We start from the raw sequence: 1,153,433 nt of genomic DNA on the forward strand, positions 1-1,153,433 counted from the left end.
AGAAAGAGCACTCACCTGGGAGTCAGGAAACCACGGCTCTAATCCTGCCTTTGCCCCTCCCCTTACAGCTCTGTGACATTGGCCTCTCTGGGCCTCGGTTTACTCATCCGTAAGATGAGGGAATTTGGTTTGAAGAGGTCTGTGGTCACCTCCAGCTTAGAATCATGATGATTCTCCATTATCTAGACCAGGGGTTGGTAAACTATGGCTCACAGGCCACATCTGCTTCACTACCAGTTTCCGTAAATACAATTTTACTAGAACACAGTCATGCTCATTCATTTACCTGTTGCCAGTGGCTGTCTTCAGTTGAGTCATTGCAAGAGAGATTCTTTGGCCTGCAAATTCTAAAATATTTACTACTTGACCATTTACAGAAAAAGTTTGCCAACCCCTAGGCAAATCTTTGGTCACGCGCCATTCTAACTAGTAGGAGGAGAAAGAATGAGGGCCATGAAGACGTGCTGTTGCAATAATCTGGGCAAATAGGGTTGTCTGTCAAGGAATTGCTATTCCCTGAGTATTCTGTAGGCAATTGAGAGAAAGAGGAGGGTTGAAAGAGATTAGGTGAGAAGCATTCTGAATGTGCTGTGCACCAAGGAAGTGTCTGCAAGGATTCCTGACTAAGCAATGTGCTGGGAGCTTAAGGGAGAGCTCATTTGCCAAAATATCCACCCCTGCACTGCCTGCATCAGCTCTTCATTACCCACATGGTAGGATGTTTAGCAGGGAGGATAAACACAGGTTTTTGTTTTACAATCAAGGTCATTTGTCCAGCATCTGGAATGAGTAAGGGAAATTTTGGAAGAAATGAGAGAAGAATTTCTCTCTGCTGGTGAAATGTCAGGATCATCAAGCTGTCACATCTTCAGGGAAAATAGCTCTGCTGTAAGAGACCACAGAAGTAGGAGGGATCCTGACAATATTACTATCATGAGCTGTACTTTACATTCTTAAGAAACACAGCTTCTATTGCTTAACGTCTCTTTATATCATTTTGTTTTCATCTCATTGTCAAAACACTCCCATGGGTGATATCAAGTGTTATAAGCCTCACCAGCCAATATTTCACAGTTGTTCCTATTTCCACAGGAACAACTTCAGGATGGTGGTGCCTGATGTTCTATAATGCCTGTAACATTTATTGTTGGTCCCAGCCATTTGCCTGTTAACGTTTGGTCCCTTTGATAGCTCTTTATCTTTGTTAGTGTAAGTGTTACCTTTGCAAGTAAAGTCTGTAACCCTGGAGGTCCAGGGATATGTCTTATACCAGATCATAGAATGTTTGAAATGAAAGAAGGCCCTTAGTCTAGTGAAACACTTAGATATACAGTGAGGAAACTGAGGCCCAGAGAGGTGACTGGAGGGCCATGCAGCTGGTGATGTTAGAAATAGAATGATAATTGTGGTCCCCTAACCTGAAGGCTGGTGCTTTTTCCATAGATCCTCATTATACCTCTTTGTAGTCCCCGTACCAGGGTACATCTCCTCAGTACTACTTCTGCTGATTATCTAGATAGATATCCTGCCTTCCCCAATTGATTGCCAGCCCTTTACAGGTTAAGGACCACAGCTACTATTTACATTACCTTTGACTTTAATTCCTACCTATTGAACATCTAAAATATATGGTTTACCTTAAGAAACTTGAAAATTTGATCGAATTAAACCTAAAGCTAGCAGAAGAGAGAAAATAATAAAGGCTGAAGTGGAAATAAATGAAATAAACAATAGAGAACATCAATGTGACCACAAATTGTTTCTTTGAAAAGATTTTAAAAATTGATCAATATTTAGCTATACTGACCAAGAAAATAAGAAAGAAGACTCAAATTAAGAAATCAGGAACGAAAGGGGAGACATTGCTACCACCTTTTAAGAAATTAAAAGGATTATAAGGGCCAAAAAATTAGATAATTTAGATGAAAGAACAAATTTCTGGAAAGATGCAAATTACTGAAACTGACTCAAGAAGAAAAAAGTCTGAACAGGCCTGTAACAAATAGGTCAAATTAGTAATTTTAAAAGTTCCAACAAAGAAAAGACCAGGCCCAGATTGTTTCACTGGTGAATTCCACTAAACATTCAAAGAGGAATTAATATCAGTTTCACAAACTCTTCCAAAAAATAGAATATGATAGAACATTTCTCAACTCATTCTGTGAGGCTGTTCTTTGATACTAAAACCAAAGACATCACAAGAAAAACTAAAAACAACAAACTATGGACCAATATTCATTGTAGATATATACGCAAAAATCATCAAAAAAATACTAGTAAAGTAAACACAGCAATAGAAAAAGAATTATAAGGATTATATAGAAAGACCAAATAAGATTTATCAGAAGAATGTGAGGATAGTTTTACATCAGAAAATAAATTAATGTGATACACCATGTTCATAGACTAAAGGACAAAAACTATATGACCATCTCAATAGATGCAGAAAAGCATTTGACAAAATCCAACACCATTTCTTGATAAAAACATTCAACAAACTAGGAATACAAAGGAACTTCCTAAACCTGACAAAGAACCTCTGTGAAAATACGTACAGCAGCAATACCCATAACACTCATTTTGTCTGTCCATTCGTCTGTTGTTGTAGAAACAGCCCAAGTGTCCATCAACAGATGAATGGATAAACAAATAGTGATATATACATACAATGGAATATTATTCATCCATAAAAAGGAGGTCCTGACACAGGCTACAATGTGGGTGAACTTGAAAACATGATGCTCAGTGAAATAAGCCAGACACAAAAGGACACATATTGTATGATCCCACTTACATGCGATATCTGGAACAGTAAAACTCACAAACACAGAAGCCTATTAGACATCACCAGGGGGTTGGGGAGGGGAGAATGGTGAGTTATTGTTTAATGGTTACAGAGTTTCCGTTTGGAGTGATGAAAAAGTTTTGGAGATAGACACATCATGAATGTACTAATGCCATTGAATTGTACCCTTAAAAATGGATTAAGTTCAAAAAAAGATGAACAGGACATAATCTCTGTGGTCAAGGAGTTACTAACTAGTTGAAAAAGGTAGGGGAGTGGAGAGGGAGTGAAGAGTATTGGGAAACAAAACCTGGCGAGGAGCACCTTGGCTGACACCCAGAGCAGTGGTCGCCATGGAGTGGGTATTCCCTCTAGGACGATTAAACATGGGCGGCCAGCATCTAGGACTGGTGTCAGGTTCCAGGTGCGTAGGCTATCAATTGTGTGAAATGAACATCTCAAAACTCTTTCCTCGTTGAAAAATGAACCTACTTCCTAGGAACCTTCCATGAGAGCAGGTAAGAAGCTTAGCCCAGGGCCTGGCACTTATTCACCAAAAAATGTTTAGCCGTTATTGTTGTTGATGCTGCTGTTCATGATGATTTGGAATGTATTTGTATAGAAATGACACTTCAAAAAGGCCGTAGAAATACGAGTCACACCCCTGGGACAGGAGGGTGGAGGAACCCAGGATGGAAAGGTGGGGGGGACAGTTGACACATGGGACCAAGGAAAGGTCAGAACAGAGGGAGCCGACCATGATGGTGAACAGATTGGAGTAGAACGTGAAGGGGATGGGCCCCAGGCTGAGGGACACAGGAGAGGAGAGCGGAGTTGGTTTTCGAGAAAACTCATCATGAACCACCAAGTCCTGACATCTGCCTGCAGGTACGTTTTCCTAGAGCAGAAGGTCCTCTTGCTCCAGTGAAGCACGATGGGGAGGGAAAAGGGAGCAAATGCTCAAATCGTCCATGTAACACTTCCTGTCACCGCTTTCTTTTCCGAACATCTGGCCCTCTGTTTTGATGCTGACCTATGGTGAGCTGTGAGCGCAGTGCCCTCCTCTGCTCAGGCAGCGTGATTGGTCACTCCCTGTATTTTAATGGGGTTGTAGTTCCTCCTAAGGAGCCGATAGCCCAGGCAGGGAGTGGGTGGAAGAGGCAGGACGTGGCAGGACTTAGCTGCTGACTGATCCCCTGCTGCCCTCTGGCTGGAGTCACAGCCAGGGAAGACCCGCTGGGTCCCAACCACACAGCATGCACTGCAGGACTTTTCTCAGAGGTGCACAGAGCCAAGTATCTTCAGAACTTCCCACAGGCAGGATAGAGTGGTCAGAGTTTTCTCTAAAATCTACCCCCTGCCGTGCACACATCCACCTTTAAAAATCACCATAGGTATAACCTCTGTTTGATGACTGGCTGGTGGACATTCTTCAGTCTTAGAAACCCTGAAAGGAGGAGAGTGCTGTCTAAACAATGCTTCTTGTCAGGATTCACTGTTCTTAAAAAGAGCTGGAGGTGAAGCAAAGGTGAGGATCAATCAAAGGTAGTCAGAAAGGGACAGACTCAGTAGAGAGGCTGGGTCGCCAGCCTGTGGCTCAGAGAGCCCTGCGAGAGGTGACAGTATAGAGTTCCCGATCTGTGACGCCATCAGTGCCCCTGACATTGTGTGGGCATCTCACATGTACATGCTGTTTCCAAGTGCATGAAAATGCTGTTGAAATTAACAAAGAGAAAATTAATTGTAAAAAAATCAACATAGGGATTGAGGATTCATTGATTTTTTAAAAACATCTAAGACAGCAGAGCTCTGGAATCAGAGCTTCACGTGTGTGCAACGACTGTAGGGCCCCAGGCTCAGGAGTGGGGCCTGCACTTAGGGTTTACTGAAATTCCTAATAATTTTAATTTTGAATTTGTATTTTATAAATGAAGTCTGATGGGACAGTGGAATACATAGCAGGGCCTTGGAGCCTTGCTCAGGAGCTGACTCCCTGGAGAGAGTCCTCCGACAAGCACCTACTCCCTGATACTACCCTCCCCTCCCCCCTCCCCCCACTGCTGCCCTCTACTCCCTGGGCAGGGGTTGGCTAGGCATGACTTCTGGAAGGATGGGATCAGGGAGGCCCCTGGGTCCTTGTGAGGGTCTCCACTCCTTGAGAGCGTCTAGCCCAGTTCCCTAGGGAAGATGATATGAAGTAAATATCCTGTAAGAAACACCATGGCAGGTTCCAAGATAGATGCAGAAAAAGAAACCAGCTTTTCTCTTGCTTTTTGAACAACGGACCCTGCATTGTCATTTAGCACTGGATCCCACGGATTACTAGCTAGCCTGTCACATTTGCTACTCAAAATGTGGTCCCAGGTCCAGCAGCACTGGTATCACCTGGGAGCATTTAGAAATTCAGAATCCCAGGCCTGACCCACACCTACTAAGTCAGAATCTGCATTTTAACAGAATCCCTAGCTGATTCATAACACATTTTAGCAGGATCTCTAGCAGTGGCCTAGAATGTACTCTGGGACTCAGTGACCTCCTATTAGATGAAGCCTGTGACTTCATCTTTATTGTGGTTGCTGAATGTGTTGTCCTTTTCTTTGACAATAAAGCAAGTGCTATTCATGTTGTAAGGTGGGATAGAAGGAGAAAGGCTGGTCAGTAAGAAACACTGAAAGAGGAATTGCTCTGAGCACCAAGCTTCGCCAGCCCTGTTGCTTGAAATTCTCTTTGCCCCATCCTCTACCCTTGCTTGGGCTCAAGGCTCAGCATCTTTCCCCATGATGCTGAGAGCCTTACTGAGGGGAAGAGTAGCCAGATTAAAATAAACTGCAGCTCCGGGGAAATTGCTCTGACCTTTATTTGCATAAGCCCTAAGGATTGCCAGCTCTCTCTGGGAGAGATGGGGAAACATCACCTTCCTTTCCTTCTTGGCAGAACTGATTTTTGAGCTTGCATGTTATTTGGCATGGTATGCTTGTTGTTTTAGTAACTTTTCAGGTTCTAGGAAAGATGGTTATAAAAAGCAACCAACATGAATATGAAATGAACCTCTCTGCCTCCCAGTCACCCCCCTCACAAGACCCTTCCCTGGAGAAAAGCAACCATCGGGCCAGAGCTGTTGGAAGAGGACGCTGCCATGGAGCCATCTCTGGTGACAGAGGCTGAGGCAGGTTTCTCTCAGAGTCAGGGGCGGGGGCGGGGGGGGGTGGTCTCCCGATTGAGAGCAAGGGGAGCTGTCAGGCGCCAGGACCTACCTGTGATATACCAGGAAGGACGTGTTGTTTACTTAGCTAATTGTAACGTGCCCTTTACAAAATTCACACCAGTGATTCTGCATCTAGAGATGGAGCCTGAGGAAAGACCAGAGATTCTGACGAAGTGAAGCAAGACAGTATTCATCTTGAGGGCATCTGTAAGAACAGGAAGTTCAAAGTGGGGTGCATGCCCCCAAGGGGGTGTACAAAGAAGGGCAGTGTAAGAAATAATAGAATTTGCATTTAATCTTTTTAATTTACAAATATAGGGAAAAGGCTTTATTAATAAACAAAATGCGAGTTGGCCCTCACTTCCTCATTTGGTCCCCAAAGCAGACAGTCACATGTTATATGAGGGAAAAGCTGGAGTTTCACAGCATGGGTTCCTTCTCTGACAAAGCAACTATGTGGATATACAGTAGTTTATAAATGAATCTTAGGGCTCAAAGTTTTCTCCTGATGGGATGAGGCACCTTGTGGGAGGTCTAAGGGATGGAGACACAGGACTCTGCCCCCCTCCCTCAGCCCACATGAAGATCCAGCTCTGATGATCCAGCCCCTCACTTGGGGGCAGCCTTAGCTTCTTAGTGGGAAAGGAATGCTGTTTCAGTTGGTGGAGTATTTATTTCCCATCAGTTCCAACATGTTCTGTAAGAGCTTCCAGGGTATCTTGGTAAAAATTGTGGCTCTCTCAGCAGATTTCCTAACTCTGCAGCTTTCATTAACAACTCTACTTTCTGAACTCAGCTTTAGCCTTCTGCTCCATTCTGCTGAAGTTCAAGGCTGCAGATGACCCCCTGGTCAGCATCTTGCCTTCCACTGCAAAAAAGCTAGTGCTCAGCTGTGAGGTTAAGATAAAGGGAAAACTAAGCTTATCAGAAAAAATTCATCAGTCATCAGAACAAACCTGCTGAAAGATACTGGCCAAGGGGTCCCCAAGGATGTTTTCTTTTTTATAGATGCATATTCCCCTGCGTATAAAAAGCCCATCTTTTAAAGAATGGTGTTTGTTTAAATAATACTTTTTGAGAGAGGCTTTGTCCTGGAATTCCTTGTACATATTAAAACTGTAAATCATCTTGTCATTAGGAATAAATCTCTTTATTATGCATGTCATAATTGAATTTATCTCTAATTAATGTGGCATTACCTTGTGGCCAAGGTGGATTAGCTTCTGTCTTTTATTTTTTTCAAACGTCTTTATTGGAGTATAATTGCTTTACAATGGTGTGTTAGTTTCTGCTTCATAACAAAGTGAATCCGTTATACATATACATATGTGCCCATATCTCTTCCCTCTTGCATCTCCCTCCCTCCCACCCTCCCTATCCCACCCCTCTAGGTGGTCACAAACCACCTAGCTGATCTCCCTGTGCTATGGGGCTGCTTCCCACTAGCTATCTATTTTATGTTTGGTAGTGTATATATGTCCATGACACTCTCTCACTTTGTCCCAGCTTACCCTTCCCCTCCCCGTATCCTCAAGTCCATTCTCCAATAGGTCTGTGTCTTTATTCCGATCTTGCCTCTAGGTTCTTCATGACCCTTTTCTTTCTTTTTCTTTTTTTTTTAGATTCCATATATATGTGTTAGCATACAGTATTTGTTTTTCTCTTTCTGACTTACTTCACTCTGTATGACAGACTCTAGGTCCATCCACCTCACTACAAAAAATTCAATTTCGTTTCTTTTTATGGCTGAGTAATAGTCCATTGTATATATGTGCTACATCTTTTTTATCCATTCATCTGTTGATGGACACTTAGGTTGCTTCCATGTCCTGGCTATTGTAAATAGAGCTGCAATGAACATTGTGGTGCATGACTCTTTTTGAATTATGGTTTTCTCAGGGTATATGCCCAGTAGTGGGATTGCTGGGTCGTATGGTAGTTCTATTTTTAGTTTTTTAAAGAACCTCCATACTGTTCTCCATAATGGCTGTATCAATTTACATTCCACCAACAGGGCAAGAGGGTTCCCTTTTCTCTACACCCTCTCCAGCATTTACTGTTTGTAGATTTTTGGATGTTGGCCATTCTGACTGGTGTGACATGATACTCATTGTAGCTTTGATTTGCATTTTTCTAATGATTAATGACGTTGAGCATTCTTCTCTCTGTTTGTTGGCAATCTGTATATCTTCTTTGGAGAAATGTCTATTTAGGTCTTCTGCGCATTTTAGGATTGGGTTGTTTGTTTTCTTTGATATTGAGCTGCATGAGCTGCATGTAAATTTTGGAGATTAATCCTTTGTCAGTTGCTTCATTTGCAAATATTTTCTCCCATTCTGAGGGTTATCTTTGAGTCTTGTTTATGGTTTCTTTTACTGTGCAAAAGCTTTTAAGTTTCATTAGGTCCCATTTGTTTATTTTTGTTTTTATTTCCATTACTCTAGGAGGTGGGTCAAAAAGGATCTTGCTGTGATTTATGTCATAGAGTGTTCTGCCTACGTTATACTCTAAGAGTTTGATAGTGTCTGGCCTTACATTTAGGTCTTTAATCCATTTTGAGCTTATTTTTGTGTATGGTGTTAGGGAGTGTTCTAATCTCATACTTTTACATGTAGCTGTCCTGTTTTCCCAGCACCACTTATTGAAGAGGCTGTCCTTTCTCCACTGTACATGCCTGCCTCCTTTATCAAAGATAAGGTGACCATATGTGTGTGGGTTTATCTCTGGGCTTTCTATCCTGTTCCATTGATCTATCTTCTCTTTTTCTGCCAGTACCATACTGTCTTGATTACTGTAGCTTTGTAGTATAGTCTGAAGTCAGGGAGCCTGATTCCTCCAGCTCCATTTTTCATTCTCAAAATTGCTTTGGCTATTCGGGGTCTTTTGTGTTTCCATACAAATTGTGAAATTTTTTGTTCTAGTTCTGTGAAAAATGCCAGTGATAGTTTGATTGGGATTGCATTGAATCTGTAGATTGCTTTGGGTAGTAGAGTCATTTTCACAGTGTTGATTCTTCCAATCCAAGAACATGGTATATCTCTCCATCTATTTGTATCATCTTTAATTTCTTTCATCAGTGTCTTATAGTTATCTGTGTACAGGTCTTTTGTCTCCTTAGGTAGGTTTATTCCTAGATATTTTATTCTTTTTGTTGCAATGATAAGTGGGAGTGTTTTCTTAATTTCACTTTCTGATTTTTCATCATTAGTGTATAAGAATGCCAGAGATTTCTGTGCATTAATTTTGTATCCTGCTACTTTACCAAATTCATTGATTAGCTCTAGTAGTTTTCTGGTGGCATCTTTAGGATTCTCTATGTATAGTAGCATGTCATCTGCAAACCGTGACAGCTTTACTTCTTTTCCGATTTGGATTCCTTTCATTTCTTTTTCTTCTCTGATTGCTATAGCTAAAACTTCCAAAACTATGTTGAATAATAGTGGTGAGAGTGGGTAGCCTTGTCTTGTTCCTGATCTTAGTGGAAATGGTGTCAGTTTTTCACCATTGAGGACGATGTTGGCTGTAGATTTGTCATACATGGCCTTTATTATGTTGAGGTAAGTTCACTCTATGCCTACTTTCTGGAGGGTTTTTATCATAAATCGTAGTTGAATTTTGTCAAAAGCTTTCTCTGCATCTATTGAGATGATCATATGGTTTTTCTCCTTCAATTTGTTAATATGGTGTGTCACATTGATTGGTTTGTGTATATTGAAGAATCCTTGCATTCCTGGGATAAACCCCACTTGTTAATGGTGTATGATCCTGTTAATGTGCTGTTGGATTCTGTTTGCTAGTATTTTGCTGAGGATTTTTGCATCTATGTTCATCAGTGATATTGGCCTGTAGTTTTCTTTCTTTGTGACGTCTTTGTCTGGTTTTGGTATCAGGGTGATGGTGGCCTTGTAGAATGAGTTTGGGAGTGCTCCTCCCTCTGCTATATTTTGGAAAAGTTTGAGAAGGATAGGTGTTAGCTCATCTATAGGTGTTTGATAGAATTCGCCTGTGATAGCTTCTGTCTTCTGATTGCCCTTGACTGTTGCCTTGAAGTTGCTGAAGTGCTGATGAAGTCAGTAAGTGCTGTGCATTGATTTTCAGGCACAAGGAGTGTCACCAGCTCAGCTCCAGACACACTAGCAGGACCACCAGTTTTCAACAATTCAGCAGCCAGGGCCAAGGTGAAATGCATGTGGGAGTAAGTAGCCTGTGGCCTAATCCCTTGGAGAGTGCAGTGGTAGAAAGCATGGACCGAATGTGGTCAGTCATGTGGTGCCATTCTGTTTGTTCACCACAAAAATCACAGCTTTGCTTTTCTAGAAACAGCAGTGAATGGGATGTGCACAGCTCAGTTGAAGAGGTCTGAATCTACATGCAAGGTGCTGGCTGTGGTCTAAACGTTTTACCCCCAAACTCACATGTTGAAATCCTAACCCCCAAAGAAGATGGTATTAGTAGGTGGGGCCTTTGGGAGATACTTAAATCATGAGGGTGGGGCTCTCAGGAGTGGGATTAGTGCCTTATAAAAGAGGCTTCAGATTGATCCCCGCCCCTTCTGCCATATGACAAGGCCTTAGCCATTACCCAGGAAGAGGGCCTCACTGGAAGGTGGCCATGCTGGTGCCTTGACATAGGACTTCCCAGACTCCAGAACTGTGAGCAAAAAAATGTCTGTTGTTTATAAGCCACCCAGCCTGTGCTGCTTTGCTGTAGCAGCCCAAACAGACTGTTATAAATTTCTTGGCAGGGAAGAGACCCCAACCTCCTAGGCTAACTTCTCCATGTCTCCAGATCAGGGGTGGGAAACTCTCTCTGTGAAGAGCTAGATGGTGAATATTTTAGGTTCCATGGGCCATATGATTTCTGTTACCATTACAACTCTGCTCCTATAACACAGAAGCAGCCATGGACAATGTGAATTAATGAGTATAGCTGTGATTTAGTAAAACATAATTTTCAAACTGCAAATGAATTTCATATAATTTTCAGGTGGCACAAAATATTATTCTTTCTTTGATTTTTTTCAATCATTTAAAAATTTCAAGCAATTCTTAATTCACAAGATGTATAGAAACAAATAGCAGGTCAGATTTGGCCTGTGGGCTATATGGTTTGTGGACCTCTCCTGTAGATGTTCCAACTCAGAAGCTTCTCTCTAAAATCTACTTCCTCTGTTGGTGCTGGTTGAATAGTTAGGAAGTTTGGCAAAAAATATTTTTCAGTCGATGTGCATTTATATTGTTCTTGCAATGCAACACATCATCATATAGGCTGATATTTGGAAACAAAGGAGGAAAAAAGTGCTGAAAATTATTTCCAAACCTCAAGCTGATAATGTGTTTAGATGCCAATTGTTTTCAAGTCTTGCCTGTACCTGAGTGGTAACCTAGTAACACAGTTACCATGGCAACAAGAGATTCCCAGGATCTGGAAGTGAGGGAGTTTGAACTAAACTTTCCCACCCCTTCCTCATTCCACTCGTCCTTGATGGGAGGAGATTATGGAGAAGGTTTTTACTAAGCTCCCAGTCGATAATTTTCAAAGACAAGAAAAGCAAGTCACTTATTTCGCCCTTAAAATTTAATTATGTGGTGTTGTCAGATTTTTGATCTAAGACTTCATTACTTTTGCAAAGTATACAACATCTCACTTCCTAGCACATTACAAAATGCTTTAAATAATTAAAATGAAAGCAGTTTTGCCAAAATAAGTGACCAAGATGCATTCCAGTGAATTTATTGCCCTTTTGCTGTTTTCTTCCTTACTGCTTGACTGAATTTGACGAAATGTTTTCTGGCTCACGGATACAGTTTGGGCTACTCCCCCATGGATGGTACTGCTCCTCTGGCAGAATAACGTGCCATCCCTCCTTATATTCCATGTCATGAAGCCCCGCACCATTCCAGAAAAGGCGAAGAGGAAGCTGAGGTTGCAGGGCTGAGGATCTTCTGAGAATGTTGTGTTTCTTCAGGTTCTAAGACTTAGAGGACAGCCAGAAGAGGTGGAATCTTGCGTTCTTTCCTGACATGGTAATGTACTGACCACAGCCTCAGCATGTGGACAGCAACTGTTGAGATGCAAAGAACAATAAATGACATTTGTCCCCAAGGAGATTATAATGCAGGGCAAGCACCAAACTTCAAACTGAAAAACTAAATAACAACACAGTGGTTATGTAATCTGAGGTGATGGTTAAAAAACGTACCCAAGTGGGACCGTAGCCATGTGCCAAACAGAGCAGATGGTGAGAGCGTCAAGGTGAGAAAAGGAAGTCGAGGATGCCTCTGGGGGAAGAGGGAACTTGGCCTCGGCCTTAACAGAGATGTAGGATTTGAAGGGTAAAGAGAAGGGGGGAACTGGAGGCCAGCACATTGGGAGTCCGAGACTTATTTTCACCAGTAGATGGCTTTCTGAGCTTAGGCAAGTGGTTTTTTCTGAGGTTCAGTTTTCTCATCGGCAAAATGGTCATCATATTATTGCCACAGCTGAGTACCTGGGAAGTGGACTTGGGGTTGGGGATTTCTGTGCAGGAGGTCTGTGAGAGGGTGTCCTTGAGGCCAACATCTGCAGAAAGGAGGGCAAAGTATGCAGACTGGGCACAGGGACACGCCAAGCTGTGATGTGGTCTCAGTGGAGGCCTCTGCTGATTCTGCAGAGAGCTGTAAAGCTGGACCAGCCCTGCAGGGCTCCCCTGAGTTGGGGGTGAGAGGGCCAGGCCTATATGATCCCAGGTCAACCAAGCACTGGATGTGGGCTATCCCAGAAAGGGACGGTGACAAGGAATTACTCAGCCAGGTCAATCCCCACAGGGGCTGACGGTGGAGGGCCGACCCCCAGGGGCACCCCCCCAGCAGCTGGGGAGTATGTGCAGGGCCTGTTGAGATGAGTCAGTGACTTAATGCATGTAAAACTGATATATAAGAGAGGCATTCTTAAAGAAGAATCAAATATTTGGTATCCATCTCTAAAGAGTAAAGAAGATAGCTTTTTATTCAAAAGGCTGTAAGGAAGGGAACACAAGGGATGTATTATAGGGATACTAATTGCATCAGGTAAATCAAATTAATTTTTTTTTGAAAAATGTCAAGTCTAAGAAAAGTTGTAAGAATAGCACAATGAACACCTATGTCTGCTTCATCTAGATTCACCGATTATTATTTTGCCACATTTGCATAATCTCTCTATATCTATCTATATAATATATAAAAATTATTGTAATTATTTTTATAGTGTAATTTGAGAATAAATTTCATTCACCATGATTCTTTACTTCTAAATATTTAAATGTGCAGTTCCTAAGAACAAAGAGATTCATTTATATAATCATAGTAAATGATTAAATTTAAGAAATTTCACATTGATATACTATTTGATATACCAATCCATATCCAAATTTTACCAATTGCCCCAATAATGGCCTTTATAGCAATTGTTTTTTCTGATCCAGGATACAAACCAGGATCACACACTTCGTTTCACTGTTACACCTCTTTGGTGTGGTTTATTCTGGAACAGATCTTCAGTTACTTGCCATCTTTCATGATACTGACATTTTTGAAGAGTACAGGCCAGTTGTGTAGAATGTCCCTCAATTTGGATTTGTCTGGTATTTCCTCATGATCAGATCCAAGTTATACATTTTTTATGGTATCCTGTATGTGATGCTGTGTCCTTCTGAATTTTTAAAAACTTCATTTTTGGGGCTTCCCTGGTGGCGCAGTGGTTGAGAATCTGCCTGCCAGTGCGGGCGACACGGGTTCGAGCCCCGGTCTGGGAAGATCCCATATGCCACGGAGCAACTGGGCCCATGACCCACAACTACTGAGCCTGCGCGTCTGGAGCCTGTGCTCCGCAACAGGAGAGGCTGCGATAGTGAGAGGCCCGCGCACCGCGATGAAGAGTGGCCCCTGCTTGCTGTAACTGGAGAAAGCCCTCGCACAGAAACGCAGACCCCACACAGCCAAAAATAAATAAATAAATTAATTAAAAAAAAAAAAAAACAAAAAAAAAACTTCATTTTTGGAAGTTGCAGACATATACAGGAGTAGTCAGAGTAGTATAATCAATCCCAACGGACTCATCAGCCTGTTCAACAATCAACTCATGGCAAACCTTGTTTTGTCTCCACTCCTATCTATTCTCCCATGTTGCTTTTAAGAACGTACCATCCATCACAACTTTTTTTTTTTAACATCTTTATTGGAGTATAATTGCTTTACAATGGTGTGTTAGTTTCTGCTTTATAACAAAGTGAATCAGTTATACATATTCATATGTCCCCATATCTCTTCCCTCTTGCATCTCCCTCCCTCCCATCTTCCCTATCGCACCCCTCTAGTTGGTCACAGAGCACCGAGCTGACCTCCCTGTGCTATGCAGCTGCTTCCCACTAGCTATCTATTTTATGTTTGGTAGTATATATATGTCCATGCCATTCTCTCACTTTGTCCCAGCTTACCCTTCCCCCTCCCCGTATCCTCAAGTCCATTCTCTAGTAGGTCTGCATCTTTATTTCCATCTTGCCCCTAGGATCTTCATGACCATTTTTTTTTTTTTAGATTCCATATATATGTGTTAGCATACAGTATTTGTTTTTCTCTTTCTGACTTACTTCACTCTGTATGACAGCACATCTTTTCATCCATTATTCTTTCAGTAATATGTGAATTTTAACCTGCTCTTACTTCCCGTGGATGTTAATGAAGCATTTCGAACTCAGGATGTTCAAAACTGAACTCCTGTTTTCCTGAACCAAGTTTACTTCCTCTACAGCTTTCCCCATCTTTACATAAGAAAGGTAGGACCTAGCTAAGAACAAACCTTCCAGTGTGTGTGGCTTCAGGGTACCAGGCAAATGGCTTCATCCTCCCTTGTGTGAGAGTGAGGCTCTGTAAGGAAGTGGGGAGGAACAGGTGATGATTGTATTGCAGTGTTCCTTCATGATTCCTCAGCTGGGAGCCCTGGGGCTTAGTGAGCATAAATACATGCAGTGTCAGGCAAAGGGTGACCCTAGCAGAGCGATCAGGAGGGAAGGCCAGGGCAGGGGACAGTAGCTGCTGGGATTTATGTCCCTGTTTCTCATTACTAGTTTGTGTCCTTAGACAAGGTACACAACCTCCTCGTGCCTGAGAATTCTCATCTATAAAATGTGTTGGCTCCTACCTCGTGAGGTTGTTCTGAGCGTTAGTTGGGATTATGAATGTATGAAATGCACTTAGGATACTTCACGGCACATAGTAAGTACTCAATAAATGTTAACGACTTAAAATAGACTCTGGATATACATGTGGTTGCTTCCTTTTGAAAAGCCTTAAGCAAATATCTGAAGGTGTTGTAATGTGTTAGCCTGCTAAGTGATGTTTCATACCTTTCATACTCATACAGATGAGCGCATCTGTAGGCAAAGAAGCTGTCTGTGAAGCCATTTATAGAGCATTATTTTTAGCATGCAAAAAGAAGTGCCAATTTGCTGGGAAAATGTCATGAAGTTGTTGAATATAAAAGCCAGCCATTTACCATCCTCCAACACTTGGCTTCCTGTCAGGGCCACTTCTTACTCCTGCTGAGAGACTGTCCACAAATGGAACGCCCCTGCTGGGGCCCAGGCAGCACTCACTTTGAGCAGTTGTTAGGTGGGGGGCCAATCAAAGTCATTCGAATATCTGCAGAATTGCAAGAAATAAGTATGGACTTCCTTTCTGGCTGAGTAATTTCCATGGACGTTTGAAGAGATGTTGCTATTCATATGTAGATGGATGGATGGATGGATGGATGGGTGGCTGGAAGGATGGGTGGCTGGCTGGCTGAGCCTCTGTACTACAATCTGGGTCTCCCCTTCATGGACCTCCTGAAGCCTCTACCTTCAGGGCAGGAGTTTCTGGATTTCTCTTAAGAAGAGCTTTCTTCACCACTGTCAACTGCATTCAGTTCCAGGCCTGGCCCCAGGCTTCCACTGGAGGCTAAAGAGGAGGACCTATGGAATGACAACAAGTCAGCTTTCAGCAGTGAGTGTGTAAGTGACACACTGTTGTCGAGGGACCAATCCTGTAACTCACACAGGCCAAGGCAGTGAGTCACGCATAAAGGGCTTGTTCAATCTGAGTGAATGATTCTCTTGGCCTTTATATATCAGGTGATCTCACTGGTGTCCTCAGCCTTGCTACTTAAAGTGTGGCCCACAGACCAGCAGCATTGACATCACTGGGAAGCTTGTGAGAAATGCAGAATCAGAATCTGTGTTTTAATAAACTCTCTGGAGATTCATGTACATGTTAAAGTTTGAGAAGCACTGATTCAAGAGGATTTCACCCTGGGAGAGTTTATTACCAGAATATGAGTTGGGCTCAATCTTAACGAAAGCCAAGTATTATATAAAAATATATTTATATATGTATGTTTTTAAGGTCTCAATTTTTTAGACTTTTTTGTTTACTTGTTTTCCATTTATTTTATTAAGGAAGAGATCATTTATATCTAGTAAAACTCACCCTTTTTAGAGTATGGTTCTATGAGGTTTGACAAATTCATCACTCTTTTATTTGCATACAATAAAATTCACTTTTTAAATTATACAGTTCTATCAATTTTGATAAGTATCTATAGTTATATAACCATCAGCACCGTCGAGACTGAAAGATGGTTTTCTCACTGCCAAAACTTCCCTTGTGCTCCCCCTTTGCAGTCCATGTCTCCTGTCATCCCTGCCCCTGGCAACCATGTATCTGTTTTCTGTCCTTATAGTGTTGCCTGTTGCAGAAAATCACATAAGTGGACTCATCACTTACATCATAGGCCTCAAATGTAACTGATAGTAGTTGTGGACATGGATGCAGATCTATGAATAGTCATGTGTTAGACCCTTGTAGTTCTGAATCCCTTTATTCTCCACAGAATTGTCACAAAGAGAGCCAGGTTTGGGGTTAAGTCTCAGGCCCCTCAGAGCAGTTATCCCTAAGGTTTCTGGACCCAAGAAGCCAAATGTCAGAGACTCACTACCCAGGAAATTCTGAGGCTGAACTTTGCTGTGAGGGGCCTCTCAGGCTCTTGCCTTAGTGCCTGGGGACAATGGGGGTAGGAGTGACCTCCACCATCTTACTCAGTGGGACCAAGTTCTAGGGCTAGGACTCACTTCACTAAGACCAGCCTGAGAAGGAAAAACCATGGAGAAGGCCTGAATGTCTCGGGGGGGCTTCTGAGCCCATTTCTCCTGTTGGATGCTGATGCCCTGAAAAATATCTGGGCCCTGGAGAGGTAGGATCCTTTTGCGGGGACCACAACACTGAATCACCTCTACATTGCAAGTTCATGCAGAGAGCACAAGAAAAACAAACTATTGTCTGCATGCATTGTGTGTCCCCAATCTGGGAACTACAATGACACAGATATCAGGCTTCTTGACATTGTCCCACAGCTCACTGATGCTCTGGTCTTTTTTTTTAGGCTTTTTCCCCCAACTGTTTCATTTTGCACCGTTTCTATTGCTATGTATTCAATTTAATGTTTTCTTCTGCAATGTCTAAACTGCTATTAATCCCATCCAGTGTATTTTTTTCTCAGACATTGTAGTTTTCATCTCAGGAAGTTCGATTTGGGTCTTTTTGAAAAATATGTTCCATGTCTCTGATTAACATGTTTAATATTTCCTCTATTTGAACAAGTAGAATACAGTTATAATAATTATTTTATGTCCTTGTCTGCTAATTTTAACATTGGTGTCCTATCTGGGTTGGTTTTGATTAGTTTATTTCTCTCCTTATTATAGATCATATTTTTCTACTTCTCAGTATGCCTGGTAATTTTTATTGAATGTCAGGCATTGTGAATTTTTCCTTGTTGGGTCCTGGATATTTTTGTATTCCAGTAAACAGTCTTGACCTTTGTTTTAGGTTTCAGTTAAGTGACTTAGAAAACAGTTTGATTCAGCTCGGTTATGTGGGACCAGAGCAGCAATTAAACTATCCCTGATTATTGCCCATGACTGAGGAAAGACCCTTCTGTGTATTCCACCCAGTGGCCAGTGAATTATCAGGTTGGCTTGGTGGGTATGAAGACACACTGGCCTGGCTCTGTGTGAGCTCCGAACACTATTCTCTCTAACTCACACTGTTATTTCCTTCCCCTCAGTGATTCCCTCACGCACATGTACTGATCTCTACTGAGCCGAATCATTAGTTTCTGTATGGGTATACAGAGGCTTATTTGTTTTAAAGTTTTAGAAACTGCTTTTATTTTATTACTTTTGTTTCTTGATTATGTAAAGTGTTTCCATGAGTCCAAAGTCAAATTCATAAAATGGCCTATTTAATGAAGACTAGTCTCTGTCCTTACCCTAATGGCTCCCTTTCCCAAAAAGGTATAATTAAAAAAAACTTTTATGGCTCATTCTTTCATTTTTAAAATATATTCAAATATTTTTATTCTGAAGAAATTGGTAGCACACTTTTGTCGGCTTCCCTTAGGAGTGTATCCTGGAGATTACTTCGTAGTAGTATATAGAAGTATACTTCATTCCTTTTCATAGCTTTCAACGTTTCCTTTGTGCAGATGGACTGCTGTCTATTCACCCTGTCCCCTAGATGGACATATGGGTTTCCCAGTCCTTCGCTGTTACAAATGGTTCTATAGTGAATAATCTTGTGCATTGAGCTTTTTTGTTTTGTTGCCAGTTTCTCTTTGAGAGAGATTTCTGTAAGTGGGATTGCTTGGTCAAAAGAAAAATGCTTAGTATTATTTTGGTAAACATTTCCAAATGTCATTTTGCATTCCTACCAGTAATGTATGAGAATGTCTTCTCTTCAGTTTCCCCACAGAGTACATCAAACTTTTGTATTTTATATTTTATATTATCTTTTGATGTCTGTCTGTCTATCTTTTTTGTAAATGTAGTCTTTCACTGTGGGGTCTATTTTACTTGCTTTTGGTATATTTTTTGGAATTTAGGAAGCTCTACAGTAAGCCCCCTACATACGAACGAGTTCCCTTCTGAGACGTGTTCGTAAGTCCAATTTGTTCCTAAGTCCAACAATGTTAACCTAGGTACCCAACTAACACAATCGGCCATATAGTACTGTACTGTAATAGGCTTATAATACTTTTCACACAAATAATACATAAAAAGCCAACAAACACAAAAAGTAAAGAAAACATTTTTAATCTTACAGTACAGTACCTTGAAAAGTACAGTAGTACAGTACTGGCATACAGGGGCTGGCACCGAGTGAACAGGCAAGAAGAGTTACTGGCTGGAGGAGGGAGAGGAGGTGGGAGATGATAGAGCTGAAGGAATGGTGGGTGTTTGTATTTTGACAGCATCTTATTTCCTGAGCTCAGGCTTCTTGTCAAATAAATGTAGGTATTTAACACAAAGAACTTACTATTTGAGGCTTTCCAAGTGCTTTATGAATAAAGCTCATTCTGTCTGACTGATTGAAATAATCCTTCAGTAGAGAAATAGATGAAGCAATGGTTCTTTTCTCCTCCACTTTTCAAATCTCATTGAAGAGGTGTTAGTTATGCCTCCAACATTCCATTTCTTTAATAAAAGGTCGGTGTCAGGCAGCACTTCTGAAGGAACTGCTGACTGAAACCAACATTTCAATTTCAAAACAACAAACAAAAGCTTGTGTGTAAGGAAGGCTTGATGACTGGCAAACAAGGGCTCCTTCCTCAAAGAGCAGCCTTTCCAAATATATATGTAAGGTATAAGAGATCCTGTAAAAAGCCAGCCAAGCTTCCTCCTACTCAGTTGTCCCAAGGTCTGCAATCGATTAATTGTGCTTTTCTTGAGAGTCTGTGAGATGGAACGTTCTAAGTGTCGTGAGGTACATAAGGGGGAAACCTTACACCCTGCCTAGGGAGATTGGACACCCTGAGTGTGATGCACAAGACTAGGGTGAATGCCAAGTGCTGCTCAAGTGGAGCCAACACCCAGGAAGTTCAGAGTAGGGGTCCATCTCCTCCAAAGGGATGGACAGGCCCTCTCACTGCCCAGCTGATGTCTTCTCCCTCAAGTGGACCTGTTGTGCCTGTTGCCTGCCCTAGGAATGACTTTCCCCTTTCTATGAAGGCAAGGTTCAGCCCCATAGTTGTAACCCAGGTGTCAGCCGGCTTGTCTTGCCCATCCAGGGCCTGGGCAGCTTAGGCTCAAGTCCTAAGTCTGTGTCTTGTGGTAGTTCACAGCCCTTCCCGAGACATCTGCAAGTCCTTGGATATCATGAGTATCTTCTCTCTGTTGCCTCCATTCTGTGCCATACTGGCTTAGACTGAAAATCTAGCCTCTTTATTCATTTTCCTTAACATCCTTACTCACCCAAGTCATCCACGAAGGCACTGAACATTTTTTGATGATTTGGAAGCTAGTGGTAAAGGCTTCATGTCACAAGGACTTAAGCAACTTCAAATAATCATTAGGCATCCCTGTTCTTAAGAATGTTCTTTCGCCTCATGTTACAGGTAGACTCACTGGAAAGCAAGCTCTGAGATGATTCTCCTGCAGAAAGTTTTCCTAGGGGGGCCGGCTCCCTGCATCCACACGTGACGGGGAGGGGAGGAAGCAGGACTGGACAGAGGTATAAGCTGAGTTGGGGTCAGCAAGGCCTTGTCCGTTGTATGGGGTGCACTGAAGCTGGGATGGCCCTGCCTGCAAAGTTGTCCCACATTGGCTTGAGGGGACTCAGCTCAAGAGCCCTGTACACACCAGTCACTGGCTGCAGGAACACAGGGAGGGTGTGAACCCTGACGAGGCAGCTCTTGAGCTCAGCTGAGGGCAATTCCCCAAGAGGGCTGACTGCCGGGGTGCTCCCGGCTACTGGGGAACCAGACTTTCCTCCTGATGAGGGATCTTGAGGTACAGACCAGCGTCCACTGTACCCCCCAGGGGTCTCCAATCCCCATTTTTCTGGCATCTATTGCTTTCCTCCCTTTCTTGGGAGCAAAATGAAATGTTCTCAGGCTAGCACCTTAGCCTTTCCTTCTGCTTTTGGGCTTTTGCTCATTTCTGTGTCCTCAGGATCTCATCTTCCCCAAAAAAGTCTTCTGTACCTGTTTTTTCTAGACACGTGTGTGTGTGTGTGTGTGTGTGTGTGTGTGTGTGTGTGTACCAGTTGAAGTTTAACACACTTGTACCCTAATTCCATCTGTCCTATTTCAGTAACAGGGGGAGTTATCAGAGGTTGCCTCCAAGCCCCAGTTTCTTCACCTGTGAAATGGAAGCATCATTAGCATGGGTATCAAATAGTGCTCTACTGAGTACTCAGTGGACACCCTGCCTCCCTGCTCAAACCTCTTTCCTGACCTTCCAGTTGCCACTCTACAGCCCCGAGTTATGAGCTGGTGTTTGACTTGTGAAAGTGCTTGTTCTGTTAGATTTTTTCACAAATTTTTTTTCACGCATTTGAAATCCTGCTTCCAAGCAAACAATCCTAAAGAGGCCCTGTAGCTGTTGGCAACCTCAGAACAGATATCCAGCATTGGGGGGCGGGGGGGCACAAGTTGAAGGACTTCTGAGGCCATGTTGGTGTTCATGGACCAAGGCTTCTTCAGTCTTCCCGGTGTCTCCTGGTTACCCTCCCTTGTTCAAGTTTTCTTCTTCTTAGGTCCATAAATCAAATATGTTCCATGTCTTTGATTCCCATTAAGACCATGCCTGAATTATAGTTAACTTGTACTTCTCCTAGCTGGAGGCAATAGGCATTATTTTGAAACAACTAAGCATGTTTGTGATAAAATTAGAATGAATTAACACAGCCGTTTCTATATTATTTTGAAATATCTACAGCCTGTTCAGTGCTGAAAACCCTAAACACCACCAGGAACCACAGGTTAAGGAGAAAGTCTCATGTTTATTGCTGTATTTGTTGAGTTTTGACTCTCATCATTTTTTTTTTCATTCAAAAGACCCAGTTTATTTCAGTTGGCTAGATATCAATTTAAAAAATTTGAGTAGACACTGTATTACTAGTTACACTCTTGAGTACCTTCAAAACACTGCACATTTATATAATCAAATTCTTTTAAAAATTGTTTTTCTTCCAGTTTTATTGAGCTATAATTGACATACAGCACTGTATAAGTTTAAGGTGTATAGCATAACAATTTGAATTACATACAATTTGACCACAATGTTTAGTGAACATCCATCACCTCTTACAGATACAAAATAAAAGAAAAAGAAAATTTTTGACTCCTGTGATAACTCTTAACAACTTTCATATACAACATACAGTAGTATTAATCACATTCATCATGTTCTACATTACATCCCAGTACTTATTTATCTTATAACTGAAAGTTTGTACCTTTTGACTGCCTTCATCCAGTTCCCCCTCCCCCCACCTCGGATAATCACAAATCTGAACTCTTTTTCTAGGAGTTTGTTGAAGTATAAATGACCCACAACACTCTGTTAGTTCCAGGTGCACAACATAGTGATTCGATATTTCTCTATGTTACAGAATAATCACCATGATAAGTCTAGTTACCATTTGTAGCCATACAAAGATATTACAGAGTTATTGACTACATTCCCAGTGCTGTACATTTCATCCCTGTGACTCGTCTATTTTGTAACTGGAAGTTCATACCTCTTAATCTCCCTCACCTATTTCACTCATCCCTCCCACCCCTTCCAATCTGGCAACCATTTGCTTGTGCTCTGTATCTATGAGTCTGTTTCTATTTTGTTTCATTTGTTTTGTTTTTTAGATTCCACATATAAGTAAAATCACATGGTATTTGTCTTTCTTCATCTGATTTATTTCACGTAGCATGACATCCTCAAGGAAGGTCCATCCATGTTTTCGCAAATGGCAAGATTTCATTCTTTTCTATGGCTGAGTAATATTCCATTGTATATGTGTATAAAATGTATATATACAGTGTATATATATAATATTTATATATATATAGTGTGTATATATATATGTGTGTGTGTATATATATATGCATGTGTGTATATATATATGTGTGTGTATATATATATATATATATATATATATAAACATCTTCTTTATCCATTCATCTATCAATGGACACTTAGGTTGCTTCCATATCTTGGCTGTTGTAAACAATGCTGCAGTAAACATAGGTGCATATATCTATTCAAATTAGTGTTTTGTTTTCTTCAGGTAAATACCCAGTAGTGAAAGTGCTGGATCATATGGTAGTTCTATTTTCAATTTTTTGAGGAACCTTCATACTGTTATCCATAGTGGCTACACCAATTTACATTCCCACCAACAGTGTACGAGGGGTCCCTTTTCTCCACATCCTCACCAACACTTGTTATTTCTTGTCTTTTTTTTAACAACTTTATTGAATATAATTGCTTTACAATGGTGTGTTAGTTTCTGCTTTATAACAAAGTGAATCAGCAATACATATACATATATCCCCATATCTCTTCCCTCTTGTGTCTCCCTCCCACCCTCCATATCCCACCCCTCTAGGTGGTCACAAAGCACCGAGCTGATCTCCCTGTACTATGCAGCTGTTTCCCACTACCTATTTATTTTATTTTTGGTAGTGTATATATGTCCATGCCACTCTCTCACTTCGTCTCAACTTACCCTTCCCTCTCCCCGTGTCCTAAAGTCCATTCTCTAGTAGGTCTGCATCTTTATTCCCATATTGCCCCTAGGTTCTTCATGACCTTTTTTTTTTTTTTAGATTCCATATATATATGTGTTAGCATATGGTATTTGTTTTTCTCTTTCTGACTTACTTCACTCTGTATGACAGACTCTAGGTCCATCCACCTCACTACAAAAAACTCAGTTTCGTTTCTTTTTATGGGTGAGTAATGTTCCATTGTATATATGGGCCACATCTTCTTTATCCATTCATTTACCGATGGACACTTAGGTTGCTTCCATGTCCTGGCTATTGTAAATAGAGCTGCAAGGAACATTGTGATACATGACTCTTCTTGAATTATGGATTTCTAAGGGTATATGCCCAGTAGTGGTACTGCTAGGTCATATGGTAGTTCTATTTTTAGCTTTTTAAGGAACCTCCATACTGTTCTCCATAGTAGCAGTATCAATTTACTTTCCTACCAACAGTGCAAGAGAGTTCCCTTTTCTACACACCCTCTACAGCATTTATTGTTTCTAGATTTTTTAATGATGTCTATTCTGACTGGTGTGAGTTGATACCTCATTGTAGTTTTGATTTGCATTTCTCTAATGATTAGTGATGTTGAGCATCCTTTCATGTGTTTGTTGGCAATCTGTATATCTTCTTTGGACAAATGTCTGTTTAGGTCTTGTGCCCATTTTTGGACTGGGTGGTCTGTTTATTTGATATTGAGCTGCATGAGCTGCATGTAAATTTTGGAGTTTAATCCTTTGTCAGTTGCTTCATTTGCAAATATTTTCTCCCATTCTGAGGGTTGTCTTTTCATCTTGTTTATGGTTTCCTTTGCTGTGCAAAAGTTTTGAAGTTTCAATAGGTCCCATTTGTTTATTTTTGTTTTTATTTCAGTTTCTCTAGGTCAAAAAGGATCTTGCTGTGATTTATGTCATAGAGTGTTCTGCCTATTTATCCTCTAAGAGTTTGATAGTGTCTAGCCTTACATTTGGGTCTTTAATCCATTTTGAGTTTATTTTTGTGTATGCTGTTAGGGAGTGTTCTAATTTCATTCTTTTACATGTACCTGTCCAGTTTTCCCAGCACCATTTATTGAAGAGGCTGTCTTTTCTCCACTGTACATTCTTGCCTCCTTTATCAAAGATAAGGTGACCATATGTGTGTGGGTTTATCTCTGGGCTTTCTATCGTGTTCCCTTGATTTATATTTCTGTTTTTGTGCCATACCATACTGTCTTGATTACTGTAGCTTTGTAGAATAGTCTGAAGTCAGGGAGCCTGATTCCTCCAGCTCCATTTTTCCTTCTCACTATTGCTTTGGCTTCGGGGTCTTTTGTGTTTCCATACAAATTGTGAAATTTTTTGTTCTAGCTCTGTGGGAAATGTCATTGGTAGTTTGATAGAGAGTGCATTGAATCCGTGGATTGCTTTGGGTAGTATAGTCATTTTCACAATGTTGATTCTTCCAATCCAAGAACATGGTATATCTCTCCATCTATTTGTATCATCTTTAATTTTTTTCATCAGTGTTTTATAATTTTCTGCATACAGGTCTTTTGTCTCCTTAGGTAGGTTTATTCCTAGGTATTTTATTCTTTTTGTTGTAGTGGTAAATGGGAGTGTTTCCTTAATTTCACTTTCAGATTTTTCATCATTAGTGTATAGAAATGCAAGAGATTTCTGTGCATTAGTTTTGTGTCCTGCAAATTTACCAAATTCATTGATTAGCTTTAGTAGTTTTCTGGTAACATCTTTAGGATTCTCTATGTGTAGTATCATGTCAACTGCAAACAGTGACAGCTTTACTTCTTCTTTTCTGATTTGGATTCCTTTCATTTCTTTTTCTTCTCTGATTGCTGTAACTAAAACTTCCAAAACTATGTTGAATAATAGAGGTGACAGTGGGCAATCTTGTCTTGTTCCTGATCTTAGTGGAAATGCTTTCACTTTTTCACCATTGAGAACGTTGTTAGCTGTGGGTTTGTCATATATGGCCTTTATTATGTCGAGGTAAGTTTGACTATGCCCACTTTCTGGAGGGTTCTTATCATAAATGGGTGTTAAATTTTGTCTAAAGCTTTCTCTGCATCTATTGAGATGATCATATGGTTTTTCTCCTTCAATTTGTTAATAAGGTGTATCACATTGATTTGCCTATATTGAAGAATCCTTGCATTCCTGGAATAAACCCAACTTGATCATGGTGTATGATCCTTTTAATGCGCTGTTGGATTCTGTTTGCTAGTATTTTGTTGAGGAGTTTTGCATCTATGTTCATCAATGATATTAGTCTGTAGTGTTCTTTGTGACATCTTTGTCTGGTTTTGGTATCAGGGTGATGGTGGTCTCGTAGAATGAGTTTTGTTCCTCCCTCTGCTATATTTTGGAATAGTTTGAGAAGGAAAGGTTGTAGCTCTTCTCTAAATATTTGATAGAATTCTTCTGTGAAGCCATCTGGTCCTGGGTTTTTTTGTCGGAAGATTTCTAACCACAGTTTCAATTTCAGTGCTTGTGATTGGCCTGTTCATATTTTCTATTTCTTCCTGGTTCAATCTCGGAACGTTGTGCATTTCTAAGAATTTGTCCATTTCTTCCATGTTGTCTATTTTATTGGCATATAGTTGCTTGTAGTATTCTCTCATGATCCTTTGTATTTCTGCAATGTCAGTTGGTACTTCTTCTTTTTCGTTTCTAATTCTATTTATTTGAGTCTTCTCCCTCTTTTTCTTGTTGAGTCTGGCTAATGGTTTGTCAATTTTGTTTATCTTCTCAAAGAACCAGCTTTTAGTTTTATTGATCTTTGCTATCATTTCCTTCATTTCTTTTTCATTTATTTCTGATCTGATATTTATGATTTCTTCTGCTAACTTCAGGATTTTTTTGTTCTCCTTTCTCTAATTGCTTTAGGTCTAAGGTTAGGTTGTTTATTTGAGATGTTTCTTTTTTCTTAAGGTAGCATTGTGTTGCTATAAACTTCCCTCTTAAAACTGCTTTTGCTGCATCCCATAGGTTTTGCATCATCGTGTTTTCATTGTCATTTGTTTCTAGATATTTTTTGATTTCCTCTTTGATATCTTCAGTGATCTCTTGGTTATTAAGTAGAGTATTGTTTAGCCTCCATGAGTTTGTATCTTTTACAGATCTTTTCCTGTATTGATATCTACTCTCATAGCATTGTGGTCAGAAAAGATACTTGATATGATTTCAATTTTCCTAAATTTACCAAGGCTAGATTTGTGACCCAAGATATGATCTATCTTAGTGAATGTTCCATGAGTACTTGAGCAAAATGTGTATTCTGTTGTTTTGGATGGAATGTCCTATAAATATCAATTAAGTCCATCTTGTTTAATGTATCATTTAAGGCTTGTGTTTCCTTATTTATTTTCATTTTGGATGATCTGTCCATTGTTGAAAGTGGAGTGTTAAAGTCCCCTACTATGATTGTGTTACTGTTGCTTTCTCCTTTTATGGCTGTTAGTATTTGCCTAATGTATTGAAGTGCTCCTATGTTGGGTGCATAAATATTTACAATTATTATATCTTCTTCTTGGATTGATCCCTTGATCATTATGTAATGTCCTTCTTTGTCTCTTTTAACAGTCTTTGTTTGTTTGTTTGTTTTTTTGCATTATGCAGGCCTCTTACTCTGTGGCCTCTCCCGTTGCAGAGCACAGGCTCTGGACACACAGGCTCAGCGGCCATGGCCCACAGGCCTAGCCGCTCTGCGGCACGTGGGATCTTCTTGGACCAGGGCATGAACCCATGTCCCCTGAATCAGCAGGCGGACCCTCATCCACTGCACCACCAGGGAAGCCCTAGTCTTTGTTTTAAAGTCCCTTTTGGCTGATATGACAATTGCTACTCCAGCTTTCTTTTGATTTCCATTTGCATGGAATACTTTTTCCATCTCCTCATTTCCAGTCTTTATGGGTCCCTAGGTCCGAAGTGGGTCTCTTGTAGACAGCATATATATGGGTCTTGTTTTTGTATCCTTTCAGCCAGTCTATGTCTTTTGGTTGGAACATTTCATCCATTTACATTTAAGGTAATTATCGATATGTATGTTCCTATTACCATTTTCTTAATTGTTTTGGGTTTGTTATTGTAGGTATTTCCTTCTCTTGTGTTCCCTGCCTAGAGAAGTTCCTTTAGCATTTGTTGTAAAGCTGGTTTGGTGGTACTGAATTCTCTTAGCTTTGCTTGTCTTTAAGGTTTTAATTTCTCCATCTAATCTGAATGAGATCCTTGCTGGGTACAGTAATCTTGGTTGTAGCTTTTTCCCTTTCATCACTTTAAATATGTCCTGCCACTCCCTTCTGGCTTGCAGAGTTGCTGCTGAAACATCAGCTCTTAACCTTATGGGGATTACCTTATATGTTATTTGTTGTTTTTCCCTTGCTGTTTTTAATATTTTTTCTTTGTATTTAATTTTTGATAGTTTGATTAATATGTGTCTTGGCATATTTCTCCTTGGATTTATCCTGTATGGGACTCTCTGTGCTTCCTGGACTTGATTAACTATTTCCTTTCCCATATTAGGGAAGTTTTCAACTATAATGTCTTCAAATATTTCCTCAGTCCCTTTCTTTTTCTGTTCTTCTTCTGGGACTCTTATAATTCGAATGTTGGTGTGTTTAATGTTGTCCCAGTGATCTCTGAGACTGTTCTCAATTCTTTTCATTTTTTTTTTCCTTATTGTGCTCTGCAGTAGTTATTTCCACTATTTTATCTTCCAGGTCACTTATCTGTTCTTCTGCCTCCATTATTCTGCTACTGATTCCTTCTAGAGAATTTTTAATTTCATTTATTGTGTTGTTCATAATTGTTTGTTTGCTCTTTAGTTCTTCTACATCCTTGTTAAACGTTTCTTGTATTTTCTCCATTCTATTTCCAAGATTTTGGATCATGTTTACCATCATTATTCTGAATTCTTTTTCAGGTAGACTGCCTATTTCCTCTTCATTTGTTAGGTCTGGTGGGTTTTTACCTTGGTCCTTCATCTGCTGTGTGTTTCTCTGTTTTCTCATTTTGTTTATCTTACTGTGTTTGGAGTCTCCTTTTTGCAGGCTGCAGGTTCATAGTTCCTGTTGTTTTTGGTGTCTGCCCCCAGTGGCTAAGGTTGATTCAGTGGGCTGTGTAGGCTTCCTGTTGTAGGGCACTAGTGCCTGTGTTCTGGTGGATGAGGCTGGATCTTGTCTTTCTGTTGGGCAGGTCCATGTCTGGTGGTGTGTTTTGGGGTGTCTGTGACATTTTTATGATTTTAGGCAACCTCTCTGCTAATCGGTGGGGTTGTATTCCTGTCTTGCTAGTTGTTTGTCATAGGGTGTCTAGCACTATAGCTTGCTGGTTGTTGAGTGGAGCTGGGCCTTGGTGTTGAGTTGGAGATCTCTGGGAGATTTTCACCATTTGATATTATGTGGAGCTGGGAGGTCTCTGATGGACCAATGGCCTGAACTTGGCTCTCCCACCTCAGAGGCACAGCCCTAATACCTGGGCAGAGCACTAAGAGCCTGTCATCCACATGGCTCAGAATAAAAGGGAGAGTAAAAGAAAGAAAAAAGGAAAAGATAAAATAAAATAAAATAATTATTAAAAAAAATTTTAAGTAATTAAAAATAAAGAAAGGAAGAAAGAAGAGAGCAACCACCCCAAAAAACAAATCCCCCAATGATAATGAGTGCTAAAAACTCTCCAAAAAAAAGAAAACAAACAAACAAAATGGGCAGACAGAACCCTAGGACAAATGGTGAAAGCAAAGCTATACAAAAAAAAATCAGACACAGCAGCATACACATACACACTGAGAAAAAAAAGAAATAGGGAAAATATATATATTTTGTTGCTCTCAAAGTCCACCGCCTCGATTTGGGATGATTCGTTGTCTATTCAGGTATTCCACAGATGCAGGATACATCAAGTTGATTGTGGAGATTTAATCCACTGCTGCTGTGGCTGCTGGGGGAGATTTCCCTTTCTCTTCTTTGTTCGCACAGCTCCTGGGGTTCAGCTTCGGATTTGGCCATGCTGCTGCGTGTAGGTTGCCTGAGGGCGTCTCTTTTTCTCTCAGACAGGACGGGGTTAAAGGAGCACCTGATTTGGGGGCTCTGGCTCACTCAGGCTGGGGAGAAGGAGGGGTACGGAATGCGGGGCCAGCCTGCGGTGGCAGAGGTCAATGTGGCTTTGCAACAGCCTAAGGCATGCCGTGTGTTCTCCCGGGGAAGTTGTCCCTGGATCACGGGACCCTGACAGTGGCGGGCTGCACAGGGTTCCAGGAGAGGAGGTATGGATAGTGACCTGTGCTTGCACACAGGCTTTTTGGTGGCTGCAGCAGCAGCAGCCTTAGTATCTCATGCCCGTCTCTTGGGTCCGTGCTGATAGCCGCAGCTCACGCCCGTCTCTGAAGCTCCTTTAAGTGGTGTACTTAATCCCCTCTCCTCGTGCTCCTCGAAACAAAGAGGCAAGAAAAAAGTCTCTTGCCTCTTCAGCAGCTCCAGAAATTTTTCCAGACTCCCTCCCGGTTAGCTGTGGCGCAGTAGCCACCGCAGGCTGTGTTTACACAGCCAACCCCAGTCCTCTCCCTGGGATCTGACCTCCGAAGCCCGAGCTCAACTCCCAGCCCCCACCAGTCCTGGAGGGTGAGCAGACAAGCCCCTCGGGCTGGTGAGTGCGGGTCAGCACCCATCCTCTGTGTGGGAATCTCTCTGCTTTTCCCTCCACACCCCGGTTGCTGTGCTCTCCCCCATGGCTCCAAAGCTTCCCCCCTCCACCACCCACAGTCTCTGCCCACAAAGGGGCTTCCTAGTGTGTGGAAACGTTTTCTCCTTCACAGCTCCCTCCCACTGGTGCAGGTCCCGTCCCTATTCTTTTGTCTCTGTTTTTTCTGTTTTCTTTTGCCCTAACCAGGTACATGGAGAGTTTCTTGCCTTTTGGGAGGTCTGAGGTCTTCTGTCAGCATTCAGTAGGTGTTCTGTAGGGGTTGATCCACATGTAGATGTATTTCTAATGTATTTGTGGGGAGGAAGGTGATCTCCACGTCTTACTCTTCTGCCATCTTGAAGCTCCTTTCTTCTTTTCTTTTTGATAATAGCCATTCTGACAGATGTGAGGTGATATCTCATTGTGGTTTGGAATTGCACTTCCCTGATGATTAGTGATGTTGAGCATCTTTTCATGTGTCTGTTGGCCATCTGTATGTCTTTTTTAGAAAAAATGTCTATTCAGGTTCTCTGCCTATTTCTTAATTAGGTTATTTGCTTTTTGATATTGAGGTGTATGAATTCTTTGTCTATTTTGGGTATTAACCTCTTACTGGATATGTGATTTATACATATCTTCTCCCATTCAGTAGATGGTCTTTTGGTTTTGTCGATGGTTTCCTTCCTTCACTGTGCATTTTAGTTTGATGTAATCCCATTTGTCTATTTGTGCTTTTGCTTCCCTTGCCTGAGAGAAGATCTAAATATATATATATATATTGCTAAGATCAATGTCAAAGAAAATCTGCCTATGTTTCTTCCAGAAGTTTTATGGTTTCAGGTCTCATGTTTAAGTCTTTAATCCATTTTGAGCTTATTTTTGTATATAGTATGAGAAAGCAGTCCAATTTGACTCTTTTGCATGTAGATGTTCAGTTTTCCCAGAATCATCAACTGAAGATGATGTCTTTTCTCCATTGTGTATTCTTGCCTCTGTTGTAGATTAGTTGACCACATAAGTGTAGGTTCATTTCTAAGCTCTCCGTTCTATTTCATTGATCAATGTGTCTGTTTTCATGCCAGTACCATACTGTTTTGATTATTGCAGCTTTGTGGTATAGTTTGAAATCACAGAGCATGATGCCTCCAGCTTTGTTCTTTTTTCTCAAGATTGTTTTGGCTATTTGGGATCTTTTGTGTTTCTATACAAGTTTTTAAATTATTTGCTCTAGTTCTTTGAAAAATGCTGTTGGTATTATAATAGGGATTGCATTGAATCTGTAAATTGCCTTGGGTAGTGTGATTATTTTAACAATAGTAATTAATCCATGGGTACAGTTATCTTTTCAACTCATCAACCAGGTCTCTCCACAGACTAATCATGCTAGACACAGGAATAGATTTTCTCAAGCATGTCAGAGGTGTCTCAGCCTCTCTGTTTTGCAGTGCTGATTATGCCATGGCTTTGGAGTCCTGCTCTAGTGCTCGGTTACAGAACCAGCCTGGACAGCAACATGGGCAGGAAGCTGAGCTCATGTGGTCCTGTCTTACTCTTGTCAAACTGCACAGCTTCATCAATGTCAGGGCAGAAATGAGACTGACAAAAGGAATTTCAGACAAGGCAGGGCACCTCCGCCTTTGCATTATCTCACAAGAGGAAAGAAGAAAGGATTATTTTCTAGTGTATTTTTTCAATAGCAGTGTTCCAATCCCAGAAAATTATGATGTACATCATGGAGAAAAGCAGAGAACTGGCTGAGATTTGAGGGGAGCAGGGCAGGTGAGAGAATGCAGCTTACAGAGGTGTAGGCTGCTGCTCAGGCACAGGGCTCTGTCTCTCTTGTCTCTTGCTCTAGTCATTGGTCCTGGACGATTTTCCATTAGAGTTCTGGGCCCAGGGTTGTCCCCTGCTGCTGCAATGCTGCCAAACTCTCTGGAACTCCACCAGGCCCTTGATGCAGAAGCCTCAGGACAGCTTGTAATCATGCACCCAGATTTCCACAAGTTTGCCCAACTCTATGAGATCAGAGGACTCCTCAGAAGGGAAATTAAAATCTTCTCCACTTATCTTCTAATCCTACACCTCCTATTTTGGAATCAAGTTCCAGTCCCAGTCCACATAAAATTCCAAGAAGTATGGACTCAACCCTCAATAAGCAATGTTAGTCCTTACTGCCTTCAGTAGCATTTACTGAGCCCCTGCTCTTTGCAGAGAATGATGGAGTGAAGAGAGAAATAGGAGACACATGCTTTGCTGCTGAGAGACTGAAATGTTACTTAAAACTTTATTTATTCTCTAACTCTTTGTCAAAAGGATCTGAAAATCGAGTTACCAGTTGATACATGTGAATAGCATGTTTTGCTGATCAGAGCTTACCTCTTACACCCGAGAGAAGTTTATTTAATTCATTATTACATCAAATGAAATATACAATAAGCCTCTAATAAAATAATATGTATAGAAAATGAAGATCAGAGAGAAGTGAGGGGTAGTCAATGTATGACCATAGTTGCTGTGGCTGAGTGTACGGTATGGCTCTGAGCTTCCGGGAAGCCAAGTGAAAACAGAGAAAGATGATAGAGTTATTAGTTCTCATTATCAAGAATGTGACTGTTACTGGTTCCTCAGGGAAGACAGAGCTTTTGTCTCCATATAGAGCATACTGAGTGAAGACACATCCTCAACAATCCTGCAGGATTATGAAGTTCATAAATGTGGCTTCTTTGGTGATAAAAAGCTGTCCTATGATGAACTAGACCACATAGTCTTCCAGGGGGTCTAATTGTATTAAAAAGTAAGACTAGGAGTACCTAGAGAATTTACAATCTGTCGATTTTAATTAGAATTAAATGTTTCCTTCTTACTTTTTTTATTAAAAATATGTGACCCTTGAAGAACGGTTAAGAGCAAAACTGAAGGCAGATTTTGATTTGAAGTCTCTGAGGAATAAATGACAGGGATGCCCTTGGCTGATTTGATGGGTATGTTTCCCTACTGCCATGCATTAATTAACTAACTGTGTTTTGACTTTCTATTTTTATGATCAATTCCTAATCAAGGAGTGCTAAAGTACAATCACTATTATAGATGTTCTAAGATAAGCAGGACACAGAATAACATCCATAAGTAACTCAATGTGGAGCCTCATCAGTCTTCAGGAAGGGGTTCTGCTGTGTTGGTTTGCCAATGTTCAGGCCTTATCCACGTAAGACTTAACATACATATACATATACACGTATACATATGTGTATACATATACATACATATAGGTACATATACATATACACGTATATATATATACGTGTATATGTATGTGTATATACATACATATATATATATATATTACCCATAATAGCCAAGAAAGTCTTGATATATTAAAGCATGGAGGGGTTTCTTAACTCAGAACTGTCTAAAGACATCTCACGTATTTGCGGAACGTGATCAACTTTACCTTTACCTTTGGCATGTGAACAATTTATGAATGCAGAAATCTGATGGCTAAATGAAAGGGTGCAGAGGACAAGATGGAGTGAGCACAGTAATTTCCACCTCCTTCCCTAGGACTTGGCGATTACCCTTTTACAGCATTACTTGTCCAGTCTGGTCTAGATTTTTCTCCTCCTTGTATGGTACATGTTTTGCTGGTGGTCTTCTGCATGTCCCACTCTATTCTGGACTGAGATGATCTATTCTTTGTATTAGGGCCCTTTTGTAATTTGTAAAAGTTTATATTTTCACCTAAGGATTGGTAAGATTCCATTTAAGTGCAGCCACTATTGGCTAGTTTTTGTAACTCTGCCCTCTCTAATGTACTCTGTAAAATGCTAGGTGCTACTTAATTCCTCCAGAATGCTTTCTGCTATTTGCTTGACCTGTATCTCTCCAGAATATCAGGACTCTTGGTCTCTGTGTGAATATTTTGCCTGCCATGGTACTGGGAAAAACATATGAAAATTCACTGGTATACATTCTTTCCCAATTGAGTCTTTGGGAAAACCAAAGCAACACAAAGTTGGTCTCTGAAGCTGTTACTTGGATTACTTTAAAAAGTCATAAATGAGTTATTTCCTAGTTGAGATGCAGGCTAACATTGATCTCCCACAATCATGGACACCATGATGCTGGCTGTGAGATCCCATTAAACAAGGGAGGAAGACCAGGAAAGTGTTCTCATTAAACACACCTCCCAGACAATGAGGTTTCATTACCCCCCCCCCCAAATCATACTAAGATTCTTTTAGACTAGGTTATTTGGGTACAAGACAAGTGCTGTGTAATTTGTGTGTGTGTGTGTGTGTGTGTGTGTGTGTGTGTGTGAGACACAATTATCTGCCTAAGTGGAAGGATAGGTGGTGAGTAAATTAACTTAGGAAGTGAGTCTTTTGCCAGACAGCCTAAAGAGCATTATAAAGAAAACTCCCCTCATGTTCAGAAATGTGAGGGTGAAACAGTATATTTTGAAAGGCAGATATGATTATATGACTTCCTTATTGCATTTTGTCCATGGAAAAAAGATACAGAGATGATTTAGACAGGATTCTTTGGTTCTTCGGCACAAAGATTAGGTATTCGATAAGTAACTAAAGGATGAGTGGATGAATGAATGAAATAAGGAGGCATCAAACAAATGGGTTTCTTCCTTATGGCATCCCCAAGTCTCCAAAAGATTGCTCACTCATCTCTAATAATCCCCTAGATGGACTGTGATTACATGTAAGGAAAATGGGCTTTAAGGGCAGTTTTCAGACAACCAGAGGTTTGTTTTCTCTGGATAATACTTAGGGCTGCAGTAAGGAGCAGGGCTTTCATGTGAGGCTTGATGGGGGGTGTTCACAGGAGAGAGTGGGGCCTCAAAGATGAATTCTCAGGACTAGATGGGGAGAGATTTCATAGACGAATTCACTGATGAACAATTTAGCTATTACTTTCTAAAGATTGTATTGTCTTTATTCTCTTCCATCTCAGTGTTTTTTTTTTTTTTTAATTTTTAACTTTTACTTTGTACATGACAACTACCTTTTCAAACTTAAGAGTGAAAAGCAATGTCAGAGGCTCTGGCATTTGCACGTTTTGAGTGTCAGCTGCAGAGGGATGTTTCTTGGCTGCTTCTGAACATCAGTAGAAGGAAGTACAGTCTGTATCTGTGCAGAAAAAATTGACAAATACAGAAAATACAGGAGTTGTGTAACAACATAATGGGGCCTCTCAAGCAGTTTATATCTTCCAAACTGTCAGAGAAACCAGAAGTGGATTCACCAGCTGCTGGCGGGGAGCGGCGTCAGCCTGCCATTCACAGGGATGGGAGGTAAGTTCTCCCACTCACCTGTCTCCCTCTGGCACCCCCTGCAGGCGGAGCCTAGTAGGGAGCAGCTGGCAAAGCGAAAATATGGTCAGCAGAGTCGGGCTTAGCATCCTAATGCAGAGTAGGGAGGAGTGGGTTTGGAGCTGAGGCAGTAGCTTTGTAACTGCACAGCTTGCCAGCCCACCACGTCAGAGGCGTCCTTGGAGCAGACCTGGGTTATGTGCTTCTTGGTGCTCCATGAAACCTGAGCAGTTCCTTCAGCATCCTTGGTGGAAAAGAGCCTTGACATTCAGTGGTCCTGGGACAGGCGTTTCTCTAAGCTCCCCCTTCATATTTCTTTTAAGTCATCCATATAAATGTGTAAAGACCTATATGGTTTTCTATGTGTGTATATGTAAAGATAACTCTCAAAAAGCTGTTTGTTTTTCACACTGAGGTAAGAGGTTGCCAGTTTCTCTGGTATTGCTCATGTTCCTTATAGAAATATTTTGCAATAATAATGGTAAAACTTTTTATTTTTTTGGTCAAGAAATGACTAATATGTGTGTACACATGTATATATTTATCACCATTTCTTTCATTTTTTTCTTATTATATTTAGGGTAGAAAAGGATGTTAAGCACTATAAAAACCTCATTAAGAAAATCATAGTAGGGACTTCTCTGGTGGTCCAGTGGTTAAGACTTCGCCTTCCAATGCAGGGGGTGCTGGTGCAGGGGATCCCTGGTTGGGGAGCTAAGATCCCACATGCCTCATGGCCAAAAAACCAAAACATAAGACAGAAGCAATATTGCAACAAATTCAATAAAGACTTAAAAGTAAAGTGGTCCACATTAAAAAAAAAAACAAGAAAATCATAGATCATAGTAAATGTTGAACACATATCAACATTTTAAATGTTGTATTCGGTGTCATGAAATGATAGAAAAATAAGAGTTTCAATTATCTGTAAAATGCGCCTATATTGATATATTTATTTGCATCTGGGTTTTGGCAACATCAGATATGCTACTTCTCTCAGAAGTCTGGAAAATTTACCTTTGGGAATTTGAAACGATAACAGGAATTTAGAGAGAGATTTTCTTATAAATGCTATCTCCCGTGGACTAATACTGTTGATACTGTGATCTGCTCTGTGAGTGAGGAGCTAAATTAAACTAATGAAATCCTAAGTGTCACACACACACACACACACACACACACACACACACACAAGCTGTTTGTTTTCTTTCTTACACCAGGTAGACAATCGTTTTGTGGTTATTATAACCATAGAATTCAAACATCCTAATTTCTTGAAAAAGGAAGAAACATTATGCCTCTCTGATTTTCTACTCAAATAGAACTTTTTAATGCAAATGAAAGCATGAATCAAGCATAAAACAACCTAACTGCTAACCATCATATATTTTAATGATCCCTAATTAGAGCAAAATTTAAAGTGAATACAAACACATTAGAAATTTTTCTCATGGATCCTTAATTTGTATCTATCACTCAAAAACCTGGCTCTGCATATCCCCAGGGCTTTAGAGGAATACAACACTCACTCACATCAAACCTATTTCTTAAATGCAAACACCTTTCTAGGTATAAACACAGAGGATACATTGAAGAGCTTTATCAGGTGACAGAATTCTTAAGACCTGTGCTTGTCTGAGTCTTGTCATCTTGATTATGTTTTGAAAAGGAGAACAAGCATCAACTAGTTTTCCTAAGGCTTCATTCCGGAGCTCTTGTTTGTATAGTGATTGTGTGTGTGTGTGTGTGTGTGTGTGTGTGTGTTTGAGTGTGTGTGTGTGTGTGTGTGTGTGTGTGTGTATTCTTGGGTATCATCTGGGCTCCCTATCCTTGGGCAGGAGCTGAGAGAGGGAACATCTAGCCTGCCAGCATCATGCACTTGTCTGGCTTGGATCAGAGAGGTGAAAAATGTTCCTGTCAACTGCAGCTTGTGAATTTTTGTAGCGTTTAAACTTCTCTTGATTTGCAAGGACTGATGGTAGAGAAATGATCACACAGGAAGAATTAAATGTAAAAGCATCCTGGTTCCTAAACATACATTAACAACCTTAGCTTTGCCGGATGTAACGCTTCAGAAAATATCTCGGTGGAAGAGGGGGAGGTTGTAGAGGAGCTTTCAAGTGGTTTAATCCCAAGGGAAGTTGCAGTGCTGTAAAGCCCAACTGAAATTACACACGTTAATGCTGGGCCTTCTGACAGTAGCTCAATTTTGTTCTTCTCATCCGATAAAGAAAGTAATGGGCGGGCCCTCTATAACTCCAGCTGCAGGCTATGGGCACCCTGGACTGAACCAAAGGCAGGTAATTGTCACTTAAACCTGGGACAGTGTCAGCGATACCAGGTGTTACATGAATCAAGGAAATATTGAAGGACTCTGTGTGACAGAAGTTATTATTGACTTTTGGAGACGAAGCAAATAAAATATGATCTGATTTAAAAGTAAGGGTTCCTGTAAGAGTGGGGAAAGTAAGCATAGGTTTAATGCAACATTGTTTGGTCCTTGTGCTGCTGTGGGCCAGGCTGGATCTGGTGGATGGAGCAAGCAGTGACAGGCTGAGCCAGCTTGTTATTTTTTCACCTTGTAACATTTGCAGGGGGCGCTCCTGGCTCTAAACAGTAATGCTCACCTGCTCCCCACTGATTGCTGAGGCTTCTGCTTGTTGTTTCTGGCAGGGAGCTTTGTCAACTAAGTCCTGTTCCTCAAAGTGTAGGCCCAGACCAGTAGCATCAGTGTCATCTGGAAGCCCATTAGAAATGCAGAATCTCAGGCCCCACTCTAGTACTACGGAATCAGAATCTGCATCTTAAACAAGGATCCTCCACAAATCCTTTCTATGCCCATGAAAATTAGAGACACATCCAAATTGTCCTCACCCATGTCCGACTTGCCCACACTGCATATTTCTGTGCACTGTATTCCCCCCAACAGTCTGCTTCCGACTTTTGCTCCTGCTTTCTCAAGATATATTTGACATGTAACGTTGTGTAAGGTTAAGGTGTACACTAAGAGAATTAAACTAATAGGTCATTAGTCTGTGGTGGCTCTGATGCTGATGCAGCCAACATCAGCAAACCAAAATCTAATCCTATAAATGCCTAGAGGTTACGGAATTGAAACCTAGGGACAACCGAGCACAAACTGCCAAGCAGGCTTGAAGCTGCAGCCAGTCAATGATTTCCTCACTGTGCTTCCACCTTTTCTCTGTAAAGGATCTCCCTGAGCTCCTGTCAGTGGAGGCTCCTCACCACGTCTGATTTAACGCCACTCCATTCAAATCTATTTTTGCTCAATAAACTCTTAAATTGTTCAATATGCCTTAGCTTATCTTTTACCATGTACAAGGTGATGATTTGATACATGTACATCATGATTTGATACACTTACCACAATAAGGTTAGTGAGCGCACGCTCACCTCACAGTTACCGTAAAATATGGAACACGTCACAGAATGGCACATCATCCTTAGGCAGGGGCCATGCTGCCCTCCTCTGTGTGGGTCCAGTTTCAGCCTATGTCCTCCCAGAGGGAGCACCCTACCTCCAGCTAAGCCCATTTCCTGTTCTCTTCTAATTCTCTAACTGCCACACGAATTCTTCACTGGCCTTCACTCTAATGTTCCCCCGTCTCTCCTCCCATTAGATCAAATAACAAGGTGGGAAGGAAGAAAGGAAGGGAGGGAGGGAAGGAGGGAGGGAGGGAAGGGAGGAACGTGGAGGGAAGGAAGGGAAGGAGAAGGAAGGATGGAAGAAAAGAAAAAAGGCAGGAAAGAGGGAAGGAAGACAGAGTGAGAAGCGCTTAGGGAAGGAGGGAGGGAGACCCAGTTTTCATGGCTCCATGTGTTGCAGGAGCTCATGAGCTCTGTTTCACATACACCCATGCAAATATATCCCATCCCCTATTTCCATTTTAAAATGAAGCAGTGCCTTCATACAGTGTTCATTGGGGCAACAATTTGGAGGACACTTTGCCAAAGTTTATTCAAGTTCTTAAAGTGAACATTCTCTTTGATCCAGCAATTTCAGAATTTATCCCACAAATGTACTTGCATAGATGCACAGAAATGTTTGTCTAAAGTATCTATCACAGGATTGTTTAATAGAAAAAAGCTATAAATAGCTGAAAGTATCAATACAAGTTGTTTTGAAAAATCAATGCATGTCTCTGCAATGGAATAGTATCCCAGCACGAAAATGAACTGAGGAAGGTTTGTGTGTGCTTCTGTGGTGAGCTGTCTAGATTACGTTGTTACCTGAGAAAAAGAAGGTGCCAGACAATATGCATATTACCCCATGCATGTTATTTTTAGTGTGTGTACATGTGTATGTTTATAAAACATAGTTACTAACTTACTGTATTTGTATCCAATAGAATTCTACAGCCATTACAAACACTACTTTGGCAGAATTTTGAATACTTGGGACATCTTTGTGATGTGATGCTAAGTTAAAAAAAAAAAAGCAGGACATTAGTGTCATGTTTTTTCTCCCCCTCCTTACTTGAGCATTTTCCAATGTTATTAAATATTCCCCAAAATATCATTTATTTATCCATAATATTATATCCTACTCTTGGGTTTTTAAGTTGTTTTCAGTTTTTCCAACTCATATATAATGTTGACAAACATTTTTTTTTACCTAATGTTGTTTTTGAATTTCAGACTCTCTCCTAAGATAAATGTCTTGTAATTACTGGTTCATAGGGTATGTGATTTTATTATAATTATTTGTTCATAGGATGTGACCCTTGATATTTAATGCCAACTTGGTTTCTGTAATCCACAAAGATTTTTAATGTAATATTTTCAATTTTTGTTAATGTGATTAGCTATTAAAAGTCATCATTTGTTCCACAAATTTTAAAATTTGGCATAAAACAGTTATTGATGCCTACTGTGTGCCAAGCTGCCTTGAAGCCACTGGGCACATCATCACGAATAAGACATGGTCTCCACCTTCAACTCAAAGTGTGATCCCAGGACAGCACACATAATTAGAATGTGATGCAATTTGGCCGATCATAGAATTATGCCCAGCGTGCCATGGAACACAGCAGGCCTATAGTGTAACTGTGACAGTTAACCCAGAAAGGGATGAGATTCTTGCACTTCACTTTGATGCTTCTTCTCTCACGTTCCAGCTAAAGACTGATGCTAACGTAGAGAGGCGGGAGTTTTCTTTTCATACTCCTTTCAGAGTTCAAGTATTAACTACACCTGACATAAAAAGGAAGTAGAAAATAAACTTACCTTAGTTTGTGTGTCAACTATCTATATTTCTGTGTCATCATTTATATATTTCACAGATGCAGAAGATTATAAGCCTCCTTCTAGGACACATACATTCATCCTGAATCTATAACCAAACTTGACCTTCCCACAGCCCACGTCTCCCTGCCTGCCTAGAATAGAAAGATGGTTGTCTAGTGTTCAAAGCATTTGCCCCAACTTCCAAAAAGTATCTCCAAATAAAAGAGACAACCCAGCCTCCACAAATAGCACTGTCAACCCTCTTAATATTTCTTAGGTCAAGAAATTCTTAACTGAAACATTCTAACTAGGTTGACTAAATGAAATTGCCAATATTTGACTTTTTTAACTTGTAAAAGTAGCAATTTCATGTAGTTCAACTAAAACCTGCAATTTAATTCTTCCTGTTTCTTCCCAAGACTACCCATATATTAGAACTAATTGAAACTTCATTTCACACCAAATGATTTCTGCAGTATCTGCCCCAGATACAAAGAAAAGGTGGGAAAATTATTAACACAGGTTTATGCTTGTTTTTCACTCCTTAGTCAGATGATCAGTAAGATAAAATTAGAATACAGTATTTCCTAAATTGAAGGGAAAGAGGTTTCCTGCTTATTTAAGCAGAGAGACTTCTAGCTGATGCAGAATTAGGAGTCAGGGGCAAACATGGGCAAGCAAACCCAGCAAACTGCCAAACAAACTATAATTCATAATCTCCAACCCAAACAAGGCTGGCGTCCTCCTCTTAAGACAAACACAATGCTGAGAGTGTGCTATGAATCCAAGATTATTACTAATGTGAAGCTGTGCATCAGAGATTTAGGGAGAAGGAAAGAGAAGAGAGAGTGAGAGAGAGAGAGAGAGAGAGAGCACACGCTTCAGCCCAAAATTCATGAAGGCCCCTTTTCTATTGCTCTTATCAGATTTAAATTCATATTGTAAAAATTTAAGTTTAATAATTCTGTAGAGGGTGCTGGTATGGGAAGTGATGCCTTGGAGCTTGGAAAGCTGGCCTGATCCCATAAAAGCATCAGCATTTTCTTCAAAAGCTATTTCATAGCTTGAAATGCTTTTTGGAGTCCTGCTATTCAAAGTGTAATCCACAGCTCCAGCCAGTGTTTCTCAGACTCTAAAGTGCATACGAATCACTTGGAGTCTTGTTAAACGGAGATTCTGATCCAGCGGGTCTGGGTGGGGCCTGAGAGCCTGCATTTCCAACCAGTTCCTGTGAGGGGTGATGCTGTGGGCAGGATCGTACTTTGAGTAGCACGGGTAAAACACCCTTCTGACGGCCTTTGTTCCTCTTTCTAAACTGGCGATCTTGTCCTGCAGGTCACATACTGAACACTGAAGTCAAGTGACCTTGCTCTCTCCCCACTTAAATCTTCCTGCCTGTAAAATGGGGCGAACAAACCTAGCGGAGGGGAGAATCTTAGACTTTCCTGGTAGGAGGAAATTTGGAGATTACCCTAATCCAACCCTTTCCCCTCCATCCCCCAGCCCATCTGTACCCTAAAGCCAGAGCCTGAGATCTTGCCTACAGGGTTTGCAGCTCTCAGCCCATCCCATCAGACGTGGGAGAGCTCTGCGGGATAAGGGTCTCTTGCAGATATTTTCAAATAAGTGGAAGTAACTAAAAAAAAACATTGCTCAAAATTTCTCACAAACCTCACCTTAATGAAGGGTCTCCTCCTTTGGTGTTAGGAAAGAAGACAAGAAACGCAGCGTTTCCATGTGGGCGGTGGTAGGGGATTCCTTCCTGCCTGGCCCTCTTTCCACAGCAGTAAAAGCACAGCTCAATCTTGATCTGCTCCCACCTGTCAAGAGCAGGTGTCAGCTTCAGTTATTGTTTTGCAAATTCATTTCAGTCCTTTAATGATACTCAGTGGAGAATGAGGTAGTGCTTCCCTTAACTCCACTGTTTTTCCTAAGGCCTGTGCCTCATGGGCTTTCCCAGGCTCTATCTCCTCCCTCCCACCCTCTTACTCTGGAATGCATGTCTCGTAAACTGTACTGTGATAAACCCATCTGCAGTCATCAAGGGAGAGGTATAATAAAGGCAATGGGTGAACATGTTCGAAATACGAAGTGAGGAAAATCATTTTTTATTTATGGAGAAACATTTTAATTTGGGACATAAAATCAAATGTAACTATGCCTAGGGAGTCAGGACTAAAGGAATGTCCTCATTTAAAGAGTCGGCTCTCTTGTGTCCTTTGTAGTTGCTGTAACACCGTTTTTAAGTCCAACAGGTTCTCTTGTCATTAAGGTCCTCAGTGACAGTTTAGCCAGTAAATTTCACATCACATGTGGGTGGCCATAAAATTTATTGTCTAAACCAGGACCCTTTTGACAATGGAACGGGCACCATTGGTGATAGTGCTTCTGTGTCAGGCAGGCACTGAGACCATCTCAGGTTAACCAAGAGGTTCTGGAGGTTGAATTAATCACCAGTGCCTAGGGATTTAATCAACCATGCTGTGTAGTGAAGCCACCATTAAAATCCAAAGGGAGGGGTTTCAGAGAACTTCCAGGTTGGTGAAGCAGAATGCCTCCATGTGCCACCGTGCTGGGCTCCAAACTCCAAGAGGACTGAAGTTTCTTTGTTCTCGATCTCACCCTATGAATCTCTTCATCTGGCTGTTGGTTCCTGTGTTTTAATATCCTTGGTAATGAACCACTCATCTGCCGTGTGGCTGACAGGGTCTTGGTGCTCTGGCCGGGTGTCAGGCCTGAGCCTCTGAGGTGGGAGAGCCGAGTTCAGGACATTCATCCACCAGAGACCTCCTGGCCCCACGTAATGTCAATTGGTGAGAGCTCTCCCAGAGATCTCCGTCTCAACACTAACACCGAGCTCCACTCAACAACCAGTAATCTACAGTGCTGGACACCCTATGCCAAACAACTAGCAAGACAGGAACACAACCCCACACATTAGCAGAGAGGCTGCCTAAAATCATACTAAGTTCACAGACACCCCAAAACACACCACTGGACGCAGCCCTGCCCACCAGAAAGACAAGATCATGCCCCACCCACCAGAACACAGGCACCAGTCCCTTCCACCAGGAAGCCTACACAAGCCACTGAACCAACCTTATCCACTGGGGGCAGACACCAAAAACAACGGGAACTACAAACCTGCAGCCTGCAAGAAGGAGACCCCAAACACAGTAAAGTAAGCAAAATGAGAAGACAGAGAAATATACAGCAGATGAAGGAGAAAGGTAAAAACCCACCAGACCAAACAATTGAAGAGGAAATAGGCAGTCTACTTGAAAAAGAATTCAGAGTAATGATAGTAAAGATGATCCAAAATCTTGGAAACAGAATGGAGAAAAGACAAGAAACGTTTAACAAGGACCTAGAAGAACTAAAGAGCAAACAAACAATGATGAACAGCACAATACATGAAATTAAAAATTCTCTAGAAGGGATCAACAGCAGAATAGCTGAGGCAGAAGAATGGATAAGTGACCTGGAAGATAAAATAGTGGAAATAACTACTGCAGAACAGAATAAAGAAAAAAGAATGAAAACAATCGAGGACGGTCTCGGAGACCGCTGGGACAACATTAAACACACCAACATTCAAATTATAGGGGTCCCAGAAGAAGAAGAGAAAAAGAAAGGGTCAGAGAAAATGTTTGAAGAGATTATAGTTGAAAACTTCCCTAACATGGGAAAGGAAATAGTTAATCAAGTCCAGGAAGCACAGAGAGTCCCATACAGGATAAATCCAAGGAGCAACATGCCAAGACACATATTAATCAAACTATCAAAAATTAAATACAAAGAAAAAGTATTAAAAGCAGCAAGGGAAAGCAACAAATAACATACAAGGCAATCCCCATAAGGTTAAGAGCTGATGTTTCAGCAGCAACTCTGCAAGCCAGAAGGGAGTGGCAGGACATATTTAAAGTGATGAAAGGGAAAAAGCTACAACGAAGATTACTGTACCCAGCAAGGATCTCATTCAGATTTGACAGAGAAATTAAAATCTTTTCAGGTTAACCAAGACACGGTCCTCCTAATCATGGGCAGTTTGTATTCTGGGACCCAGTGACATTCTGGCATTTAGACATGAATCTGTCCAAGAAAAATTGCAGCAGACAGAAATCAAGCAGGGAAGGAAGAGTTTACTCAAGACTACTGCAATAGGGGAGAGAGATTGACCTCCACGCTGAATACAACAGGGTCAGCTGGGGATGTGTAGCCAGTGGGCAGGGAGGGGTCAGTGGATGGAAGATTACTAAGGGGAATTGGTTAGGTATGAAGGGCATGGGAATACTTGCTGAGCTGGGCCCAGTGGGACAGAGACTGCAACCAAGGATGAGGCCTGTTGAGGAGAGGATGGACTCAGAGGAGCCTGACTAAAGTTTAGTCAAAGAGGGAATTCTTACGGAATCTCATCAAATGACAGGCAGCTTTTAAAATTCATTCTTCTCCAAGGAAACCCATAGTTTCCCAAATGTAATAACTCACTCTTGTTCTGAGAAATTCTTCCAAACATATTTATGTTCTAATTTCTTTTCCTTTATGATTTTATTTCCCTTTGCAAATCCAATTATTCTTGTGTTTCATTAGAAAATCTATTTTATCTTCTGATGTTTGCTTTGACTCCAGCAAAGCTAGGGTGGAATTGACTTTTGAAAAATTAAGAATGTGGTTTGAATTGACCAAGGGAAGCACAGTCATAATTCAGCAAGTAAGGACTTATGAGTGGTCCACGTCTCATGGTGCATTGTTTAGTGGGTCTTAGTGAACAGAAGAAAAAGCAAAGGATTTATTTATATTATATTTATTTCATACATATGTCCATCATGGTGGAGACCAGTATAGGATTCACTCTGAAGCCCAGTGCTCACCACTGGGGAGGTCCCTTCCCCATCCTGGAATCACTTTCCTCGTCTATAAAATGAAGGTGTTCGATTAGATGACTCCTTGGTACTTTGCAGGGCTTTTCAAAAGTTCCATAATTCTGATTTTTAAATCATTCTATCCCTCTGTGGATTGCATCTTTTTATAAAATATCCACCTTGGAGCCATTATAAAGGATCAAATATGAGTGATGGTAAATCACTCTGAAAATAATGACTTTATGTAGGAACAGTGTCTGAAAGGCTTAGTTTTCCATGCATGTGTATATTTTGTAGTTATATAATGGTATAATGAATCCAAGGAGGGTATGCAAGAATGTTCCCAGCAAATGTAAAATAGATAGCTAGTGGGAAGCAGCTGCACAGCACAGAGATCACTTCGGTGCTTTGTGACCACCTAGAGGGGTGGGATAGGGAAGGTGGGTGGGAGATACAAGAGGGAGGAGATATGGGGATATATGTATATGTATAGTTGATTCGCTTTTTGTAAAGCAGAAACTAACACACCATTGTAAAGCAATTATACTCCAATAAAGATGTTAAAAAAAAAAAAAAAGAATGTTCCCAGCAGCTTTGTTAGTAAAAATGATAGTGAGGTGGGGGAGGGGTAGAAACAACGTGAAAGGTACTTCATCAGGAGAACAAATGCAGAATAGTGATGGAATGGGACACAGATAATCAGTGAGCTCCAGCATCAAAGGGGATAAATATCAACAACTTTGAGCAAAAAAGGCAAGAATAAAAACAAGTATTATACCACTTGAAGTGTAAAAACACACTGAAGAGTGCTACTTGTTTTGAGGGTTACATATTTACATATATAATAAAAGTATTTTTTAAATGCTTGGTGATGATAAAACACCAGATTCAGAATAGTGGGGATTGGGAAGGGGTTATAATTAGGGAGAGAATTCAGAGCTTCAGCTGCATTTGCTAATGCTTGAATCCTTAAACTGGGAGATAGATATGTGACTGTTCATTGTATTATACTTTACACTTTTTTTTATATCTTAAAATATTTTATGACATCCTTGTAATAAATTTGGGAGAGTTATGAAAAGCCATGGCATTCATTTGTTTGTAAAGATTAGAAACTGAGTCTCAACAAGTCGTTATAATTTTTTAGTAGCAAAGGGTAATGTGCATTTAAAAGCTCCATGCTACCTGTCCCTCAATTACAATATACCAAACAATCAAAACAAAACAAACAAACAACTTCCAGTGTACACACTGTCAAAAGAACTACTGGTCAGGTATCAGTGTTCTGAGTTGCAACTTCTTATGTTTCTTTTTTAACATCTTTATTGGAGTATAATTGCTTTACAATGGTGTGTTAGTTTCTGCTTTATAACAAACTGAATCAGTTATACATACACATATGTTCCCATATCTCTTCCTTCTTGTGTCTCCCTCCCACCCACCCTCCCTCTCCCACCACTCTAGGTGGTCATAAACCACCTAGCTGATCTCCCTGTGCTATGGGGCTGCTTCCCACTAGCTATCTAATTTATGTTTGGTAGTGTATATATGTCCATGCCACTCTCTCACTTTGTCACAGCTTACCCTTGCCCTCCCCATAACCTCAAGTCCATTCTCTAGTAGGTCTGTGTCTTTATTCTCGTCTTACACCTAGGTGTTTCATGGCCCTTTTTTTTTTCTTATATTCCATATATATGTGTTAGCATACGGTAATTATTTTTCTCTTTCTGGCTTACTTCACTCTGTATGACAGACTCTAGGTCCATCCACCTCACTACAAATAACTCAATTTTGTTTCATTTGATGGCTGAGTAATATTCCATTGTATATATGTGCCACATTTTCTTTATCCATTCATCTGTTGATGGACACTTAGGTTGCTTCCATGTCCTGGTTATTGTAAATAGAGCTGCAATGAACATTTTGGTACATGACTCTTTTTAAATTATGGTTTTCTCAGGGTATATGCCAACTAGTGGGATTGCTGTGTCCTATGGTAGTTCTAATTTTAGTTTTTTAAGGAACCTCCATACTGTTCTCCATAGTGGCTGTATCAATTTACATTCCCACCAACAGTGCAAGAGGGTTCACTTTTCTCCACACCCTCTCCAGCATTTATTGTTTCTAGATTGTTTGATGATGGCCATTCTGACTGGTGTGAGATGATATCTCACTGTAGTTTTAATTTGCATTTCTCTAGTGATTAATGATGTTGAGCATTCTTTCAACCTGTACATCTTCTTTGGAGAAATGTCTATTTAGGTCTTCTGCCCATTTTTGGATTGGGTTGTTTGTTTTCTGTTATTCAGCTGCATGAGCTGCTTGTAAATTTTGGAGATTAATCCTTTGTCAGTTGCTTCATTTGCAAATATTTTCTCCCATTCTGAGGGTTGTCTTTTCGTCTTGTTTATGGTTTCCTTTGCTGTGCAAAAGCTTTGAAGTTTCATAGGTCCCATTTGCTTATTTTTGTTTTTATTTCCATTTCTTTAGGAGGTGGGTCAAAAAGGATCTTGCTGTGATTTATGTCATAGAGTGTTCTGCCTATGTTTTCCTCTAAGAGTTTGATAGTGACTGGCCTTACATTAGGTCTTTAATCAATTTTTAGTTTATTTTTGTGTATGGTGTTAGGGAGTGTTCTAATTTCATACTCTTACATGTACCTGTCCAGTTTTTCCAGCACCATTTATTGAAGAGGCTGTCTTTTCTCCACTGAATATTCTTGCCTCCTTTATTAAAGATAAGGTGACTATATGTGCATGGGTTTATCTCTGGGCTTTCTATCCTGTTCCATTGATCTCTCTTTCTGTTTTTGTGCCAGTACCATACTGTCTAAATTACTGTAGCTTTGTAGTATAGTCTGAATTCAGGGAGACTGATTCCTCCAGCTCCATTTTTCATTCTCAAGATTGCTTTGGCTATTCGGGGTCTTTTGTGTTTCCTTACAAATTGTGAAATTTTTTGTTCTAATTCTGTGAAAAATGCCAGTGGTAGCTTGATAGGGATTGCATTGACTCTGTAGATTGGTTTGTGTAGTAGAGTCATTTTCACAATGTTGATTCTTCCAATCCAAGGACATGGTGTATCTCTCCATCTATTTGTATCAACTTTAATTTCTTTCATCAGTGTCTTATAATTTTCTGCATACAGGTGTTTTGTCTCCTTGGGTAGGTTTATTCCTAGATATTTTGTTGCAATGGTAAATGGGAGTGTTTTCTTAATTTCACTTTCAGATTTTTCATCATAAGTGTATAAAAATGCTAGAGATTTCTGTGCATTAATTTTGTATCCTGCTACTTTATCAAATTCATTGATTAGCTCTAGTAGTTTTCTGGTAGCATCTTTAGGATGCTCTATGTATAGTATCATGTCATCTGCAAACAGTGACAGCTTTACTTCTTCTTTTCCGACTTGGATTCCTTTTATTTCCTTTTCTTCTCTGATTGCTGTGGCTAAAATTTCCAAAACTATGTTGAATAAGAGTGGTGAGAGTGGGCAACCTTGTCTTGTTCCTGATCTTAGTGGAAATGGTTTCAGTTTTTCACCATCGAGGATGATGTTGGCTGTGGGTTTGTCATATATGGCCTTTATTATGTTGAGGAAAGTTCCGTCTATGCCTACTTTCTGGAGGGTTTTTATCATAAATGGGTGTTGAATTTTGTCAAAAGCTTTCTCTGAATCTATTGGGATGATCATATGGCTTTTCTCCTTCAATTTGTTAGTATGGTGTATCACATTGATTGATTTGCGTATATTGCAGAATCCTTGCATTCCTGGAATAATCCCCACTTGATCATGTTGTATGATCCTTTTAATGTGCTGTTGGATTCTGTTTGCTAGTATTTTGTTGAGGATTTTTGCATCTATGTTCATCAGTGATATTGGCGTTTAGTTTTCTTTCTTTGTGACATCTTTGTCTGGTTTTGGTGTCAGGGTGATGGTGGCCTCATAGAATGAGTTTGGGAGTGTTCCTCCCTCTGCTATATTTTGGAAGAGTTTGAGAAGGATAGGTGTTAGCTCTTCTCTAAATGTTTGATAGAATTCGCCTGTGAAGCCATCTGGTCCTGGGCTTTTGTTTGTTGGAAGATTTTTAACCACAGTGTCAATTTCAGTGCTTGTGATTGGTCTCTTCATATTTTCTATTTCTTCCTGATTCAGTCTTGGCAGGTTGTGCATTTCTAAGAATTTGTCCATTTCTTCCAGGTTGTCCATTTTATTGGCATAGAGCTGCTTGTAGTAATCTCTCATGATGTTTTCTATTTCTGCAGTGTCAGTTGGTCTCCTTTTTCTTTTCTAATTCTATTGATTTGAGTCTTCTCCCTTTTTTTCTTGATGCGTCTGGCTAATGGTTTATCAATTTTGTTTACCTTCTCAAAGAACCAGCTTTTAGTTTTATTGATCTTTGCTATTGTTTCCTTCATTTCTTCTTCATTTATTTCTGATCTGATCTTTATGATTTCTTTCCTTCTGCTAACTTTGGGGTGTTTTTTTTTTGTTCTTCTTTCTCTAATTGCTTTAGGTGCAAGGTTAGGTTGTTTATAAGTGATGTTTCCTGTTTCTTAAGGTAGGATTGTACTGCTATAAACTTCTCTCTTAGAACTGCTTTTGCTGCATCCCATAGATTTGGGTCGTTGTGTCTCCATTTTCATTTGTTTCTAGGTATTTTTTGATTTCCTCTTTGATTTCTTCAGTGATCACTTTGTTGTTAAGTAGTGTATTGTTTAGCCTCCATGTGTTTGTATCTTTTACAAAACTTTTCCTGTAATTGATATCTAGTCTCATAGCGTTGTGGTCGGAAAAGATACTTGATACGATTTCAATTTTCCTAAATTTACCAAGGCTAGATTTGTAACCCAAGATATGATCTATCCTGGAGAATGTTCCATGAGCACTTGAGAAAAATGTGTATTCTGTTTTTTCGGATGGAATGTCCTATAAATATCAATTAAGTCCATCTTGTTTAATGTATCATTTAAAGCTTGTGTTTCCTTATTTATTTTCATTTTGGATGATCTGTCCATTGGTGAAAGTGGGGTGTTAAAGTCCCCTACTATGAATGTGTTACTGTTGATTTCCCTTTTTATGGCTGTTAGTATTTGCCTTATGTATTGAGGTGCTCCTATGTTGGGTGCATAAATATTTACAATTGTTATATCTTCTTCTTGGATTGATCCCTTGATCATTATGTAGTGTCCTTTTTTTTGTCTTGTAATAGTCTTTATTTTAAAGTCTGTTTTGTCTGATATGAGAATTGCTACTCCAGCTTTCTTCTGATTTCCATTTCCCTGGAATATCTTTTTCCATCCCCTCACTTTCAATCTGTATGTGTCCCTGTTTCTGAAGTGGGTCTCTTGTAGACAGCATGTATACGGGTCTTATTTTTGTATCCATTCAGCCAGTCTTTGTCTTTTAATGGGAGCATTTAATCCATTTACATTTAAGGTAATTATCGATATGTATGTTCCTCTTACCATTATCGTAATTGTTTTGGGTTTTTTATTGTAGGTCTTTTCCTTCTCTTGTGTTTCCTGCCTATAGAAGTTCTTTTAGCATTTGTTGTAAAGGTGGTTTGGTGGTGATAAACTCTCTCAGCTTTTGCTTGTCTGTAAAGGTTTTAATTTCTCCATCAAATCTGAATGAGATCCTTGCTGGGTACAGTAATCTTGGTTGTAGGTTTTTCTCCTTCATCACTTTAAATATGTCCTGCCACTCCCTTCTGGCTTGCAGAGTTGCTGCTGAAACATCAGCTCTTAACCTTATGGGGATTCGCTTGTGTGTTATTTGTTGTTTTTCCCTTGCTGCTTTTAATATGTTTTCTTTGTATTTAATTTTTGATAGTTTGATTAGCATGTGTCCAAGCATGTTTCTCATTAGATTTATCCTGTATGGGACTCTCTGTGCTTCCTGGACTTGGTTAACTATTTCCTTTCCCATATTAGAGAAGTTTTCAACTATAATCTTTTCAAATATTTTCTCAGTCCCTTTCTTTTTCTCTTCTTCTTCTGGGACCCCTATAATTCGAATGTTGGTGTGTTTAATGTTGTCCCAGAGGTCTCTGAGACTGTCCTCAGTTCTTTTCATTCTTTTTTCTTTATTCTGTTCTGCAGTAGTTATTTCCACTATTTTATCTTCCAGGTCACTTATCCGTTCTTCTGCCTCAGTTATTCTTCTATTGATCCCTTCTAGAGTATTTTTAATTTCATTTATTGTGTTTTTCATCATTGCTTATTTCCTCTTTAGTTCCTCTAGGTCCTTGTTAAATGGTTCTTGCATTTTCTCTATTCTATTTCCAAGATTTTGGATCACCTTTACTATCATTATTCTGAATTCTTTTTTAGGTAGACTGCCTATTTCCCCCTCATTTGTTAGGTGGTGGGTTTTTGCCTTGCTCCTTCATCTGCTGTGTGTTTCTCTGTCTTCTCATTTTGCTTAACTTACTGTGTTTGAGATCTCCCTTTTGTAGGCTGCAGGTTTGTAATTTCTGTTGTTTTTCGTGTCTGTCCCCAGTGGCTAAGGTTGGATCAGTGGGTTGTGTAATCTTCCTGTTGGAGGGGACTAGTGCCTGTGTTCTGGTGGATGAGGCTGGATCTTGTCTTTCTGGTGGGCAGGTCCAGGTCTGGTCGTGTGTTTTGGGGTGTCTGTGGCCTTATTATAATTTTAGGCAGCCTCTCTGCTAATGGATAGGGCTGTGTTCCTGTCTTGCTAGTTGTTTGGCATAGGGTGTCCTGCACTGTAGCTTGCTGGTCGTTGAGTGAAGCTGGGTGTTGGTGTTGAGATGGAGATCTCTGGGAGATTTTCACCATTTGATATTACGTGGAGCTGGGAGGTCTCTTTTGGACCAGTGTCCTGAAGTTGGCTCTCCCACCTCAGAGGCACAGCACTGACTCCTGGCTGGAGCACCAAGAGCCTATCCTCCACATGGCTCAGAATAAAAGGGAGAAAAAACAGAAAGAAAGAATGAAAGAGGATAAAATAAAATAAGGTAAGATAAAATAAAATAAGGTTATTAAAATAAAAAATAATTATTATGAAAAAAAGTTTTTTAAAGTAAAAAAGAAAAAGAAAAAAAAAAAAAACAGACAGACAGGGCTTCTTTGTGGAGCAGTGGTTGAGAGTCCACCCACCGATGTAGGGGACACTAGTTCGTGCCCGGTTCGGGAAGTTCCCACATGCTGCAGAGCGGTTACGCCCATGAGCCATGGCCGCTGAGCCTGCGCGTCCGGAGCCTGTGCTCCGCAACGGGAGAAGCCACAACAGTGAGAGGCCTGCGTACTGGAAAAAGAAAAAAACACTGACGGACAGAACTGTAGGACAAATGGTGAAAGCAAAGCTATACAGACAAAATCTCCCACAGAAGCATACACATACACACTCACAAAAAGAGGAAAAGGGGAAAAAATACTATATCTTGCTCCCAAAGTCCACCTCCTCAATTTGGGATGATTCGTTGTCTATTCATGTATTCCACAGATGCAGGGTACATCAAGTTGATTGTGGAGCTTTAATCCGCTGCTTCTGAGGCTGATGGGAGAAATTTCCCTTTCTCTTCTTTGTTCGCCCAGCTCCCGGGGTTCAGCTTTGCATTTGGTCCTGCCTCTTCGTGTAGGTTGCCTGAGGGCGTGCGTTCTTTGCTCAGACAGGACGGAGTTAAAGGAGCAGCTGATTTGGGGGCTCTGGCTCACTCAGACCGGGGGCAGGGAGGGGTCCAGATGCGAGACGAGCCTGCGGCTGCAGAGGCCGGTGTGACGTTGCACCAGCCTGAGGCGCTCCGTGCGTTCTCCCGGGGAAGTTGTCCCTGGATCACGGGACCCTGGCAGTGGCGGGCTGCACAGGCTCCGGGAGGGGAGATGTGGAGAGTGACCTGTGCTCGCACACAGGCTTCTTGGTTGCAGCGGCAGCAGCAGCCTTAGCGTCTCAGGCCCGTCTCTGGGGTCCGCGCTGATAGCCGCGGCTCGCGGCTGTCTCTGGAGCTCCTTTAAGCGACGCTCTTAATCCCCTCTCCTCGCGCACCAGGAAACAAAGAGGGAAGAAAAAGTCCCTTGCCTCTTCGGCAGCTCTAGACTTTTTCCCGGACACCCTCCCGGCTAGCCGTGGCGCACTAACCGCCTCAGGCTGTGTTTATGCAGCCAACCCCAGTCCTCTCCCTGGGACCCAACCGAAGCCGAGCCTCAGCTGCCAGCCCCCGCCTGGCAGGTGAGAAGACAAGCCCCTCGGGCTGGTGAGTGCGGGTCGGCACCGATCCTCTGTGCGGGAATTTCTCCACTTTGCCCCCCGCACCCCTGTTGCTGTGCTCTCCTCCGCTGCTCCAAAACTTTCCCCTCCGCCACTCGCAGTCTCTGCCCGCGAAGGGGCTTCTAGTGTGTGGAAACCTTTCCTCCTTCACGGCTCCCTCCCACTCGTGCAGGTCCCGTACCTACTCTTTGTCTCTGTTTTTTCTTTTTTCTTTTGCCCTACCCAGGTACCTGGGGAGTTCCTTGCCTTTTGGGAGGTCTGAGGTCTTCTGCCAGCGTTCAGTAGGTGTTCTCTAGGAGTTGTTCCACGTGTAGATGTATTTCTGACGTATCTGTGTGAAGGAAGGTGATCTCCGCGTCTTACTCTTCCGCCATCTTCTCAAATCTCCCTATGTTTCTAACTACTATTTTTTTTTACTTATAATTTTTGCTGTTCTGAGAAAAGTTTGTGTAAACATGTATACGGGTAGGAGATATAAAATTGAGACTGGATGCCAGATTGATAAATGAACAGTTTACCCTGCAAATAAGCACCAACTCAGCTCTGAGCTTGCAGGCAGCCTAGACAAGAAGAGAAACCCTCTGAGTCAACAGCAGCCAGCTTAGTAGGAGAGTTTTCTTGGTTCGAAAATTTGGGGAAGAATTAATCACAAGGATCCTTACATCAAAGGCACTGAAGCATTTTGCGTGGTGCTCAAATCTGTTGATTTGCCCTTGACAGTGGCTCCTTGTGATTTCATCCACTTCACGCAGCACCAGAGTGATCTGGTTATAACAGGGCTCAGATTGTGTCAGCTCTTCAGAAGCTCCCGTGCACCCAGGTCAAGGCAGGACTCCTTACCTCAGCCTCCAAGGTCGTTGCCCCTGCCTGATCATCTGCCCTCATCTCCTGTCACTCTTCTCTCCTGAGTTAGGCTTCAGCGACCCCAGTCTTCTTCTGTACAGAGCTTCACCTGCCTGGCCACTTCTTTTTCCCTCAGTTGGGAATGCCCTGCTCCCAGATACTGGCCTGGATGACTCATCCTACCTTTCAAGTCTCCATTCAAATGTCGTTCCTACGCCTTCCCCCCAGAGAGGCCTTCCTTAATTACATTGGCAAAGGTAACCTCCCTCCTAGTACCATCCCTAGGCCCTGGGCCTGGCTGTCGAGGGTGCCGCTGTGGTCATCCTCCAACCTCATCCCTCCCCATGGAGCAAGGAGCCCATGGGGCCAAGGAGACCTGCATACTCAGGGCCTGTGTCTCCTCTTCTAGACCATGCCCTGGTCACCTGGAACCCTGCAATTCTCTTAGACCAAAATGACCTAAGCTCATTTCCAGAATCCACTAGCCTCTGCCACAGGGCCCTCCTCCCGGGGTGGTCTGTGCTGCCGGTTTGCACACCCCGACGTCTGAGGTGGCTGGCTATCTGCAGAAGACATCAATGGCTCTTGGATGTAGGGGCTGAGGTGTCATATGTGTGTACAGAGACCCCTCACAGTGGGAGATGGAGCCAGGCTGGGGAGAGATGGGGGCAGGGTCAGGATGTACATCTAGGGATGAGGGTCGGGGGGCTGGCACACCTAGCTCTGTCATATTTCATTGCAGAATTTGGAGGAGTCTGAGAATACTGAAGCTGGCCTTCCAGGTCTCTATGAAGTTAATTTGTCAGGGTAAGAAGGTAGGTCATATTTTATTTAACAGTTTGTTATCTTGGTTCATAACTTGTAAATATTTAGACGTGGGGGCCTCCACTGGTCCTCTTGCTGTATCCCCACAAATGTTCGCAGCGGGCCTTGCCTCCTCTGCATGAGGGTCAGTCAAGAAGATGGGGGAGCTGGTTCAAAATGACAGGGCCTGGCGGTTACCAAGCGGCCTGTACCAGGCCCCCTAGAAGCACCTTTTCTGCCGCCACCTTGCTGGGGGGCTCAAACCCTATTCTAGGCAGCCCTGCTCTCACTCTTCCATTTCCCTGCTTTATTTCCTTTGCAGCAATGACAAAAATCTGAAATTACCTTATTTGTTTGTTTAATATCTGTCATCTTCCCACTAAAATATGAGTTATGTGAGGTCACAGGCTTATGGCTGCTTCTTAGAACTTGGCATGCGCTAGGCACTCATTAAAAATCTGCTGAATGAATAAATAACGTAGGGACAGGTTTGTGCCAGGACCATGCTGGGTACAAGGATGACTAAGAAAGGCCTTCTGTCCCCAGGGGGCCCCAAGCCCAGTGGGGGAGCAGACCAGAAAACAGACAAAAGTACTTTGCTTTCAGTTTTACACTCCTCAAGTGGTTAATTAATCTGGAAACAAAAATGTAAATGTAGCCATTATTGGGAAACTTCTACTGGGCAGAGGAAAGGTTTGCAAAGCAAATAAACCCCAAGGTAAGAGAGAGACTTTCCTGTTAGTCCTTACTAAGGGACAGGGCTAAGGGAGCTTTGATGTTGCTGCGGAACGGGTGGAAACTCATTCCTTCTCCCTGAACAGAAACTGCTTGTGATTTTTCTAGGAGGGGGTATGGTGTCAAACATTTTCTGCTGCAAAGCTAAAATGTCGTTTAGAACAGGAGGCTACAACGCCCTCGGCTGCTGCTCTCTGCCATATTTTTTTTTTTTAACATCTTTATTGGGGCATAATTGCTTTACAATGGTGTGTTAGTCTCTGCTCCATAACAAAGCGAATCAGTCACACATAAACATATGTTCCCATATGTCTTCCCTCTTGCGTCTCCCTCCCTCCCACCCTCCCTATCCCACCCCTCCAGGCTGTCACAAAGCACCGAGCCAATCTCCCTGTGCCATGCGGCTGCTTCCCACTAGCTATCTACCTTACTATGTTTGTTAGTGTGTATATTTAACTCTCACCGCAGAGGGTGACGGCTGTAGAAGGGCATCGCCTCGGCTGCTCACTCCCTCCATCCTTCTCCAAGGCCTCATACGTGTGGCAGGGCAGCCAGCTAAGCAGCTCTCCAGATGCCCCGGTGTGCAAGTGTGAAAGAGGACGGCAGGGACACAGCCCTTCCACACAGAATTATTTTAAGAAAACAATGGATAGTTTCTGGCCTTACATTTAGGTCTTTAATCCATTTTGAGCTTATTTTTGTGTATGGTGTTAGGGAGTGATCTAATCTCATACTTTTACATGTACCTGTCCAGTTTTCCCAGCACCACTTATTGAAGAGGCTGTCCTTTCTCCACTGTACATTCCTGCCTCCTTTATCAAAGATAAGGTGACCATAAGTGCGTGGGTTTATTTCTGGGCTTTCTATCCTGTTCCATTGATCTATTTTTCTGTTTTTGTGCCAATACCACACTATCTTGATTACTGTAGCTTTGTAGTATAGTCTGAAGTCAGGGAGCCTGATTCCTCCAGCTCCATTTTTCCTTCTCACTATTGCTTTGGCTTCGGGGTCTTTTGTGTTTCCATACAAATTGTGAAATTTTTTGCTCTAGTTCTGTGAAAAATGCCAGTGGTAGTTTGATAGGGATTGCATTGAATCTGTAGATTGCTTTGGGTAGTAGAGTCATTTTCACAATGTTAATTCTTCCAATCCAAGAACATAGTATATTTCTCCATCTATTTGTATCATTTTTAATTTCTTTCATCAGTGTCTTATAATTTTTTGCATACAGGTCTTTTGTCTCCTTAGGTAGGTTTATTCCTAGATATTTTATTCTTTTTGTTCCAATGGTAAATGGGAGGGTTTTCTTGATTTCACTTTCAGATTTTTCATCAGAAACTATCAAAATCTTAGAGGAAAACATAGGCAGGACACTCTATGACATAAATCACAGCAAGATCCTTTCTGACCCACCTCCTAGAGAAACGGAAATAAAAACAAAAATAAACAAATGGGACCTAATGAAACTTCAAAGCTTTTGCACAGCAAAGGAAACCATAAACAAGACCAAAAGACAACCCTCAGAATGGGAGAAAATATTTGCAAATGAAGCAACTGACAAAGGATTAATCTCCAAAATTTATAAGCAGCTCATGCAGCTCAATAACAAAAAGCCAAACAACCCAATCCAAAAATGGGCAGAAGATCTAAATAGACATTTCTCCAAAGAAGATATACAGACTGCCAACAAACACATGAAAGAATGCTCAACGTCATTAATCATTAGAAAAATTCAAATCGAAACTACAATGAGATATCATCTCACACCAGTCAGAATGCCATCATCAAAAAATATAGAAACAATAAATGCTGGAGAGGGTGTGGAGAAAAGGGAACACTTCTTGCACTGCTGGTGGGAATGTGAATTGGTACAGCCACTATGGAGAACAGTATGGAGGTTCCTTAAAAATCTACAAATAGATCTACCATATGACCCAGCAATCCCACTACTGGGCATATACCCTGAGAAAGCCATAATTCAGAAAGAGTCATGTATCAAAATGTTCATTGCAGCTCTATTTACAATAGCCAGGAGATGGAAGCAACCTAAGTGTCCATCGACAGATGAATGGATAAAGAAGATGTGGCACATATATACAATGGAATATTACTCAGTCATAAAAAGAAATGAAATTGAGCTATTTGTAGTGAGGTGGATAGACCTAGAGTCTGTCATACAGAGTGAAGTAAGTCAGAAAGAGAAAGACAAATACTGTATGCTAACACATATATATGGAATTTAGGGGAAAAAAATGTCATGAAGAACCTAGGGGTAAGACAGGAATAAAGACACAGTCCTACTAGAGAATGGACTTGAGGATATGGGGAGGGGGAAGGGTAAGCTGTGACAAAGTGAGAGAGAGGCATGGACATATATACACTACCAAACGTAAGGTAGATAGCTAGTGGGAAGTAGCCGCATAGCACAGGGAGATCAGCTTTGTGCTTTGTGACCGCCTGGATGGGTGGGATAGGGAGGGTAGAAGGGAGACGCAAGAGGGAAGAGATATGGGAAGATATGTATATGTATAACTGATTCACTTTGTTATAAAGCAGAAACTAACACACCATTGTAAAGCTATTATACTCCAATAAAGATGTAAAAAAAAAAAGAAAGAAAACAATGGACATATATACACTACCAAATGTAAAATAGAAAGCTAGTGGGAAGCAGCCGCATAGCACAGGGTGATCAGCTCTGTACTGTGTGACCACCTAGAGGAGTGGGATAGGGAGGGAGGGAGGGGGACGCAAGAGGGAGGGGATATGAGGATATATGTATACATATAGCTGATTCACTTTATTATAAAGCAGAAACTAACACAACATTGTAAAGCAATTATACTCCAATAAAGATGTTAAAAATAAATTAATTAATTCAAAAAATAAATTAAAAAACAAAGCTTGTTCCTTTCCACTCAGGGAAATATGAGGTCATTTTTATCCACAGATGATTGCACAGGTCTCATAAAGCCAATCCACTTGAAATACGATGAAAGTAACATAAGAAATAGTGAAAACTACACTTGATCAGAGTTTTATCTTAAAAAACAATTTGGAAAACAAGTAAAAATCACAGAAGTGATATTACACTTGACAAAATTAGGTTGTAATTTCACTATGTGTTAATTCTTAGAGCAAATACTAGGGATGCATATATTTTTATTTTTATCTTTTATTTTAATGTAGTTGATGTACAATATTATGTTAGTCTCAAGTATAAAACTTAGTGATTCGCCATTTAAATACACTGCAAAATGTTGGCGCCAATAAGTCTAGTAAACATCTGTCCCCCAACAAAGCTATTAGAGCACCATTGATGATATTCACTGTGCTGTACAACACCTCCCTGAGACTTTTTAATTTTATAACTGGAAGTTTGTACCTCTTAATTCCCCTCACCTATTTCACCCCACCCCACCTCTCTGGGAACCACGTGTTTGTTCTCTGTATCTATGAGTCTGTTTTCTTTTTGTTTGTTCATTTGTTTTGTTTTTAGATTCCACACGTAAGTGAAATCATATGGTATTTGTCTTTCTCTGTCTGACTTGTTTCACGTAGCATAATACCCTCTAGATTTATCCAAGTTATCAAAAATGGCAAGATTTCATTCTTTTCAGTGGCTATTCCATCGTGTGTGTATATGTGTGTGTGTATATATATATAAATGGCACATATTCTTCTGTCTCCTCATTTCCCCTACTTCTCTGTGTTTATTTCTACATATCAGGCAGGTCCATTATGTCTTCTGATCTTGGAAAAGTGGAGACGTCCTTACAGGAGACGTCCTGTGAGGCCCAGCAGCACACCCCCCTCGGACCTATGTGCTCTAGGGGTGCTCCTTGCGTCAGCCGCATGTGCACTTCTGATGTGGTGGGACCGACCACTGTGGTCATGCTCATAAGCAGGCTGACCCCCTGCTGTCTGTGCAGCTCAGTGGCTTGTGGCTGCCAGTGGGTCACCGACCAGGGGATATGGCTGGACCCGTTTTTGCCTCTCTTAACCAGCTCATTGTGGTTCCTTCTTTACGTCTTTAATTGTGGGAAATTTTTCCTGCTAATCTTCAGGTTGTTCTCAGTGGTAGTTGCTCTGTGAGTAGCTGTAACTTTGGTGTGTCCACGCGAGGAGGGGAGCTCAGAGTCTTCCTACTTCACCACCTTGACCCCCACCTCAGATGCAAATATTTTAAAATAAAATTGTATAACATCACCTTATTCCTTCCTTACTTGGCTTTCAAGGTATATATTCATTCATCGGACAAGTATTTATTGTGTACTTGTTCTGTGCCAGGCACTATTCCAAGCAGTGGGATCAGTGAACAAAAAAGGTGAAAATAATCCCTGCCCTATGGACCTTATTTTCAAATGGGGTGATTGACAAATCATAAAGGGAAAGCAGAGTACAGTAGAAAGTAACAATGTTAAGAAGAACATACAAAGCAGAGAGGGTGGACTGGCAGTGCAGAATGGGGGTAAAGTTTACAGTTTTAAAGAAGGTGGTCAGGGTAGGTCTCTGAAAAGATGACACCAGGGCAAAGACTTGAAGAGGATGAAGAAAAGAGATATGAATATCTGGAGAAAGAGCATTCTGGTCAGAGGGACCAGCAAGTGCAAAGACCCTGGCATGGGATGTGTCCAGTGTGTTCAGGGAAGGTCAAGGGGGTCAGTGTAGCTGGAAGGGAGTGAGTGAGGGGAGGGAGGGAGGAGATGTGTTTGCAGAGGTATGGCGGGAAGATCGTTCAGGATATTCTAGACCACCAGAAGGACCTTGACTTTACTCTGGGTGAGATGTGGAGCCCAAAAGAGGGTTTTGAGCAGAGGAGGAAGGCATCAGGGTCACTCTGGCTGCTGAGTTGACAACAGACTATAGGGGAGTGAGGGTAGAATCAGGAGACCAATTGAGAAACTATTGAAGCAGTCAGGTGAGAGAGCATGGCAGCTTGGACCAGGGTGGTAGTGATGGAAATGGTGAGAGCCAATAGGATTTAACTGGTCTGATTATGAGAGACAGTGGACCATTGGAGTGTGACAGAAAGAGACAAATCAAGGGTGACCTAAAAGTTTGTGGCCTGAGAAATTGGAAGGCAGGAACTGACATGAACAGACATGGGGAAGGCTGCAGCACTAGGATGATATGGAGGGAAGATCAGCAATTCAACTGGGCGTGATAACTGTAAGATGCCTACCAGACATTCAAGTGGAGATATCAAGTGGGTAGAATGTTCAGGGCATTCTTTCCTGAATGTCTGGAAACTTACTTCACAAGCTGCTCCCTTTCCCTTAGGAGATCCCTTATTTCTTACAGGACACTGGGAACAAAGCTGTAGGGAAGAATCATGAACTAGGCACCAAGATACTATTACCACCAGGGCATTTTTTGGACTCTAGAGAAGAGAGAACTTTCTTGAAGGGGTGCAGGTGGAGCTCTCAAAGAATGCCCTGAAGTAATAGAGGGCTCTACTCCTGTCTTTCAGGCCAATATGTAAAAGGAGGGATAGCTAGACTTGATAAGTCCCATGGGCAAGGACAACGCGAATTGACGGACAGTCTACAAAACAACTTGCTTCAAACCTTTGAAAGTGTCAAGGTCATTAAAGGAGATTTAAGAGACTTGACAAATAAATGCAACATAATTATTTTGACCCAGATCCTTTTATTATAAGGGGCATTACTGGACAACTGGGGAAACCTGAATGGATTAGAGAATTAGATGACAGTAATATATCAGTGGTAATTTCGTGATTTTGATGGCTGGTCTGTGATTATGTAAGAGAGTATCTTTATTTGTAAAGAATACACACAAAGTATGGGAGAAAGGGGCATCAGTTCAGCAACCTATTCTCAAAAGGCTTAAGTCAAAAAAGTGTTCCTTGGGGCTTCCCTGGTGGCGCAGTCATTGAGAGTCCGCCTGCCGAGACAGGGGACACGGGTTCGTGCCCCGGTCCAGGAAGATCCCACATGCCGCGGAGCGGCTGGGACCGTGAGCCATGGCCGCTGAGCCTGCGCGTCTGGAGCCTGTGCTCCGCAACGGGAGAGGCCACAACAGTGAGAGGCCCGCGAACCGCAAAAAAAAAAAAAGTGTTCTTTGAACTATACCTGTAACTCTTCTGTAAGTGTGAGATGGCTTCCAAACTAAAATAATATTTAAAATGTGAGGACATTTTTGTTTGCCGTCCTTATAGAACCATACAGACACAGACCTCTTCTTTAGAGCCCCTGAGAGATAGAGGGCACACAGAGCAATCAATAGCTGATGGGAGAATAAATAGATATGATAAATATATTGCTTACAAAGAACAAGTAAACATGAGAAGAGGTCAGTAAAGGAGTTTGGAGGATGAGAGATTGAGTTTGGAGGAGCTAGGCAGAGGAGGGCGGAAGTGCTCCCCTGCAGTTTAATGGAGTTTTTCAGCTGGAGAATCAGCCAAATATATATACTGGGGGTTTCTCCAGGCAGCTGGAACTTCTTTAGAACCGTGGGAGGCTTCCTTCAGCTCCCCTGTGTCTGCCACTGGCCTGGGCAGGGTGGTGATCCAGCCCAAAGAGCACCAGCCTGTAAATGAACCATCTGGACTAAGATGATATTTAGGATCTCTTAAACACTTAAAATACTTTGAACAAGAGGATAAAATTGATCAAGGATATGAAGCATAGGACAAAATAGGTGAAAAAGGATTTAAATATACTTTTTTTCATTTGAAAATGTAAGTTATTTTTATTTGAGATATCCACCTAACTAAAGAGTTGGTTCCTGTCCCCCTCCCTTTGAAAAAACAAACCTAGAACCCCCTTTTTCCCCTTAAACAGCACAGGGAACACTCCCCTCTCTTTCCAAATCTTAGATAACAGCAAGAGAGTCCCCTTAAATAGAATTCTCTATTTTATGATTCCTAAAATACTGGAACACATCATTGCAGAAATATTACAGCCTATTTTCCAAGTGTCAAAGTAAATTTACGCTGCAATCTTACAATGCTAGCACACCTGTCACTTTTCTTTTGGCTTAAAATAAGTTTGTTTAATGGCATGCCTAATTTCTTGATTGACCCACAACTTATTTAGAATAAATAAATTTACAAACACAGAACTGTTTACTCCATATTTTTGTTATAGGTTTCTAACAATTGTATTGTGGTCAGATAACTAGATCTTGTATAAAATCAATTATTTGAAATGTGTGGAGACTTGAATTGTTGTCTAGTATATGGTCAGTTTTTGTAAATGTTACATAAGAGTCTGGGAAGAGTGTAGGTTCTCTAATCATCAGGAGGGAGAGGGTCCTATATATATCTATTAAATTTAGCTTATTAAGTATATCCAGATATTCTATTACTAATTTTTCAAATGCTTTCCATCAATAACTGAGCAAGGTATATTGAAATCCTACATTATGAGGATGTAACTGACAGTTTCTCCCTGTAGTGCTTGATGTGTTTTGATTCTACTTTATTAGATGCATGTGAGTTTAGAATTTTTATTTCTTCCTGGTGAGTTGAATGGTTTTCATTTCTAGTGTCATTCTTTATTCTAATAATGCTTTTTTTCCCTTAAAATCTATTTTGTCTCATATTAATATAGCTACCCCAGATTTCTTTTGGTTATTATTTGCCTGGCATGTCCTTTTTTTTAGATTTGTTTACTCTCAACCTTTCAATGCCCTATATATTACGTGTGTCTCATAAATTATACCTAGATGGATTTTGCTTTTTAGACAGTTTATTCATCCACATTTACTAGCAGATGTTTAGATCACAAATAAAATAACCCTTCCAGGAATGATTAGCTATAGCAGGGTACCCAACAAACAAGAATCTGTGCCCAGGGCACAGAACAGAAGGCAACACCATTTTCACAAAGGGCCTGAAAGTCACACCTCCCATCTGGGGGTGCCACATGTCACCCAAGCATGGAAAATGCAGTCGTCTGTCTCTGTGCAGAGATCTGTCCTGTCTCTGCCCACCAGATTCAGAGACAGCCATTTGAAATACTAGACATGGAGAGAAGGGGTACAAAATCCATCTTTCAAAAAGTTTCCTGGTACTTGTTAGCACCAGTGATCATTAAGATAGAGGTGTTAAAGGGAAAGCTCATGGCGCCATTCTATTCCTGCAGTACCTCATACATATGTGATGTGCAGGAATTTTTTATATTCTGTAAAACCATTTTCAAGTTTCCTTAAACTGTGTCTGAAGAATAATCTGTGTTTCTTAATGCTTTCTGCTAAACTCGGTTTTCATGATTACTTCTACAAAATTACTTCTTTTTTAAACTCCCACTGTGCCACCAGACTTTTTATGTCATTTTTTTTCAAATTCAGTTAGAAAAGATAAAAAATATTTAAGATAGTATCTTTTTTTGTTTTAATTTAGTTCGTTGCGCCAGGTCTTGGTTGCAGTAGACGGGCTCCTTAGTTGTGGCAGGTGGGATCCTTAGTTGTGGCACGTAGGCTCCTTAGTTGTGGCATGCATGTGGGATCTAGTTCCCTGACCAGGGGTCAAACTCCCACCCCATGCATTGGGAGTGTGGAGCCTTAACCACTGTGCCACCAGGGAAGTTCCCTAAAATAGTGTCTTAACTGGCAGTAGAATTACAAAATTACTTGAAGCTTCCAGTTAAACTGAAATAGGATTACCGTGCAATTCACCATTGGGAAAGCAACAGTAATGTACATGATAGTAAAAACAATGGCTATCAGGTTCCTGGTAGGTGACAGGTACTCTGCTAAAATGTGTGTGTGTTTGTGTGTGTCTGTGTGTGTGTGTGTGTCTGTAACCTCCACTTAAATAAGAAAAACCCAAGGCTCAGAGAGGTCAAGTAACTGGCCCAAGATCACACAGCCAGTGAAAGGGAGAGCCAGGATCCAACTGTGTTCTCTCTGAATCCAAAGTCCATAACATAGTGATGAAAAGAATGAGTTCTGGAGTGAAAATACTAGGACTCACATTCCAGCTCCACCACTTCAAAGCTAGGTGGCAGTGGGCAAGTTATTTAATACCCTCCTCTATCCCATCTGTAAAATGGGAATAATGATAATGTCTATCCGTACTGTTGTTATGAGGATTTAAAAGGATGATCTGAGACAATGCTCAGAATGGAACCTGGCACACAGAGAAAACTCAAGAACTGTTAGTTATTTTTTATGTTTTCAGGGAACATTTTGGGGCTTCTTTATCATCAATGGTTAATATTAATAATTACATTCTAAGGTTCTTTAATGTTGTGTTCATGTGGTTCTCACCCTCTTCTTCGCGCACCTTCCGTACCTGCCAGGCCGCCTCACTGGTCTCCCGCTGCTCCCACGGTTGGCTCCCACCCACAGTCCTCCAGTTGTTACAGTGCCCCTTTCTCCTCCACTAGGTGTTCCCTGATTTTCCCAACAGTAAACTTTCATGAGACACTATTTGATGATAATTATTGGCTGTCTGGGTTGTTCCTTCATTCCCCAAGTATTTCCTGAACACCTACTGCATGCCTGGTCCTGTTCTAGGTACTGAGTCCCTCCTTTATGGAATCTGTATGCTAATTAGGGGAGTAGGGTAATTAGGGGAGTAACAGTAAACAAATATACGCAAAAAGATAGAAGAAAAATACCAGAGAGTGATAAGTGCTGTGCAAATGGTTCAGGTAATGTGATCCTGTGGAATAACTGGATGGATCCATTAGACTCAGTGGTCAAGGATGGTTTCTCCAAGAAGGAGATATGTAAGCTGAGATCTGAATGGCAGTTATATGAAGATCAAAGGGAAAGGCATTTCAGGGAAGAGGGTACAGCTAGTGCAAAGGTCTGGAGGTGGGAATAAGACTTGGGTTGTATTTAAGGAACAGAAAGGAGGTAGGTGTGATTGGAGCCTAGTGGCTAAGACAGACAGTGGACAAGACAGAGCAGGTTGGTGGAAGAAAGCAGGAGACAGATTATACACGACTTGATAAATGAGAGTAGAGAAGAGATCAGACCCTAATGTTATATGAGTCTGTGAGGCAGGGAAGTGGTAGGATCTGACCATGATTTGGTACATGTCAGCAAGGAAAGCTTGGATTTCTGCAAGTGGCTGAGACTAGGGATGTGAGGCATCCTGGGATTGGTTCTGATAATCTCTTGGCAGAGTTAGAAACCTACACAAGCTGGAGGATGTGGGGCCCTAGGGCTGCTTATCTCTCCAGCACTTGTAGTTCCAAGACCTGTGTTTGAGTTCAAGTTCCATCAACCTAGTGGTTGTGTTAGTTTGTGAAAGTCAGCCTACTTATTCTCATCTGTAAAACGGAGATAAATGTTCAATGTATTGTCTAGTTCACAAAGGTCATTTGTGATAATAAATGTAAAGGCATTTTGCAAGTTCTGAAGTACTATAACAATGATAGTTAAGGGCTTCCCTGGTGGCGCAGTAGTTGAGAGTCCGCCTGCTGATGCAGGGGACACGGGTTCGTGCCCCGGTCTGGGAAGATCCCACATGCCATGGAGTGGCTGGGCCTGTGACCCATGGCCGCTGAGCGTGTGCGTCCGGAGCCTGTGCTCCGCAATGGGAGAGGCCACAACAGTGAGAGGCCCGTGTACCGAAAAAAAAAAATGTTAGTTAAAATTTAAGATGCATATATCTTGCATTATAATTACAAACCTCTAAACTAGAGCAGGATCAATTACTTCTTCTTTTTATCTGCCACAATACCTAACCCAGATCCTTGTGTTCTAGGGATTACAAGGTTGAATATTACTGTACAACAAAAGCATAAAAAATGAATGAAACCGTCTGTGATTAATGCCTTCAATGTTATTGTCAACATTACCATCATTACTGTCTAGCAGTAATGCTTTAAAAATTTTGGAAAACAAAAAACAACCTGATTTTTCTTTTCACCAAATCCATTGAAATGAAGAATAAAGAAACATTTATTCACAGTTAAAGTTATAAAAATATTTATACTTGGTCCTTAGTATGCATGGGTTCTGCAACCGTGACTTCAACTGGGGATCAAAAATATTTGAAAAAAAAATTCCAGAAAGTTCCAAAAAGCAAAACTTGAATTTGCTGCAAACCAGCAACAATTTACATAGCATTTACATTGTATTTACATCTATTTACATAGCATTTACATTGTATTAGGTATTGTAACTAATCTAGAGATGATGTGTGGGTAGGTTATATGCAAATACTATGCCATTTTATATAAGGGGCTTGAGCATCCATGGGTTTTGTTATCTGCAGGGAGTCCTGGAACCAATCCCCTGCCAATACTGAGGGATGACTGCATACACATCAACCTAATCTGTTCTCACAAAATATTTTATTTTTTAATCAAACTCAATACATATACAGAAAAAGGCATGAATCATAATTGTATATATGAGTTTTCACAGGGTGGACACACTTATGTAATTAGCTCCACTTCTAGAAGTTTGATGCCAGAAAAGATTCCCCTAAATGAAAAAGCTATGCTCCTAAGGGTGTCCATACGGTGTTATTGTGAAAAGAAACTAAATGAATGGTGGAGGAGTGATTAGGAAAGTGTCGGCACACAGATTCGGTGGAGCAGTATGGAGCCATTAACAATTGTGAACTGTAAAACAAAATTCTCGACACTCGAGTGCCCTTGAGTCAGGCAGGTGGATGCAGCCTAGGATAAAATGGTCAGGAGTGAGGGAGGTGAGTGAAGAAGAGGCAGAAAATAGAGAGTGTGGAGGGCAGGCCCAGCCTGAAGATTTTCACATTCAAGTGTAAAAAATACGAATAAAACAGGAGAAAATAGAACATGGTGCTGATGGAAAAAAACATGTCCCATGCCAAGCTTAGCCCATAAGCCTTTAGTTTGCAACCCTGGCTAGAGATGAGGGGAAACAGAGGCAAAATAAACATTCCAGGTGTGGCAATATGATTATAACACAGATTGTGGCTCCACATGGACCAGGACTGGGGCAAGTATGGAAGTGAGCACTGGTCACCGCCATGGGAACTTGGCCAAATTACCTTTAAGCCTTTAAGCCTCAGTCTCTTCATCTGTAAAATAGGGATTTTTAAAAATGCCTCCCTTACAGAGCTGTGGTAAAGGGTAAGTGAGTAGAAAAGTGCCTAGCGGGTGGGTAATAGGACTATTCTTCTCCCCTCCTCTGCCTCTCTCTTCTCATTATCATTTGATTGTTCTCATTATCATTATTTCTGATTTCCTATCTCAACCATCCTCTTCCCTTTGTTTGCTTGACTCTGGACACACTCGCCTTCTGGGTATTTCTCCTGCAAGTTTTAGCCTCAAGGTCCCCTCACCTCTTCTCCCCAATACTAGCTCACTTCCTGTGGGTCTCTCTCAACAACCCCTCCTCAGAGGGGACTGCCCTGTCCACCCACCTTCTCCATCTCTCACACTGCTTTCTTCTTCATTGCACTTAGCACCACCTATTTTATTATGTATGCATCTTATTAGTTACCTGTTTATTCTTTACCCTAGAACAGGGGTCCCCAACCCCTGGGCTGCAGCCTGTTAGGAACCGGGCCGCACAGCAGGAGGTGAGCGGCGGGCAGGCGAGCAAGCGAAGCTTCATCTGCCGCTCCCCATCGCTCGCATTACTGCCTGGACCATCCCCACCCACCCCCGTCCGTGGAAAAATTGTCTTCCAAGAAACCGGTGCCTGGTGCCAAAAAGGTTGGGGGCCACTGCCCTAGAAGGTAAGCTCCATGAAGGCCGGAATTTGCCTCACTTGTTGAATGCTGTATTCATAGTTCTTAGAAGGGTAATTGTCATGTAATAAACATTCAAGAAGTATTTGTTGAATATCGTTGAATGTTCAAGGTCTTGTTTTTCTCTAAATCCCAGGGTTACCATGTTATTTGTGTATTAAATGCTTTTAAAATGCAGTTGTTCCTCGGTATCCACAGAGGATTGGTTTCAGGAAACTCTCCTCACCCCCGCCCTCACAGATAACAAAATCCACGGATGCTCAATTCCCTCGTATAAAATGGCAGCGCAGTCGGCCGTCAGTGTCCTCGGGTTCCGCACCCCCAGATTCAACCATCCGCGACATGGAAGGCTGACAATACATTTTCTCTAAAGTGATCTCAATATGTAACACTTCTTACTCTTTCCTAACTTGCTTGGCAGATCAGCTGTGCAGAAGCTGGGGGCAGAGGTGTTTGAGGAGGTCTACAGTTACCTCAAGAGAGCAAGGCAGCAGAGAGCCAGCAAGGCAGAGGTCTGGGCAGCTCTGGAAACAGTCGTGCCTCGAGCCAGTGACTGTTCTGAGGTTGAACAGCGGCTCTACTTTGAGGAGCAGTTTGCTGATCACAAGCGGAGAAGGGGCCACTCTTCTCCAGAACCATCGCAAAGCAAATGTCAGAAACAAGCAACTTCAAGTGGACAAATGCCTGTGAGCATCCGTCAGCACGTATGCTGGAATCTGTTCTGGGAACTGGGTACAGAGCTGGAGCTATTGTCTCTACTCTCAATCCCTTGTCAAATGGAATGACTCCTTTAGGGAGTAGTAAACCTGGGCTAATTAGTGTTGTTGGGTCTATACTGTGAGATGGGTCAAGTTTGGCTTCCTGAAAAGCATTCCCACTTGTGTGCCCTTGAGGTTTCCAGGGGTTGGACCACCCTGACCTTGGCCTGGGAGAAGCATCTGCTCTTCACTGTTTCCACTTGGAGGACAGGCTCAGCGCCCGACTGCTCTTGGTCTCCACGGTCTGTGGGCACCTGCCCCTGAAGGGTGTTGGATCCCAGCCTCGGCCATGCTGGGCTGCTGCCCATGGGTCAGATGTACCTGTCTCAGGTGACCTGCTTTTGACCCACTTTTGCCCTTGAATGCTTAAAAAGCAAGAAGGGCATATGTGTAAGGATAAAGTGATTCCTTTCTGTGAATTATTCCCCAGACTCATCCATGGAGTATTGAAGACTTTTATTCATAATAAATATACTTTCCGTGGTTACAAAACAAATCACCTATTTTACCCTGTCCTTATCCAGAAGTATCCTATCGAATGTAGCACATCCATCTAAGGATAATTATTACTTAAAGCAGCTAAGACTTGGTTTGTTTGTTGCCTATTATGGACCAGTGCTGTGCTTACTACTGTAAGGACCTTACTTCATTTGATCTTTTCACCAGAGAGAGAGAAAGGGAGAGAGAAATTGCCCACTCTGCAGCTGACGATGCTCAGGTTAGGTAACCAGTCAGGTCATGCAGTCCCAAGAAGCTGAGCTTAGGTTTCACCCAGGTCTGTCTGACTCCAGTGCCCATGCTTGTAACCACAGTGCATGTGGGTTTCTGACCAGGGAGCTATATCAGACCTGCTTGAGCAGCTTCTTACACATGCACACGTTTAAGAAAATGTGTTAGAGGAAAAGTTACTCTGACACTAGTTACACCCATAGGGAAGACATTATTCAGGACCAGGTGCCAAGACTATTGCAGTAGGGAGACAGGTGAGACTCACTTCCTCATGCGGCAAAGACAGCAGGGCATTTACAGCCAAGGAGGGGTGGGGGCACTGGTGGGGATCCAGGGTAGAAGGTTACTAAGAGAAGACATCCAAGGCAGGGGGGATTGTTGCTAAACTGACCTAACAGGGTTCCTGCTGGAGGCAGACCAGGTAATCAGACATCAGGGATGGGGGGTTCTCCCTAAACTGACTTACCAGGCTGAAGACAGGGCCCAAGGTTGAGAAGTAGTCAAAAGAGGGCTCCTAGGGACCTCCCTGGTGGCACACGGGGTAAGACTCTGCGCTCCCAATTCAGGGGGCCTGGGTTCGATCTCTGGTCAGGGAACTAGATCCCACATGCATGCCGCAACTAAGAGTTCGCATGCCACAACTAAGGAGCCCGCCTGCTGCAACCACGTGTTGCAACTAAGGAGCCTACATGCCACAGCTAAGACCCAGCACAACCAAATAAATAAATATTTAAAAAAAAAGAAGAGGGCTTCCAGGATTGGTCAAGGAGAGAATCTTTATCAATACCCAGTCCCAATCTCCTCCCTTTCTCTGGGGAGATAAGGGACCAAAGCCTGTCTTTTGTTACCAAGCTGCCTGGGTGAATCTGGTGCAAGGAAGCACTGAGATTCACTATTCTGCTCCTGCCTCAGATTGAGGACACTGAGACAGAAGGGCTGGTTGCCTTATTGGCCCATTACGGATGGGGCTGTGCCCACAGTTCAATGCACGGTCTTTTAGGCAAGTGTTTCTCAAATCTGAGCATCAGAATCACCTGGAAGGCTTATTAAAAAAGATTACCAGCCCATCCCCAGCAATTCTGATTCAAAAGATCTGGTCAAAGCCCAAGAATTTGCGATTCTAACAAGTGCCTGGTGATGTTGACGCTGCCTGCGTGAGGACCACAATCAGAACCATTGTTCCAGACCCTTCCTTCTGTTGCCCTCTTCCCCACCTCCCTTCACTGGAGCAGTAACTTTGTCTCCTCTTAGTTGGGGCATAATTCATCTGCTTACATCTCTGAAGGTGGTTTGAGGATTGGGAGGAAGAACCCAAAGACTCCAGATGTCTCACTGTGAATACTCTCAAAATGTACTGATCGAGAGGAAAAAGGTGAGTGTGACTAACTTGAGGGAACTTGGTGGGGTCAGTTTAAGGACAAGGGTGCTTAGTGGCTGTGCTCTGAGCCTCATTCCCACCTCTGCCCAGCAACCCAAGGAATCACGGACACCCAAGTGAGCCATGACTTCAATGATCAAGGGCTTGTGAACATCACCGTTCTGTGTTCCCTCCAACTCCAGTGCCCTATGAAGAGGTGTTGGGGCTGAAACCGAGTAGAACCCTGTGGGGCTCCTGGGCATGAAAGCCTTTCTGTGTCCTCGTTTCTTGATTACAGGAAATAGGCTTCATTCAGCCTCCCTGGCCTTCCCTGGGTTCCAAAGGGCAGGTTCAAACAGTTGCTAATCAGGGAAGGGAGGGGGTACAGAGACAAGGGAGGGGCAGCCAAGAAACAACAGTGCCACCTTGGGGCAGGGTCCTGGTTCTCCCTCAAGAGATACAAGTAACAATATCTTTGAGCTGTTTTGCAGACACTGAAGCCCCCACCATGTAGGAGAAGTTAACTGTATGCTGCCCATAAGCACACAGACCCCAGACTGGTTGGAACCAGAAGGCTGATGATGCTGACTCCCACTTACCTCCCCACCAACCAATCAGAAAAATGTCCATGAGATGATCACGCCCTCTTTGAACCATTACTGTAAAACTCTTCACTACCCCCTCCAGGTCAGGACACAGAATTTTGAGGGCATTAGCCTGCTGTGGCCCCCTTTGCCTGGCAAAGCAATAAAGCTATTTTTTTCTATTCCACCCAAAACTCCATCTCTGAGATTCAGCCTCTGTACCCCAGGACAAGGGCCACCATAGATCTTCATGCTGTCTCTTCCCAAAGCCAAAGATGCCCGTTCTGCCCTCTTTCCCTGCAGGTGGGATCTGAGACTTAGCAGAATTCTGAACTTGAGCACATTGCTCACCTCAAAATCCAGAAACTGTGGCTGTTGCCAGGGGGGAACACTGAAAGCCAGGTCTGCCCTGGGAAGCCCAGGCTGGATGGAGCACGTGACCACTCTGCTGAGGGGAACAGATGTGGACATGCCCCTTGTGCGAACAAGGAAGAGCCCTCACCACCAGGAGGAGCTCCCTGTAGCTCCCATGCCCTTTTATGATCAAACAGATTCAACTACATCTGGAAGAGGGGTAGCACCCAAGGTAATAAAAGTTTCTGAATCTCCTTGCCGATGGTTTTCATGTTAGAACAGAATATTTGTGTCGGGGCTCAGGGTGGGCAGCCCCAAATTATGCCACCACGACAGATTGATGAATTTGAATTAAGGTTGCTTGAGAAGCAGCTGATGCAAGAAGGAAACTGACCCTCCTGCGTCTCCCTGAAAAGCAGGAAATAAATCTCATATGAAAGGTTCCCTCCCTGCATCTGGAAGAAGGACACCTTTATCACCAGAGGTAGGGAACATGGTAGAGAAGCCTGTATAAACAAACCTTACCACTTCTTTTAGTTTACTACACAAGCCCAAGCTCTGTTTAGATTCTTCACTAATTGGGCACCCAAAACGAAGTTTCTTTGTCCTGTCAGTTCCTCACAAATGTATTGTTTCTTTGTCTAAAAAGTATAAAAGCTGCCCCACTCCTTAAGTCCCATTTCTATGGGACCTTCAGGCACATGAATTAAAATGTGTTTCTTTTTCTCCTGTTAATCTGTCTGGTGTTAATTTTATTACTAGTCTAGCCACGAAAACTCAAGAGGGTGGAGGGGAAATTTCTTCCTCCCTGACACTTGGGTGAGTTTCTGGGTCAAAAGAGGAAATAGCTAGATTCTCAAATATTTCACAAACAAATAAACATGTCCAGGGAACAACACCCTTGGTTTAAGAACATGTTGGAGGGAAGAAAAGACTTCCTCTACCCTCTTAGGTGCTGTAGCTGGGGCCTACAAAATAAACTGACGACAGCAGGAGAAAAAGGATACACGTTTTATTTGATCTTAATGTTTTTACATGGCATGTGACAGGGTTGGGGAGGTGAGGGGGATGCTTTCTAGAAAGAAGTGAAAACACCAGAGAAACAAGCCAGACAGCTTATGTACTGTTTTGATGAAAGAGCAGTAATCAATTTGTGGAGATGTGACAAAACAAAGGAAAAGAGATTTGAGCTCTGAGGAGGGGTAAATTGTGGGGCAGTGACTAGGAGACACACAGGGAAGCTAATGGAAGATAAGGGTTGAGTTAGTAGGTCTGTTTGTACAGATTCATCTCAGCATTGGTGCCCCATCTCCAGCGATCAAAACGTTCTCCTCTCCCTGGTCTAGGGAGAGCGCTTTCCTCATGGGAAATGTATGATTTAGGCAGAATGTGGGAAGGCAGAGGGCTCTTCCTGCAACTACTGTTTAACTACTTTCAGCTCAAAATAATCCTCATGCCAAAGTGGCATATTTGGAGGTGGCCTATTCTGGTCCCCTACAATGGCTAGGACGACAGGTGCAGAAGGAAAACACCTTATCCTCCAGGATTTGTGCTGTGCACTGTATCAGGCATCAAAGAAAGGAAAGCTAGGAAGAAACACCATCTTGGATCAGAGCTCCATGTCTTATAAAAGAAACTCACTGTGTTTACCTTCTAGTTGGTTAATGGGAGCGGCAGAACAGGATTTAAGATAACTAGAAAATTCCTTTTTGATTTTACCATTGGGAAAATGCTTTATCCCACAGCCATACTCAGTGTGGGTATTAATCACTGACCAAATTTCTAGATGGTGAGTGGAAACTGGCTGAGGAATTGGAGAGCTAGGAAGTTGCTTGTTATGAATCCGGCACAGGAATGAGGGAATAAAGAAGCACTGCTAGCTTTCGGCTTTGTAAAAAATATACATATATTTCACAAATGGCAACTGACCTTTCTGCTTTCTATTTATGCAGAGGAAATGCCACGAGCTATTTTGGGTGATGCAGAGATAAGGCACACAAAGGACAGTGATGGAGTTAATTATTTAATGTATTTGGGGCTGAGGCCAGAGTGAAAGCTCTAGGTCCCTTATATGGGATCGGGATAAAGAAGGCAGACAAATCAGACAGTAACTCAAGGGGAGGGGGGTGGAAATACCCCGCTCCTCTTTCAAGATGATGGGTAACTCATGTGTGAGTAACTACTGTGTCAGAAGGGAAGGGGGCCAGGCCACCAAGATGATAAAGGAGAAACAATGAAAAATGAGGAAGAGAAGGAAAAGGGGTGAGACAGAGACAGAGAGAGGGGACCGGGAGAGGGGCAGGGGTGGACACACAGCAAAGAGTGTTTTAAAATGACCTTCCATAGGACATTCCATCCAAAAACAACAGAATACGTATTTTTCTCAAGTGTTCATGGAACATTCTCCAGGATAGATCATATCTTGGGTCACAAATCAAGCCTTGGTAAATTTAAAAAAATTGAAATTGTATCAAGTATCTTTTCCGACCACAATGCCATGAAACTAGATATCAATTACAGGAAAAGATTTGTAAAAAATACAAACACATGGAGGCTAAACAATACACTACTTAATAACGAAGTGATCACTGAAGAAATCAAAGAGGAAATTTAAAAATACCTGGAAACAAATGACAATGGAGACATGACAACCCAAAACCTATGGGATGCAGTAAAAGCAGTTCTAAGAGGGAAGTTTATAGCAATACAATCCTACCTTAAGAATCAGGAAACATCACGAAGAAACAACCTAACCTTGCACCTAAAGCAATTAGAGAAGGAAGAACAAAAAAAACCCAAAGTTAGCAGAAGGAAAGAAATCATAAAAATCAGATCAGAAATAAATGAAAAAGAAATAAAGGAAACAATAGCAAAGATCAATAAAAATAAACAGTGATTCTTTGAGAAGATAAACAAAATTGATAAACCATTAGCCAGACTCATCAAGAAAAAAGGGAGAAGACTCAAATCAATAGAATTAGAAAAGAAAAAGGAGAGTACCAACTGACACTGCAGAAATACAAAGGATCATGAGAGATTACTACAAGCAACTCTATGCCAATAAAATGGACAACCTGGAAGAAATGAACAATTCTTAGAAATGCACAACCTGCCAAGACTAAATCAGGAAGAAATAGAAAATATGAAGAGACCAATCACAAGCACTGAAATTGAAACTGTGATTAAAAATCTTCCAACAAACAAAAGCCAAGGACCAGATGGCTTCACAGATGAATTCTATCAAACATTTAGAGAAGAGCTACCACCTTTCCTTCTCAAACTATCCCAAAATATAGCAGAGGGAGGAACAAAACTCATTCTACGAGGCTACCATCACCCTGATACCAAAACCAGACAAAGATGTCACAAAGAACACTACAGGCTAATATCACTGATGAATATAGATGCAAAAATCCTCAACAAAATACTAGCAAACAGAATCCAACAGCACATTAAAAGGATCATACACCATGATCAAGTGGGGTTTATTCCAGGAATGCAAAGATTCTTCAATATATACAAATCAATCAACGTGATACACCATATCAACAAACTGAAGGAGAAAAACCATATGCTCATCTCAATAGATGCAGAGAAAGCTTTCAACAAAATTCAATACCCATTTATGATAAAAACCCTCCAGAAAGTAGGCATAGAGGGAATTTTCCTCAACATAATAAAGGCCATTTATGACAAACCCACAGCCAACATCGTCCTCAATGGTGAAAATCTGAAAGCATTTCCACTAAGATGAGGAACAAGACAAGGTTGCCCACTCTCACCACTCTTATTCAACATAGTTTTGGAAGTTTTAGCCACAGCAATCAGAAAAGAAAAGGAAATAAAAGGAATCCAAATTGGAAAAGAAGAAGTAAAGCTGTCACTGTTTGCAGAGGACATGATACTATACACAGAGAATCCTAAAGATGCTACCAGAAAACTACTAGAGCTAATCAATGAATTTGGTAAAGTAGCAGGATACAGAATTAATGCACAGAAATCTCTGGCATTCCTATACACTAATGATGAAAAATCTGAAAGTGAAATCAAGAAAACACTCCCATTTACCATTGCAACAAAAAGAATAAAATATCCAGGAATAAACCTACCTAAGGAGACAAAAGACTTGTATGCAGAAAATTATAAGACATGGATGAAAGAAATTAAAGATGATACAAATAGATGGAGAGATATACCATGTTCTTGGATTGGAAGAATCAACATTGTGAAAATGACTCTACAACCCAAAGCAATCTACAGATTCAATGCAATCCCTATCAAACTACCACTGGCATTTTTCACAGAACTAGAACAAAAAATTTCACAATTTGTATGGAAACACAAAAGACCCTGAATGGCCAAAGCAATCTTGAGAATGAAAAATGGAGCTGGAGGAATCAGGCTCCCTGACTTCAGACTATACTACAAAGCTACAGTAATCAAGACAGTATGGTACTGGCACAAAAACAGATAGATCAATGGAACAGGATAGAAAGCCCAGAGATAAACCCATGCACATATGGTCACCTTATTTTTGATAAAGGAGGCAGGAATGTACAGTGGAGAAAGGACAGCCTCTTCAATAAGTGGTGCTGGGAAAACTGGACAGGTACATATAAAATTATGAGATTAGATCACTCCCTAACACCCTACACAAAAATAAGCTCAAAATGGATTAAAGACCTAAATGTAAGACCAGAAACTATCAAACTCTTAGAGGAAAACATAGGCAGAACACTCTATGACATAAATCACAGCAAGATCCTTTCTGACCCACCTCCTAGAGAAACGGAAATAAAAACAAAAATAAACAAATGGGACCTAATGAAACTTCAAAGCTTTTGCACAGCAAAGTAAACCATAAACAAGACCAAAAGACAACCCTCAGAATGGGAGAAAATATTTGCAAATGAAGCAGCTGACAAAGGATTAATCTCCAAAATTTATAAGCAGCTCATGCAGCTCAATAACAAAAAAAACAAACAACCCAATCCAAAAATGGGCAGAAGACCTAAATAGACATTTCTCCAAAGAAGATATACAGACTGCTAACAAACACATGAAAGAATGCTCAACATCGTTAATAATTAGAGAAATGCAAATCAAAACTACAATGAGATATCATCTCACACCAGTCAGAATGGCCATCATCAAAAAATCTAGAAACAATAAATACTGGAGAGGGTATGGAGAATAGGGAACACTCTTGCACTGCTGGTGGGAATGTGAATTGGTACAGCCACTATGGAGAACAGTATGGAGGTTCCTTAAAAAACTACAAATAGAACTACCATATGACCCAGCAATCCCACTACTGGGCATATACCCTGAGAAAACCATAATTCAAAAAGAGTCATGTACCAAAATGTTCATTGCAGCTCTATTTACAATAGCCCAGAGATGGAAACACCCTAAGTGTCCATCATCGGATGAATGGATAAAGAAGATGTAGCACATATATACAATGGAATATTACTCAGCTATAAAAAGAAATGAAATTGAGCTATTTGTAATGAGGTGGATAGACCTAGAGTCTGTCCTAGAGAGTGAAGTAAGTCACAAAAAGAAAGACAAATCCCGTATGCTAACACATATATATGGAATTTAAGAAAAAAAAATGTCATGAAGAATCTAGGGGTAAGACAGGAATAAAGACACACTCCTACTAGAGAATGGACTTGAGGATATGGGGAGGGGGAAGGGCAAGCTGTGACAAAGCGAGAGAGAGAGTCATGGACATATATACACTACCAAACGTAAGGTAGATAGCTAGTGGGAAGCAGCTGCATAGTACAGGGAGATCAGCTCGGTGCTTTGTGGCCGCCTGGAGGGGTGGGATAGGGAGGGTGGGAGGGAGGGAGACGCAAGAGGGAAGAGATATGGGAACATGTGTATATGTATAACTGATTCACTTTGTTATAAAGCAGAAACTAAGACATCATTGTAAAGCAATTATACTCCAATAAAGATGTAAAAATAAATAAATAAATAAATAAAATATTAATCATATTACAATTATGAAGGAGATTGTTCAAAAATAAATAAATAAAATGATCTTCCTTCGTGTAAGGAAAACAAACTGAACTTGCTCCCAGATGACTTGGATTCTGGCCCCACTGTTGCCATTTACTGTGTGATCTAGGGCAAGTCATTTCCTCTGAGTCTCAGTTACCTGCCTTTGTCTGAAGATAGCCATAAAAAATAAGCAAATTATCTCATATGTTGAATCTCAGGAAATTGCTCATGGGTTCGGCGTAATGTGTGGGTATGCTTTAAACGCTGTTAAGATGCTCTCAATTTTGGAGGAGGAATTATTTATTGTCAGGCTGCCTGATCTCCCATCATTGGAGATTCATCCCTGAAGACTTCCTTAGGCGGCTAAGATTCTAGTAGTAACATGCAAACACACCCCAAAAGTAAACATTTTTAGCCATTTTCAGCCAGCATCTGATTAAAAATTTGCTCACAGTCGGCTGAGAGGCCATGAAGAAAGCAGCGCTGAAAAGGCAACCGAGCTGTGCTGAGGACCAGCTGCGTCCCCCAACCAGGCCTCAACCCACTTCACATTCATGAACACACCTGTGTGATCCCGGAGTAAGCAGCATCCCCAGTGCCCTCAGGACGCTCAGTTCTCCCCTAACTCCAGAAGGAAATTCAGTCCAACAAATATACATTATGAAATACTATATTCATAAATACTCATTAGGAGTACCAGAATTGTTAACATTTATGCAGAACCGAGAGCTTGACTCCTACAGAGTATTTGCAAAGTAGATTTGTAAGTTTAGTTGGGAGACAAACTTTCAACAGCTAGAACACTTTTTTCCAAAATATTATGCTTTTTCCTTCTCTGAAAGATTGAATTTTTGGTTCCAATTCACCCCTCCCTGGACACTGACTGCTCCCTTTTAACTTCGTAGCTCTTCCCAATATCATGGGAAGAGAGTATTTCCTTACCCTCAGACTCTGAGTTTGGCCATTGAACTTGTTCTGGCTGAGTGATCACTCAGGAGCAGGAAACTTACAGGGACAGTTGGTTAAAGGGTACAGTGCTTCAGTTATATGGAATGAATAAGTTCTGGAGATTTTATGTACATAGTGACTATAGTTAATAATACTGTATTATTGTATACTTGAAATTTACTAAGAAAGTAAAGCTTAAGTGTTCTCACCACACACATAAAATGTGTGGTGATAGATATGTTAATTAGCTTGATTGTGGTAATTTCACAATGTATATGTATATCAATTAAATATATACAGTTTTTATTTGTCAATTATACCTCAATAATGCTGGGGAAAATATTTCAGGCAAGAAAGAAGGAGACAAAGATCTTACAGACATGAAGAACGCAAAGCCTTGTGGGTTCCAGGAATGTGCCATCTTTTTGTGCTGGTGGTTCAAGTGTAAGGGTGACCACGGCAGGTTTGAGAGGAAGGTGTGTGGCCGGCTTCTGAGATGGCCCCAGTGGTCCTCACCTCTGGTAGGTATCCTGCTCTGTGCAACTCCCTCTCACGTGGCATCAGGGGTGGCCTTATGGCCAGGAGAATCCTGTAGCAGTCATGTATGACTTTTGAAAACTAGGTCATAAAAGACATGGATCCCATCTTGCTTTCCCTTGGGCCCCTCACTCTGAAAGAAGCCGGCCACTGTGTCATGAGGACACTCAAGCAACCCCATGGAGAGATCTATATGGCATGAAACTGAGGCTTCTGCCACCAGCACTAACTTCCTGTCATGACAGTGAGCCACCTGGGAAGCAAATTCTCCAGCCCTAGTCAGGCCTTCATTTGACTGCAGCCCTTGCTGATCCCTGTCCCTGACCCTCAGCCACTGTGAGATATGAAGTGTTTATTAAGTCACTACATTTTACAGTATGTTTCAGCAACAGATCACTAATACAGAAGGTGAAGTTCACATGTGAGCTGTTGAGTTTGCTCTGCAAGAATCCCTTAGAAATGCAAAGTACCTGAAGAGGGCGTGACTTTAAGCTGTAACTTGAGACCTTGTGAAGGGCAGGTTTGAAAAGGGTGAGACAGGCAGGACAGCAAGGCAGTTAGGAGGTTAGTCCAGGTGAGCAAAGATGAAGCCTGACCTTCATCTGATGAGTCAGGGCATGGAGCGTGGAGACGATGAGAGGGAACTGAGGGGCGAGGGCTGCCTGGGGTGGGTAAAGGAGGAGGGTGTTGGTGAGGCTCCTAGGTTTCCAGCCAGGGGCCGCTGGGCAGGCGGTGGGCATACAGAGGTGGGGTTACAGTAGACGCAGGTGGGGGAGAAATACTGAGCTCATTCCTGGGTGTGCTGGACTTGAGGCATTTGTGGGGTATTCAGGGGGAGAGGTCCAGGTATGGACTGGAGGTGTCTGAAAAGTTCTGTCTTCCTAGTGAAATGGATCCACCTGATGAGCTCCAGACAACACAGCCATGGATATTTTTGATGCTGCACCTGCAAATAACCAAGAAGAGGGCTGACTTCTGTAGAATGCCACCTCCTTGAAGGCTGCTGGATGTGATTGCACGTATGCGAACGCCTGAAAAATAATAGTAACAGCAGCATCTAACACTTTCAGTAGGTCCTTTTGGATAAACACCAACAGGCTCTAGCTGGCAGCTCTCTGAGGGTAGCACCTCCTCTCCCTCCCTCCCTCCCCCATTTCTATACTCTTCAAAATCAGTGGTTCTTAATCTTGGCTCTGCATTTGAAACACCTGGGAAATTTTATGAGCATTAAGTGGGATGATGTAAAATTTCCTGACAGATGGAAGATGCTGGTTGCAGTCCTCTTTTGCCTAAAAAGTGAGACCAGACCTTCACCTCTCTCTCCCTCTCCTGGACCAAAACGGATCCTATCTATGAAAGGGTTTTGTGAAATGCAAAGCTTTATTCAACTGTAAATTATAACCTTTACCTTTAACTTCATGAGAAGTCAAAGTGCTTTTTATTTTTAACGTTTTACTATGAAAAACATCAAATTATATTAAAGAGAATAATATAATAAACCCTTGTTAGGGAACTGTCACTCAGCTTCAGAAATGATCAGTTCGTAGCCAATTTTATTTATAGTATCACCCATTACCCCCTCACTGGCTAATTTTTTATCATTCATAAATATTTCAGCATGTATCTATAAAACATAAAGACTCTTTTTTGTAAAAAGCCACAATACTACTATCACATTTTAAGCATGATCAATAATTCCTATATATCAAATATCCGCTCAGTATTCACATCTCCCCCACTTTCTTTGTTTCTTCAGATTAGGATACAAGTAATCCCTTCACTAGATGTCTCCTCAATCTCTTTTAATGTATAGATTCTACCCCCATCTCCTTTCCCCATGTAATTCATTTATTGAAGAAACCAGTTCATTTCTTTCATAAAGTTTCCTTCAGTCTAGACAGCATCGTCCTGATTTTTTTAAAAATAAACTTTATTTTTTAGAAGTATTAGATTTACAGAAAAATTGTGAAGACAGTACAGAGACCCCAGACAGTTCACACAGTCACCCCTATAATTACCATCATAGCACGAGTGCATACCACCCACAGGACTTACCACTGTTGATGCTGCCCTGGATCACCTGGCAGAGGCCCCACCCCTACCCCCTTCCACTATGCCCCCTTTGGAAAGAAGTGGCTGTTCCCAGCAGCCCACGCTGAAGGAGTCGACAGTTACACTTCACCATCTGCAGGGGACAGCTCTCCTATATCAATTATTTCAACTACTTCCGCATGGGAGATCTTCTTTTCCCCCATTTATGTACTTATTCATGATTTAGATCAGTATAGACCCATAGAGATTTATTTCATCCTTTAGGTTATAATCTAATACTGCTTTATTTTCTTGCCCAGACTGTTTCAGTTTTAGCTGTAGGGAGCTCTTTAGCTCTTGAGTTGGTTCCTGTGTCCTTATCCCTTTGACAAACTCTCATCGATATGGGTGGTTTTTTTTCATTATTGATTTTTGGATTTTCGGTGCACTTCCTTATTTTCTGGCATCACAAGATGCTCCAGGCTCATCATGTACCCACTGTGTATATTTCCTGCCCCAGTGCCTGAATCAGCACTTCTCCAAGGAGTCTTGGTTCCTTTTATTGGGAAATGGTAACAGAAACCAAGATCTGGGCACTGGGTGTGCTTGTTGCTCCTGGGGAATCGCTGCTTCTAGGCCCTCCCAGATGACAGAGCAATGAAATTTATATGTGTACGAAATAACCCTTGAATATACACTTATCCAAAAATGTTTCTGTTTGTAACCATCTGTATCTAAACTAAAATTCTTACTGATGTCTCCAACTCTAATCCACTACCACCTGGAACATTCTAGCTTCTTCCTGCTATTTGAAAAAGATGTTCTTTTGTATTTCTTATAATATGGTGGTTAGATTCAAATTCAATTTTTTGGCAAGAATATTTCATAGGTGGTGCATTCTTCCATCATTTTAGTGATGTTAGCAGCCATTGATGATCATTTCCTAGGATCTCTTAATTCTTTAAAGTTTTTTAAAAAAGCAAAGTTTTGATTGGCTCCATCTTTCTTCTCTGAATAACTGGAATTCTCTGTAGAAAGAAAAACCTCCCCTCATCAACTATTTGGTTACCCTGAAGTAGAGCCCATATAAAAAGGATAAATGCTTAAATCCTTGCCTCATTAGCTTATAAATAATATGTTCCCTAGCAACCTCTGAGGCTGAACACTGAGCTATTTTTGGTTTTGAACTTGCAGCATCTCTGGAGGCACATGGCTCAGCTCTCTACCTTCAGCCCCGACTGCTAGGCAGTCTGTCTCAGGAGGTGGAATAGCAGAGGGTAAGAGGCTGGGCTCCCCCGGCAGAGGCAGAGAGCAGTTTGGAAGGGGAGGCAAGATTGGAGGGTCTTGAGGGCTTCCATATTCATTCATCCTGAAAAAGCTCCGGTCTCCAGTCATTTTCTTGTAGAGCTGTTGCCTTGCTTTCATAGTTTTTCACATTGCCTTAGCTGAATCCATCTTTAAAAGTCTCCTCAAGCAACCATAAAAGAAAAATACAACAGCCAGAAGCTCTGGAAAGTGCATGTTTGACTCTAAATCCTTCAAGGAAACCCTTCTAGGAGAGAAACCAAGAAACCCTTTGGAGTGTTAGGGGTAAGGGTTAGGGCACTGTTCTCAGCCCTGGTTCCTTATTAGAGTCACCTGAAACACATATAAAAACCACTTACAGTTAAGCACCACTGCCAGAGATTCTGATTCGATTGGTCTGGGGTGGAACCCTGGAAGTGGCAGGTCTTTTTTCTTTTATTATTTTTTTATTGAGGTATAGTTGATATATAATATTATATAAATTACAGGTGTACAATGTAGTGATTCATAATTTTTAAAGGTTGTACTCCATTTATAGTTATTATAAAATATTTGCTATATCCCCCGTGTTGTTCAATGTTATCCTTGTAGGTATTTTGTACCTAATATTTTGTACCTCTTAATCCCCTGCCCCTATACTGCCCCTCCCCCATTCCCTCTCTCCACTGGTAACCACAAGTTTGTTCTCTATACCTGCTTCTTTTTTGTTATATTCACTAGTTTTTGTATCTTTTAGATTCCACATGTAAGTGATATCATACAGTATTTGTCTTTTGCTGTCTGACTTATTTCACTTAACACAGTATCCTCGAAGTCCATCCAGGTTGCTGCAAATGGCTAAATTTCATTCTTTTTTATGGCTGAATAGTATCGCATTGTATACCACACCCATTTGTCAATGGACATTCAGGTTGCTTCCATGTCTTGGCAATTGTAATGCTGCCACAAACATTAGGGTGCATGTACCTTTTTGAATTAGTGTTTCTGTTTTTTGTTGTTTTATTTTTTGTTTGTTTTTCGGATATATACCCAGGAGTGGAATTGCTGGGTCATATGGCAGCTCTATTTTTAGTTCTTTGAGAAACCTCCATACTGTTTTCCACAGTGGCTGCACCAATTTACATTCTGGAATTGGCAGTTTTTATGAGCTTTTTGCAAGGTTTAATCGTTTAACCAGGGCCATTTCGAGGCCTCCTAGAACTCTAAAAGGGGAATGAGTGTGTCGCACCTACAGGCTCATCACCTCGATCCAGTTGCCTGATGTCAGTAGATACCATCTCTGCCACGTTACTCAGAAGACTAAGCTAGGAAAGATGATGCCAGGAACGTCTCACTCCACCCACCTCCCCTCCCTGCCCCATTCTGAGGCCTGGTGAGTGTGGCTCAGTTCCAGCCAGGGGGCCTTTAACATAAGACTCTACCCCACCCTTGGCTCCACAGATAGCTACATTTGCTGTGCCTGGCACTGTTCTAAGTGCTTTAAATCTCTAACATCCTTAATAGGTTGGAATACTCTGCACTTAACAGATGAGAGACTGGGATCTGAGAGAACTGACTGCCTTGCTAAGGTCGCCAGCCTGTGTCTGGGTGGGTACTTGGGCTCTTTCGCATCACGTGCTGTTACTAACAGGCTGTGACTCCAAGCCCAGCCCCTCTCGAGAAGCTGCCTCCTCCCTTCTTCTGTGTAATAAATACTGACTCTTGAGGAGAGATGCCCTGCACAGAGTGCAGGGCCTGAGAAAAGGTGGGGAGGCCTGGGGCGAGGGATTCTGAACCCCTGTTCCTCATTCAGCATCAGGTCCTGAGGAGCCCCCTGCCCTGGGGGTGCGCGGTTCCCCACCTTCCTTCACAGCTCAGTGGTCTGAGCGTATGTGAGAGTAAAGTCTAGAAAGCCTTGGGCACTTCTTCTACCTCTGACCCTTGCTCTCCTTCCTGTGCCTACAGGGTTTCACCCACAGCCCTTTCCTCCCTTACTCTTTCCTGGAAAATCTCGTGGGTCTGTCCATCCTATCCACCACCTATTGCCACCCCCAATTTCAGAACTACACTATTGTTGCTCACCCCCCTCCTATAATCCCCATCCCAGAAAGTGACAGCGCCATCCACCCTGATGTCATCCTGGCAAAGTCCCCCCGACACTCAATCAGCTACTGAGTCCCCGCAGTGTCACCCTCAGGATGGCTCTAACACCCATCGCTCCTCTGTCCCCACCACCCAGGGAAGGCTGCGGCTCGAAAGCCAACTCTGCTAACCCTTACCCCACCCCAGGCCCCGGGCTTTGTGTACCATCCAGACCAACTAGGTGTGGCTCCCAGGATGCGTCCCTAATTAGATGATTAAACTCTACTCAGCCTGCAAACCTCTTCGCACGACCCAGCTCTCCCAACCGGCTGGGGAAGTCCCCTGGAGCTAGACTGTGACGTCAGCACTATTAACGGTCTCCCGCCGCGTCCAGGACCTGGCCACGCCTGCAGCCTTGCCCGTGCCAAGGCCCACTTCCCCCGAGTCCCATTTGGCCCTAGGCTTCCCGGGGCCGATTACCCGCCACCGCGCCCCGCTGATTGGCTGCCGCCCGGGACCACGGCCGCGCCCCGCCCCAAGCCCTGCAGGGATTGGTCCTGGCCGCCGGGCCCTGCAGGGATTGGTCCTGGCCGTCCCGCCCGCTACCCACGTCGGCCCCCTGGACAGCCGAGCGGGGAGGTCCGGTCATGGCCGGGATGCGCAGGCTGGAGCTGGCGGAGGCCTTGCAGCTGGGGCCGGGCTGGCGGCACGCGTGCCACGCGCTGCTCTACGCGCCGGACCCGGGGTTGCTCTTCGGCCGCATCCCGCTGCGCTACGCAGTGCTGGTGAGGAAGGGGCGCGCCCGGCCACCGCCCGCCCCCGCCCCGCGGCCACGCCGCCTTGGGCGCCCCCGGCCATCACCGCTTCCCTCTCCCGCAGATGCAGATGCGCTTTGATGGGCGCCTGGGCTTCCCCGGCGGCTTCGTGGACTTGCTGGACTGCAGCCTGGAGGACGGGCTGAACCGCGAGCTAGGCGAGGAACTGGGCGAGGCCGCGGCCGCCTTCCGCGTGGAGCGTGCCGATTACCGCAGCTCGCACGCCGGGTCCCGGCCGCGCGTCGTGGCGCACTTCTACGCCAAGTGCCTGACCCTGGAGCAGCTGACTGCGGTGGAGATGGGCGCGCCGCGCGCCCGGGACCACGGGCTGGAGGTGGGGCCAGCCCAGGTCCCCAACCCGCGTCCTCCAGCTCCCGAAGGCCTGTCCCAGAGTTTCCTCGTGTAGTTGGGGTCTGGGTGACTAGTTGCAGCCAACCTGGTCTCCTTGCAAAGATCGAACCCCCTCCCCACTTCACAAGCCTCTACAGTTGTCTTTGTAGAACACACCCATCCAAGTCACTCTTCTAGTCCCCCTTGATAGTGGCAGGCGTTGCACCTTAGGCCCCTGTTTTTCTTGCGTAGAAGTGGCCTGATGTTTTGAGGGAAAACCCTGGCACTTAGGCGAGGGTAGAGGGGGACATTGTGTATGGCGATGGTTCTCAAATTTTGGCGGGTATAGGAATCATCTGGGAGGCTTATTAAAACTGATTACTGGCCCCACTCCCAGAATTGCCGGCTCAGTGGGGGAGGGGTAGAAGGACCTGAGAATTGCGTGTTTCAAAAGTTCCTAAATGGTGCTGATGCGGCATTTTGAGGACTACTGCCGTAGGGCCCAGGGTGCATCCCGGAGGCAGGAGCCACTTCTGTGATGTGGGAAGGATTAGCTTTTGCGGAGCTGGAGAGCATGACCTGGGTCATTTGTCTGCAAAGACCTGGGCCCTCTAGGGCCACAGAGGTGTGCGTCCTCAGGCCTGGTCCTGCTGGACTGATAAAGGGGTGAGACCTCTGATCTAGAAAGATCTGGCTGGGACGAGCTCCCTGCGTTCCCAGAGTCTCATGTCTCCTTCCTTTCCCAGGTTCTGGGCCTGGTACGGGTGCCCCTGTACACCCTGCGGGATGGTGTGGGAGGCCTGCCTGCCTTCCTGGAGAATACGTTTATTGGAAATGCACGGGAACAGCTGCTGGAAGCCCTCCAGAACCTCGGACTGCTGGAACCTGGCTCTTTCGCACGCTTAAAGTTCTCAGCTCGTCCCTAGAGGCTGTCCTCCACAAACCCATGGAACCTGCCTGAGATCAGGGCCTTTGTCCTGGGGAGGGAGGGAGGAAAAAGGGAATGTTTTCTCTTCTGGGCCTGGGCCTGATAGATGATAACAGATTAAAAGGAAAAGGTGTGTAGTGTGTTCTGAGCAGAGGGCCACGTGGCGACTCATGGCGTCAGTGGCAAAAGTCCGCAGCTCATCCTGGGCGCCCTGGCAGATTCACAGAGCCTGCATCTTCCCTGTACATGTGCGCACATACAGCCTAGTGGCCCCCAGACACGCACTCACACACAAGCTGATGCCTCCCCCATCCCTTGCCGTGTCCATTTTAAGCAGGAAGTGGCACGTGTGGGGCATAGCTTGTCGCCATACCCATCTCCTTGCTGGGGAGGAGCTTCTGAACCAGAGAGGCTTTCTCCCCACACTCCTACATGGCTGTTCCCAGGGTCTAGCCCAGCCCATGCTTGTTGGGGAGGACAGAGAAGCAGAGGACCCGTTTTCCCCCTGAAAGTAGTTGCATCCTTGCCTGGGGGTTGGCCAGAGCAGTATCCCCCCGAAAGGGTGGTAGAGGGCCCTAACCTACCCCCTGCCCTCTTCTGAAACTGAGCAGAAGGGGTGAGGAAAAGGTTTGGCCTCCTTGGACTGACCTTGGACTCGAGACCCCTGGGTTCTGGTGCATTTCCTCCAGGGCTTTCACTTGGGATCCCTTAGACTCTGGAGACAGTGAAGGGAGCTGGCCCAGCCCTGATCTAGACCTGCCCCAATAAAAAAGAGCCTCCCAGTAAAGAAGGGCTTATAGCCGGGCCTCAAAGCCCTTCAGTTCCTTCAACAAATTAGCTGTATGAGGTATTGGTGATCTAGGGATGAGAGAGCCATAGACCGCTCTCCGTGCAGCCAGGAAACTTCTTAAAGGGCCAAATGGTAAATATTTTAGGCTTGGTGGGGCACATGGTGTTTATAGCGATTGCATAACTCTGCCAAGTCAGAAGTAGTAGTGGACAATACATAAATCAGGGGGTGTGGCTGTGTTCCAATAAAACCATTTAAAAAGGGATGTGGCCAGCCTGTGGGCCACAGTTTGCCAACCACTGCTCTAGAAATGAAGATAAGATTAATTAAATTATGATGCTTATTTACTTCTTTTATTTATGTCTGTGTTAAGAAGAAAATAAAGGATTGCTACGGGTCCCACCTTGGTATCTTTCACTTTAGTTGAGGTGGTCCAGAAGGGCCTCTGTGAAGAGCATTTAGGCTGAAGGATGGAAAGGACAGAGCCAGGGAGGAGTGTGGGGAGAGGATTCTGGGTGTTCCAGGGAGGAGCACGTGTTAAGGCTCTGGGAACGAATCTTGGCAAATTATCCCAGAACAAAGGTAGGGAGTGAGACTCCATTTCTCAGTTGGGGGTGGCAGCCGGGGGGGGGGGTGGTGTTAGGGGAAAGCAGAGAATTTGCAGCAAAAGGCCAGTGTAATTAGACTAAAGTAAGCAAGGGGAGGTGAAGCAGGAACCAGATGGTACAGAGCCTTACAGGCCATGGTCGGGGCAAGCTGTGTGGAGCATGGACTGGAAGCGGGTAGGAGGGGAAGTGGAAGGTGGTGCTGATCTGGACCTGGATGGCAGAGGAGGTGGAGAGAAGTGGGGGCTCTTGAGAGATGGTTGTGGCAGCACTGACAGGCCCTCTCATGGGCTGGCTAGAGGGTGGGGTGAGGAGAGAGAAGACTCAAGGGTGACTTTTCAGCTGGTGCCTTAAGGTGTTCAACTTATGGATGAAGGGAAAGCCTGGCGAAGCTGGAAGGGGACCACACAGGTTTTGGAGGGGATGGAATCAAGGTCATTTTGGATGTGTTGCGACCTAAATTTGTGAGTCATCCACATAAAAATGGTGTGGCAATACTTCAGACTGGATGGGGTCATCCAAGGAGAGAAAAAAGAGAAGAAGACTCAGGACGGGGCCCTAAGGGAACCGAGCCTGAAAGTCTGCGGGGAGAAGCAGGACATGTTCAGGAGGACAAGGAATTGAGAGGAAGCTGCTTGAAGAGGGTGGACATGCCAGGCTCTCGGGAGCGTTTTGGTGAAAGGAGGGCAGAACTGTCTCTTGGGTGTCTTAGCGTGGAGTCGTGGATGACCTGGAGGGGAGCCGTTTCAGGAAGGGATGGGAGTTGGTTGAGTGAGTAGGTGGTGGTGGGGTGGACAGTGAGAAGCAGGTCCGGAGGGTGTGAGAAATGGGGTGAGAACTGGAGAGGGCTGTCAGGTCAGGGAGGGTTTGCAGTGGGAGAGCCTGGGTGTCGATGGGAACAGTCAAGGTGGAGAGTGGAGAGAGGGTTCCTGAAGGGGCACAGTCCGTGCAGAAGGAGGCGGGCTGAGCCCTCTGAGAGGAGGACAGCCAGTCCTGCAACACAATGGGCTCAAGAAGAGGAGGGGAAAGTATAGAGGAGGAGGGGCTCAATTAATGGTGGGCTGAAGGAGCTGTAATCTCTTCCTGGTGAAATGAAGTGAGACCATCAGCTGGACGTGGGTGGAGGATGTTCTCAGAAGGCGTGAGGCAGTCCTTCATCTGCACCTGGGAAAGCAAGTCGATTACAGAAACGCAGAAGGGCAGGCGGGGCTGAGCTATGAGACGAGGATCTAGGCGCTTAGATGTACCACATCTGGGGAGGTGGGTGTACACACACGCATGTCTTTCCCCCACAGCTGTGTTCAGGTGGGACAAGGTCACTGAGGCAGAGCTGGGCCTTTCCCAGAGGAGCACAGGGGAGGAGGGGCAAGGCGGCTGAGATTACAGGAGACGTAATGCTGGACTGTGGGGTGTAAGGTTTAATCTGAATAAGACGGGAATTGAAGGCAGGAGGTGACCCCGGCGGGGTTAGTGAACTGGAGGTCTTGATGAGGTAGGACTCCAGCATGGGCTGTGGTGGGTGGGGAGGGGTACTTGAGCCAGAGAGGGTGTTTCTGAAGCTGAGGTGGAGCCATCATAGGAAAGTCAAGGTCCATGTGATGAAGCCAGAAACTGATGGCTGCTGGAGAAGGTAGTGTGAGCTACTAGCCAAGTCCTCCGCGAGGCTCCAGGAGAGGAAGGAGGGCATTGACAGGGCAGGAGCCCTGGGCGAGAGGGCTGTGAAGAAGGGGTGGGTGGGGACGGGTGGCAGCTCTTGGCCTTTGAAGGGGTGGGGGGTGGGAGCAGCTGCAGAGATCAGGTAGGTGCCTGGAGAGGTGGACGACTCTGTCCTTTGTCTCCTAACCTGGACCTGACCGCCGCCGTCAGCTCCCCAGGTAGGCAGGCTGGGGGAAGGGATGCCTCAGAGCCTCCCAGGGCACAGCCTGCACCCGCTCCATCTGTGCTGTGTGTCCGCAGCCCTCGCTCATCCCTGTGTGGAGGCAAGGTCCCTGCGGCCGAGCGGGTTCGGAGTGCTGGCATCGCTTACCTTGCCTGGAGCTGGGCCTGCGCAGACCTGGCCCGGGGCCCAGCCACACACACTGCTTCACAGCCCTTACAGACTGCATCTTAATGCTGGGCTGTCCCGGCACGTCAGAGCCTCCTGGCAGTGCAGTCGTCAGCTTGCTTTTTTGTTTATACTAAATCTTTTTATTTTTTGGCTCTGGGGATTGTTGAGGGGGACAGCCCGTGGCTTCCCTGTATCATCCCCACACGCACTCTCCCAGTGAGAGGGTGCTGTCTCAGCCAGCCCCCCTAGAGTGTTCGTCTTTCTATGGCTTGAGTTCGTTTCGCCTGCCTCATCTTCCCGTCTGCAGGCAGGCAGGGAGGTGATGGCACACCCACCTCTGGTCTCTCCCCTCTTATCCAGTACCTTCCTGCTGCAGTATGAAGAAACCCCCTGGCCTGGAGAAACCAGTCATCAAGGGGAGAGAGAAGTCAGGCAGCTCCGTGGAATCCTTGACCCCATCAACTGCGGTGGTGACTCAGCCAGCACCTGACCTCTTCCTCATCTGAGCCACTGGGTTTGTGGTTCCTGTGGGGAGGGTAAAGCAGGCAGACCGTGCTGGGTCTCCACCTCATGCTGGCCCCTCTCGCATTTTGTTTCATGGGAGGTGAGTGGCCCTGGCTGCATCCCCCGCAAACACATATTTCTGCCTTTCTCAGCAGAGCCAGCAAGATGCTCGCGCTTCTCATTTCTCTGCTTTTTCCTTGCGGCTGCAGCGGCTGGTGCTGAATTCACACTTTTGGGCCCCGTGCTGTCCGGAGCCAGAGTCTCCTTGGTTATCGAATTTCTGGCAAAGCTGCTGCTTTGAGCAGAAACATTTGAGGAGAGTGGCTGCCACCTTCACAGTTACTCAGGCCAAAGGCTGCTGAGTAAACCAGACCAGGGCAGACGTGCAGATGAGGGAAGGCGAGGGTCCTATGACTTTTGTTTATTGCACAGAAAACTTTTTTCCTCCAAACCCTCCCCTCCACACAGACAAATGAACATGAGAAAAAAAAAACAGAGAAATTTTATCTGATGAAATTAGTGAATGGCGACAGAATCTGAGCCTAGCTAACAAACGCTGTACCTTGGCCCTCCTCAGGGACAGGCAGTGAGCAGGAGGTGGGGGGCTATATTTAAAACAGGGTCACTTCTGAGGAGGAAGGACAGGGCATGGGCAGGGCAGAGGAAAGAGAAACACCCACCATGGACTTAAGGCCACAGAAAACTCCCAGGAAAAGAAACCACATGGCCTCGCCCCCTAACTCCGCAAGAGGCAGGAACGTGGAAGTTCATGTTCCCTCCAGGTAAAGGCAGCCTAGTAGAGGCCAGAGGCAGAGAGATGAAGCTGCCTTCCGGGGCCTCCTCCCCCATCCCCGCCCCACCCCTGCCAAGCGCTCTGCTCGCATATGAGCGCAGCCCTCTCCTACCCCCCTGGTGCCTGTTACCCTCCACAGGCATTCCCAGGGGATGCAGTTGGCAAGGACCTCTCTCCTTCCACTCAGATGACCCTGGTGGGGTTTTCAGTAATCATGACCAGCCCTTGGAAAAGCCCCGGGAGGGCGGCTGTTACCCACAGCCCCGGCCCCCCAGCCTCTCCTGGCCGCTGAAGAACAGACTGATCCATTCCCACCTTCCTGCGGTCCAGGACTGGTTCCAGGTGGGGATGTAGGCAGAGGCCAGGTAACAGGGAGGGGCAAGCAGGTGAGTGAGCCATGTGCTTGTTGAGGGCAAAGGAGTGGAAGGATTGCCTCCAATTCACTGAAGTAAACAGGAAATAACAACATGGGGTCTGTTCATGAAAGGGACGTGAACGCTGGCTGTAAATGATAAAGAGCATTCTCTAGAAGAGTGATTCCCCAACAGAAGCAGGCTTTGCTCAGGGAATTTAAGGAATACATGGACTGGGGAATAAGAGGAAAGATGGAATAAGACACAAACAGCTGGCAGCCCCGAGGAAAGGGTTTAAGGGGCTAGATCTCTATTAGCTTTCTTTAATTGATCAAGAGTTTATCCACAATGACTGCATGAATTTCAGATTATATACAGGATATCTATGGAAAATGCAAGGAGAAGTCAACACAACAGTATTGGGAGACCACAAACTCAGTCCTTGGCAGATAAAATGTCAACATTTAAGTACAGAATCTAGGATATATAATAATGATGATGATGGCAACAAATATTCTGGCAGTGCTTACTGTGCTGTGGGCACTATTCTAAGTAAGCTCTTCTCATGTGTTAACATATGTAACAACCCAGCTATATCAGACAGAGATACTATTATATTATCTCCAGACTCCAAACAAAAAACTTAGGCACAAACGCCAGCAAAATAAAAGATAAATCCTGAACTATGTTGATTGAAGCAGAGAATCTACCTTTAAGGACCCAGGAAACATCTACCAAATTACTCATCTGTTGGGCCTTAGAAAACCTCAGTAAATCCTCTCCAGTCTTGTACCACCTCTGAAATGACAGAGTACACATCACACTCTCTGAGCATAACGTGATAAAACTGGAAATAAATGACAGGGAGAGACACTCATAAACTTTCTTCTTTATGCTCTTTCATATTGCCTGAACCTTCTACAACGTGTACGTATTTTGTTTTTAAAATGACCAGTTAAAACAATAAAAAGGAAATTGCTTTTTTCTTGTGAATTTACAGAAACCCAACCCAAATGAATCTAAAGAAACAAGGAAAGGATTCAGGGTGGACATGCGACCCGTCCCAGGAAGAATGTTGGGTAGTTTGTTGAGTTGAAGGAGGACTGAAGTTCTTCAGCCCCAAATGAGAAAGTCACGGTGGAGCTTGAGTGGCCAGGTGTGGTCATGTGCTCACCTGGGCCCTCCCTGCCGACACTAGGACTATGCAGTTGACTGACCAGGCCAGGCTCCTCCGCCCTCGTAGTGGCTGGGGGAGCAGAGAGGAGATCTGGGGATGTAGCAGACCCCCGAGGGAGGGGGCAGGAATGCTTGTAGCACAAACAACCCATGCCTACCACAGGTGGAAAAAAAGGCTAGAGACTCAAACTTCCTCTTTGCTCCAATAGGGATCCTGTTCATGAGATTCCATAATTCTTCACGTGGCTGTACTTCACAAAGTGTAGAAACTCATGCCTGCAATTTGCAGCCAAAGTGTTGCTCCATGCTGCTACATAGCCCCCCACAGGATCCCTTTTAATGGCTGCATAATGTTCCACGCAGGCATTTCCCCTGCATTTTGATCACCTCCCCTTTAGTTTCTCACCCTCTGACCCACCAGAGCTGAGGAAGCCACTTTGACCTCAGGCTCATTGCAGGGCAAACCTCATCCCCTTCCCCAGGCCACTGACCCTCGACCCCCACCCCAGCTTCCCCTCCCACATGCACCTTTTGCCTTACTAACTCCCATTCTTTCTTATTTTTAATGTCACTTCCTAAGGGAAGCAGTCTCTGGTCCTGACCTTCCGGAGTAGGTTAATCTACCTCATACTATATAGAAAATGATAGTGTAAAATGGAATAAAAGAGTATGCAACCCCCCAAAGTAGGAAAGAATACCATAAAATCATGTCAGGTAATTAACTCATCATAATTTTATGGGTTTTTTCCCCCTAGATTTTGTCATGTTTGTGGTATTTTTCAGCTTTTGAAAGTTGTAATTGGTTGTGCTTTTACATCCTATATCGATATTCCCTTTGGTTTCCTTTTTCTAAATTTGGTTTCTTTCTTTCCTAAAGAACATTCTCCAAGTTATATGAGACTCATGTCTCACGAAGACTAGTCCGGCTGCATGTGGAGGCCTGGACGCCCTTGCTATCGGTGTGGAGCAAGGCAGGCAAGGCCTGTCACCATCTCACACCCCCTGAAGCCCCCGATGCCACGATGGAGCCCCAAAGCCAAGGCCAGAGTGTAACTAAATAGGGAATTATCTGTCATCCCTTTGACCTTTTTTCCAGCTTCTAGAGCTAGCTCAAGTTGTTCCTTGTTTATGTGATAGATGGTAAGTTATCTAAATTTTCCATCCTAAGACTTCAGGGTGATGAAGAGCAGAAGAGGGCATGGAGAAGGTAATTGAAGCTCTGTGAGCAGGAAGTGGCCAAAACAGTGGTCTCGGAGCTCCAAGCCTTTCCCTGGCGACGCTGTTCTTGGTGGTCATGTGGAGGATTTAATGACTCTAGGCCGGTCATTCCCCATGGGAATGACACCCCATCCACAAAGGGTGGGTTCCATCTGCTATGGTCATGTAACAAATCATCCCCAAATGTAGTGGCTTAGAGTAACAGCAGTTCCTTTATCCTTCATGGCTGGGGTCAGATCCAGGCTGGACTTGAGCGGCTGCAGGCTGGCCAGGCCTGTCTCCTGCCACGCAGTCTCAGGCTTTTTCATGGTGACTGGCTTGGGCGCCTCAGAGTGGTCACCTCAGGGTGTTCAGACTGCTTACCTGGCTGTCAGGGCTCCAGAAAGCAAGATGGAAGTTGCACAGCCTTGTCTGAATCAGCCTCAGAAGTCAACTTCATTTCTGCCATGTTCCATTGGTCACAAACAACAAAACTCACATAGATTTGAGGGGTGGGGAAGCTGGGCTCCATCTCTGGTTAAAGGAGTGACCAAGTTCTAGAAGATCAGGTGGGACAGATATCTTTGCAGCCATCTTTGGTGTCTAGAAGTATTGATTATAAAAGAGGGTATTGGGTGTGAGAACCCTCCTTGCAGGCCTACGCTACCTCAGCACACCACTCCAGGAACTCTTCAGAGGGATCCAGGCATGAATTTGACAGGTTTGAATTCAGAGTCCTTGAACGCAGGTCCTGCTGTGGTGCCGGCTTTGAAGCTCATCCTTCTCCCGCTGGGGTGGGGCTGCCAGGAACGATGCTGCCAGGAACGAAGCCACCAGGAAGAGCCAGTCACAGCTTAGACATCTCTGGATATGCACACAGGGTGGTGCCGTGTCAAAAGGCTGAGGTAGACAAGTTCAGGTCCTGGGCTTTTCCCTGGCGAGTTTTGCAGCGGTGGTTGTGTGTGGGGAACAGCAGGTCTGACGTCCCCTTGTTTCCATTATTCTAAGACAGACATTAAACTCTCTGAAGTCAGGATAGGTCTTACAACTCATGCCAGGTGGTGGTCCTGACATGGTCATCACCTGCTGCACATGGCCTGAAAACCTGTGGGATGAATGTCAGCAGCTTGGGAGGAAATCCCAGAGACTCAGGTGGAGAACTCTTAAGAAATGTTGCTCTTGATGGCACAGAGGTCGATGTTTTGTAGAAAAACACGAACACCTAATGCCTCAGGTTGAAAAATGATTCAAAAGAGTTGAACACTCTGCAGAAGTTTTAGGAATATTTAAATCACTTTACTTAGGGTATATTTCCTGTGTATACACAAGAGTGATCTATGATAAAAACCATGTCTAATGAAGTAAAAAAACTTCAATATATAGAAACTTTTAGAAAATGAAGTGATAAGAAAACATCGTATTATGGCTTAATGGAAGAATTTTTCTTTCTTAGAAGTACATAAAATAATAATGCATGTAGCAGTCAATGATGTCTTACAGTGGGTGAAATGCAGGAGGGGAGAAGCTCATTTCTCAACCTGGAGGCATCTGGAGTCCTAAGTGACTTCTAAGAAATAGGGCACAGAATGCAGTGGGGGCTGAGAGACAGGGGTCAGAAAGGCCAATGACTGGCTGGTCTGGCTCATCCGCCACTGCCCAAAGCACCAGGCAGAGACCAGGACGGGCAGCGCTGAGCGTGGAAGCAAGAGGTGAGGTGCTGGAGACCAGACAATGTGGTCGGAAGTGGCGCGGGGGCGGGTGGGGCAGGATGCTGGTGGAGGCCTCCCCAGCGTGGAACAGAATGGAAGTTCAGCGTGCAAGGCTTGGGAGGGTGAGTGCCTATGCCTGTCGGTGCCATCAATGACCAAGTCTCCTGTGAAAGAGAGGGCCCAGCCAAGCAGGGAGGAGATCGCAGTGGACACGAAACTGTCTCCAGAGACAAGGGCTAACGGTGTAGGACAGGTAGCCTGGAGGAGGCGGGCACAAGGGGAAGCAAGGCCTTTATGGATCTGGTGTTAAGGAAGGAGTTAAAACTGCTGGGTCTATAATTGGGACAAATGTTTCAGGCAGAATAACTCAGCCACTGGAACCATTCATAGTGACTCCAGCACCATGTACTTTAAGATCTGTTCAAATATTGGCTTCAATATCCCATTTCTCAAACTAGAATATGATTGGTTGAAATGGCTCCAACTTTGGGGGACAAAATTGTTGACTGTTTAAACTGAACACGTGGTCCGCATAGGTATCAGGCACCTTCCCTCAGGCACTGCTGAGAAAATGTCAGTCCTCGCTGTAGTAACATTTTAATTACATCACATGGAGTCCATTCCTGGAAAGGCCTGCTTGCCCCAAGACTTCTTAATGCCTACTTGTCCTTCAAAGCTCATCACTCCTTTAGGGCAGCTTTCATTCCCCTCATTTGGGCTGCCATGGCAACTTGAGCATGCCTCCACAAGAGAACCATCCCACTGGCCAGAATTCTTCCTTAAAATTTCTTTTGGCCCTACTAGAACATGACTGTGTTTCCCCAGCATCTGGCATGTTACAGTAGAGTAGGCCCAGTAAGCACTCAGTAAAATACTTATTGAATGCATGCTTCTTGAAAAGCCTTTTCTCTTATGAAAGATGAGCAAGCCAATAGAAGCTCATTTTGAATATTAATTCATATTAATTTTTGTCCAAGTTTTTTCTTTTTGTTTTGATACAAAAAAATTTAATTTATTTATTTGGCTGTGTCAGGTCTTAGCTGCAGCACACAGGAACTTCATTGCAGCATGCGGGCTCTTCATTGCAGCACCTGACCTCTCTAGTTGTGGTGTGCAGGCTTAGTAGTTGTGGCACATGGGCTTAGTTGCCCTGTGGCATGTGAGATCTTGGTTCCCTGATCAGGGATTGAACCTGCGTCCCCTACCTTGGAAGACAGATTCTTAACCACTGGACCACCAGGGAAGTCCCTCCAACAAGTTTCTTCTCGTTGTGGCAAATATCACTGGACTGGGATTCAAGACTCTTGTACAAGTCCAGGGGCCTTGTGTCCATTAGGCAACTTCCTAATCTCTCTGGGTCTTGGTCTCCACATCTCCTGTGCACATCTCAAGGGTGCCCTGTGTCTTCCATTATTTATTCCACTGCCTGGCACATAGTATGTGCTCAATAAATATTTGGATAAATTAATCTGTGAAATGAACAAAAGGTTAGGATAAATTATCTCAAAGGTCCCTATTTGGCTTCCTAAATAATGCAAAGAAACACTTCTCGTCATTCTATCCAATCAAAACACATATTAGTGCTTAATCCTGTGATATCGTTTAACAAAGTCAGCTTACACTGGCTGCTTGGAGGTATCCTAGCAACTTATTACCATGGCAACATCGCACTTCCTAGTCTTCAAATATGGGTACAGTCGAAATGAGCTGACCTAGTATTTACATTGAGGTTTGGAACTCAAGACCAGCCCGGCTGATTGTTATGTAATAAGGTTTTTGTGGTTCCTATGGAACAGACACTCCTCAAATTCTCTTCCACCTATTGGCTGATAACTGAAATACTATGGTTCATCTCCTTAGTGTGAAGGGCTTTATGTCCTTCAAAAAACATAGAACATCCACTTTTTTTAAACAGTGTCCAGTATCAGAACAAATATCTTTGTGTATTGGCTGCATGGAAATTTTAAAGATAACACTGGTGAGTTGAGAGGTCATGTTGCTTCAGTTTCATGATATTATTTTAAGGGAATTAAACTCACAAATCATTGTTTCGGGTCTGCTAGCATGACAGCTGGTGGCAGTTTATCAGACCGCAAGATAGGCCTCCAAGTGCATTCATTATAGCTAATTGTAATTACGCTAAGATATAAGTTATTTATAGCAAGTGTTATTTTCATACATTTTAACAGATAACCCAAGTCCATTGGATGAATAATAGATTTTTCTGATATGAAGGAAAATCATTCTGCGTATGTAAGACTGTCCACCTTGATTATGCATGCCACTGCAAGGAATTTGGGTCTGGGATGAAATGCAGGAAGTCAAATATAATTTTGGAAATTTCATTTTCTGATGGGCATATATTATTTATGAAGGTTTGGGTTGTAAGTAACAGAAGATCCAATTTAAACCTTTTTAGCTCATATACCTGGAAATCTGAGAAGCATGTAGATTTCAGGAATAGTTGACCCAAAGGCTCAATGACTTAGTTTTATTCTCTCTCTACACTATACTACTAAATTTTATTCTCTCTCTACACTGTACTACTATAGTGAGGGCTCCATCTCAAGGCTGGTTCCCCTTATTTGTATCCAAAGCAAGAGTCCTTAGCTTTGCTAAGATTGACCAGCCCTGACCAACTCCTATGGTCAAAGGGCAGCTGTGAAGTTTGGCCTGGGAGGCCTAAAGCAGCGACTGTGCCCAAGGGAACAGGATTAAGTGAGGGTCGGTTCTATTCAGATCTCATGGCTGCTATTCTATGAGGGAGGAAAGAAAACCACAATGTCCAAACCACCCCTAATTGTACCATGGAAGACAGAACATTACCTCTGAATAAGTACATAATTACTTTTGTCAATCAAAGTGTAAAGGGAGCACAAAGGAAACTTGTATTGTTCTGCCTGTATTGTATGTATTGTCCCCCTATAGTTGAAGAATTTATGTGAAACCATTGGCTCTCCTTGGCAGCTTTCCCAGTTCCATCCCACATTCAATTAGAGACTGGAGTCAGAAATGGATTTTGTAGCTTATACACCATGGTAACGGGAGGCCATAGCTAATCTTGTGTCCTAGCTTTTGTTGTTTAGAATGTGTGGGCAGAAAGAGTCAAATGGCCTCTCCTCTGTCTGGCACAAGCGTTCTGCTCTAAATCAAAGTGAAATAGGCCTCAGCGGCATTATCTCAAATGGCCGATTTAAAAAAATTACTCACAAATTAGGCTGTTCTCCAAAGTGTGTTTTGAAACATTGATTTGCTTAAGTGACTATAAAATCAGTAATATGGTTAAGACTCAAATTAATGGGCTGGTATAGCCTTTCAGGTTTATTTCACAGGCTCTACTTGGCCAGAACATTTTGCATTGATTCTTGTCATCCTTAAAGCAGACAAGGCACCACACTCCTTCCTCTGGAGAATCCAGAAGTAAAACACTGTCACCCCTCAAGTCCCTGGAGGTTGTGTGAGTGTGTATTTGTGTGTGTACATGTGTACCAAATGTGCTCACTTATGAACAGAGAACTGTGTGTCTACTCTGTACAAGCACTTAATCTAAATCATTTTATTTAATCTTCAGAGTCATCATATTAAATACGAGTCCAATTTCACAGATAAGGAAACAGGTTTGCAGAGGCTAATGATTTGCCAGCTGTCCTAGAGCTGTAAGTTGCAAAGCCTGACTTGAACTCAGGTCTGCCTGCGGTCACAACTCAGGATCTGACCCACCAAGCTTCACCGCCTCACTCTTTGTCTGGGAGTTGCATTAAAGTTTTCATTTTGCTGTTAGCTTTGCCCGCTTCCCTGCCCTGTCAAACTCTATATTCATTGACTTGCTACTGATTGAGCACCTGCCATATGCCAGATGCTGTTTCAGGAGACACAGCAGAGAACAAAGCAGACAGAAATCTCTCCCTTCAGGAGCTTACATTTTATCAAGAATAAGCTCAGTTGTCTGTGTCCTGCTCTCCCAGATTTTCCCCCTAAATATCCTTTTCCTTCTAGTCCTTCAATAAACTCAGAGCCTCTTTCCCAAAGGCTCCTTGCCCTGAAATATGATTCAATATTTCAGATTCCTAAGGGCAATGGGAATTTGCTTTTATTCTTCTGATCCAAGATACTCAGCTGCCCCATTGTTTTGGCTTCAGGGGAGGCATCGGAGCCCTAAATTGACTGCTTGCCCAGTGGTGCATGGGCATATGTGCACGGGGGTGACCAGTGCGTCGAGGGATGGGTGTTTGGACTTAGTGTCGCAGGCCCAGTTTCCAGCGGAGCAGGTCCTGAGATAGAGATTTTCAGGCAAGAAGTTTGTTGGGACGGGCTCTCAGGCACAAACTGATCAGAGGGAAATGAACTGCTGTGCAGCTACTTGACCTTAAACTGGCTTCCTCAGTTTGGTAATACCAGGAACATGTATTTGACTGGCTTCTATTATTATTTAGTTCCTTTTTCTCTTAAGGACTATGATATTATTTTCTTTAGTTATAGTTACATTTGGACCTCAATTTATACAGATTATCTCCTTTAATGCTCAAAACACCCCAATGAAATAGATATCACCATCCCATTTAACAGAGGAGGAGACTGAGGCACAGAGAGGTTTGGGAACATCCATGTGGTTACACTACTACGTGGCAGAGCTGATATCTGAACCCAAGACTACCTAACACTGGGGCCCGATCTCTTACCACTGCGCTACACTGACTCTCCCCCTTTCTCAAGGTTGGCCTCAGTCTCCTCTAAGTTTAGTAGTTAAGATATACTCTTGGACTGTCTATGACCTATTGAAATCATTTATCAAATCATTCAACAAGCATACCATACTCTGGACAGTGTTCAGGGCACCAGAGCTATGATTTATAAGACAGACCCTCAGAAGATCTCACAGGATGGTGAGGGGCTTCAGAGAAGTAAAAAGGCACTTAGGAGACAGAGTAATACGTGCTAAGCTGTGGAAAGCCTTGTGTACAATGGAGTACATAGGAAGGCTCTTAACAGTCATGGGGGTAGGGAGATGCTCCGTGAAAGTGTCAAGGAGGGGACGTATGAGCAGGAGCCTAAAGCAAGTATCCAGGTAAACGTGTGTGTGCGCGCGCAGGAGTGGGCATGGGGAGATGTTCTAAGAAGCAGAAGGTTGCACATGCTTGGAGTGGACCCAGAAATTGGGAGAAATCCAGGATGTCCGGAGCCCCACTTGAGAGGTTGGACATGGTAAGAGCTGCGACCGGGCAGGGGCAGATCAGGAAAGCCTTCCAAACCCCGTTACAGACTGGGTTTTGCCCTGAGAGAATTGGGAAACCACTGCAGTGTGTTAAATAGGGCGACATTATCCAATTTGCTTTTTGTTTTGCCAGTATGTTTTTATTCTGTTTTCTTTTTTAAAGCTTTATTGCGATATAATTGCCATACAATAAACTACACGTATTTAAAGTATACATTTGGTATATGTATAACTGATTCACTTTGTTATAAAGCAGAAACTAACACACCATTGTAAAGCAATTATACTCCAATAAAGATGTATATATATACTTTGAGACAAGAAGAACCTAATACAAAAAAAAAGTATACGTTTGGGTGAGTTTCCACACACATATATCCTGCTGAAACCATAAACACCATCAGGAGAGTGAACATGTCCATCACCCCAAGCATTTTCTCCTGCCCTTTTTTAAATCCTCCCTCCCTGCCTCACTCCTAGCCCCAGACGAATGCTGATCTGTGTTCTGTCAGTAGAGATTAGTTTTTATTTTCCAGAGCTTTGTATAGATGGAATCAAAATTTATATGTATTCTAAAGAGTACACATTTTTGTATTATTTCAGCAAGATTATGGGGACTGCCAAGTCAAGAATGGATAAGAAGACTAGGGGCTTTAGCCAGTGAATTATTAGCTAAAGTAACTAACACCTTCGGAAAGGGGCTCTTTCTGAAGTCACTCTGTTCACTGCATCACAAAGTGGCAAAGCTACCCCCTCTCCTGTCTCCTCTTAGGTCCTTGTTTCCGGGAGACAGAAACCTAATCCAAGCTGTCTGGAGTGTGTGCGCACGCACACGTACACAGGATTTTATTGGCTCTGCCGTGGAAAAGCCCAGCAGTGGTTGCCTTTAGGCATTTCTGCTCAAACGACTTGATAGGACTTGGTTTTTCTTGATCACTTAGTTCTCACCTCTTTCACCTCCTGTAACCACCGTTTCTGTTGCTGTTGTTGTGAGGACATTAAGATCTCAGAGCAACTTTCATTGTATACAACCCCCAGTGTTGTTAACTATAGTCACTGGGCTGCACACTAGCTCCCTGGAACTTATTCATCTTGTAATTGGAAGTTCGTGCCCTTTGGCCACCATCTGGCCTCTTCCCCACCCTCCAGCCCTTTAGAGAATATTTATTGTGTTTATTTAAGCTCTTGCCTGGTGAGTTCCAATCAACCTCTGCTGTTCTGTTTGTCGTCTTTAGGTGCAAGGTCATTTCACCCTGGCAACTCATGTTCCTGTTTGAAGCGATCCTCTCTGGTTTTCAGGAAGAGCCAGATCCCTCCACGGGAGTTTAAGGAGAAGGGAAGGGACGAGCCCCTGGGCAGACCACTTTGGACCCCACAGAACCCCAAAGACTACAACTTTTGGTACCGCGCTGCCAGGCACCTCCTGTGAGCAGGGGTTTCCTAGGTTAGAATCCGTCATCCTGGGGAGCTTGAGCGGGGAGAGGTGAGTGAGCGGATGCTAAGTATCAGCTGCTGGTCCTGTTTTCATCAGCTCCTCACACCAGCAGGGCTTCTGTGGTACTTTTACGTACCCTGACAGCACTGGCCGCCTGCACTGATACTGGAGGTTTCTGTGGCCAAGAGGCTGCTCTGATCCATCCAAGGCCAGGCCATGGAGAGGGAAGAGAATTTAGAGTTCTTTCTCTGCCCATACCCTCCGTCTGCTCTGCCCTCCTGCTGTCTCCCCCATCACACCTGCCTAGACAGGCTGCCTTCTCCCCAGGGGCATCTCACACTTTGGAGGTGTTGTTGATAGTTTTTCAGATGCACGACTGCACCTGCTTCTACAGCTTTTCTAGGGAGGCTCTGGGTGGAGGGAGTTGGCAAGGTGGTCAGTACGCTACTTTGTCAGAGTTAGGAAAAGGCCTGCGCACACATCTCATTTTACAGAGCAGTCAGTGTGCCTGTGAGTACCACTCCTCTCCTAGAAGGAGTGATGGGGAGGGCAGGACCAGGAAACAGGGTCAAGGACCAGTACTTTTTAAGGCAAAAGAAAAATGTCAAATTTGAACCCCCTATTTTCTCTTCAAATTAAACCCAAGTTAGATATTCTTTTAGGCAATGACTCAGAAACTCTGAAAAGGGTTTAATAATAGCTCTTGATGATTCATATGAATATTTTACTCTGAAGTTGCTTGTCTTTGAGGAATGTTGGTGTGAAACTTTTGCTCCCAGGAAGTATGGGTGAAGATCTAAGTACTCACTGCTTTGTGAAGTGGTTATGATAGTAGTAATTAATAATTATATTTCTCTATGCTCTGCCAAAGCAGTTGGGCATTGCAGAAACACTTTATTATAAAGCTATAAATAGATAAGTAGCTAAAAACTTTAATTAAATTGCTTAATTAAATTAAGTGGTAATTAAATTACCATTTCATTCTTTTTTTTAAAGTGTCTACAAACTTTAAAAAATAATGTTTGAACTAATTGCTTCAGGAGATACCAAAGATTACCATTTGCAGAAATACATTATTAGAACTAAAAGTCCAAGATTCTAAAATGCATTCGATAGCAATGCTTCGATTTGAGGCAAAAACCTTTCCTAATGATGGAACCAAGAGGGTTCTCAGCCTGATAGTTTTAGGCCTCACCTGTCACTAGCTAGCTGTGTGACCCAGGGCAAGTCTCTTACTCACTGGGCCTCAGTTTCCTCATCTGTTAAATGAGGTCACTGGAATAAATCTCTTACATGAAAGGGCTATGGGACCTTTATGCATGAGATGAGGGAGAGGGTCCCAGTGCCTGGGAAATAGACATACCACCAGTTTCTACTACTTCTGCAACCCAAGGATAAGGAAGAAAGGAAGCAGCCCAGAGCAAATTCCAACCTCAACTCCAAGAACCAGGAAAGATTTTCAGCCACCTCACAAATTATTTAAAACATAATTCAGGAGAGACCGGCCAAGATGGCGGAGTGGAAACAACTTGAGCTCACCTCCTCTCATGGGCACACCAAAATCACAATTATCTGCAGAACAACCATGAAACGATGAAAACAACCAGAACTTACCAGAAAAGATCTTCTACAGCAAAACACAAGGAAGGAACCACAAGGACGTGGGTAGGAGGCACAGACTCACAGTACAGTCAAGTCCGGTACCCCCAGGCACCAAATTAGCACCAGCACCTGGCCCCGCCCAGCAGCCTGTGGGCACAGGTGCTGGGACCCCTCAGGCTGAGCAACCCCCAGTCACCAGCAGACAGCCTGCCTACAGACTTCCTGAGCCTACAGCCACCTCTAAGCACGGCGCTGCCCACCCTGGGAAATCTTCAAGTACACTTGGATTTGGACTCATGAGCTCAAAGTAGCTCTGCAGTTTTCAGAGGCAACTGTAGCTCTCTGGACCCTGGTTTTCACATCTGTGAAATAAAAGTGTTGGATGAGGTGATCTGTCTGGACATCGGCAGCTGTGAAATGCCACGTTCCCTGATGATCTCTGTGACCAGTATGCTCTGACAGCAAAGGACATCAAGAAGATCCCATTATTATGCTGAAAAAAAAAGATTATTTTGTCTGAAGTTGTCTCTAAATTCTGTTTTGGAAATAGGGCAGGGTGTGCATTTTTATAGGAATTTGTATAAAAAGCACTTGCCAAAGTCACACTCTTGATTATTGGAAGAATTGAGGGGAGGCCCTCAGTCTCCAGACCCCAAAGCCGGAATGCGGGTCTTTTCTACAAGGACGGAAAGAGGTGAAAGGGCAGGCTCTGCTTCTGTAAAAGTCCTTTGGAGCTTGCTGACTGTTTCAGTTTCAGCCACACTCAGAGGTGCGCTCTTGCTGCTGCTCCCATTTTCCGCATGAAAGTTGCTAGGGCTCTTTCAGACTTTCCTTCTGAATTACTACAACACGGTTTTAGGATTATTCCTATTTCACCTGGAGGCTTTCCTTTGAATGTACAGTGTGTGTGCACACATCTGTTTACAGTTTGCTGAAATCTCAAGTGTGATTCCATAACATCTCAGTTACTTTTTCCATGGGGGATGGATGTCTCCCTCATTTTAAGCCTAAGTCAGGGCTGCCCAAGGCTTTTCGCATCAGGGCACTCATAAAAATGGTATTTGCACAGTGGATGGGGCTACTTCAGATCCTGAGGTGCCTGTCTGGAGACTCCAGCCTTTACGTACCCCGTCCCAGCCCAGCATCCCTGAGGACTGAGGGCATGACAAGGCCACCATCGTGTCCCATGCATGGCTCACCAGTGTGCAAGCTGCTCCTGGAGAAACTAAACCCCAGCCCAAGCCAGTGGGCAAACTGGGCTTGATATACCAGAGCACTCTTGTCAGACAGTCTTCCAGGAATGGATGTGCTGGAGCATGAAATGTATCAGAGAGGTAGATATCATGAGAGAGAATGGAAAAGTGGAGCAGCCCAGGGTCCATCAACAGAGGAACAGTTAAACAAACAATGGTGCATTTATGCAGTGCGGTTTACTTGTTAGTAAAAGGGGATTACAGATTCCATGCAACCACATGTATGAATGTCAAAAACACACTGAGTGAAAGCTGGGCTGAGAGAGAACATATTGTATTGTTCCATTTACATGAAGCTCTAGAATATCCAAAACTGACCTGTAGGGGTGAGGTGGGGTGGTGGGCATGGGGATGGACTGGAAAGTGCAGTAGGGAAATTCCTGGGTGATGCAATGCTTTTTATCTTGATAGAGGTTTGGGTTACACGAGTGTATGGGTTTGCCACTTAAGATTAGTGCATTTCATCACAGACACAGAAAACAAATTTATGGTTACCCAGGGGAAAATGGGGACCAGGGGGAAGGATAAATTAGAAGTTTGGGGTTTGCATATACACACTACTATATATAAAATAGATAAACAACAAGGACCTACTACATAGCACAGGGAATATACTCAATATCTTGTAATAATGGAAAAGAATCTGAAAAAGAATATGTATACACACATATATGTATAACTGAATCTCTTTTCTGTATACCTGAAACTAACACAACATTGTAAATTAAGTATAGTTCAATTTTTAAAAAATGGTTAAAAAAATGATTAGTGCATCTCACAGTACATAAGCTTCATCTTAAAAAAATAAATATTGAAGCTCTAGTTACTAGTACTATGTGTGCTGAAAAGTTTAGTGTGAAGGATGCTGGCATCTGCAACTTACATTGCATTACATCACAAAATATGATGGCTGGATAAAGCGTGGATAGATGAATACAAATGTAATAGGGCAAGTAAAGTAAAATCTTAGTGGTAGAATTTAGGTGGTGGGTACATGGGTATCCTCTATATAATTCTCTTAACTTTTATTTATGTCTGAAACTTTTTATAACAAAATGTTAGACAAAACATGTGGACCTTGTCATGCCCTCAGTCCTCAGGGATGCTGGGCTGGGACGGGGTACGTAAAGGCTGGAGTCTCCAGACAGGCACCTCAGGATCTGAAGTAGCCCCATCCACTGTGCAAATACCATTTTTATGAGTGCCCTGATGCGAAAAGCCTTGGGCAGCCCTGACTTAGGCTTAAAATGAGGGAGACATCCATCCCCCATGGAAAAAGTAACTGAGATGTTATGGAATCACACTTGAGATTTCAGCAAACTGTAAACAGATGTGTGCACACACACTGTACATTCAAAGGAAAGCCTCCAGGTGAAATAGGAATAATCCTAAAACCGTGTTGTAGTAATTCAGAAGGAAAGTCTGAAAGAGCCCTAGCAACTTTCATGCGGAAAATGGGAGCAGCAGCAAGAGCGCACCTCTGAGTGTGGCTGAAACTGAAACAGTCAGCAAGCTCCAAAGGACTTTTACAGAAGCAGAGCCTGCCCTTTCACCTCTTTCCGTCGTTGTAGAAAAGACCCGCATTCTGGCTTTGGGGTCTGGAGACTGAGGGCCTCCCCTCAATTCTTCCAATAATCAAGAGTGTGACTTTGGCAAGTGCTTTTTATACAAATTCCTATAAAAATGCACACCCTGCCCTATTTCCAAAACAGAATTTAGAGACAACTTCAGACAAAATAATCTTTTTTTTTCAGCATAATAATGGGATCTTCTTGATGTCCTTTGCTGTCAGAGCATACTGGTCACAGAGATCATCAGGGAACGTGGCATTTCACAGCTGCCGATGTCCAGACAGATCACCTCATCCAACACTTTTATTTCACAGATGTGAAAACCAGGGTCCAGAGAGCTACAGTTGCCTCTGAAAACTGCAGAGCTACTTTGAGCTCATGAGTCCAAATCCAAGCGTACTTGAAGATTTCCCAGGGTGGGCAGCGCCGTGCTTAGAGGTGGCTGTAGGCTCAGGAAGTCTGTAGGCAGGCTGTCTGCTGGTGACTGGGGGTTGCTCAGCCTGAGGGGTCCCAGCACCTGTGCCCACAGGCTGCTGGGCGGGGCCAGGTGCTGGTGCTAATTTGGTGCCTGGGGGTACCGGACTTGACTGTACTGTGAGTCTGTGCCTCCTACCCACGTCCTTGTGGTTCCTTCCTTGTGTTTTGCTGTAGAAGATCTTTTCTGGTAAGTTCTGGTTGTTTTCATCGTTTCATGGTTGTTCTGCAGATAATTGTGATTTTGGTGTGCCCATGAGAGGAGGTGAGCTCAAGTTGTTTCCACTCCGCCATCTTGGCCGGTCTCTCCTGAATTATGTTTTAAATAATTTGTGAGGTGGCTGAAAATCTTTCCTGGTTCTTGGAGTTGAGGTTGGAATTTGCTCTGGGCTGCTTCCTTTCTTCCTTATCCTTGGGTTGCAGAAGTAGTAGAAACTGTTGGTATGTCTATTTCCCAGGCACTGGGACCCTCTCCCTCATCTCATGCATAAAGTTCCCATAGCCCTTTTGCCTTCAAATTTTCTTCAGTGCCTGGAAAGGTGTTTGGAACCATGGTGAAGGAAAGGGTCAGGTAGGGCATTAGCCTCTTCCTCCCATCCCCACGTGACAGTGAGGCTCTGTAAGCTGCTGCCAATGCCTGTGGCAACAAGACCCTGACTGTGGGGTGGTGGGGGGGGAGAAACAGCATTTGCACCTAGTGAATGAATGGTATGGGAGTTGGGGCAGGTGACGCGGCACTGCTCCCAGGGAGGAAGTAATCTCTAACATCTCCAGCTGGATGGTGGCTCCTTTTGGAGAAGGCAAGGAAGGAGGACCAGAGCTGAACTTCACTGGGGAAAGGGTTGAGTGCCCTCCAGCGCTCTGCTCCATCAGCCAGCCTCAGGCACCTGCTGCTGCCTTTTGGGGAGCCAGCTCTGTCTCCCAGCTATGATGTGCCATCAGCCCCACCCAGGAGGAGCTTAAAATGCCTGCAGGGTAGGTTTCATCACCCCCATTTTAGAGGTGAAGTAACAGATACCCAAATGATGAAGATAGTGGCACAAGTTGCACCGCTGGTAGTAAGTGGAAGAGCTAAGGCTCCAATCAGGCTTTTGGCCCCAACTCCAGTGCTCTCAGGTCTGTAACTCAGCATAGTCGTTTGGAAAGTTCTTCCACTTTAGTATTTGTAGGGCCTTGGACAAGACGCTTGAGGTTCTAGTAGAGATGATGTGAAGTCATATATGTGGAAGTGTTTACCACAGTGCTAGCAATAACAGGAGCTCAATAAATGGGCTAGGCATGGCAGGGTGGGAGTCAGGGAGGTAAAAACAAGAATAACACTGGGTCTTGGCCCTGAGGAAGTTCATTGTTATGAGCAGTTAGGCTCATGACCTGGTTTTGAACCATGGCTCACTGTAAAGCTGTGTCACTTTGGGAAAGTTTCTTATTCTCTCCATGCCTTGGTTTTCTCATGTGTAAAATGGGTATAATTGCAGTAAATACTTCCAAAGGTTATTGTGGAGATTAAATGAATGAATGCATGTGAATGCTTTGGCCATGCCTGATCACAGAAGGCTTGTGATACACTATTATATAAATATGTAAAAATGTAAATAAAAGATTTAGGGAACAGACAACAAAAACAATGGAAGGAATGACACAAGAGAAAAATGGGAACTTTTCAAGTATGTTCTAAGGAAAAAATTCGCTGCTATGTTTGGAAACACCTGCAAGGTACAACTCATGACCAGATGGCAAATGATCTCGTTCTTAGTTGATCATGAAACAGAGTCCAGAGGATGATGCCAAATCTTTCTTTAAAAAAAAGTGCTGTCTACTTATGCTATGGTTCATTCTAGGCATCTTCTGCAAGGTCAAGTCCTCTAAACTTTCCATGTTCCACCTGGAGAAAGTCTTTGGTATAGAGCATTGTGTTCTTTTCCTTTTGCTACTGTAGCAAATTAGTGCAAAGTTAGTGGCTTTAAGCAAAACAAAATTACTATTTTTAGTTCTAGAAATCAGAAGTCTAAAATCAAGGCTGCATTTCTTCTGGAGGCTTCAGAGGAGAATCTGTTTCCTTGCATTTAACAGCTTCTAAAGCCTGCCTCCATTCTTTGACTCATGGTCCCTCCCTTCATCTTCAAAGCCAGCCATATGTAGCATCTTTCCTCTCTGACCTCCCACCGGCCTCTTATAAAGATCCTGGTGATTATACAGGGCCCACCAGGATAATCCAGGATAATCTCCATATCTCAATGTCCTTAACTTAATCACACCTGCCATACAAGGTAACATATTCACAGTTCTGGGAATTAATGTGTAGACATCTTTTGGATGCCATTATTCAGGCCTATCACAAGCATCTCCAAGCCAAACACACCTTTCCTTTGCTAAAATGGGCAACCTTGTTTAGAATAACTTGCAGGATCTATTATGCAAATTCTTCACCCTACCATGTATAAGGAGAGGAAAAAATGCCAATGGTGAGGAGAAGTAAGAACCCTGTCCTACTACTCATCCATATAATAATTGCTGTGGGAATTCTGGTGAGATCCGTAAGGGCAGTCTTTTTTTTTTTTAATTATAAGAATGAATTTTACTATTCACCTTTATCTTGCACATCAAAATTCATTGGACATTGCAATCGCTGCACACACATGGGAGAAGCAGTGAATGCCAGACATTTCCTTTGTTCATGTGCCAAGCTCATCGGACATCAATCACAAGACCCAAATTCAAAGATGGGAGTTTCAGGACTTCCCTGGTGGTCCAGTGGTTAAGATTCCACTGGCAGCTTCCACTGCCGTGTGGCATGGCCGAAAAAACAAAACAACAAAATGATTGAAGTTTCAAGGATGCAAAGGTAGACCTTTCTGGTAGGGGTTACCAGAATTGCTCCTCCTCATGGATGCTGACTAAAACACTTAACCTGCTGAAACCCGGGATTGAACCAGGGACCTTTAGATCTTCAGTCTAATGCTCTCCCAACTGAGCTATTTCAGCACCTTAGGGGTGAGCTGCCCTGACACTCATTTTTCAAAACTGAGATTGTTTTCAATCCATTTTTAGAACATTTCAGACTTCGAAAGTGTTGCTCTCTCATTGTCCAATATACTTATCCACCCAAAAAGTTAGGAATGTCTTCCATGTATGGTGCTTGCATCCAATTCCTGGTGGTGTGGGATGGTAGGAGGAGAGAGACAGAAGAGAAATGATGGGGATTCATTGGAAAGTCTCTCTGCTCCTCTGACACAGCTCAGAAAATGACAGAAAATTTTTTTTTTAATTTCTTAGAGTCCCTTATTTTTTCTCTTCTTTTCATTCGTTCTTGAATAATATTCAAAGATTCTGAGAAATGGATTAATTTTTGTTAATGTGGAATCAGTTTTCTGTTTCCTGGTGATAATTTCAAGTGAGCTGGTTTCTTTGTTTTGTACGCTTCCATCTACTCTGTCATAGTCTTTTGGTCCAGGTGAGAAGGTCTTGGAGAGGACTGACCTGGCTGAGAAGAAACTAAGAGCAGGAATGGTAACAATTTGGGTTTAGAATTTACTATTCTTGAGCATAGCCATCCACCAAAAATAGTCTAATTTAAAAATTGTAGAAATAATGGAGTTAACAGAATAAATTTTCTGACAAAAGGAAGTAGCTTTGCCAAAGAATACAGAAAATAGGTATATTTCCTAACATACCGAAAAAAGAGGCAACTGTCACTTGGGGGTGTAGCTCAGTGGTAGAGCCCATGCTTTGCATGTATGAGGCCCCGGGTTCGATCCCCGGCACCTCCATGAGGATTTTATCTTTTTTCTCATCTCCAAGGTATTTTATACCCATACCTTCCTTCAGTCCTGTGGAATATGCTCTCCTACTTTTCCACTTTTCACTACTTTTTTTTCCTTTGCTTACATGGAAAGCAAACATGATTGGTGCAACTGCAGAAGGAATAAACAAGAGAAGAAGAAGGAAAAAAAAAAAGGCTTATTCCACATCCACTAATGTCACCAATTTAACCAGCTTTTTCACCTAGACTACCATTTTATGATACTACTTAAGAGAAGGAAGATCCAAAGTAAGACAGGGAAAAAAATAAAAAGAAAGAAACCTGTGTGCACTTTCTTTAGCCAGAATAACTAATCCTAAAGATACTAGCCATGGGAAAAATTAGGGTGCTGTGAGCAGGATTCCAAGCACCTCTGGAAAAACACTTTGGGATGCAAACCGAATGCCTTAGACACATTCATGAACCTTTATTACATACGTGGAATAGAACACATGAATTTGAACAAGGGCTTCTCTTTCTCTGGTAAGAGCCTGGAAAAAGACAAAATAAGGAAAGCTCCACCACCGACCTACTTTAATTTTGGAGACAAAGTGTTGTTCATCCCCTGCCATAGAGAACACTTGGCTTTCAGATAAATTCAAGTAATGGAGAGGTCTTGGCTCCTAAATAGTCAACCATCTCTTTGTTTTCTTCCCATCCCTTCCACTGAATTCTCAAAAAGTTGAGAAGCAGATGCTCAGCAGCAAGTGGTGCCGTGGAGGCAGGAGACGTTCCCTTTCAATAAACCAGACCCCGTGGGCAGTATTTCTGCTCAAAGGTTGTTCTTTGGGGACTGGTGGAATTGACGCTGTTTCCTTTTACAGATGGCTTAAGGGATCTGCAGTTTCTGAAGAGATAAACACTTTATCTGGAAGCTGATGGCAGAAAATGAGACTTTTATTGGTCTTCTTCTAAGGAAATTTTAGGATCATAACAATAACAAGTATAAATCAAAAAAGAATGAGATCAGCCTAGGAGCAATCTCATTTCTTTGTTTTTTCACAAATACTAATAATAAACTCCTTATCTACTAGTCTTTTTTTTTTTGGCTGTGCCACATGGCATCTTAGTTCCCTGGCCAGGGATCTAAGCCATGCCCCCTGCAGTGGAAGCACAGAGTCTTAACCAGTGGACCACCAGGGAAGTCCCAGTATCTACACATCTTAATGCATAACAGCTCTCACTCTATCTATTCTTCAGAGGCCTTCTACTTCTAGTTGCATAAATGTCCAAACTTGAGATTCAGAGATATCAACAGAATTCCAGATTCAGTTTACAATGTATGTAGGCAGACATCCTCAAGAGGCTATCTTGTAGGCATTTAAAATATGTCATATCCAAATCCAAACTCAACATTTCCCCTTTATTGAAGGTCAGTCTTTTTTATTGGAACTAAAAATTTTTAAATATCTTGAAAGAGGAGTAGGTCCAAAATAAATTTTATTTACCCACCAAAACACTTTTATAGCACGTGATATATGCCAGGCACTGCTCTAAGCACTTCATACATAGTCATGCAATCTGCTAACAACCTCATGAAGTACATTCTATTATCATGGCCCTCATTCTATAGACCAGGAAACTAAGACAGGACCAAGGTGAAGGGATGAGCCCAAAGGTCACACAGCTAGAAGTGTTGGCTCCTAGTGAAGTGGTATCAGATGATCGTGGACAGCAGAACCCCTGGTTCCAGTGACCTTGGGCACTCACCACCCAGGGCTTTATGTATCCTCAAACCCACAATTCTCAGAATGTCCCATCAGGGTGGCTTTTTGTATAGATGGTACAGCACAAACATGGGGAGAAGTAGTTTTCACCTACTGGAATATCTTTGTCTCACCTCTGAAAAGAATAAGGGCCCCAGGAGAGAAAGGAGGAGGTACTTTTAGAATCCAAGAGCTGGGACAGATCTTAATGATTAACCTGATTATCAAGGTTACCCAAATTTCTAACCCTGGGGCAAAGCAAAGTAGCTGAGCTAGCCTGGGGGTCCAAGTGTTTTGCTTGGATCTTCTGCCTCAAGCAAGAAAACATCTTTCAAGACTCAAATTCTATGCCAGGGGATAGGGGTGGTGGTGGTGGCATGAACTGGGAGATTGGGCTTGACATGTATACACTAATATGTATAAAATAGATAACTAATAAGAACCTGCTGTATAAAAAATAAATAAAATAAAATTCAAAAAAAACGAAAAGAGAAAAAAAGACTCAAATTCTAGCTTAAAAATTCATGAAATCTTTTTTTTAATTTTCCTATCCTTTTTTTAAAATTGAAGTATAGTTGATTTACAGTGTTGTGTTAGTTTCAGGTGTACAGCAAAGTGATTCAGTTATATATATATTCAGTTTTTTATATATATATATATATATATATATATATATATATATATATGCTTTTTCAGATTCTTTTCCCTTATAGGTTATTACAAAATATTGAGTACTGTTCCCTGTGCTATACAGTAGGTCCTTGTTGGTTATCTATTTTATATATTGTGGTGTGTATATGTTAATCCCAAACTCCTAATTTATTCCTCCCCCATTCTAAACCTTCAATGTTTCTCTATTAATGAACTGTTTTTCTAAAAATAATTCTTTGAATAAAACTAACAGAACATTGAGGAAAAAACTTTTTTTCTTTCGTTTCCCCCTCTCCCCAGCCTTTCCCTAACTAAAATAACATTTGTAGTATTTTTTTATCTTTATTTTGGTCTTCCCAGCACAGGAAGTGTTTTGAATCTGAGGGGAGCCCTCCCATCGTGGAGCCTCCCCCTCCCCCGACAGAGGCTGAGTTAGCAGGTAGAGTACTCGCCTGCCCAGACTCCCTCCAGCCAGGGCTTCAGCCTGAACTGGTGATCTAAGCTGTGCCAACCTGATACACTTGACAGGACTTGCACTCGGGAATCGAAGGGAAGCAGTGGCCCCTGACAACATATGTTGGCATTGGAACAGCAGTGAGGCATCACTTGGGGGTCTGCCCTCTGGGCTTGAAACCTGGTCCTCCAGACATCTCAACATTTCTGGGAGCCCACAGGTATCCAATGAGTAAATTCTTTAGCCAGAGTCTCCTATCACTTGCAACTAAACCCTTGGTAATATTTGTATTTGCAAATACTCATCAAACACCACGTGCCACGAACTGGTCTAAGAGTTTCTCATGTATAGACTCACTTCATTCTCACAGTAACCCCATGACACGGATACTATGATTATGCCCCTTTTACTGGTGAGGAGACTGAAGCATAGTAAAGAAAGCAATTTGAGGCTAAGTAATTTTTCCCAAATTATTATTTTTTAAAATATTTATGTATATATGTATGTATGTATTTATTTGGCTGCACCAGGTCTTAGTTGGGACATGCGGGATCTTTGTTGCAGCATGTGGGATCTAGTTCCCCAACCAGGGATCAAAGCCAGACCCCCCCCGCACCTGCATTGGGAGCATGGAGTCTTAACCACTGGACCACCACGGAAGTCCCTTTAAAAAAAAAAATTATTTATTTGGCATTTGCTCCAAATTATAAGCAATGAAGTAACAAGGCTATGATTTGAACCAGGCTCTCTGGATCTAAATCTGAGCTCTTAATCACCACACATACTGCTTCTCTACATGTTTTAAATTTTATTTATTTATTTATTTTACTGATTACATAATAACTGCTCATCATAGAACCATTCAAACACTATAAAGAGTAGAAAAAAGAAAATAAAGCAACAGTACTGCTTATAGTAAACCATTGTCTATAGCTGTACTAGCTACTTAAGTTTAATTAAAATTAAATAAATTAAAGATTTGGTTCCTCGGTCACAATAACCACATTTCACGCGCTCAGTAGCCACATGCGTCTCTTGGCTACTGGTTTGGATAGCACAGCATGAATAGAACACGTTTCCAACATCATAGAAAGTTCTGACCGGCAGCCCTGAGTAATTTGGCCTTTTTTTCATAGTTCTCTGGGACAGTGAACAAATACATGTAATTTTATATAACTGGAGTATTTTGCATGCTGTTTTTACTGTGGGACTCTTTAGTTATTTTCTCTTATCTACGGCTTATTTTTTCTTGCTTTGACCCCTCCCCTCTCTTGTCGGGATAAGCCAGGTGGGTAGGAGACCTTCCGGGCCTTCCCCTGGGCTCTTACCCTCATGGAAAATTTCATATCACACGTAGAAGGACTTGTAGTTGGTAAACATTTGCTTTTTTCCATTAATAAAACATCGTGGAAATACTTCTGAGTCAGCCAATCCAGTTCTTACTTATTCTTGTTAGTGGCCTTGTGGAATTCCACGGTTCAGATATAACAATATTTTGAGGTACCTTCAGCCTCTTTCCCAGGAGTAGGATGATTAGATTGAAAGGCATGTTTATGTTTAATTTTCATAGATATTACCAGCTTCTAGCCCAAAGGTGAGACTGATCCCCATTTTCTCCTGCAATGAGTGAGTATATTCTGCCTTCTCCCTTCCCCTTCTAACTCACTGCCCCCAGACACTCCACATCTTGGTCCAGCATTAGGTGCTGTCACACGTCTAGATTTTTCCAGAATTATGATTGAAAAGTGGTGTCTCTCTACAGTGGCAAACCGACCCTGGTGAGAGCAGGTGCCCAAGGTAAAAGCAATAAAAGATTGCAAACAATGTCAGTTTGCTTTTATCCATCACCACATGTAGGCCATTCTAACAATGTCAGTGATAACGTACTCCACCCCTCAAAAATCTTTTGTTGCTGTTTGTGGGAATGTAAATTGATACAGTCACTATGGAGAACAGTATGGAGGTTCCTCAAAAAAACTAAAAGTAGAGTTGCCATATGATCCAGCAATCCCACTCCTGGGCATATATCTGGAGAAAACTCTAATTCGAAAATATACATGCAACCCTATGTTCATAGCAGCACTATTTACAATAGCCAACACTTGGAAGCAACCTGAATGTCTATTGACAGATGAATGGATAAAGATGTGGTACATATATACAATGGAATACTACTCAGCCATAAAAAAGAATGAAATAATGCCATTTGCAGCAACATGAATGGAACTAGAGATTATCATACTAAGTGAAGTAAGTCAGAAGGAGAAAGACAAATACCATATGATATCACTTATTTGTGGAATGTAAAGTATGACACAAATGACCATATCTATGAAACAGAAACAGAAACAGACTCACAGACATAGAGAACAGACTTGTGGTTGCCAAAGGGGAGGGGGTGAGGGAGGGTGGATTGGGAGCTTGGGATTAGCAGATGCAAACTATTATATATGGAATGGATAACTAACAAGGTCCTACTGTATAGTACAGGAAACTATATTCAATATCCTGTGATAAACCATAATGGAAAAGAATATGAAAAAGAATATATATATGTATAACTGAGTCACTTTGCTGTACAACAGAAATTAACACAACATTGTAAATCAACTATACTTCAGTAAAATAAATTTTTTAAAAATCTTTTTTTGGCCTACATTCTAAGCTATTGCTGTGGGTACTGTTGAGTTTTAATAATATGTGTAAGCTTCGAGTCCCAGCTATACAACTGGCCTCCAATGCACACAAACTCAGCCACACATATTTGTTTAAAAGTGAATTATAATGTTTTTCAATAATTCTAGCTCACTTCAGGTGTGGCTTGTGTCTCCAGTCCCTATGGTACCACACACTCGTGTTTACACTGGAGATTCATAATAAACCAGGAGAGTTGGATGTAATTTTTCTGTTTGGAGATTAAAGTACACAACAACTTTTTCAAATAGAATCAGGCTTGAATCACGTATTGTGAAGCGCCAAGCTTTATCATTGTTCCTTGAAGGTCAGTGCACAGAAACTGTGGAGAAAGCCAGGAATAATACAACAACTGCAAAAAAGTAAGGAAATAGGCAATTCCGTGGAAAACAGAGTCAAATTTTGAAGAAGAACTCCAGGAAACATGACAAAAGGTGCTGGTCTTCTATTGCCAGAAGAAATCAAAAGGACAGTCTTTGAACACCTGGATAGTTTTCACCAGGAAGAAGACACTCATTCTAAAGCAATGGATCAAATAATTTCAGTGTTCACTATTTAGTCATTTTCTCTAAATTCAGTGTAAGAGGAAAATCTTCAAGGATTTTACTAAATGTAATAGAAATTTATGATGAATCTTCTGGTGAAAACATTTCAGTGGAAATGTTTGAGCTACAGAGACATATGAAGACTGCTGAGAACAATCCTGAAGAAACAAAGATGTGGAAAATGATGCATTTCTGACATTCATTATAAATTGAGGTTTTTATGAATCGGTTAAATTTATCTTTATGTTTAAGACTTTTTTTTTTGAGAACTAGGTGCCTCTCTTTTTATTTATTTACTTATTTGGTTGCGCTGGGTCTCTTAGTTGCGGCAGGCAGGCTCCTTAGGTGCTGGAGGTGGGCTCCTTAGTTGTGGCATACAAACTCTTAGTTGCGGCTTGCATGTGGGATCTACTTCTGTGAGCCGGGATCGAACCCGGGCCCCCTGCATTGGGAGCGCAGAGTCTTACCCACTGTGCAACCAGGGAAGTGGGTAAAAGTCCGTTTAAGACTTTTCTTAATGATTTGAATAACTTACTTCGAGTGAAAGAAAACTTTCAGAATTAAAATTAATAAAAACTGTCTTCGGGCTTCCCTGGTGGCGCAGTGGTTGAGAATCTGCTTGCTAATGCAGGGGACACGGGTTCGAGCCCTGGTGTGGGAGGATCCCACATGCCGCGGAGCAACTAGTCCCGTGAGCCACAACTACTGAGGCTGCGCATCTGGAGCCTGTGCTCCGCAACAAGAGGCCGCGATAGTGAGAGGCCCGCGCACCGCGATGAATAGCAGCCCCTGCATGCCACAACTAGAGAAAGCTCTAGCACAGAAACGAAGACCCAACACAGCAAAAATAAATAAATTAAGTAATAAACTCCTACCCCCAACATATTCTTAAAAAAAAAACAACAAACAACAAAAAAAACCTGTCTTCCATGAACTGTTAGTGAAGAGATAGGTAGGCAAATCTGGCTATTCTATTTAACATGAATATGCAAATTTGGACCAAATCATTGACATTTGCAAAAGTTAAGGCTCAAACACAAGAACTATAATGTTATTTCATCACTGAGATGGCATAGGTAAGTTTTTCTTTTTCAAAAATTGCATTTATATAATTTTAAAATGTGAATCATCTTTTATCCGTTGTAATGTAATACTTATTTAAAAATTTATTTACTGACATAATTATGCACATGCAATTCAATAATAGAAAAATTTACTGTCTTCATTTCCCTTCTGATCATTGTTATCATCAGTTTCATTTTGTAGTTATTACTGAAAATTCTTTTGCAGTAGAGAGGAGGGTAGGATGTTATAAAATGATTCAAAAGATACAAAATATTTTCAAACAGCCAGAATTGGCCTTGAATAATATCCTGATACACTGAGCTTTATAGTTGTTCCTTGAAGGTTGGTGCACAGAAATTGTGAAGCCATTGGGCACTTGGCATGATTAGCGCAAGAATGACCACAGACATCAAGCAGGACAGGCACGACCACAAAAGGAGCCATAACTGATTGAATGAGCCATTTGCAGCTTCACGGCACCACCTTGGGTCCTTGGATCCTCACGGCTTATCTTTGAAATAAGCCCCTTTCTTTCACATGCATTTCCCTGACTGCAGAGAAGCTGAGCAGTTTTTCATGTTTATTGGACAACTGACAGGCTTCTTCTATAAATTCCTCATCTGTATCCTCTCTGGGATGGTGATACTCAAGCTGTTTGCGTCTGGGACCCCTTTGAGAATATGATGAAGCTTATTATGCAGCCTTTTCTGAGAAAAATACACACGTGTTAACTTGTGCAGACCTCCGCACCCAACTTCAGGGCGCTCAGAAACCTCCTCTTCCTCATTTTACAGATATAGAAATTCAGGCCCAAGACCTCAGACTAATTTGCAGCAAGTTCCATGCCCTGTGAGGCTCGGTTTTCTCATCTGCAGAATGGGAACACTCCCACTTAACCTCACAGGATTAATGTAAGAATCGAACGAGTTAACGTCTAAACATACTAGTCTAGAAATTCCAAAATTACTGCAAGGGTTGACCTTATTTTCCTTTTTTCCCCCTCAGAGCCCCCCCCCCCTCCCCAGTATAAATTAGTTCCAATGTTTAAAAATTGAGCATTCTCCCACTTTAATAACCTGCAGTCCATGCTCCATCTCAGAAAACTGGAAGCTCCAGCAATACTGTCCCGTGCTAGGGAGGGGCTGGACTGGAGAAGCAGCATGCCTTGGTTAACAAGGCAACAGCAGGGGCTGCAGGTTATCCTCTGAAAGCGGGGCGGCCTCACTCACTCACTTTACCTGCCAGGCCAGGTGGGCCCTTGGGCTGGGGAGTCCTGCCCTGGGCATTTGCTATTCCTCTGCACATGCCTCCGGTCAGGTCTCAGTCAAATTAGTCACATAAAGGTGATAAGGTTTGATACTGATTGAGGTAATGCTATCTTTGTTTGGGAGATTTGCATTCTAATGGGATTTAAGGGAAAGACTGTCCTAATCCTATCACTCCCTGACCACGAAAAATTCCAGTAATTATGTGAGAACTTTTTTGCACTCTTGGCCAGGGACTAATGGTAGAATTGTGTTGCTTTTGCCTCCAAACTATTTCGTATTCAGTCTGTTTCTATCCATCACCACTTTTGAGATGGTCAAGGTTGGATCAAGAGTTCAGTTTTGGAGATACTTATTGGAGTTGAAGGTATAAATTTGAGAGTCATTAGCTAGTAGATGGGGCTCAAAATCATGAGATTAGATGAGACCACACTAGGGAAAGGATGGTTTAGAGCCACATAGAACTGAGCTTGAATCTTTCACCACTTAGGTACTTGGGCCAATTATGTAGCCAGTTCATGCCTCAGTGTCCTCATCTGTAAAATGGGGTAATAATAATACCCATTGCATAGAGTTCTCAGGAAGAATTAATGTGATAAAGGATGTGGACTATAAATAATAAAATGCAGTCACTTATGTCAAAGGGATCTACCCTGGAGCCAGGAAGGCAGTAGGGACAGGGAACTTAACATACCTCCACCCAGATATAATATAAACTTTTGACCCAGGCATCCACAGGCCACCTAGAACTCATTTTCTTTACTCCCTAGAAACTGCAGCTCAGCAAGCAATCTGCTGCCAAGTTAAGTATCTGAATGTCTGCTGGCACGCGTTGTAGTTCTGTAAAACAACCTATGTAACTTCTCTGAATGTCTCAGTCTGTTGTCTTTACAAACACCTGCTATTCTCTATTTGTAAGGCCAACTGGCCCGAGGCAGGGGAACGCAATCAAACTCACAGGTTGCATCAGACCGAAACTTTCCGAAGCACCCAGTTCCAGAAACTGACCTGGAGACTTTCCGGAGCACCCAATTCCAGGAACTGACCTGGGGACTTTCCACCCCGCCCAGCCTTCCCGCCTTTCGAGGGGCGGGACTAACGGTCCCAAGACTGATGCGACCGGCACCAGATATTGCCACGATACCCGAAAAGACCACCAAATAAGGAATACCCTGCGCCTTCCCGGATTCGCCACACCCCTTTCCCTTCTTCCCCTATAAATTCTGCCCAAACCCTCGCCCAGGCGCGACTTCTTTGGCCCCTTTCTCTCGGACCAGGGATCCTCTCCCGGGAGCGTTCCCAAATAAAGTTTGTTTAAGCTCTCCTCCGTTTCTTGGTGCCGTTCGTTCCTTACACCATTTCCCTTGGAGCACATTTGAGTTGCTATTGGAATTGGTACACCTCCCAAATTGCAATTCTTTTTTTTTAAATTTTATTTATTTGTTTGTTTATTTTTGGCTGCGTTGGGTCTTCGTTGCTGCACGCGGGCTTTCTATAGTTGCAGCGAACGGGGGCTACTCTTCATTGCGGTGCGTGGGCTTCTCGTTGCGGTGGCTTCTCTTGTTGCGGATCATGGGCTCTAGGCACGCAGGCTTCAGTAGTTGTGGCATTCGGGCTCAGTAGCTGTGGCTCGCGGGCTCTAGAGTGCAGGATCAGTAGTTGTGGCACTCAGGCTTAGTTGGTCCATGGCATGTGGGATCTTCCCATACCAGGGCTCGAACCCGTGTCCCCTGCATTGGCAGGCAGATTCTTAACCACTGTGCCACCAGGGAGGCCCCCAAACTGCAATTCTTACAACCCTAAAAAAACTCTTGTTTGCAGCCTTCTGTGGGTTCTTTTTTGGTCGACAAGGACTAGCATAGCACCTGGCCCATAGTCCAGCTCTCAGTAAACACAGGCTGTGTTATCACTACAGATGAGGACACTAATTCAGAGAAATCGGTGGCTTATTCTAAGTCATCCAGTGAATAGATGGGAAATCCTCGGCTCAGAGGATGGGCTTACCCCTTCTCACAGCAGCCCTGTCCCTGTGGATCCCAGCTCAATGTCTGTAGCTCAGTTTGGGCACTGGGATTCCAGGACCTGTCCCCAAGTCCTTGTCAAAGCAGCTTCAGGGGACTTGCTGGTGGGCTCTCTGTCTGTGCTGTGGTGCTGGATTAAAGAGCTCTAGTCCCCACCTTTAGGGGCAAGAATCCACTGGTAGCTGTTGATTTTCATACAAAAAAAAAAAAAAGCCAAAAGATGCTGATTTTCATACCAAATGCCAAAATTGGGAGGTAGGGCTCTAGTTCTCACAGGTGCTACTTTCTTTGGATTGTGGGCCAAAGGCTGTCCTTGAAGTCACCAAACGCTGAGGGAACCAGAGTGAAACTTGCATTCAGCCAGGAGACGGACGACCCAAATTCCATTACATTTAGCAGATTCCTATGTTCATGGGATCTTTCCTCTTTTCCCATCTGTAGAACAGTCATATTCACACTGAGTAGATACTTGGCCTTTTAGGAGTGAAAGCTTTAATGAAAAGATTGCATATGGGGTTTTAGGAACAATCCACAAACTTTGTGGAGAAGCAAGAATGTAGATGATTGTGGGTGGGATCATTGTTGAGGACTTTCTGATGTAAATCCTAAAATTCAGAAGCCCAAAAATGGGATGATCTGCTTGTTTCAACATAGAGCTGATCTGGGAGGTATTTGTGGGCCTTTTGAAGGATGTGATGATTTCAATCATTCTGTAAAGACTGGGTAGACTTCTGGGGCTGAAGACCCATGTCCAATTACCTACTATTTCTAGAGCAGTGGTTTTCAAAGTATGGCCTTTGGACCAGCAATATCAGCATCACCTGGGAACTTCCTGAGAGGCAAATTTACCCCAGAACTATTGAATCAGCAACTCTGGAGTTCAGACCCAGCAATCTGCGTTTTAACAAAACTTCCAGGTGATTTTGATGCAGCTCAATTTGAGAACTACTGTTCTTGAGTATAACTAACTGCAAATCTGAATAAGCCTCTAAGAACACTGGAACCCAGGGCGGTAAGGAGTGTGCTGGAAACGGGGTGAGAGGCAGAGGGAAGAGGTGAAGGACTGGCAGCTTGGTGTGTAAATCTGTAAGTAGGTACTGTAGGGGGTCCCCGGGAAAGGAGAACCAGGCATGACTTTCTTGACATAAGAGAAGCCATTTTGGGATCTAAGCCTGGCCACAGTGCTTGCCCTTGAACAGGTCTCAATAATTAATGATCTTAAGGGAACAAAAGAACAAAGAAACGAAGGACTGTTATCAGGCAAGAGAGTAACAATAGCAAAGATAACGAATCATGTAAAAAGGCTCCCAGTTCTACTTCAATGGTAAAGATTAGTCTGAAGCTCAACCACCAGATCTACTGGAACCTAAGGGATGATGACGCTGACATTTTCTGACTTCAATCAGCTAAAGCTTAGACTTTGTTGACCTTTGCACCAATTCTATGCTGAATTCTCCTCTGCTCAAGCCCTTCATGGATATGCAAACACCACCCAAGCCCCTCATGAATATGCCTGTACCCTTACCTTAAAACTTCCCCAAGTTTACTGTTTGGGGGAGAAACTGCTTTGGGAAAGACCCAGGTGTTCTCCTTATTTGCTGCAGGTAATAAATCCTTCCTTCTCCTGATCTTTGGCCTGGTTGTGTCTTTTGGCTCAACACCCACCAAGAGACAAACCCAGTTTTTGGGTAAGAAATCCACAGATTATAGCATTTCTTCAAGTATAATTATGCAGTCTGAACTGGGAGTCAGCCTGTTACCAAATACAAGTCCATGTGCCCAATGCACAGTGAGGCCAAACAAACCAAAACATCAGAGTTTGGAGCAGAAGAAGGTTTATTGCAGGGCCATGCGAAGAGAATGTGTGGCTCATGCCCCCCAAAACCCTGAACTCCCCGAAGCGTTTCAGCAAAGCATTTTGAGGGCCAGGTGACGGAGGGGGGATCATAGGGTGTGTGATCAACTCCTGCATAATTCTCTGATTGGCTGATTTTGAGGTAACAGGGCAGTGTCACAGGGGTTAACATTATCAATCCTTAGGTGCCAGTAGGTCGGGGGGCTCTGTGCTCATGATCATCAAGCAGTTCATTTCTTCCTCTTGGTGGTGGTTTTTAGGATCTGAAAAACTCAGGAAATATAGCAAATACTATTATCTGGGTACTTCAGAGAAGAGCTACAACAGAGGATATGTGGGGAGGGGTCTGTCCAAGGAAAGCCCCCCAGTGTCCTGCTTGGTTACAAGCCTTGTTCCACCTGTACTGGAGCAGGTTTATGGTTAAATTTTATCACAATTTGAAATTTCTCATGACTCAGTTGGTTCCCAAAGCTACCCACATTCCATCTGGCCCTCCTCCTTTCCAGAGGTGAACAGATAGCTGTCTGTGATTGGTTTTCAAGAACTTCCTGCAGAGAGATATGAGCCTCCCCTTTTTCCTTCCTCATGTGCATGCAGATTGTCTTTTAACAAGGATGATTCAGATTCCCAGCATTTGGCCTCCTCCCCTCACCTCTGCTTCCCCACACTGTAACCTGCATGCTAAACAGAGCCCAAAGGGAGCACATTAAAAGTATGGAAAAGAGATGCCATAAAGGCAAGCAGGAGTCCCAAACAATCTCATCTTGCGTGTAATTGACACATTATACAATCTTAATAAAAAAATTGCAGACATCTAATTGCCTTTATGGCCAAACACGATGAGTCCAGACCCCTGAGACCCTTCAATATATTCCAAAGCCATAATGCCTAAATCTAGGACTGTAATATAACTCAGTAGTGGTAGAATATAATCAGAAAAAAATTCAGCTTCTGACATAGAGAGTTGTTAGGAGAGAGGAGCCTGTCTTAATCTGTAGGAAACAAGTTGAATTACTTGGCTGGGAATCTCTGCAGGATTGCATCCTGGGCTGTTGGTGCTCTGAAGGCTGCTTACTGGGAAGAAATTTGACTCTCCCTGAGCATTTCTGTCTGGAGGAGGGAGCCAGCTTGGCCCGTGTGCAGAGCAGCTGCAAGTGTCAGGAGACAATGTCCCCAGAAGTAACACTCAACCAATGACAGATGGGGAATCAGTAGATAAATACACACTGTCCTCACTGCTTGGTTGGGACAGCTCTGAGGAGGGTCCTGCTCTACCCCCCAGGACACCTCAGTAGAAGCGAGCTCCATTTGTTATGGAATCGGGTCCCACTGCTTGCCCCTTACAAAATCAATACTCACAGATGATGATAGAGAGGAAAGTTGCCTTTAATCAGAAAGCCAGTAATCTGGGGAGATGGTGGACACAGGGTCCCCCAAAACCACCTCTGAAGATTCTGCTCAGCCATGAAAGCTTCTAAAGGTAAACAGGGATGTAATCTCAGTTACTCATTGAGATAGAGGGTCAGAGTCATCACTAACCCCCACTGTGTGCAGGCTTGTGGTCTTTCTTTAGATACTATCTTCTTCACACAGTTTGTTCATGAGTTTACTGAAGGGGAAGCTGGGGAAGAGATCAGGTCATCTGTTAGTTACTTATTCTTCATTTCGACTTCTTTGTTCTACAGAAAGAACCAACACGTTAGGCAAAGTACTGTGTGGTCAAAAGATTTGAAAGGTGTGCTTCAGCCAGAGATGAGTAGATCATGGGGGTGCCTGGCTTAAGGTTAGTGTCAAGAGAAAAGGGGCCTCCTGCAGAGAACTCTTTCCTGCAAAGTGGTCTTTCCTGCCAAAAGCTGCTTACAAATCCCCACTTCTCAGAACATCATTTCATTTCTATGGGATCATGGGTTAATGTCCATCTTCTGTAACTTCTTCATGATGACACAAGGTACCATGTTCTTAGAGTGGAAGATGTTGACATGGGTCTGTAGCATCTCTTTGCTGACAGTTGTAGTTGCCCATTTTCATACATGGGCAGAACAAACTACAATTAGTTGGATGCCCACAAAGATATAGATTATGATGAGCAATAGTGTTAATCCCACTCTCCTAAGGCCAGTTCTTAGAATTGTGCTAGCCATACATTCAGTACTGCTCAAGATGGAGAAGCTTATGTCATGGCTGCAGTCTGTTCATCATGCAGTTAGCTTTTTCCCTCTGGTGGCAGTTACAGTATCTGTAAGACAACTCAGGAATATTCATCAGTCACTGAGTCTGTGACTCCATTGTCCTAATCATTAGCTGCTTTAGCCTGCTCTTTGTGACTCAGAGTGGTCTGGGAGACTTCAGCTCTTCTATAAACATGGAGGGGCCTTTTCACTTGTGAGTGTGGGCACGGGTTCTGCTCTGTTTCACAGTCACATACCATGGGAGCTGGCTTCATCACACACCCTCTGTCACATTGTTCTCTTCCCAGGCCACCTTTTTTACATATTTGCTGGAGTTTTCTCAAATCAGCTCTCAAGCTACTGATCCTTAAAACCTTGTCTTGGCCTCTGCTCCTGGGGGAAGCCAGATGAAAAATACTTTAGGTGGGACGCCCAATAAGGGAAAGGGACAGCTTTCATTCTTAACAGCAGAAAGCAAGTCATTACGTTCAGGTAAATGGTATTAATGAGTTCAGTCATCCATTTGTTACCACACATTAATTAGGTACCTACTGTCTACCTGAAGCCAAGGGTAGATCTAGAGAGGTTGGGGCATGATTGTAAGAGGCCTGGGATACCAACCTAATGTATTTGAACCTTCTTGTATCAAGAGGAGGGAGCTATTGAAGAGTTTTGAACAAGAGGGTGATAGAGTCAGAGCTGGACAATGGGAAGCTTAATCTGGCTCCATAGTGTGAACTGGAGCTTAAGACTGGGCTAAGGAGGCATATTATAACTGCTGGAATATTTTTAGCGCATGTTTGATGAGGAAACCCGGCGTCTATGCACCAGCACTGAACTGAATCTCGGAGACAGAGTTCTGGGTGAGGCAGAAAAGAATAGCTTTATTGCTTTGATAGGCAAAGGGGGCCACAGCAGGCTAATGCCCTCAAAACTGTGTGTCTCAACCTGGGGTGGGGGTGGGGGGTTGTGAGGAGTCTTATAGTCAATGGGCAGAGTTGCTGATAGGGATCAGGGTGCGTGCAGGGTCTGCATTCCTTCAATCTAGAGATCATCTGGCATCAGGTGGTCTCATGATGGGCTTCTGTGGTTGTCAAGGCTATTGAACTGTGACCTTCTCTCTGGAATAAAGAGTGCTCCATTGAGTACTTATCATCTTCCATTTGTTGGGGGTTTTAGTTCTGCTCAAAGATAGTGTGATGTGTATCCCTTGAGGAGGAACCAGGACCCTGCCACAACATTGAACTATTGTTTCTTGACTGCTCCTCCCTTGTCTCTGCATCCCCTCCCTTCCCTAATTAGCAACTGTTTGAATCTATCCTCTGGAACTCAGAGAAGGTCAAGGAAGCTGAATGTAGCCTATTTCCTACAAATAAGAAACAGGGGACATGGAAAAACTTTTGTGCCCAGGAGCCCCACAGGATCCTGCTTGGTTTCATGTGCTGAAAAATACTTCTCAAAAAGTTGCATACATGACTTCATAAAAATATAAAATGAACATTTCAAAGATTTTATTCCACTCATTAGGGAACCAGTAAAATGTTAAAACTAATTCAAATGAGAATTTGAAGAACAGAGTTTTACAAGAGTCAGACCAAAGAAAATGTTGAAATGAGTTTGTTCAGAGATGCAGAATTGGTTAATATCCTACAGACAATAAAGAGTAACTTTGAAGGTTATCATTTTTACAGATGGAAATCAATTGTCTTACTACCAGACAAAATCAGCATTTGTCAGGCAGCCACTGTATTGCTTTCGGGCAAAAATTATTTGCACTGCCGTCAATTTTCTGTAAGTTTGCCTCTACCCCTACAGAGCTATAAAATAACCTGGTCCATAGAAAGCCAGTCAGAGGAACACTCCCAACATTACTCTGAAAGAATGCCCAATAATCTTGGCCTATTTTCAAGTTTAGGATAATTTTTCTTGACAGTCTCCTCTACTGGGATCATAAGTAATCTGCAAAGTTTAAGAGGTGCAGGGAGAGCGTTAAGTAACCCTAAAGGCTTCCTCAAGTTTGCTTTTCAAATCTAGAGCCATATAGTATTGGGCAACTATATGGATTAGGAATCTCAAATTGGACTTTATAAAGTCTCTATTATTTTCTTTCCTAGGCTTGAGGAACAAAACCCAAGACACTATGTCCACCAGATTTAACATAGAGAACCTATCAATTTGGTAAATTCCTCTCTTCTTGAGGTCCTCTCAATTTTCAACTTTCTCAGCTTCGTGGCCTTCCAGGAAGTGACCTTCCTTTCTGTCTGTGAGGCTGGGGCCAGGCAGCAGGCCAGTTTTCCTAGGAGAGCTTTGTGGGCCTTGGCTCACATACAAAGTCAAACCCTTAATAGAATGTTCATTGTATGTGACTGGGTCTAGGAATGGCTTTTAGTATACTGATGTGATAATTCTTTAATATTGCTCAGTGCACAGGAAAACCTGACATGCCTTGAAATCTTCCAGTTTCTACATCTGTGAAAGAAACTGGATAATTTTCTATTTTGACAATAGTTCTAAAAATTTACATAACTTTATTAACAATGAGCAGTAAAGATAAAAGAAAATTTAAAAACTATTAATAACAATGATAATAATAATACATTTCAATCAACCATGATAAAGAAGAGAATAAACTAATGGTGGGGTCAGGACACACTACTGCAAAATACGTCACCTTGGCACATTGTATATTGTTGTCGAACCCAAGCTCAGTTTGTGTGCCTGACGCACAGTGAGGCCAAACCAACTGAAACGCTGGAGTTTGGAGCAGAGAAAGGTTTATTTCAGGGCCAAGCAAGGACAGTGGGCAGCTAGTCCTCAAAAAGCCCCAAACTCCTTGATGGTTTGTGGGGGAAGAGTTTTTAAAGGGCAATATTTGGCATGAGGACTATAGGGTGTGTGACTTCCTTCTGATTGGTTGGTGGTGAGGTAACAGGGTGGTGCTCCAGGAATCTTGTGCTCAGCCTGGTGTTACCATCCTCCACCTGGGTGGGGGCTTTAGTTCTTGTAGCAGAACTCAAACACATTGTTATGTATATCCCTTGAGGAGGAACAAGGACCCTGCTTTACTCTGCACTGTTTTTTGTTTTGTTTAGTTGTTTGTTTTGACTGCTCCTCCTTTGCTTCTGCATCCCCTCCCTTCCCTGTCTGGAACTCAGGGAAGGTCAAGGAGGCTGAATGAAACCTGTTTCCTATGAACAAGAAGTGGGGGACATGGAAAGGATTTGTACCTGGGAGAACCCCACAGGGTCCTGCTTCGTTTCAACATGAGCTACTCTGCTCATTCTAATTATTTAAATAGCCCTATTCTACCTGCCTTTGACTGTGAGTAGATGCATTTATATAAAAATTAAATCATAATATAAATCATATTTTGAGTAGAGAGGAAAGCGCTTCCATGTAGACCTGTGCAGCAGCACCAGCCCCTGCACGTGTGGGACCTTCCACATCTTTGCTACTCACACAGACTAGGGAAACAGCAAGAACCCCAGCAAGTTTTGGAACCGGTCCCACACACTGCATATGCTTCCAGGTGGGAACATAAATAGCAGTGACCAGGGAGTGTTGAAAGGAGAGATCTGGGAACTTGTCATTTGAAGAGACAGAACAAAGGTCCTCAGCCATTTTCTAGCAATTTCACAACCTCTACGGAAGGAAGTCAGCATAATATTTTCAGCCTGGCCTGTGCTCAGGAAAAAGAAGTGACTAACATACCATCAAGAGAATTGTGGTTTGAATTCTCCCTGAACGTACATTTATTTCTTTTATCCCAGCTACATCTGTATGCACCTTGCTGTGAAACAGTGTAATTAACCACTGGGTTTCAGAGAGAGGTGATAATTTTCAGCTTATTCTCAGCTCAATTTCAGTCCAAATTTTAACTTGAAAATGTTTTTTCTTCTCCCTTTGGCAGCAGCTCTCAGAAGTGGATTTTGCTGGAAGGCTTCTATTTTCATCATTCTGATTGCTTTATTTATGTTGCAAATCACTGATTTGGTGTTTGGAAATTGCCATGTTTGGGGCAGCAAAGTTTTTAGTTAATGGATTGATGAGTTTTAAACTTGCTTATAAAATTTTTTTTTTTAAATAAAGACTTAAAGTTCCAACTCATCATGCCTTATGTTCAGGATAGCAATAAACAGTGACGTCTTGCCAGTTACCTCAACCCTTTCTTGTATGAAAAAGAGTGGGGCACGAGAGGATTGTCATGTCATTCTCAGGTGAATCCTTGGGACAGCCGCCAAGTGTGGGTTCTTGGCTTCATGCAGGAAAGAATTCAAGAGCGAGCCAAAGTAAAGCGAAAGAAGATTTATTCAGGGAGATACACACTCCATAGACAGGGTGTGGGTCATTTCAGAAGGTGAGAGAGAACCCAGGGTACGGGGTTGTCAATTTTTATAGGGGTGGGTAATTTCATAGGCTAATGAGTGGGAGGAGTATTCCAGCTATTTTGGGGAAGTGGTGGGGATTTCCAGGAATTGGACCACCACCCACTTTTTGACGTTTTATGGTTGACCTTTGAACTGTCATGGCACCTGTGGGTGTGTCAGTTAGCGTGCTGATGTGTTACAATGAGGGTATACTGAGGCTCAAGGTCTAGTGGAAGTTGACTCATCCGCCATCTTGGACCTAGTTGGTTCTAACCAGTTTATGTCATGTCCTTGGGCCATATCATTCTTTAAAATGTTGTTCCCTGACCCCTTCCTGTCTCACCTTGTTATCAGATTAAACCTGAAGGCCAGGCATCTAAGCTTCCCTCAAGAACATCTTGGTAATTGCCTTAACAACCAGGTTGGATAAACCAGTCTTTTCTCTAAACCAAGTTCTGAATACCTTGTTCTCTCAATATCTGATCTTGTTGAATGCTATGGAATGAAGTAGCCATCAAAGTTGTGTGCTGGTTTGGTTTTGCCTTGACTCAGTTATGTCACCATATCTTTATCTTCCTTGGCTCTATTTCTAATTAATGAATTAAGAAGGTTGGATTACATGGATACTAAAGTTTTTTGTTTGCTGTTGTTTTCTTTTACACAACAGAATTCTTCAAATGAAATTTTACTTGTTATTCTGATGTATAAAATCGTGTATTGGTTTCCTATTACTGTTAAACAAATCTCCCCAAAACTTAGTGGCTTAAACAAGTAATAATTTATTATGTCTCACAGTGTTACCTAACACAGGTTCATGTGCCTGATACACTGTGAGGCCAAACAAACTGAAACATCAGAATTTGGAGCAGTGTAAGTTTTATTACAGGGCCATGGGGATGGGTGGCTTGTGCTCAAAAACCCTGAACTCCCTGATGGTTTTTTGGGAAAAAATATTATAGGCAAAATTTGGGGTGAGGGCCACAGGGTGTGTGACTTTCCTCTGATTGGTCAGTGGTGAGGTAACAGGATGGTGCTCCAGAAATCTTGTGCTCAGCCTGAAGTTAACATCCTCCACCTGGGTGGAGGTTTTAGTTCCTGCAGAAGAACTCAAAGGTATCCTTATGTATATTACTTGAGGAGGAACCAGGACCTGCCCCAAGTCTGTACTATTGTTTCTTGACTGCTTCTCCCTTGTCTCTGCATTCCCTCCCTTCCCTGATTAACAACTGTTTAAATCTGTCCTTTGGAAGTCAGGGAAGGTCAAGGAGGCTAAATGAAGCCTATTTCCTGCACATGAGAAATGGGGCACACAGAAAGGAATTGCAGGGTCCTGCTTGGCTTCAACAGTTTGTGTGTGTGAAGAATTTGGGAGCAAATTGGCTGAATGGTTCTAACTTGGTGTTTATAATGAGGTTGAAGTCAGTTGTCAGCTGAAGACTTGACTGGGGCGGCACTTCTAAGGTGGATTACTCATGCATCTGGAAAGGTGATTCTGGTTCTTGGGACAGGGAGGGGGTGGGGGGGAGGGAGGTGGAGAGGGCTCAGTTATTCTTCATGGGAGCCTCTCCACAGGGCTGCTTGAGTGTTTTCACAGTACAGCAGCTCCCTTCCCACAAGACAGGTTTCTGCCCTAAGCTGGGGTAGAGTTTTTCTTCCATCCTTCCTCCAGGTACATGAGTCTTTGTGCCCTGGAGACAGCAAGCTTTACTGCCTTCTGCAGCTGTGTAAGGCTTTTGTTTTGTAGGAGACTCTGGTTCAAGGAAGAGAGAAGGGCCTTGTGCCTGCCCCCACTCCCAGTTATTGTAGACAGTTGTAGAAGGGAAGAACAGGATCTGACTCCATGTTAGATCTGTTTCTTTTACTTTATCTTTGCTTTTTGTTGCTTTTGTTACTATAATCACTAAAAGGATGCTCTCTATAGCTGTAAGCATACATAATGGCCTGCCCCGGGGAATCCTGCCCCTCTGCTTGCATGTTAAACTAAAGTGCCTTTGTTCAGCTCACAGGGAAACACCTTGACCCTGCCCACCTGTGAATGGCTGCAGAAAAGAAGAAATTAACACATCCCCTCCCTCAGGCTGGCCAAGCCAGGAGACACTTTGGAAGACTTATGGCCTTTTTATTTTACTTCCTCACCCACCCTCCCCCTGACCCCGTTTTATGAAAGAAACTGGCATCCAGACCCCAATAAGATGAGACTCTAGGACATTAGTCTGCCATATTCTCAGATGCCCAGCTTTCTGAATAAAGTTGCTATTCTCTGCCACAACACCTTGTCTCTGATTTATTGGCCTGTCGTGTGGCAAGCAGAGTGAGCTTGGACTCAGTAACACAATAAGACCAGCTCACAGAGGTTTGCACCCCATTCCATTCTCTCCCAATTTCCCTCCAGGCTCATCAGAGCCAGAAGGCAACAGCGGTGGGGGGGTGGGGGCGGCGGGCATGGAGATGGGCTCTGTTCCAGGCTCCATACACCACCCTGATCAAACCCTTTGTCATTTTCAGCTCTTTACTCTGAGAAAATCAGGGGCCACAGGTTGGGGTTGGGAGGATGGGCTCCTTGGTCTCATCCCCACACATCTGTTTTGTTTTAAGAAGGCCCACAGCCTGTGCCTGATTGACGGCAGATGCTTGCAGATACTGACCTTCCTTCAGGTCACATGATGAGCCCCCTGCTGCTTTTTCAAGTTGACTTGGGGGAAAGAGTAAATGGTGGGGAGGACTTTGGGTTTTCCAGAGTAAAAGTAAACTGCCATCTGCTGAGCACTAGCTCTGCTCCAAGTGTGTTGTGTTTGCAATCTCCTTCTTAGAGCCCTGCTGTGAGCACAAGACTGAGTGGGGAGGAAAACTTCCCTTCTTTTTTTCTAGATTCTTTGACTGGTCTACCAGTTAAATTGACATGAAACAGATTAAGAGGGGAAAAACAAATTTAATTTCCTATGTACAGAAGCCCTATAAAAATATGAGACTCAAAGAAGTAACGAAAGCAAGAAGCTTTTGTACATTTTAGACAAAGAAATAATACATTTGTGAAGAATTGACAAGAAAAGGGGTTTGGGCTTGGGGTAGTGAACTGGTGAAGGAGTAACAGGTTTGTTTATACAGGCTTCTGGGCCATGAATTCCCTATTTCTGGTGATGAGGGTGCCTTCTACCCTCCTAGCACTGGGGGGGGGGGTACTTTTCACATGGAAGATTCACCTCCTGCTTTCAGAAGATTCAGAGTGTCTTGTACTGGCTGCTTCTCAAGTACCTTTAATTCAAAATAATCAATATGCCCAAATGGCATGTTTTGGGGTGACATATTCTGAATCCCCACAACTACTATCCCAATTCTACTGGCAAGGAAACAGGCATCAAGAGGTTGCTACTTTTGCAAGGACTCTCATCTTGTAGGTGCTGGGGGTAAGTTTGAACCCCAGGTTGCCTAGTCTTCCCGCTCCAGGCTGCTGCCTTCTACTCCAGGGAAGACAGCATTCCAGGGTGGGATGAGCTTCCTGTTTGCTGTGAGAAGTGGAAAGGGCCCCGTTACAGCTGCTTTTCCTCCCTGCCTGCTCCCTGTTATGGTGGGTGGGAAAGAGGCAGGTGAGGAAGGGGTGTCTGTTTTGATGGGGGCGTGGCCAAGAGGGTCAGGCCTCTGTCCCCTTGCCCGCCTACCTCCTGCCACCCAGAAGAACGAAACAGGCTCTCTTCCAGGTGGGTGTGAGGGCTGCCGGTAAGGCCCTTAGGGGAAATGGTCTCGCGGGTGGACAGCTGATAAGTCTCCGTGCTTTTCTCCCCACAGGTGGGCTCCTCTGCGGACAGGTAAGACCTAGTCCTGTAATTCAGGAGCATTTATGTGTACTGTGGTTGGAAGAGGGAAAAAGTTAGGTCCCGGAAGGACCCATTCATAGGCATGATTCCCTTCAGCCCTCAGCAGTCCTCTCTCTGCGTTCCCCTCCTCAGCTCTCAAAGGCTGAGCCCAAGGGGAGGGGAAGGCAGGGGAAGGCAGCTCCAGGTCCAAAGAATGCTCCATGCCCCTACACACACACGTGCACACATGTATATACACACATGCACTCTCTTTCCCAGGTGACTTGCGGTGGGGTAGTGTCTCTCTATCTGATTAGCATTCTTTAAGGGACCTGGTCAGAGGACATCCAGGCTCGGCCATTGCAGAAGCAGTGGACACCGAGGTGGAGGTACCTGGCCATTTTCCAATCAATCTGACCCAGCACCACCTGGATGTGTCAAGTCCTCCAAAATCCTGGCCTCCTTAGTATTTGGGGAGACTCTTGAAGGCACATGTTTCTCCCAGTTATCGTCGCTCTGATTTCCTGTTTCTGCTGATTTCTGTATTCCATTCTGTCTCTTGTGGCCATTCCCTTCTTTTTGATGTGAACCATCCCCCCTGCAAACACCAGCCCCTGCCTCCTTTCCCTGCTGCCCCCAAGCCACTCACACTCCTGTGAAGTCTCCGCTACCGATGATTTGCAGATCACTGTGGGGTTGGGGTATCTGGGCTAGTCCGGCTGGTCTGTAAACACCAGACATCAGGGATCCCTGTTCTTAGAAGTCCCCCAGCCACAGCTGCCGCCTGTGCTTTGCCCCTCACTGTCCTACTGTCCAGCTTGACCTCCACTTGTCTCCTCCTCCCACTTCTCCATGGTTCCAGCCCCTTCACTCCCTCCCTCTGGAGCTCCCAGAGGAGCTTTACATGTACAGCATTGCATTCTTCAGTTGTGCCCTAGTTTGATCCAGGGAGTGTATGGAGGATTATCTTTCCCTAAAATCAACAAACATAAATGTATAGAACCAAATACTGATCTGTGTCTGTATTCTCCCTGAGGCTCCCCCTGCCTAATATTGAACTAGCAATCATCTCTTCAGCCTCTGCTAATTTGGGAAGGGCTGCATGGTGGGGACAGAGCCACGGGCATCATGGCTGTGCAGCAAAGCGCTCAGCCTCTGTGTCTCACTCAGGACGGCACATGCCTGTGTCTCCTGTTACTCCTCACACAGAGCACTTTGCTCTGACGCTTCTGGTCCCCAAATGTCTGGGCATTTCCCTTCACCAAGAGATTCTCTGTGACCAGCTGGGTATCCCACAATTCAGTTCAAGTCTGACTTGGAGTTAGCACAGACCCCGCAGGTTAGGGGCTCAGTTCCACAAGACTGTCCCCTGAATATTAGATGCCGATCACAAGCAGTAGGTTCCCAGGTGACCCAACTTCTGTCCAAACTGCCTACAAATCAGAGGTTCCCACAACCCCTTCCCTGTATTCCATCATTTGCTAGAACAGCTCACAGAACTCAGGGAAAATGCTCATGTTTACTAGTTTCTTATATAATGAAGGATATGATAAAGGATGCAGAGGAATGGCCAGGTGGAGAGATACATAAGACAAGGTCTGGAAGAGCCCCAGGTGCAGGAAATTCAGTCCCCGTGGAGCTGAGGTGTGTTGGGGCCCAAATATGTCTCAATAATGTATTGATTGTTTTGAATTAAAGTTATTTAAGAAACAGCTGATATGAGAGCGACTTTTACCCTCCTCTCTGTCTGCTGAGAGCAGGAAACAAATCTCCCACATGAAAGGCATCCTCCCCATTCCAGGAGGTAGAGAGACATCCAGAGGCAGGGAACCCAGGGCCGAGAAGCTCACATAAACAAACCTTGTTACTTCTTTACTAATTAAGCACCCAAACCTAAGTTTCTTTGTCCTTTCAAATTTACTGTTTCTTTGTCTAAAAAGTATAAAAGCTGCCTGCTTTGGCCACTTCATAGGTGCCATTTCTATGTGACCTCTGTGCTCACTATTTAAACTGTTTCTTTTCTGCCTTTTAATCTGTCTTGTGTTAATTTCATTATTAGTCCAGCCACAAGAACCCACGAGAGGTAGAGAGAAAATTACCCCCTCCACCACAGGTGTGCCAACCCCTGGTACCTGGATGTGTTTGCTAACCTAGAAATCCCCTATTGGGATTTTTATGGAACCTTGTCACATAGCCATGATCGATTAGGAACTCTGTTTCCAGCCCCCTCCCCTCTTTGTAGAATGAGGGGAGGGGCTGAAAGTTCCAAGCTTCTAATCATGGCTTGGTCTTTCCTGTGACCAGCCTTCATCAAAGAGCACACCGAGTCATCTCATTTGAACAGAAGATGTTCTTGTCCCCCAGGAAATTCCAAGGGATTTAGGAACCAGTATTAGGAACCAGGATCAAAGACAATATTAGAACTAAAGGTTCTCCCAGCATCCCTTTTTACAAGGATTTTAGGAGCTCTGTGTTAGAATCTTGGGGCAGAGACCAATACATGTATTTCTTATTATCTCACACTCTGGACACAGAGAGACCCAGATTTGAATCTTAGCTCCACGACTTACTGGTTTTGTGACCTTGGGCAAGTTATTCAATCTCTCTGAACCTCAACTTTCTCATCTGTAAAATGGAGATGTTAATGACAACCACTTTGTAGGGTTCCCAGGAAGATTAAATGGGAAAATACATATAAATCTTAGTGTTTGCTGCTTCACGCACCCTCATTAGGGAATTTTTTTATGTGAATCACTGTGTGAAGTTGAATGGACAAGGAGGTTCTTGCCAAAGGGAGAATTATAATAATGTTATTAGCATATGCCATTCCCTCTGCCAGGCCCTCTACATGCATTGGCTCAATTAATCCACACAATAACTGTCTAAGTGCTACCAAACAAAAGTTCGTGTGCACACTAACACACAGTGAGGCCAAACAATACTGAAATGTCAGCGTTTGGAACAGAGAAAGTTTATTACAGGGCCATGCAAGGAGATGGGTGGCTCATGCCCCCCAAACCCTGAACTCCCTGAAGGGTTTCAACAAACATTTTTAAAGGCAAGGAAAGGGAGAAACATGGTTGGTTGTTACAAACTTCTTGGTGTTGGAATCCTTCGTTCTTGCACCGCATAGGTCAGGTCATAAGGTTCCTGTAAACCTCCAACAGGACAAATGTTATTCTCTGTTCTGCAACTTTTTACCTCTATATGAACGGACTCTTAAATGTCAGAGCCTTGAGAATGTGCTATCCTATATATTTCAGGCAATATTCTTTTACAAAAGGTAAGGAGCCAGCATGATTAAGCACAGGCAACAGAGCACAAAGTTTAAAGTAAAAGGAACAGATCTAAATCCCACTCCTGGGCATATACCCAGAGAAAACTATAATTCAAAAAGATACATGCACCTCTATGTTCTTAGCGACACTATTCACAATAGCCAAGACATGAAAACAACCTAAATGTCCATCAACAAGTGAACGGATAAAGAAGATGTGGTATAGATATACACAGTGGAATACTACTCAGCCATAAAAAAGAATGAAATAATGTCATTTGCAGCAACATGGATGAAGCTAGAGATGATCATGCTAAGTGAAGTAGGTCAGAAAGAGAAAGACAAATACCATATGATATCACTTATATGTGAAATCTAAAATATGACACAAATGAACGTATCTATGAAACAAAAAACAGTCACAAATATAGAGAACAGACCTGTGGTTGCCAAGGGGGAGGGGTGGTGGGGGAGGGATGGACTGGGAGTTTGGGGTTAGTAGATGCATACTAGCATATATAGGATGGGTAAACAACAAGGTCCTACTGTACAGCACAGGGAACTATATTCAATATCCTGTGATAAACCATAATGGAAAAGAATACAAAAAAGAATATATTCAGTTATATATTGATATAACTGAAGTACTTTGCTGTATAGCAGAAATTAAACAACATTGTAAATCAACTGTATTTCAATAAAATTAAAGAAAAAAATGAACAGATCTAATATGGAGTCAGGTTTGTTCTTCCCTATTACACAAAGGAGAAACTGTTGTCTGTCTTTCATAGATGTGAAAATTTAAGTCCTTTCCTGAAGGCCACATAGCTGGGAAGCATGAAGATTCAAACAGGGTTGACTCTGAAGCCCATGCCCTTACTCTGCTGTATTTTCTCCACTGGTCTTTCCACATAGATGCTTAGAGCCAGAAGGACTTTGAGAGACTGTGGAGTGTATTGCAGATTGGGTTCTCCAGAAGCAGAGACTGAGATGCAGTTTGGGGCACAGGATGTTTACTACAGATCAACACCCGTAGAAGGTGGGGGAGGAGGCAGATGAGTTGGGGTGCATGTCTGACAGAGTCATGGCCAGCCTGGCCCCTGTAACCCCTGGGGCATTCTGACATCAGAACATCAGAGTGTTTCTTTTGTGTGTGTGTGTTTCCATTCACTTTATTGAATTAAAACCAACTCATCCTCTAGGAAGTAAAAAGTATGAGTTCACTGGCCAAAAGTTGCATGAAAAATTTGGCATTTCATTTTTTTTTTAATTTAATTTATTTTTTTATACAGCAGGTTCTTAATAGCTATCTATTTTATACATATTAGTGTATACATGTCAATCAAAATCTCCCAATTCGTCCCACCACCACCACCAACCCCTGCCACTTTCCCCCCTTGGTGTCTATATGTTTGTTCTCTACATGTGTCTCTATTTCTGCCCTGCAAACTGGTTCATCTGTACCATTTTTCTAGGTTCCACATATATGTGTTAATATACGATATTTGTTTTTCTCTTTCTGATTTCACTCTGTATGACAGTCTCTAGATCCATCCACATCTCTACAAATGACCCAATTTCGTTCCTTTTTATGGCTGAGTAATATTCCATTATATATATGTACCACATCTTCTTTATCCATCGGTCTGTTGATGGGCATTTAGGTTGCTTCCATGACCTGGCTATTGTAAATAGTGCTGCAATGAACATTGGGGTGCATGTGTCTTTCTGAATTATGTTTTTCTCTGGGTATATACCCAGTAGTGGGATTGCTGGGTCACATGGTAAATCTATTTTTAGTTTTTTAAGGAACCTCCATACTGTTCTCCATAGTGGCTGTACCAATTTACATTCCCACCAAAAGTGCAAGAGGGTTCCCTTTTCTCCACACCCCCTCCAGCATTTGTTGTTTGTAGATATTCTGATGATGCCCATTCTAACTGGTGTGAGGTGATACCTCGTTGTAGTTTTGATTTGCATTTCTCTAATAATTAATGATGTTGAGCAGCTTTTCATGTGCTTCTTGGCCATCTGTATGTCTTCTTTGGAGAAATGTCTATTTAGGTCTTCTGCCCATTTTTGGATTGGGTTTGTTTGTTTTTTTAATATTGAGCTGCATGAGCTGTTTATATATCTTGGAGATTAATCCTTCATCCATTAATTCGTTTGCAAATATTTTCTCCCATTCTGAGGGTTGTCTTCTCGTCTTGTTTGTAGTTTTCTTTGCTTTGCAAAAGCTTTTAAGTTTCATTAGGTTCCATTTGTTTACTTTGGTTTTTATTTCCATCACTTTAGGAGGTGGATCAAAAAAAAATCTTGCTGTAATTTATGTCAAAGAGTGTTCATCCTATGTTTTCCTCTAAGAATTTTATAGTGTCTGGTCTTACATTTAGGTCTTTAATCCATTTTGAGTTTATTTTTTGTATGGTGTTAGGGAGTGTTCTAATTTCATTCTTGTACATGTAGCTGTCCAGTTTTCCCAGCACCACTTATTGAAGAGACTGTCTTTTCTCCATTGTATAGCCTTGCCTCCTTTGTCATAGATTAGTTGACCATAGGTGTGTTGGTTTACCTCTGGCTTTCTATCCTGTTCTGTTTTTGTGCCAGTACCATATTGTTTTGATTACTGTAGTTTTGTAGTATAGTCTGAAGTCTGGGAGTCTGATTCCTTCTGCTCCGTTTTTTTCCCTCAAGACTGCTTTGGCTATTCAGGGTCTTTTTTGTCTCCATACAAATTTTAAGATTTCTTGTTCTAGTTCTGTAAAACATGCCACTGATAATTTGATAGGGATTGCATTGAATCTGTAGATTGCTTTGGGTAGTATAGTCATTTTTACAATATTGATTCTTCCAATCTAAGAACATGGTATATCTCTCTATCTGTTTGTGTCATCTTTGATTTCTTTCATCAGTGTCTTATAGTTTTCTGAGTACAGGTCTTTTACCTCCTTAGGTAGGTTTATTCCTAGCAGAATTATTTCTGATCCAACCAATGTTGCCCCAGGATGGAGGTCAGTACTAAGGGGGATGTGTCAGTTAGGGCCTGTATTTGCTAAGTATCAGAGACCACTCTGACCCCACAAGACAAATGAGGGACTGGATTTTTCTCTCACAGGAAGGAAACCTGGCCATCTCCATCTCTCTACTACACTTCATGATATGATCAGGGAGACTTTCATCTTTTTTAGTGCCCCATCTTCAAAGTGCCCTCAAGTTCTAAGATGGTTGCTGAAGTTCCAGCTATTACATCCACATTCAGAGAGGAAGTAACGGAACCAGGGAGGGGTAAAAAACTGTGTGTCCCCCACTGAAACCTCCCCCCACCCAACCCAAATTCATATGTAGAACCTAATGCCCAACCTAATAGTATTAGAAGGTTGGGACTTTGGGAGGTGTTTAGTGCCCTTATAAAAGAGACCCCAGAGAGCTAGAGTGCTCCTTTCCCACCACGTGAGGGCACAGCACAGAGACACTGTCTATGAACCAGAAAGAGGGTCCTCACCAGACGCAATCTGCTCTGCCTGGGTCTTGGACTTCCCAGCCTCCAGAATTGTGAGAAACAAATTTTGGTTTATAAGCCCCATGGTTTATGGTATTTTGTTATAGCCACCCGAATGGACTAAGACAAAGTAAGGTGGAATACTGTTCAGCTTTAAAGGAATGGAATTCTGATACATGCTACAACGTAGATAAAACTTGAAAACATGCTCAGTAAAATAAGCCAGACACAAAAGGACAAATACTATGTAATTCCAGTTATATGAGGTCCCTAGAGTCATCAAATTCAGAGAGTAGGTTGATGGTGGCCTGTGTCTGTGGAGAGAGGGGACCAGGAGTGACTGCTTAATGGGGTCTTATTTGAAAGGGATGCACAGGTTTTGGAACTAGATCGAGGTGGTTGTTGCACAGTATCATCAATGTACTTAATGCCATTGATGTGTTCACTTTAAAATGTTTAATTTTGTCATGTGAATTTCACCGTATTAAGAAAAGATTTTTGAGACAAATAAAAAAACTCACAATGATATACCACTACGCACTTATTAGAATGGTTCAACATAGAAAGACTGGCCACACCAAGTACTGGTGAGGGCATGGAGGAACTTGAACCTCAGACTAGCTGGTGGGAATACACAAACGCTTTGGAAATCAAGTTGGCAGTTTCTTAAAAAGTTAGACATACATTTACCACATGACTGGTATGTCATATGGTATGACTGGAATGATATGTCATATGGTATGACAGGTATGTCACATGACTGGAGACAGAGAGTAGAATAGTGGTTACCAGGGGGCAGGGGAGGGTGGGGAAGGTGTCTAATGAGGACAGAGTTTCAGTTTGAGATGATGAAAAAGTTCTGGGATGAATAGTGGTGATGGTAACACTACAATATGAATATACTTAATGCCACTGAATTGTACACTTAAAATGGCGAAAATGGTAACTTTTATGTTCATGTATCCTTTATTGCAATTTAAAAAAGCACCTCACCATCAATGACTGCTGCTTACACTCTTGTGATCACTGTCAGTTGCAAGTGAAGCTGGGAAATGTAGACTTTTGGATTGTATGTTTTTGTACCCCAAATAAAGTTAGGGTGCTGTGAGAAAAAAGGGGTGTTGAGGAGGATTCCAGTGGTCTCTGACATGTAGAACAAAAGTTAGAAGCACCTTTGCTGTCCTCACTGACTTGTACACAGATGTGCCCATGAACTTGGTCCATCTGTTTTCATTATACACACGTCAAAATCCTCTAAAGGTATAATTTTTAAAAAAATTTATTTTATTGCGTATTGTTGATTTACAATACTTTGTTAGTTTCTGGTGTACAGCAAAGTGACTCAGTTATACATATACATACATTCTTCTTCATATTTCTTCCATTATGGTTTATCACAGGGTATTGAATATAGTTCCCTGTGCTGTACAGTAGGACCTTGCTATTTATCCATCGTATGTATAGCAGGTTGCATCTACTAACCCCAGACTCCCAATTCTTCCTTCCCCCACCCTCTGGTCAACCACACGTCTGTTCTCTATGTCTGTGATTCTGTTTCTCTTTCACAGATAAGTTCATTTGTGTCATATTTTAGATTCCACATATAAGCGATATCATGGTATTTGTCTTGGTCTGACCTACTTCACTTAGTATGATAATCATCTCTAGGTCCATCCATGTTGCTGCAAATGGCATTATTTCATTCTTTTTTTATGACTGAGTAGTATATCATTGTATATATGTACCATATCTTCTTTATCCATTCATCTGTCGATGGACATTTAGGTTTTTTCCATGTTTTGGCTATTGTAAATAGTGATGCAATGAACATTGTGGTGCATGTATCTTTTCAAATTAGAGTTTTCTCTGGATATATGCCCAGGAGTGGGCTTGCAGGATCATACGGTAACTCTATTTTAAGTTTTTTAAGGAAAATATTTTTTTAAATGTGTCTAATCGAATCTTGTTATTTGCAGTCATGATATTCTATAAAGCTGCCATGGACACTAGATTTGTGAACATGGAACCACTGCTCCCAGGGGAAATACAGTGTTAGGGTCCTGGTCTTCTGGTCATGGTGTTTTTGTCAACCGTTGGATACATACCTTGTTTAATGTGTGTTTCTGTTTAAAGACACCTTTTAATATATTTGGTTGATTCATTGATATTGAATTCATGGCCAATAGCACTAGAACTTACGCCTGAATGAAGCTTATTTAACACGTGTATTTTCTCCGTAAGACTCATCACAGCCTTCTGCACTTAGGACCCTAGACAGCACTTCTGTACTAGGCTCGGAAAAGAGCAAAATCACCAACACAAAGCGGAAAAATGTATAAACATAGCACTAAATAAAACTCAGAAGGGACCGTTGTTTACAGGAAGAGCTGAAGCAAGGAGGCTTCAGCCTCCCAGACCTCGGCTTGGAACATGGTGGCAGGATTTCTCCTCCTCTGTGTCTGCAGATGACCCCAGGCCCACAAGTTATTGATTTTCCATTTACAGAGGAAGTTTAGTACGTAGGTGAATTCATAAATCCATGAATAATGAGAATCAACTGTATAAAGTCAGAGTTTTCACTTTTGCCACTTGGATTTAACATCACCAATGAACACTATTTACCCAAATGAGCTTAATTTTGCTTCGGTGGTTGCTACCAATTTTCATTCCCCTCCTCCTCATCCCTTTTCCCTACAATGTCTGGGCCTTGACTGCAGGTGAGTATTGCAGATGATGAGGGTTATGAGGAACATAAAAACAGGGAGAGGTGATTGGTAACCTTCTCAAAGTGGGTGGTCAGGTGCAAGCTCTCAGAACTTAAGAATCTAGTCCTCTGATTGTAGTTTTCTAAAACCAAAGAAAAACAATGTGGAAGAAGGAAATACTCTGAAATCCCAACAGTGGGTGGGTGCATTTAGAGAGATAGGTGGATGATTTTTTTCCCCTTCTATTCTGTTTTACAAATTTTCTGTAAAATGCTTATATATTTTAATTATGAAAAGTAAATATTATGAGAAAGAAGTATTTGTTTAAGAGATCCCAGACTCCCCTTGGGCACAGCATAACTCACACTCACCAAAAGGGATTTGTTTTTTTTGCCATTCACACTAGTCTGGGGAAGGGGTAGGTCTGAGAGGCTAGAAACATTTTTATTCATTGAACGTTTTGGTTCTTCAGCCCCTGTTGGACAACACTGGGGTTAGGTGAACTCAGGAAAGGAAGGGGCTTTCTGCAAATGGTTTCAGCCCCTGGTGCTTCCAGCCCCTTCTAAACCAACAGCCTTCAGTAGCATCAGCTTACCCTGGGCCTTCCTCTCCTGCCAGCCCCAGGCTCCTCTGTTTGCCAAACTGAACACTGGAAGTTTGCACAGGCCATGACATTTCAAGAAAGGTCACCTCCCTGAAGGCTTCCCCTGTAAATTTTTCTATTCCAAAAATGGTTTCCCCCCCGCCCCCAAGAAATGCTGGTTTGTAGCTGAGGGCTTCAGGGTTCATCTGAAGTCATGAACTTTCTGCCTCTTTTTGGGTAGTGACCCTCATTGCCCAAGTGGACAGCTCAAGAGCAGAAACACGGGCAGACAACTTGACTGGAATCCCCTTGCTGCTCCACACATATTTCTTTGTCTTTCTGAGTCTGGTGCCCACTCTGTGCTCCCGGCAGGCTGCTCACCAGCTCGCTGGCAGGAGAGGGAGGTGGGACCTCCTTATACTAGTTTCCTGGGGAGGCTGTGACAAACTATCACAATCTCAATGGCTTAGAGATAAATGTAGTCCTCCAGTTCTCGGGGGTGGGGGCGGGCAGAGGTCTGAATCAAGGTGCTGGCAGGTTGGGCTTCCTCTGGAGGCTCCAGGAGAGAATCCATTCCTGGTCTCTTCCAAGCTCCTGTGGCTGTCGGTGTTCTGGCCATGTGGCTGCATCCTCCGTCGTCACTCTGCTTCTCCTCTTTGCCTGTCTTCTCTTTGCCTCCCTCCAGGGAGGATGCATGAGCTTGCATTTAGGGTTCACTCCCATAATCCAGGACAATCTTCCCATCTCAAAATCCTGAACTTCATCACTTCTGCAGAGTTCTGTTTTGCCACATAAGGTAACTTTCACAGGTTCCAGGGATTAGAACATGTGTATCTTTTGGGGGGCCGTTTTCAGTCTACCACACTCCCCAAGAAAGAATGCTTTCTTACTGCCATGTGGGGGCATTGACACTAGATGCTCTGAGACTGTGGCTTGAGCAGAAATGTTTCCTTTATTAATACTGGAGATGTGTTTTGGGAAAGAGGCAGGAGGTTGCGGAGCTCGAAAGGAGAAGAATGGCCCAAAATAAGAGAAGAGCTGTTCCACATCACAGGAGAGCTGGGAGTAGGGGCGGAAAGCCGGACGAGGCAGAGGGCTTGTGCGTCAGGAGGTGGGGCGAGTTCACACCCGTCTAGCGTTGTGGGCGTGACAACAACTGGGGGATATCCAGAGACCCGACCGCTACGGGGTTCTCTGCCCTGCATGCAACAGCAGCACTAGGCTACTTGGTAGTGCTTTTCAATTAAATGAATCTCTTTCTAAAATATTGTAAAAGGGCTTATGAATGCGATGGTCCAGAACTTGGGGGATGAGGAGTAAGAGGTCATGCTCCCAAAAGGAATTTGTTTCTTTCTACCCCAGAGACGTGAAATGCCACTTTCTTCCACTGGAAGCCAGTGCTTCTGAAGATGACCCCTCACTTCTGATCCCCTTTCCTCCATGTTTTCTCCCCCAGGACATCTCAGTTCTGTCTCAAACTCCTCTTCCCTTCCCTATATGTTGCCTGGCTCAAATCGCCCCCGGGGGAATCACCTGCCCTGTCTGTCCCGCAGCCTGAGAGCATGTGTGAGCATCTGCAGTGGCCCTGCTCCTGAGCCTAACATGAGGCAGCTCAGCTGATGCTGTGAGTCTCTTCGGCCTCGTCCAGTGGCTGAGGCCAGGCCTGGGGGAGGTGAAAAGCTTGGCTTTGCATCCGTGAGATCCATGCATCTGAGGTAAGGCTTGTGAGCTAGAAGAATAGGAAATGGTGGTCCGAGAAGAGGGTGTACGGAATCAGAAATTATGAGATCCATTTCACAATTATATCTGGAGTGGCCACTGTGTGCCAGGAGAATTCTGTGATTACCCAAGTAATTACCCTAGTAATCTCACCTAGAAGGAGGAAGGAATAGACCAAGGCTGGTGCTGGGAAAGCAGCAGCGGTCACTCAGCCAAGATAGGGGACTTGGTCACTTTGTGGCTTGGACGATGATCACAATTTGTCTGTGTTCATACGTGATTGTAGGGTGGTCTTTTTTGGTCTCCATCCATTAGCATCACAGAATGGCTACCTCTGATGCTGATGGTCTGTGCAAGTGTTATATTCCACAAGAGGACCACAGCCCAGCAGAGAGCACCAAGCCAGCTCCCAGGTGTCAAGGACAGCTTTTCTTTTTTTCACCCTACACAACTGACCAGGCATGAAGAGCAAGAAAACTCCAGCTTTCAGTAAATTGGCCATGTAGGTATAACATCCAGGAGAAACAAAAAAGGCAGGGTTACCAAATTCCCCATCTCCCAGCAGCAGACATACAATGTCTTTTGAAGACTAATTAAAATTTCATGTCAAAACCATTTAAATGCAAGAGCAATGAAAACATTTGAGCTTCAGTTAGGTACAGTCTAAAGACACATAGTCCCAGAATCTGACCTACTTTAAGCATGAGATCATCTTTGGGGGGGATTCTTTCGTGGATGCTAAATAATTTACTATGAAATTCCATTACATTTGCTGTGATTTTTAAAAAATGACAACACAGTTTCTATTTTCATGACCTTGAATATACTGTGTTTTCTCTTCCCCATGTTATAGTTGTTTTAGTAGACAAATGTCTCTGGAATAAATGTATGGGTCCCAAATTCATACTATTCAGGAGAAAATCAAATAATAAAATGTTGATGCTGGAAGGAAGCTACCAGGGTCCCAACCAACACAAGGGCCCCAGCTAGAGGGGAAGCATGATCGCTGACCCTGGGTCAACCGGACAATGAGACAATTCCCCCTCAGTCCTGAGAAAGTCAGCTCTGGGTGGTCAGAGACATTTTCTATCTGGTTTTCTGCTGGATTCCCCAGGGTCCAGCATGGTGCTTAATGAATCGTAGGTGCTCAATAAATGAATAAGTTACTTTTTTGGATAAATAGAGACATAAAACACATTTCTGGAAAGTCAGTGCTATGGAGGTGTAGGAGACACCAGATTCTGTTATTCAAAATATGGTCTGTGGACCAGCAGTGTCAGTGTCACCTGGGATTTTGTTAGAAGTACAGAATCTCAGGCTCCACCCAGACCCACTGAATCAGAATCTGCATTTTTAACAAGATCCCTGGATGACTGACAGGCATGTTGAAGTTTGAGATGTGCCGCCCTAGACATCACCCGGCCAGCGTTTCTCAACCTCAGCTGGCTGGCTACTGCTGGGGGGAGCTCTTAATACATATGGATATTTCGGTCCCATTTCCAGAGAATCTGATGTGTGGTCAAGGTTGAAGATCACTGATGGTAGCCCAGTATCCTGTGTGACCTCAAGTCAGTTACTTAGCTTTTCCAGGCCCAATTTTCTTATCTGGTAAATGTCAACGCCCTCCAGCCAAAGACCATCAGGAGTACATTGTAGTTGAAAGTGGATTTAATGACCTACGGCAATGCTGGAAATAGCCATCCAATGGAGCCTTGAGGCTTTTCAGAAAGGGGCGGTTAGGAGGGGGCTGTTGCAGGATTTGAACTTGTGTTAGGTGATTTGGGAGAGAATTCAAAGGCAGGTGGTTTTGCTCTGACTGGGTGCTGTGAGCAGGAACAATTCTGCTAAACCTTAATAATTTTTATCCCTCAGAGGTGAGAGAAACAAAACAGAATAAAAGCTGTAATTGGTGAAGAAGTCACTTGTATTAGATGGGAGTTGGGGCGTTTGGTCATTTTTATGGTCTGGACTGTGTTCTTGCTCTGTTTGTGCTCAGACACAATTTCAGTGATCATGTTTTTGTCCTGCACCATCACAGAGTAGATTTGTTGGCTGTTGGCATGTATGAGATTGTCTGTGTCCAACATGTAATAGATATAAAAATTATTTATTTATTTAAAAATTTTTGGCTGTGTTGGGTCTTCATTGCTGTGCACGGCTTTCTCTAGCTGTGGTGAACGGGGTGCGTGGGCTTCTCATTGTCATGGCTTCTCTTGTTGTGGACCACGACCTTTAGGCGCGCAGGCTTCAGTAGTTCTGGCACATGGGCTCACTAGTTGTGGCTTGTGGGCTCTAGAGCTCAGGCTCAGTAGTTGTGGTGCGTGGGCTTAGTTGCTCTGCGGCATGTGAGATCTTCCCAGGGTGCGAACACAGGGTGCGAACCTGTGGCAGGCAGATTCTTAGCCACTGGGCCACCAGGGAAGCCCCTATAAAAATTATTAATGAAATGTGTTATTCTTTTTTTTTGGTACTGTGTCTTAAAATTCTAGTGTGTGTTTTATGTTTACATTATATCTCAATTTAGACACATTTCAAGTTTTCAAGAGTCACATGTAGCCAGTACTTTGGAAAGTACAACCTTAGAGAACTGTTTTTAAGATTAAATTAGGTAACTGAGTAATTAGCCCTAGGCCTGGCTCAATAAATCTCAGCAATTATTGTCATCACTGATGCAATAATGGCAGAAATGATAGGCACCTTATCTAGGATAAGGCTGGAATGAATCTTCCAGAAACAGCAAAGTATTAATTAATGCCTAGAAGAGTCTGGAGAGACCTTTGTGCTACCAGGGTGTAATGGTTCCATAAATACCCATTAGATTAAACTTGTTAATTGTGTTGCTCAAATCTTCTATGTCCTTGTTGATTTTGGTCTGCTTCTTTTATCAGTTTATTTTAACATACCCGATAAAGATATGTTAACATTTTCTACTCTAATCATTGATTTGTGATTTTTTCCCTTGAAATTTTATTTTTATATGCTTTATATATTTTGAAGTTAAATTGTTAGGAGCATACCATTTCATGATATAGCAATCCATTCTTATTTCCTTTTGGCCTGTTTTTATTTTGTCATTTCCTACCATGTTGAATAAAATTTATAATTTTAGTCATCTCTTTGAGCATCCTAAAGACATTAATTTTAAGATCTTTGTTGAACTGTTTATAACTTTCAAGTGGAGAGAATTCATTCTGATTGTTGGTTGTTTTGGCTCTTTCTTAGCGTTTGATTTCTTTTTATGGTAAAAACAACATTTTGAAAAAGAATTTTGTTTCTGAATGGGAGATATTTTGTTTATTTACCCATAAAAATGTATTTTCTTTTTCTCTTTTTGCCTCATTGCTCATCTATCTTCATCTGACGGTTTTTTAGTTGCTTCTACCTGGCTCCTGGACCCTTAGTCCAGAAGGATTTCAAAAGATCCTGATCTCTGGTAATAACGAAGACTTTGCAAATCCAGTTACTGAGCCAGCAGGAACTTGGTTTATCTCTGGGTAATAACATTTATTAATTGATTGATTGGCTCAGTTTGGATTTTAATCTAAAAACAACAGAAATCATTGCAGGGTTATAAACAGGAAGGGCAATATATATATATATATATATATATTTTAAATAGAAATATAGTTGATATATAATGTCATAATAATTTCAGGTGTATAGCCTAGTGTTTCAGTATTTTTACAGATTATAATCCATTAAACGTTATTATAAGATAATGGCTATATCTATTTATATATTAAAAATAAATAAAATAGCTTATCTATTTTATACCTAGTAGTTTTTATCTCTTAATCCCATACCCCTAAATTGCCCCTCCACACTACCCTCTCCCCTCTGGTAACCACTAGTTTGTTTTCTATAACTGTAAGTCTGTTTCTGTTTTGCATATACATTCATTTGTATTATTTTTTAGATTCGACCATATAAATATCATACAGTATTTGTCTTTCTCTGACTTATTTCACTAAGCATAATATTTTCTATGTCCAACCACATTGCTGAAAATATAATTTTTTATGGCTGAGTAATATTCCATTGTGTGTGTGTGTGTGTGTGTGTGTGTGTGTGTGTGTGTGTGTGCGCTTAGGCCAGTAAGTGACACAGACAAAAGGTTTTTTTTTTCCCCTTGTCTTCATTTGGTGAGGATATTGGGATGGTGTAGCTCTTCCTCTGGCTTTGGTCTCCCCTCCTTAATCAAGCATTTTGGCCCCTTTAACTCCACTGCCACAATTTTTTTTCTCATCCATGTCTTAAGAGGCTTGTGCTTCAGTTTGTTCTCTGCTTTACATAGTTTTCCTTTTCTGGTTTACTTGTTGTGGAGCCTGGCTATGTCTATTTACATATCTTGTCCATCACTGTTAGGTTTTGGAGCAGAGGGGGTGCAAAAAATTGTGATCTCATTTTACTTTGCGGACGAGAGGTCCCAACTTGCCATTTTTATGACTCTTTGTTATGTATTCCTATGAGTGTGTAAGCTCTTTGGGGCTTTGAGGGACACATCTTGGTCTCCCAAGAATAACATTTTTGTCCAGGACATGGGAGAGGCTCCTCTATAAATGTGGGTTTAAGTAAGTATGTAGACTTGCTAAGTGCCAACCTTCTCTTGCAGCCCCATGTCTCGAGAATCTATCATCATAGTTTTATTTTTTAATACTTCTCCTCAGAGAGATAATATATGCTCGTTTATTTCTTATCTTACAGATATGACTTTCTTCAGTTCTATACTTGTGCATTAAAAAAAAAGACCAAGCCAGTCTCAAATGAAAGCCTCACCAACCTAAAAGCTTACATAAATGGTTGAAGAAGGGAAATTAGTAAGTAAGCTGTGTAATCCTCTTCCTCTCCAACTCCTATATTTCCTTTCAAGCCTCACCTCAAGTTTCCTGGAGATCTTTCCTAATCAACCTCTCTGCCAATCCTTCTCCGACTTAGCATTTCTTGCACAGCGACTGTATCATTCTGTTGTGTGTAGTCCTATGGTGATTTAGAATAGCTTGTTTCATTTGTGAAAGTTCTGAGGCCAATTTTGAAGTAGTTTTTCTTGGTCCCATTTTATTACAAATGCAATTTCATTGCATTCCTCATTTTCTATTCCTACACTTTCATACATGACTTTCTCTCAACCACAATTAATAAAAAAATTTTTTAATTCAATTTATAATTGAGGCATAGTATGTATATGTACACAAATTTTAAGCAAACAACTCAATAAATGTTTACATATAAACATACAGTCACGTAGCCATTACTGAGATCCAGGTATAAAAATGTCTCCAATACCACACCTGACTCCTGTGAGCCCCACCCACTCAGTACCTCTATGGTAGTTTTGTCTACCTTTTTTATTTTATTTTATTTTCTTAATTATTTATTTGGCTGTGTCAGGTCTTGGTTGTGGCACGCAGGATCTTTGTTGCGGCATGAGGGATCTTTCGTTCCATGCCAAAGTGCACAGGCTCAGTAGTTGCAGCGCATGGGCTCTCTAGTTGTGGCACGCAGGCTCTAGAGCTTGCAGGCTCAGTAGTTGCGGCACGCAGGCTTAGTTGCCCCGCAGAATGTGGGATCTTAATTCCCCGACCAAGGATCAAACCCACATCCCCTGCATTGGAAGGCAGATTCTTAACCACTGGACCACCAGAGAAGTCCCAGTTTTGCCTATTCTTGAACTTTATATAAATGGGACCATAACTGTGTATATTCGTTTTTCTTTTCTTTTAGTATTTTTAAATTGTGGACATATATATTTTTTTTATAAATTTATTTTATTTTATTTTTATTTTTGGCTGCATTGGGTCTTCGTTGCTTCACATGGGCTTTCTCTAGTTGCACTGAGTGGGGGCTACTCTTCATTGCAGTGCACAGGCTTCTCACTGAGGTGGCTTCTCTTGTTGTGAAGCATGGGCTCTAGGCACATGGGCTTCAGTAGTGTGGCGTGCAGGCTCAGTAGCTGTGGCTCGTGGGCTCTAGAGCACAGGCTCAGCAGTTGTGGCGCACAGGCTTAGTTGCTCTGTGGCATGTGGGATCTTCCTCGACCAGGGATCGAAACCATGTCCCCTGCATTGGCAGGCAGATTCTTAACCACTGTGCCACCAGGGAAGTCCCAACTGTGTGTATTCTTAAAACAAAAACAAAAACAACAAAAAACCACTTTTTATTTGGAAATAATTTCAAAGTTACAGAGAAGTTGCAATAATAGTTCAAAGAACATCCATGTACCTTTTACCTAGATTCACCTATTGCTAACATTTTGCACCCATTTGCTTTATTATCTATCTACCTATTTTATATAAATATTTTCTCCTGAGTCTTTTCCTGAACTTTTGAGAGTAAGTTGCACTCCCTGTGACTCTTTTCCTCTGGATACTTCAGTGTGCATGTTCTAGAAATAAGAATTTCTCTTACATAACCACAGTAGGGTTGTCAATTTAAGTAAATTTAACATTGATACAATAATTTAATCTAAAGTTCATGTCCCAGGGGAGGGATAAATTAGGAGTTGGGGATTAACATATACATACTACTGTATATAAAATAGACAACCAACAAGGACCTACTGTATAGCATAGGGAACTATACTCAATATTTTGTAATAACCTATGGGGAGAAGAATCTGGAAAAGAATATACATATATATAGATATATAGATATGTATAATTGAATCACTTTGCTGTACACCTGAAACTAACAACATTGTAAATCAACAATACTTCAATAAAAAAATATATAAAGTCCATGTTCCAATTTTAGCAATAATGTACTTCCTAGCATCCCTCCCCACCTCCAATACAGGATCTAGTTTAGGATCAGGTATTACATTTGGTTGTCATGTCTCTTTAATCTCTTTTAATCTGGTATCTATACCCAGTCTTTTTTTTTGTATGCATTTGACATTTTTTGAAAGCGTTCATTCCCTTTTTCTTTGGGCGGAATTGCCTGACATTCCTTAATGACTAAATTCAGATTATACATTCCAGTTGGGATATGATAGAAGTGATATTTTGTCTCAAAGTATTATATCTGGTTTCATGATATTCATCTGTCCCATATTGGTGCTATTAATTTTGATCACCTGGTAATTACTGTATAGTTAGTGTTTTCCCCTTTTAACTAGTAAGAAATCCATGGGAACACACTTTATTTTTTTTTCCATTATGATTTGTCACAGGATATGGAATACAGTTCCTGTGCTATACAGTAGGACCTTGTTGTTATCCATTCTATATATAATAGTTTGCATCTGCTAACCCCTAACTCCCAATTCGTCTCCCTGCCCTCCCAGCAACCAAAAGTCTGTTCTCTATGTCTATGAGTCTGTTTCTGTTTCATAGGTAAGTTCATTTGGGTCATACTTTAGATTCCACATATAAGTGATATGATGTTTGTCTTTCTCTGTCTGACTCACTTCGCTTAGTATGATAATCTCCAGGTCCATTCCATGTTGCTGCAAATGGCATTATTTCATTCTTTATATGGCAATATTCCAGTGTGTGTGTGTGTGTGTGTGTGTGTGTGATGTGTGTGTGTGTGTGTATATATATATATATATACCACATCTTTATCCATTCATCTGTTGATGGACATTTAGGTTGCTTCCATGTGTGGGGAGATACTTTAATACCATGCAAATATCCTGCTTACCATCAAAATCTGTCCCTCCCTCCCCCTTGATTTAGTATCCACTGATGATTCTTGTCTGTACCATGATGGCTGCAGAACAATGATTTTCCAACTCTAGCACCCCTTCCACATTTGTCAGCTGGGCAGCCAACATTCCATTGAAAGCCATTGTCCTCCCTTCTCTCCCACTTATTTATATGTATTATTGTATGGAGTTATGGATTCCTGTGTTTCAAATATCTTGAAATTTAAAAACTGACTACTTGTAAAAGCATCTTTCTGTACTTGTTCTATTGTTTTTTTAGATCTACTTATTCGTGTGCCAGTACCACATGGGCTTTGTTCATTCTTTAAGCAGTGTTTATGGTTTAGAGTTTGGAAAGATAAATCTTTCCCCATTTACTTATTATCTTTAGAATTTCTTTTGAGATTTCCTCTATCTTATTATTCTGGATGAATTTGAGAACCATTTTTACAGAATTATACCCTCATGCGTATTTTCTGTTCACTGCCTTCCCTCAACTCTGGAGGGAGTATGATGGAACGGCCCTGGACTTTTAGGTACAATTTAGAAATAACAGGCAATTTTATGAAATGTAGTCTTTTCACCAGGAACAAGTCTGCCCTCCATTTATTCAAGTTTTAATCTGACCATTAACATCTAGAAGCATAGGGTACATAAATGTGTGATTTGCCCTGTGGGCCTCTCAAATGGTTTCAGACCTTTACAAGAATGTCACTATGGTACTTGGAGTCAACCAAGAGAAAGGCAAATAGAATAACCAAGGAAATTGAAAGACAGAAAAAAAAAAAAAGAAGATGCTCCAGTATGTTCATTTCATTCACTTACCAAATAAGCCTTCTGGAGGTTCTGCCTGTCACCTGCGGAGCACTATGCTGGTCAGCAGGACGCAGAGGGGAAGCCAGACCAGAGGAAAGAATAAGGTCAAATGAATAGAAGGAAAACCAAAATCATCAATATGCTCATTCCATTCTCTTCTCATGTGTGCCTCTTGGAGGCCTTCCCATGCCACCTGTGAAACCTGCCCCTGGGAGTTCACAGAAGACTAAAGCTGATGTCTAATGAAGTAAGCAAGGAATGATCGAGAATCTTCCCATCAAATTTCAAAACTTTTGACCACCATGCAGCCTCTTAGAGCTTGAAGAAAGGGGTTTTTAGGATAGCTAATAGGAAGTCCTGCTTAACACAGCAGGTAATAAAGTGCTGGCTGGACAATTACTAGTAGTTTGATAATGAGTTTTGATTAAATGTAATATGATTAATTCATCATGTGTTAACTTACAGCCTAGGGGACTGCACACGCATGGGGCAGAAAGAAGAAAGGAGAGTTTATATGTATATTGGACCTTTGCTTTTTTACATTTTATTGAGAAAAATATAACTTAAAATCTGGAAACTTTTCCTGAGAGCTTCACTCTTTACCTCCTGCACCAGGGGACAGAGCTGCCTAGTGCAGACACTTCCAGTGGTGTCACTTGGCAGCATTTAGATCCCAGTTTTCTGGGCTCCACAATTAAGATCATGGGCTCCACTGTCAATGACAGTGAATGGGTCTAAGAAGTGCTCATCAAGTCTCTTTAGCTTTTATCAGCTTCTCAGCACCGTTTAGGAGACTGTCAGCTCCTGGGACGTGGCCCAAATCACTTGCCATGCTGTCAGGCCACGCCTGAGCCCCCAGAGCAAGCATCGTGCCCCTGCTGGGAGAGCAGCCACTGTCACCACCCTGCAGTGATTCCAGGCCTGGGCCCTCCCTGCGGTTTAGGAGATGCTTTCAGGCCATAGCTCATTTCTCCCTCCTCTTCTCCCTTCGTCCTTCCTTCCATCCCTTCCCTCCATCCCCTCCACAGGTATCTGGGAAACACTTCTTCAAGTGTTCTCCTAACTCCTGAATTTAAGTCTTTAGTAAACAAGAATTTAACAATTATTTATTATGTCCCTCTTGTTCTGGATAAATGGAAGGGAATAAATTCCTTTCCGTATTTAAGTAAATTAAAGTGGAACTCAAGACTCACAGTTAAGTTTCAAATCTGCCACTCAGAAAATCCTCCAGGGGACCTCCTTCCCTTCCTACCTCCCCGCTTTCCTTCCTTCCCTGTGAGAGGTGGTGTGACTTATTATAAAAGCACATACACTGTAGGACCATATACACCTGGAAATACAGACCTAAATATTCTTTGCAGGCAACACAGATAGGAAAGATGGAGTGAGGAGAGATGATTACACCAGAAATGAGATTAAGAATAGTTGGTTCACTTTTACTTTGCTTTCAAGGAGGCAGGTAGGATTAAATACCTTTCTTTATCTGAGTCAATGAATCATACTCTTTTTCAGAGGAAAGACAGCTCTTCCTGACATTACTCCCTGAGAGGATTGAGTTGTGCAGCCCCTGGTATAAGGAACATGGACAGTGTCCTCAGCAGTAAGGGCTGTGACAACACCAGCCCTCTCTTGCCCTCACAGAAATGGTTTACTGGAGACAGACACAGCTATGGTGTCAATGTTAATACCATTCCCCTCCTGCCAGCCGAATCACCACCTCCTACCAGGCAGGCCATGTGGAGTCAGCCTCCTTCCTCCCTTGCCATGTTACAGCTCACTCTTCCCAGGGCTGTGGACTGGTCCTGATGAAGATACTTGAACCCATCCAATACCCACAAGCTAGAGTCATATGTGCTTTTGCATTCCTTCCTGCTTTCCACATAATGGCCTAATAATTTTACCCAGGGCATTAGCTCTTCTCTGAGATCCTGGGAATTCCAAGATGGTATTAAGGGTCCTTGCTTGGCTCACTGGGGTGACAAATCCAGTCCTAGGAGTGGAGACAGAAAAGGGAAATAAGGGAAGGGTGAGCATTGACCCCTCAGGAACTTGTTAAAGGAAAGAAAAACAGCGATATCCTCAGTTGGAAGCAGGGGAGGAATTACTGGTAAGTGGAGGAGGAAGCCTGTGCACACCTCTCAGGGAGAGCCCAGCTACTCTTGTCTTAAATAGAGGAGATTTTGAAAACATGTAACTTGGTACAGTCTTTCTGAGGGGCAATTAGGTATTCCATATCCTTTGATCCAGTCATTTCCTTTTCAGTAATTTACTTAAGAATAATTAATGATGTCCACAAAGGTTTAGCTATAAAGATGCCCATCATAGCCTGTTTCCAACTGAAAAACCAACCCCCCTAAACTTTAAGACACTGAAGGATATATTACCAACGGAAAAAGACTATGAAACAGCATGTACAGTATAATCCTATAGAAACATACACATGCATAGGCACAGAAGTTCTAGAAGATGTTAACAGTCTTAGTAACTCTACAAGGTGGGATCATGAAGTGTTTTTCTTTTTTTTCTAAACTTATATAATAAACAAATATTACTTTTATAATAAATTTTATTTTTAAGTTTTAAAAATCAGTTATTCCTTTTCTTTCATGTTCTCTTAAAATCCAACTGGATGATTGACCCATAATGATTTTTCCCTAATTTTTATTTATTCAGTCAGTAGGTTCTCTGAATGTCTCTCTAATTTCAGTGAGACTAGGAAACATCCCTGGCTCAATGTAGAATCAACAAACAAACAGTTCAGGAGGTAAAAAAGAGGAATCACGCCCCCTCACTGTGGCCAGACCAATAATTAAACACAGAGATGAGCAAATAAGAAATGGTGGGATCTCCATGCCTGGGAGCACCAAGGTCCTAAAAAGCTCAGGCACTTTTCTGACTGATGGTGAAATAGAAGGGTCACTAGACAATGTCTCAAAGTTGGCATGATCGTTGACCTTCTGTGTTTGATAATTAGGTCAGCCTAACTTACCACATAAATAGAAGAAATGACTAATCCACAGACATTCTTTATAGGCCTCCCATCCATGAAGAGGCACAGAGTCCAAGAGTGACTACCTGTCTTGTCCAATGCTCCTTCCCACCTCATTAGATGGAGAGAAAATTGAGACAACGTCCTTAAAAAGATGCAAGAGTTCACTATTCTATTACACTTTGAATCAATGCTTATTTTTAAAGAAGTTGGTTCAGCAGTTTTAGCTGGTATGACTTCTTTGATATTCTGGAAACTGAGGATTTTTTTAAGTCTCCTACTGTTTTACTGCCTAAATCTATTTGCAAGTCTAATCAATATCTACTAGTCATGCTTAAGACCCTTGCTCAGGTTAAAACAATAACTATGGAGTTGTCCAACAGGGTAATATAACTATTTAGACTTGTAACGTGGAGTGAAGGGCAGATGTTTTCATCCTTACTTTCTATTCACCACTATTAGCACCTGACCCCTCAAATACATACTTGGTCCTCTTGCTCTGGATGGGAAGCTGAGTTAGCCCTGCCAATAGAGCAGTTTCACTTGGTTGTAAATACAAGTGACATCAACCAGAGTTCCCCAGTCTGGTGGTAGGTGATCCCACACCCAAGGCCAGCCCTTCCTCTCACACTCACTCCCATCCAGTTCTCATCAGGCCTGGCTCTGGCAAACCAGTCTTCTTTCCACTCCCTTCCCATCTCAGGAGATGGGAGAAGAGGTGAGAAGTGGTGAATTTAAGGGACATGACACCCACCTTTTCTTCTGCAGACTTGGGAGAAACTGCCTCCCAGAAAATTGTCTAAACCACATCTACAGATGTGCCCTGGGGAAGGGGGCTCCTGTTTCCCCACAGCTGAAGAGAGGGCTCTCTACCAGAACAGTTAGGAAGCTGGGGCCCTGCCCAGAATGTGTGACCAGGAGTCTAGAGGGGCACGACCTTCAGTTCTCACCCAGCTTGGCCATTCACTGGATATTTGACTTGGAGATGTCACATAATCTCTGAGTTGCAATTTCCTCATCTGTAGAGATGATAACCAACTGACTCACAGGGTGGTTGAGGATTAAATGAGAGACTGTGGGTAAAACATCTGACAGTTGGGGGGGTTTCAATAACTGTCATGCGGTTATTACCTTTAAGTCCTGAGGGAGAGGGGCCCTGATGAGGCCTGAGAGGGAGACTCAATGATCAGTAAGTCAGCTTCACCCCCACTAGAGACCCTACAGCTCCACAGCAGCTTCTCTAGGTTCTTCTAAAGCATTCAGCCAGGAGAAGAACAGTCTTCATCTATCCCAATTTGCATCCAAAGAAACTAAGTTAATAGATAAAGTTTTCTCCACTTTCCATTTTTCCTCTCAGTAGTTTCCCCTAAACCTCTGATACTTGCTGCACGTGCAGGACAAGTGAAAAAAAATACAATTGCAAATATTACAACAACAATAACAAACTTTGAAAACTTCAGAGGAGCTAAAATTGAGTTTGTTTCACTTGTGATCTTATCATGGAGATACTAAAGCAACATATTTCTAAGGCAACTTAGAGCAATTTTTAATACATGTTTGTACATGAGGCTAAATCACAGTTCATAATAGAGGAAACCAAATATATCAATCTTTTAGGGAGATCTTCAAAGATAATTCTGACTCCCAAGTTGTTGTAGAGAGGACACAGGAAAGTCAGGGACCCAATTTTGGTAAAAGGTCTGCCAGCCACTTGTTTGGTGAGAACTGACCGAGTCCCAGGCCTCTTATTCTGCCCATTTCCTCAGTGATCACACAGGCTGATTACTTCTTCCTTTTTTTTTTTTTTTTTGACCATGCGGCATGAGGGATCTTAATTCCCCAATCAGGGATCAAACCCTTGCCCCCTGCAGTGGAATCACAGAGCCTTACGCACTGGACTGCCAGGGAAGTCCCAGGCTGATTACATCTAACATTTGTGTAGTTTTACAAGATGTGAAGCATTTTCCCAGGGGGCACTCTCACAAGGACATAAAAACACTTTATAATATAAAGTAGTACTATGCACATATACACATTATTATTACAATTTAATAAAATTTTCTCCCATGTGAATTGCTCTAGGGAGGTTCCCAAATAACTGACCCAGGTGCCCTACATGACTTGCCCATCTGTACACCATGCTGTTTCAGGCCAGTGGTTCTGAACCTTCACTGAGCTTTAAGAAACACTGACATCTGGGAACCAGCTCCAGAGATTCTGAGGATACTGGACTTAGGTTTTAAAAGCAACCTGCATGGTTCTAAGTTGCAGCCAAGGTTAACAAGCACTGTGTCAGGTGAGGGTAAAACTTGCCTTTGTAAACCACGGTGAGAATTTCCTGTGTTTGACGTAGTTTGGATGGACCTCCTCATAAATGCACATCTCAATGGCTCCTGGGCCACAGAACCTTGAGCCTCTCTCTTTATGGGAAATGGTATTTAACAAAGGGCTTTGGGTCATTAAATCACAATATTCTTCCCATGGCAAAGGCATCCTCGTGGTTACTGACTAGAGAAAGGAACCATGTAAGCAAGGTGATGTAAGCAAGAGATGCTGCCGGTTCTAATTTTCCAGGTTGAAAAAAGTCTAGAGTTTTTATAGAATAGATCTTTTCCTTATTTACTTTCTTTTCGTCAGTTCTTTTTTCTTTGCCTACTTCCTCTGCTTTGACTCATGTTTTCCTAATTATCCATGTCCTCTGTGGATACTGTAACCTCAATTGTGTCCCTTACGGTGACATTTTAGCAGCAGGCTGGCTGTTATTGGCAGCTGGTAAAACTCTCTGTTGGAGGAGGGAAGGGGCCCCCTCCTTACAATCACCAGTACTCCTTTGTGAGGTAAAGCATCACGTTCATTGTTTCTACAGTTAGCAGAAAAAAAAGGACAGTCAGCCAACAGTTCTTTTGTCATCTTTGCTTCATCATCTCAACATACCATTTTAGATAAGGACATTTATGTTGGATGCCCAACGAATATTATTATTCATTCTGACAGAGTCCCATTAATATCTTTGTTAGGACTTTTGTGATGCAGTTACTTCCTTCTCAAATAAAGCAAATTCAATGCAGTGCCGAACTTGATGGATATCTTATCCTTTCTCTTTAAAAACAACAACAAATTTTTTAAATGCCCTGACACATACTCGATGCTCATAAAAAGTCTGCTTTAAGAGAATCAAGATCACAACTGTCACTTTCACTCTTCCTGTCAAATGTCAGGAAGGAAAAATTAGGTGTCTCCATGCCAAAAAGATTCTTTGGCAAGCAGAGTTAAAGTCACTTATTTGCTTTTATGGTGTTATGGGTTGCATTCATTGAGATTAATTTGGCTCATCTAACTTGAGCAGGTCACCTCATTAATCTAAAAAGAATGAAAAACAATGCATGGCAGGGACTGCTGTAAGTTCTTTGGAAACAACATTTAAAAGCAGAAAAGCAAATAATGGGATGGAGGCTGGCAACCATGCACACGCAGGACTCTGGCTGTTTTCCGGAGGGGACGATGACACTTCAATTGGGTCCTCTCACTTCAGGGAATCCTGGGCAGTCGCTAGAGGCAGGATGTTGATGGCAGCTGTCTTGTACTGCATGCTTTGTTGTTTCTGGGGCTCAGTTCCCACTAGTCCTCAGGAATTACGACTGGAAGCTGGCAGATGTGACTTTATAGCAGATACAGCAATAACACTGGAAACTGAAGGACAAATGTCTCTGGTTACAATGAAGTCAACTTGATAGAAAATTTCTGAAAGCAGGGGAAACTTCTTCCATCATTAGTCAAGTAACTCTTCTGTGAAGAACCAGTTCCTGTACAGAAGACAGGTAGCCACCAAGTGACATGTGACAAGGAAGCTCCTAAAGACGTTTGCCCAAGGGGGCCTCATAGCACGAGACCTACTTCTGTCTGTCCGTGTTTACATGCTCTGGGGACAACATTTCAGTAACACTGGTATCAGCAATGTGCCCCACATCATCACAAGAACACTCCATTATGAAACAATTTATAGAAGCAAGATAAGCACCACCAGCCCATTCTCCTGCCATACTTCCTGCAAGAGTAGGGGGAACTTCCAAAGCAGTGACCTTCAGCCAATGTGGGCACTAATGGGCATTTTTTTTTAAAGTGTATTTTATTGTATAGTTGATTTACAATGTTGTGTTAATTTCTGCTGTACAAAAACATGATTCAGATATATATATATATATATATATACTCTTTTCCATTATGGTTTATCACAGGGTAATGAATGTAGTTCCTTGTGCTATACTGTAGGACCTTGTTGTTTAACCATTCTGTATATACTAGTTTGCATCTGCTAATCCCAAACTCCCAATCCAGCCCTCCCATGCAGCTCCTCTCCCTTGGCAACCACAGTCTGTTCTCTATGTCTGTGAGTCTGTTTCTGTTTCGTAGATAAGTTCGTTTGTGTTACATTTTAGATTCCACATATAAGTGATATCATGTGATATTTGTTTTTCTGCCTGACTTACTTCACTTAGTATGATAATCTCTAGGTCCATCCATGTTGCTGCAAATGGCATTATTTCATTCTTTTTTATGGCTGAGTAATATTCCATTGTGTGTGTGTGTGTGTGTGTGTAAAACATATTCTTTATCCATTCATCTGTTGATGGATATTTAGGTTGTTTCCATATCTTGGCTATTGTGAATAGTGCTAAAGCAGGTATGTCTTGACCAGTTGGCCTTACTGAGGCCTACAGAATTTATATGAGGCCCAATATTTACCTATTTTATAACTAATAGCTAATACCAACTAAGACTGGAAGAAATGTCTAAACTGAATGAAGGTTGTTTACAAAAATTTCCTCATTTCAAGACAAAATCTAAAACAGTGGATCAAGTTCAAGCCCATTTGAACTCCATGCCTTTCCATCTGCCAACACAGCTCAGGAGTCAGCCACTAGTATTGCATGGGCTCCAAACAGAAAGGTGAGTGACCCATGTCCAGACCATGTACTGCTTATCCATTGTAGACAGAGTTCCATTTTCCTCGAGTTAAATATTTGATGACAAGAGCTGGAGCCAGAAAGTGACCTAAGATTCTTAGCAAATCACAGGTGTTTTGCTTAGTGCCTGTTGGACCAGGCAGACTTTGGCTTTTGTACCCTGTAAGCATAGAGAAGGCATCCTCCTTTCCCACCTGGCTCAGTAGAAGTCAGGTCACTTCTTCTGGGCCACTGAAAAAGTTTGCGGGAACGGGGTCCTGATCCTCTTCAAAAATAGGGAGCTGTACAAGGTGCTGGTGGTGGGGAGCGGGGGTGAAGTGGATTGTCTGCTCCCTGTCTGGCTCTAAGTGACAGGGCTCACACTTGTGATCCTAAAAGGTGATCAGAAAATTTCTCCTTCAAACTCAAATGCAGACACACAGTCCATCTGCAGATGTAATGGGAAAGAACCTTTGTATTGTATTGTAAGTTAATCACTAAAGGGATGTTGCCTATAAGCTTAAATTATACATAATGGCCCATCTTTGGGAACCCTGCCTCCCAGGTAATGAGCATTAAGCTAAAATACCTTTGCTTAGGGTACCCTGTTGGAGAGAGGAAAGACTTGTTGGACTTTTACTCAATTTGTGAACTGGTTTGTTTGCTTCTTTGGATGCTAGCATTTATATATGCCATTTGTGTTTTGTCTTGAATTTCTGTCTTTAAAAATGGGGAATGTTTTAAATATCCCTTAAAGAAAGTCCTCTGAGGTAGGGTGTGGATAAGTGATCTGATTACAGCCATGAACGCACAAGTGAGAAGAAGATAATATTTTACTGTAAAAATGTGTGGCCACTGTACCTGTCCGGATCTCCACAGGGGGTTTAGTCAGGGTTATCTTGGGACCCTGTGCACCGTGCACTGCTACCCTTGCTGTGTTAATTACATCACTTATGGTCTCCTGTGTCATTGTATATGTAAAATTCCAAGACCAAACTTGAGGGTTTATTTAGGATTTACTCTTTGTCCTCTGAGTTTTTCACTTCATTTTGTTTGGTATTGTTTCTTCATTTACAGTCAAATTTTGTGATATTTAAAACTTTTACTGATGTCAAATGGAGAAAAGGAATGGGGTGGGGAATGGCATGTCTGTGGGACATTCCTAGGGAGAAGAGAAAAAGATTCCACTTGGTTCCTAAAATCGCCAAAACCCTCAGCCCAGAATTCTCCCTGTTTGGTTGATGTCAAGGCAAAAAGTCATCCTTTAAAGGTTAGAGATGATCAATTACTATTTATGGCTATTCTGTGAAGAAGCAGGGAAGAATGATGAAATCCTTTATGAGCAAGCATTTGCGCTATTATATCAAGGAAAATAAGAAAAGGAAGAGAATGAGAGTGAGAATATGTTGCTTCAAATCTTAACTCCTCCATTCTTTTTTAATGGCTGAGTAATATTCTACTGTGTGTGTGTTTATATATATATATATATATATATATATATATATATATATATATAAAACACATCTTTATCCATTCACCTGTCAATGGACGCTTAGGTTGCTTCCATGTCTTGGCTATTGTAAATAGTGCTGCAGTGAACATTGGGGTGCATGTATCTTTTCGAATTAGAGTTTTGTCCAGATATATGCCAAGGAGTGGGATTGCAGCACCATTTGCAGCACCATGGATGGACCTAGAGATTATCATACTAAGTGAAGTAAGTCAGGGAAAGACAAATATCATATGATATCACTTATATGTGGAATCCAAGAAGAAATGATACAAATGAACTTATATTCAAAACAGAAATAGACCCAAAGACATAGAAAACAAACTTATGGTCACCAAAAGGGAAAGGAGGGGGAGGGATAAATTAGGAGTTTGGGATTAACATATACACACTACTATATACAAAATAGATAAACAACAAGGTTCTACTGTATAGCACAGGGAAGTATACTCAATATTTTCTGATAACCTATAAGAGAAAAGAATCTGAAAAAGAATATATATATATATATGTATATACAGTATAACTGAATCACTTTGCTATACACCTGAAAGTAACAAAACACTGTAAATCAACTATATTTCAGACTTCCCTGGTGGTGCAGTGGTTAAGAATTCACCTGCCAATGCAGGGAACATGGGTTCAAGCCCTGGTCTGGGAAGATCCCACATGCCACGGAGCAACTAAGCCTGTGCGCCACAACTACTGAGCCTGCACTCTAGAGCCCGCGAGCCACAACTACTGAGCCCGTGTGCCACAACTACTGAAGCCTGTGCGACTAGACCCTGTGCTCTGCAACAAGAGAAGCCACTGCAATGAGAAGCCCACACACCACCATGAAGAGTTGCCCCTGCTCTCCGCAACTAGAGAAAAGCCTGTGTGCAGCAATGAAGACCCAAAGCGGCCAAATAAATAAATATACAATTTAAAAAAATCTATTATACTTCAATTTAAAAGTCTAATTCTGGGGGGAAGATAAAAAACCTTAACTCCTCCAGCTGTTATGCCAATATATCCACCCCTTCCACTACTTTCCCTTCCTATCCAACCCCAATTCCTGACACTGGGGCTCAGAACTGCCCCTCCTTATAGGGATCAATTAGAAAATCCTGTGTTAGTTCCTGGGGCACAGGGATTTGGTCTAGTACCGCCATCTAAGACCTGACAGGGCACCCAGTTTGGGCCCCTCCCAGGGCAGGGCAATTTCCCTTACACCTTTATCTCATGTGGGGACTAAATGCAAATGATCAGTCAGCTGTGTTTCTCAGACTTCTTTAACTGGAAAGATTGCAACCCTCCTTCATAAGGAGGGTCCTCTATAACTGAAGCCCACTTGGTATCACCCACAGCTGAACTAAAATGGGACCCCGATGAGGGAGGAATGCCCTTATTTATAATACTACTTATTAGTGCATCTGGGCAGGGCTTTGAAAAGGGGAACCAAAGCAAAATAGTTCAAACCAAATTCAAGAAATTCAGCAAAAAAACAAATCCCTCTGAATTTTTGGAAAAGATGTATCAAGCCTACAGACATTATACTAATGTAGATCCTGAGACCCCTGAAAATATTAGAAGGATAAATTTGATCTATTTTGGGCAAAGTGTCTCAGATATTGGGAGGAAGTTGTGAAGATTAGATGGTGCATTTGGAATGAATCCTTCTCAATGGGTAGATGTTGTTTTTAAAGTGTTCAACAGGGAACAGCAACAGAAGAATGAAGATGTAAAACAAAATGCCACTTTTTTGGCACTGGATTCCTGAAAGGGGAGTAAATGGAAGAGAGGTAAGCCCCTACTGGGGGAGAAACAATGAGCTTTCACCCTTAAGTTTTTCTTCAGAACAGCTTGACATCAGAGTTCCACGAGAACATCTTTAACCCTACAGATGGTGCTCATGAAAACCCCAGGAGACAGAGCTCTCTTCCCCTGCCCTCCATCCCAGGTCTATGAAAAGGTAAGACCAGAGTGTGTGCTAACAGCACCCCAGGGAAGGCCAAAAACACATGGCCAATAGACATCCCCTTAAAAAGGGACGCTGGGACACGTAACCTAAAGCAATATCCTCTGAGGTAAGAGGATCACTTCTCCCACAGACTGACTTGTCAAAATACCATCCAGTATATTCAGAAAAGGACAAAGAGAGGGTCGAGGAGTAGGGTTTCACTTGGATCGCACCTTGCCTGGCTGGAAATGTAGTGCACAATTGTTTTAATTCCTAAGGTGAGCTTGGACCCTGTGCTGCAGCACATTCATATTAGTACCCATTACAGGAGAGATGCCACCTTACAATGGATTCAAATATATATAATGGGGCATAACCTATAGAAGACCATACAGTGAGTCACTCAGAATTGCATGATTCATGCTAAAAACAACCCAAAGACTGCTGTTGGACCTTCCCAGATTGGGGCCCAACACAAAGGAATCTGTGCCACCAATGACTGGACACAAATGCCTTGAGCTACAGGAAATTTCAGATACCTGCTAGTGTTTGTGGACACTTTTTTTCAGGATGGGTGGAAGCAATCCCACCTGGACAGAAAAAGTCTCTGAAGAGGATTGCCTGGGTCTTGGACAAACTGAAAGCTGAATATGAGTGTGGTACCACCATCGATATCTCCCTGTGGGAATCTGAGACCATAAGTACTACATGACTATTACTGATGCCTCAGGACACAGAGACTTTATCAAAAACATGCTTCCAGGTACATCCCTGTCTGACCGTGATGTCCTCATTGTTGCTGCTGATGCTGGTGGATTTGAAGCAGGTATCTCCAAGAATGGGCAGACCCATGAGCATGCCCTTTTGGCTTACACTCTTGGTGTGAAACAACTAAGTGTTGCTATTAAATTGATTCCACTGAGCCACCCTACAGCCAGAAGAGGTATGAGTAAATTGTTAAGGAAGTCAGCACTTACATTAAGAAAATTGGCTACAACCCCAACACAGGAGCATTGGTGCCAATTTCTGGCTGGAATGGTGACAACATGCTGGAGCCAAGTGCTAACATGCCTTGGTTCAAGGGATGGAAATTCACCCAAAAGATGGCAATGCCAGTGGAACCATGCTGCTCTGGATTGCATCCTGCCACCAACTCATCCAACTGACTAGTCTTTGAGTCTGCCCCTCCAGGACATCTATAATATTGGTGGTATTGGTACTGTCCCTGTGGGTTGAGTGGAGACTGTTTTCAAACCTATCGTGGTGGTCACCTTTGCTCCAGTCAATGTTACAACTGAAGTAAAGTCTGTTGAAATGTACCATGAAGCTTTTGTGAAGGCCTTTCTGGGGACAGTGTGGGCTTCAATGTCAAGAACATGTCTGTCAAAGATGTTCGTTGTGGCCATGTGGCTGGTGACAGAAAAATTGACCCACCGATGGAAGCAGCTGGCTTCATACCTCAAGTGATTATCTTGAACCATCCAGGCCAAATCAGTGCTAGATATGAACCTGTCCTGGACTGTCACACAGCTCACATTGCTTGCAAGTTTGCTGAGCTGAAGACTGATCATTATTCTGGGAAAAAGCTGGAAGATGGGCCCAAGTTCGTTTTTATTTTATATTTGTTATTTTTTAAATTTTTGGCTGCACTGGGGCTTCGTTGCTGCGTGCAGGCTTTCTCTAGTTGCAGCGAGTGGGGGCTACTCTTCACTGCAGTGCACAGGCTTCTCATTGGGGTGGCTCCTCTTGTTGCAGAGCACGGGCTCTAGGTGTGCAGGCTTCAGTAGTTGCAGTGTATGGGCTCAAGTTGTGGCGTACAGGCTTAGTTGCTCTGTGGCATGTGGGATCTTCCCAGACCAGGGATTGAACCCATGACCCCTGCACTGGCAGGTGGATTCTTAACCACTGTGCCACCAGGGAAGTCCTGGCACCAAATTTTTGATCTGGTGATGCTGCTATTGTTGATACGGTTCCTAGCAAGCCCTCATGTGTTGAGAGTTTCTCTATCCTCCTCTGGGTTGTTTTACTGTTCATGGCATGAGACAGACAGTTGCTGTGTCATTAAAGTGGTGGAAAAGAAGGCAGCTGGAGCTGGCAAGGTCACCAAGTCTGTCCAGAAAACTCAGAGGCTAAATGAATATTATCTCCAATACCTGCCACTCCAGTCTTAATCAGTGGTGGAATAATGGTCTCAGAACTCTTCGTAAAAAGACTGATTAATGATAACAATGAATTGTATAAACTTCAGAAGGAAAGGAGACTGTTTTGTCCACCACTGGTTTTGTGTGTGGCAGTTTAAAATTACTGGTTTTTAAAATCAGTACTTTAAAAATTATTTTATTTTGTATTGGAGTATAGTTGATTTACAATGTTGTGTTAGTTTCAGGTGTACAGCAAAGTGATTCAGTTACATATATTCTTTTTCAGATTCTTTTCCCATATAGGTTATTATAGAATACTGAGTTCCCTGTGCTATACAGTAGGTCCTTGTTGATTATCTATTTTATATATACTAGTGTGTATATGATAATCCCAAACTCCTAATTATCCCTCCCCCCCCAACCTTTCCCCTTTGGTTTTTTAAGTCTGTGTTTCTGTTTTGTAAATGAGTTCATTAAAATCAGTACTTTTTAATCAGTTAAAGCCCTCAAGGAAATTATCCCCTGATTTGGTTTAAGGCATTGGAACTACATTAATCCCGGAGACCACAATCAACAGGAAAAACTGAGAAAATGAATACTAACTTAACTTGGGATAAGGCTTTGTCAGTTGCCCTGCTATGGATTAGTGGCTCCCAGAAGCAGGCTTAAATTAAGCCCCTTTGAAATACTGTATTGTAGTTCATCCTAGGTGTCTGCCCAGGCAGGAGAATCTATAAATGCTCTGAAAGACCTAGCAGTTGCCAGTTATGCTAAAACTTTGGGCATTATACTAAACCCTGTTCTTGAGTTTGACTCCAACAGGTCTGCCTATTGAACTTAAGTAAATGGTAATTTCATTATGGCCGGAGACGGGTCAACCTATTTAATTTTTTCCAAATAAACAGCACAGGAACTTAGTATATGTATTGGGAACTGGAACTGAACCCCAACCCCAAGTTCAATTACAAATTAGACAACAAAGTGCTAAGGAGTTTCATCATAGTAAACATTTTCATTCCATACAATGAAGAGAAACCCAGGAGCTATTAACATTTTGAGTAATAAGTGATTAATAAGTTTGTTGAGGGACTTCCCTGGTGGCACAGTGGTTAAGAATCTGCCTGCCAAGCAAAGGAAACCATAAACAAGACCAAAAGACAACCCTCAGAATGGGAGAAAATATTTGCAAATGAAGCAACTGACAAAGGATTAATCTCCAAAATTTATAAGCAGCTCATGCAGCTCAATAATAAAAAAACAAACAACCCAATCCAAAAATGGGCAGAAGACCTAAATAGACATTTCTCCAAAGAAGATATACAGACTGCCAACAAACACATGAAAGAATGCTCAACATCACTAATCATTAGAGAAATGCAAATCAAAAGTACAATGAGATATCATCTCACACCAGTCAGAATGGCCATCATCAAAAAATCTAGAAACAATAAATGCTGCAGAGGGTGTGGAGAAAAGGGAACACTCTTGCACTGCTGGTGGGAATGTAAATTGATACAGCCACTGTGGAGAACAGTATGGAGGTTCCTTAAAAAACTACAAATAGAACTACCATATGACCCAGGAACCCCACTACTGGGCATATACCCTGAGAAAACCATAATTCAAAAAGAGTCATGCACCACAATGTTCATTGAAGCTCTATTTACAATAGCCCCAAGATGGAAACAACCTAAGTGTCCATCGACAGATGAATGGATAAAGAAGATGTGGCACATATATACAATGGAATATTACTCAGCCATAAAAAGAAACGAAATTGAGCTATTTGTAATGAGGTGGATAGACCTAGAGTCCGTCATACAGAGTGAAGTTAAGTCAGAAAGAGAGAGACAAATACTGCATGCTAACACATATATATGGAATTTAAGAAAAAAAAATGTCATGAAGAACCTAGGGGTAAAACAGGAATAAAGACACAGACCTACTAGAGAATGGACTTGAGGATATGGGGAGGGGGAAGGGTAAGCTGTGACAAAGTGAGAGAGAGGCATGGACATATATACACTACCAAACGTAAGGTAGATAGCTAGTGGGAAGCAGCCCCATAGTACAGGGAGATCAGCTCGGTGCTTTGTGACCGCCTGGAGGGGTGGGACAGGGAGGGTGGGAGGGAGGGAGACGCAAGAGGGAAGAGATATGGGAACATATGTATATATATATATAACTGATTCATTTTGTTGTAAAGCAGAAACTAACACACCATTGTAAAGCAATTATACTCCAATAAAGATGTTAAAAAAAAAAAAAAAAGAATCTGCCGGCCAATGCGGGAGACACGGGTTCAAGCCCTGGTCTGGGAAGATCCCACATGCCGCAGAGCAACTAAGCCCGTGTACCGCAATTACTGAGCCTGCACTCTAGAGCCCGCATGCCAAACTACTGAAGCCTGCGCGCCTAGAGCCCATTCTCCGCAACAAGAGAAGCCACAGCAATGAGAAGCCTGCTCACCACAACAAAGAGTAGCCCCCGCTTGCTGCAACCAGAGAAAGCCCGTGTGCCACAATGGAGACTCAACTCAGACAAAAAAAAAAAAAAAAAAAAAAAAAAGTTTGTTGAATGTACACCCAGGCCATTTCAAATCCCTTTTGGAAGGCATCAAGGAAAAATAATTACAGGACTTCCCCAGCGCTCCAGTGGTTAAGACTCTGAGCTTCCACTGCACGGGGCAGACTGGATCCCTGGTCAGGGAACTAAGATCCCGCATGCTGCAGGGCATGGCTGAAAAAAAAGGAAAAATAATTACACCTGTCTTATAGTTGAGTGATCTAACTAAAAAATAACTATACCTCCCAACAGAAGTGTAAATAAGACCCATAATTTATGATCTTATTGTGTCAGGCCTTTAACTATGACATAAACATTTCTATAATCTAGATAAAAATCTCAATTTCTTTTTCTTTTTAGGACTCAGGAAATAGTTTCTTTTACCTAAATAGGTAACACCATAGTCCCCATATGATTTGACACTGTTCCACAACCACCCTTTCACAAAGACAGACAAGTCTTTAGTACAAGAAGCTAAATTTATAAACATTTAAGATAACTTGAGAAATACATAGTAAAAAAAGGACAAAGCCCACAAATTACAAAGATTTTACTAATATGCAAACTGCCGGTCCATCTAAATTTGGCATATTCAATCTACTTAACGGGTTTGCTTAATGTGGTGATTTTTTAAATGAAATTCAGTTGGAGGATGAATGATAAATTTATGCCCTTGACAAAGATAACCAGTGTGGTATGTTGTTACTAAGAAAAGAAAACATAATTCCTGGTTATATTATTGTTCTGGCTCATCAGAATTCACAGGACATGTGGGAGTCTGTCACGTCCAGGTCAGGCAAACGTAATAGAAGGTGCCCCAGGATGACACAAGTCTTCATCAAACAAATCTTCTGGTAGCTCCTCTTCATCTCCATCAGGGAAGTATGTTGGGAATGGTAGATTTTTACAGAAATCCTTATATGCAGGCAATTTAGAATCTTTGATCTGGGGGGAGGAAGCAAAGGTCTTATTAATAAGTGATACCAATTAAGTTATTTAAAGATATTCTGGTTTACTTATTCATAATCAAAGAACAGCTCTTCCTTTTTCTTTGTTTTTTGTTCTTTAATTTTCTAATGTGAATAAAACAGCTGTTATACACTGAGTTCCTTTTACTTTATATATGTATTTTTATTCCAATAAACTAATTCAATGACAGAAATATAACCTTCCTCAAGTTAATCAGCTATCTCATGAGATTAAAATTACTCTGGTTATATTTTATCCATAAACAGAACTGCCCAACAGAATAAATTATATTCTACAATTACTACATAAATATCAATTATACCCAAATTGATTTTTCAAATATAAATAACTGATATAAACTATATACCTAAAAGGTATTACTATCTACATCTCAATTATTAATTTTATTATCTACTTACATTTTTATTATTCTATATTCTACCATAAATTTTTGAGCTTGGGTTAAAAAATATAAAATTTACCTAGTACTTTTGTTAGCCTTAATTCTAAGAGCACATAACCCAAAATATCAAGTTTTGTTAAGGAAATTAGCTTGTATTTAACAAGTAGTGTTCTCTTTGAGAAGCTAAGGACAGAATAGTATTTAACAGAAACAATAATAAACCCAGAAGTCTTGAAAACAGCTGTATTAGCTCTTTATATTCTAAAAATATTCTAATTACATTTGTAAATTCATTAACTGAGGAATAGTACAGATATTGATATGATCTAAAATGTTGGGTTATATTTTTGGAAAACACTGGGTTCTTTAAAGCTTCTGACTCACTCTACAGCCTTCATTCAGAGAGAAGTAAAAAAACAATTACACGTAATTACACAAACAGATTAAGATAAGGCACACTCATTTTGGCAATAAGAAATGAATAATATGGTTGAAGTAAGTACACAGCTGCTAGGAATAGCTAAGTACAGAAAAACACTTATATTAATTTTTCTCATTAAAATTGTTCCAAGAAATTATCAGTAAGTTGCCCAGAAGAAAATATACTTGTTTAACCTTTTTTTCCAATCCACTAATCTTGAGGTGAACTTTAACTTGGGGGAAAAAAGTCAAATTCTTACCAATTCAATTGTCTCAGAATTTGTAACTGAAAATAAAACCCAAGCAGATAAACAACAAAACGAACAACAAAACTTTCTGTGCAAATTTGATAACTGTGAAAATTTAGTTATAAATTGCCTAAATGGTGAATTCTCAGGTACTTTCAAATTTTTATAGATCTATTATACCCAAGAAACAGCAAGGTGATTCAGTTATACATATATACATATTCTTTTACATATTCTTTCCCATTATAGGTTATCAGAAGATATTGAGTATAGTTCCCTTTGCTATACAGTAGGTCTTTGTTGGTTATCTGTTTTATATATAGTACTTTGTATCTGCTAGTCCCAAACTCCTAATTTATCCCTCCGTCACCCCTTTCCCCTTTGGTAACCATAAGTTTGTTTTCTATGTTTGTGAGTCTATTTCTGTTTTGTAAATAAGTTCATTTGTATCATTTTTTAGATTCCACATATAAGCGATATCGTATAATATCTTTTATCTGGCTTTCTTCACTTAATATGATAATCTCTAGTCCATCCATGTTGCTGCAAATGGCATTATTTCCTTTTTTATGGCTGAGTAGTATTTCATTGTATAAATGTACCATGGCTTCTTTATCCATTCCTCTGTTGATGGACATTTAGGTTGTTTCCATCTCTTGGCTACTGTAAATAGTGCTGCGATGAACATTGGGGTGCATGTATCTTTTTAAATTATCGTTTCCTCTAGATATATACCCAGGAGTGGGATCGCTGGACCATATGGTAACTCTGCTTTTAGTTTTAAAAAGTCTCCATACTGTTTTCCATAGTAGCTGCACCAATTCACATTCCCACCAACAGTGTAGGAGGGTTCCCTTTTCTCCACACCTACTCCAGCACTTAGTATTGGTAGACATTTTGATGATGGCCATTCTGACTGGTGTGAGGTGATGCCTCATTATAGTTTTTTCTGATTTGCATTTCCCTACTAATTAGCGACGTTGGGCATTATTTTTCATATGCCTTTTGGCCACATGTATGTCTTCTTCCGAGAAATGTCTACTTAGACATTAAATGTCTTTTGCCCGTTTTTTGATTTGGTTGTTTGGTTTTTTTTGATATTGAGCTGTATGAGCTGTTTGTACATTTGGAAATTAATCTCTTGTTGGTAGCATCGTTTTGCAAATATTTTCTCCCATCCTGCAGGTTGTCTTTCCATTTTATGGTTTCCTTTTCTGTGCAAACGCATTTAAGTTTAATTAGATCCCATTTGTTTATTTTTGTTTTTATTTCCATTACTCTAGGAGATGGATCAAAAAAGATATTGCTGCAATTTATGTCAAAGAGTGTTCTGCCTGTTTATTCCTCTAGGAGTTTTATAGTATCTGGTCTTATATTTAGGTCTTTAATCCAGTTTGAATTTATTTTTGTATTTGGTGCTAGAGAATGTTTTAATCTTGTACACAGAGCTGTCCAGTTTTACCAGCATTACATATTGAAAAGACTGCCTTTTCTCTATTGTATATTCTTGACTCCTTTGATGTAGACTGACCATATGTGTGCACAGCTTTGTTTTTGGGATTTCTATCTAGTTCCATTGATCTACATGTCTGTTTTTGTGCCAGTACCATACTGTTTTGCTTACTGTAGCTCTGTAGTCAGGGAGCCTGATTCCTCTAGCTCCATTCTTCCTTCTTACGATTGCTTTGGCTGTTTGGGGTCCTTTGTGTTTCCATACAAATTTTAAAATTTCTTGTTCTACTTCTGTGAAAAATGCCATTGGAAATTTGATAGGAAATGCATTGAATCTATAGATTGCCTTGGATAGTATGGTCATTTTAACAATATAGATTCTTCCAATCCAAGAACATCATATATCTTTCCATCTGTTTGTGTCTTCTTTAATTTCCTTCATCAGCGTCTCATAATGTTCAGAGTACAGGTTTTTTTGCCTCCTTAGGTAGGTTTGTTCCTAAGTATTTTATTGTTTTTGATGTGATTGTAAATGGGATTGTTTCCTTTACTTTCTGATTTTTGTTGTTAGTGTATAGAAGTGCAACAGACTTCTATGTATTAATTTGTACCCTGCAACTTTACAGAATTCATTGATGAGCTCTAGTAGTTTTCTGATAGCATCTTCATGATTTTCTATGTATAGTATCACGTCATCTACAAAAGTGACAATTTAATTACTTCTTTTCCAATCTGGATTCCTTTTATTTCTTTTTCTTCTCTGATTGCTGTGGCTAGGAATTACAAAACTATGTTGAATAAAAGTGGCAAAAGTGGGCAACTGTCTTGTGCCTGATCTTAGAGGAAATGCTTTCAACTTTTTGCTGCTGATTATGATGTTAGCTGTGGGCTCATCACATATGGCCTTTATTATACTGAGGTAGGTTGCCTCTATGCCCACTTTCTGGAGTTTTTTTAATCATAAATGGATGTTGAATTTTATCAAAAGCTTTTTCTGCATCTATTGAGATGACCATATAATTTTATTCTTCAACTTGTTAATGTGGTGTATCACACAAATTGATTTGCAGATACTGAAAATTCATTATACCCCTGTGATAAATCCCACTTGATCATGGTGTATGATCCTTTTAATGTATTGTTGGATTCGGTTGGCTAGATTTTCTTTTTTATTTGGTTTGATTTTGTTGAGGATTTTTGCATCTATGATCATCAGTGATATTGGCCTGTACTTTTCTTTTTTTGTGATATCTTTGGTTTTGGTATCAAGGTGATGGTGGTCTCATAGAATGAGTTCAGAAGTGTTCCTTCCTCTGCAATTTTTTGAAATCATTTCAGAAGGACAGGTGTTAACTCTTCTCTAAATGTTTGGTAGAATTTGCCTGAAGCCATCTGGTCGTGGACTTTTGTTTGTTGGGAGTTTTAAAATTACTGATTCAATTCCAGTACTGGTAACTCGTCTGTTCATATTTTCTATTTCTTCCTGGTTCAGTCTTGAGAGATCGCACGTTTTTAAGAATTTGTCCATTTCTTCAGGGTTGTCCATTTTATGGCTATATAGTTGCTCATAGCAGCCTCTTATGATCCTTTGTACTTCTGTGGTATTGGCTGTAACTTCTGCTTTTTCGTTTCTGATTTTACTGATTTGGGCCCTCCTTTTTTTTCATAATGAGCCTGGCTAAAGGTTTACCAATTTTATCTTTTCAAAGAATCAGCTTTTATTTCATTGATCTTTTCTATTGATTTTTTTAAAGTGTCTATTTCATTTATTTCTGCTCTGATCTTCATTTCTTTCTTTCTTTCTGCTAACTTTAGGTTTCAACTGTTCTTTCTCTAGCTGCTTTAGGTGTAAGGTTATGTTGTTTATTTGATGTTTTTCTTGTTTCCTGAGGTAAGATTGTACTGCTATAGACTTCCCTCTTAGAACTGCTTTTGCTGTGTCCAATAGGTTTTGGATCATTGTGTTTTCGTTTTCATGATTTTCTAAGTATTTTTTGATTTACTCTTTGATTTTTTCAGTGATCCATTGGTTGTTTAGTGGCATACTGTTTAACTTCCACGTGTTTGTGTTTTTTGCAGTTTTTTTTCTTGTGGCTGTTTTCTTTTCTTTCTTTCTTTTTCTTGGGCTGCATCGGGTGGCTTGTGGGATATTAGTTCCCTGACAAGGGATTAAACATGCACCCTTGGCAGTGAAAGCACGGAGTCCTAACTACTGGACCACCAGGGAATTCCCTGGTTGTCTTCTAAACTCACAGAGTTGTGGTCTGAAAAGATGCTTGATTCAATTTCAATTTTCTTAAATTTACTACAGCTTGCTTTGTGGCCCAACATATGATCAATCCTGGAGAATGTTCCATGTGCACTTGAAATGTGTATTCTGCTTTCAGATGGAAGGTTCTATACATATCAATTGAGCCCATCTGGTCTAATGTGTCATTTAAGGCTTGTGTTTCCCTTAGTGATTTTCTGTCTGGACGATCTGTCCATTGATTTAAGTGGGGCGTTAAAGTCCCCCATTATTATTACTGTCAATTTCTACTTTTATGTCTATTAACATCTGCCTTATATGTTGAGGTATTCCTATGTTGGGTGCATATATATTTACAATTGTTATATCTCTTCTTGGATTGATCCCTTGATCATTATGTGGTGTCCTTCTCTCTTGTAACCGTCTTTATTTTAAAGTCTATTTTGTCTGATATGAGTATTCCTACTCCAGCTTTCTTTTGATTTGCATTTGCAATGGAATATCTTTTTCCATCCCTACTTTGTGTGTCTCTAGATCTGAAGTGGGTCTCTTGTAGACAGCACGTATATGGGTCTAGTTTTTGTATCTATTTAGCCAGTCTATGCCTTCTGATTGGAGTATTTGATCCACTTACATTTAAGGTAATTATCAATATACATGTTCTTATTGCCATTTTGTTATTGGATTTCTGTAGGTCTTTTGTCCCTTTCTTCTTAGTTCTCTGCTCTTGTGATTTGATGTCTATCTGTGTTACGTTTGGATTCCTTTTTCTTTATTGTGTGTATATGTATTATAGATTTTTGGTTTGTGGTTACTATGTTTTAGTATAGCAGTGTGTGTGTTTATATATATAAATATATATGATTGTTTTAAGTTGCTGATCTCATTTCAACTGCATTTTAAATACCCCACATTTGTATTCTCCTCCCTTCACGTTTACTGTTTTTGATCTATTTCTTTTTTTCCTTTAATTAATTAATTATTTTGGGGGGCTGCGTTGGGTCTTTGTTGCTGTGCACAGCCTTTCTCCAGTTGCAGCGAGTAAGGGCTACTCTTGGTTGCAGTGCATGGGCTTCTCATTGTGGTGGCTTCTCTTGTTGTGGAGCACGGGTTCTAGGCACATGGGCTCTAGAGCGCAGGCTCAGTAGTTGTGGTGCACGGACTTAGTTGCTCCACGGCATGTGGGATCTTCCCGGACCAGGGCTTGAACCCGTGTCGCTTGTACTGACAGGCAGATTCTTAACCACTGTACCACCAGGGAGGTCCCTGATATCATATTTCACATCTAATTGTTTTATGTATCCCTTAACTGTGTATTGTGGATACAGATGATTTTACTACTTTTGTCTTTTAACCTCCCTACTAGTTTGTGTGTGGACAATTTACCTTTATCATGTTTGCCTTTACCAGTGAGCTTTTCCATTTCATAATTTTCTTGTTTCTAGTTGCGGCCTTTTCTTTTCCCCTTAGAAAAGTTCCTTTAGCATTTGTTGTAAAACTGGTTTGGTGGTGAATTCTTTTATCTTTTGCTTGTCTGTAAAGTTTTTGATTTCTCCATCAAATCTGAATGAGGACCTTGCTGGGTATTCATGGCTGTAGATTTTTTCATCACTTTAAATACATCATGCCATTCCCTTCTGGCCTACAGAGTTTCTGCTCAAAAATCAGCTGACCATCTTATGGGAGTTCCCTTGTACATTATTTATACCTTTTCCCTTGCTGCTTTTCATATTTTCTCTATCTTTAAGTACTGTCAATTTGATTACTCTGTGTCTTGGTGTGTTTCTCTTTGGGTTAATCCTCTATGGGACTCTGCGCTTCCTGGACTTGGGTGATTGTTTCCTTCCCCAGGTTAGGGAAGTTTTCAGTTATTATCTCTTCAAGCATTTTCTCAGGCCCTTTCTCTCTCCTTTTTCTAGAATCCCTACAATGGGAATGTTAGTGTGCCTGATGTCCCAAAGTTCTCTTAAACTGTCCTAATTTCTTCTCATTCTTTTTTATTCTGTTACACGGCAGTGATTTCTACTACTATGCCTTCCAGTTCACTGCTCTATTCTTCTGCCTCATTTATTCTGCTACTGGTTCTTTCTAGTGTATTTTTCATTTCAGTTATTATATTCATCTCTGTTTGGTTGCTCTTTATATTTTCTGACTTTGTTAAAAACTTCTAATTTCTTGCTCTGTGCATCCATTCTTTTCCCAAATTCCTGGATCATCTTTCCAATCATTACTCTGAACTCCTCGAGTACACTGCTTACCTCCACTTCACTTCACTGTTCTTCAGGGATTTTATCTTGTTCCTTCATCTGAAACATATTCCTCTGCCGCCTCAGTCTGTCTAAATTTCTACTTGTATTTTTATGTGTGTGGTAGGTTAATTACATTTCTCAACCTTGGAGAAGTGGGATGTTCTGTATGTCCCAGCAGTACACTTCCCTCTCATCCCTGAAGGATCAGGGACCAGTCTGTTTGCAGACCCAGTTCCACAGGCTGTGTGATCGTAGTTTTCTTGCTTCTGGTGTCTGCCCCTGGCTGGATGGGGCTGCTCTAGAGGCTTGTGCAGGCTTCCTGACAGGAGGGGCTGGTGCCAGCCCACTGGTTGGTGGAGCTGATTCCTCACCCTCTGGTGGGCAGGGCCGTGTCAAAGGGTGTGTCCAAAGACAGCTGTGGGCTCAGGAAGTCTTTAGGCAGCCTGTCTGCTGACAGATGCAGCTGTGTTCCTGCCCACTTGGTTGTTTGCTTGAGGTGTCCCAGCACTGGAGCCTACAGGCTGTTGGGTGGGGCCAGGTTTTGGTGCTAATGACTCAAGCAAGATGTCAGCCGCCAGCAAGAGTTCATGAAGATGAATACTCCCTAATACATCTGCCACTGGTTTTTATGTCCTAAGGGTGAGCCACAGCTGCCCCCTACCTTCTCAGGAGACCCTCCAAGACCAGCAGGTAGGTCTGGCACAGGCTCCTATGAAATTACTGCTTTTGCCCGGGTTCCAGGTGCATGAGATTCTGCATGTGCCCTTTATGAGTGAGGTCTCTGCTTCCCCCAGTCCTGTGGAGCTCCTGCTATCAAGTCCCACTGGCCTTCAAAGCCAAATGCTCTGGGAGCTCCTCTTCCTGATGCCAGGCCGCCAGCTGGGGAGGCTGACGTCAGGCTCAGAACTCTCACTCCTGTGGGAGAAGTTCTGTGATATAATCATTCTCCAGTTTTTGTGTCGCCAGGTAGTAAAGGATTTGATTACATCACAAGTGCACCCCTCCTATAATCTCATTGTGGTTTCTTTTTTATATCATGTAGAATATCTTTTTTGGTAGGTTCCAGCTTTTTCTTTAATTGATGATTGTTCAGCAGTTAGTTGTGATTTTGGTGTGCTCATAAGAGAAGGTGGGCTCAAGGTCCCTCTTCTCCACCATCTTGTCCCGAATTTGCTGGTACATGTTTTTGTGCACTGAATCTTATCCCTGGCTTTATTATTTCCCTGCCTTCAGGACTCCCTCTCATTCTTTTTATATTTATGTATATCGGCAAACCAGTTCAAACACTTTTTAAGGAAGCTGGAGGTAGGACACACACACACACAAAAAACAGGCAAATCTGAAAATAAACTTAAATTATAAATTAGGATATAGGGACAAGCACACACAAATATTACAGTACACTATGCTGTAAATAACAGTTCTTTAGGCTCTCTTAGTACATTAGTGAATCCAAAGAACAAAAAGCTTACATTAATTAAACAGGTTGGTTATCCCTAAGACTATCTTACTAACTTTAGAATGAATGACAGGCAGCCCTGTACTCTGTACTCTGATGGAATCAAAAGCTCCTGTGCAGTGAGTGGGTGCCAGTAAGGCTGCCTGTCCAGCAGGACGAGCCTCAACCTCCAATGGCAAGGGGCTTATTCACCTGCTATGGGATCACTGGGAAGAATGGACAAAGTGGGGTGACTGTTTTCAGAAGATTTACCAAACTTTTGGCATTTAAAACATAAGCCCACAAAAAACTCCCCCAAACCCACACCTTAATGTTTGGGACAGACATTTAAGGTTATAAAAGACCGTTAAAAGGCACTATATTTCAAAGATTTTTTTTTCAAGATGAGTTCTTTTATCAAAATCTGTTTGTTGGAAATATATTCACCTAGTGTGTTAACAGTTCAAAGTGTCTAGACATTTCTCTGATGGTATAGTTTCTCAAAATGTATTTGGACTCCTCTTTTGGAATTGCCTTCAGTGTACCTTCTGAATATCTTCAGTGATAGCAAGCCACCATCCATTAAATGGATTGAGTTTCTGGAGGCAATCTTTATTGAAGTGCGTGGAAAAATCTGAGTAATAAGTGTTGTTGATTATAAACTATTTATAACAGCCAGATCAGAACCCTGCACATATGGTTTTTCAAGGCAGTTCACCTGTTCATCCCTGCTGGAGTCAAGGAAGATGCTGAGGTGAACCTGAGGAGTCACAGCAACAGTGAGGCTCAGCTGGAAGCCAGCCTAGAACTGTATACAGCAAATGGGGAGAAAAGGAGGATTTGACAATGTTTAAAACTTCATCTGCTATCCAGTATAATTTATTATGAAAAATGATCATTTTCCTTTTTTCTTTTTTATTAGGTTGTTATATTTATAACAATGTAATAAATCTGGAGGTAGGAATACACTGAATTATGAGGCCAAAATGTTAGGAAAAGCACAATGACAATGTGCTGGCTTCAAGTACCTGTTACTATGTACATGACTTGGGTCACCAGGGGCCTGAAAACTTACTTAAACCTAAAAAACTGCAAACTTAAAAAAAAAAAAAAAAACCAAAAAATCCTGCAAGAATTAATCAAATGCATTTTTTCTTTAAAAAAAAAAATGAGAATACTCTAGTCAAAAAAGTGAGGAGTTCCAGAAAGGGAATTTTAATTACTGTAAGACTGAAACAAATATTGTACCTTATGCTAGTAACGGAACCTACTTTAAGAGATGAAAAGAAGGGGCTTCCCTGGTGGCGCAATGGTTGAGAGTCCGCCTGCCAATGCAGGGGACACAGGTTCGTGCCCCGGTCCGGGAGGATCCCATATGCCGTGGGGTGGCTGGGCCCGTGGGCCATGGCTGCTGAGCCTGCGCGTCCAGAGCCTGTGCTCCGCAGTGGGAGAGGCCACAGCAGTGAGAAGCCCGCGTACCACAAAAAAAAAAAAAAAAAAAAAAAAAGAATACATAGAAAAAGACAGGTTTTTTGAAAAATCTGAGGGTTAAGTTTCAGCCTAATTTTGTTGTTATTGTTGGAAGAGTAATGAAGAATCTATTTTGGGGAACTGCTGGTATCACTTCAACTACAAATTTATTTTCAGAATGGAAAATTCAAAAGTGATGTCTCATTTTGTATTATGTTGACTTAAATCCCACGTCGAATATTTATTTTGTATTTTATTTGATGGAAATAAATCTCTGAGAGCTTAAGAATGTTTTTTCAAGTCTATCTTGTATAACATGTTTTCTTCTCTTCATGTTTTGAACATAAAAATGTATTTTTAAGGAAAACAGAGCAATGCTAGTAATAATAATAATAATAAATCTTTCCTTAAAATGTCCACCTCAAACCACCTTTCTTGTTGATTCTCATTTCTCATTTTATTTCCACCACATATACTTCTGGTTCCCATGTCAAAGTACTCTTAAAAAATGAAAAAGTTATTTTTTGGAAGGATAGAGATATATTGATATTTTTGCAAGTAGTTTTGCTAATATCCTTTTGTATTTCTAAAGAACTTCTTACTGGACCTACCCTTTGTGCAGGTTTATGGTTTTAGAGACATAGGCTATAGGTTATTTTGTGCAATTTTCTCACTCAGGTGCTACTAAAAAGCAGAAAAAATAGCAAAGAACATGTCGAGAAACAGCTACTTATTTTCAAGACACATTTATGGATGAGAGGAGAACTTATGGCACACATCCACATCTCTGAACAAGGGAAAATAAAGAGAGTTATACATACCTTTACTAAGCAATTTTTGTGTCCAGGTACAGAGCCATTTACATAGATTATATTGTGCTTTGTGTTTATTCTCCACACCTGAAGTGGAAATAAAATCAAACCTTAAGAGTTAAAAATATTAGAATATACTTATATCAATACAAACAAAAGCTGAGGCTATAAGTAGCCTGTAAAGAAATAATCATGTTAGCACCTCAAAATATTGAATGAGAATAAAAATTTCAAATCCTATGGATGACTTGTACTGTAATACTACAACAGATATGTCTCATGTAAGTGGTAGAAAACTCTCATTTTAAGTATAAATGTGACTGAACGATCAAGACTACTTCGATATTTCAATATTGTCCTGGCACCATTAAGAATAACACATGAAAATTCAATTTTATTTTATTCTTAGTTAACATGAGCTTGCTGCAACTAGAAACTGGGAAGCCGCAACCTCTCTGGGTCTAATTTTTTTAAAAAGTGTGCTGAGCAGATGGCCTTCAAACAGATCTTCATGTGGGAAAAACATTTACACAAATGAGAGAACAGTCAAGAAATGGTATTGAAAAAGTATTTGGGGGTAAAATCAAGTTTGACCCATAGCTCACGGCTAAACGTTAAATACTAGGGCAACTGAAATCTCTCTCCTGTCACACATATGCATACATGAAAAGAAAATGCACAAAGACAGATACAAATGGTTGTCTATGGCAAGTATAAATGTAACAGAAGAGGGGAAAAAAAACCCTTAGATTTAATTATATAAAATTTTAAAAACTTCTGCTGGTTAAAATTTATAAATAAAATACATCTAGAATACAGAATGAAAGAATATGTACCAAAATGTTACCAGTGGTTGTCTTTGGGGGTTGTTCTTTTGAATGACCTATTTTCTTTTTTGTACTTTCTATACTTTTCACACATATAGACAGATTAGTTGTTTTAATAAAAATATAATTACATGGCACCTATTATGTACAACTCATTTTCACTTAGATATTACATATGTTCCTCAAGTTAGCAGTGAATTTAACTCCCCGCCCCTTTTAAATATATAATTATTTTACAAAAATGGATATATACCACATGCTTTTTTAGTACTCTATTTTCCTATTTTGATTGTCTCCTATTTTGTCTTCCTCTCTCCTATTCCTCACCCACATCCACCCACACATTTGACATTTAATCGAAAGCAATATGATATATAACCATCTACTCTTCTCTGTGCTTACATGGCATGGTGACATATACATGTAGGGAGTTTCTGTTTACTCTTTTATAAGAGTATTATACGTAATGCTCTGAATCTCTATTTTTTCATGCAACAACACTGTGGAAATCTTCCAGGTCAAATAGTAGACAATTAACTTTTTCTTTTTAATGAGTGCATTTTTCATGGCTTGCATGTTAAATGAACATATATGACAACTCCAACACACACACACACACACACACACACACACACACACACAGAGTACACGTTTCCCCCACCCCTCAATAATTGTAAAACCTATTAGAACCACCATATGCAGACACACGTTAAATATGTATGCTGGTGCGTTTGCCTTTAGGCACTAATTTAACCACTCCTATAAAAAGCCACTCCAGAAACTTACTTTCAGTCCAAATGCTGTCCTATCTATGTTCCCCAATTGCCCAGGCATTTTGGTTCCAGGCCAGACTCTGGCAACATCCTAAAGGAGAGAAACAAAAGTAGCACTTTTAAGCAGTATTCTCAATTTCGAACAGTACCAATCAAACCAAAATGCAAATAAGATATGTCATTAAAATGTTTTATTTTTTCCTCCATTTTGCTAGCCCCCAGTAAAGAACTAAACATGGATTTAGTCACATTTACCCCTAGAGAATTCCCTTTCTAAATTAGATTAGAACAAAAAAATATAGACTAAGAACATATTTAGGAGAAAAATTCAGTAACAAGAGAGCAGCAACTGAGCCAATAATGGCTGAGAAGGACATAAAAACATGTCACACCACCATTCAAAGAAAAAATGGACTGCCTGGCCTGTTTTCACAAATCTTCTGTATTAACTGACTTGGACTCCATCCAGTCCACAGCTGCTGGAATGGTCCTACTCTCCCACCCTGGCTTTTGATGTTACTTCCTTCTGCAAAGTGACTAAAGGAGAGAGTTAGTTACCACCAATAGTGAGAAACTTAGCTTCCATTATCAATATATTCACTTATCTGGTCAATCCTATAATTCACAGAAAATTATCTCAGAATGGCTAACTAACACTCAACACATGCACATAGTACATTTTAAATTTAGACTCTGGGTATACAGCCAACAACTATGTGTTCACAAGTTACTTGAGTTATTAGTCCACTCTAGTCCTCCACTTCAGTGAGGTTCTGTTACTCATTTGAAATAGTTATGTTCATTTTCTAATTATATTCCATTATGGATTCCCCCCCATTTTTATTTTACTTTGAATTTGTAAAACATTAACATGGTTCCAAAGTAAAAAGTATTAACAAAAAAGTATATCTAGTTAAGTGCCACTCCTGAGCCCTTCCATACTCTTCCCACCCAAGAGTAAGAATCCCCCAGGCTCTTTATGATACACCTCTGGGAGACATATTCAGTAGGACTAAATTAGCAGTACAAATCTCCTTCTCTCCTTCCTATGCTCTTATTGTCTATTTCTCCATTTTTTCTCTATTACTTTCCCCTTCATCATTATATTGTCCTTGACAACTTTTCCCAATGGTCTCTTCTAAGGCAAAAACAAATCTGTGAAGGAAGCAGTGTGGGAAGATGGCAGGGCATTCTGATCCCTGATCACTTACAGCTGACTTCAGAGTGTAGGATGGGAGACAGAGATGGGAAAGAAAGTAGGCAGACAAGTACTGAGAACACTGGCTGTAAGTACGTAGGATATAACCAAATGATTCAAGTCTGGCTCTGGAAAGTAAGGCCAGGACCCATAAATGTGTGACTTTTATTAGGACCCACCTGGAGTAAGATTCAAATAATGTGACTTGATCCCAAGGACAGACTAAAGCACCATATACACAAAAGCTGAATCTTTAGTACTAAAAAGAGGATCACTAAGTTATACTTACACCAGTTGAAATAGCTCCAGGCCTTCTGTGGGTTTTTGTTTGACCGTGAGTAGCTGGCTGGCCTTTAAATCCCCATCTTTTCATGACACCTTGGAAACCTTTACCAATACTGAACAAGATAAACATTAGAATTTACATAATGAACAGAGGATAAAATACCCCCAACTGTATACTTTGATAGTACCTTAGAGTTTTTAGCTAAGTTCCTTATCCAAATAACTAGAAAAGGCCATACAAGCAAAACTACAAATGAACATGCCTTTATCTCTGTCCTGGTTTGCACCCCTTCCTGGAGTCTCATTCTACATAAAATGATTAGTTCAAGATTGTGAGACAACAGCAAGCTAAGCAGTTCTATCATCCTAATCCTATGACACAACACAGTAAAAGTGGGACATTTTATAAGCTCAAAGTACTTGTAAGCAATGCAGCAGGCCACCATTAAGACCCCCACCTTCTGTAAAGCAACTATACTCCAATAAAAATTAAAAACAAAAAAAACCCCTGAAAAAACCCACCTCCTGGTACACATGCCCCCGTGTGATCAATCACCTCCCCTTGAGTCTGTGTGGACCTAGCAACTCACCTCTTAAGGAATAAACTATGGCAGAAGAGATGAGATGTCACCTCTGACTCTTGGTTACAAAGACACTGGCTTCCATCTCTGCACTCTCGGTTCTGAAGGAAGCCAGCTGCTATCCTATGGAGAGTTATGCAGCAAAGACCTCTCTAGCCAGCAACTGTGGACCTGACGCTCACCAGTGGCCATGTTAATGAGTTTGTAGGCACTTCTTCCCAAGTTGAACCCTGAGATGACCACGGCCTTGACTGTTGCCTCGGCTGCAGCTTCGTGAGAGACCCTGAGCCAGAGGCACCCAGCTAAGCTGTACTGGGAGTTACGACCACAGAAACTGTGAGGTAATAAATGTTTGTTGTTTTAGGCTGTTGTATTTTAGGGTAATGTGCTAGGCAGCAATATACAATACAACACAAAATAAAACAGTAATAATGCTCTAAATGCTGAACAAGTATAGAAGATGGATCTTGGTTTCAAGGTTTGAATCAGAAGCCAATGGAGAAATAAAACCAGAGAAAAAATCTAATATTTCAATTTTTAAACAAAACCATTCTATTTTCAAATTCTGCTAACTAGAGAAACATTATGCAGTGTAGGTAGAAACAACACTAAGGTTCAAGCAGCATTAGAGTTTATCTCTGTCAAATATATCAGGACAAATGATACAAGGAAAGGGCGAGAATGAATTGTAAGACTCTACCAGCCTTAGTTTTATAGACTCTTAAGATGAACATTTTTCCACCTTTCATTAGATAATATGTCAACATATTTTTCATGCTGTGTTCCCTTAATTTAATAAAGCTAGCTATTATTAAATAAATAGAGCCCAGTTCAGGACATTTACAAAAAGGACCAATAACAAAAGATTTTGAAAACTATGTAATTTCCACAAGGACTTTGCTATGCATTTAACAAAGAATTATCAGAGAGTAATGGATTGAAGTAAGCCCACATGACTAAGATGGTTTGTTTTAGATAACTCAAGAAACCAGCATAAAAATAATACGAATATGTATAGAATATAAGTCGAATAATATCATATCACATGTCAAAAGTTATTTGTATATGAATAATTTAAATGTAGCTTTTTTCACATTAATCAACTGAACACATCACATGGAGTACACTGACCAGCACACCTTGTTTTATTATGCTCCGCAGATACAGTGGTTTTTACAGTTTGAAACGTTTGTGGTAACCTTGTGTGATCAGATAATGATTAGCACTTTTTGGCCATGAAGTTGTTTTTTTTTTAAAATTTTTATTGGAGTATAGTTGCTTTACAATGTTGTGTTAGTTTCTGCTGTACAGCAAAGTAAATCAGATATACATATACATATATCCACTCTTTAAAATTTCCTTCCCATTTAGGTCACCACCTACTCAAGAGCATTGAGTAGAGTTCCCTGTGCTATACAGTAGGTTCTTATTAGTTACCTATTATATATATAGTAGTGCATATATGTCAGTCCTAAACTCCCAATTCATCCCACCCTACCCTTCCCCCCTTGGTAACCGCAAGTTTGTTTTCTACATCTGTGACTCTATTTCTGCTTTGCAAACAAGTTCATCTGTACCATTTTTCTAGATTCCACATATAAGTGATATTATACGATATATGTCTTTCTCTTTCTGACTTACTTCACTCTGTATGACAATCTCTAGGTCCATCCATGTCGCTGAAAATGGCATTATATTTCGTTCATTTTTAAGCCATGAAGTATTTTTAAATTAAGGCACATACATTGTTTTTTTAGATATAATGCTATTGTACAGGCTACAGTACAGTGTTAAACATAACTTCTATATGCACTAGGAAACCAAAAGCTTGACTCGCTTTACTGCCGTTGTCTGGAACCAAACTGCAGTATCTCCGAGGCGTGCCTGTACATAATTGATTTTTTGCCTCCAAAATTCAAAATAATGCTTATGCTTGATCAAAGAGCTAAAACAGAAATTTAACATATATTCATTGAAAAGTCACTATAAACTTTGCAAGGTTAACATCTAAGAAGGCCAACTATGATAATCAAATATTTTACTGAAATTTTGCTTCAGAAACTTAACAAATATTTCTACTTAACGCTAAATTTTAGAATATATTGATATTTGAAAAATAAATGCTTTGCAATTTAAAAATAAAAAAGAAGTACCTAAAGAGTCATTTGAACTTATGATATTGTTTGGCAAATAACATTTTAAAAAATGTTTTATAAATTTATTTCATTTATTTTATTTTTGGCTGCACTGGGTCTTCGTTGCTGCACGTGGGCTTTCTCCAGTTGTGGCGAGTGGGGGCTACTCTTCGTAGTGGTGCATAGGCTTCTCATTGTGGTGGCTTCTCTTGTTGCAGAGCAGGGTCTCTAGGTGCGCGGGCTTCAGTTGTTTTACAGCGCAGGCTCAACAGTTGTGGTGCATGGGCTTAGTTGCTCCACAGCATGTGGGATCTTCCCAGATCAGGGCTCGAACCCATGCCCCCTTCATTGGCAGGTGGATTCTTACCCAATGCACCACCAGGGAAGCCCTGGCAAATAACACTTTAAAGCAAACAAGGGAACGGACTGGCAATGCCAAATCTAAAATGAGCATGTTTTCAAAATATGGCATTCTAACACTGGTCATTCTTGGTAGAAAGTTTGTTGGTAACTTGAGTTCTCAAACTGATTCATCTCCTGCTTAAAGAGAGAGCATGCATGTATGCACCAGTAAAAAACACTCCAGGTAAATTACAGGAAGATAATTCAGCTCATTTTACCAGCAAACGATTACAAAATCAAAGTGGTATCCTGAAACTGCTAATTACTGTCAGCCAATTACAGACTGTTTTTCAATCTAGTTCTAGAACACATCATGTTGTTATACTGTGTACTACAGGAGCCTCTTCAATAAATAACATTTAAACAAAAGGGTAAGACACACATGATGTGACAAATCACTGGCTGAATTGAGACTACGGAGAACAGAGGGCACCTGTTGCTCCACGGAGGGGGCACAGGTGTCTATTCTGTTGTTTCTCTCAGTTGTCGCCCAACTGGAGAACAAAAACAAAACAAAAAGCAAGATATGAATGAATCTACACTTAGCAAACCCACGCAGAGTTCAAACATAAGGTTTTCACAAGTCACATAAAATAATACCTTCACTTTACTAAATAGGATATAAAACACATAACGTACTTCATCTCTCCCACCCCTTTTCTGCTGCAGTTTTTAATGACAGCAGAAAAAAAACAAATAAAGGAAAATTCATATCAGCTAAGAACACAATGTTAGAAGTTCCAAATTTAGTGAAACATATCTGAAAATTAGGAAAACATAAAAAATTTATTTTATTTAGAGCATTCATACTTGCTAAAACTAAAACTTCCTCAAAAAATCTCAGAGATGCGATTTAAATTTAGGCTTTATTGCCCTTGTTTCTGGGTATATTTCCTCACTATACTTTAAGTTCATGACGTGCAGGGATTGTGCAGCATCTAACCCTAGTGCCCTACCTAGAGAACTCAGACTAATTTTGTTACTGGCTATAACTGTGTCTTAGGAAGAGAGATGATTATTTCCTTTATTTTGTCCTGTAGTTTCCAAATGCTGTATAATGGGCTTGTTTTTTATAAAAGTTTATGAAGATTATATTAAGAAAAGGCAAGGAGGGGCTTAAAGGTTTGACTGTAAGAATCTTGCAGAATAGAATGCATAATTTAGTGTTTCCAACTGCATTCTATAAATCTCTAGAGAATACTATGAATTTCATTTCCCTGTCACATTGACAAATGCCTAAATGTCTACCAGCAGACACAAAGGTTTTAATACAAACCCATCATGTATTTCCCCACTTTGTGGGAAACTGCCTTTGACTGTATGGTTCTGGATACACTTTTATATGCAGATAAAACAAAATGTCCATGAGGTGAGGAGTGCTCTCGAGTCCATCCATTCTAAGTCCTCAAGGAAATTCCTTCAAAATTCTCATCACTGAGTTTTGCCCTTGCCACTGAAGATCCCTGTAAATGCTGGGAGTCAATTTCTACTCAACTCAGTGTTGTTGTCTAAACCTATTCCATCAGTGATATAAAACAGCTCCTGAGCACACAGGTAAGTCATGGTGGAATCTTCCAGTTGCTTTGTGTCCCCTCACATACAGTTAAAAGCTGGCATGGAAGATCTGTATGGCTGTTACTCTCCAGGATGAATTTGTGACAGCATGACCTGAACTGCAGGTATTCTGTTTATGTCTAAAAACTATAAAGCTCCCATCAATATCTGGGAACATTTTTACCAACAACTGACTGCTAAGAGTGGACCGCTCACAGCTTTCTGACATCAAATCTAGCTCATTCAATAGTACGAAGAGCCAAATGTGCAGTGATTTCTTTGAGTCCTCTTACAGAGGGAGCATTTTCCAGCTGTTCTAAGTAAACCCAGAACACCACGTTTGCTGTCCTGAGTTCAGTCTGCTCTTCTCAAAGAAGAAAACTCAAAAACTCAAATAATTCTGCAATATCATGGAAAGACACAACAGTTTTATGAGTACTACTTCTTCATTAATATAGAAAACAGTGAGTTATGCCACTTGGAAAACTGAGGGATTATTTTTTGGAAATAGATTTTTAGAATTGAAAGGAAACTTAGAATATGTGGAATCTAAAAAAGAAATGATACAAGTGAACATTTACAAAACAGAAACAGACTCACAGACCTAGAACACAAATTTATGGTTACCAGAGAGGAAAAGGGTGGGGAGGGATAAATTAGCCGTTTGGGATTAGCAGATACAAACTACAAAATATAAAATAAATAACCAACAAGGACCTACTGTATAGCTCAGGGAACTATATTCAATATCCTGTAATAAACCATAATGGAAAAGAACATGATAAAGGATATGTAATGTATAACTCAATCACTTTGCTGTACACCTGAAACTAACACGATATTGTAAATCAACTATACTTAAGAAAACAAAAACCTACATTAAAAAAAAAAAAAAGGAACCTTAGAAACCATTTACTCCCAAACCCTTATGTTAAAGATAATGAAATCCACATCCAGAGAGGTTAAGCCACTTGCCCAAGGTCAAATGCCTGGTAAATGAAAGTATCTGGTCATGCTTTTAACCCAGGTCATACTGCCTCTTGAGAAATAGAGTAAAGCAAAAATAAAGTAGCATATCAGAGACGCATGGAGTTATTTCAAGGGCATCCTCATTACACTGTAAATTGCTGATGTAGCAGGTATTATGTATTCTTAAAATTACCTAGAGTGTTTTTTTTTGTTTTTTTTTGTTTTTTTTTTTGGTACGCGGGCCTCTCTCTCACTGTTGTGGCCTCTCCCGTTGGGGAGCACAGGCTCCAGACGTGCAGGCTCAGCGGCTATGGCTCACAGGCCCAGCTGCTCCGTGGCACGTGGGATCTTCCTAGACCGGGGCACGAACCCGTGTCCCCTGCACCGGCAGGCGGACTCTCAACCACTGCGCCACCAGGGAAGCCCACCTAGAGTGTTTTGTAAAGCTACTACTTTGCTATACAAAACAGTCTAAAGTAAGAGGCAACAATTTGATGTATTAGAAAATACCACAATCTAATTCCTAATGACTTAATGTTGTTAATTCATTTAAAAAGATATTTCCTATTGAGGAATACAGATTTTTCCTTTAAAATTTTGAAACAAATGAAAAAACAGTAATATCACCGATAGCAATAGCAGCCAATAGTCCTGAGCATTCACTACGTCCCAGATCTTGAGCTAAGAGCCTTCTGTGCATTATCTCATTCAGTCTTTAAAACATGGCTATGAGGTAGGTGCTGTAATTAGTCTTGTGTTAAACATGAGGCGACTGAGAGGTTAAGAAAGCTGTTTAGGTCACAGAGCTGCTGAGAAGTAGATCCATGCTTTCCCTAGACCACCGCTGATGAGACACTCATTTTGACTTGACTGAAGAGGGATTATTTTTTAGAGACTACTTCCCTCTACAGTTTACTCATTTTGAAAACTGTATGCTTAAAAATTTACTGCTTTGAATAGTAAATAAAGTAACTTATTAAAAATGAATAAAATTGCAAATGTGCAGGGCTGGAGAGCAATTGTTCCCTGAAGGCAGCATCCACCTTCTTTCCCTCCGAGTTCCCAGCAAACACCCACCAGTCAGAATAACAAGCTAGTGGGGAAGGCTTCCGACCATGTGCAGGCAACCTTCTCTGAACAGTGTGCAGGACTGCTCACACAGCCCAGAGTCTTTGCTTTGTTAAGAACCTACCTGGCTTTTTAATCACCTTAAGGCTCTGATGGACAATATTTCTGTACACATTTTGATATTTTAATGAAAGAACCCAAATTAACTCTCCCCAACTCCTTTCAGTTTTACTACCATGGATAACATTATCAAAGTAAGCACCTATTTTTCTATTTTGAGGCCAAAGGGTAATGAGGATTTAAAGCACACTGTTAACTTCAAAAAAAGTAAGATTACGCCAGAAATTGCTATTAAAGTAATATGATTGTGCCTGAAAATATACGGGTTGTTTTCATTAGCCCAGACTCATAGAGTTTTAGATTATCTTTCACTCAGAAAGAAGTAGCTGAATGAGCTGTTTTCTGATTTCAATCTGGGATTCAAGAAATTACTTTAGGCTTGCCACTGTCATGAATTCAAAGTTCAGTAAGACACCTGGCAGGAAAGTGCCCCCATGCCCACCGTTATGGATGCATCACCACCTGTGTCCTTCAAGTCCTTTGAGACAGGGACCTAACATTTTCTCCTAAACACTGCAGAATGCATTTTTACAGTTTTATTTTTATCTTACTTTAATTTTTTTCTGATTTCGTTCCCTAAAAAAGGAAAAATTCTACAAGTTAAAATAAGCACTGCTAGGATTCAACAGAAAACAATGGACTAAACATCCTATGTTGAGGGTAGAATCAACAGTCATACTTTATCTCACCCACTCTTTATATATTATCTAGAGAGGTTTCCTCCTCAAAACTGAGAAAGAAAGGGAAAATGTTAGGCCCCCAAACCCATCATCTATTAGAAGTTATGGTGGAATATAATTACAGAATAAGAATATAATCTTTAAAAGGGTCCTAGTATAGGAAGTGGGTAGTGGTGGTGGTGTGGGGAACGTATCAATATATGTGCTACACTTTAAATTTTATTTAGAATAAATTACATAAAACTGACATATTTCAAAGATTGAGCCTTATTACCTATTTATAGCATAATGAAAACTGTGAAAAATTATTCTGCTAGAATGGTTTTATATATTAGATGTAAAGATCTTTCCCATATAATCTAAATTTGTATACTCAGACCTTTTAGATAAAAAACTATTTCTGGTTTAAAAGTAAAAATTAAAAAGAACTCTAGTAAATATATATTCACCTCACACTCTAATGCAACAATGGTAAATTTACTTATTTATATAGAAAATTATATCCAAATTCAGCACAGGTAAATACAATGTATCTTTCAGTGTAAGCAGATTTCCCAATGCAATCATTGAAAGAGGAACATTTTAAAAATTTAAGGAAGCCTTCAAGAGGGTGCTACTGTTGGTTACTGGTCACTAAAAAGAAAATGTCTGCAGACAATTTCATTCTTGAAGTAGAAAGATTCTATTAACATTGTATTTTCTTAAATTAGTACTTTTCCATTTTAATTTTTCTTATTTAGTTATTTCTAAAGTATATTTAATCCAGCAATTAAAATTGAAGGTATAAGGTAAAAAACTTGAAATATAAGTATAGATTTAACCATTAAATATCACTATTACAACATGAGAAAAATGAACAATTTCAATTAAGAAAAATGTCTCAAACAAATTCATCTCTAATGGAAAGGAGATGATGAAGCCAGTTACTAAGGAGACCAGTTTTCAGTTTCATGCTAACTAAAATGTGGGTAATACAAAGGCCTGCTTTTACTGGCAATGTTATTTGAAACTGGATTAATTAGACTTGCCTGCTTTAAAACAGATGTTCATGTTATAATTTGAGTAGAGTTGAGAAAAGGCAGGCACTGGGACTCTGTGCTGGGTAAAGGAGCAGCAGGAAAAGAAGGTCCACTGGTGAGTTCCTGACTATTCTCCAGTCCAGTGATTCTCAGAGTGTGGTCCCTGGACTAGCAACATCCACACAACCTGGGAACTTGTTAGAAATGCAAATTCTCAGGTACTACCCCAGATCTAATGAATCTGAAGATTGGTGGGGGAGTGGAGGTAGGGGAGATTGTGAAGCCCACTGAAGTGTGGGAAATGATGCTCCAGGCTGTGAACCCATGTCCCTCATCTGACCTAACCATGTCACTGCACCATTTTTTCTCTAGTGTTTGCACCTGTAACAGGATTAATAATAAAGATAATGGAGCCCAGAAGTTTCAAAATTTTAAAACAGGGGCTGAAAATGGAGGACAAGGTAGAAAATCTCTGGCTGTAAGTGAGCCATACCAAGAGACTGCAAGAACTCAGAGCCTATGTCCAAAAGATAATGGTTCCATTTACAGTTAACAAGGAAAAAAAAAATTCTCATTGGCTGTGAGGGCTAAAACACCAAGCCGGGGGAACTGTCCAAAAAATGAGAAGCATCAGGGAAAGGATGTAAAAGAATTTAAAAAGGAAAAAGAAAAGCAAGCAAATTCATGTGTGCGTGCACGTACACATGCACAGGAAAGTCAACAGCAAAGAGACAGCTTCCACCAGGACTGGGTGTAGCTGAGACCTAATAAGCCTGCACCCAGGAGGAATCCAAAACATCTCCACATGAGGACAGAGCTCTGTAAATTCGGAAGCACTTACGAGCATCCTGAGGCCGTAATAACATGCCAGCTCCAAGAGCTGCAGCCATTGGCAACATTTAGTGAAAGGTCAAAGTCTGTTCCATTTTGATCTCAAGTAATACCCCGAAAAGGTACGCACACCAGAGTACAGTGCACATGCTACACAAAGTCAAACAGAAAACGGTACTGCAACCCACACAACAATGAGGGTTTTCTCAAATGCAGGCGCCCCTTTTCCAGAGTTGAGTGTCAACTACTCTAAATCCCAGGGTTAGTGACTCTCCCAGCTCTCATCAGCCATCTAGTCCTGAGGCTGGCACATGGCTGTACACACTCTTGTTTTCTAGGTACACGATCTTAAAACACAAAACAAAACCAACACACTCTCCTTCCACTTTACACTCACAAGGAGAAGCCTGAAGTTTTAAAAATAGCTTTTAGGAAGCCAAGGAAACCCAACAGTAGCATATGAAATGAAAGCATCTAGTGAACACAGGCACTGAAAGGGTTAGGCTCCAACCCAAGCTAGTCACAAACACTGCCACAGAGCATCTGCTAACAAAGGAATCCGACTTTGCAGGGCTTCCTGAATATCTCATTTACCCTGTAAAATATGTAACGGAATGCACACCTTATTAACTGTGTGTAAATTAACAAATTACCGTGAGGCATTTTATCATACGTAATAATTCAGGCATTTAAAAAGTAAAACCATCTGATTCACAACACACACGTCTCCCCACTTACTCAAACCAAAGCTTTACAGCTCCAATATTTTGACTTCTTCACAAGGGTAGGCAGGACAAACGTTTCCAAAAGACCAATAATTTCAGACGCCCCAGCAAGTAGGAATGAGTTCGCAACAATCAGGAAGCAGGGAGAAAAAGAGGAAGGTTCACAGTCTCTTTAAAGAGGCCCCACTTTCCTCTACTCCACCGCCAACCTAGCCCACTCCACTTCGAAAGAGCTAATCAAAAGTTAAGGCCCCTGGGCTTCCCTGGTGGCGCAGTGGTTGAGAATCTGCCTGCCAATGCAGGGGACATGGGTTCAAGCCCTGGTCTGGGAAGATCCCACATGCCGTGGAGCAACTAGGCCTGTGAGCCACAACTACTGAGCCTGCGCCCCTGGAGCCTGTGCTCCACAACAAGAGAGGCCGCGATAGTGAGAGGCCCGCACACGGCGATGAAGAGTGGCCCCCGCTTGCCGCAACTAGAGAAAGCCCTCGCACAGAAACGAAGACCCAACACAGCCAAGAATAAATAAATATTAAAAAGTTAAGGTCCCTAGGACCTGTGTGCAATGGCCCGTATTTAAAAGTAGGCAGTAATAATGTGGAAGTGAAGAAATATCTGACCGCATTTAAGAAACCGATGCTGGATTTATCTGGTTTCCTTGGATATAAGAAGCTGCTCTGTCTCAGTCACTGTGACTCTAAGGTTAACCCAGAGCACCAGTGGGCCACTGTTCAGTTTCAAAGAGTTCTCAGTCAGAATATTCCAAAAACAAAACAGACACATAAATCAGTGAAACTACCATCTATGCTGATAGAACACGAAACAAGAATGGACAAGAGCTGGGAAACTGCCTGGTGGTCCAGTGGTTAGGAATGGGCACTTTCACTGCCGTGGGCCGGGGTTTGATCTCTGGTTGGGGAACTAAGATCCTGCCAGCCACATAGACAAGAGCTGATATCTGGAGTTAAGCTTAGCTTAGATCATGTGGATTCTAACAACTGATACTGAACAATTTATTTCTATTTTTTTTAATTTTAATTTTTTTATTTTTGGCTGAGTTGGGTCTTCATTGCTGCGTGCCAGCTTTCTCTAGTTGCAGCTAGTGGGGGCTACTCTTCATCGCGGTGCGTGGGCTTCTCATTGCAGTGCCTTCTCTTGTGGCAGAGCATGGGCTCTAGGTACGCGGGCTTCAGTAGTTGTGGCACACAGGCTTAGTAGTTGTGGCTCACGGGCTCTAAAGCACAGGCTCCGTAGTTGCGGTGCACGGGCTTAGTTGCTCCACAGCATGTAGGATCTTCCTAGACCAGGGCTCGAACCCGTATCCCCTGAATTGGCAGGCGGATTCTTAACCATTGAGCCACGAGGGAAGTCCCTGAACAATTTCTTCTTCTTTTTTTTTTTAACTTCTTTATTAGAGTATAATTGCTTTACAATGGCGTGTTAGTTTCTGCTTTATAACAAAGTGAATCAGTTATACATATACATATGTTCCCATATCTCTTCCCTCTTGTGTCTCCCTCCCTATCCCACCCCTCCAGGTGGTCACAAAGCACCGAGCTGATCTCCCTGTGCTATACGGCTGCTTCCCACTAGCTATCTACCTTACATTTGGTAGTGTATATATGTCCATGCCTCTCTCTCGCTTTGCCACAGCTTACCCTTCCCCCTCCCCATATCCTCAAGTCCTTTCTCTAGTAGGTCTGTGTCTTTATTCCTATCTTACCCCTAGGTTCTTCATGACATTTTTTTTCCTTAAACTCCATATATATGTGTTAGCATACAGTATTTGCCTTTCTCTTTCTGACTTACTTCACTCTGTATGACAGACTCCAGGTCTATCCACCTCATTACAAATAGCTCAATTTCGTTTCTTTTTATGGCTGAGTAATATTCCACTGTATATATGTGCCACATCTTCTTTATCCATTCATCCGATGATGGACACTTAGGTTGTTTCCATCTCTGGGCTATTGTAAATAGAGCTGCAATGAACATTTTGGTACATGACTCTTTTTGAATTATGGTTTTCTCAGGGTATATGCCCAGTAGTGGGGTTCCTGGGTCATATGGTAGTTCTATTTGTAGTTTTTTAAGGAACCTCCATACTGTTCTCCACAGTGGCTGTATCAATTTACATTCCCACCAACAGTGCAAGAGGGTTCCCTTTTCTCCACACCCTCTCCAGCATTTATTGTTTCTAGATTTTTTGATGATGGCCATTCTGACTGGTGTGAGATGATATCTCATTGTACTTTTGATTTGCATTTCTCTAATGATTAGTGATGTTGAGCATTCTTTCATGTGTTTGTTGGCAGTCTGTGTATCTTCTTTGGAGAAATGTCTATTTAGGTCTTCTGCCCATTTTTGGATTGGGTTGTTTTTTTTTTGTTATTGAGCTGCATGAGTTGCTTATAAATTTTGGAGATTAATCCTTTGTCAGTTGCTTCATTTGCAAATATTTTCTCCCATTCTGAGGGTTGTCTTTTGGTCTTGTTTATGGTTTCCTTTGCTGTGCAGAAGCTTTGAAGTTTCATTAGGTCCCATTTGTTTATTTTTGTTTTTATTTCCATTTCTCTAGGAGGTGGGTCAAAAAGGATCTTGCTGTGATTTATGTCATAGAGTGTTCTGCCTATGTTTTCCTCTAAGAGTTTGATAGTTTCTGGCCTTACATTTAGGTCTTTAATCCATTTTGAGCTTATTTTTGTGTATGGTGTTAGGGAGTGATCTAATCTCATACTTTTACATGTACCTGTCCAGTTTTCCCAGCACCACTTATTGAAGAGGCTGTCCTTTCTCCACTGTACATTCCTGCCTCCTTTTATCAAAGATAAGGTGACCATATGTGCATGGCCTGAACAATTTCTATATAAACACATTTAAAGGCTTGGTGACTTCATTCCATAGTGAGATAACCTCAACTGATTTTTGAAAAAATACTTCTGTAAGATTTAAAGTTTCCTGGAGATTATCTAGCCAGTACTGGGCTTATCTTAACAGATGGTAAGATATTAAAAAAAAACTACAGTACCCCAAATACCACCACCCAACATAAGTATGATTCAAAGTCAGCATTTCTGTTAGAGTGAAAATTAAGTGTTAATTTCTACCAAATTTGAACCCTTGTTTACACATGACAAAATATTTTGCTTTTATGGAAGAGGTCTCTTCTAGTGCTAAGAGATGATGCCATGCTGTTGAAGACGCCTAAGGTGTAATCCTATTTCTTCTTTCAGCTCATGATAGGATTTTAACACAGTTCCACAAACGCTTTATACAGTTAGTTACCTTAGGGGAACCTTAAGCACAACTATCGCAAATAGTGCAAGATGTTTGTAATTTAACTGCTTCCCTTATCTTTCACCAACAAACCAAATGCCGCCTTTGGTCTTCAAACAGATGTGGGCGCAGCTCACAAGGAACATGAGTTCCTTGTGGGAACTCAGTAATGGACCTTTCTCTTAATCCCATCTCAAGAAGCACACATCTCAGTTTAAAAGATGTAACCCAAAGTGAACTCTTCACATACAGCTAATTCGGTGCAATTTAAAAACCAGTACCATCAGTAACATTAAGGATTAGAGTTATGAATGAGAATAATGGTTACTTATCCTTTATTCACTGACTTTGAAAGGCTGCACTTCTTTCACTCACTCTGCTGTGTTTTAATATACAAAGAAAACAAAAGGAAAAAACCTGTTACGTGGACCTACGTTTTGGCCGTGACATCCACATACTGTCCTGGGCGAAAGTGAGCAGCATAAAGAGGAGTGCCTTTATGAAAAGAAAACAAAAAATCAGTATGAAATCAGCCCAAAAACAACTTCATTAAACATAAACTACATACAGGAAGCCTTCTAGCTATCAGATTTCAAAATGTCAGGAGAGTCTCTTCTGCAATTTTAATTATTAGAAATGTCAACAATAAAATAATAAAACTGCTCAACAAATGTATTTTAATGGACTGTATGTAGGCTGAAGTATGGGGCACATGGTGCTGGAGTGGCCAACAGCCCACGGCCACTGGTGCGCTTGTGCCTTCACAGAGGCCAACGTGATACTGGCTGAAACAGGCAACTCCTGTGACAACACTGTTCCTGCTGGTAAATACATGAGATTCTTGGTTGTTTCTGTGAATAACAATATGTTAAGATGTATTTCCTATTTCAAATAAGGAAAATAAAAATAAGAGAATGACTCAAAAAACACTGGGGCTGGATCAAGTCTTTTTTTTTTTTTCCTATTGGAGACAAGTTATCCAAAAATAGGAATCAACATTAACATCATCCAGTAAAAGACTTTTTTTTTAAAGCTGGAACCAATGTAGTAGAGAATGTAATCAAAAGCTATTTTTGTTTGTTTAAAACAGGGAGTAAAGTGCTGTAGGTTTAGTGTCCTTAAGGTAGGACCCAACGTGGATTTATATGGGCAGAGAAAAACCTTCATTTAAGAAAAAATAGGGGAGATTAAAAAGTGACGAATTTCTACAAGGTTGAATGACCTGAACTGCTGATATCTGACCATTTTTCACCCCCCCACACAAAAAATATCATATGGTTTGTGCTACAGCAAAAGTTAATGTGGACTTAATTTTTATACTTGTTAGTTTAATTCCATGTACTTTACCTCAAAGATGAAAAACTTGCACTTCAAAAAATACCTTCAATTCTAAGTTATATCAAGGCTGACTCTACTGCCCCTATTAAACAGGCCTATTGCAATTGTATTCTACTTCAAGAAATTCAGTTCAGGTATTAAAATATCAAATCTTAAAACATCCTTCTACAGTCTACTTGTTAGAGAACTCAAGTTCAAGAGATAGGGAGCTTTTCTGAAGTTCAAAGACATCAAAATGCCATTAACTATATGAACCAATATAATCATAGTGCCAAATCTTACTTTTTCAAGGTGCTATGGTCAGTCACTTTCCTGTTTCAGGCTACATTTTCTCAAATTATCCTATCTCAGTGAGGGTCTATTCTTCACTTAATAAAATGCCAGCCTACAAACAGTGAACTTCACATTTTAAAAGTTCGTTTATTTATTTGGAGTGGCTTTTCCAAATGTGAAACTCTCTGTACATTAAAAACAAAAGTGTTCCTCCCTCTTTCATGGAAAACAAAGAATTCTCTACAGTTCTTTCCACTTAAAAAAGAAAAAGACTTGTTTGTCCCTAGTGATTAAATCAGTTACAGTTCTATATTTAAAAATAAATGTTTGGGACTTTGTACTGTGAATTCAGCTTTATTGAAAGGGCTTACATTAAACAAATCACATATTTGGGTATTTTTACCTCCCTCTTCTCCCCGACCTCAGATTACCTGGTTTAATTACAGCATTATCTGTTACATTAAAGATTTTAACTTTCTCTTTTGGTGGCAATCCAAGTTCTCGGTAAAATTCCAATATAGATGTAGATTTCTAGAGGAAAAGCAGCACATATAAGTAACACATTAATTACAAAAAGTGGAATTTAATGCCTAGAGATCTAAACTAAGTTACTAACACTCCAGGAAAACAAATTAAAGAGCACTCTGCTTCCCCAATGAACAAAAGAGTACTCTATAGCCCTTAATTAAGGGAGGTGAGATTTTTATCCATCACACTCAGAATTGGCATAGCGTAGCTCATATAAAGAACTGGCATAGTGTAGCTCAAAGTATACGGGGAAAGACTTTTGTTCCACAGGAAAAGAAATACAGTCATGCTCATATTTAGATTTTTTTTTTTCTTTTGCGGTACGCGGGCCTCTCACTGCCGTGGCCTCTCCTGCTGCGAAGCACAGGCTCCGGACACGCAGGCTCCGGACGCGCAGGCTCAGCAGCCATGGCCCACGGGCCCAGCTGCTCCGCGGTATGTGGGATCTTCCCGGACCGGGGCACGAACCCGTGTCCATTGCATCGGCAGGTGGGCTCCCAACCACTGCGCCACCAGGGAAGCCCTCATATTTGGATTTTGACTGGAGACCGTCTGTATCAAGAACCCCAATCTTGGGAAATTTGACTCTAATTTCCCTGCTGTGTCCAAGCAGTTGGGAGGAAACATGACAAGTCACATTCAAATGTACAATCAGACTTCACAGTGAGTGCCAGTGTGGCCTGGCCAACCCACATTCCCCTGTTAAATCCCTCTCACACCCACATTCACCTGTTAAATCCCTCTCACTCCCCAAGGCAGCTCCGCCACAACCTCTTAAAACCTCCAGCATTCTCCCCTCCTTCTCCCTGCTTTGAGCTGATAATGTTGCTTCTTATTGCACTGAAAAACATAGAAGAATCGAGAGCTCTTCCCCAAGGTTTTACCACCAAATCAATCATCACCCTCCCACCCCACTCCAGGTGCACAAGAGGCACATGGGAAGCTTTCAGAGAACACCAAGGCCAAGGCCTCAGCTTGGAGGCTGTAACTTCACCAGTCTAAGGGGGCATCCAGGTGTCAGCATATTTTCAGCACTCCATATGGTTCTGATGTGAATCTGGGGCTGGGAACCACAATAACAGATGAACTGTCCATGTTCTTATTAAAGCCAAATCCTTCACTGTGTGCTGACTCCTACCTCCTCTCACCTACTCAATGGCTTTACTCCTGAAACTGTCCCCACCATCTTCTTAATCAACAATTTCCCCCTTTCCACTCGAACTTTCCTAGCAGCATAAAAGAATCACAATAACTCACATTAAAACACAAACCTTTCCTTGGCCACATTATCTCCTCCAGCTAATCTTTCTGTGCCTGCCCACGACAAGGCTTTCATCAGGGGCTTCCAGCCCCTCGTACTCAATGGGACGTGCTGGTCAAAATCACCAAATGCCCTGGTCACCATGAGCACTGCTTGGCACAGGCAGCTGCTCTCTCCTTGGAAGGCCTCCACTCCACTTCCAGCTACTACTCCCTGGTTCTTTCACAGGCTAATGACCCACTTTTCTAACATCCACCCCAAATTCTACTCTGAACTACAAATTTTTCTGCCCAATTGCCAAGTCAACATTTCACTTTGATGTCACACAACAACTCAAGTTTAACACGTCTAAACTTGAACTCAACACGCTCCTGCCCCGCCAGGCCTGCTCTCCTCGTCTTCCCAATCTCAATAAACAGCAGCTCCATACTTCTGTTTAGACCAAAAATTCTATGGTCACCTACAACTCTTCTCTTTCTCACATCCCATGTCCATCCATCAGCCATTCCTGTAGCCTCTATTTAAACATATAGCCCACATCAGCCACTTCTCACTCCGACCCCAGCCAGCCGTATATCGTCTGGATTATTTCAGTAGCCTCCTATCACGTCTCCAACTTCTATACTCCTGACCCCCTGGTATGTTCTCCATTCACAGGCTGGCATGATCCTTCTAAACTCAAGTTACATTAGTCTCCACAATGGCCTGCATCTTGTGCAGAAGAATCGAGTCCTAAGTCCTCACCATGGTTTCCAAGGTTCTACACCACCTACTCTCCTCCCAGCTTGCCCTGCCTCAGGGACAATGTGCTCCTTACCAGTCTAAGAACTCACTAAACAACAGCCTCAGGTCCTTTGCACATACTGGTCCCCCTGCCTGGAATGCCATTCTGCCAGATTTTTTTCCCTTTACCTTTTCCTCTCCATAGTCTTAAACTGCCTATGCTATTTACAACTGCAGAAAATGTCTGCCTCACTATTATAGGTACACAGAATAATGACCTGACTTACACACATCATGGAAAGATCATCACAATAAGTTTAGTGAGCATCCATCATCTCATATAGATAAAAAATTAAAGGAAACGAAAACAAATTTTTTCTTTGTGATGAAAACTCTTAGGATTTACTCTTAACTTTCACATATAATGTACAGTGTACAGTGTTAATTATATTTATCATGTTGTACATATATCCCTAGTATTTATTTACCTTATAACTGGAAGTTTGTACCTTTTGACTGCCTTCATCCAATTCCCCCTCCTCCATCACCTGCCTCTGGTAACCACAAAACTGAAATCTTTTTCTATGAATTTGTTTGTTGAAGTATAATTGACCTATAACACTGTGAGCTCCTGGTGCAAAACAAAGTGATGCAATATTTCTATTACACAATGATCACTATTGTAAGTCTAGTCACCACCTGTCACATACAAAGATATTACGTAGTTACTGACTATATTCCCCACACTGTATATTTCATACCCATGACTCATTTATTTTGCAACTGGAAGTCTGTACCTCTTAACCTCCCTCACTTATGTCTCTCCTCACGCCTCTGCCAGATTTCTGTATAATATGCTCTCTCACTTCATTCAGGTCTTCACCCAAATATCAACTTACCTTTCCTGATTTTCTACCTAAAATAGCACCACTTTCTGTCTCTTGCAATGCCCTTAGCACACTTTATTAATCTTCAAAGCACTTCCCTCCATCTGTCACAATACACATTTTTTAATTGTTTATCTTCTGTGCAATAGCTTCCCTGTCTCACCCCCAAGCCCACCAAAATGTAAGCTTCTAGAGAGCAGAGACTGTAGTGGCTGCTCCATCCCCAGCTCCTCGCAGGTCCTACTGTCTGCTCTTCCCTCCACCCCTGCTTTTTCGTTCTGCTATTGTAAATATCCTTGAATAGAAAATATCCTTGAATAGAAAACTTTATGGACAACTTATTTCCTTACCATAATGTCCTGTTGTCTTTTTTTTCTGTTTTAATTCTTAACTCTTGATATAGATACTGTAAGACTTACCAAAAAAGCTGTACCACTTCCTGATGTGAAGAGCCTCTTTCATGAGAATATAAGCAATAATATTTATCTTCCTGCTGTTCCCTCTCCCTCTGCTTCCCCTCTGCTCCTAAACGAAGCACCTGCAGGACCCCAATGAGCCACAGTACTCTACATATGCTTACCTGTGCCTGCCCATGCCAGTCTGTTGGCCTATAATCTCCCCCTGCTATGTACTTCCAAAGCTCACTGAAAGTCTGTTAAATACATGTCTAGTCCCAGGTCCAGTGATAAGCCACACTTATCTGAAGAACATGTATTTGAATATGCAGCAAACTTCAGGTACTTGCTAATTTCAGTTTGAAATAAGAACTGTGCCCCTTTATAACTTACTGAGTAGGCTGTCCTCAGCTGACATGAGGGTGGCATTGGCCTATAAGCAGAGAACTTTAGTTTCTGGATCAGTCCGCAGCCCCCCAAGAATCTCCCTGGAGCCCCCCAGTGGGACTGTGCAACAAATACTGAACAGCTCTGCTCCGGATGTCCGCAGAAGATTGTTCTCTACCTCACAGAGTCCCCTCGGGAAGCTATCCTTTCTTCCAACAGTGATAACATACATTCACTCCAGTCATTCTTTATGGTTTCACTTCCCATATGCTGAAATCTAAGACTGATATTCAACATCGCTTTTACCAAGGCCCCTGCTTTTCATCCTCAGTCATACTCACTTCTTCCACAAAAGCAAACACAAAAGTTCATTTAAAAATGTGGCTCGGGCTTCCCTGGTGGCGCAGTGGTTGAGAGTCCGCCTGCCGATGCAGGGGACGAGGGTTCGTGCCCTGGTCCGGGAGGATCCCACATGCTGCGGAGAGGCTGGGCCCGTGAGCCATGGCCGCTGGGCCTGCACGTCCGGAGCCTGTGCTCCACAACGGGAGAGGCCACAGCAGTGAGAGGCCCGCGTACCGCAAAAAAATAAAAAATAAAAAAAAAATAAATAAATAAAAATGTGGCTCCTTGAAAAAGAAATAAAAAGAAATCCAGACTGAAAGGGAAGAAATAAAACTATCACTGTTTGCAGATGACATGATACTATATATGGAAAATCTTAAAAAGATGCCATCAAAATAACTATTAGAATAAATGAATTCAGTAAAGAGCCAGGATACAAAATTAATATATAGAAACCTGTTGTTTTTCTATGCACTAACAATGAACTATCAGAAAGAGAAATTCAGAAAACAATCCCACTTGCAATCGCAAATTATCAAAAAAATAAAATACCTAGGAATAAATCTAACCAAGGAGGTAAAAGACACTTGGACAACTAAAAGACACTGATGAAAGAAAGTGAAGATGACACAGAGAAATGGAAAGATATACCATGCTAATGGACTGGAAGAATTAATACTGTTAAAATAGTCATACTACTCAAGGCAATGTAAAGATTCAATGCAATCCCTATCAAAATACCAATGACATTGCTCACAGAACCAAAACAAAAAATCCTAAAATTTGTATGGAAACACAAAAGACCCAGAATAGACAAAACAATTTTGAGAAAGAAGAACAAAGCTGGAGGTATCATGCTCCCTGATTTCAAACTATACCACAATGCTACAGTAATCAAAGCAGTATGGTACTGGCACAAAAAGAGACACACAGATCAATAGAACAGAAGAGAGAGCCCAGAAATAAACCCACACTTAAATGGTCAACTAATCTATGACAAAAGAGGCAAGAAAATACAATGGGGAAAAGACAGCCTCTTCAATAAATGTTGTTGGGAAAACTGGAAAGCTACATGCAGAAGAATCAAACTGGACCACTTTCTCATATCATATACAAAAATAAACTCAAAATGGATTAGACTTAAATGTAAGACCTGAAACCATAAAACTCCTAGAAGAAAACATAGGTAGTACAATCTTTGACCTAGATCTTGGCAAAATTTTTTTGGATCTGTCTCCTCATGCAAGGGAAACAAAAGCAAAAATAAATAAATGAAATTACATCAAACTAAAAAGTGAAGGAAACTATTAAGACAAAAAGACCACCTACTGAATGGAAGAAGATATCCACAAAAGATATATCTGATAAGGGGTCAAAATCCAAAATATACAAGGAATTCATACAATTTGACAGCAAAAGAAACCCAACAACCCAATTAACAAGTAAGCAGAAGACAAGAATAGACATTTTTCCAAAGACATACAAATGACCAAGACACTTGAAAAAACATGCTCAACATCACTAATCATCAGGGAAATGCAAATAAAACCACAATGAGATATTGCCTCCCACCTGTCAGAATGGCTATTATCAAAAAGACAAGAAACAACAAGTTTTGGAGAGGATGCGGAGAAAAGGGAACCCTTGCACACGGTTGTTAGATATGTAAATTGGTGCAGCCACTACGGAAAACAGTATGGAGGTTGCTCAAAAATTAAAAATAGAAATACCATATAATTTAGTTACTCTATTTCTGGGTATTCTTCCAAAGAAAACAAAAACACTAATACGAAAACATATATGCACATCTATGTTCATCACAGTGTTATTTACAATAGCTAAGATATGAAAGTGACCTAAGTATCCAATGCTAGATGAATGGATAAAGATGTGTATATACGTGTACACACACACACACACACACACACACACACACACACACACACACACACACAAAATGGAATATTACTCAGCCATGAAAAATAGAAATCTTGCCTGCAACAACATGGATGGGTCTAGAGGATATTATGCAAAGTGAAATAAGTCAGATGGAGAAAGACAAACACCATGTGATTTCACTTATATGTGGAATCTAAAAAACAAATGAACAAAGGTAACAAAACAGAAACAGACTCATAGATACAGCGAACAAACAGGTGGTTGTCAGAGGAGGATGGGGTGGATGGGATGAGTGAAATAAGTGAGGGAGGGTAAGAGGTAAACTTCCAGTTACAAAATAAATGAGTCAGGAGGATGAAATGTACAGCATGGGGAATATAGTCAATAATATTGTAATAACTTTGTATGGTGACAGAAGGTAACTGTGAGGATCATTTTGTAACGTACAGAAATACTGAATCACTATGTTGTGTATCTGGAACTAACAGTGTTTTAGGTCAATTAAACTTCAATAAAAATTTTAAAAATGTGGATCCTTAAAATTATTTTCCTGATGTACTGGATTCAGATTTATTAAATTTTAGAACAGACTTCAATTTTATTTTTGACCTTCACATATTCCACCTGGTAACTTAAAAACATTATTTTATTAATATTGGTTTTTAAGTATTCCAGGAGGCTTATGAGAAAAATCCTGTACTTTTTTTAGTAATACAAAATGGACAAGATAAACATCTTGACTAAGTAACTATAGACTGAGACATAAAAAGGACAAAGGTAATACATACTTCCTGATTATCTTCCAATTTCACTAGAAGTGAATAATTTTTTTCTTTTAAAATCAAAATATCATAAAACTAATTGGGTATCTGCCCTGAGAAAAACCAGATGTTCAAGATGAGTTGAGTCAACAGCAGTGTAACAAAGGGCTTTTTTTCCTCTAACTTCCAAATAAATGATTTCAAAAGGCAATTTAAAAGACTGACAGCAGAGTCACACTTGGATAATCCTATCTATGAGGTTGCATTTTTTTCCTCCTTCTTCAGAGTTCTCTGCAATTATCCTCCTCACAATCAAAATGCTTCTCTGCTCCTAAGATGAATTGATTTAACCAACTTTAAGGCCACTTAGCTTCCTTATTCAAAAACACTATGTACCACATCAGTTTTTATTTATTATAAGGTACACAAATAGCAAAAGCAAAGCAGTCTAGTTTCTTGGAGGCATAAATTCTTTACAGATTAAAAAAAATAACATTCTAGCCCTATTAAAAATAAAACTGATTCAATCAACTCATTTTAGAATGCTTAACTATTTAATATTACCTATTCATAGGTGTCTCTTCTCTCTCTCAAACCCTCTATAATCAATCTACCTGCAGTTTCCCTGAGGGTTACAATGTGCAAGAGAAAGTTTGTATACTTTTAATTTCAAAAATCTTTTTCCTTTCTGAACCAAAATGCTTTACTTTTAAAGAATTCTAGAACTTCATTTTCACATCCTATTCTGATGAAAAGTCATTCAAAGACAAAACTTTTTTCTTAATATTATAATACATGACCTCTGGTCCTAGAAAAATAGTATCTTGAAGAATAAAAGGGCCTCTGTAGCACTTCTATACCAGAGTAGTGAACAGTCTTAAAAGTTTATGTCAGATAAGTGGTTAAAATTCACCACAGTATAAGAATACAGCATCCAAATCACCCTGCTGTGCTATTTATTCATTGGTGAGATAAAGCTTAAGGTATGAAAACCAGAGTCTCAAATATCAAAGTAGAAATAAAAGTACTATCGTTTCTGTAATAGTTTAGTTATTATGTTATTTATTTATTTTTTTGCGGTACGTGGGCCTCTCATTGTTGTGGCCTCTCCCATTGCGGAACACAGGCTCCAGACGTGCAGGCTCAGCGGCCATGGGTCACGGGCCCAGCCACTCCGCGGCATGTGGGATCTTCCCGGACCGGGGCACGAACCCGTATCCCCTGCATCGGCAGGTGGACTCTCAACCACTGCGCCGCAAGGGAAGCCCTAGTTATTATGTTAATAAGACTTCATCAATAAGATTATCTTTATCACTAAGTAAAATAGAATAAATTGAGCTGACAAGTTCATTTTTGGAGGGGAACTTTTGTTTTTTCTTAAAAACTAAAATATTTGAGAACCAATGTGAGACTTAGAACTGGGAGAGAATTCACAGACCATCAAGTCCAATTCCTTGTCTTCATGGGTAAGAAAATGGCTGTTCAAAAAGGTGGAGTGAAGGAGCTACTGGCAGCCATGGAAGAACTCAGCTCTTTTGACCCCAGGTCCACTCATTTCCCACTATCGCACAGTCCCAAGAAAGTAATGTTCACAAATCCGCTGGAGCAGAATGGATTATCCCAATAGGACACCTGACTTACAAATACCAAGGCTGTAGAGTCATAAATTTACAAAATTGGTAATGAAATAAAGATGACAGTCCTAACAAAACACAGAAATACAATCAATTAGAAAACAGAGGTGTCTATCAAACTGAAGAACTGTTCACATGATTCACAGGAAGTTGGGCAGATATTTACACACTTAAAAATTTAAACATTTGGCATTTTTAAAAAATGTTTCCCAAAATATCACATTGTGCTTTTAATTACTGTAGTATTATCTGAACCCTGTAGGCAATACTCTGTCAGGAATAGCAGATATTACTATGAAGGCTTAATGAAAAATAAACTAACTATACTACCATAATATGCAAAAATAGCTAAGTCCTCTAATACTTACGAGATAGGCCTATTAAACCATAGGACTCCAATCAGCGCCAATTTGCTGATCAGTATATACTTATAGGACAATTCCACCTGGATTTTCTAAAACACTTTAAACACGTCTTTCCTCCAAAGCAACCCTTTCCTTGTCCCTGTCCCAAGTCATGGCATGAGCACTGACCTGCTGGGTTCTCTTCCCACACGCCCACACTCACCTGGTCTTTTATAATCCCTGCCTCTTCCAAGCCCAATGCAACTGCTCTGGGGCAAAAGACTTTTATCAACTCTCCCTGAGGGCTTAAAACAACCTCCTAAATGTCCTCCCTGCACCTGGCATCTTCTAATTTAGTTAACCATGATAACAATTTGACCACTGCCCTGGTTAAAGAATTCAGAAAGTTCCTCAAAGTTTACAAGATGAGGTCTAAACTTGTTAGCCCTCCATCCTGACAACCCCGCCTGTCACACCTTTATCACATTCTCCCCGACTGCACACTAAGATCCAGACATACGGCCCTTCTCTTACCAAGCACCAATGCTCTTCCATGCATCTGCTTCTGCAGAGCCCACTCTGCCTGGCATGCCTTTAGCACCCACCCTCCTTTCTGGTCTTCTCCCTGTGAAACCTCCTAGAATTCCCACAAGCAGAATTCGCTAATGTGCTTGTTGCATTTATAGTACTGTGTTGAGATAGTCAATTTATTAGTCCACCTTCCCTATGTATTCCCAAAGGGTGCATGTCAAGACACAATTAACAAAGTAAGGCTTTCAGAGTCTAACTGTCACTCTACCTCTTATTGGTGGGTGTCCCTGAGGGAGTTACTTAACTTCGTTATCTTTAGAGTCTGAAAAAGTAAGTTAATAAACGTAAAAGACTTAATGCCTACATACCCAGCATGTAATAAGTGCTCAAAAGTTAACTATGACAAGGAATAGGAGGCAATCGATAAACACTTGTTAGTTTTGACAGCTGCACAGAACAGGTTGTCTCCTAACTTTCATTCATATTCATTTCATAAATAATTTATAATGGAAAAATGTTAATCTAGAGACAAGCAACATTTTAGTAAACCTAAAGATGTTTTAGCAGCCATTAGTGAAAACCATCACCATTTCTAGAAAGGCATTCTCTGCTTTTAGTCATCCCCAAACCCCCCAAAATACTAATTGTGCAGATTTTTTTCACATTTAAACTACAAACTCAGCATTCTATTAGTATTCTACTTGGGAAATACACTTTATTCAGAAAAATCTGATGTGACTTCATACACAGCTTTCTTCCCAATACTGAAAACTTCTAATATACGAAAAATTAATCCTCACATGCTGTTGGAGTCAAGAGTTGAGACAATTTAGAAAAAAAATGAAAATAAACATAAAACAACCACAAAATAATCAAATAGCTACCATCTTTTGAGTGTCTGTTACATGCCAGGCACATGTGAAAACTCTCACGTAATCCTGGTACCAAACCTCATATTAGGTAAGTAGTATTTTTATCCACAGTTTACATCTGGGCAAATACTGAAGCTTAGAAGGTGTAGTTACTTGTTCCAGACAGTGAAGGGAGGTACTGGAGCAAACGCAAAGTCTCCCAGACTCCTGGGGTCAGTAGCTCTATCAGACTGCCTCCCCCCAAATCCACAGTTCACCTCCTGGACAAGTCTGTGGCTATGGGATATCCTCAAAACTTAAAAGAATTCAGAATCTCAAAGAATTCAGGTCTAAAACTAATGAAAGGCACTATTCTAGGAATGAAAGTGCATCCTTACATGGAAACGTGATACAGTTTTTCCTCCTACAGTCAGGGCTGCCATTTTTCCATTATGATTTTCCTTTGGAGTATATTTTAGGACGTGACAGTCTCGCACCTAAAAAAACAAACATAAAAAAACTAAGTATGTGCCAGGACACATGCTAACATTACATACCAGCCACACTGAGGCCCATCCAATCCATCTTATCTCACCATACCAACCACACTCTTAAAAAAACACTGTCAAATACTGAATATAAGGCAAACAGAAAAGTGCATAAAACATAAATATACAACAAAATGAGTATTTATAAAGAAAATATGCATGTAACCACTACGCATGTCAAAAATCCCCCAAACCTCTGTGTCTCTTCCCAATTCCCCCCTCATACCCATTCCTCCTCCCCACCCTTTTTACCCCTAGAGCAGTGGCTCTCGAAGTGTGGTCCCCAGGCAAGCAGCATCAGTCACCTGGGAACTCTGTGAAAATGCAGGTTCTCAGGCCTCAGCCAAGACCTACTAAATCAGAACCTGTGTTTTATAAGCCCTCCAGGTGATTCTGAGGTAAAGTCTGAGAAGAGCTGTCCTAGAAATAACCACCTCTCTTGACATTTATGGTAATCATTTAACTTTTCATTATAATTACTACCTTTGAAAGTATTGTTTAATCCTATAGTTCAGTGCTGCCTGTTGAACCTTTATGTAAATGGAGTCAGACCACAAATACTCCTCCATATTTTCCTGCTTTCACTCAAGATTCTATAGGTAAGGTTCTCCCATACTGTTGTGTGCGGCTCTGTTCTGTCCATTTTCACTGTCACCCAGCACTCCATCATGTAAATACACCATGATTTATTTACCCATTCTACCATGATGGACATGGGAGTTATTTCTACTTTTGGAGTATTAAGAGTAATGCTGCTATAAATCATCTGTTCACATTTTCTAGTAACACTCAGGAGTGGAACTGGGAGACCACTAGTTCACGTACCTCAACTTTTCCATAATGCTAAACTATTTCCTGAAGCAGCTGTACCAATTTACAATCCCACCCATCATCCCTAAAAGCTCCCAAAGTTCTGTAGAGTTCCAGAAACTATAATCCTTTCCTTGATCATTCAGAGTCAGTAAAAACTTACTAAGGGCTTACAGGCCACCTGTGTCTGTCAGCACTGGAAGCACTTACATGCATGAGGTCTCATTTTACTCCCCATCTCCTCCCTAAACGCTTGTCTAAGGCCTGACTCCAATATGAACTGAGCTGTTCAAAGTGATCTGGGCAATGAAGGTCTCAACTTTATCAGTGATCTTTTTATAATAATGATAAAGACAATAACAGTTAACATTTATTGGACATTTAATATTGTTTTAAATTTTAAGTGCTTGACATTTAGAATCTTGTGCAAGTCTCACAATAACCCTTTGAGGGAGATCATAGTGATTTCTTCTACAGAATAAAATTATTCTTTTACAGATAAGACACAATGCTCCAAGGAACACAGCTAGAAAATGGCAGAACCAACATCTGAGGTATTCTGGTTCCAGGGCCTATATTCTTAAGCATTAGAGCTTAACCTTATCTCAGAGAACAAAATGTTACTTCCCCAGACAAAAGTGTTACATTCTGAGTTAGTAAAGAGATCAAAATTACAATTTTGAATTGAAAGAACTCCATAAATGAAAATAAGAAGGGACTGAGATTTTTTCTGATTATGAATTAAACTAGTAGATCTGTAAGAAGCTAGGTTACAATTTTTTTTTAATTAATTGCCCCAGTTATCCCAATGCCAGTATAAAGAAAGCCACCACTCAGGCATGAGTGAGAACATTCACTGACACCATCAGAAGTAAAGCTCTTTTACAGTATCTATGCTCGACTTTACCTCTTCTTCACCACACAGTCAAATGTTTCAGGATACAAATATTGGCCATTTAGGTTTGCACAAATAGATCTCAGCACACACATAGATTTGTTACATCTTCTGTTTCTTACCTGAAGTAATGTGACCACATGCTTCTGACCATCTTTGGTCCACAAGGGCATCATGCCTAACTTCATTGCAATAAGGCCTACTCTAGAGGAACCTGGCAATTAAAAACAAATCAATACTCACACAGACTTTTCAACATTTGTCAACACGATACAATGGTATTTCCTAAATTTTGCTTTCATATAAGGAGCAAGCAGATAAGAAACATGCTGATATATTCATACAGTAAAATACAACTGTTCCTTACACATATAAATGCCTTCAGCCATACCTGACATAATATACTGGTACTCAATAAATCTCTGTAAAATAAAAAATATAAGAAAACCGTACAAAATAAAGAAAATAGTTAAACTGATATATTCTGGTATTTAAAACAGTGGTATTAATAGAGGGCATGATAAATCCATCATTATGCTTTGCTTTCCTAATATCAATTCATATCCAACCTCATTAATTAGGGAACATCTACTTCTCAAATTCTAAGAAGTTAGCTGGAGTTACTGAGATGACACAAGTGGTCATGTTGCTAAAATATGTCAGCATCCACCATGACACTTAGATTTGTTGCATAAATTGATAAAGTTGCTCCACTAAGAATTCTAGCCATTAAACAATTCAACAGCCACAATAACCCCCAACCAACGACAACTCCATGAACAGGAAAGGCCTTATGCTTTTTGGTCTGGCCACACATGGATTTAGCACTCTACCAGGCACACAGAGCTGATTCTGGGGTTATGCTTGGCAGGCGTGGAGTGGCAGAATACCCCAGCTACAAACGTCTGTGTGATACCTTACAGTTTAGATCACACTCTTCCAGCTTTTCTTCCCTGATTTATTTTATATTATTTTTCATCTGAAGAAAACAAGAAAACGTTTGCAGAACAATTCTCTTTTCACCTACAAAGCAGTTTCTTGAGGAAGTCTTGATGATCATCAGACAGTCACTAACAGTAGACTAGGATGCTGGAAATATACTTGCAAAGCAAACCATAATGAAATAGACACACTTAAGACATGAAAAATAAATTAAAGAGATGATAAATTGATTCAGAAGTCACTACGATTTTAAACGTGCCAGTCAGACAGTAATTAGGCGATGAGAACACAACATATACAAAATAACCACCTGGTTCCCAAGGATGTATAGGCCACGGCTCATCTTTCAGAGGACAGAGTTTACTTGCTAATTGGGCTTTATTTTCATCAGAGACCAACTGCTTAACAAAGGGAATATTTTCTTCAGAAAGATGCTCATCCCACCAAGTACCACTCTTGCCATGGAGACTTCTAACCAAAAGCCAGATGTCTGTTCTGTAAAAATAAAAATTAGAAAACAAAGCACAATTCAAAAGGTTCCCCACTTAATGTACAGAAGGGAGGTCACATGAGTTGGAAAGTGTAGTCAGGGCCTTTGGAAAGGGTTTGGATTCTGTTCTAGTTTTTTCCCTGACATTCCTCATGATAATAATGGGGCTCATATTTCAACTGTTAATAGTTACCCTGGAGGAAAAGTTCTTCCTCTTCTCCTCTGGGATAAACAGATTTCTAACAGAGTAGTCCTATGTAGACAAGAGAAGCCACAGGTCCACTAGAACATGTACGTTAACAGTTTACATCCAGTAGAGGTGACAAAATGTGGGGTTACTGATCCTTCTCTGATAAACCCTTGTAATGACATGGCCTTGGCTCAGAGTGGTGAAGAAATTGGGTGTGCAAATTCTAAAATCCATAAAAGACATGACCTGTGACCAGCTGAACACACCAAGAGAGACCTTACGGGACGGAGGTCAGGAAAGAGATGTGTAATTCTTGCCAGGAGGGTCGGAAAAGAAGTAAATCTTCCTGCGATCTATCTCTTTTGTAGGCATGTAGATACATCCAGGCTAGAGTCCCAATTTTTCACTTATTAGTTAAGTGACCTTGGGCAAATCACTTTTCTCTAAGCTTCCTTTTTACGTGCAAAGCGGAATAATGATAGGACAGGAAAATGATGGTATCTGTAAAACGGACGATAGCAGCTCTAAGGTGAGGCTACATGACGTAAGGAGCCTAATGTTCCTAAAAGAACATTTATTACACAGTAAACGCTCACTAATTGGCAGATAATATTATTGCTGTTGGTAATGCTTGTTTTAATGCTCATCAGCATTAAAAAGCAAAAAACCCCACACCTCCAATCCTTCAAAGGGCACGTCCTTAGAGCAATGATTCTTACTCTCCAGGCCTGGACGGAACCCCCTCCTACCCCACGCCGGGCCAGGCCACAGCCCGAGGCCACAGGTGCAGGCACCACGCCGCACCCTCGTCTGTCCTCCGCATCTACCTGTTCTCCGAGCCCCGGGCAGCGCCCAGGCCGCCCGCGCCGCGGTCCAGCACCCGGGCGCCGGTCCGAGCCAGCAGACTCCAACCGGGCATGACTAGGCTGGAAGGGCGCAACCCCTTCACCTCCGGGCGCCCCGCCGCTCCGCTTTCAGGGCGTCCCAGCGCCGGCGACCCAGTCCGCAGAGCCCTCCCGAACCGTCCAAGCGGCCGCCCCCCCACTGCCCTTTCGGACGAAGAGCTGGAGGAGCCACTTCCGGTCCGTTCGCAAAGCGCGCCGGGGCCGAGGTGAGCCCCGGGAACTAGAGTTCCGCCTCCTGAATAGTGCTACGTCGGGATCGAGTCGGCTGGGGAGGGTGGGGTCTAACTGCCTCGGCTCTCCAGGGGTGGAAAAAAAAGGATGCTCGGAGTTTAAACTTTAGGAGAATGAGGCGAACTAGGGACAGGCTTCCTAAGGAAACGAAATCACTTCTAAGTAATGTCTGTTGTGGGGCAGCTCATTGTACTAAGCAGCGCTTGATAATCTTACATTGGCTTACGTTCAAAACAGCCCCGAAGGGAGGCACACAGACTTAGAGTTTTGGTGCTGGTCCAAAATAGCACATCCAGCAGATGGGCAGAGTCAGCACTGAAACAGTGTTGGAATGTACTAGTAGAATATGGCCAAGTTGATGATGTGTGACTTCCAGGGGTGAATCATAAAAGGTATTGCTACTGTGTCTTGGGCTCTTGGACGGCTCCCTATGGGGAAAGCCAGAGGTCATGTTCTGCAGACACTCAAACAGCCCTGTGGAGAGGCCCATGTGAAGAGGAACCAATTTTCCAGCTAGGAGTGAACCACCTAGGAAGGGGATCCTCCAGTCCCAGGCAACCTTTCAGATGATTGCAATTCATGAAAAACTTTGAGCCTGAACCACCCAGCCAAGGAACTCATGGGCTCCTGACCAGAAGAAACTGCCACAGAGAATAAATGATTACTCTCATTTTGAGTCACTAAATAGATACCTAATACACCTTAAGTGCAAATAAACCTAATCACCATGGATGTATCTTGGGCATTCATTCTATTACTCCAAAAGTTTGTTTCCTTCTTGGTCAAATCTGTGTTTTTAGAAATTCAGAAATAAAAACTTAAAAGTTTAGCTATTTCAAGACCCTCTTTTATTCAAGATCTGGCTACCCTAGCTTAAAAAGTCCAGGCAATGGTCAATTCCTGGTAACTACTTGGACTGTTCTCTAAAAATAAAAATTAGAAAACAAAGCACAGTCTCTAAATGTTTGCTTTGTTTTCTCATCTTAGCCTGGCTTCCCAGTTATTTGAGAATAGCCCTTTACTGAACAAGCATGTCTTGAGGTGTGCTGTATGCAAGAAGCTGGAAATAAAAAGACTTGCCTATTACTGCCAGTGGCTAGCATTTCTTGTGCATATAGTATGCTATTATATGTGCTGAGTATTGTGGAAGCCCATTCGTCAGAGACCACCAGGGGCACGCCCAAACTCAAACAAGGTTAAGTTTAATTAGCTTGCTGCAGCAAGAGAGAGCATACACCTGAGGATGTCTCTATACAAACGAGTTATAAGATTTAGACTTATGCTGGGTGGCATCAGGAAAACAGGGACTTATTTTGGAATGGATGCTATCAAGGACAATTCAGCATTTGGGTGTCTCAATACTTTTGTTCTGGAGGAATGAAGGAAAAAGTGAGACTGGGGATGATGATGGTGAGGGAGCAGAAATCACTCAGATGAAGGAACTGTTAGTCATTTTGTAGCTGAGGTGTGACCTTGGTTGTGTTCTGTTAGAAGTGTTGTGTTGACATTCCATTATAAATTAAACACCGCAGTCTGATTCCTAACAGGATTCATGTTGACTTTTTCAGTGTATTTCCTCACTTGATCTTTATGATAACCCCATGTGATAATACTATAATTATCTCCATTTTACAATTGAGAAAATAAACACAGAGAGATTACACAAGTTCACTCAACTAGTAAGGGCCAAGATTTAAATCTCAGCAGTGTGCCCACAGAGCCTGTGCTCTCAACCATTCTGTTTCTTTGATTCTGTAAGACAAATGTGTTATTACTCTTCTGTTGGAATTCCTGTCACTAAGAGGAAAATTGGTAAGTGATCCTATCACACACTGTGGTCTGTGAGGCCTGAGGACTCAGCCATTCAGTCTAACTTTTCCCCTAGTGCCAAAACTCTCCTGGTCCATAATGGCAACCTTGAGTCAATGAAATCCTTAGCAGATGCTACTGCTGAACCGAATCAAAGCAAAACATACTTTGTCTGCTGTCACACAGCACACATCTCCTGATTGCCAGCTGGGTCTGGGAGGTATCATCTTACTTGATTTAGTCACTATGGAGTGCTGCTAATTCACAAGGACCAGTCCAGTTCTCAAGCGACTCAACCAGGTCTCCTTTAGGGAGCTGAGCTCAAGCTTCCCAGCATTTCTAATGTCATCCTTCAGAGACCTCCCTGGACCCTGGGACACTGATATCAGCCTCTCTGGGACTTCCGTTTCTCACTGGAACAAAGATAGCCCCCATTATCTCCCTTTAGTGCTACCATTCTATAATCCTTGTTCCTCTAATTCAGACCAAAGCTGTTGTAATAAATGTTCACTTCTGAATTTCCAATGCCATGGCCAACAAAAGAGAACCATCTTAGAAGGAGTAAGTTTCAAACCAAGGATTTATTGGAAAGTATATTTTTCATGTGTTCCCGCCTTTAGGCCCTTCAATTAGTTCTTACACTGTTTGTGATATGTCCTGTTTGGTTGGCTGCTTGCAGAATGATACATTTTTCATTGCTGATTAGTTTATATTTTACATTCCTTTATGCTATCTCTTAGCTCATAACATGCCTTATATTTGAAATTAAAAATTGATTTAAGTTTAGACTTCTAATTAAATTACCCTTGGCTTTCTTCCATTTTTCTAAAGTTGTGAGAATTTAGCATATTTTAAAATTGGTAGAGACTTTATGAAAGTTTGTTGAGCATTAGATGGGGAATAGATAAAATGAACTTTAGGAAATTTTGAACTTTGAGATCCCATTGCTAATTAGAATAGAAAACTTAAATGGCCATATTGCAGAATCAGTAAGAAGACGAATTCTGCCTCAATGTTCTCCAGTAAGACTAAATTACAATGTTCAATTTCAGTATAAAGTTTTTAAAAACATAGTTTTTTATTTATAAATCCTAATTCTCCCACAGATTTTAGGGTTCCAAGAGCTGACCAGCATGAAAGCACATTTGTCTTGAAGCCTAAAAAGGAAGAAGAAAAAGAGGAGGAGGAGGAGGGGGAAGAAGCAGCAGCAGCAGCAGCATGACCATGTGACCATGTGGTGATGTGGGTTACAGTTTCCCAGCAGTCCGTCCTTATACTCAGAATGGTTCTGAAACTTAATGTAATTAAACCCATATACATTTCTTTACAGTTCTCTGATGGCTGAACAAAAATGTTGGCAGCAGACAGTGGAGCATCACACACCCAAGAACAAGATGCTTTCAGTCAAGGGCAGCTCCTTCCCCCTGGTCTTCTCCAGGTGCTGTGTAGTTTTGATGGCTGAAGTGTAGCTCTAGACCAGAGAATACTCTTGTTATCTGGAGCCATGGTCATGGTCCTGTCTGAGCCCAGAATATACAGAGTCTTGAGAAATTCTAGAGAATGAGTTCATTTGGGATTTTGATTATAGTTGGAAAGGGTCCCAGAAGGATGAGACATAACCAACACTTAAATTGTGCTAAGTGGCAAGCACTGTTCTAAGTGCTTTCCAACTCACTCCTCACCTATGAAGTATGTACTATTATTCTCATCCTCATTTACAGATATGGAAATTGAGGCACAGGGAAGATAAGCAGCTCATCCAAGGTCACAAACCATAAGTTTATCAAGTAAGCCATGGAGCCAGGAGTTGAACCCAGGCAGGCTGACTCCAGAGTCCAGTGCTTTACTGCTCTGTTGCACTGCCTCTCACCCAAGAGAAGAAAAATGTGCATCTGAAGGGTAACAGTTGAATTATTCCTTGAGGGGAGAGTAAGAGTCCCCAGGAGCAGAATAGAGAGAGGACAGCCTAGGAAGAAAATGTAGTTCCAGTTACTATTGCTGGGTAATAAATCACTGCAAACTTTTTGGCATAGAACAACCACTATTTAATTTTTTGTATGCCTCCTGTTGGTTGAGAATTCAGAAAGGGCACTGTGGGGACAGCTTGTTTCTGCTTCATGTTCCACTGAGATGACTCAAAGACCAGGGGTGATGTCAGCTGTGGGGCTGAAATCATTTGAAGGCGCCTTCACTTCATGTCTGGTGTTCGATGCTGCCTGTCAGTCAGGACTTCAACTAGGCTGTTCTCTGGAACACCTATGTGGTCCCTCCATGTGGCTGCTTGGGGTTCCTCACAACATGAGGGTTGGATCCCAAGAGCAAGCATCCCAAGAGAACCAGATATAAGCTGTGTTACCTTTTATGACCTAACCTCATAAATCACATGTCATTACTTCGCTTCAGACACAGCCAGCCCAGGTTCAAGGAATAGAGACCCATGCCTCAATGTGAGCACTGAGTCACATTGTCACATGGGATGGGAGACAGGGTTACCACCATCTTTAGAAAGTATAGTCTGCCACAAACACCATGAGTGTGTCCATGTGAAAGGATAGAATTGCATCTATGCAGTTGCAGGGATTGATCAATTGCTGATTGACCAATACTGTGACAGGTCTCCCTTGTGAAAATGTTTCAGATTATGTCTGGCTGGAAAGAAAATAAGATTTATTCCAGATTTTATTCTGCTTCCTAGTGCAACTTTTTGGTAAATATCTAGTATTTCCTCCATTTGGAGAGACAAAGGCCAGGCTTGAAGGACTGTGGGTGTCCAGGAAGACTTGAATATGACCCAGCATGAACAGCACATTCTGGGACAGAAGAGGAGATTGACCATCAAACAGACTGAGCCACTGACCCTAAATGCCCTTCAATTGGTGCCTGTGCCCCTTAGTTGCAAGGACTGGGTAGCTGAGGTGGGTCCAGGAGGCGTGGCCGGCTGCAGGGGCAGGGAGGGCACTGCCAAGCTGCTCAGGGGTCAGGTAGTGACAGCGGTTCCTCCCTCTGTGGTATTTAGACTCCAACCAGGCCTAGCAGGATTGTCATGGCAACTCGCCTGTCTGCACCGCTGAGCTGAGACAGGATTCCCTTAGTAACTGAGGAGCCCAGAAGATGATGCTTAAAATAATCTTTTATGCCCAGGCAGAAATGCCTTTGCAGTTTTAACCATGAAACATCATGGGGCATGACTTTCACTTCCACTTTATTTCAAAATGGAACAAAATGGCTTTTAAAAGCAGGAATTTCCACCATGGGCCAAACGCTGTCTTTGCTCCACAAAGTATGCATCCCACTGAAACCAATGAGCATCACACCCAAGTTACTGAGAGGAAACACTGGTCACTATTATATAAATTACCTTCAAAGAGGGCAGGCCATCTCTGGCTGAAATCACTGGGCTTCATCTAATCTCTTTTGTATTTCCTATTGAAGACCCAGCAAGTCTCTCAGTAGGGCAAATAGTTATGCTTGGCAAGAGTTTAACACTTGGGCCGTTTAGCCTGACAGTTTCTTGCGTCTGATGCCCTCCCCACTCACACCACCTCTCCAATTTTTCCTCATCTCCAAGGCCTACCTCCCCACTGAGGACTCCCTCATCATCACTAGACCTGCCTGTTAATTCCTCTCTCTTAGCACTTACTGCATATATTACATTCTTGTACGGTATTATTCTCTTTTATTATAAGTAGTGAGGAGGCTTAAGTTTATGAGCCATGCGTTCTTGACAAGATTGCAAACTCTTTCAAGGCAGGGTAATATTAATGTATTTCCTCAGTTCTCCCAGAAATCCTACATTTATGATAAGAGCTCCAGGGGAATTCCCTGGTGGTCCAGTGGTTAGAACTCCACATTTTCACTGCCAAGGGCGTGGGTTCAATCCTTGGTCAGGGAACTAAGGATCCTGCAAGCCATGTGTTACCCACCCCCACGAAAAAGAAATATTATATATATATGTATAATATATATGTTATATATATATATATACATAATAAGAGCTCCAGAAACACTTGAAAATTTTTTGTTTGTTTGTTTTTGTTTTTTGCGGTACACGGGCCTCTCACGCCGCGGAGCACAGGCTCCGGACGCGCAGGCCCAGCGGCCATGGCTCACGGGCCGAGCCGCTCCACAGCACGCGGTATCCTCCCGGACCAGGGCACAAACCTGTGTCCCCTGCATCGGCAGGCGGACTCTCAACAACTGCGCCATCAGGGAAGCCCTGGAAACACTTGAAAATTTTAGTGGTGATGGTGGCACAACTTTGTGAATATACTAAAAACCACTGAGATGTACACTTTGAAAGGGAGAATTTGAGGTATGTGAATTATACGTCAGTAAAAAATATATGAATCTGATGTGAAATATCAAGAGTAGTCAGAATTATCTCACCGACAGAAGTCGAGGCAAACCCAGAACCATAGCTTGGGTGAAAGGGCCTGAACTTGGGTTACCAAATGACTAACAAGAGCAAAAGACTCTGTTTTGCTCACCAACATGCTCCTTTTGCCTCATCCACCAACATCAGGAGCAAAGGACTTGATAGCCTCATATAATAGCTAGGAGCAGACTTTTTTTAGAAGTGGGAAAGTCGGGGTTCAGATCCTGTGTCTGCTACTATTTCCATGCACCTGGGGGGAATCACTTAGTTTCTCTGAGCGTCCTCATCTATAAAAAAAAAAAAACCCTCTTAAGAAAACAGTACGGAGGAAATGAAATGATGCATGCAAAGTGCTTAACACAGTAGTTGGCACATAGTAAGAACTAAAAAAAGTGTCGACTACTATCACTACTAATAATATTTACATTCACTTTCTGTTAGATATTGTAATAATTGTGAAAAATCTTGACTTATCCTTTCCTAACTTTCTCATTGGTATTTTGTACATGAACAAGTTCATCTTGATGCAGTCATGCAAGTTTCCTAACAGGTGTTAGGACATCTCTTTGTCATTGTTTTGCCTCTAGTGTCCTTTATCTCCATGTTTTCTGATCTCCTTCCAATACCACAGAAATATAGCATATGAAAGAATAGTGTTTTCATTGTTTAAAAACATCACCATTATCACCACCATCATCATCATTGTCACCATCATTTTATCATCACCAGCACCACCACCATCAGCAGCAGCTTTATCACCATCACCACCACCTTCTTCATCAGCTTTATCATCACCATCACCATCATCATCTTTATCATCCTCATCATCACACTACCATCAAGGAGACTGGGCTCCTTTCTGGACAAGGTATAATATGCTAAGCCTACTCTTCTCTCTTCCTTCTGTTTCTTTCTTTACCCTTGGAATCCACACTCTTCAGTCAAGGAGCAGTGCAGAGAATGCCAGGTGTGGGTAGGCAAACTTTGCCTTAAAGTTTCCTTCAAGTGAATAGTCATTATGGGAACAGTAATTTGTCTGAGAGAATATGAGTTTTCTGGAAAAAGAACCACTGCTATATCACACCAGTAGTAATGATAGTAATGAAAAGACTCATAATAATTTTTTGAGCCACTTATATAGTGTTGGGTGTAATGGTAAATGTTTTGCAAATATTATTATTTAATCCCCACAACAGTTTATTAGGAAAGTATTGTGGCTGGAGAGGTTAGATAAGTTTTGCAAGATGGATACTTAGTAAACATCCATAGGAAAGGCATGTACCTAGTCCAGCCTGCTTTAGAACCCAGGTCTCCTAATTCCCATTCTATTTTTCCACTTTAGATGATGCTGAGCCCTTGGGTTTGCTGTTTTGGGTGACTGAAAGCAGAAGTTATTTATAAAACATCTCCTTGCTTAAGTTATGACCAGTAGAAAAGGGGGGAAATGATCTTTAAAGTGAAATATCAGCTAGATTGGAACTGTCTAAATGTAAAATGTCATTCTGAGGCAAGGCCTTCTGCGAAAGGGAGTTTGGGACTTGGTCAGACAACAAAATAAAATATATCAGAAATTGATTCTTGGGGAAATTGACTTTGCCACTGAAATCTGGCTCTTCCTCCCATGAGCACAGGGAAGCATCCCAGGACTGGAAATTGGAGGTCTCAGGCAGCAGAAAGATGCTGGTCCTGATGGATGCTTTCTTGGACTCTAAAGCAGAGTGACTTTTCTTCAGGAGGAAAAAGACACTAGCCCATGGACAAGGAGCCATTCTCCCTGAAACTTTCTCAGTTTTTCCCCTTAAACTTCTAGCAAGTTTAGAGAACACCTTAATTAGAATGTCCTTCCTGCTTCCAAGAATGTGAGAAAGATTTGATTTTAATCTCTCCTTTGTTTCTGAATTATTCCAAATCCTGAAATGAAAAATGTAATGGGTCATCATATGGGAAATAATAAGAAGTGGTAGATATAGAATTTTAAGAAGGAACAGGGTGGGTTTCCCTCAGGCAGAAGAGAGGAGGACTTTCCTTTTGCCCTTTACCTGCAATGGCAACTCAGATGATTTGATCCATTCCAGAAACAAATTGCCTGTATCTCCTCTGTCTCTTTTCCATCTCACACAAGGAAAAATTGGTGAATGGACAACATGTTTGTTTCATTCAATGAATATGCAAGGACTTTCTACGTTCCAAATCCCACCTGCTATCTCTACCCTAAATCCTACTGGGAAATCAAAGATGAGCTTGTTCTCCAAAGTCCTAAGGTGGAAGACTTACAACCAAATATTAGTAGATGAGTAATTTGTATTAATTTAGATAGTTCACAGCCCCACAAGGGTTCAGTGACCAGAAAGAAGTGAGGGGAACGGGTTCCCTTCATAGCTGGTGAGAGAAGGAACAGCCATGCAGCACCACCTCTCTCCATCCCTGCCCTGCCATGTTTCCTCTCTGCCCAAGGTCAAGCTACATTAGTCAAAAATCTCTGGCTGTGAGCAACAGAAGTCCAGCTTCAACTAGATTAAGCAAAAGGATAACTACAGGCTTTGGTGGTGGTGAATTCCAGGGGCGAGGCTGGATCCAGAGCCTGGCTAAGGTTATCAGGATGCTGCCTTCCCTTTTCCCTTTTTACCTCTTCATTCTGCACTGGCCTCATTCCCATGAGGCACCAGCGAAGTCTTCCCCCACCTGCAGGTTCATGTCCTCACAGGGCAGCAACGTCAGGGCACAGTTACTCTCTCCTGGGAGCTCCAGCAAAAGTCCTGAGTTTGGATTTTCTGGCCTGGCTGAGGTCACATGTTTATCCGTGATCTAGCCTCTGTGACAATGGTCATCAAATGCTACAGTTTTGTGCATTTTTCATCGTACTTATTATTTTTTTAGCCATCTTTTTGTCTTCCAGGCTATACACCTTGCCCATTATGCTACAAATAATGACTTAGAGACTGCTTATTATATGCCACACAATTGAGCTCAACATTTTAAAGATATTATCTCCTGAAGTCCTCACAAGGACCCCAAGAGGCAGATAGTATCATTTCCATTTTGCAGATGAGAAATCTGAGGGTCAGAGAAGGTAACTAAATTTATGTTCTCTAGGAAACATATTTGTGCCTGACACCAAAACTCTTGCTCATAACCATGTTGAGTCAGCCTTCTCCAAGAGCGTAGGACCAGCTTGTTAACTACTCTTGCTAGAATGGATAAATGCACATTCTAGAATGAACTGAGACCTGCAGGATGGCAGCTCAGCTAAGTTCATTCTGATCCTGAGGCTATTAAATAAAGAGACGTAAACAGAACGTGATGGTAATTTCTTGACTGTGGCTATATTTAATGATATTTTTAATCACTTTCAATTCATTTGATTCATATTTAACTCTAAATGAATTTGATTATGAAATTATTTTCTTAGCCTAATCCAGTCCCTGTGGGTGTACATATTTTTCATATCCCACACTCCAGTCCACCTGGGTTTGACATTTGGTGCTCTGATTGCTTTCCATAATGCAGGGATTGTGGTCCCAGTGGATCCCAGCTGGTTGCCAACGATTTACCTGTGGATTGTTAATGAATGCAGGAGGTACTCCTTAGCATTTTATGTCATTTAGAAAAATCATTCAATATGCAAGAGGGAAGAAAAGATCTTTCTTTTGAAATACACCATGCCTTTTAATCACCTGTGAAAGAAATTCCTTTCTTAGAAATCTCACCTGGCCATCAGGATGGGGCAATAATGAGGGAAATCCTGTCTGTTCACCTTAGAGGGAACCCTGCCAACCTTCAGCTCTGTTTTCAATTTTACAAAGTGAAAGCTAATGAATATATGTGCATATATGTACATAGATGTATAAAAGAACAGGGCACTCCATACTATAAGAAACCAATGTATGTTTGAATCTATTTTATTTTTCTTTCAGAAGTTTCTGGGCAAGACTAGAGAAATGATTCATAATGCCTGAACTTGAAGCTGTGTTTACGTTCTGGAGAAAAGTATTCTTTGTTCCATTAGCAAGGCTGCAGTTTTAGGGCCCTTTTATGTTCTCAGGAGCCACAGAAACAGGCAGGAATGGAATGGCTGACTGGTGTTCCTTTGTGAATCCACAATGGGCTTTTAAAATTAGAAACCACTGTAAGTTTCATCAAATTGGAAACACATACAAAACCTCAGTGTTCTTGGGTAAACGTCAGAATTATATTATCTGCCCTAAAAATCCCAAAAGGTCAAGGTCCCAAGCAGTTACAAATCCCAACATTTATTTGTGATGCTCTGCTTATGTGTAAATGGTAGAAACACATTTAAAGTCACAACATGAAGAAGGCTTAGATGCATTTTGACTCTAAAGAAGAAAGAAGAATGGGATTTGGGGGATAAATGTGTGCTGTATTGGCAAATGTGAAATTCTTGTAAATATTTTATGGTGTTTTTTTTTCTCTTAGGAGTTATGAGATGAATGGCGCATCTTATAATCCACAAGTTCTTAGAGCAAATACGGCATCCCCTTTTAAATGCATCTCCATCACATTAAAAATGTTCTTTGTTCAGTTCAAACATTCAGGAAAGCTTTGTTGAGCGCTACTGTGTGTTCTTGGCTGTACTTTGGGGAATTAAGCATGGGGACTGTGTCCATGGTGGTGGTGGTGATGGGTGGGGGGAGGTGGGGTGGAGTATGATTGAGAGAAGATGCAGCAGCCCAGAAATGTGCTAATGTGGAAGGAGGGTGATTAGCAGAAGAACCTGGAGCCACATCCAAGGTGAGAAGTGAGGGTGGGTCCAGGAGGAAACCTGGTGAATGACTGGACTGTCTGCTCATCAAATAAGCTGGGGTATGTATTGGTTTTTTTTTTTTTTCTAAAATTGAGGTGAAATTCATGTAAGATAACATACATAAGATAAAATTAGTCATTTTGAAGTAAGCAATTCAATGACAGTTCATACATTAACAGTGTTGTGAACATCTATTTCTAGTTCCCAAACATTTTCATCCCTCTATTCTGTTGGTGTTTTTAATGAAAGGCAGGAGAAGTTTTGGAAACATCTGGATTATGTAATTGTATCACATCAACCTTAAGATACTGGTCACATTCTCTTATAAGTTTGTTGTACTTCATCCTGTTGGTCTGGGAATCTTTGTGTTAAACAGTGACTTGTGGTGGAATGGAAGTTAATGCACCAGAATCTGATTTGTGTGTGGCAGCTGCATTTCTCAGAAGACTGTGGGGAGGTCTGTCATTGACCAGAAGGGCACCTCCTCTTACTGGTTTAACCCTGCATGCTCTGATATTGTATCTGTACAATAAGACCGAAGGACTCAGCTTTCTGGGAGAAACTCAGGTCCTAGTTGGAGGGACTTCTGACATAAGTATGCACAGATGAAAAGGGAAATGATAAGAGGAATACCAATACTTGGCCACGTCTTGGTTTGGGGGGGGTGCTTCTGAGAGCAGTTGTCGCCTGAGCTGAGACCTCAAAGATAAGCAGAAACCAACAGAGTGAAGAGGTGGGTTGGGGGAAGCTTCAACAAATGCAGTGTGAAGAGGTTGTCAAATAGCAGCGGCGTGGCCAAGGGGGGCGGTGAAAGTGGGCAAGAATCAGATGGGAAAGTCAGGTATATGTTATGTTCAAGGTCACTTTAAAGTGACCTTTTTTTATTCTGAAGTTTGTGGGGAGCCACTGGTGGATTTTAGGCAGGGCAGTGAGAGGCTTAGATTATAACCATCACTCTGGCAATGGTATGGAGAACAGATCTGAGGAAGACAATGTAGATTAGGAAAACCAGTTAGGAGGCTCTTTCATATCCCAGACAAGAGATGATGAAGACTTAAACTAAGCCAGGGCAGTGGCTATAAAAAGAAGGATAAAAATGATGCTGACAATTATAATACAATGTGTACTTACAATGTGTTAAGTACTTGTCATATGCCAGGTGTCATGGCTGTTGTGCTGTGAAACCCAGATCTCCCCTTCAGGACTGAAGGACTTATTCATTCCAAACCACCCCTCTTCTTTTTTTTTTTTTTTAACATCTTCATTGGAGTATAATTGCTTTACAATGGTGCGTTAAGTTTCTGCTTTATAACAAAGTGAATCAGTTATACATATACATATGTTCCCAAATCTCTTTCCTCTTGCGTCTCCCTCCCTCCCACCCTCCCTATCCCACCCCTCTAGGTGGTCACGAAGCACCAAGCTGATCTCCCTGTGCTATGCAGCTGCTTCCCACTAGCTATTTTGCATTTGGTAGTGTATATATGTCCATGCCACTCTCTCACTTTGTCACAGCTTACCCTTCCCCCTCCCCATATCCTCAAGTCCATTCTCTAGTAGGTCTGTGTCTTTATTCCCATCTTACCCCTAGGTTATTCATGACCTTTTATTTTTTTCTTAGATTCCATCTATATGTGTTAGCATACAGTATTTATTTTTCTCTTTCTGACTTACTTCACTCTGTATGACAGACTCTAGGTCCATCCACCTCACTACAAATAACTCAATTTCATTTCTTTTTATAGCTGAGTAATATTCCATTGTACATGTGTGCCACATCTTCTTTATCCATTCATCCGATGATGGACACTTAGGTTGCTTCCATCTCCTGGCTATTGTAAATAGAGCTGCAATGAACATTTTGGTACATGACTCTTTTTGAATTATGGTTTTCTCAGGGTATATGCCCAGTAGTCACCCCTCTTCTTGAGGCAGCTTACATCACTGGCTGGTCTATGAGGGGGTATAAAGGCGTGGCCACCTTGTCCCAACTCGGGGTAACTTGGAAGGACTATGTTGCAATCCAACATCTCCTCTGCCCAGTAATACCTCCCTGCCCAGTAATACCTCCTTCCCTCTCTTTCCACAGCTCATAATCCCAAGAATATTCCCTTAATAATGTTCTCTTAATAATCTACCTGCACAATAATCTCAGTCTTAGAGTTTGCTTCTTGGGAAACCCAACCTGCAACCCTAGACAGGGTTACACACATTATCTCACATCCTCAAGGAAACCTGTCAAAGTAGAAATTATTCTCCCCATTCCACAGATGGGAAAGTTGAGGATCAGGGATATCATACAACTCTGAAGTAGCAAAGATTGGATTTGTATCCAGGTTGTTCTGGCTGGAAAATACTAGGTATTTCCACTGAACTGTGCTCAGTAGGAGGGCAGAGTGTCTAGATGTATTGAGAAAGTAGAATTTTTTCTGGACTGATTTGAAGGTCAGTCTCATGTAGGGGGCAGGGAGGAGGAGGAGGATGAGAATAGTTGGCAGGCTTGCTGTTTCTTCTCACGTGTCCCCACCTCTTTCCCTGCACCACTCTTCTTTCAATATTTAAGAGCATCTTCATGAGAAAGTCCTTAAATCTTGTGTGTCTTAATGTTAAGGCATGCACGGTATGTCTAACAGGATTCCAAAGTCCTAGAATCAGAGAGCAGCTCTGGGCTGGGAGCTCCTCTGGACGCAGAGACCATGTATCCTCTGCTTCCTTCACTCCTAACTCCCCCCTACATCCTCATCCCCACCCCCAAGCTTAGTGCAGGTTGGTATTTAGCAAGTTCTGGAAAGACTGAAGAAACAAGGTATTCAAACAGATTTAGAGGATACTCTCCTGGGCAGCGATTTGGAATCAGCAGGTATTTTTACCGTCACTCCTTGGCCTTGTCTGTATTCTCCTTCTGTCTCCGTGGGCAACCTTTGTGTGTATATATATATATATATATATATATATATATATATATTTTTTTTTTTTTTTTTGTGGTACATGGGCCTCTCATTGTTGTGGTCTCTCCCGTTGCAGAGCACAGGCTCCGGACGCACAGCCTCAGCGGCCATGGCTCACGGGCCCAGCCGCTCCGCGGCACGTGGGATCCTCCCGGACTGGGGCATGAACCCATGTTCCCTGCATCGGCAGGCGGACTCTCAACCACTGCGCCACCAGGGAAGCCCTTTTTACATTTCTTGAACACTCCACGTTTCCTTTTAGAATCATCTGGCAATATCCTGCATTCCCTCTGGGTAGGCAGAATGGCCACTCAAACATGTCCAAGCCCTAATCCCTGGAAGATATAAACATGTTATATTCCATGATATTAGGGATGTTGCAGATGTCATTAAGGTTACAGATCTTTGGATAGTCCTGGATTACCTGGGTGGTTCAATGTGATCACATGAACCTTGAAGGCAGAGAACTTTCTCTTGCTAGAGTCAGAGAGATGCTGCAGAAGAAGTAAGGGAGAGTCAATGTCTGAGAGGTGCTTGACCCATCAGTGCTGGAGGGGCCGTATGGAAAGCCATATGGAGGCCTCTAGGAGTAAAGACCACTCCCACCCAACCTCCCAGCTGACAGCCAATGAGGAAACAGGAACTCAGCCTGAGGGAGCTGGGAAGCAGATTCTTTCCCAGGGCATTCCGCAAGGAATGCAGTCCCGATGACATCTTGATTTCAGCCTTATGAGGCTGAGAGGACCCAGCTGAGTCTCCCTAGACTTCTGACTTCAGGGAACTTGATTTCAGCCTTATGAGGCTGAGAGGACCCAGCTGAGTCTCCCTAGACTTCTGACTTAATGTGTTCAGTAATAAATGTGTGCTGTTTTAAGCCACGGAGCCTGTGGTAATTTATTACGGAGAAATAGCGAAACAAACAATAGACCTCTTGTCAGGAGGTCTAGAGCAAGCAGTTCTCAAAGTGTGGTTCCCGAAGGTCCCTGAGATCCTTTCAGGAAGCCTGTGAGGTGAAAACATTTTTTTACAATAACACTAAGATGTTATTTGCCTTTTTCACGTTGTCGACATTTGCACCAATAGTGCAAAAGCATCAGTGGGGAAAACTGCTCGTGTCTTGGCTCACATCAAGGTGGCATCACTTTACCAGTGGTCATTCTATTTTCACCAGCACAACCTTGCAGGAAAGAACATGCAGTTTCTCTTAAGGATGGTCTTAAGAAGCAGAAAAATTATTAGTTTTATTAAATCTCGACCCTTGAGCCCATGTCTTTTTCATATGCTGGGTGATCAAATCAAAGCACCAGAAAGCCCCTCTACCTCGAAGAAAAGCACATGTGCCCTTTCCCCACATGGAACACCATTTTTACTCAACAAAAGGCTGATACAGAAATTGGAGTTATTCACACATGGGTATTCGGGAGATATTTTCTCGAAAATGAATGAAGTGAGCCTGCCACTTCAAGAAAAACAACTGACAGTACATGTTTCCAATGATAGCATTTGAGCTTTCTAGCAAAGAATAGAATTTTGGAAAACCTGAGTCTGCCACTGGAATTTGACAGATTCTCAATACTTAGACTGTCTGATGAGATCAGCTGTGATATTATACAGCAGAAGAATGTGATTTTATTTATACTGTAAACTGTGGAAGTATTTGGCACATGTGAATAACTGAGTGGGTCATCATTTTCTGAATGACCAATGCATGATGTTGCAGAATCATGCATGGGTAAAGGAACTATGGAAAATGCCAGGAAGCATTTACTGATATGCTTCCATATTCCAAATTGCAACTAACCTTCAAGAAACTACCATTGGTTGAATTTTGTCATGGTAAAAAGAATTAGCACAATTATCTTAAAAATATTCCTCCCCTTACCAACTACATAACCACGTAAGACTAGATTTTCTTCACTGTACTTCAACCAAGACATCATTTCACAACAGGTTGAATGCAGAAGCAGATATAAGAATTCAGCTGGCTTTTGTTAAGCAAGGCACAATGCAGCTTGTCTCACTGACTTTTTTTTGGTTTTGAAAATATAGATTTTTTCTAAAAATATTCTTATGTTAATATATAATTTGACATAAATGAATTAATAAATATATTATAGTTTCAGTTTCAATTTAAAATACAGCAAATATCAATAGATGTAAACCACAGAAATAAAATCTCTTTGGGGTCCTCAGGAATTATCTACTGAGGCCTGTTGGAGGGTAGGCCACACATGCATATAACTCAGTGGTTCCGAATTTGCACTCCAGCGCCAATGGGAACCCAGAGGTATTTTTCATTTGATGCAGACACTTTAGCCCTTTTAGTGTTTAAAATGATTGTTGAATCGTTTTGAATGAGTTTTTTCTATTTACAAATTGGCAGGTTTTATGTGAAATATCACATTTTTCAATGGTCTTGAAAAACTGAACGGTCTGGCTGCACTGGGGCCATGGTCCTGCCTGGCCCCTGGAGCTGGGTGGAACAGTCCTCCTTTGCACACTTGCCTTCCAGTTCTCCTCCATCCTCACCACACCCCTTTCTTTATATCTCTCCCTTTAAACCTGTTCCTCCTCAGTTGTTCATATGGTGTCTCGGCTCCTGGAAGCATCTGTGTTTGAAATGTCTCATCTACGTGGTCTCCTTGGTAGCAAGAAGCTGGGAAGACCTAGGTGTATCTCGAGACTCTTCCACTGCTCCCAGCGGGATGTTAAACATCACAAGATGCCAAAAGCCCATGAAAAGAAGATGAGATCACCAGATGAAACAGAGATTTCTGAAATGGAGGCAAAGGCCATATTTTAAGGCTCATTCCCTCAAATATCTTAATAATCTGCTGCTGAATATGGCAAGTAGATGGGTAAGGTGCCAGGAGGGTAGCTGAAATGGGAATTATAAAATGAGTTTGTGCTCAAGAGCTAGAGTACCTGGTTCAAATCCTGGCTATGTCTTTTGATAGCTGTATGACCTTGGGTTAGTCACCCAAACTCTGTGTGTTTAAGTTCCTTATCTGCAAAATGAGACATAATACTGTCTACTTTCTGGGGCTGTTGGGAGAATTAAATGAGGTAACCTGTGACAAGCACTTAGAACAGTGGCTGGTACAGTGACTGTTAGTTATTATTTTTATTAGTCTTTTGAGCTGGGCTTGAGTCTGGCCATGAAAATGGAAGTCGGCTGCCTTAAGGTTCTGACAGAAAACCTGGACTCTGTCCTTAGCACCCTATCTCCCAGACCCCAGGCATCCTGGCATGGATGTAGTGGATCCCAACAGATATTTGAGAATGACATGGTATCTCATTTTGATTGGCAGCCACAGCCACTCAATCCACACCTGTTAAATCTACAGTGGATTTGGCAGGAGACCTAAATAGACATTTCTCCAAGGAAGACATGAAGATCGCCAACAGGCACATGAAAAAATGCACAACATCACTAATCATTAGAGAAATGCAAATCAAAACTACAATGAGGTATCACCTCATTCTGGTCAGAATGGCCATCATCAAAAAGGCTACAAACAATATAAGCTGGAGAGGATGTGGAGAAAAGATGAACCCCCCTACACTGTTGGTGGGAATGGAAATTGGTGCAGCCACTATGGAGAACAGTGTGGAGGTTCCTCAATAAACTACAAATAGAATTACCATATGATCCAACAATCCCACTCCTGGGCATATATCCAGAGAAAACCATTAAAACCGTTAAAAGATACATACACACCAATTTCATTGCAGCACTATTTACGATAGCCAAATCATGGAAGCAACCTAAGTGTCCATCAACAGACGAATGGATAAAGAAGATGTGGTACATATATACACAATGGAATATTACTCAGCCATAGAAAGGAATGAAATAATGCCATTTTCAGCAACACGGATGGACCTAGAGATTATCATACTAAGTAAAGTAAGCCAGACAAAGAGAAATATCATATGATATCGCTTATATGTGGAATCTAAAATATGATACAAATGAACTTATTTACAAAATGCAAACAGACTCACAGACATAGAAAACAAACTTCTGGTCACCAAAGGGGAAAGGGGGGCATGGAGGGATAAATTAGGAGGTTGGGATTAACAGATACACAGTATTATATGTAAAATAACCATGTTCTTGGATTGGAAGAATCAACATTGTGAAAATGACTCTACTACCCAAAGCAATCTACAGATTCAATGCAATCCCTATCAAACTACCAATGGCATTTTTCACAGAACTAGAACAAAAAAATTCACAATTTGTATGGAAACACAAAATACCCCGAATAGCCAAAGCAATCTTGAGAACAAAAAATGGAGCTGGAGGAATCAGGCTCCCTGACTTCAGACTATACTACAAAGCTACAGTAATCAAGACAGTATGGTACTGGCACAAAAACAAAAATATAGATAAATGGAATAAGATAGAAAACCAAGAGATAAACCCATGCACATATGGTCACCTTATCTTTGATAAAGGAGGCAGGAATATACAGTGGAGAAAGGACAGCCTCTTCAATAAGTGGTGCTGGGAAAACTGGACAGGTACATGTAAAAGTATGAGATTAGAACACTCCCTAATACCATACACAAAAATAAGCTCAAAATGGATTAAAGACCCAAATGTAAGGCCAGAAACTATCAAACTCTTAGAGGAAAACATAGGCAGAACACTCTACGACATAAATCACAGCAATATCCTTTTCAACCCACCTCCTAGAGAAATGGAAATAAAAACAAAAATAAACAAATGGGACCTAATGAAACTTAACAGCTTTTGCACAGCAAAGGAAATCATAAACAAGACCAAAAGACAACCCTCAGAATGGGAGAAAATATTTGCAAATGAAGCAACTGACAAAGGATTAATCTCCAAAATCTACAAGCAGTTCATGGAGCTCAATAACAAAAAAACAAACAACCCAATCCAAAAATGGGCAGAACACCTAAATAGACATTTCTCCGAAGACGATAAACAGATTGCCAACAAACACATGAAAGAATGCTCAACATCATTAATCATTAGAGAAATGCAAATCAAAACTACAATGATATGTCATCTCACACTGGTCAGAATGGCCATCATCAAAAAATCTAGAAACAATAAATGCTGGAGAGGGGGTGCAGAAAATGGAACACTCTTGCATTGCTGGTGGGAATGTGAATTGGTACAGCCACTGTGCAGAACAATACGGAGGTTCCTTAAAAAACTACAAATAGAACTACCATATGACCCAGCAATCCCACTACTGGGCATATACCCTGAGAAAACCATAATTCAAAAAGAGTCATGTACCAAAATGTTCATTGCAGCTCTATTTACAATAGCCAGGACATGGAAGCAACCTAAGTGTCCATCATCGGATGAATGGATAAAGAAGATGTGGCACATATATACAATGGAATATTACTCAGCCATAAAAAGAAACGAAATTGAGTAATTTGTAGTGAGGTGGATGGACCTAGAGTCTGTCATACAGAGTGAAGTAAGTCAGAAAGAGAAAGACAAATACCGTATACTAACACATATATATGGAATCTAAGGGAAAAAAAATGTCATGAAGAACCTATGGGTAAGACGGGAATAAAGACACAGACCTACTAGAGAATGCACTTGAGGATATGGGGAGAGGGAAGGGTAAGCTGTGACAAAGTGAGAGAGAGGCATGGACATATATACACTACCAAACGTAAAATAGATAGCTAGTGGGAAGCAGCCGCATAGCACAGGGATATCAGCTCAGTGCTTTGTGACCACCTAGAGGGGTGGGATAGGGAGGGTGGGAGGGAGGGAGACACAAGAGGGAAGAGATATGGGAACATATGTATATGTATAACTGATTCACTTTGTTATAAAGCAGATACTAACACACCATTGTAAAGCAATTATACTCCAATAAATATGTAAAAAAATAAAATATAATAAAATAGATAACCAACAAGTACCTACTATACAGCACAGGGGACTATATTCAATTTCCTGTAATAAACCATAATGGAAAAGAATATGAAAAAGGATATGTGTGTATATATATATATATATATATATATATATATATATATATATATATATATATGTAAAACTCAAACACTTTGCTGTACACCTAAAACTACCACAACATTATAAATCAACTATACTTCAATAAAAATGTTAAAAAAATTTTAAAAATCTACAGTGGATTTGATGTTGATCATGAAGCACATTAACAAGTCTATTCATTCGTTCTTTCACGCATTCACTTATTTGAGCAGTATTCCATTTATTCATTAAGCATCTATCTATTGAATAGTTATCTATTCATTACACATATTGCTTACTATGTTCCTGGCACATAGACATTGAAGCTCATGTCCTTGTTTTGGGTTAGAAACAACCACCAGCTATTTCTGGTGAACAGGGTCTAAGTATTTTAATTCCTTGTCTGTTAAAAACCATGATCCACATGTTTCTATGGGACTGTGAAAGAGCTATTCCTAACCTGAGGCCAAGTCACTTACATGAACACTGTTCAGAAATTGCCTTGAAAAGAGAAACAAGACTATAAGCCTTAGAAAAAATTCCGTTAAGTACCAAATTTATTCATAAAATACATGGCTATTTGCTGTTGACAAGTTTCCACTGTCATGGGTCTATTGAAGACACTTTGAGGTCATTCCTAGGGAGTGACATAAACATGGGGCCTGAACTGGCATCATCTGGGACTCAGAGCTCTAGGATCTTGGGCCCATGCACACCTATTGCATCACGGTCAAAATTTAAACAAGATTCTCTGGTGATTTGTATACACAGGGAAGTCTGAGAGGTGCTGGATTGGGTGCCCCAGACCCACTTCAAGAAGACCACCTCTAGGTGGATAAGCCCCTTTTTCAGTGGAGGGACCATTCTCAGCAGGGAAGAATTATGGCCGACAACTGCAAAAACAGCATGGTTTTTTTTTTTTTTATTTTAAACATGCAAAATACAGTCCATGCATCTGCCATTTTAAAAAGTCTCTCATCCTGTAGCAGATAAAACCAAATATGTTTTGGCTATCAACGTTCAAGAAATGTTTCAAAATGCTTTACAGTGTAAAGATAATAAGAAATTTAGCAAAATTTCAACAAACCTGTATAAAAAACAGATACAGATAACATTTTATATCAAGGCGACATGCTGTAATGTAAAGAGTAAGTTATAATTATCTGTGTTTCTTTGTAAAAAGTCTTTAACAATACAAGGGCTTAGCAGATCCAGGCCTCAGGGCTACACATGCAAAAAAAATTGTTAGTTAGTTAAAAATCACCAAAACGTGCTATTTTTAAATGTGTACCTTTGTGTCTTTTTAAGTACAGGATAATAGAAGTATTAAGTATCAGCAGGAATAGTATTCAAGGACTCTGTAAAAGTGTGTAGACTTCATGGAGCCAGTGTCCGGGAAGAGTCATACATTTCTGATGAACATTTTGGCTTAATCCCTTTGCCATTGTAATAGTCCACGACTTGGTTTGGGACTTCAGCCAACACGCTCTTTGCCAGGGCAGCTGGAGATGCCTGCAGGGAAGAAGAAATCACAGTGACTTTGGCGCCTGGCCAAGGGAATCTGACCCAAATCAGCCTAAAAGACTTGAGTCCTGCTCTAAGCAGCTGGTCCCATTCATTCATTCATTCATTCATCATTCATTCTGTACTTGTCAGTGTCTACTCCAAGCAAGAGTTGTCAGATTGTTGGAAAATGAACCTTTAATTTCATAATTACATTTTTTCATGTCTGTTTCAAAATATAAAACTATTCATATCTGAGGATGGGTGAACACTGGATGGCAGAAAGAATTGCCTTGCAGTTTTGTGTCTGATTTACATTCAAATCCATACACCTATTTATGTTCCAGGCACTATGCGAGCGTTTATAGGGTCTATGATTCTTGCCATTAGGAAGTTACAGTCATGTGAGGGGAGCGTGGTGGGGCCGAAATTAACCCTCCTATGAGGCAGAACATGATACATCCCACAGACCAGCAGATCACATCAATGGGAGCTTGTTAGAAATGTAAAATCTTAGACCCATCCCAGAACTAATGAATCAGAATCTGCATTTTAACTTGATGCCTAGGTGATTCCTGTGCATATTGAAATTTGAGAAGCACTGCTCTAGGGAGTCACAGACACTGTGTGACCAGAGCACAAAAAACTAAGACTAAGGCATCTTGGAGGAAATCACAGAAGGCTTCCAAGAAGAGATGGCATTTACATTGGGTATATTTTGAAACAGGGAGAAGGAAAGGATTGGCATTTGATCATTCTAGGGACTGTGAGTCATCTGATGGGGCTCTAAAGGAAGTGCATGAGTGTGTGTGTGTGTGTGTGTGTGTGTGTGTGTGTGTGTGTATGTGTGTGTGTGTTGGGGATGCAGGATTGGTGGGGCATTCAGTTGGAAAATGAGCTTGTGGCCAGGTGATGGAGAGTCTTGAATACTGTGCTAATTTATGTAGCCTTTCTTATATCAGCATTATGGACTCACTGCAGGCCTTGGGGCAGAGAAAGGTAGAGGTTGATATTCTGCATGGACTCTGGACTCATGCAGAGCTGGGCCTGACCTCTGACCCTGGCACTCACTACTAACTCCCCAGCCACTGGGCAAATAAGATTGCCTGAACCTCATTGTTAGCAATTACTGAAGAGGTTGGAAATTTGAAGCAGAGAGAAATGTTTGAGGTCCCTCTGGAAAAGTCCTGAAGGAAAGGGGGCTGGACTAAATGCCAGATGACGAGGTTTCTAGCTCTTTCCTTCCTATGTGGCTTGTCACTCAGCCATTCAACTTTGCTAAGCCCCGATATTCTGAGACAAGAAAGGAAAGAACAGGAATTCATTCTATCTCAGAGTGTTTTTTTTTTTTAATTTTTATTTATTTATTTATTTTTGACTGTGTTGGGTCCTCGTTTCTGTGCGTGGGCTTTCTCTAGTTGTGGCGAGTGGGGGGGCCACTCTTCATCGCAGTGCGCAGGCCTCTCACTGTCACGGCCTCTCTTGTTGCGGAGTGCAAGCTCCAGACGCGCAGGCTCAGTAGTCCTGGCTCACGGGCCTAGTTGCTCCACGGCATGTGCGATCTTCTCAGACCTGGGCTTGAACCCGTGTCCCCTGCATTGGCAGGTAGATTCTCAACCACTGCACCACCAGGGAAGCCCCTATCTCAGAGTTTTTAGGAGGCTCAAAATGTAAGAGACACGTACCTTAAAAACAATCTGAAAACACAGTGAGGAGTGTTTCTAAAGCGACTGCTCACATTTTGAAGGTGCCATAGTATGTTGGACATTGGTATCCATGAATGCTCTTTTATTTTATAAATAACTGCTCAGGGTCATGTGTTAGATCATGGCCCACTTTTACACTGGGGAAGACACAATAGTCATTTCCTCCCTTTTCTCTCTGGTCATTGCTCACACAAAGTTTAGAAAGATAAAGACTTGACTTCCCAGTCTCCCTGGCATCTAGGGATGGCCATGTGATCCAATTTCATTGTTTGAGACCCAAGTGGGAGTTTCCTGGGGGGTGTTTCTTGGAGCTCTTTAACAGACATCACTGGCTCTGTTTCTCTTTCTTCTTTCTTTTTTCCTTGAACTAGAATATGATTTCTAGAGCTATGGCAACCATTTTATCATTGTGAGGGAATAACAAAAAGAATCTCTTAAGTGCTGGTCCTGACACTATTGAATCATTGAAAAAAACTAATGTCAGCAGCCACCAGCCCCTAACATCTAGCTACACGAGAAAAGTATATCTGTACTTATATAATCCAGGGTTTCTCAATTTTGGCACTATTGCAATTTTGATATATTGGATATATTTGATAATTCTTTGTGTGGGGACTGCCCTCTGCATCATAGGATGCTTACTAGCATCCCTGGCCTTTACCCACTGGATGCAAGTAGCCATCAAAAATGTCTCCAGACATTGCCAAATGTCCCCTGGGGAGAAAAATCATCCTTGGTTAAGAACCACTCATGTAATCCACTGTGAGATGGATTTGCTGTTATTTGAAGACAAAAATATTCCTGAACAGTACGTCAAGCAGAACTTGCTCAGATGATAAAAGTATCCTGTAGTTACACTGCCCAATGTGGTAGTCACCAGACACGTGCTGTCACTGAGTCCTTGCAATGTAGTTAGTGTGACTAAAAACTGATTTTTAAATTTAATTTTAATGAATTTAAATTTAAATAACAACATGTGGCTCTTTGCTACTGTGTTGGACAGCACAGTTCCCAATGATACTCCCGCCCTTTGCATATCTGTGCTGGTGGTTCTGGGGAGCAGAGAGGGCCTGGAGGTCCATTAACTTGGGATAAGGCAGAAAAAATATGAAAGTAGCTGGCAAGAACAGTAATAAAAGTCACATTTATTAACTACCTACAGGCACCAGGCGCTGTGCTGAGCGTTATATAAGCCCCACCTCTAATTTTCCAATGTGTGTGTTATTTGCCCCATTTTACAGATGAAAGTCTGTGACACAGAGAGGTTAAGTAACTTGCCCCAAGCCACACAGCTCAGAGCCTCTGCCCTGTCCGAAGCTCTGAGTTATCATGCAGAGCGGAAAAAGGCGATTCATGGGTTCCTGGCTATATGAAATGATATCAGTGCCTCACCTTGAGTTTTATTTATGGTTTATTGAATTCAGAATAGATTAGTTTGGATAATGAAATGGTTCTCAGAATCTAATTTGAAATTCAGGAAGCTAAGGCGGGTGTTAAACTCCTGGTACTCTGCTCTAGTGGACCACAGGGAGCTGGGAGCCTGGAGCAGCGGGGCAGTGAGTGAGCCCCCTTCCTCGCCCTAATCAGGCACTTCCTTGTTACGGGTGCCCCTCACCTCCCTGCCCACTCTACAAGGTCTGTCCTCCTTATGTCCCAGCTCCAGCCGCTTCTCCGAAGTTTTGTAGCCACAGGGTGGCCCACCTCAATCGCCCACAGATCGCTTGGTGTGAGTTTTCTGTGGATACCTGTGTCCCAACCGGGCAGTTCTCCAGTAAATTCCTGGAGGCTGGGCCCCATGGCTCCTCCTCTCACTGTGGTGCCAGTGCTAGTACACAGCAGGCACTCTGCAGGTGTGTGAGGGAGAGCAGGGGCGGGGTGGAGGCTGCAACAGTGCATGGCCCCGTGGCATGTGTGTGTGTGTGTGTGTCTGTAGGGGGCGGGGAGAGGGTGGTTTGGAGAAGCTCTTGGAGCCCTCTTCACTCAGGCAACGCTGTAGGTGGTGGTCAGTCCTGTGGTACTTCTGTCAAGCTGACAAGACGGGGTGGGACATCACAGTCTGGAAGAACACCCTCCCCCCATCTTGGGCACCATGTGAGCAAGTGGTTTCAATGATGAACACAACTGTGGGCGATTCAGCTCCAGCACACCCCAACTTGAAGAGGATGCCCCACCTTGCTGTCCTGTGCAGACAACTTGGGGGCTTGGAAACCTCCCCTTGGGTAAGTTGAAGATGGGCTACGGTAGCAGAGTTGCCCTCTGTGAGTCACCCAGGCTCACTGCCCACACACTTGTGGGAGCTTTCACTGGGGCATGGAACAAAAGAACACAGGGGGCTGCCTGTGACACAGTGGGGGAGGCTCTGCAGGGCTCTTCAGGGCCACGGCCATCCCAGAGGGAAACTGTATGAATCAGAAAACTTTTTTTTTTTAACCCTGTGGGTCATGAACCAGTTTTGATTCTGCCTTAGCAAACTTATTCCAGCATTTTCCCCTATTGACCACAAACAACTGTTTAATATCATCCTTTAAACTAACTTTATTATCTTGCTGTTTCCCTCATTAATGAATTGAATAAATCTTTGATGCTGCTTACTGTACGTTTATACAGGATTTATGTTTCTATCATTTTGAAAATATACTTTGCCAAGGCAAACACAGACCTCTGCCAGGGCACATGGCTTGACAAGGAGAACCAAGGCCGAATTTCAGCTCTTTGCTACTTCAGCCAGGCAACCTTGAGCAGGGAACAACCTGCCCAACTGTACATGGCAGTCCTGGGTACACTGGAGACCCTAAATTCTGTGGATGAGGCCAAGCTCCAATGAAATGTTGGCCACATAGTTAGCATGACTGACTCAGGTTATACTTCTTTCTCCAGCAACCCAAGCTCTACATGTCCTGGGTGGGAATCGGCCTGGCCCAGGCAGGGACAGCTGGCATTGCTTCACTACGAACACTGGTGGAAAAATGGGGGGGGGGCTTCTGCTCTCCCAGGGGAAGCCCCTGAGATATACGTACGTGTTTGAAGTTCCTGAAGGGCACGAACTGGACGATGTCGCGAAGGACGGGCTCTCCCTTAGGCGACCTCAGAATCCCGTCGTCACCGTCCAGCATCTGCATGTCACTGAAGTCTGCGTTGCCCACTCCCACGATGATGACCGACATGGGGAGGTGGGAGGCATGGACGATGGCCTCCCTCGTGTCGGCCATGTCTGTGATGACCCCGTCAGTCAGGATCAGCAGGATGAAGTATTGCTGCCATCGGTGGGACACCAGGAGACGATGGGGATGGAGAGGAGGGAGAGACAAGGACAAAGCCAGTTACACACTCCGGCGGCTCCGGTGCATACTGACCACAGCAAATGACAACTGACTTTTCCTGAGTGCCCGTGTTGACAACCCTAAACACTGAAGACTTAGGATGAATGGAGCTTAAAGGCAGGCACAGTAATTGCAGGTTAATTCTAATAATCACCTTAGTGATGGTTACAAAGCACAGGGTGTAGACAGAGCAGCAGAAGAGTCAGGGGGGCTGGCTTCAAAGCCTCTTGCTCTGAGATGCTGGGAATTTTCCCTTAACTCCTCTGGGTCTCAGCCTCTTCATCTCTCAAATGAGGGGTGGGGCTAGATCATTCATACGGTCCTCTTCAGCTTGGAGATTTGCAAGAGTCTAAAGCCGAGCTGCCTAATATTTACAGTAGCCACCAGCTCCATGTAACTATGGTGCCCTTGCAATGTGGTGAAAGCAATGGAGAAACAGAAATTTTCATTTTATTTCATTTGAATGAATTTAAATTTAACTTTAAAAAGTGGATACCCGATTGAGTTATTGGAAATCTTTTAAGTACGTTTGTAACAACTATAAATAAGTGAATCCACTTTCTCAATTATCAACTTATAAAATCTATATAAGGATCAAGTATTTTCCATGGTAATTTAGCATCCAAATTGAGATGACGTGAGTATAAAATACACACTGGAGTTTGAAGACTTAGTACAAAAAAAAAAGAATGTATAATATTTTATTAATAATTTTTATATGGAATACCTCTTAAGATGATAATGTTTTAGTTATACTGGGTTAAATAAAATATATTATTAAAATTAATTTCCCTGCTTCTATTCACTTTTTAAAATGTGGCTACTGGAGAATTTAAAATCTCTGCATGCCTCTCACTGTATTTCTAGTGGATGGCGCTGTGCTAAAGCCCTGCTAGAAAAGGCAAGGGTCACAGTCTCTCCCTCTGAAGGCTGTGTGCCCTGGGCTAATGAGTGGCCTGCAGGTGGCTGCCCTTCTCCAAGGATGTGGGCAGAAGACTCTTCCTGCTCTAAGTCCTGGTTGGACAGGCTGGTGGGTGACTCATCTGAGATGGAGATTGGAGAGAAGGCTCCATGCTCATCAGCACAGGAAGGGCTTGGGAAGGGTTACGGGGTCTGGAGAGGGAAGGTCCAGTGGAGGACGTCACTGTCCTTAGTCGTTAGAGGCATCATGACAGCCTCTCAGGTGAGAGGGGAGGGAAGGAGGTCACTGAGATGCTGCTCATGCCAAACCCAAAAGAATTTCTAATGTAATCTTTGCAATATGTTCTACATCTACAGGGAATAAATGTGGGATGATGAAACCATTCCAAGTTGCCACATTTCAAAGGTGAAAGGCTAGGTAGAATAGTCACATGTTGAAAACATCTGTTTTTGAGATTCACACTTAGAAAGCTGCATATAGGCTGGCAGTGCTAAAGAGTTCCCATTTTTCTCTGTGAGTCTGAAAAAAATGTTTTTAAACAAAACAACTCAGTCAAAAATGCAATTAGAGAGAAGAGAAATTCACACTATGATGAAGACAATCACATGTCCTGAATGCTTTCCATACAGTTTAATATAAAGACTAATTCTGGGGCTTCCCTGGTGGCGCAGTGGTTAAGAATTTGCCTGCCATTGCAGGGGACACAGATTCGAGCCCTGGCCTGGGAAGATCCCACATGCTGCAGAGCAACTAAGCCCGTGCACCACAACTACTGAGCCTGAGCTCTAGAGCCTGCAAGCCACAACTACTGAGCCCACATGCCACAACTACTGAAGCCTAGATCCTGTGCTCTGCAACGAGAAGCCATGACAATGAGAAGCCTGAGCACCTCAACGAAGAGTAGCCCCCGCTCACCGCAACTAGAGAAAGCCCGTGCACAGCAATGAAGACCCAATGCAGACAAAAAAAACAAACAAACAAACAAACAAATATATATATATATATATGACTAATTCTGTTCCATGTCCACTAACTACCCACCCCTAGTTCTAGTTGATCAATTCTCAAATTCATTCGAATTGTCAATTTTCATCCATACCTATGCTTTTTAAGTCTTATACATTCACAGAGAAGGTGGCCTGGGAATTTGGAGGAAGATTTCAGTTGGGTGAAGTGATTGAGGAGCTAGGGAGTTGCAAGGAGAAGGCACAGAAGGAGGCAGCTTGGTGGCCTGGGGCTGGAGGGAAGCAGTGTAGGAAACCAGAAATGACTCTTCCCAGGGTGTGCCTTAGAGGCCATGGCAGGTGCCACACCTGGATGGAGACTCATCCTGATTCCTGATCAGGTGGGCTTGTGAGTGAATCACACTTCTGTGCCCTCATCGTCCACTCCCCACCCTCCCCTAACTCCTGTCTGATTCGACCTTCATGGTCCAGGGCACGGATCTCCTCTACCTGCCCCCTACAATACCCACAGGAGCAAACAACCTGACAGTCACACGACCACATCAAGAAAGTTTAGAGTTGTTGTGGTCTAGAGCGGACGTTGGCAAAATATTTTCTGTAAAGGGGTTATAATAAATACTTTAGGCTCTGCAGGCCATAATGATGTCTGTGGCAATGACATAACTGCCTGTTAGAATGAAAACAGCCATAGACAGTGCTTGATAGGAATGTTCATGGCTGTGTTCCGTTAAAACTTTACTGATGGACACAAGTTTGAATGTCATATAACTTTTGTGTGCCATGAAATATTATTCTCCTTTTGATTTTTTTCAACCATTTAAAAATGTAAAAGCCATTCTTACCTAGCAAGCCATTGAAAAACAGGTTGCAGAATGTGGCTGGCTTTTCATTTAGAGCAGGGGCTCTTAACCTAGACTTGCGGACTGTTGAGTTGAAAGAATTCAGGCAGTCTGTTCAGCTGGGGTAAATTAAAGTTTTATTTTCACTAACCTCTAACTAAAACTTATCATTTTTTTCAATTCTAAATATAATTAACAAATAAAATTAGTTTTAACTGTACTTGTGACTGAGTCACTAATAGAAATCACAGAATACGTTCCTGTTATCTTACAGTGTTTGCAAATATCTCAACGTGTCATTTACATTCAACACTACTTAGAAATTACAGAATTATTAGGCCAGCCACAAATTCTCATAATTTAATTTTATTACTATATTTATGATGCTTCTATGTAACATTTAAAGATATTTTGCTAACTGCATTTCAATATACTTGGTTTATTTTATAACATATGTTTTATTTTGTGCATTTAAAGGCCCTTCTGAGGAGGGGTCCATGGGCTTCACCAGCTGCTAATGGTGTCCATGGAACAAAAACGGTTAAGAAGCTCTGGTCTGAAGAGACTGTCAAGATTCTAGAACCTGATCCTTCCAGGTTTAATCTAGCTAAAGGTAATAGGCTGAAGACTGTTGGATCAAAACCCTGATGGAAATTTCCAATAAAGGTCGCAGTAACATTTGCTTCCAAAGTCAGGCTAGGAAAGTGCTCATGGGTGAAATATTATAGTCTTTGAATGTACTTGAGGTCCTGCTTACATAAGGAGAGGACACTTTTTTCTTTCTAGAAGAGTTCCACAAAACTGAGGAGAAAATCCTACAGCCACAGACTTCCTGGCACCACTTGCCTACAAGGTTCAAGGTTAGGACCCTTAGCAATCAGTGATAACAAGGGGCCCTAGACCACACACTGTTCGAAAGATAATGGAAACCTCTGGGGGAAAGCATCAGTGTTCCTGGCCTATAGGAGTGAGTTATTTGGGGATATGTGGATTAGACGCTTCCAGTACTGTTTCCTGACCTGTCCTTTCAGAGCAGACACATCTGTCCCTGGAGGAGTGAGTAATAGCCAAAACCTCATGCTGGTTTGTATTAGTCCAGAACTCAGACCTATGTCAGATTCTCTTTACTCCTGTGAGTCCTGGTACCCCAGGGAGGCTGAGATGGTTCAAATTGGGCTCCGGGGAGCCCTAGGGATGCCTTGGATGCTCTTGGGTATAAAGGGAGTCAAGGAGAATAGACAAGTTTGGACCCCATCCTTCAGCCCATATTTAGAAAAAATAGTCTGTTTTCTTAAAATCTATTTTATGTATTTGGTTTCTGAGCAAGGTATTATTTGAAGTATTTGAATTTGAAGTCCTGGTGATTTAAAAAAAGGTTAAAAATAAAATTAAATACTGATCCTGTCCAACCTTATGCCTAAATCTTGCATCTGAGAGGATTCAGATTTGCTTCAAGGCCTCTGTGGGTTTGGCAAGATGGAGATGCTATTGACTTTGACAAACATGGTCTTCACAGGGGTGTTGGGGAGCAAAGTTTGGGTGGTACAGGTGGAAGGGTCAATGGGAGGAGAGATGGAGGCAGTGAATATGGGCAGTTCTTTCAATGAATTTTGCTGTAAAAGAGAGTAAAATGAGGGACAGTACCTAAAGGGTAAAATGTTGAGAGAGAGTTTTGAACCGAAACAAGAGATATTGTAACATGCTTTATTTGCTAATAGGAATGAGTCTTCAGTAGAAAGGGAAAAATAGGTGATGAGGTGAGAAAGGGAATATAAGTATGAGGTCAGTGTCCCTAATAGTTGGGAGGTGTGTGCTGCAGTGCATAGAGCAGAGGTCGCCATGAGACGGGAGTGTGGTCCAGCCCATCCTAACAAAAGAGAAGCTGAGAACACAGGCACAGGGCAAGGGGGTCAGATGAGCTCACACAAGAAGGTAAGGGAGCAGCATATCATATTCTTCATGCAAATTCAGTGTCTTGGAACCCAGGATAAAATCACAGAGAAAATTTCAGACATTGGCAATATTCTGCTAAATCTGAGAAAATGCCATACAGCTAAAAAAGGACATAGGACATAATGACGGTATTGAAAAATGATGCATAGAAAAGCTATTACAGCAATATATTTAAGGCTAATATATTAGGGGAAAAAAACAAACTCTATTTGGCCTTGTAACCTTGGTTTGCATTTTTCTTAAGAAAACCACTAATAGGACCTGAAATAAACCTTCACTGTGATGTTGTGTGTTACTTCACTTGACTACCAGGTGGAAGAATAACCCATTGTTTTACTTCACTTCCATCTGTAGTCTGGGTACACTGGAAAGCATGCTTAGTTTTGGACAGTTTTTTTCCTTCCTAGGAACTGAAGGTGAGTATGAGTTTTATGAGGATGACCTACACTCCAGTGAATATAGTGGCTTTCCCTGTTGAAGGCCTTCTGTGTTCAGGTAACATTGCAGACATTTGAGTTATGTCATCTCTAAGCCTCATGTTAATCCAGCAGAGATAGGCATGATTATCCCTATTTTTCAGGTGAGGAGACTGAGGACAGGGGGAAGGTTAAGTCACTTCTTCAAACTCACACAGGTAGAAATGCAAATTTATTGTCAGATTGGGATGGGTGCTATGGCCAGTATCCAGGTGAGGATGGGTAAATGCCCATTAGCAGGTAGACCACCTCTCTCCTTACCGATGCCTCCTTAGTGTTGGTCTCCTCTGATGCTGACTTGGCAACCTTCTGGATGATGGGAGCGATGTTGGTGGGGCCATAGAGCTGGAGTTTGGGAAGGCAGCTCTGGTAGGCTTCCACAACTCCTTGAATCCCTGAGGTGGAATTCGCAAAGATCAATAGCTAAATAGTCCCCCTAAATATATTTATAATCAAACACACACACACACACACACAAATGAAGCATTAACTTCCCCCAAATAGTCCTTATCAATAGCACATCTATGTTCTTAAGATAAAAAAGAAAATACCACATCTGGGCTGGTATCTCTGCCTCCACTCCCACTAAAATAATTTTCTTTATTCATTTTACTTATTTTTTTTTTGAAATTGACTTGGGAAGAATTTATTAATGAATGATTGTGTTTGCTACAGAATACAAACAAGCTTTTTATGACAAAGAGAATATTCTAGACCCATTAAAAATGTCAGTTACAAACCTATGTATTCCCAAATCTTTTTCTATACTTTCAAAAATAAGGGATTCATATTGGGAATATTTTGCAACCCTACAACTTAAAATTCAGAGAGAAATCATTTTGGTCTGAAATCATTCTCTTTAAAGGTTCAAGTCAAGAGCGATCATTTCCACCAATGTCTCCCTTATGTCTCACCTTACACAATAGATTTCATTAGATCCTCCTATTGTAATGAAGCCAACATTGTACCTATTTTACAGGTAAGAAACTGAGGCTCAGAGAGGTTTGCTGCAGACTCAGGATTCACACCCAGTTGTGTCTGGCTCTAAGGGCCATGCTCACAGCTTTAACATCCCTCTCATTTTCACACCATCCTGTTGACTCTAGCATAACCACCCCGGGCCACCTATGTGAGGATGTGTACCCACAACCATCTCTCCAAATGTTAAAGTCCTTGTGGGTAGGAATTGTGACTTTCTTTCTCATGAGCTCGAGGCAGGTCGGGCACATGGCAGCTGCTCCCCAAATGTGTGATGAATGAGCAAGATGACGGTCACAGTCATCTGCTGGGCACTGTAGTACAGGTGAGTGACGTCCATCACCATGGGCACCCCTCATTTAAGGGGGGCTTCCATCCAAGAGGTCATGATGGGTGGGCTCTGCTGGAAGAGGCAGCCCTGCTAGTGTAGCTCCTCCCAGCGTAAGTCTTGGCTGCACACTGAATGTTCTAACTGCGATCCCACAGAGACAGTCCCATTATCTATGATTTTTGTTCAAATGGTCCTCTCTGTGTCTGTGCCTGTGTTACCTCTCTCTTCCCCTGTTTCATATCATCCTCCTGCACCCCTTTCTACCCTGAAACAGCACACTGGTCCTGTTTTAAGCCAGAGAGACCCACAAAGCCCCTCCTGTGATTTTTTTCCCTCCACATCCTGCCAACCAGATTTTGGGCATCTTGGATGAGCAAGTTGTGCTCTGTTCTGCCTTTATACACATGCATGTAACAAAATGTGTATGAAAATGACTGAAAATGCTTCATTCTCTTTGTCCTGCCCCAAAGTCTGCCATTCTAAAGACAGGTGCCAAATCATTACATAGCCTGGTTTTGAAGTTAAGTGATGCTGAACAGAAGCTCTTTATCTGTTTTGGTTTTTGAGGTTTTGCCTAAGATAAGCAAGTCTGAGTTCTCTTCCAAAAATACCAGGCAGGTGAATTCTAAGATGTGAAATGGGTTAACACTGGATATGTCCTTCATTCTGCTTTGATGGAAAACCATTCTTACAGTTGAAGAGAGGGAATGGTTTGAGATGAGGGAAGCCTAAACTGTAATAAACTTGGCGTGAGGGATGATGAGAGGGAATAAGGGCAGAATGGAGATCTGGTCTCATAGGTTGTTGCGTGCAGACCCGGGGATATTGATATCATGTTCTTGGACAGTTAGTGCCAAATATGTGAAAGAAACTGCGGGATGTTCTACACTCCCACAGGATCTGAATTAATCCTGTTCAGCCCCTTCCTCCTCTATAGGAAGGAGGAGAGACACAGACATTTCCACCAGCCCACTGCAAAAATGTCTTACCATTTTCATAGCAACAGGTGTACTTGGCTCTATTTATTATTTAGAAATCAGGAAAAATGATTCTAGGATACAATTTATCATCATAGTCATCATCATTATTTTGTGGAATGTCTTGGGAAATTTCTAGCTGGAAATAACATAATACAGACCAAAACCTTTGAGAAGGCTCTTTCTGGCACAAAACCATGAAGTGACTTGTTTGAAGTTGCTGAGGGCATATCCTTTGCCAACATGAAAGTGTCACATGATCTCCACGCTTCCCCCTTTCCTTATTACTTCACAGAGAGGAAGTTGTGCAAAATAAATACTTGATGACAGCTTGGAAAGCAGAAGGAGGGGTACCTCATCACTGCCCATCACGTGACCCTTCCCTCAATTTTTTTTGTTTTTTGGGTGTTTTTGGCCAGAAGAATCCAGAATTGGAATCAATATTCTTGCTCTAAGCTCAAGACCTCTTCTGCATTCTGTCTTTTCCAGCTCTTACGTCTCTGCTCTGTTATGGCCTTCAGAGTAGCGTGTTTATTTGGGTCCAGGGAGCCTACTTCTCCTCTGTGGACAATCATCACTGACATACTGCATCAGGAGAGAGAAACTAAAATGGGAAAAGTACGAAGGGAAGGGCTGTGAAACACTGACTTCCTTTCACGTTGTGATTTACCTGCACATTCTGGGTTGTCTTCATTAAAGTTGATTGCGAAGTCGTGAGATACCTGGACACCAATTAAAATTTACAAAAGGAAGAAAGGAGAATGACAACATTAATCCAGTAAGGAGGCACTGGGGCTTAGAGTTTGCCAACAGATGCTCATTACATTCATTATGTGTCAAGCAGCGGGAACCATTTTAAGCCTTTACACAATCACTCTGAGATGGAGGGTGGATTCTAAGCTCCCTGTGGAGTTGAGGTGACAGGGAGATTTTCTAGAATCAGATAAATGCTGGCAGGAGGGGGAGAATAAGGCATACGAAAAAAAAAATCCAAGAAAATATTTCATAAAAATGTAACTCCAAATAGCTTCTGGATAGAAGTGTCCACAGACCAGAGGCTTAGATTTGGTTGAGTTCTATTTGGAGCCAGTGATTAAAAAATGATAACTCAATAACCTAAGCTGTCTGCTTGACATGGCCATGGTTACAAAGGCTCCAGCAAAGCTGTTGACATTTAAGACTCATTCTAACATAATATACAGAGCTGCCAGGCAGGAGGATTTTCACATACATACAGGTAAAAATAGACTCTTGCTTTTGGAAAAGTAATAAAGAAATAATTCCAACACAAATTCCTCTACCTGGCAGGACATATGTACGAGGTCAAATAATATGTGGTTTACTTTTTTCTTTCTAAAACCTGATAAAATAAGAGGGGTGTCCTGGCATCTATACATTTTTATTGGGTCACTTGGAATTTTACTGAGACTTCTATTTCAAAGGCTATTTCCCACAGGACTGACTCTCTGGGGCCTAGAAAATAGGTCATTGTGTTAAAAGACCCCTCTTTTCTCAGCGGGGGTCAGAGCTGATGCTGTTGGTGCCTCGCTCACACTCCCTTGCCCTTGACTTTTCCAGGCAACTCAGCCGACTGCCAATCATCCCGCCTGCTTTATTTACCTTAAGTTTTTCTTGGGCTTCCAGAGCCTGCTTTGCCTGCCCAAGTGACAGGCTAAAAATGGTGGGGAATTAATGTCCCCTGGGAGTAATGTCCCCAGGGAGTAGCTCTTCATCATGGTCTGATGGGAGGTGGTGTGTCAATATCCCAGGTCTCTTACCCCTTGGGGTCTGTGTGCGCTCTGCATTGTCTCCCGGGATTCAGCTCTGGCTGTCCATGCTGGTAATGGCTTGTTAGTAAACCCTATGTTGATTTCTCTCCATTTCCCCACTCTCTACTGAGGTTTCCTCCACCTCTCAAATAAACTACTTGCCTCCAAATCCCTGTCGCAAGGTCCCAGTAGAGCACAAACTAAGGCGGAGGTACTTGTGGCTCAGTTTCAATGCAAACTGAGATTTTATCCTCAAGAAGTAAGTCATGGTAATTTTGTAAACACTCTGGGGGGCACCTGAGTTGCTGAGACCATCAGGGCCTGTCTGGGGCAGAGGGGAGATGAGGCATGGAAAAGGGTATCTGAATGGCTTTGGGGAAGCAGAGTGAGAATACGTAAGGGGTGCCTGTTAGGGCAGCAGGAATAAGTTAGCTGCCAGTCAGAGTGGAGCCAGGGGATCAGGACTTTAGCAAACAGCACGAAGAAGAAGTTGCTTCAGGAGGGCGACCAGGCAGATGTCAGGGATGAGGACAGAAAGGCCTGGAGCCAGGTATGCTGCACACCTTTGTCCTCAGCCCCGCTGGGTCAAGCTGAGACCGGAAGGCTGTCTGGGGTGATGTGAGGAGGACACTCAAGCATCTCAGGGCAGCTGGACTGGTGGTTGTCCAGGTGCATTCCAGGCTCGAGGCTCAGCACCTCTGTGAGGAAGGTGGGCACCCACCTGCCCACATTCAGGAACTGATACCCCGTCTGAAGGGGACTGCATCTCCTGAGCTCTGGCTAATACTTTTATGTGTAATCTTTGAATTTTAGTGTTATCAGGCCTTTCAGTTTTTCCAGAGAAGCCAGAAATCTGACATTTTATATGAAATTGTCTAATTCTTAAAAAAAACTGTGTGTCAAATAGAATATGGCCTAATGTCTACAGGCCACCAGTCAACAACTCTTGTTCTATATTCTTCCCCCACCATGTACTGATTTCCGACAAATGCTTCTAGAATTCTGTAGCATGGTCAGCAGGAAGGCCAGTGTGGGCTACAAAGCAAACAAGGAGGAGGACAGGTCAGGGAGACAGGCTACTCCGTCATCTCTCACTCCAGCAGGAAAAGGGAGGTGAACTCCCTCTTTCACTGAAGGCCCTTGGTCTGATGGCTCTGGGGTGGAAGCAAAAGTTGGCATCTGCCTCCTGCTGTTCAGCTCAGACAAGGTCAGTAAAAGAGAAATTGATGACTGGGCGGTATTGCTTGCACTTAGCTGGGACCTCAGAGGCTTCCTGAGGCTGCAGTAGGAGCCTTGTTCCTCTCCAAGGTTCTCCCACCTGGGAGGCTGAGTCCCCTGTGGAGAGTATCCCACAGGGCCATCTGGTATACCATAGGAGAATGCCTCAGTTCCACTGCAGCACAAATCTCTCCACGTACAGTCTCTGCCTTCTTTGTGAGAAATTGGCATCGAGACCAAATAGGATTCCAGTGTCTTTACATGAGCCTTTCAACTCCAGAGTCTCTGAGCCCGAGCAGCGCTTTCTTCAGGATTTTTCTGTGTCTCCCACAAAAGACTGGTGCTTAGGGACTTGGGATGAGGGAGTCTGTAGACCTCACTGTCATGGACTTTCACAGTCAACATGGTCAATAGGGTCTTTCTCCAGGGGAGATCTGAATACATGGGTTCTGAGCCACTGGAGATCAACTTCCGAGTGTTTTCACAGTCTCTGACTATGTCTGTAAGAAGCTAAACAATGGAACACTTCATTTGGAAATGACTCTGAGAAGGCCAATCCAGAATACCAGGAGATTGGCTGTCATCAAAACAGAGGCTCTGAGGAGCTAATCTCACTGGTTCTGAAGACCACTTCTGCCTCTTTGGGCCCTTACATAATTATATCAAAGGTCGAAAGAGTGAGACTCCTGTGAGGGAAACCCAACTCATCCTTTGTTTATAGCAAAACACTCACTCACCGTGTACTCTGGGGGTATCCTGGCACCGAACCCAAAGGCTGGGAACATTTTGTCACTGAAATTAAAAAAAAGAAGTTGCTACATTTGTCCATTTAATGAGGAAGAAAAACACGAACTTGCATTACTTTGCGAGAATAGGTCACTATGCCAAATACTGACTACCCATGCTTCTTGATTACCTGTGGTAACAGGGGATAGCAATAGTGTGAGCAACTAAAATCAAGAAATAATCCCCAAAGTTCATCACTTTACTGCTTTCCTTTACTATAGGTGAGACGATGGGCAGGAGAAGAATAAACATTGATTGGCACTACAATATGCCAGATATGATGCTAGGCCATGTACATAGATAGTTAATTTTCACACAGTGTTTGAAGGTCCACCTACTTATTATTCTTGTTTTACTGATGAATAAACTGAGTCTCAGAAAGGCTAAGAAAATGACCTAAGGTGTTTACCAGTGAGCACTGTGTGATTCCAAAGCCCATGTCTTTTCTATTATACCATCATGACTTACTGATTATGTACAGCATTAAATGCGATTTCCTCTTGCACTTCCCATAACTGGGCCTCCTGACCAGATCACAAATAAGACTCTTCTTAAGCAAAATTTGTGCTGTCAAGGGATTGTTGCAGTGGGGCTCTGGAGTATTGCTCTTGGAAGAAGGCATGCCCCCCTCAGGCTATCTACCTTTTACTTTCTCTCCCATTAAAAACACAACTGAGATTTGTTCTTGGAACAGTTCCTCCATTTCGCAGTTCTTGCAGAGCCAGCCAAGGAGAAAAGGAAATTCAGATAAGGGCTCACTGTCCCAGAATGCCTCTGGATGCAAAAGGGGAGTCCCAAGCTGAGAAGTCAAAGGATCAAAGCCAGACCGTCACCCATCACTATCTAACTGATTTAGAGGTCATCAGTAGCCAATGATGGCTTTGATAGAACTTCACCAAAATATAGCCCATTTGACCAAATTTGGGGCAGGGGTTGGGAGATACAGGGAAACCAGAATTCTCTGAAATCAACCCCTAAATTTGCCAGAAAATCACCAGTTCCTTCTTTCCCTTTCTATTGTGTAGATATGGGCTTCGTGGGGCATTGCACCTATCAGGTATTAGAAAAGGTATTAATGATGATAAATAGAAAATCATAAAATCTTATAAAGGATTAACCACAGCTCTGAGAAAAAAATACTTCTGGTCCTTGGAAATACTGAAATACTTTGTCTCAGAAATTCCTTCTTAGCCAAGACAAGGGTGAGAAGATGTGGGGAGGAATCAGCAAGGGAGATTTTAGAGGTACTTTCTAGTTAAGTCTGGAAGAAAACTGTTCTGGGTGGAGGATGGTCCTGCTTCTTCCAACTCGGATGGCTCAGAAGTCAAAACAGAGAAACCTAGAAGGCTCCACATTTTTTAATTTCTTTGATAAGTTTAGGAGGGGTGAGATTTAATATTCCACCCATTTCTAATCACAAAACCAGTGTTCCAGATGTAATGATATTCCTTTTAACCCTTCAAGCCACCCTTGTGGATTTAAGCTTGCTGAGCATGATGCACTGTTATATAACCGAGTTTCAAGAGTATGGAGGTAGGGAAAATGCCTCACCTACAAGGGGAATAATTAATGAATCAGGATGGTCTCAGTTATCTGAAGTCACAAAGACTCTAATAAACATACTAAAGAAAAAAATTCAAGCCTAAGCACAATAGATTTAAGCATTCATTTTCCCTGATTAGACATAGAACTAGGAAGAGAGGAGTCTTATTATGCAAGAGGCAAGGGAAGGCAAGCTGAGCACACAAGCAAGCATCAGCATGCCAACACATCAGGGAACTTAAGATAGGATTCAGCAGCACTGAGTAAAGGGGTCATTTAGCAATTATTGAGGACTTGATTGGTAGAAACTTCCAACCTGGAAAATTCAGGGCAAATCACCACATTGCTGAAGGCAGTATTTCTTACTATTGGAATAAAATAGTATAAAATACTATCTAAGAGCCCAGGGTCTTCAGTCGCAGTGAGCTTGACGTCTTGAACTTCTTAGGGAAAGAACTTGATCAGATGACCTGCAGATGGAAGATGCATTTTTACCCTCCCTGGTAAGGAAAAGTGGGCTAAAGCAAGAGATTAATAAAAGAAAAGACAAATGACTGTGTCCATAAGGAAATGGAGATGAACTCAGAGCAAAATAGCATTTCAGAACAACTAGACATTTAATGAAGGCTGTTCTCTAAAGCAGTGGTCTTAAAGCTAGGGTACATGGACATGCAAAGCCCTTCGAGGGATATGAGAGCATGGCTTCTTTGTTTTTAAGGGAAGTCAGTATTCAGTTCCTCTACCTCCCCATGTATTCTTTACTGAAATTCATCTTCTGGGAACATCTCTGATGGAAATACCTGCTCCTGATTCACACCTCCCCTCTCCCAATTAACCTCTGCTCACCCACTAGGAATCTCAGCCACCATGGTGAGTTGCTCCCCAGTGTAAAAGCTCCACAGCAGAAAATAAAGAGACACTTCCTGATGTGAACGACTCACTAGTAAACAAATCCTTTTGTAAGTCAGATAGTTTTGCTCATTTTTGCTTTAAAAAAATTGTAGGAAGTGCTGATGTCAGGTGGTAGATCATTAAAAATACCTTTTGATGATAGATATGTAATTTTTTGATATAAAATTTAGAATTGAAAGAATTACATAATACTCGTAGGCAAACTCTTTCCATTACCACGGACTTATAAAAACAAGCTTTCTTAGTATTTACATTGATAAAAACAAAAAATTGGATTAGTATTGATGCTAGATTTTCCCATTCTGGTCATAGGTAGCAGTCATCCACAGATATGTAAGCTAATTGGGAAAATAACCTACTATCTGTTTCACTAAGATTTTTTATTTCTATTTTTTATAGGCAATAATCAGGTGTTGAACTTTCACAAATATTTATGATCAATTACACACTAATAAGGATTATAATAAGAACTAAACCAGAAGATATTTTTAAATACTTTGAATCTTTTCATTACAGTAAATTTTAGAGATTGGAAACTTAAAATTTTATATTCATATTTTAGTTAAAGACATGTGATACAGTGATCAATAAAGGAATTTCAAACCAAATTTTTAAAGATACATTGGAATGAAGTTCTATGGGGGAAGGGAATGTAAATATGAGCTCATGAAAAAGAAGAAACAAAATTCTCAGCTCAAACTGATGAAATTGTTCGCGCATTTTTTAAATGGACGATGGTAGGTATCAAATAGCTATGGCATTTAGATTCTGCTGGATGCATTTGCAAGAGTTAGGTAAGAGTTTTATTTTTAAATGTCCATATTTACATTACACTAGAATTTTCATTCTTTGTCACTATTTAAACTCTTGATGGAAAATGTTAGATTTCAATGCAAAAGTGTGTGAGGGCTATATGTTTTAACACTCTTTTTACAAGTATGTGAGCCAAAAAATTTTAAAGGTCATTAGCCCAAAATGACTTTTAAGTCTGACACTATAGTCCTTTTCCCTTTTGTGTAAGAGTATTAAAGAAAATAGCCTCTATCAAGTATGTACAAAAGGCAAAACTTTTGTATCTAATCCTTACAACCACTCTGCAGGGGAAGTTAGATAAATCTTTCATTTGCAGTCAAGGAAACAAGGCCCAGTATAACATCAGGAGAATAAAGAGAGCCGAGCTGGGATCTGAACCCAGGCCCCCCTGTCACCAGGACCCTGTTGACTCTGCCCTTCATAGGAGGTTGGTCTGGTCTAATGATTCAGAATAATGTGCTAATATCAACAAATAACAGAATTAGCAGAACTCACCACCCCCAGGAGGCCCTCCTTGACTGTCAATCTCTCTTCTCACAAAGGATAGAGTTAATCCTTCCTTCCTCATGCGTCCCCATCCTTACATAGGCCATGTAGGGCTGTGATTCATTTATGTGCCTTTCTCTCCCATGAGACTGTGACCGACGTGAGGGGAAACCATGCTTATTAATCTCTCTGTGTCTTTACAGCACTGCGTGAGGGGCCTGGCACCCAGTACGTCCTCAGCTGCTCCATCTCACCTATCTCTCCCAATTTAACTCTGGGTCTCAATCCTGGATGCCCATTGGAATTAAAAATCCTGATCCTCAGGATGTGCACCAGACTAATTAAATCAGGGTGTCTGGGGGTAGGGCCCAGGTACCAGCTTGTTTTAAGGCTTCCTGAGTGGTTCCAATGTGGAGCCAAGGTTGAGAACAATGGATTAGTGTTGGCAGAGTGGAAAAGGTAGCGCTGTAATGTGACCCTGCCTTCCGACTTCTAACCCAACCTTCTGCACTCAAACATGCCTGTGTCAGTTCTAACCTTGCCTCTGCACAGCTCTGAGCACACCTCAGAGGAGACGCCTGCCTCAGTGGTTTCCAGTACCCCTGCCTTATTCTGGGGTGGCCAAGTCTATTAAACGTCAGTCTGTATTTGCGAGCAACGTACCGTATTTATACTCTCTTGGTAGCAGCTAGACCAGCCTTTCTATGAGGGACATGGCACGTGGTCAGAGACTCACATCTCTGCTGAGCCCAAGGAGTGGATACCATCTTGGACTTGAGCAGCCTAAAGAGACCAGGTTGTTCGTAGGAGCTGGGGAAGGGCTACAACCAACCGGGAACAGATGAGTTCGTTTGTGAGCACACGCTCTTGGGGAGCTGGAGGGGAGAGAGGGCAGGGGTCTCTCTCTCAGAGGTGCATAGAAAATGGGCTGGCAGGGCTGCCTTCCAGGCTCAGGACCTGAGTCTGGTCTCCCCTCAAGGCCACCCTGAGAACTCTGAGCTTCACGCGTCTCTCAAGCTGTTCAGCTTCACGGATCAGCTCATCATGACCCGTGAACAGTGACTGTACAAGGCAGGAAGAAAACCCTTGGCTGTCAGAGGCTGGGAGGAATTTCCAAGCCTCTTGGGGATTAAAAACCTCCGCGTCGCTGCAGGAGGGGGAACGGCGCCTTCTGTCAGTTTTTATTGAAGTGTTTCTTTTTGAGCAACAACCTCACTGACTTTGATGCAAGAATAAATTAATTCCAAAACCCCAACTTGAAACGTCCTGACTTCCTGTCTATTGTCTTCCCACCCACACAGAGGAGAAGCGGTGGAAACGTGTCAGTTTTCAAGAAGCCATTAGTGTGCCCATTTCAATGCTGAGGTGCCTTTTTTATATGAAAAATATAAAAGCTCCACTGAGCTGAAGAAACCTGTTTTTCTTGGCCAGTTGGGGCTGACAACTTTGGTATTTTATTTTTAAATTTTTAAAAGAATCATTTGCGATGATTCTTCATGTAACCCCAAAAGTGTCATCTCTTACTTTTAGAATGAATCTGTATTTTTGAGGGAATACAAAATCCTCCCCAGGCTTTGTCTGGCTCACGTTATAAAGGGATAACAGCTCTAAAAGATGTGCAGGTCCCTCTGACTGTTGTATCTGCATCTTTCATGCAAGGTAATCAGGAAACAGAAGTTCTGCAGCTTGTCCAGTAAATCTGCTGCAGAACCGCAGCAAGGGCTCTGGGTGTCAGCATCTTAATTTCTGGCCAGCTCACCAAATCTCCTCTTTGGAATTCATTATTACACTGCCTTGTGCCTTGCAGAGTCAACTTTATTACTAAGCAGCTATTGTGTTGTATTAAGTGCTTTTACCTACTTTACCTCTTTTATGAGAATTTCAACATTTAAAAGTTATTAAGAATCCAGAAGATGTTCCCTCTCTTCCTTCTTCTCTCATATGGACACACTTGTGTGTGTATGTGTGTGTGTGTGTGTGTGAGTGTATGTGAGAGTGAGAGAGAGAGAAAGGAGAGAATTACTGTTTTGTTGTTTTGGGGATGCAATATGTCCATCTTTTCCCTCCTTGGTAGAAGTCTCCATATGACACGAGCCTTTCTAAGAACCTCCCTGAATTGGGGCCTAAAGAAATCAGAGCTGAGATTGAAGTTGTCTTCACAGACAATATTTCAAGGTTAAGTACAAGTATCATTTCAACAAGGTAATTAAAAATGTTATTATTGCCCTCTGTTCCAAATGTGGAAAAGAGGAAGTGTTAGCAGAGGCCTTGTGTTTAGAGCTGTCTGATTTGACTGTACTGTTCATTCATCCCCAACTGGCCACACACCCATCTGAGTTATTGGTGATGAACAGTATGAATCCAGAGACTCGCCAGTGGGAAGTCCACTGCTGGAAGCTTTCCTATTACCTGTCCTTTTGGTTTCTCTGCACTTTCTGGTCACTAGGTTGTGTCACTCCCTGTGGTGCCTGGGTATCAGGTTATCATGGTTTATAACCAATTATGAGACTAGAAAGAACAGAAATCAGGCTGTTCCATGAAATCTCCCTGAAACCGGAGGACAGAGTCACTTTCTTTATTTTTCTGGTTTAATAGGTCAATTAGTTGCTGCTCATTACTAACTAGCCCTATATTACAATCATACCAGGCTGTCAACTGAGATTTACCAATATTTATATTTACACTGGTTCTACTTCAAAGAGCCTTCTTGATCAAACATGTGAACAACTTCACCTCAATCTGGAAATACTGGAAAGGCAGAATAAATTCAGTTCAATGTAATTTATGTAAATCACTTCTTACAGGGAATTCTCTTGGTGGGCAAGGTCAATATTCATTATCAAGTAAAAATAAATGTAATACTGATCTGATCTCAAAATCGTGTTTTCTATACAGACTTACAAACACATACACACACTGTCGTGGGCACACACACACCTTCTGTTAAAGTTACCAACAGCTTTTGAGGTCCATGAAACCCCACTATTACGAGCTTACACTGTGGAATGAGCTGGATCTGGGTTTAAATCCTGCCCCTGGGTGTGGATCAGAGCACAGACCACTTCACCTCCCTGCACAGTTTTCCTTTTCTGTTAAACAACACCCATGACAGAATGTTTAATGTGAGGATCAGATAGAATAGTGTCTAATAAACCAGCGCTTCTCAAACTCCAAAGTGCACATGAATCATCTGGGAATCTTGTCACAATGCAGATGCTGATTCAAATTCTCAAGTGGGACTTGATGAAGTTCCTAGGTGACGTTATGCTGCTGGTCCATGCACCAAACTTTGAGTAGCAAGGCACATACTGAAACTACAAAAGGGAAACCAAAATTGCTATCCAGTGGTCCTGCCAGCCAAGTAAGAGAAGAAAGCTAAGAAAGTATTGTTTTGGTGGTCAGTGTAGGCTTGGCATGAACTCAGTTTCTCTAGGTGTGGAGAGGATAACACATTTGGGACAAAGCTTTATTCTGTCCTCTCATGAGCCTCAGCATAACTTCATTTCCATTCTTTGGCCCAGGGTCAGGCAAGGGCCACAGGAACCCACAGAGATGGGGAGTCTCATACCTGTCATAGTCTTGGCAAATCTCCCCCACAGCTACCAAGGCCTTCAGGTACTCATTGGGCTGGTAGGGGTGGATGTAGTGCAGGGAACAGCTGTTCCTGGGGTCCCCATTCGAAGCCGTGAAATCTATAGCTACCTGGAAGAGAAGATAGGCAAATGGGTGGATTTGATTTAAAATGAACATATTTCATAGGAATTGTGATTAGCCCTGAGAGAGACACAGCTGGTGTGTGTGTGTGGGGGGAAGCAGTATGTTACACACCTGCCAATAAGCAGAGTTAGAGAAGAAATTCATCAGCTTTAAAAACTAGTTATTCAAATAATGGAGAGGATGTGGAGAAAAGGGAACCCTCCTGCACTGTTGGTGGGAATGTAAATTGGTGCAGCCAGTATGGAAAACAGTATGGAGGTTCCTCAAAAAACTCAAAATTGAATTACCATATGACCTAGCAGTCCCACTCCTGGACATATATCCAGACAAACTCTATTCTAAAAAGATACATGCACCCCTATGTTCATAGCAGCACTATTCACCATAGCCAAGATGTGGAAACAACCTGAATGTCCATCCGCAGATGAATGGATAAAGAAGATGTGGTACATATATACAATGGAATACTATTCAGCCATAAAAACAAATGAAATAATGCCATTTGCAGCAACATGGATGCAACTAGAGATGATCATACTAAGTGAAGTAAGTCAGAAAGAGAAAAACAAATACCATAGGATATCACTTACATGTGGAATCTAAAATATGACACAAATGAACTTATCTATGAAACAGACTCACAGACATAGAGAACAGACCTGTGGTTGCCAAGGGTGAAGGGGTGTCGGGGAGGGATGGAGTGGGAGTTTGGGTTTAGCAGATGTAAACTATTATATATAGGATAGATCAACAACAAGGTCCTACTGTATAGCACAGGGAACTATATTCAATATCTTGTGATAAATCATAATGGAAAAGAATATATAAAAATAATGTATATATATATATGTATAACTGAGTCACTTTGCTGTACAGCAGAAATTACACAACATTGTGAATCAACTATACTTCAGCAAAAAAAACTAGTTATTAATTTGGTTGAGGCCATTTCTATAGTCTTCAATCTCCCTCTCCCCTATGCCCTCTTTTCTCCTTGTCCAAAACAGAACTTGAGATTGACGTCCAGGTTAGAAAACCCAGCATCTGATCCACGACGTCACCAGGCAGCAAGGGTAAGGGTGGAATATTGTAATTCACTAAGAAGAGTCCTTAGTGCTCTCCGGGGAGGACGATTCCATCTCTGAGACCTAGCTAAACTCCCTCAAAACTGAATTCTGTGTTAAAGATGTGGTCTGTATAACAAAGCCACTATTTTCGTGAGTGACCAGTTGCAGAGAGAGATGCTGAAGTGGTTATAATAAAATTTCTGCCAGAAGCAGCTCTGTGTAAGGCTCATTCATGTAAAAACCCACCCACAACAGAGAAGACACCTGAAGTCTACAGCATTGTCAGTGGCAAGTAGAGAAAAGAAACCTCTGTCTGGCCACCTAGTGGGCATTATCTTTGAACTTAAGTTTTTTCTGACCCCCTACATCATCATCATCTAAATAAAAGTTGACTCACAGGACAATTTTTTTTTTTAAATTTTGGCTGTGTTGGGTCTTCGTTGCAGTGCGCAGGCTTCTCTCTAGTTGTGGCGTGTGGGCTCCAGAGCGCATGAGCTAGTAGTTGTGGTGTGCAGGCTTGGTTGCCCCGAGGCATGTGGGATCTTATTTCCCCATCAGGGATGGAACCTGTATCCCCTGCACTGGAAGGTGGATTCTTAACCACTGGACAACCAGGGAAGTCCCACACAGGACACTTCTTAACAACAACAACAACAACAACAAAATTCTTTAACCTGGGGGTGGTGCTAAAACGGGAAGGTGTATTTCTTCTGATTTCTAATATCATCACCAATTAAATGAAAGTTAACCTAGCAAACACCTCTCCAAAGAAATGCTTAATCTTGGAGGTGGAGAGTGGGGAGAGAGGGATTAAAATGAAAGGAGCTGTAGGGAAAGAAAGGAATGTTCATGGTGCACCCAGCTCAACAGAATCCATTCACTGGCTGACTGATGATAGAAAGGCTCTATTTTCTCTTATGATCTTGTGAATGACAAATGCTATTTGCATAACATTTGACAAAATTCCATTATAACAAACCACTGGAATATCTCATTGGATTTAAGGTGGGATGCTAGTTCTGGAAGGACAGAGGAAAGGGGCTATGTGCTCTGTGTCTGCTTCTGAAAGACCAGACTCAGTAACATTGATGGAAAAAAATGTCACCTCATCTTATATTGTAAGCCTGCAATCAAATCAAAGTAACTGGAAGAGAAAAAGCATTGACTAACAGTAATTCACTAACAACCTCTCTTTTGTTCCTTTGCAAAGTTATTCTTTCATCACTGAATTTTCCCCTTTTCTTCCTCACCCCTCCACAGGACTATGTTGAAAATAAATTTAAGCAGGATTCAAATTCTATTTTCAGAACCTCCAGATGTTTTCAATAAGGGAGTACAAACTGATAAAACGCTAATATAATACTAAGTGTTTCAAAAAAGGTCATATGAGTATTCCCCCAATGCTTAGATACCCTTACTTTGGACAAAAAAGGGAAGAAGGGAGGGGTAACCTCTGTTGAAACCCTACTATGTGTCAGACACCTGCACTGGCAGCTTTACAGGCATTGTGTTATTTCATTCTCATAAAAACTCTGGGAGGTAGAGATTATTATTCCTTTTTATTGATGAATCTGATGCTCAAAGGTGATGAAGGTCACAAAGTCATAGGGGATGGAGCTGGGTTTAAACCCAAGTCTATATGGTTCCAAAGACTCTGCTCCTTCATCATATCATTATACACCCAAGAGAATGAGTAAGTCTGTGACTGGGATGTCCAGACATCTCGTGGGCATGTTTTATTCTTATGAAGGATGAGGAGATTTGGCCTGGAGGTAGGGATATTAACCAGGAGGCAACTACAGTAATTTAGGAGAGAAGAAATACCTTGAATGAACAACACTTTATGACCAAAGCAACTGCAAAAGGTAGGAAAACAGCAACTAAAGTGTGTGTATATGTGTGTGTGTGTGCGCGTGTGTGTGTATGAAGAACAGTGGGAGTTAATTTCTTCTGTACAGCAAAGTGACTCAGTTATACATATAAATATTTTTTCATATATTTTCTATTATGGTTTGTCACAGGATATTGAAAATATAGTTCTCTGTGTTATACAGTAGGACCTTGTTATTTATCCATTCTATATATAATAATAGTTTGCCTCTGCTAATCCCAGATTCCCATTCCTCCCCTCCCTTACCCCCCCACCTATGTCTGTGAGTGTTTTTGTTTTGCAGATATGTTGATTTGTATTGTATTTTAGATTCCACATATAAGTGATATCATACAGTATAATCAAGTATACTTCAATAAAATAAAAAAAACAGAATGGATAAACAACAAAGTCCTACTGTAGAGCACAGGGAACTATATTCAATATCCTATGATAAACCATAATGGAAAAAAATGTGAAAAAGAAAGTATGTATATGTATAACTGAATCACTTTGTTATGCAGCAAAAATTAATACAACATTGCAAATCAACTACACTTCACTAAAAACATTAAAAGAAAAAAAAACATTTAAAAAGAAAAAAAACCTGAAACAGTGGGAGAATGGGTTACTGAGGACGACTGGGGGTGACCTAAAAGGACCAGTGAAATCCAGTATCTTCTGAGATAGATTTCATCCTGAAGGTGAAAGCCAAGCCACTGAAGAAAAGAGAGGAAGACAACATGAACTGTGGTGAAAAGCTAGTTAAGGCGGCAGGAGTGGTGTTGGGGAGCCTACGTGCATTTTGTGAACGAGAAGGAGGTGTAAAGCATTCCAGGTCTCACCCATGGGGCCCCAACCAGACAGAGGTCCAGATACATGCAGAGAATCCCTGGAAAACTTCTCCAAGGAGGACACTCGAGAGGTACCTGAGAGACAGTGTTTGGAGAAATCAAACATCTCAGGGACTCTTGGATGTACTAAGCTCCAACACACACCCACCATTCTCTGCCTTTTTGTTCTGATGAGACACACTTAAGAGATCATGGCACCTCACATGTGTACATAGTGTTTAGAAGGTAAAAATAGTGCTGGGAAGGCTAGAAGTAAAGCCACCTCTTTCTCTTCCACTGAGGAAAGCACTTTAGAGCTGTAGAAAATTCTAGAGGATGCAAGGATGTTATTATGGAGACAACCTTGCTTCTGCTCTGATTTATTAATATCATTGCAAGTATTGCAAATCACTGGCAGGTTTAATATTTTATTATTAATAATGAGTACCTGTGGCTCCCCTCACTTGTGTTTATGATTCCCCTCTTCATGGAGCATCCCAATCTACCAGTGTTTCTTAACACTGCAACTGGCAACCTGTACCATGTGTTGATTACCTGATTGTCAAGGGTATCCTGTGATGACAAAAAATATGCTGGTGTCTTGATGTAAAACCAGAGAATGAAATCAGATAATATAAAGAACAGAGGGAAAAACCTCCATAAAGAAAAATGGCAACTCAAGCAACATAATTGAACATCTTATCTTCCCAGGCATAGGCAAGATACTCCAAGCATGCAGGCACCAAGTGGCAGCATCTGAGCCCAGGTGTATCACCTGGATGAGTACCTGTGGTATGGGGAGAAGTGGATGTAACATCTGGATGAGCTTAACAGATTTTGGCAACAATCTATACTAAAATTTTAAAAAAATCATAGGGCTGGGATTAGGGTAAAGTAAGAGAGGTGACTAGGGCGTAAGCTCAGGAAGGCACTCATCTGAGCTGACCCTACACTTGCCTGATCTGAGAGTGATGCCTCCTTAAATTTTGCATCCTAGGTGCCTCTCTTTCTTCACTCTGGTCCCAGTGCTGGTATATCTTTTCATTTCTATCAACTCTTCATCCTCAGGCTTGGAATAATTCCCTTACGCTTAACAAACTAGGGTGGGGCAGAGATGGTGGTGAGAAGAAGATTGTGATTGAAGATATTAAGCATAGAAAACAAATAGGATTCGGTGACTGATTGTGAAGTTGGATGCCAGGTAGGGAAAGGGAGCAGCCAGATCTCCTTGGGGACGGAGGAGATTATGTAGTGGGACAACCTGAAGTTCAAGGTTAGAAGGCGGTATTGTGCTGCCTGTTCCTGGTGGTCCTGCAGGGACATACAAACATGCCCAATGGAAACTGCTTTTTTTCTGCAGGCAGGCCTCTAGGGTTTCCACTCTTCCCATGGGGATGGCCCCCATGTTTGTGACAACCCCAGAGGCTATTCCAGCTCAGAAGATGCTGATGTAACTTTGGGGAAGGGTGTGAACTTAAAAATTACCTGATGAAAAAGGAAATAAACCAATGACCTTTATCACCTACTACTTTCTGTAATTCCCACTGCTCATAAAAATATTTTATCATTTGACTAGACAGTAAATGGACAGTCTCAGGTACAAGGCAGCTAAAAGATTTTTTTTCTTTCCTGGCAACTGATGGTTTCTGGTCTCCTTGATGAGGCTGGAGATAAAATCTCTGTCTTCAGGAGGTGGCTTTCTACCAAGAATTCTCTGCGCTCTTTAAGTTAGCATGAGTGCAAAGAGAACAGAGAGAAAGGTTAGGTTTATTTTAAAAAGCAACAGGGAGGCTGTGAAAGATGGGATTAAGTTGAGAAATAAAAGCAAGAAAATGACCGAAAAATGCCAGTTTGCGGAGGAGGCTCCCAGCTCCTGGCTTCCTTAATGTGGCGGGCTTGCAGAGCTGCCGTTTTCATCTTCTGCTATGAAGCATTCAGGAAAGCCTGCAGTTCTGATGTGCGCTCCCATCTTCCCAGCGGGCAGCCCAGGAACAGGCCTCCTTTGTTTCCCCTTCTGCCCAGGAGGTCTCGCTCTTCATTAAGCAGAGCCATGAGCAGTTTTGCAAAACTTTGTAAAGTAAGAAAGCAAAATGCTTGCTTCCTCCATGCTGCCAAGTCCCTAGTGTGGGGAACTGCTTCCAGAAAAGGCTGGATGCTAAAGATGAGTATCCTTCCTTGGACATTTTTAGCTTCTTACCTGAAACGAGCCCAGGCCTCATATCCCTTCCCTGCCGGTGAAAAAATGCGCCCTTTGAGAACCTCCCAGATGTTTTCTGGGGAAAGCTGCTGTGAGCCCATCTCTGGTTAGCTGCCCAATCTCTCTGCAACCTTTGTGATATCACCTGCTATAGGGCAGCTTTTTTTGTTTGTTTTTTAGATTTGTATACAATTTGGACCTATAAAACAAGACTTATAGGTGGAGATACTCTTTAGTCTGGACTATTTCTTAAATAATAGGTTTAATTATTGTGCTTTTCTGTTTCCTCAAAACCCTATAGCAGGTAAAGAAATAAGAACCTAGGCCAGATGGGAAAAACCCCAGAGGTCGCTTTGTTCATTTCCTGGAAAGTGCAAAGCACTCTCCTCTTCATCCCAGGACTCATCCTCATTTCTCAGGGTTCTACACCAGAATCCGTCAGTGTTTAGTCTGGGATATAAAATCAGGATTTAAAACTTAAACTGAGACACAGCTTGGGCATAGGATGTCTCAAGTGTGTTAGGGTCAGAAAAGATGACATGAGAGGACCTTTAAGAGGTGCTCTTTTCTTAGGCTTCAAGGTTAATCTGGGAGAAGCCACATTCAGCTTATTATATTATATCATATTATTTTATTAAAATGTAGACTATACAATCAGAGATAAAGGAAAGCAATACCCTCTTTAATTTTTTTTAAGTTATTTATTTATTTTTGGCTGTGTTTAGTCTTTGTTGCTGCACGTGGGCTTTCTCTAGTTGCCGCGAGCAGGGGCTACTCTTCCTTGTGGTGCGCGGGCTTCTCATTGCGGTGGCCTCTCTTGCTGCAGAGCACGGGCTCCAGGCACGCAGGCTTCAGCAGTTGTGGCACCCAGGCTCAGCAGCTGTGACTTGCGGGCTCTAGAGTGTAGACTCAGTAGTTGTGGCGCACGGGCCCAGTTGCTCCGCGGCATGTGGGATTTTCCCAGACCAGGGCTCGAACCCGTGTCCCCTGCATTGGCAGGCAGATTCCCAACCACTGCGCCATCAGGGAAGCCCAATACCCTCTTTAATTTTAAAAAAATTACAAATAATAAAAAGGGCCAACTGAATATAATAAGAAAAAAATGACCACTCAGGATTCTACTAGTCTGGTAAGTCATATTTTTTCTTTTTAGTTATATACAATATATATATCCAAAATATTTTTAAAATTTATATATAAAACATACAATATAATTATATATAAACATTTAACATAGTTGTAATCATAGGGTAGCTTTGCTTTATGTTTTTTTCTTCACTTAATACTATGACATAAACATATTCTCATGTTATTACCAATCATTATAATTACCACTTAAAATGGCTTTATCATAGTCCACCTAAATGAGAAACTGCGATTTATATAGCTATTAACTTATTGTTGGACATTTGTGTTGCTTACAACCTGTTTCTGTGAAAATTCATTTTACAATGAACATTTTTTTGCATCTGGAAAGGCAATAACTTTCAAAAGAAACATTGAATTCTTCTATCATTTTCTCTTCAAATATCTTATGGAGTCGGCCTCATCTATGTTGTCTGTAGTTGTGTATTTTGTATATGAAATTCTGGTATCTGGTTTTCCTTTTAGCTGCCATGTGCCAAACACATAGAACCCAATCTCTCTCCCTCGAGTCTCTGCTTCACCTCTGCTCAGGTCCTCCAAGACCACAACACGACTGTTGCTCCGGAGTCCTTACGACTCAAAGATTCACACAAGGAACAAAGGTTGTCCTCGGGGGTGCCCTTGACATCCTGAAATGGTGTGCAGAATTGGGTGTGTGCACTTTCCAGTGAGAGGATATAGATCTTGTATCAGATTTCAAATGGTCCATGTGACAAAAAAAGAGGAAGAATCATCGACTGGGGATTTTTTTTAGCATCCTTTATGTCCTTCCCTCCCTGGGGCCTTCTCTGCTTATTTCATAGCCTAAAACTCCCCTCTTCTCATCCTCAGGTTGCCACTCTCCTTTCCACCTCTTGCCTTCCCTTCACTGTCGGCCTTCTTGAATGAGTAGTCACACCCACTGTGTTCACCTCCTCATCGTATGTTACACCCCACCTCCTGGGTCTCCTGTCTCATTCTGCCGAAGTTGCTCTTCTGAAGATGATTTGTGCCTACTCATCACATGGCCCAGTCACCATTTTTCATTCTTCACCTTCTATCTTCTCTTTAGCATATGAGATTATTGCCCCTGATCCTGTAACACTTCCTCCTGATCATCTGAGTAACTGCCTCCTCTGGGACCTCCCCCTCTGGCATCTCTTTACTGTTTGCCCCTCTCTCCCCTGCTGACAAATGCAGATCTTCCACAATATTCTGTCACCAGGCCCCCAGTCTTTCTGTATTTTTCTCTTTAGCCATCTCCTCCAGACGCATGTATGTGCAGTTTCCACCTCTCTCCTGAAACTGAGGTCCATACTTATAAATGCTATCTCCACTGGGATACATGAAAGTACTTCCACCGCATCCATGAGGAAGTTCATCTTGTTGTCTGGCAGCTCCTCTTGATTTCCATATTTCTGTGAATGGAACTGCCATGCTTTGTCTTCAGGCACAAAAGATTTGAGTCATCCTGGACTCATCATTCTCCTGTGCCTTTTGTCTCCTCCTGTATCATAAGTCAAGGCTAGTAGACTCTCTTTCCACAGTGCCCCTTCCTACTGCTGCCCCTCTAGTTACCTCTTACTACCCATCACCAGGATGGCTACAGTGGGTTTTAATGTCTTCTTTCAGAGTCCCTTTCATGAAGACCTCCCAGATTTACTTCCCTAAAGCATGTGCCTGATTGCTCCTGAGTCCTGCCCAAGAGTCTTCTGAACATTCCCACATCCACCTAATTACCTCAAAATTCAAGGCCCTTCAAATTCTCAATCTAAACCATTTCCCCAACAATCCCTAAATATATCCTGCATATTCACATTAACCCAAGTAAGGTTTCAGTATTTATCATTAGAATATATGGATGCATAAATATTTAAGTTCACAGGGGTGCTTTTTAAAGCAAAAACATAGTATCACATTTATTTATCCAATTTCTTCTTTTCCCTAAACCTTATCTCTTCTTGAAGATTTAGGCTTTGATCCACCACCATTCAACAGAAGTATTCTGAGCAACTTATATCAGCCTACTACCTGAAGGGAAAGGTGCTCTGCTCTTGATATTCTTAAGGTGGAACCAGGAGCTCCAGACATCAGTGGAAGGTGCAAAGGTTTCTTCTCACCACTGTTTGTAGTGTGTATTGGGCTGAGTCTTGACAGGAAGCAAATGGTCCACTCAAAAGGGATGATTGAGAAGAATTTAATAAAAGGACAATTCTAAAATGTTAAGGGAGGCTGAGTAGAAAGGGTCAAGAGGGGCAGTTAGTAGAACCGAGTAAGAGTAGTGTTTGCAGGGCAGGACACCTGAAGGGAAATGTGTCCTTCTGTAGAGGAATGTGGTCACTGCCAAACAGCAACCTGGGGGGTAGAGAGTGGGGAAGAAGTGCCCCAACTTCATTCTCCTCCTATTGTTTGACCTCTGGCTGCTGCCTACCATTGGTCAAATCCAACCAAAATCCATGAGCAGGAGAGCCCGGCTGATGCACCCGAAGAGGAAGGCCTCCTGGGCACAGGGGCAGGGCCGAGAAGCGTGAGGAGGGGAGGAAACATGCAGAACTGTATTCCACTGTTGGCTCCTGAAGGTCTGTCTCCAGGGAGATGGAGGCTCATCCTGGCTGAAGCTCCGGGGCCTGCTTAGGAATCTCGGGCCATCCTCTGCGCCAGTGGGAGATTTCAACTCTGGAGAGCTCAGGGGTGGGGTGACTGCAACAGAACCTCGTTCCTCCCTCCCTCTGCTCTGTCTGTCTCTACGCCAGGAAGCCCTCTTCTCATTTCTCATCCCTCTGCCACATTCCCTTCATTTTTCTAGATGGCCTCAATAAAATGATTGGGTATATAATAAATATCAAATTTATTAAGACATGTTATTTGTTATTAATAGTTTGTATTACAGCTTGCCATTTACATTAGATTGCACTGCTTGAATAATAAATTAATAATGGGAAAGCTGACTTAATTTTAGAGGAAAATGACAATGAGGTGGCTGCTATGTTTTCTTTAATAGAAAGCTCAAAATAGAACACCTAGCAACCTTCTCCTGTGTCCTCGGCCTGGAGCCCTCCAGGAGGAAGGGCTTTGTTGCAGGCACTGCTGATGGTCTGGTCTCCTCGGCATTTATCTGCACATGCTCCCCCTGTTCACATGCCTTGCTCCAGACTCACTCCAGATCTCCCGCAGGTCGATCCGTGGACCCTGGATGGCTGAGAAGCCGGGGCTGGGAAGGTGGTAGTGAGAACCACTGAGGTGGTCCCTTCCGGCTGGGAGCATCAGCAAAAGTGAGAAGGAGGGGAAAACAAAGCCAGGAGAGCAATCTTCCTGTCAGGTGGGCCACACGATCTCCCCTCCCCTCCCCTTCATGAGTCAGGATGTAGAGCTGGAAACATTCTGGGGTCAAACTTCAGTTTTCCCTGGGGCCAATTCTTTGTAGCCCAACTCCAAGGGCAAAGCAACCCCCTGAAGGTTGAATAAAGAGCTGTTCCAAAGCATGGGATCTATAGAATCTAAAACAGACCCAAATTGATAGAGCTTTCCCTTGAAGAATCTATAAATAGTTTTCTGCATCATTCCTTTGCCTAAGATCATGGGACACTATCTCCTCTGTGACACTGCTGACTCCTCCACCTCCATTTGCCCAGGACAGCTGGAGGCAGGGGTGTGTGCCCACAATGCACATATTTGCTACCTTCTAAACATGCCAGTGTGTATATGGCGGGGGGGGGGGGGGGAAGGGGGGAAGGGGTGGGTGCTGTGTGGGTGTGTCTTTAGAGAAACTTAGACTTCAAAGAAATGACCAAAATCTATAATTAACTCCTGTAAGCATTCAGGGGCAAATGAACAATGGCCTGAGCTTAGGCAGGACATAGGTAGACCCCTCTGAGGTTATAGCAGAGGACAAGCTTCTATCTAGGGAGATGCCTTATTTCAACCCCTCGGGGAACCCCCTTCTAGTCCTTTGGGCACCACTATCCCTAGTCTCAGGAATACATTGCTCCGGTCTACTTTCTTGGGCTCAAACCAATTTCCTTGCCTTCCTCACATGACTGAGCCTGTCTAGGGAGCTCAACAGGGCTGAGTTTCAAGAGTACACTTTTGTAAGATGAGGAACAAATGCTGCACAAATTGGATTCCTCTTGTTTACATCCACGTTGATTTCCCATAGGTTTTAGCAGATCTATTCCTTGTCATCTGGGTATTCTCTTTCTGCAGGTCATGTCTGCCTAAACTTAGTAGGATTTTGAATATGAAGCCACTGAAAGCAAATTGTTCCAGGGCAGATGGACTCACAATCTTGGCCCACCCAGGCACTTAAAAAAGACCCAGTCCACCCCGACCCTCCAATCTGTATTAGGAGTGTGCAAATCCCATGGGCTCACATATTCCATGTAGGAGGTGATCCTCAATCCACTCACTCATTCTATTTTTCAACCTTGCGAGACTGGTTCCCCAATCTTCTGGAATTCTCTTTCTCATTGACTGATGAACCATTTGGATGGCTTACTCTTGGCACCGACCATTGGACATGACATGGATGCTCGTGGTCTGGCCACACGAACACAACCAAGACGTCTGCAGTTGTCCAGTGGGATGCGCAAGCGCGGCTCACTTCCTTCCCACCCTTTTCACGCAGTGATGGGACCTGGCAACCCACCCACTGCCTCTTGCATGGAAAGAACGGAAAGCATTAGGCTGGTTGCCCGAACCACTTGAGGTTGAATGGCAGGAATTTCCTGACATGATGCTGAAAACCATACTCACTGAGGAAAACAGAATTATGACCTCCTTGTAAAAACATGTTACTGTATGATATTTCAGCGGTGAGACGTGAGCAAAGCTGACCCAGGGTCTTAACAGACTTTTGTCTCCTCGTGCCCCACACCCAGCACCACTCCCCAACCTTACTCCTGAATAAGGACAAATATGGAAACAACTCACTGTAAACTGGATTTGGCAGCCACCCATGATGTAGTCCAAGAAAGAATGCATCTTGTGGATCTGCACAGGAGGAGGAGAGGAAACTGTATTAGGAACAGTATGATCTGTATACCTATAGATTAGAGGCCTACACTTCGGGGTTATGCTGACGTAGAGGAAAAAGCAGAGAAAGATCTGTGGGAAAAAGATGGGTCAGCTGATTTTGTTCCATGAAAGGAAAGAAAGAAAGCAATGCTGAATTTAGATGGGCCTGTGAGGGCTGCAGCCATCCATCCCCTGCTACCCTCTCTTTTGGTTTACACATGATTTTAATCAGCCTCTCCCTCTGGGGTGAGACTAATACTGTGTTTTCAAGGGTCACCACTGGTTTGAAATGAATGAAGTCTCACACTTGGCTTCAGTCTCGCTGCCCGTGTCTAAGTCCCAGTTCTGGTAACATTCCTAACACCACAGTAATCAAGATGGGCAGCTTCAAGATCACAATTACCTGAGAAGGTCTTTACTGCCAGCTGCCAGCTAGTGAGATTCCTCCCATGCCATGAGCAACAAGTATTAACATTTATTGAGAACTTACTGTACGCCAAGCACTTGACATACATTACCTCATTTAATTCTTAGAACAAGCCTGTGAAGGTGATGCTATTGTTATTATTGTGCCCATTTTATAGAAGAGGAAACTGAGGCTAAGATGATGGAGGTGGAACTCAAATGATGGCGGTCTTGACAGCACAGTTCATCCCTTCAACCTCTAAGCTGGAAGTCAGCAGGGTCCCTGCTTTTTTCCCAACCCCTGGCATCTGTGTTCTCACACACCTTACTGATTTCTAGTCTTAATTTCTGCTTCATTATGATTCTGATGCTTGAGTCTTGGTGACATTCATCTATTTATTTATTTAACAAGGATTTATTAAGCCCCCACCATGCACTGGATGCTAGGGATACAGGGATGTGAGAAACAGGCATGGTACCTGCAGCCACTGAGCTCACAATCTGGATCCTTTTACCAGGACAACTACTAGCTGATTTTTGACCCTCACTTCTCAGACTCCATCTGACGCTCAGGGCAGCTTCTCAGAGACTGACCCATAAAACCCCATGGTAGTGTTTCCAGGCACCACCTCCAGGTGGCACACATCTATTGGCAGACTTGTCTCAGGGCTGATATTTACTGGGCTCCCTGAATAGTGCCTGCTCCTGGCTTCCTTATGGCGATGCTTTGCTTGATAGTTGGGATACCCTACTACTGTCTGTACACCAAAAAAATGAGTTCGATCACCATGGCCTTTGAGTGCCGAACTCTTAGATCAAAACAGATATGTGCACAATCACCTTACAGAGATGGATAGTTGAACTGGCTCATCTGGATCTTCTTTTCTCCTGCTGCTATGAGCACAGGGATGGTCACAGGTCTATTCTGAATGTACCAGGATTTGGTCTGTACAGGTAGGTAAGATGACCAGAGACAACTGCCTTTGAAAGAAGAGTTTATTACTCACAGCTCCCCAAGGGACAGGAGGACTGTCCTGCCACACAAGGGGGCCACACGGGGAAGCACTAGGGTCAGTCAGGAGGCAAGAGGAATGAGGGGAAAGCACAGGCAAAAATCTTTATCATGGTTTTTGTGGGAAGGAATGCATGAAGCAAGGTAAGAAGTTAAGCAGGTTTAGGATTCAATAGTTTGAGTAACTTACGAGGCTCTGGGTGATAGGGATGGTCTCTAATTATCTGAAACCTGGCTCTGGGGTGATACAGGGCAGGCGGAATATTGTCTTGGTGTGTGAGAGTTCAGGAAAGGGGGTGGCTGGGGGTATAGGCTCTGGATGGATTGGTCTGCATGTCAAAGACAGGCTCACAGGCAAGTTGATTGCTACCTTTAGGAATTAGGTAACTCTGGGAGGGGCAGTTCCTCCTCAGTATGCAAGGCCCCAAGATGTCAAAGCATCATAAAATACAGAAAAAAAGCCATTATTAAAACAGTGACCCCCAGATGACCAATCACAAGCATTATCTCCTAGTTCCAGTGATTGGTTCAAGGGGTGGGCATGTGACCTAAGCCAGACCCATCGGTCTTTTCCTTTACTCTCTTGTTATGTAAGGATGAGTTCCTGCAGCTCCTGGCAGCCAGGAAAGGCCAACTCTGAGTGAAGGAACCTGATATATATAGAGAGAAACTGGATGGCACGTAAGTCTTATGTCATGGAGTCAGACAGACGGAGACTAAAATCTCAGCTCTTAAACTTACCATGTGTGTGACAAACTGGTTACACAATCTCATTTGAAAGTAGAAATCTCAGGGTTGTGATAAGAGTAAACAGAACGTATTATAGTTATTTTCACATAGTAAGTACTCAACCAGTAGCAAAATTATTCCCAGATGGGATTTTCTGCTAAGTTAGAGCCCTTCTGGGAGGAATTTTTACGCCCTTTAATCTTCCCCCACTGTCTTATTTTCATGGTACCTCCTCGGCATGGCGGAGGCGTCACATATAAAGCAACGAACGCTGGGATAGGCACAGAATAGGTGCTTTAGAAATGTTGGTGACCCCCTCTGGGGACCTCCCTCTGGTGCTGTCCTGGGAAGACCAGGACTCTCCTATCTTTGGGGGCAGGACTGTCCTTGTGGAGGGTACGGTGGCATTGGCCTACCACAGCTCCAAGACCATCCATGCTTACAATGTATGTCCATTAATACCTTGACTTTCTGATTTTTGTTTAAAAAAGATCGTATCTCTTTGACACTCTCTCCTTCTGTCCACACAACCTTCCTCCCAGACAGCCCTAGCTTCATACCCCTGGAAGACAGGGGCTATGTATATACCTTGCACTGATTCAAAATCACAATGCCCGAGTTCTTATAATTCTTCTTCTTGGCTTTGTACTTGGGATTGATGCACTCCCACTGCACCTGAAACAAGAAAGGTTATAGCATGATTGCCAGCTCAGGAAGAAGTGGAGTCATTCATGACGAGGCCCCTGGGCACAGTTGCAGATGGACCTGAGGGCTGACCCATGGTCTCTAGCTGATCCCTTCACATCTGGAGGGGCAGTAAGGAGGAGTGGTGCAGAGGGAGACTCCGACACTACTCTGCCTAGTTTGAATCCCAGCTCCTCCATTTTCCAGCTGTGTGATCTTTGGCCAATTACTTGATTCCTCTATGTCTTGCATGTCTCCTCTGTAAAATGGAGCTTGTAATTGTAGGTATCTCATAGGGTTACTGTGAGGATTGAATGATTAACCCTTGTAATACATTTAGAACAGTGCCTGACACTTATAAATGCTTGCTATTAATGGGACCAAATTAAGCAGCAGAGGGAAGGAGAGATCTGGGGACACACAGCTGAGTAACCCAAATGCTAAGTCTTAGTGTCTGGGAATTGACTTAAGAGGTAGGAAAACTGAGGGACATTGAATACTGGCTACAGGAAGCTGGTGGGGATGATGATAAGTTTGCTTAACTTCACAGAGGACTAAAATAATGGATTGACACAGTCACAACGGTGGTGCATTAGATTGCCAGAGAGGCTTCTGTGAGAGGTAGAATCAGAACTGAGGAGGTAGCTGGGAGCTAAAGGGTGAACAGATCTCAACCCTTTCAGCCTACAGAAGGCTTCAGGGGACAAAGCCAACTGCACCTTGACTACTGACAAAGTCAAACATCCAAGAGTCATGGAATGCTCCTGCCTACTATCCTATGGGAGTAGATCCTTGGATTTCTACTCAGAAGACAAATTTTCACACTCTGACAGTTGGAAGTATCTGAAAATGAAGCAATTTCTGAGGCAGATGTGAGTGGGTAGATTGATACAGCATTGGCGCCAATGACCCATTCCTCCCAGTGCACAATGACTCTGAGCTTAGTCAGGTGACTTGTTTTGACCGATGGGACGTTAGCAAGTGATATGAGCAGAGGCTTGACAAGCCCCTGTGCACTGGGGCTTGCCCTCCTCTTGCTGCTGGGACATTTTCACCATGTATTAGCTTAAGCTGGTGTCCTGGAGGATGAAAGAGCACGTGGAGAAACATTTCAGCTACCTCAGATGTGTAGGCACAAGTGCAAGAGTGAGTCCCATTTGGAACAGAGAGAAGTTTCCCAGGGGAACTCAGCCCAGATTGCCGACCTCCTGTCCTGCCTATGGTAGTAGCCTCCTAACAGATCTCCCTGTCTCACTCTCTTGTCTCTCTCTGTAACTGATTATCTACACAGTAGCCAGAGTAATCTTTAAAAAAATTAATCTAATTCTCCAGTCTAGACCCCTTTGCAGCACTGCCCAATAGAACTTTCTACAATGATGGGAATATTCCATGTCTGCACCGATCAATGTGGAAGACACTAGCCACACGAGCACTTGGAGTGTGTGTGTGTGTGTGTGTGTGTGTGTGTGTGTGTGTGTGTGTGTGTGTGTGTGAGAGAGAGAGAGAGAGAGAGAGAGAGAGAGAGAGAAAGATGGAGGAATTGAAATTTTAACTTAATTTAACTTAAACTTACTAAAATTGAAATTGAAATAGGTGTATGTAGCCAGTAGCTATTAAATTGGAGACTGTGGCTTCAGTGTGCTCTCAATACATTTATAGGAAAATTGAAACTCTTTTCTCTGAGCTATCAGAATCTGCTTTTCCTGGCCTTGGCCTCTGTTCTTGACCACATCGCATGCATGGCTCCCTCACCTTCTCTGATCCAGATACACTGGTCTCTTTCCAGATCCTTAATCACACCGAGCTCTTTCCTGACTCAGTACTTTGCAATGTTGTTCCCTCGGCCTGAAATACTGTTCCCTTGCTTGTTACATGGTTGGCTTCACTTCATCTTTAAGGGCCTTCAAGTTAAATGTCACCTTTTCAGTTGATCTCTTCTATGTTATACCTTTATAACTAAACTGGCTCAGTTTTTTATAGCATTTGGCACAATGTATAATTACATATTTTGTTTACTTGATTCATATTTATATTTTACTATGATGCACACTCATGTCACACCTAGAGCCTGACACTTAGCAGGTGCTCCTCAGTAAATATTAGTGGGGTCAATAAATAATAGAACAGTTCCCTGGGTGCAGACATGTCAGAATAGGGACTGAGTGGTTGCACCAAAACCTTTCTGGTGTCTCAGTGATACAGAAAAGTACAGTAGCATATCATCCATTTCCTCAGAGAGACTTCAAGATTCACTTCTGTTTGTTTGAAAGCATCAGACTTCAGCGTGCTTCAATTGTGATGTATGCTATAATATCCTCCTAGGATTCTAAAGATGAAGTGTTTCCCATGTTTATTGGTTTGGCTATTTCTATTTGTAAAGCAGAACAAGGCAAAACTTCGTAAAACTCTTTAGAACTCTAGCGGGTGGTATTGATAACTGTCATTGATTTATTAGCACAACAGAGCCTGGTCTTGTACATTCAAAGAAGCAACAACGTCTCTGGATAAATTCCTAGTTATTTGGGTAGTGACTTAATTTATAGTTTAGTGTTGGTTTTCACTGTACCCCTGAAACTGCAAGCCTGCTCGTGGGTGAAGGTCTCTGTGTGTCTGACAAGTTTCCTGCAATGCTGGGTATGTAACAGCGTGTTTAGCAGGTTGTGGGAGCTATGCAGAAAGCTGCCCTTGACTTTTCAGGCCAAAGGGAGGTATTCAACAAATGGTCTGATTCAGATTAAGCCTCTGATTCTAAAGAATGTTAGTTTATTTCCATCCAGTCTGGTTACATCTTGACTTACATCTGAAAGGAGAAACTTGAACAGTGAGTTGGGACAATCTTCCCCAAGCAGCACTTCTGAGCAGGCCAGGCACAGGGTCTTTAGGGGAAAAAGTCTTTCTCTGCTGTCACTCCTTTTTGTTCTATGGGGACAGTATCTCCCAGAGTAAGGATGGCAGGTAGCTTGGTTTGACTTCCTCCAGAAGCTAACGCCGAGGCAAGTATTTAAGTACAAGTAATTCATCTGGGAGGTAATACCAGGAAGGAACAATAAAAGAGTGGGGAATTGAAATAGGGAAGCAGCCAAAAAGGGGTACGTGATCCATTCAGGTAACCCTATGGGCAACCAGGGCTGCTTCCTGCTGGGGAACTCTGGGCAACTTCACAGAGCATGCCTCAGAGTTTTGCTGCCTGAAGGGCAAGAGAGCTGGGGTATTTATATTCCATCTCCCACTAGCAATTTGTTGAGGGCTGCTCCCTGAAATGTGTACAACTCCCCCAACATGTCCAGCCTGCAGTAGGCATGGGCAGAGCAGGCTCCAGCAGCCACAGAAAGCCCTCAGGCAAAGAGATTCAGGTTCTGCAGCTGACACTGGGCAGGTGAATCCTGAACAGATCAGAGAAGAAGTTACATGGTCAGGGTCCAGACGACAGCAACTGACCAACAGATGTATGTATGTATCCATCAGAGTACGGGTGTCTGAGAGATACAAAGAGGAGGTGTAGGCTTCTGTGTGATGCAATGAAATCCCTATGTGCCCCTGTGGTATGTGGTAGTGTTTGGGTTTATGTCTTGGTATCAAGAGTGTAAGAGTGAAATGGTGAGACTAAATGAAAATCTGGTGCCCAAAATAAAAATTTGGAGTAATCAAATAATTTGCCCAAAGCATTAAATGTGTAATTAATGCCACCAGGTCATGGAAATGTAGATCTAGAAAGAATACTGCAACATGATAATAACACCAGCACATATTTTGGAAGTTCCAGACACCCTGCCAAATGCGTATGATGATTTATCTCATTTAATCTTCACTGAATGCTACCGGGTAAGTACCATTATCACCTTCATTTATTTTAGGTGAGAAAGCTGAGGCGCACAGAGATTAAGTCACTTGTCCAAGGCTACACAGCCAAAGGAAATTAGAAACTTTCTCATCTGACTTCTCCATTTTGCCAGTGGAGAAACCGTACCACCTTGGAGCAGGGTCCTGTCCAAGGTCACAACCAATTGCTATGAGCTGGGTTGGCACTAGAACCCAGATTTCAGTTCCCACCATGCTCCCTCCTGGCCATGTTTAATCATGTATTAATGTCTCACCTCTAGCTGCTCGGTGTATAGCTGGGTGCTAAGGAGGCATTGCAAGAGGCGAGTCTGGGGGAAATGCCATGAGGGGCTTACCACGTACCTGTTTTCCTTCCATTACTCCTCTCATCTCCTTGAATGTTGAGGTGAATTCTCCAATGAAGTCATGTTTGCCATTGGAGTCCCAGTCCCATACTATGCACTGCAAGAGAAAATAAGTATTTTTTTTAACTTAAGAATTCATCCACAGCAGCTAAAGGCAATGCAAACTTTATGAGGAAGACCTGATGAAGGACAGTTGGTCTGGATCAAAAGTCTAGGATGACAGCATGTGGGAAGAGGTATCCCTTTGGTTTCCATTCGTTTTACTTAGCCTTTTGTCATGACTTTCAAGCAGCCCTGTGATGCAGCAGTGACTAATAATTTGCCGATTTTTCAGGTAAGGCCAGTAAGACCAAAAGGAGATAAGTCACTTGCCAAAGGGACTATCCAGTGAATGAGAAACCTGGGATTTGAAGGCAGGTATCCTGACTCTAATTCCAGTGTTGTTTTTCCCACAGAAGAGAGCCTCTGTGGTTTATAGCTGGAATCAGGTGCCTGAGTCCATGCCTGTAGCTTCCACAGTGGCAGCTTATGTTTAATGATTTGATCATATGAATCACATTTTATTATTTTTTTTCTGAAGGCAAAAGAGCGATGCTAAGAAAAACAAGTCAGAGGGCAAAAAGTGAGAGCTTTAATTGTACCCACATGAAAAATAGGTGAAAAACAGTGAGAGGTGAGTTACACTGGTAAAAAGCAGGCGTCCATCACACCTAAGATGCAACCTTCCAACAAGAGGGCTCCATCTAACACCACTAAGGCTAACTTCTGGGCTTGCAAGTAACACTTTGCAGTGTGATGCAGATTAAATCAGTAGCCATCCCTCTGCTTGGTCACACATCTTTAGATGAAGAGGGAGTCCCCATTTTTTCTGGGGTGGAGGTTGGATTAGGGTTTCAAGCACTTCAGATATCGCTTCTACATCTTAAACCAGGGATCTGCAGCCAGGAACCCCAGAAGTCAGATAAGATCGAGGCAGCAAGGAGACATTTACTCAGAGGTTTTCCCTGGAATATTGGTGTTCAAGGGGCAGCCTAGTTCTTTCTTGGGATGAAGACCTCAGTGGCCAGTCCTGCCTGGAAAACCTGGTTTGTAAATCTATTTTCTGACCTGTGGGATACCACACAGACCTAAAATGAAATATGCCCCGAATGAAACATAATCCCCCCCAAACTTATTCCTACTCATTTATTTTTTGTCACAGTGGATTGTATCAACATCCACCCAGTGGGAAACATCACTCAGGATGTGCACTGTGAACATCACACTGTCAAAGACTTGTCTACTGATCTCAGTTACTCACAACAGGGTTTTTTCTCTCTATTTGCCAGCCCCTCCTTACTGACCCTGACACTCACACAGTCATTACCTGGAGCCAGAAGCAAAAGAAAGCTTGACTGGCCTGGGCACAGAAAGAGAAGGAAGTGTGTTTCTGGAACCTTGCCTCTCAGGCTCCTAACTGTGCGCAGTAGTGAACACAGCCCTGGGACATCTGAGTCTGACACTTACTCAGTCTTCTATCTTGGGGGGAAGCAGATAAAAAGGCAAAGGGGCCAAAAGAGTCTTTTCAACACTCCCTTGTGTTTTACTGTGTTTCTTTTAATCTCTCCGTTAGAATATAGGAAAAGCAAGAGGGAATGTACGTAGTACTTTGGTTTGTCACCAGATCTCAAGCAAAACCACCTATCTGCCTTCTCTTAGCTTTCCCGTCATGCTTTGGTTAGTTACTGCCCTCCTTCCACCTGCCACCATAACACTCAGGACGTTTGCTCTCTCTGGGGCAGAATTCCCCTGGGCTGGATGATGAGTCAGGCCCAACAGGGTTCCAGGCCTGGCCTCCTGGGGGGCAGGCACCGCTGTTTACATGGACCCTGCTTCTTCAATTGGTGGCATTCCTCATCATGCCAGTTGCAGAATCCTGTTTCGACCTTTCTCAGAAAGGTCCCAGAGGAAAGAAGACACAGTGAGGCAGAAAAATAAAACCACGGTCTTTCTCTCCCTGCCATGAAGCTGGCTTATGACAGCTCTGATACAGTTGACAGAGGAACATGTCATGGTGAAAAGTAAACAGATCAACTGCCCTGCAGAAAAGCTGAGACAGAGGCAGGTTCTTGGTGTGAATTAATAAGGAAACTTTGACTGATTGGTGACAGAGTGGCAGCTCAAAACTGTCTACAAGTCAGGAGGCCTTCCACATTCCCACAGCTCACAGTATAGTTTAGGTATATCATCTTAAAATGTCTGAGCTCGACAGATGGTCTTGTCAACTCCCTCATTTTACAGAGAAGGAAATTAATGAAAGAGAAAGGAAGCGACTCCTGCAAGTTCACCCAGTGCAGACGAAAGTCCAGGTTTCCTGCCTACCTAATTCCCCCCGCCAACCACAAAACAGCAAATTATAATAATTACAACATATATAGTGCTTACTATGTACCAGAAACTGTTCTGAACACTTTACATGTGTAAATTCACTTAATACCCAGAATAATTTTTCATTATGCTCATTTTACAGATGAGGAAACTGAGACACAGAGAGGTGAAGTAAGTTTTCCAACACCACACAGTTAACAATAGGTAATCTTTGAACTAAAAGAAGTTAAACTTTGGAGCTTTTCCTAAATGATCATCTCTTATGAACCCAGGCTATTTGTGTTTATGGTCTCTAATCCTGTATGACAACCCTGAAATGACAATATTATTATTGCCATTCACAGGTATCAGTCACAGGCTTAGAGAGGTCAAGTGACTTGACTAGACATCTAGAAAGTGACAAAAATGGATTTTATTTCTTTTTCTTGTCTAATTGCTCTGACTAGGACTTTCAGCACTATGTTGAAAAGAAGTGGCAAGAGACGGCATTCTTTTCTTATTCCTAATCTTAGAGAAAAAGCTTTAACATTTTCACCATTGAGTAATATATTAGCTGTGGACTTGTCATGTATGGCCTTTATTATGTTGAGGTAATTCCTAGTTTGTTGAGCATTTTTATCATGAAAAAGTGTTGAATTTTGTCAACACAGAATTGCTAAAGAAATCTTGAGAAAAAGAACAAAGCTGAAGACATCACTTCAAAATATATTACAAAGCCACAGGAATTAAAACATCATGGTACTCCCATAAAGACAGATCTATAGGCCAATGGAACAGAATACATAGCCCAGAAATAACCATACATATATGGTCAATTGATATTTGACAAGGGTGCCAAGAATATACAATGGGGAAAAGGGAGTCTCTTCAACAAATGATGTTGGGAAAACTGAATATCCACACGCAAAAAAATGAAATTGGATCCCTACCTTACACCATACACAAAAATCAACTCAAAATGAATAGAAGACTTAAACATAAGACTTGAAACTGTAAAACAGTTAGAAAAAAAACACAGGGGAAAATATTCTTGACATTCATCTTGGCAATGATTTCTTGGATATGATACTAAAAGCACAAGCAACAAAAGCAAAAATAGACATGTGGGACTATATCAAACTCCTACAGGAGCTATAAAAATATGCTGCACAGCAGAGGAAACCATCAATAAAATGAAAAGGCATCCTACAGAATGGGAGAAAATATTTGCAAACTGTATATCTGATAAGGGATTAATTTCCAAAATGTATAAGGAACTCTTACAACTCAATAGCAAAAAAACCCCCAATAACCTGATTAAAAAATGGTCAAAGGACTTGAACAGATGTTTCTCCAAAAAAGATATACAAATGGCTAACAGGTATATGAAAAGATGCTCAACATCATTAATTATCAGGAAATGAAAAATCAAAATGACAATGAGATATCACCTCATATCTATTAGGATGACAATTATTAAAAAAACACAAAAGATAACAATTGTTGGCAAAGATATGGAGAAATTGGAGCCCTTGTAACCGTTGGTGGGAATATAAAACAGTGCAGCAGCTATGGAAAACAGTATAGTGGTTTCTCAAAAAATTAAAAATAGAACTACTATATGATCCAGCAATCTCATTTTTGGGTATACATCCAAAGAACTGAAGTCAGGATATCGAAGAGATATCTTCATTCCCATGTTAACTTCAGCAGCATTATTCACAATAGCCAAGATATGAAAATAACCCAAGTGTATGACTAAAGAAAATGTGGTATATACATACAATAGAATATTATTCAGCCTTAAAGAAGAAAATCTTGCCATTTGTGACTTGGATGGACATTATGCTAACTGAAATAAGCCAGTCACTGATGGACAACTAGTGCCTGATTCCACTTTTATGAGGCATCTATAACAGTCAAACTCATAGAGGCAGAGAATACAATAGAGGTTGCTGAGGGGTGGAGGCATTGGGGTCTTGTTGTTCAATGAGTGTAAGGTTTCAGTCACGCAAGATGAGTAAGTTCTAGAGACCTGCTGTACAACATTGTGCCTATAGTTTGTAATATGGTGTTGTGCACTTCAAAACCTGTTAATAGTGTAGATCTCATGTTATGTGTTTTTATCGCAAAACAAGTCAAAAGGACATAAGGAAATGTTGGAACGTGTGGGATCTGTTACCTTGATTCTGGTGATGGTTTCACAGGTTCAAACTCATATGCATATGAGTTTGCATATGTTTGCATATGTCCAAACTCATCAAATTATATGCATTAGATATGTACAGTTCTTTACGTATCAATTAAATAAAGCTGTTAAGAAATCTAAAAGTAAAGGAGATTTCCTTAATAATCTGGGTAGGTCTGACACAATCCATTGAAAGCCTTAAGAGCAGAATGAGGCTTCCCTGAAGAAGGAGAAATTTTGCCTTTGGGCCATAACTTAACTTCAGTTAGCCTGAGAGTTCCAGCCTGCCTTTCCTGAGGGTATGCTCTAGGGATTTCAGACTTGTCCAGCCAGCCCGCAAAACAGCATAAGCTAATTCCTTGCAATAAATCTCTTAATGTCTATCTTCCACTGGTTCTGTTTCTCCGGTTAACCCTGGCTGACGCACCTTCCCTAATTTTCTCCCTTGGCATTCATACCTTCATATTAAGAAGTGAGTTTTCAGTGACCATCGGTCTTCTCATACTGATATGCCAAAGTTTATTGAGCACTTACTTTGTCCCGGGCATTGTTCTAAGCCCTTGACATGCTCTGATAGTTAATCTTCACAGCGACCCCATCAGTGGGACACTATTATTGTTATCTCCACGTTACAGATGAGGAAACTGAGACACAGAGAGGTGAATGATCTCCTGCTATTATGGAATATTTTGGGTTTTAAAGTACAATTGGCTTTAACATCAGAGTTCTCGGGATCTGAATGTGATCCAGGTCCTGGAAGGCCAGGGTGAGCTACCCAAACTGTGGTTATAAAATTACATAACTGCGGCTCATCACTGCAGAATTCTCATGTTTAAAGGAAATCTATTCTTCCCTTGCCTTTTAAATTTTTATATATGTTTTAACACTGTAACCTGTCATTTGTCCATGTGAAGTAGGGTTCACTGTCCATTTTCTCTTGGCTCCTTGGTTACACCACCCCCAAAGCTTCCATTGCAATCTGTTTACATCTGCTTTAACGTGTCTCCAGCTATGTGGTCACCACTGGTCTCTATCCAATACTTGAAGGAAACTTGAGTACTCAGCTTTCTATCAGGGTTGAGCACAGTTCTTGGGCACAAGTAAGAACTCAGATAAATCTGTGATGAGTTCATGAAAAAGGTCTTTCTTCTTAAGTTGAGTGGATGGCAGTCCTCAGATTGGCCCTGTTTCCACACTGCAAAGGGAGGGTACTGCAATCAACTGGTTAATTTTTATTAAAGGAGATGATCAAACTCGGTAATATGTTTTGTTGGTGGTAGATATAGGCACAGGCAAAGGATTGTCTGCATGGGATTATGGACACGGTTTAATTGTTGTAGACACAGGGGCCAGGGCCTGGGAAGCAGCAGGCCGAGTTCTGTCCTTGCTCTGCAGATAGCACTGTGAGACCTTAGGGTGTCTTCTCAGTATCTCTGTGCTTCAGTTTCCTTCTCTATGAAATGGGTGTCTGGGGAATGGGAGCTGGAGTGAGTGCTCTCTGAGGTCCTTTCAGATCCAGAATTCCCTAGTTACATGGCATTGCATCTTTATTCCTTTTTCAACTTTATGTTCCAAAGTCTGAGATAATTATATTAAAGTCATAAAATTCTTAATTATTTATCAATACCTGATAATGTAACACTACTCCCTTTCTTTTCTTTTTTTTAAATTAATTTTTATTGGAGCATAGTTGCTTTACAATGTGTTAGTTTCTACTGTACAGCAAAGTGAATCAGCTATACATATACATGTATCTCCTCTTTTTTTGGATTTCCTTCCCATTTAGGTCATCACAGAGCATTGAGTAGAGTTCCCTAAGTATACATAGGCTCTAATTAGTTATTTATTTTATACATAGTATCAATAATGTATATATGTCAATCCTAATATCCCAATTCATCCCATCCACCCCTCCCTCCTTGGTGTCCATACACTATGTCTGTGTCTCTATTTCTGCTTTGCCAATAAGATCACCTATACCATTTTTCTAGATTCCACATATATGTGTTAATATATGATATTTGTTTTTCTCTTTCTGACTTATTTCATCCTGTATGACAGTCTCTATGTCTATCCATGTCTCTACAAATGACCCAATTTCATTCCTTTTTACAGCTGAGTAATATTCCATTGTGTATATGTACCATATCCTCTTTATCCATTCCTCTGTTGATGGACATTTAGGTTGCTTCTATGTCCTGGCTATTGTAAATAGTGCTGCAATGAACATTGGGATGCCTGTGTCTTTTTGAATTATGGTTCTCTCTGGGTATATGCCCAGTAGTGCAATTGTTGGGTCATATGGTAGTTGTATTTTTAGTTTTTTAAGTAACCTCCATACTGTTCTCCATAGTGGCTGTATCAATTTACATTCCCACCAACAGTGCAAGAGGGTTCCCTTTTCTCTACACCCTCTCCAGCGTTTATTGTTTGTAGATTTTTGAACGATGGCCATTTTGACTGGTGTGAGGTGATACCTCATTGTAGTTTTGATTTGCATTTCTCTAATAATTAATGATGTTGCATTTCTATTCACTACTCTCCCTGTTAAAGGAGATAATAATAGTGATTGGCATTTCTCTAACAATTAGTGATGTTGTTGAATCTTTTCATGTGTTTGTTGGCCATCTGTATGTCTTCTTTGGAGAAATGTCTATTTAGGCCTTCTACCCATTTTTTGATTGGGTTTTTTTTTTTTTGATATGGAGCTGCATGAGCTGTTTGTATATTTTGGAGATTAATCCTTTGTCAGTTGCTTCATTTGCAAATATTTTCTCCCATTCTGAGCGTTGTCTTTTCTATGGTCACCTAATCTATGACAAAGGAGGCAAGACTATACAATGAAGAAAAGAGCCTCTTAAATAAGTGGTGCTGGGAAACCTGTTCAGCTACATGTAAAAGAATGAAATTAGAACACTCCCTAACACTATACACAAAAAATAAACTCAAAATGGATTAAAGACCTGAATGTCAGGCCAGACACTATAAAACTCTTAGAAGAAATATAGGCAGAACACTCTTTGACATAAAACGTGAGATCTTTTTTGACCCACCTCCTAGAGTAACAAAAATAAAAGCAAAAATAAACAAATGGGACATAATTAAGCTTAAAGGCTTTTTGCACAGCAAAGGAAACCATAAACAAGACAAAAAGACAATTTTTTCTTTCACTAGGTATATTTATATCCCTTGGACAACTGAAAGTCAGTTGTTCATCTTCTCATGGTGATTCTCACAAGAGCACCATGAGATGGCAGGTCCATTTTCACAGATGGTGATCCTAAAATTCAATAGAGCAACTGAAGGTGGCTTATTCCCAAGCACAGAGCTAGCAAGAGTTGAATTAGGCTGTGGACCTGGATTTATTTCTCTATACTCAGGACCCTTTTCATTATACCACATAGCTTCATAACATACTCATGCCATGTGCCTTTTCAATGGCAGGCCATTTTTCTTTTTCTTTTTTTTTAACTAACCAACTAAATCATGGATATCTGACTTCTCCCAGGGAAGAATATACTTATATACATCTTTAACGTTCTTTTTGATAATAAGCACTCTAAGATTATCCAGAATGATTAATCTAGGTGGGGCCTTACTGAGCTCATTTAAAGGTAGAATTTTAAATTGAAACCATCAAAATTAAATGCTAACAGAATAAGTAACATAGGAACCAAACTGTGTTCTAACATCACTTAGTCTAGACCAGTCTCCTAACTACAGCTTTTGGGAAATCAGGCAATCTGATTTCTATCATTTTAAGGAGTTTTAGGCAAATACATAAAATTATATTTCAGGATAGCTATGATTAGGGATTTGGGACAATTTCATTCATAATTTAGTACTCGGAATGGCTTCTTTTTTGTTAAAATTTAATGACAACCCTTAACACAAAATTGGTTTAATGGTTTACACAGGACTGTAAACATCTAAAAAAGAGTATTAAATGTATATTTGCTTATCTGGTGGTTGTGACTTGAGCACAGGCAGACCTTGGTAGAGTGTGTCCATGGGAAGAGGGTCCACGCCCCTTTGATTATTTTCTCATCACTTGATTGCTTTTACTCACTGCAGGCTTGGCAATAACCTTCAGACATCACCGCAGCTAGTTGGATGGGAATTAAAAGTAGCTCCCCCATTTGTAACATGAACACTCTGATTTGGACCTCTGAGATTTGGCAGAGCAGGATGCCACAGGGAGTGAAGACAGAAATCTTCACAGTAGAGCAGGGATGAAGCTGGACCCTGAGAGAGGGGCATATGCAGCATCCAGATGGAGGGGAGAGTTTCTCAAATAAACAAAATGTAAGTACAGCTCCAGAAATGGTGGGCAGGGCTGGGGCCTCAGCCATGTGCATCTCTGGCAGTCATCTTTGCTGTGCTGGTGGGCAGGACTAGCAGACATCTGTCTGTATGAGAGCCTGAGTATCTTCTGGGGACTCAACCTAAGGTGAGGAGAGAGTGGGGCAACAAGATGGGCCCAAGAACAAAGAACCACATCTTAGAGGAGTGGGGCAAGGCTGAGTAGAGTCTGGTGACAAATGCTCAGAATTTTCCACAGGTCTAACCCCTATGGATTCATGTCTGAGTTCTGGGGAGGGAGCTGTAAGTAGAAGAGTAGCTTGAAAGAAAAGTTTTCACAAAATAGCAGGGTCTTATGTAGGTCAGGAGAACAGAGGGGTTAGATGCACTAAGAGGCCCAGATTTAAGCATCCTGAGGGCTCAGTGTTTCTCCATGCAGGGGAGGTGTTGCTCGGGGCTGAGGGCAGAAGGGGTGGGTGCTCTGTGCTCATCCTGGGGGTGCACCAGCTTCATCATCAGTGCCCTATGTCCAGACTGATAGGGCTCCTTCTAATCCTGAAACTCAGACCAGGTGCTCAGTGGGAGAAGCATCTCAAAGCACGAGTTCCCCTTGCAGACTTGGGTCAGCGCCATTTACCTCACTCTGCTCCTTACATCTTTTTTTTTTCTAAATGATGAGGACTTTTTATTGTAAAAGGCAAACTGAAGTTTATTGAACGTTTGTTCCTATATGCCTAACAATATGTTTTTTTTTCATTTAATCACCTTTGTTGAAGTATAAATCATATACACAATAAAATTTCATGATATTACCCACAAGCTTCTGGCTTGGGTGATGCAGTGTACCATTCACCTCGGTAGGAATCACAGGAAGAATAGGCTTGAGGCCCAAGGGATAGTTTAGTATTTGGTCATGTCAAATGTTGAATCCCACATTCTTGACCTCTAATAAACACCGTGAATCTCCCGACTCATGACAGGTAATCATTGTTTCTTCTAGAAAAATTCCTGTGTCTTTATTCCTAAATGAGCCATGCTGCTCGTGGTTTATTGATTGCTGTAATTTGATGCCTGGAGGCAAACTCCATTGGTCCCTGAGGAGGAAAAGGTGCTTGAAGACCGGAAAAGAACAGATGACTCGATTCGTATGGCTTAATCAGTCTGAAAACCACAAAATGGCAACGTGGGTCTCGCAGCAGCCAGGAGGGAGCCCCGGTGCAGCCAGGCAGCTTGATTACAGTGTGTTTCCGACATAAGCTCATTTACTTGCTTCTCTTGTTTAATTATTGCCCATGGAACCATCATAGGTGTTCAAGACTTGGAGGTTTTAAAACAAGGGAACAAAACAGATCCTAAAAGCATAGAGAAATGAGCCATTCCTAACCAATCGCATGAAATAATTTATGGAAAACAGATTTGTTGCTGCCACGCCCAAGCCAATTCTGGGAGTTTAAACTGGACTAATCCTCTATCCACAGACAGTATAAAATAACTGAGGCATTCCAGTCAGAGTCACAAACATTGTTCTGGATCCTCCTGCCTCATCACCACCACTGACTGGTCCCTGCTCCGTTCCCGTGTCTACAATGTTTCTTTGGCTTGCTGGGGCATCCAGGTTATCCTTTGGGCACCAGGGGACCTTGCATGCTCATGCTCTTCAGGGCCTGGCTACCCTCTCACTCATGCCTCTTGTGGGCAGACATCACTTCTGACCCTGGTCTGGATCCTGAGTCTTCATCCAGGAACTGGCTTCTGACTGAAGTCTTGTGTAGATTTACCCCAGCCACCCTTGAAACCAAGCTTCCGGTAGTCCAATACTTTTTATTAATTTCATTTAGTTCCTTGTGATGGGGTCCCTCTGTCACTCAGCCTTTCTACATACAACCAGCCCTTCCTGGTCAATCTATACCTCCCTGAGCTATGCTGCCTACTTAGCGAGTGTGAGGAAGAGTCTACAGTTCCTACATGAAACAAGAAAACCAAACAACTGTACTAAGTTGTTAGCCTAAAATTGCTACTGGTGAAACTCTCCTTGTCAGAGAGAATAATTTCTCCTCTTCTAAACAATAATTATTATAGACAGACTTTTGAGTCGAACACTTTCCTGCGAAATAGGAGGGCTTGGTTCTGAGTCATCCAGGAAGATACCCTATTCTTTTCATCTGGATGGAGTCAGACACACATTTTCAAGATGGACAAGCAGAGAGCTGAGATTTTGACAGTATAAAGCAGGGGCACTGACCTAGCTTATCAGACTTATTACCCAAGTAATTGAACCTTTCTTTTCATTCCATTTCTATCACTGTACAGAGCAATAGCTTTATTTGTCTCTGGGGAGATGACACAGACCTTCTTTACCCATGGATGGGTGTAAACCCATCCATTCACTGATAGGAAGGCCCTCCTAGTAACAGGCTCATCAATAACTATTTTAAAAGGCAGCAAAAGTAGCGGAAAATAATTATAATTTTTTTCTGGCTTTCATAATAGTCAATGTATTTTCAATGGTTGTTTATGATAAATGGACCCAAGTTTCCATCTAAATTGCATTCTCCACATCAAGGTTATCATTTTAAAGGGCAGAAATCAAAATCAATATGGTAGCAAAGCATTTTAAAAGTTAATTTCATAGAGCACCAGGTTTATGGGAGGTTAATAGGGTATTAATAAAAAATAAAAACGGGCTGAATTCTCAAATAAGCTTGGGTTACCCTGAGATAATAGAAGTTAAACAGTTTTCTCTATTGCAGACTTTGAAATGCCAACGTGAGGCCAACCAGCCATCAAGGGCACAAAATTTAATGAGGCATTTGTTCTTAGGGCACCACAAGCACAGGGTTGCCACTTGTGTAAAGCTGAGAGTGACAGCTTCCTTAAATTTTGTGCCAATACTCCTTTTGCCTTCCCCTACTCCAGGTCCTGCTAATGTGTATTGTGAATAATTTCCAAGATTAGGGCATAATACACAGTATATAATACACAGCTTACTTGGTCAAGGAACTTGCCTGTGTATTTGTAGAGTGAGTAGAAAAGAAGGATGCCCTAGGCAGGTGGACAGTACATTCTGGAGAAGTTGTGCTTGGATGCAAATTCTTTCTCCTGAATCCATCTTATTTTTCTGTTTTGGCAAGTTTTATGGTGAGCTCACATTTTCCTTAAGCTCTGTGTCAGCGATACAAAAATCCCTGTTTCCTTATGATCAGCATTTATCAGGGGATTTTTAAAAAAACTACAAAACAAAATATGTTTTTTCCTCCTTTATTGATGGATTCATTGCCTGTATCAGTATGAATGATGCCTTGGCAAAAATGGGAGCAGAATAGCCCATTATGCTAAGGGATATAAATTATCTTTGATGGAGAAGATCCCTGTTCATCAATACTGATGTAGCTGTGTCATCAATTTAATAGCTGAACACTCAGGACCATTAAACTTAGCACTGTTTGCCATACTATTATTTATAATAGTGCCCAAGAGTAACATGTAATTAACTACATGACTGACTGACAAAGCAAACTGCAGGGTGATCAATCATATTGTATAAACACTTGTCACCAGGCTACATGCGGGATGAGAAGGTTGACTTGTGATGTTTCAGTGCTACGCTGTCTAGACTGTTGCTCTGGGCTGGTGTGAGGCCCACCACTGATGGGGACTTTATTCTCAGATCCAGATTTAAAGTTGGTGGCTGTACCTTGATATTCAGTCTCATCTTGCCATCTAGCTTGATCTTTGGGAGGGTGACCAATATGAAGAATCTGTCAGTTCCTCTTTATCTAGAATGGTTTCCTCTTTTTAGGTCCCCCCAGACTCATGATTTTTTCCTTTGCCTAGTCCCTACTTTCACTAAGTTTTCCTACTGCCACTTGCCTTTAAAGCAATCAATTTCCCCTCTTCTTCAGGTTTCCCCTCACTACAGCTATTTTGTAACTTGTCCTCCTCTTTGAGCTGATCAGGAATGACTTCACCACAAGCAAGGGGAGATGAGGCATGGTCAGATTTTCCCTCTCATGCAGGGACTGTTTTGTAAAGTTTACTGTCAGCCCACAGGGTTAGCCTTCTACCTGTGACAGCTACTTGTAACTTCAGAAACTCCAGGTCCCATGTGGCCAAGAGGAAGACTGAGACTGTTATGGAGATTCATTCCAGAGAGAAAAATTGCTGATAGAAAGATATGCCTCCCCCATCAGCATGAGTTTCTTCTGTGTGAATACTGAGGCTAATATGCAAGAGTCTAACACAGCTGCCTGTAGAAATTGGACCCTGTTCTTAGGTGGGGTCTTCCCTGAAATGGGGAGGCATTATTTCAAGTATCAACACAGAGGAAAAGTAAGGTCCTTAGGGTGGAGAAAGAGAGAATTCTGTACCTCTGTCTTGGTATCTCTTTCTTAGGTCTAGACCAGGATGCCAGATACCTGGCACAGGCATAGTCATTCCCCCACTACTTCCTGTCCATCCTTTTATCTTTGCCCATTGCAGACATCACCAGTCAATCATACTTTCATCACTTAGACTCCTCCTCAATCCAACATCCCAGGCAGTCATTATTTATTGTTCAGAGATGGAATATAAGATTCAAACCTGTTTCCTACTGTCAGTCTCAAGTCTGATGAGTCAGGATGCATGTTTGTAGGGTGAGTGCTAGGAGGAAAAGAACTACGTGAATGTCACTGCCTTACCCATTGGGGCAGGGAAGGGATATAAGCCCTGAAGAGTGAGCATTATCTTATAAACCACATCATTTTCACTTAAGAGTACTCCCTGGGTTTACTTTCTATGTGTTCTTACCTGTCTGTTAGCAACATTTGGTTTGAGTAATTTGGCTTTGTCATAGCTAGACCTCACAGCGCTCAGAGGAGAACCATATGTCCATGGTTGGGTCAGAGTTAAGTGGGAAGCAGGTTACCTTGAGACTGCTAATTAATAAACACTCCTAGGAAGCCTAGGTCCCATAGTTCAGCTGCTTTTTCTTACTCTGAGATTCTTCCTCCTACTGACAACTTTAGTGATCCTGAGTGCTCTATTTTATTTTAAAAGGTAGCTTTCATTTTTGCCACCTTGCCAAGACTGTCAAGAATCATAATGAGCCAGCAAAAAATTATTTCATTCACAGAAATTACCATCCCATCCATTTTCTTCCCACCTCTCCTAGTCACAAAGTCATGTGTTTTCCATGACGAGTCCTTCTAATTTTATGTCACTAAAGCCACATATTCAGGTAGGAAATCTCAAAGTTTCCTGATGACTCAAGCCCCAACATCCCATGGATATAATATTGATGATGATGATTTCCCTGGTATGAGTTTCTAAGAGAGCCACAGGAAACTTGTCTTCTTATCCTTCTGTTCTTACTTAGAAGCTTAAATTTTTTTAACATCTTTATTGGAGTATAATTGCTTTACAATGTTGTGTTAGTTTCTGCTGTATAACAAAGTGGATCAGCTATACATATACATATATATCCCCATATCCCCTCCCTCTTGTGTCTCACTTCCACCCTCCCTATCCCACCCCTCTAGGTGGCCACAAAGCACCTAGCTGATCTCTCTGTGCTATGCAGCTGAGAAGCTTAACCTTTAAGATGCTCTCTGGAGCTTTGATCTATGAAGAGCTGAACAAATTGGCAAACATGGAGTTTGTAATATCTTATTTTTCATAATTCCAACAGTTACCTTGGCAAGCAGGTATGTGCTCTATAAACCTAAGTACTGACTTGACATACGGATCAAAAGAGAGTTTGTTAGCAACCTGCAGGCAGCTGCTCTTGGAGGATTCAGCTTGGCATGTAATCTAATTCAGCTGAAAGACGTGGACATATAATAACTACAACACAGACCATCATTCTCCTCTGTGTCTCTCTGGTCATATACAAATCATTCATTTGGCAGGTTCTTTGTAATTCCACTAATTAAGGGAAAACTATTGGTCTTTTTGGCCCTAAGTCAGGATTCTACAAAATTTTTCTTCAAAACGCAAACATCATCCCAACCAAAAGCAGGGGGTAGAATTAAGGTAGAGATTTAATATTTATTTTTAAACTTTTAATTGGCATTTGACCTGGTGGCTGGCCTGGCATTTGTTGGGATTCACCTCAGCCCAGCATGGAGAAACATGAATCCACTTTTGTTCAAGCAAGTTGTCTTTGGGATTTTATTGGTTTCATAACCCAGGTAAGTGGGTAAGAGTAACTCAAAGGGCAGAGGAAGAAAAGACAGAGAGGCTTACCGTGAAGGTACTGAATCCATTCTGTGCACATCTATACTACTTTTTCAACCATTACCTCATTCATTCAACCCAACAACATTCTCCCAACACATTCTCTGCAGGCTGCCAGGAAACACGCAATATACAAAATGAGTTTAAAAATGTGGTCACTGCCCTCAAGGAGCTTGCCATCTAGTAGGGAAGATAAACATATATTGGAAGTAACCTAAAACCAGAGCAAAGTTGTCTGGCAATTTATTAGGAACTGTAGAGAAAGGTTTGAGTGAAAGCAAAAAAGGAGCATCATCTGTTGTGTGTCCTCATTGCACGGGAGAACAGGGACAGAGTCTTATTTGTCTTTGTAATTTGTGCCAGGGAAAAAGTAGGTGTTCAATAAATGCTGATGAATGCAGCTGAGAGAAAACATGGAAAATTCTTAGAAGAAGTCCTTTTTGAAGCAGAACTGGAAGGAAACATGGAGTTTAGGTTAACAAAGAGGAAGGAGGAGGAAATACTATGTAGGAAACTGAAGGAGCTTAGACATGGTGAGGGGCAGCCTGCTGGAGCAGAAGGGAAGGACAGAGAATAGAGAAAGAGAACAAACGTACATTGATGACATTCATCCTTAGTCTGGGCTTCCTCCCAGATCTGACCCCAGTCAGAAGTACTTAGAGAAATAATACACGCTCTTGTTCCTAACCAAGTGATGGGGATACTGCATTATTCTTATGGAAATAGAGTCTTCCTGGGGTCTTCTGAAGCTCACAAAAGTCTTAGTTCAGCCTTCTTAAACTTTAGTATACACAAGAATCTTTTGGAAGGCTTGTTAAAATACAGATTTCTGGGCCCCATCAGCAAACTTTCTGATTCAGGAGATTTGGGGTAAGGCGTGAGGATTTGTACTTCTAACAAGTCCTCTGGTGATGCTAGTTCTGTGACCACAGTTTGAGAACCACTGTCTTAGATAAATATACAGTTACCTTCCCTCATATTTACACCATTTCCCAAGACATGGAGAGAATCAAATGCCATAAGATGGCTGTGATGATCAGAGATTTTAAAAATGTCTGCTGAAGGTGGCTGTTTCAAAGATGCTTGGTTTCAGGTGATATAAGATTTCTGCATTAATTTCCAATTTATAAATGACTATAACTCTGGAAGTTCTTACTGTTAACTGGATGTTGAGAACTCAGAACAACAAAGTTGTAAATAGTGTTTAGGTCTCCAGCTCACCACAAAAGCCCAGGTCACCTTAAATATATCTAATGCACTCAGTTGTGCAATAGATAATCACAGAAAATAACACCACGGCCATACCACTAGTTAAATCAAACACAACCTTGAACATGTGTGCTTCACTCTGTCCAACAGATGATACTTAGAAGTTATATGGCAACTATATTTTGATAAGTTTATTTTAGTACATTAGGAACTTCACTAATTGGATGATCTTTAACCAAAGAGGAGCATGGAATAAAAATAATGAAATGGTGCATAAAGGAGTTCTTAAAACCTTTGTGCTTTTTAAGTTGGATTTTCTTTTAATATATCACAGTTACTTGTAGGAAAGAAGATTTGGTTCAGATAGGCATCTCAGCCCATTACAGCACTGACTTTGAATGTGTTACTGGAGGCTGGGCTTCAGAACATCTGCTCCTCGCACATCCCTCTTCTGAGGGTTTCTGTCCACACAAGCTGCCACAATGGTGACTCTTGCCTGTGCTCCCCTAAAGTGGGCACTTTGTCTAAGGACAGCCCACCTGTAGGTTGGCCAGGAGTCTATGAGATGACCTGGTGTGGAAGTTTTGTTCATCATGGACAACGGGAACTAATTAGACCAATCAGAACTTGAGACAGAGAGAAAGAATGAAGCAGCTGGTTTTGGGAATAGTAGCTGAAGGACACAGGGAGACTAGTCAAGTTGCCACAATGGTAGAGCATGAGAATAGATATTTGTGAACTCCTGTTGCTTAGGAGGTTGACCAAATGACCCAGTCACTTGTGCTGCTCTGAATTCTGAATGATTTATTGAGTCGAACTACTTAGTAAGCTCTGTGAGACCTGGTGGTTTAGCAGTTCCCAGAATCCTGAGGCCGTAGCAAAACCCCCATATCTTCTTCCTTTTTTTCAGGTGAGTTCTTATATAACTCACCCAAACTAAAGGCCATCAAAATTCCTTTTAACAAAAATAGCCTAACCAACATAAACTCCTATGGAAATCCCCTAGTGACAGATTAGCTGAAGAATTGGGATAGTATTTCTCTCCTTTCCCTCCTGATCACTCCCAACTGATGGATTAGGAAGTTAAAATCCTCATACCTTTGAATTCATCAGAACTGAAGGCACATCAAAATGCAAGGAATTAAGGAACAGACAGTACATAAAAGAGAAAGGAAGAATGGGAGTCAGCAGATCAGCCCTTCATTTGTGTTGACAAACGAAGGTTCAAAGTCTCTGATGAGCTGCATCTATAAATAATTAGCTCTTCCAGTCTCCATGAGGCTTTGGCCAATTGGTACAGGCCCACTAGGGCTAATAAGGGCTAGAAATGCTGCCAACAAGCTCAGCTATAACACGAGCCAGAGGACAATGTGCTTCAGATACTCACGCTGCACTCATGTGATGTAGATTTATAGGGTCTAAGCACTGTTCTGAGGAGTGTTGGTATTCTTAGATTCATTAAATGGGAACTTATTCACCATGCCTTGTCTCAAGCATGTCACTAACATCTTAGTATCTTAGTTCAATAGTAATTTGGGGATCATTTCAGTAGGACTCTCTAATTTTAAGGATAAGAAAACTGAGGGTGAACTTCACAAAATTTATTCATGATATTATTGATTTTAAAGTCTTGCTCTTAGCTCAGAGGCAGTAAAAACTTCATCTTACTGACCTATTCAGTCACTTATTTTGTGGAGCCATTTATAATAGCTCCCCAGACTCACTTTCCCACACCAGCAGCTATGCCTGTAAGTTTTAAAATAGCCATCACATATCTTGTCTCATTTGATCCTCTCAACAGCTCTTTGAGATGGGCATATATGTATCATTTCCATTTTACAGGTGAAGAGGCTAAAGCTCAGAAAGGCTAGGCCACTTTTTGGAAATCCAGATTCTCTGATGTCTAATCCAGATGTCTTTCCAATGAATAACATGTTTGAAAACAATTTGTAAACTAAAATTTGAAATAGAAGCACTAGTCTTCATCATAACCCTCACCTTAATTTCCATGCCATATTCCCTGGAATATAGCAAAGGTCCATCCTTAAGGACAGTGTCTTATTCATACCTTTGGTTCTCTGAACACTTTGCAATTACAACGATTTTCCACAAATTAACTCAGAATCTCCACTGGATTATAAACAGAATCCTTTAGAATGCTGGTAACTTTAAAAAATTCCCACCCCCAAAACATTCTGACCATTTTCTTCAGAGGCTTCTGTTTGACACCAACATTAACCTACCACCACCCAAACCATTAATTCATTCATTCACCATTTCTTGGGCAACTACTATGTGTAAGACATTGTGTTAAAGGCTAAAGATATACAGATGAAAAGGTGGGTACCTGTTTTCCCATGAGCATATAATTTAGTGTGTGTAGGGAGGTGAGGTACTAGGCAGAGAAGGGGGAAATAGGAAAGACAGGCAAACACACCAACAAATGACATATCTTTACTATATTAGAGATGAGGACAGGATATTGTAAAACCACAGAAGAAGGTTCTAAGTCAGAAGGAGGGGTCAAGGAAGGCATTTTGGAGGAGATGATATGCATCTCAGGAACTTTCCTTCTGTAATGACCACCTGCCCTTCTGAATCTACAGGAGAGCTCTTGGTGCCAGTCAAAATGGCTACAGATGGAGATTGGTTCAAGATGGTAGAGTGGAAGGACGTGATCTCACTTCCTCTTGCAAGAACACCAGAATCACAACTAACTGCTGAACAATATTGGCAGGAAGACACTGGAATTCACCAAAAAAGATACCCCACATCCAAAGACAAAGGAGAAGCCACAATGAGACGGTAGGAGGGGTGTCATCACAATAAAATCAAATCGTATAACTGCTGGGTGGGTGACTCACAAACTGGAGAACACTTATACCACAGAAGTCCACCCACTGGAGTGAAGGTTCTGAGCCCAACATCAGGCTTCCCAATATGCGGACCCGGCAATGGGAGGAAGAATTCCTAGAGAATCAGACTTTGAAGGCTAGCGAGATTTGATTGCAGGACTTCAACACGACTGGGGGAAACAGAGATTCCACTCTTGGAGGGCACACACAAAGTAGTGTGTGCATTGGGATCCACGGGAAGGAGAAGTGACCCCATAGGAGACTGAAGCAGACGTACCTGCTAGTGTTGGAGGGTCTCCTGCAGAGACAGGAGGTGGCTGTGTCTCACCGTGAGGACAGAAAAACTGGCAGCAGAAGTTCTGAGAAGTACTCCTTGGTGTGAGGCCTCCCAGAGTCCACCATTAGCCCCAACAAAGAGCCAGGTAGGCTCCAGTGCTGGGTCGCCTCAGGCCAAACAAACAACAAGGAGGGAATCCAACTCCACCCATCAGCAGTCAAGCAGATTAAAGTTTCACTGAGCTCTGCCCACCAGAGCAACAGTCAGCTCTACACACCACCAGTCCCTCCCATCAGGAAACTTGCACAAGTCTCTTAGATAGCCTCATCCACCAGAGGACAGAAAAGAGAAGCAAGAAGAACTACAGTCCTGCAGCCTGTGGAACAAAAACCACATTCACAGAAAGTAAGACAAAATGAAAAGGCAGAGGGCTAAGTACCAGATGAAAGAACAAGATAAAACCCCAGAAAAACAACTAAATGAAGTGTAGATAGGCAACCTTCCAGAAAAAGAATTCAGAATAATGATAGTGAAGATGATCAAGGACCTCAGAAAAAGAATGAAGGCAAAAATGGAGAAGATGTAAGAAATGTTTAACAAAGACCTAGAAGAATTAAAGAAAAAATACCTAAAAGTATTAAAAAACAAACAAACAGAGATGAACAATACAATAACTGAAATGAAAAAGACACTAGAAGGAATCAATAGCAAAATATGGATAACTGTATTCTGAGGCAGAAGAATGGATAACTGACCTGAAAGACAGAATGGTGGAATTCACTGCCATGGAACAAATAAAGAGAAAAGAATGAAAAGAAATGAAGACAGCCTAAGAGACTTCTGGGACAACATTAAATGCAACAACATTTGCATTATAGGGGTCCCCAAAGGAGAAGAGAGAGAGAAAAGACCCAAAACTATTTGAAGAGATTATAGTCAAAAACTTCCCTAACATGGGAACGGAAATAGCCACCCAAGTCCAGGAAGCGCAGAGAGTCCCAGGCAGGATAAACCCAAGGAGAAACACGCCAAGACACATAGTAATCAAATTGATAAAAATGAAAGACAAAGAAAAATTATTGAAAGCAACAAGGGAAAAATGACAAATAACATAAAAGGGAACTCCCATAAGGTTAACAGCTGATTTCTCAGTGGAAATTCTACAAGCCAGAAGGGAGTGGCATGATATATTTAAAGTGATAAAAGAGAAGAACCTACAACCAAGATTACTCTACCAAACAAGGATCTCTTTCAGATTCAATGGAGAAATCAAAAGCTTAACAGACAAGCAAAAGCTAAGAGAATTCAGCACCACCAAACCAGTTCTACAACAAATGCTAAAGGAACTTCCCTAAGTGGGAAACACAAGAGAAGAAAAAGACCTACAAAACAAACCCAAAACAATTAAGAAAATGGTAATAGGAACATTCATATTGATAATTACCTTAAATGTGAATGGATTAAATGCTCTAACCAAAAGACACAGGCTTGCTGAATGGATACAAAAACAAAACACATATATATGCTTTCTACAAGAGACCCACTTCAGACCTAGGGACACATACAGACTGGAAGTGAGGGGATGGAAAAAGATATTCCATGCAAATGGAAATCAAAAGAAAGCTGGAGTAGCAATACTCATAACAGATAAAATAGACGTTAAAATAAAGAATGTTACAAGAGACAAGGAAGGAAACTAAATAATGATGAAGGGATCAATCCAAGAAGAAGATTTAACAATTATAAATATATATGTACCTAACATAGGAACACCTCAATACATAAGGCAACTGCTAACAGCTATAAAACAGGAAATAGACAATAACACAATAATAGTGGGGGAATTTAACACTTCACTTACAACAATGGACTGATCACTGAAACAGAAACTTAATAAGGAAACAGAAGCTTTAAACGACACAATAGACCAGATAGATTTAATTGATATTTATAGGACGTTCCATCCAAAAACAGCAGATTATACTTCTCAAGTGTGCATGGAACATTCTCCAGGATAGATCACATTTTGGGTCACAAAACAAGCCTCGGGAAATTTAAGAAAATTGAAATCATATCAAGCATGTTTTCTGAAGACAACACTATAAGATTAGAAATCAATTACAGGGGAAAACAAAACGTAAAAAACACAAACACATGAAAGCTAAACAATACATTACTAAATAACCAAGTGATCACTTAAGAAATCAAAGACAAAATAAAAAAATACCTAGGGCTTCCCAGGTGGCGCAGTGGTTGAGAGTCTGCCTGCCGATGCAGGGGACACGGGTTCATGCCCCAGTCCGGGAAGATCCCACATGCCACGGAGTGGCTAGGCCCGTGAGCCATGGCCACTGAGCCTGTGCATCTGGAGCCTGTGCTCTGCAACGGGAGAGGCCACAACAGTGAGAGGCCCGTGTAACCGCAAAAAACAAACAAACAAACAAAAAACCTAGAGACAAATGACAATGAAAACACCATGACACAAAAGCTATGGCATGCATCAAAAGCAGTTCTAAGAGGGAAGTTTATCGCAACAAGCCTACCTCAAGAAACAAGAAAAATCTCAAATAAACAATCTAACCTTACACCTAAAGGAACTAGAGACAGAAGGACAAACAAAACCCAAAGTTGGTAGAAGGAAAGAAATCATAAAGATCGGAGCAGAAATAAATGAAATACAAACAAAGAAAACAATAGCAAAAATCAATAAAATTAAAAGCTGGTTCTTTGAGAAGACAAACGAAATTGATAAACAATTAGCCAGCCTCATCAAGAAAAAGGAGGAGAGGACTCAAATCAATAAAATTAGAAATGAAAAAGGAGAAGTTACAAAGGATACCTCAGAAATACAAAGCATCCTAAGAGACTACTATAAGCAACTGTACACCAAAAAAATGGTCAAACTGGAAGAAATGGACAAATTCTTAGAAAGGTATAACCTTCCAAGACTGAACCAGGAAGAAATAGAAAATATGAACAGACCAATCACAGGTAATGAATTTGAAACTGTGATTAAAAATCTTCCAACAGACAAAATCCCAGGACCAGATGGTTTCCAGGTGAATTCTATCAAACTTTTAGAGAAGAGCTAACACCCATCCTTCTGAAATTCTTCCAAAAACTTGCAGAAGAAGGAACACTCCCAAACACATTCTATGAGGCCACCATCACCCTGATGCTAAAACCAGACAAAGATACTACAAAAAAAGAAAATTACAGACAAATATCACTGATGAACACAGATGCATAAATCCTCAACAAAATACTAGCAAACGGAATCCAACAACAAATTAAAAGGATCATACACCATGATCAAGTGGGATTTATCCCAGGGATGCAATGATTCTTCAATATATGCAAATCAATCAATGTGATACACCATATTCACAAATTGAAGAATAAAAACCATATGATCATCTCAATAGATGCAGAAAAAGCCTTTGACAAAATTCAACACCCATTTATGATAAAAACTCTCCAGAAAGTGGGCATAGAGGGAACCTACCTGAACATAATAAAGGCCATATATGCCAAACCCACAGCAAACATCATTCTCGATGGTGAAAAACTGAAAGCATTTCCTCTAAGATCAGGAACAAGACAAGGATATCCACCCTCGGCACTATTTTTCTATGTAGTTTTGGAAGTCCTAGCCATGGCAATCAGAGAAGAGAAAGAAATAAAAGGAATACAAATCGGAAAAGAAGAAGTAAAACTGTCACTGTTTGCAGATGACATGATACTCTACATAGAGAATCCTGAAGATGCTGCCAGAAAACTACTAGAGCTAATCAATGAATTTGGTAAAGTTGCAGGATACAAAATTAATGCACAGAAGTCTCTTGCATTCCTATACACTAATCATGAAAAATCTGAAAGAGAAATTAAGGAAACACTCCCATTTACCACTGCAACAAAAAGAATAAAATACCTAGGAATAAACCTACCTAGGGAGACAAAAGACATGTATGCAAAAAACTATAAGACACTGATGAAAAGAATTAAATATGATACCAACAGATGGAGAGATGTACCATGTTCTTGGACTGGAAGAAACAATATTGTGAAAATGACTATACTGCCCAAAGCAATCTACAGATTCAATGCAATCCCTAACAAATTACTAATGGCATTTTTTATGGAACTAGAACAAAAAATCTTAAAATTTGTATGGAGACACTAAAGACCCTGAATAGCCAATGCAGACTTGAGGGAAAAAAACGGAGATGGAGGAATCAGGCTCCCTGACTTCAGACTATACTACAAAGCTACAGTAATTAAGACAGTATGATAGTGGCACAAAAGCAGATATATACATCAATGGATCAGGATAGAAAGCCCAGAGATAAAGCCAGGCACCTGGGTCAACTAATCTATGACAAAGGAGGCAAGGATATACAATGGAGAAAAGACAGTCTCTTCAATAAGTGGTGCTGGGAAAACTGGATAGCTACATGTAAAAGAATGAAATTAGAACACTCCCTTACACCATACACAAAAATAAACTCAAAATGGATTAAAGACCTAAATGTAAGACCAGGCAATATAAAACTCTTAGAGGAAAACATAGGAAGAAAACTCTTTGACATAAATCACAGCATGATTTTTACTGATCCACCTCCTAGAGAAATGGAAATGAAAACAAAAATAAACAAATAAGACATAATGAAACTTAAAAGCTTTTGCGAAGCAAAGAAAACTACACACAAGATGAGAAGACCACCCTCAGAATGGGAGAAAATATTTGCAAATGAATCAATGGACAAAGGATTAAACTCCAAAATATATAAACAGCTCAATATTAAAAAAAAAACAACCCAATCCAAAAATGGGCAGAAGACCTAAATAGACATTTCTCCAAAGAAGACATAGAGATGGCTAAGACATGAAAAGCTGCTCAACGTCACTAATTATTAGAGAAATGCAAATCAAAACTACAATGAGGTATCACCTCACACCAGTGAGAATGGGCATCATCAGAAAATCTACAAACAACAAATGCTGGAGGGGGTGTGGAGAAAAGGGAACCCTCTTGCACTTTTGGTGGGAATGTAAATTGATACGGCCACTATGGAGAACAGTACGAAGGTTCCTTAAAAAACTAAAAATAGAATTACCAGATCACCTAGCAATCCCACTACTAGGCATATACCCAGAGAAAACCATAATTCAAAAAGACACATGCAGGGAGGAGCTTCAAGATGTCGGAGGAGTAAGATGTGGAGATCACCTTCTTCCCCACAAATACCTCAGAAATACATCTACATGTGGAATAACCCCTACAGAACACCTACTGAACACTGGCAGAAGACCTCAGACCTCTCAAAAGGCAAGAAACACCCCACGTACCTGGGTAGGGCAAAAGAAAAAACAGAGAAGAATAGGGACGGGACCTGCACCAGTGGGAGGGAGTTTTGAAGGAGGAAAGGTTTCCACACACTAGGAAGGCCCTTCATGAGTGGAGACTGTGGGTGGCGGAGGGGGGAAGCTTCAGAGCCATGGAGGAGAGCGCAGCAACAGGGGTACGGAGGGCAAAGTGGAGAGATTCCCGCAAAGAGGATTGGTGCCTACCATCACTCACCAACCCGAGAGGCTTCTCTGCTCACCCGCCGTGACGGGTGGGGGCTGGGAGTGAGGCCCGGGCTTCGGTCGGATTCCAGGGAGAGGACTGTGGTTGGTTGCGTGAACGCAGCCTGAAGGGAATAGTGCGCTACAGCTAGCCGGGACGGAGTCCGGGAAAGTCTGGAGCTGCCGAAGAGGCAAGAGATGTTTTCTTCCCTCTTTGTTTCCTGGTGCGCGAGGAGAGGTGATTAAGAGCGCCACTTAAAGGAGCTCCAGAGATGGGTGCGAGCCGGGGCTATCAGCGTGGACCCCAGAGACGGGCATGAGATGCTAAGGCTGCTGCTGCAGCCACCAAGTAGCCTGTGTGCAAGCACAGGTGACTATCCACACCACCCCTCCTGGGAGCCTGTGCAGCCCACTACCGCCAGGGTCCGGTTTCCAGGGACAACTTCCCCGAGAGAACGCACGGCGTGCCTCAGGCTGGTGCAACGTCATGCCAGCCTCTGCGGCCGCAGGTTCGACCCGCATCAGTATCCCTTCCTTCCCCCGGCCTGAAAGAGCCAGAGCACCTGAATCAGTTGCTCCTTTAACACTATCTTGTCTGAGCGAAGAACAGACACCCTCAGGCGACCTACACGCAGAGGTGGGTCCAAATCCAAAGCTGAACCCCGGGAGCTGTGCAAACAAAGAAAGGAAAAGGAAATTTCTCCAAGCAGCCTCAGGGGCAGCGGATTAAATCTCCACAATCAACTTGATGTACCCTGCATCTGTGGAATACCTGAATAGACCGCCAATCATCGCAAACTGAGGAGGTAGATTTTGGTAGCAACAATATATATATATTTTTTCCACTTTTTCTTTTTTTGTGAGTGTATGTGTATGCCTCTGTGTGTGATTTTGTCTGTATAACTTTGCTTTTACCATTTGTCCTAGGGTTCTGTCTGTCCGTTGTTGTTGTTTTCTTTTTTTACTTAAAAATTTTTTTCCTTCATAATTATTTTTTATTTTTTGTTTTTATAACTTTATTTTATATTATTTTATTTTACTTTATTATATTTTATTTTATCTTCTATCATTCTTTCTTTTTTTTCCTCCCTTTTTTCTGAGCCATGTGGTGGACAGGCTCTTGGTGCTCCAGCGAGGCATCAGGGCTCTGCCACTGAGGTGGGAGAGCCAAGTTTAGGACACTTGTCCACAAGAGACCTCCCAACTCCATGTAATATCAAATGGCGAAAATCTCCCAGAGATCTGCATCTCAATGCCAAAACTCAGCTCCACTCAATGACCTGCAAGCTACAGTGCAGGACACCCTATGCCAAACAACTAGCAGACAGGGACAAAACCCCATCCATTAGCACAGAGACTGCCTAAAACCATAATAAGGCCACAGACACCTCAAAACACACCACCAGACGTGGACCTTCCCAACAGAAAGACAAGATCCAGCCTCATCCACCAGGCACTAGTCCCCTCCACCAGGAAGCCTGCACAACCCACTGAACAAACCTTAGCCACTGGGGACAGACACCAAAAACAATGGAAACTATGAACCTGCAGCCTGCAAAAATGAGACCCCAAACACAGTAAGTTAAGCAAAATGAGAAGACAGAGAAACACACAGCAGATGAAGGAGAAAAATAAAAACTCACCAGACCTAAAAAATGAGGAGGAAATAGGCAGTCTACCAGAAAAAGAATTCAGAATAATGATAGTAAAGATGATTCAAAAACTTGGAAATAGAATGGAAAAAATAAAAAAATGTTTAACAAGGACCTAGAAGATCTAAAGAGCAAACAAACTATGATGAACAACACAATAAATGAAATTAAAAATTCTCTAGAAGGGATCAATAGCAAAATAACTGAGGCAGAAGAACAGATAAGTGACCTGGAAGATAAAATAGTGGAATAATTACTGCAGAGCAGAATAAAAAAAAAGAATGAAAAGAATTGAGGACAGTCTCAGAGACCTCTGGGACAACATTAAACAAACCAACATTCGAAATATAGGGGTCCCAGAAGAAGAGAAAAATAAAAGGACTGAGAAAATATTTGAAGAGATTATAATAGAAAGTTTCCTTAATATGGGAAAGGAAATAGTTAATCAAGTCCAGGAAGCACAGAGAGTCCCATACAGGATAAATCCAAGGAGAAACATGCCAAGACATATTAATCAAACTATCAAAAATTAAATACAAAGAACAAATATTAAAAGCAGCAAGGGAAAAACAACAAATAATACATAAGCAAATACCCATAAGGTTAACAGCTGATGTCTCAGCAGCAACTCTGCAAGCCAGAAGGGAGTGGCAGGACATATTTAAAGTGATGAAGGAGAAAAACCTACAGCCGAGATTACTCTACCCAGCAAGGATTTCATTCAGATTTGATGGAGAAATTAAAAGCTTTAGAGACAAGCAAAAGCTAACAGAATTCAGCACCAGCAAACCAGCTTTACAACAAATGCTAAAGGAACTTCTATAGGCAGGAAACACAAGAGAAAGAAAAGACCTACAATAATAAACCCAAAACAATTAAGAAAATGGGAATAGGAGCATACATATCTATAATTACCTTAAACGTGAATGGATTAAATGCTCCAACCAAGAGACATAGACTGACTGAATATATACAAAAACAAGACCAGTATATAGGCTGTCTACAGGAGACCCACTTCAGACCTAGGGACACATACAGACTGAAAGTGAGGGGATAGAAAAAGATATTCCATGCAAATGGAAATCAAAAGAAAGCTGGAGTAGCAATTCTCATATCAGACAAAACAGACTTTAAAACAAAGACTATTACAAGAGACAAAGAAGGACACTACATAATGATCAATGGATCAATCCAAGAAGAAGATATAATAATTGTAAATATTTATGCACCCAACATAGGAGCACCTCAATACATAAGGCAAATACTAACAGCCATAAAAGGGGAAATCGACAGTAACACAGTCATAGTAGGTGACTAAACACCCCACTTTTACCAATGGACAGATCATCCAAAATGAAAATAAATAAGGAAACACAAGCTTTAAATGATACATTAAACAAGATGGACTTAATTGCTATGTATAGGACATTCCATCTGAAAACAACAGAATACACATTCTCCTCAAGTGCTCATGGAACAGTCTCCAGGATAGATCATATCTTGGGTCACAAATCAAGCCTTGGTAAATTTAAGAAAATTGAAATCATATCAAGTATCTTTTCCGACCACAACGTTATGAGACTAGATATCAATTACAGGAAAAAATCTGTAGGAAATACAAACACATGGAGGCTAAACAACACAGTACTTAATAACAAGGAGACCACTGAAGGAATCAAAGAGGAAATCAAAAAATACCTAGAAACAAATGACAATGAAAACACGACGCAAAACCTATGGGATTCAGGAAAAGCAGTTCTAAAAGGGAAGTTTATAGCTATACAAGCCTACCTTAAGAAACAAGAAACATCTCAAATAAACCACCTACCTTACACCAAAAGCAAGTAGAGAAAGAAGAACAAAAAAAAAAAAAAAAAAAAACAACCTAAAATTAGCAGAAGGAAAGAAATCATAAAGATCAGATCCAAAAGAAATGAAAAAGAAATGAAGGCAACGATAGCCAAGACCAATAAAACAAAAAGCTGGTTCTTTGAGAAGATAAACAAAACTGATAAACCATTAGCCAGACTTATCAAGAAAAAAAGGAAGAAGACTCAAATCAATAGAATTAGAAATGAAAAACGAGAAGTAACAACGGACACTGCAGAAATACAAAGGATCATGAGAGATTACTACAAGCAACTGTATGGCAATAAAATGGACAACCTGGAAGAAATGGACAAATTCTTAGAATGCACAACTTTCTGAAACTGAACCAGGAAGAAATAGAATATATGAACAGACCAATCACAAGCCCTGAAATTGAAAGTGTGATTTAAAATCTTCCAACAAACAAAAGCACAGGACCAGATGGCTTCACAGGAGAATTCTATCAAACATTTAGAGAAGAGCTAACACCTATCCTTCTCAAACTCTTCCAAAATATAGCAGAGGGAGGAACACTCCCAAACTCATTCTACAAGGCCACCATCACTCTGACACCAAAACCAGACAAAGATGTCACAAAGAAAGAAAACTACAGGCCAATATCACTGACAAACATAGATGGAAAAATCCTCAACAAAATACTAGCAAACAGAATCCAACAACACATTAAAAGGTTCATACACTATGATCAAGTGGGGTTTATCCAGGAATGCAAGGATTCTTCAATATATGCAAAACAATCAATGTGATACACCATATTAACAAACTGAAGGAGAAAAACCATATGATCATTTCAATAGATGCAGAGAAAGCTTTTGACAAAATTCAGCACTCATTTACGATAAAAATACTCCAGAAAGTAGGCATAGAGGGAACTTTCCTCCACATAATAAAGGCTATATATGACAAACCCACAGCCAACATTGTCCTCAATGGTGAAAAACTGAAAATATTTCCACTAAGATCAGGAACAAGACAAGGTTGCCCACTCTCACCACTATTATTCAACATAGTTTTGGAAGTTTTAGCCATAGCAATCAGAGAAGAAAAATAAATAAAAGGAATCCAAATTGGAAAAAAAGAAGTAAAGCTGTCACTGTTTGCAGATGACATGATACTATACATAGAGAATCCTAAAGATGCTACCAGAAAACTACTAGAGCTAATCAATAATTTAGTAAAGTTGCAGGATACAAAATTAATGCACAGAAATCTCTTGTGTTCCTATACACTAATGATGATAAATCTGAAAGTGAAATTAAGAAAACACTCCCATTTACCATTGCAACAAAAAGAATGAAATATCTAGGAATAAACCTACCTAAGGAGACAAAAGACCTGTATGCAGAAAATTATAAGACACTGATGAAAGAAATTAAAGATGATACACATAGATGGAGAGATAGACCATGTTCTTAGATTGGAAGTATCAACATTGTGAAAATGTCTCTATTACCCAAAGCAATCTACAGATTCAATGCAATCTCTATCAAACTATCACTGGCATTTTCCACAGAACTAGAACAAAAAATTTCACAATTTGTATGGAAACACAAAAGATCCCAAATAGCCAAAGCAATCTTGAGAAAGACAAACGGAGCTGGAGGAATCAGGCTCCCTGACTTCAGACTATACTACAAAGCTACAGTAATCAAGACAGTATGGTACTGGCACAAAAACAGAAATATTGATCAATGGAACAGGATAGAAAGCCCAGAGGTAAACCCACGCATATACGATCAGCTTATCTTTGAAAAAGGATAAAGGATAAAGAATATACAGTGGAGAAAAGACAGCCTCTTTAATACATGGTGCTGGGAAAACTTGACAGCTACATGTAAAAGAATGAAATTAGAACACTCCCTAACACCATACACAAAAATAAACTCAAAACGAATTAAAGACCTAAATGTAAGGCCAGACACCATCAAACTCTTAGAGTAAAACATAGGCCGAACACTGTATGACATATATCACACCAAGATCCTTTTTGACCCACCTCCTAGAGAAATGGACATAAAAACAAAAATAAACAAATGGGACTTAATGAAACTTAAAAGCTTTTGCACAGCAAAGGAAACCATAAACAAGACAAAAAGACAACCCTCAGAATGGGAGAAAATATTTGCAAATGAAGCAACTGACAAAGGATTAATCTCCAAACCATACAAGGAACTCATGCCAATCAATATCCAAAAGGCAACAACCCAATCCAAAAATGGGCAGAAGACCTAAATAGACAGTTCTCCAAATAAGATATACCGATTGCCAACAAACACATGAAATAATGCCCAACATCATTAATCATTAGAGAAATGCAAATCAAAACTACAATGAGATATCATCTAACACCGGTCAGAATGCCCATCATCAAAAAGTCTACAAACATTAAATGCTGGAGAAGGTGTGGAGAAAAGGGAACCCTGTTGCACTGTTTGCGGGAATGTAAATTGATACAGCCACTATGGAGAATAGTATGGAGTTTCCTTAAAAAAACTAAAAATATAACTACCATACGACCCAGCAATCCCACTACTTGGCATATACCCTGAGAAAACCATAATTCAAAAAGAGTTATGTACCAAAATGTTCATTGCATTTCTATTTTCAATAGCCAGAACATGGAAGCAACCTAAGTGTCCATCAACAGATGAATGGCTTAAGAAGATGTGGCACGTATATACAATGGAATATTATTGAGTCAGAAAAAGGAACGAAACTGAGTTATTTGTAGTAAGGTGGATGGACCTAGAGACTGTCATATAGAGTGAAGTAAGTCAGAAAGAGAAAAACAAATACCGTATGCTAACACATATATATGGAATCTAAAAACAGAAAAAAAAAGGTCAGAGGAACCTGGGGCAAGACGGGAATAAAGATTGAGACCTTCTAGAGATTGGACTTGAGGATACAGGGAGGGGGAAGGGTAAGCTGCGACAAAGTGAGAGAGTGGCATGGACATATATGCAGTACCAAATGTAAAATAGATAGCTAGTTGGAATCAGCTGCATAGCACAGGGAGATTAGCTTGGTGCTTTGTGACCACCCAGAGGGGTGGATAGGGAGGGTGGGAGGGAGGGAGATGCAAGAGGGAAGAGATATGGGGACATATGTATATGTATAACTGATTCACTTTTTTATAAAGCAGAAACTAACACACCATTGTAAAGCATTATACTCTAATAAATATGTTAAAAAAAATAAGACACATGCCCCCCAATGTTCATTGCAGCACTATTTACAATAGCCAGGTCATGCAAGCAACTTAAATGCCCATCGACATACCAATGGATAAAGAAGGTGTGGTACATATATATAATGGAATATTACTCAGCCATAAAAAGGAATGAAATTGGGTTATTTGTAGAAACGTGGATGGATCTAGAGACTGTCATACAGAGTGAAGTAAGTCAGAAAGAGGAAAACAAATATCGTATATTAACACATATATGTGAAACCTAGAGAAATAGTACAGATGAACTGGTTTGCAGGGCAGAATTAGACACAGATGTAGAGAACAAATGTATGGACACCAAGGGGGGAAAGTGGCATGGTGGTGGTGGTGGTGTGATGAACGGGGAGGTTGGGATTGACATATATACACTAACGTATAAAATGGATAACTAATAAGAACCTGCAGTATAAAAAATAAATAAAATAAAATTCCAAAATTCAAAAAAAAAAAAAAAAAACAGATGGCTACAGATTGCAGAGAATGCTTCTTTCTTTTTCTATATTCTGCTATCCCAAATCAGTGGAACTTCTATGGCAAAATGGAAATATCAAGAAGGAATAATGAAACCTTGCTGACATCTAAGCCTCAAGTTATATTAAGCTAGGGCACAGACTTTCTAAAAAGTGTCTTATCCAAGGATCCACTTTACAAATAAGCAGAGACTCAGTGAAATTAAGTGAGTATTCCAAAGACAGGCAGTCATTGCTTGGGATAACTGAAACTCAAGTCTCCTGAGCACAGCTGCCCCCTCCCTCAATATGTTTCCCTTTAAATTAGAAATAGGCTCTTTTGTCTTTGTTTTCTGTGTGCACTGAGAGGCCAAAAGGAATAAGGCTGGGCTTCGTACAGTCGTGAGCGGTTTAGTTTCACAGTAATTTGAGAGGATAAGGATATTTATTGTCTTACATAAATATAGAGAAGGCCTGTCTAATAGGATTTGAAGGAGCATGCCCCAAAGATCCCTCTGCCCCTAAAATATTTATCTCTCAGGGGCCAGAGTGTCCATCATAAGTGGGGCAAAGCTGGATGTCAGAGACTTCTGGGAAGAAAGCACAGTCTATCACTGCAACCTTAGAGTTCATTACTTTATCAACTATGAGCAGCTTTGTCACCACCAAAACTGTAAGGGAACTGAGACATCACTTTGGAGTTGGGTATCGTCCCAAGTCCCCGCAATGGCATACAGGACCCTACACAACGTGTCCCAACATCAATTCCTTAGTTAAATCTCCCAGCACCTTCCCCCTTGCTCATTCTGCCCCATATATGGTGTCCTCCTATCCCTCCTCAAATTTGTCTGGAATGTGCTAGTCTCATGGACTTAGTGCTCATGTTTGCTCGCCCTAACACACATGTCTCACAGATTGTGACATGGTGTGCTCCCTTCCCTCCTGGTTTGTGCTAACCTGTCACCTCTTTTGAGGCCTTCTCTGACCATCCTAATGACAACTGTTTTCTTCTCTGCTACTCATATTTCTCTTGCCTATTTAATTTTTCTCCATAAGACTTATCACCATCTGACCTGCCATATATTCTGCCATATATTATTTGTTTTCTGTCTATCTTCCTTACTAGAATTCAAAGACCATGAGGGCAGGATTTTTTGGGTCTGTTAACTGCTGTATCCTCAGAGCTTATAAAAATGCCTGGATTTAGTATGTGCCCAACAAAAATATGTTGATGGAAGGAAGCAAGAAGGAGAGAAAGAAGGAAAGAAAAGGAAGAAAGGCATGTTCACTTTCATGTGGTAAGTTTGATGAGGGAGACCTGCAGCACATTTTATGGAGCAATTGGTTTCCACCTGCCCTCTCTCCAAGACTCCTCAGTAAAAAGGAGCTCAGTTTGTTGATTTTTCCCCAATCTCCCATTTCCTTTACTCATTTGTGGTAGTCATGTTAATGATGAGCAGAAAGTCTACAAGGGTGATGGAGAGCCAAGAGAAGGAGAAATGTAGAAAAGGAGGGAGAGCAAAGGGAAAGAACATGAGTCTTGTGAGAAGAGTAGTGAATATAATTCATGGTTTCAAGAGGCATCTCCACCACTCACTAGCTGTGTGACTTTACACAAGTCATTTCCTTTCCCCAGGCCTCATGGTAAAACTTGTGCAGGGCACTTTGCTGCTACTTTCCATTTCAGCGCCTGTCAGCTTTTACTCATTGAACTTGAACATGACCTCAGAATACCACTCAACATGACAGTCCAGTTCTCACAACCGAAATAACACCACTACCACATTTGGCTTAGACTATCTCTCAGGTGATTTCCAGTTTAGCTTATTATGCTTTAAATTTTGGAAAGGGGGGTGTGGAGAATGAGATAGTGGCTCCATGTTCATGGAGTGGGGTAAGAAAATCTGAGGGAAAAAAGAATTAAAATGAGGTCAGTTGGGATGGTGGGGAGGATTCCTAAGCATTCTATGGACAGCTTGGTGGTATTCCAAGCTAATAACAATTAAATGTATTGTGAGTGTACTTTCAGGAGATGGCTGATAGACAGGAAGTTGCTACAGCGCGATGAACCTCAAAATAGAGTACATCTGAATCACCTAAGGCTTTTAAAGCACAGATCTCTGGACCTCATTCTCAGAATTTCTCACTCAGCAGATCTGGGGTGGAGCCCAAGAATTTCCATTTCTTACAAGTGCTCAGGTGATGCTGCTGGTCTAGAGGCCACACTTTGACACTTTGCTATAGTGTCAGGAGTGGGAAGTATAGAGAGAAAGAGATGTAAATGGTTTGGGCAAAAATTCCTCAAAAAACTAAAAACAGAACTACCATATGACCCAGCGATTCCACTCGTGGGTATATATTGAGAAAAAACAAAAACACTAATTCAAAAACATACATGCACCTCAATGTACAATAGCCAAGGTACGGAAGCAACCTAAGTGTCCATCAATGGATGAATGGATAAAGAAGATATGGTATATATATATATATATATACAATGGAATCCTACTCAACCATAAAAAAGAATTAAATTTTGCCATTTGCAACAACATGGATGGACTTGGAGTGTATTATGTTAAATGAAATAAGTCAGACAGAGAAAGACAAATACTGTATGATATCACTTATATGTGGAATGTAAAAAATACAACAAACTAGTGAATATAACAAAAAAGAAGCAGACTCACAATTATGGAGAACAAACTGGTGGTTACCAGTGGGGAGAATGGAGGGGCAACATAGGGGTAGGGGATTAATAGGTATAAACTACTATAAGAGCATGATCATCACTCTGCACCCACTGCCATCACCTTAAGAAGAAAAAGAGGATTGAGACTTGAGAAAAGTGGTAAAGAGAGAGAATAAAATAGGGTATCAGTCATAATATACTCCCAAGATTCTTTGGAAGACTAAAATATCAAGCCTAAAATTGCCAAAAATAAAATGGGGATGGTAATTAAAATCGAGCTGATTCCACAGCACGTGCTAAACGTGTATATCACAATAGCATGTAGCCTGTGGCATGTGACACATATTCCTGCTGCAGGGAGACATGAGACTTTGAGACTGGTGAAGAAACTCTCTAGCCAGCAGGGGCCCCTGTCTAGGGTAGTAAAACTGTCATGATTCTTTCTCTTCTATAATAAAAGTCAAGCACTTCCTGGAGGCACTTCCTAGAACTGTGAAGTTGGTTGACACAGCTGTGGGGGAAGATTAGCTTTCTTTGGGTGCTGTGAAGAAAGGAGGACCTTTGTGGACATTTCCTTGTGGACGAGAGGAAGCTGTGTGGCAGGGAGGCCTCTGAAAGCCCATGTAATTAAACAATAAAGTTGATGAGTGCGTAGGTAGGGAAGGTCCTGGCAGAAAGATTAACCAAGTGTTGCTGGTTGTCATTTTATGGCATGTGCAGTCAGTCAACACCCACCAGGTATGAAAACCACAATATGGCAGGTACTATGGGGAGAGGCATGAAGGGCAGGGAGAGAAGATAATTCACAATCTGTGTACAGTGAAAAGTGCAGACAATCCTATTAAATTCTCCAAACAACCTATAAACTCTTCATTGTGCAGGTTCTGGGAATCTAAGTAACTTGTCCAAGTTCACCAGCTTGAAAAATATTAAAGAAGTGTGAAAAAGTGTGCATGATTTCTCGGCCCGGCTTAGAAATGTGTCTTGCCCATCCTTGCCAGATAATAGAATTGCTTGGCCTCTTCGAATTCCAAGGCCCCTGCAAGACTTAGAATCAGAATTTCTAAGTGGGGTGCCTGGGATGTTTTATACACATCCTAGGCGGTTCGTAGGATCAGGTCATTTTGGGGAATCTTGCAATGTAAATATCACACTGTCTTGACGAGTAGCATGAGATTGGAGAGGAAGGGGGTGGCGTAGAGAGAGATTAAGGAGATAGAATTAAGTCACTTGACAGTGACTACAGGAAACTAAAGTCTCCAGTCCCTGATCAGCACTTTCTGTCCAGAGTTCTGTGGGCTTTAAACCCCTGCCTCACAATCACATCCTCCTCTAACCACGACAAAAGCAGCAATTGGCCCTGCGGCCACATTCCCTTGGGTGTGAGCCCCCAAAGAGAGCTTCAGCCAGAGCATATCAGCATATCTACTCATCTGGAGATGATTTTCATAATACTCATATGTGGAAAGAAATGTAAAAGCGTTTCTGGGAGAGCAGCCAACTATCATGTCTCTGTTTTCAGAACACAAATATTACTGTAATTGGTTGATTTAAAAAATAATGATGATGATGTATTGTAATGAGATGACTTAAAGAGAGAGTTTCTTGGAGCAAGAAATTATGTTAGCTTTAAAAGGTTTTTAAATTGACCAAATTGTACCAGGATAAATCCTTTTCCTTTTAGCACAGCAGGCCATTTTCCCTGAGCCCTTGGGTCCAGAGTTACCGGCTACCTGAAGGTCAGATTAACATTTGCTAATTTTCTGGCCTTCAGTGAAGATACCACCTATGATAGGCAAAATAAAGGTTCTTCAAAGATGTCCACATCCTAATCTCTAGAACCTGTGAATATGTTACTTTATAAGGCAATAGGGACTTTGTAGATGTGATTAAATTAAGAATCTTGAGATAGGAAGATCACCCTGGATTATCAAGGTGGGACCAATGTAACCTAAAGGGTCCTTATAAAAGGAAGGCAAGAAGGTCAGAACCAAAGAAGAAGTGGTGATAGAAGCAGAGGTCAGAGTGATTGATTGCTGGAAAGAGGTCATGAGCCAAGGAATGCAGGCAGCCTCCAGAAGCTTGAAAATGCAAGGAAGTTGCTTCTCCCCTTGAGCATTCGTAAGGAATGCAGCTCTCCTGACACTTATTTTAGCCTATAGAGAGACTCATTTTGGATTTCAGATCCCCAGAACTGTAAGATAATAAATTTGTGTTGTGTTAAGCCACCAAGTTTGTAGTAATTTGTTACAGAAGAAATAGGAAATTAATACACCATCACTGAGTGACTTTTGTCTGTTATTTCCATGTTGACTAGGAAGGCTCTTGAAGCCAAGAGGGACCCTTAGGAAAAGCCAGCATAGGGGTCAAATTAAGACCTAAGTTCAAAGTCTATGGTGTTGACTCTGACTTGGAACCACCATTGGGCAAAAAGCCCTAATTTCCTCCCTTGACTACAAGATCCATGGAGTATTTATTCATTATGAATACTAGTAACAGTGCCCCATCTCAATGTTTTTCCTATGGCCATCTGCTCTTACTTCTCCTGATGCTGCCACTTCAGGTGTCCCCTAGGCCATTATCCCTTAGAATTGTAGTGCTCATGGCCAGCTTCAGAGAATCTTCCCCTTTGACCATTTCAGCCTGCAAATCTCATTCTGAGGAAATTAAAATAAATGTTTGCTAGAAACGAGGCCATTTGTGTCTGGGTATCTCATTCCAATGTGTCCTTTCCTAATTATAATCAACTGGCTCCCTTGGCTGAGACCTATGTTTCATGACCCTGTAACTCAGAGAAAGTTTCTTATCTGTAGTCATCAGCCCTGATTTTGGTTTTTGTCTTCAGCCTGGTTTCACCCCTCTCAGGAACCTTCTTTAACTTCACTTCCTTACTACAATTTTGGTCTTAGGTGTGCAGTTAATCCCCTACTGCAAAGGGGATGTCACATGCTATACTATACTAGGAAGAGTGGCAGCTTGATTTTGTTCAGTTTGTCAATAACTTAGAATATCTGAGCACCCCACACATGACCTTAAGATTGTTGTGCTATGACATGTATCATTAATTCTTGTCATAAAGTGTGCCTCATGTAAAAGTTTTGAAGATCACCTCCTACTCCAATGTGCATGAGGAGATGTCATCTGACAGCCCATAGCTGAGAGAGACACACCAAAGCAGAGTAGAAAATCAGTATGAAACAGTCTAGGAGCTAACAATGCATCCTGGAGAACTTGTTTGATATATGGGTGCCTAGTTCCAGTAATTAAAATGGCAAAGCCTGCCCATGGGAAAAGGAGTATGTCATCCTGTATGCATAAGCACAGCATGAAACAGTCCTGTAATATAAAGGATGGGGGCATAATTGGCAGGAAAGGTGGGCACTTGATAGGGCACATCACAAATGACTGTCCTCTGCACAGTGGTGAGAGGGCGGGAGATGCCCTGCAAGGCTCATACTGAAACCAGAGTTGTGTGTCCACAGGGATTTACCTCTGTCTCCAGTGCTGAAGGTGCTGATCTCAGAACACAATGTCATTACAGTAAAGGTGGAGTTGATTCTGCACCACTGCTTGGGACTGTTGCTTGGTAGCCATATCTAGGGTCATCTATAAGAGATGAAGGTATTTTCCAAGTTCTCTTTAAACCTGGACCACATGCTATAGTTCATAGAGGACAACAGGTACAAGGTAAAGGAGGGGTCAGTTAATGGGAGACTACAAAGGGTTCATGTGATAATTCTCTGTCTGCAATGTCTACAGTTTCCTATTTCTACCCTTCTGTGACACACAATTCTATTTTTATATCAGCTTTCTATGTCACTAAGCTCCATTGTAGTGATATACTCAAACTAAAAAAATAAACCTAAAGTTTTATTTTTATTCAATAAGATAGATGGGGCATGCTGAAAGGAAGTCCATCATTGGATGAGTTTTGTTCAGGTTATGAAAAATTGTAATGGCTCCGGTGGATAAACCATTTTACAAATGTTGCTCTCCCCCAGTTCTGCATGTATAATTCTGGGCCACTGTGGTCTCCTCTTTCTGGGCACAGGGCTGTTGGCAGCCACTGTCCCAGGAAAGTTCCCCAAATCATTCTTCTCAAGAACTGTCATTCTTGCCCAAGCTTGACTTCCTTACTCCTGGAAGATACTTTCCTTATTTCCACTCACAGTCCTTCTTCTTGTAATAGATTTCTGCCTTAACAAAAAGCTAATACAAGATGCTGAGTTGAGTCAAGGCCCTTATTACTCAAATTATGGGGTGAATCAGTGTATCTGTGGTAGTCACAGGCAAATTAGAAATGCATACTCTCAGGTCCCATCCCAGACCTACAGAACTAAAACCTGCATTTAAAAAAGATTCACGAGTGATTTGTATGCACATTAAAGTTTGAGAAGCACTGGTTTAGGGTATCAGTTGGCTGAATTAGAAGAGTCAGTTTTCAATATCCTAAATCTGTTTGCTGGGTTTATGTATTCATTCAATAGTTACTCTATATTAGGCATGTCCCTAGGTTCTGTGGATAAAAGGTAAAGAGGATACAGTTCCTTTTCTTTCTATTTGTCATGGCATTTGTTCACCACGTTGCCATGTCATTTAGCTCTGACAGGTCTTCCCCTTTCTCACCACTCTTCTTAATTTTGAATGCCTGACTTGGCTCTATTCTCTGTTACATGTGTTTTTCTAAACTTTTCCTGATAATTTGGCTGTTTTCTTTTGTGCTGCCATGAATCCATCCGGATTTTCTGATTATAATTTGAGACATCTTTCTGACCATCAATTTCTGGCTTATTTACCAAGTTTCCTGAGACTCTTTTCCCTGTGGCCATGTCCCCTTGTTACATATGCCTTTGGAACATAGCTTTCTCATTTTAACTATGGAATGCATATTACCCTAGCTGCTGCTGAGATCTGTGTACAGGTTCTAGGAATTTTGGCTGTCCCTAGAGACTTCCAGCAACATACCATAGGGAGAAGTAACCTGCCCTTGACAGGAAAACAAAAGGCCTTATTTTCCAACTACACAAGGTAGATCCTTCCTCTAGAAGCTTCTTTTTGTCCCTTCCCCAATTTAAGTGTTTCTTTTCAATATCAGAGTAATGAGCCACAGTTGGAATAGCAAATGGGTCTAGTTTTTAGACAGCCTGTTAACTTTCCGTATTCTTTTCATTCCCTATTATTGCTGACAGAACTTACTATACATTCAATTCAACCCCAAATACAAGTAGATTCAATTAAGTTGAGAGAGCTGGACTGGTACCTACAGATCTTAATTTGGAGTAATTGTTTTAGGTGAGCATCATTTGTGCTTTTTACGCTCTTCAACGGAATGACATTTCACTGTAGATTGGCCCTACTTAAACATGCTCTTTCCCCCTACGTTCATATAGCACTTTACTGGGTTTCTATTATCTCATTTGATGATACAAAAACCCTGTGCGGTCTCATGGGGGTGTATCGTATCCTATTTTCAGATAAGGACCTCATAGTTAGCAGGTTAAGTGAATTCACTGTACCTTTGGCAGAACTGACTCAAACACAAGTCGACCCAAGGCTGGTGCTCTCTGTCTACAGTGCCTGGTGCTCCCCTAGTGGGGACAGAGGATGGCTATTTTGATGCCCAACAACCCAGAGGCCAAAAGTGGACTCTGCACAAATCCCAGCCTTATGTCTTGGGCCCAATAGGCTTACGACCTTCCAGAAATCCTCAAACGGGTTTCCCAGTTTTTGCATCTTCTGGATAAAATCTGAATGGATCAGACAGAAAGGAATATAAAAAATATTTCCTCTGCAATTTCAGTTTCAGCCTCAGGAATAACTAACTACACTTCGTCCTTTATTTTTCTTCTTCTCTCATGATCTCACTATCCCAATTCTCACCCTGTCCTCAACTGAAGTAAGGTCCCAGAAATGTTATTAATTAAAATCTTTCTAGCAATGAGCCACACGTGTTCAAGCAGAAATGATGGTCATTTGCAGAGTTTCATAGTCACCCTCTTACCCCAAGTATCTTAAGCAATCTCCAGTTAAACCCAGAAACCAACCTGTCTAGCTGCATCCCCATGGGGCATGGTCATGTTTCTTCTTTTCCTGCTCAGTCTCTTCCTTAGCCTCTTAAGGTTGCTTTATGACTGCAGCTGCCATTGGCATCCAGAATGATGCCTCCATCAAGGAAAGTGGCCCTCAAAGTTCTCAAAGCTCCAAGATGTGGGAGGCCCAGCACCCAGAGGGCTGGGTTTTACAGAAGTGAAGAGAGAGACCCTCTGCTTGCACCCTGCATCATTACCTGGACCCTAAACCTGCACTTCTTGTACACGGAAGCTCATAAAGATGCTCATGAAACAGTGTCTTTAGCTTTCAGTCTCCCCCTGTGCAAACAGGGCTACATCCTAGCCATAAAAAGAAATGAAATTGAGTTATTTGTAGTGAAGTGGATGGACCTAGAGTCTGTCATACAGAGTGAAGTAAGTCAGAAAGAGAAAAGCAAATACCATATGCTAACACATATATATGGAATCTAAAAAAAAAAAAAAAGGTTCTGAAGAACCTAGGGGCAAGACAGGAATAAAGACACAGACGTAGAGAATGGACTTGAGGACACAGGGAGGGGGAAGGGTAAGCTGTGACAAAGTGAGAGAGTGGCATGGCCTTATATATACTACCAAATGTAAAATAGATAGCTAGTGGGAAGCAGCCACATAGCATAGGGAGATCAGCAAGAGGGAGGAAATATGGGGATATATGTATATGTATATCTGATTCACTTTGTTATAAAGCAGAAACTAACACACCATTGTAAAGCAATTATACTCCAATAAAGATGTTAAAAAAAAAAAAAAAAAAAGAAGAAGCCAGACCAGGGTGATGCTGTCCCATCCATCTTAGTTTTTACTGGTTGAAGGAAGCATCATTATTTTTGGTTTCAATATGGAACTAAAAAACATCCACGAAGAGGAGTTTAATAGGAAATTATTTCTGCATGTTGGAACTCAAGGGTCACCCTCTGAGAGTAAGAGCAGGTGAGGAAAAAAAAAAGTCTACCCTGCAGGAAGAGATGGTAGGAAAATTTACATATCTCAATATTGACACTGGTTAAAAGGAGGAAAAGAAAAATCTCTTCTGAGAATTTGAGCCAAAGCTGGCATTCATTCAGGGCCATGATCTGAAATCACACTACCGGAGCAGTGCAAAAAAGTCTCAAACAGAGAATTTAATTTAAAGGAGCCTCAAGTTGATCATTCCTCAAATGTGTGGAAGGAACAAATGAAAATACTTTCTAAAAGAATTCAACTGGTACTTGTGTTGTCCAATATGGTGGTCACTAGTCACATGTGGCTATTTAAATTTAAAACAATGAAAATTAGATAAAATTAAAAATTCAGTTATTCTATTGCATGAGCTGCATTTCAAGTGTTCAAAAGCCATAGTTGGCTAGTGGAGACCATATTGGACAAAACAGACCAACAGCATTTCAACATTTCCAACATAATAAAGTGTTCTTTTGAACGGCACTGACCAACAGAAACAGTAACAAGCCATTGATTGTATGATGTGGTCTGATTCCTGAGACAAGAATTTGAGAAAAATGTGTGTCTTAAGACTCAGTGAAATACAGTAGATGCAGAAGTAGAGAGATGAATGAAAGCTTTGCTTTGAGGAATTGGCAGATGTGAAAATCAGGTTGCCTCAGAATCACTTGGAACTGAGTCATGACATGAAGTTCCAAATCATGGAGAATTCCTCTTCAGCCTTCTGAGTTTCTAGAGCAGTCAGGAGCCGCTTGGGCTGAGAGCTCATAGTGTGTGACTGATGGGAATTAGCACAAAATCTCATTACTTGGATGACCTTCCAGGGCCCTTAGTTCTGTGAAAATTAGAATTGAATGCCAAATGACATATTTTCAGGTAGCTTTTCTCCCACAATATAGCTACCTTTGACCTTTTGAAACTCAATTAATTTTATAAAGTTACTGTGCAATCATTATAGTAATATAATCATTTTATGAGTCCCAAGAGAAGACATCAGTGGGAGACTCCAGAGTAAAAGGTTTTAAGGAGTGAATGTCCACCTCTCTAGATTTTTCCCAATCTCCATCCTTTGACATCTCTTTGAGGATTTTTGATTTTGATTGAGAGGTTGAAATAGAGGAGTTTTATGTGAAGAAAATATGTGGAGCTACAGTAGATCTAGTACCTGGGACCACTGTTTCAGGCTTGCACAATTCCAAAACTGTAGAAAGACTTCATACATAATGCAGCTTAACAAGAGAATACTTAAATTAATGAGAAATTTCTTTGTGATTCTGTATATTTTTAAATTGCTACCTGGTTCTCTCCCAGTACACTTTATCACCTCACACAGAAAAACTCAAGTTATTAACACATTTCTTTTTCTTCAGTTCATAATAAGGGATAATTGAAATATGGTTCCCATCTTAAAGTGTGTTTAAATGAAAGAACTGCCTCATCTGATACTAAATAGTACCTGGAGTGTGATAAGGCACTGAAGCAGCAGGTTTGTATGTGAGTGTAGGGTGTGCAGGAGGAGAGAAGTTCGAAATGATGGAATAGTTGTGGAAGGAGATCTTACATTTATTGAGTGCCTACTACGTGCCAGTTCTGAGCTGGTGCTCTACATACCTTGTTTACATCATCTCATGCAACTCTGTGATATAGGTTATTATCTTCATCTTATGAGTGAGGAAACTAAAACCCAGAGAGGCTAAATAGCTTGCTCAAGGTCACTCAATGACCTTTTGCCAACACCACTCTGCTAAAACTGCTCTTGTCAAAGTGGGGGTCTTTTCAATGACCCCACGATGAAAAATCCAATGGTCAATTTTCAGTCCTCACCTTTCTTGACCTATCATCAGTATTTGACATAGCTGATCACTTCTGCTCCTTAATAGACTTTCTAGACATGGCTTCTAGTGTATGATACTCTCTTGGTTTCCTTCCAGTGTCACTGGACATACACCCTCCAATTCCTTTGATTGTTTATTATCTCCTTGAACTCCTAGGAAGGAGTGCCCAGAGCTGAGTCTCTCAGTAGCTTCTCTTCTCCAGCTACTCTTACGCCCTCATGTCCCAGGGTCAGGTTTTATCAACCTTGGCACTGTTGACATCTGGGCTAGATAATTCCTTGTTATGATGGGACAATCCTCTGCATTACGGGATGTTTAGCAGCATCCCTGACCTCTAATAATTACATGCCAGTAGCAACCACCCCAGTCACTCCCAGTTGAGAACCATTACCCTAGGTATTCTCATCTACTTTTATGGTTTTAAAAACCACCAGCAAGCCAAAAATACCCAAGTTTATATCCCAAGTTTGTATCTTCAGTTCAGACTTTTCCTCTGCCTCCTTGACCTCTCCATTTGGGTGTCTAACACAAACTCTCCATTTGAGTCTTTGCCTCCAAGTCTGCTCCACCTATAGTCCCACCCATCTCAGCTGCTTAGGCAAGACTTCTCTCTCTCCTACATTCAATCCTTTAGGAAATCCTGTTGGTTTTACTTTGAAAATACATCCATGATCCAATTGTATCTCATCACTTTCACTAATACCTTCCTGATCCCAGGCATCATCTCTTGCCTAAATGGTCACAATAGCTTCCAAATTGGTCGTTTGCTCCCACACTTCCCCTTTCTAATTCCATTCACCTCCCCACCCTCATTCCCACCATGCCATAGGAGTCCCTTCCATGTAGAGGAAACATACTCTTCTCAAGCATACATGAAATCTTTATGAAATTGACCTCTGGCTCAAAAAAGTCAAAGAATCAGTATAAGACAGACCATGTTCTGTGATTACTACTAAGTTAAAAATCGATTTTAAAACACAACTATGTCTCCATATATCTAATTTAAAAAAAAAAACACAATGGAATATTACTCAGCCATAAAAGGGGTGAAATTGGGTCATTTGTAGAGACATGGAGGGAACTAGAGACTGTCAAAAAGAGTGAAGTAAGTCAGAAAGAGAAAAACAAATATTGTATATTAACGTATATATGTGGAATCTGAAAAAATTGGTATAGACGATCTCATTTACAAAGCAGAAACAGAGACACAGACGTAGAGAACAAATGTATGGATACTAAGGGAGAAAGGGGTGGGTGGGATGAATTGGGAGATTGGGATTGACATATATACACTATTGATACTATGTATAAAATAGATAACTAACGAGAACCCACTGTATAGCACAGGGAACTCTACTCAGTGCTCTGTGGTGCCCTAAATGAGAAGGAAATCAAAAAAGGAGGGGATATATGTATATGTATAGCTGATTCACTTTGCTGTACAGTATAAACAAACACAATATTGTAAAGCAGCTATACTCCAATAAAAAAATAATGCATGAAAAAAGAAATAATAATGGAAACTGAAAATAACTTGAAACTAGATAACAGTGAAGATACTAAATATCAGGATTTGTATAATGTGCTTAAAGTGAACCTTCAATTAAAATTTAAAGCCTTATATATTTATATTAGTGATGAAGAAAGGTTAAATATTGATAAGACAAATGTTCAACTTAAATAAATTTTAAAAATAACAGAATAAACCAAAAGAAAGTAGAAAGGACAAAAATTTGCAGATGATTTTAGCTCAAACTCTACCCCACCACATGTCATATTTCTTTGGTAACATTATTTTTAAAAGATGCAGAAAATTCTGTTATGCAGATTGTTCTATTGTAAATATTACCTTTCATCTTATGATGAGCATTTCATTTTAAAATATAAAACCCATAATGATTTCCATAGAATAGTCTTTTAAAAATAGAACTGTGAGGTTAAAAAATGTGTACATGCTTAACATCTTAGATATATTTGGAGATTGTTATGGTTAGCCATATTCATCTCAATTAATGTTGGAGATTATACCACAATCTTGGTACATTGAATAACAACCTACTTCCCCTGTTATTAATCTTGCACATTGTGTGATGTAACAATGCATCCCCAGAGGGCAGACAGCAGAAGCAAGAAGGACTACAATCTTGCAGCCTGTGGAACAAAAACCACATTCATAGAAAGATAGACAAGATGAAAAGGCAGATGGCTATGACCAAATGAAGGAACAAGATAAAACCCCAGAAAAACAACTAAATGAAGTGGAGATAGGCAACCTTCAGGAAAAAGAATTCAGAATAATGGTAGTGAAGACGATCCAAGACCTTGGATAAAGAATGGAGGCAGGGCTTCCCTGGTGGCACAGTGGTTGAGAGTCCGCCTGCCGATGGGGGGGACATGGGTTCGTGTCCCAGTCCGGGAAGATCCCACATGCCACGGAGTGCCTGGGCCCATGAGCCATGGCTGCTGAGCCTGCTCATCTGGAGCCTGTGCTCTGCAACAGGAGAGGCCACAAGAGTGAGAGGCCCGTGTACCGCAAAAAAAAAAAAAAAAAAAAAAGAAAGAAAAAGGATGGAGGCAAAGATCAGGAAGATGCAAGAAATGTTTAACAAAGATTTAGAAGAATTAAAGAACAAACAAACAGAGATGAACAATAAAATAACTGAAATGAAAAGTACACTAGAAGGAATCAATAGCAGAATAACTGAGGCAGAAAAATGGATAAGTGACCTGGAAGACAGAATGGTGGGATTCACTGCTGTAGAACAGAATAAAGAGAAAAGAATGAAAAGAAATCAAGACAGCCTAAGAGACCTCTGGGACAATATTAAAGGCAACAACATTTGCATTATATGGGTCCCAGAAGGAGTAGAGAGAGAGAAAGGACTCAAGAAAATATTTGAAGAGATTATAGTTGAAAACATCCCTAACATGGGAAAGGAAATAGCCAACCAAGTATAGGAAGTGCAAAGAGTCCCATACAGGATAAACCCAAGGAGAAACATGCTGAGACACACAGTAATCAAATGGGCAAAAATTGAAGACAAAGAAAAATTATTGAAAGCAGCAAGGGAAAAACAACAAATAAATACAAGGGAACTCCAATAAGGTTAACTGCTGATTTCTTAGCAGAAACTCTACAAGCCAGAAGGGAGTGGCATGATATACTTAAAGTGATGAAAGGGAAGAGCCAAGATTACTCTACTTGGCAAGGATCTCATTCAGATTCGATGGGGAAATCAAAAGCTTTACAGACAAGCAAAAGCTAAGAGAATTCAGCACCATCAAACCAGCTCTACAACAAACGCTAAAGGAACGTCCCTAAGTGGGAAACACAAGAGAAGAAAAGGACCTACAAAACAAACCCAAAACACTTAAGAAAATGGTAATAGGAACATTCTTATCGATAATTACCTTAAATGTGAATGGATTAAATGCTCTAACCAAAAGACACAGGCTTGCTGAATGGATACAAAAACAAGACCCATATATACTCTCCCTACAAGAGACCCACGTCAGACGTAGGGACACATACAGACTGAAAGTGAGGGGATGGAAAAAGATATTCCATGCAAATGGAAATCAAAAGAAAGCTGGAGTAGCAATACTGATATCAGATAAAATGGACGTTAAAATAAAGAATGTTACAAGAGACAAGGAAGGACACTACATAATGATCAAGGGATCAATCCAAGAAGAAGATTTAACAATTATAAATATATATGCACCCAACATAGGAGCACCTCAATAGATAAGGCAACTGCTAACAGCTATAAAAGGGGAAATTGACAACACCACAATAATAGTGGGGGACATTAACACCTCACTTACGCCAATGGACAGATCATTGAAACAGACACTTAATAAGGAAACACAAGCTTCAAATGACACAATAGACCAGATAGATTTAATTGATATTTATAGGACATTCCATCCAAAAATAGCAGATTACATTTTCTTCTCAAGGGCGCACAGAACATTCTCCAGGATACATCACATCTTGGTTAACAAATCAAGCCTCAGGAAATTTAAGAAAATTGAAATCATATCAAGCATCTTTTATGACCACAACACTATGAGATTAGAAATGAATTACAGGGGAAAAAAAGTAAAAAAAAAAAAACACATGGAGGTTAAACAATACGTTACTAACTAAGCAAGAGATCACTGAAGAAATCAAAGAAGAAATTAAAAACTACCTAGAGACAAATGACAATGAAAACACGATGATCCAAAACCTATGGGATGCAGCAAAAGGAGTTCTAAGAGGGAAGTTTATAGCTATACAAGCCTACGTCAAGAAACAAGAAAAATCTCAAATAAACAATTTAACCTTATACATAATGGAACTAGAGAAAGAAGAACAAACAAAACCCAAAGTTAGCAGAAGGAAATCAATCATAAAGATCAGAGCAGAAATAAATGAAATAGAAACAAAGAAAACAATAGCAAAGGTCAATAAAACTAAAAGCTGGTTCTTTGAGAAGATAAACAAAATTGATAAACCATCAGGCAGACTCATCAACAAAAAGAGGGAGAGGACTCAAATCAATAAAATTAGAAATGAAAAAGGAGAAGTTACAAAGGACACCTCAGAAATACAAAGCATCCTAAGAGACTACTACAAGCAATTGTATGCCAAAAAAATGGTCAAACTGGAAGAAATGGACAAATTCTTAGAAAGGTATAACCTTCCAAGACTGAACCAGGAAGAAATAGAAAATATGAACAGACTAATCACAAGTAATGAAATTGAAACTGTGATTAAATATCTTCCAACAAACAAAAGTCCAGGACCAGATGGCTTCACAGGTGAATTCTATCAAACATTTAGAGAAGAACTAACACCCATCCTTCTCAAAATCTTCCAGAAAACTGCAGAGGAAGGAATACTCCCAAACTCATTCTATGAGGTTACCATCACCCTGATGCCAAAACCAGACAAAGATACTACAAAAAAAGAAAATTACAAACCAATATCACTGATGAATATAGATGCAAAAATCCTCAACAAAATACTAGCAAACAGAATCCAACAACAAATTAAAAGGATCATACACCATGATCAAGTGGGATTTATCCTTGGGATGCAAGAATTCTTCAATATATGCAAATCAATCAATGTGATACACCATTTTAACAAACTGAAGAATAAAAACCATATGATTATCTCAATAGATGCAGAAAAAGCTTTTCACAAAATTCAACAGCATTTATGATAAAAGCTCTCCAGAAAGTGGGCCTAGAGGGAAACTACCTCAGCACAATAAAGGTCATATATGACAAAACCACAGCAAACGTCATTCTCGATGGTGAAAAACTGAAAGCATTTCCCCTAAGATCAGAAACAAGACAAGGATATCCACTCTCACCACTATTATTCAATGTAGTTTTGGAAATCCTAGCCATGGCAATCAGAGAAGAAAAAGAAATAAAAGGAATACAAATTGGAAAAGAAGTAAAACTGTCACTGTTTGCAGATGACATGATACTCTACACAAAGAATCCTGAAGATGCTGTCAGAAAACTACTAGAGCTAATCAATGAATTTGGTAAAGTTGCAGGATACTAAATTAATGCACAGAAATCTCTTGCATTCCTATACACTAATCATGAAAAATCTGAAAGAGAAATTAAGGAAATACTCCCATTTATGACTGCAACAAAAAGAATAAAATACCTAGGAATAAACTTACCTAAGGAGACAAAAGACCTGTATGCAGAAAACTATAATAAGACACTGATGAAAGAAATTAAAGATGATACCAACAGATGAAGAGATATACCATGTTCTTGGATTGGAAGAATCAATATTGTGAAAATGACTGTACTACCCAAAGCAATCTACAGATTCAATACAATCCCTATCAAATTACCAACGGCATTTTTTACGGAACTAGAACAAAAAATATTAAAATTTGTATAGAAACACAAAACACACCGAATAGCCAAAGCTGTCTTGAGGGAAAAAAGCAGAGTTGGAGAAATCAGACTCCCTGATTTCAGACTATACTACAAAGCCACAGTAATCAAGACAATACAGTACTGGAACAAAAACAGAAATATAGATCAATGGAGCAAGATAGAAAGCCCAGAGATAAACCCATGCACCTATAATCAACTAATCTATGACAAAGGAGGCAAGGATATTCAATGGAGAAAAGACAGTCTCTTCAACAAGAAGTGCTGGGAAGACTGGACAGCTACATGTAAAAGAATGAAATTAGAACACTCCCTAACACCATACACAAAAATAAACTCAAAATGGAATAAAGACCGAAATATAAGACCAGACACTATAAAGCTCTTAGAGGAAAACATAGGAAGAACACACTTTGACATAAATTACAGCAACATCTTTTTTGATCCACCTCCTAGAGTAATGGAAATAAAAATAAACAAATGGCACCTAATGAAACTTAAAAGCTTTTGCACAGCAAAGGAAACCATAAACAAGAGGAAAAGACAACCTTCAAAATGGGAGAAAATATTTGCAAACAAATCAACGGACAAAGGATTAAACTCCAAAATATATAAACAGCTCATGCAACTCAATATTAAAAGAACAAACAACCCAATCCAAAAATGGGAAGAAGAACTAAATAGACATTTCTCCAAAGAAGACATACAGATGTCCATGAAACACATGAAAAGCTGCTCAACATCACTAATTATTAGAGAAATTCAAATCAAAACTACAATGAGGTATCACCTCACACCAGTTAGAATTGGCATCATCAAAATCTACAAACAACAAGTGCTGGAGGGGGTGTGGAGAAAAGGGAATCCTCTTGCACTTTTGGTGGGAATGTAAATTGATACAGCCCCTATGGAGAACAGTATGGAGGTTCCTTCAAAAACTAAAAATAGAATTACCATATGACCCAGCAGTCCCACTACTGGACATATACCCAGAGAAAACCATAATTCAAAAAGACACATGCACCCCAATGTTCATTGCAGCACTATTTACAATAGCCAGGTCATGGAAACAACCTAAATGCTTATCGACAGATGATTGGATAAAGAAGTTGTGTTACATATATACAATGGAATATTACTCAGCCATAAAAAGGAACGAGGGGCTTCCCTGGTGGCGCAGTGGTTGAGAGTCCGCCTGCCGATGTGGGGGACATGGGTTCGTGCCCCGGTCCAGGAAGATCCCGCATGCCGCGGATTGGCTGGGCCCGTGAGCCATGGCCGCTGAGCCTGCGCGTCCAGAGCCTGTGCTCCACAACGGGAGAGGCCACAACAGTGAAGAGGCCCGCGTACCACAAAAAAAAAAAAAAAAGAACGAAATTGGGTCATTTGTAGAGACGTGGATGGCTCTAGAGACTGTCATACAGAGTGAAGTAAGTCAGAAAGAGAAAAAGAAATATCGTATATTAATGCATAAATGTGGAACCTAGAAAAATGGTACAGATGAATCTGTTTGCAGGGCAGAAATTGAGACACAGATGTAGAGAACAAACGTATGGAAACCAAGGGGGGAAAGTGGCGGGGGTTGGGAGTGGTAACAAAAAAGGAAAAAAACAACAAAAAAACAACAATGCATCCTCCCTACCAACAGGTATGTTTATCCCTCAGATACTGGAAACACATCCAATAGTCTCCTGATCTTTCCATACTCCGAACATCCACTAACTCAATAAGTTTAGAAGACACGAATGCCAAGGTTAGCAAATGTTTTGCCAAAGCCTTATCCATAGGAAATGTAGATTAGAAAGAGTGATTCACTTTGGATAATTTCCCCAGGTAGAGCTGTCAGAATCAATGAAGAAAGTAAATAATCAAACTCACCTATTATCACAATCCAATTTGTCTGAACTTCAGCCAGCAAAGCAATTCTAGGGACAATTAAACCTGGGTCTCCAATGAAGGGGCCAGGTCAATAATTATAGTCAATTATTTCACAGTCAGTCTTTTCCTGCTCATCTCCATTCTTGAGGTGAATGTTTCAGATTGGGTAAATATGATTACTTCTACCTGAAACCTACTCTGACCTCCAGGATTGTTGTTCTTGAGCCTGACAATATCTTGTAACTGGAAGGGAGATGAGAGGATAGGAAGATTATGTGGATGCAACGTCCTTTCTGAACAGATGTGAGAAACTTAAGTTTAAAGAATCTCTAGCTATGTTTTAAGAGAGACTATTCCTTGTTTTTTTAATCATTATTTTGTAAACTGAAATCGTCCTAAGTGTAAAATGAAGGGAGCGGGCATTGTTCCTCTTGGCCAAGAAAATTACTGGACACTTAAAAACATCTGGCACCATCAACTTGACAATACATCAAATATTACTCAGATTCAGTCACATATGAACTTCTAAACTTCAAATTCTTTTATTGAGAGTTTATTCTTTTGCAAAACCTGATAATCACAACTTTTTAATGGGTGACATCACTCAGGATCAAAAGTGAATTCAAATTTTTGGAACAATTTTTGTATGGTTTCTGTTGAAGAACCTTTATTGCACATTCTATGATTTCTTTCAAAGTTGGATCCAGCAATCTTTTGCCATTTAAAATAGACATCAAAGAAGTGAAGTTATAAAAAGTCTCAGAAACCCATTGGTCCTAGAATTATTCAACCCCATCATGAATGGAAGGCTCCTAACTTTGTCTAACTATATTAATAAACGATTAGACATAATCACTTTTGGATTGACCCTAAAAGCTGTCCACTTACTTAAGAAAAGACTGTCTTAGATTATCAATTTGTCAATTTTCTAAATAATCTAGTTATACATGTCTACTCACTACCCTACTGGACAACACTGACACTGAACACAGAATAGAACAGCCCAGAAAGTCCTACTGGACAGTGCTAGCTGAGACACACTTATCTGATATCCTGCATAAAGAGTAAATAGGAAAACCATAATTCGAAAAGATACATGTATTCCAATGTTCATTGCAGCACTATTTACAACAGCCAAGACATGGAAGCAACCTAAATGTCCATTGACAGATGAATGGATAAAGAAGATATAATATAATGGAATATTACTCAGCCATAAAAAGAATGAAACAATGCCATTTGCAGCAACATGGATGGACCTAGAGATTATCATAATAAGTGAAGTAAGCCAGACAGAGAAAGATAAATATCACATGATATTGCTTATATGTGGAATCTAAAAAAAATGATACAATGAACTTATTTCCAAAACAGAAAAAGATGCACAGACATGAAAACAAACTTATCAGTTACCAAGGGGAAAAGGGGGTGGTGGGAGGGAAAAATTAGGAGATTGGAATTAACATATACACACTACTATATATAAAATAGACAACCAACAAGGACCTACAGTGTAGCACAGGGAACTATACTCGATATTTTGTAATAACCTATAAGGGAAAGGAATCTGAAGAATATATACATGTGTGTATGTAAAACTGAATCGCTGTGTTGTACATCTGAAACTAACAAGATATTTTAAATCAACTATACTTCAATTTTTTAAAAAAAGAGTAAATAGCACTTAGGCTGAGTAGTAAACTCAAATGTCTTCAGAGACCAGGAAGGTAAAATAGGTGGGTAGAGCAACACAGTGTAACACTAGAGAGCGATTTAATATCTCTGTTGAATTGGACAGTGCAGAGGACATGTTCTATTCAGAGAAATAACTGCTTGCATCTAGCAGTGTCTACCCTGGATCCTGATTTTTTTCAGCCATGTTTGTGATCCCACAGGGCCCTGAAAACACTTCCGCTAATTTCAGTAAAACTTTGGACCTTGAAATGTATTAGTTTATCTTGTCTTTCAGGTAAAATAACAGACTTGAAATTCAAACATACCTCTGAAATCCAAACACAATTTCATGCATCAGTGGCTATTTAATGGCCTTATGTGATCAAAGTATACGATTTTAACACAGCCTGTACCATAGGTTCTCAAACTTTAGCATGCATCAGAATCACCTGCAGGGCCTGAATTTCTGCTTCTGTAGGTCTTGGGTGGAGCCTGGGATTCTGAATTTCTAACAAGTTCCCCCAGTGATGCTGGTGCTACTGGTTAGAGGATCACACTTTGAGAAATACTAGTTTAAGTATTTGCTAATCATTCTTTTCAGCTTAGGCCATTTTCCACATCCAGTTTGTAGCTCTGAGTCACATTTATGTTTATGGGAGAAGAGCTCATCCATATAGAAAGTAAAACGATTCTAGAATGAAGAGTTAGGAGACTTTGCTTCTTGTCTCAGCCTGTGGATTGAATCTGCAACTTCAAGCAAGTCATACAACCCTCTGGGCCTTAGGAGAATGGGAAAGGTCTAAGGATGATATGGACTCCAGATAAAATTAGCAGGAATATAAGAGGGGCATAATCAAGGAAAGTCAAGAAAAGTTGGGCACAATTTAAAGTTTAAATGGCTTTCTAGTAGTGGACAGAAGCAAAAAAACAGCAAACAATTTATTCTAGCTTTAGATAATCCAACAGCAGCTCAATAAAAAAACAGGTTTCAGATAAGGAGGGAAGAGATGGAAAGTGATATTGCACTAACAATTCGCCTCTGATGAACCAGGCCTGGGAATCTATTGCCAAGAGAGATGCTCGAGATACCAAACCATAATCACTGCCCGGAAGAGGAAACAGGTAAAAGCTGGAAGGCTGAAATCACCTTGGGGAAAAGTTCTCCAAACCGAAAGGACACAGATGTCTTAAATCACACTGCTGTGTTGCTATCCATCCACTGTCCATCTGTGATGTCCAAACTAATACTGCACATACCTTGAGATGAAACGAGGCCTTCACCACTAAGAGCTGGAGTTATCTATGCAGACACCCTCTTGGTTACCAATTACAGATAGTATCTCCACATCTTTCCGGTTTAGCCATTTTTTCCTGGAAATCCTGACACTGTATATCGTGATGGCTGGTGCCTCAGGGAACACATGTACATTTGATTTCATTTGGTCCCTGGCCAATAAAACATCTTAATGAATGATCTATTATAACCTCTAATACAGGTAACATAGCCCATGATTTCTGAGCACTTATTATATGCTGAACGAGTTGTTTGCACTTCTTTCTTTAATCCTGACAACAGCTCTATAAAGTAAGTACTATTTATGCCCATGATGGAGGTCGAGCGAAGTATCTCACTTAATCATAAATTAAAACAAGTCCAAAGTTTCAAGTATAGAGTCTGGATAAAGTGAACTATGAGCTGGGTTTTCATTCTTTGAAGTCTCAGCATTCAAAGCCTTTGTGGCATCTGTCTGGCTACTCTGCTAAGAAGGCATTTCTAAAATAACAGGTCCTGTAGAGCAATCCAAGTGCTTTTCAGACATTCTCATTGACTCAAAAAATGTCACTGGGAAGTGGGTGGGGGCAGACATTACCATCTTTATTTTGTAGGTGATGCAATTTAAGAACAAGAAGGTTATTTATCTGAAGTCAGTAAGGAGAGTTTCAGAATCATGAGTGGAACTCAGACCTTGACCTTGGAGAGGACTCAGGAAGCTGAAGAACCAGCCCATAAAAGACCTCTCTTTTCAACAGCTGCAGAATATCCAATTTCTAACGTAGGAGGTTACTTTGTGCAGAAAGCAATCAGAATCTCACTCTTTGTGATTGCTTAAGAACACAAACTCTGCTGCAAAAAGGTGACAAAGTATACACAGATAGAAGGAAAATAACAGAAAATCGTTCATTGTATATCAGGCTAAGATACTGAAGAGTTCAGGTTATATTTCTCTTAAAACATACGATGCCCCAAGAATTGAGTCAGGTCAAAGTGTTTTTCCGCCATCCACAGCAACATATTTCTTATTATAAAATGGAATGAAATTATCTAAATGCTTTAGATAATTTTATTGATAACTTTCACTGAAACCACCTATTCTGTGAAACAAGGAAAATTCTTCCCCTACATATTATGATAGCAGAACTCACAAGGCAGAATTCTGTGTTCAGGAAATCTCATAAAACCTCTCCCAGGTCTCCAAGGCCCAACAAATGTCACAGGGTAAATTCGGAGAGTGAGTCCTGCTGAGGACAGCTACAGTGTGTAGTATTAGGAAACCATCTCAACTCTGGGCTATTAGCATTCTTTGACATTTTCTTTGGCAATCTGGAGCAGCAGTAAATAGTCAAGTTGAAGAAGAAGAGAAATGCAAGCACGTCAGGATGAGGAAAAGGGCTGGGCAGCCAGTGATGACAGTTATCATCTCTGGGCTCCGCTGCTGCTAGGTAACATCTTTGCTACCTTGGAGATCATTGATGATACAGAACTTTGGTCCACAGATGGCACCATTCTGTCATCGGAACCCCTAACCTTCAGTCTTTGGGAGCAGAGCCTCAAGGAAAAGATGGGGGAAGAGGGGCTTTCTACTCTACCCCCAGCTGTCTTAAGACTGCTGTGCAGATCCAGAGGAAACTCTGAATGGCAAAATAGCTCCCACCTACTGTCAAGATACTGCTTTGGCCAGAAAGAAAGTTCTGCCTTGCAAATGACAGCTGGAGTGAGGATGCAGCCTGAGAATGCTGGTAAGCAAACAGCAAATTAGAGTTTCCTGATTCTCATCTCTTAAACGATTCTCTTTGGAGCACATTAGATATGTCCCCAAACCTGGAGATGCTGTGAGAAATCCCAGCAAATCTGACTGCCAGGAGCCACAGCAGAGACTGCCTGTGCTAATTCCTATAGAGAGGACCAGGTTATGAGGAGGGCCCTGAGCCCCTAGAACCATGCACCTGCTGGTAGAGAAGAGAGGTGGGGAAGGGATGCAGATGATGGAAGAGAGAGAAGACTAGTTAGCAGACTCACCCTTTTCCTGCCCTCCATCATCTCCAATCCTGCCGTACCTTTTCTTTTCCCTTGTCCCATGTAATGGTCCAGGAAGCAGATTTTTGAATCTAAGAAGAGGGGTTTAGGACTTTCTGGTGGCACAGTGGTTAAGAATCCGCCTGCCAATGCAGGGGACACGGGTTCAATCCCTGGTCCACAAAGATCACACATGTTACGGAGCAACTAAGTCCCTGCACCACAACTACTGAGCCTGCACTCTACAGGCCATGTGCCACAACTACTGAGCCCGTGTGCCACAACCAGTGAAGCCCGTGTTCCCTAGAGCCCGTGCACCACAACTACTAAGCCCATGGGCCACAACTATTGAAGCCTGCGTGGTCTAGGTCCCGTGTTATGTAACTACTGAGCCCGCAGGCTGCAACTACTGAAGCCCGTGCACCTAGAGCCCATGCTCTGCAACAAGAGAAGCCACCACAGTGAGAAGCCCGTGCACTGCAACGAAGAGTAGCCCCCGCTCACGGCAACTAGAGAAAGCCCGCGTGCAGCAACAAAGACCTAATGCAGCCAAGAAGAAAAAAAAGAAAAAAAAAGAAGAGGGATCCATAGAAAGACTAATATGAAGATCCTGGAGGGGGCTGGGTTTGTAGTAGAAAAGCATGGGCTTCGGAATCAGGCTGTGGGTGTGAATCTTGGCCTTGACCTTACTAGCTACTTAATCTTGAGGCTCTGAGTAAAATGTCAATAATAATACCTACCCTGCAGGGCTGACTAGGGGAATTAAGATTACTTAAGTGAGAAATTGGAGAGGAATATTAATCCCCCGTTCCTTTCTCCTCTTCTCCACCTGATATCTAGGCCATCACTATTTCCTGTAAAATGTACTGCCTAAATAGCCTCCAAACGACTCCTTTGCTCTCTTACACTCAACGTCCCTGCACTTCAGGACGTCATTATCTCTTGTCTGGACCACAGAAGCACCTTAACTGCCTTTTTTCTTGTTCAAGTTCAGGGAGTCAGATTAACTATCAGAAATGCAAGTCTGACCATAGCTTTCATGTCACATAGCCCAGGATGGGTGTCCTATAGATTTTTCTTTCCCTGGTATTCCTGCACTTTAAAAAATATCTGTCTGCTTATACATTGAGATCAGGTTTCCTCATCACACTTTGAATGTCCTGATGGTGGAGACATTCATCTCTGTACCTCCAGAAACTAGCATGGTGCTTCACAGAGAGTAGGCCTTGTTTTTTTAATTGAAGTATAATTAATTTGCAATGTTGTGTTAGTTTCAGGTTTACAGCAAAGTGATTCAGTTATAGTACATATATATATTCTTTTTCAGATTATTTTCCTTTATAGGTTATTACAAAATATTGAGTATATTTCCCTGTGCTATACAGTTAGTCCTTTTTGGTTATCTATTTTATATATAGTAGCGTGTATATGTTAATCCCAAACCCCTAATTTATCCCTCCCTCCACCCTTTCCCTTTGGTAACCATAAGTTTGTTTTCTGTGTCTCTGGGTCTATTTCTGTTTTGTATATAAGTTCATTTGTATCATTTTTTTAAAGATTCCACATATGAGTAATATCACATGATATTTGTCTTTATTTGGTTTATTTCACTTATGATAATCTCTAGGTCCATCCATGTTGCTGAAAATGGCAATATTTCACTCTTTTTATGGCTGAGTAATATTCCAGTGTGTGTGTGTGTGTGTGTGTGTGTGTGTGTGTGTGTGTGTGTGTGGTGTATATATACACCACATCTTCTTTATAGGTCTTGAATGGAGATTTATATATAATTGAGTGAACGATTACATATTTAATGTAATAAGGAAGCTGGCACTTAAAAGATATTCAGCAAATGATTATCAGTTTCAAGGAATAAATGGTTTAAATATTTGAAATTGAGACGGTTCTGAAAATTCTGGTTTTGCTCCTTGATGACATTTCTTGGTGTGGATTGTTAAGGCTGTCTTGGTATATAGTAGGTGATCCAAGATTTGTTGACCAAACGAATGAATGGATGAATGAATGACTCCTATAGAATAAGGGCAGGTACTATTATCTCCATTTGACTAAGGAAGAAAATAAGGCTTAGAGAAGTTGCTACTAAGCTCTGGGACATGCCAAAGGAGGTCAATCACCTGGAAGTAGGTGGCAGGGCCAGAAGTAAGTGCTGGTGGTTTGCCTGCCATATCAGTTCTGCAAAAGTCCTTCCTCACCAGAACACAATGCAACCAGCTGGGAAACCAAGTGTGGAAACCAAGAATTTTTCCTACTTTGCTCTATTTTCTTAGGGTTGGTTAATGATGGATTTGCAAGGCCGGGAACATGGAAATGCAGGAAGAGCAGCTGCTGAAATAGCTGTTGCCAGGTGAAAAACTGATTTGCAAAAAGCAGCAGTTGGGGGCACATTGTTCTACTTTATTAGCACATCACAGTAGAATGAAAGGGAGGTCATATCAAATCGCTTCCAACAGCTCCAAGCTCCACTGATACCGAATCATTCAACAGTTTGAACTGTCCAGCCTAATACACAATATATTTTTTGGCCCTGATAGATGGTTCTCACATAGACTACTTCTCATGTATAACTACAGAACCCACTGTTGTCACTTAAGAGATATAGGCCATAAGATGCATCATCGCTAAAGTAAATGCATTCAGGACAGTGTGAATAGCGTAAATGGAAACCCAGTAGAAAGGCTAGTTAAGGGCTGACTTCCTTCCTATTATAGGAAGCACCAGCAGGAGAGGGGAGCATCAGGTTATCTACCTCTGCTCCCTCCCTGCCATGCTGAGGTTCTGGCAGTACCTGTGTTCCTTTGTCAACACAGCTCCTGGGGGAAAGAGATGGGTTCTACAGCTTTACTCTCTGGTAACATAATTCCTTGTCTTTTCCCTTTTGACCTGGGTGGTAAAAGCTTCCTGCTATTGTTATTCCTGGGCACTTAACCATTTCTCATTTTACATCTGTAAAACAGTCCTTCATTAAATGCCCTGTCAGGATCCTGATTGGTATAGAGGAGAAAATAATTTCTCAACTTTCTCCTTAAGACAGCAGGTTGTTAGCTGTCCTAGAAAAATGTGGGAAGAAAACACACTGCCAGAGACTTAGTATTAAAACATAGTGTGGACTAGATTCCCTTAAGTAGAGGATATTTGTTGTCATTCTCTTAGCCAAATTGTTTGCAAGAGTAGGGCATCCTGATATGTGTTACTTTTTAAGACTTATCAGAGTACCTTGTACACAGTCAGTAAGCATTTCACGAGTAGAAAAAGGCATGGGGAATGTTTCCTGTTGTCTTCTGTAAGGTCATCTGGATCCAGCAGAGGAAGTGAAGAGAGTAACTGGCTTTATTCTCAGCTCCAAGCTGAGGGTCAAGACCCTTGCCTTTCATTTCTGACTGTGGGGCCTGTAGAAAGTTGCTTAATCTTGATGATCTCAGTTTTATTACCTCCAAATAGGTAGAAAAATACCAACACCATAAGGTAGGGATGACTAAATGACATCTTACAGGTAAAGTGCTGAGCAGAGTGCCTAGTGCTTGGTGCTCAGATTTTTGACTAGAAAATAAGGTCTGCAAAACCAAAGGGGTGCAGAGACCACCCTCTGGTGTATTCATTTTATTTTATTTATTTATAAATTTATTTATTTATTTTTGGCTGCATTGGGTCTTCTTTGCTGCATGAGGGTTTTCTCTAGTTGTGGTGAGTGGGGGCTACTCTTCATTGTGGTGTACAGGCTTACTGTGATGGCTTCTCTTGTTGCAGAGCATGGGTTCTAGGCATGCAGGCTTCAATAGTTGTGGCACGTGGGCTCAGTAGTTGTGGCTCGTGAGCTCTAGAGCACAGGCTCAGTAGTTGTGGTGCACGGGCTTAGTTGCTCCACAGCCTGTGGGATCTTCCAGGACCAGGGTTTAAACCCATGTCCCCTGCATTTGGCAGGTGGGTTCTTAACCACTGTGCCACCAGGGAAATCCCTGCTATATTCATTTTATGTTGTTGTGTAACAAGTTACTACAACACAGTGGCTTAGAAGAACACACACTTGTTATCTCACGATTTCCATGGGTCAGGAATCCATACACACCTTACCTGCATCCTTGCTCAGGCTCTCACAGGCTGAGATCTAAGTGTGGGCTGGGCTGCATTATCATCTGGACGCTGGATTAAGGAAGGATCTGCTTCCAACCTCCCTCAGGTCATTGGCAGAATTTGTGGCTGTAGAATTCATGGCAGCTTTTTCTTGAAAGCCAGAAACAGAGAGACAGGGTCTCTGCTCCTTGAAGTCTCTGACTTCAGGGAAGGCATAGGTACTCTCTTAAAGGGCCTATAGTTAGGTCAGGTCCACCAGGATAATCTCCCTTTGAGCAATTAAATGTCAACTGATTAGGGCTCTTAATGACATCTTCACCTTTGCCATATAATGTAACATAACCACAAGAATATGTGCCACCACGTTTCATGTATCTACTGGTTAAAAGGTCACAGGTCCTGCCCACACTAAAGGGGAGGAAAATACACAAAGACATGGATACTAGGGGGTGGGAATCACCACACCATGGGTGCGTGAACAACTGGAGTGAAAGGGGAATATTAGCACTTGCATTTATATTCATTTTTATCACAGCCCTTACAATTTTATTGTTGTATAAAATTTAAAATATACATACTGTATTAGTACAAGATTAAAGGTGTATAATTAATAAAATATGTATATGTTGAAAGTGCTTTTATTGATAGAAATGCATCATAAAAAACTGTGATTTCAAGCAACAGCTCTTTCCCCTACTTTCTCTTCTCACTTTTGCTAATTATCTGTGATATCCTGTGCAAATGATTTATTCTATGACTCAGCTTTTTTATCTGCAAAAATGGGAATAATAATTCCTGCCCTGTCTACCTCCTAGATGAGGTTCTAAAGAGAAAATGTTGGGAAGCATTTGGAAATAGACACAATACATACAAAGTAGGCAGAAAATCAAAGGAGAGTTTATCATCTCTGATTTTACACTAAGAAAAGTGAGAAAGAATTGTTCAAGATGCCATCTCCTTTCTGCCTATACTTGGTTTCTCCAACATATATGCAAGATCCTCCCAAGAGATTTAAAATACTATAGGGCTCTCTGGGATTTTACAAGCTTACAATAACCCTTGAGGTTCTTGTTTCCTGGCTGTTCACTGCAAGGGCACTTCACCTGAAATGTGATGGGTGATATTAAGTTTCAGGAAAGTCCTTGGTATTTCTCCTCTTCCCTCATCCTTAAATCATTGACAATGATGGATAAACAAACCTGCTATTTTGTTTTTTCCTCCTACCTTGGAGACAGCAATTGAACCCATTTTCTCATTTCCCCCAGGCAACAGAATTCGAGACATAGAGAAGGGTCTCCAGAAACCTTCAGGAGGTATCAATGGACTTTGGAGTCAACCAGACCTGGGCTCAGGTTCTGTCCTTAAGAGATCTTGAAATTTTAGGGGATTATTCAATTCTCTAAGCTTCAGTTTCCTTCTTTGTTAGCCCTGCAATTTTGTTGCGTGGATTAGAGGGGACAGAAGGTGGGAAAGTACCTGGCATACAGTAGGTGAACAGTAGGGGCTTAATGCTTTTTTCCCTTCTGTAAGTCCAGGTTCAAGTCATGATTTGGTTTCTAATGAGCCACGTGGTCCAGGTCCATGAGTCCTTTCTCCTCTCTGGGCCTCTATTCCACGATTCTAAGGACCCCTAGGTTCAAACCCCAGCACTGCTGCACAAGATCCCATGGGACCTGGGACAAGTCACAGAAGTGTCCTCCATGTTGTACTCCTCATTCCAGTGTCATCATTCTCAGTCCATTGATTTTAAAGAACAGTTGATTATTTCTGTGCTCACACGTTTTGTAAAGAAGTTAGATGCTGCAGCTACAGTCTCAAATAATACACTCAGCTCTGTGTATAATAGGTTGTGATAAAGAATGAACAATGCATCTACAAGAGACCCATTTCAGACCTAGAGACACATACAGACTGAAAGTAAGGGGACGGAGAAAGATATTCCATGCAAATGGAAATCAAAAGAAAGCTGGAGTAGCAATTCTCATATCAGACAAAATGGACTTTAAAATAAAGACTATTAGAAGAGACAAAGAAGGACACTACATAATGATCAAGGGATCGAACCAAGAAGAAGATATAACAATTGTAAATATTTATGCACCCAATATAGGAGCACCTCAGTACATAAGGCAAATACTAACAGCCATAAAAGGGGAAATCAACAGTAACAGAATTATAGTAGGGGACTTTAACACCCCACTTTCACCAATGGACAGATCATCCAAAATGAAAATAAATAAGGAAACACAAGCTTTAAATGATACATTAAACAAGATGGACTTAATTGATATTTATAGGACACTCCATCCAAAAACAACAGAATACACATTTTTCTCAAGTGCTCATGGAACATTCTCCAGGATAGATTATATCTTGGGTCACAAATCAAGCTTTGGTAAATTTAAGAAAATTGAAATTGTATCAAGTATCTTTTCCGACCCAATGCCATGAAACTAGATATCAATTACAGGAAAAGATCTGTAAAAAATACAAACACAAGGAGGCTAAACAATACACTACTTAATAACGAAGTGATCACTGAAGAAATCAAACAGGAAATAAAAAAATACTTAGAAACAAATCACAATGGAGACACGACGACCCAAAACCTATGGGATGCAGGAAAACAAGTTCTAACAGGGAAGTTTATAGCAATACAAGCCCACCTTAAGAAACAGGAAACATCTCGAGAAAACAACCTAACCTTGCACCTAAAGCAATTAGAGAAAGAAGAACAAAAAAACCCCAAAGTTAGCAGAAGGAAAGTAATCATAAAGATCAGACAAGAAATAAATGAAAAAGAAATGAAGGAAACAATAGCAAAGATCAATAAAACTAAAAGCTGGTTCTTTGAGAAGATAAACAAAACTGATAAACCATTAGCCAGACTCCTCAAGAAAAAAAGGGAGAAGACTCAAATCAATAGAATTAGAAATGAAAAAGGAGAAGTAACAACAGACACTGCAGAAATACAAAAGATCATGAGAGATTACTACAAGCTACTCTATGCCAATAAAATGGACAACCTGGAAGAAATGGACAAATTCTTAGAAATGCACAACTTGCCAAGACTGAATCAGGAAGAAATAGAAAATATGAAGAGACCAATCACAAGCACTGAAATTGAAACTGTGATTTAAAATCTTCCAACAAACAAAAGCCCAGGACCAGATGGCTTCACAGGCGAATTCTATCAAATATTTAGAGAAGAGCTATCACCTATCCTTCTCAAACTCTACCAAAATATAGCAGAGGGAGGAACACTCCCAAATTCCTTCTACGAGGCCACCATCACCTTGATGCCAAAACCAGACAAGGATGTCACATAGAAAGAAAACTACAGGCCAATATCACTGATGAACATAGATGTAAAATTCCTCAACAAAATACTAGCAAACAGAATCCAACAGCACATTAAAAGGTTCATACACCATGATCAAGTGGGGATTATTCCAGAAATGCAAGGATTCTGCAATATACACAAATTTATCAGTGTGATAAACCATATTAACAAATTGAAGGAGAAAAACCATATGATCATTTCAATAGATGCAGAGAAAGCTTTTGACAAAATTCAACACCCATTTATGATAAAAACCCTGCAGAAAGTAGGCATAGAGGGAACTTTCCTCAACATAATGAAGGCCATAAATGACAAACCCACAGCCAACATCATCCTCAATGGTGAAAAACTGAAAGCATTTCCACTAAGATCAGGAACAAGACAAGGTTGCCCACTCTCACCACTCTTATTCAATACAGTTTTGGAAGTTTTAGCCACAGCAATCAGAGAAAAAAAGGAAATAAAAGAATCCAAATTGGAAAAGAAGAAGTAAAGCTGTCACTATTTGCAGAGGACATGATACTATACATAAAGAATCCTAAAGATGCTACCAGAAAACTATTAGAGCTAAGCAATGAATTTGGTAAAGTTGCAGGATACAAAATTAATCCACAGAAATCTCTTGCATTCCTATACACTAATGATGAAAAATCTGAAAGTGAAATCAAGATAACACTCCCATTTACCATTGGAACAAAAAGAACAAAATATCTAGGAATAAACCTACCTAAGGAGACAAAAGACCTGTATGCAGAAAATTATAAGACACTGATGAAAGAAATTAAAGATGATACAAACAGATGGAGAGATAGACCATGTTCTTGGATTGGAAGAATCAACATTGTGAAAATGACTCTACTACCCAGAGCAATCTACAGATTCAATGCAATCCCTATGAAACTACCACTGGCATTTTTCACAGAATTAGAACAAAAAGCTTCATAATTTGTATGGAAACACAAAAGACCCCGAATATTCAAAGCAATCTTGAGAGCGAGAAACGGAGCTGGAGGAATCAGGCTCCCTGACTTCAGACTATAATACAAAGCTACAGTAATCAATAGGGGTGGTACTGGCACAAAAACAGAAAGATGGATCAATGGAACAGGGTAGAAAGCCCAGAGATAAACCCACGCATGTATGGTCACCTTATCTTTGATAAAAGGAGGCAGGAATGTACAGTGGAGAAAGGACAGCCTCTTCAATAAGTGGTGCTGGGAAAACTGGACAGATACATGTAAAAGTATGAGATTAGATCACTCCCTGACACCATACACAAAAATAAGCTCAAAATGGATTAAAGACCTAAATGTAAGGCCAGAAACTATCAAACTCCTAGAGGAAAACATAGGCAGAACACTCTATGACATAAATCACAGCAAGATCCTTTCTGACCCACCTCCTAGAGAAATGGAAATAAAAACAAAAATAAACAAATGGGACTTACTGAAACTTCAAAGCTTTTGCACAGCAAAGGAAACCATAAACAAGACCAAAAGACAACCCTCAGAATGGGAGAAAATATTTGCAAATGAAGCAACTGACAAAGGATTAATTTCCAAAATTTACAAGCATCTCATGCAGCTCAATAACAACAACAAAAAAAAAAACAACCCAATCCATAAATGGGCAGATGACCTAAATAAACATTTCTCAAAAGAAGATATACAGACTGCCAACAAACACATGAAAGAATGCTCAACATCATTAATCATTAGGGAAATGCAAATCAAAACTACAACGAGATATCATCTCACACCAGTCAGAATGGCCATCATCAAAAAATCTAGAAACAATAAATGCTGGAGAGGATGTGGAGAAAAGGGAACACTCTTGCACTGCTGGTGGGAATGTGAATTGGTACAGCCACTATGGAGAACAGTATGGAGGTTCCTTAAAAAACTACAAATAGAACTACCATATGACCCAGCAATCCCACTACTGGGCATATACCCTGAGAAAACCAAAATTCAAAAAGAGTCATGTACCAAAATGTCCATTGCAGCTCTATTTACAATAGCCCAGAAATGGAAACAACATAAGCGCCCATCATTGGATGAATGGATAAAGATGTGGCACATATATACAATGGAATATTACTCAGCCATAAAAATAAATGAAATTGAGCTATTTGTAATGAGGTGGATAGACCTAGAGTCTGTCATACAGAGTGAAGTAAGTCAGAAAGAGAAAGAAAAATACCGTATGCTAACACATATATATGGAATTTAAGAAAAAAAATGTCATGAAGAACCTAGGGGTAAGACAGGAATAAAGACACAGACCTACTGGAGAACGGACTTGAGGATGTGGGGAGGGGGAAGGGGGAGCTGTGATGGAGCGGGGTAGAGGCATGGACATGTATACACTACCAAGCGTGAGGTGGATAGCTGGTGGGAAGCAGCCGCATAGCACAGGGATATCAGCTAGGTGCTTTGTGACCGCCTGGAGGGGTGTAATGGGGAGGGTGGGAGGGAGAGAGACGCAAGAGGGAGGAGATGTGGCAACATGTGTATATGTATGGCTGATTCACGTTGTTGTAAAGCAGAAACTAACACACCATTGTAAAGCAATTATACCCCAATAAAGATGTTAAAAAAAATAAATAAGAAAAAAAAAAAGAACGAACAATGCAGAAATGGGGTAAAAGACAAACCCATTTCAGAAAACTAACACAAGTATAGAAGGACAGTATTTCTACTTGTGTAAGTTTGTTATCACCAATCACTCTATTGCCAGGTTACTTTAAGCCTAAAATTACTTTAAGCCTTTAAGACACTGGAATTTAAGAGGAGGTAAGCCAAATTGATCTATAGTCTATTTCCTAATTTTGTATAAGGTATTCCAAATTTTACCAAAATAAGGTATGTATCCAAAAATAATTTCTGTATACAAAACATTTTTTGGATACAAAAATAAGGTATGTTTGCCTATCACCAGGAAAACACAGAGGGACTTTTAAAAATAATTACTTCAATTTTTACTTTTTCAATAGGAACTAAAAAGGACTAAGCAAATAGAGAATGTTGGCATGGATACTAAAAATTGTATGTGTATTTTAAACTGGTCTTTTCTTTTTCCTTGTTGCAAAAGTAACACATTCTTAAGGTAGAAATTTTTTTTAATTCTTTAAAAATAGTTTTATTGCTTAGCCACTGAGAAATGTGTACTGTTAACATCATTTTGGTGTGTTTTCTTCTAATCTCATGCACATATGCACTTGCACACATGTTCAAACACACACACACACACATGCCATCTATTCATTGACAACACTTACATTCATGCTCCAGCAAAGCTCTCTCTTCTGAGGGTCAGACTATTGTCCTGGTTTGCCCAAGACTGATGGTTTCCTGGGATGCAGGACATTCTGTGCTAAAACTGAGACAACCCTGGGCCAACTGCCACTGGATGACCCATACACCTTCAACTTAGCAGGTAAACAACTGAACTCATCATTCTCGCCCCAAAACTCCTGCCCCTTTGATGGTCTGGTCTTAAGGAATGGTACCATTTTCCACCCATGGGACCAAGTCAGGAGTTAGGGACTGATGCTTGAGGCATTCCTCTTCCTGTCTCTCCATCCAACAGCCAATCTGGTAACAAGTCTCATCATCCCTGTTTGGTAAGTAACCCTTACCTGGATGACTGCCCTGACTTCTAATCAGATCTCCCACTTCAAGCCTTGCTCTCCTTCAATCCAACTTCCACAAAGAGGCAGAGTATTGATCCCAAGAATTCAAGTATGACCATGTCACTCTCCTGCATAGAAACTCCAGTGCCTCCCATTGTTCTCAGGATAAAAATCCAAATTTCTTAAAGTGGCCCACAGGGTTCTGTTTACCCACCTCTAATCCACCCCTGGGGCCTCTTCCCCAACACATTAAAAGCCTGCAGCACTGGGCCTATTAATCATGAACTTCTGGGTCTTTTTACATATCTCCAAGGTCCTGACTTAGATGCTCTATTTTCACAGGAAGCCTGCTCTGAAGGCTGTAAATATTTTATGTTCTTTATAATAAATTTAAGTTACATGTCAGCATAATTTTGAAGACTAGTTGACTGAAAAAGACTTACAAAACTTCCTGAGAGATCTTGTGTCAGAATGTTGTCTCCTCAGTACCCTTAAGAAATATCCAACCAGTGACTATTTCCTTTGACTATTTGGTTAAAGTAGAGGTTCTCCACCTTGGGTGCACATTAGAAACACTTCGGCAACTTTTCAAAATTTCTGATGTTTTGGGCTCATACCCAGAAATTATTTAATTGGTCTGAAGTGGAATCAATACTTTTTAAAGGTCTCCAGGTGATTCCAGTATGTATCCAAGGTTGAGAACCACTGCCTTAGTCATGCCACTGCAGTGTCCCCTGGTGTTGCTACACAATTATTTTCTGCTCATCCTGAGTTTAACTATGGGCTTCCTTGCCTATTGTTACTTACAAACCTCTCTAGCAGGAGTCAGTTTTAGCAGCAATGAAGTGATATTTTGATCTCCATGCTTCTGAAATCTGTCCTGATTTCTCACTTGGAACAAACTCAGGAAGGGATGCAATGCATTTTCACCCTTAAACCCCAACAGTGAGGAAGATAGTAAAGATACAATTGACTAGAGGAGTGGTTCTCAACCGGGATAATTTTGTCCCGCAGGGTACATTTGGCAATGTTTGGAGATGGTTTTGGTTGTCACAATGGGGAGTATATTACTGGCATCTAGTTGATACAGGCTAGGGATGCTGCTAAATATACAATGCACAGGTCAGCCCCCTACAGTGAAGATTTATTTGGCTCCAAATGTCAGTAGTGTTAAAGTTGAGAATCCCTGATTGATAGATGAGATGACTCCGAAGCTTCTTTCTAGCTTTCAAATACTTGTATCAAATTGGTGAAGCCACTATATAAAACCATATGCAGGTCCCTCAAAAAACTGAAAATAGAGTTTCCATATGATCCAGTAATCTCATTACTGGGCATATATCTAGACAAAATTATAATTCAAAAAGATCAGCTCTGTGCTTTGTGACAACATAGAGGAGTGGGATGGGGAGGGTGGAAGGGAGACACAAGAGGGAGGAGATATGGGGATTTATGTATATGTACAGCTGAATCACTTTCTTATAAAGCAGAAACTAACACACCATTGTAAAGCAATTATACTCCAATAAAGATGTTAAAAAAATACATGCATCCCTATGTTCATAGCAGAACTATTTAATATAGCCAAGACATGGAATCAACCTAAATGTCCATCAACAGATGAATGGATGAAAAAGATGTTATATATATATATATATATATATATATATATATTAGAATATTACTCAGCCATAAAAAAGAATGAAATAATGCCATTTGCAGCAACATGAATGGACCTAGAGATTATCATACTAAGTGAAGTCAGAGAAAGACCATATGATATCACTTATATGTGAATCTAAAATATGATACAAATAGACTGATCTATGAAACAGAAACAGACTCACAGACATAGAGAACAGACTTGTGGTTGCCAAGGGGAGGGGGGTGGCAGAGGGGTGGATTGGGAGCTTGGGGTTAGCATATGCAAACTACTGTATATAGAATGGATAAACAACAAGGTCCTACTGTAGATCACAGGGAATTATATTCAATATCCTGTGATAAACCATAATGGAAAAGAATATGAAAAAGAATGTATATATTTGTATAACTGAATCACTTCGCTGTACAGCAGAAATTAACAGAACATTGTAAATCAACTGTACTTCAATAAAATAAATTTAAAAAGTATTTGCGGAGGAGCTTCAAGTTGGTGGGAAACTGAGAAGTGGAGATCACCTTCCTCCCCACAAATACATCAGAAATACATCTACATGTGGAACAACCCCTACAGAACACCTACTGAAGGCTGGCAGAAGATGTCAGACCTCCCAAAAGGCAAGAAACTCCCCACCTACATGGATGCCTTCAGGAGACCTACACTCAGAGGTGGGGCCAAATCCAAAGCTGAATGCTGGGAGCTGTGCAAACAAAGTAGAGAAAGAGAAATCTCTCCCAGCAGCCTCAGGGACAGCAGACTAAATCTCCACAATCAACTTGATGTATCCTGCATCTGTGGAATACCTGAATAGACAATGAATCATCCCAAATTGAGGCAGTGGACTTTGGGATCAACAATACACATATATTTTTCCCTTTTTATCTTTTTGTGAGTGTGTATGTGCAAGATTCAGTGTGTGATTTTGTCTGTATAGCTTTGCTTTTACCATTTGTTCTAGGGTTCTGTCTGTCCGTATTTTTTTTTTTTAGGATAGTGTTTAGTGGTTGTTATAATTGGTGGATTTGTTTTTTGGTTTGGTTGCTCTCTTCTTTCTTTCTTTCCTTCTTTCTTTTTTTATTACTTTTTAAATGTTTTATTTTACTTTTAATAATTATTTTTTATTTTAATAAGTTTATTATGTTTTATTTATTGTCTTTCTTTCTTTCTTTTTATCTCCCTTTTATTCTGAGCTGTGCAGATGACAGGGTCTTGGTGCTCCAGCTGGGCATCAGGGCTGTGCTGCTGATGTGGGAGAGCCAAGTTCAGGATATTGGTCCACTGGAGACCTCCCAGTTCCATGTAATATCAAGTGGCAAAAATCTCCCAGATATCTCCATGTCAATGCCAAGACCCAGCTCCACTCAACGATGAGCAAGGTACAGTGCTGGACACCCTATGCCAAAGAAATAGAAAGACAGGAACACAACCCCATCCATTACCAGAGAGGCTGCCTCAAATCATAATAAGGTCACAGAAATCCCAAAACACAACACCAGATGTAGATCTGCCCACCAGAAAGACTAGATCCAGCCTCATCCACCAGAACACAAGCACTACTCCCCTCCACCAGGAAGCCTACACAACCCACTGAACCAACCTTAGTCACTGGGGGCAGACACCAAAAACAACAGGAACTATGAACATGCAGCCTATGAAAAGGAGACCCCAAACACAGTAAGTTAAGCAAAATGAGAAGACAGAGAAACATTCAACAGATGAAGGAGGAAGGTAAAAACCCACCAGACCTAACTAATGAAGAGGAAATAGGCAGTCTACCTAAAAAGAATTCACGATAATGATAGTAAAGATGATCCAAAATCTTGGAACTAGAATAGAGAATATACAAGAAACGTTTAACAAAGACCTAGAAGAACTAAAGAGGAAACAAACAGTGATGGAAAACACAATAAATGAAATTAAAAATTCTCTAGAAGGAATCAATAGCAGAATAACTGAGGCAGAAGAACGGATAAGTGACCTGGAAGACACAACAGTGGAAATAACTACTGCAGAGCAGAATAAAGAAACAAGAATAAAAACAAATGAGGACAGTCTCAGAGATCTCTGGGAGAACATTAAACACACCAACATTCAAATTATTGGGGTCCCAGAAGAAGAAGAGAAAAAGAAAGGGACTGAGAAAATATGTGCAGAGATTATAGTTGAAAACTTCCCTAAGTAGTTAATCAAGTCCAGGAAGTGCAGACAGTTCCATACAGGATAAATCCAAGAAGAAATATGCCAAGCCACATATTAATCAAACTGTCAAAAATTAAATACAAAGAAAAAATGTAAAAAGCAGCAAGGGAAAAAAAAACATACAGGAAAATCCCCATAGGGTTAAGACCTGATTTTTCAGAAGAAACACTGCAAACCAGAAGGGTGTGGCAGGACATATCTAAAGTGATGAAAGGAAAAAAACCTACAACCAAGATTACTCTACCCAGCAAAGAACTCGTTCAGATTTCATGGAGAAATTAAAACCTTTACAGACAAGCAAAAGCTAAAAGAATTCAGCACCACCGAACCAGCTTTACAGCAAAACCTAAAGGAACTTCTCTGGCAGGAAATACAAGAGAAGGAAAAGACCTACAATAACAAACCCAAAACAATTAAGAAAATGGTAATAGGAACATACATATCGATAATTATGTTAAATGTAAATGGATTAAATGCTCCCACCAAAAGACACAGACTGGCTGGATGGATACAAAAATAAGACCCGTATATATGCTGGCTACAAGAGACCCACTTCAGACTTAGGGACACATACAGACTGAAAGCGAGGGGATGGAAAAAGATATTCCATGCAAATGGAAATCAAAAGAAAGCTGAAGTAGCAATTCTCATATCACACAAAATAGACTGTAAAACAAAGACTATTACAAGAGACAAAGAAGGACACTACATAATGATTAAGGTATCAGTCCAAGAAGAAGATATAACAATTGTAAATATTTATGCACCCAACATGGGAGCATCTCAATACATAAGGCAAATACTAACAGCCATAAAAGGGGAAGTTGACAGTAACACAACCATAGTAGGGGACTTTAATACCCCATATACACCAATGGACAGATGATCCAAACTAAAAATAAATAAGAAAACACGAGCTTTAAATGATACATTAAACAAGATAGACTTAATTGATATTTATAGGACATTCCATCCAAAAATAACAGAATACAATTTCTTCTCAAGTGCTCATGGAACATTCTCCTGGATAGATCATATCTTGGGTCACATATCAAGCCTTGGTAAATTTAAGAAAATTGAAATCATATCAAGTATCTTTTCCGACCACAACGTTATGAGACTAGATATCAATTACAGGAAAAAATCTGCAATAAATACAAACACATGGAGGCTAAACAATACACTACTTAATAACCAAGAGATAACTGAGGAAATCAAATAGGAGATCAAAAAATACCTAGAAACAAATGACAATGAAAAGAAGATGACCCGAAACCTATGGGATGCAGCAAAAGCAGTTCTAAGAGGGAACTTTATAGCAATACAATCCTACCTTAAGAAACAAGAAACATCTCAAATAAACAGCCTAACCTTACACCTAAAGCAATTAGAGAAAGAAAAACAAAAAACCCCTCAAATTTAGCAGACAGAAAGAAATCATAAAGATCATAAAAGAAACAAATGAAAAAGAAATGAAGGAAGCAAGAGCAAAGATCAATAAAACTAAAAGCTGATTCTTTGAGAAGATAAACAAAATTGATAAACCATTAGGCAGACTTACCATGAAAAAAAGGGAGAAGACTCAAATCAATAAAATTAGAAATGAAAAAGGGGAAGTAACAACTGACACTGCAGAAATACAAGGATCATGAAAGATTACTACATGTAACTATATGCCAATAAGATGGACAACCTGGAAGAAATCAACACATTCTTAGAAAAGTGCAACCTTCTGGGACTGAACCAGGAAGAAATAGAAAATATAAACAGATGAATCATAAGTACTGAAATTGAAACTGTGATTAAAAATCTTCCAACAAACAAAAGCTCAGGACCAGATATCTTCATAGGCGAATTATATCAAACATTTAGAGAAGAGCTAACACCTATCCTTCTCAAACTATTCCAAAATATAGCAGAGGGAGGAAAATCCCAAACTCATTCTACGAGGTCACCATCACCCTGATACCAAAATCAGACAAAGATGTCTCAAAGAAAGAAAACTACAGGTCAATATCACTGATGAACATAGATGCAAAAATCCTCAACAAAATATTAGTAAACAGAATCCAACAACACATTGAAAGGATCATACATTATGATCAAGTGGCATTTATCCCAGGAATGCAAGGATTCTTCAATATACACAAATCAATCAGTGTGATACACCATACTAGCAAATTGAAGAATAAAAACCATATGATCATTTCAATAGATGCAAAAAAGCTTTCGAGAAAATTCAACAGCTATTTATGACAAAAACCCTCCAGAAACTAGGTATAGAGGGAACTTACCTCAGCATAATAAAGGCCATATACGACAAACCCACAGCCAACATTGTCCTCAATGATGAAAAACTGAAACCATTTCCACTAAGATCAGGAAGAAGACAAGGTAGCCCACTCTCACCACTATTATTCAACATTGTCTTGGAAGTTTTAGCCACAGCAATCAGAGAAGAAAAGGAAACGAAAGGAATACAAATCAGAAAAAAAGAAGTAAAGCTGTCACTGTTTGCAGATGACATGATATTATACATAGAGAATCCTAAAGATGCTACCAGAATACTACTAGAGCTATTCAATGCATTTGGTAAAGTAGCGGGATACAAAATTAATGCACAGAAATCTCTTGCATTCCTATACACTCATGTAAAAAAATCTGAAAGTGAAATTAAAGAAACACTCCTATTTACCATTGCAACAAAAAGAATAAAATACCTAGGAACAAAGCTACCTAAGGAGACAAAAGACTTGTATGCAGAAAACTATAAGACACTGATGAAAGACACTGATGAAAGAAATTAAAGATGATACAAATAGATGGAGAGATATACCATGTTTTTGGATTGGAAGAATCAACATTGTGAAAATGACTCTACTACCCAAAGCCATCTACAGATTCAATGCAATCCCTATCAAATTACCAGTGGCATTTTTCACAGAACTAGAATAAAATATTTCACAATTTGTTAGAAACACAAAAGACCCCAAATAGCCAAATCAATCTTTTTTATTTTTTTGCTGTACGCGGGCCTCTCACTGTTGTGGCCTCTCCCATTGCAGAGCACAGGCTCCGGATGTGCAGGCTTAGCGGCCATAGCTCATGGGCCCAGCCGCTCTGCGGCATGTGGGATCTTCCCGGACCGGGGCACAAACCCGTGTCCCCTGCATCAGCAGGCGGACTCTCAACCACTGTGCCACCAGGGAAGCCCCAAAGCAATCTTGAGAAAGAAAAATGGAGCTGGATGAATCAGGCTCCCTGACTTCAGATTATACTACAAAGCTACAGTAATCTAGACAGTATGGCACTGTTACAAACACAGAAATATAGATCAATGGAACAGGATGGAAAGCTCAGAGATAAACCCACGCACATATGGTCACCTTATATTTGATAAAGGAGACATGAATATACAATGGAGAAAAGCAGCCTCTTCAATAAGTGGTGCTGGGAAAACTGGACAGCTACCTGTAAAAGAATGAAATTAGAACACTCCCTCACATCCTACACATAAATAAACTCAAAATGGATTTAAGACCTAAATGTAAGGCCAGACAATATAAAACTCTTAGAGGAAAACATAGGCAGAACACTCTATGACATAAATCACAGCAAGGTCTTTTTTGATCCACCTCCTAGAGTAACGTAAATAAAAACAAAAATAAAAAAATGTGACCTAATGAAACTTCAAAGCTTTTGCACTGCAAAGGAAACCATAAACAAGACGAAAAGATTACCCTAAGAATGGGAGAAATTATTTGCAAATGAAGCAACTGACAAAGGATTAATCACCAAAACATAAAAGCAACTAATGCAGCTCAATATCAAAAAAATAAGGAACCCAATCTAAAAATGGGAAGAAACCCTAAACAGACATTTCTCCAAGAAGATATACAGATTGCCAACAAAGACATGAAAGAATGCTCAACATCACTAATCATTAGAGAAATGCAAATCAAAACTACAATGAGATATCATCTCACACCAGTCAGAATGGCCGTCATTAAAAAAATCTACAAACAATAAATGCTGGAGAGGGTGTGGAGAAAAGGGAACTCTCTTGCACTGTTGGTGGGAATATAAATTGATACAGCCACTATGGAGAACAGTATGGACGATCCTTAAAAAACTAAAAATAGAACTACCATACCACCCAGCAATCCCACCACTGGGCATATACCCTGAGAAAACCATAATTCAAAAAGAATCATGTACCACAATGTTCAGTGCAGCTCTATTTTCAATAGCCAGGACGTGGAAGCAACCTAAGTGTCCATTGACAGATGAATGGAGGAAGAAGATGTGGCACATATATACAATGGAATATTACTTAGCCATAAAAAATGAAATTGAGTTATTTTTATTGAGGTGGATGGACCTAGAGTCTGTCATACAGAGTGATGTAAGTCAGAAAGAGAAAAACAAATACTGTATGCTAACACATATGTGGAATCTAAAAAAAAAAAATGGTCATGAAGAACCTATGAGCAAGATGGAAATAAAGACACAGACCTGCCATAGAATCGACTTGAGGACACAGGAAGGGAGAAGGGTAAGCTGGGACGAAGTGAGAGAGTGGCATGGACATATATACACTACCAAACGTAAAATAGCTAGTGAGAAGCAGCCGCATAGCATAGAGAGATCAGCTCGGTGCTTTGTGACCAACTAGAGGGGTGGGATAGGGAGGGTGGGAGGGAGGGAGACACAGGAGGGAAGAGATATGGGGATATATGTATATGTATAGCTGATTCACTTTGTTATAAAGCAGAAACTAACACACAATTGTAAAGCAATTATACTCCAATAAAGATGTTAAAAAAAAAAGTAATTGTGTCAGTGACTAGCCACGGAAGAGTCTGAGTATTATGAGGAACTGGAGTGAATGAATAAATAACTTAGTTTTGGCAAGAGGGAAACAATAGATGCAGATACTGAGAAATTTTAAGGTGGAGATGGGTGAATTGAAGGAAAGATGTTGTTGAGGTTGTCTCTTGGCTGCTTCTTCAGTATCAGTGATTCTCTGCATGTGAACTCTGGACCAGCAGCATCAGCATCCCATGGGAACTGTGAGAAATGGAAATTCTCCAGCTCTACCCTGTATTGACTGAATCAGAAACTCTGGGGTTAGAGCGCATATTTGTGTGTTTTAACAAGCCCTCCAGGAGATTCTGATGCATGCTCAAGTTTGACAACATTGTTCTAGATATGTTGACCTGTGAAAAGGTCTGTTGAGGTTTGGTACGTTGTACACCTCCAAGAGTTGGTTTCATTATTGGGAGCAGCAGGGATGAGTGAATTTTAAGAGAGTGTATGAAGAGGGCCAGCTGGTTTCCAGGGGAGATGAGCTGGAGGTAACACTTCCTGGCAAGTCCATTTAGTGATTTTACTCTTCCGTGAGATAGCTGTCATAACATATTTTAAATGAGAGTGCAACCAGCCATGCTGGATGGTCAACAACAATAAAATTTGGGTAGATGTTTAATTGCCAAGGGAAAGACAAGAACAAAAAGACAAGGAAATTATAGAAAACGTTCTGAGGATCAGAATATAGAAGACAGTCCTTCCTTTTTTCACCCACTCTGGGACTTAATTGAATCCTGCTTGTCTTACTCACCCTACCTCCGTCTCCTGATTTTTTCCATTGAAAATCTCACAGCTTACAGATGAGCTAGAATTTATCATTCTTAGTCCTAGACTTGGTTCTAGCTATTTCAGAGATTCTCTAAAGGAGGTAAATACCTGAGCAGGAAATATGCTGTGAAATGAGATCCTTGACATTTGGAAAATCCTTAAGGCTGCTTTCCTTCCCTTTCCTTTTCTGAGAGGAATTTAGGTCCCTTTGGCCTCCAAAAGGTATGCTGTGAGATCCAGGTGAGGCCAAGATCTTGTTTATCATCTTTGTGGCTTTCATTCCAGGCCCTCATTCTGAAGAAGTGTCTTTCCCTATTGGTTTCTCCCTCATCCAGACTCCTCCCTTCCTTTCTTTCCTTCTTGCAACCCTACAGGGCTGGTGCAAGGAAAGATGTGCTTTAATTTGAGGGAGAAAACTATTAGGAGAGAGTATGATTGTAAATGGGCTGTAGTGGGGTGTTCTCCAAGACACTGATAATGAGGAAGGGACATTTCTATAATGCATTTACCTTTGCCTTAAATAAAGGTGGTACCCTAGGTCAAAAGTGATGAGGTGGCAATAATAAGTTAATCAGCAGTGTCAATATATGTGAGGGTAAGAATAAGTAGATGAGAGGAGTGTTTTTCTTGGAGGCTTTAAAAGGGCAGACCAAATAGCAAAAACTTGGCAGGAAGTCTTCCAAAAGATGTCGCTAATGTAACTAGGCATGCATACACACCATCCATCCATGCATCCATGCATGCATTCATCCATGCATGCATGCATGCATGCATCCATCCATGTACCCATGCATGCATGCATCCATCCATCCATTAGGCATTCACTATATGCCCAGTTTTAGAAGCTGAGGATATAGAGGTGAATTAGATAGGCCAATTCCTTTCCCTTGGACTTTGGTACTTGCATTTCAGTAGAGCAGACAGACAATAAACATGTAAAGAAATAAACATGATGATGACAGATGATGGTAAGTGCCATCAGAGAGATTAATGGGGTGATGAGACGGAGAGTACTTGGAGGAAGGTATGTATGAACCATGAGCTCTGGGAAGACATCTCTGAGCAGTTGGGTTCTGAGCTGACATCTGAAATTTAACAAGGTGCCAGCCATTCAGAGATGGAGAGGGAGCAAAGGAGGACAGACAGGAATTTCAGGCATGTATCACTTTCTAGAAATATGAACTAGGGGGCCAATGAGTTTAAGAAAAATTATCCATAACCTGGAAACAAGTCAAGCGTGTGACTGCAAGTCCTTTCAATGGCATACTGAAGCTTTGCTTAACAGGCCCAAGGATGATTGATTTTCCTACAAGAATGTACCATTGCATGACTTTGCTCTTTATTATTTATTAATTAAGAGCTCAGACTCTGTGAAGTTATATATGTTAAACTTACATATGATGCAATGATTTTTATCTAGTAGCAAAGATAACCCTGAAGTTTATGATTTATTGCTGTGAAGGACACTGATCAATTTTGTGTTTAGAAATCTTAGTCATGCTTAAAGAAAAAGACTGTGTAAAACCTATCCGTCTTGGAAAATAGCTTATCATCGTATTGGTTTCCTCATTCATGAATGAGTTGATTAAAATCTTTGACACATGATCATTGATAGTTGGATGGGTTATGCTTTAACTTTTTGGAAATTATATTTTGACAAGACTCACCATGGCTGATCCCAGGGCTCTGGAGTCCAGAGATCAGCCTTAATGAGTTCATGTATTCTGCCTTTTAAAAGGCAAATATCCTATCAACTTAATCAAACTCTCCAAAGGGTCTTTGTGTCCAACTGCTGACCACAGTACAATCTCTGAAGACTCCTCATATGCCCTGGCCTTGATTTTTCCATGCTCACCAAGCAATGTTCTGATGGCTAACTCTGCTTCACAAAAGTTTAGACATCAGGGAAGGAGTATGGTGGAGCATGCTTATAGTTTTTATTAAATAAATAATAAATTATATTAAAATTTTTATAAATTCATATATTGGCCTCCTGATGTATACATCTGACTCTTACATGAGTCACTTTTTCCAGGACCCATCAAGTGTGAGTGGCTGTCTAATCAAAGAAGCTAGAGACCACAGCTGGTGGACAGGACCTGGGCTGGAGCTGTCTAGCTGAGTGGCCACGCTAGGTAACACAAGGAGGCATCTCACTTGTTTCTAACTCATTGGGTAGAGACCAGGGTAATGATCATTCTAGCTTTCTTCTCCTTATTGGGATGGCTCAAAGGCATCTGCATCCTCTGTCGTGAGTTTAAGGTCACAGGAAGGAAGGTCCTCACATGCTCCCAGGGGACAAATACTTTATTTCTTATAATGTCAGTCAGTCTGTTCTCCCCTGACAGTGGTTTCATGTGGTCCCCAGAGACAAAATCTTGGCCTTTCCGAACACTTTTTGGAAGTCTGAGCACCTTATAGCAGCTGGGGTTTCATGAGCACCGTGGTCATGAAAATATGCTGACACCTCCCCCAGCTCCTGAGGAGGAGGGCCTGTGGGACTGTTCTGCCCAGCACCTAAGAAAGGGTCATTTCTCTTGGCCTCAAGAACTCTATAAAAGCTGTCCTTCTTCCTAAGAGAGAGCTCTCTTAATGTTTTATTTGAAAATTCTATTGAAAAGACTTTCCACAAGAAATGTCCGGGATGGCTGCAGATTGCAATACTTTTTCCAAAAAACCTACATTCCTCTTTAATGTTTAAAATGTGGGAGAGTAGCTGAATTCCCTACAGAAACGGACTCAGTACAACGGCCTCTCGGGATGTCAACCCAATTTGTGAAAACCTTCCTATTGACAAGGCTACATTTCAAAACATTTCCAAAAGTGCAAAAATGAAAATTGAGATCTTGAGGCAACATTTTCAGCTTCAACGTTAACAAAGTGGTGCAATGAACAATGAAAAGTGGCCTAAATAAACCCAAACACACAAGCAAATAAGAGCAACCGGCATAAGAGAATGTCCATGTTGCCCACACACAGCATTATTCAGATGGGACAGGGAGCCCCATCGGGTTGAATTATGCCTCAATGATGCACAGAGCATCCTCATACTTTCCTTAGAACATTCCCTCCCCATCACCATTCAGCAACTTGGTCCAGCTGCCTAGTTCTCCCCAAGCATCTTCCCAGGAGCTGGTTAGCTATCTTAATTTTCAGTGCAGATGCAGGCATAGAAGGGTTAAATAATGTGAGGAAATTGCTTCTCCTCACAACAATAAATCACGATTTATTGGAATAGATGTTCTCTCTAGCAGGAAAATGTCCACCTTGGAAGACAACACGGCTCCCTCTTCACTTTACACGAGAGATCTCACCAGGGCACTGATTAGTGTTTATTTGGTTCTCTTAGTTCAGAATTTCAAAGTATTTTCCAAAGGTAATTTCCTCAAAAATCTTTTTTGAGTTAATCAGACAGAGCTTGACCAGACAGAGATTGACCATTTTCCCCAAAAAACAGTTGTACCAGATCATGCCAACTCTTCTATGCTTTTCACTCATAACAGTGCAATGAAGGACCTCCCCTGTACCCCACAAGGGTTTCTGAGAGGGAACGGGAGGAGTCTGGGCATCTGCAGAGCTGCCACACCCTCATCCCAGGGTGCAGTGAGAGCAAGAGCCATCCTAGGTGAGGTTTGCCAGGTATGGGCAGCACTCAAACGCTCGTTAGTACAGTAACGCCAAGCAGGTGTTCCACGAGGGGCAAGTTCAAAGTCACATCAAACAGGAAGGAGATTCGTTTTTCACACACTTTTTTTTTTTTGTGGAAAAAGATACATAACATAAAGTCTACTTTTAACCATTTTAAGTGCACAGCTCTGTGGTATTAAGTACATTCACATTGCTGTGCACCCATCACCACCATCCACATCTGGAACTTTCCCATCTTCCCCACTGAAAATGTATACCCATCAAGCACTAACTTGCAAAGTTCTTTTTTTATGTAAGACCAGATTATATAGTTTCCTGGGGAGAAAAAACATAGCACTTGCTTTGACAAGGTGTTCTCTCTTCTTAGATATTGAGGAAATTAGACTTGATTCTCACTGATGAAAAGATTATCTCTGCATGGCAGTACCTACTTTTGACCTCATTTTCAGGACACCCATTCCTCCCCCTTTGGAACTTGGCAGAGGAGGACTCCCATGAGCAGTGGAGGCTTGACACATGAAGGGGTGAAATTTTCTCCTGGGATGGTGTTTATTGGAGAAGAAGGAATGTGTTCCCAGCATGGGATGAATGAAAATAGGAAGGCTTCCTGAAGAGAAAGAGAGGAGAGTATGGGCAAGGATGACTTTGGCCACATATGGGCAGTGGGTTACTCTCTTGAACATCACAGGTACAGAATATTCCACCATCACAGAGAGTTTTACTGGATAGAGTCAGACAGACATGACTCTGGTTATGTCACTTGCAAGTTCCATGGATTTAGTCAAGTGATTTCAGTTTTCTCAACTGCAAAATGGAATATTAACAGTGTCTCCCCATGGAAGAGCCAGCTCGATAGTCACCAAAAACGACCTAAAATCCAACTAGACCACATTTCTCAGCCGCTCTTGCAATTCAGTGTGGCTGTATGACTGAGTTCTAGTCATTGAAATATAGGGAGCAATGTCAAGTGCTGTTTTCAGCTGAAACTTCTAGAGAGAACATTCTTCACATTTTTTTTTTTTTTTTTTTTTGCGGTAGGTGGGCCTCTCACTCTTGTGACCTCTCCTGCTGCGGAGCACAGGCTCTGGATGCACAGGCTCACTGGCCATGGCTCATGGGCCTAGCCGCCTCACGGCATGTGGGATCCTCCAGGACCAGGGCACAAACCCGCGTCTCCTGCATCGGCAGGCGGACTCTCAACCACTGCGCCACCAGGGAAGCTCTCTTCACATTTTTTTAACGTCTTTATTGGAGTATAATTATTTTACATTGTTGTGTTACTTGCCGTTGTATAACAAAGTGAATCAGCTATTCGTATACATATATCCCCATATCCCCTCCCTCTTGTGTCTCCCTCCCACTCTCCCTATCTCATTCCTCTCGGTGGTCACAAAGCACCGAGCTGACCTACATGTGCTATGCAGCTGCTTCCCACTAGCTATCTATTTTATATTTGGTAGTGTATATAGGTCAATGCCACTCTCTCACTTCGTCTCAGCTTACTCTTTCCCCTCACTGTGTCCTCAAGTCTATTCTCTACATCTGTGTCTTTATTCTTCCCCTGCCCCAAGATTCTTCAGAACCATTTTCTTTTAGATCACATATACATGTGTTAGCATATGGTATTTGTTTTTCTCTTTCTGACTTACTTCACTCTGTATGACAGACTCTAAGTCCATCCACCTCACTACAAAAACCTCAATTTTGTTTCCTTTTATGGCTGAGTAATAATCCATCGTATATATGTGCCACATCTCCTTTATCCATTCATCTGTTGATGGACACTTAGGTTGTTCCATGTTCTAGCTATTGTAAATAGTGCTTCAAAGAACATTGTGGTACATGACTCTTTTTGAATTATGGTTTTCTCAGTGTATATGCCCAGTAGTGGGATTACTGGGTTGTATAGTAGTTCTATTTTTAGTTTTTTAGGAACGTCCATACTACTCTCCATAGTGGCTGTATCAATTTATAATCCCAACAACAGTGCAAGAAGGTTCCCTTTTCTCCACACCTTCTCCAGCATTTATTGTTTGTAGATTTTTGGATGATGGACATTCTGACCAGTGTGAGGTGATACCAAATTGTAGTTTTGATTTGCATTTCTCTAATGATTAATGATGTTGAGCATCCTTTGTGTTTGTTGGCAATCTGTATATCTTCTTTGGAGAAATGTCTATTTAGATCTTCTGCCCATTTTTGGATTGGGTTGTTTGTTTTTTTGATATGGAGATGCTTGAGCTCCTTGTATATTTTGGAGATTAATCCTTCATCTGTTGATTCATTTGCAAATATTTTATCCCATTCTGAGGGTTGTCTTTTCGTCTTGTTTATGGTTTCCTTTGCTGTGCAAAAGCTTTTAAGTTTCATTAGGTCCCAGTTGTTTATTTTTGTTTTTATTTCCATTTCTCTAGGAGGTGGGTCAAAAAGGATCTTGCTCTGATTTATGTCATAGAGTGTGTTCTGCCTATGTTTTCCTCTAAGAGTTTTATAGTGTCTGACCTTACATTTAAGTCTTTAATGCATTTTGAGTTTATTTTTGTGTATGGTGTTAGGGAGTGTTCTAATTTCATTCTTTTACAGGTAGCTGTCCAGTTTTCCCAGCACCACTTATTGAAGAGGCTGTCTTTTCTCCATTGTATATTCATGCCTCCTTTATCAAAGATAAGCTGACCATATGTGTGTGGGTTTATCTCTGGGCTTTCTATCCTGCTCCATTGATCAATATTTGTGTTTTTGTGCCAGTACCATACTGTCTTGATTACTGTAGCTTTGTAGTATAGTCTGAAGTCCAGGAACCTGATTCCTCCAGCTCCGTTTTTCTTTGTCAAGATTGTTTTGGCTATTCAGAGTCTTTGGTGTTTCCATACAAATTGTGAAATTTTTTGTTCTAGTTCTGTGAAAAATGCCATTGGTATTTTGATAGGGATTGCATTGAATCTGTAGATTGCTTTGGGTAGTATAGTCATTTTCACAATATTGATTCTTCCAGTCCAAGAACATGGTACATCTCTCCATCTGTTGGTATCATCTTTAATTTCTTTCATTAATGTCTTATAGTTTTCTGCATAGAAGTATTTTGTCTCCCTAGGTAGGTTTATTCCTAGGTATTTTATTCTTTTTGTTGCAATGGTAAATGGGAGTGTTTCCATAATTTCTCTTTCAGATTTTTCATCATTAGTGTATAGGAATGCAAGAGATTTCTGTGCATTAATTTTGTATCCTCCAACTTTACCAGATTCATTGATTAGCTCTCATAGTTGTCTGGTGGCATTTTTAGGATCTCTATGTATAGTATCATGTCATCTGCAAACAGTGACAGTTTTACTGCTTCTTTTCCAAATTCTATTCCTTTTATTTCTTTTTCTTCTCTGACTGCTGTGGCTATGACTTCCAAAACTATGTTGAATAATAGTAAGAGTGGACATCCTTGTCTCATTTCTGATCTTAGAGGAAATGCTTTCAGTTTTTCACCTTTGAGAATGATGTTTGCTGTGTCTTTGTCTTATATGGCCTTATTATGTTGAGGTAGGTTCCCTCTATGCCCACTTTCTGGAGTGTTTTTATCATAAATGGGTGTTGAATTTTGTCAAAAGCTTTTTTCTGCATCTATTGATATGATCATACTGTTTTATTCTTCAATTTGTTAATATAGTGTATCACATTGATTGATTTGTGTATATTGAAGAATCCTTGCATCTCTGGGAAAATTCCCACTTGATCGTGGTGTATGATCCTTTTAATGTGTTGTTGGATTCTGTTTGCTAGTATTTTGTTAAGGATTTTTGCACCCATATTCATCAGTGATATTGGTTTGTAATTTTCTATTTTTGTTGTATCGTTGTCTGGTTTTGGATCAGGGAGATTGTGGCCTCATAGAATGAGTTTGGGAGTGTTCCTTCCTCTGCAATTTTTGGTAGAGTTTGAGTACGATGGGGGTTAGCTCTTCTCTAAATGTTTGATAGAATTCACCTGTGAAACCATCTGGTCCTGGACTTTCGTTTGTTGGAAGATTTTAAATCACAGTTTCAATTTCATTACTTGTGATTGGTCTATTCATATTTTCTGTTTCTTCTTGGTTCAGTCTTGCAAGGTTATACCTTTCTAAGAATTTGTCCATTTCTTCCATGTTGTCCATTTTATTGGCCTAGAGTTGCTTGTAGTAGCCTCTTAGGATGCTTTGTATTTCTGCGGTGTCTGTTGTAACTTCTCCTTTTTCATTTCTAATTTTATTGATTTGAGTCCTCTCCCTCTTTTTCTAGATGAGTCTGGCTAATGGTTTATCAATTTTGTTTATCTTCTCAAAGAACCAGCTTTTAGTTTTATTGATCTTTGCTATTGTTTTCTTTGTTTCTATTTCATTTATTTCTGCTCTGATCTTTATGATTTCTTTCCTTCTGCTAACTTTGGGTTTTGTTTGTTCTTCTTTCTCTAGTTCCTTTAGGTGTAAGGTTAGATTGTTTATTTGAGATTTTTCTTGTTTCTTGAGGTAGGCTTGTATAGCTATAAATTTCCCTCTTAGAACTGCTTTTGCCATATCCCATAGTTTTTGGATCGCCGTGTTTTCATTGTCATTTGTCTCTAGGTGTTTTTTGATTTCCACTTTGATTTCTTCAGTGATCTCTTTCTTATTTAGTAACGTATTGTTTAGCTTCCATATGTCTGTGTTTTTTACATTTTTTTCCCTGTAATTCATTTCTAATCTCATAGTGGTGTGGTCAGAGAAGATGCTTGATATGATTTCAATTTTCTTAAATTTACTGAGGCTTGATTTGTGACCCAAGATGTGATCTATTATGGAGAATGTTCCATGTGCACTTAAGAAGAAAGTGTAATCTGCTGTTTTTGGATGGAATGTCCTATAAATATCAATTAAATCTATCTGGTCTATTGTGTCATTTAAAGCTTCTGTTTCCTTCTTTATTTTCATTTTGGATGATCTGTCCATTGGTGTAAGTGAGTTGTTAAAATCCCCCACTATTATTGTGTTACTGTCGATTTCCTCTTTTATAGCTGTTAGCACTTGCCTTATGTATTGAGGTGCTCCTATTTTGGGTGCATATATACTTATAATTGTTATATCTTCTTCTTGGATTGATCCCTTGGTCATCATGTAATTTACTTCCTTGTCTCTTGTAATATTCTTTACTTTAAAGTCTATTTTATCTGATATGAGTATAGCTACTCCAGCTTTCTTTTGATTTCTATTTGCATGGAATATCTTTTTCCATCTCCTCACTTTCAGTCTGTACGTGTCCCTACGTCTGAAGTGGGTCTCTTGTAGACAGCATATACATGGGTCTTGTTTTTGTATCCATTCAGCAACCCTGTGTCTTTTAGTTGGAGCATTTAATCCATTCACGTTTAATGTAATTATCGATATGTATGTTCCTATGACCATTTTCTTAATTGTTTTGCGTTTGTTTTTGTAGGTTCTTTTCTTTCTCTAAGTGTTTCCTACTTAGAGAAGTTCCTTTAGCATTGTAGAGCTGGTTGGTGGTGCTGAATTCTCTTAGCTTTTGCTTGTCTGTAAAGCTTTTGAGTTTTCCATCGAATCTGAATGAGATCCTTGCTGGGTAGAGTAATCTTCATTGTAGGTTGTTCCCTTTCATCACTTTAAGTATATCATGCCACTCCCTTCTGGCCTGTAGAGTTTCTGCTGAGAAATCGGCTGTTAACCTTATGGGAGTTCCCTTGTATGTGGTCTGTCATTTTTCCCTTCCTGCTTTCAATAATTTTTCTTTGTCTTTAATTTTTGCCAATTTGATTACTATGTGTCTCGGTGTGTTTCTCCTTGGGTTTATCCTATATGAGACTCGCTGCGTTTCCTGGACTTGGGTGGCTATTTCCTTTCCCACGTTAGGGAAGTTTTCGACTATAATCTCTTCAAATATTTTCTATGGTCCTTTCTCTCTCTGTACTCCTTCTGGGACCCCTATAATGCGAATGTTGTTGCATTTAATGTTGTCCCGTAGGTCTGTTTGGCTGTCTTCATTTCTTTTCATTCTTTTTTCTTTAGTCTGTTCCACAGCAGTGAATTCCACCATTCTGTTTTCCAGGTCACTTATCCATTCTTCTGCCTCAGTTATTCTGCTATTAATTCCTTCTAGTGTAGTTTTCATTTCAGTTATTGTATTGTTCACCTCTTTTCATTTGTTCTTTAATTCTTCTAGGTCTTTGTTAAACATTTCTTGCATCTTCTCAATCTTTGCCTCCATTCTTTTTCCGAGGTCCTGGATCATCTTCACTATCATTATTCTGAATTCTTTTTCTGGGAGGTTGCCTATCTCCACTTCATTTAGTTGTTTTTCTGGGGTTTTATCTTATTCCTTCATCTGGTATATAGCCCTCTGCCTTTTCATCTTGTCTATCTTTCTGTGAATATGGTTTTTGTTCCACAGGATGCAGGATTGTAGCTCTTCTTGCTTCTGCTGTCTGCCCTCTGGTGGATGAGGGTATCTCTGTATTTAATTTTTGATAGTTTGACTAATATGTGTTTTGGCATGTTTCTCCTTGGATTTATCCTGTATGAGACTCTCTGCACTTCTTGGAGTTGATCGACTATTTCCTTTCCCATATTAGGGATGTTTTCAACTATAATCTCTTCAAATATTTTCTCAGTCCCTTTGTTTTTCTCTTCTTCTTCTGGGACCCCTATAATTCAAATGTTGGTGAGTTTAATGTTGTCCCAGACGTCTCTGAGACTGTTCTCACTTATTTTCATTATTTTTTCTTTATTCTGCTCTGTGGTAGTTATTTTCAGTGTTTTATCTTCCAGGTCTCTTATCCTTTCTTCTATCTCAGATATTCTGCTACTGATTCCTTCTAGAGAATTTTTAATTTCATTTATTTTTTTTTCATCTTTTTTTTTGCTCTTTAGTTCTTCTAGGTCCTTGCTAAACTTTTCTTGTATTTTTTCCATTCTATTTTCAAGATTTTTGATCATCTTTACTATCATTACTCTGAATTATTTTCCAGGTAGACTGCCTATTTCCTCTTCATTTGTTTGGTCTGGTGGGTTTTTACTGTGCTCCTTCATCTGCTGCATATTTCTGTCTTCTCATTTTGCTTAACTTACTGTGTTTGATGTCTCCTTTTTGCAGGCTGCAGGTTCATAGTTCCCATTGTTTTTGTGTCTACCCCCAGTGGGTAAGGTTAGTTTAGTGGGTTGTGTAGGCTTCCTGGTGGAGGGGACTGGTGCCTGTGTTCTGGTGGCTGAGGCTGGATCTTGTCTTTGTGGGGGGCAGGACCACATCTGGTGGTGTGTTTTGGGGTGTCTGTGAATTTAGTATGATTTTAGGCAGCCTCTCTGCTAATGGATGGGGTTGTTTTCCTGTCTTGCTAGTTATTTGGCATGGGGTTTCTAGCACTGGAGCTTCCTGGTCGTTGAGTGGAGCTGGGTCTTAGTGTTGAGATGGAGATATCTGGGAAAGCTCTCGCCAACTGATACCATGTGGGGACAGGAGGTCTCTGGTGATCCAATGTCCCGAGCTCGGCTCTCCCACCTTAGAGACTCAGGTCTGACACCCGGCTGGAGCAGTAAGACCCTGTTAGCCATATGGCTGCTAGTGTTGGAGGGTCTCCTGCAAAAGTGGGGGGTGGCTGTGACTCACTGCAGGGATAAGGACACTGGCAGTGGAAGTCTGGGAAGTACTCCTTGGCATGAGCCTTCCCAGAGTCTGCCATTAGCCTCACTCAAACTTCTATGTAATATTGGATGTCAGACAACATTGAAGAAAAGTCTACTGTTAAATCCATTGCCTTTTACCTGTAGAGCCTTCAGTAGATTTTCTTTGATTATACAGGGCTTCAGCAAATACACCTCCTATGTACCCTAGGTCGAGGCATCAAACGAGCCTTCTTAGGGAGGTAAGAACCAGGTGGAGTCTTGAAGGACAAGCCGTGATTGGCCAGGGTGCAGCAAGCCAGAACCTGCGATGCCAAAGTTTGCATCAGAGAAAGGCTTTATTCATAAGGCAGCCAAGTGAGGAGATGGGTGAACAAATCTCAAATCCCTGTTGGCAAAGTTGACAAGCTCGAGATGTTTTTGGGATAAAGCTTGGTTGTGGGGAAAGTGGGGAAAAGTGATTGGAGATAAGAAAAAGCTGAGGCACTCCTAGTTCTATACAGGCACAACTAAGCTACCAGCTTCTTCATGGGCCGCGCATCCCTCTCCACATTTTTTACCCTTTTACCTGTGGATACAAATAACAGTGAGGCTCTAAGGTATGGAGGAGCCACAAGATAGAAGCAACTTGGGTTCTGAATCACTGCACACAGGAGAGGCAGACACTGATTAGAAATCTTTAGTTCTGATTGTTATGTGAGTGAGAAACTAATATTTAATGGGGCACTTTGTTACCACAGTATTGTATAACCTAGGATAATTATAGGGTTAAATGAAGTCACTTAAGCAGTGTCCAGCGAAGCAACTGGGAGCTGGTGGGTGAATGCTCGGTGAATGTTAACTGTCCTTCAATAGTTAAGGACAAGAACGATGGAGCATGAGAGAGCTGGGTTTAAACTAAGCCTGCACTACTTCACTGTGTAATCTTCAACAATTTCCTTAAACAAAGAGTTTTGAATTCCTCATCTGTAAAAAGGGGGATAATATTAATGAAAAGGAAAAATATTATTAAACTTAAGAGAATATGTAGTTTTTCTCTCATTCAGAAGTTTCTCTATTCCTGCACGATTTAACAGTATTTAAGCTGGCTGTTGCTCTTCCTTGCTGCAGTACTGTATAGATTACAGATCTCAGTAGAGGCAGGCTGCTGGGCTCAGGTGCCATTTACTTAAGTGGCATTGAGAATTCCTGTGTCAGAGCTGATCCAACACAGAGACACCTTGGTGAGTTTGCAGTCCTCTGGTAATTGCAGGGCATCTAGGCTGAGTGGGATATCGAGAGTCATAAAACCAGCAACCCTCGAGTCCAGAGGACATCAAGAAAGCACTTACATTTTAACAAATCTCAACAAAGCTTCATAGGACCATGAGCCACACCCAAATTTTTCCCTTTCCATTATAAGGTAGAAGGAAGTAAACTTGCTTCCACCCACCTGGGAATGTCAGATTCTTTACTACAGGTGTTTCCAGCCACACTGAACATAGCAATGAACCCCTAAATTCCAAATTTCCATGTTTTGTAGCAAGAATCAGGAAATGCTGGTGTAAGCCGTGGGCTCTCTAATGATTGAAGCCCTTTCCATGAATTTGGGGGAACTATGGGGCTGAACTGAGGCCACTGTCAAGGATTGAGATCTGGGGGTTGGAACTGGGGTGGGGTTTCTTCCTTTCTAAGCAGTAAGAGCCAGAGGTTTGTTAGAGAAAATCAGGATGAAACAAGTATGGAACTAAGTCCAAAGGATCTGAGGCCAAATAAGAGGTACTTAGGGGTCCAGGATTTAGGAGTCATATGGGGTTGGGAATAAAGGGGGAATGTCCAGGGCAAACTCCAAGAACACACTCCAGGAGTCCAATCTGTTTGGCAGTTGTGAGCCAGTCTGGCTCAGAGAGTAAGCAAAGACAGTGAATTTGTGGAGAAGATGGCTTGGTCACACCTGAGAAGGGAGGATGGGAATAGCTGGATAGAAACCAAGGATGAATGAATGTTAGGATTTCATACAGGAGGAAGAGCAAATATATACACACATTAGCTTTGCAGTGAGGTGGCAGGAAAAACACTGAGCTACCTAAGAGAGGTGCCAAGAAGTCAGCTAGGTTTGCATAATCAGTGGGAAGACACTGTTTCTCCATGTGCTCTTGGCAAGTGGCCTGCACAAGAATTGTTTAGGAAAACCATTAAACTGAAGATTCCGGGACCACTGGGATTCTTATTCAACAGAGCACTTTTCTGACCTGCCGGGAATCCAACTTTGGGGTGTCAGGAGGGAGCTTGTGAACATGCTGTTTTAAATCACCCAGGAAGCACTACAGAAGAAGGGAGGGCATGAAGAATGAGCAAGATATTAGGTGGGTAAAAATGCCATTTATGGTTGCTTTAGACTTGTGTCCGGGCCTCCTCTCAATCCTCATGGCCTCCTGAGTTTCATCACCTCTGCTTTGATTTTGGGGACTTGCTTCTCCTTCTTTTCTGCTATTTTCTTCTCCTGGTTCTGTCTTGCTTGTGTCCACCCCACTAAGACCTCAGCTAATAACCTGGGCCTCTCTCCAGAATAAGGCCTGGGGGCAAGTTGATACAGAAGCAACTGGTCCTCCTCACCCTAGATCCCTCTTCAAGGCAAGTGGCTTCTATCAATTATCCTCAGAGGATGTCCGATAAACTCTAGGGGAAAGTCTCCAAGTTACCTGTGCAGTTTGAGCACCAGAGAAAGGGACAGGAAATGACCTCAAGGTGCTTACATGGTATTTGTCTTGATTGTTCTGGCATGACCTTTCCCCCAGTACTAGGCACAATTAGGGTGTTAATAATACTTGCTGGTGGTCCCTTCTCCTCTTTCTTTCTAAGATCCCCATCTGGAAGAATCTATTCTGAATACCAGCACTGTCTCCTAACAAATATGTACTGGGTATTAATAATGTGTTGATAAAAATCAAAGGAAATTATTAATACCATATTTCATAGAATCAAAGACGCACATATTTATTTTCTTAACAACCACAAATTGATAGAAAACACTGTGTTATAATTTCATTGAGAGTGTTTTTTCCCCTTTAGTGGTATGGTGAATAGTTGATAGTTTCTCAGACTTTATGAAATATGTTACATAGAGACAAGTCTTCTTTCTGTTAAATGTTTGAATGATGATAAGCATTTTGGTTGAGTGAGAGTAATGGGATAAATCATCCTTTATCAGTATGATTTATTTTCTAAGAATACAACAAAATAGAGGCAGTACGATTCAACAAAAAGCATGAAATTTGACATTTGACTGCATGGGGTTTTGAGCCTCAGTTTCTTCATCTGTAAAATGAACACAATGGAATCTACCTCACAGTATGGTTAGAAGTAAATGAAGTTGTGATTTTGATAAGGACTCTAATATGCCATAGAAATCATGGATAATTTCATTCAATAGCTAAATATTAAATACATTTCATTAAGTAGCTACTATTAAATATTAAATATATATTTCATTAAATAGCTAACATTAAATATTAAATATATGTCATTAAACAGCTAGTATTAAATATTAAATATTAAATACATATATTTCTTTAAATAGTTAATATTAAATGTAACCCTAAATCTACTTAGGAAGTAATGCAATGTCTTTTACATAGTTCAGAAGACATTTCAGCTTGTTGCAGGGTTGTCTCTTGAGTTACCGAGAAAGAATCCTCTCTGAATCCTACCATAGGTACTTAAGGCTCAGTAGATGTGGCTGACAAAACTCTAAGCCTCTGACACCTTCACAATTACTTTAAAAAATTAACCTCTGTCAGAATTAATGGAGAAACACCAGAGCATTTTCCATCATACTGGTGAATAAGACCAGAGGATGCCCTCCATCTCTACTACTATTTAACATTGTGTTGGGAGAACTGGTACACACAAATAAAGAAAAGAAATAAGGAGAATGACTAGTTAAGTAAGTAGGGGCAAAACTATCTCTATTTCCATATGATCTATATTTTAAAAACTCCAAAAAATTAACAGAAAATTAGTATAAACAACAATAAAATTTAATCAAATAGTTATTTAAGAAAACAATTCAATAGCTTTTATGTATACAAACAATAGTTGTTAGAAGGTGTAATGGAAGAGAAAGAAAGAAACAAACAAACTAGGCATAAACTTAAAAACAAACATTCCAAACCTCTAAGAGGAACAGTAAGTGCTCCTGCAAACACAAAAGGAGACTTGAATGAACTGAAAGACGAGCCATGTTCTGGGCTGGAAAGACAATATTAGAAGAGATTTCTACAAGAGGGAAGAGATATAGGAACATATGTATATGTATAACTGATTCACTTTGTTATAAAGCAGAAACTAACACACCATTGTAAAGCAATTATACTCCAATAAAGATGTAAAAAATAAAAAAGAAGAGATTTCCTTTGCAATCTCAATAAAAATATTATCAGTTTTTTTTTTTTATTCTGGTACTAGTTGCTTATAAAGCTTAATGGAAAGAACAACAAGCAAAATATCCAAGCAGACCTGAAGACCCTTAAAAATACAAAGAATACAGAAGTGAGAGAGGCTGGTTCTATCAGGTATTAAAATGTGCTACAAAATGATTACCTGTAAGGGAAGAGAGTAAAAACTAGAGAAACAGGAATGGGAGCTAAACTTTTCTGAATATACTTTGTTTTGTAGTTTTGACTTTAGAATCATGTAAACATTTTATATAATTATAAGACAAAATTAAACTTGAAAAAATAAATTCTAAATGCTGAAAGCAAAATGAAACAAAGGAACCCAACTGTTCTATGGGTTAGAGCTTCAACTATAGAGAGGAATTGTCTCTAGACTTTAAAGTATGAGTTAGCATCTATAGAGAGATACATATCTTACAGAAAAAAAGAATTTCAAAATTTCAGAATTCATGAATTAAAAAAATTCATACCAGAAAGCAAAGAAACTATTAAGAACTCAAGAGCCAACTTGAAGTGGTTTTAACTGGTTAAACAAGGGACGATACAAGATTTCAAAGGAATAATTATAACTGAAATAGATTGAAACACTGGGATATATTAAAAAATCCATGAATTCTTAATAATAGTGAGGGACTCCATTAGTCACCTATGAAGGATGCTAGAGAAGTAACTTGTTATTCTGAAAATTGTTTGAAAAAAAGAAAGAATAAAGCATTTTCCAGCCTTTCTTGTACAAATCACACCTCAGGGAACCAAACAGCTGTTAAAGGGAGCTCCTCTTTATAGAAGAACTCTAAATAACAGATAAAGAAGGAATAATAGAATTAGAAAATTACCATTTTGGAAATTCTAATGAAATAATGAATCTAGGCAATGCTCCTCAATAACTTTTAAGACCATAAAAGAGCACCATCCCTTGTAAAACGTTCTTGCTACAAAACAGCCACTGAATCTGATCAAGTCCCAACTAGCTGTTTACAGGGAACACAGAGTGGGGGAAATGTGACAGAACAAACCAGCCTGATTTCTTCAAGTAAAAGAAGTTTCTTCAAGTTTCTTTAATTAAATTGCAAGGAAAAAGAAAAAAAAAAGAGGGAGAGAGAACTAACAGATTGAAAGAGACTTCAGAGACATTTCAGTCAAATGCAATGCTTGGACCTTGTTTAGATTCCAATTTGAAAAAAAAAACTATTAAGTAAATTAGATGGTCACATATGAATAGTGGCAGAACATTTGCTAGCATTAAGGAAGCTTAGATAATATTCTAGGTATAGAAATAGGTTTGTGGTTATGTTTATAGAAAGATTCCTTGTCCTTTAGAGATACATATTGCAGTATTTTCAGATGAAATGGTATGGTGTTTGGGAGAGGACCCCATAGTGACTTACATTGGCCCCAGGCCCTTTTGCCTTCATGGACCCCCTCTCACCATAATAGATTTTGGGTATCCTAAAAATGTTATTGTTTTCTGATGTGAGAAAAAAATGGAAACATTTTATTCAACCTTACAATTTCATTTTTCCTTCTGACTTTAAAAGAAATTAAAACGTTCTTGTAGGTTCTTAAAAGTATCATGTGTTCTGGCACTACGCTTGCTTTACCTAATGAATGAGTGAGCCCTGGTCTGAGATTGGCTTCAAAACGATCTAGTGGTAGTTGGGGGGGGCGGGGTGACAGAAAATGGGTATTGGGAGTACAGATGAAATAAAATTGGCCACAAGTTAATAATGGTTGAGGCTGTGTGATGGGTGTGGGGAGGGGGGTGGGTTATCATAACCCACTACTTTTATGGATGTTTAAAATTTTTCATAATAAATAAATTAAAGCATCAATTTCTGAAAAGTACTTATTTGAATGCTTTTAAAAAATTTTTCCCATAAAGGAGGAAAAAAATAAATAAAACCAAAAGAAGAACCTGGTTTTATTTAAACTTGGTGCTAGTGTGGACCCTTGAATAAAAGAGATTTAAAGATATCAAGTCTCGGGGCTTCCCTGGTGGCGCAGTGGTTGAGACTCTGCCTGCTAATGCAGGGGACACGGGTTCGAGCCCTGGTCTGGGAGGATCCCACATGCTGCGGAGTAACTAGGCCCGTGAGCCACAACTACTGAGCCTGCACGTCTGGAGCCTGTGCTCCGCAACAATAGAGGCCGCGACAGTGAGAGGCCTGCACACCGCGATGAAGAGTGGCCCCTGCTTGCCACAACTAGAGATAGCCCTCGCACAGAAACGAAGACCCAACACACAGCAAAAATGAATTAATTAATTAATGAACTCCTACCCTCAACATCTTCTTAAAAAAAATATATATATATATATCAAGTCTCATTTGGGACAAAGACGTCATTATTAGAGTTTTGCCAAGACTGAGAATCTAAATGGACAGAGGGTTTTAAAATGTTTTCTTTTCTGGTCTTTTTTTTTTTTTGATGTGGACCATTTTTAAAGTCTTTACTGAATTTGTTACAATATTGTTTTTGTTTTATGTTTTGTTTTTTTGGCCGTGAGCCATGTGGGATCTTAGCTCCCTGACCAGGGATAAAACCCACACCCCCTGCATTGGAAGGCAGATCCTTAACCACTGGACCACCTGGGAAGTCCCCAAATTTTTTAATTTAAAAGTTCACTTTCTGGGTTTTTTTGGTGGTGAGGAGTTGCTGCCTGCCAATATTGTACCATTTTATTTCAAAGAAAGCTGAATGGGAACAACATTATGAGCATTTCTCAGTGGCCTTTGTGATGAAATAATCAATACAAATAAAGGGCAATACAGGAAGTCTCTCCAGCTTTTCAGAAAAGCTGCTTTTGGTGATTGTGAGCAGGTGAGTGATGATATTGGGTTTGTCACCTAGTGAGCTCAGCACACCTGTGTGGGGGGATTCCCCCTTCCCCCCCACTGCACCCACCAGTGACGCGCTGCTGACCTCTTAGCACCTCCCTGCTCCTCTGTCCATTCACTCCAGAAACAGTTACTGAGTATCTGCTCTGTGCCGAGTGCTGGGCTGGATGCCTGGATACACAGGGGAAAAAACATGGTTCTCACCCTGAAGGGGCAAACTGGGAAGAAAGAGTCACCTGCTGGGGAAAGAGATGGAAACGGAAATGTTCCAAACAAGTGAAGTATCTCTATGAGGTGGGTACAGAGGGCTAGAGGGCACCCATAGAAGCTAAAGAGATCAGGGAAGGTTTCTGGAAGTGGAGGGATATTGGAGAGACCTGAAGGAAAGTAGCAGATGATGATAATCCAAGAAAAGCAGAAGAATGAAGAAGGCATCAGGCAGAGAGAGGCATGTGCCAAGCCCTGAAGGCTTGGAGAGGGCAGGGTGGGTATGAGTGCTGGGCAGAGAAAAGGTGGTGGAGGGGAGGCTGGGTGGTGGAAAGTGGTGGGGGGCACTGAGCCGCGGAAGGACTGCAATGAAGGAGCAAATATCTGTACCAGGAGTTCTCAGTGTGGACTGGGACCAGCAGCATTAGCGTCACTCAGGAATTGTAGAATGCAAATTCTCAGGCTCACTCCAGACCCACCTAATCAGAAACCCTGGGGATAACACCTAACAATCTGCGTTTTAACAAGCCTTCTAGGTGATTCTGTTGCATTGGTCTAAATGATTTTACCCTCCAGGGGACATTTCATAATGTCTGAATACACTTTTGGCTGTAAGACTGATGGGGGTGAAGTATTACTACAAGTGTTTAGTAGCCTGGGATGCTGCTAAACATCCTACAATGCACAGGACAGGTCCCCACAACAAAGTCCAAATGTCAATGGTACAGCTGTTGAGAAATCCTGATCCTCCCTTTCTCTGTCTCTCTCTCCTTCCTTCCTTCATTCCTTTCCTTTTCCTTCCTCCCTCTCTCCCTCTCTCTCTTACTCTCTCTCTCCTTTATTCCCACTTGTCCTCTACAGACAGCAGAGCACTCAAAAGGCCACAAAATGCTCCTTTTCTGCATTTTAATTTATTCAGTTACAGATAACCCTCCCCTTTTATCTGATAACTCACCATGACTAAGTTGACCTATGGCTAATGTAGGCATTATCTTATTTCTGCCCGAAAGGGCCCATTTATCTCCCTGGGACTGGGATGGGGTGGCTCAGAGTATAGGTGACAATCCCCAACCCAGGCCTGAAGCCGTAGGTCTTGGCAACTGTGAATATGAGCTTATACACGAGGCCCAAACAGCCAGGAGTCCTGATTTTGGCATGAAAGACAATTCCAGTGGGAGTGGAGGCTCCCACAGGAGATATTAGGGACAACTCTGAGCAGCTCCTCCAGACCACAGAAGTAAGCATGTCCACAGATAGTACAAAGTCCAAACAAAATGGTTTTAAACAAAGATGTAAAGTCACATTAAGAGTTTGGGACTAACCAATGGATAGGACTCTAAACTGATGGATGACATTGACAAATGCAAATAATTATATCCATTAGAAGAAGGTTTACAGGGCAAAAAGAGTGAGGAAAGTGTAAAGTTACAAAGACAAACATTGGCAGTGCCCATCTAACACTTTCCAGGGGAGTCGGTGCCCCCAACATGAATGTTTAGTCTGCCTAACAGACATATAATCCCATTGGGGTGGTAGGTGTCCCAGGCTTTTAAGGTCTCAAGCCATTAACCACCTCCATTATCCAGATTCCCTGGCTCTGCTTTTAGGCTGTCACACAACCTTCTGAAAACTGTCTTCCCCATGGTTTGCCCACATGGAGAAAATGCTCTGGTAAAGCTGATATGAATGTTGAGTCTGCTTGAGGGTCATGTTTCTCACTGAACATGAACCTGTTGCCCTTTTGATTTATAGCTCTGGCCTCTATTGAATTTACTCAGTCGTCCTGAGTTGGTAGAGTCACCTCTGTGACACTGACAACATGGAGCTTCTGGACTTCCAAGGTAGAGAGAGGGCCAGACAAGGGACCATAAGGAATGACTCTGGGAGTCTGCTTCAGGCACTTAGCCTATTGTCCTCCTTTGATCGTCCTGACTTTTATAATGAGTCTTTTCTTCCAACTTCTACATTCCCATGATACTCAAAAAGCCTGTGTGGTAGACTGAAAAAAGTGGCCACCATACTCTGCAGCTCCTCCCGCCAAGAGGTAGAGTCCATGTTCTATTTCCTCATCCCTGAATCTGGGATGGCTGTGTGACTGGCCAATAGAACGCAGAGGAAGTGACCTCATGTGAGTCTGAGACTGGGCCTCGAGACGTGCATGTTTTGTCCTGGCTCTTTTGGACCCTAAGGTTGCTGAGTGTGTAAGTCAAGCTAGTCTGCTGATCGATGAGAGACAAATGGCTCCGCCACCCTGATCATTCCAGATGACAGCCAGACAAACTCCAGAAGCAGAGGTGTCCTGCTCAGGTACAGCTGACTGCAAATACATGAGGAAGTCCATGCAAGACCAAGAAAAGAGCCTCCTAGATGAACTCAACTTGACAATGTACAGAATCATAAGCTAAATAAATGGCTATTGTTTTAAGCATTAAATTTTGGAGTAGTCTGTCATGCAGCGGTAGATAACTGATAACAACAGTATTTGTGTTTTTAATAACTCCCAAATATACCCTGAACTTATTGCCACAGTTTCTCTCCTAGAGGCCATGGGATTTGCCACTTAATGTAACATGATTGAGATTTATCTCATGTTATCTCAGGAGCTTCGATGGCTCCAGCAGAAAGGAGAGCCCTTGTTTCTTCCATCAAGATGCTAAGAGATTTGGGTAAATGATACAGAAGATTTTGGGTTTGTCAACATTCACTTGAAGAGAAAGAGGAGGGGTAAATATGTAAAATTACATTTCTCAGACAGACAGATTTCTGACCTTCAGCCGGCGGTCGGGATCTCCACTGCATAGAGAATTTACTGATACTTTGAATGATTTCCAGGCTGGGCTTAAGTTATTCATCACAACCTGAGGAAAAAAAGAGAGGAGTGGTGGGTGGGAGAGTAAGTGCTTGACATTTTCACATTTCAACATAAAAACTGCTTGAGAAACACTGTGGTGCTTATGATAAGGACAATTGTCTGGAAAAGGTGCCTGAATGAAAACTTGGAGTAGTAAACCTTTCAAGGGTGCCCACTAGGTGGATCATTATGGGCAGAACTCTTGCGGTCACTGGCCTGGCTGTTATTTCATGAATAATGACAATAATATTGTCCAGTATGTGGATGCTGGAGATGACCCCTTCTATATCAAAAGGGGTTGGGATTAAGGAGATGGGCTGCCTCTGCCTCTGATAAAGTATCGCCAGTTCTGTAGGACTGTCAGTCCTATGGCATAAATTCTCTTCTAATGAGGTCAGCATACGTAAAGCCTATTGGTGTGTGTGTGGGGTGTGTGGCAGGACAATTCTGCTGCTGAAGAACTGAGCAGTCTTTGGTGACCTGTGACCTTGGTTAGATCAGATTGCAAGTCAGAAGAAAAGTTTCTAGAAGAAAAATCCCAGGAATACATTTATACTAGGTATGCTCGGAAGGCATAACAGGACAGATCTTCAGGATCACAAACTAAGACTGCAACATCGTGAAACCCTTTTAAAAGCAGCTTACTAATCATGAACTTGGCTAAATCCTGCCTGAGAGTCTATTCGAGTCAAGTCTTATTCTGCCATCAGATGATTCAGTAATTCAATTTGGTTTAGCGTATGAGTATTTGCTCTGTGCCTAAGATTGTACTGTGTACTCTAGGGCAGGGGCTACCAAAGTGTGGTTCCTGGACCAGCAGGAACTTGTTAAAAATGCAAATGTCTAGATTCCACCGAGACCTACTGACAGAAACTCTCGAGGTGGGCCGTTAGGTGATTCTGATGCATGATATTTGAGAACCACTGCTCTAGGGGACATACAAACGAAGTTAAATGGAGTTCTGTCATATTGACTTTTCTTCCTATGAAGTTTTGAGTTAGCAGAGCCTTAGAATTGTAAAAAAATTAATTCTCTATCTACATAACATAATTATTTTATAAGTGATTCCCTCTTCTCCTGAATTCCTTAATATAATGATGAATTATTGCTTATACTGTAGGCTCATTATTACATTTCCTTTAATGCATTAAAAAGTAGAAAAATAATGTTCCTATGTGACTGCTTTTTGCTCTCATTCGCTGAATGAGCAAAGTGATAGTGAGAAGAAAAGTTAGATAAAATTGTTTTGGTTAATTTAAATTTCTCACCCTTGTATAGAAATACTAAAAAGTGAAGATGTTTCATTACAACAGTTTCATAAAACTCAATAGCAGATCAAAATTTCAACTAGAAATTTCTGCTGAAATTAAAATCTCTGTGTGTGTGTGTATGCACACACACACATGTGCTTACCCAGAAAGAAAGGTATTGCCTGGTATTTTTTTTGTATCTATTGAGTAAGAAAGAGGAAAAATCAATGTTATGTTGATTGACTCATTGGAAAACTTCACAATCACAATTCTTATGAGATTCCAGGAGCCCCTCACAATGGGGTATGGGGAAGAGTTAGAGGGGAACAGGGGAATTTACCTCTTCTTGGAGGGATGCCGTCAGGAGTGAAGAAGAAGTCTAACAATATGCCACCCCTCTTCTTTCTCCCTGCACATTCAAGTCCCCGTGCACTGGCTCGAGAAAAGTCATGAATGGGTACGACTTCTGATTCTCCCCAACATTTAGTTACTTCTCCTGAGAGAACTTTGTCCCACCAAAGGAATCTTTATGTGGGAAAAAGTTCTATTTGGTGATGGTGATGGGGTGCCACTCAGGGAAACCATCCCAGTTGCATTTGAAACTATTCCCCAGGGAATAGTTTGTGACTGTCCAAAGAATCACATTATACTATCACAGGGAGTGGACATAACTATCAATATTCAACTCCATTCATGTATTCATTCTTTAGTAGACACACTTTATTAAATGCTAACCATGTACCAGATGACATCCACAGAACTAGCCCGTCCAAGACTATTTGATTCTTGTTTACCTTAAATATGACATGAAAAGTTCCCCTAATGCTACCTGCAACTCTGCTACTTCAGGAAAAAGGAAATGGATTTCCAGTGTAGGGTATGGGAACACAGCACCCCACTATCATCCTGAGAGAGTCATAAGAGTTCCTTCTTCCTTTACCCCACACTGGAAGCACATTTTTCTCTCAGCTCCAAGCCATTCCTCCTTATCAATGCACTTCTCACCCCCCCACAGTCTCTCTTGAACTGGCTTGTATATAAAATAAAATAAAAAGTGGAGACTAGGGTTGGTTGTTAAGTGGGTGTGTGGTGGTGGGTAGTGGGGGTGGGATAGTGAAGGATAAGATTCAGAGTCACGTGGAGAGAATGTAGGAGGGTGAGAGGGAGATGCAGCCAGACCAAATGCCTGCTGATACAGGACAGCCATTCGTACGACAGATCTGACATCAGTCCCGTGTATGGACTTTCCCTGGGGAGGCACATTGGCTTCTCAAATTGCAGCAAAGCTCAGGGTCAAACTCAATTCAAACCTCAGCTCTACCCCTTGCTCACTGGGAAGGTGACTTGACCTCCTCAAAGTTCAGTTTCTTCAACTGTAAAATGGGGTAATAATAATCATGTCAATGCATAGTTGTGAGAAGTAAATAAAATGATGCATATGAGATCAGTCAGTCAAATGCTTGGTACCTAGTCATGTTTATTAAATATTAGCTAGTATTCATCTTTTTATTATTAGTAAGTTGCTGGCTTTCTGCATTAAAGGTCAATAATGGAAAATCTGGGTGAGAAAGGGTCTCCTCTTATAACACCCACATTGAGAATAAAGAGCCCTCTTAAGGACTGGGAAGACTTCAGGTCTTGAGGTTTAACTACAGACATTAAGAAAGGGAAGGGGTTTCTCAAAACAGGTCAGTGTTTCATCTTAAAGAGACGAGATGGCACAGCTGAAGACGGCTCTTCTCACCTCAGTTCGGTGCACAAGCTGCTGAGTTGCATCATCATTCATTCGAAAAATTTCCAGAAATGGGTCAGACTTACTGAAGAAATCCTACAATAAATAAGCAGAAATGAGTTGCTTCCCTACCCCCTGCACAAACACATTTGATCCAGCCCTGGATAAAATACCCCTGAATTTGACCCTTCCTTGCTTTATTCTTCCTCCCTGAGACCCACCTTTGGCTAGAATGAGCTGTATCTTAACGCCGAGTCCTTTGAGAAGTAAGGATTGGTTGACTGAAATCCCAGGTAGTCTTCAAAGATCCACCCAAATGCTGGTTCTCTAAGAAGCAGTGTATCTGCTGTCTTAAACTTGTTAATTCTAGTTATTGTAAAGTCTATGTCTGATGACTACAGTATCTGGATCACTGTGGGTCTGTTTTTTTTTTTTTTAAATGTATCAAATTTATTTCAATATCTAGTTTCATTTTTAAGTTAAAGCTTTTAGACAATTTTTTTGTAATTTAAGATTCATTATCGGGGTGAGGAAAACATTAATAAGCTATTAATTACTGACAACAAAATTATTAACCATGCATTTATAAAAGCCACGTTAAAGAGTAAAAAGTTCCAGTTATACTACTTAACTGAAGGAAATATCCTTCAGCCCTTTATTTCTAACTATAACACATTCTAATTTTGACATGATTTACACCTTTTTCACCCAACTAATACTATGCTAAACAAACTTTTTCCAACTGTTAAGCCTTTCTTTACCATTTATGAAATATGACTTAACTGTTACTCTTTAAAAGTTCCTTAAAAGAGATTTGAATTTTAATTTTCACCATGAACCTGTTTGATCAAAAAAGTAAAGGACATCACTACCACATGAATTAAAAGAATGGAATGAAAAACAAAAGTGGTATTATATAATCAGCAAATTATTTGATAAGACATTTTAACTACTTCACATTTCTACTTATAGCACAAGTGAGAATTAACTGGTTCCAAGGTACTACAAGGTTTGGCATTTTTACTCCAAGCTTTAAATCATAGTGTTGATCTACTCAAGTCATCTCTAAGAAAATGGCAGTGTTCATAAGTACAAAAATTGTTATATCCAGTAAGTGGTATTCTACATGGTCAAGAGAATAAGAGAATTCTTTATAAAATTAGATTTTTAAAAATGCAGAATGTCTGGTAATTACCAGTATCTCAAAAGCTAAAATGAGAAAAATACAGAAAATAGAAGTACTCGTTGAATAATACTTTGCTTTGAGGAAGCCAGAAATGATTCTATTTCAAGAAATAAGTAATAATGATAAAAGATGTGATTAACACACTGTATCTCTTTTAAGCCAAAGCATGCTTTTCACCTCAGGACAATTCTGATCTTTACATTCTTAATCTCCTTTGTCCAGAACAGGACCCCATTTTAAGCCATTATTTGAATAGAGTCCATAATCTAAAGCCATTTTTCTCCACAGGATGTTTTCACTTTAGTACATATGCTGCAAAAAGGCAAATGACTAAGTCAGTTATAAAGAATCTGTAGCATAATAAATGCCAATTTACAGTAACTGTCAACAGACTTCTACACCGAAGCCTAAAAGTTGCTATAATACAGGTGAGAACTAACATGATTCTTTCACGTGCTCAGACTTCGTTTACTAAATCATACTGTCACAAGATCTGAAAAGAAACCTTAATGGGTCCTTCCAAAGCTGCATAATTTTCCAGATGATTTTCCTCTGGTTGCAGAGCCTGTTCATTCCTTCAATCCTTTTTTAGTCGTTTAGCTTTTGCAATATTTTCTTGACGTTTTTGTTTCTTCTTTTGCTCCTTTTCCCTGGCCTCGATCATCTTGGCCAATTTCCAAGACAGTACAGCACTTGCTAGAAACAATGGAGTTAGGGCCAGAATAACTGTTGTAAGGAAGCCATATGGGTCCTTTGCAGTCCATTCCACAACATACTCAGCCCAAGCCTTTATATCAAACATCTTTGTAGAGGCCTTATGCTTTGAGTAGTGATCTCTAACTCTGTCCTGAGATTATTAGCCAATCACAATTTCAGATGACCCTTGGTTGGCTGTCTTCTTTAGCTCTACCATACACTTCTGAGAGAATGCTTAAATTCTATATACTCCAGGCCGGAAGCAGGAAGGCGGAAAGTGTGGGTCTGTTTTTATTATGTTTCTCCATTCTGCCTCTTGTTATGCTTGTTAATTGTTGATTAAATACTAGACACTGTGTAAAAAAATTATAAAGGCTATAGATGAGTCTTCAGCTTCTGGCAAGCAATTAGAATGGGGGCAGTCACCTGAATCCAATTAGGATTGAGTGCTTTAGAGCCTGGTTTCTTCAAAAGTCTTTAAAGGCCCGACCTATTTCTGATTCCCTTATTCCTTGGGTATAATCCTTAAATGGCTCTCACTCAAAAACTCACTGTTCATGAGGGCTGTTTCTTCTTGACAAGCCCTCAAGGCTCATTTCTGTTTGTGAGACTCTGAAAGACTCTGTTTACTTCCACAATCTCTTGGTTCTATAGTTATTGGTTCAGTTTCTGTCTATGCTGCTATTTGCTAATTAGTGAATGCCTTGAGGGGATAAGTCACTCCAAGGGTTGGGCTGCTTCCCTTCTCTACAACTAACCCAAGCTCTCCCTGAAGTCCTGAACTCCAGTTTTACTTCCCCAACTCTATGATACTAATAAAAGCACTGCTCAGTTTCTCTGTTTCTTAGTAGCTATTTTCTGCTAGGCTTCCCAGCTTCTCTATCCCTGGGTTTTATGAATCAGCCTTATGGAATTGCCTTAAGTGGAAAAATCTGCATAGAATGTCTGACTCACCTCAATGGATTTCTCTTCTCTCCAACTTCTCTGACCCTGAATCTTGACTGCCTTAAGACCCTCAAACAGATGTCTCTTGTATCTTGTCCAGTGTTTATAGTTGTTTTCAGTGGTAGAGTAATGTAAAACAAACAGGCACTTTAATACTGGAAGCAGACCTGTCCATATCCTTCTTTTAAACTTGGTTTTTTACACTGATAGATTATAAACTCTCAGACAGGAGTAATTATATCTTATTTTCCTTTATATTTCTACCATAGCACATCTTCCACAGCATCTAGCTTTTAGTGGCACACAGTGTTTACTGAATGTATGAATAAACACATAAATGGATGAGCGAATGACAAGAAAACCAGGTACAGAATAGGAGGCTATCTCAGCAACAGCTTTGGTCATCACACTCTTACTATGTATTTCACTAGGTAATTCCCTGCCCCAGAAATCTAGACAGCAGCAAAGCAGAATAAAGTCTATAGCCATCCTAGTCTTTAGCTCGACAAAATACTCTCAGGGGATATGCTGATCATGGAGCCCTTATGCTTGATATTAAGATACAAGGAAGGATAAAACCTTTTCTCATCCCTCCAAAGGGCCATAAACATAACAAAGGGTTAAGTATTAATGAATGAATGAATGAATGAATAACAGAGAAGAGAGAAATCAATGGATTTTGACTGCATAATATGGTTGTGAGGAGGATGTTTCTAGGGAGGGAATGGAGTGAGTGAAGGTGTAAAAGAGTAAACATGGAAAGGACACACCAAGTAGCTGAATTACCCTGCAGCCTCAGGATGTGTAGGGGAGGAATCTGAGGCAGTACTGGTGGAGGTGGCTCCATGAGGTGAAGGGCCTTAAATGCACATCTGGTGTTTGCACTTACCTGAGAGGCAGTGGGGAGCCACTGAAGGATTTTGACCAGGAAAAAATAACATGGTTGGCTCTGTAGTGAAAACTTTGTAGAATACCTTAGAAGGAGGAGGGAGATGGGGATATCTGTCTTCCCTTTGGCTGTCCTCCCTACCCAACCAGGATCAAACACCCAGAGTCTGAAAAATACCCCTCTGCCCTATTTCTGAAGGTGCCTGATTGACAACACAGAGTTTGTCAGTAAGTCTGCCCTGCAAAACTTGTCTCTCCACAAAAATGGCCCCTGCTTTCCTCCCAGACACACTTCTATCTGATTGTTACTACTATGTGTAACTGAGCGGAACTTTATGGGGCCTCCCCAGGACAGGCACTTCACCCATATCCTCTGCTTTAGCTTCTCTCTGAAGTACCCAGATAGCAGTATTTGAGGCACATTTCCTGAGTTGTTTTACAGATGTGAAAACCTCCCACTAAATGGAAGATGTTAACTACTTGATGACCTGGAGCCTCCTGGAGCCTAAGGACTCATAATGTTAACCCCTGTGACACCACCCTGTTACCTCTCCATCAGCCAGTCAGAGAATTGTGCATGAGCTGATTACATACCCTGCAACCCCTTCCCTCCCCGGGCATTTAAAAAATGCTTTGTGGAGGGAATTCCCTGGCGTTGCAGTGGTTAGGGTTCTGAACTTTCACCACCTTTCACTGGAGAGGGTGCGGGTTCAATCCCTGGTCAGGAAACTAAGATCCTGAAAGTCAAGTGGTGTGGCCAAAAAAAAAAGCTTTGCTGAATCTTAGAGCATAAGCCACCCGTCTCCTTGCATGACGCTGCAATAAATCTTTCTCTGCTCCAAACTCCGATGTTTCAGTTTGTTTGGACTCACTGTTCATCGGGCACACGTACTTGCACTAACGTACGTATCTGCTCAAGACATTTGCCCCTCGAACCTATTTCTGTTTCAATACTCATGTTAGAGAACCAGAGCCTCCCTCCCCAATTCCTAGTGTGGGCACTTTAGCTTGTTCTGTGTGCCCTTGGGGCCCTTCTCCAGGATCCGCAGGCTTTGACCCCTGAGATAGATTGTTGGTCCCTCAGGAACTGTATATATCAATTGTACTTAAGAATTGCTCAACACACTGGAGGAATGCTATCAGTTATTTTTCTTCTTCCTTTTATTGATAATTTTAAATGTTTGCTATCGTTTTTTCAAAAAATAGAAAATATAGAAAGAAGAAAAATGTAGCCCATAATCCCACCCATAATACCACAACTATCAATAACATTTTGATAAATTTTTTTCTAGAATCTAGACATAATTTTCTTTCTTTCTTTTAAAAAATATTTGTGGGTCTTCCCTGGTGGCTCAGTGGTTGAGAGTCTGCCTGCCGATGCAGGGGACACAGGTTCGTGCCCCGGTCCAGGAAGATCCCACATGCCATGGAGCAGCTAGGCCCGTGAGCCATGGTCACTGAGCCTGCGCATCCAGAGCCTGTGCTCTGCAACGGGAGAGGCCACAACAGTGAGAGGCCCGTGTACCGCAAAAAAAAAAAAATAAAAAAATAAATTAAAAAAATAAAAAATATTTGTAATCGTACACTATATACACTTTGGTACCCTATTTTTTCCTCTTGGAAGTATATTGCAATGTTTTTTCTGCTTTATTTCACATGATTTTTAGGATTGGCATGGAGTTGTCAGGAGGATGTACTGTAACAGGGAAGAGCAAAATCTGACTCCATGTTGGATCTGTTTCTTTGACTTTAACCTTTGCTTTTCATTGCTTTTGTTACTATAATCATACATAATGGTCTGCCTCAGGGAACCCTGCCCCTCTGCCTGAATGTTAAAATAATGGGCCTTTGTTCAGCTCACAGGGAGACAATCTGACCCTGCCCACCTATGAATGGCTGTAGAAAGGAAGAAATTCTCACATACCCTCCCCAATGCTGGCCAAGCCAGGCAAAACTAATGGCCCTTTTACTTTACTTCCTCACCTCCTCCCCATCTCTGTTCTATAAAAGAAGCTGGCATCCAGAGCCCGGTAAGATGGTTTGGGGGACACTAGTCTGCCATCTTCTTGGTCTTCCAGCTTTCCGAATAAAGTCGCTATTCCTTGCCTCAACATCTCATCTCCCGATTTATTGGTCTGTTGTGTGGCGAGCAGAGTGAGCTTGGACTTGGTAACAGTACTATAAATCAAGAAAAGAAAGATCAGGATATAATCTTTGTCTTCAAGTAAATAAAAAATCTAACATGTAGCACACTGGCTTTCAAATCCTGATTCCACCATGTACAGTCTGGGTGAGCTGGGACAGGATGTTTAATTTTTCCACGTCTCAGTTTCTTTATCCATAAATGGAGAGGGTATCACCTTTTCCTCATAGCAATGCAGAAGGATTATAGTTGCTGATACACCTAAGTGTTGAGTCCAGTGCCTGGCACATGGTCAGCACTCAGAAAGCACTACTGCTATTAATTATTACCAATAAAAGAGAGAATGCTTGAGGACACTTAGTAAAGCACTATACAAATATCAGGGATGATTACTATTTTTTTAAAATGTTAGTAAGAGCTCTTTTTTTAATATAAATTTATTTATTTTTGGCTGCATTGCGTCTTCGTTGCTGCACATGGGCTTTCTCTGGGGCTACTCAGAGAAAGCAGGGGCTACTCTTCGTTGTGGTGCACAGGCTTTTCATTGCGGTGGCTTCTCTTGTTGTGGAGCACAGGCTCTAGGCACGTGGGTTTCAGTAGTTGTGGCATGCTGGCTCAGTAGTTATGGCTCATGGGCTCTAGAGCACAAGCTCAGGAGTTGTTGTACACAGGCTTATTTGGTCCACGGCATGTGGGATCCTCCTGGACCAGGGCTTGAACCTGTGTCCCCTGCATTGGCAAGTGGATTCTTAACCCCTGTGCCACCAGGGAAGCCCCAGGGATGATTAATATTAAGAAGGCATCTGATTTCTGAAAATAAAACAACTCATAAGCAGCTCAAATACATCTAAAATGTACACTCAGAGATTCATAGTTAAAAACAACAAATCTGTGTCTAATTGTTTGGTTACTTGACCACAATCTGGAATTCTCAGCTTCCTTTGCTTGATCATCAGCATTAAGATGGCCCTTGGGACAGTTCAGTACAATGAAAATTAATGATATAGGCATTTTACTGAAGTTTTGCTATGGTAAAATGTTTTAATAACTTGGAGGCTATGTCCCTGCTCTTTTAGTCCAATATGAAATAAGTTTAGTCAGGTGAGAGGTCAGTAAGCAATCAGCAGAGGTTTGAAAGAGAAAAGGAAGCAATGCATAGCCATGACAGTGATCATGAAAACAGAATATTGGAACTAGAAAAGATTGTTTGAATGATATGGGGTCATATCCAGATTCTATAGCTTCCTCGCCTTGCGACTTTGGGCAAATTCTTTGACCTCACTATGCATCATCTGTAGACTGGAAATAATAAGACCCATTTTTAAGAATATGGTGAGTTTGGGAGGTAATGTAGTTAGACACCTGACACCTGGTACATTGTAGATGCTCATGAATGATAATTTGCTTTCATTAATGCAGGCTGTTTTAGTTTTAAGGCAGGCATACCTGAACATAGTAAAATCACAGCACAGCACGAGAGAGTTAATGTTGCTATAGAACAGGGGTCAGCAAAGTATGGTAGGTGGCCCAAATTCAGCCCACTGCCTGTTCGTTTGGGGTTTTTTTTAGTTTTTTAAAAATTTATTTATTTACTTTTTGGCTGTGTTGAGTCTTTGTTGCTGCATGTGGGCTTTCTCTAGTTGCAGGGAGTGGGGGTTACTCTTTATTGCAGTGCATGGACTTCTCATTGTGGTGGCTTCTCTTGTTGCAAATCATGGGCCCTAGAGCACACAGAGTTCAGTAGTTGTGGTGTGTGGGCTCAGTAGTTGTGGCTTGCAGGCTCTAGAGCACAGACTTGGTAGTTGTAGTGCACGGGCTTAGTTGCTCTGTGGCATGTGGGATCTTCCTGGACAAAGACTTGAACCCGTGTCCCCTGCATTAGCAGGCAGATTCTTAACCACTGCGCCAGCAGGGAAGTCCCATACTGCCTGTTTTTGTGAATAAAGTTTTATTAGAACATTGCCATGCTCATTCATTTATGTATTGTCTATGGCTGTTTTCATGCTGCAAAGGCAAAGATGCACATAGTTGGGACAGAGACCATACAACCTGCAAGTCTAAACTATTCACCATCTGACCTTTATAGGAAATGTTTCCCAACCTCTCCTTCAGAGACAGATTCAACTGCTTATACAGCACCCCATCGAACTAACATCATGGCAATATTAAAAAATACAGCTTATAATGATCATGATTACATATATGAAGAGTACCAAGTGAGAATCAGTTCCAACACGCTGTCGTGAATACTTTCTTAGGAAAGGGAGGAGAAAGAACACTTTGTCAGCTTGAATGTTCCCAAGGGATTACATTCATATCTCTACTTGTTAGATTAATCACCAACTAGCTGCTAATGTAATAAATGTGATTTAGGAGTTAAAAAGCCTATCTCTCCACAAAGTGAATTGCATTAACAGTAGACAAATAAGTTATTTCTTGCAAGCCTCGTCTATTTTATATGTGGCTCTCATGAAGCCTACTTCTCAGATTTCAAGGACTCTGGGTTTCCGTCCTGAATAGATAGCTGCTGGTTTCCTGGACAGCATTGGAAAGAGGAGTTTAAAATGACAGAAAATGACAAAAAAGGGACATTATCTGTCATTGTGGTTTGCAAAAGTACTATTATACTCCACAATAGCAGTTCTCAAACTTTTTGGTCTCAGGACCCTTTTACACTTAAAAAATACTGAGGACACCAAGGAGCTTTTGTTTATGTGGATTATATCTGTCAATATTTTACCATATTATAAATTAAAACTGAGAAGTTTAAAAAATATTCATTTGTTATATCATTTTAAAAGTAGTAAAGATAAACCTATGACATCATAATAAAAAATAACATTTTAATGGAAAATAATTATATTTTCAAAATGTATAAAACTGTCAGGAGAATGATATCATTTTACATCTTTGTAAATCAATTTAATGACTGAATCAATAGAAAGCAGCCGGATTCTCATATCTGTTGTTGCATTCAATCTGTTGTGATACTAGGCATCATGTAGCTTCTGGAAAACCACTGTACACATGTGACAGAATGAGAGTGAAGAAAGAAAATAATGTCCTAGTATTACTATGAAAATGGTTTTGACCTCATGCATTCTTCTGAAAGGGTCTTGGGACCTGGGACCACACCTTGAGGACTGCTGCCTTGTAGTATATGTACCCTCACCTTCCTCTTCTCTGGCTCCCCACTTCCCCAAAATACACGGGAACATAACCAAGTTCTCCACAGCCCAAGACCACTCCAACTTGTATTCATTAACCCTCTTCCCTGAAGAAGATTTAGATTGTAGTTAGGCAACCTGATTGAGTCCCTCTCTGTTACTGATTATCTGTGAGTGTGTGTGTGTGTGGCCTTTGGTAAGTCATTTCACATCTCTGAACCTCGATGTTCTCATACGTAAAAGAGAGCAATTGTATTAGGCAGAGCTTTCTACCAGAGGTATGTGGATACCTGGAGGTTACCAGAGTTACTGCAAGGGGAGTGGGGTTCCAGATCTCCATAACTATTGTCTGAATTGGATATAGTGTATTTTTCCCACATATTCATACTGCAATTTTTCAAATGTATATAGAAATTAGTTGCTCTCATGATACTAATTGGAAAATGTTTTAAATTAAGAGATTTGTTTATTTCAGTGGCTTTTAGTCATGGTCTATTTTCTCAATTAATATAAGATTAACTGTTAACATGCAGGTAGCTACACCCTCATTTAGTGCTAAAGGCTAGAAGGAGGTCCTCCTTGGGAACCTCTGGGAACGTTTTTACCAGCTGTGACATGAAATAATTGAAAGCAGCCGGATTCTCATATCTGTTGTATTCTCATATCTCATATCTTTGTATTCTCATCTCTCTCATATCTATTCTGATTCTATCACAAAAATACTGTGGCAGGTTGATTTTCTACTACAACGTCCACTGTCCACACGCTTTTCTACATTATGACTCCCCCATCAAGGCATGGAGTCGCTCTCCTCCCCTCGACTCTGGGCTGCCTTATGACTCACTTGCATGACTTTGAAGCCTAGGTCAGAAAAGGCCACACAGCTTTTCCTTGCTTCTCTTGGGATGTTCTCTTTGGGAAAAGCCAGCCACAATGTAGAAAGTGTGACAAACCTAAGACCACCGTGAAGACAGTCTAGCTGACCGAGCTGGTGGAGTCAAGCCTTCCAGCCATCCCATGTGCCAGGCATGTGAGTAAAGCTCCTCCACCAGCTGAGTATAACTGAAGAATTGCCCAGTTGAAACCTGCCTGAATTTCTAACCTCAAAATTATGACATATAATAAAGTAGTTGTTAGTATAATTTGCCCGGTTTTGAGGTGGTTTGTGATGCAGCAATACATAACCAGGCAGCAGTGTCTTTGTGTAAGTAATCCGGCCTTGCTGAGCCTCTGTTTCCTGAAGAGGTTGTGTGAGATGATCTTCATGGTACCATCTTGCTCCTCAACTCTACAACTTTGCCCTCTCTCCACTTGAGACCATTCACCCCCCAGTCCACTGGAGCAGTGGCCTCTGTTTTGGTCTGAACAGGGTCCGCTCCCCTCTGGGTGACTGAGTCTGGGAAAGATACCACCATATTATGGAAGACCTGGGGTCTCCAGCTCCATGATATTGGGGTCTCAGCAATGAGCAATTGAGGGCCCTGGACAATCAGCACAGCTGAGGGTGGGAACGGCCATCGAGAACCACGGTAAGTGCTGCATGGGGCTCTTTCAGTTCTGTGAGCAAGCAAGCACTCATTTGAATGAAGGGAAACTGCTCAAACACCTTAGAGCCAATGTATCCACTAACAAACCCCCATAGCCCCTTGCATTATAACATAAGTCAGCTAGAGGACATGACTAAGTGGAAAGAAGCCATTATAAGCCATTAAGTGAGTAGCTTAAAACGGCAACACACTGACCCAATGGCTTATAATTGTCACCAGGAAAGATGCTACAAAGCAGTCTGGTGAGTTATTCTGAAACTTGAAGATGACGGGAGAGAAAGAGCACGGTGATCACAGGAAGTGAGGGATAAGAGCTTACACCCCACAGACATCAACGCACTCTACAGTTCCCAGCACCTCGCTCAACTAATGTCAAAAGGTAGCAGTTTGTGAAAGTGTCACACAATCCCATCAGGACAAAAAAAATCCAAATATAATTCTTTCTTAAGAACAAAGTCTTTCTTAATGTCCCCAGGCAGAATGGATTAACCTTTTCAGGATTCTCTGATTGTGTATCATCCTCTTATGGCTCTAGTATCATTATATCACTTGTTGTTTAAATTGATGTGTCACTTAGATGGTGAATTCCAGGTTGTGCGTGTAAGAGTAGTTCAAAGTGTGCCCTTTTCCTGCCAACTGATGCATAACAAGCATACAACAAAGGTTTGGTAAATGAATGATGAACGAGTGGATAAATGAACAAATAAGAGAGTGAATTAATGAATGCATAAATGGACTGAGTACTTTTTGTAGGTGAAAATGAACTATGCCAGGATATAAACTGCTGCTTAAGGCTATGGGGAATTGCTTGAGTGCTTTACCTTTTTTCAGCCTAATGCCTGTAAGCAATTGTTTGAAAAAGCAGTCCCACATCCCCCTATCGCCTCTTCCTTAGTTGTATGCTTGGAAAATGGAGTCCTTTGTGAATACATTTATGGATATGATGTGCTTTTTGACTCAAGGATATGGTTGGAGGGAAATAATAAATATATGGTGAGGTTGGAGAGGAAACTTTTTTTTAAAGGGGTGGAGACTGTAGAACTTTTTCTGTATATACAAGATTAATACGGCCTGTGATAGGGTGGAAGTTGTGAGATACAACAGAAAGAGTACAGATGGGAGTCAGACTGACATGGGACTCAGTCCTCAGTTTTATCACCAACTAGCAGGGTATGGTGGCCATGAGCACGTGCTTTGCAGACCTCCTACTCCAGGGAGTGTAACCTACCATGGACCCCAGCTGCTGTGCTCCGAAATCCAGCCCTGCCCTCAGTCCGAGGCCAGGCTGCCTGTGGGCTGTCCCAGCCAGTGCTGTGTGTGTAGGGGATATAAAGGCACTCATGGGAGACAAAAGACTCTCTTGCTGGCTAATTTTTGCTCTAGGACTCCTTGATGGCCTTGTGGAACCTTCCTTAGACTACATGGCATTGCAGGAGCTGCCACTTCTCTCCTGCTCTCCTTTACTTATATTCAGACTTACATTGTGGTCTGTCAGCTCTCCCAGATTTCCTCCCAATGTTCCCTACACACGCATTTCTTCTAATAAAATCCTTGCATTGTTAACCCTGTCTTGTTTTCTCTTTCTTGGACTATCTGGATAACACATGGTGTGACCTTAGACAATTACTTCATCTTTGAATCTGTTTCTTCATTAATGTCTAAACAGGGTTAATAATACCTGTTACATGGGTGTTATAAGAATGACTAACTGTGATCATACTTGAAAGGCTCTTAACCAGGTACCTGGCAAATATAGATGCTTAATAAATGTCACTTTTCTTCCCTTTCACATCTCCTCTTTTCCTTTGAAAAGTTCCTGGCACTGGGGTTAAATTGCATTTACTTATGCACATATGACCTGTGGCATTTGGAAAGAAATGAAGTCTTAGTGTAATAAAGTGGTCCTGTTTTAATTATAGTCCTTCCCACTTCTCATTAACTGCTTCTCAATTTGGGGGAAGCTTAACTTTGCAGACCTCTCTGAAATGTTTGATGTGTTTAATAATGGGAGTTGAAAGGGAAAAAATAGCTGTGAGGGAGAACCTTATTAACTTTGTGTGCTAGTTTTATTACTACCTTCGATAAAGCTGATGCCAAACACTTTACCTTGTCATCCAGTTTCCGTGCGTTGAAGGCAAGTTCAACGTAGTCATCATTGCCAGATAATTCCTCAGCAATCACCTAAAGGAAAAAGGACACATCAGGTGCAGTGGCAGTTGGACAACTAAGCCCAGGAATTCATGAACAATTTAGCTCATGTTTGATCCAAAAATCAACAAAGACTGACATTTGGCATGGAGTTTCCCACAACACAGTAAAGATGGTACAGCATCAACAGGTGTACAGGGAACTCCCTAGAACAGACCACAGAAGATAACTAGATCTCATCTGTGCTGAGCATGAGAACATGAGATATGGGGTATAAGCTAAGGGAAGAGGTTTTGGAGGAGCAATTAGGAAGAGCTTCTTCCTTCAAAGGTCACACAGCACTGAATGGCATGTCCATATAATTATATACATTTTCTTCTTTGGGAAGTGACAAAAAAGGAGGAGCAGGCAGCAATATTTCTTCACTGTTTTGAATCACACCAACAAGGGATGGGGAATAAACTGGTCTCTACATCCTTTCCAGACCAACGATCATAAGGTCACCAAAGAAATATTCTAATTCCACTGTTTCAAAAAGACTGTCCTTGGGCTTTGAGTGAGAGAGAGAGAGAGAGGGAGAGAGAGAGAGAATAAGGAACTATACCCTTAACTCTCAAGAACAGAGAATTTCTGACAAAGACTTTGACATAAGTGAAGAGATAATAACCTATCATCTTTTTTCATAAAATATCACTTCCCAATATTGAATAGTGACTCTCAAAACCTTGGAACAGAAACTGGTGGAAAAGAAGTGAGGAGACAGGCCTGAGGAGCAGGGGCGGGAGGTTCGAGACTAAGGTGGTGTGAGAGCCATGTGGAGGACAGGATCTTGGGGCTCTAGCCAGGTGTCAGGGCTATGCCAATGAGGTGGAAGAGCCAAGTTCAGGACACTGGCCCACAAGAGACCTATCAGCTCCACGTAATATCAAATGGCAAAAATCTCCCAGAGATCTCCATCTCAATGCCAAGACCCAGCTCCACTCAATGAACAGTAAGCTGCAGTGCAGGACACCCTATGCCAAACAACTAGCAAGACAGGAACACAACCCCATCCATTAGCACAGAGGCTGCTTAAAATCATAATAAGGCCACAGATACCCCAAAACACACTACCACACGTGGACTTGACCACCAGAAAGACAAGAACCAGCCTCATCCACCAGAACATAGACACTAGTCCCCTCCACCAGGAAGCCTACACAACCCAATGAACCAACCTTAGCCACTGGGGACAGACACCAAAAACAATGGAAACTACGAACCTGCAGCCTGCGAAAAGGAGATCCAAAAAACAGAAGGTTAAGCAAAATGAGAAGACAGAGAAACACACAGCAGATGAAGAAGCAAGGCAAAAACCCACCAGACTTAACAAATGAAGAGGAAATAGGCAGTCTACCTGAAAAAGAATTCAGAATAATGATAGCAAAGATGATCCAAAATCTTGGAAATAGAATAGAGAATATACAAGAAACCTTTAACAAGGACCTAGAAGAACTAAAGAGTAAACAAACAGTGATGAACAACACAATAAATGAAATTTAAAATTCTCTCGAAGGGATCAATAGCAGAATAACTGAGGCAGAAGAACAGAAAAGTGACCTGGAAGATAGAATAGTGGAAATAATTACTGCAGAACAGAATAAAGAAAAAAGAATGAAAGGAATTAAGGACAGCCTCAGAGACCACTAGGACAACATTAAACAAACCAACATTTGAATTATAGGGGTCCCAGAAGAAGAAGAGAAAAACAAAGGGACTGAGAAAATATTTGAAAAGATTATAGTTGAAAACTTCCCTAATATGGGAAAGGAAATAGTTAATCAAGTCCAGGAAGCACAAAAAGTCCCATACAGGATAAATCCAAGGAGAAACACACCAAGACACATATTAATCAAACTATCAAAAATTAAATACAAAGAACAAATATTAAAAGCAGCAAGGAAAAAACAACAAGTAACACATAAGGGAATCCCCATAAGGTTAACAGCTGATATTTCAGCAGAAACTCTGCAATCCAGAAGGGACTGGCAGGACATATTTAAAGTGATGAAGGAGAAAAACCTACAACCAAGATTATTCTACCCAGCAAGGATCTCATTCAGATTTGATGGAGAAACTAAAACATTTACAGACAAGCAAAAGCTAAGAGAACTCAGCACCACCAAACCAGCTTTACAAGAAATGCTAAAGGAACTTCTATAGGCAGGAAACACAAGAGAAGGAAAAGACCTACAATAATAAACCCAAAACAGTTAAGAAAACGGTAATAGGAACATACATATCGATAATTACCTTAAATGTAAATGGATTAAATACTCCAACAAAAAGACACAGACTGGCTGAATGAATACAAAAACAAGACCCATATATATGCTGTCTACATGAGACCTAGGGACACATACAGACTGCAAGTGAGGGGATGGAAAAAGATATTCCATGCAAATCGAAATCAAAAGAAAGCTGGAGTAGCAATTCTCATATCAGACAAAATAGACTGTAAAACAAAGACTAGTACAAGAGACAAAGAAGGACACTACATAATGATCAAGGGATCAATCCAAGAAGATATAGCAAATGTAAATATTTATGCACCCAACATAGGAGCACCTCAATATATAAGGCAAATACTAACAGCCATAAAAGGGGAAATCGACAGTAACACACTCATTGTAGGGGACATTAACACCCCACTTTCACCAAGGGACAGATGATCCAAAATGAAAATAAATAAGAAAACACAAGCTTTAAATGATACGTTAAACAAGATGGACTTAATTGATATTTGTAGGGCACTGATCCTAAAACAAAAGAATACACATTCTTCACAAGTGCCCATGGAACATTCTCCAGGATAGATCATATCTTGGGTAAAAAATCAAACCTTGGTAAATTTAAGAAAACTGAAATCATATCAAGTATCTTTTATGACCGCAATGTGATGAGACTAGATATCAATTATAGGAAAAAATCTGTCAAAAATTCAAAAACATGGAGGCTAAACAATATGCTTAAATAACCAAGTGATAACTGAAGAAATCAAAAAGGAAATCAAAAAATACCTAGAAACAAATGACAATGAAAACACGATGACCCAAAATCTATGGGATGCAGCAAAAGCAGTTCTAACAGGGAAGTTTAGAGCAATACAATCCTACCTTAAGAAACAAGAAACAATTGAAATAAACAACCTAACTTTATACCTAAAGCCATTAGAGAAAGAAGAACAAAAATACTCCAAAGTTAGCAGAAGAAAAGAAATCATATAGATCAGATCAGAAGTAAATGAAAAGCAAATGATGGAAATGATAGCAAAGATCAATAAAACGAAAAGCTGGTTCTTTAAGAAGATAAACAAAATTGATAAACCATTAGCCAGACTTATCAAGAAAAAAAGGAAGAAGACTCAAATCAATAGAATTAGAAATGAAAAAGGAGAAGTAACAACTGACACTGCAGAAATACAAAGGATCATGAGAGATTACTACAAGCAACTCTAGGCCAATAAAATGGACAACCTGGAAGAAATGGACAAATTCTTAGAAATGCACAACCTTCTGAGACGGAACCAGGGAGAAATAGAAAATATAAACAGACCAAACACAAGCAGTGAAATTGAAACTGTGATTTAAAATCTTCCAACAAACAAAAGCCCAGGACCAGATGGCTTCACAGGCGAATTCTATCAAACATTTAGAGAAGAGCTAACACCTATCTTTTCTCAAACTCTTCCAAAATAGAGCAGAGAGAGGGACATTCCCAAACTCATTCTACGAGGCCACCATCACTCTGATACCAATACCAGACAAAGATATCACAAAGAAAGAAAACTACAGGCTAATGTCACTCATGAACTTAGATGCAAAAATCCTCAACAAAATAGTAGCAAACAGAATCCAACAGCACATTAAAAGGATCATACACTATGATCAAGTGGGGTTTATCCTAGGAATGCAAGCATTCTTCAATATACGCAAATCAATCAACGTGATACACCATATTAACAAATTGAAGGAGAAAAACCATATGATCATCTCAATAGATGCAGAGAAAGCTTTTGACAAAATTCAACTCCCACTTATGATAAAAACCCTCCAGAAAATAGGCATAGAGGAAACTTTCCTCAACATAATAAAGGCCATATATGACAAACCCACAGCCAACATTGTCCTCAATGGTGAAAAACCGAAATTATTTCCACTAAGATCAGGAACAAGACAAGGTAGCCCACTCTCACCACTATTATTCAACATTGTTTTGGAAGTTTTAGCCACAGCAATCAGAGAAGAAAAAGAAAGAAAAGGAATCCAAATTGGAAAAGAAGAAGTAAAGCTGTCATGGTTTGCAGATGACATGATACTATACATAGAGAATCCTCAAGATGCTACCAGAAAACTACTAGAGCTAATCAATGAACTTGGTAAAGTAGCAGGATACAAAATTAATGCACAGAAGTCTGTTGCATTCATATACACTAATGATGAAAAATCTGAAATTGAAATTAGGAAAACACTCCCATTTACCATTGCAACAAAAAGAATAAAATATCTAGGAATAAACCTACCTAAGAAGACAAAAGACCTGTATGCAGAAAATTATAAGACACTGATGAAAGAAATTAAAGATGATACAAAGAGATGGAGAGATAGACCATGTTCTTGGATTGGAAGAATCAGCCTTGTGAAATGACTCTATTACCCAAAGCAATCTACAGATTCAATTCAATCCCTATCAAACTACCACTGGCATTTTTCACAGAACTAGAACCAAAAATTTCACAATTTGTATGGAAACACAAAAGACCCCGAATAGCCAAAGCAATCCTGAGAAAGAAAAACAGGGCTGGAGGAATCAATCTCCCTGACTTCAGATTATACTACAAAGCCACAGTAATCAAGACAGTATGATACTGGCACAAAAACAGAAACATAGATCAATGGAACAGGATAGAAAGCCCACAGATAAACCCATGCACATATGGTCAACTTATCTTTGATAAAGGAGGAAGGAATATACAGTGGAGAAAAGACAGTCTCTTCAATAAGTGGTGCTGGGAAAACTGGACAGCTACATGTAAAAGAATGAAATTAGAACACTCCCTAACACCATACACAAATATAAACTCAAAATGGATTAAAAACCTAAATGTAAGGACAGACACTATCAAACTCATAGAGGAAAATATAGGCAGAACACTCTATGACATAAATCACAGCAAGACCCTTTTTGACCCACCTCCTAGAGAAATGGAAATAAAAACAAAAATAAACAAATGGGACCTAATGAAACTTAAAAGCTTTTGCACAGCAAAGGAAACCATAAACAAGACCAAAAGACAACCCTCAGAATGGGAGAAAATATTTGCAAATGAAGCAACTGACAAAGGATTAATCACCAAAACATACAAGCAACCCATGCAGCTCAATATCAAAAAAACAAACAACCCAATCCAAAAATGGGCAGAACACCTAAATAGACATTTCTCCAAAGAAGGTATACAGATTGCCCACAAACACATGAAAGAATGCTAAACATCATTAATCATTAGAGAAATGCAAATCAAAACTACAATGAGATATCATCTCACACCAGTCAGAATGGCCATCTTCAAAAACTCTACAAAATAAATGCTGGAGTGGGTGTGGAGAAAAGGCAACCCTCTTGTACTGTTGGTGGGAAAGAAAATTGATACAGCCACTATGGAGAACAGTATGGATATTCCTTAAAAAACTAAAAATAGAACTACCATATGACCCAGCAATCCCACTACTGGGCATATACCCTGAGAAAACTATAATTCAAAAAGATTCATGTACGAAAATGTTCACTGCAGCTCTATTTACAATAGCCAGGACACGGAAGCTACCTAAGTGTCCATCAACAGATGAATGGATAAAGAAGATGTGGCACATATATACAATGGAGTATTACTCATCCTTAAAATGGAACAAAACTGAGTTATTTGTAGTGAGGTGGATGGACCTGGAGACTGTCATACAGAGTGAAGTAAGTCAGAAAGAGAAAAGCAAATACCGTATGCTAACACATATATATGGAATCTAAAAAGAAAATGAAGAAAAACGGTCAGAAGAACCTAGGGGCCAGACGGGAATAAAGATGCAGACCTACTAGAGGATGGACTTGAGGATATGGGGAGGGGGAGGGGGAAGTTGGGAAGGAGTGGGAGAGTGGCATGGACATATGTGCATTACCAAGCGAAGATCGATGGCTGGTGGGAGGCAGCCGCATAGCACAGGGAGATCAGCTCGGTGCTTTGTGACCACCTAGAGGGGTAGGATAGGGAGGGTGGGAGGAGAGATATGCAAGGGGGAGTATATATGGGGACGTATGTGTATGTATAGCTGATTCACTTTGTTATAGAGCAGAAACTGGCACACCATTGTAAAGCAATTATACTCCAATAAAGATGTTAAAAAAAAAGAAGTCAGTAGAAAAACAACAACAACAACAAAAATATAAGGCCCAATGTAGCTGCATATAGGTTAAACCACTGCTAAATCATGTTACGACTTCACCATGCATTCGGAGGCCGTAATGTGTGGACACCCTTATCAAATTTGTTATGTGGAGACACTGAGCTTTAATTCAATTTTATCTCCATTCTATCTGAGATCAACTTTTCCATTATGAGTTGGGTTCATCTGTTCTGAGTACACATTGGTAGGCTCTGGAAATTTTTATTTTATGCATAATATTAAAGCTAAAAGAGTTGTCTAAAGAGGGAAGGATCCTTCCAAACGTGTGAGCACCTGAAGAGTAGGGAACATGGGTCCAAATACATAGTGAAAACTGAAGAACTACTTGATAAACCAGAAATCATCATATTTACATTTTTCATTCAATTCTCTTTTGTCCCATATCATCTTAATGCCTCTTACACTCCACTTGAGCTGAGGTCTTTAACTATTTTGTGGTTACAGACACCTTTGGAAAGATGATGAAAGTTATGACCTCCATTTGCAAAGCCTAGAAAATTTTGCACATACTTTTAAGTGTTTTCCAGAAGTTATGGAAGCCATTGTTCTGATCCAAGGACACAGGATACAGAGGAGTATTTAAATATTTAAAATTAGGAAGGAGATTAAGTTTTTCTGGGCTTTGTAGAGAAAGGAAATTCCCAAGAAGTCTTAGAGAAAAGTGACAAAATGAGCTTTTGTTCACCTGCGAAAGAACCGTGGCAGATCTCACACCTGGGTTCACCATCCCAAGTCTTATCTAGGATTGTGGGCTTTGGTAGTGAGCCCGTGGGTCCATGGATTTTTAGAGCACCAATGGCATCTTTAAAGACCGTTTGAACCATTTGTTCATGATTGAACATGGCAGTCAAGAATAAGCTCTGACATGACTGTGTCATTTTAAAATTTAATATTCAAGCCAACAAACTCAGCTAAGTGCTTGTGAGAATGGTCCTAAACTTTCACCAGTGGAAATAAAATATTTTTGAATTTTTCCTTTAAAAAATGGCTTAAATTTTTAAAAAATGAATCAGTCACTTTCTAGTTAAAAAGGAATGTTCAGAGGAACTTAGGAGGTTTTCCTCCCGAGACAATCTGCCTTGCAATCAATTCAGATTCTCCTGGTACTTTTTTCTACCTATTACTATTATTTTTTGTCCACACAGCTAAATGGTTAGACTATCTTTCTTAAGGGAGCTAATACAAGATGCCAAAGTTTCAAATACTGGAGTTCTACTTGAACATTTAATATTTTATGTATAAATACTTCCAGTATTACCTTATAGAACATTCTGCAATGACAGAAATGTTCTGTAATCTGCACTGTTCAATATAGCAGTGGCCAGCCACATGGAACTACTGAGCACTTGATACATGGATAGTGGAAGGAATGACTATTTGCTTTTATTTAATTTTAAGTTCAAATAATCACATTGCTACCAAATAGAACAGTGCAGTTCCAAACTATTATATTAGAGAGGAGAGTTAAATGCTGGGCTCTCTCATCCTTAGGCAACAGACCAAACCTTGGACTAAATGATATTAGAGCATTTTTTTTTCTCAAGAAACTGAGAAACAGGGACAGGTAGCTTTTTTTTGGCAGGGGGCTGGGGGGGATAGGTAGCTCTGATGATTTGAAAACTCCAGGCAATTCTGTATTCTTACTGTGCTCAATAACTCCATCTTTGTCCCTTGCTAAAACCTACATTTAATTACAGAAGTGCTTAGTTGAAGTGAATGGCCTCACTTTCAAATCTTTTTTCGTACAATGGAAAGGTCAAAATTGTATTGTCAGGAAGGAGAAAGATGGAAAAAAGAAAGGGCAACTGGGACAGTTGAGCAGTTGTGGGTTCAACTCCCAACATCCAGAGGGTCAGCTTCCCACGTGGCTGGGTCGGACCAGCCAGTTCCATTTTGGGCGCCTGGGCAGGTGGCTGCTTAGGGAGGGCTCACCGTGATGGAGGATTTCCCTGCCGTGTTCCCGTGCTTCAACAAGGATTTGGACAGCTTTCTCTGGGAAACAATCTGTACAAAAGGAAACACAAGGTGGAGATACTAGTCATATACTTGCAGGTATACTCTTTAGTATTTCCCTTACAAAATTTTGCACTTACAGCTCTCCTTGAAATTATGACATCAATGTTCATTTATTTTCCAAGGTTCTTTGACAAACCTCTCCTAAATACAGGTCATTCCCTTCTTTCCTCTTATGGCTTGTGCTGTAAGTGTGAGTGTGTAAGGGATTACAGATAATTCAGTACTAATGGAGGTGGCTTAATCATTGCTGAGACATTTATATTAAAATTAGACAAAACATATTGGATATGTACATTAACATAAAGGAGATGAAGTTTCAGAATGATCTCAAATTAGCACTAAAACCTCTGCACTAAAATGTGCAGAGTGGAGGATGGAGTGAAGGGAGGAAGGAAACTCAAGGTCTAAATATACACTTCCTGTATCGATAACGTCTAGAGTTCTATTTTTACTATATTCAGTAGGAAGCAATAAAGTAAGTCATGAGGAGACTGATGCTCAGACAAGCCAAAAGGAGTAACTGGGGTCCTCTCCACTGGGAGCTATTCTCAGCAGAACCTGCCCCATCCCCTCTTGTTTTCTTTTCTGAGAGGGAAAGGTGGCAAGGCAATGAGGCTCTGATGGGCCTGCACCCCATGATTCCCCATGATTCCCAAAGGAGACAAGGCTTAAAAGACTAAAGTGAAAGCCGTGCTCTGCTCTCAGCAGAGGGAGAGCATAGTCCTCTGCTGTGGGTGGCAGCTTCTATCTGGATGGCCCCAGTGATCCCCACTTCCTGGTGTTCTTGCCATTGTGTAATTCCCTCCCCTTGAGTGTTGGGTGGATCCAGTGATTTGCTTTCAATGAACAAAATACTACAAAAGTGATGGGATATCACTTCAGGGATTAGGTTCCAAAATCACTGACTTCCTTCTTGCTCATCATCTCTCATTCTCTCTCTTAGAGCCTTTGCTCTGGGGGAAGCAGGCTGCTAGGTTGTGAACAGCCCTGTAGGAGCAGCCCACATGGCCAGGAATTGATGTCGCCACTCAACAGCCAGTGAGAACCAGAGGCTAGCCAGCAGCCGCACAACAGCCTGGAGCAGGTTCTCCCACAAGGTGAGTCTTGAGATAACTGCACCTCGACAGCAGCCTTGTGAGAGACCCTGGTCCAGAGGACCCAGCCACGCTGCCCCAACCCCTGACACACAGAAGTTGTGAGATAATAAGTGTTTGTTTTTAAGCTTTCAACTTTTGCAGTAATTTTTAATGCAGCAATCGGTAAAAGTACACATAAGAAAGGGAAGGAGATCACTGTGAAGAGTGGGGACATAAACCCATTCTCTGAAATCCTTATATATTTTGTCTCTGTGTTAGAGCAATAAAAATATTAGGAGTGTGCTAATATCAAATGCAAAAAGTTCAGAGACCTTCCCTAGGCCAAGCAGATTAAAGATCCTAATGTTCAGTCGGCTGTCATCTGAAGAAGGAGTGCTTCTATAAAGAATCACCAGGTGATGATGATGATGTTGATGACGTCAATGAGAGCAATGGGAACTCCCATGTAAGTATACAGATCATGTGGGAGATGCCTTATTCATTCCAAAAATAATTATCTAGTCCCCAAAATATAACAAACTTGGTGCTAGGCACTAAGAATAGAGTGGTAAGCATAGTCAGATGCAATAGCTGACCTCATGGAGCTTACATTTTAGTGGGGGAGATAGTAATAAACCAAATGGTCAAACAAATATAACTTGTCACAAAGGAGACATGCACTGGCCATGGTGGGGACGATGAATGGGGTGACTGAGAGTGGACCACTTATGAATCTCTGGCAGCAGTACAGGTGAGAGGTAATAGTGGCTATGGAGATGGAGAGAAAAGACTGGATTTATGAGATAGTTAGGTGTAAAATAGTCAGAATTTGGAAATGGATTGAATACAGAGAGAGTGGGAGGCATCCTAAAGTATCACTGGACCAGAGAGTTATGCCCTTCAGTGAGTTAAGAGTCACAAGAAGGGGACATTAAATTGGAAGGCAAAGAACAAAGTTTGGGGCAGAAAACAGACTGGAGTAGGTTGAAGAGGAGAGAAAGAGGAAGAAAATGGACAAGAAGAAAATTCTTTCAATGAGTTTGGCTATATAGTGGGGGAGAGAGAATAGACCCTGAGGGGAAGGAGAAATTCAGTAAGTTTTTTGTCTTAGTGGTTATTTTGTTGCTAACTTTACAGCCCCACAAATTTGGTATTATTAATTTCCTTTTATAGAGAAGCAAAGTTAGACACAGGGAGTTTAAGTAACATTCCTAAGGCCATAGAGCTAGGAGGGAGTGTGCCTGGGATTTGAACATAGGTCTGACTCCAGAAACTGATCTCCAGTTACATTATGACTGGTAAGCGAACTCCTAAAACAGGTTCAGAAAATGTGCACAGCTGGATTTGTACTACATGTGTTTGCTTTTAAGACCTAGATCTCATGTTAGTGCTTAAGCCTCAATGTGTAATCATGGAGAAGATGGTAAAGAAATAATCAAGTTAAAGCTTAAGAATGAACTAATCTGGAGACACTGGCTTTGATTAAGTGCAGTGTAGCATAATGATTAAGAACATAGGTTTTTTATTTATAGTTGACTATCAATAAAATGACATGAAAAAATTCAGATGATAAAGGAATTGGCTTTCCTTTCCATAGTTAATTCTGAATTCTGAACTCACCTTTCCCACCCTACTCATTAAGAATGTTCCAGTGCTTTTAGTCCTATTGGCAAAATCATTATCCCACCCCCCCAATTCTCAGATTGTCACTTGTTCTAGAAAAGCTACCATTTCCTAGAATAATGTAGACATTATTTTTTAACTTGAGATAAACCAAAACACAGGAAACACAGAAGACAAACAGCAAAAGGACATTAGAAGACTTTGTGGTTTCTCTCCAGGGGTTTTTCAGTGGGGAGTGGAAGGGAAGACACATGAATAGATGACAAAACAAGGGTCACTGATAAGCAGTAGCCAGGTCAATATCTCTCTAAAGAAAGGTAACAGATTTATTTGGGAACATTATACCCTGTTCCCAAATAAATCTGGTCTCAGAAATACTTTGGTCCACTGTTGCTGCGTTTCATCCACATTGGTTACCTACCCCAATAACTCCAACTGACCCCAACAACCTTGTCAGCCCTGAGATGATCCATGCATTGGGTTACCAGGTATTGGTAGACTGTCATTACAGACTGTGTCTTCCAAGATCCACATTCTCTTTCTTCAAGGAAGACCAAGGATGGTACCAGGTCTTTCTCACTCTTTTTTAGAAATGCCAACGTTTCCATTTGTAGGGTCTGAAGAGAATGCTACCACGTACCACCTCCTGCCTTTTACAAATGCTAGGAAGACAAGCAATTTCCCAGGAAATATTCCTTCTTAAGAAATGGTCATATGGGTAAATAAGTGGCTAATCAAGCAGGCATTCAAACAAACATTCTACAGCCCCAGGCCTCCAACTCAGCTCCAAAGAATGAGTAATAATCAAGGTTTCAAACCTTTCATTGTAATAATGATTGATAATGAGTTGCCATTGGCATTGCCATTCTTAGGACTTCGAGCAAAAATAGTAGGATGCCCAGCTGAAGCAGCGATCTATAGAGAAAAGTCTATTTGTTGCCAATTCCCTTCTCACACAGGCTTTGTTGCACCTGAAGCAACTGCATCATACTCAAAAACAGCCTTAGGTCATGTCAGAGGATGAGGGGTTTAGAGTGACAAGAACTTACACTTGTCCCAGCTGATACTGAGGCCAACAAATAGGCAGCATTTAACACTGGGCTAAAGGGGATGCACTTGTCAGAAGTCCTCTAATTTGATTCTTCTCACCCTATAGTGGGGTCACAGTTGCAACCCTTAGACTTCAACGGAAGGATGAAATATAGGGGGAGGAAACACTCTTATTAGCAAAGTCCAATCAGAGGGACATTAGCACCATCAAGTCCCTGATCTGCATTCACACATGGATCTGGGGAGGAAGTGCTTCTCTCCCTGTGAAGTGGGCGGTATTCTAACAGTAGGGATCCTCATTTTCAGGGAAGTCCACTGTTTCATTTAGATAAATGGGAACAAAACCAGGAGAATAAAAAACATTTTGGTCAATATTTCAACAAGTGTTTGTTCATCTGGACTTGCTTACAAAGACTTTCAAAACAGTCATTTTGGGAACTAGACATTCGTCCTTCATGAGATCTCTTTTACTGAAAATATCTTCAGATTATTTCTGGAAATTGCTTTAAGACTCTATTGCAAAAACAAACATTTATTGAACATCTTTTCTGTGCCAGGCACTGTTCTGAGATAACAGTGGTGGACAGGTGAAAACATAATTACAATACTTGACATTCATACCTCTGTTAGCCAGAATTGATAATGCCCAAAGCATGTGTCAGAGAACTTTCGTTTATTAAAAGGTAAGTAAATATTGTATGAAAAAGTCTTTGTGTAGATAAGTCTGGAAATCACACGATTAGAAAAAGTTTGACATCTTTAACTGCAGGATATTAACAGAGCTTTAGTTGTGAATCACCCTGAGCACAGCCATGGAAGGAGCATTCTTTATACTTTTTTGACCCCAGAACCTTTTGTCAAGGAGAATCCCTGGTGTTCTGAAAACTAGCAATTACTACTCCCATCACTACAGGGTACAACCAAGGGCTCCTGATGACTCCTGTAGCAACAGAGGGGGACAGGTCCAGGTCCTCTCAGGCCTGACTCTTGTGGGCTCCCAACAGCCAGCATTGGCATCTCTTTGCCTACAGGTTCTTCTGGAGTTTGTGCCCACTGTCCACAGGAACAGTAAGCTGAAAGTGGGGGGGATTAACACCCTTGGGAGTGGAGTCAACCAACCGATGGGCTTTGGCACAGAAATCTCCCAGCTCCTTTAGCCCAGGGTTGGGGGTAACTCTGCGGTGTTTGTTCTGCACAGAAGCTGAGTTTTCCCAGTGGATGGAGCTCCAGTTACTCCCAGTGGTGAATCCTTAGACATCAGAGCCTTTGTTTTATTGGCCACTCCCCCTTTCCTGCCACTTCTCCACTCCCTTTCTAGTGTTTCCTTCACTTTCCAAATAATCTACTTTCCAATCCTTGTCTGCTTCTGGGCGACACTACCAAAATTCAACTCTGTGTCAGATAATGTATTGAGCATTTCACATATATTATCTCATTTACTGTCATTTAATGAGCAAAACTCTCTCTTGCCCCAAGCAACTGGGATGAGGGAAGCAAGGCTTTGAGAAATTGAGTTTATCTAAGGTCACATAGCATTATGGACTGAATTGTGAACCTTCCCATCCCTCCTCCCCTTCATATCTTGAAGCTCTGACCCACAATGTGACTGTATTTGGAGACAGGGTCTATAATGGAGATAACTGAGGTTAAATGAAGTCATAAGGGTGGGACCTTAATCCAACAGGACTAGTATTCTTATAAAAAAAGGAAGATCCATCAGAAGTCTCTCTCTCTCTCTCTCTCTGCAATATGTACACCAAGGAAAGGGTATGTGAGGACACCATGAGAAGGTAGCTGTCTACAAGCCAGCAGGAGAGGTCTCACCACAAACTAACCCTGCTGTCACCTTGATCTTGGAATTCCAGCTTCCAGAACTATGATAAAATTGCCATTGTTTAAGACACTAGTGTGTGATATTTTGCTATGGCAGCCCTAACAGGTTAATGCACATAGCTTATAAGAGTTGAAGCCAGGATTCATTCCTTCACTGAGTATCATATTTATTGAGCATCTATTATGTGCTGGGTATTGAGAATAAAATGATGGCACAAAGACAGGCACAAAATTGCCCTTCCAGATGTAGTCACACAAAACCCATGTCAAATTCCAACTCTGCAAGGAGAAGTAATGTCATGCCGTGAGAGGGGGGCTCACCAGATCCAGGAGGTCAGGTAAGGCATTTCTGAAGAAACTGCCCCTGACCTGAAGGCTCATGGATGATAACTGAGTAGTCAAAGAGGAGAAGGAATAGTAGGTACAAGGGTATATATGAGTATGAGGAGCAGGCTGAATATGAGGGACAGAAAAGAAGACTTTTAATTTATCCTCGGAGACCAGGTTCTTGGCCATGTTGTCCTCTGATTCACACTAGGTACTTTAGCAACGTTGGCTATGGTAGGTAAAAAATGACTCCCTAAATATATCCATACCCTAAATCGCTGAAATCTGTGTGTATTACCTTATATGGTGAAAAAAAACAGTCTTCACAGTATAATTAAGTTAAGGATCTTAAAATAGGTAATTTATCCTGGATTATTTGGGTAGACCCTAAATGTAATCTCAAGTGTCCTTATAAGAGGGAATCAGAGGGAGATATAATTTATGACATACACTCAGAAAGGATGAAAATATGAAGACAGAGCAGAGAAATACTTGAAGATATTTGACATGACAAGGAATGGATTCTCCCCTAGAGCCTCCAGAGGGAGCACGGCCCTGCTGACACCTTGATTTCAGACTTCTGCCCCCAGAACTATGAGAGAATAAATCTGTGTTGTTTCAAGCCACCAAGTTTGTGATAATTTGTAACAGTAAACACAGGAAACTAATAGACTGACTTAGCCCAGGTTCAAAGTTCCAGGAAAAGATGTCATGATGGCTTCAGTGATGACTGATTTTAGGGAAATCCCTACCTTCCCATTTCCCTCCCAAGACTGCTGGGCAATATTACTTCACCTGATAGAAGTCAGACCCTCTCAAGATAAATATACCTGAAGACCCTGGCCTTGACACTCTTCCTCTTTCTCCTGGTCATATCTTGCTTCCACCACTGACCGAAAGGAGCCACAATCCTATCTGAGCACAGGATAACCGCTGAGAACCTCGGCATCTTGTGTGCACTACCAATAAAGGGAAGCCTTAAAATGGTTTTAAACATCATTAAAAAATAGCCTTTAAGAGCTATGCTTTTTCTTATGCTGTTCCCTTTGCCTAGGATGACTCATACCTTCTCCCCTCAATTGGCAAATTTATTCATTTTTAAGATCTTCATTAGAAGTTTGGAATGGTTGCTATGGTAGGAGGGATGTGAAGTCACCTGTGGGATGGAGAACTATTCCTTCTGCCCTCACGCGTGTCCTCCCCTCCTCATCCTAGCTGGTTCCCTGCAGCAGCAGCAGCAGCAGCAGCAGCATGGCCTGGGTTGCTAGAAATGCAGGCTTTCAGGGCCCACCGCAGACCTGCTGAATCAGAATCTGCATTTTGATGAGGTTCCCAGGTGACCTGCATGTACATTAAAAGTGAGAAGCACTGAGCTAAAAAGTAAGAATTGCACTTTGACAATTTCAGTACAGTATGATCAGATTTAAAGGATTTCTAGAAAAGGGCTTTAAGATGAATCTGTTCTGCTAATTTAGACTTTCATTAAAGGTAAAGCTGTAGGAGCTAAGAAGCTTTTTCAGCCATTCGGGGGAGAGAATGGTGACACACGTGTGTACGTATGTTTTATGTAAACCCAGTCTGGTCCTCAGCTTCCCAGTGGAGACCTACAGAAGGACCAGCCTAGAGAGAATGATTCCAAGTGACAGGAGTGATGGGTAATCTGCTTCCTTGGGCTTCCTGTCTTGAGATTTCTATTAAGCAGGGTTCTAATTACTTCAAGTGTAATTACAGACTTTTACCCTTTCTCTGACTTCATTAGTAAGGGACGGAAAGAGTTTCGGAGAGAGATTTACGGACTGCCTGTGTATTAATTATGCACCTTTGCCTCCTCATCACAAATGACCTGGTCCAGAGGCCACCTCCCCACACTCAGTTAAGCTGTACCACATGGCGATCAGGAGAAAGAGAAAGAGCTGCGTCTCCAAGCAGCTGCTGCCTAGGGTAGGGCACTGTGTCAGGTCAAGGGCACAAGGCAGCTTTTCAACCATTGCCTTGGCAGGCTGTGACTCGTCTTCAGTGAGGCTGGCAACCAAACACTAATAGTCCACAGGATAGAGGAGGATGGGAGAAAGCCCCTGACTATTTTTAAGCGAAGTATGCAAATTCCAGCTTTCAGGTTGTTAGATTAGGTTAACTAGGTTGTTAACAGGTGAAGAGACCAGAAGCTCAAAGACAACTAAGGTAATAAAGCTACTGAAGAGTCATGATACTACTGCAGGAAGAGCACTTACTGTGTGCCAGCTACTGCTCTGAAGTGCCTTGTGTGTACTAATTAATTTAATTCTCATGACAGCCCTATGGAGTAAGTATTATGCCCATTTACAGATAAGAAAATGAAGTATAGAGAGTGTATTGGTTTGCTAGGGCTGCCATAACAAATTACCACAAATTTACATAAAACAACAGAACCATATTCTTTCACGGCTGCAGAGGGCAGAGTTTGAAATCAAGGCATCTGTGGGGGTCGTGCTCCCTCTGGAGGCTCTAAGGGTGATTTCCATATCTAGTCTCTTCAGTGTCTGGTGCCTGCCACTGTCCCCTGGCCTGTGGCCGCATCACTCCACCTCCTTCACGAGACCCTCTCCTGTCTGCGTCCCTCCTCTGTGGTTCCTTTATAAGGACAGTTGTCGCTGGATTTACCCCACCTGGATAATCCAGGATGAGCTCTTCATCTTGAGATCCTTAATTAGATCTGCAGAGACTTTTTGTCCAAATAAGGTCACATTCACAGATTGTGGGGCTGAGGATGTAGACATATTTTGGGGGGCCACCATTAGGTCCACTACAGAGAAGCTAGGTGACTTTCTCAAGGTTCTACAGCCAGGAAGTAGCAGAGTTGAGATTTGAACCCAGTCAGTCCAGCCCAGAATCCATCCCCTCTCTGCTGCCTCCCATAAATGACAGAGGCTGGACTTGATCCTGTGCTAAACTCTGCCAGATGTATGCAGTGATTCACACTCACTCCTCGCCCTGGGGGAGCTGACCTCAGAGGGTCATTCCCTCTCCCTCAGACCACTGCAGGGGCCACTTAACTCGTCCCCTAGATTCACTCTTGCTACATAATGTAAAGTAAGAGCCACACATGATGATAAAGAAGATGTGGTGTGTGTGTGTGTGTGTGTGTGTGTGTGTATAATGGAATATCACTCAGTCATGAAAAAAAATGAAATAATGTAATTTGCAGCAACATGGAGGGACCTAGAGATTATCATATTAACTGAAGCAAGTCAGACAGAGAAAAACAAATACCATATGACATCACTTATATGTGGAATCTAAAAAACTGATACAAATGAACTTATTTACAAAACAGAAATAGACTTACAGACATAAAAAACAAACTTATGGGAGACTTCCCTGGTGGTCCAGTGGTTAAGAATCTGCCTTCCAATGTAGGGGATGCAGATTTGACCCCTGGTTTGGGAACTAAGATCCCATGTGCCACGGGGCAACTAAGCCCATGTGCTCTGGAACCTGCATGCCACAACTAGAGAGAAGCCCACACACTGCAACGAAGAGCCCGCTCGCCTCAATGAAAGATCCCACATGCCGCAATGAAGATCCTGTGTGCCACAACTAAGACCTGACACAGCCAAATAAATTTTTTTAAAAACTTATGGTTACCGAAGGGGAAAGGGAGGGGAGGGATAAATTAGGAGTTTGAGATTAACATATACACACTACTATATATAAAATAGATAACCAACAAAGTCCTACTGTATAGCACAGGGAACTATATTCAATATCTTGCAATAATCTATAAGGGAAAAGAATCTGAAAAAGAATAGATACATAATGAATCACTTTGCTGTATAACTGAAGCTAATACAACAGTCTTAATCAACTATGTTTCAATTAAAAAATTAAAATAAATAAATTAATAAAAAGAAAAAGGTCACACATGAGGGTCCAAATGCTGAGCATGGTGTAGGACCAGGCAGGGTAACCTCTCCAAGCCTCAGTTTTGTCTTCTCTGAAATGGTGATGATACTATCCACCCCACTGGTTTATCATGTGCATAATGAGTAGCAACAAAATCCCAGCATCAGGCCCACAGAGATGCTTATGAAATGCTCCTTCCTCTTCTCTTCTCTCCTATCTAATCAATTCCCACAAAGAGATGATTATAGTCATTGATTGGCTTGGACTGGGGTTCTGGCAGTGGAGGGGAAAGAGAGGTAGAGAGTAAAGATATTTAAGACACTGAGTTGATGGGGCTTTGGGAAAGGCTGATGGGTGGGCTGTGGAGCAGAGGGAGTGAGTGAGTGGTGCACGGGAAGGCTCCTCGGTTTTGGGTCTCTGCATCTGGGAGGACAGAGCTGTCATTCCCTGAATGGGGCAGATGGAGGCTGTGGGCAGGGAGAGCAAGAAGACATGGTGAGTTTGATGTGGGGTTGTTGAGTCTGAGGTGCCTGTGGTCATCCGAGTGGAGTCAGTATCTAGATACTGTTGGATACATGAATCTGGGGCATGGAAGAGAGGCCTGAGCTGGGAGTTTCCAACATGTGGATGATAAATGGAAGGGCAGGAGCTGAGGAGGAAATATATGAAGGAAAGAAAGGAGTGGTCTGAGAGTGAGGCAACCTTCCCCGGCTGAGAACCACAGCAATGTCTTCTCACTACCTGCAGCCTCTGAACACACCCTGTGGGGACCCAGCCTCCTCCATCCCATGGGTGAGGGCCTGAGGGATCACAGGCTGTGTCCTCCATGCTCAGCCTGGGGCTATGCTCTGTGGGGGACAGCCAATTCAGGGCAGGGGCTGTCTTCTTTTCTGTGTGCTGATGGAGGCATCAAAAGGAAGAATATTAAAAGTACAAGGCATACACTAACAATGAAATATCAGAAAGAGAAATTAAGGAAACAATCCCATTTACCATTGCATAAAAAGAAGAAAATATTTAGGAATAAACTTATCTAAGGGGGCAAAAGACCTGTACTCTGGAAATTATAAGACACTGATGAAAGAAATTGAACATGACACAGTTGGAAAGATATACCATGTTCTTGGATTGGAAGAATCAATATTGTTAAAATGACTATACTACCCAAGGTAATCTACATTCAATGCATTTCCTATCAAATTACCAATCACATTTTTTCCCAGAACTGGAAAAAAATTTAAATATTTATGGAAACACAAAATACACTGAATAGCCAAAACAATCTTGAGAAAAAAGAATGGAGCTTGAGAAATCACTCTCCTTGACTTCAGACTATACTACAAAGTTACAGTAATCAAAACACTATGGTACTGGCATGGAAACAGACACATAGATCAATAGAACAGGATAGAAAGCCCAGAGGTAAACCCATGCACTTATGGTCAATTAATCTACAATAAGGGAGGTGAAAATATACAGTGGAGAAAAGATAGTTTCTTCAATAAGTGGTGCTGGGAAAACTGGACAGCTTCATGTAAAAGAATGAAATTAGAACATTCTTTAACACCATATACAAAAATAAGCTCAAAGTGGACTAAAGATCTAAATGTAAGACAGGATACAACACAACTCCTAGAGGAAAACATAGGCAGGACACTTGTTGACATAACTTGCAGCAATACTTTTTGAATCCATCTCCCAGAGTAATGGAAACAAAAGTAAAAATAAACAAATGGGACCTAATTAAACTTAAAAACTTTTGCACAGCAAAATAAACCATAAACAAGTGAAGTAAGTCAGAAAAAGAAATACTGTATGCTAACACATATATATGGAATCTTAAAAAAAGAAAAAAAAGGTTCTGAAGAACCTAGGGGCAGGACAGGAATAAAGACACAGACGTAGAGAATGGACTTGAGGACACGGGGAGGGGAAAGGGTAAGCTGGGATGAAGTGAGAGAGTGACATGGACATATATACACTACCAAATGTAAAATAGATAGCTGGTGGGAAGCAGCTGCATAGCACAGGGAGATCAGCTTGGTGCTTTGTGACCACCTAGAGGGGTGGGATAGGTAGGATGGGAGGGAGATGCAAGAGGGAGGGGATATGGGGATATATGTATACGTATAGCTGATTCACCTTGTTATAAAGCAGAAACTAACACACCATTGTAAAGCAATTATGCTCCAATATAAAGAAGTTTAAAAATAAAAAGAAACCATAAATAAAACAAAAAGACAACCTATGGAATGGAAGAGAATATTTACAAATGATGCAAGCAACAAGGGATTAATTTCCAAAATATACAAACAGCTCATACTGCTCAATATCAAAAAACAAAACAAAACTCTAAACAACCCAATAGAATAAATGGGCAGAAGACCTAAACAAATAGATATTTCTCCAAAGAAGACATATAGATGGCTAACAGGTACATGAAAAGATGCTCAACATCGCTAATTACTAGAGAAATGCAAATCAAAACTACAATGAGGTATCACTCACAGCAGTCAGAATGGCAATCATTAAAAAGTCTACAAATACACGTTGGAGAGGGTTGCATTAACATGGGAAGATATATTTTTTATGTGAAAAAAGCAAGTTACAAAAAGCATGTATAAGTCACCAGATGGTTGTTTTTTAAAAAAGAACTGGATGTATATGCATACATAAAAAAAAATCTAGAATAACATGCACCAGAATATTTAAAAGCTATCTGTCAATGTTGGGATGTGGGCCTCATGGTCCTCCAGCAGAGCAGAGGGAGGGTCTGGGGGTCAAAGACCTCCAGCAGTTGTCAGAGCCCAATATCCGCTGAGTGGTCCCATTTCCACTGGGGCTGTTGTCTTGTTCTGCACCTGTACTGTCTTAGAACCCACTCACCTGACTGTGGTGTGCTCCTTCCTATCCCACTTACTCCAGGCCTGGGCCCAGATCAAGGATCCCTGCTTGCCTGTGGCTTGATTAGTGAACTCTGGGACACAGAGATTTAAACTTCCCATCCTCATGGGCCCATGAGGGTTCTTAACTTATTGATTATTAGCACTCCAAGCCCTCCCAGGTCTCTTCTGTAATCAAAAATAATATTACAAAATGTCAGAACCACATGCAGAATAGGATGGGTGAGGCAGGCTTTATAGAGGTCATTTCCTAGTTGTCCTCTAAATCTTGTGTTGAAAGTGCTGGTGCTTGTTACCCACAGGCCAAGGCAAAGAAGTGTCCAGGAGCTGCAGTGGGGACATCATCTGGGAGTCGGGAGGCCTGGGTTTAACTCCCCGACTTGAAAATGGCTTGCACTTAAGCAAGTCACTTCAAGGTTCAGGTGCTTAGCAGGAAATGTGGAAATATGGTACTTTCCCCTCAGGGGTTCTGTGAGAATGAAATGAGATGTTTGGTGCAGTTTTCAGCATAAGGTCTGGCAGTATATAAGAGCAGTCACTCTGCCCTCTGCCTAGACTGCTTTCCTGGATTTCTCTGCATGGCTCATGCCCACACTTTTTTCTGGTCTCTGCTCATAAAGGGCCTCCCAGACACTCCTATCTAAATGAGCACCTACCCCCTTCCCATCACTCTCTATCCCTTACCCCATTGGGATTTTCCTTCACAGGACTATCACTGTCATTATTTTATGTAGGAACAGGTAAGTTCCATGATAACAGGGCTTTGTCCCCTTTTTTCACAGCTGACGCCCCAGGGTCTAGAAGAGTGTCTGGCTTACAGTAAGTGCTCAATAAATGAATGAGTACATACATATTTATTTGAATGAGTGAATAAATGTATATTAGCTTTTTATTATCATTGTTGGCATTGATGTGTTTATTCACTGAATGAATGAATAAATGAATGAGTACATGTCAGTTATTTTTATCTGATTGTTATCCTTAACTGGTACATAATGTGCCCATGGAAGGGTGAGGCCTGAATACTGTAAGCTGTTCAGACTCTGTGGTCCAGGAGTATTGCAGATAAACACTCACAAATGAGGTGTCTATTTGCAGATGGCTGTCACAGGTCTTCCTGAGCTGGGAGAAAGATACAGGAGTCAATTTATCAACGTGTGGAAAAGGTCACTTCCTTCTTGACCTCATTGAGCAGTTTACAGTGATAGCACTTAGGGAGAATTACTCTCCAATTTTTCCAATCTGCAAAGGGTTGTAGAAGTGGGGGTGATACTGGCCTCAGGTAACTCAGTACCTGGGATACAACAAGGTCCCCAGATATCAGTCTCCTCCCTTCAACTGAGCACTTATAAGAAAGTCAGTAGGGGGACATTTGTAAAGGGATATGGATCTTTTTCTTATTAGGTATATGAAACAGAATCCCAGAGATAGTGCAGCCTGGGGGTGAGGGAGGAAGAGCTTAGTGCTCTGACTCTGAATCCAAATGCCTGTTGTTGCATCTTGGCTCTGCCACTTAGGAGGTGTGGATCTTGGTCTGGTGTTGATGATGATGATAATTGTGATGATGATATTGATAGCATCAAGCTCACAAATGTCTGGCATATGATCAGCACTTGGTAAATGTCAGCTATGAAAATGATTTATTATCATGAAGGGACTGTAAAAAATATTGTCCTAATTGGGACACTTGAAAATGAAAGGGAACAGTGTTAATAATTAAACCATGACAACACGTGTGAACTGGGGCAAATGGAGTCTAGGTTACGGTATCTTTATGGGGGTACCTCACATGCAAAGATGAATTCTCCCTCCTTGGAAGTATTTAAGCAGAGGTTGAGAGCTGACTCCTGCACTGTGCTGGCTGAACTCAGCTGGACTTTTGTCTTTTCATATTCCACTGGAACCCTGTCTGCAAGTTCACTGTAATATTAGTTTTCCTGGTTCGAGTCTCATTGTGGGGAGAGAGGTCTGGAGGATTTCCATTCCTTTGTTGCTGATAACTGCATTGGGAGTGTGTGCTGACCTCAGCCCCCTGGTGGGCAGACACCAGGGAAGAGTGGGTGAGCACTATAATCAGCTCACTCTGGGCCTTGCCCGACCTGCCCAGGTGGACAGAGGAGCCTCAAAGGCTCACCTTCCATCCAAAACAAAGTTAATGAATTCACACTCGTCCTCATTTTGCCCTTGAATCTGAAACCAAGACTCTTGGGAATGATTTTGTAACCCAAGTAGTTATTGTTTTTTCTCCTTTTAAACTTCATTAGTTTAATTCAAAATAAAAATATTCTCTTTCTCAAATTAGGCTTGAACTGGAGATTCTGGACTTTGGGGGAATGTCAGAACCTCTTTGCAGTTCCAGTGAAGTTTCCTTAACTTATTCGTTATTAGTGCTCCAAGCTCTCCGGGGTATCTTCTGTAATCAAAACAGTATAACAAAGGATCAGAATCGGATTACCCAAGGAAAACTTCCTCCCTGTGGGCAGTGAGGTGGGAATCAAGGCTTTACCTGCAGCATCTGCAAAGTTCTTTCTCAAAAACCTAACAGAAAGCACAGCCTCATCATCAAAAAGTTCACAAATAATAAATGCTGGAGAGGGTGTGGAGAAAAAGGAACCCTCTTACACTGTTGGTGGGAATATAAATTGGTGCAGTCACTATGGAGAACTGTATGGAGGTCCCCTAAAAATAGAATTACCATATGATCCTGCAATCACACTCCTGGGTATATATCTGGAGAAAACTCTAATTTGAAAAGATACATGCACCTAAATGTTCATAGCAGCACTATTTACAATAGCCAACATGGAAGCAACCTAAATGTCCATTGAGAGATGGATGGATAAAGAAGATGTGGTACATATATACAAATGGAATACTACTCAGTTGTAAGAAAGAATGAAATAATGCCATTTGCAGCAACATGGATGGACCTAAAGATTATCATACTAAGTGAAGTAAACCAGAGAAAGACAAATATCATATGATATTGCTTATATGTGGAATCTAAATAAAAAAAGGTACAAATGAACTTATTTGCAAAACAGAAATAGAGGGCTTCCCTGGTGGCACAGTGGTTAAGAATCCACCTGCCAATGCAGGGGACACAGGTTCGAGCCCTGGTCTGGGAAGATCTCACATGCCGTGAAGCAACTAAGCTCGTGTGCCACAACCATTGAGCCTGCGCTCTAGAGTCCGCGAGCCACAACTAGTGAAGCCCGCGCACCTAGAGCCTGTGCTCCACAAGAAGAGAAGCCACCACGATGAGAAGCCCATGCACCACAACAAAGAGTAGCTCCCGCTCACTGTAACTAGAGAAAGCCCGCGGGCAGCAGTGAAGACCCAACACAGCCAAAAATAAAAATAAACAAAATAAATAAATTTATATATATATATATATATATATATATATATATATATATAAAACAGAAATAGACCCTCAGACATAGAAAACAAACGTATGGTTACCAAAGGGGAAAGGGGTGAGGGAAGGATAAATTAGGAGATTGGGATTAACATATACACACTACTATATATAAAATAGATAACCAACAAGGACCTATGCATAGCACAGGGCACTATACTCAATATTTTATAATAACTTATAAGGGAAAAGAATCTGAAAAAGATTATATATATGTGTGTGTGTGTGTGTGTGTGTGTGTGTATATACACTGAATCGTGCTATATACCTGAAGTTAACACAACATTGTAAACCAACTATACTTCAATAAAAAATATATTATCTGTATATATCTATATATAGATATATATATAAAGAAAGCACAGCCACAGCAGATACCTCACTCAAAATCATTTCTCACTAATTCCCCAAATTAGACATCTTTACATGTTTTAAAGTTCTTCAAAAGTTTAAGATCTGTACAATACTAGGTATCATATTCTTCTATGTGAATATGAGTTCTTCTAAGTCAGGATACAGGCCTGATTTTTTTTAAAAATTATGATGTTTTTACTAACATTCATAGTAACTTTTTCCTGATTATAGAGGTGATATATATTCCTTTTAGAAAATATAGAAAAACATGGAGGCGACACGAAAAATCACCCATAACCCCACACTCTACATGTCTTCATTCTTGTCATTTAAAAATATTTCCTCCTAGTCCTTTGGTCTACTAAGAAATGAGTACTTGAAGCGCTAGTAATATTTTTTCCCCACCTTTGGGAGAGAAGACCAAGAAGAGGTTAGTTTCTGATGGCTACATGTGATGTTCAGAAAATTGTATGGTAATTGGTAACTAAATTTCATAAGTTGCCAAGCTAAAAAAATGCAGTAATCTTCTCAGGTTTTAAAATAATGGCAGTAAAACATAAATATGTTTAAAAAAATATTTTTGGTAAATAAAAATATTTGGTAGAGAATTAATTTGGGGCTACTATATTATTTGGTGAATTGACTTTCTGATCATTTGACTTCAGCAAATTGGTCATTTGACATATTGAGGATTTGGTTCACAGTGTTGTAGTGTCTCATGCTTAAGGGCTGAGACAAGCCTAGGACATTTTTGTTTAAGGCACTCAGAATGCTGATAATTGAGAAGGTATAACCAGATGAGGCTGGGAATAGGCCAGGACCAGATGGTGGAGAGAGCCTGTGTTAACCCCAAGAAGACAGGATTAGGGTGGGTTTTTACAGCCAGTAGTTCTTTGCTGGGTGGAAGAGTGATTGGAATGAAGGCTGGCTGACAACAAGCAAAAGTGGTAGATCTGGTAGAGGTACCAGTAGCTGCCTTCAAACCCAGCTGGCACATGTGTCTCTCCACATGGGTAGACAGGTCCAGGGTGCCCTGGCCAGGCAGGCTGAAGGCTGAGTGCCTGCACCAGCCTGCCTTAAAGAGTTGATCAGGTCAAACACCTAGAGCTGCTTTTCAGTAGTAACATGTCAGTCCTTGCAAATTCTCACCCAGTTTCAGGTCACTTGCCCTCCTCCCTTGTACACATATGGAGCTAGGAGAGGTACCATATTCCTGTGAATGTATGTGGAACAGGGCCTGTAAACACAGGCCCATTTTAATTGCCACTAAATAGATCTTTTGAAAACTATCTTTGAAATTAAGTAGACACGAGGAGCTGCTTTCCCAGGGGGCACCTCAGTCGGGAGGTACAATCTGTGGCTGAATGACATCTATGACTGGCAGGCTCAGTCCTGGATGAGAAGAGAAGGGGTGGGGTGGGGGAGTTGAGGGGAGGTGGGCAGAGAACATCCTGCAAAGGGATGAGGATGCAGGGAGGGATGCTTTACTTTCAGAGACAAGGGGAAGGAAAGAGATGAGTGAGAATCATTAACAATTAGAATTGGAAGGAACTTGGAGGTTAATCAATACATAAACCTTCCCTCTACAGATGAGGTCACTACATCACCAAGATCCCACAGGGACTTGGTGGCAGATCCAGGCCCCAGGGCTCTTGATGCCAGTCTAGGACACCATAGAGGAGATTTAAAGGTACAAAAGGAGACTCTAGAGGAAGTAGAGGGGTTTCCCTAGTACCCAAATGCAAGAAGATTATTTGCTGGACAAAGATAGCAAAGAAAAAGGCAATAACTAATTTTCTTCTCCTTGGAGAGTTGAGGTGTGCTCACCCACAATTGCCCTGTGTGAATCCCACCTGCCTATGAGCAGAACAGTCAACATGGAAACAGCACTGCCTCCCAGGATTTCTCAGCCTGTCCATGGCAGCTGAGATGATGACATTTATTGATGACATCATTCATTACTCATGTGGTTTCTGCCTGCAGTAATTCTGCAAAGTTAGGGAAAGCTTTTCATGTGAGCAGCAGAAGGAAAATGAGTTGCCTGCTGTAATGTGTAAATTTGACTCCCCTGGGCCATCAATTTTATGCCATGAGGATACTGATGTTATGCAACAAAAAACCAACCTTGGGAATCTCACTGTGGGCTTTATATTGAGTTTGGATAGCACCCTTTGCACCATCAAAGCCCCAGTCCCCACTGATTGGGTCCATCCCAGCCTGAGACCAAATGCACGTAGGTCACTGAAAGCTTGTGGTCAGCCATCATTTCAGGGGTCACTGTGGCTTATCTAATGCTAACATTCACCTGTGTCAGGAGAAGAACCAACAGTCTAGGTAATAGGTCCATTCAACTATATTGAGTGGATAGGAGAAACAAACTTTGGAAGTCAAGATGCTTACCAAGAATATAAACTCAAAGCCATGTGCATGGTCCTTTGTGGGACTGTAAACTTTATGAAGCAATTTTTTTTTCCTGCTCTCCAGATGTTTTTGTTGTCCTCCTTAGTTTCTCTAGATAATTACCCCAAACATTTGTTCTTTTGTTATTAAAACTAGTGATACACTGTCCAAGATTCATTGGCATTCCTCCCCCAAGACTCTGTGACAGTGGTCTGACAGTGGTTCTCAAAGTGTGGCCAGCAGCATCTCCATCACCTGGGAACTCAGAGAGGCAAATTATCTGTGTTCTCACTAAATCTTCTGAATCAGAAACTCTGGGGGTGGGGTCTGTACTACATGTTTTAATAAGCCTCCACCTGGCTTTGTTAAGTTCAAGTTTGAGAACCTCTGCTCTGTGGGAAGATGGCACATGATTCTTCTCTCATGAATGAGAGTCAGAGCCCCCCAGAGAGCCTTGAAATCCTTTGAGGTGTTAAAGGTTTCCCTGATCACTTATGATAACAGGAAGCAGGAGTTCTTGGTTATAACAGGTATCTTCTGACCTTTGGGGGAAGAAATACACTGAAGAGCAGCCACATGACAGAGAGGAGAGGACTTCACACAGTGTAACAGTCCTCCAAGCCACGGAGGAGAGAAAATGCCTGCAAGAAAAGCAATGATGAAACCCAGGGCAACCATGAATTTGGATAATGGGTTTATGCAGCATGGTTTAGGGTGAAAAGACCAGGAGGGAACACCTTCTGGATGGTGAATTTGTAAGGTTCTTGTTTTGGGAGGTTAACACACTATTTAAGAAGCTGTGTTATATTTAAAGTGAATTCAGTGTGCAAACCTTGAGGAGAGATAACCAAAGCTATTTTTTTCCCCAAGAGAATTCCTATGTTGCCTCTATCAGCTTTGTACAAGACAAACTTAAAAAAACACAAACTAGCAAGGTAAACTCCAACCCAGATTTGCATTAATAGCTGCTACATCATAATTTACACTAGTTAGTGATAAACTATTAGAGCAAAAGGAAAAGAGCATGAGAGGCTTAGGAGCCAAAGAGCTCTGTACTCAAGATCCAGCTCAACCCCTCACCAGCTATGTGACCTTGAGGAAGCTACCTACCTGAGCCTTATTCAGTCTCAGTATTCTCAAAAGGAAGTAGAGATAATGGTAGTGCTTAGCCTCCAGGGATGCTGTGCTGATTAAATGAGTTGAGGTCTAGTGAGTGCCCAGCCCAGTGGCTGGTAAATAAAAGTGCCTAGAGAAAAGTAGCTGCTATATTTATTATTTTTATTATTTCAGACCCACTGTCCACTGGATTGGTGCATGATGGAGTAGAAAAATATGGGGATGAATGAATGAGTTAATAAGCAGTGACAGAAAATGAAGGCATCACATTAAAGAAGGTCTGCTTGCTGTTCGAGATAGTAAGGGGTCGCATTTCTCCCTGGCATGCCCTCTGTTGGGTGCAGCAGGAACGGGGTTTAGTTCCTAGCCTTCTTTCAGCCAACAGAAACCCAAGGATGGTCTCCACAGTCACCGAAAAGGCTTACACAGCTTTCCGAGCACACTGCATCTCTGTGATTTGCCCCCCTCATCCATCTGCTGAGAACACACAGTTTTGCCTTGAGTGCTCTTGGAGGATGTGAACCTTCATCTGGCATCACCGCTCAGTGGTAAGTCACATGCTGTGCTGGTACCCAACGTAATGGGCAATGCCAGTTTCTAGCATGCTGAGGGCTGCTATTTTCCCTTCCAAAAGGCCATGAGTCCTGCTGGTTCACATGGCAGAATGAGAATGTGACAAACTCAGACAGGTAGAGCAAGTACCTGTAGACAGCCTTGAGGAGAGAGGCTCTGAATGTGTGACTTTCTGGATGGGTTTTGGGAAGTCATTTTATACTTCCCTTTGGGCTTCAGTTGTGGAAGATAAGAATCGGAACATCTGTCCCAAATTATTTCAGAGATCTTACTTGAAACTATTTTTACTAAAAATTGCCCCATAAGAGTAAATATTATACACAAACTGAATCTTTGTATAAAGCATGCAACAAACCTAAGGCAAAATTATAAGTTCAGTTATACTAATTGCCCGGGACATGGGTTCTATCATAAGGTTTTCACCCATTTTCCTTCCACATTCACTTCTGAAACAATGTTGGTCCCTACAGGTGTCTGTAGTGGTATCTCCTTAATAACAGGTTCTAGATCCTGAGTGCTCTTTCTGTGCCAGGGACCTGCTAAGCACCTTGTAAGTATTTTCTCACTTGATCGTCACACTATTTCTTTCTTTTTTTTTTTTAACAAACATCTTTATTGGAGTATAATTGCTTTACAATGGTGTGTTAGTTTCTGCTTTATGACAAAGTGAATCAGTTATACACATGTCCTCATATCTCTTACCTCTTGCGTCTCCCTCTCTCCCACCGTCCCTATTCTACCCCTCTAGTTGGCCAAAAAGCACCGAGCTAATCTCCCTGTGCTATGCGGCTGCTTCCCACTAGCTTTCTATTTTACGTTTAGTAGTGAATATATGTCCATGCCACTCTCTCACTTTGTCACAGCTTACCCTTCCCCCTCCCAGTATCCTCAAGCCCATTCCCTAGTAGGCCGGCATCTTTATTCCCGTCTTGCCCCTGGGTTCTTCTGACCAATTTTTTTTCTTTTTCTTTTTTTTTAGATTCCATATATTTGCGTTAGCATACGGTATTTGATTTTCACTTTCTGACTTACTTCACTCTGTATGACAGTCTCCAGGTCCATTCACCTCGCTACAAATAACTCAATTTTGTTCCTTTTTATGGCTAATATTCCACTGAATATATGTGCCACATCTTCTTTATCTATTCATCTGTTGATGGACACTTAGGTTGCTTCCATGTCCTGGCTATGGTAAATAGAGCTGCAGTGAACATTTTGGTACATGAATCTTTTTGAATTATGGTTTTCTCAGGGTATATGCCAAATAGTGGGATTGCTGGATCATATGGTAGTTCTATTTTTAGTTTTTTAAGGAACATCCATACTGTTCTCCATAGTGGCTGTATCAACTTACATTCCCACCAATAGTGCAAGAGGGTTGCCTTTTCTCCACACCCACTCCAGCATTTATTGTTTGTAGATTTTTTGATGAGGGCCATTCTGACCAGTGTGAGATGATATCTCATTGTAGTTTTGATTTGCATTTCTCTAATGATTAATGATGTTGAGCATTCTTTCATGTGTTTGTTGGCAATCTGTATACCTTCTTTGGAGGAATGTCTATTTAGTTGTTCTGCCCATTTTTGGATTGGGTTGTTTGTTTTTATGATATTGAGCTGCATGTGTGGCTTGTATGATTTGGAGATGAATCCTTTGTCAGTTGCTTCATTTGCAAATATTTTCTCCCATTCTGAGGGTTGTCTTTTTGTCTTATTTATGGTTTCCTTTGCTGTGCAAAAGCTTCGAAGTTTCATTAGGTCCCATTTGTTTATTTTTGTTTTTATTTCAGTTTCTCTAGGAGGTGGGTCAGAAAGGATCTTGCTGTGATTTATGTCATAGAGTGCTCTGCCTATGTTTTCCTCTAAAAGTTTGATGGTGTCTGGCCTTACATTTAGGTCGTTAATCCATTTTGAGCTTACTTTCATGTATGGTGTTAGGGAGTGACCTAAATTCATTCTTCTACATGTAGCTTTCCAGTTTTCTCAGCACCACTTATTGAGGAGGCTGTCTTTTCTCCATTGTATATTCTTGCCTCCTTTATCAAAGATAAGGTTACCATATGTGCATGGGTTTATCTCTGGGCTTTCTATCCTGTTCCATTGATCTATATTTCTGTGTTTGTGCTAGTACCACACTGTCTTGATTACTGTAGCTTTGTAGTATTATCTGAAGTCAGAGAGCCTGATTCCTCCAGCTCCGTTTTTCGTCCTCAAGATTGCTTTGGCTATTCGGGATCTTTTGTGTTTCCATACAAATTGTGAAATTTTTTTTCTAGTTCTGTGAAAACTGCCAGTGGTAGTTTGATAGGGATTGCATTGATTCTGTAGATTCCTTTGGGTAGTAGAGTCATTTTCACAATGTTGATTCTTCCAATCCAAGAACATGGTATATCTCTCCATCTATTTGTATCATCTTTAATTTCTTTCATCAGTGTCTTATAATTTTCTGCATACAGGTCCTTTGTCTCCTTAGGTAGCTTTATTCCTAGGTATTTTATTCTTTTAGTTGCAATGGTAAATGGGAGTGTTTTCTTACTTTCACTTTCAGATTTTACATCATTAGTGTATAGCAGTGCAAGAGATTTCTGTGCATTAATTTTCTATCCTGGTACTATATCAAATTCATTGATTAGCTCTAGTAGTTTTCTGGTAGCATCTTCAGGATTCTCTATGTATAGTATCATGTCATCTGCCAACAGTGACAGCTTTACTTCTTCTTTTCCAATTTGGATTCCTTTTCTTTTTCTTCTCTGATTGCTGTGGCTAAAACTTGCAAAACTATGTTGAACAATAGTGGTTAGAATGTGCAATCTTGTATTGTTCCTGATCTTAGTGAAAATGCTTTCAGTGTTACACCACTGAGGATGATGTTGGCTGTGGGTTTGTCATATATGGCCTTTATTATGTTGAGGAAAGTTCCACCTATGCCTACGTTCTGGAGGGTTTTTATCATAAGCAGGAGTTGAATTTTGTCAAACGCTTTCTCTGCATCTACTGAGATGATCATATGGTTTTTCTCCTTCAATTTGTTAATATGGTGTATCACGTTGATTGATTTGCATATGCTGAAGAATCCTTGCATTCCTGGGATAAACCCCACTTGATCATAGTGTATGATCCTTTTAATGTGCTGTTGGATTCTGTTTGCTACTGTTTTGTTGAGGATTTTTGCACCTATGTTCATGAGTGATATTGGCCTGTAGTTTTCTTTCTTTGTGACATCTTTGTCTGAGTGATGGTTGCCTTGTAGAATGAGTTAGGGAGTGTTCCTCCCTCTGCTCTGTTTTGGAAGAGTTTGAGAAAGATAGGTGTTAGCTCTTCTCTAAATGTTTGATAGAATTCGCCTGTGAAGCCCTCTGATCCTGGGCTTTTGTTTGTTGGAAGATTTTTAATCACAGTTCCAATTTCAGTGCTTGTGATTGGTCTGTTTACTTTTTCTGTTTCTTCCTAGATCTGTCTCGGAAGGTTGTGCATTTCTAAGGTTTTGTCCATTCCTTCCAGGTTGTCCATTTTATTGGCATAGAATTGCTTGTAGTAATCTCTCATGATCCTTTGTATATCTGCAGTATCACTTGTTACTTTTCCTTTTTCATTTCTAATTCTATTTATTTGAGTCTTCTACTTTTATTTCTTGATAAGTCTGGCTAATGGTTTATCAATTTTGTTTATCTTCTCAAGAACCAGCTTTAAGTTTTATTGATCTTTGCTATTGTTTCCTTCATTTCTTTCATTTATTTCTGATCTGATCTTTATGATTTCTTTCCTTCTGCTAACTTTGCGTTTTTCTTTGTTCTTCTTTCTCTAGTTGCTCTAGGTGTAAGATTAGGTTGTTTATTTGAGATCTTTCTTGCTTCTTTTTTTTTTTTTTAATAAATTTATTTTTGGCTGTGTTGGGTCTTTGATTCTGTGTGAGGGCTTTCTCCAGTTGTGCGAATGGGGGTCCAGTCTTCATTGCAGTGCACGGGCCTCTCACTATCACAGCCTCTCCCGTTGTGGATAACAGGCTCTAGATGTGCAGGCTCAGTAGTTGTGGCTCATGGGCCTAGCCACTCCGCGGCATGTGGGATCTTCCTGGACCAGGGCCAGAACCGGGTCCCTTGCATTGGCAGGCAGATTCTAAACCACTGCACTACCAGGGAAGCCCCTCTTGTTTCTTGAGGTAGGATTGTACTGCTATAAATTTTCCTCTTAGAACTGCTTTTGCTGCATCCCATAGGTTTTGGGTCATTGTGTTTTCATTGTCATTTGTTTCTAGGTATTTTTTGACTTCCTCTTTGATTTCTTCAGTCATCTCTTGGTTATTAAGTACTGTGTTGTTTAGCCTCACTGTGTTTGTATTTCCTACAGATTTTTTCCTGTAATTGATATGTAGTCTCATAGAGTTGTGGTCAGAAAAGATACTTGATACAATTTCAATTTTCTTAAATTTACCAAGGCTTGATTTGTGACCCGAGATATGATCTATCCTGGAGAATGTTCCATGAGCACTTGAGAAGAATGTGTATTCTGTTGTTTTCAGATGGAATGTCCTAAACATAGCAATTAAGTCCATCTTGTTTAATGTATCATTTAAAGCTTGTGTTTCCTTATTTATTTTCATTTTGGATGATCTGTCCATTGTTGAAAGTGGGGTGTTTAGTCACCTACTGTGATTGTGTTACTGTCGATTTCCCCTTTTATGGCTGTTAGTATTTGCCTTATGTATTGAGGTGCTCCGCTGTTGGGTGCATAAATATTTACAATTGTTATATCTTCTTCTTGGATTGATCCCTTGATCATTATGTAGTGTCCTTCTTTGTCTCTTGTAATAGTCTTTGTTCTAATGTCTATTTTGTCTGATATGAGAATTGCTACTCCAGTTTTCTTTTGATTTCCATTTGCATGGAATATCTTTTTCTATCCCCTCACTTTCAGGCTGTATGTGTTGCTAGGTCTGAAGTGGGTCTCTTGTAGACAGCATATATATGGGTCTTGTTTTTGTATCCATTCAGCCAGTCTATGTCTTTTGGTTGGAGCATTTAATCCATTTACATTTAAGGTAACTATTGATATGTATGTTCCTATTACCATTTTCTTAATTGTTTGGGGTTTATTATTGTAGGTCTTTTCCTTCTCTTGTGTTTCCTGCCTATAGAAGTTCCTTTAGCATTTGTTGCAAAGCTGGTTTGATGGTGCTGAATTCTCTTAGCTTTTGCTTGCCTCTAAAGCTTTTAATTTCTCTGTGAAATCCGAATGAGATCCTTGCTGGGTAGAGTAATCTTGGTTGTAGGTTTTTCTCCTTCATCACTTTAAATATGTCCTGCCACTCCCTTCTGCTTGCAGAGTTTCTGCTGAAACATCAGCTATTAACCTTATGGGGATTCCCTTATGTGTTACTTGTTGTTTTTGCCTTGCTGCTTTTAATATTTGTTCTTTGTATTTAACTTTTTATAGGTTGATTAATATGTGTCTCTGTGTGTTTCTACTTGGATTTATCCTGTATGGGACTCTCTATGCTTCCTGGACTTGATTTACCATTTCCTTTCCCATATTAGGGAAGTTTTCAACTATAATCTTTTCAAATATTCTCAGTCCCTTTGTTTTTCTCTTCTGCTTCTGGGACCCCTATAATTCGAATGTTGGTATGTTTAATGTTGTCCCAGGGGTCTCTGAGACTGTCCTCAATTCTTTACATTCTTTTTTCTTTATTCTGCTCTGCAGTAGTTATTTCCACTATTGTATCTTCCAGGTTACTTTCCGTTCTTCTGCTTCAGTTATTCTGCTATTGATCCCTTCGAGAGAATTTTAAATTTCATTTATTGTATTGTTCATCACTGTTTGTTTCCTCTTTAGTTCTTCTAGGTCCTTGTTAAACATTTCTTATATTTTCTCCATTCTATTTCCAAGTTTTTGGATCATCTTTACTATCATTATTCTGAATTCTTTTTCTAGTAGACTGCCTATTTCCTCCTCATTTTTTAGGTCTGGTGAGGTTTTATCTTGCTCCTTCATCTGCTGTGTGTTTCTCTGTCTTCTCATTTTGCTTAACTTACTGTTAAGCGTCTCCTGTTTTGGGTCTCCTTTCCGCAGGCTGCAGCTTCATAGTTTCCATTGTTTTTGGTGTCTGTTCCGAATGCCTAAGCTTGATTCAGTGGGTTGTGTAGGCTTCCTGGTGGAGGGGACTAGTCTCAGTGTTCTGGTGGATGAGGCTGGATCTTGTCTTTCTGGTGGGCAGGTCCACGTCTGCTGGTGTGTTTTGAGGTGTCTGTGGCCTTATTATGATTTTAGGCAGCCTCTGTGCTAATGGATGGGGTTGTGTTCCTGTCTTGCTAGTTGTTTGGCATAAGGTGTCCTACACTGTAGCTACCTGGTCATTTAGTGGAGCTGGGTCTTGGCGTTGAGATGGAGATCTCTGGGAGATTTTCTCTGTTTGATATTATGTGGAGCTGGGAGGTCTCTTGTGGACCAGTGTCCTGAACTTGGCTCTCCCACCTTAGTGGCACCATCCTGACACCTGGCTGGAGCACCAAGAGCCTGTCCTCCACATGGCTCACAATAAAAGGGAGAAAATAAAGAAAGAAAGAGAGAAGATAAAATAAAATAAAGTAAAATAAAATAAAGTTATTAAAATAAAAGATAATTATTAAGAAAAAATATTTTTTAAGTAATAAAAAAAATGGAGAGGCAGAACCCTAGGACAAATGGTAAAAGCAAAGCTATACAGACAAAATCACACACAGAAGCATATGCATACACACTCACAAAAAGAGAAAAAGGGGAAAAAATCATAAATGTTGCTCTCAAAGTCCACCTCCTCAATTTGGGATGATTCGTTGTCTATTCATGTATTCCACAGATGCAGGGTACATCAAGTTGATTGTGGAGATTTAATCTGCTGCTCTGGAGGCTGCTGGGAGAAATTTCCCTTTCTCTTTTTTCTTCGTACAGCTCCCAGGGTTCAGCTTTGGATTTGGACTCACTCTGCGTATAGGTCGCCGGAGGGCGTCTGTTCTTCGCTCAGACAGGACGGGGTTAAAGGAGCAGCTGATTCGGTGGCTCTGGCTCACTCAGGCTGGGGCGGAGGGAGGGTTACGGATGCGGGGCGAGCCTGTGGTGGCAGAGGCCGGCATGACCTTGCACCAGCCTGAGGCATGCCGTTCATTCTCCTGGGGAAGTTGTCCCTGGATCTTGGGACCCTGGCAGTGGTGGGCTGCACAGGCTCCCAAGAGAGGAGGTGTGAACAGTGACCTGTGCTTGCTCACAGGCTTCTTGGTGGCGGCAGCAGCAGCCTTAGCTTCTCATGCCCATCTCTGGGGTCCACACTGATCGCCGCGGCTCGCGCCCATCTCTGGAGCTCCTTTAAGTGGCGCTCTTAATCCCCTCTCCTCGCGCACCAGGAAACAAAGAGGCAAGAAAAAGTCTCTTGTCTCTTCGGCAGCTCCAGACATTTTCCTGGACTCCCTCCCGGCTAGCTGTGGTGCACTAACCCCTTCAGGCTATGTTCACGCCGCCAACACCAGTCCTCTCCCTGCGATCCGACCAAAGCCGGAGCCTCAGCTCCCAGCCCCGCCCGCCCTGGCGGGTGAGCAGACCAGCCTGTCGAGCTGGTGAGTGCCGGTCGGCACCGATCCTCTGTGTGGGAATCTCTTCGCTTTGTCCTCCGCACCCCTGTTGGTTTGCTCTCCTCCGTGGCTCCGGAGCTCCCCGCCTCCGCCACCCGCAGTCTCTGCCCGCGAAAGCCCTTCCTAGTGTGTGGAAAGCTTTCCTTCACAGCTCCCTCCCACTGGTGCAGGTCCCGTCCCTATCCTTTTGTCTCTGTTTATTCTTTTTTCATTTGCCCTACCCAGGTATGTGGGGAGTTTCTTGCCTTTTAGGAGGTCTGAGGTCTTCTGTCAGTGTTCAGTAGGTGTTCTGTAGGAGTTGTTCCAGGTGTAGATGTATTTCTGATGTATTTGTGGGGAAGAAGGTGATCTCCGCGTCTTACTCTTCCGCCATCTTGAAGCTCCTCCCCTGTCACACTATTTCTTGAGGGCAGCATTATTATATCCATTTTTCAAATGAAGAGACTGAGGTTTAAGTAGCTGCAGGAATTTGCCTCCGGACATACACCTGAGCACAGCTGAGCTGGGATATGACCCTAGTCCACCCAGCTTCATGGTGTAACATCATGAAACAGCACCTCGGACCCGATCATGCCATTCCTACAGCTCCCACGTCCACCATCCCCTGCGCAACTGAACAGTGCAAGGAAAAGGAATCTTCTTTCATTTCTGAAGTTAGAAAATGCTGAAGAAGAAAAATGATTTTTTTTTTTGCTTGATCATAGTAGAGAGATAAATTTGAAAAAAACAAGAAAAACTTCCATCATCGCCAAAGGGTCACAACTTGTCAAACTATGGAGTGAAGAAGTCTGCTCCCCTTCACAGAGCTCTCATGACAACTGCATTTGTCTGTGTGTTACTCTACACATAGTAAAGGATTTTGATTTCAATACATCAAGTTCACACTTTCACCTAAGAAAATGAAATGTTTTTACATACTCAACGATTTTTAAAAAAACCCTTTATGAGTTGTTCATACGTGGTGTGTTCAATGAATTTTCTTCCAAAAGTAAAAATAAAACAGCCTCTTTGAAAGATCTAATCACTTTCCTGCTACCAACTACCATCTATAGGGAGTCAGCTCCCGAATCTGTGTCATCTTCAGATCCACGTGGTCAAGCCACCAAGTGGCAATCTCCTCTGGGCTCTTCCCAGACATCCTGAGCTTAAGGCATCAGCATTACATCCTACTCTCCATCCCACACCTCAGTCCAATTACCCTCAAGACAGCCAAGTCACTCCTCCAGTAACCTAAGCCAGATGCCAGTGGACCTCTCATCCCACACCCAGTCTCTAAGACTTGCTGGTTGTGCTCTTGAACAAACTCCCCTCTGCATCTCCTCTTCTCAACTTTCATCACCACTGCCCTCCTCAGCTGTTTTCTATTATTTTAACAGCCTCCTAACTGGTTTCCCTGCCTCCACATCCGTCCTCACCCATCCACCATTTACAGGAATGCCCAAGTGATCTTTCTAATACACACATCCAGTCTTGGCCCTGCCTTTGTTAAAGCCCCTCAGGGCCTTCAGTGCATCAAGTCCAAGCTCTCCAAACTTTAGTGAAAGGCTCATAAAAGCACATGGTCAGCTCCCCCTCTCCTGCCTAGTCTCTTTTATCCCTTTCCCAACTCACTTGCCCATCCCTCCATGCTGGGTTACTTAGAGTTCTCTAACGTTCTCATGCTGCTGTGCCTTGGTGTGTACCAGTCATTTTGCTTGGAGAGTCATTTCTTTTCTCAGCTTGTGAATCCCTACCCACTCTTTGAGATTCAGGTCCAGAGTGAGACACTTTTCTTATGAGACCTCCTCAATGCTTAACTTTAGGCAGAGGCAAGTCTTTCCACCGTAGCCCTTGGAACACAACTCATTATAGCACTTAGTAATATGCATTTTGATGATTTATTTACTGGTCTGTGTCTCTCAGCTAATTATAAGCTCTTCTGGTGCAAGGCCCCTTTCTTTTTCATCTTTGTGCCTCTAGCACCTAGCACAGTATTTGGTGTACCCGGGGCACTCGCTAAATGCTTGTTGAAAAAACGAATAAATGAAAGAATGAAACTTATCATGTCAAAATAAAAGTTCATACTGATCTGAAATTTTCAAAACTAACTAATCAATAAATTTGAGTTGAGCACATGTGATATATAAAGCATGACGTTGCCTTAGACACAAAGAAGTGCTGAATGTGGCCTCTGGTTTCAGAAACTTGTAATCTGGGAACCAGATAAATATAAAAATAGGTGCTAATTATAGAGAGAATTTATTTTAATGAACTGATAAAAAGGAACTTCTCAAGGCAATGTAGAATAAGCTGCATGAATGAAATGGAGATGGGTTACAGGAGCTTGGAATTTAAAGAAGTCTCTATGGTCTGGGAAAGGGGTTCTATGGAGTATGATTCAATCAGTTAGACTTCACGTTACAAGTACCAAAAAGAATTAGCCTAGGGCTTCCCTGGTGGCGCAGTGGTTGAGAGTCCGCCTGCCGATGCAGGGGACACGGGTTTGTGCCCCGGTCTGGGAAGATCCCACATGCCGCGGAGTGGCTGGTCCCGTAAGCCATGGCCACTGAGCCTGGGCGTCCGGAGCCTGTGCTCCACAACGGGAGAGGCCACAGCAGTGAGAGGCCCACGTAACGCAAAAAAAAAAAAAAAAAAAAAAAAAAAAAAAAAAAAAAAGAATTAGCCTATAGCGGTTTAAACAGCAAAGGGAAGCTATTTTTTAAAATTAATTAATTAATTAATTTTTGGCTGTGTCATGTCTTAGTTGCGGCATGCAGGCTCAGTAGTTGCGGCACACAGGCTTAGTTGCCCCAAGGCATGTGGGATCTTAGTTCCCTGACCAGGGATCAAACTGGCATCCCCTGTATTGCAAGACAGATTCTTAACCACTGGACCACCAGGGAAGTCCAAAGAGAAGCTATTGGCTGAAATTCCCAGGACAGGCTGGCTTCAGACAAGACTCTATCTAGAGTGTAAAGAACATCACTCAATTTCTCTCTTTTTCCCCAGTAGCTCCACATTCTTCTCTTGCAGGATCCGTTTCCACCTCACAACCCTACCCTTTCTTTCCCAGAAGGCTCCAGCAAATATATATTTACATCTCATTATACCCAATTAGTTACATACCTTCCTTGAATCAATCACTGTTGCCACAAAATTAAGACATCCTGATTGATTTAAGCCAATGAGTGGCTCTCCAAAGTGTGGGAAAGGTCAACGGCACCAGTCACATGGCCTATACTATGAGAGGGTGGTTGTCTAAGTATACGCAGGATACCCAGTAAGGCCAGCAAGTCACCTGGGAGTGAAGTAGTGTGGCTCAGGAAGCATTGCTGACTTGCTTCTCATGTCTTTTTCCCTCCCTAAGCCACAATGTCAAAAAAATTTCTCACAACAGGGGGCCTCCCCACATTATCTTTTCCTAAATAATGGCAGAAGAAAGAGCTCTGAATTAAAGATCAAGAACTCTTGACTTCTGTCTTGGCTCTGTCAAGGCACTGAATCTTTCTGGTTCTCAGTTTTTTTACTATGAAATGTGGATAATGACACCTGTCCTCCCAGTGTCATCAGGAAAGTCAAGTGAAATGGGAGTTTGAAATTAACAGATGCAAACTAGCATATGTGAGATGGATAAACAACAAGGTCCTACTGTATATCACAGGGAACTATATTCAATATCCTGTGATAAACTATAATGGAAAAGAATATGAAAAAAATGTATATATGTATAACTGAGTCACTTTGCTGTACAGCAGAAATTAACACAACATTATAAATCAACTATACTTCAAAAAAATAAATTAAAAAAAAAGCCAGGTGAAATGATCAGTTTGAAAGTCCTTTCAAAAGCATCAAAATATACTAAGGAGGACTATTGGTAATTCACCCTCAGTGCTCACGTCTACATATTCCTCATCTTGAGAGATTAAGACGATTATGCCAATGCACCCCTCAGTTTCTCTGTTCCCTCCACTCCAGGCCATCTGGCCATCTCTCAGTTCCTCATTACTCCATATCAACCCTGATGCTTTATACTTGAGTAATGGGAAACCTCACCCCAAAGGGCTTTGACGGCAGGACACCTTACTCCCTCCTAATGAGGAGTCCACAGGTAGGTGGGCTCCAGGTACGGGGTATCAGGACTGTCCTGCCATATCTCTTGGCTCTGAACTCCCCAAGGGCTGCTCTCATCCACAGTCTCCTGCAAGACAACTGCAGTGGTTCCAGGAATCTTCATGTGTGTCTCTTTTTCTAAGGCTAGGAAACCTTTCCAAGAAAATTTCTTATGTCTTATTGGTTAGAACTGATCACAAGCCCACCCCTAAACCAATGTCTGGCAGAGGGGGATGGGATTCATATGACTGGTGGAGATTCCTCAGGATTCACTTTTTGAGCTAAGGATAGAGCTATTTTCTACATGGCCGAATGGTGGAAAATGGTCTGAAAATGATCAGGGTCTGACAGCTGAAAGAATGAGGAGAGGGAGGAGATTGGCTACTGGGTGGGAGACAACCAGAGTCTATATAGCAGATGCTCTCAGTGACCTGCTTTTATCCCCAGGCCCTATGACCTGAGTGCACAGCACTGACTTCTGACTACTAGCACTTGTGTTTCTTTGCTTGAAAACTTCTTCTGGTCTTTCCCACCCATGCAATAAGCCAAAAATACTAGGGGATTACTATTTCCATGCTGGGAACAGCCCTCAATGACTGTTGAGGGTATATACACTCCCACATGTATAAAAGCTCCAGTTCCCTCATCCCGAGGGTGGGATCACTCTGTGGTGTTTGCTTTGCACTGGTCTCCAGAATGTCGTAGCCCAGTTACATTCCAGCTACCCATGTCCAGTAGCTGGCTGGACAACACACCCTCTCAGGCTGCCCTCCTCTTCCTGCCTCACCTCTCCACTCCACCGTGGTGCTTCCTACACCTTCTTTGACTTCCTATCTCAGAGTTGGCTTCTTGGGAAGTCCAAATGAAGATACCATATGCCAAATTCCTTCCTGAATTCAGAGACTCTGTACACAGCGTTCCCATCTGCTCAGAATGTGTTTCCTCTCCCTGCTCATGCTCACGCTCCCTTCCAGTTACAGTGGAAATATCACTTCCCTCTGGAAGCCTTGTTTGAGCCCTTGTCCACCTGAGGCCATCCTCTCATTGTTTGCTCTCCTCTTCTGTATTTCTCCTTAAGAATGGTTGTGATTTAATTAGTTGTTTGTTTAATTATTTTTTTTTACATCTTTATCCCCAACTAGATTGTGAGCTGCTTGAGGGCAAAGACAATGCTTCTGGCCTCCCACTCTATCGTTGGCTCCTGGCACACTGCCTGGCACAAAGTAGAGGGTCAAGGACTGGCTGGATATGGGAAGATGAACCTTATGAAAGATGTAAGTTTGAGAGTCATTCACAGAGAAAAAATTATGAAAGCTTTAGATAAAAGATATTTTATTTACATGACTCTTAATGGATCTACATTTATTTCTTGGGACAGAATATAACTTTTATACATAGAAGGGATGCCCATTGTCTAAGGGAGAATCTTAGAATGGTTCCTTTATATCTATAAAACTGCCATTTTAGTCACCTTTTAATTTTATTTATACATTGCTGAATTCCATCTCAAATCCACTATTCTTTCGTTCATTCATTCATTCAATGCCTACTTATAGGACACTGTACCTGGCAAGACTCTAGAACTATCTGCTCTCGACTCTTTCCAAAAGCCATGAGAGAGACATACAATAACCATCATATAATATGTGAGGAAGAACATCCCAGGTTTTCTGTCTGCCCCCCCCTCAGCTCTACTTCCGCAGTAGGCTTTTGGCTTTTACTGAAGGAGCAAGAAACAATCTTATGAAATCAATCACTATATTTGCTGGAAAAGGGTACCTGAGGGCTTGTCTATTTTGTCAGTGCTCACATGGGAGGAATTTCCTTTAGTGAGAAGTGGCATGAGGCAGGGTGAAAATAGCAAACAAACATGCATGCTTGCCATCTCTCTGCCAGGCAGACTCTTTCTTACTAATCCCTAAACAAGACCCTTACCTCTGCATGGGATTAATTCAGGTTTTGTGAGGTTTATATAATTTGGAATCCTTCTTCGTGAAAAAAGTACAAAACTACAAATAAAAACGTGACACAGAGCTTTGGAAGGGTCCAGACAAGTGAGGGGCTCTGAATTTTAAGCTGCACTGGTTTCCTAGTAAATCAGCATCTGACCATGATTAAGACTGGCTGGTCCTCCCGCCCCTTAGCCCTGCATGGTTACTCTGACCTCTATGCTTTTTGTTGTTTTTTTGCCTGAAAGACTTCCCTCCTCCTTCTCCTTCAATCCCCGGACCATATTTTTTCAAAGTTTGGCCCCACAATGCTTTCTCTGATTCTCCCCAGCAGAAAGCTCTCCCTTCTCTGCAGGCCCACAACCCTATGTACAGAGCCCAGGATATGCTGTCTCATGGTGGCTTAGAGGGCATCATGAATGGCTCTATCTGAGGGGCATATACTGTGCCTTCTCCAATTAGTCTTGGGCACAGGGACTATTTCTTCATTTAGATTTCTCCTCAGCACCTACTCAAGTTCTGGGTACAGCAGTAAGGGAAGGGAAAAAGGAAAGGTGTAATAAAGGCAAGATGATGGGGTGTGGAGTGAGGCTCACCTGGTTGTAACTCTGCCCTCATTAGTGCAGGACCTCAGGCAAGTCGCTTACCTCTCTAAGTCTTCATTTCTCACTGACAAATGGATATAATAATGATGTTTATTTCCCATGATTGTTGTGAGGATTAAGTAAAGCATTTATTCATTCACCAAATACCTATTTAGCCCTCTCTTGGGCTATTTTTGGCACCAGAGGCTTGGAATACACATGACTCAGGGATACTCCCTGTGTGGCTGTTCCCATAGTTGAGTTGGGAGATGGAAGGTTATGATGTATCAGGATAAGGCTATAGCAGACACTCAACCGGAGCGAAGCAGGTGTTCCATAAATAGTTGTTAAATAAATGACTGACAGAATGAATGAATTCAGAAAGCAAAAATGATTAACTTTGCAAGATAAGTAACACAATATATTTGCAGCATCATCCAGATGTAAGTATAATGTTGAATATAATGGACATGGCAGTGCATGGAACATCACGAAATGCTGCATGTTTAAAGAAAATAAAATCAACAGCAGAAAGAAAGAAAGCAAGGGTTGAATGAGAGGAGAGAGGACAAAAGGAGGGAGAAAGGCCCTCGGAAGGCAAAAAGGGAGGAAGGACACCATGGACTCACCTGGCCAAGTGTGCACTCCATGCCACCCAAGAAGTCAGCCTCCTTCAGCTCATCGTGGTTGCTGCTGATGTCGTGGACCTCAAACCGCAGGCGCTGCACCTCCTCAAAATAAAAGTCCACGGTAAACAGTTTTGAATACACTGGGTTGATGCAGGTGCGAATCACCTCTGTTCTGTCAACCTGCAGAAGACAGAAAGAGAAAACCCATCAGGGATCAGGGCTTCGTATCATTATCCTTCATGAGGATTCATCTTACGGTGCTCTGTCTCCTTCCAAACTGTCAATGCCCTCCACCAAGTCAACAGGGTGAGCAGTTTGGATGTCTTCGAGGATGCATCTTCAGAGGATAAGCCACGTTTCAAGGAGGCAAATCATAGAATAATCTGAGCTTTGTATTTAAGGGTTTAGAGCACCTTGTATTGTTAAGTAACAGGGCAACAAGATGGATTGATTATTAGGGGCTGCCTGGAGCCTCAGGATAAGAAAGAGTCTGAGGGCACATTTGGGTTCAGGAGAAAAGAAATCTGTATTCAATTCCTGAAGTCTGAGGGGCACAGTCAGGGCAAATGACCATGTAGAAGCCCCATTTTAGCCAACACTACTCTAGTATGAGTGTCATAGTTCATGAATCCCAGCATATTGAAGGGGAAAGGCATGAGAAGGGATATGAAGATAACTGCCTGTGGTCTCAAGTGTGCCTTTTGTTGGGTTTACACATGTTGACTCAGTCATTTCAGTCCCCCGGGCCTCAGTTTCCTCATCAACCAGTGAGGGTTAGAGGATGAAAAGTCCCTTTGTGCTCTAATGTTCCAGGAGCGAAGATTTCCCAGGCCTTCTGTGGTAGTAACTCTCCATTTCTCTCTCACTTTCTGCCACACTCTGTGCCCCTGGAGGCTGACTTTTATGGACTGACTTTCCTGGGCTCCCTTGACCTCTGGGCTCTGGGTGGAGGCAGCCAGAGGGGAGACTTGGCAGGAGATCAGAAGGACATGGGCAGTGTCTCCGCCCCTCTACACACACAAGTCTGCTAGGGACTCCCATCCAAGAGGGAGCTGCCGCCAGGATGTGGTGACACAGTCCTGACCCTCAGACAGAGGGGTGGTAATGGCTTTCTGCTGCTGCCTCGCCATCCTTTGTCAGCTCCCTTACGCCTGCCCAGGCACATGCAAAGAGTCCTTGTGTGAAGAGTTTAGCTCTTTGAGTGAAACTCTGGGTATGCCATCTGCTTTCTGCTCGTACTCCCATCACTAAAGTTCTTCTCTTCCACGTCTGTCCCAAGTAAGAATACTCAACACCATTTATATTCTGTGAAGCCTTAGAGGACCAAGTTACAGATAACCCAAGATCCTACAGTATCTCTCAATGGGAGATATCCATCACTCATTATTTTATAGGTCAATTGGAGCCTACATGAACTGTCAGCTTTCAAATAGATACATCATTTTGTGAATGAAAAATATTGCCTGCCGTATCAGTAAACAAAGGATGCTGCAGCCACCAAGCCATCACATTATAGTCACCCTGATGGTGAGCTCTGAGGGAACTCAGGATGGAGACAAATGGGCTGCCGGCTGTCAAACCCTCAGCCACTGCAGCCACCCCGATGGGGCACCCTGAGGGGACTCAGAATGGAGAGAAGCAGGATACTGGCCCCAGGTAGCTGAGGTGCATATCAAAGGAATGATTTCAGTGAGCCCAGACTCTTGCATCTTCCCATACATAGAAAAGCACTAAATTTCATTAACTTGAGATATATGGTTTTCTTTAATTAAGAATAATCTTTTGATGTTCCACTACCTGGTCTTTGTTGCAAAAACTCCTATATATCCTGGCTCCCCACCTTGCTTCTTGGGAGCAGTCTCTCAGGGTTATTTGAGATGCTGTCTCCCAGGCTTGAAGTGCTCAGAATGTCCTCTGAATAAAACATAATTCTCAACTTTTAGGCTGTGCAATTTTTTTCAGTCGACAGTTTATTGGATACTTACCAAGAGTCATTCATTAGCACAAACTGTGAAAAACATCTCCCCACTTTCATTAGAGTACAAGGAAAATTTCTCAGTAAAATGAGGGAAACCATTTTTGACCATATCATGTGTGTACATGTTATCCAGCAAAGAAAATTGGATACACTCTTGAGTTCAGGGCTTGGTCCATGTCCCTGTCCCTTCCTAAGCAGGGCCCTGTGTGAGAGAGGGTTACCCTGTAAGGAACACCATCTGCTATTCCTGGCGGGATGAATGATCCAGGTTGTGAGGAGGAGAATATGGTCCTTTTATGTCCCTGTGCAAGAGACAGAAAAACCAAACCCCAACCCACTGCTGATTAGCAGTTGACAACAAGCTACTGTACAGACCAATGGTTATTTGACTGTTCAAGTGAAGACTCAGCTTCTATTTGAGCTGAGTTTTATATCCTTTAAAATGTTCATTCTGGTGGGGAAGGATTGCATATGTTATTGGTTAACTGTGTGGGTACAAGAATTTACTGTATTGGCATAGTTTTTTTTCAGTTTATTAAGAGATTATGCTTTTGAGTAATAGTAAAAATCAGAGGTCACAAACTGGTGGTTTGCAGTTCATACTGACCTAGAGGTGTTTTATTCATCCTACTTAAATGTAGTTTTCTCTTAATTTGCCAACAGAAAAGAGATGCTATTTCTATTGCCCTCCCTTTGGAAAAAAATCAGATTATCTGGCAACCTGGGGCTACATTCATACATGGCAACCATTGGGGGCTGCCCCATTCAGATGGGCATTCATTCTCCATTCTCCAAGCTCTTCACCCTCAATGAATTCCCCCGCCTGACTTCTAGAGGCATTTTTGCAACACTTGGTCCAAATTCATAGCATCATGAGCCATATGATAAGAGATTTAATTATATACATGTGGTGCCTTTTGGTAGAAGATTTTGAAATAATCCCCAAGAAGTAACTTATAGGTGGATTCTCAAGAAACAGAAAAGGTTCTTTCCTCAGGTCTAGAAGAACAGAGTCCTAGCCAGGTTTAGATGATAAGAGACAGAAGATGGAAACTCTAGTCTTTGTTTCTCTGCTTTAACCACCCCAAAGGGCGCAAATGGCTGATGTGCATCAATCCTGCTGACTTTCTTCTCACTTCTTGATTTTCAAATGCTCATCCCACATAGACATCACACCACAACTCAGGTGGACCATCCAAGGCAACACTGAATGACTTTGTTTTGTGAGGGAGAGGATTGGCTTGGAAAGAAGTTAAGTAACAAATATTTGCATTACCAAGATAGATAATTCCAAGGATAATCTCAGGGCCATTGAGACCCTTGAGTATGGATGCTCAGGACTAGGAGGAGAATGGTGATGGGGAAATGCTCGTAACACTCGCAGATGTTTCAAAACGTTCTGCATTCCCAGTCAGTATGGGAGATGCCTTCTTTTCTGGAGACTGAAGACAGGTTTAACCTGAGCAATAGTGCCTAGGACGGCTGGTGTTTCTCACTGAAAGGTGTCAAGGTCAAGGCAGTTGTTTCCAAAGAACCAGCCATTGACTGGTGCTGCTGGTTGCATCAGAATCATGGGGCAACAGTAATATTCCACTGTATATATGTACCACATCTTCTTTATCCATTCATCTGTTGATGGACATTTAGGTTGCTTCCATGACTTGGCTACTGTAAATAGTGCTGCTATGAAGATTGGGGTGCATGTGTTTTTTAAATTATGGTTTTCTCTGGGTATATGTCCAGTAGTGGGATTGCTGGCTCACAGCCATAAAAAGGAATGAAATTGGGTCATTTGTAGAGACGTGGATGGACCTAGAGAGTGTCATACAGAGTGAAGTAAGTCAGAAAGAGAAAAGCAAATATCGTATAATAACGCATATATGTGGAATCTAGAAAATGGTATAGGTGATCTTATTTGCAAAGCAGAAATAGAGACACAGATGTAGACAGCAAATGTATGGATACCAAGGCGGAAAGGGGTGGGGTGTGAAGAACTGGGAGACTAGGATTGACACATGTACATTATTTCTTTCTTTCTTTATTTGTGTAGCCATTTAAATTTTTTTTTCTTTTGCATTTTTTAAAAACATGTTTATTGGAGTATAATTGCTTTACAATGGTGTGTTAGTTGCTGCTTTATAGCAAAGTGAATCAGTTATACATATACATATGTTCCCATATCTCTTCCCTCTTGCATGTCCCTCCCTCCCACCCTCCCTATTCCATCCCTCTAGGTGGTCACAAAGCACCAAGCTGATCTCCCTGTGCTATGCGGCTGCTTCTCACTAGCTATCTATTTTACATTTGGTTGTGTATATAAGTCCATGCCACTCTCTCACTTCGTCCCAGCTTACCCTCCCCTCTCCCCATGTCCTCAAGCCCATTCTCTATGTCTGCGTCTTTATTCCTGTCCTGCCCCTAGGTTCTTCAGAACCTTTTTTTTGAAAATTCTCTCTCTATATATATATGTGTTAGCATACGGTATTTGTTTTTCTCTTTCTGACTGACTTCACTCTGTATGACAGACTGTAGGTCCATCCACCTCACTACAAATAACTCAATTTCATTTCTTTTTATGGCTCAGTAATATTCCATTGACACATATACATTATTGATACTATGTATAAAATAGACAACTGATGGGAACATACTGCATAGCACAGGGAACTCTATTTAATGCACTGTGGTAACCTAAATGGGAGGGAAGTCTAAAAGGGAGGGGATTATCTGTATGTGTATGGCTGATTCATTTTGTTGTGCAGTGGAGGCTAACACAACATTGTAAAGCAACCATACTCCAATAAAAATTAATAATAATAAAAAAGAATCAACGGGGCAGCTTTCCTTAACACTGAGATTCCTGATCCCTATACTCCAGGTTCTGATTCAATAGGAGTAAGGGAATCCCCAAAATCTGTATTTTTAAAGGTGTTCTAGGCAATTCGAATATGGAAATATCAGAGTAAAGGAACTGAAGAGATGGAGGGTCTAGCTCTTGCTCTTGTGTGAGGTTTTTTTTTGTTAAGGTTTTAAAAAATCTTGCTTTCTTTCTGTTACCCAGTCTGCAAAACTGTCAACACTTCTCTCCTCTGCAGTTGTAATGATTGATACGCCAGTGTTGCTTATGGTTTGCAGAACATACTCACACACATTTTTTTATTTGGTTCTTATAGCAATCATGTGATGCAGCTTTATACTATTTTATATATGAGTAAAATCAAGGTCAGATGTCAGTACAAAGTACTGGATGACAGAGTGGGCAGTGAGCTCAGGCTTTTTGACCTCAAAGTCTGGACTATTTTTCTTTCTTTTTTTTTTTACATTCCCAGGAACACATTTTTATTTATTTATTTTAACATCTTTATTGGGGTATAATTGCTTTACAATGGTGTGTTAGTTTCTGCTTTATAACAAAGTGAATCAGTTATACATATACATATGTTCCCATATCTCTTCCCTCTTGCATCTCCCTGCCTCCCACCCTCCCTATCCCACCCCTCCAGGCGGTCACAAAGCACCGAGCCGATATCCCTGTGCCATGCGGCTGCTTCCCACTAGCTATCTACCTTACGTTTGTTAGTGTATATATGTCCATGACTCTCTCTCACCCTGTCACAGCTCACCCTTCCCCCTCCCCATATCCTCATGGACTATTTTTCTTAATTCACGTTTCTTCATGAGCATCCCTAGACAGAAAGAAAAAAATTTAGCTGGGTTATGATATGATGATAGAATCAATCATTGAATATTGCTTTGGATGAGATGCTCTTTTAAAGAATTTCATCTAAAACATTTTTCAGTAGAACAGTAAAGTTTATAATAGTTAATGCTTATGGAAGGCCTGGTGTGTCACAGGCACTCACTTTTAAAAATGCATTATTGAAGTATAATTTACATAAAATAAACCACATCTATTTAAAGTGCACCATTCAGTAAGTTTTGGTATGTGTATAGACTTGTGAAACCATCCCCACAATCAAGTAAAGGCACCCATTACCCCCTACGGTTTCTTTATGCCCCCTTGTAATTCTTCCTCTCACCCCTTCCTGCCCTTGTTCCCAAGCAACTACCAGCCTGTTCTCTGTCACCGTAATCAGTTTGTATCCTCTATAATGACATATAATTAATTGTACACACTATGTAGTCTTTCTGTCTTTATTCTTTCATTCAGTGTAATTATTTTGAGATTTATTCATTGTTTGTGCATTAACAGTTCATCTTTTTTATTTCTGAGTAATATTTCATTGATGGACTGTTTCCAGTTTGGCTGTTACACATAAAGCTTCCATGAATATTCATGTACAAGCAATTGTATGGACATATATTTCTTCTCTCCAGGAGTGAAATAGGTATATGTTTAACTTTTAAAATTCTAATAGGTGTGTAGTGGTATCTCATTGTGGTTTTAATTTGTGTTTTCCTAATAACTAATGATGTGGAGCATCTTTTCACGTGCTTATTTGCCATCTCTCTTCTTTGGTGAAGTGTATGGTCAAATCTTCTGACAGGCACTCTCTTTTCATCCTTATGACAACACTGTGAGGTAGGTACTATTATTACTCCCTTTACTGGGAGGTAGAGAGACCCTATAACTTTCCCAATATCATACAGCTTGCAAGAGGCAGGATTTTTCATCTTTATGCTATATAGTCATGCAAATTTGAAGCTTTTTCACCTAAATCCTCTTGCTCAAAGTAATGCACAAACAAGACAACAGGCATAAGATATGGAACTGTTGGGGAAAGTCAGTGAATGAGGCTGTAGTTGTGTCTCTGGAGATCTGGTTTGTCCACTGGGCATACTGGAGATACAATGGGGGCCTTGAACACTGCCCATGGAGATTGAACTGTGTAGGGGACAAGGTCACTGTGTCATCAAAAAGAGTTCAAGACTATGCACAGAATGGCCATCTGTGCCATTCTGGGACTGACATAGGCAAAGGAGGTGAGGTGATTGGGAGGTGAGTGTTAAACAATGTGATGGAGAAGTGGGGAGAAGGTAAAGTCAGGAGCCAAAACTGATGTCAGTCACTGAATGGTCTAAGGTTTCCTAGAGAAGTACAGGCCCCATCCCGAGGATAACAGGGCTGGAGAAGAGTGACATCATGTGTCAGAGAGAGATGTGAAGGCCCCCAGGGCAGGCGTATAATTAGATATTATTTCAAACTGATATTCTTTAAATATTTGCTCAATATTTATTTAGTGAGGGTGAGGAGAAACTAATTTTCTCTGAATAAATAATGGATAACGTTATGATAAAAAATAAAGGATTGATTAAAGACAATTTTTCAAACCATGTAACTTCCAAAGGGACATATTAAACCACATAAAATTTACATAATAAGTCACTGAGTCACCAGAATTAGCATTATTCAATTTCAGCTGCTTGTGGCTGCTGATTTCAAGTGCCTGGCTATGGGGTTGGCAGGATTGCCCTACAGCTGCAACAAACAAGTCACTGGCCTTAAAATCACTCAACAGGGGGAGAGAGGTTGGTGCTAGTGAAATATGGCTTTTATTTTCATTGTAAGTGGATTCTCTACTTGAATAGGACTAACACTGTAACATTTTGCTGGTTATGTAAAAAGAAGTCACCTGTGGGAACCTGAGATTCCTGATGCCATTTTTGTGCTATGTCTTCATGCTTGCATCATTTCTGGCTGCCTGACTGGTGTGCCTCACAGTCGATTCCTGCTCACCAGGTCCTAAGAGTGAAACTATGCCTGAGTATTCAGCAAGCTTTGCTTCTCCTTCTCTTATTATAACATCCTGGGCTGAAGCTGATCTCTCACCTGGACACATGTGATCCTCAATGGGGGCAATACTCACTTTCCCAGGGGACATGTGGAAATGTGTAGGGGCGTCTGGGTTGTCACAACGATGGGGTGACATCCCTTGATGCTAAATACCCTACAATGTGGAGGTTAGTCCTAATCAACACAGAACTGAACACTCTTCAAAGCTAGTGGTGTCTCCTATTTGTCTAATCCACATTCAATCCCAGCTAAACAAATAGAGAAACTTCTCCAAGGGTCTTTGGGTCTTAGACCATGCTAGTGGACTTACTAGCCAAGATATGAATAAAGAGTGGGATCCTTAAGAGAGAAGCTCCAGAAGACATCCCTACTTGAAGCAATCATAATAGTTGTATTATGAATAACACACTTCACAGAAGTCACCTCCTTAGGAATTTTTACCCTTGCCTAGTAAATTATTTAAATTTCTCCTGGAAAGGGGTGAGAGGAAAAATGATGTACCTTTATCATTCACCTTCTTACATTCCTGTAGAAGGTATTTTACATGTTATTTTCAGTCCTTATCTTCATTAACTTTAAAACAAACTTTCTTTCACAATGTAACATTTTAAAAATTGGGATGCATGTTATAATCAATGACATGCCATTGTTTAACTGAAAGTATATTTTTGTTAACTGGTGATACATAAAATAGTACTTCAGTTTACCAATGACTTATCATTTTACCAATAAGTCTATTAAATATATCATCCTTATTTTGTAAATGATAAAATAAAACTGCATCAGAAAAGCAGTGGCAAAAGAAAGGATCAAACTCAGTCTCTCCAATTTCAAAATATATGCTCTTTCTACTTTATGATTTATTATGGGTTGAATTATGTCCCTCAAAGTTCATATGTTGAGTATATAAGAATGTGATATTATTTGGAGATACAGCTGTTACAGAAGTTAGAAGTAAGGATGAAGTCATACTAGAGTGAGGTGGATCCCTGATCTGATATGACCAGTGTCCTATGAATAGGGGATATTGGACACAGACATGCACACAGGGAGTTGCCATTTGACATGAAGGAAGAGATTGGAGTGATGCACTTACAACCCATGAGACACCAAAGATGACCAGAAAACCAACAGAAGCCAGAAGAAAGGTGTGGAACAGATTCTCCCTAGTGCCCTCAGAAGGAGCAAAACCTGGCAACACCTTGATCTTGGACTTCTAGCCTCCAGAACTGTGAGACAATAAATTTCTGTCATCTAAGCCACCAGTCTGTGGTAGTTTCTTACGGCAGTCCTAGTAAACCACACATCATTCTACCTCTCTCAAGAAGCATCCAGTTTCACCTCTGAAAAGGCACTCCTCACCCACCCCATGGCAAAATCTTCAAATGCTCTATAGATTAAATTGAACGAGTGATCCAGGGTTACAAAAGTCAATCCATTGACCACCCCCAAACACCCCTGCCTTATCTTTCTGCTATGCACTTCACTTGGCTGTCAAGGAACAGGGCCTCTTGTGCGAGCTGGGCTCTGTTTACGGAGCCCTGGGGATTAACCTACTGGAGGACCTGGAGTGAGACAGTCCTTTAACCACTGGACTCAGCCCTGGCTTGTGCTGTTCAGAGTAAACAGCAGAGCCACATCACCTCGCCCAAGAGTGGGGCTCAGAAGCGAATGAAATGAGCATCACCTAGAGGTACCTTCAGAGTTCTCAAGGGCCACAGGGATGGGTCCTGGGTCTTCTTCTTCCTTTGTTGCCCTCCTCAGCCCCTGTTGGCAGGGGTCTCAAGTATGAACCTCTGCATCCTCCTTAGGTGTTCCTCTTCCCCAACATGAGTGTCTATGTGTGGCTTAATTCCCATGGTCCAAAATTCCTATGCTGAAACCTAAGCCCCAGTGTGATGGTATTAGGAGGTGGGGCTTTGGGAAGGTGATTAAGTCATGAGGGTGGAGTGCTTACGAATGGGATTAGTGCCCTTATAAAAGAGACCCCAGAGAGCCCTCTTGCCCCTTCTGCCATGTGAGGACACAGCAAGAAGACGGCTAAGTGTTTATTAACCAGAAAGCAGGCTCTCACCAGACACTGAATCTGCCAATGCCTTGATCTTGGACTTCCAGCCTCTGGAACTGTGAGGAATACATTTCTTCTGTTTGTAAACAACCCAGTCTATAGTATTTTGTTATAGCAGCCTTAACAGACTAAGATTTTTAAACTACGTGGTTTAGAAATCTTAACGAATGCACAGTTCAGTTTGAGGACCAGTAATATTATATTACCAGCTGCTATGACTCAGCCCCAAGGTGCATGGCGACCAGAAGGACCATGTGATCTACTCTGAGCACCCCCACCTCTTGGTCAGACTGTGTGTTGGAAAGTTTCTTCTTCCTTGGGAGCTGCCATTTTGACTGCTGCTCATCTTGTTACAGGATAGGAAGACTAAAGGAAATAACGAAGTTGTGAGCTGATTTACTAGATGGATTATCCAACTGAGCACTCCATTAACTGCCACATTCTCAAAATGTGAAATGAGAGTTAGTGAACGTGGTGATTAGTCTACTTTGCATCTGCAGATCTTTCTGTTCTGCTCTGTTCCCCAGGAGACTGGTTGCATGAATTGCTTTATTAGGGTTTCTTTGCCAACTTGCCTCTTCAGCCAATAGGAGGCATCAGTAGGAGATCAGAAAGTGGGAAGAAAGAGAGCTCAGTGTGTTTTGCTTGCCCCCTTCCTGCCCCATGCTGCAGTTTTAGGCAGTGACTATGTCCCCTCACCCCCACAGTCCTCTCCTAGTAACCCTTCCTGCAAGCCTCCAGCTCTCACTGGATTCCAGTAACACTGCCATTTCCACCTGCCCATCAAGTCCAGTGGTACCTTCCCACTGTTGCTACTCCCAGAGCATCTCATCATCCCTTGCTGATCCCTTGAATTTTGCCCACACAACTCTACCTGTGTCATTAACATTTCTTCTGGAAGAGACTTCAGAATCCCAAGGGCAGGCAAAATTGTGTCCAGTCTGGTGGCTCATGATGAATGAATTATATGGTCTTTTAAGAGTCTGAAAACTGGTTACCATATTCATGTGGTAACTTCCTCTTAGCCTCAACATCTATTCATCAACTGTGTTCAGTAATAGATCATAAGGAACATTTACTGAACACTTAAAATGCCCCAGGCATTATTCTAACCACTTCACATGTACTGTGCCACTCAATCATCCCAGTAAACCATCCCATTATCCCTATTTTATACATGAGAAAACATAGGGTCAAAGGGGTTAATGTGCCCAAGGTCACTCAGCTGTAGTGATGGGGCCACTTGGGATTCCCATTAAAGCTCTTGCCTGAGACATGACCATCTCTCTTGAAGAGGACACATCTCTTCAGGTACCTTCTGCATATAATGGTTTCAAGCAGAGCCCTTCTCAACACTCAAGACTCCAAATGTTCTTTGACAGGAAAACAATCTTTAATGTCTTCAGCTGGGTGACACACCCTGAAAAGGCTTTTTGATGTGACTGTGAGGGTTCAGCATGCCTCTTTCTGTCTTCACACCTTCTTTCCCCCCTTCTTTATATTTTTGTCTTCAAGTTTCTTCCAGTTAGCTCGTTCCCTTTTGGGATAGATCAGGAGAAATATGGATGCTCTAAGCAGAGAGGACATAAGAAGAGTCTAAAACATAAATGGTGTTTTCAATCCTAAATCGATTTCCTTCTACCAGACTCCAGCTGTAACCTGGCACATGAACATCAAATGATCAGAAACTGCCTGAAAAAACTCATGCCTATCTGCTGAAGGAAGTCAGAGCCTGCCAACGTGGGGGTGGGAAGGGACTGCATGACAGGTCACTCTGAGTTATAGCTCCTGTCAGATCCTCCTCATGAGGGAGCTTGGAGGCTAATCCCACACAACTGTAAAGCAGTTTGCACTTCACTCAGATGCTGGTTATTAACAGGATGGTCCCACCACCTCCTCTCTCTGTCACAGCTGTAGAGTGCTCGGGAAAGGTCGTCCAAGACTTGAGAGCCTTGACAATTTCACTCCCTCTCGTGAGAGCACTGGAATCACAACTAACTGCTGAATAATCATCGACAGGAAGACACTGGAACTCACCAAAAAAGACACCACACATTCAAAGACAAAGGAGAAGCTGCAATGAGACAGTAGGATGGGCACAAACACAATAAAATCAAATCCCATAAAGCCTGGGTGAGTGACTCACAAACTGGAGAACACTTATACCACAGAAGACCACCCACTGGAGTGAAGGTTCTGAGCCCCACGTCAGTCTTCCCAACCAGGGGGTCTGGCAACAGGAGGGCGAATTCCTAAAGAATCAGATTTTGCAGGCTATCAGGATTTGATTGCAGGAATTTGACAGGACTGGGGGAAACAGAGACTCCACTCTTGGAGGGCACACACAAAGCAGTGTGTGCATAGGACTCAGGGGGAAGGAGCAGTAACCCCATAGGAGACTGAACCAGACCTACCAGCTAGTGTTGGAGGGTGTCCCACAAAGGCAAGGGTGGCCGTGGCTCATGGCAGGGGCAAGGACACTGGCAGCAGAAGTTCTGGGAAGTACTCTGGCATGAGCCCTCCGGAAGTCCACCATTAGCCCCACCAAAGAGCCTGTAACCTCCAGTGTTGTGTTGCCTCAGGCCAAACAACCAACAGGGAGGGAACACAGCCCCACCCATCAGCAGACAAGCAGATTAAAGTTTAATTGGGCTCTGCCCACCAGAGGAACACCACGCTCTACCCACCACCAGTCCCTCCCATCAGGAAGCTTGCACAAGCCTCTTAGATAGCCTCATCCACCAGAGGACAGAAAACAGAAGCAAGAAGAACTCCAATCCTGCAGCCTGTGGAACAAAAACCACATTCACAGAAAGATAGACAAAATGAAAAGGCAGAGGATTATGTACCAGATGAAGGAACAGGATAAAACCCCAGAAAAACAATTAAATGAAGTGGAGATAGGCAATCATTCAGAAAAATAATTTGGAATAATGATAGTGAAGATGATCCAGAACCATGGAAAAAGAATGGAGGCAAAGATCAAGAAGATGCAATAAATGTTTAACAAAGACATAGAAGAATTAAAGAACAAACACCTAGACGAATTAAAGAACAAACAAACAGAGATGAATACAATAATGGAAATGAAAAATACACTAGAAGGAATCAATACCAGAAAACTGAGGCAGAAGAATGGATAAGTGACCTGGAAGACAGAATGGTGGAATTCACTGCTGCAGAACAGAATAAAGAGAAAAGAATGAAAAGAAATGAAGACAGCCTAAGAGACCTCTGGGACAACATTAAACACACCACATTCGCATTATAGGGCTTCCAGAGGAGAAGAGAGAGAGAAAGGACCCCAGAAAATATTTGAAGAGATTATAGTTGGAAACTTCCTTAATATGGGAAAGGAAATAGCCACCCAAGTCTAGGAAGCACAGAGAGTTCCAGGCAGGATAAACCCACGGAGAAACATGCCAAGACATGGAATAATCAAATTGAAAAAAATTAAAGACAAAGAAAATTTATTAAAAGCAACAAGGGTATAATGACAAATAACATACAAGAGAATTCCCATAAGGTTAACAGCTGATTTCTTAGCAGAAACTCTACAAGCCAGAAGGGAGTGGCACAATATATCTAAAGTGATGAAAGGGAAGAACCTACAACCAAGATTACTCTACCCAGCAAGGATCTCATTCAGACTCAACTGAGAAGTCAAAAGCTTTACAGACAAGCAAAAGCTAAGAGAATTCAGCACCATCAAAGCAGCTCTACAACAAATGCTAAAGGCACTTCACTAAGTGGGAAATACAAGATGACCTATAAAAACAAACCCAAAACAATTAAGAAAATGGTAGGGCTTCCCTGGTGGTGCAGTGGTTGAGAGTCTGCCTGCCAATGCAGGGGACACGGGTTCGTGCCCCGGTCCAGGAAGATCCCACATGCCATGGAGCAGCTGGGCCCATGAGCCATGGCCACTGAGCCTGCGCATCTGGAGCCTGTGCTCCGCAACGGGAGAGGCTACAACAGTGAGAGGCCCGTGTACCGCAAAAAACAAAAAAAAAAGAAAGAAGATAGTAATAGGAACATACATATCAATAATTACCTTAAACGTGAATGGATTAAATGCTCCAACCAAAAGACACAGGCTCGCTGAATGGATACAGAAACAAGAACAATATACATGCTGTCTACAAGAGACCCACTTCAGACCTACGGACACATACAGACTGAGAGTGCTGGGATGGAAAAAGATATTTCATGCAAATGGAAATCAAAGCTGGAGCAGCAATACACATATAAGATAAAATAGACTTTAAAATAAAGAATGTTACAAGAGAAAAGACACTACATAATGATCAAGGGATCAATCCAAGAAGAAGATATAACAATTATAAATATATATGCACCCAACATAGGAGCACCTCAATACATAAGGCAAATGCTAACAGCTATAAAAGAGGAAGATGACAGTAACACAGTAATAGTGGGGGACTTTAACACCTAACTTATACCAATGGACAGATCATCCAGACAGAAAATTAATAAGGAAACACAAGCTTTAAATGACACAATAGACCAGATATATTTAATTGATATTTATATTCCATCCAAAAACAGCAGATTATACTTTCTTCTAAGTGTACATGGAACATTCTTCAGGGTAGATCACATCTTGGGTCACAAATCAAGCCACGGTAAATTTAAGAAAATTGAAATCGTATCAAGCATCTTATCTGACCACAATGCTATGAGATTAGAAATCAATTACAGGGGAAGAAATGTAAAAAACACAAACACATGGAGGCTAAACAATACATTACTAAATAACCAAGAGATCACTGAAGAAACCAAAGAGGAAATCAAAAAATACATGGAGAAAATTGACAACAAAAACACCACAATCCAAAAGCTATGGGATTCAGCAAAAGCAGTTCTAAGAGGAAAGTTTATAGCAATACAATCGTACCTCAAGAAACAAGAAAAATCTCAATCTCAAATAAACAATTTAACCTTACATCTAAAAGAAATAGAGAAAGAAGAACAAACAAAACCCAAAGTTAGTAGAATGGAAGACATCATAAAGATCAGAGCAGAAATAAATGAAATAGAAACAAAGAAAATAATAGCAGAGATCAATAAAACTAAAAGCTGTTTCTTTGAGAAGATAAACAAAATTGATAAACCGATAGCCAGACTCACCAAGAAAAAGAGGGAGAGGACTGAAATCAATAAAATTAGAAGTGAAAAAGGAGAAGTTACAACGGACACCACAGAAATATAAAGAGACGACTACAAGGAACTCTATGCCAGTAAAATGGACAACGTGGAAGAAATGGACAAATTCTTAGAAAGGTATAAACTTCCAAGACTAAACTAGGAAGAAATAGAAATTATGGACAGACCAATCACAAGTAATGAAATTGAAACTGTGATAAAAATCTTCCAACAAATAAAAGTCCAGGATCAGATGGCTTCACAGGTGAATTCTATCAAATATTTAGAGAAGAGCTGACACTCATCCTTCTCAAACTCTTCCAAAAATTTTCAGAGGAAGGAACACTCCCAAAGTAATTCTACGAGGCCACCATCACCCTGATACCAAAACCAGACAAAGATACTACAAAAAAAGAAAATTACAGACCAATATCACTGATGAATATAGATGCAAAAATCCACAACAAAATATTAGCAATCCGAATCCAACAATACATTAAAAGGATCATGCACCATGATCAAGTGGGATTTATTCCAGGGATGCAAGGATTCTTCAATATACACAAATCAATCAATGTGATACACCCTATTAACAAATTGAAGAATAAAAAACATGATCAACTCAATAGATGCAGAAAAAGCTTTTGACAAAATTCAACACTCATTGATGATAAAAACTCTCCAGAAACTGGGCATAGAGGGAATCTACTTCAACATAATAAAGGCCATATCAGACAAACCCACAGCAAATATCATTCTCAATAGTGAAAAACTGAAAACATTTCCTCTAAGATCAGGAACAAGACAAGGTTGCCCACTCTCACCACTATTATTCAACATAGTTTTGGAAGTCCTAGCCACGGCAATCAGAGAAGAAAAAGAAATAAAAGGAATCCAAATTGGAAAAGAAGAAGTAAAACTGTTACTGTTTGCAGATGACATAGATAATGCTAAAGATGCCACCAGAAAACTACTAGAGCTAATTAATGAATTTGGTAAAGTTGCAGGATACAAAATTAATGCACAGAAATTTCTGGCATCCCCATACACTAACAACAAAAGATCAGAAAGAGAAATTAAGGAAACAATCTCATTCACCATTGAAACAAAAAGAATGAAACACTTAGGAATAAACCTACCTAAGGACGTAAAAGACCTGTACTCAGAAAACTATGACAATGATGAAAGAAATCAAAGATGACACAAACAGATGGAGAGATATAGCATGTTCTTGGATTGGAAGAATCAATATTGTAAAATGACTATTCTACCCAAAGCAATCTACAGATTCAATGTAATCCCTATCAAATTACCAATGGCATTTTTTACAGTACTAGAACAAAAAATTTCACAATTTGTATGGAAGCACAATAGACCCCAAACAGCAAAAGCAATCTTGAGGGGAAAAAAATGGAGATAGAGACTGACTTCAGACTATACTACAAAGCTACAGTAATCAAGACAATATGGTACTGGTACAAAAACAGAAATATAGATCAATGGAGCAGGATAGAAAGCCCAGAGGTAAACCCAAGCACCTATTGTCAACTAATTTATGACAAAGGAGGCAAGGATATACAATGGAGAAAAGCCAGTCTCTTCAATAAGTGGTGCTGGGAAAACTGGACAGCTCCATGTAAAAGAATGAAATTAGAACACTCCCTAGCACTATACACAAAAATAAACTCAAAATGGATTAAAGACCTAAATGTAAGACCAGAGAGTATAAAAGTATTAGAGGAAAGCATAGGAAGAAAACTCTTTGACATAAATCACAGCAAGACCTTCTTTGACCCACCTCCTAGAGTAATGGGTATAAAAACAAAAATGAACAAACGGGACCTAATGAAACTTAAAAGCTTTTACACAACAAAGGAAACTATAAAGACGAAAAGAGAACCCTCAGAATGGGAGAAAATATTTGCAAATGAATCAATGGACAAAGGATTAATCTCCACAATACATAAACAGCTCATGCAGCTCAATATTAAAAAAAAAATCAAAAAATAGGCAGAAGATCTAAATAGACATTCTCCAAAGAAGACATACAGGTGGCCATCAGGCACATGAAAAGCTGCTCAACATCACTAATAATTAGAGAAATGCAAATCAAAACTACAATGAGGTATCACCTCACACTGGTTAGAATGAGCATCATCAGAAAATCTACAAACATAAATGCTGGAGAGGGTGTGGAGAAAAGGGAACTCTCTTGCACTGTTGGTGGGAATGTAAATTGATACAGCTACTATGGAGAACAGTATGGATATTACTTAGAAGACTAAAAATACAACTACCATATGACCCAGCAATCCCACTACTGGGCATAGAGAGAAAAACATAATTCAAAAAGACACATGTACCCCAATATCCATTGCAACACTATTTACAATAGCTATGTCATGGAAGCAACTTAAATGCCCATCGACAGACGAATGGATAAAGATGTGGTACATATATACAATGGAATATTACTCAGCGATAAAAAGGAACGAAATTGGGTCATTTGTAGAGATGTGGATGGACCCAGAGACTGTCATACAGAATGAAGTAAGCCAGAAAGAGAAAAACAAATATTTTACATTAATGCATATATGTGGAATCTAGAAAAATGGTACAGACGAACTGGTTTGCAAGGCAGAAATAGAGACACAGATGTAGAGAACAAAAGTATGGACACCAAGGGGGGAAAGTGGTGGTTGGGGGGTGGTGGGATGAATTCAGAGATTGGGATTGACATATATATATTAATATGTGTAAAAGAGATAACTAATAAGAACCTGCTGTATAGAAAAAAATAAGTAAAATAAAATTTTTAAAAAAAGACTGGAAAATCTTAGTTTTCTTATTAGTTGACGTTTGAAATAGTGAAAAGAAACTCATCTGCAGGATGCTCCATACACATCCCAAGTCCAACCCAGCACACCAGCCGGCTGAGTGTGAAGGTGGGCTCGTGAGGCTGCCTCACCCTCCTCACAACAGGTGCCCACGTGCATGGATGAAGCCATGGGGATGGTCCTGTAGCTTGGGGTCAACCTCCCAGCTTCCAGTTCCCCTTCCCCTGACTCCTTTAGAATAACCAACATCCAGTCTGCTTATAAGTCAATTCACAACTGCCCAGATTGTGAATTAGTCACATGATCCAAGTGGATCTTCTCCAAATGTCATTGGACAGAGAGGAGCACAGCAGCCTATGCCTGCGGCTCTTCCCCACAATGCTCCCTCATTCAGTGGGGGTGCTCACCTCTCCTTGACACTTGGCTTTTCCCAGAAAGTAGATGTTGTTTGTGGTGATAAGCTCAGATCTTAGCGTTCATCCAGTCTGGGAATGGCGGCAGCCTCCATGCTGCCTCTCGGTTAAGAGTGGTTGGTGGGAACAGGTGCCTGACGCCACCTCTGTATTTATGGGGAAAATGATCACTTAGCAATGTCTGCCCCGGGTGTAGGAGGGGCAGTATTGGCTCAGATGTCACTTGTGTGTCTTTCTTCTTCTACTCTGGTGATTCAACTTGTAACAGAGGAAACTGAGACCCACAGGTATTAAGATAACATTCTCGAACTCCTGAAGCTATAGACTGACAGTAGAGATGTGGATAAGCTAGGTTCTCTGCCTTCTGGCTTAGTGCACGGACTCCCCACACCAAACTGCTTATTCCACAATCGCCTACACAGCTACACAGGTGCTTACAGGACCCAGGGCCCAGCGTTTCAGCTTCAAAGTTCAAATCAAGCATCCACATATTCAGCCTTTTTTTTTGTGGTTTTGTTAATGAGAGCTAATCCCCCACAACACTGGAAACGAAATTCTAAAAACAAAGTTCCCTAAAGGGGGCAATACTATGGAATCAGGCCATGCCAGGAAATGGGATCTTAGGAAATGGGCTAGCCCATGTGCCTCCCAACACAAGCATCAGTCAGAGGGGACCTCACAGCCAGGCAGATCAGGATGCTCGGCTAACAGAGCAGTGCACAGTCAGACATCCTGCCTGTCCCCCGAAAGGGATGATTAGTACTTTACAGCAGCATCCCTGAAGCATGCTCTGCAACATTCTAGCTCAACAAGCAGCTCCTGGAAATAAAGCATATGCAGTCAAAGGAGTTTTGGAAGCCCTGCCCACTGTACCCTTTTCTTAGAAAGCTGTCCTGCATAGTATAGTACATTACAGACCCCTGAGGGGTTCTGCAGCAATAAGTGTGTTAGCTTGTCTAAAATTTTCCAAATGTATTTAAGTCTCCTTTTCCCCCCTCACAAAATACATATATTAATATCCATCAAAACACACTTGAAGGAGTTTGCACTAAAGTGTTAAGAAAATAGATATCTTTTATTTTCTCTAAGAGCAAAGAAGTTAAAACACAAGTGGGATGTGTTGATTTACGTACTCCACACCTGGCACAGTGCCAAACACAAACTGCTCGTTCAGTGTTTATTTACTAAATTAATGACACATGATAAGCCTCTGAGTGTGTTCAATGTTTTGCACAATTTCCATGGGCCCTCCCTCTCATCTTCCCTGACTTTTCTCTTGACCATCTTTTCTCCCTGATCTCCTCATTAAAATGTTGAGCTTCTACCTGAAGCCAAACCCAAGTTAACATAAATTCTTATCACCATGAAACTCTAGCTCAGAAGCTAGAAGACAGTGGGAGAGAGATAGAGAGAGCTGAGTTTCTTCTCAGCCTGGGGTGGATCCAGACATGTGCCACAGGACCCCTGCTTTCTTGCCATAGTCAATTTAGACCAAACAGCTTTGTTTAGCCACAGACCACAGTCCTCGCCTGGTGACAAGTCTGGGGAATGCCCATCTGTCAGTCCAGCCACACACCTGGGTTCTCCTTCCACTGGGGGCCAACAACCAGCACCCCTTACTTTTGCCTCATGTCCACATATTTCACTTTTCATTTTACCACTCCCTGAAAGACTTCCTTTAGAAACCAAGGAATTGAAAACTTTTCACTATATTTTCTAATTAAAAAGTTGAAGCTGCTTACACAGGGCTGAGAAAGAACACGGTAGATGGACACTCCGAGTGTAGGAGGCCCATTCTCCTCACCGGGCCCTGATTGTCTGGGCCCAAGTCTAGCAGGCTGGGGTGGCAGGCTGAGCTCTGGAATGTTCTAGGCTACTGTAGATGATGGCAACTCTGGCATCACCCCGAAAGTTTCCAGTTACTCCACATACCAAAAAGCTCTCCAAATGTATATATATTTTTCCTCCTATTCCTCTTTATTTTCTTGTGAGAAGGACTGGTAATCAAAAAAGTAATCTCAACGGATTTTTCAATTTACTTCCAACCACTTGGGAAGACGGATTCTTTATGGCAATTACCCGAAGACTGTCACAAGATAACGTTTTTATTAGAAGAGGTAAAAATCCTTCTCTGTCTTTCTTTTTATCTTTCCCGTTCTCAAACTTCTACTTCCTCTGTCTTTTAAATTTTTTTTAATAGGGATTTTTTTTACATCTTTATTGGAGTATAATTGCTTTACAATGGTGTGTTAGTTTCTGCTTTATAACACAGTGAATCAGCTATACATATACATATGTCCCCATATCTCTTCCCTCTTGCATCTCCCTCACTCCCACCCTCCCTATCCCACCCCTCTAGGTGGTCACAAAGCACCAAGGTGATCTCCCTGTGTTATGCAGCTGCTTCCCACTAGCTATCTATTTTACATTTGGTAGTGTATATATGTCCATGCCACTCTCTCCCTTTGTCCCAGCTTACCCTTCCCCCTCCCCGTATCCTCACTTCCTCTGTCTTTAAATAAGCATGTACATACAGCACACAAGGCTTCTTTACGAAGTATATGTCTCTTTTAGAGGCATCTCCCACTGATGCTGTGACGCTCCTCTTACTCATTTGTCAGTAATTCTGTTGACACTGAAGAGCTTACATTGCTGGGTCCTTCATTAGGTACAAGCATTATTAGGACTGGGGCCATATTTCTAAGTGGTGAAATTTCCCATCACACTCTCATCATCATCAGCATCATTCAAATGATCATCAGTGATTACAATTTGAAGGCCTACTTATAAGCATAGGGTTAGATACTCTCATGATTAGAGTTGGCCCTTGAACAACACAGGTTTGAACTGAATGGGTCCACTTATATGTGGATTTTTTCAACAAATATATTGGAAAATGTCTTGGAGATCTGTGACAATTTGAAAAACTTGCAAACTGTATAGCCTAGAAATATTGACAAATATAAGTAAAAGTTAGGTATGTCATTAATGCATAAAATATATGTAGATTCTAGTCTATTTTATCATTTATCACCATAAAACATACACAAATCTAGTCTAAAAAGTTAAAATTTATCAAAACAAGCACACAAACACTTACAGACCATACATGGTGCCATTTGCAGTTGAGAGAAATGTAAATAACTGTAAAGATGCAGTATTAAATCACACCTGCAGAAAATTAACTGTAGTACATACTGTGCTACTGTAATAATTTGTAGTCGTCTCCTGTTGCTATTGTGATGAGCTCAAGTGTTGTGAGTATCCACTTAAGATGCCATGTTATGCTAACCATCTCTAAGTGAGCAGTTTGTTTCAAGTAAATAGGATATGGCAGTAAAAAGTGATCTCTTGCAGTTCTTGAGTATTTTTCATCATGTTTAAGTTTAATGCCATAAACCTTGGCACCTATGGGACCCACATGAAGTGCTACTGGTGATGCTTGCAGTGCTCCCAAGAAGCAGAGAAAGTCATGACATTACAAGAAAAAGTTGAGATGCTTGATATGTACCCTAGATTGAGGTCTGCAGCTGTGGTTACCACCACTTCAAGGTGAAAGAATCCAGCGTAAGGACCATTGTAAAAAAAGAAAAGGAAATTTGTGAAGCCATCGCTTCAGCTATACCAGCAGCTGCAAAAACCTTGCACTTTTTGTGAAATGCCTTTTATTTTGACTTGGAAAAGCAGCTTTTGTGTTGGTGCAGGACTGCTTTAAGAAAGGCATATCTATACACTCTAATATGATTCGAGATAAAGCAAAATCATTATATGACAACTTAAAGCAAAAGGAAGGTGAAGGATCTACAGCTGGAGAATTTAAAGCCAGCAAACGATGGTTTGATAATTTTAGAAAGAGCCTTGGCTTAAAACATGTCAACATGACAGGAGGAGATTCTGCCGACCAAGAAGCAGCAGATAAGTTCCCAGACACCATTAAGAAAATCACTGAGGAGAAAGATATCTGAAGATGTCATCATTGTTATTAAAAAGCCATCAGGCCCAAAACAGTAAATTCCTTCTGGAGAAAACCGTGTCCAGATGTTGTGCATGACTTCAAAAGATTTATGACAGAGCCAATCAAAGGAAATCATGAAAGAGAATGTGGATATGGCAAAAAAAGAGGGGGGGGTGAAGGGTTTCAAGTTACAGATCTTCAAGGGCTGATGGACACCACACCAGAGGGATCAACAGAAGACAACTTGTTGGAGATGAGTGCTTCCAAGCCAGGGCCAGAGGATGAGGAAGACATAGAAGAAACAGTGCCAGGAAACAAGCTGACATCAGACTATCCAGCAGAAGGGTTCCAATCATTCAAGACTGCTTTTGATTACTTTTACAACATGGATCCTTCTATAATATGGGTGCTGAAACTAAAGCAAATGATGGAAGTATTATGGTATACAAACATTTTCAGAGAAATGAAAAAGTAGAAAAGTCAGAAACTATGATGTATTTCCATAAGTTTACACTCAGTGTGACTGCTTCTCCTGCCTCCCCTCCACCTCCTCCATCTCTGCCACCCAAGACAGAAAGACCAATCCTCCTCCTCTTCCTCAGTTCACTCAGTGTGGAGACATGAGTTGAAGAGCTTTATGATGATTCACTTCCACTTAATGAATACTAAATAATCATCATGCCATACGGTTAATAAACTTATCTTCTGGGACTATGTATGTGTCTTCGTGTGAAAATCTAATAACTGTACAGCAAGAACTGTGTAAACATTTTTGTATCATCATCATTTCCTAAGTGTTTACTGTGTAGAACATTGTGTGCAAGACTTGTATTGAAGTGGATAGCCTATCCTTACGTAGGCATAAGGTGAGTAATATGGAATATAAAGTTAATAATGTATTAGTTTTCTTACTGTTTTATAACTTTGCTTTCAAAGAATTACATTACTGTGCAGTATGCCTGTCCCTCTCTCTCTTCCTCTCTCATAGTTGGAGAAACTGCATATCAGCCTATCAACACAGGTAGGCAATTTTTTAAAAAAGCAATAATGTTTCCAGTACTGTATTATGAATATGACTGCAATACTTTATGCCACAGACATTTTACAACAATTCATTCCTTAGTGTATAGGCTAGGTTACCATGAAGCAATCATACTGCTGCTTCTCTGTTATCAATGAATGATTTGTTATACCTGTAAAAAAATATGAATTTCTTTTTCACATTATCTTTTCATTTTTGATGTCTAGTGTTAGTAATACATACAACAGCTACAGTCTTTTATATTGTATAAGACTATATAGATATAAGTACTGACAGATGATTCGTCTTGTAAACAGATGACATAAGCTTACAGTATTGATAAATACAGTACTTTAAATGTATTTTCTCTTCTTTATAATTTTCTTAATAACATTTTCTTTTCTCTAGCTTGCTTTATTATAACAATACAGTATATAATACAATATAAACAGTGTTAATTGACTGTTTATGTTATTGGTAAGGCTTTTGGTCAACAGTAGGCTATTAGCAGTTAAGTTTTGGTCAAAAGTTATATGTGAATTTTTGACTGCATGAGGGGGTCGGCACACCTAACCCCCAAGTTGTTCAAGGGTCAACTATATAAAGAAGCAGCAAATCAACAATAGCTGGAGTGCTTTGACTGCTCATCATGGGTTCTGTGCTAAGTTCCTAATGCTCATTCTCTCTTTAAACCTACACAACACCCTTCTATGTCGGCCCCTTGCTCAACAGGTGAGAAAACCTAATTCAGAATATATTGCTTTCTTGTAACAGCATCAGTGATTTCAGTGCCTAACTTTGGTTCCTGGAGGACTGCTTTTTTCTTCTACTAGCAACCCAAACCTTCTTTTCTTGTGTCTTACTTATTTGCAGACCCTTCCAATTAGCACTTTGTATTCATTTCCATGCATCCTCTCATTCACTCAGTGAAGATTTAATGAGTGCCTGTGATTTTTTCAGCACGGAGCTAGGCCCTAGGGATTCAGCATTAAACGAGTTACATACCATACCTCCCAAAGTCAAGACTTCAATTTATAATACAGATGTCCTACTCATAGCCCCATCCATTCTGTGGAAAGGACATTTTGTGTGGCAGTGGCTATTGGCAACACTCTGGGGTGCCCAGAAGTGGAGGCTTTCCTAACCCAGCTCAGAGAAAGAGACAGAAAACAAATTCTCATAAGTGACATCTTTAAATGTGCAATAGGTGTGACAAATACAAATGTCTCTTTGTCAGCTCTGTAGGCCCATTTTACATAGTTTATCTGATCTGGCAGTTATTCTGGGAGCTTGGCTGAGTGTTTTTTGTATTTGTACATTAAGACAGCAGGCTTTCAGGAATTAACAGACCAAGGACAAAATGAAGCAGATCTTGGCTCCATAAAGAGAGGACCTTTACTTACAATCAGAAAAACCTGAAGGAGGAGTAAGACGCCACCTTAGCAGGAATAAGGAAGAGATTTAAGCAACAGATGTGAGGGGTTGCGGGGGGAGGAATAGACTAATTCTGAAGGTTTCTTCCAGCTCTGGAATCCTTTTTTTTTTTTTAAATAAATTTATTTATTTATGGCTGCATTGGGACTTTGTCGCTGTGCATGGGCTTTCTCTACTTGTGGTGAGCGGGGGCTACTCTTCGTTGCAGTGCGTGGGCTACTCATTGCTGTGGTTTCTCTTGTTGCAGAGCACGGGCTCTAGGTGTGTGGGCTTCCGTATTTGTGGCACGCAGGCTCAGTAATTGTGGCTCGTGGGCTCTGGAGCGCAGGCTCAGTAGCTGTGGCGCATGGGCTTAGTTGCTCCACGGCACGTGGGATCTTCCCGGACCAGGGCTTGAACCTGTGTCCTCTGCCTTGGCAGATGGATTCTCAACTACTGTGCCACCATGGAAGCCCCCAGTTCTGGAATTCTAAGTCTATCTCTGAATCCAAATATGGATTTTTTAAAAACTGGCTTTGATAGCCAGAGAATGGATAGTTTTAATTACCTAGTGGATAATTTAGTGGTTATGGGTTCTCTATGGCTCATTTCCAGCTCCCTGATTTTGCTTGATCCAATGTGAGCCCTCTTTTTCTTGGTCTAGCAAATATGCACAAACATAAAACAGAATGTGTGTATTAATCATGACATTTTGTTTTCTATATATTTTATGCTTTGACATCTTGGTCCTTGCTGACCCTGGAGGGACCATCCTTGTCAGGGCTGGTCAATTCTGAGAGAGTAAGAAATCTGGAGGGCGCCCTTTCATATGCAAACCAACCAAGCCAGAGCCTAACCCCTACCCCCATCACCTCCTTTATCCAGCTCTTTCACTCTCTACCATGACTCTCCTGCCCTGATCATCCCAGAGCCAGGTATCAGGCAACTAGGGACATCCCTTACGCTGGAGCTCACTGAAATTATTCAAACCAGCCAATCCTAAACCTGCTTACCCTGCCTAGCCCATTATTTCCCATGAAAACCACAATAAAGGCTGCTGCCTGTGTTTCCTTTGCTCCCTCTGCCTCCTGACTGACCCCTATGCTGCCCCGTGTGCCCTGTGTGTCACAAGGTATCTCCCATTTCTAGAAAAATGTGAGTACAGACTCTCTCCTTTATAGCAATCATTTTGTATCTGCATGTCTTACCATGCATGATTGAAATAATTCTTAAAGTATCCTTCAGGTACCCTTAAAACAACATAGCTATAGGAAGGTAGACAGTTTGATAAAGAAGGAACAACTAAAATGGAAATTTAGAGATGACTTCATGGATTTAAGTAGCTTTGCTCTAGCCTCTGTGGTCAATAAAGGAAACAAGCTGACATTTATTGAGCACCTACTGCATGTTACTGTACTTACATTATATGACTTAGGTCTATCTGTAGAGCCAGTTGGATTCTTGAGACAACAACATATGCTAGACTTGGTGGATGGAAAATCATGTTTATAACCAAGTGATATGGGTACAGGATGAGACATACAAGGTATGAAACTCAGTCTGTCCCCTGTGGCTTGAGATGGAGCTGGCCTGTGACTGATGGACCAAGTGTTTCCGGGCCCTGGTCTCAGGCAGAAACTCCTCATCTATTCATAGCTAAATGCCTTAGCTCAGCCCTACAAGTGGCTTAAGTCTTTGATTGCTTTTATTTTCCCTCTACATAGGTCTCTAGATCATCTAATCTAACCTCATCGTTTTAAATAAAATTGGTAAACTGATGACTCCCAAATTGGTATCTCAAGCCTAGATGTCCTTCTTCCCTGACCATCACACATCGAATTGCGTTGTCCCCAGTCCGCCTCAGCACAGTGGCACAGAGGTTCTGCCCAAGTGAGGAGGCAAGCCTTAAGGAAGAGAGCTCCGCCTGAGGGGGCTGACTTTACTGGAAACAAAGCCTGGAGAAGTTCTGTCTAAATGCCTTGATGTCAAAAACCATGGAGATCTTGGTAGAGAGCAATTACGAGAGGGCTAGCAGTCACAATAGTAGCAACAAGCTACCTGGCAGAACAGCCATAAATTTAACAGCGAGAACCAGGGAAAAGGACAGACAAGAAAAATCCTTCTGGGGGTCAGGAAGGCTATGGGCATTCCCTAGGTTGCACCTACTCAGGAACAGTCAGAGCAGAACACGGGGCAAACTCTAAAGCATCTTCCCAGCCACACCTAATCCATCAGCAAAACACAGGGGCCTTAGTAGCTCCAGGGGATTAAGCACAAATTTAGACAAAGCTAGCTGAATGTTAAGCTCCTCTGACCCAGGATGACTCTGAGGAAGCCAGGCTTTCAAAATAAAATCACATTTACCCCTGATGGTCTGAGAAACTGTGCATACCCAAGGCTGAGCACTCTCAAGACACACTGGAGAGATGGCCTCAGAGCAACTGCCCTGTGGTTGAATAGGAGGCAAAACTGAAGCTTCTTGAACTCTATAGACAGTCTCTAAGCCCCACTTAACATTTTGCAGGCTTCTCAAACTTTGCGTGTCAAAACTGAGTTCCTGATAACTACTCCTGATTTTTCTAAGAAAAATAAGAAAACAATTTTACCAAATTGATGAGGGGAAAAGAATGGCAACCTTATCATAAAATGTGAGCAAAAATAAGGAACGTGAACAAAAGGAAATAAAAATGTAAAACAAATAATAAACAAAATAAGATGGAAGAAACAAAATACAGCACAATAGTCAATGAATAAATGTAAATAGACTGATTTCTCCCATTAAAATACAAAGACCATCTTACTGGCTTAAAAAGAAACCCAGTTTACAAGAAGCACAGCTAGAGAAAATAATAAAGATTAAACACAAGGAATGAATTCAGTAAAATAAAAATCTAAAGAAAGCAGGATTGGTGCTATTAATAGCAAATAAGATGGACAGGGTAAACAGGTGCCGTGTAATTATAAGTTGCACAATTTGTGAAAAATGTATGTGTCATAAACCTGAATGCACACACACACATAAAGATCATCTATGTATGAAACAAAACCTATGCAAGAGAATGCTGCAGAAATGCAATTACCATTGGACATTTCAATATACATATCTCAGAAAGGACTGACTTATTAGATAAACAATAAAAAAGGCCATAGAAGTATTGGCTGGTACAAAAAACCAGACACTTGGTACTCATCTTAAGAAACTAGAAGAACAATAAAATAAATCAGAAGAAACTAGGAGAAGGAATTAATAAAGATAGGAGCTTATAACAACAAAATAAAAGATAAGGAAATACAGATATTAGAAAGGATAAACAAATTTGGGAGGTGCTTCTTTGAAAAATAATGTAAAATAAAACAGACCAACACCTAGCAGTCTGATTATAGATAAAAAAGAAAGAACAATCACAGATTCAAGAAGGACTAAAAGAATATTTAATATTAAATATTTCCAAGGGGAAATTATTTTACAGCAAAATATAAATTACCCAAACCTATCCAAGAAGATATGGAAAACTTGAATAGACCAACAACTGTAGACAAGCTCATGAGGGTGATTAGAGATCTGACATTGAAAAGGGCGCTAGGACCAGATGGGTTCACAGCTGAGATTTAGCTAATTTTACAAAATAATTACGATGTTACTTCAATTTTTCCAGGCCATAGAAAAAGCTAGACAGCTCCCCAATTAATTTCGTGGAACAAGCATAAATTTCATACCAAAACCTGGTAAGGAATAGTAGGAAAATGGAAAAGTATATACCAACCTCATTTGGAATTTGGATATGAAAATTCTAAATAAAACATTGGCAAAAGAATCCAGCAGTGTATACAAAAATACATTATGACCATATAGTTTATTCCTGTGATGCAAATGAAGTATCGAGAATTTTATCAATATAATTAATTATATCAATACATCAAAGGGGGAAACCATGTTATCAGATCTATAGACGCTGAAAACAATGCTACTAAGTGAAACAGGAATGGCTGGAAACTACTTAAAAAACCAGAAGCAAATCAAATCTAGATAGAATAAATAAATAATAAAAGCTATTTAGCAACATCTATTTAAAAAAATTAATTTGAATATGCCCTTCAGCACAGCAATTCTATACCTGAGAATGTAACCCTTAGAAATAAAACCACTGGGTATGTGAGAAAATATGAACAAAATTGTGGATTGTAGAGCTGTTTTGGGGCCGGATAAACTGGAAACATGATGAATGCCCATTAACAAGAGCATGGGTGGATAAACTGTGGTTCATCCACACCATGGGATATCATGCAGTCATTTGAAAGAATGAATTGTCAACTGACTTGGTACTTTTTATTTAAAAATGCAAGACACAAGAAACAATATATAATGTGTCTCCATCATGTAAATCGATGACTAGTATCCATATCAGTGTGTTTATCAATATGGCGTTTAAGATTACATGAACAAAGAGAAAAATCTAAAAGGTTATATTCTAAGTTGTTTATATTAGCGTGAGAATATACATTGAAAGACTGAGGAAGATGATGGTGAAATCAAGCAAAAAAGTACAAGAAAAAGAGAGACTGCTCTTAAAAGGTGAAGATAGGCTCATGTATTTATATAAAATTATATATACATTTTTGTGTATGAGTATTCTGTATTTGAAAAAAGTTTATAAATTTTAAAAATACCTAAATCACCTGCAAAATACAGATGTAATATCTTTCAGTATGTCCAAAACAATTAACTTTTCTGCCTATGTTGGAATAGATTCTGATTCTTTGTATGAGGGTAAGTCGTATTAGTTGACTTACATTTGCAGGCCATGTTGCGTTAAAAATATGGAACTTTGGGACTTCCCTGGTGGTGCACTGGTTGGGACTCCGTGCTCCCAGTGCAGGGGGCCTGGGTTCAATCCCTGGTCAGGGTACTGGATCCCGCATGCATGCCGCAACTGAGAATTTGCATGCCACAACTAAGGAGCTGGCGAGATGCAACTGAGGAGACTGCCGGCCACATCTAAGACCCGGCACAACCAAATAAATAATAAAATAAATAAAATTTTTAAAATATGGAACTTTGAACACAAGAATAGCTTTTAGCAGCAAAAGACTGTACAGTAGTCCCCTCTTACATGTGGCTTTGCTTTCCACAATTTCAGTTACCCACTGTCAACTGTGGTCCAAAAATATTAAATGGAAAATTCCAGAAATAAACAATTCATCAGTTTTAAGTTGCATGCTTTATGCCATTCTGAGCAGGGTGATGAAATCTCATGCCATCCTGCTCCATCCCACTTGGGATCCCCAAACATTGACATCATCTGCTCCTGACATTCAGCCATCAACTCATGGCTCCATAATGTAGGATCACCCTAAGCTTGTGATCCTCTTTGTGACATACTGGCAGAATTTCAGTAGTAGTCTAAAGCTATGTCACAATGCCTATGCCATTCACCTTACTTCAGCTCATGAAGTAGGCATTTTATCATCGCACATCATCACAAGAGGAGGGGTGAGTACAGTACAGTAAGATATTTTGAAAAAGAGAAAGACCACATTCACATAACTGATTATACTATATTGTTATAACTTCTATTTTATTATCAGTTACTGTTGTTAATCTTTTAAATCTCTATAAACCTCTAATTTATAAGTTAAACTTTATCATAGGTATGTATGTATAGGAAAAAACATAGTATGTATTGGGTTCAGTACTATCTGTAGTTTCAGGCATCCACTGGGGGTCCTGGAACATAGGCCCCACGGATAAGAGGGGGCTACTATAGTTGAATTTGTATAAGCTAGGCACTCCTGTGACATGAAGCTATGAGCTCTGGCTATAAACTGTGTACACCATGTCACCCAGGGCATGACAGTGAGCTCATGGGCAACACTGGATATTTTCAAGAGAAGGACAGGGATATTTGATATCTTGCACACCTGAAGTAGTTTACATTTTCAACATTAGATCGTGATGTCCTTGTGAAACCAGGTTTTTGGCAGTTGCCAAAATGTGGAAGAGGAAATGAGAGTGGCGTGGTCCAATAGCATTTCAAGTTCTGAAAATATGTGCAGTGCGCAACAGGCACACATATTCCGTTATCGAGTAACTATGATTACTAAAGGGTACAATTTTGAATATTTTTTCTTTCGATTCATGTGTATTATTTTTTCAAATGCCTTGTTCTGTTGTTTGGACCTAACTACTTAATAAATGGAACTGGTAAGTATTTCTTTCAGCCTAGATACTCTGTAAGAAAATTACTGAGCCACTAAAAGAGCTGTTGAGAGCATCACCTGCTACAGGATGATACAGATGAAGCTACGGCAACTCAAACCTCTACAGGGAGGGGATAATGGTTGCAACTACTACGGAAATCACTCTATGGGCCTGGGATGGATGACCATTACATGAATGCAATAAAGCCTTTCCTCCTTTTGTAAGTTTGCAAAAAAAATTTTTTAATGCTAAATGTGCTGCCATTGACTTTACTCATATTTACCCCAAAGAGTTAATTGCTATTCCATCCACTGCCTCCATTACAACCTGCAGGGAGGAAAGAATACAAAACAATTACAAATTGATTACTGTTACATTGGGTTTTCACAGCCATAAATCTGAGCACTGCCTTTCCAGGAGACACAGTAAGTTTGACAAGTTTCTTAATATTCAGAAACCAGATGTCAGATCTCTTCTGAGTTTGCACATTCTAGTGTTTGATTACTTCCTTTGTGTGTTTTGTAATGGGATTTGTTAAATACAAAGGCTGCATGTCTACCTTATTATATATCATTATTAAATAAATCATATTGGGATCATCTGTCCCCTTACATTAGGCATTCTTATTCTGGAGATTGTCAGCTTGTTAGTATTGTGAAGCGTTTTCTGGGAGACTCCACAAACCAATTTTGAAAAGCAAAACTTCCCTGGTACGGCCCAAAGGAATCTTGACAGTGTGCTTCCATAAATTCTCTATTCCCTCCTGAGAGAAGGTGAGTAAACTCATCTAAGTCCTCCTGATCCAATAATCATCCTACCACCAAGAACACATCCAAGGACCAAGTATGTGCCAAGTGTCATGCTAGGGTTTTCTGTCATGATAAGGCTTTCTCTCTTTATAGGGACAGGGGGCAAAAAATTCCAAAAAGCTTTGGTGTCCGAAACATTTTGATATCTCTTTGGCCAAACACAAGAAGTGTTGACACATATTGGTAATTAGACCCGCAAATATTCATTAGTGCTAAAGTAAAAATGACCTCATAAAATTAACAGCTGTATATTTCCCCTGCTCAGTCTTCCCTTATCAGATGCTGACAAAAAGCTAGGTTTTTCTCAAGGGTATTTCTTCTTAGCTAAGTCTTCAATTTTCACCTCATAAATTCTAAAACTTCATGTCCACCAGACCCACACAGGAACCCAGGAGGAAGATTTCACTATCCAGAGCCAAACACTGGGAGTACCATTATAGGGTAGAGCTTATGCTACTGTGCTGCTACCCTGTTATCCCAAAGGGCCTTCACATAGAAGGTTAAATTCCATTATCATCCATCCATGCTGTGCCTTGGGGTGGAAATGATGAGTGGAGGATGACAGCTGGCCGGCTCACCTTTGACCAGGAGATGGCAGGAGTGGGTCATCTTAGGGAAAAGGCAGATCCTTAAGGGACCCCTTGTGGGACTGGGCCATCAGTTACAGTTCTTTGGGATTTAGCAAAGGGCTTAAGTAGGAGACCCAGAATTGAGGGCTGAAGTGTGTCTAACTCAGAGAGAGAACCAAGCAGGTTGGGACACCAGTGGGATTGTAGTCAGATGACAGGAACAGCAGAAGGTGGACGGAGCCAAACAAGAAGGAAGCAACAAGTCAGGAAACAGAGTCAGCGCAGGTCACTGGGCGGTAAGCAACAGCTCAGATGGATGCTAAAAACCGCTGAGCTTGGCAGGGCATGGAGCAACAAGTTGGCTTTGGAGCCACAGGCTGGGGCTCCCATTTCTAGATCAGGGAAGGTGTGACATCCCATGTTCCTCTGTCAGGGTGGGCTGTCACCAGAATCCTCACTAGAAAGACAGCTGACTTAAGGGAGCTAGTCACCAAAAGCCAAGAGATCTGAGTTCTTGAAAACTTCTTCCATTATCTTATTTACTGTGGCCAAGCCAAGGTTTACCAATTCCTTCTCTGTCCCCAAAGCTCAACCTCTAATTTATAAAGTGAGGGTCCTAATATTTATCTAATGGTAGCACCAACCTGCCATTCAAACTAGTGATTGGACAGAGGGCTACTGGCCCAAGCGAGAAAGAAACTGGATTCGAATGCGAAGAAGTCATCTTACAAGAAAAAAATAAGAGAGGTGGGGGAGAAAAATACAGAGCTACGATCCGGTACTGACAAGCTATGTTAGCTGCTTCATCATTGCTAAAATAATGGATAGAAGATTGCATAAGGGCTTAAGGAATGTTTATAGGTTTCTAAAGACATCTGCAGGCTTTTCTTTAAGGAATGATTAGCATTAATGAGAAAACTTCAGCACCATCCCTCCTACAAATGGGAATAAATCTATAAGGCACCTTGCTAGGTATTCTGAAGGCTGCACTCTAATGTACCTTAGGTGCTGTGGCTTGCAGATAGTTGTCAATATTATGGCTTTGTCAGGTGTCCATTTTACAGGAACGACCTCAAGCAGCTTTGCCACTTCTGAAATAGTACTTCCTTCATTACAAAGAACACGCCCTGGTCACTGTGACCTGCTACAATACCCATGAATGAAATGTATGACAATGAAGCCCATCTAAGTTATGACTATAGGATTTTGTCTGACTTAAGGGAGGAAATTATGAGCCTGACGTTTTTTCAGACCTTTTTGTGTGTTTATAGAACTTAATCCTCATAACTTCCCTGTAAAGTGGGAATCCTCTCCATTATTGTACAGATGAGGGAAAAGAGGCTCAGAGAGGGTTTATAACTGGCTCAAGGATGCCTAGCTGTTAAGTTGCAGATTTGAATCTAACCCTTTTCTTAAAGTGAATTGTTTGTTAACAAACACAAAGAAAAACCAAAAAACTGTTGTCTGTTCGTTTTCACTAATCAAACCCAGGTTCCCATGTGATATGTGTCTAAATTTCACTTCAGGTGGCCTAAATCTCGCCCCAAATGTAGCAGAAAGCCCGCACTTTTCCCCATTTCCATCCCCCAAATCACTGAGTCACCCTCGAGGTGCAGGGTGCATGTCCATTTGCATATTTCATGGGATGGGACAAATCCTTTTACCCTTGAGGATGATTTACCAACCAAAGCTTTGGAAGCTCACATTTATATTCCATGAGATACTTCATTCCCAGGGAACTTTAACTCTGTGAGAATTTTTATTTTAAAAAGGACAATTTGGAAACGTGGTTAACAGTAGCCCTTCTTCATCAAATGAGGCTACCAGTCCTATCCATTCTCATGTTTTTGGGTGGTGACTGGGCCAAAGGGACAGCAAATCATATGGGGGTACAAGCTTGGTCAAAGCAAAAGAAGGAGTTTCAGGGTGACTACTTCATTTTCTTGGAAGTTAGCCAAGACTCCCTGTGGGAAGAGACACACTTTCCTTGTTGAGTAGATGCCCAGGTAAGTCCATTTTGGGGTAGAATCTGAGCCTTCAGGACCAGAATGAGGATAAAACTGTTTAGCCTGAGACTTGGGGTAGGATTTGCTTTTTCCTCCAAAGAGGGAGGAGCCAGTAAAGGAGAGGGAGACAGGGAAAAGGGTGTAGGGCCAAGAAAACGAGGCAAGGGCTCATTTTCCACATTTCCCAGCCTCATTTCTAATCAGGTTACCAAAGTCACAAAACACTTGAAAAAAGGAACAAAAAATCATGAAATGCCCGGGCATATTGTCTCTAGTGACAGATTGGTGCTACAGGAAAAACCTGGTGGTCATGGAGGCAGAGTCCACAAAGAAGTAGGGTTCTGAGAGGATTATCTACTGGTGGGGTCAGCAGGTGGCTTCCACAGGCCATGAAAATCTCAGGTCAAGTTCAACCAGATGCCCAAGGCAGCTAACAGGTGCATTAGCACCTGTACAACTCTGTGTTCTTGCTTTCTCATTCCATTTGCCTCTCTGAGGACCCTGGGACTCTCACCACCCCACAATGATGTCTTGAGTTAAATTTCATCACTCTGAAGAAGAGGAAGCAAAAAGAGATGTAGAAATGGAAGCAGGTAGGATGTCTGGACATTTCTCAAAAAACAAAACAAAGCAAAAAAAAAAAAAAAACAAACGAAAAAAACAAAGCCCACCAAACCATGATTCTCCAGCTGAGAGGAGATGAAACTCTGCATTAGCATTGCTTTAATGCTCAAATGAACAAATTAGGAGACCTTTTTTGAGTGGAAATAAATGACTGAATTACTATTTATAGACAATCAATTAGGGAGAAAATGATAGCACTCAAATGAGGTTTCTCTCCTCAGTGAAATATACATAGTGACCCATACTGATGCCAATTTTGTTAAGGGTCTTTCTAGCAACTTTGATGTTCGCTTCAAAAGGAACCCCATTTAAAAAATAAATGACTCCTGTCCCTTCCATTAAATCCTCACTTTCCCTCTGTGGTTAAGCTCAATTATCAGAGCGAAGCTTTTAGTTGGCTTGAAGTTGCCTGTTTCTTCCATATGTCAGAAGATTAAGTGGTGCCCAAGAAGACAGTGTCTAAATCTATTTTATGGTCTTTCTGAAATCCATTTAAGTGTACCCAGTGGTCACTCAGATTAATATCTACTAATTATTCACCAGGCTCTCTACTAAATACTTTATATACCTGAACTCATTTAATCCTTAAAAGAACTCCAGAATGAAGGTAGTGTTATTCCCATTTTGTAGATGAGGAAACTTAGGATCACAGTAGTTAACCTACCTCAGGTTTATCCCCTTCCCTTCCCCCACCTCTTTCCTTCTTCCTTCCCTCATTCCTTTCTTCCTTCCTTCCTTCCTCCTTCCCTCCCTCCCTCCCTTCCTTCCTTTCTACAACTATTTATAGAGTCCCTACTATATGTCACACACTATTCTAGTTGATGAAGATACAACAGGAAGCACAACAGAAAAAGTCCTTGGACACTGGAATTTATACCCAAGTGAGGGTTACAGACAACAAGCTAAATACATAAGATATAAAATATATTAAGTGATTATGCTGTCATAGAGAAAAATAAGGCAAGAATGGGTGTAGAAAGCATTGGGGGATTGCAGTTTTAAATAAGATAGACTGAGAAGAACTTACTGAGATGTGGTGGTTAAAGAGGGTATGGATTCTTTGCTGCTCCTCTTATTAAAAGAAGGAAGCTATGCTATTTACAACCTTTCTCTAGAATCTGGGCTGTTCAGTGTCTACTTTAACAGCATTTGGTAGAAGTTATGCTGTGCCTAGTTGCTGGATCAGCTTCCAGAGGACTGGCAGCCTCCACTTTGGTCCCTTTTTTGCTCTGAGCTGCTATGCAAGATCTGCTACTACTTTAAGGGTGCCATGCTGTGAGGAAGCCCAAGCTATGCACAGCAAGCAACATGTCGTGGGAGAGAGACAGTGAGAGAGAGGGAGAGCCAACCATCCCCAAGCTGTTCCTATCTTCTCCTGTACAAATCATCCCACCTGAGGCCTCAGACTCTGGGGTTCAGAAACAAGTTTCCTCTCTGTGTTCTGTCTTGTTTCCTGACCCACAGAATCGTAATATGTAACAGTAATTAATCATTGTTATTTAAACCACTAATTTGGGGGGCTGTTTCTTACATAGTAATTGATAACCAGAACAAAGGTGACTTTTGGGTAATGACACAAAGAGGGTTAGGGAGCAAGCTCTTTTAGAAAGAGTATTCTAGGCAGAGGGAACAGACTTTCAAAGGACCTGAATGGACCTGGAGGGCTCAACAAATGGCAAGGAGGCCACTGTGGCTGCAGCAGACTGAGTGAAGGGGAGAGTAAAATTACATCAAGTTAGAGAGATGTATGACTCTGCAGGCCAGTCACTGTAAACACTTTGACTCTGAGTGAGATGGGCAGAGACATTGGAGTGCTGGAATGGGGGAAAGATATATATATATATATATATATATATATATATATATATATATATATATATATATATATATATATATATATGCTTAATTATTATTCCTTAATAGTTTGTAAGCCAAAAGTGGGTATACACTATTGAGCAAAACCAACATAGACACTGCCCTCGTTGACTTAAAAATCCCAGCAGTCAAGTGACAGAGCCAGATATGATCAGGGCTGCACGTCTCAACCAAAGGCTGTGTCTTTCATCACTGCACCATGTCTGGTCAAATCAAAGACTGATAAGCTTCTCCACCACATTTCATTCTCAGCTAAGGTTCAGTACCTTAAGATTTTTTTGCTTAGGACAAACAAGGAATGACTTACTTTTGTTACTCAAGTTGAGAATTAATACTGAATAATATTAATATGTAGGAAAAAAAGAAACCAGAGGAGAAACTATTTATCAGCTAGAGTTCAACCAGTTTTTACCACCATGTGAGGCATCATTGTTAAAGCTACGACTGCTCAAGGTTAAGATTTGTAATGGCTGGATCTGAGTGCCAATTCTACCTCAAAATCTCTGTGTGAGCTTGAGAGAGTTGCTTAGCTACTCTGGGTCTCTCATATCTCACCAGTACAATGAGGAGTATTTTCCAAATGTGCTTTATGAAACATTAGCTGAAAAGATATTTTTTAAAAGAAATTATTCTGTTTGTGTGTTATCTGTGTGTATGTGTGTGTGGGTGGGAGGGCGTGCCAAGTCAGCTGGAAAATTCTGTATATTATATCCCCTTCTTGAAGATCCATAATACTAACCAGCAAATTGAAGACCCTAATAAGGTCTACAGTATAGCTGGGGACTGACTGCAATTAACTAAATCACCTGTGGCCTTTATGGACCTGGATGATGCATTTCACATCTGCCAGGCTAGGATATGTACCTACCTTATCTCACTGCTGTGGGCTGAGGTTAAATCATTTGTCATGAATTAGCATGTCTAGTCTGTAATTGACGTTCGATGTATGTCAGTTACAGTCTTGTCTCATCCCTTCTCTTTCTGATCTTATTTAAAACACACAATTTTCTAGGTCTTTGCTTCTTGAATAACAAACAAGAGTGAATAATGTACGCTCTGAACATTGTAAATGACAGGCACTCATTAACAGTCACTCTATCTGTGTGGTGTGTCAGGTATGGAGATTAGTCAATCACCTCATATGCCCAAGAGCTTCAACCCCCCTCTTCAAACTTCTTTCCAGAGCAACTTAAGAAGGACAGTATGATGACATGCATGTTCTAACTTTTTATCCCATGGATTAAGTTAATAGTCAGGCATGTGACCTGAAATGGGTAAGCAGAAATGAAGAGAGCTGACATCCAAACAATCTTAAACAAGAACTAGGTAACCACTCCTTGGAATACAAAATGTGATAAACATAGTTTAATTCCTTTTGGTGGGAAAACTCAGGTAATAACAAAAAAAATATCAACTGTTTTCCCCCTATTTTAGGTATACATTATTATTTTCCTTGATCAAGTTACAGTGGGAAAAAGCTTATGGTCTTTTTGATATTACAATTCAACTTGTACATGTCAAGGCAGGAAAAAAAGTCACACACAGAAGTGACTGAACAAGTCTCATTGAAATTCCAATGGAGAAGGAGGTAAGGCAGGAAAGAATGAATATACCACAAAATGTTTTTTTTCTTTTCAGAAAATAAAACTACCTTTTCTACCCAGGACATGAGCATCTAGAATCTCCTTAAATTCAATAATGTATGTTCCCTAAAGAAATTCTCAGTTGTGCATGTGTCCTTAATTATGATAAAGCAGCCAGTGTTTGATTCTCTTGCACAATGAGTTTTTCCTCTTTAATCTGGACAAGTAATAAAGTATCATGGTAAACTTGATTTAACAACTGACTTAATACCCGAGATAACACAAACCACAGCTATCACATCAAGCAGGCTTTGTCAGACTCGGCTGATCTGAAGCCCACCCTCTGAAGTCCCCATTGTGATAAGCCTCCCCAGTGCTCACTGTGGGCATACGAAGATGTAATAAATTGGGTTGTTATTCCTCCAATTCTTCCACTTATTTCTGGAGCTGTCTCTTTGTAATTTAGCTCAAGTTAATGATAACCCTAAATGTAATATTACCAGTTATAATTTCTCACTTTAAAATAGCACGTAAATGGTGAATGTTCTCTGCTTTAGATAAGAGTCCTAGGCCAGCTAATGAGGAGATTATGATGAGAAGAACAGAGAGGCCACAGGAGACTGTGCCCCTGGCTCTCTGGTCAGTTCATGTTTACCTTCCAGATTTCACCTGTCTCAGGCAGGCAAAGAATCTAAAGGACATTTGTTGCTAGCATCAGGGAAGAAATCACACTCTCCTATACTGCTCATGGGATATACTTTTTGGAGGAAAAGTTAGCAATACATAACAAAAGCCTTAACTAGGTATGTGTTCTTCGATCAAGCAATGTAATATTCAGGAGTTTATCTTAAGAAATGTTCATCACAGCGTTTTCTGTATCAGAAGAAAAAAGAAAACAACTGAAATGTCCAATGATATAGTTTGGTGAATTAATTATGGCACACCCAACATTGTTTCCAGCAAACAAACACATAGTGTGCCAGGCTCTTTAAGTATTACAAGTTTTAATTTATTTAATTTCTAAAACAACCCTATAAGGCAGTAGTATTATGATCTCTTTTTCACAAGTGAGTAAACGGACTCACAAGGATGTAAATAACCTACTCAAGGTTACATGGATCCTAAGTGGCTAACCTGGCACTTGAACCCAGCATTTGGGCACCATGGTCTACATACTTAATCTCCATTTACACTGCCTCACAACAATAAGATAATATTCCATCATCACAACTGGTGTTAGGGAGACGTTATTTCATGGAAAAGTGTTAGAATATGTGAGTGAGTGAAAAAAAAAAAAAACAGGTTACAAAATATGTTGAACAGTGTGACCCAGTTTTCACAGAAAAAAAAGAAGAGTATATTTATAGAAAGAAAGAAACCTAAAGGTCTTTTATTGACAGTGGTTACTTTGGGGTAGCATCTTTATATGCTTCTGAAATTTTCTTTTTGCCTATCTCTTAGTTCTAATCATTGTTACACAGACCATGTATTTAAATGTTAAGCCTCCTTAGAAATTGAAATTTAAGTACAAGAAATAATAGTATAATTAAGTTATAGTATATAAATTTTGAATCATAAAACAATGTTAGCCATATTGTGGTGAAAACAGTACAGTCATATTGCTGCTCGCAATATAAATCGTTACAACCCTCTATAGAAAGTAAGCTGGCAATGAAAATCAAGAGCATGAAAATGTTCATTTCCTGTTAACCCTGTGGTCCCACTTGTGGAAATTATCTTATGATCACAATTCAGAAGAAGAAAACTGCCATATGCACATAGTAAGAAATACAAAACTGAAATATTTGATTTATAAGTCCACTGATAGAACCCTGCGAGGCTGGCAGGCTACCAGGGTTCCTATTTGCACATCTTCCCAGTGGGCTTATGAGGGAGGACATTGACCAGACATATTGAAGGGCTCTATGTGGTTGAACAAAATCTCCTGTCAAAAAGTCCCGGTGGGGGGGCTTCCCTGGTGGCGCAGTGGTTGAGAATCTGCCTGCCAATGCAGGGAACACGGGTTCGAGCCCTGGTCTGGGAGGATCCCACATGCCGCGGAGCAACTGGGCCCATGAGCCACAACTACTGAGCCTGCACATCTGGAGCCTGTGCTCCACAACAGGAGAGGCTGCGACAGTGAGAGGCCCGCACACCCTGATGAAGAGTGGTCCCTGGTCGCCGCAACCAGAGAAAGCCCTCGCACAGAAACGAAGACCCAACGCAGCCAAATAAATAAATAAAATGAATTTATTAAAAAAAAAAAAAAGTCCTGGTGGGGCTTCCCTGGTGGCGCAGTGGTTGAGAGTCCGCCTGCCGATGCAGGGGACACGGGTTCGTGCCCCGGTAAGGGAGGATCCCACGTGCCGCGGAGCGGCTGGGCCCATGAGCCATGGCCGCTGAGCCTGCGCGTCCGGAGCCTGTGCTCTGCAACGGGAGAGGCCCCAACAGTGAGAGGCCTGCGTACAGCCAAAAAAAAAAAAAAAAAAAATTCCTGGTGTCACTAAAGCCAGGAAACCCACCTGGAAAAAGCACAGACTAGACTTAAATCCAGGAATGCCACTGGGTTGTGGGAGAGATGGCCTTTGGAGTATGGTGCCCTGTGCTATCACCAGTCTGGATTTCAGGGACATGGTCAGGCTTCTGCCAGGAGGGCCCATTTGGGATCCCAAAAGCACTGATGCATAAAGGGCCTCTTCTGCTTGAGAACTAAGATATCACACTTTTCTCTGTCTGATAAATAATACTGGGAGCAAGTGTTTTTCCTTTTTCTGTGCTAAACACAGTACTGGGAACCCACACAAGTGACTTGATTAATTGCTCTGGGAAGTACTTGCATTGGGAAGATGACAACATGAACAATACGAGAGCTTGTTGATGAAGATTAGCAGCTGGCTTATTCGGAGTTGTTTTAGGTGATCCCCTGACTGTGCCCACCAACCAGACGCCCATAAAGTCTCTCCAACCATGACCAGTTCCCTGTCTTTCAGGACCTGCCTTGAATCAGGGAGCTGAGACCCTAAAACCTTTTAAACATCCTCCCCTCCCCTCCCCCCACCTAAGAAACTCCTAAGACTATCCAGGTGGCCTTGTCCTTCACTGCAGGAAGTCTAACAAACTCCGCTTTCCTGACCAGCAGGTTTTCAGGGTCTTTTGCAGACTCCTCTCAGGTCCACTCAGGTCAAGGAACAGGAGGAGAAACTGGAAGCAAGAGGGATGTATGAGATGGGGGCAAACCCTGGAGCCCTGAGAAGGATGAACTACAGCACCAGGAAGGCAGAAAAAGAAGAGGAACTACAAGGAAAAGCATTGAAGACCCTAGGATGGAGAGACTGCATCAACTCACAGACTGCTGGAACCAAGTGATGCAAGGAAGAGAGAAGAGAATGGAGCAGACCCAGCACCAGTAGCTTCGGGGCAGCCACAGACAGTGTGAACCCTTGTGTGGGCTTGTGACACAAGGGGAGGGAGGGACCTGGCAGGCTTGGGCTTCAGAGTTGGTTTGTTGGGGATCAGAATTAGACTCCCAGGAATGCTACTGATCTCACTGTGGTTTGGGGGTGACCTCTGGCTCCAGACTGCCTGCATCCGGACCCTGGCCCTGCCACTTGCTAGTTGTGTGATGTTGGGTTAGTTGCTTGATGTCATCCAATTGTTCTAAGCCTCAATCTTCTCATCTGTAAAGTGAAATGACAAATAATACCTAACTTGATGGGGTTGCTTTGAGGATAAGTAAGGGGGTTGGCACAGTATCTTATTTGGTAAGCACTGGAGAAGTGTTAGCATTTACTTATTAGTACTTCATTATCATTATCCCCTTAGTGGAATTCTTCCAAATTCGGAATAAGAAAAAATTGGGACACTTAGTGAATCGTTAAGGTATTATATATAATAGGAACAATTTTCGAAATAAGTAGTGGGGTGCTTGTAAATTGGCCATATATGCCAATTTTCATGGTGTTAAGATTCCCACCATGGCCAATTCCAAGCCACCAATTTGAAGTCTCTGAACCCAGGGTAGAGATGAGATATGCAGGATGGGCCCCCAAGGGCTGGCTCAAGCACACCTCACCACTGGAGAGAGGCTTAAATATCTGCCAAAGAAAAATGGTCAGAAGGATGTCCCTTGATAACATAATATAATGCTGTAAAAATTAGAATTATGATGCCTAGATACAGCCCTACAAAATGCTTATTATAATAAAAAGTCTAGATTCAAAATCATATCCATAATGAAATGGTACCTCACAGGCTTCCTTGATTCTAAGATGCACAGTTTTCAAAGCTTTGCTGATTTTCTGTACTCATGACACAGCTTACAATCCCCATTTAATGTTGTTTCATTTATTTGGTGTTGTTCTGAAATGTAGTTAATACATCAATGATGCACTTCATAAGCTATGTTGCTCTAGAATCAACAGTAAATGGCAGATAAATTGATGCCAACATTGGGATGGGGACAGGAAAAGAGTAAAGCAAAGTGAACACGGTTTGATTTGTTGTTGAAGCAATGCTGTAAGGGAATTTTTCCTTTCATTTGGATGAGTGTTAATATTGTATACATAATAAATCATAACAAAATTTTAAAATAGAGTCTGAACCTGGGCATAAACACATGTGTGCAAGAAAGGGGAAAAGCCCATCCTCCCTCCCTCCCTCCCTCCCTCCCTCCCTCCCTCCCTTCCTTCCTTCCTTCCTTCCTTCCTTCCTTCCATCTTTGGTCTGTAGCTTATCTAAGACATCTGATTATGGGATAATAAAGGCACAAAGTGTGGAAAGTGCTAGGGGTGTGTGTGTGTGTGTGTGTGTGTGTGTGTGTGTGTGGTGTGCATGTGTATTGTATTTAGATATTTATTAAAAAACCTCCATCACTTCTCAGCATGGTTTACCCTCTACCCAGGAGTGATAAACCACATTGAGACATATATTTAGAGCTGGCTCTTTAAAGAAAGTTGAAGAAAACCGGTTCAGATTGCTCAAAAAAAAAAAAGGACTCAGTAATGAAGGGCTGGACCCATCTGAGTCCAGTGAGTGGCATTTTTTTTTTTTACAAAGAGCCCAGTTGGCTCTCTTCAGCTTGGCTGGGGCTCTAATGGGGGCTGGGGAGTAGTCGTGACCCCTTTCTCCTTTAGGCAAGAAGAGACTACTGTTCATACTCTGCCGGACTTGAGAGGAAAAAAAAATCACAGCTACAATTTTTCCCTCTGCTACTTCAGTGAATATTTCTTCAGAACAAGAGCTTCAGATCCAATCTGCCTATCAAAAGGATAACTTTGAGCTAGAAGGATTTTTTTTCAATTCCCCAAATCCCCTCTCCCAAACACCCACACTCAGATTTCACAGGTTTTAGGAGAAACATGTTTTGAGTGTTTGTATCCAGAAAGTCATGTACCCTTATCAAACCGAGCCTACACCTTATTATTTTATTTGGAAACCAAGTCTCCAGTTTGTGGATGTTTTGGGTCTTAGGCTTTTCTGTTCTCTTGCTTTATTTGTCCTACCAGGTCTGGTTAAGGGAAAGACAGGGAAAGAAAGGTAGTTCACTGCAGCTATTGGCCAGGATATCTGGAATTCCAAAGCTCGGTGGAAGAGGAGACTATGACTTGTGATTGTCATCAAGCTTAAGCCAGTTTGCATGTATTGGAAATTTCAGTGTTTCTGTAGAAAATCAAAGGCTGGCTTTGAGGATGTTTGTACCCACTTATTCTAGAACCCAATCCTGACTTCTGGTGGCTTGTACAGGTCACTAAGGATGCCCAGAAAGAGAGATTCCGTAAGAACCCAGGAGTTTCAATTCCTAGTTTTGCAAGGAGAGATGGAAATGAAAACAGACCACTAGATAGGCTAAAATGGATTCAGGAGAGACTTGAAAAAAAAATACTACCACAAATGTAATATCCTGAGCCCAGAATGAGTCCATCCATCGGGATAGAAATTAAATCTTCCTTTGTGTAAATGCCCTTCGTGGTGATCTGTACTTTCCACTCAGTGCTGTGGAATCTCTCAATAGAATCTCTCAATTTTAAGAAATTGAAGCACTTTTAGGACCTTGAACTGGCTGAGACTCAGCTAACATTATGTGCAAAACCCACTTTAATCAGAAGGGTCCAGAGGGAAGTTAGCTGAACAACTTCGTCTTATGCAGAGTGGGGAATAGCTCTCTCTGATCAGCTGTTGAAAGGCCTGGGAAAAACAGAATTGCTTTCCTTCTGCTGTCGAGGATGATTTTGCCTTGCTTTTTATTCTCTGCATCATGAATTCAATGTCACACTTCCCTGTAGTGTAGCCATATTGGACATGAATACTGAATGAATCTCCTGGAAAGAAACTAGAGCCCCAAACTAGACCAGTAAGGAAAAAAGGCTACCTGTACCCATCTCAAAGCAATTTGCTTATTCGAGGGAAATTCTAAGTTCCCTATAGCTTGAATATGCTACCAAAAGATATTCTGAATATTTCATAGTCCAGAGGACTGGCACAGCAAATCGTTATTATATTTAGGTATATGCTGGTGTGAGTGTGTGGATTTTCATCAAATACCAACAAATCTTGACCTCACCCAATCTGTGTTCACCCATTGGTGTTGGTAGAGATTCCCACATTCTGTTGCCCATGGAATTTTCCAGTGCCCATGGAATCCCTAGAGTTAGATGAGGTGAAGTTTGGCTTAGTGACCCTCTTCTGGAAGGTGGCAAACTGAGGGATAGGTTTCGGGGTGCTCTACAATCAATTTGCTACACAGTGAAAACAGAGAAACAGGACTGGTGGGTGTCTCCCTCAGGGTTGTGGGAAGATGTGAAGAAAACTCAAGCGCCAGGTTCTCTTTGTCTGACAAACCACAAGACGTGGGTGTCTGTAAATGAGGATGCACACTTGTATGAAGAATATATACATATTAAATCTAACATTTACTTTTGTAGATGATATAGCTGACAGTTGATTGGTCTGTGCTGAAAAAGAAACATTCAAGTTTTTCTTACAATAAATTAGTAAGAAGCTTAGATGTGAATTATGTCCAGAAAGGAATGGTTACCTGAGACACCCTCCCCCCTCTCCAAGCCACAATGATGATGACACCTGTTTGGGAGTGGGGGATAGTAGCCTGCTGTCAACAAGTGGTTATGAGACAGCTGTCAGGAAACACAGGGCAGACAAGTCTGTTTAAGAAGCCTGTTTCTTCATTCTTATCTGCTCCCTTCCTCCTGCTGTTCCTTCCTGAATGACCAGTTTGGCTGGTCTAGGATTTAGAGTCAGCAGGGGCCATCGATTGGCCACAAATAATGGGAGGAAGGGAGTTCTCCCCCTTCTCTAGTAATTGAACTACGAATAATGATTTTTGTTCCTTATCTTTTAAACAGAACTCTGTAAACGATGAATAATTAAAACTGAATTATGATGTGAGCTTTGCTTATTTCCCCTTATCCACATTTTCTTTTCCAAATAGGGCCAAAGATAACCTTCAATTTATTCTCAGAGGTTAATTATTCTTGGTCTGGGCCCCAAAACAATCAGTTTGCATAGTTCATGATGCATTTACTCTTAACAACAAAGCATGAACCTCAAGCCTTTGAATGATTTCAAGATACTCATTTCTAAAGATGTTTAAAAAAAAAAAGATACTCCGTTTCTAAATGTATGTGGGTTTTTTTGTTTATTTATTTTCATAGCATAAAACATGTTCTGAGCACTGATCTAGGTACCATGTGGATTCACAAGCTGTTGTTGGGTTTTAGGTTTGTGTTAGTGTATTACACATGTGAAGGGATTTTAAATGGGGCTTCTCCTGTTACCCTGGAATTACTTCCATCTAAGGACACAAATGTCAAATACCTCATATTTTAAAGTGAGGAATAAATTGAAAGCCAAACACCCCTCTGAGATGACCAAACCTATAACCATCAGTGCCTCCAATCGAAGCTTATGATTAGAGAGGAAGGGAGGGAGAGCCAAGAAGGGCTGGATTTGTTCTGATTGGCTGATGGTGTGTGTGATGACTGCCCTCTTCCCCCTCAAGAGGAGGTAAAGCTTCATTCTGCAAATTCAGGGGAGTCCTTGCAGGAGAACTCTCCTCAGAGACTGGTAGGGCTGGCAAGAAGGGGATCCTTGGTTGGGCACCTGCTTACGCAGTGGGCTTGCTAATATTTCCTTGGTGTCTACCTGAGCAGTAAAAGAAGAGAGTTGGCGAGGAAGGCAAGAGCATTAATGAATCTACCACTTGGTGTGGCAAAGATGGGTGATCTTTCTGTTGGTCAAGTGACCGTCCTGGAAGGCAGGCTGCATTGAGCTGTCTTGCATGTATCCCACTCTTGAGGGCCAACACTTGGAGGAGGCTCCAGGAGTCCCAGGAAACTATGGGATAACACTCTAGATACAAGAGTGAAGAGAGATGGGGTCCTCTGCCCAGTGCTGTGATCACCTGCTGGTATTTAAACCCAGAAGAGCAATTTATGAAGCTGATATCCTGAGATTTCTGCCACCTTGGAACCAGCTTAGGCTGTGTCCCTTTTACCAAAGTTCTCACTTTGGAAAACCTCCCTGACCTACTTATCTGAGTTATATGTCATGATTGGACCCCTGAATCTAAACTGCTGAAGACTTCACAACACTCACAAGCCATTTACTGGAGTTGTATGCCCGCAAAATATGGAGAAATCACATATTTTTTCAGAAATTGGATATTTCATTTTATTCACCAAATCGGAACACATGAAAATCTATTTATGAAGGTAATGGCTAACCCACACACCTATGGTCAATTAATCTTCAACAAAAGAGGAAAGAATGGGAAAAAGACAGTCTCTTCAGCAAGTGCTGCTGGGAAAGTTGGACAGCTTCGTGTAAATCACTGAAGTTAGAACACACCCTCACACCATGCACAAAAATAAACTCAAAATGGCTTAAAGACTTAAACATCAGACATGACACCGTGAAACTCCTAGAAGATAGCATAGGCAAAACATTCTCTGACATAAATCGTACCAATGTTTTCTTAGGTAAGTCTCCTAAGGCAATAGAAATAAAAACAAAAATAAACAAATGGGACCTAATCAAACTTACAAGCTTTTGCACAGCAAAGGAAACCATAAAAAAAATGAAAAAACCTACGGAATGGGAGAAAATATTTGCAAATGATGTGACAGACAAAGGCTTAATCTCTGAAATATACAAACAGCTCATTCAACTCAACAACAAAAAAAACAAACAACCCAATCAAATAAATGGACAGAAGACCTTAATAGACATTTCTCCAAAGAAGACATACAGATGGCCAGTAGGCACATGAAAAGATGTTCAACATCACTAATTATTAGAGAAATGCAAATCAAAACTAAAATGAGGTATCACCTCATACTGGTCAGAATGTCCATCATTAAAAAGTCTACAAATAAAAATCCTGGAGAGGGTGTGGAGAAAAGGGAGCCCTCCTACACTGTTGGTAGGAATGTAAGTTAGTAGAGCCACTGTGAAAAACAGTATGCAGGTTCCTCAGAAAACTAAAAATAGAATTACCATATGATCCAGCAATCCCATTCCTGAGCATATACGCAGACAAAATTATAATTCAAAAAGATATATGCACCCCTATGTTCAGAGCAGCAGTGTTCAAAATAGCCAAAACTTGGAAACAACTGAAATGTCCAATGATAGATGAATGGATAAAGGAGATATAGTATATATATACAATGGAATACTCCTCAGCCATAATAAAGAATGAAATGATGCTATTTGCAGCAACATGGATGCAACTAGAGATTATCATACTAAGTGAAGTAAGTTCGAAAGAGAAAGACAAATACCATATGATATCACTTACACGTGGAATCTAAAATATGACACAAATGAACTATCTACAAAATAGAAATAGACATAGAGAACAGACTTGTGGTCATCACAGGAGAGGGATGGACTGGGAGTTTGGTGTTGGTAGATGCAAACTATTACATTTAAAATGGATAAACAACAAGGTCCTAATGTAGAGCGCAGGGAACTATACTCAATATCCTGTGATAAACCATAACAGAAAAGAATATAAAAAAGAATGTCTGTCTGTGTATAACTGAGTCACTTTGCTATACAGCAGGGTTTGGCACAACATTGTAAATCAATTCAAAAAAAAAAAAAAAGGTGAAAATAATGCCTAAATGTAATGTCTGGTGACCATCATAGTCTTCATCTTGACTACAATTCCTTATTTCTATATGTTTATTTGTTAAAGTTTTGCCCCTACCAAGTTGTAAGCCTCATGAAAACAAGAAGTATTTCTGATCCTTTAATGCTACGTCCTCAGTGTCTAGTGCAGAATCTGCCACATAATAGATGTTCAATAAATATTTGTTGAAGAAACAATAGACTTTTAAAATGTCACAAATGAACATATCCAAGTTATAAGGCATTTATTTATTTATTTATACCATAAAGACATCTGGGTTTGGAATTCATACTGATTTTTCAAAATTCCCATTCTGAAGAGCTTGATGCTATCTGAAGATGGTTTCATGTGCTCCTGAATCCATCTCAGATGACTGCTGCACAGTTCGGGGTTAGCGTCAGGTTTAACTTTCTTTCCAGCTCACACATTTCCAGATACAATCATTCCTGCCCCTGAGTCTACATTTAGTTCAACTAGTTTTGTTGCTGTTGTTGTTGTTTGTCGTATGCGGGCCTCTCACCGATGTGGCCTCTCCCGCCGCGGAGCACTCCAGATGCACGGGCTTAGCAGCCATGGCTCACGGGCCCAGCCGCTCCGCGGCACGTGGGATCCTCCCGGACAGGGGCACAAACCCGCGTCCCCTGCATCGGCAGGCAGACTCTCAACCACTGCGCCACCAGGGAAGCCCTAGTTCAACTAGTTTTAAGAGTGTTATGATCCTTTCCTGAACTGTCACCAGCATCCTTCACAATCAATAAGCAAATGACCAAAAATCAGATGGAGCGAGACCACAGGGAAGCTCCTGAAAGGAGGAGTCCCAGGAGTTTAGCACATTTCTTGTCCCAGAGCAGGCTCCTCATTCTACCACAGGAGTTGGGCCACGAGGGGTGGCAACATTACAGGACTGGTGAAACCATCTTCACTGTAATGCAGAGGAAGGGATTGATGGAGCAAACAAGGCTGAGTGGCCCGTACCTACATCACACTAAGAACAGTGCCCGGTGCAGAGCAGGTCCCCAACAAAGGTATGTTACATGAACAGATGGGATAAGTGCTAATTGGCATTTACAAGGAACTACAGAATGAGACCTCAAGAGTTTTGCCACACTCCCACTGCTAGGTATATATCCTGACAAAACTCTACATGCACCCCTATGTTCATAGAAGCACTATTCACAATAGCCAAGACATGGAAGCAACCTAAATGTCCATTGATAGATGCATGGATAAAGAAGATGTGGCACATATATACAATGGAATACTACTCAGCCATAAAAAGATTGGCATAATGCCATTTGCAGCAACATGGATGGACCTAGAGATGATCATACTAAGTGGAGTAAGTCAGAAAGAGAAAGACAAGTATCATATGATATCACTTATATGTAGAATCTAAAATATGACACAAATGAACTTATTTACAAAACAGAAACAGATTCACAGACATAGAAAACAGACTTATGGTTACCAATGGGGAAAGGGGAGGAGGAATAAATTAGGAGTTTGGGATTAGCAGATATAAACTATTATATATAGAATGGATAAACAACAAAGTCCTATTGTATAGCACAGAGAACTATATTCAACATCTTGTAGTAATGGAAAAGAATCTGAAAAATAATATATATATATGTATAACTGAATCACTTTGCTGTACAGCAGAAACTAACTTGCAGAAACTAACTAACTTAACATTGTAAATCAACTATACTTCAATTAAAACAAAATTTCTTTAAAAAAAAAAGAGTCTTGCCACTAAGTGTGGTTACAGAAGCTCTGTTGGGGAGTGTCCATGGGGTGTGTGAGCTATGAGGTGGCATCACCATGCTAGTCACGTGCAAGGGAATTCCCTGACAGCATCAGAATCACTACATGCATCTCCTCCCCTAGCAGGCTTATCAGACAGTCGCAGATGCAAGAAGCCATAAGTTTTCCCTTGAAACAAATTATTGATGTGAAGTCACCTAGTCTTTCTATTCAGATTTGTGAAACAGATGGCTTGGTAACGCCCTGTCCGTGGAAAGGAATGAGCTCAGTGGGAAGGGATGCTGAACAACCCTAGACCTTACTACGTGTGATTCAATATCAGCATAGTTCTTCCACTGTATTCCTGTGGAATTTTGTTCCTTTTGAGAACATGTGATTTGTAGGCTCATTGTGAATATATTTGGGGGCACCAGTGAGCTCTGTCTACTGAAGGCCGGCCGCCCCTCGCCTGTGCTATCTTATACGCCACTAACAGACACACCTGGGAGACAGAAGGCCACCCTGAGGTGGAACATAATTGGTCAAAACCCCAAATGGTAACTTCATTTTCTTTGATCAGTGATTAATCTAGAGGTGAGTCTCTATCTAGTTTCAGCCAAAAATACAGCAAGAGAAGTCTGCTGAGTAGCCTCTGCTCTATGCTTTTACCCTTAAAAAAAGAGAAAGAAGCAGAGACAAAGAACCTCTTTTCTTCTTGTGGACACAGAAGAGTGAGGGCATAATGTCTGAGCTATGGCCACCATCTTACCATCATGCAGAACCAGCCTGAATGTGAAGCCAACATGTTCTGCATGGAGCAGAAAAAGAAGGAAAGATCCTGGGTTTGTAGGACATTAATTATTAATAATAATTAATAAATAGCTGAGTATTCTGTTGTAGTCAAAGAGTATTCTAGCTGGAAGAGTGACAGAGATGAGATTTTAACTCAGGCCGGACTGAGCACAAAGCTCAAAATCACTGAAGAGTGGGATCTGGAGGCCCCTGGGAAGGCTTCTCCTTGTGCCTCAGGGGCTACTGGCAAGAACGAGGGGGGCTACACTAGAGAGACCCCCCACTGCCCCTCCTTCCACCTCACCCTTTAACACCTATAGGTTCAGAGTTAGACATTGTTCTTAGAAGTTTCCCCTGATTAAAAATAATGGAAAACCATGGCACCACCCTATGCTGCCTCTTTGAAGATGGATTTTTTCTTCAAGCCAACTCTAAACTGGTGGTTTTCTTTTGCTTAAGAGGACTACTCTTAAAATCACAGTCTAAAGTTTGCTTCAGTGATTTTGGCTGAGAAGGGATGGGGCAGAAAGGAAGGAAAGATGAAATCCAAAGGCAATTCAGAAATCATCCCTTAACTGAATTGGTCTAACTTCTTCTTTCTTATCTAGATCTCTCTTCCGCTGGGCTATTTAATAGCTAAAGTTAGCTTGTTTTCTATTCTAGCTGTCCCCCCTTTTTCTTTTCCCATTTTTATTTTTCACCTGTTAGGGAATGCCCTGATGAGGAGTGAAAAGGCCATGGGTCCTACAGGAGAGAGAAGAGAGAGGGGAAGATACTCAGGGTCGTGAGGCAGTAAATTTTCTGTACTGTGGAAACAGCTCAGAACACAAGTTCTTTAAAACCTCTGATTGCTCCTGAGACAGATTTTAGTGATCATTTTCTTTTGTTCCGAAGGTTAACCATCTTTAGTGGGGGAGAATTTTAGTTCATACACAATAAATATCTAAAGAATGCTAGAGAAAGAGATGGGTGGGGGGGAGGGGCAAAGTAAGGCAGTGTTCCAATCACCTCTTCCATCAGTTTAAATGCCACTGGATACACACCTTTGGAAGGCTCGAACCTGAATTCTCTAGGTTCGGGCCTAGATGCAGGTATAAGTGAGAGATGGGCATGATGTCTAAAGCCCTGACTCTCCAGGTTCTGTTTTCTCTGGATCAGGGCTCCTGATGGCAACTTGCACAGGGCCAGAGAGCAATTTGGAAAAATATCTAAAAATGTTCGAGGTGGAAAACAATGAAAGTTCAGGGCTCTCCATTTTCTTTTTCTTCTTTATTTGTCTCAATCCATAATCTCAGATTTCAGAACTATAATGTAAGGGAAACAGTGCAAATGTTATGGCTTCACTGTGCTTGGGAGAAGGTCAGACTGTGCTGATGAGGGGTCTTTGTGGGCAACCTGCATCATGAAAGTAAGTGTGTAATAAATGCAGCAGCCTGGACCGGCTGCGGGGCTCCCTCGGCCTCCACGCACAACGTGACCCAGGAGTAGATAACTGTGAGGCAGCAGACAAATGCTGGCCACACTTCTCGGCTCTGGTCCCAGCAGCCTCCTACAGGGTGGAGTATCCTTCTTCCTGCTTGACTTTTCTCTCCTCCTTAGCTTACTCCGGAGCATCTTTCTGACCTGGTCACTGCCTCAGTCCCAACCCAACTTCTCACTAGCTTTGCAATAAGCTTCCCAAACCAACCAAGCATCTTAGGTGATCAGATGTCAGCCTCTTCATGTATTTGTCATGGCCTGATACCAATATAGGTGATTCCACCTCCTCCAATAAAACTGTTTCCCTTCTCATAAGTCAGGAACGCAAGGCTCAGAGATTTTAAGACATTTTCCTATTTTCACTTATAGCAAGTGGCAGGCCAGTATTCCAACTGGGGGACTCAATTCTTTTCACTGCCTCAGGACCTTCCAAAGCCCTGGTCAGAGGATTCCAGAAAGCAGAGCCTGCAAAAGGAGAGGGAGGAGGCTGATAGCTCATGGCCGAACATTTTTCAACTTAGCATCCTGCTGCCTCCCACCAGAGATGAGGAGAGAATGTAATGCTGGGAACTTTCAGACAAAACCATTCCAGTCAGCTTCAAATTGAGGCACTGAAGCCAAGCAAGGGAGATAGCCCCAGAGATAAAGCAGATGCCAATTTAGGGAAAGCGCTGCACAAAAGCACTCAGACTGGAAGCAATCAGCATCTCCAAAAGCCAACTCAGTTTACACAAAACACTGAAAATGGGGCCACCTCGCCTAACACACTGCTTTATGGCATCTTGCCAGACAATGGCCTTTCATTTATCAGGAGCTGACAGCTGATTAAAGGACTATCTTTAGGGAGAAAGGAACTTCTCTCCTCATCCTCCACCTGCTACACACAGATTTAAGGAGAAGTACATTGTACTTAATAAATAGAAGTACATTGAAGTAAGTGCATAGATTGAATTAAAGAGTGATAGGGTAATTCTTTGAGTTTTATATCAGTTACTTATACACCTGGCATGTTGGTCAGAGGCTGCTGAGTTTTTATACTTTCTAGCTGGAAAGGTCATGTTCCCCCATCCTCAGAGCACAGCCATTGGACCACACCTTGCCAGCAGACTTGCCTCGTCCAACATGCGTTCTAAAATATATACATTAATCTTCCTGAAAGAGGGACTCATCTTACAATAAACGTGTCTCTTTAATGAGGAAGTGCTTCTTTTTATTCCCTGGGAGGTTGTGTGGTTAGGTGCTTTCCCTTGCAAGAACTTGAGCCTGACCTCTCTCAGTACTCACAAAGCAGGAGGAGCTTTCAGCATACCCTGCTCTAGGGGAACACCCAGAACTGTAGAAACGAAGACAGAAAAAAATATGAGGTGTGTTTACCTTTGAGTTTTTAACCACAGTTTCGACCAGAGATGACAGCACTTCAAGATTTTTTTTGTTTTTAGTTTCAAGAGCCCAATAATTTCAAATAACAAAAGCAAATCTCATTATAAATAGTAGAATTGGAAGAAACAGCTGAAGAGCAGGAAGACCTCCTTAGAGGGTAGATGAGGACTATTTCATGGGAGGATGGATCACACTGGAGACAGAGGTCGAGAGGGACGCAGGAGCAGACTACTGGGCTCACTGCTCATCAGAAGGCACGGGGACTGCCCTACCTGGCTGTCTTATTGATAGCAGCCATCGAGACTCAATATGCACCCCAGGACTTTATGCAATCCCATTGGTCCCACCCTTTATGGGCAATACTCTTCCACATTCCGAGAGAATCTTAAGCTCCCCCAAGACCAAGAGTGGTGGATGGGCATGTAGAGAGGAGGTGAGGGTATAGAATGGAAAGCATCTGGCATCCATCCTTGGGCAAGATTGAAGGAACCATGCAGAGACCTTATCCTGAGCAGGCCTGGAGGCAAAATGCACCCCTTTATTAAGGCTGCTATGTAATGAGGATGTGTTGGGGGAATTTCATGGCTCTGCCTTCAGGAAGGGGACTCACACTGGTTCTGTATGACTCTGGCCCAGTGTCAAAATCAAGTCTCCCAGCAGGACTGGGTTTTGCTCTCCAGTGACTGCGTTCCTTCATGCACAGGGTCCTGCCTTGCCCTCCGGATTAGAGTGTGGCTGACCTCCAACATCAGGCTTATCCTGGGGACCAAAGACAGAACTCACAAGGCTCCCTCTACTCCTACATCCTTCCTTTAGGGAATATTCACTGCTTTGTGCTAGAGCTCCCTGGGGACAGCGGCTTGCCTGATGCACTGCCTGAACACCCACTGCCCCACTCCCCAACATACCCCTCCCAGATGTGTATGTCTAGTTCAGATCTTGTGAGATGCAGCCTGTTCTATACAGAGTGTGGGTTTGGAGTAAGGCTCAGATCCTGTCACTTACAACAATGTGATATTGGGCAAGTCATATAACCTCCTTGAAACTCAGTTTCCTTACCTGGAAAGTGGGGATTATAATCACTGCCACCAGGAAGTACATGTAAAGTGCAGTTTGCGGGCGTAATAGAGAATACAGAATAGAGGATACATAAATGGCAGATATACCTTCTCCCTCCACAGTCAGCCTCCCTGTTCCAATTCCAAGTGTGGTGGATCAGAAGGCACCTGTGACACAGCATGCTGGGAAAATCCTCAGCATGGCCAGACCCTATGGATAGCAACTACAGATAGTTTCCCTAGCTGTCTTACCTCCCCTCTTGGGAGTTGGGGAGGATGGGCTGGCAGCTTATTGACCTGGAGGGGCATACAAAACCAGGGCCCAGGGATGAGCACCAAGGAGAGAAGATAAGCCTGCCATCAGGTCCAAGGGCGTGTGTGTGAACCAGGATTGAGAGGCACAACCTGAGGTCAAACAGATGAACGGAAGCTGGGAGAGCGGGAGAGGAGAGGCCATGGCTTTTGCCATGGTGAGAACCAGTTTGCTCAGGGACCCCCTAACAGTTGCATGAGTGAGACCAACTGAATGTTTCTCTGAGGTAGGGGACAGGAGGGAACAAATTTCCCTCTGAATCAATCTGTCCCTGCCTGTCGGTAAACTCAGGGATAAAATGAAATTGGGTCTAACTTTGGCCCCACTCCTACCAAGAAGTCAAACAAAGTTCCTGAGTAAGCAGCAAAGACAAGGAACATTTCCCCCAGTTGTTACATCAATTGCCTGGATAAAGCTGGAAGCAGACAATTTTCAGGAACAAATAGGCTAAAAGAGCAGAAAACCTGTTGGAAGAGACATTTCTGTCCTACCTTCCATAAAGATGAGGACATCATAAATCTGGACCCCATCTTTTGTTTATTGGAGTTAAAGCTTCCAGCTATATCCTAGTCATTTGAATATCTAAAATGAAGAAAGCAATGCATAATAAATATGCAGGGGCCATTCAGAATCTTAATGGCAGAGCAAAGTACAGTGTCCTTCTAAATAAAAGACTGAAAAATTAAATTTAAAATGTATATAGCTAAGATATGCAGAGGAGTCTAAAGTCAAGTTGAAGTCAAAGAAGAACACTTCCTGAAGTGAGGATACACAAGTAGAAATTCATGCACGTTCTCTTCTAATATTTCCCTACTGGGTCACAACTGGCTCAAAAATCAACTTTCTATGTCTATATGCCAAATGAAACTGTTAGTAAATGCACCATCTTAAAAAAATGTCCAGGCTTCCTACTTAAGCCAGGAGACCTGGTTAAAAATTTAGCCCTTTCAAACATTAACAACCTGTTCCATTGGGTAAAGGCTTCATCTTTTTAATCTCATTCCCTCATCACACAGAAGGACCTGACCATGCATGCCAGAACACAGTTCCCAGAGTTTTGTGAAGCAGAGATAGGTTTTTCTTTTTTTTTTAAATTAATTTTTATTGGAGTATAGTTGCTTTACAACGTTGTGTTAGTTTCTACTGTACAGCAAAATGAATCAGCTATACATATATTCCAACATTTTTGTATTTCCTTCCCATTTAGGTTACCACAGAGCATTGAGTAGAGTTCCCTGTGCTATACAGTATGTTCTAATTTGTTTTCTATTTTATACATAGTGTCAATAGTGTATGTGTCAATCCCAATATCCCAATTCCCCCCTCCCCCAGCTTAGTATCCATATGTTTGTTCTCTACATCTGTGTCTCTATTTCTGCTTTGCAAAGAAGATCATCTATACCATTTTCTAGATTCCACATATATGCGTTAATATACGATATTTGTTTTTCTCTTTCTGACTTACTTAATTCTGTATGACAAACTCTAGGTTCATCCACCTCACTAAAAATAACTCAATTTCGTTTCTTTCTATGGCTGAGTAATATTCCATTGTATATATGTGCCACATCTTCTTTATCCATTCATCTGTCAATGGACATTTAGGTTGCTTCCATGACCTGGCTATTGTAAATAGTGCTGCAATGAACATTGGGGAACATGTGTCCTTTGGAATTATGGTTTTCTCAGGGTATATGCCCAGTAGTGGAATTGCAGGGTCATAGGGTTGTTCTATTTTTTAATTTTTAAGGACCCTCCATACTGTTCTCCGTAGTGGCTGTATCAATTTACATTCCCACCAACAGTGCAGGAGGGTTCCTTTCTCACCACACCCTCTCCAGCATTTATTGTTTCTAGATTTTTTGACAATGGCCATTCTGACCAGTGTGAGGTAATACCTCATCGTATTTTTTTTTTTGGCTCTTAACTATGTTTATTTTAAGCCAAGTAACAACAACAGCAGCATGAATAAAAACAGCTAAAGCTTACTAAGTGCCAGGCCATTTAATTAATTTATTTTATTTATTTTATTTTTGGCTGCATTGGGTTTTCATTGCTGAGTGCGGCCTTTCTCTAGTTGCAGCAAGCAGGGGCTACTCTTCGTTGTGGTGCGTGGGCTTCTCACTGCGGTGGCTTCTCTTATTGCAGAGCATGGGATCTAGGTGCGTGGGCTTCAGTAGTTGTGGCACGTGGGCTCAGTAGTTATGGCTTGTGAGCTCTACTCATCGTACTTTTGATTTGCAGTTCTCTAATAATTAGTGATGTTGAGTATCTGTTCATGTGCCTGTTGGCCATATATATGTCTTCTTTGGAGAAATGTCTATTTAGGTCTTCCGTCCATTTTTTGATTGGTTTCTCTTTTGATATTGAGCTGCATGAGCTGCTTGTATATTTTGGAGATTGATTCTTTGTCAGTTGCTTCATTTGCAAATATTTTCTCCCATTCTGAGGGTTGTCTTTTTGTCTTCTTTATGGTTTCCTTGGCTGTGAAAAAGCTTTTAAGTCCCATTTGTTTATTTTTGTTTTTATTTTGATTAGGAGGTGTGTCAAAGAAGGTCTTGCTGCAATTTATGTCAAAGAGTGTTCTGCCTATGTTTTCCTCTAAGAGTGTTATAGTGTCTGGCCTGACATTCAGGTCTTTAATCCATTTTCACTTTATTTTTGTGTGTGGTTCTAGGGAGTGTTCTTAGTTTCATTCTTTTACAGGTAGCTGTCCAGTTTTCCCAACACCACTTATTGAAGAGACTGTTTTTCCTCCATTGTATTGATATATTCTTGCCTCCTTTGTCAAAGATTAGGTGACCATAGGCATATGGGTTTATCTCTGGGCTTTCCATCCTATTCCATTGATCTATATTTGTATTTTTGAGCCAGGGCCATACTGTCAATTACTGTAGCTTTGTAGTATAGTGTGAAGTCAGGGAGTCTGATTCCTCCAGCTCCATTTTTCTTTCTCAAGATTGCTTTGGCTATTCAGGGTCTTTTGTATTTCCATACAAATTGTAAATTTTTTTGTTCTAATTCTGTGAAAAAATGCCATTGGTAATTTGATAGGGATTGCACTGTATCTGTAGATTGCTTTGGGTAGTATAGTCATTTTCACAATGTTGATTCTTCCAATCCAAGAACATGGTACATCTTTCCATCTGTTTGTATTATCTTTGATGTCTTTCATCAGTATCTTATATGTTTCTGCATACAGGTCTTTTGCCTCCTTAGGCAGGTTTATTCCTAGGCATTTTATGTTTTCTCTTGCAATGATAAATAGGATTGTATCCTTAATTTCTCTTTCTGAACTTTAGTTGTTAGCATATAGGAATGTAAGAGATTTCTGTGTATTAATTTTGTATCCTGCAACTATACTAAATTCATTGATTCACTCTAGTAGTTTTCTGGTAGCATCGTTAGGGCTTTCTATGTATAGTATCATGTCATCTGCAAACAGTGACAGTTTTACTTCTTCTTTTCCGATTTGGATTCCTTTTATTTCTTTTTCTTCTCTGACTGCCGTGGCTAGGACTCCAAAACTATGTTTAATAGTAGTGGTGAGAGTGGGCAACCTTGTCTTACTCCTGATCTTAGAGGAAATGCTTTCAGTTTTTCACCATTGAGAATAATGTTTGCTGTGGATTTGTCATATATGGTCTTTATTATGTTGAAGTAGGTTCTCTCTATGCCCACTTTCTGAAGAGTGTTGAATAAATGGGTGTTGAATTTTGTTGAAAGCTTTTTCTGCATCTATTTTGTCGAAAGCTTTTTCTGCACCTATTGAGATGATTGTATGATTTTTATTCTTCAATTTTTTAATATGGTATATCATATTGATTTGTGGATATTGAAGAATCCTTGCATCCCTGGGATAAATCCCACTTAATCATGGTGTATGATCCTTTTAATGTGTTGTTGGATTCGGTTTGTTAGTATTTTGTTGAGAATTTTTGCATCTATGTTCATCAGTGATATTGGCCTGTAATTTTCTTTTTTGTGATGTCTTTGTCTGGTTTTGGTGTCAGGATGATGGTGGCCTCATAGAATGAGTTTGGAAGTGTTCCATCCTCTGCAATATTTTGGAAGAGTTTGAGAAGGATAGGTGTTAGTGCTTCTCTAAATGTTTGATAGAATTAGCCTGTGAAGCCATCTGGTCCTGGACTTTTGCTGGTTGTAAGATATTTAATCACAGTTTCAATTTCATTATTTGTGATTGGCCTGTTCATATTTTCCATTTCTTCCTGGTTCAGTCTTGGAAAGTTGTACTTTTCTAAGATATTGTCCGTTTTTTCGTGGTTGTCCATTTTATTGGCATACAGTTGCTTGTAGTCTCCTATGATCCTTTGTATTTCTGTGGTGTCAGTTTTAACTTCTCCTCTTTCATTTCTAATTTTATTGAGTCCTCTTCCTTTTTTTTCTTGATGAGTCTGGCTAAAGGTTTATCAATTTTATTTACCTTCTCAGAGAACCAGATTTTAGTTTCATTGATCTTTGCTATTGTTCTCTTCATTTCTATTTCATTTATTCCTGCTCTGATCTTTATGATTTCTTTCCTTCTACTAAATTTGAGTTTTGTTTATTCTTCTTTCTCTAGTTACTTTAGGTATTAGGTTAGGTTGTTTATTTGAGATTTTTCTTGTTTCTTGAGGTAGGATTGTATTGCTGTAAAACTCCCTCTTAGAACTGCTTTTGCTGAATCCTAAAGATTTGTGTCATCGTATTTTTGTTGTCATTTGTTTCTATGTATTTTTTGATTTCCTCTTTAATTTCTTCAGTGATCTCATGGCTATTTAGTAGCATATTGTTTAGCCTTCATGTGTTTGTATTTTTTACAGTTTTTTTCCTGTAATTGATTTCTAATCTCATAGTGTTGTGGTTGGAAAAAATGCTTGATACGATTTTAATTTTCTTAAATTTACCCAGGCTTGATTTGTGATACAAGATGTGATCCTTCCTGGAGAATGTTCTGTGAGCACTGGAGAAAAAAATGTATTCTGCCACTTTTGGGTGGAATGTCCTATAAATATCAAATAAGTCTATTTGGTCTATGGTGTCATTTTAAGCTTGTGTTTCCTTATTTATTTTCTGTCTGGATGATCTGTTCATTGGTGAAAGTGGGTTGTTAAAAGTCCCCCACTATTCAGCAACAAGAGAGGCCATGATAGTGAGAGGCCCCTGCACCATGATGAAGAGTGGCCCCCACTTGCCACAACTAGAGAAAGCCCACACACAGAAACGAAGACCCAACACAGCAAAAATAAATTAATTAATTAATAAACTCCTACCACCAACATCTTCTTAAAAAAAAAAGTCCCCCACTATTATAATTTTACTGTCGATTTCCCCTTTTATGGCTGTTAGCATTTGCCTTATGTATTGAGGTGCTCCTATGTTGGGTGCATAAATATTTATAATTGTTATATCTTCTTCTTGGATTGATCCCTTGATCATTATGTAGTGTCCTTCCTTTCTCTTGTAATAGTCTTTATTTTAAAGTCTATCTTGTCTGATATGAGTATTGCTACTCCAGCTTTCTTTTGATTTCCATTTGCATGGAATATCTTTTTCCATCCTCTCAATTTCAGTCTGTATATGTCCCTAGGTCTGAAGTGGGTCTCTTGTAGACAGCATATATATGGGTCTTCTTTTTGTATCCATTCAGCTAGTCTGTGTCTTTTGATTGGAGCATTTAATCCATTTATATTTAAGGTAATTATCAATATGTATGTTCCTATTCCCATTTTCTTAATTGTTTTGGGTTTGTTCTTGTAGGTCTTTTCCTCCTCTTGTGTTTCCTGCATAGAGAAGTAGCTTTATTTGTTGTAAAGCTGTTTTGGTGGTGCTGAATTCTCTTAGCTTTTGCTTGTCTGTAAAGCTTTCAATTTCTCCATTGATTCTGAATGAGATCCTTGCTGGGTACCGTAATCTTGGTTGTACGGTTTTCCCTTTCATCACTTCAAATATGTCCTGCCACTCCCTTCTGGCCTCAGAGTTTCTGCTGAAGAATCAGCTGACAACCTTATGAGAGTTCCCTTGTACGTTATTTGTTGCTTTTCCCTTGTTGCTTTTAATATTTTTTCTATGTGTTTACTTTTTGTTAGTTTGATTAATATGTGTCTTGGTGTGTTTCTCCTGGGGTTTATCCTGTATGGGACTCTCTGTTCTTCCTGGACTTGATTGATTGACTATTTCCTTTCCCATGTTAGGGAAGCTTTCAACTATAATCTATTCAAATATTTTCTCAGGCACTTTCCCTTTCTCTTCTTCTTCTGGGACCCCTATAATTTGAAAGTTGGTGCATTTAATGTTGTCCCAGAGGTCTCTGAGACTGTCCTCATTTCTTTTCATTCTTTTTTCCTTATGTCCAACAGTCTATCTTCCAGGTCACTTATCCATTCTTCTGCCTCAGTTTTTCTGCTATTGATTCCTTCTAGTGTATTTTTCATTTTGGTTATTGTGTTGATTATTTGTTCTTTCGTTCTTCTAGGTCTTTGTTAAATATTTCTTGTATCTTCTCAATCCCTGCCTCCATTCTATTTCTGAGATCTTGGATCATCTTTATTATCATTATTCTGAATTCTTTGTGAGGTAGCTTGTTTATTTCCTCTTCATGTATTTGGTCTTGTGGCATTTTACTTTTTTCTGCAACATATTTCTCTGTTGTCTCATTTTGTCTATTCTACTGTGTTTATGGTCTCCTTTCCACAGGCTGCAGGGTCGTAGTTCCTCTTGCTTCCATTGTCTGCCCCCTGGTGAATGAGGTTGGTCCAGGGGCTTGTGCAGGCTTCCTAGTGGGAGGGACTGGTGCCTGCACTCTGGTGGGTGAAGTTGAGTCTTTTCCCTCTGAAGGGCAGGGCCACGTCAGGTGGTGTGTTTTGGGGTCTCTTTGAACTTAGTATGACTCTAGGCAGCCTGTCTGCTGATGGGTGGGGCTGTGTTCCTGTCTTGCTGCTAGTTTGCCATGAGGTGTCCAGCACCGGGGCCTGCAGGCAGTTGTGTGGGGCCTGGTCTTGGTGATATGGATACTTCCGGGAACATGCATGCCAATTAATATTCCCTGGGCCAGGGAATTCTCTGGTGGTCCAGCATCCTGGACTTGGCACACCCACCCCAGAGGCCCAGGCCTGACCCCTGGCCAGGGAATCAAGTGCCCGCAAGACACACAGTGTACCAGAGAATAAAGAAAAGAAACAGACAAACAAAACCCAAGACAAATAGTAAAAGCCATAACAAATAAACAGCAGCAACAACAACACAACACACACACACACACAAAGAAAAAAAAATAAAACAAGAGAACAAATAAATAAAATAATTTAAAAAATAAGAACAGTCAATAAGGACTAAACTAACAGAAACAAAAATATGAAAAATAAAACAAAAACAGAAAACAAACAACAAAAATGCAAAGAAAACATAAAATATACACAAAAACAGTCACAAAAAAGAAAATAAAGAACAAAAACAAGAAAAAAACCACAACAAAAACATAAAGTAAAAAGATTAAAATATATATTTAAAAAATTAAAATTAAAAATAAAAGATAAAAAAATAAAAGCAACAACACCAACAATTGAACAAAATGAAACAAAGAAAGAACAACAGTAATAAGAATATTTTCCTGTGGTCTCCTCTGTCACAGTTTCCTTGCCCCCACAGTGAGCCAGAGCCAATCCCTGACTCCCCAGGAAGCCCTCCAATACCTCTAGTTAGGCCTCTGGACCTGCTGTGGGCACTGTGGGAGAAGCTCAGACTCTGACCTGGCCCAACTCCTGTACACTCTTGCCCCCAAAATCCACTGCTGCAAAGTCTAGACTGGTCTCAATTGTGGGAACATTTATTACCTATTTAGGTATTCCACAGATGCAGGGTTTACCAGGCTGATCTTGGGGATTTAATCCACAGCTTATGCAGCTGCAAGGAAAGATTTCCATTCCCCTTCCATAGTCGCACTGTCCCTGGGGCTCAGCTTTGGTTTCGACCCCATCTGTGTGTGTGCATCGCCCTCAGGCGTCTGTTCCTTGCCCAGGCAAGAGGGAGTGAAAGCAGCAGCTGCTTGGGGCACACTTACTCATACAGGCTGGGGGGTGGTAGGGCGGCCACAACTGGGGTGTGTGCAAGTTGCCTGTGGTGGCGGGACCAGCGGGTAGTTGGAATGGACTGTGATGCGCTTGCTCTGGAGGGCATCCCTCCAAGTGCCCACAGAGGCAGGAGCTGGCATGTGGGGGCAGTGGCGGCCCCACCCCCTGTGTGCCTCTCAACAATGGTGCCTCGCTTTCTAGGCAGACCACAATTCCTCTAGGGGCATTCCCGGCCATGCATCCCCTCCCTCCCATCCCCTCTGCTGTATCCGCACAGCCAACAGTCCTTGTCTCCCCTGATCTGTTCTCCGAACGCCACGTTTTAGCCTCAGACCCTGCCAGCATTGGTGAGCTCTTGTCCCAGTCAGGGGCACCCAGGGGTGATTCTCAAGGAGGCTTTGGGATGGGCGGTGCCCTGGAGCCCATGTGGGCAGAGGAGACCCCAGCCCAAGGGGCGGGTGGGCCCACTTAGATGGGAGCCCCTCCCAGTGCCTGCAGAAGCTGAAGAAGCTGGAGGTTGGGGAAAGGGGTTCTAATGGCAGCTCCACCCCTTGCACACCATTCAACGACACTTTGCTTCTTATGGTGTCCTGGGCTTTTTCTGTAGACCTTCCTGGTTGTGGAGCTCCTTACTCCTGTCCCTTCAGGTTGTCTTTTCACAGCCAACAGTTGTCCCTTCCCTGGGTCCGTGTTCCAAACCCCACTTTCCAGCACCCAAACCCCCTTTGCAACAGGCGACTCACAACTCAGGCTGGAATGCACAGGGCTGTGATGTAGACCATGCAAACAGTTCTTACATTGTCTTGCCTTCCACAGACCACATGCTGCATTCTCCTTTGATTCTCCAAAGGTCCTTTTCTGTCCCAGTCAATTTCCCCCTTGCGAGGGAGTTTTTCTGTGTGCAGGGACCTCCCCTCACCTTCAGCTTCCTGCCAGCTTTGCTGGTCTCTTTTTTGACTCCTCTTTTCTTTTTTTCTCCTTTCTTTTGTCCTACCCGGTTGTGAGGGGATTTTTCTTGTCCTTTTAGGTGTCCGAAGTCTTCTGCTAATGTTCAGCAGGTGCTCTAGGAGAACTATTCCATTTGTAGATGTATTCTTGATGTACTTGTGAGGAGTGACGAATTCTGTGTCCTCCTATTCCGCCATCTTGACTCCTCCCACAAGCAATTTCAGAGAAGGTTTTTCGAATCTTTACCTCCAAGTGCCTGCCACTGATCCTGGCACAGAGAGGGTGTCAGTAGTTACTGTCTGTTAAATGACTGAGTAAATGAATAAATGAGGATATGAGATAATTGATATGGAAATACTTCGAAATAGTTAAATGACTTAAAAATACCCTGTTTCTCTCCAGGATAGGGACAGTGGGAGGGAGATGCAAGAGGGAGGGGATATGAGGATATAAGTATGCATATAGCTGATTCACTTTGTTATACAGCAGAAACTAACACACCATTTTAAAGCAATTATACTCCAATAAAGATGTTTTAAAAAAGACACTGTTTCTGCAGTTCTTCATTTCTCCCCTTCAGTAATCAGGCCTCCTCTGATTACTCTATTTATTATTCTCTTAAGCATCTTCAAAATTGTTAATAGATGAGTACATCAAACCAAGGAGATCAAACTTTGTAGTACGTAAAGGGAAGTATCAATTTGGCCAATTCTGAAGATAACAGTTTCTAAAATTCATAATAAATATATAATATCTTAGTGAAAAGAGACATCCAACACAAAAGAGTTTCATACACTATTACTGTCTCCTCTCTTTTCAAACAGATTTAATGTTCCCTAACATGTCATATCTTGCAAATACTTTATAATTATATTGAAATATTTAATAATTTAGTCTACACCCTCCCGATATTTGATGCACTTTGAACACATCTGAATAATTTCAGTTTCATTTATCTCATTTAGTTAAAATACACACATATATGCACACACATAGTTCATGGTTCCTAGTTATTTTGAAAAGATTAATTTTATTCCAAAAAGGCCCTACATGGTTTTTGAAATTAGGCAATTAGATTGTGAAAGAGCTGGCAGCTGGGGAACCAGAGATTCTAGGTCTCCTTGGTAGGGAATGATGAGTAGAAATGTAGATCTCTTAGTATTTCATGCACTGCTGACATTTTCTCTAGAAAGAAAGAGTATAGCCTCTAGAATTTATCTGAAGCCGTGTGGGCCCACCTGAAGGAAGTCTGGAGATGTGGTGAGTTATCACTCACCAGGGTGGCCTTAACCAGCCTCCCACCCTTTGGAGGGACAATTCTGAGATGCATGCTACACAATTCCTCATAAAATCCTTAGTATGAGTGGGCCCCAGCTGCCCATCCTAGAAGCACCTTTATTGTCTTTTCTTTCTTCCCTGTCTCCTTCTCCCCATTCCTTCATGCCTGCTTCCTGGCATCTCTTTCCAAATAAAATACCTATGTTCGAATCTCTGTCTTAGGCTTTATTTTGTGGGGGAACCCAAACTAAGACGGAATTAATTACTGATGTATCTGGTCCAGGGTAATAAAAACATGAAACTTAGTTACTAATCACCTACTCTATACCCATCAGTGCATTTGGCCATTCCACATGAAGATTACGTAAAGAGCTTGGGCTTTGGAGACAAAATGACCTGTGTGTAAATCCTGGTTGTATCTCTCACATCTTTGTGCTTTCTTGCAGTCTTAGTGCTTGCATGTGTAAAATGGAGATAATAAGAGGCTTCTTTGAGGATTAAATAGCGGATATAAAGGATCTAAAGTGGCCTTGTTCCATAAACCCGGCTCCTTTGCTTAAGTTATTTAAACTTTCTAACTCTGGGAAGTAGATATTCCTCATTTTACAGTAGAGTAAACTGAGGCTCAGGTAGATTAACTAACTTAACTCTCCCCCTCAGACACTCCCTTCCAGGTCTACCCACCTCTTTGCTGGCCTTAGACATACCAGCTGCAGTTCTGTCTCCAAGGCTTTCTTTGTTCTCACAACCTAGAACTTCTTCTCTCTGATACTGCTTGGCTAACTCCCTCACCTCCTTCATGTCTCTGATTACTTTTCACCATCCCCATCCCCAGGTCTCCCTAGTTACTCTATTTATCACAGTCCTCCTGCCCATAGCTCCTTCAGTCTCCAGGGCTTTTGTTTCCACTCTTATTTTTGCCTTATTGCTTCTCCCTTTTAGCTCCCTGCATATTTTAAAACTACTTTTAAAGTTTATTTCAGACTGCGCTATCATCTCCAGTTCTTTGAGTACAGAATTGACAGTTTGTTACATCTGCCAACTCTCTCTCATGGTGGTTTATTTCCTTGCACGTGATTTGTAATTTTTATTGTGAGCTCATCTTCCCAGGAGTTGTGTTCCTTGAGAGTCTGGGTTCTCTGTGCTTAGAGTTGTCCTTAAGGGTTGGATTTTATGCTTGCATCTGCCAAGACCCTAAGAGAGCCACAAGGTATAGACTCCTTGTGCACTGATGGAATTTTACATATTCAGAACTGTGGTAATACTCCCAGGTGATTCTATTTCTATCTGTGACTTAAGGTAAAAGACCATCTTTCTTGATGCTTCTCCAGGTTTCTTTTGTCCATTCTCCAATCTGAGTAATTCCCATGTCTATACAGGGGCTTAGGTGCAAGGCCCCAGGACACATATGGGAGATTAAACACCAGCTCTCCAGGACTTAGGGCTGATGGTCAGGTCTTACAGCTTTATGAGCAGGTCATCAGCAATTGTGCCAAATGCTCTGGTTTTGTTCCCTTTCCTTTCTGCCACCTGGGATTGCCTTGTCTTACTTCCAAGCTTAGATGTGTTTATTTTAAACTTCTGTAATTTCACCTAGTATTTCTTTGTGTTTCTATGTCAGGTCAGTTTGCCAGGGTGACCAGAAGTCTTCCCATATGTAGTCCCTTATCAAAAATAAAACATCCTTCAGACAATGTGGAAATTCATGTCAGAAACCTAGAAGATAACAACACTGATAGTAACAACTGACATGTGTAAAGTTTTTACTTTGTGACATACAATGCCTGGGACTTTATAGTGCATTACCTCATTGAGTCATCCAAACAACTCTATGAGATAAACACCATTATGCCCATTTTAGGGAAGGAGAAACTGAGGTTAGAGTAACTTTCCAAGAATATCACACAGCTCATTAGTGGCTGACATGCCTGCAACAAAGTAGTGCTTAGGCTGCTCAGGTTCCTGCACTGAGTCCACCGCTTAAAATGTGCATGACTTTGGGCAGGTACTTACACTTTCTAAGGAAAATGAGGGTGATAATAATGTTTGATGTGAAGATTAAGTGAGGCTATCCTTAGAAATTGCCTATTGCACTGCCTGGCACATGGGATACTCTGTAAATGTTAGTGCTATCACACAGTGCCCATTTAGAAATCATATTTGTTTTGTGCAGGGAAAGTGAATATCCTCTCTGTGGACATGAGGTGATGATGCTATGCTTCTTTCATCAGATCCTAAGAAGTTAGCACCAGCACACGCTTCTGATTGCCAGGTGGTTCCCTGTACACCTTCTGTGAACACATCAGTTATTACCAGCTCGAACTTCTACCTGTCTCTTTGTATCTTCACACATTTTAAATTTATATTACTTGCTAACTGATGCACTCATTTCCTGGCACACTGAATTCATTTGTACGGTTTCTCCTGCATCTCCAGAACTAAGTTTCTGTGGGTGCCTTGGAAGGTTTGATTAGCCCCCCTTGGTCCAGGACAATACTCGAGGGAAGGAGGGGGCATCTCAGGTTAGGTTCTCCAGAAGCAGATGTTGAAGTGGATTTGGGGGTACAAGAGGTTTATTAGGGATTAATACCTGTGAGAGGAAAGGGAGAAAGCAGGATTTGGCAGAGGGAGAAGATGAATGGCAATGCAGGGCTGATAAAGTCTTGACCAACTCGTGGGGAGCCTTGGAGCAAATACTCCTTGTCAGCATCTCCCTGCATTAGGCCCACATGGTGAGGCATTTACACCCGGCCTGACTTAGGCACCAGATGCCTTGGAAAGGGCATGTCCTTGGATGAGGTGTTCTTCTGCACCCAGGCGACCCTGAAGGCTTTGACAGTTGGAGGTTCTCTGATGACCAACCGTCCCCAGCACTGGGCATGAATCTTCCTTGAAGGGGGTGTGGGTGGTGAATCTCTGCATCTTCCACAGGGGATATTGAAACTAGACCTAAGATTTCACCAATATCCTAAAGAAAACCTTGAAGCCTTGACCAAAATGGTCACCCATATTCTTCCTTCTGTCTTGTGCAGGAGTTAATTCAACAGCTTGAACTTCCCCACTTAGTTACAAGTTCCTGGAGAGCAGAAGCTGGGAATTATGCATTTGAAGACCCCACAGCACATAGCCTCCCCCTTTTATATAATGAGGGGGGAGCAGATGTTCTTAAATAAAAAACTAGGGGAGGATTGTACCAAGGACCACCAGAAAGAAAAGGACTGCTCAGTAGATCACTTTTGAACAATTGTTTAATTGAGAAAAAGAAAAGATTAATTAACACCTACATCATACCATGTACCCAAATTAATGGCAAATGTATTAAAGTTTTAACTATAAAAACTGAAACCATAAGTGTAAGAAAACATAGGTAAATATGATTCTGATTTTGAGGTATTCAAATTTTAGAACCAAAGAAACCACAAAGTAAATTCAGAGTTTGCTTATATAATTTTAAACTTCCATATGTAAAAAGAAGAAAAACATTTTAAAGACAAATTAACAGGGCTTCCCTGGTGGTGCAGTGGTTAAGAATCCATCTGCCAATGCAGGGGACACGGGTTCGAGCACTGGTCCGGGAAGATCCCACATGCCACAGAGCAACTAAGCCCGTGTGCCACAACTACTGAAGCCCGCACGCCTAGAGCCTGTGCTTGGTAACAAGAGAAGCCACCGCAATGAGAAGCCCGCACACCACAACGAAGAGTAACCCCTGCTCTCTGCAACTAGAGAAAGCCTGCACACAGCAACGAAGACCCAACACAGCCAAAAATTAATTAATTAATTAAAAAACCCACAAGTTAACAATTTGGAAAATATCTGTAACAGATTAAGTCTTCTTTTTAATAAGTAAATAGTTCAGACAAGTTGATTAGAATATTAAATATATCCTAATGGAAAAAGCAAATGATATGAAAGTACTTTTCCAAAAAGAAGAAAAACAAATGACGAAGAAATATATAGAAAACATCTAGCCACTTTAACAATCAAACGATTGCAATTTTAAAACTGAAGGGAAAGTTTCTCATCTATCCAACTGACAAATTTTGAAAAGATAATACTGTAGACAAAGATTGGGGAGATGAGATTTACATATAGATTTGGGGGAAGAATAAATTTATACCACCTTTGTTGAGGACATTTTCTCCATGTGCATAAAAATCTGTGATCCAACCATTCTATTTTTAAGAATTTTCTGTAAAATTATCTAAGATGTAAACACTGATAAATATCCAACAATAGAGGAATCAGGATTAAATAAATTATGGTTTATCCACTTACTGTGAAATTATTAAAAAGCACATAATTGAATAATATTTAATGAAATCAGAAAGTGCTTAATGTTAAGCTGAAAAAAGTCACAGACAACAATGTGAGTCTAAATTCACTTATAAATATATTTATTTATACACATACACATACATACTAGATGCACAGAAATTAGCACTGATTATGTCAGGAAGGCAGAATGATGATGATTTCTTATTCATTTATTCCTGTTTTCAAATTTTTTACACTGCATATTTCAAAGAACTCAACCAAATGCACACACGCACACACATATACTTTTAAATAAGAAGCTAATAACAGAGGAAGTTCGGTCTGCTTCTGCCCTTTCACCAGCCACCCATCTTCAGCTACTCACCCTACATTCTTAAAGAAATGATACCTTAATTCTCTCAGCATCCTCAATCAAAACACTTGAGATGATTGTCCAGTTCTGAGAGTGTGCAAATTGCTGTGGAGTGTAATAGACATGAGCTTTGGAGTTGCACATGTTTGAATCTGAATCTCAGACCAGCCAATTACCAGCTGTGTGTCTTGGGCAACTCCCTTATACTCTCTGAGACTTACTTACCTTCTTTGCAAAACTGGGTTACATGGTTATAAATATCCACCCAATATTAATGTGGCAAGAACAGGATGGGAATAATGGTTCAAAGTGCAAACTCAGGAGTCAGACTGCCTTGCTTCAAATCCCAGCTCTGTTACCTGCTAGCTGTGGGACCAGGCCAAGTTATTTAACCTTTATGACATGTGGTGGCTGCCTATTTAATGGGAGATAATGAGTGTCCACTTTACAGGGTTTTAGGAGAAGAATATGGGTTAGCGCCTTCCTGGTACACGGCACATACTAAGCCAGTGCTTTCCACAATTATTCAATGAGGCATCGAACATAAAACGCCATTAAAGAGATGCAATTCACTTAATTCAGAAACTGAGTATCTACTATGTGCCAAGTCCTTCTAAGGAATCTATGATATCAGAATATATAACCTTTGCTTTTGGGAAAATCATGATTTTGAGAAGGAGGCATGTACAGAAAGAAAAAAAAAATCCCCAATAGAATAAAGTAAATTGGTCTGTCATACAGAGTGAAGTTAAGTCAGAAAGAGAAAAATAAATACTGTATATTAACACATATATATGGAATCTAGAAAAATGGTACTGATGAACCTAGTGGCAGGGCAGGAATAGAGACGCAGATGTAGAGAATGGACTTGTGGACATGGGGAGAAGGGGAGGCTGGGATAAACTGAGGGAGTAGCACTGACATATATACACTACCATGTGTACAATAGATAGCTAGTGGGAAGCTGCTGTATAGCACAGGGAGAACAGCTCGGTGCTTTGTGATGACCTGGGCTGGGGAGGGTGGGAGGGACGTTCAAGAGGGAGGGGATATGGGGATATATGTATACATATAGCTGATTCACTTTGTTGTACAGCATAAACTAACACATTGTAAAACAATTATAATCCAACAAAAATGTAAAAAAAAAACAAAGTAAATCAGGTTGGAGCTCTGAATAGGGCACCCTAGGAGCACAAAAAGAGGTCTTTCATCTCTCTAGTCCAGGAGTTCAGAGAAGGAGGTGATACTGAGCTGAAGCTTGATGCACACAGTAGACATCCAACCCATGTCCATTTCTTCCTCTATTCCATTCTCCTTCTAATCACCTCCCCTTGTCAAATCCTTAAGGGGAGACTGGGTGACAAGAAACAGGAGAGGGGATAAGGGAGGGCCATGCTTACTTTTCTTCCAGCTTAGTTTCCTATGCCCACGCCCACTGCAGGCAGCCAGCAGTACACTATGAACTTGCACTCATGTCTGACATGCTTTTGCCATTTCCAGGTCCTTTCTCCTACTCTTACCAGATGTGGGAGTTCTGTATTTCCCCTCCACGGGTTGGTTTGACCTTCAATGAAAGGCTATGCTAACCCCTCTGCTCACAAAACAGTAAATACCCATGTCTTACTGTCACAGAGTTTTAAGAACACAGGACATCTGAAAATTAACTAAGCCCCTTAGCCAACACCCAGCCTCCCCAGGGGTACTTCTTTGTTCTGCAGGCCAAATGGTACCTGTCTGGATACCCCCTACCCCAACACAGCCGATTTTGTTTGCCAGTCACTCCATGATTTCTTCTAATTGGCACCTTCCTTAGGAATCTAATTTAGAAGTTCAAATCTCTCCAATGCAGGTCAAGAATGGGCCATGTCTGGGGAGAGCTAGTTGGAAAGACCAGCTGCTATATCTGGCTAGAAATTCTGTCGTTCTTCTCTCCACCTTGCTGATTCCTGCTTGTCTTTTGGGGCTCAGCTATGGCATCACCCCTTCTGAACCCTACTCTCTGACTCTGCTTCCTGGCTCAGTTAGGTGCCGTCAGCAACAGCACCAACCCCACTGGTAATATTTAGAATAATTCTCTTTCCCACTTTAAACCATGTATTGTTCTGAGGGTGGTTACTATACATTTTACCTATAGCCCAGTGCCAGCATGGTGGTGACTGGCATTTAATAGGTGTCCAATCAATGTTTGATGAGTGAATAATGAATGAGTGAATGAAAAAATGAACTTCCCAGACAAATCAGGTATATAACTTAATGTAAAGATAATAGAGCAAATCCTGGGCAGAAATACATCCTTTCAGACCCCCTCTTGGACTGTGTCTCCCAGGGCTTCACAGAGGACCACCTTAGTCATGTAGACCTGAGCATACAGCTCACTGTCCTCAGTAAAAGACCTCCAAACTCTCTTCTTGTTTCATATTTCTACCACATAAGGAATACATAATTGTCACAGGTTTTTAAATGCAGATAAATAAAGAGCCCAGCCACTGACAATATTTTTAAAATGAAATTCTTTCCAAGACCAGAATGCTAGGAGGTATTTCTCGTGGGACTTATATGGCAGCACAGAGGAAATAAAATTCTCAATCAGAATTATACAGAAAATAAGGTACAATGGTTCACATGCCTAGTTCTCTCTCAGCAAACACCAATAAAATACAACTCACTGATGGTAAATATTTGAGGTGCTAGAGGTTTTTTAAAATATATATTTTCATGGTAGTGATGGACACACAAGTGTGAATGTACTTAATGTCACAGAATCGTACACTTGAAGACAGTTGAAATGGTAAATTTTATGTTATGTACATCTATCTATCTAATCTAGCTATCTATCATCTATCTATCTATCTATCTATCTATCTATCTATCTATCTATCTATCTACCTACCTACCTATCTATCTATATCCTCTCAATGGTCACTTTGAAATTATCCTGAGCTAAGACTGCAACACCAGGGCTCAATGGCCAGAGAGTGGCCATTTAGAATGAGGATTTGTGTCCTTGGCCTAAGAGGAACCTAAACAGCCCATAAGAAGATCCATCACACGCTCTAAAAGTCATCTTCTAGCTTTGTGCTTAGATGCTCCCTGAAAGAATTTTGAAAAGCTGTGAATCCATTTAAACACTTCTAAGCTGGCATCTGAAATATTTCATTCCTGGCTTTAATAGCATATAACATTCAGCATATTTTAATTCTGCCATCTTAAAACTGCTTGAACTCTAAAGAGCGGAAATTTGATGCCATAGTGATTTAATGCTATTATCTATCGAAAAAATACTTAGACAAACTCTTCATTAATAAATTTTATAAACTTCCTTTTCTCCCTTCAAACTGCATTTCCATTTTATTTTCCTCACAGAATTTTATCCCAAAGAAATATAATTTTATACTTTAAAATGTTTTATTCATTGGTCTCTCATACCTCTTTGTGACAAAAATATGTCTATAAATGTAAATCTTTTTAAAAAGTTTTCTGTAATGCTGTTAAAGATTTTAATTTGGATTGAGTTATCATTACAGTTATGAGTATAGGATTGATCAAAACAATGAAATATTCTCTAAATTTTGATAATTATTAGAGTTAAAATTATAATTCAAAATGCATCTCTAATGAGATGAATGGCTATTTCTCCTATAATTACTTCATGTATTAATGAATTAATATAACCAATCTCTAGAATAAATCAGATTCATCTTCCATTGCATTCCTATTTTTCATTTTTATAAATGCTTAGAACTGAGAGACTTTTTCTTGTAAATAAATGGACATGAATGGAAGTTTTGTAATAGAGGTGCCATTCAATTTTTGTACCCCTTCCAAGTTGTATGTCAAAATCGTAGTGATTTATCATCAAAGTTATTTTTAATTATCTAGCAACTGACATGTCAATTAGTCCACCTTCAATTTTGTAGAAAGCAAAGAATCGGAAAAGCTGACTTGCAGAAAGACTTGTTGATTACCCAGTCAGGACGGTCATCCGTTTTCTCAATACCTACACTAATATTCAAATGACCCCTTGTTTAGAACTTAGGAGGCTTTTGTAAACCACAGGGCAATGTACCATAGAAAGAGCCCAGCAGCAAGTTTCTTTATTTGATAGAGTAGGAGAAGGGTGAGTTCCTAGGCAGTTCAATTCTTAAGAAACAGTACAGATGGAACTGGAAGATCTGTAATTAAGCCCTTATACTCTTTGGAAAATCTTCATGTTTACCTAAGGGGGTGTGCCTCTCCAGGTATGAAGAATGCTGCTCTAAGTCAACCAATCAACAGACCATACAAGATCGGGAAAGGAGGCGAGTTACTGATGTGCTTGTGGAATGGAGAAATTCATCAAGAGTGTCTGGGAAGGTACCATGCCCCATCCCCCATGGCCACTGGGTGCTCTGGAACCATGATGGAGGCAGGTTTCACCCCTCCAGAGCTGCCTGCCATCACCAAGCCAAGTTTCTCCAGTGATTTCGTTGTTTTCTCTAACAAAAGGACTGATTGTCACCATTAAGTGAACAACTTCACTGGTGTTAAAGTTGTCAGAAGGCATCATTAAGATATTGCACTATAGTCACAAAACTGGCAGCTTTCTCCTTGAATCAGAATTAAAGGGAACTAGGAACTGAAAGTATCCCCCTCTCTCTTGGCAGGAGAACCAGCCTGGAATGAGGGGCAGGATAGGAACAGGACACAGTGATTCATCTTCAGAGTTGCCTCTGGACCAAGGTTGTCATCACTGAAAAGTTTATTCCTGCCCACACCCACATACCATCTCATATGAGATGGGAAACACCATTGATATACCATACAAACTCATAATTTTCTATGCATAGTCTGTATCTCACCCCTAAATTCCTGTTGTGAATAAACGGCTGCTAACCAGACATCTACATTTGGAAATCAACATGTAGCCTCAACACAACTCGCCAGGATGGAAGTTTTCATTCCATTCCCTCACCCTCAAAAAAAAAAAAAAAAAAAAGCTTCTCCTCAGGGTGCCCTATTTCTATAAATGACACCACAATACACTGAATTCCTCAAATAAAGAATCTGTCGGTCATTCACCTTTTCCCATACCCCCAAATCCAATCCATCAGAAAATAAATACTTTAGGAAATGTGAAGGGCTACAGCTCCATGCTTCCCCTCTCCGTCCACTTTTCCCTCCAGTAGACCAAGGCTCCACGGATATTGGCCATGGACTTCCAAGAGTTTCCCTCATACTTATCCCTTTTAATTCATTCTCTACACAGGAGCAAGAATGACATTTAAACATGGAAATCATATCCTGTCATTTCCCTGCTTAAAATCCTTTGTGGTTTTTTACTGTTCTTAAAATAAAATCCAAATTTCTAGAAGACCCTATAAGGCTCCACAGTAGAGACTTTTCACCTCTGACTGGAACCACCCGGAGACCTAAAATAACCACAGGAGCAGCAACAGCCACAACAACGACAACAAAAATCAAATGCCAATGCCCCACCCTAGACTAACTGAATACGAATTGCTGCAGGTAGAGCGCCTGCATTTTTGATATGTGGTGGGAGTTGACAACAATTGCCCAACATGATATGACTTCTGTCTACTGCTCTGACCATTTCTTCCATTGTGATCTCCCTCACTCACAAAAATCCGAACATACTGATCTAGCTCTCTTTTTGAACACACCAAATTTGTGCCTGCCCCAGGATCTTTGCACTTGCTGTTTCCTCTCTCTGGAAGGCTTTACTCCAAGATTTTCACATTGGCTGGCTCCCTCTCACCATTCAGAAATCTGCTCAAATATCACCTCTTCAAAAGGAGAGAGTCACAGAGAACTGGGCAACAGATTGTAAACCTCCGTGTCTGTGTACCTGAGATCAAAGTCTTCATATCAGGAGTTACCACCGTGCATTCCTCCATCACTCCCATACTGTGTGCCCTGTTTCTATGAGCTCATTGCCACTGGCTGCCCTCCTGTTTCCTTGCCTGTGGTGCACAGCCACCCTGAGATGGCTGTCAACATGCCAAGGATTATCAGGCTCTCAACATGCCAAGCAAGCAGGGGCCACCTCTGATTGCCTCTGAGGAATGACACTTCTCACTGGGGATGTATCCTGACACACAGACACTTACAATCATCCTTTAGTGACCTTTCCCAAGAAAATACTTATGGAAAACCCAGTTCAATTTCGGAAACTACTTTTTCAGAGATGCAGCTGACTTGGGTGTAAAACTCTCAGGAGTAGAATGAGTTTCAACTTAGATGCCCAAGCACAATTTGGCCATAAAGGGATCTCCCTGTAGTCCACCAATTTCAGTATCTTCATAGGACTTACACTGACAAAGAGCACGACATCTTTCAAAGAACTTGTACAGATGTTCTTCCTTATGGTATCACAAAAACCTGAGAGTAAGTCTGGTACCAGAGTTCCTGCATCCAAATGTGTAGTCTGCACTCTGCTAAGGTGTGCCTGGTCAAGGGGGTGAATAGGGAATGAAATCCAGCCCCTCTCCAAGCCCATCCTGGAAAGTCAGTGCAGGGGAAAGGGTGTTTTTCTCAAATTCAACCACCGGGGGCAGGGGGCATCTTTCTCATATCTGCAAAGGTACCATATGTGGCAGAAGTAGACCTGGCAGTGCTATTATTTTTGCTTGCTGCTTATTGTTTTATTTTGCATATGGCAACTCTATTATTCAGCGGTGAAGTACCCTGTCCCAGCGGAAATTCAGTGAATCAAAAATCTGCTAGTGAGTTGCCAAAAAGTCTAGAGCTCTTTCCAGGATCACTTGGAAATATGTTTACTATTACTTTGGGATGGTCCCTGGTTTGTAGCCAATGCCTAAAGGGAAGCAGCATGTTCCAAGATTCCAGAGTGAGAGGCATAATCATCAAAGCTCAGAGCAGTACACTGATGATAGCCTCCAATTCCACGGGAATCATTTAAATTCTCAGGGCTCCTCCTCCTCCCTAGGAGATTGAGGGGGTGAACTCAGTACCAAATTAAGTTCCTTTGGGCTCTCACAACTTTGGCTTGAGGAAGCAGCAGAGCTTTTTCTATCTAGAGAACTTTCTTTATTCTTGCACCACAGCTGTCCAAGCTTACTTGAATCAAAGCTATTTTGTGAGAAAATTTCTGCCACATTAAGCCATTTTGGAATCATCTTCAGCCTCATTAACTATTTAAGGGGGTTAGTTTGGTCACCACCAATCTCCCTGTTTATCAAACTTGTTTAATTGAATCCCTAACTCGGATGAAGTCAGGTGTCCCATCCCTGACTATTCAGACACATTCATCTATTCTGGATCTGCTCCCTCAGGTCAAGAGCACAAACCACCCTATAGCTTTCTGCTGAGACACATGTTTCCCAAGCTTCGTCCCTGCAGTCTTTGAAGGAAGGATGCAAAATACATTTTCTCTAAGTCAGTTCAAACTAGAGTAACTCATTGCCACACATCTATCCACCTCTTCCTCCCCCGCTCCCCCACCCTTCTCTCCAGACACTCCATCAGTACATGGATTTAACCTCATTTGCTGCTCTTTAGGGAGAATGCATTCACCCACAAGCTTCTCAAGGTGCTTCCTGGCACAAAAAGCTGAAAATGTCATCGCATTTGCAAATGAACAGAAACCTCCCACTCAAAGAGCATCAGTGCCACTGCAGTTCACAGAAGCAGACCACAGGAGCCTTCCTCTCCATGCCACTGCTTTGTTGTTAGAATAATACACATATATTCTTTTCCTCTAATGGTGTTGGGCAAGTTTTACTTTCTTTGTGAACGTAACAGCTCTGTTCTTCCAACCAGAAGCCTGACCAGTCTTTCTTTGGAACGGGGCCGAATGGTTCCTATTCACTCCAGATGGCACTGGTCAGCTCTAGCCTCTGACAGGTATTTACTTAAGCTTCATTCACTCCACACTGTATGACTACACTCTGCAGGTCACAGTGGCTCTGGTTTTCTTAAGCTACAGAAATCTGAATTCTGGATTGAAACGCTGGCCACATCAACGCCATCTTCTCGTCATTCTCATTTGTCAAGGAGAGTTGGGCTGAAAGTAGGATACTTTGTAGCCCTTATGTGCAATGACCTGTTTTCTTGGATTTAGTATTTCCTGAGCAAGTATCCCCAAACTGGCAAGGGGAGGGTTCTGAGGAAGACAGCGCAGAACACATCCAACTCACTGGGGATCTATCTGCCCATGATTTCGCGAGCATGAATGAATCATGATGTGGCTGGCTTCATGCCTGTGGCTAATCAAGACTACTGGTTTATTCCGTCACAGAGATTCCTCCCAAAGTGCAGCCAAAGGTTAGACTGTATTACAAACTTGGCAAACGATCACCCTAGAAGGGTCCAACTCTCAGGACAACTATTATATGTTTTTGTTCTATTCTGTAGGAACCAGGAACATGGAAATGAGTGGGATCTATTACAAACCTTATTAATACCTCAGAGTCAATGGCTATAGAAAGTGGGGTAAGTATTTTACTTGCATTAGGAATGGCAATATTTGTGTCAGTGATGTTCTGAGATAGATTGACTGCCCTGTTCAGATACAGCACATCAGTGCCTCTTACATCAAAACTCCCTGAATGAGCCATGTCAAGGCTTACCCAGAAGTGCACTGGTTGAGCAAAACTGTCCAGTGAATGGACATGAGACCTCAGATATTCTGCCATTGAACCAATGACATAATTATGAGAAGAACGCTCCTCAAAGGCCTCAGTCACAGGCTTCTGACAACTAAGATGGATCTATGGACATGTACACAATAATTCACTGAATCACCACCAAAGACCTACTCTGTTTCATGAATTGTGTAATATAATGGAACGATAACTAGGGTACAGTTTCCACCCTCAGGAACATCACAATGTAAGGGAGTTAGACACATAAACAGATACTTAATAAATACAGTAAACAAATACAGATTAAATAGTCTAAGTATGAAGTTAAGGATATCCACAGAGTGATATAAAAATTCACACCTAATAGCATCATCTAACCTGACTCATGAAGGGTGGTAGGAAGATCCCTCCTAGAAGAGATGACCCTTGAGCTGAGTGTGAGGTGGGAGTTTTGTGAGGTAGTTGGGAGTCCAAGGAAGAAGTTTTTCAACCTTCCAATTTTCTTTCAACTAGGCAAGAGTTTAGAAGAAAGAAAGCAGTTACCTCTAACTCTCTTCTCAGCCTGATCAAATAATTAGCTGAATTGGGACATTTATTTACTTTTTATTTTTTTAAAGATTTATTTATTTATGCATGCTGTGCTGGGTCTTAGTTGTGGCATGTGGGATCTTCGTTGCAGCTTGCAGGATCTTTTAGTTGTGGCCTGTGGACTTCTTAGTTGTTGCATGCAGGCTTCCTGGTTGTGGCATGCAAACTCATAGTTGCAGTGTGCATGTGGGATCTAGTTCCCTGAGCAGAGATCAAACCTGGGTCCCCTGCATTGGGAGCACGTAGTCCTACCCACTGGACCACCAGGGAAGTCCCAGAATTGGGACATGTAAATATGCATTAGATGGTAGAAAATTGGTAATACTTTGTTAATATGGCATTAATACTACTGACATCATAGCTTGACTTTCACAAAAGAAAAGTGATTGCTTGGAAGTTTTTATTTCTTCTTCTTCTTTTTTAACCAAAAACCCAGAAGAAAATCAATAAGATAAAATTTTGCAAAGTTTAACTCCGTCACACTTTGGAATTTATTTATATTTATTTTTATAAACTTATTAATTAATTAATTAATTAATTTATTTATTTATGGCTGTGTTGGGTCTTCATTGCTGCGTGTGGGCTTTCTCTAGTTGTGGCGAGCAGAGGCTACTCTTCGTTGAGGCGCACAGGCTCCTAATTGCAGTGGCTTCTCTTGTTGTGGAGCACGGCCTCTAGGCATGATGGCTTCAGTAGTTGTGGCACACAGGCTCAGTATTTGTGGCTCACGGGTTCTAGAGTGCAGGCTCAGTAGTTGTGGCACACGGACTTAGTTTCTCCACAGCATGTGGGATCTTCCCAGACCAGGGTTCAAACCCATGTCCCCTGCATTGGCAGGCAGATTCTTAACCATTGCGCCACCAGGGAAGCCCACACTTTGGAATTTAAATTGAACTTGTATGCCCCATAGTCAGTTAAAAACACTTTTCTCCAAACTCTCCTGACAAGACATTTCCAAAGAGCTTAAGATGTATTTATTCACTTTGTGGAGTTTTGAAAACTGGCTCTGAAAGAGAAAAAATATTATGAACGCTACTGTGGATATGTTTCTAACTTTTAGAGCTATCCTATGAGAGATAGAGACTGGGCATAACTGAGTTAGAAAAGACACAGACAGCTGGGCCAGGACTTGCTCCTGAGGTAAACATAAACTCATTAAAGGTTAAACTCTGTGCAGTGTGTTTAAGACCAAGGCATGAAGCGGAGCTGCAATACCGAATGGGACCATCATAATAATCTCATCTGAGGTGCAGAGCTGGGCTCAGAACTCTCCCACAAGAGCCTTCAGGGGTATATTCAGAACCCCCATCTCACTGAATCCACTCTACAGGCAAGAGTGAGTCACAGAATTGTTATGTATCCTGAAAATAGATCATTATTTTCTACCTGATCTAGGGTTTTGTTTTGGTTTTGTCTTTATTTTCTGATATTTTGCTGTGACTCCTCAGTCTCCAAATTGAGTTATGAAAAAAATACTGGAATAATCTTCTTCCACGATCCCCTCCCTTTTCCCCATCTCTCAGCTCCCACGAATGATGCTCCAGCACTGACACAAGGGCCACATAAAATCACCATTTTCAGTGGCAGCCTAAACCCCCTTTCCCTAATGTTACCACTGGTGAAACACACCAGAATAATAATTCAGTGGCCTGCAGATCATCCTAGGGTCAGTGAAAAAGTGGTCAGTGCTAGCACCTGGGGTTACTGCCTTCTCTCTATTCTTGAAGAACAAATGTAAAGTCTAGGAATGGAGCAGGCTTTGATCTCCAGGAGCCTTAGACATCAGGTCTCAGTCTTCATATGGATTGTTCATTTTGTGTGTGTGTGTCTGTGTGTGTGTGTGTATTTCAAACATCTCCTTCCAGAAGCCTTTCCTAACCTTCCCAGGAATTTGTGCTCCCTCTGTAATCATTAGGAGTGCTTTTGCAGCTCTCATAACACCTAATAATACAGCTCTGCTTATAGGTCTCTACCACTATTACATGGCAAACTGCTTGAAGACAGGGTCCATTTATCTTAAAAATTTATATATTCTCTTGGGCTTCCCTGGTGGTGCAGTGGTTGAGAGTCTGCCTGCCGTTGCAGGGGACACGGGTTCGTGCCCCATTCCAGGAAGATCCCACATGCCGCAGAGCGGCTAGGCCCATGAGCCATGGCCACCGAGCCTGAGCATCCGGAGCCTGTGCTCCGCAATGGGAGAGGCCACAACAGTGAGAGGCCCGCGTACCACACACACAAAAAAAATACAATTTATATATTCTCATCTCCTGGCAAGTGCCAAGCACCTAGTGGTTACTATATGGGTAGATAAATGGTAGAATGGCTTTGGGGTTGTAGGCTCATGATAAAAATGACAGAAGAAATGGTTTTGCACAAATCTTGCTAGTTTTGTCACATTCCATCAATCCATTACTGGCAAAAAAGGAAAAAATATTTAGGATTTTGATCCTAAACGTACCAATATTTTAATTTTATGGACACTTAAAATGTCAGGGTTAGAATGGATGAGACGTTATTTGCTGAAATATTTGATGGGTAAGAAAAGGAGGGCTTCTTTCAATTCTGTTGAGGCCCTCCCACCATATACCTCTCACTAGTGTGGCCCATGTGTGAGTTGGGAAGGCCTGGGTGAAGATAATCCAAAAAAGAAATACTGGCGTTACAGTTGGTGAGACTTTGGATGTTAGCCTAAGGGCGTGGCCCTAATTTCATGATAATTAAGAAGAGAAGAAATGAGAGGCATGATTGGATGTATGTTTGGAATAAGTGACACAATTCATATATATTAGGGAAACCACTCTGGCAACAGGAGAAGGCCAAGCACAACGATTGACATACCTAACAGGCAGCTAGTCCATCTTCTATGAGAGAAGTGAGGAAGGCCTCCGTGAGGGTGGAAGAAAAGGAGTGTGGGATTGAGAGCTACTTTAGGGGTGAACTCACAATATCACTACAGAAAGGGATCATCTAGAAAGATTTCCAAGGGGCTCACACTGATTATAAAGAAGGAAGTAGAGATAAGAAAAAGGACAGAGAGGCTTATATATCAAGTGGAGTCAGTATCTAAACATCACAGTGTGGTGCATGGACATGTGTTTCCCCAGTGGCACCTGCAGGCAGCCTCCATCATTTGTCCTGGGGGCCTGAGAAGAGTGACCTGCTTCTATCAGCAATGCCCACAGCAGGCCAGTCAGTATGCAGGTGGTGCCTGGAGTTTTCTAAAGAGCTCATGCTGCTTTCCTGATTGAAATGGGGTCAGGTTTATTTTTGTACTTTACTGAATTTCACAATAACTTCCTGTCCAATCACTCCAAACCATGTATACCACTGCAAAAGAGATAAATCTATACAATTCAGGCAAAAAAAGTTGCCTTGTGACCCTAAACAGAGACAGAAGTGGAATAAAACCCAGATGCTCCATCTGCTCAGGTGCCTGCCAAAGTTATATGTCAACAGAGGACAAACGAGGGAGACTGGGCTATTACTTCCTACCAAAGACAGGACTCAACCATGGGCTCTGTCTTCAAATAGAGGGCATCACTGCACAAAAAAATTCTGGGATATAAAACGTAGTATACTTCATGAGTGTTTTCTCAGGCTTGGGAGGGCTGATAGGTGCTTAGTAAATGTTCAGTGTCAGGACCTAGTCTGGGTACATTGACTAGTGGCCCCAAGCTCAAGCCATGCTAGGATTTAAAAGAAACCAAGCCAAAAGCCAACAGGACTGCAGAGAAAGTGAAAGAGCCCCATTGCTAGGATCCCCAGATGAGACAGCAATAGTCAGATGGGCCTACCCGCCAGGTCAAGGAATAGGAAGGGGAAGTTCCAGGAAAACATAGAAGTAGGATCACTTTCATGCCAAATCAGACTATGCATCCAAACTGAGAAAGGAAAAGAGTAATATAGAAAATGTCCCAGAAGGACTTGGGTGAGAATCAGATTCCACCCACCCAGTCTAAGTAGAGTGCAAGTCTTCCTTTCCAACAGGTAACGGAGACTCAGGGCCATGGAAACATCAAGTCCCAGGGAAGAGAACAACCAAGAATATTAAGTAATATTATTCAAGTGCCTCAGACCTCTAGTCTCAGATGTAGAACAGGAGACTATTACAAACTCTTCTGGTGTGCACAGCAAAAAATCTTGACAAATTGCCCAGCTGCTCCTTCTGGGTTCCAGAATTGAAGTCGGGTGAGGCAGTGAGTAGATGCACTGAATGTAGCTGGGATGTGTCCAGGACAGTGCTGGCAGCACTAGTAAACAGAGACACCTAAGTCACACTGCACTGATCTCACAGCAAGCCTGCAAATGATGTCAAAGGATAGACATTTCAGCAGAGCCTCATAGCAGGGTCTCCAAAGATCAGTGTTCACAGAGGGAAACCCTGGAATCTCCCCCAAACCTGCTAACGTATCTGAAATGTCAGAACTAAACCAACAGTCAAGAGAGAATATTCGGCTTTATAGACACTGCAAAAGATGTTCCTGCTTTGCCCCTGATGATCTGCAAAGAGACCAGGTTATGATAACACAGACCCACAGCAGAACAGGTCAGCAGACCACAGAGAAAACCATCCCTGAAAGAGTACTTCAAGCCTTGAGTCTTAGCATCCTGGCCTCAGCCTGAAAACTTCAATGAACACAAGACTGGAATTAGAAGTTTCCGAGATTGACTTGGAGTATTTTCTACCTTATATATCAAACTTGGTTTCCAGAGGGGTAGTGAAAGGTAAAATTTGACAGTACTTTTAAGTCAGACAAATTTGAATTCAAATCCTGGTTCTGCTGTTAGCCAACTGGGTGGCCTTGGAATTTGGCAAGTTGCATAATCTCCTAGAGGTTTGGATACGGGTATGACTTTACCCATGTCTTGGGTGTCGTGAAGATAACATGAGATGATGCAGCACCATGCTTAGCACAGTGCCTGGCATGTGGCAGGTGACAGGAAACATAAATTCTCTCCCCCTGTCTCTGTCCACTCAGCCCCACTCAAATTTAGCCCCCTTTTTCCAGAAAACAAAAGTACAAGGAGGTTTGGCTGATAATTGCTTCTATAAAGATTTTCAGCAAAAGAAAAACTGTGCATGTGATTTGTTCTCCTTAAAGGAAATATTTGGATAAGAACACTTTGAAAGCACAGGCATCTGATAATCTTTCCCAAATAAAGAATTCAAAATGTGAGGAAAGATATTTTAAAAATATATTGTTAGGTACCTACTTTGTGCCAGGCACTGTTCTAGCCACTGGAGATACAAAGATGAACACCTCTCAGCCCTCCTGACACATACACAAGTTGGGGAGAACATACTCTGCTCAGAAATGTTTATTGCAGCACTATTTGTAATGATAAGAAACTAGACGGAATATAAATGTTTAACAACAGGGAAATGGCTAAGTAAATTATGTACTTCTAATTGCTGGAGCATTATGCAGTGATTAAATGATAGTTGTGAAAAGAATGGACAACTATGAATAAGAACCAGCTTCTTACTGAATAAGAAATTCAGGTTCTTCAAACGTATGGACACCAAGGGGGGAAAGTGGCGGCAGGGGTGGTGATGGGATGAACTGGGATATTGGGATTGACATGTATACACTAATAGGTATAAAACGGATAACTAATAAGAACCTGCTGTATAAAAAAATAAATTAATTAAAATTCAAAAAATCAAAAAAAATCAAAAAAAAGAAATTCAGGTTCTGATTAAGGTTGGACTCCATCTCTGAGCATCTGAGTTTGTAAGATAGACTTCCTGACACAATACACCTTAGTTCTTTTTTCTTACCTTGTTTTATCTTTTGCAGTACCTAGAGTCAATGTCTATCTTTGTCTCTCTGTCTGTCTCTCTGTCTCTCTGTCTCTCTCTCTCTCACACACACACACACCATTATTAATTAATCTACCCAAACAGGGTTGAAGAGGTTGGTTGAAATTTCCTCCTAGCTCTGACGGTTTGAGACTCTTGTGATTCAACCATTGGGTAGAAATTCTGAGAGTTGTTATTACTTCTGCTTTCCCTATCCATTCACATTTTACATCATCAGTATTTACACCTCTGTAGAACCCAGTTGTTAGCCGTAAGAAGAATCCACATGATTTAGCCAAATGCAATCAAGCAAATGTTAATGTCAGGGAGTGGGCAAGTATTACCAAAACACAAATTGTAAATATCTGTTGAATATGTGATTTGAAAACTCCTTTCAAACAGGGAGGTATATCTTTCCTGAGTATGACTGCAGCCTTGGAAATAAGTGGCTAGCAACTGGCCCTTTTTAATCTTTAGACTTCCCTCCATACCCTGATCCATAGAACTAGCACAAAGGTTTGTACTACTGGTCAACCAAGGCCAGGACTAGGTGATCGTGAAATGGATTTTTTTTTACTCCTCCCTGTGTCCCACATCCTTTACAATGTGACTTTTCAACTCATCTCTCAAAATATACAGTGTATTTCCCCACCTGCTGCATCTGGCCTGGCCTTGTGACTTGCACTTGCTTTAGAAATGTGGCAGAAGTGGCTGTGTGCCAATTCTAAGCCAAGACTATAAGAAGCTTTCATGCTTCTGCTCTTTCTCTTGGGGCTATACCACTGCCATGTGACTGATCCCAGGCTATGCTGCAGAAGAACAAGAGAACAAGTGGCCCAACCACCCCCATTACCCTTGCCATTAGCCAGATCTTACTGCGGTTGAAGACAGACATATGAGAAAGTTCATCTGAGACCAGAAGAATGCTCAGCTAAGCACAGCACAAACTGCTGCCCACAAACTGAGTTAAATAAATGGTGGTTGTTTTAAACCACTATATTTTGGATGGTTTATTACTTAAGGAAAGTAGAAGCAAACTAGATTCCAAAATGAGCAGAATTCTGAGCACTTCCCATATTCATGTGCCTTGAGTCCAGCCAGAATTCTAGTTGCCCATTTGTGGGCAACTCTCTCCTCGTTCCCATCTCATCAGCCCATGAATGAATCACACAGTACCTGCTGCAAAACTGAGAGATATGCATTCTCTTACTATCCTTGTGCCTTGGGGAGATACATTATTCTGGATACATGACCTGAAGAATAATTTTTCAGAGATGTATATGACAGGGCACGCTCATGCTTTCCAAGTATTTATGGTAAGATAAAGAGCTGAACGGAAAATTAGCATCTAGAACTACAGTGAAACCACAAGCAGGTGATTCCAGCAACTTCGACACCTTTCATTCAGGCTGTCTTTGTCCCTGGGCCAGTGTGCTGTTCTAGTTCCCTGTGACTATCTGGAAAAAAAAACCAACCTAAATTTAATAGTATAGGGGAAAAAATCTCATGTATTATTGTTATCTCTCACAGTTCTGGGTTCAACTATGTGATTCTAACTCAGGATCTCTCATGAAGCTGCAGCCCAATTATGAGTGGAGATGAAGTCACCTTGAAGATTCTTTATTCACCTGGCTGGTGGTTGGTGCCAGCTGTCAGCTGGACCACTTACAACTGTTCTCTTTACATGGCTTGAAATTCTTCACAGCAGGATGACTGGGTACCAAGAACAAGTGTCCTGAAAGAGAGTTAGGCAGGAGTTGCAGCTCCTTTAATGCCTAAGGAGTCACAGAGAGTCACTTCCACTGTAAAATTGACTCTATGATCTGTTCCACTGTACTCAGTCAAAAAGTGTGTGCTGGAGGAGACCTTCAAGCTGGCGGAGGAGTAAGAAGTGGAGATCACCTTCCTCTTTACAAATATATCAGAAATACATCTACATGTGGAACAACTCCTACAGAACACCTACTGAACGCTGGCAGAAGACCTCAGACTTCCTTCCCAAAAGGCAAGAAACTCCCCACGTACCTGGGTAGGGCAACAGAAAACAGAAAAAAACAGAGACAAAAGAACAAGGATGGGACCTGCTCCTTGGGGAGGGAGCGTGACAGAGGAAAAGTTTCAAAACAGTACAAAGCCCCTTCACTGGTGGAGATGGAGGGTGGGTCGGGGGGAAGATTCAGAGCCATGGAGGAGAGCACAGCAACAGGGGTGCAGAGGGCAAAGTGGAGAGATTCCCACACAGAGGATCGGTGCTGACCAGCACTCACCAGCCAGAGAGGCTTGTCTGCTCACCTGCTGGGGTAGGTGGGCACTGGGAGCTGAGGCTTGGGCTTTGGAGGTCAGATCCCAGGGAGAGGATGGGGGTTGTCTGCATGAACACAGCCTGAAGGGGGCTAGTGTACCACAACTAGCCAGGAGGGAGTCCAGGAAATAGTCTGGACATGCCTAAGAGTCAAGAGACCATTGTTTCACGTGCACGAGGACAGGGGCTTCAGAGCACCACCTAAATGAGTTCCAGAGACGGACGTGAGCCGCGGCCATCAGGGCAGACCCCAGAGACGGACATGAAACTTTAAGGCTGCTGCTGCAGCCACCAAGAAGCCTGTGTGAAAGCACAGGTCACTATCCACACCTCCCCTCCCGGGAGGCTGTGCAGCCCTCCACTGCCAGGGTCCCGTGATCCAGGGACAACTTCCCCGGAAGAACACACAGTGCGCCTCAGGCTGGTGCAACATCACGCTGGTCTCTGCCGCTGCAGGTTTACCCCACATTCCGTACCCCTCCCTCCCCCTAGTCTGATTGAGCCAGAGACCCCTAATAAGATGCTACTTTAACCCCGCCCTGTCTGAGCAAAGAACAGACACCCACAGGAGACCTACACACAAAGGCGAGGCCAAATCCAAAGCTGAGCCCCTGGGAGCTGTGAGAACAAAGAAGAGAAAGGGAAATCTCTCCCACCAGCCTCAGGAGCGGCGGATTAAATCTCCACAATCAACTTGATGTACCCTGAATCTGTGGAAAACCTGAAGAGACAACGAATCATCCCACACTGAGGCAGTGGATTTTGGGAGCAATGATATATATATATTTTTCCCTTTCTTCTCTTTTTGTGAGTGTGTATGTGTATGCTTCTCTGTGTGATTTTTGTCTGTATAGCTTTGCTTTTAACATTTGTCCTAGGGTTCTGTCTGTCCTTTCTTTTTTTTTAAGTATAGTTTTTAGCACTTGTTATCATTGGTAGATTTGTTTTTTGGTTTGGTTGCTCTCTTCTTTGTTTATTACTTTTTAATTTTATTAAATTAATTATTTTTTATTTTAATAACTTTATTTTATTTATTTATTTCTCTTTTTCTCCATTTTTTTCTGAGCTGTGTGGCTAACAGGGTCTTGGCACTCTGACCAGGTGTCAGGCCTGTGCCTCTGAGGTGGGAGAGCTGAGTGCAGGACATTGGTCCACCAGAGACCTCCCAGCTCCATGTAATATCAAACAGCGAAAGCTCTGTCAGAGATCTCCATCTCAATGCTAATTCTCAGCTCCACTCAACGACCAGCAAGCTACAGTGCTGGACACCCTATGTAAAACAACTAGCAAGACAGGAACACAACCACACCTATTAGCAGAGAGGCTACCTAAAATCATACTAAGTTCGCAGACACACCAAAACACACCACCATACGTGGTCCTGCCCACCAGAAAGACCAGATCCAGTCTCATCCACCAGAACACAGGCACGAGTCTCCTCCACCAGGAAGCCTACACAACCTACTGAACCAACCTTAGCCACTGGGGACAGACACCAAAAACAATGGGAACTACGAACCTGCAGCCTGCAAAAAGGAGACATCAGACACAGTAAGTCAAGCAAAATGAGAAGACAGAGAATCACACAGCAGATGAAGGAGTAAAATAAAAACCCATCAGACCAAACGAATGAAGAGGAAATAGGCAGTCTACCTGATAAAGAATTCAGAGTAATGATAGTAAAGATGATCCAAAATCTTGGAAATAAAATGGAGAAAATACAGGAAACATTTAACAAGAACCCAGAAGAACTAAAGAGGAAAGAAGCAGTGATGGAAAACACAATATATGAAATTAAAAATTCTCTAGAAGGGATCAATAGCTGAATAACTGAGGCAGAAGAATGGATAAGTGACCAGGAAGATAAAATAGTGGAAATAACTACTGCAGAGCAGAATAAAAAAAAAAAAGAATGTAAAGAATTGAGGACAGTCTCAGAGACCTCTGGGACAACATTAAACGAACCAACACTTCAATTATAGATATCCCAGATGAAGAAGACAAATAGAAAGGGACTGAGAAAATATTTTAAGAGATTATAGTTGAAAAATTCCCTAATATGGGAAGTGAAATAGTTAAGGCCAGGAAGCGTGCACAGAGTCCCATAGAGGATAAATCCAAGGAGAAACACACCAAAACACGTATTAATTAAACCACCAAAAATTCAATACAAAGAAAAAATATTAAAAGCAGCAGGGGGAAAACAACAAATAACAAACAAGGGAATCCCCATAAGGTTAACAGCTGATCTTTCAGCAGAAACTCTGCAAGCGAGAAGGGAGAGGCAGGACTTATTCAAAGTGATGAAAGGGAAAAAGCTACAACCAAGATTACTCTTTCCAGCAAGGACCTCAATCAGATCTGACAGAGAAATTAAAACCTTTACAGACAAGCAAAAACTAAGAATTCAGCACCACCAAACCAGCTCTACAACAAATGCTAAAGGAACTTCTCTAGGCAGGAAACACAAGAGAAGGAAAACACCTACAATAACAAACCCAAAACAATAAGAAAATCTTAATAGGAATATATGTATTGATAATTATCATAACTGTAAATGGATTAAATGCTCCAACCAGAAGACAAAGACTGGCTGAATGGATACAAAAACAAGACCTATATATATGCTGTCTACAAGAGACCCACTTCAGACCTAGGGACACATACAGACAGAAAGTGAGGTGTTGGAAAAAGATATTCCATGCAAATGGGAATCAAAAAAAGCTGAAGTAGCAATTCACATATCAGACAAAATACACTTTAAAATAAAGACTTTTAGAAGAGACAAAGAGGGACACTACGTAATGATCAAGGGATCAATCCAAGAAGGAGATACAACAATTGTAAATATTTATGCACCGAACAGAGGAGCACCTCAATACATAAGGAAAATGCTAACAGCCATAAAAGGGGAAATTGACAGTAACACAATCATAGTGGGGACTTTAACACCCTACTTTCACCAATGGACAGATCATCCAAAATGAAAGTACATAAGGAAACACAAGCTTTAAATGATACATTAATCAAGATGGACTTAACTGATATTTATAGGACATTGCATCCAAAAACAACAGAATACACTTTCTTCTCAAGTGCTCATGCAACATCCTTCAGGATAGATCATATCTTGGGTCACAAATCAAGCCTTGGTTAATTTAAGAAAACTGAAATCATATCAAGTATCTTTACTGACCACAATGCTATGAGACTAGATATCAATTACAGGAAAAAAATCTGTAAAAAATAAAACACATTGAGGCTAAACAATACACAACTTAATAACCAAGAGATCACTGAAGAAATGAAAGAGGAAATCAAAAAATACAATAACAAATAACAATGAAAACATGATGACCCAAAACCCATGGGATGCAGCAAAAGCAGTTCTAAGAGGGAAGTTTATAGCAATACAATCCTACCACAAGAAACAGAAACATCTCAAATAAACAACCTAACCTGAAAGAAATCATAAAGATCAGATCAGAAATAAATGAAAAAGAAATGAAGGAAACAGTAGCAAAGATCAGTAAAACTAAAAGCTGGTTCTTTGAGAAGATAAACAAAATTGATAAACCATGAGCCAGACTCATCAAGTAAAAAAGGGAGAAGACTCAAATCAATAAATTAGAAATGAAAAAGGAGAAGTAACAACTGACACCACAGAAATACAAAGGATCATGAGAGATTACTACAAGAAACTATATGCCAATAAAATGGAAAACCTGGAAGAAACGGTCAAATTATTAGAAAAGTACAACCTTCCAAGACGGAAACAGGAAGAAATAGAAAATATAAACAGACGAATCACAAGCACTGAAATTGAGACTGTGGTTAAAAATCTTCCAACAAACAAAAGCCCAGGACTGGATGGCTTCTCAGGCGAATTCTATCAAACATTTAGAGAAGAGCTGACACCTATCCTTCTCAAACTCTTCCAAAATATAGCAGAGGGAGGAACACTCCCAAATTCATTCTTTGAGACCACCATCACCCTGATACCAAAAGCAGACAAAGATGTCACAAAGAAAGAAAACTATCAGCCAATATCACTGATGAACATTGATGCAAAAATCCTCAACAAAATACTAGCAAGCAGATTTCAACACACCTTAAATGGATCATACACCATGATCAAGTGGGATTTACCCCAGGAATGCAAGGATTCTTCAATATACACAAATCAATAAATGTGATACATCATATTAGCAAATTGAAAGATAAAAACAATATGATCATCTCGAGCTTCCCTGGTGGTGCAGTGGTTGGGAGTCCACCTGCCGATGCAGGGGGCACGGGTTCATGCCCCGGTCCAGGAGGATCCTGTGTACCGCGGAGCGGCTGGGCCCGTGGGACGTGGCTGCTGGGCCTGCACATCTGGAGCCTGTGCTCCATGGCAGGAGGGGTCGCAGTGATGAGAGGCCCGCATACCGCAAAACAAAAAAAAAAAAGATCATCTCAATAGATGCAGAAAAAATATTCAACAAAAATCAACAGCAATTTATGATAAAAAACCCTCCAGAAAGTATGCATAGAAGGAATTTACCTCAACATAATAAAGGCCATATATGAGAAACCCACAGCCAACACCGTTCTCAATGGTGAAAAACTGAAAACATTTCCCCTAAGATCAGGAACAAGCCAAGGTTGTTCACTCTCAACACTATTATTCAACATAGTTTTGGAAGTTTTAGCCACAGCAATCAGAGAAGAAAAAGAAATAAAAGGAATCAAAATTGGAAAAGTAGTAAAGCTGTCACTGTTTGCAGATGACATGATACTATACATAGAGAATCCAAAAGACTCTACCAGAAAACTACTAGAGCTAATCAATGAATTTGGTAAAGTAGCAAGATACAAAATTAATGCACAGAAATCTCTTGCATTCCTATACACTAATGATGAAAAATCTGAAAGAGAAATTAAGGAAACACTCCCATTTACTACTGCAACAAAAAGAATAAAATGCCTAGGAATAAACCTACCTAACAAGACAAAATACCTGTATGCAGAAAAGTATAAGACACTGATGAAAGTAATTAAAGGAGATACAAACAGATGGAGAGATATACCATGTTCTTGGATTGAAAGAATCAACATTGTGCAAATGACTATTCTACCCAATGCAATCTACAGATTTAACGCAATCCCTATCAAACTACCAATGGCATTTTTAACAGAATTAAAACAAAAACTTTCACAATTTGTATGGAAACACGAAAGACCCCAAATAGCCAAAGCAATCTTGAGAAAGAAAAATGGAGCTGGAGGAATCAGGCTACCTGACTTCAAACTATACTACAAAGATACAGTAATCAAGACAGTATGGTACTGGCACAAAAACAGAAATATAGATCAATGGAACAGAATAGAAAGCCCAGAGATAAACCCACACACTTATGGTCACCTTATTTTTGATAAAGGAAGGAAGAATATACAATGGGGAAAGACAGCCTCTTCAGTAAGTGGCGCTGAGAAACCTGGACAGCTACATGTAAAAGAATGAAATTAGAACACTCCCTAACACCATGCACAAAAATAAACTCAAAGTGGATTAAAGACCTAAATGTAAGGCCAGACACTATAAAACTCTTACAGGAAAACATAGGCAGAACACTCTATGGTATAAATTACAGCAAGATCCTTTAGACCCACCTCCTAGAGTAGTGGAAGTAAAAACAAAAATAAACAACTGGGACCTAATGAAACTTCAAAGCTTTTGCACAGCAAAGGAAACCATAAACAAGACAAAAAGACAACCATCAGAATGGGGGAAAATATTTGCAAATGAAGCAACTGACAAGGGATTAATGTCCAAAATTTGCAAGCAGCTCATGCAGCTCCATATCAAAAACCAAAAAACCCAATCTAAAAATGGGCAGAAGACCTAAATAGACATTTCTCCAAAGAAGATATACAGATTGCTAACAAACACATGAAAGAATGCTCAACATCACTAATCATTAGAGAAATGCCAATCAAAACTACAATGAGGTATCACCTCACACCAGTCAGACTGGCCATCATCAAAAGATCTACAAACAATAAATGCTGGAGAGGGTGTGGAGAAAAGGGAACCCTCTTGCACTGTTGGTGGGAATGCAAATTGATACAGCCATTACGTAGAACAGTATGGAAGTTCCTTAAAAAACTAAAAATAGTACTACCATACGACCCAGCAATCCCACTACTGGATATATACCCTGAAAAATGGTATGCTTAGATGCAAGAAAAAGTGACATATATTCTACCTCTAATACCCATGGATTTGGAAAGGTCACATTTAAAGAAAAGCATGTAGGGTGGAAGATATTATTACAGCCTTTGATGGAAAATAAAACTTCCCAGATATGTGGATAAATAATAGGAAATCAGGAAACTCCTGAGTCACTTTTCTTTGCCCCAAGCCAGACATTTTATTAACAGGCAGTTAGAATCATACTAATGACTTAGATATTAAATACTATGTTGCCATATTCAGCCAGGTCTTGATTAGAACTTGAAACTTTCCCTATCTGAGTCTTCCTAAAAGTATCTTGAAAGTTAATGAGAACCTTTCTGTTGGCTGGGTACTATCCTTCCACGTACAACTAAACAATATTTAATTTAAAATATGAACTTCGCTTTAAAGTATTAATTTCAGAACACAGTAATTTTACAGTTGTCAGCCTCTGTCTGGAGCAAAACAAAAACAAACACAAAAACAAAAAACCCTAGAAACCAAACCACAGCCAACTTTGTCAGGTGATGTTAAGTCCCAGGTGCTGGGAAAAGGTGAAAATTCAAAAAAAATCTCTTAGACACTTTATGAAGCTACAAACTACAACAGTTATTCCTGCATTTTCTTGCTCTGGTTTTTTGTAGGTGGTCTACTCCAGGCCCCCTACCTCTGAAGGAGGATGCGGTCAGGGTAAAGGAGCGTGAATGATTTTTCAAGTCTTCCTGGATTTGTTTTCAAAACATAATGTCCATCCAGGGGAATGGATAAGGAGGGAGGAAGTTTGCAGTTTTCACAAAAATTCTTAAATGAAGCAGGAGGTGAAGGGGCTCTCCTTACAATCACAGATTTCCCAAGGTTAGGAGGAAGAGAGAAGAGAAAAAGAAAGTTATGCATAAGAGGAGAGCATATGAACACGCATCCTGGCAGGGCTATGGACTGTCAGCAAATTCAGAGAGGTGTGGGGAAGCTTAGAGATCAGGAATATGTCATCTAAGCTGCCAGAGCTTTTGGGGTGCTGGAGGGAGAGGGGCACACAAATACATAGAGGAGAAATGGCTATGGTGGGCATAGGTAGGGGGAGGTGCCATTTGAACAAAAGTTCCCTTTCCCCACACCAGACATGGAAGACTCATACAATCAGAAGACCTCAAGGACATGAGGCAAAGGACATCTCAGGGACCTTTGTGGGTCATATGGTCCCTGTTCCTTGCCCAACTCTGACACCATATGGAAAGGGAATAAGGAGGGTTCAGGAGCCACAGAAAAGATAGATGTTAAAGCTTCCTATTAGCTTCCTATGGTCATAAACATTAACTTGTATTACAGAAAATAAAGTAAGTTATATTTCTTACTCAGCAATTTGTAGACTTAGCTTCATAACCATTGCATTGCTTTCAGAGAAATAAATATTTTTGAGTCATATTTTCTTAAGTTCAAGAAAATTAATTTCACATTAGTGGATCGAAAATTAGAGAAATAAGGAGGAAATACTTTTCAGCCCAGTTTAGTGGAAAGAATACCTGGAGACAGGTAGTCTGAGGTTTAAATCCTGATGATACTACTGACTGGGTGTGTAATTATGAGCATTTCATTTATCCTCAATTTTGTCATCCACGATATGAAACAAATTATACTTATGTACAGGATTCTTGAATAGCTTAAATATGACAAACATGTGCAAAGCCTGCTGTGAAGTAGCGGACATGATTCCAGATTTGTTAGTCTTCACCTCCTATCTCTGCATATTATAGGCAATCATGAAATAGTTGATGATTTGAATATAATTAACTTGAAGTAAAAATAATGGAAAAAATCCCGTTCTTATTTACTGAACATGTCATTAAAAAGTGATGGAATTAGAAATCATTTTCATTGTCTGGACTAGTCTGCCCATCACTTGCTTTAGAAATGTGGTTAAAAAGCACTGGGTTGGAACATAACCCTGTGACAGTCGACATCCAAGATAGTTTCCAGTGATTCCCAGCTCCTGTAGAGCTCCCTCCCACACTGAAGAGGGCCAACCTGCACAATCAATAGGAAGTGTGGCTTCTGAGGCTAGGTCATAAAGGATGTTGCAGATTCCACCTTCCTCTCCTTGCTCTAGAGGAAACCACCTGCTAAGCATGAGGTAACCAGATATTCCTATGGGAAGGTCCCTGTGGTGAGAAACTGAGGTCTCCTGCCTACAACAAGCACCGACTCATCATCCACATAAATGGACCATCTTAGAAGCAATTGCTTCAAACCTGGTCAAGCTTCCAGAAGGCTGCAGCTCTGGCCAATATCTGACTGTAATCCCATGAGGGACCTTGAGCCAGAACCACCTAGCAACACCACTCTCAAATTCCTGACCTACTGAAACAGTACGAGACCAAAAACCCTTATTGTTTTATGCCACTAAGTTTCGGGATAAGCTGCTAAAATAAAGCTCCATGAAACAATTTGTCCACCTCACAGCCCATATTATATTTTTCTCAGTCATTTCCCTTCAGCCATAACATTTCCTGCTAGAGCTTAAGTTGTACTCATGTATCGGGGCTCCGTGGCACATTTGCTTACTTGAGTATTAAGGTTAGAAATACAAGTTCAAGTTTGCTTTCACTTTTGTCTTTTAATAGGCTTGTATAACTCCAGATCTGGAAAAGAACTTCAAGTTATGTGGTATAATTATCTATCTGCTCAATTTAGGAATTCACGTGGATATCCAGTTTCTTAGTGAATATCTGAATAGTGGGTTTATGAGGAACTCCTCCTCCCCCCAGCATTATTAAAATTTATCTGTTATGTCTCTAAGTAGTTATTTCAACTATTCATCACTCAACATCATTTAACAAGCTTGGGTTTTTAAAAATTGTTCCTTAAAAGGTATATTACATATATCATTTCATACCTTTAAAAAAATATTTTGTCTGGGAGATACTTAGGTCACTACCTATAGATCTACCCTATTGTATCTGTTTCCATATTATTTCATGGTATGGACACAAAAGAGAATACATTCTCCTATTGACAGATATTTATTTTCTTCCCCAATTTTTCTCTAAAACAATGTGGCAGTGAATGCCCTTATGACAATGTCTTTGTGAACAAGTTCATGTATCTCCCTAGGGTAGATAAAAAGAAATCCTTGGGTCATAGGGGATGCATTTTTTTTTAAGGTATATAATTTAAGTCTTGACTACTTATCTTCTAAAGTGGATATGGTAATTTATATCTTAATCTGCAAAATATGAAATGACTTGTTTCCCCACATTTTCACTTATATATATTATTTTACAAATATTTTTAAATTTATGATGAATTTTAACAGCAAAAGAAATAGTAGAAAATGTCCAAATGTATCCTCCATGAAAGCAGGAACACTGCCTGTCTTTAATTTTATATATGTAGAAATTAGAACATGATAGAAGACATGGGGATTTCTGCCTACAATGTTGAAAGCTGGAAAGAGCATTACTTCTATTCTAACAATCAGAAAAAGCCAAATAATCTGAATATTCACAACTTTTCTTAAACCAATCAGAGAATTCAGGTCACAGGGTACAAGCCAGCCTGAAATCTAAGGAAAGTGTCTGTGAGGGGAAATGGTGTGCAGAGCATGGGAGGAAGACAAGGCCACCATAAATGTGGGTAAGAAGAATTCAGCTAGCATGGTATGGGTGTAAAAAACAGATCAATGGAACAGAATCAAGAGCACAGAAATAAATTGACACATATATGGCTAATTGATTTACAACAAAGAAGCCAAGAACGTACAATGGGGAAAGGACCATCTCATCAATAAATGGTTCTGGAAAATTGGACAGTCACATGCAAAAGAATGAGATTAGACCACTATCTTACACTATACACAAAAATTAACTGAAAATGAATTAAGGACTTAAATGTAAGACCTGAAACCATAAAATTCTTAGAAGAAAACATAAGTGATAAGCTCCTTGACATCAGTCTTGGCAATAATTTTTTGGATCTGACTCCAAAAGCAAAGGCAGAAAAAGCAAAAATAAACAAATGGAACTAAATCAAACTAAAAAGTTTCTGCACAGCTAAGGAAATCAGCAACAAAATGAAAAGGCAAGCTACCGAATGGAAGAAAATATTTTCAAATCATATATCTGAAAAGGGGCTAATATCCAAAATATATAAAGAACCCATGCAATGGATAGCAAAAAACCAAACAGGCCAATTAAGAAATGGGCAGACAATCTGAACAGCCATTTTTCCAAAAGAAGACACATACATGGCCAACAGGTACATGAAAAGTTGCTCAAAATCATTAATCATCAGGAAAATTCAAATTAAAACAATGAGATATCACGTCATACATGTTAGAAAGGCTGTTAACAAAATAAAAACAAAAAATAACAAGTGTTGGTGAGTATGTGGAGACAAAAAAATAGACAGATTACCCTGGAGTATTCTGGTGGGCCCAATGTAATCACAAGGGTCTTTAAAAGCAGAAGAGGGAGGCCAAACAGCAGGTCAGAGTGAAGCAATATGAGAATGATTCAACCTGTCATTACCGGTTTGAAGATGGAGGAAGGGGCCACAAGTCATGAAATGTAGGTGGCCTCTAGAAGCCGAAGAAGAAAGGAAATGGAATCTCCTTTAAGGCCTCCAGAAGGGAACACAGCTCTTCCCTCATCTTGGTTTTAATCATTAAGATTCATGTCAGACTTATATAGACTGTAAGATAATAAATTTGTGTTGTTTCAAGCCACAAAGTTTGTGGTAATTTGTTACACTAGCAAATGAATATTCACACTCCCCTCATCCACAAAGCTTCAATAAATACCTAGGAAAATGTGCAGGGTCAGCCCACAACTGTGTGGTAATAAAAGTCGGATAAGATTGACAATAAATATGCCAAGGTTAATGAGAAACCAGTGGAACGTGTGCAAACAAGTAACCAAATGTGGACAAACGCATCATAAGCTACAACGTTCACTTATAAGAGCATGAATAGGTCATAATTATCTGATAGATTTTTGTGGAAATTTGCAAATTTAATACAAAGAGGGAGTAAATATCTTCAAGTAGACTATAAAATGTAAACAGTGCTTCTTAAGAGTCATCGAATATCTTTGGCTGGTTCAAGTAAGCAGGTAACATCCCTGCATGGGGATAAGTGAGAGGAAAAAATTGAAAAAGAGTCAAAGGAAGAGGAGGAAAAGGGCAAGGAGGAGAAGAAAGAAGTAGAAGAGACATAAAAGTATAAAGACGTTAATCCTGGAAATAACCTAAATATGATGTGTTGGAACTGGGGCCTGGAGAGAGAAATGATGGAAAGACAGTTCAGTGACTGGCTTTTAGATCCAGGAGGACAGTTGCTTGGTACGAAGTGGAGTCTCTGATGTACATTCAAAGCTCCCTCATTAGAGTCCACCCCTCCATGTTTCTTTTCTGCCTCAACCTTGCCTCTAATTCTTTATCTGAGAATGTTATTCAAATTAACCCTTATATAAAAGTTCTTAGTCTGCTGAGTGTCCCAGACTGTAACATGCTGCTTGGTGTGACACAGACCCCTGTATACGTGGAGCATCTCAGGGCATCTATTAGAGTTGTATTAGTCAGCAGAGGCTGGGTTATTCTACAGTGACAAATAGCCCTCCCACCTCAGAGACTTAAAACAACAAAAGTGTACTCTTTGTTCTCGTTGCATGGACAGCGTAGCTTGGCGGGGGGGCGGTGGGTCTCAGCTCATTGTAGTAACTCAAGGGATCAGGCTAACAGAGCAGCCACTATTTTTTTTTTAATCGAAGCATAGTTGATTTACAATGTTGTGTTAATTGCTGCTGTACAGTAAATTGATTCATTTATACACAATATACATGCTTTTTCATATTCGTTTCCATTATGGTTTATCACAGGATATTGAATATAGTTTGCTGTGCTACACAGTAGGACCTTATTGTTTATCCAGTCTATATATAATGGTTTGCACTGAACAGCCACTATCCTGAACATTGGCAGCCACTGTTCCTGAGAGAAAAAAAGCACTCAAGGGTCTCACTGGTCTGGAAGTGTTTCATTACTCATAATTCACTTGCAGAATTGGTCACAAGTTTCTACCAATGACAAGGGCCCAGGAAGTGCAATCCTACTTTGCGTTCAGAAGGCAGAGAACTGGACAAACGTTGATAATGACTGCCACAAGAATCCTCCTTTCTCCACTGTTTATTTATTATTATTATTATTTATTTTTTTTAGAGAAATAAGTATTTATTACTTGCAGCAAGTAAGGAGAACACCTGCTTTCCCAAAGCAGTGTCTTCACTGTTTATTTTTCACAGAGGCGGGAGACGCTGAGATATGCCATCACGCGCCGTGTCTGAGAGAAAGTCTGTGGGGTCACAGGGCAGCTACAATCAGGAAGTGGTCTCAAAACGAACAAAACAATTTAAGAGACTGGTGGGTCTGGTGGATAAAGGAATATTAGAAGAATTAAATATGTATAGTTTGGCTGAACAGCCTCAGTGGGGAGCAACAGTGGGTGGTAGAGGTGGATGGGTAACAATCTAAAAATATCCACCAGATGTAAAGGACCAGAGGGAGAATTACTGAGCATGGAAATCAGAAAGTATCACTAGACATTCCAGAGAGAGATATAAGGAAATAGGCTCTGGGATCATGAAAGTGGACAATGCTAACAGTATAAATAAAGTGAAAGAGACAGAAGCATCTTGAATACTTTTTCCTTGAGAAGACAGGAAAAAGAAAATCCAATGGATAAGAACTGAAGAGGGTTAGAGCCATCCAGGATGAAGATGGAGGGCCCCTGGAGTAAGCTGACCTCCCCAATTCATGTGAGAGGCTCCTGACTGCTAGCCAGATTCCAGCTTGAGGGGGCGGGAGGGAAGCAGATATATCCTCTTGGTAACACTTCTGAGAGTTCACTGAGGTTTAAGTAAACTACGATGCACAAAGAGCCCTCCCTCTACTCCAGTATGTGAAGATTCCAGAACCTGCCTATATATAATACTTGGAGCATGTTTGGAAAAAAGTCCTAATATCCACTTTAATTATAGTTACTTAAGATGAATCTATAAGTATTTTAATACTTTTCCAAGTCTAGAAGCATAGTTTTTAATATGCCCAGGACTAACATCAATACTCAGGTTCTGATAGTTTTTTTCAAACCTTCCATGCTGTAATGGCAGGTGTTTCAGAAGTGGCAGAATTTAGATTTATATCTTCCTTTTACTTCCTTGCATCCTCACATCAGAGATTTGTCTGATTCATTTTGAAAAGTTGAAAACTGAAATTGGGCTGAGGAGGAGGAGTGGACACTTCTAGACATCTGAGTGTGTACATTCTAGGAGTTTGCTAGCTGTTTTCCTGTAAGTTGTTTCCTGTATTAACATGAGAAGAGTTCAAGGAAAGATGAGGGGGTTTGTTTGCTTCTGGTTTTGTTTATCCAAATGAAAACTATGTTTTCAGAGTGAAGAGATTCTAATCCACACACCTTTATAGGATTGAAATAGGGATCAACTCACTTTAGGAAACCATAAAACTAAACTAACCCGAAATTTTCTAATCTTTGGGTTTCTGAGAGTCACTCTGCAAATGAAAGAAGAGCCAGCCAGGAAAATGTAAATCATTAACACCGAATATTTGCTCTCATCGTTCAAAGCCAGAGGGAGTGACTCCCAGGATACCAATTTGTACTGATTTCTTTATCCACATTATTTCCGAGGAAGAAATTTACCTTCCTAAATGTCAACTACCTCACCCTATAATATCAGCCCACCCCACACCCACCCCATGCACCCAGAGGAACAGTTACATCCTCTTTTATTTAAATCAATTTTATTGAGGTATGATTCAGTTTCAGTAAGCTATATCCATTTAAACTGTACAGTTGGATGAGCTTTGACAAATGTGTACACCTGTGTAGCCACCACAAAAATCAAGATACATAACAGCCTGAACTTTTCCTTAGGAAAAATTATTTCTGCTGTTTCTGAAGACTTAGATTTGCCTTCTGTGGGAGGAAAGGAATTTTCAATCCAAATCAGTAATATTGGGAGGAGGAGAGGCAGTGAGGAATGCTTTCTACTGGAACTGTAGTTCACTGCATAGGATCAGAAGGTTATAAGGCCTATGGAAAAAGAAAAAAGTAGGGCAGGGTGAGGGGGATCAGGAATGGTGGAGTGGGGGTGGTCTGGATTTGCAGTTTGTAATTTAAAGGAGTAGTGGGGCAAGGCTTCATTGAGAAGGTAAGCCTTGAAGGAGGGGAGAGAGTTAACTGGGCTACTCTCAGGGGGAAAAGAGTTCTGGGCAAAGGGGGCAGCTATGGCACAGGGCCTAATGTTGGAATATACCTCGTACAGTCAGAGAACACCAAGGAGGCCGACGTGGCTGGAGTGTGAGAAATGAGGAGTGATTAGGAGGACAGACTGTCAGAGAGGTTGTGGAGGAATCAAAACACATTGGCTCCAGGTGGCCACTGGAGGACTCTAGTTATTACTGTCATTTTAGCATGTGGTATGGTGGTGTGGAAGGGCAGCCTGGGGCCAGCAGGGTCATCAGCCAAGGGAATAGTGGTACATATATTTTAGTCTTGGTCCAAGATCCAAAAGGATGGAGCAACAAAGTCCAGCAAGGTATGCGCGATTCAAAAGGGCAGGCCAGAAAGACACAGAAATTCTAGGAAGTAAGTCAGAAAGCACACAGAAAAGTCCTTTCCCAATCTTCTCAAAGAAGAAGCATTTTACCACCTCCCCTAAATGAAGAGTATAAATAAAAGAAATGCCGCCTACCCACATATGAAAGGTTGCCAACTCCTGTTTTGTAAGAATCCAAGGATCTTTTCAGCAAGGGGCTGCCTTCAAATCTTAATAGGCTTGGTGCTGTGTTGCACAATCTCAACCACTTAGGTCCCCTAAGCCTTTGAGCCACAATCCCATTTTCAAATGAACACCCCAAATCCAATTTAAAAAACTACTTATCTGATGAGCCAATTGAAAGGAGTAAATTTCTAAATATCTTACTGTCAGTGTCAAGAAACTGGTTTCTTTTCAGCAAAATACAAAATTGCTTTATTAGCTGAGTACATAAGAACGCCACAGGATTTATGTTCTTTCCTCCACACATGCCTGGGTAACTCCCATTAGTAGCAGTAGGAGTTGCAACAGCCAGCACAAGGGAAAAATAGAAGCTTTGCAGGGAAAGGCAACATGGCAGAGACACCCCATGGCGTCCTCTTGGTGACAGTGCATGATCTTCTTGCCCGTGCCTCTGTTTCTCCATCTGGCCAGTGGGTGTGAATTTTGTGCTTTTCTATCCAAAATGTGTAGGGTAACAAATTAAGGGTTTGTACTAATAGCTACAAATGCACTGACTTCATGTACGTTCTTACTACTCACAGCGTGGTCCATGGACCAGCAACATTGGCATCAAATGGGAGCTAGTTAGAAACGCAGAAGCTCAGGCCCCAAGCCTAACCAGCTGAATCAGAATCTGCATTTTAACAAGAGCTCCATCTTGCACATTAAAGTTTGAGAAGTATGGTGCTGTTTGTTTAAAACTTAATTTAATCTTTGCAACAGCTCCAAGTGGTAGATAAAATCATTTCCATTTTATCAATTAAGGAGTTGAAGTTTACTCCTGACATGACTTGGCTCCAAGTTAATTAAGTTACAAAACCAGGATTCAGACTCATGTATATCTGATCCTAACAGATAGCATGCTGTCTCCAGTGATACTTCACCACCTCATGATACATGTGTCCAAGAGAACAAAACTGGGGGAGGAAATGAGAGGAAATCTTCATGCTTTCCCTCACCATGATGTTTAAAATAAAAGAAAAAGCCCACCATTTGCATGTAGGAAAATCCATTCAGGTGTGTAAGAGAGAAATATGATCTCAATATAGGTCAGATCTAGTAGGAAAAACTGTAATTAAGAAGGAAAGAGAAGTCTTCTAGAAGACCACAAACCAAGACCCTTCCCCCATGTACCTTGTAGGGCAAAAGGACACACAAACACACACACACACACCCCACACCATACCACAGTTTCCTTAAGAAAACCAAATCTTGGTTGGCATGAATATGTATAATTAGATGTTCCCTGCGAGTGAGAAGTAGTAATTAATTCAGTGTTAAACATCACAATCTATTACTTGAACTCCATAGCAACTGTGGTTGCCAACAGAAAGAAAACAAAATTTCAGAGCCTATTTTTAAATGATGACATTGAAATTTTTGAAAATGTGTAGAAGCTGACACTTGCTAGTTTTAGGCTAAAACAATAACCATCAACTCAGGGAATAAAGAAGGATGCAAGTGGATAAAGGCAAAAGGAAAGGGAATCTCATCAGAACCAACCTAGACAGTTATGTGGACAGAATGATTGTGACCAAGCACTGAGCCCAGCTGCTCACTCCGGGAGAGAATGTTGTTCTTTCAGTCCAAGAAAAGATATGTTAATAATTTCTCGAAACACAGTTCTTGGAATCAAACTGAACTAGATTTGAATACCAGCTTTGTCACGTAACGTGTTTCCTGAGACAAGCTGCTGAGTTCACTGAGCTTCAATTCCTTCATCTGTTACAGTGGGAAAATTAGAGATGTTTCATAAGGTTTCTTGCAAGAATTCAGTGTAAAATGCCCAACACAGGATGTTGTACATTGAGTTCCTTCAGAAGCAGGTTCTGAGTTTAGCTTCCAGTCTGTGTGTTAGGGAATGCCCTTGGGGCCATAACGTCTGTGGAAGGAAAGGGAAGGGAGCAGAATGGGCAGAAGGAGATGCTGCAATGAACCCCAATAACAGACTTGGCTCATGAGAGCTCTGGAGCTTACATGGCCTGACAGAGCTGTCTGACAGTCGGCTGAAATGGCCAGACATTTTTCCCACACCCATCAGTCAGTCAATAGAGCTGGGCAGCTCAGGGAAGGACATGACCTTGGGTGAGGGGGTTCTTTGCAGCTGAGTCAGTCCCTGAAGGGGCAGACAGCATTTTCAGCAGCTGGCAACAAATCCTTTAATGGGGGATCTGGGTGCTACATCTCTGCATCCAACACATACTATGCAAGTCATGTTTGCTTCACTTCCTTTGCTTATGTAATCCTTATAAACATCTCTTACGAATAGAAATTCTGGTGTCCAGAAAGACCCTATTATGATTAACATCCTATCAATTTCTGTTTTCTGTTTTAAAAATAGCTTTTAGTACTTTGTTAGGTCCTGGGATTTGGCGCTCTGAAGCCCACACTCATCTCATTTAAACTTCTCAATAACTCTATGAGATAAATGTTTATCTCCATCGTACAGTTGAAGAAACAAGTGCAGACATGAGTAGAAATAATTCTGACGAGTGGCTCAGAGTGAAATGACATGATATTGGACAGGTTTTTAATGGCACTTCTTGCTACACCACTGACGTGCCTGCCCAACATCAACTCAACCCATCAACAACTGAACAACAGAGATGTCAAGGAGCTGTGTTCCCTTTCTTCCCATTTGTTGAGAAATGTGACTCACGTACCTTGCGAACTCACTTAATCTTTATGCCATAATGTTCCCTTATTGTAAAGGGTAATCAGCCTATGTCTCAGCTCCCCACCGCCCCTGAGAACTGCAGAAGACGGTGGTTGGATTATAGGACCTCTAGAGCCCCTTTCAGCTTGAGAATTCTCCACTGATAATCCAGCATATTAATTGGTGGAGTGTAATGTACTTTGAGACAAGCTTAGAATACAGGTCTAGATCAGTTATGGTTCCTTGGTTGCACGCTATAAAAACTAGATTTGGCTAATTTACCCAGAAGAACATTGTTTGGAGAATACTAGGAGTTTAGGGAGTCAGTGGAACTGGCAGGACTACACAGCCCTTGGGGGGATAACAACTAGGAAGCCAGCTGTCTCCTCATTGCAAGAAGACTGGACAGATGCTGTCCATGGTGCTGATGTAGCCACTGTGATGAATGACTCCCAAGCACTCCTTCTACCCTTTATCACTCACCCAAGATGGAAGGTCTGGAGAGAACCATCTGCTTGGCTGCCCCATGGCTATATCAGGAGAGGACAGAGAGGGCGCAAGCCCTTTGGTTTCCATTGTAGGTGAGGACACATGGAATTTTTCTCCCACCAAGGCTTTATGAACTGGGGGGGATTTCACTTCACAAAAGGAAATCGGGGTATATTTGGAAGGTGGAATGTAGCTGTGCACTGCAATACAAATCCCCACACTTAGTGCAAGTTTGCTCACCCAGCCTTATGTCCAGGAAGCAAATCAACTTTCTCTTTGTATTCTGATGCTGTCCAAATCCTTTCAGGATCCTGCCCCCCAGGCCCCTAGGTCTCTCCAGGGGTTCTTATGCCTTCCATTTATATCTGATAGACTCTTTTGGAAAATAAGAAAACTTGACAAATCAACCCTGAGTAGTTCTTCAAGGGATTGCTTATTCTCTCATTACCAAGATAAATGTAATGTTAAATAACATTTCCAGAAGTAAGAAGGACTTGGTAAACATACCAATTATCTGGGGAAATTGCTATTTTATATATACTCCTGATAACTGAGGTAGAATGAAGCCATTTAATTCCCAAATTCTGTAAATTCAGTGAAATTGGATTTACAAAAAAAAGTAAAAGCCAATGGAGCTCACAAACCAGCTGATTACATGAATAGAACTTTTTTCTTTTTCCAGGTTGTAAGGGAACTACTTAAAATTTTAACCTCCAGTCAGCCTACAACAAAACATATTTGGTCATACCTCTGTAGGAAGATGTGGAATTCGGTTCTTTGTCATGAAATCTCAAAGAGGGATTTTTATGTGTTCCATATACTGGCTGCCCTGATCCTTAGACCAGCACAGACCAATAACGGTAATTCCAGCCTTAGCACAAATGGACCATTTGCCAAAAGAATGAACTAACAAGGGTTAGAAAATAATCAATGTATTCTTTTTCTCCTTAAATACCCACCATACTCCTATATCCCCATGTAATTCAGGATTCACTAATTTAACATGTGGCGAGAATTTGGCCATGAGTTTGTTGTTCAGCCATCAAAGTTGATGCCCTTGTCTGCCTTGGGGAGTGAACTGGCTTTTCTATCTGCACCGGGAACAAAACGCCTGCCCAGACATAGTCTTACAGAGTCAGGAAGTACCTTGTTCATATAAATATAACACATATCCAGGTCATTGCCTCACTCCTGCAGCCTCAGAACAATCTATCCACCTAAACGACCATTTGCGAAGTATTCCTGTTTCATATGCTTCAACTTGTTATTTTTATCCAGTATTGGATCTCTAAAATAATTTCCCCACTTCTCAGCAAGGAGGCAGAAATAAGTGGCAACTCACACATCATCGCAAGTCTTGTGTGTATGTGTGTGCATGTGTGTGCGTGCACACCTGTGCACAGGAAAAAAAGGAAAGGAAACTAACATTTATTGAAAACTTTCTACATGCCAGGTATTGTTAGATGCCTCTCATATCACTCCATCCTCACCAGAACCCTGCAGGATGCTGGGTTACATTCACCAAATGGACATTTGGAAATGTTAGCAACTTGTTCGAGGTCCCACAAGCCCGTAACTGGCAGGTCTGCATTTGACTCTAATACCAGCGCTTGTGAGCTTTCCACTATGGCACTGCCAGCAAGACATAAGTGTGATGGTGCCACAGTTCAGAAACCATCCTCTTGGAGACTGTCACATCAGTACAGACACCACCACGGTGAGTTGTTGGAATTGAAAGGTACCACGTGCTCTGAATATAGGGTCTAGACTTTCATTTTCACTGAGCACATGGCAGTTAAATACCTTCCTGAAAGCAAATGGAGGGTGAGCTTTGAAGCACCACTGAAGCACTTTCTAGTGAATGCAAAAATAACCAGAGTTGCAAAATCATGTTGCAATCACACCCTCCTTAAAGGTTAGGCATGAAGGCCAAGTTACTTTCATCAGCCACGTTGCATATTATGTAAAGATAAGCACATGTTGTGGGATTTAAATAAAACCATACATCAAATCTATATTTTGTTTCCAGTCTGATATCAAAGGTAGCAAGCCAGATATTTCTTCTCTTCAATAATTTAAATGACAAAAGAAATAGAGGCACTGGTGTACATACTGGAACTTAGAACGAGATTGTAAGATATATAGGAAGTGTTTCATGATTCTTAGGAACCCTTTTATTACCTAGCACAGAGAGGATCTACAACAAAGTCTTTTTGAATGAATGAATGAATAAATGAATGAGAGTCTGGTTCCTTATTCTTAAGACTAAGAATCTTTAATATGCTGAACTCTCAGAGAATTAAAAACACTAGTCTGGAAGACAGAAAACCTGACTTCTACAGCTAACTATTTGGGTAAGTCATTTAAACTTTCTTTAGTACTTTGTCAAATGAGACACTTGAAAGGCCGCAGCTAACACTGTGACTCTATGATTCTATAAATCAAATTCAGATCATACGTACTCTGATATCTTTCTCGTTATCCAGTAACATAGGAATTTGACATAAATGTGGCTTAGAAAGAAATGTAGAACTCAGAGTTTAGAAAAAGACCTACCCATCTCTCAGGAGGCAGCTTACTCTGAGGGTTCCTGAGTATGCTGTCAAAAGATATTGGATGTCAGCGACCTTTGTAAATGCAATGTGACCTAGTGCCCAGCCTTATCCTTTAGTTGGGATGGTGGGGAAGAGGGCAGAACTGCTGAAGTTTATAATGCCAGTCAGGGGTCTGCTCAGGTCTTTCAATGTCCCTGGGTCCCAGTTTTATCAGCACTTAAATAGGTAAGCCTGTGTAAACTTCTTCCACTGGAAAAAACAACAGCTTGTTTGAGTGAAAGCAGATTAAGCATAGGGACCTCCTCAGAAGGAAAACATTCCCCAGTTTTTTGGTGTGTCTGCCTCCTTCTCCTCTGGAGTGGAACAAGAGAAGAGATAACTAGAGATGGAGACAACATGTCCTTGCTCTCATTTCTAGGGCACCTTGGATTTGAAGAACATCTTTGGTGAGGGGCCTGGAGACGACAGCACATTAGGGAGCAGGAAGTAGGACAGGCTGATATTCCTGAAAATTCTTCATAGCAGCACAGAACCTTGAAGACTTAGAGGGACCACACAAGTGGACCCTTAGTCTTCTTGTCATGGGATGTGACCTGAACTTCCACTGTCAATGGAATAGTTGAAGCAGTACCCTGTGAGGGACCCAAGAGTTTCAGGAACCACAGGGATCTGTCATGAGACTCCTTGGCAGCTTTTGGTGTCATAGTAATGATTTATTTCAAATGTAATTTCTACTGAGAAATAGGAACCATGTGAGTGGTTCTTGTAGCATATACTTAAAAGTAATCCTCAGAAATGGCAGTTAAAATTTGGCAAAACAATTTTCACTGTTTGAGGCCCAATCAACAAATAAAAATGTGGTAATTTTTCTGAGTAGTCATTTCTAAGATAGTGCTGTGTCCTAAGAAGGATGTCAGAATGAAGAAACATACAAGAAGTCATTCTTTTCCTATCAGTGTCAGCTGCTTCTTGGTCATGTCCTGATGAGCCCTGAATATAGTAAATTGGGTATTTGCACAAAGTTCAGGTAGGCAAGAATACATCTACTCTGTGTAGGTTTACATTGAGAGTGGTCATAAAATCCTTCCCCAGGCTGATGACTGTGATTGAGGTCACTAGAAAGAGGTCCAACCAAGGTCCCTAGGCTTCATAAAGCCTAGAACACATGATGAACTCTTGGTCATCTCATTCAGCATTGCTGTCTCCAATGGCAGACCCAATGGCACAGGTCATCTGTTCCTAGCATGGCAGTTGATAACCAAAGCATGACCCAGAGTCTATGCCCTGGTCTTAGATGGTCATTGTGTGAAGCCAGAAATAAAATAAAAGAGAAAAGGGCACAGAAAAGCTTGTGATAAAAACAGAGAACTCTAGAAAAGTTTTGGTGGAATCTATGTTGGAATGTTTTCACTCCTGAAGGAAAAAAAATGCCTGAATTAATATTTTTGTAGACACTAGGGGCATCTCAAATCCCACTATAGAGACAAACATATAGTAAGCATTCAATAAAGTTCTGGATTTGCATGAATAAGTTAGTGAAATTAGTGAGTATTTTCAGGAGTTGGAGCAAGATAGAGGGGAGATTATGCATCCTGGAGTTCAGTCCTGATTTACATAAGCTAAATCTTGGGTAAATTATTTAATTGCTGTACATTTCCATTCCCTCACCCACCCAAAAATGGGGTAAATAATGCCTATTTAACAGAGTTGTGTGTGAGGAAAAGGTAAAATTGTGTGTATGTGTGTGTGTGCATGTGTGTGTACATGTGTGTGCACACACATGTGCCTGGTAGAGTGGCCCAGAGTAAGTACACAGTCAAAAAGTATATTCAGGCTCTTCACGGTCTAAGGGTATTCTTGTGGATCTGGGAATCTTCTGGTTAAGAGTAACACAAATGGTTAAAGAATGCAAACTAAACCACATGAGGACAGTTGGGTGGATTGGAAAAGAGAAGGTTTAAGGATCATTTCATATCTGAGAAAGGTTTGAGCCAGAGTCACAGAAAGTCAGAGTGGACTAAAAGGAAATTTAGAGAATCCTTATTTTTTTTCTATTACAGATAAGGGCTTGGGGACTAAGACGTACTTGCCTAAGACCCTGTGAGACTGAGTCCAATTCTTCTGACTCTGTTCTGTGACTTTTCTCACCTTAAGTGGCCTCCCCACTGAAGAGCTTTACAAAGGCCACTCTTTATTGAATCTCTTACACCATAAAGGTAAGAACAAAAGGAAAACAGCAAGATGGACCTGGGAGGAGAAAAATAATTTCTCAGGGAAAATTCCCATCCAGGTTTTGGGTTCAATGTATCTTGGTTCTTCTAGCTCACCTGTGGGATGGGCTCCCTTGTACCCGGTCACTCAGACTGAGGGAGACAAAGTAAATGAACAAATTTATATCACTCAGTCTTTAAGCTAACATTCTTCCCTAAACCTCATCCTAAACAGTGCTTTTATTCAACAGGGCCATCCACTGAGGCCCTCACAGCCACCCTACCCTGTGAATGTAAACACACAGATGTACTATACACTCTATCACATCAGGTGTCTTTTTCTTAGTCACCAAAATCCAATGAGTTCTGTGTCTCCATAGAGACATTTGAAGTTACAAAGTACATTATATCTCACTTTCAAAGGGAAGAATTTGAATTATCTTGAGGAATTCTTATGGGGTTCAAAAAAGATGGATCTAAAACTTTAGCATCAAAGATATATACTTGGGAGGAAAAGGAAAATGTCTCAGGATGACCACTTAAGAAGAAAATACCATCAAGCCTGGTCAACCCAGTTCCCAATTGCTTCTATGCCCAACCACAGATACTGAATTACTTAAAATGTGTTCTAGGAAGAAATCAAACTTTGCGTTGTGAAAATGATCTATTTATTCCAAGGTTTCTTAGCTTTGCCAGTAATGGAAACCTGCTTTACTACACACATGACTTTAATGTGCATATACTCAAGGGTGAAGCAAGACACAGTAATTTGTGACTGCTGTGACAGTCTTATGGGCTTATCACAGCAGCAGCCTCTAGCCTTATTATATTTGTAGGAAACAGCAGCAATGGACAAATAGGATACAACTGATAGCATAGCAAGACATAAAACATTTTATGATTTAAACAAAATAGCCATAAATTTTAAAATGCAAAATAAAGAAGAGTGAATCAAATCTACTAGTGTATTCCACATTTTTGCCACAATAAATGTCATGTTTTAGAGTATTTAATTTCAGTTTTTACCCTTATTTCATTATATCATAAGGAAGAGTGGTGAGTTGGGACTGAAGTGTAGGAAAATGGTAGCTCTTTAGGTTGTATTTGTAGTAGAAACAAACAGGAAGTTAATGAGATAAAATGAGAGGATTAAACATGAGCTGATCTGGATGAGGCAAAGCACAAGTACATAGTAGTTTTACCAGAACAAACCCTGGTATCTTGTATGGTTTTCCTTGGCTGAGGACATGAAAGATTCCAAGAAAATACTTTGTCACGTGCATCATGCTCTCTATCACAATAAATTAGAGACTAATGACCTCATATTTCAATGACGGAGAAAGAAGTAGAAGCCACAGTTAAAAATAGCCCAGTATAGTAAGTCATACGTATGGTGACAGTATCCCTGTAAGTCTAGGACAAGCCAATATAACACTGTATTGCTCAGATTCTAAATTTGCTTGATATAATTTTTTAATTGTTTCATGCTCAAATTTTATCCCCCCCAGTCTTTTTTTTTATTGAGGTATAATTTGCCAGCATTAAAACGCAAAGATTTTAAGAGCACAGCTCAATGAGCTTTGGCAACTGTGTATACTAATGTAACCAGTACCATAATCAAGATATTTCCATAATCCAAGCAAGTTTCTTCCTATACTGATTTCTATCATCCTAGCTAATATTTGCTTATTTTCAGTTCATATATGTGGAATCATACAGTATGTACTCTTTTACATTTGGTTGCCTTCAGTATAAAAAAAAGTCTGAGATTTATCCATGTTATCATAGGCATTGCAGTTTTTTCTTTTTATTGTTGAGTAGTGTTCCATTGTATGGCTATATCACAATTTATTTATTCATTCTCAGATTGAAGGAAATTTGACTATTGCAAATAAAGCTGCTATGAACATTCTTTTTTTTTTTTTTTTTTTTTGCGGTACGCGGGCCTCTCACTGTTGTGGCCTCTCCCGTTGCAGAGCACAGGTTCTGGACGCGCAGGCTCAGCGGCCATGGCTCGTGGGCCCAGCTGCTCCGCGGCATGTGGGATCTTCCCGGACCGGGGCACGAACCTGTGTCCACTGCATCGGCAGGCGGACTTTCAACCACTGTGCCACCAGGGAAGCCCCTGAACAATCTTATATAAGTCTTTGCATGTATATACCTTTCTTCTTGGGTGAATACGAAGGTGGTAGTGGGGATCACTGAATTCACACATTTTATTCTTGAACTTTTGTTTTGATTAATCTCTTTGTAATCTGGATCACATATTTGAATGCTTTTTGCTTAAAAGTTTGGTAAGCATTATGTTTCTTAAGAAACGGTGTATTTCTTGAGAACTTATATAAAATATCTTTGTTTTTTTATGTACATAGATGACACACTTTTGAAATCCATCTCCTCTCTCATCTACTATCAATGTCATTGCTCTAAACCAGGCCTTATCATCATCCACCTGAGGTAGGGACAGTACTTTTCATCATTATTGTCCCAGTGCCTGGCACATGGCCAGGAGTTAGTATTTTTCAAATGAAATGCATGCTTCTTTTGAGTCACTCAAACTTAATTTCACTGGTGCAGTTTAGTTATGCCCTCTTCTCCACAACCCAACCTCATCAGCACAAGGTGAAAAGTTACAAGAGCAAGAAATTAACATTCAAATCCCAGATGGAGCTGATGATGCAGTATATTCAAAAAGGGTGCCCAGAACATTAACCAAATGATCCTATAAAACAATACTGTAACTACACTATAAAAAATAACAAATTAAGGAGTAAAGAGCCCAAATGAAACATTGCTTGACAAATGTTGAAGATGCTAAGCTTGACTAAATCAGAAGTGACACCCTTTCACAAGAGGATAGGGAGAAATTGGTTGGATTTATATGTCATCTGTTGCTGAAATAAATATACACATTACTGTCACCAGGACTGTTCACCAGTAGAACGTGATGTTGCATTTCAGTCAAGCCACTAGGTGATAGTTTTTAGGTGGAAATTAGCAAGATCTTATGTGCATGCAAACACATCTCTAAAAGTCAACACTGGAAGATTCTGGCAAGAAATGGTGGTCATCATTTAGAGTTACATAGCTATACAGGCAAAAACCAAGTATTTTATGGATCTCTTCTCTTAAATTAACTAAAGGTTTGGAGCTTATAAAATTCCATTACAATCTGGCTGCTCAAAGACCATATTCTCCTCCAAATATATGCCTTTTCTACAGAGATTCCTTCCCAGATATTCCATCCCGTGCTGCCCTGTTGTTGACAAGTTCTTTCACACTCTACATTTGACTCCATCTACCTTCAACATATATCCAGAATATGACTAGTTTTCTCCACCTCTGCCCTGGTCCAAGTTACCATAATCTCTCACGTGCATGACTACAATACTCTTCTGTCTGGATCCCTGATTTCATTCTTGTTCTTCAACAGATTATTCTCAACCCAGCTGACAGCATGACTCTTCTAAAAGATAAACTAGGTGATTGTTACTCTGTTTCCCTCCATGCTGTTCACCTCCTTCCATTCCACTTCTTTACATCCCCCACTATTGTTACTCAGGCATCCTTAATATTCCTTAAACATTCCTGGGATGTACTTGTTCTGTATAACTGTGATGGTATTTCCTCCTCCTTACTCTTATTTACCACCTTCAAGTCTTTGCTCAAATGTTCAATAAAGCCTGCTCAGATCCCTCTAAACAAATTCCAACACTCTGCTGCCTTCCCAATCCTTACACCATAGCACTTACCACATTCTTTTTATATACTCACTTCTATATGTTATCTATTGTCTCTCTTCCCTATCTTCACAAAGGCAGGATCCACAAATTCTTACCTATTTTATTCACTGATATATCCCAGGTATATGCTTAGTGTACAGTAGGTATTCAATAAACATTTGTTGAACAAATGAAAAACTTTGCATTAGATGCCTCTGGTAATGAAGGTCTCCCTTGAAGTTGACTTCACTATGGAAAATTTAGAAAATATATTGAAAGATACTGTTAGAATCGTTGTTGTAGGTCAAAAAAATTTTTTTTTATAAATTTATTTATTTTTGGCTGCGTTGGGTCTTCATTGCTGCATGTGGGCTTCTCATTGTCGTGGCTTCTCTTGTTGCAGAGCATGGGCTCTAGGCACACAGGCTTCAGTAGTTGTGTCACATGGGCTCAGTAGTTGTGGCTGGCAGGCTCTAGAGCTCAGGTTCAGTAGTTGTGGCACACGGGCTTAGTTACTCTGCGGCATGTGGGATCTTCCCAGACCAGGGCTTGAACCCATGTCCCTTGCATTGGTAAGCGGATTCTTAACCACTGCGCCACCAAGGAAGACCTGTTGTAGGTCAAATTTTACATTATATGTAGAATCTCAGGTAAAAGTTATTCTAACCAGAACTACAGGGTAGAATCTATAGGAAGAAAAATCTATAGTTTTCTATGCAGTTCATCTAGTATATAACAGTCTTAGAAATTTCTCAAAGTTGAGAATAAGTTCTTATTTACCCTGCAAGAAAAATGCTGTCATGTTCTGATACTGATATATCTCATATCCAGTGGTCCATGGCACATGGGATAATTGTGGCCCCTAGGGGAAGGGAGCATACATCATATTGTTCAAGCATTGAAATTGTTCTAAGAATTTATAGCATCATATCTAAAACAAAATATGTGCTTCTCACACATGTCTTTCATATACTACTAATACCTGCATTTAGATACTAAGTTTTCTTTAAATCGACACATTAAAAAGTTAAGTATATCTAGCTAAACAACTGAAGCTTTACATCACTACCATAAATGGAAAATTAGTATAACTTGCCATAAATAAGAGACATAAAAATATACATAATGAAAACAAATAAATAAATAAATTCTAGGTAGATACTTCTGCTGGCCCAATACTTTGAGTCTGAGATCTTTGTCCTCTTTATTGAAAATAGAGGACATAAAATGTTAAAAAAATATGAAAGTATACAACACCAAAACAAAACTTTCTTTTTGCCATCATCAGAAGAATAGAAAGAGAATTTAGAAAGTCTAACTGCCTCACTGTGTGATTCAGGATTACTTAACTCTGTGTCCAGATTTCCCCTAAAATCATCTCTGTGTCCCTAGAGCCTTAGAGTGATTAGCATGGACTCTGGAGTCCAAAATCCAGATTTAAATGCCAACTCCATCACTTACCAAGTCTGAAACCTTGAGCTACAGACATAATCTCTCCAAGTTTCATTTTCGCTCATCTGTGAAATGGGGCCAATAGTGCCTGTTTTGCAGACTGAGGTGACAATTAGATGGGAGAATATGTGAAACCACCGAGCAGGTGCTTTTACTTTTTTTTCCCATTCTTATCAGTTACTATTTATTTTCAGTCACTGTTTCAGGCACAGCACTTCACATATATCTCCCTTAATCCACCAACAATCCTGAGGGGGAGGTATTATTAACCCCATTTATAAATGAGGAAACTGAGGCTTACTGAAATTAAACTATTTAAATTAGTTAGGAAGTAATAGATCAGGACTTGAACTCAAGCCTGTTTTCAAACCTATACTCTCTTAACCACTGGATTTGCTGCCTCAGTATCAAGTGTGAAGAGAGTTACAGGGAAACCAGACTATATCCAAAATATGAGCAGGTGCTTTTAAATATTAGTTCTCTTCTGGTCAAAAAAAGATTCTGGGCCTTTAATTTCAGTGACTAAAATTCTTTCTGTTCAGGCCACCCTGAGTCCTCACTGCCAAGGGCTCAAGATTCTATTTTATCGGTATATTTTATATTGTATAATTGACATTTATATCAATATGTTGGTGGTTTGAGTGGAGAGTGACAGTAAATTCTAGGTCAAGTGAGGCTGCTTTGGGAACAAAGATGACCTCTCAGTTCCTACAGTTAAAAATTCTATCTGTGCCAGAAGGGTATCAAGATACAAAACTTGGCTGGGCTGACTTGCTCAAGAATAATTCATTGAAATTGGGAAAATTTGCAAAGGTTACCACTGACTCATCAAGAACATCCACCATTTCCTCTCCTTTACCCTACATTTCATCATGATTCCTCCCTCTACTGAGTCACGTACATACCAGCAAGAGGAAACTGGCATTTAGGGTATATTTTCCCCATCTGTATGAAAGTGGAGGCAATTGAGGTCTGTGGTATATCTTTAAATCCATATAGCTATTAAAATGGCCAATTAAAATTATTTGAATAATTCAAAGAATTAAGCATTAAGCAGGAAAAGCATAAATGTCTGCGAACTAAGATACAATTATTTTACTTCTCTATGAAACACTAATTTTAATTTCACATTTTGAAAAGATAAGATGACAATAAATATTCATATGTTTTTCATTTTTTAAAAGACAAAAGCTAGGGGAAAAAATGCAGACTACAGTGAAAGCCTGTGGCTTAAATTCCCTTTTTAGATTTTATAATAACCTTTATCTTCTGCATTTTCTCCCTTTATTAGTTTCATAGGACAGCCAAATTTAATTATCTCCTTTTAAATTTCTCTTATTTCTTTGTTTGGCTCATTTACTTGTTTATCCCTTTAGATGTGGATTGACAAGTGGGGAGTAGAAAAGTGAAGACAAGGAGATTTTTTGTCACCTTTTATGATAGAAGTCAGATTTTTTTTCTTATTTTGATTCAAAGAGAGTGTTTGTTGGGCTTGAAGATGTGGGTGGCAAAGAAATTCTTCTCTGAAGGAAAAAGGGCTTATTCATTCAATAATTATATCTGTTAGTAGAGAAAGAAAGGATCACTACATAAACAAAGATGCTGAGACAATTAACTATTTGGAAGAAAAAAGATCAAGTTACATCACTTCTCACAAAAGAATAAAAATAAATTCCTTGGTGATCAAGATGGTGGAGTAGCAAAACGTGAAGCTCACCTCCACCCACAAATACATCAAAAATACATCTACATGTGGAACGATTCTCAGAGAATATCTACTGAACACCGGCAGAAGACCTCAGACTTCTGAAAAGGCAACAAAATTTCCATGTAACTGGTAGGACAAAAGAAAAAAAAGAAGGAAGTGAGAAGGTAATCAGGACTAGACCTGTGCCCCTGGGAAGGAGCTGTGAAGGAGGAAAGGTTCCCAAACCCTGGGAAGTCCCCTCATCAGTGGGGAGATCAGCCGGGACAGAGAGGAGCTTCAGAACCTCAGAGGAGAAAACGGCAACTGGTTTGTGGCAGCCAGAATGGAAAGTGACCTGCACAGATGGTTAGTGCCACCACCCCACACTCTCCAGCCTGAGATGTGCATCCACTGGGGCAGGTAGGGGCTGGGGGCACTCAGGCTTCGGAGATCAGACCTGGGAGAGAGGACTGGGATTGGCTGTGCAGAAAGAGACTGAAGGGGCTGGAGTGTGGTGTGATAGGAACTGAGGGTATATGTGGAGGAAGCCTGGGCCTACTTAAAGACCAGGCGCCATTGTCTGGCAGGTGTGTCAGGGGAGATCTGGGACCTGCCACTGCAGCCTTTTTCCTGATGTGTGCTCTCAGGTGGCAGGACACCACCTATAGAAGCTCCAGGATTGGTCACAAGCTGCTGCCGCCATCCTCCTGGAATCCAGAAGTGGTCAAGATCTGCTTCTGCTCCCATTGTGTGCTTCAGGGTGTGTCTGAGCTGCCACTACCACTGAGAACTCCAGGACCAGGTACAAGACACCACATCTGCACATCCCCTATCAAGGGGATAATGGCCAGCACACGCTGAGGAAAGAGGAAACAGACAACCATACTAAAAACGGCCCTTCCACCAAAAATATTAAAACCAAAGAAGCTACACAGGGATATTCTCACATATAAATAGCCCTCCAAGACCACAGTAGATAATTGTTTCTCCTAAACTCTCAGAGTAAGGAAAATATAAGTAAAATGAAGAAGCAGAGGAACTACTCCCAGTTAAAAGACCAAAAGAATTCCCCTGAAAGAATAAACAATGAAACAGATCTCTTCAGTCTAATGACACCAATTTGAAAAAGGAGATAATGAAAATACTGAAGGAATTAAGAAAGGCTATTGACAGAAATGCAGAATATTGTAAAAAGGAACTAGAAACTATAAAGGGGAACCAAGAAAAATGAGAAAACTCAGTTGCTGAGACAAAAGCTGAGCTAAAGGCAATGAATAGCAGAATGAATAATGCAAAAGAATGAATAAGTGACCTGGTAGATAGAATAATGTAATCACCCAATCAGAACAGCAGACAGAAAGCCAAATTAAAAAATGAAAGCAATATAAGAGACCTATGGGATAATATAAAGTGTGCCAATCTACACATAATGGGGATTCTAGAAGGGGAAGAAAGAGAAAAAGGGATTCAAAATGTATTTGAAGAAATTATGCAGAAAACTTCCCAAACCTAAAGAAAAAAACAGATATCCAGGTACAGGAAGCATAGAGGGTCCCAAACAAGATAAACACAAACAGACCTACACCAAGACAAATTATAGTAAAAATAGCAAAACTTAAAGATAAACAGAGGATACTAAAGGCAGCAAGAGAAAAACAAGGAGTTAATTACAAGGGAACCCCCATAAGGCTATCAGCTGATTTCTCTACCTAAGCACTGTAGGCCAGAAGGGAGTGGCAAAATAAATTCAAAGTCCTGAAAGGGAAAAATCTGCAACCTAGGATACTCTACACAGCAAGAGTATCCTTTAGATACCATATGACCCAGAAATCTCACTACTGGGCATATATCCTGAGAAAAACCATAATTCAAAAAGAGTCACGTACCACAATGTTCATTGCAGCTCTATTTACAATAGCAAGGACATGGAAGCAACCTAAGTGTCCATCGACAGATAAATGGATAAACAAGATGTGGCACATATATACAATGGAATATTACTTAGCCACAAAAAGAAACAAAATCGAGTTATTTGTAGTGATGTGGATGGACCTAGAGTCTGTCATACAGAGTGAAGTAAGTCAGAAAGAGAAAAACAAACACAGTATGCTAACACATATATATGGAATCTAAAAAAAAAAAAAAATGGTTCTGAAGAACCTATGGGCAGAATAGGAATAAAGATGCAGACATAGAGAATGGACTTGAGGACACTGGGAGGTGGAAGGGTAAGCTGGGACGAAGTAAGAGAGTGACATGTACTTATAAATACTACCAAATGTAAAATAGATAGCTAGTGGGAAGCAGCCGCATAGCACAGGGAGATCAGCTTGGTGCTTTGTGACCACCTAGTGGGGTGGGATAGGGAGGGTGGGAGGGAGACACAAGAGGGAGGAGATATGGAGATATATGTATATATGTAGCCGCTTCACTTTGTTATAAAACAGAAACTCATACACCATTGTAAAGCAATTATACTCCAATAAAGATGTTAGAAAAAAAAATGAGTGATGTTTTAAGATGTTAATGTTGCAGTAATATGTAAAACAAACAAACAAAAGATTATCCTTTAAAATAGAAGAAGAAAGAATTTCTCAGACAAGCAAAGACTAAAAGAATACAGCAATACTAAACCTATCCTAAAGGAAATCTTGAAAGGTCTTCTCTAAATAGAAAAGAAGTAAGAATCTGTAGGAAAGAGAAAATCACAGTTGGAAAGTTAATCACTTAAATAAGCCAGTACATAGATTAAAAAAATAATAATAATAAAGAATATCTGTGAAAGTGATGATAACCAGAATGAACAGCAAAAGGATGAACATGAAGACATAAAAGAGGACATAAAAATCATGAAATGTGGGGGAGGAGAGTAGTAAGAAAATGTAGATTTTTTTCCCTAGAACGTGTTTGGGCCTCCAAGAGACAAAGGATACACATAGATTGGGGGCAAAGGATACACATAGATTGAAAATGAGGGGATGGAAAAAGATATCTCATTCAAACAGAAATGACACGAAAGCAGGGGTCAAAATACTCATATCACAGTATGACTTCAAAACAGAGGCCATAAAGAAAGATAAAAAAGGACACTATATAATGATAATAGGATCAATACAAGAAGAGGATTTTATACTCATCAACATATATGCACCTAATATAGGAGCACCCAAATACATAAAACAAATACTAACAGACATAAAGGGAGGAATTCACAGAAATACAATAATAGTAGGACATTTAAAAACACCCCACTCACATCAATGGACAGATCTTTAAGACAGAAAATCAATAAGCAACAGAGATCCTAAATGATACAATTGAGCAGTTAGACCTAATTCATATTTTCAGTCCCCTACACACAAACCTTCAAGTTGTGAACTTTCAAAGATGCGAATGTGCATTCGCATGTCCAATTATGTAAGTTAGTTCACGTGTCTGGCATACATTGTCACGTGCATGCATTCTCTACAAGTGGTTGTGCTTTTGTGTACTTTACTGTACAGTACTGTATACAGTACAGTAGTACAGTATCTTTATTTCAAGCCCAGGATTCCCGGAAACAAGAGAAAGGACAAAGAGAGACAAGAGGTTGAAGAAGAAACTGAAGAACCAAAGAGATTTATGATGCAGGAAATGGCAAGGGGATTTTCTTTATTTGAGGAGGCACTATTAGTTTTTGAGGCACAGGACCCAAATGTAGAATGGTACTTGAAGGTTGCAGCAGCCATTCAGAATGCAATACAGTGCTACCGCGTCATCTATGATGAGAAAAAAAGATCTATTACCCCAACACCACTGGATTGTTTTTTCAAGAGGGTAGATAGAATTGAATCCAGCAAGGAACCAGAACCTGTACCATCAACAACAGGTGTGAGTGAAATTACAGCTTGCCATCCATCTCCTATTGCTGACGATCCTTCAGCTCTACCATCTCCCACCTCCTCTCCCTCCTCCAGTCAGTAACTCTTCTTGCTTGTTCACTCGATGCCAGCCCCTGTATGCCAGCTGTTGTACTGTACTACTGTACTTTTCAAGGTACTGCACTGTAAGATTAAAAATGTTTTCTTTATTTTTTGTGTTTGTTTATATGTATTATTTGTGTGAAAAGTATTATAAACCTATTACAGTACAGTACTATATAGTTGATTGTGTTAGTTGGATACCTAGGCTAACTTTGTTGGACTTATGAACAAACTGGACTTACAAATGCACTCTTGAAACACAACTCATTTGTATGTAAGGGACTTACTGTACATCCAAAACAAAACCCCCAGAATACACATTCTTTTCAAGTGCACATCATGGAACATTCTCTAGGCTTGACCACATACTAGGGCACAAAACAAGCCTCAACAAATTTAAAAGTATAGAAATTATCTCAAGCATCTTTTCTGACCACAATGGCATGAAACTAGAAATCAACCACAGAAAAAGAAATGAGGAAAAAACAATTACATGGAGACTAAACAACATGCTACTAAGAAACAAATTGGTCAACAATGAAATCAAAGAGAAAATTTTAAAAATACCTGGAGGCAAATGACAATGAAAACACAACCATATAAAAGCTATGGGATGCAGCAAAAGCAGTTCTTAGAGGGAAGTTCATAGCGATACAGGCCTTTCTCAAAAAACAAGAAAAATCTCAAATAAACAACCTAACCTACCACTTATAAGAATTAGAAAAAGAATAACAAACAAAACTTAAAATCAGCATAAGGAAGGAAATAAAGATCAGAGAGGAAATAAATAAAATAGAGATTTAAGAAACAATAGAAAAAATCAATAAAACCAAGAGCTGGTTCTTTGACAAACCTCTGGCCAGTTTCCCCAAGAAGAAAAGAGAGAACCCAAATAAACAAAATAAGAAATGAAAAAGGAGACATAACAATCGATACCACAGAAATACAAAAAAATCATAAGGGAATACTATGAACAACTGTATGCCAACAAATTCAAATACCTAGAAGAAATGGACAAGATTCTAGAAACATACAGCCCAGCAAAATTCAATCAAAAAGATATAGATAATTTGAACAGATCAATCACTTGAAGTGAAATAGCATCTGTGATTTAATAACTCCCTACAAAAAAAGTCCAGGACCAGCTGGCTTCACAGGTGAATTCTACCAAATATACAAAGAGGAACTTAAACTGATCCTTCTAAAACTCTTCCAAAAAATTGAAGAAAAGGGTACAGTCCTAAAGAGATTCTATGAAGCCAACGTCACCCTGATGCCAAAATCAGACAAATACACCCCCAGAAAAGAAAATTATAGGCCAATATCTTTGATGAATACAGATGCAAAAATTATCAACCAAGTATTATCAAACCAAATCCAACAACCCATAAAAAAGATCATACACCACGACCAAGTGAGATTCATCTCAAGTTCACAGGGATGGTTCAACATATGCAAATCGATCAATGCGACATACCACATAAACAAAAAAAGAGACAAAACTACATGCAGAAAAAGCATTTGACAAAGTTCAACATCCATTCATGATAAAAACTCTTACCAAAATGGGTATAGAGGGAACATATCTCAACATGATAAAAGCTATTTATGACAAACCCACAGCCAATATAATACTCAATGGTGAAGAGTTGGAAGACTTCCTGCTAAAATCTGGAACAAGAAAAGGATGACCACTCTCAACTCTTCTACTCAACATAGTACTGGAAGTCCCAGCCACAGCAATCAGACCAAATTGGAAAGGAAGAGGTAAAATTGTCATTATATGCAGATGACATAATGCTATATATAGAAAATCCTAAAGACTCCACACAAAATCTACTAGAACTGATAAACAAATTCAGCAAGGTAGCAGGATATAAGACTAACATACAGAAGTAAGTTGCATTTCTTTACGCTAACAATGAAATATCATAAGGGAATGTAAAAAAAAAAATGCCTTTTAAAATCACATCCCCCAAAATAAAACACTTAGGAATAAACCTGACCAAAGAGGTGAAAGGCTTTTACACTGAGAACTATAAAACATTAATAAAGGAAATTAAAGATGATTCAAAGAAATGGAAAGATATCCCAGGGTCTTGGGTTGGAAGAATTAATATTGTTAAAATGTCCATACTAACCAAAGCAATCTACAGATTGTGATCCCTATCAAATTACCAATGGCATTTTTCACAGAACTAGAATAAACAGTCCTAAAATTTATATGAAACCATAGAAGACCCAGAATTGCCAAAGCAATCCTGAAGAAAAAGAACAAAGTAGAAGGCATAACCCTCTCAGACTTCAGTCAATACTACAAAGCAACAGTAATCAAAACAGTGTGGTATTGGCATAAAAACTGACATACGGATCAATGGAACAGAATAGAGAGCCCAGAAATAAACCCATACACCTACTGTCTGTTTATTTTCAACAAAGGAGGCAAGCATATACAATGGGGAAAAGACAGTTTTTTTAGCAAGTGGTGTTGGGAAAGTTGGACAGCCTCATATAAATCAATGAAGTTAGAACACACCCTCTCACCATACACACACATAAAAACCTCAAACTGGCTTAAAGACTTAAACATAAAACATGACACCATAAAACTCCTAGAAGAGGTCACAGGAAAAATATTCTTTGACATAAATCATAGCAATATTTTCTTGGATCTGTCTCCCAAGGCAAGAGAAATAAAAACAAAAATAAGCAAATGTGATCTAATCAAACTTACAAGCTTTTGCACAGCAAAAGAAGCCATAAACAAAACAAAAAGACAACCTAAAGACTGGGAGAAAATATTTGCAAAATGATGTGATGAACAAAGGCTTAACTTCCAAAATATACAAACAGCTCATACAACTCAACAACAAAAAAACAAATAACCCATACTACTCAGCCATGAAAGAATGGAATAAGGTTATTTGCAGCAACATGGATGCAACTAGAGATTATCATAATAAGTGAAATCAGAAAGAAAAAGACAAATATCATATGATATCACATATGTAGAATTTAAAATATAGGTTCACAAATGAACCTATCTATGAAACAGAAAAACAGGGACATAGAGAATAGACTTATGGTTGCCAAAGGGGAGGGGGTTGGAGAAGGGATGGAGTGGGAGGTTGGGGTTAGCAGATGTAAGCTATTATATAGAATGGATAAACAACAAGGTCCTACTATATAGCACAGAGAACTATATTCAATATTGTATGATAAACTATGATGGAAAAGAATATTAAAAAAGAATGTATATATGTATAACGGAATCACTTTGTTGTACAGCAGAAATTAACACAACATTGTAAATCAACTATACTTAAATTAAAAATTTTAAATAAAAAGGCTTAAAAGACAAAAAAATAAAGATGGACTATTTAAATGTGAAAATAAATGAAACAAGAAAATATTACTGCTGTTTATCTGATCTTAGAATGTAAAAAGAAGAAATCACAATGGAAAAAAACTATAGATTTGTCAAAAATAATACATATGAAAAGACAAAAAAATTGGAGAAATTTTATAGCAAATAAAATTATTATAAAGTAATACATATAAAGTGTTCATATTAATTAGAAAAACATTTAAATCTCATTTGAAATTGACCAAGTAATGAACAAGTAATTCAAAGAAGGATAAATAAAAATTAATAATAAATCTAGAAAACAAATTCAATCTCACTACTAATGAAAATAAAATGATAGCTTCTGGTTCTGGTCAAGATGGAATAAATACATTTCACCCTACTTCTGTTAATTATAACTAAAACCCTGGGCCTGCACAAAGCAAGTATCAGAAGATTTTAAAGGGTGAAATTAAGAGGATGGTCAGGCTAAGAAAGAAGGAAGACTTGGCAGTGAGTTCCCTGGGCTTTATTTATTTATTTTTCATATATATCTTAGTCTGGGTGCCAGAGCTGCCTGCAACTCAGAACCACCACAGGGCACAATAAAAATAAATTATTCCCAGGAAAAGCCTGCTTCTTCTATCCAGAGGACTGAAAGGAGGAAGCCCTTTAGACTGCATCCCTGTTACCCCACCCTGCCCTACTAACACCACAGAAGTGGCAGCTCTGGGCAGAGTCCCTTTCTTGGCCTCTCCTTGGAATGGAGAAAAAGTCTTGTAGTGGAGCCCCATCAACTCACTCCTTCCTACACTGAGCAAATGACAGCAAAGAGGTGGTGACATGCACCCTTTCCCCGCCCCCCACCCCCGCCTGGCATTACTGCTGCATATACAGTGGAGTGGAGCTCTAAAGGGCTACCCACACCTTTCACTAAGCAAATGCAGGAGAGGCAGCATTCCCCCTAACTAGAGAGTGGGGATCACTGAGAAGACAAGCCAGAGAAAGGGACCCTTTACATCTGTGTCTGCAGTCCCAGGCTCACCCTGAAGAGGCCCATGCATAAAATTAACCAAGAATGAACACAGCAAATGCTTTGAGAACTGAATTACGATATAAAATATCACCCAGGTTTCAGGTTGGCTTCTGGGTAGTACACAACAAGTGGGGCAGACCAGAATAGCACTTCAAAGGCTTTAAAATATAAATGGCATTTGAACCACAGCTCTCCTGTTCATAGATACAAAAAATTTTAACAAAATATTAGTAAATATATAAAAGGAATAATACATCATGGCCAAGTGGATGCAAAGTTGGTTCAAAACTCAAAAATGAATTAATGCAACCTTCCATGTTTACAGTCTAAAGGAGAAAACCCACATGATCATATTGATTGGAGCATAAAAGTCTTTTGATAAAATTTAACAACACTCATGCTAAAAACTCTCAGCCAAGTAGGAATAGAAGGAAACTTTAACATGATAAAAAGCATCTACAAAACAACCAATAGCTCACATTCAACAGCTCATATTCAATGTAGCAGACTGAATGCTTTTCCATAAGATTAAGGCAAGTGTGTCTACTTTCACCAGTCTTATCCAACACAAGGTGTTCCAGTTTGTACAATTGGGCAAGCAAAAGAAATAGAGTTTGGAAAAGAAAATACATAATTTCCCTTCATGGCCAGGGGTTAGGCAAAGAGTTCTTAGATATGACTTCAAAAGCATAATCCATTATAGAGCTGACCAATTAGACTTTATAAAAACAAACCATAAAAAACAAAACAAAACAAAACCACTCTTGCTAGGCTAAAGGTACTGTTAAGAGAATGAAAAGACATGCTATAAACTGGAAGACAAATTTATATATCACTTTTCTAACAAAGGACTGGTATCTGGAATATATAAAGAACTCTCCAAACTCAACAGTAAGAAATTAAGCAATCCAGTTTAAAAGTGGATAATATTTTTGAATATACAACTTCACCACAGATATAATGATGGCAAGCAAGTAAATGAAAAGATGTTCAGCATCACTAGGCATTAGGAATACGCAAATTAAAGCCATAATGAGATACCACTACACACCTACTAGAATGGCTAAAATAACAAAATGCTGGAAGTAACAGGTGTTCACTGGAGGACAGAGCAACTGGATCATTCATACATTGCTGGTGGGAATGTAAAATCGTGCCACCATTCTAGGAAACAGTTTGGTAGTTTCCTGAGTGTTTACCCTACAGAACGAAAACTTAAATTTACACAAACACTTGTACAAAATGTTCATAGCCTAAAATTGGAAACAACCCAAATGTCCTGTATGAGGTGAATGGATAAACAAACTGTTGGTTATTCATACCATGAAATACTACACAGCACTAAAGAAGGACACACTATAGGTACACACAACAACTTGGATGGCTTTCAAGAGCATTATCCTGAGGGAAAAAGGTAAATCTTAAGTGATTATATAGTGTGTGATTTTACTTTATATAAAATTGCCAAATGACAAGATCATAGTGATGGCAAACAGATTAGTAATTGCCATTGGGGTTATGGATGAGGAGGGAGTGACTTGAAGGGACAGCACAATGCAGTGTTTGTGGGAGGTGATGGAACAGCTCTGTATTCTAACTGCAGCAGTGGTGACACAAATCTACACATGTAATAAAATTAATAGAACTCTCTGCAACCCCCAAAAAAATAATAAAGCGAAAGTGCATAAAAAAACTGATGAAACCCATATAATACCTGTCATTTAGGTAATACTGTTGTATCAATGTAAAACCTCTGGTCTTGACAATTGCACTAAGGTTATTTATACATTATGTTATCTTTGAAGGAAGTTGGGTAAAGGGTACATGGGAACACTGTACTATATTTTTAAGAGGGTCTTTTTAAAGAAATGTAATTATATATATATTTTTATTGAGTTATAATTGATATATAACATTATATTAGTTTCAGGTGTATAATGTGATGATTTGATATTTAAGAATTTTTTGAGGTATCATATACACACCATAAAATTCACTCATTTTAAGTATACAATTGAATCGTTTTTAGTAAATCTGTGGAGTTGTAAAACCATCACCACTAACTATTTTTAGAACATTTTCATCACCCTAAATTAAACCTCACGCTTATCTCCACTCACTCCCTACCCCGGCTCCAGGCTACTTTCTATCTCCATGGACATGACTTTTCTGGTCTACATGCTAGTTTTGTAACACATGTGTTAGTCTAAAATTATTTCAAAATAAAATGTTAAAAATAATTTGAAAACTCTATGACCTTCAGATTTGTTTTCTTAAAATTCTGGCAAAATTATCAGATTTTCATATTAAATCTCTCTAGGCACATGGATTTTTAATGATTTCATATACACTAAGTCCCTTACATACGAACGAGTTCCATTCTGAGAGTGCGTTCATAAGTCCAATTTGTTCATAAGTCCAACAAAGTGAGCCTAGGTATCCAACTAACACAATCGGCCATATAGTATTGTATTGCAATAGGTTTATAATACTTTTCACACAAATAATACATTAAAAACAAACACAAAAAATAAAGAAAACATTTTTAATCTTACAGTACAGTACCTTGAAAAGTACCATAGTACAGTACAGTACAACAGCTGGCATACAGGGACTGGCATCAAGCGAACAGGCAAGAAGAGTTACTGGCTAGAGGAGGGAGAGGAAGTGGGAGATGGTAGAGCTGAAGGATCGTCAGCAATAGGAGATACCAGCTACATCAGCACTGTTACATCTTAAGCAGTACCAGCTATATATTTGCTGCTTTTACGTTTGCTTCCAGACATCTGGTCTTGAAATAAAGACACTGTACTACTGTACCTCTATACAGTACTGTACAGTAAAGTACACAAAAGCACAACCGCTTGTAAAGGATGCACACACGTGACAATGTACGCCAGACACATGAACTTACATGATTGGACATGCGAATGCACGTTCGCAGCTTTAAAAGTTCGCATCTCGAAGGTTCATATGTAGGGGACTTACTGTAGTATAATGTAAGTCAGAAAAAATACAAATGACAACATTATGGTGTAGTTCTGTTATCCATGTTTAGAAGCAGTAGTCTCATTAGCATACCCAAGATAATTCCACATAGGACAGGGAAAATTCAGCTATTATTGGTGACAAACTCATTCCACAGGGACCAGTAAAAAGTAAACAAGGCTTGTAAGGCATTTAACAAACTTATTTCTGTAGGTGACATAATATGATATTTAAAAATACCTCCTATGAGTTTTGAAAAGTCAATGGTGAATTAAAGAAACATTACAATTTTAGATTAAAATTATGAGAATAAGCATATTGATGAACATTAAAGTATTTCTTAAAGTCTTTTACCAAAATAACATTTTCATCAGAGAAAAAGACAATATAAGAATTTCATAGAACAGAAAAAATAAACTCAAGTGACAAGATATTACTATGAAAGTATATTTCAAAATTTTCTGTAAATTCTAAAATTATATATGTTTAAATGCATGCATATGTGTACATATAAGTATAATATACATACACATATGTCTTTGTACATATTTAGTAAATATATATGATTTGCAGTGACAATGAATGTGATTCAAAATATCAAAATTCTGAGTTATTATTTTACTCAGACCAAATAAGCACAATATATTCTTAGTTTTCAGGTAATAAAAATAATGCCTTTCAAAATAAAGCAATTTTAACTTAATACCTTAATCAGGAAAGTCAAATAATGATACACCACTATGTATTGGTACAATTTTTTTAGAAAACAGTCTAGTAATATTTATCATAAGCCTTAAAATAGTTCATTACTTAGTTTCAGAAATTACCCTTGTGAAGAAATGTGAGGTGTGGACAGGAATAATGTGCAGACATGACCTCCATATCTTTGCATTTTAAAGGCCAAAGAGCTTTTGAAAGAAAATATTTGCATTGTAATGGTGAAAATTTTGAAAAATTTCTATATCTACATTATAGAAGATGAGTTAAATAATAATGGGATTTTAAAGGCAGTCTTTAAAGAACATATTTATAGAGACAATATAATACCATGGGAAGATGCTTATAAAATAATGTAAAATTGATTTAAAAATCAGGGTAACATAATAAACGCCATATATGACAAACCCACAGCCAACATCATTCTCAATGGTGAAAAACTGAAGACATTTCCACTAAGATCAGGAACAAGACAAGGTTGCCCACTCTCACCACTATTATTCAACATAGTTTTGGAAGTATTAGTCACAGCAATCAGAGAAGAAAAAGGAATAAAAGGAATCCAGATCAGAAAAGAAGTAAAGCTGTCACTGTCTGCAGATGACATGATATTGTACATAGAGAATCCTAAAGAGGCTACCAGAAAACTGCTAGAGCTAATCAATGAATTTGGTAAAGTAGCAGGATACAAAATTAATGCACAGAAATCTCTTTCATTTGTATGCACTAATGATGAAAAATCTGAAAGTGAAATTAAGAAAACACTCTCATTTACCATTGCAACAAAAAGAATAAAATATCTAGGAATAAATCTACCAAAGGAGACAAAAGACCTGTATGCAGAAAATCATAAGACACTGATGAAAGAAATTAAAGATGATACAAATAGATGGAGAGCTATACCATGTTCTTGGATTGGAAGAATCAACATTGTGAAAATGACTATACTACCCAAAGTGCAATTCTTATCAAACTACCAATGGCATTTTTCACAGAATTAGAACAAAAAAATTCACAATTTGTATGGAAACACAAAAGACCCTGAGTAGCCAAAGCAATCTCGAGAATGAAAAATGGAGCTGGAAGAATCAGGCTCCCTGACATCAGACTATACTACAAAGCTACAGTAATCAAGACAGTATGGTACTGGCACAAAAACAGAAAGATAGATCAATGGAACAGGATAGAAAGCCCAGAGATAAACCCACGCCCATATGGTCACCTTATCTTTGATAAAGGAGGCAAGAATATACAGTGGAAAAAAGACAGCCTCTTCAATAAGTGGTGCTGGGAAAACTGAACAGCTACATGTAAAAGAATGAAATTAGAACACTCCCTAACACCATGCACAAAAATAAACTCAAAGTGGATTAAAGACCTAAATGTAAGGCCAGACACTATCAAACTCTTAGAGGAAAACATAGGCAGAACACTCTATGACATAAATCACAGCAAGATCCTTTTGACCCACCTCCTAGAGAAATGGAAATAAAAACAAAAATAAACAAATGGGACCTAATGAAACTTAACAGCTTTTGCACAGCAAAGGAAATCATAAACAAGACCAAAAGACAACCCTCAGAATGGGAGAAAATATTTGCAAATGAAGCAAGCAACTAACAAAGGATTTATCTCCAAAACATACAAGCAACTCATGCAGCTCAATATCAAAAGGCAAACAACCCAATCCAAAAATGGGCAGAAGACCTAAATAGACATTTCTCCAAAGAAGATATACAGATTGCCAACAAACACATGAAAGAATGCTCAACATCATTAATCATTACAGAAATGCAAATCAAAACTACAATGAGATATCATCTCACACCAGTCAGAATGGCCATCATCAAAAAATCTAGAAACAATAAATGCTGGAGAGGGTGTGGAGAAAGGGAACACTTTTGCACTGCTGGTGGGAATGTGAATTGGTACAGCCACTATGGAGAACAGTATGGAGGTTCTTTAAAAAACTACAAATAGAACTACCATATGACCCAGCAATCCCACTACTGGGCATATACCCTGAGAAAACCATAATTCAAAGAGTCATGTACGAAAATATTCATTGCACCTCTGTTTACAATAGCCAGGACATGGAAGCAACATAAGTGTCCATCAACAGATGAATGGATAAAGAAGATGTGTACATATATACAATGGAATATTACTCAGCCATGAAAAGAAACGAAATTGAGTTAATTGTAGTGAGGTGGATGGACCTAGAGTCTGTCATACAGAGTGAAGTACGTCAGAAAGAGAAAAACAACTACCGTATGCTAACACATATATATGGAATCTAAAAAAAAAAAAAAAATCATGAAGAACCTAGGGGCAAGACGGGAATAAAGATGCAGACCTCCTAGAGAATGGACTTGAGGAGACAGGGAAGGGGAAGGGGAAGCTGGGACGAAGTGAGAGAGTGGCATGGACATATATACACTACCAAATGTAAAGTAGATAGCTAGTGGGAAGCAGCCGCATAGCACAGGGAGATCAGCTCGGTGCTTTGTGACCACCTAGCGGGGTGGGATAGGGAGGGTGGGAGGGAGGGAGACACAAGAGGGAAGAGATATGGGGACATATGTATATGTATAATGGATTCACTTTGTTATAAAGCAGAAACTAACACACCATTGTAAAGCAATTATACTCCAATAAAGATGTTAAAAAATTTTTTTTAATAAAATTAAATAGAAATCAAGGCATAAAATTATATATACTTATATAAATACATAGATATATTCATATTTTAATTTGCTATTTAATATATATTTTAAAAAGTTGATAAACATACATTTACTCAATTCACATATAGATTATATATTATCTTATACATTTTATTTTGTCAATATATTGTCTATTTTATACATTTATATATTTATTTATACATATATTTAATATGATATCTATAGTGATTATTGTGAGTGGTGGTGTTTATTTTGTACTTTATATTTTTCTCACATATGGAAATGGAAGCATGCTTATGTGTCTCATATGTAAACATGTAATAATATTATAATCAGAAAAATACATGCCTTGAGGGTGAGGAGACCTGGTGTCGAGTTGCTGTGTTGCCACTAACCAGGTAACCACAGGCAGGTTGTTAAAACATCCCAGTCCTGTTAAAGGAGGAGTGAGTATGTCATCTCAGAGTTCCTGGTAGCTCTATTATTTTACAGTTCAATTACCTAGAATATATGAGGCACTACACAAGGCAATGCAAGATGGAAAAGGTGAATGGAACCTCAAAGACCTTAATATCTAGTTAGGGGAAACGATCATGTACACGTATAAATCCATCCATCACGAGGGAGAATTTGCTGGGAGCCATGAGGGGTTAGCAGAGGAGAAGCCACATCTGGCAGGGTGAGCAGAAATATTTTCATGAAGGAGTTCTCAAAATCAGCCTTATCTCTTCCTCTCCCAAATCAGCTGATGTTCGCCTCTATAATTTTCTCATTTGGCTTCCAATTTTATTCCATTAGTTTTTATTTCAATTTCCTCTGCAGTGAACACCAAAGAGCCAAGGAGTGACACAAAACTAGTGAATTGGATTCCAAAACAACAAATCAAAGCTCAGTTAACAAATATGTTGGCCAAATGCCGGGCTCTCTGGGAAACAGTCAGCCAAAATACTTATCAACAGGATTTTAATTCTAGACTTTGATTTAAATTTCTGCTCAGCTGAGTGTGTGGTATATCTAGCTGGTTCACTCTAGAATTCTAATCAAAGGACTTTCAAAGCAGCAAGACAAATATTTGTGTAAGCATTTCGTTGCCAACCTCAGATGGCATGGCTTTTAACACATTCAGACACCACTCTGAGTCCTAGGCAACCTTTTAAGAAGTCCTTTAGGGTGTTCATTATCTGGCTTTTTACGTCATGCCAGCTGAATGTCCCCGCATCACCAGAGTGGGCTTGTAGAACACGGATTCTGGCTTGTCAATGACCTGACCTTGGTAGGAAATGCTTTTGGAGTAGTTTTTCCAGTAGTAAGGATACAAACAGGCATTCACACCATAGGGGGTGAGAGCCTGGGTATGACCATTCATCTGAGTGAGGCCACCTACTGTGTTATCCCCTTGGGGGAACTTCTCCAGGAGTGAGGTAGCTTCCTTTCAACCTTTCTGCTGTCTCCCTCCTGCCTGCACTCACACTCTGCTTCTGAACAGAGTTCTTTCCCAACCCATTACCACCTCCAAAGGAGGAGAAATGCCGTCCTTCCAGTTCCTGAAACGAGTGCAGCACCTCCAACACATTAAGCCTGGAATGGCTGAAAAGGAACCATTGAGCTTCTGCAGCCAGAGGAGAAATTAAATGGTGTTACATAAGGAAGTACAAGGGGAGAAGAGAGTACAGGAAATCAATTTTTGGTTCATATTCCCATTAGAAAGTGACTAGGCCTCCCAAAGGTGCATAAACTGCTCTTCCTTTCACTGCCATGAGGCAAAGATATTCCTACATGAGAAAAGAACTTAAGGTATTCAGATAAGCACAGAAAGAAAGGTGACATTACATCACTTAGTAAGCAGAGAAGTCACCATCAGTGTGATGGACGTGGAGATGCACCACCCAGATCCTCCTCCATGGGAGGAGTTGCTGCCCCAGCCTCAGTACCAGTTTCCTTGGGGATCACCTCAGCTGCGCAGCCAGCTATCATGGAGTACAGGACATCATGATATAAACTTGAAGGTGGTTTCCTGCTACACTGGGAGGAAATAAAAACTCTCCCTGTGTTATAGAAACCTAGAGGTAGAAATAGAGAAAGAGATAGAGTTGTGGGTAGTAAGCAATGGAGATTGAGAGGGTATGGGGGAAGAGAGATAGAGGAGCCTGCTCCCTGCCCCTCCCTTCAGGGATAGATAGGATGAAACCCTAGATGGTCTTGGGTCACCAATGGTGACCCTGTGTTCTGGTTTCTCCAGCCCTGTACTGTTCAGTAAGACTGGGAGGAAGTTTTGCCATGGAGCCTTTACAATAGCATGGGCTCTCTTTCCCTGACCTGGTCTGAGTATGGCCTTAACACACACACAGATAAATGTCCCTTGAACAGAGCAGTGGGAAGACATGCAAAGTAAGGAGAAGGGAGCAGTAAGGATGCAATATAGAAATATAGGCAGAAAATTAATTAAAATTAAGTTTATCTTTGGTTACCATCTCTGCACACATACACCAATCTTCACCCCATATCTTGGCTCCAGGCTGTGTTCTAGTTACAACATATACAAATGTCTGCTCACACCCTAAGATCTCTGTTTTTAACTTGAGTCTCTTAGATAAAAGCAGCCCTTTCATCAATAAATGATCCCAAGAATTTCTGTATGTTCCGTATATGCTATGTTTTCATTATTTATTTTAAATCCATTGTAGCCACAAAATTGTTGCTCCTTGAAGTTGTTATTCTAACAAAAATAATTATTAACATGCTATTATTGTTTATTCTATGCCAGGCAAATAATTTTAATAGATATGATCTCATGAAATATTCACAACAGTCATTGGTTTAGGTACTAACAATTATTATCCTCTTTTTTACCAATAACTCAGTAGAGGCTCAAGGAGGATAGTGGATTGAAGGTCAGAGATCCATGAAACAACATAATGGGTATTTGCATCCAGGCTGTCAGCTTAGGAGGCAAGCTCTTGGGAACTAAGCTGTGATGTCCACACCTCACGGCTCTTCTACACCAGAATCCCTCATGACGCCTGGCATAGAGGAGATACTCAATTCATGTTTGTGGTCTGATTTCAACCTTGGGATTGTGGAACAAGATAGAATGTGGAAAATACATCACTTCCTCTCCCATTTTCAAGTTTTTGATTGAAGAACTTATATAAATAACAATGTTGCATTTTCTCTAGCCACAAACCTGCTCTTTCTCTTTTAAAGTTCTTCAGAATGGCTCCCACATGACACTAATGCATATTCTGTACACTATACAAGCCACCACACTTGGCAAAGTGAAATTACTATGAGCTATAAGTTTTATTGCATCTGCTACTCCCAGTTTATACCTTCATTATTTAGGAAAAATCACTTTCCTTATTAGTTCTTTCATACTACATTTCAACATAAAGTGAGATAAAAAGATGATTTGGGGTAACAGCTAACAGAAAAAGAGACTCATTCAATGTTTTGATTCCAGTTATGTATTTTTACTGGATTTGAGACTTGCTGCTGGGACTTCCCTGGTGGCACAGTGGTTAAGAATCCGCCTGCCAGGGCTTCCCTGGTGGCACAGTGGTTGAGAGTCCGCCTGCCAATGCAGGGGACGAGGGTTCGTGCTCTGGTCCAGGAAGATCCCACATGCCGTGGAGCTGCTGCACCTGTGGGCCATGGCCGCTGAGCCTGCGCGTCCGAAGCCTGTGCTCCACAACGGGAGAGGCCACAACAGTGAGAGGCCCGTGTACTGCAAAAAAAAAAAAAAAAGAATCCGCCTGCCAATGCAGGGGACATGGGTTGGATCCCTGGTCTGGGAAGATCCCACATGCCGCGAAGCAACTAAGCCCATGCGCCACAACTACTGAGCCTACACTCTAGAGTCCATGAAGAACAACTACTGAGCCCGTGTGCCACAACTACTGAAGCCTATGTGCCTAGAGCCCACGCTCTGCAACAAGAGAAGACACCTCAATGGGAAGCCTGCACAATGCAACGAAGAGTAGCCCCTGCTTGATGTAACTAGAGAAAGCCCACGTGCAGCAACGAAGACCCAATGCAGACAAAAATAAATAAATAAATAAATAAAATTGGGGGAAAATGCTGCCTGTTTACAATAGCTAAGGCATGGAAGCAACCTAAGTGTCCATTGACAGATAAATGGATAAAGAAGATGTGGTATGTATGTATGTATGTGTGTGTGTGTGTGTGTGTGTGTGTATATGACGCATATATATATATGCATCATGTATATATATATATGCATATATGTATGCATATATATATATGCATCACTTTGCTGTACACCTGAAACTAATACAACATTGTAACTCAACTATATTTCAATAAAAAAAAATCTCGAAAAAAGACTTGCTGAAAAGCTTTAGCAGATTGACTTAAATACTGACTCCTCACTGTATACAAATATGACATCCTCATAACCATCACCATCATCATTAACTTATATTGAATATTAATTCTACGCCAGGTACCAGGCTCAACCATTTAAATATATTACCTCACTTAATTTTCACAACAACCCTATGACATATTAACTCCATTTCACAATGAGGAAACTGAGGTTTAAAAGAGATAATTATCTTACTTGAGGTCACATCCAAGTAGCAGACACAGCACTCAAACCCAGCATTCTCTGACATCAATGTTTTTGCTGTTTACCATGCAATCTGCCTTCCAAGGTTATACTGCCTACTCACTTAACTGTAGTTAAGTCTTCTGAAAGCTAAAGTTAACTGTAACACAATTCCATTAATCTACCTAACTTTGTCACAAGAAACATGCTATACCTTTAAGAATCCATGCAACAAGAGGTACAAAGATGGAACATAGGTCATGTATAGTTAAAATATGTCTAAGAATATTTTTCTGCTACTTTCATGTCACCCCTTTAATATAATAGATGCTGAATAAGTATGTTGATTGAATGAATAAATGAATGAAGAATGATTGATGAAATAGTAACTAGGCATGAAATTGTTGGTCCATATCTTTCCTGCTCAATGACTATGTAGATATTATTGGGGTTTTCTTCTGGTATTTAATACAGCAGAAATTGGAAACTAGATTGATTTGGGTTCCCTTTGGGATATTTGAAAAATTCCTGGGTGTTTATAGGCTTTGTATTTTTGCTTTGTGAGAAAAATTTAGCCACAGTGAGTTGAGGGCTGAGTCTTTTTTTTTAATTTTTATTTTATATTGGGCTATAGTTGATTTACAATGTTGTATTAGTTTCAGGTGTACAGCAAAGTGATTCAGTTATACATATATATATATATATATATATATATATATTCTTTTTCAAATTATTTTCCCATTTAGGTTATTACAGAATATTGAGCACATGACTGAGTCTTCCTCCATTATTTTTTATTGAAATGGAATAAACCTTTTCAGTTTGCATCCTTGATTCTATTCTCAGTTCTGGAAAGTTAACTGGGATTAAATCAAGCATTTGAAGCCTGATGGCACAGAGGTCAACAGCACAGGGATTAGAGCCAGACTGCCTAAATTTTCATTTTCACAAGCCATGCAATTTTGGACAAGGCACTTAACCTTTTTGTGCCCATTTCCTACATGTAAAATAGGGTAAATAATATACTTAACTAATAGAGTTATTATGAGTTAACACATGTAAATCACTTAGAAGTGCTTGCAATTAAGCAAGTATATATTCTTCAAGAACATGTAGTATAATTTCCAGCATCCAAGGGGCATTTGTTTAGCACAGATCCTCTTGAATGAGCTGATGTCTTCCCTCCTTACTGCCTAGACTTCCAACTCTCTTGATGGAATAAAATAACAAAAATCCACTCCTCATGTCCAGCTACCTGAGTTCTTCTTTCACCTTCTAGTTACTATGTTTTATTGTCAGAACTCTACCTCTAAAAGTCCTTTGTGTCACTCTCCAGTTTCCCCAGCACAGCCCACTTTCCCTTACCTGCATTCTTTGTTGACAGGGAAAACCTAAGAATAGATGTAGTAAAAGAGGTCTAAGGGCTTGGCCTTATTCAGGAGGTGTGTAAAAGTAATGAATCAGATTGGAATTTACTAGGTACATCTATAGAAGGTGTGGCAAGGATAGAATAAACTAGCTGCTTCCTGAACTTACCCATACACTAAAAAGTTGTTCAGTTTTCTGCCTGGTTCAGACTCTGGTAAGGAAGTGAGAAAGTATTATGTTTCCTTGCTTCTTTCACACAGGGGAATGGCTTCAGATGGTGGGCTGCCTATTGAGATTCTCAGTTCGGCTCCAAGAGATTTGAAGTGTGTGAAAACTCCAGCAGCGATATTCCTTCTCCATATTTGGAGGTGCTGTAGATTTTCTTCTGTGTTTTTAGTGACACTGCAGCATAGAGTTACTATAAGCTAAATGTCTTTTTATTTTAGATGACTTACTTTGCTTTTACCCTTCTTTAGCAACTTGCTTCTAGGCTTTGGGGTCCAGCCTTACCTCTGTACCAAATCCCAAGATTGTGACCCATTTATGTTCACATCTCCCCTATTCTAGTTACTATGCTGTGTAACAAACAAACATCCCAAACCCAGTGGTGTAGAGCAACCATTTCAACATGCTCATGGATTGTGTGAGTTCCTCACAGCATGGCAGCTAGGTTTCAAGAGCAAGTGTTGCCCCAAACCAGGCAGAAGTTGTATTTCCTCCTATGATCCAGCCTCAGAGTTACACCAAATTCGCAGTAGTCACAGGTCTACCCAGATCTCACACTTCGAAGGGAGGATGCCAAAGTCTTATTAGGAAGAGCATGAGGAAGGGTCCTATTTTTGTGGCCACCTTTGGAAGACACCATCTGCTAACCAGCCCTCCCTCCCCGCCCACCAAGACTCTAGCCAATTTGGTATAATGTTCTCTCTCAGGCATGATGTCATCTCATTACTGGCCTCTCACAGGTGTGTTCCTGCCACTCCTCTTCTGGACACTGGTACTTCCCCTCATGGCTGTGGCCTAGGTCCAGGTGCCCACCTGGGCTTGGTTTTGCTCATCACCACTATATCCACTCAGGGTCAGTTTTGTCTGATGTAAACTTTATGTATATGCCCTTCACCTCTATGTCTCTCTTCTAACAAAGAAGCAAATTCCATTTATTTCATCATTAGTCATAACTAGTATTACTAGTTCCAGAAACCAATGTTCTTAATGATTAATTTTCGCACAATCCTGAGTATATAGGATTAAGTACAACTGAATGCATTGCTGACCTTGTATATTCAGAGAGAAAATCTGGCTATTTTCTGACTTGGGGCAGAACTGGAATAGAATCATAGATGAGCAGAGATTGAATTCAGGTCCACTGTTAATTGTGTTAAAATGCCAAAGCAATAGGATTTCACTCAAATCCCACATACTGGGGTTTGTCCAGGGGAGTACAATGAGTGTTAAGAGCCAGCACAGAAATATGGAGATTACACATCCACTTTCAGGACCCAATTGTTTAAAAAATCCACTATTTCAATTGTGTACCAAAAATTCAAATGGAGAAAACAGAAGTTAACTGCAGCAGATGGCCTATTAGATAAGTGGTAAGGGAGAAAATGATAACTATGATTTTAAATGTTTTTACTTGATTATTGAAGACTATTTGGAATAGAGAATAGAGAAAAAAAATTAAAACCTCCTATTTGTTCGTAACTCAGAGATAAAAGTATGTACATTTTGGTGAATTTTTTTCCTGGTTATTTTGTGTATATGATAACACATATTCTTTCATAATTTTAACAGATATGGGATAATATTACCCATACATATAATTATCCTTCTTTTTAAACAGTGTTATTTCATTACCTACATCATTAGATATTGCTTCAAAATCTCATTGTTAATAGCGGAACACTATTGACTTGTATTAATACAATATATGTAATCACTTTCCTATTGTTGCACATATAAGCTGTTTTCATGTTTCCACTATTATAACCACCACTGTGAGGAGAAACCTTCTCTATACATAAGGTTTACATATTTATTAGATTCTATTTCCACCGGCAATCATAGGGGGTTTAGAATACCTCCCCCCTACCCTCAACAATGTTGGATATTATCATTTTTAAAAACCTAAGGAATTATAATAATTGAAAAATTGTATCTTATTTTATATTCACACTTATTTGATTATTAACAGAGTAGAATATTTTTATGTGTTCATTAGCCATTTAAGAGTCTGCTTTAGGAATTCTGCCCATAGTCTATGCGCATGTCTATTGGGAGAGAGAGAGATAGAAGAAGGAGAGGAAGGAAAGAAAGAACGAAGGCAGGCAGGTAGGAAGGAAAGAAGAAAAAAGGCTATGTTAAAAGGGTTTGAGGTAGTTCATAGTGTCTTTAGGAAAGCTTGAAAACTAACCTTACGGCTAAGCAGCCAGGAAATATGACTAACACCTCCCTTTTCAACAGATTCTGGAGAAGAAACTACTGCCCCTATGCAAAGGCCACCAGAGAGAGAGAACTCCTTGTCCCTTGTGTCTCATTTCACTAGCTTTTGAGTCGAAGTATGGCAAAAGGCATGGCCAATTTACTGAGCCTGAGACTCCACAGGAGGGAGAGGGTTTGCATGCCCTACCCACACTCCTGAGATGGAGATTTCCCAAATGTAGAAAGAGGTGGTAGGCGGGCAGCTGAAAGAAATGTGAAGCATCTGTTATACGTTATAGTGGGGGGTCTCTTCTCTCTTTGTCCTTGGTCTGACCTGCAGTGTTAAGACGAAGCAGAAAACAGTGATGACATGAGCACACCCAGGGATCACCCTAAGATAAAATCACTTCTCAATGACATCTGCAAGGAGGATGTCAGTTATGCCTCCTTATAGCTCATTAACTGATGAGAAGCTCTTTGTGAGCAGCCCTCCCTGCCTGTGTTCCCCACAGTGCCTAGGATGGTGCCATGTGTGAAGACTCCCAAGTCCAAAGGAAGACACGACATCTGAACATTTCCTTTAGAAAGGGTATTAACGTTTTTGGCCATGCAGCCAGCAGGCCTGGCTAAGTGAGTCAGCAGGAGGGCAGATGTGCAAGGCTGGGAGCGTCTAGTGAGGCAGGAGACCCACTGGAAACAAAAGACTATAGCGTGATCAATCAACCACATGGTTTTCTTGCCCTTTCCTTCCCTCACAGTTGCCTCTACCACCCAAAAGCCTTTCTGCTACTATACTGATGGGGTTTCCAGGATCTCATCACCTTAAATTAAGCTTTTCTCAACTCTGATATTAATTTAACTGACATTTCCTGGACACCTACAATGTATGTATCCACTTGAGCTACACCAAGGATTTCAAAATCCAGGTTATTGCTGAACGTGCTATGTTCTACCTAGAATTTATGTCACTTAGATAGTCCTCTCCTGATCCACTCTCTACCTTTCTCCACCTTGCTCTCTGCTCCGAAGGCTAACCTTGCCCTCTGGCTTCTGGCTGGGTTTGGGTAATGGGAGCACCAGCAGGAGACTAAAGGGAGAGAGGAGGGTGGCTATTCTCCCAGGCCTCCACCCCCTGCATTTCTCCTGTTAGGCAGCCCCCTCCACACAGCTCTGTCCCTAGTTCTAGTGAGTGCCCTCTTTACCTGCCCCTCCAGGCCCCAGGGGGGCATTGGTGCCCCACTGCCCCAGGATGGCACCATTCCCATCTTTGTGAACAGTCCTCAAATTGCCCAATTTGACATGCCATCTCTTTCCTGCCATGAACCTCAGATATGTCAACTAATAATACTAAGACTATTACACTGCTCAAAGAGATTAAAACTTTTTTTTCATTTTAAAATCCTATCACTATGTCTGCAATGTACTTTGGAGTTCATTAAAAAAAGATGCAGTGATGGACAGAAATGTGATAAAGCAAATATAGTAAAATGTTAGTGGTAGAATCTTGGTGGTGAGTGTATGAGTGCTCATTGCATACTCTTTCCAACATTTCTGAATGTTTGAAAAGTTTTACAATAAAATGTTGAGGGAAATCCTATCACCACACACATGGAGAAGACAAGAAACTATAAAGGAACATGATAAGTTTGATGAAATGGACTATTGGTGAGAAAATCTGAACTACCAAGATCGACACAAGAAAAAACAATTGGAATTGTCTAATAACTATAAAAGAAATTGGAAAAGTTCTTGAAGTATTTCCACCTAAAGCATGCTAGGTCATTATGGTCTTACAGGTAAGTTCTATAAAGTATTCAAGAAATTAATAAATCCCATACTATCTAATCAGTGCAGTTTTTGTCTGCATTTTTCATTATTTCTTTTCTTTTTGGTGGTACGCGGGCCTCTCACTGCTGTGGCCTCTCCCATTGCGGAGCACAGGCTCCGGACGCGCAGGCTCAGCAGCCATGGCTCACAGGCCCAGCCGCTCCGCGGCATGTGGGATCTTCCCGGACCGGGGCACGAACCCGTGTCCCCCGCATCGGCAGGCAGACTCTCAACCACTGCTCCACCAGGGAAGCCCCTCATTACTTCTTTAGGAAAGATTCCCAAAAATGGAATGACTAGTTCAAAAAGTATGAAAATGTTTATGCATCTTAGCTCTCTTGACTGATTTATAGTGAGGATAACTAGCACTGTATTTTCATTTGCACAGCTCATCCCTGTCCTGTGGCCAATCTGTTTTTATGTCTTACATAGCCTCTTGGTTCACAGGCAGTGCCATGCCATCCCCTCTCAATGTCCTTTTGCAAAGCAAGACAATCACATATATTTTGACATCTGTTGTGACATCCATTGCTAATCTGAGAGAAAAGTGGAAAGTGGACAGTAAAAAAGGATAACTCATGAAGAATCAGAATGCAGGTAGCAGTATGACCTTACAAAACAGTGGTACAGGACTGCTTTGTAGACCAGCTTCCTAAAATAAAGAGATTTTGAGAGAAACAACAACAAAGCTGCCTCTTGATTTGTCTGTTCTTCTTTAAAACTTCTGATTTTACAGCTGGAGTAAGCAGCATTTTCAAATTATCCCAGGTCTCATCACTCTAGGAGGGCTTCATAATAACTGTACACAATATTTTACTGAATCCCTGAATCCTTAGATTTTAATTTAATTTTAATTCTGTGTGAGATTCTGGGAAAGAAGTGGGGCAGGGGAAGGTATGTTCAGGGATTAAGTGACCCAGTGAGAGGGGAAGTTCTACAGCTTTCATGTAATAGCAGAACCTGCCAGACCACTGCTGTCATAAAGAACAGCAACAACAGTCCAGCAGGGATTTGGATCTCCTGGAGCTTAGAGAGAACACGCCTTACCAAAGTTAATATCAGCTAACACGAGGGTGGCTCCCTGGCTGAGGCACCATGGCCATTTTCCAGAATGTAAACTGGAGGCCATGGTGCAGGAACCATGACAGATGTTGGGCCACACTGTGTGTGTCCAGGGTGATCTGCATGGACACTGGGATACATGCATCTCTCCTCTTCATGGCTGAGGACCACTAAGAAAGGTCCAGGCAGACCACAGGACTCAGCCCAGGGGAGTACATGTGACAGCAAATGCTAGTGCTCATGCTAATGCCCAGAGAGAAATAGTCACAATGCGACTACAAAAGGAGCAAGCAAAGGGAGGGAAAATACAAATGCAGAACCTAGAAGGAGGGTGGAATAGGGAAGAGTCTTATGATGCAACCAGACATTTGGGAGAGTATCAAATATAGAATGTGAGATCACATAAACTCTGGATTTAAGTCTGGGGTGGGGTCCCAATGTGGTCACTTATTGGCCATGTTACACTGGGCAAGTTATCTATAAGCCAGCCTTTCTGAGCCTCTGGTTTCCCGTCTGTAAACTGGAATACCACCACCTAAATCACAGGCTTTTCTGTAAAAGTTATTTTAAATAGCATATTAAGTATCAAGACAATGCCTGGCACATAAAAGATGCTCATATACTTGACGCTTGCTGTCACTCGGATATCAGCTGGGGGTCTCAGTGCCCATGAAGACTGAAGGCTCCAACTTCATATACTGTGGAACAATTAAAGACCCCTCCATACCTTTAAAAAAAAACTCTCAGGAATGTGCATGCTACACTTGTGTGTGTGTTTTTGTATGTGTGTTTGTGCGTCTGTGTTTTGGGGTAAATGGGCAGGGAGGAGATTTAACTCAACATGTCAGATTACAAAAATGTAGCTTCCTCTATTTTCTATTAATTCATCTCATCTTTTTCTCAATTTTGGAAGAAAACATGCACATACGAATTAAAAGTTACACTCCACATTAAAATATATTTCTAGTTATTTCCACTTCTTTGGGTAAATACTCTGTCACTTTAAGTGTCAAATTCCCCATCATCAACTGTGCTCCTCTCTTTTCTTAAAGGATCTCCCCACCCCTCCCACCTTTATATAAGTCTATCTGGGAGCAGGGGGGAAGCTCATATCTTCCTGGCAGCAGGGGAGGGGGTGTCTGGTCCTGTGTTGTCCTTCCTTGTAGCCCCTGATAAACTCAAGGCTGAGGACAACTCACCTCCACCCAGCATTTAGGCAGCGGCCTCTGTCCTCAGTGTAACCACTGCTCTCTATAGCTGGGTTCTCCTCCCACCCTCAGCAGCTCTTGCAGGCTCAGCAAATCTTCTAAGCTCTGACCATGACTCCAATTTAATTGCCAGCTTGGCCAGCCCTCCTTGAAGCCCTTGGCCACAATGTCACTTTGTCCAGAGCTTGCCAGAGTGCCCTTCAAATATATACCATATTTTCACTGGGCATGGAGGTACAGTCTGGTCCTTTCCTTGTTATCCACAGTCTATGAGAACAGTGTGGTGGGTGTTAGGGAGAAATAGTGTCAAGTCCTCACTCTATGTTTTACAGTGCCATGTCAATCCTGCTGTGGTTACCATATGTCACCATGAGGCACTGCAGCCACATCTCTTCCCAGAGTCGTAAAGAGGAAGAAGGTAGAAGCCCTCTCACTTTTGGCTTTTTCTTCAACCTAACTAGAGTTTCTTACATCTCAGCTCCCTTGAGCAAAGCCAATGCAATGGAGAAACTGTATTCCTGCAGAGGCCAGAGTCCTGACCTGAGATGCATTTCCTAAACCCTTTCTTTCCTCATCCTGCAGAAGACTTTCCATGTCCACTTCTTGTCACATGGTCCCTTCAGGATCATAGTCTGGATCTTCTCTACACCAGAGTTTAGAATAAAATGCTATGATTAGAGTCAGATAAGTCTGAGTCTTGATATATAATGGGGAGTATCTGTAATTTAGGAAATTCTTGGAGCCTTTAAGACACCCAGAAGTTGCACACTGACACTCTCTGATTGCCCTGCAGCTTTAATAATCTCAACATTCCTTGAGGCAAAGGTTTCCTTTAGTTGAATGTGGAGGCCACAGGCAAATGCAAAAGGGGAAGATTCTAAAACATTCTTATCATATCAACATCACCTTCGTGGTCTCTTATTCCAGACTCCCAATTCCAATAGATCCGCTCAGGTCCTGAGTCACTCTGCCTCATTGCACTTGCTGGCTCTAGTCCTTCCCACCTAGACTCAGGTAGAAACTCAGATAGTCCTGGGATTTATATACACGCAGAAGCAGAAAGCAGACACTGCCACAAGCTGTTAGGATACACAGAACAGAATTATTAAAGGATAGGAAGGATACAGATGAAGGATTTATATTTCAGAAAAGCAAACTACTAAAATTGGACAATTTTGTTCTTAAAAGTCCATTGGCCTGTCCAGCACTGGTGATTTTTCACTGGCAGCTTCTTACTCCTTAGCCCAAACCATCTCCTTCCTACCTCCCTTTTCTCCTTCTGTCTTTCCTCTTAACCTGTTCCACCCTTGCTGTTCTAAGGCAGTTCTCCAGCTCCAATACAAAACACCTGGGGATCTTAGTGCAATGTAGATTCTGATCCAATAGGTTGGTTGGGCCCAAGATTCTCCATTTCTAACAAGCTCCTGGGTGTGGTCCATCATGGTCCCAGGACTACACTTTGAGTAGAAGGCTTTGGGGAATTCCACATTTTTCTTTATACAAATCAGTTCTACTCTTCCAGGCTCCCATTGCCATGCTACATTTCCACACCCACCATTTTGCCTTTCTAAACCCAATGTTTTGCACAACAAATGGAACTAGTATTTGGTACAGCCCACCCTCTTTGGAAGACAGCTTCATTTTAAAAACTCAGATGTTGTTGTTTCCTCTGCATCATAGCCATAATCTCTAGGTTATCTGTCTATCATTAAGCAGATATCACCAGTGGCTAATCTTTTTTGTGGCTCCCACCTCATTCACACTCCCACTCTTCTTCTCTGCCTACTTCATCTCACCCCACTAGTCCCTATCCCAGAATAATCTCATTTAAGAGAGCAATACTTTTAAGCTGACTTCCTTCAAGCCTGCACCATGTGGGCAAAACTGATAAACACAGAGAGAGGCAAGGACTTCTTGTTGATAAAAATAAAAAAGGAAAGGGGAGAAAATACCAAGCCAATGAGGTAGAGTTTGCCAGGAAGGCTTCTAAATTTGTTCTGTTGTGAATTCAAACTGGAACACTGGGAACTTCATATCTTCACTACTTTATTAGGTGATAAGTAATTAAAAGTGTCTCAAAAAAATGGCACTGAAGAAGATTTGCATCCAACATGTATTTGGCTCATCTGAACACAGAAGCATTTGAGAAATGTAAAATCTTTAATCGCTCTAAATTACCCAAGCATGAACCAGGCCAAGAGCGTCAATTGCTTCTAAAATAAGATACAGGTGTTCTGAAAAATCTAAAGCAGTCTGTTCATTTTAAATTACTCTTCACTCCATGTGCCCACAGGGAAGGGAGAATTGAAGAAGGCATTTTCCATCACTAGTGGAATGACAGCGGTGATTCAAAAAAAAAAAGAAGAAGAAGAAGAAGAAAGAAAAGAAAAGAAACAAACCTCTTCTTTCTGTCTTAGCTGCCCAACAAAAGCAGGGGCAAATATATAGCCTCAAGTGGACTTTTTGACTAATTCTCATGGTAAATTGCATCACCGGTCTCAATTCTTCACTCTGCCTGAATCCATGCCCTTTGCCAAATGATTTTGAAGTTCCTCCCCCTAAAGGTACAGAGTATGTTTCTCCACACCTCGACTTTGGTTTGTCCATGTTACTTTCTCTGGCCATAGAATGAAGCAGCAGGAACAGTGTGTTAGCTCTGAGCCCAGGACTTAAGAGGCCTTGTGTGATGCTTCTTGCTCTTTGGGACTTTTGCCTTCACCACAATAGAACATTCCCTGTCTAGCCCTCTGGTCCCAGGAGGAGGATGAAAAATTCATGGAACAGAGATGTTCCAACCAAAAAGAATGTGAAGGAGCCAAGCCCAAATCATCTGGCTCTCAGCCAACCCACAGACACACCTAAGTCATTTCTGTGCCACTGAGTTTCTGTGGTTATTTGTTCCACGGTATGATCATAGCAATAGCAGACTACTATAGTACTATCAGGTAGCATTGAGAGCTAGGAGTACCCTATTCTTGGTCTGGTGCTGTAAATCTATCTTTCAGTATGAGCACAATATTCATGACTGGCATCTCCTTAATATTGAGAGTATCTCTTTTGGTTGCAACAGTATGCACAATTCATCACTTCCATTTTTCTGAATTTTAAAACACTTTTTAGGTTTTGGCTAAGGTCCAGAACTCCTCTGGAGCTTAATGTTAACTATATCTTAAAACATATCTTTTGAAAAAACTGCTTTCTAAGGGTTCTTGGTATAGGGTTATAACACCTCCAGGAAAAGTGTACCTTACCCCAATGGGACTGTGCCTGTAGGAACTGAAGGCATCCCACTGTTTGTCCTGGAAGGATACTCATTAGATAAGGAAGCAGACAATAGTGAATTTGAATTCAAAATTGTTGGCTGTGTGGCCTTGAACAAGTTACTTAATCTCTCTGAGCCTCAATTATTTGATCTATAAAATGAAATCTCATGGGGCATTAAATTAGGTAAGAAATGTAGAACACCCAGCCTGACACCTGACATATGCCAGTAGCAGAATAAGTATTCACTTCTTTCTCACTCTGACTCCCCTCTCATCTTATGCAAGGAGCTACTATGGCTACATGAAAAAAACAGCTATTTTGGTGTTGAACTACGATTGTTCAATAGGATTTCCTGAGTTCCTAATATGTGCCAAATACAGTGCTTTACTGAGGATACCACATGAGTAAGACAGGGTCCCCAGCTTTAGTGAACTAGAGTGTAGCTGACGACACTCTGGGGTGGGTACTATTTTCTCTATTATCTCATTTAATTGCCTTAACAATCCTGTGAGATCTTATCCCCATTTTGCAGAGCAGCCTCAAATCATACAGCTAGGAAGCAGCAGAGCAGGGATTCAAACCTGGGTAGTCTGGGTCCCTGCCCATGCTCTTAACCCCTCTGCTATGATGGTATCAATTAAAGTTAAATATGCACAAGCTCCATGACACAGAAGTCCTTCTTCCTGCCAGCTCTCCCTGCCAGCTCTCCCTGCACCTGTGTGCAAGACAACGTATATAAGAACCTTCACTGCCGAACCATTTACAATATTGATAAACTGAAACAACACAATGAGGGAAGGTACTGGAAAATGGGCATTGCATGATGCCATTTATGTTACAATTTTAGATTTTTTTAGGTATATGTACGTATGCATGTAAATATATGAGAAAAGTCACCACATGGATAACCTCTTGGGAAGTGACCAGGAAAGAAAGTGGGTGGTTTTAAAATGAGACTGTATCTGTATATTACTGATTCAATTAAAAATTAATATTTTTAATCCCTCCTTAACAAAAAACTCATTGTGAAACTACAAAGGCTGACTGGAAGAGTATTCTATGAGCTTAGCACCAGCTGTGTAACAGTTGGATGGAGGAAATATAACAAGCTGAAAAAATTAGAACTAGAAAATCATAAAACGTAGATAGGACCATTACTTCCCAGATGAATCACACATACAGAAAGGCTCCAAGGTACTGAAGGATTAACATGGCAGTAAGTAAGGGTTTGAGGACTCTTTAAATATCTTATAATTTTATTTGCCAGTTATATCTCAATAAAGCTGAAAAAAATAAGGGTTTGACTACTGCTCTCATATTAATAGAGACTGGGCATAAAAAAATTTTACACAGTCATTTCCTGGGAATCGGTGATGGAAGAGAGAAGAGTAACCATTCCCTGCGCTGAAAATTTTTAGTATAAGCCTTCAAACAAACAGCATGAAACAGTTAGTATTAGAAGAGGAAGATAGAACATTCCAGTGGAGAAGACAGCTGGCTCGGCCTGAGAAAACCTGGATCCTATTCCTGGTCTTCTTGTAATTCACTTGCCATCTCCAGACACAGGACATTTTACACCCAGAGGAGGTCTTAGAGACCTTAGATCCTCCTCACTTTACAGATGAGGAACTGAAAACAAAGGCAGGAGGTGGGTTGCTCAAACTCTCCTGGTAGCAGTGGAGCCCAGGCTGGAAACCCAGCAGAACCCTCCCCTAACACCACACACTCATGGTTGAGCCTCCATTCACAGGTGAGAACAGAGCCACTGTGATACCTGTCTGCACCGTGGACAGCTACAGCGTTCAATTATGTATGAGGCACTCGGACCTGTGCAAAGCGGAAGGTGTTAAGCATGAGATTTCTTTTTTCCTTAGCATTTTATTGAGATATAATTGACGTACAGCACTGTGTAAGTTTAAGGTGTACAGCATAATGATTTGACTGACATATATCAACAAATGATGACCACAGTGCATTTAGTGAACAACTTACATAGGTATAATATGAAAGAAATAGAAAAAAATTTTTCCTTTTGATGAGAACTCTTAGCATTTACTCTCATATACAACAGTGTTAATTATATTTATCATGTTGCACACTACAGGGATGTTACATGTCTCAAGTTTTTTATTAAGTAAAGCCTACTCTTGAAAGAGACATGGCAGAACCAAGGCATATACATTTATTTGTTTATTCATGAATTCATTTATTTCTAAAATAAAATATTTTCTATGCACTTATTGGGCATTATGAGTATGATACAGTAAGGGACACTTTCATAGATTAGAAATAAATTCCCTTCTCAATAATTAAATCTAGTAGGAGATTATGATGACTGTGTGTTCCCTGCAATATTAGCAATATATAAACAATATATAAAATCCAGCAATGTATAAGAAGGGTAATAGATCATGTGGTATTCATCCCAGGAATATAAGGTTGGTTTAACATTTGAAAGTGAATCATTATAATTCACCACACTAACAGAATAAAAGAGAAAAAAACATATCATAACAAGAGATGCAGAAAAAATATTTGACAAAATTCAAAAGCCTATTGATGTTAAAACCTCTCAGAAAACTAGAAATAGAACGGCGTTTTCCTGAGTGTGATAAAGGGAACCTACAAAAAACCTACAGCTAACATATTTAATGGTGAAATACTAAACATTTTTACCCAAGATTAGGAATAAGGTAAAGATTTCCACTTTCCCTACATGTATTCAACAGTGTACTAGAAGTTCTAGATAGTTCAGACAAGAAGAAAAAAGATTAAAAAGGAGAATGATCATTACTCACAGACAATATTATTGTGTACTCAGAAAGTATGGAATCTAAAAAATAAACTAATAAAACTAATAAACAAATTAGGAAAGTCACAGGATACAAAGTCATGTACAAAAATCAACTGTAGTTCCATTTACTAATAATAAGTAATTAGAAAATAAGATAATATAATTTAAAATAGCATGAAAATAAAGTACATAGAAATAAAATGAACAAAAAATGTACAGACCTATACAGTAAAAATTATTAGTTTTTTGAGAAATTTTTTAAAAAATTTAAAGAGACATATCATGTTAAGATATACATGTTGAGATGTCAAGTATCCCCAAATTGATGTAAAATTCAAAGCAATCTCAACCAAATATAAGCAAAATCTTTTGAATAAATTGTCAAGCTGATCTTAAATTTTTCTGAAAATGCACATGATCTAGAATAGCCAAAACAATCTTGAAAACTAAGAATGTTAGAGGACTCTCAGTATCTGAATTCAAGATATACTATAAAGATATACTAACCAAGAAAGTTTGATACTGTTGTAAGGATAGAAAAGTGGTAAACAGAACAGAGTCTAGAAATGAACCTACACAAACACTTTCAACTGATTTTCTTTCTTTTTTTCAACAAAGGTAATTCAGTGTGAAACAAAAAATTTTAAAAACTCTTAACAAGTGGCACAGAAACAACTGGATATCTGTATAAAAAATAGTTTCAAATCCTCTGACAGTCTATAAACAAAACTTAACCTGAGATGGGTGCATAAATATTTACAATTGTTATATCTTCTTCTTGGATTGATCCCTTGACCATTATGTAGTGTCCTTCCTTTCTCTTGTAATAGTCTTTATTTTAAAGTCTATCTTGTCTGATATAAGAATTGCTACTCCAGCTTTCTTTTGATTCCCATTTGCATGGAATATCTTTTTCCATCCCCTCACTTTCAGTCTGTATATGCCCCTAGGTCTGAGGTGGGTCTCTTGTAGACAGCATATATACAGGTCTTGTTTTTGTATCCATTCAGCCAGTCTGTGTCTTTTGGTTGGAGCATTTAATCCATTACATTTAAGGTAGTTACCGATATGTATGTTCCTATTACCATATTCTTAATTGTTTTGGGTTTGCTTTTGTAGGTCGTTTCCTTCTCTTGTGTTTCCTGCCTAGAGAACTTCCTTTAGCATTTGTTGTAAAGCTCGTTTGGTGGTGCTGAATTCTCTTAACTTTTGCTTGTCTGTAAAGGGGATGTCAAAAGCCATGACTATAAAGCTTCTAGAAGAAAATACAGCGGGATATTTCTGTGGCCTTGAAAAAGCCAAATATTACTTAGTTAAGACACAAAATGCAATAAGTATAAAAGAAAAAAAGGACTGGATTTTATTAAATTTTTTAAAAATACACTAGTAGAAAATGAAAAGTCTGGTCATTGAGGATGATATTTGCAATATGACTATTCAGAGTATACAAAGAAGTCCTACAAATCAACAATAAAAATAGAAACTTATAAAAATATGGGTGGGGCTTCCCTGGTGGCGCAGTGGTTGGGAGTCCGCCTGCCGATGCAGGGGACGCGGGTTTGTGTCCCAGTCCGGAAGGATCCCACGTGCCGCGGAGTGGCTGGGCCCGTAGGCCACGGCCGCTGGGCCTGCGCGTCCGGAGCCTGTGCTCCACGGCGGGAGAGGCCGCAGCAGTGAGAGGCCCGCATACCGCAAAAAAAAAAAAAAAAAAAAAAATATGGGTAAAGATATGTACAGACACTTCACAAAATAAAATACACAATGGCCAATATGCACATGAAAAGAGGCCCCACATAATTTAGTCACTACGGAATACAACTTAAACCACAGTAAGATAATATTTCATGATCACTGGAATGGCTAAAATAACAAAGACCTACAATATCAAATGTTGCCATGGATGTGGAGCGATTGGAACTTTCATCAGTCCCCTCTAGGAGTGTAAAATGGTGTGACCACTTTGAAGGACAGTTCAGAGTACCGTATAAAGTTAAACAAAAATATATGCCCACTAAAACACTGTATAATAATCTTCATAGAAGTTTTATTCATAATAGCTGAAAACTGAAACTAGTCCAAATGTCCATAAAAAGGGGAATGAATAAAAAAATATTTTGATATATTTAAATAATGGATAAACTACTGATACATAAAACAACACAGATGAATCTCCAAAACATTATGTTGAAACAGAAAAGCCAGACACAAAAGAGTACATTTATACAGACTAAAACAAATCTATGGGAATAGAAATCTGAATAGTGGCTGTCTTCTTGGGAGGCAAGAGCTTGGGAGGGGAGGGGCATGAGATGACTTTCTACATTCCACACATTGTGTGGAATATGGTTGGTTGTTACATAAGTGTATTTGATCGTCAAAATGATATGCACTTAAATGGAACCGAATAGACCTGGGAATTTTATATGTAATTTTATACTTCAATTTTAAGATAAAGGGCAAAAAAATGGTTCCCCAAATCCCACTGGGGAAAGATATTTGTGTATTCCATTTCAGGATGAAGAACTAACCTCTACACTCCAATCCAAGCTAAAACATCAATATTTTCCATTCCAATACCAAAATAAGAAATATTCAACACCATTAAAGAGAGACTCTGTGTGTTTCTCTCTTTTATTCTTCTCTCTCTATTCCTCTCTCCCTCCTACCCTCCCTCCCTCTCTTGCTCCTTCTGGCTCTCCTCCTCCCGCTCTTGGTTTTCTTCTTCTTCTTTTGAGGGTCCCTAGAAAACTGGGAAAAGATTTATACGCAGAATATAATTTTACTCAACCCAAAAATTTAAATTATGTGAGCCCAAAGCCTGACCAACATACAAAAATGATGTCTCTCAATCTTTCTTCACAGGTCTGGACAAGCCAACTACAAGGGCCAGGTATTCCTACAGTTCCCTTAGATCAGGAATCCAAGGAAAGGGCAGGTTCAAGAGATTTTGTTTTAGGTCAGTGTATTTCTTATGAACCTCTTTCGGAGTTGAATTTCCAATGTTCTAGAGGGGTCTTTTGTGGGCCTGACCTCACCTTGATTTTTTTGCAGTGGTGCCTTTTTCGTCCCTGGTCCCTAAGATACAAACTCCTGTGTTTTTGGACAAGGTCTCACGGTTTCCTAGCTGGGCAGAGATTGGTCTCTGTGAAGACAAGGATACATGGTCCTGGAACTGGTCCTTTACCTCCACAGCAGTAATGGGTTTGTGTCCACTGAGGCTGGACCCAATGAGCTGACATAAAGAGGACAAACACCAAAGAATCCCCATCTGCAGCTTCTAGGCACAAGCAGATATTTTTGGCTCTTGACTTGCCAGTAATTGCATCATCTTTCATAGCTCTCTGATTGTAAAGTTGACTCTGCCTCCATTTCTGGAAGGTTTTTCAGGTCTGTGAAAAGTATCTTCTCCCTCCTGCAGCTCTATATCCTTTTTCAAGACTTAGATTGGTTTCAAAATCATCAGTTTCACTGTCCATCTTACACTTGTTAGTAGCACAATTAGGTAAAGCATTAGTTCCTATCTGTTTTGATCTCAGTAGTCATTTGTTTTCCCATTTGTGCCGAGAGAGTGAGAGAAAAAGGGAGCGAATGTGTGTGACAAATATTGCACCCATCTAGTTTTGAAGAATTTCTTTGGGATTCTGTTTATAAAGCTCTCCACTTCCAGACTCTGCTTAGTTGAATCTATCATCATATATCTAGCAATATTTGTCATCATTATCCCTGCAGCCAAGCCTGATCCTTTCGAGTACACAGATATTGAGTTCATATAAAATAAAATTGGAGAGAGGGGGAAGATGGCTGAAGAGTAAGATGCGGAGATCACCTTCCTCCCCACAGATACACCAGAAATACATCTACACGTAGAACAACTCCTACAGAACACCTACTGAATGATGGCAGAAGACCTCAGACCTCCCAAAAGGCAAGAAACTCCACACGTACCTGGGTAGGGCAAAAGAAAAAACAATAAACAGAGAAAAAAGGATAGGGATGGGACCTGCACCAGTAGGAGGGAGCCGTGAAGGAGGAAAGGTTTCCACACACTAGAAGCCCCTTCACGGGCAGAGACTGCGGGTGGTGGAGGCAGGGGAGCTTCGGGGCCGTGGAGGAGAGCGCGGCAACGGAGGTGCGGAGGGCAAAGCAGAGAGATTCCCGCACAGAGGATTGGTGCGAACCAGAACTAACGAGCCCAAGAAGCTTGTCTGGTACCCGCCAGGGTGGGCGGGGCTGGGAGCTGAGGCTCGGGTTTCGTTCAGAGTGCAGGGAGAGGACTGGCAACGTGAACACAGCCTGAAGGGGATAGTGCACCACGGCAGGCCGGGAGGGAGTCCGGGAAAAAGTCTGGACCTGCCGAAGAGGCAAGAGACTTTTTCTTCCCTCTTTGTTCCCTGGTGCACGAGGAGAGGGGATTAAGAGCGCTGCTTAAAGGAGCTCCAGAGAAGTGGGGGAACCACGGCGATCAACGCGGAACCCAGAGACGGGCATGAGATGCTAAGGCTGCTGCTACCGCCACCAAGAAGCCTGTGTGCGAGCACTGGTCACTCTCCACACCTCCCTTCCAGGGAGCCTGTGAAGGCCGCCACTGCCGGGATCCCGTGATCCAGGAACAACTTCCCCGGGAGAATGCAGGGCACACCTCAGGCTAGTGCAACGTAACGCTGGTCTCTGCCACCGAAGGCTCACCCTGCACTCCTTACCCCTCCCTCCCCCCAGAATGAGTGAGTCAGAGCCCGTAAATCAGCAGCTCCGTTAACCCCGTCCTGTCTGAGCAAAGAACAGATGCCCTCCGGCGACCTACACGCAGAGGCGGGGCCAAATCCAAAGCTGAACCCCGGGAGCTGTGCGAACAAAGAAGAGAAAGGGAAATCTCTCCCAACAGCCTCAGGAGCAGCTAATTAAATCTCCACAATCAACTTGATGTACCTGCATCTGTGGAATACCTGAAGAGACAACGAATCATACCAAATTGAGGAGGTGGACATTGAGAGCAAGATTTATTATTTTTTCCCCTTTTCCTCTTTTTGTGTGTATGTGTATGCTTCAGTGTGAGATTTTGTCTGTATAGCTTTGCTTTCACCATTTGTCCTAGGGCTCTATCCATCTGTTTCGTTTTTTATACTTAAAATTTTTTCTTCTTAATAATTATTTTTTTATTTTAATAACTTTATTTTATTTTACCTTATTTATTTTATTTTCTTTTATCCTATTTCTTCCTTTCTACTTTTTCTTCCTTTTATTCTGAGCTGTGTTGATGAAAGGCTCTTGGTGCTGCAGCCAGAAGTCAGTGCTGTGCCTCTGAGGTGGGAGAGTCAACTTCAGGACACTAGTGCACAAGAGACCTCCCAGCTCCATGTAATATCAAATGGCGAAAATCTCCCAGAGATCTCCACCTCAACACCAACTCCCAGCTTCACCCAACGACCAGCAAGCTACAGTGCTGGACATCCTATGCTAAACAACTAGCAAGACAGGAACACAAACCCACTCATTAGCAGAGAGGCTGCCTAAAATCATAATAAGTCCACAGGCACCCCAAAACACACCACCAGACGTGAAGCTGCCCACCAGAAAGACAAGATCCAGCCTCATCCACCAGAACACAGGCACTAGTCCCCTCAACCAGGAAGCCTACACAACCCACTGAACCAAATTAGGCCAGTGGGGAGAGACACCAAAAACAATGGGAACTATGAACCTGCAGCCCGCAAAAAGGGGACCCCAAAAACAGTAAGATAAGCAAAATGAGAAGACAGAAAAGCACACAGCAGATGAAGGAGCAAGATAAAAACTCACCAGACCTAACAAATGAAGAGGAAATAGGCAGTCTACCTGAAAAAGAATTCAGCATAATGATAGTAAAGATGATCCAAAACCTTGGAAAAAGAATAGACAAAATGCAAGAAACATTTAACAAGGACCTAGAACAACTAAATGTGAAACAATCAACGATGAACAACACAATAAGTGATATTAAAAATACTCTAGAAGGGATCAAGAGCAGAATAACTGAGGCAGAAGAACGGATAAGTGACCTGGAAGACAAAATAGTGGGAATAACTACTGCAGAGCAGAATAAAGAAAAAAGAATTAAAACAACTGAGGACAGTCTCAGAGACCTCTGGGACAACATTAAACACACCAACATTCAAATTGTAGGGGTTATAGAAGAAGAAGAGAAAAAAAAGAGACAGAGAAAATATTTGAAGAGATTATAGTTGAGAACTTCCCTAATATGGGAAAGGAAAGTTAATCAAATCCAGGACACAGAGAGTCCCATACAGGATAAACCCAAGGAGAAACACGCCAAAACACATATTAATCAAACTGTCAAAAATTAAATACAAAGAAAATATATTAAAAACAGCAAGGGAAAAACAACAAATAACACACAAGGGAATCCCCATAAGGTTAACAGCTGATCTTTCAGAAGAAACTCTGCAAGCCAGAAGGGAGTGGCAGGACATATTTAAAGTGATGAAGGAGAAAAATCTACAACCAAGATTACTCTACACAGCAAGGATCTCATTCAGATTTGATGGAAAAATTAAAAGCCTTACAGACAAGCAAAAGGTGAGAGACTTCAGCACCACCAAACCAGCTTTACAACAAGTGCTAAAGGATCTTCTCTAGGAAAGAAACACAAGAGAAGGAAAAGACATATAATAACAAACTCAAAACAATTAAGAAAATGGGAATAGGTACATACATATTGATAATTACCTTGAATGTATATGGATTAAATGCTCCCACCAAAAGACACAGACTGGCTGAACAGACACAAAATGAAGACCCATATTTATACTGTCTAGAAAAGACCCACTTCAGACCTAGAGACACATACAGACTGAAAGTAAGGAGATGGAAAAAGATATTCCATGCAAATGGAAGCCAAAAGAAAGCTGGAGTAGCAATTCTCATATCAGACAAAATAGACTTTAAAATAAAGACTATTAGAAGAGACAAAGAAGGACACTACATAATGATCAAAGTATCGATCCAAGAAAAAGATATAACAATTGTAAATATTTATGCACCCAACATAGGAGCATCTAAATACATAAGGCAAATATTAAGAGCCATAAAAGGGGAAATCTACAGTAACACATTAATAGTAGGGGACTTTAACACCCCACTTTCACCAATGGACAGATCATCCAAACTTAAAATAAATAAAGAAACACAAGCTTTAAATGATACGTTAAACAAGATGGACTTAATTGATATTTATAGGACACTCTATCCAAAAACAACAGAATCCAACTTTTTCTCAAGTGCTCATGGAACATTCTCCAGGATAGATCATATCTTGGGTCACAAATCAAGCCTTGGTAAATTTAAGAAAACTGAAATTGTATCAAGTATCTTTTCCGACCATAATGCTATGAGACTAGATATCAATTACAGGAAAAGATCTGTAAAACAATACAAACATATGAAGGCTAAAAAATACACTACTTAATAACGAAGTGATCACTGAAGAAATCAAAGAGGAAATTTAAAAATACCTAGAAAGAAGTGACAATGGAGACACGACGACCCAAAACCTATGAGATGCAGCAAAATCAGTTCTAAGAGGGAACGTTAGAGTAATACAATCCTACCTTAAGAAACAGGAAACATCTCGAAAAAACAACCTAACCTTGCTCCTAAAGCAATTAGAGAAAGAAGAACAAAAAAAACCCAAAGTTAGCAGAAGGAAAGAAATCATAAAAATCAGATCAGAAATAAATGAAAAGAGATGAAGAAAATGATAGCAAAGATAAATAAAACTAAAAGCTGCTTCTTTGAGAAGATAAAATATGTTGATAAACCATTAGCCAGACTCATCAAGAAGAAAAGGGAGAAGACTCAAATCAATAGAATTAGAAATGAAAAAGGAGAAATAATAACTGACACCGCAGAAATACAAAAGATCATGAGAGATTACTAAAAGCAACTCTATGCCAATAACATGGACAACCCGGAAGAAACTGACAAATTCTTAGAAATGCACAACCTGCCAAGCCTGAATAAGGAAGAATTAGAAAATATGAAGAGACCAATCACAAGCACTGAAATTGAAACTGTGATTAAAAATCTTCCAACAGACAAAAGCCCAGGACCAGATGGCTTCACAGGCGAATTCTATCAAACATTTAGAGAAGACCTTACACCTGTCCTTCTCAAAGTCTTCCAAAATAGAGCAGAGGGAGGAACACTCCCAAACTCATTCTAGTAGGCCACTATCACTCTGGTTCCAAAACCACACAAAGATGTCACGAAGAAAGAAAACTACAGGCCAATATCACTAATGAACATAGATGCAAAAATCCTCAACAAAATACTAGCAAACAGAATCCAACAGCACATTAAAAGGATCATACACCATGATCGAGTGGGGTTTATTCTAGGAATGCAAGGATTTTTCAATATACGCAAATCAATCAACGTGATACACCATATTAACAAATTGAAGGAGAAAAACCATATGATCATCTCAATAGATGCTGAGAAATCTTTCGACAAAATTCAACACCCATTTATGATTAAAACCCTGCAGAAAGTAGGCATAAAGGGAACTTTCCTCCACATAATAAAGGCCATATATGACAAGCCCACAGCAAACATCGTCTTGAATGGTGAAAAACTGAAAGCATTTCCACTAAGATCAGGAACAAGACAAGGTTGCCCACTCTCATCACTCTTATTCAACACAGTTTTGGAAGTTTTACCCACAGCAATCAGAGAAGAAATCGAAATAAAAGAATCCAAATCGGAAAAGAAGTAAAGCTGTCACTGTTTGCAGATGACATGATACTATACATAGAGAATCCTAAAGATGCTACCAGAAAACTACTAGAGCTAATCAATGAATTTGGTAAAGTAGGAGGATACAAAATTACTGCACAGAAATCTCTGGCATTCCTATACACTAATGATGAAAAATCTGAAAATGAAATCATGAAAACACACCCATTTACCATTGCAACAAAAGGAATAAAATATCTAAGAATAAACCTACCGAAGGAGACAAAAGACCTGTATGCAGAAAATTATAAGACACTGATGAAAGAAATTAAAGATGATACAAATAGATGGAGAGCTATACCATGTTCTTGGATTGGAAGAATCAACATTGTGAAAATGACTCTACTACCCAAAGCAATCTACAGATTCAATGCAATCCCTATCAGACTGCCACTGGCATTTTTCACAGAACTAGAACCAAAAGTTTCACAATTTGTATGGAAACACAAAAGACCCCGAATAGCAAAAGCAATCTTTAAAATGCAAAACGAAGCTGGAGGAATCAGGCTCCCTGACTTCAGACTATAGTACAAAGCTACAGTATTCAAGACAGTATGGTACCGGCACAAAAACAGAAATATAGATCAATGGAACAGGATAGAAAGCCCAGAGATATACCCACGCACATATGGTCACCTTATCTTTGATAAAGGAGGCAGGAATATACAGTGGAGAAAGGACAGCCTCTTCAATAAGTGGTGCTGGGAAAACTGGACAGTAAAAGTATGAGATTAGATCACTCCCTAACACATACACAAAAGTAAGCTCAAACTGGATTAAAGACCTAAATGTAAGGCCAGAAACTATCAAACTCTTAGAGGAAAACATAGGCAGAACACTCTATGACATAAATCACAGCAAGATCCTTTTTGACCCACCTCCTAGAGAAATGCAAATAAAAACAAAAATAAACAAATGGGACCTAATGAAACTTCAAAGCTTCTGCACAGCAAAGGAAACCACAAACAAGACCAAAAGACAACCCTCAGAATGGGAGAAAATATTTGCAAATGAAGCAACTGACAAAGGATTAATCTCCAAAATTTATAAGCAGCTCATGCAGCTCAATAACAAAAAAACAAACAACCCAATCCAAAAATGGGCAGAAGGGCTTCCCTGGTGGCGCAGTGGTTGGGAGTCTGCCTGCCAATGCGGGGGACACGGGTTTGTGCCCCAGTCCGGGAAGATCCCACATGCTGCGGAGTGGCTGGGCCCGTGAGCCATGGCCACTGGGCCTGAGCGTCCAGAACCTGTGCTCCGCAGCTGGAGGGGCCGAGCAGTGAGAGGCCTGAGTACCGCAAAAAAAAAAAAGAAAAAAAAAATGGGCAGAAGACCTACATAGACATTTCTCCAAAGAAGATATACAGACTGCCAGCAGACACATGAAAGAATGCTCAACATCATTAATCATTAAAGTAATGCAAATCAAAACTACAATGAGATATCATCTCACACCACTCAGAATGGCATCATCAAAAAATATAGAAACAATAAATGGTGGAGAGGGTGTGGAGAAAAGGGAACACTCTTGCACTGCTGGTGAGAATGTGAATTGGTTCAGCCAGTATGGAGAACAGTATGGAGGTTCCTTAAAAAACTACAAATAGAACTACCATATGACCCAGTAATCCCACTACTGGGCTTATGCCCTGAGAAAACCATAATTCAAAAAGAGTCATGTACAAAAATGTTCATTGCAGCTCTATTTACAATAGCCTGGAGATGGAAACAACCTAAGTGTCCATCATCAGATGAATGGATAAAGAAGATGTGGCACATATATACAATGGAATATTACTCAGCCATACAAAGAAACGAATTTGAGCCATTTGTAATGAGGTGCATGGACCTAGAGTCTGTCATACAGAGTGAAGTAAGTCAGAAAGAGAAAGACAAATACCGTATACTAACACATATATATGGAATTTAAGAAAAAAAATGTCATGAAGAACCTAGAGGTAAGACAGGTATAAAGATACAGACCTACTAGAGAATTGACTTGAGGATATGGGGAGGGGGAAGGGTTAGCTGTGACAAAGCGAGAGAGTGGCATGGACATATATACACTACGACACGTAAAATAGACAGCTACTTGTAAGCAGCCGCCTAGCATAGGGAGATCAGCTCGGTGCTTTGTGACCACCTAGAGGGGTGAGATGGGGAGGGTGGGAGGGAGGGAGGGAGACACAAGAGGGAAGAGATATGGGAACATATGTATATGTATAACTGATTCACTTTGTTATAAAGCAGAAACTAAGACACGGTTGTAAAGCAATTATACTCCAATAAGGTGTAAAAAATATATAAAATAAAATATAATTTATCGTATGTTTCTTCCTGCCGTTGATCTCATATATCCGCCCTTCTCTGAGTTTTCCTCTGGTTGAAAAGCCACTGAAACCAGAAATATGTTTGAGATTCAAGCCAAGAGATAATTTGTTGAGACTAGTCCTTCTATTTGCCAACACAGTGTGCTTTCCTCCAACATAGGCCAGGGAACTTGGATAACATAATCTGACATAGAGAAAAGGAAAATGACCAACCATGTGGTTCTATCTATAAAGTGTATTCAAGTCAGTAAATATCTCTGGGGCACTCACTATATGCAGAATCTTGGAAGACATAAATAGTACCCTTTACACTGTTTCCATATAATTTTCTCTCTCATGATGATCATGAACTCACTCTAACCAGGTTAAGATGTTTTACGAAAGGCAAACTGTTCCAAAATGCTACTAAAATGAGCCAGGAAATCAAAGGCTTTATACATTCTAAACATTCTACAGAGTTTTAACAGCTCTATCACTCTATAGTTGTAGAGAATATGACAAATCCAGGCGATAGCAAGATGGGATGTTCATATGTAGTTTCTGCACTAAGGTATTGGAAGAGGAAAATAACACAGATGTGAATGAGAAACATGGGGGGGGGGGGTGGAAATGAAAACCTACTGAGAAATGATGGAACCTTGGAGAAGTTGTCCACAAAAGAATTTCCTGGCATTATTTTTCTTGGATAATAACAACATTTTTAATATTAATTGTTAATAATTCATAACAACAATGCTTATATGTGCCAGGTACTGTTCTAAAGCTTTACATGCCTTAAAACATTTCACCTTCCCATGAGGTAGATGTTATTGTCCCCATTTTAGTGATGAGCAAAATAAAGCACAGAAAACTTCCACAATTTCACACAGCTAATAAATGGTAAAGTTGGGATTTAAACAGTCAGGTTCCAGAGCCCATGCTCTCCCTCACGATGGTACCTGATTTCATTCACTCAGTGGAATAAGAGGGTATGCTTTTTGTCAATTATTTCAAGACATGGTGGCTTCCCCTGACTTAGGTCATGTGTACATTCTACCTGGAAGCATATGTCAATCCTTTGCCTCAAGGATTATGTAATGAAAGAAACAAAGTTCACAGTCATTTTCCCTCATTTTTGTGTTCCTTACATACTCTTTATTTTGTTTTTTCGTTTGTTTTTACTTTTTTAAAAAAATGAAGTATAGCTGATTTACAATGTTGTGATAGTTTCAAGTATACTGAAAAGTGATTCACTTATACATATGTATATAAAATATTCTTTTTCAAATTCTTTTCCATTATAGGTTATTACAAGATGTTGAATATAGTTCCCTGTGCTATACAATCAGACCTTGCTGTTTATCTATTTTATATATAGTAGTTTGAATCTGCTAATCCCAAATTTCTGAGTTATCGCTCCCCACACTTTCCCCTTTGGTAACCATAAAATTTTTTTCTATGTCTCTGAGTCTATTTCTGCTTTGTAAATAAATTCATTTGTATCATATTTTAGATTCCACACATAAGTGATATCATATGGTATTTGTCTTTCTCTGTCTGACTTACTTCACTTAATATGATCATCTCTAGGTCCATTCATGTTGCTGCAAATGGCATTATTTCATTCTTTTTTTGGATTAGTAATATTCCATTGTATACAGATAGATAGATAGATAGATATATTCTTTGTCCATTCTGTTGATGGACATTTAGGTTGCTTCCATGTCCTGGCTATTGTAAATAGTGCTGCTATGAACACTAGAGTGCATGTATCTTTTCAAGTTACAGTATTCTCCGTATATATGCCCTGGAATGGAATCGCTGCATCATATGGTAATTCTTTTTTAGTTTTTTAAAGGAAACTCCATACTGTTAATCCATAGCGGCTGCACCAATTTACATTCCCACCGATAGTGTAGGAGAGTTCCCTTTTCACCACACCTTCTCAGCATTTATCATTTGTAGACCTTTTTATGATGGCCATTCTGACCTGTGTGAGATGATACCTCATTGTATTGTAGTTCCGATTTGCATTTCTCTAATAATTGGTGATGTTGAACATCTTTTCATGTGTCTGTTGGTCATCTGTATATCTTCTTCCTTCCATACTCTTTCAACAAGAAGTTACTAAGAAATATTTTGTTTCAATCTCAGTGCCAGATTACAGTGTTTCAAAATTGTATTCAAAGAACCTACCCTTTAAGCCCATGGGTATTTTATATCTATAGTAGCAAAACTGACTGGTTTCTTTTCCTCCCCTAAAAATCTGACATAAAACTTGCAACACAAATCAGGTTAAAGTGAGGAGCGGGTCTTCCAGCTGCAGTCAATCACTCCCTGTTTGACAGGAAATGTGCCCTTGTTTGCAGAGTTCCCAAAACAAGTAGGGAAGCTCTAGAGTTGGTGAACAGCTGGCTGGACTTTTCACTGGATGCAGTGAAAAGAACAGTGAACTAGGAACTAGGAAAGTAAATTAGCTTGACTTTTGGAAAATTTCTGTTTCCCTGAACCTTACTTTCTTCATTTTTCATAAAAGAGTTGAGTGAGTAGAAATTCTCTAAGGCCTTTAGATACAACATTCTACAGTTGTATAGATTTGGGGCTGTTTGGCTTTAGGGCAGAATGTTCTTTCTGGTCCCTACTTTCTGGGGAAAGGGTAAGTGGAAAAAATCCTCTCTGGGCTGGAAGAGGGAAACCCTGTTGCAGCCCTCGCTGCCTCTCCATCTCCCAACCTCTCTGCTGCTCAATCAGTTACACTCCTGCACTAATTACGTTGCAGAATCCACTGAGGAATCTAATACAGCCTTCATTTCTCCTAACAACACAGCAATTTCAAGCAGGTTCTAGGTGGTTAAATAAAAGGAAGGGTGAAAAAACTCATACCAGATGTAGTCCATATAAATACTACCACGCAGGTGTTTGGAGGGGAATAAGTTCTCCAAATTATGTAAATAAGTCCCTTTTCTTGACAACTCTTTTTAAAACAGCTATACACATTTCTTCAGGGATTTTTAAATTAATTTTAAAATATCAATTGTTCAGATTTGTGAGTTAATTCACACAATTATTGATATATCTTCAAATTTAATTTCTTAAAGCCAAGAGAATTAAACGTTTAACCATGATTTTTCCTCCAAGAACAAAAGGAGTGAAAAAGCATGAATTAATTTCATCACACAGACAGTGTAAGAGCAACATTTCAACCCCAGCTTCAGATTCTTCTCATTCAATCCTACCACCAGATCCATTAATGACAATAACAGGTGAGTCTGGTTTCTCCTTCTTTATGATGTTCTCACCTTTGATTGACTCTAATGAGCTACTGATCAAAAAATGAGCAGCCCAAGGGTAAGAGATAAGAGAAGACAAAAGCACTGATTGTCTACACAGAGCCTTAGATAGAAGAGTTGGCTATGTTCACAAAGAGGCAGTATTTGATATTTGCTGAAAACACAATGAGAGATGGTTTTATTCCCTTTACTTGTCATCCACGGAGACCTTTTTACAAGTGGGCATCCTAGGGTAATATGATATTCTAAAAGTTTTATGAAAGGAATTTTAGACATATTCTCCTTTGAATGCCATCACAACAGTGAAACATTTGGAAAAAAATCACTGCCAAAGTCTTCACAAGCCCACAGCAACTTGAAGACCACGAGTCCCAAAACCACCACATAATGGTCTCATAATTTCAAAAGCAAATGAGACAAAGCACATCTAGGAGGGGTAGCTATAGAGCAACAAGACTCATTACACAAACCACCACAATCAAGCTTTATAACAGTGCCAGTTGTCATCAGCCAGCCCTCCACAAAGGAATGCAAACGCTTCGAGGTTGAGAAGCCCGTTCTTTTTAGGCAGTGCTTCTCAACCACGGCAACAAATTAGAATCACTTAGAAAGCTTTAAAAGAATAATAGTAATTTCTGGACTCTACCCACCAAAATATGAATTCCTTAAGGATGGGGAACAGGTATTAGCATTTGTTTTCTGAAGTCATAGGTGACTCTAATGTGCAGCTCAGGTTGAAAACCACTGTTTAAAGAAGCTGGTGGAGCTGTGAGGATGATATCATCAAAGATCAAAAGCATTAACCACTTTCAATTGTACTTATAAAGGAGAAGTTTATACTGCTCACATGATCTTAGCATCAGAAGTCACGAATGAGATGCACGCTAGGTGTGACCATACATCCCAATTTGCCCAAGATAACCTTGTTGGTTTATGCCTGTTGTTTCAGTATAATAATTAATGTCACTCCTTTTCATTTTCAAAAATGTGTGGTTTGGATGATAATTTATCTGTTAACGTATCCCTGAAGAACCCCAAGAAAACCAGTCACAAATCTCAGCTTGGCTCCTTACCTTGCCTGCCCCTCACTGGATGGCATCTCAGTGGTCTTCAAGACACTCTTCTCTACCTAACACCCATAACTGGAAACCAGTTGCAGTTGACCTCTTTTTGGCTAATTTTGCAACTCAAGCAAATCTTTGCTTTTGACCCTCTTCCATACTATTTTCCCCAAAATTTAGCATTGATCTTAGTGGTTCTCAACCTCTATCTGAGTGGGTCTCAAGCTGCATTTAGATTAAATTTTCAAACACCCAGGCCATATCCCAGGCATATAAAAGTAGAATCTCTGAGGGTTAAACTCAGGCATCAGTATTTTTAAAAGGTGATTTGAATGTGTAGTCAAGATTAAATTTTCAAACACCCAGGCTATAACCCAGGCATATAAAAGTAGAATCTCTGAGGGTTAAACTCAGGTATCAGTATTTTTTAAAGGTGATTTGAATGTGTAGCCAAGATTGAGATCCAGTACTGTCTAAGTGATTACAATAAGGAGGTGGTGTTGCCAACTAGTGAACTCTGTGCAATTCAGATTACTCTCTGTGATTCTGCTGATGCCCAAACTTCTTTTGTTTCTAAAGAGCCTTGTATAGAATGGCAAAACTTGTGTCAGATGGGAAAAGATGCACAGAGAAGCACTGGTACTGCTAAAAGAAATTATAATGATTCTGATCCAACAGAATCTAGGCTATAAACTAACTGAAATAGAAAACATCAATGCAAATCCATCCACAGAATGACCCACCATTTCATACTTTCTCACTCAGCAATTATTTCCTCATTCCTTTCCTTTATCTCAAACAAATCACCTTTTCCTGGGTTCCAACTCTCACATACACAAAATTATAACAACCCCAAAGTTATTATTTAGACAAGCTAAGGTACTTGGGTCTTTAACTGTTTGTTATCAGTCATCCCTTTGTCTATATAGTTATGTTGTCACATCATACAAAAAAGCATGACAACAAATGCCTCAGAAGTTATATTTGGGAGATAAAGATAGCCATAATAAAGACCCAGTCCACCAGAGTTAGATGTTTCTAAGATTAAAGACTTACAAAAGTAAAAATGTTATGAAGTTACAATGATAACATTTGAAAGCAGATTAGATATTAACTGAGGATTACTGGTTGTACAGAACATAAGGAGAGGAGGGCTAAGATATAAAAAAGTCAAAAATGGACTGAGTTCATTTAAATGACTGCTATAAAACACTATAATAAATGGCAGAATATATAATGGGAAACAGTCGAGACAAAGTCTGCACATTCCCCAGCAGTTCCTGTCCCTGGGATGGATGATACACTAAGGTAATAAAGACATCTGAAAATCGTGTTTACTTCCCTTTATTGAGGCTCTGCATACATTTTTAATGAAGGATTTAATGGAAACAGTGTGGACATGTTTTAAAGAGTATAGGAATTTGAGTCAGTTAGACCTAAGTGTGAATCTGAGATCTAGATTGTAATGACTAATTCAGTCAAACTCAGAGTCTTGGTTCCCTCATTTGTAAATGGAGGTTATATTGCTTATGTCACAGAAGATGTTGAAAGGATAAAATAAGGTAACCACAGTGCTTAGCACACAGAATATACTCACAAGTGACAGGTGAGTCTGTCTTTGAATGAATAACACCTGTTTCATGAGTATGTCTTTAATAACTGAGGAAAAAGAACCCTGTATGATTTCTGGACATCAGTGCAAATGTTACTTTCCTAAGCAGTTAGTTTCGGTATATGAATCCCATGTCCAGTATGTCCGGCTGCCTCTGTCATCACTGACTTAGAATTTCTACTTATCTGCTATTAACTGAATGTTTGTGTCTGCCCCCCACACACCCTGCCCCCGCCAACTCCTTATATTGAAACCTAATCCCCAGTGTGATGGTACTAGGACGTGAGGGCTTTCAGACGTGATTAGGTCATGAGGGTGGAGGCCTCATGAATGGGATTAGTGCCTTTATCAAGGAGACCCCAAAGAACTACTATGTCCCTTCTGCTGTGTAAGGACACAGAGAGAAGACAGCTGTCTATGAACAGGGAAGCGAACCCTCACCAGACACCAAATCGGCTGGTGCCTTAACCTTGGACTTCCCAGCCTCCAGGACTGTGAGAAACACATTTATGTTGTTTGTAATGCATCCAGTCTATGATATTGTTATGGCAGCCCAAAGAGACTCAGACACCATCTCTATAAAAGTGTGTTTGGGTGTCATTGTTGAGTACAATCATAAATATATTGACACTGGTGTGGTCAAGATGGTAGAGTAGGAGAACACTGAGCTTACTTCCTCCCACAGACACACCAAAACTACAACTATTTACAGAGCAGCTATCTATGGGAATGACCTGGAGACCAGCAGAAAAGATTTTCTACAACTAAAGATATAAGGAAGGAGCTGCAGTGAGATGATTAGGAGGGGCAGAGACACAGTACAGTCAGAACTCACAATTCTGGGTGGGCATCCTACAAACAGAAAGATAATCAGAGAGGTTCTTCCCAAGCAGTGAGGGGTCCGAGCCCCATATCAGACTCTGCAGCCCAAAGGTCCTTCACCAGGAAGATGAGTCCCCAGAACATTTAGCTTTGAAGGGCAGCAGGACACCCCTATGGGAGAGCCAGAGGGCTGAAGGAAACAGAGACTCTGCTCTTAAAGGACACACAAAAAATCTTACACACTCCCAGTCTCAACACAGAGGCAGTAGTTTGAAAGGACCCTGGGTCAGATCACCTGCTGATCTTGGAAAGCCTCACAGAAAGGCAAGAGGCAACTGGGACTCCCCCGGGGACATACATACTGGTGGTGGACATTTGGGGGAGTTCATTCTACCATGAGGACACTATGCTGGCATGTACCATTTTGGAGTCCTTCCCCCAGTCTATTATAGCCAGGGGCTTATCTGCCCACCAGTTGGCAAGTATCAGCACCAGGCCCCAGGGCTGCACAGCCAGCAGTTCAGTGACCCAGCCCCACCCAACAGTGGGCTGGCAGCAACCTGGGACTCCAGAGCTAAGCAGCCAGCCATGTGAAGACACAGCCATACCCAAAAGCAGGCTGACAGCTACCACATGAGGCAGGGCCTGGCAACCAACCAGGCTAGGGGCCAGCCCTGCTTACCAACACACCCACAGTAATCAGTCCCATCACAAGAGAAGGGCCTGGGCAGCCTACATAGGGGGCACCACTAGAGCATATAGCTCAAGTGACCAGGGGTGAGTGTGTTGCTGGGCCCCAGAGGATGTCTCCTACATAAGACCACTTCTCCAGATTGGGAAACATAACAGACCTATCTAATACATAGGAGAAAAAACACACACACACACACACAGAGAAATTAGGTAAAATGAGGAGACAGAGGAATATGTTCCAAATGAAGAAACAAGCAAAACCCCAGGAGAAGAACTTAGTGAAGGGGAGATAAGCAATCTACTCAATAAAGAGTTCAAGGAAATGGTCATAAAGATGCTCAACAAACTCAGGAAAAGAATGGATAAACACAGTGAGGAGCTTAAAAAAGAGTTAAGAAAATATAAAGAAGAAACAGCAAAATAATACAATAATGGAAATTAAAAATACACTACAAGGAATCAATACTAGGTTAGATGATACAGATGAATGACTCAGTGAAGTAGAAGACAAAGGAGTGGAAATCACCCCAGCTGAAAAGAAAAAGGAATTTTTAAGAATGAGGATAGTTTTCTTAAACTATTGACCTCTGGGACAATGCCAAGCATACTAGCATCTGCATTAGAGGGATCCAAGAAGAAGAATAAAGAAAGGGAAAGAGAATTTATTTGAAGAAATAATAGCTGAAAAGTTCCCTAAACTGGGGAAGAAAACAGAAATCTAGGTCCAGGAATCACAGACAGTCCCAAAAAAGATGAACCCAAAGAGGTCCACACCAAGACATATTGCAATTAAAATAGCAAAAATTAAAGATAGAAGATCTTAAAAGCAGCGAGAAAAAAGCAAGCAGTTACATACAAGGAAACTCCCATAAGATTATCACCTGAATTTTCAGCAGAAATTTTGCAGGCCAGAAGAGAATGGCATGATATATTCAAAGTGATGAAAGGAAAAAAGCCTACAACTGAGAATGCTCTACCTAGCAAGGTTATTATTCAAATCGGAAGGAGAGATCAAGAGTTTTACAAACAAGTAAAACATAAAAGAATTCAGTACCATTAAATAGGTCTTGCAAGAAATGTTAAAGGAATTTCTCTAAGCAGAAAGGTCACAAGTAGAAATATGAAAATTATGAAAGAAAAAATCTCACTGGTAAAGGCAAACACTTTATAAGTGGTGGATCAATTACTTATAAAGCTAGTAAGAAAGACTAAAAGATAACAGTAGTAAAATCATCTATATCCACAGTAAGTAGTTAAGGGATACACAAAACAAAAAGGTATATAATACAAAATCAAAAACATTAAACGTGCGTGAGGGGAGTAAACATATAGGGTTGTTAGAATGCATTTGAACTAAAGAGATTATCAATTTTAAATAATCATATATACATGCAAATAAACAGTGTTATATATAAACCCCATGGTAACTACAAACCAAAAACCCATAATAGATACACACAAAAAAAGAGAAAGAAATCCAAACACAGCACTAAAGACAGGCATCACATCACAAGGGAAGAGAGGAAAACAAGGAGAAAGAAACAAAAAAGAACCACAAAAACAACCAGAAAACAACAAAAATGGAAATAAGTATATATGCATCAATAATTACTTTAAATGTAAATGGACTAAATGCTCCAATCAAAAAACAGAATGGTGAATGCATTAAATAAAATCCATATATATGCTGTCAACAAGAGACCCACTTCAGATCTAGAGACACATAAAGACTGAAAATGAGGGGCTGGAAAAAGGTATTCAATTCAAATTGAAATGAAAAGAAAGCTGGGGTAATAATACTTATATCAGACAGAAAGCTGGGGCAGCAATACTTATATCAGACAAAATAGACTTTAAAAGAAAGACAAAGAAGGACATTACATAATGAGATCAATCCAATAAGAAAATATAGCAATTGTAAATATATATGCAGCCTAAATATGATTGGGTGTATAAATACATAAAGCAAATATTAACAAACATAAAGGAAGAAATTGACAGTAACACAATAATACTAGACAACTTTAATATCCCACTTATATCAATGGACAGATATCCAAACATAAAATAAAAAAGAAAACACTTGCCTTAAAAGACAGTTTTTTATTAAGTACATTTATTAAGATGTACTTAATAAATATATAGAGAAACAGCCATCTAAAAACAGCAGAATACACATTCTTTTCAAGTGCATACAGAACATTCTCCAGGATGCTGGGCCACAAAACAAGTCTCAATAAAATTAAGAAGACTGAAATCATATCAAGCATCTTTTCTGACTGCGATGTTATGGTACTAGAAGTAAAGTATAAGAAAAAAAAGCAAAAAATACAAATATATGAAGGCTAAACAATATATTACTAAATAACAAATGGCCACTGAAGATATCAAAGAGCAAATCAAAAAATACCTTGAAACAAATGAAAATGGAAATACAATGATCCAAAATCTCTGAGATGCAGTAAAACAAGTTCTAAGAGGAAAGTGTGCAGTGACACAAGCCTACACCAGGAAATAAGTAAAATCTCAATCTAACCTTACACCTAGAGGAACTAGAAAAAAGAAAAACAAAGAAAACCCAAAGTTAGTAGAAAGAAAGAAATCATAAATATCAGACCAGAAATAAATGAAATAGAGACTAAAATATAAATAAATAAAAAGATCAATGAAACTAAGCTGGCTCTTTGAAAACATAAACAAAATTGTTAAACCTTTAGCCAGACTCATCAGGAAAAAGGGGAAAGGGACCAAATAAATAGAATCAGAAATGAAAGAGAAGTTACATCTGACACCAAAGAAATACAAAGGATCGTAAGAGATTACTATGAACAATTTTACACCAATAAAATGTATAACCTAGAAGAAATGGATAAATCCCTAGAAATATACAATCTGCCAAGACTGAATCAGAAAGAAATAGAAAGTATGAACAGACTGATTACCAGTATGAAATTGAATCAGTAATTAAACAAAACAAAACAACAACAACAACAACAAAAAATTCCACCAAAAAAAAGTCCAGGACCAGACAGATTCACAGGTGAATTCTACCAAACAATTAAGGTAGAGTTAATACCTATCCTTCTCAAACTATGCCAAAAAATTTAAGAGGAAGGGGTACTTCTGAACTCATTCTACAAGGCCAGCATCACCCTGACACCACAAAACCAGACACCATAAAAAAGGAAAGTTACAAGCCAATATTACTGATGAACGTAGATAAAAAAAATCCTCAACAAAATATTAGCAAACTGAATTCAACAATACACTAAAAGGATAATACACCATGATTTATCCCAGGGATGAAAGAATGGTTCAATATCAGCAAATTAATCAATGTGATGGACCACATTAACAACTGAAGAATCAAAATTATATAATCATCTCAACAGATGCAGAAAAAGCTTTTGACAAAATTCAGCATCCATTTATGATAAAAACCTCTTCAGAAAGTGGGTATAGAAGAAACATAACTCAACAAAGTAAAGGCCACATATGACAAATCTGGAGCCAACATCATAGTCAACAGTGAAAAGCTGAAAGCATTTCTTCTAAGATCAGGAACAAGATATGGATGCACAGGAGAGGACCTTCAAGATGGCGGAGGAGTAAGATGTGGAGATCACCTTCCTCCCCACAAATACATCAAAATTACATCTACATGTGGAACAACTCCTACAGAACATTTACTTAATGCTGGCAGAAGACCTCAAACTTCCCAAAAGGCAAGAAACTCCCCATGTACCTGGGTAGGGCAAAGGAAAAAAGAAAAAACAGAGACAAAAGAATAGGGACGGGACCTGCACCTCTGAGAAGGAGCTGTGAAGGAGGAAAAGTTTCCACACACTAGGAAACCCCTTCACTGGCGGAGACGGGGGTCGGGGTGGGGGAAGCTTCAGAGTCATGGAGGACAGTGCAGCAACAGGGGTGCAGAGGGCAAAGAGGAGAAATTCCTGCACAGAAGATCGCTGCTAACCAGCACTCACCAGCCTGAGAGGCTTGTCTGCTCACCTTCTGTGGCGGGTGGGGGCTGGGAGCTCAGGTTTTGGAGGTCAGACCCCAAGGAGAGGATTGGGGTTGGCTGCGTGAAGACAGCCTGAAGGGGGCTAGTTTTCCCCAGCTGGCTGGGAGGGAACCCGGGAAAGTCTGGACATGCCTAAGAGTTAAGAGACCATTGTTTGGGGGTGCACGAACAGAGGAGATTCAGAGCACTGCCTAAACAAGCTCCAGAGATGGGTACGAGCCGCAGCTATTAGAGCGGACCCCAGAGATGGGCATGAAACGTTAAGGCTGCTGCTGCAGCCAACAAGAATCCTCTGTGCAAGCACAGGTCACTATTCACACCTTCTCTACCGGGATCCTGTGCAGCCTGCCACTGCAAGGGTCCCGTGATCCAGGGACAACTTCCCCAGGAGAACACATGGCATACCTCAGGCTGTTGCAATGTCACGCCAGTCTTTGCCGCCGCAGGCTCACACCACATTCCGTACCCCTTCCTCCCCACAGCCTGAGTGAACCAGAGCCACCTAATCAGCCGCTTCTTTAATCCCTTCCTGTCTGGGCGAAGAACAACGCCAGAGGGCGATCTACATGTAGAGGCGGGGCCAAAACCAAAGCTGAACCCCAGGAGCTGTGCAGACAAAGAAGGAAAAGGGAAACTTCTCCATACAGCCTCAGAAGCCACGGATTAAATCTCCATAATCAACTTGATGCACCTGGCATCCATGGAATGCCTGAATAGACAATGAATCATCCCAAAATTGAGGTGGTGGATTTGGGGAGCAACTGCAGACTTGGGGTTTGCTGTAATTGACTGACTAGATTCAGATTTATATGTTTGTCTTAGTTTAGTTTTTAGCACTTGCTATTATTGGTGGATTTGGTTATTGGTTTGGTTGCTCTTTTCTTTTTTTTATTACTTTAATTTTTTTTTATTTAAATAACTTTATATTATTTTCTTTCTTTCTTTCTTTTTTCCCCTGCCCTTTCTTCTCAGCCTTGTGGCTGACAAGGCTCTTGGTGCTCCGGCCGGATGTCAGGTCTGAGCCTCTGAGGTGGGAGAGCCGAGTTCAGGACATTGGACTACAAGAGTCCTCCTGGCCCCACGTAATATCTATCAGCAAGAGCTCTCCCAGAGATCTCCATCTCAATGCTAAGACCCAGCTCCACACAAGGACCAGAAAGCTACAGTGCTGGACACCCCATCCCAAACAACTAGCAAGACAGGAACATACCCCACCCATTAGCAGAGGGGTTGCCCAAAATCACAATAAGTTCACAGATACCCCAAAACACATGACTGGACACGGTCCTGCTCACTAGGAAGAAAAGATCCAGCCTCATCCACCAGAACACAGGCACCAGTCCCCTTCACTGGGAAGCCTATAAAACCCACTGAACCAACCTTACCCACTGGGGGCAGACACCAAAATCAATGGGAACTATGAACTTGCAGCCTGCGAAAAGGAGACCCCAAACACAGTAAGTTAAGCAAAATGAGAAGACAGAGCAATACTCAGCAGTTGAAGGAGCAAGGTAAAAACCCACCAGACCAAACAAATGAAGAGGAAATAGGCAGCCTACCTGAAAAAGAATTCAATGATAGTAAAGATGATCCAAAATCTTGGAAACAGAATGGAGAAAATACAAGAAATGCTTAACAAAGACCTAGAGGAACTAAAATTAATGATGATACAAACAGATAGAGAGATATACCATGTTCTTGGATTGGAAGAATCAACATTGTGAAAATGAATATACTACTGAAAGCAATCTACAGATTCAATGCAATCCCAGTCAAACTACCAATGGCATTTTTCACAGAACTAGAACAAAAAATTTCACAATTTGTATGGAAACCCAAAAGACCCCGAATAGCCAAAGCAATCTTGAGATAGAAAAATGGAGCTGGAGGAATCAGGCTCCCTGACTTCAGACTATATTACAAAGCTACAGTAATCAAGACAGTATGGTTCTGGCAGAAAAACAGAGACATAGATCAATGGAACAGGATAGAAAGCCCAGAGATAAATGCATGCACATATGGTCACCTTATCTTTGATAAAGGAGGCAAGAGTATACAATGGAGCAAAGACAGCCTCTTCAATAAGTGGTGTTGGGAAAATTGGACAGCTACATGTAAAAGAATGAAATTAGAACACTCCCTAACACCATACACAAAAATAAACTCAAAGTGGATTAAATACCTAAATATAAGGCCAGACACTATCAAACTCTTAGAGGAAAACATAGGCAGAAAACTCTATGACATGAGTCACAGCAAGATCCTTTTCGACCCACTTCCTAGGGAAATGGAAATAAAAACAAAAATAAACAAATGGGACTTAAGGAAACTTAAAAGCTTTTGTACAGCAAAGGAAAACATAAACAAGATGAAAAGACAACCCTCAGAATGGGAGAAAATACTTGCAAATGAAGCAATTCACAGAGGATTAATCTCCAAAATTTACAAGCAACTCATGCAGCTCAATATCAAAAAAACAAACAACCCAATCCAAAAATGGGCAGAAGACCTAAATAGACATTTCTCCAAAGAAGATATACAGATTGCCTACAAACACATGAAAGGATGCTCAACATCACTAATCATTAGAGAAATGAAAATCAAAACTACAATGAGGTATCACCTCACACCAGTGAGACTGGCCATCATGAAAAAATCTACAAACAGTAAATGCTGGAGAAGGTGTGGAGAAAAGGGAACACTCTTGAACTGTTGTCGGCAATGTAAATTGATACAACCCCTATGGAAAATAGTATGGAGGTTCTTTAAAAAACTAAAAATAGAACTACCATACTTCCCAGCAATCTCACTACTGGGCATATACCCTGAGGAAACCATAATTCAAAAAGAGTCATGTACCAAAATGTTCATTGCAGCTCTATTTACAATAGCCAGGACATGGAAGCAACCTAAGTGCCCATTAAAAGATGAATGGATAAAGAAGATGTGGCACATATACACAATGGAATATTACTCAGCCATAAAAAAGAAACGAAATTGAGTTATTTGTAGTGAGGAGGATGGAAATAGAGTCTGTCTTACAGAGTGAATTAAGTGAGAAAGAGAAAAACAAATACCATATGCTAACACATATGTATGGAATCTAAAAAAAAAAAAAAAAACAAAAACAAAAAAAAACGTTCTGAAGAACGTAGGGGCAGGACAGGAATAAAGACATAGAGAATGGACTTGAGGACAAGGGGAGGAGAAATTGTAAGCTGGGACGAAGTGAGAGAGTGGCATTGACATATATACGCTACCAAATGTAAAATAGATAGCTAGTGGGAATCAGCCACATAGCATAGGGAAATCAGCTTGGTGCTTTGTGACCAGCTAGAGGGGTGGGATAGGGAGGGTAGGAGGGAGACACAAGAGGGAGTGGATATGGGGATATATGTATACGTATAGCTGATTCATTTTGTTATACAGCAGCAACTAACATAACAATGTAAAGCAATTATTCTCCCAATAAAGATGTCAAAAAAAAAAAAAGACACGGATGCCCAGTCTCACCACTTTTTATTCATTATAGTATTGGAAGTCCTAGCCACAGCAATCAGACAAGAAAAAAATAAATAAATACAAGGAATTCAAACTGTAAAGGATAACATAAAAGTGTCATTGTTTGCAGATGACATAATACTACATATAGAAAATCTTAAGGACACTATGATAAAATTGTTAGAACTAATAAATGAATTCAGTATGTTGCAGGATACAAAATTAACATACAGAAATCTGTTGTGTTTCTATACACTAACAATAAACTACCAGAAAAGAAATTAGAAAACAACCCATTTACAACTGTATCAAAAAGAATAAAATACCTAAGAATAAATCTAAGTAAGGAGATAAAAGCTCTGTTCTAGGAAAACTATAAGACACTGATAAAAGAAAGTGAAGACAACAGAAACAAATGGAAAGACATATGATGCTCATGGATTGCAAGAATTAATATTCTTAAAATGACTGTATTCCTCAAGGCAATCTATAGAAATTCAGTGCAACCCCTATGAAATTACCAGTAGCATTTTAAACAGAACTAGAACAAATAAATCAAAATTTGTATGGAAACACAAAAGATCCCACATAGCCAAAACAGTCTTGAGAAAGAATAACAAAGAGTGAAGTATCATGTTCCCTGATTTCAAACTATACTACAAAACTATAGTAATCAAACCAGATTGGTTCTAACACACAAACCAACACATAAATCTATGGAATGGAATAGAGAGCCCAGGAATAAATCCATGTTTATATGGTCAATTAATCTACAACAAGGATACAAGAATACACAAAGAGAGCCTCTTCAATAAGTAGTGCTGGGAAAACTGGACAGCTACACATAAAGGAATCAAACTGGACTACTTTCTCACACTGTATATGAAAATAAGCTCCAAATGTATTAAAGACTTAAATATACAACCTGAAACTATAAAACTTCTAGAAGAAAACATACACAGTATGCTCTTTCACATCAGTCTTAGCAAATTTTTTTTGGATATGTCTCCTTAGGGAGGAGAAACAATAGCAAAGACAAACTGGTAGTACTACATCAAACTTAAAAGTGTTTGCACAACAAAGGAAACTATCAACAAAATGAAAAGGCAGCCTATTGAATGGGAGAAGATATTTGCAAATGATATATCTGATAAGGGGTTACTAGATAAAATATACAAAGAACTCATACAACTCAACATCAAAAAAACAACCCAATTAAAAGATAGGCAGGGGACATGAATAGACATTTTTCAAAGAAGACATACAGATGGCCAACAGACACATGAAAAGGTGCTTAACATCACTAAGCATCAAGGAAATGCAAGTCAAAACCACAATGAGACAATACCTCAGATCTGTCAGAATGGCTATTATCAAAAAGACACCAAATAACAAGTGTTGATGAGGGTGTGGAGAAAAGAACCCTTATGCACTATTGGTGGGAATATAAATTGGTGCAGCCACTATGGGAAATAGTATGAAGGTTCTCCCCAAAATTAGACAGAACTACCATACGATCCAGAAATTTCACTTCTGGGTATTTTTCCAAAGAAAACAAAAACACTAATTTGGAAAGATATAAGCACCCCTACATTCACTGTAGCATTATTCACAGTAGCCAAGATATTACTCAGCTTTAAAAAAGAGTAAAATCTTGCCATTTGTGACAACATAGATGATCCTCGAGGTATTATGCTAAGTGAAATAAGTCATAGAAAGACATATACCCTATGATTTCACTTAAATGTGATCTTTAAAGTGCAAAACAAATGAACAAACAGAACAAAACAGAAAGGCTCATAGATACAAGGAAAAAAACTGATGGTTGCCAGAGGAAGGGTAGGGAGGGGTATAAGTGTAAAAAGCTGAGGGAGATTAAATGGTATAAACTTCCAGTTATAAAACAAGCCATGAGGATGTAATGTATAGCATAGGGAACATAGTCTATAATAATGTAATATCAATAATTTTATATGTTAGATGGGAACTAGACTCATCATGGTGATCACTTTGTACATTTACCTCTATTTTAGTCTTTCTGAAACCAGACATATATTTCCATCTTTGCAGAAAACTTTTCATTTGGAGTCAGGTAATGACTGTAAAATATCACTTATTGGAACGATTCTGAAAGGCGTGGCTCAGTTCCATTTGACTCAGTTCAACACAGAGTTAACGTTTATTCCCCACCAAGCCTTTCAAAGACAAACAAGACTGTTCTTGTTTTCGAAGACTTTAGAATAAGTGCTCAGGACTGAGTTTGATTTCACTGCAGAACACTCTCCTGATTGAATGATGCAATATTTCACACTGCAAGATTCTCCCTGCTTTCTGTGAAAGCCAGTCATCTTATAATTCTGAGTTTGGGATATCCCATCTTGTTAAAAGGGATGTAAGAAGATGTTAGAACCGAGAAGAATGATACTTTCCCTTCAGAATGATAAAGAGGGACTTCCCTGGTGGTCCAGTGGTTAAGACTCTCCGCTTCCAATGCAGGGGGCGTGGGTTCGATCCCTCGTCAGGGAACTAAGATCCTACATGCCACATGGTGTGGCCAAAAATTTTTTTTAAAAAATAGTATGTCAACAGAATGATAAAGAGAGTTCAAGGGCATTGAAAATGGGCAAGATTTGGCCAATGAGTACACAAAGGGATAAAAAGCCTTAGCAGTAGCCTAGAGTTTTCTAGAACAGTGAAAGGAGTTATACTGAACATTAATGAGGGGAAGTGGGGACACAAATGTTTAGTCATCATCACTCTGCTCAGGATTCAGCAGTACTTATTCAGGTCCTACTAGACAAAACAGCTGTTTCCCAGGGGCTCTGTTCTTTGCCATTTTTTCTTTTTTTCTACATCCTCTTTTTGAACAATATCACTCAAATGTACGGCTTCAAGTAACACAAATATTTTGGTGTATTAGAAACCTATATTTGCTGCCCAGGGAAGGTTCTTTGTGCTAGAAATCTATTTCAGGTTGTTTTTCTAGATATCTTCAAGAGCTCAAGTCTCTTATAATTTCTCTTCTGGCTCTTGAGAGTACCATGACTACATCTCATTAGCCAAAATTCTCAGTCATCTTTGACTTGCTTACTACCTCCATCAATTTAGACTCCAAGCCTCTTAATTCCTCCACCAAAATTTCCTAAATCTATCGCACCCTCTCTGTACCCACAGTCCCTGTCTTAGTTCAGTCTCCCATCATCTGTTGCCTGGATACCCTACCAAAGAGCACTTACTGGTTTGCTTACCTCTCATCTCTTCCTACTTAATCTGCCTTTCACATGGCCAACGTGGTCTTTCGTTAACCCTAAGATTTTCATATAACTTTGACTCTGATACAAACAACTACCAATAAATTCCCAAAGACTTATATAATGTCTTCCACTACCTGGCTTCAATTCATCTGTCTCCCCACCTACCAGAAAATCATTTGTCTTTTTCAATCACATCATGCCCTTTCAAGCTCTTGCATTTTTAATGGATACTCTTCGCTTTTTGATGCCCTTTACCTCCACTTTATGTGGTAACACCTCCATATCCTTCAAGTCTCCTCTCAAACCTCACATTCTCTGTGAGGCCTTCTCTGGCTTTCAGGCAGTTGTTCAATCTGTCCCATATATTCCCATATAATCATCCTATAATTGGACTCATTGCCCCAAATGAAAAGCATTCGTTTACCTATCTGACTCCTTTACTAGACTAGGGCTATTTCTGAATAAGGACTGTATCTTACTCATCTTTGTGTTCCTGACCCACCACCCCCACCCCTCACCACCAAGTAAGGCATAGCACAGAGCGTGGTACTGGGTAGGATGTCAATACACATCTGTAGACTGAAAATCAATTGTAGGTATCACAGGTTGGGTCCTCCCAGTGGTCCCCAACATTTTTGGCACCAGGGACCAGTTTCGTGGAAGACAGTTTTTCCACAGACGGTGGGGTGTGGCGGATGGTTCAGGTGGTAATGCGAGTGATGGGGAGTGGCAGATGAAGCTTCACTTTCTCGCCCACCACTCACCTTCTGCTGTGCAGCCCGGTTCCTAACAGACTGCTACTGGTCCACGGGCTGGGAGGTGGGGACCTTCGCTCTAAACAACAGACCCGGAGACAGAGCCTAGCACCGAGGTCTGCATTAGGAGCACTCTTGGGACCAGTACCCGTGAAAGGAAGGGAAGGAAAACAGGGGTGAACAGAGGGAGAAGTCAAACTCATGTGGACTCAATGACAGCTACTGACACCCCTACAGGAGCTCTAAATGGCCCTGTGGAATTGTCCCAAGTTGGATCAAATGACCAGGACTTTATGTGCCCAACTGATCATTTATTGAATGTGAGCCACTCCAGAAAGGGAGTAACCTTGGATGTAGAGGTTGCCTGAAACTGAATAATTGCCCAAAAGGGCTGACAGCACTGACAGTGACCAGGCGACAAGTTCTTCCTTGCATGGGATCTGGGTGGCACATCACAGTGTTCACCAGAGACTCAATCTATTGATTATAAATGGATCACTTAGAAACTGCATTTAGCGGAGAGTAAAAGAGTCCCCCACAACAGTGATATCAACCCACCAGAGGCTTTATTTTTCTTTTAACAAGAACTCTGGAGGTAGGAACTACTGACTTTTGTTTAGTGGTGCAGAGTACTAGAGCTGAGGTCGCCTCAACCCTCTGGGCCTGTCTCTCACAGTCGAGGGAATGGCTGTGGCAGCCATGTACATACAGGAAGCAGGAATGAAAACAGACAAAGAAGAGGTGGCATCGATGGGGAGCCAAGCTTTCTCAGAATCTCCAGCTAGACTTCTATTAATATTTTATTTGTGGGAACACTATCATATGGCCCCTCTTGGATGAAAGGGAGGCTGGAAATTGTATTTTTTCATCATACTTATATTTATTAATCTTTTCCAATTTTTACTACCATATTGGTCACTACACAATGAACACTGCATGTAAGATATTACACTTAAGAGTATAATGAGATTTATAAGTAAGGGACATACTTCCTGGGTTTAGTCTTGGTGAGGAAGCAAAACACAGACACATAAATATAATTTCAGAACAAAAGAAATGTGAGCTAATGTAAGTTGTATCTTTTACTGAGGTAAAAAATGTGTAACACGGAAATCATAATTTTTATACTTGGGAGCAATTGCCCCTTTCTCACACACCCCCAAAGTAGAGTTCTTTGAGTGAAAAAGGAATCATGGATATTAGGCAAATAAGAATTTCTGCCATATAGACTCAGGTTTAAAAACCCAGGTTCAAAGGAGAAACAAGTGACATGTAATAAGATTGAATAACATGGAGAGAGGGTAGATTCATAAGGTAATTGTTGGTTTGCAAAGTGATTGTTTCCCACTTAGCATACAAAATTATATGAATTAATTAAGCCTGCCAGAGGAGATTAGGGAAAGAGTGGCATCCAGCTCCCGACACAGCAGAAAACAGATTGCTGGGACAGAGAATCAAAGTCATCTTCAATGAGAGAGGGCAAAGAAGAGAATGCAAACAAAAGGGCAAAACAGGAAAAAGACACCACCAAGCATTAAAACAAAACAGCAAGCATAAAACACAAAGCACAGACATCTCAGCAACTAGTCAGCAACACTCCTTAGAAAGTCAGGTGATAATCCAGAGAGGCAGCTGGTGCTGCTGGGGGAGTGGTAAGAGTTTGTTGCCAGTGTTCATACAAGAAGCTAAAGGTCACCCTTTGAGATAGAAATAGGTTTCCCCGATGCGAGGGAAGAGATGGAAAAAGGGCTGTGACGCTCAGGAGGAACTGACACCCTCCGCCCCCCACAGCCCTTGGGGAATGGCTGCTGGAGGACTGGGTAAGAAAAGCTGTAAGGACAAAAAGCATCAGGAGCTCATAAACTGAGAATCCTTGAATTCAGAATGTAGGAACTAAAGGACCAGCAAAACATTAAACGAATTTCAAGAAGGAGAAAAGAATGGACCCCATAGTGTAGCCATAGGGGGGCCAAAATCAACTCTGCAACTAAGAAACAAAAGGACACAGAGACAATGTTGAATGAGCTACTCTGAATTTTAACTCCAATTACAAGGAAAGCCTGGGGCTGAGGTCACCTGATGAGGTCCCCTCAGCCAGCCTCTGTGCAAATGCAGGTCCCTGCCAGTCTCAAAAATTCTAGCAACTACTCACAACTTCCCTTGACAGCTTAATCAACGCTCATTTTACAGTTGATTGTCAATTTGGGAAGGTAGGAACGTTTAGTGGATAAGATATTAAATATTCTTCCAGGGATCTTGGGTTTTAATCCTGGCTCTACCACTAACTTCTAGCTTTGTAACCTTGGAAAAATAACATCTCCTCTCTGGATGTCGTTTCTTCATCTGTAAAATGAAAGAGAAACACCATCTAGCTTCCAGTTCCCTCTATCATCTATGTAGCTGGGTAATGAATGATAAGTGTTTTCCTTATAATAATCCTTCAAAAACAGATCTCAATAATCACTGTCCAGAATAAAATTTTACCTAGCAATTGCCCATTTAAGAACTTCCTTTAACTTCTCTTTAGTTTTCTGAATTCCTACCCATAAGAATAGTACTAATAATATCTTAAAAATAAAATCTGTCAAGGATACAGTATTTAACAGTTTATGAAATGCATTTGTATCACTTGATCTTCACAATATTCAGGTGAGGAGGAGGTGGCAAAGGCTTGTAATTGTCCCCTTATATCCATTCTTCTTGTCTTCAGAGGAATCAGCTCCTCATTTCTGTTGTAAACCATGACCACATGGAACAAAGAATTCCTTTCCCAGCCTCCCCACAAAGCTAGGCATGATACCCTTCTAAGTTCTGGCAGAAGCAGCATTATAATTTCCAGAAAACATCCTTAAAAAGAGGTGCCCATGTTCTTCTTTCCCCCTGTCTCCTTCTAGTCGGCTGAGATGCAGACTGATGGGTAGAATTCAAGCAACATCTTGGACCACAAGGTAGAAGCTCCAGGTGGAGGATGGCAAAGTGACAGGATAAAATGCCATGATTCTTAATGACCCCATGAATTTGCTTTAGCAGGCTCTGTATGTCTTTAATGCATGAGCAAAATAAACTTGTTTTTTATGTAAATAACTATACCTCTATTTACTTCACTTGCAGCCCAAATAATTACTAACTGATACAAGTACAGGAATTATTAGTTTTATTTTACAGATTTAATAAGTTACTGAAAATTTCAATAGGGCTAACATTTGAATACAGAACAATTTTGACACCTAAGCCCAGTGAACTTCCTACTTCTCTCTTAATAGATACAAGCAACCATTAGTAGATGTAAGCTGAAATACACTCTTTAAAATGGAATTCATCCAAGACCAGAACATCTTAGAAGAAACTCATGTTGCCCTCGACGTGGAAAACTTTCCCATGAGAAGTTAATGGGGACACTCACCTCTCTAAAATTGAGGAGATGTTGGATACCCCCTCTATGAAGGACTCTTACTCTTGTCAAAGTATCATAGTGAGGAATAGGATATCATTCCAGAGCAGATTATGACTATTAATTTTTGTCATTTTTTAGATAAAATCCACAATGTTTCTTGCAGTAATCATATTTTCCTCTAAGAAGTAGATGGATGACACCTCTGATGCTCACATCAGCTGGAGCATCCTGTTCACAAGGAGCAGAAGAGATGCCAAAGCTCACTGTGAGCTCAGCTTTTCAATTTAAGGAAAACTTGTGGGCCATGTATCCTCCACTTCTGCATATTTTACAGTAATGGAATATGTTTAGACAAAAGCATAAATAAAAGACGTTGCTGTTTCTTTGTACAAGGCATTGTATATATCTTATTGTGGTTTTATTTTTTCCATAGCACAATTTTAGCTATATAGATGGTACAGTTCTATGTTGGGAGAAGGAAAGGGGAGAGAACATTATTCCAAGACCCCCAAAAGGGTCCTGATTCTATTAATCATTCCTACATACTTGTATTCTTATTCATCAAGAGCCTGCAGTATGCCTGACACTCTCTTTGGTGTCAGGAATATGATGAATAAAAAATACATGTGGACCTTTGTCTTGTGGGGCACACAGTTTGAAGGTGAATGTAGATAATTAATAGGCAAACAGTAAAATATGCATTTCCTATAACATGAAAAGTATAAGGAAGAACATATAGGAATCCCTCACTTGGTAAGGAAGGAAGGGAGAGTGAAGTTTGGCAGGAGGGTGTTAGGGAAGGTTTCGCAAGGAAATGACAGCTAAGCTAAGAACTACCCACGATGAGTAGGAGATGACCTGTACGACGAGAAGAGTGTCCTCAGCAGAATGAACAGCATGGGCAACTGTCCAGGAGCATCTCAGTGGGATCAGGACAAGATACTATCCTAGGTCCCATTTGGCTGTCTTACCCAAAGTGGGCAAAATAACACTTCTTACTAGTAATTTGTTCATTTAGTCATTAAATATTCAACTATGTGTCACACACTGTGCTATAATTACAGAGTTTAGAGGGACACATAAGACATGGTCACTACCCTTGGGGAGAAACCAACTTTGTCAACAGAGGCAGTCTGGGCTTAAATTGATGGTATGAGGGCTACAGCTGCTAATAATCAATCAGACATGAACAGGACACAGTGTGATCTTTAAAAGACAAGTAGTCATAATTCTGAGGGGAGAGGACAAGAAGGCAGTGTGTGAGAGGATCAAGGGACAAAAAAGGGAAAGCAAGAAGAGGAACATTTGATAAACTCTGCATAAGCAGTTAACCAGCAAGGGCTGCACTTACTTATTTATTTTTTAACGTAGCCAATTTCCAAGTTTCATTAATTTTGTTGGGAGCACATTGTTCTCCCAACTAATTTCTTTTAAATGTTCTGAGAATGGATGCTAATTAATGATGGTGCCAGAAACCAGAAGGTTTCTATTTAGAAATCATTTGACTCAGCAGCCGACATCACACTGAGCCATGTTAGAGATGCACAGTGGGGCATCTCTGGGTACATGGAGTCATCCAGCCTGGAGGAGAGAAGGTGGAGGGGCAATTCAATAAATGCCACCTAGGAAAAACCAACCAAGCTTAACGACCTCTGTGATGCTAAGTGTGGTTGGGAGTGGGAAAAGACAAGAAGTTGGGAGACCAATTATTAAACCACTTTAATAGTCCAGGAAGAAAATTCTAAATGTCTAGAGTGAGGGCAAAGGAGATGTAAAGGAACGAAAGGAGAAAGAAATATTGCAGAGATTGAAACTGGTCCCTGGGTAAAGTAGGGACGATAAGGAGGAAAGAACCAGCAACATAAAGATATTTGTAAGGGGCACTTTCAAGCTGATGGTGGCTAACTGCTGTACAACTTTGCCGAGTTAGGATAGAACAGGAGGGTGTGCTCCCAGGAGGTGATCTTGGTTAGAAAATAAGGATAAGTTGGGATATTTCCTAATCAGAAGAGTTGAGGGGATTGCAATAAGATATACTAATAAGGACTGAAGAGATCTTCAGAAGAGGACTGTATTCTTGGTTGTCAGCATCAAGAACATTCTTCAGAATGCTGCAAAGCGCCAGGTGAGCAGGTCTGGAGCAGGGCTGCTGATGTACTGACATTTCCTTCCCTACCATTTCACTCTCAGACCCTGGAAACATGTGCAGTCCTGTGGCAATAGGAAACTGACTACCCAGAGCATCTTAAAAATTTCTGTGGGTCCAGACAGGGAAAAAGTGAGGAGGAGAATTGGGAGACTAGCCTCACAATGCCAGACTCCATTCCCCTCAGGAGTAACATCATCAGCCTGACAGTTGAAACCACATCTTTCTTCTGAGAGAGAAAGACTTGGTAAGCTCAGGCCCTACCATTCAAAGAAAACTGAACATAATGAACTACAGGCAATTTTCTAGCCATAAATCTACCTCATACCTCTGGGACTTGACTTTTCCTTTTATCTGAAATAACCATCCTCTCTTCTTCATTGGCCAAATCCTTCTGGGCCTTCAGAATCCAGCAGGAATGCCATCACCTCTAAGAATGTTTTCTGACTACCTTGTACCCTAACCATGGGCTGAGTTAGATCTTGTGGGAGATGACATTTTCCAAAGATGACTGCACTGATATATATCCTGCCCCACATGCCCTTCGTTATATCATGACATTGACATTTCTCCATAGAGAGGTGAGAAATTGGTTCCCTTACCTTGACCTGGGTAGACCTTTTTAATACCTCAGAAAAAACATTGTGATGGAAGTGCATGGTATGTGAGACTAGGTCATAAAAGGCAATGTAGTGTCCGCCGGCTCTCTCTTGGGATAATTACCTTGGGAACCCAGACACCATGTTTTGAGGAAGCTCAGACCATATGAAGAGTCCATATGTAGATGTTCTGAGCAACAGCCCTAGATAGGTCCCCAACCAACACATGTGAGTGAAAGAGGTTTCAAATGATTTCAGCCCTTAGCCTTCAAATTTTCTAGCAAAGACTCCAAACATTGTGGAGTAGGGACAAACTACCCCTGAGGTGCCCTGTCTTAATCCTTTACCCACAGAAAATGTGAGAGATAATAAATGATTTTTGTTGCTTTAAGCCACTAAGGCTTAGGGTAAAGTCTTGCACAGTAATAAAAAATTAATAGAGATGCCATCTTTCATGACTCTACAGTACTCATTTTAATGAAATCATTGCTCTTATCACACTATGGTATAATCCGTTTACTTTATCTTTCACAAGATTGAGAACTCTCAGATGTCTGGAAACACGTCTTTTCACTTGTATGTCTCTAATACCTAGAGCAGGGCAATAAATAAATATTTGTTGGGCAGATGAATTTTCAGAAGACCCATCTCATTTTGCTCTATCCATCCCTGAAAACTACCTAGGACCACTAGGATGAAACTTGATTAAGTATTAGCAGTGGCCAGTGTAGGAACTTAGCTGTCTTGTGGAATAATTGCAGACACTCATACTCTGTGACTGACAGCTTGGGGAAGGTAGGCGGGTTTGCCGATTATTAAACTCTTGCCTCCCAGTTTCAAACCCACCCTTCTACATGACTTTGTGATGTCAAAGCTGGGAACTCTGAAAACCACTGTTTGCTTTGGCAGCTGGATCCCTGTTAATCTCTGCCAAACGGGGTCCCTAGAGGTAACAAGGAGTCTGGAGGAGGAAGAGGAAGGGACTGTCTCCCACAACCCAGGAGCATCAGCAATCTTCCCCCATCAACACTTCTCACTCCAACAAAGGCACTTCTTCCTGGGAGCTGCTGAATCTGCTTTGCAGTTTTTCCAACACACACAGAACCAGCTTGTCACACCCTTCAGGGACATGACACCATCTCCTCAGAGATCTGGGTTTTAGTCAATTTTTCCTCTCCATTATCCCAACCCTAAGGGCAAAGTCTGCTTCCTTCAGTTGCTATCGTTTTGATGCCATAGTGTCTCCTATTTGCCCTTTCATATCTTCAATTCCTACTAAACCATTCCTTATATTAAATTCTATCTCTTAAAATAACATGTAGTTTCTTTATTCTGACTGGACCCTGATTGACACAATGGGGGATGAAAATAATGACTCTGGCAAAGCTGAGTTCTGAGATTCGGCCAGAGAAACCTGCCTTTACAACATGCTAATACTTCTACCCCTCTTCTTGATATCCTGATCTTTTAGATCAAGCTCTACTTCCCTGACTATGTAACTAGACCTTTAGACCACTCTGAGGCACCTGGTAGTCATGGAACTTCACTTACACAGGATAAATTTTTTTTGCATGAGAAACGTTTCTTTTAGTACATTGGTGTGCCTCATTTGTGTTCACAAATATCTATGAAACACTGATTTTTAAAACATCATGTTGTAAAACCTAAATATATACAGTTCTTATTTGTTAATCAGACCTTAATAAAGCTGGGGGCGAAAAGCAACACTGACTTTTGCAGCAGTGCTGGGAATTCAGTAATGGCAAATGCCTAATCTCTGTCCCTGAGGAGCTCACACTCTAGAAGGGGGACTACCCCTAAATGGACCTCTCAATTCAGCAAGTGAGAGCTATGGGTAAGGTATGTATTGGACACTGGGGGCAGGTGGAAGATAGGGGGAGAGCTCTGTACCTTCTCTCTGACTCCTCAGCTTCCTTGTTTGCTGCTTGTCTCTCGCTTCCCCCTCCTCTCCCCCACCAAGGCCACCTTGAGGAAATAGCTGGCCCATAAGACTATGGAAAGAGTGGGGGATGATGCCCATCACCACAATCTCTGTCTGGCTAGGCCTTGACCTCCATAGGATAGTAGCTGTCCAGTGTAGAATACACCATTTGACCACTTCACCTTAATTTTAAAACTACTTTAGTTTTAAAACCATTTATTCATTCCATTGTTCATTTGATGAATGTTTGTTGAGCACCTACAGCATTCCAGGCACTGGCCCAAACACTGAGGAATGGGAGTGGACAGAGTCCCAGGCCTCAAGATATTATGGTACATTTATAAATGGATTATTTTGAGAAATTCCACTTCCTTTCCTCTCCTAAATTCTTAAAGTGCTCAGAGGCTGCTGCAGAGTTGGACGTAAGAAGACCCCTTTTGTTGGCTGTGTGACCTTGGCAAAATCACAAGGTCTCTGAGCTCTAATTTCTTCAGTTACAAATTAACATAACACCACTGATTTGACAGAGTTGCTGTAGAAATTAAATGTACTGATATATATGAAAGTACTATACATATTGGATTTAATCTAAAAGAAAATGATACTACTTCCTTTTCTTGTTATATTTAATATGTTCATTTCATTTGCAAAGATGTTTCATTGAAAACAGTTAACTACAACTTTATGGTAAAGAATTAAACTTAAAAATTCACATCTGTAGTTCCTTGTAAAAATGGGAAAAGTTAGAAAGATTCTGGCTTAAACCAAATCAAGCAAAACAGGGAAATTACATATATACTATTGATGAATATTTCCCACATACCTATCTCTACTGTCAGACGCAAACTCTCTACAGAATATAAGATCTTGTATTTCTATATGCTAACAACAAACTATCCAAAAAGGAAATTAAGAAAAAAAAATCCCATTTACAATAGCATCAAAATGAAAAAAATACTTAGGAAAAATTTAACCCAGGAGGTGAAAGACCAGTAAACTAAAAACTATAAGACATTTAAGAAAGAAATTGAGGAAGACACAAATAAACAGAAAAAGATCTCATGTTAATGGAAGATTTAATATTGTTAAAATGCCCATACTATTCAAAGCAATCTACAGATTCAATGTAATGTCTAACAAAATTCCAATGGCATTTTTTACAAAAACATAAAACAATTCTAAATTTTGCGTGTAACCACAGAAGACACCAAGTAGCTAAAGCAATCTTGAGGAGGAAGAACAAAGCTGGAGACATACTTCCTGATTTCAAATTGATACAAAGCTATAATAGTGAAAACAGTATGGTACTGCCATCAAAACGGACACATAACTCAATGGAACAGAATAGAGATCCCAGATTTTAAAAAAACACATGTAAAAGGTTAACTATTTTTTGACAAGGGTGCCAAGAATACACAATGGAAAAAGGATAGTCTCTTCAATAAGTGATGATGAGAAAACTGCACACCCACATGCAAGAAAATGATATTGGACCTTTGTCTCCCACCATACACAAAAATTAATTTTGAATGGATTAAAGATTTAAATATAAGACCTGAAACCATAAAGCTTCTAGAAGAGAACATAGGGGGTGAGCTCCTTGACCCTGGTCTTGACAATGATTTTTTTGGATTTGACATCAAAAGTGAAGGCAACAAAAGTAAAAACTAAACAAGTGAGACTATATCAAACTCAAAAGCTCTGTACAGCAAAGAAAGTAATACACAAAATGAAAAGTCAACCTATGGAATGGGATAAAATATTTGCAAACCATATATCTGATAAGAGGTTAGTATCCAAAATACATGTAATTCATACAACTCAATAGCAAACAAAACAAATAACCTAATTTTAAAAATGAGAAAAGGACCTGAACAGACATTTTTTCAAAGAAGACATACAAATGTCCAACAGGTTTATAAAAAAGTTCTCAACATAATTAATCATCAGAAAAATGCAAATCAAAAACCACAGTGAGATATCACCTCACACCTGTTAGAATGGCTATTATCAAAAAGACAGGAAATAGTAAGTGTTGGCAAGGAAGTGGAGAAAAAGGAACCCTGATGCATATTGGTAGGAATGTAAATTGGTACAGCCACTATGGAAAACAGTATGGAGGTTTCTCAAAAAATTAAAAATAGAACTACTATATACGATCATGCGAGCCCACTTCTGGGTATACATCCAGAAGAAATGAAATCAGTATCTTGAAGAGATATCTGCACTTCTATGTTTACTGCAGCATTATTCACAGTATCCAAGATATGGAAGCAACCTAAGTCTGTATAAATGAATGAATGAATAAAGAAGATTGATATATATGTCACTGTGTGTATGTATGTATGTGTATATATACATATATATGAACATTTATATACACATATATATGTGGACTCACACACACGAGTCATAGAAAAGAAGGAAATCTTGCTATTATGAAAACAGGGATAAACTCAGAGGACATTATGCTAAGTGAAATAAGCCAGACACAGAAAAATAAATACTGTGTGATCTCACTTATATGTGGAATCTAAAAGAGTCAAACTCATAGAACCAGAGAGTAGACCAACAGTGGACATATTGGTCAATGGGTGCAAACTTACAGTTATAAGATGAATAATTTCTGGGGATCTAATGTACAGCATGGTGATCATAGTTAATAATACTTTATTGTATACTTGAAATTTGCTAAAAGAATATATCTTAAGTGTTCTCACCAAACACACGCATTAAAGTAACTACATGAGGTGATGGATGTGTTAATTGACTTGATTGTGGCATCGTTTCACAATGTATACATGTATTAAATCATCACATCGTACACCTTAAAAATTACATTGTACAATATAAATATATATAACTTTTATTTTTCAATCATACCTCAATAAAGGTAGAAAATAATTTTAAAATAGTAACCATTTTGCCTCATCATGAGAAATTTCACTGTGCTTTTAAAAACTTTAAACAGCTTGTTGGATTTTTGTTGGTTGGTATTTTCATTTTATTTTCTCACTAGTACAGTTTAAAAAAAAGATCTACTTTTCCAGAGACAAACAAGGTCCCATATTTACCAGTAAAAGGCAAAAGCAAATAATATTTATCTAATTTATACAAAATTCCAACTACAACCAAGTGGAAGGCAAGACTTTCATTTTCTTGTGAGAGCTGTTTATTGCTATGAGGTGTTCTTTTCCCCCTTTTCATAGAAAGTGTGTGTCTGTGTTCTATCATCAATTTTATTAATGGTTAATCTGTGTGGTAACTAACAGAAGGTGGCAGAGTCTAATGAACCATGTGTGGGACATCACTAATCAGAAGGAACAGCTAGGTACAACAGGGCAATTGCTCCCTAAATCAAGCTCTGAGCACCAGGTATAAAGTGCACGAGCATCAGCAAAGGACATTATCTACCTTGTTAAAAGACATTCTAGTGATATTTTCTTCAAGGCTAAAGAGGAGTTGATTGTATCAACTCCTTTTTAGCCTCTGTTTGTGCCTTCTTTTTTCTAACAGTCTACATCAGACACTGTATTTTGTTTCCTTGACACCAAACCAACACCCTTCTCTCTTGCCTTCTGCTTTACGGGCTACAAAGCCAACCACTAATCTCCCAGCTTCCCTTGCATCTAGTAATAACCAATGACATCGTTACCATCAAGTGATCCCTAAAATGTATGCAGATCAGGATTCTGAGGACAAAACTCTGCCCACTAGAAAAGGGTTTTAGACATGGATGGCATAGCCTTCTGTCCACCCCCATTTTTCCTGTCTAGAATGTAGGCATCATATTTGGCAATTCAACAACTGTCTTGTGTGCAGGAGGCAACAACTACAGGAAAGAAAACCCAATAAACTTACTAAGAGTGGCACAAAGAAAATGCAGAAAAATCTCAACCCCTGACAGTGATGTGGAGTAGCTGACCCAACACCAAAAACTTCTTATTATATGAGAAAAATGAACCCCTATCTGTTCAAAACCCTCTAGCCTCCCATTCTCACAGCTGAAAGCATTCTTAGCTGGTACAGAGATGTAATGTGGTTTACTATAAAGCCTAATGATGTAATATGGATGACGATTACAACAATTATGAGTCAGGAATAGCATTTTGAATAGAAAGATATATCAATAATACAAATAGTAATCAATAATATATAAGCAATAATATTAAGAGTGTGAAGTTCCACAATAAGAGTGATGGCAAAAATGACTGTGATAGCTAAGAATTACTCTGTTTATTATTGTAACAACTACTGTAGGAGTGAATTAAAAATAGGTTGAAAAGAGAGTGACTCTTGGGTCTGGGAATGTATTTGCACAATAGAGATACAACTAAAAAAACCAAACCTTTAAATAAAATGTGTATGCCCAGCAAATATATGAAAGTGCTCATCTTCTTATTCATTTAATCTTATTCAATTAAAATCCCAGTGATGTAGGACTACACACTACCTGAATAGCTAAGAGGAAAAAGATAGGAAATAATATCAAATGCTGAAGAAGATGTGGAGCAATTAGAACTCTCATGCACTAATGATGGGAGTGTACTTTTGTACAATCATTTTGCAAAACTGTTTGGAAATATCTACTAAAGCTAATCCTTTACTCACCTTATGACCCAGTAATCATACTCCTAGGTATTTATCCAAAAGCAACACATCAATATACTCATCAAAAATCATCCCTAAGAATGTTCACAGCAGCATTATTCATAAGAGCCCTAAACTGGAAATAACCCAAATGTCTATCAGCAGCTGAATGGATAAATCGATTGGGGTATATCCATACAACAGAATGGTATACAGCAATGAGAATGAACCAGACTACATGCAGTATCAAGAATCTCACCAATATAATGCTCAATGGAAGAAGCTTGACACTAAAAAATATACACTGCACGCTCTATTTGTATAAAACTTGAAGATTGGCAAAAGCTATCAGTGCTGTTAGAAGTTAGCATAGTGGTTACTCCTGACACAGGTGGAGGTATAGTAAACAGAAGAAGGCACAAGAGGGGTTCTGCTGACGTTCTGTTTATTAATCTAAGTGCTGGTTCTACAGTTGGATTCATTTTCTGAAAATATCTTGATCTGTACACTTATGACTTGTAAAATTAAAAGTTTACCTAAAAAAATTATCAGAGGCTGTTTCCCCAAAGACAGACTGAAACAAATTTTCACACCCGCTAGATGATTCAAACAACTCAACCCATATGCTATCAAGAAATAAGATATTCCCATTAAGAACAAACATGCCACAGCTAGATAGGGTACACTGATCTCTACAGAAGAACTTCTAAATGATCAAATTCAGCAGTGATGAAACACCAACAGTCTCTACAAACGAGAGGAAACCTCATTCAACTATACATTCAAACATCCATTTAGTGCCTACTAAGTACCAGACATTATTTTAGGAGTTGGAAATTCAGTGATGAGTAAGATAGATCAAAGTCTCGCCCTTATGGATCTTACCTTGCCTCATTCTAGGTTCCAGAATAAAGAACACCTAGAAAATTCATTTGTTTATTCTGGAAGATTCCGTGAAAAGTATGACCGAGACTGTCTCCTACTGTTTGACTTTTTGGCTCAGTTTCATTTGGTAATAAGCTCACTAACAAGAGTTAACTATGAATTGGGTCTAAAAGTGTGTAAGGGTATGTGTGTGTGTTTGTAAAAAACACAGACAGACTCAGAGAGTTTGAGTTTGTCAGTGAGTGCAAACCACACAAAGTATGTGAGATTGTCTAAGAGACAAAAATATGATTAAGTGAAGTGAAGGAAGGGAGTGTGGAACACTATAGAATACATGGGTAAGAGTGCGTGTAACTCAGGCTGAAATCTTGTGACTAACAGAAATCTACTTCCATTAATGAGTTTTTTCCTTAAGCTCTCTCATCATTCCCCAGGATCTCATGATGTAAAAGAAGTTAGCTGTTTCATCTGACATTACCATATCCAGTTTCCTGTGTTATAATCACGGGAAAATCCTGGCACATAAGCAATCTAAACTCCAGCTCACTGCTGAATCAGGGTTATTCTCTGTTCAAAGTATTAAACCCTCAAAACTAGCCCCTGACCCCTCCTGGAACATCCCTTCCTCCCCCTACTGAGAGCTGTTGAACACCATCTGTGCTAATAAGGTTCTGTGACTCAAAGCCATGGACATCCCAGGATGACTGTGGACTCCCTTCTCAAAAGGTGTTTAAAAATAGAAGAGATATTCTCTTCTTGGAGTATGGATTAGAAAGAGCTCTAGCCAAGAAGATGATGGTCCTTTCATAAAGTCCTATCAAGAACGATTTATCAGCATTATCCAGGCTTCGTGATTGGTAGGGGTTGCCTGATTCTCTTGAAGTCAGTCTTTTGCACATAGCATAGTTTTTCCCTTTTTAAGTAATGTTATTCCTTATTTTATCTACCTGGCAGACTCATCACCTAACATCTAGTTAAGTCACATCTCCTTTATAAAGCCCTCCCTGGCTCCTTTTCCCAATCTAGAGTCTAATATACTTTCCTCTGACTCTTCTAAGCTTTGCAAGAATATTTTGGCTCACACATTTTCCTGTCCTTTGAGAAATATGAGTTTTATGAAGACAGGGACCATAATTGTCAATTCTGCTATCCAGTGGCAAGGAGGGTGCATGGCACATGACAGATATTCATTAGCCATTTGTTGAATGAATGTCAGTGACCAGGTGATGTTTATAAAATGGAGCTTTTGGAAAATAACTTTCCCCCTAGAGCTGGCTTAATAAATGGGATAGAAATTAAGCCATCTATCTCATGTTCAAAAAAAAAGAATTATCCTGCCCAGATCTCTTGTGAAAATGCATGCCTTGTGTGATGGACTTAGGATATTTCTTAAAGAGATTTCTATAGAAAGGATGAGCAGAAACTTCAATGTTTTCAAAAGAGCTCCTGGGAATTTTACCTCTAATCAGGGAAATAGAGAAAATATATATATATAAGGGAGATTTGGGGTTAAATTGAAGAAGTAAAATTAACTTATAGAATCTACATACATTGGACATCATTCTTTGGATAATAATCATTATCATTCTTAAGTATCATTTAAGAATTATAAATACCCTAATTATCATTCTTTGAATAATAAGGACAGCTGAGAAATAGAAGGTCGTTTTGTTTGGATTCAAGACGTCTTATGATTGATACTTTGCTTAGTCAACAAGTTGGTCCATTGTTAAGAATATATTTTTTTAAATAGAACAGCTTAACTCCTGGGTTTCACTCTGAGCCAGAGGAAAGCATCCCCTGACATCTGGGAGCTGGCTTGGTGAGCAGACTTGGTGCTATCAGCTTGACCTTGGTGTTGCTAGGAGCTGGCCTGGCACGTACAGATAGATTTTAGTATCCTGTGGAACAAAACACTTTCACAGAACACCAATATAACACAAGGCCATGATGGAGCAAGACAAAAACTAGACTGCTCCATAATCATACTGGAGCAAGACAAAAACATAAACAATGTCCAAACCACAAAAATGACCAAACATCTCCCATCCTGGTTAAATGATCGACTGATGCTTCTTTATCAATTATAGCTTCAGCCTTGGTCTATTCTTCCCTCCCAGATAAGATCTATTAGGGTACTCAATTACAGAATTGTCCTGGCTTCCATCCAATCCAGAGTAAAGTTGTCCTTCCTTAAATTCTCCCCAAATCACCTAATGATAGCCCAAATTCAATAAGTCCTTTCTTAAACTCTCTTACTAAGAGGCCTCTGAGTTCCCCAAGGAGAGTGTTCTACCTTGTGACAAAGAGCAACAAACCCAACTTATTCAACTATAGGTGTCTTCCTGGTAGCTGGAAGGTATTATTCCCTCACATATATCTGTTCACTAACATACAAACTGACTTCTCCCAAATGCCAGCGTTTACACTAAGATATTAAATTCCCTTAATTAAATTTTACAATTTTATCCTATTGTTATCATAATTTGTTGTTATTCTGTCCCACCTCAGTTAAACAGCATATTTTAGAAACCCCAGAGGAAATGATGATGGAACAAATTATTTTAAGGAATTAGAAAAAGAGAAGGAACAATCGAAGTTTCTATTTTCTTATTCTCCTTACATAAGAGAGGGGAATAGTCTTCTATAATGTAAAGCTCTGTGGTGTACTGGTCACATTTACTCCATGGAAGCAGTATATTTTCCTAAGATCCTCAATTCACCACCATAATTTCTACCAGTTTTCTCTGTACAAAGATTCCTCCATGGAGCTGTCACAATATTTTTCTTCCCACTAAGAATACCAGAGTGCTTTTTCTTCCCTAGTTTTCTTCTTGTGTTGTATAATGTGACAGGTTATTAAATCAATTTCTCTCTCTCTCTTTAAATAAAGCACAGCATCAAGCACAGTGATCGTTCAGAATTAGAGATGACAACCTAGAGATGTTTGGATTCAGTCTCCAGTCCTAACACACACACACAACCCACATCTCCCTTGTTCAAGCTCTCACTCTCACAAACCCCCCACACACACACTGTATACTAGTAAAAATGTATTAACAGTTATGTTTTAATTTATTAGTATTTTATTATTATATCAGGCATATTATATTAATAATACATATATTAATATAAAGATAATTTTGGGAGAAGAAGGACAGAAGTGTGAATAGAATCCCTTAAGTGACTTCGAGTCACGTCAAACCAAAGAAAGCCTCCCTCTGTGACTGGGGCAGGAGGCGACAACAAAGGTCTGGGGAATCTATATATTAAATGCTAAATATCTAAAACATTTTTGTTAAAAAATTGCCTCCTTTTCATTTCACAGTTTGCTGGTAGGAACATATGGGTATGATCATTCCTGATAGGGAATTAGGTAATTTAAAAAGCTTAACACGTGTGTATATCATTTGATCCAACACTTCCCCTAAGAAAACAATCTAAGTGTTAACAGAATTATGTTTATAATGACACTGATGGCTGGCAGTTAAGTGCTAGGTACTGCTGTGTATTAAATCCTCCAAACAACCCTACAATGTAGGTAATTTTATCATCTCCATTATACAGGTAAGAAAATGGAAGTAACTGACTTGGGTAAGACCTTACAGCTGATAAATAATAGAGCTGGGATTCGAACATAGATGGTCCTTAGCCACACTGTCCCTGCCTCTCACTGCTAGAAGCATGTTCACTATAGAATTATTATCACGCCCGCTCTTCCCCGAGTATTGTCATCATTGACTTAGATGTTTAGACCTCTGGAATCAGTCTTGATTCCTCCCTTTATCTCATACCCTACATCCTGTCCATCAGCAAATTTAATAGGCTATTTTTTAAATACAGCTCATTTCCAACCACTTCTCCTCTTCTCCATGGTTAACACCTGCTCCAAACTATCATATCTCTCCCTTGGACAAACGTAGTCTCTGTACACTGTCTGGCACAACAACAAACAGTGTTATCTCTTAAAATGCCATTCACTTCCCTACTCCAAGAATTCCATTGCCCTCCACGTTTGGAATAAAATCTAGAAGCCCCCAGGATCTCTACTGTGGCCTGTAAGTCCCTACACAACCTGGCCCCTAGCTGCCTCCCCACATCATTTCCTCTCACACATACCTTTCAACTCCACTGTTTTCTATCCATCCTGCTTCCCTGCTATTCCTTAAATAGGCCAGCAAACCTGTGTCATTGTGTCATGGCCTCTGCTCATCCTTCTTTAGAACACTCTTTCCCTGTAACCAGATGGCTCACTCCGTTACTGGCTCAATTTCCTGTGCAAATGTTGATACCTCAGAGAAGTCTTCCCTAACCATAATTTTTAAACTGGTGCCCTCAGCATTCTCCACCCTCTTCCCTGCTTAATTCTTCTTCAAATCACTCACCACTCCCTGACAATAGATTATACGTTCATTGTTTATTTTCTATTCTGTTCACTTGCACAAAAGCACAAAAGTAACCATGTGTTACTCCCTGCCATTCTCTCAGCCCATGGAAGGCACAGTGCCTTGCACATAGTAGGAACTCAGTAAGTGTTTGCTAAATGAACCACTTACATGTGCACCATTAGTGGGCTGGTAGGTGAATCATGGCTCACCCATGGAATAAACTCACCTATGGGTCTCTTGCCAGCAAATTACTGTGGAAAATACTTATGAGGATTGGAAAAAGTGGTTGGGCAAATTTCAAGGCAGGAGGTAGGGAGTGGGCAAGAAAGGGATCAAGTAAGCAAAGGGATGGAGAGAGTTGTGTGTGGGCTCAAGTGGTTCCCACAGCCATGGGTGTACTGGTTTCTCAGAAAGGGGCAGGGTTAGAATCATGAACATCAGTGGGAGAGGATTCATGATGCAACCAAAGGATCCCAAACTTGGAAGTCTGAGGATTTTAGAGCACAGGTACCACATATATTGACTATATGACCTTGGAAATGTTATTATGACATCTCTGGATCTCAGGTTCTCATCTGCAGATTGGCAGTAAAAATAATAGTACTGACTTTCATAAGTTGTGAGGAAGCTATGAAAAGAATTGTGGAAGGGCTATGCAGATACAAGTTGCTCTTATTTATTCCTTTTCTTCTTCTTATCTAGTCGTGGTAGCATTTATGCATTATTCTTAAAACGGTGTCTAGAACCAGAAGAGAGACTTCAACTTTTATCGTCCATGGCTTAACTGGATGGCAAAGATTCGACACTCTTCTTATTGTCCTGAGACCACCATGCATGGAAGGCCACATGAAGATGCTCTAGTCGGAAGTCCCAGCCTGACATGAGAGTGAAGGACCTTCAGATGATTTGAACCCCAGCCTCAAATCCTGCCAGCCCTCTAGTCTTCCCAGCTGAGGCCCTGGACCCTCTGAATCAGGGGTAAGCCAGACCCACTGTGCCCTGTCTGAGGTCACAGAGTACATGAGATTAATAAAATGGTTGTTTTAAGCTGCTAAATTTTAGGGTGATTGTTATGCAATGGTAGTAACTGGAGCTGGAAAAGCAAATCTTCAAGACGGACAGGCTTACATAGGCTATCCTACCAAAAATCCCAGTTCCTCAGAAGTTGTTCTGAAAAGGTTGGAATTCAAAGGGGGTGTTTAAAAGGTAACAAATTTTCTTGCTTCCACACACAGTTCCCAAACTGTAATCTTTTAACAAGAAGAACTAGTCTTCACACTCAAGAAGAAAACATCTAAGACTGAATTCTCAGATGGGAAGAGGTTCTTGAAATATCAAGTATTTGAAAACAGACTAGCCAAGATAGGCAGTTGAACTTTCCTGAGCTTGAATCAAGATAAAATATTTAATTAGCCTGTAAACTGACCCCAAGAACATCTGGAGTTTCCAGAAGGAAGAATTTTCTTGTCACTTCTCTTAAGACTGCCAAACAGTGCTGGCTGATGTTGGTACAGAAGCAAAGATGGAAAAGCAAGGTTATCAGCACGGCCTCTCTAATTCCCATCCACAGATTAGAGAACATGGACAAGTGAAGTGAAATTGCTCCAAGCCTATTCGTCTTCTTCAAAATGCAGGGAGTGCAGGGGAGGAAGAGGCTTGGATAATTCCCTACCAGGAGAGCCAAAACAGATCAATCAAAGTAGCTAGTCAGAGGCTTGGGGGAAACTTAGAGACCTGCCAAAATTTTTGACTGAAAGTTCTCTTATTTTAACACAGCAAATGGAACCAAGAATACTTGGGTTGGGCAGCAGACCAAAAGCTTGTTGCTGGCATTAAACAAACCTCATGAAGGTATTACCTGATAACATCTTCTGCATACGGGGTCCTAGATAATGTGCTAACCACATTAGTTTTGCACACATTATATCTTTTAAGCATAACATTTAATGTCTATTAAGCACTCACTATGCCCCAGGTACTCTGTTAAGGAATTCTTAGGTATCGTCTCATTTTATCCTTATAGTAAATCCATGGAGCAGGTTTCATTGATACCTCCATATAGCAGATGGAGAGAACGCAGGGCCAGGGAAGGTGAGGCTTCTGTGTAAGGTCATAGATGACCCAAGTGGTCCAATTCCAGAGTCTATAGAAACAGCATGCTCACTATCCTGCCAGCCAATCATTCAATCCTAACAACAACCGTTTAGAAAGGAGGTGGTGTGAGAGGCTTGGAGGGGTTAGGAGGCTTTCAAGGTCACACCATTGATGTGTGGTGCACCTCATGACTGTCCTAACCACTCTACCTGAGCTGAATCATTTAATCTCATAATCATCCCCATATGAAAGGTACCAATATGATACCCATCTTATAGATGAGGAAACTGAGGCACAGAAAGGGCTGCGTAATTTGCCTATTAGCACAGCTAATAATGACTGGGTTAGGACTTAAATCTGGGCAGTCTGGCTCCACAGTCTGAGATCTGAACCACTCTGCCATGCACCATCATGAACCACTAGGAGGTCAGGCTGAAACCATATAAACTGGGGTTGAGGTGGATGTTTTAAGTATTACCCCCCAAACAAATTTAATTTCTATTAAAAATAAATGCAATCAGTTTTAAATGAATTCTTGCCTTTTCTAAGGAGGAAAAACATGTTCATTTTAAAGACTAGTGGCATTGTGGGTGTTACTTTACCTCCATGGGCACTGGAAACATGAAGATCTGAGTTCAAGTCCCAATACCACTTCTTACTAGTCTTGTGAGCTTTGACATGTACATTTCCTATGTGAGTGTCAGTTTTCTCACCTATAAAATGGATAATCACAGTTCCTATCTGCTAACACTGTCATGAGAATTCTATGAATATGCATGTAGAAACTCAGCACACGGCACACAGCACTCAGGGACTGGGATGCATTATTCTCAGAGACGGGCAGTGATGGAGTCAGACAGACTGGGTTCAATTTGTCACAGCTCCTTCACTTACGACTGACTTGTGTGATCCTTGAGCAAGTTGCTTAATTCTTCTGTGCCTCTTTATAAAATATCTACATAGGACAATTTTTAGGGCTGTTTTGATAATTACATATGATAACACATGTAAAGTGCTTAAGGAGTGCCTGATACACTGCATGCCTACTCTCAATATATTTAAGGTATCATTATTAATAAACCACAACTACACCTAATAAAAAAAGATAAAATTGATTGAAATTACAAAGGAAAGGTAATTTTAAGATGATTATTATCAATAGTGACTAGAAAAACATTAAAAAGCGGGACCCAGGAAAGGTGTTGAAAATATCTCCTCTGAAATGTTGCAGGTGGATTGAGCTAGAGGCAGAGGGCTCTAAATCATAGATGCCTCCTCACGTTCTTTCTCTGGCCTGTATTCCATCTTCCAAACACTCAACATGGGACTCAAGACACATTACAAAAACCCATGGCAACCACTGTTGAGTCTGAGTGTCCAGAGTGTGCCTTGCCAGTTCTTCAAGCTAAGGAGGCAGTGAAGCCCACATCACAGTGAAGCTCCTCTTTGTAGGAGGCCTGACAGTATCCTTCCAGCTGATAAATCATCTTCCAGGCCCCCAAGAGAATAAGCAGTGAAAACAGGATTTCAGTTCAAATTGTTTCTTTTTCTCATTTGTAGCCCCAAATTTCCTATCTTGTGTGATTCTGCTCTCAGACATTATAACATTGACAACTTGGAGATTTCAATGATAAGAAAGCTACTTAGTCACATATTACACAATCCAGTAATCTTCCCTTTCATCCAAGTGCATCATTTTTGGAGTGAGCATCATAGCACCACAGTCTCTGGTCACAGGGAAGTAAATTCCAGCAGCAGGAAGGAAACATTTTCTGGTTCTAATATTTCATTTTGTTTTCTTTTCTATTCAGTGCTCAGGATAAGATTTCTAATATCACCAAAATCAACTTCCTTTTTTTTTTAAGAATAGAAATTATTCTCATTAGGACATGTTAAGGGGGAGGTGGAAAGCAACATCAAAGTTTTCCCAAATGGGAGTTTGATGTGAAACCACAGTGGAAACTTTGTGAACAACTGAAGAAAACTGTTGTTTTTTTATCATCCATCATGCTTGGTGTTAGCCACTCAAACACTGCCAATCAACAAAGTGTGAACAGAAAATCTTTTGAGAAAGGAGCTTGTTTGTGATATCCAGAGGGAATGCTTTAATTGACTTAATTTTTCAGCTCTTGTCTGAGTCCACAACTGAGAGGTTAGCTATGTTTCAGAGGCCCAGCCCAGGGACTGCAGGAGCGTGGTCTGAACTCAAACACCTCCAGGGGCCATTGGAGCCATCCCAGTGAGTGAAGGAGGCTGCCTAGGAGTGAGCACAAGGACACCCTTGGATTCTGGGTAGGGGCAGCTGCTGACCATCACTGTATAAGAACTAAAGGCTCCATGTTGCCAGATTTCCTGGCAAAAGAAAAAATCTGGAGTTTTATGAAAAATCCCCTGATCTTTAAGTTTTGTCAACCAGTACAAAACTTGTTTAAACACATGAAGGCCAGATAAACTATATCTGGAAATTAGATAGAGGCCTTTAGCTTTAAATTCATGACCTCTGGTAAAATAGAGATAATATGGGTTTTAGAATCAACCAGATTCCAGCTTTACTATTGACTAGTTGTATGACCTGGTGATTTATTAATTCTGCCCAAGCCTCAGTTTCCTTACCTGGTTAATAAAGTCTGCATTGCAGGGTAGTTGTGAGGATTAGAAGGAAAATATGTAAAATGACAAATACATAGCTGGTATCAACAATTAGAGATGGCTACTTTATTTTGTTATCACCTAAATGTTCATATTGTCTGACTCATTTTCATAAAATTCTAGCATTTTGGAGCAATAGGAAATTGAAAATCTCAGGTATAGGTGAAACTGCTATTTTGGACTCTATCCTCCTGGCTCCATACACAAAAGGATGCTGCCTCACTATTTACCCAAGCATGTTCCAAGAAACGTGTTCCACAGAACTCCTCCATGAGCCCTCTAGCCAACAAAGAATTGCTGAAAAAAGTTCATAGCCCACTTATTTGGGAGTGGGCAAGGTCACCACCATGGACCCATATTTCTCCTGTGTACTGCCAGTAGGGATGCTGGATCAGATGGTATCCAGACACTACATCTGTGTAGATGGGGAGTGGGGAGAGAAGATGGGGAATAGTGGAGGGATGGAGGAATGATTGATTTTTAGTTTCACCCCATATATAGGTAGCCAAGGCACACTTGAAACAGTCTATCCACCACACATTGAAGGAAAGGAAAAGGTTTAAGTTAGAACGTTGTTTTGAGCCCCCTTTCTCAAGTTCACATGACCATCTACGGCTCCAGGCCTCTGGCTCTGAGATGGGCTGCATTCTACTAAACTCTGAGGTCTTTGAGGACACAAAAGATGTCTTTTACATAGTACTCAGTACGTGCTAGGGTTAATTTCAATGTCTGTACCACCTTTTTACAGGGCTATTATGAGAAGTAAATGAAATAATTTAAGTAGATGGGCTTTGTGAATGTAAAGTATTATATGGATACATTATTATTATAAACAATAATAATCTTGCATTAACATCCACTGATAATTAATGTGTTAGATATAACCACACTAATTATTACTAACAATTATTATTACCAACAATCCACCAAAGCATGTGATTCATCATAACATGTTTTCATCTGGAATTGATCCAAAGGTAATTCATCCTGAGAATTACTTAGAGCTTCCTATGGAGGAACTCAATAACTATGTATTAAGATTAAATGGAAAACTGGAATTAAAGGTGATTGGCAACATCCTAGTAGTGTGGGCAATCATTTGGCTTTTTCCAATGAGAACAATTACTCTGCCATCTACAAGATCTCTGCCAAGGGCCACAGTATCAGGAGTGTAGCTCTGCTTCATGGAGAGCATCCAGGTGCCCAGGGAACTGAATAAAAGGCTCCAGTTCATAAGGACTCTTGCCTTGTGAATCCCTGAGAAGTGTTAATTTATTCCACTTGCATATGAAGTTTAGTGCCTGGGAGTTAGTGAATATCAGCACTCACTAGAAGCCAGGGGGAAATATTTCCATCCTTCACTGGAAGACAAAATGTGTTTTAAATTATCAGCACACTGAACTGTACCACATACTGTCACCATTAAATGGCCAGGAGCAGGTACAGGGGGATTTTAAAAATGGGTATGAATTAAATTAGGGAAATTAAATGATAGGTCTGAAAATCTCTACTGGGAATGCATTTCCAAGCTCCAAGTTTTCCTTTCCTTCCTTTTTGACGGTTACAATCATGGTCATTAAAGATTTACCAGAAGGTTTACCATCTCATCTTTATACTCTGAGAGGAAACAAAAAGCATCCTCTCCATCTCCTCAGCCCTCAAACATACACTCCAAACCCTGCTGGTCTGCAAAGAGCAACAATCTGTTTTACATTTCAGAACAATTGATTCCCAGTATTTCAGAGACACAGATTTATCCTCATCAACTCCTTTTTTGAAGTACAGTTGATTTACAATATTAGATTAGTTTCAGGGTTATAGCAAAGGGATTGAGTATTTTGATAGGTTATACTCCATTTAAAGTTACTAAAAAATAATAACTACAACTCCCTGTGCTGTACGTATATCCTTAATGGATAAAAAGGATGTGGTGTATATATATACAAAGAAATACTACCCTACCATAAAAAAACAATGAAATTCTGCCATTTACAATAACATGGATGGACCTAGAGAGAATTATGCTTAGTGAAATAAGTCAGAGAAAGACAAATACTGTATGTTATCACTTACTGTATGTTACTCCACTTACATGTGGAGTCTAAAAAATAAAACAAAGGAATGTATATAGCAAAACAAAAACAGACTCACAGATACAGAGAACAAGCTAGTGGTTACCAGTGGGGAGATGGAAGCAGGGAGGGGAAACATCAGGGAAAGGGATTAAGAGACACAAACTACTATGTATTCTTACTGACTCTTAATATCATTAACAGCACAGAAGGTCAGATTGTAGGTCCTTTTGAGTCTAACTTTCAGCCTTACATTTTTATGATACACTTTAGGAATCAACTGTTCTCTTCCACTGCAAACAGGCTACAGCCCATTTAAAAAGCAAGCAGTGCCCCTGCATATGAGCTGGGCATCAGAAGGTAGTTATAATTATTGCAGTAGTAACCTGAGCTGTAAACTAGGGCATAACAGGGGCATAACGCTATTACAAAAAGCACAGGGGGACCTTCAACATGGCAGAAGTAAGACGTGGAGATCAACTTCCCCCTCAAAACTACATCAGAAATACATCTACATATGGAACAACTCCTACAGAACACATAGTGAATGCTGGCAGAAGACCTCAGACTTCCCAAAAGGGCTGTGCTGGAACTTCTCTGCTGGGCTCCTGGACTTCCACAAAGATTGCTTTGGCAGGGACCTTCAAGATGGTGGAGGAGTAAGATGTGGAGATCACCTTCCTTCCCACAAATACATCAAAAATACATCTAAAGGTGGAACAACTCCTACAGAACACCTACTGAACGCTACCAGAAGGCCTCAGACTTCCCAAAAGAGGCTTGGTGCTCCGGCCGGGTGTCAGGCCTGAGCCTCTGAGATGGGAGAGTTGAGTTCAGGACATTGGTCCATGAGAGACCCCCTGGCCCCACGTAATATCAAACAGCGAGAGTTCTCACAGAGATCTCCATTTCAACACTAAGACCTAGCTCCACTCAACAACCAGCAAGTACAGTGCTGGACACCCTTTGCCAACAACTACCAAGACAGGAACACAAGCCCACCCATTAGCAGAGAGGCTGCCTAAAATCATAATAAGTTCACAGACACCCCAAAACACACCACCGAACGCGATCCTGCCCAACAGAAAGACAAGATCCAGTTTCAACCACCAGAACACAGGCACCAGTCCCCTCCACCAGGAAGCCTACAAACACACTAAACCAACCTTAACCACTCAGGGCAGACCAAAAACAATGGGAATTATGAACCTGCAGCCTGCGAAAAGGAGATTAAACAAAATGAGGAGACAGAGAAATACACAGCAGATGAAGGAGCAAGGTAAAAACACACCAGACCAAACAAATGAAGAGGAAATTCAGAGTAATCATAGTAAAGATGATCCAAAATCTTGGAAACAGAATGGAGAAAATACAAGATATGTTTAACAAGGACCTAGAAGAACTAAAGAGCAAACAAGCAATGATGAACAATACAATAAATAAAATTAAAAATTCCCTAGAAGGAGTCAGTAGCAGAATAACTGAGGCAGAAGAACGGCTAAGTGACCTGGAAGACAAAATAGTAGAAATGACTACCACAGAGCAGAATAAAGAAAAAAGAATGAAAAGAATTGAGGACAGTCTCAGAGACCTCTGGGACAACATTAAACATACCAACATTCGAATTATAAGGGTCCCAGAAGAAGAGAAAAAAAAAAAGGGACTGAGAAAATATTTGAAGGGATTATAGTTGAAAACTTCCCTAACATGGGAAAGGAAATAGCCACCCAAGTCCAGGAAGTACAGAGTCCCATACAGGATAAATCCAAAGAAACACGCCAACACACATGTTAAAAAACTATCAAAAATTAAATAAAAAGGAAAAATATTAAAAGCAGCAAGGGAAAAGCAACAAATAACATACAAGGGAATACCTATAAGGTTAATAGCTGACCTTTCAGCAGAAACTCTGCAAACCAGAAGGGAGTCGCAGGACATATTTAAAGTGATGAAAAGGAAAAACCTACAACCAAGATTACTCTACCCAGCAAGGATCTCATTCAGATTCGATGGAGAAATTAAAAACTTTACAGAAAAGCAAAAGTTAAGAGAATTCAGCACCAACAAACCAGCTCTACAACAAATGCTAAAGGAACTTCTCTAGGCAGGAAACTCAAGAGAAGGAAAAGACATACAATAACAAACCCAAAACAATTAAGAAAATGGTAATAGGAACATACATATCAATAACTACCTTAAATGTAAAGGGATTAAATGGTCCAACCAAAAGACATAGACTGGTTGAATGGATACTAAAACAAGACCCATATATATGCTGTGTACAAGAGACCCACTTCAGACCTAGGGACACATAGAGACTGAAAGTGAGGGGATGGAAAAAGATATTCCATGCAAATGGAAACCAAAAGAAAGCTGGAGTAGCAATTCTCATCAGACAAAATAGACTTTAAAATAAAGACCATTACAACAGACAAAGAAGGACACTACTTAATGATCAATGGATAAATCCAAGAAGAAAATATAATAATTGTAAATATTTATGCACCCAACATAGGACTACCTCAATACATAAGGCAAAAGCTAACGACCATAATAGGGGAAATCGACAGTAACACAATAATAGTAGGGGACTTTAACACCTAGCTTTCACCAATGAACAGATCATCCAAAATGAAAATAAACAAGGAAACACAAGCTTTAAATGATACATTAAACATGATGGACTTAATTGGTATTTATAGGACATTCCATCCAAAAACAACAGAATACAGATTCTTCTCAAGTGCTCAGGGAACATTCTCCAGGAGAGATCATATCTTCGGTCACAAATCAAGGCTTGGTAAATTTAAGAAAATTGAAATCATATCAAGTATCTTTTCTGATCACAATGCTATCAGACTAGATATCAATTATGGGAAAAAATCTGTAAAAAATACAAACACATGGAGGCTATAAACTACACTACTTAATAGCCAACCAAGAGATCACTGAAGAAATCAAAGAGGAAACCAAAAATTACCTAGAAACAAATGATAATGAAAACACGATGACCCAAAACCTATGGGATGCAGCAAAGCAGTTCTATAAGGGAAGTTTATAGCAATGAAATCCTACCTCAAGAAACAACAAATATCTTGAATAAACAGCCTAACTTTAAACCTAAGGCAATTAGAGAAAATAGAACAAAAAAACACCCCAACGTTAGCAGAAGCAAAGAAATCATAAAGATCAGATCAGAAATAAATGAAAAAGCAATGAAGGAAATGATAACACAGATCAATAAAACTAAAACCTGGTTCTTTGAGAAGATAAGCAAAATGGATAAAACATTAGCCCAATCCATCAAGAAAAAAAGGGAGAAGACTCAAACCAAAAGAATTAGAAACGAAAAAGGAGAAGTAACAACTGACACTGCAGAAATACAAAGGACTATGAGAGATTACTACAAGCAACTATATGTCAATAAAATGGACAACCTGGAAGAAATGGACAAATTCTTAGAAAAGCACAACCTTCCAAGACTGTACCAGGGAGAAATAAAAAATATAAACAGACAAATTACAAGCAATGAAATTGAAACTGTGATTAAAAACCTTCCAATGAACAAAAGTCCAGGACCAGACAGCTTCACAGGCGAATTCTATCAAACATTTAGAGAAGAGCTAACACCTACCTTTCCCACTCTTCCAAAATATGGCAGAGGGAGGAACATACCCAAACTCATTCTACGAGGCCACCATCACCCTGATACCAAAACCAGACCAAAATGTCACAAGAAAAGTAAACTACAGGCCAATATCACTGATGAACATGGATGCAAAAATCCTCAACTAAATACTAGCAAACAGAATCCAACAGCACATTAAAGGGATCATACACCAGTATCAAGTGGGGCTTACCCCAGGAATGCAAGGATTCTTCAATATATGCAAATCTATCAATGTACTACACCATATTAACAACCTGAAGGATAAAAACCATATGATTACCTCAAAAGATGCAGAAAAAGATTTGACAAAATTCAACACCCATTTATGATAAAAACCCTCCAGAAAGTAGACACAGAGGGAACTTACCCCACATAATAAAGGTCAGATATGACAAACCCACAGCCAGCATCATTCTCAATGGTGAAAAACTGAAACCATTTCCACTAAGATCAGGAACAAGACAAGCTTACCCACTCTCACCACTATTATTCAACATAGTTTTGGAAGTTTTAGCCACAGTAATCAGAGAAGGAAAAGAAATAAAAGGAATCTAAATTGGAAAAGAAGATGTAAAACTGCATCACTGCTTGCAGATGACATGATACAATGCATAGAGAATCCTAAAGATGCTACCAGAAAACTACTAGAGTTAACCAATGAATTTGGTAAAGTAGCAGGATACAAAATTAATGCACAGAAATCTCTGGCATTCCTATACACTAATGATGAAAAATCTAAAGGAGAAATTAAGGGAACACTCCCATTTACCACTGCAACAAAAAGAATAAAATACCTACGAATAAACCTACCTAAGGAGACAAAAGACCTGTATGCAGAAAAGTATAAGATATTGATGAAAGAAATTAAAGAAGATACAAACAGATGGAGATATATACCATGTTCATACGTTAGAAGAATCAACAATGTGCAAATGACTATACTATCCAGAGCAATCTACAGATTCAATGCAATCCCTATCAAACTACCAATAGCATTTTCTACAGACCTAGAACAAAAATGTTCACAATTTGTATGGAAACACAAAAGACCCCAAATAGCCAAAGCAATCTTAAGAAAGAAAAACAGAGCTGGAGGAATCAGGCTCCCTGACTTCAGAGTATACTACAAAGCTACAGTAATGAAGACAGTATGGTAATGGCACAAAAACAGATCAATGCAAGAGGATAGAAAGCCCAGAAATAAACCCATGCACATATGGTCACCTTATCTTTGATGAAGGAGGGAAAAATATACAATGGAGAAAATGACAGCCTCTTCAATAAGTGGTGCTGGGAAAACTGACAGCTACATGTAAAAGAATGAAATTAGAACACTCCCTAACACCATACACAAAAATAAACTCAAAATGGATTAAAGACCTAAATGTAAGGCCACACACTATAAAACTCATAGAGGAAAACACAGGCAGAACATTCTAGGACATAAATCACAGCAAGATCCTTTTTGACCCACCTCCTAGAGGAATGGAAATAAAAACAAAAATAAACAAATGGGACCTAATGAAACTTCAAAGCTTTTGCACAGCAAAAGAAACTATAAACAAGACGAAAAGACAACCCTCAGAATAGGAGAAAATATTTGCAAATGAAGCAACTGACAGAGGATTAATCTCCAAAATATACAAGCAGCTCATGAAGCTCAATATCAAAAAAACAAACAACCCAATCCAAAAATGGGCAGAAGACCTAAATAGACATTGCTCCAAAGAAGATATACAGATTGCCAACAAACACATGAAAGGATGCTTGGTATCACTAATCATTAGAGAAATGCAAATCAAAACTACAATGAGGTATCACTTCACACCAGTCAGACTGGCCATCATGAAAAAATCTACAAACAATAAATGCTGGAGACGGTGTGGAGAAAAGGGAACCCTCTTGCACTGTTGGTGGGAATGTAAATTGATACAGCGCCTATGGAGAACAGTATGGAGGTTCTTTAGAAAACTAAAAATAGAACTACATATGACCCAGTAATCCCACTACTGGGCATATACCCTGAGAAAACCATAATTCAAAAAGTGTCATGTACCACAATGTTCATTGCAGCTCTATTTACAATAGCCAGGACATGGAAGCAACCTAAGTGTCCATCAACAGATGAATGGATAAAGGAGAGGTGGCTTATATATACAATGGAATATTACTCAGCCGTAAAAGAAAATGAAATTGAGTTATTTGCAGTGAGGTGGATGGACCTAGAGACTGTCATACAGAGTGAAGATAATCAGAAAGAGTAAAACAAATACCGTATGCTAACACATGTATATGGAATCTAAAAAAAAAAAAAAAACTTTCTGAAGAACCTAGGGCCAGGACAGGAATAAAGACTCCGACGTAGAGAATGGACTTGAGGACATGGGGTGGAGGAAGGGTAAGCTGGGACGAAGTGAGAGAGTAGCATTGACATATATACACTACCAAATGTATAGCTAGCTAGTGGGAAGCAGCTGCATAGCACAGGGAGATTAGCTCAATGCTTTGTGACCACTTACAGGGGTGGGATAGGGAAGGTGGGAGGGAGACGCAAGAGGGAGGGGATATGGGGACACAGGTATACATATAGCTGATTCACTTTGTTATACAGCAGAAGGTAACACACCATTGTAAAGCTATTATATGCCAATAAAGATGTTAAAAAAAAGATGAAACAGATAAAAACAAACAAACAAAAAAACAAACAACAAGAACAAAACCAAAACGCACAGGCCAGAAATCACAAGTAATAACAAAGAAATATCAATCTCTAGGTATGTCTTCCCCAAAAGAGGTTCAGCTATAAAAGCCTATGGTAGTAATGTGTTAACAAACTCCCTTTCCTCTTTTCCCCACCCAGCCAAATTCTGTACCACCCATGGAGACTCCGAAATCACACCAGCTACTTATTTACCCTCTAATTAATTAAAATTCAATAATTAAACTTTTCCATTCCTTAGTTATACAGTCCACCTTTCAACTGCTCAGTGGCCACCTCTGGTTGTCGACTACCTACTGGCCAGCACAGGCAGAGAACATGCCCATCACTGTAGGGAGTTCTAGTGGACAGTGCTGATCTCCAGAGAGGCTCTTTTGCCAAACTTCAAAACTCTGAAAAAGAAGCTCACCTTGTTTTTCTCTCTCTCATCCTTACACCCCCAACAATCTCTTTATTATGCAAATCAGTTTAGCCTCTCAGGTTTTTCTTTTTTCTTCACTTAGTCATTTACCAGATTTCACATAACAAAGACACTCAGGAACTGACACAGCTGGCATGAATCCTCTTCTGCATTGCTTTCTCTGAATTCTGTAATTCTGCACATAGAAATCTCTCTGTAATTCCAGACATGTTCTAAGGGACAGATACAGGAAAATGTGCATCAGTTATGTCCCAGGGCAATGGCCATGTTTGCCAGCTTTCACTAAACATAGAAGATAGTAGGTGTGTGGTTTAAATAGACTGTCAGGTGCTTCTCACTTTGAGCACAGGACCACGCACTGAACTTGCACCAAAAAGTAGGTGTTAGCACTAAATAAATATGCACTACTTCACGACTGAGTACATGATTCTCCCAGTTACTGTGAGTTGTCAGAAGGTCTATGTGCTTGTCAGTTACCTCTGTGCTTTCAAGTGTGTTCTGGACTCTTCCCTGGAACCTTGCCAACTGGCTTCCACCAGGGGTGTGGTCACTGGAAGGCATGGATGGGAGACCTGAGATGACAACCCCTTCCTCATCTCCCTTTCAGGCAACGTTTCCAGCATTACCTGCATCTCCTCTACCTTGCTGGCTACCATTAGATAGGCCCTCCTTCCACAGATCCAGCTTCTGCTCGATGGTCCAGCTGGTACTAACACCTTCTTTTGTCCCTCTCTCCCAGTGGTGTGCTGGTAAATGCTTAGCAACCGGTTCTCTTGGTGGGGAGAAAGTTCTGATTTGAAATGTTTGCCAATGTCTGTGGTGTAAATACTTATACCCAGGCTAGCAAAATTCCTGAAGATTTAACAATTGACTCTCTCAGGCCTCTACAAGCTAGCTTCAGTATATCACTGCTCTACCCTAAGTCAAGTAGCAGCTTCCCGTTGTTAATCTCTGGGTTTCCTCACAGTTCCTACTTAGTTTCTCAAGATTCCCAACTCCTTTGTTATTAGTTATTGAATAAAATCTTTTCTATTAGCTACCTGGTGTGGGCTCTGTTTTCCAAACTATATCCTAAATGTATAGTCTTAAGGTTAAAATTTATTAGAGAAGTGCTTCTCAAAGTTCCACAGTATAAATCAGTCATATCACTAAGGATGCTGGAAGTTCAGCTGACACTACTTTTAAAGAGTAAGACTTTCTAGATGAAGGAAGCAGTGAATCAGTTTACAATGTGGCACAAGCTTCTTATCTCATTGTGCACTGGTAACAAAATGTTTGCAGGCTGGTAGCTGTGGGCAAACACACTTTAAGTAACTCTGTAGAAAAGCACTTTGGAAAAGCAATTTGGCAAATGTATCCAAAGCCCCCAAAGTGTCCTATCCTTCGTTCCACTAGTTCCACTTTGACAGACTATCTCCTAGGAACTCATCCAAAAAGAAGGGAAAAGACTTATGCTCAAAGATGTTTACTGCAGCATTATTTAAAATAGGGTAGTTTTTTTTGTGTGTGTTTTTTTTGCGGTACACGGGCCTCTCACTGTTGTGGCCTCTCCTGTTGCGGAGCACGGGCTCTGGACACGTAGGCTTAGTGTCCATGGCTCACAGGCCCAGCCGCTCCATGGCATGTGAGATCTTTCTGGACCGGGACACGAACCCGTGTCCCCTGCATCAGCAGGCAGACTCTCAACCACTGCACCACCAGGGAAGCCCAAAATAGGGTAGTTTTGAAAGCAACTTCAAAGTGAAAAAAATAGGAAAATGATCAAATAAATCTGCTTGATGGGATATTATGCAGTCTTAAAAATTATAATTATGAATATTATAACAATATGGAAAAAAACATATACTACTAAGTAATAAAATCAGGAAAGAAAATTTTATGTGCATGATAAGTATCATGTAAGAATATGAATGCCAGAAGGAAAAGACTGAAAAGAAATATATACAAATAATAAATAAATTATGTAAGGGGGGGTCTCAGGAGATGAAGTCTTTTCCTCTAATTATCCAAGACGGTCCAATTACCCTAATGTAGATATTCCATTTAGTTTTGTTAAACAAAAAATAAAAGACAGTAAAGCCCACCAACAAAGTCATGGAGAATATTTAGAAGGGAAAAAAAAGACATTACACATTAAGATGTCTGTGAATGCTGTTTTATATTTATAATATAAGACCTGGATGAGCTGGAAGTTAAATGAAGATCCCCTATCTGCCATCTGTCACTCATCCCCTCATACGTGTTATGTTGCCTTCTCACCTGAATTTCATCTGCTTGCCAACTTCTATCAAACCACCCTTTCAGAGAAGTGGCTTTTATCACATATGTACAGGTAAGTAAACATGCTACCTGTGAGGTCTTCTGAGCCTTCTTCCTGCTGTGGAGTGAAGACGTTGGCCCCTAGAGGAGCACCTGTCAGCTCCTTGCAAACAGATGGAAGAAGGACTCAAGTCTATCCTCAGGGATCCAAACAAGGTATTTGTCTACATTTGATCTACTCAGTATGGATTCAAACCCCTCACCCAAATTCCACTGGGCATCTGGTTCCCTTAGAGACAATAACAACTGCTTCCTTGGCTGCACCCCCTGTCCCTCCCTCTCCTGCCTTCCACCTGAGACCAGATATTTAAAAATATTGCTAACTTAGACCACGTACCAAGAACAAAAATTAAAAACAACAACAACACAACAACAAAACAACCCAAAACTTAAAAACAGTCCTCATCCAATTTGTTTCAACTTTTAAATAAACAAACAGAACCCAACTTCAGAATTCAACATGCAATATTGCCACACAAACCACCAAAGACCACACCAATGGCCACCATAAGTATAAAATAGCAATAAAGAGCTCAGGCCCTGGAGCTTGACTAGGAAATATTAGATTTTCCACTTACCTAATCTTTGTTTCCTCACCTGTCTGTTTCCCCATAGGATTGTTGTATGGACAAAATTAGCTATTTTACATAAAGCACTTAGAACAATAAAGTTTAGCTAACATTAAGTTTTCACTCCAAAAAATAAATGTGCGATGTGGCCCCTGTAAGGCAGTCCCTGTTGCCCATCCCCAGGGCCTACTATGTCTAAAATGAGCACACAAATTAAGGGTAAATGTCAAAATATCCACAGTATTAAAACATCACGATATGGATGTTGATGTCCATCGACAGATGAATAGATAAAGAAGATGTGGTACATATATACAATGGAATATTACTCAGCCATTAAAAATAATTAATTAATGCCATTTGCAGCAATATGGATGGACCTGGAGATTATTATACTAAGTGAAGTAAGTCAGACAGAGAAAGAGAAATATCACGTGATATCACTCATATGTGGAATCAAAAAAAATTATATAAGTGAACTTATTTACAAACAGAAACAGACTCACAGACTTAGAGAATAAACTTATGATTAGCACGGAAAAGGGTATGGGGGCAGGATAGACTGGTAGTTTGAGATTGATATGTACACACTGCTATATTTAAAACAGATAACCAACAAGGACCTACTGTATAGCACAGGGACCTCTGCTCAATATTCTGTAATAACATAAGTGGGAAAAGAATTTGGAAAAGAATAGATACATGTATATGTATAACTGAATCACTTTGCTGTGCATCTGAAACTATCACAACATTGTTAATCAATTATACTCCAATATAAAAATTTTTTAAATAAATAAAAATCATGATATAAACAGAAATGTGATCATATTCATTTCTAGAATTTTCCATCTCACCGAAATAAACGACCTGAAGACAGGAAATGCCAAAATATTTTCAAATCACTCCTCCCGCCATGCTTCTGTCCATTTCACTGGACATGCCTACCTCGAACCACTGCCCGTGGGACTGCATCTTGAGGATGACACAGGGGTCTGGTTTGGAAAGGGCATCTCTGTCGGAAATGCCTTTGCATGCCACACGCAGCTCAACTTTGGTCAGGCAGGGGCTGTTAAAGATTCCCAGTGTATTGGCAGCTGACTCATAAATGTTGCTCATCTTCTTCATTCTGTTTTAGGCAAGAAAAAGAGGAAAAAATAGATGCCAATCACCACAGTATTTTTCAAAGGAAAAAGCTTCCCAGTCACCCTTCAGGAAAATGTTCAACACACACTATCGAGTACTGAATATATTAATTATCTGGCTTTCCACAGCAGGGTCAGGGTTCCAGTGAAACAAACAAACAAACAAAACCAAAAGAAAAAACAACCAAAATACCCAATAGGTGCTAATGCACTTGGCTAAGAACACTATTTTCTTATATGATTTGCATACATTTGCATAGTAAAATTTTTAGTCTATGAAATAATATTAACGAATTAGTGCAACAGACTGCAAACTGTAATCCAGTTCTATATTAAGTGCATGGCTTGTGTGAAATTTTACAGAGTTGTTGGTTAATCAGTTTAGTCACATTCCAAGTTGTTCAGATTCCTCCCAAATCCAGCTCTTCTTTTCCTTCTGTGTGATGGCACAGAGAAGGACATTGTCTGACCTGAAGAAACAGTCCAAATTTCCCTTCCCCAAACCCTGGCTCCATTTCTCAAGATGCCTTCAGCAAACCAAGTCCAAGAGAGACTCAGCATCTGATCTCCTGCCTCAAGTGCATTAGTCCATTCTCTCCTTTCCCTTCCCTGCTCCTGCTACCACATCAGAAATGTGACTGTGACCATTTGAAGGAGAGCACAAAGCCTAAACCATGGAAACAGCAGCCACAAGTAAGTACTGCTGGCCTCCTTCCTGTCCTCACATGGTCACCTTTCAATGACACTTTGCATCACCAAGGCCCAGGGCTACAAGGAACCCCCAGAACCCTCCAACACTCTCCTTCTCAGAGGAGGGCTGGGCCTGTAAGGACATCGACAGAGCCTCTCAGGGGTGAAATCAATATCCTTCTCATGAAATTCTGTTTCCCTGTAGATTCCCTATGAGAAACGGCATTGGTGTCCCACAGTGGAATTTCTTCATCTATAAAATGAGGATAATCCATCCTTCTCCCTTCCCTTCTTCCACAAATATTCAGTGAGTCCCCTTGGTATCTGGCACCATGCTAGGTTTGCGTACACCATAACCTCTTAAACACACACACACACACACACACACACACACACACACACACACACACACACACCAGCTGGTCTCTCCAAACTTAGCAGCTAGCTCCATGCCAAAGGCAACCTTTTCCAACCTGACAATGCCCCTCCCTCATGGCAGATGTCACTGGAATTTTCTCTCCCAATGCTCCATCACAAGGCTTTCTGCCCTCCCTCCCTTCCACATTCCAACTCTCTAGTTCCCTATTTATCTAGTTATTATGAACACATGTTTTTCCCTATATATGCTGAAGGGAAGTTGCACTGAATACCAGAAATTTATCTCCTAGAACAGAAGTGGACAAACTATGGCCTGTGTGCCCAATCTGGCTTGCCACCTGCTTTGATACATAAAGTTTTGTTGGAACACAGCCCTGGTCGTGCATTTACGTATTGTGTGTGGTTGCCTTAATAGATTGCAGCCCAGAGTATTTGCAACAGAGGCTGCATGGCCTGCAAAGCCTGAAATACCTACTCTCTGGCCTCTTCAGAAAATGTTTCCCAGTCTCTGCTCTAAAATATCAGGTAAGAGGAGTTTGCAGTTGGAAGGAGTTGGGATTCTCTTTCAATATGTGCTGTGGGATTAGTCTGAGGGTGAGAGTTGCTCTATCCTCTATCATACTGAATATTAATAGAGATTTTGGGACATTTGTTTTTTTACATACAAGAAAATCCAAGCTGAGAGGGGATTGGAACCTTGCCCGTGTCACACAGTTATTCTAATGGAAGAGCTAATACTGAAATGCCAGTTTTCTATCTTTTAGCCCATGCTATTTTTTACCATATGTAAAACGTTGGCTGGAGAATTGTTTGAATCTACAAAGTAACAGCGGATATAACAATATCCTTGATTTATTTCAACCTCCATGCAGAATCATTCTTTCTATTTTTAAACAAATTTTATTCATATACAGAAAATGCACAAATCATAAGTGTACAGTTTAATAAATGATGGTTCCTCTATTTTTACATATTGTGAGCAGACCAATCATTAGAGCAAAATAGAAGGCAGAGCATATGTGAACTTCAGTTTATAAAAAAGTGCACAGAGAAGGAATAGACTAGTAGGAGGATGGTTTTGTATCAGGCAGTGTTGGAAAAAATGTTGTGAACTCTCTATCAACTTTTTGATAAGAACAGCTTATCCTTCCTGAGTTCTGCTTTCCCAAAGCATTAGTTGGCTCCTTGGATCCACACTGCTCTTCTGAGTTCTGAGTGGCCTTTCCTATCTCTGGGAGGCATTGCTACCCCTTCTAACTGGCCCTATCCTTACAGGCTCATGGTCATGTCCATCCCCTTTCTCTCTCTCTCTTTTTCTTAAGGACTATCTTCTATTTTAGGTTCATAGCAAATTTCAGAGGAATGTTCAGAGATATCCCATATGCCACCTTCCTCCTCCATTACCTTCGTTACAATCAGTGAACCTCCACTGACTCATCATAATCACCCAAAGTCCATAGTTCACATCAGGGTCCACTCTTGGGGTTGCACATTCCATGAGTTTGGACAAATGTATAATAACGTGTACCCCCCATTACAGTACCATACAGAGTAGTTTCACCATCCTAACAATCCTCTATGCTCCACTTATTCATCTCTCCCTAACTCCTGGCAACCACTGATCTTTTTACTGTCTGCATAGCCTTTTCCAGAATGTCACAGAGATGGGAAGCTTTTCAGGCTGGCTCCTTTCATCCAGGACCCACTGACTCCTTTCTGTATAACACAAGCTTGCCTATAGAATGGAACACCTGCTCTAATGCCAAGTATTAATTGTGGTATGTAATGGAAAAAAGACTGTCAAGGAGACATACAGTTCCTTCCAGGGTCAAATCCTGGCTCCTTCACTCACTATGTAACCTTGAACAGGGTTCTTAACCTCTCTTGTAGTAATACCTATCTTGAAGAGTTGCTATGAAGGGCAGATGAAATAATACATGTAAAGTGCTTAGCACAATGCCAGGTATACAGTAGATGCTTCAAAAGTAGAGCTATTATTATTGTAATCTGACTGCTCTCAAGATTAAATCACTCATTCTCCCACTGCCAACTGGAACTCTCTTCGATTTTCTTGCTATTACTCCAGGATTAAGATTCTACTTGACCCCTTAAATACATTCTCTTTGCAGCCCACACAGTCTGGGCATAACAGTCTCCACCTAAGAGCACAAAACCACCTCTCAAATCAGTAGTTTGTCTGAGGATTCATACACATTAGCTGATCAGAAGGCAGATAGTAAAATATAAGTGACAATCTGATCACATAGGCCAAAAGCTGTCTAAAATAATTTAAAACTATTAGGAAAGCTTCTCAAAATATGGATTTATGCCATAACCATGAATGATATATCCTAAACTGTAAGTGTACATAGTACTCTGAGATATTAGCTGGTAGTAAATTTAAATCGTTTATAAATGAATAAACAAATGAAATTGGGGCACATGTTCAGAGACTTTTTTAAAACCAGTGGGATATATGATCTAAAATTTTTTATGAACCATTCTTTTAGGCAAACACTTGGAGGATTTAGAGCTGGGAAAATAGCCATGATGAAATAATCATTTGATAAAAATTAATCAATGGTTGGACTAGAGGAGAGAAGAAAGTTTATGATTGTCAAAGGGTGGTTATTATTTATTCCTCCTTTTTTCATCGATTTCACCACCACCCCTTCTTCTTCTGCTCAAGGACCTAAGAGGCTGACCTCCACTGAATGACAGCTCACTGTTGGCTAGCCTCCTGTGCTATGGTCTGAATGTCTGTGTCCCCCCACAAAATTCATATGCTGAAATCCTAACCCCTGAAGGTGGTGAGATTAGGAGGTGGAGACTTAGAGAAGCGAATAGGTCTGAGGGTGGAACCCTCATGAATGGCATTAGTGCTCTTACAAGAGAGACCACAGAGCTCCCCGGGCTCTTCTGCCATGTGAGAACACAGTGAGAAGAGAGCCCTCACCCAACCACGCTGTAACTCTGATTGGGATGTCCAGCCTCCAGAACTGTGAGCCAAACCCCTATATGACCCAGGTCCTGAAAGGCAACTCCATCTCCAAGGTTCTCACTTCACTTTGGCAGTACTGTTTCTTCCTTTGGCTCCTTCAGGCTTACACTCATTCTAGGGTTGGGCCGGCATAAGTCCTTAGGTTTGGTCCCTGCCACCCACTGGCTGAGAACAATCAGTCAAGTCTCCAGAAAAAGCGCAGCTGTGAAACATTCACAGCCAACACTCATATCCACTGGGCACTGGGGGATGGTTACACTAACTTGATAAAGGGGAATTGGGCAGAGCATCAACAGGGTCTATTTCACCACAGTGGTTAGTCTCCTTTAGATCAGGGACTACTTCTTATACTTTACCCCAATAGTGTTCGCCTTGATAATATTTGTAGACTGGTGATGAAACCACTACACATCCTGACTTTTGGGGGGACAGGATATAGGCTATGTCCATGCACAAATGAAAGCCACACCTAGATGGACATATTGGAGATCATGAGTTCCTCTGGCTGTCCAGAGGTAGCAGCAGTCCTGACCTTGATTTTGGAGATGGTATATAGGCCAGTGAATTCAGACTGTTTGGCCTTGGCCCAGCTGAAGCTCACTGCTGAAAGGTGATCACAAACTACGGTTCTGTCAACCAGTGATCAGCTACAACCGGCTCCAGATAAGTGGAGTAAACAAGTAATTTCACACTCTGTTAAAAGACAGGATTAATGTGGCCAGATTATCAATACATTTTCCATGGCCTATTTAAATCCTTTTGTTGCCTTTCATACAATAGCCTGGTTTTACAGAGACTAATGTCTGCTGAGAATTATTTTGATGAAAGCTGACTTTTGGCCAATTTTAGAAGCAAATTATAATTGTCCTTTCACTTGGATAATTTAAGTTATAAAAAACCACTCCTTTAGCATATCAACACTCTCTAACAGGACAAATTGATCCTGAAACTTAATTAGTTTCTGAATGAGCTGAAAACAACGCCAAGACAATAGAGAGCTCAAGAGGAAAGAGAATCAGCTCGGGTTCACAGGGGACCAGCTTGCCTTAAAGCTATGTTAAGAATAAGCGCATACAGGGAGATCAGCTCGGTACCTTGTGACCACCTAGGAGGGTGGGAGAGGGAGGGGATGTGGGAATATGTGTGTGCATAAGGCTGATTCGCTTTGTTGTGCAGCGGAAGCTGGCATGGCAGTGTGAAGCAATTGTACTTCAATAAAGATGTAAAAAAAGAATAACTGCACAATCTCTGTTCTGCTTGCTCCGGCATTATTTGGCCTTTTTAAACGTCACTGCACATCCAGGAAGGCTGCTATGCTGGATGTCTCTATCACACATTTCCATATCAATGCAAGAAATATGACAGGGCGTCTGCTATGTGCCTGGTGCTGCAGTGGATCCAGAGGCCCCAAGCATCATTCACTCAGCTGAGGAGAAACCAGGTATTGTTCCCTCAACTTCTGAATTTATTTCCTATTCAACGTTTCCTGATCTACTGTTAGATCAAAAGTAAATTTATTCTTAGGCGGCAAGCATGGTGCTGGACACTAATGAGACAGCCCATCTCCTACATGTTCACATCCTGGAGCAGCTTCTCAGGCTGTGCACGATCATGGATCACGCGGGGAGCTTGTTAAGACATAGTTCCTGTTACAAGAGCCTGGAGTGGAGCCTGAGACTCTGCTCCCAGGTGTCACTGATCCTGCTGCCTATGGACCACACTTTGAGAGGCAAGGTTGTTGAGTACAAACCAAGCATTTATAAAACAAGGCAAACTGCCCTAGAAGTTGTTCATCTGAAGACCAGATGCTCACATATGGGATGTAGATGGTATAGAAGACAAGAGTATGGATCCAGCATCAGAATATTTGATGCTAACCCAAACTCTGCTACTCCCTGTGTATGAGTTTGGGCAAGTTACTTGACTCCTCTGTGCCTCAGTTTTATCACATGTGAAATGGGAATAATAATAGCTCCTGACTTGTAGAATTTTCCTGAGAATTAAATGAATTAAGCCTCATAATGTCTTCAGAAGAATAATGAAAACGATTATTGTCCTTTTTAAAAAGGATACCACTGAGTTCATGTAACATTTATCAAGCTCATATATCTGCCAAGCACTCAATATGAAGTCATGAGATCCCAGGAGAATCGTTTCACAGGAAGGAAACTGCAGCTTAGAGAAGTAAAACAACTATTCAGCCAAGTGTGATGAATAAGGATTTGAACCTAGAACTCCAGGTCCAGAATTTAGGCTCTTAACCACTCTGCTCCACTCTCCTCCCTGTGGGATAGCTACTTAAGAAGACTCTCAATAGAAAAAGGAACCCTTCTACATTGTTGGTGGGAATGTAAATTGGTGCAGCCACTATGGAGAACAGTATGGAGGTCCAATGTTCATAGCAGCACTATTCACAGTAGCCAAGATGTGGAAATCCATCAGTAGATGAATGGATAAAGAAGATGTGATGTGTGTGTGTGTGTGTGTGTGTGTGTGTGTGTGTGTGTTCACACACACACAATGGAATACTACTCAGCCATAAAAAAGAATGAAATAATGCCATTTGTAGCAAAATGGATGGACCTAGAGATTATCATACTAAGTGATGTAAGTCAGAATGTGAAAGACAAATACCATATGATATCACTTATATGTAGAATCTAAAGTATAACACAAATGAACTTACCTACAAAAGAGAAACAGACTCACAGACACAGAGAACCGACTTGTGGTTGCCAAGGGGGAGGGGGTGGGGGAGGGATGGATTGGGAGTTTGGGATTAGCAGATGCAAACTCTTATATATAGGATGGTTAGACAACAAGGTCCTACTATATATAGCACAAGGAACTGTATTAAATATCCTGTGATAAACCATTATGGAAAAGGATATAAAAAAGTATACATGTATAACTGAATCATTCTGCTGTATAGTAGAAATTAAGACAACATTGTAAATCAACTATACTTCAATTTTAAAACTTTTTTTAAAAAAGAAGACTCTCAATAAAAGGGGCAACTGGGGACTTACACCACACAACACTTGCCCAAATGTTCCTGACTTCCCTGGTTCCCCTGAGTGTCACACTGTACTGCCCCTCCCTCTTTCTGTCTATCCCCCCAAAATTCCAGCACCCTTCTCTCTCAGTCCTTGAAACTTTTAGATTCCTTATTATTTTTTCCTTCATAGAGAACCCTTTATTTTATAAATTAACCTGCTCTCTGGTTCCCTTCCTCTCACAGCTTTAATCATGATGCATCCTGCTCAGGCCCCCTCGGCTCCCGGTTTGGCAGCACAAACACTGAATCTTCCCACAAGGGCCAAAAAGGGAGAAAAGCCTATAATGCTCTATAAATCTCTTTTAAAAATAGCTTGTTTTCTGAGCCACTAATACTAACGACACCAATAACAAACTACACAGACAGTGTTTCACTGAATTCTTGAGACAGTCTCTTGAGATAGGTATTGCCAGCCCCACTTCATAGATGTACAAGTAAGACTCATGGTGGTTAAATCACAGCTGCCAAGTGACAGTCAGGAATCAAGCCTGGGTCTAATGGACTCCACAATCTGTGTTTTTGACCATTTCTTATAAAATGATTTACACTCAATTAGATTAAAAATTATTTTGCTTCTAGATCATGCAAAGGCAAACTTAAAACCCGTTCCAATCTTAATAAAATCTCTAAGGTGTACTATGTACATTAATGAGATTGTGCTCTAGCAGCCTTTAAAAATTCACTTTTCTTTCTTCCCCTTACTCTCAAAGCAGCCCAAGTCACTTTTGGAACTCTTTGTAACGGCAGCCTCACCAACAAGTTGAGGGGTCTGGGAACTCAGTGCCCCTACCCGGATGATTTCATCAGAGAGCATTGATGAGTTATCATTGGTGGGGCTACACCACCAGAAAACCCAGAAATAAAACCACATGAACCACAAAAGGCCATGGTGCTAATGAATAAGATTCAAAATTGACAATATGTGGACTTGAATGTTTTTCTTGAAATATACTATGCCAAATCACTCAAGTGCAGTAAATTATTATTTCAGTCATTTCCTGACTTTCTAATTTGAGACAACCAAGAGGCCGAAAGAAAAAAATCCAGCAGAGATCCTATTTACTGAAAAAGAGCTTTCTTGGGAAAATGTACATAAGGAATCAGATATATCAATGTTCTAGGAACTTCCGGGCTCACATTTGTATCTCTGACAATGAGTCATAAACATGAGATTTTTCTAGAAAGCAATTATGTCCATTGCATCACATTCCTATTAATTTTATAGCACTCAAATGTCACCCATTTTTAGGAGAAGAACTGGATATACAAATTTAACTGGACGACTACAAAGGCTGACAAAATTTTAAAAGTGAAACATGAACAAAATGTCAAAGGAAATTGTATGAATAACTGTCTCCTCCCTGTTACAGCCACTCCTTTTCCTACCACACCAAAGGCAACTAAAGATCCTGAATGAGAGAGAAAAAGCAAATTCAGATGATGTTTTATTATTTTGGCACTGAAATAATTTCCTCCTGTTTCTCAGGCAACTAAATTTACCCAGTAAAAAGATCAAATCCCCGTCTTCTTTTGTTCAGTTATTTTCCCTTTTTAATATAATCACAGGGTGGATTCTTCCATTAATGTCATGCTAACAGGAAGCTGGGGGCTCACAAAGTGGATTTTGTGCTTCTGGTCTCATATATGTGGCTAAATTTAAAAGCAAAAAGGAGCAACATTATTTTTATGTTCAACAGGAGAAACTATAGACAGTATATGAAGCCAGAAGCCAATTTCCTTGAAAAAGCATGGTAATGGATCTACTGATGGGTCTTGTTCTGCTCCTGCACCTCATTTAAGACTTGCTTCTGCTTTGAACAACATCCTAGCATTAACAGGCTTTTGTTTAGTTGGCATAGGACAGAATCGTGTGTTTTGGGGATACAGAACACACAGTGCTGCCAAGTAGAAATATGTGTGTTGATGGACATTTTCTTTACCTACGCTGTCCAGTACAGTGGCCAAAAGCACTTGAGCTGGGGCTAGTGCAATTGAGGAAATGAATGTTTAACTTTATTTAGTTTTAACTTAAATTTAAATAGCCACCTGTGGCTGGTGGCTACCATAACTGACATGTGCTGGACATATTGTATTAAACTTCTGTTCATAGCGTTCTTTTATTTTCCTTTGTTTCTCCTGAAGACTAAAACTGAATGCTATTGCTCAAAAGAACCTTCCAACATGAATGTGATGTCAAGGACCTCACCTCAAAGCAAGTCATGGAAACAGGACTCTTTTATTTTTATTTATTCACTTTTTAAAATAAATTTACTTATTTATTTATTTTTGGCTCTGTTAGGTCTTCGTTGCTGTGTGCAGGCTTTCTCTAGTTGCGGTGAGCGGGGGCTACTCTTTGTTGAGCGAAGTGAGCGGGCTTCTCATTGTCGTGGCTTCTCTTGTTGTGGAGCACAGGCTCTAGGCGTGTGGGCCTCAGTAGCTGTGGCACGTGGGCTCAGTAGTTGTGGCTTGCGGGCTCTAGAGCTCAGGCTGAGTAGTTGTGGAGCACGAGCTTAGTTGCTCCACGGCATGCGGGATCTTCCCCGGCCAGGGCTCGATCCTGTGTCCCCTGCATTGGCAGGCAGATTCCTAACCACTGCACCACCAGGGAAGCCCAGGACTCTTTTATAAGAGAAATCTATTTCCCACTCTTTAGTGGAGACTGAACACAGAGGTGCTAAAAGGACTTAGCAAGCCCAGGTTTGGCCCATAGTCTTTTCCTCGTTTGCCAGGGCCAGTTGCTCAGGGGTGAATGCTTGCAGTACTGCACAGAGACAGACTGCACAAGAAAGAGTGTGATTAATTAACAATGTCTGCCATCCACACATTGGGGTGGGGGAACGTGGCAGCCTAAGGAAGATAATGGAGTGAGGCTCTCCTTAGAACATTTTTTTTAACTTTTTATTTTGTATTGGAGTACAGTTGATTAAAAATGTTGTGTTAGCTTCAGGGGTACAACAAAGTGATTCAGTTATACATATACATGTATTTATTCTTTTTCAAATCCTTTTCCTAGTTAGGTTGTCACATAATGTTAAGCAGAGTTCCCTGTGCTATACAGTAGGTCCTCGTTGGTTATTTTAAATATAGCAGTGTGTACATGTCAATCCTAAACTCCCTAATGATCCCTCCCCCCACCCTTCCCCCCATAACCATAACTTCATTCTCTAAGTCTGTGAGTCTGTTTCTGTTTCGTAAATAAGTTCATTTCTATCATTTTTTTTTAGATCCCACATATAAGCGATATCATACCATATTTCTCTTTCTCTGTCTGATTTACTTCACTCAGTATGACAATATCTAGGTCCATCCATGTTGCTGCAAATGGCATTATTTCATTCTTTTTAATGGCTGAGTAATATTCCATTGTATTTATGTACCACATCTCCTTTACCCATTCTTCTGTTGATGGACATTTAGGTTGCGTCCATGTCTTGGCTACTGTAAACAGCACTGCAATGAATATTGAGGTGCATATATCCTTTTGGACCTTGTTTTTCTCTGGGGGTATATGCACAGGAGTGGGATTGCAGGATCACATGGATTAGTCTCCAAAATTTACAAATAGCTCATGTGGCTTAATATCATCAAAACAAACAACCCAATCAAAAAATGGGCAGGAGACCTAAATAGACATTTCTCCAAAGAAGACATACAGATGGCAAAGAGGCACATGAAAAGATGCTCAAAATCGCTAATTATTAGAGAAATGCAAGTCAAAACTACAATGAGATATCACCTCACACCAGTCAGAATGGCCATCATCAAAAAAATCCACAAACAAATGCTGGAGTGTGGAGAGAAGGGAACCCTCCTACAGTGTTGGTGGGAATGTAAATTGGTGCAGTCACTATGGAGAACAGTATGGAGGTTCCTTAAGAAACTAGAACTTCTTTCTAATGTGACATTGCCTTTATGTCTGATGTGTAATAATGTTTCTACAGAAAGTTTCAAAATGGCAAAACATAAGCTTTGTGGCAAATGGCCTTGCTGAGGTAGCAATGAATGAAAACAAATGAGAGATGAGAATTGAGGTAGAAGTACTATGTAAAGTGGGTGTGATTTGGGGAGTGGAGAGAGGACTGCTGGAAAGGGAGGCTGTTCTAGAGGATAACAACATATCCATCTCAGATATCAGTCATCATGATGCTTCAGTGAAGAGGAAAGCCACAGTCTATGTGGAAGTTATGGTATCTGCATGTCAGTATTCACACATGGACACAAACACACATTCATTCTCTCCCTCTCTCTCTTCCTCCCTCTCCTGTTGAATTTCCATAGTACCAGAGTACAAGGTGGGACTGCTGTTGTGTAACAATGTGAGAAATTTATATTCAGTGGAGGAGTCTGGAAAGGAAAGAAAGAGTCTCCCCATGAACACTGAGAAACTTCAGGGGTCCTCTGACAGCATGAAGACATACTGACTGAATGGCTCATGTTTAGGCACCTGGGCAAGGTATGTATAAGACATGATTAGATGAGGAGGAAACCTGACAGATGCCATGTGTGTGGGGGCTGGGAGTTCTGTAGATGTCCATCCTCACTGCCTGTGAAGAGAATATGAACACAGGAAAACCTGCAGGTTCCAGTGCAGGCAGAGACCAGAGAAATAAGTGCCACAGGAAAACCATAACAGCAACAATAAAACCAACCACAACAACTGTTTTTGCATACTTGGGTGACCAGCACTGTGCTCAGTGCTGCCAGCTACACCATCACATTCAATCCTTTCAATAGTTATTAAGGGTAACTCAGTATTATTTCAGTTCTACAGATGAGAAAACTGAGATTCAGAAAATCTAAGTAAATTCCTAGATCACATAACCAAAAAAACCGAAGGGGGCAGGATTCAATTGTATTCTTTTTAACTCCAAAGTTACAGGATTCTGTCTGTAATATTATTCAGCCTCCTCTGTATACCTTAACATCTCAGTTCAGTTTCTAGTTCTATTTGAGTTCCTTCACGCTAACAGTCCCAGAGGGTTATACCTCTTTCATTCATTCATTCATAAAATATTTATTTAACACTTCAGATGTGTGCTGGGAACCATGCTGGGTACTGGGAAATACAAAGAGGAAAAGGGTCACTAACTCCAAGGAGCTTGCAGGCAAATGGGAAATAAACAGATTAAGGTTTTTTTTTTTAATTTTTACTGGAGTATAGTTGATTTACAATGTTGTGTTAGTTTCTTGAGTTACAGAAAGATGAATCAGTTATACATATAAATCCACTCTTTTCTAAGTTCTTTTCTCATATAAGTCATTACAAAGTATTGAGTAGAGTTCCCTGTGCTACATGTTAGGTCTTTATTAGTTATTTAATTTATATATAGTAGTGTATATATGTCAATCCCAATCTCCCATTTTATCCCTCCCCCGCTTTCCCCCTTGGTAACCATAAGTTTATTTTCTACATCTGTGACTCTATTTCTATTTTGTAAATAAGTTCATTTGTACCATTTTTTTAAGATTCCACATGTAAGCAAATGATATTTGTCTATCTCTTACTTAACTCAGTATGACAATCTCTAGGTCCATCCATATTGCTGCAAAGAGCATTCATTATTTTTTATTCTTTTTTATGGCTGAGTAATATTCCATTGTATGTATGTATGTATGTATATATATATATATATATATTCACCACATCTTCTTTATCCATTCCTCTGTCATGGTCATTTAGGTTACTTCCATGTCCTGGCTATTGTAAACAGTGCTGCAATGAACACTGGGGTGCATGTATCTTTTCGAATTAAGGTTTTCTCCAGATATAAGCCCAGGAGTGGGATTGCTGGATCATATGGTAGTTCTACTTTTAGTTTTTTAAGGAACCTCCATACTCTTTCAGGAGTGGCTGTACCAATTTACATTCCCACCAACAGTATAGGAGGGTTTCCTTTTCTCCACACCTGCTCTAGCATTTATTGTTTCTAGATTTTTTGATGATGGCCATTCTGACTGGTGTTGAGGTGGATACTGCATTGTAGTTTTGACTTGCATTTATCTAATAATTAGTGATGTTGAGCATATTTCCATGTACTTTTTAGCCATCTGTGTGTATTCTTTGGAGAAATGTCTATTTAGGTCTTCTGCCCATTTTTCGATTGGGTTCTTTGGTTTTTTGATATTGAGCTGCATGAGCTGTTCATATATTTTGGAGATTAATCCCTTGTCTGTCACTTCATTTGCAAATATTTTCTCCATACCGTGGGTAGTCTTTTTGTTTTGTTTATGGTTTCCTTTGCTATGCAAATGCTTTAAAGTTTAATTAGGTTCTTTCTTCTTGTTTTTATTTTCATTACTCTAGGAGTTGAGGGCCAAAAAAGATCTTGCTGTGATTTATGTCAGAGAGTATTCTGCCAATGTTTTCCTCTAAGAGTTTTAAAGTATCCAGTCTTACATTTAGGTCTTTAATCCATTTTGAGTTTATTTTTGTGTATGGTGTTAGGGAGTGTTCTAATTTCATTTTTTTACATGTAGCTGTCCAGTTTTCCCAGCACCACTTATTGAAGAGGCTGCCTTTTCTCCATTGTATATTCTTACCTCTCTTGTCATAGATTAGGTGACCATAGGTGTATGGCACTATGGAGTTCCTATCCTGTTCCATTCATCTATTTCTGTTTTTGTGCCAGTACCATACCGTTTTGATTACTGTAGCTTTGTAGTATAATCTGAAGCCAGGGAACCTGATTCCTCCAGACCATTTGTCTTTCTCAAGATTTCTTTGGCTATTTGGGGTCTTCTGTGTTTCCATACAAATTGTAAAATGTTTTGCTCTAATTCTGTGAAAAATGCTATTGGTAATTTGATAGGGGATTGTATTGAATCTGTAGATTGCTTTGGGTAGTATAGTCATTTTGACAATATTTATTCTTCCAAACCAAGAAACATGGTATATCTCTCCATCTGTTTGTGTCACCTTTGATTTGTTTCATCAGTATCTTATAGTTTTCTAAGTAGAGGTCTTTTGCCTTCTTAGGTAGGTTAATTCCTAAGTATTTTACTCTTTTTGATGTGATGGTAAATGGAATTGTTTCCTTAATTTCTCTTTCTGATCTTTCATTCTTTCTTATCATCACTGGAATAAAGCCCACTTGATCACGGTGTATGATCCTTTTAATGTGATGTTGGATTTTCTTTGCTAGTAACTTGTTGACTTTTGCGTCTATGGCCATCAGTGATATTGGCCTGTAATTTTCATTTATTGTGGTATCTTTGTCTGGTTTTGGAATCAATGTGATGGTAGCCTTATAGAATGAGCTTGGCAGTATTCCTTCCTCTGCAATTTTTTGGAATAGTTTGAGAAGCATAAGTGTTAACTCTTCCCTAAATGTTTGATAGAATTCACTCATGAAGCTATCTGGTCAGACTTTTGTTTGTTTTGGAAGTTTTAAAATCACAGTTTCAATTTTAGTACTTATGATTCATCTGTTCATATTTTCTATTTCTTCCTGGTTCAGTCTTGGAAGGTTGTAGCTTTAGAAGAATTTGTCCATTTCTTTTAGGTTGTCCATTTTATTGGCATACAGTTGCTTTTAGTAGTCTCTTATGATCTGTGGTGTCAGCTGTAACTTCTTTTCCATTTCTAATTTTATTGATTTGAGTAATCACCCTCTTTTTCTTGATGAGTCTGGCTAAAGGTTTATCAATTTTGTTATGTTCTCAAAGAACCAGCTCTTAGTTTAATTGATCCTTGCTATTCATTTCTATTTCATTTACCTCTGCTCTGATTTTTATGATTTCTTTCCTTCTACTAACTTTGGGTTTTTTTGGTTCTTCTTTCTCTAGTTGCTTTAGGTGTAAGGTTAGACTGTTTGAGATTTTTCTTGTTTCCTGAGTTAAGATTGAATTGCTATAAACTTCCCTCTTAGAACTGTTTTTGCTGCATCCCACAGGTTTTCGATTGTCGTGTTTTCGTTGTCATTTGTCTCTGGGTATTTTTTGATTTCTTCAGTGATCCATTGGTTGTTTAGTAACATATTGTTTAGCCTCCATGTGTTTGTATTTTTTACAGTTTTTTTTTCCTGTAATTGATTTATAATCTTATAGCATTGTGGTTGGAAAAGATGCTTGATACGATTTCAATTTTCCTAGATTTACTGAGGCTTGATTTGTGGCCCAAGATGTGATCTGTCCTGGAGAATGTTCCATTTGCACTTGAGAAGAAAGTGTATTCTGCTGCTTTTGGATAGAATGTCCTATAGATATCATTTAAGTCTATCTGGTCTAATATTTCATTTATTAATTTTCTGTCTGGATGATCTGTCCATTGTAATTGGGGTGTTAAAGTCTCCCACTATTATTGTGTTACTGTCACTTTCCCCTTTTATGGCTATGAGTATTCACCTTATATATTGAGGTGCTCCTATGTTGGGTGCACATATATTTACAATTGTTATATCTTTTTCTTGGATTGATCCCTTGATCATTATGTGGTGTCCTTCTTTGTACCTTGTAACAGTCTTTATTTTAAAGTCTATTTTGTCTGATATGAGTATTGCTACTTCAGCTTTCTTTTGATTTCCATTTGCATGGAATATCTTTTTCCATCCCCTCACTTTCCATCTCTATGTTTCCCTAGGTCCGAAGTGGGTCTCTTGTAGACAGCATGTATACAGGTCTTGTTTTTGTATCCATTCAGCCACTCTATGTCTTTTTGTTGCAGCATTTAATACATTTGCATTTAAGGTAATTTACAATATGTATGTTTCTATTGCCATTTTCTCAATTGTTTTGGGTTTGTTTTTGTACGTATTTTTTCTTCCCTTACTCTTTTCTTCTCTTCTCTTATGGTTTGATGACCATCTTTAGTGTTGTTTTTGGTTGCTTTTTCTTTTTTTGTGTGTGTATCTATTGTAGATTTTTGGCTTGTGGTTACCATTAGGTTTCAATATAGCAGGCTTTATATGTACAAGGTTGCTTTAAGTTGCTGGTCTGTTTCCCACCTACAGAAGCTCCATTTGTTGTAAAGCTGGTTTGGTTGTGATGAATTCTCTTAGCTTTTGCTTGTCTGTAAAGCTTTTGATTTCTCTGTTGAATCTGAATGAGAGCTTTGCTGGGTAGAGTATTCTTGGTTGTAGGTTTTTCCCTTTCATCACTTTAAACATGTCATGCCACTCCCTTCTGACCTGCAGAGTTTCTGCTGAAAAATCAGCTGATAACCTCATGGGGATTCTCTTGTATGTTATTTGCTGCTTTACCATTGTTGCTTTTAACGATTTTTCTTTGTCTTCAATTTTTGTCAGTTTGATTAATATGTGTCTTGGTATGTTCCTCCTTGGTACATGGGACTCTGCACCTCCTGGACTTGAGTAAGTGTTTCCTTTCTTATGTTAGCAAGTTTTTTGCTATAATATCTTCAAATATTTTCTCAGGCCCTTTCTATTTCTCTTCTCCTTCTGGGACCAATATAATGTGAATGTTGGTACGTTTAATATTGTCCAAGAGGTCCCTGAGACTGTCCTAATTTCTTTTCATTCTTTTTTCTTTATGCTGTTCTGTGGCAGCAATATCCACCACTCTGTCTTCTAGCTCACTTATTCGTTCTTCTTCCTCAGTTATTCTGCTCTTGAGTCCTCTTAGTGTTTTTTTTTATTTCAGTTATTGCATTGTTCACCTCTGTTTGTTCTTTAAATCATCTAGTTCCTTGTTAAACACTTCTTGTATCTTCTCAATCTGTGCCTCCATTCTTTTTCAAGATTTTGGATCATCTTTACTATCATTACGCTGAATTATTTTTTCAAAAGATTACCTATCTCTTCTTCATTTAGTTGTTCTTGTAGGTTTTTATCTCATTGCTTCATCTCTAACATATTTCTCTGTTGTCTCATTTTGTTCTGGTTTTGTGGTCTCCTTTCTGCAGCCTGCAGGACGGTAGTTCCTGCATGTGAGACCTTGTGTGCACCCTCCAAGAGTGGAGTCTCTGTTTCCCCCAGCTCTGTGGAGCTCCTGCACTCAAGCCCCACTGACCTTCAAGGCTAAATGCTCTGGGGGTTCTTCCTCCAGATACCAGACCCTCAGACTGTCTTGAAGGGCTATTTTTACATGGGAACATCCCTGTGTAACATGCATGGGTTTAATAATTTTTGGTGTGAGCGTTGTTTTTAATATAGATGTCTGCCACCTCTTTCTTCAGTGTATGCTGCTCATTATCCCCTTCATAAGAGGTGTGACTGACGTTGTGGTGACCAGAGTCTGCACTGGATACTGAATGTGGCTTCCCCTTTGCTCTGTGGTTGTCACTGCCCTGTCAGAGTTGGGGTCTGCTCCCTAGTTGTTGGAGTAGAGGTCCCCAGAGCTGTTTCTTAGTTGTGTTTCTGATTTGTGGTGAAAGGTAGGTTGGATTGGAGCACTCCCACTGGGAGAGAAGCCACTGAGTATTACTCCTCTGGAGCTGTTCACCTGTGGGTGTGTTCTGTTGTGTCACCTTTCATCTGTTGTGCGAGCTCTCAGATTACAACATTGTTGGCACTGCTCTTGGCCCCATCTTAACTGTAGGTATGCTGGCAATTGGCCCTGGTGGCTCTCTGAAATTGTTTTCACCAGGCCACCAGCATAGATCCACTGAAGTCAGGTCCCAAGATTGCAGTAATTATGGATCTGGACTCACTGTGGGCACTTTGGGGGCAGCTCAGACACTGGCCTGGTCCAACGCCCACACGTGTGTGCCCACAGAGTCTACAGCTGCTAAAGATAGACCCATCTTGGCTGCAGGAGGACTTGCTGTCTGTTTAGATGTTCTGCAGGAGCTGAGTTTACAAAGCTGGTCATAGCGGTGTCAATCCACAGTCTGCACAGCTGGAAGGAGAGATTTCAGCTTTTCTTCCTTAGTTGCATAGCCCCTGGGGTTCAGCTGTGGTTTCAGCCCCACTCCTGAGTGTGGGCCACCCACAGTTGTCTGCTCCTGAGATTGCTCTGGAGCACACAAGAGTGCCCCAGCAAAGAGGGGGCATAGAGGTAGCAGTGGCCAGGGTCACAAGAGTGCCCGTCGCAGTAGGGATGGGGTGCAGAGGAAGAGGTGGCAGCCTCTGGGGTTGCAGGAGTCCTGGCCCTGGTGTGAGCCCTTCTTACTTTCCAGGGAGGCAGAAGCCAGCATGTGAGGAGAGAGGCCACAGTGGTGGCCCCACCCCTTGTGCATCACTCAACAATGCCACTTCGCTTCAATGGCAGTCCGGTTTTCTGCCACAAGCATTATGGTTGCGGATTTCCTCATTTACATCACCTCAGGCTGTCTCCTCACAGCAATAGCAGTCCTCTCCCCAGATCTGCTCTCTAAACCCCACATTCCAGCACCCAGCCCCTGTCCACACTGGCAGACACACATCTCAGGCTGGGGCATACAGCTTTGTGGTATGGACCATCTGTGTAAGTCTCACCCTGTCCTGCCTGCCACACCAGTTGCTGCACTCTCCTCCGATAAGCTGCACTCTCCTCCGATAAACCCTAAAGCCCCCTTTCTCTACCAACTGATCTTCCCACTGGTGAGGGGGCTTCCCTGGATGCAGGAACCCCTCCTCTCCTTCAGCTCCCCTCGAGGGGCACAGATCTCTCCCACTTCCTTTCCTCTTCCTTTTCCCTTCTTTCTTTCATCCTGCTTGGTTAGGCAAGGATATTTCTTGTCATTTTAGGTGTCCAAGGTCCTCTGCTAGTGTTCAGCATGTGCTCTGTGAGAATCGTTCCATTTGTAGATTTGTGGGGAGAGATGAACTCCACATCCTTCTACTCCTCCACCACCTTGATTCTCACAGATAAGTATTTATAATAGATTCATTTTGCCTGTTATTCCTTCTGCCACATTTCCATTAAAATAGCCATGGAGAACCTCAGAAACTAGCAATAGCACTAAAAGGAAAAAACATCCAAGTGGAAATCCCACTGTTTTCTACATAGCACTGTGCTATGGAACCATTGTTCTATTTTGTGAGGTACTAACAGATACTCTCAAAAGTAGAAAATGGTAGATTTTATAACATAAAGCAGGTTCCTTTACAGTAGAGAGTTTCTGCTGTATGTGAATATTCTCAGTAAACCAAAAAGGAGGTATGGCGTATAACGTTTTCTAAACTTATTTACTCACAGAAAAAATTTCATGGCTGCACCAACTTACATTCCCACCAACAGAGTAGGAGGGTTCCCTTTTCTTCACACCCTCTCCAGAATTTATTATTTGTAGATTTTTTGATGATAGCCATTCTGACTATGTGAGATTTTTTGATGATAGCCATATCTGACTATGTGAGGTGATACCTCATTGTAGTTTTGATTTGCATTTCTCTAACAGTTAGCGATGTTGAATATCTTTCCATATGCATGTTGGCCATCTGTATGTTGGTGTAGCCACTATGGAAAACAGTATTGTTATTCCTTAAAAAACTAAAAATATGGTACCATATGACCCAGGAATCCACTCCTGGGCATATATGTGGAAAAGATGAAAACTCTAATTTGAAAAAATACATGCACTCCTATGTTCAATGCAGCACTATTTATAATAGCCAAGACATGGAAACAACCCAAGTGCCCATGAACAGACATTTGGTTTAAGAAGATATGAAAAAAGTCAGACAAAGTAAGATAAATATTATATGATATCACTTATATGTGGAATCTAAAAAATAATACAAATGAATCTATATGTAAAACAGAAACAGATTTATAGACATAGAAAACAAACTTGTGGTTACCAAAGAAGAAAGTGTGTGTGTGGCGCGGGGGGGACAGGCGTATGGGATTAACAGATACAAACTACTATACATAAAATAAATAAACAACAAGGATTTACTATATAGCACAAAAAACTATATTCAATACCTTACAATAACCTATACTGGAAAAGAATCTGAAGAAATATATATGTATATATAATTGAATCACTTTGCTGTACACCTGAAATTATCACAATATCGTAAATCGACTATACTTCAATAAAAAAAATGTCATGGGACACAACAGAAGATAAATGATTAGGAAAAAGGAAAAGCAAAAACAAACTCTGGAAAAATGGCAGAGTTTGGGCACCAAGCAGAAGCATACTACAGTTGGGAATATTTTGTTTTCCATTGAAAATATTGTAATTGGGGGCTGAGACATGACTACACCAGGAAGCAGTGCAGTGTGGGAAGAACTGTCTCTCAGGTATCACACGGCATAGAGGAATGTGTTCAGAGCTTCTGACTGAGTCGGAGCTCCAGTCACAGTTTGGCCAAACTACTCTAGATGAACACCTGTGGGCCTTACCAGTTTGGGCCAGGTACTAGATGCCTTGGTGACCCTCAAACACTCAGCTGAGAGGCAGGAGAAGCTAGCATCCAGCGGATAGTGGGGAAGATGAATGACACTCACTTAGCCTGTACACTGGTAAATGCCAGGCTGAACAGAGTCTTCCCATCCTCAAATGAGTAAATAGAAAATAACAACAGGAGCTGTAACACGTGACCTAAGAAATGGATGGGGATAACGAAAGTGTTGTCTAGTCACATGATAGATGCCATACAGCAATGAGCATAAAGGGCCTCCTGATACACACACAAGCATGAATGAACCTCCTAGACATGGAGGTTCTTTTATATCTGAACCATGCCAGATATAAAAGAGTATTTTCCATGTGATCCCAATTATATCAAGTTCAAAATCAAGCCAAAATTAATTATAATGATGGAAGTCAGAATAATGATAACCTTTTGTGGAGGCAATGATGGGAAGGATACAAAAGAGGTTTTGGAGTGCAGGAATATTCTATATCTTGACTTGGAGTGTTTGTTTCATAAAAATTTGTGAAGCTATACACTTATGATGTATGTTTCTGTATGTTTGTTGTACTTGGATAAAATTTTACTTAAAAAATAAATAATAGATGGCATAAATAACACCAACATATCTAATTTATTAGTAATCATAAAAATGTTAAAATTCCCCAAAGGACCAAGAACCTTAGGTCTTTAAAATCTAACTATGGGATACTTACAAAGCAAACTGTAATAAGTAAATAAATGGATGAGCCAATGAATGAGTGAATATCTGGATAAATAAAAAGAGACTCCAATTAAAAGAAAGTAGAGATGATAACAGTAATATGAGGCAAAGTAGAATCTCAGGAAACAAACCTTAAATGAGACAAAGAGAATCATTTCTCTTGTTTCCCCCAACTTGGATCCATTATAAATTATTCCTCATTGCAATCAGTAGGTACAAGGTGCTCAAGGGGAGTTTGCCAAATTTTTCAACTCAAATTTTATCAGGTCACTCCTGCCCCACGTCCTTCTGTGGTACCTAAATTCTACAGGCCAAAGTCCACACTTCCCAGGCTAGAATCACTAGCTGACTTTTCCGACCTTGTCCACTGGGCATACTAGTCTCCAGTCATTTACTTTATTTATTTATTTATTTAGCTAGTAGTTACTTAGTTAAACTGAAGTATAATTGATTCACAATGTTGTGTTAGTTTTAGGTGTACAGCAATGTGATTCAATTATACATACATATCTATCTTTTTTTTCAGATTCTTTTCCCTCATTAGTTATTACAAAATATTGAGCATATTTCTCTCTGCTTTATGGTAGGTCCAGCCACTTTAAACTGCTTCATTTGTATTACTCTTTTTCTCACTTTCAAGTCTTTCTTGTCCCTCCACTGGAATTCCCATGGAATTATTTTTTTTTTCACATGAAAAATTCCTCCTCATTTATGCCTCCTTCATGGCTCCATTTTAATACACTGAACAAGTTTCCACGACCACCCCATACCCATTAGTCACTCCTTAGTTTGTGTTCCTATGGTCCCCTGACGTCAATGATCATACACATGTTATAAATATCAGCTTCTATGTCTACAAAATCCTGGTGGGTAGGGACCAGGGACTGTTCAACAAAGGTTCAAAGCAGGACAGACTGGGCATGGAGCCTCCTAAACTGCAGGATGACAGGTCAGAACCCCATGGTGTGGGGTCCTGGAAAAATCTGTGGCTCTAGCTGCTGATACAAAATAGATCTCCCGAACCGGAAACAGGGACTGGGGTGGACAGCCAGACCCTCAAAATGCCAGGTGACCTAGAAATATGACAATTATGATCTATGCCATCACCTTAGAACCAAACATTACATCACTGTGAGACTCCAAGCATTCTATCCCAGAGAGCATTTCTCTCCAGTCTTCTTCCTTCCCTCTCCTTGCATTAAGCTTCTCACTGATACTGCCTCAAACACAGATTATTTCCATGGTAAATGGCTAAAGGAAAAGAACAGAGTCTGGAATTCTCACTGTGGGGATGGGTAACCAGGAGTTAACACAGCAGTCAGAACACAGGCTTCCTGCTCACTCCTGTTGGGCTGACAGCACTGCTCCCACCCACTTGGCACTGACTGGCTGCAACAAAGGGCAATGATTTGCCTCTGTGTCTCAGAAATCCAATTCTCCCAGAAGAAATGATGTCACTTATGGGTATAGAGCACCAATTCATTCCTATCTCTGCCACCAGCTGGTCTAGAACATTTGGACATATTCCTTAACCCTCAAGTCCCTCTGACTCTGTGTTTGTCTATTTCACTGGAGGCTAAAATTCTAGGAAGCAAACATGGCTAATTCTCATAATCACAGACCACTGGCAAGAGATGCTCATGATCAAGGATACTTTCCTTTCACGCCTAAGATCCCTAAAATTCAACTTGACAAATGATTATTGAGCAACTACCCAGCACCTAATACTCTATCACATGCTAGGAGGGGCACAAAAATATTAAGTTGTGGTCACTGCCTTTCAAGGACTTTCAGTGGGATGAAGTAGATGAAATATTTTATTCATAGAAGGCAATATAGCATTATAGTTAAATGTATAAGCTTTTGAGTCAGATAGCCAGGTTCACACCCTGGATCCATAATTTACTATTATAACTGTAGGCAAGATGTACTTTGGTTTCCTCACCTGCAAAAGGGAACTAACAGTAGGATCTAACTTAGCATTGTTGTGAGGATTCAGGGAGTAACAAGGCAGATATAGAGCATAGAGTAAGTGCTAAACAATCGTTATGTTAACCAGTGCTCATATGAAAAAGATTTCTGCAAGAAGGTACACGATGAATTGCTAAAGTAATTAGCAAAGACAAGCTAAGTAATGATAAAGCCCAGAAAAGATAAAGATACTTTGGTCCAAAGTGAAGGGAAAAGATGAATTGGAAGCATTAACATTGTTAAAATGTACATACTCCCCAAAGCAGATTCAATGCAATCTCTTTCAAAATACTAGTGACATTCTTCACAGACTAGAAAAACAATGCTAAAATTTGTATGGAAACACAAAAGACCCCACATAGCAAAAGCAATCTTGATAAAAAGAACAAATCTGGAGGGATCATGCAGCCTGATTTCAAACTATACTACAAAGCTACAGTAATAAAAACAGTATGGTACAAAAACAAAGAGATCAATGGAACAGAATAGAAAGCCAAGAAATAAACCCACACTCTAAGATCAACTAATCTATGACAAAGGAGTAAAGAATAAACAATGGGGAAAAGACAGCCTCTTCAATAAATGGTGTTGGAAAAACTGGACAGATACATGAAAAGAATCAAACTGAACAACTTTCTCATACCATATACAAAAATAAACTCCAAATGGATTCAGAACTTAAATGTAAAACCTGAAACAATAAAAGTTCTAGGAGAAAACATAGGCAGTACATTCTTTTTTTTTTTTTTTTTTTTTTTTTGCGGTACGCGGGCCTCTCACTGCTGTGGCCTCACCCCCTGCAGAGCACAGGCTCCAGACGCTCAGGCTCAGCGGCCATGGCTCACGGGCCCAGCCGCTCCGCGGCATGTGGGATCCTCCCGGGCCAGGGCATGAACCCGCGTCCCCTGCACTGGCAGGCGGACTCTCAACCACTGCGCCACCAGGGAAGCCCGGCAGTACATTCTTTAACATCAGTCTTAGCAATATCATTTTGGGTATGTCTCCTCAGGCAAGGACAACTAAAGCAAAAATAAACAAATGGAACTACATCAAATTAAAAAGCTTTTTCACAGTGGAAAAAAAAATCCCAAAATGAAAAGTCAACCTATTGTAGGGGAAAATATACTTGCAAATTATATGTCTGATAAGAGGTTGATATCCAACATATACAAAGAATTCCTACAACCCCATATTCAAAAAATAAGCAATCCAATTTAAAAATGGGCAGAGACATTTTTCCAAAGAAGACATACAGATGACAACATACATATGAAAAGATGCTCAACATCACTAATTATTAAGGAAATGCAAATCAAAAGCACATAGAGATACCATCTCACACACATCAGAATGGCTGCTATCAAAAAGGTAACTGGCTTCCCTGGTGGCGCAGTGGTTGAGAGTCCGCCTGCCAATGCAGGGGACGTGGGTTCGTGCCCCGGTCCGAGAGGAACCCACATGCCGCGGAGCGGCTAGGCCCGTGAGCCATGGTCACCGAGCCTGCGCGTCCGGAGCCTGTGCTCTGCAGCGGGAGAGGCCACAACAGTGAGAGGCCCATGTACCGCAAAAAAAAAAACAAAAAGGTAACCAATAACAAATGTTGGTGAGGTTGTGGAGGAAAAGGAACACTTGTGCACTGTTCTTGGGAGTGTAAATCGGTGCAGTCACTATGGAAAACATAAAATTAATAATAAAACTACCATATGCTCCAGCAATTCCACTTTTGGATATCTATCTGAAGAAAACTAAAACACTAATTCAAAGAAAGTGTGCACCCCTATGTTCATTGCAGCACTATTTACAATAGCTAAGATGTGGAAGCAAGCTAAGTGTCCATTAATAGATTAATGGAATATATATATATATATATATATATATATATATTTTAGAATATTAGCCATAAAAAAGAATACAATCTTCCCAGTTGTGACAGCATGGATGAATCTAGAGCAAATTATGCTAAGTGAAGTAAGTCAGACAGAGAAAGACAAATACTATATGATTTCATTTATATGTGTAATTTAAGAAAAAAAACAAATGAACAAACAAGACAGAAACAGACTCATAGATATAGAGAACAAACTGGTGGCTGCCAGAGGGGAGGGGAGTGGGGAAATGGATGAAATAGGTGAAGGGGATTAAGAGATACAAACTTCCAGTCATAAAATAAGTGGTTCATGGGGATGTAATGTACAGCATAGGGAATACTAGACTTATCATGGTGATAATTTTGTAATATTATATAACTTTCAAACCACTATGTTGTACAACTGAAACTAATATAATATTGTGTGTCAACTATACTTCAATATAAAATAACTAATTTTTTTAAAGAAATTTCAAATTTAGTATCATGAATTTTAAAAATGAAAGCAATCGTAATTTTTGGAGAAAAAAACTGAAGTGTAGTGAAAACAGAAGAAAGGCAATATTTGTTACAAAGACTTCTTTATGCTAGAATTGGTATTAGGTGCTTTAAAATGAACCATTACTCTGTTTTTTGTAAAATGGAAGAGAAAGGTTTTAAGCTAAGCTCACAACACTGGTCTGAATGGAAGAGACTAGGAAAAGAAGAAAAGATATGCCAATCTGTATGTCCCATCATCAAAAAAAGGCAAAAACACAGAGGCAGCATTCTGTTTCTGGAGGTCATGAGATGCTTGGATGGATGAGAGTATCACCCAGGTGGTGCATGACAGAGTCAAAAGTGTGTTGGAGACACAAGGACTTGAATTTGTGTCCTGGCTCTGACATTTCCTAGCTGTGACATAATTTAGAGAAGTTAGAGAACACAGAGAGCCTTAGTGGTCTCATTCTGAGAGAATATTATAGAATATTATAGATCTAGCCTGTATTAGTCAGGGTCCTTACAGGGAAAAAAAGGGCACACTCAAATTAGGGTAAATGTGATGCAGGGGAAATTCAAGGGATAATGCAATAAGGAGACAACAATAGGATCTAAAACCCAGGGGGAGAGAGTTAGGTAGGAAAAAACTGTCTTGAGAAGATCAGGGACACAGCCAGCACATAGTGACCTTGCAAGGAAGGAGCCAGGGGAATACATGCCCTGACCTCATCCTTTCTTCTGATCTCATACTAGGGGTCCCAATAAAAAAACAAAATGGAAGCCAAAGGACTTTTTTTTGTGTGGTTATATATGGGCAGTTGTAGTAACTGATAATAGATGTAAAGATACCTCATTGCACAACTTTCGATGGTCCATTTCACATGGACTACAATGTGAATGCTGCTCCCTGAGTCATGCAATGTGGCAGCCCTACTAAGCCCCTGGTACAGTGCCTGGCAGATAATAGGAGCTTAGTGAATATTAACTCCCTTACCTCCTTCAGTTGGGACAGAGCAAGTTAAAAGTTTCCCATTGTATGTAGGTCTCTTTGGGTCCTCACATATAGAAACCTAAGGAACAAAGCTGCCACTCTTCCAATGATTTCTTTCCCTCAGGTAGTGAAGAACTTACTGAATGGTGAGAAGCTCTCAAACCTGACTCCTGTAATCACAGAATGTTCAGAAACAGATGTTTTCAAAATTCCTGCTTCCCATCTTGTGTCTCTGCCTCTCTCACAAGGTTAGGTGAGGCAGATGAACGGTTGGGAGGTGAGAAAGAATGAGCTCACACACAGGAAACTGAAAGTGTTGATTAGAAATATTTCCAATGAATGCACATGCCAATACTTCATATAGGAAACATCACTACCTGATACTTTAACAAAGGCAACTTACCCTTACTCATTTCCCATAAATTTCAGGGCAGTTTCAATCATGGTAGGAAGTACAGCCAATGAAAACACTCTACCAGTTGGACTGGTGACAGCTTTTGCAATATGCTCCTGAAATGTAACTACCACTGAACAAAATCCAACCTTCAGCATAAGAACAGTGAAAAATGCTTCAGGAAAGCAAACGAAGAGAATTTCTGTGAAGAAGAAATTGGTGAACCCGTTTAATAAAAAGGTTAGGGAGAAACTGAAGTCTCCTTAAGTAGGAGAAGAGAACCTTACCTTGACCAACAACAGTCTTTTGCAAAGGGAACTATCATTCATCAGAGAGTAAGCTATCCCTAATTGTCTCAATATTGAGCTTCATACCTATGGGTCTGTAGGACCTGCCTCACTACTTTGGTTTATATGACTTCTGAGGTCCCCTTCAACACTGAAAGATGAAGAACTTGAGTCTTTCCCTCTAATAACAAAGATTGTTTATGACCCCGTCCCCATTTCATCTCCATCTTCATTTTGCTCTAAGCTTTTTACAACTCAAAAAGAAAAATTCCCATGAAAAATTGATCTAAAGCTGGCATGCACATTTTTGGTTACTAAGATAAATGAAGGGTATAGTGGACAAAGGGGTCACATAACTGTGTGACCTTGGTGAAATCACTTTACTTCTCTGGGCTTCAAATTTCTTATCTGTACAATTGGGGGTTAGGTTAGAGCTGTAAGGTACTTCCCAATTCTGGTATTCTATAAAACTAGGAGAGAGGAAACAATCCCTTCTGTTCCTATGTGTCATAGTTAATTGTCTTTCAAAATACTACTTCTCTTCTCTGCCTCTAGTTTGACGTCATGATACAAGTGAGTACTAATCAGGTAAGGCTACAGCTACCACAGTGAAAAGGCAATGTTCCCAATGCCCAGAGCAGTCAGAGGACTGGAAGGTTCAAGAAACTTCCTGAAGAATGTGGCTATGGATATCAGAGAGATCTCACATGTCAGCTAATGGATTTGGACAGGAGAACAGAAACTCTTGTAACCAAAGGTCAACAGTTTAAACAGAAGTATACATGTGCTGGCATTTTGAAAGGCCTTATTACCATAAAATTGCTGGTTCAGTTACCAGGTCACTGTATAGAACCCTGACAGAAACCTGGCTATCTGATATATGACAGATCAGACCGTCAAATACCTCTGTCTCAAAGCAAAGCCTAGCCTAGATTCCCGTTCAATCATTGGGTAAATAAATATCTATTGAGCTCCTGCTTTGTTTCATGGTCGGTGCTGGGTGCTAGTGATTAAATAGAGAATGAGATTGATGTGGACCCCACCCTCATGGAAGAGACAGACATTAAACAAATAAGTGTACAAATATATACATACACAATTGGATAAAGGCCATGAAGAAAGAGAAAACAGTGTGATGAAAATGAGATATGAAAGTGGTACCTTTTGGGGTCAGAGAAGGATTTTCTGAGGAAGGGACATTTAATTTGTGCCTGGTGGATGAGTAAGACTCGGCCAAGTAAAGAGTTGATGGAAGAACATTCCAGCATATGCAAAGTCTCCGAGTTTGCCCAAATTTAGTCAGTCCTGTGGCTGAGACATTGAGGGTAGGAGGAAACTGAGGGTTGAGATGCAGTTAAGGGTTAGCTCATGCTTTGTAGATGACACTGAAGATTTCAGATTTTAAATGCAGTGGCGAGTGACATGACACTTGTAAGTTCCTTAAGGACCACTCTGGATCAGTGTGAAGAATGGATTGGGGGAGACCAAGAACAAAAGGCAGTAGAGTAGTGAGATGGTCATTATGGCCATGAAGTCAGGAAAGGATGGAGGCTCGGACTGAAGCAGTAATAGAGGAGACGGAAAGAAACAGGTAGATTTGAGGAGCATCTTGGGAGAAAAAGTGACAGGCCCTATGCAAAGTGAATATGTAAATGGAAGATGAAGGGAATGACAAAATGACAGCTGCCCATATTCATGGTGTGACCAACTGATATATAGAGGTCATACCATTTCCTGAGAAGAGAGACACCAGAAAGGAAGAAATATAGGGGCCAGAGATGGAAATTGAGTCATGTTTTCATAGCACTATGTTAAATGCTGTTTTAAATGTAAAGTCACTGAAGATAAGAACTTAAAGTGATCCTTTGGATTTAGGAAGACCATTTTTGGCTTTAGCAGAGAGAGAATCCAGATGGGGATGAGTCAAAAAATGAATGAAAGAAAAGGAAGAGAAAGCAGCATGTGTACAAAGGTTTTTCAAGAAGTTTGTTGTAAAACGTCATAGAGAGAGATGCAATATCTAGGGAAAGTGTTTTAAAGATGAACTATGTACCATGACATAGATGCAGGCTGCTGGGGAAAATCCAGTTAGAGAGCAGAGAGTAAGGTTGTAGCCACTAGAGGGGATACCCAGTAATGTAAGTCCTGTGAGAAAGTGAGAAGGGATGCGGTCTGGAATATCTGTGCTTCTTCTATTGAACAGAAAAGAAGGAAATGCAGGTAAGTCTGTAGGGATGGTGGGGGGACAAGAAAGAGTTCCCATTTCATGGCTTCTATATTTTTTCTATGAACAGAAATATGTCATTTGATTAAGATTGGGGGAAAGGACTTTAGAGCTACAAGAGGTATGGAGGAGATATAAAATGAGTTTAATGATGAAGAAAAAACTCAATAAGGAAATGTAAATAAGCTATGTTGGCATTACTGAGGGCCCAGTTGGAGGTTGATGGTCATGGATTTCCAATGATACCAGCCTTTCCTAATGTGTGATATTCTCAAGAGGACTTGAGCTAGCTCTTTGGGTGTTGGCACATAGTTTGGTTTACCTGGGCTGAGATCAAGCAGTTATAATGATGGAGAGGTCAAGGAAGTTGAGAGTATTTGCAAAAGAGACATTAAAATGAAAGCCAATAAAATATAATCTGGATAGGATGGAAATGAAACAGGAAGAAGTCAACAGAAAAATTGGAGACATCAATAGACTGGACATCTTGATGAGGTCATAAAATCATTGTGCAGAGATAATTGAATAAATAAGCTGGAAAGTGGGATGGTTGAATTAGCAATATTGGAGGTGGGGCACTGTGAATTAATGTCCAAAGTCAACAGCATAAAGGACAGATGGGATAAATGGAGTAGAGGAGAGCAAAGGATCATTGGAGATAGAAAGAAATCAAGGAAATGAGAGGTCTGAGTCCTTTGGGGGATGTTCAGGCAGATGTCAATTTTCTAGGATGATAGCAGAAGGCAGGCAGCTCAGGAAGATTGAGCTAAGCCTTCAGTGATAGAACGGGCATGACAAGGTAAGAGGAGATGACAGCATGGCTTTGAAGAATAGACTTTGCTTGAAAAGACCACAGAAAAAGTGGTGTCCTAGGGTTCAAACATACATGAACCTAGGCAAAGTAGAGGATGGAGGGTCTGCATTAAAAGTATAAAATTTAGAGAACTTCATTATTTGGAGAATTCTAGGAAACACCAACTAGAAGCAGGTTTGGGAGAGGAGGGGTAGTGTTTGGGGTCTGTATGGATTGGTGGAGGGTTATGAATTTCCTTTTATACATTAAGAAAACCCAGGATAAATTAAAGGCTGGGACAGCCAACATACAGTCCAGGATTATGAGCCTCCTACTGTGTTTTATATTTGTTTTGTTTTGGCAGAAACATTATTCAGGACTTCTGGTATGATAATAGCTATTAAGTCAACACTCTTTTCCTCACGAAAATCATATAAAAGTGATAAACAGAATAAAAATAAAACTTTCAAACTCCATTTTTAGTGAGATCAAAAGATAGACTTAATCCACAGAGACTTAAAACACATTAAAGGGCTGCGAGAAGCATCTGAGAAGAAGCAGAAACATTCTGGGAGGTGAAAAATGAATAAACAGAAGAGAGAACTCGGCTTTGAAAGGATAAGCAACATTCACTTGAAGGTGAGGGCTTCACCTGGAGTGTACAAGGTGTGTCTCGGTTCTGCAATAATCAATGTGGGTTGGGTGAGTAGGGCTGGTAGTAGAAGCCCTGCTGTACTAAGTCTGGTTCAGAGAAAATAAGAGGGTATTACACAAGAAACACTAGGATGAGTCTGTGTAGCAGCAGAAAAGGAGAGAATCTTTGGGCTGGGATGCTTATAAATTTACCCTGGACCCTTACTACCTCAAAGAGAAACTTCCTACATATAAATGGTTCATAAAAATCCAACCTGCTCACTGAAGAGCAATGAAAGGTTAACTGGGCCAAAGCACTCTTGAGAAAAAAGAACAGAGCTGGAGGTATCATGCTCTCTGACTTCAGATTATACTACAAACCTACAGTAATCAAAACAGCATGGTACTGGCACAAAAACAGACACATAGATCAATGTAACAGAGTAGAGAGCCCAGAAATAAATTCACTCATTTATGGTCAAATAATCTATGACAAAGGAGGCAAGAATACACAAATGGAGAAATGACAGTCCCTTCAGTAAGTAGTGCTGGGAAAACTGGACAGTTACATGTAAAGAATGAAATTAGAACAGTTCCCAACACCATATACAAAAATAAACTCAAAATGAATTAAAGACTTAATGTAAGACTAGAAGCCATAAAACTCCTAGAAGAGGACACAGGCAGAACACTCTTTGACATAAATCACAGCAATATTTTTTTTGGATCTGTCTCCTAAGACAAAAGAAGTAAAAGCAAAAATAGACAAATGGGACCTAATTAAATTTAAAAGGTTTTAGACAGCAAAAGAAACCATAAACAAAATGAAAAGAAAACCTACAGAATGGGAGAAATATTTGCAAATGTGACTAACAAGGGGTTAATATCCAAAATATATAAATAGTTCATACAATTCAATATCAATAAACAAACACATTTAAAAAATGGGCAGAAGACCTAAATACATATTTTTCCAAAGAAGATATACAGATGGCCAACAGGCATATGAAAAAAAATGCTTATCACTAATTATCAGAGAAAAACAAATCAAAAACACAATGAGATATCACCTCACATCTCCCAAAATGGCTATCGTCAAAAAGACCACAACAAACAAATGTTGGTAAAGATGTGGAGAAAAGGAAACCCTAGCACACTGTTGGTGGGAATGTAAATAGGTGCAGCCACCATGGAGAACGGTATGGAGGTTCCTCAAAAAAATTAAAAATACAACTACCAGATGATCCAGTAATTCCATTGCTGGGTATATCCAGAGAAAATGAAAACACAAATGTGAAAAGATTACATGTACTCCAATGTTCATAGGAGCATTATTTACAATAGCCAAGAAAGGGAAGCGACCTAAGTGTCCATCAACAGATGAATGGATAAAGATTGCCTAAATATACAATGGAATACTACTCAGCCATAAAAAGAATGAAATTTTGCCATTTGCAACAACATGGATGAACCTAGAGCTTAATGAAATAAGTCACACAGAGAAACAAATACTGTATATTATTACTTACATGTGGAATCTAAAAAATAAAACAAAAGAATGTATATAGCAAAACAGAAACAGACTCCAAAGATATAGAGAATAAACTAGTGATTACCAGAGGGGGAAAGTAAGGAGGGAGGGGCAAGATATGGGTAGAGGATTAAGAGACACAAATTACTATGTATAAAATAAATGAAAAACGAGGATATATTGTAGAGTGCAGGGAAATATAGTCATCATTCTGCAATAACTTTAAATGGAGTATAATCTATAAAAATACTGAATCACTATGTTGTACATCTGAAACTAACAAAATATTGTAAATCAACTATACGTCAATTTTTTAAAAGTGAATTGACACAGACATGATGCAAAGAAAATATAAGAAAGTGTGGAGAAGAGTAGAAAAGACTTGCTCTTAGAGAACAGGCATTAGAAAATGTCAAGAGCACATGAAAATTGTGATAAAAATATTTTACAACAAATTATAAAAATTTAATGAAATAATCCCCTCTATGAAGGAATAGCACAGAATAGAGATATAAGAACTCAGAAAAGAGATGGAAAAACAAGAAGAGAAGGAATGAGTTGGCAGAACCTAGGAAATAAGCAGAAGAAAAAATAGTCACAGACATAAAGATGAAATCTGAAAGGACATGAGCAAAGCAGACATCGCAGATAGCACATTAAGGGAACAGATACCAGAAACAAGAAAACAAGGATCAAAAAAGGAAAAAAGAAAAAGTCAGAGAAATGAATTAGGGATTAGACAGACAATGAAAGTTATGTGAAAAGCAAAGAAGAAGCAACTGTGAATATTCAGTTCCCCATTTATAAAAATAAATGAAAACTAAACAATGAAACAGAAAAACGAATTAAAATATGATCAAGAAAACTTACCTGAAATAAAAGGTTTGAATATATTATTAAAAGGGTATTACATGCACCAGGAAATTTATACAAAAATAGATAATACTAAGACATATCCCAGTAAATTTATCACACTTTGAATAACTATTTGGACAACTATGCAAAACCATGGAGGATAAATCAAACTGGCATAAGATTTCTCTACGAAGAAATTCTACACCAAACACAATGCAGTAGCACTTACAAGATTTTCAAAGAATGAAATGTTAAGCCAAGGATTTCAAATACAGACAAACTATACTTCAGATATAAAGGTCATTGAGTAGCATTTTTGAACTTATAGGTTTTAAGGGTATGCTGTACTTATGAGACTTTCTTGAGAAAATACTAGAAGACAAACTTAAAGCAATTACAAAATGACTAAGGAAACTATGACAAAGAAATAGTGCATTGAATGTATTTAACTCTACAACTAAGACAAAAGCAATGTGAAAATTAAGATGCCAACACCAAATGTATATATTAACATCTTGACCATATAGATGTAGGCAAATAACAGAAATATGGGGGAGAAAAGAGGAAAGAAATTGGGAGATAAAGAAAAAGTGGTGTTGACTCTATGGAGCATCTGACAGAAATAAACATATCGTTTAAAACCAATATAACAAATAATAAAAATAAGTGCAGATTTAATAGTAAAAAGTTAATCAATAAGAAAGATAATATTATTGATTAAAATTAAGGGATAAAATAGAGAAGCCAGAAAGAGGGAAAAGAGTCAATATATTTACTCATCACTACTAGGAAGGAAATGAAGGACTGACCAAGATGGTGACCTAGGAGCCTCCTGACTTACCCTCCTCCCACAGATGCACTAAACATACAGCTATGCATGGATCAATTCCCTCTGAGAAAAATCCAGAAATTAGTTGAGTGACTCCTGTGCATCAGGCTACTAAGAAAATGCCCATATCAAAATGAATAGGAAAGGCTGAGACACATTCTCACCATGATCCCTGCCCTAAGCACAGCACCTTACACTTCAGAGGGAACCCCTAGCTGCCAGCTTCTCCCTGAGGAGCAAAGGGTTTGGGCCATACATGTAGTGTCCTAACTTTTAAAGCTGTCACTTGAGGGATGGACCACCAAATCACCTAGTTCTGAAAGCCAGTGAGGTTTGAATTCAAAAGTCTCACAGGACTATAGTGAACAAAGAAGCAGCTCTTAAATGGGTTCACAAGCACTCCCTGTGGAAATCGCCTCCAGACTCAGTGCAGAAGGAGCAAACAAAAACACCCATCTCCCAGTTTTTTTCTTGGAAGGGATTTGATTGCAATACTCTCTCACCTGCTCTCTGAAGGTTCAGCTTCTAATCAGTCTGAATTTTAGGGCTGACTTGGATTCTCCTGGGAGCCTGAAAGAGTTAGTGAGCACTTCCTCCACCTTCTACCTCCACCTAGTTTCAACAGCAAAGCCAAATGTCCAAGGAGCTTGTCTATACTTTTGCAGCTGCCACACAAGAGATGGACCTTCAAATCACCTGGCTCTGATAACCAATGAGCTCAGCATTCATGAGTCCCATAGAAACATATTAAACAGAGAAATCAGCCACCTAGTTTTCAAACAGCTACACGAGCACTTCCTGAAGCTATCCCCTCCAGGTTCACTGCAGAGGGAGAAAGCAAAAATACCCATCTCCCAGTCTCTCCCTGCAATGGATTTACTGCATGCTTTTCCAGCTGCTGCCAGAGGTTCTGGCTTCTAATAAGTCTGAATGTGGGAACAGACTGGATCCTCCCAGGAGCCTGAGAGAGCTCCTGGGCACATCCCCCACTAACTCACCTGGTTCATGGCAACTAAAATCATCTTGAGCTTCTCCCTGGAAGGAGCCTGTCCATACTTCTAGCACCCCAACTGTTATGGTTGCCTCTGAGGGACTGGCTCCCAAATCACCTAGCTCTGGGAGCTGATAGGCCTCAGAATTCATGAGCTACCCACCACATAAAACAAGGAGGGAATTCTGTTGGGGTACACAAGCACTTTCAGTGACTGTTTTCCCTGGCTCAACACAGAGAGAGTAGGCAAAACACTCAGCTTTCAGTTTCTCCCTGAAAGGGGCTAGACTGCATATATAACATCCTGGCTTTCCCAGCTGCTGCCTGAAGGTCAGGCTTTCGATTAACCTGAATCAGGGGCTCAAGAGGCAGGTAATTAATAGTTCTCCAGGAGCCTAAAGAGGGGTATGGACATTTCCTACACCTTTAGGACACTGATAGGTCTTGCCACACCATCATTTATTCGGAGCCACTAAGTAAGAAAAAAAAAAAAGTCCACAGCTTAAACAATCACAAGGTTTAAGAGGAAGCCAGGAGCTCAGACTGGGCTGATTGACAAAGTTCATCTCCTGCACAAGGGCAGGTTGTTGAGATTGGAAAAGGTGGCTGTTTTATCTAATGAACAGAAACCAACTCAGAGTGTTAAGAAAAAGGAAGAAACAGGGAATATGTCCCAAACAAAAGAACAAGATAAATCTCCAGAAACCAATCTTAATGAAGTGGAAATAAGTGATTTACCTGATAGAGAGGTCAAATTAACTGTCATAAAGATGCTCACCAAGTTTAGGAGAGCAATTCATGAACAAAGTAAAAACATCAACAAAGAGGTAGAAAATATTTAAAAGTACCAAACAGAAATCACAGAGCTGAAGAATACAATAACTGAACTGAAAATCCAATGGAGGGTTTCAACATCAGATGCAATCAAGAAGAAAGGATCAGTGAACTCGAAAACAGGGCAGTGGAAATCACCCAATCACAGGAGCAAAAAGAAAAAAGGAATGAAAAAGAGTGAAAATAGCTTAAGGGATTTATGGGACATCATCAGAAGAACCAGTACATGCATTATAGTAGTCCCAGAAGAAGAAGAGAGAAAGAGAGAGAAAGGGGCAGGAAGCTTATTTGAAATCCTAGCTGGAAATTCCCTAACCTGGGGAAAGAAACAGACATACAGATCCAGGAAGTGTAAAGAAAATATCAAATAATATGAATCCAGAAAGACCCCCAGGGAGACACATCATAATCAAATTATCAAAAGTTAAGGACAAAGAGTGACTCTTAAAAGCAACAAGAGAAAAGCAACTTGTTACATACAAGGGAACCCCTGTAAACCTGTAAGCAGATTTTTCAGCAGAAATCTTGCATGACAGAAGGGATTGGGGTGATACATTCAAAGGGCTGAAAGGAAAAAAACTACTATCAACAAAGAATACTGTACGCAGCAAAGCTGTCCTTCAGAATTGAAGGAGAGATAGAGTTTCCAAGACAAACAAAAGCCAAAGAAGTTAATCATTACTACTAGACTGGCCTTACAAGAAATAAAATGGGAGTTCTTCAAGATGAAATAAAAGTACATAATCAGTAATAGAAAAACATATGAAAGTATAAAGTTGCTGGCAAAATACTCAATATTGTAATAGTCATGGGTAAATCACTTATAACTCTAGTATTAAGGTTAAAAGGTAAACATAATAAAAAATAATGGTAACTACAATAATTTGTCAATGGCTACACAATATAAAAAGATGTAAACTGTGACATCAAAAATATAAAAGGAGGGGGCTTCCCTGGTGGTGCAGTGGTTGAGAGTCTGCCTGTCGATGCAGGGGACATGGGTTCATGCCCTGGTCCAGGAAGATCCCACATGCCGCAGAGCGGCTGAGTTCATGAGCCATGGCCGCTGAGCCTGTACGTCCGGAGCCTGTGCTCCGCAACGGGAGAGGCCACAACAGTGAGAGGCCCGCATACCGCAAAAGAAAAAAAAAAAAAAATATATATATATATATATAAAAGGAGGGAGTGTAAAAATGTAGAGCTTTTGTATGTATCTGAAGTTGTTATCAGCTTAAAATAGACTGTTATTACTAAAAGATGTTAATGTAAGTTTCATGGTAACTAAAAAACAAAAACCTATAGTATACACAAAAGATAAAGACAAAGGAATCAAAGTATACAACTACAGAAAATCATCAAGAAACCAAAAGAGGAAGAAAGGAACTACAAAACAGCCAGAAAACAATGAACAAAATGGCAATAGTACGGCCATACCTATCAATAATTACTTTAAATGTAAATGGACTAAGTTCTCCAATCAAAGGACACAGAGTGGCTGAATGGATGAAGAAAAAAACAAACTCTATGTTGCCTACAAGAGACTTCCTTCAGCTTTAATGATACATATAGACTGAATGTAAAGAGATGGAAAAAGATATTCCATGCAAGTGGAAACCAAAAGAAAGCTGGGATAGATATACTTATTTCAGACAAAATAGACTTTAAGCCAAAAACTCTAATAAGAGACAAAGATGGCTATTATATAATGATAAAGAGGTCAACTCATCAAGAGAATCTAACTCTAAATACGTATGCACCCAACAGTGGAGTACTTAAGTATATAAAGCAGATACTAACAGATCTGAAGAGAGAAATAGACAGCAATACAATAACAGTAAGGGACTTTAATACCCTACTTTGAACAACAGGTAGATTATCCAGACAGAAACCAGTAAAGAACCATTGGGTTTAACTACATGTTATAACAAATGGACCTAACAGATATTTATAGACCATTCCATCCAACAGCAGAAGAATACACATTCTTCTCAAAAGCACATATTCTCAAGGATAGATCATATGTCAGACCACAAGTCTTAACTAAATTTAGAAGGATAAAATCATGACAAGTATCTTTTCAGACCACAGTGATATGAAACTAGAAATCAATTACAAGAAGAAAACTCAAAAGATTCAAAAATATGTGGTATTTAAATAACATGCTTGTGAACAAGCAATGGATCAAAGAAGAAATCAAAAACAAAATGAAAAACTCTTGAGACAATGAAAATGGAAACACAATATACCAAAACTTATGTGATGCAACAAAAGCAGTACTAAGACAGAAGTTTACAATGATAAATGCCTACATTATGAAAAAAGAAAGATCTCAAATAAACAACCTAATTTTACACTCAAGAAACTAGAGAAAGAAGAAAAAACTAAACTTAAAGTTACTAAAATAAAGAAAATAACAGAAATCAGAATGAAAATAAATGAAACAGGTTAGAAAGACAGAAGAAAAGGTCAATAAAACTAAGAACTGGTTTTTTAAAAGATAAACAAAATTGACAAACCTTTAGCTAGACTGACTAAGAAAAGTAGAAGACTCAAAGATTCAAATAAATATAATCAGAAATGAAAGAGAAGACATTACCATTGATAACACAGAAATACTAAGGAACACAAGAAACCACTATGAAAAACTAAACACCAATAAATTAGATAACCTAGAAGAAATGGATTTCCAGAAACACACAACTTACCAAGACTGAATCATGAAATAGAAAATCTCAATATATTAATTACTAGTAAGGAGATATCATCAGTAGTAACAAACTTCCCAATAAACAAAAGTCTAGGACCAGATGGCTTCATTGTTGAATTCTACCAAACATTTAAAGAAGAATTAATACAAACCCTTCTCCAAATTTTCCCCAAAAGTGAAGAGGAAACACTTCCAAACTCATTTTACAAGGCCATTATCCTACTACCAAAGCCAAACCAGGGCACTACAAGAAAAAAAAAAAAATTAAAGGCCAATATCCCTGAGGAACATAGAGGCAAAAATCCTCAACAAAATATTAGTAAAGTGAGTTCAACAGTACATTAAAAGAATCATACGTCATGATCAAGCAGGATCTATTCCTGGGATGTAAGGATGGTTCAACAACAGCAAATAAATGTGATACACCGCATTAACAAAGTGAAGGATAGAATCATATGATCATCTCAAATTTGATGAAATCTGACATCCTTTTATTAAAAAAAAAAAAAAAACCTCTCAACAATAGAAATAGGAGGAATGTACCACAACATAATAAAGGCCATATATGAAAAGCCCACAGCTAGCATCATACTCAACAATGAAAAGCTAAAAGCTTTTCCTCTAGGACCAGGAATAAGACAAGGCTGTCTACTCTCAGAACTTTTATTCCACATACTACTAGAATTCCTAGCCAGAGCAATTAGTCCAGAAAAACAAATAAAAGCCATCTAAGACAGAAAGGAATAAGGAAAACTGTCTATTTGCAGATGACATAATCTTATATATAAAAGTCCCTAGAGACTCCACAAAAAAAAACTGTTAGAACTAATAAACAAATTCAGTAAAGTTGCAAAATGAAAAATCAATATACAAAACTCAGTTGTGTTTCTAGACACTAACAATGAACTGTCAGAAAGAAATTAAGAAAATAATCCATCTACAATAGGATCAAAAAAGAAATAAAATAAATTGTTAGGAATTTATAAATAAATAAATTTTAGGAATAAATTTAACCAAGGAGGCAAAAGACCTGTATACTGAAAAACTGTAAGACACCGATGAAAGAAATTGAAGAAGACAGAAATAAAAGGAAAGATATTCAGTGTTCATTGAATGGAAAAATCATTATTGTTTACATGACCACACTACCCAACACACTCTACAGATTCAATGCAATCCCTATCAATATTCCAATGACATTTTTTCACAGAAGTAGAAAAAACAATCCTGAAATTAGCATGGAACTGCAAAAGACCCCAGAGAGAACAAGCAATCTTGAGAATGAAGAGCAAAGCTAGAAGCATCACACTTACTGATTTTGAACTATTTTACAAAGCTATGGTAATCAAAACAGTATGGTATTGTCATAAAGACACACATAAATCAATGGACAAAAATAGAGATCCCAGCTATAAACCCATGCATTTACAGTCAATTAATTTTTGACAAAGATGTCAAGAATACAAGGATAGTCTCTTCAATAAATTATGTTAAGAACACTGGATTTCCACATGTGAAGATTAAAACTGGACTATCTTATACCATACACAAAAAACAACTCAAAATGGATTAAACACTTGAACAGCATAAACTCCTAAAAGAAAACATAGGAGGTAAGCTCCTTGACATTGGTCTTTGCAATGTTTTTTCAGAATTAACACCAGAAGTACAGGCAATGAAAGCAAAAATAAACATGTGGAACTACATCAAACTGAAAAACTTCTGCACAGCAAGGAAACCATCAACAAAATTAAAAGGCCCTATGGGTCAGGAGAAAATATTTGCAAGCCACACATCTGATGAGGGGTTAATATTAAAAATATATATAAGAAACTCATACAATAGAAAAAATAATAATCCAGTTTTAAAATGGGCAAAGGACCTGGATAGACAGTTTTCCAAAGAAGACATACAAATGGCCTACAGTTACATGAAAGTGTGTTCAACATCAGGGAAATGCAAATCAAAACCACAGGGAGATAGCACCTCATACCTGCTAGGATATCTATTATCAAAAAGACAAGAGATAACAAATGCTGGCAAGGATGTGAAGAAAAGGGAACACTTTTACACTGTTGGTGGGAATGGAAGCTGGGAAACCACTATGGAAAACGATTTGGAGGTTCCTCCACACTAAAAATTGAAAATAGAACTAATATATGATCCAGCAATCCTACTTCTTGGTATATATCCAAGGGAAATAAAATAACTATCTTGAAGAGATATCTGTACTCCCATGTTCATTGCAGAATAATTCACAAGAGCCAAGGTATAGAAACAACCTAAGAGTGTGTTGACAGATGAGTGTTGATGGAATGATATATTTATATCACCATATCATATATATATATATATATATATATAATGGATCATTATTCAACTTTTAAAAAGATGGAAATCCTGCCATTTGCAACAGCATGAATAAACTTGGAAGGCGTCATGCTAAGTGGAGTAAGCCGTATAGAAAAAGGTAAATACTGCATGATTTCACTTATATGTGGAATCCCCCCCCAAAAAAAAGGAAAGGAAAGGAAAAGAAGAAATGAAGGACTGAGCATACTACATATATTTATAATTACCAAGGTAATATTAGAATAGAAACACAGATCTTCCTAAATACAAAACTATAAGAAAAGAAAGGAAAATGTGACATTGTAAAAGATTTTTAAAACTTGATAAAGCATGATACAAGTATGTGGATACTTAACATTAAAAAAATTCAACTCAAAAGACAGAATTAGGTTTAATGGGCAAGCTCAAAAAGCATCTCACTAAAGTCTGGAATAAGATAGGGATATTCATTATCATGACTACTGCTCAGCATATTACTAAATTCAACCTACACTAAAATACCTTTCAAATTGCCAAAGGCAAAAATAAAAGGTTACCACTGGGTGGTATGGGTGCTTTCATACACCAGTAATGCAAACTGGTACACAGCTTATCCTGGGAGACTTAACAATACTGTTCAAAATTATAAAATCATGGGGCTTCCCTGGTGGCGCAGTGGTTGAGAGTCCGCATGCCGAGGCAGGGGACACGGGTTCGTGCCCTGGTCTGGGAAGATCCCACGTGCCGTGGAGCGGCTGGGCCCGTAAGCCCTGGCCGCTGAGCCTGTGCGTCCGGAGCCTGTGCTCCGCAATGGGAGAGGCCACAACAGTGAGAGGCCCGCGTACAGCAAAAAAAAAAAATTATAAAGTCATACGCTCTTTGACCCAGCCACTCCACTTTTCCATAATTATATACAAAGTTATTTATTGCAGCATTATTTGAAATAGCTAAATATTGTAAACAATCTAAAAGTTCAACAACAGAGAATTGGTTAAATAAGTTGTTGGTATATCCAAACAATGGAATACCATATAGCTGTTAAAAAAAATAGGAATGGCTGTTTTTGTGGATACAGAGTGATCTCAGGATATATTATTGTTAGGTGAAAAATGAAGCTGCAAACAGCATGTAGAAAATGCTGTCTTTTGTGTAAAAAGGAGGAAAACAAGAAAAATTATATACGTACATTTGCTTATATTATAAAGAAACTCTGGAAGAATTTTAGAGAAACTATTAACAGTGTATAAGTTTGGGATTTGGGAGAGCTGGGTGGATATGACTTTGTTTGCCTAGGATTGTCCCAATTTGCCTCAGACAGCCCTGGTTTACACCTATTGTTCCAGTCTAATTATTACTAATGCACCCTTTCACTCTCAAAACTGTCTCAACCTATATGGTAAGTTATAGGTTAATCATTAATGCACACTGGCAGTAAACATTCATGTGGCACTTCCTGTGTCAGGCACAGGTCTAAGCACTTTATATACTTAATCCCACAGCCTATCCTCTGCCCACTGCTACCATAGTCAGTGGCTCATTCTATCCTAGTCTCAAGCTGGCAGGGCTGGGCCACTCAGTAATGACAGTAACAGTAGCTGTCTTTCATAGACTTATGAATCCTAAGTAAGCACTTTATATGGACCACCTCATCATCAAATCTGGTTAACAGTCCTTCTAGGTAGGTATTAACATTGCTCCCATTTTTCATGGGAAGAAACTGAGTAATCTGCCCAAAGTCACACAGCAAGACAGTAACACGGCTGGAGTTTGCACCCAGGTTTGCCTGTTCCCTAAGACATGTATGTGTGTGTTATATTTGTGTGCCTGTGTGTGTGTGTTTGTGGGTATGTGTTCAACCCCATCCTTGAAGTTTAACATAAGTAATCATATTGTTTTGATTGGCAAGCTTAATTCCTCATAACTGAATCATGAAATTAAGGCATTATGATGGTTTACAGATAAAAGGAAAACAGGTATGTTTATGTTTTTAATGAAACTGTTTCCAACAATGCTCATACATAATGTATGAATCTTCTAGATTCATACATCAAAAAGTATCCATGCTAAATACTAAACTTCATATACTGTATGATCCCAATTATGTAACTTACACAAACAAAAAAATAAGGACAAAATAAGAAATCCACTAAAAGATAATAGCGGCTCTCTCTGAGTTGTAGAATTATGAGTAATTTTGTTTTCATCTTTTTATATTTCTCAGTATTATTTCATGGTTTTTACACTGAGCATTGTTAATCTTTATATTTTGAAAGCACAATAAAATTTATATTTCCTTTATAAGGAAAATATACGGGCTCAGATACACATGGATTTCTAATCATGTGACTTAGTTGATAATAAATAAGACAAAAAATGACTATATCAGAATCAGTGGGGTGTATATTTTTCCAATATACAGTGGAAACATCTCCCAGAACTCTCATTTGAAGCTGAATAAAGCCACAGATTTGATTCTCTAATGAGAACATGCTCTCTTCTTGGTCAGCTCTAGGATAAGAAAGCATGAGGAACTACTGATCCAGGGAAAAGGGGCAGTGAATTCCAGACGTGCAGAACAAGTGTTTGCAAGGAGAGATGAAGACACCAAGGCCCTTTTTCCTCATATTCAAGCTGACCCTTCTCACAAGACTGAGAGAAAGTGAATCGTGCTCATCAAGTTTTCCTGAATATTCTGAATAATTCATCAAGCTAATTTGTCTTTGGAGATGGTATTAAAACTAGAGATGTTGTCATGGACTCTGAGGAGGAGGATGGGGCTTAATAAAACACAAGAGAACAGAGAAGAAAATGGAGATTTATAGAGGAACTATTAGGCAGTTTTAAAATTTATGATTTCCTTTTAATCTTCATAACACCTAGTGAGTGGTATGCTGGAGCTGGCTTGCACTGGCTTCAAGAGTCAACTGTTGGGGTTTCCCTGGTGGCGTAGTGGTTGAGAGTCTGCCTGCTGATGCAGGGGACGCAGGTTCACGCCCCGGTCCGGGGAGATCCCACATGCTGCGGAGCGGCTAGGCCCGTGAGCCATGCCCGCTGAGCCTGCGCATCCGGAGCCTGTGCTCCGCAACAGGAGAGGCCAAAACAGTGAGAGGCCCGCGTACCGCAAAAAAAAAAAAAAAAAAGAGTCAACTGTTAAATTTTCAGGAATTTTTGCAAGCTGGCTGTCAAACATAGCCATTTTAGACATTAAATTATATAAACTTTAAATTATATTTAAAACAAAGGTAATAAATACTCAAAACTCATCACTTCCTAATTATTTTTACCACATTTTCTATGCTCTTAAGGTGGTTTACACCTATCATCTATGTAGTAGTAAGGAAGGAAATACTGTATAATGGTGCTTTGATGTTACCATGGTGGCCTGAAATCAGATGTGATGGGAATATTTACACCACAGAAATTAGGAAACATGACAAATCAAAGATTTATACCCCTTTTCTTTCTTCTTTTTGAAGGCTGTTTGTTAAACATTTATTAGCACACCACTAACCACACCTCTATGAAACAGATCTTGTTTATCCCCAGTGACAGATGAGAAAACTAAGGCCCAAAGAGAGGCTATTTTTGAAAAGAATCATGCAATATATCTGATGCTATTTACTGTTCCTTTATGGCAAAATATTATAAAGGCAATTTGACAAAAGGTTAAAGAAAGTTAAAACTCCTGGTTCAGGGCTTCCCTGGTGGCGCAGTGGCTGAGAGTCCGCCTGCCGATGCAGGGGACGCAGGTTCGTGCCCCGGTCCGGGAAGATCCCACATGCCGCGGAGAGGCTGGGCCCGTGAGCCATGGCCGCTGAGCCTGCGTGTCCGGAGCCTGTGCTCCGCAACAGGAGAGGCCACAACAGTGAGAGGCCCCTGTACCACAAAAAAAAACAAAAAAACACACAAAAAAACTCCTGCTTCAGAAGATACACATTTTAAAACACAAGATGGGGACTACCTTTCTTAGACTCTCCTGATCATCTTGGCATCAATCAGGTGCTCAATAAAAAACGGCCTCCTGTGGTTTACCAACATTTTATTGTTTATTCCTAATATGTATAAAATGTCGTAATACCTTGTTTGACAAGGAAAGACTGTCCTCTTATTACAACTTAATATTAGTAAAATTAAGTTTTATTAAGCTTCAAAAGACTGCCTAAATTCTCTAATGTTACTGGAATGTTTATCACATTAGGTATTGCTTTATTTTTTTACCAAACTATTCATTATGACCTCAAAATCTTTTTATTCCTTTAAAAATTTGTTATTGTAATTAAGTGGACTTGGATAGCTTTTTTTAAAAAAATTGAGAAACATCACTTATATGTGGACACTAAAAAATACAACAAGCTAGTGAATATAACAAAAAAGAAGTAGATTCATAGATACAGAGAACAAACTAATGGTTACCAGTGGGGAGAGGGGAGGGGGGAGAGGAAATATAGGGGCAGGGGATAAAGAGGTACAAAATATTACGTATAAAATAAGCTACAAGGTTATACTGTACAACACGGGGAATATAGCTAATATTTTATAACAACTATAAATGGAGAATAACCTTGAAAAATTGTGAATCACTATATCGTACACCTGTAACATATAATATTGTACAGCAATACATTAGTTCAATTTGAGAAAGAAAAACATTTTGTAAAACATGAATAATAATTAATAAAATTTCTACTTTAAACTTTTCAGTATTCGTGGTCAGTTAGCAAGTGGGATAAGAAAGTAATCTGTTGAGTGAACATATCAGCAAATAGTTAATGAATGCCTCTTGTTTATAAGGCACTTATTGCTTTAACTCTCCCCAAAATAAGTCATTTGTCACAAACAAATTAAAAGCCAATTTTCTAACTATAAAAGTAAATTGTGACAGTTGTGAAAAACTTGGAAAGCTTTAAGAATCGAAACCAAAATCATCTATAATCTTGCCAAAGATTCACCAGTTTTCCTTCAATCTGGAGCCCATGACATTAAGTAGCTATTATCTTTCACCTCCATCTGATGAATTTTCCCAAACTGGCAACCAGTCCCCATCCCCAGAAACCTCCTTCATCACCCTGGAGTCCTTTTTTCTGTCCAAAAGATTCATTTGAGTAACCTTGGTAAGGAAATGCTTCCATTCTTCTAAGACCTGGAAAGCAAGATATTACCATTCACAGAAGCTAGTTGAAAAGAAACAGGTTGCCTCATCTGTAAAATGATCTTTTCCTGCCAACCTAAGCAGACAGTGCAGCAACAGGTTTCAGAGTGCAGACTCTGGAGTCCAGAGAAACTGGATTCCCATCCCAGCTCTGCCACCACCTAGTTGCATACTTCTGGGCAAATTACTTAACCTCCCTGTGCCTCTGTTTCCACAGCTAAAATATAGGTAGGCCCACAGTGCCTTATCTGAAACCCTTGAGGAAAGGTTAAAAGGTACAAAGTGGATGTGAAATATAATTTGTAACATAGGCAGAGGGCATTACATCATCTATAGTCTATTTGGTAATGTCCCCAGAAGGGTCTGGGGCCCATGTTCCATAATCAAACACATTTATATTCCACAGCAAAACGTGTGGGTGTCCACACTAAATAAATAAAACCTGTAAGTAGCCTTCCATCATTTCCAGTCAAATTTTTCCACCAAGCGAGTTCAAAAGTCTACTGAAGTTTTACTGCAAATGAATCTGGAAAAACTTTTTGATTGAAGGATTTTAGAATTTTAGAACCCCGGATAAGGGATGATAGCCTTTTAATATCTCATACGGTTGTTGTAAATGAAGAGAGTGCTTATCTATCATAGGGCCTGGTGCAGAGATGAATATTTAATAAGTGTTATTACAGCAACAACTAATTGTTATTACTACTATTGTTACTGCTTTTACCTTTATTATTTCTTATTCAGAATAAGAATATTCTCTCACGTCCACCCCCTTCTCTCCATTGCCTCTGCCATTTGCATAAATTCTGATCTTCAACCTTTCTCACCTGGACTCCTCTATCAGCCTCCTAACTGATCTCCCAGACTCCAGTCTCTCCCAGTACATCCATCGTCCCCTGTACACACCAATGTGACCTCGTATCTCCCCGATTTACTCTCCTCGCTGGCTTCCTGTCACTGACTCCGTTAGGTCTAATTGTTTAGTAGGATCTATAAGACCTAGTCTTGTTCTGACACACACCCCTGGTTCCTGCTTCACCTCTCACCACACCCCCGGTTTCTGCTTTGACTATCTTTTTCAACTCCAAATTTCTAGTACCTAGCCATGGTGAGCACTAAAAATGTCCACAGAACTGAATCCTGGATCTGACACTGTATTATAAGGTTAACCGGGCATCAAATATTTATCTCTTAAACAGCAAAGCCAAACCTCTCTCTCTCTTTTTGCCTGCAAATAATCTGTGCAGGGAAAGCCCAGAAGAGACCATTTGGTGTCATCCCTTCTGCAATGAAAGCTGACAAATGACTTTACGATGGGGGCAATTTGAGGTGGGGAGGGGCTGCTATGCTCTTGAATAATATCCATAAAAGTATGTGAAGTGAGAGACGGCAGGTCTGCGTGTGTCTGCCCTGCCCACAAGCTGCTTCTGGCTGTTAGTGTTGTCAATATTCCACTTTTCACAGCAGCAGTAGCAGCAGGGGAAATGCAACGGGGCTCACCTCAGGCCCTCAGCTGGCCACCTCCCATGACTCCAGAGCCCCAGAGGAGGAGCCTCTGCTATCATCCACTTCTCAACAGATGACAGGAGAAGGCACAGCCAGGCCAGTCTGACTGTGCCAACTTGGTGTTGTGTGGTAGAAGTGGTGAGATTTAAATGAAACCAATTTACATCTTAATATTTTTCTCCTAAGATAGCATTTATCAAAGATGAATATTTCAGTGCTGGAAATGTTATCATCTTTCCAAAAGCTCCAAATGTCAATACACAACTAATGATAAGAGAAGAAGATGCTTGGCACTTCTCTGTGATGTGCCAATGGAAAATAAGGCACGAGGAAATTAAGTAAAAGTACATATTGCACACGCAGAGCTGGCAGATGTGTCTCCACAGACAAATTTACAGAACACGCAGAGTGTTCATGAAGCCCCCAGTTCCAGATACTGGCAAGAAAATCTCAGATAAGTATGTAATTAAATGGAATACGTGTAGGACATGAAGTTAGGCTGGGTTTTAATCTTGCATCTGCTACTTACTAGCTATGTGGCCTTCAGGAAGGTCGTTTTCTCACTCTAAGCCACAGTTTGCTCACATGTATGCTGGGAAAAAGAATAATGGTCAATCACTTAAATTCATTCCAGATACCATGCCTGGTACTTTTACTTATCTAATTTTGTCTTCCTATAACCACTTGATGGAGATGACATGAACTCCATTTTGCAAATAATGTTCAGACAGATTACAGGACTTGCCCAGTATCACACTGTTGGTGGCGGTTGAGATGTTGTGCTCAGATCTTTCAAGAGAACCTGCTGCAAGAAGGCTGGTTGGTGGACATCCTCCACGTGCCATATACTCAAATCCTCAGCAGCATCCATCCCTGAGGCCACACCCTTCCAGGGCTGTTCCTGGCCAATGAGAGGGAATGATTCAGGTATAAGAGATGGGCCATTCCAGCCCAAAGGAGGACTCCTCTGATGGGCAATCTGCTCTGGGGATCTCATTGCCTGGATAAACTTTTCTCAGGGCTGCACTGAAGTCTGAGGCTTTTCCTCCCCAAGCCTCCTTCCTTCTCGTTCCCCTTTCACAGGTATCAGACTTGCATCACACTCTGAAAACCTTTCCCACCAAATGTTTTATTCCCCCTTTATTCTTTGCAGTTATTTTCCACAAATAAGTCTCTTCCATACCTAATCCATCTTGGCATCTTCTTATTAGAGGACCAAAACTGACACACATATAGTGAATATGACCCACAGAGTCAGGACCTAGGATGGTTAAATGAGGACAGGAATGGGATAATGAGATAATGTTGTGAAAGTTCCCAGGACACTGATGGCATGAAGGCCAACAGTTCACAACCCTTGGTACACATCTGAACCACTAGTGTTATCTTTTCAAAACAGACAGAGTTGGTACTCATCTAAGACCTACTGGGGTCTCCAAGATTGGTCATAATATTTTTAAAGTAATTTATTGGGGTGAAATTCACATTCAATGAAATTAACCATTTTAAAGAGAATAATTCAGTGTCATTTAGTATCTTCAGAGTTTTGTTGAAATCACCTTCTCTGTCTAGTTCCAAAATATTTCCATCACTTATAAGTAAAACCTCTTACCCATTAAATGGTTTCTCCCTACCCCCAACTCTCCCCAGCCCCTGGCAACCACCAATCTGCATTCTATCTCTATGGATTTCTCAATTCTAAATATTTCATATTAATGGAATCATACAATATTTGTCATTTTGTGTCTGCTTTCTTGCACTCAGCTTGATGTTTTGGGAGGGTCATCCATTTTGTAGCATGTTTCAGTACTTCATTCCTTTTTTTGACTGAATATATTCCACTGCATGAATATACCATAATTTGGTTATCCATTCATCTGTTGATAGACATTTGAGCTCTTTCCACCTTTTGGCTATTGTAAATAGTGCAGCTGTGAAAATGTGTGTACACATACTTGTTTGAGTGACTGTTTTCAATTATTCTGGATATATACCTAGAAATAGAATTGAAGGGTCATATGGTAATTCAATGTTTAACTTTTTGAGGAACTGCCAAACTTCTTCCATGGTGGCTGAACCATTTTACATTCCCACCAGCAATGTACAAACTCTCTAATTTCTCCATAGTCTCATCAAAACCTATTTTCCATTTTTTTAATTATAGCCATTCTACTGGGTGTGAAGTGGTACCTCATTGTGGCTTTGATTTGCATTTTCTTAATGACTAATGATGTTGAGCACCTTTTTGTGTGCTTGTTGACTCTTTGTATATAATCTTTGGAGAAATACATATTCAAGTCCTTTGTACATTTTAAAATTTGGTGATTTATCTTTTTGTTGTTGAGTTGTAAGTGTTCTTTACATATTCTGACCTTTACCAGATAAATGATTTACAAATATTTTCTTCCATTCTGTAGGTTCTTTTTCACTTTCTTGATAATGTCCTATGATAAACAAAAGTTTTTAATTTTGATAAAGCCTAATTTTTTTTAAGTTGGTCAGCTTTTGGTATCATGTCTAAGAATCAATGGCCAAAGTCATGAAGACTTACCCTTATGTTCTCTCCTAAGAGTGTTAAGGCTTTAGCTCTTATAATTAGGTCTTTGATCCATTTTGAGTTAATGTTTGTATATGATGTGAGGTAGGGGTCCAACTTCACTGTTTTGCATATAGATATCCAGTTGTCTCGGTACCATTTGTTGAAAAGACTATTCTTTCCCCTGTTGAAAGGTCTTGGCATCCTTATCAAAAATCAACTGGCCATAGGTGTATATATGTATATATCTGAACTCTCAATTCTATTCCACTGGTCTACAAGTTTATCTTTGTGCCAGTACCACACCATTTTAATTATTGAAGCTTTGTAGTAAATTTTGAAATTAAGAAGTTGTTCATCTTTTTCAAGGTTTTGGGGGCTATTTGAGGGACATTACAATTCCATGTGAATTTGAGGATCAGCTTTTCCATTTCTGCAAAAAATGACCATTGGAGTTTTGATAGGGACTACACTGAATCTGTAGATTACTGTGAATAGTATTGACATCTTAATAAGTCTTCCAATCCATAAACATAGGATGTCTTTCCATTTATATAGATTTTCTTTAATTACATTCAGCAATGTTTTGTAGTGCACAAGTCCTTAACATTTTTGGTTAAATTTATTCCTGGGTATTTTACTCTTTTGGGTGAAATTTAAATGAAGTTGTTTTCTTAATTTCCTTTTCAGATTGTTCGTTGTTAGTATTTAAAAATGCCACTGATTCTTGTGTGTTGATCTTATATACTGCAACTTTGCTGAATTTGTTTATTAGCTATAATAGCTTTTTTATAGATTCTTTGAGATTTTCCATATACAGATCATGGCATCTACAAATGGAGATAATTTTACTTCTTCCTTTCCAATTTCAATGCCTTTTATTTTTATTTTTCTTGCCTAATTTTCCTGGCTAGAACTTCCAGTACAATGTTAGATATCAGTGGAAAAAGTAGACCTACTTGTCTTTTCTTGACCTTAAGGGGAAAATTTTCTAGCTGTGGGTTTTTCACAAATGCCTTTTATCATGTTGAGAAGGTCATATTTTCTGTAAAGTATTGAAAATAACCAATGTAGGAACCCAATAAGTGTTTATTAAATTGAAAACCAGAAGTGATTTTTCCCTATGTGCTGATATGCTTTGGCATGATTATGTTGAGTATAAAATGCAATGGAAACAAAAATACATAGACAGAACACACTGATTATGATTCTGGGAACTAGCACCAGTATGTGAAGAAAAGAGCACAGGTTTTGGTGTCAGACCAACTAGGTTGGAATGCAGCTGTGCTATGATTCAGGTCGTAGGACATTGAGAAATTTGCATAACCTCTTTGAAACTATTTTCTTTTCTGTAAAGTAGAAATAATATTAGCCTTGCTGGGTTTGGTAATGATTACATGCAAAGGACTGAACTCTTCACTCTGTACCTAGAACATAATCATTGCTGAACAAACACTAGTTCCCTTGCCTAAGTCCACCCCTACCATTTGCAGGGCAAATGGCAAAAGAAGTAAAAGAGGACTCCTTACCAAATATATGATTATTTGAAAATTACAAATCAAGGTAAACATTGTATTTCCTTCCCCCTCTCAGTTTCTTCATTAATTCACTTAAAAAACATTGATTGAGTGATAATTCATGCCAGGGTCAGTGCTTCACCTATATTAAAATGTCAATCATGGAACTCCAGCTCACAATGGAGGAAGGCCAGGAAAATCTAAAACACTTCTTCCAATCTTCCAAATGAAATAATAAAACACAAAAAATATGCAAAGTTCCTAGAAATGTGGATGTATTGGACATTAGCCAAAATCATATTTAAAGGTGAAACATCAGAGGCATTCATTACGTAAACATTTATTCATCCCCCACTATTTGCTAGATTCTGAGTCAGGAATTTTAAAAAATCTCCTATTACAATTATTATTTAATAAATTCTAGAAGTTCTACCTTATGAAATAAGAAGAGAATATCAAATTTTAATTATTTACACCTTTGCAGGGAGGCATTCCTTGGCCACATTATTTAAAATTTCAAAGCACCCTACAGGGAAGAGTCAAGATGACAGAGTAGGAAGACGTAGAGTTCACATCTCCTCACAACTAGGGCACCTACCAGGTGCTGATGGGGGACCTCAGACACCTAAAGGGATGGGAGGAATCCCCAAATGACTGTGTAGGACGAGGGTGGGAAGGACACTGGGGGGGGAAGGATGAGGGGAGGAAAAGAGGAGGTGGGATGGGACTGGCACCCCTGATGTGTGGCTGGGGGAGGGAGGGGGTTTGCATGATCAGAGGGGCTCATCCACTGAGCAAGGATGGGGAGAGACCTTGGAGGGATCAGGGGGATCAGAGGGGAATGTGGCTAGGATCTCCCCCAACAACTCGGGCCCCAGGGAGCCTGCTGGGGTCCTGGGCCTAAAGCTCAGCCTTTCAGGGACCCCTTTGGCTGAGCAGGAACTGGGAGCATGGGAAAGAGGGAGGGGGAAGGAAAAGTGGAGGTGGGAGGGCACTGTCACCTGTCTGGGGCAGGGGGCGTAGGAAAGAGGTTCCCACACTTGGAGGGGCCCACCCACAGAGCAGGGATCAGCAGCAATGGGGAGAGGCTTCCAGGTATCATGGGATTGGAGGGAAACAAGGCTAGTGTCTTCCCTGCCCACTCAAGCTCCAGTGAGTCTGCTGGGGTCCTGGGCCTCCAGGGCCCCCAGCATCTGTGCTGAGTCTAAGCCCCACCCCCCATAGCCCTACCATGCCTCCCCCAGGGCCTTTTCTGGCCAAGAGGGTCCTAATACAAGGCCCAGCACCCAACTAATCCCCACCCCGCCTAAGCCCACACTCCCAAGGCCTTTTCCACCCTTTATTTTTCTGTTGTGTTTCTGTTTTACCTTGTTGTTGTTGTTTCATTTATATTTTTATTTTTTCTAAAATACTTTTTATTTTTCTAATTTTATTTTATTTTTTATTCTTTGTTATTGTTCTGCTTTTTTTTTTTTAACCACACTGCTCAGCTTGCAGGATCTTGATTCCCAGGTCATGAGCTGGGTCTGAGCTCCCGTGGTGGGAGTACTAAGTGCAAACCACTGGACTAACAGAGAACCTTAGACCCCAGGAAATATTAATTGGTGTGAGGTCTACTGGAGGTCCTCTTCTCGGCACCAAGATGGCTCTGCCCAACTGCCTGCAAACTCCAGTACTTGACACCTCAGGCCAAACGACCAGTAAGACAGGACAACAGCTCCATCCATCAAAAATAAAAACGAGATGACAAAAAAGTATGGTACAAATGAAGGAGCAAGTTAAAAACATACAAGACCAAAAAAATGGAGAGGAAATAGGCAACAAACCTGAAAAAGAATTCAGAATAATGATAGTAAAGATGACCCAAAATTGCAGAAATAGAATGGAGGCTGGGATCAAAAAATTAAAGAAATGTTTAACAAGGAACTAGAAGAACTAAAGAACCAACAGTGATGGATAACACAATAAATGAAATGAAAAATACACTAGGAGGAATCATCAATAGAAGAATAATTGAACCAAAAGAACAAATAATTGAACTGGAAGACAGAACGGTGGAAATAACTGCCAAGGGGCAGAATAAAGAAAAATGAAGGAAAAGAAATGAGGACAGCCTCAGAGACCTCTGGGACAACATTAAATGCACCAACATTCACATTATAGAGGTCCCAGAAAAAGAAGAGAAAGAGAAAGTGTCTGGGAATATATTTGAAGAGATCATAGTTGAAAACGTGGGAAAGGAAATAGCCACCTAAGTCCAAGAAATGCAGAGAGTCCCATACAGGATAAACTCAAGGAGAAACACGCCAAGACACATATTAATCAAACTAAAAACAATTAAATTCAAGGAGAAAATATGAAAAGCAGCAAGGGAAAAGCAACAAGTAACATACAAATGAATCCCCAAAAGGTTGTCAACTGATTTTTCAGAAACTCTGCAGGCTAGAAGGGAGTGACAGGATATATTTAAAGTGATAAAAGGGAAAAACCTACAACCAACGTTACTCTACCCAGCAAGGATCTCATTCAGATTCGATGGAGAAATCAAAAGCTTTACAGACAAGCAAAAGCTAAGAGAATTCAGCACCAGGAGACCAGCTTTACAGCAAATTGTAAAACAACTTCTCTAGGAGGGAAACACAGGAGAAGACAAAGTCCCACAAAAACAAACCGAAAACAATTAAGAAAATGGTAATAGGTACATACATATCAATCATTACCTTGAATGTAAATGGATTAAACGCTCCAACCAAAAGACACAGACTAGCTGAATGGAAAAATAACCAAGACCCATATATATGCTGTCTACAAGAGACCCACTTGAGACCTAGGGACACATACAGATTGAAAGTGAAGGAATGGAAAAAGATATTCCATGCAAATGGAAATCGAAAGAAAGCTAGGGTAGCAATACTCATATCAGATAAAGTAGACTTTAAAATAAAGACTGTTATAAGAGATAAGGAATGATCAAGTGATCAATCCAAGAAGAAGATATAACAATTTATAAATATTTATGCACCCAACATAGGAGGACCTCAATACATAAGACAAATGCTAACAGCCATAAAAGGGGAAATCGATATCACACAATAATAGTGGGGGACTTTAACACCCCACTTACACCAATGGACAGATCATCCAGACAGAAAATAAAAAATGAAACACAAGCTTTAAATTACACAACAGAACAGATAGGTTTAATTCATATTTATAGGACATTCCATCCAAAAGCAGTGGAATACACTTTCTTCTCAAGTGCACATAGAACATTCTCCAAGATAGATCACATCTTGGGTCACAAATCAAGCCTTGAAAAATTTAAGAAAATTGAAATCGCTTCAAGCATCTTTTCCGACAACAATGCTATGAGATTAGAAATCAATTACAAGAAAAAAAGTGTAAAAAACACAAACACATGGAAGCTAAACATATGCTACTAAATAACCAAGAAATCACTGAAGAAATCAAAGAGGAAATAAAAAAATATATAGAAAAAAATGACAATGAAAACATGACAACCCAAAACCTATGGGATGCAGCAAAAGCAGTTCCAAGAGGGAAGTTTATAGCAATTCAATCTCACCTCAGGAAACAAGAAAAAATCTCAAATAAACAATGTAACCTTACACCTCAAGCAACTAGAGAAAGAAGGAGAAGAACAACAACAACAAAAACCCAAGAGTTACTAGAAAGAAATCATAAAGATCAGAGCAGAAATAAATGAAACAGAAACGAAGAAAACAATATCAAAGATCAATAAAACTAAAAGTTGGTTCTTCGTGAAGACAAATAAAATTGATAATCCTTTAGCCAGACTCAAGGAAGAAGATTAAAATCAATAAAATTAGAAATGAAAAAGATGAAGTTACAAGTGACACCACACAAATACAAAGGATCATAAGAACTACTTAACTACTACTATAGTTACTATGGTTACTATAACTACTAAAAGAAACTATATGCCAATAAAATGGACAATCTGGAAGAAATGGACAAATTCTTGGAAAGGTACAGCTTCTCAAGACTGAAACAGGAAGAATTAGAAAATATAAACAGATCAATCAGAAGTAATGAAATTGAAACTGTAATTAAAACTCTACCAGCAAGTAAAGGTCCATAATCAGATGGCTTCACAGGCGAATTCTATCAAACATTTAGAAAACAGCTAACACCTATCCTTCTCAAACTCTATCAAAACATTGCAGATGGAGGAACACTCCCGAACATGTTCTATGGGGTCACCATTACCCTGATACCAAAATCAGACAAAGATATCACAAGAAAAAAATTACAGGCCAATATCACTTATGAATATAGATGCAAAAATCCTCAACAAAATTCTAGCAAACAGAATCCAACAACACATTAAAAGGATCATACACCATAATCAAGTAGGATTTATCCCAGGGATGCAAGGATTCTTCAACATATGCAAATCAATCAATGTGATACGCCCTGAACCAAGATGGCAGAATAGAAGGACATGCTCTCACTCTCTCTTGTGAGAACACCAAAATCACAACTAGCTGCTGGATAATCATCAACAGGAAGACACTGGAACTCACCAATAAAGATACTCCACATCCAAAGACAGAGGAGAAGCCACAATGAGACAGTAGGAGGGACGCAATGACAGTAAACTCAAATCCCATAACTGATGGGTGGGTGACTCACAGACTGGAGAACACTTATACCACAGAAGTCCACCCACTGGAGTGAAGGTTCTGAGCCCCACGTCAGGCTTCCCAACCTGGGGGTCTGGCAATGGGAGAAGGAATTCACAGATAATCAGATTTTGAACTCTAGTGGGATTTGATGGCAGGACTTCGACAGGATTGGGGGAAACAGAGACTCCACTCTTGGAGGGCACACACAAAGTAGAGTGCGTATCAGGATCCAGGGGAAGGGGCAGTGACCCCAGGGGAGACTGAGCCACACCTACCTGCTAGTGTAGTAGGGTCTCCTGCAGAGGTGGGGGGTGGTTGTGGCTCACCGTGGGGACAAGGACACTGGCAGCAGAAGTTCTGGGAAGTACTCCTTGGGATGAGTCCTCCCAGAGTCTGCCATTAGCTCCATCAAAGAGCCCAGGTAGGCTTCGGTGTTGGGTTGCCTCAGGCCAAACAACCAACATGGAGGGAACCCAGCCTCACCCATCAGCAGTCAAGTGGATTAAAGTTTCACTGAGCTCTGCCCACCAGAGCAACAGTCAGCTCTACCCTCCAACAGTCCCCCCCATCAGGAAACTTGCACAGGCCTCTTAGATAGCCTCATCCACCAGAGGGAAGACAGCAGAAGCAAGAAGAACTACAATCCTGCAACCTGTGGAACAAAAAACACATCCACAGAAAGATAGACAAGATGAAAAGACAGAGCACTATGTATCAGATGAAGGAACAAGATAAAACCATAGAAAAACAACTAAATGAAGTGGATAGACAACCTTCCAGAAAAGGAATTGAGAATAATGATAAGTGAAGATGATACAGGACCTCGGAAAATGAATGGAGGCAAAGATCAAGAAGATGCAAGAAATGTTTAACAAAGACCTAAAAGAATTAAAGGACAAAAAAACAGAGATGAACAATAAAGTAACTGAAATGAAAAATACCCTAGAAGGAATCAATAGCAGAATAACTGAGGCAGAAAACCGGATAAGTGACCTGGAAGACAGAATGGTGGAATTCACTGCTACAGAACAGAATAAAGAAAAAAGAATGAAAACAAATGAAAACAGCCTAAGGGACCTCTGGGACAACATTAAATGCAACAACATTCACATTATAGGGGTCCAAGAAGGAGGAGAGAGACAGAAATGACAGGAGAAAATATTTGAAGAGATTATAGTTGAAAACCCCCCTAACATGGGAAAGGAAATAGCCACCCAAGTCCAGGAAGTGAAGAGAGTCCCATGCAGGATAAACCCAAGGAGAAACAAACTGAGACACATAGTAATCAAATTGGCAAAAATTAAAGACAAAGAAAAATTATTGAATGTAGCAAGGGAAAAATGACAAATAACATACAAGGGAACTCCCATAACAGCTGATTTCTTAGCAGAAACTCTACAAGCCAGAAGGGAGTAGCATGATACATTTAAAGTGATGAAACATAAGAACCGACAACCAAGATTCCTCTAGCTGGCAAGGATCTCATTCAGATTCGATGGAGAAATCAAAAGCTTTATGGACAAGCAAAAGCTAAGAAAATTCAGCAACACCAAACCAGCTCTACAACAAATGCTAAAGGAACTTCTCTAAGTGGGAAACACAAGAGAAGAAAAGGGTCCTACAAAAACAAATCCAAAACCCTTAAGAAAATGGTCATAGGAATATATATATCAATAATTACCTTAAACGTGAATGGATTAAATGCTCCAACCAAGAGACACAGGTTGCTGCATGGATACAAACACAAGACCCATATATATGCTGTCTACAAGAGACCCACTTCAGACCTATGGAAACAAACAGACTGAAAGTGAGGGGATGGAAAAAGATATTCCATACAAATGGATATCAAAAGAAAGCTGGAGTGGCAATACTCATATCAGATAAAATAGACTTTAAAATAAAGAATGTTACAAGAGACAAGGAAGGACACTACATAATGATCAAGGGATCAATCCAAGAAGATATAACAATTATAAATATATATGCACCCAACATAGGAACACCACAATACATAAGAACACTGCTAACAGCTATAAAAGAGGAAATCGACAGTAACACAATAATAGTGGGGGACTTTAACACCTCACATACACCAATGGACAGATCATCCAAAATGAAAATAAATAAGGAAACAGAAGCTTTAAATGACACAATAGACCAGATATATTTAATTGATTTTTATCGGACATTCCATCCACAAACAGCAGATTACACTTTCTCCTCAAGTGCGAATGGAACGTTTGGCAGGATAGATCACATCTTGGGTCACAAATCAAGCCTCAGTAAATTTAAGAAAATTGAAATCATATCAAGCATCTTTTCTGACCACAGTGCCATGAGATTAGAAATGAATTATAGGGGAAAAAAAGTAAAAAACACAAACAAATGGAGGTTAAACAATACGTTACTAAATAAACAAGAGATCACTGAAGAAATCAAAGAAGAAATCAAAAAACACCTACAGACAAATGACAATGAAAACACGATGATCCAAAACCTATGGGACGCAGCAAAAGGAGTTCTAAGAGTGAACTTTACAGCTATACAAGCCTATGTCAAGAAACGAGAAAAATCTCAAATAAACAATCTAACTTTACACCTAAAGGAACTAGAGAAAGAAGAACAAACAAAACCCAAAGTTAGCAGAAGGAAAGAAATCATAATGATCAGAGCAGAAATAAATGAAATAGAAACAAAGAAAACAATAGCAAAGGTCAATAAAACTAAAAGCTGGTTCTTTGAGAAGATAAACAAAATTGATAAACCATCAGGCAGATTCATCAACCAAAAGAGGGAGAGGACTCAAATCAATAAACTTAGAAATGAAAAAGGAGAAGTTACAACAGACACCGCAGAAACACCAAGCATACTAGGAGACTACTACAAGCAAGTCTATGCCAATAAAATGGACAACCTGGAAGAAATGGACAAATTCGTAGAAAGGTATAAACTTCCAAGACTGAACCAGGAAGAAATAGAAAATATGAACAGACCAATCACAAGTAATGAAATTGAAACTGTGATTTAAAATCTTCCAACAAACAAGTCCAGGACCAGATGGCTTCACAGGTGAATTCTCTCAAACATTTAGAGAAGAGCTAACACCCATCCTTCACAAAATCTTCCAAAAAATTCCAGAGGAAGGAACACTCCCAAACTCATTCTATGAGGCCACCATCACCCTGATACCAAAACCAGACAAAGACACTACAAAAAAAGAAAATTACAGACCAAATATCACTGATGAATATAGATGCAAAAATCCTCAACAAAATACTAGCAAACAGAATACAAAAAACACATTAAAAGGATCATACACCATGATCAAGTGGGATCTATCTGCGGGATGCAAGGATTCTTCAATATACGTAAATCAATGAATGCGATACACCACATAAACAAACTGAAGAATAAAGACCATATGATCATCTCAATAGATGCAGAAAAAACTTTTCACAAAATTCAACACCGATTTATGATAAAAGCAGTACAGAAAGTGGTCATAGAGGGAACCTACCTCAACATAATAAAGGCCATATACGACAAGCCCACAGCAAACATCATTCTCAATGGTGAAAACCTGAAAGCATTTCCTCTAAGATTAGGAACACGACAAGGATGTCCACTCTCAACACTATTATTCAACATAGTTTTGGAAGTCCTAGCCATGGCAATCAGAGAAGAAAAAGAAATAAAAGGAATACAAATTGGAAAAGAAGTAAAACTGTCACTGTTTGCAGATGACGTGATGCTATACATACAGAATTCTAAAGATGCCACCAGAAAACTACTAGAGCTAATCAATGAATTTGGTAAAGTTGCAGGATACAAAATTAATGCACAGACATCTCTTGCATTCCCATACACTAATGATGAAAAATCTGAGAGAGAAATTAAGGAAACACTCCCATTTATGATTACAACAAAAAGAAAAAAATACCTAGGAATAAACCTACTAAGGGAGACAAAAGACCTGTATGCAGAAAACTATAAGACTGATGAAAGAAATTAGAGATGATACCAACAGATGGAGATATATACCATGTTCTTGGATTGGAAGAATCAATATTGTGAAAATGACTATACTACCCAAAGCAATCTACTGATTGAATGGAATCCCTATCAAATTACCAATGGAATTTTTTAATGGAACTACAACAAAAAATCTTAAAATTTATATGGAGACACAAAAGACCCCAAATAGCCAAATCAGTCTTGATGGAAAAAAACGGAGCTGCAGTAATCAGACTCCCTGACTTCAAACTATACTACAAAGCTACAGAAATCAAGACAATATGGTACTGGCACAAAAACAGAAACATAGATCAATGGAACAAGATAGAAAGCCCAGAGATAAACCCACACACCTCTGGTCAACTAGTCTATGACAATGGAGACAAGGATATACAATGAAGGAAAGACAGCCTCTTCAATAAGTGGTGCTGGGAAAACTGGACAGCTACATGTAAAAGAATGAAATTAGAACACTCCCTAACACCATACACAAAAGTAAACTCAAAATGGATTAGAGACCTAAATGTAAGACCAGACACTATAAGACTCATAGTGGAAAACATAGGAAGAACACTCTTTTACATAAATCACAGCAAGATCTTTTTTGATCCACCTCCTAGAGTAATGGAAATAAAAACGAAAATAAACAAATGGGACTTAATGAAACTTAAAAGCTTTTGCACAGCAAAGGAAACCATAAACAAAATGAAAAGACAACCCTCCTAATGGGAGAAAATATTTGCAAATGAATCAATGGACAAAGGATTAATCTCCAAATATACAAACAGCTCACGCAGCTCAATATTTAAAAAAAAAAAAACCCAATCCAAAAATGGGCAGAACACCTAAATAAACATTTCTCCAAAGAAGACATATAGATGGCCAAGAAGCACATGAAAAGCTGCTCAATATCACTAATTATTAGAGAAATGCAAATCAAAACTACAATGAGGTATCACCTCACACCAGTTAGAATGGGCATCATCAGAAAATCTACAAATAACAAATGCTGGAGAGGGTGTTGAGAAAAGGGAACTCTCTTGCACTGTTGGTGGGAATGTAAATTGATAGAGCCACTATGGAGAACAGTATGCAGGTTCCTTAAAAAACTAAAAATAGAATTACCATATGATCCAGCAATCCCACTACTGGGCATACCCAGAGAAAACCATAAGTCAAAAAGACACATGCACCCCAATGTTCATTACAGCACTGTTTACCATAGCCAGGTCATGGAAGCAACCTAAATGCCCATCGACATATGAATGGATAAAGACGATGTGGTACATGTATGCAATGGAATATTACTCAGCCATTAAAAGGAACGAAACTGGGTCATTTGTTGAGATGTGGAAGGATCTAGAGACTGTCATACAAAGTGAAGTAAGTCAGAAAGAGAAAAACAAATATCGTATATTAACACATATACGTGGAACGTAGAAAAATGGTACAGATGAACCGGTTTGCAGGGTAGAAATTGAGACACAGTTGTAGAGAACAAACGTATGGACACCAAGCGGGGAAAGCTGTGGGGGGTGGGGGTGGGGGTGTGATGAATTGGGCGATTGGGGTTGACATGTATACACTGACGTGTATAAAACTGATGACAAATAAGAAACTGTTGTTTAAAAAAATACATTAAATTAAAATATTTAAAAAAACCAAAATCAATGTGATACACCATATCAACAAATTAAAGAGTAAAGACCATATGATCATCTCAATAGATGCAGAAAAAGCTTTTGACAAAATTCAACACCATTTATGATAAAAACTCTCCAGAAAGTGAGCACAAAGGGAACTGACCTCGATATAATAAAGGCCATATATGACAAACCCACAGCAAACATCATTCTCAATCGTGAAAAACTGAAAGTATTTCCTCTAAGATCAGGAACAAAACAAGGATGTCCACTCTTGCCACTATTATTCAACATAGTTTTGGAAGTCCTAGCCATGGTAATCAGGGAAGAAAAGAAATAAAAGTCATCCAAATTAGAAAAGAAGAAGTAAAATTGTCACTGTTTAGATGACTTGATACTATACATAGAGAATCCTAAAGATGCCACCAGAAAACTACTAGATCTAATCAATGAATTTGGTAAAGTTGCAGGATACAAAATTAATGAACAGAAATCATTTGCATTTACATACGCTAACAACAAAAGCTCAGAAAGACAAATTAAGGAAACAATCCCATTTACCATTGCCACATAAAGAATAAAACACCTAGGAATAAACCTACCTGAGGAGGCAAAACCCTGTACTCAGAAAACTACAAAACACTGATGAAAGAAATCAAAGGTGATACAAACAGATGGAGAGATATACCATGTTCTTGGACTGGAAGAATCAATATTCTGAAAATGACCATACTCCCCAAAGCAATTTACAGATTCAATGCAATCTCTATCAAATTACCAGTGGCATTCTTCACAGAATTAGAGCAAACTATTTTACAATTTGTATGGAAACACAAAAGACCCTGAACAGCCAAAGCAATGTTGAGAAAGAAAAACAGAGCTGCAGGAAACAGGCTCCCTAACTTCAGACTCTACTACAAAGCTACAGCAATCAAGACAGTATGGTACTGGCATAAAAACTGAAATATAGATCAATGGTACAGCATAGAAAGCCTAGAGATAAACCCACACAACTATGGTCATTTAGTCTATGATGAAGGAAGCAAGAATATACCATGGAGAAAAGACAGCCTCTTCAATAAGTGGTGCTGGGAAAACTGGACAGCTATATGTAAAAGAATGAAATTAGAACACTCTCTAACACCATACACAAAAATAAACTCAAAATGGATCAAAGACCTAAATGCAAGACTGGACACTATAAAACTCTTAGAGGAAAGATTAGGAAAAACATGTTTGACATAAACCACAGAAAGGTCTTCTCTGACCCACCTCCTAGAGTAATGAAAATAAGAACAATAATAAACAAATGGGACTTAATGAAACTTAAAAGGTTTTGCATAGCAAAGGAAACCATAAACAAGATGAAAAGACAACCCTCAGAATGGGAGAAAATATTTGCAAATGAAGCAATGGACAAATGATTAATCTCCAAAATATATGAGCTCATGCCGTTCAATATCAAAAAAAATAAAAAAATGGGCAGAAAACCTAAATAGACATTTCTCCAAAGAAGACATATGGTTGGCCAAGAGGCATATGAAATCTGCTCAACAGCACTAATTATTAGAGAAATGCAAATCAAAACTACAAAGATATCACCTCACACTAGTCAGCATGGCCATCATCAAAAAAACTAGAAACAATAAATGTTGGAGAGGGTGTAGAGAAGAGGAAACACTCTTGCATTGTTGGTGGGTATGTAAATTGATACAGCCACTATGGAAAACATTATGGACGTTCATTAAAAAACTAAAAGCAAAACTACCATACGACCCAGCAATCCCACTACTAGGCATATACCCAGAGAAAACCATAATTCTAAAAGACACCTGCACCCAAATATTCATTGCCACACTATTTACAATAGCTAGGACATGGAAACAACCTAAATGTCCATCAACAGATGAATGGATAAAGACAATGTGGTACATATATACAATGGAATATTACTCAGCTATAAAAAGGAATGAAATTGGGTAATTTGTAGAGATTTGGATGGACCCAGAGTCTGTCATACAGAGTGAAGTAAGTCAGAAAGAGAAAAACAAATATATTAATGCATATATGTGGTATCTAGAAAAATGGTACAGATGAACCTATTTGCAGGGCAGGAATAGAGACACAGGCATAGAGAATGGATATGTGGACACGGGGTGGGGAAGCGGAGGGTGGGATGAAATGGGAGATTAGGATTGACATATATACACTACCATGTGTAAAAGAGATATCTAGTGGAAATCTGCTGTATAGCACAGGGAGCTCACCTTGGTGCTCTGTGATGACCTAGATGGGTGGGATGGTGGGTGGGAGTGGAAGGGAGGCCCAGGAGGAAGGGGATATATGCATACATATAGCTGATTCACTTCGTTGTGCAGCAGAAAATAACACAACATTGTAAAGCAGCTGTACTCCAATAATACAAAAACACCCCCCACCCCAGGACTTGATATTACCCTTCTCTACTTAATTTTCCTCCACAGCACTCACTACCTTTTTACATATTATATACTTTATGTAGTTATTTTGCTTATTGTATGAGTCTCAACCAAAATGCTAGCACTATGAAAGTGTTCCCTTGTATGGATATAACACAATGTATTCATCCATTCTCTGCATGAAATACATTAGGGTTGTATCTACATTTTCACCATTACAAAAAATGAACACTCTTTATGTCTTTTTGTGAACATGTGCAAGTTTCTCTATGGTTTACAGTTGATTTTTGTTATTTGCAGTAGTTGTGTTTTATAAAGTCACTGTGAACACTGAATTAGCAGATAGTGTACCATTGTTCCTAGAGGAAACACAGGGTTAGGTCCCTGCAAGCCTCTGGTCACAATATTTTTGTCAACCAATCAATTAATAACCTTGTTTTATGTGTGTTTCTGCTTAAAGACACCTTATTTAATATACATGTTGTTGATTCACTAACATTGAACTCACAGTCAACAGTATTATGACTCATGCCTGAACAAAGTGTATCTAACATACGCTTTTTCCATAAGGCACATCACAGCCTTCTTGAATTTAGGAACAGAAGACAGCACTTCAGCATATACTTGGGGGCCATTTTAAACAATTAAATCAGCAACAAAAAGCACAAAATGCAAATTGAAACAAATGGCACTAAATCGACCATGAAAAGGATGCTTGTTTGCAAACAAAACAAGAAGGCAGAGTGTCGCCTTGTTTGACCTCAGCTGGGACTGTGTACATCAAGGGATGCAAACTTTTGCCACTCTCTGTCTACAAGTGACTGTGAAAGCACTGTGGATACTGATTTGAGGATTACAAATAAATTTTAGCAAGTAGGCAAATTTGAAAATATGGGATCTGTGAGTAATGAGGATCAACTACACTTAAAAGTAGTAATCCTCGATATTAACTTATAGCCATCTTCAGATTTATTAGGTGTTGGCATATTATTGCTCAAAATGGTTGTACCTATTTCACTTCATTCCTAAATTTCACTCCATCAAATGTCCCCACATCATTTCCAACCCTTGGTATTGTTACTATTTTTAACTTCTGTCAATCCAAGGCACATAAAAGGGCAATTTGTGGTTGGTTACTTCAATTTGGATTTATCAGATTACTAGTGAGACTGAGAACCCCTTTATATGTTTTGTCCTTTATGAACTGCCCAGATGCTCTTTTCCCATTTTCCTATTGTTTGCCAATTGGTTGGTTTTGGCTATCCTTGGGTACCAATCTCAACATATAAATTTTAGAATAAGTTTGCCCAGTTTTATAAAAAATTCTGTTGGAAAATTTATTAGAATTGCATCGATTTTTTAGGTCAATTTGAGAAGAATTAGCATGGTTGAAAGATTTATTACTATCTTCTTTTATGTGTTTCAGGGATGTTTTGTGATTTTTCTCTGTTAGAATATTGTACATTTGGGGATTAAATTTATTTCTACCCATTATGTAGTTTTTGTTATTATAATTTATATATCTATCCATACCATTTTCTAATTGATTACTGTTGCTATAGGGCTCATTACTGAAAAACATTCCAGTTTTATTGAGATATAATTGACATATTATATTCATTTAAAGTGTACAACATAATGATTTGATATATGTATATACTGCCAAATGATTACCACAATAAGTTTAGTTAATATTCATCACTTCACATAGTTATAATTTTTTCTTGTGATGAAAACTTTTAAGATCTACTCTCTTAGCAACTTTCAAATATACTATTAGTATTGTTAACTATAGTTACCATACTGTACATTACATCCCAGAACTTATTTATCTTATAACTGGAAGTCTGTAACTTTTGACCACTTTCACTGATTCCCCCACCCCACCCCCAACCCCCACCTCTGGAAATCTGTTCTCTGTTTCTAGGAGTTTGTTTTTTTAAGACTCCACATATAACTGAGATTATACAGTATCTTTCTCTGTTCACTTGGCGTAATGCCTTCAGGGTACATCCATATTATCATACATGCAGGATCTCCTTCTTTTTTTTGTTGCTGAATAATAGTCCATTTTATATATATATTATATATATAATATATATATTAAATATATATTTTATATATATATATATATAATATATATATCACATTTTCTTTATCCAATCATCTGCTGATGGACACAGACCATGGTTTGTTTTCCACGTCTTAGCTACTGTAAATAATTCTACAATGAACATGGGGGTGCAGATATCTCAAGATAATGATTTTGTTTCCTTTGGATATGTAATGTACCCAGAAGTGGAACTGCTGGACTATATAGTAGCTTTAACTTTAATTTATTGAGGAACCTCCATACATTTTTTCATGACTGCACCAATTTACATTCCCATACTACTAAAGTTTTTATGTTAATGTTTTATCTGGAAACACTGAGCTCTCTTTTTTATTTTTGATTATTGTCTGTAGATACTGTCGGGTTTTTTCCCACATAGATGTGGCAGAAATGACTAATTATGGTCCCAGCACCCATTCACCATATTTTCATTATGGTAAAAGACCTTTCCCCAGTACACACACCTGTTTTAGCTAAGCACATGCCCAGCAGCTAGAAATTAAATATTTTAGTCTCCCTTGCAAGTATGTGATTAAGTTCTGGGTTTTCTGTTTTTATTTTTGATTTTGGTTTTTTAAGTGGTAAGCCTAGAATATCCAGTAAAAAGTGGAATAGTAGCAGAAAAGTGGGCATCCTTGTTTTGTATCTGACTTAATGGAGCTATCTCTGAACTTTAAAAATATGAAATTTACCAGAGCTTTTGGATAGATATATTGACCATCTTGATTATGAGATTTTCCTTTTGTTTTATTTATTTTTATCATAAGTGTTACATCACATCCAGTGCCTTTTCTGAATTGTATTACATCTAAATTTTTTGTGTGCCTCCTGTTTCCCTCAGCTACCTCCTTCTTTTCTCTCCTGGTTGGTGCTCCAAACAACTGAATCTCCTCTCTGCTTCTGGACTTGGATGAAATGCCACATGACAGGGCTTAGAATTGGCTTCTTTAGCAGTCACCATCTTACCAGGTGTACAAAAGTATCAGGTCTCTGTGGGATAGACCATGACCAATACGAAACAAAAGTGAAGAGGGAAACAGGCAGATAAACTTACCCTCCTTTTGCCCCTCTATAGAACTGCTCAACGGGGCACTTTCCTCTTGTAAACTTTTTGTGTAAATCCCCATAAGCTAAGGTAACATGCTTGAATGTCTTTGCAATGTATTTGGAAGTTGTGGCTAATATGACAACACAACTGCTTCACATCTTTCCTTGCCTGATATTACTTATTTTCCTCACTCTCCCTGCTGATATCTGTACCCCTCAAAGTGTCACCTTTGTAATAAGCACCCCAGGCTCTGCTTTCTAGCAGATCCAGCCTAGGGTACTCAGGCTAAAAGCTATCACATTTACTAAGACAATGGTAACATTTTTCTCTTTTAATCTCTGGTATTAATATAGTGATATATACGGATATACAGACTGATGTTGACCCATCCTTCACCCTCAGGATAAATTCTTCTTGGACATGATATATTTCTAAAATACTGCATTTCACATGTTAGTATTTCATTTAGGGATTATTCATTTATGATTCTAGGTGAGATTAGTCTATAGTAGCCTTTTCTTTAAACTCTGAGTATTGGTTGTGGTATCAAGGTAATATAGCTAAAAACAGTCTATAGCTTTTCTTTCTTTTTGTGTTCTCTGAAATATGCATAAGACAGGGATTACCAGTTCATTGATGTTTGATGAAACTTGTGTTCAAATTTTATTGGCCTGATGAATTTCTTATACTTGAGAATTACAGAATTGATGGAGGCATATTTTTAACTACCAAGTCTATTTCTTTAATGGCTATTGGCTCACTGTGGTTTACTATGTCATGTTCAGCCAATAAAATCTTAAGTATTTAAATGGCTTACATAAAAAATGCAGTTTGAAATCTATGGAACAGCAAAACAGATTCATGACCTATGATCCAGTAAAATTCCACTTCAATGTAGTTTTTTGACTGAAATTATCATAAATATACACAAAATTTATACATAGTGATGGAAGTTCAATAGAGCATTTATTATAATACCAATAATTTTGGAAACAATATAAAGATTAAAAAACAGATTGTTTTTGGCAAGGTATTATATCCACTCAGTTGAACACCATATAGCCAAGAAAAGTTATATTCTTGAAGAATATTTAGAGAGTGTAAGAAAACTGTGGGTTGGAAGGTGAGAAAAGATTATATATTCTATCACTTAATTTTGTTTGCAAATGGTAAGAGAGAGGGAGGGAGGGAGGAAGGGGGAGAGAGAGAGAATAAAAGACTCATAGTATGTATACCAAAGTTTTAACCTTGCTATATTTTTCATTAAAATTTTACACATATATTTTATCATGAACATGATGATACTTTTGTCATCAGGAGAAAACATATTATAAAATATTTTTAAAAGCAGCCGCATAGCAGAGGGAGATCAGCTCAGTGCTTTGTGACCACCTGGAGGGGTGGGATAGGGACGGTGGGAAGGAGGGAGACGCTAAAGGGAAGAGGTATGGGAACATATGTATATGTATAACTGACTCACTTTGTTATAAAGCAAAAACTAACACACTATTGTAAAGCAATTATACTCCAATAAAGATGTAAAAAAAAAAAAAAAAAAAAAGTTCATTCCTGGGAGGCTTCCAGGATGATGGCGGAAGAGTAAGACCCGGAGATCAACTTCCTCCCGACAGATACACCAGAAATACATCTTACACGTGGGACAACTCCTACAGAACACCTACTGAACGCTGGCAGAAGACCTCAGACCTCCCAAAAGGCAAGAACACCCCCACATACCTGGGTAGGGCAAAAGAAAAAAGAATAAACAGAGACAAAAGGATAGGGATGGGACCGGCACCAGTGGGAGGGACCTGTGAAGGAGGAAAGGTTTCCACACACTAGGAAGCCCCTTCGCAGGCAGAGACTGCAGGTGGCAGATGGGGAAAGCTTCGGAGGCACGGAGGAGAGCGCAGCAAAAGGGGTACGGGGGGCAAAGCGGGGAGAGATTCCCACACAGAGGATCGGTGCCGACCAGCACTCACCAGCCCGAGAGGCTTGTCTGCTCACCCGCCGGGGCGGGCGGGGTTGGGAGTTGAGGCTCGGGCTTCGGTCGGAGCGCCGGGAGAGGACTGGGGTTGGCGATGTGAACACAGCCTGTGGGGGGTTAGTGCCCCACGGCCAGCCAGGAGGGAGTCCGGGGAAAAAGTCTGGACCTGCCTAAGAGGCAAGAGACATTTTCTTCCCTCCTTGTTTCCTGGTGCGCGAGGAGAGGGGATTAAGAGCGCTGCTTAAAGGAGCTCCAGAGACGGGCGCGCGCTGCGGCTAACAGCGCAGACCACACAGACGGGCATGAGACGCTAATGCTGCTGCCACCGCCAACAAGAAGCCTGTGTGCGAGCACAGGTCACTATCCACACCCTCCTTCCAGGGAGCCTGTGCAGCCAGCCACTGCCAGGGTCCCGGGATCCAGGGACAACTCCCCCGGGAGAATGCACGGCGGGCCTCAGGCTGTTGCAACGTCACGCCGGCCTCTGCCGTGCCCCTCCCTCCCCCCCGGCCTGAGTGAGCCAGAGTCCCCCAAGCAGTTGCTCCTTTAACCCCGTCCTGTCTGAGCGAAGAACAGACGCCCTCTGGCGACCTACACACAGAGGCGGGGCCAAATCCAAAGCTGAGCCCCTGGGAGCTATGAGAACAAAGAAGAGAAAGGGAAATCTCTCCCAGCAGCCTCAGAAGCAGCAGATTAAAGCTCCACAATCAACTTGATGTACTCTTTATCTGTGGAATACATGAATAGACGACGAATCATCCCAAATTGAGGAGGTGAACGTTCAGAGCAAGATTTACGATATTTTCCCTTTTTCCTCTTTTTGTGAGTGTGTATGTGTATGCTTCTGTGTGAGATTTTGTCTGTATAGCTTTGCTTCCACCATTTTTCCTAGGATTCTATCCGGCCGTTTTTTTTAATTCTGTTTTCTTAATAATTATTTTTTATTTTAATAACTTTATTTTATTTTACTTTATCTTCTTTCCTTCCTTCCTTCCTTCCTTCCTTCCTTCCTTCCTTCCTTCCCTCCTTTAGACAACGAATCATCCCAAATTGAGGAGGTGGACTTTGAGAGCAAGATTTATGATTTTTTCCGCTTTTCCTCTTTTTGTGAGTGTGTATGTGTATGCTTCTGTGTGACATTTTGTCTGTATATCTCTGCTTCCACCACTTGTCCTAGGGTTGTATCCGTCCACTTTTTTTGTTTTTCTAACTTTTTTTCTTAATAATTTTTTTATTTTAATAAATTTATTATATTTTATTTTACTTTATCTTCTTTCCTTCTTTTTTTCCTTCCTTCCCTCCTTCCTTCCTCCCTCCCTCCATCCCTTCTTTATTTCTTTCCTTCTTTCATTCTTTCTTTCTTTCTTTCTCTCTTCTTCTACTAATTATTTCTATCTACTTTTTCTCCCTTTTATTCTGAGCCGTGTGGATGAAAGGCTCTTGGTGCTGCAGCCAGGAGTCAGTGCTGTGCCTCTGAGGTGGGAGAGCCAACTCACAGGACACTGGTCCACGAGAGACCTCCCAGCTCCACATAATATCAAATGGCGAAAATGTCCAAGAGATCTCCATCTCAACAACAGCACCCAGCTTCACTCAACGACCAGCAACCTACAATGTTGGACATCCTATGCCTTAACAACTAGCAAGACAGGAACACAACCCCACCCATTAGCAGAGAGGCTGCCTAAAATCATAATAAGTCCACAGACACCACAAAACACACCACCAAACGTGGACCTGCCCACCAGAAAGACAAGGTCCATCCTCATCCACCAGAACACAGACACAAGTCCCCTCCACCAGGAAGCCTACACAACCCACTGAACCAACCTTAGCCACTGGGGACAGACACCAAAAACAATGGGAACTATGAACGTGCAGCCTGCAAATAGGAGGCCCCAAACACAGTAAGATAAGCAAAATGAGAAGACAGAAAAACACACAGCAGATGAAGGAGCAAGATAAAAACCCACCAGACCTAACAAATGAAGAGGAAATAGGCAGTCTACCTGAAAAATAATTCAGAATAATGATGGTAAAAATGATCCAAAATCTTGGAAATAGAATAGACAAAATGCAAGAAACATTTAACAAGGACCTAGAAGAACTAAAGATGAAACAAACCACGATGTAAAACACAATAAAAGAAATTAAAAATACTCTAGATGGGATCAATAGCAGAATGACTGAGGCAGAAAAACGGATAAGTGATCTGGAAGATAAAATAGTGGAAATAACTACTGCAGAGCAGAATAAAGAAAAAAGAATGAAAGAACTGGGGACAGTCTCAGAGACTTCTGGGACAACATTAAACACACCAACATTCGAATTATAGGTGTTCCAGAAGAAGAAGTGAAAAAGAAAAGCACCGAGAAAATATTTGGAGAGATTATAGTTGAAAACTTCCCTAATATGGGAAAGGAAACAGTTAATCAAGTCCAGGAAGCACAGAGAGCCCCATACAGGAGAAATACGCCAAGACACATATTAATCAAACTGTTAAAAATTAAATACAAAGAAAACATAGTAAAAGCAGCAAGGGAAAAACAACAAATAACACACAAGGGAATCCCCATAAGGTTAACAGCTGATCTCTCAGCAGAAACTCTGCAAGCCAAAAGGGACTGGCAGGACATATTTAAAGTGATGAAGGAGAAAAACCTGAAACCAAGATTACTCTACCAAGCAAGGATCTCATTCAGAGTTGATGGAGAAATTAAAATCTTTACAGACAAGCAAAAGCTGAGAGAGTTCAGCACCACCAAACCATCCTTACAACAAGTGCTAAAGGAACTTCTCTAGGCAAGAAACACAAGAGAAGGAAAAGACCTACAATAACGAAGCAAAAACAATTAAGAAAATGGAAATAGGAACATACATGTTTATAACTACCTTAAATGTAAATGGACGAAATGCTCCCACCAAAAGACACAGATTAGCTGAATGGATACAAAAACAAGACCCATAAATTTGCGGTCTAGAAGAGACCCACTTCAGACCTAGAGACACATACAGACTGAAAGTAAGGGGATCGAAAAAGATATTTCATGCAAATGGAAACCAAAAGAAAGCTGGAGTAGTAATTCTCATATCAGACAAAATAGACTTTAAAATAAGGACTATTAGAAGAGACAAAGAAGGACACCACATAATGATCAAGGGATCGATCCTAGAAGATATAACAATTGTAAATATTTATGCACCCAACATAGGAGCACCTCAATACATAAGGCAAATACTAACAGCCATAAAAGGGGAAATCGACAGTAACACATTCATAGTAGGGGACTATAACACCCCACTTTCACCAATGGACAGATCATCCAAAATGAAAAGAAATAAGGAAACACAAGCTTTAAATATTACACTAACAAGATGGACTTAATTGATATTTACAGGACATTCCATCCAAAAACAACAGAATACACATTTTTCTCAAGTGCTCATGGAACATTCTCCAGGATAGATCATATCTTGGGTCACAAATCAAACCTTGGTAAATTTAAGAAAATTGAAATTGCATCAAGTATCTTTTCCGACCACAACGCTATGAGACTAGATATCAATTACATGAAAAGATCTGTAAAAAATAATACAAACACATGGAGGGTAAACAATACACTACTTAATAACGAAGTGATCACTGAAGAAATCACAGAGGAAATTAAAAAATAGCTAGAAACAAATGACAATGGAGACAAAACGACCCAAAATCTGTGGGATGCAGCAAAAGCAGTTCTAAGAGGGAAGTTTAGAGCAATACAATCATACCTTAAGGTAACATCTCGAATAAACAACCTAACCTTGCACCTCAAGCAATTAGAGAAAGAAGAACCAAAAAAACCCGAAGTTAGCAAAAGGAAAGAAATCATAGAAATCAGATAAGAAATAAATGAAAAAGAAATGAAGGAAACAATAGCAAAGATCAATAAAACTAAAAGCTCGTTCTTTGAGAAGATAAACAAAATTGATAAACGATTAGCCAGGCTCATCAAGAAAAAAAGGGAGAAGACTCAAATCAATAGAATCAGAAATGAAAAAGGAGAAATAACAACTGACACTGTAGAAATACAAAACATCATGAGAGATTACTACAAGCAACTCTATGCCAATAAAATGGACAACCTGGAAGAAATGGACAAATTCTTAGAAATGCACAACCTGCCAAGACTGAATCAGGAAGAAATAGAAAATTGAAGAGACCAATCACAAACACTGAAATTGAAACTGTGATTAAAAATCTTCCAACAAACAAAAGCTCAGGACCAGATGGCTTAACAGGCAAATTCTTTCAAACATTTAGAGAAGGGCTAACACCTATCCTTCTCAAACTCTTCCAAAATATAGCAGAGGGAGGAACTCTCCCAAACTCATTCTACAAGGCCACCATCACCTTGATACCAACACCAGACAAGGATGTCACACAGAAAGAAAACTACAGGCCAATATCACTGATGAACATAGATGCAAAAATCCTCAACCAAATACTAGCAAACAGAATCCAACAGCACATTAAAAGGATCATACAACGTGATCAAGTGGGGTTTATTCCAGGAATGTAAGGATTCTTTAATACACGCAAATCAATCAACGTGATACACCATATTAACAAATTGAAGGAGAAAAACCATATGATCATCTCAATAGATGCAGAGAAATCTTTCGACAAAATTCAACACCCATTTATGATTAAAACCCTGCAGAAAGTAGGCATAGAGGGAACTTTCCTCAACATAATAAAGGCCATATATGACAAGCCCGCAGCCAACATCGTCTTGAATGGTGAAAAACTGAAAGCATTTCCACTAAGATCAGGAACAAGACAAGGCTGCCCACTCTCATCACTCTTATTCAACATAGTTTTGGAAGTTTTAGCCACAGAAATCAGAGAAGAAAAGGAATCCAAATCGGAAAAGAAGTAAAGCTGTCACTGTTTGCAGATGACATGATACTATACATAGAGAATCCTAAAGATGCTACCAGAAAACTACTAGAGCTAATCAATGAATTTGGTAAAGTAGCAGGATACAAAATTACTGCACAGAAATCTCTGGCATTCCTATACACTACTGATGAAAAATCTGAAAGTGAAATCAAGAAAACACTCCCATTTACCATTGCAACAAAAATAATAAAATATCTAGGAATAAACCTACCTAAGGAGAAAAAAGACCTGTATGCAGAAAATTATAAGACACTGATGAAAGAAATTAAAGATGATATAAATAGATGGAGAGCTATACCATGTTCTTGGATTGGAAGAATCAACATTGTGAAAATGACTCTACTACCCAAAGCAATCTACAGATTCAATGCAATCTCTATCAAACTACCATTGGTATTTTTCACAGAACTAGAACAAAAAATTTCACAATTTGTATGGAAACACAAAAGACCCCAAATAGCCAAAGCAATCTTGAGAACGAAAAACGGAGCTGGAGGAATCAGGCTCCCTGACTTCAGACTATACTACAAAGCTACAGTAATCAAGACAGTATGGTACCGGCACAAAAACAGAAAGATAGATCAATGGAACAGGGTAAAAAGCCCAGAGATAAACACATGCACATATGGTCACCTTATCTTTGATAAAGGAGGCAGGTATGTACAGTGGAGAAAGGACAGCCTCTTCAATAAGTGGTGCTGGGAAAACTGAACAGCTACATGTAAAAGAATGAAATTAGAACACTCCTTAACACCATACACAAAAATAAACTCAAAATGGATTGAAGACCTAAATGTAATGCCAGAAACTATCAAATTCTTAGAGGAAAACATAGGCAGAACACTCTATGACATAAATCACAGCAAGATCCTTTTTGACCCACCTCCTAGAGAAATGCAAATAAAAACAAAAATAAACAAAAATGGATCTAATGAAACTTCAAAGCTTTTGCACAGCAAAAGAAACCATAAACAAGACCAAAAGACAACCCTCAGAATGGGAGAAAATATTTGCAAATGAAGCAACCGACAAAGGATTAATCTCCAAAATTTGCAAGCAGCTCATGCAGCTCAATAACAAGAAAACAAACAACCCAATCCAAAAATGGGCAGAAGATCTAAATAGACATTTCTCCAAAGAAGATATACAGACTGCCAACAAACACATGAAAGAATGCTCAACATCATTAATCATTAGAGAAATGCAAATCAAAATTACAATGAGATATCATCTCACACCAGTCAGAATGGCCATCATCAAAAAATCTAGAAACAATAAATGCTGGAGAGGGTGTGGAGAAAAGGGAACACTCTTGCACTGCTGGTGGGAATGTGAATTGGTTCAGCCACTATGGAGAACAGTATGGAGGTTCCTTAAAAAACTACAAATAGAACTACCATATGACCCAGCAATCCCACTACTGGGCATATACCCTGAGAAAACCAAAATTCAAAAAGAGTCATGTACCAAAATGTTCATTGCAGCTCTATTTACAATAGCCCGGAGATGGAAGCAACCTAAGTGCCCATCATCGGATGAATGGATAAAGAAGATGTGGCACATATATACAATGGAATATTACCCAGCCATAAAAAGAAACGAAATTGAGCTATTTGTAATGAGGTGGATAGACCTAGAGTCTGTCATACAGAGTGAAGTAAGTCAGAAAGAAAAAGACAAATACCGTATGCTAACACATATATATGGAATTTAAGGAAAAAAATGTCATGAAGAACCTAGGGGTAAAGCAGGAATAAAGTCGCAGACCTCCTAGAGAACGGACTTGAGGTTATGGGGGGGGGGAAGGGTGAGCTGTGATAGGGCGAGAGAGAGTCATGGGCATATACACACTAACAAACGTAGTAAGGTAGATAGCTAGTGGGAAGCAGCCGCATGGCACAGGGATATTGGCTCGGTGCTTTGTGACAGCCTGGAGGGGTGGGATAGGGAGGGTGGGAGGGAGGGAGACGCAAGAGGGAAGACATATGGGAACATATGTTTATGTATGACTGATTCACTTTGTTATAAAGCAGAAACTAACACACCATTGTAAAGCAATTATACCCCAATAAAGATGTTAAAAAAAAAATAGCTACTGGGAAGCAGCTGCATAGCATAGGAAGATCAGCTCAGTGCTTTGTGACCACCTAGAGGGGTAGGATAGGGAGGTTGGGAGGGAGATGCAAGAGGGAGGAGATATGGGGATATTTGTATATGTATAGCTTATTCACTTTGTTATAAAGCAGAAACTAACACACCAATGTAAAGCAATTATACTCCAATAAAGATGTTAAAAAAAAAAAAAAAGACTTTCATTGAGGAAAGCAAAACCTATAATGGGAAAATAATCCACCCCAGGTAGCAAAGCTCTTTTTGACTTCGTGCCTTCCAACTCCGTCACTTAGTTATTCACTCACCAGATATTTGTTAGGGTCCTGCTAATGGTGGGAGACATTGCAGAGGATCAAAGATTTGTTGCACACAACCCCTGTTCTCCAGGAGCTTATTCTAGCAGAAGAGTTCTGAAATCAAGTGATTCTACTGCGTATTCTGTGTCCCCTCCCCAGACCCGCTGATTAAGAACTGGGGCTACAGTCCAGAATGCTATTTTTAGCAAGCCCTTCAGGGGTTCTGACACATGTGATGCTTAAGAACCACTGCTCTATCCTAAACTCTTTGAAGTTAGATATTTGGAATGAAATTCTAGCTCTCCTATGTGCCAGCTATGTGACCTTTGACAATCGACGTACCTTCCTAAGCTTCAATTCTTCTGTATAAAAAATAGAGTTAATAATAAGTATTCCTGCATTCCCCAATCTGGTGGGTTTTATAATGAATGAAATGAAATAAATGCAAGTATCTAGAGCAGTGAGGCTCCATAAATGATACCTGGATGCAAACTGGCCATAAGCTGTTAATCAGGCAACAGTTCTCTGACCAAAACCAATGAGTTAGCAAAGAAGACTGGAGAGACTGGGGTTAACACATCCAGAGGTCCATAGGAGCCAGTCATCCCTGGGCACCAAAGATCAAAAACATCAAACAATAGGGAAATGACTCAGTGCAATATTTCAACATCTAGGCAGCAGGGGTACCAGAAGGGTGAGAGAGAAAAGGCAGGCTGTTTCTAATCAAAACCCATGAAAGAAAAATCACAAACTCAAACACTGCCCTTTCAGAACAGACTACCAGTCACAGCCACCAGCTTCCTAAACATTTCCAACTACAAACTGGCACTTGCCATCTACCTCATCTGCAGCTCATTATTTCAACACCCCCTGAAAGGAGTTCAAGGTGGAGATCAGAAATGAGGCACTCTGTGCTCTAGGAAAAACTGGCAGAACTGGTCTTCAGATAGTTAGATATTTTCAGGAGAAGATTTTATGAGCCCAATTCTTGCATCTCCTCATATCTACAAAAGCACTGAAATAATTAACAGTGACACCTGCTCCTCGTGACTAGCAGCAGGGCTCTGCCAAAATGTGTGCTCCACTGCACGTCCCCCTTCACTAAAATCATATATAACACTGATCTTCCCCCCATCTCTCTGGAGCAGTTTCTCAGAGATATCTGAAATGCTGTCTCCCACGCTATAGTCCTCATTTTGCCCCAGATAAAACTTAACTCACAATTCTCATGTTGTGCCTTTTTTTTTCGGTCGACAACATTCTCATCCAAGGACCACTATAAAAGGGGGAAAGTGAAATTCCCAATTAAAAAAAGTCTCTCTTCCACCCAGTCTAACTTGCTTGTGTAACATCAAAGTGTGATGGCGCCTCTCAAAAACAGTAGAAGACACAAAGAATGTTTTCCACTCTCAGATGCAATTTAGGGCAAAATCCTTTTGCACCCCTTCATCGCCCCACCTACTCTCGTATAACACCACCTAAATTAAAATGTCATACAGTGCCCTGAATTACAGTGACAGTGAGCTATGAATACAAATGCCTAAAAGAAACTTCTTCTTTTGAATGACTAACCCCATTATTTTAAGAAATATATCTTCTGAATACTAAAACCCAATGGCAAATTCAAGTAATATGTCAAACTATGTGGTGCTTCTAAAGATTCAGGTCATTCATATGATTCAGCCTTGAAAAGAAAATAATTGTGAGTCTGACAATATACTATGTGAGAAGAGAAAGAGAGAGATGGAGAGAGAGAACACACTATTGTTAGGGGAAACACTGACTGAAACCGCCCACCCTGGCCAGGCAAGATAGTAGCCACTTGCACGGGTTATCTTACAACAGGAGGTCCTGGTAAAGAACTCAGAACTAATAAGCTAACACCACCTGGGAGAATTCTGGAAAGGTCAAACGGAGAGAGGAGACTCCAGTCCATATGTCCTACCGGCCTCCCAGAATCTTTTTTGCTGGAATCCATCTCGGCTGAGTGATGCTCGCGCCATCAGGAATGACCCTGAGTCAGAATGATTGGCCAGAGACAACCTGGAAACTAACCCCACTACCGTAAAACCCAAGACTGTGAGCCACATGGCAGAGCAGTTCTCCTGGGTTCCCTTACCCTGCTGCTCTCCACCCACGTGCCCCTTCCCAATAATGTCTCTTGCTTTGTTTGCACGTTTGTCTCCTCAGACAATTCATTTCCGAGTGTTAGACAAGAGCCTACTCTCGGGTCCTGGAAGGGGTCCCCCTTACTGCAACACTCACTGTCAATGCTGAATACCACAATATATAATCATATTCGTTTAGAAAACTATGCTGATAATTTTTAATTATAATTAAAATTATAATTTTAATTTTTAGAAAAAACTGCTGATAATATCTTCTGACAATGTTTTCATGTGATATTGGGTTTACCTTGAAATCAAGTCTGTGTATTGGAAATATCCATTACCATAACTTTTATCAGAACAAGAAATGTTGATTATAGCTGGTCAAAACTTTAGAGATGAACAAGGCAAACTCAGGATCTCACAAGACACAGAGGCCCAGAAATGTTCAATGGCTGCTCTAAGGCCACAGGGGTGGGTGGTTAGAAGCAGAGCTAGGACTAATATCTTGATCACCTGGATCTTCATCAGGGACACTTTGTTCCATGTGAACATGATTTTGCAAAGAGAGAGAACTACAAAAAACCCTCTTTAGAGTAATTATGACTCATAGAATGATTTTTTTTCCTTAAGGAATCATTTCACAGTACTGTATTATAATCTGAACATACTTATATCCTAAAGGATTGAGTTTCAGTAGCTCCTCTGTGACTCTAGGCAGGTAACTTCATCACTCTGAGCCTTAGTTTCAACACTGGTGAAAAATCTGTAATTCTGGTTAACTCCCAGCGTTGCTGCGAGGAACAAACATGTGTGATATTGCCTGACCCAGGAATCCATCCAAAGTAGCACTCAGTCAATATGCATTATCATAAGGCCAAAAGAAATGGAGTTGGGCCACTTACACACTGAGTGGGCTAAGTTATAGCCTTTCCAATGACCTGAGTGGTCAGCTAGGACCTCTGGCTGAAAGGAAACAGTCATTAGAATATGCATTCACTGCATTACCCCATTACAAGCAAGCACGTCATGCTTCTCCAAAAGTATCCTCCTCTCCCTTCTCTGTTGTCTATTCCTGACTCTCAAGATCCAAACCTAGTAGACTGAAGGAAGATAATGAAGGGAGCTTATGGTCCCTAATCACAATCCACAAAACATGGCCTTAAAGAAAGACCAAAAAAAAAAAGAAAAGAAAAAGAATATGTATGTGTGTATAACTGAATCACTTTGCTGTACACCAGAAACTGTAACTGAGCAGGACCCTATGTAGTCTTCCTGGGATTGGCCTCTCCCTCATATCCTCTGCTTTAACTCCTCTCTTAAGTACCTAGATAATGGTATCTGATGCATATTTCCTGAGTTTTTCAGATGCTGAAAACTACCAACAAATGGAAGAAATTAACTACTAGATGATCATGAGCACATAGCCCCCAGAACTTCTGGCGTCTTAAGGATTGATCACCATCAGCCAATCTGAGAATTTTGCACGAGCTGATCCCATATCCCTGGGCACCCCTCCCTCACCTGGCCCTTAAAAATGTTTTGCAGAAACCATTTGGGGAGCTCAGTTTGGGGGACATGAGCCTTCTATCTACTTGCTAGCCCCTGCAATAAACCTTTCTCTGCTCCAAACTCCGACGTTTTGGTAGTGTTTGGCCTCACTGTGCTTCCGGCATACGAACTTGCATTAAGTAGCAAAACTAACACAGCATTGTAAATCAACTATACTTCAATTAAAAAAAAAGAAAGAAAGAAAAACCAAGAGGTGAAGGAGTAGCAACACCAAGAGTCACACAAACTAAATATCTCAAAACAATTTTCCATTTCTCTCTCTCCCTTCTCCCTTTTCCCTTCCCAAACCCAGGTCTGCCATAGCACACACCTCTCCAAGCACACACCTCACCAAGTCCTGCTACACATTTTACTTCCAAAATATTTCTTATTCCATTAACCTATCTCATCCAACTGGCCAAATCTAGATTCTCATTCATTAGTTATTCATTCATTTGCCCAGCAAATACACCTCTTACATGCTAAGCATGGTAGGGAGTATTAACCTGGGGGGAGATAGTTCATTAAAGAATGTCCTCAACCCCTGGGGACAACCTCACTTTGATCACCACCACCTAACAGGTCTCCTGGCTTCCCTTCTCACCACTGTAAACCATCTTCTATGAAAGATTATTATCTTCCTACTCAAATAATAATGCAAAAAAGCACTGGACTTCTTGAAGTTCTCAGAATCCATGCATATGCAAATATCCATGCCTTTGCTGTTCTCCCTTGATTAGACTCCCCTTCTAACCTGGAAAACTTGAGATTTAAAAAAATAGATAGATAGATAGATTTGGTCATTCAGATGACCAAAGTATATTTCTCATATATGTTTGGTCTTCCTCCAAGTTTTCTGTGTCACAGCTCCCCAAACCCTTGGAACACCCTCAGTGTTAAGAGTGATAAAGGTATCGTTTTTTTTATGTTAATGAGGTGAATTTTGGAAAGCACCTAAGGGTGGGGGCTGGTTGCTAGTAGAGTCAACCCTGTGATTAGAGGTTTGGAATTCTCAGTTCCACCTGGGATTTCCAGGGAGGCGAGAGGGGCTGGAGTGGAGTTTAGTCACCAATGGTCAATGGTTTAATCAATCATGCCTATGTAATGAAGTCTCCATAAAACCCCAAAAGGACAGGGTTTGGAGAGTTTCTGGGCTGGCGAACATGGGGATATCTATGGGAGAGTGGCCTCGAGCACTTTCGCTATACCTTGCCCAATGCATCTCTTCCATGTGGCTGTTCCCAAGTTATATCCTTTCACAATAAACAGGCGATCCAGTAAGTAACATTTTTCTCTGAGTTCTGTGAGCTGCTCTAGCAAATTAATGAAACTCAAGGAAGGAGGGGGTCATGGAAACCTCTAATTTACAGCCAGGCAATTAAAAGTACAGGTAAACAACCTGGACTTGTACCTGGCATCTCAAGTCCTAGGAGGGGGTTGTTGGAACCTACAGTCTATAGTTAGTTGGTGAGAAGCACAGGTGATAACCTGGGCTTGCGAGTGGTATCTGAAGTGGGGAGAGGGGGCAGTCTTGTGGAATTGAACCCTCAACCTCTGGAATTTGATGCCATCTCCAGGCAGACAGTGTCAAAATTGAGTTGAATTATCAGACACCAGCCAGGTGTCCTTGTGGGTATGGGGAAGGCCCCTGCCCCACCACACACACCCCCACCTCCACACACACACATGGGAAATGGACCCAGGAACACCATTTACTTCAAGTCACTCCTCAAGGCCCTGCCTTAGTCTTAGCTCCCATAGCAAGTTGTTCACGCTTCCACTATGACTGTTCTCACAATGCATTGTGGGTAGTTGTTTCCTTCTGTTTCATCCATTAGACTAAGGGCCTCTCAAGATCAGAATCTGACCTTTAATTTTATTTCCCCAGTGCCCACCCAACAAGTGCTTGGTGCTTAACAGATGCTCAGTCAAGGGTAGATGATGATATATATTTCCCTTTCCCTCAGAATTTGTTACATGTTTCAACAACTACTCTAACAGCCAACTAACTCTCTGAGGGTTACAATCAATCCATTGCTTTATTTTCCATTCAGTATTTGATCTTCGCTCAGTTCTTCAGGGCCCAATTCTCATGCTATGAACAACAACAACAAAAATGTGCTAAGATGCCCCAGAGCAAAATACCATTCTTCTGAATGACAGCCACATAAGGATGAACATATATTAGCACTACATCCCAAATAGTCCCTCCTTCTCTTTCCATTCATTCACTTTGCTGTATACCTGAAACACTGTAAATCAATTATACTTCAATTTAAAAAAACAATATTTATTGAGCATGTAATATGGGGAAGGTATAGTTCTAGTGTGTAAATACATTTTCCTAGGAGAGAGAATAGCCTTCAGTAGATTCAAAAAATTTAAGAACCACTGTTCTAAAATCTGCTTGGAACAATATATATTTATATCTGAACAAATTCCAAGACTTTGTTATTTGTATGTAAAAAGAACCTTATTCTTTTAAAGATGTTTCCTTTTACTAGAGTATAATAAACTCTACAAAGATACTGTGTTCTGATTTTTTTCTTTCTCCCACAGACCAAGAACAGTGCCCTGAACACGGTGAGCCCTCCGTAACTTACCATTCATATCAATGCACTTCAGAGCACAGGTCAAAAGAGAAGCAAAGTACCTTATTAAGATGAAAGTTGCTGCAAAATACAAATAGTTATCAAATTCTCCTCACTCCCTTTTGTCTGTTCTTGTTCCTCAATGATATGAATATGCTTGGTAAGCACCGTGTCAAAAAGAGTCTGCCCTTTGGAATCTGACCCAAGGACCTGGGTCCCAGGCCCTCCTCTACAAGTATCAGCTGTGACCATGGGCAACTTGCTTCACCTCCATATGCCTGTTTTCAACCTATAAAATGGATTTTTGTTAGATTCTTCCTTCTCCCAGGAGAACTCCCTGCCCTCTTCAAACTGGGTGTGGCCATATAACTTGCTTTGGCTAGTGAAGTGGGAATGGAAAGCCTCTCTTTCACACTGAATGAAGCTTTAAGAACAAGATGTGAGCTGCCATTTCTCTTTCCTGAAGCTCTGGAGATGGTGGGAGCACAAGCTGTGTAAAACGCCAGCTACTGTGTGTCTCTGAGTAACTTCAGTGAGTGGAGACACCCCACACACACATAGAATAGCAGGAAAAAAAGCTTTTGCTATGTGAAGTCACTGAGATTTGGGGTTTGCTACAGCAGCATAATCCAGTGTATTCTGACCAGTACTATGTTTACTAATATTTGTTCCTTTTCTGATTGTCTCATTACCTGCACATTTCCTTGCTGCATTTTTTTCATTAGAAATTAGTGTAATCACTCTGACATGAATAAAATGTTTATGTTTGTTTTCCTAATGGAACATCTGGGCAAGGAGCATATAATTTATTATAGTTTCTTAAAATTAAACTTTTATTTAAAAACAACTTGAGGTGATGAAGATGCTCATGTTTCCCCAGGCTGAACCTTCCCCAGGCTGCACCTTTCCCCAGGCTGCATCTTTCCCCAGGCTGTACCTTTCCAGGCTGTACAGTCCTCAGGCTGTACCTTCTCTAGGCTGCATCTTTCCCCAGGCTACACTGTCCCCAGGCTGCACCTTTCCCCAGACTGCATCTTTCCCCAGGCTGCACAGGTTAACTGGTGATGCTGCTCTTTACTGCTTTCTCCATTTCCAGAATTCAAAATTCATCCAGAATCAACAGTTTCACATTAGACTCAATTATCTGGCTAGATCACTGAGAACAGAACTGTAAAGTTAAAGTGGTATGTGTTAGTATATGTGTGTATGGGGTTTGATGGAGGGTTGTTGCTACCTTCCGTTATTAATGTGGACACAGAGGGTAAGGCCATTTCCTAAATATCTATTCCAGCTTAACAAACTGCCTCAGAACTCAGTGGGTTAAAACAATAACCATTTCATTGTATACCACTGGTTTTGTGAGCTGGAAATTTGGGAAGAGCTCTGCTTGGTGATTCTTCTGTTCCACGTGGCATAGATGAGGCCACTCACTGGTGTTTATCTGGTGAAGAGGCTGGTCTAGAGAGTCCAAGGTGACTTCCCTTACATATCTGGCACCTTGGTGGGGATGGCTGGAAGAGGGAGGCTCATCTGGATATGTTAAATGCAGGGCGTAGTCCAATATGGTCATATCAAGGTAGCTGGACTTCTTAGGCGGTGAATCAAAGTTCTCAGAGCATTCCAAGGCAGAATCTGCAAGGCTTCTTAGGACCTAGGCTTAGAAGTCCCAGAACTTCACTTCTGCTGAGATTTACTGGTGAAAAAAGACCATGCCCAGCTGATATGGAATTAGATTCTGTGACTGAGTGGAAGGACAAAGCATTTGTAATTATACTTATTATACCATGAAACAGCAACCTCTTGACTGTTTCTCTGATTTCCTAAGATATCATTAGATTCAAAACCCCCAGTAACGACATTAAGCTTTGATGAGCAAATAGTAATTTCCTTATATGAGTTTAAATGCTTTCCTTTTGGCCCCAGAGGGTCATCTGGATTCACTTACAAAAGTCCTACTATGCTAGATTTGTCCTTGCCCCTGAAGATGTATCTCCACACTTTACACGCTGCCATTTTTCCTGGGAGTCTGACCTGTGTGGGCTACATGAGCAGCTCCCTGGCCCTCTGGTTTCACATCAGATGCAGTCAACAGGTGAGACTGACAGGGGAGAGGAAGCAAGGGTGTTATTCCCAGCTTCCTCCCTTCTGGAGCATTGTGGTTGGTCCTGTTCTCTAGCTGAGCTAAAGTCATAGCTCCTAGAAGCGTCCCCTCTAGAATGACAGGTGGTTTCTCTAGTCCCAATACCTATACCCCCCCCCCAATTCCTCATCCCTTCAGGCCTCAGAGTGACAACAGCTTCAAGATCAATAAAAATAAATGCAACTCAAAACTAAGTCTATTTGAGGTCTCTTTGGGGTAGTATGAGTAAAAAGTATATTCTTAGGTTAATCTTTTTAATTGAATGTTAAAATATTTCTAATGAAATATCAATGAGAAAATTACTGTTGAATTTGCTTCTTGAATTGACCCTATGTCCCAAGGCAACAGCAACAGAAAGTTGAACAATAGACTAGAAGATTGGAAATATTTTCTCACTTGGACTAGATGATATGAAATATTCCCTTAGATGACAGACCTGAAATATCTTGCCAAGTAATCCCAAATTTCAGTTTTGACTGTTGGAATCAATTTAACTTACCAAATATTTATGAAGCAGTATCTGCTGAGCACACAATGGAATCACTTACTTGCCTGTCTCCCACTAGCCTGTGGACTCCTCATGGCCCAGGATGGGCTCTTGTTTGCCTTAGTGCCCCCTTCATTCAGCTCCATTCCTGCCACTCTGTAGATGTTTAATGAATATTGTGGAGTGAATGGACAGACGTTTGTAGAGTGAAAGGGATGAGAGGCCAGCAAAGCACATTTACTTAAGAGAAGAAAATGCACATGACAACCAAAGTCAGAATTGGGAGTAATGAAATTTCTTATTTTTTTATCCTAGGGAAATAAAAAATGAAAGTGCAAAAAGAAATGCCTATCCTATCAGAGGACAGTAAACACTGTTCTCAGAGACTCTGAAGTCAATAAAAAGACTAAGGGCCATACATCAATGCTCCCTTGGCAAACAAATGTCTTGCTGCCACTAACAAGTACACACTCTAGTAGGACAGAAAAGTCTACAGCTCTCTGCCTGGTGAATCCCCCAAGTTCAGCTAGTCCACTCAGAACCTGGCATTCAGAACAACAGTTTCTTTGTCTGAGGTCAAGTAAGTGCACAGAGCTAGAATAGACACCAGTCCCCAGTGACATCTGATTCCCTTTTAAATAAATAGATGGCATTACTGGGGACAAAGAAGACTAGCCTTCCCTGTGGGAATTCCACAAGACAAGCACTGCACCCCACAGGAGGCTGCTGCTGTCATGGAACAAAGGATGTCCCAGGCCTCTGAGAAGAATCCTCTAACAGTGTCAAAGGACCAGGACGTAGAAGAGACGACAGTGGGGAGGAGTCCAGATGGTACTGAGGACTCAAACCATAAACAGTCCTACTTCTGAAGGTAGCTCTGGATTCATCCAGTGGTGCTCTGGGTTCTCGCCCTGTCTTTGTCCCTCCCTGCCCAGGCCATCATTTCTAGGGTTCCACTTCCTCCTCCATAAAGGGGAGTGTGGAAGCAAATATTCCCAATGGACTCATTCCAGCTCTGCCATTACTAGATCACAGGTTCCAAAGAAAGCCTGGCAAAAAGTACTAATACAATGAATTGTACTCTTAATCTTTCCCTGAACTCAGCTTTCTAATATACTTTATTTTTTTCTCATATACTTTTTAAAAAAAGGGAATTAGAAAATAACAAATGTCCACAACTCAACTCATGTTTGGTCCCATCTTCTCTCTCTCACATGTACATACCCTCCCTGACTCATCTCCTGGCTCCAAAACTCCAGCTGGTTGTAGTAGCAGAGTGTGGCTGAGCACAAACTCTCAGCACATCCAGTGGCTTGGAGAAAAGCCACTTCATGTAACTGATTGGTGGTATCATGGCCACTTCAAAAGCTACCAAAACCTGAATTTAGGAGAAGGAAGAAAGGCTGGAAGTTCTCAAATGTGTTCAGAAAGATTTTCAGGTTATCTCAAAGAATTCCTGTGACTTCAAGCTTCCACTCAGACTCTGTTTTATGGACTTTATTATCTTTTTTCTTCTCCCCAGAGCCCATATAAATGTAGGATGGAAAAAAATGTCAATTCTTCCCAATAAGAATTAAATGTAATAACAGAAATATGATGATGATGATGATGATGGTGGTGGTGGTGGTGGTGATGTGGTGGTGATGATATCTGGCATTTATGTAGCCCTTAGTATGGACCAGGCACAATTCTAAGTGCTGTACATATATCAATAAATCTCTTCTTCAGTACAACACTAAATGGTAGAGACTATTATCATCCTGAATGGCAGATAAGAAAGCTGAGGATCAAAAAGTTTAAGCAGTTTTCTCAAGGTCTCCCAGCCAGTAAGTGGCAGAGCTAGGATTCAAACCCAAGTAATTGGACACCAGAGTCAATGCTTGCAACCCAACGAACTACTTCTCCCCACATGGGAACTAGTCTAGAGAAATCTGGAAGGTGTGTTTTGAACAGTTATCACCGTGGAGGAATGAGTGTGACTGTTTATTTCTAAGGTCAATTTAATCTGCAGATCTATTTAACAATTACCTGGGAAGAGCAGACATGTCACAAGTACTTATCTTGTCAAAAGAAATTGGTTCACAGAGCACAGCATTGATTTTTTTCTTTTTACCCTAAGAATTCAGCACAGATTAGCAAGGTGCCAGGCCACAAATGTGCATTCTCTGGGCCCTTTACCCTGCCTATTTGAAATATATTATCCTAAACTACAGGGCCAGACCAGTTGCTTTGAATTACCATGGCAACCAGTGTCAGTGGAGATGCCCCCATGTAAACAGACAGAAGAAGGATAAATACTGCTTGTGATAGAAAGTGGGTAGTTGGAGATAATTTGTCCTGTGGGAGATCTTCACTTTAGGAAGAAAAACGTCCTTGCTTTTGTCAGAACTTTCTGTTCTCAAATCTTCTTAATATAGTTGTTTCTTTTTTTCCTGCATGGAAGAGGTTTGAGAGAGTCCTTATCTTCTGCTTCCCTTCACAGCCATACATTGTAAAATCTATGCGTGTGCATATATAGGTGTGTATATGCCCCCATTTGTACACACATATACATATATGTACATGGTGTACATATACATATATAGTAAATGCATATGTATATACATTCATAACATGCACATTCAAGTGCAGACACATATATCATGACTTCCCACCTTCCTTTCACCACAGCACTCTCAGCTCATGATTCTGACAGATGCCTGTCCACCTGGAGGCATACTCAGCCAAGAAAGGACACCAAGCAGCATTTTCTCTTCCCTGACCACCATGAGAGAAGGACCACATGGATGTGATCTGATTCATTAAGGTCACCACTGGCTTTTCCCCTCCCCCACACTATGTCAATAGGACAAGGCCTGGCTGCCCACTATTCCCCTATCACCTAAGCATCTTCAAAAGCAATACAGGAGAGAGAGAAAGACAGAGAACCATCGTTTTTCCCCCAAAGTTATATCATTATTTTTTAGCAATGATTTTGAAATCATCATCAAATTGAGATGGGGGCCTCAGAGAAATTGGCAAAAATCTCTCCTGCAAGACAGAACTGCCTGTCAAATTTTAACTAGGTTCCAGAGGTTGAGTGGGATGGTGTTTAAATGCCCCTTTCAACTGGGTCAAGAGAACCCAGTCAAGGTCATGAAGAGAAATAATAAACAGTAGGAGAGTCAGCCTACAAGAAACAGAGAGACAAACATGGGTGTTTCCATGGGGTAGTAGAAAAAGCCCTGGGTGGTGAGCTGGGAGGTTCTGCCCCTCACTGGTTAAGTGACTCAGGCATGAGACTGACTTTGCCTGGATGTCCAGTCCCTCCACACAGAGAATGAGGGCTTGGGCTCCATTGCCCCATCGTCTCTCCCACGGCCAAAAGCCCAGGCTTCTGAACTATAACAAGGCTGCCTGCCACTGGCTCCAACCTCTTCAGCCCATTTGTCTCACATCCAGGGGCATCTACTCACACTATTTCTGCGGGCCCTGAATGTCTTCACTGTAGAAATAACACCCTGACATCTACATCTATGAAGGGAAAGGCAAGGAAACCTGAAGAATGAGATGGCTCTGTACCTGTCGCCATCCCAAAGTACTTTGTAAAGTGAGGAAATCAGGGTGGTAGAGAACTGTTATTTCTTAATGATTCTGTTTGAGTATACAAATAGTTATACACATATCTGCATGCAAAGACATTTATGTCTAGCATGCATAGAATTTTATCTGACAAGTATATACATGGTTATGAGGCATACAAATAGGGACAATCACTACAGCATGACTTTAACAGTCAAAATGAATGAATGAATGAAATAACTGAAATGGCCACTGACAAAGGACAGGCAAAATAAATTACGGGGACTTCCCTAGTGGTCCAGTGGCTAAGACTCTGTGCTCCCAATGCAGGGGGCCCAGGTTCGATCCCTGGTCAGGGAACTAGATCCTACAGGCCACAACCAAAAGATCCCGCAGGTGACAACAAAGATACTGCATGCCAAAACTAAGACCCGACGCAGACAAATTAATTAATTAATTAATTAAAAAAATAAAAAATAGATTATAACTTATCCATACTATGCACCTGTGACAAAGGATAAAGTAGACTTATGGATGTTGATATAGAAAGACCTCTAAAATATATTGTTGGGTGAAAAAAAAATAAGCTGTCACTATTAGTCTTTTTTAAAAAGAGAATTCTCTCTCTTCCTTTCACTCTTCCCTTTCCCTTTACTATGTAACATTCAATCTTTGAAGTATTGGTAGAAGGATCACAAGTAATCCTAATGGGGGGGGCGGGGAAGCTCTTAAAAGTTCGAAATATGCAGTAAATTCTTGCTAAGTCTACCACCTAAATATTTACCTAGTTACAATTTGTTCAGTAAGTGAAAAACAATACCTTGTATACGTGTAGAATTTAATTCATAAAGTGGTGGACATGTTGAGGGCAAAGAAGCTTCCATCCAAATCCAACATGATCATTCCTCGGATTTGAAAACAAGGAAGAAAAAAGTTATTTAAGTATTTGCCCTGGATTCTTCTCCTTCATGTCTGATGGGCCAAGGAAATATTCCAGTACGTCCGAGAGACTGATATCAACACTGTCTTCCAGGAGGAAACTGAACAAAGTAGTTGCAGCCACACTCTCCACTGAAGCCAAGAGCTGCACAGAATCATCGGAACCAACTGATTTACATCAACGTGTCTTACGTGTCACCTGAGAGTAACCATGTATTCAGGACACAAATCACTGAATTTGGAAAATCACTGATTTGGAAGATAAAACCAATGAGGCAGTTAAAGATATTACAAAATAACTGTCTCATCTTTCTGTCCTTGTTTGTTGAAATCAGCATATCTATCACTTTAACAGAAGCATCTGGGGTCAGGAGTCTGGGTTGGAAGGGAGATTTACTGTTATAGGGTTTTAATTTTTTTATACTATGACTATGGTTTACTTTTCCAATTAACAAATGGTTCATATAAAAACAATCAAACAAATGAAAACCCAACATTGACAACAAAAACTTTGATAAAGTTCACCTAAGCTATTTTCGCTTTTAGAGATCAGCCTATGTGTGGCCATTGGGGTCTGAGACACTCTAAGAAAAAGAATTTTTTTGGTTGTTATTTTGTTTTGTTTTGTTTTGTTTTGTTTTAAAGAAAGTGCAGGAGGAGAGTAGGAGAAGAAAACAGAAAAAAGAAATCTGTCCCCCTGAAGTAGTCTCCTGAAATGAATGTCACAATTGTATCCAGCATCCCAGGCTGCACAATATCCAAGAGGAAGATTAATTAAGGGAAGCTTAAGGGGGGAAAAGGTCATATAAATGATCAAGGAAATTACTTCTGAGTTAGAGCCAAAGGAAATGACCTGGTTGTGTAATGGCTGGTGAAGGATTTGGCAATTGGCTTCAAATGTCTGAAAGGAATAAACATCCAACACTAAAAAATTAATAGGTAATAAAGGAAAAACATTATAATTTCTGATAAACCTACTTTAGGTGAAACTTACTTCGTTCTTTTCCACAAAAGTATTTGTAAAGTTAAAAATCAGCTATGATGGGGAGGAGGAAGGGTGAGCTGTGACAGGGCGAGAGAGAGTCATGGACATATACACACTAACAAACGTAGTAAGGTAGATAGCTAGTGGGAAGCAGCTGCATGGCACAGGGATATTGGCTCCGTGCTTTGTGACAGCCTGGAGGGGTGGGATAGGGAGGGTGGGAGGGAGGGAGACGCAAGAGGGAAGACATATGGGAACATATGTTTATGTATGACTGATTCACTTTGTTATAAAGCAGAAACTAACACACCATTGTAAAGCAATTATACACCAATAAAGATGTTAAAAAAAAAATCAGCTATGAACTAATTCTATCCAATATTCAAGGATCCTGGACTTCAAGCGAAGGAACCACAGTGAGAGGAGTATAGAGACAACAGTCTCCTGTTACTTACAAGAGCATGACAGCAGCAGAGACTCCACTGATAAGCTCCACTGTCCCCAGAATTTCAGTTTAATTGTTTAATAAGTTGATAAGTCCCGGGAAGTAATCTTCACCACATGGGCTGATGATTAATTCAAGCAAGATACCATTTTGTTGTAACAGCAATAACTAGACAGAGGTAATAATTAGCTACCACAACACCTTCCCCTTTCAGGGCTGTGAAAAGTAGCACAAGAGAAGCTCACACCTCAGTGAGGACCTGCAATTAAGGTGACATCCTGTGCTGAATAGCCAGTCAATCCATATCTGACAATAAATCACCCAAGGAAGAAAACACCTCCTCCCTGATCTGCCACACAGAAACCACAGCGATGCCATTTAGTTTCAGGTATCTCCTCTAGGTGGTTCTTTAAAATTTCCATCGTTTGATCACTGAAAGCTCTAGAAACTTTCTACGTAAACATCCCTATGCTTCATTTACCAATGGAACCTATGAGATAAATTCTCTTATCACTAAGACTTATCCATTCAGATCTCTTAACAATTAGCCATTTTAAATGAGTGAAAAGTCTTACATATATAATGTGATTTAATAAAAACACTTGCAAAGATATAAATAAAGTGTCACAGAGATAAGTGAGTGAAAATACCAGAATTCAAAAGGGTCCAATCAGAAAAGGGAACCTTCCTACATTGTTGGTGGGAATGTAAATTGGTGCAGCCACAATGGAAAACATTATGGAGGTTCCTTAAAAAACTAAAAATACCGTTGCCATATGGTCCAACAATCCCACTCCTGGGCATGTACCCAGAGAAAACTCTAATTCAAAAAGATACATGCACTTCATATTCATAGCAGCACTATTTACAATAGCCAAGACACGGAAGCAACCTAAACGTCCATATATAAAGAAGATGTGGTATATATTTTCAAACACACACACACACACACACACATACATACACACACACACCCTGGAATATTACTCAGCCATAAAAAAAGAATGAAATAATGTCATTTGCAGCAACATGGATGGACCTAGAGATTATCATACTAAGTGAAGTCAGACAGAGTAAGACAAATATCATATGATATCACTTGTAACTGGAATCTGAAAAAAATGATACAAATGAACTTATATACAAAACAGAAACAGACTGACAGACACAGAAAACAAATTTATAGTTACCAAAGGGGAAAGCGGGGGTAGGGATAAATTAGGAGTTGGGGATTAGCAAATACAAACTACTATACATAAAACAGATAAACAACAAGGTCCTACTGTATAGCACAGGGAACTATATTTAATATCTTATAATAACATAATGGAAAATTATCTGAAAAAGAATATATATATGTAGAGCAATTATACTCCAATAAAGACGTTAAAAAAAAAAGAATATATATGTCTAAATCACCGTGCTGTACACCAAAGCCTAACACAACAGTGTAAATCAGCTATACTTCAATATTTTAAAAATGCTAAAAAAGTCAAAGGAGTCCAATCAATCTGCAGTTATTCATTGCACATATTCTATGTACTGGATGCAAACATACGCAGGTCCTTCTACTCACAAAAATGAAGTGTCAGGTTTAGAAAGTGAAGTCACATAAAAGGAGTAATTAGTTTATCAAATATAATTATTAAAAACAATTATTATAAATAACTTTTTATCCCCTTTGCCATGATTAGACTTTATGGTTAAAGGAAGATTGTAACTTCCACTTTGTGTACTTTGTTGCCAGGATCATTGGTGGTCTATTATTAGTATTTGCTCATGTGAGTTGTCTGTTTTGTTTATGTATAAAAAATTCTATTGATAGAAAAAAGAGGAAAGACCCAGATTTATTTTCATATATATATATGCAATGTTCAATAAGCTTCAAATTGGCTTATAATAAAACTATTATATATGTACTATATATGAAACTATCTAGAAATATTCTGCATACATTATCTTTATGGCTACTCTGAAATTTATGCTTATGCTGAAGTTACAGATTATGCTGAGTTGAGCAAACTGTCTTAAAAAAGAAAAAGATGATATAATTATTTCCTAGTATCTTTAATTTGTGTCATCATTTTTGCTTTCTAAAGAATCTCACCAAATTTTTTTTAAATTGAAACTAAAAATATTGTAACCACATTAATATTGAATAATATTTTTGGTGAGCATTAGATTTTCTAATTAAAAACCACTAACCTATAAATATCTAAATTTTCAGGTACTTAAGTTTAGAGTCTTGGGAATTAACTCTAGTTAACTCTAGCTTACTCCATATTTGTCTAAATTTATTTTTTAAAAAATAAAGAGATATAGTATTTTTTTCTCTAAAAGTAAGTCCATCCTTAAAATGTATATAGTTTTGCACTGCAATTCAAAACCCAGAATCTGATGTGAGTACATTTGTATCATACTGAGATTGTTTAATTGCTAGAATGCCACACTGCATCTTATTATATATACTTATAAGTTCCTTGCTCCCATGTGGAGCTGCAAGAAAAAATTTACATTGGACAACCCAATTTATAGAAAAGGAGCTCTTTAAAGTTCAAAGCATGTAGTAAATTCTTGTAATTCCAAAGTCTTCCATCTAAATATTTACCTGGTTAAAATTTGTTCAGTAATTGAAAACCAATACCTTATATACCTGTAGAACTTAATTCATAAAGTGATGGACATGTTGAGGGCAAAGAAGATTCCATCCAAATCCAAAATGATCATTCCTTGGATTTGAGAACAAGGGGGAATAAATTTATATAAGCATTTGCCCTGGTTTCTTCTCCTTCATGTTTGAGGAGCCAAGGAAATATTCCAGGATGTCAAAGAAACTGATATCAACACTATTTTCTAGGAGAAACTGAACAAAGCAGTTGCAGCCACATTTTTCACTGAAGACAAGAGCTGCACAGAATCCTTGGAACCAGCTGATTTACATCAATGTGTCTAACGTGCCTCCAGAGAGTCACTATGTCTTCAGGTCACAAACTACTACAATGCTGTGGATACATGAAAAATACAAGGTAACTCCAAAGCCCTACAGGGAATTCAGGAATCCTGCCAAAAGAAACCAGAAGCACCTTGCTCTGGTGGTTGATGGAAACATGGCCCCTCCGATACAGACCTCAGCATCCGAGACAACCCCTTTTCAAAGCATTATTCCCTGTGCTCCTCACCACAAAGAATTAACTATGCAGGTAATTCTTCCCCATCAGCAGGGATTCAGGGAACTTTTGCTCCTTTCAAGGCTACAAAAATAGTTTAAGTGACTGAGTCAAGACTCCACAAAAGTCTCCTAACTCCTCATCCTATGGTCTTTCTACTGAGCCACGCTGCCCCTAGACAAATCTATGCTTCAGCATATTAGAGCTGAACGGCTATATAGTACTGTTTCCCATCACTACAGGATGAAAAGTAAAACTGTACAAGAGTTTTCTGTGTGTGTGTGTATGTGAGTGTGATTTTAATTCACACCAGCAGTAGTGTTTGTGCCTACAAAAAGAAATTAAGCCATGAGACTATTTGTGACTAATACAGCTAAAACAAACCTTAGGAGATGAAATAATGCTTCTCTGACTATACTATCCTGCCTTTCTCAGAGTAATGGATCAGAAAAACAACCTTCTGGTATAGAAAGCTTTCCCATACATGGCTACTACTATTGGGTTGATGGATTAATACCACAGCTTCCTACCTTCTAATGGGACAAACCTGAGTTATATCTTCTACATTGTTTCTCAGATTCCCCAGTAAAATTAAGTTCCAATTGCTAACATGTAAATTTGCTTGACAATTGCACCCTTTATTGGTTTCCAGCTCTTCCCTGTCTCCCTTTCCCACTCCTCACCCACCAATATTTCCTAAGATCACCTCTCAAACTACTTCCACCCAAATCCTTGTCTCAGGGTCTGTTCCTGGGGACCCAGCCTATGACAATGAGTAAAGTTTGACTATGTGTCAGGTTTGAAGCCTAGTGCATTGCCTGTTTTTCCTTAATTAATCCTCACAACAATTCCACAAAGGATTTTTCATTCATTTTACAGATGAGGAACACGAAACTTAGAGATGTTATAACTGGCCCATAGTCACCCAGTTAGGAGTAGAAGAGCCATGATTAAAGCACATATCTATCTGACTTAAAAAGTCTTGTTTTTAACCACTAAGAATCATAAATCCTTTATCAGTGTTACCCCATATGTTTACTTAGAAAATGTCTGCAAAATATCTTGAATCACTTTGTAATCAGTGGCATTCAATGATCAATAGAAATCAGATAAGTCAAATGCTGGACAACCCCAAGAGAATACTAGATGCAACGAAAAACCTTAAGTGAGGTACAGTAGTGAATGTTCTCACTGACCTCTGCTCTGTTATTCATGTACTGATGGCCTAAATAAGACCAGACAGTAGTGACCCTGGAAGCATTCGTCTAAGGATTTCAAACTAAGCTGGATGGAAGAAACACGATAATCATGCCCATCTTCTTATACTCCCAAAGCAGTGGATGCGCTGCCAATATTACTTAAACATATGATTAATTGCCAAATGGTAAGTTAGGTGTTGGCAGAAGTGAAAGCTTGAGTGGATGATGGGAACCGCTTTCTAACTACTTTGCCTATATTAAGGGAATATGTGATGCAAACCAACTCTCCAGGAGGAGACTGGGGAGGAAACAGAACCTGACTGGTAGTGTTTGCCCATTTCTGTGGTGTAAAGACTCCCATCATGGCCAATTTCAAATTACCAACATGTCGTCCTTGAGTGCATAATTGGAAAGAGAAGCACAAAGTCTGCCTTCACAAGCCAGTATGAGCCAGCTCCAGCATACCACTGCTCCCATGGGATGATGAAAACACAAGCCAAAGGCTTAAGTGTGTCTTCTCTAGGTTCTAGAGAAGGTGGGAGATGAGAAAAGCAGTTAACTGAGAAAGCAGACAAAATATGCTCTGGGTGAGATCTGCTTCATTCTGAGAGGTAATGACTGTTCTTTCCCAGCATGGATTAAAGAGGCAGGGAGCTCTGGTTGATATAGGATTTAAGGACATACAGAGCGGTGTTCAATTTTGGCTGCAAGTTAGAATCCCTTGAGGGTTTTTAAAAAATTCTGCTGCCTAGGCCTCACCCAAAGCCAATTAAATCAGCATCCGTGGGGGTGGTACCCAGGCACCAGTGGACATCAATGTGCCATCAGGGGTGAGAACAAAGTCTCCCTAGAAATGCTTCTCAAACTTGAACATGCAAGTTTTGTGGGTGGGTGTTTTGTGAAAATGCAGATTTGAAAATGTTCAGTGAAAAAGAGTGGTACTTTATAAGTCCAAGAATGTGAAAAGCTAATAAGCTAATTAATAGAAAGAAGTAAGACTAGTGGTTACTTCTAAGAGTACTGACTGAAAACAGGAAGAAAGAAACGCTCTTGGGTGCTGGGAATGTTCTACCTCTGATCAGAAGTGGTAACACAGTTAATACATTAGGATGTGCAGTTAAGTTTAGTACACTTTACGTATTTTACTGTATATATGCTATACCTCAACAATTAAACAGTGGGCCTGGCGGGGGGGGAAATGCAGAACCTGATTAGTAAGTCTGGGTGAGTCTTGAGATTCTGGATCTAATAAGCTCCCAAGCAATGTTGATGCTACTTGTCTGACTCTCAAGGCTCTCAGCTAGAGTCAGAGTGATTTAAAGTCAATGTGCTACAAATGTTTACCCAGTGCCCATGTGTGCCAGGCACAGGGCTGGGCCCAGTTGGTATGAACGACAGGCCCATGGATGTGTCTCCGGCATATGCTGTCCTTGAAGATGTCACAGTCTACTGAGGTCCAACAATTCATACAAAAAAATCACTCACTGAAAAAAATATCTCAGTGAGTCTCTGCCATGTGCTATAAGCAGGTACCTGTTCCCCCTCCCCAGAGTTTATAGATATTAGACCAGAAAATGCTCATCCTAAATATTTACTCATCCTAACTGGCAAAAGTGTTATAAGACCAGGGTGAAACTGAGTTGCAGAAAGAAGGCCAGTGTGGTTGTAGAGTGAGGAGTGATGGTCAGCAGTAAGCAATGGGTTTGCTGACACAAGCAGAGGCCAGAGAAAAAAGGGCTTGTGAGCCACAAGGATTCTGGTCTTTATCTAAAGAGCAATGGCAAGCCTTTGAAAGGTTTTAAGCTGGGGGATGGCATAATCAGATTTGCATTTTTAAAAAGATCACTCTAACTCCAGTGTGGAGAACCATTAGAGGGGAGCCAGAGAGAAGGCTAGTCTAGTAGACCAAAGGAGAGGTGATTTTAACTTGGACAAGGGTGACAGCTGTTGAAACAGAGATGGTTCACAGATATTTATGTTGGAACATGAGTAGGTCTTCATGATAGATTGCTACAAGGGTGTCAAAGATGAGTCTGAGTCTTCTCATTTGCACAACTCTAAAAATTGGGGTGTCATTTGAAAAGGTGGGGAAAACTGTCCCTATTATTTTCATATTTTCAAGGCTTTCCAGGATAATCCCAATTTCATGCAAATTTATTCTTTTCCAGTAAACATAGTTTACCAATATAAGACTTTTCCTAGAAATAAGTCCACAAAATTAAAAAAGAGCTTGAAAACAATGGCATCTCTTTTCCATTGGTCAGCATAGATCTTTCCCTATGTGACTGGCCTCACACAATCATGGATCACTGTAATGTCAGGTCCACTTATGTTTCATTGTGAATATAAAGCCCCCCAAACTCAAAAACTGGATCAAAATGATCCTTCTCTTTGTGTCTCCCTTCCTTCTTCTCGTTAGCACTCATAAACCAATAGCTGACTACTGTATATGGAGACACACGCTTAGGAAATTGTTTATAATTGTGTGCTCTGCTGGCTTGCAATGTGGTGAATTTACTTCCCAGAGTAATGTATTTTCTTACATGTAAAACAGTGCAGTTTTTCTCCAGCTTCATTGAGGTACGCTTGACAAATAAAAATTGTACACATTTAAAGCATACAACATGCTTTCTTTTTTTTTTTTTTTTTTTGCAGTACACGGGCCTCTCACTGTTGTGTCCTCTCCCGTTGTGGAGCACAGGCTCCGGACGTGCAGGCTCAGCAGCCATGGCTCACAGGCCTAGCTGCTCCGCGGCATGTGGGATCTTCCCGGACCAGGGCACAAACCCATGTCCCCTGCATCAGCAGGCGGACTCTCAACCACTGCGCCACCAGGGAAGCCCCAGCATGCATTTTTAAAGTACATTCGGAGCCCACTTCCTGGATGACAGCAGGTACCTTGCAAAGGTGATAATGACCATGACTTCTAGGAGACAAGCTACAGACCTGAGAACATTACTGTGCATCCACTTTTGGTGGCTATTGAGATCAGATTCAACACAAAAACATGGGAGTTTAGAGTTGACTGGGGTCTCTATAGGTCAACTAAATGGCCCTAAAAGCACACAGGCTTGTTTAAGGCACAAAATACTGCTCTGGAATATAAAATGTGGTTTCCATCAATCATTGTGGGTGCAGCATCAGAGGCTTTGGCTACAAATACACCTATCTTAAAAATACTTCTTGAGCACCAACAATGACCAAAACACAGTGCAAATTTGGGGACCCATAAACCAAGAGTCCTATCCTCATTGGAAATGCAATTTGCCAGGTAGACAGACATGGTAAGAAGAACAGATAATCCAAACAGAATGAAATTAGTGCTAAGAAGAGAGGGAGGCAATTTTTGTGAAAGGCAGAGGAATGATACATTTTCTCTTATAGAAAAAGTATTATAAAGACAATGATGACCGCCTGGAGGGGTGGGATAGGGAGGGTGGGAGGGAGGGAGATGCAAGAGGGAAGAGATATGGGAACATATGTATATGTATAACTGATTCACTTTGTTATAAAGCAGAAACTAACACACCATTGTAAAGCAATTATACCCCAATAAAGATGTTTAAAAAGAAAAAAAAGACAATGAAATTTGATGTAGTGGTGGCTGAGAAATAAAACTTCAACAGGCAGAGAAAGTCTGTCCAGCCTAAGATAATACCATGTCAAAAGCATCGGGAAGCAAACCTGCACTTAGATTTTGGGAAACAGGTGGTAGTCTGTTGTGAAGTTCGGTTGCTCTGGAGTGGGTAGGATTAGACTAAGCATGGAAGTTGCAGAATCCTGGGCAAAAGAGGCTGACATATAATGCATGGGGCTCTAGGAAGACATTGAAGGTTCTGGAGTACAAGGGCTGTTGGATAATGGGAACAACATAAATATTGAGGTATTGTGAATTTTTAGCCAAAGTCCATATTCTCTCCAGTTGAACTGTGATGCTTATGGTTTCACTGATAACTTTGTATACGAAAGAGACATTTAAAAATCACACATCTTCATTTATCATTTTCTGCTTATCATACAAGCCTCTAGAGACAGATGACTACATCTCCAAGAGAAAATTTTTATCTATATTCAGGTTTCTTAAAGAAAAGACAAGCATCCATAGGTTTTATTTTGTAAAAGAAGAATCTCAATATCTAAATTGTGATTGTACATGCCATAGAAAGGGCTTTTTTTTGTTTTTGTTTTTTTTCCCTAAATACTTCTCAGTTTGAGGGCTGAGGTGAGTTTTGAGTTTTACCCAATTTTTTAGTGACTAAGTCCAAATAGCCATTATTGAACAGAGGGAGAATAAATGTTATACATGTGCAGCAAATGTTGTTTTAAGTTCTTTTTCCATTTAAAATCCCCCAGCAAATACAATAACAATTATTCAAAGCTTTTCAAGGACATATCCAATGAAATATGTAACAGAAATGTTACTTGACTTTATAACATGATGCCAACACAGAATGAAATATGCAAAGAGTTGAGCTTCTTATTTTCTTTGATCTCTTATAATAAATATCTGATTTGGAAACTTATATTTCAAAAATGGATTCAAAAAATCATTAATGACCCTTTCTCTTTTGCTCCCAGTGTAATTTATTTGTCTGGGATATTCATTGATAAAAGATAGAAAAGGAGTATATGGGAGGCTGAAAACCTGATGGAGGATAAAGCACATGGCAGGGCTGGAAAAATTTCCCGACAATGGCTCTGCAGAGCTGTAAGGGACTGCATGGCCGTGTATTAAGAGGTGGTGGGTCCACACAAAAATGTCTGCTCTCTTCCACCTCAGTGATGTGAAAGTATCACAGGTGGTGCTACAGTTCTGAAGAGGGGATACATTTGCTGTTTCCTTTGTTATGTGAAGCTAAGTAGATTGACACAAGACACCCAGGTTCAGCACCTTTTTAAAATTAGGGCCCAGGAAACCTGTGATTTTTATTTCATGTTCAGCAACCTTTTGAAAAGGCAAAAGACAGTCACAAGAAATGCTGTTAATTAGAGCTATTCAAGCGTGGGTTGCCTGGGCAGAAGACACCCCTGTTTTGTGGCAGGAATGGTAAGAGACAGCATAGTTCAGAGAGTGGTGAGCCAGAGGTCTGGCCATCACTGGCATGACTTTGTCTGAAGTGGGGGTGCCTGGGTAAATGCTGACATCTCAAGTACCTCAGAAGCAGAAACAAAACCCTTGGGTAGAGGATGAGCCCTAGAAAGTTTCTAATCCACAGAGGAGAGTCTCTTTTTGCAGTAACTGAAAAAAAATCACCTGAAGATATGTTAATAGGCAATGGGCCCTCAATTTAAGACACCACTCTTAGATCTGCTTTAATTATTGCTTGAAATAACATTCCTAGCTTTAAAAGAACCAGTAAGGCACTCTTATTCAACAATCATACTAGCGATACTTGCTAGTGCAAAAATTCCAGAAAGGAGAAATAAAAGGCATACAGATTAGAAAGAAAGAAATAATGCTGTCTCTATCCTTGGAAAAAATGACTATCTATGCAGGAAATCCCAAATGTCTACAAAAAAGCTATTGGTACTAATAGTGAGCTTAGCAAATTGCCGATACAAAGACAATATACAAAAAACAATAGCATGTCTATGTACTAGCCATGGAATGGAAAATTAACATTTTTTTAAAAGTACTATTTACAGTGGCACCAAAAACATGACATTTAAATCTAACTCCTTGCTTCTCAAAGTGTGGTTTCAGACCAGCAGCAATGGCACTATCCGGTAGCCCTGTCCAACCAGAACCTGCATTAACAACATGCGCTGGCAATTCAATCCATGTACACACTAAAGTTTAAGAAGCACTGCGTTCGTGTGACTTTCACCTTCAGCGCTTCCCCAAACAAATCACCCTTATCCAAAGTCTTTCCCCTTATTTAGCAGCAAAGTGCATGCAAAGGAAACAATTAAATTATTTCAAAGATGTGTTTATTTCTCTGGGAGAGCCCTGTGTAATGGGCCCTAAAGCCATCTCTAAGGTCTGAATAAACTAAAGTAAGTAATTAGCTTAATTAACACCTACTTCTCCCAAAGGACCTAAACTTTGAGAGCGTAGCATATGGGAGCGGGGAGATAAAGAGATGAAAACATTTTTTCTATAATGAAACTCATTTTAGAGAAAAGCAGCTAATCAATGTTAAAAGAGAAGAAGGGATTTAACCAAAACACATGCTGCCAAATGATTTTTTTAATAAAAATGTAAGTCTACTGCCCTCCTTACTGTTCAGCTTTTAAGATGCCACTCACCCTTCCCTCCTACCTCACTGAGTAATTTCCTCTAAGGTAGTTTTTAATTTATTTTATCTGTTCTCAAAGCAGAATTTACACACACACACACACACACACACACACACACACACACAGCTGTTCTTTTGAGGGAGTTCCAACACATGACTATTTCCTGGGTTGAGCCAGGTCTGAGATATTTCTGTAAAATTACCAATAGCTTCCTTAGGTTTGTGTGTGTGTTTTATTTGTAAATCCAGTACCCAGGCCTTTTCTCCTCACGGGTCTCTTAACGATACCTCTCCCTTCAAGGTTCTGCAGAGGCCCTTGGCCTCCCATAAAAGGCTCTGTAGACTTCATCCAGGTTGAAAATGCTCCTTGACTTTCCTTCATAAAGTCTATTTACAAAGCAGCAGAGCAGGGTGTGGCATAATGGATCCTGATGCCCACACTTTCTTGACGACATCAGCAAGATGTTTCAGGGTAAGAGAAGGTACCATAAAATTAGACCATTCTGGAAGGAACCCAGTCTCTGGAAAGCTGAAGAAGAACTTGTACAGTGAGGGGAGTCAGTGAGAACCATTCAGCTCAGCGACTGCCAACCTCCTTTGTGGACCCATTCCTGAGACATCACCTGAGCTTTCTGAGCACTTACTATTAAATAGTCCCAAAAGCCATCACCTCAACAATATCTCTAAGAGAATCGCAATTCCCCACTTCACCATATTTAATAAGCAAGGACTCAAAATTTGTGATATTTGATAATGTAAAGGAAATATTACAGAGAAACATTCTACGAACCACTGGTCAGTAAACTCTGTCACTTCCACATGTGTTATAGTTGGGACTCCAGGGCTCATGCCACTGAATGTGGGAGAAGTGTCGCTCCCGTCCAACATCTGACATTCATTAGCATGCTCCATTTTTTAATACAGTGTTGACCAAATCAAACAGCTTTCTCCCCTCTGAAAGAAATTGACTGTGACTCATCCATTTGTACAGGACACCACAAAATGCTCTCTGTGTTTTGAAGGAATTAAGTGCCTGATTTAATCCACATGTCTTCCTCTGGAGTTTTAATTATTCATTTCTCCATGAGAGCAAAAGGTTGGACGCCTCAGGTTATTTATAGCTGGGCGACTGTGGAAGAACACAGAGTAGGAGGAGAGAGAAGAGAACCAGAGGAGAAATTCCATTAAAAATAAAGTGAACTCAGGCAGGAAGGCAGGAGAGCTCGAGACGAGAAAGTCAACAAGCAGGAGGGAAAGGAATTGGTGCACGAGGTGAAGGCAGAAGAAGATGAACTAGAAGGAGAAGCCCAATGACATCATTGTGAAATGGGGAGGGTAATAAGGAGAGGAGGGGAGCAAGCCCCACAAAAGGCACACAAGCAGACCTCATACCAGCAAGGGGAGTGTTTAATGCCCCCCGCACTTCAGTCATCACCTCTCAGCTCAGCCAGCATCTGCCTGCAGAGCCCAGGTGTGATCTGATGAGATCTGTCAGTTGGGTTATGTATGAAAGAAAATCTCATCAGTTCATAATGACTGGGGCATCCCCAGCCTCCTGGGAGTGCACTCTCACAGCTGTACAAGGCATGATCTGGTTTCTGAGTTAGGAGGTGGGATAATGAAGCCAAGGCCACATCTCTTTGGAAAAGCGTCTTCCTGTCCAGAAATGGAACAACCTGAATTTCAGGAGACCTGGAGAGTGTGCACTAGCATTCTTGAACTATTCTAAAATGTACAAAGCACCTGCTTCAAGAATGATGGAGACCTACATGTCGGTGATGAGATTGACTGGGTTACACCAAGAACTCTTAAATGGAAATAATACAGGGAGAACTCTGGGGTAAGGAGTGTCATCATCAGTGTAGACACTGGCATTATGACCGGAAACACCTACAACTCAAGTATGGTTAAGAGTCCCTCTCTCCACTGTGGTTCCAATGTAACCTATTTTCACATCAAGGTCTCTGGATTCTAGCATGCCTCCAACTATCTAATTTGCCTGCCTGAAAAAAATTTCCCTGGATACTAAGTCTGTTTTTAACCAACAGTGGAAAGGGCAGGACACTCAGGAATAAAATTTTCAGACATTCTAACAGCTACTGTTAGCCTAAAGACTGAAACAAATTTTACAGATCAGATTCTGCCCAAACATTTCCCCTCCCCGACCCAGTCCCCAATGCACAGAGGAGTCTTCACATCTGAATATGTTTAAGGCTACAAGCAGGAGCCAGCAGGGGACTCATGAGAAACAGTCCACTTGAGGATGTAGCGTCTCACATTCATTTAGTTTTCCTTTATCTGGAAGCGATGTGACCTTGATAAAGTCCCTAAAATTCTCTGGGCCGTATTTTTCTTTATTTATATGAATACAAATGAAAGATCTGGCCTAGAAGAGAGAAAATGTGCATATTTATAGATAAAAATAACCAAAGCTTCAAGGACCCATAGCCAGGATTAGTAGAACTAACATACAGCCCAATATCTTTGATTTTAAGCACAGAGCCAGAGCTTATTTTTTTAATTGAAGTATAGTTGCTGTACAATATTAGCCAGAGATTCTTTTATTACATGCAGTATGGAGAACATTTCTACAGGTATGGAAGTCCTTTCTAGGTGGAATGTCCAGTATGGTCACAGGTATGAATATTAAAAAATTAGGTTAATGACAATAAAGTGGTGAGATTTGACAGGAAATTGAATGCTAAGCCAGGGTGTTAACATACATGATCTTGCAAGCAGCAGAGAAGGGCAGAAGTTTCTGAGGAAGAGAGTGACTTAATGAGAATGTGTTTCATGAAAAGCAATTTAAATTTCTAGAGTAACGGTGATATCAGTGACAGAAGTAGGAACATTAAGAAAACAGCCATTTTTGAAATGACATTTTGAGTTTCATTTGTTGCCTTTTGAATCTAAAAAATGAGTAAGTCCTACAGAGGGAAACTTCTTTTCAGAAATTTGAGATATTGAAAATAGAGGAAAAGGTCATGCCTAGAAATATCAATTTAGTAATCACATGAGTATATGTCATTATTGAAAATGAGAGAATAGCTAGACTTTTCATCAGTTCGGGAACTTCAGCTGTAAGCAACAGGAACCCATTCAAGGCTATTTAAGAAAGAAATGTATTAGAAGGATATGAAATAGATCACAGAAGTAAAGGACTTCCTCTCCTCAACTAAACTGGAAGGATGATTAGACTGGAAACAAGACCTGTGTTCTTGTCCTGACTTTTGCACTCATTCCCTATGAAGCCTTGGTCAACTTTCTTGATACTCCTTAGTTTCCTGGTCTCTGTAAAGTAGTAGGTAGGACCGGATGATACAGACGAGCCATTTTCAGTATGGAATTCTCAAATATTTCTATTTTCAAGAATTGTCTTCAGTGATACTGGGAAAGAATTTCCCAGGAAGGAATGGTAAGGTTTGGGAGAAAATGCAATCAAAAGACTTTTTCTATAGTGAGAATATCAGTGGGAGTGCCCACTAGTCTTCTAAGTTCTGACTCAATAGATCAGTTAGCATTTCTATATTATGTAGTCTCAAGCTAGGAATAATCTCTTTTCAGAGAGTTCAACATCAGATATAAAAATCCAGATTTTTCCATAGATGTTATTTCTACCATGTTCTAGATTCTAGAGTTGCAGATGACAAGTCTGACGCTAGTCTTGCTGTTTGGAACGTTTTGATTTTAGAAATCCAGATATGTCTCTTTTTTAATTAATCCTGCTCAGAACTCAGTGAAGGCCTTCAATTTATAGACTCAAGTTTTTTTTCAAAGTAAGGAAATTTTCTTTAATCATTTTTAAAAATAGCTGCCTCTCTACCACCTGTTCTTTTGTGGACCTTCTGGAATACCTAGTGAGGATTTCAGACTGTCCTCTGGGTCTTTTGGCATCCCTCCTTTTTTTCATATTGTATATCCTTACCCTCTACTTTGAAATATTTCTTCTCAATCATCTTCCAAGCCACTCTTTTAGTTCTTAACAGCAATTATTCACTCTTTCAGTTGAACTACTACATTTTTAATTAAAAAACATAATTTTAAACCCAGTAACTTTTTTATGCAGTAAGAAAATCTTCCTAACTACTCTTATTATTATCATTGTCATTGGTCAGCCTGTATCTCTAGTGGCTCAGTTTCACTAGGCAACATCTGCTGTCCTCCTCCCTATGGTTGCACTATTCTGGCAAATCATGACTTACAATCTTTCCACACTCCTTCCACCTTCCAGCAATCAAGTAAGCATCACTCTAGGCGGTAAGAAACTTGCAACTAGTGGGAAGTGCAGCAGTCACTGGGGGCCAGTGAAACACTGGTCCATTTTCTATTCCTTCTCCCTGAGGAATCCTCTGCATACAGACCTCCTGAGTTGCAAGACTTGGTTGTCTCCTCGACTTGAGGATTTGAGGATTTCATCCCAACCAATTAACTCCCTAGCAGTTACTCAGGGTCCAGGAAGATCCATCAGGCCCATCATCAAAGACCACACTTGGACTCCTTCCTTAAGTAGATCCTTTCATCTCTCCTATGTCCATCCCTAACCACTCTTTTCCCCTGGCCTCTCAGCCTCTGTATTTCCTAGAACCTATCTGGCCCAAAGGGGAATAAGGTCCAGATCTTTCTCTCTTATCCAGAAATCCCAGGAAAAGTGGCCTCAATAATACCTCCAGTGTCAATCCCATCTGCAACTTGGTGCAGCAGAAGTAGATAATTTGGACTCAAGAGGGATTGACATGAAGGATACACCTTCAGGCAGCATCTTCCCAGAATCCCTTACCTCAAAGTGTCCCTTGAACTCAAATGCTGTTTAAGTGTAACTAAAAAGATCAAAGTCCAATTTTCTAAAGCATATAACATAGGGTGATTATTCATATTACAGAAAAACTCTGTTTTGCAAAATGTTACATTACAGAGTAGCTAGCACCTCCTTAGAATTACAATAGCCTGATGTTTTAAAAAAAATAACCTGATGAATGCTTGGTCTTTCGTGCTTATGCCTAGTGCAGAAAGAGAAGCCCACATATGATTCCCCTCATCCTTCATCAAGCTGCTCTAGATTGTCTTGATGCTATCATTTTCCTTTCCCTCAAACCAAGGAATTTACCAGACATGGTTAGGTTCAACTTGGGCACTGAGCAAGGCCTTAATACATGGATCCAGTTCTTTCGGAGACGAGTAAACAGTGAAAGGCACAGTGGAAGCTGGTTGCTTGAGTTTGGTCTCCAAATAAGCAGATTCTTTGCTGAGCACTGTGATAGGCCCAAGGCTGAGGGGGTAGCATTGTTGTGTGGACTATGCACAACTTCAACCATAACTTCTGCCTCGCCTCTTTTCATACCTCTGCCTATACTACTCAGGACACAAGCACACCAGTGGCCAAGGCAGAGAGAAGCCGATCCTGGGAGGATTCTCCTCCAATGTCCGCACTGGTTGTCCATTTCTTTTGTAGACTATTGGAAGATACGAGGACCCCTTCTCAACTCACAGGATGGGCAGGTCCAGTTCTTTGCTCCCAGATAGTACAAGGTCAGCTGGCCTGAGAAAGGAAGAACCTGGAGGTAGATGTCACCAGGAATTCTTCCTTTCTTGTCCCTCTCTACCACTCCAGGACTCTAAGAGCATAAAACGCTGACTTTTCCTTCCCTTGAACTTCAAAGATCTCCTATTTCTGTGGCTGCAGGTATCCAAGATGACAATTCCTGAACAAGACAAGAAATCCATGTCCAGTTGCCAACCCCACCCGACTAACTGTCCTGTAAAGTAAGTGCTTCCTCTTTCACCTTACCCCCTGAATCAGGATAACTGCTAGTAACTAAATTTGGAGAAATACATTTTAGCACCATTAAACACCAGGTTAATGAGCCAATCTTTTCACAACAGCTTACAAGTGTGTTTTCCATTTTGCCACCAGCAACTTCCCCCTGGATATCAAGGCAGAGGGCAGATGTCTCACATCTGCAGCTGTGACACATTTTTACCCAGGTTTTGAACATGTTTAAGGAATTGAATTAACTGCCTTCATATGACAAGGCAGAAAAGAAGACATTTTCCAGAGTGGCATTTTCTTAAGAGTTGATGATCTACCAAGGAACTGTTATCATCTGCTCATCCCTCAAATAGATAGTGTGCACTTGTTATATGTTGAGTACTGAGGATAAAACAATGAGTAAGGTGGATGGGCCTAGAAATTAGGAATTTAATGTATTAATTCCTGTATTCACTTCTTCATCAAATGTTTATTGACTATCTACTACATACAATGCCATTTTTGACTGCAGAATTATCTAAAACTATTAAAGCTTAAACTGTCATTAAGCACTTTATAGAATGAGAAAAGTAAAGCAGAGAGACCCTATCTCTAGCTTACATTAGGCGAAAACAAAATTATCAGGACAAGAAATTCTATGCAGATTATTACGAAAGAGTCATGTGCTGAAGAGGGACTAGGTGATTACTTTAGAACAGGCGGTCAGGGAAGGCTATGATTTGAGTGATACAAAAGAAGCAGTTACATATAACAAGGGGCAAAAGTATTTCATACACAGAGAACAGCATTCCAAACACAGGAAAGAGCTGGTGCCAGGCTATAAGGCAGGGAAAAGCTTGGTATGTCTGAGGACGAAAAAGGATTTCTATGACCCAGAAATCTCATCTGAGGTGTCTGTCCAAGGTGAAGAAGATAGCTTTGTACACAAACATACGTGGATAGCAGCAACGTATGTCACAACATCCAGCAGCTAAGGCAAGACAAAGTGTGGAATTCTACTCAGCAATGAAAAGGAATGAGTTTGTAAGAACATGGATAAACCTTAGGAACACTGTGTTTAGTGAGCAAGCCTTATGCAAAAGACAGTACATGCAGCATTCCATTTATATGATGAACTCTAGTTCAATATATTTTGAGTAATTAGGTAGAAATGTACTGATGACTTCATTTTACTTTTTTTTTTTTTTTTTGGCTGCTGCACAGCTTGTGGGATCTTAGTTCCCTGGGCCCTTGGCAGCGAAAGCATGGAGTTCTAACCATTGGACAACCACGGAGTTCCCTATCACTGTTTTATTTATTTACTTATTTATTTAGCCATGCTGCGTGACATGCAGGATCTTAGTTCCCCAACCAGGGATCAAACCCATGCCCCTGCAGTGGAAGCACGGAGTCTTAACCACTGGACCACCAGGGAAGTCCCTTCATTTTACTTTTAAATGCACCAAAATATAAGATGGATTAATAGACAGAAGAGTGAACAAATGAATAGATTATGTGATAATGCAATTAAACTAAAATTTTTAACAGTAGAACCAAATTGGTGGGTACACAGGTATTTACTGTAAAATTCTTTCAACTTTGCTGATATTTAAAATTTTTCATAATAAAAGCTTGGGAAAGAAAAGAAGGCCAGTGCAGCTAGAGTACCCTAATGTGATGGAGACAAGTATTGATCAAATAATTCACACAAATAAATGTATTTCACTAATGTGATTTTTGCTTGAAAATGATACTTCTCTCCCTCCATTCAATTGGTTTCATGGTTTCTAGTTAGTAAACAATAAATTCTGTAGTCATATATCATTTGCAGATTGATACAGAAACAATATACAGTGAACACTCACTACATCTTAGGCACTATGCTGAAGGAAATAGGGCAGAAGTATGAGTTATTTATTCCCAACAAGAAATCTGTAGAGGTAGTTGGGATGGTTGGACCAACTCATATGAAATAATCAGAGAACAAGATAGGGCAGATAAAAAGATAATGCTACCATAAAAAAATGGGATTTAAAGAAGAAGGCAGCTGACAAGAGTGGGTAGCTGAGTAGACCCAGAAAGAAAGATGAGGAAATTTGGTTCAGCTGTAGAATCTAGATAATCAGTGGAGAGAAGGCAGTATGAGGTGTCCCGGTCACAATGTGATGTTTATTAGGTACCCACTATGCTGTAAGCATAGTACATTACATTAATTTAACAAATATTTACTTTATCCTCAAGTGACAGAAGTAAAACAGGGCACAATTTTTTCTTTACTTAATAGATCTTACATTCTAATGGGTTGGGAAAGAGGGAGTAACAGTCAATAAACAAGATAAATAAATGTCCAGCTTAATGGCAGTGATAAGAGCTAAGACAAAGAATAAACAGGGAAGAAAGGATGCAAAGTGTTAAGGGGAGCAGTAACATTTTAGATATGGTAAACTCATTGAGGAGGGAATTCTTAAGTAAAAACATAAAAGAAATAGAGAGCTGATGATCAGGGTTTGGGGAGGAAAACAAGTCCAGGCAGACAGAACACACAAGGGCAAAAGTCCTAAGGTAGGAGCATTTCAAATATCTTATACAAATGTCAGAAAAAGGAGAAGACATTATTATCTCACTTAGTCCCACAGCCATTAACCTTATGAGCTAGTTGTGTTCTATAATCATCCACATTTGATAGATGAGAAAACTAAGGCACAGAAATGTTAAAATAGCCTCAATCCACTCAAAACAAACCCTCAGTAGAATTAGTCATGACCATGTCAGAACAAAGTTGCTTTACACAACTAACTGAGGAACAACCATTGATAGGAAGGTGCTGGAACCCACCAAAAAAATACTCCACATCCAAAGACAAAGGAGAAGGCACAATGAGATGGTAACAGGGATGCAATCACAATAAAATCAAATCCCATACCCACTGGGTGGGTGACCCACAAACTGGAGAACAATTATACCACAGAAGTTTTCTCACTGTAGTAAAGGCTCTGAGCCCCACGTCAGGCTTCCCAGCCTGGGGGTCTGGCAACAGGACTAGGAATCCCCAGGGAATCTGAATTTGAAGGCCAGTGGGGTTTGATTGCAGGACTTCCACAGGACTGGGGGACACAGAGATTCCATTCTTGGAGGGCACACACAAAGTATTGTCTGCACCAGGACTGGAGGAAAGGAGCAGTGACCTCATAGAAGACTGAACCAAACCTACTTGTTAGTGTAGTGAGTCTCCTGCAGAGGTGGGGGGGGTAGTGGCTGTGGCTCACTGCAGGGACAAGGGCACTGGCAGCAGCAGTTCTGGGCAGTACCCATTGGAGTGAGCCCTCCTGGAGGCCACCACTAAGCCCCACCCATATAGACTGTAGACTCCAGTGCTGGGTCACCTCAGGCCAAACAACTAACAGGGAGGGAACACAACCCCACCCATCAGCAGACAGGCATATTAAAGTTTTACTGAGCACAGTCCTGCAATCAGAGCAATATCTAATTCTACCCACCACCAGTCCCTCCCATCAGGAAGCTTGCACAAGCCTCTTGGACAGTCTCATCCACCAGAGGGCGGACAGCAGAAGCAAGAAGAACTAAAATCCTACAGCCTGCAGAAAGAAAACCACAATCACAGAAAGTTAGATAAAATGAAAAGGTAAAGGATTATGTCCCAGATGAAGGAACAAGATAAAACCCCAGTAAAACAACTAAATGAAGTGGAGATAGTCAACCTTCCGGAAAAAGAATTCAGAATAATGATAATGAAGATGATCTAGGACCTCAGAAAAAGAATAGAGGTAAAGATTGAGAAGATGTAAGAAATGTTACCAAAGACCCAGAAGAACTAAAGAACAAGCAAACAGAGATGAATGATACAATAACTGAAATGAAAAATACACTAGAAGGAATCAATAACAGAATAATGAGGCAGAAGAATGGAAAAGTGACCTGGAAGACAGAATGGTGGAAATCACTGCCATGGAACAGAATAAAGAAAAAAGAATGAAGAGAAATGAAGACAGCCTAAGAGACCTTTGGGACAACATTAAATGCACCAACATTTGCATTATAGGGGTCCCAGAAAGAGAGGAGAAAGTGAAAGGACCTGGGAAAATATTTGAAGAGACAATAGATGAAAAATTCCCTAACATGGGAAAGGAAACAGTCAGCTGAGTCCAGGAAATGCAGAGAGTCCCAGGCAGGATAAACCCAAGGAGGAACACACCAAGACACATAGTAATCAAACTGACAAAAATTAAAGACAAAGAAAAAATATTAAAAGCAACAAGAGAAAAATGACAACACACAAGGGAACTCCAATAAGGTTATCAGCTGATTTCTCAGCAGTAACTCTGCAAGTCAGAAGGAAGTGGCACGATATACTTAAAGTGATGAAAGGGAAGAACCTACAAACAAGAATACTCTAACCAGCAAAGATCTCATTCAGATTTGATGGAGAAATCAAAAGCTTTATAGACAAGCAAAAGCTAAGAGAATTCAGCACCACCAGTGCAGCTTTGCACCAAATGCTAAAGGAACTCCTCTAGGCAGGAAAGAGACTAGCAACTTAAACACACACACACACACACAAACAGAACTTGCACATATATAGACTGTTATATCAAAACCTCATGGGAACAGCAAACCCAAAAACTACAATAGATACACACACAAAAAGAAAAAGCAACCCAAACACAAAACTAAAGATGTTCATCAAACCACAAGAGAAGAAAACAAAAGAGGAAGGGAAGAAAAAAGACCTACAAAACAAACCCAAAACAATTAAGAAAATGGCAATAGGAATACACATATTGATAATTACCTTAAATGTAAATGGAATAAATGTGCCAACCAAAATACACAGACTGGCTGAGTGGATACAAAAACGAGACTGGTATATATGCTGTCTGCAAGATACCCATCTCAGACCTAGGGACACATACACACTGAAAGTGAGGGGAAGGAAGAAGGTATTCCATGGAAATGGGAATCAAAAGAAAGCTGGAGTAGCAATACACACATCAGAGAAAATAGACTTTAAAATAAAGACTGTTGCAAGATACAAAGAAAGGCACTACACAATGAGCAAGGGATCAATCCAAGAAGAAGATATAACAATTGTAAATATATATGCACCAACACAGGATCACCTCAATATATAAGGCAAGTACTATCAGCCATAAAGGGAGAAATTGACAGTAATGCAATAATACCGGCGAATTTTAACACCCCACTTTCATCAATGGACAGATCATCCAGACAGAAAATCAATAAGGAAACACAGGCCTTAAATAACACATTAGATCAGATAGAATTAATTGATATTTATAGAACATTCCATCCAAAAGCAGGAGAATACACGTTCTTCTCAGGGGCACACGGAACATTCTCCAGGATTGATACATGCTGGGACACAAGGCAAGCCTCAGTAAATTTAAGAAAACTAAAATCATATCAAGGAACTTTCCAATCATAATGCTATGATACTGGAAATAAACTAGAAGAAAAAAACACAAACATGTGGAGGTTAAATGATAGGCTACTAAACATCCAATGGATCGCTGAAGAAATTAAAGAGGAAATCAAAAAATACCTAGAGACAAATGAAAATGAAAGCAAAATGACCCCAAACCTGTGGGAAGCAGCAAAACCAGTTCTAAGAGAGAAGTTTATAGCAATACAATCTTACCTCAGGACAAAAGAAAAATCTCAAATAAACAACCTAACCTTACACCTAAATCAACTAGAGAAAGAAGAACAAACAAAACCTAAAGTTAGTAGAAGGAAAGAAATCATAAAGATTGGAGCAGAAATAAATTAAATAGAGACAAAGAAAACAATAGCAAAGGTCAATGAAACTAAAAGCTGGTTCTTTGAAGAGGTAAACAAAATTGATAAACCTTTATCCAGAATCATCAAGAAAAAGAGGGAAGGTCTCATATCACTAAAATTAGAAATGAAAAAGGAGAAGTTACAACTGACACTACAGAAATACAAAGGATCATAAGAGACTACTACAAGCAAACCTATGCCAATAAAATGGACAAACTGGAAGAAATGGACAAAGGTACAGGTACTGTACCTTAGAAAGGTACAGTCTCCCAAGACTGAATCAGGAAGAAATAGAAAATATGAACAGACCAATCACAAGCACTGAAATTGAAAGTGTGATTAAAAAACTCCCAACAAACAAAAGTCCAGGAACTGATGGATTCACACATTGATTGTGATTCACACAGTTGATTGAGTCACATCAAACATTTAAAGAAGAGCTAACACCTGTCCTTCTGAAACTGTTCCTAAAAATTGCAGAGGAAGGAAAACTCCCAAACTCATTTTATGAGGTCACTATCACCCTGATACAAAAACCAGACAAAGATACCACACAAAAAAGGAAAATTATAGGTCAATATCACTGACGAACATAGATGCAAAAATCCTCAACAAAATACTAGGAATCCGAATCCAACAATACATTAAAAGGATCATACACCATGATCAAGTGGGATTTATTCCAGGGATGCAAGGATTTTTCAGTATCTGCAAATCAATCAGTGTGATACACCACATCAACAAATTGAAGGATAAAACTAATATGATCATCCAATAGATGCCAAAAATTTTTTTGACAAAATTCAGCATCCATTTATGGTAAAAACTCTCCAGAAAGTGGCATTGAGGGAACATACCTCAACATAATAAATGCCATATACAACAAACCTACGGCTAACATCATACTCAATGATGAAAAGCTGCAAGCATTTCTTCTAAGATCAGGAACAAGACAGGGATGTCCACTCTCACCAGTTTTATTCAACATAGTTTTGGAAGTCCTAGCTATGGCAATCAGAGAAGAAAAAGAAATAAAAGGAATACAAATTGGAAATGAAGAAGTTAAACTGTCACTCTTTGTAGATGACATGATACTATACATAGAAGATCCTAAAGATGTTACCAGAAAACTACTAGAGCTCATCAATGAATTTGGTAATGTCGCATGTTACAAAATTAATACACAGAAATCTGTTGCATTTCTATACATTAACAATGAAAGATCAGAAAGAGAAATTTGAGGAAAAATTCCATTTACCATTGCATCAAAAAGAATAAAATACCTAGGAATAAACCTACCTAAGGAGACAAAAGACCTATACTCTGAAAACTATAAGATGCTGATGAAAGATCAAAGAAGACACTAACAGAAGGAAAGATATACCATGTTCATGGATTGGAAGAATGAATATTTTCAAAATGACTATACTACCTAAGGCAATCTACAGATTGAATGCAATCCCCATCAAATTACCAATGGCATTTTTCACAGAACTGGAACAAAAAAATCTTAAAATTTGTATGGAGACACAAAAGACCCCAAATAGCCAAAGCAATCTTGAGAAAGAAAAATGGTGCTGGAGGAATCAGACTCCCTGACTTCAGACTATACTACAAAGCTACAGTTATCAAAACAGTATGGTACTGGCACAAAAAATAAATATAGATCAATGCAACAGGATAGAAAGCCCAGAAATAAAACCAGGCACCTATGGTCAATTAATCTACAACAAAAGAGGCAAGACTACATAATGGTGGAGGTAGTCTCTTCAACAAATAGTGCTGGGAAAACTGGACAGCTACATGTGAGAAAATGAAATTAGATCATTCTTTAGCACCATACACAAAAATAAGCTCAAAATGGATTAGAGACCTAAATGTAAGACTGGACACTATAAAACTCCTAGAGGAAAACATAGGCAGAACGCTCTCTGATATAAATTGCAGCAATATCTTTTTCAATGCATCTCCGAGAATAAATGGAAATAAAAACAAAAATAAACAAATGGGACCTAATTAAACTCAAAAGCTTTTGTGCAGCAAAGGAAACCATAAACAAAACAAAAAGACAACCCACAGATTGGGAGAAAATATTTGCAAATGATGTGATCAACAAGGGATTAGTCTCCAAAATTTACAAACAGCTCATGAGGTTTAATATCATCAAAACAAACAACCCAATCAAAAAAGGGCAGAAGACCAAAGTAGACATTTCTCAAAGAAGACATACAGATGACCAAGAGGCACCTGAAAAGATGTTTAACATCGCTAATTATTAGATAAATGCAAATCAAAAGTACAATGAGATATTACCTCCAGTCAGAATGGCCATCATCAAAAAATCCACAAGCAATAAATGCTGGAGTGGGTGTGGAGAGAAGGGAACCCTCCAACACTGTTGATGGGAATGTAAATTAGTGCAGCCACTATGAAGAACAGTATGGAGGTCCCTTTAAAAAACTAAAAATAGAGCTACACTAGGACCCTGCAGTCTCACTCCTGGGCATATATCTGGAGAAAAACATGATCCCAAAGGATACATGCACCCCAATGTTCACTGCAGCACTGTTTACAATAGCCAAGACATAGAAGCAACCTAAAGGTCCATTTGCAGAAAAATGGATAAAGAAGATGTGGTACATATATACAATGGAATATTAGCCATTTAAAAGAATGAAATAATGTCATTTGCAGCAACATGGATGGACCTAGAGATTGTCATACTGAGTGAAGTCAGTCAGGCAGAGAAAGAGAAATTTCATATGATATCCCTTATATGCCGACTCTAAAAAGAAATGATACAAATGATCTTATTTACAAAACAGAAACAGACTTAGAGAAGGAACTTATGGTTAGCAGGGGGGGAAGGATGGGGGGAAGGGAGAGTTTGGGATCGACATGTACACACTGGTATATGTTAAATGGATAACCAAAAAGGACCTACTATAAAGCACAGAAAACTCTGCTCAATGTTATGTGGCAGGCTGGATGGGATGGGAGTTTGGGGGAGAATTGATATATGTATATGTAGGGCTGAGTCCCTTTGCCGTGCACCTGAAACTAGCACAACATTGTTAATCAGCTATACTCCAATATAAAATAAAAAGTTTAAAGAAAAAAAGAACAAAGTTGCTTTCATGTACAATTATAGTATCTGTTCTTCACTTTGTAGATGCAAGTGTTACAGGGAGAAAAAAGTCTAAGCTTCCAAATATTAAAACCTGATCAAGAAAGTAAAGCAAATTCAACTAAATACTGATACCAAATGATTTGTTTTTCTGGCTAGAGAACAAGACAGTTAACTAAGTCGACCAAAAGATGACTCAATTTGACCAGATGAAGATCTTGATTGATCTTGATTCAGAAAATGCAGCATAAGACACTTCCATGAAGGGGCAGTGGGGGAATCGCACCCAAGTACTGTGAGTAGATAATGTCAGCAATGCGGTTGGTTGCGTTAATCAACAGACCACAGATGACATGATAAAGGGAACCTGTCTGCAAATAAAAACTATAAATACATCACAAATACAATGGAGCAACTGTTAACAAACAGAAATTCCAAGCCTGCTGGCCTGGACCATATGAAATACCTGGTGCCCTGTAGTTCTCAGCATTTAGAAAAAATTCCATCCATACTGAGTATGGACACAAAGCAACAATTCCTAAAAACAGTTCCACACCTGGATGAAGTGGATGGAAGGCCAGTTCACACCTTCCTCCTTCCATGCACTCCACAAATGAGGCAGACATCTAGAGACTTGGGGACTACATCAAGGCTAAAACCCATATCCATCAGTCACACCACTGCCCTCCAAGTCACAGACATTGTTTAAGGCTTGCCCAGTGCAAGAAATTATTGTATGTTAACTCTGGTAACCCATGTGCAACTGAATTCATTTTTCTAACTTCCCTAGGTCAGCCTCTGCTGAATAGTTTTTCCCATGTGTGATCCATTCCAAACACTTTTATTTTCCTTAAACAGGTTATGTTTTTCCCAGTGAGTCCTGGGCTCCTTTCCAAAGGAATGATATCACTGCAGACATGGCAGCACCAGCTAATAAAACCCATTAGGCTGCCAATCTCATCATCACCTCTGCCACGCCCACGTGGCAACAGCCTCCCAGAGCTGCTTTCTCAACTTCCTTTATTTGCCCCATTCGTCATCTCAATAACACACCATGGCGTTCAGAACAGAATCTGAACGGGCCAAAGACCAATTGCTGTAGAGATGGGGATATTAAATTAAACCCATACCTCAGCAGAAAACCTCAGAGGGCCGCAGGAAGGAGAGGTTAGTGACAGGGACCAAAGCTCTCATTAATAGGTAGCTGACTTGTCACTTTCATGGGGGAGTCTTGCAAGGAGTTGGACTCTGATTTAAGCAGGAAGATAAGGCATGACATTCCAAAGAAACTGCTTCAATTTTTCTTGCCACATTTAACTCAAATGCCTAAGCCTTTTTTATTCTTTTTATTTTTTGCCAAGTTAGATCACATCATAAACTGTATGTAGACTATGACAAGAAAATCATTATTAAGCACCAGTCTACATGAAGTATTGGCCTTTGTCCTGCAGAAGCTTACAACTTAGGAAATTAGGGCTGCAGCATTTAGGTGAGGATGTGTGTTTCTGATAAGCCTGCAGAAAATGAGCCCACAGTGCCCATTTGGGCACTTCTGTCCCTGACTTAAACAAAGAAACAGAAAGAAACTCAACCATGAATCAATCTCTTTGTTATTTGTACATCAAAGGCTATATTAAAAAAATCATCCTTTGCAATAGATAAAAATTTAAATATCAATAGAAGAATGTATCAAGAAGCCAAGCTTTGTCAATATCCTTCTTTTTTTTTTTCAATATCCTTTTGATAGCCTGATGACCCCAGTGAAGACAACTCAAAAGTGAGGTCCTATAATTAGCAGTCTCAGCATCTACTGAAAACTTGCTGAAATGCAGACTCTCAGGCCTCACTCCAGACCTACCAAGACAGAATCTGCATTTTTTCAAGATTCCCAGGTGATCTGTATGCACTTTGGGGCTCAAGAAACTCTGAGTTCAATGAGAGAGTTCTTGGGTTTTGAATGGAACTCATCATCACGAACTCGCCCTGCTGGTCTGCCCAGCACTGGTAAACACGAACACCTTGCTGTAAGCCACACAGCCACACAGGCTGTGCAGATGACATCACAGGTGCCCTTTGAGGGACTCCATGCAGTTAAGGAGATAAGTAAAGGAGGACAGGGGAGTGGGGGCATCTGTCACAGAGAGCAACTCCTCAGTCTACTTGTGATGACTGTCTCTGGTCGGAAGGCTTTGAGCTGTCAGTCTGATCAGCCTCTTCAGTAAGCCCTCATCAGTCAGCTCATCTTCTGCTGACCCTGCACCTTGCCTAGGTCATTTGTTCCTAGGGATCAAGCAAGTGCAGCCCAGATCTCCTTCCTCTCATGACTCAGACAGCTGGGATTATGATGACCTTGACAGACATGGGCTCCCTTTCTCTCCTGCTTCCAAGGGAAGCCATCCTCACCTCCTGCTCCCAGGTGGCAGACCTTCTGCTCACTCTCAGCACTCTGTACCCAGGTGATGCGTCAGTAGGAATCAGACCCCAGCAGGTGCGTTATCCTGTCCTTGTTTGAACCATCCTTTTTAGCACATTTCCCAAGAGGCAAGTGATTAAATTAAAATTCAACTAATATCTCTCTTTTCTATCCAAATTCATTGGGATCTGGGAAAGTAAAAAGTTACTTGAATAAAAAGAGTCATAGAGGTCCTGATTAAAAAGACAAGCCTGCTGACAGCTAGGGGCCATGGCAGCTGAGATGCTGAAACTCGCCAGCACCAGCATTTTAACTGCAAGATGACATTCATCAGAAGATACCAAATTAACTATCCAGGAAGAGCAGACGGGGACAGTGATACAGGGACTAGCTGACCCTAATTTAACTGGATTTCACGGTGGAAATGATGGTTCCCTCATCTCTGGATGGCATCTCTCTCCCTTCCTGCTCTCTATACCCTTTTCTCAACATTGCCTCCAAGTTCTAAATGACTTGAAAAAGGAAACAGAGGGAATAATCTATAATAAGCACCATTTAATTCTGTGCTGTGAGACAGAATTACAAGAAACACATAAGCACTTTTAAATATCCATCCTATATTTATATCTATATCTAAAATGTATTTTTTCTGATTATAATATATCTGAGCAAAAAATTATGTTAATCTTTAAAAAGATATTTTGGTAAAAAAATGTTTGTAAAATTCAAAAAAGTATAGAGAAGAAAACAAAATAATCATTAGGCTCAGAGACTATGGCTGTCAAGATTTTGATTTGCAGTATGGAGTGTGTGTCTGTGTATGTGTGTAGAACAGAGACAGGGTGACACAGACAGCAATTATCAGAGAGACAGAGAAATTTGGAATCATAATATATATAGTTTTATATTTTGTTAGGTTCACTTAGCATTGTTTTGTGAAGGATTTTAACAATCTGTTGGAAAATATTTTTACACTGACGTTTAAAAAAATTGAGAACTCCAGTTAAGGCATCCTTTGAGACAGTATCAAGAAAATAGAACAATTTCCTGAGCTAAAACATCCTTGATGGTTTAGAAGAAATACTTTATCCTTTAAAAAAAATTGCAGTTACTGGTATAGCCAACATATAGAAACTTAAAATAGCCAGAGTTGGACATGAGTCACTGTGGTTAAACATATGGAATTGAAATTAGTATAATTTGCCAAATGGAACTGCAAGTCCATGAAAGTGTTCTGAAGAAATATCATAGTATTATAACTGTTACCTTTAACCTTTTCTGTAACTCAGTAGATGAAATAAAACAAAGGACCACCAGTGGACTAGAGTCTTCAAGATCAATTACATCTAAATTTCCTCTTCTGTGCACAGGGCAGAATTCCTCTTCTCCACCTTCTTTGCTGTCTGGGAGCATATGACTAATTCCAGCTGGTAGGATGTGACCAGTACGATGTGTGTCTCTTCAATGACCAGGGCAGGACAGTCCCAGCACCCAGATGCCCCCACTGTGGTGACTATTAAAGGATCTTGCATTGAAATGGCAGAGCCAAAGGTCAAAGCATTTCTTGCACCACTGGTGATGGGGGGCAGCTGCTTGGATGTTCAAAGCCATTGGGTTATTTGTCAAGTTAGCACAACCTGTATTATCCTGACTAATACAGTCACCAAAACAAAACAAAACAATAAAATGAATGAATGTTCCATTCCTATCATATGTACATAAGAGCTTTAGGCCTCTATGCTTCACAGAAGGAAGGAAACACTCTGCTAACACACCCTTTCCCCCATCTGCCCACTTGATAAAACAGTCAGAATGTGTGATGAGATCAGAGAGGACAGACTCCAGGATCAGTTACATTCTCTGATATTCGAATATCTAGTAGGCACTTGCTAAGGGAAACCACTTTGCAGGGGCTTCTAGGAAGAAAGAAATTGATTAGGGACAGTCTTTGCCTTCTAGAAGTTTAAAGCCTAACAGAGAAGAAAGCCATGAGTACAAAGATAGAGCACTTCTAACAGCTGTGTGACTCTGGAGAGTCATTTGCCTCTAAGCCTCAGCTCCATCATCTGTCAAATGGGCAGAAGACAGTGCCTTCCTCACCAGAGCGCTAAGAGAACAGAACACCTAGCACAGCACCCAACACAGTAATCACTCATTAAATACTTATTGTTGTTTTTATTTACCTGTAGGGGATATTATTCAACACAGAATTGTTCCTCCTTCTATTTAAGAAAAGTAGTCCCTCCCTGAGTGTCAAAATATATGTTATTAAACAAAGAGTGTGGGCTACACAGCAGACAGTCCAGAGATGAAAAGATTGAACAAATACCCTGGGTCCTGGGACTTCTGAAGACCTCAGTTTCATCAACAATAAAATTAAGATAATAATATCTCATTTTCAGGACCTTTGGAAGGAATTAAGGAAAACAAGCACATAACTCAGAAATATAATTCTCTTCCTCACCCCTCCCCTTCTTTCTTTAAGATAACCAGAACAAAAGATGTAAAGCCTGTTTACAACTGTAAGTAGATAATCTCTAAGACTCCTACAGGCTCTGGAATTCAGAGAGAAGTACAGCATAAGAAGCGGGATGTTTCCAAAGCAGGAAGACTGCATTCCCCTTCCAAAGCCATACAACTCGTAATCCTTCCAAAGCATACAATTCGTAATGCTCCATTTCCTGAAACTTTAAAATTGTATTCACTGTTAGCCACAATTCTTTTTAACCTGACATAAAGTTTTCTTTCACCTTTTGTAGTTCTCTAGATTGAACTGTTATATTAAAAACTTGATTGAGAAATAAACTGCCTTTAAGAGCAACCAGCAATCGGGAGCAGTCAGTCGACCCCCTCTCCTGCTGATTTCCTGGATCACACAGGAGTGTGAAGTGCCAAGACTTCAGGGGGCAGTGTGGGGAAGGCCCTGTTAGTTCACAGTCATGACATGACACCAACATGGCATTGCATTATCCAGCTAATTGCTGGGTCAGGAATGGAGAGAGATTAAACTTAGTTATTTAATAACTAAGAAAGAGCACATCTGAGCTGGATGTCATCTCCTGGCCAAGAGGCTGACTGCTACAATAACAGTTCCTCACTCCAGTGCCGTTATCTTTTCTTGTTATTAATTTTGTAAATAATACATATGGTGTATTCACCACCTCTACCAGATGGGTTTTTCTGGTATCTTGGATCCAAGCTTCTCTTGAGGAGAGGAGAATGGAGAGCTAAGATGTGAGATGTGAGACGGGGCAAGGGTCTCACCGAGCATGTGACTTGAAGCTCAAAATCTGGAAAAGCAATCATTTCAGCGTCTCCACTTCTCCTTTTGACCCCAGAGACTCAAGCATTTGGTTCAAAGAAAAGACAAGACCTAAACCATCAAGTTTCATTTCTAGCTACTGTTTTCTTCTATTCTCCAAGCAGGAACTCTGGAGTCAGAGGGCTCTGCATTCCAATTGCGAGTCCCCTCCACTTCTACTGACTCCCTCTGTGAACCTGGGCAGGTAACAACCTCACTGAATCCCCAAGTCCATGTCTGCATAATGGAGAAAACACCACTTAAATAGTGGAGTGTTGGGAGGATTGAATGAGGTTACATGTGAAATTCTTGGCACATGAGCACAGAGGCTGTGCCACAGTTTGAATGGCATACCTTGGAGTGCAGTATGAAACCTGCACAACTGTACATGGCAGACCCTCCATTCATGCAACAATTCATCCATTCAAACATTCATATACTATGTATGTTCCAGGCACTATGCTCTCAACTTCCCTTAATAAGCCTTAATGAATTATTCATCCATAAATTTATTCTAAATCAATTCTTGGATTTCCATGACACTTGTCATGGTTTTGTATTTTCTGTCTCAGTCAATTGCTCATGTGTCAGTTACCCAACAAACCCATCATGTTGCCATATTTCACTGTTTCTTTTCATCACTACATGCTGCTCCCCTAATCACCCAACACAGAGCGTGACACGACGTCAGTTCACAGTGGGTATCTCTGCCACAGGATGGAACATCTTTCCCGGAGGCAAGGCTGCAGCAGACTTGGCATGTAGACAATCAGCAAGCAGCTTCGTCTGTTTTCATTGCTGGATCCCCAGCCCTTGGATCTGTGTCTGGCACACAGTACATACTTCCTAAATGTTTACAGGAGTGAATGGAAAACAGGAGCCCTTATGTGAAAATAATTAGATTCCTGAAAGATCACATATTATTCCTTATTGAATGAGGATTAAGAGAGAGTATTTCAAAATGGAAAACATCCACATCCAGTCCCAAGAGTAAACTGGAGGAAGTATGAGGTATAACAACATAATTATTGAAGAGTAATCTAAGAAAATCAGCTCTATCTCAGATTTGGTATCTTTTTTGTAACTATTCACAAGAGAACATTGTGATAATAACAACAACATCACTTATCAAGTGTATTCTATTCTTTGTAACTTCAAACACATTATCTCTGACCTTCACAACAATGCCATGGATGTCAGTATGATTATTCCTATTTTAAGGATAAGGAAACAGGCTCAGAGATCCATGCTGTACAGTCATCCATGCTGTACATGCAGGAAGTGACTTGACCTGGAATTTGAAACAGGCTCATCTGGCTTTAAGCCCCTCATCCTTCACGTGGAGACAAGAGTATGCCTGCATGTGTGCACATGGGCATAATGGTATAGGCATGTCTACACCCTACACTGTCAGCCATGGTTCAGGATATACCCATATACCCTGTGGACTAAACTTCTAAAGATTTTTCCTGATGATTTATTTAGCTCCAAAAATGTATGTTCTGAAAAAAGGAGACTATTTTAAAACCCACTGTCAGATCCCATAATGACATCACCCAGGAGGCAGGATGATGAAAACTCACAGGCATCATTTTCCAGCATACTAAGCCCCTGACCTCGTTAAGCTTTTACACCTGGCGATATTAAACTGGGTGACTGAGTAGCTCAGACCCCCTGCTCTCTGAGACCAATATTCCAGGCTGTTTATTGGCCTAGAAGTCTCCAAGTGATGTCCTGCCCTCGGGAGGCTGTGGGCAGAAAGCTGTGGGTCCCTGCTGAGATGCCCAGACCTAATAGACGCCTCCCTGGAACCAGAAGTGAGGGCTGGCGCTGGGCCACTGGGCTGCTCTAGGCCTTTCTCTGTGGCAGATGTCAAGGTCTGCAGGGTGTTTAATTAAAGGAGAAAAATGCAATGGCTTCAAGGCCTGCAAAGCCTTGGCCTGTGTGGAGTTTCAAGATCCCCGAGGAACCCCAGCCCAGCTGCTCCCAGGGGAGGGGAGGTCCCGACCAAAAACTTCTGGAGCTCATACAGCCTGTCCCCTTCCCTCCATGCTTGCTGGATGCCCTGCGTGGTTTTTAGAGGCCCTGTTGATGCCATATGCTCACACCACTGAAGCATTTTACTGCCAGAGCAGAGGCACTTAGCACAAGGAAGAACACATTGTTTTCATAGCTGGTTGGTTCTTAATACTTCCCCCAGGAGGCTCCAGGCTCAAAGAGAGAGTGTCTGGGACGTGTGGGAAGATGCCAGCAAGGTAAAGCGTTCCCAGTGACACAGTTCAGGATGTCAGCCAGGCAGAAAGAAGGGCTCAAGCCTTTAATAGCAGAATTTTGGTGCAAAAGAAAGAAAAGTAGACAATAAAGAAATTACATGTGCATAGATTTTTTTTCTTTATTGGCAAATTAACACTAGTTCATGTCAGTGATTCTCACTCAACCAAAGTCAATTTTGTCTCCCAGGGGATATTTAGCAAAGTCTGGAGATATTTTGGTTGTCACAACTGGGCAGATAAAGAACTTACTGGCACCGAGTGGGTAGAGACCAGGGATGCTGCTAAACATCCTACAATGCACAGGAAGTTCCCCCCAACAAAGAATACTCTGGCTCCAATGTCAGTAGTGCCAAGGCTGAGAAACCCTGAGTTGTGTTGTCTGCACAGGTAAGAAAGCTCCCCCTGCCCCTGCAACCTCATTGCACTAGCAACACTATTAGCCACGTTTGAGGCATCGTAGACAGGCCCTGGGACATAACATGTAAAGGCAGTATCATCTGGGTGTAGGGTCTGGGTTAGAATTTTAGCTGAAGAACTTTCTGGCTCTGTGTCTTTGAGCAGGTGATCTAACTCCAGCGAGCCTCGGTTTTCTCTTCTGCCAAATGTAGAGAGAACTGACCACAGCTAGCCTTGTGACGTTTAAATTACATGAGATGATACGAAAGCATTTAGCACCATGTCCACACCAAGCATTACCAATGCCCAACAAAGTGGGGGCAAAACAGAACAAAACAGGGTTTTTAAGAGAAATACACCAAGAACTTTAGTAACCTGAGGGAACTGGAGTGTGGGTTTGACAAGATCTCAAGGAAGCTCACAAGGTGTCTCTTCCCTAGAGGGTCCATGGCCCCAGCAAGCCTCACCTCTGTGTACTCACACCCACAGTGTTCATTGTCCTCCCTATTACTATCCCTTGGCTCAGCCCAGGCATCTGGTCACTATGGTGTCCAGGTCTCTACTGTAAGAGGCCAAGCATGACCCCAGCGATAGTCTGGTCAGGGAGAGAAGATACATGGGTGCATGTCGCTGTTCTCCCTTTGCATGGAGCCAGAGGGACTCTGGCTTCTCTCCACTGCTCTGATGCTGAGAAAATCAGGCCAGACTTGGCGACACCTGCCGTTAGTCTGACACCCCCGCTCCCCCACCATGGTCTCTCAGAATCGATACTTGCCTCGACACTGTCAAGTCCAGTCTTCAGAGCCCTGTCCTCAGAGCAACCCAGGAGCCCTTCTCTTCTCAAGCTCTTGGATTTCCTGGCACACAGCTTTCCCCGCTGGCTTCAAAGGCACTCCAGGCAGGGAAGCAGCACAGAGCACGAAGGGGACTTAGCCAGCCACGCAGATTGCCTCAAAAGGCCTTCAAATCAAAGAGCTAAAAGATGCCTTGGAAACCATCTAGCTCAGTTTCCTCGAGCAGGCAAGACTGAAGCTCAGAGAGAGGAAGGGACGGGACTGCTACCAGCCCACAGGGCACCTTTGTGCAAGTTAGAAATGGTGTCCTTCTGGATGGAGGCAGTGCTGGGCCAGGGTGAACAGCCAGTAAGCAGCCAGATCTCAGGCCAGCAGACAGCCCTGTGCGGAAGCTCTGGGAAGGGGTTGTCACAGAGCAGAGATCAGACTGACGACCTCTTAGAGACGGAGTCATTTATACATGGAAAATACTGGCTCCTGAGCTCTTTGCTATCCTTGCAAAGCAAGATATGTTGGATTTCACACTCTGTCTTCCTTGTGTCCCCTTTAATGACAGAAAGGGGAAAGGCAGACACCTGGAGTGGTGTGGGTACCTCGGGGATACTTCACACATAGCTAGTGGCCCAGAAAAACTCAATAATTTCAAAGGAGTGAGGGGGCTATGGTGGCTGAAAAATGGTAACCTCGTTACCCAGCTCAGGGTCAACACAGAAATGTAAGGTCAAACCTCAAAGTATAAAAAGCAATCAAACTTATTGTTTTGTTTGGAAGCTGTAACAAGCCATCACGGCAGAGCTGTGGGAGGACAGTGTATCATTTCACAGAATCCATGACATTTTCCATCACTGGAGGATTTCACATGACTCCTGTGATGAGGAAAACACGGCATATGATTAGGGGCAACTTCCATTGGAATTAGACAAGTTGTTATACACTACAGCCTAGGCAACAGCAGGAGCCTGTATCCAAACAGTTCAGCTACTACTTCATCCCCTTGGTTCTACAGGCAACTTTCTTACTCTCATCTTATCCTTTCTTGTCCTGAATTTCCCTACCTGTAGAACAGTTGTGATCTCTGGCTCCCTATGTGGCCTTGGGAGGACTCCCTCTCTCTACGTCTAATCTTTAGGTCAAGGATCAGCAGACTTTTTCTATTATGGGCTGGACAGGGCATTTTCTAGGTTTTGTGGGCCATATGGTCTCTCACAAATACTAAACTCTGCATCTGCAGCACAAAAGCAGCCATAGGCAATATGTCAATTCATGGGTGTGGATGTGTCCCAATAAAGTTTTATTTATAAAGACTGGTGGCAGGCTAGATTGGGCTCCTTGTCTACAGTTTGCTGACCTCTGCTTGAGGTGGTGCTGGGCATGAAGTGGGCAGAACCTGAGCCCCAGCTCATTGACATAAGCCATGAAAGCTAACAAGAGTTGACGCTTTTAGACAAATAGAAGTTAGTAGCCAAGATGGCAATGGTGCAAAATCCTTCCTTCCATCCTACCCTTGATTGTCATCAGGTTGGGGAGAGGGTTAAACTGAGAAGACTGGCATCACACAGTAAGAGGAGGGACTTACTCAGAGCATGGAGGCTTCATTCTAAGAGATGCATCTTTCTGGGCATGATGAGATTGATAAATTCATATAAGATTCCGAAAATCAGACTGGTCTCTCCTCTGCATTTTCCCAGGATACCAAATGGACACAACCAAAAAGTTAGCCTCAAGAGTAGTTGCATATTTAAGAATTCATGTGTATTCTATTTCTTTATACAATTACATGTAGTTATGCCTATGTAAACAGAAGCTTTTTTTTTTTTTTAAAGAGTGAATGAAACCCAGACAGGACTTCTCAGAAGCCTAAGATCTGGAAAAACTAACATTACTAGAGGGCTTAGCTCTTCTTGGTAAACAAGGAGGCTCTGCTCCATCCACGCTAGATGGCAGGGGGAGGGATGGCGATCCATCTTCAGACATAACAACTGATCCTTTGCTAGATGCACAAGATCACAAGACCAACTTCCAACGCACCAATATTCATATTATAGGGGTCCCAGAATAAGAAGAGAAAGAGAAAGCAACTGAGAAAATATTTGAAGAGATTATAGTCCAAAAACTCCCTAACATGGGAAAGGAAATAATCACCCACATCCAGGAAGCACAAAGAGTTCCATACAGGAGAAACCCAAGGAGAAACACACTGAGACACATACTAACCAGACTAACAGAAATTAAATACAAAGAAAAAATATTAAAAGCAGCAAGAGAAAATCAACAAATACCCTACAAGGGAATCCCCATAAGGTTATCAGCTGATTTTTCAGCAGAAACTCTGCAGGCCAGAAGGGAGTGTCAAGATATATTTAAAGTGGTGAAAGGGAAAAACCTACAACCAAGAATACTCTACCTAGCAAGGGTCTCATTCAGATTCGATGGAGAAATCAAAAGTTTTACAGTCAAGCAAAAGCTCAGAGAATTCAGAACCACCAAACCAGCTTTACAAAACCAACTTCCTTCTTCATGACTGAAAAACGTTCAGCTTCCCAGATTACAGCATAATCCCTCTGGGACAGGTACGGTAATTTTACACCCTTACCCAGTGTCCCTACAGGTTAAAGTAACAATCATTGCTAACATTTGAGGAGTCATTATTCTGTGCCAGGAACTATCAAAGTGTTTTAAGGCCCTTCTCATGTAACAACCTCACAACCCATGCCTTGGGACCCATTATCATTATTATTCCATTGACAGACAATGGAATTGGGGCACAAAGAGATCGAATAACTTGCCCAAAATCATGCAGCTACAAGTGTGGAGTCCTGATTTGGACCCAGGTATCCCAGCTCCAGAGCCAGTTCTCTTCACTTCTATTTATACCATACCTTCTAATAATGCAACCAATACAGGTGATCAGTAAATGTTTGGGGTGGATGACAGTAGTGACTCTGAGAGGTGGAGGGCAAAGGCGGAGATTTGGGTTGAAGCTAAGCCAAACTGTGTATGACTGCCAGTGAGCTCACTCTGCACATTCTCCTGAGTGGGGAACACAGGACCTTCTTGAGGGCTCTGCACTGGAGCTCAGCTCTAAGAGGGTGGCTGCTACTGGAGGAGCTGCAAGAAGGCACATCTGCAGCTCATAAAGAAGGTCCTTCTCCAACCGCCTCCCTGCTCTGGAAATGTGCCTACAGCTGGGAACAATGTTCTCTCTGATCCTCCCAGAGCCTTCCCTAAGGGGACAGGGTAGAGAAAGTGGCCCCAGGGCAGCCCCTGACCCCTCTCCACATCTCCCCAAGATCCTGACTCTGGGGAGTGCAGGGGCCAGGCATTCCAAATTTCTCAGTGACTGGGGTAAGGACGAGCGGCATCCTCCTGAGAAGAAGGAGGAAGAGGAGGCACTATCAAGCTGGGGCTAGAAATGTTAACTTTGTTCATTAGACCACTTGGTTTTTCCTTCCTCGATGACACCCAGATTATTTTGATTTTTCTTTCCTTTTCCTTTCTTATTTTTCTTAAAATGTTTTTGATTCAGAAACTATTTTAATCTTTTTTATTCTTGTCTAACACTGGCATTTGGGAGTAGGAAATGTAGTCTAATTACAGTTTTGATTGCATCCCATGGTATATGGAGAAGACTGCCCTTCCATTGTCTTTTAATATATTGTGTACTTGGCTTCTGTCTTTCACAAAACAGTTATTTAATGGTTTTCAAGCAACAGAGTAGCTTTTAATTAGCTTAGTATTCTACACCTCCAAAGTCATTATACTGTGTTATGAGAATGTCGTGGCCAATAAGTCTGACTGCTTTTGATACTGAGAATATTTTTCGAACAGACCCTATATATCTTTGTAAAAGATCTCTGTATTCCTGAAATATATTTTATCCTCCATTTAAAATTTTTTCTTAAAAATTCTGTCAAACCACTCCTAATGAAATGTGGAACAAAGCTGTTTCCTTTATTCTGCTGATCAAATATTTATTTTTCATTGCTTTCTTTGTCTAACATATTTTGATAACAGGGTGCAAAGATTCCATACATGTAATTATTTCCCAGAGTCGGAGAACCTGTACTCAGATCCTGGGTATTTTTTGTATTTTTTTTTTGCGGTACGCGGGCCTCTCACTGTTGTGGCCTCTCCCATTGCGGAGCACAGGCTCCGGACGCACAGGCCCGGTGGCCATGGCTCACGGGCCCAGCCGCTCCACGGCATGTGGGATCTTCCCGGACCGGGGCACAAACCCGTGTCCCCTGCATCGGCAGGCGGACTCTCAACCACTGCGCCACCAGGGAAGCCCCCTGGTATATCTTTAATCTATTGCATCACTTTAGCCCAAATCACTTCACATCTCTGGACCTAGGTTTCTCTTTTTTATAACATGGGAAGCTGAATTAAAACTTTCAAAATTGTCCCTTGACAATATCATTTTAGGACAGCTTTCAGTGAGGCTTACACTTACCACCAGGGCCATCATCCCCCTTCCTTTCTGCTCCAAGGTAACCTTTTTAACCCGATTTCATCTGATGAAAGAAGGGAAGATCAACTAGATCCTGAGAATCATCACAATGTCCTTGGAAGGAAAAGGAATTATTTTTACATACATATACACCACACACACAACATATACAATGCCTGAATGTGAACTTTTCAATAATCAAGTGTAATGTACCAGTGAGAAAATTTCTATTCTGAGCAACCAGCAAGTATTCAGTAAAGAGATTACTTCTTTTACTTAAGGGCAAATATCAAAAGTCCACAAGCCTAGGGGGACCCCAGCAACCCTGTATCTCCCTAGCAATGTTGCCGAAGAGGCTAAGCCTTGGAAAGGATCCCATGTAACAATCGCAGAGAAATGCCAGCCTCAGAGGGACAAAAGTTAGAATCTTCAACTTCCATAGCCCAGCTGTCACCACAGTATATTGGTCATATTTGACTCAAGTCACTGCCAGGAAAGACCCAGACACCTGGCTAGGATCAAGGCTCATCAGGTATCTGAAAATCAACTATTTCTTCATGGACTGAGGATACTGGAACCAAATAATATGGATTGGCTTCAGCTTATAACACCCATCTACTATGAAAACATCCAAGAACAATAGCTAAATGTACATATAATGTGCAAGAAAAATGGGAGTGTTTCCTGAATTGGACTCAGTCACACTGAACCAGCCACACCAGGAATTCCAGCCCAAAACCTTGACTTCAGGCACTCTGAGACCTCCAGCATCTCAGACCATGAGCCCTAAAAGCAATGCTCTGGCTCACCCAAGGGCTGACAAAAATTACTGTTGGAATTTCAGCCACGAAGCTGGAAATGACATTTCAAAGCCCTCTCTTCAGTTTAAACGTCCCCTCTGAGGAGTTCTTTATGTGCAACAGAAAGTGACCAGTCTGCTGATCGTGGCAGGGGCTGAGAGAAACTGGGTGTTTCCCTTGAGCCCATCAACAGCTGAATTTAAAATGTGGGGAAAGATAAAGAACTGGAGACGAGATGGCCATGACCAGGAGAGGAAGAGAGGTTCCCTGGACTGGAACTTTCCCCTGGAAAATGTAGGCGACAAAAGAAAAAGACCAACACTACTGAGCTTTTACCCACATCATTCCCCTTTCCTGTACTGAAATTTTCTCTCTTTTCCAAATATGAAAATCCTATTTGGAACCCCAGTTTATGCTCCTTCTCTGTAAGACTCTCCCAAACCCATCCACCCCACAAAAACTGCTCCATTCTCTAAACTCAAACATGTCTCAATTCACTCATCTAACAGTAATGTTCAGGCTGTCTTCTGGCATCTCACTTTCTTGTTTCAAGACATCATGTAATTATTCCACTATTATTTGGCTTTTCACATACTTGTACCTTGATTCCTAAATTTGATTTTAACCTTCCTTCCTGAAAGTGAAGTCCGTATCATTTTAGCTTTTTCTCTAAGGCAGCTGTTTGATATATGCTAGCTGATGAAGGAAGGAAGGAGCAGGGGAAGTTAACAAAGTACAAAAATGTTCCCTGGTAGCACGAGGGTGGACCCGTCATGACAGAAAGGGCACCAAAATCCCACACCAGCTAAGAACCAACAGCACCCGGCAGACACTTGAATACGTCTGTTGAATGGAAGGAAGGAGGTAAGGAAAGGAAGAAAAGATTAAAGGAAATGATAAAGGGAAGAAAGTGAGGAGTGGAGAGAAAAATAGGGAAGGATGAAGGAAAAAAGGAGGGAAGGAGGAGAGAAGAATGGAAGAAAGGAAGGAAAGAAAGATGGATAGAAGGATGGAGGAAGGAGCAGGAGGAAGGGAAGGGAGGGTGAAAAAAGGGGGAAAGAAAGGGATAGAGGACAAGTCTAACCCCTGACCTTCCGGTCTTCCATGTTTATTCTTGTTACCTCTCTATTTCCAAAATATCTCTTGGGACCTTAGAGAGCATCAAGCACCGAGTTCCAGGCTGCCTGATGCACCTGCATAAAGGTGTGTGTGAACCACTTCCAAGGCCAATTTGCTTTACTGGTCAGCACCCACCATCTCCTGTGAGCACAGCATCCCTAGTCCAGAGAAGCCAACCCCAGAAAGGCTGTGTCTCATGGCCCAGAGCTTGGAGCTCTGGAGGACTTCTGGGCAAAAACCTGGGCACTACTGGCCCTCCACCAGGAGTGCGACAGGAGGCCTTCTCCTCTTATTTGTGCCAAGGCATCACATGACACACCCCGCCCAGCAGCTTCCTAGGAAGCCCATCAGGGATTCGGGGCTCCTGGGCTCCACAGGGTGGGGGTGGGAAGTGCCCCTGAGGACAATCACTGGCATGCAGCCATGCCTCCCTCACTGCCAACCCCCAGGCACTGCCCTCGCCCCTCCTGCACTCCCTTCCTCCAAGCACCCCCGAGGAGCCAGACACTCAATTCAGAGCAACCCCCAGACAGCACAATGCACAGCTCCTTATGGTAACAAAATATCCCCAGCTCTACTGCTCCCTTTCCCTCTAATAGAAATGCTACCATGTCATGAGTTTAATGTACATATTTTTAAAAAGAAATTTACCATCGAGAACACATCCATTGAAGAAACAATGAAGGGGTTCTTGATGGGAAAAGGAGAAGGTCTCTGCTTCAGGCAGGTCCATAAACCCCTGAAGCTGGTTGCAGACTTCTGTGTACAAATTGGTGTGTTCAGTTTTCAGGTGAGAGAATCCATAGCTTTCAGTACATTCTCCAAGGGAACTGTGATCCAAACAAGAGGAAAACTACCACCTATACAAGGCAAGTGATCAGGGGCTTCTCAATCAGAGAAAATGGACTTGGTTACTTGTCAAAGACAGCTGAATTTCATGAAGATGCACTTCCTAGAATTAATCGATCTTGCTAAGATGACAACTCAATTTTGAAACAGGAGCTTTCTTCCCCTTCCACCCCCTCATCTCAGAGGCAATCAGTCTTTGGGCCTGTCTGTCTGTCCGTCCCCACCAGGCCTGCAGCGGATCTGCTGGGGATGGCGGGGGAAGACCATCGAAACGTGTGATACTTCATTAAGAGCATGCCCGCTCTCATCATTGCTCTACATTAAACCAATTCCAAATGAGCAAGCCTCGGAAATACTCTGCCCTCTGTCCATCCAACTGCACTCTCCAGAAATAAGAAGTGTAGGTTACGGTTTTAATATACCATATCATTGTCTTGAAACTTAAAATGTCACTGGAAGAATAACCAGGGAGCTATGTGAAATAGTTAAGTAAGCCCTAACACAGCACTGCTGGGGCATGAACAGTGATTCAATTTCTACAGAATAAAATGAAGCCTAGAAAAATCAGGGCATGCACTTGAGCAAGCACCAAAACACAAAATATCAATAATAGGAAAATCTGCTTTATCACTTTGTTTTTAAAAAGCCGTTAGCAGACTCTGCAGCTCTTAATCACTGCTCACATATGGCATAGCTTTCACCTTTATGAATCATGTTTTATCTTGAAAATATTGTCCTTTATTACCTTTCCTTTTGCACATGCCTTAGGAGTTGTGAAATAAGAAAATAGGAAAAGCTCTGAGATTCTCAGTGCCAGGATCAACATTTACAAATAAAGCAAGCAGAAAAGTGTGTTACAGTTTTAAATTATGTCCAATTCTGTGAAGCCAAGTATTAGCATCTTCATTTCTAAGATTGCAGAAAGGGTGCCCTCTCTTACTGAAAGGAACTTCTCCTGTAAGACTTTGCCTTGATTGCACATGAAATCTTCTAAGCCCTAGGTAGTGAGTAGCAGAAATACTCAGATAGCTGCTGTTTTAGATGAAGGACTTAAATAAATACTTGATTTAAAGTAATAGGCATGGCATTGCATCAGTCTGTAATACAATACATCTGAAAAATAAGTTTGATGAATAAAGGTAAATATACATTCAATGGGACATATGAAGATACACATATAAAGGAATAAGGAAAGTTTGTGATCAGATGCATATGATTTACCCACTTATTTTAAAAAACGAACGATAGAGGCAACCAATATAAGATGTCCAGGAAAATGTGCTTTAATGCCCTCACTTGACATAATGATGCACTTTACTGAACTGCAACATTAGCCACGCTTCAGCAGATCAAAAAGCATCCCTCTACCTCCAGTCTTAAGACTAACGCCTTCAGAAGTTCTAAGAACTAGGAGCTCTCAGAAACAAAATGTCTAGAAAGGAACAAATTCTGCTTCTCCAGCAGGACAGGCAGTCTGTCCCCGCAACATGCCTTCTAGCCATGGAGCTTAAAGGTACAAGAGTCAGAACGTGGCACAAACTGCATCATGCCACTCAGCCCCATCCTGGTCCTGTCCTTTCTACCCTCCTCTTCCCAAAGGGGAGAGGGTGGTCTGAATCCTGCACATAGAAGCCAAGAGTTAGTGAGCAGGCCTCCCCTTCCTTAGTCCAGGGCTGCTCACATCCTACTTGGCCTTAGCCTTCCGACCTGCCACGGTCAGTCATTTACCAGGATGTGAGGAGGCAGGGCTGCTCAGCTGAACCCCAGCACTCTGGGGGCTGGAATTCCTGAAAGGAAACCTGGGTACAGCCTGGGATGCAAATGCAGAGGCTGAGGCTCTGCTTACATCTCAGCAGAGGCAGTGTATCACCCTCCCAAATGAATGAACAACTGATAACCCCATGTCAAATCTGTGGAGCTGAGCAGATGGAAACCCTGGCTATCTCCTCGGGAAAAGTGACCATGGGAACTCCAGGTCCTAAAGGGAGGTACAGCATAAGCTATGAATCAGTAGTCGGCTACCAAATCACACCACAGAGCACGAGTCTTCCTTCACAATGGCACAGTTCATATTTCTTCCTGGGTGGAAGACAGTAATGCAATCACCTCTCCTTCCTTCAGTCCCCCACCACATCATCCATGGACTGTGATTTGGGACCTCAGGCACATCTAGCCTTGGTGTGTCCAAGATAACACCACGAACAACAAACGTCCCACAAAGCAACTAAGAACAGGCATTAAGCATAATTTAGATGCTCTCAACTCTTAACCCTCCTTGTTTCTCTCCATGTAAGACACTCAATACATAGTAGCAGTGGATAGTCATGCTTTTTGACCCTGCCTAATAACTCCAGCTGATGCTAAATGAATATGAATATGGGAACTCAAGAGGCTTGGCAGACTGGGGTATAAGGCATGAACGTTCAGTCGTGCAAGAAGGATTCTCAGAGATCACACCAGATACTTTGATTTTATACATGGGGGAATGTAACCCAGGCCATAAATCACTCATCTAGAAATACACAATGATTCAACCCACAAGCACCTACTATGTACAAGATCCTCACAATGCATAGCAACAAAATTCTATCATTTATGGCTCAGAGTCCATATATCAGAATAATATTCCCTTGGATTTTTCTGAAATCTATGTGTTTCCTATCAGGAGATGGCCAAAGAGAAATATGTCCCCAAGTGTAGGAGTCGGCAAACTTCTTCCACAAAGAGCAAGACAGCAGACTTTGAGGGCCACAGCTACCCATCCCTGCCATTGTTATGTGAGAACAGCATAGGTAACAACAGGTGTGACTGGGTTCCAACTAAGCTTCATTTACAAAAAATATGCATGCTGGATTTGGCCCATGGGCTCTATTTGGCTGACCCCTGCCTTAGCGTATCTCAATTTCACATGGACCTTTTTAACCTGCAGATCTCAAGTTGGCCTTAATCATGTCTTATTTCACCTCAAACCTCCCTTAAATGTTAAAATACATACCTATAAAAGGAAAATCACAGAACAAGATGCTTAGAGAGTAAACTTATATAAGCACTCATAAAACACAGGGAAGGAATGGGAATCTTAAATAGAACATTTCCTGCCCACCCAAGCAAAGAGGGACAGGGTTTCCACCTAAGTAACCACATTGTACCTCCCTAATTGAATGTTGTCTTTTCTCCCCAGCTTAGGGAAGACGATGTCACCATGACGTCATGCAGATTCCTATCATCCCATCCCTGTGGAAAATAATTCCCATCCCTTTCTTCCAGAGGCAAGTCTAAGCTGGGCTAAAGCTGAGGTTGACTGTTGGCAAGGCAGACACAGGGCAGACACGAAGGGTCAGTGAGCAGGTCTGGTCTTCCCCGAGCCCCATCCCTGGGCAGGGAAGGTGAGTGAGGAGCAGGGGCCTAGCTACCTTCCATGTTTGTGCCTGCTTTATTTTTATTTTTTATATTTTTTTTTGTCGCATGTCTTGCAGGATCTTAGTTCCCCAACCAGGGATCGAACCCGTGCCCTCAGCAGTGAAAGTGGGGAGTCCTAACCACTGGACTTCCAGGGCATTCCCTGTGCCTGCTTTAGAAAAACAGGTTCTTGAAAGCAGCCGTAGCAATCTACAAAACCAACAGGATTCATCACTGAGAGTTGCTCATATGAGCCCATGGAATCAGAAAATGAGAATTCTGGGCAAGAAGCTCACGACATGACGTACAAACAGCACAAGAAACTTGGCTAAAAGGATTCCCAGGAGATGGCCCCTCAAGGCATGTATCACAGTTTCCCGTTTGATGTGACAGTGATAAGGAGATTCAACTTGCCAATATAATTCCTTATGCCTTAGACCTTCATACAAGTGCTTATTTCCAGAAAAAAACATTTCCTCTAAAATGTTATAATCACCTGGCACAATGTGCCCTGTGCAGAGATGCTGTGTGAAGGACTCCATGCTGCCTCAGGTCAACCAACAGAGCTTGGTTTCAAAATTCAGCTTTTAAGGAAGATGACAAATGATCATCTCTCATCACACATTTCTGATTTGTTTGTTTTGGCTACGGGATATGCATATGTGAATGAAACATCTGGATAAACATTTTAAAAGTTTCCCCATGGAGATCAGCTCGGTGCTTTGTGACCACCTAGAGGAGTGGGATAAGGAGGGTGGGAGGGAGACGCACGAGGGAGGGGATATGGGATATAAGTATACGTATAGCTGATTCACTTTGTTATAGAGCAGAAACTAACACAACACTGTAAAGCAATTATACTCCAATAAAGATGTTAAAAAAAAAGTTTCCCCATGAACCAGTGACCCAGATGTTTGGTGTCAAGAAGACCACACAGTGAGATGACTGGAGGCTTCTCTCTTTCCTACTTCTCATCCAAAGGTCTGCTACATCTAAATAACTGCTCAAACCTTACTGCAGCACACCCCCCCCTCCCCAGTTCACTGGTCTCTATAAAAATAAAAGGAGATCTGATCTATTGATCATCCACTGAGAATCACATTAAGTTATGGAAACTCCCATTTGGTGACTTTACTCAGTAAAACTTAACGAGGCCATAAAGCATTCAGAGTCAGCCAGAGCGTCCATGTCTGAACAACAATGGACCATTACACACCAGGAAAGTATCTACTGGGCTGTCTCATGTTCATTAGGTAATGAATACACATGATAGGAAAGGGCAGTATTTCGGTCGTTAGCCCACGATTAAGCATGATTCAGCTGCCAACATTACATAAAAACCGCCTGACTTGAGTCCTGTCATCCATCTACTTCCCTACTGTTAATGAGACAGCAAGAGGGATACCTCGGCTTCCCTAGCCATGGCGTTTGCCCTGAGGAGCCCTGAAGACAATGCACATCACTAACTTTTGTGAACTGTATCTTTTTAAATGCCTTCGGCTGGGATAGAGACCCTTCAGTGAAGTTACCACATCTTACTTTGTTCTGCTATTGGCCGTTTAATTGGCTTTTCCTTATCATAAACACACACACACACACACACACATATTTAAAAGGGTGATTCCAAAGCAGGTCAGCCTTGTCTTTAGGAAGCCATCAGCACTAGAAATATAGACTGAGGATCAAAAGAGGCCCTCATGTTTAAAAAAATATATAGTTTAGGAGAAGTTTCTCATCTTTGATGGCTTACAGAAGTCATTAAAACAAGTCAGGGGGGCTTCCCTGGTGGTGCAGTGGTTAAGAATCTGCTTGCCAATGCAGGGGACACAGGTTCAAGCCCTGGTCCGGAAAGATCCCATATGCTGTGGAGCAACCAAGCCCGTGTGCCACAACTACTGCCTGTGCTCTAAAGCTTGCATGCCACAACTACTGAGCCTACGTGCCACAACTACTGAGCCCACATGCCACAACAACTGAGCCCCCGTGCCGCAACTACTGAAGCCCATGCGCCTAAAGCCTGTGCTCTGCAAGAAGAGAAGCCACCGCAATGAGAAGCCCAAGCACCGCAACTAAGAGTAGGCCATGCTCGCTGCGACTAGAGAAAGCCTGCTCGCAGCAACGAAGACCCAACACAGCCAAAAATGAAATAAATAAAAAATTAATTAATTAAAAAAAAACAAGTCAGGGTTCAGAACCTAAGAAAGATGGTACTATTTGCAGCCTGGTTTAGTGCAGTGGTTCTCAAACTGTGAACCACTTTGTTTTATTTTCTAATACAGTAAATGTTGATAGATTTAACCCAAATAAACAAAAGATCTTTGAGGTCTTTAATAATTTTTGAGAGTGTAAAGACACCCTGAGCCCAAAAATCTAAGAACCTCTGCTTTAGTGGAAGACGGTATATTTTGGAGTAGAATGGTTTTTAAGTTTGTTTTGTCCCCTTTGTCTCCCACTAGCTGTGTAACCTTAGCCCAGTTACTTAACCTCTTTGGTCTTCTATCTTCTATGGATCACACTAATCGCCCTTATAATTATCTTCTCAAGCATGTTTCCCTGATTATGTCTGTGGTGTTGGTCCCACATCCCCAGAACCTAGCGCAGCACATGGCATGATACACGACAGGGTCTCCATAAATAATTATGAATTGATTGGTGGGGTAGTTGTGAGGATTAAATAGGATAATATGTGTAAAGTGCTGCTGAGGTACCTGGCACACGGCAAATGTCACAGGTGCTCAGTAAATGTCAGGTCCCTTTCCTCACCACCAATGCTGTTCTCAGTCATACCCCACAGTAGAGAAAGTGCAATTTGTCTAAATAAAGTGAGTATCTAAGGCATTAGTTCTCAAAGTGTGGTTCCCAAACCAGCAGCATCAACATCACCTGGGAAGCTGTCAGAGATACAAATTATTTGACTCTAACACTAGACCCACCGAATCAGAAACTCTGGTTGTGAGGCCCATTGAACTGTGTTGTAACAAAAAATCTCCAGGAGATTTCTGATTCGTGTTCCAGTGTGAGAACCATGGCTTTACAATATGAATGGGGGCCTCCCTGAAAAAAAAAAGAATATTTTGGGGCTTCCCTGGTGGCACAGTGGTTGAGAGTCCGCCTGCCGATGCAGGGGACATGGGTTCGTGCCCCGGTCCGGGAAGAGCCCACATGCCGCGGAACGGCTGGGCCCGTGAGCCATGGCCGCTGAGCCTGCGCGTCCAGAGCCTGTGCTCCGCAACGGGAGAGGCCACAGCAGTGAGAGGCCCGTGTACCACAAATAAATAAATAAGAATATTTTGTGCTAGTAGCATTTTGGACTTTGATAGTAGAATGTACCCAATATGTTGTCTATTGCTGGCTACCAGAATCTTTTTAGGACAAAGATAGGAGATATATAAATACAATAAATGTCTGTTGCTCCACTTGAAGAGCAGAGTGATTGATTTTGTATTCTGGCTGTGTATCTGGGGGCCAGTGCTAAACATACTTTGCATCTGAAATAAATCTGGAATCAGCAGGAACAGAGGAAATTTTATCTTAGAGAAACCCCAGCATAACCCTTGAGTTATCTTTGCAACCAGGAATAAAATTTGTGGGTGGGAACAGGGGAGACAGGGAAGGACGGTAAATGATTTATTGCTAGTCTTTATCACACCTTCATAAACACACTCCTTCTAGTTTTCACAACTCGCTTGCAACACAGCAAACTACTACCATTAGGGTAATTACTCCTAAGTGCTAACCTTTGAGGGATGCCACCAGCCAACAACAGTGACAACCTGAGGACTTTCCATGTGCCCACAATACGATGGGTACTTAGGGTGCATGTATATTCTGAGGCTCACAGCCATCCCCGGGCACAGGCTCTCAAGTTATTTTCATTTTACATCTGTGGAAATTGAGCTTCAAGAGATTAAGCAGAGCTGAAATTCAGACCCAGGGACGCCTGACTCAAAATGTATGCCTCTCACTAATAATTCTACCTAACCACACACAACACAAAGCATGGCCTTACAATTATAATGTAGCACATTGTAGGTAAGGGCTATGATTCAAAGTTAATGCATAGAGTAAAACTCACACATAGTCAAAATGATCTTTGAAAAAAATCCCATAAATTGTTCGCCAAGTACAATACATATTACATTACATATACAACATCATACAGTAATATATCTGTATAACGTCACACATTAATTTAGATTATATTATAGAAAGCAAACCATCCAAATGTAATATGAGTATTTTTAACAAGTGATCGAGGGTGCAGAGTTGATTTTGAGGAAGTTAAATGTACACTGTAGTCACCCACAAACCTGACTCAGATGCAGGATGTAAGATAAGGGGACGGGTACACACACGGGGGACAGAGAGAGCACCTTATGTACCAGAAAGTTCTAATCACTCTGGGGTTACAGCAAGCAGAGTATGATACAGCCACTACCTGGCAAAACTTGTGATCCACTGGGGAATCAGGAACACCCATGCACACCAATGTTACACAGCAGGAGCTAAAGCACAGTCAGCCAGGAGGGTGTGAAAACGGAGGATCTGAGCCTTCTTGAGAGAGGCAGACACGGAAGGATGGATGAGAAATAAAGACCATATGAAACACGGATTTGAAAAAAACGCCCAGGCTGAACCCTCCTACACTGTTGGTGGGAATGTAAATTGGTGCAGCCTCTACGGAGAGCAGTATAGAGGTTCCTGAAAAAACTAAAAATAGAGTTGACATATGATCCAGCAATCCCACTCCTGGGTATATATCCAGAGAAAACTCCAATTCGAAAAGATACATGCACCCCAATGTTCATAGCAGCACTATTCACAATAGTCAAGACATGGAAACAACCTAAATGTCCATCGACAGATGAATGGATAAAGAAGATGTGAAAAGGATGGAAATAATGCCATTTGCAGCAACATGAATGGACCTAGGGATTATCATATGAAGTGAAGTAAGACAAAGAAAGACAAATATCATATGATATCACTTATATGTGGAATCTGAAATACGATACAAGTGAACTTATCTATGAGACAGAAACAGACTCACAAACATAGAGAACAGACTTGTGGTTGCCAAGGGTGAGGGGGTGTGGAGGGATAGATTGAGAGTTTGGGATTAGCAGATGGAAACGATTATATATAGGATGGATAGACAACAAGGTCCTACTGTATAGCACAGGGTAATATATTCAATATCCTATGAATATCCTAAACCATAATGAAAAAGAATATAAACAAAAGAAAAAAATTCTGTGGTCTTGAAACTGGGGGGTGGGGCACCCTAGGTTTGAGTCCTCTTCCTATCCAGTTGCCAGTACTTTGGCATGCTCAATTATTTATAAAGTAGAACTAATAATATCTAACCCATAAAATACGTATTTGTAGTGATTTCATGTGCTTACATTTCTATAGTGAAATAATCTTTTCTGAAGGATGTGTATTATCCGAAATAAATTAAACCCCCTATTTAAAAAGTACTATACCCCCTTTAACATCTTCTCTAGGAAGAATGGAGAGCAGAAGTGGAAGAGTGAGAAAGACCAACACTTAATACAGGTCCTCTGCGGTCTTATACAGTTTTTTTTTTCCCAACATCTTTACTGGAGTATAATTGCTTTACAATGGTGTGTTGGTTTCTGCTTTAAACAAAACAAATCAGCTATACATACACATATATCCCAATATCTCCTCCCTCTTGCATCTCCCTCCCACCCTCCCTATCCCATCCTTCTAGGTGGTCACAAAGCACAGAGGTGATCTCCCTGTGCTATGTGGCTGCTGCCCAATAGCTATCTATTTTAAATTTGGTAGTGTATATATGTAGATGCCACTCTCTCACTTCATCCCAGCTTACCCTTCCTCCTCCCTGGGTCCTCAAGTCCATTCTCTACGTCTGCATCTTTATTCCTGTCCTGCCCCTAGGTTTTTCAGAACTTTTTTTTTTTAGATTCCATATATATGTGTTAGCATATGGTATTTGTTTTTCTCTTTCTGAATTACTTCACTCTGTATGACAGATTCTAGGTCCATCAACCTCACTACAAATAATTCAATTTAGTTTCTTTTTATAGCTGAGTAATATTCCATCGTATATATGTGCCACATCTTCTTTATCCATTCATCTGTCAATGGACACTTAGGTTGATTCCATGTCCTGGCTGTTGTAAATAGAGCTGCAATGACATTGTGGTACATGACTCTTTTTGAATTACGGCTTTCTCCAGGTATGCCGAGCAGTGGGGTTGCGGGGTTGTATGGTAGTTCTATTTTTAGTTTTTTAAGGAACCTCCATATTGTTCTCCATAGTGGCTGTATCAATTTACATTCCCACTAACAGTGCAAGAGGGTTCCCTTTTCTCCATACCCATTCCACCATCTATTGTTTGTAGATTTTTTGATGACAGCCATTCTGACTGGTGTGAGGTGATACATCATTGTAGATTTGATTTGCATTTCTCTAATGATTAGTGATGTTGAGCATTCTTTCATGTGTTTGTTGTCTACCTGTATATCTTTTTTGGAGAAGTGTCTCTTTAGTTCTTCAGCCCATTTTGGGATTGGGTTTGTTTTTTTTTTTGATATTGAGCTGCTTATAAATTTTGGAGATTAATCCTTTGTCAGTTGCTTCATTTGCAAATACCTTATCCCATTCTGAGGGTTGTCTTTTCTTCTTATGTTTTCCTTTGCTGTGCAAACTCTAAGTTTCCTTAAGTCCCATTTGTTTATTTTTCTTTTTATTTCCATTTCCCTAGGAAGTGGGTCAAAAAGGATCTTGCTGTGATTTATGTCACAGAGTGTTCTGCCTATGTTTTCCTCTAAGAATTTTATAGTACCTGGCCTTACATTTAGGTCTTTAATCCATTTTGAGTTTATTTTTGTGTATGACACTAGGGAGTGTTCTAATTTCATTCTTTTACATGTAGCTGTCCAGTTTTCCCAGCACCACTTATTGAAGAGCCTGTCCTTTCTCCATTGTATATTCTTGCCTCTTTTATCAAAAATAAGGTGACCATAGGTGCATGGGTTTATCTCTCTCTGGGCTTTCCATCCTGTTCCATTGACCTATATTTCTGTTTTTGTACCAGTACCATACCATCTTGTTTACTGTAGCTTTGTAGTATAGTCTGAAGTCTGGGAGGCTGATTTCTCCAGCGTAGTTTTTCTTTCTCAATATTGCTTGGCTATATGGGGTCCTTTGTGTTTCAATAAAAATTTTTTGTTCTAGTTCTGTGAAAAATGCCAGTGGTAGTTTGATAGGGACTGCACTGAATCTGTAGATTGCTTTGGGTAGTATAGTCATTTTCACAATGTTGATTCTTCCAATCCAAGAACATGGTCTATCTCTCCATCTGTTTGCATCATCTTCAATTTCTTTCATCCGTGTCTTATAGTTTTCTGCATACAGGTCTTTTGTCTACTTAGGTAGTTTATTTCTAGGTGTTTTATTCCTTTTGTTGCAGTGGTAAATAGGAGTGTTTCCATAATTTCTCTTTCAGATTTTTCATAATTAGTGTATAAGAATGCAAGAGATATCTGTGCATTAAATTTTTATCCTGCTACTTTACCAAATTCATTGATTAGCTCTAGTAGTTTTCTGGTAGCATCTTTAGGATTCTCTATGCATAGTATCATGTCATCTGCAAACAGTGACAGTTTTACTTCTTCTTTTCCAATTTCTATTCCTTTTATTTCCTTTTTTTCTGTGATTGCTGTGGCTAAAGCTTCCAAAACTATGTTGAATAACAGTGGTGAGATTGGGCAAACTTCCCTTCTTCCTGATTGTACAGGAAATGATTTCAGTTTTTCACCATTGAGAATGATGTTGGCCATGGGCTTGTCATATATGGCCTTTATTATGTTGAGGTAAGTTTCCTCTATACCTACTTTCTGGAGGATTTTTATCAAAAATCTGTGTTGAAGTTTGTTGAAAGCTTTTTCTGCATCTATTTATCTACTGAGATGATCATATGGTTTTTCTCCTTCAATTTGTTAATATGGTTTCTCACATTAATTGATTTGCATATATTGAAGAATCCTTGCATTCCTGGAATAAACCCCACTTGATCATGGTGTATGATCCTTTTAATGTGCTGTTGGATTCTGTTTGCTAGTATTTTGTTGAGGATTTTTGCATCTATGTTCATCAGTGATATTGGCCTGTAGTTTTCTTTCTTTGTGACATTTTTGTCTGGTTTTGGTATCAGGGTAATTGTGACCTCATAGAATGAGTTTGGGAGTGTGCCTCCCTCTGCTATATTTTGGAAGAGTTTGAGAAGGACAGATGTTAGCTCTTCTCTAAATGTTTGATAGAATTCACCTGTGAACCCATCGGGTCCTGGGCTTTTGTTTGTTGGAAGAGTTTTAATCACAGTTTCAATTTCAGTGCCTGTGATTGGTCTGCTTATATTTTCTATTTCTTCCTTGTTCAGTCTCAGAAAGTTGTGCTTTTCTAAGAATTTGTCCATTTCTTCCAGGTTGTCCATTTTATTGGCATAGAGTTGCTTGCAGTAATCTCTCATGATCTTTTGTATTTCTGCAGTGTCAGCTGTTACTTCTCGTTTTTCATTTCTAATTCTACGGATTTGAGTCTTCTCTCTTTTTTTGTTGATGAGTCTGGCTAATGGTTTATCAATTTTGTTTATCTTCTTAAAGAACCAGTTTTTAGTTTTATTGATCTTTGCTATCATTTCCTTCATTTCTTTTTCATTCATTTCTTGTCTGATCTTTATGATTACTTTCCTTCTGCTAACTTTGGGGTTTTTTTTTTTCTTTCTCTAACTGTTTAAGTGTAAGGTTAGGTTGTTTATTTGAGATGTTTCTTGTTTCTTGAGGTAGAATTGCATTGCTATAACTTTCCTCTTAGAACTGCTTTTGCTGCAACCCATGGGATTTGGGTTGTCATGTTTTCATTGTCATTTGTTTTTAGGTATTTGTGATTTCCTCTTTGATTTCTTCAGTGATCTCTTGGTTATTTAGTAGTGTATTGTTTAGCCTCCATGTGTTTGTACTTTTTACAGATTTTTTTCTGTAATTGATATCTAGTCTCATAGCACTGTGTTCAGAAAAGATGCTTGATATGATTTCAATTTTCTTAAATTTACCAAGGCTTGATTTGTGGCCCAAGATAGGATCTATCCTGGAGAATGTTCCATGAGCACTTGAGAAGAAAGTGTATTCTGTTGTTTCTGGATGGAATGTCCTATAAATATCAATTAAGTCTATCTTGTTTAATGTATTATTTAAAGCCTGTGTTTCCTTATTTATTTTCATTTTGGATGATCTGTCCATTGGTGAAAGCTAGGTGTTAAAGTCCCCTACTATGATTGTGTTACTGTCGATTTCCCCTTTTATGGCTGTTAGCATTTGCCTTATGTATTGAGGTGTTCCTATGTTGGGTGCATAAATATTTACAATTGTTATATCTTCTTGGATTGATCCCATGATCATTATGTACTGTCCTTGTCTCTTGTAATAGTCTTCATTTTAAAGTCTATTTTGTATGATATGAGAATTGCTACTTCAGCTTTCTTTTGATTTCCATTTGCATGGAATATCTTTTTCCATCCCCTCGCTTTCAGTCTGTATGTGTCCCTAGGTCTGAAGTGGATCTCTTGTAGACAGTATATACAGGGCTTGTTTTTGTATCCATTCAGCCAGTCTATGTCTTTTGGTTGGAGCATTTAATCCATTTACACTCAAGGTAGTTATTGATATGCATGTTCCTATTACCATTTTCTTAATTTGGGGGGGTTTGTTATTGTAGGTCTTTTCCTCTCTTGTGTTTCCTGCCTAGAGAAGTTCCTTTAGCATTTGTTGTAAAGCTGGTTTGGTGGTGCTGAATTCTTTTGGCTTCTGCCTGTCTGTAAAGATTTTAATTTCTCCGTCAAATCTGAATGAGATCCTTGCTGGGTAGAGTAATCTTGGTTGTAGGTTTTTCCCTTTTAATATTTAAGTCTCTTTAAATATAACCTGCTACTCCCTTCTGGCTTGCAGAGTTTCTGCTAAAAGATCAGATGTTAACCTTATGGGATTCCCTTATATGTTATTTGTTGTTTTGCCCTTGCTGCTTTTAATAATTTTCTTTGTATTTAATTTTTGATAGTTTGATTAATATGTGTCTTGGCATGTTTCTCCTTTGATTTATCCTGTATGGGACTGTCTGCACTTCCTGGACTTGACTGACTTTTTCCTTTCCCATATTAAGGAAATTTTCCACTATAGTTTTCAACTATAATCTCTTCAAATATTTTCTCAGTCTCTTTCTTTTACTCTTCTTCTTCTGGGACCCCTATATTGGAATATTGCTGCATTTGGTGTTGCCCCAGAGGTCTCTGAGACTGTCCTCAATCCTTTTCATTCTTTTCTCTTTATTCTGCTCCGCAGTAGTTATTTCTACTATTTTATCTTCCATGTCACTTATCCGTTCTTCTGCCTCAGTTATTCTGCTATTGACTCCTTCTAGAGAATTTTTAACTTCATTTATTGTGTTGTTCATCATTGTTTGTTTACTCTTTAGTTCTTCTAGGTCCTTGTTAAGTGTTTCTTGTATTTTCTCCATTCTATTTCCAAGATTTTGGATCATGTTTACAATCATCACTCTGAATTGTTTTTCAGGTAGACTGCCTATTTCCTCTTCATTTGTTTGGTCTTGTGGGTTTTTGCCTTGCTCCATCACCTGCTGTGTGTTTCTCTGTCTTCTGAGTTTGCTTAATTTACTGTGTTTGGGCCTCCTTTTTTGCAAGCTGCAGGTTTGTAGTACCAGTTGTTTTTGGTGTCTGCCCACAGGCTAAGGTTGTGAAGGCTTCCTGGTGGAGGAGACTGGTGCCTGTGTCCTGGTGGATGAGGCTGGATGTTGTCTTTCTGGTGGGCAGGACTGTGTCCAGTGGTGTGTTTTGGAGTGTCTTTTAACTCAGTATGATTTTAGGCAGCCTCTCTGGTAATGGCTGGGGTTGTGTTCCTGTCTTGCTAGTTGTTTGGCATAGGGTGTCCAGCACTCCAGCTTGCTGGTCAGTGAGTGGAGCTGGGTATTCACGTTGAGATGGAGATCTCTGTGAGAGCTTTCCCTGTTTGATATTACATGGAGTTGGGAGGTCTCTGGCGGACCAATGTCCTGAACTTGGCTCTCCCACCTCAGAGGCACAGGCCTGACACCCGGCCAGAGCACCAAAACCCTGTCAGCCACACAGCTCAGAAGAAACGAGAGGGAAAAAAAGAAAGAATAAGATAAAATTATTAAATAAAAAATAATTATTAAAAATAAAAAAGAATTAAAAAGTAATAAAAAAGAAAGAAAGAAGAGAGCAACCAAACCAAAAAACAAATCCACCAATGATAACAAACGCTAAAAGCTATACTAAAAACAAACAAAATAAAGGACAGACTGAACCACAGGACAAATGGTGAAAGCAAAGCTATACAGACAAAATCACACAAAGAAACATACACATACACACTCACAAAAAGTGAAAAAGGAAAAAATAATATATCTATATATATATATAAAAGGAAGAGAGTAATCAAATCAATAAACAAATCTACCAATGATAATAAACTCTAAATACTAAACTAAGATAAACACAGAACTAGAAACAAATTAGATGCAGAAAGCAAACCCCAAGTCTGCACTTGCTCCCAAAGTCCACCGCCTCAATTTTGCAATGATTCATTGTCTATTCAGGTATTCCACAGATGCAGGGTACATCAAGTTGGTTGTGGACATTTAATCCACTGCTCCTGAGGCTGCTGGAAGAAATTTCTCTTTCTCTTCTTTGTTCGCACAGCTCCTAGGGTTCAGCTTTGGATTTGGCCTTGCCTCTGCGTGTAGGTCACCTGAGGTCATCTCCTTTGTTCAGACAGGACGGGGTTAAAGAAGCAGCTGATTAGGGGGCTCTGGCTCACTCAGGCAGTGGGCATGGAGGGGTACGGAATGCAAGGTTAGTCTTTGGCGGCAGAGGCCAGCGTGATGTTGCAACAGCCTGAGGCATGCCGTGTGTTCTCCCAGGGAAGTTGTCCCTGGATCACGGGACCCTGGCAGTGGTGGGCTGCATAGGCTCCTTGGAGGGGAGAGTGACCTGTGCTTAACAACAGGCTTCTTGGTGGCTGCAGCAGCAGCCTTAGCATTTCATGCACGTCTCTGGTGTCTGTGCTGATAGCCACGGCTCACACCCATCTCTGGAGCTCGTTTAGGTGGTGCTCTGAATCCATTCTCCTCCTGTACCCCGAAACAATGGTCTCTTGCCTCTTAGGCAGTTCCAGACTTTTTCCCAGACTCCCTCCTGGTTAGCTGTGGTGCACTAGCCCCCTTCAGGCTGTGTTCATGCAGCCAACCCCAGTCCTCTCCCTGGGATCTGACCTCTGAAGCCAGAGCCCAGCTCACAGCCCCCACCAACCCCAGTGGGTGGGCAGACAAGCCTCTCGGGCTGGTGAGTGCTGGTCAGCACCGATCCTCTGTGCGGGAATCTCTCCACTTTTCCCTCTGCACCCCTGTTGCTGCACTTTCCTCCGTGGCTCCGAAGCTTCCCCCCCATCCACCCCCAGTCTCTGCTAGTGAAGAGGCTTCCTAGTGTGGCAACTTTTCCTCCTTCACAGCTCCCTCCCAGAGGTGCAGGTCCTGTCCCTATTCTTTAGTCTCTGTTTTTTCTTTTTTCTTTTTCCCTACCCAGGTACGTGGGGAGTTTCTTTCCTTTTGGGAAGTCTGAGGTCATCTTCTGCCACTGCTCAGTAGGTGTTCTGTAGGAGTTGTTCCACATGTAGATATATTTCTGATGTATTTGAGGGGAGGAAGGTAATCTCCACGTCTTACTCCTCCACCCTCTTGAAGGTCTCTGCCTTATACAGTTTTATCCCCATTTTTACAAACGAGGAAATAAAACTCAGAGAGTTTCAGTAATTTTCCCAAAGCCAAACAGCTATTGAGTGGCAGAATCAGGATGTAATCCTAGTCTGTTTACCTTCAAAGGCTAAGCCCTTATCATAACAAAACTCAATAAATACTTACCTTTATCAAATTATATTACAGCCTAGTGGTTTATTGGCACAATCCTAAATAAGAGTGAGAAAGAAAGAAATAGCATTGTTCATGGAGTCAACCAAAATTTCTAGAGCAGATGCCAGATGCCTGGCCCTGTTTGGGATTCAGCAGTGAAAAAGACAGGAAGAGTCCTGCTCTTGTAAAGCACGTAGTGGGGAGTGGAGATGGGTGCAGCTTGGGTGAGGGATTTCAGCTTGCTGGGCCTCTGTTTCCTCATCTGGAAAATGGGAAGGGGTGTTCCTAATTCTATGAGATTGTTCAGCCCTCACATTCTCTGATTCCATAGGAAGTATTTGTTTTCCAGTCTCTTTAAAATTCAGTCAGGCCATGAGCTGTGATGAATGTTGTTAGCTCCTCCCCAAATCAACTGTTTCCACCCTTTTCCTCTGTTCAGGGCTTTCCTCAACATGATTCACAATCAATCAAGTCACAGAACCTAAGGGGGTACCCAGCAGAAGAATAACAACACTGGCTTCTCAGGAGCTCTGCGGTCTACCTGGCCAGGTAAACTTAACTCACCTGGCCCAGGGTGGCCATCTCAGGCACAAACCGCATTTTTCCACTTTGTCTTTAAGTTACTTGTTGAAATAACTGCACAAATATAACAAAGACATCAAATTAGGCATCCTCTGCCCCCAGTGCCTATTAATAAATTAAGCACTTTTCTGCCACTTTAATGATAAAGATAATGCATTTCTTTTAACCATTCTGCTGTCCTTATTATTTTTAATTTTTGTTGATATTTGTATTGACTACATCTTTCAATAGTTTAAAAACAGACTCTTGATTTAGGTTCTTCCAGACCCAACCTTTAGAGGTAAGGGTTTTGTTGTTATATTTCTATTATGTTTCCTTTAAAAATCATTTTCCTATTAAAATGGAATTAAGTCAACTATATAGGCATTTATCTTATTATATTGATGAAATTAACACATAGAGGGCAGTAGTACAAGTTGATTGGACTTGAGAACCTCTAATAGCACAGTTAAATATACATATAAACCAAAGTACATGCTGAGTGAGACCCCTCCCCTTTTTCCTCCCTCCATAGACCCGATTCCTTGAAATATAGGGAGATGAAAAAACATGAGTGTAAAGAACTTGAGAGACCATTTCCCAGGGTCTCTGAGACAAAGCCAGTATCTCGGTATCTCTCAGCCCACATGGTTTGTTCATCTCTCTCTCATATTCTCCATCTGCCCCTCAAGCTGCAGCTTCAAAACATGGGAACTCGATATTCTCGGGAAGATGGCGGAAGAGTAAGACGCGGAGATCACCTTCCTCCCCACAGATATACCAGAAATACATCTACACGTGGAACAACTCCTACAGAACACCTACTGAAGGCTGGCAGAAGACCTCAGACCTCCCAAAAGGCAAGAAACTCCCCACGTACCTGGGTAGGGCAAAAGAAAAAACAGAGACAAAAGAATAGGGACGGCACCTGCACCAGTGGGAGGGAGCTGTGAAGGAGGAAAAGTTTCCACACTCTAGGAAGCCCCTTCGCGGGCGGAGACTGCGGGAGGCGGAGGGGGGAGCTTCGAAGCTGCGGAGGAGAGCACAGCAACGGGTGCGGAGGGCAAAGCGGGGAGATTCCCGCACAGAGGATCGGTGCCGACCGGCACTCACCAGCCCGAGAGGCTTGTCTGCTCACCCGCCGGGGCGGGCGGGGCTGAGAGCTGAGGCCGGAGCGCAGGGAGAGGACTGGGGTTGGCGGCTTGAACATAGCCTGAAGGGGTTAGTGCACCACAGCTAGCCGGGAGGGAGTCCGGGGAAAAGCCTGCACCAGCAGAAGAGGCAGGAGACTTTTCCTTCCCTCTTTGTTTCCTGGGGCGTGAGGAGAGGGGTTTAAGAACGCTGCTTAAAGGAACTCCAGAGACGGGCGCGAGCCGCGGTAAAAAGCGCGAACCCCAGAGACGGGCGCGAGCCGCGGCTGAAAGCGCGGAATCCAGAGACGGGCGCGAGCCGCGGCTGAAAGCGCGGAATCCAGAGACGGGCGCGAGCCGCGGCTGAAAGCGCGGAATCCAGAGACGGGCGCGAGCCGCGGCTGAAAGCGCGGAATCCAGAGACGGGCGCAAGCCGCGGCTGAGGGCGCGGACTCCAGAGACGGGCGCAAGCCGCGGCTAAAAGCGCGGACCCCAGAGGCGGGCGGGAGACGTTAAGGCTGCTGCTGCCGCCACCAAGGGGCCTGTATGCGAGCACAGGTCACTCTCCACACCCCTCTTCCGCGGAGCCTGTGCAGCCCGCCACTGCCGGGTTCCCGGGATCCAGGGACAACTTCCCCGGGAGAGCGCACAGCGCGCCTCAGGCTGGTGCAAAGTCACGCCGGCCTTTGCCACCGCAGGCCCGCCCCGCACTCTGTGCCCCTCCGTCCCCGCCGGCCTGAGTGCGCCAGAGCCCCCAATCAGCGGCTCTTTTAACCCCATCCTGTCTGAGCAAAAAACAGACGCCCTCCAGCGATCTACACGCAGTGGCAGGGCCAAATCCAAAGCTTAGCCCTGGGAGCTGTGAGAACAAAGAAGAGAAAGGGAAATCCCTCCCAGCAGCCTCAGAAGCAGCGGATTAAAGCTCCACAATCAACTTGATGTACCCTGCATCTGTGGAATACCTGAATAGACAACCAATCATCCCCAATTAAGGAAGTGGACTTTAGGAGCAAGATCTATGATTTTTTCCCCTTTCCTCTTTTTGTGAATGTGTATGTGTATGCTTCTGTGTGAGATCTTGTCTGTATAGTCTTGCTTCCACCATTTGTCCTAGGGTTCTATCCGTCCATGTTTTTTTTTTAAATTTTTTTTCTTAATAATTAATTTTAATAACCTTATTATACTTTACCTTCGTTCTTTCTTTCTTTCTTTCCGTCCTTCCTTCCCTCCTTTAGACAACGAATCATCCCAAATTGAGGAGGTGGTCTCTGACAGCAAGATTTAGGATTTTTCCCCATTTACCTCTTTTAGTGAGGGTGTATGTGTATGCTTCTGTGTAAGATTTTGTCTGTATAGCTTTGCTTCCAACATTTGTCCTAGGTTCTTTCCGTCCCTTTTTTTTTTTTTCTAAATAAGAAGTTTTTAATTCAATAACTTTATTATACTGTATTTTATTTTTACTGTATCTTCTTTCTTTCTGTCTTTTTTCCTTCTTTCCCTCCTTCCTTCCTTCCTCCCTCCCTCCCTCCCTCCTTTCTTTCCTTCTTGCCTTCTTTCCTTCTTTGCTTCTTTCTTTCTTTCTTCCTTCCTTCCTACCCTCCTTTCCTTCTTTCTTTCCTCATACTTCTACTAATTCCCTCTACTTTTTCTCCCTTTTATCCTGAGCCTGTGGATGAAAAGCTTTGGGTGCTCCAGCCAGGAGGCAGGGCTCTGCCTCTGAGGTAGGACAGCCAACTTCAGGACACTGATCAACAAGAGACCTCCCAGCTCCACATAATATCAAACGGCGAAAATCTCCCAGAGACCTCCATCTTAACACCAGCACCCAGCTTCACTCAACGACCAGCAAGCCACAGTGCTGGAAAACCTATGCCAAACAACTAGCAAAACAGGAACACAACCCCACCCATTAGCAGAGAGGCTGCCTAAAATCATAATAAGTCCACAGACACCCCAAAACACACCACCAGACGTGAACCTGCCCACTAGAGAGACAAGATCCAGCCTCATCCACTACAACACAGGCACTAGCCCCCTCCACCAGGAAGCCTACACAACCCACTGAACCAACCTTAGCCACTAGAGACAGACATCAAAAACAGGAGGAACCACAAACCTGCAGCCTGCAAAAAGGAGACCCCAAACACAGTAAGATAAGCAAAATGAGAAGACAGAAAAACACACAGCAGATAAAGGAGCAAGATAAAAATGCACCAGACCTAACAAATGAAGAGGAAATAGGCAGTCTACCTGAAAGAGAATTCAGAATAATGATAGTAAGGTTGATCCGAAATCTTGGAGATAGAATGGACAATAGATTGGACAAAATGCAAGAATCAGTTAACAAGGACCTAGAAGAACTAAAGATGAAACAAGCAACGATGAACAACACAATAAATGAAATTAAAAGTACTCTAGATGGGATCAATAGCAGAATAACTGAGGCAGAAGAACGGATAAGTGACCTGGAAGATAAAATAGTGGAAATAACTACTGCAGAGCAGAATAAAGAAAAAAGAATTAAAACAACTGAGGACAGTCTCAGAGACCTCTGGGACAACATTAAACGCACCAACATTCGAATTATAGGGGTTCCAGAAGAAGAAGAGAAAAAGAAAGGGACTGAGAAAATATTTGAAGAGATTATAGTTGAAAACTTCCCTAATATGGGAAAGGAAATAGTTAATCAAGTCCAGGAAGCACACAGAGTCCCATACAAGATAAATACAAGGAGAAATACGCCAAGACACATATTAATCAAACTGTCAAAAATTAAATACAAAGAAAGCATATTAAAAGCAGCAAGGGAAAAACAACAAATAACACATAAGGGAATCCCCATAAGGTTAACAGCTGATCTCTCAGCAGAAACCCTACAAGCCAGAAGGGAGTGGCAGGACATACTGAAAGTGATGAAGGAGAAAAACATGCAGCCAAGACTACTCTACCCAGCAAGGATCTCATTCAGATTTGATGGAGAAATTAAAACCTTTACAGACAAGCAAAAGCTGAGAGAGTTCAGCACCACCAAACCAGCTATACAACAAATGCTAAAGGATCTTCTCTAGGCAAGAAACACAAGAGAAGGAAAAGACCTATAATAACGAACCCAAAACAATTTAGAAAATGGGAATAGGAACATACATATCGATAATTACCTTAAATGTAAATGGACTAAATGCTCCCACCAAAAGACACAGATTAGCTGAATGGATACAAATACAAGACCCTTATATATGCTGTCTACAAGAGACCCACTTCAGACCTAGAGACACATACAGACTGAAAGTAAGGGGATGGAAAAAGATATTCCATGCAAATGGAAGCCAAAAGAAAGCTGGAGTAGCAATTCTCATATCAGACAAAATAGACTTTAAAATAAGGACTATTAAAAGAGACAAAGAAGGACACTACATAATGATCAAGGGATCGATCCAAGAAGAAGATATAACAATTGTAAATATTTATGCACCCAACATAGGAGCACCTCAATACATAAGGCAAATACTAACAGCCATAAAAGGGGAAATCGACAGTAACACATTCATAGTAGGGGACTTAAACACCCCACTTTCACCCATGGACAGATCATCCAAAATGAAAATAAATAAGGAAACACAAGCTTTAAATGATACATTAAACAAGATGGACTTAATTGATATTTATAGGACACTCCATCCAAAAATAACAGAATACACATTTTTCTCAAGTGCTCATGGAACATTCTCCAGGATAGATCATATCTTAGGTCACAAATCAAGCCTTGGTAAATTTAAGAAAATTGAAATTGTATCAAGTATCTTTTCTGACCACAACGCCATGAGACTAGATATCAATTACAGGAAAAGATCTGTAAAAAATACAAACACATGGAGGCTAAACAATACACTACTTAATAATGAAGAGATCACTGAAGAAATCAAAGAGGAAATCAAAAAATACCTAGAAACAAATGACAATGGAGACACAACGACCCAAAACCTGTGGGATGCAGCAAAAGCAGTTCTAAGGGGGAAGTTTATAGCAATACAAGCCCACCTTAAGAAGCAGGAAACATCTCGAATAAACAACCTAACCTTGCACCTCAAGCAATTAGAGAAAGAAGAACAAAAAAACCCCAAAGCTAGCAGAAGGAAAGAAATCATAAAAATCAGATCAGAAATAAATGAAAAAGAAATGAAGGAAACAATAGCAAAGATCAATAAAACTAAAAGCTGGTTCTTTGAGAAGATAAACAAAATAGATAAACCACTAGCCAGACTCATCAAGAAAAAAAGGGAGAAGACTCAAATCAATAGAATTAGAAATGAAAAAGGAGAGGTAACAACTGACACTGCAGAAATAAAAGAGATCATGAGAGATTACTACAAGCAACTCTATGCCAATAAAATGGACAATCTGGAAGAAATGGACAAATTCTTAGAAATGCACAACCTGCCAAGACTGAATCAGGAAGAAATAGAAAATATGAACAGACCAATCACAAGCACTGAAATTGAAACTGTGATTAAAAATCTTCCAACAAAGAAAAGCCCAGGACCAGATGGCTTCACAGGCGAATTCTATCAAACATTTAGAGAAGAGCTAACACCTATCCTTCTCAAACTCTTCCAAAATATAGCAGAGGGAGGACCACTCCCTAACTCCTTCTACGAGGCCACCATCACCTTGATACCAAAACCAGACAAGGATGTCACAAAGAAAGAAAACTACAGGCCAATATCACTGATGAACATAGATGCAAAAATCCTCAACAAAATACTAGCAAACAGAATCCAACAGCACATTAAAAGGATCATACACCATGATCAAGTGGGGTTTATTCCAGGAATGCAAGGATTCTTCAATATACGCAAATCTATCAATGTGATAAACCATATTAACAAATTGAAGGAGAAAAACCATATGATCATCTCAATAGATGCAGAGAAAGCTTTTGACAAAATTCAACACCCATTTATGATAAAAACCCTGCAGAAAGTAGGCATAGAGGGAACTTTCCTCAACATAATAAAGGCCATATATGACAAGCCCACAGCAAACATCATCCTCAATGGTGAAAAACTGAAAGCATTTCCACTAAGATCAGGAACAAGACAAGGTTGCCCACTCTCACCACTATTATTCAACATTGTTTTGGAAGTTTTAGCCACAGCAATCAGAGAAGAAAAGGAAATAAAAGGAATCCAAATTGGAAAAGAAGAAGTAAAGCTGTCACTGTTTGCAGATGACATGATCCTATACATAGAGAACCCTAAAGATGCTACCAGAAAACTACTAGAGCTAATCAATGAATTTGGTAAAGTGGCAGGATACAAAATTAATGCACAGAAATCTCTGGCATTCCTATATACTAATGATGAAAAATCTGAAAGTGAAATCAAGAAAACACTCCCATTTACCATTGCAACAAAAAGAATAAAATATCTAGGAATAAACCTACCTAAGGAGACAAAAGACCTGTATGCAGAAAATTATAAGACACTGATGAAAGAAATTAAAGATGATATAAATAGATGGAGAGATATACCATGTTCTTGGATTGGAAGAATCAACATTGTGAAAATGACTCTACTACCCAAAGCAATCTATAGATTCAATGCAATCCCTATCAAACTACCACTGGCATTTTTCACAGAACTAGAACAAAAACTTTCACAATTTGTATGGAAACACAAAAGACCCCGAATAGCCAAAGCAATCTTGAGAACGAAAGAAGGAACTGGAGGAATCAGGCTCCCTGACTTCAGACTATACTACAAAGCTACAGTAATCAAGACAGTATGGTACTGGCACAAAAACAGAAAGATAGATCAATGGAACAGGATAGAAAGCCCAGAGATAAACCCATGCACATATGGACACCTTATCTTTGATAAAGGTGGCAGTAATGTACAATGGAGAAAGGACACCCTCTTCAATAAGTGGTGCTGGGAAAACTGGACAGGTACATGTAAAAGTATGAGATTAGATCACTCCCTAACACCATACACAAAAATAAGCTCAAAATGGATTAAAGACCTAAATGTAAGGCCAGAAACTATCAAACTCTTAGAGGAAAACATAGGCAGAACACTCTATGACATAAATCAAAGCAAGATCCTTTCTGACCCACCTCCCAGAGTAATGGAAATAAAAACAAAAATAAACAAATGGGAGCTAATGAAACTTCAAAGCTTTTGCACAGCAAAGGAAACCGTAAACAAGACCAAAAGACAACCCTCAGAATGGGAGAAAATATTTGCAAATGAAGCAACCGACAAAGGATTAATCTCCAAAATTTACAAGCAGCTCATGCAGCTCAATAACAAGAAAACAAACAACCCAATCCAAAAATGGGCAGAACACCTAAATAGACATTTCTCCAAAGAAGATATACAGACTGCCAACAAACACATGAAAGAATGCTCAACATCGTTAATCATTAGAGAAATGCAAATCAAAACTACAATGAGATATCATCTCACACCAGTCAGAATGGCCATCATCAAAAAATCTAGAAACAATAAATGCTGGAGAGGGTGTGGAGAAAAGGGAACACTCTTGCACTGCTGGTGGGAATGTGAATTGGTTCAGCCACTATGGAGAGCAGTATGGAGGTTCCTTAAAAAACTACAAATAGAACTACCATATGACCCAGCAATCCCACTACTGGGCATATACCCTGAGAAAACCAAAATTCAAAAAGAGTCATGTACCAAAATGTTCATTGCAGCTCTATTTACAATAGCCCGGAGATGGAAACAACCTAAGTGCCCGTCATCGGATGAATGGATAAAGAAGATGTGGCACATATATACAATGGAATATTACTCAGCCATAAAAAGAAACGAAATTGAGCTATTTGTAATGAGGTGGATAGACCTAGAGTCTGTCATACAGAGTGAAGTAAGTCAGAAAGAAAAAGACAAATACCGTATGCTAACACATATATATGGAATTTAAGAAAAAAATGTCATGAAGAACCTAGGGGTAAAGCAGGAATAAAGACGCAGACCTCCTAGAGAACGGACTTGAGGTTATGGGGAGGGGGAAGGGTGAGCTGTGACAGGGCGAGAGAGAGTCATGGGCATATACACACTAACAAACGCAGTAAGGTAGATAGCTAGTGGGAAGCAGCCGCATGGCACAGGGATATTGGCTCGGTGCTTTGTGACAGCCTGGAGGGGTGGGATGGGGAGGGTGGGAGGGAGGGAGACGCAAGAGGGAAGACATATGGGAACATATGTTTATGTATGACTGATTCACTTTGTTATAAAGCAGAAACTAACACACCATTGTAAAGCAATTATACCCCAATAAAGATGTAAAAAAAAAAAAAAAAAAAAAACATGGGAACTCCACATTAATTGATCCCAGTGCCTAACTCAGCTTTGGGCATAAAGGCTGTGATCAGTGATTGTTCAACAAATGGATAAGTGAGGCCCCTCTGCTGAGGGGAGGGGTGTGGGGCCAGGAGGAAGAGGCTCAAATGGAAAGGGAAGAAGGAAGTTTAGGTAGAACTCTTGAGAGAAAGGGCACAGGGATGAGCACAGCCTGCCCACCAAAATACCACTTTTACACTTCACCCATTCACCACCACAAACCTCGTCTTCCAGAGGCCAACACTCACACAGGCCTGCACCTTTCAAACTGAAAGCCCAAGATTCAAGCCAGGTATTTCTGGGTCCAGAGTCCTGCCTCTGGAGAAACAAAGGGCTGTGAGACTGCAGACAGCATGTCAGGTGTCCAGCCACGGGGCCACCCGACCAGGTTGGAAGTGCCCCATCCGATGCTGAAGGCGGATCTCTGTCCCCTCTCTGAAGCATGGCAATTTGAGTCAGAGGCGCTCGGCAACCAACCCCTCCTCTCTGGGCACCCTCCTTGGGGTTCTGCCAACCCCATCTCCAAGCCTGGAGGTCTGGCCTGGGAGCTGCACGAGGGCTCCGCTGGTGCTCCGGCGCCCTCTAGCGGTTGTCCTCTCTAACGCCAACTCTCAGCCTTTCCTGCCTGCCTCCCTACCCAGTTGGGGGAGGGGCGGGGGGCTGCACTTGCCTTGGGCACCCGCCAGCCTGATTTCGTTCCTCCTTTAAGTGCCCTGCAGAGGTTTAGGTTCTCTTGCATAAGGAACGTCTTTTAGTCAATACACCTTAAACCTGATAAGGTTGCTTCTAGAATTAACCTGAAATACTGTATTTCTCTCCTGATGCTTCCAAGGGGAAGCAGTTGTAGTTTTCAAAGTCAGAAGAAAGTTATCAATATGATATTCTGAGCCAGATGGAAAAGAAACATTTTAGAAAGTTTGTGCTTTTTGAATGGACCTTTAATTTAAGACAGAATAAAGGAATTCCCCTGTGGATTCCTTAACTGGATACACATAAAATCTGTTTACTTTATTGACTCAATTGTGACATTTAAAATAGAAAGCTAGGACTGTGCATGAGAAGTTCTTCTTCACAAAACATTCACATTAACAGGGATGGCTGCAGACAGTGACTCTGTACAAATTTAATCACATCTATCGGGTAAATATTGCACTGGCTCCGAGAGAGCAAAATAATAAGACTCAAGCCTGCTCCTCCCAGTGAAGGTGGGAGCCCCCCTCCCCACCATCATCCCCAACTCAGTCAAGGTCATCAGTGCCCATGGTGCCACCACAGTAATTATCTCCAGGGAACCTGAGTTTCTTAGTGAGAGGAGTAATCAAGAGGGCTATGGTTCTGAGCATCTAAGAGTCAAAGTGATAAAATTGTTGTTCACAGTTTAGAGATGAGCCCACCACAGGCTAGCTTATATGGGTCCCCCGACACCTAGGAGTGCACCAAAATCATAGGACAAGGATAAACCTTCCCAAATAAGTCATCCTTATCACCTTCCACTTTCCAAGACTTGCCTTCAGGCCTTCAATGTTTACTGAGTTAAAAGCTACTGGTTCTCAAGATGCTTTCCCAAGAATACAGCAGCCAAAGAAAGGACTTCCCAGCATTTCCTAACTTAGGGAAAACATATACTATATGTCATAAATATTGAATATTTAGTAGTTCATAGACTAAACAGAAAGCTCCCACATAAATGAGATTTCTAGTACAGAAAAGACTGAAAGTATACATAGGCATTGCTATGTTTTTACTCTGCAGTCACAAGTTTTAGCAGATTGGCTGAATTTAATGCTGATTGAGGTTCTACTCTATATTGTCCATTTCAAATAGCGTAGAAAACCAGCACATCTTGACTGACGCATTGATTGAGCTTGATTTTGGACTTATCCCAACCTCCACAAGAACACCTCACTCAAAGAAAGGATGTGTCACTCCAACCCCCTTAATTTTAATAACATGCTTCCCTCAAAAGAAAAACCATTCTAGAATTTTTAGGACATCCTAAAACTAAAGTTCTGTAATCTGTCTTTACCATCTACATTCAATCAAGAGAAAGGCAAAGTTAAAGGGAACTTTATTATCATATGCTGGCAGGTCACTTCTAATACACTATAGGATGGTCTTGAACCATTTGACATTTTATTTTAAGTGCATTTAAAATTTTCTGGCTTGATATTTTGTGATTCCAGGGTACTAGCTCCTGTTGCCAAGGAAATATGACTTTCAGTTACTGCAGGGATCCAAAGGGGCTTTTGTTTGTTTTTTAAAATATTAACATGACCAAAAAAAGTAAATACAGAGAATAAATTCAGCCCCTTTCTTCTTCAAAATGCATGAAAGACAGATCCTCTGGTCACATCTCTGATGAAAAAATACAAAGATTCATGAAGTGACTTTCCCAACTGGTATAGAGACTTTCTCCCAATCAGTGGGTCTGGTACCATCAGAGTCCTTTTCTCCTTCTTTGTTCTGGGTTGAGACCTCTCTGACAGTGGGGGCCGTTGATTATACACAATACTAACTACTCATCTCCAACATGTTTACCTCCATGGAAAAATCCTTTCTTTACATGAATAAAGGTGGCCATAAAGGTCCAGGCCTTTATTATATTTCAGAAAATTTGTAAAGAGAAGACAGATAAATGCATGGTACAAACCATATAAATACATTCAGCTGGGTTCCAAAAGATTCAAATGCAGATGAGAATAAAGATTCCACCATTAACCCATTTTTTCCCTCTGTGATTATTCCTTCTGATTGGTATAATCTAAAGGTTTTCAGTCATGATGGTAGACTCAAATCATCTGATGATGGGAAGAATCAAAGCCTCTATTTTTTGGAATACTACATAAAACTTCTCTGGAAACAGATAACATCTTTGCTTCCTACTAACTGAAATGCAGTATTTTAAAATCAGAAGTCCACGTGCAGATCAAGAAACCCTGTAGTACAAGGCACTTTTTAATCAAAACCTCCAAAAGCAGGGTCTCCTTAAGACAAACCATGGATTCAAGCAAAACGCCATGTTTCTACCAGAGACCTGAAGATAAACAGAAGTCTTTTAAGTACAATTAAAAAAACAACGCACAAATCTCAGAGCAACTATTTTTAAAGAAATATTCAGAAGCTGTAACCAAGTGCTTGTCTCATGCTGGGAAGGTCACTGCTCCCAATAAATTATGCTGGGATGAGCACTCACAGGAATGGTATAGGTTTGATGTCCATGAGCATTTTCACACGGTAATACGTTAGGAGACCTTTGGTTCTATCATAGGCAAGCTCTTCTCACTGAACCATTAAAAACAGCCCAGGATTCAACAGCCACTCCTACTATGGAGGGATACTTCCTTTTATGTAACACTCAGGGGAAATCACCTAGTTTTGATGTGGTTTGAGTTTCATCCTGTGAAACCATCAGAACTTCCCACCAGAGATAAATGAGAAGATTCTGGCCTTTATTAGTATGCAGGATTAACACAGGTGTCCTGGCTGTACTGGCCAACCCTTCTATTTTTATCCACCTCCCTACATGTGAGTACTTTTGACCTACTCTGAGCTCAGACCCCTGATCTATTAGAGTGACTTTGTCAGTCTTTCTTTAAAAATGGACTGGCAATAAAATGAATTTAACCTAGAAGCAGGAGCTCAGTAAGGGAAATGAAAACATCAGAAGTTATCTAATCACAGCCACAGCCATCCAGAGCTCTGTCTTATCTGCTGGGTAATAAAAATGGAACCTTCCTAAACTTGAAGGGCATCAAATGAAGTAAGTGAAGTTGTTGCTTGTCTCTGGCTTTTGGGGGGATTGCTATGCAGCTTAACCAGTGTATACTAACTACAAAACATTGGCATGGATTTGAAACACCTGTGTACTAGGAAAGTTTTTTGGGGGAGGGGGGAATGCGTTTTGACATAAAGTAAAAAATAAAACACAAACGTCTTTGAGAACAGGGATTGTTAAGCGGGCAGTAGAAGGAAGGAATGGAGAGAAAAGAATATCTCCTCTAAGTGAAAGCAGCTTTTCCAAAAGAGTAGCGTTCAGTATCAGTTTAAGGAGAGCACTTTAAAATACTTGGACAGCTCAAAACTGCTGTTGAGGGAACCTAAAACCAAGTGAGCCAAGAACAACCACAGTAGTGCTGTTAAAATCCTGGCAAAGCAGCCAGAGGATGAAGAGTTGGTTTTGCATAGTTTTGAACACAGGAGTAATAGAAGCAGAGGCAGCTCCTCCCAAAGGCATTGAAATCCTATGGCATCAGTGGGTCAGTTGCAGGGGGCAGGGGGTGGGGATGGAGGGTGTTTGTCTCTCAAAATCTCCCTACCCCACCCCACTACTCCGTTCACCCTTCCTCCGTCCACCTCCGGAGCCCCAGGGGCAGCACTTCTTAAGCTCGAGCCCCCAGGGACCATCTCTGCAGCCAGGATTCTTCCCAGAGCCTGGCAAGTTCTGGGAATGGAAGCCAGGATTGCAAGGCCGCCTGAGGCGCGGTGGGACCTGCGGGGGGGGGCAGGGGGGGCAGGGGGGACCGGAGCCTTAAAGCCCACCCACGGCCTTCAAGGCGAAGGATAAACGGATCTTCCTAACAGTACCTCTCAGGGGTCAGCTTGCTCCCCACCCGACGGTGGTCAATACTCACTTGACGCCGCAAGGACCACCTCCTAACTGTCCCCCTCAATTCCACCCTAAGGGTCCTTGGGCATCTGTGATAGCGCGGTCCTGACCACTTTAGTCGGCTGTGGCCAGCGCTTCAGGGGTCCCTCCAGTCCCATCCCTGTCCCCTCCCCGTGGTACTTTATCAAATAGAGGAAGGAGCGCAGAGGGAGTTGGCTGAATCAAGGAACCTGCGAACCTATGGATGAGTTTTAAGCTAGACAGCCCGAGATGCGGTTCAATAGTATTGGAACCTATGGGGTGGGGAGGGAGATAGGGAGGTTAGGAAGCTGAGAGATTGAGTCTCACCGCGGCGGTCCAGCCCCGGGACCCCGCACAGCCCCCGCTCCCTCCTCGCTTCCCCGCCGTCAGGAGGAGGGATGCTGCGACCCCAGCCGGGACTCTGCCTCTCCCCTCCTCATTCAGCTCAGGACTGGCAGGTCGGCCCCCTCTCCACCCCCGCCAGGCCGAGCTAGCCGGGCGGAGGGCAGGGGCGAGAGGAGGGACCAAAGTTCCCCTGGACTAAGACGCTGCGCGCAGCTCTTCCTAAACAGCAGCGCCGGGTCGGAGCGAGCCCCTGCACCTCAAAAGTTGGTCTTCGGCCGCAGCCTCGGTAGGCGGTGCAGGGTCCCGACCAACTTACCTGGCGCGGGGACCCGAGGGCGGACTGGGCTTCGGCTGTCGGGGTCCAACCAGAGCGCAGCTGCGGTGCGGCCGTGGGCGGGGCCGCGGTCGGCCTAGGGGGTCGTGCCGCCCTCCGCTCGGGCGCCGGGGCAGCTCAGCGACCGTGGAGGGAAGAGATGCCGAGCGGGAAGTGAGGGCTGCGCGGGGACCCGAACTCCATGCCGGGTGGTGAGGACGGGGCCGTTCGTCCCTCAGTCACTCGGGGAGAGGAGTGGGGGCGCCGGAGAGAGGGGCGGAGCGGGAGGGAGGAAACGGGGCGCGACCGGGCAGCTGGGGACCGCGGCTCCGCCGAAAGCCTCCACCTTCTGACGAAACCCGCGCGCCCCGCCGCCCGCGCGCTGCCGGCTCCGAGGCCTGGGCGCGAGCGCCCCCTGGGGACCCCGGCGGAGGAGGCAGCGGGGAGCGGAGCGCGCCGCCCCGCCCCGCCGGGAGGGCGTCCTGGACAGGGGTGAGTCCCGGATGAGGGGTCCCGCTGGCGGCGGCCGCAGCCCAGGCTCCCCGCCCGGCCCGGTCGCTCACCCCGGGTTCCTGGGGATACGTCACCTGGGGACCTCCTCTTCAGGGGAAAGCGAGACTATCTGGAAAGGAGTGGGAGTGATGCTACTTTTTGCACACATTCCAGAAAACTTATTGGATCTGTGCTCAACTGCCACCAAAAACGGTGACGAGATTGCTCATCTTTGCATCTTCTGTGTCTACAAAAGAGCCTGTCATAAGGAGCCTGGTAATTATTTTTTAGTAAATAAGTGCATGAATAAATGAATGGACATTGTGGCTTTTTTCATCCCATAATGTCTTCCCGAATACATCCACTTCACAAATAGATATAAGATAAAGAAATGCTTGGGGAGCACCAATGTTTAAAAATAAATACAAACACACTGTCCTATGTAAGGGGTAACCACGGCCCCATGTTATGAAGCACTTTAGAAAGGAAGTGTGGCTTTACTCTTCCAAACTTATTAAAAGTTGAATTCAAACAAATGAGCGCTGTAGGTGTATACTGTGAATTGCTCCTGATTGTTTCTCCAGCAGTAGATAAACTAGACAGCTGCATTCTCTCAGCATAGAACCACACATTTGTCAGAACCACAATTGGACTTCAGAATCCATAAGGTTCAAAAAAGGCAGTCTCTGACATTGGAATGACATGGAGGATATTACCTACAGTGTGGACAGGGAGACAGGGACATAGGCGGGTCTTCCTCCCCATCTTCTTAAGGCACATCTAACAAGACCTCTCTTCATGTAAAGAGGTTATCAGCCAAGGGCTTTTCTCCAACCAGAGTTCTCAATTTCAAAGGCCAGAGAAGAAGTAATAGGATGAGGAACAGGTACACCACTAATGGTTCTGTAGAGGCAATTAGGAAGATCTTTGAGAGACAGAGGAAGAGACTTCAGAAAGAAACAAATACTTACTAACACTTTTCTTCCCCCAGCTTTCCTCTCAAGACCTTCTGAAGTAGGATAACATGAAATGTGGACCCTAGAAAGAATCTTAGGCAGCTTAGGCCGTGAAGCTCCTTTGATTCACTTTGATTGGAGAAATTTGGGTCACGTGGTTAAGCACAAGCCAGTCATTGTGGCCTTAGGATACAGGATTCCCCTAATGCTCCAGGCCTTCCACAGAGTTTGGGAGCATTCACTGTGCTCTGCAGCACTTCTGGAGCCCAAGTGGAGCCCCACCTGATCCAGCGCAACTGAGCATGAGACACAGGATGTTCCCCCAAAGGAAATTCAGTGTCTTCCTACAAGAAAAGAGGAGATAGATTCTGGGCAGGCAAAGTCAGCATATGTTTACTGAATATGGACATATTAAGTCAGAAAATGTTCCTTTCCAGTTTAATTAAGAAGTAGCCTTGGAGATGAACCTGAAGTTTGAGCTGGATTAAACTTGCAAAGATGAAGGGAAAAAAAAGGAAAATGATCGTGAATTTCTTTGCATGTTGATTGTGTCCTCTGAAATGTAGGTCCCATGAAGGCAGGTGGTAGTCTGTTTTGTTCTCTTGTGATTTTAACCCTTATGCCATTGCAGTGTCACTTAGCAGGTAGTCAATAAACATTTATTAAATTTTTAAAAATACCTTAGAGCTTATTGAACGCAAGCCTCTTATTTTATGGGTAAGAGAAAAAGAATTAAGGTGTGCTGATCATGTACTATTTCCAGACAATCTGTAAGCTACTCTATTGACCACCACCAACTGCCAACATAGGTTTTATTATCTCTACAAAAAGCCCAGGGTTTGGGTCGTCAGAATACCCAGACCAGGGAACATAGTTAGTTAATGGGAGGACAGGAGTGTTGATGGAAGCAGGCTCTGAAAGCACAATTAAAATGACATAACCAGGAACCACAGAGCAGATAATGGAGTCAGAACCACAGGGAGAGTCCAATACAACCATCGTTAGCTCCCTGTGTTAAAGACACAAACACACAAACTGAAGACAGCACCACAACTTGTGACAAATATGGTTTCCTCTGCCAGCAGGCTTCCGCTCCCTAATTAGAAACAAACAGTCGCCTGCAAGCCAGTGTGCAGAACACACATGCAGCCTTATGCCAGAAACTTGGAATTTTTTCCTCAAGGTATGACACTGAAGGTAAATTCAAAGATGCTCTCCGCCAGGCACAGAAAGAATTTCCTCCCACCTCTCCCATGGAACCAACAGCCCACCTCTACAAATGAAGATCTATAACCAGCTCATGAACTCGGGTAGCAGACGCTGCCCCCACAGCAAGTTGCTCACCAGCCAGAGTCCCTTTAACAACTGTGACCTCAGAACCCCCTGATCTGTATCACTTACCTCCTTCCAACTCTCCTCTTCATGGATTCTGAGCCGCTGGGCTCTACAGCCATGGTCAAAATGATCTAAAGTCAAGCTACAGGGTCACGGCGCCACTGGCATTCCCAAGCCGCAAAGGAGCCTCCAGCTCTGGGCAGATCCACTTGCCGGGTGTCTGTTTGATAACATAAGGGGAGGCATCCGCTCACTGTCCTATGCCAGTATGAAAGGCACCCCTCCCATCACTGTGACAAGTGCAATACTGGAATGGAGCCAGGGAATGAAAGGGAAGAAATGTGGATTCTTACCAATGCAGTTGATACCATTTTTTAAGGGTGACAGATGATGAAGTGGAAAAACAGGCAGAGAATCAGTGCCCTGCATTGAAAACCTTGGATCCTTCCCTGAATGAGTCAGGGTGAGCATTTTGTTTTGAAATTCAATTTCTGTTTACCTTATTTTTTTTCCTTTGGGGTTTTTTTTTTTTTTTTTTCCTTTTGGGCTGTAGGATGGTTACATCCTCAACTATTCGAGGGGAATGCTGTAAATAACAGAACTTATTTTTGAGGCTTCGGATGTAAAAAGAACCTTGCATTTCCCTCCCCCCCAACACATTTATTTATAGATTAAAATGTGTTCTTTTTTTTTCTGTTTCATGTGATTTTGAGAATTGACTGATACGTCTCCTCTGCTGTTTCCATATATGCCTGAGATGAGTTGTATTACTGGAAAGCAGAGAGGAATGCTCTGAGAAAGCCCTTCTAAGATGCTAAGAGTCAAGAGAGAACAGATACACACATTCCAACCTGATGTAGGGATGTCATCTTCTACTGTCTGTCATTCTATGTGAAGACCCTGTGTGACCTCTGGCACCTCTAACATCACAAGCCAGCCATGAAGGAGTGCCCTATTCTTTTGTCTACCAATAGGTGGCATCAAAATCTCTTTAGCTCTTCATCGCATTTTAAAAACCATTGGCAGAGAGCATTTTCTTTCTGAGATTTTGTATTTTACCATGGGTGATGCTTTAAAAAACACTAGATCATCTCTCTATTATTTCAGAGCAGATTATCCCATTTACCTCTTTTTTAAAAATTTACTTTATTGAAATTTAGTTGATTTACAATGTTGTGTTAGTTTCTGCTGTACAGCAAAGTGATTCATATATATATGTTCTTTTTCATATTCTTTTCCATTATGGTTTATCACAGGATATTGACTTTAGTTCCCTGTGCTATACAGTAGGACCTTGTTGTTTATCCATTCTATATGTGATACTTTGCATTTGCCATTTACCTCTTAATTAGGCCTCTCAGTCACCCCTCAGTTTCCTCATTGTGAAAAGAAGATATTTGAATTGAACTTCAGCTCTGGGATTCTGCTTTTCAGGTACATCATGTCTGCTCTGCTACAACATTCCTCATGTTTGTGATGAACCAATCAAGATTCCATTCCTTTGGGTTTAAGGAGTGTCAGCATGCAACTATCACTCTGTTGTAGAGACAGCTATTTGCCTAGCCTGTAATTGTTTTTGTTTGTTTTTCCTTATTAAGAAAAGCACAATTTGATGGAGGTGGCCATGTGTCAGCCCCAAACTCACATTTCCCAGCCTTTCTTACAGACGGAATAGTCATGTGTCAAAGGTCTAGCCCTGCACTGTCAAATATGGTAGCCAGTAGCACATGTAGCTGCTTAAATTCAAATTTATTAAAATTAAGTAAAATTAAAAATTCAGGGGCTTCCCTGGTGGCACAGTGGTTGAGAGTCCGCCTGCCGATGCAGGGGACACGGGTTCGTGCCCCGGTCCGGGAAGATCCCACATGCCGCGGAGCGGCTGGGCCCGTAAGCCATGGCCGCTGAGCCTGCGCGTCCAGAGCCTGTGCTCTGCAATGGGAGAGGCCACAACAGTGAGAGGCCCGCTTACCGCAAAAAAAAAAAAAAAAAAAAAAAAAAAAAAAATTCATTTCCTCAGTTACAGGAGCCACATTTTAAATGCTAATAGTCACAAGTAGCTAGTAGCTACCATCTTGGGCAGTTCAGATACAGAACATTTCCATCATTGCAGATAGTTCTGCTTTGCAACACTGGTCTAACTGTTGAGATGTCAGTGGAAGTTACAGAGCAGTTTCTGAGATAGTCTTAAAAAGGAGGGAGATACCTTTGGGTACTGGCCTGTACCTTTAACTTCTAACCCCTATAGCCATCCCTTTTTTCTACCTGAAGTTGAAGGTGGATCAGCCATCATGTGACTAGAAAGAAGCAAGCATTTGCCAAGGCAGGCTCAGCAGAAAGATAAAAGGAACCTGGGTCTTTGATATCATGAAGACAACCACATTGCCACCAATTTTATTATGAGAAAAATAAAACCACTAGTTGATACAAGTCACTATTTTCAGCTTTTTATTACTAACAACCAAATAGTATTTCTAACTGATATACCCTCAGAAAGTTATCTGGACAATTTTCTATTAATAGCTTTGGATAAGTAAGCTTCTTTCCAGTTTTCTTTACTTCAGTCAGAGTTGAGAACAAGATCCTGGCTAAAAGAAACAAAACAATGTATATACCCACAAAGAGATAATTATTAATCATTCCTTTCAATATGCCAAATGGGCCAAAATGGGGGAGATGGGGCATTAATGGTGCCCCAAATAATTATCCCTTATTTTATAATTTGGCTGAAGAGTACCTTTGCACTATCCTAGAGGAAACGTTGGTGTGTAGCGAGAGAAAAGGAAAATAATATTTGAGCCTATTCTATCTGCTAGAAACTTGGCTGAATGATTTTACAACATAATCGTAATTAAGGCTCATGACAATACAATAAGGTAATATGTATGGCTCTCCTTTTTTTTTTTTGTGGTACGCGGGCCTCTCACTGTTGTGGCCTCTCCCGTTGCAGAGCACAGGCTCTGGACGCACAGGCCCAGTGGCCATGGCTCACGGGCCCAGCTGCTCCACGGCATGTGGGATCTTCCCGGACCGGGGCACAAACCCATGTCCCCTGCATCGGCAGGCAGACTCTCAACCACTGCGCCACCAGGGAAGCCCAGCTCTCCATTTTTCGTAGATAACAAATTGAGGCTGAGAGATACTAAGTATCTTGTCAAAATCTACATAGCCAGTTAATTATAGAGATGAGTTTTGAATCCAGGTCTGCTTGGCTTGACACAACTGCATAATGAAATTCCCCTAGTGAGTGAGTGCCATCAGATTCTTCTCCATACATGCTTACTTCAAGACTCTCATTCCATCCTCTGGACCACTTTTTTGATGGCCTTGATTCTTTTCTACCATAGAAAAGACCGATAACATTTATCTTCATCTTCATAAGCTGTAGAAATTGACCAGGCAGTTTAGAGCAAAAAGCTTTCCAAACAAGAAAACAACATGAACAAAGGCTCCAAGTCGAGAGCAGGCATGGCCAACAAGGCCTCTCTAGGGAAGAAGCTTATGAGCTGAGGACTGAAGGTCAGAAGGAGCTGGCATGCAGCGACCAGGGGGAAGAACATTCCAGGCATGGGGAACAGCAAGTATGAAGGCCCAGAGGTGGGAGAAGTTCTTCGAGTTCCTAATGGTCAGTTTTAAGAGTTTCAACAAGAGAGGATGAGGCAGTTAGATCACACTAAAGTTCCTAAAGGGGAAAAGAAGAAAGAAGGTGAAAAAGATGTGAGGAGGCTTCAATATTACAGAAGACTTGTCTTGCTAGTTTTACTAATTAAACACATTTTGAGCATCTAGTCTGTACCAAACACCATCTTAGACACTGGGGTTGACAAAACATTGCCCTTGTTCTTCAGAACTGTATAGTAAAGTGCAAAGCATAGAACAGAAAAGGAAGCCCAGAAGGGTCATCCACAGGACCCCCTGGTCAGGAGTTTACTTCCACTTCCTGGACTAATGACACCATCAGCCCCCATTGACACCCGTGGAAAGGAAGGCCTCTGGGCTGTGGGCTCAGGCAACCAACATGCAGAGGGTTATTTCTGAAAAAATGAGTCCATGTGTCCACATTTAAAGGAAGAACAGGAATTGCCTTGGCAGAATTCCCTCCCCCATATGACCCACTCTTCCCATGGCCAACATCCATAATTACCTTTTGGGTCAAATACTTTCATACATGTTACCTTGTTTACTCTTTGCAATAAATCTAGGAGACATCATTAGCCCCATCATGTAGTTCATACCTTTGAAAAACACCTATTCCTTCTGGTGGAAGGTGTCTTTCTGCTTCCCAGGTCACAAGATCAACTGCCGTGTGGCCATGGACACTGGCTCCTGGGGAGGAAAGTACACTGCTATTATAGTCATGGGCAGACCTCAGGGCCCTCAAGGGCATATTCTGGTTTGACAGTGTCTTCCCTGTAGGGTTGTTGTGAGGCAGTGTGCAGAGTTTTTAAAACACATATACATAAAGATATTTTTTAATTACTAAATGAAATCTTACTGTATCTCCTGGTTTGTAACCTGCTTTTTATGTCTAAAAATATTAACCTACATCATAATGTATAAGGACTATGAGATATCCTTATATATGGACATGACAAAAGATAATAAATGAATTCCCTGTTTTGAGCATTTTTTTTCCAGTTCCTCACTCTTGTACACTATGCTTCCACAGCATGCTTTTATATCATGTACCCCTGAGATGATGTGACAGGAATACCAAGATGGTCACCTCTGTGGTATTCTTTCCAAAAATTCATAACCCCAGTCTAATCATGAGAAAAACATTAAACCAAAACAATGGAGGGAAGTTCTATAAAATATTTCACCAGTACAGCTCAAAACTATCAATATCATTAAAAAAGGAAAAAAGAAGGAAAGACTGAGAAACTGTCACAGACCAGAAGATATTGAGACAACAATAAGTGCAATGTGGCCTCCTAGACTGGATCCTGGGACAGAAAGATGACACTAATGGAAAAGCTGGTGAAATCCAAATAAACCTGGAGTCTACTTAATAGTAATACACCAATGTTGATTGCTTAGTTATGACAAAAGTCCCATGGGAATATACATAATCTCTTAACATTAGGGGAAAACGGATGAGAAGTATATGGAAATTCTCTGAAATCTCTTTATAAATTTTCCATAAATCTAAAATTAAACCCCATTAAAGTCTATTTTTAAAAAACATACAACTCAGAATCCAACAGCACATTAAAAGGACCATACACAATGATCAAGTGGGGTTTACCCCAGGAATACAAGGATTCTTCAATATACGTAAATCAATCAATGTGATACACCATATTAACAACTGAAGGAGAAAAACCATATGATCATCTCAATAGATGCAGAGAAAGCTTTTCACAAAATTCTACACCCATTCATGATAAAAACCCTCCACAGAGTAGGCATAGAGGGAACTTACCTCAACATAATAAAGGCCATATATGACAAACACACAGCCAACATCATCCTCAATGGTGAAAAATTGAAACCATTTCCACTAAGACCAGGAACAAGACAAGGTTGCCCACTCTCACCAGTATTATTCAACAAAGTTTTGGAAGTTTTAACCACAGCAATCAGAGAAGAAAAAGAAATAAAAGGAATCCAAATCGGAAAAGAAGAAATAAAGCTGTCACTGTTTGCAGATGACATGATGCTATACATACAGAATCCTAAAGATGCTACCAGAAAACTACTAGAGCTAATCAGTGAATTTGGTAAAGTAGTAGGATACAAAATTAATGCACAGAAATCTCTGGCATTCCTATACACTAATGATGAAAAATCTGAAAGTGAAATTAAGAAAACACTCCCATTTGCCACTGCAACAAAAAGAATAAAATATCTAGGAATAAACCTACCTAAGGAGACAAAAGACCTGTATGCAGAAAATTATAAGATACTGATGAAAGAAATTAAAGATGATACAAACAGATGGAGAGATATACCATGTTCTTGGATTGGAAGAATCAACATTGTGAAAATGACTCTACTACCCAAAGCAATCTACAGATTCAATGAAATCGCTATCAAACTACCACTGGCATTTTTCACAGAACTAGAAAAAATATTTCACAATTTGTATGGAAACACAAAAGACCCCGAATAGCCAAAGCAATCTTAGAAAGAAAAACGGAGCTGGAAGAACTAGGTTCCCAGACTTCAGATTGTAGTACAAAGCTACAGAAATCAAGACAGTATGGTACTGGCACAAAAACAAAAATATAGATCAATGGAACAGAATAGAAAGCCCAGAGATAAACCCATGCACATATGGTCAACTTATTTTTGATAAAGGAGGCAAGAATATACAATAGAGAAATGACAGCCTCATCAATAAGTGGTACTAGGAAAACTGGACAGCTACTTGTATAAGAATGAAATTAGAACACTCCCTAACACCATACACAAAAATAAGCTCAAAACGGATTAAAGACCTAAATGTAAGGCCAGAAACTATAAAACTCTTAGAGGAAAACATAGGAAGAACACTCTATGACATAAATCACAGCAAGATCCTTTTTGACCCACCTCCTAGAGAAATGGAAATAAAAACAAAAATGAACAAATGGGACCTAATGAAACTTCAAAGCTTTTGCACAGCAAAGGAAACCATAAACAAGACCAAAAGACAACCCTCAGAATGGGAGAAAATATTTGCAAATGAAGCAACTGACAAAGGATAAATCTCCAAAATTTACAAGGAGCTCATGCAACTCAATATCATAAAAACAAACAACCCAATCCAAAAATGGGCAGAAGACCTAAATAGACATTTCTCCAAAGCAGATATACAGATTGCCAAGAAACACATGAAAGAATGCTCAACATCATTAATCATTAAAGAAATGCATATCAAAACTACAATGAGATATCATCTCACACCAGTCAGAATGGCCATCATCAAAAAATCTACAAACAATAAATGCTGGAGGGGGTGTGGAGAAAATGGAACCCTCTTGTACTGTTGGCAGGGTTGCAAGTTGATACAGCCACTATGGAGAACAGTATGGAGTTTCCTTTAAAAACTAAAATAGAACTACCATACGACCCAGCAATCCCACTACTGGGCGTATACCCTGTGAAAACCATAATTTTAAGAGTCATGCACCACAATGTTCATTGCAGCTCTATTTATAATAGCCATGACTGGAAGCAACCTAAGTGTCCATCAACAGATGAATGGATAAAGAAGATGTGGCACATATATACAAGGGAATATTACTCAGCCATAAAGAAACAAAATTGAGTTATTTGTAGTGAGGTAGATGGACCTAGAGACTGTCATACAGAGTGAAGTAAGTCAGAAAGAGTAAAACAAATACTGTATGCTGACACATATATATGGAATCTAAAACAAAACAAAACAAAAAATCTTTAAGAACCTAGGGGCAAGACGGGAATAAAGACACAGACCTACAAGAGAATGGACTTGAGGATATGAGGGGGAAGGGTAAGGTGGCACAAAGTGAGAGAGTGGCATGGACATATATACACTACCAAATGCAAAAGAGCTAGTGGGAAGCAGCCGCATAGCACAGGGAGATCAGCTCGGTGCTTTGTGACCACCTAGAGCAATGGGATGGAGAGTGTGGGAGGGAGGGAGATGCAAGAGGGAAGAGATATGGGGATATATGTATATGTATAACTGATTCACTTTGTTGTAAAGCAGAAACTAACACACCATTGTAAAGCAATTATACTCCAATAAAGATGCTTAAAAAAATAATAAAATAAATAAATAACACACAACTTTTCCACTTGTTTCCTTAGGATAAAGTTATACTAGTTGAAGTGAAGCCTCTGCAAAATTTTCAGGCTCTGGGTACATTTTGTGAAATTAATGGTAATTTAACTTAACGCATCATTTTTGCCTACTTTGTCAGCAAAAGCCTCATTTTATGTGCTTGACATCTTTAAGTCAAATGTCTCCTGGGCAAATTCCACAGGAAGACATTCCCCAGTTAACTCCACAGAACTCAGAGACAATATTGATGTGAACAGCCAAAGAATTAGGACGCAGCCCACATTTCCCAGACTGGTTGGTTCTCATAGGGCAAAGGAATTAAGAAAAAACCAAAAAACTCCTGGGAAACAAGGACAGAAATTCAGAGGATGCCGTTTGTACTTAGTCATTTTTCTGATTGCAAGTCTGCTTTCTGCATTTTTCCAGCAGCACCGCATTTAAAGTAAATCACCGGTGATCAAAGGCAGACCAAAATAACACATTGTTCCTCCAGAGAAGAGAATGTAAAGTCCTATCATTCTGAGGGTATTCTTGGGGAGAAAAGGAAAGATGAGCCAGAGAAAGACCACATTGCCTCCTTTTTCTAAAAGTAAGGCCTGTAATTTTGCTCTTTTGAAAATCGTTTTTAAAAACACTTGCCTATTGGCAAAGGCATAAGTAATGCTGAGGCATGTATAAAAAGTTTATCTGTTTTGCTTCTGTCACCTCCTCCTGCAGCACTGTGCAGGGGGTGATCTCCATTGTGTCTGATCTTGCTGTTGGTATTTATAGGAAGGGAGACATTAACAGGTACTGAGCATCTGTGTACCAGGCGCTGTACTAGGCCTCTTCAGGTGTGTTCTCATTGATTTTTCCCAACAGTGCAGGGTAAGAGTGTGGGAGATTCCCAAAAATTGATACTATTCTTCTCCTTCATATATATATGAAAATATATATATGGATATATGTGGATGTATCCCTTGCCGTGTGCCTCTACAACTCCTCCCATGGAGTAGAGGAATCTGTTTGTCCACTCTCTTAAATCTAGGCCAGCCTTGTGGCTTGCTTTGGCCAATAGAAAGCAGAAAAAGTTTGGTGCCAGCTCTGAGTCTAGACTTCTAAGAGGACTGGCACATTTTCACCCTGTCACCAGGAGAAGTCCAGGCCATCCTGTTGGAAGGTGAGTTAGAGATGAGAGGAGATGAGCCGCTGCAGTTGAAACCCAGATATGTGAGACAACCTGGGCAAGATTAGCATACCAGCCTCCAGCCAGCCCTCGATTGGTCATAGACACGTGAATGAGCTATGCCCAAAACAGCCAAGCCTGCACAAAAGTATGAGCTCATAAATACTTCACACTTTAAGCCACTGAGTTTTGGAGGTGGTTTGTTATATATCAAAAGTGAATTGATACAAGGAGATGGTCATATTTCTTTTTAAGATATAAGAAAACTGAGGCATAGAGAGATTGAATAAGGTCCCAAGATCACACAGTAAGTGGAGAGAGTCAGGAGTCAACCAAAAATTAAATAAATCCAAGGCCTCTACTGCTTCCACTGAACCCCTGCCCATAGAATGAAAACAAGAACAAAACCAACACAACTGAGTGTCACAGTTACTTAAATGTGGTAAAACTAGAGTTCCTTTCCTAGCTGTCTCCCAGGTAGTGAGCAGTGTGGGTGCACGTATGTACCTTTGTAGAAAATGATCTATTCAATGGAGAGAATGGTGAGAGACAGCTATTTTTTAACTTCAATAACAGTCTAAAACAAATGCATTCACCTTGGTGTAAATGTGTAATCACCTCAGGTTGACAAATGACTTGCTTTTGACAAACTGACTTGTCTCTCCCTTAAAAGCAAGGCCACTCTGGCATAACCAATCAGCACTCCTTTTCTCCCTCCCTGTGGGGCTCTGCCCACTCTTCCATCCCTCCTTGTGCTGAAACCATGTACAAGCCCCTGTGTCCTTGTGTTTTTTTTTTTTTTAAATCTTTATTGGGGTATAATTGCTTTACAATGGTGTGTTACTTTCTGCTTTATAACAAAGTGAATCAGTCATACATAAACATATGTTCCCATATGTCTTCCCTCTTGCATCTCCCTCCCTCCCACCTTCCCTATCCCACCCCTCCAGGCTGTCACAAAGCACCGAGCCAATATCCCTGGGCCATGCGGCTGCTTCCTACTAGCTATCTACCTTACTACGTTTGTTAGTGTGTATATGCCCATGACTCTCTCTCGCCCTGTCACAGCTCACTCTTCCCCCTCCCCATAACCTCAAGTCCATTTTCTAGGAGGTCTGCATCTTTATTCCTGCCTTACCTCTAGGTTCTTCATGACATTTTTTTTTCTTAAATTCCATATATATGTGTTAGCATACGGTATTTGTCTTTTTCTTTCTGACTTACTTCACTCTGTATGACAGACTCTAGGTTTATCCACCTCATTACAAATAGCTCAATTTCGTTTCTTTTTATGGCTGAGTAATATTCCATTGTATATATGTCCCACATCTTCTTTATCCATTCATCCGATGATGGGCACTTAGGTTGTTTCCATCTCTGGGCTATTGTAAATAGAGCTGCAATGAACATTTTGGTACATGACTCTTTTTGAATGTTGGTTTTCTCAGGGTATATGCCCAGTAGTGGGATTGCTGGGTCATATGTTAGTTCTATTTGTAGTTTTTTAAGGAACCTCCATACTGTTCTCCATAGTGGCTGAACCAATTCACATTCCCACCAGCAGTGCAAGAGTGTTCCCTTTTCTCCACACCCTCTCCAGCATTTGTTGTTTCTAGATTTTTTGATGATGGCCATTCTGACTGGTGTGAGATGATATCTCATTGTAGTTTTGATTTGCATTTCTCTAATGATTAACAATGTTGAGCATTCTTTCATGTGTTTGTTGGCAGTCTGTATATCTTCCTTGGAGAAATGTCTATTTAGGTCTTCTGCCCATTTTTGGATTGGGTTGTTTGTTTTTTTGTTATTGAGCTGCATGAGCTGCTTATAAATTTTGGAGATTAATCCTTTGTCGGTTGCGTCATTTGCAAATATTTTCCCCCATTCTGAGGGTTGTCTTTTGGTCTTGTTTATGGTTTCCTTTGCTGTGCAAAAGCTTTGAAGTTTCATTAGGTCTCATTTGTTTATTTTTGTTTTTATTTCCATTACTCTAGGAGGTGGGTCAGAAAGAATCTTGCTGTGATTTATGTCATAGAGTGTTCTGCCTATGTTTTCCTCTAAGAGTTTGATAGTTTCTGGCCTTACATTTAGGTCTTTAATCCATTTTGAGCTTATTTTTGTGTATGGTGTTAGGGAGTGATCTAATCTCATACTTTACATGTACCTGTCCAGTTTTCCCAGCACCACTTATTGAAGAGGCTGTCCTTTCTCCACTGTACATTCCTGCCACCTTTATCAAAGATAAGGTGTCCATATGTGTGTGGGTTTATCTCTGGGCTTTCTATCCTGTTCCATTGATCTATCTTTCTGTTTTTGTGCCAGTACCATACTGTCTTGATTACCATAGCCTTGTAGTATTGTCTGAAGTCTGGGAGCCTGATTCCTCCAGCTCCGTTTTTCGTTCTCAAGATTGCTTTGGCTATTCGGGCTCTTTTGTGTTTCCATACAAATTGCAAAATTTTTTGTTCTAGTTCTGTGAAAAATGCCAGTGGTAGTTTGATAGGGATTGCATTGAATCTATAGATTGCTTTGGGTAGTAGAGTCATTTTCACAATGTTGATTCTTCCAATCCAAGAGCATGGTATATCTCTCCATCTATTTGTATCATCTTTAATTTCTTTCATCAGTATCTTATAATTTTCTGCATACAGGTCTTTTGTCTCCTTAGGTAGGTTTATTCCTAGATATTTTTTTCTTTTTGTTGCAGTGGTAAATGGGAGTGTTTTCTTGATTTCACTTTCAGATTTTTCATCTTTAGTATATAGGAATGCCAGAGATTTCTGTGCATTAATTTTGTATCCTGCCACTTTACCAAATTCATTGATTAGCTCTAGTAGTTTTCTGGTAGCATCTTTAGGATTCTCTATGTATAGGATCTTGTCATCTGCAAACAGTGACAGCTTTACTTCTTCTTTTCCGATTTGGATTCCTTTTATTTCCTTTTCTTCTCTGATTGCTGTGGCTAAAACTTCCAAGACTATGTTGAATAAGAGTGGTGAGAGTGGGCAACCTTGTCTTGTTCCTGATCTTAGTGGAAATGCTTTCAGTTTTTCACCATTGAGGATGATGTTGGCTGTGGGCTTGTCATATATGGCCTTTATTATGTTGAGGAAAGTTCCCTCTATGCCTACTTTCTGCAGGGATTTTATCATAAATGGGTGTTGAATTTTGTCAAAAGCTTTCTCTGCATCTATTGAGATGATCATATGGTTTTTTTCCTTCAATTTGTTAATATGGTTTATCACATTGATAGATTTGCATATATTGAAGAATCCTTGCGTTCCTGGAATAAACCCCACTTGATCATGGTGTATGATACTTTTAATGAGCTGTTGGATTCTGTTTGCTAGTATTTTGTTGAGGATTTTTGCATCTATGTTCATCAGTGATATTGGCCTGTAGTTTTCTTTCTTTGTGACATCCTTGCCTGGTTTTGGTATCAAGGTGATGGTGGCCTCGTAGAAGGAGTTTGGAAGTGTTCCTCCCTCTGCTATATTTTGGAAGAGTTTGAGAAGGATAGGTGTTAGCTCTTCTCTAAATGTTTGATAGAATTCACCTGTGAAGCCATCTGGTCCTGGGCTTTTGTTTGTTGGAAGATTTTTAATCACAGTTTCAATTTCAGTGCTTGTGATTGGTCTGTTCATATTTTCTATTTCTTCCTGATTCAGTCTTGGCAGGTTGTGCATTTCTAAGAATTTGTCCATTTCTTCCAAATTGTCCATTTTATTGGCATAGAGTTGCTTGTAGCAATCTCTCATGATCTCTTTTATTTCTGCAGTGTCAGTTGTTACCTCTCCTTTTTCATTTCTAATTCTATGGATTTGAGTCTTCTCCCTTTTTTTCTTGATGAGTCTGGCTAGTGGTTTATCTATTTTGTTTATCTTCTCAAAGAACCAGCTTTTAGTTTTATTGATCTTTGCTATTGTTTCCTTCATTTCTTTTTCATTTATTTCTGATCTGATTTTTATGATTTCTTTCCTTCTGCTAGCTTTGGGGTTTTTTTGTTCTTCTTTCTCTAATTGCTTGAGGTGCAAGGTTAGGTTGTTTATTCGAGATGTTTCCTGCTTCTTAAGGTGGGCTTGTATTGCTATAAACTTCCCCCTTAGAACTGCTTTTTCTGCATCCCACAGGTTTTGGGTCGTTGTGTCTCCATTGTCATTTGTTTCTAGGTATTTTTTGATTTCCTCTTTGATTTCTTCAGTGATCACTTCATTATTAAGTAGTGTATTGTTTAGCCTCCATGTGTTTGTATTTTTTACAGATCTTTTCCTGTAATTGATATCTAGTCTCATGGCCTTGTGGTCAGAAAAGATACTTGATACAATTTCAATTTTCTTAAATTTACCAAGGCTTGATTTGTGACCTAAGATATGATCTATCCTGGAGAATGTTCCATGAAAGTTGAGAAAAATGTGTATTCTGTTGTTTTTGGATGGAGTGTCCTATAAATATCAATTAAGTCCATCTTGTTTAATGTATCATTTAAAGCTTGTGTTTCCTTATTTATTTTCATTTTGGATGATCTGTCCATGGGTGAAAGTGGGGTGTTTAAGTCCCCTACTATGAATGTGTTACTGTCGATTTCCCCTTTTATGGCTGTTAGTATTTGCCTTATGTATTGAGGTGCTCCTATGTTGGGTGCATAAATATTTACAATTGTTATATCTTCTTCTTGGATCGATCCCTTGATCATTATGTAGTGTCCTTCTTTGTCTCTTTTAATAGTCCTTATTTTAAAGTCTATTTTGTCTGATATGAGAATTGCTACTCCAGCTTTCTTTTGGTTTCCATTTGCATGGAATATCTTTTTCCATCCCCTTACTTTCAGTCTGTATGTGTCTCTAGGTCTGAAGTGGGTCTCTTGTAGACAGCATATATAAGGGTCTTGTTTTTGTATCCATTCAGCTAATCTGTGTCTTTTGGTGGGAGCATTTAGTCCATTTACATTTAAGGTAATTATCGATATGTATGTTCCTATTCCCATTTTCTAAATTGTTTTGGGTTTGTTATTATAGGTCTTTTCCTTCTCTTGTGTTTCTTGCCTAGAGAAGATCCTTTAGTATTTGTTGTAAAGCTGGTTTGGTGGTGCTGAACTCTCTCAGCTTTTGCTTGTCTGTAAAGCTTTTAATTTATCCATCAAATCTGAATGAGATCCTTGCTGGGTAGAGTAGTCTTGTCTGCAGGTTTTTCTCCTTCATCACTTTCAGTATGTCCTGCCACTCCCTTCTGGCTTGTAGGGTTTCTGCTGAGAGATCAGCTGTTAACCTTATGGGGATTCCCTTATGTGTTATTTGTTGTTTTTCCCTTGCTGCTTTTAATATGCTTTCTTTGTATTTAATTTTTGACAGTTTGATTAATATGTGTCTTGGCGTATTTCTCCTTGTATTTATCCTGTATGGGACTCTCTGTGCTTCCTGGACTTGATTAACTATTTCCTTTCCCATATTAGGGAAGTTTTCAACTATAATCTCTTCAAATATTTTCTCAGTCCCTTTCTTTTTCTCTTCTTCTGGAACCCCTGTAATTCGAATGTTGGTGCATTTAGTGTTGTCCCAGAGGTCTCTGAGACTGTCCTCAGTTCTTTTCATTCTTTTTTCTTTATTCTGCTCTGCAGTAGTTATTTCCACTATTTTATCTTCCAGGTCACTTATCCGTTCTTCTGCCTCAGTTATTCTGCTATTGATCCCATCTAGAGTACTTTTAATTTCATTTATTGTGTTGTTCATTGTTACTTGTTTCATTTTTATTTCTTCTAGGTCCTTGTTAACTGATTCTTGCATTTTGTCCTTTTTATTTCCAAGATTTCGGATCATCCTTACCATCATTATTCTGAATTCTTTTTCAGGTAGACTGCCTATTTCCTCTTCATTTGTTAGGTCTGGTGGGTTTTTATCTTGCTCCTTCATCTGCTGTGTGTTTTTCTGTCTTCTCATTTTGCTTATCTTACTGTGTTTGGGGTCTCCTTTTTTCAGACTGCAGGTTCGTAGTTCCCGCTGTTTTTGATGTCTGTCTCCAGTGGCTAAGGTTGGTTCAGTGGGTTGTGTAGGCTTCCTGGTGGAGGGGACTAGTGCCTGTGTTGTGGTGGATGAGGCTGGATCTTGTCTCTCTAGTGGGCAGGTTCACGTCTGGTGGTGTGTTTTGGGGTGTTGTCCTTGTGTTTTGAAGTAAAATGCTGACTCAAGAATTAATGCTTGGGAAACGTGATGATGGAGAAACAGAATAGCTGTTTGGTTGGGAAACTAGTAACAATTTAGACTGTAATTCTGCCACGTCACAGAATCACTGAACTTTCCCTGAAAGATACAGATAAATGCCTGACACACATTTCTAAGTTGTTTTTTCAAGAAGCAGACCCCCACCAGATGAAAACTGCTGACCACAAGAACATAGACCCTAGACTGATTGAAACCAGAAGGTTAATTATGCTTAAAATTTCACCTTAATGCCAACCAATCCAAGAATTGTCCACAAGCTGATCATGCCCTGCTCCTTGAGCACTATAAAACTCCTCACTACCCCCTCAAGGGTGGGCACAGTTTCTGAGGCACTACTAGCCTGCTGAGTTCCCTCTTTGTCTGGCAAAGAAATAAAGTTACTCTTTCTCTTTCCTCCAAAACTCTGTCTCTGTATTTCTTTTTGACATCATTGCACAGAGGGCCAATACTCTGGCAACAGTGCCATGTCTCTCTCCAAACATTTCCCCTTTTGTCTCCTATGCATATCCTCTAACTTTCTTTGTCACAACCTGTATAAAAGTGGTTTAATTAATCCTTAATAGCCCCATTCCCCTAACTCCTGCATTTTTGACAACTTCCTTGTCTGGCCTTGAATTTGTCCCTCCTCTAGTTCATTATTTCTTTCTTTGGATCCACAAGACAGTGAATTAGATCATGACATTCCTCTGTTTAACACCCTGCAGCCCTTTTCTATTGCTCTCAGGAGAGTCTGAACTCCTTAACATGGACAAGTAGTTCCTGCATGGCCGTTTTTCTACTTTTCTGGCTTGTCTCACACTATGACCCTGTCCAGCTCCTGACATCTGTGCTTTAGCCAAACTGAATTTCTTTCACTTTTTGCTTCTATTTTTGAGCCCACCCACATGCTATTTTCTCTGCTGGGAATTCCCTTTAAGTGCATGAGCACATATGCATGCGTGCATGCACAAGCACACACACACACACACAAGTTTTAGAAAAAAAATTTCCCTCATCCTGAGAATCCTGCCCTGAATATCCTAAACCACATAACATGGTCTTATTATGGGCCCACAAGTAGCCTGTACTTACCCTACTATAACATTTACCACTCAATACTGTATTTGCTCATTTAACTACCTGTATCCCTTAACATACTGTCTATTTCATCTGCCATTGTATACCCAAGACTGTCATGGAGCTTTTTACATAGTAGACTCTCAGTAAACATTAATTGAATACACGAATCATATGTTGTTATTCTTTCTTATGTATGGTTTAGCCTCAAAAGAATTTTCATAGTTTTTAAGACTCAGTATACAAGGAAACAAAGTTGTAATATTTTTGGTAATAAGTAACAGAAAAATGAACATAAACTAAGGTAAATAATCATGAATTGATTGACTTATGTATTTGGAAGACTCCAGAAGCAGAATAATAATCAGGTGGGTTTTATCCAGAAATGCTGGCTATGTCTTACTGCTGTAAGACAGAGTAAGGTAGTTGGAACTGCTCAGACTACACATTCACAGATCCGGAGGATGAGAGAAAACACTTTTGTCCAGAAACCCTAAGCAAAATTTACAAGGTTTGTTCTGATTGGATCACTTAGGCCATATGGCCATCAAAGAGTCAATACTGGGGCCAGGATAATGTGACGTGATGATGGCTTAAGCTTCCCACTCCCCAAATAAGTGGGTTGTGTAGGGAAGTAGTGGCCAATTAAATGAACATCGGGGTACCATTGAGAAGAGAGTCATCTGCTCACAGACATAGAGAACAGACTTGTGGTAAAAAGGGGGGGGTGTTGGGGACAGATGGATTGGGAATCGGAGATCTGCAGATACAAACTATTATATATAGAATGGATAAATAACAAGGTCCTACTGTATAGCGCAAGGAACTGTATTCAATATCCTGTGATAACATGATGGAAAAGAATATGAAAATAAATTTATATACATGTATAACTGAATCACTTTGCTGTACAGCAGAAATTAACACAAAACTGTAAATCAAGTATACTCAATAAAATAATTTCTTTAAAAAAGAAAGTCTTTCCTCAGAACAAGTCTTAAAAAAAAGAGAGTCATGGGTACCAGCCACAGCTAACAACGACTCTACATTTGTCACCACATCATTTTCCATGACTGAATTCATGATGATTCACAGGAGGACATACGTTCTCTGTGTGGTCTTCTCTCAATATGTAGTCTTCTCACATTATACAGATTCTGATGAGCCTCTTCTCAACATCATTCTGTGATGGAACAGCCCTCAGAGTAGGGCTACTTTAACATGACTGACAGAAACTTTGCAGCCTTTTGATGAATTATCACTCAAAGTTAACATTTTAAATGCAGAGCCTTCATCAACTATTTCTAAAGAGCAGTTCGTCAAACGTGTTCTACCAGTTCCAGCTGCTGGTTGCTCCTGGCCTTGGGAATGGCTTCTCTCTCTTTGATCTTGTTTTTCATTTCTGTATTATTCTCACTGGAAGCCTCTGTATTTCACTTATTCTGCATCAGTGGAAAAGCATTTGACATTTTGCTCTTTGGGGACAAAAAGAGTAGCTTTCAGATGAGGCCCAAACTGAAACCCTCAAGCAGAAACATCATTCTTTCTGTACTGAAACAAAACATTCTTTCTGGATTTAGCATGTCAGAGATTTTACTATTCAGCTCTGTCCTGCCAATATTAACCAGTTTTACAATGAAAATCAGTGCAAGTAGGTTAAAGAAAGATGTCAGTCAGATCATTTAAGGGGGTGATTCAGGCCATCAAATTTGTAGAAAGTGATTCAACACATCATAATATCTCTGCTTTTTATAGATATCAACTCAACTAGACTTCAAACCCACCTTTATTTTGTAAATATTTTTCCATCCATCAGAAATGAGAACAAGGATGGCACAGACACTACGTTTCACAGCCTCTTATTAGAGTCGCCACAAGAGCATGGCGATCTATTCATGATTCACTTTTTTTCCTGAATCCTTCCTTCAGGGAATACAGAAGCACATAATCAAAGGCAAGTGTTAATCGTCAATCATTCATTCAATATTTGCTGAGCACTTGCTATATGCCAGGTACTCTTCCTTTCACTGGAGAGATAAGGGGGGAAGAAAATAGACTTGATATTGTAAGGGTGTGATGGTCATGGTCAGATTGCTCTAATAAAGCATGGTGTGATTATGATAGAGAATTTGCAGTGTTGTATGGAAGCATCAGGCTGGGGGAGTTAACATGGTCTAAAGAAACAGAAATGGAAAAGTTTCCTGAAGAGGTAATATTTAGGCTCAGACTTGAAGGGTCAGTACACGTTGGCCAGGAAAATGGAATTGAGGGAGGAGGAAAAGGCAGAGAAATTGTTGTATCAGGAGATAAAAGTGACTGGGGAGAGAGTTGGAAGAGAGAGAGAGAGGGCAGGGTGAGGGAGGGGCAAGAGATGGAAAAAAGAGATGGCATAGGGTTCAATGAGAATCAAGAGGGGGAAGGGGCTGATAATGGAAGATTTTATAAGGCCATTGAAGAGTGGACTTTAAGGAATAATTGAAAAAATTTTAAAAGGGGACTAGCGTGATTTTATTTCTATCTAAGAAAGCTCCTTCTAGGAGTTGGATCGAGAACTGATTAAAGGTGAGGAGACAGGAAGTAGGGAGAATATTTACTTACGATGGTGGCAGTGATCTTGGTGAAAGATGATGGTGGTCTAAACACAGGTGGTGACAGTGAGGATGGAAGGGCTGTGTGATTCCAGAGATATCCATAAGACAAAAATTCATGTGACTTGGGTCCATTTAGTGTGGAGCCACAATACTTCTGCTCACATCTGAGATAATCTGCAGACAGTTCATACACACAGAGGGCTGCCTGCATTTGTGTCTGGGATACTCCGGCCACTGGCATGGGGTGGCTAGAATATAAGTAAGTCAATGTTTCAAGAGTGACTCTCTACCAAAGAGAGATAGAAATTTGTAGATAAATATCCCAGTTTTTGAAAGCATTTCCACTAAGATCAGGAACAAGACAAGGTTGCCCACTCTCACCACTCTTATTCAACATAGTTTTCGAAGTTTTAGCCACAGCAATCAGAGAAGAAAAGGAAATAAAAGGAATCCAAATCGGAAAAGAAGAAGTAAAGCTGTCACTGTTTGCAGATGACATGATACTATACATAGAGAATCCTAAAGATGCTACCAGAAAACTACTAGAGCTAATCAATGAACTTGGTAAAGTAGCAGGATACAAAATTAATGCACAGAAATCTCTGGCATTCCTATATACTAATGATGAAAAATCTGAAAGTGAAATCAAGAAAACACTCCCATTTACCATTGCAACAAAAAGAAAAAAATATCTAGGAATAAACCTACCTAAGGAGACAAAAGACCTGTATGCAGAAAATTATAAGACACTGATGAAAGAAATTAAAGATGATACAAATAGATGGAGAGATATACCATGCTCTTGGATTGGAAGAATCAACATTGTGAAAATGACTCTACTACCCAAAGCAATCTATAGATTCAATGCAATCCCTATCAAACTACCACTGGCATTTTTCACAGAACTAGAGAAAAAAATTTTGCAATTTGTATGGAAACACAAAAGAGCCCGAATAGCCAAAGCAATCTTGAGAACGAAAAACGGAGCTGGAGGAATCAGGCTCCCAGACTTCAGACAATACTACAAGGCTACGGTAATCAAGACAGTATGGTACTGGCACAAAAACAGAAAGATAGATCAATGGAACAGGATAGAAAGCCCAGAGATAAACCCACGCACATATGGACACCTTATCTTTGATAAAGGTGGCAGGAATGTACACTGGAGAAAGGACAGCCTCTTCAATAAGTGGTGCTGGGAAAACTGGACAGGTACATGGAAAAGTATGAGGTTAGATCACTCCCTAACACCATACACAAAAATAAGCTCAAAATGGATTAAAGACCTAAATGTAAGGCCAGAAACTATCAAACTCTTAGAGGAAAACATAGGCAGAACACTCTATGACATAAATCACAGCAAGATTCTTTCTGACCCACCTCCTAGAGTAATGGAAATAAAAACAAAAATAAACAAATGGGACCTAATGAAACTTCAAAGCTTTTGCACAGCAAAGGAAACCATAAACAAGACCAAAAGACAACCCTCAGAATGGGAGAAAGTATTTGCAAATGAAGCAACTGACAAAAGATTAATCTCCAAAATTTATAAGCAGCTCAATAACAAAAAAACAAACAACCCAATCCAAAAATGGGCAGAAGACCTAAACAGACATTTCTCCAAAGAAGATATACAGACTGCCAACAAACACATGAAAGAATGCTCAACATCATTAATCATTAGAGAAATGCAAATCAAAACTACAATGAGATATCATCTCACACCAGTCAGAATGGCCATCATCAAAAAATCTAGAAAAAATAAATGCTGGAGAGGGTGTGGAGAAAAGGGAACACTCCTGCACTGCTGGTGGGAATGTGAATTGGTTCAGTCACTATGGAGAACAGTATGGACGTTCCTTAAGAAACTATAAATAGAACTAACATATGACCCAGCAATCCCACTACTGGGCATATACCCTGAGAAAACCAACATTCAAAAAGAGTCATGTACCAAAATGTTCATTGCAGCTCTATTTACAATAGCCCAGAGATGGAAACAACCTAAGTGCCCATCATCGGATGAATGGATAAAGAAGATGTGGCACATATATACAATGGAATATTACTCAGCCATAAAAAGAAACGAAATTGAGCTATTTGTAATGAGGTAGATAGACCTAGAGTCTGTCATACAGAGTGAAGTAAGTCAGAAAGAAAAAGACAAATACCGTATGCTAACACATATATATGGAATTTAAGGGGAAAAATGTCATGAAGAACCTAGGGGTAAGACAGGAATAAAGATGCAGACCTATTGGAGAACAGACTTGAGGATACGGGGAGGGGGAAGGGTGAGCTGTGACGGTGAGAGAGAGTCATGGACATATACACAGTAACAAACATAGTAAGGTAGATAGCTAGTGGGAAGCAGCCGCATGGCCCAGGGATATTGGCTCGGTGCTTTGTGACAGCCTGGAGGGGTGGGATAGGGAAGGTGGGAGGGAGGGAGACGCAAGGGGGAAGACATATGGGAACATATGTATATGTATAACTGATTCACTTTGTTATAAAGTAGAAACTAACACACCATTGTAAAGCAATTATACCCCAATAAAGATGTTAAAAAATAAAAAAAATATAACCCAGTTTTCTTGTCTTTGTGTAAGATGATTCTTGGTATCTTCTCCATAGTCTCTTAGGGGCCCTCACTGAAACCGAACCCCAGTGGCCCACAGTGGTGACCCTTCATAAATGCAGCTTTACCGGCTTTCTGACCCTCTAAATCTACTGCCCTCACTTCTGCTTCCTAGGATCACTTCCCAAATAAACTACCTGCACCAAAATCCTTGTCTCAGGGCTAGCTCTTGGAGAAACTCAAATTAAGCGTTACATTCCTGTTAGATTTATTAACTGAAAGAGACTTTTAAAAAGCTCATCTATACTTCTTCGAGCCTTTCAAATCATACTTCTCACTCAACAGAGGAAAATGGCCAGATCCCACTCAGGACTATTCCTCTGGAGGGCAGATGAGTAGAATATTAGATTCTAATAAAATCACATTCCTGCCTTCCTTGCCAGGGCCTCTATCAGCCAGTTCTCTGCCTGAGATTCCATTTTCTAAACCAGTGACTAGGGGCAAGCAGAGAGGATTATGCCCACTGCAAATCATCTAAAATCAAATACCTCGGCCTTTTGCACCTATGTTTTATTAATATGTATTAAACATTGTTGCAGCCTTGTCAAGAGCTGGGAGAACAAGTAGTTTAGTATATAATCACTTTTTTTATGGCTTTCTGGATTTTACACAAATTGAATTTTAAAGGAAAATATACACACTATCTAGGGATAGATCAGAAGGCAAATACCTTCCCACCTGCCCACAACTTGATCTCACCTCATACTCTTTATGTTAAACGAGATCATGATATAAGGCAAGAAAATCATCTCCCTGTCAGGCTCCCTGTCTTCCTTCCTCATTTCCTGTTGGCCATGTCTGCAGATCAGAAAGAATAGAGGAGGGCAGCAAGGACAGGGGAGAAGCAGGAACCACATTTCCCAGCACCAGGGTTGTGTCGGGTGCAGACCCAATGCTGTGAAAGTGCCGTCCCATTGAATCCTCCTCATAAGTCTACACAACAAGGGACATTATTCCCATTTAAAAATGAGGAATCTGAAGTTAAAGTAGTTAAGTGTCACATACATGTGTGTGGTAAAGGCTGGATTTAACCTAAGCCTGTTTGGCTTCGGAGCTCATATTTCTTCACTACACCATTTGACTTCAAGCCATTTTTACTGTTTCATGTGGATATTCCCCAAAGGCAGAGAAAGTTTTCCTGGTGGAACCTTCAGTAAGAGTATTTCCTAACATCTGGGCAATGCCACATGGGACTATTTCAAGTGTACTAGTGTTAATCCCTCGACTTTCTCCAACCTCAGACTTATGAAACGTATCAATAAATGATCACTGTTTCTGTAAACAGCCAGCGAAGGGCACCTTTAAGTTTAATAAAAACATAATACTCCAGAATAAAAAAAAGTGTTCTGGCAGATAAAGACAGCAGGTAATAGAATCTCCCTCCCCCCAATACATAACAATAATTATAACAACAATGACACATTATTCAAAAAGTAAAAAGAACAACCACAACAAACATTATGATATGAACTTATAAAAATGGCAGCTGAGCCAGGGGTATTGGGGAGAAGATTCTGGTACAGCTTGGCAGAACCAGAGCTGGATAAAGAAAATGAATCAGTGGATCTGGGAATAATCACTAACAAATTGGTACAGTCAGCAGTTGGGGGAGGTTGTAAAAACTCTCCCAACCCTTATGCTTGTCACCACAGGAATTCCCAGGGATGGAGGAATTCTTAGCAATCCATTTGGACATCTCCTGGCTGAGAGAAATAAGAAGGAAGGGAAAATGGTAAGGACTACCCAGATGTAACCATCTCCACCAATAACAGAGACTTAGCAGAACAAGACAAAAAGTGTGTTGTTAGGATGCAGAAAGGGTGCTCTGAGAGCCCCTGATGAAGATTCAATTCTCTGCTCAGAACTATGAAGGAGGACCCAAATCTCAAGAAGATTTGTTTTTTATTTTAAATTTATTTTATTGATGTATAGTTGATTTACAATGTTGTGTTAATTTCTGCTGTACAGCAAAGTGATTCAGTTACATATATACATACATTCTTTTTCATATTCTTTCCATTATGGTTTATCATAAGATATTGAATATAGTTCCCTGTGCTATATACGTAGTAGGACCTTGTTGTTTATCCATCCTATATATACTAGTTTCCATCTGCCAATCTCAAACTCCCAATCCTTTCCTTCCCCACCCCTCCTGTCCCTTGGCAACCACAGGTCTGTTCTTTATGTCTGTTATTCTCTTGCTGCTTTGTACATAAGTTCACTTGTATCATATTTCAGATTCCACATAGAAGTGATATCATCTGGTATTCATCAAGAGACTTGACGTTTTGTATTTCTTCTTCTATTGGCAGGAATGGAAATAAATATTGAGAAAAGAAGGTGAGTGGAAATAGAGATATGAAACAACCAGGATGATCTCTCTGATGTAAGCAGTGGTCCAAATAGACTTGGAGGAAAGACCAAAGAAAAATGCCATACCTGTCATCTCTCCCCTCCACACAAATAGACACTAGCCCCAACCAGATGCAAAGAGTCCTGAAACAGGACAATTGACAAAGTTTTGGAAGGAAGAAAAGTCCCAAATCCTCTGAAGGCTGCACACAAGCTTCTCTCTCCAATATCCGTCTCACTGCTCCAGATTATTTTTGAAAATGGGGAACACTCACAAGGTGCAGACTTCAAAGCAGCTCAGAAGAGGAAGACAAACAAGTCACTGATAGAGAGAGAAAAGGGTCAAGGAGAATATATCCACATTATTAGAACCAATAGAAAGTCAAGGTAAGGTTGTCAACATCAAGGACTGAAGGGGAAAAGAAATGGTGTGCCCTTAAGAGACTGCACTACAGGCAAATGAGAGAGCAAGGCAGGGTGGGGGGGAGGGAGACAGAGAGTGAGAGAGAGAGAGGAGACAGAATATGCCAAAACTGTTTCCAAAGCTAACATGGGAGAAATTCTCTAGCAGTACTTCGTGCTACTACACTCTTTCTATGGGTTTTATAGACAATGAAATCAATAAAATAAGACCACAAACCAAAGATAATAAAACAACAGGATGAGATGAAAATTGAGACTGTAAGGACAAGGAAACAAGGCAAAACCAAAACAAAACATTATGGAACAAGGAATATAATAGACACAGCTGAAAACAATTATTAACATGTAAGGAAGATTTAATCACAATGAACATAGAGAGGAAAAAACAATAACAACAGAAAACAAAACAAAGTGGCAAGCCTCATAGATAGACCCATCCACTAGAGGGCAGACAGCAGAAGCTAGAAGAACTACAATCCTGCAGTCTGTGGAATAAAAACCACATTCACAGAAAGATAGACAAGATGAAAAGGCAGAGGGCTGTGTACCAGATGAAGGAACAAAATAAAACCCCAGAAAAACAACTAAATGAAATGGGGATAGGCAACATTCCAGAAAAAGAATTCAGAATAATAATAGTGAACATGATCCAGGACCTCGGAAAAAGAATGGAGGCAAAGATCAAGAAGATGCAAGAAATGTTTAACAAAGACCTAGAAGAATTAAAGAACAAACAAACAGAGATGAACAATAAAATAACTGAAATGAAAACTAACTAGAATGAATCAATAGCAGAATAAATGAGGCAGAAGAACGGATAAGTGACATGGAAGACAGAATGGTGGAATTCACTGCTGCAGAACAGAATAAAGAAAAAAGAATGAAAAGAAATGAAGACAGCCTAAGAGAACTCTGGGACAACATTAAACACAAAAACATTTGCATTATAGGGGTCCCAGAAGGAGAAGAGAGAGAGAAAGGGCCTGAGAAAATATTTAAAGAGATTACAGTTGAAAACTTCCCTAACATGGGAAAGGAAATAGCCACCCAAGTCCAGGAAGTGCAGAGAGTCCCATACAGGATAAACCCAAGGAGAAACAAGCCAAGATACATAGTAATCAAACTAGCAAAAGTTAAAGACAAAGAAAAATTATTGAAAGCAGCAAAAGAAAAATGACAAATAACATACAAGGGAACTCCCATAAGGAAAACAGCTGATTTCTCAGCAGAAACTCTACAAGGCAGAAGGGAGTGGCATGATATACCTAAAGTGATGAAAGGGAAGATCCTACAACCAGGATTACTCTACCCAGCAAGAATCTCATTCAGATTCAAAGGAGAAATCAAAAGCTTTATAGACAAGCAACAGCTAAAACAATTCAGCACCACCAAACCAGCTCTACAACAAATGCTAAAGGAACTTCTTTAAGTGGGAAACACAAGAGAAGAAAAGAACCTACAAAAACAAACCCAAAACAATTAAGAAAATGGTCATAGGAACATAAGTATTGTTAATTACCTTAAGCGTGAATAGATTAAATGCTCCAACCAAAAGACACAGGCTTGCTGAATGGATACAAAAACTAGACCCATCTATATGCTGTCTATAAGAGACCCACATCAGACCTAGGGACACATACAGACTGAAAGTGGGGGATGGAAAAAGATATTCCATGCCAATGGAAATCAAAAGAAAGCTGGAGAAGCAATACTCATATAAGATAAAATAGATGTTAAAATAAAGAATGTTACAAGAGACAAGGAAAGACACTGCATAATGATCAAGGGATTAATTCAAGAAGATATAACAATTATAAATATATATGCAGCCAACATAGGAGCATCTCAACAAATAAGGCAACTGCTAACAGCTATAAAATAGGAAATCGACAGTAACACAAAAATTGTGGGGGACATTAACACCTCACTTACACCAATGGACAGATAATCCAAAATGAAAATAAATAAGGAAAAAGAAGCTATAAATGACACAATAGACCAGACAGATTTACCTGACATTTATGGGACATTCCATATAGAAACAGCAGATTACACTTTTTTCTCAAGTGTGCACAGAACATTCTCCAGGATAGATCATACCTTGGGTCACAAATCAAGCCTTGGTAAATTTAAGAAAATTGAAATCATATCAAGCGTCTTTTCTGACCACAATGCTATGAGATTAGAAATGAATTACAGGGAAAAAAATGTAAAAAACACAAACCCATGAAGGCTATACAATACGCTACTAAATGACCAAGAGATCACTGAAGAAATGAAAGAGGAAATCAAACAATACCTAGAGACAAGTGACAATGAAAACATGACAATCCAAAACCTCTGGGATGCAGCAAAAGGAGTTCTAAGAGGGAAGTTTATAGCTATACAAGCCTACGACAAGAAACAAGAAAAGTCACAAGTAAACCATCTAACCTTACACCTAAAGGAACTAGAGAAAGGAGAATAAACAGAACCCAAAGTTAGCAGAAGGAAAGAAATCATAAAGATCAGAGCAGAAATAAATGAAATAGAGAAAAGGAAAACAATAGCAAGGATCAATAAAACTAAAAGCTTGTTCTTTGAGAAGATAAACAAAAGTGATAATCCATTAACCAGACTCATCAAGAAAATGAGGGAGAAGACTCAAATCAATAAAATTAGAAATGAAAAATAAGTTACAACAGACACTGCAGAAAAACAAAGCATCCTAAGAGACTACTACAAGCAACTCTATACCAATAAAATGGACGACCTGGAAGAAATGGACAAATTCCTAGAAAGGTATAACCTTCTAAGACTGAACCATGAAGAAATAAAAAGTATGAACAGACCAATCACAAGTAATGAAATTGGAACTGTCATTAAAAATCTTCCAACAAACAAAAGTCCAAGACCTGATGGCTTCACAGGTGAATTCTATCAAACATTTAGAGAAGAGCTAACACCCATCCTTCTCAAACTCTTCCAAACAATTGCAGAAGAAAGAACACTCACAAACTCATTCTATGAGGCCATCATCACCCTGATACCAAAACCAGACAAAGATACTACAAAAAAAGAAAATTACAGACCAATACCACTGATGAATATAAATGCAAAAATCCTCAACAAAATACTGGCAAACAGAATCCAACAACACATTAGAAGGATCATACACCATGATAAAGTTGGATTTATCCTAGGGATGCAAGGATTCTTCAATATATGCAAATCAATCAATGTGATACACCATATTAACAAATTGAAGAATAAAAACCATATGATCATCTCAATAGATGCAGAAAAAGCTTTTGACAAAATTCAACACTGATTTATGATAAAAACTCTCCAGAAAGTGGGCATAGAGGGAACCTAATGCAAAATAATAAACGTCATATATGACAAACCCACAGCAAACATCATTCTCAATGGTGAAAATCTGAAAGCATTTCTGCTAAATCAGGAACAAGACAAGGATGTCCACTCTCACCACTATTATTCAACATAGTTTTGGAAGTCTTAGCCATGGCAATCAGAGAAGAAAAAGAAATAAAAGGAATCCAAATTGGAAAAGAAGAAGTAAAACTGTCACTGTTTGCAGATGACATGATACTATACGTAGAGAATCCTAAAGATGCAACCAGAAAATTACTAGGGCTAATCAATGAATTTGGTAAAGTTGCAGGATACAAAATTAATGCACAGAAATCTCTTGCGTTCCTATACACTAATGATGAAAAATCTGAAAGAGAAATCAAGATAACACTCCCATTTACCATTGCAACAAAAAGAATAAAATACCTAGGAATAAACTTACCTAAGGAGACAAAAGACCTGTATGCACAAAGGTATAAGACACTAAGGAAAGAAATTAAAGATGATACCAACAGATGGAGAGATATACCATGTTCTTGGATTGGAAGAATCAGTATTGTGAAAATGACTATACTACCCAAAGCAATCTACAGATTCAGTGCAATCCTTATCAAATTACCATGGCATTTTTTGAGGAGCTAGAATAAAAATTCTTAAAATTTGTATGGAGACACAAAAGACCCTGAATAGCCAAAGCAGTCTTGAGGGAAAAAAAATCGGAGCTGGAGGAATCAGACTCCCTGGCTTCAGACTATATTACAAAGCTACAGTAGTCAAGACAATATGGTACTGGCACAAAAACAGAAGAATAGATCAATGGAACAAGATAAAAAGCCCAGATATAAACCCATGCACCTATGGTCAACTAATCCATGACAAACGAGGCAAGGATATGCAATGGAGAAAAGACAGTCTCTTCAATAAGTGATGCTGGGAAAAATGGAGAGCTACATGTACAAGAATGAAATTAGAATGCTCCCTAATACCATACACAAAAATAAACTCAAAATGGATTAGAGACCTAAATGTAAGACCGAACGCTATGAATCTCTTACAGGAAAACATAGGAAGAACACTCTTTGACATGAATCACAGCAAGATCTTTTTTTGATCCACCTCCTAGAGTAATGGAAATAAAAACGAAAATAAACAAATGGGACCTAATGGAACTTAAAAGCTTTTGCACAGCAAAGGAAACCATAAACAAGTTGAAAAAACAACCCTCAGAATGGGAGAAAATATTTGCAAATGAAGCAACTGACAAAGGATTAATCTCCAAAATAAAGAAACAGCTCATGCAGCTCAATATTCAAAAAACATAAAACCCAATCCAAAAATGGGCAGAAGACCTAAATAGACATTTCTCCAAAGAAGATATACAGATTGCCAACAAAAACATGAAAGGATGCTCAAAATCACTAACCATTAGGGAAGTGCAAATCAAAACTACAATGAGGTATCACCTCACACAAGTTAGAGTAAACATCATCAGAAAATCTACAAACAACAAATGCTGGAGAGAGTGTAGAGAAAAGGGAACCCTCCTGCACTACTGGTGGGAATGTAAACTGATACAGCCACTATGGAGAACAGCATGGAGGTTTCTTAAAAAACTAAAAATTGAATTACCATATGATCCAGCCATCCCACTACTGGGCATCTACCCAGAGAAAGCCATAATTCAAAAAGACACATGTACCCCAATGTTCATTGCAGCACTATTTACAATAGCCAGGTCATGGAAGCAACCTACATGCCCATCAACAGACGAATGGATAAAGAAGATGTACATATATACAATGGAATATTACTCAGCCATAAAAAGGAATGGAATTGGGTAATTTCTTGAGATGTAGATGGATCCAGGCTCTGTCATACAGAGTGAAGTCGGAAAGAGAAAAATAAATATCGTATATTAACGCATATATGTGGAACCTAGAGAAATGGTACAGATGAACCTGTTTCCAGGACAGAAATTGAGACACAGATATAGAGAACAAATGTATGGACACCAAGGCAGGAAAGCAGTGTGGGGTGTGGGGGTTGATGAACTGGGCGATTGGGATTGACATGCATACAATGATGTGTATAAAATTGATGACTAATAAGGACCTGCTGTATAAAAAAATAAATAAAATAAAATAAAATAAATCAGAAAACCCAAGAACCTAAGACAATAACAAAAAAGATAATAGATGCAGAAAATAGAAAGAGCAGAAAAAAAAAAAACCTTGCCTCCCAAAAGACATATTACTATTCCAGAAATAGAAAATTCAAATAAATGGGACAAAAATGTATCTAAAAGTTATTGAACAGATTTTCCTTGAAATTAGGTTAAAATAATCTACAGACTGAAAGGACACAAAATGTTCCAGGAAAAATTAATGATTGTGAGAGGACTACTGAAATCATCATTAAGTTATTGAATTGTAAGTCTAAAAGAAAATTCTTCAGGTGTTTAGTAGACAAAAAAAAAAAAGCAAGTCACAAGGAGAAAAAGTGGAGTCTGACATTAGAATCTCCACAGCAAAATTTAATGACAGAAGTCAATGACCAATGGCTACAAAGCTCTGAGTTCAAGAAATTATGACCCAACACTATCTTGCAAAATCAAGATGTCTTTCTAATATATAGGAAACAAAAATTTCTTTCACCATGAAAGAGTTAAGGGATTAAAATGCCTGAGAAACCTTGGAGAAAAAAAGAAAACTCCCAGATGGTTAAATCAAGCCAACAAAGAGTTAAATTGAAATACAAAATCCAAGAATACAGAAACTGTGTAAAAGGGACTAATTTTTTTCAATAAAATAGGATTAAACAATTATGGGAATTGTACAAAGTAGAAATAAATGTTATAGATCTTGACAACTTAAAAGTAAAATATAGCTAAAGGAAATTAGGATATAAGGGAAAGGAAAATGGGATAAAATGTAAATGTGCAAATTTTTCATTCTTCATAATAGAGAAACAATCAGTATTTCACAAACATGGAACAAAGTTAAAAACCACATGGGGAGGGGAGACCTTCAAGATGACAGAAGAGAAAGACGTTGAGATCACCTTCCTCCCCACAAATACATCAGAAATATGTCTACATGTGGAACAACTCCTACAGAACACTTGCTGAATGATGACTAAAGACCCCAGACTTCCCCAAAGGGTCTTGGTACTCTGGCCAGGGGTCAGGCCTGTGCCTCTGATGTGGGAGAGCCAAGTTCAGGATATTGGTCCACCAGAGACCTCCCATCTCCAAGTATTATCAAATGACAAAAATCTCCCAGAGATCTCCATCTCAATGCCAAGACGTAGCTCCATTCAACGACCAGCAAGCTACATTTCTGGACACCCCAAACCAAACAGCTAGCAAGACAGGAACACAAGCCCACCCACTGGCAGAAGGGCTGCCTGAAATCATAAAAAGTTCACAGACACCCCAAAACACACCACTGGATGCGGACCTGCCCACCAGAAAGACAAGATACAGCCTCATCCACCAGAAAACAGACACTACTCCCCTCCACCAGGAAGCCTACACAACCAAATAAACCAACGTTAGCCAAGGGGGCATGCATCGTAAAGATGATCAAAAACCTTGGAAATAGAATGGAGCAAATACAAGAAAAGTTTAACAGGGACCTAGAAGAACTAAAGAGCAAAGAAACAATGATGAGCAACAGAATAAATGAAGTTAAAAATTCTGTATACATATAACTGATTCATTTTGTTGTAAAGCAGAAACTAACACACCATTGTAAAGCAATTATACTCCAATAAAGACGTTAAAAAAAAAGTAGATTTCTGTTTTGAAACTAGAATTACAAATAAAGCAATTGCACAGAAAAAAAAATTCTCTAGAAGGAATCAATAGCAGAATAACTGAGACTGAAAAACGGAGAAGTGACCTGGAAAATAAAATAGTGGAAATAACGACTTCAGAGCAGAATAGGGAAAAAAGAATGAAGAGAATTGAGGACAGCCTCAGAGACATCTGGGACAACATTAAATGTACCAACATTCGAATGATAGGGGTCCCAGAAGAGGAAGCGAAAAAGAAAGGGACTGAGAAAATATTTGAGGTGATTATAGTTGAAAACTTCCTTACTGTGGGAAAGAAAATAGTCAATCAAGTCCAGGAAGTGCAGAGAGTCCCATACAGGATAAATCCAAGGAGACACACACCAAGACACATAATCAAACTATCAAAATTAAATACAAAGAAAAAATATTAAAAGCAGGTAAAGGGGAAAAAAAGGGAAAAAACAACAAATAACATACAAGCAAATCCCCATAAGGTTAACAGCTGATCTCTCAGCAGAAACTCTGCAAGCCAGAAGGGAGTGGCAGGACATATTTAAAGTGATGAAAGGGAAAAACCTGCAACCGAGATTACTCTACCCACCAAAGATCACATTCATATTCAACAGAGAAATTAAAACCTTTACAGAAAAGCAAAAGCTAAGAGAATTCAGCACCACCAAACCAGCATTACAACAAAAGCTAAAGGAACTTCTCTAGGCACAAAACACAAGAAAAGGAACAGACTTACCATAACAAACTCAGAACAATTAAGAAAATGGTAATAGGAACATACATATCGATAATTACCTTAAATGTAAATAGATTAAATGCTTCAACCAAAAGACATAGACAGGCTGAATGGATACAGAAACAAGACCTATGTATACACTGTCTACAACAGACGCACTTCAGACCTAGGGACACCTACAGACTAAAAGTGAGGAGATGGAAAAAGATAGTCCATGCAAAAGGAAATCAAAAGAAAGTTGGAATAGCAATTATCATATCAGACAAAATAGACTTTAAAATAAACTATTACAAGTGATAAAGAAGGACACTACATAATGATCAAGGGATCAATCCAAGAACAACATATAGCAATTGTAAATATTTATGCACCCGACATAGGAGCACCTCAATACATAAGACAAATACTAACAGCCATAAAAGGGGAAATCGACAGTAACACAATCAGAGTAGCGGATTTTAACACTCCACTTTCACCAATGGACAGATCATCCAAAATGAAAATAAATAAGGAAACACAAGCTTCAAATGATACAATAAGTAAGATGGACTTAACTGACATTTATAGAACATTCCATCCAAAAACAAAAGAATACACTTTCTTCTAAAATGCTCATGGAACATTTGCCATGATAGATCTTATCTTGGGTCACAAATCAAGCCTTGGTAAATTTAAGAAAATTGAAATCTTATCAAGTATCCTTTCTGACCACTATGCTGTGAGACTAGATGTAAATTACAGGAAAAAAATCTGTAAAAAATACAAGACATAGAGGCTAAACAATACACTACTTAATAACCAAGAGATCACTGAAGAAATCAAAAAGGATATCAAAAAATACCTAGAAACAAATGACAGCACAATGACCCAAAACCTATGGCATGCAGCAAAAGCAGTTCTAAGAGAGAAGTTTATAGCAATACAATCCTACCTTAAGAAACAACAAACATCTGAAACATCAACATAATCTCACACCTAAAGCAATTAGAGAAAGAACCAAAAACCCCAAGTTCACTGAAGGAAAGAAATCATATACATCAGATCAGAAATAAATGAAAAACAAATGAAGGAAACAATAGCAAAGATCAATAAAACTAAAAGCTGGTTCTCTGAGCAGATAAACAAAACTGATAAACCATTAGCCAGACTTGTCAAGAAAAAATGAAGATTCCAAACAATAGAATTAGAAATAAAAAAGGAGAATTAACAACTGACACTACAGAAAAACAAGGATCATGAGAGATTACTACAAGAAACCGTATGCCAATAAAATGGACAAACTGGAAGAAATGGACAAATTCTTAGAAAGGCACAACCTTGTGAGAGTGAACAAGTGAAATAGAAAATATAAACAGACCGATCACAACCACTGAAATTGAAACTGTGATTAAAACTCTTCCAACAAACAAAAGCCCAGGACCAGATGGCTTCACAGGCGAATTCTATCAAACATTTAGAGAAAAGCTAACACCTATCCTTCTGAAACTCTTCCAAAATGTAGCAGAGAGAGGAACACTCCCAAACTCATTCTAAGAGACCCCCATCACCCTGATAGCAAAACCAGACAAAGATGTCACAAAGAAACAAAACTACAGGCCAATAACACTGATGAACATAGATGCAAAAATCCTCAACAAAATACTTGCAAACAGAATGCAACAGCACATTGAAAAAATCATACACCATGATTAAGTGGGGTTTATCCCAGGAATGCAAGGATTCTTCAATATACGGAAATCAATCAATGTGATACACCATATATTAACAATTTGAAGGAGATAAAGCATATGATCATCTCAAAAGATGCAGAAAAATCTTTCAACAAAATTCAACACCTATTTATGATAAAAACCCTCCAGAAAGTAGGCACAGAGGGAACTTACCTCAACATAATTAAGGCCATAAATGACAAGTCCACAGCCAATATCATACTCAATGGTGAAAAACTGAAACCATTTCCACTAAAATCAAGAACAAGACAAGGTTGCCCACTCTCACCATTATTATTCAACATAGTTTTGGAAATTTAGCCACATCAATTAGAAAAGAAAAAGAAATAAAAGGAATCCAAATGGGAAAGGAGAATTAAAGCTGTCACTGTTTGCAGATGACATGATACTATACATAGAGAGTCCTAAAGATGTTACCAGAAAACTACTAGAGCTAATCAATTAATTTGCTAAAGTAGTAGGACACAAAATCAACGCACAGAAATCTCTTACATTCTCCTACACTAATGATGAAAAATCTGAAAGAGAATTTAAGGAAACAGTCCCATTTACCACTGCAACAAAAAGAATAAACTACCTAGGAATAAACTTACCTAAGGAGACAAAGACCTATATGCAGAAAACTCTAAGACACTGATGCAAGAAATTAATGATGATACAAACAGATGGAGAGATATACCATACTCTTGGATTGGAAGAATCAACATTGTGAAAATGACTCTGCTACCCAAAGCAATATACAGATTCAGTGCAATTCCTATGAAATTACTAATGCCATTTTTTACAGAACTACAACAAAAATTTCATAATTTGTATGGAAACACAAAGGACCCCAAATAGCCAAAGCAATCTTGAGAAAGAAAAACGGAGCTGGAAGAATCAGACTCCCTGACTTCAGACTATACTACAAAGCTACAGTAATCAAGACAGTATAGTACTGGCACAAAAACAAAAATATAGATCAATGGAAGAGGTTAGAAAGCCCAGAGATAAGCCCACGCATGTATGGTCAACTTATTTTTGATAAAGGAGGCAAGAATATACAATAGAGAAAATTACAACCTCATCAATAAGTGATGCTGGGAAAACTGGACAGCTACATGTAAAAACAATGAAATTAGAACACTCCCTAACACCACACACAAAAATAAACTCAAAATGGATTAAGGATCTAAATATAATGCTAGTCACTCTAAAAATCTTAGAGGAAAACATAGGCAGAACACTCTATGACATAAATCACAGCAAGATCCTTTTTGACCCACCTCCTAGAGGAATGGAAATAAAAACAAAAATGAACAAATGGGACTTAATGAAACTTAAAAGCTTTTGCAAAGGAAACCATAAACAAGACGAAAATACAATGCTCAGAATGGGAGAAAATATTTGCAAATGAAGCAACTGACAAAGTATTAATCTCCAAAATTTACATGCAACTTAATATCTAAAAAATCAAACAACCCAATCCAAAAATGAGCAGAAGACCTAAATAGACATTTCTCCAAAGAAGATATACAGATTGCCAACAAACACATGAAAGGATGCTCAACATCACTAATCATTAGAGAAGTGCAAATCAAAACTACAATGAGGTATCACAACCCACTGGTCAGAATGGGCATCATCAAAAAATCTACAAACAGTAAATACTGGACAGGTGTAGAGAAAAAAGAACCCTCTTGGCCTGTTGGTGGAATGTAAATTGCTAAAGCCACTATGGAGAACAGTATGGAGGTTCCTTAAAAAACTAAAAATAGAACTACCATACGACCCAGCAATCCCACTACTGGGCATATACCCTAAGAAAACGATAATTTAAAAAGAGTCATGTACCACAAGGTTCACTGCAGCTCTGTTTGCAATAGAAACATAAGTGTCCATCGACAGATGAATGGATAAAGAAGATGTGGCACATATATACAATGGAATATTACTCAATATAAAAAGGAATGAATTTGAGTTATTTGTAATGAGGTGGATGGACCTAGAGTCTTTCATACAGAGGGAAATCAGTCAGAAAGTGGAAAGAAAATACATATGCTAACACATATATACATAGAATCTAAAAAAAAAAAAGTTATGAAGAACCTAGGGGCAGGACGGGAATAAAGACGCAGACCTACTAGAGAATGTACTTGAGGATATGGGGACGGGGAAGGGTAAGTTAGGATGAAGTGAGAGAGTTCCATGGACATATATACACTACGAAATGTAAAATAGCTAGCTAGTGGGAAGAAGCTGCATAGCACAGGGAGATCAGCTCGGTGCTTTGTGACCACCTAGAGCAATGGGATGGAGAGTGTGGGAGGGAGGGAGATGCAAGAGGGAAGAGATATGGGGATATATGTATATGTATAGCTGATTCACTTTGTTAAAAAGCAGAAACTAACACACCCTTGTAAAGCAATTATACTCCAATAAAGATGTTAAATATATATATAGGACTTGTGCCTGTCAATGTTTCTACCAACTGTTTTCTCATCAGTAGAACAGTGGGTCTCAAATCTTACCATGCACAAAATCACCTGGAGGATTTGTTACAATACAGCTTGCTGGGCCCACACACATGATTTTCCGGTTCAGCAGGTGTCGGCTGAAGCCTAAGAAACTGCATTTCTAGCAAGTTCTCAGGGGATTGCTGATGCTGCTGGTCCAGACACAACCGCCTTCAGTAGGAGACTTTAGGAACTAGATTCTCTTGGGAAATCATTATTTTAGTTTAAATTTAAGGGTATTTAATAATTTTATTTAAACTGACATATATATAGTGTGATCTCTTAATGTAATCATTATTTCCATCTAAACCACCCACTTTTCTTTTTTTTAATTTTTATTTTTTAACATCTTTATTGGAGGATAATTGCTTTACAATGATGTGTTAGTTTCTGCTTTATAAAAAAGTGAATCAGCTATACATATACATAGATTCCCTTATCTCCTCCCTCTTGTGTCTCCCTCCCATCCTTCCTATCCCACCCCTCTAGATGGTCACAAATCACCAAGCTGATCTCCCTGTGCTATGCGGCTGCTTCCCACTAGCTAGCTATTTTACATTTGGTAGTGTATATATGTCCATGTCACTCTCTCACTTTGTCCCAGCTTACCCTTCCCTCTCCTAGTGTCCTCAAGTCCATTTTCTACATCTGAGCCTTTATTCCTGTTCACTCTTCTATTTTTGTATATATCTGGAGAGAAAGAGGGAAGAAGAGGGAGAGATATGTTCAGAATAATGTTCACTTGATGTTAATGGTAGTTATTTGTACTTTTTATATTCTTTCAATCTCTTCAGTTAAGCCTATGAAACATTTTTACAACATAGTAAGGTCATTAATAATGACAATAAACTTCCAGTTTAGAAGCACAATTCATTTGATCTAGAATTCAGTTTCTCAGAGTGACCCCAAGAAATGTGTTTTGAAGGTCATGATGGTCTCCAATGGTATCAGCCGTATGAGGTTAGCGAATCAGCTCAAACACACACCTCTCATTTCCACTAATTACTTTGAATGGAGATTTCACCCATGCATATATCTATATCCTTGCAGAGAAACAGCATTTTCAGCTCTGCTACGTTTTGTTACAAATCTTATATGTCTGATGTCTGCAACATGAAATCATGCCTTTCTTTAGGGATCCTAGAACTGGCTCTTCCAATTTCTTAGGGATTTTGTTGAACAAACTAAGACTTTCCATAACCTTTGATATTTTACAACCTCCCTTCTCATCCTGATCCAGTGTCACAAAAGATGTTTCATGGTTTTTTTCACTCCTTGTCCTGAGACCACAAATTCTCCCTGACCCATTTTAACTTGCCTTCTCTAGATATGTTTTACAAACACCTAACTTATATTGTTAGGCACACGTAGCTGTTAAATAGAGAGAAGTCTTTTCCCACTTGGTTGATGAGTTCCAGAGTTGGAAATGAGAAAGAAACAAAAATATTACCAAATATGAGCTGCCAAATTATATCTCAACTTCAGGACAACTTCCCATCAGTGAAGGAAACACAGGTGATATAACCACCACTGAAGTGAGAGTAAGGGAAAGCACCTACTGCAGTGAGTCCAGCCTCAGTGGTTAGAGCTTACAATAGAGTCTAAGGACTGGGATGGAACTCCTTTGAGTATGTGTGAGGGAAAAAAAGAGAGAGAAATGGGTAAGTGAATGGATGAGCCACTGGCGTTATTAAGTAAGGATTAATAAAGCCAATGCCCCATTAGAGAAGCTAAAAAAAATGACTTATACTTTGATCATGAGATGGTTTCCAGTTTGACCCCTCAGGTGTGAATCAGAATTGGCTGTGACCCCATCATCAATATCCATGATACCAATCCATATTTTGTGGATCTTCCCAACTCCGATGTTTTCTGAGTGCTTGATTCTACAAACACTCCCTCCCTCTCCCTGGAAAACAGGATGTCAGAGAACATTCTGTACCAGGAGCTGCAACTAGTCTGCTTGGCCACATCCATCACCCAGCCTCCTCACTTCAAGCTTCTCTCTCCTGGGCACAAGTTCCAGCCAAGGAACGGGAAGAGGAGACAACTATATCTGAGAATGAAGAATGCTTTTGTAGTAAGTTTTACTGAAGGGTGATATGGTGTTTCTTATATTCAGTTTTCTCCCAGCCCTGGACTTTCTGAACTTCACAAGGCAGCCAATCTTCCAAAATCATCTTTAACTTTTCCAACTCTGAGCAGGAAGAGTCGACTCTGTCTTTGCATGTACCTCCAGCATCTCAGCCTCACCCATTGACTCTTCCTCCTATTCTTGTTTGATTCTGGAAGCTTCACCATGGCTTTTCCTATCTGATCTGTTTATCTGATACCTGGGTCAAGTCCGGTCTGCTATCCTAGGACAAGTTACAAATGGAGGCCTGAGTAAATGCAGCCTGTAATTCCCAACTCTCTTCTTTGAAATCTTGGTAATGTCACCATTTTGTAGTTTTCCTTTCTAAGTTCATTTTCTACAAAATCTGCCAAGCTTGATGAATGAAAGGATGTATAAAGAGTGTTTCTATATGGTATACCCAGATGTTCTAAGTCAAAGCGGCAAGATACACGCTGGGTTTGTAACTGGAAGACCTGGATCCCAGTACTGTTTTCCATCTCTAACTAGTTGTATAACCTTAGGAATACAGGTACAGCCTAGTTACAGCCTGAGCTGAGCACTAGGCTCTGTGTCTTAAATCTAGGCTGGCAAAGCATCATCCAAGTGGGTAAACACTAGCAGCAATGCTCAGTGGACATCCAAATTAGCATCCAGTGAGTCACCTAAAATGTAGGCAGCCCAGGAGCAAGCCATAAACTCCAAATGCATAAAGATGAAAAGACAAGGAAGGTTCTGAAGGATGTAAGCTTGTCTGAAGGATGTTATGATGTGGAGGGAGAGAAGCAAGAATGAAGCATTCACTGTCAGGCTGACTCCACATGGCTCACGGCTATGCTTGGGGATGTCAAGAAGCAGAAAGAAAAAGTTTGTTTATAAAGTCTGTTTGCATGGATGATAACATGAATACCCAGAGGAAGATGAACAAAACCCACAGGAGCCTAAGGTGAAGACACAGCATTATAGAGTGTAAGTACAGTTAAATTATCAAATGTTAAGGATAGAAGGGATGTAAAAAATGCATTCATGTTGTCCAACTCTGTATTTTATAGATGAGAAAACAAAATATACATCTGAAGTGACCTGTCCAATAGAGAACAGACTTATGGTTACCAAGGGAGAGGAGGTTGGGGGAGGGATGGAATGAGAGTTTGGGGTTAGCAGGTTTAAGCTATTATATATAGAATGAATAAACAACAAGGTCCTACTGTATAGCACAGGATATTCAGTATCCTATTATTGCTCGGTGCTTTGTGACCACATAGAGGGGTGGGATAGGGAGGGTGGGAGAGAGATGCAAGAGAGAGGGGATATGGGGATATATGTATACATATAGCTGATTCACTTTGTTATACAACAGAAACTAATACAACATTGTAAAGAAACTATGCTCCAATAAAGATGTTTTTAAAAAATAGAAATAAATTTTAAAGAAATATATATATATATATATATATATATATATATATATATATATATATCTCCTATGATAAACCCTAATGGAAAAGAATGTAAAAAAATGTATATTTATGTATAACTGAATCACTTTGCTGTACAGCAGAAACTAACACAACATTGGAGATCAACTGTAATTCAATGAAATAATTTACAAAAAAATATGAAGTGACCTGTCCAGAGTCTCACATTTAGTTAGTAGCAGAGTTGGAACCATCAACAAATAAAGCCACCATTTTTATTGAGTGTCTGGTCTGTGTCAGACTCCTTATTTCTGATTCCCACAAGTCATCCCATCCTAACTGAGAATCCATAGCTCAGAGAAATTAATTTACCTTGACTCACAGAGCCAGTAGTCAGAGATTTCAGTATTGGTTCCGCTTCCCCCAAATATCTGTATTTATTTTGCTGCACTCTGCTGTTTTATGTCTCTCCAAAGGTTAGAAGATGCAAAAGTTCACAGGGCCCCAAATTGTCCAACTCAGTATTTGAAACAGCCCACACCTTTCCAGATGCTGAATTTACTTACATGGGCTATTTTTTACCCTAGTCTCAGTCATACTTTATTCTCTAGAACACGTCATCAAACCAGGTTAAAACTCCTCACCATTTTCCACAGTAACAGTAGTTGAGACACAACTCCATTTGACTCAAATTCCTGTCGAAGGACAGGAAAACATAACTTCTGATGAGCAAAGCTTCCTCCACTGGCATACTACAATTACATATTGAAATGGAAATAATCTCTTTTTGGATATTTTCTTTTCTGTACATATGGAAATTTGATTAATTAAAATAATAAAAACACTCCATCATTTGCATGATGCCACGAGTGCACATCAGTTTTATCAAGGCAATGGGAAAATAAATTTTAGAAGCAGCAATGAAGAAGAAATATTGGCAACTTAATATATTCCTACGACTTTGGCTCAGGAGAGAACGTAAAGGTTCCTGGTTTGATGGACACTAGTGAGTCAGCAAACATAGAGCTGAAGTCACTCTGAGCACTGGAAGAGGAGGCAGAAGAATTACAGACAGGGACTGTGGACTCCTGAATATGAGCACCTGTGGCGTGAGGGAGACAGGGCAACAGTTAACTACAGGACACAGCAATAGACTAGTGGGTGAAAAAAATGTGGCACAGTGTGGAGAAAGTTAGGTAAGTTTCTAAGTTGATATTAACATTCATTCATTTATCAGATACTTTCAGCTCACTGGGTCTGGCATTGCTGTGACTGGGGAAAATCATGAAGTAAAAGACAATCAAAACCAAAAATCTTAAAAATTGCCTCATTGGAAGTCATGTTCTAGTTATTGGAAACAGGGTGAATGTATATACACATACTCACACATATATATGTCAGGTGGTGGTGAATGATACGCAGGGGAGATGGGGGGGAGTTGGAGATTAAACAGGGTGTCAGAGAAGGTGCCATTTGAACAAACGTCTGAAGTTTTTATGCAATCCAGACATGTCATAGCCTAGGGTTGGAGCATTCCCAACAGAGGGTAAAATGTGTTTGAGGGCCCTGAGGCACAGATGTTTGAGACAGCTAGGAGAGCTTGTGTCTGGGATGGAGCAGGCAGCAGGGAAAGCAGTGAGAGACAAGAAGGGAGCAGATCCCAGTGCCATTCAACAGAAATTTCTGTGATGATAGAAGTGTTCCATATCTGTGCTGTCCAGTATGGTAGCTACCAGTCATGTGTGGCTACTGAGCACTTGAAATGGGGCTAGTGTGACTGAAAAACTCAATTCTTAATTTTATTTAATTATCATAAATTTAAAGAGCCACGTGTGGCTGCCATATTGGACAGTGAGGGTTAGCCTTTGTCAAGATTTTAGATTTTACTCTGAATAAGAGGGGAAGAAACTGGGTCAGAGCAGATTAGTGACTTGATGTGACTTGGGTTTTAAAGGATTGCTCTAGATAACCCAGTGAAAACAGACATAGAGTCAAGAGTAGGCTTGGAGAAAGCTGACTTAATCCAGGTGAGAGGTGACAGTGGACTCTGCATGAGACTTCAGATTAGGGGGTGAGGGGGTAGGCAGTAGTGGAGATGATGAGAAGTGGTCAAATTTTAGATATAATTTGAAGGTGGAACCCATGGTATTTGCTGCCAGTTGGATGTGGGATGATATGAAGGCCTCATAGGTTGTCAGAGGGTTTACAGGAAAAGATTCTGAGCACTGCTGTCCTTAGCAGCATTTCTTCTGTCCTTGGCAACCTGGAAAATTCTAGGTTCATTGGAGATTATGCCTGTATTGCAACGCCGTCTGAGATTAACTGAGATCACATACACGAAATGTGTAGCATGAGGCTCAGCACATAGTAGGTCCTGATACGTTCATTTTCGTCTTCAAGAAGCCAGAGCATAGACCCTTCTGGCAACAAGGGCTCTATTGACTAGCAAGGGTCAGCACTTCTCCTGTAAAGAGCCAGATATGTAGTAAATATTTTTGGCTTTGTAGGCCATATGGTCTATGTCATGACTACTAAACTCTGTCATAGCAAAAGCAGCCAGAGACACAAAACATAAAGACATAGGCACTGCTATGTTCCAATAAAACTTTATTTACAAAGACATATGGCTGGTTGTATTTGGCCTGTGGGTCATAGGTTGCTAATCCTTGGATTAGAGGAAATATTCGTCTATCCTACAGGGTTATTTATAGATATATATAGGGTGACCTATATGTCTTGTTTATCAGCAGCAATCCCAATATACATCCACTGTCCCAGCATAATTATTAATACTAATTATTTCACTGTCAAGAGTGCACCAGTTTGACAGACTCACAGATATACAGAACATACTTCTGATTGCCAAGGGGGTGGGGGTGGGGAAGAGATGGATTCGGAGTTTGGGATTAGCAGATGCAAACTATTATACATAGAATGGATAAACAAGATCCTACTGTATAGCATGGGGAACTATATTCAATAAATATCCTGTGATAAACCATGAAGGAAAAGAATTTTTTTAAAAAAATTTTTTAAAGGCAACTTTCAAGATGACAGAGGAGTAAGATGTAGAGATCAACTTCCTTCCCACAAACACATCAAAAATACATCTACATGTGGAACAACTCCTGCAGAACACCTATGAATGCTGGCAGAAGACCTCAGACTTCCCAAAAAGCAAGAAAATCCCCATGTACCTGGGTAGGGCAAAAGAAAAAAGAAAAAACAGAGACAAAAGAATAGGGATGGGATCTGTCCCTCTGGGAGGGAGCTGTGAAGGAGGAAAAGTTTCCACACACTAGGAAGCCCCTCACAGACGGGGACAGGGGGCTGGGGGGGGGGAAGTTTCAGAGGCAAGGAGGAGAGCACAACAACAGGGGTGCAGAGGGCAAAGTGGAGAGATTCAGACACAGAGGATTGGTGCTGACCAGCATTAACCAGCCTGAGAGGCTTGTCTTCTCACATGCTGGGGTGGGTGGGGGCTGGGACCTGAGGCTTGGGCTTCAGAGGTCAGACCCCAGGGAGAGGACTGGGGTTTGCTGCATGAACACAGCCTGAGGGGGCTAGTGTGCCACAACTAGCGAGGAGGGAGTCTGGGAAAATGACTAGACCTGCCGAGGAGGCAAGAGTCCATTGTTTTGTGGTGTGCCAGGAGAGAGGATTCCTTCCCTATCTGCCCACAGAAGGCAGAGGGCTACTGAAACGAGCTCCAGAGATGGGAACGAGGCACGGCTATCAGCTCAGATCACAGAGACAGGCATGAAACACTAACGCTGTGGCTGCAGCTACCAAAAATACTGTGAGCAAGTGCAGGTCACTATCCACAAAACCCCTGCCCTGGGAACAATTGTCAGGGTCCCATGATCCAGGGACAACAAAGGCCTAGACGGACTAAAGAGCAAAGAAACAATGATGAACAATACAATAAATGAACCTTAAAATTCTCTAGAAGGAATCAATAGCAGAATAACTGAGGCAGAAGAATGGATAAGAGACCTGGAAGATGAAATAGAGAAAATAAGTGCCACAGAACACAATAAAGAAAAAAAAATGAAAACAACTGAGGACAGTCTCAGGGACGTCTGGGACAACATTAAATGCACCAACATGCAAATTCTAGATGTCCCAGAAGAAGAAGAGAAAAAGAAAGGGACTGAGAAAATATTTGAAACGATTATAGTTGAAAACTTCCCTATATGGGAAAGGAAATAGTCAATCAAGTCCAGGAACTGCACAGAGTCCCATACAGGATAAATCCAAGGAGAAATATGCCAAGACACATATTAATCAAACTAATAAAAATTAAATACAAAGAAAAATTATTAAAAGCAGCAAGGGAAAAGCAACAAATAATGTACAAGGGAATCCCCATAAGGTTAACAGCTGATCTTTCATCAGGAACTCTGCAAGCCAGAAGGGAGCGGCAGGGCATATTTAAAGTGATGAAAAGGAAAAACCTACAACCAGAGTTACTCTACCCAGCAAGAATCTCATTCAGATTCTACAGAGAAAATAAAAACTTAAAAGCAAAACGTTAAGAGAATTCAGCACCATCAAACCAGCTTTACAACAAATTCTAAAGGAACTTCTCTATGCAGGAAACACAAGAGAACGAAAAGACCTACAATAAAAAAAAAACCAAAATTAAGAAAATGGTAATAGGAACATAAATATCAATAATTGCCTTAAATGTAAATGGATTAAATGCTCCAACCAAAAGACACAGACTGGCTGAAAGGATACAAAAACGAGACCCGTATATATGCTGAATACAAGAGACCCACTTCAGATCTAGGGACACATACAGACTGAAAGTGAGGGGATGGAAAAAGATATTCCATGCAAATGGAAATCAAAAGAAAGCTGGAGTAGCAATAATCATATCAGATAAAATAGACTTTAAAATAAAGACTCTTACAAGATATAAAGAAGGACACTACATAATGATCAAGGGATCAATCCAAGAAGAAGATATAATCATTGTAAATATTTATGCACCAAACATAGGAGCACCTCAATATATAAGGCAAATGTTAACAGCCAAAAAAGGGGAAACTGACAGTAACACAAAAATAGTAGGGACTTTAACACCCCACTTTCACCAATGGACAAATCATCCAAGATGAAAATAAATGAGGACCCACAAGCTTCAAATGACACATCAAAAAAGATGAACTGATATATATAGGTCATTCCATCCAAAAACAATAGAATACAATTTCTTCTCAAATGCTATGAAACATTATCCAGGATGGATCATATCTTGGGTCACAAATCAAGCCTTGGTAAATTTAAGAAAATTGAAATAGTAACAAGTATCTTTTCTGACCACAACACTATGAGACTAGATATCAATTAGAGGAAAAATTATGTAAAAGATACAAGCACATGGAGGTTAAAAAATACACTACTAAATAACCAAGAGATCACTGAATACATCAAAGAGGAAATTAAAAAATAGCTAGAAAATAAAGGCAATGGAAACACGATGACCCAAAACCTATGGGATGCAGCAAAAGCAGTTCTAAGAGGGAAGTTTATAGCAATAGAATACTACTTCAAGAAACAGGAAAAATCTCAAATAAACAACCTAATCTTACACCTAAAGCAATTAGAGAAAGAAGAACAAAAACACCCCAGAGGTGCTGTGGGCTAAAGGCTGGAAGCATAAGATACACCAGAAATGCATCTACACGTGGAACAACTCCTACAGAACACCTACTGAATGCTGGCAGAAGACCTCAGACCTCCCAAAAGGCAAGAAACCCCCCCCCCCGCCACGTACCTGGGTAGGGCAAAAGAAAAAAGAATAAACAGAGACAAAAGGACAGGGAAGGGACCTGCAACAGTGGGAAGGAGCTGCGAAGGAGGAAAGGTTTCCACACACTAGGAAGCCCCTTCGGAGGCAGAGACTGTGGGTGGCGGAGGGGGAAAGCTTCGGAGCCGCGGAGGAGAGTGCAGCAACAGGGGTATGGGGGGCAAAATGGAGAGATTCCCGCACAGAGGATCGGTGCCGACTGGCACTCACCAGACGGAGAGGCTTGTCTGCTCGCCCGCCGGGGCGGGTGGGGCTGGGAGCTGAGGCTGGTATGGAGCACAGGGAGAGGACTGGGGTTGGCGCCGTGAACACAGCCTGCAGGGGGTTAGTGCGCCACGGCTGGCCGGGAGGGAGTCCGGGGAAAATTCTGGACCTGCTGAAGAGGCAAGAGACTTTTTCTTCCCTCTTTGTTTCCTGGTGCGCGAGGAGAGGGGATTAAGAACGCTGCTTAAAGGAGCTCCAGAGACGGGCGCGAGCCGCGGCTAAAATCACAGACCCAAGAGACAGGCAAGAGACGCTAAGGCTGCTGCTGCCGCCACCAAGAAGCCTGTGTGTGAGCACAAGTCACTATCCACACCCCCCTTCCAGGGAACCTGTGCAGCCTGCCACTGCCAGGGTCCCGGGATCCAGGGACAACTTCCCCAGGAGAACGCACAGCGTGCCTCAGGCTGGTACAACATCACACCGGCCTCTGCCGCCGCAGCTCACCCCGCACTCCGTGCCTCTCCCTCCCGCCGGCCTGAGTGAGCCAGAGCCCCCGAATCAGCGGCTCCTTTAACCCCGTCCTGTCTGAGCAAAGAACAGACGACCTCAGGCGACCTACACGCAGAGGCGGTGCCGAATCCAAAGCTGAGCCCCTGGGAGCTGTGAGAACAAAGAAGAGAAAGGGAAATCTCTCCCAGCAGCCTCAGAAGCAGCGGATTAAAGCTCTGCAATCAACTTGATGTACCCTGCATCTGTGGAATACATGAATAGACAACGAATCATCCCAAATTAAGGAGGTGGATTTTGAGAGCAAGATTTATGATTTTTTCCCCTTTTCCTCTTTTTGTTAGTGTGTATGAGTATGCTTCTGTGAGAGATTTTGTCTGTATAGCGAATTCCACCATTTGTCCTAGGGTTCTATCCATCTGCTTTTGTTTTTTTTTAATTTTTTTCTTAATAATTACATTTTATTTTATTTTACTTTATCTTCATTCTTTCTTTCCTTCCTTCCCTCCTTTAGACAACAAATCATCCCAAATTGAGGAGGTGGACTTTGAGAGCAAGATTTATGATTTTTTCCCCTTTTCCTCTTTTTGTGAGTGTGTATGTGTATGTTTCTGTGAGAGATTTTGTCTGTATAGCAAATTCCACCGTTTGTCCTAGGGTTCTATCTGTCCGTTTTTTTGTTTTTTCGTTTTTTCTCTTAATAATTATTTTTTTATTTTAATAACTTTATTTTATTTTAATTTGTATTCTTTCTTTCTTTTTTCCTTCTTTCTCTCCTTCCTTCCTTCCTTCCTCCCTCCATCCCTCCCTCCTTTCTTTCTTTCTTTCTACTTCTACTAATACTTTCTTTCTACTTTTTCTCCCTTTTATTCTGAGCCATGTGGATGAAAGGCTCTTGGTTTTGCAGCCAGGAGTCAGTGCTGTGCCTCTGACGTGGGAGAGCCAACTTCAGGACACTGGTCAACAAGAGACCTCCCATCTCCACATAATATCAAATGGCGAAAATCTCCCAGAGATCTCCATCTCAACACCAGCACCCAGCTTCACTCAATGATGAGCAAGCTACAGTGCTGGACATCCTACGCCAAACAACTAGCAAGACAGGAACACAACCCCACCCATTAGCAGACAGGCTGCCTAAACTCATAGTAAGTCCACAGACACCCCAAAACACACCACCAGATATGGACCTACCAGGCAGAAAGACAAGATCCAGCCTCATCCACCAGAACACAGGCAATAGTTCGCTTCACCAGGAAGCCTACACAACCCACTGATACATCCGGAGCCACTGGGGACAGACACCAAAAATAACAGGAACTACAAACCTGCAGCCTGCAAAAAGGAGACCCCAAACACAGTAAGATAAGCAAAATGAGAAGACAGAAAAACACACAGCAGATGAAGGAGCAAGATAAAAACCCACCAGACCTAACAAATGAAGAGGAAATACGCAGTCTACCTGAAAAATAATTCAGAATAATGATAGTAAAGATGATCCAAAATCTTGGAAATAGAATAGACAAAATGCAAGAAACATTTAACAAGAACCTAGAAGAACTAAAGATGAAAAAAACAACAATGAACAACAAAGTAAATGAAATGAAAAATACTCTAGATGGGATCAATAGCAGAATAACTGAGGCAGAAGAACGGATAAGTGACCTGGAAGATAAAATAGTGGAAATAATTACTGCAGAGCAGAATAAAGAAAAAAGAATGAAAAGAACTGAGGACAGTCTCAGAGACCTCTGGGACAACATTAAACGCACCAACATTCGAATTATAGGGGCTCCAGAAGAAGAAGAGAAAAAGAAAGGGACTGAGAAAATATTTTTAGTGATTATAGTTGAAAACGTCCTTAATATGGGAAAGGAAATAGTTAATCAAGTCCAGGAAGCACAGAGAGTCCCATACAGGATAAATCCAAGGAGAAATATGCCAAGACATATATTAATCAAACTGTCAAAAATTAAATACAAAGAAAACATATTAAAAGCAGCAAGGGAAAAACAACAAATAACACACAACAGAATCCCCACAAGGTTAACAGCTGACCTTTCAGCAGAAACTCTGCAAGCCAGAATGGACTGGCAGGACACATTTAAAGTGCTGAAGGGGAAAAACCTGCAACCAAGATTACTCTACCTCGCAAGGAGATTTTTCAGATTTGATGGAGAAATTAAAACCTTTACAGACAAGCAGAAGCTGAGAGAGTTCAACACCACGAAAGTAGCTCTACAACAACTGGTAAAGGAACTTCTCTAGGCAAGAAACACTAGTGGAGGAAAATACCTACAATAACGAACCCAAAACAATTAAGAAAATGGGAATAGGAACATACATATCGATAATTACCTTAAATGTAAATGGACTAAATGCTCCCACCAAAAGACACAGATTGGCTGAATGGATACAAAAACAAGACTCATATATTTGCTGTCTACAAGAGACCCACTTCAGACCTAGAGACACATACAGACTGAAAGTAAGGGGATAGAAAAAGATATTTCATGCAAATGGAAACCAAAAGAAAGCTGAAGTAGCAATTCTCATATCAGACAAAATAGACTTTAAAATAAAGACTATTAGAAGAGACAAAGAAGGACACTACTTAATGATCAAGGGATCAATGCAAGAAGAAGATAAAACAATTTTAAATATTTATGCACCCAAAATAGGAGCACCTCAATACATAAGACAAATACTAACAGCCATAAAAGGGGAAATTGACAGTAACACATTCATAGTAGGGGACTTTAACACCCTACTTTCAACAATGGACAGATCATCCAAAATGAAAATAAATAAGGAAACACAAGCTTTAAATGATACATTAAACAAGATGGACTTAATTGATATTTATAGGACATTCCATCCAAAAACAACAGAATACACATTTTTCTCAAGTGCTCAGGGAACATTCTCCAGGAAAGATCATATCTTGGGTCACAAATCAAGCCTTGGTAAATTTAAGAAAATTGAAATTGCATCAAGTATCTTTTCCAACCACAACAGTGTGAGATGAGATATCAATTACAGGAAAAGATCTGTAAAAAATACAAACACATGGAGGCTAAACAATACACTACTTAATCACGAAGTGATCACTGAAGAAATCAAAGAGGAAATCAAAAAATACCTAGAAACAAATGATAATGGAGACATGACAACCCAAAATCTATGGATGCAGCAAAAGCAGTTCATAAGGGAATTATATAGCAATACAATCCTACCTTAAGAAACAGGAAACATCTCGAATAAACAACCTAAGCTTGCACCTCAAGCAATTAGAGAAAGAAGGACAAAAAAACCCCAAAGTTAGCAGAAGGAAAGAAATCATAAAAATCAGATCAGAAATAAATGAAAAAGAAATGAAGGAAACGATAGCAAAGATCAATAAAACTAAAAGCTGGTTCTTTGAGAGGATAAACAAAATTGATAAACCATTAGCCAGACTCATCAAGAAAAAAAGGGAGAAGACTCAAACAATAGAATTAGAAATGAAAAAGGAGAAGTAACAACTGACACTGTAGAAATACAAAAGATCATGAGAGATTACTACAAACAACTTTATGCCAATAAAATGGACAACCTGGAAGAAATGGACAAATTCTTAGAAATGCACAACCTGCCAAGACTGAATCAGGAAGAAATAGAAAATATGAACAGACCAATCACAAGCACTGAAATTGAAACTGTGATTTAAAATCTTCCAACAAACAAAAGCCCAGGACCAGATGGCTTCACAGGCGAATTCTATCAAACATTTAGAGGAGAGATAACACCTATCCTTCTCAAACTCTTCCAAAGTATAGCAGAGGGAGGAACACTCCCAAACTCATTCTACGAGGCCACCATCATGCTGATACCAAAACCAGACAAGGATGTCACAAAGAAAGAAAACTATAGGCCAATATCACTGATGAACTTAGATGCAAAAATCCTCAACAAAATACTAGCAAACAGAATCCAACAGCACATTAAAAGGATCATACCTCATGATCAAGGTGGGTTTATTCCAGGAATGCAAGGATTCTTCAATATATGCAAATCAATCAACGTGATACACCATATTAACAAATTGAAGGAGAAAAAGCATATGATCATCTCAATAGATGCAGAGAAAGCTTTCAACAAAATTCAACACCCATTTATGATTAAAAACTCTGCAGAAAGTAGGCATACAGGGAACTTTGCTCAACATAATAAAGGCTATATATGACAAACCCACAGCCAAAATCATCCTCAATGGTGAAAAACTGAAAGCATTTCCACTAAGAGCAGGAACAAGACAAGGTTGCCCACTCTCACCACTCTTATTCAACATAGTTTTGGAAGTTTTAGCCACAGCAATCAGAGAAGAAAAGGAAATAAAAGGAATCCAAATCAGAAAAGAAGAAATAAAGCTGTCACTGTTTGCAGATGGCATGATACTATACATAGAGAATCCTAAAGATGCTACCAGAAAACTACTAGAGCTAATCAATGAATTTGGTAAAATATCAGGATACAAAATTAATGCACCGAAATCTCTGGCATTCCTATACACTAAGGATGAAAAATGTGAAGTGAAATCAAGAAAACACTCCCATTTACCATTGCAACAAAAATAATAAAATATCTAGGAATAAACCTACCTAAGGAGACAAAAGAGCTGTGCGCAGAAAATTATAAGACACTAATGAAAGAAATTAAAGATGATACAAATAGATGGAGAGATATACCATGTTCTTGGATTGGAAGAATCAACAGTGTGAAAATGACTCTACTACACAAAGCAATCTACAAATCCCTTGCAATCCCTATCAAACTATCACTGGCATTTTTCACAGAACTAGAACAAAAAATTTCACAATTTGTATGGAAACACAAAAGACCCTGAATAGCCAAATCAATCTTGAGAACTAAAAACGGAGCTGGAGGAATCAGGCTCCCTGACTTCAGACTATACTAAAAAGCTACGGTAATCAAGACAGTATAGTACTGGCACAAAAACAGAAAGATCGATCAATGGAACAGGATAGAGAGCCCAGAGATAAACCCACGCAAATATGGTCACCTTATCTTTGATAAAGGATGCAGGAATGTACAGTGGAGAAAGGACAACCTCTTCAATAAGTGGTGCCAGGAAAACTGGACAGGTACATATAAAAGTATGAGATTAGATCACTCCCTAACACCATACACTAAAATAAGCTCAAAATGGATTAAAGACCTAAATGTACGGCCAGAAACGATCAAACTCTTAGAGGAAAATATAGGCAGGACACTCTATGACATAAATCACAGCAAGATCCTTTTTGACCCACCTCCTAGAGAAATGGAAATTAAAAGAAAAATAAACAAATAGGACCTAATGAAACTTAAAAAGTTTTGCACAGCAAAGGAAACCATAAACAAGATGAGAAAACAGCCCTCAGAATGAGAGAAAATATTTGCAAATGGAGCAACTGACAAAGGATTAATCTCCAAAATTTACATGCAGCTCATGCAGCTCAATATCAAAAAATGCAAACAACCTAATCCAAAAATGGGCAGAACACCTAAATAGACATTTCTATAAAGAAGGTATACAGATTGCCAACAAACCCGTGAGAGGATGCTCAACATCACTAATCATTAGAGAAATGCAAAACAAAACTACAATGAGGTATCACCTCACAGCAGTGAAAATGGCCATCATCAAAAAATCTACAAGTTTTCCCTGGTGCTGCAGTGGTTAAGAATCCTCCTGCCAATGCAGGGACACGGGTTCAAGCCTGGTCCTGGAGATCCCAACTAAACCTGTCCACCACAACCACTGAGCCTGTGCTCTAGATCTCGTGAGCCACAACTACTGAAGCCCTCTTGCCTAGAGCCCATGCTCTGCACAAGAGAAGCCACCACTATGAGAGGCCCACACACTTCAATGAAGAGTAGCTCCTGCTTGCTGCAACTAGAGAAAACCTGCACATAGCAACAAAGACCCAATGCAGCCAAAAATTTTTTTAATAAATAAAGTAAAATAACAAATAAATCTACAAACAGTAAATGCTGCAGAGGGTGTGGAGAAAAGGGAACCCTCTTGCACTGCTGGTGGGAATGTAAATTGATACCGCCATTATGGAGAACAGTATGATGGTTCCTTAAAAAACTAAAAATAGAACTACCATATGACCAAACAATCCTACTACTGGGCATATACCCTGAGAAAACTATAATTCAAAAAACGTCATGTGCCATAATGTTAATTGCAGCACTATTTACAATAGCCAGGACATGGAAGCAACCTACGTGTCCATCAACAGATGAATGGGTAAAGAAGAAGTGGCACATATATGCAATGGACTATTACTCAGCCATAAAAAGAAATGAAATTGAGTTATTTGTAGTGAGGTGGATGGACCTAGAGTCTGTCTTACAGAGGGAAGTAAGTCAGAAAGATAAAAACAAATACCATATGCTAACATGTATATATGGAATCTAAAAAAATAAAATTAAAAAACGGTTCTGAAGAACCTAGGGTCAGGACAGGAATAAAAATGCAGATGTAGAAATGGACTTGAGGACACAGGGACGGGGAAAGGTAAGCTGGGTCGAAGTGAGAGAGTGGCATAGACATATACACACTACCAAACGTAAAACAGATAACTAGTGGGAAGCAGCCACACAGGGAGATCAGTTCGGTGCTTTGTGACCACCTAGAGGGGTGGGACAGGGAGGGTGGGAGGGAGACGCACGAGGGAGGAGATATGGGAATATATGTATATGTATATGTATATGTATAGCTGATTCACTTTGTTATAAAGCAGAAACTAACACTCCATTGTAAAGCAATTATACTTCAATAAAGATGTTAAAAGAAAATTTTTATGAGTGTACCCATTTGAATAATGAACAATATGGTTGTGGGTATACACCTTCTTGTCTTATACAGAGAGAAGTGTGAGAATTCCAGCATTCCTTTCATAGTAATACATTTTGTTTTAATTTATGAAACAAAGCAAAGTTTTTTTGAGTACCTATTCTGTTCAATGTTATAAAAAGGATCTAGAACCTCACTCTTTCATATCCACAGCATCACCACTAATGGCTTGTAGCTGTCCCATCCTGAACCATCTTGAATACAGCCCCATCATCTTTTCAACACACTGCTCAAGGCAGTTACTACCAATCATACCAAAATGCAATCTCCTTGTTATCCCAACCTTAGAGTGCAAGCATGGTTTCTTTCCACCAAAACTCATACCCCACCTGGGAAGTTCAAGTTGCAATATATAAAATTCTAACGTCTGACTATGATAAGCTGTACAAGCCATAGATATGATGAGCCCTTATTGGAAATTTTCATTTTCTATGTCTCCCATGAAATAATAGTTTTATTTCTCTTAAGAAAACACAAGAATTTGCCAAGTGGATACATTGTGTAATATTTCATGGTCTCTTTCTTTAGAAGTTGAGAAGATTGAAACATGTCACCTCAGAGAGGACAAAATGATTGAGTTTAAAAGTTTGGCCCATCAATAAGAATATTCTTAAGGCACTTTGTATAAAGAACTATTGAACTAAGAATTACAGAAAGACACAAAACACAAAAAATAAAAAGAATGATGACAATGAGCTCATGTTTCTTACCTTCAAGCCTCTGGGCCCCACTAGCTGACAGACACACAACTCAAGTTGAGTGAAGGCTGGTGTTAGCTTCCCACTCCCACTTAGGCCAGATGCCTTTTTGTCATACACAAAAAGCATCTGTCTACACAGCAGCCCTGCCAAGGAAGCTATAGCACAGTTGTAGGATGAAAAAGCATGATGTAATTTGCCCTCTTTTATAAAAGGATACAGAGTTTATCTATAAAATGAGTTTACCCCTGACCTGACCTATCTGTGTAGCTCACCTATGTCGCCTGCCGTGCGCCAAGGTGGGATAGTTTGCTGCCAAGAACAAGAACCACATATCAAGGCTTTCAGGCCCCTTTTTTTAGCCCCATGATTTACACAAAGTAGCTTTCTCAGGTACAAAGTGATGTCTGTAAAAGGTATCAGCATTTGTTAATTGCCTCACCCAAGAATTTCTCCACCCCCACCACATACACACAAATCAGCTGCCTCTGGGGGACCCCCATCTTCAAGGTTTCAGGGAATCACCTGCCATTTAATTTTCCAAGAGAACTGCTAGAGTGCCTCTGCTACCTTTAGAAAGTCCAGCACCCATACTCTTCCCTTCTCACCGCCCCCATCCCCTTCAAAGTTTCTGTGGATTCCCATAGGGCTTAACTTGTCCCTTGGTCATCTCATCTTATAACCAGTGTCTTGCCTCTGCATTCCTCCTCCAGCAACTGCTCTGTCCTTCCTGTACATCATAAGCCTCTTGGGAATCCATGCTGGTCCTTCATTCCACACAAAGCACTGAAGACCTAGTGCAGGTCGGTATAACCAAGCATCACTCAAGATCTAAAGTAACGGAATGGGGACTACAATAATTTAAGACATTGTCTTAAAATTGAAAAGTACGGCATTTTACTCCAAAATGCATCCTTCCCTCTCACAATCTCTTCCTGGCTGTGTTTCTTCCTTTAGGCTTCCTGCCAACTTAGGGACCTCTGGCTGCCTGAACGTTCTTTTGCTTGCCCCCCTCCCCTAGTTCCTTTGCCTCTCACATACCTTATCCCTTCCTGGGTGGCCCTTACAAATCCAAAATCCCCCACTCCAGATTTATTAGGTTTGTGGTGCAGAGAAATCCTGCTATCCCCCTCTCCCTTAAGTTGATGCCTTGAGAGGAAGTGCTCTCAAGTGTCGCCCTCAAAGAAACAATCAAGGTAGATTCTTAATTCTCCATCTTAATTCTCCACCTCTTTTGATGTAAAATAAAACCCTCCTCAGCAGAAGTGGCTACTTTCAATTTTTCTGCTGTTTAAAATGGTAATTTTTCTTTTTGTTTCGTGGTTAATAGGGTACCTGCCATTCTCTACACATTGAGATTCAGAGAAGCATTTTTTTAAAATCCTGTAGTCCAATGGACCAGTTCTATACACACCTGAAAATAGCTGCAAATATGCATTTCTAGGTAGGAATCTTTTTATACCTTTCTTTATCAGTGTTATTATGTATTCTATTCAGATTAGAAAAAACTGAGTCCCAATAATGTCAGTATCTAAAGAAAGCAGGGTTTTTGAGAAATTGGCACCCAGAAGCTATAATTTGGAACTAGGTGCCATCCCTAGATTGTTGTAGGTATGTTGTGGGAGGTGGATTTGTCTTTGAATGGTGATCTGAAGCTAGAACCAGAAAAGGATAAAATTAAGAAGTGTTTCCTCCATTGTAAAATGGAGGATTTCCAGACCCTGCCATCTCACCCTCATTCTGCAAGCCTGGCAAAACAGAAAAAAGCCCTGCACAGAATTTTTGGGAACATTTCATTGTCCACTCTTTGGGAATGGTATCAACAACTCCAATTGCAATAACCAAACAATGAAGGTGTACAGGAAAAATAGAACAGAAACAAGGCTCTAGTTAATTTGAGAATTTTCTTTACTGTCAGGTCACTGGGAATAGGTACAATATTTTGAGGACTTCCCAGTTCAAACTCAGGATTACTGACGTGTGGAGATGTCACTAAGGGAATAATTAAAGATGGGGTTGACTGGGGACTCAAGGACTGTCTTTTCCCCTCTTCCTCCCTCATCAGAAGGATAATACATTTTGCTAATCTGTATCCACCTACTATTTGCCAAGCTCAGTGCTTTTATTTGTAATATATCATTTATCCTTTAAACGGACCTATGAGATAGGTACCCTTAGGTCCTTTTATTATCTCTATTAGCTTGCAAACAATTGGACAAATAACCAAATGAGTTTTCAACAATCTAAATCTAAAGAGTTGTTGTGGTTGGAGGGAGTTGTCCACGGGAAACCCAACAAGGGGTCCTGAAGTAGGAAGGGGGTCCTGGAGGAGGACTAACATTTAGTGAGTATCTACTCCAAATCTGGCAACAGTTGTGTGATTTTATTATTATCCACATTTTACAAAACTGCCTGCAGAGAGCTTAACCTTCTTCCCATGGTCTCAAAACTAGTTAGTGGGATTTGAACCCAAGTCTGTTTAATTCCATTGTACCAAATAACTAGGAAAAGCCAAAGGGCAACCATAATTCAACAACTAGCTTTTCAAACTCCTATTTTGGACAAAGAAGGAAGATTTGTCTGATGAATATTGAAAGAATTATACAGCTACTCCAGATGCACATACCTGGTTTAAACCACAAAGATCTAGGATAATGAATAAATATCCTAGTCATGACCTTGTAACTCAGAGTAAGCTGACTCCAATGTCCTTGATCACCAGAGGTCATGCTGAGCCCGTCCTGCTCTCTGGTTCCATCCTTAGATCTCAGTGGATGGGGCAAGCCTCACTCTCTTCCCAACCATCCCCATGAGATAACAGCAGGAGGTCCCAGAGGTGCAGATGGAGCTAAGGGCCAAGTTCCTAGAAAGTCTATGCCAGGATGACAACAGAGCCTTGGCATTTTGAGTTATAACGCTGGTTTCTGATCCCAAAGTGACCCTTCCTGTGGGGGGTGTCCTGTTTCTCCCCCACTTCAGACCTCACAGTCACCATGAATTCCCAACCCGGCATGGAGGCTCCAGCTCAAAACGCACCGATGCTGCTTTCCCTGCTGGCATTCCCATAGCTGTGGGAGAAACAATCAGATTTTTTTTCATCACATGATTTAAAGAAATTATAGCTCTGAGATTCGGGGGGAATCTCAGAGCTATATGTGTATGTGTATGTGTGTGTGTGGGTGGGTGGGTGTGCCTGCTCATCTATGTGTATGTGTACTTTAGTCCCTTGAATTTCTGCTCCCTTTTGAACAGATCTCTGGATTCATTTAGCAGATGGTCTGCCAAGAGGCTGATAGAGCCTAACATCCCACGTTAAATGTTTATGGAACTGCCGATCAGGGGTGGGAGAAAGGGTAATAAAGATAACTCAGGAAGCCCCAGAAAACAATCAAGCCCTTTTATTTAAAATACCAAATCAGAAAATTTCTTTGTAGCTTACAAAATGCCTTCACACTCACCATCACATTTGACCTTATCAACCACCCTTTGATGTATATGTTGATTTCAATTTTATACATAAGGCAAATGAGACTCAGAAAGGAGAAAGGATGGGTCCGAGGCCACACAGTAACTTCACAGGTTCACTTCACAACCTGGTGGCTTTATGCTTCCTGTCCTTTTACCATCTCACTACACTGACTAGCCCCATCCTCCAAGAGGCACAAGGAGAATGATGAAAAGGACACAGAGTCATCCCAGATAGGACTCCTAATCCTCCAAAGCTTTCAATACACACTTTAAAAAATTAGAATCAGATGGTGTTCTTCCCATGTAGCAACATTTTTTTCCCCTCTCAAACTGTTTTTTAAATACAAAGGACTCCTAGTCTAATAGGACGAATCCATAGAGGCAGAAAAGTACAGAACATTTGTCAAAGATTCTAGGAAAGCCATCTCTCCCCAATCAGGGTACAGCAGGAAGTTAATTATTTGTGGGTGAGAAGCTCTAAGTTCTTCTACCAATGCATGAAACTTTATTTTTTTAACATTTTTATTGGAATATAATTGCTTTACAATGGTGTGTTACTTTCTACTGTATAACAAAGTGAATCAGCTATACATATACATATACCCCATATCTCCTCCCTCTTGCTTCTCCCTCCCACCCTCCCTATCCCACCCCTCTAGGTGGACACAAAGCACCAAGCCGCTCTCGCTGTACTATGTGGCTGCTTCTCACTAGCTAACTATTTTACATTACGTAGTGTATATATGTCCATGCCACTCTCTCACTTCGTGCCAGCTTACCTTTCCCCTTCCCGTGTCCTCAAGTTCATTCTCTACGTCTGTGTCTTTATCCCTATCCTACCCCTAGGTTCTTCAGAACCATATTTTCTTTTTTTTAGATTCGATATATATGTGCTAGCATATGGTATTTATTTTTCTCTTTCTGCCTTACTTCACTCTGTATGATAGTCTCTAAGTCCATCCACCTCACTACAAATAATTAAATTTTGTTTCTTTTTATGGCTGAGTAATATTCCGTTGTATATATGTGCCACATCTTCTTTATCCATTCATCTGTCGATGGGCACTTAGGTTGCTTCTATGTCCTGGCTATTATAAATAGAGCTGCAATGAACATTGTGATACATGACTCTTTTTGAATTACAGTTTTCTCAGGGTATATGCCCAGCAGTGGGGTTGCGGAGTCATATGGTAATTCTATTTTTGTTTCTTAAGGAACCTCCATACTGTTCTCCATAGTGACTGTATCAATTTACATTCTCACCAACAGTACAAGAGCGTTCCTTTTTCGCCTCACTCTCTCCAGCATTTATTGTTTGTAGATTTTTAGATGATGGCCATTCTGAATGGTGTGATGTGATACCTCCTTGTAGTTTTGATTTGCATTTCTCTAATGATTAATGATGTTGAGCATTCTTTCATGTGTTTGTTGGCAGTCTGTATATCTTCTTTTTTTTTGTATATCTTCTTTGGAGAAATGTCTATTTAGGTCTTCTGCCCATTTTTGGATTGGGTTGTTTGTTTTTTTGTTATTGAGCTGCATGAGCTGCTTATAAATTTTAGAAATTAATCCTTTGTCAGTTACTTCATTTGCAAATACTTTCTTCCATTCTGAGGGTTGTCTTTTGGTCTTGTTTATGGTTTCCTTTGCTGTGCAAAAGCTTTGAAGTTTCATTAGGTCCCATTTGTTTATTTTTGTTTTTATTTCCATTACTCTAGGAGGTGGGTCAGAAAGAATCTTGCTGTGATTTATGTCATAGAGTGTTCTGCCTATGTTTTCCTCTAAGAGTTTGATAGTTTCTGGCCTTACATTTAGGTCTTTAATCCATTTTGAGCTTATTTTTGTGTATGGTGTTAGGGAGTGATCTAACCTCATACTTTTACATGTACCTGTCCAGTTTTCCCAGCACCACTTATTGAAGAGGCTGTCCTTTCTCCACTGTACATTCCTGCCACCTTTATCAAAGATAAGGTGTCCATATGTGCGTGGGTTTATCTCTGGGCTTTCTATTCTGTTCCATTGATCTATCTTTCTGTTTTTGTGCCAGTACCGTACTGTCTTGATTACTGTAGCTTTGTAATATAGTCTGATTCCTCCAGCTCTGTTTTTCTTTCTCAAAATTGCTTTGGCTATTCGGGGTCCTTTGTGTTTCCATACAAATTGTGAAATTTTTGCTCTACTTCTGTGAAAAATGCCATTGGTAGTTGTGATATGGATTGCATTGAATCTGTAGATTGCTTTGGGTAGTATAATCGTTTTCACAATATTGATTCTTCCAATCCAATAACATCGTATATCTCTCCGTCTGTTTGTATAATTTAATTTCTTTTATCAGTGTCTTATTGTTTTCTGCATACAGGTTTTTGTCTACTTAGGTAGGTTTATCCCTGGGTATTTTTTTTGTTGCAACGGTAATGGGAGTGTTTCCTTAATTTCTCTTTCAGATTTTTCATCATTAGTGTATAGGAATGCAAAAGATTTCTGTGCATTAATTTTGTATCCTGCTACTTTACCAAATTCATTGATTAGGTCTAGTAGTTTTCTGGCAACATCTTTAGGAACTCTATGTATAGTATCCTGTAATCAGCAAACAGTGACAGTTTTACTTCTTTTCCAATTTGCATTCCTTTTATTTCTTTTTCTTCTCTGATTGCTCTGGCTAAAACTTCCAAAACAATGTTGAATAATAGTGGTGAGAGTAGGCAACCTTGTCTTCTTCCTGATCTTAGAGGAAATGTTTTCAGTTTTTCACCATTGAGAAAGATGTTGGCTGTGGGTATGCCATATACAACCTTTATTATGTTGAGGTAGGTTTCCTCTATGCCTACTTTCTGGAGAGTTTTTATGATAAATCAGTGTTGAATTTGTCAAAAGCTTTTTCTGCGACTATTGAGATGATCATATGGTTTTTATCCTTCAGTTTGCTAATGTGGTGTATCACATGGATTGATTTGCGTATAATGAAGAACCTTTGCATTCCTGGGATAAACCCCACTTGATCATGGTGTATGGTCCTTTTAATGTGCTATTGGATTCTGTTTGCTAGCATTATGTTGAGGATTTTTGCATCTATGTTCATCAGTGATATTGGCCTGAAGTTTCTTTTTTTGTGACATCTTTGTCTGCTTTTGGTGTCAGGGTGATGGTGGCCTGATAGAATTAGTTTGGGAATGTGCTTCTGTCTGCTATATTTTGGAAGAGTTTGAGAAAGATAGGTGTTAGCTCTTCTCTAAATACTTGTTAGAATTCACCTGTGAAGCCATCTGGTCCTGGGTTTTTGTTTTTTGCAAGATTTTTAATCACAGTCTTAATTTCAGTGCTTGTTTTGGTTAGTTTATATTTTCTGTTTTTCCTGGTTCAGACTCGTAAGGTTGTGCTTTTCTAAGAATTTGTCCATTTCTTCCAGGTTGTCCATTTTATTGGCATATAATTGTGTGTAGTAATCCCTCATAATCCTTTGTATTTCTACAGTGTCAGTTCTTACTTCTCCTCTTTCATTTCTAATTCTGTTGATTTGAGTCTTCTCCCTTTTTTTCTTGATGAGTCTGGCTAATGATTTATCAATTTTGTTTATCTTCTCAAAGAAAAAGCTTTTAGTTTTATTGATCTTGCTATTGTTTCCTTCATTTCTTTTTCATTTATTTCTTATCTTTATGATTTCTTTCCTCCTGCTAACTTTGGGTTTTTCTTATTTCTCTAATTGCTTTAGGTGTAAGATTAGGTTGTTTATTTGAGATTTTTCTTGTTTTTGAGGGAGTATTATATTGCTATAAACTTCCCTCTTAGAACTGCTTTTGCTGCATTCCATAGGTTTTGGGTCATGTGTTTTCATTGTCATTTTTTTCTAGGTATTTTTTGATTTCCTCTTTGATTTCTTCAGTGATCTCTTGGTTATTTAGTAGTATGTTGTTTAGCCTCCATGTGTTTGTGTTTTCTACAGCTTTTTTCCTGTAATTGATATCTAGTCAAATAGTGTTGTGGTCAGAAAATATACTTGATATGATTTCAATTTTCTTAAATTTACCAAGGCTTGATTAGTGACCCATGATCGGATCTATCCTGGAGGATGTTCCATTAGCACTTGAGAAGAAAATGTATTCTGTTGTTTTTGAATGGAATGTCTTATAAATATCAATTAAGTCCATCTTGTTTTATGTATCATTTAATGCTTGCATTTCCTTATTTATTTTCTTTTTGCATGATCTGTCCATTGGTGAAAGTGGGATGTTAAAGTCCCCTACTATTATTTTATTACTGTTGAATTCCCCTTTTTTAGCTGTTAGGATTTGCCTTATGGTTGAGTTGCTAATCTGTTGGGTGCATAAATATTTACAATTGTTATATCTTCTTCTTGGATTGATCCTTTGATCATTATGTGGTGTCATTCTTTGTCTCTTGTGATAGTCTTTATTTTAAAGTCTATTTTCTCTGATATGGGAATTGCTACTCCAGCTTTCTTTTGATTTCCATTTGCATGGAATATCTTTTTTTATCCCCTCACTTTCAGGTGTGAAGTTGGTCTCTTGTAGACAACATATATACGGGTCTTGTTTTTGTATCCATTCAGTCATCTATGTTTTTGGTTGGAGCATTTAATACATTTACATTTAAGGTAGTAATCGATCTGTATGTTCCTATTACCATTTCTTAATTGCTTTGTGTTTGTTATTGTAAGTCTTTTCCTTCTCTTGTGTTTCCTGCCTAGAGGCGTTCTTTTAACATTCGTTGTAAAGCTGGTTTGGTGGTGCTGGATTCTCTTAGCTTTTGCTTGTCTGTAAAGGTTTTAAGTTCTCTGGTGAATCTGAATTATATCCTTGCTGGGTAGAGTAATCTTGGTTGTAAGTTTTTGCTTTTCATCACTTTAAATATGTCTTGCCACTCCCTTCAGGCTGGCAGAATTTCTGCTGAAAGATCAGCTATTAACCTTATGGGGATTCCCTTGTATGTTATTTGTTGCTTTTCCCTTGCTGCTTTTAATATTTTTTCTTTGTATTTAATTTTTTGATAGTTTGATTAATATGAGTCTTGGCCCGTTTCTCTTTGGATTTATCCTGTATGGGACTCTCTGTTCTCCCTGGACTTGCTTGAGTATTTCCTTTCCCATATTAGGGAAGTTTTCAACTATAATCTCTTCAAATATTTTCTCAGTCCCTTTCTTTTCCTCTTCTTCTTCTGGAACCCCTATAATTTGAATGTTGGTGCATTTAATGTTGTCCCAAAGGTCTCTGAGAATGTCTTCAATTCTTTTCATCTTTTTTCTTTATTCTGCTCTGCAGTAGTCATTTCCATTATTTTATCTTCCATGTCTCTTATCTGTTCTTCTGCCTCAGTTATTCTGTTATTGATTCCTCCTAGAGAATTTTTAATTTAATTTATTGTTTTGTTCATCATTGTTTGTTTGCTCTTTAATTCTTCTATGTCCTTGTAAAACATTTCTTGTATTTTCTATTTCTGAGATTTTGGATCATCTTTACTATCATTTGTTGAATTCTTTTTCAAGTCAACTGCCTACTTCCTCTTTATTTGTTTTGTCTGGTGGGTTTTTACTTTGCTCCTTCATCTGCTGTGTATTTCTCTGTCTTGTCACTTTGGTTAACTTACTGTGTTTGGGGTCTCCTTTTTACAGGCTGCAGGTTCCTATTTCCCATAGTTCTATTGGGTAAGGTTGGTTCAGTGTGTTGTGTAGGCTTCATGGTGGAGGGCTCTATTGCCTGTGTTATGGTGGATGAGCTTGGATCTTTTCTTTCTGGCTGCAGGACCACGTCCAGTGATATGTTTTAGTGTGTCTGTGGCCTTAATATGATTTTAGGCAGCCTCTCTGCTAATGGGTCAGGTTGTGTTCCTGTCTTGCTAGTTGTTTGGCATTGGGTGTCCAGCACTGTACCTTGCTGGTCATTGAGTGGAGCTGGGTATTAGCATTGAGATGGAGATCTCTGGGAGACATTTCACCATTTGATATTATGTGGAGCCGGGAGGTCTCTGGTGGACCAATGTCCTGAACTTGGCTCTCCATCTGAGATGTTCCGGTCTGACACCCGGCTGGATCACCAAGACCCTGTCAGCCACACAGTAGTTCTCTGATCTTGGACCAGGTAGTTAACTTTTCTGTGCCTCAGATTTACTTTTGTGCAGCACCTCCTCACCCTAGAGACCTAGTCAGGTGCAAGGGAAGTGCTGTTGCTCACAGGTTGTGCATGGAGGAAGCCCACGAGGCTAGAACAGGATGCTGGCTGAAACTTCATTCTGAGGCTTGCATGTGAGCAATGAAGTTCGGGAAACAGTGTGGATGTGCAGAGTGTATTATTGGGTCTATAGTGTCTGTGAATGAACTTCAGCTGTATGGTTCTCAACCCATGTAGTGAAAGGAGGGAGAGACAGGAACCTCAGAATTCCTGTGGCCTTTGAGCGGCCATTCCCGGAAGAGAATGAAGAATCTACATGAGGGTCACATATTCAATAGACCCAGATGGAAACTCCAATATGGTTGATTAGACAGTGCCTCAAGTCTCTCTTGGAATAGCTAGAGGACCCTAATAATCTCAATGCTAATGAGGCCCATAGAAGTAATAATAAACTGTGACAGATCAGGACCTGAGAGTTGTGTTTCTGGGAGGAAGACGTTGGGGAGGAGACAAAGGCAGAGAAAGGCCAAGGGAAAAAGGAATCAGCATGACCAAATTGATTGATATCAGTTTTGTTAGACACAAAATTCCCTATTGGATCACGGAGTCATGAACAGGTTACACCTATCTTTGTGTCCATGAAAACAAACACTCTGAATGGAATAACAAGCAGGTAATTCCTGTTGGAGGGCTTCAGCTCATTTTTATGGAAGGTATTTGGAATAACACAAAAGGTCAGATTGTCAACAAAAGCACCTTCAGTGTCATGCAGTGGATAGAGCATGAACTTAGGGGTCAAATAGACCTTAAATCACCAGCTTTTAGCTGAAACTGATCCTCAGTTTCCTCATTTATAAACCATTCTCTTCTTTTCCTGCCCTCTAGGATTTTTTGGCATTTCAGTGCAAAACAATCAAACTTTTCTAATAATTTCAAACATACAGGTAACCACAGGGCACAGACAAAGCAAGGAGAGGCCTGGGGACTTCTAACACTCACCTCCCATCCACCTCACTCTTGGCACAGACTAACCTATGAGTCTCTGAGCGACGTGTACAATTTACATCACTTAGAACAGTGAGGAACACAGCTTACCTCCCATTTCCCCATGAGCCATGACCTATAAACACATAGATTCAGGTTGGTTTAAGATAAGATCCTCGAATCCCTCCAAAAGCATTCTATAGACAAGGACTGAGATTATTTTCTAAGAAGTCTGTCACTAGCTTGTTGATTGGAAAATTTGACTGCATCTCTTGCTTTCTTTCCTTTCCAAGAATATCACCCCCAATAAAGAGAGAGTGGACAGCAGGCCTCCTCCTGCTTGCCCTTTCCTTCCTGGGATAGGACTGTGTGTAGGATGGCCCTGTGTGGTCTTGCAGGCTGACCTTAACTCTGCTGATTTGGAAGCTGAAAACATTGCCCTACTTGTCTCCAGGTTCTGGCCAGGGTTAGAATGGGAGGTGAAGAGAACTTGGAGGACAGATGATTCATTATTTCAATTGTTCTTTTCACTTAGTAACTGTAATTTTTATTTGTATAGCACTTTTCACTATGCAGAGCATTTCTTCCAACTGAAATGCAAAATAATCCTAGAAGGCAGACAAAGAAGAGAATGGTTTATAAATGAGGAAACTGAGGATCAGTTTCAGCTAATAAGTGGTGCTTTAAGGTTTATTTGACCTCTAAGTTCATGCTCTATCCACCGCATGACACTGAATGTGCTTTAAAGAGTAGACAGATGGTTTGACTAAGGTGGGGAGAAAAATAACAGTATCCATGTTCCCCTTAAATTCAGAGCATTTTCCCCCAAATTCTACTTACACAAAACTTTTAACTTTGTCACGGTCATGGTAAGGACTAAGTGTCCTATGATGGAGGACTGCTCTGGCCCCATGAATCACTATTTTAAGAACACTCCAGTGAGAGAAGATGGATGTGCTATCCCCGCAGCCCTCATCTACCTTCTGACAGGTGCAACACTGGCAAGGGGCATTTGATGAACTTTCTTCTCAGGCCTCTCTTTTCATCCTCTTCAACAGGACATTGATGATTGGATTCTGGCAGATAAATGAGAAAAGGGAAGATAAGAGGGATGGATGTAAAATTGTCTTCATAATCCATCTATACATTCAAAAGAGAGGACGCTGTGCAGATGCCAAGCAGGGGTGTTTGGCATGAAATGCATTATCTGTGCTGTCTTCCTGGTCTAGAGTCAGGCCTGCCTGGCTCTCAATCCCAGCACAACTGCTTCACCCTGGCAACAGGGCCCCCATCATCCTCCATTGCCAGCCTGTACTAAGACCAAGCCAGTTTCAGGCTGAGAGGTTATCGAAAGCTCTTGCCCAACACTCCACCATCCAGCTTTGCACCTGGATTGTGAAGTAGCTCTGGCCTTAAACTCAGTTCAGGGTTTAGAACTCCTTTTTTCTAAATCAAGTTGATAACATTATGCCCTAGTCTGGTTACCTGGCCTTCTGCCTGGGGTCCCAATCTCTGCAGGCCCTTCAACCATCTTACTCTTCCTGGTAGATGGGAACTAGTGTCCAGGCCCTATATTCATAATGTCCAGACCAGGCAATCTTCTGAAAGTCTTCCTGGAAATGTTGACCAAAGTGGCTGAATCAACAGCCATCTATTTTCACACTGTGCTGCACCCACCTCTTGGGACATTCTCATTATTTCCTGTTGAAACCCACCTCTTGTATCACCCATTACCATATTATCTAGTGTTTGTTACCATATTATTTAGATACTATTTTATATACCTAGGCTACATTTTTTTTTCCAGCTTCCACAGTTAGCTCTGTTCCCTAAACTGTTAGTTGATCCCAGTAAGCTGGTAATCACAGCTCTGGTCACATCCCAGTCAACCTTACCTCACTGTTTTCAGGAAAAAAACAACAATGACAAAAAAAAAAAAACCAATAACAAACAAAAAACACCACATGCCTTCCTGTGTAAAAATATATCAAACAGAAGAAGGTCCTTTGCTGTTAAGGAAGTGTTTGCCAATCTTCAGGGAGCTGAGATACCCTACGTTATTGGCTTGGTTTTACTATATTTTCTTTTCCTCCTAAAAAGTTTTTTTTTAATTAATTTTCAAATTTAATATATTTAATTACCTTTGGGAAAAAGAGATCTTGGGGCAATCCTGGGTAAAACTGAAAACATCTGGAGGTATTACAAAACCAAAACTAGGACTGTGTCCTCGAAGTAAAATTTTAAGTCAAGGTCAAAATGCTGAGTGGGTAAAAAGGTCTTAATAACCTTTCCTTTCCGAGATCCTAATCAGCAGCTCCAAGTTATATCATACCCCAAGTACATTCTGGCTGATAAAGAAGCCAGAATGAGAGGAGAGACATCATCATATCATTGAGACAAATTTTCTGAGTGGGAGGGAGTGAAGAAGAACATGAACCATTTAAAATGTCTCTTGGCAGCAGGATGAAGGCACATCAGAGAACGCAGAAAGTAATGATGACTTTCTGGACACCTGTTCACTTTCTTCATCCTTCTCAGGGAAAGACTCAGAAAAGGGTAATAAACACTGAATATAGCAACAGACCCTTTTTAGCCTTCAACAGATAATTCAACAACTAATTCAATCATAGAAGAATTTTTAAAATAATACACAATATTGGAGAGAGTGTAGTGTTTCAATCACTCATACATTGCTGATGGGATGCAAATGGGGACTTCCAGTCTGAAGAAAAGAAAGCCTTACTTTTTGTAGTATGGCTCAAAAACCTTTAGAAGTTAAAATCCCTAAACTAAGTACTTCTAAGAATCTATCTAAAAGAAAAATCCGAGATGCAGACAAAAAACATTCATAAAAACACTATTTATAATAAAGAAAAATCAATAATATGGTTAAATAAATTAAAGCACTCAAATAATGGATGTATATAGCCATTATATCCTAATGTAAATTATGGCAGCCACTATGGAGAACAGTATGGAGGTTCCTTTAAAAACTAAAAATAGAACCACCATATGATCCTGCAATTCCACCCATAGGCACATACCTGGACAAAACCATAATTCAAAAAGATATGTGCATTCCAATGTTCACAGCAGCACTATTTAATAGCCAAGACATGGAAGCAACCTAAATGTCCATAGACAGATGAATGGATAAAGAAGATGTGGTACATATAGACAATGGAATATTACTCAGGGAAGTGAGTATTACTCAGCCATAAAAAAGAATGAAATAATGCCATTTGCAGCAAAATGGATGGACCTAGAAATTATCATACTAAGGGAAGTTAGTCAGAAAGAGAAAGACAAATACCATATGATATCACTTATATGTGGAATCTAAAATAGGACACAAATGAACTTATCTACAAAACAAAAACAGACTCACAGACATAGAGAACAGACTTGTGGTTGCCCAGGGAGAGGGGCTGAGGGAGTGGTGAATTGGGAGTTTGGGATTAGCAAATGAAAACTACTACATATAGAATGGATAAACAACATGGTCCTAATGTATAGCACAGGGAACTATATTCAATATCCTGTAATAAACTATAATGAAAAAGAATATAAAGAAGAATGTATATATATATTTGCAATTGAAGCACTTTTTTGTACAGTAGAAATTAACACAACATTGTATATGTTCGATACTTCAATACTACAATACAACAATACTTCAATAAAATAAATTTTAAAAATTATATCCTAAAAATATTTAATGATGTGGGAAATTTTTCAAGACATAATGTTAGTGGGAAAAGCCTGATATAAGCAGCATATATCTTGTAATCTTATTTGTACACAAGATTGCGTCTGGAAGGTTAAGGTTATAGACAATAAAAATTCTTATGTAGACTTTTCTGTGTTTTCTGTATCCAGAGAGCAACTCATGCACTGGCCAAGTTCAGGGTTAGAGTCCATGCTCCGTAACTGTCTTGTCCATTCAGCAGGGCACTCCTTCCACACGGACTCTACAGCAAAGGGTTTTTGCTCCTTTCATAGGAGCTCAGATTGCACCATGCAGCTGGCTGTTGTGAAAAGAAAGCAAATGCAATTGTCCTGGTAATTTCCTAGTCACAGCACAGCTTGAAAATGGAGCCCTCCTGTTCACACCCTTGGTCTCACATCTGGCCAAGTTTACAATGCCTATTTTTGGAAATCCAGTGGCCAAAGTATTTCATGGAAGCAGAAGAGATTTGTTGTTCGGCTGGGTTCCGGGTACATAGCAGATACTTAATAAATGTGTGATAAACAAGAGAATGAATGGCCAAACCAAGCTATCAATCAATTTATCAACAATGCTGGATTATTGCCATATACTTCAGTTATTCAGGGCACCAGGATAAACCTCACACTTGCCAGATTCCTCTCCTGTATCCTGTTGAAGTCTCCAGTGACAGACAGGAATTCATCAGCCATCAAGAACCTCAGGATCCTGACTTCATCTCATTTCTGCCCCCTGCCTTCCATCCCAGCCCTTTCAGTCATGGACTAACATACAGACTACTCAGTGGGTGACTAAATCCCACCAGAGCAGATGTTGAAAAATGTACTTTGGGAGGATGCCTGAATGCTCCCACTTCGTCTTGCGAGGGACAATGAATGGCCCAGATGCTAGCCAGGGACCTTCAGCCAGCATGATGAACAGTAGGGGTATTACAACAAATTCTGAAGGGGAAAGTTAAGGTTTAAACACTAGATAGCCCTGCTATGGAGCCCTAGATCTGAAGACCAGAAATGAGGACAAGTTCATGGTTAGAGATGAACTGGGAGATCAGAGGATGAGGCTCAGAGATTAGACAAGAACAGGAATAGGCAAATGGTCAGGAGAAGGGGTGAGAAGAAGTTCCAGGTGGTGACTACAAGCACACACAGTTGTTTTATTTTGCTTTTTAAATATTTGGGGAAACTGGCCTGGTGTAAAAGGCAAGAGGCAGAGAGAACCATACACAATGGGGGAGGAGTTGATCAGGTCCTAATGACTCCCTGCTGTGGTCCTGGATACAGTGTATAGTTCCATGTGATTAGGAACCCCATTCATTCACTCATTCTCATTGCCCAGGCAAAGCCCTGAAGTGAAGAGCCAGCTGTGAAGAGGTGAGAAAATATGCAGATGGAAACTCTGAAGAAAGACCCAAGTTTATCTCTGTGGCCACGATGGCTTCCTTGGTCTGTGCGCACAATGCCTGGCTCATAGGCAACACTCAGGAGAGGTTTGCTGGGGATTTTGTGTGTTTTCATGATATTATGATGTTAACTAGGAACTCGGAGAACAGCCCAAATGATTCATCTTTGAATGAGTGTACACAAGGTTGAGGTTTAGGTGAAGATACATTTGACTTGAAACTGCAGGATTGACAGAACTTTGGCAGCTATGGAGACTGGGTACGTACCCTCCAATTCTCATGAGCTGTATCCTCCCTCTCCCCCTCTCACTTTCTCTCTCTCCCTCTCTCTCTGCTCCCTCCCTTTCTCTCCCTATTTCACTTTCCCTCTCCCTCTCTGTTTCCTGATTCCTAGGAACAAGGATGGGTCCAGCTCACCTTTGAAGTCAAGGCCATATTACATACAGGTCTCTGGCAAGCCTATGGTTCAGTTGAAAAATGAACAAACTAATATCTACTTTATATGGTAATTGTAAGGATTTAAACAAGGTGAAAATGAATAAATGTACCTAGCATATATATATATATATATATATATGTATGTATATATATATACACACACACACACACACACACACACACACACACACGTGGGGTATATAGACACTCAAAAAGATGCTATATATTCCCTTTTCTTATTTCTATAGTCAGCCTAATTAAATTTTAAGTCTTTAAATTTTCCTCAGAACATAATTCCTAGTCCCTATCTATTTAGTGATGTTTATAATTGCCTGTATAATTTCTTCCACACCACTTTTTAAAACTGCCCATCTAAAAGCCCATGACATCCCCCTCCCCATTTTCATAGCTGTTCAGAATATTAGTATCTGTTCCTTTTACAGATGAAGAAATTTAGACACAGAGAGGTTAGATGAATGTTTCCATGCAGTCAGTAAGTGGCAAAAGTGGGATCCAACTAAGCCAAGATCTTTGCTATTTTAATTGTACCATGAAAAATTGTCTTGAACTGTGGTGAAAGGCTAATATTAGAGAGAAATTTCATTTATCCTGGCACAAAAGAGCCAAACCAAAATAACCAGAATCCCTTGTTAATAGGTGTTTAAACTTTGTATGCAGGGATAGCTTCAGACAGGATTACTGCAGATCCTGAAGCACACAAGGAGAAAATATAAAATCACGGGTGTGATATCAGAAACTGGCCCAAACTGTTGGTGAGGCTTGTTAAATCATATCTAGTGCAGCTTGTGGAATTCCTAAGCTTACAAAGCATTAGTTTTTGAGGGGCAGAGTGGTTTAGAGAAGGGATGAAATAATTTATAAGAAAAGTATTTGACTTACTAAGGCTCAAATGTACTATTTTACTTATTATTATGAAGGTAGATAAAACCTTAGAGAACAATCAAATTAATCATTGCCTCACAAGTGTTCCATCAAATCAATATAGATAATTATCAATTCAGCTTCTTTCTTCCCTTTTTGAGGTTTTTCCTATAAGAGGAAGAACATTGCCATGCTAATTTTGGATTATCTGTAATCTTCTGTAAGTGAGTTTTTAAAAATTATTACAATTTAAGATTATCTTGATCTAATAATCTGATCATTGTGGCTAGAAAAAGCCAGCTACTGTGGCCCAATAGATCTTTAGATCTATTGAAAGAAAGGTGTCCAGAGAAAGAAATGCTCAGTGTGCCAATGGCCTTTGAGTTGTACCCATTGGCCCAAGTCTCTGGGGCTTAAGCAAAGATTATGTAAGTACATCCACGGACCCTCTGCCACTACTGCCTCAGAAGTCAGGCCTGCAATGATTCAGACTGAATTTACAAGAAAAAGGCTTCAACAAAACAAAAGATGACCCTTGTCATTCAGAAGAAAAGACAGATGTAGCATAAGCCTAGTAAATCTGATGACTCTCAGGAGTGCAGAGTTTATTGCTAGCAAACAGGACATTATCCTAGCTAAGTGATGTAAGAGGAAATCCTGACCATTCCATTATTTTCATCTATTTAGTGTTTACCCAATGTTTGACCTTGAAGGAATCAGAAGCCATGCATTGTTATCATATTGAAACGGTGATGTAATTGACAAGAAAGCTGTAAACAGATATAAGTAAAGAAAATAATTTGTGGTGGGGGAGGGGATGACCATTAATTGAGGCCTTCTGGATAATGCATATCACATGAGAGGCTTTACAACAGAGTTTCTCAATCTCAGCATCATTATTATTTTTTTAAAACATCTTTATTGGAGTATAATTGCTTTAAAATGGTCTGTTAGTTTCTGCTGTAAAACAAAGTGAATCAGCTATACGTATACATATATCCCCATATCTCCTCCCTCTTCTGTCTCCCTCCCACCCTCCCTATCCCACCCCTCAAGGTGGACACAAAGCACTGAACTGATCTCCCTTTGCTATGTGGCTACTTCCCACTAGCTATCTATTTTACACTTGGTAGTGTATATATGTCTATTCCACTCTCTCACTTGGTCCCAGCTTACCCTCCCCCTCCCGGTGTCCTCAAGTCCATCCTCTATGTCTGCATCTTTATTCTTGTCCTGCCCCTAGGTTCTTCAGAACCTTTTTTTTTTTTTTTTTAGATTCCATATATATATATATATATATATATATATATATATGTTAGCATACGGTATTTGTTTTTCTCCTTCTGCCTTACTTCGCTCTGTATGACAGACTCAGGTCCACCCACCTCATTACAAATAACTCAATTTTGTTTCTTTTTATGGAATCTCAGCATTATTTATTGACATTTTGGGCCAGATAATTCTTTGCTATAGGGAGCTGTCCTGTACACTGTAGGATGTTAACAGGATCCCTGGCTTCGACCCAATAGATGCAGCAGCACCATTCCTCTTTCCCAGCTGAAACAACCAAAAATGTCTCTAGACATTGCCAAATGTCCCCTGAGTAGGGAAGTTTCCACTAGTTGAAAACTGCTGATTTAACAGTAATACTAATGGCTAACATTTACTGAAGGTGTACTGCAGATTAAGTATTGGTTTAAACTCTTATTTTCATACTTTTTATGGTCAAATATATTATCCACACATAGTAGTGCACAAAACAAAAATGTATAGTTTAATAGCTTAACAAATAGTAAACATCCAGCCAGGTTAGGAAAAAAAGAAGAACATTACCATATTTAGAAGCTTTCATTGGACCTCTTCTCAATCTCAACCACTGCTTTCCCCCCAAGGTAACAATTATTCTAAACTTTCTTGTTCTACTTTATAGTTTTACTACCTAAACATGTATCTCTAAAGTTATAGTTGAGTTTTTATGCAACATTTCTCAGTATTTTCTGGTGGATATGTGCTATTTTTAAAAAAAGTAAACCAAAAAGAAAAAGATTTAGGTTCAGGAAACAGGGAAAACAACACCGGGATCCCCAAGGTGATGGGGAAGGGTAATCTCAGAAAAGCAGCTGCTGCCCAGGTTAGAAAGCAATTGGTCCATATTGGAGAAAGTAAGACTGTTCCAGAATGAATTTCTTCAAGAAAATGAAATCAATACAATGCCTGATGTATATGAATATATATTGAGAGGTGAATTGGATAGCCTGCAAAACTTTGAACTGAATTTAGGGAAAGGTACATAGAAAGCAAGCAAGCAAAGGACAATTTCACATTGGAAAAAAAAAGCAGTGCAAAATAGTTACTCTAGTACACTACCATTATTCGTATGTAAACACTTTATACTGCCATAGTGTAAACCCTGAGTATTGATCTAATTTATATTATGATATAACTATAGTATGACAGGAGAATGGGAAGTGTAAAGGTGGGGTTTACAGAGATTGAGAGAGAGTTAAATCCTCGTTCAGAAGTCAATAGATAATACCTAATAGAAAAATGTTATTTTAAAATATGGCGGTAAATATCAAAAGAATTCACTAAAGAAATGAAATGGCTCCCTCTTAAGAGGGAGAAATGGGGGTAGATAAATGTTACTGTTTTTCATACCAAACCTTATAACCCAGTTTGACTCATTAAATCATGTGCATGTAAACCTTTGATGAAAATGAATACTTTAAAAACTGATCTAAAAAGAGTTACTTATGATGGAGATGAATCTGTAAGCAGTGCTTGAAGGAAAATGAATAGGAAATAGGTTGGCATGTTCATAAACCCAGATAGAATGCAAATTTTCCTGAATGACCACTTGCAAATAAGTAATGAGTGCTCTGAGATGCTCCAGGGATGAAATGAAATGGCAGTCAACTCGTCATTCCATTTAAGTAAATATTTTATAAGGGATGTGTCTTCAAGATCCAGAGCACCGAAGTACAGGGAAATTAAAGTGCTTGAGAAGAAAGTTCCTCCCAGTGAGATATTCACTCACTTTCTGTATTTTAATATAACCCTTGCTTTCTAGGTCAGGCCAGTCAGAAGGAGAACCATCAAGAACTTGGTAATTATTTCATTTATCTCAACCCTGAGAATCACTGACACTCCAAACCCAGAAATCCTTTATTTTCTCAAGGAGGGGTCTGAGATTCCCCAGTGGCCACTGAAAGTTTCCTAAGAAGGACACAGGTTGCAGCAGAGTGAGCACAGACTTTTGGATCAGCTCTACTTTGGTTTGAATCCCAGTTCTGCTCTTAATAAGTGTGTGTTCTTGGTACAATTACTTCATCTTGCTTAATCACAGCTTTGACATCTAAAAATATAAGAATAATAGTGCCTACTTTGCTCGATGGTTTTCAAGATCACAGAGATTATTTTTCTAAAACCCTTGACACAGATGGTTCTCTAGTAAATTTAGCTAATGTATAATTATTGTCACTGTTATAATTATAACAATAATAAACATTATTATTACTGCTGCTGTTGCCAATGGTGTTATATCCAATCCATTGCACAGTGGTTTTACATAGCAGCTGCTGCTTCCTTTGGCTCCTTTTCCATGGACTCTGATCTTGCTGAGGCCATCAGGGTTATGCATGTCATTTCTGCCAGCTGCAGTCAGGGTCTATAACCACAGTCACCAGCAGCTTTATAATGCTTCTTGTAAAGTCACATGCTCCTTCATTTTCTTGGTCCCCTCTCTTCATGAACTTGGAACAACTGTTCTTGAGGGTTGGGTCAGATGGAATTTAAATGACACCATTCTTTTATACAATAAATATTTATTGAGCAACTAATATGAATCCAACACTCTTCTCTGTGCAAAACATCCAAAAACAGATAGCCGTGATCTATGATGTTCAGAGGCTCAGCTCTGGTGGAGGTTAGTCATGACCTACACCAGCATTCAGAAGCATCCCTTTCTAACATTGCCCATGGTTTTTAATTTCCAAGTGGGGCAGATTATTTTTGCCAAGATGACCACAAGAAGCTCTCTCATCCTACAAGCTCTTCTTACAACACAACATTGACATTCCTGCCATAGGAGTTTGGGTCTGTGTTCCCTTCTCAGGTGGGTCTGTAACTTTAGTGAAAGTGTTTCTGTATGACTTCCAAAGCCAGGTTGTAAAGGTGACACACCTTCTATATGTAAACACACACACAAACCTCACTAATTTAAAACAAAAATAATCATTTTGCACGTGCATCTACAATGTGAACAGGGTTCAACGGAACAACACACCTTGACTCCAAGAGGAATGGCATCAGATGGGGAGGCGAGGCTGGGCTGGAGGATCCACTTCCAAGCCGGCTCACTCACATGGCTGTCAGTTGGATACTGGCTGCCAGTTCCTCTCCACATTGGCCTCTTAATGGGGAAAATAGGCTTCCTCACAGCACGCTGGGCTCAGAGGTTTTACAGGGCTATTCAAGACTCCAAAGGCAATCTCACAAGAGAACAAGGCAGAATATGCATGGTCTTTCCTTCTCAGCTAGCCTTCCCAGCATTATTCTTGCTGCATTTTACCTGCAGCGGCAGTAGCAGGGAGGTGTGCATGTTCAAGGGAAAGAACTGTAGTCTCATCTCTCAATGGGAACAGTGTCACAGTTATATTGTGAAGAGAGCGTGTGGAATGGAAGAGAGTGTTGTGCCATTTCTGGAAAATTCAATCTGGCACACTCACAAGATCTCATACATTCGTCCACTTGTCAGAGAGCTCCCCTCAGGCTGCAGGAAAAAATTTCGCCTATGTTCCTGGAGAGACCTCCCAGTGCCTGGAAACTGACATTCCCCCATAGCCCTTAACCAATTACTGACAGGTGCAGGGGCACATATATTCCACCTTGCTTGCCTCCCAACTGGGGGAACTTTGAACTCCACTGTCTCTGGATTTCCTCTATGGGTAAAGCCAAAGATCTCTTTGGGGGACTCTCCTCAACACAAACCTCTTTCTTGGACACTTCTTACCTAATCCCAATTCCCCACTACTCCAATGACTCTCCCTCAAAATACTTCCACATAAATTCTCATCCCAGAATCTCCTTCTTGGAAGACCCTAGGAAAAGCCTGCTTAAGACACATACCACTCCATCTTAAGATATTTTGGAGGTTTTTCAAAAGAAGCCTTTAAGGAAATTTCACACCATAATAGTGGTCATTATTTTCTTCAAGTGTAAAGAGAAGTTACACATACAGATGTTAACAAAAATATACATGGCACAATGATTGGCACATTATTTTACTTTTGTCTCTGAATTTTTACCTCCTCTCCTATTTCTATTTCAAGAAAGTAGCCAAGCTCTTTGTAATTCCTTGTAAATGGTGGGGGGAAGGGGGTTTATAGGGCAGAAAGCTGAAGTTTCTGGTGATGCATATTATGACCCATATTCCTGTCACTGTGAAAGCCCAAACTCCTTGAAGTTAAATTATATGTCTCAGAGGAGAAGGAAGAAAGAAGAGAGAGAATTCCCTTGAAGGCCCTGAAAGAAAGAGGTTGTCTCAGCTGAGAAGGGGATGGAGGTTGTCAAGACCCCAAAATGCAGGACACTAGAACTATTCTCAGGGAAGGCCTTGAGGGATCAACTGTGCCAGGGAGAGGCAAGCATCTGCCAGAGTTGGATCAGTAACAAGAGGTGGCTCTGCCAGAGAACCCCTAGAAAGATCTGATTCTCCTGTGTTTTTCCCTTGAACATTGCCAAAAGTCAAATTTAACCTACAGTTTAACATTCCCTCTTTGAAAAGGGAACCTTCCTACACTGTGGGTAGGAATGTAAATTGGTGCAGCCACTATGGAAAATAGTATGAAGTTTCTTTAAAAAACAAAAATAGAGCTACCATATGATCCTGCAATTCTAATCCTGGGCATATATCTGGACAAAACTCTAATTGCTCACCTACAGATGAAAAAGATGTGGTATATATATATATATATATATATATATATATATATATATATATATATATATACACACACACACACACACACACACAATAGAATATTACTCAGCTGTAAAAAAGAATGAAATAATGCCATTTGCAGCAACATGGATGGACATAGAGATTATCATACTAAGTGAAGTAAGTCAGAAAGAGAAAGACAAATACCATATGACATCACTTATATGTAGAATCTAAAATAGGACACAAATGAGATTATCTACAAAATAAAAACAGACTCACAGACATAGAGGACAGACTTGTGGTTGCCCAGTGGGAGGGGCTGAGGGAGGGGTGGATTGGAAGTTTAGGATTAGTAAATGCAAACTACTATATACAGAATGGATAAACAGCAAGGTCCTACTGTATAGCACAGGGAACTATATTCAATATCCTATGATAAACCATAATGGAAAAGAATATGAAAAAGAAAGTATACATATATATGTATATATATATATGTATAACTGAATCACTTTGCTGTACAGCAGAAATTAACACAACTTTGTAAATCAACTATACTTCAATAAAATAAAATTTTAAAAATCTCCCTCTCTGAACTCTTCAGTAAAGAGCAGCATCCTCATGCCACTTGGAGTAGAATATGTTGTGGGTAACATAATTGGGAGTGGGCAGGAATGATATGTTGCCTGTTCCACATCCACCCTTTGGATGGACCCACAGTGAGGAATCCTTGTCCCTCCAAGAGGACTGTCCCAGGGAGTTCTACAAGTGACCAACAGCAAAGCAAGAGAGGACCCACCAGTTAATCATGATGCTGTGTCAGATGGGTGGCTAGTATGTGGAGGAACCCAGACTTGAAATCAGTACAGATTTAACAGTGAACACAGCCACAAGCTGCTCTACGATTTGCTGTCAAATGGGATGATGATGCCATGGCATCATCTCTATTGTAGATATGATCTTAGCTCATTAAAATAAAAAATTATCTCCCCTAGAAATACAAGTACTTCCCAGACAATATGGAGAAAATTATGGAGGTTCCTTGAAAAACTAAAAGTAGAGCTACCATATGATCCAAAAATCCCACTTCTGGGTATACATCTGGAGAAAATTCTAATTCAAAATATACATGCACCTCAATGTTCATAGCAGCAATATTCACAATAGCCAAGACATGGAAGCAACCTAAATGTCCATTGACAGATGAATGGATAAAGAAGATGTGGTAAATCTATAACATGGAAGAGTACTCAGCCATAAAAAAAGAATGAAATAATGCCATTTGCGGTAAAATGGATGGACCTAGAGATGATCCTACTAAGTGAAGTAAGCCAGACAAAGAAAGACCAATATCATATACTGCTTACAAGTGAAATCTAAAAAAAAATGATACAAGTGAACTTACACACAAAACAGAAATAGACCCACAGACATAGTAAACAAACTTATGGTGATCAAAGGGGAAAGGGAGGGACAGATAAATTAGGATTTGGGGGATTAACATATACACACTACTATATATAAAATAGATAACCAACAAGGACCTACTATACTCAATATTCTGTAATAACCTATAAGGGAAAATAATCTGAAAAAGAATTATATATATTCTTATATAAGAATATATATATATTATATATATATAACTGAATCACTTTTCTGTACACCTGAAATTAACACAACATTGTAAATCAACTATACTTCAATTTTAAAAAACACATTTTAATTGAAATGTGGGGGAACAAAGAAAGAAATACAATCACTTCCTAATAGAACCTCTAAAATGCATTTCTAGTTAGAACAATGGATGTAGTTTCAGTCAAACTTAACTATCCTGACCAACTTCAGGCCACTCAGTCATTGGAAGTATGTTAACACACTAACAGAAGATACAAGGCAGAGGCCAACAGAATGAAAATAAGAGTCAAAATGATGTGGGAAAGATTAAAAACAACCAAGCTCGTATTGTCGGAAATAACTTTCACAATTTTGAGAAAGGAGAAAAGATATTTAGAATGGAATGCCTAGCCATTCTGTTTTCCTATGAAGGCTTTAAATTCTCACTTGAAATACAAACAATCTATAAATACTATATTGTTCTGTCATAGGTCCTTATGAATAAAGACAATGTCCAATCCCTTACAGGCTCCAAGCACCCATCAGATGTTGAGAATCTTGATGGTCCTTGAAAAAGAAATATTGACCAATAATCTTTAGCTGATTCAAATGATGGATTTCCTTGGTTTGGATATATTCTGAAAACACTACATTATAACAAAATATTTTTCATCTAGCTCTGAGAAATAACCCAAATCAAATTTCTAGTCAACTGACTTATGAGAACCGCCTCCTTCAAAAATGAAATTTGAAAACCTGTGTGTGGGAGGGAGGCAAACTTAGTTTCACTGCTGGAGTTTGGATTTCCACTCTCTTGTAAAACTCAGCTGGCATTTTGACGGCCCATTTCTAACCATCCATTGTTGCCTGCCAGGAACAGCTCTGAAGACTGTGGGATGGGCCTGACACCTGGCTATTTCATTTACGATACTGACTTGGAACAGGGCTGCCTCTCCGTCTAGAATTCACTGAGGAAAATGTTTGTCCCTCCACTTACAAATATCCAAAATATCCAGTGTTTGGTGTGTTATAGACACAAAACAGAAAACTGGCTTAAAGGAAGGAAGGAAGGGAAGGAGGAAGGAGAGAAAGCAGGAAGGGGGAGAAAGGAGGGAAGGAGAAAGAGATTGTGTTCTACTTTTCTAGTCCATTCACTTCCTACTCTTTGAAAGGACTTTTTCACACCTCCTCTCCTCAAACCCCCAAGACCCCTCCCACATTCTTACTCTTAGCCAATTCTCACTTGCTTCTTCCTGGAGAAATTTGAAAAAATAGAATAGAAGTTGGGCAAACTCTGCCACCACTTCTACCCATCTACCATCTCCAAGGCCACATTACCTATCTTCTCACCTGCTAACATGTGAACTAACCACACTCCTGTCTAAAAACCCTCCTCGGGACTTCCCTGGTGGTGCAGTGGTTGGGAATCCACCTGCCAGTGCAGGGGACGCGGGTTCAATCCTTGGTCCGGAAAGATGCCACATGCCACGGAACAACTAAGCCCGTGTACCACAACTACTGAGCCTGCACTCTAGAGTCCACATGTCACAACTACTGAGCCTGCATGCCACAGCTACTGATGCCCGTGTGCCTAGAGCCCATGTTCCGCAACAAGAGAAGCCACCGCAATGAGAAGCCCATGCACCAAAACGAAGAGTAGCTCCTGCTCTCCGCAACTAGAGAAATCCTGTGAGCAGCGATGAAGACCCAACACAGCCAAAAATAAATAAATAAAGTTATTTATTTATTTATTTATATATAAAAAAAAAAAACCCGTCCTCTCTGCACTTGGTCACAACCCCTCTTATACTGAAAGATATTTTCCTAGCAATTCTCCATTGTCTCTCCTACATCAGCAAATTTTCACCTTCTATGAAATCATCTATGTCAGTTTACAAACATTTTATTTCTTCCATCTTACGAAATGCTCTCTGGATAGACCTAGAGATTATCATAAGTGAAGTAAGTCAGAAAGAGAAAGACAAATACCATATGATATCACTTATATGTGGAATCTAAAATATGACACGAATGAACTTATCTACAAAAGAGAAACAGACTCACAGACACAGAGAACAGACTTGTGGTTGCCAAAGGGTAGGGGATGGATTGGGAGTTTGGAATTAGCAGGTGCAAACAATTATATATAGAATGGATAGACAATAAGATCCTACTGTATAGCACTGAGAACTATATTCAATATCCTGTGATAAAACATGATGGAAAAGTATATGAAAAAGAATATATATATATGAATCACTTTGCTGTACAGCAGAAAGAAGAAATTAACACAACACTGTAAATCAACTATACTTCAATAAAAAAAATCCTGTCCACTAGTTCCCACTTTCTCTCTAGCTGCCTTTCCTTGTACCAAAACCCTTTGAAAGTGTTGTTCATACACAGTATCCAAAATTCTTCTATTTTCACCTAAATCCACTCCAACTTCACTTTTTCTATGGCTGCTCCACCAGGACTGTTCTCATGGAGGTGTCCTCTGTGTCCAAGTCCAACTGGCAGTGTTCAGTCCTCATCTTTCTTGATCTATCCACAGCATTTAACATGGTTCCTCGCTCCCTCCTTCTTAATTACATTTTCTTAACTAGGATCCCAGGACACAACATGCTCATGGTTTTCCTTCTACCTCCCTGGCTGTACCTTCTTAGTCTCCTGGTTTCTCTTTTCTGTGCTTCTTAATGTTGAGGTGCCTCGAGGTTGAGTCCTTGGTCATCTCTTCTTCTCTATATATACACACTATCCTGACAATTTCATCTAATTTTTTAATACCACAAATACAATGGCTACTTCCAAATGCTCACCTTCAATCCAGAGCTTTCATCTAAATTCTAATGTCTAGCCACCATCTAACAACAACACTTGGATTCTAACAGGCATTTCAGATTCAACATGTCCAAAATTAAACTCCTGATTTTCCCTCTCAAACTTGTTCCACCTGAGACTTAATCATCTCAATTGATGGCTTCTGTATCTTTCTCATCATTCAGGTCAAAACTCTGGAGTTAACCATGACTTTCTTTCTCTCACACCACTATTCAATCCAACAGCAAACACTGCTAGCTCTACCTGAAAAATATACCCATAATATCTCATCATCTCTTTGTCTGAACAAAGAGCCCTAACTGGGTTCCCTGCTTCTCCCCTGGCCTTCTTCCAGTCTATACTAAACAACAGACAGAATTATCCTTTGTAAATAGAAATCAAATCATGTTACTTCTCTGCTTTAAATTCTTCCAATGATTTCTTCTCCTATTCAGAATTAAAAGCCAAAGTTCTTTATAATCATTTACAAAATAATTATAAACCTGCCAGCTCTTCTGATCTCATTTCCTACTATCCAGTCTTCATTTACTCCACTCCAGTCTCTCTGGACCCTGTGTCATTCCTTGAGCACACCAGACATAGTCCTGCATCGGGGATTTGCAGGTAGAGAATATTCTAGAGGATACTCTAGAATACTCGCCCGCCCCCCAATATCCACACAGCAGACTCTCACTGCCTTTAAGCCTTTGCTCAAATGTCACCTTCTCAACAAATTCTGTTCTGACCACTCTATTTGAAACTGCATTTCCCCTCTTCCCACCCCCAGTAATCCTGCCATAGTTTTTTTTTCATTGTTCTTTTCATATTGTGTAACTTACTTATTATGTACGTCATTGAATGTCTGTCTCCTCAATAGCAAGTAGGACCTATGCAAACGGAGATTCTTTACTGTTTTGTTCACTGACATGTCAAAACTGCCTAGAAGAGGACCTGGAAACATAGTGTGTGTTTAATACGTATTCAAGAAAGGAAGGAAGGGAGGAAGAAAGGAAGGTAGAAAGGGAGGAAGGGAAGGAGGGAGGGAGAGAGCAGGATTTGGGCCTTTCTTGGACAATTCAGTTCAGCTGCCCTCTATAGGCTTCAGTTTTCATCTTGAAATAAAACAAAGGAGCTGAAGCAGGTGAACTATAAGACACCTTCCATTTCTATATCCAACTAGCCAATAATTCTAAGAACTCTGTGAATCCAAGGGTTTTCACAAAAGATATAAAGAGCATTTAGACCTTGTTATGATGCAGAATCTCAGGACAAGCAGGAGGACTGGGCTGAGCCTCCTTTCCTCTTATTTCCAGCCTGCCACGAGGCTTCCCTAGCTGAGTCACTTCAGCCTTCCTCCAGATGACACTGATTATGGAGAAGCTGGGATGTCTAACCCACGCCACCCCAGGCTACACAACCAAAGCCTTCTTCATGAGATCCCAACATGTCTCTGTCAAATTTAAGTCACTAGAAATTATCGGTTGATATTAGATTAGACATCAAGATTGTGAAAGCTACACTTCTGCCTTTGACTGGTCCCTGTTACCCCTTGGTTTGCAGTAACACGTCAGAGTTGCTGTGAGCAAAGCCCCTGCCCTCTCCATGGACCATAGACTGATCCAGGACCTCCATCAGCAAAGGGCCCTATGAATCCTCCTGCTCCTGAGCACAGAGCTCCTGGAATAGAAGCTGCCACACTTACTTTTCACCCACAGGATAAATGTTGTTTCCTAACAGAAAGGTAAAGCCTGAGCTGTAGGAAACGTGGGATCCTGACCCTGTGGGACACTGGCTGATTCAGAAAGACAAGATCATCAACTGCTGTCTGATTCTATTCCCACTGCAGGGGACAGTGGAGAACTGGCAGGGAGAGCCCACCCCAAGGAGAAGTCAGCAAGATACTGGGTCATGGTGTGAGGGGTGGATGGATTAAGGAGGCTTCTTAGTGTCACTCCAGAGTCACCCTGAGAAAGAAATCTTTCACCAACAGTAAGGCTGGGGTTTGTGTCTCAGCTCTCTTCTCAAACCTGAAACCCCAGAGTCCATGTGGTTTGCCAAGCCAGGCCAGAGCATCAAGAACTCAGGGATTCTCTACCCAAAGACAAGGAAGCATCTTTTTCCTGAGAACAAGTGGCTTATTCAAAAAAGACCCATGAAGCCAACCCAGAAAATGGCCTGTTCCTAAAGGCTTGTCAATGGTCAAACTTGCAGTGGACAATGAAGATGCGATAATGCATCTTCTTATAAAGTCACCACCACTAACTCCTATAAGAGGTGGGCTGATCCTTCTCCCTGAAATGTCTTCCACCTGCTTCTCCACCTAGAAAACGCCTACTCATCCTTCCAGATGCAAATGATATGTCCTCCTGAAAACTTTGCCAATTCTTCCCCATCCCAAATACACACACACACACACACACACACACACACAAAATAAACCACTGTCTTCTCTGTAATATCTCAACACTTTGTTTATAATTTGGTTAGCCAATCCACAAACACCTTGAAGAAATAGGTCTATACCAAAAATGCTTAATTGTGACACCCTCTCATTTCATTAATTGGATATATATTATATATTTTAATGCTATTATCCAATGATGAACTATAGTAATAAGAGTAATAAAAACATATTTCAGAGCAAGCAATAGCTAATATACATACACATGGCCATTTCTCTTTGATTCTCAAAATTAGCAATTCTCTTTTGCTTTCATGTAAGAATTTTTGGTCCCTTCCACAAGAAACAACCAAGAAAAAAATGCCAGTGTAACGTAAAGTGACACAGCCTCACAATCTTCTTTCTATTTTACCTGATGACGATTACTTTCCTGCTTAACCTCAAACAGAAGCTGCCCACACTTGCTAGGAATGTAGATATCAGAGCTAGAGATGACAGTTCCATCAATGGTGAATTCTTATTCAAAGTCAGTTTTCCAGCTTGCAATTCCATCTTATGTCACTGCCATTTTGAAGATTGGAGAGAAGAAAAGTGCAGGAAGATTCATCCCAGCTGGTTGGCGGATAATGAGACAGCTAGTTCCTGTAGCAAATTGACATTTTGTGGAGATCTATCAATAGACCTTCATTAGACACTATGGGTTCAGCCTATGATTAAGTGAATTTTCTCTAGCCTGGTCCTCACAGAATGTGGAACAGGCTCCTCTTGAAACTGAGCAGGACCCTTTGGGGCTCCTGGGTACAAATCCTTTCTGTGTCCCCCATTTCTCGTTTGCAGGACATAGGCTTCATTCAGCTTCCTTGACCTTCTCTGAATTCCAAAGGGCAGATTCAAACACTTGCTAATCAGGGAAGGGAGAGGGATGCAGAAACAAGGCAAGAGCAGTCAACAAACAATAGTGCAGCCTTGGGTCAGGGTCCTGGTTCCCCCTCGAGGAATATACATAACAATAACTTTGAATTCTTCTGCAGGAAATAAGACCCCCACCCAGGTGGAGGATGGCAACTTCAGGCTGAACACAAGATCCCTGGAAAACCACCCTGTTACCTCACCACCAACCAATCAGAAGAAAGTGAGACACCCTGCAACCTTCACCCCAAATTTTACCTATGAAAAGCTTTCCCCCAAACCATCAGGGAGTTCAGAGTGTTTTAGCATGAGCCACCCATTCTCCTTTCTTGGCCCTTCAGTAAATCTTTCTTTGCTCCAAACTCTGACCTTACAATTTATTTGGCCTCATTGTGCATTGGACACACAACTTTGATAACACTGTCATGAAAGATACATCTACAGATAACAGAATTGGATTATGATTGGGACCCAGGGCAACCATGGGAATGGGCAAAACCCAACTGGGGAGTGTTCTTCTCAGCCAAGGGCTAGCAAACTCCTCTGCCAAGAGCCATATACTAAATATTTTCAGTTTTTCAAGACATGTGTTCTCTGTAGCAAGTACTCAACTCTGCCATTGTAGCACAACAGCTGCCATAGAAAATACAAAACTGTGTTCCAATAAAACTTTATTTTCACAAGCAGGCAACTAGCCAAAGGTTTTTGACCCCTGCTCTAGGCCAGTATTTCCCAAAGTATTGTATACATACCACTGTGGAACATGGGTATACTGAGTGATTTTAGGTAGTTCTCAAAGAGATATTTTAAATTTTACATTATGTTTGTGATTTAAGGTTTACTAGAAACAAATACATAATTATCAAACTCTCAATTTCAAGGATATTATTGCTTAGGATAAGGCTAAATTTATTTTTAAGTTTAAAAAACCAGTTAATTAGTGACAAGTCCCAGGACCACTTTTCATGGGAGCAGTTCAAGCTGGACGTCAAGTGCATAAGCAGAAGCACCATGGTGCTGCTGGCCTGCGTGCTCAAGGTGAAGGTGGCAGGTGCCCAGTGAGCACTCTTCAGTGGGCCCCTAGTATAAGAGGTCAGCATCCTGGTGGGTTTTGCCACTGAGCCGCAGTTCCTGGGTCGTGCAGCGGCTGTGAGCACCGAGGGCAAGGAGGTTCAGACTGCCATCCTGGGCAGTGTCATGAGTGTGGTATTGGCCTGCATACTCCTAACCCAGTGCCTCAGGGATCTGGCTCAGCACCCTGCTGAGGACTCCAAGATGTGGGACCACAGGGAGAGGCTGAGGAACTCGGGCTGTGCCATGTCTGAAGCCTGCATCCTGCTATATCAGACCTTAAGGGAGAGGTCCTCACCTAGGACCTTACTACCATTGAATTCCAATTCTGTGAATTAGCATTCCCCACCTCCCCCTCCATCTCCTTCTTCCACTCCCAGGCTAAAGGAAGATACTTATTCTCTTTTCCTCTCCATTTATACCAAAGAAATCAAAGGTGAAATTCCCCCCCCCCCACCCCCCAACCCATGTTACGTGCTCGAGAGAAATCTTCCAGAAGGCAGGACAATGCATACCATTTACACACACACTCAGAGGGCCCCCGGGGCCCACCAGCCCATACACAGTAGGGACAGGAGATGGAAGATGTGTTATCTGCTGGTTGTAGTATTACCCCTCATCCCCTACCCCAGCTCCTTTTTTGGAATTCCTCAACTGAATTTTATTATTACTTGGGCAGGAAGGAGGTCATGGGTTCATTTCTATTTTGGTCTTTATTTTTCCCTAATTAAAAGAAAGGTTACCTCACTTTTCACTCCTTAGACATGGATGTGAGGCAGAAGGTAGATGGGACCCAGGCTGAACAGCTGAAGTTTCTTCCCTGTGGACAGAAACTCCATAACAACAGGAGAGAGGAGGCTGGGCCCTGCCCACATAAGAGATAAAAAACCACATATTCCTCACACTCGAAGTCAAGGAGACCTTCCCGACTACATAGAAAGGCTCCTTGGAGGTCAAAAAGGGAGGGGGCACCACCCCACAGAAAGTGATGTCAACTACCCCTAGGCCTCTTTGCTAGAACCCATCTTGGCTAAGAGATGCGCACGCACACAGGGGAGGACCCTTAGATATACCAGATATACCAAATACGGACTCAGAACCAGGCAAAGCAAGATGATTGGTCAAAAGAAAACTGGAAGAAATGCCCCATAAAAGTGATTCAAACTACCAAAAGGGCACGACTCTCTCTCTCTCTGAGCTGGCCTGTGTGTCTACCCACAAGTACTTTTTCCCTCCTAATAAACACTTTACTTGCTTCACTACTTTCTGTCTCTATGTGGAAATTCATTTCTACACAGCTGATGGGCCAAGGCCTTGTCACTGGCCACTGGTCCCTGATGGTCTAGTGGCTAGGATTCAGCACTCTCACTGCTGCGGCCTGACCTCAGTCTCTGGCCGGGTACCGAAATTCTGCTTCAAGCCACTGCAGGCTTAGGTCACCCAAAATCAGATGTAGCTACCTTTTTTGTATGTTGTCATTTTTTTAAGCAGTCATGATAGTTTAGGTATATACTTGGTGTGGAAAGAGTATGACTTTGCCATGTGATTTGCAAATAGGGGGAAAAGCTACTGTGAGGGTGTGTTTTATTTTTTAATTTACACTATAGAGTGATTCCGCCCCACCCTCCAATGTAAAGTTTTTACCTTGCATGTACTGGAAGATTTATTTCATCTATTAAAATGTTATGCTTCTCAAAAAAAAAGTTAATTAAAAAAATAATACATTAATAAAAGGAGGATATTGAAATTGAAAATATCTTGGAGGTGATCTATGAATGGCCAAAGCCTTCAAACACTGCTTTAAGCTTCACTTTCATCCTCCCCACTGAGACACTATGATCTCACTTCATCTGTATGATCACTATTATTATTATAATCGGTCCATGGAAGGGCCCTGAAGAGGCCACTTCAGACTTCTGGACTGGATTTCCCCTCTGGGAAATGAATACTACTCACAGATTTGTTCACAGAAGTGAATTATGGCTTGTCTTAAAGTCTTTCAACTATTATATGACCATACCTATAATTTTCTTTGGAATAAATTTTTGATGTTTTTAAAGTTAAAGAAAAATAGACATTCATTCTTTTCTGTAATTTGAAAAGAAAAAAATATTCACTTTATTAAATAAAAGAACCTTTGCTCAAAGGGAAATCAGAGATTATTATGTAATCTACTGAGGGATTTGTGGGGATGGGGTAGGGATACAGGAATAGCTTTTTGTTTATATTTTTAGCCCCTATGAAAATCATGTTTCAGAATATTATATGTCTCAAACTATAGAGAATAAAAATTAAAAGGGCAAAGAATGTAAGATTTTTCTCACTTCTCTTCTGATAGTGAAGCCTTTTTACACAATTTACTCACAAGTCCCCTTTGACTTCTGAATAGAGACTTAATTCCCAGGTGAGATGAGTCACCTTCTTCCTAGGAGAGAAAATCAGCTAAGCATAGGTATCAGTCACACTGTGTATTCTCATCAGCCTTTATTATGTGGAACAGGAATAAGCAGAAGTCCAGACACAGGAAAAAGACACAGATGAATTCAAGCCCAGCTTGGCCATTTTTTGTCCTACTTTGTAGAATTGTGATAAATATTCAAGATAACTATGTAAAGTCTTTAAAATCGTTTCTGACTAGGCTTGCTAGATTTAGCAAATAAATATAGAGGCCATCTGTATTTTATCTGGCGAGTCTAATCTGGCACAGCATACACTTGCAATACATTCTAGAAATTATCTTTATTGAAAACATGTGACCTCCTGTCTCTTCATGGTGTCAGTTTAGGAAAAATAAGAACATGTTTTGCAGTGGGCATGTAATTAACTTATTTCTTTTCTCAGAAACAGAAACTTTGTTTTAGATACAGAAAGAGGAGGGAAAGGCCAACTCTGTGTTAAACAAAATGGATTTTGGAAAAGAACAAGTAAACTGAGAAGAAAAAGTCTTTTTAGAAAAGTAGCCTCAGGGAAGGAAATATAGCTATATCTCCTGATTGCAATTTCCTTGAAATTTTGCATTAAGTCCACACTTGAATCCAGTTCTTGATAGCCTTCTGTGGCTTATTTAAGATGAGGCAGAGTTATTTTAGTATAAGAGGGATGAGATTAAAGTCTGGGAGGCATATGAAATATCCCATCCATTTTCAGGCTGACACCCATGCTCATCTCTTAGTGAAGCTATGACTACGGACTTCATAAGTGCTTCTAACTATGGGAAAGGATGGGTCAGTGAAGTTGGTGCTTTACAGCATGTTTTTCTTTTTCTCAAAATGACTGAGTAAAAATTATTGTTCTCCATCCCAAGGGAGTCTAAAGAACCAGTGATACTCTGAATTGACTTGCTTTCTAAGATGTTTCTCTTACAGGTTTTCTGAAGATGAATGGCTAAATGTGTGTCTACACTCAGTTGTCAAAACAAGATGGCTTGAAAAGCAGGGGGGAAAGGCTGCTCTAGAACCTACTTGGACTGTGATCCTGAAATAGTGAGTTTCTTGTCTTAACCATAACAAAAGTATTCAGAGTGGTTTATGTGACCATTTTCAGGCACAGTATTAAAAAATAATAGAATAAATAGATCCATGCCTCCTGGAATATGGATAATAAATATTCTGAAAAGTACACTCATTAACATATAACTAGATTCCGCATGAATTACAAAATCAATCTTTTCAAAGTAGTGCTGAGCTTGCAAGAAAGTAAGAAATAAGTCATGTTAGCTGGAGGGAGGTTGGGAAAAGAGACAATAATTATAATAAAAAAACATGAACAATGAGGAAGTGCAAAACCCAGAGCTTCCTTGAATGCAAACACTAAAACCGGCATTAGAAAAAGGATACTAGACGTAGGGCAAAGTGGGGACCTAAGCTAAATCCTCTGTATGTGGCTTAAATTCCTTTGGAGGAAGTTAAAGTGGTCCCAGACTAGTAGCCCAACAGGCTCCCAGTAGAAACAAACAAATCTCCTTTGGTGACAGCAACTACAACTTAGGCTCTTAGTAATCTCATAGAATAAGAGCAATTAAATATGATCTCACAAACAAAATTATCAATACCCAGGGAAACAAATCACCATGAATAAAAGTTACAGAAAAATACACTGCATTATCAGATGTAGAATATAAAACATGAATGAAATGTTTAAAAGAAAGTTAAAACTAAAAATGAGTTTTTAAAAAAGAGCATATCAAAACGACCTAGCGGAATTTAAAATAAGCAAATAGAAGTTTTAGGAATGAAAAATATAATAGCTGAAAATGGAAACTCAATGGAGATGTTAAAGAGAAAATTCCTTACTATAACTGAAGAGATATTAGTGAACTGAACAATAGATGATGTTAGAACAATTGGATATTCATATTAAAAAAAAAGAACCTTGACCCATATCTCACATATCATACAAAAATTAACTCAAAATGGATAATACCTAAAGGTAAAACCTAACCTTACAAAACTTCTAGAAAAAAATATAAAAGAAACAAATTTGTGGCATTGAGTTAGGCAAAGGTTTCTTAAATACAACACCAAAAGATAAGAGAAAAAAATGACAAATTGGACTTCATCAAAATTTATAGCTTCTGCTCTATCTTTTGAAAGACTCTGTTAAGGGAATGAAAAGATAAACCATACATTTGGAAAAAATATTTGCAATTTACATTTCTGATGTAAGAATTGTATTCCAAATACATAAATAATTCTCAAGGCACAATAATAAGAACAAAAACAACCTTCTCCCCCCAAAATGGACAAAAGACCTGAACATACTTCACCAAAGAAGATATAGATAGTCATTAGAAATCATTAGTCTAAGTTATTAGCCATTAGAAAATAGACAAAATTACAATGAAATACTACTTTACACACAGTAAAATGGATAAAATAAAAAATATTAGCAATACCAGGTGCCGGTGATAATGCAGAGCAATTAGAAGTATCAGACATTGCTTATGGGAATTCAACATGATACAACCATTTTGGGAAACTGTTTAGCAGTCTCTTACAAAGCTAAACATACACTTACCACATGATCCAACAACCCCACTCCTATGTATTTACCTAAAGAAATGAAAATTTACATTTACACAAAAACCAAAACATAACTGCTTATACAGCTCTATTCATTACCATCAAAAACAACCCAGATGTCCTTCAGCTGATAACTGAATAAATAAAATGTGGTACATCCAGTCAATGGAATAATAGTCAAAAATAAAAAAGAAAGAGCTAGTGAGTACACAACAGTGTGGATGGATTCCAAATGCATTATGCACCATTTATTTAAAAGACTATACTTTCTCCATTGAAATTTTCTCACACCTTTGTCAAAAATAAATTGGCCCAGCATACAGACAGAAAGCCATATGGAAACGTCAAACTTTACTTGATAAACCAGATGAACTTTAGCAGACTTACAGACCATCCCTTTCAAACAGCATCAGAATACACATTTTTCTGAAGCACACATGGAACATTCTCCAGGATAGGTCATATGTTGGGACATAAAACAAGCCTTAATAAATTTAAGAGGATTAAAATCATATCAGGCATCTTTTCTGATCACAATGCTATGAAACTAGAAATGAATTACAAGAAGAAAAATGGAAAATTCACAAATATGTGGAGATTAACAAACATGCTACTGAAAAACCAATGAGTCAAAGAAGAAACATTTTTGAGACAAAAGAAAATGGAAATACAACATATCAAAACTGATGGGTTGCAACAAAAGCAATTCTGAAGTGGAAGTTTATGTGATAAATGCCTACATTAAGAAACAAGAAAGATCTCAAATAAACAGCCTAATTTTCCACCTCAAGGAACTAGAAAGCAAGAACAAACTAAGCCCAAGTTAACAGAAGGAAATAAATAACAAAGGTCACAGGGGAAATAAATGAAATAGAGATTAAAAAGATAATAGTAAAGATCAATGAAACTAAGAGCTGTGTTTTTGAAAACAAACAAGACAAACCTCTAGCTAGACTTACTGAGAGAGAGAGAGAGAGAGGGAGGAGTCAAATAAAATTACAAGTGAAAGAAGAGACATTACAACTGATACCACACAAATACAAAGGATCATAAGAGACTTCTATGAACAATTATACACTGACAAATTGGACAACCTAAAAGAAACTGATAAATTTCTAGTAACACAACATACCAAGATTGAATCATGAAGAAATAAACAATAGACCAATTACTAGTAAGGAGACTGAATCAAAAACTTCCCAAAACACAAAAGTCAGGGACCAGATGGCTTCACTGGTGAATTCTACCAAACATTTAAAGAAGAATTAATACAAATCCTCAAACCTTCCAAAACACTGAAGCAGACAGAGCAATTCCAAATTCATTTTATGAGGCCAGCACTATCCTGATACCAAAACCAAACAAGGATACTATCAAAAAAGAAAATTGCAGGCCAGTATCACTGAAGAACATAGATGCAAAAATCCTCAATGAAATATTAGCCAAAAAATTCAACAGTACATAGAAATAATCATAAACCATGATCAAGTGGTATTTATTCCAGGGGTGCAAGAGTGGTTCAACATCTGCAAATCAATCAATGTGACACACCACATTAACAAAATGAAGAATAAAAGTTATATAATCATGGCATTAGATGCAGAAAAAGCATTTGACTGAATTCAATGTCTTTTAATTATAAAATCTCTCCACAAACTGCAACTAGAGGAAATTTACCTCAACATAATAAAGGTCACATATGACAAACCCACAGATAATATCATACTTAACAGTGAAAAGCTGAAAGCTTTTCCTCTAACATCAGGAAAGACAAGAATGTCCACTCTCACAGCTTTTATTCAACAGAGTACTGGAAGTCCTAGCCAGAGCTATTAAGCAAGAAAAGCAAATTTTCTGAAAAGAAGAAGAAAACTTCTATTTGCAGATGACATATATATATATATATATATATATATATATATATATATATATATATATATATATATATATATATATATAAAACTCTAAAGACTCCACTAAAAATTGTTAGAACTAATAAATTCAGTAAAGTTGCAGGATACAAAATCTATATACAAAAATTAGTTACACTTCTCTACATTAATAACAAACTATCAGAAAGAACAAGTAAGAAAATAATCACATTTACAATTACATCAAAAAGAATAAAATATCTAGGAATAATTTTAACCAAGAAGGTGAATGTACACTGTAAACTTTAAGACTGATGAAAGCAGTTGAAGAAGACACAGATAAATGGAAAGATATTCCATACTCATGGATTGGAAGAATTAATAGTTAAAATGACCATACAATCCAAAGCAATCTGCAGATTTAATGCAATCTCTTTCAAAATTCCAATGACATCTTTCACAGAAACTGAACAAACAATCCTAAAATTTGTATGGAATCACAAAGACCCTGAATAGCCAAACCAATCTTGAGAAAGAAGAACTAAGCTGGAGGCAACACACTTCCTGATTTCAAATTATATATCAAAGCTATAGTGATCAAAACAATATGGTATTGGCAGCAAAACACAAAAAATCAAAGAAACAGAATAGAGAACCTAGAAATAAATCAATGCATATAGATTAATTTACCACAAAAGAGACAAGAATACACAGTAGGGAATGGATAGTCTCTTTGATAAATGGTGTTGGGAAAATTGGATAGCCACATGTAAAAGAATGAAACTGGACCCCTGTCTTACACCATACACAAAAATCAACTCAAAATGACTAAAGACCTAAATGTAAGAACTGAAACCATAAAATTCACAGAAGAAAACATAGGGAGTAAGCAACTTGAAATTGGTTTTGGGAATGATATTTTGGATTTAACACCAAAAGCAAAGGCAACAAAGACAAAAATAAACAAGAGGGACTACACCAAACTAAAAAGCATCTGCATAGCAAAGGAAATCATCAACAAAATGAAAAGGCCACCTATGTAATCAGAGAAAGTATTTGCAAATCATATATTGATAAACAGTTAATGTAAAAAATATACAAGGAACACATAGAACCCAACAGCAAAAAAGCAAACAATCCAATTTAAAAATAAGCAGAGGAACTGAATGGACAGTTTTACAAAGAAGGCATACAAATGGCCATCAGGTACATAAAAAGGAGCTCAACATCACTAATCATCAGGGAAATGAAAATCAAAACCACAATGAGATATCACCTCACACCTATTAGAATGGCTATCATCAAAAAGGCAAGAGGCAAGAAGTATTGGTGGGGATGAGGAGAGAAAGGAATCCTCTGTAGATGAGAATGTAAACTGGTACAGCCACTAAGGAAAACAGTATGGAGGTTCCTCAAAAAATTAAAAATAGTGTTACCATACGATCCTGCAATCCCACTTCTGGATATTTATCCAAAGGAAATGGAAATAGGATCTTGAAGAGATATCTGCACTGCCATGTTTATTATTGCCAAGATATAGAAACAACCTAATGTCCATCAATTAATGGATAAAGAATATATATATAATGTAATTATTATTCAGCCATAAAAAAGAAGGAAATTCTACCATCTGCAATAACATGAATGAAACTTGAGGGAATTACGCTAAGTGAAATAAGTCAGACAAAGACAAATGTTGTATGATCTCAATTGTATGTGAAATCTAAAATATTAAGCTCATAGAAACAGAACAAATTGGTCATTACCAGAGATGGGGCAAGTGGGAATGGGAAAAACGGGTAAATTGTTCAAAAGTTACAAACTTTCAGTTATAAGTTGTGAGGATGTAGTATACAGCATGGTGATTATAGTTAACAATATTTTATCATATATATGAAAGTTGCTAAAAGAGTAACTTAATAGTTCTCATGACACAAAAAACTGTAAACATTTTAGGTGATGGGTGTCAACTAAACATTGGGATAATCATTTCACAATATATACAAATATTAAATCATGATGCTGTACACCTTAAACTAATACAATTATATGTCAATTATATCTCAATAACAATGGTGGGGAAGCAATTCAATGGAGGAAGAATAGCTTTCAAACTAATGGTCCTGGAGCAATTGGACATGCGTAAGCGAAAAATGAACCTTGACCTAAACCACACCTCCTACAAAAAATTAACTCAAATGGATCATGGACTGAACTGTGAAATGTAAAACTATATAACTTTTGTAGAAATAAGGGAAAATATTCAGGTCTAAGGGCTAAGTGAAGTGTTTTAGACATGACATCACAAGCATGGTCCATGAAATGGAAATTTGAAAAACTGTAACTCATCAATATTAAAAACTTTGGCTTTGTGAAATACTGTGAAGATGAAAATACAAGCTCTAGGTTGGGAGAAGATATTTATAAACCATTTGTATACAACATTGTTGAAATGACAAAGTTATAGACCTAGGAAACAGATTAGTGGTAACTGGGGGTGGGGTGAGGGGAAGGCAAGAAGGAAGGTAGTTATGGTCATAAAAGCGTAGCTTTGATGGAATCTTAGCTTCATTGTGGTGGTAACATGAACTAAATATCCCCCCCACAACACATACACATACCCAACACACACACACACACACACACACACACACACACACACACACACATACATACGAGGGCTTGTGAAATTCGTACAATTAAGGTCAGCGGGTTATATTAATGCCAATATCCTGCTGTGATATACTCTACCTTTGCATGATCACCATTGGGAGAATGTCGCTAAGGGAATGTGGTGGGATCTTGCTGTATTATTGTTTACAACTGCATATAAATCTACAATTATCTCAAAAGAAAAAGGTTTTAAAATATATTTTAAAACATTTTTACTCCTGGGCCATACAAAAATGGGCTGGGGGCCAGATTTGACCCATAAGCTATAATTACATTTAATGTAATTATTGTTATGTTAGGATTTGTCTGACATTTTGTTGTTTTCTGTTTGTCTCTGTTTACCATTAATGTTTCCCCTTTCCTGTCTTCCTGTGGCAGGAGGAACATTTTTAATATTCCACTTTTAATGTATTTTAGTAATTTTGGGTGTATGTATGTGTGTCTGGTGTATTAAATTTACTGATTTCTATAGGGATTACAATGTCGTTTTTTTTTCCTGGTAGATTTGCATTACATTTTTTAAAAATTTAGTTTATTCAAGTATAGTGGATTTACATTGTTGTGTTAATTTCTGCTGTACAACAAAGTGATTCGGGTATATATATATGTACTTTTTCATATTCTTTACCATTATGGTTTATCACAGGATATTGAATATAATTCCTTGTGCTATATAGTAGGACCTTGTTGTTTATCCATTCTGTATGTAATAGTTTGCATCTGCTAATCCCAAACTCCCAGTCCTTCCCTCCCTCTTGGCAACTACAAGTCCATTCTCTATGTTTGTGAGTCTGTTTCTGTTTGGTAAATAAGTTCATTTGTGTCATACTTTACATTCCACATATATGTGATGTCATATGGTATTTGTCTTTCATGTTCTGACTTAGTATGATAATCTCTAGGTCCATCCATGTTGCTGCAAATGGCATTATTTCATTCTTTTTTATGGCTGAATAGTATCCCATTGTATATATGTACCATATCTTCTTTCATTCATCTGTCAATGGACATTTAGGTTGTTTCCATGTCTTGGCTATTGTATATAGTGCTGCCATGAACATAGGGTGCATGTACCTTTTTGACTTAAAGTTTTGTCTAGATATATGCCCAGGAGTGGGATTGCTGGATCATATGGCAGCTCTATTTTTAATTTTTTGAGAAACTTCTATACTGTTCTTCATAGTGGCTGCACCAATTTACATTCCTAACAACAGTGTAGGACGGCTCCTTTTTTTCTGCATCCTCTCCAGCATTTATTATTTGTAGACTTTTTAATCATGGCCATTCTGACCAGTGTTAGGTGGTCAGAATGATTAGATTTGCATTTGCATTTCTCTATACAATATCTATTCTTAATTTATCAGTCTACTAATAACATTTTATCACTCCCTGTGGAATCTAGAAACTTTACACCTTTATGTCCCTTTATCCTCCTTCCATTATGATGCAGCTGCCTTAAGTATTACTTCTATATACATTGAAAACTGCTTCAGAAAATGTTTTCATTTTACTTTCAGCCATCAAACATTGTTTTTATAAGTCAGGAAGAGAAGAATAATCCATTATATTCACCCTTTACATTGCTCTTACTTCATCCTGATGTTCCAGGTTTCCTTCTGTTAGCACTACTTTCTACCTGAAGAACTCCCTTTAGCAATTCTTTCAGAGCAGTTCTGCTACAGACAGATTCCCTTAATCTCATCAATTACCTTCATTCCTGGAGGATACTTAACACTGGATAAAGTATTCTGGGTTTACATTTCTTTTCTTTCAGTTCTTGAAAAATGCTGGTTCGCTTTTGACTGGCCTCAGTTTCTGAAGAGAAATCTATTATCAGTTAAATCATTGATCCCTTATAACTGTTGTGTCTTTCTCTCCGACTGCTTTTAAGAATTTTTTCCTTGTATTTAGTTTTGAGAAATTTGATTATGATGTGTCTGGACATGGATTTCTTTAGGTTCATTTTGTTTGGAGGTTGCTTACCTTTTTTAATCTCTGGGTTTACATCTTCTGCAAAATTTTGGAAGATTTCAGCATTATTTCTTCAAATAACTTTTCAGCCCTGAACTCTTTCACCTTTCCCTTTGGAACACCTATGACAAAAATGGAGCATCTTCTGTTATTGTCTCAGAGGTCCTCAAGGCTCTGTTTAATTTTTTTCAATTCAATTTCTATCTGATGTCCATATTTGATCCTTTATGTTGATCTTTCTTTTAAAAAATCTTTTAATTTTATATTAGAGTATAGATGATTAACAAAGTTGTGTTAATTTCATGTGTACAGAAAAGTGATTCACTTATACATATACATGTATCTGTTCTTTCACAAATTCTTTTCCCATTTAGGTTGTTACATAATACTGAGCAGAGTTCCCTGTGCTATACAGTAGTTCCTTGTTGGTTATCCATTTTAAATATAGCAGTGTGTACGAGTCAATGCCAGACTCTTTAACTATCCCTTCCCCCACCTCCTGTCTTGGGAACCATGAGTTCATTCCGTAAGTCTGTGAGTCTGTTTCTGTTTTGTAAATAAGTTCATTTGTATGTTTTCTTAAGATTCTGCATATAAGCAATGACATACGATATTTATCTTTCTCTGTCTGACTTAGGTCACTAAGTATGATAATTTCTAGGTCCATCCATTTGCTGCAAATGGCATTATTTCATTCTTTTTAATGGCCGAGTAATATTCCATTGTATATATGTACCATCCTCATCCATTCCTCTGTTGATGGAATGCTTCTATGTCTTGGCTATTGTAAACAGTGCTGCAATGAACATTGGGGTGCATGTATGCTTTCAGACCATGTTTTTCTCCTGATATATGCATAGCAGTGGGGCTGCTGGATCATATGGTAGCTCTTTTTTAAAGTTTTTTAACGAACCTCCAAACTGTTCTCCATAGTGGCTGTACCATTTTACCTTCCCACTAACAGTGTAAGAGAGTTCCCTTCTCCGCACAGCCTCTCCAGCATTTATTTTTCGTGGATTTTTTTAAAGATAGCCATTCTGACTGGTGTGAGGTGATATCACATTGTAGTTTTGATTTGCATTTCTCTAATAATTAGTGATGTTGAACATCTTTTCATGTGTCTCTTGGCCATCCGTATGTCTTCTTTAGAAAAATGCCTATTTAGCCTTCTGCCCATTTTTTGGTTTGGTTGTTTGTTTTAATGATATTAAGCTGTGTGAGTTGTTTGTAAATTTTGGAGACTAATCCCTTGTTGGTCACATCATTTGCAAATATTTTCTCCCATTCTGTGGGTTGTCTTTTCGTTTTGTTTATGGTTTCCTTTGCTGTGCAAAACTTTTGAGTTTAGTTAGGTCCCATTGTTTATTTTTGTTTTTATTTCCATTACTGTGGGAGATAGATTGAAAAAGATATTGCTGCGATTTATGTCAGAGAGTGTTCTGCCTAAGTTTTCCTCTAAGAGTTTTATAGTGCCTGGCTTTACATTCAGGTCTTTAATCCATTTTGAGTTTATTTTTGTTTATGGTGTTAGGGAGTGTTCTAATTTCATTCTTTTAAATGTAGCTGTCCTGTTTTCCCAGCACCATTTACTGAAGACACTGTCTTCCCTCCATTGTATAGTCTTACCTCCTTTGTCATAAATTAATTGACCATGGTGCATGAGTTTATTTCTGGGCTTTCTATCCTGTTCCATTGATCAATATTTTTATGCAAGTACCACGCTGTCTTGATTACTGTAGATTTGCAGTATAGATTGAAGTCAGGAAGCCTGATTCCTCCAGCTCTGTTTTTCTTTCTCAAGATTGCTTTGGCTATTCAGGATCTTTTTTTTAACATCCTTATTGGAGTATAATTGCTTTACAATGGTGTGTTAGTTTCTGCTTTATAACAAACTGAATCAGTTATATATATACATATGTTCCCATATCCCTTCCCTCTTGCATCTCCTTCCCTCCCACCCTCCCTATCCCACCCCGTTAGGCGGTCACAAAGCACCGAGCTGATCTCCCTGTGCTCTGCGTCTGCTTCCCACTAGCTACCTATTTTACGTTTGGTAGTGTATACATGTCCATAACACTCTCTCACTTTGTCACAGCTTATTCAGGGTCTTTTGTTGTTTCCATTCAAACTGTAAAATTTTTTCTTCTAATTCTGTGAAAAATGCTATTGGTAATTTGATAGGGATTGCACTGAAACTGTAGCTTGCCTTGGGCACTATAGTCATTTTGAAGATGTTGATTCTTCCAATCCAAGAACATGGTATGTCTTTCCATCTGTTTGTGTCATCTTTGATTTTTTTCATCAGGGCCTTATAGTTTGCAGAGTACAAGTTTTTGTCTCCTTACGTAAGTGTACTCCTAGATATTTTATTCTTTTGATGTGATGGTAAATGGGATTGTTTCTTGAATTTCTTTTTCTGATCTTCCATTGTTAGTGTACAGGAATGAAACAGATTTCTGTGTATTAATTTTGTAACCTGCAACTTTACCAAATTCATTGATGAGCTGTAGTAGTTTTGTGGTAGTGTCTTTAAGGCTTTCTATGTATATTCTCATGTCACCTGCAAAGAGTGACAGTTTATCTTCTTTTCCAATTTGGATTGCTTTTGTTTCTCTTTCTTCTCTGATTGCCGTAGCTAGGACTTCCAAAACTATGTTGAATAAAAGTGGTGAGAGTGGACAACCTTGTCTTGTTCCTGATCTTAAGGGAAATGCTTTCAGCTTTTCACCATTCAGTATAGTGTTAGCTGTAGGTTTGTCATATATGGCTTTTATTATGTTGAGGTAGGTTCCCTCTATGCCCACTTTCTGGACAGTTTTTATCATAAATGGGTGTTGAATTTTGTCAAAAGCATTTCTGCATCTATTGAAATGATCATATGGTTTTTATTCTTCAGTTTGTTGATGTGGTGTATCACACTGACTGATTTGCAGATATTGAAATATCCTTGCATCCCTGGGATAAATCCCACTTGATCATCGTGTATGGTCCTTTTGATGTATTGTTGGATTCAGATTGCTAGTATTTTGTTGAGTATTTTTGCGTCTATGTTTATCAGTGATACTGGCCTATAATTTGCTTTTTTGTGGTATTTTTGTCTGTTTTTGGTATTAGGGTGACTGTGGCCTCATGGAATGAGATTAGGAGTTTTCCTTCCTCTGCAATATTTTGGAACAGTTTCAGAAGGATAGGTGTTAGCTCTTCTCTAAATGTTTGATAGAATTTTCCTGTGAAACCATCTGGTCCTGGACTTTTGCTTCTTGGGTGTTTTATAATCACAGTTTCAATTTCAGTACTTATGATTGGTTTGTTCATCTTTTCTATTTCTTCCTTGTTCAGTCTTGGGATATTGTACATTTCTAAGAATTTGTCCACTTCTTCCAGGTTGTCCATTTTATTGGCATACAGTTGCTTGTAGTTGCTCTTATGATCCTTTGTATTTCTGTGGTGTATGTTGTAACTTCTCCTTTTTCACTTCTAATTTTATTGATTTGTGTCCTCTCCCTTTTTTTCCCGATAAGTCTGGCTAAATGTTTATCAATTTTGTTTATCTTTTCAAAGAACCAGCTTTTAGTGTCATTGATCTTTGCTATTTTTTTTCAGCTCTATTTCATTTATTTCTGCTCTGATCTTTATGATTTCTTTCCTTCTACTAACTTTAGCTTTTGTTTGTTCTTGTTTCTCTAGTTGCTTTAGGTGTAAGGTTAGGTTGTTTATTTGGGACTTTTCTTGTTTCCTGAGGTGGCATTGTATTGCTATAAATTTCCCTCTTAGATCTGCTTTTGCTGCATTCCATGGTTTTTTCATCATTGTGCTTTCATTTTCATTTGTCTCTAGGTATTTTTTTTTCCTTTTAGTAGTTCATGATTTTATTGCCAAAGTAATTTTGTAAATTTTATGCTTAAAGTAAGGTCAGTGTATTGCACAGTATAAATTATTCTAAGTAATTGATCAGTTATTTTATAGCTTAGTCTAGTCACATGATTTTTTCATTATTTTTTGGTAGTTCAATCAATATTTTAAAATTTTTTAAATTGGTTTTTATTGGAGTTTAGTTGCTTTACAATGTTGTGGTAGTTTCTGCTATATAGCAATGTGAATCAACTATATGTGTACATATAATCCCCCTGTTTTTGGATTTCCTTTTCATTTAGGTCACCACAGAGCATTGAGGAGAGTTCCCTCTGCTATACAGTAGGTTCCCATTATAAGTAGTATATATATATATATATATATATATATATATATATATATATATATATATATGTCAATCCCAATCTCCCAATTCATCCCACTCTCCCTTCCCTCCTTGGTATCCATACATTTCTTCTCTATGTCTGTGTCTCTCTTTCTGGTTTGCAAATAAGTTCATCTGTATCATTTTTCTAGATTCTACATATAAGTGATATTCTATGATATTTGTTTTTCTCTTTCTGACTTACTTCACTCTGTATGACAGTCTCTAGGTTTATCCACGTCTCTGAAAATGGCACAGTTTCATTCTTTTTAAAGGCTGAGTAATATTCCATTGTATATATGTACCACATCTTCTTTATCCATTCCTCTGTTGGTGGACATTTAAGTTGCTTCCATATCCTGGATATTATAAATAGTGCTGCAATAAACATAATGATGCATATATCTTTTTGAATTATGGTTTTCTCTGGGTATATGCTCAGAGTGGGACTGCTGGGTCATATGGTAGTTTTATTTTTAGTATTTTTAAGGAACTTCCATACTGTTCTCCATAGTGGCTATACCATTTTACCTTCCCACTAACAGTGTAAGAGAGTTCCCTTTTCTCCACAGCCCCTCCAGCATTTATTGTTGGTGGATTTTTTTAAAGATAGCCATTCTGACTGGTGTGAGGTGATATCTCATTGTAGTTTTGATTTGCATTTCTCTAATAATTAGCTATGTTGAACATCTTTTCATCTGTTTGTTACCCATCTGCATGTCTTCTTTTGTGAAATGCCTATTTAGGTCTTCTTCCCCTTTTTTTTTAAAACATCTTTATTAGAGTATAATTGCCTTACAATGGTGTTTTAGTTTATGCTTTATAACAAAGTGAATTAGCTATACATATACATATATCCCCATATCTCCTCCCTCCTGCGTCTCCCTCCCAGCCTCCCTATCCCACCCCCCTAAGTGGTCACAAAGCACCGAGCTGATCTCTCTGTGCTATGTGGCTGCTTCCCACTAGCTACCTATTTTACACTTGGTAGTGTATATTAGTCCATGCCACTCTCTCACTTGGTCCCAGCTTACCCTTCCCCCTCCCTGTGTCCTCAAGTCCATTCTCTATGTCTGCATCTTTATTCCTGTCCTGCCCATAGATTCTTCAGAACCTTTTTTTTTTTTTTTAGATTCCATATATATGTGTTACCATATGATATTTGTTTTTTTCTCTTTTTGATTTATTTCACTCGGTTGACAGACTCTAGGTGCATCCACCTCACTACAAATAACTCAATTTCATTTCTTTTTATGGCTGAATAATATTCTATTGTATATATGTGCCACATCTTCTTTATCTATTGGACACTTAGGTTGCTTCCATGTCCTGGTTATTGTAAATAGAGCTGCAACGAACATTGTGGTACATGACTCTTTTTGAATTATGGTTTTTTCAGGGTTTTTTCAGGGTATATATCCTTAGTATAATTTAATTGTTCCCAAGATAAAGGGGTGCCTTAAAACTTAAATGACCACAGCCTGGTGTGGGAGGTTTTATTGCTATTTTGCTTGTTGCTCTGATTAAGCTTGAGTAACTTTATTATCTTTTTTAATGTTTATATGTCATTTCATTCTTATGCCAGAGATATGAGATATTCCATGAGATAGTTATTATGTAACAGTTATGCAATAGCATTTCGTTGAATAGATGAGGAAACTGAGAGGTTGTGTACCTTGCTTAAGGTCATTTGGACAGAAAATGGTGGAACCAGAACTGGAACACAGACCTTCTGCCTAGATTCTGTGTTTTTTCCAGTGTACCCTCAACTGGCTTTCCAGGAGCCTGCTCCACTTTAGAGGAAAATTCATTTTTTATGGCTAGGGTCAGAGCAGGTATTAATAATTGGCTAGGTGAGGGAATAACCTGAACAGGACTATAATTTCTTCCTTCTAAACTAAATTTCTTAAGGGCCATCTAACTAAAGCCTTGGAGTGGAGAAATCCACCAAGGTAATCCAGAAGTACTAGACACAGGTAATTGGCCACAAACCCAAAAAATGGATTGATTTCTTTTTAATCTTTATTGGAGTATAATTGCTTTACAATGGTATGTTAGTTTCTGCTTTATAACAAAGTCAATCCGTTATACATATACATATGTTCCCATATCTCTTCCCTCTTGCTTCTCCCTCCTTCCCACCGTCCCTATCCCACCCCTCTAGGTGGTCACAAAGCACCGAACCAAACTCCTTGTTCTATGCGGCTGCTTCCCACTAGATATCTATTTTACATTTGGTAGTGTATATATGTCCATGCCACTCTCTCACTTTGTCACAGCTTACCTTTCCCCATCCCCATATCCTCAAGTCCATTCCGTAGTAGGTCTGTGTCTTTATTCCTGCCTTACCACTAGGTCCTACATGACATTTTTTTTCCTTAAATTCCATATATATATGTTAGCATATGGAATTTGTCTTTCTCTTTCTGACTTACTTCACTCTGTATGACAGACTCTAAGTCCATCCACCTCATTACAAGTAGCTCAATTTTGTTTCTTTTTATGGCTGAGTAATATTCCATTGTATATATGTGCCACATCTTCTTTATCCATTCATCCAATGATGGACACTTAGGTTGTTTCTATCTCCTGGCTACTGTAAATAGAGCTGCAATGAACACTTTGGTACATGACTCTTTTTGAATTATGGTTTTCTCAGGGTATATGCTGAGTAGAGGAATTGCTGGGTTATATGGTAGTTCTATTTGTAATTTTTTAAGAAACCTCCATACTGTTCTCCATAGTGGCTGAACCAATTCACATTCCCACCAGCAGTGCAAGAGTGTTCCTTTTTCTCCACACCCTCTCCAGCATTTATTGTTTCTAGATTATTTTTTTTTTTGTGGTACGCGGGCCTCTCACTGTTGTGGCCTCGCCCGTTGTGGAACACAGTCTCGGGACGCACAGGCTCAGCAGCCATGACTCACGGGCCCAGCCTCTCCATGGCATGTGGGATCTTCAGGGACTGGGGCATGAACCCGTGTCCCCTGCATCAGCAGGCGGAGTGTCAACCACTGCGCCACCACGGAAGCTCTAAATTTTTTGATGATGGCCATTCTGACCAGTGTGAGATGAAATCTTATTGCGGTTTTGATTTGGATTTCTCTAATGATTAATGATATTGAGCATTCTTTCATGTGTTTGTTGGCAGTCTGCATATCTTCTTTGGAGAAGTGTCTATTTAGGTCTTCTGCCCATTTATGGATTGGGTTGTTCATTTTTTGTTATTGAGCTGCATGATCTGCTTGTAAATTTTGGAGATTAATCCTTTGTCAGTTGCTTCATTTGCAAATATTTTCTCCCATTCTGAGGGTTGTCTTTTGGTCTTGTTTACGGTTTCCTTTGCTGTGCAAAGCTTTGAAATTTCATTAGGTCCCATTTGTTTATTTTTGCTTTTATTTCCATTTCTCTAGGAGGTGGGTCAAAAAGGATCTTGCTGTGATTTATGTCATAGAGTGTTCTGCTTGTTTTCCTCTAAGAGTTTGATAATTTCTCGCCTTACATTTAGGTTTTTAATCCATTTTGAGCTTATTTTTAAGTATGGTGTTAGGGAGTGATCTAATCTCATACATTTACCTGTACCTGTCCACTTTTTTTTTTTTAACATCTTTAATGGGGTATAATTGCTTTACAATGGTGTGTTAGTTTCTGCTTTATAACAAAGTGAATCAGTTATACATATACATATGTTCTCATATCCCTTCGCTCTTGCATCTCCTTCCTTCCCACCCTCCCTATCCCACCCCTCCAGGCAGTCACAAAGCACCGAGCCGATATATCTGTGCCATGCGGCTGCTTCCCACTAGCTATCTACCTTATGTTTGTTAGTGTATATATGTCCATGACTCTCTCTCGCCCTGTCACAGCTCACCCTTCCCCATCCCCATATCCTCAAGTCTGTTCTCCAGTAGGTCTGTGTCTTTATTCCTGTCTTACCCCTAGTTTCTTCATGACATTTTTTTTTCTTAAATTCCATATATCTGTGATAGCATACGGTATTTGTCTTTTTCTTTCTGACTTACTTCACTCTGTATGACAGACTCTAGGTCTATCCACCTCATTACAAATAGCTCAATTTCGTTTCTTTTTATAGCTGAGCAATATTCCATTGTATATATGTGCCACATCTTCTTTATCCATTCATCCGATGATAGGCACTTAGGTTGTTTCCATCTCTGGGCTATTGTAAATAGAGCTGCAATGAACATTTTGGTACATGACTCTTTTTGAATTTTGGTTTTCTCAGGGTATATGCCAAGTAGTGGGATTGCTGGGTCATATGGTAGTTCTATTTGTAGTTTTTTAAGGAACCTCCATACTGTTCTCCATAGTGGCTGAACCAATTCACATTCCCACCAGCAGTGCAAGAGTGTTCCCTTTTCTCCACACCCTCTCCAGCATTTATTGTTTCTAGATTTTTTGATGATGGCCATTCTGACTGGTGTGAGATGATATCTCATTGTAGTTTTGATTTGCATTTCTCTAATGATTAATGATGTTGAGCATTCTTTCATGTGTTTGTTGGCAGTCTGTATATCTTCTTTGGAGAAATGTCTATTTAGGTCTTCTGCCCATTTTTGGATTGGGTTGTTTGTTTTTTTGTTATTGAGCTGCATGAGCTGCTTGTAAATTTTGGAGATTAATCCTTTGTCAGTTGCTTCATTTGCAAATATTTTCTCCCATACTGAGGGTTGTCTTTTGGTCTTGTTTATGGTTTCCTTTGCTGTGCAAAAGCTTTAAAGTTTCATTAGGCCCCATTTGTTTATTTTTGTTTTTATTTGCATTACTCTAGGAGGTGGGTCAGAAAAGATCTTGCTGTGATTTATGCCATAGAGTTTTCTGCCTATGTTTTTCTCTAAGAGTTTGATAGTTTCTGGCCTTACATTTAGGTCTTTAATCCATTTTGAGCTTATTTCTGTGTATGGTGTTAGGGAGTGATCTAACCTCATACTTTTACATGTATCTGTCCAGTTTTCCCAGCACCACTTAATGAAGAGGCTGTCCTTTCTCCGCTGTACATTCCTGCCACCTTCATCAAAGGTAAGGTGTCCATATGTGTGTGGGTTTATCTCTGGGCTTTCTATCCTGTTCCATTGATCTATCTTTCTGTTTTTGCACCAGTACCATACTGTCTTGATTACTGTAGCTTTGTAGTATAGTCTGAAGTTAGGGAGCCTGATTCCTCCAGCTCCGTTTTCCGTTCTCAAGATTGCTTTGGCTATTCAGGGTCTTTTGTGTTTCCATACAAATTGTGAAATTTTTTGTTCTAGTTCTGTGAAAAATGCCAGTGATAGTTTGATAGGGATTGCATTGAATCTGTAGATTGCTTTGGGTAGTAGAGTCATTTTCACAATGTTGATTTTTCCAATCCAAGAACATGGTATATCTCTCCATCTATCTATATTATCTTTAATTTCTTTCATCAGTATCATAATTTTCTGCATACAGGTCTTTTGTCTTCTTAGGTAGGTTATTCCTAGATATTTTATTCTTTTTGTTGCAATGATAAATGGGAGTGTTTTCTTAATTTCACTTTCAGATTTTTCATCATTAGTGTATAGGAATGCCAGAGATTTCTGTGCATTAATTTTGTATCCTGCTACTTTTCCAAATTCATTGATTAGCTCTAGTAGTTTTCTGGTAGCATCTTTAGGATTCTCTATGTATAGTATCATGTCATCTGCAAACAGTGACAGCTTTACTTCTTCTTTTCCCATTTGGATTCTTTTTATTACTTTTTCTTCTCTGATTTCTGTGGTTAAAACTTCCAAAACTATGTTGAATAAGAGTGGTGAGAGTGGGCAACCTTGTCTTGTTCCTGATCTTAGTGGAAATGCTTTCAGTTTTTTACCATTGAGGACAATGTTGGCTGTGGGTTTGTCATATATGGCCTTCATTATGTTGAGGTAAGTTCCCTCTATGCCTACTTTCTGCAGGGTTTTTATCATAAATGGGTGTTGAATTTTGTTGACAGCTTTCTCTGCATCTATTGAGATGATCATATGGTTTTTCTTCTTCAATTTGTTAATATAGTGTATCACTTAGTTTGATTTGCGTGTATTGAAGAATCCTTGCATTCCTGGGATAAATGCCACTTGATCATGGTGTATGATCCTTTTAATGTGCTGCTGGATTCTGTTTGCTAGTATTTTGTTGAGAATTTTTGCATCTATGCTCATCAGAGCTATTAGCTGGTAGATTACTTTCTTTGTGACATCCTTGTCTGGTTTTGGTATCAGTGTGATGGGGGCCTGGTAGAATGAGTTTGGGAGTGTTCCTCCCTCTGCTATATTTTGGAAGAGTTTGAGAAGGAGAGGTGTTAGCTCTTCTCTAAATGTTTGATAGATTTTGCCTGTGAAACCATCTGGTCCTGGGCCTTTGTTTCTTGGAAGACTTGTAATCACAGTTTCAATCTCAGTGCTTGTGATTGGTCTGTTCATATTTTCTATCTCCCTGATTCAGCCTTGGCAGGTTGTGCATTTCTAAGAGTTTGTCCTTTTCTTCCAGGTTGTCCACTTTATTGGCATAGAGTTACTTGTAGTAATCTCTCATGATCTTTTGTATTTCTGCAGTGTCAGTTGTTACTTCTCCTTTTTTATTTCTAATTCTATTGAGTCTTCTCACTTTTTTTCTTGATGAGTCTGGCTAATGGTTTATCAATTTTGTTTATCTTCTCAAAGAACCAGCTTTGAGTTTTATTGATCTTTCTTATCGTTTCCTTCATTTCTTTTTCATTTATTTCTGATCTGATTTTTATGATTTCTTTCCTTCTGCTAAATTTGGGTCCTTCTTTCTCTAATTGTTTTAGGTGCAAGGTTTGGTTGTTTATTCGAGATGTTTCCTGTTTCTTAAGGTAGGGTTGTATTGCTCTAAACTTCCCTCTTAGAACTGATTTTGCTGCATCCCATAGGTTTTGGGTCATCTTATCTCCATTGTCATTTGTATCTAGGTATTTTTTGATTTCCTCTTTGTTTTCTTCAGTGATCACTTCGCTATTAAGTAGTGTATTGCTTAGCCTCCATGTGTTTGTATTTTTTACAGATCTTTGCTGTAATTGATATCTAATCTCATAGCATTGTGGTCGGAAAAGAAACTTGATAAATTTTCAATTTTCTAAAATTTACCAAGGCTTGATTTGTGGCCCAAGATAGGATCTATCCTGGAGAATATTCCATGAGCACTTGAGAAAAATGTGTATTCTGTTGTTTTTGGATGGAATATCCTATAAATATCAATTAAGTCCATCTTGTTAAATGTATCATTTAAAGCTGTGTTTCCTTATTTATTTTCATTTTGGATGATCTGTCCATGGGTGAAAGTGGGGTGTTTAAGTCCCCTACTATGAATGTGTTACTGTCAATTTCCCCTTTTATGACTGTTAGTATTTGTCTTATGTATTGAGGTGCTCCTATGTAGGGTGCATAAATATTTACAACTGTTATATCTTCTTCTTGGATCGATCCCTTGATCATTATGTAGTGTCCTTCTTTGTCTCTTCTAATAGTCTTTATTTTAAAGTCTATTTTGTCTGATATGAGAATTGTTACTCCAACTTTCTTTTGGTTTCGGTTTGCATGGAATATCTTTTTCCATCCCCTCACTTTCAGTCTGTATGTGTCTCTAGGTCTGAAGTGGGTCTCTTGTAGACATCATATATATTGGTCTTGTTTTTGCATCCATTCAGCCAGTCTGTGTCTTTTGGTGGGAGCATTTAATCCATTAACATTTAAGGTAATTATCAATATGTATGTACCTATTCCCATTTTCTTAATTGTTTTGGGTTTATTATTATAGGTCTTTTCCTTCTCTTGTGTTTCCTGCCTAGAGAAGGCCCTTTAGCATTTGTTTTTAAGCTCCTTTGATGGTGGTGAACTCTATCAGCTTTTGCTTGTCTGTAAAGGTTTTAATTTCTCCAACAAATCTGAATGAGATCCTTGCTGGATAGAGTAATCTTTGTTGTAGGTTTTTGTCCTTCATCACTTTAAATATGTCCTGCCAGTCCGTTTTGGCTTGCAGAGTTTCTGCTGAAAGATCAGCTTTTAACCTTATGGGGATTCCCTTTTGTGTTATTTGTTGTTTTCCATTGCTGCTTTTAATATGCTCTTTGTATTTAATTTTGACAGTTTGATTAATATGTGTCCTGGCGTGTTTCTCCTTGGATTTATGCTGTATGGGACTCTCTGTGCTTCCTGGACTTGATTAACTATTTCCCTTTCCCATATTAGGGAAGTTTTCAACTATAATCTCTTCAAATATTTTCTCAGTCCCTTTCTTTTTCTCTTCTTCTTCTGGAACCCCTATAATTCGAATGTTGGTGCATTCAATGTTGTCCCATAGGTCTCTGAGACTGTCCTCAGTTCTTTTCATTCTTTTTTCTTTATTCTGCTCTGCAGTAGTTATTTCCACTATTATATCTTCCAGGTCACTCATCCATTCTTCTGCCTCAGTTATTCTGCTATTGATCTGCTACAGTATTTTTAATTTCATTTATTGTGTTGTTCATCATTGTTTGTTTCATCTTTAGTTCTTCTAGGTCCATGTTAAATGTTTCTTCCATTTTCTCTATTCTATTTCCAAGATTTTGGATCATCTTTACTATCATTTTTCTGAATTCTTTTTCAGGTAGACTGCCTATTTCCTCTTCATTTGTTAGGTCTGGTGGGTTTTTTTCTTGCTCCTTCATCTGCTGTGTGTTTTTCTGTCTTCTCATTTTGCTTATCTTACTGTGTTTGGGGTCTCCTTTTTGAAGGCTGCATGTTCATAGTTCCCGTTGTTTTTGGTGTCTGGTCCCAGTGGCTAAAGTTGGTTCCGTTTGTTGTGTAGGGTTCCTGGTGGAGGGGACTAGTGGCTGTGTTCTGGTGGATGAGTCTGGATTTTGCCTTTCTGGTGGGCAGGTCCACATCTAGTGGTGTGTTTTGGGGTGTCTGTGGCCTTATTATTATTTTAGGCAGCCTCTCTTCTAATGAGCGGGGCTGTGTTCCTGTCTTGGTAATTGTTTGGCATAGGGAGTCCAGCATTGTAGGTTGCTGGTCGTTGAGTTAAGCTGGGTGTTGGTGTTGAGATGGAGATCTCTGGGAGATTTTTGCCGTTTGAAATTACATGGAGCTGGGAGGTCTCTTGTCGACCAGTGTCCTGAAGTTGGCTCTCCCACCTCAGAGGCACAGCACTGACTCCTGGCTGCAGCACCAAGAGCCTTTCATCCACACAGCTCAGAATAAAAGGTAGAAAAAGTGGAAAGAAAGAAAGAAAGAAAGATTATAAAAGAAAATAAAATAAAGTAAGGTAAGATAAAATAAATTTATTAAAATAAAAAATTTTTATTAAGAAAAAATATTTTTAAGTTAAAAAAAAAACCCGACCAATAGAACCCTAGGACAAATGGTGAAAGCAAAGCTCTACAGACAAAATCTCACACAGAAGCATACACATACACACTCACAAAAAGAGGAAAAGGGGGAAAAAATCATAAATCTTGCTCTCAAAGTCCACCTCCTCAATTTGGGGTGATTCGTTGTTTATTCAGCTATTCCACAGATGCAGGGTACATCAAGTTGATTGTGGAGATTTAATCCGCTGCTCCTGAGGCTGCTGGGAGAGATTTCCCTTTCTCTTCTTTGTTCGAACACTTTCCGTGGTTCGGCTTTGGATTTGGTCCCGCCTCTGCATGTAGGTCGCTGGAGGGCATCTGTTCTTTGCTCAGACAGGATGGGGTTAAAGGAGCTGCTGATTCGGGGGCTCTGGCTCACTTATTCCAGGGGGAGGGAGGGGTACGGCGTGTGGGGCGAGCATACGGCAGCAGAGGCCAGTGTGACGTTGCACCAGCCTGAGGCCCACCGTGCGTTCTCCCGGGGAAGTTGTCCCTGGATCCCGGGACCCTGGCAGTGGCAGGCTGCACAGGCTCCCCAGAAAGGAGGTGTGGAGAGTGACCTGTGCTCACATACAGGCTTTTTGGTAGCGGCAGCAGCAGCCTTAGTGTCTCATGCCCGTCTCTGGGGTCCACGCTGTTAGCGGTGGTCATGCCCGTTTCTGGAGCTCCTTTAAGCAGCGCCCTTAATCCCCTCTCCTCGCGCGCCAGGAAACAAAGAGGGAAGAAAAAGTCTCTTGCCTCTTCGGCAGGTCCAAACTTTTTCCCGGACTCCCTCCCAGCTAGCCGTGGTGCACTAACCCCTTCAGGCTGTGTTCACTCCACCAGTCCTCTCCCTGCGCTCCGATTGAAGCCGAAGCCTCAGCTCCCAGCCCCGCCCGCCCTGGCGGGTGAGCCGACAAGCCTCTCGTGCTGATGCGTGCTGGTTGGCACCAATCCTCTGCGGAAATCTCTCCACTTTGCCCTCTGCACCCCTGTTGCTGCGCTCTCCTCTGCGGCCCCGAAGCTCCCCCCCTCCGCCACTCGCAGTCTCAGCCCGCGAAGGGGCTTCTCTTGTGTGGAAACCTTTCCTCCTTCACGGCTCCCTCTCACTGGTTCAGGTCCCTTCCCTATTCTTTTCCTCTGTTTATTCTTTTTTCTTTTGCCCTACCCAGGTACGTGGGGAGTTTCTTGCCTTTTGGGAGGTCTGAGGTCCTCTGCCAGCGTTCAGTAGGTGTTCTGTAGGAGTTGTTCCACGTGTAGATGTATTTCTGATGTGTCTGTGGGGAGGAAGGTGATCTCCGCGTCTTACTCTTCTGCCATCTTCCCCCTCCTCCTGGATTGATTTCTAAAACTAGCATAGGATCGTGTCCATAATAGGAAAACATTTGACTGATATGCAAAGGTCCAAGAAGTCAAGAAAACATTATAAAAGATCATGCGAGTCAGGTCCAGCATCTTGGGTCAGCTGTCTACTTGAGATGTCATCTTCTTCTCATCCTGGTGTGAGTGTAGCTTCCTCTGTTTGAGTGTCATTTTAAGGTGAGTTTGAGCTCAGCAGTCCTCTCTATAGACCAGTATGGTGCAGGGACCCTTTTTAATTGGAAAATATGAATCCAAGGGTGAATTCACTTTAGTTTTGCTAGTTAGGAGAACCTGCTGCGGGCCTTCCCATCTGGATTGTAGTGAATCCTTTAAATGATGTCTTTTCCAATATATATAGTTCCCTGGTTACAGGTCGTGGGGCATCTGATCTTCATCCAAAGATAGATTACTGAGATAAGCTTCGAGAACAAACTTAGAGTGTCCTTTTAATAATTCAATTTAACTTTACATTAATATAATGTAACAGCAAGGAACTATCTAGGAAATTAGTAAATACAGACCTCCATTAACAAAACATTCATTGAAGCATCTTTTTCTCTCTAAATTTACCCTAATTTCTAACAAATATAACCAAATTAAGACTAATTTATTTGCAAAATAAGTCTGGCCTCAATAAACTTGGCCTGATTATTTATGTAACTATAATTGATCATATAAGCGTCTTGCTTGCTGAAACGTTTATAAGGAGCCTCAGACTGGACTTTTCAAAGACCTCTCAGGGCTAGGAAAGTCACACAAAGGGCTTATCACAGATTTCACCTAACAGATCTAGGTGAATTCTTCCCTTTTCAAGGTTCCCAAAATACCTTGAGATTTCTGTACCTGTTAGTGAGTGGCCTTCCTAATTTATCTGATAAAGCTGTTGGGAACCAAAGAGTTTCCAGTCTCTGGGAGGAGCAGATAGAGAGAAAAGATAAATGTTTCAATCCTGCTTACAAAGGTATAATTTACCAAATTACTGTAAGTCATAATTAGTTTGAGGGGAAGGTTTTCCTTACACCTGGAAAACACAGATTTAAACCAGTAATTTTTCAGGTAGAAACCATAAAAAGTATAACCATATTCACCAGTTCACTCAGTCTTATGTAACTAACTCTTTTTGTTAACAGTTTATGAAGCCATCAGTTTTCTCATTAGGATTCTTTAATTTCTTACCCAATTCAGCATTATGGTCTGAAAGTCAGAAACTTGCATTTATCCAAAAATGCTTTTTATAAATCTTCTTGAAGAGGAAGCATTTTTGCAAAGGCATTAGAATGAAACCATGTCTATAATGACAAAAACTTAAGAAGGCACATTCAAAGTCTGATTACAGGGCAATCAACAAAGAAGTTTGGTTACTGCTGTGACATACAACACTTTAAGATAATAACTAGAATTATGACTGATAACATTTTACCAGGACATATCAGAATTTTAGGAACTCCATATAATTTCTAGAATATTTATACTAATAACATTTACCATACACTAAAACCTAAGAATATTTATTACTCATTTGACAATACTTCCCATGTAACTTAATGTACCAAATGAACCTAGTTTATATCTCTCTTTGGGATATTTCAGGGGCCCTTTGAAACATGAAACATCCCAAAGTTAGCTAGAGGTCAAAAGGACTTCATTAGAATTTGATTTAGGAAGTTTTGTCAAAAAATATCAAAAGGGTTTAGAACAGTCAGTCAGATAGTATCACAGGTTACTGTGAAAAAACAGTTATTCACTTAGCCAAAGTAACAATAAAAATTTCAAAGATGAATACAGAACAGATCACTTAAAAGGTAAAGAAACTTGATGGGGCTTCCCTGGTGGCGCAGTGGTTGAGAGTCCGCCTGCCGATGCAGGGGACACAGGTTCGTGCCCCGGTCCAGGAAGCTCCCACATGCCGCGGAGCGGCTGGGCCCGTGAGCCATGGCTGCTGAGCCTGCGCGTCCGGAGCCTGTGCTCCGCAATGGGAGAGGCCACAGCAGTGAGAGACCCACGTACCGTAAAAAAAAAAAGGTAAAGAAACTTGAAATCTGCTATCAAAGGCAATTCAACATTTTAAGAAATCTTGTCCTCTTGAGAGAGAGAAGCCAAATTCAAATTTTGCACCAGCTTACTTTTGAAATTCATTTACTCAACTAAATTTATTCTAAACATAGTCAATCCTAACCATGCACAAAACTCTTTTCTCAGGGTCCACTTTCCGCAAAGCTTTTTATCATTTTCTTTATCCATTACTTTATTTCCCATCCAGAAGCAGCCAGCTGTAAGTCAGACCTATTTCCTTTTCTCTTAATAAAATGTAATTCCATTCCTCATGCTTTCTTTACTGAAAACATACATCCTACTTTCCTACTGTATACTGAAATGTTCCCTTTACTATTTCTATTAGCTTTAGTTACGTGTTTAAGTTAGAATCTTCAGCTCTTAAAACCTTAATTTTTTTGTGTGTGAAAACTAAGAAATAAGCAATTATGAACTGTCCTTCACATTAGCATTCTGTAGATTGGTGATCATAAATACCAGAGATATTTTTTTAAAAACATTTGCCTTGGCAGGAGGCAGAGGGGGGAGCTTCGAAGCCGCGGAGGAGTGCACAGCAACGGGTGCGGAGGGCAAAGCGGGGAGATTCCCGCACAGAGGATCGGTGCCGACCAGCACTCACCAGCCCGAGAGGCTTGTCTGCTCACCCGCCGGGGTGGGCGGGGCTGCGAGCTGAGGCTCTGAGGCTCGGGTTTCGGTTTCGGTCGGAGCACAGGGAGAGGACTGGGGTTGGCGGCATGAACATAGCCTGAAGGGGTTAGTGCACCACGGCTAGCCGGGAGGGAGTCCTGGGAAAAGTCTGCACCTGCCGAAGAGGCAAGAGACTTTTTCTTCCCTCTGTTTCCTGGTGCGTGAGGAGAGGGGTTTAAGAACGCTGCTTAAAGGAACTCCGGAGACGGGCGCGAGCCGCGGATAAAAGCGCGAACCCCAGAGACGGGCGCGAGCCGCGGCTAAAAGCGCGGACCCCAGAGAGGGGCACGAGCCGCGGCTAAAAGCGCGGACCCCAGAGACGGGCGCGAGCCACGGCTAAAAGCACGGACCCCAGAGACGGGCGGGAGACGCCAAGGCTGCTGCTGCCGCCACCAAGGGGCCTGTGTGCGAGCACAGGTCACTCTCCACACCCCTCTTCTGTGGAGCCTGTGCAGCCCGCCAATGCCAGGTTCCCGGGATCCAGGGACAACTTCCCCCGGAGAATGCAGGGCGGGCCTCAGGCTGGTGCAAAGTCACGCTGGACTTTGCCGCCGCAGGCCCGCCCCGCACTCCGTGCCCCTCCCTCCCCGCCGGCCTGAGTGCGCCAAAGCCCCCGAATCAGCGGCTCCTTTAACCCCGTCCTGTCTGAGCAAAAAACAGACGCCCTCCAGCGACCTACACGCAGAGGCGGGGCCAAATCCAAAGCTGAGCCCCTGGGAGCTGTGAGAACAAAGAAGACAAAGGGAAATCTCTCCCAGAAGCCTCAGAAGCAGCGGATTAAAGCTCCACAATCAACTTGATGTACCCTGCATCTGTGGAATACCTGAACAGACAACGAATCATCCCAAATTAAGGAGGTGGACTTTAGGAGCAAGATCTATGATTTTTTCCCTTTTCCTCTTTTTGTGAATGTGTATGTGTATGCTTCTGTGTGAGATCTTGTCTGTATAGTCTTGCTTCCACCATTTGTCCTAGGGTTCTATCCGTCCATGGTTTTTTTTTAAATTTTTTCTTAATAATTTTAATTTTAATAACGTTATTATACTTTACCTTCGTTCTTTCTTTCTTTCTTACTTTCCTTCCTTCCTTCCCTCCTTTAGACAACGAATCATCCCAAATTGAGGAGGTGGTCTCTGACAGCAGGATTTATGATTTTTCCCCCTTTACCTCTTTTAGTGAGGGTGTATGTGTATGCTTCTGTGTAAGATTTTGTCTGTATAGCTTTGCTTCCAACATTTGTCCTAAGGTTCTATCCGTCCCTTTTTTATTTTTCTAAATAAGAATTTTTTAATTCAATAACTTTATGTTATTTTTACTGTATCTTCTTTCTTTCTTTTTTCCTTCTTTCCCTCCTTCCTTCCTTCCTCCCTCCCTCCCTCCCTCCTTTCTTTCCTTCTTGCCTTCTTTCCTTCTTTGCTTCTTTCTTCCTTCCTTCCCTCCTTTCCTTCTTTCTTTCCTCATACTTCTACTAATTCCCTCTACTTTTTCTCCCTTTTATTCTGAGCCGTGTGGATGAAAGGCTCTTGGTGCTCCAGCCAGGAGTCAGGGCTCTGCCTCTGAGGTAGGAGAGCCAACTTCAGGACACTGGTCCACAAGAGACCTCCCAGCTCCACATAATATCAAATGGCAAAAATCTCCTAGAGACCTCCATCTTAACACCGGCACCCAGCTTCACTCAATGACCAGCAAGCCACAGTGCTGGACAACATATGCCAAACAACTAGCAAAACAGGAACACAACCCCACCCATTAGCAGAGAGGCTGCCTAAAATCATAATAAGGCCACAGACAGCCCAAAACACACCACCAGACGTGAACCTGCCCACTAGACAGACAAGATCCAGCCTCATCCACCAGAACACAGGCACTAGTCCCCTCCACCAGGAAGCCTACACAACCCACTGAACCAACCTTAGCCACTGGAGACAGACATCAAAAACAGCGGGAACTACGAATCTGCAGTCTGCAAAAAGGAGACCCCAAACACAGTAAGATAAGCAAAATGAGAAGACAGAAAAACACACAGCAGATAAAGGAGCAAGACAAAAATGCACCAGACCTAACAAATGAAGAGGAAATAGCCAGTCTACCTGAAAAAGAATTCAGAATAATGATAGTAAGGATGATCCGAAATCTTGGAAATAGAATGGACAAAATGCAAGAAACAGTTAACAAGGACTTAGAAGAAATAAAGATGAAACAAGCAATGATGAACAACACAATAAATGAAATTAAAAGTACTCTAGATGGGATCAATAGCAGAATAACTGAGGCAGAAGAACGGATGAGTGACCTGGAAGATAAAATAATGGAAATAACTACTGCAGAGCAGAATAAAGAAAAAAGAATGAAAAGAACTGAGGACAGTCTCAGAGACATCTGGGACAACACTAAACGCACCAACATTCGAATTATAGGGGTTCCAGAAGAAGAAGAGAAAAAGAAAGGGACTGAGAAAATATTTGAAGAGATTATAGTTGAAAACTTCCCTAATATGGGAAAGGAAATAGTTAATCAAGTCCAGTTAGCACAGAGAGTCCCATACAGGATAAATACAAGGAGAAATACGCCAAGACACATATTAATCAAACTGTCAAAAATTAAATACAAAGAAAGCATATTAAAAGCAGCAAGGGAAAAACAACAAATAACACATAAGGGAATCCCCATAAGGTTAACAGCTGATCTCTCAGCAGAAACCCTACAAGCCAGAAGAGAGTGGCAGGACATACTGAACGTGATGAAGGAGAAAAACCTGCAGCCAAGACTACTCTACCCAGCAAGGGTCTCATTCCGATTTGATGGAGAAATTAAAACCTTTATGGACAAGCAAAAGCTGAGAGACTTCAGCACCACCAAACCAGCTTTACAACAAATGCTAAAGGATCTTCTCTAGGCAAGAAACACAAGAGAAGGAAAAGACCTATAATAACAAACCCAAAACAATTTAGAAAATGGGAATAGGAACATACATATCAATAATTACCTTAAATGTAAATGGACTAAATGCTCCCACCAAAAGACACAGATTAGCTGAATGGATACAAAAACAAGACCCTCATATATGCTGTCTACAAGAGACCCACTTCAGACCTAGAGACACATACAGACTGAAAGTAAGAGGATAGAAAAAGATATTCCATGCAAATGGAAACCAAAAGAAAGCTGGAGTAGCAATTCTCATATCAGACAAAATAGACTTTAAAATAAGGACTATTAAAAGAGACAAAGAAGGACACTACATAATGATCAAGGGATCGATCCAAGAAGAAGATATAACAATTGTAAATATTTATGCACCCAACATAGGAACACCTCAATACATAAGGCAAATACTAACAGCCATAAAAGGGGAAATCGACAGTAACACAATCATAGTAGGGGACTTTAACACCCCACTTTCAACAATGGACAGATCATCCAAAATGAAAGTACATAAGGAAACACAAGCTTTAAATGATACATTAAACAAGATGGACTTAATTGATATTTATAGGACACTCCATCCAAAAACAAGAGAATACACATTTTTCTCAAGTGCTCATGGAACATTCTCCAGGAGAGATCATATCTTGGGTCACAAATCAAGCCTTGGTAAATTTAAGAAAATTGAAATTGTATCAAGTACCTTTTCTGACCACAATGCCATGAGACTAGATATCAATTACAGGAAAAGATCTGTAAAAAATACAAACACATGGAGGCTAAACAATGCACTATTTAATAATGAAGTGATCACTGAAGAAATCAAAGAGGAAATCAAAAAATACCTAGAAACAAATGACAATGGAGACACAACGACCCAAAACCTATGAGATGCAGAAAAAGCAGTTCTAAGGGGGAAGTTTATAGCAATACAAGCCCACCTTAGGAAGCAGGAAACATCTCGAATAAACAACCTAACCTTGCACCTCAAGCAATTAGAGAAAGAAGAACAAAAAAACCCCAAAGCTAGCAGAAGGAAAGAAATCATAAAAATCAGATCAGAAATAAATGAAAAAGAAATGAAGGAAACAATAGCAAAGATCAATAAAACTAAAAGCTGGTTCTTTGAGAAGATAAACGAAATAGATAAACCACTAGCCAGACTCATCAAGAAAAAAAGGGAGAAGACTCAAATCAATAGAATTAGAAATGAAAAAGGAGAGGTAACAACTGACACTGCAGAAATAAAAAAGATCATGAGAGATTACTACAAGCAACTCTATGCCAATAATATGGACAATCTGGAAGAAATGGACAAATTCTTAGAAATGCACAACCTGCCAAGACTGAATCAGGAAGAAATAGAAAATATGAACAGACCAATCACAAGCACTGAAATTGAAACTGTGATTAAAAATCTTCCAACAAACAAAAACCCAGGACCAGATGGCTTCACAGGCGAATTCTATCAAAAATTTAGAGAAGAGCTAACACCTATCCTTCTCAAACTCTTCCAAAATATAGCAGAGGGAGGAACACTCCCAAACTCCTTCTATGAGGCCACCATCACCTTGATACCAAAACCAGGCAAGGATGTCACAAAGAAAGAAAACTACAGGCCAATATCACTGATGAACATAGATGCAAAAATCCTCAACCAAATACTAGCAAACAGAATCCAACAGCTCATTAAAAGGATCATACACCATGATCAAGTGGGGTTTATTCCAGGAATGCAAAGATTCTTCAATATACACAAATCTATCAATGTGATAAACCATATTAACAAATTGAAGGAGAAAAACCATATGATCATCTCAATAGAGGCAGAGAAAGCTTTTGACAAAATTCAACACCCATTTATGATAAAAACCCTGCAGAAAGTAGGCATAGAGGGAACTTTCCTCAACATAATAAAGGCCATATATGTCAAGGCCACAGCAAACATCATCCTCAATGGTGAAAAACTGAAAGCATTTCCACTAAGATCAGGAACAAGACAAGGTTGCCCACTCTCACCACTCTTATTCAACATAGTTTTCGAAGTTTTAGCCACAGCAATCAGAGAAGAAAAGGAAATAAAAGGAATCCAAATCAGAAAAGAAAAAGTAAAGCTGTCACTGTTTGCAGATGACATGATACTATACATAGAGAATCCTAAAGATGCTACCAGAAAACTACTAGAGCTAATCAATGAATTTGGTAAAGTGGCAGGATACAAAATTAATGCACAGAAATCTCTGGCATTCCTATATACTAATGATGAAAAATCTGAAAGTGAAATCAAGAAAACACTCCCATTTACCATTGCAACAAAAAGAATAAAATATCTAGGAATAAACCTACCTAAGGAGACAAAAGACCTGTATGCAGAAAATTATAAGACACTGATGAAAGAAATTAAAGATGATACAAATAGATGGAGAGATATACCATGTTCTTGGATAGGAAGAATCAACATTGTGAAAATGACTCTACTACCCAAAGCAATCTATAGATTCAATGCAATCCCTATCAAACTATCACTGGCATTTTTCACAGAACTAGAACAAAAAATTTTGCAATTTGTATGGAAACACAAAAGACCCCGAATAGCCAAAGCAATCTTGAGAATGAAAAAAGGAACTGGAGGAATCAGGCTCCCTGACTTCAGACTATACTACAAAGCTACAGTTATCAAGACAGTATGGTACTGGCACAAAAACAGAAAGATAGATCAATGGAACAGCATAGAAAGCCCAGAGATAAACCCATGCACATATGGACACCTTATCTTTGATAAAGGTGGCAGGAATGTACACTGGAGAAAGGACAGCCTCTTCAATAAGTGGTGCTGGGAAAACTGGACAGGTACATGTAAAAGTATGAGATTATATCACTCCCTAACACCATACACAGAAATAAGCTCCAGATGGATTAAAGACCTAAATGTAAGGCCAGAAACTATCAAACTCTTAGAGGAAAACATAGGCAGAAAACTCTATGACATAAATCACAGCAAGATCCTTTCTGACCCACCTCCTAGAGTAATGCAAATAAAAACAAAAATAAACAAATGGGACCTAATGAAACTTCAAAGCTTTTGCACAGCAAAGAAAACCATAAACAAGACCAAAAGACAACCCTCAGAATGGGAGAATATATTTGCAAATGAAGCAACCGACAAAGCATTAATCTCCAATATTTACAAGCAGCTCATGCAGCTCAATAACAAAAAAACAAACAACCCAATCCAAAAATGGGCAGAAGACCTAAATAGACATTTCTCCAAAGAAGATATACAGACTGCCAACAAACACATGAAAGAATGCTCAACATCATTAATCATTAGAGAAATGCAAATCAAAACTACAATGAGATATCATCTCACACCAGTCAGAATGGCCATCATCAAAAAATCTAGAAACAATAAATGCTGGAGAGGGTGTGGAGAAAAGGGAACACTCTTGCACTGCTGGTGGGAATGTGAATTGGTTCAGCCACTATGGAGAACAGTATGGAGGTTCCTTAAAAAACTACAAATAGAACTACCATATGACCCAGCAATCCCACTACTTGGCATATACCCTAAGAAAACCAAAATTCAAAAAGAGTCATGTACCAAAATGTTCATTGCAGCTCTATTTACAATAGCCCGGAGATGGAAACAACCTAAGTGCCCATCATCGGATGAATGGATAAAGAAGATGTGGCACATATATACAATGGAATATTACTCAGCCATAAAAAGAAACGAAATTGAGCTATTTGTAATGAGGTGGATAGACCTAGAGTCTGTCATACAGAGTGAAGTAAGTCAGAAAGAAAAAGACAAATACCGTATGCTAACACATATATATGGAATTTAAGAAAAAAAAATGTCATGAAGAACCTAGGGGTACGGCAGGAATAAAGATGCAGACCTCCTAGAGAACAGACTTGAGGTTATGGGGAGGGGGAAGGGTGAGCTGTGACAGGGCGAGAGAGAGTCATGGACATATACACACTAACAAATGTAGTAAGGTAGATAGCTAGTGGGAAGCAGCCGCATGGCACAGGGATATTGGCTTGGTGCTTTGTGACAGCCTGGAGGGGTGGGATAGGGAGGGTGTGAGGGAGGGAGACACAAGAGGGAAGACATATGGGAACATATGTTTATGTATGACTGATTCACTTTGTTATAAAGCAGAAACTAACACACCATTGTAAAGCAATTATACCCCAATAAAGATGTTAAAAAAAAAAAAAACATTTGCCTTGTTTAGAGAATGTGGCACCAAAAATATTCATTAGTAGCCTAAATACCTTTGTTTCTCTGTAAAAGGAAGCCGATGTTCAGTAATTAATGTTTCAGTATCTTATTTTATTTGGGAATGACTTAGCTATTCAACAAGCTTCCATTACTTAACTTAATTTAGCACCGCTCTAGAATCTCAAGTTACCAGAATCTGGAGAGACTATTTTAGATAGACATTCCTAGAGCATAATTTTTCTTAACAGAATTTATCTGAAAGCTCTTATCTCATTTACATTTTCTCTCCTTAAATGTTTCTTCACATCAAGTTACTTTCCTTGTTGACAAATTTGTAGCAGATATAAAAAGATTTTATGTAGCTTATATTAAACCTAGGAACAATAAAGTATTATACTTAATGTTGATGACTCTAAAGACATGTCTATATTAATAAGATCAACAAACTTAAACATTAATACCAGATATTAATTTAATACTGAATATTTCCCAGTTCACATGAACTTGAAATTTATTTAGCTTAATTTCTCTTGTATTTAGAATTGTTTAATTTGTAAGTGCTTACTTTTCTTTAAGCTAATTACATAGAGCTCATTTATAAATTAACCACAGCAATATTATCCAAAGACAAAGACACATACTGATACATACATATATCCAGAGACACAACAAGAGATCTATCTGCATTTTCTAAACTTTGTCATGAATCAGATATCATAATATAAACTAGTGAGTTTATAAATAACAGTTGGAATAAGAAACAATTTTAAAAGTCTTTTTCCAGTTTTTTTAATTCTCAATCTCAGGAATTAGATGTGGTCTAGATAAGATAAGTGTTACTGAGAGCTCTGATCTCAAGCTCTTTTCTCAAGGAGAGAAAAATCAGGTTCTCCTAGTAGGACTTATTCCTTTAGGGTCAGAATTCTGAAGAGAATTTTTTTTCCTTCAAGCTAGGTTTCTCTACTGGTTGGGAATTGAATGGCGGTTGGTTAACCTTCGACTGGCATTGTGTACTTAATTGGTGCAATTGAAGGTTTATAATTTTCATAGATACCCCCTTTTCTTTCTTTTTAATTGTTTTGAAAAGTTGGTCTGACAGAGTTTCAAGTAGTTAATTGTTGGTTTCCTGCAAATAAGTTACTCTATCATTTCTTCTTTTAGAAGCTTCTAAATACCAATCAAAGTAAGCATTCCATTCAGACTGTCTTTTTTCTAACTGTGCTTGCAAAAATATTAATTTTGGAATATCAAAAGGACCCAATCTGGTCATTTTAGGTTGAGATCTCCTTTAGTATGAGTTCCCCAATTAAGTAGATAGTTGCAAGTATGAGTTTTTGTACATACATATACCTGGCTGGAGTATTAGTCAGAGGTTGGCTTTCTGACGCCCCTTGTTTCTGTGTTTGAGAGGCTCTATTTCCCATTTTAAAGTTGAATTTGTCAGGGATATAGAACACTAATGAAATTGTATGGTGGCCAGTGTGCTGCTTGTGAACTTAACTCCTCTAGACATCACCCTGGAGTACTTTCAGCCCTCTTACTTGTCTCATTTTCTCCCTTCAGTGGTCTAAGGCCACCGCCGGTGCTTGGATCTCTGAATGGCCAATTCTTATCCGCAACCCCTGGATGAGGAAGTGTTTTAATTAATGAGTGGGCTTCCCTATGGGACCACTGCACAGTATGAGGACTCTGCCTCCACCACTCCTGTAAACTTCTCAGTCACCTGAGAAAGCTGTTAACCAGCCAGGAGCAGTCTTGTCCCTTTTCTTCAGGGCAAAGCTCTCATGTAATATCTTCACTTTTATGCTGACAAATTCTACTAATGCAGCTGAATTGAGGAAAAGCGTCCGATCAGGCTCTTACCTAACCACTCAATGCAGACCACTCAGTCTCCTCAACTGAGCAAACCCTGGTATCTTTCAACCGAGCCCCATCCAGTGTCTTTCCACTGGGTGGGTATTTCCCTGGTATCTTTCAACCAGGTGCTCCCCCCACCCCCAGTATCTTTCAACTGGAAGGAGGCAGGTACCTGCTACACCACGAAATAAAACTCAGGATCATCAACCAATATGGGAGATCTGAGGACCAGGAGAGACTTATCCAAATTCGTCTGGACTCTCCAAGGAGATGGATGGGTGCAAGGGGCCTCTGCTGGTACCAAAGCCCCAGTTCCTCACGGAGTTTGGAAGAAAGACAGAAGTCCACTCTGGGTCCCTTATTCGTGGTCGCCATAACTGTCAACTTTTTAAAAATGCACAATGTGAGAGTTGCAAGTTAAATTTTATTTGGGGGCAAAATGAGGACTGCAGCCCAGCATTTCAGATAGCTCTGAGAAACTGCTCCAAAGAGGCAGGGGGGAAGGTCAGTATATATGTGATTTTGGTGATGGGGGAATACATGCAATCAGGCACATATATTTTACAGAAGGTTTCTGCTAGTCTTGTGCAGGTTACTGCTAGTCACGGGGAGCAGACGTCACCATGAAGGATTTTAGTGCTTTTCTAGATATGAGGCGATCTAAGAATTGGGCTCATAAAATTGGTTCTTGAAAATATATAGCTATTTGAAGACTTGTTCTGCCAGTTTTTCCCAGAGCACAGAGTACCTCATTTCAACTCTCCACCCTGAACTCCTTTCAGGGGGTGTTGAAAGTCAGCAGCTGCAGCAGCACATGATTTAATCCTTGTAGAGGTAGATGGCAAGTGCCAATGGAAAGTGCCAATTTGTAGCTGACAAAAGCAAAACAAGGGACAGACAATTACATATAGCATAGTCCTACATTTAACATATACAATAAATATTTACATTTATATAGTTAACAGAGAAAGGCATAGAGGAAGTTTGGAGGGACCTATTAAGGATCTATTACTCTGAAGCTATTAGTATTCAGAGTAGCTAAGTTTAGGGAGTGGGACCAGGTGGAGGTCAACTCTCCTTAATAATTTTATGTACCACTTTATTTTTAGTTTTGTAATTATATGTTAATGTTTTTATTTAACTTTTTTAAAGGGAAGGAGGGGTATGTCACGTCATCCCCTGCCACAAAAGACTCTTTGTTACATCGTGTGAACTCAAGATGTTAAAAGGTGACATCAATTCATTTCATCCACATGGTTTTCCTTTCATTGGAAATATTTCAACATTACTTCCCAGCCTGGGAATAGCTGCAGGAAGTCTAACTACTAAAGCCAAGACTGAAACGCATATCCTCTCAGCCTAGGCCCGCTTCTAGCCTCCTGAACTATGGTGGTCCTGGAGGATCACTTGCCTTTTCAGAGGACCGTCAGGTGGGTTAAGCAGAGGGTGATACCTGGCAGCATGCAGCAGAGCCAGCCCGCAGATTCTGTTTCATAAACAGTAAGAACATGCATGGTATTTTTCTCTTAATTTGTTATTAACATTAAAAATTAATCATCAGGCTTCCCTGGTGGCGCAGTGATTGAGAGTCCGCCTGCCGATGCAGGGGACGCGGGTTCGTGCCCCGGTCTGGGAAGATCCCACATGCCGCGGAGGGGCTGGGCCCGTGAGCCATGGCCACTGAGCCTGCGCGTCCGGAGCCTGTGCTCCGCAATGGGAGAGGCCACAACAGTTAGAGGCCCGCGTACCACAAAACAAACAAACAAACAAACAAACAAAAAATTAATCATCTTCACATAAAAACCTTCATTTCCTATATCTCTTTAAAAATATCAAAATATGACAACACCGGGCCTACCTTCTCACCTGGCAGAGATCTACTCTGGGCATGTAGCAGCTGCCCCTAAAGGCAGGGCATGAGGTTTTAGTTACTCACCATCCCTCCCCTTCCCTTTCTTCTCCTTTACCCTGAGACTGAGCAATGGTTTCCATTTATCACCTTACTTGTGCTGCTACTTTTATTAAAGAAGTTAAATGTAAGATCAAATTTGTCTTCACATGTCTAAAATAAGTTGGAAGAGAAAAAAACAAAACAAAACAAAAAAATCTAGAAGGCCATGCCTTTTGAGATTAAGAGAAAACTTATTTCTGTGTTAGAGTCATTTCTCTCCCTCTGGGTTCAATATTTTAAAAATAATAAAAGTGAATCTGAGTTAAATAAATGTAAGTTAAGGTGGTCTAATGAAACAAATCATAGCAAGGATTCATATCTGAACAACTTCAGATATTTGAGTTTGTGACTCTGGATTAAAGAAATATTTGAACACTTTCCCCTATTATTATATCTATAATAGTTTTCAACTCTCTTTACTAGTGATTTCTGTATTTGCCTAATCCAGAAATCCCTACCTCATCCCTACTATGACTCATTGTATGACTGGGGTAAGAGAACAGGTAATTTATCTAATAAGTACCAAACGTTCTTAGTCTTCCACTCAGATACATAAGTCCCACATGTTTAGGTTAAGAAAAAATGAAAATGAATGACAATTACCTATTTCCTCAAGATTTTAGTCCTGGTCTGGTTCTCTTAAGACTCTGGATGGATAACAAAGGCTAATGTATTGGTCGTATATGCTGTAACTGAAAAATATTACAGAGTTTTAGATGGGAAGATTCCCATGAAATACTTTGAGTGTTCAAAAAGTTTTTTTTATTAAACTCACTAAAATTATGTTCTTTCAGAAGGCTTTTAGAATAGAAGTTTATTTCCCTTAATTCTGCTTGTGAAATTATGGTCACTACAAAAATAATCCATGATTTGATTATTTCCCTAGAAGATTTCAAATGGAGGGGAAAAAGAACACGGGAATAGGAAATGAATTTTGGAAAAATACCAGACACTAGTATACAGTAACAGTTAACTCTTACAGCAACCTAGAAAATATTTTTTGTCCTACTTATGGGTGAGGAAACCAAGGCTTAGACAAATGAAATAACTTGCCCAAAGTCACACAAACAGTAAATGACAGAGTCAACATTTGAACTCCTATCTGTGTGCAAAACCTCGGCTCACTCCAGTGTCAAGTTCTGGAATTGTGAGCCTCACACCATCAGTATCAGCATTACCTGGGAACTTGTCACAAATGCAAATTTGGAGGCCTCATCCCAGACCTTCTGTAAAGCAACTCTGGGAGTGGGACATACAATTTATATTTTAATAGGTTTCTGGGTAAATCTGATGCATACTCAAATTTGAGAACCCCTGCCCTGTGCCAGACTGATTCACAACAAGGGAGGACACAGGCCTACTGTGTAAAATGAAAAAGGTGTTGAGTGGGGCAGACTCTTCATAAAAAGAGTGCAGATCCTGGATGGCCTCTAGCTCAGACCCCGGTTCCTACTTCTATTGATATATACATTTTGATCATGAAACTTAGAGGAATAAGCAGGAATAGCTAATGCCATAAAGGGAGATAAACTCATTTCACTCTTCCTTTGTTAGCATTTTAAAGCTGTAAACATACTGATAAGTAGTCCATTTATAAGGCTCAGAAAGGTGAACCTATTTGTTCCAAGTCACACAACTAGTTGGTTAGCACAGGGGCTGCAATAAACAGGTTCACCAATATCTACTTGTACTCATTCTATTGGCCTCCAATTCCTTTGCTGCACTTCACATGAACCATTAGATATAGAACTGCTGTCTTTTCCTCTTCCAAGCCAAGATGAGGAATCTGAGATGATTTTAACTTCCAGATTCTGAAAAGAATTTCAATTTTTTATTCAACCCTTCTACTTCCTGGCTCTGGGCCAAGGAAGCTGGCCACCAGTTCTTAATCCATTTTTATCAGCTGGAGAATAACTGAGGGAGAAATGCCAGCAGTAACTTCATCCAGAAATGGGGCACAGGGCCCCCTGCTAAGGAAGCTGCTGTTGGCAAGGAAATTGTGGGGACAGCTGGCAGGCAGATATGTTATCAAGAATGAAGACAGAGCAAATGCCTGCTGTCATCTAGAACTTTTTTCCTTCCTAGGTTTCCCACTGCACTGTAAGTGCACTTTGTTGGAAGATACATGATGGGGAAATTGAAAATTAGATATGAAGCACCAGGAACATTGTTGCCAGTGACAAGAAAATAGAGGTCAGGGATAGAAAATAGGTTCAACGTAGCAGGAAAGAATTTACTAAAACCCTGGTTGGGTAGGCCCCTGGCAGAGGAGGGTGGGAGAACAGAATTCAAATTGCTACACAGGTTTTCCAGATAAGAAAGATATGGAGAACAGGGAACAGAATCCATGCAAATCCTGAGAACTACAAGGTAGATGTGAAAATGGGAGAAAACTGTTTGGGCCACTGCCAAGAAAAAGCAAGAGAATGATTAGACTTCCTGATCTGGGGTTGGGAGAGGTGCTGCAGGGGGACCAGTGATAAGCAGAACGTAAAATGCAATGCCAGTCTGGGGCTCCCCTGGTGGCGCAGTGGTTGAGAATCCGCCTGCCAATGCAGGCGACACGGGTTCGAGCCCAGGTCCAGGAGGATCCCACATGCCACGGAGCAACTAAGCCCATGCACCACAACTACTGAGCCTGTGCTATAGACCCCGTGAGACACAACTACTGAAGCCCACACACCTAGAGCCCATGCTCCACAACAAGAGAAGCCACTGCAGTGAGAAGCCCTCGCACAGCAATGAAGACCCAATGCAGCCATAAATAAGTAAATAATAAAGAAAACTTTAATAAAAAAAAACAATGCAATGCCAGTCTGAAAAGCTAGTGTTTGTTATAGATAATTAAAAGTTTGAAGAGCAGTATTATTCTGGTTATGGTTTTATTCCACACAACTGCATTGTGACTTGTAAGATGGTATAAAGATGAGGACGCAAGTTGATACAAAGGACCCAGCATAGTTTGCTCCCCCATAAGTGGTGGCCCAAGGAGGCCTTGACTCACTAAGACAAGGACTGGGGGCACATCAAACCAGCAACTCTGTTGGAACCCAGGTTCAACATCAAGAAGAGAATTGAAGATGTACAGAAATCAAGTTAGGAAGATGTACAGAGTCAAAAATAGAGATTCAGGGAGAAAAGATAATAAAGCAGAAGGTGAGCATCAAATCATCAAAAATGTCAGCTAGCATTTTTGGCTTTTTAAATTAAGCAAGAGCTGGTTCCATAAGTGAGCTCCTGGTTCAGTGGGGTGAGGGTCAGAAGTTGGGCAAGTACCAGTTAGGTGGATTTAACTAAGTTCTCTTTCAGCCTCAGTCTGCTTATCTACAAAGAGAATGATTGAGAGTTTTTTCTTTCCTACTACCATACCCCAACTCCTACCAAGTGATTGTGAAAATCTAATTAAAAGTGATGTATACAGAAAAGGCTATGAAATGCAAGGGGCTCTTTAAATGCAAATTATGTCATCATTTCTCTAATGTGACTCTGGCTTCTTGGTTCAGTGAGAGGGGTGGTCTGTTTGTGAGCTGTTAGGCTGCAGGGAGAAAAACTCGAGAATGATACTCTTAAGACAGAAGGTAAGTCCAAGCAAACAGTGCAGTGGAAGTTCCTTTATCTGGTGGGGATTTATATTCCCATTTTTAAAGCCCCCCAGCTGTTAGACTAGTGCTTCTCTTTATTGTTTCCCACTGCAACAACAGGAGGGTTGGTTTTTTCACTTGCCAGATGTAGTGTGCACCCCAATTACTGTCTCTGAAACTTACTACAAAATGAGTGACTCTCTCATACTCAGGGGCTCTGTTATTCTTTAAAAAATATAAAATTAAAACAGAGAGACTAGCTTACTTCCAGGACCCTCTGCTGAACCTACCCACTGCCTTACCCATGTCTGTATGAGCATAAAGCAGGGCAGTCTCCAGGGTGTGCGTAAGCCAGAATAGAGAACGTATTGCCAAAACCATGTGACAGGTGAATTATTGGCATAGACACTGCTAATTATCTATCCAATGGCCATTCCCCCCTCACATCACCCACTACTTACATCTTCCCCCTCAACTCACACACATGCTTCCTCCTCACTAACCTGATTTGTTCAGGGTAGCAATGTGGCCATCTAAAATTTGTAACTTTCCAGCCTTCTTTGTAGATAATAGTAGTCCCATGGCATGTGTCTGACCAATGAAATATAGGCAAACATCCCTGGATAAAATAGCTAAGCCTTGCTAAAAAGACAACCCTCCACCATTCACTTTACTTCCTTCAGTTGTAAGGCCTGGAGACATAGCTGCCTCACCACCTTCAACCAGAAGGTGACAAGCAGGAGGATGAAGGCTGACCCAGGAAGGGTGGAGACACAGCCCAAATCCCCAGGGCCATCTCTGGGACTGGGCAGCTGTACCACTGCCTTGGTGCTTTTTATTAAGTGAGAAAAACAAATCCTTTGTTTAAACTTCTCTCAGCTGGTCTTTCATTTATTTTCAGATGAACATATTCCTAATTAAAAAGAGAAACTTTCTAAGGGATATTGGGACTATGTGCCACATCAGTTCATCTGAGCCATTTAATGGGAAGATAATGAAGGCAAGTAAGAATTATAAGGAAATTCTGGAGAGATGACTCACAGGGACCGGGGTTTACTGATACATCATCATTTTGACATAAGTAGAAAAACATAACGGCATTTTAAAGGCAGCAAACTCTGGACATGGCTCTTGCAGGGTTACTCAATCTATTAACCTATGAAAATTTACTGAGCTCTGTTCTGCACACAACATCTTATTCACAAGAATCCTATCAACCCATGCTCCCCTCTATGCTCACGTCAAAGTTACTGCCAATAAAATGGACAACCTGGAAGAAACGGACAAATTCTTAGAAATGCACAACCTGCCAAGACTGAATCAGGAAGAAATAGAAACTATGAACAGACCAATCACAAGCACTGAAATTGAAACTGTGATTAAAAATCTTCCAACAGGGCGGAGGGGAAGATGGCGGAAGAGTAAGACGCGGAGATCACCTTCCTCCCCACAGATACAACAAAAATACATCTACACGTGGAACAACTCCTACAGAACACCTACTGAATGCTGGCAGAAGACCTCAGACCTCCCAAAAGGCGAGAAACTCCCCCACGTACCTGGGTAGGGCAAAAGAAAAAAAGAAAAAACAGAGACAAAAGAATAGGGACGGGACCTGCACCAGTGCGAGGGAGCTGTGAAGGAGGAAAGGTTTCCATACACTAGGAAGACCCTTCGCAGGCGGAGACTGCGGGAGGCAGAGGGGGGAGCTTCGAAGCCGCGGAGGAGAGCACAGCAACAGGGGTGCGGAGGGCAAAGCGGAGAGATTCCCGCACAGAGGATCGGTGCTGACCGGCACTCACCAGCCCGAGAGGCTTGTCTGCTCACCCGCCGGGGAGGGCGGGGCTGCGAGCTGAGGCTCGGGCTTCGGTTGGAGCGCAGGGAAAGGACTGGGGTTGGCTGCATGAACACAGCCTGAAGGGGTTAGTGCACCACGGCTAGCCGGGAGGGAGTCCGGGGAAAGGTCTGGAGCTGCCGAAGAGGCAAGAGACTTTTTCTTCCCTCTTTGTTTCCTGGTGCGCGAGGAGAGGCGTTTAAGAGTGCTGCTTAAAGGAACTCCAGAGACGGGCGCGAGCCGCGGCTAAAAGCACGGACCCCAGAGACGGGCGGGAGACGCTAAGGCTGCTGCTGCCGCCACCAAGGGGCCTGTGTGCGAGCACAGGTCACTATCCACACCCCTCTTCCGGGGAGCCTGTGCAGCCCGCCAATGCCAGGTTCCCGGGATCCAGGGACAACTTCCCCGCGAGAACGCACGGCGGGCCTCAGGCTGGTGCAACGTCACGTTGGCCTCTGCCGCCGCAGGCACGCCCCGCACTCCGCGCCCCTCCCTCCCCGCCCCCCCCCCGCCCCGGCCTGAGTGAGCCAGAGCCCCCGAATCAGCGGCTCCTTTAACCCCGTCCTGTCTGAGCAAAAAACAGACGCCCTCCAGCGACTTACACGCAGAGGCGGGGCCAAATCCAAAGCTGAGACCCTGTGAGCTGTGAGAACAAAGAAAAGAAAGGGAAATCTCTCCCAGCAGCCTCAGAAGCAGCGGATTAAAGCTCCACAATCAACTTGATGTACCCTGCATCTGTAGAATACATGAATAGTTGGCGGATCATCCCAAGTTGAGGAGGTGGACTTCGAGAGCAAGATTTATAATTTTTCCCCTTTTCCTCTTTTTGTGTGTGTGTATGTGTATGCTTCTGTGTGAGATTTTGTCTGTAGAGCTTTGCTTCCACCATTTGTCCTAGGGTTCTATCCCTCCGAGGTTTTTTTGTTTGTTTTTTAAATTTTTTTTCTTAATTAATTTTAATTTTAATAACTTTATTATACTTTACCTTCTTTCTTTCCCTTTCTTTCTTTCTTTCTTTCTTTCTCTCTCTCTTTCTTTCTTTCTTTCCTTCCTTCTTTCCTTCCTTCCCTCCTTTAGACAACGAATCATCCCAAATTGAGGAGGTGGACTTTGAGAGCAAGATTTATGATTTTTTACCCTTTACCCCTTTTGGTGAAGGTGTATGTGTATGCTTCTGTGTAAGATTTTGTCTGTATAGCTTTGCTTCCACCATTTGTCCTAAGGTTCTATCTGTCCGTATTTTTTTTCTAAATAATTATTTTTTAATTTAATAACTTTATTATACTTTATTTTATTTTACTGTATCTTCTTTCTTTCTTTCTTTATTCTTCCTTCCCTCCTTCCTTTCTTCCTTCCTCCCTCCTTCCCTCCCTCCCTCCTTTCTTTCCTTCTTTCCTTCTCTTCTTCTTCCTTTCTTCCTTCCTTCCTTCCTTCCTTCCCTCCTTTCTTTCTTTCTTTCTTTCTTCCTACTTCTACTAATTCTTTCTCTCTACTTTTTCTACCTTTTATTCTGAGCCTTTTGGATGAAAGAATGTTGGTGCTGCAGTCAGGAGACAGTGCTGTGCCTCTGAGGTGGGAGAGCCAACTTCAGGACACTGGTCAACAAGAGACCTCCCAGCTCCACATAACATCAAACGGCAAAAATCTCCCAGAGATCCCCATCTCAACACCAGCACTCAGCTTCACTCAATGATCAGCAAGCAACAGTGCTCGACAAACTATGCCAAACAACTAGCAAAACAGGAACACAACCCCACCCATTAGCAGAGAGGCTGCCTAAAATCATAATAAGTCCACAGACACCTCAAAACACACCACCAGATGTGGACCTGCCCACTAGACAGACAAGATCCGCCTCATCCACCAGAACACAGGCACTAGTCCCCTCCACCAGGAAGCCTACACAACCCACTGAACCAACCTTAGGCACTGGGGACAGACATCAAAAACAACGGGAACTACGAATCTGCAGTCTGCAAAAAGGGGACACCAAACACAGTAAGATAAGCAAAATGAGAAGACAGAAAAACACACAGCAGGTGAAGGAGCAAGATAAAAACGCACCAGACCTAACAAATGAAGAGGAAATAGGCAGTCTACCTGAAAAAGAATTCAGAATAATGATAGTAAAGACGATCTAAAGTCTTGGAAATATAATGGAAAAAAATGCAAGAAACATTTAACAAGGACATAGAAGAACTAAAAATGAAACAAACAATGATGAACAACACAATAAAGGAAATGAAAAAGACTCTAGATGGGATCAATAGCAGAATAACCGAGGCAGAAGAACAGATAAGTGATCTGGAAGATAAAATAGTGGAAATAACTACAGCAGAGCAGAATAAAGAAAAAAGAATGAAAAGAACTGAGGACAGTCTCAGAGACATCTGGGACAACATTAAATGCACCAACATTCGAATTATAGGGGTTCCAGAAGAAGAAGAGAAAAAGAAAGGGACTGAGAAAATATTTGAAGAGATTATCATTGAAAACTTCCCTAATATGGGAAAGGAAATAGTTAATCAAGTCCAGTTAGCACAGAGAGTCCCATACAGGATAAATCCAAGGAGAAATACGCCAAGACACATATTAATCAAACTGTCAAAAATTAAATACAAAGAAAGCATATTAAAAGCAGCAAGGGAAAAACAACAAATAACACATAAGGGAATCCCCATAAGGTTAACAGCTGATCTCTCAGCAGAAACTCTGCAAGCCAGAAGGGAGTGGCAGGACATACTGAAAGTAATGAAGGAGAAAAACCTGCAACGAAGATTACTCTACCCAGCAAGGATCTCATTCAGATTTGATGGAGAAATTAAAACCTTTATGGACAAGCAAAAACTGAGAGAGTTCAGCACCACCAAACTGGCTTTACAACAACTGCTAAAGGAACTTCTCTAGGCAGGAAACACAAGAGAAGGAAAAGACCTACAATAACAAACCCAAAACAATTTAGAAAATGGGAATAGGAACATACATATCAATAATTACCTTAAATGTAAATGGACTAAATGCTCCCACCAAAAGACACAGATTAGCTGAATGGATACAAAAACAAGACCAATATGCTGTCTACAAGAGACTCACTTCAGACCTAGAGACACATACAGACTGAAAGTAAGAGGATGGAAAAAGATATTTCATGCAATTGGAAACCAAAAGAAAGCTGAAGTAGCAATTCTCATATCAGACAAAATAGACTTTAAAATAAAGACTATTAGAAGAGACAAAGAAGGACACTACATAATGATCAAGGGATCGATCCAAGAAGAAGATATAACAATTGTAAATATTTATGCACCCTACATAGGAGCACCTCAGTACATAAGGCAAATACTAACAGCCATAAAAGGGGAAATCGACAGTAACACAATCATAGTAGGGGACTTTAACACCCCACTTTCAACAATGGACAGATCATCCAAAATGAAAGTACATAAGGAAACACAAGCTTTAAATGATACATTAAACAAGATGGACTTAATTGATATTTATAGGACACTCCATCCAAAAACAAGAGAATACACATTTTTCTCAAGTGCTCATGGAACATTCTCCAGGAGAGATCATATCTTGGGTCACAAATCAAGCCTTGGGAAATTTAAGAAATTTGAAATTGTATCAAGTATCTTTTCCAACCACAATGCCATGAGACTAGATATCAATTACAGGAAAAGATCTGTAAAAAACACAAACACGTGGAGGATAAACAATACACTACTTAATAACGAAGTGATAACTGAAGAAATCAAAGAGAAAATAAAAAAATACCTAGAAACAATTGACAATGGAGACACAGTGACCCAAAACCTATGGGATGCAGCAAAAGCAGTTCTAAGAGGGAAGTTTATAGCAATACAAGCCCACCTTAAGAAGCAGGAAACATCTCGAATACACAACCTAACCTTGCACCTCAAGCAATTAGAGAAAGAAGAACAAAAAAACCCCAAAGCTAGCAGAAGGAAAGAAATCATAAAAATCAGATCAGAAATAAATGAAAAAGAAATGAAGGAAACAATAGCAAAGATCAGTAAAACTCAAAGCTGGCTCTTTGAGAAGATAAATAAAATAGATAAACCATTAGCCAGACTCATCAAGAAGAAAAGGGAGAAGACTCAAATCAATAGAATTATAAATGAAAAGGGAGAAGTAACAACTGCAGAAACTGCAGAAATAAAAAAGATCATGAGAGATTACTACAAGCAATTCTATACCAATAAAACGGACAAACTGGAAGAAATGGACAAATTCTTAGAAATGCACAACCTGCCAAGACTGAATCAGGAAGAAATAGAAAATATGAACAGACCAATCACAAGCACTGAAATTGAAACTGTGATTAAAAATCTTCCAACAAACAAAAGCCCAGGACCAGATGGCTTCACAGGCGAATTCTATCAAAAATTTAGAGAAGAACTAACACCTATCCTTCTCAAACTCTTCCAAAATATAGCAGAGGGGGGAACACTCCCAAATTCCTTCTACGAGGCCACCATCACCTTGATACCAAAAACAGACAAGGATGTCACAAAGAAAGAGAACTACAGGCCAATTTCACTGATGAACATAGATGCAAAAATCCTCAACCAAATACTAGCAAACAGAATCCAACAACACATTAAAAGGATCATACACCATGGCCAAGTGGGGTTTATTCCAGGAATGCAAGGATTCTTCAATATAGGCAAATCTATCAATGTGATAAACCATATTAACAAATTGAAGGAGAAAAACCATATGATCATCTCAATAGATGCAGAGAAACCTTTTGACAAAATTCAACACCCATTTATGATAAAAACCCTGCAGAAAGTAGGCATAGAGGGAACTTTCCTCAACATATTAAAGGCCATATATGTCAAGTCCACAGCCAACATCATCCTCAATGGTGAAAAACTGAAAGCATTTCCACTAAGATCAGGAACAAGACAAGGTTGCCCACTTTCACCACTCTTATTCAACATTGTTTTGGAAGTTTTAGCCACAGCAATCAGAGAAGAAAAGGAAATAAAAGGAATCCAAATCGGAAAAGAAGAAGTAAAGCTGTCACTGTTTGCAGATGACATGATACTATACATAGAGAATCCTAAAGATGCTACCAGAAAACTACTAGAGCTAATCAATGAATTTGGTAAAGTGGCAGGATACAAAATTAATGCACAGAAATCTCTGGCATTCCTCTACACTAATGATGAAAAATCTGAAAGTGAAATCAAGAAAACACTCCCATTTACCATTGCAACAAAAAGAATAAAATATCTAGGAATAAACCCACCTAAGGAGATAAAAAACCGGTATGCAGAAAATTATAAGACATTGATGAATGAAATTAAAGATGATACAAATAGATGGAGAGATATACCATGTTCTTGGATTTAAAGAATCAACATTTTGAAAATGACTCTACTACCCAAAGCAATCTATAGATTCAATGCAATCCCTATCAAACTATCACTGGCCTTTTTGCACAGAACTAGAATAAAAAATTTCACAATTTGTATGGAAACACAATAGCCCCCGAATAGCCAAAGCAATCTTCAGAACGAAAAATGGAGCTGGAGGAATCAGGCTCCCTGACTTCAGACTATAGCACAAAGCTACAGTAATCAAGAGAGTATGGTACTCACACAAAAACAGAAAGATAGATCAATGGAACAGGATAGAAAGCCCAGAGATAAACCCATGCACATATGGTCACCTTATCTTTGGTAAAGGAGGCAGGAATGTACAGTGGAGAAAGGACAGCCTCTTCAATAAGTGGTGCTGGGAAAACTGGACAGGTACATGTAAAAGTATGAGATTAAATCACTCCCTAACACCATTCACAGAAATAAGCTCCAGATGGATTAAAGACCTAAATGTAAGGCCAGAAACTATCAAACTCTTAGAGGAAAACATAGGCAGAACACTCTATGACATAAATCACAGCAAGATCCCTTTTGACCCACCTCCTAGAGAAATGCAAATAAAAACAAAAATAAACAAATGAGACCTAATGAAACTTCAAAGCTTTTGCACAGCAGAGGAAACCATAAACAAGACCAAAAGACAACCCTCAGAATGGGAGAAAATATTTGCAAATGAAGCAACTGACAAAAGATTAATTTCCAAGATTTACAAGCAGCTCATGCAGCTCAATAACAAAAGAACAAACAGCCCAATCCAAAAATGGGCAGAAGACCTAAATAGACATTTCTCCATAGAAGATATACAGACTGCAAACAAACACATGAAAGAATGCTCAACATCATTAATCATTAGAGAAATGCAAAACAACCTAAGTGCCCGTCATCAGATGAATGGATAAAGAAGATGTGGCACATATATACAATGGAATATTACTCAGCCATAAAAAGAAACGAAATTGAGCTATTTGTAATGAGGTGAATAGACCTAGAGTCTGTCATACAGAGTGAAGTAAGTCAGAAAGAAAAGGACAAATACCGTATGCTAACACATATATATGGAATTTAAGAAAAAAATGTCATGAAGAACCTAGGGGTAAAGCAGGAATAAAGACGCAGACCTCTTAGAGAACGGACTTGAGGTTATGGGGAGGGGGAAGGGTGAGCTGTGACAGGGCGAGAGAGAGTCATGGGCATATACACACTAACAAACGCAGTAAGGTAGATAGCTAGTGGGAAGCAGCCGCATGGCACAGGGATATTGGCTCGGTGCTTTGTGACAGCCTGGAGGGGTGGGATGGGGAGGGTGGGAGGGAGGGAGACGCAACAGGGAAGACATATGGGAACATATGTTTATGTATGACTGATTCACTTTGTTATAAAGCAGAAACTAACACACCATTGTAAAGCAATTATACCCCAATAAAGATGTTAAAAAAAAAAAAAAAACTACAATGAGATATCATCTCACACCAGTCAGAATGGCCATCATCAAAAAATCTAGAAGCAATAAATGCTGGAGAGGGTGTGGAGAAAAGGGAACACTGTTGGTGGGAATGTGAATTGGTTCAGCCACTATGGAGAACAGTATGGACGTTCCTTAAGAAACTACAAATAGAACTACCATATGACCCAGCAATCCCACTACTGGGCATATACCCTGAGAAAACCAACATTCAAAAAGAGTCATGTACCAAAATGTTCATTGCAGCTCTATTTACAATAGCCCAGAGATGGAAACAACCTAAGTGCCCATCATCAGATGAATGGATAAAGAAGATGTGGGACATATATACAATGGAATATTACTCAGCCATAAAAAGAAACAAAATTGAGCTATTTGTAATGAGGTGGATAGACCTAGAGTCTGTCATACAGACTGAAGTAAGTCAGAAAGAGAAAGATAAATACCGTATGCTAACACATATATATGGAATTTAAGAAAAAATTAAAACTGTCATGAAGAACCTAGGGGTAAGACAGGAATAAAGACACAGACCTACTGGAGAACGGACTTGAGGATATTGGGAGGGGGAAGGGTGAGCTGTGACAGGGCGCGAGAGAGGCATGGACATATATACACTAACAAACGTAAGGTAGATAGCTAGTGGGAAGCAGCCGCATGGCACAGGGATATTGGCTCAGTGCTTTGTGACCGTCTGGAGGGGTGGGATAGGGAGGGTGGGAGGGAGGGAGACGCAAGAGGGAAGAGATATGGGAACATATGTATATGTATAACTGATTCACTTTGTTATAAAGCAGAAACTAACACATCATTGTAAAGCAATTATACCCCAATAAAGATGTTAAAAAAAAAAAAACTCATGGAACTGTACATTTAAAATGAGTAAGTTAATTTTGGAAAATCACACCTTTATTACTCAAATTTTTTAGACTCAAATAATATCAAAAGACTTTCTAGAATTGAAATGATTGGTATAATAATCCCAGAGCCTGTCATGCTACTCATGATTAGATTAAACATGGTATACAATTAAACATAAGACCTGGTACTCAATAATTCTTATTAGTACAGGCCTTTAGAAGTCTGTTTTCATCCTTATACTAAAACCAATAAATTATTTTAGTTAAGATCACTTTACTCTTTGAAGAGAACTTTCACTTACATTTTATCTGACCTGAGCAATAGTTCAATAAAGCATATATTTTTATTCATCTTTTACAGTTGAGGAACTAAGGTTTGAGTCACAGAGCTAGTAAATGGACCAAAATCCACTTGTATCTGAATGTATTGTCTTCCCATTACATCACAGATGGCTTTAAGAGCATGAGTAATGGGCTCTTGACTTTTGGTTTTAATTTCCTTTTTAGCAAGCCCTAGAAGACATATTTGGTACAAGTTATTTGCTTTCAAAAAATAAAGTTTAGTTCTGTTGATATCACTCCAACCCACAGATCTATACTTTATGAGTTCTATAAGATCAAATGGAAGTCACCTTTTAAGAGCTTTAAAAAAAGATGTCCTTTCCTAAATACTTCCATTTTTCTTCCTCCAAAGAGTTGAATGCTTTTTCCTCAACAAATTTGGCTAGTCAATAAAAAAGAAGATACCAAAGAGGGAAATCTATGACCTCTTTGTCAAGGGAAATCAGATTATTCAATGCCAAGAAAGGCTATTTTTATTTTCATCTGATGGTGTGCAGGATTTTTAAAGGTCAGCACTATGGAAGTTAAAGGAGAAACTGTTTTGGAAGAGCTCTCACAAATCTCTCTCCTCCTAATAGCCTCAAGCCTGACCTTGTCTTATCAGTAGCCAGTTACCTTGGTAGTTAGAGTGTGGTGATGTAAAGAGGATGAGGTACTAGTTCCATCCCTGAGGAGGCCACCTAAACCACTGTTGACACCAGTAGTCACAGTAAAGTCCAGAAAGGTAGAGCTCTCTTCACCCCTGCTGCTTCTGGAAACACATGTCAGTAGCATCTTTTGAGCAGCTAAAAGAAGGTAGGGCATTGATTGTTCACCCAGTTCTTAGAGCAGGACTATGAGAGCCAGGTCTCAGGAGATAAGAAAGTTGGCATGCATTTAGTTCACATAACACAATCCCTACAAGCTGCAGCAAAAGAAATCTTGCAAAAGCCACTCATTAACTCTGTGATCATAGGCAAACCATTTTGTTTCTCTGAGCTTCAGTTTCTTCATCTAGAAAATGAGAACAATCACTCCTTACCTCACCAAGTTGAATTGAAGTTTAAATGAGACAAATGTGAAAGAGCTGTGGAAATTGGGAAACGCAGTATAGATGTTCAGTCCTTCTCTCCTAGCTATATACTCCTTATTAGAGGAAATTATTTTTTGCTCAAGATCTTTGTTGATTCATTTAATAAATATTTTTTAAGTGCCTGATATGTGCCAGACAATGGGCTCTGTGTTGGAAATACAGAAGAAATAGAAGGAGATCCTGATTCTCAAAGACTATATAGTCTGTGGGGTGGGGTGGGGAGCGTGGGGGTGAGGAGACAACAGGAAAAGGAGGTTAAGCATAGTAGATGTTATGATGTGGCACCCAGATCCCCCTTTGGTGTCAAAAGACTTATCCCCCAGCTGCCAGAAGTACGGGCAGTCCCTTAGAGGGAACGCCAAGACCAAAGAGAATCCCCTCGCCCAATGTCATGCCCTCTTCTTGAGAGTTAGCAACAAATATGATCAGCTTAAGTATCTAAAGGCACAGCCCCCTTGCTCCAAACTGTGTCACTTCCGAAGGGTCCCTCCTCTTCGGATTTTCCCATGGGTTGGCTGACATTGGGACTGTATTACAGCTCACCTCCTTCCTCTGACCAATCCTGCTTCCTTCCCTTCCTTTCCACAAGTATTGATCCCAGAGAGTTCCTTAATAAAACCTCCTGCACTCTGATTGATACCGTTCTCAGGCTCTACTTCTGTGGCAATTGGTTGTCTGTGTCAACTTGACTAGGTTAATGGCACCAGCTTTTGCTCAAACACAGATGAAATGTTGCTATGAAGGTATTTTTGAGATGTGCTTAAAAAAATCTACTTAGACTTTGAGTCTTCCATAATATGGGTTGGCCTCATCTAATCAGTTGAAGGCCTTAAGACTGACGTCTCCCAAGGAAGAAGGAATTCTGCTTCCAGACTGCCTTAAGACTGAGTTGCAACATCAACTCTTCCTGGGTCCCTAGCAGATAGATAGACAGATAGGTAGGTAGGTAGATTATAGATAGATAGATAGATAGATAGATAGATAGATAGATAGATAGATAGATAGATAGATATAGATAGATAGATAGATAAATTCTGTTTCTCTGGAGAACCCTTCCTGGAACTCTACTACAATATCAGGCATTTATGACACAATGATTAATGATCATTAGCACGAGAGCTGTCTTCACAGGCAGATGACCTGTACAGCCACACAGGGCCCCACGCTCAGAACTAAGCTCTACTAACACCATCTTGAAAATCTTGGTAGCTTCATCTTCAAATTTGTATTTTGTAAGTGAAATTTTATGGAACAATAGAGCATGTATAAGCAAAAGGAGACATGTGTAATATGCATGTTTACTGCTCCTTGCCACCTCATTCACATACAGCATCCACTCTGTATATGTATTCATTCATATACAGCATATACTCTGACCCACTAATCCCAGTGGACTCATAATGCATGGGAGCTCAGTGAGACTCAGAATGAGTGTAGGATAAGGTTATTACATCTTTGATTACATGAGTAGGTGAGGAAGGACAGCTGACAGCTCCAAGAGACCACACTTACACTTCTAACCAAAAGTCACAGCAAACAACAGAAAGAAGGCAATGGCATTCTAACAAACATGTATGGCTAAGAAACACTATTATATTCTTTTTTATCCATATTACTTCTGTATATCAGCCAACAATTTATCCCTAGTCCTTTCTTATTCATCAGTAGCTGAAAGTAGAGAGTGCTTATAAATGTGTGTTTTCGATAAATGTGTGTTTATCAATAAATGAAATTTAAAGTGTTGAGTTAGTTTTGTGCATATTTTCCACTGTCTGATAGGAACAAAATACGTATGCATGTACATGCTGAAACATGTATTCTGTGATTTTGGTGATCCTACATATGAGGTAAACGTTCTTATATAAAACTGGCATTGCACACTATAGAGATGAATGATAAAATTCATGTTAATTAACACTGTAAAATTTAAATTTCCTTTACTTAGAATGACATTAAATAGCACATAAATAGCAAATAGCAAACAAATAGAAAGAGACTATGAAAGAAAAGAAAAGGCTTTATATTGTCATCCTTTTAATGGCCTCTGCTTTTTTAACAAGGGACCCCACATTTTTGTTTTCTACTAGGCTCTGCAAATCATGTAACCAGCACTGATTAGCAACATCACTTATAGGTGCATAGAGTTGCGGTTTGAGGAAAGCTCAAAAGCTGAATCCTCAAAGACTATTGGAAATAGTTGGGGAAAGAGAGTCGAGGAGGAAGAGGTTCCAGGCAGAAGGAACAGGATGTACTAAGTCCTATAGTTTAGAGAGAGCTTGGCTTCTGCAGAAAACTGGAAACCATTTGTTTTATGTGAATCTTAAGTTGGGACAGTAGGGTTGCAGGATCTGGCAAGAGATGAATCAGGCCAGATCATGAGGGTGCTGGTATGTAGGTGATGGGAAGCCAATGAAGGGTTCTTAAACAGTGTTACAAGAGGAGATTCATTTAGAAAGATCTTTAGGGCCACGTTTGATTCTAAGGGTCTGATGCACAGAGCACTGTGCTGCTGTTCCCCTGTGAGTTTCACACTGTGTAACCTCCAGGCATTGACTTTCGTTTCACCCAAACATTACAGTCCTAGTTGTCAAGCAGAGTACCATGTACCAGTTCTCAATCCCAAGAGAGCAGAATGCCAGGCACTAGTTACCAATCCCAGGGGAGGACTCTAAGCTATGGCATTTTGGTATCAGAGTTGCCAAGGAAAACACAACACAGTCAAGCACTGGGTGGAACAACACCCTCCTTACATAGATAAGAGACAAAGCAAGATCAGCCTCAGTAGTGGGTGTCATTCCTTCATGGCCAATGGGTCTCTCCTAGCAGCCAGTACAGGACAGTTTGCCCCTCTTGTGCTGCAGTGGAAGGAAACCTATCCTTCCTCATGGAGGACAGATATAACAGTAGGTCTGGCCAGGTGTCATGTGACTCACATTTTAGGCAGAGACAAGACTACTCATTGCACCTGAAACCAGGAAAGATAAGGGGATAAGCCCAGCACAGGCTGTGTGGGCTCTTTTAACTCTTGCAGAGGCCCAAGGCCCATTCTTATGGGTCTGAGTGGGAGTTGAAAGGACTGTCTTCCTCAAAGCTATCTATCCTTCAAAATCCAGATCAAATGCCATCTCCTCCTTGACTCTTCCAGGATCATTTTAACAAGTGCAAAGGCAATTTACTGGAGAAATGATAGCCTTGCCAAAAAATGGTACCAGAATTATTGGATATGCAAAGAAAATAAACTTTGATCCAATCTTGCATCATACATAAAAATTAATTAAAATGGATCACAGACTTAAATATAAAACTTGAAGCTAAAAATTCTAAAAGAAGACATAGGAGAAAATCTTTGTGATCTTGAATTAGGCAAAAATGTCTTAGGATACTGAAAGCATGATCCATAAAAGAAACAATGATAAATTAGATTTTACTAAAATTAAAAATATTTGCTCTTCTAAAACCACTGTTAAGAGAATGAAAAGACAAACCACAGATTGGGAGAAATATTTGCAAAGTATATATGTGATAAAGAACATAAATCCAAGTATATAAAGACCTACAAAAATTAAATACCAAGAAGACAAACCACCCAGCTTGAGGGTGAGGTTTGAATATACAACTCATCAAGGAAGATATGTAGATGTCAAATAAACACATAAAAATATGCTCAACATAATTAAATTTCAATTAGAAAATTAAAAAATAAAATCTCAATCGGATACCACTAATATCTATTAGAGTGGCTGAAACTTTTAAAACTGACCATAGTAAATGTTGGAAAGGACATAGAGGAATACTTTTGTAGTGCAGGTGGGAATGCAAAATGCTACAAATATTTTGGAAGATAGTTTGGCAATTTCTTAACAGGTTAAACATGCACCTAAGATATGATCTAATCATTTTTCTCCAGGATTTACTCAAAAGAAAAGAAAACATATGTCCCCACAGAGGTTTGTACACAAATGTTCACCATTATTTGTAATAGCCAAAAGGTAGAAATAATGCAAATGTTCATCAACAGGTGAATAGATAAACAACTTTGGTGTATCTGTTACAGCAGGCAGGTAGCTAGGTACAAGCAGAGAAATGGGGCAGGGGCCAGGTGGCAAGAAATCATGCATCTTCTAAACAGTGGGGGTCCGTGGGCAGACAAAGAAAAGCAGGAACATCCAGACTGACAGGAAACCACACATTTTGGGTGATAAGTGTCCTGGAAGCAGACAAAGAAATGTGGGGAAAGGTGGGAATCTCCTGCGTCCAAATGTAACCTATTGCTCATTATGCTCTCATTACAATAAAATTAGCCTTACAGATAAAGAGTTCCCATCATGCACTGATGCCATGACTCTTCTGATTTAAGCTAAATAAGGACAAAAATACCTCCTCCCCTTGGGAAGATGGAGCTGGGATGAAAATCAGAGAATACGACCCCCAAACTCCTCCTTACCCAGTGAATATTCTGCCCCTTCATTTATACGCCCCTCATATATTTGGCTTGCCAAAGAAACCCAGGGCAGCAGCTCCTCACCTGTCTGTCTGCTCTCCCTCTGAGAGCATATTCTTGCTTAAATTCTTACTTTATTTTCTTAGCTTCCCTGCTTCATCTCCGAATTCTTTCGTGATGAAGAAAGAACCTTAAATTCACCAGCAACATAGTCATACAGGGAATACTACTCATCAATAAAAAAAGGAATGAACCATTGAGACACACAGCATAGATTAAACTCAAAATAATTATGCTAAGTCAAAGAAATTAGACGCTAAAAAGAGTACATAATGAATGTATTTATATAAACCTCTAGAAAACGTAAGCAAATTTATAGTGATGGAAAGCAGATAGTGGCTGCCTGTGGACAGGGAAAAGAGATAGGGAAGAAATCGTAGGGAGTTGCCACAGGGAGAGATTACAAACAGACTTGAGAAAATTTGGGGGGGAGTGTAAAAAATATGTTCACTACCTTGGATTGTGTTGATGGGTTCACAACTCTATTATATCAAAACTTTTCAAATTGTACACCTAAAATATATGCAAGTTATTTTATGCTAATTACATCAATAAAGCTTTTAAAAAGATCTTTGTTGTCTGGAGATGCATTTCACTATTTGTATATGTTTAAAAGAGTCCAGAATAAAAATTTTAAAAGAAGCACCTTTGTCTTTTTGGTACAACATAATGAGAGTCACAGAACTAGAAGTGGCCTTGAAATGACAGCATATCGATTCCCCTCCCCCACTGGGAGGTCAACAAGCGCTTTCAATGCTTATGCATGTTATAGCCTCAGTTATGTGGCTAGAGTTTTCAGAAACATGATGGGCTTGCACAAATTTAGTTTGACCCCTAGATGAGCCTCATTTATTCCTCCCTACCCTCACTGCCCCTGCATCAGGGTAATAACGAAACATCTGTCATTTCGAGCAGTAAAGTTTTCCCTACAGAGCCTGACTCCCAGGAAACAGAGGAGCAGAGAAAACCGATGCAAAATATGTGTTTGATTGTTCAGTCTGCGGCTGTCTCTCTCCTAGGTAGCTCTGGCTGATTTAAAGTCAGGTGCTGAAATAACAATCAGATGTGGTTTTTCATGCCACCTCCACTGATAATAATCCACAACCTTGGGCAAGTCACTTCCCCTCTCTGCACTCGGTTCCCTCCAATGTGAGAGGTTTGGTGTCTAGAGTCTGTGGACACTTGTTCCATTCCCTGCTGCAGTAACTTATTAGTGCCGGGTACCTGTCGGTTTGCGATAAGACAGGATTCCCTCATGACCCACAGAAGCAGTCCAAAGTTAGTCTTGATTTCCTGTACTTCATTCCACTCTTAGAATATTTTCTTTTCCATTATTACTGACTGTTCCCCCCCAGCTGTGGCAAAGCTGATGTTTCCTTCTCTTGGGCCATGAAAGAAGCTTCGGTACTTGTTCTAACAACTCCAGGGGGCTTTAGTGTCCAATTCCATTGGGTGGAGAGAGCTGGACTCCAGTAGATTCCTTCCTCACTCAGGCCTGACCCCCTGCTGCAGCCGTGGACTCCTGGCTCTGGCTTTCATTTCTATTTTCCCATGGTCCTCACCATGCCTCACATTCATGTCTGTTCCCCAGCACTTCAATTGTGCTCTGACCATTACACATCAACAGAGCCCTCATGCTATTATTTGCAGAACAATACATGATTATGCCTCTAGGAACTGTGTTGAGCAGTGGGATACGAAGGTGAAGTTGATGCAGGGCAGGTCTTCAAGAAGCTCACAATCATCACCACAGAGCTTGGCAACTCCTCCCTGACCAGTGCCTGCAAAACTCTGTTGCCAACCCCATGCTATTCCTCACCCTTCAGTAAATAAACAACAGCAGAGTTGCCACTAACTAACTGTGAGACCTGGGCATATTTCTTAATAATCCTGAGTCTCCATTTCATCTGCAAAATAGGGGTGATACTACATGGTACACGGGTTGTGGGAAAGGTGAAATACATCAGCAGATCTAGAGTTCAAAGTCTAGCATATCAGAAGAACTTAATAAATGCTGTTTTTCTCTTCTGCTCTCTCTAACTCTATGCTACTATTTCACAAATCTATTTTGTTTTACAATTTGAGTGTCTTTTAGACCCCATTCCTCTGACTGCCCCCCTCTCTTATTTGGGGGGAATCTGTGAAAAGGGAAAATGGTAGAGTGAATCAATATGGGCCATTCTGGCAGCGAGTGAAGAGTCATCCAGCCATACCCCCTCATTTTGCAAAGAAAACTTCATCTCCTTTTCCATTTCATTGATATATCTAAGAGTCCTCCTCCCACTCACAGTAAATCCAGCATCTGTGTTGCTTTTTTAGTCAAGTGGAGAATTTCTCTTCTCTGAAATCTCTCCAACTTCTGAGCCCTTCTCATCTGGGATGTATAGATGGATGATGCGTCAAGGGAGGGAGGGTAGTAGGAGGTGAAGTAGTTATAAATAAAGGGAGAATGCAGGTATAGTGTAATTTTTAAATTTTATAATAAAAGACCATATTTTGGAAAAAAAATAAGGTGTGTTTAGTTGTTTTTTTTAAAATTCCTGTGGTACATTTCTTGCAAAATTGGCCATAATACTTCATGTTTCCCTGCATCTGCATCTTTTGCAATGTGGCTTTGAAGATCCTTCCATCAAGAGGTGGAGTTTATTTTCTCACTCCTTGAATCTGGACTGTTTTGATGTTTTTCCAGTTCCAGGTTCAGGTCAAGAGGCTTTGCACACTTCTTTCCATTCTCTTGGAATGCTGTCACCACCATATGAATGAGCCTGGGCTACCCTGCTGGAGGACAAGAGCCCACCCAGAGGAGCAGGGCTCAGCTGTCTCAGATGAGGCCAACTTAGACCAGCCCATAACCAGCCACCACCCAGACATGTGAGCAAACCCAGTCTTGATCAAAGTGGCCACCCACCCCATAGGTGAACACAGATGCATGTGTCAGTCCTGCTGAAACAGCAACCAGCCCATAGACCTGTGAGCAAAAATAAATGCTGTTACTTGAAGCCACTGAGTTTTGAGGTGTTTGTTTTGCTACAATGCCCCTGATACAAAAACTACAGAAAAATAAAACTGAACAAATCTAAGATGTGGAGTTTCTCAAAGCAGTGGATGAGGTAAGAGTGTCTGCATCTCTTCTGGCTGGAAGAATGAGGTTTTGACGTTCTATTTTCTTTCCAAGGGGACACCAACTAAAACAGGCTGAGAAGCACTGATCTCAAGTTATGAAGCCTCAAGCGGCCTAAAAGCTGTTCAAAGAGCCTGATTAACACTAAGCATTCATCCACCTTTAAGCTGACTGTCTGTTGGAAATAATTAGAAAATGAAGCTGGGACTAAGGAAAAGTGTGTGGAGGGGTTAATGTAGGCAACAATTTGCATCACCTTCCCAACCCCATTCCTACTTCTAGGATGTGCTCCTTTGGATCAGGTAGTTGTCAGCTTTCTACCTTGCCTCCTTGGCATCACTGGTTGATCCAGAAATAGGCACACAACCCCAGCAGGCCCCATAGAATACTTTCTTGAGATTTTAAAAAATTATTTGTTTATTTATTTGTTTGTTTATTTATTTATTTATTTTGACTGTTGTGGTCTTAGTTGTGGCCTATGGGATCTTTAGTTGCGGCATGCAGACTTCTCAGTTGTGGCATGCAAACTTCTTAGTTGCAGCATGTGGGCTCTTAGTTGTGGCATGCAGACTCTCAGTTGCGACATGCATGCGGGATCTAGTTCCCTGACCAGGGAGCAAACCTGGGCCTCCTGCATTGGGAACACAGAGTCTTACCCACCGGACCACAGGGAAGTCCCCTTTCTTGAGATTTTTAAAACTAGAACCAAGAGGAATAGACCCTTCCTCTCTGTTGACAGGAATGAGAACGGAGAATGCCAGGCAGATATATTTTCTAGCACTTTCAAAGAAAAATCCACTATACTAGGAGAAGTTGAGATAAGAGGCAGTGACCACCTTGGGAGCATCTGAGTTTCTGGTTTCAGGCGTTTCTGGCTTTGCCATGGTTTGATGACATGAGCAATAAACTCCCCTTTTCACCTATGCAAGTTCAAGTTGCTCTTAAACACTTGCAACCAAGAGTCTGATGATAAAATCAACAGCAGAGAACATCTTGATTTTGCAACACTGCTTTGAAGAATTCTTTTTTAATAGAGAAAGATAAGTTACTTGTGTCAGAGAAGCACTACTCAAATCCTCCTTCAAGATAGAACTCACGGCCCATCTGGAAGGATTATGATTGGCTGACACCTTCCAGCTGTAAGCACTCTCATGGGTTACCTACACTTTCAAGCCAAGGGCATACTATTCTGGGGACAGTCCCCAGCCAATGACTGACTAAAGCAATGGTAGTGGAGGTCTTGCTATCCTGGGGGTAGCCCCCAGCTAATAACTAAGCAAGACACGTGGTGTAAGAACTAGCCATTCCCAACCAATGCAGGACTTCTCTAGTGGACAATTTCCACCACACCCCAAACTCTCCATTGGGCTAGCAGACACTTTGCCAATTCAGCATCACAATCTAAACTCTCTTTGCCTAATCCCACTTTCTCCTTTTCCCTTTCAAAGATGTTACTCCTTAATAAACTCTGTATTTCTAAACTCAGTGTCCCAACATTTTAGGAAGCCATCAATTTGGTGCTTAACGGCCTTCCTCCAGCAAATTTAAGGTAATACAACCAAGACATGAATATTTTCATAGACATCTTCTCTATAATAGGCAGAAAGAAAGGGACTTTTCTCAGAACCATAAGCAGATGGAGATGATAAATACCTCCTTCTTCTCCCTTTAGCCCAAACTCTGATTCCTTGATTCTGGTTCCTATTTCTTCCCATCCTTCCAGGGACCACACTGCAATGGTGGAGCTAAATCAAGACCACAAGTCAGGAAAGCCTTTCTGATCCATGTGTTATACTTGGGGCATCAGTGGACTTGCCTCTGAGCCTCTGTGCCACCCTACCGCCACAACCCCTTCATCTGCCTCACCTCCTAACCCATCTCTGGAGCAGGAGATTAATTAATGAGCTGTCACTCTGAATGATGTAGACTTGCACACATCTGAATCATTTATTTTGAATTCTTTCCATCATATCTAACCTTGAAGCTCCCAAATACATGATAAATAGCTGGAAAAGAGCCTGAACCTGTGTCTTCATTTTATTTTCTACTGGTATATTTAGACAGTGTTAGAAGATGAAGAAATTACGGCTTGTTCACACTTTGACTTACAGAGTCACTGGTCAGGTGACTGACATTCAAGCTGAGAGAATTCCTAGCAAAACTACATATTTCTCCAGCTTGATCAGCACAAAGCACATTCACTTCATAATCAAGAATCCAACATTTTAAGTTCCACTAGTTTATTGGAAGTTTTGCAGATACCATTTCTTCAACTTTGTTCAAGCTCAAAGAAACAAATGTTGTTTTGATAGTACAATAACTATGTAAATAGCCTCTAAAGATGGCCACCAAAAATTTCTGAGTTCTTTTGCCCTTGAACCTGGGCTGGCCCATGTGTGCTTTGACCGATATGAGGGAAATGATGCTCGGGACTTCAGAGCCCAGGCCTTAAGAGAACTGGCAGCTTCTGCTTCCTTTCCAGAAATCCAGCTGCTTTTCTATGAGATGTCCAAGCCACATGGAGAAGACAAAAAACAGCAGCCATACGAATGAGCCATCTCAGATATTCTAGGGCAGCTGAGTCCCCAGATAACTGCAGCCCCTGCCTGTGACATAGGCAGCAGCAGAACTGCCCAAAGGAATCCAGTAAAGCTACAGAGTCATGAGAAATAATAAAATGGCTGTTGTTTCAAGTTACTAAATTTGGGGGTGGTTTGTTACATAGCAATAGATAAATTGAACAATGATTTTTAGATATTCTTACTTAAGAAGTAATAGGAAGATATGGGGAATGGACACTCTCACATAACTGCTGGTGGGAATATGAATTCAGTTTATACTGAATGCAAAAGCAAAAAAAGTACACAAATACTTTATACAAAAACAGTTAATTTGGAGGGCAATTTGGCAGTATTTATTAACACAGGCACTATAACTCAGGATCTATTCTAAAATATCACCCACATGTACACCAAGGAACAAATATAGTTATTTCAATATTGTTTGAGAAAAAAAATGAGTGAAAAATGGAATATCCATCAATGTAGGAAAGGCTACATGTCTAATACAAATATTTTGTATCTGCTGAAAGAATAAGGTAGAACATTATGAAACAACTTAAAACATATCTCCAATATATTATTGAGTGAAAATAAGTTGCACTACAATATATTCAGTAAGACAACATTTATGGCAAAAACACACAAGGTAAATACTATATATTTGTAATTGCCTATATATCAAAATGCATAGAAAGCCTGAAGGAGTTAACTGTACTCTTAGGATAAGATAGGCTATTCTGTGATAATAAATAACTCCAAGATTAAGGTGGCCCTCCTATGTGGTTCTCCTCCAAATGGTGACTTGGAAATCAGGGCTGCTTCCATCATGTAGTTACATAATCTTGTACATGTGGCCTTCAGGGTGTCTGCACCAGGGGAAGGGAGGGAGCAGGGAAGCACATTGGCTCTTAACCACCATGGCCTAGAACTGACAACTAGTTCCATTGGCTGGAAGTAGTCATATGGCCTTAACCTTACTGCAGTCCCACTTTTGAGACATTTGAATTTATATTATTTTTATCATTATGGATAGATAACAGCATCTTGCATGTGCATGTGATAAGCTGAAAATTCCTTTCCACTTAAACATCACTTTACAGTTTCAAACACATTTCACATCCATTATCTCAGTCTAACCTACATGAAAACCCCACATGATAAGAGAGTGAGGTACAATGCCCCTCATTTTCCAAGAGGAAAATTGAGGCCTCGAGAATGTTGACCAAGGTCTCATGGTTGACCAAGATCTCATGGCTGTAGTGAAAGGATGAACTCACAGAGTTTCATTAGAGACATGACAATCAGCATCTGCCCTACATCATCTCTTTTAAGATGGCCTCAGGATGGATGAATAAAGAAACTTAGCCAGAGAATAAATAAGGATTTTAAGGAAATGAAAGAAATAGCTGTTTCAGGAATCTGGGTCAGAGTGATTCTGAAAAATCTTTGTTTGCACATCTATCTCCTTGACTAGAGTGTGACTTTCTAAATGGGATTGGGCCACATCCACCTCTACAATCACAATGTCTGGCACAGATCTTGATGCATGATGAGCACCAGACAACATATTTATTGAAGGAATGAATGAATGGTGACAAATATACACCTTCTATATACCCTACCATAAAATCATAGCATTTTCAACCTTGAAGAAATCTAGACCCTGGTTCCTCAAATGCAGTCCCTGAAACAGGAACATCAGGATGCTTGGAACTTGTTAGAAACAAGGAATCTGAGACCCCATTCCAGATGTACTGAAACAGAACTTTCATTTTAACAAGATCTCAAGATGAATCATAAATAGTTTAAAGTTTGAGTTAACTCAAACTTGTTCTTGCCAAGTGGGAGGACTGGTGGGGGAGGGAAAGCTTGGGAGTTTGTGGTTAGCAGATGCAAACTATTATATATAGAATGGATAAACAACAAGCTCCTACTGTAAAGCACAGGGAACTATATTCAATATCCTGGGATAAGCCATAATGGGAAAGAATATGAAAAACAATGTATATATATGTATAACTGAATCATTTTGCTGTACAGCAGAAATTGACACAACATGGTCAATCAACTCTACTTCAATAAAATAAATTGAAACAAAAAACAAACAAACAAAGTTTGAGTTAACTCAAATGCACTGGACTTGAGTAAGCATTTCTGTTGTTCAGATAGAGAAATTCTGCAGGTTCCCATACCTCAGGCATAAGCCAAGCTGGAAGTACAGTCTCACCCCTCTGACCTCACTGATTTGATGCTTTTTACACTATACCCTCTTCTCAAAATAAATCACGATAAACGGAGTTTGTTTAAATTCAATACATTTAGTGCCTAGGCGGGGTTGGCGGAGGTAAGGTGATCTTTAATAATATGATTCTTTTTTTCTTATACATCTTTATTGGAGTATAATTGCTTCACAGTGCTGTGTTAGTTTCTGTTGTACAACAAAGTGAATCAGCCATATGCACAAATATATCCCCTCCCTCTTGAGACTCCCTTCCTCCCTCCCTATCCCACCCCTCTAGATCATTGCAAAGCACTGAGATAATCTCCCTGTGCTATGCAGCTGCTTCCCACTGGCTATCTATTTTACATATGTAAGTGCTACTCTCACTTCATCCCAGTTTACCCTTCCCCCTACCCCCACTCCCTGTGTCCTCAAGTCCATTTTCTATGTCTGTGTCTTTACTCCTGTCCTGCCCCTAGGTTCTTCAGAACTATCTTTTTTTTTAGATTTGTTGTGGAGCACAGGCTCCAGACGCACAGGCTCGGTAGTTGTGGTTCACGGGCCTAGTTCCTCCATGATATGTGGGATCTTCCCAGACCAGGGCTTGAACCTGTGTGCCCTGCATTGGCAGGCAGACTCTCAACCACTGAGCCACCAGGGAAGCCCTGTTGGAAGATTTTTAATTACAGTTTCAATTTCATTACTTGTGATTGGTCTGTTTATACTTTCTATTTCTTCTTGGCTCAATCTTAGAAAATTGTACCTTTCCAAGAACTTGTCCATTTTTTCGTGGTTGTCCATTTTATTGGCATAGAGTTGTTTTTAGTAGTCTCTTTTAATCCTTTGTATTTCTGCAGTGTCAGTTGTGATTTCTCCTTTTTCATTTCTAATTTTATTGATTTGTGTCGTCTACCTTTTTTTCTTGGTGAGTCTGGCTAACAGTTTTTAAATTTTGTTTATCATCTCAAAGAGCCAACTTTTAGTTTTATTGATCTTTGCTATTGTTTTCTTCATTTCTATTTCATTTATTTCTGCTCTGATTTTTATGATCTCTTTCCTTCTACTGACTTTGGGTTTTCTTTGTTCTTCTTTCTTTAGTTGCTTTAGGTGTAAGGTTAGATTGTTTCAGATTTTTCTTGTTTCTTGAGGTGAGATTGAATTGCTATAAACTTCCCTCTTAGAACTGCTTTTGCTATATCCCATAGGTTTTGGGTCATCGTGTTTTCATTGCCATTTGTTTCTATGTATTTTTTAATTTCTTCTTTGATTTCTTCAGTGATCTCCTGGTTACTTAGTAGCACACTGCTTAACCTCCGTGTTTTTTTTTTTCCCTGTAATTGATTTCCAATCTCATAGCATTGTGGTCAGAAAAGATGCTTGATACTATTTCAATTTTCTTAAATTTCCCAAGGCTTGATTTGTGACACAAGATGTGATCTATCCTGGAGAATGTTCGATGTGCACTTGAGAAGAAAATGTATTCTGCCACTTTTGTGTGGAATGTTCTATAAATATCAATTAAATCTATCTGGTCTATTGTGTCATTTAAAGCTTGTGTTTCCTTTTTTATTTTCTGTTTGGATGATCTGTCCATTGGTGTAAGTGGGGTGTTAAAGTCCCCTACTATTATTGTATTATTTTCAATTTCCCCTTTCACAGTTGTCAGAATTTGCCTTATGTATTGAGGTGTTCCTATGTTAGGTGCATAAACATTTATAATTGTTATATCTTCTTCTTGGATTGATCCTTTGATTATTATGTAGTGTCATCCCTTATCTCGTCTAACAGTCTTTATTATAAAGTCTATTTTATCTGATATGAGTATTGCTACTCCAGCTTTCTTTTGATTTCCATTTGCATGGAATATCATTTTCCATCCCCTCACTTTCTGTCTGTATGTGTCCCTAGGTCTGAAGTGGGTCTCTTGTAGACAGCATACATATGGGTCTTGTTTGTGTATCCATTCAGCAAGGCTGTGTCTTTTGTTTGGAGCATTTAATCTGTTTATATTCAAGATTATTATGGATATGTATGTTCCTATTACCATTTTCTTAATTGTTTTGGGTTTGTTATTGTAGGTCTTTTCCTTCTCTTGTGTTTCCTGCCTAGAGAAGTTCCTTTAGCATTTGTTGTAAAGCTGGTTTTGTGGTGCTGATTTCTCTTAACTTTTGCTTGTCTGTAAAGTTTTTAATTTCTCCATCAAATCTGAATGAGATCCTTGATGGGTAGAGTAATCTTAGTTGTAGGTTTTTCTCTTTCATCACCTGAGTATATCCTGCCACTCCCTTCTGGCCTGCAGAGTTTCTGCTAAAAAATCAGCTGAAAACCTTATGGAGATTCCTTTGTATGTTAATTTTTGCTTTTATCTTGCTGCTTTTATTTTTTTTTCTTTGTATTTAATTTTTCATAGTTTGATTAATATATGTCTTGGTGTGTTTCTCCTTGGGTTTATCCTGTTTAGGACTCTCTGCTCTTCCTAGACTTCGGTGACTACTTCCTTTCCCATGTTAGGGAAGTTTTCCACTATAATCTCTTCAAATATTTTCTCAGACCCTTTTTTTTTAACCTCTTCTTCTTCTGGGACCCCATAATTCAAATGTTGGTGCATTTAGTGTCCCAGAGGTCTGTGAGACTGTCTTCAATTCTTTTCGTTCTTTTTCTTTATTCTGCTCCTCAGCAGTTATTTCCATGATTCTGTCTTCCAGCTCACTTATTTGTTCTTCTGTGTCAGTTATTCTGTTATTGATTCCTTCTAGTGTATTTTTCATTTCAGTTGTTGTGTTGTTATCTCTGTTTGTTCTTTAGTTCTTCTAGATCTTTGTTAAGCATTTCTTATATTTTCTCAATCCATGCCTCCATTCTATTTCCAAGAGTCTGGATCATATTTACTATCATTACTCTGAATTCCTTTTCAGGTAGATTTCCTGTTTCCTCTTCATTTATTTGGTCTTGTAGGTTTTTTGCTTTGCTCCTTTGTCTGTGACATATTTTTTTGCCATTGCTTTTTTTTTTTTGATGAATGGGATTGTGTTCTTGTCTTACTGGTTGTTTGGCCTGAGGCTTCCAGCACTGGAGTTTGTAGGCTGTGGGGTAGAGCTGTGTTTTGGTGCAGAGATGAAGACCTCTGGGAGACCTCACTCTGATGAATATTCCCAGGGGTCTGAGGTTCTCTGTTAGTCCAGTGGTTCAGACTCAGAGCTCCCACCACAGGAGCTTCAGCCTGACCCCCAGCTTGTGAACCAAAAACCCACAAGCCATGCAGGTTGGCAAAAAAAAAGAAAAGAAAAGAAAGGAGAACATTTACAAAGATTAAAAATTAAGATTAGACTAGGAAACTAAGAGATATGTTAGAAAGAATATAAAAAAATATATATAGATGAAACTACAACCCGAAGGTAAAACAGAACCACAATTACTAAAAAGAGGTGGAAAAAAAAAAGGTGGTAAAGGCCTTGGCTGTGGGGGCAGCACTTAGGCAGAGCTTAGGCTGTGAGTGGGGCCTATGCTTAGGGCTGGAAAAACCCCTGGGGGGTTGGGGGGCGGTACTTAGGCTCAACATAACAAAAAGGACCCGGGCATGCCTCTGGTCTCGGAGGGTGGGGGACCTGGCCTGGGAGCTCAGCAGGCTTTCTGGGCCCAAGTGGGTTGGGAAAATGCCCTCTGCTCCTCTCCTGCTCCTCTGGTCCTGGAGGGACCCTGCCTCCTGCCTCTCCTGTTCTCCCCCAACCTCCCTCCTATGCCCCTAGGACCCACACAGCCCAGAGGGGGACCCTGAGGGCGTAGGACCTGGTCTTACAGTGGGGCAGGCTTTCCAAGCTGATTAGGCAGGGGAAACACTAGGCATGCTCGCTCTCTCCCTGATCAGAGCCCCTGAGGGTCCCTCCAAGCATGGGAACCCCTCCCCCTCTCCCCTCCCAGCCACCCCTCAGGTCCTTTCTGGCCTCCACTTCTCCACCTCCCTCAGTACCCCCATGTCCTACCCCATCACTTGGGGGTTCCTGTTGTCTCCTTGGGCATTGAGGTCCCCTACCAGCGTCCGGCAGGCACCCTAGTTGTGGGGAGACATGAACTCTGCATCTTCCCACACCACCATCTTGACTCCACCCCCTAATAATATGATTCTAACACCAGTTCCAATATGTGGATTTTTTTCCCCCCTCACCAAGCAATTCTCCAACGCTGGCTGGGTGTCCTACAATCCAACTCAATTCTGGAAGCATCTACCCAGAGATGCATCAGGTATCACAGGTAAGGTCTCAGTCCCACAAGACTGCCCCCACTTCAGATGCCAATCTCAAGTCCAGGTTGTTACCTGTGCTTCTGACTGACTGGTTACAAATCAGAGGTTCCCATGACCCGCTCCTTGGGTTTGGTTAATTGCTAAAGCAGCTCATAGTACTTGGGAAACTAGTTTACTCACTAGATTGCCAGTTTATTACAAAGGATATTAAAGGACACCAAACAACAGCCAGATGAAGAGATACATGGGGCAAGATCCTGAACAAAGGAGTTTTATACCCATGGAGTTTGGGGCCCAGCACAGCAGCACGTGGATGAGTTCTGGTTCACCAACCTGGAAGCTCTCCACACCCCCACTTGAGTTTTTACAGGGGCTTCATTACATAGTCATGATTGATCAAATCATTGGCCATTGGTGGCTGAACTCAGTCTCCAGCCCTCTCTCCTTCTGGAGGTTGGGGAGGGGCAGGGACTGAAAGTTTCAACCCTCTAATACGGGTTTGGTTCCCAAGGCAACAAGTCCCCCTCTTCAGATGTCTTCCAAATGCAACTTCATTAACATAATAAAAGACACATTTATTGCCCTCCTCACAGGAAAAATTGCAAGGGTTTTAGGAGTTCTGTGAAAGGAATGGACAAAACCAAAATATATATTTATTATAAATCACAATATATCACAAATGATCCAACCACAGTTGACCCTTGAACAGCACGGGTTTGAACTACATGGCTTCACTTATACAAGGATTCTTTTCACTAAATACAGTATACAATCCTTGGCTGGTTGAATTTGTGGGTGTGGAACCATGTTTACTGAGGGCCGACTGTAAAGTTATATGCAGACTTTCAACTGTTCGGGGATTGGCAGCCCAACCCCTGTGCTGCTCAAGGTCAACTGTAGTACATTATACTTGTAGAAAATTTAGAAAATAGAGGAGATTGAGTGGCATGCAGGAAGCAGTGCTGCAGTGTTCAGGTGAATCTTCCTTTCTCCCAGCTTTAGTGTCCCCTTTCATCCTTCGAGATGTCCATCCCAAGTCTGGCCCTAGTTCTCACATCTCACCATCACTGCATGAAATTATCAGGGCAGAGCGTGCTAAGGACAGCCCAGGAGTGTACTCCACAGGAGAAGAAAATCAACACTGACTCTCCTAGAATTCTCACAGAGGTGACCTCTATTAACCTAAATTTTACCCAGTAAAGCTGATATTACATGCATTTCACAGAGAGTGGAAACTAAGCTCAAAGAAGGTAAGTAACTTGCTTCAGTGACTCTATAAACACAGAACCTTTGGTCACAGAGTCTAAGGTGGCCTGAGATCAACCTGAGGCAGGAGATAGATGGGCTCCAGGTTAGGCATTTACAAACTCATGTTTGCACTTTGAAATAGAAATAACAACAAAACAGGGTAAATAACCAGGCTTTGTTTCCTGAGGGCACTTTGAGATAACAGTCACAGCAGGAACAGAGAGGGGCTAAACCCTCCTGGAGTAAAGGATCAAGAGGTCACATAGAGAGACACTGCACATGTGCAGAAAGTCTCCATGGCGGTCAAAAAGGAGGGGGCACCACCCCAGAATAAGTGATGCCAAGCACCCCCAGGCCTCTGGGCTGGAATCCATCTTGGAAAAAAGTTGCCCACGCATGTTGTGTAGGGTCCTAAGGCAGGTCACCTGCAGAAAAAGAAAACAGATAATTGGCCAAAGGTAAACAAAGACCCGGAGAATAGCCCTATATAAATGACTCAACTGCCTCTTTACTGTGCTCCTCCTTATTAGGCAGGATGCCCCCACCCTTTCTCTCTCCGGGTGTGTATTTCTGCCTTGCTTCTATCTTAGTTTCTCTGTGTGCTCTCCCGCTTGTTGTGCTGTGTCTCTAATAATGAACTTTGTACCTGTTTTTACAGTTTTTGCCTCCTGAGAAATTCATTTTTCAACAGGGGCAAGGGCCAGGGGAATTTTACTTCTAACCTCTAGACCCTGGTGGACTAGCAGCTAGGATTCCTGGTTTTTATTCAGGCTAACCTGGTTCAATTCCTGAGCAGGGAACTAAGATCTCACTTCAAGCCACCGCTCGATGCTGTCTTTCCAAGATCAAACCCTCCTTGGCTGGCTCGGTTGGGGAATAGTCAGTGAGACCAACAATGTCCATTTCTGCAGTTTAGGATAATGGTGTTGGGACAGAGATCCATTGTCTGAGCCTCTTTAAAAACACTGGCAGGAGTTACTGGAGAACTACCAAGTTCTAAGCCTCCTGGACAGACTTCAGCCAAGTTCAGAGTCCTGGGGTCTTGAAAGTCTGGACTCAAGGCTGCAGATAGCTTTCCCCTGCATGGAGATATGGCTGCCCTCACAACATCAACTCAGATGACTATACAAAGTGGGTTTTATTGCTGTTTCAACATGGTCAGCACAAGGTGGGGAGGGTGTGAGGAAGTTAGAGCCCTAACAGAGCTCTGTGATCATATCTGATCAAGCGAGAGTTTCCAAACATTGGATCCCCAACATTTTTGCTCCTTAATACACCAATCAGGGAAAAGATTTCAAGTGAGAACCCATGAAGATCAAGGAACTTTGTTCCTCTGAGTAAAACTGAATCATGATTTGATAAGAAGCATGATTTGGTAAGTGATCATCATTTAAATCAGAAACTAAAAGTCATAGATTTAAAAAATTTAACACAAGAAAACTGAGGACGAAAGATGTAAAAGGGCCAAGGGTACATGGCTGGTAAGGGGCTGAGAAGAATTAGAATCCGGATCTAATTCATGTTTCCCATTCTGTGAGCATATCTTTGCAATGTTTATACCTAATTGGTAGCCATCTCTTTTCTATCAGTATTATACCCCTAGGAGATCTCTTTCATTCCCATGGCTATGGCAAGTATCCATATGACACAACTCTAAAATTCTTATTTCCAATTCTGATATCACTGAAATTTTGATAGCACATCAAGAGTATACATCCAATAGCTGATCTGACATCTCCATTTGGATACCTAACAGGCATCTTAATTTTCCCAAAACAAAACTTTTCATCCACATCTCTACCCAAATTTGTTCCACCTTTTTAGTCCTCTCCAGGTAGATAAAAATACCACCCTTCCCTTAGTTAGTCTATCCAAACACTTAACTTACCTCGAATTCTCATTTTTCCTCATACCCACGTCCAATCATCTATTAGCGTGTCCCACTTGCCATAATTCCAGAAGGTGTCCCAGATCAATCCACTTCTCATCACTATTGCCTCTATCCTCTCTCGCTTAGATTTCTCCTAGTCAGTCTCCTGGCTTCTACTCTTGTCCCCTCCAATCCATTTCCTAACACCCAGAATGATCTCTGAACACACATGTCAGTTCACGTCCCCACACTGATTCAAAGCATCCAAAGATACCCCAGGTTTTTGAACAAATCCAATGACTAAGCACAGCCTAGGAGGCCCCACTAACCCAGCCCCTGACTGCTATTTGACTTCATCTCCTATTACTCCTTTTCACTGCATCTTGAACATGCCAACGTAGTTCCAGATGAGGCCTTTTTGCTTGTGCCCTTCCCTCACTCAGGACTCTTCCCCAGATCTCCTTATTCCCTCTCCATCACTCAGATCTGATCATGTGGATCCCCCTCAGGAAGGCCTCCCCTGCCTGTTCTCCAACACATCTCTCTACTTTATCTGCTTGGTAACAGCAGTATATTTTTTTATCTTTTCACTTGCTTAGGGTCTCTTTCCAGCACCATGCTCCTCCCCACAATGTTAACTCTTTAAGTTCATGAGCCCTGTATCATCATTGAGAACAGGCCCTCTTCCTTCAAAAGGCTTTGCGGGTCAAAGAGTCTCTGTTGCAACTACTCAGATCTGCCACAGTAGCGTAAAAGCAGCCAGAGATTATATGTTAACAGACAAGCATGGCTGTGTTCCAGTAAAACTTCATTTACAAAAACTGGTGGTGGACTGGATTCGCCCAAGGACCATAGTGTGCCGACTTCTTAAGTAGATGAGCACTTGGCATATAGATGATGCTCAGTCAATATTTATCAGATACATAAATGAATGAGAGATCTAAACAGAACACTCTCTTGGAGGAAACGCTAAACAAAGAGAAAATGACACTAAGCAGGATGATTCTGTATACATCTGGCAATAGCATATTAGGTACTATTTTTTTTTAAATTTTATTGAAGTATAGTTGATTTACACTGTTGTGTTAGTTTCAGGTGTACAGCACAGTGATTTAGTTATACATATATGTTCTTTTTCAGATATTTTTTCCCTTATAGGTTATTATAAAATATTGAGTGGGGGCTTCCCTGGTGGCGCAGTGGTTGAGGGTCCGCCTGCCGATGCAGGGGACATGGGTTTGTGCCCCGGTCCGGGAGGATCCCACATGCCGTGGAGCGGCTGGTCCCGTGAGCCATGGCCGCTGGGCCTGCGCGTCCTGAGCCTGTGCTCTGCAACGGGAGAGGCCACAACAGTGGGAGGCCCGCGTACCACAAAAATATATATATAAACATATTGAGTGTATCTCCCTGTGTTATATATTAGGTCCTTATTGATTATCTCTTTTACATATAGTAGTGTGTATATGTCAATCCCAAACTTCTAATTCCCCCCTGCTTCCCCTTTGGTAAACATAAATTTGTTTTCTATGCTTATGGGTCTATTTCTGTTTTGTATATACGTTCATTTGTACTTTTTTTTTTCTTTTAGATTCCACATACAGTAAGTCTCCTACATACGAATGAGTTCAGTTCCAAGAGCACCTTCATAAGTCCAATTTGTTCATAACTCCAAGAAAATTAGCTTAGGTACCCAACTAACAGAATTGGCTATATAGTACTGTACTGTAATAGGTTTATAATACTTTTCACACAAATAATACATTAAAAAACACAAAAAAATGAAGAAAACATTTTAAATCTTACAGTACAGTACTTTGAAAAGTACAGTAGTACAGTACAACAGCTGGCATACAGGGGCTGACATTGAGTGAAGAGGCAAGAATAGTTACTGACTGGAGGAGGGAGAGGAGGTAGGAGGTGGTAGAGCTGAAGGGTCATCAGCAATAGGAGACAGAGGGCAAGGTGCAATTTCACTCACACCTGATGTTGATGGAACACACCTTCACATCTTTGAAAGTTTGCAACTTGAAGGTTTGTATGTGGAGGACTTACTTTATAAGCCATACCATGTGATATTTGTCTTTGTCTGGCCTACTTCACTTAGTATGATAATCTCTAGGTCCATCCATGTTACTGCAAATAGCATTATTTCATTTTTTTATGGCTAATATTCCACTGTATATATGTACCATATCTTCCTTATCCATTCATCTGTTGATGGACAGTTAGGTTGCTTTCATGTCTTGGCTATTGTAAATAGTGCTGCAATGAACACTGGGGTGCATGTCTCTTTTTGAATTATAGTTTTGTCCCAGGAGTGGGATTGTTGAATAATATGGTGGCTCTATGTTTAGTTTTTTGAGGAACCTTCACACTGTTCTCCATAGTGGCTGCACCAATTTACATTCCTACCAACAGTGCAGGAGTGTTCCCTTTTCTCCACACCCTCTCTAGCATTTATTATTTGTAGACTTTTTGATGACGGCCATTCTGACCGGAGTGAGATGATACCTCATTGTAGTTTTGATTTGCATTTCTCTAATAATTAACAATGTTGAGCATACAATAGCATATTATTAACAGAGCCTTATTGTCTCATGTACTTAACACTAAAATTTAATATTTCTGGCCCTCTGAGACTTAGCAAAGAGCTGAGAATATACTTTGTATTAAGATCAGACTGATCAGCTGGACCGTAAAATCTTGAGAAACACTTAAGACTCAACCTATGGACCTCATCTCTTTTTAGACCAGACAGGGCCAGAATATAGAAGGAAGTGGTGTCCCATTAGCAATGATAAAGTGACCACAGTTTCTAAAAGGAGGTTTTTAGTGAATTACTCACCATCAAAATTTTCCTTTGATTCTGCTACACCCTGAACTGCATTTTAAGCATTTTCTACTTCAATTTTTTCCTCAGCTATCCTTTATAATGGATTAATGTATTGTGGGGAAGTACCTGCCAAAGACAGAATTACTCAGTTACTGAAAACAATTGGAGACTTGATTTTGAGGGAAAAGCATCTTCTGGTTGGAAGAATAATAGATTCCCACAGCCCCGGATGCTGAGGAAGATCAGGTCTGCCCCTAGAAGGGGAACTGACCATCTTTGCCCATTTAAGATTAACAGAACAATGTAAGAGCTCCTGAGGTTCCCCTCTGTAATCCCAGATAAAGAATCAGCAAACTACTGGTGCCAGAAGAACTCTTTCAGCCCCTGAGGCTCCACTGAATGGAAAGTATTTCAGAATCCATTTTCAAAAACAATGGTGCACACACTGACTAGATTTTATTGAAATCATACTGAGACTCTGACCTCCAGGCCCAAGAAAGTTGAGAAGGCATTTATAAGCACCTCACCACCTTTTCTAAAAATACCTGTTTCAAGAAGGGCACTTTGAGTTGTAAGCAAATGATCTCTAAATAAAAACCTCTGGGGTGAGTTCCCTGGCAGTCCAGTGATTAGGACTTGGTGCTTTCATTGCTGTGGCCTGGGGTTCAACCCCTGGTTGGGGAACTAAGATCCCACATACTGCATGGTGGTACCAAAAAACAAACAAAAAATGCTCTGGGGCTGGATCTTGAGATTATCATACTAAGAAAGAGAAAGACAAATACCATATGATACCACTTATATGTGGAACCTAAAGTATGACACAAATGAACTTATCTACAAAATAGAAACAGACTCACAGGCATAGAGAACAAACTTGTGGTTGCCAAGGGGGAGGGGAGGGGTGGGGGTGGGATAGATAGGGAGTTTGGGGTTAGCAGATGCAAACTAGTATATATAGGATAGATAAACAACAAGGTCCTATCGTGTAGCACAGGGAACTATATTCAACATCCTGTGATAAAACGTAATGGAAAAGAATATATATATACATATATATATATATACATATATATATGTATATATATATATATATAAAATTGAGTCGCTTTGCTGTACAGCCTAAATTAACACAACACTGTAAATCAACTATACTTCAATAAAATAAATTTTAAAAACACAAAACCCAATCTCTGGGGCACAGTGTGTTCAGAGAGGGGAGCAGGAACTTTCAGATCCTCTAAGCGGGAAAGAAGACAAAATGGGAATAGATGGAGAAGTATCATTCTCTAATAGTTTTTATTTTTATTTTTTCCTCTGAGCCATGGAAGATATTTAAGTTAACAAAAATTTTATAAACTAAAGAAATTAATAAACTAAGGGCAACATTCCCTACTGCCCTTTGAATTCTGATATCTGAAAGAATGGACTGTGAATCAGGAAATGAGGAAAAATGTAACTTTTACAAAGCTCTAGTACTGCAAAAATTCTAAACTTAGATAAAACCTTTTTGCAGTACCTTTGTAAAAAGTTCAGTGTGCCTTTGCTGGAAAGTTGCTGATGAACGCAATCTACTGGAATTTCCCAAACTGTTGTGAAAAAATTTCAATGCACTTTCAGGACTCATTTTGCACAAGACCCTCTTGGCATATAAAAGAAAACTCCTGGGAACCCAGACGGCCTTCTGGGTTCACTTGGAAATCTTGTCTTGGACCTTTGCCTATGCTGTGGTATAGAGTTAGGGGTTAATTTCCAGGGGGGGAGATGCAAAATGAGCCCTTAGGAAATAAAGGCCCCAGAACATCTCTATAAGAGGGCTAAGGCTTAGGGCTAGAATCTAACGGGGAGGGGAAACTGGCCAAGCAGCCCACCCGTGCCTCTCACTGCCTTCAGGTGTCTAGAAAGAAAGATTCAGTCCTCTGAATATCAGACTGTCCTTGAAATTCTTTTCTTCTCTGTTGACAATACAGGATCAGAATATGAAGTCTGAATTAGGTCCTCCACTTGCCAATGACTATCACTGTCTGGCTAATAAAATAATATACACGTGTGTATGGGAAACCACAAATGGCTGAACTCTCAAATTCTTAATCAATGACATTCTGTTTGGATCTGCTGACTAAACATTCCACAGTCCTGTGAAGTAAACAAAATTCCATCTCTGGGTTTCCAGAGCAAGAGCATCTTCTGTCTGTGTGGTACCTAAGAGTTTGCACTATCACTTCTGTTTTCCTCATAAAACCTTTATAATGTGATTGATCCCTGGGGTGTTCTTCTGTAGTAAGTAGAAAATTTGGCTCCAATAAAAAAGTTTTCATATAAAAGGGCAGCAATAGAGTCACCCTAGCAAGGACAGTAGACGGTGGAGGATGAGTTTCAATAAGAATAATTGTACAGTAATACAGTAGAAGGAACTTGGATTTGAATTCCTTGTTTACCAGCTGGATGACTTGGATTAAATCTCAACCTCAATCTCGGCTTTGCTATAAAATGGGGCTATACTGCTTCATAAAACTGCAATGAGAATTAAAATGAGATCATGATTTCTAAGTCACCTGACATATATTATCAAATGTTTTTTCTTTCTTATTTTCTTCTTTATAGGGCCTTTGTAGATTGTAGATGTGAGAGCTCTTTCCAGGATGTCTCATCAGAATTCAGAGCAGCTACCTTTCCTTTTCATTCCAAGAAGATCTGCAGTGGATTCTTGCAGAGTCAGCTCATAAAGTATGCATGAACTCTCTCCAAACGGGTGTTTTTAACCAAGAAATAAACTGCTTCATGATAGGTGCCCATAAATTAAAAGGGAAGCTTTCTAATCACATTTTTGCATGTGTCAAAGGTAAATATCTGCATTTCTCTAGGGAATTGCTGAAGAAATATTTAGAGAAAAACTCACCTATGCAGTTAAGTCAAAAATCCCCAAATGCCCCCATAACTCAATCAATTTATATGAAACTGACAAAAGTTTAAAAGAAAGATTTTTGTCCTACCACACCATTCCTTTCCTTGATTCATGAATTGCAGCCCCAAAGAAATTTATCTCAAACCAGCAAATACACAAAAAGTGCTGTTGCCATATAGATTGGTAGTTTGGTTAGATAAACTTTTGCCAGTAATCTTAGCTTTTAATATCAAAATGTTGAAATTACAATAGCAATGAAATACCTTCCATTGTTCCTTCACTTATTAATTTGTAAAATACTTCTCAAATACCTAACGTGAGCCAGGCAATGTTCCAGATGCTGGGGATGAAACACTAAGTTATACAAAGGTCTTATATCCCTTGGTATTTTCCTCCCACCCAACACAAATCTGGTATTTGGTAGATGTCCTATAAAATGCCTGTGTTAAATGATAAGGCTGATTATCTTGACCTGGCTTTTTACCTGGTGCTAGAAAGAGTAACAAAAATAATGTTGGAATGGGTGAAACAATGATAGTGAATAGAAAAATTATAAATGGACTTGGAATTGTATATTTATGGGTTCAAATCCTGCACTAACAGCTGAAAGATCTTGGGAAAAATGCTCAACTTCTCTGAGCCTAGATTTTCTCATTTGTAAACTAGGAATAATATCCATTTCACTGGGGAGACATGAAATTTACAAGCAATAGTAAATTGGAAATGCCTTGTGATAGTACATGCTCAATACACATTCACTCTCTTCTCCTTCCCCAACTCCACTTGAAAGTCAATACCATGGTATTTGTATCATAATCTGAAAATTTTGTAGAGCAAAGCTGATTTACAAATTTAGTACTCAAGGTCCACACCCACGTAAAGTAACTGATTATGGTCCCATAACATTTGCTTATTGCTGCTTTGAAAAGAATCAGGTGTTCATTCTATTACTAACTTACCTGATGATCTTTGGGAAATCCCTTGACCATCCGTGGGCCTCTGTGAAATGAAAGGCTGAAGTAGATGTTCCCCCTACTCTGTCATATTCTGACCAATTACCCTGGTGAAAGTTCTGAGGGAGTGACCTTGCCTCCCAAGGCATGTTTGGCCGAAGCCTTGGAGCTGAGATGTTTGGGTAATGAGATCCAAATTAATCAAAAAGACAAGTGAAACCCTTGTTCATTAGCCTTGGCCAACAAAGAACCTCACTCCTTTTTCTCCAATCCCATTATTCCAGGAACTAAAATGCCAGAAGTTTTATCTCATCTTCATTATATCTTTAGTATTTTTGAAAGCAACTGATATCACAGGGAAAACTCTAGAACTAGAGTTAATGAAGTCATATGTATGCACTTCTCTGCTTTTGGGTTGTTTTTTCTTGTCACACAGTAATGTTATAACAATTTATTTCTAAAAATATCTTTGAGATGAAAAGAAATCTATAAAAGTACTAGTATTTGAAACACTTAAAAAATGTAAGGAAGATGCTTAAAGATTTCTATCTATTGTGGTATTCACTACCTCCACGCCTTCCTCACCCGAGTTTGATATTTTTATTGGCTTTTAAAATCTCTCTGCTTGTTCTTTTTTGTTTTTACAATTAGGCATGATAAAAATTAAAACTCCAGCAGGAAATCCCTCTGACACAAGAGAATTACAACTGCTGTGAAAGACTTAGGCTGAAAAAGGAACGTATGCATCTCCTCCAAAGGTGTATCTTTCAGGGAAATGGTTTTTCAACGCAGGCTTTGAAATGAGCAGAGATTATTTCTTTTTTTTTTTTCCTTTTTTTTGTGGTACGCGGGCTCTCACTGTTGTGGCCTCTCCCGTTGCGGAGCACAGGCTCCGGACGTGCAGGCTCAGCGGCCATGGCTCACGGGGCCAGCTGCTCCGCGGCATGTGGGATCTTCCCAGACCGGGGCACGAACCCGTGTCTCCTGCATTGGCTGGTGGACTCTCAACCACTGTGCCACCAGGGAAGCCCAGAGATTATTTCTTGAAAGGTCAGATGCTTTATCCCAACAGAATGTTTTCCCATGTCTTTCAGAGGAGACCAGTTACTTATAAATATGTCAACAAAAGTGCTCCTTCCCTCAGACCCAGGCAAAATGAAGAATTTCTTTTTAGCCTTATTTACCCTGTGCTTTAGCCGGTTTCACTGTTTACACCCTTAACCTGAAGTTTTAAGGACTCTGAATGCTGAGAAAATAGAGCAAAGACCTAAGAACCAGGTAATGGTGACACAGGGTGTAATTTCAGAGAGCTCATGGCAGCTACAGATCATAACATGTTGAATAGATTGAATTACATGTACCAAAGGTACTAAATCCTACACATTACACGTGTTTCCCATGGATCTATGGAGCAGACAAAGGAGCAGTTGCTGTTACCCTCAACGTTGGACCCTTAGTATCATCTTTGCTCTTTCCTGGCCAAGGGCACCCATAATTACCTCCATAAACTGAACTGGCAACCCAATCACCCTCCACACACCCCCACTGTAGAAAATTGTATTGGCAATTAATTTGTCAGGAAAATGCAAGGGAATGTGAACACTGGTAATTTTATACCATAGATATTCAAATTAAACCTTGAGCCTGAGTGTTTTTAGTGTCAAACTGTAGAATAGTTACAGAGGGATAGAGAAACACAAGCTTCTTCCTGTTATCTCCTGAGGAGGGGCAGAAAAGGAGGTTCCAAGTGGATGTAATTACCTTGGCTCCATCTGTAGGCTTGACTTGGGAACATTAAGACAAAAACACACTAATTATGGGTGATGCTTCTGTGTTCCTCTCCAAATGAAAGGAGATGGGGTAGTTGTTTGTTCTGTATCATTCCTCCAGTGGCGAGAATCTTTTTAATGAAGAACAATAGTGTCAGATACGCGTAACTTACAGGAGCCCACTTCAATTCTGCTCCTTATTTTCCCAGGATTACTGTGGTTTATAGACGTGTGGTCAACTGACACGCACAAAATAAGCACAGGACAATACAGCATCAGTATAGCACCAAGTGGAAAGTCCCTTAAACTATCTCCTGTAGAGAAGGACAGCTTCTGGGTCATTCAAGCTGAATCTACGGGAAAAGCATAAATCCTCAGATTCTCCTGTGGCTATATCCTAAAGAGTCACTTCATTAATTCTTATGAAGAGAGAAAGAAAACCAATGTTAATTGTCCATTTCAGGCCAAGAAGTGTACATACATTACTTAGTTCAATCTTTACATTAAACGCATTAGGAATATGTTAACTATCATTATTTTACAGATGAGGAAACTAAGGCTTATGGGTAAAGTCTCTACATAACTAAGGCAGTGTGTGTCCTTTGTGGAGTTCAAACTCAAGTACCCCGGTCTTTTCCATATCCCAAATGACGCAAGCTTCTGTGTCAAGGAACACAGAATGGGGAACATATGGGTTAGCTTGATGGAATTCTTTCACAGGTTTCCTAATCTGTTGTACGTAGATTAAATAAACAGTATCTTCATGCACCCCAATTTTCATAGGAGCACTACTCACAGTAGCCAAGACATGGAAGCAACCTAAATAACCATCTACAGATGAAATGGATAAAGAAGATCTGGTGTGTGTGTGTATATATATATATATATATATATATATATATATATATATATATGAAATGTATATATACATATATGGTGGAATATTACTCAGCCATAAAAAAATGAAATAATGCCATTTGCAGAAATATGGGCAAAGCTAGAGATGATCATACTAAGTGAAGTAAAGCAGACAGAAAAAGACAAATACCATATGATATCACTTATATGTGGAAGCTAAAGTATGACACAAATGAACATGTCCACAAAAGAGACAGATTCACAGACATAGAGAACAGACACGTGGTTGCCAAGGGGGAGGGGAGTGGGGAGAGATGGACTGTGAGTTTGGGATTAGCAAATGCAAACTACTATATACAGAATGGATAAACAACAGGGTCCTACTGTATAGCACAGGGAACTATATTCAATATCCTGTGATAAACCATAATGGAAAATAATATGAAAAAGTATATATATGTATATATATATATATATATGTATAACTGAATCACGTTGCTGTACAGAAGAAATTATCACAACACAATAAAGCAACTATACTTCAATAAAATAAAAAATAAATAAACCATATCTTTCACACATATATGCAAATGATACTTTTTTTTAGAAGATAAACTCTAAAAAATATTTTATTGCTTGGATGTGTGAAATAAATTAAAGAGGCAGAAGAATAAATACTGGCTCTCAAATTTCTTTGTTAGTGATACACAGAATACAAAAGGAATAGTTTGACAAGTTACAATCAGTTCAGTTTGGGATACATTGTTTGAGTATGAGTCTGAAACTCCAAGAAGAGTCCCAGATATAGAATTAAGTTGACTTTTTTCGTACAAAATTATCTAGCACAATATATTGATTAATCAATATAATGCCAATTTATAATAACATCAAGTTCTCATTATATGTGGGTCATTTCTTGAGCACTCTGAACTGTTACATTGAAATACAGTGCTTGCACACTCCCATGCCAACATTACACTAGTTTTATTTTTAAAGTCTTGTTATTGCATAAATAAGTCTCCACACCTTATCACTACCACATCTTCTTCTTCCTCTTCAAAATTTTCTTGGCTGTTTTGGTTCTTTTTTTATATATATATACAGCAGGTTCTTATTAGTCATCAATTTTATATACATCAGTGTATACATGTCAATCCCAATCGCCCAATTCATCGCACCACCACCACCACCACCCCTGGCTTTTCCCCTTTGGTGTCAATACGTTTGTTCTCTACATCTGTGTACCATTTTTCTAGGTTCCACATATATGCATTAATATACGATATTTTTCTCTTTCTGACTTACTTCACTCTGTATGACAGTCTCTAGATCCATCCATGTCTCAATAAATGACCCAATTTTGTTCCTTTTTATGGCTGAGTAATATTCCATTGTATATATGCACCACAACTTCTTTATCCATTCATCTGTCGATGGGCATGTAGGTTGCTTCCATGACCTGGCTATTGTAAATAGTACTGCAATGAACATTGGGATGCATGTGTCTTTTTGAATTATGGTTTTCTCTGGGTACATACCCAGTAGTGGGATTGCTGGATCATATAGTAATTCAATTTTTAGTTTTTTAACGAACCTCCATACTGTTCTCCATAGTGGCTGTATCAATTTACATTCCAACCAACAATGCAAGAGGGTTCCCTTTTATCCACACCCTCTCCAGCATTTGTTGTTTGTAGATTTTCTGAGGAGGCCCATTCTAACTGGTATGAGGTGATACCTCATTGTAGTTTTGATTTGCATTTCTCTAATAATCAGTGATTTTGAGCAGATTTTCATGTGCTTCTTGGCCATCTGTATGTCTTCTTTGGAGAGATGTCTATTTAGGTCTTCTGCCCATTTTTGGATTGGGTTGTTTGTTTTTTTAATATTGAGCTGCATGAGCTGTTTATATATTTTAGAGATTAATCCTTTGTCCATTGATTCATTTGCAAATATTTTCTCTCCTTCTGATGGTTGTCTTTTCGTCTTGTTTATGGTTTCCTTTGCTGTGCAAAAGCTTTTAAGTTTCATTAGGTCCCATTTGTTTATTTTTGTTTTTATTTCCATTACTCTACGAGGTGGATCAAAAAAGATCTTGCTGTGATTTGTGTCAAAGGGTGTTCTTCCTATGTTTTCCTCTAAGAGTTTTATAGTGTCTGGTCTTACATTTAGGTCTCTAATCCATTTTGAGTTTATTTTTGTGTATGGTGTTAGGGAGTGTTCTAATTTTATTCTTTTACATGTACCTGTCCAGTTTTCCCAGCACCACTTATTGAAGAGGCTGTCTTTCCTTCATTGTATATCCTTGCCTCCTTTGTCATAGATTAGTTGATCATAGGTGTGTGGGTTTATCTCTGGGCTTTCTATCTTGTTCCATTGATCTATGTTTCAATTTCTGTGCAAGTACCATATTGTTTTGATTACTGTAGCTTTGTAGTATAGTCTGAAGTCAGGGAGCCTGATTCCTCCAGCTCCATTTTTTTTCCCTCAAGACCACTTTGGCTATTCAGGGTCTTTTGTGTCTCCATACAAATTTTAAGATTTTTTTGTTCTAGTCCATAAAACATGCCATTGGATGTGCATAGATGCAGGTGATGAAATATAAATGCCATTCAAAATGTTAATGAGCTCATAGCATCTTCTTATTATTGCATATGTTTTCCATCAGTAGATACTAAAAGTACGATATTATCACATGGATATATGAGTATTTTTGTCATTCAGGGTTTTCATATTTAAGAACTACTCTGTTCTCCATATAGCTTCTGGAATTTATTCTTCAAGATATGATGCAAACTGGGCACCATAGACTTAAATGATGGTACCATGTGGCTCATTGACATGAAAAATGGGAAACATCAATATCCAGTTTTAAACTCAGGAAAGAACTCCTTCACTATAAAATAGACAACTTTTTAGCAAACTGTGATCTAAGGACTATCTGGGACTTGATAAAAACCATATTCCTCAGACCTGTTAAGCCAGACTCTGGAGATGGGGCCCAAGAAATTACATTGTGTGCAAACTCCCTATGAAATTCTGTTAACCATAAAGTCTGAGAACCACTAGTAAAAACTGATATCATGAAATAAATTCTGTTCCAGCTGTACAATACTGCATCTAAATGAGATGCAAAGGATTAACATTAAAGAACAGAGGATGTAAGGCCTTGTATGTGGTGGTTCTTGTCCCTGGAGAACATACACAATATACTTTACTAAGGCAAAGAAAAAGCCTTCAGTGTTCAAGTCAGCAGCACAGAATTGTTAAATATCATCAGCCAAAGGGATTTTCCCCCTATTTGGAGATGTGAGGATACTTTGCCAAACCAGATTTAGAATCTTTTTTTTAAATTCTCTATTGCTCCTACTTAATATAGCACAAATCAAATGTTATTCACTTATATTGATATATATAGCCTCTGTCTTTACTGTTGCTGTTCATTTCATTTATTTTCACATTCAGACATTCTTTCCTTGATGTATGCCAAAGACTGGGAATGTGAGTTTATCTTGGTGAGTCAGCTGAGACCCTTGTTGTCATGAGCAACTAACCAGCTTTAGGAGCTGTTAGGAAAATGGAAATTCCAGCGTGATGAGAGAGGCAGAACCTTGAACTCTCACAGTCTGGGATGGCAAGAAGATTCTATCTTGAAAGCCAACTTCAGTTAATTGGTAGTGGTCTCCTGGGCACTGTGTTGCGAGAGATTCTGAGACCACACTCTGGCTCAAGAGGAAAGGATAGTGCAATTGATTTGGGGCAATGTGGCAGCCATGCCAGGCACTTGCCATTCTTGCTCTTAATGATTCAGTATTTCCACTGGAAGTGCCTGCCACGTTTACAATACCCAAAGTCAGAGAATTCTGGAAACTTCTCCTCTTTCAAATTTGCATTTAATGTGAGAGAAGCAGTATTCAGAAAGGATGAATTTCCTGAAGCTAAATATCTACTTGAGACAGGACCAAAGTTAGACCTCAGTTTTCTTTTCTGCCCATCCAATTCTCTTTATTACCCTCAGTGATGTTTCACAATGAAACATCTTTAATCTTAGCCATATCTGTTACATAGCTTCTAGAAAGAAAGCTGAGAAAATCTCCACTATGTCAGGTCAGTGGGCAATTGTCCCAAGCAGTGGGTGTTGGCCTTTTTTCACCAATATCAAATTGGCCTACAAACCACAAAGAAATAATCAGGAATAGTCCAACCCTAGAAGAACAAAATCAGATAATGACTGGTTCTACTCTCCTAAGCAGGAATACATTCCCAGGAGAATTGGGGACAAGGAAATTCACAGGGATGAAGTTGGCTCCTGAAACAGGACAGAACGGACCACATGCTTCATTTTGTGACGTGTTCTCCTCCCTGGAGCCCACTGGGTGGAGGCATGGAGTCTACCCTTGCAGGGGCTAGATTCTCCTTCCTGAATGCACTCTAAAATGCATCATGAGAGTCAATAATCAGAGAGCTGAGTTCCTCCTGATGGACTCACACAGAGAGATGCTCACAGCTTTATGGATCTCTCACAGTTAAATGTGACTCCACAGTCCCGAGGATTGGGCCTAAAAGGAAAATTAGCATCACAAGCATTTGGACACCTTCCTTCTCTTGGAACCATTAAATAGTTCCCTTTCATTTCTTTGTATTTTCCTTTTGATGGTTTTATTTATTTTTTTAAATTGAAGTATAGGTGATTTACAATGTTATGTTAGTTTCAGGTGTACAGTGAAGGGATTCAGTTACATGTATGTGTGTATCTATCTATCTAACATCTATCTATATTCTTTTTCAGATTTTTTTCCATTATAGGTTATTACAAAATATTGAGTAGAGTTCCCTCTGCTATACAGTAGGTCCTTCTTTGTTATCTATTTTATATATAGTTGTGTGTGTGTGTTAATCCCAAACTCCTGATTTATCCCTACCCCCCCTTTCCCCTTTGGTAATTATAAGTCTGTTTTCTATGTCTGTAAGTCTATTTCCGTTTTATATATAAGTTCATTTGTATCATTATATTTCCACATATAAGTGATATCATACAATATTTGTCTTTCTTAGTATGATAATCTCTAGGTCCATCCATGTTGCTGCAAATGGCATTCTTTCCTATTGATGGTTTTAAAAAGACTTCTCTTAAAAACAATTCTGCATAGACTGTTGCAACATCTCCAGGGCCATGTTCCACTGGTACCTATACTGATGTTCCATATAAGGACTCTTAATCAGACTTGTGATAGAACACCTGTTGTCTACAGATGAATTATAGGAAGTGAGGGAATGAGACAAGTGTGCCAGGATGAAGGCAGGGCTAGGCAGGGTCCATGCTGTGCTACCCTGTGACACATGGTAACAGGAAATCATCCTAAGGAAATATGTGTCATTCTCCAAGCATGAGGCTTTTCCTATTTATTACATCTTCTTTATACCTGGCCAAGTACAATTAATTACCAGTATAAGAGGAAGAGGAGACAGACAGGAAACCACAACTAGAAGCTTCTGCTAGACCCCACTGACAGCCCAGATCCTGGCTTGTTTGAGAGCCTGTGCAAACTAGAAAAAAGGCACCCCCTTGCTCAAAATGCTTTACTGCCATCTGCTGGAATGTTGTCAAAATAACTGTTTATATCTAGGGTGAATGAATGTTGCCCCCTGGAGGTGTGCCCTGCCACTGCACAACCCAAACAACTAAAGTGAGGTGGACTTTGGAGGAAATCTAGTCTGGTAGTAGAACAGGAAATCTCAAGACATGTAAGCATGGTTATGGGCCAGAAATCAGTCTACACCAAGACACCACAGCATGTAAATCAAAGGAAGGCATAATCCAAGACAAAGCACTCCAAAGGGAGACTGGGCTCAGAAAGCCAGGAGGGCCATTAACTTTAATCATGCAGAGGATGATGGAGGCAGAGGGAGCCTGACAAGCCCAAGACAAGTCCCAGCACTAACCAGACTGAGGAAGCAGGGCAGACTCCAACTCAGAGGGTCAGACACAAGGCTTCATAATGTGATTCGAAGTCTCAAAGCCTGAGGGAGAAGCTGAGGCTGCAGTCAGAACCAGCCAGCCACAGCTGTAAGGACAGAAGGGCTGCAAAGCCTGGGGTTGTGGCAGGGTTCAGTAGTCATTCAACAAACATTTATTGAGTGCCTACTATGTGCTAAGCTTTATGCTAGGTAAAGAAACTACAGAGATGAATGTCATGATCCCTATCTTCAAGGAACTCTTATTCTGAAAAAAGCTCCCAAAACAACATTTTTGGTGAATTTAACAATTCATCAATAAAAGCAGTAAATATATGATGGGTGTCTATGATATACCTGGCCCTGTACTAAGCACAGGACATAAAACTGTAACCTAGAAACGGTCCTTGCCTAGAGAGTGTGGAGAAAAGGGAACCTTCCTACACTGTTGGTGGGAATGTAAATTGGTGCAGCCACTATGGAGAACAGTGTGTAGGTCCCTCAATAACCTAAAAATAGAGCTACCATATGATCCAGCAATCCCACTCCTGGGCATATATCTGGATGAAACTATAATTCGGATAGATACATGCATCCTTATATTCATAGCAGCACTATTTACAATAGCCAGGTCATGGAAGCAACCTAAATGTCCACCAACAGATGAATGGATAAAGAAGATGTGGTACAAATATACAATGGAATATTACTTAGTCTAAAAGAAAAAATAAATAATGCCATTTGCAGCAATATGCATGGGCCTAGAGATGATGATCCTAAGAGAAGTAAGTCAGAAAAATACTGTATGATATCACCTATATATGGAATCTAAAGTATGACACAAATGAACTTACCTATGAAACATAAACAGACTCACAGACAAAGAGAACAGACTTGTGGTTGCAAAGGGGGAGGGGGTGGGAGAGGGATGGATTGGGAGTTTGGGACTAGCAGATGCAAACTATTATATACACAATGGATAAACATCAAGGTTCTATTGTATAACACAGTATTCAATATCCTGTAGTAAACCATGATGGAAAAGAATTTTAAAAAGGTGTCTTGAATATTAAAAGAAAGATAGAAAGAAAGAAAGAAGGAAAAAGGAAAAAAGAAAGGAGGAAGGAAAGAGAAAAAGAAACAGTCCTTGCCTATAAGGAGCCTACAGACAGTTAAATAAGTAATTGCAATGCAGGAGGCAAGCATTGCCTGAGAAGTTAGTGCAGAGGGCTGTAGGAGCACATAAGAGAGGCATTTCACCCAGTCTTGGGGGACCTGAGAAGGGTTCCAGGAAAAAGCAACAGCTAAGAGGTGATCTGCATAGAACACAGTTCCTGCCTTCAAGAAGTTTAAAGCCTGGTCCTGAGCTATCCAATAGAGTAACCACACATGGCTACTTGAGCACTTGAAATGTGGCCAGTGCAATAAACTAATTTTAACTAATTTCAGTTTTAAAACTGAAGCAATGCAAAATATTTTTTTCTGTTCAATACACTGTATTGTTTTGGTAGGATTACATTTCACTCTAACCATTGCATTTTATAGGATATTATTGTACTGTAATCTTCATGTGCTTTCTCCTTTCAGAAAATTTTTACACATGGGGCTCTTGTTATATTTCTATTGGGTAGTACTGGCCTAGATGAAAAAGATAGTTATACAATCAGAAAAGCAAAGCAAAGTATTCATTATATTGCTGGGATAGGTTTACTTACTACCTGCCGTTGCCTGGAAATATTAAGACAAAATGTTGAGAAGATCCTAGATGGCAGAGAAAAGAATACAGATTAAATGCAAATTAATGCAAGCTGAATTTATAAAGAAATGCGTGGCACATACTTAGCCAGAGGGAAAAAAAGCAACATGTTTAAGAGGAGCACCTCATAATCTGGGCATAGACAAGGTCCCCGCAAGGGGGTAGAGTCCCTGACTGCTACAGATGTGGAAATACAATACTCACTGTACTCCATCTGTCATTGGCATTAGATTGCTAGTAATGAAAAGTCTCACAGTGGCTTAAACTTTCAAGATATTTGCAGTTTACTTAACACACCCAGCGGTGAGGAGCTCATGGCTTGTTCAGAAGCTCAAAAGTGTCCTCAAGGATTCAGCAACTGCTATGCTTTCCTCCATCCCCCTAGGGATTTGGTTCTTAACCTTAGGCTTGTCACCTCAAGGTCTCAAGGCAAGAAGTGATGGGAATGAAATCAGCCTCGTTAAATAACCTTCCCTTTAGCTTACTGACACTCAAAATCTTACCTTTAGATTCCAAGGAGGCAGAGAAAGGAATTATCTGGCAAAGGAGAGCCAGAAAGCCATGATACATTTACACTAATCACAAGGGTCCTGTCGAGGCCAGAAATTAAATTGACGTTCTGTTAACCCTCCTACACTGTTGGTGGGAATGTAAATTGGTGCAGCCACTATGGAAAACAGTATGGAAGTTCCTCAAAAAACTAAAAATAGAGCTACAATATAATCCAGCAATCCCACTCCTGGGCATATATCTGGGCAAAACTATAATTGGAAAAGATAGATACACCCCTGTGTTCATGGCAACACTATTTACAATAGCCAAGACATGGAAACAACCTAAATGTCCACCAACAAATGAATAGGTAAAGAAGATGTGGTATATGTCTACTATGGAATACTACTCAGCCATAAAAAAGGAAAGAAATAATGCCATTTGCAGCAACGTGGATGGTCCTAGAGATGATCATACTAAGAGAAGTAAGTCAGAAAAACAAATACCATATGATATCACTTATATGTGGAATCTAAAATAGGACACAAATGAACTTATCTACAAAACATAAACAGACTCACAGACATAGAGGACAGACTTCTGGTTGCCAAGGGGGAGGGGGATTGGGGAAGGTATGGATTGTGAGTTTGGGATTAGCAGATGCTAAGTATTATATACAGAATGGATAAACAACAAGGTCCTACTGTATAGCACAGGGAACTATATTCAATATCCTGTGATAAACCATAATGGAAAAGAATATGAAAAAGAATGTATATATTTTAAAAATTGGGGTTCTGTTAGCCGGGACTAAGGGAAAGTAACTCATAGTATCTCCCACATATATCAATAATGATACTTGTCTGATGATATGTAAGTACCCCATAGTCTAATTCTTAGCAGCTAATTTTCTAAAATATACTCCTTTAATTGAAAACACAGGAAATTTTTATCACCGTATATGAGGGAATAGAGCTATGAAAGCTCCGGGCAAAACAAAGCTGTCAGAACCCGATGAGAACCTGCCTACAATTCTCTTATTTTCATTTAAGAAAAGTAGCGCCATCTCAGACCATTATCTTCAGTGAGAAGGACAAGTATGGGCTTCACAACAACTGAGAAATTGTGCTTACTGAGAAAATAAATTGTTTTAAGCACTGCTCTAAAGAGATGAGAAAACTGCAAAGTGTCCAGCCTTCCTGAGCTTAGAACAAGTCATTTTTCAAATTTCTCCAAGTATTGAGGGTTGTAAATTGGGCCTCAGTAACTGTTAAGACAAAGATAAACTGTAATCGAAGAGATATGAAAAAGAATATATATATATATATATGTATAAGTGAATCACTTTTTTGTACAGCAGAGGTTAACACATAAATCAACTATACTTCAGTAAAATAAAAAAATAAAAAATTTAAAATTTAAAAAGAAGGAATACATGTGGGCCTAATATTTCAAAAGGGATTTATTACGTTTCTATCCAGTTTTGGACACTGAGGTAAGTCCTGGCAATACAGAAACAAAGAGCACCAGGCTCTACCTTCAGTCAGTTGACAGCCTAGTGGAGAGACAAATTGAAAAGTGATAAAGGCCGTTCCTTAGAATAACAGGTCTTTTTCAACAAAGAAGAGAGATGTTCAAGGAGTACCTCACAGAGGAGGGGATGCTTTATCTGAGTTTTAAAGATACGTAGACACTTTCCAGGGGGGTCAGAAGCTAAAGAAGATTCCTGAAGGAGAACAAAGGCAGCAATTGGAGAAGCAGAATGGTGTTCAGAGACTAGGCACACATTCCCCACAAATGTAACAGAGCAGGTTAGGACGACTCTGGAGGAGTAGCAAGAAAAAAGGCTGGGAGTGGAGTAGCAAGCATACAGTTTTGAGGCTGAAAAGACCTGTCTTTTGTCCCAGCCCCTTCACTACCAGTTTCCTGATTTGAATAAGTTGTTTCCATATTCAGAGGCTCATTCTCTCCCTTATCTGTAAAATGGGATAATAAATTACATCCCAGGATTCATGTGTGGAAGAAATATAATGATTATAATAAGTACTCAGTGAACTGCAAAGCAGTACACTGACATCCATAATTATTTTTACCATTACACATGTATTATTATTAAGCTGGATATAAACACAGAGCAACCTGCATTTATATGCCATCCAGAAAAAAAATGGTGCTACTCTTTCCCAGCGAATGAGTGGAGGCAAAAGGGGAAGTAAACTAGCTTAAGTTGTGAGAACTCACCTGAGAGCCAGAACAATGCTACTTCATTTAACTGCACTGTGACGATATGGCTGAGAGCTGTTAGAGCACTGAACGCTTATTAGTGGGCTAATCAATGTAATTCAGTGGTGATCTTATAGGAAACTTTATGAAGCTATTTCATTTCCATTGGAAACCTGTTTGCTGCTGGACATGCCCTAGTCCTCTCTCTGGGAACAGCGGGGCAGACTTGTTATTGGAAGCAATGATGAAATATACTGGCTACAGCTTCACCACCATCGTAATTCTATCTGGTTACCATGGCACCTAGTTACCATGGCAACTGTTCACACATCCTCCAGAAGGACCCTTCTAAGGCAGTGATCCCCAACCTTTTTGGCACCAGGGACCAGTTTCGTGGAAGACAATTTTTCCACAGACGGGAGGAGAGGGGATGGTTTAGGCAGTAATGCGAGCAATGGGGAATGATGGGGAGCGGCAGATGAAGCTTCGCTCGCTCGCCTGCTGCTCACCTCCTGCTGTGCTGCCCGGTTCCTAACAGGCCCTGGACCGGTACTGGTCCGAAGCCTGGGGGTTGGGGACCCCAGTTCTAAGGGACTCTGCTGGGGTATGAGGTGGTGACCAAAGCCAGGGCTGGCCCAGATACATAAATCTGAGCTCTGGCCTCAGCTATGTCATGAAATTTTCGATATTCCTAAATTTTTGATATTCGATATTCGATATTGAGAAGTGACCTCAGTTTTTCATGCTCTGATTTCTCTGCACACAGAGAAAGAAGGTTAGTCTGCTCTATTCCACCTTTGTAAGGCTATGTGAGCTCACTCATTGAAATTAACACTTACTGAAGGCCTACTACATGCCAGGGACTTTACTAAATGCTCTATCAGGGGTCCACAGGGCTGTGAGTTTTGGTTCTCCAAGGTGTTTGTAATGGTTTCCTTCAGTCTCGTGTCTCTCTTCTCAGCTATCCAAGTAAGTTTCTCAATCAAAGTTAAGGCTTTTTAGAAAGATGAAGTTACTCTCTCAAAACTTTGCATCTTTATAAATAAATGGCAATCTTTTGTAATATTTCTGAAAGAGTGAATCTGGCTGTCAAAGTTGTGTCAGACTTTCCAAGGAGCTCTGGTACAGAAACTCATGAAACCAAGACCCCAGGGCTAATGTGCCAATAAATATAAAGACCCCAACATCATGTATTAGTGCACTTAAAGTGGGGAAATGATGGACTTTGCAGGACGGTCTAGGTTTAAATTTCTAATTATTTTATCCATCATACATACAACCTTGGATAAGTCACTAATTTCTTGTCTGCAATTGTCGCAACATCTGAAAACATTAAGGCTACCTCTCAAGGTTGTTGTGAAACTCAAGATGAGTATATTAAAAATTCTTTTTTTAAGAGCTATATGTTGTTATTTTATCATATATCCTTCTTCTAATTCTAAAATGTAAGCATGAGCAACACCTGGCTAAGGACTAGTTCGACAACCAAAAACAGAGGAGGAAAAGTAGAAGAAAATAAAAGTGATCAGTCTGAAAAAAATTGAATTAGGCCATGGATGAGGCGACTGCTTTCTTCAAACTCTTGAAAGACTACCCTATGAAAGCAGGAAGAGATTTGTGAAGGAAAGCAGGAAGAAAATGTGAAGTTCAGAATGCAGAATTAACTAATTGCAAAACACCATAGCAATGTGCTTAGTAGTTTAGGCTTTGGAATTTGACTAAACTTGAGTCAAATTCCAGTCCTGCCATTCTCTATGGATGACCCTTGGCAGGTTATTTAACTTCTCTAAGGTTTAGTTCTTTCATCAGTATAGATGGAATTAATAATACTACCTGAACAACAAGGTCCTACTGTATAGCACTGTGTGTATATATATATATATATATATATATATATATATATATATATATATATATATGTGTGTGTGTGTGTGTGTGTGTGTGTGTGTGTGTATATATATATACATATATATATATATGCATGCATAACTGAATCACTTTGCTATACAGCAGAAATTAACACAACATTGTAAATCAGCAAAAACAAAAAAATACTACCTCTCTCAGGGAAATTGTGAGAATTAAAGATAAGGGCTGTAAAACACTTAGCAGAGCCAATGGCTTATGGAATTTTTCTATAAATATTAGCTATTTTTATTAAATGATGAAGAGGTGGAGGAGGAGGAAGAGAAAGATGGACTAATGGGTGGAAACTTCTAGGAGACAGAGTCAGTTCCCTAAGAGGGACGCTTTCCCCTGGAAAAACACCTCCAATGGAACTGCTACTGTCCTAGTTCCCCTGTCCAAGTAGCACAAGATCTGGATGGTGCCCTAAGTCAGTGGTCTTTACCCACAAAAGTCATTTGAGGGTGAAGCTGAGCCTTTCCTTTGTTTGAGAGCTGGGATGTGTGAAGCTGAGGGAGAAACTAAGGAGGCAGTGCTGCCTGGGAAAGTATTCATTCAAAATCCCAGAAGACATGCAAATACATCACCAAACCAACCAGAGCTTGACAAAGAGGAAGGACCCCAGAAAGAGGCCAACAGTGGAGCCAAAAAGGAAGAGGGAGAGAATTAGAACCTGGAGTCACTCTCACCAACGAGGCAGTTGCTGGAACTTGTGGGTGTGTGTGTCCATGGCTATGCAGTGGGGATCCTGGGAGCAAATAAAGGCCCCACAAGGGGCAGACACCCTCCTGAGGCACTAGGTTCTCTGTCACCAAACATTCTCCTAAAGATGCGGGCTCCCTCCATCAGGAATCCCAAGAGGGTGTTCTGTCCCTAGAAGAGAACTGGGTCTATGTATATGACTTCTCATCCCCTCCAGCTCTAACTGTTGTGCAGGTCTATAGATGATAAGATCCCACTCGATCATCCTGTAGAGCTATTCTCTTTGCTTACCTTCTTCCACACATTCAATCAACATACATTTATTAAGCATCTGCTGTATAGCAGACACTACTATTTACGAGGAAACATGGCTTCCATCCTCAAGGAGCTTACAGTCTGGCAATGCTGCCCAGCAGTTGTATATTTTGAGCCATGCATGTCCTGTTACATTTTCTAGTAGCCGCAGAAGCAAAAAATAAAGGGTGAACTTCACCCTTTATTTTGATAATGTATTCTATTAAACCAAACATATCTAAGATATTATCATTTCAACATGTAGTCAATAGTTTTAAAATTATTAATGAGATATCTTATATATTTTTTCATATTAAATCTTGAAAATCTAGTGTATATTTTACACTTACAGGACATCTAACTTCAAACTAGTCACACTTCGGGACTTCCCTGGTGGTCCAGGGGTTAAGACTCCATGCTCCCAATACAGGGGGCCTGTGTTCGATCCCTGGTCATGGAACTAGATCCTGCATGCCACAGCTAAAGGCTCACATGCCACAACTAAAAAGTATCACATGCCACAACCAAAGATCCCACATGCTGCAACTAAAGATCCTGCACACGGCAATGAAGATCCTGCATGCGGCAACTAAGACCCAGCACAGCCAAATAAATAAATAAAAATATTAAAAAAAAACTAGTCACACTTCAAGTGCTCAGTAAACACACATGCCTAGTGCTTCCATGCTAGACAATGCAGGTGTAGTAGAGAAAACAGTTATTTTAGAAAATAATGACTATATAAACTGATAGAGGAGAGAAGCCGTGTCTTGTAGAGTTAGCAGTGGTATACTGGTAATTGTTTAATAACTGATTAGGGAGAGGTGGACAATTTGTAATATTTTCTGAGTTCCATGGTGCTTTAAATGAAATTTTGTGCCAAATGGGAATGATACCTTCTTCTGGGACCATGAATTTTTTCTTCAAGTGCTAATGAAATAAACTTTCCTCTCCTAGAAGGTGACCACAAAAGGAAGTCAGATAGAATGTGCCCTCGTCAATGGTCAGGTGACCTGGATTCTAATCCTAGAAATTTAACTACCTTAAGGAAGCCCTAGTACTTGTTCATCTGTGAAATGGGGATTACAGCAATTGCTATGAAAGAACAAAGGGATAAAATGCATGAAGGAATCTTTTAAGAATCCCTACAAATGTCAAGTTTTATTATTGATTTTGCAAACTTCAATGAGTTTTTATTAAAAATTCCAGCTTCCCCACTAAGTCAGGAGAGACTGTTACTAAGGGAAGGAAGGCAGGTGGCCACTAAAAGGCCCTAAGGAAGCTCCAGACTATTGTGTTCATTCTGGAAAAATGAGGAGCAGCTGCCATCGCTGAGCCTGCCGAGTCCGCAAACATATTCCAGCTGCCTGGGAAAAGAAGCTTCCTAGAGAGATCATTAAAAATTACCATTTCAATTTCTACATGTCCTTGTGGCTCTAATTACTAATGCAAAGGAGGGGAGGAAGCATGATTTACTCATGGTTCTGTAATTATCACAGAGTAATGCAGCTTCTCAAATAAATATTGTCAACAAATTGCCATCAATCCTACTCCCCAAAGCCCCTGCTGTTATTGACAGCATTTCCATCAAGACTCCTCACACAGTGGAGCTAGAGCAGATGGTTCCAGGTGATCAGCAAATCCAGTGATATGGGGACAAATATCAATAACCACCATTATTTGTCAAATATTTTGGGGGGTTAGCTTCAGCAACAAAAGCAGGTATATCCTGAGCTGCCTATTTAAGGGCGATGGATTAGGATAATGCTCAAGGTTTGAACCAGGCAGAAACCCTCCATCCAGCATCTCCTCACTGATTAAACAGAGCAGCCTTGTTATAACCCACACTCCAGACTTTAGTATTAGGAGATTTTGCTTTCTTGTCTTGATGTATGAACTCTGTAATTCAGGGTAACTGCTGATCTTCTGACACAGACATGGGAGACAATCACATTACCAAGATGTCTGATAAAATGTCCAGGGCAGAAAGCCTTATGGTGCCAGGATCTCAAGAGAAGAGGTAGAAGGGTTAGGATTGGCAGACAAAATACAGGACTCCCCTGCAACATTTGGGGACTACTTACATTAACAAATTATTATTTGTTTAATTGAAATGTAAACTTCACTTGGTGTCCTGTATTCTTCTTTGCTACATCTGGCAACCCTAAGAGCACCTCCCAGAGAAAAGGGGCAGAAATTAGCTAATTTGTCCCACCTCAACTAGTGATGTCTCCCTTCAGTCATCCTTTGCACAAGGAAGAGAGATTTCTTGTTATAAATATTAATATTCTTATTATTGAATGTTAATTACAGGACAAAATTTTACACTTTGAGGCAGGCCTGAGGTATCTCATTTTGTCTTTCCTTTGAATTCACAAAAATATTAAAACTCTCCCTTGTTACTATAAGCGAAAATAATCTTTGTCTTCTTTCAAGTTATTTCAAGACCCAAGGGCCGTGATGACTACAGATTGGTCTTGGCACTATAATGTTCACTATGGGCCACATTCTCTATTAAAAACCTTATAAATACCAATTCATGCTCATAAACAGCTCATAAAAAATAATAAGTGTTGGAGAGGATGTGAAGAAAAAGGAACCCTCTTACACTGTTTGTGGGAATGTAAATTGGTACAGCCACTATGGAGAACGGTATGGAGGTTCCATAAAAAACTAAAAGCAGACCTACCATATGACCCTGCAACCCCACTCCTGGGCATATATCTGGAAAAAAACATAATTCTAAAAGATACATGCACTCCTATGTTCATTGCAGCACAATTTACAATAGCCAAGACATGGAAGCAACCTAAATGTCCATCGACGGAGGAATGGATAAACAAGATGTGAGATATATATATATATATATATATATATATATATATATATATATATATATATATATATATATATATATATGGTGGAATATTACTCAGCCATAAAAAAGAATGAAATAATGTTATTTCCAGCAACATGGGTACACCTAGAGATTATCATAGTAAGTGAGTGAGTGAAGTAAGCCAGACAAAGGAAGACAAATGTCTTATGCTATCACTTATATGTGGAATCTTAAAAAAAAAATGATACAAAGGAACTTATTTACAAAACAGAAATGGACCCACAGATCTAGAAAACAAACTTATGACGTTTACGAAGGGGGAAAGGGGCGTATGGATAAATTAGGAGTTTGGGATTAACATAACACACTACTCTATATAAAATATATAGCACAGGGAACTATATTCAATATTTTGCAATAACCTATAAGGGAAAGAATCTGAAACACAAACAAACAAACAAATATATATATATGTGTGTGTGTGTGTGTGTGTGTGTGTGTGTGTGCGTAACTGAATCACTTTGCTCTATACCTGAAACTAACAAAATATTGTAGATCAACTATACTTCAATTTTTTTAAATAAGGAAATTGACTCAAAGAAAGTTATTTTTATACTTATTTTTAAAGATGAATAAATCAAATTTCATAGAACTTAAGCATCTTGCCCAGGTCATACAGCTAATCAAATGTCAGAGATATGATTCAAACCCACAGGTGACTTCAGGACCCATGTCTGGTGTAACCCACGGAGTAGTTTGGGAGCCTTTCTGTTAGCAAACTGTAAGGATCTTCTGGAAATAGGAACTACATCGCCTTCTTTGTAAGGTGCTTCCCACTTCAAATAAAAAGATCTGCTTGATTTTTTAAATTATTGGATTTCATTAGTGGTAGCCAGTATGAGAATTGTCCCAAGATGTGTTTGCCATGGGATTTGGGCTGCTGGGGCGTCTGAAGTGTGCTATGACCTAGCGGAGAGAGGCCAGAAGGAGGGGTAGTGTTGTTCAAGGGCAGGGCTCAGGCTGTGAGCAGTGGAGGTGTTCCGCTCCTGAGAAGAGCAAGTCATTCCTGGGATTGTTCCAGAACCTCTGTAGACTCATATCTGAATAATGGGAGTGAGGGCTGCAATAAACAGTGAGTAAGTGCAAAGTTTTTTGTTTGTGGTCTCCTTGAGTCATTAAGAGGACATGTGTAGCAGCAGTTTCTGTGGTGACAGGACACACTGAGTTAGTGTCAGTGGCTTTGGATGGGGATTGGTACCACTGAGGCAGCAATAGCTCCTGGGGAGGAGGGCAGGGCTTGGAGGCAATCACCACACCAGATCAGAGCATGAGAGGAAAGGGCTAAAGGCAGATTTGGTGGGGGGCCTGCGATCACGTGTGAGACCTGAGCCAGAGATTTCAAGAACACTTGAGAGGAAACCAAGATCCCACCAGACAGGTGGGGGCAGAGGTGAGAGAGAACAAACTGATTTGGGGTTATTTTTATAAAATATTCTTCACCCCTGTCTGATTCTCCCTGGAATAATTAGGGTACATTAAAAACAATGGGAACCTCACTCTTTTTATATGACTTTCAAGTTCAAACATAGTCTTCTAAATTCTAACAAGATAATGAGAAAGAAAATGTAAGGAATAATGAGTGTGAATTGTCTCAAAATGTACATCCTAGAATGTCTATCAACATATGATAAATCGGTGCTTATATAGACATGTTAGTTTTCCTTGTCATTAAAAATCCTTAATTCCACAGCAGGGCTAAGGTCAGCTTCCACTAACGGGATTGTGTTATCTAACCCTGCTAAGAATTCCATAACATTTTGTAGCAATCAGTTAGTCAAAATAGTTTCATGCATGTCTTCTATTTTTTCTCATATTTCTTTGAAAATCATGCATGAAGCTATTGCCAGGAATATTTCCCCTTGCATTTGTTTCATGCCTTGCAGATTACCAAGAGCCAACAGAATTATTATCTGTTTTGATTTCATACAAATTCTGGGGGGTTTTGCAGGGAAACATGAATTAGTAGTAGTGGTAAATTATCATTGACTGAGTCTCCATTAAGGGTCAGGCATCATAAAAGCAACGAACAATAATGGTTAACATTTGCTGAGGGTTTTTACAACCCAGACATTGTTATAAGCCTTTTCTATGAGTTAATTTACTTGAAGAAATTTCCTATATATACTGGAAAGCCAGACAGAGCCACTGAAGTGTCCTGCTTATTGGGTTGAGAAACTCTTAAAGATGGGTCATTTTCCTGGAAAAGGCTAAACTTAGCCATGTGTTACACACCCCTGTGGTACCCCATCCCTTGACGTGGTGCGACTAGACAGATCCTGCCTGGAAACTGACCCAGAACCAGTTGTCACATGTTCTAATGGAGTCTGTATGGCTGTTGATTGGCTTAAATATAACCAGAGGCATGATGGAGTAGAGCCTAGCCCCCATGTCTCTTGGGTGGCTAAATCATTTCTTAACCCATAGAAGTGATAAATAGAGACAGCATCCTAGTTTGACCAGGTCTGTCCCCTGAGGCCCAAGCCAAGAAGAGACAGGAGTAGCTCTAGAATTTTGGGCTTCATCTCATTAGGCTTCTCCAGGGGCAGTTCACACACAAGGATTCCAAGGCAAAACTGAAGTGGTGAGTTAGCAAGCCAGGATGAAAGGGATGCCTTGTAAACCAGGGACTGAAGTGTGGGGCTGGGAACAGAAAATGCAGATTGTACTAATCATGTTCCCTCCTCTTCTCTTTCTAGGAATAGTTTGCAAAAAATTAGTATTAATTTAAATGTTCAGTAGAATTCACCAGTAAAGCCATGTGGGCCTGAGATTTTTCTTTGTATTTTTTTAAACTACTAATTCCATCTCTCTACCTATTATAGGGCTATTCAGACATTCTACTTCTTGACTTAGTTTTGTGTCTTTCTAGAGATTTGTGCATTTTATCTAAGTTATCTAACTTATTGGCATACAACTCTTCATAGTATTCCATTAACATTTTTTTTAAATTTCTGTAAGGTTGGTGGTAAAAGATGAATGTTGTGTCCCACCAAAATTCATGTTGAAATCCAATCCTCAGTGTGATGGTATTTGGAAGTAGGGTCTTTGGTAATTAGGTGAGGAGGGTAGCACTCTCATGAATGGGATTAGTGTCCTTATAAGAAAGGCCAGAGAGCTAGCACACTCTCTTTCCATCATGAGAGGATATAAGAAGTCAGCTGTCTGCAGACCAGAAGAGAGCTCTCAGCAGAACCTGGTTACACTGGTCCCTAACCTCAGATTTCCCAGCCTCTAGTACAGTGAAAAATAAATTTTGATTTTTGATAAGCCACCCAGTGCATGGTATTTTGTTATTATAGCAGCCTAAACTGACTAAGAAAGTCAGTAAAAATGTCCCCTCTTTCATTTCTGATATTAGTATTAATTTGAGTCTTCCCCTTTTTTTCTTGGTCAATCTAGTTAATGGGTTGTCAATTATGTTGATATTTTCAAAAAAATAACTTTTGGTTTTGTCGATTTTTCTCTACTGTATTTCAGTTTTTCATTTCATTAATTTCCACTCTAATCATTATTACTCCCTTTCTTCTTGTTTAGGTTTAGTTTGCTCTTTTTTTCTCAGTGCCTTAAAATGAAAAGTTAAATTGTTGAATTTAGATCTTTATTCTTTTCTAATACAGACATTTTTACAGCTATAAATTTCCCTCTAAGTACAACTTTAGTTCTATCACAATTTTTGGTATTTACATCTTCATTTTCATTCATCTCAAACTTTTAAAAAATTTTCCCTGTGACTTATTCTTTGACTCATTGTTTACTTAGGTACACTGCTCAATTTCCACATGTTTGTGGGTTTCCCATACTTCTTTCTGTTATTATTTCCAATTTAATTCCATTGTGATCAAGAACATACTTTGTACAAAATTAATTTTAATTTTGTATTTTACAAAAGTTAACAGCTTTCCTATACATCATTAATGAACAAGAGGAATTTGAAATTAAAAACACAATATCATTAGCACCCCCAAAATGAAGTAGGTATAAATCTAACATGTACAAGATCTGTATGAAGAAAACTACAAAACTCTGATGAACAGAATCAAAGAAAAGCTATAAATGGGGATGTGTTCTATGTCCATGAGTAGAAAGATAACATTATCAAGATGTCAGTTTTCCCAACTTGATCTGTAGATTCAATGCAATCTTGATCAAAATCCTACCAAGTTATTTTATGCACATTAACAAACTAATTCCAAAGTTTATATAGAGAGGCAAAGACTCAGAATAGCTAACATAATATTGAAGGAGAGAACAAAGTTGGGTGACTGACACTATCCAACATCAAGACTTACTATAAAGATACAGCAATCAAGTCAGGGTGGTATTGGCAAAAGGATAGACAAATAGATTAATGAACAGAATAAAGAGCCCAGAGATAGACTCCCATAAATACAGTCAACTGATCTTTGACAACGGAGCAAAAGCAATACAATAGAGTAAAGGTAGTCTCTTTATAAATGGTGCTGAAACAACCAGACATCCACGTACAAAAAAATAAATTTACACAAGATCTTAGATCTTTCATTAAAAGCAACTAAAATTAGATCTCAAACCTGAATGTAAAATTCAAAAATATAAAATTCCTAGAAATAACATAAGGAGAAAACCTAGATGTTCTTGGGTATGGTAAAACCATTTTTAGATACAACACCAAAGAGACAATCCCTGAAAGAAATGATTGTTAATCTGGACTTCATTAAAATTAAAAACTTCTGCTCTGTGAAAGACAATATCAAGAGAATTGGAAGACAAAGCCACAGACTGGGATAAAATATTTGCAAAAGATATATCTGATAAAGGACTATTATCCAAAATGTACAAAGAATACTTAAAATTCAACAATAAGAAAACAAACCACCCAATTATAAAAGGGGTCAAAGACCATAACAGACAACTCACCACAGAAGATGTACAGATGGCAAATAAGCATATGAAAAGATGTTCCACTTCAAATGTCATCAGGGAAATGCAACTTAAAATGACAATGAGATACCACTACATACCTATTAGAATGGCCAAAATCCAGATGAATACGCAAAGCTCAGAGGATTTTTAGGACAGTGAAAATAGTCTGCACAATGCTAAAATGATGGTTACAGGTCATTATGTACATTATATATTTGTCCAAACCCACAGAATGTACAACACCAAGAGTGAATCCTAAGGTAATCTATGGATTTTGGGGGATTATGATGTGTCAATGTAGGTCTTCCTTTGTAAATTATATAGATAGATAGATAAATGGATAGATAGATAGATAGATAGATAGATAGATAGATAGATGATAGATAGATAGATAGATAGATAGATAGATAGATAGATAGATAGATAGATACAGGTTCCTGCTATTTAGTCTTTGACCCCAGTTCCTGACACAGAACTCCTGAATCCCTTGTATTTTCCTGGGTGGTAGAAACATCTTGCATTCTAATAAGGCAACTCTTGATGGGTTCCTGAGTGGGGCTGGGCACCAGAAAGACCAAGCCATAATTAGCAGCTTGGAACTTTCAGTCCTACTGTCATTTTCCAGGAAGAGAAGAACTGGAAATTGAGTTAATAATCAGTCATGCCCTATATGATAAAGTCTTTGTAAAAATCTCTAGACTATATGGTTTGGAGAACTTCTGGCTTGGAGAACACATTCACATGCCAGGAGGGTGACTCACCCTATTGCCACAGAAATATTTGTGCTCAGGACACTTGAGACCTTGACCTGTGTATCTCCTCATTGGGTTATTGATCTGTATCCCTTATCATATCATTTACTATATAATAAACCAAGATATGTAAGTAAGTGTTTCCTTGAGTCCTGGGAACTGTTCTAGCAAAGGGTTGGGGGAACACTGATTTATGCTGCTTGGTCAGAACAGGTGGCAACTTGGGACTTGTGATTTGCATCTGAAGTGGGGGCAATCTTGTGGGACTTCACCCTTAACCTGTGAAATCTAATACTAACTCCAGGAAGAGTGTCATAACTGAATTGAATTATAGGACACTCAGAGGATTGGTCAGTGTGGGAAAACCCCACACATCTGGTATCAGAAGGGTTCTGAGTGTGGGTAGAAAAATAACAGAAGAGTTTTTCCCTCTCCATATATGTAATTACTTGGAAGCATCCTCATGTCCACACTTTCTAAGATACATTCAGAGGAAATCATGTTATAACAAGATTCAACCCCCAAATCAAATCTCGAGTGTTACATCTACAGTAATAGTGTTACATCTACATCCTTCAATGGATGAATTTGTCTATTTACTTTATGCTGCCATAACTATTCCCACTCCATGCCCACATGACCACCACCAAATACCACAAGAGCAGTGCTGGGTTATATCAGACACAAGGGAGTTCTAGGGATGAAATGGGGTACCCCAAGGCAGACTCTAAACAGCACTTATCCAGCTGACCTCCATTCCTTTCATAACATCATAGGAGGAAATACATGGAATTCTAGGAGGAAATAAATGGAATTCTAGAATCCTGCTGACCCTGGCCAAAGACCCTAATCATCCTTTAATTGTATTGATAGTATGACTTTCAACCACATTAACTCCTGGAATTTCATGATACTCAACTGTAAAATGGAGATAAAAATGCCTTCATTATAGGCTTGTTGTGAGCACCGAATGAGATATGGGTACAAACAAGCTTTGATAACTGTAGAGTGATGTGTTAATATTAATAGTTGTTGTCTTATGCCTCACAGATCTCCTACTTTGACCTCAGCCAGTGAGCAGAGGCCACACTCTACTTGAGACTAAACAATAATTCACAAAGAGTGAGAAGAAAAGGGTTTCCAATCAACTCTACTTCTATGGGGAAAAAAAATAAATCAAAACTGTCCCAAGCTTCCAACTTCTTATTATGCCTGAAAAGTAAAAAGTATGCTTCAGAAGGCCCTGAACCAAGATGGTGGAGTAGAAGATCATGCTCTCACTCCCCCTTGTGAGAACACCAGAATCACAACTAGCTGCTGGACAATCATTGACAGAAAGACACTGGAACTCACCAAAAAAGATACCACACATCCAAAGACAAAGGAGAAGCCACAATGAGACTGTAGGAGGGGCATCATCCAATAAAATCAAACCCCATAACTACTGGGAGGGTGACTCACAAACTGGAGAACACTTATACCACAGAAGTCCACCAACTGGAGTGAAAGTTCTGAGCCCCACATCAGGCTTCCCAACCTGGGGATCCGGCAATGGGAGGAGAAATTCCTAGAGAATCAGACTATGAAGGCTAGCGAGATTTGATTGCAGGATTTTGACAGGACTGGGGGAACCAGAGACTCCACCCTTGGAGGACACACACAAAGTAGTGTGTGCATCGGGACCCATGGGAAGGAGCAGTGACCCCAAAGGAGACTGAATCAGACATACGTGCTAGTGTTAGAGGGTCTCCTGCAGAGGCAGGGGGTGGCTGTGGCTCACTGTGGGGACAAGGACACTGGCAGCAGACCTTCTGGGAAGTACTCCTTTACATGAGCCCTCACAGAGTCTGCCATTAGCTCCACCAAAGAGCACAGGTAGGCTGTAGTGTTGGGTTGCCTCAGGCCAAAGAACCAACAGGGAGGGAACCCAGCCCCACCCATCAGCAGTGAAGCAGATTAAAGTTTTACTGAGCTCTGCCCACCAGAGCAACAGTCAACTCTACCCTCCACCAGTACCTGCCATCAGGAAACTTGCAGAAGCCTCTTAGATAGCCTCATCCACCAGAGGGAAGACAGCAGAAGCAAGAAGAACTACAATCCTGCAACCTGTGGAACAAAAATCACATTCACAGAAAGATAGATAGTATGAAAAGGCAGAGGGCTATATACCAGATGAAAAAACAAGATAAAACCCCAGAAAAACAACTAAATGAAGTGGAGATGGTAACCTTCCAGAAAAAGAATTCAGAATAATGATAGTGAAGATGATCCAGGACCTCGGAGAAAGAATGGAGGTAAAGACCGAGAAGATGCAAGATATGTTTAACAAAGACCTAGAAGAATTAAAGAACAAACAAACAGAGATGAACAATACAATAACTGAAATGAAAACTACACTAGAAGGAATCAATAGCAGAATAACTGAAGCAGAAGAACACATAAGTGACCTGGAAGACAGAATGGTGGAATTCACTGCTGCAGAACAGAATAAAGAAAAAAAAAATGAAAAGAAATGAAAACAGCCTAAGAGACGACTGGGACAACATTAAACACAATAACATTCACATTATAGGGGTCCCAGAAGGAGAAGAGAGAGAGAAAAGATCAGAGAAAATATTTGAAGAGATTATAGTAAAAACTTCCCTAACATGGGACAGGATATAGCCACCCAAGTCCAGGAAGTGCAGCAAATCCCATACAGGATAAACCCAATGAGAAACATGCTGAGACATACAGTAATCAAATTGGCAAAATTAAACGAAAAGAAAAATTATTTAAAGCAGCAAGGGAAAAATGACAAATAATGTACAAGGGAACTCCCATAAGGTTAAGAGCTGATTTCTCAGAAGAAATTCTACAAGCAAGAAGGGAGTGGCATGATATACTTAAAGTGATGAAACGGAAGAACCTACAGCCAAGATTACTCTACCCAGCAAGGAGATTCAATGGAGAAATCAAAAGCTTTACAGACAAGCAAAACCTAAGAGAATTCAGCACCACCAAACCAGCTCTGCAACAAATGCTAAAGGAACTTCTCTAAGTGGAAAACACAAGAGAAGAAAAGGACCTACGAAAACACCCCAAAACAATTAAGAAGATGGTAATAGGAACATACATATCGATAATTACCTTAAACGTGAATGGAATAAAGGCTCCAACCAAAAGACACAGCCTTGCTGAATGAATACAAAAACAAGACCCATATATATGCTGTCTACAAGAGACCCACTTCAGACCTGGGGACAAATACAGACTGAAAGTGAGGGGATGGTAAAAGATATTCCATGAAAATGGAAATCAAAAGAAAGCTGGAGTAACAATACTCATATCAGACAAAATAGACTTTAAAATAAAGAATGTTACAAGAGACAAGGAAGAACACTACATAGTGATCAAGGGATCAATCCAAGAAGATATAACAATTATAAATATATCTGCATCCAACATAGGAGCACCTCAATACAGAAGGCAACTGCTAACAGCTACAAAAGAGGAAATCAACAGTAACACAAAAATAGTGGGGGATTTTAACACCTCACTTACACCAATGGACAGAAAATCCAAACAGAAAATTAATAAGGAAAAACAAACTTTAAATGACACAATAGACCAGATAGATTTAATTGATATTTATAGGACATTCCATCACAAAACAGCAGATTACACTTTCTTCTCAAGTGTGCACAGAACAGTCTCCAGGAGAGATCACATCTTGAGTCACAAATCAAGCCTCATTAAATTTAAGACAATTGAAATCATATCAAGGAACTTTCCTGACCACAATGTTATGAGATTAGAAATGAATTACAGGGGAGAAAAGGTAAAAAACACAAACACATGGAGGCTAAACAATATGTTACTAAATAAACAAAAGATAACTGAAGAAATAAAAGAGGAAATCAAAAATTACCTAGAGACAAATGACAATGAAACACAATGATCCAAAACCTATGGGATGCAGCAAAAGCAGTTGTAAGAGGGAAGTTTATAGCTATACAAGCCTACCTCAAGAAACAAGAAAAATCTCAAATAAACAATATAACTTTACACCTAAAGGGAATAGAGAAATAAAAACAAACAAAACCCAAAGTTAGCAGAAGGAAAGAAATCATAAAGATCAGAGCAGAAATAAATGAAATAGAAACAAAGAAAACAATAACAAAGATCAATAAAACTAAAAGTTGGTTCTTTGAGAAGATAAACAAAATTGATAAACAATTAGCCATACTCATCAAGCAAAAGAGGGAGAGGACTCATATCAATAAAATTAGAAACGAAAAATGAGAAGTTACAACAGACAACACAGAAATACAAATCATCCGAAGAGACTACTACAGGCAACTCTATGCCAATAAAATGGACAACCTGGAAGAAACGGACAAATTCTTAGAAAGGTATAACCTTCCAAGACTGAACCTGGAGGAAATAGAAATATGAACAGACCAATCACAAGTAATGAAATTGAAACTGTGATTTAAAATCTTCCAACAAACAAAAGTCCAGGACCAGATGCCTTCACAAGTGAATTCTATCAAACATTTAGAGTAGAGCTAACACCCATCCTTCTCAAACTTCCAAAAAAATTGCAGAGGAAGGAACAATCCCAAACTCATTCTATGAGGCCACCATCACCCTGATACTGAAACCAGACAAAGATACTACAAAATAAGAAAATTACAGACCAATATCACTGATTTATACAGATGCAAAAATTCTCAACAAAATACTAACAAACAGAATCCAAGAACACATTAAAAGGATCATACACTATGATCAAGTGGGATTTATCCCAGCAATGCAAGGATTCTTCAGTATACGCAAATCAATCAATGTAATACACCATATTAACAAATTGAAGAAGAAAAATCATATTGCATCTCAATAGATGCAGAAAACACTTTTGACAAAATTCAACACCCATTTATGATAAAAAACGCTCCAGAAAGTGGACATAGAGGGAACCTACCTCAACAACATAAAAGCCATTTACCACAAACACACAGCAAACATCATTCTCAATGGTGAAAAACTGAAAGCATTTCCTCTAAAATCAGGAACAAGACAAATATGTCCACTCTCACCACTATCATTCAACATAGTTTTGGAAGTCCTACCCATGGTAATAAGAGAAGAAAAAGAAACAAGAGGAATACAAATTGGAAAAGAAGAAGTAAAACTGTCACTCTTTGCAGATGACATGATACTATACATAGAGAATCCTAAAGATGCCACCAGAAAACTACTAGAGTTAATCAATGAATTTGGTTAAGTTGCAGGATACAAAATTAATGCACAGAAATCTCTTGCATTTCTATACACTAATGATGAAAAATCTGAAAGAGAAATTAAGGAAACACTCCCATTTACCATTGCAACAAAAAGAATAAAATACTTAGGAATAAACCTACCTAGGGAGACAAAAGACCTCTATGCAGAAAAGTATAAGACACTGATGAAAGAAATTAAAGATGATACCAACAGATGGAGAGATATACCATGTTCTTGGATTGGAAGAATCAATATTGTGAAAATGACTATACTACCCAAAGCAATCTACAAATTCAATGCAATCCCTATCAAATTACCCAATGGCATTTTTTACATAACTAGAAAAAAAATCTTAAAATTTGTATGGAGACACAAAAGACCCCGAATAGCCAAAGCAGTCTTGAGGGAAAAAAACGGAGCTGGAAGAATCAGACTCCCTGACTTCAGACTATACTACAAAGTTACAGTAATCAAGACAGTATGGTACTGGCACAAAAACAGAAACATAGATAAATGGAACAAGATAGAAAGCGCAGAAAAAGACCCACACACCTATGGTCAACTAATCTGTGACAAAGGAGGCAAGGATATACAATGGAGAAAAGACAGCCTCTTCAATAAGTGGTGCTGAGAAAACTGGACAGCTATATGTAAAAGAATGAAATTAGAACACTCCCTAACACCATACACAAAAATAAACTCAAAATGGATTACAAACCTAAATGTAAGACCAGACACTATAAAACTCTTAGAGGAAAACATAGGAAGAACACTCTTTGATATAAATCACAGCAAATCCTTTTTGATCCACCTTCTAGAGTAATGGAAATAAAAACAAAAATAAACAAATGGGACCTAACGAAATTTAAAAGCTTTTGCACAGCAAAGGAAACCATAAACAAGATGAAAAGACAATCCTCAGAATGGGAGAAAATATTTGCAAACAAATCAATGGACAAAGGATTAATCTTTTAATTATATATAAATATATAATATTTATATAAACAGCTCATGCAGCTCAATATTAAAAAAACAAACAACCCAATCCAAAAATGGGCAGAACAGCTAAATAGACATTTCTCCAAAGAAGACATACAGATGGCCAAGAAGCACATGAAAAGGTGCCCAACATCACTAATTATTAGACAAATGCAAATCAAAACTACAATGAGGTATCACCTCACACCAGTTAGAATGGGCATCATCAAAAAATCTACAAACAACAAATGTTGGAGAGGGTGTGGAGAAAAGAGAACCCACTTGCACTGTTGGCGGGAATGTAAATTGATACAGCCACTATGGAGAACAGTATGGAGGTTCGTTAAAAAACTAAAAATTGAATTACCATATGATACAGCAATCCCACTACTGGGCATATACCCAGAGAAAACCATAATTCAAGAAGACACATGCATCCCAATGTTCATTTCAGAACTATTTAGAATATCCCGGTCATGGAAGCAACCTAAATGCCCTTTGACAGACGAATGGATAAAGAAGTTGTGGTACATATATACAATGGAATATTGCTCAGCCATAGTAAGGAACGAAATTGGGTCATTTATTGAGACATGGATGGATCTAGAGACTGTCATACAGAGTGAAGTAAGTCAGAAAGAGAAAAACAAATATTGTATATTAACGCATGTATGTGGAACCTAGAAAAATGGTACAGATGAACCAGTTTGCAGGGCAGAAGTTGAGACACTGATGTAGAGAACAAACGTATGGACACCAAGGGGTTAAAGCCCTGGGGGCGTGTGGATGGTCGTGTGATGAATTGGGAGATTGGGATTGACATGTATACACTGATGTGTATAAAATTGATGGCTAATAAAAACCTGCGGTATAAATAAATTAAATAAATAAAATTCAAAAAAAGTTTTTAAAAAAGTATGTTTCAGGGCTTCCCTGGTGGCGCAGTGGTTGAGGGTTCGCCTGCCGATGCAGGGTACACGGGTTCGTGCCCCGAACCAGGAGGATCCCACAGGCCGCGGAGCGGCTGGGCCCGTGAGCCATGGCCGCTGAGCCTGCGCGTCCGGAGCCTGTGCTCCGCAGCGAGAGAGGCCGCAACAGTGAGCGACCTGTGTACCGCAAAAAACAAAAACAAAAACAAAAAGTATGCTTCAAAGCATACCCCTCCCATTTCAGAATGAACCATGTTACTAATCACGAATAGTAAGATCAAACTCAAAGGGCTGGAATGCTTGGTAATTTTTTTCAGCCTTTGAAAGATGAAGCATTTAATTATGCATTCTTTAATCAGTTTGTAATTCTTACAAAAGGCACATGAGGAATGTTAATGGTGGGGGCGTGCTGTATGGAGATGGTGCAGCATATTTGATATTCAAGAGCCATTCCATGGAAGCGGTTCACTGTGTACATTGGAACTGTCACCAGTTTTGTTCAGCTATAAAGAACTCCTAAAGGCAGCTCCCATTGGCACAGTGAGGCTGGAGAAGGAAGGAAAGATTCTTTACAGAGTAAGGTTGGCCAAGGTCATCACCTAGGGAGTTTACTGCTTAATTATATCAGCTTTGTGGTACAATCAGGGATTGTGTTAAGATGACATTTTTGTGTTGGACATTCCCAGAAGTCATGGGTCTCGATTGCCACTTTTGTATTGTTCATTTCTGCTAGTGTTATGCATTCCTCACAGAACTGGTTCCCTTGAGTAGAAGCCAAAAGCATTTCAAATTCAAAGAAATACAGAGTATGTTGAAGGTAATCAGGACCAAGAAGCCTGCTCCATAGACCAAACACCAAGCCATGGGGGTGTCATCACTGTGCTGCCACTGATTCAGTCAGTGGGTGCCTGGACAGACCTTGCTCTCAAGAAGAGGAGCTGGTTTTCTGTGCAAACTATAAAGTGTGACTTAAATTCAAATAAGGTTGGCTCTGCCTGCTCACAGAAGGATATTGGGTAGATTGTTTGCAAATGTGTCCCCAATTATTCCCCTCCCTGCATCCACATTTGTTTGCAAGGTGATTTTGCAGTTCTTCCCATCAAATATCTATTTCATAACCTTTTGAGTCTGAGTTGGACTTGTACTTGTTTTGGCCAAAGATACACAGAAGAATTGACATTGTGCCAGTTTCGAGCTTACATCTCAGTTGACCTTACACACGTTTTTGTGGAACCCTCCAAGCCACCAAGTGAACAAGCTCAGGCCAGCCTTCTGGATAATGAGAGACCCATGGCCCAGCCAACAGCCAGCAAACCCCAGAAGCAGAGCATCCTAGTTGACTAGCAACTGATCACAGGCACACATATGAGCCTGACTGTACCCATCCAACCCATAGAATTGCAAGCTAAATAAATAGTGGCTCTTTTAAACCACAAAATTTCAGGGTAGTTTGCTGTACAACAAAAGCTGCATAGTGAAATGTATTCCATACATAGCCCATCCTGGTGGCAATCGCTCTGGGAAAGATGATGACAGAGAAACAAAAGCAGATGGTTTCTGAGGGACAGGTGCAAATGTTAGTCAAGTGTCAGTTCTAGAACGAGATTCCACATCTGAACCATCTATGGAGCCCCACCCCCTGTCACAAGGCTTGGTCTGCCCACCTGGGTGAGTGTAAGCACCAGCCTCTGGGTGCTGCTCTGCATGTCCCGAAGTAGCCCAACTCCAGCTGTGACCCACCACTCCTTGTGCTCAATTTCCCTGTTTCTTTGACCAAATTTTTCTCCCTACCTCAGTCCCCACTACCCACCTTCTCCCATTTATTCTGATAACCTGATTGAGCTCAGTATGATTCTTCTGCTCCTCCCTCATTCACAATTTCTTGCTTCTGTCCACACCACTAGACAGAAACTACTCACCCCAAGGTCATTAATGGCCTCCTAATAGCTTTGTCTCCATTTCCCTCTTATTCAACATCACTGCAGTACTTGACCTTGTTCTCTGCGACCTCCTTTCAAGAGAGCTGACTTAGGATAGTTTCCAAAAACATTATGTCAAAGAATCCTTTCATTCAAGAAAGGCTTAAGGCTTGAACATGATTATAGTGAGAGACTTGCCTAGTCAGAATCCTTTCCAAATGATAGCAGTATTTCTGACTCCAAAGGGAAGACTGTGACAGTAAAAAGGTGGTACAGATATAAATAACAGACTTGTAGTTGCCAAGGGGGAGGGGGCTGGAGGAGGGATGGATTGGGAGTTTGGGATTAGCAGATGCAAACTCTTATTTGTAGAATGGATAAACAACAAGTTCCTATTATATAGCATGGGGAACTATAGTCAATATCCTGTGATAAACCATAATGGAAAAGAATATGAAAAAGTATGTATATATATGTATATGTATAACTGAATCACTTTTCTGTACAGCAGAAATTAATGCAACATTGTAAATCAACTATACTTTCATAAAATAAATTTTTTTAAAAAAATAAATAATTTAAAGGGTGGTAAAGACATGCTGTGTGATTCTTCATGTTCTTAGCATGTTTCAAGCCAAGTCTAATTTTTTAAAGGGCATGATTACATCTAAAAGGATAGAAGGTAGAATCAAAAGAACACTAAACTAGGATTCAGGGGTTCCAAAATGAGTCTCAGTTCTGCACTTAGCATAAGTCCATCTTTGTAAGTTGCTTAATATCTTTGAATGGCATCTATATTATCAGATCGTGCACTCCTTGAAGGTAAGGATTCTTTTTATACTTCTTGGTGCCCACAGAGCCTAGCACAATGCCTGCAACATAGTAGATGGTCAATACACGTTTAAATGTTTACTGACTGAATTTTGAAAGAAAGAATGAAAGACCTGCAGTTTATATACATAAAATTATAAACACTAATGGTATCACCACCACATCCTTTAATGCCAAAACTGCCAGCATACAAGTCCCCCATTGTGCTCTTACCCTCTCACAGATTTGCTCTTGATGGTCACATAAACACTTCCCCCTGAATGGGGGAGACAGCAATGGTGCAAACAATGAACCAAAGTCAGAGTCACCTGAAAAGCTTATTTTTCAAAGTCCATATTCCAGGGTTCCACGCTCATAGAATCTGATTTGGAAATATTAGTTGGGCCCAAGAGACTTTTTTTTGATAGATCTTTATTGGAATATAATTGCTTCACAATACCGTGTTAGTTTCTGTTGCACAGCAAAGCGAATGAGCCATATGCATACACATGTCCCCATATCCCCGCCCTCTTGACCCTCCCTCCCATCCTCTCTCTCCCACCCCTCTAGGTCATCACAAAGCACCAAGCCAATCTCCCTGTGCTATGTTGTTCCTTCCCACCAGCCAAGTATTTTACATTCGGTAGTGTGTATATGTCGATGTTACTCTCACTTTGCCCCAGCTTTGCCCTCCCACCTCATGTCATCAAGTCCATTCTCTATGTCTATCTCTTTATTAGGAGACTTTCTTAAAAATCAAGCTCTCCAAGTGATCCTGATGCCAATGGTCTTTTGTCACAATTTGAGAAACACTGCCCTCACCCTTCAAAAGCTTACATTTCATCCTGAATCTTCCCTCATACCTGCCCTGCTGAAGGATGTCATCCACACACTGAGGGTCTTGCATTTTTAACCCTCTCAGCTCAGACCCAAGACTTCAAATGCATCTAACTCTCTGCCACACAGAGAGAAATGGGTATCTGGCCTCCGCAGGTGGCTGGGTTCTTCTGCCAAACAGTAATTCAGAGCTCATGGCTACGACTTACTTAGACAGGCTCAGTCCCCTAGGAAGTTATGAGTCAGAACATCCTTTTCAGTCTTGAAAGTGATTAGCAAAGCAGAATAGAGTCTTTGAAACATTGTTTTCCTCCATAACAAAGAGATGAACATGCATCTATTTAAATTAGGACCGTTGTTATAGAAACTACCTATTTTAAGTGAATGATAAAGAACACACTCCATTGAAATGAACAAGCTCTTAGTAGAGCTTGGGAGGCCTTATTTGTTCTAAATGCACATCTTGGCTGACTGACCGGACATTCAGATGTGTTCGTGGCTCCTCTGGAGTTCTCCCCTCCCTTCAAACAAAGGTCATTGGGCTCCAGAATACCCCAAATCCTTTTAAATCCCAGACCCTACTTAAACACAAGAGAGATTGATTTGACCACTCTCTTTTCCTGTAGCAAATGAGTTTTAAAATATAAAATATATAATTCTCTAGTGAATTTCATCATCACCTTGGTGAAAACAATTGTGGACCTCCTTCTTTGACCCCATCGTGTAAAGGAAAGAGAAAACCTTGAACCAGGCTGCAGGTCAGCTCACTGGGATCCTAGGGAGGTTACCTCCTTGTACCTAAATGGCCTTAGGCAAATTTTTAAATGAGGCCTCCTGCCTAAGCCAGAAGGTTCCCCCTCTGCTGTCTTCCCCTCCTTCCACCCTGCCCCCTACTATCCCAGTACTTGGAAAGTGTCACAAAGACCTTCTGTTGAAGAAGACACTTTGAACTGGGCTGCTTCCACCTCAGTATCTGCAGCAAACTCCTTCTGAAAGGGCCAGATAGAAAATATTTTAGGCACAACTCTTCAACTCTGCCATTGCAGCAGGGAACAAGCCATAGACAATATGTAGGTGAATGAGCACAGCTGTGTTCCTATAAAAGCTTATTTACTAAAACACGTGGCAGGCTGCATTTGACCCATGGGCCACAGATTGCCAAGCCCAGATGTAGTAGATTCTGTCGTGTGCTGCCTGCATTGCCCCCTCCAGGACTAAAGTACTCACAGTTCTAGATGCTGGGAATTGTAGCAGCTGAAAGTTCCCAGCTGAGTCCCTGCATGGGACCTGTTCTTACCTTACAAAAGGTACAGTCTGTCTCCTCAGGAGCGGCCCACATCCCATGGCTGGTGATTGGGAATGCAGAGGTGGCATCCACGTGGCCCAATCCAGGACACAGCTCTGAAAGGCCCTCCCAGCTCCAGAGTCCCTGTAGCATTGACTGAGGCCCTTTGTGTGAATGCATCACAGTTCAGCTTCTGTCTCTCCCCAATCTTGTTTCCCTCACTCCCAACAGGAGTCAGTCCTGAGAGCACCACCCAATAAACTTTATGCTCTCAAATCTCCAAAGCATAGTCAGCCTCCCAGAAAACCCAACTAGAGACAAGCACTGGGTCTCTCCTTCTGTCCTTACTCTCCATCCCTAGCCCACACTGGTGGGCTTACTTACCTCCTGACTGGCCCCATGATGCTGACTGCGCTCCTGTGCACACCATTGACCAAGAGAACTTTGGGAACACACCTGATCCCTCTGCTCAGGCCACCACCACTGCCGCCCACTCAGGACAGCTGCTCACAAGTGAGTCTCAAACTGTGCCTTGTAAAAATGCAAATTCCAGATCCCCACACCTGGATAATGTTACAGTAGATCTGAGGTGGGGTTTAGGAATCTATATACTTAACAAGCATAAACAAGCACCACAGGTGATTCTAAACTTTGTGGTTTATGAACCATTCACTAAAACTACACTATACTTGTGCATAGTAGCTGCTGATTCAAGACACATAGTAGCTGATTCAAGACACATTTCTAAGCACTTCCTGTGCTGAGAGTTATAATCCAAGACATATTGTTACATATGTACAGGATATGCAAACAACAGGCTAAGAACAACCAAATGAATATATTCACAATCAGAATTGCACATAGAATTTCAAAAGCATATCTTTCTTATAAGCCAGACAGAAAAAGACAAATGTCATATGATATTGCTTATATATGGAATCTAACAAAAACAAACAAAAAAGATACAAATGAATTTATTTACAAAACAGAAATAGACCCACAGACATAGAAAACAAACTTATGGTTACCAAAGAGGAAGGGGGGGAGGGATAAATCAGGAGTTTAGTATTAACAAATACACACTATTATATATAAAATAGATAAACAACAAGGACCTATACTGTATAGTACAGGGAATTATACTTAATATTTTATAATAACCTTATAAGGGAAAAGAATCTGAAAAAGAATATATATTTATATATATATATGTGTGTGTGTGTATATGTATAACTGATTCACTGTGCTATACACCTGAAACTAACACAACATTGTAAATCAACTATACTTTGATAAAAAAGCATATCTTCCTCGAGAATAAGAGACACTCATTATATATAATTGAGATGAGAGCAGAGTTAGAAGGGTTGAACTTGGGAAGAGGTTCCAAACTCAAATAGGAATACTGGACAGGCAGGAAAGCTAAGGCCGTGATAGAGCTGGAAGCAATATAATAGGGTTGCTAGGGACTGTGGCGTACCCTCTCCAATAGTTGTGAAATGTGAAAATGGGCAAATGTTGTTGCTAGATCATCTAATTTTTCTAAGAATAGTCTAGAACGGCATACTGCTGACATAAAGCCTACAGGTTTTTAAATACTGGCTCATAATGACTTTTTCTTAAGTCTGTAAATTCAGTTATGCCCTCAGGACCTCAGTACTAGCTGAAATCTTCTGAGAGTAACAAATAGGGTATTTGCTCTATTTCTGAAAAAGAAATATTCCTATGTTCCCAAGGAGCATAGTCAGAGGAGTCCCAGAACCGTCTGAGTAGAAAAACACCACAGATGTTCTTTAATGAGGCAGAAGGGACCAGAAGTTGAGGTTATGAGATACACAGGGTCCAGGTCACATGTAAAAAGTCCCAGGAAGAGAGTTCAGTGAGGGGCAGATGGGATGGGCGACTGGAGATACACTTAGCATCAACCTTGGGGAGGAGCAGTTGGCTCGGCCATATGGGGAAGAAGCCTGCCTGAACAGAGGCTGACTCCAGGAAAGACAGGATGGGGCTCTGTCCCCAGATCACAGAGGTTGGGCAGGTTAGAACTCATGCAGGAATTGGGGTCAAATTCAAGTTATCTCATGCTGATGGGCAGGATACAACCACTTACCAGGTAACAGAGGCCGGGGTTATCCCAGGCCCACCACACAGCCACAGGGGATGTTATAGTTTCAACTCAGATTGACAAGCCAAGAACATGTTACAGTAACTCTTATTTTTCTTTGTTTGCTTGTTTTAGTTGGAAAGCCAGTTGTGGTTTTATTTTAGAAGACAAAAGAACTGACATCAGAACTGGCATATTTGAATGAGAATAAATTCAAAAGATTAAGCAAGTTTCTTGAATATGTCTTATCTTGGTTATAGTTCTTAATTTAAAGGCAGGAAAGGAAAGAGACCCAGATGCTAGACATACTTCTACCACCAGTGGACTTGGTGCCAAGTCAGTGCCCCACCTCCCTGGTTTATGTGTTCTAGAAATAAGGTGTGGAGAGCATCATCCCTCAGTCCCTTTCAGCATAAATGGTGGTCATCTCAATCTAAATATTTAGGCCTTGTTGGCTTACAAGTAACAGAAAACATAACCCAAAAAGGTTTAAGCAAGAAAAGATTTATTATCTTATACAATTGAAAAATCCATAGGGAAATCAGGCGTGAATTGATCAGGGCTCCAATGATGTTCCCAGAAGTCTTTCTTCCTCTTTATTTCTTGGCTTTTTGTCTAGATGTTGAATCCATGCTTAGCACTCACATGAGAGCAACATGGCTACAACAGCACACAAACTACATTGTTTTTTTGTTCTAATCCAGTGGAAAGAACATTTGCCCCTGTCCTATATGCCTCAGCAAGCATCTAAAGATGTCTCATGGGCTTAATAATGAACCTCTGACCCAGGTAAAACTCATCTTCATTGCCAGAAGGCATGCAATGATTTGATTGGCTTAGGTAACATGGAGTTGGGTAACTGGAGTTGGAGAGTAGAATTTTACCAGTGAAACGAGGAAGGTGGAACCCCCCTCCAAGGAGTCGGTAGTAAAACTGAGATAGACAGACAATGGCTGCCAAAACAAAGGCAAATGTAATCTGACCTTGTGATTTCATTACATGTCATCTGCATTACTCAAACTGTCTTTTCAAATGCATCCCTTCTAATAGGTTCATTAGGTCATGCTCATAAAAATGCAAAAGAAGTAATTATAATAATCTACTTTGTGCTGGTGTTTTGGTCATTTCCAAAGCCTTTAGCATGCTAGACAGACTACATCTTGGTTTTTCAGATTTTAAAAAAATTGCTGTTGTTTTGTTGTTGTTTATCAGAAGGCATCCCTGGCTTAGGTACTGAAAGCAAGAACTAGTCCAAAGCAAATGTAACCCAGGCTACTGTTTTTTGTTTTGTTTTTGTTTTTTAAACATCTTTATTGGAGTATAATTGCTTTACAATGGTGTGTTAGTTTCTGCTTTATAACAAACTGAATCAGCTATACGTATACATATGTATATGGATACATATACATATATCCCCATATCTCCTCCCTCTTGTGTCTCCCTCTCACCCTTCCTCGGTCATAAAGCACCGAGCTGATCTCCCTGTGCTGTGTGGCTGCTTCCCACTAGCTATCTATTTTACATTTGGTAGTATATATAAGTCCATGCCACTCTCTCACTTCGTCCCAGCTTACCCTTCCCCCTCCCTGTGTCCTCAAGTCCATTCTCTACGTCTGCATCTTTATTCCTGTCCTGCCCCTAGGTACTGTTTTTGGTTCTTTTAGAAGAAAGTTACTCACATTCTCCTAACTGGAACTGTTACCCGCGATTTTTCACTCTGGTGATGACTTTGTAGACCTCAAGAATACCAGCTGATAAGCATGAGCCCAATCCCACTCATTAGGCATCAAAATAAGAAGATACAAAGGCACATAAGGTTTGGGGAGAATATCAGATGGAAAATTGTCTAATTAGATTTTACAGAGTTCAGGACAGCCAATAGGACAGAATTTAAGATAGAGATTTATAAATTAGCAGCTAGAATTCTCTGCTTGCATTCTCTGTACTCCTAGAGTGTCTAAAGAATCTGCCCTCTATGAAACTAAGGGAAGGTAAGACTCACTTGCCTTTGCAGCCTGAAGATGAATTCATTGGCCCCCAAATGCAGCTACATGCTGGCAACTATTAAATCTCCCTCCTTGATTTTGGCTCTGTTTCTTTGGAAAAGTTTTGGGGTGACATGATGGGTGATCTAGTAATTAAGTGGATCACAAACAGCAGGAAACACTGCTTATGGAACTCTATTCCAGCTTGCTTAAATGAGCTACCTGCAGGTATTCTGTAAGACATAGTGATGGCACAAAACTTAGGCAATTCATAAAAGGGAAGAAATCTAGGCCATGTGTGTCACTAAAGTTTCGAGTACACAGAAATGCAGGAAAGCTACCATGCAGATAGTACGGGTCCTCATTAGTGTGGAGTTGAATTCACAGTTATCTCTACTGACTTACCACAATGCTAAATGTGCCAACCACCCTTCTAACCCACAGAAATACACAAGAGCCTTATGTCTCATGATGGCTATCTTGTAAATTGCACTTGCCTTTTTGCAAATAATCAAGTTTTAAAATTTAATTTGCTGCAATTTATTTTGCTGTTGTTTTTTTCCCAGCCTAGGCTTTCTCAAGGCAGGAGGCTCCATTCAATGAAGGCGCAGCTCCAATCAGCCCTCACAAGAGAAAAGGATGCACTAGAAAAACTTGGGGAGGAAACATACTCCCAGTGAACTAGCGGGTGTAGGTAACTAGTTGGATTCTTTTACTGTCACACCTCATATTTCCCTTCTTATTTCTTCATAGCTGGGTATCTTCCCTCCCTCAAACAGAGCATGTATTTTCCCCTTTTCATATTCTCTTTGGTATCCATCTCCCAAAGCATGAATATTTGTTATAGATATATTAGCAGCTGTGTGCCTAAAGATAAGGTATGGAGTAATCTCAAAAATTTCTCCTTTGCCCTCTGCACAACAAAAACTGTTCTTCATAAACCATGAACCAATAACTATGTGTCTTTAACTCATCATATTAGCAAAACATCTTATGGGCGTGGACTTCTGTGTGTGTGTTGCGCCAGAGGGTAGAGAAGAGGAAGGTTAATTACCCTCTCCCTAGAGGTCAGCTCTGGTCTCTACCTGCCTTGGTATCATAAATTGTTCTGAAAAATAAAGGTCCAGTGGAAAATGCCACTCATTCTATGGCTGTCTTAAAGACACAATAGTGCCACAATAGTCCTGCATAACAAACAACCCCCAAAACTCTGGCTTACAACAAACAATTATTCTGACACTCACAAGTCGGCAGGTTGACAATAACTTGGCTGATCTATGTTGGGCTCAGTTGGACACTTCTGCTTCAGGCTGAAGATTAGCTGGTGTGGCTCTGGGCTATACTGTTGGGTTCAGGCCAGCCTCTGGAGTGCTCCCTCTGAGACCCAGACTGAAGGAGCCATAGCTGCCTAGGGGACACTCTTGCACAAGCATACTTCAAGCTTCTGCTCATATCAGGTCTGCAAACATCCCATTGGCCAAAGCAAGACACATGGCTAAACACAAGTCAAGGGGCGCCAGCTATAAGGCCACAGCTTGAGCATGGGTGTGTAATTCTACTACTTCCTACACTCCATTAGCTTTCTGGAGTTCCTTCCATCCTGTTCTCATCCCACCAACATTTCAGCTACTACCCCAGAAGTTCCCAACTTTGTTTTGAGCACAAGACTCTGTTCAGACTCATAGCTACCAAAATTAGTTCCATGGAAGACATTTCATGCTAATCTATACACAGTTGACTAGATGCATGACCACAGAACGTGGCTTGATTTTCAAGCACAGTGCACACCAGTGAGAGAAAAACAGGAGAGGCTCTTGGAAATCCCATTCTTTATAAACACGCATGTGCTGTATCTACACAAAGTTACCAGAAAGAATCTGAATCTGCAAGCCTAGCCTCACACAGAATTTGAAAATTTTCTAAGACTATGCGAGGAAATGACACAAAAATCCTTTGCAAATTATGTGTCCTCCCTTTGGGTTTGCAAAGCCATGTCTTTGCCTCTTGCAGCTGTTGTCAGGTGATCGGTGCTGACTCTTTGAGTAGATTTACTGCAGTAATTGCTGCAGTAATTGTCTAGCTCTCCTCCACATCAGCAAGAGTCTTGGAAATCTGGCCCAGGAGTCTGAGCTGGGATGTGAGAGGTCAATGTCAGCTTCTTGAGCATCTGCTTGGTTCTCAATTTCAGGAAGATCTAAGGGGTATAACATCTGAGGGAAAACTGAATTGAGAGGCAAGTAGAAAATCCGTGGTGCCAACTGAATTGGCTGATTAGAAAGGCAGAAAACAAGGACTAGAAAAAAAAAACAGGCATCTGGAGCAGAGCAGCTGGGTCCAGGAAAAAGGGGACAGGGGCACTGCTGAGAGAATCCTGTAGATTCTGGGACCCTTGATCTTGCTGGTGAGTGAAGAGAATCTGCCTCAGTTTGGACCCATTATGAGTCACCAGGTGGAGCTTGGGGACACCAAAAATTAGATTTAGCAATCATTGCATATTTAATATAAAGGGTTTGTTTTAGATTAGAAGAGTCTAAAAAGTGGTGCAGAGAACACAAGCTTTGTGGTTTGCTAATGGATATTACATGAAACAGAGTTCTGTGAACAACTGTGTTTTAGAAATCTCCATTAGATAAAGTCAGAGGGATTTCTTGGCAGAACTTTGCAGCACCTTTATAATTATAATGTTTATCGGAAGTCTCCAAGAATAATATACAGTTCATAGCATTTGGCAAACTGATTGATTATGAAACCCACGTTTTTAGAGCATTTTGTCAAAAACACACTTTAGGAAGCATGGCTATAGTGACACAGATGAATTAAATTTGCGTTCTACTTATAAACTGCACACTACCAGAGTAAGGTTATAAGAGAAAAACTTAAGTATAACAAATTATATTGTCACCAACTTAACTGCTTTACTCACCTCATCTCTCATGATTTTCTTTTCTTTTTTCAAAATATATAAGGGCTAATATTTTAATTTAATTAAATAGTTTTCTCTTCTGCATCTCCTCATACTGAAATTCCCATATCAGAAACATCTATTTCCCTTGAGTAGGTTAGTGATTAGTATACACCTGTGCTTCTGAAACCTTAATGTGCACATAAGTCACCAGGGTATCTTGTTAAAAATGCAGAATCTGAGCTATTACTTCTAAGTGGGGCGTAAGATTCTGCATTTTAATAAGCTCCTTTTGATGCTGCTGCAGTTCCATGGACCACAGCACTCCCTCCACCACAGGGAGGAGACTCTGTGCATGTCTGATGGCCATCATGAGGCTTGCTGCCCTCAGGGAGAAAGAAGACAAGGTGTAGAGGAAGTAGGAAGCCCAAAGGTCTCCTTTCCAACCTGAGGGATGGTGGAAGGAACACAGAAGGCAGAAGAAGGTAAGATGTACCTTAATCTACCCTATTTGGACCCAAGTCCCAGAGAACAGAGGTATATTAGAAAGGGGTTAAGGTAATTTCCCGAAAGGAAGATTCCTGTCCATCTTGTAGTTTCCAATTCTGACATGAAAATACCCAAGTGTGGGCCCCCTGCCTCAAGCAAAATTTCATAATGAGAAATGACTAAACAGAGGAAAGACCTCAGTTAACTCTTCAAAGCTGCCTTCTGGTCCCATGGATGGTACCCTAAACTCCCCAAAGCCCCTGAGAATTAGTCTGGGGTGTTTCACAGAGGTAATCACAATAGGGAGTCCCAGCCAGACTTCTGGGGTACCCACAGCACAGCAAAAGCCAGGGCAAGGGCTAAGTTAACAGGGAAACCAGGTGCAATGAGAGAGGCCAGACCATTGGGATTCCTCAGCAGACATCAACTGAATACCCCTCTGATGATGCTGGTTGACCTTGGAGTTTTCCCAGCCCAGGAGAAGCCCAATTCACCCTTTACCACAGAGATCAGAGCAGAGCCAGAAAAAAATATGGTCAAGAATCCCATGCCCTATAATCTGGACAAAACTCTAATTCAGAAAGATATATTCATCTCTATGTTCACAATAGGCAGGACATGGAAACAGCCTAAATGTCCACACAAGAACGGATAAAGACAATGTGATATATATATATATCACAATGGAATATTATTCAGCCATAAAAAAGAATGAAATAATGCCATTTGCAGCAACATGGATGGACCTAGAGATTATCATACTAAGTGAAGTAAGTCAGAAAGGGAAACACAAATACCATACAACATCACTTACATGTGTAATCTAAAATAGGACACAAATCAGCTTATCTTCAAAACAGAAACAGACTCACAGACCAAGAGAACAGACTTGTGGTTGCCAAAGGGGAGGGATGTATTGGGAGTTTGGGATTAACAAATGCAAACTATTATATATACAATGGATAAAAAACAAGGTCCTACTGTATAGCACAGTATCAATATCCTGAGATAAACCATAATGGAAAAGAATACAAAAAAGAATGTATAACTGAATCACTTTGCTGTACAGCAACAATTAACACAACATTGTAAATCAACTATACTTCAATTTAAAAAAGAAAAAAAAAAAAGAATCCCATGCCAACCCCACCACCCAGTCACATAAGCCACAACCCTAACGTCCCCATTATGACTTTGAAGAGGCACAAAGAGTAGAGATAGGAAGAGAATGTTTATGCAAAGAAAATAAGCATAAACTCATAGAGATGGCTTACATTACTGGGCTGGACTAAAATAATTCCATTGGACTAAACTTTAGGATCCAGAAAGGTGGATCAGATCAGTGAATTAGGAAATAATGTACACATTCTCTGCACATATAGTCCCAGCTACAGACATAGGCAACTCTAGTCTGTTTTCATATGGCCTGGACACACTAAAGCTGAGTTCAACTGTGATTTCAGATTTGTTAGTTATTTCTAAAAACTCTCAATCATTGAGAGGTATTAAGTACCTCCAAGTGGCTAATTTCTTCTCATCTAAAGCATCTTTCTTAAAAAGGAACCCTTCTACACTGTTAGTGGGAATGTAAATTTGTGTAGCCACTATGGAGAACAGTATAGAGGCTCCTTAAGAAACTAAAACTAGAACTACCATATGATCCTGCAATCCCACTCCTGGGCATATATCTGGAGAAAACCATAATTCGAAAAGACACATGTACTCCATTGTTCATAGCAGCACTATTCACAATAGCCAAGGCATGGAAGCAACTTGTGTCTATTGACAGATGAATAGATAAAGAAGATATGGTACATATATACACAATGGAATATTGCCCAGCCATAAAAAAAGAATGAAAAATGCCATTTGCAGCAACATGGATAGACCTAGAGATTATCATCCTAAGAGAAGTAAGCCAGGCAGTAAAAGACAAATATCATATGATATTGCTTATATGTAGAATCTAAATAAAACGATACAAATGAACTTATTTACAAAACAGAAATAGACCCACAGACATAGAAAACAAACTTATTGTTACCAAAGGGGAAAGGGGAGGAGGGATAAATTAGGAGTTTGGGATTAACATATATACACAACTATATATAAAATAGATAACCGACAAGGACCTACTGTATAGCACAGGGAATTCTACTTAATATTCTGTAATAACCTATAAAGAATCTGAAAAAAATAAAGCATCCTTCTTGTTATGTGGAACTTCAAACAAATGATCTCAACTTTATCTCTTTTCCTCAAATAATTTTTTATGAATTGCTTGACCCCTTGAGGGATGTCCTAAAGGGAAATGCCTTCTTGAAAGAATGCTTATCTTGATATTGGGCAGTAGACGATTAAATAGTACTGTCTCTGAGCTCCCTCTAAACTTATACTGCCAGGAAGAAATGCAGAGGTGCTGTCCAAGAACTGTCCCAGCATCCTTGGTGCTGCCCAATGAGGATGTGCTTTCCCTCAGATCCTGAGTAGGGAGTGATTTGACCCACCAAAGGGATTCACCCAAAAAACTTAAGTGCCTCTCCCAAGCCAACAGCAGATGGAGAACAATGATTTCTGCACACATACACACACAACCCACAGTGTCCCGATCCCGAAGCTATAGCAATGTCCCTTAGTTAAAAGCCCTGCAGGGGGTGAAGAAGAGGATTTCTCAGGATCTCTGTGATGTTCCTTTTGGTGATGGAGGACATGTTTTCTATTTCACTCCTAATCCATCTCCATTCCCATAACAATCACTGCCCAAGGGATTTACTGTAACTGATGGGAAAGTGTTTTATCTTCCAACTTGCTCAGATAAATAAATAAATAAGAAGTTGAGAAACAACAATCTGTATCAGAGAAACAAGAGCTGCTGTGTCAACAGTCCAAATACAGAGTAGTCCTTTCCAGAATGTGTTGGAGGGACAAGAGGCCCTCTAGAAAAATTAATTGAAAAGGAGGGAGTATTTTAAATGTGTATAAGCAAAGACATAAAGACCTGTCAGTGATTAGTAATAAAAAGCAAGACACTAACATCCCAGGAGAGAGGCGGCATACAAAGAAAGTCTACCCAGTTACATTGGTAGGGGACTAGTGCCTGAGTTCTGGTGGAGGAGGCTGGATCTTGTCTTTCTGGTGGGCAGGTCCACGTCTGGTGGTGTGTTTTGGGGGTCTGTGACATTATTATGATTTTAGGCACCCTCTCTGCTAATGGATGGGGTTGTGTTCCTGTCTTGCTAGTTGTTTGGCATAGGGTGTCCAGCACTGTAGCTTGCTGGTCGTTGAGTGGAGCTGGATCTTGGCGTTGAGATGGAGATCTCTGGGAGATTTTCACTGTTTGATATTACGTGGAGCTGGGTGGTCTCCCGTGGACCAGTGTCCTGAACTTGGCTCTCCCATTTCAGAGGCACAGCCCTGATGCCTGGCTGGAGTACCAAGAGCCTGTCATCCACACAGCTCAGAATAAAAGGGAGAAAAAAAAAGAAAGAAAGAAAAACAAAGATAGAATAAAATAAAGTAAAATAAACTAAAGTTATTAAAATAAAAAATAATTATTAAAAAAATTTTAAGTAATAAAATAAAAGAAAGAAAAGAACAACCAAACCAAAAAATAAATCTACCAATGATAACTGCTAAACACTATACTAAAAACAAAAACAGACAGACAGAACCCTAGGACAAATGGTAAAAGCAAAGCTATACAGACAAAATCACACACAGAAGCATACACATACACACTCACAAGAAGAGAAAAAGGGAAAAATATGTATATATCGTTGCTCCCAAAGTCCACCTCCTGAATTTGGGATGATACGTTGTCTATTCAGGTATTCCACAGATGCAGGGTACATCAAGTTGATTGTGGAGCTTTAATCCGCTGCTTCTGAGGCTTCTGGGAGAAATTTCCCTTTCTCTTCTTTGTTCACACAGCTCCTGGGGTTCAGCTTTGGATTTGGCCCCGCCTCTGCGTGTAGGTCACCTGAAGGCGTCTGTTCTTTGCTCAGACAGGACGGGGTTAAAGGAGCAGCTCATTCGGGGGTTCTGGCTCCCTCAGGCCCTGGGGAGGGAGGGGTACGGAGTGCGGGGCAAGCCTGCGGTGGCAGAGGCCGGTGTGACGTTGCGCCAGCCTGAAGCGCACCATGTGTTCTCCCGGGGAAGTTGTCCCTGGATCACGGGACCCTGGCAGTGGTGGGATGCATACCCAATTACATTGTAATTACTGTCTGGACTACGATTGTAAGGCGTAATTGCCAGCCTGTTAGCGGGTGAATGATGGACCTCTTGTGTCCTTTACTGTGTAAGCGTATAGTTAACTGTACCTGGTTCTCAACACAGAATATGGAATTCTCAGTAAAACCTTTTATCATCTTTATAAAATTCTGGGCATAATCTTCTATATCCAGACAGGTACTGAGCATATCCTACCTATTCACAGAGTCATGATCGTGGAGCCCCAACTGGTAGAAATCAGGCAGCAGCTCCTCCTCAGCAAACTCTCATCATGAGCTCCCTCTTTCAGATACACGTGGCAGCAATGTTTATTTCCTCTTGGTAAATGATACACTCCCATTGCTTAAAGAAGCTGGACCCTATTCCTTCGGAACGTACTGGAGACCATCAAACAAAACGAAGTTTAACAAAGATCAAACAGGAGTCTTTATGCCCCAGCACATTGCGAGCTCCAGGGACCCTGATACAGACGGGTGGCCTCCCCCAGGTCTGCAAACAGACTGAAGTTTTCTCCTTTGGCTCACCTTCTAAATCCATTAAGGTTCAGGTCAACTTTTACTTCCTTAACGAAGCTTCCTTAGCCACTCAAACCTTCACTGATCTCCCCTTTCACTGAAGCTTCTTGAGCAAGAATTGATTGTACCATACTTGCAGTATTTAATCATGCACTGTCTTACATTCCTTAAGTCTTTTCAAATATAGGGCATTTTCCAAAATAGAATTTGATGATCTCACTACCAAAGAGTTTCCTGAAGAAGGGATTAGGTTCCAAGTTTTTTATAGCGATCTGGTTAGGAGATGTTTTCCATCGGGAGCCCTTTTTTTCCTGATCTGACTAGGGCAGTGGCCCCTAAAATACTGGGAATCAGGATAACTACCTCACGACAATCTGGGGCTTCCTGACCGTCTCACTGTGACAGAGTCACCACTCACCCCACTCCTGACTCAGCCCACTTGCCTTTCTGACTTCATCTCCTCTCCTCTACCCAGTAGCCTGGGCATTTTCTCTTTTCATAAGAGGTAACTGCTCCGCTTGGACTCGGATCTCTTTGTTAGGAGCGAAGCTTCAGCCTGTCCAGACTAGATGCATCCTCGGCAGACTCTGCTGGAGGAGCCACCTTTGGACTGCTGTGCTAACAACCTCCTGTGGTTAACATTGGTTCACCTGGCTTTTACAGGCCCTCCAGCAGCTCTCTGCTGCCCCCTTCCGTCAGTTAGTGGCATTATGTCAGGTCTTTCAAGGAACTCAGCCAGGTGCTTAACTTTTTAAATTCTAGTAAAATCCTACGGATTGGGCAGGCCTGATGACAAACGGTCACATCACATGAGAGATGTTCTTAATTTAACTACTGTTTCCTTAGTACTTAGTTGCCTACCTCCTATGCAGCCACTCAAAATCAGCTAGCCCAGCCTTTATTAGATACTATGGATCTAAAAGTATCTCCTAAAAAGCCAGCTATCAGGTTTTATTCTGAAAATATATATATATATTCATAAATATATATATAGTATATTTAAATATATTCATATATATTCATTTCCATTATAAAAATAATCATATATATACATGGAAATGAAAAATGTTATTATGTGGGACAGTGAAATTTTAGGCAAATTATTATAATGCTCTCTTTTTCTGACTCCCTATCCATACAAAAACAGGATTAGTCTGATGGTAAACAATGGTAATTCTCAACTATTAGTTTATGTAAGAATTGCCTGTTAAGCTTATTAGAAATTTAAATATCTGAATATCACCCCTAGAGACTCTAATTTTCCAGGTGGGGCCCGAAGACCTATATTTTTAACTAGCACCCAATAATTTTAATGCAAGTGGTCCATGAGAAACACTAGTTGACAAGTCATTTTCTATTGCTATTTTCTATTTATTCCTTATTTAGGCAAAACTACACATTCTGAGGCTTAGATAGAGTACCAGCCCAACAAGGACCTAGGGTAAAGACAGGCTTCTGTGGATAAGCATTTTTATAAACACAATAATCATGATACTCTCTACTTGCTGTGTGACAATTGCAGTGCCCAGAATATGCCTAACACCAGCATCTGATATAAGAGTGTTGTAATTTGGCCACCATCACCCTGATAACAAAACCAGACAAAGATGTCACAAAGAAAGAAAACTACAGGCCAATATCACTGATGAACATAGATGCAAAAATCCTCAACAAAATACTAGCAAACAGAATCCAACAGTATACTAAAAGGATCATACAACATGATCAACTGGGGTTTATCCCAGGAATGCAAAGTTTCTTCAATATATGCAAATCAATCAATGTGATACACCATATTAACAAATTGAAGAATAAAACCCATATGATCATCTCAATAGATGCAGAAAGAGCTTTTGACAAAATTCAACACTGATTTATGATAAAAAACCCTCCAGAAAGTAGGCATAGAGGGAACTTACTTCAACATAATGAAGACCATATATGACAAACCCACAGCTAACATCATCCTCAATGGTGAAAAACTGAAAGCATTTCCACTAAGATCAGGAACAAGACAAGGTTGCCGACTCTCACCATGCTTATTCAATATTGTTTTGGAAGTTTTAGCCATAGCAATCAGAGAAGAAAAGGAAATAAAAGGAATCCAAATCAGAAAAGAAGAAGTAAAGCTGTCACTGTTTGAAGATGACATGATACTACATAGAGGATCCTAAAGATGTTACCAGAAAACTACTAGAGCTAATCAATGAATTTGGTAAAGTAGCAGGATACAAAATTAATGCATAGAAATCTCTTGCATTCCTATACACTAATGATGAAAAATCTGAAAGAGAAACTTAGGAACACTCCCATTTACCATTGCAACAAAAAGAATAAAGTACCTAGGAATAAACCTACCTTAGGGAACCAAAGACCTATATTCAGAAAAATATAAGACACTGACGAAAGAAATTAAAGATGACACAAACAGATGGAGAGATATACCATGTTCTTGGATTGGAAGAATCAACATTGTGAAAATGACAATACTACCCAAAGCAATCTGCAGATTCAATGCAATCCCTACCAAACTATCACTGGCATTTTTCACAGAACTAGAACAAAAAATTTCACAATTTGTATGGAAACACAAAAGACCCCAAATAGCCAGAGCAATCTTGAGGAAGAAAAATGGAGCTGGAGGAATCAGGTTCCTAGATTCAAACTATACTACAGAGCGACAGTAATCAAGACAGTATGGAGGGGGAGCTTCAAGATGGCGGAAGAGTAAAACGTGGAGATCACCTTCCTCCTCACAAATACATCAGAAATATATCTACATGTGGAACAACTCCTACAGAACACCTACTGAACACTGGCAGAAGACCTCAGACCTCCCAAAAGGCAAGAAACTCCCCACGTACCTGGGTAGGGCAAAAGAAAGAACTGAGACAAAAGAATAGGGAGAGGACCTACACCAGTGGGAGGGAGCTGTGAAGGAGAAAAGGTTTCCACACACTAGGAAGCCCCTTCACGGGCAGAAACTGTGGGTGGAGGAGGGGGAAAGCTTCAGAGCCGTGGAGGACAGTGCAGCAACAGGGGTGCGGAGGGCAAAGCAGAGAGATTCCCACACAGAGTATCAGTGCCGACTAGCACTCACCAGCCCGAGAGGCTTGTCTGCTCACCTGCCGGGGCAGGCGGGGCTGGGAGCTGAGGCTTGGGCTTCGGTTGGATCCCAGGGAGAGGACTGGGGTTGGCTGTGTGAACACAGCCTGAAGGGAGTTAGTGCACAACAGCTAGCCAGGAGGGAGTTCGGGAAAAAGACTGGAACTGCTGAAGAAGCAAGAGACTTTTTCTTGCCTCTTTGTTTCTTGGTGCGTGAGGAGAGGGGATTAAGAATGTCACTTAAAGGAGCTCCAGAGACGGGCGAGAGCCGCAACTATCAACAGGGACCCGAGAGCAGGGCATGAGATGCTAAGGCTACTGCAACAGCCACCAAGAAGCCTGTGTGCAAGCACAGGTCACTACCCACACTGCCCTCCCAGGAGCTGGTGCAGCCCGTCACTGCCAGGGTCCTGTGATCCAGGGACAATTTCCCCGGGAGAACACATGGCACATTCCAGATTGGTGCAACGTCACGCCGGCCTCTGCCACCACAGGCTTTCCCCCTCACTCCATACCCCTCCCTCCCCAGGGCCTGAGGGAGCCAGAACCCCCGAATGAGCTGCTCCTTTGACCCCTTCCTGTCTGAGCAAAGAACAGATGCCCTCAGGCGACCTACATGCAGAGGTGGGGTCAAATCCAAAGCTGAACCCCAGGAGCTGTGTGAACAAAGAAGAGAAAGGGAAATTTCTCCCAGCAGCCTCAGGAGCAGTGGATCAAATTTCCACAATCAACATCATGTACGCTGCATCTGTGGAATACCTGAATAGACAACGTATCATCCCAAATTGAGGAGGTAGACTTTGGGAGCAACAATATATATTTTTTTTTCCTTTTTTCTCTTTTTGTGAGTGTGTATGTGAATGCTTCTATGCGTGATTTTGTCAGTATAGTTTTGCTTTTACCATTTGTCCTAGGGTTCTCTCTGTCTGTTTTTCTTTTGTTGTTTTTCTTTTTTTCTTTTTTTTTTTTTGTATAATTTTTGGTGCTTGTTATTTTGGTGGATTTGTTTTTTGGCTCGGCTGCTCTCTTCTTTCTCTCTCTTTTTTATTACTTAAAAAATTTTATAATAATTATTTTTTATTTTAATAATTTTATTTTGTCTTCTTTTTTCTTTCTTTTTTCTCCCTTTTATTCTGAGCCGTGTGGATGAAAGGCTCTTGGTTCTCCAGGCAGGCATCAGGGCTGTGCCTCTGAGGTGGAAAAACCAAGTTCAGAACATTGGTCCGGAAGAGACCTCCCAGCTCCACGTAATATCAAATGATGAAAATCTCCCAGAGATCTCCATCTCAACACAAATACCCAGCTCCACTCAATGACCAGCAAGCTACAGTGCTGGACACCCTATGGCCAACAACTAGCAAGACAGGAACAAAACCCTACCCATTACCAGAGAGGCTGCCTAAAATCATAATAAGGCCACAGACACCCCAAAACACACCACCAGACATGGAACTGCCCACCAGAAAGACAAGATCCAGCCTCATCCACCAGAACACAGGTACTAGTCCCCTCCAACAGGAAGCCTACACAACCCACTAAACTAACCTTAGTCACTGTGGGTAGACAACAAAAACAACAGGAACTATGAACCTGTAGCCTGCAAAAAGAAGACCACAAACACAGTAAGTTAAGCTAAATGAGAAGACAGAGAAACATACAGAAGATGAAGGAGAAAGGGAAAAACCCACCAGGCCTAAAAAATAAAGAGGAAATAGGCAGTCTACCTGAAAAAGAATTCAGAATAATGATAGTAGGATAATCCAAAATCTTGGAAATACAATGGAGAAAATACAAGAAACCTTTAACAGGGACCTAGAAAAACTAAAGAGTAAACAAAACAGTGATGAACAACACAATAAGTGAAATTGAAAATTCTCTACAAGGGATCAATAGCAGAATAACCGAGGCAGAAGACCGGATAAGTGATCTGGAAGATAAAATAGTGGAAGTAACTACTGCAGAGCAGAATAAAGAAAAAAGAATGAAAAGAATTGAGGACAATCTCAGAGACCTCTGGGACAACATTAAATGCACCTATATTTGAATTATAAGGGTCCCAGAAGAAGAAGAGAAAAAGAAAGACTGAGAAAATATTTTAAGAGATTACAGTTGAAAACTTCCCTAACATGGGAAAGGAAATAATTAATCAAGTCCAGGAAGTGCAGAGAGTCTCATACAGGATAACTCCAAGCAGAAACACACCAAGACACATACTAATCAAGCTATCAAAAATTAAATATAAAGAAAAAATATTAAAAGCAGCAAGGGAAAAATAAAAAATAACACACAGGGCTTCCCTGGTGGCACAGTGGTTGGGGGTCTGCCTGCCGATGCAGGGGACGCGGGTTCGTGCCCCAGTCTGGGAGGATCCCGCATGCCGCGGAGCGGCTGGGCCCGTGAGCCGTGGCCGCTGGGCCTGCGCGTCCGGAGCCTGTGCTCCACGACGGGAGAGGCCGCGGCAGTGAGAGGCCCGCGTACCACAAAAACCAAGCAAAAAAAAATAAATAAATAAATAAAAATAACACACAAGGGAATCCCCATACGGTTAACAGCTGATCTTTCAGCAGAAACTCTGCAAGCCAGAAGGAGGGGCAGGACATATTTAAAGTGATGAAGTGGAAAAATCTACAACCAAGACTACTTTACTCAGCATGGATCTAATTCAGATTTGACGGAGAAATTAAAACCTCTAGAGACAAGGAAAAGCTAAGAGAATTCAGCACCACCAAACCAGCTTTACAACAAATGCTAAAGGAACTACTCTAGGCAGGAAACACAAGAGAAAGAAAAGACCTACAATAACACCCCCCCAAAATTAAGAGAATTGTAATACAAACATACATATCGATAACTACTTTAAATGTAAATGGATTAAATGCTCCAACCAAAGGACATAGACTGGCTGAATGGATACGAAAACAAAACCTGTATATATGTTGTCTACAAGAGACCCGCTTCAGACCTAGGGACACATACAGACTGAAAGTGAGGATGCAAAAAGATATTCCATGCAAATGTAAATCAAAAGAAAGCTGGAGTAGTAATTCTCATATCAGACAAAATAAACTTTGAAACAAAGACTATTAGACGAGACAAAGAAGGACATTACATAATGATCAAGGGATCAATCCATGAAGAAGATATAACAATTGTAAATATTTATGCATCCAACATAGGAGCACCTCAATACATAAGGCAAATACTAACAACCATAAAGGAGAAATAGACAATAATACAATCATAGTAGGGGACTTTAACACCACACCTTCCCCAAAAGACAGATCATCCAAAATGAAAATAAATAAGGAAACACAAGCTTTAAATGATACATTAAACAAGATGGGCTTAATTGATATTTATAGGACATTCCTTCCAAAAACAACAGAATACACTTTGTTCTCAATTGTTCATGGAACATTCTCCAGGATAGATCCTATCTTGGGTCACAAATCAAGCCTTGGTAAATTTAAGAAAATTGAAATCTTATCAATTATCTTTTCTGACAATAACACTATGAGACTAGATTTCAATTACAGGAAAAAATCTGTAAAAATACATACACATGGAGGCTAAACAATACACTACGTAACAACCAAGAGTTCACTGAAGAAATTAAAGATGAAATTAAAAAATACGTAGAAACAAATGACAATCAAAACACGACAACCCAAAACCTATGGGATGCAGCAAAAGCAGTTGTAAGTAGGAAGTCTATAGCAATACAATACTACATTAAGAAACAAGAAACATCTCAAATAAACAACCTAACCTTACACCTAAAGTAATTAGAGAAAGAAGACCAAAAAAATCCCCAAAGTTACCAGAAGGAAAGAAATCATAAAAATCAGATCAGAAATAAATGAAAAACAAATGAAGGAAACGATAGTAAAGATCAATAACACTAAAAGATGGTTCTTTGAGAAGATAAACAAAATTGATAAACCATTAGCCAGACTCATCGAGGAAAAATGGGAGAAGACTCAAATCAATAGAATTAGAAATGAAAAAGAAGTAACAACTGACACGGCAGAAATACAAACGATCATGAGAGATTACTACAAGCAATTATACATCAATAAATTGAACAACCTGGAAGAAATGGACAAATTCTTAGAAATGCACAATGTTCTGAGACTGAAGCAGGGAGAAACAGAAAATATGAACAGACAAATCACAAGCAATGATGTTGAAACTGTGATTACAAATCTTCCAACAATCAAAAGCCCAGGACCAGATGGCTTCACAGGCAAATTCTAACAAACATTTAGAGAAGAGCTAACATCTATCCTTCTCAAACTCTTCCAAAATACAACAGAGGGAGGGACACTCCCAAACTCATTCTACGAGGCCACCATCACCCTGATACCAAAACCAGACAAAGATGTCACAAAGAAAGAAAACTACAGGCCAATACCACTGATGAACATAGATGCAAAAATCCTCAACAAAATACTAGCAAACAGAATCCAGCAGCACATTAAAACGATCACACACCATGATCCAGTGGGGTTTATCCAAGCAATGCAAGGTTTCTTCAATATACACAAATCAATCAATGTGATACACCACATTAACAACCTGGATGATAAAAACCATATGATTATCTAAATAGATTCAGAGAAAGCTTTCAACAAAATTCAACACTGATTTATGATAAAAACCCTCCAGAAAGTAGTCATAGAGGGAACTTACCTCAACTTAATTAAGGCCATATATGACAAACTCACAGCCAACATCATCCTCAATGGTGAAAAACTGAAACCATTTCCACTAAAATCAGGAACAAGACAAGGTTGCCCACTCTCACCATTATTATTCAAAATAGTTTTGGAAGTTTTAGCCACAGCAATCAGAAAAGAAAAAAAAATAAAAGGAATCCAAATTGGAAAAGAAGAAGTAAAGCTGTCACTGTTTGCAGATGACATGATACCATACATACAAAATCCTAAAGATGCTACCAGAAAACTACTAGAGCTAATCAATGAATTTGGTAAAGTAGCAGGATACACAATTAATGCACAGAAATCACTTGCATTGTTATACACTAATGATGAAAAATCTGAAATTGTTATTAAGAAAACACTCCCTTTTACCATTGCAAAAAAAAGAATAAAATATCTAGGAATAAGCCTACCTAAGGAGACAAAGACCTGTATGCAGGAAATTATAAGACACTGATGAAAGAAATTAAAGATGATACAAACAGATGGAGAGATATACCATGTTCTTAGATTGGAAGAATCAACATTGTGAAAAGTACTCTTCTCCCCAAATCATTCTAGAGATTCAATGCAATCCCTATCAAACTACCACTGGCATTTTTCATAGAACTAGAACAAAACATTTCACAATTTGTATGGAAACATAAAAGACTCCGAATAGCCAAAGCAATCCTGAGAAAGAAAAATGGAGCTGGAGGAATCAGGCTTCCTGACTTCAGAATATACTACAAAGTTACGGTAATCAACACAGTATGGTACTGGCACTAAAACAGAAATATAGATCAATGGAACAGGATAGAAAGCCCAGAGGTAAGCCCACGCATATATGGTTACCTTATCTTTGATAAAGGAGGCAAGAATATACAATGGAGAATAGACAGCCTCTTCAATAAGTGGTGCTGGGAAAACTGGACAGCTACCTGTAAAAGAATGAAATTAGAACACTCCCTAACACCATACACAAAAATAAACTCAAAGTCGATTAAAGACCTAAATGTAAGGCCAGACACTATCAAACTCTTAGAGGAAAACATAGGCAGAACACTCTATGACATAAATCACAGCAAGATCCTTTTTGACCCATCTCCTAGAGAAATGGAAATAAAAACAAAGATAAACAAATGGGACCTAATGAAATTTAAAACCTTTTGCACAGCAAAGGAAACCGTAAACAAGACGAAAAGACAACCCTCAGGATGGGAGAAAATATTTGCAAATGAAGCAACTGACAAAGGATTAATCTCCAAAATATACAAGCAGCTCATGCAGCTCAATATTAAAAAAAACAAACAACCCAATCCAAAAATGGGCAGAAGACCTAAACAGACATTTCTCCAAAGAAGATATACAGATGGCCAACAAATACATGAAAGAATGCTCAACATCATTAATCATTAGAGAAATGCAAATCAAAACTACAATGAGATATCATCTCACACTGGTCAGAAAAGCCATCATCAAAAAATCTACAAACAATAAATGCTGGAGAAGGTGTGGAGAAACTGGGACCCTCTTGCACTGTTGGTGAGAATTTAAATTGATACAGCCACTATGGAGAACAGTATGGAGGTTCCTTAAAAAACTAAAAAGAGAACTACCATACAACCCAGCAATCCCACTACTAGGCATATACCCTGTGAAAACCATAATTCAAAAAGAGTCATGGGGCTTCCCTGGTGGCACAGTGGTTGAGAGTCCGCCTGCCAATGCAGGGGACACGGGTTCGTGCCCCAGTCCGGGAGGATCCCACATGCCGCGGAGCAGCCGGGCCAGTGAGCCATGGCCACTGAGCCTGTGCGTCCGGAGCCTGTGCTCCTCAGCGGGAGAGGCCACAAGAGTGAGAGACCCACGTATCAAAAAAAAAAAATGTCATGTACCAAAATGTTCATTGCAGCTCTATTTACAATAGCCAGGACATGAAAGCAACCTAAGTGTCCATCAACAGATGAATGGGTAAATAAGATGTGACAACTATCACAATGGACTACTACTCAGACATAAAAAGAAATGAAACTGAGTTATTTGTAGTGAGGTGGATGGACCTAGAGTCTGTCATACAGAGTGAAGTAAGTCAGAAAGAGCAAAACAAATACCGTATGTTAACACATATACATGGAATCTAAAAAACAAACAAACAAAAAATGGTCATGAAGAACCTAGGGGCAAGACTGGAATAAAGATGCAGACTTACTAGAGAATGGACTTGAAGATATGGGGAGGAGGAAGTGTAAGCTGGGACGAAGTGAGAGAGTGGCATGGACATATATATACTACCAAATGTAAAATAGCTAGTGGGAAGCAACCGCATAGCACAGGGAGAGTTCGGTGTTTTATGACCACCTAGAGGGGTGGGATAGGGAGGGTGGGAGGGAGGGAGATGCAAGAGGGAAGAGATATGGGGATATATGTATATGTATAACTGATTCACTTTGTTATAAAGCAGAAACTAACACACCATTGTAAAGCAATTATATTCCAATGAAGATGTTTTTTAAAAAGTGTTGTAATTTAATAACTCTCTTCCATAATTTATCACCCTGGACCTGGAGCATGCAGAGATGGTAAATAACTAAGTCAGCAAATATTTTAGCCTCCAGCACACAAGTGACTGCTATTTAGAATGCATTGTTTTGTCCTTCCTTAGGCTTGGAGACATGAACTTGAGAGAGTTTTTTAAAATTGCTGTTATTTGATTACTCAGATGAAGGCTCATCAGACTAACTGGGCTTCCTCATACTGTGAAAACAAACACCAAAAAGAAAGATATCTCTGCCAGCTTCCACAGCAGCTGAAAATGTAGTTTCACTGCATTTTAAGTTCCATGCTTGGTAGTAGTTTCTCACTGACCATACCCTGCACTGGAATCACTTGGGCTTTTGTTAAAATGCAGATTCTGATGCAGCAGGTCTAGGGTGGAGGCTGAGATTCTGCATTTTTAAAAAGTTCCTGGGTTATTCTAATGCTACTTGTCCTCAGCCCACACAGAGTAGCAAGGCTTTCGTTAGGGTTCTTTTCTGAAGGCAGGCTGCCTACCTAGTAATCCTGGTGTTACCACTCACTGTGAGTCTCTGGGCAAGTTGAACTTGGAGTCTAATTTTTTCATATGTAAAACAGGACAAAGGTTTAGTATGAATTAAAGCTGGAATACCTGTTAACACCTGGCACAAGGAAACTTTCCAAGAAATGTTTATCATCATCACCACAGGACTAGGCAACTTCATGCAACACCTGTGGCAGGTTGTAATCACAGCTTTCAGACCTTGTTCCCATCCTTCCTGGATCATCCTTCACCCTGCAGTCTTCCTGTCAACATCATACGATATTCAGTTGATACACAAGGAAAAGAAGAAGATGATGTGTCGAAGCAGAGCGGTTTGAAAACACTACGCTGCTGGATTTGAAATTGGGAAGGGGCCATGAGCCAACAAAAGCAGGTCTAGAAGTTGGAAATTCCAAGGAGGCAGATTTCTCCCCTAGAGCCTTCAGAGAGGGCACGGCCCTGCCAGCAACTTACCTTTAGCCCAGTGAAACCGAATCTGAACTTCTGGCCTTCAGAACTGTGAGAGAATAATACAAATTAGTTTGGGGTTGACTCATCACTGTATTTTTCCTATTTCATTAGGGCCCCACCAAGATTGTTCCCTTTCACTCATCCCACTAGAATGCACATTCCCTAAGGACATGATCCCATCTAACTGTATCTCTAGCAGCTGGAACAGTGACTGGCACAGAGTGGGTGCTCAATAAATATTTGCTGAATGAATGAATTGTTATAGCCATCTCCTCATCACTGTCTCTCTGCAGGAGCCTGGGTACAATCCCCTGAGCTCAGCGTCATTCCTGTTTACCCACAGCTCTCCATTCGAGATGCACTTGGATTCTGAGAGGTGAATACAGGCCAAGCATCGTCCAGTTTGCAATTGACAAAACAACATGAAGAAAAGTGAGCTCTTGCTCTTAAAAAGCAGCAAGTCACTATTGGAAAAAGAAAAGAAATGAACATTTGTTGATTACAGATGAGGAAAGTAAACCTGAGAGGCTAAGTAACTTGCCCAAGGTCACAGGGTAAGGATTCTTCTTCAAGTTTATATAACCACACTTCAGATATAGTATAATTTCAGGTTTTACTGTACAAGTGGTTCTCACCATGCTCGCAGGGCTACCAGCAACTCATTCTCTGAGAACTTGAAGAAATGCACATTCTTAGGCCCCACCCCAGACCTACTGAAGCATAAACTCTGAGGTGGGGCCCAGGACCTGTGTTTGAACAAGCCCTCGGGGTGGGGGTAGGTCTGTGCACATGGAAGTTTGAGAACAATTGTCCTCTGCCATGCTGCCCTCAGCATCTTCCAATCCACTCCTATCCTAGGCACATTTAAAAAAACCCACTCCTAGGAATATTTAAATGTTAAATCAGAGGATCCAACAGTTATGCTTAAAAGTATAGACTTGCATGGTGCATAAAGTTAGGAGTAAAGAGAGAAAAGATTAGTATTTCTCATAGGAAGGTTGTTTGAGAGAAAGATGATCATTCCAATCCCACCCTTGCCCCACCCCTCCTCCCACCCCCCCACAGTCCAAGGACCCCCTCAGCACAGAGTGGAACAGATCCCTTGAGTCCTGAACAGGCTACAGAGTTAATGGAAAGTCATGAACTATAGGGGTTCTTTGAGGGAGAAAACAAAGGAATATCATCTTGTGAAGGGAGAGACATTATTTTATATTTACTATTTTATATGAAGGGAGACAGGTGAAAAGTGGGATCTTGGCCATATTAAACCAATTAGATATACGTAAGGACAGGAAAGGAAACAAAATTTTTTTAAAAATGTAGTATTTAAGGATGACATTTAATATTTATTTATTTATTTGTCTCCATTGTTGCTGTGGGATCCTTTTTTAGTTGTGGCATGCGGGATCTTTAGTTGCAGCATGGGGGATCTAGTTCCCTGACTACGGATCAAACCCAGGCCCCCTGCATTGGGAGCACAGAGTCTTAGCCACCGGACCACCAGGGAAGTCCCAGTTTGGGATGTCTTAAAAACTACTCAGGCAAAATAAAAGGAGTGTAAGAGTATAGATGAAAGAAGATTAACAAAGCGTCAATAAGTCTTCAAATAGGGACATGGAAGTTCATGAGGATTCTCTCCACGTTTGTATTGGAAGAATTTCCAAAATAAAAAGGTTTTGTCATAGTGCTCAGAGGAGAGGTATGAAAGAATATGTGAATATTTCAGCCTGCTGAAGCATCTGTTGAAACAAGGAAGAGGCCAGAAGTTCCAGGAACTTAAAGTAGAGCTCCTCCATAGTTTCATCTCTAGGTATGAGCTGGAGTCAGTGTCACCTGTAGGACCCAGATGCCGCAAGATAACACATTCACCCTAGAAAAGAAAAATCTCCATATTCTTACATTTAAGGATGGCCACGCAATATTTAAATGTGACATAATTATACTAAAAAATCTTACTTATCTAAAATTCAAATTCACCCAAGTGTCCTATATTTCTATTTGCTAAATCTGGCAAACCTACCAATACTCTAATATCTAACCAAAATTTGACACCATGATCAAAGGTTGATCCAAGTATATTTTCTACCTCAATCCATGTTGCCTTCCTCTGCTTTCTGCTCATCCTGTCTTTCCTCCTCCTTCTCAATAGTTTTCAGCTGCCTCCTCTTTCCCAGTCTGTATAATGTGGTTAATTTCCTCCTTATTAAATCTATTTTACTAACACAAATCAATGCAAAATGAGACCAGTTGATGATAAACCTAGATTTAAAACAAAGTCAAGTTAAAATCTCATTGGCTGTGCCTGGGTTGTGACTCCATTCCTTAACCTGTTACTGTAGAGAGAGAAATGTAATTGTCTGATAGGCTTAGGACCCCAAACCAAGAATGGGCCACCCCAAACATATGACCTGAAACAGGATAACCTCCTCAAGTGACTATTTCCTGCCTTTTTTTTTTAACATCTTTATTGGAGTATAATTGCTTTACAATGGTGTGTGAGTTTCTGCTTTATAACAAAGTGAATCAGCTATATATATACATATATCCCCATACCTCCTCCCTCTTTTGTCTGCCTCCCACCCTCTCTATCCCTCCCCTCTAGGTGGTCACAAAGCACCAAGCTGATCTTCCTGTGCTATGTGGTTGCTTCCCACTAGTTATCTATTTTACTTTTGGTAGTGTATATATGTCCACGCCCCTCTCTCACTTTGTCCCAGCTTACCCTTCACCTTCCCCATATCCTCAAGTCCATTCTCTATGTCTGAGTCTTTATTCCTCTCCTGCCCCTAGGTTCTTCAGAACCTTATTATTATTTTTTTTTGGTTCTATATATCTGCGTTAGCATAAGGTATTTGTTTTTCTCTTTCTGACTTACTTCACTCTGTATGACAGTATCTAGGTCCATCCACCTCACTACAAATAACTCAATTTTTGTTTCTTTTTATGGCTAATATTCCATTGTATATATTTGTCACACCTTTATCCATTCATCTGTCAATGGACATTTAGGTGGCTTCCATGTCCTGGCTATTGTCAGTAGAGCTGCAATGAACATTGTGGTACATGACTCTTTTTGAATTATGGATTTCTCAGAGTATATGCCCCGTAGTGGGATTGCTGGGTCATATGATAGTTCTATTTTTAGTTTTTTAAGGAACCTCCATACTGTTCTCCATAGTGGCTGTACCAATTTACATTCCCACCAACAGTGCAACAGGCTTCCTGTTTCTCCACACCCTCTGCAGCATTTACACTTTGTAGATTGATTGATTGATTTTTGGCTGCATTTGGTATTTATTGCTCTGCATGAGTTTTCTCTAGTTGCAGCGAGCAGGAACTACTCTTCATTACAATGCGCAGGTCTCTCATTGCTGAGGCTTCTCTTGTGCCGAGCATGGGTTCTAGGCAAGAAGGCTTCAGTAGCTGTGGCTTGTGAGCTCTAGAGTGCAGGCTCAGTAATTGTGGTGCATGGGCTTAGTTTCTCCATGGCATGTGGTATCTTCCAGGACCAAAGCTCAAACCCGTGTCACCTGCATTGGCAGGCAGATTCTTAACCACTGCACCACCAGGGAAACCATGTTGACATTTCTGATGATGGCCATTCTGACCAGTGTGAGGTGATACTTCATTGTAGTTTTGATTTGCATTTCTCCAATGATTAGTGATGTTGAGCATGCTTTCATGTGTTTTGGCAATCTGTATATCTTCTTTGGAGAAATGTGTATTTAGGTCTTCTGCCTATTCTTGGATTGGGTTATTTGTTTTTTTGATATTGAGCTGCATGAGCTGCTTGTATATTTTGGAGATTAATCTTTGTCAGTTGCTTCATTTGCAAGTATTTTCTCCCATTCTGAGGGTTGCCTTTTTGTCTTGTTTATGGTTTCCTTTGCTGTGCAAAAGCTTTTAAGTTTCATTAGGTCACATTTTGTTTGCTTGTTTGTTTTTCCATTTCTCTAGGAGATGGGTCAAAAAGGATCTTGCTGTGATTTACATCATAGAGCATTCTGCCTATGTTTTCCTCTAAGAGTTTGATAGTGTCTGGCCTTACATTTAGGTCTTTAATCCATTTTGAGTTTATTTTTGTGTATGGTGTTAGGGAGTGTTCTAATTTCATTCTTTTATACGTAGCTGTCCAGTTCTCTGAGCACCACTTATTGAACAGGCTGTCTTTTCTCCATTGTATATTCTTTCCTCCTTTGTCAAAACTAAGGTGTCCATCTGTGTGTGGGTTTATCTCTGGGCTTTCTATCCTGTTCTATTGACCTTTATTTCTGTTTTTCTGCCAGTACCATGCTGTCTTGATTACTGTAGCTTTGTAGTATAGTCTGAAATCAGGGAGCCTGATTCCTCCAGCCCCATTTTTCTTTCTCAAGATTGCTTTGGTTATTCGGGGCCTTTGTGTTTCCATACCAATTGTGAAATCTTTTGTTCTAGTTCTGTGAAAAATGGCATTGGTAGGTTAATAGGGATTGCATTGAATCTGTAAATTGCTTTGGGTAGTAGAGTCATTTTCACAATGTTCATTCTTCCAATCCAAGAACATGGTATATCTCTCCATTCGTTTGTATCATCTTTTATTTATTTCATCAGTGTCTTATAGTTTTGTGCATACAGGTCTTTTGTCTCCTTGGGTAGGTTAATTCATAGGTATTTTATTCTTTCTGTTGCAATGGTAAAAGGAAGTGTTTCCTTAATTTCTCTTTCAGATTTTTCATCATTAGTGTATAGGAATGAAAGAGATATCTGTGCATTAATTTTGTATCCTGCAACTTTACCAAATTCACTGATTAGCTCTCGTAATTTTCTGGTAGCATCTTTAGGATTCTCTATATAGAGTACCATGTCATCTGCAAACAGTGACAGCTTTACTTCTTCTTTTCTGATTTGGATTCCTTTTATTTCTTTTTCTTCTCTGATTTCTGTGGCTAATACTTCCAAAACTATGTTGAATAATAGTGGAAAACTTGTCTTGTTCCTCATCTTAGTGGAGATGGATTCACATTTTCACCATTGAGAATGATGTTGGCTGTAGGTTTGTCATTATATGGCCTTTATTATGTTGAGGTAAGTTCCCTCTGTGCCTAATTTCTGGAGAGTTTTTATCATAAACAGGTGTTGAACTTTGTGGAAAGTTTTTCTGCATCTATTGAGATGATCATATGGTTTTTCTTCTTCAGTTTGTTAATATGGTTTATCAAATTGAATGATTTGCATATATTGAAGAATGCTTGTATTGCTGGGATAAACCCCACTTCATCATGGTGTATGATCCTTTTAATGTGCTGTTGGATTCTGTTTGCTAGTATTTTGTTGAGGATTTTTGCATCTGTTCTCATCAGTGATACTGGCCTGTAGTTTTCTTTCTTTGTGACATCTTTGTCTGTTTTGGTATCAGGGTGATGGTGGCCTCATAGAATGCGTTTGGGAGTGTCCCTTTCTCTGCTATGATTTGGAAGAGTTTGAGAAGGAGAGGTGTTAGCTCTTCTCTAAATGTTTGGTAGAATTCTCCTGTGAAGCCATCTTGTCCTGGGCTTTTGTATGTTGGAAGATTTTTAATCATAGTCTTAATTTCAGTGCTTGTGATTGGTCTGTTTATATTTTCTATTTCATCCTGGTTCAGTCTCAAAAGATTGTGCTTTTCTAAGAATTTGTCCATTTCTTCCAGGTTGTCCATTTGATTGGCATATAGTTGCTTGTAGTAACCTCTCATGATCCTTTGTATTTCTGCAGTGTCAGTTGTTACTTTTCCTTTTTCATTTCTAATTCTGTTGATTAGAGTCTTCTCCCTTTTTTTCTTGATGAGTCTGTCTAATCGTTTACCAATTTTGTTTATCTTCCCAAAGAACCAGCTTTTAGTTTTATTGATCTTTGCTATCATTTCCTTCATTTCTTTCTGATCTGGTCTTTATGATTTCTTTCCTTCTGCTAACTTTGGGGGGTTTTTGTTCTTCTTTCTCTAATTGCTTTAGGTGTAAGGTTACGTTGTTTATTTGAGATGTTTCTTGTTTCTTCAGGTAGGATAGTATTGCTATTACCTTCCCACTTAGAACTGCTTTTGCTGCATCCCATAGGTTTTGGGTCGTCATGTTTTCATTGTCATTTGTTTCTAGGTATTTTTTTATTTCTTCAGTGATTCTTTTTTTATTTAGTAGTATTATTTAGTCTCCATATGTTTATATTTTTTACAGATTTTTTTCCTGTAATTGACATCTTATCTCATAGCGTTGTGGTCGTATCATAGTTGATATGATTTCAATTTTCATAAATTTACCAAGTCTTGATTTGTTATCCAAGATATATGTCCTGGAGAATGTTCCATGAGTACTAGAGAAGAACGTGTATTCTGTTGTTTTTGGATGGAATGTCCTATAAATATCAATTAAGTCCACCTTTTTTAATGTATCATTTAAAGCTTGTATTTCCTTATTTATTTGCATTTTGGATGCTCTGTCCATCGGTGAAAGTGGGATGTTAAAGTCCCCTACTATGATTGTGTTACTGTCGATTTTCCCTTTTATGACTGTTAGCATTTGCCTTGTGTATTGAGGTTCTCCTATGTTGAGTGCAAAAATGTTTACAATTGTTATATCTTCTTGGATTGATCCCTTGATCATTATGTAGCGTCCTTCTTTGTCTCTTGTAATAGTCTTTATTTTAAAGTTTATTTTGTGTGATATGATAATTGCTACTCTAGCTTTCTTTTGATTTCCATTTGCATGGAATATCTTTCTCCATCCCCTCACTTTCAGTCGGTATGTGTCCCTAAGTCTGAAGTGGGTCTCTTGTAGACAGCATATATATGGGTCTTGTTTTTTTATCCATTCAGTCAGTCTATGTCTTTTGGTGGGAGCATTTAATCCATTTACATTTAAGGTAGTTATCCTTATGTATGTTCCTATTACCATTTTATTAATTGTTTTGGGTTTGTTATTGTAGGTCTTTTCCCCTTCTCTTGTGTTTCCTGCCTAAGTTCCTTTAGCATTTGTTGTAAAGCTGATTTGGTGGTGCTGAATTCTTTTAGCTTTTGCTTGTCTGTAAAGGTTTTAATTTCTCCATCAGATCTGAATGAGATCCTTGCTGGGTAATGTTGATAGTAAGTTCTTCCCTTTCATCACTTTAAATATGTCCTGCCTATCCCTTCTGGCTTACAGAGTTTCTACTGAAAGATCAGCTGTTAACCTTATGGGGATTCCCTTATATGTTATTTGTTGTTTTTCCCTTGCTGCTTTTAATATTTTTTCTTTGTATTTAATTTTTAATAGTTTGATTAATATGTGTCTTGGCATGTTTCTCCTTGGATTTATCCTGTATGGGACTCTCTGCATTTCCTGGACTTGATTATTTCTTTTCCCATGTTAGGGAATTTTTCAACTATAATCTCTTCAAATTTTTTCTCAGTCCCTTTCTTTTTCTCTTCTTCTTCTGGGACCCCTATAACTGTAATGTTGGTGTGTTTAATGTCGTCCCAGAGGTCTCTGAGACTGTCCTTAATTCTTTACATTCTTTTTTGTTATTCTGCTCTGCAGTAGTTATTTCCACTATTTAATCTTCCAGGTCACTTATCTGTTCTTTTGCCTCAGTTATTCTGCTATTGATTCCTTCTAGAGAATTTTTAATTTCATTTATTGTGTTGTTCATCATTGTTTGATTGCTTTGTATTTCTTCTAGGTCCTTGTTAAATATTTCTTGCATTTTCTCCTTTCTATTTCCAAGATCTTGGATCATCTTTACTAACAGTACTCTTAATTTTTTTCAGGTAGACTGCCTATTTCCTCTTCATTTGTTTGGTCTGGTGGGTTTTTACCTGCTCCTTTATCTGCTGTGTGTTTCTCTGTCTTCTCATTTTGCTTAACTTACTGTGTTTGGGGTCTCCTTTTTGCAGCTGCGGGTTTATGAATATCAGCTCCTGCTCCTCAGAATTCAAGCTCTGAAGTGAGACAGCCTGAGAGCAAGAAAGGAAAAGCCTGGCGACATCAAGGAATCCTGAGCAAAACTGGATGGGAAATGAAATGGAATGAGATAAGTTGCAGAAGCTGTGTGAGAGAGCCATTTACAATGCTTACATTAGGAGGCCACACTGAGCTGTGAGAGGGAGCCTGCAGGGAACCTGTGGCCACCACAGGATAATGGGCAAAACCCAAGCTTTGGTTTCATCACCTTCTCAGCCGCCTTCTGCTGCTCCACCCCATGATGACACTTTGGTGAATGGATGCAGCTGCAATGCCTTGTTCTCAATCTACCCTCCCTTTTCTGATAAAGGCATCTAAATTTTTCTTTAGATAACCACCCACTCCCAATCTTAGTGTGGTCTGAATGGGCAGAACCAACTCCCCAGCTCTAGAAATAGGCAAAGAATGAAGACACAGTCAAATCACAAAATTCCATGGCCATCGCTACATGACTGGTTCAGAAACAGGCCAGTGAGACTTAATCACAGGACTTGTTCTGGAAGTATCCAGAAGACAAACTTCCTTCTGTCCTTGGATGGCTAAGAGAAAAGGAGGTCAACTTGGTCAACTGGCCACAACTTAGAGAATCTTCCTGAGAATAATGTAAACACAGAGAAAAGCAGATCCAAGAAAGGGAGAGAAACAGATTCTTGGTAACATGACTTGAGTACAGTCATGTTTGAAGCCAAATATGAAACCTAGATTTTTCACTTAAATTCCTGTTTTGCAAACACCAATTTGAGTTGGGCTTCTGTTGTGTGCAACAAAAAGAGACCCAACCAGGGCCACTCCTAGTTCATACACACCTTTGTGAGAATTAGAAAAGATATCCACACTGGATGGGCACAGCCCTGAGGGTTTAATGCTCAGGAAATTAATGGCACATTCATGCATATTAGAATAAGGCTGCCTTCAAACTGTTCTACACTGTTTGTGGGAATGTAAATTGGTGCAGCTACTGTGGAAAACAGTATGGATGTTCCTCAAAAAACTAAAAATATAATTACCATATGATCCAGCAATCCCACTGTGGGCATATATCCAGATGAAACTATAATTCAAAAAGATACATGCATCTCTATGTTCACAGTGGCACTATTTACAATAGCCAAGACATAGAAACAAGCTAAATGTCCATTGACAGATGAATGGATAAAGAATATGTGATATAGATATATATAGATGGAATATTACTCAGCCATAAAAAAGAAAAAATAATGCTATTTGCAGAAACATGGATGGACCTAGATATGATCACACTAAGTGAAGTAAGTCAGAAAAAGACAAATACCATATGATATCACTTATATGTGGAATCTAAAATAGGACACGAATGAACTTATCTACAAAACAGAAACAGACTCACAGGCATAGAGAACAGACTTGCGATTGCCAAGGGGAAGGGGGATGAGAGAGGGATGGAGTGGGAGGTTGGGGTTAGCAGATGTAAGCTTTTATATATAGAATGGATAAACAACAAAGTCTTACTGTATAGCACAGGGAAATATATTCAAAATCCTGTGATAAAACATAATGGAAAATAATATGAAAAAAAATTTATACTTATGTATAAGTGAATCATTTTGCTGTACAGCAGAAATTAACACAACATTGTAAATCAACTATAATTCAATAAAATACACTTAAAAATAAATAAATAAAAACAAATTCTCCCTTCCCTGTAGGCACATGCAGCCCAGACTAGCTCAGCTAATGGAGTGTGGCCTGAATTTCAGCTACTACTCCCCTGCTCAGATGGGCAGCTTTGCATGATGTTCTAACTGCATATATTTATGTGGCAACCCTGAGCCTGGTTAACATACAAAATAATTATTAACTCAATCTCTTATTGACAAAGGCTCTGATTGTGTTAAGACATGTCTGATGCACCAAGTTAGAAAAAGGCAACAATAAACCAGTTATCAGTTCATACAGCAGGTGATCAATTATGACTGAATCTTATCATTATAAAGAGATAAGACCCCTTGGATATCAATACCAACCTGGGTTGAACACTGAAAATAGGTAAGAGGGGCTCTCTGTCTGGTGGGAGGTGCAGTTACCTGGTCCAAAATAAAAGTCAGCATCTAGAATCTGCCAGAATAGGCCAGCAGAGCAGAGCATCTTAAAAATTGGGTGGTATGTGGAAGGAAGTTTTTCCCCAAAGGCTGACTCCAGTGGTTTTAAAATAAGCCCACAAATTCTTTGACACTTCTCTTTTCAGAAGGTACAGACTCATTCTCCTCCCCTGAGTGTGAATTGCCCTTAATGACTCGATTCTAACAAATAAAATGTGACAGAAATGTTGGTTTATGCAGGGGAAGGTAGCTGCCACATCCTCAGGATATTCAGGCACTCATGTGGAGAAGTCTGGATGGCAAAGAGCTCAGGCCTCTTGCCAACAGCCAGCATTAGAGTGAGCCCCTTAGAAAGCAGCCAAGCCAAGGCTTCCTTCATGAATAGCTTGGTGGCAACCTCATGAACGACACAATCACCTAGCAAAGCTGCCTCTGAATTCTTGCCCCTCGGAAACTGTGTAAGGTAACAAATGTTCGTCATTGTTTTAAGTCAGTAAGTGATGGGGTAAATTTTTATGCAGCAGTAGTAACTAATATACTGAGAACAATAAGACTCCAGCCACTAAGACTAATGAGAGGGAAGCAGGGCCCCAGCCCCAGAGGAAAGGGGACACTGAGCTGGGAACGAAGACAGGGACTCAGGTGGAAATTGGGGGCAGTCAAAGCAACAGGAACCACATGTTGGACTGACTCCTGGAGACAGAGCTATGAATCCATAGGTTCTTTTATTTCCCTGATGTGGTGTCCATTGCTGCAGAGCCTGGGACAGGACTGAGCTTGGAAGTTGGGCTAGTAATGGGCCAGTCCTCCTACAGGGGCCAAAACCTGGTAGAAATATTGTCTTCCTGGTCTGGCTCCAGGCAGACTGAGGTTCCAGTGGCTAAATGGCCCAAGGATGAATTGTCTGGAGGCACCAGATACAGGACCAACAAACAAGTAGAAATCACATCCTATGGCAGATCAAAGGTCTTAGTACAACTCAAAAGTTGAGGAGTCAAAACCAGAGCTGGAAAGGAATACATAAGTGAGACAGAGCAAATAGTAACATCTCAGGATGAAAGCTGTAAGAGGGATGACCTGAATCAGGTAGGAACCCCAGGGCAGGCCAGATACAAAGGCCCAAGCCCTTAATGTTCATCAGCAGATGTTTTTAAACAGAGATTGCTGCCCTCACCCAGAGATTCTGAGCCTAAAATTCAAAGGGGAGCCTGGCAATATGCATTTCTAATCAGTTCCCAGGTGTTGCTGATGCTTCTGGGGCACTTTGAGAAGCACTGAGCAAGGTAAGAAGGCTGGGATTATGCAGGGCTATGGGACATGGTCTGTCACAGCAGGAAGAATCTGTACAGAAGATCGCTTTGAGCAGAGAACCGTTCATGTTCCCTGAATCTAATTAGACATCTGCATGTCCCACCCTTATGCCTCTTCATATTTCTTAAGCCCCAACCTCTGTTCTACACTATTCCCTTCACCATTGAAAAGGAAGTAACTGGAAAATAATTACTCTCATTTATTGAGCAGTTACTATGTACTCTATTGACATTATATTATACAATTCTGACATCAGACTTAGTAAGGGGAATATTATTATTATCCCCAATGTACAAAGGAAAAGAACCCAGAGCTTACAGTGGGTGGTTAACTGGCCCAAAATCATTCAGGAAACCAGAATAAACCATTAGAAGTTATCCTAACTGTAAAACAGTGACAGAGATATATGTCCCTTTGGAAGAAGGAGACCAAAGTTTCCCCACAGAAAAACAAAATCCATCAGGTAGCGAAGTACCACATGATCAGCTTTTAGCTGTCATTTCTTTTCAAAGAGAAATGAGAGAGAGATGGTACCTTGTTTGATGAAAGCTTGGATGCAACTCATTTCCTTTTAAAGTATTATAGAATATAATTGAGATTCCTTTGATTTTTTTCTAAAGAACACCTGTTATATGGCAACCTTCAAAGAACGTCAAATAGAAGTCAGGGGAAATCTCTACATTGATTATTTCTTTCCCATCACATGCACAAATGACCTGTCTGTGGCTTGTGTATTTGTAACTCTGCCCTAGAGACAAAGTCTGTCCAGCTCCATTTAGTGCTGGTTAATTACAGTTGTATAGGAAACTTGGGCAAAACTGAAATACCCAACATATTATTTGTGTAATCCATATGTTAAACACCATGTGGCACTTAAAACTCATATATTTTAGAAAAGTTTTAGAATATCTAACATCATGTACAGGATATATTATTAAATGGAAAAAATCAGTTATATAAACTTAACAAAATATGTCTTAGGGACTTCCCTCGTGGTCCAGTGGTTAAGAATCCACCTTCCAATGCAGGGGATGAGGGTTCGATCCCTGGTTGGGGAACTAAGATCCCACATGCTGCAGGACAACTAAGCCTGTGTGCCGTGCTGCAACTACTGAACCCATATGCTCTGGAGCCCATGTGCCACAACTTGAGAGAAGCCTGCACACAGCAACTAGAGAAGCCTGCATGCCACAACTAAGAGGAAGATTCCACATACCACAACAAAGATCTCACATGCTGCAACTAAGAGATGATGGAGCCAAATTAATTAATTAATTTAAAAATATATCTTAGGCTGATATTTTGGTTTGGGTTCCCACAGCAGTAGACTCTTGAGTCAAGAATTCAAGTTCTAGTAACTTATTTGAGAGATGACCGCAGGGCACACTGGTGAGGAGAGGGGGAGTGGGACAGGAAAGGGAAAGCCAGTAAAGACTGTACCGTCATGCAAGTTACCACCGTGGACAACCCAACTCAATTCCACTGGGAATTCTGGAGCCCAGGCAGAAGGCATCATGCCTCAGAGTGATCCCGTGGAAGGTGTAAGAAATCAGGGTTATTTAAACAACAGCTTCTGTCAGTCATTGTTTGAGGGCTGTTCCCAAGGGCCATTAATTCTCTGGCACTTCTATCTTACTATGAACATATGCAAAGTAGGCTCTTGGTTTAAAAAAAAAAAACCCTCAGGAGAAGAAAAGCAGATGCTGGCAGCTGGAGTCAGGCCAGGCTGAACTGTGTGGGAAAGGCTGAAGGGAAATTTGGCAAAGCATCCAGAGTGTCTGCTGTACCTGTGTATCCCAGAATCTTGAGCTTGAGAAAAGCTTGTGTGCTCTTAGTTTTTCAGAAAGTGCCATCCCAGGGAGCAGGAGTGAGGGAAAAGGGAAGGAGGTAGAGAAAGAAGCTTCAATAAGTTCAAAGATGAATTTCCAAGCTGGCCTCCACGTGGTAACAAATGCACTAGTTGCTTGATCTCATAAAACTGTCTCTTGAGAGGATGTGTGAACAGCTGCATCCCCAGACAATCCGTCCTAAGAAATGAGGAGAAGATTTTAGCCTCAGCTTCTACATCTCATTGGTGAAGGGTTTCCCAATGGTGCATCAGCTCCTTAACACTTCCAGGTTCTGCATGTGGGGGCACCAACTGGGCCCATGACCTCTCACACCTCAAAAGCATGAAGGAAGCCAAGAGTGGGAGGCCGGGGCATCCAGATTGGACAGGAGGGAAGGCTGCAGGGCATGCGTGGGTGGAGCTGACAGGTCTTTACATAGTCAGTTATCCACGTGGCAGCCAGGGCAGAAAAGGTGGTTAAGGGCCTCAGAAATGGTCAAGGCCAAGAGGATCTGAGATGCTGCCTAAGATATGCCTGATGCATTTTTGCTTAATAAATATTTATATACATTCACACAAAAAAACACACACATGTACAAACACCATCACATATAAAAAAGACAACAGTTTTAAAGACAGTGGTGAAGAGCCAACCAATTTTTATTCCCTCCTATATTCTTTGATATATGTTTAAAATTTTATATAATAAAGGTGCTTTGATTTTACAATGGCTGAAGGTCATGTGGACACTTTTGGAAAAGGAGGCAGAGTAGGAAACATTTCTCAGAGTAAAACAAACTGGAAAACAATTATTATTCTGTATTTTACATGATGGGCACAGACAGCATTGTCTTCTTCAATAAAAAGTTGACTCTTTTAAGAAATTGTTTAGAAAATCAGCAATAAGTAGTTTTCTAATGTGAGAGGTATTGCCTTATAATAAACTTGCCTTATAATAAAATTAGTTTCCAAATAATTTAGAAATATACTTTCTTTGTATATCTTGCTTCATTTATTTATTCATTCACTGAATTAGCAAGTAGCTGTTATTCACCAAATACTTTCTGAGCCCCTACTGTGTGCAAGGACCTTGCCAGTCACTTGACAAGAAGAATCAGAAAGTATTGTCACCAACTAAATGTCCATATTGGAATGGATAATATGGGTTATGGCAAAGAAAATTCATACTCACCAAGTACCCAAATGCTTTCTTACCTTTCTTAACCTCCAGTGCATGAAGTTGGGGCCACGTGACTAGTTCTGTACTGCAAACTGTAAGCAGAAGTGATGTATATCACTCCTGGGCTAAGGCAGATATGAACTGGAACCGTGACCTTAGGGCCACATTTTGCTAGATGGTATAGCTACAAGAGGGACAAGGCCACCATACCTGCATCAGACCTTGCAGGAAAAGGATACCAATCTTTACTGTTCACCACAGCCCGTGTGCAGACCCTTTTCTTGCCTTGGGATCCACACACAAAAAAACTGACAATTTTATGGGTTATTGTTATCTAGTAAACATACCAGGGAAACACATTGCCACCAAAACCCAAAGAGGCTCACTGAGTGATGCGCCTTGTTCTGTGTTGTGTCTCTCACTATAGAAGGCATATCCTGATGTGCCTCAGACACTGGGCACCTAAACATTTTACCAATGTAGCAGTAAATTGCTACTGTGTTTTTCTTCTGCCCCTAATAAGATGTGACTAAAAAGGACACAACACATTTGTGATCTTCTTCCACAAAGTACATAACCCCAGGCTAATCATGAAAGAACACCAGACAAACCCAAAGTGAGGAGTGTTCTACAAAATATCTGACCCAGAGTTTTAAAAAGTGTTAAGTATACAAAAAAAAAAAAAAAACCCACAAAGAGAGAAAAGGGAACACTCTTACATTGTTGGTGAGAATGTAAGCTGGTGCAGCCACTATGGAAAACAGTACAGAAGTTCCTCAAAAAGCTAAAAATACAATTATTGTGAATAGTATACACATGTTCACCAAAAGACATGAATCAAAATATACACAGCAACAACACTGATAATCATCCAAGACTTAGAAACAACCCTGATGTTCATCGACAGACGCATGGAAACATCAATTGTAATACAGTCAATGAAAATACTCAATTCAGCTATGAAAATGAATAAACTACAACTACACACATAATATATATGACTCACACAAAAAATTTTGAGTGAAAAAAGCTAGGTACAAAAGAGCACAGACTGTATGATTCCAAATATATATCGTTCAAAAACGAGAACTACTCTATGCGGTTAGAAGTCAAGACGGTAATTATTCTTGGGAGATATACTGATTTTAAAGGAGGAAGAAGGGATCTTCTGAGGTGCTAGTTGTCTCAGCCATCCCATGATCACCTGCTAGATTGGGGATTCACTGGAAGGTCTAACATGACCCAATGTAGTTTTAGTCATGGCTAAGATTTATTACTGCAAAGGATACAGGACAGAAATAACAGAAAAAAGATATATACAGGCAAAGGTTAGAGAGGTCAAAAGCAGGCTTTCTTGTCCTCCCTATGCAGGGAATGCATCCTCTTCTCCAGCTGGGAAGTGCAAGAATATGTGTGAGATGAGCATGCTCAGGAAAGCTGGCTTGAATCTTGGGGTCCAAAGTTCCTAACTGGAATTGGTCACTTCCTAGCCATGGGTGTGAACCCCAAACCAGGCCCTGGGTACACATCATGAAACTTGATGTTTACTTTAACATGCTTGCTCATCTTGACTCACTACTTTGGGCATATAGACTAATATCTTTACCCAGCCACTATGTAAACATTCCAGTAGTTTAGTTCTCAGAGTTGACCAAGGGTCATTACGATGGCTATAGATTTAAACAAGAACTGAGTAAAACATATTTGCTTCATCAACTCCCTCTGCTCATTAATAATGTTATCATTCTTGCTCTGGGGACTGATTAGATGGGTAGGTTTTGTTTGTGCCTATGTATGCATATTATATATACTTCAAAAATTTTTAAAAATTAGTCAGGTAGAAATCCAGACCCATTAATTAGAGCCCTACATTCTTGTAAGTCTACTGAAACCCTGGGAAGTTATCAAAATAACATTAGGAAACCATTAGGGAATATAAAAAGCAGGGGTAACTCTAAATGTAAGTAGATGTCAAGAGAACAAGAAAGGGAATTAAATTCATGATGATGAGTTTCAGAGTATGTTAAGTAGGCAGATTACCGTGAATTTTGTAAAAAAATTTGTATTTGGATGTTTTGGCTATTCTTTAATGTGTCTGAAGTGATCAAAAACCAAATTATGAACAAATGTGTAATTCAGATGTAATTTTATGGGAATTTAATTGATTGTACAATCTGTTAAAAGTTACCAAAAACAGGTTTTCAAAAGTTTATCTCTTATGTTTTTAATTTTTAAATTGAGCATTAAAACATATGTGCAGTAAAAAAAAAAAAAAAGAGTTACCTATGATCCAGCAATCTCACTCCTGGGCGTATATCCAGACAAAACTCTAATTCAAAAAGGTACATGCACCCCTCTGTTCACAGCAGCACTATTCACAATAGCCAAGACATGGAAACAACCTAAATATCCATCGACAGATGAATGGATAAAGAAGATGTAGTACATATATATAAGGGAATAGAAAGAACAAAATAATGCAGCAACATGGCTGGAACTAGATATAAGTGAAGTAAGCCAAAGACAAATATCATATGATATCACTTATATGTGGAATCTAAAATATGACACAAATGAACTTATCTACAAAACAGAAACAGATTTACAGACATAGAAAACAGACTTGTGGTTGCCAAAGGGGGAAAGGGTTAGGAGAATGATGCATTGGGAGTTTGGGGTTAGCAAATGCAAACTATTACATAAAATAGATATATAGAATAGATATATATATATATAGAGAGAGAGAGAATGGATAAACAACAAGGTCCTACTGTATAGCACAGGGAACTATATTCAATATCCTGAGATAAACCATAAGAGAAAAGATTATGAAAAAGAATTATACATATATGTATAACTGAATCACTTTGATATACATCAAAAATTAACACAACATTGTAAATCAACTGCATTTCAAGTTTTAAAAACCCACAAGGAAAGGCTGAGCAACTGTTAGAAGTTGATGGACGCTAAGAAGACATTACGACTAAATGCAACATGGTGCCCTGTATTGAATCCCGGAACAGAAAAAAGACACTGGTGGAAAAACTGGTGAAATCTGAATGAAGTCTTTGGTTTGGTTAATAGTGCTGCACTGATGTTTCATAGTTTTGAGAAATATGCCACAGTTATGTAAGCTTGTCAACATTAGGGGAAGCTGAGTGAAAGTTATAGGGGAACCTCTCTGTACTATCATTAAAACTCTTCTGTAACTCTAAAATTACTAAAAGATAAAAAGTTTGTACAAAGGAAGCTGGAAATTTCTGCTTGATAAGACCTGAATATACAGGACCGGAGAAATAAAGGTACATATGAGAAAGTGCATGTGTGTGTGTATTTTTGTCTATTGGTGTGTCTGTGTGTGACTGTGTGTGTTTGTGATTGGGGGACATCTGGTGTGGGGGTGTCTTTGGGTGTGTGGCTGTGTTTGTGTGTGTCTAGTGCAGGCAGGGTGTGTTTACATGAACACATAGTTCTACTGTGAGGGAATTAATAAGCCAAGGCGCCTCCATGAACCTGAGAGTGAGTGCCTCCTTAAATTTTGAGCCCTAGGCACCTTGCTTAACTCACCCTAGATCCAGTCTTTTAAAGAAGCTGCCAGGAAGAACAAAAGAAAAAAAACAGGGGGCACCTGGATTTGAACCAGGGACTTCTTGATCTGCAGTCAAATGCTCTACCACAGAGCTATACCCCCTGATGCTATTAATGCCCCCTATAAGTCCTTATTCCACTTGTATGAGTTTCATCATACTTCATAAATATCTGTGTGGCTGAGATTCCTGCTAGATTTAATTTCATGCCTGATTCCCTTCTAGCCATGTCACCTCATACTTTTCCCAGAGCATGTATGTTCATTCTCTTCTCAGAACTTAAAGCTCAGTGCTCTATTCTCAGTCTAACCCTCCAGCGATTAAAATACACCACCAACTGCCCATAAATCTCCAGGCACATCAGTGAATGTTCTAAATATCATGGGCTGCCATTAAGTATTGGACATGGAGGGGGTCTTAACTGGGAAACACAACTGGACTACAGAGGTTTATGTACAACTCTGAATTACAGGCAAATATTGTATGTGTGCATGGATTGTATATTGTACATGATTTCATCATATTTTCAAGGGGATCTCATCCAGGTGAACAGTCTCATTTACAGCTGGAAAAAAAAACAGTTAAGTCCAAAATTCACCTTTGAACACCACTGACTCCTAGTTCCTTGAGTTCCAGTCTGAGAACTTTCAATCTGTGTATCTCCAAGATTGAGAAGAAAGGTCAAGGAAATCTCTGTCACTGCAGTAAGTTCTCCCTGATGAAGCCTGGCAGCTGCTGTGAAGCTAAGGAGCCCACAGCCCCCAGAGCTCCAGCTCACAGCTCTCTGAGTGCTGTAGACGACCCTTCCCAGCTGCTCCACTCTGAGGTTCTACAGAAACTTCAGTTGCAAACCCAGTGTGCCCCAAACTACATTTGCTGTCTTCCTGCTCAAACCTGCATCTACTCTTATTTTGCTTTGTGGTGATAATAATAGTCTATATTTACTAAACATTTGCTATGTGCCAGGCTCAGTACTAAAAGTTCTAGCCATAACTTCCTGCTGAATCTTCACCAAAAACTCCCACAGGACAGGTATTATTGTTAGCATACTGATTTTGAAAGTAAGGAAACTGAGGCACAGAGTGGCCATGCAGGTGGGAGGTGGTGGGGCCAAGATTTCATTGTGGGCTCAGAGCTGGGTGCCAGGCCTGCCTATGTAACCATCTGATCAACCTCCTCCCTGTCTTGGTTGGTGACACCACTGTGTACTGTCATTTGGCCAAAGCATGTAACATAACTCAACTTCTTCCAACCTCTCCTCCCAGTGCAAGTTAATCACTGGGTACTGCTGATTTTAGCTTTGACATCACTTAATCCCACTCCCACCCTGGCACCACAGTGCCACCACCTCCTAAATGGCCTCCCAGCCTCCACCCCTGACATCCATCTCCTACTGCTCCCACAGCAGTCATTTTAAAACTAAGTGCATCTAGTCCACTCCTCTTAAAGGCCTTCACGATAAACTGCAAGACTCTCAGCACAAGAGTTCTTACATTTTGATCCCTGTCTGCCTCCTCAGCTTCAGCCTCCTCTGCTGACACTCCCCATAGCACATTTTGTGCTCCAGCTGCCTCCAACTGCATCCATCTGGCTCCAGCCTCTGCCCATGCAGTTTTCTCTGCCTGGGACCCAACCCTCACTCACTGCACCCCTGCCTCTCCTCCACCCTCCCTCTGGTGCGATACTGTTCTTCTATGAGACCCTGAATTGCCATCAGCTCCTCTTGGAAGCCTCCTGTAACCTCCCTCCTCTGGACAGAGGTAATAGCTGCCTCCTCTGCATTCCTGAAGCTGGCCCAGCTCGGTCCAGCTCACAGCTGTCTGATTTCTTATTTTACAGGCCTGCTTCCTTGGCTGAGAGCACACTGAGTCCAGGGGCTGTGTCTTATTCACTTCTGGGTTCACACTTTGCACAATTCTGGCATGTAGTAGGGGCTCAGTGTATGTCATTCAAGCTGATTTTAAAATGCAGCAGTGCCTGAGTTGCAGGCAGGAGTTAAACCTAGACTAAGCCCTGACCTCTGACCCCAGCCTGGTTCCGGAATGCAGGCACCCTAGGTGGAGTGCTCGCTGCAGGCAATGAACTGGGGATGGAAAGGTAATAGAAAGTCCTCAAGCTTTAGATCAGGAAAGGAGTGCAGTTCCCTAAACTTTAGGCCAGTTCATGTTTATCCAGTGCTCTGTGAACAAGGTCTCTATTCCCTGACTGCCCCCAGGACACTGTAAAGTGTGGGCACCATCACTAATTTACTGGGTTTGCCCTGCAGCCAAATGTTCTAAAACTCTATGGACAGTTCTAGCACCTTGGGAGCATTGCTAAGTGGAATTTTGTGACAAAGATTTTAACAGAAGGAAAACAGAATGAGTAGTATAATGAAGTCATTGAGAACCATGCTCTGAGTTCAAATCCTGGACCTGAGCTTTGTAGCATCTCCAAGTCTCAGACTCCTCATGCAAAATGGAGATAATGTGTCTTGTAAAATTTTGGTGAGAAATGAAGGAGGTAATTAACATAAAGAACATAGTCTGCCACCTGGCATATACAAAAGGGAAATTAGTGATTATTCAAAGAGCCATGAGCCACAGAAGATAAAAGTCAAAATCAATACATATTTTTCTAAGGCATGAAGAATATACAGGGGGCGCCTGGATTTGAACCAGGGACCTCTTGATCTGCAGTCAAATGCTCTACCCCTGAGCTATACCCCCACTGACATGGACTTGTTTTCATAATCTCTCTCTCTCTCAACGTTATGATTCTAAACACCAGTAACTCAGGGGAATTATAATCAGAGAGAATGCTGCCTGGAAGAAGTCTGGGCATATCAAGTCTTAGAATTTCATTATGAAAAAAGACCTGACTCCTGAGAATTAAGTTCTCTGAGCCTAGAAACTTAGACTTTCCATACCCAAAGCCTCTGCTGTCTGCCATATCTCATACAAAGTGAACCTTTGTTCCAGATAAAAATCCTCAGGTTTTCCACAAATAACATCATCAGTATAATGGGATGATTGGATTCCTGTCATGTTTCCTTAGCTACGGCTCCCAGCAACTGAGATCCTCATTGCTCTTCTGACTTCACAGAACTGAGCTCATAACTGGCAGTCAATAGACATTTGTTACATTAAACTGATTCTGGAAAAATTTTGTATAAATAATGATTTGTGTGAGATAGCTTTTCCAAGACATAACTGTAAGATGATTTTACACAAAGTCAGATGGTCAAGGAGATACACTCTTATGAAACATAACTTGCCTGAAACTGCCAACTCCAAAAGGTCATTTGATGAAGACAAATAAGGCTCCAAACAAGAGCCTCTTAACTGATTAAATCACCTATCCTATTCCTACCACCAAAGATTCCTTTTCATTTCCAAACACAACCACTGTTGGAGCACCCTGTATCTCTGAGCATCATAAACATCTCTTCTCCCTCTGATGAACTCTTCAGGTGCTTCTCATGGAAACTTACTTGCTTAAACCTGTAAGGAAGGCTCTCTTCTACCAATTTCCTGACAACAAGCATTATTGAGATCTTTTCAAAGGATCCTAGTGTGTCATGGTGGTGGTTGGTTGGGACCCCAGGAGAGGGGAGAGTCTCAGTTACATTCATTTTCTCCCCTACCTCAGGCTGGAATTGAGAGCTAAGAAAAGAATCACATGCATTCTTTGCTCATTGTTCTTTTCTCACCCTGGACATTAGTGGGAGTAGAGATTTTAGCAGTAACAGATGTCCTGTGTGCTTCATATTGAAGAACCCCAGTGTTGGAAGGGATTTAGAGATCATTTATTCCAACCACTTCCTTTGCAGACTAAGAAACAGATGGAGTGAAAATGAAGAGCTCTGCTTAAAGTCAGACATAACAGTAGCAAGAGCAGAACCAAGGGTCCATTCCACTGCCAACTCCTTAGAGGCTCTTTGGAAGCCCCCAGTGCCTGGAATGATGCAGGTGCTCAATAAATGTTTGTGGGATAAATACCAAACTGTAGTTATATAGATAGACCAAATGTCCTGGTTTGCTGGGAATTCTTCTGGTTTTAGCACTGAATGCCCTGCGTCTCAGGAAATCTCTCAGAAAAGCAGGCTGTGGTTGTTTGGTCACCGTAGATATGACCTTATTTTTTCTCATTCACTGTATTTCCAAAACCTAATCATTCACTTTCCACTTTCTCATTTTTTTTAACCATTTTGCGTACATCCTATACTAGTATTTACTTAATATTTGTCTTTAAATCAACTTAATGTTTTTTATTTACCCTCATCCTAAGCAAAAATATCCCTGAAATCATGCCAATTATATTTCTTTGTACTGCACATCAAAACAAATACAGAGCTTTGGGTATTTGTTAAAATTGCATTTAGCACATGTTACACTTAAAACTTGCCATGCACCCTTCTAAGTGTTTTACAAATACTGATTCATTTAATCCTTAAGACAACTCAATGAGAGAGGAACAATTATCATCTTTACTTTATGATGAGGAAACTGAGGCACAGAGAGGTTAAATAACTTGTCTAAGGTCACACAGCTGTTAAATTTGCCCACGGTCCCCAAAGTCATCTTGGAAACAGTGATAACCACAGTGTGATAGTTAATTTTATGTGTCCATCTGAATGAGCCACAAGGTGCCAAGACATTTGGCGTAATTATTCAGGATGTGTCTATGTGGGTGTTTCTGGATGAGATCAACATGTGAATTGGTAAAGGAGTAAAGCAGATGGATCCTCTCTTTTTAAGTGGGCCTCTTCCAATCCACTGAAGAACTAAATAGAAAGATCAAGTAAATGAAAAAGACTGCAAATAACAAGTGTTAGAAATGATGTGGAGAAAAGGGAACCATTATGCACTGTTGGTGGTGATGTAAATTTGTGGAAGAGTATGGAGGTTCCTCAAAAAACTAAAAATAGAACTACCATATGATCCTGCAATCCCACTCCTGGGCATATATCTGGACAAAACTATAATTCAAAAAGATACATGAACCCCTATGTTCATAGCAGCACTATTCACAATAGCCAAGACATGGAACCAACCTAAGTGTCAATCAACAGATGAATGGATAAAGAAGATGTGATATACACACACACACACGTGCGTGTGCACAATGGAATACTACTCAGCCACAAAAAAGAATGAAATTATGCCATTTGTAATAGCATGGATAGACCTGGAAGCTATTATGCTAGGTAAAATAAGTCATATAAAGACACAAGCTATATGTTATCACTTATAAGTGGAATCTAAAAAGGAAAACAAATGAAGGAATATAACAAAACAGAAACAGACTCAGATGCAGAGAACAAACTAGTGGTTACCAGTGGAGAGAGGGAAGGGGGAGGGGCAAGGGAGGGGAAGAGGTTAAAGAGGCACAAACTACTACTACTAAATAAGCTACAAAGGTATAATGTACAGCATAATGTACAGCTACAGAGGTATAATGTACAGCATAATATAGCTAATATTTTATAATAACTTTAAATGGAATATAATCTATAAAAATTTTGAATCACTATGTTGTACACCAGAAAAAAATGTAACATTGTAAATCAATTATACTTCAATAATAATAAATAAAAAAGAACAAGAGGGACTTCCTCCTGCCTGACTACTTTGAGCTGAGACATCAGTCTTTCCCTGCCTTTAGAATCAAACTGAAACATCAGCTCATCTGGATCTCCAGCTTGCTGACTACAGACCTTGGGACTTTTCAGCCTCCATAATCATGTGAGTCAATTACTTATCACAGGTATTTTTATATACATATATACATTTTATTGCTTCTTTTTCTCAGGAGACCCCTAATACATAGGACATGCTCTGGGAAGAATTGTTGGGCCTGTACTGGCCTTGAGGCTCCTGTTCATATTGTTGAGATTTCACATACTTCATGAGGCCCAGAACAGCACCTGCCACAAGATGGGGGTCCAGTAACAATGGTTAAGCTGACCTGTTGTTGTATTCCTAACTCCCTGCTCCCTTCACACACATGTGAATTTGCTCTCATTGTCAAAACATAAACAAAAGTAAAAGTTCATATGTTTTTAAGCTATAAGTTACAGGAGCCAAATAATCTGGCTTGAGTTCCAAAGATTTATGTTCCAAGAAAAAAAGTTCTAGACATCCGTTGCACAACAATATGATTATACTTAACACTAATGAACTGTACACTTAAAAATGATTACCATGATAAATATAATGTTATGTATTTTTTACCAAAAAAAAATCTATGCTCTAATATTAGAAAGAACTTGAGTAATAAAGCACCCCACCTCAAAAAAACAAACATATGCACACTGCAGAAATGGCGGGAACACGTAAGCACTTGTCTCACTGGATGGTTCCTAAAGTCTGTTTGTGAACAGACTTTGACCGATTCACAGACCAAGACAAACTCTTCCTCAAAATTTATAGCAAATCCAATGCCTCTCACTGTTCCCAACAGGGCACAGCACAACGTGACGTTCTTCATTCTCTAGATGGTCACTGTGTCATTGATTTTAGCCCCTTTTTGTTGTACTCACTTAACAACAAAGCAAAGTAAAGCTAATATTATCCTCTATTTTTTTGCTCTTGGAGATGCAGCCTCTGGATTGAGTCCCGTGTGCAAACCTGCAAATACATCTGTCCTGTGTCCAGGTTTTCTCTTCTGTTGGCATGTGGTCCAGGAAAGACTTGCAAGTTCTGTTAAGCCTGCAGACAGATAAGAAAGTTGGGGAGTGTGCATGTTAGTTCTATTAAAGGGGAGGGAGAAAGAATGTCTCAATCAAAGGGCAGCCAAATGAATTGTCAAGGGGAAGATGGGCCAAAAGGTACGTTTATATCTCAAGATGTAATAAGGAAGAACAAATCTGACTTGATATTAGATGTGTTTCTTTTACTTTAACCTTGGTATTACTTTTGCTTCAAGTTAAGAATGTTGCCTATAGCCTGAAATATACAGGATAGCCCATTCTCAAGGCTGACATTTCAGGGTATAACACTTTTCTACTCATATAGAGGTAAAAAGTTGCAGAATAGAGAATAAAATTTGTCTTATGGGAGATTTACAGGAACATGGTGATCTGACCTACGTGGACAGCTGCAAAAACAAAGGATTCCTACACGAAAAAGTTTGCAACAACCAACCACATCCCTCCCTCACCTTGCCTTTAAAAATGTTTTGCTGTCTACAACTAACAAATGCTGGAGAGCGTGTGGAGAAAAGGGAATCCTCCTACTCTGTTGGTGAGAATGTAAGTTGGTGCAGCCACTATGGAAAACAGGATGGAGGTTCCTCAAAAAAATAAAAATAGAATTACCATATGATCCAGCAATCCCACTCCTGGGCGTATATCCAGATGCAATGAAATTATAACACTACCTAACACCATACACAAAATAAATTCAAAATGGATTAAATACCTAAATGTAAGACTGGACACTATAAAACTCTTAGAGGAAAACATAGGAAAAACGCTCTTTGGCATAAACCACAGCAAGATCTTTTTTGACCCACCTCCTAGAGTAATGAAAATAAAAATAAACAAATGGGACCTAATTAAACTTACAAGCTTTTGCACAGCAAAGGAAACCATAAACAAATGTAAAAGACAACCCTCAGAATGGGAGAAAATATTTGCAAATGAAGCAACAAAGAGTTAATCTGCAAAATATACGAACAGCTCATGGAGCTCAATAACAAAAAAGCAAACAAGCCAATCAAAAATGGGCAGAAGACCTAAATAGACATTTCTCCAAAGAGGACATACAAATGGCCAAGGGGCACATGAAAGGATGCTCAACATCACTAATTATTAGAGAAATGCAAATCAAAACTACAATGAGGTATCACCTCACACCGGTAAGAATAGCCATCATCAAAAAATTTACAAACAATAAATGCTGGAGTGGATGTGGAGAAAAGGGAACCCTCTTACACTGTTGGTGGGAATGTAAATTGATACAGCCACTGTGGAGAACAGTATGGAGGTTCCTTAAAAACTAAAAATAGAACTACCATATGACCCAGCAATCTCACTACTGGGCATATACCAGAGAAAACCATAATTCAAAAGGACACATGTACCCCTATGTTCATTGCAGCACTATTTACAATAGCCAGGACATGGAAACAACCTAAATGTCCAATGACAGATGAATGGACAAACAAGATGAGGTACATATATACAATGGAATGTAACTCAGCCATAAAAAGGAACGAAATTTGGTCATTTGTAGAGATGTGGATGGACCTAGTGTCTGTCATACACAGTGAAGTAAGCCAGAAGAACATCATATATTAACACATATATGTGGAATCTAGAAAAATGGTACAGACAAACCTATTAACAGGACAGGAATAGAGAGGTAGCTATAGAAAATGAACATGTGGACACAGAGGGGGAAGGAGAGGGTGGGACAAATTGGGAGATTAGGATTGACATATATATACTACTTGCATAAAATAGATGGCTAGCGGGAACATGCTATAAAACACAGGAAGCTCAGCTCGGTGCTCTGTGATGACCTAGATGGGTGGGATGGGGGATAGGGTGGGAGGGAGGTACAAGAGGGTGGGGATGTAGGTATACATATAGCTGATTTACTTCATTGTACAGCAGAAACTAACACAACATTGTAAAGCAATTATACTCCAATTAAAAAAAGATACATGTACCCCTATGTTCACAGTAATAGTATTCACAATAGCCAAGACATGGAAAAAACCTAAATATCCATTGACAGATGAATGGATAAAGAAGATGTGGTACAAATATACAATGGGATACTACTCAGCCATAAAAAGGAATGAAATAATGCCATTTGCAGCAACATGAATGCAACTAGAGATTATCACACTAAGTGAAGTCAGAAAGAGAAAGACAAATACCATATGATATCACTTATATGTTGAATCTGAATTAGGACACAAATGAACATATCTATGAAACAGAAAAAGAATCACGGACATAGATGGTGGTTGCCAAGAGGGAGGGCATTGCAGGAGGCATGGAGTGGGAGGTTGGTGTTAGCAGATGTAAGCTTTTATATATAGAATCGATACACAACAAGGTCCTATGTTATAGCACAGGGAACTATATTCAATATCTTATGATAAACCAAAATGGGAGAGAATATTTTTCAAAATGCATAACTGAATGACTTTGCTTTACAGCAGTAATTAACACAACATTGTAAACAAATTATACATCAATAAAAAAAATGTTTTGCTGAAGCCCTTCAGGGAGTTTGGGGTTTGGGGGGCACAAGCCACCTGTTCTCCTTGCATGGCCCTGCAATAAACATTTCTCTGCTCCAAACGCCAATGTTTTGGTCTGTTTGGCCTCATTGTGCATTGGGCACATGAACTTGCATTCCAAAACAAAGAAATTTCAAGGGAAAACCATCTGCTTTATGTTGCCCCGAGGTCATGATGACTGCTGTTTTTTACTCTCAAACTCACTCTCTCTTTCTCTTTGTCTCTCTTCTCTTTCCTCTGTCTCTCAAATTAATCAAAGTTCTCCCAGGGTTCAATTTATTCTCTAAATGAAACAAAAGCTCTTTTACAAAGTACATTCAAGCTAATCTGACTGCATTGTTCTAGTTTAGAAGTTATAATTTCAGGTAAAGATGTGCCTCATTTATGGAAAAGTTTGTTCCTTAAAAGTTACTGTGTAACGCCCTCATCAGTGTGCCCTTCCATGAATGCCTCTGCTAATTTGCTTCATGAAATATTCTCCCTCCTGACATACACAACTCCTTTCTAAGCTTTCCTAAAAATCTCCAAAAAAACAGCTAACCCGCCAACCCCTTGGCTAGCACACTGAATATATGGTTATTGGGAGGATAAGGAGGATAATTTAATTCATAGATGTGGTGGTGGGTATGAAGTGTCTTTAGCTAAAATGGAACAACATTTCCCACAATTCCCTTCCCTGCATGGTTCTGGGTTAAGGCTGCACCCACAGGAAAGTGTGCAGGAGATATGAGTGTGGAAGTGATGTGTTTCAGGGAAGGTGCAGCTGCAGTCCATTCACACTCATGTCTCATGGCCCACCTTGGCTTTGGGCAGCCTCAGGCTCACAGCTTTGTCCACTTCCCACTGGACCTCCTCCTTAGCTCTCTGAATCCTGGGCCAGGTTCATGAGCAGCGTTGGAGTGAAGTGTGCCAGCAGGTCACACACATCGTTGAGGTTGGAAGTTTGGAGGCATTGAGAGACTGTTGTGGGTTCCAGTTTGTCTTTGTGGTTCTACTTTGTCCTGTCTTGCCCCTGCTTCACATTCATCTTCCCTTCTGGACTGCTGACCTAAGTGTCCTCAGGCCCCGCACAGACACAGGGTAGCAAACTCACATACACTACTCAACCAGCTCCCACAAATGCATGACGTCTCATCCCTGTAATAAATCCTTTATAACGCTTACATGGTCCTACTTTTCTGCTTGAATCTTAACTAGTTACTGGAGGAGGTAAGCCAGCAAACAACATGTGGAGGCTGAAATTCTTTGATCTGCTCAAATCCTGCTTTGTAAAGCCCTTCACCTCAATGGAGGGTAGTGGCATCCAGACTCAATCTCTCATTTTCTCTGGAGCCTCCCTGTAAGGCAGCGACCAGAAGAATGACTTCTGGCTTCATTGGCATCTCTGTCTACAATCTCACCCTTATCTCTCTCTCTCTATTCTGCTTCCTCAGTCCCCTGGTACTCACCACTGTCCAGCCATGCTTGTTCATGTCTCTTTAGAGTCCCTTTGTATCTGAAATAAGACCAATGTATATCAAATCATAATTCCTTACTTCAAATATTTATAGCCTTTTATTTCTCACTAAGCTTTATTTAGCAATAACTCTGAAAACTTAAGACCTGAGAATCTCTCCTCTATGGTATAAGCAGAATATGGGGCTAGCAGTCAGCCAGAGCTCTGCTTATTCCATCTGACCTTTGAGCAAACCCCTGAATCTCTTTAAATCCTCCAACCTTCATCTGCAGAAAAAAAGAACTAGAATTAATGACCTCTCAAGACCCCTCCAACTTCAAACATTCCATTCAAAATAAACTTCTAAACAATGCTCCAAATACACTAAGAGAAGCTTCATCTTTAAAGAAGCTGGAAGTAAATATTTCCAGAAGCAAATACTTAGACTTTTGTACACTGTCAAAGATATATCGAACACATAAAGCTGCATGAAAGCTTTTTGTAGAATGAAGCTCAGAGCAAATTGAATACCAATTACTGTTACTAAAGTAACTCTCATTTTTAGCATACTATTTACACAGTTTTTGATCATTTATTTTTATGTTGATAGTCTTGTTTTTTTCTTCACGTATACTGCCTCAATCCCATTTGGAAGTACGTGATATATAAACTGTAAGGAGATAATTAAAATGTCCTAGTAGCTCTGAATAAAAACTAATTCAGGTTAAATTACTTTACTGTGCCACCTGGAAACAGAATGTTAGTACATTATTTTAATATTGCTGTGAAGAATACAGCTCTCAAATGGCTCTGATTGATTTCTAGGAAGTGAATTAAGCTTGGGGAAAAAAACAAGCATGAAGTTTTTGCTGATTTGACCAACTTCACAGGGAGTGAAATAGCTTCACTCTTTGTATATAATAAAATTCCCTCATCTATCTGGATCCTCCACTCTACCTCACTTTGTGTGAGGGATATTGGACACTAATTTCTGTCTGGTCCCCTCAACAAGGATCAGGGCCGTATGTCTCACTTTATCACCAGTCTCTATGCCCAGGAACAGCCAGATCCCTGCTCCAAAACCAAACCCAGGGGTCAAAGCTCTGCTCCCTATGGACAGGTAGCCTAGGTGTTGTCTGCCTCCCTTCCCCAAACTCCTTGCATTACCTGTGAGTCTATTTCTTGTGGACACAGAAGAGTAACTCTGAGGATAAAACTAAGATCCTGAAAAACAAATAAACAAAAACCTAAGATCCTGGAGAGCAGAGTCAAGAGCCACGGAATTAATATTCCCAGATAGTAGCACTGAGCTCTAATAAGAAACTAGTCACATGTGCCTTGATGGATTTCAGAATTGCAAAGTCTCAGTGGCTGCTGTGTGCATCCTGTTTTCCATCTTTTTTAATGGGACTGTCTGTTGCAGTTACCCCATGCCTGTCCCACCACAGTGGGACAGATAATCTCTTCTGTTCACAGGTCTTCAGATTGAGAAAAATGGTACCCAAGGACCTGGATTTGAGGAAACCAGGGAGCCTCATTTGCACCTAGACATTGAGGCTGAACCTGATTTCATAATGGAGTGAGACTTTTGTAGGGGCTGGCAAGGATTAAATGTTTTTTGCATATGGGAGGAAGGCAAACAATTGTGGTCAGAGGATAGATTTTGTTTCAAAACATGACCTCAAATTTCTTTATCACTTCTCCCATTGAAAAGTGGTGTCTATGTCCCCTTCACTGGATTCTAATAAGGGGCTTGGACTTCTACAACTAGGAGAGTATGGCGGAAGTAATGCTGTGTTACACCCAAGGTTAGGTCAGAAAGAGATATGTAGCTTCCACCTCCTTCTCTTGGGATTCTTGCTCTTGAATCCCAGCCACCATGCAAGGAGGAAGCCCAAGCTGCCATACTGAAAGGTCATGTGTAGGTATTCAGGCCAGCAGCCCGAGCTAAAGTCCAACAAGACAGGTGAGTGAACAAATATTTAGGTCATTCTAGCCCTAGCTGTCAAGTCATCTTCAGCCTTCAAATCCTCTCAGCTGAGGCCCCAGACAATGTGGACAAGAGACAAGCCATCTCACACAGAATTCATGAGCATAATAAATTTTGTTTTATACCATTAACTTTGGGATGGTTTATTTTTCTGCAGTACATAACTGGAACCACCTATCTATATTTGCCATTACTATTGTAGCTGCTGGGGCATTCCACCACTTCGTGCTTCAAGCAGGACTGGAATTTGCAGTGCCCTTGGGTCCTGTTCCTTTCCTGTCTTGCTGACTATCTCCAACCACCATCACAACATATGAAGCTAAGATCCAGACCCTGTTCCTCCCCTTACTGGCTCTGATTTGACATGTTAAACTGCACTGCCTTATGGATGAAACCCAAGATAGCACAAACACAGTGGTGAGTAACATGATTATGAGTAGGCAGTAAATAAGGCAAAGGGAGACAGAGTCTAATAGTTGACACTTGGCAATATGGTATTATGAGCTGAGCCTGAGACCTCTGAATTTTTTGTTTTGTTTTTACTTGCCCTGGTACCTATATCTAGAAAGTTACACTACATCTCCAGTTTCCATTTCATCCAGGACAAGGACCAGTGGCCAGTAGATGGTGAGCTTCTGGCAAATCTCCAGCTTCACTTGGCAGAACTCCAAGCCAGATACCATTGCCTCAGACTCCTCTAGACAAGCCAGGATTTCCCATGAGGGAAAGAGTGCAGCTAGTAGCAATACTTTCTCACACTTTCAAATTTCCTGGTCAGCACCCAACACCCCTTCTACACATTCAGTCTCAGTCTCCTTTGGGTCTGAGATATCAAGGCTTCAAGGAAAGTGAGATGTTCTCCTCCCAAAATGGGATCTGGCACACAGCCCTGTGTCTCATTATGCCAGTCTATTACTGAATCAGCTCTTTTTACTGAAAAGCCACGTGTCACACATGTACTACAGTAGTCCTCAAATTAATAACAATGCCAAAAAGAAGACCTAGGGTTGGGGGAAGGCTGTGGATTAATGAAATAACCACTAGATTCACTAGATTGCCAGCTGATAAGGCATGTGGCAGCAACTCCTTCCCACTGTCCTGACATCTTGGACATCGTAATCTAGAAGGCATCTGTGGGGGGCAATGTGGCAACCCAGCAGAGAGTAATGAGACCAGGGAGGAAAAGTGGAAATGGCGAGACAGTGGGTCCTGCATCCGAGAGCTGATTCTTCAGGTTGACATTGTTGGCATAGAGATTTTAAATGAAACTTGGTAAAGGCCAGGTTATTTGACCATAGTCTGAGCCCTTGGCATCCACAAGGTCTTGGGTTTTTGTTTCTTTGCCCTCACTGATGTTCCCTTACTTCCCAAGAACTTCAAAAGAAGCTTAGGCAGTTGGAGGAGGAAGAGAGTGGGAGATCAAGGAGAATTTAAGTCCTAGATCTAAACTTTGAAACCCTAAAATATTCTCCGTTATAAAAAGATGTCCCACTTCCAAGAACCCAGTTCTGTAAATAGTTTTCAGAAGTCAGGAGACTCACCGAGACTGAACTTGGCTGACAAAGTTTCACTTGCCTCTTCCATATTTCATAGTGCCACCCTCTATGGTTTTCAATCTCTAAAATTCTAAATTAATGTGGACATCTGCTTCTAGCAAATATAGTCAGAGCTGTCCTACCACCAACAATGTGCACTCATAAAACCAAAGAAAGAAAAAGAAGGAGTAAACAAGAACAACTCAGCACAACTTCCAGGAACCAGAACCTTTCCCAACTAACAGTCTTGCATCAGGCCCATCCTGCCTCCTCCCACTGTGTCTCAATCTAATGTCATAATTCAACTGCAAATATACTTAATAGGAAACATCAGTCCCAGTCCTATTTGTTTGGTAATCACTCAAAAACCACCGAGGTTTGGTCAGAATAGAAAAGAAAAACAATGAAAACTATGTGAACACACACTACACTCAAGGATTCTGTACACCCCCAACCATTTCAGCCACACAAGCTTCTAATGAGGAGAATATAACTCCTTCTGTGCAAGCTGGCACCTGGCTGCTGGCCTGATGGTCATCAGGTCTCCCTGACTTGGCTTCCACTCTAGGCCAGAGTTGTCCATTGGAAATGTAATGCAGGCCGCAAATGCAAGCAAAATTTTTAATTTCTTGTAACCACATTTAAAAAGTAAAAAGAGGTGACATTAATTTTCATAATACATTTTAATTTGATATATGAAAATATCATTTCAATATGTAATCAGTATGTAGCAACACGTGGCTGGTATGCTGATAAGCTTGTCCTTATTTTTATGACTAAATATGTTTCTTTCTAAGAGAAATTGCCTGTCCTGGGTTAGGCTGCTGAAACGGGAACTGAAAGTGGAAGTTCCCTGGAAGTGAGCTTGCCATGTAAAATACAAGACACCTAGTTAAATTTGAATTTCAGATAAACAACAGCTAATTTTTTAGTATAACTGCATCCCAAATATTGCATACGACATACTTGTTTTTCTAAATTGTGGTATAGTTGCTTTACAATGTTGTACTAGCTCCTGCTTCACAGTGAAGTGAACCAGCCATATGTATACACATATCCCCTCCCATTTGCATTGACCTCCCATTCCAGGTCACCACAGAGTACCACAGAGTAGAGTTCCCCATGCTATACAGCAGGGCATAGGACATACTTATCTGCATTTCAATTTGGTAAATCTAGCAACCTGTAAAGCATTATTAGAATTGAGTCCTTCTTTAGCTAAAAGGGAGTATGTACATGTTGAATAAACATAACTCTCTCCCACCAAGGCCACAATTAAGGTAATGGGAGGGGGACATATCATCAGGTGGCCAGTAGAAGTATGAAGGGCCAAGATGTGTTCTACCTTGGCCCAGCATAGACAGGAAGGTACTGGCAATCTCACAAAAGAAAGAAGGAGGAAATGGAGGCACAGGGAGAAAATATGGCTGGTACTTGGGGCAGCAGAAGGTGAAGATGCCCCAGGTAGTCAGAGCAGGCCTGCTGGGAAGCATTGCTTTCAGGGTGAGAAACACCCTTTTCAAGGATGAGTAATGAGGGCACCTGCAGGAAGGTACACAGGCTGAGCAGCAGGGGTCACTGATGCCTCTGCAGCCCACTCCTCTCCACCCTGTTTTCTCTTCTTCCCTTTCCGTGAATTTTACAAACTTTCTGTATATCCCATAAGAATAAGCATTTTGCAAGATCTTGATCTTAATGTGGCATCTGCAGCTTTCCAATTCGCTATGGATTTCCTTTACTAATAAAGTTATCTTTTTATTTTATGTGCTAAGAGTACTCGCAATCGGTGAGGAGGGAGAAGCATTGAGTTTTTTCAATTCATTAGATATTCCTTTGTGTGCTCAAAGTGAGAAGGATGAAACATGCCCCCCCGTTTTTAAAATTCCTAACAATTCCAAAGCAGTAACCTGGTTAAAGCTAAGGGACATGGGGATTACAGAACTTTTGGGGAGATGTGTTTTCAGTTGGCTAGGTGTTGAAGACCTGTAAGCCTCAAAGGTAAGATCCAGAGTGTCTGATACAGTAGGTCAGGGTAGGACTTGAGAATCTGCATTTTTAACCATTTCCCAGGTGATGCTAACACTGCTGGTCCAGAGACCACACTTTGAGAACAACTGCCTTAGACAATGAGAGAGTTCCCATGGAGATTTAAACAGCACCTGTTGAGACTTTTTATTCTGTTCTATAGTTACAGTTTCCTCAAATTGGAAACCCAGAGAATATAGACTGCATCAGCAGTGGTCCTGCAGAGCCAGTGGCCTCTGTTAATGGTACAGTTGAATGATGTGGGTTTTCACATCATGAGTCAGATAGTTTATTTGGCGCTCTGGAGGTTGGAGGAGGAAGTGTCTCAAAGGTCATTCTTTGCAAACAGATATCCCGAGCTAGACATTTGTTACTTCTTGTTTCAATACTGCCCCTTCCACTCTCCATCATCCATTGTGCTTCCTTCTAATGAGCCCTTAAATTCCCTAGTCTGTCCCGCTGCCTCAGCTTACACCCAATCCTAGTCTGTGTCACAGAAGGGGTATTTTCCCTAGCCTTCCTCTAGGAAGCCTTCCTCTAGGAATTTTTGGCATCCAAAAATTCACATTCAGATGTAGGAAGCCTATCATGCTCTTTTCCTGAGCATGGTGGTGGGGAGACCCACTTGGTAGTGATATCTTCTGTTCCCTGGGCTTAGTAGTTACATTCCTGTCCAGAAGGAGAGAGCATCACTCATATCCGCCCCAGAAAAATGAGGAAGATGGAACTCTGCATAAGGGCAATAACAGTAAGACTCGGTGAGATTTTTCAGCACTGAAAAAAGGCATTTCCATTTTCTAACCTCTCCTGAGGCTATACCTTTTTCTCCACCAGCTTACCCACATCCATCCAGCAGGCTTCTGGGAGGCCAGCCTATTCTGCATTCTTCTCCAGCAACTTCATCCCCTTAGAACTCTCTCCAAGATGTCCTGTCTACCCAGGTCCCCCTTGCCCTTCCTCCCAAAAGGAACAAACACTTTTCATTTAAGAACTTAATAACTAAATTAAATGGAGTTATAAGGAATTTCCAGGATCAAACAAAAAGAAGCCACAGAGGTTCAAAACACCTGACCACACTCTCCCAGCCTTTGTTTCTATTCTGTTCCAAGGAACAAAGATACCCTCTCTGATCTTTTAATCCCCAGGGATACAGAACATCAAACCACACCAGCCATGTCATGCCCTTCCCTTGTCTACAGGAGCCAGTCTTCCATGAAAATCACTTGATGCAGAGCCCTTCATTTTGATCAGAAAGGAAGTCTAGGGCAGACCAATAATGGTGAACTACAGTGACAGTGAGCTGCTTCCTTATCTCAAGTGGGAACATTCCTCAGGGGAACCTGAAAGGGGTCTTTAAGAGCCATGGAGAAGAGCTTACTGGCTGCCACAGAGGCCTTGGTTTCCACTCAGTCTCTGCTTGGTGTTTTGCCCAAAGCTGTGGCTAGACAAACCCTATACTTGTGCCCAATTATAGAACTAAAAAAATTATTGCTAATAAATGTGTTGCAATAAAAAAGAATCTTAAAATGCAAGCAGTTATTTTCCTCTCAGCCAGTATTCTTCATGAGGTCAGCCCATTTCCACATGTAGTGACTAATTTCTGGAATCCTTTTGCCATTTGCTTTAGATGTAATTTTCTCTGGATATAGAAAATCAAAACTAATATTATCTTTGCATATCCTTTTTCTCCTTTTGAAAGGGAAATACTTTGTGAGCTGACCTCTTCTTCCTCTATTTCACTGTTCTGATAAACTAGTACATATTTCTCAAACTGTGGTCAATGGGATCACCTGCATCAGAAATAACTGGGATGAAAAAAATAATAACTGGGACTTTCAGTAAAAATGCAAACTCTTTACCTCATGCCAAACTTACAGGGGTGGGGAAGGGACTTGCCCAGGGAATCTTTATTTCTAATAAGCTTCTTAGAAGATTCTTCTGCTTGCTGAATTTTGAGATCCACCACAATAGGTACAGATTATATTTATCCTGCAGGTATTTAATAGGCACCAATTTACCTGGAAGGCAGTTAGGGGGCAGGGGGTGTGTGACAAAACTACCTGACCTCTGGGGCTCCACTTCCTCTGCTGGTGTAATTATGGTGAAAAGCACAACTTTATCTAGATTGGATTCAAGAAGGGTCAGAGAAGACCCTTTTGTATTTTCCCAATACAGTTTACCCTGTCTTGCCTCTTCCCCACTTCCCTAGTTTAGTGTGCCATTATCCCCAATTCATTCAACATCTTATTCTTTCATGTTTTGATTCAGTAGTCATGTTACTATTTTCTTGTTACCAAACTTACATCTCCAAACGACTGCTTCCCAGTTAATACACAGAGTCTGTGACAATAACTCAGCTGGTGTTCCTAATCCCACCAACCTAACCCGTCTTCCAATTTAGCAATAGCAAAGCTTGAATTATTGATATTTAGGGACATAGCTCACCATTTACCCTTTAGACCAGAAACCAGTTTGTTTATTCCTTTTTACAATGGCCTGGGATGAACTGAAAATCATCCTAGATCTTTATTTCTCCAATTAGACTAACATAATGCCTGTTCCCTCATGTACTTCAAATACCAATTTTCTCCCACCTTCAAGGTAAAGATAGTTTATTAAACCTTCTTTGTGCTGACTCTATACGTCAAACACGCTTCAATGGTAACACATATCATACTGCAATATAATATTTGTTTACCTGTATGTTTCCCCTTTTAGAAGATGAACTCCTCCTAGGCAGGAATCTGATCCATGACTTTGCTATCTCTAGTGCTTAACACCTTTCTGATACATAGTGGGCACTCAGTAATGTTTACGTGGAACTCAACTAGTCTCAAACTTTTATAGGTAGAGACGTATCTCATTTAATGCTTCCCCATAAAATGCTGATTCGTTACGCCACAGTTCATTTCAGAAATATTATTATATATATATAATATGTATGAATAGTATGCAGTTAATTTCTGTTTGCATTTGGTCAGACAGCTGCTGGAGTCTAGAGCAACACTGTCTAACAGGAGTTTCTATAATGATGGAAATATTCTATGTCTATATTGTCCTGGATTCCAGATTCCTAGAACACCACCCTGTTACCTCACTACCAACCAATCAGAAGAAAGTCACACACGCTGTAGCCCTCACTGTAAAAGTTGCCTTTAAAAATTCTTCCCTGATTAGTGTACACATGTGAGTCCCAATCTCCCAATTCACCACACCCCACCCCCACCCCCCATCACCTTCCCCCATTGGTGTCCATACGTTTGTTCTCTACATCTGTGTCTCAATTTCTGCCCTGCAAACCTGTACATCTGTACCATTTTTCTAGGTTCCACATATATGCGTTAATATACAATATTTGTTTTTCTCTTTCAGACTTACTTCACTCTGTATGACAGTCTCTAGATCCATCCACATCTCTACAAATAACCCAGTTTCATTCCTTTTTATGGCTGAGTAATAATCCATTGTATATTTGTACCACACCTTCTTCATCCAGTCATCTGTCGATGAGCATGTAGGTTGCCTCCATGACCTGTCTATTGTAAATAGTGCTGCAATGAACATTGGGATGCATGTGTCTTTTTGAATTATGGTTTTCTCTGGGTATATGCCCAGTAGTGGGATTGCTGGGTCATATGGTAGTTCTATTTTTAGTTTTTTAAGGAACCTCCATACAGTTCTCCACAGTGGCTGTATCAATTTACATTCTCACCAACAGTGCAAGAGGGTTCCCTTTTCTCCACACCCTCTCCTGCATTTGTTGTTTGTAGATTTTCTGATGATGCCCATTCTAACTGGTGTGAGGTGATACCTCATTGTAGTTTTGACTTGCATTTCTCTAATAATTAGTGATGTTGAGCAGCTTTTCATGTGCTTCTTGGCCATCTGTATGTCTTCTTTGGTGAAATGTCTATTTAGGTCTTCTGTCCATTTTTGGATTGGGTTGTTTGTTTTTTTAATATTGAGCTGCATGAGCTGTTTATATATTTTGGAGATTAATTCTTTGTCCATTGATTCGTTTGCAAATATTTTCTCCCATTCTGATGGTTGTCTTTTCGTCTTGTTTATGGTTTCCTTTGATGTGCAAAAGCTTTTAAGTTTCATTAGGTCCCATTAGTTTATTTTTGTTTTTATTTCCATTACTCTAGGAGGTGGATCAAAAAAGATTTTGCTGTGATTTATGTCGAGTGTTCTTCCTATGTTTTCCCCTGTTTTATAATGTCCAGACTTACATTTGGGTCTCTAATCCATTTTGAGTTTATTTTTGTGTATGGTGTTAGGGAGTGTTCTAATTTCATTCTTTTACATGTAGCTGTCCAGTTTTCCCAACACCACTTATTGAAGAAACTTTTTTCCATTGTATATTCTTGCCTCCTTTATCAAAATTAAGGTGACCATATGTGCGTGGGTTTACCTCTGGGCTTTCTATCCTGTTCCACTGATCTATATTTCTGTTTTTGCACAAGTACTATACTGTCTTGATTACTGTAGCTTTGTAGTATAGTCTGAAGTCAGGGAATCCGATTCCTCCAGCTCCATTTTTCTTTCTCAAGATTGCTTTTGCTAATAAGAACCTGCTGTATAAATAAAATAAAATAAAATAAAATTCTAAATTTCAGAAAAAAATTCTTCCCTGAAAATCATCAGGGACATCATGTATTTTGAGCATGAGCCTCCTGTTTGCTTTGCTTCGTCCTTCAATAGACCTTTCTCTGATCCAAACTCCAATGTTTTGGTTTCTTTGACTTCACTGTGCTTTGGGCACATGAACTTGAGTTCAATGACACAGCCACTAGCTACAGTGTGTTTACATGCATGTGTGTGTATGTCTATACACATTGAAAAAAGAGAAAAAGAATGGTATAGAAAGTGATTAAAAAGTAGCAGTGGGCTTCCCTGGTGGCGCAGTGGTTGAGAGTCCACGTGCCGATTCAGGGGACACGGATTCGTGCCCCGGTCTGGGAAGATCCCATATGCCACAGAGCGGCTCGGCCTGTGAGCCATGGCCGCTGAGCCTGTGCGTCCAGAGCCTGTGCTCCACAATGGGAGAGGCCACAACAGTGAGAGGCCTGCATACTGCAAAAAAAAAAAAAAGAAAGTAGCAGTGATTATGTCCATATGTAAAATCACAGGTAGTGTTATTCACCAATTCTATAAGAACTTAAAGCAAATAAATTTTCCACAAAAAGCACACACTAAATAAGAAAAATCATTGTTTTTAAATGTCAGCATATTCCTAGCCTTCAAGTATTGGGTACATCTTGTAGGGTATGAACTACAAGATAAGTATGTACTTATTGCCATCTTGTTAATTATTTTCTGGATGCTTTTGTTCCTGTTCCTTTCTTCATCTCTTGGTTTCTCCCCATGTGGTTTGATGATTTTCTTTAGTGCTATTTTTAGGTTCTTTTCTCTTTATTTTTTTGTATCTATTATATGTTCTTGATTTGTGGTTACCATGAGGTTCATTTATAACAACCTATTCATATAGCATTCTATTTTGTTTATGGTCAGTTAAATTTGAATGCATTCTAAAAACACTACATTTTTGCTACACCACCTCACTCCCTGTTTCACTTTTTTGACATCATATTTTAAAACTTTTAATTTTGTGTATCTCTTAACTACTTATTGTAGTTATAGTTGATCTGACTACTTTTGTGAGACACAGCAAGGAGGCAGCCATCTGCACCCCAATGAGAGAGGCCGCAGAAGAAACTAACTCTGCAGACAAGTTGATCTTGGACTTCCAGGCTCCAGGCCTGTGAGGAAATAAATGTCTGGTTGTTAAGCCACCCAGTCTGTGGTATTGGTCTGGCAAACTAATACAAATACCAACATGACAGTGTGTTTGTGAGGACTGAGTGAGAAAAGTAAAGAGACAGGAGAAAATAGATATCTAAATGGTTGTCTTCCCATTCCTTTCCTGATTAGAAATGATGCATAACCTGCAAGTAGGCTATTTGGGCAGAAGAGAATAAGTTCAATGAGAGGAAAGTATACACACTGACCCTGAGCCACTGAACTCTGGAAAAATATTGCTGTTACAGGTCTTGAATAACCTAAGAAAGATTAAGAAAAAGTAGTGTGGAGATGATTTCAGAAAAATTATTTTCTAATGTCAAAATTATTTATAATAGAATTTGTGTGAATGTCCAATCTGTTGATTTGCTAAGGTCTGTCAAAAAAGAAAAGAAGGAAGGAGGGAAGGAGGAAGGGAGGGAGGAAAGAAAGATAAGAAAATATGCAAGTATGCTATTTTTTTCCTGCAGATGAAGCAATCATAACTTTCAAATTAACTGGTGTGTCTGAATCAACACTCTGGACCACCAAACCCATGAATTTTTCAATATGACCCATTCCATTTCTGCAAAAATTGCTTTGTTGTCAATAAATGAATCACACATTCATTTATCCATGAACATTCAGTGAGTACTAACAGCTGACCAGTTCTTGTGTTAAGTTCTGTACCTGTGATTTAGGCATGGAAAGTCTATATATCATTCTCTTCCCAACCTTGTGATTCCAAAATTAGAAGCAGGCCCATCAGCTGCTCAGTGCTTAGTTCTTTGAAGTAACTGAGTGGACAAGTGTTTCATTTCTTAAGTCACTCTGTAGATTTTAGCCTTTCCGGTTTTCCTCCCCTATAAGACAGTTTCCGTGGATCACCCACAGATGGCACTAGCTGACTATGATGAAACAGTTTCTTAAAAATATAAAACTTTTTACCATGGAATTTGTTAAACACACACAAAAGTAGAGATGATATAATGAACTCGCATGTACCCATCACCCAATGTCAACAATTATCAACAAGTGGCCAATCTTGTTTACCTACCTCATCCATTGGACCTAAAACAAAGGAAAACTGAGCTCCCAGGCTGAAGGCCCAGGAATTCACATTTTTTCCTCAGCCTTCTTTTTATCCCATGGATCATCTCAAGCAGTCATGTCCAGGTATTGCTTAAGGGGAGTGAGTATTTCTCGTGTGTCACAGGTGGTGATAAGTTGATGTCAGTATGCAATGATTCCCTTGCTCCCTAAATGTACTCACCAAAATGTTGATCTTCCATCTCCAAGAAGACTATAGCTGCCTGACTGGGGGTTTCCCCAAGCAATTCATCTCGTTACACTTAAGTGGCAGGAATGTAGGAAGGAGCAGATGCTATAGAATGTCTGCTCTCGTTTCTCACAAAACCTGTGACATTAGCCTTAAGGGAATTAATAGCAATCAAATTTTATTCTCTCATCTGTCATTTTAAAATCAACCACCCACTCAGGAGTAAAATTTTATACTGCTGATGCTCTTCAAATTGGGATCTTAACAAAGAAAAGCCTGCAACAGATACATGACTACCATGCACATCATCACTGTGACAAATAAAGACCCAGAAAAGATCTTGTGTGTTGGGCTCACAGTTTCTAAGAAAAGTGGAGTGAAGGAGGCTTTCTTTACAAATTTCCTGTAATGTTCCTTGTAAACAAACTTATACCAATAAATACAAACACCATCTCTCATGACAGCAGCCAAAATTATGAACCACAGCCAGGGCGTTTGCCATTCATACAAAACCTAAATGTGTTAAAGTCAAAGAAACAGCTCCAACATGGAGTCAAAATTGGCTCTTCCCTGTTACACTATGGCCTACAGTGCAAGGTCCAAACCCCTGATCAAGGGGTCCACTCACCAGTCCTCCCGATTCCCAACATTCTATCCCCTCTTGTCTACCATGATTACAGGGTGGGAATTGTTTACCTGTCTGTCTTGCTCATGGGTTAGTGCTCTCAAGGGCAGAGACCATGGCTTCTCACATCCATGCTTTTGCTAAAGGAACTATTGAGTTTTGCAAGGACCATTGGCCCAAAGTCTAACTGTCTCTCTATCCCTCCTGACAGTTCCATCACTGGCTCATGGGGTTTCCCCTTAAGACTCACAATCAATTAACCATATGAAGGAAACAGTAAATGCTGCCTTAGATCAGGCCAGAAGGAGGGCTTAGGTTGTCTGCCCACCACTTGGTGGTGCTGTGTACAGGGATCATATACAAAGTTGCAGACGTACACACAGCCTTTTAGAAAATTTCCCTCTGCAGCACTTACTATTCCATCCTCCATTCCTACCCAGCTAGTATAATACTTTGAAACTCACAATCCAGAGAGAAGGTAAAGTTATGGCACTCTTTACATGTTCAGAAAAGCTAGCAAGAGTCAAGAGTTAGATTAAACATAAGCCACACTCCTGAGGTGATATTCTAAATCCAGTTGATTCCCATGCTCACAGCAGTTATGTTGTATACATTTACCACAAACACTGAATTACTGAAACCTAAACCACTGCTTCTAGGAGAAACATAGGGTTAGGTTCCTGGGAGCCTATGATCACAACACTTTCATCACCTGGTCAATACATAACCTTGTTTTGAGACAGGCTGAGACCTAGGACCTAGGACCCTTTGCTGCAGTACTTGCAGCTGGACAAATGTCTTCTTGAGCAACAGATACAAAGAAGCTATAAGGGACGAAAAATAATTGTGTGCATGCACAGTTAAGGCAAAGTATGATACAAAAAGGGCAAAAACCTAACTGCTACTTCTCAGGTGCCAGAGCAAAAGCAGGATACCATGCATGATCCCTGCACATCACCAGCAAGAGTTGGGCAGATCACCTAAGCCACCTCAGGCCCAACCCACTGATCTGCCCACCTTCACCCCATTTAAGGAACCAGCTTTCTCCCCACCCTTGGGGAGCAAGCCAGGGTACCTGTTACTCGTTCTTGCTCCTTCATGCTGCAGCATTAGCCCCAATAAAGCCTTGCCTGAATTTGGCCTCATCAATTTCTATTGATTAAAGAGTCCAAGAACCCAGATTGGTAAAAATATGGGCCCTGACCCCAGGAACTTTATCATTAGAGTGATATCTTTCATGGGAATCTTAAGCTCTTTGCCAGCATGATGAAAGGCTAGTAATATTATGTCTATAAAAAAGCTGGAGGAAAAAAAATCCAAGAGTCTGACTTGCTTAGTCTAGACCAGTAATTCTCGAAGTGTGATCTCCAGATTAGCAACATTATTGTCATTTAGGAGCTTGTTAAAAAGGCAAAATTTTAGGTCCTCACCCCAGGCTGCTGAGTCTGAAACTCTGAGGGTGAGGGTGGGGCAGCAATACAAGTTTTAACAGACTCTTTATGTGATTCTGATGTATGCTCAGGTGTGATTGAGAATCACTGCTCCAGCACAGACCCTTGATATTCAGTGTGCTTCATGGACCAGCAGCATCAGCGTCCCTTGGGAACTTATTCAACATGTAGAGTGTTGGGATCCACTTAAGACCTACTGAATCTGGATTGGCAATTTAGCAAGATTCCCAGGTGATCTGCATGCAAATAACATTTGTGAAGCACTATCAAGACAGATTGTACCTTGGAGGGCTTGGAGCCAGGGCCAGGCTATGACTCCTTTCACCTCTGACATCAAATCTCTGAAGCACCCTGAGGGGCTGCTCCTTTCCACTGCCCTATGCACTTGTGTGATACTATTACGAACTGGTATTTTGCAAACTTGAACAGTACTAAGATTTCTTACAAAGCAGGCTCAGCTCCTGGCCACAAAGATTGAGGGTGGTGCCAATTTAAACAATTATTTTTCCAGTAGCCAACAGATTGTTATTAAAATTGTTTGGCAGGAGATTTCCCCCTTCTTTAAATATCAATACAATTAAGTTTTTTTGTCTGAAGCAAGGGTAATAAAATTTCCAGTGTAGGTGGGTCAAACTGACTTACAAAATAGTGAGTAATAGGGAAAATTTGGGATTTCTCAGCTTGGTATTACCCTGGTATCAGGAAGAGCCAGAACAGCCAAACATTAGTAAGATACTGGAATTCTTCTGTAAAAGGTTAGTAAGTGGCTGTTGTCCCCATGTCATCCCTGGCCTCCTAGCCTTTCCTTTGGGCTCTCCCTACACTCCATGATCCAGCACCCAACAATCCAAGTATTCCTTCCTGGCACATCCGGAGCTCCCAGGGCCTTAAATGATGTGATTTGAATCTCTTCTGATTTTTTAGTGCTCCTACTTTACCAGTTGTTAGATACACTAAAACCTCACTGTTCAAAGAGTCTACATTTGTTAATATGTTTACTTGCTAAAATATATTTTTAATCCCACATCAATACTCATGGTGCTTTAGCAGTTATTTGTGGATGTGTGCAGAGTGGTGGAAATACAACCTTCTGGGCATGTGGATTACCTGCTGATGTTGACCAAAACCATGCTCTACCTTTTCTTGTTTCAGCTCTCATACTATAAACTGTCCTTTTTACAGTTTATTTAGTGGCACATCTTTTGCATTTTTAAATGCTTTTTGTTGGTGTCTCCACTCTTTAAAATGGCCCCAAGTGCTGAAGTGTTATCTAGGGCTCCTAAATGCAGAGGCAGTGATGTGCCTTAAAGAGAAAATGCTGTGTTAGATAAGTTTCCTTCAGGAAACAATTATAATGTTATTGTCCACGAATTCAATGTTAATCAACAATGTACATTAAATAAGGTGTCTGCAATAAGAAACACACATGAAATTTTGACCTATCAGGGTTCTTGGACTCTTTAATCATTAGAAGTTGATAAGAGGCAAACAGAAATTCAGGCAAAGCTTTATTAAGACTTGTGCTGCAGCATGAACGAGCAAGAACAAGTAACAGGTGCCCTTGCTTGCTCCCCAAGTGTGGAGAGCAAGCTGGTTCCTTAAATGGGGTGAATGTGGGCAGGTCAGTGGGTTGGGCCTGAGGTGGCTTAGGTGATCTGCCCAACTCTTGGTGGTGCTGTGTGCAGGGATCATACGTGGTATCCTGTTTTATTTTCTCTGGCACCTGAGAAGTAGCAGTTAGGTTTTTGCCTTTTTGTATCTTACTGTTCATACTTTGCCCCCACCTGTGCATGCACACAGTTATTTTTAATCCCTTATAGCTTCTTTGTATCTGTTGCTCAAGGAGACATTTGTCCAGGTGCAAGCACCACAGTAAAGGGTCCCAGGTCCCAGCCTATCTCAATACTGTCTATTCATTTGATACAATATGAATATAGTAAGGATGAATTAATACAATCTGGATTTATGGCAATTAAATAATGAATTTTACTACCTGAGGGGAACTTTCACCATTCTAAATTCTTTCCTTTCAACAGGCACAAAACTAATCACCAGCTGCCAACTCTTCCCCTCAATTGAATTTTACAAATTACACATTATGATTTTTACAAAATTTCTTCTAGAAAGAAAAGCACTGGGTGTAGGGGCTGTGGCTTTGTATCCCCTATGCCTAAAACAGGACCTGTCAAAATGTAAATGTTCCATAAATATTTGAAGAAGGAAGGGAGGGAGGGGAGGGGGGAGCAGAGGGAAGGGGAGGGGGGAGAGGAGGGAAGGGGAGGGGAGGGGGGAGAAGGAGAAACCTATGCCCTTAGTTCAAAGTGTAATTTGCTGTTGATGTGCCTTCCAAATGACTTAACTGAATACCTTTCTAAAGGCAGAATTTTATGTTTCTTTTTAGTTGAGTCTTTATTCTGAATAAAGTTCTTCTGGTAATAAATATACAAATGATTTTTCAATAATAATAATGATAATAAATTTTAAAAGTTGGTGTGTTACAATGCCTATCATTCTTAATTCCCTCTGCTTCAATCCACAACACAATATGAAGATTTGAGGGACCTCTTCTGGGAGAACTTTATTTAAATTTCAGAGGAAAATGTCCTCCTGGCTAATATGACTGAAACTCCCTGCCAATTTGTGAGTGGAAATTCATAGGCTTTGGAATAACAATGACCTGGGTTTCAAGTTCTGGTTCTGCTGCTTACTATCCTTGTGATCTTGGACAAACTAATTAACCTCTCTGAGCCTTCTTTCCTCATTTGTAAAATGAGGATATAAATCCTATCTCTTGGGATTACTGTCAGGATTCAAAGAGACACTGGTATGAGTGTAGTTTCTCCTTTGTTTGAGTGTTGTTTTAAGGTGAGTTTGAGGTTAGCAGTACTCCCTATAAACAAGTCTGGTGAAGGGGCCTTTTGTAAGTGAAGATTAATCCAAGAGTCAATTCCCTTCAGTTTCACTGTGCACGAGCTAGTTAAGAGTACATGACAAGGGTCCTTTCACCTAGGTTGGAGATAGTCCTTTAAATTACATCTTTTCCAGTATACATAATCCCCTGGTTGCAGGTCATGGGGCAGCTGATCTCCATCCAAAGACAGCTTACTGAATAAGCTTAAGAAACAAACTTAAAGTGTTCTTTTAATAATTCAATTAAACTTTACATTAATATAACATAACAACAAGGAACTATCTGGGAAGTGAGTCTTAGTAAATACAGAACTCAGCTAACAAAACTGAAATTTAATATTCATTTAAACATAATCATTTTCTCTCTAAATTTACCCTCATGTCTACCAAATATAGCCAAATTAAGACTAATTTGTTTGCAAAATAAGTCTGGTCTCAATAAACTTGACCTGATGAGTCATACAAGTGTAATTGATAATACACGATTTTCTTTCTGGTTTTGCTGAAACTTTTATGAGTCTCAGGCTGAACTTTTAAAAGACCGCTCAGGGCTATGAAAGTCACACCGATGGCTTGTCGCAGATTTTGCCCAACAGATTTAGGTGAATTGCTCCCTTTTCAAGGTCCACCAAGTACCTTGAGATTCTTCTACCTAGTAGGAGTTGGCCTTCTTAATTTATGTGATAAACTTTCTGGGAACCTAAGAGTTTCCAATCTCTGGAGGGATCAGATAAAGAAAGAAGATAAATGTTTCAATTCTCTTTACAAATGTATAATTTACCAAATTACTGTAAGTCATAATTAGCTTGAGAAGAAGGGTTTCTTTATACCTGGAAAACACAGGTTAAAAGGCAGTAATATTTCAGATAGAAACCAGAAAATTATAATTATATTCACCAGTTCACTCAGTCCTATGTAACTAAGCCATTTTGGTAACAGTTTATGAAGCCATCAAATTTCCCGTTAGAATTCTTTAATTTCTTACCCAGTTTCAGCATTATGATCTGAAAGTCAGAAACATATTTATCCAAAAGTTCTTTCTATAAATCTTCTGGAAGAGGAAGGATCTTTGCAAAGGCATCAGAGTAAAACCATAACTGTCTCTTATGACAAAAAAACTTAAGAAGGCATGGTTTAGTAGTAAGGTAGATAGCTAGTGGGAAGCAGCCGCATGGCACAGGGATATTGGCTCGGTGCTTTGTGACAGCCTGGAGGGGTGGGATAGGGAGGGTGGGAGGGAGGGAGACGCAAGAGGGAAGACATATGGGAACATATGTTTATGTATGACTGATTCACTTTGTTATAAAGCAGAAACTACCACACCATTGTAAAGCAACTATACCCCAATAAAGATGTTAAAAAAAAAAGAAGGCATGGTTTAAAAAACCTGATTACAACACAATTGACAAAGAAACTTCATTACTGCTGTGAAATATAACACTTCAAGATAATAACCAGAATTATGACTGATAACATTTTCCCAGGACATATCAGAATTTTAGGAATTCCATATAATTTCTAGAATATGTAATTAATAATATTTACCATAAAATATAAACTAAGAAGATTTATTACTCATTTGACAATACTTCCCATGTAATTAAACATACCAAATGAACCTAGTTAGTCTAATATCTCTCTTTGGGGTGTTTCAGGGGCCCTTTGAAGCATCCCAAAGTTAGCTAGAGATCAAAGAAATATCATTACGATTTAATTTGATTTGGGATGTTTTGTCAACAAAATATCAAAAAGAATTTAGAACAGTCAGATAGGATCACAGGTCACTGTGAAACAGTAGTTATTCACTTAGCCAAAGTGACAATAAAAATTTCAAAGACAAATACAGAACAGATAACTTAAAATGTAAATAAACGTAAAATCTGTTAACAAAGGCAGTTCAACATTTTAAGAAAACTTGTCCTCTTTAACAGAGAGAAAAGTCCAATTCAATTTTTGCACCAGCCAACTTTTAAATGTTATTTGCTCAATTAAATTTATTCTAAACTTAGTCCTGACCATGCACAATCTCTTTTCTCAGGGTCCACTTCCCGCAAGGCTTCCGTCACTTTCTGTATCCATGTGAGTTTCTCCCTTATTTTTTTTCCATCCAGAAACAACCAGCTCTAAGACAACTTACTTTCTTTTCCCTTAATAAGATGCAATTCCATTCCTCATACATTCTTTACTGAAAACATACATCTTACTTTCCTACTGTATACTGAAATATTTCCCTTATTATTTCAAGTAGCTTTAATTACATATTTAAATTAGAATCCTCATTTCTTAAAAACCTTAATTTCTAGTGAAAACTAAGAAGTAAGCAATTATGAACTTTTACATTAGCATTCTGTAGATTGGTGAACATAAATACCGGTAATAATTTCTTTAAAAATGGGCATTTTTATAGAAAATATCTCAGTGTGGCACCAAACATATTTACTAATAGTTCTAAATCTTTACTTTCTCTGTAAAAGGAAGCCAATGTCAGTAATTAATGTCTCGGTATCTTATTTTATTTGGAAATGACCTAGATATTCAATAAACTTTCATCATGTAACTTCATTTAACAAAACTCTAAAATTTCAAGTTGCCAAATATATAGACAGATTATTTTTAAGTAGATATTCCTAAAAGAATTATTCCTAAAGTGTTCACCCAAAGCTCTCATCTCATTTACATTTAATTTAATTTACTTATAAAAACTATCATCATACCATGGTATTTATTTATTCATTTATTTGCTGACAAATATGCAACAGTTATAAGAGGATCATAAGTCACTGTGAAACAACAGTTATTCACTTAGTGAAGGTAACTATACAGTAAAAGATTTCAAAGGCAAACACAGAACAGATGACAAAGCTAATAAAGATCTTATTTGACTTCTATTAAACCTAGGTACATTAAAGGTATTATACTTAATATTGATGACTCTAAAGATATATCTATATGTGTCTTTTTAATTTAATTTATTTATTCTTTTATACAGCAGGTTCTCATTAGTTATCCATTTTATATATATTAGTGTATATAGGTCAATCTCCCAATTCATCACACCACCACCACCATCCACCACCACTTGCCCCCCTGGTGTCCATATGTTTGTTCTCTACATCTGTGTCTCAATTTCTGCCCTGCAAACCAGTTCATCTGTACCATTTTTCTAGGTTCCACATATATGCATTAATATATGATATTGGTTTTTCTCTTTCTGACTTACTTCATTCAGTATGGCAGTCTCTAGATCCATCCACGTCTCTACAAAAGACCCAATTTTGTTCCTTTTTATGGCTGAGCAATATTCCATTGTATATATGTAACACTTCTTCTTTATCCATTCATCTGTTGATAGGCATTTAGGTTGCTTCTATGATCTGGCTATTGTAAATAGTGCTGCAATGAACATTGGGGTGCTTATGTCTTTTTGAATTATGGTTTTCTCTGGGTATAGGCTTAGTAGTGGGATTGCTGGGTCATATGGTAATTCTATTTTTAGGTTGTTTTTTTTTGTGTGTGTGGTACACGGATTCTCACCGTTGTGGCCTCTCCCATTGCAGAGCACAGGCTCTGGAGGCGCAGGCCCAGTGGCCATGGCTCATTGGCCCAGCCACTCAGAGGCATGTGGGATCCTCCCGGACCAGGGCACAAACCCATGTCCCCTGCATCGGCAGGCGGACTCTCAACCACTGCACCACCAGGGAAGCCTCTATTTTTAGTTTTTTAAGGAACCTCCATACTCTTCTCCATAGTGGCTGTATCAATTTACATTCTCACCAACAGTGCAAGAGGGTTCACTTTTCTCCACACTCTCTCAAACATTTGTTGTTCATAGATTTTCTGATGATGCCCAATCTAACTGGTGTGAGATGATATCTCACTGTAGTTTTAATTTGTATTTCTCTAATGATTAATGAGGTTGAGCATTCTTTCATGTGTTTGCTGGCAATCTGTGTATCTTCCTTGGAGAAAAGTCTATTTAGGTCTTCTGCCCATTTTTGGATTGCGTTGTTTGTTTTTTTAATATTGAGCTGCATGAGCTGTTTATATATTTTGGAGATTAATCCTTTGTCCGTTGATTCATCTGCAAATATTTTCTCCCATTTTGACTGTTGTCTTTTCATCTTGTTTCCTTTGCTGTGCAAAAGCTTTTAAGTTTCATTAGGTCCCATTTGTTTATTTTTGTTTTTATTTCCATTACTCTAGGAAGTGGATCAAAAGAAAGATCTTGTGTGATTTAGGTCAAAGAGTGTTCTGCCTATGTTTTCCTCTGAGAGTTTTATACTGTCCGGTCTTACATTTAGGTTTTTAATACATTTTGAGTTTGTTTTTGTGTATGGTGTTAGGGAATGTTCTAATTTTATTCTTTTACATGTAGCTGCCCAGTTTTCTCAGCACCACATATCAAAGAGACTGTCTTTCTCCATTGTATATCCTTGCCTCCTTTGTCATAGATTAGTTGACCATAGATGAGTGGGTTTATCTCTGGGCTTTCTATTGTATTCCATTGATCTATATTTCTGTTTTTGTTCCTGTACCATATTGTATTGATTACTGTAGCTTTGTAGTATAGTCTAAACTCAGGGAGTCTGATTCTTACAGCTCCGATTTTTTCCCTGAAGACCACTTTGGCTATTTGGGGTCTTTGTGTCTCCATAAATATTTTAAAATTTTTTCTTCTAGTTCTGTAAAAAATGCCATTGGTAATTTGATTGGGACTGAATTGAATCTGTAGATTGCTCTGGGTAGTATATTCATTTTCACAATATTGATTCTTCCAATCCAAGAACATGGTATATCTCTCCATCTGTCGGTATCATCTTTAATTTCTTTCATCAGTGTCGTATACTTTTCTGCATACAGGTCTTTTGTCTCCCTAGGTAGGTTTATTCCTAGGTATTTTATTCTTTTTGTTGCTATGGTAAATGGGAGTGTTTCCTTAATTTCTCTTTCATATTTTACATCATTAGTATACAGGAATGCAAGAGATTTCTGTGCATTTCTGTGCATTAACTTTGTATCCTGGAACTTTACCAAATTCAATGATTAGCTCTAGTAGTTTTCTGGTGGCATCTTTAGGGTACTCTATGTATAGTATCATGTCATCTGCAAACAGTGATAGTTTTGTTTCTTTCTTCCTTTCCAATTTGTATTCCTTTTATTTCTTTTTGTTTTCTGATTGCCGTGGCTAAGACTTCCAAAACTATGTTGAATTATAGTGGTGAGAGTGGACATCTTTATCTTGTTCCTGATCTTAGAGGAAATGCATTCAGTTGTTCACCATTGAGAATGATGTTTGCTGTGGGTTTGTAATATACGGCCTTTATTTTGTTGAGGTAGGTTCACCTTATGCCCAATTACTGGAGAGTTTTTATCATAAATGGGTGTTGAATTTTGTTGAAGCCTGCTAGTCTTTTGGCAGGTTCAAGGACACCCAGATCTAGCTAGCGCCTTAAAACGCCTATGTCACTCGGACAGTGCTCATCTCCCTGCGCAAGATATTATTCTGAGAAGGTACCACAGTGCTTCTTGTGTCTCTTCTGGTGCTTGAGAAACTACACGTACGTGGGGTTGCGTTCAACTTTGATGCCGGGACCTTAGGAGAAACGTTGGATTGTCCCTAGTTGAACGAAGAATCCTCGTAGCCTCAAAGGTGCCTAAACACAGCGTTCCGCTAGTCTTCCCTTGCATGCTGGAACGTGTCTCAAAGGAAAGGGTGCTATGCAAGAAAGAAGAAAGGTCTTTCCACTTCCTTGCCTGAGGCGTGCCAGAGCCCCCTTCGCATAAAGGGCAGACCACACTGGTCACGAAGATCCAAACAAGGTCCGGGAACGGCATCCACAGTGCCTGCAGGCATGCAGCATTTGTCCAGAAGCCTTAGTCAAAGCAGTGGCTTGACGCTAGGGTGCTGGTTCAGGACTCCTAGGACGCCTGGGTCCTCACCACCTCGCATGGAAAAACACTGTGTACCCAATGTGTACCCAATTCTTAGGGGACCCAACCAAATACAGGTACCTGGGCCCTTCGGATCGTTTCTCTGCAAGAAGAATGAAAGGCGACACTCTGCTCCCTTCGCTGCCCGTCTAGACTGCCGAGCTTTCAAAAGTCCTCCCGAACACAGGCCTAGCAGGTCTTCGGTGTTATGCCAATGATCCCCACGGCTGAACCACTGCTGCTATGAAGAAACACTGTGTTTACGGTTCATGCTGGGAACACTTCCCTGCCGCCTCTCTCTCTCTCTCTCTCTCTGCCAAGCAGAAGGTCGACTTCAGAGGCAGCCTGACAAACGTACAATTTGCCCCTGAACGCTACCCCGGGTTTTGTAAGACACAAGGACAGTTTGGCCCATCCCCGGGAATTACGTCGTTGAGGCCATTCAGCCCACGCAAGACTACTCTGGTGCCAAAGTCTTATCAGCGAAGGTCCAGGGTGCTGCTTGAGTCTCTTTCTGTGGGTCAGAAACTACAAGTGCATGTGCTGGGTTCAATTTTGATACTGGTTACCTAAAGCCAAGAGCATTATTTTCCCGGCGGGAGAGCTGAAAGTGCGGCCTCAAAGTGTCCTGAGAAACAGTGCAGTTCCTCGTGTTCTCTTCACAAGTAGAATGGCTATGTGCGGGGAAAGGGAGTTTGCCTAGAGAAACACTCTGTTTACTACGCCGTGCAGGAGGCCTCCGGGCGCCCTCTATCCATCAACGGAACACTCTACTGTTCCACAACGACCCAAGTGAGGTTCAGGTATTCCCTCCACGAATTGACGCGTGCAGAGGTTTTCCAGGAAACCTTAGGCGAGTAGTGCATTGAAGTTAGTATGCCTTTCCTAGGGTCCCCGCTGCCTCACCACGTCCCTTGGAAGAACACTGTGTACCGAAACTCTTCTTGGCCCCCTGAGCACCTTTCCGCTGTCAAAGTCCTCCGGATCACCTCTTTGAACGCAGACTGAGAAGCGACAAAGTCTCCTCTTTGCTGTAGAGCTAGATAGCCACGACATTCAAAAGTGCCCCTGAACAGAGGTGTAGAAGGTCCTAGGGGGCATGCCAGGGGCTCCCACTGCTGACGCTGAGGAGCCATGTGAGACACGGTGCGTAGTGTTCATTCTGGGTGTACTTACCTACCGGCTCTTCCTGGCAAGCTGTAACTCGACCTTTGATGCAGTCTGGAAAATGGACAGTTTCCCCCCCGAACACTGCTAGGCTTTTGGCAGGTTCAGGGAGCACCTAAATCTGATACCTAGCACCTTTAAGAGTTCATACCATTCGCACAGCGCACAACCAACTCCGTGGCTACAAAACTATTCAGAGAAGGTGCCACCGTCCTCCTGGGGTCCCCTTTGGTTCCTGAGAAACTATACGCACGTGGGCTGTGTGCAACTCTGAGACCGGGACCCTTAGAGAACTGTACTACCTCCCAACGGGAAAGAAGGATCGTTCAGCGTGAAAGCTGCCTAAAATACAGTGCTCTGTCAGTCCATTCTTGCATGCTGGAATGTCTTTGGAAGGAAAGTGGAATTTTCTTCAGAGCGGTGGTGGGTTTCCGCTTCCATTCCTGGGGCATCCCAGAGCCGCCTTTACACAGAAGGAACACGACACTGAGCGCCAAGCTGAAGGCAAGGTCCAGGAATTACTAACCCGCGCCCTCACAAGTACGCTCACCCTAAAGCGTTGTCGTACCCTCACCTGGACCCTAAACCGTCCCCGTCCCCTAACCCTAAACCTAACCCGAACCCTAACCCTAACCTTTCCCCGAAGCCTTACGCTCACCCGTCCCCTAATCCTAACCCGTACGCTAACACTAAAACGCGCCCTCAAACGTACGCTCACCCTAAAGTGTTGTCGTACCCTCACCTGGACCCTAAACCGTCCCCGTCCCCTAACCCTAACCCTAGCCCGAACCCTAAACGTAACCCTTCCTCGAAGCCTTAGCCTCACCCGTCCCCTAATCCTAATCCGTACGCTAACACTAACCCGTGCCCTCACACGTACGTTCACCCTAAAGCGTTGTCGTACCCTCACTTGGACCTTAAACCGTCTCCGTCCCCTCACCCTAACCCTAGCCCGAACCCTAAACCTAACCCTTCCCCGAAGGCTTACCCTCACCCGTCTCCTAATCCTAACCCGTACGCTAACACTAACCCGTGCCCTCAAACGTAAGCTCACCCTAAAGCGTTGTCGTACCCTCACCTGGACCCTAAACCGTCCCCGTCCCCTAACCCTAACCCTAGCCCGAACCCTAACCCTAACCATTCCCCGAAGCCTTACCCTCACCCGTCCCCTAATCTTAACCCGTACACTAACACTAACCCGCGCCCTCACACGAACGCTCACCCTAAAGCGTTGTCGTACCCTCACCTGGACCCTAAACCGTCCCCGTCCCCTAACCCTAACCCTAGCCCGAACCCTAACCCTAACCCTACCCCGAAGCCTTACCCTCACCCGTCCCCTAATCCTAACCCGTACGCTACCACTAACCCGTGCCCTCACAGGTACGCTCACCCTAAAGCGTTGTCGTACCCTCACCTGGACCCTAAACCGTCCCCGTCCCCTATCCCTAACCCTAGCCGGAACCCTAACCCAAACCCTTCCCCGAAGCCTTACCCTCATCCGTCCCCTAATGCTAACCCGTACGCTAACACTAATCCGCGCCCTCAAACGTACGCTCACCCTAAAGCGTTGTCGTACCCTCACCTGGACCCTAAACCGTCCCCGTCCCCTAACCCTAACCCTAGCACGAACCCTAACCCTAACCCTTCCCCGAAGCCTTGCCCTCACCCGTCCCCTAATCCTAACCCGTACGCTAACACTAACCCGTGCCCTCACACGTACGCTCACCCTAAAGCGTTGTCGTACCCTCACCTGGACCCTAAACCGTCCCCATCCCCTAACCCTAACCCTAGCCCGAACCCAAACCCTAACCCTTCCCCGAAGCCTTACCCTCACCCGTCCCCTAATCCTATTCCGAACGCTAACACTAACCCGCGCCCTCACACGTACGCTCACCCTAAAGCGTTGTCGTACCCTCACGTCGACCCTAAACCGTCCCCGTCCCCTAACCCTAACCCTAGCCCAAACCCTAAGCCTAACCCTTCCCCGAAGCCTTACCCTCACCCCTCCACTATTCCTAACCCGTACGCTAACAGTAACCCGTGCCCTCACACGTACGCTCACTCTAAAGCGTTGTTGTACCCTCAGCTGGACCCTAAACTGTCCCCGTCCCCTAACCCTAACCCTAGCCCGAACCTTAACCCTAACCCTTCCCCGAAGACTTACCCTCACCCGTGCCCTAATCCTAACCGGTACGCTAACAGTAACCCGTGCCCTCACACGTACGCTCACCCTAAAGCGTTGTCGTACCCTAACCTGGACCCTAAACCGTCCCCGTCCCCTAACCCTAACCCTAGCCCGAAGCCTAACCCTAACCCTTCCCCGAAGCCTTACGCTCACCCATCCACTAATCCTAACCTTACGCTAATACTAACCCGTGTCCTCGCACGTATGCTCACCCTAAAACGTTGTCATACTCTAACCTGGACCCTAAACCGTCCCCGTGCCCTAACCCTAACCCTAACCCGAACCCTAACCATAACCCTTCCCCGAAGCCTTACCCTCACTCGTCCCCGAATCCTAACCCGTACGCTAACACTAACCCGTGCCCTAACACGTACGCTCACCCTAAAGCGTTGTCGTACACTCACCTGGACCCTAAACCGTCCCCGTCCCCTAACCCTAACCCTAGCCCGAACCCTAACCCTAACCCTTCCCCGAAGCCTTACCCTCATCCGTCCCCTAAACCTAACCCGTACGCTAACACTAACCCGTGCCCTCACACGTACGCTCACCCTAAAGCGTTGTCGTACCCTCACCTGGACCCTAAACCGTCCCCGTCCCATAACCCTAACCCTAGCCCGAACCCTAACCCTAACCCTTCCCCGAAGCCTTACCCTCACCCTTCCCCTAATCCTTACCCTTACACTAACACTAACCCGTGCCCTCACACGTTCACTCACCCTAAAGCGTTGCCGTACCCTCACCTGGACCCTAAAACGTCCCCGTCCCCTACCCCTAGCCCGAACCCTAACCCTAACCCTTCCCCTAAGCTTTCCCCTCACCCGTCCCCTAATCCTAACCCGTACGCTAACAGTAACCCGTGTCCTCACACGTACGCTCACCCTAAAGCATTGTCGTACCCTCACCTGGACCCTAAAACGTCCCCGTCCCCTAACCCTAACCCTAGCCCGAACCCTAACCCTTCCCCGAAGCCTTACCCTCACCCGTCCCCTAATCCTAACCCGTACGCTAACAGTAACCCGTGTCCTCACACGTACGCTCACCCTAAAGCATTGTCGTACCCTCACCTGGACCCTAAACCGTCCCCGTCCCCTAACCCTAACCCTAGCCCGAACCCTAACCCTAACCCTTCCCCGAAGCCTTACCCTCACCCGTCCCCTAATCCTAACCCGTACGCTAACACTAACCCGTGCCCTCACACGTACGCTCACCCTAAAGCGTTGTCGTACCCTCACCTGGACCCTAAACCGTCCCCGTCCCCTAACCCTAACCCTAGCCCGAACCCTTACCCTAACCCTTCCCCGAAGCCTTACCCTCACCCGTCCCCTAATCCGAACCCATACGCTAACACTAAACCGGGCCCTCACAAATACGCTCACCCTAAAGCGTTGTCGTACCGTCACCTGGACCCTAAACCGACCCCGTCCCCTAACCCTAACCCTAGCCCGAACCCTAAGCCTAACCCTTCCCCGAAGCCTTACCCTCACCCCTCCACTATTCCTAACCCGTACGCTAACAGTAACCCGTGCCCTCACACGTACGCTCACTCTAAAGCGTTGTTGTACCCTCAGCTGGACCCTAAACTGTCCCCGTCCCCTAACCCTAACCCTAGCCCGAACCCTAACCCTAACCCTTCCCCGAAGACTTACCCTCACCCGTGCCCTAATCCTAACCGGTACGCTAACAGTAACCCGTGCCCTCACACGTACGCTCACCCTAAAGCGTTGTCGTACCCTAACCTGGACCCTAAACCGTCCCCGTCCCCTAACCCTAACCCTAGCCCGAACCCTAACCCTAACCCTTCCCCGAAGCCTTACGCTCACCCATCCACTAATCCTAACCTTACGCTAATACTAACCCGTGTCCTCGCACGTACGCTCACCCTGAAACGTTGTCATACTCTAACCTGGACCCTAAACCGTCCCCGTGCCCTAACCCTAACCCTAACCCGAACCCTAACCATAACCCTTCCCCGAAGCCTTACCCTCACTCGTCCCCGAATCCTAACCCGTACGCTAACACTAACCCGTGCCCTAACACGTACGCTCACCCTAAAGCGTTGTCGTACACTCACCTGGACCCTAAACCGTCCCCGTCCCCTAACCCTAACCCTAGCCCGAACCCTAACCCTAACCCTTCCCCGAAGCCTTACCCTCACCCGTCCCCTAAACCTAACCCGTACGCTAACACTAACCCGTGCCCTCACACGTACGCTCACCCTAAAGCGTTGTCGTACCCTCACCTGGACCCTAAACCGTCCCCGTCCCATAACCCTAACCCTAGCCCGAACCCTAACCCTAACCCTTCCCCGAAGCCTTACCCTCACCCTTCCCCTAATCCTTACCCTTACACTAACACTAACCCGTGCCCTCACACGTTCACTCACCCTAAAGCGTTGCCGTACCCTCACCTGGACCCTAAAACGTCCCCGTCCCCTACCCCTAGCCCGAACCCTAACCCTAACCCTTCCCCTAAGCTTTCCCCTCACCCGTCCCCTAATCCTAACCCGTACGCTAACAGTAACCCGTGTCCTCACACGTACGCTCACCCTAAAGCATTGTCGTACCCTCACCTGGACCCTAAAACGTCCCCGTCCCCTAACCCTAACCCTAGCCCGAACCCTAACCCTAACCCTTCCCCGAAGCCTTACCCTCACCCGTCCCCTAATCCTAACCCGTACGCTAACACTAACCCGTGCCCTCACACGTACGCTCACCCTAAAGCGTTGTCGTATCCTCACCTGGACCCTAAACCGTCCGCGTCCCCTAACCCTAACCCTAGCCCGAACCCTTACCCTAACCCTTCCCCGAAGCCTTACCCTCACCCGTCCCCTAATCCGAACCCATACGCTAACACTAAACCGTGCCCTCACAAATACGCTCACCCTAAAGCGTTGTCGTACCGTCACCTGGACCCTAAACCGTCCCCGTCCCCTAACCCTAACCCTAGCCCGAACCCTAACCCTAACCCTTCCCCGAAGCCTTACCCTCACCCCTCCACTATTCCTAACCCGTACGCTAACACTAACCCGTGCCCTCACACGTACGCTCACTCTAAAGCGTTGTTGTACCCTCACCTGGACCCTAAACTGTCCCCGTCCCCTAACCCTAACCCTAGCCCGAACCCTAACCCTAACCCTTCCCCGAATACTTACCCTCACCCGTCCCCTAATCCTAACCTTACGGTAACACTAACCCGTGTCCTCGCACGTACGCTCTCCCTAAAACGTTGTCATACTCTAACCTGGACCCTAAACCGTCCCCGTGCCCTAACCCTAACCCTAACCCGAACCCTAACCATAATCCTTCCCCGAAGCCTTACCCTCACTCGTCCCCGAATCCTAACCCGTACGCTAACATTAACCCGTGCCCTAACACTAACCCGTGCCCTAACACGTACGCTCACCCTAAAGCGTTGTCGTACACTCACCTGGACCCTAAACCGTCCCCGTCCCCTAACCCTAAGCCTAGCCCGAACCCTAACCCTAACCCTTCCCCGAAGCCTTACCCTCACCCGTCCCCTAATCCGAACCCATACGCTAACACTAAACCGTGCCCTCACAAATACGCTCACCCTAAAGCGTTGTCGTACCGTCACCTGGACCCTAAACCGTCCCCGTCCCCTAACCCTAACCCTAGCCCGAACCCTAACCCTAACCCTTCCCCGAACCCTTACCCTCACCAGTCCCCTAAACCTAACCCGTACGCTAACACTAACCCGTGCCCTCACACGTACGCTCACCCTAAAGTGTTGTCATACCCTCACCTGGACCTGAAACCGTCCCCATCCCCTAACCCTAACCCTAGCCCGAACCCTGACCCTAATCCTTCCCCGAAGCCTTACGCTCACCCGTCCCCTAATCCTAACCCGTACGCTAACACTAACCCGTGCCCTCACACGTACGCTCACCCTAAAGCGTTGTCGTACCCTCTCCTGGACCCTAAACGGGTCCCCTTCCCCTAACCCTAACTCTAGCCCGATCCCTAACCCTAACCCTTCCGCGAAGCCTTACCCTCACCCGTCCCCTAATCCTAACCCGTACGCTAACACTAACCCGCGCCCTCACACGTACGCTCACCCTAAATCGTTGTCGTACCCTCACCCGGACCCTAAACCATCCCCGTCCCCTCACCCTAACCCTAGCCCGAACCCTAACCCTAACCCTTCCCCGAATCCTTACCCTCACCCGTCCCCTAATCCTAACCCGTACGCTAACACTAACCCGTGCCCTCACAAGTACGCTCACCCTAAAGAGTTGTCGTACACTCACCTGGACCCTAAACCGTCCCCGTCCCCTAAACCTAACCCTAGCCCGAACCCTAACCCTAACCCTTCCCCGAAGCCTTACACTCACCCGTCCCCTATTCCTAACCCGTACGCTAACACTAACCGGTGCCCTCACACGTAGGCTCACCCTAAAGCGTTGTCGTACCCTCACACGGACCCTAAACCGTCCCCGTCCCCTAACCCTATCCCTAGCCCGAACCCTAACCCTAACCCTTCCCCGAAGCCTTACCTTCTCCCGTCCCCTAATCCGAACCCATACGCTAACACTAACCCATGCCCTCACACGTACGCTCACCGTAAAGCGTTGTCGTACCCTCACCTGGACCCTAAACCATCCCCGTCCCCTAACCCTAACCCTAGCCCGAACCCTAAACCTAACCCTTCCCCAAAGCCTTACCCTCACCCTTCCCCTAATCCTTACCCTTACACTAACACTAACCCGTGCCCTCACACGTTCACTCACCCTAAAGCGTTGTCGGACCCTCACCTGGACCCTATACCGTCCCCGTCCCCTACCCCTAGCCCGAACCCTAACCCTAACCCTTCCCCTAAGCCTTACCCTCACCCGTTCCCTAATCCTAACCCATACGCTAACACTAACCCGCGCCCTCACACGTACGCTCACCCTAAAGCGTTGTCGTACCCTCACCTGGACCCTAAACCATCCCCATCCCCTAACCCAAACCCTAGCCCGTACCCTAACCCTAACCCTTCCCCGAAGCCTTACTCTCACCCGTCCCCTAATCCTAACCCGTACGCTAACACTAACCTGCGCCCTCACACGTACGCTCACCCTAAAGCGTTGTCGTACCCTCACCTGGACCCAAAACCGTCCCCGTCCCCTAACCCTAACCCTAGCCCGAACCCTAACCCTAACCCTTCCCCGAAGCCTTACCCTCACCCGTCCCCTAATCCTAACCCGTACGCTAACACTAACCCGTGCCCTCACATGTACGCTCACTCTAAAGCGTTGTCGTACCCTCATCTGGACCCTAAACTGTCCCCGTCCCCTAACACTAACCCTAGCCCGAACCCTAACCCTAACCCTTCCCCGAAGCCTTACCCTCACCCGTCCCCTAATGCTAACCTGTACGCTAACACTAACCCATGGCCTCACACTTACGCTCACCCTAAAGCGTTGTCGTACCCTCACCTGGACCCTAAACCGTCTCCGTCCCCTAACCCTAACCCTAGCCAGAACCCTAACCCTAACCCTTCCCCGAAGCCTTACCCTCACCCGTCCCCTAATCCTAACCCGTACGCTAACACTAACACGTGCCCTCACACGTACGCTCACCCTAAAGCGTTGTCGTACCCTCACCTGGACCCTAAACCGTCCCCGTCCCCTAACCCTAACCCTTCCCCGAAGCCTTACCCTCACCCATCCCCTAATCCTAAACTTACGCTAACACTAACCTGTGTCCTCACACGTACGCTCACCCTAAAATGTTGTCATACTCTCACCTGGACCCTAAACCGTCCCCATGCCCTAACCCTAACCCTAGCCCGAACCCTACCCCTAACCCTTCCCCGAAGCCTTACTCTCACCCGTCCCCTAATCCTAACCCGTACGCTAACACTAACCTGCGACCTCACACGTACGCTCACCCTAAAGCGTTGTCGTACCCTCACCTGGACCCAAAACCGTCCCCGTCCCCTAACGCTAACCCTAGCCCGAACCCTAACCCTAACCCTTCCCCGAAGCCCTACCCTCACCCGTCCCATATCCTAAAACGTACGCAAACACTAACCCGCGCACTCACACGTACGTTCACCCTAAAGCGTTGTCGTACCCTCACTTGGACCCTAAACCGTCTTCGTCCCATCTCCCTAACCCTAGCCCGAACCCTAAACCTAACCCTTCCCCGAAGGTTTACCCTCACCCGTCCCCTAATCCTAACCCGTACGCTAACACTAACCCGCGCCCTAACACGTATACTCACCCTAAAGTGTTGTCGTACCCTCACCTGGACCCTAATCCGTCCCCGTCCCCTAACCCTAACCCTAGCCCGAACCCTAACCCTAACCCTTCCCCGAAGCCTTACCCTCACCCCTCCACTATTCCTAACCCGTACGCTAACACTAACCCGTGCCCTCACACGTACGCTCACTCTAAAGCGTTGTTGTACCCTCACCTGGACCCTAAACTGTCCCCGTCCCCTAACCCTAACCCTAGCCCGAACCCTAACCCTAACCCTTCCCCGAAGACTTACCCTCACCCGTCCCCTAATCCTAACCGGTACGCTAACAGTAACCCGTGCACTCACACGTACGCTCACCCTAAAGCGTTGTCGTACCCTCACCTGGACCCTAAACCGTCCCCGTCCCCTAACCCTAACCCTAGCCCGAAGCCTAACCCTAACCCTTCCCCGAAGCCTTACCCTCACCCATCCCCTAATCCTAACCTTACGGTAACACTAACCCGTGTCCTCGCACGTACGCTCTCCCTAAAACGTTGTCATACTCTAACCTGGACCCTAAACCGTCCCCGTGCCCTAACCCTAACCCTAACCCGAACCCTAACCATAATCCTTCCCCGAAGCCTTACCCTCACTCGTCCCCGAATCCTAACCCGTACGCTAACATTAACCCGTGCCCTAACACTAACCCGTGCCCTAACACGTACGCTCACCCTAAAGCGTTGTCGTACACTCACCTGGACCCTAAACCGTCCCCGTCCCCTAACCCTAAGCCTAGCCCGAACCCTAACCCTAACCCTTCCCCGAAGCCTTACCCTCACCCGTCCCCTAATCCGAACCCATACGCTAACACTAAACCGTGCCCTCACAAATACGCTCACCCTAAAGCGTTGTCGTACCGTCACCTGGACCCTAAACCGTCCCCGTCCCCTAACCCTAACCCTAGCCCGAACCCTAACCCTAACCCTTCCCCGAACCCTTACCCTCACCAGTCCCCTAAACCTAACCCGTACGCTAACACTAACCCGTGCCCTCACACGTACGCTCACCCTAAAGTGTTGTCATACCCTCACCTGGACCTGAAACCGTCCCCATCCCCTAACCCTAACCCTAGCCCGAACCCTGACCCTAATCCTTCCCCGAAGCCTTACGCTCACCCGTCCCCTAATCCTAACCCGTACGCTAACACTAACCCGTGCCCTCACACGTACGCTCACCCTAAAGCGTTGTCGTACCCTCTCCTGGACCCTAAACGGGTCCCCTTCCCCTAACCCTAACTCTAGCCCGATCCCTAACCCTAACCCTTCCGCGAAGCCTTACCCTCACCCGTCCCCTAATCCTAACCCGTACGCTAACACTAACCCGCGCCCTCACACGTACGCTCACCCTAAATCGTTGTCGTACCCTCACCCGGACCCTAAACCATCCCCGTCCCCTCACCCTAACCCTAGCCCGAACCCTAACCCTAACCCTTCCCCGAATCCTTACCCTCACCCGTCCCCTAATCCTAACCCGTACGCTAACACTAACCCGTGCCCTCACAAGTACGCTCACCCTAAAGAGTTGTCGTACACTCACCTGGACCCTAAACCGTCCCCGTCCCCTAAACCTAACCCTAGCCCGAACCCTAACCCTAACCCTTCCCCGAAGCCTTACACTCACCCGTCCCCTATTCCTAACCCGTACGCTAACACTAACCGGTGCCCTCACACGTAGGCTCACCCTAAAGCGTTGTCGTACCCTCACACGGACCCTAAACCGTCCCCGTCCCCTAACCCTATCCCTAGCCCGAACCCTAACCCTAACCCTTCCCCGAAGCCTTACCTTCTCCCGTCCCCTAATCCGAACCCATACGCTAACACTAACCCATGCCCTCACACGTACGCTCACCGTAAAGCGTTGTCGTACCCTCACCTGGACCCTAAACCATCCCCGTCCCCTAACCCTAACCCTAGCCCGAACCCTAACCCTAACCCTTCCCCAAAGCCTTACCCTCACCCTTCCCCTAATCCTTACCCTTACACTAACACTAACCCGTGCCCTCACACGTTCACTCACCCTAAAGCGTTGTCGGACCCTCACCTGGACCCTATACCGTCCCCGTCCCCTACCCCTAGCCCGAACCCTAACCCTAACCCTTCCCCTAAGCCTTACCCTCACCCGTTCCCTAATCCTAACCCATACGCTAACACTAACCCGCGCCCTCACACGTACGCTCACCCTAAAGCGTTGTCGTACCCTCACCTGGACCCTAAACCGTCCCCATCCCCTAACCCAAACCCTAGCCCGTACCCTAACCCTAACCCTTCCCCGAAGCCTTACTCTCACCCGTCCCCTAATCCTAACCCGTACGCTAACACTAACCTGCGCCCTCACACGTACGCTCACCCTAAAGCGTTGTCGTACCCTCACCTGGACCCAAAACCGTCCCCGTCCCCTAACCCTAACCCTAGCCCGAACCCTAACCCTAACCCTTCCCCGAAGCCTTACCCTCACCCGTCCCCTAATCCTAACCCGTACGCTAACACTAACCCGTGCCCTCACATGTACGCTCACTCTAAAGCGTTGTCGTACCCTCATCTGGACCCTAAACTGTCCCCGTCCCCTAACACTAACCCTAGCCCGAACCCTAACCCTAACCCTTCCCCGAAGCCTTACCCTCACCCGTCCCCTAATGCTAACCTGTACGCTAACACTAACCCATGGCCTCACACTTACGCTCACCCTAAAGCGTTGTCGTACCCTCACCTGGACCCTAAACCGTCTCCGTCCCCTAACCCTAACCCTAGCCAGAACCCTAACCCTAACCCTTCCCCGAAGCCTTACCCTCACCCGTCCCCTAATCCTAACCCGTACGCTAACACTAACACGTGCCCTCACACGTACGCTCACCCTAAAGCGTTGTCGTACCCTCACCTGGACCCTAAACCGTCCCCGTCCCCTAACCCTAACCCTTCCCCGAAGCCTTACCCTCACCCATCCCCTAATCCTAAACTTACGCTAACACTAACCTGTGTCCTCACACGTACGCTCACCCTAAAATGTTGTCATACTCTCACCTGGACCCTAAACCGTCCCCATGCCCTAACCCTAACCCTAGCCCGAACCCTACCCCTAACCCTTCCCCGAAGCCTTACTCTCACCCGTCCCCTAATCCTAACCCGTACGCTAACACTAACCTGCGACCTCACACGTACGCTCACCCTAAAGCGTTGTCGTACCCTCACCTGGACCCAAAACCGTCCCCGTCCCCTAACGCTAACCCTAGCCCGAACCCTAACCCTAACCCTTCCCCGAAGCCCTACCCTCACCCGTCCCATATCCTAAAACGTACGCAAACACTAACCCGCGCACTCACACGTACGTTCACCCTAAAGCGTTGTCGTACCCTCACTTGGACCCTAAACCGTCTTCGTCCCATCTCCCTAACCCTAGCCCGAACCCTAAACCTAACCCTTCCCCGAAGGCTTACCCTCACCCGTCCCCTAATCCTAACCCGTACGCTAACACTAACCCGCGCCCTAACACGTATACTCACCCTAAAGTGTTGTCGTACCCTCACCTGGACCCTAATCCGTCCCCGTCCCCTAACCCTAACCCTAGCCCGAACCCTAACCCTAACCCTTCCCCGAAGCCTTACCCTCACCCGTCCCCCAATCCTAACCCGTACGCTAACACTAACCCGTGCCCTCACACGTACACTCACCCTAAAGCGTTGTCGTACCCTCACGTGGACCCTAAAACGTCCCCTAACCCTAACCCTAACCCTAGCCCGAACCCTAAACGTAACCCTTCCTCGAAGCCTTACCCTCACCCGTCCCCTAATACTAACCAGTACGCTAACACTAACCCACGCCCTCACATGTACGCTCACCCTAAAGCGTTGTCGTACCCTCACCTGGACCCCAAACCGTCCCCGTCCCCTAACCCTAATCCTAGCCCGAACCCTAAACCTAACCCTTCCCAGAAGCCTTACACTCACCCGTCCCCTAATCCTAACCCGTACGCTAACACTAACCCGCGCGCTCACACGTACCCTCACCCTAAAGTGTTGTCGTACCCTCACCTGGACCCTAAACCGTCCCCGTCCCCTAACCCCAACCCTAGCCCGAACCCTAACCCTAACCCTTCCCCGAAGCTTTACCCTCACCCGTCCCCTAATCCTAACCCGTACGCTAACACTAACCCGCGCCCTCACACGTACGCTCACCCTAAAGCGTTGTCGTACACTCACCTGGACCCTAAACCGTTCCCGTCCCCTAACCCTAATCCTAGCACGAACCCCCGCCCGAACCCCAACCCTAACACTTCCCCGAAGCCTTACACTCACCCGTCCCCTAATCCTAACCCGTACGCTAACACTAACCCGCGCCCTCACACGTACGCTCACCCTAAACAGTTGTCATACCCTAACCTGTCCTCTAAACCGTCCCCGGCCCGTCCCCTAACCCTAACCTAACCCTTACCCGAAGCCTTACCCTAACCCGTCCCCTAATCCTAACCCGTACGCTAACACTAACCCGTGCCCTCACACGTACGCTCACCCTAAACCGTTGTCGTACCCTAACCTGTTCCCTAAACCGTCCCCGTCCCCTAACCCTAACCCTAAACCTAATCCTAACCCTTACCCGAAGCCTTACCCTAATCCGTCCCTTAATCCTAATCTGTACGCTAACACTAACCCGTGCCCTCACACGTACGCTCACCCTAAACCGTTGTCGTACGCTCACCTGTCCCCTAAACCGTCCGCATCCCCTAACCCTAACCCTAACCCTAATCCTTACCCGAAGCCTTACCCTAACCCGTCCCCTAATCCTCACCCGTACGCTAACACTAACCCGTGCCCTCACACGTACACTCAGCCTAAACCGTTGTTGTACCCTATCCTGTCCCCTAAACCGTCCCCGTCCCCTAACCCTAAACCTAACCCTAACCCTAACCCTTACCCGAAGCCTTATCATAATCCGTCCCCTAAACCTAACCCGTACGCTATCAGTAACCCGTGCCCTCATACGTACGCTCACCCTAAACCGTTGTCGTACTCTAACCTGTCCCCTACACCATCCCCGTCCCCTAACCCTAACCCTAACACTAACACTAACCCTAACCCTTAACCAAAGCCTTACCCTAACCCGTCCCCTAATCCTAACCCGTACGCTAACACTAACCCGTGCCCTCACACGTACGCTCCACCTAAACCATTGTCGTACCCTAACCTGTCCCCTAAACCGTCCCCGTCCCCTAACCCTAAACCTAACCCTAACCCTTATCCGAAGCCTTACCCTAACCCGTCCCCTAATCCTAACCCGTACTCTAACACTAACCCGTGCCCTCACACGTACGCTCACCCTAAACCATTGTTGTACCCTAACCCGTCCCCTAAACCGTCCCCGTCCCCTAACCCTAAACCTAACCCTAACCCTAACCCTAACCCTTACCCAAAGCCTTATCCTAACACGTCCCCTAATCCTAACCCGTACGCTATCACTAACCCGTGCCCTCACACGTACGCTCACCCTAAACCGTTGTCGTACCCTAACGTCTCCCCTAAACCGTCCCCGTTCCCTAACACTAACCCTAACCCTTACTCGAAGCCTTACCCTAAGCCGTCCCCTAATCCTAACCCGTACGCTAACACTAACCCGTGCCCTCACACGTACGCTCACCCTTAAGCGTTGTCATACCCTAACGTGTGCCCTAAACCGTCCCCATCCCCTAACACTAACCCTAACCCTAATGCTAACCCTTTCCCAAAGTGTTACCCTAACCCTTACCCTAATCATAACCCATACACTTACACTAACCCTTTCCCTAACACGTACGCTAAGCCTAAACCGTTTTCATGCCCTAACCTGTACATAAAACAGTACCCGTTCCCTAACCCTAACCTATACCTGAAGCCCTACCCTAAGCAATACCCTCATCCTAACCCGTACACTAACACTAACCCTTACCGTAACACGTACGCTAAGCCTAAACTGTTGTCATACCCTAACCTGCACCCTAAACCGTACCCATTCCCTAACCCTAACCCTACCTCTAACCCTTACCCATAGCCTTACCCTAACCCGTACCCTAATCCTAACACGTACACTAACACTAACCCGTTCCCGAACATGTACACTAACCCAAAACCTTTGTCGTGCCCTACCGTGTACCATAAACCATCCCTGTTCCCTAACCCTAACCCTAACCCTAAATCTAAACCTCACTCTTAGCCAAAGCCTTACCCTAACATGTACCCTAATCCTAACCCGTACACTAACACTAGCCCATACCCTAAGAAGTATGCTAACCTTAAACACTTGTCATATCCTAACCTGTATCTTAAACTGTACCCCTTCCCTAACCCTAATCCTAACCCTTACCCTAACCCTTACCCTTACCCGGAGCCTTACCCTAACCCGTATCCCGTACACTAACACTAATCTGTACCCTAACTCGTACCCTAAACTTAATTCTTTGTCGTACCGTAAACTGTACCCTAAACCGTAACCATTCCCTAACCTTACCCCTAACCCTAACCCTTACCCTATGCATTACCCTAACATGTAGCGTAATCCTAACCCATACACTAACACTATCCCATACCCTAACAAATACCCTGGCACTAACCATTGTTGTACACTAACCTGTACCCTGAACCGTACCCGTTCCCTATCCCTATCCCTAACCTGAACCCTAAACCCGTATGCTATGCATTACCCTAACTCATAAACTAATCCTTCCGTACACTAACTGTAACCAATACCTTAACACGTACCCTAAACTTAACCTATTGTCGTACCCTAACATGTACCATAAACTATACCCGTTCCCTTACCCGAACCCTAATCCTAACCCTAACACTTACACTAAGACTTTCCCTAATCCTTACCCTAACCCGTACCCTAATCCTAACCTGTACACTAACTCCTAACGTAACACTTACCCTAACCCTAATCCGTTGTCGTACCTTAACCTGTACCCTAAACCATACACATTCCATTGCCCTAAACCTAACCGTTACCCTTAGCGTTGCCCCAACCCAAACCCAATCCAAAACCGTACCCTAACACTAATGCGTACCCTAAAACCTAACCTAAACCTAATCCGTTGTCATACCCTGACCTGTATCTTAAACCGTACCCTAACCCTAAACCTAACACTTATCCTGACCCTTATCCTTCCACATACTCTAAGCCTAACCCATACACTAACACTAACCCGTAGCCTAACACGTACCATACCCCTAACCCATTGTCGTACACTAAGCTGTAGGCTAAACCATACCCAATCCCTAACCCTAACCCAAACCCTAACCTTAATCGTTACCGTAAACCTTACACTGACCCATACCGTAATCCTAAACCGTACACTAACACTATTCTGTACCCTATCAAGTACCGTAACCCTAATCTGTTGTCATACCCTAACCTGTACCCTGAACATTACCTGTTCCGTAACCCTAAGCCTATCCCTAACCTTTACTCTAACCGTTATCCTTTTCCAAACCCATACACTAACACTAACCTGTACCCTAACATGAACCCTAACCCTAACCCATTGTTGAACCCTAACATTTACCCTAATTCATACCAGTTCCCAAACTCTAACTCTACCCCTAAACTTTACCCTAACCCTTACCCTAACCCATAACCTAATGCGAATCTATACACTAACACTAACCCGTACCCTAAAACATACCCCAAACCTAACCCGTTGTCATACCCTAACCTGTATTCTAAACCGTACCCATTCCCTAAACATAACCCTAACCCTAACCCTTACCCTAAACCTTACCCTAACCCATAACCTAATCCTAACCCGTACATTAACTCTAACCCGTACCCTAACATGTACCCTAACCCTATCCAGTTGTCATATCCTAAGCTGTACCCTAAATAGTACCCATTCCCTAACCCTAACCCTAAACCTAACCCTTACCCTAACACTTACCCTAACCCTAACCCTTTCAATAACACTTACCAGTACCCTAACACGTACCCTAACCCTAACCCATTGTCATACCCTCACCTGTACCCTAAACCATACCCATTCCCTAACTGTAACCCTAGCCCTAAACCTAACCCTAACACTTACCCTAACCCTTACTCTAACCTGTACCCTCATCCTATCCCATACACTAACACTAACCCATACCCAAACACGTACCCTAAACCTAACCCGTTGTCGTACCCTAACCTGCACCCTAAACCATATCCATTCCCTAACCCTAACCCTTACCCTATCCCATACCCTAATCTTAACCCATACATTAACACTAACCGGTAACCTAACACATACTGTGATGCTAACTCGGTATCGTACCCTAACCTGTACCCTAAGCCATACCCGTTTCCTTACCCTAAACCTTACCCATACCCTAGCCCTAACTCTAACCCATTGTACCCTAACCTGTACCCTAAACCGTACCTTACCTAACCCTAAACCTAAGCCTAACCCTTACCCTAACCCTTTCCCTAACCCTAACCCATACACTAACACTAACCCGTACCCTAACATGTACCCTAACACTAACCCGTTGTCATACCCTAACCTGTACCCTAAACTGTACCCGTTTCCTAACCCTAACCCTTACTCTAAGCCCTTCCCTAACCCGTACTCCAATCCTAAGCCATACATTGACACTAACCCATACCACATCACATACCCTAGCCCTAACCCATTGTCATACAATAACCTGTACCCTATACCATACCCGTTCCCTAACCCTAACCCTAACCCTTACTCTAACCCTAAAAAAGAAAGGTGTGGAAAAATGCTGAATATTAGGAATTATTAAACACATGCAAATCCAAATTACAAAACCTATCAGCTCACAGCATTCAGAATGTCCATGAGCAAACATTCTGTAAACAATAAATGCTGAAGCAGTTGTGGAAAAATGCATACCCTCAGTGTTAATTGGGTCATGGTAAGAGCCACTAATGAAATCACAATGCACATGCTTTGAAAAGGTAAACACTGAGCTACCAGTCAATGAATCATACTCACTGTTGGGCCTATCACCTGAGAAAATGAGAATCAAAAGTCACAGGCTGGCAATACTGCACTCCAGCAATATTTACCATAGGCAACACTTGGAAACAATGAACATGTCCATCAACAGAGGAATGCACAAAGAAGAAGTGGTCCATGTACAGAATGGAATATTACTCCACTAAAAATGTATAAATTAAATTTAAGAAACAAACATAAGTAAGCAGACGTAAGCTTTCAGGGGTATATCAGGGCACATTCCACTCTAATTTATAACTGAGGAACACCACTGGCAGGAAGGTCTGTTTCTAGGTACCAGAGTGGGGAACGTGGAAATGCTGCCATCCTCTGGCTGATACCTGCAACAGCAGCTTTGAAATCTGGTTTAATGGGCACTTCATATGCACAAGTACTGCAGGACTGCAAATGAAACCTGCCCTTAAAATGTCTTGATGCATGTAAAGCCCAAAATATTTCAAAATGTGGCACATATTTGAAGAAAACCATTTGAAGAAATAAGCTGTAATAATAACAGTTTGAAAACTAAAAGGACATGCCTGAAAGCTCAATTTCAATGGATTATGAGACACATGCAAATCCAACCACACAGAGGTATCAGCTCACACCATTCTGAATAACCATCAGGAAAGAAACTACAAATGATCAATGCTGAAGGGGTTGTGGAGAAATGCATACCCTTAATTTGAAGTCGGACGTAACCTGGTAAGAGCCATTAATGGGAACAGAATGGAGGTGCCTTTAAAAGGTCAACATTGATCCACCGTACAATCCAGCAGGCCTACTCCTGGGCCTATAACCTAAGAAGACAGAATTGGAATGATACAGGAAGGCAAATCTGCACTGAAGCAGTATTACAATAGCCAAGACATGGAAGAAACCAAAAGTCGATTAACAGATGGGTGGACAAAGAAGAAATGCTACATGTAGAGATGGAATATTAGCTCAGGAAAAAATGAAACAATGCCATTTGCAGCACCATAGATGGGTCTAGAGGTAATCATGCAACTTGTAGTAAGTGAGAAAGCGAAAGACACCTAACATATATCACTTATAGGTGTTACCTAAAAATTGATAACAAGAAGATATTTCCACAAAGACAATCACAGATTCATTAAACAAACTTATGGTTCCCCAAATCGAAAGGTGTGAGGATTGGATACATTACGATATTGGGGTTAACAGAGATATACAAACACATGTGAAATATATAATCACCAAAGACCTACGGAATACCAAGAGAAGACTACTCAACATTGTGTCATAACCTACCTGGGAAAAGGATCCGAAGAAGAATAGATATACATATATGTGTGAAAAAACCACATCTTGCACACCTAGAGCACACAAAACATTGTTATAAAATTTGCTGCGATAAAAAATAAAAATTAAATTTAAAATGTGAACAAGAAATAATGAGACATAAACTTAAATGATTTTTTCCTGGCACATTCCATTCTAATTTTCAACCTAGAACAGGACTTCCATTAAGGCTCTGTTGCCCTGGTAACCAGATTTGATAAAGGAGAAATGCTGCCGCCTTGTGGCTGTTTCACACAACAGCAACTTTAAACCAAGCGCTAATGGTCACTTAATATTCAAAATATGTGCAGGACTGTAAAGGACACTGGGCCTCAAAAAATTCCTGGGGTCGTAAATCGGCCAGAAAATTCAAAAGACGTCAACACTTCAAAAAGACAGTGTCAAGAGGCATATTTTTCGCACATTTTGTCTTTTCTTTCTTTTTCTTTTTGTTTAAAAAAATTGCATGGAATAATGCTCAATATCAGGAACAAATAAGGCCATGCAAATCCAATCTACAAAAACGTTCACTGTACCACCGTCAGAATGATCATCAGCAAAACAGTCTACAAAACATGAATGCTGAAAGGGTTTTAGAGAACTGTGTACCCTCTAGCTGCTGCTGGGACGTAAACTGGTAACAGCCAGTAGTGAGAAGAGAATGGCGGTGTAAGGTTAAAAATTGAGCTCATCACTCTGTAATAACCTACACGGGAAAGGAACCAAAAATGAATAGATAGATAGATACATAGATATAATGAACCAAATTCTGTACACCTAGAACAAGCACAACATTTTTATCAAATTTACTCTGATAATAAATAAAAATTAAATTTAAAAAACAAACAAGAGGTAATGAGATATAAGCTCTTGGGGGTGTGCCCTGGCACATTCCACTCTAATTTGCAGCCTACTAACACGATTTCCAGGAAGGCTCTGTTGCCCAAAAACCCAGAGTTGGAAATGTAGAAATGCTGCCACCTTGTGGCCGTTTCCCACAAGAGCGGTTTTAAACCCACATCTAATGGTCACTTAACATTCACAAGGACTCAGGTCTGTAAAGGACACCTGCCCTCAAAAAGTGTCCTGAGGTGAGGAATGGCCAAAAAAATTCAAAAAAGGCAAAATTTCCAAGAAGGTAGTATGAAGCGGTAAGTTTGACTTACTCTCTTGTTTAAAAAAGGAAAATGGATAGAACCTCAACCTCAGGAATTATTAGACTCATGCAAATCTAATCTACAAAAAGGTTTCAACTCACACCAGTCGGATGACCATCAGCAAAAAGTCTACAAAGAATAAATGCTGATGTGGTTTGAGAGAACTGTGTACCCTCTAGCTGCTGGGGGGATGTAAACAGGTAACAGTGAGTAGTGAGAACATAATGGAGGTGCATTTAAAGGTAAAAATTGAGCTACCATGTGATCTGGAAGTTCCTTTGATGCGCCTATCACCTGAGCAGACCAGAATGAAAAAGACACAGGCTGGCAAACCTGCACTGCAGGAACATTTAACATAGCCAAGACTTGGAAGAAACAAAAATGTCCATGAACAGAAAAATGCACAAAGAAGAAATGGTCCATGTACACAATGGAATATTAGCTACGGAAAACAATGAAACAGTGCCATTTGCACCACCATATAAAGACCTAGAGATAATCACCCAACTTGAAGTAAGAAAGAAACTGAAAGACAGATATCCTATAACATCACTTCTAGGTGTTACCTATAAATTGATACCCATGAACTTATTTCCAAGAGGAGGAAAAGCATGGAATAAGAAAATAAAATTACGTTTAACCAATTGGAAAGGTGTAAGGAATGAATGAATTATGATATGGGGGTTAACAGACATGTACTAACACATATGAAATATATAATCACAAAATACGTATGGAATACCAAGACAGGTCTACTCAACACTCTAATAACCTACACGGGAAAGGATCCAAAGATGAATAGATACATTGATATGATGAACCAGATTCTGTACACCTAGGAGAAACAACATTTTTATCAAATTTGCTCTGATACCTAATAAAAATTAAACTTAAAAAACAAGCAACAAGTAAGGAGATATAAGCGCTTGGGGGTTTGCGCTGGCACATTCCACTGTAATTTGAAGCCTACTAACACGATTTCCAGGAAGGCTCTGTTGCGCAAAAACCCAGAGTTGGAAATGTAGAAATGCTGCCGCCTTGTGGCCGTTTCCCGCAAGAGCGGCTTTAAGCCCACAGCTAATGGTCACTTAACATTCACAAGGACTCAGGGCGGTAAAGGACACCGGCCCTCAAAAAATGTCCTGAGGTAGGGAATGGCCAACAAAATTCAAAACAGGCAAATTTTTCAAGAAGATAGTATGAAGACGTAAGTTTTACTCACTGTCTTTAAAAAAAAAAGGAAAATGGATAAAAGCTCAACCTCAGGAATTATTACACTCATGCAAATGTAATCTGCAAAAAGGTTTCAACTCACACATGTCGACTTACCATCAATAAAAATTCTACAAATAATAAATGCTGAAGTGTTTTTTGAGAACTGTGTACCCTCTAGCTGCTGGTGAGATATAAAATAGTAACAGCCAATAATGAGAACAGAAAGCAGCTGCGTTTAAAAGTAAAAATTGACCTACCATTCGATGCAGCAGGCCCACCGCTGGGCCTCTAACCTGAGAAGACCAGAATCCAGAAGACAGAGGCTGCAAAAGCTGCACTGCAGCCTTATTCACAATAGCCAAGACATGGAAGCAACCAAAATGTCCATCAACAGATGAAAGGATAAAGAAGTGGTCCATGTACACAATGGAATATTAGCCATGTAAAACAATGAAACACTGCTCTTTGAGGTACCATAGATGAGCCTAGAGATAATCACAGAGCATGAGGTATGTTGGAAAGCAAAAGACATATATCCTATGATATCACTTATAGGTGTTACCTAACAACTGACAAAAATGGACATATTCCCACAGAGAAAGACACACACAGACTTAAAGAACAAACTATGCATATCTAAAAGGAAAGGTGGTGGCAATGGATAAATTAATATTAGATTGACCATATCTATACAAATACAGATTGAGTACATATATCAAAAAGCCCGAGCACATAGCAAAGGAGGTGTACAGAACACTCTGTAATCCTTTACATGGGAAAAGGATCTGTACATGAATAGATATATATGATGTACGAATGAACCAGATTGTGTACACCTAGGACAAACTGTATTCTAATCATTACCCCACTTAAAACAATTAAAACAATGAACAAGAAGTAATGAGACATAAACTTCAGGGGCTTTTTCCTGGCACATTCCATTCTAATTTACAACCTAATAACAGGACTTCAAGAAAGGCTCTGCTGTCCTAGTAACCAGATTTGGGAATGGAGAAATGCTGCCGCCTTGTGGCCGTTTCCCACAACAGCAGCGTTAAACCCAGTGCTAATGGTCACTAAATATTCACGCTTGTTGCAGGCCTGTAAATGACACCTGCCCTCAAAAAAAATCCTGGGGTCGAAAATCGACCACAAAATTCAAAAGAGGGCAACCTTCCAACAAGACAATTTCAAGAGGTAAATTGTACTCACACTTTCTATTTCTAAATAAAAGAGAAAGGTGTTGGAAAATGCTGAATATTAGTAATTATTAAAGACATGCAAGTCCAAATTACAAAAACCTATCAGCTCACACCAGTCAGAATGGCCATGAGCAAACATTCTGCAAACAATAAATGCTCAAGGGGTTGTGGAAAAATGCATACCCTCGGTGTTAATTGGGACGTGGTAAGAGCCACTAATGAAAACACAATGTACGTGCTTTGAAAAGGTAAACATTGAGCTACCAGTCAATGAGTCATACCCCTGTTGGGCCTATCACCTGAGAAAATGAGAATCCAAAGTCACAACAGGCTGGAGCTTCCCTGGTGGTGCAGTGGTTGAGAGTCCGCCTGCCAATGCAGGGGACATGGGTCTGTGCCCCAGTCCGGGAGGATCCCACGTGCCGCAGAGTGGCTGGGCCCGTGAGCCATGGTCACTGAGCCTGCGTGTCTGGAGCCTGTGCTCCACAACGGGAGAAGCCACAGCAGTGAGAGGCCCGCGTACCACTAAAAAAAAAAAAAAGAAGTCACAGGCTGGCAATACTGCACTCCAGCAATATTTACCATAGGCAACACTTGGAAGCAATGAAAATGTCCATCAACAGAGGAATGCACAAAGAAGTGGTCCATGTACAGAATGGAATATTACTCCACTAAAAAATATAAATTTAAAAAACAAACATAAGTAAGGAGACGTAAGCTTTCGGGGGTACATCAGGGCACATTCCACTCTAATTTATAACTGAGGAACACCACTGGCAGGAAGGTCTGTTTCCCTAGGTACCAGAGTGGGGAACGTGGAAATGCTGCCATCCTCTGGCTGATACCTGCAACAGCAGCTTTGAAATCTGTGCTAATGGGCACTTCATATGCACAAGTACTGCAAGACTGCAAATGAAAACCGCCCTTAAAATGTCTTGATGCAGGTAAAGGCCAAAAAATTTCAAAATGTGGCACATACTTCAAGAAAACAATTTGAAGAAGTCACCTGTAGTAACAGTTTGAAAAATAAAAGGACATGCCTGAAAGCTCAATATCAAGGGAGTATGAAACACATGCAAGTCCAACCACAAAGAGGTATCAGCTCACAACACTCAGAATAACCATCAGCAAAAAAACTACAAACGATCAATGCTGAAGAGGTTTTGGAGAAATGCATACCCTCAATTTGAAGTGGGACATAACCTGCTAAGAGCCACTAATGGGAACAGAATGGAGGTGCCTTTAAAAGGTAAACTTGAGCTAGTATATGATCCAGCAGGCCCACTTCTTGGGCTATATCCTATGAAGACAGAATTGGAAAGACACAAGTGGGCAAATCTGCATTGCAGCAGTATTACAATAGCCAAGATAGGGAAACAACCAAAAAGTCCATCAACAGATGGGTGGACAAAGAAGAACTGGTACATGTAGAGATGGAATACTAGCCAAGGAAAAAAAATGAAACAATGACATTTGCAGGACCATAGAGGAATCTAGAGGTAATCATGCAACTGGTAGTAAGTAAGAAAGTGAAAGACACATATCCTATCATATCACTTATGGGTGTTACCTAAAAATTGATACCAGTGAAGATATTTCCAGAGAGAAAGACAATCACAGATTCATTAAACCAACTTAAGGTTCACCAAATGGAAAGATGTCAGGATTGGATACACTACAATTTTGGGGTTAACAAGAGATATACAAACACATGTGAAATATATAATCACCAAAAACCTACAGCATACCAAGAGAAGACTACTCAACATTGTGTCATAAGCTACATGGGAAAAGGATCTGAAGAAGAACAGATACATGTGTAAAAGAACCACATCTTGCACACCTAGAACAAACAAAACATTGTAATCTAATTTGCTGTGATAAAGATTAAAAATTAAATTAAAAAAACGAACAAGAATTTATGAGACATAATCTTAAGGGGCTTTTCCTGGCACATTCAGTTCTAATTTACAACCTGCAACACAAATTCCATTATGGCTTTCTTTCCCTAGTAAGCAGATTCGGTAAGGAGAAGTGCTGCTGCCTTCTGGTCGTTTCACACAACAGTGCTAATTGTCACTTAATATTCAAAATAATTGCAGGCCTGTAAATGACACCTGTCATCAAAAAAAATCCTGGGGTCGTAAATCGACGAGAAAATTCAAAAGACATCAACATTTCAAGAAGACAGTTTCAAGAGGCACTTTTTACACACATTTTGTCTTTTTTTTTCTTTAAAATAAAAGGGAATTGAAAAATGCACAACATCAGCAAATAATAAAGCCATGCAAATCCAATTACAGAAATGTTCACCTCACAGCCATCAGAATGTTCTTCAGCAAAAAGTCTACAAAGAATAAATACTGAAGGGGTTTGAGAGAACTGTGTACCCTCTAGCTGCTGGGGGGATATAAACTGGTAACAGCCAGTAGTGAGAACATAATGGAGGTATGTTTAAGGGTAAAAATTGGGCTACCATGTGATCTGGTAGGTCCTTTGATGTGCCTACCACCTGAGCAGAGCAGAATGGAAAAGACACAGGCTGGCAATCCTGCACTGCAGGAACATTTAACATAGCCAAAATTTGGAAGAAACCAAAATGTCCATCAACAGAAAAATGCACAAAGAGGAAGTGGTCCATGTAAACAATGGAATATTAGCCATGGAAAACAATGAAACAGTGCCGTTTGCACCACCATATGAGGACCTAGAGATAATCACTCCAATTGAAGAAAGAAAGTGAAAGACAGATATCCTATGACATCACTTATAGGTGTTACCTAAAAATTGATACTCATGAACTTATTTCCAAGAGAAGGAAGAGAATGTATTAAGAAAACAAAGTTATGTTTAACCAAATGGAAAAGTATAAGGAATGTATGAATTAGGATATGGGGATTAACAGACATGTACTAATACATATGAAATATATAATCACAAAATACCTATGGAATACCAAGAGAGGTCTACTCAACACTCTGTAATAACCTACACGCTAAAGGATCCAAAGATAGACAGATACATTGATATAGTGAACCAGATTCTGTACACCTAGGAGAAACAAAATATTTTTATCAAATTTTCTCTGATAATAAATAAAAATTAAATTGAAAAAACAAACAGGAGGTAACGAGATATAAGCTCTTGGGAATGTGCCCTGGCACATTCCAATCTAATGTACAGCCTACTAACACGATTTCCAGGAATGCTCTGCTGCCAAAAAACCCACAGTTAGAAATGTAGAAATTCTGCCGCCTTGTGGCCGTTTCCCGCAAGATCGGCTTTAAGCTCACAGCTAATGGTCTCATAACATTCACAAGAACTCAGAGCTGTAATGGACACCTGCCCTAAACAATTGTGCTGAGGTAGGGAATGGACAATAAAATTCAAAACTGGCAAATTTTTCAAGAAGATAGTATGAAGAGGTAAGTTTGACTCACTCTCTTTAAAAAAAAAAAGGAAAATGGGTAAAAGCTCAACCTCAGGACTCATGCAAACCTAATCTACAAAAAGGTTTCAACTCACACAAGTCGACTGACCATCAGCAAAAAGTCTACAAACAATAATTTCTGAAGGGGTTTTAGAGAACTGTGTACCCTCTAGCTGCTGGTGAGATGTAAAGTGGTAACAGCCAATAATGAGAACAGAAAGGAGCTGCGATTAAAAGTAAAAACTGAGGTACCATTCAATCCAGCAGTCACACCACTGGGCCTCTCACCTGAGAAGACCAGAATCGAGAAGACCCAGGCTGCAAAAGCTGCACTGCAGCCTTATTCACAATAGCCAAGACATGGAAGCAACCAAAATGTCCATCAACAGATGAATGGATAAAGAAGAAGTGGTCCACGTACACAATAGAATATTAGTCATGTAAAACAATGAAACACTGTTATTTGAGGCACCATAGATGAGCTTGGAGATAATCACAGAATATGAGGTAAGTCAGAAAGCAAAAGACCTATATCCTATGATATCACTTATAGGCGTTATCTAATAACTAACAAAAATGAACATATTTCCATAGAGAAAGACACTCACAGACTTAGAAAACAAACTATTACCTAAAAGGAAAGGTGGGGGGAATGGAAAATTAAGATTAGGGTTACCATATGTATACAAATAAATATTAAATACATATATCAAAAAGACCGACCATATAGCAAGGGAGGTCTACGGAACCTAGATCACCATATTTTACAGGGGAAGAGGATCTGAACATGAATAGACATATATATTGTACAAATGAACCAGACTGTGTATATCTGGACAAACAATATCTAATCATTACCCCGATTAAATAAATTTTAAAAACCAAGAAGTAATGAGACATAAACTTATGGGTGTTCCTCCTGGCACATTCCATTCTATCTTACAAACTAGGAACACAACTTCCAGAAAGGCTCTGCTGCCCTAGTACCCAGATTTGGGAATGGAGAATTGCTGCCTCATTGTCGCCATTTCCCACAACAGCAACTTTAAACCCAATGCTAAAGGTCACTAAATATTCACCAAACTTGCAGTTCTGTAATGACACCTGCCCTCCAAAAAAACCCTGGGGTCGATTATCGCCCAAAAATTCAAAAGAGAACAACCTTCCAAGAAGACAATTTCAAGTGATATATTGTACTCACACTTTTTTTTTAACAGAAAAGAAAAAGGCGTGGAACAATGATGAATTTTAGAAATTTTTAAAGACATGCAAACCCAAATTACAAAAACCTATCAGGTCACAGCAGTCATAATGGCCATTAGCAAAAATGCAGTAAACAATAAATGGTGAAAGGATTGTGGAGAAATTCGTACCCTCGGTTCTAAGGGGGACGTGGTAAGAGCCACTAATGAAAACAAAATGGAGGTGCTTTGAAAAGGTAAACATTGAGCTACTAGTCACTCGGTCACACCCACTGCTGGACCTATCACCTGAGAAAATGAGAATCAAAAAGTCACAGGCTGACAATCTTGCACTCCAGCAATATTTAATATAGCTAACACTTGGAAGCAATGAAAATGTCCATCAACAGAGGAATGCACCAAGAAGTGGTCCATATACACAATGGAATATTACTCCAGTAAAAGTATAAATTAAATTTAAAAAACAAACATAAGTAAGGAGACATAAGCTTTTGGGGGTTTATCAGGGCACATTCCACTCTAATATATAACCAAGGAAGACCACTGGCTGGAAGGTCTGTTTCCCTAGTACCAGCATGGGGAACAAAGAAAGGCTGCTGCACTCTGGCCGTTACCTGCAAAAGCAGCTTTAAAGCCTGTGCTAATGGTCACTTCATGTGAACAAGTACTGCAGGGCTGTAAATGAAACCTGCCCTCAAAATGTCTTGTAGTAGCTAACGGCCAAAAAATTTCAGAATGTGACACATATTTTAAGAAAACACTTCGAAGAACTAAGCTGTAATCACAGTTTGAAAAATAAAAAGGACATGCAATAAAGCTCAGTTTCAACCGATTATGAGTCACATGCAAATTCAACCACAAAGAGGTATCAGCTCACACCAGTCAGGATATCCATCAGCAAGAAAATTACAAACAATAAATGCTGAAGCTATTGTGGAGAAATGCATACCCTCAAGTTTCAGTGGGATGTAACCTGGAAAGAGCCACTAATGAGAACAGAATCGTGGCGCATTTAAAAGGTAAACCCTAAGATACCATATGATACAGGAGGCCCACTCCTGGGCCTATAACATAAGTAGACAGAATTGGAAAGACACCAGCAGGCAAATGTGCACTGCAGCAATATTACAATAGCCAAGACATGGAGGCAACCAAAAAGTCCATCAAGAGGTGAGTGGACAAAGAAGAACTGGTACATGTACAGATGGACTATTAGCCAAGGAAAAAAAAGAAACAATGCCATTTGCAGCACCGTAGATGATTCCAGAGGTAATCAGGCAACTTGTACTAAGTCAGACAGCAAAAGACACATATCCTATAATATCACTTATAGGTGTTACCTAAAAATTGATACCAATGAAGATATTTCCACAGAGAAAGGCAATCACAAATTCATTGAACAAAGTTATGATTCACCAAATGGAAAGGTGTGAGGATTGGATACATTAGGATATTGGGGTTAACATAGATATACAAACACATGTGAAATATATAATCACCAAAGACCTACAGAATACCAAGAGAAGACTACTCACATTGTGTCATAACCTACATGAGAAAACGATCTGAAGAGTATAGATACATATATATGTGTAAAAGAACCACATCTTGCACACCTAGAACAAACAAAACATTGTAATCAAATTTGCTGGGATAAAAAGTAAAATTAAATTAAAAGAAGAACAAGAAGTAATGAGACATAAATTAAAGGGGCTTTTTACTGGCACATTGCATTCTAATTTACAACCAGAACACGACTTCCATTAAAGCTCTGTCATCAGTAATAAAGCAGCTTTATAAGCAATGTTGAAGGTAGCTTAAAAGAAGTCTCACTAATTATTGATAGTAACAAGCAAAAAAACAAAAGTAAAAATCTCACGGCAAAAAGTATACATAGAGTAAGGGTAGTAGATCAAACACTTATTAAACTTCTGTAAAGAATAAAAGACAACAGTAGTACTTTTTTTTTTAAAAAAAAAGAGAGGGCCCAAATAAATCAGAAATGAAAGAGATGATGTTACAACAGACACCACAGAAATACAAAGTATCCTACGATACACACAGGGTAACTCAGGGCTCAGACTGGACAGAGCCCACTCTCCATTCCCCTGTACATGACTTACAGGAGCCTCAGGAACTGAGGAGGCGGTCCCTGAGGAGAGGCACAAGATACAAGATGTTAGGCATTAACATGACTGCATTCATCTTAAACGTGCCTGAACTACATTCACACGAGATAATTTTGTCCTGTATGTACATCGGCACCTCTAGTCAGAACTGCAGATCTTTGGCTTCACCACCTCTACTGACAGCATTAGCTTCACCTGCTGTGGACCGTCTCCTATAGGATTTCTAGAACCACAAATCATCGAAGCTTCACAGGACCCAGAGTCTGTGCAACTCCACTCCGAGTCTCAGAGTCTCAACTGCACTCAGAGACTCAGAGTCTCAACAGAGACTCCACTCTTGGAGGGCACACACAAAGTAGTTTGCACATCAGGACCCAGGGGAAGGAGCAGTCACCCCGTAGGCAAATGACCATACCTACCTGCTAGTTTTAGGGGGTCTCCTGAAAAGGCGGGGAGTGGCTGTGGCTCACCACGGGGACAACGACACTGGCAGCAGAAGTTCTGGGAAATACTCCTTGGCGTGAGCCCTCCCAGAGTCCACCATTAGCCCCACCAAGAGCAAGGTAGGCTCCAGTGCTGGGTTGCCTCAGGCCAAAAGACCAACAGGGAGGGAACCCATCCCCATGCATCAGTAGACAAGCAGATTAAACTTTTTATTAAACTTTTATTTAATCCACAGACAAGCAGAATAAAGCTCTGCCCACCAGAGCAACACCCAGCTCTACCCACCACCACTCCCTCCGATAAGGAAGTTTGCACAAGCCTCTAAGATAGACTCAATCACCGGAGAGCAGACAGCAGAAGCAAGAAGAACTACAGCAGCCTGTGGAAGGAAAACCACATTCACAGAAAGATAGAGAAAATGAAAAGGCAGAGGACTTTATACCAGATCAAGGAACAAGATAAATTCTCAGAAAAACAATGAAATGAGGTGGGGATAGGCAACCTTCCAGAAAAAGACTTCAGAATAATGATAGTGAAGATGATCCAAGACCTTGGAAAAAGAATGGAGGCAAAGATCGAGAAGATGCAAGAAACGCTTTAAAAAGACCTAGAAGAATTAAGGAATAAACATCTAGAAGAATTAAAGAACAAACAAATAGAGATGAACAATACAATAACTGAAATGAAAATTACTCTAAAAGGAATCAGTAGCAGAATAACTGTGGCAGAAGAACGGATAAGTGACATGGAAGATGGAAAGGTGGAAATCACTGCCATGGAACAGAATAAAGGAAAAGAATGAAAATAAATGAAGACACACTAAGAGACATCTGGGACAACATTAAATGCAACAACATTCACATTATAGGGGTCCCAGATGGAGAAGAGAGAGAGAAAGGACCCAAGAAAATATTTGAAGAGATTATAGTCGAAAACTTCCCTAGCATGGGAAAAGAAATAGCCACCCAAGTCCACGAAGCACAGAGAGTCCCAGGCAGGATAAACCAAAGGAGAAAAATGCTGAGACACACAGTAATCAAATTGACAAAAATTAAAGACAAAGAAAAATTATTGAAAGCAACAAGGGAAAAATGACAACATACAACGGAATTCCCATAAGGTTAACAACTGATTTCTCAGCAGAAAATCTACAAGCCAGAAGGGAGTGACATGATAAATTTAAAGTGATGAAAGGGAAGAACCTACCACCAAGAATACTCCACCCAGCAAGTATCTCATTCAGATTTGATGGAGCAATCAAAAGCTTTACAGACAAGCAAAAGCTAAGAGAATTCAGCACCACGAAACCAGCTCTAAAACAAATGCTAAAGGAACTTCTCTAAGTGGGAAACACAAGAGAAGAAAAGGACCCACGAAGACAAACCCATAACAATTAAGAAAATAGTAATAGGAACATACATATCGATAATTACCTTAAACGTGAATGGATTAAATGCTCCAACCAAAAGACACAGGCTCCTTGAATGGATACAAAAACAAGACCCATATATATGCTGTCTACAAGAGACCCATTTCAGACCTACGGACACATACAGACTGAAAGTGAGGGGATGGAAAAATATATTCCATGAAAATGAAAATCAAAAGAAAGCTGGAGTAGCAAAACTCATATCAGATAAAATAGATTTTAAAATAAAGAATGTTACAAGAGACAAGGAAGGACACTACATAATGATCAAGGGATCAATCCAAGAAGATATAACAATTATAAATATATTTGTACCAAACATAGGAGCATCTCAATATATAAGGCAACTGCTAACAGCTATAAAAGAGGAAATTGATAGTAACACAATAATAGCGGGGGACTTTAACACCTCACTTACACCAATGGAGATCATCCAGACAGAAAATAAGGAAACACAAGCTTTAAATGACACAATAGCCCAGATAGATTTAATGGATATTTATAGGACATTCCATCCCAAAACAGCAGATTACACTTTCTTCTCAATGGCACACGGAACATTCTCCAGGATAGATCACATCTTGGGTCACAAATAAAGCCTCAGTAAGTTTAAGAAAACTGAAATCATATCAAGCAGCTGTTCCGACCACAATGCTATGAGATTAGAAATCAATTACACGGGAAAAAAACGTTAAAAAACACAAAAACATGGAGGCTAAACAATACGTTACTAAATAACCAAGAGAACACCGAAGAAATAAAAGAGGAAATCAAAAACTACCTAGAGACAAATGACATCAAAAGCACAATAATCCAAAACCTATGGGATGCAGCAAACGCAGTTCTAAGAGGGAAGTTTATAGCAATACAAGCCTACCTCAAGAAACCAGAAAAATCTCAAATAAACAGTCTAACCTTAAACCTAAAGGAACTAGGGAAATAAGAACAAAACCCACAGTTAGTAGAAGGAAAGAAATCATAAGGATAAGAGCCGAAATAAATGAAATAAAAGCAAGAGCAAATATCAATAAAACTAAAAGCTGGTTCTTTGAGAAGATAAACAAAAATGATAAACCTTTAGACAGACTCAAGAAAAAGAGGGAGAGGACTCAAATCAATAAAATTAGAAATTAAAAAGGAGAAGTTGCTGGGCTTCCCTGGTGGCGCAGTGGTTTGGAGTCCACCTGCCGATGCAGGGGACACGGGTTTGTGCCCCAGTCCGGGAGGATCCCACATGCCGCGGAGCGGCTGGACCCGTGAGCCATGGCTGCTGAGCCTGTGCATCCAGAGCCTGTGCTCTGCAAAGGGAGAGGCCACAATGGTGAGAGGCCCACGTACAGCAAAAAAAAAAAAAAAAGAAAAGAAAACAGAGAAGTTGCAACAGACACCAGAGAAATACAAAGCATCCTAAGAGACTACTACAAGCAACTCTATGCCAATAAAATGGACAACCTGGAAGAAACTGACAAATTCTTAGAAAGGTATAACGTTCCAAGACTGAACCAGGAAGAAATAGAAAATATGAACAGACCAATCACAAGTAATGAAATTGAAACTGTGATTTAAAATCTTCCAACAAACAAAATTCCAGAACCAGATGGCATCAGAGGTGACTTCTAGCAAACATTTAGACAAGAGCTAACACCCAACCTTCTCAAACTCTTCAGAAATTTGCAGGGTAAGGAACACTCCCAAACTCATTCTATGAGGTCACCATCACCCTGATACCAAAACCAGACAAAGATACTACAGAAAAATAAAGTTAGAGACCAATATCACTGATTAATATAGATGTAAAAATCTTCAACGAAATACTAGGAAACAGAATTGAGCAACACATTAAAAGGATCATACATCATGATCAGGTGGGGTTTATCCCAGGGATGCAAGGATTCTTCAATATACACAAATCAATCAATGTGATACACCATATTAACAAATTGTAGAATAAAAATATGCTCATCCCAACAGATGCAGGAAAAGCTTTTAACAAAATTCAACACCCATTTATGATAAAAAGACTCCAAAAAGTGGGCATAGAGGGAATCTACCTCAACATAATAAAGGCCGTATATGACAAACCCACAGCAAACATCATTCTCAATGGTGAAAAACTAAAAGCATTTCCTCTAAGATCAGGAATAAGACAAGGATGTCCACTCTCATCACTATTATTCAACAAGTTTTGGAAGAGCTAGACACAGCAATCAGAGAAGAAAAAGAAATAAAATGAATACAACTTGGAAAAGAAGAAGTAAAATTGTCACTATTTGCAAATGACACAATACTACACATAGTGAATCCTAAAGATGCCACCAGAAAACTACTAGAGCTAATCAATGAATTTGGTAAAGTTGCAGGATACAAAGTTAATGCACAGAAATCTCTTGCATTCCTATATACTAACAATGAAAGATCAGAAAGAGAAATTAAGGAAACAATCCCATTCACCACTGAAACAAAAAGAATAAAATACGTAGGAATGAACCTACCTAAGGAGGTAAAAGACCTGTACTCAGAAAAAGAGTACTGCTGTACTTCACCTGTACTGCTGAAAGAAATCAAAGATGATATAAACAGATGGAGGTATAAACCATGTTCTTGGATTAGAAGAATCAATATTGTGAAAATGACTATACTACCCAAAGCAATCTACAGATTCAATGTAATCCCTATCAAATCACCAGTGGCATTTTCTACAGAACTAGAACAAAAATATCTTAAAATTTGTATGGAGACAAAAAAGACCCCAAATAACCAAAGCAGTCTTGAGGGAAATTATAAGAGCTGGAGGAATCAGACTTTCTGACTTCAGACTATACTACAAAGCTACAGTAATCAAGACTATATGGTACTGGCACAAAAACAGAAATATAGATCAATGGAACAGGATAGAAAGCCCAGAGGTAAACCTACGTACCTATGGCTAGCTCATCTATGACAAAGGAGGCAAGGATATACAATGGAGAAAAGATAGTGTCTTCAGTAAGTGGTGCTGGGAAAACTGGACAGCTACATGTAAAAGAATGAAATTAGAACACTCCCTAACACCATACACAAAAATAAACTCAAAATGGATTAGAGATCTAAATGTAAGACCAGACACTATAAAACTCTTAGAGGAAAACATAGGCAGAACACTCTATGACATCAATCACAGCAAGATCCTTTTTGACCCACCTCCTAGAGAAATGGAAATAAAAACAGAAATAAACAAACAGAGCCTAATGAAACTTAAAAGCTTTTGCACAGCAAAGGAAAACATAAATAAGACGAAAAGACAACCCTCAGAATGGGAGAAAATATTTTTAAATGAAGCAAACAACAAAGGATTAATCTCCAAAATTTACAAGCAGCTCATGTAGCTCAATATCACAAAAACAAAGAATCCAATCCAAAAATGGGCAGAAGACCTAAATAGACATTTCTCCAAAGAAGGTATACAGATTGACAGCAAACACATGAAAGGATGCTGAACATCACTAATCATTAGAGAAATGCAAATCAAAACGACAGTGAGGTATCACATCACAGCAGTCAGAATGGCAATCATCAAAAAAATCTACAAACAATAAATGCTGGAGAGGCAGTTATTGGAGAAAAGCAACGCTCTTGCACTGTTGGTGGGAATGTAAATCTATATAGCCACTAGGGGGAACAGTATGGAGGTTCCTTAAAAAGCTAAACATAGAAGTACCATACGACCCAGCAATCCAACTACTGGGCATTTACCCTGAGAAAACCATAATTCAAAAAGAGTTATATACAACAATGTTCATTTCAGCTCTATTTACAATAGCCAGGACATGGAAGCAACCTAAGTGTCCCTCGACAGATGAATGGATAAAGAAGATCTGGCACATATATAAAATGGAATATTACTCAGCCATAAAAAGAAACAAAACTGAGTTATTTTTAGTGAGGTGGATGGATTTAGAATCAGTCCTTCACAGAGAAGTAAGTCAGAAAGAGAAAAACAAATACCGTATGCTAACAGAGATATATGGTATCTAAAGAAAAAAGAAGTTTATGAAGAACCTAGGGGCAAGACAGGATTAAGGACACAGATGTAGAGAAAGGACTTGAGGACATGGGGAGGAGGAAGGGTAAGCTGGGACGAAGTGAGAGAGTGTCATGGACATATATACATTACCAAATGTAACATCAATAGCTACTGGGAAGCAGCCACATAGCACAGGGAGATCACCTCGGTGCTTTGTGGCCACCTAAAGGGGTGGGATACGGAGGGTGGGAGGGAGATGCAAGAGGGAGAGGACATGGTGATATATGTATATGTATAGCTGATTCACTTTGTTATACAGCAGAAACTAACACTCCATTGTAAAGCAATTATACTCCAATAAAGGTGTAAAAGGAAAAAAAAAAAGAAAAAAGAAAGCCCAGAGATAAACCTACACACCTATGGTCAACTAATCTATGACAAAGGAGGCAAGACTATACAATGGAGAAAAGACAGTCTCTTCAGTCAGTGGTGCTGGGAAAAATGTACAGCCACATGTAAAAGAATGAAATTAGAACACTCCCTAACACCATACACAAAAATAAATTCAAAATGGATTAGAGACCTTAATGTAAGACCAGACAGTATATAACTCTTAGAGGAAAACTTAGGAAGAATACTCTGACATAAATCACAGCAAGATCTTTTTTGATCCACCTCCTAGAGTAATGCAATAAAAAAGAAAACTAAACAAATGGCACCTACTGAAACGTAAAAGCTTTTGCAAAGCAAAGGAAACTACAAACAAGACAAAAAGACAACCCTCAGAATGGGAGAAAATATTTGCAAATGAATCAATGGACAAAGAATTAATCTCCAATATATATAAACAGCTCATGCAGCTCAATATTAAAAAAACAAGCAACCCAATACAAAAATGGGCAGGAGATCTAAATAGACATTTCCTCCAAGAAGACATAGAGATGGCCAAGATGCACATGAAAAGCTGCTCAACATCACTAATTATTAGAGAAATGCAAATCAAAACTACAATGAGGTATCCCCTCACACCTGTTAGAATGGGCATCATCAGAAAATCTACAAACAACAAATGTTGGAGAGGGTGTGGAGAAAAGGAACCCTCTTCCACTATTGGTGGGAATGTAAATTGATACAGTCGCTATGGAGAAGAGTATGAAGGTTCCTTAAAAAACTAAAAATAGAATTACCATATGATCCAGCAATCCCACTACTGGGAATATACCCAGAGAAAACCATAAATCAAAAAGACACATTCACCACAATGTTCATTGCAGCACTATTTACAATAGCCAGGTAATGGAAGCAACCTAAATGCACACAGACAGAAGAATGGATAAAGATGTGGTACATATATAAAATGGAATATTACTCAGCCATAAAAAGGAATGAAATTGGGTCATTTGTACAGATGTCGATGGATCTAGAGACTGTCATACAGAGTGAAGTAAGTCAGAAAGAGAAAAACAAATATTGTATATTAATGCATATATATGGAACCTAGAAAAATGGTACAGATGAACCGGTTTGCAGGGCAGAAATAGAGACACAGATGTAGAGAACAAACGTATGGACACCAAGGGGGGAAAGCCGTGGGGGGAGGGTGGTGGGATGAGTTGGGAGATTGGGATTGACATGTATACATTTATATGTATAAAATAGATAACTAATAAGAACCTGCTGTATAAAAAATACATAAAATAAAATTTAAAAATTAAAAAAATAAATAAAATTTAAAAAACTAAAACAATAAAAGATTCTTCCCTTCCCATAGACGTATTTATATGAATGAATTATTTCCATGCTTATATCTATAAATACAAAAAAGAGGAATAAAATCTACCTTGAACCAAAAAAGAAAAAAAACAGAACCCACCAGTTATACAGAGGAAAACCCTATCAGGGCACTTTCTCCAGTGGTAAACAATTCTGAAGTTGGTCAGAGGTGGGGAATCGTCTCCCATGCAGCCAGCAGCCCCCCCGCAAGGAGCATCCTCATTGCAAAGCTGGGGGACCGTGCCAAAGCGTCTGTGAGTAAACGTGAGCTGAGCCCCAGGCCAGCTGCTGCTGAGCTGTTCCCACCCTTCCCAAGTAAAACCTGAATGTGTGCAAGGACTTGAAAGCCTAGAGGAAGGGCCGTGGAGCCACACCAGTAACAGCATGCAGGCAGACTTGGTGCCTGCAGGCCAGCCAGGATGGTTCTGGCCCCGGGCGCTCTTCTGGAAGCTTTCCATTCCCCTGCCTGACATACCCCTCCTGTCCCGGCCCCCACTGCTTTTTTCCTTCCTCACCTCTGCCCAGGAAGAAATTCCAGGGGAAGGTATGGGTGACAAATCCTCTTCTTTAGCAGGTGGCAGCCTGGCAAGTCCTGTAGAAAGTCCAGCAGAGCCCCACTCACACCGGGCCACCCACAATGCCGTGGCCCCTCACCCCCTTCCACCAGCCCAGCCCTAACACTGCTGACGGAGCAGAGAATATGGCGTCAGGCACAGCTGCAAGGGCTCTTGCTGCCTGGAGCGGTGTTTATATTGACCTCAACCCAAGCACACCTGGGGAGGGCTGGCCGGCAGGGTCAGTTTGCCCAGGTCAGCCAATCCTCACCCCTCAGGGGCTCACATGGCAGAAAATGGACCTTGCTGAACCGGCCAGGTCCAAGGAACAGGTGTGGGCTCCTGAGAGTCAGGATAGACAAGGGGCTGCAGCTCCGGCTTGTTTTCTAATCATTTTATCTGGCCCATGAGTGGGAGACAACTTCAAGAAGACCCTCTCCTAATAAGAGGAACCCAGGAGTCAGGGAGAGGAAGGGTGATGGGTGGAGACAGAGGTCTGGTGACCGGCTGCAGTGGAAGTCTCTGGAAGACCAGGCAGAGGGAGGCCGCACAGAGTGATGCCCAGGGTCACAGACCTGTCAGAGCTGCTGTTTGTTAGTTCAAGTCCTGCTCTGAGGTGCTCTGTATCAGCTCTGAGTGACAGGTGAGCTGGGGGTGCTCTGCAATGAGGGCTATGTGCACGGTTCCTGTGCGCCCAGCCCTGCCAGGGTACTTGCCTAGGGGAGCTCCTTATCCTGGGAGGGGCCTGACCACGAGAGCCCCATGGGCTGCTGGGTAGCTGCAGAGGTGAGCTCCATAACCTGGGAGGGGCATGACCACGAGAGCCCCGTGGGCTGCTGGGGACCTGCCAAGGAGAGCTCCATAGCCTGGGAGGGGCATGACCACGAGAGCCCCGTTGGCTGCTGGGGACCTGCCCAGGTGAGCTCCATATCCTGGGAGGGGCCTGACCACGAGAACCCCATGGGCTGCTGGGGACCTGGTTAAGGATGTCAGGACACTCAGTGAAGCCACCGAGGATATACCTCCAGTAGTTCTTAATTCCTACACCCTGCAGGTCATTCTACCGTCCACCAGGACATGGTATTCTGTATTAGACTTCAATGATGCCTTCTTCTGTATTCCATTAGTCCCAGAGTCACAAGAAATTTTGGCCTGTGAGTGGCAGGACTCAACATACAACAAAAGCAATACTGCTGGGCCATCCTGCCCCAAGGGTTCAAAAATTCCCACAACATCTTTGGGGAAACGTTAGCTAAAGACCTAAAAGTTCTACCCCTGGAAAAGGGAACCCTCCTTCAATATGCAGATGACATTCTGGTCGCCAGCCCTACTAAGGAGGCCTCTGAACTATCTAGCCAATAAAGATAGAAGGTGTCCAAGAAAAAGCTCAAATATCACAGACTGCGGTGACCTGCCTGGGCTTCATTCTCACAGAAGGTTGGAGAAGCCCATCCCAGGAAAGGGAAGAAGCAGTTTGCAGCCTTACCCCTTCTAAAACTAGAAGACAGCTTAGGGGTTCCTGGGGAGGCCGGGGATTGCTGCATCTGGATCCTAACTACAGTCTAATAGCTGGGCCTCTATATGAAACACTGAAAGGAAAAGATGATGATCCTTTTGAATAGAATCCAGAAGCAGCCTTTCAAGATTGCAAAGAGTAGTCAATTCAGAGCCTTGCCCTGGAACTCCCTAATTTAGCTAAACCCTTTGACCTTTATGTTCCCGGTCAAAGGTGAATTGCCCTTGGAGTATTAGTGCAAAAACTGGGACCACTTGAAATGGAACAACACAAGAAAGCCCTCCAGGTAGGATAAACTATGGTCTCCAAGGGCTTGGCCCACCGCCCCATCTTGCCAGGATACTGGGAGTATCTAAAAACCTGGAAATCAGCAGCCCGCAAGGCCAGCTCCCTCCTAAGGGAAAAGAACCCCACGTGGTGATCCTAACCACCCACCATGCCCTGAAGTTGCAGGGGTGGCTCCGTGGGCACACTGACTTCGAATGAGGAGGTCCTCCAACTCCAACCTCCAGAGAGACAACCAGGGGCAACGGACCCCCATGATGACTCGTATGACCATCACTTGACCTGGAGTTTCTCTCAGAAAACAGGAAGAGTGTGCCCCGAAAGAGCAGACTACTGCTTGCAGGACTTACTGCACCCAGAGCGGAGCTAATAAGCTTGGCGGGGGAACCATAGATAATGCTGTCACCATAGAAAAGCCTACACACACCGTGATGACGGTGGCCAATAAGACGGGCTGGACTCCTGGCTACTTCAAAGGGCCGTTAACTCGGTGGCCGTCATGGTCCTGGATCACCACCAGGCCTGGACTGTCTGGGAGTTGAGTGGGCAGGGCTCTGACATCTGGTGCTGTTTGTACGTTAATTCAGGGGCCTAACTGAAGAAAGCACAGACTACTGGTCAGAGCATCTAGGCTGGCAGAAACCGTCAGCCTAAGGTGGCCGAACAAATGTTGGGTGGGGTAAAACGGGTCCCCCCAGTGTCTCTGCACATCTCTTTCCTGGACCCTTAAAGGTCATTGGAATCTATAACACTTCCAATGCTGGTGTTCAGGTGGACGAGCTGTGAGGGAGGAGGCCTGGGGACAATCAACATCACCTGGAGGCTGCTGGGGAGAAGTTCTGACCCTCGCCCCCAGGTATGAGGGCTCCCCACTCAGCACTCAGCAGTTACAGAAGAAGGGTCTGCACCCTCAGCACCCCAAGAATGAGGAACGGGACAAAAGGCAGAGGAGGGATTTGTCACCGGCAAAGTCCATTAAAAACTCCTGGGAGATAAAAATAGAATCTGGACAATAAACTAAAGTCTAACCTTTTTTTCCTTTGTGCTTTGTCTAATTTCACGTGCTCCTAGGGTTCCGCATGCAGAGGTCCCACACCCGGCATTTCAGACCCGATTTCCTAGTGCACAATGGCTGGGTCGACACCTCAGCTCGCGGGCCCGGTGCAGACTCCGCGACATAGAGCCTGAGCTCCAGCCAACCCGGCCCTCGAGAGCTCCGCCCCCTCCCTCCCGCTGACGTTGACAGGATCCCTACACAGCAGCGAGGCCCACAGCCCACGGGGGAGCGCACGCTCTCATCTCTACATTCTCTGATCAAAATATAAAGTTTCCTTTGCTTCTGAACCAAACTCAGTCTCGATCTGTTGGCTCCAATGACACTGGGCAGGGGGACCCTTTTTGGGGCCCACTCTGGAGGATCAGTAACAGAAATTGAGAACATTGTAACTCCAATGAACAGATGTGTGAGCCAAACTGTAATTAACATAGAGCAGTGTATAAGGCTCCGGTAAAATAAGATGTTTCTAACACTTCCATTGGATATTTCCATCACTTTATTATAAGCAAGTTCAGTGAAGAGGTTTGTCTTATTTGTCAGGTCAACATTAGAGAAATGAAGTGATTTATTTCCAAGGATGTACATCTAATAATCTTGGCTGAAGCTTCAATCTTGTTTTGAATGCTTTTCCATTGAAAATGATACCTCTCTTTCAGCTCCCCCATTTCAGAGAAGTATAAAATCTTATAATTTATTATTACCAACGGGGAAAGGTGGGAGGAGGGATAAATTAAGTTTGGGATTAACACATACACACTGCTATGTATAGAATAGATCATCAACAAGGAACTACTGTATAGCACAGGGAACTACACTCAATATTTTGCAATAACCTTTAAGCGTAAATAATCTGAAAAAGAATAGATATTTTTATCGACATCATCTATCAACGACAGATAAAATGTAACCTAAGGGAAGCCGATGGTGAGAACTTCTGACCCTGAAGACTTCAATCATCTAAACTTCGGACTCTGCCTACTTCCCAAGGCCCTTAATGAACATACGTGTAGCCGTAGCTTAAAAATTCCCCAGTTTGGGGTTCGGGGAGATACTGATTTGGAAAAATACCTTGTGTTCTCCTTACATGAACGGGACCCTTCCTACTGATAAAACATTCCTGTCACACCCAGAGGATGGTACAGCAATTGATTGGGAAGAGTTTGGAAAAGGCATCTCATCTCCTCATGTCTTGGTGCTCGGGTTCACACCTCCAGCGTCTTTTCTAACAATCTCCCCACTTGGGGATGTCAGCACCTTCAACATCCTGTTGCGCACAGTTTGGAATTTGTCCAGAGGATGAAGTGGAAGGATGAGAAACAATGAGAGACAAGTCCTAGGTGTTTGGACAGGCACATGTCACTCTAATTTCCAATCAGGAAGACGTATTGACCAAAGGCTAAGATTACCCCCCGAAACAGAATAGGGCTTGAGGAAATCCTGCTGTTTTGTGGCCAGTTCTCAAAAACACAAGTTGAAAAACGGAACTCAGGGGCACTAAAATTCACGAAACTGCAGAGTTGAAAATATCTATTGTCGAAAAATGTCTTGAGGTAAGGCACCGAAAAGGACTTGTAAGCAAGGGAGAATGGCAGGAAAGGGATTTGAAGAGGTAGAAAGGACTCGCCACAAGAAAAGGGGCTGAACATTGCCAACGATGCAGTTGGCCAAAAAGGGCATATGCGTTTTTTCTGAATATATTCAAGAAAAGGGCATACACCCTTTTCAGTCAACCAAACAGGTGGGCATTGCAAATCAATACTACAAAAGGTATCACTTCGCATCAGTCAGAAGAGCCATCCTCATAAAGTGTAAACACCAGAAATGCAGGACAGGGCGAGGAGAAAAGGGAGCCCTGTGAGGCGGATAGTAGAAATGTAAATTGCCAACGGCCACTTTGGAGAAATGTATTGTGTTTACTGAAACATCTAAAAAATGAGCTACAGAGCATAGGGCACTTGCACTCATGGGCGTATATCTTGGGAAAAACAAAAATCGACAGGACACAGGTACCCCAACGTTTACTGCCTCTCTGTTTAAAAGAGCCTAGACTTGTATATAACCTAAATGTCCCTGGAAGGAAAAAATGGATAAAAGAGATGTGGTACTTATGTAGAGTGGAATATTACTCAGCCCGGAAATCAATGAAACAAGGCCGGTTGCAACAACTCCAAAGGAGGTACGTACGATCATTCTAAGTGACACAAGTCAAAAAAAAAGACACATATCATAAGATATAACTTAAAGGTGCAATAAAAAATGGCTACACATGAAATAAATTACAAAAGAGAAACATAGTCAAATATGTAGAAAACACACATAAGACTGCTAAAGGGGAAAGATGGGGAGGGGTGAGGCATTATCCAGGAGGTTGAAACTAGCAAAGATACCATTCCAAATACCAAATTGATAATCGACAAGGCCTACACGGTACCTCAAAGAACTGCACTCAGCACACTCAAGTCATCAGAAAAGAATATATACGACTGGTAAGAATCTGAAAAAGAATTTATTGATGTCTCTCTGTACGTGAATCAAGTGGATGTACAGCAGCAAGAAACAGACCATTGAAAATCAGGTGTAACCAATATAATAATAAATTTAAAAAATAAAAGACAGTGAGACAGAAAAATTCTTACAACTTTTGCTCAGGGGCTGTTAATCAACATGGATTGAACACATCTAGACCCACAGCAGGATGAGACATAAGGCTGGAAACTGTTCGCACTAAGAGAATTAGTGACGTTGGGTAAGGAAATGCAGACTTTTTACAGTAATACTGCCTGGTACCCATTCCATGGGTCACAAATCTTCAGGTTCAAGGGAGTCTTCCTACAGCTAAAACATGCATGGGAAACCCAGAGGACTGTACACTGTGTGAATAGGAAAGGTGTCTAAAATGCACCTAATTTTTCCTCTCCTGGTACTCGGGTTCACCATTCCAGCCACTTTACTAACAATCTCCCCATTTGGAGAATCAATGTTTCGCACAGTTTGCAATTTGTGTGGAGGATGAACAGGAAGAGGGGGAACAAATGAGAGACTAGCTGTAGGTGTTTCAACAGGCACATGTCAGTCTACTTTCCCATAAGGAAGAAGAATTAAACAAAGGCTCAGCCTGCAGTCCCGGAACCAGAATAGGGCCTGAAGCAATCCTGCGGTTTTGCGGACAGTTCGCAAAAAAGGGAGTTGAAAAATGGAGCTCAGGAACACCGCAATTCATAAACCTGCAGAGTTATAAATGACAACTAAAGTCCAAAAATATATTGAGGTAAGGCAACAAAGACGCTCTGAATGCAAAGCAAATTGCAAGAAACAGATTTCAAGAGGTAGATTGGACTCACCTTTAAAGCACATGAAAAGCGGCAGAACTTCGACAGTGATAGTTGGCCAAAAAGGGCGTATGCGTTTTTTCCTTAGTATATTCAGGAAAAAATGCGTATGCCCTTTTTGGCCAACCAAAGAAGTGGGCACTTCCAGTCAGCACTACAAAGAAGTCTCACTTCACATCGGTCAAAAGACCCATCCCGAAAAAGTGTAAAAACCAGAAATGCATGACAGGCCATGGAGAAATGGGAGACTTAACGCTTACGGGTAGAATGTAAATTGCCAACAGCCACTCTAGAGAAGTGTATGGTGTTTCCTAAGACCTCTAAAGAACAGAGCTACAGAGCATAGGGCACTTCCACTCATGGTCGTATATCTTGGGAAAACCAAAAATCAACAGGACACAGGCACCCCGAAGTTTAGGGCTGCTCTGTTTCAAAGAACCTCAACATCGGTACATGTTATATATCCCAGGTAAGAAAAAAATGGATAAACAAGTTGTGGTACTTATGTACGATGAAATATCACTCAGCCATGAAATCAGTGTCATAAGGCTTGTAGCAGCATAATAAGAGGATTTAGGTACGATGATTCTAAGTGAAATAAGTCACAGAGAAAAATATACTTATCTTAAGATATCACTTTTAGAGGGAATGTAAAAATCGCTACGCATGAACTGAATTACAAAACAGAACAGAGTCACACATTTCGAGAACACACTTATGGCTGCTTAAGGGGAAAGGTGAGGTGGGGTGTTGCATAAAACAAGAATTTGAAATTAGCACAGATACCGTTCCATCAGCCAAATATGTAATAGACAAGACCTACTCATTGCTCAATGAACTGGACTCAACACACCCTACTCACCGCAGAAGAATATATCTGCGTAGTAAGAATCTTAAGAAGTATCTATGGTATCTCTCTGTAAGTGAATCAAGTGGGTGTAAAGCGGCATAAACAGCAGTGAAAATCAGCTAAACCCCATTATAAAAATAAATATATTCAGGAAAAACACATACACCCTTTTTGGCCAACCAAACAAGCGGGAAATGCAAATCAACACTACAAAGAAGTCTCACTTCGCCTTCGTCAAAAGGGCCATCCTGGAAAAGTGTAAAACCAGAAATGCAGCACAGGCCATGGAGAAAATGGAGCCTTGTTATGCTGATGGGGGGGATGTAAATAGCCAATGGCCACTCTGGAGAAGTGTATGGTGTTTCCTAAAACACCTAAAAGACAGAGCTACAAAGCATAGAGCACTTCCACTCTTCGGCATGTATCTTCGGAAAACCAAAAATTGACAGGACACAGGCACCCCTACGTTTAGTGCTGTTCTGTTTAGAAATGCCTCCACTTCGGTACAACTTACATGTCCGTGGAAGGAAAAAATGGTTAAAGAAGATGTGGTACTTGTGTACAATGGAATATTACTCAGCAATTAAATCAATGAAATAAGGCCCGTTGCAGCAACTCGTGGAGACTGAGGTACGATCATCTAAGTGACATAAGTCAGACATAAAAAGAGACTTATCATAAGGTATCATTTACAGATGGTATCTAAAAATGGCTACACATGAAATCAATTACAAAACAGTAATAGAGTCACACATTTAGGAAACAGACTTATGGCTGCTAAAGGAGAAAGGTGGGGTGGGGCGATGCATAAACCAGGAGGTTGGAATTAGCATAGATACGGTTCCATAAACAAAATACGTAATCGACAAGACCTAGTGTATAGCTCAAAGAGCTGGACTCAGCACACTGTTGTCACCATAAAAGGATTAGACTGGTAAGAATCTGTAAAAGAATTTATTGATGTCTCTCTTTAAGTGAATCAAGTGGATAGATGCAGAGCAGGAAGAAACACAGTAGTGAAAATCAGCTATACCCCATTATAAATTTAAATAACAAGAACAACAAAAAAAAAAGACTGTGAGAGAGAGAGAATTTCTTACAAAATTTATTCAAGGGCTGTGATGCAACCAGGACTGACCACATCTAGACACACAGCTGGATGGGACCTAAGGCTCTACGCTCATGTGTCTGAGAGGCTTGGTGAGGATGGGACAGCAAATGCAGCACTTTTAGAGTAATACTGCCTGGCTCCCATTCCATAGGTCCCATATCTCCAGGTGCAGGGGACCTTTCCTATAGCTAAACTATGAATGGGACATCCAGAGGATGGTACACCGTCTGTTCAGGAAGAGTTTGGAAAAGTCACCTCATCTCCACTTCTGGTATTCGGCTTCCCCAGCTCCTTTCCTTAGAGTCTCCCCACTTTGGGGAGGCAGCACACTCAACAGCCGGTTTTGCAAAGCTTGGAATTTTCCGGGTGAAAATGGGAACGGGGGAATGGAATGAGGCACAAGCCCTAGACGTTTGGACAGGCATATGCCACTCTAGTTTCCTAAACTGGAAGAAGAATTTCCCTATCCTTCAGGTGCCCCAGTAACCGGAATGGGTCTGTAGAAATCCTGCCCCTTGTGGCTGCTTCCCTAAACAACAACTTGAAAACTGGTGCTCAGGGGCACTGCAATTCACAAACATGCAGGGTTGTAATCGACACCTCTAATGGAGTCATTTCTTGAGCCAAGTATTCGTAAAGGCCTTGTAAGCAAGGAAGAATTGCAGGAAAGGGATTTCAAGAGGTAGTTTGCACTCGCCGTTAAAGCACATGCAAAGCTGCTGAACATCGCCAATGATGCAGTTTGCCAAAAAGGCTGTATGCGTTATTCCTTAATATATGCAGGAAAAACCCTTACTCCATTTTCGGCCAACAAAACAGGCGGGCAATGTAAATTAATACTACAAAGAGGTATCACTTCGCACCAGTCAGAATGGCCAAGCTCACAAAGTGTAAAACCTGAAATGCAGGACAGGGCATGGAGAAAAGGGAACCCTGACAAGCTGATGGTGGGAAGGTAAATTGCTAACAGCCGCTGTGGAAAAGTGGGTGGTGATTCCTTAAAAATCTAAAAACCAGAGCTTCAGAGCATATGGCGCTTCCACTCCTGGGCCTGTATCTTGGAAAAAACGTAAATTGACAAGATCCAGGCACTCCAAATTTATGCAGCCCTGTTTACAAGAGCCTCTACTCGGAAGCTACCTAAACGTCCTTGGAAGGAAGACTGGATGAAGAAATTATGGTAGATATGTACAATGGATATTACTCATCCATGAAATGAATGGAATAAGGCCATTTGCAGCCACTCGGAAGGACCTAGAGACATTCATTCTAAGTGTCATAAATCAGACAATGATAAATATCATATGATATTACTTATCGGTGGAATCTAACAATTGATACAAAGGTACTATCTTACAACACAGAAACAGAGTCCCAGACTTAGAACACAAACTTATGGTTACCAAACTGGAAAGGTGTGTCGGAGGCATAAATCATGAGGTTGGAGTTAGTATATACATATTTACAGAGAGAAAACTTGTAATCATCATGGACATGCTGTAGAGAGCACTTGGAACTCTTCTCAACACCCTTTAGTAACCTCAATGGGAAAATAATTCCAGAAAGAATGTATAGTCATCTCTGTATAAATGAATCATGTTGGTGTATATCAAAAACGAACACAACATGGTAAATCAACTATACTCCATTATAAATTTAAAACTAAATTACAGAAAAGAAAAATGATCGCTAAATTGGTTTAGTCGCGGTGAAGGTGCTAGTGTCACATCCCTGGACACGGACCCAATTTGGTCCCAAGGCTGGACTGTTGTGTGCCTGAGGACCTCTGGAAGTATGCCAGCTAATTCACCCCCCTTGAACATGTAGTACCTGGTCCCCTCTGCATGGGATCACAATCTCCAGATCTAAGTGTGCCCTCATACTACTAAACCAACCCTCTGACACCCAAAGGATGGTGGACTCTCTGGGTTGGATGACATTTGGAAAATCACCTGGTCTCAATATATCCTGGTGTTTGGGTTCTGACCTCCCGACCCCTTCGTTAGGGTCATCCCACTCTACTAGACAGCACCCTCAACAGGTGATTTTGCAGGGGTTTATACTTGTTCAGGGGATGAAGGGTAAGGGGGAAGAAGGAATGGGACAGAAGCCCTCACATGTTTGGTCAGGCACATCCCACTCTAATTTAAAACCCAGGAACAGGACTTTCCCTACATCTAAGTTTGTGTCAGTAACCAGAGAGGGACAGTAGAAATCCTGCCAACTTCTGTTTCCCATAACAACAATTCTAAAACTGGACCTTATAGGCACTTCATATTCACAATGCCTGGGGAGCTGTAAATGACAACAGCCCTCAAAAAATGTCTTGGGGGGGCTTTCCTGGTGGCACAGTGGTTGAGAGTCCGCCTGCCGATGCAGGGGACGCGGGTTCGTGCCCCGGTCCGGGAAGATCCCACATGCCGCGGAGCGGCTGGGCCCGTGAGCCATGGCCGCTGAGCCTGCGCATCCGGAGCCTGTGCTCCGCAACTGGAGAGGCCACAACAGTGAGAGGCCCGCGTACCGCAGGAAAAAAAAAAGAAAAAAAATGTCTTGGGGTACATAATCGAAATAGACTTCAAAACAAGGCAACCTTTCAATAACCTTTTTTCAAGGGGTAAATTTTACTCACACTGTTCAAAAGGAAGAAAAACACATATGAAGATGCTCACCATTGCTTTATGTTAGACAAATGCAAATCAGATGTACAAAGAAGTATCACCTGGAACAACTCAGAATAGCCATCATCACAATGTCTACAAAAAAGAAATGCTTCAGTGAGTGTGGAAAAAAGAGAAACGTGCCACTTATTATTATTATTTTTTAATCTGTATTGGGTCTTCATTGCTGCGCATGGCTTTTCTATAGTTGCAGCAAGTGGGGGCTACTCATTGTTGTGGTACGCAGCCTTCTCTTTGCAGTGGCTTCTCTTGTCGTGGAGCACAGGCTCTAGGCACACAGGCTTCAGTAGCTGTGGCACGTGAGCTCAGTAGTTGTGGCTCGTGGGCTCTAGAGTGCAGACTCAGTAGTTGTGGCACACGGGCTTAGTTGCTCTGCGGCATGTGGGATCTTCCTGGGCCAGGGCTCGAACTTATGTCCCCTGCACTGGCAGGCAGATTCTTAACCACTGCGCCACCAATACTACGCTACTGGTGGCAATGCCAATTGGTAACAGCCACTATGGAGCACAGAATGGTGGTTACCAGAGTAAGGGGAGGCGGGAGGGATAAGTTGGAAATTGGGATTGACATATACACACCACTATATATAAAAGAGATAAAAAATAAGGGCCTATTGTATAGCACAGGGAACTCTACTCAATACTCTGTAATGACCTGTATGGGAAAGGAATCCAAAAAGGATTGGATATATGTATAATTGCTTCACTCTGCTGTGCAGCAGAAAGTTACACAACATTGTAAATCAACTATACTCCAAAAAAATTGAAAATGAAATGAAATAAAATAAAATAGAGCTACCAGATGATCAAGAAAGTTCACTCCTGTGCACATTTCTGGAGGAAAGCATAAATCGAAAAGACACATCTTCCCCAACGTTCACTGCAACACTCTTTACAATAGCAAAGGCATGGAAGCAACCAAAATGACCATCAACATATGAATATAGGTAAAGAATATGTGGTGCATATATATAATGGAATATGACTCAGCCATAAAATAGAAGAAAATAATGCCAATTGCAGTAACATGGATGGACCTAGAGATGATTGTACTAAGTGAAGTAAGTCAGACACAGTAAGACAAATATTGTATCATATCACTTCTAGGTGGAACCTAAAAATTGATACAAATGAACTAACTTACAAAACAGAGGCAGACTCACAGACTTGGAAAACAAACTTATGGTTACCAAAGGGGAAAGGTGGGGGGTAGGGATAAATCAGGAACTTGGGGTAAACATACGAATAATACTATATATAACATAGATAAGCAACAAGGACCTACTGTATAGCACAAGGAACTCAATATTCTGGGAATACCTTTATCAGAAAAGAATCTGAAAAAGAATGAATATATGCATATGTGTAACTGAATCACTTGCTGTGCAGCTGAAATGAACACAACATTGTAAATCAACTATACTCCAATAAAATTTAAATTACAAAATAAAAAATCACCTATATTTCAAAACAAACAAAAAAAGAATTCCCATATATTTTTATGGCTTGGTAGCTTACTTTTTTATTGCTCAATATTATCCCATTCCCAGAATATATTAATACTATATCATTTCATTCACCTATTGGAGGACACTTTAGTTTCATTCACATTTTGGCAATATTGAATTAAGTCCTATAAATATCCATATGAAGGTTTTTGTCTGGAATATGTTTTAAACTACTTTCAGTAAATATCCATGAGAACACTTGCCAGATTGTACAGTAAGGAAATGTTCAATATTATAGCAAGTGTCAATCAGACTACCAAAGCATCTGTATTATTTTTCATTTCCACCAAAAACAAATGACATTTCTTATTGTTCCGCATCCCCTACAGAATTTGCTCTTGTTCACATTCTAGCCATTCTAAGTGTTACGTAGTGGTATGTAATTGTATTTTTAATTTGCTTTTTCATGGCAACATGTAATCTGGATTATTATTCTGTATACTTATATGCATAGTGTCTATTTTCTTTGGTGAGGTGTACATAAAGTATATTGGTCCACATTTTATTTAGGCTGCTTTCTTTTTTTTCTATCCAATCTGTATTTGTTTTATTTATTTTTGTGCCTTGTTGCATTAGCAAGGACTTGGAGTAAAAGATGGAAAAGGAGTCATGAAAGGGGACATCCTTGCTTTTACCTGAACTTAGTGGGAAAGCTTCATGTTTTTGACCATTAATCATGATGTAAGATAAAAGTTTCCTGAAGATCTTTGTTATCAACTTGAGAAAGCTCCAGTCCATTTCTTTAACTGAGAGTTTTTATGAAGAATGGGTGTTAGATTTTTTCAAGGTCTTCTGAATCTACTGATATGCTAATGATTGTCTTTAGGGTGTTGATATGATGGATATAATTATTTGATTTTAGAATGTTGAACCAGCCTTGCATACCTGGGATTATTCCCTTTCATTCATGATATAAAATTCTCTCAAAATATTGTTGGATTCGATTTGTTAATATTTTGTTGAGGATTTTTGCATTGATGTTCCTGAAAGATATTGGTCAGTTTTCTTTACTATTCATATGTTCCTCTAAGTTTGGATATTGTGGATTTAGTGTCAGACATTCATTTGGGGAGATTCTCAGTCATTTTTAAAAAATATTTTCTGTTCTTTGTTATCTTTATTCTCCTCCTGCTATACCCATTATGTATAGGTCACAGCATTTTCATTGTTCCACAATTATTGATTACTCTGTTCTGTTGATTTCTTTCCTGCCCATTTTCTCTTTTCTTTTGAGAGTTAAAGGTTTCTCTTGACATGTCTTCAAGCTCACAGATATTTCTCCTCAGCCAGCTCTTTGACTGCTAAAACAAAATACGAGAGACTTGGTATTTTATAAACAACAGAATATTATTGTTTTCTAATAATTGCCGAGGCTGAAAAGTTCAAGAACAAGTTCCCAGGGGCTTCCCTGGTGGCGCAGTGGTTGAGAATCTGCCTGCCAATGCAGGGGACACGAGTTCGAGCCCTGGTCTGGGCAGATCCCACATGCCACACAGCAACAAG

The 1,153,433-nt window shown here is 40.5% G+C and overlaps 4 protein-coding genes and 1 pseudogene across 5 annotated transcripts; 2 read left to right on the top strand and 3 right to left on the bottom strand.

Annotated features, from left to right (window-relative positions):
- The first annotated feature begins 86,273 nt into the window (after nucleotides 1–86,273).
- NUDT16 (nudix hydrolase 16) lies at nucleotides 86,274–88,911 on the top strand. Its single transcript, XM_082655251.1, has 3 exons — nucleotides 86,274–86,442; nucleotides 86,537–86,806; nucleotides 87,549–88,911. Exons 1-3 carry the CDS (start codon nucleotides 86,305–86,307, stop codon nucleotides 87,726–87,728), a joined length of 588 nt encoding a protein of 195 aa, XP_082511377.1. The 5' UTR covers nucleotides 86,274–86,304; the 3' UTR covers nucleotides 87,729–88,911.
- A 74,082-nt stretch (nucleotides 88,912–162,993) lies between these two features.
- Nucleotides 162,994–168,597, top strand: LOC309822683 (elongation factor 1-alpha 1-like; annotated as a pseudogene). Its single transcript has 3 exons — nucleotides 162,994–163,012; nucleotides 167,030–168,067; nucleotides 168,399–168,597. The product of its transcript is annotated as an elongation factor 1-alpha 1-like (transcript).
- A 3,029-nt stretch (nucleotides 168,598–171,626) lies between these two features.
- On the bottom strand, nucleotides 171,627–216,399 carry MRPL3 (mitochondrial ribosomal protein L3). Its single transcript, XM_082654593.1, has 10 exons — nucleotides 216,175–216,399; nucleotides 214,978–215,162; nucleotides 213,848–213,939; nucleotides 211,871–211,969; nucleotides 201,361–201,460; nucleotides 199,753–199,813; nucleotides 185,963–186,071; nucleotides 184,489–184,566; nucleotides 182,885–182,962; nucleotides 171,627–172,111 (listed from the first exon to the last, which is right to left on the bottom strand). Exons 1-10 carry the CDS (start codon nucleotides 216,264–216,266, stop codon nucleotides 171,959–171,961), a joined length of 1,047 nt encoding a protein of 348 aa, XP_082510719.1. The 5' UTR covers nucleotides 216,267–216,399; the 3' UTR covers nucleotides 171,627–171,958.
- A 21,359-nt stretch (nucleotides 216,400–237,758) lies between these two features.
- CPNE4 (copine 4) lies at nucleotides 237,759–822,136 on the bottom strand (the record flags this gene model as incomplete). The annotated part of the gene is made up of 16 exons (XM_082655513.1): nucleotides 822,069–822,136; nucleotides 655,006–655,186; nucleotides 439,011–439,190; nucleotides 403,515–403,586; nucleotides 395,047–395,121; nucleotides 382,381–382,464; nucleotides 379,304–379,393; nucleotides 280,712–280,810; nucleotides 276,434–276,520; nucleotides 273,616–273,675; nucleotides 261,446–261,579; nucleotides 254,076–254,130; nucleotides 251,022–251,073; nucleotides 248,327–248,460; nucleotides 242,608–242,844; nucleotides 237,759–237,893 (listed from the first exon to the last, which is right to left on the bottom strand). Exons 1-16 carry the CDS (start codon nucleotides 822,119–822,121, stop codon nucleotides 237,759–237,761), a joined length of 1,728 nt encoding a protein of 575 aa, XP_082511639.1. The 5' UTR covers nucleotides 822,122–822,136.
- Nucleotides 384,060–384,461, bottom strand: LOC309823309 (small integral membrane protein 15-like). The gene has a single exon (XM_082655514.1). The coding sequence runs from the start codon at nucleotides 384,354–384,356 to the stop codon at nucleotides 384,132–384,134; it is 225 nt and encodes a 74-aa protein (XP_082511640.1). The 5' UTR covers nucleotides 384,357–384,461; the 3' UTR covers nucleotides 384,060–384,131.
- Nucleotides 822,137–1,153,433: the final 331,297 nt, after the last annotated feature.

Source organism: Grampus griseus (assembly GCF_964374135.1).
Source record: "Grampus griseus genome assembly, chromosome: 5".
Taxonomy (NCBI): domain Eukaryota; kingdom Metazoa; phylum Chordata; class Mammalia; order Artiodactyla; family Delphinidae; genus Grampus; species Grampus griseus.

Coding starts and splice junctions, on each gene's coding strand:
- LOC309823309 (XM_082655514.1), bottom strand. CDS start 384,356: ATGTTTGATATAAAGGCTTGGGCTGAGTATGTTGTGGAATGGACTGCA.
- NUDT16 (XM_082655251.1), top strand. CDS start 86,305: ATGGCCGGGATGCGCAGGCTGGAGCTGGCGGAGGCCTTGCAGCTGGGG. Junction 86,443..86,536: donor CGCTGCGCTACGCAGTGCTG/GTGAGGAAGGGG, acceptor CCTCTCCCGCAG/ATGCAGATGCGCTTTGATGG. Junction 86,807..87,548: donor CCCGGGACCACGGGCTGGAG/GTGGGGCCAGCC, acceptor TTCCTTTCCCAG/GTTCTGGGCCTGGTACGGGT.
- MRPL3 (XM_082654593.1), bottom strand. CDS start 216,266: ATGCCCGGTTGGAGTCTGCTGGCTCGGACCGGCGCCCGGGTGCTGGAC. Junction 213,940..214,977: donor TATACATCCTTGGGAACCAG/GTGGTTATTTTG, acceptor TTTAATTGCCAG/GTTCCTCTAGAGTAGGCCTT. Junction 184,567..185,962: donor CTGGAGCTATTTCAACTGGT/GTAAGTATAACT, acceptor TCTCTCCTTTAG/GATGTTGCCAGAGTCTGGCC.